Genomic DNA, 1,153,433 nt, shown 5'->3' on the forward strand with positions numbered 1-1,153,433 from the left:
ATGAGCTGTAAAATTTTAAAACACAATTAAAGACCTAATTCTTCCGTCAGGCCTACCCAGTCAATTTTAATCTCTGCATTTTAAAGTTATGTTTTATTGGTGTTTTAAAAAATATTTTTAATCTATGTATTTTTATAGTCCCTTGTTTTACTCATGTTTTCCTTCTGCAACATAGATGCATGCTAAGGCTCCTTCTACACTGTCATATAATCCAGATTATCAAAGCAGATAATCCACATTATTTGCCTTGAACTGGATTATGTGAGTCCACACTACCATATAATCCAGTTCAACGCAGATAATCTGGATTTTATAGGGCAGTGTAGAAGGGGTCTTAGATTGCAGTTCTAATAAAACCCGCTGACTAAACAATCATAGGATTGCCCTATTATTCTTATGTAAGAACAAAACAGAAAAAAAACGTGTGTGTGGCGCTGAGGAGCAAGAATATTGTTTGAGAGAGCATTCCGTATATTGCATACCACCACTTAAAAGGAAACCATATGACAATTATGTGACAATCCCCTACCCTAGCCAGTCATATTATGTGTGGCATTGTGACTACGCATAGATGCCTCAGAAGGTTTTAGGCAACGGGAATGAATATACTGCTGCTAAATTGCCTAAATTCTGCTGAAGAGGAAGTGTTAATGAGATCGCAAACAAACTTAGAGATGTGTTCATGTGCACGTGAAGAAATTGTTCACTGCATATTTTAAATAAAGGTTTTAAAAGAAAGAAAAATTAGCATTTCAACATGCATTTAGAAATCATCAGTGCTTGTTAACTCTTTATACTTTATGATGTAACGATGGGATCAAAATATTTTAATGAAGAAATAATAATAATGACTAAGAAAAACTCCAACAACTGTTCATGCCACGGTTTCTCCTGAAAGGAGAAAGAATAGGAATAAGCAAGTGGTGACCTCTTAATCCTGGAACTGAAGCAACATTATGGGAGTTATCTGTACCTTGATCTTTACTGGCATGTTGAAAAAAAAATGAAAGCCAAACTAAAATAAAAGAAAACCAGGAAATGCAGGTTTAAATCAATGGGAATAATGATAAGACCTAAGATTATGAATGTCAAATGCAAAGCCTGTGGGCCAAATCGGGCCCGCCACTTCATTGAATGTGGCCCACGAGGCTTTCAGTGCCAGGGCAACATAGTTACATTTATATAGTCTTACAATTATAATGGATCTTTAAAGGCTGATCTGGCCCTGGGTGAAAATCAGTTTGATATCCCGGCTTAAACTGGATCTACAGTGCCCTATATCCCAGGATTTGATCCCAGATTATCTGCTTTGAACCGGATTATACAAGTCTACACTGCCAAATAATCTGGGATAAACAGATAATCTGGAATTAGATCCTGGGATATAAGGCACTGTAGATCCAGCCCTAGACATCCTCCCATTGCTCCTTTTTGCCAGCATTACAGTGCTTCTGGTCATGCCTTTGAGGGATGATGGGAGTTCTAGTCTCCCTCCCGCCAACAAAAACCCATCTTAACTCTGGTTTGCTGTGAGTTTTTTTGGGTTGTACGACCATATTCCAGGAGCCCCCAGTGGCACAGCAGGTTAAATCACCAAGCTGCTGAACTTGCTGACAAAAAGGTCAGCAGTTCGAATCTGGGGAGGTGGGTGAGCTCCTGTTGTTAGCCCCAGCTTTTGCCAACCAAGAGTTGCAAATGGGAGTTGATCAATAAGTACTGCTTCAACAGGAAGGTAACTGCACTCCATGAAGTCATACCAGCCACATGACCTTGGAAGCGTCTATGGACAATGCTAGCTCTTCAGCTTAGAAATGGAGATGAGAACCACCCCCCATTTATGGCCATATTCCAGAAGCATTCTCTCCTGACATTTTGCCTGCATCTGTGGATGGCATCTTCAGAGTTTCTGATAATGCCAGCCATAGATGCAGGCAAAATGTCAGGAGAGAATGCTTCTGGAACAGGTCATACAACTTGAAAAACTCGCAGCAACCCATTGATTCTGGCCATGAAAGCCTTCGGGATCTTAACTCCGCTTCCATGGATCTTCCACAAAAACTATCCTGCCATTACTGTTTGTGCTAAGATTGATGTTATCCGAAAGCAAGGCCTCTTAGTGTACATGAACATGTAAAATCAATGCAGTTTGATACCACTTTAGTTTTACAAGGTCTTGACCTTTCTCTCTCAAAGACTGCTGGTGCCTCACCAAACTACAAATCCCATGATCTCATAGCATTGAGCCATGATAGTTCATGTGCTGTAAAACGGCATTTATTGGGATCCAGCCTAAGACCCATTCCTCAGAAATTTCCAGACAGGCCAAACAAAAAAGGGAGTGTCTTTAAAATATTTCTTGTTTTCCCCTTCCCTATGTCCTCCAGGACCATGGAGGACATATTTTCCTACGTGTGTTTTTATGATGTTTGTTTAATTTATCTCAAAGTGAGGATTTACTGCCATTGTTCAATTTTAAACTGTGGTTTTACAATCTAACTAGTTTCCATCAAGACTGGAAAATGATGAGACATGCATTGAAAGACTAAGCAAGTATCTGTAGGAAGAAATAAAACTAGATCCCAGTTTACTTTGGGGAAAAGGGTAAACCTGTGATTAGATTGAACTTTCAGCCTCTGTCTTGCGAAATCTCTGATAGGGCAAGTAGTCACTTGTGTAAATTCATACACATATATACTATAGTGACCTGTAACAGAAATGTGTTTATATTTCACAACCTACAACTTCTATAGTTCTATACAGCCGGTGATATATCACAGGACAATTTTCCATTGCCACTTTCACCCTTTCAAAAAGGCAGTTCTTTCAAGAAAAACTGTGGAAAATGACAAAATATATTGTTTTGCAATGGAAAAAAGCCATCAGAGTATACGGAGACTTGGGGAGTTCATTGGGTGTGATCTTTGGTATCAGAGCGGGATCAGTTTGCATTGCGATTTCACTTTGGGCGTTTCAGATTTTGAATATACATCTCACCAAATGACCTATACTTAATTCTTTTCCTCTGTATTTCAAGATCAACAAGGGAATCCTAAAGAAGACAGAACCGAAGGGCAGATACTTTATTGTTTGAGATTTTCTATCTCTAACAAAAGTAAAAAAAAAATGTTTGGGCTACAATTTGAGGCTACATTTTGGCATGTATCACCGAAATGTTTTTCCAAATGTAACAGTGCAGTGAATCCTTGAAAAGTTCTATATTATCTGCTTAAGAAAGCAGCAGTTAGATTCACACAGGGCAAGGATGTTTGGGTCTCGAGAGAAGTTACTTTTCTGTTGCTAATGGAATTGAAACTTTACTATGTGGATTTATTTCTCTTTGCCCCTAGTTCTCAGAAAACCAATAAGGTGAGTGGTCTCCACCTGCATCGAAATTCCTCAATACTAACAACATCCCAGAGAGAATGTAGGTCTGTGAGATTCATCTTCATCTTTCTCCAGTATGATTTTAAACATTTGTGCCTGATGAATAAGCAGTCACTGATGTTTTCAAAGCTTGTATACTGTATTTTAAACTTTGGCCCAATAAGGCAGGAGTTCCCAAACTGGGTTCTGCAAAAACGTCATATGGGTTCCATGAATTCTAGAGGGTTTTTTTCCCTTATGTGGGCAGTGAAGACAATATATATATTGCCAGGTTTTCAGTGGGTTTAATATGCCTGTTAATTGTGCTGTCTTTTGTTTGTTTCTATCGTCTCATTTTTCTTTCTTGTATTTTGTGTTATTGTTATAAACCACCTCGAGGGCACTTATGGAGGAGGTACTCCAAGGCAGTATGTCAATGTCTTTATAAATAAATACTTAAATTTTTTAAAAAGGTTTCCATGAAAAATCTTTAAAATAAAATTTAAAAATGGGTTGTAAAACAAAACTGCACTGTTATTGCTACCAGGTATACATTTTGTTACTGGCTACACATTTCCACATTTTATTTGCCATCTGAACAAGAGTGATTCATATGTAGTTGTTTTTTCATGTTGATTCCACAGTTCTTTTTGCATTTTTCTTTCTTGTATTTTTTGCGTTAAAGGTCATTTGGGATGTTATTCACAAAATATCAGAGTAAAACTTACTCAAAACTAGACATTACATATGAAATATGGAGATGTACTTGAATTAGTGTAAAATGTCCCAGAATACCTTTTGAGTAAACAATACAGTTAGAGTTACATGAAAAATAAATGTCTTCTGGTGGGTTCCATGACCAAAAGGTTTGGGAACTGATGCAATTTGAAGTAACCCTTGACCCTTTTCATGTTCCGGCTTTCAGTGGGGGCCCTGATCTTTTTTTCTTTTTTGGGGGGAGTCTCCTGAAATTGGGATGGCAGATATCTGTTTTCGCTCTAGGGTGCCAAATTATCTGTTTTCTGTTACTCCATTATTGGGAGGGGGGGAGGCTCCCCACCCAGGATCCCCTTCCCAGTGCATGCTTTAAGGAGGCTTCTTGTTATCTGCTGTTTCTACTCTAGAAGAGGTGCTCAGCTGCAGGCACTGAAAGGCATGTACTTTCTGTGCCTGCACGCCACACACACACACTTTCTTTGCATGGCAAGAAGGCATATTCTGTTTCTTACTCTAGAATAAGAGGCACACAGCTGCAGGCACTGGTAAGCGTGCACACTTTCTGGAGCTGCATGCCACACATGTACTCTCTTTCCAAGGCAAGGAGGCAAGTTCTGTTTCTTACTCTAGAGTAAGAGGCACTCAGCTGCAAGCTCAGCTGCACCGGAGTCCCCAGTGGTGCAGTGGGTTAAACCCCTGGGCCGGCAGGACTGAAGACCGACAGGTCGCAGGTTCGAATCCGGGGAGAGGCAGATGAGCTCCCTCTATCAGCTCCAGCTCCTCATGCGGAGACATAAGAGAAGCCTCCCACAAGGATGATAAAAACATCAAAATCATCCGGGCATCTCCTGGGCAACGTCCTTGCAGATGGCCAATTCTCTCACACCAGAAGTGACTTGCAGTTTCTCAAGTCGCTCCTGACACGACAAAAATAAAAAAAAAGCTGCAAGCACTAGCCCTGAACCCCACACATGCACTCTCTTTCCAAGACAAGGAGGCAAGTTCTGGGAGGCACTCAGCTAGAAGTGCAAGTGCTTTCCCTCCAGCCAGCCACACACTCTCCAAGACATTTTAAAGACTTCTCACTTCCGGGTAAGGAAGAGCAATGACCTCCTGGAAGAGGAGAGTCATTTTCAGGGAATGGGGGTTTACTTTTGTTTGCTGGGGAACTAGTAAAAAAGATTAAACTGTGATGCTGGAAAGCAGGCCGGGAGCCAGGACCCGCTCCAGCTTGCTTTCAATGGGCCTTCCTGTTACATGCTCTCGAAGTACCAAGAGACACGAAAGAAATGAAGAAAATGGGAGAAATGAATTCCGTGCACAACTCTACTGTGCAATGTTTCAATGTTTTTAAAATAATTTTGACCTATTTGTTTTAATGTGATTTTCACTGACTTGTTTTTATTATTGTGTGTTTATTTATGTTTTTAGATTTATATTTTGTAGATTTTAAACGGCATTTTTTAAAGGTGCTTTGGCTCTTGAATTAGATTGGAAAGTGGGGTGCAAATGAATGGAAGAAGAATAAAAAAAAGGCAGGATATTACTGTAAGAAACAAATAAACAAATAAGCAGCAAGAAGAATGTTCCTGGTTGATTGGGAAATAGCTGTCTTCAGTGCATACACATACCAGAGCATTTTAAGCGAGTGGGTGCTTGTTTATTCGTTGTTGTTGTTTTTTTACCATTCTGTCATGTCCTGGAATCAGTTTTGTGTCAGCATGCACACTTCTCCACAGTTTCTTTCCAACCATTAAGAACCAAACACTACTGGACTCTTGACAAGCCTCGGTGGAATTGCACGCCTTATCTTCCCCAACCCGGAGAGCAATCCATTAACAGTAACTCCTTGAGTGCTCCTTTTCAGCCATTTGTACACCTAATCTATTCCAGCACCTTTTAACCTGCATTTCTCCAGGAGACGTATGGGAATGTCATGTTCCGGGGTATTGCTGTCAAAAGCCCGAATGCTCACTTGTTTTGCATTTCTATCAACCTGTGGGCCCTATAAATAGCATTATCTTGACCTGCCCTGAGCAGAACAAGGAGAGTTAGTCAGTGAAAATGTGAGAGTTAGGCCAAGGAAACAGGACAGTTGACAAATGCTCAGAAACCCATGGAAGATAACTAGTGGCAAGGTGTAGGAGAATATATAGCAAATATCCCCACAGGGATAACACTTTCCTCCCCATCTCTTCCACACTTCCAATGTTTTTGCTTATCATCAGTTAAGGTTCTTGGTGTAAGGATACTTAATATCAGATTAATATGGATTTGTGTTATGAGTTTGTGGCTGTTCAAAAAAGGTGCTCTGAAGGATCACAATAAAGCAAGACTTTTACGACAGTTCTCACCATAGGTTATTGGGCACTATTTTGAGCTTAAAGCATTGTTTTATATGCTATTGGTTTTATGTTTTATTGTATTATGGGTTTATTTCATGTGCTGTTTTAGGCGCATTGTGCTGTATGTAAGTCGCCCCGAGTCCCTTCGGGGAGATGGAGATAGGATACAAAAATAAAGTTGTTGTTGTAGTTGTTGTTATCGTTGTTATTTCAGGAAATCCTCAGATATAGAGCAGGAAAAAGACCCCTGGATTTGACCAAACAATTTACCCTGAAGAAGGAAACTCAAAGAACAAATTAAAGATCCATCTACCCCAGTGGTGCAGTGGCTTAAAGTGCTGAGCTGCTGAACTTTCTGACTGAAAGCTTGCAGGTTCGAATCCAGGAACCAGCATGAGCTTCCACTATTAGCCCCAGCTTCTGCCAACCTAGCAGTTAGAATACATGCAAATGTGAGTAGATCAATAGGTACCATTCTGGCAGGAAGGTAACGATACTCAGTCATGCCAGCCACATGACCTTGGAGATGTCTATGGACAAGGCTGGTTCTTTGGCTTAAAAATGAAGATGAGCACCAATCCCCAGAGTTGGACACGACCGGACTTAATGTCAGGAGAAAACCTTTACCTTTACCTTATCTTCATTTGGGATAGTTAGCGCCCACTATGACCCCAACCTGACTACCAAACTGCCCCCAAGGAGTGTAAGAGAGGAGAAGAAGCACCTCAAGCCAGAGAGAGAGGCAGATAATATCACAGGCAGACAAGTTGTTGTTGTTGTTGTTGTGATGATGATGATGATGATGATGAAGAAGAAGAAGAAGAAGAAGAAGAAGAAGAATAGCAAAGCAGCCAGAGGTAATTTTTTTCAGGATACATCTTAAACACACATATAGGTTTTGTCATCTTAGTAGCATCTGAATATGTGACTTTTTTCCATGGCATTTGCAAACAATGTTTGTTTGGGGGTGTTGTATGGTTTCTGGGCTGCATGGTTGTATACTAGCAGCATATTCTTCTCATGCTACACCTGCATTTGCGGCTGACATCATCAGAGGATCTTCTGAAGATGCCAGCCACAGATGCAGGCAAAACATCAGGAGAAAATGCTGCTGGAACACAGCCATACAACTCGGAAAATACACAACACCCCACTGATTCTGGCTGTGAAAGCCATTGACAATGTTTGTTTTATCTGAATCATTTAAGTTCTGTTATTTCTTCCATGTTCTACGGATTGGTCTCCCCATTTGACAAGGTGCTAGGGTTTTCTTTAAATAGTGTGAGTCCTTATTGCATTATGATTTGGCTTTCAATGCTACCGGAGCATCCTGTGAAATTCTAGTTTTCTCCAGATCCTCTTCCTAAACTGCAAAAAGGTCAGTGTTACAATTGTGTGGAGTGGAAGGGCCATCCACTCCAGCCCCCCCCCCCCCCCCCCCCGGCCATGCAGGAAAAAGCACAAAGCACCCCTGGCAGATGGCCATCCAGCCTCTGTTCAAAAGCTTCCAAGGTAAGAGCTTCTACCAGCCTCTGAGGCAGAGAGTTCCACTGATGGACAGCTCTTATGGTCAGGAAGTTCTCCCTAATGTTCAGTTAGAATCCATGGCTTCATTGAGTCCTAGAAAACAAGCCTGCTCCCTCTTCCTTATGACATCTTTTCAGATATTGAAACATAGCTCTTATGTTTCCTCTCAACCTTTTCTTCTGCCAGCTAAACATACCCAGCTCCCACCACCGTGTCTTTTTTCTCTTTCTCTTTGGTGGTTATTATATGCTTCCAAGACATTTCTGACTGATGGTGAATCTATCACAGGCTTTTCTGAGGCTGAGAATGTGTGACTTCCCCACTGGGTTTCCATGGCTGAGTCAGGGGCTCAACCTTGGACTTCAGAGTTGTAATCAAATGCTCCAACTAATAAATATGACTGAGTGAACATGAAAGGCACTGCAGACAAATTCAGCCAGAGAAGTCAGCCATAGCAGAGCACCTGATGAACCAACCTGGACACAGCATATTATTTGAGAACACAGAAATGCTGGACCACTCTAACCACTATCATGTCAGACTACACAGAGAAGCTATTGAAATCCATAAGCATGTGGACAATTTCAACAGAAAGGAAGAAACCATGAAAAGGAACACAATCTGGCTACCAGTATTAGGTAGATAGGTTTCTCCTGACATTAAATCCAGTAGTGTCCAACTATGGGGGTTGGTGCTCATCTCCATTTCTGAGGCAAAGAGCTGTAGACACCTCCAGGGTCATGTGGTTGGCATGACTACACGGAGTGGTGTTACCTTCCTGCCGGAGCAGTACCTATTGATCTACTCACAGTTGCATGTTTTCGAACTGCTAGGTTGGCAAAAGCTGAAGCTAACAGCAGGAGCTCACCCCACTCCCCGGATTCGAACCTGCAACCTTTCCATCAGCAAATTTAGCAGCTCAGTGATTTAACCCACTATGCCACCAGAGGCTCCAGTATTAAAAAAAACTTCTTTAAAAACAGTATTTAAAAACTCTAAAATCATGACAGTAAATAAACGATCACAAAACTGGGGGATTCCAGATATTAAACAATCAGGGCCAGCTAACACCTCCCAACAAAGGATTCCCTCAGGCAGGAAGCAGCCAGGCTTTAAAGCTGAAAGGTCATTTAATGCTAATCAAGCTGGCCAATTGCAACATTCACACCTGCCTCAAGAAGACAAGAGTTTTCTCTTACCCTGGACGTTTCACAGATTTATAAGCCTCACTTGCCTGGCTTCCAACAGAACTCATAACCTCTGAGGATGCCTGCCATAGATGTTCCAGAGAATGCTTCTGGAACGTGGTCATAAAGTAGGCATGGGAAAACTTGGGCCCTCCAGCTGTTAGGAATTGTGGGAGTTGAAGTCCAAACCACCCGGAGGGCACAAGATTGCCCATGACTGATATACAGCCTGGAAAACTCGCCTTACCATCCTTGGCCACAAGAATGCAACTGCAGGGCTTTTCTTTGATTGCGATGAAGGCACTCTGCACATGCTCAGAGGCAGCAGTGATGGGGATGAGAAGGAAATCACTCCAAAAGAGTGGGAAGTGAGAGAGAGGAAAAGGAAAGCTGTGTGGAGGAGGTGGAGATGGGACTGAAGGGGGGCAGAAAGTGGGAGAAATAAGGATGGGCAAGGTGAGATGTGCCTTTAAGTGGCACCCTCACCTTGCCATCCTTTGCCACAAGAATGCAACTGTGGGGCTTTTCTTTGATTGTGACAGAGGCACTCTGCACATGCCCAGAGGAGCAGCGATGGGGATGAGGAGGAATACACCCCGAAAGAGTGGGGAGTGACAGAGAGGAAAACTTGGGAAAGATGAGTGGAGGAGGTGGAGATGGGATTCAAGGGGGCAGAAAGGGGGAGAAATAAAGATGGGCAAGGTGAGAGGTGCCTTCAGGTGGCACTCAGAGGCCTGCCTAACAGAGAGGCTAATGAAGGGAAGGCCAAAGAAGGGAGGGGAATGGATGGGCGTCTCTTTCCCTCCCATCTAAGGTGACACCAGGGGAAAAACCATCAAATATACAACTTTCATTTGATTGCGACGAAGGCACTCTGCACATGCTCAGAGGCAGCAGCGATGGGGATGAGAAGGAAATCGCTCCAAAAGAGTGGGAAGTGAGAGAGAGGAAAGGGAAAGCTGCGTGGAGGAGGTGGAGATGGGATTGAAGGGGGGCAGAAAGGGGGAGAAATAAGGATAGTGAAGGTGAGAGGTGCCTTCAGGTGGCATCCTCAGCCTGCCATTCTTTGCCACAAGAATGCAACTGCGGGGCTTTTCTTTGATTGCTACAGAGGCACTCTGCACATGCTCAGAGGCAGCAGCGATGGGGATGAGAAGGAAATCTCTCCAAAAGAGTGGGAAGTGAGAGAGAGGAAAGGGAAAGCTGCGTGGAGGAGGTGGAGATGGGATTGGAAGGAGGCAGAAAGGGGGAGAAATGATGGGCAAGGTGAGAGGTGCCTTCAGGTGGCGCCCTCAGCTTGCCATCCTTTGCCAGAAGGCTTTTCTTTTGCTTGCGAGGGAAGAACTCTGCACATGCCCAAAGGAGCAGCGATGGGGATGAGTGGTAAGTGAGGGAGAGGAAAGGGAAAGCTGCGTGGAGAAGGTGGAGATGGGATTCAAGGGGAGCAGAAAGGAAGAGAAATAAGGATGGGCAAGGTGAGAGGTGCCTTCAGGTGGCACCCTCACCTTGCCATCCTCTGCCACAAGAGTGCAACTGCGCGGCTGTTCTTTGCTTGCGAGGGAGGCACTCTGCACATGCCCAGAGGAGCAGGGATGGGGATGAGAAGGAACACACCCCCAGAGAGTGGGGCTGGGAGCCCCGCTCCGAGGCTGGTGGTGCTGAGGCACCCCAGGCAGAGGCTCCTTCTCCGGGCGCCTGCTCCCTCCGGCTGCCCGCAGCCTCATTAACCATTCTGCACAGCAGCAGGCAGCGCGTCCGCGGCTTCCCCGCCCTCGGTGTTTGACGGACGTGGGCTTGGCCTTATCCGGGAGCCGCTTCCACCGCGAAGCCCCGCCTCTCTCCTCCGCGGCCAATCCCGGTCCACGAAGGGGGCGAGGTTTCGATTGTCTCCCGCCCTCCCTTTGGGCTTGTTGAGAGTTTATATCAAGAAATCCAGTTCAGAGAGAAAGCGAGAGCGGGAGAGCGGCAGGAGGAGGAGGAGGAAGAAGAAGAAAAGGAAGAAGAAGGCGCGGAGAAGGACGCGGAGGAAGAAGGGAAAGGCTCACTCCGGATCGGGAAAGGAGAGAGAGAGAGAAAGAGAGAGCTCCCTCCGTCCCAACTCTGCGCGGCGTGGGAGAGCGGGGATTATGGATGCGCGGAGCGTGCCTTGCCCCGCTGCGGGCCGGGATGGCAGCTCGCCTTGAGTTGGCTCCGCACCTCAGTGCCAGGAGGAGCGGGGAGCGGGATCCGAGCCTGATCCGGAGCAGGAGTGGAAAGGATGGCCAGCCCGGGTTTCTCGGGAGTCGCTCCTTCGCCGGCGCCGCTGCTTGTCTTGCTCTTGCTGAGCCGCCGGGAGGAAGACGCGTCCGCCTGATCCCCTCCGCCGCCGCCTCCTCCTCTTCGCCTCGCTTCTCTCTCTCGACGACGCTTTCGGCCCCAAACGAGCGGCGTCTTGTGGGATGCCGGCGCCTCCTTCCCCGTCTCTTTCCTTTCCCGGCGGATGCGGCAGTCCTTCTTCCCGAGGCGGCGAGGTAAGTGCAAAGTTGCGAGGGGAGACAGGTCGGGGAGGAAGGGGAGAAGCTTTCCCCGAGAGAGGAGGGCAAGGCGTGGAGGCGCGGGGATGCCTTTCGCCTTCAAGGTTGTGCTCGGCGGCGTGGCAAGGAGCACGGACCGCGCCGCTTCCAATGCGGATGGGGAGGGAGGGAAGGAGGGAGGGAGGGAGAGGGGGGGGGGGAAGCAAAAACCCTCTCTGATCCAGCCCGGCGCGCTTGGCTCCCAGGGCCCTTCCACGCAGCCCTCTAGCCCACAGTATCAAGGCAGGAAATCCCTCAAGATCTGCTTTGAACTGGGATATATGGAAGTGGGGACTCTGGACCCTTCCACACAACCCTATATCCTATAATATCAAGGCAGGAAATTCCCCAAATCTGCTTTAAACTGGGATATATGGAAGTGTGGACTCGGGCTCCTTCCACACAGCCCTATATCCCATAATATCAAGGCAGGGAATTCCCCAAATCTGCTTTCAACTGGGATATATGGAAGTGTGGACTCCGGCTCCTTCCACACAGCCCTGTATCCCACAATATCAAGGCAGGAAATCCCACAAGATCTGCTTTCAACTGGGATATATGAAGTGTGGACTCTGGCCCCATCCACACAGCCCCATATCCAGAATATCAAGACAGGAAATCCCTCAAGATGTGCTTTGAACTGGGATATATGGAAGTGTGGACTCTGGCCCCATCTGCACAGCCCTATATCCCACAATATCAAGGCAGGAAATCCCACAAGATCCCACAATGGATGGGTGCCAGGGACAGAGAACCAAACCATCTTCCTGAACCAGACAACCATCATCATCACCATCATCATTATCAATAACAGAAAGGCATCCCTGTGCCTTCTCTTGGTAAACATCTGGCTTTGGAGTTGGTGCCAAACAGCACTGCATCCTCCCCAAATCTCTCTCTCTCTTCCTCCCTCCCTCTCAATTGATTTGGAAGTTGAGCCTCATCCAGCCCAGAAGCCCAGCTTTCTTGTTGACACCCGGCAACATCTGGAGGAGGTGGCATTTGGGCTTCTGCCCTTAGCCTTGTGTTTATGCCTGGCTTTGGAAGCTCTCTCCGGAGACCTCTGGCTCTGAGGAGAGAAAAACGGCACACCATCTAGCGATAGTCACGGAGGGGAAAGTAGGACACACTATTATTTCCTCGCTCATCCGCTGTTGTCTTTTTACACCCAATGTGCATGGGGTGGAAGGAGAAAGCCTTGCTGTGCATGGTGTGCTGGACCAGTTTGGTCAACAGTATGTGTCTCTTTTCCTCCCATCACTCTCTCTCTCTCTCTCCCTCTCTTGTTCCCTTCAATCTTGCAACTAGTTTATGTTGTTCACTCTGGTGTGCAAAGGCTAGTGGCAGTCGGCTGGAGAGAAATGGCTTGCGCACATCCAGGGAGGGTGAAAGAAGGGGGAAAGGAGAAGGGAGAAGGGGAGGAAGGGAAGGGGAGGAAGCAGGTGGTGGGGGCTTCTCTCATGTATGAGCTGCTGCCGCGTGTGTGTGCCTGTCGTAGTCTCAGGAATGTGGCACAGGACTTGGCAGTTGCATCTGACGTCAGTTAAAATGAGACAATAACACTTGTTTTGTGTTTGCTGTGGTGATTGTGTTGACAGGGGCTGTCGGGACGCAGGAGCTGCGTTGTGATGCCTCCAGCAGTCCTCTGCTTGCCAGCCTTGTGGGAACCGTTCCGTCCTGAGAAGGAGCTATAATAAACCCATGATCATGGACCTGAGGGATTTTTACCTGTTGGCTGCCCTGATTGCCTGCTTGCGGCTGGATTCGGCCGTGGCCCAAGAGCTCATCTACACCATCCGCGAGGAGCTGCCTGAAAATGTCCCCATTGGGAACATACCAAAGGATCTGAACATTTCTCACATCAATGCTGCCACCGGCACCAGCGCCAGTTTGGTCTACAGATTGGTCTCCAAAGCAGGGGATGCCCCTTTGGTGAAGGTCTCCAGCACCACCGGGGAGATCTTCACCACTTCCAACCGGATTGACCGGGAAAGACTCTGTGCGGGAGCCGCCTATGCGGAAGAAAATGAGTGCTTCTTTGAGCTGGAGGTGGTGATTCTTCCCAATGACTTTTTCCAGCTGATCAAGATCAAAATCATTGTGAAAGATACCAATGATAATGCCCCAATGTTTCCATCTCCGGTCATCAACATCTCCATCCCGGAAAACACCCTCATCAACAGCCGCTTCCCCATCCCGTCGGCCACGGATCCAGACACCGGTTTCAATGGAGTGCAGCACTATGAACTCCTGAATGGGCAGAGTGTCTTTGGATTGGATATTGTGGAAACGCCAGAAGGCGAGAAGTGGCCTCAGCTGATTGTGCAGCAGAACTTAGACCGGGAGCAGAAAGATACCTATGTGATGAAAATCAAAGTGGAAGATGGAGGCACACCCCAGAAATCCAGCACCGCCATTCTCCAGGTCACAGTAAGTGATGTCAATGACAACCGGCCAGTTTTTAAAGAGAGTCAAGTAGAGGTTCACATCCCAGAGAATGCTCCTGTAGGAACCTCGGTCATTCAGCTTCATGCCACAGATGCAGATATAGGAAACAATGCCGATGTTAGATATATTTTTGGTGCCCAAGTTGCTCCTGCAACAAAAAGACTCTTTGCTTTAAATAACACAACTGGGCTGATAACAGTTCAAAGGGCCTTAGACCGAGAAGAGACTTCGATCCACAAGGTGACGGTGCTAGCCAGCGATGGCAGTTCAACACCTGCCCGGGCAACAGTCACTATCAATGTGACCGATGTGAATGATAACCCTCCCAACATAGATCTCAGGTACATCATAAGTCCCATCAATGGCACCGTGTACCTGTCTGAGAAGGACCCTATCAATACCAAGATTGCTCTCATCACAGTCTCTGATAAGGACACTGATATAAATGGCAAAGTGATCTGTTTCATTGAGAGAGAGGTGCCATTTCACTTGAAGGCAGTGTATGACAACCAGTACTTGTTAGAGACCTCTTCCTTGCTGGACTATGAGGGCACCAAAGAATTCACCTTTAAAATAGTGGCCTCTGATTCTGGCAAGCCCAGTTTGAACCAGACCGCTCTAGTAAGAGTTAAGCTGGAGGATGAGAATGACAACCCTCCCATTTTCAGCCAGCCTGTAATTGAGCTGTCGGTTTCAGAAAACAACCGGCGTGGTCTGTACTTAACCACTATTAGTGCCACTGATGAGGACAGTGGGAAAAATGCAGACATTGTTTATCAGCTTGGCCCCAATGCCTCCTTTTTTGATCTGGATCGAAAGACTGGGGTTTTGACAGCTTCCCGGGTCTTTGACCGTGAGGAACAGGAGCGGTTTATTTTCACTGTTACAGCCCGAGACAACGGCACCCCTCCCCTGCAGAGTCAAGCTGCTGTGATAGTTACGGTGTTGGATGAAAATGATAACAGCCCCAAATTTACTCATAACCACTTTCAGTTCTTTGTGTCAGAGAACCTACCAAAGTATAGCACTGTAGGTGTGATCACGGTGACGGATGCTGATGCAGGAGAGAATAAAGCTGTGACTCTTTCCATCCTGAATGACAATGACAACTTTGTTCTTGACCCTTACTCTGGAGTTATAAAGTCCAATGTTTCTTTTGACCGTGAGCAGCAGAGTTCCTACACCTTTGATGTCAAGGCTGTTGATGGAGGACAACCATCTCGTTCATCTACTGCAAAAGTCACCATAAATGTCATGGATGTTAATGACAATAGCCCCGTAGTCATCTACCCACCATCTAACACTTCTTTCAAGTTGGTTCCTCTCTCTGCTATCCCTGGCTCTGTAGTGGCTGAAGTATTTGCTGTTGACATTGACACGGGGATGAATGCTGAGCTTAAATATACAATTGTAAGTGGAAACAACAAAGGATTGTTCCGTATTGATCCAGTGACAGGTAACATTACCCTGGAAGAGAAACCTTCTCCTACTGATGTGGGGCTGCATCGATTAGTTGTCAATATTAGTGACCTAGGTTATCCTAAATCCCTGCACACTCTTGTCCTTGTCTTCTTGTATGTCAACGACACAGCCGGGAATGCCTCTTACATTTATGACTTGATCCGCAGGACTATGGAAACACCCTTGGACAGGAACATTGGGGACAGCAGCCAGCCCTATCAAAATGAGGACTACCTTACCATCATGATTGCTATTGTGGCAGGTGCCATGGTGGTCATTGTGGTCATCTTTGTCACTGTCCTGGTCCGCTGCCGCCATGCTTCCAGGTTCAAAGCAGCTCAGAGGAGCAAACAAGGGGCTGAATGGATGTCTCCCAATCAGGAGAACAAACAGAACAAGAAGAAGAAGCGGAAGAAAAGGAAGTCTCCCAAGAGTTCCCTGTTGAATTTTGTTACCATTGAGGAATCCAAACCCGAGGATGCAGTTCACGAACCTATCAACGGGACCATTAGCCTTCCAGCTGAGCTGGAGGAGCAAAGTATAGGAAGATTTGACTGGGGCCCTGCACCGCCCACCACCTTTAAGCCTAACAGCCCTGATCTTGCTAAGCATTATAAATCTGCCTCTCCACAGTCTGCTTTCCATCTTAAGCCTGACACTCCGGTCTCGGTGAAAAAGCATCATGTTATTCAGGAACTCCCCTTGGACAACACCTTTGTTGGGGGTTGTGATACCCTTTCCAAACGCTCTTCCACTAGTTCAGACCACTTCAGTGCCTCAGAGTGCAGTTCCCAAGGAGGCTTCAAGACAAAGGGCCCCTTGCACACCAGACAGGTAAACGAGCACTTTTACTGGTCTATAAGTACTGCATACAAGTGCCCACTCAACCAGTATTAAAGTGCCAGGATGTCTTTTCTTTCACTGTAATTTTAGCTTAGTTATACTACGCATAGGGAAAGGTGGGATGCTGTGAAAGGGTGGGCACCTGTCCCTTTACTGTCTCTGGGGCAAGACTATGCATTTGTAGAATGAAGGTGATGGTGGTCCAAAGTGGCAAGAAAAGAAAGAGCTACATGCACACACTCATGCACAGGTACATTTACTCTCTCACGCACATACTTGCACACATACACCTACATGTATGTGTGTGAAATCTGCCAGAACACACCAGCTTAGAGGTTTGACTGGAGAAGAAGTGGAAAAATCCATCTGCCAAATTCATGTCAAAGGGGAAAGAAACTGACTGTTTTCAGGATTAAATGTGTTAACTTAAGAAGAGTGGAAGTTTCACATGAGGCTGGCTTAAGCATGCTTTGTTTTTCCTCCCCATTTTTGGTTCAAACTGATCTGGAACATTTTTTTAAAGTTACTGTTGTTCGGAGGGTTTTTTCCCTCTTTTTGGTCCTCACCGAGGGTCCAAGATTGTGTTTCACCGTGTTTGTTGGGCAGGATATAACTAAGCTATCAGGAAGTCTTCCTCTGTTTTGACTTACAATGATTTGTTGTAAAGTTGTGTGTCCATTAGAGAAAAAGGTTGTGTTCTTTCCCCCTGCTTTGCGTGCGTGCGTTTCTTACAAAAATGGCCAAAGTACACTTTGAAACGGAATGCATTTCTCTTGAATAATAAACAAATTATGCAGAAAACAAATGCCACCATCCTGTAAATATGTTCTCACATTTCGTAAGTGTATAAGTGATCTGTCATAACTCATTTTAAAGCTGTGAAATATGCCATACAAAGAAGGGGCAGGAGGTTGAGAAATCTCATATTTCACCCCAATAATGGCACTAGGGGTTTTGGGGCTTATTGGGGTTCTTTTTTTTTCTTTTTAGGTCAAATAATTCCTTGCTAATAAAGATTTAAATGTGGTGCTGTCTAATTCATTTCACTGGTGCTTGTCTTTTGCCACTAAATTAGAATGTCAGATTGAGCCTGTAGATGGCACTAAGGTACTACGTGGCTTCGGCTGGCTGGCTGCCAATCCTGCAGTAGATAAGAAATGGGGGGAGGGACAGTTCAAACCGGTACTAAAGCCAAAGAAACCTTTTATTTAATGACAGTCGCACTGAAGCGACCAGTGGTTAAGCCAGCGTGTTTTGCTGTAGCTCTATAGCACTTAATTTCCATTGCACCAGTTGCCTAAGGCGCGAGCTACCAAGCACATACATTGTTGTTGACATTATATTCTCCAGAGTTATGGTGTATGGTTTGGGTTGATCACAAGGTCCAACAGTCAGGGAAGAGGGCAAAAAACCCCGTAGGTTTGTGCCAGTAGAAATGGATAGTGTCCATTCTCCAACATGAGTCCTTTCCCAAGCTTTATGTTATGTTTTTCAAAATGGCATCTTGACTTTTTTGACATATCTCTGTTAACAAGGCATTGCATTTAAAGCCCACCTTTGGAATAAATTTGTTAAAAAAACATTTTTTTAAAAAATTCCTCATACACAGGGCTATCTCTCAAATATATGTTGAAGTTATGGTGCACTCCAAGTAATGTCTGTAGTCATTTGTCTATTTCTGTTCAGACACCTTTAAAAACACTTCCAGTCACTAAGCCTCTGTGTAACCAACAGAACCTGAAATTTGAGGATGTTCACTTTCATCTTACCCATTCTATATTTGTTACAGAGATATGCAGTGTTGTTTTGATATTAAATGAATTTGTTCCACTTTAGTTCTCATTTCCTGGGCTCCGTTACAAGAATGGGTCTTAACTTCTTTGAGGAGTCAAATGGGGATTAAAATCACAAATACAAAACAGTTTACCTGGCAGAGCATGTAAGCACCACTCAAGAGGCTTGACAGTTCAGGGTGGGGAAACATAAAAAAGAGAGGCAACATTAGTCTTTTGTATCATCTTCATTACTGCCTTTTCTTTAAAGTTTTAAGAACTTTGCACATTGGGTTTTTATGCAAACGTCTTTTGATTGAATTGGAATTTACGAATGAATAAAATCCAAAATAATTCAGATGGGGTTGTTAATAGTATAAACATTATCTCATAAACATGGTCCAAATCTGAAGCAGGGACTATGTGGCCCTCCAAATGTTGTTGAGGTGTGACTCACATTAGCCCTAGCCCCATAGCAAGTTGTGGTTGCATCCTGGTAAGATTTAGAGGATCACATTTACTTAGGTGATCCCTCATTGTCAGAGTATGATGGCCTTTCAAGGGTAGTGTCTTGGAGGTGGATATATAGGTGATTGTAGAGCCCTATTCTTGACCTGCATGTTTTTCCACAGTGAGGGCCTCAGTTTCCAGGTGGAAGGCGGTTCCGGTCAGGGTTGGCTTGATGCACCTTCCTCTTGGCACATTTCTCCCTGTCCTCCATTCATGCCTCTTCAGATTCCACAACACTGCTGGTCACAGCTGACCTCCAGTTAGAGCACTCAATGGCCACACATTCCCCATCCAAAAAAATTTCAAACAGCCATCCATATCTTGCATGTTTTCTTGGGTTGCAACAAGATAGCAGCTTTTTAAAAAGCGTGAGAAGAATTTGGATCAAGCCTGCTTTTGAATGCTTACTGAGACATCTATATTCAGTTTCTCACTATCTAGCTACCAACGATTAATTAAATGGCTTTGGGTTGACATGACAAGGCTTGATTTAAAAACAGATGTCTAGGTTCTCTGTTTTGTGAAGATTATGTCACTGGCTGACACCACATTATAGCCATTGGTGGCAGGATGTGTGGAGAAACTGGTACATTGTCATTATGATTTTCATTTACTGTTAAAGCACGACAGTTTAACACATGACACTTTGAAATATAATTCCCTGTATCACAGTGGAATTCACTTGCATAGAAATGTGCTTAGTCTAAGAAGAGAGTGAAGTAGTTCTGTGATTTTTTAAAAAGCAGTTTTGGTTAGAACTTCTCTGTGTGGTTGCTACTATTGAGTCATAAAACACTGAAGAAGAGCACATTTTATTGAACATTTTCTTGAAAACAGAGAAATAAAACTTTTGCAGCAGAATTTCCAGTGAATTGTACCTTTGTAAAAAAAATAAGATGGCTTGGGGAGTGATATCATCTTTTTATTTATTCACAGATCAGTGTTCTTCAATCTTGTGCCAGCCAGATGTGTTGTAATGCAATTCCTATCATCACCATTGAATACCTGTGTTAGCTGGGGATGATATGATTTACATATCAAGAGGGTGCCAAGCTGGGGGAGGCTGACCTAGATAGCTTGTGATTTGGACATTGTCTAGTCACATATGGGGCATAATCCTTGGAAAAGTTCCTTTGAGCAAATCTGGTTACAGCATACAGAAGATGAGCAAGAAAACTACTGTGCTATGTGACTTGAATTTATTTTACTCAACTTGCACCGGAAAATGTTGCCACTAAATATGACTATGACTTTGTCTCCTTACATGTTATCACAAAACAATAATAGCCCAGTTATAAATCAGCTGAATTACTTTGTTATTTTTGGGTGGAATGGGGAATGGTGTCTGAGGGAAGTGTGAGGACCAACAAACTCTTCACTAGAATATCATAGATGTGGGTAAGATATCTAGCCTGAGCATAGGTCAGAATCAGGAGACAATGTAATTTGGATGCTTGAAATGCCTTAACATTTTGGATTCCTTTGTGCTGCTAAGACTTAAGATTTTATTGTTCTTCAATACATTGAGTTTTACATTTTACATCCAACATTCCTTTCAACCAGTCTTGCATCGTCTCATGTTCAGCTAGTTTGGGGTTTCACCTACCTTTCTTGATCCATTGTACTCTTGTCATCAAAAAGCAGCAAACTTATTTATCAGCTCTTATTGAGAATTCTAGGTAACATGGATTTATCATTGGATATTAATACTTGCTATGGCAGAAAACAAATGCTTACAATTAAAAATATTGACCAGTACATTTTTCTAGCACATCTGCTATAGATGTCAGGATAATATTACAGTAAGAGTTGTTCAATGTCATTGTTTGGACAACTCTTACTGGAATATTGTCCTGACATCTATAGTTAAACATGCTAACAAAATGTATTTCAGCTTTTTATAGCTATATGCAACTACAGATTGAACATTCCTTATCCAAAATCCAGAATTTTGCAAAACTGTCTAGGTGGGTGGCAGAGATAGGATGGATGATCTTTACTTTCTGGTGACTCAGGGTACACAAGATTTGTTTCATGCACAAAATTTTAAAAAATATAGGGCATAAATTACCTTCAGCCTATATGTTTAAGTTATATATGAAACATAAATTATTGTTGTGTTTAGACTTTGGATCCGTTTCCAATATATCTCATTATGTACATGTTCCAAAATATAAACAAAATCCCAAATTCAAAAAGCTTCTGGTTCCAAGCATTTCTGATAAGGGATACTTAGCCTACATCTATGGTTAGAAGGACAGTGGGTTGGGATCTTGATGTCTAAGATGCATGATAGTTTAATTACCAGTAATGAAAATACTTACATTGCAAGAGCAAAAGCAGTGTAGCACTCCATCAAACAGACTTGCATGGAAATTGCAAATAGTTATGTTGTCAGGAATAAGAAGTTACATGCAGAGCAGGTGTTGAGCATAGATGTGATTGCCTAAGGTGTAGCTTCACTGAAGACAGTGGAGAGTTACTATCAAAGATCCATTGCCCAAAAGTTCAGAAGATGATACTTAAGGTCTTCTAGATTTTAATGTATTTTTCCACATTATTAAGTATTGTGGCCAGAAATCAGTGCAACACTTAACAGATGCGTAACTTGTTGCATTTGGGATATGGGTGAATGATTTTCTACTGCCTTCTGGCAACAAGTGAGGCTGTGACAGTCAGAAACAGGACTCTTGTTTCACTTCTATGAGACTTACTTTCTCACTGGCGGAAGGAGTGTAAATGGCCTCCTTTTGGGCAGTTGGTAAGAAGGGGAGCACACCAGGAGATGTTACTTATAGGACTTCATCCCATGGGTTTATGGCTCTGTTTCCATATACTTCAGAAATGGAGGCCTACGGGAGTCCTACAGAGCCCAAAACATAATATAAGGGCACTTCCAGTGGTACTCCATGGGACTCTGCTTCTGTTGCACATGGAAACAGAGCCCTAAATCTGTCATTGGGAGTTGGGTATTACCTGAATCCAGATGGAAAAAAGTGGGAGAAAGCAGGGGAAAGATGGATATTGTCAGGGTCAAGACACGGGATGGCTGTCCACCTCAGAAGATGGAGAAAAATGGGAACAGGGTAAGATAGCTCTCACTACTTTCCAGTGCTTTCCCCCACTTGTTAGATGAAGTCCCAAACCATGTGCCGATCCCCTCTCTACCCTAAAATGTGGCAAGGAAGAATTTTAAATAATGTTCTACATAATTGTACAATGGCCACAGATAATTAAAATGAATAAACAAGTTCTAAAGAATTAACAGATATGTGTTGTAGGATATGTTTCAAAGGAAGCAAGTAACAAAACAACTCTGAGTGTTCCTTGCCTAAGGAAAACATATGAAATTTATGGGGTCACCATAAGCCAACAGGCGACTTGAAGGTACATTCACACACAAATAATTAACTAAAACAAAGAGTTCATCTGGCTGCATTCCTACAGTTAACTAAAACAGCATAATCTTATCCCAGATGGCTTGTTGTATAGTAGTTTGCTCCTTTATATGTATTATAAGAGCTGATGAAAGCACCACCAAAGCCTCTACTAAATATCCTCATAAAAGTAGATTTGTAGGCACAAACAACACTTGTGGGAGATATCTATATTCTACCCACTGAAATGCATTGGTTGCATTGGGACTTTCCCTATCCGTGAAAATCAGTACGCAGAAAAGACTGGCTTAGGAAAGGACTTATACAATGTATCTCACTTTATTTATTTGTGCATGCAGACTCACACAGAGTAAGAACTTTAAGACTGAAACATGCAGTGCATTCTCCCATTATTACATAACCTTTTCTTAAAGAGTTAGCAGATTTGTTCAACTGTCTCAAGAAATTCATGTTTCAGCTGAGACGAAGCGTGGAAAACTTCAGCTGAAAAGAAGATTTTTGTGTGTGGAGGGAGGTAGTGAAAAGCATGTGAAAACAGGAGGTTGTAATGGAAATTGGAATATAACCTTAAGCCATAATACTGTCTTCAATAGTGGTGGTGGAAATGCTAAGCTAGAATGAGGCTTTTTTTAAAAAAGCGAGAGTGAGAGAAGCTTCTCACTTCCCTTTTCTTTAATTTAGTGGGTTTGGTGTGTGTGTGTGTTTTTTCCTTTCTTTTCCGATACATGTGGTGTTTTTATGTGTGCTTGAATTATTTGGGTTTGTTTTCGCATTGATGTGCAGTGTATAACTTTCTTAAATCTTATCACTCATGGAGGAGGAAAAAAAAGATCTTAAAGAGTTCAGTGCTGTGAGAATTTTGTGTGATATAGTTCCTTTGTGTATAGGGACAAGGAAGGATCTTCTCGTTACCATTTCAGATTTTCATTTTCAAAGGATGTATTTTTCTGGCACAGCAAAACCATATCAGCTGCACTTTATTGACAGCAGTTTTATTGTAGCTAGCGGCTTTACAGTAAGCTGTTTATTGCTGTTTCCTAACTCAGTTGACAGCAATTGGGGAATTAATTTCCTTGCCCCCAGTGTGCTTTCTTGGGTATAAACAACAGATGTTTAAGATATGAAAACAGTGACCCATTTACATTTGACAACTTTTAAAGTACACAGTTCTACTTTGCCTAAAATTGAGTAAAAATGTGGTTTAGGGCAGTAAGCTAACTGACACATTCAACATTTCATGGGGTGGGATGTCTTGTCAGAAGGAAAACAGAAAAAGAAAGATTAGGAATGGTATGTTTTAATATTTTGGAGTTCTATGTATGTTTGGCAATGCACATTTTTGGGGAAAAACAGCTACTTTTTATTCTTGCTCCATTTTATTTCTATGCTGTCAGTTTCAAATTGTAGTGTCTTAGAATCAAGTACACGATGGGCTTGCCACCCCCGTTTTGACTTTTGAAACTCTAAAGCATCACTTAAACAGTGCTGTATAATCCATAATATATAGGCAGAGATACACCTCAGTGTACCATATGGGAGTAAGTAACAATAGGACCTTCAATAATCCATGGATTTGGTGGTTGCATCTTATTCTTTCTGTACACTTTCCATGCAGTCTGTATAACAGTGGTTCTTAACCTGTGAGCCATGGACCGCCAGTGGGCTTCAAGGATGAAAATCTGGTCTACAAACCTCCTTCCTCTTTATTTTATTTCCACTCCTATGGTGCCACCTGCCACTCCTTCCCTGTCACTGACAAAATGGCATATGTTCTGTATTAGAAACTAGAGCTCATATCTATCCAATGCAATTTTCTGAATCAGCACCCCAAACTGAATCTAAAGTGACCAAAAACGGAGTCATATCCCTTTTGGTACTAATGTTGGAGAGTGGTCCCTGGTCAAGTGGACCCTGGTCAAAAAAAGGTTGCGAACTACTGCTGTATAAGCTGCAAATTCTAAAAAAATATGAAGAAATGTCAGAAAGACACCATCAAGCACAGAGATCTTTATATGCTGTAAAATCTTATATCCAATACACCTTCCTATACCAGTCAGAAGTGTCCTTATCCTTCAGACAAGCAACAACCCCTCTGCTCTTTTCTCCAGCACAGTGATAAAATCAGTTGAGCCTCGGCAGGAAAGGGTGACATAGAGGACCACTTAACTTGCTAATATTTACTTGCTATTACTGGTTATAAGATTATTCTTCATGAATGAAAACACATTATTTTTCTAACATGGAAAATGGGGCACAGATTTTGTTTTGCTTCGTTTTCCCTGCTGCATGCAATTGGATCAAATAAGCACAATTGTCCAATTCATACTCTTACAATGGAACGTTTTTCACAATGGTACTTGCACTGCGTTGAATGTGTTATGATGCTTTCTATATTACAATGCTTGGCACTAAACCAACTAAAGTTATTATTGATAAGCAACACAATCCTTTCCATGTCTGTTCAGAAGTACATCCCATTGTTTGGCTTGTGACATTACTAAACTTCCCAATAAAGAATGATTAGTACTGTAACCATAGGCTCTTGTTCAGTGGTGGGGATTATGTTGCCTATGGAAGGTCCAGTGTGTACACTGGCACAGCCATTGATCAATCCAGCCCACTAACCCTCCAGTTTTCAGCTGAAAAAAAAAGTACCAACAGCTACCTGAATATTTAAAATGTTGCAAGTTAATATTAGCAAGGATTAGGATACATATCCACATCTTCACAAGAACAGCAAAACCTCCATAAACAACTTAACATGGCCATCAAGAGGAATGATATAATATTGGTTTGGGCTACCCCAAATGATGGTTTTCTGGGATTCAAACTGTGTCCATGCCATTATATTGCTATTTTCCCTAGTGAGTAAAGTAGTGGAATTTCCAAGTATGCATCTGTAAGGCTGATAGCATGAAAACTAATGTGAAATGTTAGTTCCAACAAGCTGAAATATCATTGGTTCCTACAGTTCTTAGTCATAACCAGATTATTGGACAGGAGTCTTCATATGTTCTACTCGGATATTATCTTCAGGCTAATCAGGTTTGCTCAGAATATGACTCACCAAGCATTTTGGCTTGCCTTACATTTCAGATTCAGAATCCCTGGATGGTTAGTGTATGGTTTGCACAAAATAAATGTGGATATGTGCTTTGGTTACACTATGGTGCATGTTAATAGATGAGGAAGTTGACGTTGACATTGTCAGAAGTGGTTTGTGGTTCTCACTTCAGTGGAATGCCAAATCTTCTTCAGACTGAACTTTAAAAAGACCTAGCTGGATAATTCCTTCAAAAATCAGGCAAAAACTTCTCTTCTTGGCCTTTTGGCTAAGAACAAGTGTAAAAACTAGACAAAATCCTGTGGTCAATCCATCCGCCCTTTTGACATGGGAATTACCAGCTGCCTCACTAGAGCAAACATTTCAATTGGTTGGCAGTATGGTTTGCAATGCATGTCTCCATTCATGCATTGTGTGCATGTTTTGGCACATTATGGTATATAGATTCAGAGGTCTAAGAAAGAAGGGGGGATGGATTGTTGTTGCCCTTTTACTACTATTATTTGTAATACATACAATATCATTTCATGAAATGCAACCATTGTGGTACAGTCAGCATGTCATTGTCCTACATCATTCTCTGAATGTTCACAAGATCTTCAGATTGCATTGTCCTCCCCCTGTAATAACCCATCCCCATTTCCCTACAGTGTCTTCTTTTTTTCTTTTTATGTAGAAAATCTGTTAAAGAGAAAAAGATAGAAGAGCTACATTGTGCCTTCTGATTGTTAACATGAAGAGACCTTTGTCTGGAAATGCTCTGATGCTTATTTTAGTTACTTTGGTGTCCAAAGATGGCAATGGACTCTCACTCTGTCCCCCCCCCCCTCTTTCTGGGCACACTCACTCCGTTAAAATTGGTTTGAAAAGCAATGTACGTCCATCTGACATATGGATGGATGTACTTGACACCCTTGAGCTGAAAGTGTCGGCCAGTTTCTGTGCAAATACATTGTCAAAACAGGATTTGTTAATATTTAAGGAGTTGCAAGAAAAAATAAATAAAGAAGAAACAATCTATAGAATATTATTTTCATGACATGAGTTGTAGTTATTGTGGTTTCCTTTTCTTCACTTCTGCAAAAAGAGAAGCAAAAAAGCATAGTCTTAGGGAATCAGATCTACTGATGCGGCTTGATAGTTTATCACACATTTATGGTTTTGTTTGTAGTACCATTGTATCATGACCCTAGATTCCAAAGTAGTGCTGATTTGGATTATTGTTTCTTTTGGAATGTGCCTGCAGTATTTGCTGGACAACTGAATAAATCTTTGTTAGTCTGATATGCAGATAACAGAAATGGAGCTTTTGGGGTCAGGACCTCAGTTAAGTAAAGAGCTGACCAGCTCAAGTTACTACTCTGTCCTACATTCTCTCTTCTCCCTATAGTCCAACAATGCATTGTTAAGATGGACTGTTCAGATTTTCTTCATGATCATCAAGGAAGGAAATTTAAACAATCCATATAAATTGAAGCACTTGTAAGTCTCAGTAGGTAAGTTACGTGAATCTTTCCTTAACTGAAAGCAGTAATATTTATAGTACGGCCCTACACATATTTACTTAGAACTAAGTCCCATGGAGTTCTGTCGGTGTTTCCTCCTAGATAAATGATATAGGACTTGATCTCTTTTCCTGTTTTGCTGCCTCCACACAAAGCATTCTTTGATTGCCTTTTCCACCTACCTTTCAGAATTAAATTCTTTTTCTCATCAAATTATTTCATGTAGCTATCCCTCCCCAAATTGACTCCTTTCCCAATTCCCTCCAATTAATTGTAGGACTTTTTGCCTCCACCCCCTTCTTTTGGAAGATCATCATTTTTGTCCCTTGCTCAAAATTGCTATATCTTGACACTTAGGTTAATACATTTCCAGCTACACAATGTCACATGAAACACAGCATCCATCCATCCATCTTGTGGTTTGTTTCTAGACACAGAGGTGACTTTGTGGGAGACTGTGTTATTTGTGAGAAGGAGTGTGTTGTTCACTAATTGAGGTCCAGTTCATACTTGTATTTCTATACCACAGTTATTTCTCATCAGTTTGACTTTATCAATCTGACACTTGATGTCCTTCATTTTGACAGCATTTGCATATTTGAACAGCAGATGTTTCCAATGTTTCAAACATAATGGTCAAAGTCAAACTGCACTTCCCATTGCAAAGTGACAAACATTTGATGCTGTATACTATGAACAATAAAACATTACCCATACTATTAAAACACATTGGATGGCTTTGGCTAAAAGGTATAAATCAGTCAATCAGGTATCAAAGATGTACAGCTAAGCAATTAAAATCTGTATAAAGTATACAAGTATAAAAATATAGCTCTTCAATAAGTTACATAATCATTGTCAACTACATCCACCAGGATGAAAATCTATGATAATATTTTTCTTCCTCTCCATATACTAGTGAACCGAAAAAGGTTTAGAAAACTTTGAGGGGGCTGTTCTAATTTCCTTTGGGACTGGGAGGGAGTTCCATAGGGAAAGGGTGATCCAAGAGGAGGGTCCCCTCCGATGATTGTAGCGTCTGACTAAGTTTGTAGACGGGGATGCAGGTTGTCAAATAGTCTGGGTCTGAACCATGATAGATGGAAGTTTGTCACACACTCTCCAGCAGAACTGGTATGTTTAGTTTAGGTCAATATTAAATGTGATGTTTCTAAGGTTTTTGAAATCAAGGACTCGTGTACACTGCCAAACATCTGTTTGGAAAGCTGGTGTCACGCAAAGTGTTCACTGGAGATGGAGAAGCTAAAGTAATAATTTGACTTCTCAGAAAAATGACACCACTTTGATGGAGAGAGAAGAGGTGATCCAAAACCTCTTATTCTTTTGTTCATTTTGTGGCAGTTTGTTCAAATGTGGAAGACATCTCACTTGATATTGCAAGTTGAACCATATAAACTGTTGGATTGGCCCTTGGTTATGATAAGAAGAGTGGACCCTTTCCATATGTTGTTTCCCTTTCCAAGGCTATTGCTGGCAAAAGTTGAACCGAGAACGCATCACAATATGGACTTTCTGGCAACAGACTTTGAAAATTCTTTTGGGTTTTGACAATTGCAGCCCACAATTGTGCTTTGTATTCAAGCCTTCCTAATTAATATTCAGAACATCAGGAAGCAGCATAGACATTAACTGAATACAATAAAATAAAACAGTAGTAGCTGTTTGGATTTTAGTTTCGAAAACCAAGTCTCAAGGAAATAAATAAATAAACTCAATCTGCATCTGTGTATGGATAGTAAACCTGGCCTGTTGGAATGTAATCTCTCATGTACTGTAGAGATAGGTTTTTTTTTTCTATTTGCGATTTCATCAGGTTTCATTTCAAAAAGCTGTTAAGTCTGTCAAACATTTCAGTTTGAAAAGAACATTCCTTTACCCCCTTCCCCCCTTCACCATTTGTATGCCTCAAACCTGTGGGCTGTCAGTCAGCAAGAATGAAAAATGAGGAAAACATTATACGGCACATTTTTGTTTTATTTTAGCACCCTCCCTTCTCTTCAGATAACAGAGATTAGTTTAAAGACAGGCAAATGACAGTGCTGTAGCTCCTTTTAACTGCTTCTCTGAATATGTGAAGTGGTTGTGCATACCTAAGCTCCATATATACTCAGTAATGATTATATCCATAATTTATATTATCAATTGCTAATTAGTTACAATCCAGTAATAATGAAATATCAGGTATTAACAGCTCCACTGGCTGCCGTTTATTTTCCGAGCCCAATTTAAGGTGCAGGTGCTGACCTACAAAGCCCTAAACGGTTTGGGACCATCCTACCTGCGTGACCGCATCTCCGTGTATGAACCCATGTGCTCACTTCGTTCATCTGGAGAGGCCCTGCTCGCGATTCCGCCTGCGTTGCAGGCGTGGCTGGTGGGGACGCGAGACAGGGCCTTTTCCGTGGTGGCCCCCCGACTCTGGAACACCCTCCCCAAAGATCTTAGACAGGCCCCTACATTGGCAGTCTTTAGAAAGAACTTGAAGACTTGGCTGTTCCGATGTGCCTTTCCAGAGTAGGAACCCTCCAACAACAATTCCCAGAAGCACTTTATTAGAATTAAGATTGCTGCACACTGCACACTGCACTTGCCCCATAATCCTTACATACCACCTGTCACGTCAGCACTTTTAATCTGTACCCATTACTCTGGCCCGGCCCAGTTTTATTGTGTCTTGGTGTATTGTTTATTGCTTGTTTGTTTAATATTGCTTTAATTGTTTTTAATTTGCTTAGTTTGTGTATTGTTATGTTTTGAGGCCTTGGCCTTTGTAAGCCGCATCGAGTCCTTCGGGAGATGCTAGCGGGGTACAAATAAAGTTAATAATTAACAACAACAGAAAAAAGCTTCTTTGGGTAAAACTGTACATGGGACTTATCAGAACAATTGGGATCTTTGTTTTTTCAACAAAATATTTCTTCAGACAAATGTGTTCATAAAATGTCAAAAAGATTAAATGTGTTTTGCAACACAGAGAACAGAAGAACTGTAGGTCCCCCAAGGTCTTGCCCAATCAGGAACCATTACACCTGGAACTTCAAATTTTCCTGGACATTGCTTTTGTTCTACTATAGCCAAGATGTTCAAGTTCTGTTCTGCAGAACCTGTCACTGCGATTCCTTACGAGTTATGGGCATTTCTCTGTGAAGAAGACCCAATAATATGGGACCACTTTCTCCAAAATACAGTATCCTTGCCATTATTCAATGGTGCTCCTTCTTGACATAATGAACACAATAACACAATAGGTATGTCATCTCATGTTGGTCAGTAATGAAGCACAGATGGTATAGTCAGAGACCATGCACCTAAGAAAGAAGTCCAGAAGTTCCTGAAATATTAAAATATTGTATAGCTGAGAACTGGATGCAGATAGTATTTGCAGGGGAGTAAAACCATTATTCCATACCTTTGTGCGATAAAGCCTGTAGCCACCTTGAGTCCCTTTTGGGAGATGGCGGAGGAATATAAATAAAGTCATCATCACCATCATCATCACTCTCACTATCGTCATCTTAGTGCTATGCACTCAGAAATCGTTGATGTTTAATGAGGCAATGTGTTCCTTGCAGTTTTTCACAAATACACATAATGTGCATTTCTATTCCTACATGCCCTGATGTAATCTCCCCAAAAATCACCTTGCAAGCTGTGCAACATACATACACCATCTTGATGTTTGTCAGAGAGGGAACGAGCAGGGCTATGTCCAAGCATTTTCTTGTAGCTGAACATGCAGTGACAGGCATCTGGTAAGATCTCTGGGGGTCCTAATCAGCTCTCTGCAGATGACATCTTTGTGGCACATCCAGCTATAGGAAAATAGCTGTATGTGTCCCCAGTCATCTCCTTGTGTTCCAACCTCATGGAAATAGCCATATGGATTAGCAGGGTTGTATATGTGTGCAAATTCCAAACTACACATTGGCCACAAAAGTTATATTCTCAGAAACGCTGTGAACATATAAGGCCTGGACGGAGTGGCACTATTGCAGTTTCTCATTGGTGCTTAAATATACAGCCTAACACAATCGAACACATTAGTTATTGATGGTACAGAAGAAAAAGACAAGACATGCCTAATGCCGAAACCACAGTAAGCAACAAGAGACTAATGCATGCACCACATTAGATTCTGAGCAGGTACTGTCTCCCTGGACAATTCCTATTCTTAATCTTTAAGGCTTAAAAACATGCAATCATTCGTACGTGTTCCTGGTGTTGGTTCCCAGAAGGGAAAATGTATAGAATAGGAAGACTGCCGTAGGCATAGAAATGATGGCATTGAAACTAAATATAGCACAAGGCATCTGGAGAGGCTTGAGAAAAGTTGCATAAAGGCCTTCCATAATGACTTCCTTCACTGATTCCTTCTATGCTGACTGTTCCAGATGTTTCCAGTCACTGTGAGACTCAAACAGACTGACTACATGGGAATAGACTGGAGTGTGTGACTCCCCATAACAACTATGTGCAGCATTAGATTTCAGTGTTTCTGCAAAAGGTGTGAACATGAACACAGGAAGATAAAACTGCACTGTCTTGCTGGGGATGGTAACAATCCGTTTTTCATTGACTGGACTGCAGTGAAAGCAAAGCTGCTACAAATGCCACTGTTACCAAGCTTTGCTAATATCTAGGATTTGGCCTTCCTTGCTGCTTTAACAGTTGATTAAGACATACTTTAATCCCTTGCAGGGCACTGAGAAACTAATGGCTTGTAGAATATTTGGGTCTGTAAGCTTGTATTGTGAACGGTATGAAAATGATGTCATTTGGTTGATGTTTAAATACAGTTCTTTAAATAGAGATGGCTGCTTTCTCTCTCCCTCCCCCAACCCTTCTTTCTCTGGATAACCTCCCACTTCATTTCCCCGAGTGTATTTATTCTCAGTAAGAAGTCTGTGTGCTACGTATCGGAAATCTGGGATTTCATCCCTAGTAAATATTATCACAGAACAGACACAGACTGAAATGGCTTGTGTAGGATCTCATATAGCACAGCTGAGCAGTAAAGGAAAAAAAAAACGAGAGAGAAAAGAAGCAGAGTGCTGCAGCGAATCAGTATTAAAGCAAACCGAGTGGTTTCTCTATATTTCAGACAGTGGGGAGCAATTGGAGAAAATGTTTCTATAGAAATTGTTGAGAGAAAAGGGTTTTCAAAGGTATGTGCCACCAGCTAGCTCCACTTATCATTTTAGCAGTGTCATAAATCTGATTGAATTAGGGATGCTAACAAAGGAATGAGACAAAAAAAGAAACACAAGGATGTGTAGTGTCGGCACAGAAAAAACACACTGAAACAAAAGGGGTTTTAGGAGGAGACCAATGTGGAATAAGGGCCAATAGATAGCATTTCTCTGTCACCATGATGAAAAACTGGAAGTGAAGGAGCATGTTTTTGCAAATGCACCTGGGGAATGGGGTTCCTTTTCCAGCCCACAACCTCCCAATCCTTATCAAATTGTGTTTGCAACATCAATGAGACATAGGCATCAATGAGATAGTTTGCCCTCCAGGCATGAATGATTATTCAAGAGGCTTATTGGTAAGCAAGACTCACCTTTGGGGAGGGAAATGGCTCTAATATATCTCACTCTCCTCTGCAGTAAAGACTGGAGATAGAAAAGCACCAGCCTTTACCAAGCCTAATTGTAGTGTTGGGGAGGGAGTTAACCTTCTCCTGCCTGTATGCTGTGAGCTGCCTCAGGCACTCACCATGGCAATTATGATTGGAAAATGCTTCTCATTGACACTGCAGGAAGGGTTTTTGAAGTGTAATTGCAGCATGGCTGTGGAGAGAATGAGAGACACTGTGTGAATTGGTGTTATGTGTGTGTCTGTTGTGCATGACCAAAAGTAGATGGGTTATGTATTGCTTATTTATTTATTCAGTCTTTGCATCTTGCTTCTTATACCCCCAGCCTCCTAAGGGGTGCACATTAAAAACTTGCATAAAACAACAACTTGCAAACAAAACCCCAAACAAAACAAAATAAATATTTTAAACCAGATTAGAACTGTTCTTTATTTAAAAAAAACAGTTTTGAAATATGCTTATGCAAGTGCATGAAGTTGTGTTCCTTATCAGCATGGAAAGAATAGGAATAGGCTACTGGAGGAGGCAGTCTTTCAGGTATAACTGTGTATTTGTAAATGAATGTGTGCGTATATGTGCATAAAAGGAACTATAGGAAGGCCCTATCTACTTTACCTTTGGTTCCAGAAAGGTCCTTGACAGACAATGAATCCCATGGGCTGAGAAGGGTTGTTACTCCACCACACTCTGCCCTGGAGTGTGATGGAGGCTCCTTCTTTGGAGGCTTTTAAACAGAGGCTGGATGGCCATCTGACGGGGGTGCTTTGAATGTGATTTTACTGCTTCTTGGCAGGGGGTTGGACTGGATGGCCCATGAGGTCTCCTCCAACTCTATGATTCTAAGATATATGGCAACACTTCTAGCCTACACCTGATAAAACCTGCATGACAACTAAACTAAGGGCAGTTCCAGACAGCAGTTTAACCCAGGAACAATCACATTTTAAAAACGTGAATGTTCCTGAGTTCCAGTCAACACATGCCCCAGAAAGCACATGGGTGTCCAGATGCCCTCCTGGAAACTTTCGGAACAACAGGGGGACAGCCCCCTCCACCTCCCAAAACCCCTTGAAAATGGGGGGAGGGGAAAATAAAAATAACGTACAGGCTGTCATTAGGCCTTGCAGCATACTTCCTGGAATGTATCAATCATGCCAAGGAAGAGAAGGAGAGGGGGAAAAATTCTCCTGCCTCCCCCTCACTTTCTCATGCATAATGATACCTTCCCAGGACTGTGCAGTGAGGCCTAATGGAGTCTGGGTAAATTCTCAAACGTTTGCAGGGCTTTTGAATGGGGGGGGGGGGGGGTTGGGGGTGTTGGGAAGCGTGTGGGGGCAATCTTGCTGCAGGAGCCCGGAAGGTGCAGAATGGGTGTCCCCGGGAAGTCCCAGGACTCCCTGTGGGCCTATCCACGCAGGGTCCATTAGACTTGGGACTTTCACAAAGGCACGTGTCTAATGGGCTATCTAATTAATTTGTGACAAAAGCAGTTACAGTTACCTGAGGTGTCATCTGGACACCCCAGGGACAACCCTGGACACTCCTGGGAAGGTGCATGTTTTGTGCTGTTTCGATAGACTCTAAGACCATCACTGTGGTCTATCCATGTACTATAGAAAGAGCAGGGAAGATGAGGACTGAAGCAAGTTGTCGTATGAGTAGACTACCTTGCTTTTATAGCTGTCCCTCCAGAGAAGCATCAGCCAAAATGTGGTGAAAGGATGGCTTGATAGATGAAGTTGCCTATTTCAAGTGGCTCCAAAAAGGAGGGTATTTCTGACAAGATGGTGCAATAAGACACCCTCTGTCCCAAAATAGCAGATAATGCATCCTTTGAATTCTGTCTTGGTTCGTAAAATGCTTTGGGCCAGGAATGCCAGTCTTTATCAAAATGGGTTCCAGGATTGCCAGGTGTAAAACTAGAGGTAGTTTCTGTGTAGAAGAGGGAATTTCAGCAGGCTTTGCTTGTCACCCAACCAAATAACTACACAATATCCAAGAGTACTTGTAAGATATCAGCACAAACACAAAACAATCTATGCGTAATGTCAATGTGTATTATCAAAAAAACTGTTACGTTTGAGAGCGGTTGCTCCTTTTGATTTCTGTGTACCACTGAATTGAGCTATGTGGTGGGGATTTTTGGTAAATGGAATATTATATGCTTTTTTGATAATACACTTTGACATTACACATAGATTGTTTTGTGTTTGTGCTGACCCAACCAAATAAGCCATATTTGCTGAGATGTCTTCTCTATACAACTATTAAAGGTGTGAGAACCTTCTTAGGTTTTCCTTCTAGCAATATTAGGCCCCTTCCACACAGCTGAATAAAATCCCACATTATCAGCTTTGAACTGGGATATATGGCAGTGTGGACTCAGATAACCCAGTTCAAAGCCAATATTGTGGGTTATTCTGCCTATATATTCTGGATTATATGGCTGTGTGGAAGCGTCTCTAGTGTCTCCTGTAATGCTGTTGCCTTCCTGTTGTAGATCTGTGTGGTTCCAATTGATTTACAGTTTGTAAAATCGATCACTGCTTCCACATTGTCTTTTTGGTCTCCTTAGAGTAATGATGCTCAGAATACAAGGGGTCTACACAGGTGAGGAAAAAAAATACCTTGTTTCCAGTGCTGTGTGAACACATGGCATATGACTAGTTTCACATTTAATATGTTCATTTTAGCTAATAATGTCTTTTTAAAAATGAAACACACACACTATTTTACTCTGCCGTTTAAAGGGGAAAATGTTTTTTGCTACACACGTGTCAGGATTGCGGTAGAATTGGTGAAGGATGGGTGAATTGGGATCAATGGGTAGTTACCAGATCTGGCAAAGTTTGGGTGTATCACCATTTTTTTAATAAAAAAATTACATTCAGTACACGTCATTGAAGCAAGGCTTCTGAAATGGAGGCCTCTCTTTCAGAACTAACATATGCATATATGGGTGGAAAATGATCAAAGATCATGGTTTACCTTACTTCTTTTTTAATTCTGTGAATGTATCAGTGAGTGAGTGTATGGCTGAGGAAGTGAGTGTAAGCACCCAATTGAGTTTCTGAATGGCTGATGGCGAGAGAGTACACGCACCCTCCATTTCCTTCTCCTCATTCCATACCCCTCCAACTAGAAGGGCATGCCCATATGTTGGTTTAGTCATTCATTAATTGCTTGCTCTCTTCCTTTTATGGAGATGTGTATAAAGCTAAATAAATAAATAAAAGGACCATTCATGTTGTGAATTTTGCCCGCCTAAGCTTAAGGTCTGAGATCCTCTGCTTACAAGTGTGCGTGTTTACGTGTTATTAAATATTTTGTGCATGTGTGTTATCAGGAGACATTTAAAGTTCCCTCAGTCATGGTTACACACTGGGCCACAGAAAGGGAAGAGGATTGGCTGGGGAAGGTAATCCAATGAAAATGCAAGGTGGGTAGTGAGATTAACAAGGAAAAAAAGTTATTAGTTGAATGGTTAATGCATGCTGGGAAGAAAAAAGGGACACAACCCTTTTGTAAAAAAAATGGACTTGGGTGTAGGAAAAGTGTGGCTAGCAGTACAACTGGAGTACAGTTTATCTGGAGGAGGTGTAGCACTAATGGGTTAAATCTACTTTGAATTGCTACTGATTTATTTTGCTGGTGTAGACAACCCCTGCGAGGGCCTCTTGTACTTTTAATAAGTATTTTGTTTGCATATGTGGTTTTGTTGTACTAGATATGGGCTTCCTCATAATACAGAAAAGATTGCAGAAGTCCCTCTTACCCATTTCATCTTCTCATGATTCAGAATGTTTATAAGCATTTTTGAAAGCATCGCATGAGGTGAGCTAATAAGTGCCAGAAAATTCACCACTACAAGGAAAACTTTCTTGATGCATTACAACATAGGGAAGGTAATTATATACAAGGGGATTTGACACTAGATTAGACCAATGTCACTCCAGATTTAAGCTAAACCCCCTGATTCCTCACCTCTGCCCCTAAACATAATTGGTTCTCTTAAGGTGAGCCAGTTTCTCTTTTTCTGAATTCACCATGTGTACAATGATGTTGGCCAACTTCATGGGCTTGATGGGAACATTGTTCATATAATGCATGTTTTGAGTTTAGGAGTACTATTTGAGTATTTAGCTATAGTGCAATATATGTACTTCAAATAATTCCCACTTGATCTAAATGAACATGCTAATTTACAGACTGAGAACTTCATTGATAGCTTGTAGGCTTTTTGGTGGCACTTGGCAGGATGTTGGGTTAGATGAATTCTTGGTCTTAATCCAGGATGGCTTTTCTTACATTTTTGCTAAAGTCTAGCCAATTCATCATGTTCATGAAAAACCCACAAGTATATCATCTTCAGAAACCACTTCCCATGTCAGGTTAGCAAAGGGCATAATCTACTCATGGGAAATTCATAACACGTTTCATATCTTGCTGAGATTGATGGCTGGGGATTGATTGTCAGGAAGCCTACAGAGAAATTCTGAGGTAATATCAGGGCAGGACTTCCGAAACCACAGATCATTATGCTTTATTGGCATTTTATAAAACAGATTAGGATGAATATTTGAACAGATTTATTACTCGGTGAAGAACAACAATAGCAACAAGTTTTGGTTTAATATGTTATGCTAAATCCCCCGAAATGTCAGATTGCTGCAGTTGTTAAGCGCCACAGCCTTGACAGGTATGTTATTTGGACATGGTGCAGCAATTTACATTGTTGTTTGTCCCAGCTTCACTACTAGATTGGAACAAGATTGCTGTCAGTAGCTGAGTGGTGGATCTTACTGTCAGAATCGATTCCCATGTGGAACAGACACATGGGAATCTATGGAATTGAAGCTGAAGCTAACATTTCATGTTATAATTGTACTTGTAGATTATAGCTGGGTCTCCTCACCAGCTCCAACAAAAGCCTATTCCAACAGTTTGCAAGCCCTCCTTCCTAAGGAGTTGCAAGTTGCAATACAAAATATTCTTTATCTGAGTGTGAAAAGGTGAGATGCCAGGATAGTTCAAATGGTATGAATGTGAACTGCAACAGAAAAATTGATTTTTCTGAAGAACCATAGTAGTGCTTACGGAGATATGCAGAGTGATTTTTTTTAATCCCATATTTTGTTGCTGCTCTTTCAGATTTTGTATTGGATTAAAATAAGTCAATCTGGAGAGCTGGTAGAAAACATCACAGATTCTTTGGGGAGTTGCCAGAAAATATATTGGGATAAACAAAATGAATGTGAATCTCCAAAATACAATTAGAAAGAACAGGATCCAGTGTTGGTACTTTCTGGTCTTTTCAATTATTCTGAATATTTTAATAAAGCTAGGTTGAAAATATTTGGGAGGAATACGAAACATGTAAACAATAAGTATGGCAATAATGACTTACAGAATGTGTACTTTTAAGGTATCATTACTGTTGCATCTCCTGTTTTCTCCTACAAGTTTTCATGATTTCCTTCTGTTCTCCCCACATTTTTAGTATAAACCAGGACCTCTCAAAGTGGTTCCCAGGAAATCAGTGCTGGTCCATGACAAAGAAATATGATAATATTATGACACAAATATAGTACCAGTTGATTGCACTTTGGGAAAAATACATGAGTTAGTCTCAGAAGCACAACTGTAAAGAGAACTACCTCCAACTCTACTTAGTTTATTATTTCTCATGTATGCTCCTGTGCATTACCCTCCCAGATGGATGCTTCCATGTAAAATTCACTACATTGGCAAGGGAGAATTGTATTGAATATATTAGATAAGAGACCAGTTGTGCTTCCATTGAATAACATGATTGTTTAAATAAAACAGCAACAACAACCAGCTTATGCTACTAGAATGACACAACATAGATTATGCATTACCTTTGACTGGACTTGAACATCGACATAATTTACAGATGCAGAATAGACTATAATATCAGATAGCAAAGCTTATTCTAGCAAAGTTTAACAGGGCAACTTGAGAATACCAGTCCAAATGAAAATTCCTAAATGTCTATAGTTCATTCTGGATCAAAATTGACACCTGCAGCTCTGCCCTTCTTATATTACACAAGTTTGAGAACAACCTGTGGATCATTTTCAGAATATAAATTGTCAAATCTTACACTTACTTCGTAATCTGTGTCAGATCACTGACATTTGGTGTAAAAGATAAAAGATCTTGCTGCTAGTTACATTGTTAAAGTAATATGTCATCCAACCCTAAAAGTTGGGTAACATTTTTTGTATAGTTGATTCAGTATGATGAGTTAATCTCAGGCCAAAGTGGATCTCAAAGCTTCAGGGTCTGGTAAGAACTACAAATCATAGTGTTCAAGCTAGATCTAGTGAAGGGGTGTGCTGTTGTAGATCTAAGACTGTTGGACTGCAGTTCTCATAATTCCTTAATTTTAAAAAGCTAGCTTGTTTTGGTGGAAGCTTTAGGGAGAACAAAAACATTGGAGAGACCACAATTGTCCATCCTTGGTCTAGAGCCTGAAATAGGTTCTGCTTGTTTAACCAGGCACTAGCCAAACACCTGGATACTAATGATACCAAATCTTAAAACATGTGTGAGAACAACAGAACACAGCAGATTTCTTCCCCAAACTCAATTTATTTTTGTTTTTTCAAAAGAAATATTAAACGACAGGGAAAATACAACATGCCCCTAGTTTCCAGGCCATATATTTTAAGGAGAAGCAACAGTGATGATTGAATATCTGTGACCTAATTAATTTGCTAGGCTCTGATTAATGACCTTATCACATTGGCCATCAGAATCACCATGGATTGTGGCAAATCCAGCAGTGCCCGGTTTGGGGAACCTGTTGCCCCACATCCCGCATAGTCCAACTTACACTTAACCCCATCCCATGGGGGGGGGGGAAGCATCCGCTAAAACAACATGGGAAGCCTTCCTTGTTGCCACCATGTTGGCATATGCTGGTTCCACTTTAGTTTATCTATGATGCCCCACTGGAAGTAGCTGTACGTCATGGGATGGGAACTGGCTGACTCTGTGGCTAAACTGGAGAGTAACCAGCACATGCTACCAAATTCAGCCCTGTCTGATGATGTCGTAGATTTCTAACTAATAATCAGTTTGATACACAAGTTCTTTTGCTTTGCAGAACTATAAAGTTGGAAAGGAACACAACAATCATCTACTCCAATCTCTGTCATTACAGGGAAATTTGTGTCCCCAGACTTACTGAACATCTATGAGTTAAAAAAGCTTTTCCAGTTGATCTACAGAAGATAATTTCTGATATTTAATTTCTAGTTCCTAAAACTTCAGCTCTCTTTTATAGAAGGCAACAAGGCTATGGCTGGAAGTAACAAATTTATAAAATACAAATAAACACACACACACACACACACACACTATTGGCAAGCAAAACAAACTACATATCCATGAATTTGTGTGGTGGCCCTCCTGGGACTAGACCATTCCAAATGTGTGTGGGTGTATTTGGTTAGTCCACTGTGTAAAAACTATTTTGACATTCAAAATCTGTACAGCTGAGGAAAAGGCAGTTATTTCCCCTGACTAACTCTCTGACATGCTTGTATACTTCCGAGCTGTGTTGTGGATCATTCAATTCTCTCTGGCATCCTGAAAAGCAAGATGTTTATAGTCTTACCTTATATATGTTTTTAGGAGCAAAGGTCTGCTGTCAGGTATACTTGCTGATATGCTTAACATTTCAGGTAGCAGCTTACTCACAGAGCTTTTAAATTTCTGATTTAAAAACTTTCTATTCACTAGGGGTCACCTACTGCTACTGGACATGTTTTGGAAGGAGGAATGTTATTGACAGATAATGTAGAAGTTGATGATTATTATCCTATTGTGCTCATGCTATGATTATCTTATATTCAAAATACCAGTAAGTTCGCTGTCATTTGCTAGATTTCTTTCTAGGCCAAGATTATTACCATAGTTCTTTATACTATGCCCGGGAGTGTTTAGAGTGCTTCATATACATTATCTTGGTAATCCTTACAACAGTTTGGTAAGGTAGGTCACAGTTCAGTCCCTTAGCTCCTTCCTTAGCTCTTGGTTAGCCTTTAAACTGTCTGCACTCAGGTTGTTTTGAGAGGAATAAACAAAGGCAGCATAATTCTGCCCTAGATTTTAAACCCCTGGGGCATGTTTTGTATTTTCTGCTCCCTCCCCTCAAATCCATTGGACAAATACCTACACACTGCTTTATATCTTAGCCATCATATTTGGAACTATTTATCACTACGTTTATTTCCCGAAAGTATTTTGTTTAAAGTGTGACTTGTTACCTTGTTTACTTGATGTTCAAGAGCCAAAGCAAAACAAGGTTTTCAAAATGTATTCATACCCATGCTCAAAATATCTTTACATTGTATTACTTTTGCATTTTCTTCATTGTCAGGTAGCTCTTCTTGTAATGGAAACAAACAAACCCCAAACATACACTTACAAAATCCCGACTAATAATATGTTGTTTTTTAAAGAACTGGGTTACTTCCAGACAACAATAGTATTCTACCATTCTGATGTTTTCTCATTATCTCTTCCATCCTATTTTCCTCTTCTTTGGGGGTGAAGGAAGAGAGAAATCAGTGAAACATGGATGACTACAGAAATGTGTTGTGTTGTCGTTTGGTAGATTTAAGAAGTGCAGGCCCAGAAACACACTTTGTCTACCTTTCTACAAGTATTATACAACTATTATCATACTTGCGGGATCCTTTATTGGTCATACGCCTAGAGTTGCAGGCTCCCATAACTGTGATTCTATGCACACTTTCTGTCTTACTTTGGCCATATCGGCACCGGTATTGGTGTTTATAACACATTTGAATAACATGTTTTTGGTTCTACAGTGCCAGGATTGTTTTTGTTCTTTTTACACTGACAGATTAAACCAGATAACAATGGAAATCTTTGCATTTGTTTTAACCCAGTTGAGAAATTTTATAGATGTCCCCACCAATAAAATCTTGAAAGGAATCAATATTAACCCAGTGTTGAGAAAGAAAGTCTAAAATGACTCTGTGCCAGAATTGTGGGGATATATGTTATTCCCATGATGCATCTGTTCTCTCTCTCAATGTCTTATTCTATGAGCTCCACCTCAGAGTAAGGCATTATGAGCATGCACTACTGTTACACAACTAGTCTGCCTCTTTTCTATTCAATCTTGATTTTAGGAAGGATTCCTTCTCAGTGGGCTCTCTGGAGAGAAACACAGGATGTTTTCTTGCTTTGACATTTGCCTTTACCAAGGCAGGAAAGTGATCAGTGCAGTTCTTTCTGCTCTCCTAACTCCTTAGAGCAAAACAATAGCTAATATGGCTGTGGGTAGCTGGCACCAAGTAAGGGAATGGGCAGTTCAGACCAGGTCTGAATCTGCCACTTGATGCAAAGGGTTCACCCTTCTGCATTAAAAAAAAAAATCAGCCATGGGTTTTAGGTTAGTCGCACCAATAAATTCTTATTCCTCATGCTGTCTGGCATTGCTCGGCTACAGTTGTGTCTCAGCTGAAGCTAAAATAACACTGTTGTCCCTTAGACACTGAACTAAGCCACATAAAGAGATGGCTTTTGGAATTAATGTTTTCAGTTCCAGTCTCAGAATCCAAAAGACTCTTTGGCTTCACACTGAGAACAAATAATAAGGCTATTTCCACAGTTACATGGTGAGAAAAGCAAGCAGGTTAAACACATTACTTGTTTTTCTATCATGCGAAAGAGGCTTTCTTTTATCTCCCATTTCATCTCTTTGATAATTTCATTTATAATACTTTTTTGCTTCACTTTTGATGTCTGTCACAGCCATTTTAAACATGGTTCTCCTTTTCCAAACTAATTTGTTTGCCTCTTTATCTGCCATGGATGCTCCATCCAGTTGAGGATCCTCTCTTCTATAACATCTTTTTTATTTAAAACAAACAAACAAAATAAAAACAGAACTACCTACATGACAACAAATCTGATTTGCAGTCAGTACTTACACAGCAGGAGCCATTTAGCCCTCATATTTGATACTGTTGGCTGTTGCTTCCAATTATGCCTCGTATTCAAAGTATAGCTATTGAAAGAATAAAGTTCAGTGATGAAGCAGACAGGCTCAGATACTCAGAGTCTACCTTAGCAATGGCTTATGCCTGACTAGAATGCTTAAATATAAATTCCTGTGCATTTAATGTACATATAATACCATTGGATCCACTCAACCGTCTGAAATTGTCTTTGAGTGTGCATTGGAGACCTCTAGAACTACTGTATGATTCCCCACTAGTGTATAATGTATGCATATGTGTGTAAAGTCTCTCTCTTTTTCATCAGGGTATTGATGGTACATACTGGGATGTAGCAACAGGAAAGGCCTTCCTGGAATTCGGTGGTATAGGTTGCTTCTCCTGGAAATCTGTTTCCTTGGTGTCTGCCTCATGCTATCTAATGTTAAGGATGACCTAGGCCACATCTCACTGATGGAACACATGCTTTGTATAGAAATGCCATAGTAGCCCAATTATTTTGGGATTTGTTGTGAACGGCACTGAAAGGCATAGATAGGTTAACCAATGGTACAAATTCTTAGGTTTTGTATTATCAAAGTGGGAACTAAAGGCAAAGTATAAAGAATCATGCCTTGTTGGGCCCCTTCTACAATGCCATATAATTCAGATTATCAAAGCAGATAATCTACATGATCTGCTTTGAACTGTATTATATGAGTCTACATTGCCATAAAATCCAGTTTAAAACATAATCTGGAATTTATATGGCAGTATAGAAGGGGGTGTAGTGAGCTTCGCAGAGCTTCACAGAGGTTTCTGATTACCAAGTGTGAGAAAGAGAACTGGATAAACCTTTGTCCAGTGTGGTGAGGTACAGTTTATAATTCAGTTCTGACCACTTCGGGACATGAGAGAAGTCCCCACAGGATGGTAACACATCCAGGCATCCCCTGGGCAATGTCTCTGCAAATGTCCAATTCTCTCATACCAGAAGCAACTTGCAGTTTCTCAAGTCACTTCTGACACTTCAGCCTTAGTAGAGATGGTGGTGCTAGGATTAACTATCACAGTAGCCTTAGCTATCTTGTAATACCGAATGTTAAAATAATTTAGCAAGATATCTTTTCTTTTTCCCCCAAAAAAGCTCAAACTATTTCCCTCTTCTTTGTGGTTTATGATAAAAAGTCTGAAAAATCGATATACTTTAGATGAAGATAGAATGGCATCATTCTTCCCGAGGTAAAACATCCCCTAGTTTGATAGGGATCTGTCAAAAAAGAACAATAGTCATAGTTGATAATCTGAGAATTTTATGGACAGACCATTTTTGAGTCTGACTCTCATCCTGTAAAGAACAACTAGCTACTTCAGCTGGAAGGTGAAATGTAAGCTGAACTGGGAAAGGAAATATAGCTTTCTCCTTACCCTTTGTCTTTCCCTTGAATCAAACAATATTATTTAGAGCTTAAACTGTAAAACATTGCCTGCAACACTGCCTAATACGCACTAGATACATGTGTGAAAAAGGGTGTACAGAGACATAGCAATACCCGAGGCTTTCTGTGCACAGATTCTCAACATTTCAACCACATGTACCCAATCCTTGCCTGGGGCAAGGCTGCGGGCAACCTAATGCTGTGAGAAGCTGGTAGCAGAAGCTGGTGATGAGCCTGTTGCCTTGAGACCTCAGCATTGCTCCCACACCCTCCAGAACAAAATACAACAAAATACAAAATCCACAATGGAGTGCTCTTTCTTGGCCAAGCAAAATACACAAAATACTGAATATAAATGCAAGCTTTCAGATTTTCACTGGCTTCTTTATCAAAGATGTTAAAAATCATATAGGAGAGGAAAAGCAATGGTGTTAGAGCGAGAGGTCTACATTTTGCTGAAGACATTACTTCTGTTGTTAGTAAAGATGGTCTGGAGGGATATCATTGAAGGAAACTCTACTTCTTGGCCAGGACTAGGGACAGTGGACAACAGACTGTATTAAAAACAGATTTTTTTTCTGTAGGATTCACTGTCCCTGTCCTATCCAACCAATTTTGGATATGCTTGAAAAGTGAATATATGATGCTGCCATATGAGGTGTGACTATCTAAATAAATGAGGAGGGAAAGCTCTCTAGCCCTGTTCCTTTTTTCTTGAATTCTTATAATTCTCATGTGGATATTGTTATCACATTCCAAATATTCATCTTTTTTTATATTTTTGGTCAGAAGAGAATGTCTGTATGAAGAGAAGTTTGTCTTCTTTAGAACAATGACCTGTACCTGAGGGTAAAGACTGAAACCATGATAAGAGTGTGAGACTACCTTACGGGTCTCATTCAGATTTGTTCTGTAATGCCTGTGAATCTGAAAAAAAGAAGCCCTCTTTTCTCCTTCCACTACAGGAGACATTTTAGAGAAGAGTCTCTAAGAATGTTCTCAGAGCTAAGGCAGATTCATTAGGGAATATCCCCCGTTTCCGCATGTTGGTTTAGAGTACAACCCCATTAAGAGTCAAATTGTCTCTTGGGCCTAAATCTAACACACAATTAGTAATGCTAAACTAGATAAGCTCATTGATTTTAATGTGCTTAAAATGGATAACACCGTGTTGGATTTAGGCCTTGCCACGTACAACCAGTGAATTGATCAGAAATCTAGGTGTTCTTGTCTATTAATACCTGCTGCTTGAAATGTGTGTGTTTGTGTGATGTCACTCTTGAGCTCAGGACAATTTTAATGTCTAAAGTAGTGAAGATTCCCCCATACCTGGCTATCTTCAAGTCTGTACCAACAAACACAGATGTGCCCACCAGCAAAACTTGCCTTTTCTATCCAATCAGGTTTTTTCTCCAGCTGCTTCTTTACCTATTTCACCTATCCTGTAACCCTTCTCGATGCATGCAAATACACGTTTCATTTAAGATAGTTTGTTCTAAGCATAACACAGATAGACAGGACTGAGACAGGAGTTTAGAAATTCAAATGAAGCTGCCATTCCTGACATTTTACTGGCTTCAGTGTGAGAAAATCTTGACGTGGTATTAACTATGTAGCTTCATAACTTTGTCATAGCTGGAAAAGTGTCTAGGAAGTGTTTAGGAAGGCAGTGCTTGCTTACTGCCCCCCCCCCCCCAATCCTTTCACAAACCAAGGGATACCTGCTCTCTACCACTTGCAAACTGTAACCTCCTGGCAATGGATACTAGAGGGATGAGTCACGGCATTACATTTGCATCCAATAAGCCCAAACTAGTATAGTATAATAGTGCAAGTGTTGAACTAGGACTGCGGGAGACCAGTTTCCAAACCCTCACTTGGTCATGGATTACTTCGATCAAGTCACATTCCTTGAGTCTCGAAGGCAAAGGCAAAGTCTCCTGAACATGTTTTGCCAAGAAAATCCTATGCTGGCCTTAGGGTCACCATAAGTAAAAAATCATTTGAAGGCACACAAGAGCAACAAAACTTGAGATACTCATATGGGTTGGGAAAACATGGTCAATTACAATGAGAAATGCAAATAAGCATCATAGACAAAAGCCCAATAATAATATAAATAATAAATATTTCTGCCTATCATTTGGATACCGATGTTACAAATTTTCTCCTTAAAAAACACTTTTCAAAAGTAGTTTGATCTACTTTCCTATGTTATAGAAGTGCTTTGACCTGACGGGATCCTACCACAAATACTTTTTTTAAAAAAATTCAAGATACATGCATTCCATGTCACTCCTGAATTGTATCTTTTTTCTGATTACAAAAAATAGATGGAAGAAGTAGTGCAAAAAAACCTCAGGAAGGTTCCAAATAGAAATGTCTGAACCTGTAGTAAAGATCCAGGAAAGAGGCAGAGTGATGGCACTATTCCCGCATTGCCGGGAAACACCTGCAGTAAATCACCTTTATCCTAAACTGGCTTCAGCTGTAGAGGCACAGCAGAAATTGCAATTGCACTGGGAGGAAAATAGTGGTTGAAATTGCTGAAGATAAAACATTCAGGCGATATCAGATTCCTGGTAATTACAGCATATTATTTATATGGTAATTTATTTGGAAATCTGTGCACTTTTAGTAGGTGTTTTATTCCTTTCCATCACTTGAAAGAAGTGATCGTGCTGCAATCCTACATGTCTACTCAGATGTCCAATGGACTTCAATGGCACTCCCTGGTAACAGTGTGCAAGACGGAACTTAGAAAATTGATTTCTAAAATAATTTGTCCTGTTGTTTGTTACAGTATTTGAACAGCAGCCCCTTGACTTTGCTTGATACAGTGGTGAAAACATGCTGTGCTGTTCATTGCTTTTATATGCCTTTCTTTTTTGGAGGGAAAAAAGAGAAGCCTTTAGAAATGATAAGAGAATATCATTAAAAATTCTGTCAAATGTATATAAAGCTCTTTATGTGAAACTTTTGAAAGTCTGACCTGAGACTTATTTGTTACACTAATGAGCTTTTGCTTTTACTCATTATATTTTTGAAGTATGGTTTTGTTGCACCACTGTTACTCTGCAAAATACTTTATTCTTTAATTAGGTGTTGCCAAGTTAATTTGGAACAGCAAAAACAATAGTGAAAGGTTGTTGTTGTTGTTGTTGTTGTGTCTTGGTTGGGTTTTGTCAACCACAAAACCTATGCCATAATATAAATGCTTTAGGAGTTTATATCAAACAAAGTTGATAAATCACTATTACCGAAGGATAATCACATGTTTGGCTTGTGCTTATCATCAGGCAAAGTTGTGTCTTTCCTGTTGCTGATTTGCATTTCATTCATTCCTGACACATCTCTTTTGTCTCTGGGAGTTTTGATTAGATCTGGCATGTCATGATGAAGATTAGGTAGGCTCATGATAAATGCACACTGATGTTACCTTCACCCCAGATACAACCAGTGTGATTTACCTTCTAAGTACATATGCTAGGAATTGGGATTTACTTTTAAGGAAACATACACAGAATCAGACTGTTCTGATTCTCTTTCATTCTGGGTAAGCAGCAGCAACACCATTCATTTAGTGTTGATTATCACTCATTTGTGATATTTGAATGGAGTTGGAAATGTTAGTTTTTTCCATAATCATGTAGTCTCACTGGTCAGCAAAAAAAAAATAAAATAAAAAAATCAACCTGTATAGAGAATTTCTGTTGACAGCTTGCTTGCCACTTGGCATGACCTGCAATCACGTGGAGGCCATTTACAGCTTTGTATGCAGGAGTGAGGTCTGCCAAGCAACCTCTCTTGTTGCTTTTGTGTTGCTGGCTCTCACATTTTTAATTTGGAAAGGGTTTCAAGGTCTGAGTGGTATGGTGCATTAAACCTACTAGGATTTTCTTTTGGTATGTTTGTTGCATTTATTCTAGTTAACTATTCATGTAGGTTTTTTTTAATGACATGATTGCTGCTTAAAATTTTGTAAGCTGTCTCGAAAATTTTCCAAATGATGGGTTTTAAAACTAACACAACATTAACAGGTATGCTGGTCCTCAGTCTTGCCCAAATGTTACACCAGCAATTAAACCCATCATCTTCATTGTGTGTTTTCTACATATTTCTGTTATACTATAGGGTTACTAGGGTCTTCCCTCTCTCCCACTCAGCCACACAATTGTGTCTATCTATCCAAATGCTGGATGGTTACTGGGTTTGGCAGTCTCTGCGGTACAAATAGTATAGATAGGTTCTGTAGATTTGTTCTTCAGCTGAATTTGTTTGTAAGTCCGACAGGTACATTTTTAAAGTGTAACTCTAGCCCCACATACACGTACACACACATGCATGATTTGGATAGCATAGGGAAGCCCTGTGGGATTTATTTTGCTGTTTGTGCCCCTGTGCAGAAGACTTCACTTCACTTTCTGTCCCTGTGATAATTGGATTTTGAAAAAAAATGGCTTGTTGTGGGAACAAGGATTTGTGATAAAGCTTCAATTGAAACACCTTTCCCCCATGATAACTCTTTCAGGAGTGAATTGCCCTTCCTGGGGCTAGATTTCATTCACTTCCTGTTATCTTACCCCCGTTCTTAACTACGAGTCACTTGTAAGTCTGATGTTTGCAACTCAGGGACTGCCTGCAATAGAACTGTGTGCATTCTGGTTTTGACTTCTAATGCCATTTGAAAGGACAGACAGAATCATAGAGCTGGAAGAGACCACAAGGGCCATCCTGTCCAATTGTCTGCCATGCAGGAAAAACACAATCAAAGCATCCTCGACATATGGCCATCCAGTCTCTGTTTAAAAGCTTCCAAAGGTATGGACGGAATAAGTTCATAACTAATTCCTAATAATTGCATGATATGTTTTCTCTGATATGAAGGCTTAGACTGTAATCCATGTGAATATATTGTTTTGGGTGGTGAGCGAGAACTATTCAATAGGCCATGTGCACCATTCAAAATGTCACTTGAAGCATCTATCAAAACTCCATGGAGCACTGCTATTACCATTTAGCAATGGGAGGGAGAGGAACAGAGGGGAAATGTCCAAGCATCTGGTAGAGCAGCCTTGTTCTTTTACTTCCAGCTGGAAAGCTGGCAGATGAACCACAGTCCTTACTACATTGTAGCCACCTCCTTCCCCTTGCCATGTAATGGCCAGCACAGTTCCCTACAGGGCTTGAAAGCTGTGGCGGGGAACTGTGTACAGAGTGTTATGCTCCAGTCATCTGCTGCAGGATCTCGGCTTCTACATTTGTGGTCCTGCCAATTGTCTGAATAGATGCCTCCAGCTATTTGGTAGTGTTTTACGTAATTATCATTGAGTACACACTATGACTCAGACCATCATGAAAAAAAAGAGAAAGCAAAATCTATTCAGTCTGCAAACAAATAAGCAACACAAAGCCTAATCGTGCTCCATAGTTAATGCACATTGATTGCAAACCACATTTCAGTAATCTGATACATGCTTTAGATTTTATTCTGGTTGGATAATAAATTACTGCTAGTTGCATGAGCACAAAATGCTTGGAAGCAGATTCAGGAGAGCTGGGAAAAACAGGCAGAAAACCAATATGCAGACCTAATCCATGAGTAACATTTTTTTTAAAAAAAATGCAATAGCTAATGTCTGTGAGCACTTGGCTGAGATCGCACACCAGAATTTCTCTGTTTATGGTTCTATGAATCATCAAAAGAAGCAAATTGAATGAATAAGAGATGGAAACCAATCCAATTTGTCGTTTCATTCTTCAGTAGAATTATAGGCAGAGTCCAGAAAGCCTCTGAAAGTTTTCCTCACAAATCTTTAAGCCACAGATTCAGCTTCATATCAGAGAGCATGACAAAGACATTATGCCACTTATTATCAATGGTCTATGACTCTAATCTTATTCTAGGAACACACTCTTCTTGCTTTGCACTTGAAACCAAGTGTACCCCCACTGAGTTAGCAGCAGGGAAAAAGGGTATCAGTTTTGACTAGGCTGAGAAAAGGAAACAGAGGCCCCCACAATGAGACGTTGGCAACTTCGGTGGGTCCAAAACCTGTACTGTCCTTTCTATCACCACAAGTAACCCTCCAAGCATGTTGCACTACTAATACCATTTGGGAAGTAGTGAAACTGAGGCCCTTTTCATACAGCTGAATAAAATCCCACATTATCTGCTTTGAACTGGAATATATGGCAATGTGGACTCAGATAACCCAATTCAAAGTAGGTATTGTGGGATCTTCTGCCGTGATATTCTGGGTTATATGTGGCTGTGTAGAAGGGCCCTCAGTATCAGTGCCTTAATAGAGAAAACAGAGCCCCTGGTGGCACAGTGGGTTAAACTCTTGTCCCGGCAGGACTGGAGACTGACAGGTCGCAGGTTCGAATCGGGGAGCTGACAGAGGGAGTGGGGATGAGCTCCCTCTGTCAGCTCCAGCTTCCCATGTGGGGACATGAGAGAAGCCTCCCACAAGGATGGTAAAAACCTCAAAACATCCGGGCATCCCCTTTGCAATGTCCTTGCAGATGGCCAATTCTCTCACACCAGAAGTGACTTGCAGTTTCTCAAGTCACTCCTGATACAAAAATAAAAATAAAAATAGAGAAAACTCTGAAATTGAAGAGTAAATCAAGAGGGCTGTTTAAAGTGACATATTGGAATTCTGCACCAAAGGTTGGCTAGGTTTTTCCCTCCTAAACTACACCTTTGGAAGGATTTTTTTTTACATTTATAACATTATAGTTCATGAGTGAACCAGGTCCCCCACCCCATTCAAATGGATAACTTTTCTCCAATTATGTGGATAAATCTTAAGTACTGTAATGATAAACAAAAATCAAGTTCATCAACATTTGAAGTTTTCACTTTGTGGATTTGATTGTTTATTAATTTGATTAAACATGTTCCCCAAAGGAATCTCTAAGTCCTCCAGTGTCACTCAATGTTAGAAGACCTAGAAAAGTCTAGAGAGAACACCTCTCTAGGAATGTGATTCTGTGTCCAGTTTTCAGCAGCACTTGACCATAACGTTGTTTTGGAAGACCTTGAAATTCCTGCAGAAGAGTTTTCTCTGGTAACATTCTCCCCAGTTTTCACTTTTACAAGATGCCTGTGCCCCCAACCCAGTGAATTTGGGGAGGGGGGGGGGCTGACTGCGCTGTTTAGGCATGGCTACCCTACACCCTTTTCTGTCCTTGTCACAAATGTTTCTTCAAATGTTAGGATCATTATGGGCCTGAGTTCATTTTGCTATCTAATACTCCCATTGCTTTCTCTGACAAGATGGTGAAACCTATGGAAAACATTTACAGACTTTCTACTACAATTGCTTATCATCCAGATGTGAAAGGCAGTGAGAACAGTGATGGGAGAAACAGAAGAGGCACATTAATCTCTGCTTCCTGTGCTTTACATGTAGACACTAGCCATTTATAGAACACCTGTATGGGACTTCAGTTAAACCGAAATGAAAGATGTGTTTTTATTACATCCCAGTTCTTATGAATTTCTTAAATAATCCCTGGCATAGCCCAACGGCATCATATCTTCCATCTGTTTTGAATCCGTAAAGATAGTCATGGTTTCAGAGCATAGCCATTTCCCCTCTTTCCACTAGCTCTGTTACTTAAAACTTGAACATAGGAGCAGACTTTTTTGAAGAAAAAAAAAGATTTCAATATTGTTATGTATTTCTGATATTCTTTATTTATTTACAGTATTTGTATACCGCTTTTCTCACCCCGAGGGGGACTCAAAGTGGTTTGCATATAAGTAATGGCAAAATTCAATGCCAGTACAAACAATTACAATTATGCACTACAATTAGACATAAATCAAGTTAAAAACAGTACATCCACAAGCAATAAAACAGTCTCGTCTGTTGAATCGCCGTTCCAGTCATTGTCTTTCTGAAATGCTGCATAAATTTACTTCTACTTCCTGAAGGCCTGGTCCCAAAGACATGATTTAATTTTTTTTCTAAAAGCCAGGAGGGAGGGAGTGGATCTTACCTCATTTGGGAGAGTGTCCCATAGGCGGGGGGCCACAATCGAGAAGGCCCTGTCTCTCGTCCCCGACAGACACTTTACCTTGTGATGTCCTGAATAGTAATTGTTGATTGGTGGAAATTACAGTAATGAATCTAAGCAATGTATTCTTTTCATTGCAAAGGCTAATTCATACCCACACATGTCTCTATATCCTTATTCATAAGTATAAATCAATATTATTTTTACTATCTAATTCTCTTTGGCAACAAAATGAGGTTAGATGGTGATAGTTAGATCATTCTACCACACTTTTCCTTAATTTACTGCTAAATTACATTAGGCAAAACCAAGCATTAAAAGGGCTCTTATCCATTCCACTGATTTTTTTTTGGGGGGGGGGGGTCTTTGTTGAAAGATATTATTATGTGAATGTGAGAGCCTTTCCCCCCGCCCATGTCAGAAGCGACTTGAGAAACTGCAAGTCGCTTCTGGTGCAAAAGAACTGGCCGTCTGCAAGGACATTGCCCAAGGGACGCTCAGATGTTTTACTATCCTGTGGGAGGCTTATCTTATGTCTTTGCATCAGAAGCTGGAGCTGACAGACAGGAGCTCACCCCACTCCCCAGATTCGAACTGCTGACCTTTTGGTCAACAGTCCTGTGACAGCACAAGGGTTTACACTATTGTACCACCAGAAGCTCCTTGTGAGAGAGTAAAATAATTGAAGTAGGCATATTGTAGGAAGGACAGGATAGAAAGAGTGAAGTATGTGTATGAAGAGAGATGATTGTTGACTCAGGCTATAAAGAAACCTTTGCTAGACCTGTTTAGAGGCAATCTGGCCCTGAATTCTTGAGACGGGCGCAGTCTTTACTGTTTTTAGAGGGTGCATAGGCTACACACATTGGATTCTGTTATATTGCTTAGCAGTTATTTTGGTTTAAAATATTTTTGTCATAGGGTGAATTTAAACTGATGAATCATTGAAACAACAAAATGTAGTGGGTACAACAGAACTGTATCATCCATAGACACAATTTTGCAGTACAGATATGCATTATGTGCATCTGAGACTTCTAAATAGCTTGGCTCACCGCTTGGATGATCAAAAGCCATCTGCTTGTGTGCAGCGCTTTTGCCTTTCCCCTCAGTTTCTATGTGAGGCACATAGGAGTCAGGAATAGGTTGCCCCCACCGTTGTCCAACAAGTTGTGCCACTGTTCCCTGCTATGCCTATCCATCCGGGGGACTGATCCCATTTTCATTTGTGAAATGTCAATGAGTATGTTAAAAAGTTGAAGTCTAATTGTTTACAATTACAATCAAGCTCAAAACATCCACTGGAAATAAAATTGCTTAACGTCATCTGGATCATGAGCATTAGTGTTGTGGTTAACCTTTAGCAGGGAACTCTTGTTTTGAAGAAGTGGATGGAACACATAGGCTCCAATGCATTTGGATTGTTTTGTTCATGTGCCCATGCGCATCAATGCCATTCAACATTTACGAAGTACATTTAAAAAAGAAAGCGGCTATCTTCAACTACAAGAAAGGAGATTCCATCTGAACATTAGGAAGAACTTCCTGACTGTGAGAGCTGTTCAGCAGTGGAACTCTCTGCCCTGGAGTGTGGTAGAGGCTCCTTCTTTGGAAGCTTTTGAACAGAGGCTGGATGGCCATCTGTTGGGGGTGCTTTAAATGCAATTTTCCTGCTTCTTGGCAGGGATTTGGACTGGATGGCCCATGAGGTCTCTTCCAACTCCATGATTCTGTGATTCTATGTTACTTCATGTTATCGACAGTCTATAGCCAATGGATGCATCGTGTGGCCCTTTGATCATATTAATTCCACTTGCTCCTTCCTTTATTGCCCCTTGCATTTGCAAGCCTCCTCATAGAGCAGACCATTTCCAAAGCCATGATCAAAACATAGCTTTTTATTAAAATATATGCCAAATTTGAGTATGCCATACAGTGTAGAATACTTAACTGAGAAATAAAATTGCTGAGGGACGAATTTAGCAAAGTACATTAGTATCAGTAATTGAATCAGTCGTATTTTCGTGGCATTGTTGGGGACAGCATTTGCAGAGAAATCAAAGCTGTTTGATTAATGAAATCAATTCTTTATTCTAACGCTGCAAAGATGTTATGTCTGCTGGCAATTGGATTTGAAATCAAATGTCTATGGATTAATAAAGGGTTACCTTCAAGGCTGTTTTCACAAATACAGTATTTTTGGAGGTGTGTATGCACATACAGTATTGGAAATGTAGATAACTAGATAGCAGGGTTAAAGCATCAGGGGGTGAGGATACCATCCTCCAAAGGATAATTGTCTTTTGGTTAAAATAATGATCAATTACCCAATTCTTCTAGCTCCCCTCCCCCACACTTCTTTTTTTTGTCTCTAGCCACACAATGAGAATTGACTCTCTATACTTCTGCTAGATACCTGTATTTATTTATTCATTTAAGGTATTTATACCCACACCCTTCAGCCACAAAGGCTCTCTCTCAGAGCTGCTTACAAATTGCTAATTTGACAGTTCTCTGCCTACAGGCTTACAATTGAATTAAGACATGACACAGGAGGAAAAGGCAATAGCATTGGAGGAAAGGATTAAGTCAAACAGAAGCTACCTCTTCTTCTCTTCATTCAAGGTCAGATTAGTGGCAGTTGGGATAGAGGGAGGAATGTTCAGCTGCTTCTGGTCCTAGATATGATGGAAACTTGCTTTTCTTCCCTTTCTCTAATTCTAGAACAGTGCTAGTTGATGGAACTGTATCTAAAAGGTAAAGGTTTCCCCTTGAAATTAAGTCTAGTTGTGTCTAACATTGGGGTGGTGGTGGTGGTGCTCATCTCCATTTCTAAGCCGAACAGCTGGCTTTGCTTGTAGACACCTCCATGTTCATGTGGCCGGCATGACTGCATGGAGGGCTGTTATCTTCCTGTGGGAGCGGTACCTATTGATGTACTCACTCTTGCATGTTTTTGAACTGCTACGTTGGCAGTAGCTGGGGTTAACAGCGGGAGGTCACCCCACTTCCCAGATTCGAACTGCCAATCTTTTGGTCAGCAAGTTCAGCAGCTCAGTGCTTTAACCCACTGTGCCACTAGGGGCTCCAGAACTGTATCTAGTGACTTTAAAAAGCAACAAAGAAAAGTGTTTTTTATGTGACCACACTATTGTAGTTCTGCATAGACTTTTGGGCCAAATGCAGTGCCAGATTGTGATCTGCTGCTTGTATTTGCTGGAGGACCATGCTGAACTCCCGCTATATATCATGGCATTTCCAATCACCCTTTTAGGGCAAAGTAGGATTTTTCAGGGAGAAGTGACTACAAAGGTTCTCCAGTTGAACCCCTTGCCATACTAATGTTTACATAGAATATATTTTCCTGCAGTTTTAATCCATTGCTCCATGTCCTAATCTCTAGAGAGCAGAAAACAAACTTGCTCCCTTCTCAGCATGCCTCCTCTAAAATTATTTAAACATGGTGATTAGGGTGGGCGTGCCTTGTTTGGCTACTGGAAACTTTTCTTGTCTATGTCATGCTGTATTTAATTTGCAGATATTCTTCTATGGACTGTAGTTTATCTGGCAGCAGGGGCGGCTCAACCCATTACTCAAAGTAAGCATTTGCAGTATAGTTGATTTTGCCCAGGGGCGCTCTTGAGGCGCTCTTGTGGGAAAATAGACCTTGACATATGCAAGTAGTAGTTACTGGGATGTATAGTTCACCTACAATCAAAAAGCATTCTGAACACTAATGATGGAATTGAACCAAATATGGCACACAGAACTCCCACGATGAACAGAAAATATATATCAGTGATTGGTTGGGGGGGGGCAAAATACTGTTTGCTTACCGTTGAAAATTACCTAGGGCCGCCTCTGTCTGGCAGATTGTCTGTAATTTATATTTGCTTGTTTATCGCAACTGGGAAATTCTGGACATTCAGTTTCCATATGTTTTCCTTGGAGGCTTCCAGTGATACCCGTTTCTCTATCATTGTTGAGGGGGAGACGCGTTCCCCTGCTCCAAGAATGATATATCACTGGGGGGAGTTTTGTCATTCTCTGATTCTTTGGATGGGATAACCCATAATGTCAGTTAGTTAGGGACTCAGTCTAATGGGCCTCCCACAAGCAATTTGTGAACACACATTCCACCAGCAACTTCATTGGAGGTCTCTGTATTAAATAAATTAATTCACCAGGTCTTGTGTTTGGCATTACCACTTATGTGGGAAGGCAATGATATTTCAAATATTTAAAGCACACATTTCTGAATTATAATCTTGAATATTAACAGATGGGAAATTTGAAGGCCACAAAGTAAAACAAACCAAAGTGTACAAAAAAACAAAAACAAAATTATGCAATAATGCTGATGGATTATACCTTATCGAATCTCAGGTGTGTAGGAAGGTTATGTTTCAGTATGCCTCATTTTTTTTGAAAGGGTGTAAAATTTCAAATGATGGAGAAACGTGTAGGCCAAATCTTTTATTTGACCTACCCATTTTTGGATGCAGAAAATTGTCATGTTTGTGTATTCTGATGGAACCTGAATTCTATGATGTCTCTGGTGGAGGAGCTTGGCTCTGACTCAGGATAATCCATAATTGTTATTCTGGAGTTACTGCACTTAGTTGTAGTATAATGAAAAAGAAGATCAAACTTTATATTTTACATTTTTCTGAGGTTAAGTGCTGTGATACCTTTTAATGTGCCAAACCATTTGCTCGTTGAAGAATGAATCTCATAAACTACTCTAGCATAAAATAAAGCTCATCTCCTATTAAGGGAAGCTTCCTGGAATTAATTCAGGTACCATTTTGCATTCCCTTTGGTCCCTTTTCTTTCTTGAGAAGTATGTTTGCTCTGGTTCAAAACTAAATTGGTGGTATATAAATGCCCCCTTTTGAGTTGAACAGTTAATTTTGAAGATTAGAAAAGGAAAAGAAAAAAGAAATCCTTGTTCTGATGTTTCATCTCATTCCCCATGGTGCTATAGACAAATAAGAAGCATATAGCTCTTACTGAGTCAAAATTATAGTACAACTTCTCAGGAGAAAATTGGCTGGCTTTCACTCACTACATAAAAAAATGGCCAATTAAACATGGAAGCAGCAAGAAGCCAAAGTCCTCCTGTTGTGAGATGTGAAAATTAAATTGCTCTCTGCATTGGCCTGCCCCTTTCTCTGTCTAAGTTTAGCTCAATGTTATTTCCCAATGTTCATCTTAATGTGTTTAAGGCTGAACAATGCTAAAACCTGATTTCTCAGGCCGCCTTCATGCTGAAAAATGCCCGTTCAAGATCTAGATTTCATCAAGGTGGGATCTTCTAAACTTAGGGACACATTTTTTCTCAACCATAGCATTTTGGATGATAAAAAGAGGTCTGAACTAGTGTTGAGCACAAGTTGTCATATTCACTAATTAGTTGGATTGGGGAGGGGGTGTCCAGACATTTTTGGTTGAATGGTCATTCTTTACATTGGTGGCTGACTACCATTCTTTCCATGTGCCTATGCCTTGGATGTAGCATCTTTCCAAGTATTGGGATACTTGTGCAGATGCAACTTGTATCCCAATAAAATGATGGTGTTTTCCTTTATTCAGAATGCAATGAAGTAATGCTTTATGAGAGAGGAATGGCATTGGTACCCAAGAGATGTTTATGGAACTGTTTCTCCCTTCCCCAAAAGAACATCAACAATCAATTTTAAGTTGATGTTGCATGGTTATGTGAAGACTGCTTTTCTCTCTGGCAAAGGGAGCTCCGCCAACTCATTTAGAGGATGTCTGTCCTATGAAAACTCTAACAAATTTTGAAGAACATTCATACATGACACCATTTGATATAGTCACTCATATACAGAAAATGAACCTAGCAATATGAAAAGAGTCAGCCCAGACCTTTTACTGACAAACTGTGTTTCTGTTTGAAGGCAGTGAATATTTTAAAATTTACAGCTTCCCACCAACAAAATACAGGTAGTATTTGGGTTACAAACGAGATAGTTTCTGTAGGTTTTTTTCTGAAGTTGAATTTGTATGTACATTGGAACAGGGACATTTTTAAGCACCTGTAAAATTCCAGCCATTTTTCCTTTTATGTTTTGGTAGTGGGAAAAAAAAACTCATGAAAGAACAATACAATATTTAAAATGAAGAACAATTTTAACTAACATAAACTTATTTGTTAAAGTGGGAAGTGTGAGCTTGCTTTTGGCTGATGGAATAGTCAAGTTAATTAGGAATGTTGTTGTTCTCATTTCAGATTTAGGGTGACCATCAGTCTAAAGTTTAGGGTGAGGGCTGGGAAACGACTTTGGAAGACCGCATCCACCTCATGGGCTTTAGTTTTTGGACCCCTGCCTTAGAGGGGTGAATACTCTTAAGTGATTCCCAGAACGTAGCTACTAAAATTCTTCCTGCCTAGGAACCAATTGGGGAACTCTTGAGAGAAAAGACTGCATGTGTCTGTTGTAAAATGGTATCTATAAACAGACTTTTTGTCAAATCTCAAGTTATTTCAAGATTGGTATGGGACTGGCAAAATCACCTAAGATGTTTTATATCAGCAGCCCTTTCCACATGCCCTGCTTTTCATCAGTTGCAAAACTACCTTAACATTAAAATTGTAGTAATTTGGAATGCTTAGTGGAAAGAGAAGGGTAGTATTAAAAGAGGAAATGGGGAAGCAATCTGTTTCTTTTCTGCTGCAGTCCAAATTCTGGGCAGTGTATGGCATGCACAGGGAAGAAATGTGTGGAAAGAAGCCAGCTGATTTGACCTCTTTCTCCTCCTGCCATGGCAAATCTCTCCAAATCTTCCCTCCAAGCCTTTTTATCTTGGAAGCTATGCCTGTGTTTATCTGGAAGCCCATTTTGTCAGGATGTTATTTACACTAATTGCAAAACAGAATTTCTCTAAGGTAATGAGTGTTCTGCCATGTTTGTAAATTTTACAAACTGGCGGAACCGTTGTGTTGCAGACCGTTGCCAGTGATACTGCAGGGTCTAGGTTTTGGGAGATTTTTTTTCCTGCGGTTGAAAATATTCTCTTCTTGTTCTTTTCAGATTTGGTGATACACTACACTGTTGAAGGTGAGGGGATGTAATCTTCTACAGCAAGGCTATTTGTGGCATGTGGGGCTCATGCATAGTAGTTTTTTTAGGAGGGGGATGATGTGGCTCTTGGTGCCCCTTTATCGTTTTGACTGTATTTCAACTAAAATGCTTTTTGCAGAAAAGGCTTAAAATCTCTATGCATGACTGGTGAATCCTCTTTCAGAAGACTCGCCATCTCCCCAAAAACATTCTTTAATTAGCATGAAATGCTATGTACTCTTCTAGTCAGCCAAAGTTATAGCTGTGATGGCACATTGTGGCACTCCATAGGAGCTGAAAACAGTGTGGTTTGTAAAGTGTGCCCATTCCTGTGTTACATAGAAGTAAAACATTGAACAATTGCACAGGAATTTTACCAGTATCTCATAGTGCTGTTGTTAGCAAGAATTTGGAGGTATTTGTACCATCAGGAAGTGTGTTGCAACCATTGGTTAGAGTGGGATGGATTTCTGGGCAACATTTCTCTGGGGCCAATTCACTCAGTCATGATGTCAGTTGGTGAGATTCTGCTTCTTCCTCATTTCCCTCAATTTAATGCTTTCACCAGGAAGTAATCCATGAATTACTGACTACATCATGTCAAAGACATTATGTACCAAGTCACATTCACATTTAGACTTGTAGCAACAACATGTAAGCCCTTAAAATGGATTTTGGAATGTCCAGTGTGGCATCACTTCTGCGCATCACAAAACATAGTTGAATGTTATTCTTTCAGGCAGTGGGATCCCATGAATGGTTCCAAGTGTGTCTGTTCTAAAAACCGAAACATAGGGCACAGGCACCATCATTTCATCTTTCATGTGATGGTTTTTTTAAAGCATCATGGCTTGCACTGGAAGAAAAAACTCATTCAAATCACAGAAAATATGAAGAAAGATTGTCTCCTTCTCCCTCTATGTGTTATACTTGATGGATCCACCTCAACCCCCCTTTTAATTAACCCTTCTACACAACACCTATATACATGCAATTCAGAAGTATTTGTACATAGTATATTTGTGTATAAGATCCAGCGGACATATTGGGAGGCAAAGTTCTGGTAAACATTCTGGGAAATACAGCTTAAAGTCAATGAGCACGATGCCTATGCCCAAATGGTATGCCAAATGAATGCGGCTGAAGTATGGCTTTGGGTCCATTTTCCAAGTAAGGAGTTTAACTGTTATGGGTTTCACACAAAAAAAAAAATCCTGAGAGTAGCTGCTAAGTACTGAAGATGTTGAAAATTCTCTTTTAGTGATCCCATATTCTCAGCATGTGTCTTCAATTCCCAGAGTTCCCTGGGGAGGAAAGGGCATGGCTCTTGAACCAGTAGAAGCTTGTGATCTTGGCATCCTCTGAGACAGAGATACAACTATTGGAAAGCGAGAGAGAAATTCATTCCATTAGTTTTAGGTTCTTCTTCTTCTTCTTTTTGGCACGCTGGTACATTTCCCCCCTTACATTCTTCATTTATTTTGTTTGCTTCTTCGGCTATGTGTGTGTGTGTGCATGTTGGGGAGGGGGGATCTTTTGTCAAAAAATAATAATGCCTAATTGAAGAGCAGTGTTGAGCATGTCACCGACAGTAGACCTTAGTGTAGTTAATTAGCAAACAAGTGTTTTATTTTTAAAGAGTTCACCAGATGATCAATCATAGATTTTAGAGAGTTGGCTGAGATGTGAATTCATCATGCCACTGGAATAAAATGAGGTTTACAGGCTTAAAGTGCTCAGATTTCCTCTCTGCACTCACTTGAGGATGGGGACTAGAGGTGACAGATGGGCTGTGTTTGCAGTTATTCAGTTGCATATTATTCATATTAGGGATGGGAAGGGGAATTCCTCATGGCAGGTAGCTCATCTATCCAGTGCAGATTTTTCTCCTTTTGTGATGTGTGTGGGCTTGCTGTATTAAATCTATTCCTTTCCTTGCACTTTGATGTTCTTGATCTTTGGTTGCAAGACTAAGTTCTCCTTTATGGGATAATCGGTTAAAATGTTTAGATGTGAACTGTTGTGACCCACGTTTCCCTGCATCTTTTCATACACTTACGGCAGTTACAAGTAGTTCAAATGGCTTATAGTAATGTAGTGTTTGTATTCATAGGGATGTCATGGGGAGCAATGCCTCCCACCATGTTTTCCAATGAGCAGCAAGAAAGCATCTATTTCTGATTATTATGAGATACAAGACTACAACAGTAACAAGTGCTCTTAAAATAAAGCACCATTTCAATCAAATGTTATTTTTATATTTTTTTTAAAAAAGTCTCTGTGACTTACTGTGAATCATGCCCCTGTCTTCAAAATATCCATACTCATACATACACAGACATTTCCCTCGCCAACCTGCAATGGCACCCTGGTACGCCCTGATACTCAGTGCTGCACTTGAAGCACTTTGTAAGCATTTACCATCACTCCAGCCTGTTGAAAGTAATTTGCTTTGAGGTAAAGTACTCTCTGTGTAGTGGGAACTCTTAGTAGCACTTGAAATGAACACTACTGGAGAGCCAGATATCCCAACATTGTCAGGGATGTGTGGGAGCTTTTGCTCTGTGCATTGGAAGGCAACTCTGCTCCATCAGTCTAACTCCCTGAGGCTAGCTGCCGTTGCTTGGCATTGACAGAAAACAGTGTGCACATACTTAGTCACACATTTAAGCAGTAACACAGTTTGTGTCGCAGCCATCAAACCCAGAACATTTGTCTGTATGTGAACCTGATACTGACTTGTGTGCACTTTGACCAAAAACAGAAGTTACGTTTGTGCCTCAGTGTGAACATTCCCATACACTCAAGCTCTTTTAAATTGCTAGAAAGGGATACAGCTTGAAAGGTTTTTTTTTTAAAAAAATGTAGCGGTAACATACTTCTCAGATCTTAACGCTTAATATTTAATTGCAACAGCATAGAAGCAAAGATTTACTGGTTTTATTTGTCAAGTAGCTTAAGAAGGGGGGGGGGGGGAAATCCCCCAATCTTAGTTATTCTCACTTTAGCCTGGCTGAGCTGCTAAACTTGTTAACTGAAAGGTTGCAGGTTCGAATCCAGGGAGAGGCATGAGCTCCCGCTGTTAGCCCCCAGCTTCTGCCAACCTAGAGTTTGAAAACATGCAAATGTGAGTAGATCAATAGGTACTGCTATGGCAGGAAGGTAACTGCACTCCATGCAGTCATAACCTTGGAGGTGTCTATGGACAACACCGGCTCTTTGGCTTAGAAATTGAGATGAGCACCAACCCCCAGAGTCGGACATGACTGGACTTAATGTCAGGGGGAAACCTTTACCTTAAGTGGAAGAGAAACAACACTCAGACTTCTGGGTATATTTCAGAGAGAAACAGAGAGAAGAAAGAAAGAAAGAAAGAAAGAAAGAAAGAAAGAAAGAAAGAAAAGAGAATGAAGCACCTACTCCTCAAATCCAAGCTTAGTAGTTCAGATGGATTTAAAAACACTGGCTGTGCCAGGTAGAAAAGCATTCAATTTTCTGATTTGTCCCCAAAAGGAGCAATGCCAGTAACATCTCTTAAACTGATACAGGCAGGTGAATGCCAGCAAGTTTAGTTACAGAATACATTGCTATCATGCGATAGAGGTGCCCAGTGAGAATTGAAACCTATATAATCGAATGAAGGCAGGCTTGAGGATTTGTTGATTTAGTATCCAAACATTGCTGTAAAAAACAGTTAGATTTCTGCTGGCATCTGGGGACTGAATCAAGAAGGCTGTGGGAGGCACCAAATTAATTTTGCATCGGCATTCTGGATGCTGGCAATAATTTGTTCTGACACTGCGGCTATGGGTTATGACTGCAACAAGCGGGAGTGATCCGAGTGGACATTGTTTGAGCCAAATTTAATAGACTTACTATTGTAATTTTCTGCCTGGAGGACAGCGAAGACTTTCAAATGTTCCTGCAGCACAACAATTGGGGATTACGACGTAACAAGTCTGCAGGATTGGGGGAGGATTGAGAGGATTAATGGAGTATGACAAAATTGCACCTAAGGGGGAATCGTCTGTAGCAGTAGCTCTATGGTAATGTGGTAGACCAGGCAAATTGGCAATTGCCGCTGATCTTTACACATGCATGTCTTCGAATAAAGTGTGTCAAAGTCAAGTGGGATGCAACTGCGGAGCGAAGACTGTCACAGCTGCTTATGTCATCAACCTCACAAATCACTTAATGCTATCGTTTTAAGTATTTTAACAATCAAGTATGTTAAGCATCACTAGACAGTAGGCATGGCATTAAATAATCTTACGTTTGCCCTGACCTCTTATAGCCAACTAAATGAGATCTTAAGAAATAAGACTTTAAAATGCAATAGGGCTATTCTGAGTCTCCTTGAGGATAATCTATTTCTCTGTAAAAACCAGTTCTGAACATTCTGTCACACTCCTCTGTGACCTAAAACTGAACTCTGGGCAGGACCAAGGAATAAGGGCCTTTTAAAAAGGGAGTCTGATTTTCTGGGACAAAGAAAACTGAAAATATAGAGTGGGCCCTTGATATCCACAGTACTTAGATTACAGGCTCCCCTGCGGATACCGAAATTCATAAATGTTCAAGCACTATATATACAATGGCATAGTAAAATAATGTTTCTTATACTAAATGACAAAATCATAGTTTGCCTGAATTTTTATTTTTTAAATATTTTAATGCTGTGGATGATGGAATCTGTGGATGCAGAATCTGTGGATATGGAGGGCTAAGTGCAAGTGACACAGGATAAAATCTGTCCTTCCTTCATGCACTGTAACCAGAAATTCTTCTAATATGCCCCTATGATTTATTTTGTGTCAAGGTATCAGCACACTCACATCAAATGTTAATCTTGTGAACAATATTGTAATGAGGGCATAATCTGTCCACTGCACTACTGCGTTTATGGGCTACTACACTGTTATCCTTGCCATATGGTGTCCAGTGCAGGTGAAGGTGTCAAGTTAAATACATAGGACTAGCCTCAGTGTTTCCCATTCAATTATGTGGCACAAATTGTATTCAACTGTATGCTGATTTGATTGAATGAAACTGAACAACTCCAGTTTGGCAATAGCTAACAGCTCACCTATTGTTTACATTGTTTTGCAGAGCTATGCCATTTGTACTATGCTAGAAATGGTGCAACCACAATATTAACTGCCCAGGGCCAACAACGAGATATTATGACTGCATATAGTTCCAGACCCTGAGGATATATCCTTGTAGACATCAACAGTCTGCCTACTTTCTGTGCTACTCACACAGACTTTAGACAGGAATTACATCAGATTGCATTAGATATTGATCATGCACAATTTGTCTTTTTCTTTGGAGTTATGTAGTCCTATATCGTGACTAGTGCTGTGAGTAAGTCAAGAACTAAAAGCATTATTGAATCATGGTGAATCCTTTGGCCAAACTTATTGATTTTTGTCTGCCATTGTGCTCAGTTTCAGGGTTCACCCTCACTTGTTTCCCATCTGGGAAGATACTGTGAGGTTGATATTTAAATTCTACCTTTCACTGTAACCAGTAAAACTGCTGTAGATCCTCCAAGTATAAACTGAAGTCTGCAAGAATAAGGAACAAATTCAGTTACCATTACCATTTGTTTTCCTGAGGACTCCCTTGTGTAAATGAATGACCACATTTTTTTAAACTCGAAAAAATGGCAGAATCAGTTGTCAAAACTTTTCACCTATTCTTGAACCCAAGTAAATCATGTCTCATCAACAGAGACTCCAGTAGAAGGGCATAGTAACCCAATTATAAAGCTCACATAGAGATGAGAGAGAAGGTATGGATCGTTTAAATAGTGTTGTTGTTGCCTCCCCGTGAAAGTCTGCATATAATAGGGGGTGGAATGCCTACAGTGGGGAGCTTATTTGGCTTACGTAGGTAAAGGTAAAGGTTTGCCCTTGATATCATATAGTCAAGTCTGACTCTGGGGGGGAGGGGGTGGTGCTCATCTCCATTTCTAAGTCGAAGAACCGGTGGTGTCTGCAGATGCCTCCTAGGTCATGTGGCTGGCATGACTGCATGGAGCAACATTGCCTTCCAGTCTAAGCGATGCCTATTGATCTAATAACAGTTGCATGTTTTAGAACTGTTAGGTTGGCAGAAGCTGGGGCTAGCAATGGGAGCTCACCGCATCCCGTGATTACAAAGTGCCGACCTTCTGGTCAGCAAGTTCTGCAACTTATCAGTTTAACCTGCTGCAACACTGTGGCCCCTGGCTTATCAGATCTCTAGGAAATTAAAGAACCTAGCTGAGTATGGAAACATTCCCATTTCAGAAGTTACTTAGTCAAGATTTGCAGCTATGATCTGATAGAGGATGTGTATGTGAGAGAAGGACTTGTACCTATAGAACTCAATGTCCAAAAGTATAATGTGATCCCTATGACTTTTTATAGAACCTTCATGCACATACACAACTCACAATAGATCTTTCTTGCTTTAAAGACCTTATGACTGTCTGTGTAACTTTATATACAGATGTGTGGTACTTTGGTTCTTGAACACGTTAACTATATGGGTTGTCTCTGTTTACTTGACTGGTCGATCAAATCAAAGATTTCTTCCAGCTGCTCAGTCAACAATGAGGCTCATTGGCACATGCACAGACACACACATATACTAATCTTACAATTTTATCCCCTCAATCTCTATATTAAATATTACAGCTTGGGGACTGTGAAAGATATTTTCCTTTTATCCACAGACCAGGCTCTGTTGTATCTTGAGATCAGTGTATACCTAGCATGTTAACAAACATTTGTTTTCAAAAAGAGAAGAAAATGGAACACTTTACTCACAGACAGTACTGCAGTCAGGCAGCAGGTCAAGAAGAAAACATTTGATTTTGAGAATGAGCATGTTTGAGAGTTGGGAACGCTGTAAGCCAACAATTAAGGTCTGTTGTGGCAATTTAGGATATGCTTATGTAGTTAAATCAAGTCATTTGAAGTGTGTTGCTGCGGAAGAGTTCCAACAGACTGCTAAAAAGAGAACCAGTGGACCCTAGAGCAAATCAAGTCTGAACTTTTCCTAGAAACTAAGATGACTAAACTCGGGCTGTTGGAATTTCATATCATGAGAAGGCATGACTCACTAGAAGAGACAATAATGCTTGGTAAGATAGAAGGCAATAAGAAACGAAGAAATCCATATTCCAGATGAGAGAGAAGGTATGGATCGGGTTGTTGTAGGTTTTTCCGGGCTATGTGGCCATGTTCTGGAGGCAATTTTTCTCCTGACGTTTCGCCTGCATCTATGGCAAGCATCCTCAGAGGTAATGAGGTCTGTTGGAACTAGGAAAAATGGGTTTATATATCTGTGGAATGACCAGGGTGAGACAAAGGACCTTTGTTTGCTGTGGCTAGCTGTGAATGTTTTAGCTGATCACCTTGATTTGCATTCAATGGCTTGGAAGCGCCTGGGGGGAATCTTTTGTTGAGAGTGATTTCATGTGCCTGTTTGCTTCCCCTCTGTTGTTTTGCTGCTGTAATTTTTGAGTTTTTTAATACTGGTAGCCAGATTTTGTTCATTTTCATGGTCTCTTCCTTTCTGTTGAAATTGCCCACATGCTTGTGGATTTCAATGGCTTCTCTGTGTAGTCTGACATGGTGGTTGTGAGAGTGGTCCAGCACTTCTGTGTTCTCAAATAATATGCTGTGTCCAAGTCTCACAACCTCTGAGGATGCCCACCATAGATGCAGGTGAAACATCAGGAGAGAATGCTTCTAGAACATGGACATATAGTCCAAAAGCCTGTAACAAGCCAGTGATTCCGGCCATGAAAGCGTTCGACAATACATTAATCTGAATTCTTCTTACCGTTTTTTGTGGGGCAAACATATTATCTTTCCATCAATTTCTTCTTACTTCAATAGACATTGAAGAGCATAAGGCTCAACTCTTGAACTATGACTGAGGCCCCATTTCAGTTTATTGGTATAAACTGTTGAGATTATAATGCAAAAAGATGTGGAAATACCTTTTGTTATGATTGTGTTCTAACATTGTCATACATTGATTATTGGGAAAAGGAACAAATCACAAATAACTAGCTCTTTGCAATTAGTTACTTCTGTGCTTTCCAGTGAAAGCATAATACAAAGATGTTGCTACATTTTAAGGTAGATACTGAAATATTTGTTTGATGGATCAGCATCAGCTAAAACATAATGTGTGCATTTTTCTTCTTCACTGAATTGTATTTCCAAGCAAAACCTCAACAAAAAAACAGGGGAAAAGCCAAAAATAACAATTACAAGCACATTCATCACCCTGTCTATAGACATGTTGTTGTTGCTTTTTAGTGCTGTGTTGACTGAAGGTCATGTTGTTTATGCTTTTCTGTTTGTGGGCCAGCAAGCAGTTTATTAATCCCATTAGCCATCCTCTCTGTTGACTGCAAAATACTGATGCAATTATCAATAATTTCTAACATATACTTAAGCTGTCACAGCTACTCTTACCTTCTAAGTAAATCAGAAGGCCAATTGCGCCTTCAGCTGCATCCTATTTTAAAGGGGGAACTCTGGCTAGGAGAAATTGCTTAGGATAATTTCAACTCAATTGCTCGGTGAAATTAGTTTTAAAAAATTAAATGTGTGTTTGCAATGCCTAATTAATATGCTTAAAGTAATTATTTCCCCAACTCATAATTAATTAAAAATGCATGGTAGAGCCTATAGGCTTCGAAACAAAGCCAGGTCTCTAGACCTCAATTATAAAGAGTATGCTGTAACAGAAGACCTCACTATGAACTGATGGTAGATCCCATCAATATACAGAGAAAGTATGAAGTGTTTGGGAAGTTAAGTTTTAAGAGGAATAAAAATAAGATATACGAAAATCATCCATAATTGAGTAGAAGTGTAATGTTGATCTGGAACGCTGGGAGTACTATCAACTTTCAGAAGTGTTCATATATGGTTTTCCTCAACACGATTGAGAAAGGCAAGTATATATGCATGGACTCATTCCAGTCATGAGAGAGCACACACGTTTTCTGGGGATGAACAGGTGCCACAAGATGAGATTCCAGGGTGTGAACCTCTGACAAAAGGACACACTATCCCATCAGGGATGCATGTCCCTCCAGATATTGTTGCAGCTCTAGCCAATGGTGATGAATTGAAGGAAGCTGCAGTCTGGTAAAATCAAAGGACCATACAGTCTACATCGATGTTTGAACCCATGTTGGTTTGGGAGGTGAGGTGAAGACATCCCTGGCACCTTTATTAATTGCCCAGTCTAGTGCTTTTTACTTCTCAAAATTACACTTACCATAATGCTGGATGCCTGAACATGTCTAAAACCATCAGGTCCTAAGGTAAGGTCCAACCTAAAAAGTGAGAATACGTCTTTTTCTTAATTCATAGTGTCATTGTGGGATGACAAAGATGCAATAGTAAAGCCCTGATTCCATGCTTCAGAGTTTGTTGAACTCACGGTATATCTGTGAAATTATTCACAAGCCTTTTCTTTGATCCATTCCAATTTCCAGAATACTACTATGGGCAAGAAACCAGCACTATAATATTTGGCTGTCCATGGTTGTGTGCTCAACATGAATTAACCCAGCATTGGTTAGATGGTGTCTTCACTGGGTCACTCAACTCTTACATCACTCACTTGAGGAATGTACCCAGAGAGTATACAATAAACCTAGCATATGAGGGGGTAGTCATCCATTTTGGCTAGGCAATGTGTGAAGTCTCTCATTGACATATGTGGAACATTTCCACACCTTCATGTAAACATGCTCCATCTCCTGCTGAAAGGCATCTTTCAAGCACAATGTAGGAGGATGCTAAAAAAGAGAGCCTTAATTTAAACACAGTTTCCACGCATGACTCCTGGAGTCACAATACTGCATCTCTCACATACAACAGATAGGACTGACCAAAGACATTTGTTTCCTGCAACAAACTAGCAAATTCTTCATACCATTTCTTGTTTGATGTCATCATTTCTTAGTCTAAGCTACCTCATAGGATTGTTTCTCTAGCAATATACAATAGTCACTTGTGTTTTGTGTAATCACTATGCAGTATTGCCTTACTGTGTGTACATTCAATGTGGTATGTGTAATATGGGCAAAATTCAGCTAGTCTACTACTTGGAAATTAATCTTATAAAGTATCTCTAGAAGGAGACAAATCCTTATGAATGATACCCTTGTAAGTAAATGTTTAAAAGGGCACCCTCTAGCTACTCATTTATGCTACTCGTATGGCTCTAACTTTTGAATGATCATCAGTTTAAATAAATGTTATTATCAGTATAGCACTCTTCATGATCAATTGGAAGGAAGTACAGTTGGCCCTTAACATTTGTGGGTATGACTTTTGCAGATTTGATTATTCATGAATTTCATTAAAATGTTCTCTTTCAGAATCTCTAGGTCTTTCACTGTGATTGTCAACTTCTACTAAAAGATATCATCCTGGAGGAACTAGTGAGAACAGCTTCTCTAGGAATCTCTAGGCCCCCATGTATGACCCAAGGGAACCTAACCTTTGAGTCATACTGGAGATCTAGATATTCCTAGAGAGATGTTCTTTTAGGGTTTTTTTTTTTTGCAATTTTTCACTTTTACGGGTGTCCTGTGTCCTTAAACTCACCAGGTATGGAGGGCCTATTGTGTTGGTCAAGTACTGTAGCCTTACAGGGCCATCCCATGCATGTCTGTTTCAAAATAAAATGTTCAGTGGGAGATGTTAGTTTATGGGTCAGTTGGTTTTTATCTGATTCTAAAGGGGATATCCATGTTTGGGGGATAAGATTCAGCACTTTTTGTAGTTCCTTGATGCTTAGACTAAAATCTGGAGTAGATTTCCTCTGTCATTAATGTGGAAGCTATTATTCACAACTGAAAGAGTCTTAGATTGCATCTTGGAGGCTACACTATTTGCTCTCAAGCTGGCTAAAAGGGTACATGGCAACTGCACAGCACAGCCCCTAGCATCCCAGTGGGTATATGGTGCGCACATGGCCAAAGGGCACCAGAACCAGTTTGGTGCTACTCAACCATAACCAATCATAATAACAATAATAACAACAACAACTTTATTTTGTACCCCTCCTCCATCTCCCCGAAGGGACTCGGGACAATTTACATGGGGCCAAGCTTTATCAACACAATTAAAAACATAACACAGTAAAATACAATATGAAATATAACAACAACATTATAACAATATATAAAAGCAGGCATCAAAAACTAACAACCACTAATGGAGTTCATTTCACCCAATGGGTGGGTGGACTGGTGTAACAACAATTTAGAAAATAGGGCTGGTAAATAAAGTTCATTGGTCCTATGGCAGTAAATAAGGACAGGGCAATGTAAAATGAGTCATTATAGCTTTGTGTACAGAACAATCGTAACGTGTAAGGGGAGATTTTAGATCTTTGCTGGGGCCATCTCTCTAGGGAATTGTCTAGTCAAAGGCACAGTGGAACATCCATTTCTTTAAATCTTTGCTGAAAGTATACAAGGGAGGGTGCTAACCTAATCTCCCTGAGGAGGAAATTCCAGACCCGGGGAGTGAAAACCGAGAAGGCCCTTTCCCTCATCCCCACCAACCACATCTGAGACGGAGGTGGAAGCGAGAAGAAGAGCCTTCCCCGATGATCTTAAAGATCATGATGGTTCGTAAGGGAAAATGTAGTCATGAAGATAATATCTTGCCCCCATCGATCTGCATTTTGTGAATGGAATGATGCTATCCATAGTGATGAGGCAATGTGATTTGGGCGGCGGGGGAGGGGGGGGTGTCAGCTTATTCCTCTGAAAATTGTGACTCCAGGCACCGAACAGTGTCTAACCTCATTTTGTACCTAATTGCAGATCAGAGGGGCACAACAGATCCAACCCCCTTACCTGGGCTGCCTGAGCACTGGGAAAGTGGGATGGCAGTGCCATCAGGCTTTGCTGTTTCTTGAATAGGAAGTTGCTCAGCTGATTATGCATGGCTAAAGTTGTAGTGTTTCCTCTGGAGTTTAGGGTGAAGTGCCATAGTATCTCATGACTGTGAACACTGTTCAAGATCACATCCATGGACTGTGTACCCACTATAGTGTGAATTCATCTCCCATTTCACGGTACACAAGCCTGTTAAGACTCACCTTTAGTTTAATCACTGACTTTCTGAGATAAGTGTGGGTAGAGTTGTAGATAAATTCTTTTGTTCATCTTTGTAGCATTGTATGAACTATTCATGATTACATCTATGCACCACTACCCATTTTTTAAAAAGCACTCACAAACAGAAGAGTGTATAGCAATATTATAGCATAGGAACATCACACATTCTTCTCCCTTGTCTAGTCATTTAGATGTAAAATGGTGTGCTTTACAAGCCTGACATGATCCCCAGGCCCTTATCCCACTTCAGTATACATAGAGTATAGGTATAATAGTGGATTTCCTTAGAGATCATTACAAATGATTAAAAGGTCAGTACAAAGAATAATAGGCATGGCTTCAAATAAAACTTGTGATCTACAAAGACCATAAACTTGCTGTCGCTGCTACTTATCCTTTAGAGGTAGATTTGCTATGCTAAAATGCTGGATTTCCCAAGTGTTTTCTCAGAATCCTGTCTTAACATCTACATAGGGATGTCATTATTCACTAAGTTTCTTCTTGAAGACAGCAATGAGTAATTTCAAAAGTCTTCAAAAACCATTCAGCTTGATGTGTATTCTGTGCAAAAATTGCATGTTGTAGTTTTGTGCAGAAAGCAGCATTTTCTGTGCATTTTGTAAAAACAATTGTATAGCAAATGCTGTTTACTTTATTAAAATACTGTTTTTCTATGCTAAATCAACCATGTGTGAATTTTATGCACAAGAAATCCTTAACTATAGCATTTTCTGGGTAAGACATTTCTGAATTATTCTCTACATGCAAACCCCCCTATTTTTTAATGCAGAAACCACTGTGCTAAACAACCTAATGTGAATTTTGTGCAGAATAATTCCTAAATGGCAGTGATTCCTGTCAGTCTGAGATTCTTTTTACAAGAGTTTCTAAACACTTGAAGAACATCGTTTTTGACCCCCGCAAAGATTCTAATGTTTATTCACTGGTTAATAAAGAAATGGTTAGATGAGACATCTCTAAAATTGCAGTCCTGTAGGTGCCATTTAAAGGTTTAGGACTGCATTTTAAGAGATGCCTCATTATGTATGTATATGTATATATTATATATACCCCACCTTTCCACCAAAAGGGCATTTCAATAGTTAACAGTAATAGACATATCTTAAAAACAAAGCAAAAAAATAGTGAGTTCAAATTTTTAAAAACATAGCAATAAAAATATAGCCAGCAGACAGCCGTTTTGACCCCTTTTTTCTCTCAATTCAGTTTAGTTTGCTTGAAAAATACCTGTTGGCGGAATAAGGAAGGAGATAGCTATGTTTCTGTGGTTTTCTGGGTATCATTCTTTACTACGATGGATGATGGACATGGTTCCCTTAAATTAGCTTCCAAAATGTTTTTAGAGAAATAGGGGCATGATTTACCAGGTTAATGAAAGACAGCTTGGGATTCCCTATCCCATTCACACATTTGGTGAGTCACATCAATATCAGATAAAGCTGATGACATTTATTTGACAAAAAAATGTTCACTGTAGTTTCCTCTTCATCATGTAGTCTTTAGAAGCTGAGGTATTTTTCTAAACTCCCCGCCTTATGGATCTGTCGACAGTTTGTGGATTCTTGGAGGTAGAGCTAGGTCATACATACACACAAGTACACGTTACAAAAAAGCTTCCTGCCCTTAAACCCATCAGATACCTATGGCTCTTTTCTCCTGGCAGGTCGTCCTTTGTTTCAGAACCAAAAATGTTCAGGTTCTCACAGTAGCTATATTTGAAGAGCAGTTTCCAGCAGTCTTCCACAGTTGGAGATGATCTCCTTCATCATTCTGGTAATCCAACTTTTGCTAGCAGTTGACAGATCCAATGGTCAGATTCAGTATCTGGTGGAGCAAGTGAAGGGAATATGTTGTAACCCAGCCAGGGCTAGCGTGGCTTAATATAGACTCCCTGGCACCTCTTGTGTGCATCAACCAGAATCCAAGCTGTGTGGGTTTTGGTGGACCTGCAGAGAACAGAGCCTGATGTGGACATGAACCTTCTAGAAAGACATTTCCTATTTTGTGGTGGTTCTAAACAAAAAACTCCAAATACCTTGATTGATGCTGCTCAATACAAGTCTAGTTGTAAAGAGCAATGACTGAGAATGCCTTCAGTTATTTACTTCAGTGTCTGTCAAAAAAATAATGTTATTTGACACCTACTACAGACATTCCTTCACTGGAAATTAGATTAATGAGCTACAAAATTATGCTCTCTCCTTCCCCAGCCTAGCTGTTTCCTATTATGTAGCACTGGTTCGCAGGTTGGAATTGTATTATACACAAAACTGACACTAACCACTCTCCAAACTTCCTTAGTGTTTCTAAACCTTTAAGAACATCTTGGACAAAAATCTCTTCACTTCAGTGGTGATTCAGTACTTCTGGAGCAGGTTCAGATTGGGATTCATGATTCATCTAAAATGGGTACATGCCACTTTGAAACAAATAGCCCCATGTTTCCATAGATAACAAAATAACTTTCAGCTGCCTGGGAAAAAGTGGTGTTATCTCCCGACTCAGGTTATGGCCATCACTGAATGATTAAACAATGTGAGCCCAGGGTAAAAACTGATCCACATGTCCAACAATATCATGCAGTACACATGCAAACATTATTATTTCAAAGTACATGTTCAAAAATCATTTTTGTATTACCTTGCCTAGATAAATGACTTGCCTGTGGAAATCTATCACATCAAGGCAAAGGCAAGGCTGGATCTTCTATTAATTAAGGTCCTAAATAGCTTAAGGAATTGCATTATTTTTTAAATTAAATAGGTTTTGTTTGGAATATACAATTTTCTCATCATGGAATTTAGTCATGGAACTCATGGAAGTCCAAGATACCTTCCTTTAGGGCTTTTACAAGTGACCCTCAGAATGTATTTTAGTCTGGAGTGTATCTTAATTTTGTCAGTACGACAGAAAAAGAAATCATAGACAAATAATTGCCTAAGTGAATGTACAGCTACTCTGCCTGTATCTCTGATTTAATACAGAGATACAGGAGAGTCAAACACAAATTTTACAGTCATGTTGTCAACTCAAATTTTGCCCTTTTATTAGTTTAGCAGCAAGCATTACAGTGGATGGAGGGGCCATATAATGGGGGAGCTCTGGAAATCAATATGTCATAATAGGAATCAGAGTGTCATAAAGCACATAGAAATGTGCTTTAAAGTCCAAGAAATAGTACAGAAAGGGGAATGAAGACCCTCCTAAACCCAAAGGTTGCAGTGCAGGTCTGATTAATAGTATCTGCATCTATGTTGGCTATGCACTTCCAAGTATTTTCCTGACTAAAGCTCTTTATTCCAGGATTGGGACAAATGATGTGTGGTGATGGTATAAGCCACATAATACTTGCTTAATTATTAAAAATTAGTAGGCGCAGTACAGTTCAAATCTTGACAACTTCCCATTCCTTGCATTTTAAATATCATGGCGTTATTTGATGCATTTTTTAATTTTTAAAAAGTTTACCATGTTGGCCATTGGATTTAAACGTTTCCAATACAAATACTACTCAACAGCTATTATTCCTCAGTAGTTAGCAGGTATAGTAGTATGATACTGTTAGTCAATGATGTGGACATTATGGGTTCATAACAATATGGCTTGAATTTGATGCATAAATGGTTGGGGAGAATATACTCCTCCCATGTATCCGCATGACTCAACTGTGCTATTTTGCTAAAACTGTGTTCATAGGCACAGTTATGACAAATAATACATTTTCTAAAATACTCTTACACCATGCAGAAGCTGCAAGGTTCGGTTATGTATTCCTTCAGCTCCATTGCTGTGTATTTACCATGTATGCTGTTTAGATTTTTTAACAAACTGATTCTATGCATTTATCTTAGATATTTTGTCTATGCTATACTGACTATTCTGTTCACTGGAAATTCACTGAGCATCTGTGTAGCGAAGTAATGTGTAGCAAAGTAATGCAGCACTGGATTATGAAAGGCAAGCTTGCAAATACCTTGTTGCCTTTTGTGAGTAAGAATTGCTTCCAGGTGGCAGTACAGGGAAGCTTTATGAGAACTGAATTTCTAATTTCCCTTTTATACCACAAATGAATGTGCGCAGATAGGTAGATTAGTACAAATACAAACCTGTATGTGGACTTGTAACTTTTCTGAGCGTATTTGCAAGGCTGATGAAAGTTCATAGCTGACCTTTATAAAATAGATATTTGTACACTATTGTTCAAGTACTGACTACAAAAGATTTTAAAATGGCTGTATTGAAAACCTGTACCATATTCCATTTTGTGCTTAATTTGTTGAACAGTTTAAATGTAAAACAGTATGCTTTTCATGCCTGTCAAATCAAAAATCCAACTATTTATTTACAATATATAGGTATATAGATAAATATTTATATAAAAACTAATGTAACTGCAAATTTACTGCATTCTTATAACTGTATATATTTATATTCTGTGACTACAAAAGTCTGTATTGAAACTTAACGTTGCTTAACTGACTACTGTTTGGACTTCTTTCAACGTTATTTTTAATTGATGGTTTTAAGGCTATGATCATTTAATAATTGTACTTTGGAAAAAAAATTCACAATAAAGTTTCAGAAGTTGTTTTGTACAATGTTGAGGCTTTGTCTTGAATTTTCTTGCAAAATCTGAATTTGTACTCTGGGGAGATCTAACAGCACTTTCCCTGACCTGCATGCATAAGTAACTTTGGTGTCAAAAGGATAGCAATATGGTATGCCATATAATGTGGGAATGACTACACTCAGTCACATGTTGTCTTAGTTTAAATAAGGAAACCTACCAGGCTGAAGCTGACAATTCAGACTCCAGTATCACCTTTTCAATGAAGCCAAAAGGTCAGAGATTGAGACACATAGAATCCTTGGTGTGAGTACACATTGTCTCAAATCCAAATGTTTCAGTCGTCAGTGATCCCATGGCACCCTTATAATAACATCATGTTGAATTTCTGGAGCAGGTCACAATGGGCATGATCCAGGGAAATACACATCTAAAAATACAAGTTGAAATAAATTTAGGTGAAGCTTTTGATTGCTTAACATTTTGAGGCTTTGAGGTGGATTTGAAAAAAACCTCCACGTAGTATGGCCGGACTATACAGCCATGTGGGGAAAAAAGTAACATATGAGGTTAGCTCACCCACATTAACAACCTAACAATTCTCTTGGATTTTGGGTGGACAGATTGACTTGTGTGGTGCAGATTGCTGAGACACAGTTCCTTACTGACACATTTGTAGTGGCTTTTATATTACTATTTTACACAAGAGTTGGGGTGACTTACGAGTATAGTAGTTGATCACATTGCAAACACAAGAAAATCAGTATCTGTCACAAGTAGGAGAAAGAGAGCCAAGGGGGAAAGGAACCACAAGATATATTAATACAATGAATGGCCCATAAAGATTCACAGGTGAATCATAAAGTTGTAGAATCAAGGAATCACAAGGGACTTTTAGGCAAACCCATATGGCTGGAGTCCACAACTAAAACATCCCTGAAAAAGTATTCATTCGACATCTTTGATAAAAAGTTCCAAAGAAGGAGAGTCTATCACTGCCTGAGGAATCAAAATTGCTGAACAGCTCACACTATCATAAAGGTCTTCATAATTTTGAGTCGGTCTCTTTCCAGGCAATTTGAACCCAGTGGTTTGGGTCCTATTTAGTGGAGGAGTGAAAAATAAGCCCACATGGCAGTGCTCCAGCTATTTAAAAATGCCTATTGCATGGCATGCCAGTCTTCTGTTTTTCCAAGGTAAACATTCTCAAACTCTTCCTCATAGGATTTGGTTTGCATATTTTTACCATCTTGATCATTCTTTCTGGACACTTCCCAGTTTCTCAATATCATTCTTTAATTGTAGTGTCCACAGAAAATTTTCAGCAATTGCAAATATAACCAAGAAAGGTTATTTGTACATTCTCATCTTTATAAATGTATTAGATGCATTGACAGAGACTCATCTTCTGAATCCTCTAAACGCACGAAACCATTGGGTTATTCTCACACTACCAAACATTGGTCTCCCTTTTTCATCTAGTTCCCATGGAGAGCTATTACAGTGGGCCCTTGGTATCTCCTGGGGTTTTGTTCCAGGACTTTCCATGTATACCAAAATCTGTAATTGTCTATGTCCCATTTTATAAAATGACATAGTAAAATGATGTCTGTCATAAAAATAACAAAATCAAGATTTGTATCTTATTAAAACAATCTTGATGGAATATGTTCAAGCTGTGGATGGTTTGACTCAATTAATACCAAGTCTGTGGATACAGAGGGCTGACTGTCTGTTTTTGGCATGTTACTTGATGTCAGAGAAATATAAATCTAGAAGTGCCTTGCCAAACTGTTACTATATGTCGAATGTTTAGCTTGAGCAAATATATTGTGTATATTTATGTACAAATACCTCTCACATATATAATTGATCTGTTTCAAGAAATGTGTGTATGGGCTGTTTAAGCAATATTTATTTGTATATATAAAGACAAAGACATATGTCTAACCTTTCTGGATCACACAACACATTTCCTTTCACACTGTCACTAAACAAATAAACACATCAAAGGTTCTTAGTCACATTCCACCAAGTGTATTAATAGCATCCAGGGAAATCCAGCACATTGCAATCAGTGTAAAATATATCTATTTGGATTACATTTAATATATGCATTATTCCTATGCATATAATGTAGACAGAGCATCTCTACATCATCTTTTCTTTTTTGTTTGCTGGTCTTGTTCTCCAAATTACCAGTAATGTAATTAAAATAAGGAGCGGATGCAAGTGAGAGATTATTGATGCTTTATTGTTTTTTGAAGCTGTTCTAATCCTGGATGCTGGCTCAAAGAATGGTTGATGTCATCACATTAGAGTAACTTATATTGCTAGTTGGCAATATACATTAGGAACTATTAGCTATTTGGCCTTCTTATGGGTGAACAGAACTTGATCATTCTCTTCCATTGGGCCCATCAAGCCAAATATAGTCCACAAGACATGTATTATGACTTCGTTTGATTCATTAACAGCTCACTAGCCAGCTTTTGCAGTCCTGGACAGGTAGGAGAACCAGATTGGCTGCAATACAAGGTGGTGACACATTGTGTTTTTCAGGGTAAATAACAAGATGTGAAGGCATACGTTGTCTCAAGCAACAGAGAAATTGTGTAATTCTGTCACATTAGCGACCATTTTACATGTGGGAACTTTACTTAACATAGTGGATATGTAACCACAGGGAGAACATTGACTCCTGCCTGTACCATCTTACTAAATGGCAATGAGCATGATATTTCACATTTCTTCACATTTCTAACTGGTGACAGAAGTGTGATAAAATTCATCTTACTGATTTGTAGAACATTACAGAAAATTGGCTTACCTGATATTTAGATGAATTATGGATACTACATTAAAGCAGTAACTAAATTATAGTGTCAACATTCCTCCCAAACTGATGCATAAAATGAGTTGAAGGGTATGGATGAGGATGTTGGGTGGGGGAGAACCAGATAATATGTTTCCACATATTCAATGTAAGGAGAAAAGCATAGTAGGATGATGGTGGAGAGGAGCTAAACTTTGCATAGTGTCACTTCTGGCTTACAATGTAGGGTAAGAACCTTGCCACTACTCTGCAATGACAGTACCTAGTTGGAGACGATAATAAAAAACCACTGTAATGCAAACAATATATCCAATTTGTTACTTCAGTTGTTTGCTCTTTTTCTAGAGTTAGTTCTGCCTGCTGGCCTGTGTCGACATTGAACACCCCCTCCTCCCACTGCTTGCCTGCTAATATAGTGCTTGACTTTAGATCATGATTTCCAGTCCTTAGCTGTTGTACATATCACTGCACCTATATTGAAACACTGGACCATGGAATTGTTTTGGTGGACTCCCGTATAGTTCTTCCAGTAATAGCAATAGTATCTAGTTTTTCTCTGTATTTTAGTTTCAGGTACCATCTACGCTGCCATTAAAAAGAAGATTGAACAGTGTAGACACATATAATCGAGTTCAATGCAGTTAAATCTGCATTATATAGTGTATACTACCATATGATGCAGTTCAAACTGCATTACATGGCAGTATAGATAGGGTCTCATGCTCCTTCCACGCAGTTGAATAAAATTCCACATTATCTACTTTGAATGGGAATCTATGGTAGTGTGGACTCATAAATCCCAGTTCAAAGCAGATATTGTGTGATTTTCTGCCTTGATATTCTGGGTTATATGACTATGTATAACATATTTTAGAAAAAAGAGTTCAGAACTTTGGAGAGCTCCTTTACTTACTCTTCCTTTTATGTGTGGATTTGTGTTCGTTCTCTCTGTGTTTTAGTTACACACATACAAAAATATTAGTTAACAAATAGCACGCATACAGCTCAGACACTATAATGCATAACGTGATGTGAACCAACAGAACGGAATACTTAACTTTTATATTTAAACTCGTATTTCAGTTCTTTAAGAGATTCTTTAAATGTTTCCTGTTTGCAATTTGTGAGGGATTTAATTGTTTAGATTGACTACCACATTCCCATTTTTTAATTTTTTTGTTTAGCTTTGAAGGGGGACATTTACATCTCTTTGGTTTTCCAAATGGGACATGGCAGGAGAATCACAGGTGCTTTGCCATACAAGTGTGTATGCATTTAACTGTTTGGAATTTCAAGTGGGGAAATACCAGGTCTAAATCAAATAGGGTCCAATCAGAATCACAAAATCATGTTGGATTGCAAGACCTTGTATCAATCTTATGTTGAACATGATCTGAATACTAAGCATATTTCTAAGGAATGAATGAGAACTTGCCATGGCTCATATTGTGATACTTTATCCCTATTGCTATTATATTTTGTATCTATGGTCTATTGAGAACTAATTAGAAAAAGCATATCATTTTACATTTTATGATGTCAGTTATTGGAAGCAGTTTTAAATTTGCAAAGGTTAAAAGGTCTTAACACTCAAATAGACCACTTGGACTAGGACCAGTCTCATGCATTAAACAAACCGCATAGTACTTATTTATTTATTCATTTATTTTATTCACACTCTGCTATTCCTCAGGGTAGCCCAATGTTTTAGTGATACTTCTGGTACAGATGACAGTGTGGAAGAGGAGCCAGGAACAAGGTTCCCTAAATAGTCCATAAGTTAGAAGTTGCTTGTCAATTAGTTCAGAACTAGGCTTCTGTTTGTTACTCCATATATTGAAACTGACTTTCACTGGTGTGACACAAATTCCATTGAAATCAAATTTTGCATTTTACAATTTATACAGTCTAAATAAATGGCTATGCTGATTGGTTGCTGGTAAAGTTCATAAGTAGGGGTTTGTCGCTGATTTTTTCCCCCTTTAAAAATCTATCAAAGAGTATACTAAATCATACACTTCACTTTCCTTTGTACAGGGTTAGTCAAAATGAATAGGCCAATAAGAATACAATTAATTTTCTTATTGGCCTATTCATTTTGACTAACCCTGTACTTCATGATTTTCTACTTAGAGGCAAGAGTGGATAGGATGACCACTGGACTGTTAGGAAACCATGTTGTGCAAATACTCCAAGAAGAGGAGTTGCATTGTTACCACTTCAGATTTTCTATCCCAATTCGATAGGCTCTCCAAACAGAGAGGACACTTTTGTTCATGAAATTGCAGTTTGCACACTTATGACATTGACAGGAACTTGAAAGCAGTTACGGGGGAACTGTATATTTCTTTGAGCAGAATGGCAAACTGTGTTGTTTGCTGACATTCAGACATAATTTTCAACAATGATAATGTGAACTATTGCTGTAAAATGTGTTCCCAATTTGAAAATTGGAATATTTTCCATTTTTTTCTCCTTCATTAGAACAAGCTTGGGAAAATTAGTGTTATACTACAATTCCCATTATTCCCCAAGGCAGTATGATTAGATCTAGTTTTGTTTCCTGTTTGGGTTTTACAGCTTATTTGTTTAGTTTTAAATGAATGTGGGCTGGGTCCATGATCTGTCTTCTGTTGACAGAATGGAAATTCCCACAGAACGGGAGCTAGGGATAGGTAATCTTTCCTTCCCTCCATACCACAGGTCATGCCAATAAACAGAATTGTCTACTATAATACTGATACTATAGCATGGTTGGAAGGATTGCCATTACAATGTGATGGAGGGCAATTAGCTTCCCTCAGTCCACTTACCAATACACCCAATGCAGAATCCAACTCTGTAAGTTGATTTCTTTTTGGATCTTGTCCTGCTTGAATATGTTAAACCCAGGTTTCATCTGAATTAATTTATTAAAAGAGATGTAAGGTAATTGGGATTCTAAAGAAAGCAGATTTGCAAAACTCAGCTCTTCCTTTTTATTATACATTTCAAATTAAATTAAAACTTTTGGTTGAATCTTGACAATCATGCTTACAGAAGACTAATTAAAGGCAGTGGTACTGATAGCTCAAGTTCTATTGATTTTACTGGGTCTGCTCTGTGCAAAGTTGTGTTCAGATAATAGTTCTTATTTTGAATTCATTTAATGTGATTTATTTTATTTTTGACCAATTTGTCTCGAATCACTATAATTGATGTCCACAATAAGCACATGCTATCAATAAACATATTCTGAATGTGACATTGTCAGTACTGAATGTGACACATTCATTCTGGCATGGAAGCTGATGACCATTCCATTTTTCTATATATTCATGGTTACTTCATTAGATTTATGTGTGAAGAATTTTGCAAAGTACATGGAGAATAAAGTTCAAGGTGCCACTTTTATTTAGTACAGGGAAAGTCTGTGAAAGCAGGAAAATGATATGATATATTAGCACTTCATCTTGCCAGAGTCCCTAACCATCTACTTTCAGATTTTATTAGAAGAAGCTACTTGGCTCTCCTCACATGAAAAATCATAATGCAAACAAAAATTAGAGATTTTGCATACCTGTTCAAGCACCGCAAAGGATGCTCTTGATGGCCACCATGGTCACAGACAAGGAGGCTTTTGGGATGGCTCAAGGTGCTAGAAGTTGTTACGTGATGGAGGCAAAGTCATAGGCTATTTAAGGCTTGATTCCTTTTGTATGCCTTTTTTTTTCATCACAAGGATTGAAGCCCACTTTCTGCCCTTAGTTAGTTAGTTTTCTGGTCACTTCAGGAAATTTTTTCTCCTTTAGTTTTTTTTTTTGTGAGGGGTGGGGTGGGTCAACCCTATATTGTATCTGCAGGATTTTAATATCTGTAACTAGTCTATCATTTGGCAGGTAACGGGAAGAAAGTTCTGGGACCTGGGAAGAAGGAAGGAGAGTAATTGGATTGCACTCAGGATTATTTTACCAAAGGGAAAGCTGAAATGGTAGCCTAGGGTAGACCTGACTTCAGCTAGTCTCATTTCAGGTAGCTCCTCCATCTTGCTCCTTTCAGGTCTAATTCAGTTAAATAGGATATAGGTCAAATAAATAGTGCCATATTTAACCCAACTTTCTGAGTTTGACCTGAGGATTTTGTTCTTATTTATAGGATTCTGGAAATTGTATGGGCATACAAATCCAGTAAGTGGCTAGCCAGAGAGTAAGTGGATTGCCCTCAGGATTATTTTGCCAAAGGGGAAGCTGAGATGGTAGTCTAGGATAGACCTGGCATCAGCTAGACTCTTTTCAGGTAGCTCATCCATCTTGTTCTTTTCAGGTCTAATTCGGTTAAATAGGATATAGGATATAGTTCAATAAATAGTGCCATATTTAACCCAGCTGTCTGTTCATTTAGACAGTGGGAGGCAGGGATGACCCTAAAGAACCCTCTCAACATGTGGAAGAGGTGACGGAATTTATTTTAATTTACAATAGCACCATTACAGACTACCAGTGTTTGGATATTGTCATCCATCTATTAAATTATATATCAGCAAACTCCTAACTAGTTAGTTATACCTATATTCACTATACACTGTTTTCAACTAGAGGAAAAAATCCCTTGAGGATACAAAGCAGTGTGAGATAATAACAAACTCGAATGTACTCACCAGTGGTTGTTTTTTCTGACATTATGTGTTTCATAATAGTGGGTGTTTTCATCAAAAGTTTTCATCTTTGAAAACAGCTTCCTCTAGAATTGGATGTGTGGAAAGAATTTACAGCACAAACATGATCCTTTCCATTCTTGCTTGTACACTTTGCATTTCATAGGGGAATATACAGAAACACACTCGCAGGCAACATGAAGCAGACTTTTGTCACAGCATGGCAGTATGGAGGGGAAAACAAAATGTGCCTTGGCAGTCTCTGAAAATATACATACATTAGAACTTGTAAATATAATTTCAGTGGGAAACTGTATGTCATGCCACATTATAGAGTTCCAAAGCTATTGTTCTAATTGTCCCAGACTCCCAGGAAATGTGTTAGATGCTCTTGTTTTCCCTCATGTGCATATATATATATATATATATATATATATATATATATATATATAATGTTATGATTTCACAGTACAGGACTATGTCTTAGCAGGTGGAGAATGAAGTATTACAAAATGAAGAAAGCCTTTATCAGAATGAGTAGTTCATTTAAATAACATGGGTGAGGTATGCACATTTGTACTACTGCTTGTGACTTGTGAAAGACACTAGGTGACTTCTTTTTCAGACATTATCAGTTAGATACCTGTAATTTAATGGAGACCTCTACTTTGATATTGGATGTGCCAAGCAAACTTTCCTGCATTTGATGCCACCAACCACAATCCCATTAGTTTTTAATTTAATTATTTTAAAACAATACATTTTAAAACTTTTATGTTTGTAAGGAAAAGAAGCAATGTGTTAGCCTGTCATCCTCCCTCTCTTAGTGTGTGTGTAAGTAGATAGATTTTTTGCTAGCTAGATGATAGTTAGTAGACATGCTCATGAAATTTGTTCCTACCATTTCTACCATTTGTTTCATGTCTTCCATTTCTTTGGAAGCATGAAATAGCAAGCCCCCTCCCCACACGAAAATCTTCTCGACATGAAAGCTTGCTTTCATGTGCATCAAAACTTGCCTTGGAAAGAAAGTGCATGTGTGGTGGGGTGTAAAAGCAGGCAGGCCTGGAGCCTGCCTGCACACCCTGCAACAAACTCACTCTCAGAGTGGGTTGTGTGTGACTGGGTGTACAGGCAGGCCTGGAGCATGCCTGCAGCTGACCACATCTTACACTGCTTGGCTGCAGACACTGGCAGGTGTCTGCGCTTTCTGGGCCTGCCTGCATGCCCTGCCATTTGGCGTTGCAAGCAGGCAGGCTCAGAAAGTGTGTGCGCCTGCTAGTGACTACAGCTGAGCACCTCTTACTCTAGAGTAGAAACAGCAAGTGTTAGGTAAGAGGAACACATGGCGGGAAGGGGAGCCAATGGGTGGGAAGCCCCCCCCCCCCATTATAATGGTCCAATTTTTGGGCCCCAAAATGAAAGAATCAAAAACAACCCTCCCAATTTTGGAGACTTACAAAAATGGATCGGGGGCCCCAATGAAAGCCGGGACACAAAACGGGACAAGGTTTGCCCTGAATACATGTGTCCAATAGATAACATTAATTGTTATGTCCTATATGCAAAGATGTTTTCAGTCCTCTATATTTATGGACTATGGATCAAAGATTCAACCACCCACAATTTGAATATTCTAAAGAGGAGAAATATCAGAATAAAATATTGATTTTTGTCACTTTATATTTGATATTGCTCTTAATGGAACTTGAACATCCCTAGACTTTGGGGTCCATGGGGGATCCTGATTCTAAACCTCAGCAGATACTAGAGGTTCACTGGATAGATCTATATAGGTACGTAGATATACTGTATATGAATGAGCTATCTTTTGAACAACTTGGCAGAAATCCTGTGCCTCTTCAATCTGTTTCTTAAGTGGGTTTTCTTTCTGGAAACATATCATTCTCTACACTTACCTTTTCTCAGGCTAATCAACATCTGAGAGGTGTTCCCAGACTACAGTACAATGATTGCTAAGTAGTGCCATCTTGATCAGAGCCCCATTTGGTGTAGGAATTATTACACTGAAACTGTGCCTGCATTTGCTAGATTAATTTGAGCTAAAGTGCTCTTGAGCTGCTTTGATCAAATATTTCTGGTCACATGGTTGGACACCCTGTGTGACATCACCAGTAATGCAGTGTCACCAGCAAACTTGCTGGCAGTGACAGTGCAGTGAGTCTGTTGGAGATGTGGACAATGGATTGGACAGTCTAATCTAGCTGTTCATGCCTCTGAAGTTCTGGACTAAATCTTGTGTTCCTTTGACTTGCATTAATGGCTGGATGCAGTGATTCTTCTGCAAATCCAGTCATGTGTTGTGTAGACTCCCCATATCCCCTGAGTGATGGGTCCACTTTACTTTGACCATGTAGACTTGGATTTAGATAGATGTGCATAAGAATAGCACAATAGGCAATAAAATAATTGTTGGCCATCTCTCTAAAACATGATGGTGATGGCACTATCAATTATATATAAGTAATTTCAGCATAACATGCATGGAAGTACTAAAAGATAAGCTGTTATTTGTGATCATATTAAAAGTGAATATTTACTAGCAATTTCCACAGCAGTAGCTTATTGCAGAAGCAAACATGAACCACCAGCCAAGTTCTTCCCAAATAATGACTTGAAATGCTGGCCATGGTTGCCACCTCTTTCCCCCTGTAGCTATAATCTGTGCACATACAAACAGTTCCAATTTATGTAACAATGGTCTCAAATTACAAATGTGAAAGTTGTTTAGCTGTTAATTAATGATAATGCAAACTAATTTTATTTGTTCCAGTATGTCAATGACATTCTGGAACAGTTTGAAAACAGCAATCCATGACTGTAAGAAGTGGTAATTTGATATGATATAGGTTTCCTTTCCTTTTCCTCCCCTCCTCCTTCCTTCAATGCAAAACTTTGTCTTGCATGGGAAAAGAGATAAAATATTTATGTTAATGAGCCACTGAAATTGCTTAACCACTGTTTAATAATATTTTCAATGTCACAATATAATAATAAAAAACACAATTCCATTGTACTTTTTCCTACCAGATCCCTCCCCGTGACCCTCTTTTTAAGGTCATTGTTCAGTGTCTTATCATAAAGAGTGGATAGATTAAGATTCAGTTGCATAAAAAATGCGAAATGGAAACTTTTTTGGTGCCGCTTTGACTGTGGCTAGAAATGTGGTAATTAAAAATTGAAAAGAACATAATCCTTTTTTTCTGAATCCAAATGGCTCTGGCAGCTTGTAGAGTAAGGAAGTATGGGTCGATTTTATCCAGTGACAAAAATGTTTAGATGGATCAGGGAATATGCTGGAGAAAGATTATGACAAATGCAAGATTCTATTTCAGACATGCCATATCATCTCTTCTTTGTAAAGTCAGACCATTATTTTAATGATGCATTTCAGTTCATGTTGAAATAAAATCCTTCATCCTGCTGAATATGTTAATTATACATCAGTGTGAGAAACCCTGCAATCTGCCTCAGCAAAATATCCTACTAGTGGAATAACTATTTTATAAATAACATTGGGATAGTTATTTTTGAATGTTGAAACATCTCACATACATTATCATGATAACAGCCCTCCCCCCATCATATACAGTGGGAGTTGATGTGCCTGTAATTATAACTAATTGCTTAGGGCTGCTTAGGGATTTCATTGATGAAGGTGAGATATTTGAATGTGTTTTGCTTATTTCTAAACTTTATGGGAGGATAGTTTCTGTGTCTGTGCATTTTAGGAGTTACAGTATACAAGTAGCATGGCAATATGAACTTACCACCACTAACAACAACATTTTTGTCCAAGGAATGGACACAAAACAATTCCCATTTCAAGAAACCCCTTTTAAACAAACTGGATAGTATTTTGGATTTCTGTAGGTTTTTCAGGCTGTATGGCCATGTTCTAGAAGCATTATCTCCTGACGTTTTGTCTGCATTTATGACAGGCATCCTCAGAGGTTGTAAGTATGCCTGCTATAGATGCAGGCAAAATGTCAGGAGAGAATGCTTCTAGAAATTGGCCATACGGCCCAAAAAAAAACTACAACAACCCAGTGATTCCAGCCATGAAAGCCTTCAAGAATACATTGGATAGTATTTTCTCCAGCCCATATAGCTATGGTTGGAGGCAAACTAGATTTTTGGCAGTCACATCGGCTAGGAGAGGAGGTTGACTCTGGAAACCTATATACAAAGGATAGCTGCCTGCTTTTTTTTTTTTTTTTTTTTGTTAATCGTATCAGGATCCTATCCTTTTCAAAGTACTGTCCTGGTTGGCAAACTCCGATACTACATATTTCACTGCAAACCATAAAAGCCAGTGTGCTTGTACTTTTTCATTTCCTTGTGGATTCTCATTTGCGAGTAAATAGCAAAAGATTGCTTGGTTTTTAAAAAAATGCTGAACAGTTAAAAAGGTCAACACTTTTAAAAATGTTGTGCATGCAAAGAAGTCAGAATCAGGAGATAATGGTGAAACCAGAAGTACTCAGATAAGACATTCCATATTAATCATACCTTCCTTACCACCCATATAAATATATACACGCACATGCACAACAATGCTGTCTCCTATATTAGGGAAAGAGTTATCATGCCTTATGATGAATTGAGAGTGGATTGCTGTGTTAATACTGCTTGTTTCTTTGCAGATGTAATGTTTTATTCATAATATTGTTTTGCCTTTTGTCTGCTGCTTCCTCTTTTGCTGATCTGTAACTTGTTGCCGATGTAGGTTTTTCAGAATTGCCAAGTGATAGGTCATTTCATATTTTCTGTAATTAACATTCTTATATGACCTCTCTAGACCTACACTCCCTTCTTTCCATAATAGCACAGCTGCCATCTCATCAGAAGAAGGTGGAGTATGGGATTGTGACATCATTTGAAAAAGTGCTGCTAAGGATAAAATGTTTTCAGAATGTCTGTGGTTATATTCTAGAAGGCTATCTTAATCAAAGTGTTACAAATGGTAATGTGCTAGGCTGTTTAAGTGAGGTTTTTTTTTTAGTGGAATAGCAAAATATTGTGTGACCTACAGATATTGGCAAACGGCAACTTCCAGCATACTTCATCATTGGTGTTGCTGGTTTAGGACTACTAGAATTTTCAGTACAACAAAATCTGTTGAGTCATATGATTCCTACCTGTAAGATACAATGAAAACTCTAATTGGTTATATGCGTGGAACAACTTCCAGTATTAATCCAACCTGTTTTTGAAAATGTTAATTCAAGAAACACATGTAGACAAGTGACCAGAAAGTGTATGAAGGTATACTTTTAATACCTGAACATTTAGTTGCAAATTCTTATGGAAGGTGAGGGAGTTTTACAAGACATAGGACTCTTTCACACTGACCACTTAGGTCGTTTCAGAACTGGGTTGTCAGAAATTGGAATTGCTCTGTGAATGATTTGATTACCATTTCTGGAACAAATTCAAGGCCAGGATGGAGCTTATATTATCCATGGAAGGTAGTCATGAAATGATTCCAGAATCAGAGAATGTAGGGTTTCTCACCCCCCCCCCCCCAAAAAAAAAAAATTCTGGGTGAGATGCATAGAAACACTCTGGAAGCATGAGGTGAAAAAAAGGAAGGTAACACTAATGGAGGTAAAATTATCTTACCCGGAGGATCAATTGGCTACATGCTGCCTGGGCAAGCCCTTGCACCATTTTTTGGCAACCCCCCATGTTCTCAATTCTTTCAGGCACATCAGTGCACTGGGTGTCTACAATGTGTTTTACATTCTGTGTGATGTGGTTTATATTGTGTCTGTTCTGCAGCACATTGAGGGGCTTAATTTGGACTTCCCCAAACATTGCTTGATGCACTTTAATCTCCTTAACACATGCTCTGGTGCTCTTTGACAGTGTCACTTTTCTGGCCACTGCACTTTGAAGCTAGCTTCAAATGACATTAAATGACATTGTTCAAATGGTCATTGCTGATGAGCCCATAGACAGAGTTCTCTTTTTGTTTACATGCTTCTCACTATAATAACAACTATTAATTTTCTATTTATTTTATTGGGTTTTTAAAATGTTGATGTTCTGTATGTTGTTGAAGGCCTTCATGGCCAGAATCACTGGGTTGCTGTAAGGTTTTCAGGCTGTATGGCCATGGTTCCAAGTCACAATCTTGTGAGGTGTTGTGAGGTCACAATATCTGAGTATGCCTGCCATAGATACAGGCAAAACGTCAGGAGAGAATGCTTCTAGAACATGTCCATACAGCCCAAAAAACTCACAGCAACCCACTGTTGGTGTTCTGTTTGCTCTACTGCAAGGAAGATGAAGATCTTTGAAGCAGAAGGGATAATATTCTAAAACAAAAGTAAAATGAGACAAGGATTTAAAGTGCAGCCCCATTATGGAATTGTCTTTGGCCATGACACATTTTTTTTTAAAAAAAATTCCACAACATGGAGGTTTGCAGGGGCAAATGCTCTGTCCTTGTGCAAATGATGGTTGTACCACAACCATAATGATGAGGAGGCGTAGAAGCCTTAAAGTGGTAGGTACATTTGTTTCAGAAGAAGATTCTACCATTGGAATTGCCTTCAGGCAAAATACTTGCAAAAGAGACAATGGAAGTCAGAGGAAGCAAATGAGAGCTGCATGTCTCAATTTTTATTTTGAATCTACACTTCCGTTGCTGTATGAAATGAGCTCCCTTCTCTTTTCAGCATTTTTTAAAAGTATCTCTGCATTTCTCCAACTGTAGAGGTGAAGGGGAATGAATTGAAAAGGAAGAGGAGTAAAAAAGAAAGAAAAACACCCAAATCTAAATTCACTCCTAGGAACCTATCGATAGGTTAAAAAAAAACGTTGTTTCCACTGATAGCATATACTATATGATCTCTTGATACCCTAGCAGTGTTTTAGAAAGATGTACAAAAATCACATTCCCAGGAAAGCCCTAGAGTTGTTTCTCCTAGGTGAGTGGGCAGCTGTACCATGAGGACTGTATTCTGAATTATAGCTTTGCTGGTATAATAAAGTCCGGAAGAAGAGAAATATATAAAACTACTTCCATTTCCATAGAATAGTAAAAGGTCATTTCCATGGAAACAAGAATAAGTCTCAAACTATAATTTTGAAAAGAGCCTGCCTGTGAAAAAGCCTGCTCTTAAACAATGAAATTTGTTCCAATGTTCCAAATCAAATAGGGGTCTTTAAAGTAAAAGGCACATGAAATTTGTTATTTTTAAATGACAGCAGTTCTTACTAGAGGTGATATATGTATGTAATAATGAAGATGATATTTTGTAAAGTTTGCTGGAGTTGGAGCTGGCTAGATGCTTTTCTTGTGCATTCAGCTATCTTCCAGAATATTCTGTCTCAAGAGTAAAATCCTAATCCATTATGACCAGTAACTGTTTCCAACTATCTTCTCTAATAAAAAGGAAAGCTGCAGGTTTACACCTGAGATTTCATTATTTTTAATGTCACTTACTGCTTGAACATTTAACGACAAAAGCGGTGCTTGCATTTTTTATGTGGCAGAATTCAATTTCCAAAGAAACTTTTAGTATAGGACAAACAAGTTTAAATATCTCTCACTTGTAAGGTAAAGATTGCAGCTGCACTTCAGTATAAAAAGCTGAAGTGTCCAAATAAGGAATCCACTGGAGCTTTGAGTTCTCAATATTTGGAGTTTATCTGAAATAGCCCATTCCATGTAAGTCCTTAAAAAGCTCATTGGCTTCTTGTTTTCTGTTCTCCTTGGACCTCAACTTATTGCAAATTTCCTAACACTGTGATCCAAATGCTACATAGGTTAAAACAAAATATCAAGTTTAAATGAACTTGATTCACCTCATCGGAGCTGGGGGTAGGCTTGTCAGGCTTGACCTGAAAAGAGGTTGGGTCAAATTTGATTAGCTGTGAAACCTGTAAATATTGGCAGTAAATTCAAAATAACATTGATACTTCACAAATTTCCTGATGGTTTCAACCAGAAAGTACCCAGAGTTACAAATTGTTTTTGTTTTGATTATATCGCACGTTGAGAGATTTGAATCTAGTCCCCTTGAAATATGTTCAGTTTCCTCTCACCTGTCTTGTATTCTTCGTCTTTCCTTGGATTCTTTGTTACATCAAGTGTCACACAACATTTTTACTGAGTGATTGTTCTTACTACTACTACTACTCCTCCTCTTCAGGAGTTATAGCCAAAGTTCTAAGCAATATTATGTTTGTAAAACATCTGATTGAGTACCAACGTTCCCTATTTCGTTGACTAATGATTCCTGTTGAATCCGTGGCCAGGAAACAATAGCAGTCTTTACTTGGCAATCATCCTTACTGGGTTCAATAAATTAGAAACACCCTGGGAAAGCAGTTGTTCATTTCAGTTTGGAAAGTATTGGTTTAAATAAAACTGATCTGAAACATAGGATTAAAAAGTTATCAGGACTAAGAGGAGAAAAGATGAAGAAAATATCATATGGACATCTAAGAAGTAGTTAATACGATAGTAAAACCTAGCATTTTAGGGATTTCTTCATAACTGGAGATGGCCTATGGAATATATTTCCACAATGCTGGAGCCATGATCCATGTAAAAAGAATGTTGCTTGAATTATATGATGACCAGGTTACCATATACACTCACGTATAAAGACAACCTCATGTATAATATGCCCTGTGGATAAATCTCTGGCCATTCTATGGAGACGGGATTGTAAAGACCTATCCCCCTGGTCACTGATAGTATTTCCCTGTCAAGGCATTTTAAAAGGCCAGAAACAGCACTACAGTGGAAAGGGTAGAGAGATTTGGTTCTTTCTTTAGGTACTCTTGGGACAAACTAAGGTCTTGTTTTTTACCATTATACTCAAAGAAGTGATAGTTCCTCTTTTTTTTTGGGGGGGGGGGGAGGGGAGAGCTACTCACATTGACCTGTTCACACATCAACCAAATTTTTTGAGGATATTTATTTATCGTGTCATCAGCAACCATTGTATTACAATTCCAACAGAGCAAAACAAACACAGAGATTAAAAAGAAAAAGAAAGAAAAAAGAAAGAAAAAAAACCACACAGATTTTGTAAGTTTGGTATTTGGTTAAATGTCCTTTGACCAGTATCTGGCCACTTGGAGTGCCTCTGGGGTTGCCGCAAGAAGGTCCTCCATCGTGCATGTGGCAGGGCTCAGGGTGCATTGCAGCAGGTGGTCAGTGGTTTGTTCTTCTCCGCACTCGCATGCCGAGGATTCCACCCTGTAGCCCCATTTCTTGAGATTGGCTCTGCATCTCGTGGTGCCAGAGCGCAATCTGTTCAGCGCCTTCCAAGTCGCCCAGTCTTCTGAGTGCCCAGGGGGGAGTCTCTCATCTGGTATCACCCATGAATTGAGGTGCTGGGTTTGGGCCTGCCACTTTTGGACTCTCGCTTGCTGGGGTGTTCCAGCGAGTGTCTCTGTAGTTCTAAGAAAACTATGTCTTGATTTAAGTCGTTGACGTGCTGGCTGATACCCAAACAGGGGATGAGCTGGAGATGTCTCTGCCTTGGTCCTTTCACTATTGGCTGCTACTTCCCAGCGGATGTCAGGTGGTGCAATACCGGCTAAGCAGTGTAATTTCTCCAGTGGTGTGGGTCGCAGACACCCCGTGATAATGCGGCATGTCTCATTAAGAGCCACATCCACTGTTTTAGTGTGATGAGATGTGTTCCACACTGGGCATGCATACTCAGCAGCAGAGTAGCATAGCGCAAGGGCAGATGTCTTCACTGTGTCTGGTTGTGATCCCCAGGTTGTGCCAGTCAGCTTTCGTATGATGTTGTTTCTAGCGCCCACTTTTTGTTTGATGTTCAGGCAGTGCTTCTTGTAGGTCAGAGCACGGTCCAAAGTGACTCCCAGGTATTTGGGTGCGCTGCAATGCTCCAGTGGGATTCCTTCCCAGGTAATCCTCAGAGCTCGGGATGCTTGTCTGTTCTTAAGGTGAAAGGCGCATGTCTGTGTTTTAGATGGATTAGGGATCAGATGGTTTTCCCTGTAATAGGCAGTAAGAGCACTTAGAGCTTCGGAGAGCTTCTGTTCTACCATCTCAAAGCTCCCTGCTTGAGCAGTAATGGCGCGATCGTCAGCATAGATGAAACTCTCTGTCCCTTCTGGCAGTGGCTGGTCATTTGTGTAGATGTTGAACATGGATGGAGCAAGCACGCTCCCCTGAGGCAGGCCGTTCTTCTGTTTCCGCCATCTGCTTCTCTGGCCCTGGAACTCAACAAAAAAGCTCCTGTTTTGTAGCAGGTTTCCTATGAGGCGGGTGAGGTGGTAGTCCTTTGTGATATTATACATTTTTCTCAGGAGGAGGCGGTGGTTCACAGTATCATAGGCTGCAGACAAGTCTATGAAGACAGCTCCTGTGATCTGCTGCCTTTCAAAGCCATCTTCTATGTGCTGGGTCAGGTTCAGCACTTGCGATGTGCAGCTTTTGCCTTTTCTGAAGCCAGCTTGCTGTGGGATCAGACAGGGGTCTATATTTTCCATAATTCTATGCAAAATAAGTCTCTCCAGAACTTTGTAGAGGTGGCACAACAGGGAGATTGGTCTGTAGCTTTTTGGGTCATTACGGTCTTTGCCTGGCTTCAAGATGGCGATGACTCTTGCTTTCCTCCAGATTTTGGGGATCTGACAGGATGCAGTGCAGTTGTTCATCAGCTCCAGCAGCCAGCGCCTTGCTTTTGGACCAAAGTTCTTGATTTGTTCCATCCGTAGATCATCCAAGCCAGCTGCTTTGCCATTCTTACATTTGTTGAGAGCCATGTCCAATTCAGTAGATGTAAAGGGTTCATGGAGGTTGTTGTTCTCAATCTCCGGCTGTCTGGCTATTGGTTTCTTTCCTACTTTGGTGGCAAGGTTGGGTTTCCCATTCTTCAAGAGTTGGTGTGCTATCTGATCTGCCTTTATGTTGGCATGGGTATTAGTTTGTGAGGGATCGTTGCTCAGCCGTCTCAGCAGCCTCCACGCCTTCTGGCTGCTCCTGCCCATGTCGACCTCTGTGATCAACTTGATCCACTGTTCTTTCTTGGCTTCAGAGATGGAGGACACAATGCTCTGCGCTGCCTGAAGAGTCTGCTCACTGAATGGGTCTTCGTTGTGGAGCCTGTAATAGTTTTCCAACAAGGCAGCTGTTTCAGAAGTAATGCCCTGGAGGTAGTGGGTTCTGCAGCCTCTCGGTATAGAGGCCCGTGAGCAGGTTTTCACTATTTCAATAAAATGTTCGTATTCCTCAGGGACTGGCGCGACCGATGTGATCATGTCGTCTAACATGTCTGAGAATTTAGTCCAATCTGCCTTTCTGAAGTTGTATCTTCGTTTAAATCGAACTTCCTGAGGCCTTATTGTTGGGAACAGTTGGCATATTATTGGTCGGTGCTGTGTGTTTGGGATTGGTGGTCCCACTGATTTGGTGCATTGCTGTACGATGCTGTCGCTCACAAATAAGAGGTCTGGGTTATAACCTCGGTGCCATCTCCCGCTGTTGTAGGATGGTGGGAGCTTGCTATCATGGATGAGTGATAGTTTGTGCAGTTCAGACCAGGACAGGACAGCCTCTCCATTTCTGTCCTCTTGGGCATAGCCCCATACATGGCTATGGCTGTTGAAGTCACCAATTACTACCGCCCTTTGGTGCCTGTCAAAGTTCTCGGGGGAGGAGAAGCAGAAATCTTCATTTGGGGGCTTGTACACAGAGGTGATGGTGATGTTATTAAGCTCTACTGTTATAACCTCGATATTGTTTTCTTCAGTGTTGTGGGCACTGCTGACTTGGAGGCCTGGTTTGACAAAGACAGCACTTCCATACTGCGCATGTGGTCTTTCCGCTACTAGGATCATTCCTGGAACTTTGGGTCGTTTCTGTCGTTCATCCCTGTGTGTTTCTTGGACACACAGCACGTCACATTTCTTATCTCGGCACAGTTCATAGAGCAGTTGTTCTTTGGCAGCTGACATTCCTTCGATGTTGATTGCGATTATTGTCATGGTTGGTCCTGAAAAGGACCGTTGGTTGTTTTGCTTCCTTGTTTGCATGCTTCAAGTCGTCTCCGGTTGCTTCTGGGTTGAGAGAATCGGCCGTCTATGAAGACGTTGCCCAGGGGACGCCCGGATGTCTTGCAATTCTGCGAGGAGGCTTCTCTCATGTCCCCCTTTTTGAGGATGAGTTTTGACAAGGTATCTTGTTTTAAGATTTTCTTGACTTCCCTTTGGAATAATAATCCTATATTCTGAGAAACTGCTGTGGTAAGATGGAACCTAGGCAAGAAAATGGCCTGACAAACAGGCTTTATGCGAATTATGTTTTCCTCTTTCTGACGTCACCTTCATGCCTCTCTTACATCCTTGTACCTTTCATTTCCACTTCATTATTTCAAAGCTTTGAGTCAGAGCTGTTCTTTTTCCTCACACAAAAAAGAACAAAGCCTGGTTTCTATTCACAATCCTTCTACCATGTTCTTTTATAAACAAGATATGTTGTTGCTGAGCAACAGGAACATCTAGAACTGTCCTCGTAGATATATATTCAGGTCACCAAAATTGCACTGGTATACTTTATTATTTCTTTTTCTCTGTGAGTAGTGCTTGTTTTGAAAAATGAGTTGATGAGAATTTGTGGAAGCAGTTTGAGTAAAACTCCCAAGTACTTTTTGACCTTACTGTTCCCACTTTTGACATACTGAGGTTGGTATTTTAGGAGTTAGTTCTGTTATCCTGTGCCTTTTCTGACTCTCCTTTCCACTTAGTGTTCCCAAACTGATGGAAAAGCACAACAAGATGAAATAAATCAATTAATAACTAGAAAAAAACTCCACTAAAGTCAAATAAGAAATTTAAGAGTGGAGGGAAAACACATATCCTGAACCATTGTGCTAGAAAAGACTGCCGAAATGCATTGTAATGAAGGTTCAATTATGGAATGAAACGAATTCTATAACCTATATAGATCTAGACATTTTTAATTCCACCAAGTGTTTTTGAACCCTCAGTCAGATAGAATAGCAAGAAAATGAAATAATTTCACCTCTCTTTACACATGGTCTATGGATACCTTCATTTTGTATGCATTTGCATATCCAAATAGGTCCCAATGTGTCCCAAATATGTCACTCTTGAGATAGCTTGGTATCATCTATTTGTATTATGAACATTAAGTTCAGTTTCAAATTCTATTGTTCAAACCATACCCTTTTTTGAAGCCCCATGCAATCTGGGTTACTATTACAAGGGTGGGGATTCTTCAACCATCCATTCAGTTCAGAGTGAGTGTTATCATCACTGTCATCTTCTTCTTCCTTTTCAAGCTCTGGACATTACCAGAGTGATAACGATATGTTGAGAGTGGGGAGATATGGTGATCAAAACAAGTTTCTGACTGCTGTGGCTGTAATTTAAAAGACTGGAGAGTGTGAGGGAGAATGACTTCAAATGAGAGTAAGAAATGCTAAATCCTTCCAGATTTCAGTTTGGGGTCTTTTTTTTGGTATTGTTGTTTTTCAGGCAGCAAAAACAACAATAATAAGATTATTAAGAATAGCTCTGGCCATAACTTCATAACCACAGATGTATTAAGGATATTCTACTTTCTAAAGCATAATTAGACCCTAAGCTCTTACACAGAGCAGTACAAAATAAAACATTCTACTAATACAATACAGATATGCCTACTTTGTGCTTCTGATAAGCTTCAAACTTGAAAAAGAAAAAAATGCTTTCAGTCTCCATCCTGTTTGAATGGCTGTCCCAATTCACCACTTGCAGATTGGGATAATTATTTTGATTCCATCATGTTCTTTAATTGTGTGGTAAGGACTGACTGGCTTTCTTTGCTTCTGCTTCTGCTCCTCTTCTCCCCTCTTCTTTTCTTCTTCCACCACTTCTTCATCTTCCTCCTCCTCTTCATCATAATCATCCATTCATTTCTTGGTATACAGCCATTTTAACTTTCAGTGATGCTCTAAGAAAAAAATATGGAAAAATGCCAATGGTGATAAATTCATGAGCACTATAAATAATATATATATATAAAGGATTAATGAATTAATTCTAATTAATCCATATTTTTCTCAAGTTGATAATCACAGAAATAAGATATCATGAGGTGGATTTTCTATTTCTGGTGTTTTTAAATAGAAGAAACCGAATAAAAAACAAAACTCCCCCCCCCCCTCTATACACACACACACACACACACACACACACACATACACATGCGCGCGTGCGTGCGTGTGAACCTTGCACTCAGCAATGTATTCCAATTGCTTTCAATATTGTGTGTATTTATCCACACAGAGTTATAGAATCATAGAGCTGAAAGAGACATCAAGAGTCATCCAGTCCAACCCCCTAATGTGATGCAGGAAAAGCACATTGACTATTCACCCTCTCTTTAAAAGCCTCCAAAGAAGGAGCCCCCACTACACTCCAAGGCAGAGAGTTCCTTCAGACCAGCTCTTACAGTCAGAAAGTTCTTCATCATGTTCAGTTGGAAAGTCCTTTCCTGTACTTTGAACCCATTCTCTGAGTTCTAGTCTCCAGGGCAGCAGAAAACAAAGTTGTTCCCTCTTCCATATGACATCCTTTAACATATTTATACATGGCTATCATGTCTCCTTTCAACCTTCTCTTATGCAGGCTAAACAGCCAGCTCTTTAAGATGCCCCTCATAGGGCATGGTCTCCAGACATTTCATCATTTTAGTCACCCTCCTTTGGACATGTTTCAGCTTGTCAATATATCTTTTGAACTGCGGTGCCCAGTATTGGACACAGTATTCCAGGTGAGATCTGACCAAAGCAGAATAGAGGAGTACCATGACTTCCCTCTATCTAGATGCTATACTCCTTCTGATGCAGCCCAAAATATCATTGGCTTTTTTAGCTACAGCATGACTTCATTTGTTCATGCTTCGCTTGTTGTCCATGAATACTCCAAGATCTTTTTCACATGTGCAGTTGTCAAGTCAGGCTCACCATTCAATATCAAAAGTCTGGACTTTTTGATTGGCTGGGTCCCCTTTGGCTAGAATAATGCTGACTGCTCAATGTTCAGCCCCATCACCCTCACCACAGAGAAATAGGTTCTTGTGGGTTTTTTCGGGCTATAGAGCCATGTTCTAGAGGCATTTCTCCTGACGTTTCGCCTGCATCTATGGCAAGCATCCTCAGAGGTAGAGGTTGACCTCTACCTCTGAGGATGCTTGCCATAGATGCAGGCGAAACGTCAGGAGAAATGCCTCTAGAACATGGCTCTATAGCCCGAAAAAACCCACAAGAACCTAGTGATTCCAGCCATGAAAGCCTTCGACAATACACAGAGAAATAGTTTGTGCTTGCTCAAAAGCAAATGGACATAATACAAACAATACTTATTTTTCCAGAATTTCAGAGGTGCCTGTTTCGTTCCTTTTGGATTTGGGGGTCCCCTCATATTTGGATTCGTAAGTTGAGTCATAAATACAAATTTTGGGCAATGATCACTTCATTAGCTCTCACATAACTTGCACCCTATCTGAAATTTTGCACAGCTCTATTGACTAGTTTGTTTGCAAGAAAGTCATGAGAGAACCTGCCAAAGGCCTTACTGAAATCAAGATATGCTATATCCACAACATTCCCTGCACCTACTAAGTTTGTAACTCTATAAATAAATAAAATTAGTCTGGTATGACTTGTTTTTGAGAAATCCATGTTGACTTTAAATAATCAAAACATTAGGTTCTTGTGGGTTTTTTCGGGCTATAGGGCCATGTTCTAGAGGCATTTCTCCTGACGTTTCGCCTGCATCTATGGCAAGCATCCTCAGAGGTTGTGAGGTCTGTTGGAAGTAGGAAAAATGGGTTTATATATCTGTGGAATGGCTGGGGTGGGGCAAGGAGCTCTTCCCTGCTGCAGTTAGGTGTGAGTGTTTAGCTGATCACCTTCATTAGCATTTGAAGGCCTGCCTGAGCCTGGGAAAATCTGTTGCTGGGAGGTGTTAATCTGTGCCTGGTTTTTTCCTCTCTGTTGTTTAGCTGTTATAATTTTAGAGTTTTTTTTAATACTGGTAGCCAGATTTTGTTCATTTTCATGGTCTCTTCCTTTCTGTTGAAATTGTCCACATGCTTGTGGATTTCAATGGCTTCTCTGTGTAGTCTGACATGGTGGTTGTTGGTGTGGTCCAGCATTTCTGTGTTCTCAAATAATATGCTGTGTCCAGGCTGGTTCATCAGGTTCTCTGCTATGGCTGACTTCTCTGGTTGAAGTAGTCTGCAGTGCCTTTCATGTTCCTTGATGCGTGTCTGGGCGCTGCATTTGGTGGTCCCTATGTAGACTTGTCCACAGCTGCATGGTATACGGTAGACTCCTGCAGAGGTGAGAGGATCCCTCTTGTCCTTTGCTGAACGTAGCATTTGTTGGATTTTCTTGGTGGGTTTGTAGATTGTTTGTATGTTGTGTTTCCTCATCAGCTTCCCTATGCGATCAGTGGTTCACTTGATGTATGGCAGGAACACTTTTCCTCTGGAAAACATTCTTTTCTAAGTGATTGCAGACTATCTCCTTAATGATCTGCTCCAGAATCTTTCCTGGTACTGATGTCAGGCTGACTGGACTAGGTTTTTAATGTTGGTTAGGCTCAGATCCAGAATAGCAGATCCCCTTTTTACCTCTTTTACCTTCTGGACAATAAAATTGTCTGCAAAGCAAGTGAGGAATTTGTTGGAATTTGTATTCTTGGCAAAGTTTTCTTTGCCAACAAATATCAGAGTAGTTGAAATCCCCCATTACTACTGTATCTCTTCTTTCTGCATGTTTGGTCATCTGGTCAAGGAAGGCTTCTTTCAATCTGGCTTGGAGGTCTGTAGTAGACCTCTCCCACCCCCTACTACATCTTACTCAGTCCTCATTCCCTTAATTTTTATCCAGATGCTTTCAACCAGCATCTTCTGGTGCTAAGGGCTGAGTAATAAAGTGAAACACCTTGAGAGTGGCATCAGTCATAACTTTATCAGGAAATATAAATAATATGTTATAGCATTGTCTTAATAATTTCTAGCACAATTCTTGTTGTTACAGGTGGAGTAAATGTGAAAAAGGGGGCATCTAATGGGATTTGAATGCATCTCTGTAAACATACACAGCATCATACAAAGGGGACAACAAATATTACACTGCAGTGTTGTTTCTTCATTCTTCCCCATACAAGTGAATGGCATCCATTCTGCATTCTTGCTTACTTACTTACTTAGGCGATCCCTTGTAGTCCGAGGATGATGGTCCTCCAAGTTCGGTGTCCTGGGGGTGGATTTCATTTTTTCTTTTTTGGCTGCAGGGTGGTGACCCCACTGGACGCGGCAGTCCTGTCAGGAATAAGAGAGGCAGAATATGTTTAGGGCACCTCTTCTAGCCCCCTCCCCATGTGGGGTGAGTGGATCCTCAAAAGGGTTGCTCAGTCGTGGATACAACTGCCGAACTTCTCAACTGCCTCGGACCTTGAAGTAGAACGACTTGAGTCCGTACCCATCGCCCATGTGCCAGTCTGTGACTAGGGGCTTCCAGATTTCACAGTCCTGCCCCTGTCGCAACTCGCTGATCACCATGGGACTTTTGTTGGTTTGTTTTTATTTTCTTTGGAAGACACCTGTGCGTGAGTTTTTTTAATGTGTGGAGGTCAGGGCACACTGATCAACACACAGTCTTCACAGAGTGAGGTTCCACTGGTGGTGTAGTTTAACACAATGACCGTGGCTTCTCGGTCTGTTGCAGCCTTCTTCTGCCTTCACAGCCATTGTAACATGTACCATGTTATCCTCTGCCTGCTCCGCCGTTGAGGTCTTTGGGTCTTCGGACTGTGCTTGGTCTGGAACTTCCCCCACGGCCACTCCTGGGAGTGCACGACTCCAGTTGTTGTGCCCACAGGTTCATCGGAACACGCAAGCCCCCTCACCATGACAAGGTGACAGTCCATCGAGGGGGACTGTCACCTTCTGCATTCTGCATTCAATCTTGACTTCATTAATCTTGAATGCAAAAATTGGGGGTGGGGAGCATTTTCAAGTGTTTCACGTCACATTCACTATGTAGTTGTAGCCCTTATAACAAGAAATCCATGCATCTGCACACATATTTGCAAGTGTTTACATGAAAAAGTTTAATAAAAAAGCCTTTCATGTATTTATTTATTTGTTTGTGTGTTAGCATATTTCTGATGTTAGGATCATAGTTAAGTCAAGGACAGAATTTGCCACTGAAATGATTCTTCTCCCTTCAACATTAAAAAAAAATCTTGATGAAATATCTGTAAAGGGTGTATATGGTCATTCAGCAAATCCTTTACTTCAGTAAGATTTATGATCTATTGACATAGTGGATATAAGAGCTGGGCAGAGCAATACTAAATCAAGGATATGCACTGCCCATTATAACTATTGTATTTGTTAATGCTTTACATTTTTAAAAGTGATGTGCTAGCTATAGTAAACTAGAACTGAACACATGGCTCTTCTAGCAGAACTCTCTTCTATCATTTGGTCTCAAAGCTATGCTGCAAAAGGACCCTGCCAGCAGAGTTCTGCCAGCAGACCCAAAGCAGGGCGAAAGCCGAGGAGAGAAGGGATGTGGTGCAAATTTATGCCAATGTGCAGGTAGGCCTAAATAATTTCCAACATCCCTACTACTTGGATTCAGCACAGTCTCAGCTGGCCTAGTTTCAGCTCAGTTGGCCCTTGGCCATCTTTGTCAATTAGAATAACACTCTCCCACTGCAGTAGTCATTTGAAATAATATTCCTTTAGCTATTTTAGTTTTTTTACCTCTAGACTGAGGATATAATCCTGTACATACCAACATTGAACTAACTCCCAAATGAGTACAGATTATGGGTAGGGGAACACGTTGGAGCAAAGATGCTTTATAATCAAGTATCTGTTTTACATTTTTCAAAACATGTTCTTAGACAAAGCACCTCAGGAATTCTCAGCTTTGCATGGCATATTAAAATGGCTGAAATGCGTACCATTAAACAATATACACAATAATGCCTTAGTTCATGGGGACTGTGCTTATTAAATGTATACCTTAAGAAAAAATATACAAAAATGTGAATATTGTGAAAAATGTATAAGAAAAATTAAGTGGAGTTCAAAGGGGAATAGTTCTTGTGTCTTTACTACAGATGAGTAGACTCCAAATCCTTGCACAGTAAATATCCTATTTTCATTATTACACAAGAGTAGACTCCAACATTCAACCAGTTTCGTCTTCATCAGGTAGTTGGGTCTATAAACAATACATGTTATTAATACACACATATATTTTGTTAGCTGGAAACATCAAGCATACACACACTACTTACTCATTTCTCAAAAAAAACTCAATATTTGAGGCAAGTGGTCTACTGACAGTGCTCCTGAAAAGTGGATCCTGAAGGGATCTGTAAGTTTCCTTGTAGAGTCAAAGACTTGAGTCTAGAACATACCCTCCAATAAATCTGGTGAGGGCAATAAGCAAAGACAGAATTGAAAACATTGGACTTAAACAGCAATGGAGATCCTGCAATGTAAGTTTCAGCCCAAAGAGTCATTGTTGTTTTGCAGACACATACACTCTCTCTCCTGCCCTACACTATTTGGGATCTGTGGCATATATCCTAGCAGTGCAGAAATGTGAAATGTGTGGCCATTCAGATGTTGTTGGAATGTATATCCCATCATCCCTGCGTATTGACCAGACTAGCTGGGGTCACTAGTGATTTTAGTGTCCATAACAATTAGAATGCCACAGATAACCCAGCCTTAAAGCAAATATCTTGACGAAGCAATTTTGACTGGCTGAACCTGAGATAGAATGTACTAACCAGTTTACCAGTTGCAGATGAAAAATTTGGCCCAAGACCATTCTGCACACTGCCTGAATTCTTGAGTTCTTTTAGCCAAAGTCAGAACAAACACTGTAGAGCAAAGAATTACACTGCTATCTTGCATGAATATACAACTTCTTTGTGCCTTGGTCTGTAAAAACGTTAGTTGCAATAATAACATATACAGATTAAGTAAGCAATAATTCATTAATGATAGTCATTTTCCTGGAACTATCAAATAAATCCATTCTATTGTCCATGCCATGTTACTTTAATATGTTCTAATTAAACAAACAGAACAGAATAATTCCAGTTGTCCTAAATGTCCAAATCACCCAAATTACCTCCAAAAAAGCAAATGAATAAATATTGGTACTGAATCCATTAATGCGTCTGGGGTTTAACAATTACAACATTATTGTTTAGAGTTGTTGTTTGGTCCCAGAAAATTAGGGATAATGGATTATTTTTCTAATTGTTTCCAAGTTTTGGTGGTGTGATCTATGCTTCTGATGTCCTCACTTTACTGCCCCAAAATCTGCTTTATCTTCCAAGTTCCCTCTATATTGGAGGATCTAGAAATGTAGTTGCCTATTTGCTTAGGATGGCCACATCAATTTCATAGGACTTTTCTTAGGCAAGGTATACTTAGAGGTAGTTTTGGCTATTCCTTCAACAGAAATATAGCCAACAGTACCTGTATTCATTGGTGATCTCTCATCTAAACACTAACCGGGACTGATTTGACTTAGTTTCCAAGACAGACAGAATCTGGTGCCTTTAGGGCACTTAGGCCCTTATTCACCACTGGAAGAGAATGTACAAAAATCTATGAATTACAGCACATCCATCTATGCATGTATGGAAGACCAAGAGTATTTTTTTCTGCATTTCTTTAGGTGAATGGGAATGAATCCCTTTGCAAGAATTCAAAAATAATATGTGCCTTTAAGCTATCTATATGGGGACATTATAATCTTACTGCATTGCAAAGCGACAGTCAGTATATTATAGATATTTTTGTGAAGCACGCGTTTGCCTCTCCCCCCTCCCCTGTCTGCCTGTCTCTGTCAGCCTTTCCTCTTCCCTGAATCATTAGATTTATTTTTATCAGTATATGCTGGCTTCATTATTCATGAGTAGCAGAGTGAAATGAAACTACTATAGGAATGGAAAAAGCATTAGCCCCTAACCAGTATTTCAAAGAAGAGTATTTTGCTGCATGTCACAACTGACTAAATGCTTTGTTGTCTTGGTAAGTAAGAAGCTTTCAGTATAATTTTTGTTTCAAGAACTAGCAACAGACATTTATGAACATCACCCTAAAATCACTTGTACAATGTTTTAATTTATTTCTTTCCCCTGCTTGTGGAAACATTTCAGAAGATAATTTTATTCATTCCTATTTCAAACACCTGAGGGTGATGTATATAAAGTTGTCCCATTTTGTCATCAAAACAAGTCTGCCAGATTGTGTGAATATAGAAATAACAAACCCAAGGTCACTCTAAGAACTTACTGTCTCAAGAACATCTGGAACCTAAGGCCAAGACCTAATGGTAGTTCCAAGAAGATTGAACCTATTGAATTAGTGAAATGCACATACCATATATACTCACATATAATTAGACCTGATGTATAAATCAAGGGCAGGTTGTGTGGTCTAGATACGTTGAAGGTAAAAGTTTGGGACTCTGAATAGGGCTTCTTGGATTGGTGGGGAGAGCAGAAAGGATGGGTGCTTATTTTAAAGGGAGCTATCCTTCAATGGATTCTTCCCCACCAACCTGTCCTCAGTTGTCCACAATTTGTCTTCTTGTCTCCACTTCCTTCTTCAGCACTTCTTTGCCTGTTGTTGATCAGAGAAATTTGGCAGAAGTTGCCTTGGTTGTCCATTGCTGGCTTGCATGGTTCAGTTAAGATGGTGAAGGATGAGGGCAAGAAATGCCCCAGTTCTGCCTTGTCATGATCACTGTTTCTTCAACTATGCCTTTCACCAAATTCTGGAAGGAAGCAACAGCTTCCCTCTGATATCTCTGAGGAAGAGAGAGTAATGTGTGTGAGAGAGTGCTTTTCCTTCTATTGGGCTTCAGCCTGCTGCTGCCTCTGTTATTTTTCTATGCACCCATCAAGCTCATTCCCAGAGTGCATTGATCTGCATAGTTTCCCCTCCTGCACAGGGGGAACTATATGACACAGTTTGAAAGCTTCCATCCAAATAAGAATGATATGATTGAACACTCATGAGTTGAGGGGAATCTATAATAGCCCAGTGTGCTCCAGGTCTGTTCGGTGAATGAGCCTGTTTGACACATTGAAGAATGGAAACTGCAGCACCAGGGAAAACACTAAGCCATTCCCCTTGGAGACCATCCCAAAGTGCTCCAATTCCACTCCAGGAATACATGCACTAAACACTGAGCATGTGCAGGAATGAGACCATACACTCCCTTGGGTGATTTGTCCATTTTTCCCTGGATACATTAATTCCAATGATGTCACTTCTGCTTCAATTGTGGAACGTGGACATGCAACCCACAATTCTCGAGTCCAGTTTGGGATCATGTTGCTAGGCATGTGGAGGAACAGGAGCATGGCAGCAAGCCAATCATCAATGGAAACTAACCCAAAGCATAGCACACTACATAGTTTCCTTCTCTTTGCTCTACCAGGCAAAGCAGATGTGACATAGTTTAAATTCATCCATCTGGATAAGAATTCCTTGACCAATTGCTCTCCAAGGGGAGCAGTCTGGTGTTTTCTCTGCCACCACTGTTTCCTTTACTACATGCGCCCAGCAGGCTCATACCCAGAATGGACCCAGCATGTGTTGAACTGCATAATTTCCTTTTCTCTCAGTGTGGGATTAATCATTCCATTTAGATGAAAATGGCAGCAGATAATACTAGACTATTCTTTTGGAATTCAAACTTTGTTTCTTCTGCTTTACTTTCTGGGTTGAGGAGAATCTATGCAGTCCAGCATCCTCCAGGAGTGAGCCCTTGGTGTGTGTATGGAGGAACAGTGATGGTGGCGGAAGGTGAACACCCAATGGAAGGAGAACCCACTCCTTTCCCTGACTTTCTCTGTCATGGCCAGGAAGCTGCTACAAAGAAAGAAAAGGAAGCCATTGTTTTCTCCAGAACCTCACAGCCCAGACTTAACTCTTCCAGTCTCAGAGCTTAGTATGTGCTGAGAAAGTATGAAAGAAGTGCCCAGAAACTACAACAGAGCTGCTAATGCCACCATTTTTAAACAGATATTTTAAAGTGCCGGAAGTGGAGCTACCACAGTGAGCCATGAATAAGTCAACCCAAGTTTTAGGAGACAATTTTTGACACAAAGTTTTTCATTGCTTTTTTCATTGGCTAAAGCAGGGGTCATCAAACTTTTAAAACAGAGGGCCAGGTCACAGTCCCTCAAACTGTTGGAGGGCCAGATTATAATTTGGGGAAAAATGAGTGAATTCCTATGCACACTGCACATATCTTATTTGTAGTGCAAATATACCCACTTAAAAACAATACAATAATTAAAATGAAGAACAGTTTTAACAAATATAAACTTATTAATATTTCAGTTAGAAGTGTGGGCCTGCTTTTGGCTGGTGAGATGGGATTGTTGTTGTTTTTGTGTGCTTTCAAGTCATTTCATACTTAGGTTGACCTTGAGTGAGGGCCAGGTAAATGACCTTGGAGGGCTGTATCCAGCCTTTGGGCCTTAGTTTGACGACTCCTGGGCTTAAGGTTTCCTTTTCTTCATTGCACATCTAAATTTCTCTCTCCCCTCCCCCCTCCAAATTCTGGGATATTTAGCCAATCATATCACATTGTCAACTTGTTGTTTGCTCAATAGGAACACATGAATTTCTTTTTGGAAGAAGATTTAATGGGAGGGAGCTTCTTGAAGTCTTAATTGTAAAAACATTGTAATTGTGATTGATTTCAAGGCTATGGAAGCAATTTGTGCTGCAGAACTTCACATGTAGATACCAAGATGTTAGTGAGAATCCTGAATAGGAAGCAGGGGGAGGGAGAAACACATTGAAATTTCTTTGGATACATTTACTCCTTGGAGTTTACTGCCAGATACTCATGGGAGATCTGCACCATCTGTCTCCAGTGTCTTGCCTGATATGAAATCATGAAAAGGATGTAGTTAATATATTGAAAATGCTCAGCAATCAATGGCCCTTTGAAATAAATCATCTGGCAAAATGAAACAAATAAAACATCTCTCATTTTTCCAGGTGAAATACTTGCTAGGCATCACCTGGCTCCGGCAGAGCTTACATAACACCTGGCAGTATGTAAACCAAATCTGTCCAATGACATTTTGTGTATGTGTATATATCTGTTGAATTCCACACTCTGTTGTTGCCTGTCTCCCTGAGGGTTTACTGAGAGACATAGGGAAAGCCGTTTGTTATTGGCTTCCTTCACTGAAGAGAACAGCTTTTGTATTTAGTGGGAGGTTCACGGAGGCACGGTGAAACTCACACAGGTCCCCAAGCTCCCATGTTTTAAATCTCTCCAGCTTGTTTGTTCTTTTGTTTGCCTGTCATTGTGCAGTGAACAGCATGGCCAGTGTCTGCCTTCAGCATTAGACAGAGATGCCAACTGGGGATAGGTGAAAACCAAAGGCCCAGGGTGGCCGTTGGGAGGAAACGTGTTTACAGTGATCAGTTGCGCTACCGAATTCTAGGTGGAAAAGACTGCGGCACTGCTGGAAGGGAGAGCATTTCCATGTGGGTTGTTATGTCACCTAACAACATCTTTTGAAATCTCTTGGCGATTTCCCTTGTTTTATGGGATATCTCAACTGAAGCTTACAGAATTCCCTTTTGGCTCATACCAAGTAGATCAAGTCCCCCACCTCAAAAGATGTTGAGGAGGTGTAAAAACAAATCAGGTTTAGTGTTGAGTGAAAAAAGTGCTCTCTCCTCTTCCCTCTCCCTCTCCCTCTCCCCCACCCTCTCTCTGGTTTCTTCTATACTGCCCTTATATCCAAGGATCTGATCCCACGTTATCTGCTTTGAACTGGATTATATGCGTTTCCACTACACTGGGATCAGATTATGGGATATAGAGCAGTACAGAAGCCCTCCCCACACACACACACCCCACTGGAGAGAAGTGACTAATGGAAATCCACAGGTCCAGGGATGTTTAACATCTGTAAATAATGTAGCAGAGGGCATACTTATCAAATTTGCCAGATTTTAGGGTGTAATACTCCAAAGGACAAGGATTAGAACTCAAATGGGCTAAAACGAACCAGAATGAGAATTTTCATTTCCAACAGGGATGAATGTAAAATCCTATTTCTAGGCATGATAAATGAAATTGATCAATATGGCATGGATGACTCCTGGCTTGAAAGTGATACATATTTTTTTCTTACCCACATGTGATGGACTTGTATCACTTGTATGAAAGCAAAAATCTATATACGAAAGAGTGTGTGTCTGTGTGTCTCTCTCTCTCTCTCTCTGTGGTATTACTGATAGCAAACTAAATAATAGACATGGGCTACTTCTTCAATGCATGACGACAACAACAACAAAAACAATATAATTTGCTGACATCTGGAAATTAAATAAAGTGAAGATGATTGAAGAATGGATTGAAAATTTGCTGAGTTAGGCCAAATTACCAAGCTAATGTGGGTTTCAAATGAAAAACTAACTGGATATTTTTGGAAAGATTGGAAACTGTTTATGGACTTTTTGAGCAAGAAGAATAGTACCAATGAAATAATTAACAATCCTACTAGGAATATTTAGTTAGATCTGTAATGGTAGAATTATATTTGTTCTTTTTTGTAGTATTTTTTTTAATCTCTCTTAATAATTCATTACAGTTTAGATTGGGGGTATCGGAGCCACATGGTTAGTTAGTATTTCATATTTAGACAAGTTTAATATTTTAGTATAGTGCCCAAATAGAGGGAAATAGTAGTGTGACTCTATTCTGCTTTCATCAGACTTCATCTGGAATACTATGTCCAGTTCTGAACACTACAGTTCAAGAAGGAAATTGACAAACTAGAACATGTCTTAAGCAGGGGAAGAAAGATAATTAAAGAAACTGAAATAAAGACTTATGAGGAATTACCGAGAGAACTGTGTATGTTTAGCTTGGGGTTCGTTTACACTACATATTTAGTGCAGTTTGACATCCCCTTAATTTCCAAGACATAATGCTATGGAATCATGGGACTTGTAGTTGTACAAAGTCTTTACCCTAAGAGAGCTGATGCCTGACTAAATCCCAGGTTCCCATAGCATTGAGCCATGACATTTAAAGTGGTGTCAAACTGCATTAATTCTACAATGTAAATGCAACCTCGTAGAAAAGAATACTGAGAGATGATATAATGGTTGTCTTTAAATATCTGAAGTAGGTCATTTATATGGACAGAGACTTTGGATTACAGTCCTGGCTATCCCAATGGCTAGTATTAAACAAACACAAATAATCTGACTATACTGAATTTCCTGGCAAAAAAAAAAAGATTGGCATTTTGGCTTTATTTTCAATTAAAGAATCTCCTTTAGTCTGTTTGTCTAACTTTCAGGAGGAGATCCTTAGCTCCCCACTATGTCCCTTGGGTCATTTATTTTTGCAGAACCAGTCCTAAAAGTGTGTTTGAAAATAAGTTGATATGAATAATGGCTATAAAGTTTGCCATATACCATCTGCTTGTAAAATTAGAATCCAGAGTTCCTTCTAGGAGTGAATAACAAATAAATGGGAGAAGAAGAAAAAATATAGAACTGATTTCAAGATGCCTTCTTGCAGATGCCTCCAAGTAATGACATGTTGAGCATAAGCCACATTTTGGAAACCTAAAATAAAAACACAGCAGAAGATTAAAGGGCTGTGTAAATGAACTGATGCATTTTCGTGGAGCTGAGCCAAACTATAACCATTAATGACAGAAGAGGACAAGCAGGAGAAACAACACTGTGCTCAAGGCTAAATGCTATATTTTGAGCTTCTATTCAAGGAACAGAAATGCATTTATCCAAGGACAAATTTCTTCTCTGTGATTGATCCAGATGAATTTTTGGAATTATTTTACATTTATTAAGTCCAATTCAGAAATCCACTCACTCAAATATTTAGAATTCTGTGGTATGAAGGGTGAAACAGTAATTTTGGATCCCTCCATTTTAGCATTCCCAGGTTGTGCCAGTCAAGTTCCAAAGCTTGGAGCCTCTTCTAGTTACTGGGCCAAAATCTGGAACAGGGATGTGCCAAGAATCTATTCTGTGGGGTTCTACAGGATGGCGCCATTGTTGCTTGAAATTTCCCTAATTCATAGAGCCCATAACAAATGTATTTTTCATTTCCAAATCTGCACATTACATGACTTGTGAAACAAGAAGAGCATGTTTAACTAAGTGTATACATTTGAAAGACGTGCACTAAGCGTTATCTTACATAGGCCCTAAAGCCTGTGTAAGATGCCTCAGGTTAACCTAGATTAATACGGATAAAACTGGGATTTTCCAGTTTACTCCACATTAATTTGAAGCCTGCAAAAGGAAGGTAAGCTAGGGATCTTTGCCTTTGAGGGCCTTTATGAGGATTGAATTTCAGGACTGCTTCTGTAATCCTGAGGGTCAATCCCCACACCCACCCCAGTTCTTTGGGTGAGATGGGTCCTTAAGAATGTTCTGAGCTTTCTTAAGGCTGTGGGAATAAAAATTTTCTTCCAAAGACGGGAGCAGGTAACCAATGATTCTCTGGGCAGTACTGATGACCCTTTGGAGTGCCTTCCTATCTGCCACTGTGCAGTTACCAAGCCATGTGAAAATGCAATACATTAGGACACTCTCCATAACAAAGCGATAGAAAGTCACCCTTGGTTTTTCATTCAGTTGTTGGTTTCTTAGAAGTCTCAGATAATACAAGCTCTACTGAGCTCTCTTAACCAACACTACAGTATGAGTGTTAAGGAGGTCAGATCCTCCTTAACAGTGACACCCAGGTACTTGAAACTGCCTACCTGCTTGACTTGGTCTCCATTTATGACCAAGGGCTGAATTTCTGATTTATTTTCTTCTGTAGTCCACTATGCACTCCTTGGTCTTATTTATGTTAAGAACCAAGATATTGTCCCTGTACTAGACCCATCCCCTTCACTTCAGGGGAGATTGAGAGACTAAAAGGTTTAAATCAAGGTTCAGTCTCTATTATATCAGACTAAAGGTCTGATGGTATAGTTGCTCCCCATATAAGCACAACAGTGCTTCTGTCTATGAGTAGGCAGTGACCATTCTACATATTGTGCCATGTGTGTAATGATGACATTCTATAATACTAAGCCAAATGTGGCAGATTTTGGCCAATAAAACATAGGAGCTCACTAACAGCAAAAAATACCCATTTTCCTCCTTCACCGTTAATTTTCTTTCTTCTTCTGGCACTGACTTCATATTCTCTTCTTTTCTCAAATATTTTGAGGGGGAAAATCCCACATGTGTGCTTATAATAATTCTTATGGGGCAAAGAGATGAATGGGTGAAGGAAAAGTTACGTTTGAGGGCCTATTCTAATCCGGGCACTAGCCTTTCCTTCAAGTTAATGAAGAAATTATTCCTCAGCTGCTCATGGGACTCAACAATTTATTGTGTTTGTTTTTCCATCTTATGAGTGGCAAAAAAGTTGTGGGATGGTTTATCTCAAAGAAACTGTTCAGACAGATTTTTTTTCTAAGAGAGACAAAATCATCCAGAGCAGTGAGGTATCCTCTAAACCCACAATGAGCTGCAGCGACTCCTCTCTGAGATAATAGAAGCTTAGAATAGTTATATTGGTAGAGGTGGCTTCAGTGGAGCAGCATTCCTGAAGAGATAAAAGGCAGCCCTTGAAATGATAGGTCATTAGCCCTGTTCAAAGGGAACAATATGTGATACTCTCTGAACGAATGGCAGTTGAAGAAGCATGAGTTCCTCAAGGAATTCCATGGATCAGAAGAAAATTGTTTTGCCCTTTTGCTTACAGAACTGTTTAAACATTTCGGTACCCGCCTTTCTGAATCAATAGGTGAATTGTGAAGAGAAGTGTCAAAGGCCTAGGTGAATAACAGGGGTGGCCAAATTGGATGCTTTCATGCTCAAGATATTATTAATTCAAATTCTGTAAGAAGTTAACAAAACTCAAAGGAGTTAGCAGTTTTGTGCCTGCCATTTTTTAGATATTCTCCTTTATTTATTTTCTAGGGTGACTTTCTGTGTGCATAGTTTTGATGCAGGTTGAAATAATTATCATTATTTTTCTGATTCCTTTGTAGATGTGATGCTTGTGAAGACTGACATGGGAGTTAAATCCTAGGCCTGAGTGATCTGTCCTTCAAAGAATTGTTGCTCTTGGGTGCCTTTTTAGAGACTTTCTTGACAAGGTTGTTCAGCCTTCTGCTGAGTTGGAGAGAGTGTGATTTGAGACCAAGGTCCCTCAGTGGGTTTCCATGACTGAGCAGGGAATCAAATCCTTATATCCAGAGTTGTACTCCAACACACATGGTCACGTGGGCTTCTTTCATTTTTTTCATGCTTTGATTTGTGTGTATGTATGTATGTATGTGTGTGTGTGTGTTTGTGTGTGTGTGTATATATATATATATACACACACACACATATACACATACACACAGAGTATCAAATATACTTCAGCTAAACTTAATCAGGAGGTTATTTGTGAAATAGGGAACAAATTGTACTCTTAAAAAACACTGCTTTCAATCAAGCAGAATATAAATACATTTGATGCAATGGGCCTTGAAACAGGACTGCCTCTGTTGCAGAGGACTTATTTCAAAGAAAGGCTCTTCTCTCTGACTCCCTTTTTAGGAAGCAGAGAAATAGATAAAATGTAACTGTAACAGAGCTTTGGCTTTCTAGGGAAACTCAGCTTCCCCAAAGAGTGCAGGGACCCTGAAGCCATGAAACTGAATCACAAAGAACAAGGCCAGGAGAAGAACCTTTGTACCAGTGCAGTAATTCTGGAGGGCCTCATTTAGGTGTACACTGGGGTTGATGCTCAGCACGACTTACCCTCTTGATTTGACAGACAGTAGGCTACAGGTGTGATATGGATGCCTTTATCAAAGGATCAAATGAAATGTGGAAAATGAGAAGAAATGGCAACATTTTTATAGGGTTCAAGTAAGGGGTAAAGCCAGATCCCTGCAGTAATAAAATGATGATCAGAGAAGCTGACAACCATTATTTTACAAGTAAGTGCTAAGATCTCTTAGGTAGAATAAGACCAAAGTACAGGCAGTCCCCAAGTTACAAACAAGATAGCTTTTGTAGGTTTGTTCTTCAGCTGAATTTGTATGCAAGTTGGAAGGCTTGGTGACAAAGCTTCAGTTGAGGCCCCTTCTACACTACCATATAAAGCTCAGATTATCTGCTTTGAACTGGATTATATGGCAGTGGAAACTCATACAATTCAGTTCAAAGCAGATTTTATTTATTTATTGTATCAGGAGCGAACCAACAGTTGTAATGTAAAAGCAAACAACAACAACAACATAACATTTGAAAACTTGGCATTATACTAAATGTCCTTTGACCAGTAACTGGCCACTTGCAGTGCCTCTGGTGTTGCTATAAGTAGGTCCTCCATTGTGCAAGTGACAGGGCTCAGTCTACATTGTAATAGGTGGTCTGTGGTTTGCTCTTCTCCACACTTGTGTGTTGTGGACTCCACTTCGTGGCCCCATTTCTTAAGGTTGGCTCTGCATCTCATGGTGCCAGAGTGCAGTCTATTCAGCACCTTCCAACTTGCCCAGTCTTCTGTGTGCCCAGGAGGGAGTCTCATTTGGTATTAGCTATGGATTGAGGTTCCAGGTTTTAGCCTGCCACTTTGGTACTCTTGCTTGCTTACTGTTCCTGCAAGTGTCTCTGTAGATCTTAGAAAACTATTTCTTGATGTAAGGCTTTGGTGTGCTGGCTGATATCCGAACAGAGTATGGGCCGGAGATGTCACTGCCTTGGTCCTTTCACTATTGGCTGCTACTTCCCACCGGATGTCGGGTGGTGCAGTACCAGCTAAGCAGTGTAATTTCTTCAGTGGTGTAGGGTGCAAACACCCTGTGATAATACAGCATATCTTGTTGAGAGCCACATCCACTGTTTTAGCATGGTGAGATGTGTTCCACACTGGGCATGCATACTTAGTAGCAGAGTAGCATAGTGCAAGGGTAGATGTCTTCACTGTATCTGGTTGTTATCCCCAGGTTGTGCCAGTCAGCTTTTGTATGATATTGTTTCTAGCACCCAGTTTTTGCTTGTAGGTCAGAGTACGGTCCAGGGTAACTCCCAGGTATTTGGGTGTGCTGCAATGCTCCAGTGGGATTTGTTTCCAGGTAATCCCCAGAGCTCAAGATGCGTGTCTGTTCTTAAGATGAAAAGCACATGTTTGTGTTTTAGATGGATTAGGAATCAGCTGTAATAAGCAGTAAGAGCACTTAGAGCTCTGGAGAGCTTCTGTTCAGCCATCTCAAAACTCCCTGCTTGAGCAGTGATGGCACAATCATCAGCATAGATGAAACTCTCTGTTCCTTCTGGCAGTGGCTGGTCATTTATGTAATTTTTGAAGTTTTATGGAACAAGCACCCTCCCCTGAGGCAGGCTGTTCTTCTGTTTTCACCATCTGCTTCTCTCACCCTGGAACTCAACAAAAAAAAACTCCTGTTTTGTAGCAGATTTCCAATGAAGCAGGTGAGGTGGTAGTCCTCAGTGCAAAGCAGATAGTGTGGGTAATCTGCTTTGATAATCTGGATTATCTGGCAGTGTAGAAGGGGCCTGAGATACCATATTGCCAAGATACTTTTTTCAGGGGTGAATTTCCCTTCTGGGGGTACATTTATCTCATTTCCTGTTGTCCCACCCCTGTTCCTAACTATGAGTCCTTTGTAAGTCAGATGTTTGTAACTCAGGAAATGCTGTATAGGAGACAACCAATTATTCTTCTTCTTACCCATTATCAAATTATTAAATGTCTGGTTGGTAACTTTTTATTTTAAGACCATATCGACAACCCCCAAAATGGCTGCTTCCACATTCTGTTGCTGCTAATGCTGCAACCTACACCACTTGGTATATGGAGCAGAGCGGGGTATAACAGGCATAGCAAATTTCCTCAGATCAGAATGGTAAGTAGGACACAGATGCTGCAATTATTGAACTTAAATGTGTGTCATGTGATCATGTTCTCATGTAAGGTGGTCCTTATGGTCCTTACTTTGTGGTCCTTATAAGATACAAGCAGAATATCAATTAATTAATACATTTTTTTAAAAAAAGTTATATTGAGGTAATTAAATCAATTAGCCGCAAATTAGTTCTGTTGAGATATTTATCTGAAGGAATTAGAACTAATAATGCAGAGAGAGAGAGAGAGTGGTGGGGGAAGAGAATGACTTTTTGCCATACATCCTTAGGCCACCTATAATTTTGGATATGAGAAAATTTCATATTTTCGTATTCTGTATAAAGGAGCAGACACGTTAATGTGTTTGTTTTGTTTTTTGTTAGAACAAACAAAACAAAATATTTATATTCAGTTGTTTTCCTAAATTAGTGTATTACTTGTAACATAATTACTTACCTTCAAGCTCTGCTACCTGCTGAACTGGATTCCTAATGTCAGCCCAGAATGGAGCTTTTTCTACTTTAGCATCTATTCATAGGTGATCAGTCTCTCATTTAAAGAATTGTGGTGTGACCTCTCTGTTGGGACAGATGTATTTTGTTTCACTCCAGAGAGCTGCTTTCAGTTGCTTAGATCTGGGTTAGAAAAGTATACAGCTGAAATGGGATGTCTCAAGTTACCTAATCCTTCGCCATTTTACAAGGACATTGTACACCCCACAAAACATATTAGTGACTGTGTTATTGCTTCCTTCTTAAGATTTCCAAAGGGTCTTGCTAGAGGTTGGAACACGTGAAATAATTGGCTGAATTATGCCTATGAAAGAGCCAACATTCAACACTGTGACATTCATTGATGTTCTTCAGGGTGGCCACTTGGGAGAACACCTGCACTAGCTCCTTAATGGAACATAAGCTATGCCATTAATCTGAATTTTTTCACACCACTCTGTAATGGTATTGTACAATTACATTTTGGAATAACATGGACCTTTAATTATTTCTTTACATCTGCGCTTAAATTGGGCAATACCTCTCCAGTCCATCAAATCATTTTTGTATTGATGTTATGAATTACTGATGAAATCCAGGGGGACCCTCTCTTTGTTTGTTTTTATTTTAATCAGAGATTTGATTTAATGGGCTTTAACTGCTTAACTTTCTTACAGCTGCTTTTGTGTATATACCATTGTTGTTGTTTTTTAAAAGAGGTTTATTGTTGTGTAGGGAGTTCATGTCACTTTTAATTACATCCACAATATGTGTATAATGCTTTTATGTTAGTATGAAAGTTGGGACATACATTTCTTTAAATAACATTCATTGTGTATCTTATGCTTTTTTGCTTTGCTGTGTGGTTACTTTGTCATTTCATTTGAATTGTTTAAGCACATTGGCTGTCAATTATGGCTACAGGGTGGAATTCAAGAGTGTATGCCTTTAATAAGTAGCTGTGATGCTCCCTTCACCTTGAAAGCCTAACACATCTTCAAGAGGACTTCTCGCCCTCCTTCTTCACCTAGTTATCTGCCTTAGCCAAAAATCTGGCAAAGAGTTTACCAGCAATGTATAGCAGGTTTTGGTTGGAGGACTGGGGATGGACAGCTCTGTTGCAGGAACTGCTTCCATCAATAGGAATATATTTCAGCTTCCACCCCATAGTTTGAGACTCACATGGGTGAGAATAGCAGTGGTTAGAATGGCTTTGTTGAGATGTACCTTTATGTCAATCCTGACCTATGGTGACCCTATCATAGGGTTGCCTTCCTCAAGACTGAAAAAGGGGGACTGGCTCAAAGTCATTCAGTGGGTTTCCATTGTCAATAGTACAACATTTCTCAAAGTCCTGATCCAACAATCCAAAGCAATATGCCATGCTGACTTGGTAGAATAACAACATTTTTAAACAAGATAGAGATGCATCTATTTTATATGCTATCACATGTTTCTTTTTAAGCATATGGAGATAATTGCTTTCAGCTTTATTGAAAATGTTTTTGTTGGGAATTCAATATTGACAATTTGAGATGGGAGTAAATATATAAAATGTATTGCATTCTTTCCCTCTATTTTGGTGGTGAGGTCTTCGATATAAATTTAAAAGGTTGTTAAGCTAGAGTAATTGCAACTAATTTCATAAATCTGTGCGGTTATTTTCCTCTTACTGTTTAATATTTTGTTCCATTTAATAGCATAATCCTTTATTGAGCAAATTAAATGTAATATGTCTTCTTTATTCATTTTGCTTTGCAAAATTGGAGTGGGTATTTAATGCTTAGATATTAAAAGTCTGCCTTTGAATTCTTGTGTCTTCAATCATGTAGTGCTAAATTAGGGTTGCCACCTCATTCATTGATAGGCTCCACAGCTTTAATAAGTATGGTCATCTATAGATACATTTCATAAGAATTAATGGTACAATCTATCATTTAGTTAGCTTTGCAAAATGCACAAATGGTATGGAAAGAACTTGAGTTTGTATTTAGTTTATATAAATCCCAACAACAAAGGTATTTCATGGACAACAGAAGTAGTCCCTTGGTTTTTTTTTTTAATGAATGAATGAATGAAGAGAGGAAAATCTAGGGAAAGTTCAAGCAAAATCGAAGCCAAGAGAGCTTTTTGCAAAAAAACAAACAAACAAACAAACAAAAAGCATCCTGTCACTTTCCCAAAATCTAATGGGGAGTCTGTAGTGGCTTCCATGTCAGTGGAGTAGTATGTTCACTTTAGATATTTATTTGAACTATAAGATTATTTGAAGTGTGTGTGTGTGTGTGTGTGTGTGTGTATATATATATATATCCAGAAAGTAAGGTTACAATATTTTTTTAAAATACAAAGAACGAATGTATTTTAATGAAACTTACATGGATTATAGCATAGGTATTACATTGTTTTCCCACATAATCACCATTCAGTTCAATACATTTTGTCATCTGTGTGATGAGTTTTTGATGCCTGTGTCATAGAAGTCTCCCGTCACCTTTTCCAGCCATGTCGTCACTTCAATTTTCACCTCATCTTCGGAAAAGTTTCACCTAGGTGTTCTTTAAATTTAGTGAACAGATTATAGTTACTGGGTGTGAGATGGGTGGCTTAAGACATCACAACCAAATGAAGTCAACAACTCTTGTGACTTCAAACACGGATGCCACGATTTTTCTCACAATGAATCGCAGCGGCATTCATGCCCTTATCATTTAGGTAGTGTATTACAGCGCTTACTTCACACTTGGTGGGAAACAGAATGAGAACACTCATCTCTAACCTTCACCACAATGCCAGTGGATGAACTACTGACCACTGGCACTGCTTTTTCCCTTCCGCTGGCTTCCCATTACATGGCAGTGATGACAACTTCCCTCATGAACATTCCATGTGAGAGCTACATACCTTGTAACCTTACTTTCTGAATAACCCTCATACTATCTAAAACAAGTGTAGAATGTTGGACAGCTCATTTAAGAGAAGGAGGTGGAAGGCTAAATTTGAGCTCCAGAATGTATATTTTGGGATCTTCTTCTCCCTGGGCATTTGTTATAAGCAGTGGAAGTTTTTATGGTAAGTTGTTGCTTGTGGGACTTAAACTGTGCTTCCACCTATCCTCAGCCTGCACATTTGTAATTAATTCAAGAAATAACAGAATGTATTTGATGACCAGCTATGGGATAACAACACCAAACACGGAAAGTTGGGTTAAATAAGGGCCACTTTCTATTACTTATATCCCATGTAAATAAAAAACAAAACTCAAACACAGGAAAACTCCAGCAAAAAACAATCAGGAACACCTGGTCACCTCTTAACAAAGGATTTTCCCAGGCAGTAACAAGCCACACCTAAAAACTGTCAGGCCATCAAATGCTAATCAAGGTGGCCAATTGAAACATTAATACCTAGCTCCAACAGACAAGAGTTCTTTCACCCTGGACCTTCCACAGATATATAAACCCAATTTTCCAGTTTCCAACAAACCTCACAACCTCTGAGGATGCTTGCCACAGATGCAGGCTAAACATCAGGAGAGAATGCTTCTAGAATATGGCCATACAACTCGAAAAACCTACACCAACCCAATAGCCAGTTTCTTTGAGATACTGCAGAAAGTGGAGTGATCTAAAGCAAGTGAAAGGATTGCAGAATTGTGCATGCATCTTGCCTACCACATCCAGAAACTACTATTAGTTAATAACTATATAGATTATATTGAACAGACAGTTTATTAAAAAGGCTGCTCAAGGTCACCTTCTTACTTAGGACAGGCCTAGCCTGAGGGCAGCGAAAAGATTATTGTAAAGCATTTCCTTGAGCATTTTGTCCACGCACAAGGCAATGTTTAATAGGGGAGTTTTCCCGCTCCACTTGTCCCTGCATTAAGGAAAGAAAATAACTTCAAAGTTGGGATGCAGAAAATATAGCTCCCTATGTTGTTGTTTTTTTCCTTGGGCCCTGACATTTCTAAACTACTGAACCAAACGTAGTCATTCATCCCAGCCCTGTTGTTCAGCTTTGCATTAGCTTCTTAGTCACTTGAGCAATGTCCTCTGCACAATCTTGCTCCACAAGTCAGTCCTGCTGCTTTGAAAGAATTTATTGAAGGGAAAAAGAATGTGAGTAAGGAATAACAAGTTGGCTGATAACATTAGTTAAGGAAAGCTTTTGTCTCTGAGGTTGCAGATGTATCTGAACATTTAATTGTAGACAATGGTATGTCTGAGACCCAATTGGCACCTCTACTATAATTTCTTATGGAGTTAAGTGAAGTACAATATCTTGCCCTAAACATGAAAAGCAGCAAGTCATGAAGAACAATAGATACATTTGGATTTTTTTTAATAAAGCAAACATTTAAATAAATAACACCAGAATCCATTTTAGCCTGCCAGGTCAGTAGATCAAAAGAAGTCACACCACAAGAAGGCACCGAAGAGCACAGAAAAACTCTGTAGTTTTTCCACCGTGTACCTTGGACAAAATGACATGCCTCAGTGTTTGACTACTAGTAATACATTATGTTAACCAAATATAAATCCCATTGCCCTATAACATAACACATTTTGCTCCCTGTACTTTGGCTTCTCTCATTTCTTCCAGAACAGAGAGAACCCTTGGTGTCGAACAGTCCCTGCATGGGTGATCTGTGACTCCATTGTGGCATTAACATTGTCCATTCCAATACTGTGGTAGTAAGCCCTTGGATAAGCTGTTGTTTGACTCACTATATAGCATTTTTATCCACAGAAGCCTCCTTGTCATAACCATAATAAAAATTTAACCTTTTGGAAGCTGTGAAAACAAGGATTAACTTCCCAGCAACAATCCCACCAGAACAGAAGTTGTTTCCTTTTCAAATGAAAATGAAGCACATGCAGGAGCTACTTTAGATTGAAGAGTCACAGAAAGGAGACAATTAGCTTGTTTATTATGCTTAATTGATCTCTGCTTCTAAAACAGAAGGATCAACTAAGAGGCTCTTCGAAAGACCAAAGAAGGAGAAAGAATTGAGTAGAAAGAATCTGGATTGTGTTAAAGGGTACGGGGGATTTTAAAAAGCTTACTGATGGTTTTGTTCTTTTACAGGCCGTCTTTGATACTGATTTTTGAACTCTGTCTTTGCATTTATTTTTAAAGTCTCCACACAGAATATATTTAAAAACACCCTCTAACTTAGCTCTTGTTCTTTTTGTCACCATTCATTGATATTGCTGATAAAGACTAAAATGCAGAGATGGCCCTTCTTAAATAAGCAAAAGCATATCAGGCAAGTTCTGTAGGGTTTTTTTTTTAATGTCATGAGTGACTTGAGAAACTGCAAGTAATTTCTGGTGTGAGAGAATTGGCCATCTGCAAGGACATTGCCCAGGGGACTCCCAGATGTTTTAATGTTTTACCATCCTTGTGGGAGGCTTCTCTCATGTCCTCGCATGGGGAATTGGAGCTGATAGAGGGAGCTTATCCGTGCTCTCCCTGGATTTGAGCCTCTGACCTGTTAGTCTTCAGTCCCGCTGGCAAAAGGGTTTAACCTATTGCACCACCGAGGGCTCCAGTTTTATAGTTGGTTAGCAGGTATTTTTTTCTCTAAAAGTTGTATCTGGAAAATATATTTGAATGAAGACAAATGTAATATTTTTTTTTATTACATCTGCCTATTTCTGAATTGAAAAAGGCCTCACTAATATAAACATGCCCCTTCCTGTCTCGCATTAGGCCGTATGTGGGGTAAAAACAAATTATATGTACAGCACCATAATTTTAGTGACCCTAAAATGATGAAAGACCTTATGTGTCATAGTATGTCATTTTCCAGTCTCCTGGAAGCAGAACACTATGAAATCTTCTGTCTGTATGGCTCACAATATCTGGTATTGATAGGTGTACTGTATCTTCTAGACATGGCTGTTCCATTTAGGATCCATGTAGTTTACAACCATATGAAGAATGTGTTGTATTTGCACTTGTATCTCCAGTGGACTTTTGTCTGTTTATCTTGTGACTTTTTTGTCTGCTCTGTGTTTCCTCTCTCCATATTGCTGCGATCAAGGCAGTATCAACCATCTGAATCTCTTTTGTTGTGCTTGAGCCATGCCAGATACTGCTATCATTCAGGAGCTTAGCAAAGAGATTATGTATTGAAATGATTCCTACGATATCTTAAAATAGAAGGAATCTCTAAGAATGAAGGATTTGCCCTGACTTCTCAGAGATGGATTACTACATACTATACTACAGGGTGATAAAGCAATATCTGGCAAGGGTAATCCTCCACATTGGCTTATCTGTTTTTGTACTGTTAGTGTACAGTGCTGTTTTTCATACAATTATTCATTATCTATTACTGTACTTCTTAGCATACTGATTAATGTTGGAAGCAAAAATCTGGAATGACAGACACAGTCTTAAACCAGGGTTTCACCCCCCCCCCCCCCCCCCCCAGATATTCTTATAAGAAAATCTTAATTCCCTTACAAGCTTTGGGCTGATTCTCTTCCAGACTGAATTTGATGCTGCTTGTAATTTTATACATAAATGTTTAGATCAATTTGTTGCTTGTTCTAATTGAGAATCTTACACTTGGGAAGAGTTGTAGTAATTTAACGGCAGAGCATATGCTCTCAATGCATACAGTATTTCCAGTGCACATTCCAAACTGTTTCCATTGTACTTTCTCAGGTAAGAGATCTGGGAAATACCTCATCTTGGATATCTGCCAATCAGGATACACACTTGAGTGGGTGGTAGTTGGACAGTCTGTACTTGAGCAGATGGTAGTTGAATCAATACAAGGCAGCTTTGCATGTTCATAATGAACCCCTTGCTTTCTTTCTGGTGTTAGTGCTGAGCTCGTTTGATTACAGAAGATGACCTGTTATCTTCCACAGCTCATCATAATGCCTTTGAGTAGGAAATCAGTCTCATAGTAGTTGCAGTTTGACATGGAGGAGAAAATGCTTGGCAGTGTAGAACCATACTTCCTAAGAAACTTAATCTTGCCAAAATCCTTTTACTTTATTTCAAGGTTTCTACAGATCTCTTGCCTGAACAGGACTTGGCAAAATTGCCTTAGGTATTGCTTTAGGTGAAACACAGTGATAACTGTATCAGGTTTTAACAAACAAATTGTACATGTCAGTTAGCCTTTGGAAACAACCAGATGGTACTGGTTAGTTCAAAATGACAAAGGAGGTCTTGTGCTAAACATCTTGTTGTTTTAAAGTAATGCCGGGCACCATAAGAAACAACAGCACCATACTGCTTACATTGGTGATGAAAGCCTTCCTGAAGACATGTTAACAGCTATTATCAAAAATATCAAAACGAAGTGTCAAAACACACTACATGTGACCTAGCAAGCACACGGAGTAGAGAGAGAAGAATGAGCTGTGGGGCAAAAGGACAAACAGCAAAATTGATTGCTGACTTAGGCTTTCATTGTACTCAAGACTACTATATATCCACACACAGGGCCTAAAACACGCAAGCTCACACACTTTTACTGGAGGTGTTTGAATGATGCCTCCAGTAAAATCAAATTAATTCAAGACAAAGCAAGAAAGCCCTGCTATGTGCCAAATTAATTTGATACCTGGTAAGACCCAGATCTTTGATAAGATATGGGACTTTCCAGGTATGAGCTCAGTTTGGATTGGGCCTGGGGACCCAAACCACACAGCCCTCTGGGACTTTTTGGGTTCAATGAGCCAGAACCCAAAAAGGGGCACCAACCCCCTTCCCCAAACCCCCAAAAGAAGCCTGTAAAATCAAAAGAACTTTCCCGGCTGCCATCCTCCAAAGCATGTAGAAATGAAGTGGCAGGAGACTGGGGGGAGGGTAAGAGAAAAATCACCCCCCCCCCCCGTCTCCTGGCACATTATTTCTATATGCTAGGAGGACTCCAGAAGTACTTTAACGATAGCCGGGTAAGTTCTTTTGATTTTTACAGACTTCTTTTGGGGGTTTGGGGAAGGGAGTTGGTGCCCTCTAGATTTTCTGGCACATTGAACCCGAAAAGCCCCAGAGGGCTGTGTGGGTTGGGTCCCCAGCCCCAGAGGGCTGTGGGGGGGGGGGAGCAGAGTGCAAAACTACATTTATGGTAATTTTCCCCTTGCCAACCCTGTCCAAGGACCTCTTCATATGGGCTTGATTTCAGCGGTGGCTAGAAGTTTTTTTTATTTCAGCCACCGAGCCCTGTGGAAAAGTACTTCCAGGGCAGCTTCGTGGCTGAACTGGAAAAAAAAAAAGCCTTCCACTGATGAAGAATTTCTGACGGCAGACAACGGGAGGCTCCCCATCTAAAACAGGCTTAAACAGGCTTTCCCCCATGTGATGTTGTAGAGGGGAAGCCAGGACGGTGTGGGGTGTGGGCACCTGGGCAGGTGCCACCAGAGTGTGACACTACTGGCTGATTCCGGCAGCATGTGTGACAAGACCCTAAGACAATTGTAGAGCTTTTCTGGCTGGTAGGAGGAAAACTCAAATTGCAGAGTTGCTGAAATGTAACCACTTTTGAGTCCAAACTGATCTGAAATCATGGTCTTTTTGTTACTGTCAGTTATGTTTTCTGTCACTGGGGTAGGGGATGTTTCTTTCAAACCTGTTGCTCTTACAGGCTGCCAATAACCCTATTAAGTACTTTTGGAGGACATGCTACTAATTTTATGTTTTTTTAGGAGAACAGAAATTTTGGGGTACTTGGGGAACTGTGGGGCTTGTATGTAACCAGCAAGTCACCTGTTCCCTACACGGGCTTTAAAAAAGCATTGAAAGATAAAACTCACAGGACAGTATCCTGCACTACTCAATATAGATATTTTCCTAGTTTTATGATGAACATATGAAACCTGTTGGTTTCTAGCACCCAAAACATTTTGATGGTTATGTTTATCTAATGCAAATGAGGGTAGGAGAGAGATTGTCACTTCAAGTGATAACTGTCCATCTAAAAGCGTACTTGATCTCCATGTTATGCCACAGTTCATATTTGTGTACCAGGGATGTTAAGTGTAATGCAAATGCCTACTACATATTCATGCATTTGTTCTTAGGCAAAAGTGCTCAGCTTGTAAAGCTTTCTAAGCTTAGAGATATGTGAGCCTCCAAAAAAGCAATTACTTCACTCCATCAGTTTGGACTAAAAAAAAGGAATACCATTACATTCCTTAGTTTAAATTTATTGTTCAAACAGGGAGTAAGAAGAACATTCTGTTGGGACACAAGTACAACTATCCAAATTAGGAAGCTTTTATTCAATTATAATATGACAATGCCAAGCAGCTTTGTTTGTACAATCTGTAATTTGCTAAATTTATGCACCTATCACAAGCAGTGTGCACAGCTTTCTGCATTGATAATTTATAGCCGGGGAGAAAGGGGAGAGGAAGCCAAATCTAACACAGGGAAGATTTCTTTTCCATTTATCAGTCTTATGAAAGCTACCAGACTTCATCCAGAGATACATGTTCATTATATGATGCCCTTCATATCAAGTGCCATGTGTGAATGTAGAAGCCATCATAGATCAACATAGACACACATTTCACATCACCTAATTTCCATATCAAATCCAATATTTTTTTTCAGTGAAGTCATTTCATTTGGCACTTGGTCACAGTGAGTTGGGGAAACAGAATATCAATTGACAGGTGTATTGGGAAACCTCCATTCACACTTGAATTCTCTAAAAGATTTCAGTATGGCTTTAAAGTGGTATTAGCAAAAGAAAAGCGAAGTTGTCCTGAATACAGTCAACCACAACTGCAGTGACTGGTAGTCACTACGGCAATGGGATGCTGAATTTACTCTGTGTTTTATTCTGATCTTTAAAGAAGCTATTCAGTGTCCTACACTTTATCGAATGAATAAGTTCTGCATCTTTGATAGCTAATTGACATTTATGTTAAAACTTGGAATACATTAACCAATACCAGATATTGGAGCCAAGGAACTGTGTTTATTTTGAGTCTCCAGTTTGCACATAGCAGAATGCTATGCATGGTGTGTATACACATGTTTGTTGTAATTGTTGTGCTTTATATTTTATAAATGAGGAGCATCTGAACTGCATGCCTAAAACTGTCATAAGCTATGTAGCTCCAAGATAACTGCTGACAAATTTAAATTACAAAGTCTATTTATTATTATATAGTATACTTTTTTGTTTTGGTATTGTTTAGTATTTATCAAGAAGCATAGGACTCCTGCAGGTAGTCTGGCTACCACAGTAAGCGAAAAGCATAGGTCAGTGCAATGATGCACGGTCATGAAGTACCCAGCAAATTTAAAACTGCCCCATCCTATCATCAGCTTCTTTCTCTTTTATGTTGATCTACCATTTTACTGATTTTGGCTGCTCATTTATAGATGAGGTAGACATTTTGAATCTTGTTCACTTGATTGTCAATATTAGGAAAAGATGGAAAGTAAAGTGTGTGTGTGTTTCACCTACTATACAGTGTTTCCCATGAGACACCAGAATGATATTGCTATTTAAATACATTATTTTAAAGTAGTATTGCAGAAAAGGATAAGTGTGGTAGTATAGTGGCATCTTTTAAGTGAAGTGGTGGTTTTCCGATTGGATGGAGTTCAGTTGCTGGGAAAGGACCATGCGTCCTTTTAAAGCTTTGGGTTTACACACAGAGGGTCTCCTAGGTTGTAAGATTGCCTTCTGATAGGTTGTGATGTAACAGAATAGTAGTGAAGCTAAGATAGTTTACACCAACAGTGGGGTGGGGGGTGTTTCAGAGGGCCAGAATGGATTAATAGCATTTCAATGCGTTTCAATGGGGAAATTCACTTTGAGATAAGAACAATTTGAGTTAAGAGCTCAGTCACAGAATAAATTAAACTCTTAACTCAATTTGTTATTGTGGTTGATTAATTGTTGACAAGTTTGTACCTTGGAATAAAAAATAGTATTTGAAAATGTTTTGAAAAAAATGGTTCAAAAACTAGGGCTGGGCAATCACGGAAAAAATTGTTTCTAAACTCGATTCGTTTTTTGGGTTTTTTTGCATTTCGATATTTAAAAGAATTCCGAAATTTTTCTTTAAAAAAGTTCGATATTTACGAAATTTCGTAAAATTACGAAACAATATGAAACGAATACGAAACGAATACGAAACGATTCGTTAATGGCGGACACGACCGCACAATACGCTAAAAAACCTCCATATGGGACAGGGGGAAGTTTTGAAGCTTCCCTCTCCCTCTGTTGTTGACTGTTGGTGTGATATTTATAATTTTTTTTCACTGATTAAACAAACAACAGCTATAAAACTTGCCCCAGACATGTGGAAATAATAACAAAACGATTTCGAAACGATTTCGAAACAAACACGAAACGAATACGAAGCAATTACGAAACGAATTGAAAAATTCGTTTCGTTTTTAAGATGCTCCTGAATGGTTCAATATCGCTTCGTTATAAAAAAAAAATGAATTTTTAACGAATTACGAAATTACGAAACGAAACCGCCCAGCCCTATCAAAAACATGTTCTTGAATGCCACAGAATTTTAACAAGAAGGAATCTTCTTAGTTCAAAACATATTTTGTGCAAATTCGCATGTATTGTGCAGAAAATAGTGGCATAAATCCTATTGGTATTCATGACTGCAACAATTCTGTTAAATCAGTGGAATACATCTATATGTTGGCTCACCTTTCAGCAACTGATTGAATGGGACACTCTTGAGTGAATAACAGAATGCCAGCGAGCATTTTCTGTACATAGAAAATAATAGGTATAATAATAGGTGACTTCTTATGTGCAAAATTCACATGTGAACACTATGCACAGAAAATAGCATTTTCTGCACACTTTTGTTGCCTAGAAAGGACTTCAAATAATATTCAAAAACTTTCTTTTATTTTTTTTAAAAAAGACTTTCATGAAGAGGGAAGAAAATTGCTAAAATTGCTAGTCACTTCCTTTGAGAAGACAATTTATATCCCTATTACTATCCCATGAGACTTGTCTTGCCGCTTCTTCCTAAGTGGATTCACAAATGGATGCTTTCCTCCTGAAAGACTGTGTTGAGAACTTCATACCTAGCTGGCTGTTGTTCTAGACTTGCCATTTGGATGCTCTGTGTTGAAGTCAGTTATGTCTTCTGAATAGTCAGGGCTGGCCATGCCATGAATCTCGTGTTTGGCCATGCCATGTATGACATAAGGAGGGTAAGTGCAAACAACTTTCTTTGTCATTTCCTATGAATTGCTACACGATGCTTTTTACCACTCTCAGGCACCTGTTGGTAGGAAAATAAATTATCCAGTTGTTAAACATGCTCTTTTGGCAGAATTGCATGTTTGCTTTATTGGAAGTTGTTAATGAAAACTTATCTAGAAGTTGAATTAATACAGAAAAGGTTGATAGAATGATGCATATGTTGCAAGTGTTGGATGATCAGAGATAATAATTTTTAATAGGCTTGAATTATAACCTGTGAATGTGCAAGCAGATGGTTTATCACTGTAATGGAGCAATGTGGGCTATGTGGTCCCCTCCTCCCATATTGTGTTGCAGGCAAAATTGTAAATACATTTTGATGATTCATTTTCCTATGTAATCTGAGTTTAATAGACTAGAATCGAGTTGTGGTGTCTATATGTTTCAAGTTACTAGATCTGGTCCAGGCATGAACTCTAACTTGCATTTCAGAATAAAAATAAGTGTTGTTGTTGTTGTTGTTGTTCACTAACTTTATTACTCTCAGTGACCATTTCATGCTTTCTATGCAGAAACAAATAATTTAAAACATTGTCTACCCAAATCCTTAATACATTTTCGTAAAAAAATGTTATGCACATTGAGATTTTTAGAGGAAAAATAATTTGTGAAACACCTCCCACTAAAATATCCTTAGCCTTTGATCATAAAACAACTTTTTTTGTGCTGAAACAAAATGGGTTTTTTTAGGAATAGGAAAGTTATATTGTAGAAGGAATAATGGTTGTTAGCATGGAGGATGAGGTAAATAAAATTTCAGTATTTATATTACTACTGGATTTGTGTTCCCACAACCACCTACCAATGCAATAGTTCAGATCTATGTCCCCCATCTGTCACTTTCCACATGAGACTTTCCACAAAATGTGAAGCCATGAAAAGGGTGCATGTTGATTTGTTGAGAGCTTTAATGCATTGCAGATGGTTTCCTTTTCTGACTGCTGTTTTCCATGATTTGATGGAAGAGGTAGGGTTGATGTACTCCCTCTGTTTGTGTGTTTCTATTGCCCTCATTCTGAATGCCTGAGTAGAACTTTAAGGTTCTTGTCTTCTTACCTATTGCTTAACTAACCTGAAGCAGACCTAAAACATTCAGACTCCTTCTGCTTGCCTCCTCTAGCCTGAAATTCCTGCAGTGTAGTGCTGGGATCACCATACTGAACTCAAATTTGCTTCCTGGATTATGTAGGAAACAGGGTTACATCTGTTTTATGGTAACTTGATTTAGATATATAGCTAAATTGTAAATCAATTTAGTAGGAAGAACAGAAAGGGAAGAAGAATGTGATCCTTACCACTTACGGTACTTTAAAACTACTACTATAAAGGGAGATCACTTAGATTTTCAAAAGGGGAAAGGGTCTAAAACAAATGAGGTGGCTCTAAGTTTCCAAAGGTGAGACATCTTTTTTGCCATTTTAAAAAATGTTGGTTGATATTATATGGGAAATAAACTTTTCTGGCTCTATACACAATCACAATCTGAAAAATGACAAGTGGCATTCTAAACTTGAATTGAGTTGTGATGTATAGGTTTCAAGTTATTAGATCTGATGCAGACATGAGCTCTATTTTGTAATTCAGAATAGAGTTAAAATAAACAGATGTGTATATGTTTGAAGTAATTAGATCTGTATTCTGAGAGCTATACTTCATAGTTTCTAGGCTGAATGTGACAACTGCTGGACCATATTTGATACTGGCCTGCCTTCTCAGTAGTATTTACTCTCCCACCAGTGAAATCACAAGACAACACCACATTGTGAGTTAACTATGGGCAACTTTTATTATATGTTGCCAATCAATCTCTGTGTGATCTGCCAACCAAATTTAAGGATTTAAACATGAAGTTGACCTTGTACATCAACTTGGACTTGAATTTGAACTTACATTTAAATTTGATAGGTCATAAGGTGAGGCCGTGGCATTCAGCGACCACGCCATCCTCCAACAAGGGCAAGACACCATAGTCTCCAGATGCAATCTACATGTTGCTCCCATGGGGACCCCCCAGGTAAATGGGTGGAAAATTTAACCATACTCCCCCTCCTCCTGTGGTGCATACCAATATGTGCCTGTGCCTTTTATGCATTGGAAGCCTATTTAGGATCCCCTCAGCCAATTTGCCATGGATTGAACAGTTTAGGGTAGGTCAAAAAGTGAGATGAGCGGAGCACACGCTCAGGTTAATCCTGCCCAAAAAAGTCCCAGCCAGAACTGTTTGCCTCTCCCTTCACTTGAAGGGAGCAACGCGCTTCCCTGCCCCCGTGCTGGGGGCAGGAAAGGAATTAGACCAATGTAAGTTAGCCTATAAAGTGAAGCTCTTGATAACCCAAAACCTGCATAGCTCGGAGGACATATTAAGACAGACATAAAGTATTTAGACCCACACACCCTATTTGTGTTTCTGTTGGTAAGGGAAATAAAACAGCTGAGGAATTCACCAATGACTTTCCAGTGGCGTCTGTGTGACTTTTTGATTCATGACTCCTCATGATTCATTATTTCCCCTTACTTTTGTTATGTCACCACTGATATTTAGATTTTATTAATCATTTCTAAATTGTTATGCTGCTAGAGGACTGCTCTTTTTCAGAAAGCTAGTGTCACATCCCCTATTATGTGTGTCAGGGAAATAAGCTACCAAGAAAATATTGTATACAAGTAGTTATGCATAGATTTTCTTCAAATTTTGCAATTAAAATCTAATGGTGCATTTAACGAAGGTTTTCTTTCTCACTGATCATGAGTTGTATTGCTATTTTCTTTGCCAACAGAAGCAGTTTACTTAACACAAAAGTACTTTTTCTTCTGTCAATGGTATGCTACTACTACTACTACAAAAAAAAAAAAAAAAAAAAAAACCACACTGATGCAAAGAACTGGGAGGGAAAATTATTCCAGCCCATCCTAGAAATAGAAAAAATATATATCAAAGTCGCCTTGCTCTTCATAATTTTAAGATTTTTTTTTGGTCAAGTGTTGTGTAGTAATGCCAGATTTTATGTTTTGCTGCTGACTCCTGTGGACTAGAATCTAGGTCAGAACCTTCTGGCTTTTCTTTTTTTTTGTGTTCCGTAACAATGGTGACTGATAGGTGCCAGTGACTAGTGGGGATCTAGCAACAAAAAGTTACAAGAAGCTAAAGATATTTGGTATTTGTACAATATTGCAATCATTACTGTCCAAAAATTGAAACTTTTAAAATTTGCATTAATCAGGTATTGCAGGACATGTATGCGGAATCTACTAAGGATCTCATCACATTTGCTGCTGGAATAATCACGGATTGTGGCAAATCCAGCAGTGGCCACTGGGGGGCATGCTTAATTAATTGCCCCATGCCCCCCATCACCCGGCATTCCCCTTACCTCATAACACGAGGGGAATGCTTGCCGCCTGGCTTCCCCCTATTGATTTCTCTGCAACACGGGAAACCCCCCATGCTGCAGTAGTGATGGAATATGCTGATTTCACTTCAGTTTTGAACAGAGCCCTACTGGAAGTAGATGTATGTCATGGCATGGGAGCCAGTGGGCATTGTGGCAAAACTGAAGAGGAACTGGTGTACACAGCCAAATGTTAGCCTATCTGATGAGGTTATAAGTTTTGATCAGTTCATGAAGTTTTAGGATTTTCTTTACAAAAGAACTTTAACTTAAGTCTAGTCTATATATATTTTTCAAAAAATCAGCAAACACAACAGGCAGTAGCCAGGTACTAGTAGTGAGTTCCACCATGACCAACAAGGCAGGGCTTCAAAAACTTTTTCCACTCATGACCCCTTTCTGTCTGAGAAATTTTTCATACGTGACCCCAGGTATATAGATATATAAAATTGCTTTAAAAAACAAATATCTGCTGATAATAACTCAGATTAAAGGGGTGATCTTTCAATCACAATTCTCTATTGCTCCACCTTTTCAGCTCAATTTACTATATCCTAGTTTTCTCACTCTTCCCACTTTCCCTCTTTGTCCTCCATCAGTGTAGAGTTCAAACTGCAAAAGTAATTTGTACTCAACTCAGCATTGGAGAAAGGAAAGAAAGGAGTGCAATCCTAACTTTTCCCAGTAGACTCAGGCAAATACAAACTGATGCAGCCTCTTCTAGCTTGTGTTCATCTGCATTAATAACTTCTTGCCATCTTAGAATCATAGATTAATAGAGTTGGAAAGAGACCAACTCTAAGTAAAAGATAAACATATGATACTCCTACTCAACTCCTGGGATCTCATAGTTGGTCAGCCTCAAGGGTAGACTTCCCCACCTTGCTAGATCCTAGGACCTGAAGAGACTGTTCCATAACCATTTGCTCTACCCTAAACTCAGCATCAACATACGTTGACACTATGAATGAGAGACCTCCCTGTAACCCTGTTATAGTCCTGCACAGGTCTTGTAGACTTGAAGCTATAGTTATCTTGATTGAATCTACTCATCTTAAATGTGCTCTACATATTTTCCTACTGCTGTCTATTTTACTAAGCATTATTGTCTTTTCTAGTGAATCTTTTCATGGTATGGGAAAAAATGACAACCTCTGTTTGGGCATATTGGCTTCTAGGAAGAGATTATGTGATCCTTTTTTTGGTGTGTTTTTAGCCATCCATGGTATCCACAGATCTCCCCTCCAGTATTACATCTCATGTGACCTGTTTTTCTTTTTGTCAGGTTTTTTCAAGTTTCTATATTTCACATAGAGATAGAAAATATGATGGCATGGGTCATCCTGTTAGTATTCAGTTATGTATTTTTACACTTCAGAATCTTGTCTAATGTCTTCATAGCTGCAGTCTCATTTCCACTTAATGACTGAACCAATTTGTGGAAAATTTTGAAGTATGTCAATGTCTTCATTGTCAATGTTATGTAAATAGTCTGTGATCATATGCTGTATCCTTAGTGTTCAATTACAAATCTGCCTTTTCACTTTCCCTCCTTGGATTTTTTTCAGTAATTGTTCCAAGGTTTTGCTATTTTTGCTAGTAGCTTAGTGTCCTCTTCATATCTTAGGGCACATCTACATGGGCCACTTAATGTTGGGCTAGTCCACATTGGCAGTATTCTGAACTAGCCTTGGAGGGCAGGTACACTTCCCACTTCTAGACCACCCAGTCAGGCAATTGGACAGCCACCCTTATTGCTGTTTCCACCCTCCCACTGTCATAGCAATGGCCACAAAGCTGCAAATGTTTTCCTGACTGTTGCTAGGTACCTTTCTTGATGTCATCAAAGATGTCCATGTGACTTGGAGGAAGGAGGGCAAAAGAAGGAGGACAACCCCCATCCCCTTTCCAAATCAATTGAGAACTCTTGATGACATTGGCAAAGGTACTAAGTGATGGCCAGGAATTCTGCAGTTTAAAAAGTAACACAGATAAATGTCACCCTATTTACCTTGTGCCACAGAGCATGGGGAAAACAGGATGCCAGCACTGGCTCCTGTGAACAGCCGATTCCAAAATGTTCACACCACCTCAAATGCAGGGCTGTTCCTGGGCTTCAAGAAAGTTTTGAAGCATCCCCCAACTTCTCCTAATATGGAGCAAATATGTATTAAGTGTCTATGTCCCATGCTGGGGGTGAGATAGCCCTGTGCATCATGTAAATGTCATGGAGCAAATTCTTACCTATTTCATGGTATATGCCCCATGTAGATGAGCCTTAAGATTGTTGATGTTCCTTCCTCCAATTTTCACTCACGTTTCCACAAATCTAACTCTTCTTTATGTATGTTTCCTGGCAGACAAGTTAAGGAGATACGGTAATAAAATGCAGCTTTGCCTGACCCCCTTGCCATTTGGCAACAATTCCATAATGTTCTGTAACTGTTCTTTTTATTGTACCCCAAACACCTAAATTCTCTTCCCATTACCTGCTGAATGAGGATCTTTTTACAGAACCAATCATTAAAGTCCTTGAGATAAAGTATAGGATAGGAAGAGGGAAAGGAGAGAAAATTCCTATCAAATCCCTAAATGACCATAAAATCCATACTGCACTGAGGATGAGAGGGTCTTGTTGCTACCCTCTAAAGAGGCATATGAAGGGGCAGTCAGATCTTACATAGGCTCTGACTCTGCCCCTGTCACCTGCCACATTCCCACCTGCAGCACCCTTCACTCTGCATGCCCAGAAACATATCTGTCAGGGTCCATAGTGCTTTTAATGACTCCTTTTTATTTTATCTCAAATCTGTTTTTTTCTGCACACATTAAACTGATGTCTGTCTGTCTATCTATCTCTATCTATCTATCTATCTATCTATCTATTTATTTTACACCATATATTTCTCAGCTCTGAGGAACTGAGCCTATATGGGAGATTACTTAATTCCAGTGGTGTTTGATTTCAGTATCTGCAACTCCATAAATGGAAAGAGGATTTATTAACCTATATTTATAATTTATATCCTGACTAATCTTCTAGGATATTTCATCTGTTACTCCATAACATCTGTTTACATGGTGAAAGGATGCAGATTGTTTCATCAGTATCATTCTTGAACAGCACATAGCATCCTGAAGTTGAAGAGCTCTTCCATCTTGAAAGCTGTTTTGCTATTTCAAAGAAAGAGCCCTTACAATTGACTCCTCCCCCCTGGACTTTTGTTCCTTATATTCAGGTTCTCATGGTTGATGAGAAATTGCATATTTTGTTTCAAATATTAATTGGCATAGGCTAGGGAACTGGGAGAGTTACAACTATGATCTATGGAGCAACAAAAGCTTGAAAACTCAAGACACGGAGAAGCAATGTGTCATTTTGTTGTCTTCTGTCGGTGCTGTTCAGAGAAGGTTCTGGATGTTACTCCTGCTGTGAGAACAGCTTTCTCATTTGGAAGAAACCACTTATAAATCAGTTGCCAGAATTACTCTGTTTATACTGCCACAGTAGCCAATACAAATAAAGCTACACCTCTTAACTGGCTGAAAACCTAATGCATTTCGGACAGCCTGTATTGCATTCACTCCCTTGATAATGTAATACATTACTTCTCCTCAATATAAATGATCAACCGGATTGAGAATTAAAACTGGTCTTTGTAAAAGCAGGAAGACTTGCATGAGCTAGATGTTATGGGTGAACAATTTCTTTCTCTGTGTCTGCACCAGGAAAAATATCAACACTAGTAGCTATGGTGGCATAGAATATCAGCAGTCATAGGAAAGTTTGGCAGACTATTATTTTTTGGCCAGATGTGTGTTTCAGAGGTAAGAAGGTCTAGTAGATAGAGGATTGTGAGATATACAGTTGTGTCAAATGTTCTCTAAGTTCTAGGTTCACTGTATTATCCTTTAAATATCAAGAGGACCATGGAAATACTGTTTCTGGAATACTAGTACCTTGCTATAGTCTCCTGATCAGTTGTGTCCCTTCCTACAGAAGGCAAATCTGTGGTTCTCGCCTGAATAAATTTCTGAATATACTATTGCAAAGCAATATGCTTCATGTAGGATTGCCATTGACAAATGTTTGGAAGCTACAGCTAGTCCGAAATGTAGTGGCCAGGCTCTAATCACATATCACTAACAATCTGCTTCTGATACCAGTTCCAAAGTTATAGCTTTGACTTACCAGACCCTAAACAAATTAGTGATAGAATATCTTAAATAATTGTCCTCTTTGGAGAAATCTTAGATACTCAGCTGAAACCTTGCTGCATGTACCACAGCCCTAAGAGATTAAGCTTTTGTGTACAGAAATCAGAATTTTATCTGTAGCAACTCATCAACTATCCCTCTTGAACTTCCAGGAGGCAGCCAAGATCAGGGTTGCCAGGTGTTGAAGGTGAAGATAAGAGACGCAATACAATAAAATGCAAAATACAGCATGCATAATATGTAAAATTAGACAGATGGATTTGAGGGTCTAGAATTTGACAAGGTGAAGTTCAGGTCTGTTGATTAGTTCTGACCTTTAATTCCTTTTGTGGCCTGTGAAAGTCTGAAGCAGCTCTGAAGGCCATGTAAGGAGTCAGGCTCTTCCCAATGGTAAGGGCATCCACCTTCTCCTCTCCCCCTCAGCTCCTCTCTTGCCCCCCACAGAGAAGAAGGTGGTGCTGGGGACCTCCAACCCCTCCAAGAGAGTGCCCTCCCCCCACCTCCCACCCCCACTGCCCAGGAGAAATAAGGGAATGTTGACATCCCGGTCTGCGACACAAGGCATTCTATGTAAGTAAGGGACCCAACTTGATGATTTAAGAAACAAAGGGAAATACTTTGATCTTACATGTTTTCTGTTTAATTATGTAAATTTAAGTATTTCCCTGTGTTTTTTTAAATCATCAAGTTGTACAACCTTCATCTTCTAATAAGATGTGGCATTATTGTGTGAATTATCAGATGCCATCTCTTGATAGGAGAGACTGATATTTTTATTCTTCTTCCTAGCAGTAAGTCAAGCTAGATATTCATCCATTCCAATTTTAATGCTAGTTTATACAATGATTCTTTACAGTGAAATGTCAGTAAAAGGAAGTGCATATTTACATAATTCTTCATCTTTTTTGCATACTAGCTTCTGTGTTGAAAACAAATTACACCATTCAGTTGCCGATTTTCATAAAATGCTGTCATCTTGGGATAAAGTATTTGAAAGAATTACTAACTTACTTAAAAATAGTGTAATGCTACCTTATTTGTGGAGCTGTGTCCATGGAAAAGACAAAGTCACTATATTATGCTATGACATGCTATGTTTCCTATGACATTCTGTTTTGTCTATGGAGAATGACCTTCTATAAGATTTTTTTTTTTTTTACTGTTGGCTAAACCTCATATTTTCAAATTTCCTTTCTTGAGGGCAAAGTGACATTGCTGTATGGTTATATGTTCGTATAATGTTGGGTATTAGATCTAATTTTGTATGCACATCATTAGGTGTAAAGCACATATAGAAAAAAGTAATAAACGCTATCACACATTCACTGGGGAGAGATATCTCCTTTTTTTTCATTTGGAGGTGCTAGGGCAAACTTTGTAAAACAATCTGAAACAGCACAGAGCCCCAGAGCTTTTTCCTGCTATATGCTGTCTAGACAATGAATGAGAACTGACATGAAGGGAAGATGGGGCACATAGTGCAATCCTGTGTGGATTTTATATTATTTCTTTTCTACATGGAGAGGATAGCCAGAACAGCCAAGTTAAACAATTTGAAAGTTATTTAGGCACAGCACAAGAAGATTCATCTGCTAGAAACTTTTGGTACCAGTTTCAGCTGAGTTGAAAGCCAGCTAGATAAGACAAAATGGAGGTGAGGCATACCTTCCAAATAAGATGACAGAGACAGTCTTGATTAATCCCTCTGTTATTCAAGAGAATCAATTCCCACAGGGCCCACACCTTAAGGTCCGGATCTTTGCAAATGTCAAATGAATGTGGAGTAAACTGGGAAAACCTAGTTTGCATTAATTCTCTTTTACCTAAGACATTATTGGAGTGTCTCAGGTGAAAAAAAGACAGGAAGGACCTTGGATGTTTCTCAACTGCTGAAGGAAGCTTCCACAGTTTGGATAACTTAAGTGTTTATTTTGCTTCTGGATAGAGCTACATATCTTAACCTGTTCAATTAGTATATTAAAGAAAGCTTTATCATTCCAGCTGATGCTTCACTTTTTGAAGAGTGAAAGATTTTGGTTTTGAAAGTATAAATAATTTCCTCATTATTTATGCATCCCCTCAAAAGTACAGCTTTAACATGTTGCTGAAGAAGTATTTGTGCATTTAATAAATTAATTGGTGATAAGAAAGAATCTCAAGCAATTAAAATATTTATTAGGTAAATAATACTTCTTTTAGAAGAGGTACAAAAGTCATTCTTCAATGCTTTTGTTTTAAAGAGAGTCAGAACTTTGAAGCTCTAGGGGGACTTTAAATGTGATGCTGAATCCCAAAGTGGTACATTTGTCACTAAAGGTCAACAGATGAAGCCAAAGATGCATGACAAATTAATTTTTTTCTTGTGACTTGGCAATTTGTCACGTTCAAACGGTATCCATTTTATGCAGCTATTTATTGTGTACAGAGATGGTAGACAGCTTAGCTGCAGTATGTGGTTTTTTGTTCTTGAAAACAATCTTTTCAGTGGATGTTAATTGGACTTTTAGATGCAGAGCAATTCTTAGGAAACCCACCTTTCCCAGGTGATGGGGAACTATCATTCTCATTAGCTCTAATTGAGATTGATTCCAATTAACAGAGTGACTAATGTAATACCAATGGGATTTTAAACCTAACTGGACTTCTTTTTTGCTGATGGTGCATTGGTTACTCCTCACATGGATGCATGCTCAATACACAACACACCATTTTACAGATACAAAGTGGAACAAATGTGGTTAACCAGCATTAGAGTGTGATCAAAAAGGTGAGCAATAAGAGGGCAAATATTATTAATAATGAAGAGCAAAGTAACTTGAAATTATGCACTCAATGTACTGGGGTTCAAGTAGCCTGTAAAAAGGTAAATAAAATATTTTCTTTGTGTTTACATCTGTACACCTCATAATTAACAATACATATAATATTATTTTAATACATTCTTGTAAAATTAAAATGCCTTTATTAGAACTGCTCAGATTTCTCACAAATCCATAGTAAGTGCATCAGTTCTTTTTCCACATACACACATATCAATACTTCTCCATAATATGGCACTCATGTGGTCTCCTTGAGTCAGTCATAACTTATTAGCCTAACTTATTCCATAGGGTTGTTCTTGGGATGAAAATGAGAGAGGATGAATAAGTTATGTATAAAATAAAACAATACTTTCAGCTCCATCACATAAAGAAAATAAAATTAGTTAAGAAACTATATGGAAGTGGGTATGTGATTACCATAAACACACACATGTATTCCAATGGCCTTTTAGAATATCTCAGGCCACAGTCCTATACAGATTAATCCTACTGGGGCCGAGCTTCGCGGATCAGGCTAAACTGCTGTGCTGCAGAAAAATCCTGTTGATTGGCAGTTCGAGCCCGTGTTGGGGTGAGCACCTGCTGTTTGCCCCAGCTCACCTGCCCACCTAGCAGGTTAAAAGTGGAAATGCAAGTAGATAAAATAGGTATCGCTTTTAGTGGGGAGGTATTAAAGATGTCCTTAAGGACATTGATCAGTGGAAAGTTATTAAAGATGCCCTTAAGGACATTGGTATTAAAGATGCCCTTAAGGACATTGATCAGTGGAAAGCTCCTCGGCATGGAAGATGGGGCATCAGCACCCCCTGTCCCCATGGCTGGAGTCAAGCACAGCCTCCAAGATGACAGAAATAGGATGAGAAAAACTGCATTTACCTCTGTTTGTGTTGCCTGTCCTCCTTAATTGTATAATCAGCAATGAATGTTTGCCATATGTGTGTTCTGTAAGCCACTTTGCGTCCCCTTTGGGGTGTGACGGGCGGGATAAATACTCTAAATAAAATGAAATAATAAAATACTGAATTCAATGAGGCTTACTTCTGTGTAGATATGTGCTTTGTTAGTGTACATGGAATATGTGAGGAAAATCCTCAAAAATATATAGTGACATCTCTTGCAGTTCAGTGTTGGATCAAAAATTAGTTTCATTCCTATGGCACTATTGAGCCCTGTGTCTCTACGTGTGCACATATACACACAATTAGAAAGTCAAAGGGAAGGGGATAGAGAGAAGACAATGGGTAAAATTCAATCTGAAAAAAAATAATGTAGGGAAATCTCAAAAACAAAAATCAGAACTACATAAAAGGAAGACAAAAAAATTGTTGAATAAGGAATGTTTCTCTTTAATACTGACCCTGTTTTAGGGTAATTAGAGACGGAGGGATCTGTTGCAGTCAGTTGAGGCACTAACACTATTTGGCAGAGAGGGCCAAACTACAATTCCCATGTAAAACTACAATTCCCATGATTTCATAGCATTGGGTCATGACAGTTAAAGTGATGTCAAACTACATTAATTTTACAGTGTAGACACAGTGATCTGTCATGTTGCTTCCACTGTTTCAAACCAGTATTAAAGAAGTCCTCCCTCCTGTCTTTAGTATGGTGAAGGAAAATGGGTGACCTTTTCGACATTGTTGGACAACAACACCCATGATATCCCCTCACTAGCAATTCTGGTTAGGGTAATCATAGTGGAGAATGGACTTGCAGTAACCTAAGGCAGCATTTCATCCACAAAATACAGTTATCTATCCCTAATGTTCCTCTTTATGTTCATTTGATATTAGTAGTAAAATGGGCACTCTGCCACGATTCCTTTCTTCACTTTCCAGTGGAAGTTGTAACAATGTCAGTAAAACCCTTTTCTCATTATTCTCTTAGCTTCAGTCTAATGTTGCTTTCTGCCCTTGAAACAAACAAAAAGGTGAATGCGTTTAAAGACGATTAATGCATGTATTACTTAAAGAAGAGCATTTTCCCCCACCTCTCCCGTACTCTCCCCCTCTTCTTTGTTGGGTTAAAGCTACCAGCAAATGGCTTGCTTGTTCATTGCTTCCTCATCTCTCCATCCAGCAGGGACCATCAATCATTTTGAAGCTGGTGATATTTTTTCTGCGAGATGCTCAGGTCTTTTCATATTGAAGGAACCTTGATTTAATCAGAGATTTGAAAAACACCTTTAGCAGAACACAAAGACCCTTTTCTCTCCCCCCCCCCCTCACCCTTTTGACGGATATCACATTGCCACTGTAAAATTAAAGCAGAAATATTGCAGATGTATGTTAGCAAAAGAGACACTCAGCTGATTGCTATGTTTTATTGATAGGAGCAAATCTGAATTCTTGCAAGGAGCTAGGGAATTTTTTTGCTGACTCGATGGCACAGGCTGACTTTGGATCTTGGCAGTTTTTTTCTGTGAGCAATGGATTACTAATTTTATAAATTTAAAGAGAATCAGATCAGACATGGAGCTCCGGAAGACATTAATTCATTAGTTCCCTGCTTGGCAGAGAACTGTTTCCCATCATGGGCAAGACAGGCTGGCTTCCTGTGCAGGTGGAAGATGTCATTGCTGGGCTGTTTCTTGCATATTCTTTAGAGATCATAAGCATTTAAGTTAATTAAATATGTTGCGTCTTGGTGTGCAATTTCATAAGATGTCTGTTCTTAAATTTTGTCCACTACTAACATTTATTTTTAGTAATATCCCAGGGTTTTTTTTTTAATAATTAGAACAACTATAAAGTATTGATGAATATTGTTACCTCTGAAGCAAAGAGTAACAAAACATTTGATTTCCCTCCCTCCCTCCCTTCCCTCCTTCCTTCCCTCCTTCCTTCCCTCCCTCCCTTCCCTCCTTTCTTCAACTATCCAATGAATCTACTATCTTAATATTGTTTATATTGTATCACAATACTCATGATAAATATTTCCCACAGTTGTGAATGGAGGAAGTCATACCCTAAACAAAGGAATAATTCCCCTCTAGAGACATAGAATCATGGAGTTGGAAGAGACCTTGTGGGCCATCTAGTCCAATCCCCTGCCAAGAAGCAGAAAAATCACACTCTAGTGCAGGGAAATACAGGTAGTCCCCATGTTACAAACAAGATAGGTTCTGCAGGTTTGTTCTTAAGGTTTTTTTTTTCTTCGTGTCAGGAGCGACTTGAGAAACTGCAAGTCACTTTTAGTGTGAGAGAATTGGTCATCTGCAAGGACATTGCCCAGGGGACACCAGGATGTTTTGATGTTTTACCGCTCTGCATGGGGAGCTGGGGCTGACAGAGGGAGCTCATCCGCGCTCTCCCCGGATTCGAACCTGTGACCTGTCGGTCTTCAGTCCTACCGGCACAGGGGTTTAACCCACTACGCCATCGGGGGCTCCGTTCTTAAGTGGAATTTGTGTGTTAGTCGGAACAAGTACATTTTTTAAATGCAACTCCATCCATATAAGCTTCGGGTAGCAAAGAGAAGGGTTAACACGCCTGTGGTGTTTGTTTTGCTGTCTGTGCCAATATTCAGAAGATTTCAGCTCACTTTCTGTCCTTATGATAATCAGATTTTGAAAAAAAAATGGCTTATTGTGGAAAAAAAGGATTGGCGATAAAGCTTCAGTGGAGACACCTTTTCCCCTTGATAACTGTTTCAAGAGTGAATTTCCCTTCCGAGGGGTAGATTTCTCTCACTTCCTGTTGTCTCACTCCTGTTCTTAACCATGAGTCATTTGTAAATCAGATGTTTGTAGCTCAGGGACTGCCTATATATATGAGTTTCATCTAGCTGATAATTTTAATTACTAACCAAACTTCAGATTTGAACATTCCACAAAATGGAACCATGATAGTAAAAGTGAGGATTCTAAATGACAAAAAAAGGTTTCCAGTCTCAGGGTAAGAGGAGGAAATATCTTGGCAAACAAGTTGTCTACAACTGAATGTGCAACACAATACAGGAAATAATGAGGTTAATACAGTAATGTAAGATTCCTGCTTTGTGACTTTCTTCTTGTTAACTTCTAAAATCTGTTCCCAGCTCCACCATCCAACCATAAATGGCTGAAGTCAGAGTACTTCTTTAATTTTTTGTTTTGAAGTATTTGGGAGTTTTACAATTGTCAACAGAAAGCCTTGTATACATATTTTCAGTCCTACTTTGGCAGCTAATTCATTTCTTTTTTTAATTCTTGAGTTCTCTTCGCTGTTTTTTCTCTTTTCTTTTTTACGGTCTTCCTCCACCTGTCACAATTCCTCCTCTTGCTATCCACTTCATCCTTCTTTTTTTTTTTTTCATGACTCCTACATTTACTTGCCTAGATTTTTCTTTGTTATTTCCTATTTCTCCTATGTCAGCTCTTAGCTCAATGTCTCTTCTTTCCATATCCCCTTTTCTCTTTACCATCTACTCATCTACAGACCTGACTTCTTCCTTCTCCCCCTCCCTTTCTCCTTCCTTCCTTCCTTCTTTCCTTTCTTTCTTTCTTTCTCATTCCACATCTCCTATTTGCATTCATTTCTTTTCCACTTTCCGTTCATATCTCTTGTTTTCTTCCCATTCCCAATTTTCACCACAAATTTCCCTTTCTTTTCTCCCTCACTCCTTTGTTCTCCATTCTTATCTCCCTGTTTTTCTTCTACCTCAATGGTTCCCAACCTATGGGTCCCCAGGTGTTTTGGCTTACAACTCCCAGTTTAGAAGCGGTTAGGATTTCTGGGAGTTGAAGGCCAAAACATCTAGTGAAGGTTGAGAACCACTGTTCTACCTTCACTTCCCTTTCATACATTTGTCATCCATTTCTCTCCTCACCCTTTCAACCTTATCCCTCTTGTGGAAAAAAAACCTGAACAATGACTGACATGTGTTACATTCTCATTACATTCAAATGGCACAGTTAAAATGGCATCTAAATAGGCAAAATTATATAGAATTGCCTTATTGGGTTGTTGTTATCTTAAGAAGGTAAAAGAAGAAGAAAACATTTTTTAGTGAGGAACTTGTCTCAGGAAGCATACTATAAGAAAGGAAGTTAAATAAGACAAAACTAGCCTAGGTGTACACTAGCTTCTAAAGCTGGCTTCCAGTTAAGGAGGAGATGGACAGCTATCACTTGGGCTACGACATCACACTGGCTGTTTTATCAGACAAAAATAATCTAAAAATCTTCTGGAAGAAAAGAGGGGTTCCCCAAAGGAAGAGAGGAAGAAAGTAACCATATGCACATAGATATCAGGCAAAGTAAAAGGATAAAGCACTAGGAGCTATCTGTCCATGGCCCTCTCAGTGGGCACCTGATACATGTGTTTATATCTTTTACTTCTAAAGACAGGAAAAAGATGGAAACAGGGCAAAAAGACTGAAAAGCTACCCCAGGTTGACATGAAATATTAATTAAACTACTTGTTCCTTTTTCAGTATGTCCATACACACACCAAAGAAACTCTTTTATTTCTCCGGGGAGAAGCTATAAAAGAAGACAAGACCCTTGCCTTTCCAGTCCTACAAAGATTCCTTGTACTGAGGTAGAATGGACACAAACACCTTTGATTGCTGTGAATCTCAGCTACATCCACAGCAGGGGATTGTTATCTTGGAGAGGTATGAAAGTACCTCAGCTGTAAAAATTCAAAGGTGGCAAGAACTTTCTCTAATTAGCCTTTTAACTGTCTGGTGAAAGCAAATCTATCACATAAGGGAAATGTCTCTCTAGCACCATGTACCACTGCCCTTCTTTTTCTTGTACCTGCCTCAGGTAAAAGCCTTTTCCATTATGCTTTTGGGGAAATATTGAGTGGAAAGCCTTTTGAATGTAAATATTGTATTTGGATGGTGTGTTTTAGCTGTCAGGATTCATTTTCTTTTCCTGGATTTTGTAGTGATGAGGGGGCAGGGACTGCATGTGACTCTGGTATACCTACGTACCTGGGCAAACAGAAGTTGGTGGGAAATTGTCTGCATTCACCCAAGAGTCCTTGAAGTGCTGCATTCTGCTTTTTTTTAACCACATCCAAATATCTTGGTCTCAGATGCCAAATATCTTTGGGGTGGGTAGTATTAGGACATTTTTGTCCCTTTTGGGGCTCCATTGGGCAATTTTGATCTGAGGAGTCACCATTTTCAAACATTTCCTATTTGGAAAAGGGCCTCTCCTAGTCCTAAAAGGCCATTATTTACCAAGTAGTTTTGAGTGGTAATTAGACAACTTTGTGGACAACTGATCTGTCAACAAATATATTATAGATACATTTTGCCAAGTCAGGGACATTGTGCCATGGTAGGTGAGGTATTGTGTCCTATTTTTGAATTTTCCAAAACAGGTGGTTGGTTTTTTGTTTTTTTTAGTGTCAGGAGTGACAACAAACTGCAAGCCACTTCTGGTGTGAGAGAGTTGGCTGTCTGCAAGGACATTGCCAAGGGGATGCCCAGATGTTTTTGATGTTTTATTATTCTTGTGGGAGGCTTCTCTCATGTCCCTGCATGGAGAGCTGGAGCTGACAGAGGGAGCTCATCCATACTCTCCCTGGATTCAAAAATCTGACCTGTCGGTCTTCAGTCCTGCCAGCACAAGGGATCAACTCGTTGCACCATTGAGGGCTCCTAATTATGGTTGATAAGTGTGTGAAATGGGATGCTGAGAAATGTGACAAAATTTTCATTCCACACTGTTTATATAGTATATAAGATATAGGAAACCTCCTCATTATTAATCATTAAAATCTGTTTAGTTGATAACATTTTTTAAAAAAATAATAAAAAATGAATGTGTCATCAGAGTTTTCACTTTCAAAACATGCATAAATGAATAACATTTAATAGAATCTCACCATCCCCTTGAGCTGTAGGCTTACTGGTAGACATAGGTGCTGATCTCAACTTCTTGCAAGAAACCGTTTAAAAGCCTTTCAGTAGAAAATGCTAGGATCAGCAAAACCACAAAGTCATTTAGCTTTAAGCTGTGTTTGGAAAAGGTGTTTGTTTAAGTTTTGTGTGCGTTTAGCTCTGCTCTGAAGGAAGAACCACATGGGGTCAGCTTTCTTCATGATGGGGAAAGTGACAAAATCAGACACTCGGGTTAGATTTTGTTTTTGCTTCCGTTTAAGGTAATTAAAATCCACGACAATAAAAACTTGGTTTTTCCAACCATAAGACAAGATCCTGATTGTGAAAATTACATGATCATGCTTTTTCATTTATTCTACTTATCCATGTATGTCTACTGGCCTCAGGAGTAGGGTCAATCAAGTAGGTGGTCAGGAAGGGAGTTGTGTTCTTTTTCTCCTGCCATATCCACAAGGGGATCAAGGAGTTTGGATATTAAACTGGCTAAGTGACAAATTGTCATGTCCACACAACCATCATGTAACTGGCATGTAACATGCATGTAACTGGCATTTATTAGTAAGACTGCAAATATTAGAGACGGGGAATATTTTGATCAGGACCTATGGCAAATCTAGGCTATCACAAAAGACAATGGATTCCCAAAATCACAAGAAACACAAATCCACTACAAGTCATTGTACATAAATCACAAAGGTAAATGTTTTTTTCAGCTTATATAATACAATATTAAACGTATAACCAACTTATATGATGCAGCATTGAGCAATATACAATGAACAAAAAACTGTTGTTTATACAGTGATTTTACATCAGTAACAAGAGTAGAGTCTTTCTTGCTGTAAAGCAGACTTCTCTTAAGGGCATAAGATCCCTTACTTTCTCTAAAGATACTCTTGAGTGGAGTTTCCAGTCCCTTGTAAGAGGATATCCATGTAGAGGATTTCCAGACCAGTTTTGACTAATATCTTCCCCAGGTGGAGAAATGTGAAGAGTACAATGAAGTGGACATCACGTTCTCCAAAATAATAATTCTTCTTCAGGTGGATAAGAATACAATGAAACAGTGGATCTAAAAGGAAATATACACAGGTGGCTAGAACATATGCCAAAAGGGATAAATATTTCCATATTTTGCTAACATGTAAGGCGTACAAAACAAAAGAGGCATAGGTACTTACATCAGTTTCTCCTAAACTGTGCTCTGCAATGGTTTGATTCTGTAGCAAGCACATGGCCAACAGGTAGAAACTAGTATATAAAGTGAAGCAATTAAAGGGGCCCAAACCAGGTAGAACAGGTAATGAAAGTGTTAAAGAGCGATACACTATAGTTTACAGGAAACACTGGTATGAAATGGTGTCATTTAGACCATTGGGATGTACAGTTTTAAGGGTAAAAATCCAAAAGGATTCACACTTAGATTTGGGTACTAAGTAAGGGATCTTATGCCCTTAAGAGAAGTCTGCTCTTACTGTTACTGAAGTAAAATCACTGTATAAACAACTGTTTTTTGTTCATTGTATATTGCTCAATGCTGCATCATATAAGTTGGTTATACATTTAATATTGTATTATATAAGCTGGAAAAAACCCTTTGTGATTTATGTACTACGACTTGTAGGGGATTTTTGTTTTTTTGAAATCTAGGCTATTGCCATCTTTTGATCTGTACAAGTGAAGATATTCACTTGTACATATTCTCAGACATAGAATGGCTTTAATGCCAACTTCTTTGTCATGCCAGAAGCATCAATAAATTGACTTAATTGATCCAGATCTGTTTAAACCAAGTTTGGAATGAACAGACATTCATCTTATTAGTAGCTCTGCATTTCTATTTGAGTGTATAAAAGAATGTGCAAGAACAATGAAAAAACACTTGAGACTCCTCCAAAATCACCTTCTCTTTTTGAAATGGTAGAGTGCATTATCTTCACTGTAATTATGTTCTCTCTCTCTCTCTGCCCTGAAATCACTGTCACATCTAGCACACACAAATGAAATACAAAACCATTTATTTATAACTTGGCCTCACAGCAGATCACTACTATGTTAGCAAACACCCATTTAAGTAGTCTGATAGGTGATAATTTTGCTCTCTTTCTTTTTGGACTCTGTGACTTTCACCTACAGTGTTTTATTTCCTCCTCCTTCAGTTTCCCCCCTTCTCTTGGATGTTTAAAAAACTCTCGTAGTCACCATCTTCTTAATTGTAGTGAACGGCTGAAATAGATGCTCATATAGGACATAAGCAAAAATGACTAGCTAGACTGTCTAGTTTTCTCCTGGAATATTTATTGTTTTCTCTTCGTATTCTTTTGGAATTTAAAAAAGTCAATGTATCTATATCTGTATAAATATTGCTAGCACATGTGAAAAACCTGGGGAAATTATACTTTAGAAGTACAGGTTGAGTATGCCCTATCTGAAATACTTGGGAATAAACATAGTTTTGATTTTGAATTTTTCAAAAATTTGGAATACCTGCGTTCACATATATGTGTATAATGAGATATCTTAGAGATGAAACCAAAATCTCAATGTGAATTTCATTTATGTTTCAGCTTTTATAAAGAGACAGAAGATAATACAATATTTTAGTGACTTTATGCATGAAAGAAAGTTTTCTGAACAGTGAATATCAGGTACAAAGGTGTCATTTTCCAACCCACCTGTGTGAAAGATTTTGAAATATTTCAGATTTGGGAATTTCAAAAAAGGGATGGTCAACCTGTATATTGAGTCTTTATGTATCGTATATTAGATGGGCATTACTTTACAGAAAAGAAAAAAAAATGGCAGGAGTTATTTAATGTTATGTTAGTTGTTAGACATATACCAACTCTTTCCAAATAAAACCACTATATAAGCAGAAGAAATTAAAGTTTCAGTAAGTTATGTTTTGAATACAAAAAACCCACATATGATATGATTGTTAATAAATGTGATATGGCAATTTTCACAAACTTTGGTCCTCCAACATTTGGTGGGTGCTCCAATAAGAAGACTACACTGGCGAGGAATTCAGACATAAAGGAGGGTTTATGTTTAATGCTTCTCTGTCAGAAATGACCATTGATGTGTTTATGCATAAACTCTGTCTTCTGTGGAAATAAATAACATTGAACACAATAGGGTACATAAGATTAGAATATGCTTAAGGAACATAAAACGTAATTCTCTTTATCCACAGCTTTGTGTTTCATTATATTTTGGCTCTTCCTCTCTGTACCATCTTGAAGACATGCTCTGTTCTTGCCTGCTCCACATCAACATTTCTCTCAGGCTGGATCTACACTGCCATATAATCTAGTTTCAGAATGCAGATTAACTGCATTGAATTGGATTTGATAAGTATATGATGCCATATAATCCAGTTCAGTGCAGTTAATCTGCATTCTGAAACTGAATTATCCTGCAATGTAGATCCAGTTTCAGATGTTTAACTTTGGATTCAAAAGGTTTCCTCAAAGATGCTGAAATTACTCTCTTTCATTCATTTCAGTTGCAGAACTAAAAAGATGGTACTGCCTCCATGGCACAAAGTTTTCATAAGTGATTAAAATTACTAGTTGAAATAATGTGCCATGGTTGAGGCCTGGCCTACTGTTAACTACGAGTGAGAACACTACATGAATTTATTAGAAACCATATAAACATCTCATGGAGCTTTCCTGTGGGTACCTTTTGGCACTGGACTTGGCGCATCTCATATCAATTATTGTTGGGACACAGTGCCAAGAAATGGCATACATCAATGTGGTTGTTCCAACCAATATTGTTTTCTAGACCCCGATGTGCATTCTCAAAGATGAACCACTCTGTGTTTTGTGGAGTATCTGAACTGGGTTATATATCTTTTCAATTCTGGTAGATTTAGTTTCTATTATATTTATTGACAAGTTGTGTCTGAAGTGATTAATCTGAAAGAGATTGCTCAGTCAACATATCTTTTAAAATTTTGAGTTGGGGACATTTTCTTTTTTAGGATCCAAGATCAAGGATCTTTTTTTAGAATCCTTTTTTTGGATTTTCGTTTTTTGGAATTCAGTCAAAGGTTCCAAATTATTCTGATACTTGTGTTGACCTGCACTATACCTTCTCTACAGCTATGGATAGGGTATTTTCATCCCATTTTGCCTTCATTTGTACTGCTTGTCCAAAGTTGAAAGAGAAGAGGTTGAGGGCAGGAATGGAAAAAAGAATCAGTGTTTGCTCTATCCATGGTTTTGAAATGCTGAAAGGTGTACTGTCTTGTGGGGATGTATTACAATACCAAATAATGCATTTTCAGAATACAGTTTAACTTTGTTGAACTGGATGATATGAGTCTACACTTCCATATAATGCAATTCAATGCATTATATGGCAGTGTAGACGAGGCCTGGGAAAGGTCCATAGGGTCACTGTAGAATAGTCCAAGTAAATTTGGCAGTAAGAGGTTTGAATTCTCAGAACGCTGTGAAATGAGGGCCACTACAGCTGTGATAAAACTGATGTAATGTTGTGGCATTGTGCCATCTATTGTATTAGAGCTTCATGGTCAACACACACTGGATTTATGTCTCTATGGCATGCAGGAGGAATTTTATTTAGGTTGTTAGAGAAGTCCATCAGGTCCACGTCAATGTCATTTGGAAGGTTGTTGGTGAGACACCAGCTTCCTTACGTCTGTGCCTCATTTGCATTAGAAGGTACGGGAGTCTGTTCTTATTAAAGCTGACAGTTCATTGCTAGCTGTTAAGGTACTTTAAGTATTTTGTCTTAATTAAACTTCTTCAGCTTTTATCACTTTAATTGATGAGTACTAAAATCCTTTATCATACCTATCATGCTACTGAACCCATAAAAGAACTAACCACACTCCATCATTTTTCTCTTCTCTTAAAAAAATCATTTAAAAAAAGGAAGCAAGATAACAGTTAGATACACTGTGTTTATAACCTTCATGAGAATCACAATACCAGCTAGCTTCTGCCCATAATTTTTCATACAAGTCCCTGTCAGCACAATGAAGAAAAAGGACATTTTGTAGGATTTATTTACGAATAGTAATTGATACTTATGAGAGCAAAGTGGCATGAATAATTCACTGAGTGACATGGCCCAAAGAAAATGAAGCACTTTTAAGTAATAGAGGTTAGTAGGTGGTTACCTCCTAGCCCCTCAAATAAGAGATCCTTGAAGTGAATACTTGAGAATCAGGAAGCGGCACACAATAGCATTTGACCATCACAGCAATATGGTAGGCTACTGACCTCCATGGCTGATAGTTTACCTTATTCAGGACCTAGTTCTCTATTAGAGTTCCTTTTCTATAGGGTGCTCATTATACATGATAAAATGCAAGTTCAACCCCAAAAAAGGAGAGAGACAGTAGTCCCATCATGGAAGAACCAACAGAACAGACAACTAGATTTAAAATACTAGGTGAAAAGATTTCTGACCCAGCTCTGGCCACGAAAGAAGGCAAATTCAGTGTCTTCAAAGAGGAGTCTGTGTTCTCCAGAAACATAATTTTTATTCCATACTCCGTGTTCATGTGCATACTACATTACACACTGTATCAGTATATTCAACATTGACTTTGCTTCTGTTTAGCAAAACACATGCCATGTTTGTAAATGCAACTCAATGGAAGTTAACATGCTGCACTAAAGCTGTATTACCTCAGTAACTCAAGTTTCACGGGCTTTGTTCTCTAAGAAGTAGAGAATCAGAAAGCTTTTGTCCATCAGCCTTATTGAATTACTTTAGAAAACAAAATCTATTGTATATTCCATTTATAGCAACAATTACTAATTAATGTTCTGAAGGAGTATTGGGGAATGGATTTTTTTCCGTAGAGCTTTGGAGAAATTAGTACGCTATAAGACTATTCTTCAATAATGCTGCTTTGCTTTCTTCTTTCATGATATATATTAGCTTCATTCTAGTTGGTTCTTAAGTAGGTTGTATGGGATTTGGGGTTCCCTGGAAATTATAATCTGGGCATTGAATTTTAACGAAACAACAGATGACTTACCAATTAGTGAATACATTTATTTATTAGCTGCCTTCCAGTATTTAAATAAAATATATAATATTCATATCAGAGCTGAATTCCCACTAAATAATAGTATGATGTATTGTTGAAGGCTTTCATGGCCGGAATCACTGGGTTGTTGTAGGTTTTTCCGGGCTATATGGCCATGTTCTGGAGGCAATTTTTCTCCTGACATTTCGCCTGGCAAGCATCCTCAGAGGTAGTGAGGTCTGTTGGGATCCTCTCACCTCTGCAGGAGTCTACCGTGTATCATGCAGCTGTGGACAAGTCTACATAGGGACCACCAAACGCAGCGCCCAGACACGCATCAAGGAACATGAAAGGCACTACAAACTACTCCAACCAGAGAAATCAGCCATAGCAGAGCACCTGATGAACCAACCTGGACACAGTATATTATTTGAGAACACAGAAGTGCTGGACCACTCTCACAACCACCATGTCAGACTACACAGAGAAGCCATTGAAATCCAGAAGCATGTGGACAATTTCAACAGAAAGGAAGAAACCATGAAAATGAACAAAATCTGGTTACCAGTATTAAAGGACTCAAAAATCACAACAGCAAAACAACAGAGGGAAAACAAACAGGCACATAAAATCACTCTCAACAAGAGATTCCCCCTGGGCACTTCCAAGCCATTGAATGCTAATCAAGGTGATCAGCTGAAACATTCACATCTAGCCCCAGCAGACAAAAGTCCTTTGTCTCACCCTGGTCATTCCACAGATATATAAACCCATTTTCCTACTTTCAACAGACCTCACTACCACTGAGGATGCTTGCCACAGATGCAGACAAAACGCCAGGAGAAAAATTGCCTCCAGAACATGGCCATATAGCCCGGAAAAACCTACAACAACCCAATATTATGATGGTCTTAATGGGACTTTTAAAAAATGAAACAGAATATTTTTAAATTCAGTGATTTTGTATAGCTGTATTTGATTGTAACATGTGTCCACATGCAATGTGAAGCATCTTAGCATCCAAAGGCCTCATCCAATGTAGCACTCATGCAATATATTGAACTGAATATATGTGGCCTAGTAACAGTGCCTCTTTTTGCTACTGATATCTTTGGCCATAGAATTTTTTCGATTCTCATTTCTCTAAAATAATGAATATGTAAGGTTCACACTTTACTGAGACACTTGTAAATAATGACACACATTAGTGATTTTGTTCATCGTCATCTTTAAATGCTAATGCCAATTCAGAGTAACAATGTGAAGAGAGCCAGTTACTAGTTCTATGATGTTTGTCAATCCAGTTTCTCAAAATATTTTTATTTATGTAGACTTAGGGGACATGTTGCAATTAATGTAATGTCAGAAGGATCATATAGCCATAATTTAGAAATCTTCTCAAGAATGAATGTTTGAAGGGACTTAAAGAAAAGACATATAGTTTATTCTGTTTTATTTCATCTGACACCATTTAATCATGAAAGGGTGAAACATATTCCAGTATCATCTGATCTGTCGCCTGCTAATGCTTTATAGTCTATATCTGAAAATATGAAATCTTTCATACTCTTTCTGATGTACTGCAAATGGGACAGACTTTTAATTGAAATATTTAAGTGGCTCTGGTGGCGACTATAGTAAGATTACTGGGCTCTGAGTCTTGTGCAACTTTTTGGATCATTTCTTGGTGAGAGATGAGGAAGGAAACACACTAATTTGGGTAGATTCAACTCCAGATAGCAGGAAAGGGCTCGATACATATATCCAGTTCAGCTAGTTAGAACACCAGCTTGCTGCAAGTTATAAAGCTTATTTCCCAAACTTGCAGATACCCTTGATCCCATGCACTTGGCAAGCTTCATCCATTTCCTGTACCTGTGCAACCTTGGCTCTCATTCCACTCTTCTAGCCCACTGCAGTGTGACTAGAAGCAAATGGACTAGATTATTTTTTTTTTCTTATTCTGGCCCACTTGGTAAATGAGAAGGAATCATTCTCCCATTTCATATTGATTTTGAAAAAAACCCCTATAGCTATGATTTCTGTTTAATTTGCAAGCAGGAAAATTGGTTTTGTGTGTTTGAATAACACAGTCTGAGAAATTGTGGTTGGTACTTAATGCGAAGCACTTAGGAGGTTATAACACGAGGCTGTAAGCCATGTTGGAAGCTCCCTAGAAATAAATAAAATACTTACTACTTCACTACATTGTCCTAAACCAAGCCCAACTCAATCTTCAAGGTGTATTCAAAGCCATAGTTAATATGGATGTGCAATTTTTTCATTAGACATCATAAGTCATATCAAATTAGTTAAATTCATACTTATTAAGCAATATTCGATGCACGGGCATGGCCCATACCAAAAACTTAAGATTGGAAATTTACCCAATGCTTATTCATTAGCATTTTAAAAATATCATTAAGTACCAACCACAACAGTCTCACAAAATAATGGATCGGTTGTTCAAAAATAAGGAATTTTATAATACCCTTGCTATTGAGAACACTGTAAAAAAATAGAATTGGTACATTTCATCCATATAGTATTAAATTTAGGGCATACAAAGAAAGTAGGGTGAAGTGTTTCAACTGGTTTGTCCTTTTCGGCTGCAAATCAAAAAGTTCATCCTTTCTCCCTGTTCATCCTGATTGTTTCCTTTTTAAACATAATAATAATAATAATAATAATAATAATAATAATAATAATAATAATAATATAAAATAATAAAAAAGAAAAAAAGTTTGGATTATTGATGTCGCCATACCAGGTGACAGTTTCGTTGAGGAAAAACAACAAGAAAAACTCAGCCATTATCAGGACCTCAAAATCAAACTGCAAAGGCTCTGGCATAAACCATACAGGTGGTCCCAGTGGTAATTGGGAGCCATGCCAAAAGATCTCAGCCGGCATTTGGAAACATTAAACATTGACAAAATCACGATCTGTCAACTGCAAAAGGCCACCTTACTTGGATCTGCGCGCATCATTCAAAAATACATCACACAGTCCTAGATGCTTGGGAAGTGTTCGATTTGTAATTTTGTGATACAAAATCAAGCATATAGATCTTGTTTGCTGTGACATACTGTGTTTTTGTGTCAGTATAATAATAATGATTATGGTGATGAATATGATGGTGATGATGGAACTATGAAGGTCCAGGGCTAACCCAAATCTCTGATATGAATTTCCCCATTCATTTAACATTTCTTTTTCTTGCAGGGTGATAACATTTTGCAGAACTTCCCAGTCATGCATGCTTTCTGCCTCATTACAAAAGCTATAAAGTTCAAACCCCACCTCTCATTTGCTGAATAAACATACAGCAATAGGAAAAGTATTCAAATTGAAAAGTACTCATTTTTTAAAATATTTAAAATATGCATATGAATGGAGTTTCCATACTGTGAAAATCTGTATGTATGAAGACAGGGATGACATGGAGTTATGTACCTAAAACTGTAATGAGGTCGACTCTGTTGTTTTTAAAACTTTTAAAACTTTTTGTTTTAGGTCATACATCCCATCAATTAACAAACTTGACTCTTTTTGAACTTTTTCAAAGGGCATTTAAAAATGCTTTCTGTGGTAAGAAGAGAGGCGAGGCAGGTATGTTCCTATTTCAGGCAAGACAGGTTTACCATGGCAGATCCTGTGTTGAGAAAAGCCTCAAGGACATTTCTATGGCCCAGGATTGGCTCAGAAAATTCAAAATCAAGTTTGTCACCAATGTATTTGGAGGGATAATTTAAAGTGAAAACTGTGGCTTCTGAAGCCCCACAAGATGCTATATTTAGATCTATTGTTGCCTGCTTGCATTTTGGCTTTTGTTGTTCTCATTGTCACTTTTACCAGGCCAGAAAGTTTTGTTATAGATACAGGTACTTCACAATGGTAGCCCTTGCCTTGTGAAATTTCTTCCTAAGATACAGGTACTTCACAATGGTAGCCCTTGCCTTGTGAAATTTCTTCCTAAGAACTATTTTGTTGGCATAATAAGTGACTCTTTTTATGATGCTATTGCTGATTTTAAATTTATGTATTTCCCATATCTCTGTAGGGTTGTTGTTGTTATTTGAAACACAACAAGATTAGTACACAGCAAACAAAATCACTGTGCTGACTTTTGTCGGACACTTCCCAAGTGTCTAGAACCGTGTGATGTATTGGTGAATAATGCGTGCAGATCCAAGCAGAGTGGCCTTTTTGCAGCTGACAGATGGTAATTTTGTCAGCATCAATTGTTTTTAAGTGCAGGCCAAGATCTTTAGGTACTGCACCCAATCTGTCAATCACCACTGGGACCACTATACTGGCATGTGCCAGAGCCCTTCAGTTTAATCTTTAAATCCTTGTATCAAGTAAGCTTTTCCAGTTGCTTCTCGTCCATTCTTCTGTCATCTGGGATTGGAACATTGATGATCCATACTTTTTTTTTCTCCCCATGATCGTGAGGTCAGGAGTATTGTGCTCCACAACTCTATCAGTCTGAATTCAGAAGTCCCTGAGTAGTTTGATGTGTTCATTTTCTATAGTAATAATCACCACCACCACCATGATCTCATCATCATCATCATCATCATCATCTGTTCGTTCCTATTTGTTGTTGGCGGTCATGCTGAAGTTATGTTTTGATATGATTTTATCAACATGTTTATAGTATCATTGGTTCCCAACAGAGCTTCAGGAAGTTACTGTTTTAGACAACAGCTTCCAAAATCCCCCAGCCAACATGGTCAGAGGGCAATGCAGTGGGATTATGACAGCTCTGCATCTGCTCTGGCTCTGCAGTGTTTTAGATAGATAGTTTTAATTTTCCCTGCAAATGGGAACATCCTACCACTTGCCTTTGTACAGGCTTTTATTTAAATTCCCTATTCTTGGGAGGTTTTCTTATCTGGCAGCACTGTATTGAAGTGATGTGAGATCGATAGCTATGCAGATTGGACTATCCATCAATAGAGTATTTATCAATTGATTCAGTCTATCAAAGCAGTTTCTGTGAAAGTTGCTATTATCCATGAGAGTTTTAGTTCTGAAAATAAAATAGTGCCCCACGATTAGCATACCAGGCATAGCATTCCTGCTGGATGGCTTCAAATCTATTAGTATCCATCTGGGGAAAGGTCCCATTGGGTGCAATGGATCTTACTTCTGAGTAAACAGGCTGTATTTTTTTCTACTAATTTGGAAAGCGGCCAAATATGAACAAGAGCGGTAAAGCATAAACAAGAGGTAACTTTTCTTGTCAGTCGGTTGACAATACAGAATTTGCTGGCAGCATGAGGATGATCTTTTTTTCTGAAAGCCTGTTCACTGGCAGTCCAATGAGAATATCCTGTTATTAACATTTTTACATGAATTATTTCTTCCTGAAAGTATTCTTCAATCAATGGCTTATCAGACAAATAAAAAAGAGTACTGATGTATTTCTGAGCTACTGTAGTCTTTGGGGGGCAGTTATTAAGGCTTTAATTGAATACAATTTAATTAAGATGCAAGGCTATGCATCTGAAGTATCTCGAAGGCTTCTGAGCAGAGAAATAATCAATAATTGGAGGAAACAATAAAAGAAACCTTGATGTCTTTCTTTATCTGTATCTTTTTCATTTTCATAATGCATATGGAAATCATACTGTCAAATATATTCTTTATCACTTGTCTTTGAAAGAATTTCAGTCACCTACCATTAGTAACTCCAATTAGTCAGTAAAATGAAACACAAATGTAAGTAAGATAGGTTACACAAAAGTGATTATAAAAATCAAAACCAGTGGAATGTTTACTTTTTGCTCCTAATATAGTAATGGCCAGTCCCCAAGTTAATGACTTCTGTGGCCCTTAAAGATGTCCTTTGAGGAAAATTTTGGCATCTCTGGTAAGATTTTCATAGCTTCTGCAATGTGAAGGTCATTCAAGACAGGCAGCTTGCCCACTGCTGAAGGCTGCTAAACATGATTTAGAATTATGGCACCACTAGCAGTGGAATTTTGTGCTCTCACAAAAATTAATGCAGCATCCCCATCTATCTGGAGTGGGGAGAGGACGTCAGAGGTGGACAATTTTAATGCAATTTATTTTATCCAAAAATGGTTTTAAGTGAACAGTTGCACTGCCTGGCTTAATCAAAGTGATGCCCCTTTATACTTGAAGAAAGAAAGCAGAACACATTTGTTCTATATGCAAAATCCCTCCATCTTCCATACTGTTACTGAAGTCTATTCTATAAGACACTTTGGTCTATGATGTGATCTGTCTTGGGTCCCATGCCGGGAGAAAAGTGGGATATAAATGAAATGGCTACATATACTCATGTATAAGTTGTCCTCATGTATATGCTGAGGGCAGGTGTGTAGATCAAAATTGAGGATTTTGACATGATCCATGGATATTTCAGAGGGCTATGTAGCTTCCCCTCCAGCAAAGGATCACCGCCTTGTCGGGGCGCTTGCCAAGAAAACTAAATGGACCAGTACAACCAGAGATATGTCGGTATGCCATTGGAAGATGGGACTCCCAGGTCGGAAGATGGCCAAAATGCTACTGGGGAGGAGCAGAGGATAAGTTCAACTAGCCCCAGATGTGATGACGCAGCTAGCTCAAAGCCGAAAGGAAGGCTAGCGGCCGACGGTACTGGAGGTGAACGACGAATCCGATGCTCTAAAGATCAACACACCATAGGAACCTGGAATGTAAGATCTATGAGCCAGGGCAAACTGGATGTTGTTATTGGTGAGATGTCAAGACTAAAGATAGACATTCTGGGGGTCAGCGAACTGAAATGGACTGGAATGGGCCACTTCACATCAGATGACCACAAGATCTACTACTGTGGACAAGAGGAACATCGAAGAAATGGAGTAGCCTTCATAATTAATAAGAAATTCGCTAAAGCGGTGCTTGGATACAACCCAAAAAATGACAGAATGATCTCAATTCGAGTGCAAGGAAAGCCTTTCAACATCACAGTGATCCAAATATATGCCCCAACCACAGCTGCTGAAGAAGCAGAAGTAGATCAGTTCTATGAGGATCTGCAGGACCTACTGGATAATACACCAAAAAGAGACATTATTTTCATTACAGGAGACTGGAATGCCAAGGTGGGAAGTCAAATGACAACTGGGATCACAGGCAAGCATGGTCTGGGAGAACAAAATGAAGCGGGACGCAGGCTGATAGAATTCTGCCAGGAAAACTCGCTGTGTATAACGAATACTCTCTTCCAACAACCTAAAAGACGGCTTTATACATGGACCTCACCAGATGGTCAACACCGAAATCAGATTGACTACATCCTTTGCAGCCAAAGGTGGCAGACATCCATCCAGTCGGTGAAAACAAGACCTGGGGCTGACTGTAGCTCAGATCACGAACTTCTTATTGCCCAATTTAGAATAAAACTAAAGAGATCAGGGAAAATACACAGACCAGTTAGATATGATCTCACTAACATTCCTAGCGAATGTACAGTGGAAGTGAAGAACAGATTTGAAGGACTAGATTTAGTAAACAGAGTCCCAGAAGAACTATGGACAGAAGTCCGCGACATTGTTCAGGAGGCGGCAACAAAGTACGTCCCAAAGAAAAAGAAAACCAAGAAGGCAAAATGGTTGTCTGCTGAGACACTGGAAGTAGCCCAAGAAAGGAGGAAAGCAAAAGGAAACAGTGAAAAGGGGAGATATGCCCAGTTAAATGCGCAATTCCAGAGGTTAGCCAGAAGAGATAAGGAACTATTTTTAAATAAGCAATGCATGGAAGTGGAAGAAGACAACAGAATAGGAAGGACAAGAGACCTCTTCCAGAAAATTAGAAACATTGGAGGTAAATTTCAGGCAAAAATTGGTATGATAAGAAACAAAGATGGCAGGGACCTAACAGAAGCTGAAGAGATCAAGAGAAGGTGGCGAGACTATACAGAAGATCTGTATAGGAAGGATAACAATATCGAGGATAGCTTTGACGGTGTGGTGAATGAATTAGAACCAGACATCCTGAGGAGTGAGGTTGAATGGGCCTTAAGAAGCATTGCTAACAACAAGGCAGCAGGAGATGATGGGATTCCAGCTGAACTGTTTAAAATCTTAAAAGATGATGCTGTCAAGGTGATGCATGCCATTTGCCAGCAAATATGGAAAACACAAGAATGGCCATCAGACTGGAAAAAATCAACTTATATCCCCATACCAAAAAAGGGAAATGCGAAAGACTGCTCAAACTTCCGTACAGTGGCCCTTATTTCTCATGCCAGTAAGGTAATGCTCAAGATCCTGCAAGGAAGACTCCAGCAATACATGGAGCGAGAGTTACCAGATGTTCAAGCTGGGTTTAGAAAAGGCAGAGGAACGAGAGACCAGATTGCCAATATCCGCTGGATAATGGAGAAAGGCAGGGAGTTTCAGAAAAACATCTACTTCTGCTTCATTGACTATTCTAAAGCCTTTGACTGTGTGGATCATAATAAATTGTGGCAAGTTCTTGGTGGGATGGGCATACCAAGCCACCTTGTCTCCCTCCTGAGGAATCTGTACAAGGACCAAGTAGCAACAGTCAGAACTGACCACGGAACAACAGACTGGTTCAAGATTGGGAAAGGCATACGGCAAGGCTGCATACTCTCACCCAACCTTTTTAACTTGTATGCAGAACACATCATGCGATGTGCGGGGCTTGATGAATGCAAAGCTGGGGTGAAAATTGCTGGAAGAAACATTAACAACCTCAGATATGCAGATGACACCACTCTGATGGCCGAAAGCGAGGAGGAGCTGAGGAGCCTTCTAATCAAGGTGAAAGAAGAAAGCGCAAAAGCCGGGTTGCAGCTAAACGTCAAAAAAACCAAGATTATGGCAACAAGAATGATTGACAACTGGAAAATAGAGGGAGAAACCGTGGAGGCCGTGACAGACTTTGTATTTCTAGGTGCAAAGATTACTGCAGATGCAGACTGTAGCCAGGAAATCAGAAAACGCTTACTTCTTGGGAGGAGAGCAATGTCCAGTCTCGATAAAATAGTGAAGAGTAGAGACATCAGACTGGCAACAAAGATCCGCCTAGTCAAAGCCATGGTATTCCCTGTAGTCACCTACGGATGTGAGAGCTGGACCTTAGGGAAGGCTGAGCGAAGGAAGATCAATGCTTTTGAGCTGTGGTGCTGGAGGAAAGTTCTGAGAGTGCCTTGGACTGCGAGAAGATCCAACCAGTCCATCCTCCAGGAAATAAAGCCCGACTGCTCACTGGAGGGAAAGATACTAGAGACAAAGTTGAAGTACTTTGGCCACATCATGAGGAGACAGGAAAGCCTAGAGAAGACAATTATGCTGGGGAAAGTGGAAGGCAAAAGGAAGAGGGGCCGACCAAGGGCAAGATGGATGGATGGCATCCTTGAAGTGACTGGACTGACCTTGAGGGAGCTGGGGGTGGTAACGGCTGACAGGGAGCTCTGGCGTAGGCTGGTCCATGAGGTCACGAAGAGTCGGAGACGACTGAACGAATGAACAACAACATGTAGCTTCCCCTAGACATTGCAACCATTTTCATACCCAGGCATTAGAAAAGGCCAGAGGTGGCACCAGAGTCGAGAGAGTAGAGGAGGTCAGTGCTTTTTTAACAGTCAATAGACTATTGTCTTCCGAAGTTTAATTATAGATGAGAATCTCTCATTATGCAATGTTTAAAATGGAGAAAAGAGAGCTGTTGTGGTGATAATGCTACTATTGTGACTTTTCAAAGCCACAGGGCCTCCAGGCATGTCCGTATAGAAGTTCACACCTGTTGGCATTGTTGTCCTGAAGCAAGCAGACACTTTCAGGACTCTGTGGTTCCCGTAGATCTCCACATACAATTGCTTCAGAAGAGTTCAAAACTCACCGTCACAACTCATTTGCAGTCTTTCCGCTGCCCAGTTACTGTGTTATAATTTCTCTGCCTGTATTGATTGATGCATTGTTCTATTCTTTTTCACATGTGAAAAGTAAAAACTACCAATCTTGCTTTTTCATACCCAGCCACAGGGGAATTTTTATTTATTTGTTTTGTAGCTATGCATGCCACCCTTCAGCCAAATGGCTCCCCTGATAGCTCATAATAAAATACAAGCAGTAATAAAATTCAAGTAGAATATAGGAGGGCAAATCAATCATAACAAAACCTGGTACAAGTCAACCATTAAAAAATGGCAAAGTCACATAATATCAAATCTTGTGGGAGCAAAAGGGAAGTTATCTGATGTCTCAAAGCTATAAGAATATAGGCCAAGTGAGTTTCTCTTGGGAGGGAGTCCATGACTTGTGAATGGGCAGTCTCTCAGGTGGGGAGGCAGCCATTAGACTCGGGTTAGCTGACTGAGCAGTACAATAAGCTCTACATCTATGATGCTGAAGTGGCATTGGACCTAAGCTGACACATTTCAACACAAGAAAAATACTCTTTGAAGGCAGAATGTTTAAGGATTGGCTGGTAACGGTAAAAAAGCATGTCATGGCTGCAGCTCTAGTTCACATGCTGTGTGTTGTTTTATTCATTTGAAAGTTGTAACAGGGCAAATGTAGTCAGGACGCAGTCACCCACACAGCTCTGTGCCCTTCAGAGGCCAACTGTTTCTTCCATGTATTGACAGGAAAAATAAGCCTTGCTTGAGGTTCTCTTTCTTTTCTTTTTAACTGAGATCGTGGGTAATGATGATTGCCAACCCAGGTAGCTAATTTTCTAAATTGTATACATTTATTTCTGTCTCACAGAGGCCTTTCAGCAAAATTATTCTTTAAATAACTAAATAAATAAATTAAAACACCCTGAGCAATAATAGTTGGGTTCCCCCCCCCCCCCCCCCGCGTCTACAATCCAAGTGTTCTGATTACGTGAACATTTTGCCTAGTTGTTATGCTGGCTTGTTGCTTTGATGTTTTTTTTCCACTTTGGAATAGGTTTTCAACAGTTTGAGGTGTGTGGTGGTGGTGGTGGTGATGATGATGATGATGATACTTATTTCATATTGCATGTTTGTGACCTTGCTAATCTAAGACTCTTTCACACATTATATTAATGATGTCCTAATGAACATAACTTGCTGAGATTTCTGGATTTTAATCTCACCCCAATACAAGAGCCTGTTGGATTGCAATTTCTTTTCTTACATATTGTGTACATTTTCTAAAGTTATGAGCTCATGTGTGATGTATTTGCCATACATTGTTCAACTGCAGATATGTGACAGTTTTTGGTTGCACACTTCTCATGTGTTTGAGAATTGATAAAGTCCCCTTTGAAAAAAGAGCCAAAACTAAGGATTCTTGAAAACTCTGGCTTCAGTATCTTGCTAGGGGGTTTTATGCATTTTGAGAGGAACACTGTGTTCCTTACCAATAGATTGACAACTGTATTTTGCATTTCCCACCAATTTCCAAAGGAAGGATTTGCATCCTATTCCTTCATTAGATCATAAACATCTACTCAAATAGTAAGTTAACTTGGTATTATTGATACTCCAGATCAGATATTGTTCATTTTCTCTTAATGACAGGTTTTTATTATGGTTTCACATTATTATTTTTTACAATTTCCTTAAACAGAGATGAAAAAGATATTCAAAAATATTATTTAAAATCAAACAAAACAGCTGTCTCAAATCACAAGAAGAATCTAGGACCAATGAGAATACTCTCACATTCAAAACTCACCTTTGCACAAAAATGGGATGTGTTTTCCCCCCTGCAGGAAACTGTAATTCCTGTTCAGAAAATATTATCAGAAATGCTGGTTTATGTGCTTAAAATTCTCAGTATAGATTATTTCAACACAAAATTAGTTCTATACTGTGCAAAGTCTTTGAGAACTGTTCAATTTTTGAAAACTTTTTCAAATCAGGAAGAAAATCGCCTCCCAATTTAGGTGCTTCCCTGGAAATTGGGAAGCAAAGATAGTTTTGGTCAAGATTGGTATTTAGCCTAAATTGTCAAAATACTTCTTCTGGATTACATTGTTCACTGTTTAATTGTGTATTTCTATAAATTTCATGTAACCTCATAAGTTTACCTTTGTCTTCATCTTCCTCTCTTTAATCTGTTCCCTGTTGGAACAATAGATTGGAAGTTCTCTCTCTCTCTTTTTTTTTTTTTTGGACAGTAGCCTGTATTTTTGTTATTGTTTCACAAAGTTTCAGCATCAGGTTTTCAAGCAAATAGACATAAAGGCATAGTTGCTGCCTCCTGCAAACTGTGCTATATCAAGAGTTCGCTAAAGTGCCACTGTCCTTCTCTTTAGTGCCTAGTAGCACTCTAGTAGTCTCTCCTTATAGTATTTCAGTATCTCTAAAATGCTATGAACACTGATGATTGGGTGCAGATAATTCATTGCATTCAAACATTTTTTCCTTTATTTTTTTTTTTGCTGGTATCATGATCCCTGAGATACCTGCTTTTCAGTTTTGCCTGCCTTTCTGCAAATAACTATACTTTTCTTTGAAACACTTTGCTGTTTTATTTACTCCTGAATGCTGAAGTGCTGCTTCAATGAATTGACAACAATACAGTTCTGTCCTTGTTTTCTGAGTTCTTACAGTTAATGTGAGACCCATGATTGTGTATGAGTGTTTCAAATTGTTTGCTCCAGCGTGCAATTATGATGTGCTTTTCCACATTAAATTCTGTCTGCAATTTTCTCCTCACTCACATAGCATTGTTTGTTGTTAGTTTACTAGTGTTTTTGGTTTGGCATTTGAATCTTCTGTGTTCTGTAAGGATTTGAATAGATATATAACATTTCTTCCTCTCCCCCCCCCCCCCCCCACTCCTCTGAGTTAGATTTTTTCTCTTCAGTAACACCATACTCTCTTCAGATTTATTTTGTTGCAGAGAAGTGTTGGGTGGAAAATGAAGTTAAGTGCATGTTACAGGAACACACTTTGTAGTAAAAAAAATGAAGTCAAATAGGTTGTTGTATGTAATACTTTTTTGTATATATTCCAAAATATGCTCCTCTCTGTCTTTGTGTAACTTTAGAAAACGACAGAGTTAAATATGGTCCAATAGCTTCCCATTAAGGAATGGTGAGAAGGGTGGGGTATAAGTGAATGAAATAAAATAAAATAAATAAAAATATACTGGTCATATGTAATTGCTGGCAGTCCAAAAACATTCATCTGCATGTTCCTATTATTAGTTATAATTTCCAACCAATGTTTCAAGAGTCTCATGTATCACAACTTTTTAAACAGATATATTCTGACCTGATGCATTTTTCAGTACAGGCTTTCCCTTTGATGAGCATCTTAGTCTTTCAGTTGTTGTTGCTGATATTAGTTTTGTATGACTACTCATCAACACATATTCCCTTTACAGCAAACATCACAAGAATTAAAAATGCAATATTAAAATGCAAGATAATATCAAAGAAAACTCAAAAGAGAACCCAAATAAATGTAGACTGTTTACTTATTTAAAAGCTCCATTCTAAATAAAATATAGAATATAAACTGAAAACTTGGTTTGTTTAAAATGTTAGTTGTTAATGAGGTCTGTTGAATAAATAAGTATTCCCTTGAGGCAACAGGAGACCATAATATAGAACCGGTTGGCATTCTGGGAATCCTGTTCTGAGACCTGGAGCAGACCATCTCTACATGGGCTACCTGTTGTTGTTGTTATTGTTGTTGTTGTTGTGTCCTTCAAGTCATTTCTGACTTATAGCAACCCAGAGGCAAGCCTATGATGGCCATAGGCCACTCCTCTTCAAGACCATATGGAGACTAGGGATAAAGGGCAGAGAAATGCAGACCATAACAAGTCAAATTGATTTGCAGCAGCAAAATAACTTCCACTGAGATGCAGGCAAACTGAGATGCAGGCAAACTTTCTTAGACAGAGAACACTGGATTTTTTAAGTAGCACTGTACTTTCCCATATCAACGGGAAAATATTGCTAGTCAACAATGATTTAATCTCCAAAAATATGCCAAAGGTATTATTATTTTATGGATTTGGGATTTTATTACATCCCTATTTCTGATATTTTTTTCTCAGAAACCTATGTAGGCTAAAAGAGTCTTAATCTGTTTGAAAATAACCAGTTCAAGATTTTTCATAGTCAAACAGTGATTTGAACTAAAATGTCGTGACCCAAACAGCTCCTCATTATATCAATTGCTGATATTTACTTGGGCTGGATCCAGACAGGCCTTTATCCCAGAAGCATGTGTTTTTTTTTTTTTTTAAAAAAACATACTGATGTTTATGGGAGCCTGTCTACACCTACCTCAGAAAGTGCATGATTTCTGGGGTGGGTATCCAGACATTCCCTCGGGACTAGCCTGAGAGAATGTCTAGAGGCCCTACCCCCTCCCTCCAAGTCCCCAGGCCCCTTAGAAAAGTAATAGAAACATTTGTGTCCTCCATTAGAAGCCTCCATTAGTGATTTTCGTCCCTTTGAAAAGTAATAGAAACTTATGTGTCCTCCATTTTAAGCCTCTGTTAGTGATTTTTGTCCCTCCCCCTCTCCTGGTGTGTCATTTCTACGCACTGGGAGAGCCAGCCGAGGCTTCTAATGGAGGACACATAAGTTTATATTACTTTTTAAAGAGGTCTGGGGGCTTGGGGAGGGGGATGGGTATTCCCACGGTTTACCAGGCTTATTTAGCCTGGTAAACTCTGGTAATACTGTCTCGACTGCAGTATTCTGCAGTCCAGACCCGGAAATAGTGGATTTATCCTGTGCCTTCCAAGAAGGCATGGAATAAATCCACTATCAAATTAATTTGCTACAAACCAGGGTTTTCCTGGTTTGTAGTGAATTAGTTCAGGATTGTCCAGAACATTGTCTGGACAGCCCCTCCTTTATTGCGGGAGTTCCCACAATAAAGGTCCTGTCTGGACAGGCCCTAAGTCCACTACATGTACCAACTCTGCAAAATAAAAAGTAAAAAGCTGCCACAATATTGGTGGCATAGATGGTAGTGACATTAAAAATGGTGATGTGCTATAGGGAGTCTTAGCCCATGGGCTTTCAAGTTGCCTTTCCTTCTTTTTGCAGCTGGAGTTGGTGTCTAGACAGAAGCCTTGCATGCGGAATCATTTCTTTTCAGCCTTTGAAAACTGATTATTGGTAAATCATCAGCCCAAGCACATTGTTTTGTTTTGTTTCTGAATTGTCGCCAAGGGACGAGTTGACAATGGACAATACAAAAATGAGAAGGATTTGCCAGTGGAAGGGAGAAAGGGGCTCACGGAGTAATGGGAATAGGGAAATTCAATCTTAAGGAGGTCTAAGAGGTGCCCAGCTGCAATAACTTTGATTAACCTTGCAGTGTTTCAGCACAAGGTCAGGCTACCCTGTTGACACCCTTCTTTTGAGATGTCAGTCACATTTCAATAACTTTTCAGCATGGGCTTGTAAGGCCTGTCTCTTCATTGACTTTGAATGAGGCAGGTTGCTTATGAATGCAGCTTGAACTGTCACTCAGATATTCCTGTATTGTCTTAGTCTTGACTGATACCTTTGGAGTGGTGGAAAAGTTTCTGGGTAACTCAACTGCCCCCTTTCTAATGATGCAGAATCTTCCATGATTACCATCTCTTATATTTTAAACTTTATTTCTTTTCACCCCCTATGAGGGGTATAAACCTCATAATACCAGTTAATTCCATTATATTAAAGAAGTGTCAGAAGAAGTTCTTTGTGCTGAGGAAAGTACTGGTTTTTCTATGGAACTGGATAGTTAAAAGACCTGCTTTGTTGCTGCTCTTGTCCTCTTCCTCTTCTTCTTCCTCTTCCTCCTCCTCCTCCTCCTCCTCCTCCTCCTCCTCCTCCTCCTCCTCCTCCTCTTCTTCTTCTTCTTCTTCTTCTTCTTCTTCTTCTTCTTCTTCTTCATATGTTTTGAGTCCCCTTTGGGGGACATAAAACAGGGTATAAATAAATATAATTAATAAATAAACATTGTAGTTGTTTTAGTAGCACCAGCAGTAGTAGTGTCATGTGGGAAATGCTTACTGCAACCCCATTAGTGTGATCAACTGTAACTTCTCTCTATTGCCAAGCTATTGCCAAACTAATTCTGATTTAATATACATACAATGGTTTGCCTTACAAGTATAAGATCAAGTATTCAAAACAACATTACTGTGCAAAACATGAAGCATGTGCATCTGATCATTTTGTAGTAGCTTTTTTGGGTGGATATGCGATTCACCTGCATAACTTGCTCAAACAACAACAACAATAAAACTTTATTTATATACCGCTCCATCTCCCCGAGGGGACTCAGAGCGGTTCCCAGATAACATCACAAACCATACAAAGTAAAAAACAACATAACCATAAGATTAACAAAACAAAATATAAGCATAAAAATTGTCACCATAACACACATATATTAAAAGAATCCTGCCTGTTCCAGGCAATTTAAACATTTAAAAAGGCCGGGCCAAGATTTGAAAATCTTTAGCTGCCCAAGTAATCAAAGCAGGTGAAAATAGAAAACAAACCATCTGGTTTTATAGTCATAGAGTTAGTGAGAAGGCTAACATTAGAAACAAAGAATTTCTCATTCTCTCAATCCATAGTTGCTTTTTTATTATTTCATGACATAGACAGAAAATATGATATTTCTAGAGAAAGGTTCTTTATGTAATGTATGTGATGCTCCACATAGCGATGACTTCAAGTCTGTTTTACACAGTAAGCTGATCTCTAATCCAAGTGTCCCATTTATTTTCAGCAAAGGGAGTACTGCCTCAGATAATTGAGGCTTATTGTTTCATTGTTCAGAAACGCCCCAGTTCTCACAGACAGATTTTCTGTATTATTAAATTTGGTGTCACAGAAACTGATGATTGCATAATTTTCAAATATGATAATGCATAGGCAGTCAAAAATGAAAATTGAAGAAGCATGTTATCTATAGAACTAAGACCAAAGTGTAGAGGTGAATCAATGGGGGGTATGGCCCTATTTGCCCATTCACACATTTAGCAGAAACATGGAAAAATTACTTTTTTTGAACTACGTACTCATCCAAGATTTCCAAGATAGCACTGTTAGAAAGAAGCATAGTACAAAAGATAACCTTTCCAAATTCTTCCATAACAAATGTCAACAGTCAGTGTTTTTACAAACTTTTTAGCACAAAAAAAAGGAAGCAAGTACAATCTTGTATGTGTCATTGGGTGCCGACGACTTCTATGCTAGTGAATACAATATTTGGCAACCTTCTCTACATTTTAGGTTATATTTTAAAGAATCTATCCAAAGAACAGAATTATACTTCCAAATAGTTTGGACTAAGTTTGGACTAAGATACCACCCAATGCCATAGAAATTCCCTGTGTTTTTAATGTTTGATTTTATATTGTTGTGTTGTATATTATTTTAATTTTGCATTTTATGTATTTTGTTCATTTTTATTGTGATTTGTGTTATATTGCTTGTATTGTTTCGATGGGCGTGGCCTCATGTAAGCCGCACCGAGTCCCCCTGGGGGAGATGGAGCGGGGTATAAAGTATTATTATTATTATTATTATTATTATTATTATTATTATAAGCTGATGCTACCACACTTCTGTGTTTTTAGATACATTGCCTCAGTAGAGTTATGGATTGGAAACACTATAAAAAGAAGTAAAAAGTAGGGAAAGTGAGGCTAGAAATATATTTGTAAATTGTATTTCAGTATGTTTTGGTATGGTTCAACAATAGCGCTATGAAAGTATGGATAGTAATGGACTGCAGGTACCATCTGTCAGCATAGGGAGTGGAGGATTTTTTTTCTTCTTTAAACTTCTTTTAAAAAAGTAATGATCATGGTTTCAAAGTATAAAAAGGCAATACCCTTCTTCTTACACCTGTGTGCAATTGGGCAGGACCCATCCTCCCAAACAATTCCATTTACTTAGAGCCTGTTGACAGCAACGCAATCAATCCAGATGAAGCACTGATGGAAAGGATGTAGTTTACGGTGGGATTGAAATTCTTCAGTATAAAGAAGGAAGCAACAATGACCAAAACTAAGAAGAGAGTATTGTTGTGGCCTTCACCCAAGAAAGAGTTTTTGTACTGAAGGTAAGACCAGATAGTTCCTCCTCATTTGAGAGGTCAAGCAAGTTGGAACATTTGATGTACCACATTCCATGAAGGATGCAACCTTCACAACACAGGCCTGAATGGTTCCTAGCTTCTATATAATGAGTGGGTGGCATGGCATTTGACTCAGCGGGCAACATGTTATGCTGGCTTGCTTCCATGGGGTAGGGAAACGTGGCACTCAAAATGTTAATGAACAAGTCTTTCCATCATTATTAGTGAGTGAGCACAGTCCTTAGAATTTGTTGGAACTGGAATCTCACAAGACCTGGAGGGCCACAGTTTCTCCAACCCTGGTATAGCCTCCTCTCAAGATAATCATTCTTCTCCTTTATTAGTACTTGGTTGAACATTTGAGCCTACTTTTCATATTTCAGTTCTTCACTTAACTACATTTCTGCAGCTTCCAAAGCCTATAGGCCATTTTCAAAATACATAGAGGTGCCAATAATCTCTATTTTCAAATATGCCAAAGTTCCCATGCGTATCAGCCACTGCACAATGATCTGATATAACACCATGTCACCACTTCCTGTCTTTTACTCATAGATGCCCACAGGGGAGTGCATATTTTCTTCTTATAGCTGTGCTATTTTTTAAAAGCTTGTGAAAGAAGAATGAGGTCAGTGTCACACTGGATCACACCACCTTTATCAAAACAAATCTCTCAGTGGTCTCCACTTTCCATTGCCTCAACAGAGGTGGCAACATTTTCTAAAAAATCACAAATATACTGTTTTATACCAATATACAGACAATGCAATTGTTACCATATATACAGTTTTACAAAATGCTTATTGCATAATCTAAATCTGTTGGCGGCATAAACTAGTACATGCATGGTCTACTGCTTTCAGCTTTGTTGCTTGTTTAGAAGGGTCATTTGGCCTGAAGGGTACTCAACAAATTTTATTTATTATTTGATTTATACTGCTTTCAGTGATGCAGTTCTGATTACACATAGATCCTGCTTATTAACTGGTGGTTGATATTGCATATAATTTGTGTTGTGGTGATTTTAATTTCTTGACATTTTTCTATTTATGTATCAATGTTTTCTGCATTTTAAAAGCTACAGTGAAAAAAATTTCTGCAAAGTTTTAATGGATAGTCAATAGTAGAAATAAGTGAATAGTACTAACAGGGATACACCGGATATCTTTGGATCTTGCAGTTCAAAGTCTATTATTGCTATTTTTTGTAGAAATATATTTTAAACAATATTGGAAATGAATTTTAAAAAGAAATATAGGGTTCAATATTCCACCATATTTAAATCCTCCATGCAATTTCTTTTTAAAAGGTGCAGTACTTTTCCTTTGGCTTTGTTCTGCTTCTAGAATAGATTACAGATATTGTTCCCATAAAAAGTACATCATACTTTTGATCCATAAAGATCAGCAGTCCAGACAATCTAATGAAAAGTTAATGCATACAATTCATATCAGAATAGTTAGGTGCCACTTTTGTATGCATTTTAGTTATGTGGGGTGCACATTTCAAATAGTTTGGATATATGGTGAAATGTGTGAGAAATGATTTTATAATCTTACGCCAAAATGTCATTAGCTTCAACACAAAAGAGTGTGCTTTTAAGAAGGGTGGAAATTGAATTAATCACATTTTCATTACTATGCTTTGTGTGTGGATTGCCATAGATTTAATTGTTTATACTAGTATAAAAGTAGGAATACAGTTCCTTGTTACTATAAAAGTAGTTGCATTCTATGGCCAGGTGGAACACTGTTCTGAATTAGTTAAGCATTTGCTTTATCTCTAAAGCCAACTGAAATAGCATGCTGTCTGTAAATAGGAGAACCCTGTGGCAAACTTTGGTATATTTTTCATAGATTTGACTTGGGCTGAAACACGGATAGAATTCCATATTCATGAAAAAGTGGGATTTATCTCCTGTGGTACGTAATCCCATTGTTATCGCAGGAAATCAGAACAAGAGGTATATAGAGAGGAGAGTGGCTGCTACACAGCTGTAGAAGTCTGTATTCATTAAACAACTAATGTGAACCAGAATTACCAGAATTACCAAAAACCTTCCTCTTTGGGCTTGGAGTCAAAGCCCAGGCTTAGGCAGGTGTTAAGTAAATTATAAATTAGCATATGATTTGATTTGTTTTTGTTTGCTTGCTTGTTTTGTTTCCACTCCAGGCCCTTGGTAATGGGGCAGGATAGAAAGTGAGAATAATAAACAAACAAACATGGGATTTTCCCAATGCCATCTTTTAATGAATTCAGACTTGAGAAGAATGAGGAAGGAATACAGAAAACCGCCGTTTTGCTTTGTGGAGTTTCAGGAATGCAGACGTGTGAAATGTAGAAAAAAGAATAGAATGCCACATAATAGTTTTAAAGATGACAAAACACTTTTCACATCACACCATCATGACTTGATTGTATTAAACAAGATATTTTTTTGTTTGTTTGTTTGCCTTATCACAGCCATAGTCAATGGCCTATGGAAATGCTCGCTTGTAGTAAAGCTTCCAAAGAAGGCTTCCTCTTTCTAGCCTAGTGCCTATGACAAATTTACAAGTGTAATTTGTTTTGGTGCACACATGCTTAAACAACATTCCACAGAGGTTTGCTTCCAACCCATTAAAATGATACTTTCATGTGCTGTGACTTTACTGAAGAAACTTTCAATGTGTGCTCATTGATGCTTATTAAATTCAAAAGTCATTGCCAAAGAAGAGGGGGAAAAAGAAGAAATCAGACATGAGATTTCCCCCCTCCCTCCACCTCACTTTCACTTGGGGATGCAGCTTGATTTCACAATTAAGTTGGCAGAGAACCTGGAGGCATAAAAGGGAAGCCTACAGCAAGGACAATGGGGGCTTTTCTTTGGCAGTGCGAAAAGATGCAAGGAAACAAAATTAAGCTCCTTCTTTCATCACTGAATGGCTTAATTCAACAAGGCTTGTTCACCGGTATTTCACTCCTGCGCCTGTGATTGGCATGGAAAGGAATATAGAAAAATGAGCTCTTCTTTGTAAAGACAACTCAGTTATCTATAACTTGTCAAATTTTCCACCAATTAGTGTCACTATAATCAGCCTTCCATGAATTTTGTCCAGTTACTTCACTCTTCTTTGGGGGAGATCTGTTATCAGAACACAGCATTTTCTAATTTGCCCTTGTGAGCACATAATGTAAAGGAAGCCTGATAATGTGAGGCTTGGGAGCAACTTTTTGGTCAATCAAGCTTGTGTTGAGCTAGAATTTTGCCGAGGGGCAACATTATTAATGGGTTGGCATAACACGTTTGCTAGAGTGGGCTTGATGCTCTGATTGCGTTTCCTTGGTGCATTTGTTGTTGCTTTGGGGGAAGTATGGAGATTGGGTTCAACAGACCATGGGATGTTGAATTAACCTCTTTTCCCCCATTATAAATATAGTTGGTTTTACCATTGACTGTCACTTCATTTTCTTCATAGACGGGGAAAGGAAAATAAAGATTAGAGCAACTCATTTTCAGGTATTCTCCAAGATTCTACATTTTGAAAAATCTAATTGGATACCTAAACTATATTTTAAATTTGTTTCATAAACCAGAGTGAGAACCCTTGCATTTCTTCCTCACTACCGGGAAAGAGGATGGAGTTTCCTTTCCTTTCCTGTTAACCATGATTTCACATTTCATACATGATGAAGTACAGGACTAGGACAATCAGTGCTTTAATGTTGTGGTTTCCATAGCTAGCTTCCAAGATAAGCAAGGCTGCAATTAGACTATGTGTCATGTTGTTTATGATTAACAATTGGATGGGGAGGAGCCTAGAAATAAGTCCGGAGTTATAAGAATGGAACATGCGACCGTGCAGTGCAATTTGAAATCCTATACATACTGTCCCTGAGTTACAAACATACGGCTTACATACTGGATTTTGCAGTATTTGAAAAATGTTTGAGCATTTATATGCACTGATCAAAATAAATAACATTTTAAGACAAACATCCCCAAGTGAAAGTTTTGGTTAGTATAGTGTGGGGTTAGAACAGGCATGTAGCCGGGGGGGAGGGAGGGGGCTTGAGGGGCTTCAGCCCCCCCCCAAAAAAAATTCTTGGTGGTTCGCGAAAAGGCCTTACTGGTGCATTATTTAAACTGTTATGTTTATTCATATCATGATCTGATCACCATACTCAATATATCCCATATGCATGGGGGTATTGGGATAATGATACAAAAGGTTTGCTAGGCTAGACCCTCTTTCACTCAGACTCACCCCCCCGAAACTCAGGCCCCCCAACCCCCCCCCCCCCCGAAATTTTTTACCCCCCCCTCGAAACGAAATCCTGGCTATGGGCCTGGGTTAGAAGCATCGTGAAATTTTTGACTGCTATCTGTATCCCCGAGACAACAGAAAGTGAGCAGACATCTACCCTTAGAAGAGAAATTTACTCCTTTAAAGGTTACCATGTGGGAAAAATGTGTCTCCACTAAAGGTTCATCATAAATCCTTGGCTGGAGCTAAACTGCTCTATATCCAAGGATCTGATACCAGATTATCTGCTTTGAATTATATGAGTCTACACTGCCAGACAATCTGTGATAAGCAAATAATTGGAGATCAGATACTGGGACATAGGACAGTGTAGATCCAGCCCTTGTTTCCACATCAACTCAACATTTTCAAAATCCAGTTCTCCCAGGGACTGCAAGTGAGGTGAAATTATCTAAACAGGGGCACAGACAGGCAAAACGAACTCCACAGGGATGTTAACCCTTCTCTATGCTATCCAATTTTTTTTTTAAAAAAAAATAAATGGCTGGGGATACACTGAAAAGGTACCTGTTCTGATGTACATAAAATTCAACTTAAGAACAAACTGACAGAACCTACCCTGTTTGTAACTAAGGAACTGCTTGTACTGTACTTTTGATGATGGATTTATTATTGTGAGGGTGGAACTAGACAGCCCCTTTAATGCGGAAACTTCTGCAATAAAAAGGGGGACTCTGAGTCCAGACAACATCCTGGACAAACCAGAATTAATTGGCAAATTAATTTGATACTGGACTTATTCTGTGCCTTCTTGGAAGGTGCGGGATAAGCCCACAACTTCCGGTGTCTGGATTAAAGGCACTGCAGTCCAGACAGTATTCCCACAGTTTTCTGGGCTAAATTATGCCAAAAACTGTGGGAATACCAACCCCCTCCCCAAAAGCCCCCTAAACAGATTTAAAAAAGGGAAAAAACTCACCCAGGCTTCATTGGCAAAGTGACAGATCAAACAATACAGCTATTCAATGACTTGGAGAGCAGCCATACTGTAACTTGGCACCTTTCAGATGTAAGAGAAGGAACATAACACAACCAGAATTTTGTGACCAAGAACATTGGCTCCCAGAATTCCCAGACAAGCCCCAACTTAAACAGACTTTAACAACCAGAAAGGATGAACTTCCATGGGTCTAAAAAGTATCTTCCTTTGTGAGGCTCATTTCTAAATCAATGAGTACAGGACTGAACCGATAGCCCAGATATCATAAACATGTGAAATTGAGAACATTAGCATCTGCAGCAGGCTGACATTATTACAAATTAAAGTCTTCAGTCAATATTATTAGTTATTTTCTTATTTATTTTCTTTATTTATATCACGCCTTTCTCCCAAATGGGACTCAGAGGAGCCCAGAACATGAATTTCAGCAAGGCCCATGAGATAAGAAATCAAGAGCCAGCATAGTAAATTTTGGACTATGAATCTAGGAGACCTGAGTTGGAATCCCTTCTAGTCTTGGAAATCAACTTGGCAACCATCAGCAAGTCACAATCCCTCAGTCTTGGCAACACCCCCCCCCCCCACCCCCTGTCTGATTAAATCGTACTAAGAAATTCCAACAACAAATTCATCTTAGGATCACTGTAAGTTAGAAATGAAGTGAAAGCATGTAATAACATGTGTTCAAAGGTATTAATAAATATTTTTTTTTGCAAAAAAACCCCTATTAAATAAACACATCAAAACAAATTAATTAAAATGTGACAACAGCAAATGTTAACATTAGACATGGAATGTTTGTTTAAATAAAAATGTAGATACCTGCTGGAAGAAAAAGAACAAGAAGGATGGCAACCTGGGAGTACGTACTAAAAGGACTCTCCCATATCTCACCAAACATTCCTCTTAAGATAGTGTGACCTAGAGAACATTCTCCCCTGAGGAACTTAAAGCTCAGTCAGGCTCATTCAGGAAATGCAAAACTCAGGAAGCATATATTCAGACAAGGGCAGATTGTCCAGCCTATTAACTACTGTGATGTTATTTCAAGAAAGTATGTCAAGATTTGCAATTACAGCTTACTATATATAAGTGAAATAGTAATTTATGGTTCTGTGTTTTGTCCCGCTTCAAGCTGTGCTTGCATTAGCACCTTCCTCTTTTATACTTTCCTTATAAGAAAGGAAAAAGCATGTCTAAAGGCACTGTATGGCTGAAGATATGCAGCTTTCCCTAGTCTTACGCTTGCAGCGTGAAAAACCTTTGTGAACAGACCTCCATGTATAAAGGCTTCCTCAAATCTTTGAAAGCTGTGCAAACAATGTTTTAGGGCCCAGGTAAGCCTCCATGTGTGTGAAGACATCTCCATTTTAAACATTCCCACAGACATGTGGGCCACAGCTTCAATGAAAGTCTGTGTTGTCAGGGAAAAGGCTACCTTTCTTCACTTTTTGTGCTGTCACAACAGGGACCATTTATACAAAGGAACCATTAGGAAAGATCAAGACAGAACATTTTTAGGTCCCCTCTCTCTGAACTCCAGGTTCCTGTTTACTTTAAGAAATCTGTAATAGCAGAATCATGCATGCATATCATCACTTGATATCTGAAACAATGTGTGATGAGTATACAAATGAGGAGTACCCTTTGATTCCATCATTGGGGGGAAATATGTTATGTAATTCAATTTTATAATATAGCTAATAAGTCAGTATTCTCACATCTATAAATATTCAATGGGTCAGTAATTCTGTCACACAATAGCCCAAGTGTAGAAGCAATGTGCGAACTGCTTTGTTAATATATTGATTTATTTCATGTTATTTTCTAGATTGCTAATCACAAAATGATGTCTCAGGGCCCATCCAGACAGCTCCATGTCTTGAGACCCATCTTGGTTTTTACCCAAGACATCTAAACAATGATTTCAGTAAAAACAAATTAATTTGGAACAAACCAAGGTTTGATACCCCATTAGATCAAGGTCTTCCTGAAAGGCCCGGGTCTAATGGGGTATTGGGCCTGTGGGGACTCACTTTTGGGTGGTCCTGGGACTATCAGAGGGTGAGTCCCCATTGCTATCTCATACCTTTTGGGCTCCTAGAATCCAAATATACAGAAGGGTGCCCACCCCCTCCCTCCTATTTTGCTTTAAAAGTTAAGTAAAATGTATTTGCCATAATTTTCCTCCTCGCCCCTTCTGTCTCCTCAGGCATTGTGGAAAGTTGTAATGGCCAGGTACGTTGTATTTAACTTTTAGGGAAAAATTAGGGGGCTTTGGGGTGGCTACATGCCATCCCAACTTTAATTGGGATGGCATGTAGCTCCCCCCTTCCCTAAGAAAGGAGAAAACATAATCTTTTCTTCCTCTGGTCATCCAATTTCTTAGTTGAAACAGAAAAATCAAACCCTTTCTCCTTCTGATCATTCAACCTTTGTCCTTCTTGGCTATAAAGGAAAACTGACTCCACCCCTTTAAAATCTCAATCACTTCCTTTAAATAAATAAATCTGATATTTTTTGCCTGCACCAAGTCATTTTCTATGTTAATTGAAAATTTATTTTTCTTGCATGGTAACAGCTTTTTGCAGAACTTCCCACTCGTACATACTTTTGCCTCAATACAGTCCAGGTTTTTATTCATATGTATCTATAACTACATCTCTCAATAGAAACAGAACATATATGAAGTTGGGGACAATACACATTGAGAAAAATAACATCTTTGCATTTCTGGTATGGTCAAAAAGCATTGAGCTTTCTCAAAGCATGTTAAAAAATATTTTATGTGGTAAGAAGAGGCATGGAATGCTTCCATCTCAGACAGGTTTGCTATGACAGAAGCAATTTTTGGAGATGTGTGTGATAACATCCGCAGAGAAGAAATGGCCTGTATTTGTTTATAGGCTGTCATATCTTTTATTTCCCCTTTGGCCGAATGGATTACTTATGGGATACAATCTGAAATTGGGATAGTAAATGCCTGTTGGATAGGACTTGTCAATTTAAATCATAATGATTTGGACATTAAGGGGAACATATTTTTTTTACCTGAAGATGATGTTCTTGGTCAGTTGGTGGCTGATTGAGGGAATGCATTTGTATTTATTTATTTATTTTAATAAAGGCACAAATCGGGGATGAGGACTTCAAATTATTTGGCTACATGTAAACAAATAGAAGGCACTGAGATTGTCACCACATGAAACAAAAAGTAATTATGGAGCCTGAGAAGCAAGACAAGGCAATTAGAATGCTTGCTGGACTAACTTTCTGTATCGTAAAATGCTATAGTTCAAGTTTCATGCTGACTGTTGTGGGAATATTGAGATCTGAAAGTTCTATTATTTTTAATTTATTGTGGTGACAAATGCAATGGAAAACTGTTCATAGACTTACTGCATACCCAATTGCTTCTTTTAACAGAATCATTTTTCAGGTATCTGACTAGAAGGAACGCAGCCTGGTGCTATAGTGATGTAAATCGCCTGCAAAACAGAATAAATTCATTTGCCAGCCTCACACATGCAGGAGGCCTGACTGTCACTATATTTCATGCATCCAGCATTAATTTGAAGGGCTTTGGCACATAGGAGAACCGGTTCAGGTGACAAATGTGTTTTGTTGTTATGCTGGAGCCATTTATAATGTTAAATGTAACAACGCAGTGACATGCAAGGAGTGCTGATGGAAAAGTTAGTCTTAGTTCTATGGGCCTTGCCCCATAGCTTGCATTGTGATGATTCTTACAGATCTTTCCCAGTGGCATGGTCAATCTTACAATGAATATATTTTCTCAACATGTTTTGGCAAATACTGTAGTTTAGTTTGGCTAGTAAGCTTGGATCATGATGGTCAGAAGAAGGAATGGCTCTGCTGTTAGTCAGAATGAGGCAACTGTTTCAGATTGCAGATTTTGGACATCATTTAAGACCAGCAAGTGATTATTTAATTTAGCAATATTGTATTTTTTTCCAATATTTTTATGTATTCAGAGATGGGGAAATGTGCTTGAGGTAATTTAACCTCCTGTGCCAAATAACATGGCTAGCCTTTAGTTCAGTTTATCTTCTTTTTGTGCAAGAGGGAGGCATCAGACAGCAAAAGGTCATTATCAGAAGAATAAGTGAGCCTTTGAAGTGGAAAAAGCTCTCAGAGTGTTTGTCCAGCTGGTTGAAAAAGAGGACCAAATGACCTAATTTCTTACGTTGCGATGAATACATGACAAAATTAATATTTTAGAAAAGCAGGTTCCTTTTTCTCCATGTAATACAAGATGACCTAGAGACCATCAATTCATTATTTCTTTATTTTTTTAACTGTTTATATCCATGTAATATACTAACATGGCACAATTGAGTAGCAGCAGCAGTAGTTGATCCCAGCCTTTGCCTTTGTCCCTGGGAGTCTTTCAAGAAATGGATGAAATGCTCTACTCACTGAAATAGAAGTTATTCTCCCTTATATGTTCTATTTCGGAATAGAATTATGTAACCCATGACATTTTTTTAATTGTTACTCCTACACTACTATTACTATAATATCCGCCAACATGTCACAAATGAAAACTGGGATTCATATGGGCAAGCAACATCAAAGGAAGGTCAACATGGCAAAAGTTCTTAATAAGGAGGTAAACATTGCACTCCATCTAAGGGAGCTGTAGCAATATTCTGTGCCTGCAAGATTCTCCTGTTCCTCTTCCCATTGCTGAGTTAATTGAGGGCAAACTACTTTTGCACTTTCAGCTCAGTTTAGAACAATTGAATGCAGAACAAATGGGGAAAGTGATAGGAGGAGAGACTGGGCATTGTTAAAACTTCTCAAAAAATGGAATGACACAGGATTAACTGGGATTGTCCCTGTCAACTTGGGGACAGTTGTAGTGTATGTAATACCATAGCAACTAAAGCAGAGTTTGCCATTGCTAAGGTAGAATATACTACATCATATAATTACTTATGACTCTTATTACCATAATCTACTGAGGATGAGCTCAGCACTATGAAGAAAAGGGGAATAAAGAAGCTAAGGGACAGAAAATAAGAAAAGAATGAAGGCAGAAGATAGAAGAGGGGGAGGAAGCCCAAGCAGGAAAAGATGGAACAAAAATACCAGCTTTGTACAAAAGATACTGAAAGGGTGGGAAGAAGTGATGAGGGTGGCAAAGGAACACAGATGAGAGACAGAGATACAGGGTTTGGGAAGCCGATTAATCCCAAAGGAGCAAAGAGAAGAAAAAAGTGTAGGTAGGAGGGGGAGACATAAGAGACAAGAAAGAAGAAGGCAAACGAGTGTAGAAACATTTCAAGTGAGTGAAAGAGGTTTGACGTGAATCTAAAAAGGGAAAGGGTGCCAGTGAGGAGAGAAGCTATCAAAGTACCACCTGTGACAAACCATGTGCATAACTGAATCTGGGAAAGGAGTTCAAACATAAAAGAAAGTCACAGTCCCCAGCCCAAAGAGGGCTGCCACAATACCTGTGTGGAATAAAAGGATAAGGATTTTTCTTCATTCCATGGGGTTCATCCAATGGGGTTAGGCGTGGTGTTTGCTACTATTAGAAATTTCATTCTGTGCCTTCCGTATTATTTTAGGAGAGTGAAGAAAAAATACCCTTCACTTCTACAGCTGCAATGAATATCCAAGTGATTGTTGAGCTCAAGCTATAATCAGAGATATTTAATACACTGTTAAATTAAGTTTACATTTAAAAGCTACAGATTTCAAAAGTGTCATTTTTCCCCGACATCTCAACAAAAGGGGGACATAACATAATTTGCAATACTCATCTGGATCATCTAAATGGAAATTCCATTGAGTTTTTTTTCCAGATTTCGGCCAGGATGTTATCACACGCATCTCATGAAATGGTTTTTGCTGTGCTACACCTGTCTTACTAGACATGCCTGCCTATCCCTCTTCTTACTGCACAGATATTTTGAACACATTTTGAGAAAGCCAAAAGCATGTTGACCTTACCACAAATGCATGGACATGACTTCTCCCAAGTCCTTCTATCCCCATTTTCATACAAGCCCCCTTATTTATTTATTTATTTATTTATTTATTTATTTATTTATTTATTACAGATGTATGTGATAATATTCCCAGTCTTCAGCCTATATAAAATCAGTCAGTCTATATCAAATGACATTGTGCTTATGGGCACCTACTTCTAGACGATATTGTGGGATATGGAACAGGAATTCTAGTGCAGTTTCCATTTGCAAAACTGGCAGAAGACTGCCAATCTTGTGCAATTAGTTGTTAAAGTGTTAAAATAGCTACAGCAACAACACAATAGTAGAACAAGTGTTTACAAGTTTATAAGTGCTTGTGGAATCCATGGAACAACCATCCTTCAAGAGTACAAGACGGAATATACTACTGTATGTAAAACTAGGGAAAAAACCAGGAAAACCCTAACAGAACCATTTTCCCCTACTAACCTCATACTGTATTTAAACTATTGTTTTTGTTAACCTCATATGACTAATTAACTACTATTTATTCCATTGAGATAATATCTTTACTTCATTGCAACATTTTTCAGGTTCATTTCAACACCACTTACATTGTTACACATATATTATATACTCAGAAGAAAGTTCAAGTGAAGGCCCTTCTAGACAAGGCTGAATCCCAGGAGGAACTGGGATATTCAGGCCTGACACCAGCCCCAAAGCCCACACTTTTGCTGGGGTGGTGGCCAGAGGTTGAGCTGGGAGAAAAGCCAAATAGCCCTCAGCCCCCATTCCCTCCCCCCATGCTCAGACCCTTTGATAAAAGCTTCTGATGTGTTAAAATGACATGGGGGCTTTCCCCTCTCCAAAGCTCCCTACATGTCATTTGGACACCTCAGGTAAACCTGTGACCCGGCGTGGGATTTGGACGTGTGGAAGGGCGGCCCTGAGTTAAAATCAGTGACTTACATCCACATAAATGTAATTAGTAATCTCTATTGTATTCTTAAGGTATGGGGGTGGGAAATGAATATCAGTGTACCTCTGAAACCTCTGTAGACTAATCATTCTTTAAGAAAAAAAAATAGCAAATTTTCAGGAATGATGATCCCATTATTTGTAATTGGATAGTAGAGATCTATGTGTGTTTACTCAGAAGAAAGTCTCTTTATATTTGATGGAGTTTATCCCAAGGTAAATGTCATGCAGTTTCAGTTATTGTGTAAAATAAAGAGGAAAAAAAGAACTGGCTTTCTACTCAGCAGTGCCTACAGAGCATGACATTCCTGCCAGCAATTTTGAGTAATTTCTTAATTCAATTCATTTAATTTTGGCATAATTCCCATGGAAAACACACAACACAACTGCTTGGTCAGGTGCTGTCAGAAGCCATCTTGCTGGAGGCAGCAGACTGAACCATGTGCTGTTGCCACCTCAGGCATCTAACAGTTGTTAGTCTCACATGGGTAAATTCCATATGCATCTGATACTAATTCATCACAGCCCTGCTTTTCACAAAGCAGTGACATGAATCTTTGAAAGATAATACCAAGCATAGTGGAGGAATGTTCACTGCTACTGTGGCTGTTTTTCAGATTTAATCAAGGCCTATTTGTTTATCAAATAAGTTCAAAATGTTGCTTTGAACATGATTTGGCAAATTGAAAGAGTAAATGAAGCAGTTAGGTACACAGAATACTGTTTTATACTTAATCACATCATTGGTCTCTTCAGCACATGTTGATATGTTCATTTCTAGCTGGCAGCAAAGTTTCTCTATGGCTTCAAAGAAGATACATATCTTACTTCACCCGGGGATCTAAGCATGGAACGATTGTCTGTGTTGCACTACAAGTTCTGGAAACCACCAGCTGCTATTTGGGAGTTAGAGGGAAGGGAAAACATGTTCCAGCTTCTAATTTTGTTCAAAATGGTAAAGATTGAATCTGGTACCATTGGTTTGGAAGTCAAGACTCCTACCTTTAAGCTTTGGTGCAAGCATCATAGAACCAGCTGTCTCCAGGTAATCATTCAGTTATGGTCCTGCTTAGACATCCAAGAAAACCAGACACACATGATTTCAAGGAAGAGCAAAACAAATAATGTAATGATAAGCCAAAAGTAAAATAATGTTTCTTCTTGATAATAATCTCTACAAAATAATTCAGAAAAGGGTCACAAAACCAATGCAACACTGTAAAACCAAATTTCAAATCATTTTAATTGCCCTTTGCCATCAAACAGCTTCAACTTTGTGAAGATACTATGAAACTCAGGGCAGTGCTGGGTATTTTGTGGGAATCTGTTGGGAATGGAAGGTAGCCTAACTAGCAGCAATGAAATGGTTTGATAGAGGCCAAATTAATGTATAGCAGGATCTAATAAAGTAGATTGGTACAACTGGAATCGTGGACTTAGCAAACATTGGGCACAAATACACTGGAAATAATAAAACTGACAGGGGTAGGGGGAACAAAGCTGCTTACTGCGTAACTAATCTCTTACCTGTTGGGCAAAGCTTTGTTTCACTTTCGACAGCTTAAATTACTACCTAATGGATCTCACAAAAACATCTAGCACTGCCTTCTTAGACCTAGTTTCATCCTCCCTTGTCACATCAGAGCTGCAATACCCAAGTTTAAAACAAGCAAAATAGTAAAACAGTATAACAGGTACACATCTAAATTATAACTCAAATTAAATAATCATAATCATAAACTATAGCAGTGTTGAAACTTGCTTCATAGAAACATTTCTTAAAAACTGAAAACAGTCGTCTGGCTGCACTTAATTGTGGAGCAGCCCCTCATGGCACAGTGGGTTAAGCCGCTGAGCTGATGAACTTGCTGATTGATTGAGAGAGGGCCTTCTCAGTGGTGGCCCCCCCATCTCTGGAATGCCCTTCCATGGGAAATAAGACAGGCCTCATCCCTCCCCTCCTTTCGTAAGAGCTTGAAGACCTGGTGGTTTCAACAAGCCTTTGAAAATGACCAGTTGTAACTCAGCCCCACACATTGTCTAATATGGTCTTGTTCTTCCTGCCAGTTACCCAGATTCTTTCCTCTAATCGGCCCTGGAATGAATACCTAATATTATTGTTGCCTGCCATAGCATTGCACTTAATTCTCGGGGCCCCTAGAATTTTTGGGCTTGCACACATCTTGTCCCGGCCTTTTAAATTTTTAATTGCCTTGAACAGGCAGGATTACTTTTTATATGTGTGTTATGGCGAAAATTTTTATGCTTGTATTTTGTTTGTTAAATTTATGGTTATGTTGCTTTTACTCTGTATGTTTTGTGATGTTACTTGGGAACCTCTCTGAGTCCCCTCGGGGAGTTGGAGCCAGGCCCGTAGCCAGGATTTCATTTCGGGGGGGGGGGGGGGCTGAATTTTTTTCAGGGGGGGATTTGGGGGGGCTGAGTTTCGGGGGGGGGCTGAGTTTCGGGGGGGGCTGAGTCTGAGTGAAAGAGGGTCTAGCCTAGCAAACCTTTTGTATCATTACCCCAATACCCCCATGCATATGGGATATATTGAGTATGGTAATCAGATCATGATATGAATAAACATAACAGTTTAAATAATGCACCAGTAAGGCCTTTTTGCGAGCCACCATGGGAATTTTTTTGGGGGGGGGCTGAAGCCCCCCGAGCCCCCCCCCCCCCCCCGGCTACATGCCTGGTTGGAGCGGTATATAAATAAAGTTTTATTATATTATTATAAAGGTCACAGGTTTGAATCGGGGGAGTTGAGTGAGCTCCCGCTGTTAGACCCAGCTTCTGCCAACCTAGCAGTTTCAAAACATGCAAATGTGAGTAGATCAATAGGTATCACTCTGGCAGGAAGGGAACGGCACTCCATGCAGTCATGCTGACCACATCACCTTGGAGGTATCTATGGACAAGGCCAGCTCTTCAGCTTAGAAATGGAGATGAGCACCAACCCCCAGAGTTGACCACAATTGGACTGAATGTCAGGGGAAAGCCTTCATCCTTTTACCAGTTCAATTAACACTGTCTTGGGAACAATCTCACCATGAAACACAGTTTGTTGAAATGCCCATTGTTGCACAAAAGTGCACGTTTCTTGACTGAAGGAAGGGTTGCCAATGGCATCATTTTAAAACACCTCTGCCCCCAGCTAGGCACTCAACACTGCAATGTCATTTAACACGGCCTCTCTTTCTGGGAGGCCACCTCTCCCCTACCATTATACACTGTCAGTGAAATTACAAACAAGTGAAACCTACTTGATGCATTTTATCAAAACACTTTGGACTTTGTTTGAAATTACTCTTTTGGCTTAGGTGAATGCGTTCTCAAATTTAAAATGTAAAACAATTAAGCTTCCCACCCTCTTTAATGATATTTTTGTTAGATAATTTCCAGTATAGTAAACTACAATTTTTTTTACAAATACTGTGCAAAAGTAGAGGAAAAAGTATTTGAGAGAGAGAGAGAACAGGAAAGAACAGGAAAAGAATTTATGTTTAACTTCTAACTTATCTAATGATGGTTATATATCTTATTGTATATAGTATCTTCAATGTAGATACAATTCATAAAATTCTTCAACTTAACCGAACCCATGAATTATAAAAATCTACGGTTAGCGTATTATTTTCTTTTTGCTACAAAAAGAAGCTTTCCATTCTAACAAAGGGAAAAAAGAGAATTATTGCAAATAAAATGTTCTTATTTTTTTATAATATGGCAATTTCACAATCCTTTCCCAACATACCACATTACAAACAACATTTTTTTTCTACATAGCGTTTCTTCAACTTAAATATACACCAAATGTGAAGCCTGTAATCTTCAAACACAGACACACACACACATGCATGCACATGTGGGTGTCTAGCTTATAGCTTATAGCATTTATCCAACCTTCTCTTAAAATGTAATGTAACTCATAAAACATATAAATGAAACTTCCCACATGAGAAAAGGAATGACATGCCTACTACTGTTAAAGGACTTCATCACACTTACCAATTTAAGCATCCTAAGACATTTGCCGGCTACCTGAGGGATGGATGAGCACCCAGCCCATCACACGATGCCCATCAACCTCCGGTGGAGGCCTTGCCTCAACTGGCATGGAAGGATCCTAGGACGCTTCCTCATCAACACAGGAAGGCTCCTATGTTGTGCTTGCTGCAATGGATCCATCACATTTATGCCCCATTTGATTGGGGGGGGGGGAAGCATCGCCACACTGGAGCTGCATGCTGGTCACCAGAGTCACCCCATGTGCCTGCCATTTCACCATGCTTGCTGGTGAACCAGCACTGGGGTACATGGAGTGTGTGTGTGTGATAAGGTCCTAAGGAAAATAAAACAAATTATTTTATCACTTAAAATATTTATACTTGATGTGCTGTTTGCTATCAAATCTCAACCATTATAAAAATTGGACATGACTCACCCAAATAAATTAATCTGTAATGACTCCTAGAGCTCATTTTCACTGACCATTTAAGTCAGATCTTGAAGAAAGTGATTTCACTGTGCAGAGGGTTACATAGGAAATCCCAGAACCTGTTTTGAGGCCTGGGTGGTGATTACACAACCACAAAGCACTGGTGTGCAGTAAGGACTTTCTTTTAAGTGCTTTTGTGGCTGTCCGTTATTTGGTCACCAGAAATTAAACTAACTTTGAACTGTATGCAATGATCAGTGTAGGTGAGGCCCAGACATAAAGTTCATCTTAATTTTAAACAATTTGCTTACTTCCTCGTCAGCTATCTTGGTAGCTCATCCCTTCCCTTTCATTTCTTCTTTCACACTTCTGTCCAGAAAAATGTAATTTTCTGTAAAATCTTCCAAAGTCACTGTGTGCTCTCTACTATAAAATCCCTTGATTGAAGTGGATTCCACCCAGCCAAGGAATTCTTCATTTCTTCTATCTGACAATACAGAGGGGGTCTCCATGTCTTTTTTTCCAGCTTGGACTTCTTCATTTCCTTCATTGAAGGGACAATCTTTGTCATCCCGATTAGGCTTTTCAGCCATGTACTTTTCAGGACTTCTTTTTACCTTGTAAATCTTCTCTCATCAATTTCACTTCATTAAATATTTCATCCCAAAATGCTTGATCATCCAGACATTTCCATCTTCATTACCTGGTGAATTCGTTTGCCTACTCCAAAAATAGAATCGCTTATATTTCTGCCAGTATGGTATCTCCAGCTAAGACAGATTGTCTTTGTTCTAGAGGTAAACAATCATGTTCTGACATTTCTTACAACTGGGTGTTTGTATAATTATTATCTTTTATAAAACATTTGCATTTTTTATTCTTCAGTACTGTTTGTAAAAAATACCACAATTCTTAACTCTTTGTTCTTTCTCAAAAGATATTTGAAAAAGTTCTACAGTCAATTTACTCAAGACTCTAGTTTAAATGCTGATGTAAATTGATGAGAAGTGTCAGAAAACTTCTCTTAAACACAGTCTATTATTTTAGATCTTGCTTCTTAAGAAAGTTTGTTCTTGCATCTCCTGTAGCATTTCTCAGACAGGCTTCTCCCATGGTTGGGATTGCACATAGCCTTAGGGTCCTTCTACACTGCCCAAAATCCTGGAAGGAACCAGGATTGCTCAGGTGATTGACTCCCAAAGAACTCGAATTGCTCAGGGGATTGACTCCCAGGACTCTGGAAACTATCCTGATTGTCAATCTCCACCTGCAAAAATCTATACCTTAGCTTAAAGTCTGGCTCTTGCAACTGCCAAATTAATGCAGAGAAAACGGGGATATCCCAGTTTTCTCCAGTTTACTTGAGGCATTGTTTGGACTCCTCAGGTAAAACCATTCCCTATCATGGGATTTAGGGCAGTGTAAAAGGGTCTTCCATCTCTGCTCCCTACCCACTATCACTGATCACATAAGTGACAATTTTATCATCAGGAGAGGAGTTGCAGATCCTAGCCTCCCTTAAATCCAAGGAGATCATTTTATCAATCCAAATACAACTTGGGTTGGTAATCACAGCAAATAATGATGTCTACATACTACCTCTGAGGATGCTTGCCATAGATGCAGTTGAAACGTCAGGAGAAATGCCTCTAGAACATAGCCCTATAGCCCAAAAAAACCCCACAAGAACCTAGTGATTCCAGCCATGAAAGCCTTCGACAATAATGATGTCACCTGCAGCATAAGGGAAACAACTAAAATGAATGAGTACAATATCCAAGCCAGGTGCCAACTTTTCTCCTTGTTAAAAACAGGTGAAATGAGATAGGAATGTAGATTAGATGTTGTATTAATTGTTATCGTTCATTTTAAAAACAAACCAAAAATGAGACACTATAACTAGAAAATTGTACACGTAGTACAATAATGTGAATATTTATAATGAATATGTCCCACTAAAGTTATATTTCATGATCTAGGGAGGAGGCAGAAAATTAGGTCCACCATTGCACTTCCATATTGGCTGTATACAAGAGACACCAGAAAACATATACCCAAAAAAACACAAACAAGAAATCGGTGTCTTGTGTTTGAATCATGTCCCTGAGGTTATTTGGCACCCTGATTCAGAAAATTGCATCAGCTCTAGTTTCTTCAATACAGTTATCAGACTGATATATAGCATATGTTCTGTAGCTGATAGGGGGAAACAGGTGCCATTTTTTAAAATTAAGAGGTCAGATATACCTCCAAAAATGTTCTAACATTTGAGGCACCAAAATGTGTGTTGGTAAGCATTATATTTCATTGCATTTTTTCTTTAGGAGGTATGGAATTATAGCCATTCATTTTGGATGATACCAGTACAATTAAACCTTGTGCCAATGCCTTTATCCTTCACCATTCAGTTCTGTAGGGAGATGGCCATTTATTATAATGGGAGCTGACCTTATAATGAATTTAATTAGTGCTATTATCTCATCTTGAGGGCACATTTGTGGATTTCCTGTAAATGGTGCAAATTTACAGGAAAGCAACGTGAGAGAAGTTTAAATTAGTGTAAGCAAAGTTGTGGAGCTATCAAAAAGGAAGGGAAAATAATGAAAAGGCAAAAAACATTTGTTTTCCATAAATATCCATTTCTCATTACATTTTGCCTGTTGTATAACCTGTGGTGTCATGTCACTTGTGGAAATGAGTGCAGTACTCAATCTGTTTTAAGAATCAAGTGCAGTAAAAATGCTCACAAACTTCTTGCACCTATAAGCTAATAATATGTTTGAAGGCCACACCTAAATATGAGGGGGTTTAAAGGGAATGGAAGGGGATATCCATTTTGCAAAAAAAAAAAATACATTTTACATTTGATCTCCATATTTATTCAGTACAGTTGTCTTTTCTTGTAGTGGGTCTGTATGCCATACAATAAATGCTGTGACTTCATTGTTGTTCAATGTATTGTCGAAGGCTTTCATGGCTGGAATCACTAGGTTCTTGTGGGTTTTTTCGGGCTATAGAGCCATGTTCTAGAGGCATTTCTCCTGACGTTTCGCCTGCATCTATGGCAAGCTTCCTCAGAGGTTGTGAGGTCTGTTGGAAGTAGGAAGAATGGGTTTATATATCTGTGGAATGGCTGGGGTGGGGCAAGGAGCTCTTCCCTGCTGCAGTTAGGTGTGAATGTTTGGCTGATCACCTTCATTAGCATTTGAAGGCCTTCATTGTTGTTGTTGTTCATTCATTCAGTCATTTCCAACTCTTCTTGACTTCATGGACCAGTCCACACCAGAGCTCCCTGTTGGTCGTCACGACCCCCAGCTCCTTCAAGATCAATCCAGTCACTTCAAGGATACCATCTATCCATCTTGCCCTTGGTCGGCCCCTCTTCCTTTTTCCTTCCATTTTCCCCAGCATCATTGTCTTCTCTAAGCTTTCCTTTCTTCTCATGATGTGGCCAAAGTACTTCATCTTGGCCTCTACTATTCTTCCCTCCAATGAGCAGTCAGACTTTATTTCTTGAAGTATGGACTGGTTGGATCATCTCTCGTGACTTCATATCACGAACCAATTTGAACATTGTAATTTTTGAGAGGGGAGCATTTTGCACTTAGAACTTCCATACCTCCATCTAGATTTTGCACTGATCGCCACCAGTATGACATTTTATGTACTTGTAGTTTGTCATGAAGTGAACAATGAATGGAGCAAATGGTATTTTCCTCTCCATCTCAGAAAAATTATTCTATTCCCAAGTAATCATATAAAATAGATGTCCTCTTTCAGGAAAGCTTTATACATGCTCAGAAAACATAAAAAAATCTATATAGCAATCACACTCGTATATGTAAAGTCCTACTGGATTTTAAGTAACTAGGGCCCCTTTTCCACAGACAAGAAATGTCAAATCCAGTGTCTGCATGGTGTCTGCTTTGTGAGTCCCTCAGGCTGGAGGGAATCTCTTCTTCCCAGCTGTACCAAACATGTTTTGGTGCCACTGGGCAGGAACACCACTGATTCCTCCTGGCCCTCCCTGCCATAACTGTCCTCAAGCTGATGTCAGCCAGAGTGCCACCATGCTCAGAGAGCTGGGAGTGGGGAGAGGAAAATGTTGCTCAAAGAACCTCACAACAAGGTAGTCAGGTGGTATGTTGTGTCTGGGGACAGCCATACACAGATGGAATGACCGGGGACTGCCATTCTGTCTCCTCAGACCTTGTGAACTTTGGGAACGCAGGACAGCAACAAAGACAATTTTATTTAGGAAAAACCACACTCTATCCCTATCTGTGTGTATCCATGTACAATTTGATACTTTATTGCAGTTTTCATCCATGAGGCCCTGAGAAATCAGGCTTGATTTGCTCTAAGACACATTCATTTGTCATTGTAGCAGTCCATTTTAGCAGTATCTGTAGAACTCTTTTCTAGCACCACATTTCTCTTGTTGTCAGCTATCTTTACTGTCTGGATTTTACAACCATAAATAGAAATCAGAAATACTATGGCCTGGAAGATTCTGATTTTGTTATGGATCATGGATGTATTTGCTGAACTTAGTGATTGTTTTGCAGAAGCAGATTACAGAAATAGGTCTATGTCACAGTCTAATGTGGATTGTTAAAGCATTCCATGAAATGGCATGAACATTTAAAGTCATTTCCAGAAAAAAAAACCCAACACATTTTTCTAAATGAGAGTATCTGCTTTAAAAATAAAATAGCACATCACTGTATGTGCCACCCAAAACGTAAGGCAACCTTTGACTGTTCTGCTTGTTAGTGTACCCAAACCTTTTTTTTCCCCTGGAAAAGTGCAGCTGTTGCCCAGCTAGACAGGTTTAAAGGGAATGGAAGGCTTAGAGCAATTTGTAGGCAACCAAGCAAAAAGAGAAATCCACAAAGAACCAGCTGATGTTAGCAACTCTTAAAAAGGACAGCAAAAGAAGAATAAGCAAGCAGGGAGACTGAGAGAGAGAACAAGAAATTGCAGAGAATGTTAATAACTGACTTTCCAAACCAAAAAGAAATTACTCATGCAATTTACATACCACGTACTTCATTTTGATTAGGTTACGTTCTAAGCTTATATATCACCTAAAGTCAGAGGGAATTTTTTTTAAAGCAACAACTAACAAATCATATTTTCTAGCACAAATATTTCCCACTGGGAGTGTTCCCAGTCAGATGCAAATTAGATGTAAAATGCCAACTTATCACCATACTGCATAATATTCTATTATTATTATTTGGGTACAGGAGTAAATAAGTGCAGATGACGGCTGTCAGGAGAGAACTAACAGCAGGAGACACAGGAAAAGGTGTCAGCTTCTGTTCTGATGGAACTGGGGATGTTTTCACTTTCTCTGGTTTCTAGAATTAATATTATAGAGATGTTTGGCAGTCTGATCTCGTAACTACTGATTTCCTAGGCTGAGAAAAGTTGGAAGAACTGGGAGGGAGGGGGCTGCTTGACGTGTTATAGATAACATAAGTTCAGTTAAGGATGGGCAAATATATTTCCAGTCTCTTATTTATTTCAAGAGTTGTCCAAAATTCCATTCATGTTTTTGTCCATTTGGGATGCATAAGAGGAGGAGGCAATCAAAGATTTCCCCTGGAAAAGGCATGTGAACAATTTCATTTAAAATGACATTTCTAAATGTATTTTCTCCCAACATGCACATTGCTTACCAAGTATGTATTATGTTTCTTTTTCATGTGTGAGAGCTAAGAACATCCAGGATGTGTTAATGTCATAAAATGTTGCAAGTTCCAAGGAGCACATTGGCCTAAGATGTACATATCCAATCAGTTAATGTTGTATCCACCATGGCGGATCTTCAGATGTTGCTATTTTTATTTTCAAATAGTCAATGCATTCCATGAACAATACCTTTGGTAAATACACTCTAAAGGGACCTGATTTTTGTCCATCTTTACCTAAAGATCAACAGTGCAATCAAATGTAAGGGGGAAAAAAACAAAAAACAAAAGAGTGCCTATATTTCAGCAGCCAAAATAATGGTTAAAAAGAAGATGAAAAGCCATGGTTTTGAAGGCAAAGAAACCATTGCACATGGCCCATAGGCTATATTACCCCTGTTGATACAAAATAAATCCCTGGGAGATTCTGGTCTGGTTGTTCATTTTTTTGTCATTGGTGAAATGAATGTTTGCATGTGTAAAAGGACCCTCGCTGCTCTCATCGTATGGAGTGATATTTAGCTGCCATGATCTCACTACGTATTCTATTCAATGAAGTCACTTTGCAGATTCAGTTTCAAAATAATCAAGCAGATTATAACTTCATGCAGAGAAATCAAGAAATGTGTTCCAACTTATGAACATAGTTCTTTTTTTCTTTTTTTTTTTTCTTTTGAAGCTTAAATCTTGTCATTTAAGGGCAATGTCTGGACCAGACACGTGCCCTTACAAAATTATTATTATTATTAGAATGTTTCCATTATCGTATTTTGGGTTTTTCTTTCAACATTTCTCTTTCTCCCCACCATCTTTCCATTAAACACTTATCGCCAAAATATGCATTTGTTGAGGTTAGAGGCAAAAAAAAACAAAAACCCTGCAAAAGTGAAAAATGGTAAATAGAAATGGTATTTTCTTAACCTGAGTGCACATCTTTCTAGGAAGATCTAGATTCACCAGCACAACTCTATGTCACCCCCCCCCCCCCTTGAAATTGTCTATAGAAAGATTTAGAGATCACTAGAAAGGAATCACTGGGTGTTATGGCATTATTCTATGATCACTTTCCAACTAAAGCTAACCAGAGAGTTGCACTGGAGGCCCATAGAGAATACAGAGAATATTTTAATCAAATCCATGCAAAAGTCAACTCCATGAATGTTGAAGGTTAACTGCAGTCCAAGCTGATGGTAGAAATATATATTTCAAACAATCACAATAATCTAAACAGTTCTCAAAGAAAGTTTGAAAACATATATCTTCACACTCACTGAAAAGCAATGAATGTGAGAAGTGGGGTTTTCCATTACCTGGGAGTAACCCCAAAAGAAAGCATTCATAGGCTCATCAGATAGGCTGTCAGGAGTATGTTTTTCACAGGAGAGCCTCTACTAAAGGACTTATCTGAGAATGATAGGAGATATAATCCTACACATTTGGAGGGCACTAGGTTAAGGGAAATTCCTGGAGACTAGTGTTCAATTTTTCACAAATGAGACATGCCTGTATAACCTCTGCCTTGTGAAATGAACCTGCTTGTAACCCCAACAATTACATTCTGAAGGTTGCCATGTCCACTCAGACAGAAGAAAATACTTCCCTTAAAATTTTCTCAGCATGCAACCAGCAAGCAAGCACCAAACTCATCAGGTCCTGTGCATGAAAGGAACCACTTAGACTGGGAGCCAGGGGAGTGGAGCAGACCGTTTTACTGTGTGTATGAAAAGTCACTAGTGTTGCATTATTTCCCCCGCTGAATGAATGAGGCTTCACAGATTTTACATGAAAATGCTTTTGCACTAAAAGAAATTTGCAGTAGCTGCTGAGCTTGGAGGAACTATTCTCTCTCTCTCTCTCTCTCTCTCTCCCCCCGCCCCCCACCAAGTACAAACACACAGCCTTTGGTAGTGATGGGCAGCTAACAGTACAGTGGAGGGAGTATTATGCTTCTACCTGAAACAAGAAAAAAATGTAAATATTCTAAATAGAAGCTATATTCATTTGTTTTTTAAAAATGAAATGTGTGGTCTCTTTTGTCTAGGGATGGCTATCCAGTCTCTGCTTAAAGCTTCCAAAGAAGGAGTTCCACCATATTCCAAAGCAGAGGATTCTACTGTTGAACAGTTCTTATAGTCGGAAGTCTTCCTAATGTTGAGGTGGAATCTCTTTTTCTGTAATTTGAACCCATTGCTCCATTGAGTTCTAGTCTCCAGGGCAGCCAAAAACAACCCTCTTCCTTAATAATAGATTTTATATGACCCATGGGTTACTCAATAAAAAGGAGAAAAGCACCAATGCCGCCTCTGTGTGTCATCCATTTGTCCAACCAGGTTTTCATAAAGGCCAGAAGTGGTACTGCAATAGAGAGAGCAAAGGCTCCTTTTGCCATTCTATTCAGAGAAGATGATTATTTCTTTTCTTTTTTTTTAAAAAAAAAGAGTTAAGGTTGATACGATGACCTAGGTTTTTTCGATCAATTTTGATTACATTTTCTATACATGCAAGAGTATATATATATAATAGTTGCTTTGGAGGCTATAATTAGCTTAGAATAATAGAATCATAGAATTGGAAGAGACCTCATGGGCCATCCAGTCCAACCCCCTGCCAAGAAGCAGGAATATTGCATTCAAACCACCCCTGACAGATGACCATCCAGCCTCTGCTTAAAAGCTTCCAAAGAAGGAGCCTCCACCACACTCCGGGGCAGAGAGTTCCACTGCTGAACAGCTCTCACAGTCAGGAAGTTCTTCCTGATGCTCAGATGGAATCTCCTTTGAAGCCACTGTTCTGTGTCCTAGTCTCCAGGGAAGCAGAAAACAAGCTTGCTCCCTCCTCCCTGTGACTTCCTCTCACATATTTATACATGGCTATCATATTTCCTCTCAGCCTCCTCTTCTTCAGGCTAAACATGCCCAGCTCTTTAAGCCGCTCTTCATAGGGCTTGTTCTCCAGACCCTTGATCATTTTAGTCAGCCTCCTCTGGACACATTCTAGCTTCTTAATATCTCTCTTCAATTGTGGTGCCCAGAATTGGACACAATATTCCAGGTGTGGTCTAACCAAGACAGAATAGAGGGGTAGCATTGCTTCCCTAGATCTAGACACTATGCTATTGATGCAGGCCAAAACCCCATTGGCTTTTTTTGCCACCACATGACATTGTTGGCTCATGTTTAACTTGCTGTCCATGAGGACTCCAAAATCTTTTTCACACGTACTGCTCTCGAGCCAGGCATCCCCAATTCTGTATCTTTGCATTTCATTTTTTCTGCCTAAGTGAAGTATCTTGCATTTGTCACTGTTGAACTTCATTTTGTTAGTTTTGGCCCATCTCTCTAATCTGTCAAGATCGTTTTGAACTCTGCTCCTGTCCTCTAGAGTATTGGCTATCCCTCCCAATTTGGTGTAATCTGCAAACTTGATGATCCTGCCTTCTAACCCTTCATCTAAGTCATTAATAAAGATGTTGAACAGGACCGGGCCCAGGACGGAACCCTGCGGCACTCCACTTGTCACTTCTTTCCAAGATGAAGAGGAAGCATTGGTGAGCACCCTCTGGGTTTGTCCATTTAACCAATTACAGATCCACCTAATCATAGTTTTGCCTAGCCCACATTGGACTAGTTTGTTTGCCAGAAGGTCATGGGGGACCTTTTCGAAGGCCTTACTGAAATCCAGGTACACTACATCCACGGCATTCCCTGCTAGGCCAAAAAGCTATGCAGAACCAATCCTGATTTTTATTCTATTTTATTGCAGTTAATGAACAATAATATTGGTTAGTATTAAATATTCATATTGCATCATTGGTGGAAAGAGGGTTTCTGAATACTTGAGATGTCTTGCTCAGAAAATAAAACCATTTGCCCAAAACAGTATGGGTTTTTTTCTAACATAAATCTTGATTTCCATGTTGGAAACTGCATTTTGCACAGGAAACAAAAGCAAGCATAAATTACCTGAAAAGAGTCCTGAAGTATGACTTGTGACTGAAAATTAGAAGAAACACTTGTATTCTTGTTTAAACAGGGAGCAAACTGTTGAAATGATTCATTCTTCCATGCAAGAATTAAATTAGCAAATATTAGCATTCTCAAGTTAGCAAGAGGCTATGTTTTTCAGAGGCAGGCATTTTTGTCTCATCCATTCTTGTCAATAATGTGTGGATGTTTGATAACGCTCTTGAGTGTTCAGGACACTTCATTTGCGTAGTGCCATTATTGTAAGATAGTTTGATATTGTTACACCTGTAGAGCACATATTGGAATGAAACTCAATACTACAGGGTGGGGTGAGTCTCTTTCGCTATTTTAATATTGTTGAATTATTGTTCTCATCCTCCACCATTATTGCCACAGCTGATGGGAATTGGAGTTCAACAACATCTAGGGAGGATTTGATTCTCTAGCCTCATTCATTTAGACAGATATTGGATTTCAACCCTTAGCTTTTTTAAAAGGTCCTTTCTGCCATCGTTTGCAACCACAGAATTCCCAAATTCATATTCTGACCTTGCAAAACACAAGGTAATAGGGTGAAAAGAAGAAGTAAAAAGCATTATAAGTGATGCTAGGAAACTCTAATACAAGTGAAAAGACAGCACAACAAAGCCAAATCCTGCACTCTTGACAATGGTCTTAAGGGATAATTTTCCCTTGGCAGTGCTTTCTGTGTAAGTTGTGTTTTAGAACACTTGCTAGAAATAGTGGAACAAAAATACATCCAAAGAAAGGTGTATGTGACATTTAGACTCATGGTAAACATAAACCACTCCTTATCTTTCCTCTCGGCTCCTCTCTCCTGCCCCTCTCTTCTGTCTCCATTTACAACTTCACTATCCTGGCTGTCTCTAGGGACTATAACCTTGGTGTAATCTCTGACTGCTCTCTGCTTCTGTCTGCATATCCAAGCTCCTGCTAAAACAAACTCTTTCTTTCTTTCTTTAAAAAGAAAGTCAAGAAGAATCCATGTTTTACTCAAGGTCTCTGCTACCAACAACCTTTGCTTCATATGCTGGTCATCTCTAGCTTATATTGTCGTAAATTCTTTTTTCTTTCTCCTTCATTTCTTCTTTTTCTCAGTCTGGCACCATACTCCTTTCCTCTTATAAATAATTGAGAAATATTTCTCTTCAAATAATCCCTGAAGTTGCTGCAAAAGGGATATAAATCATAATATTCCCCAACACCAACACCACTGGCAAACAGGAATGCTTTTCAGTGGAACCTGTGTCTAGGTTTGCAGAGGTCAAGCGTGATAAACTCATGTCCGAAATGGAATGTGCAGAGTCCACATTAAGAAATTGCAAACTAATCCTTCTACACATACACACACACTGCTGTTTTGTTTGGACATTCTTCTCATGAAGTCCATATTTCTGCCATGGCTATGAGTGCCTTTGCATGTTTAAAACTGGTGCATCAACTGTGCCTGTTCCTCAAGATGTCTGATCTGGTGTTACATGTCTTATTTACATACCATTTGGATTACTATAACTTACACTATATGAGGCTGCATATAACAGTTTTATACAGTTGAATACATTGTAATGATTTTATTGGTTTTCATTGTGTGTTTTTAATGTCTCTGCATTTCAATATTTTTAATGTTTATATACTTTAGGTTGTAATTGACACCTTGTTATAATTTTTAATATTGGCCTCTTTTAATCTCCTTAGAGAGAAAAAAACAGCATATAAGTACTACTAATACTACTACAACTACAATTACTACTACTACCAACAACAACAACAATTATTATTATTATTATTATTATTATTATTATTATTATTATTATTATTTTAGGGATGGAAAAAATGTTGCCACATACAAACCAAACATTTATTCAGTGATAACAATCAGCTTCAATAGGATTGTTTCAGTTGTCTGAGAGAGCTGAAAGACCCATGCCCACTTTATCACCAAGAGATCATCTGGATTTTTTTTTAAAGGGGGTAGTCACTAAGCTCCTGCAGCAGTGGAAAAATAATATGTCTCAGCCTCTGCTAGAAAGACAGTAATCTAGTGGATTTCTGAATGGAGAAATATAAAGGAACAAAGGTTTAGATTTTGCAATACATTCCTAGAATATCTCCTGGTTACGATAAAAGGGCTTCCATGTGGTCTGAACCACTTGTGCAAGATTAAAGAGTGTATCTTCTCATGGAAATATCACCTTCTTTTGGAGAACTTGATCCTTGTATATGAAGGAACCACACAATTCATTATGCCCATTGGGTTTCTCCATGTGGGCTGATTTACATGGAAAGCAGCTCCCACAGTGGTCTGATGAACCAACCATCAGACCTGGTGCAGATTTTATGTGCCATAAATGGAATGAACAAAAAGCCAAGCTATCAGAGGGGCATTTCTCTCCCAGCTGTCATTGTCTTGATTTCACAAAGAAATCTGTGAGGATACAAAGTTTGATTTCAGCAAGTCAGAATAATATTTTTTTTAGGCACAATAAAGCATTCAAGAAAGGAAAGCCTGAATCACATTGTCTGGCGAACATTTTCTTCTCTTTCTCTTTCTTTTGTCTAGAAACATCCGCAATAATATTTTTGTTCAGCTTGTAAGAGGCTGTTGTAGCATATAAAACGCCGAAGCTTATACAAAAGCAGCAGTGTATTATAAGCACACTTTCCATATAGTGCTCAAGGCTTGTCCCATTGTATTAAATGTCTGTTCCTTTAAGAAGATTAGAATGTTTAAACCATCAGCAGGTATTAATCTTCAGAAATTTCTCTGACGCACAGCATTGATACAATGGGTTCCAAACAGATTTATTTATATACCCTAGACATTACTCAGGTTTTAAAAATCATTTATCAGATAAACCTGCGGTAAAATCTGCAATACATGCCCTCAGCTATAGGTAAAAGCACAATAGAAACCTTGGGTGCATCTTTACAACTTTGTGGGATGATTCTCACCTAGGTGAGTAATATTTTGCAGTTCTGAACTCACTTACCGGAAGCTTTCTTAAATTCAGTTGGGCTTTACCTCAGAGTAGACTGAAGCAAAACAATACAGAGTGAAGATTATTTTCAGTATTGAAATATTCATAACATTTGCAAGATTATTTCAATTTATGTCATAAAATGAATTTTCTGTCGCCATGTAGATTAATATATGTAGGCACAAACAGCTGCGGAAGCTTTCCCCCTCTGATCAAGGAGTAAACTCATACTATTGTTTTGCAGCAGATTGAAGCAAGTTGGTTTTGTAGTCCAATTCTTCTTGATACTCCAACCTGAGGTCTCCTTAGGATTCAAGCCTCTCAGAAAAACTCCAACTTTCCAACACCTCTGTTAACTCAGCAGTTACTTGACATGGCTGTAATTACACAATGCTAGCCAGGTGGTTTGGCTTTAATGCTTGCTGCCCTGATCCTTAAACTACTTGTTACTTAAGAAATGATAAAAACTCTAACATTTTCCTGTTCATTTTATTATTTCCAGCAATATTTCTATGTTGTTTCTTGTTGCAGTGTTTAAAAAATTAGTGTTCACGGAGATTATTAAACAACATCTGCAACTTGTTGTGATTCTACCTGCAATATATGTTTCTTTGAAACAGGCTCACATATGTTTCTTAAACATACTTAAGAAAATGTAAAAAAAAAAAATAGACCAAATAGCAGAGATGAAACAATGTCAGCCCAGCTATACAGTGCCTTTATGAAGCTGTGGCAAAATGGGTTAAACCCTTGTACCGGCATGGCTGCTGGCCAAAAGGTCGGAGGTTCTAATCCATGCAGTGGGATGAGCTCCCATCTGTCAGCTCCAGCTTCTCATGCAAGGACATGAGAGAAGCCTCCCACAGGATGGTAAAACATCCAGGCGTCACCTGGGCAACATCCTTGCAGACTTCAATTCTCTCGCTCCAGAAGCAACTTGCAGTTTCCCAAGTCACTCCTGACATGAAAAAATAAAACTGTTACCATCTGTTTAAACAAAATAAATGAATCCCCTTCATTATGCAACTGTATAACTAACTAGCCACAAAAGAGGAAATAAGACAAGTTTAATAATATGTAAATTATGAATCTGAATACTTGTCATTTGAATAAAATGCAGACTATTGTTTCCAGTCCCTACTCACCTATTCATGACAGAAGGAAATCCTGAGGGGGGGGGGGGGGGGCAGTGCATTTTCTCAATCAATAATAAGGAAAACTTCATTATGAAAAAGACTGTGTTACAATGTGCACTCTTTGTTGTCTGCCTAAAAGAAATTAAATGCTGTGATTCTTATGGCGAGTCTAGCTAATTTATCAGAATGTGCATTTTGCCAAGACATTAGGGTTTATATGACATTACAGCTACTGTGACTTAAAGTATCTAATAATTCTGTTCTGGTCAGTGTAACTTTTGAGCTGATCTTTTCTGTTGGAGGGAATAGAAATCTTGAATCAGAAGGATAACTACAACGTGTAAAGATATCAAAGGTATGTTCTGGTGATTATCCTGTGAGAAATCTAGCATAATACTTGTTGTCTCCATGCTCATTTTAATAAGAGTATATATAATGGTACCATATGAATTAGGGATTAGACAAAGTCTGGTCCTTGTAAACTTAAAACCCACCTTAAGCTCTTCAAAGCCCACAGAGTCGCTCAATGTAATTTTTAGATTATATTTCACCACAAGTCCCAAACATCACATGATTGCAAATGTGTGAGTTTAATCCCTTACTTATCCGGCACACCACATACAAACTCTCCCAAACTTCAAATCAAAGCAAGATATGATGGTGATGAGGAGGAGGAGCAGAAGATATATTGCTGAGCATAGTATTGCTGTCCATGGCTCCATCTACATTGAGCATTTAATGCAGATTGAAACATTAGCTTCAAACTTTGGCAGCCAGACAACAGACAAGCTCTCGAGTTCATGTAATCACTATCTGGGCTTCAAATAGTTTCAGGATTTACTATGCAGTTATCTGCACTTTCTTCAATACTGGTTTGAAACTGCATTTAATGGTTAGTGTAGATGGGATCCATCAGGGGATAGAGAATGAAAAAAATCTATCCCTGTCCTCATTGCAGATGCTCATCCTGGCAGGTTTGTAGGTGCATATCTACCTCACCGCTGTGGGTGGGTGAAACTTGATTCAGTGGTGCTCAAATGATGTCAGGCCTCTCCAACCTCCCACATAGGAAAAAACCACTTAGCACAATTTTGCCCTGTGATAATGAAAGTCAGACAAAGCTCTAAAGCAGGCCTGCACAACTTCTAGTCCTCCAGGTGTTTAGGACTTCAGCTCCCAGAATTTTTAGCCACTGAACAAGATGGCTAGTATTTCTGGGAATTGGAGGTCCAAACACATGGAGAGTCACAGGTTGAAGAGGCCTGCGCTAGAGCCTTCCCACTCTTCAGAGTCATATAAACAGTTGGGCTGGTTCTGAAATGGAACTGGCCCCATTGTTTACATAGGCCTCCCATTTTCCCTGGCCTCTGGGCTGAGGGGAGATGGAGATGGCACCTTTCTTGGTGGTCATGTTGCTGTCTGTTATAATGGCCACAAATTGCAGTGACCTGCTGGCTATCCCTGGGACTGTTGCTGACATTTACAAGGGTACTCACATCACTTGGAACTCTGTATCTGTTGCAACAACAGTGTCAAGACCATTGAGGAAGGGGTAGCTGTCCAGCAGGATGGGATGGGATTCTGTCCCACTGGATGATAAGGACCCTCTTCCACCATGGAAATGGGGTTCAGGTAGGTAGTGAAGCTACCCCCAGGACTCATGCAGACTACAGCATACTGCACCAACTGCAGGGTTCCCTGTACATGTATATGTGTCTTAGTTTTGCCTGAATAGCATATTTAAATGTTTAACGCATCTGTATCTCACCATTAATATATTTATACTTCTCAAGAAAGATTGAAGAATGCTAAATTCTGAAAGCTTTGTTATGGTAACTTATGTCAGTGGTAATATTGGAGAAGCCAATATTTTCAAGCAAATAGGTAATCTGAAATAGCAAAATCTTTTGCCCATGGTCACAGATTTTCAGGCTGTTCGTATAGGGACAGTATTAGAAGCCATATAGTGCCACTGCTCCTCACTTCCATAAAGAACAATATTTCTCCTGTTTGGAACTGAGAGCAATTATGGAGTGTGACAAGACTGATGAGGAGTGTTTGATTAACAACTACCCACAATAGAAGAATAGGAGGTGGTTCAGTGCTGGCATGTTCACCAAGCAATTGGATTGCTTTTGAAAAGCACTGATAAGCCTGAAAAGGAAGTAGTCTGAATGTAACAAAAGAGAAATGTGGTCTCCTTTCAAGCTTCCACTCCCTAAATGGTGTTCTTTACTTTTATGTTTGTAGGCCAATAATCTAGGCATGATAGGAGATGCTGCTTCTTTTTTTCTTTTTCTACTTGAAGCTAAAAAAATGTACACCAAGATATGTATCAGTCACTTCGAGATTGGAGGCAAGTGTAATTTCACATTTCCTGTTCTACTAATGGTATCACAAAAGACTTCAATCTCTTTAAGCAGAGTTTGGATATGTGTTGATTAAAACAGAATCTTTCCAAGGCGGAAAAGAGAGATAGGCATGTAGAAAGTTGTGAACAGGTTTTTTTTCCTTATCTGCAGGCACCAGCTCTGGTTCTATTTCTTGGTCACAAAAGGAAGAACATCCCTAATGTAGACAGAATGAGACAAGCTACTGTAGGGAACAGATATTGGAGGCAGTGGGCCCTCTCTGTGTGACGGTGGTGTTGATGGTGGTGAAGGATACGTCTTCAAGATGGCTAGACTTCTATTGTGAATAACCAAACCAAAACAATTGGTGGCACTGAGGATTTTTTTCCGGGATTGTCTATTTCCGTTGTGATATTAAACCTTGTAGAGATTTTGTGCAAGAGGGGGTGAAACAATCTGCTGAATGATTTAGTTGCTTGAGAGCACTTCAATCAAAATGTAAGGGTTTTGATTTTTTGGGGGTTATACATTTTTAAAATTTGCCCTGTTCCACTTCTATTCCCATATAAATGACAATGACAAGAAGCTGGGGCTCTGCAATACCTGTCTAAGGATTTGGGACCCCATTAACCCTACCAAATAGCAGCACAATGTATTCACCATAGGTTAGGCACTGATGCTTCTGTAGAATTAAATGCAAATTTCCTGTTGTAAAATCCCTAGTTATGTATAACAACTTCAACCCCTGAGTACTTGCACTGTAATCTGTGAAGCACAGATAATCATGTGGGTTTTTTTCTTCCATAATAGCAAAGGGACTACCTTTTAAAATTCCTGTTCTAACTCACTGAATTTAGAATGGAAAAATGATTAAGAGTCTGTTCTCTTTTCTAAGTTTGGAGCTGTTTGCATTTGCAATCCTTCATTGTCTGGTTGTTCCTCAGAATAGTGAGAACATAGTATGTTTAAATGCTGTTTAACACATACATGCCACATAAGTTTCTATTAAAATATGTCTTGATATAAATATGTCTCAATAGGTTACCACTGCAGTCATGCCATCAGAATCTCTCCACTCTGTGAAAAAAAGAATAGTCTCATGGTTTAGGTTTGCTATATGTTATTTCCCTCTGCAGGGCCTTCCAGACAGGACCCAAAATGTGGGCCCTTTTGGGATTTTACCTGAGATGTCCTTGTAATGCCTCAGGTAAAAGCGAATTAATTTGGGACAAAGCAGGAAAACCCTGTTTTTTTCCTGAAATATTTAGATACCCCATTAAATCCAGACCTTCCTGAAAGGCCCAGGTCAAATGGGATATTGGGCCTATGGGGACTCATTCCTGCGTAGTCCTGGGACTACTGGGGGGGGGGGGATAGGTCCCTATTTGCCATCTCCCATCTTTTGGGCTCCTGGAGCCCAGAGGTGTGAGATGGCAGCCACCCCTCCCACCCAAGCCCTCAAAACTACCCTTTAAAAAAAACACAACCTTACCGGACCACCATTAAGGTGGTCTTTGAGTCCTCTTGGCACATAGAAATTATGTGCCAGGAGGTGGGGGGGGGGGGGTAGAGAAGTAAAATTGCTCCCCCCCCCACCCCAGCCCTCACCTCCTGGCATGTCATTTCTATGTGCCAGGAGGGCTGCCGGGGAAGAGGCATGGTGGCCCAATAAGTTTTATTTTATTTCAAGGCTTTTTTTTGGAGGGGGGTTGGGGGTGGCCCCATTCCAGCATGGTAGACAGTCCCCCAGGCATACCCAGGTCTTTGGGAAGGGTGTGAGGACTTAAACACATTTTGGAGTGGGTTTCTTTAACCCACTCCAAAGCAAGTTTAAGCCCTGTGTGGAAGTGCCTCCTGTTTGCCAAGTCATTGCAGTTAATGAACTATTATGTGAAAGTAACTACAGGCTACTGTTTTCTCATCATTCCGTTCAGAATAATGCAGTCTTAGCGTATCTTGAGTACCTTAAGAGCCATTGTGGTGCAGTGGATACATTCTTAAATGAGAAGGCCATAGGGTCTCAATCACAGACAATCTGGATTAAAATATCCACTAGAGCATTATAGAGTCCATTTAACATTTAGCCAGGTGTGATTTCTTTGACTCACTGTGAATGCAATACACCAGCCATGTTTTCTGGTGTGCCACATGCTTGAATAAAACTCAGTATTGGCCCTCTAAAGGGGTTTGTTGATTCCACTGCCCTGCCTTTATTAAATTTTAGATGAGTGCATACAAGCCTAGGATTTTGAAATGTGAATGGTATGTTTATGTGCACAGAAGTGTGTGCATGCACATGTATACATGAATGTTGCCACCACAGGACTTCTCCATTGAGAGGGAGTTTTGGTTCCCAAATCCTGAAACTGGTGAGTTGCTGATGCTCTGCACACACAAGACTCTCAGAGGTTCATGAGTATATGCCTGGATAAAGGCAACTCAAGTTTCAAAATCTGAAGAGGAGTCCCAATCCATAATGCCTTAAGGCATCAGGTAGGTTACATCTGCAAGAAAGAATTCTTTGGGAGTGGAAAGAGATCAGAATGTTAGCTACTGAGCTCTCGATGGGGTTTTCAGTAGCTTAGTGATATAATATTTACTACTAAGAAAGTAAAACTATTAAACACAATGTTAATTTTCTCTGCCTGCCCTTGTATCTTGAAACCTTGCTGCAACCGATCTAATGGTACCAGACTTTGGCATGTAATTGGCTTTGCCTTGTGGCCATCTCCCTTCTAGTTTGTTGTTTACCATTTGATGGATTCAACCTTGGGCACTTACTGGCTTTGGATCCTCCTCAATTGGCTTATGCTACTTCTTGGTTGGACTCTTGTTTTGACCATGGCAACACTTTTGAATCTTATGGATTAACTATTTCTAAGCAGGCCTTAGGGTCTTGCTTTTTCTTGTCCAGACCAAATGCATACAGAACCGTATGCTGTTATATAAGTGAGGGGTAAAAGCTGAGAGATCGTGCATATATAAAGGCGATCTGGTTCTATCTGGATTACAATAAATACTTTAAATTGCATGTCTTACTTTCCGAACTAAAAACATTTAATGTTTTCAGTTCAGTGTTTGATGGCACAATTCACTATGTTATAGGTTCTAGAGATATGCAAATAAATTTTTCACATTAGCTCCAGTTCCTATAATAGCTAAGGAGGGACATTATCATGTTGCTCCCAGTCTGCAAGCATTTCAGAAAGTGTGTGCATGTACCTTCAAGTCACCTGTTGACTTATGATGAATCACTAATTCCATAGGGCATGTAGTCAGTGCAAACAAAGAAGAATGTTTCACACAGCAGTGAATGAATGGGGTGATGTGTGGGACCGAGAAAAACATTCAGAGAGAGTAAAAATACAAGACAAGCCTTCAAGGAAAATCCCTCTCTTTTACATCCTAAGGCTAGGTAATCAACAGTGCCCCATCTTTCCAAACCCTCTCCCTCTCATTTTTTGTTAAATTTCTTTCCTTACACCTCCCAAGGCAGCAGACAATAAGCCTCTGTTTTCATGTGAGAAGAAAATGTTTCATGAAGGTGAGGAAGAGTTCAGCCTAGTCTTATTCTTAACAACTGTAATAACTCATCAGATGCAGGCGTTAATATGGTTTATGATAAGGAGCAGCCTAATTTAACCCTGGAAGTTAGATGACTGGAGAGATACATCTACTTTCTCAGCTTCCCAAAAGAGTCTTGCTGGATGCATCAGGCGAACTTTGTGGTTTGAGGTTGGGTGAGTAGGAATAAATGTATAACATGATAGTGTAGAAAGTGCTTTTCTGGTAGGGTTTTATTTTCCTCCTGCCATTGACCAGCTTTCTCTTTCAATCACATCTGTGGTCTTCTGGATTTTATGTCTCCTAGAAGGCATTGGGTATTTTTGGCAGAGTGAAGCCTCACCATTATATACTCTGGCCACACACTTGTTCTCTCTCAGTCTCCCTAGCAACTGCTGAATGGAATTTATCCAGTCTGCCTGACCATAAAATTAAAACTGCAGTGCAAAGTGAAGTGTCCTGGATGCTACTGCTGTGTGGCTTCGCTGTACAAATGTGTTGACTTTACTCCAAGGCATCCCTGCTTGAGTCTGGTAATCAAACCCGAGTCTGAAATGAAGAACTTTAATGAATCATTAAACAGAATGTAGTGTTTGGTTCATGTATTTCTGTATGGGAGTGGGGGTGGGCGAGATCTACCTATGGTACAAATTAAGAAAAGCAAAGCATCCCTACAATGATAGTCTCATCTGCCTCAATTGTCTTCCTGGGCTTTCTTTGGAATAAAAATTCTGATTATTTGCTTCTTTATCTCCTTTCCCCCAAACTTCTCCTTAATTACAAGAACAATTTTGCTGCAGTATGATTTGTAGATTTGCTGTATGGCACTCCAAAGACCTCTTTCTTGCAACAATGGTGAATGTGTCAATGGACACTTACAAAAAAAAAAAAAACCCACCAAAAAAAAAAAAGCAGAAAAAGAACAGGTGGTAAAAATCTGCCACTTCTAGGCTTTGTTTGTCTATTCATTTAACAAATTTTATTCCAATTATGGGAAATGAAGTTAATTGGTTATTTTAATAATAGAAAAGAACTCTCCAGGTGTGTATCTGCACTTACACAATTATACTAGATTCTACTTTAACAATCATAGCTCCATTCTACAGAACTCTAGGATTCATAATTGGTCGAGATATTTAGAATTCTTGGCTAGAGACCACTTAGGCCCCTTCTACACTGCCATATAATCCAAATTATCAAAGCAGATAATCCACTTTATCTGCTTTGATCTGGATTATATTAGTCTACACTGCCATATAATCTGGTTCAAAGCAGATAATCTGGTTTTTATATGGTAGTGTAGAAGGGGCCTTAGTCCACAACAAATTTTACTTACCACTATAACTATAAATTCTAAAGTTTCACAGAGTGGATCCATGCCAGTTAAAGTAGTAGGGTTTCACTATAACTACATACAACTAATACAAAACACTCTTGGTTTAGGTTGGGAGTCATAATAACAATCGTTTTAGAGCTCATCATAAATGGCAATGCTGACCTAGAATGGGACACTCTGGTTCAGCGCCACTATCATTTGAGTAACTGGGACCATGCTGCACATTGCACTTTAGAATCCATGTGTGTGTGTGTTCATATTCACACATGCACACACACACACACAGTACAATCCCTATATCCCTGTGGGGTGTATTCTTGAACTTCGCATGGATATTTGAAACCATGGATAATAACAAACTATATTATGTTTAATGAGATGAACAATGAAGGTACTGAGAAGAGAGTGTCATTTGTATCCTGGGTGAATATGTGAAACAGCATACATCAGTTCTGTCGATATGGGGAAAGAGATTGATGATGGTAGAGACTTATTAATCTGTAAGACAACCATCAGTTATTATGTGCACAAATACCTAGAGCAGGGGTAAGAATGATGCTGTCTGTTAGGTGTTGTCACCCTGCAAGTCACAGCAACCCTAGCAGTGGTGACGAATGCTGAAAATTGCAGTCTAAACGTGAACCAAATACCCTATTATCAGAGTATTTTAAAAGTATCACCACCTTTTTAAAGCTTTCCTTGTTTTCCCCTGAATCAAAGATACCTACACATTCCTTCATCTTAGATGGTTTTCCCACCTGCAGCCAGTAAGTTCTCCCCAGCATTTTGCTTTTAAACAAGGCTGCTTCTTTGTATCACATGCCAACTCTACTCCTTGGGATTGTAAACAGAAAGTACCCATGACAACTGAGTCATTCCCCCATAGAGACCACACACGGTACCTATAAAATGTCTTTGCTTTCAAAGAGCAAATTCTGCTTCCGAGTCAGGTTCACAGCACAGGGCTAGAACAGGTGCCAGGGGGATTCTCTTGGCCTGATCTGTGGAAAAAAAGTAATGTGTGTTGAAGACCCCACTTTCTCAGTCAATAATACATTGCCAGATTTTCTCTATTCAGTGCAGAAAGTAAGGACTGAATCTGTCAAGGCAGATTTTGCTCAGATTCCCATTTTCCACCTGTTTGATTAGTATTTCTCAATTTGAACTCCAATTTTTGGTGAACAAACATATGGGTATGTTTGGTGCATATACATTTAAAATGTAAGTGTACATGCCTTTCCTTTTTTCCCAATGAACATGTGTCTTGCAATCATTTCCCTACTGAATGAAATCTCCTTTTTTGCACTCATTTCTAAATATATAACCTTTTGATAAAAACAGAACTCCTTTTAGGTGCATGTTGCTGTTGTGTGCCTGTAAGTCATTTTTGACTTACAGCATTCCCAAGATAAACCATCACAGAGGTTTTGACCAATTTGCGTTCCTCTGAGACAGTGTTATTTCCCAAGGCCATCCATATCTGAGCAGCAATTCAAACTGTGATCCTAGTCCAGAACTCACACCATTATCTGCCTATTACTTCTTGACAATAGCAGTAAATTATGCTAAAGTTTACAGACGTCAGTTTTATTGGCACAGAAAATGTGTTCTTAATTAAGAAAACTTGTTCCCTTATGGACCTTTCTCACCATATAGGTAACTTTGTGGAAATGAAGGTGAACATTAAAATTACTATGTGAAAGAAAGAAAAAAAGGCTAAGTCCACAACAAAGTCAATGATAGATTTATGACCATATCAGAAGCAGCGAATGAGCATTTTCCCTTCTTTATTTATTTATTTATTTATTTGGTGCATTTGTTAACCGCCATTCTCAGCCCTTTAGGGCGACTCATGGCGGTGTACAACATACATAAAAAGGCAATTTACAAAAAGGCAATTACAGAACAACATATTAACAATACAACAATTATAAAGTTACACTAAATAATCCGCTTCGTCTCATAGTGGAATCGTAACCAATCTCATATTCCTTGTTCCATTCCTTGTTCCATTCCTTGTTCCATATTCCTTGTTCCATTCTTCTCTCCTATGTTGGCATGGAGTCCTCCAGAGTCCATCATATGATGCAGGGCTGCTCCTGGTGGGATTTCATGGGGCTCCGTGTTGGCAGCGTTGCAACAGCAGAACCCAGAAGAGTCAGGTGTACACCCAACTCCTCATACAACAAAGCCAGAAGAGGTGAAGAGGAAGCTAGGGCAGATCAGAAAACATAATGGGAAGGGAGACTATGAACCTTGAAGGGAGGTAACAGAGCATGACTGCTCACTCTGCTGACCCATGATTCCCCCTCCCCCCAATGTCCTCCACATTTCCCCTGTCCATGTGATCCTGTGAGCTCTCAATTCTGCTTCTCCTCCTCCATGAGTTTGGGAAGAATTATAGAAAGAATCTCCATGTTCCTGAAGCCTTCACATGAATTTCAGACCAACTCAAATCCCAGAGAGCCTGGACATCAAGCCAGAAGCTGAGGCTAGGTGTGATGGAGCTCCCTTCTACATAGCCCGATATCCCAGGATCCAACCCTAAATTATCATCTTATCCCAGATTATATGGGTGTGTAGACTCATATAATTCAGTTCAAAACAGATAATCTGGGATCATATCCTGGGATATAGGCCAGTGTAGAAGGGACCTTAAATACAACTGAACTATGAAGTTTAAGAAATTAATTTGATATTCACTGAAATGCAAACATACCATATTTCTACTTCCTGAACATGAAACTGAATATGTCATGGAGCAGGTAGAGGTCAACCTTTGCATTTTACAGGTGTTTGAAATGCAGTCTGCTGTGGAAAAGAAAGGATACAAAAATCTTTTGACACAGTGTATGTATGCAAAATTTCAGACAAAAATGTATACATTTGAAAATGCATTTTTACAGATTAATATTCTTTCCTGTTCAAAGCAGAATGAGAACAAATGTATGTGAAATAAGAATTTACATTGAATTAAGTGACAGATTCTTCCTTCTCTAAACCAAACCGAAGGCTGAAAAAAACACCTTTCAATGTACTAAAAATAGAATGCTCTATCTCACAGGCTGTGTGGGTGAAGAATTTAAGGAGCTTGGGACAGAGACCTTATTAAACTATTGTTATATGTCCCCCAACCCCTCTCCAAATCTATATGCTATGTACTTTAATCTGATTCTCTGTGTGTTTTGAGGTCCTTACAATCATAGTAATCTGATCACTCGTGTCTCTAAATTGATAGCAAGCTGCCTAAAAGATTGTCTAAAGCTGCTTTTCTTGAACATAGTTTACCGCAGATTTTTTTTTTCACCTGAGCAGGTGTCACCATATTTTTTCATTCCGTGTTAGCCAAAATGTGCTATCTAATCTCCTGGAGAACATTTACCAATTTTATTTTAATTTTATTGGAATTTCCTCAGAATTTATATGAGTTTTTATCTCCATTTCCCTCTAATCTAAAAATTTCTCTAAGAAAGTCCAAAGGCAATATTTCCTATAATTATTTCAGCTGTGGGCTTTCCTTCAATATTTTCTCTTCCTACTGTTCCACAAATATAGAAAGAATTGATGCAAAGATTGCCACCTCCTAGGAAAATAACCCCGATTCCAGTAGTATTAGGAATGTAATAGTGCATTGCTTGTGGGTGAAGAATCCCCATCAAATCCCAATTTTGCAATATGAAATAATTTCAGTCTTGTTCTTCATATCTGTCCTGAAAAATCATCAGTGTATGAGGTTAAACTTCTCCTGAGGCACCAAAAAGTTGTTATTAAGAAGAACAGAGAGAAGTTGAAGGAGAGAGTAAATTGATTCCAATAAGAAAGGGTTTCACTACTAAAGGCTAGAAGAAAATTAAATGTTGGCTCTTAAATCATACAGTGAAAACAGGGAATGTATGTGGGGAAAGTTGCTTATTCGTTTTCCCATTGGAATCTGGTGTTTTTAAAGTTGCTTTTTTTCAAATGCCAGAAAGGAAGCAAAATGAACCTACTGACAAAATGTACTTGTTAATTTTCTTCTTGTAAAATACATAAAAGTATTTGTTGGGTTACCAAATACGACATGTTGGTCACTCCTCTATTGCAAGACACATCTGAGATAGTTGTCTTCTGCAAACAAATGCTTTCAGGGATACTGTGAGGAGTATTGTTCTGAGAAGACTTGCCTTTTGCTCTCTCATATCCTGAGCATGTAGCTTGGATGTTTGATCAGTCTGAATGGAAAACAAGACTAGCTAGTGACTTTAGCCCAGGAAGATATTACAATTCTTGAGGAATGCCCTAGGAGCAAAAGGAACTTCTGGTCTTTAGCTTTTACCTTTTATCTGCACTACTTGTGCCACCACTAATGTGGAAACCATCTGGAAATTTGCAGTGTTACCATAGTTCAAAGCCCTGGAAACAACCTGAAGTTGATCCCCCCAAAGGATTTAGTTTCAAAACCTTTCAATGAGAAGGAAATCAGAATTTCATCTGGTTTCTGAGGCTTTACCAAAGGCTTATAGATTTCTGTTACATTCTGTCACTTTCACTATGCTGAACAGGACTGAATATCTTCCAAATGAAATATCATTTTTGGAAGGTACTATGTTGCTTTGGCAGTTTCCTGTTTATACCAATACCAGGATGGGCAAAGTGGGGCCTGAAGCTTTTTCTTTTTCTTTTTGCAACCCTGATCTTTAGCATCACTTTTTTCTGGTATTTTTTAAACAACCAAATATTAAATATGGCTGGTCTCTTATCTAACCTCTGTGAAATATTTTGAAAAACCAATGGTCACATGACCTTTTGGAAAACGTAAATCTCCAGAAACTTTTGGAGATGTTATGATCTTTGGAAATGCATGACCTTGTTAGAAGTCACAACCTTTTCAAAAATGATGCCACAACCTCTTGGTAAAAAGCATGACCTGATGGAGACATAATCTCTTTGGGAAAATGGCATTCATCAGCATTCATGCAAGACCACTAGGTTTCTCAGCTGTTAAACTGATGTACCTAGGTATGTCTTCAAACTGTTAGGACAAAGATATGCCAATGCACAAAAATAGACATTCTGCAGAGTTTCAGAAGTGTTCCTTTTGTTGCCCCAAACCATCTACTCTACCTTAAAATATATTGCCTTTAAACCATGCTCTCAAGAGACAAAAATAAGCAGATTTCTTTAAAAGTAACACACTTGGTTTACTCGCAAACTTCATGAATTTATCATATGGGTACTTTGTATGTCAATCCAGTTACTAGTAGATTTGAAGTAGTTTCTCTGTGTAGATAACACAAGACATTATTATTATAAACAATAGTCCATAGTCCAAAGCATCTCTCAGTTCTGAGAGTCTAATAGAGTCTCCCTAATCTCTGAGCATACTGTTCCTGCTGGTGTCTGAAAGCAAACTTCTCTACAGGTTTCTCAAAGCAAACTGTTTCTAAAATGGAGGCTGAATCTTGAACAAGTCCAGTTCTGACCACATGGTCTGCAGCCCCTCCTACAACAAAGATGTTAAAGAAAACTGCAAACCAATACACACACACACACACACACACACACACAATGCAGTAAGCAATTATATGCATAACAAATAACTAGCAAAGGTTTGAGAAGGTTGCTATTTTCAACAAAAGATACTCTATATATACACTCCTCACTGTAGCTCAGTTGGGATTTTATCCAATGTACTGCTACATAATTGGTTGACCTGAGCTCAAAACCATCAAGTGGGAAATCACAAAAGAAGTGGAAGAAGCTTAAGTCTTACTATTTTTGCATGGTTGAGTAAGGGAACAGTGACAGCAAAAAGATGAAAACAAGGTTCCAGAAAATGCCAAGGGCTCCCTGTTAGGGTTGTCAGAGTAAAAACTGAAGAGCGGTCCTCTAATGCTAATGGTTTTAAAAAGAGAATTTCAAGTATTGCTTGATATATGGTTAAGTGATGAGCAAAATCTGCTGAAAATACCTTTTCTCTGGTTATTAAGATAGAAGAGCCTGCTCCAGTTAACATTCTGGCAATCCTACTCCCTATCAATATAGGGATTTTCACAGTTGGTCAAATATGCTTACCTTGATGATAGAACAACTCCTTCCCCTTTCCCCACTTAGGACATTATCCCACAGGCTTGAGGGAAGCAAGGGGTAGTAGGGGAAAGCGTTTGGAAGAATAAGGACTTATCTTACCCAGGCAAGGTCTGCCTTCAGGGATGGCCAGCCATCCCATGTACTTTGTCTTCTTCCTGCTTCCCCAAAACTTTCTTCCTCTTTCTTCTTTCCATTTTCACATGCTGGCAAGACAGATTCCCATGGGTGGGACTCCATTTTGCTAGTGTGCAAAAATGGAGAGAAAATGAGGGGAAATGACCCTGCCCAGTTTACCTGTCTGAATGCATCTCCCCCTATGAACCACTGTGGAGATAAAGATCTTCCTGGAAGGCCCTGCTCTCGATCCCACCACCGTCACAGGCACAATTGGTGGGGATGAAAGAGTGATAGCCCCTCGGCTATTCAGCTTCCTCCCTCATGAGAGTAGATCAGTCTCCTACCTCCTGTCCTTCAGAAAGATGGTAAAAACTTGGCTGTGGGACCAAGCCTTTGGGACAGTGCAATAAGGCAACAATAGGAAACTTTACCCTGTTGACCGGATCCAGTATGGCTAATCTGAGATGGTTTTAAACAATTGATTTTAAAGTGGAGATAATTCATTCTAGTGTTTATGTATATTTATAGTTTATATTATATTCAGACATTGAATGTTTGCCGTATATATGTTGGGCTGTGCCCTGAGTCCTCTTCAGGGTGAGAAGGGCGGAATATAAATGTTTAAAATAAATAAATAAATAAACAATCAAACAAACACACATTAGATAAGGACATTCATTCCTGTTTATAACACTGACAATTATGCATGCTTAAATACACTTCACTTGTGTTCTTGTACCCTTCTTCCATAATTGCCCTCTTGTTTTCTCCTCCCCTTAGTCACAATATAGGCCATCATCACTTTGGAGTAGGAGGTTGTCTTTATCTATATACTGACAATGGTGGGTATATGAATAATCATGATGTACAATTGGAAGATACCAGTTCAGCACCAATTCCTATGTGAGCCTGGCACCCTATTTTTCTGAATTTGCTGTGCCCCATTTCAGTGAGGCAGATAAATTTGTAACTGCTAATGAGAAGTGTTACACAAGCTTCCCATGAAAGCTGGAATGATGACAACCCCTTTAGATAAATGCCTTCCAGGAAATATACCCATGTACAAATGTCCTGGAGAAGTGCCATGCTCTTTTTAATATCAATTCTTTACAGAGCTCCCTGTAAACAGAAAAAGGAGGGGTGATGTTCCAATTGCTATAGTTAACCTTCACCTGTTGCTAAGTGCCACTGTTCACACCACGCAACACGTCAATTTCAGCCAGAGACCTACTTCACTTCAGAGCGAATCATTCATGCTGGCCCCAAGTCCCTTTATTGTAATCAGCAGCTAACAGTTATGATTGGGATTAGGCTCTTGAAATTGTTAACCTTGCCGCAGTTAGATAGAAATAGACTTTTGGGGGGAGGAGGGAGTTGGGCTTTGTTCATTGAATAATAGATGAAAAGGAGCCCTTTCTGATGCTTTTGGTGCCTAGTGGGATCTTGCATTCAGAAATGTTTCAGCAATAAAAAGCTGACTTTGTTCTGCAACATCAACTACTTTGTTTTTAAAACATCCCTGCCCCTCTTCAGTATAGCAGGGGACGGTTCTTTGATACATGAAGAATTTCATTCGGGATTATGCTTGAATCTTTTCTCAGTCCAATGTCAGAAGAATAGTGGTTCTGGATGAAACCTATCTATTCCACACAGTGGTCATTACATGCTGCTAGGCAGCTCACAAGTAGGACATAAGTGCAATAGTATCAGTCTCATTGTATTCTCTAGAACAGAGAAGGAAACCCTTTTAGAGACTGAGTGCCAAAAGTGCAACCCAAAACCCACTTATTTATCACGAAGTGCCAACATGGCAATATAACCCGAACCCTGAAGTAGATTTCAAAAAATAACTCATGCTGATGCTACTGCTGCTACTGCTGCTGCTGTTCTTGTTAACTAGTTACTACAAAGGCTGGATGGCCCTCTGTTTGGGGTGCATTGATTGTGCTTTTCCTGCATGGTAAAGGAGGGTTGGACTGCATGACCTCTGTGGTTCCTGTTGATATTACTACTATTACTACTAATTTGTAAGGCTGGATGGGATGCTTTGATTGTGTTTTTCCTGTCTAGTGGGTTGGACTTCATGGCTACTTGGCTTGCTACTGCTGCTGCTAGATCCATTTCAATTGGGTTTCTGGCCTGGCCATCAAATAGAAACAAATTTGGTCACCTTGGTAGATGACCTCAGCAGAGAGTTAGACGGGGGGGGGGGAGGGGGCATCTCGCTGGGATAGGACTGGGAGGCACTGTCTTATAGTTTCCTTCCTGGAGGGCCATACCCAGAAGGTGGTGCTGGGGGACTCCTGTTCAAACCCCTAGCTGTTGACCTATGGAGTTCCTCAGGGTTCAATTTTGTCCCCCATGCTGTTTACCATATACATGAAACCACTGGGAGAAGTAATCCAAAGTTTTGGAGTACGGTGCCACCTGTATGCAGATGTCACCAAATTCTACTACTCTTTTCCACATAATGCCAAGGAAGCTATCCTGACCCTAAACCAGTGTCTGTCATGACTAGATGAGGGCAAACAAATTGAAACTTAATCCAGGCAAGGCAGAGGTACTCCTGATCAGTTAGGATGCAGACAAGGTAATGGGGGTCCAGCTTGTACTGAATGGGGTCACACTCCCTCTGAAGACACAGGTTCACACTTTTGGGGTCCTCCTGAACTCAGCACTAAACCTGAAGGCCCAGGTGTCTGTGGTGGCACGGAGGGCTTTTGCACAATTAAAACTTGTGCACCAACTGCATCTGTTCCTTAAGAAGTCAGATCTGACCATGGTGGTACATATTTAAGTTACATCTCATCTGGTTTACTGTAACATACTCTACGTGTGGCTGCCTATGAAGAATGCTTGAAAACTTCAGCTGGTCCAAAGAGCTGCAGCCCAGTTGCTAACTGGGGCTGGATACAGGGAGGAGACAACCCCCTGTTGCAGCAGCTCCACTGGCAGCCAGCCTGTTACCAGACACAATTCAAAATGCTGGTTATGATCTTTGAAGCCCTAAGCCAGTGGTTCTTAACCTGTGGGTCACCAGGTGTTTTGACCTACAACTCCCAGAAATCCCAGCCAGTTTACCAGCTGTTAAGATTTCTGGGAGTTGAAGGCAAAAACATCTGGGGGCCCAGAAATTGAGAACCACTGCCTTAGACAGTTCAGGTCCAGGCTATTCGGTTGACCACATCCCCTTGTACAAACCTGTAGGGCCCTGAGATCTTCAGGAGAGGCCCTTTTCTCGGTCCCACTCCATCTCAAGCTTGGTTGGTGGGAACAAGAGAGAGGCCTTTCTTGGTGGCTGCTCCACAACTCTGAAACTCCCTGCCCAGCAAAGCCAGAATGGCCCCCGCCCCCTCTGCTGTCCTTCAGGTGGCAGACTAAAACCTTTTTATTCAGACAGGCTTTAAAGATGAGGGTATGCAAGATCTAGTCAGGGGATGCTATGGTTTTTAACTGTTTTGATGGATTTTAATTGTGATTTTTAAATGCTGCTTGTGTTTATATCTATTTTAATGTTTGAATTTTTGTATATTTGAAATTATATAGTGATGCTTTTATGTCAAGCTGCTCTGAGACCCCTTTGGGGAGATAAAGTGGGGAATAATAATAATAATAATAATAACAACAACAACAACAACAGCCTTTCTCTGGTGCCTCCCCAAACTTCACCAGAGGTTGTCTCGGGGGGAGGGGGGCAGGGGGGGGGGTCCCTTCCTTCCATCCATCCTTCCTTCCTTCCTTCTCCCAGTTCCTGTTACCCGAAGAGACAGAGAGATTTTCTTTCCCCATCTTCTAGCAAGAGTTGAACAAGGCCTCAGAAGTATCAACAATTCCCTCAGAAGTGTCAACAATTCCCTCCTGCTTCTCCTTCCAAGGTAGACCCCCTTTGAGGGTAAGGTGTGTAGAGAAGAAAGCAGGGATGGAGGGAGGGAAGGCCAGGAAAGAAAGGAAGGAAAGAGAGCCCTGAAGTGAGGTGGCAATGCCTGTCTGCTGGGGTGATGGCAGCATGTTCCCCAGCATGTGTGTCGTAGGTTCGCCGCCACTGCTCTAGAAACTGTTATAAAGAGACACACTGTACCCTTCCTGAATGTTAGCTCTTTAAAACCTTATCCTCCATGAAATTATCCAATACCCTTTTAAAGCCATCCAAACTGTATGGTCATTATTGCACCTTGTGTCAGCAAACATCAGTTTAAATATGTGGTTTCTGAAAGAAGACATCTTTTCTTTTACGTATACTATATCTAAAACCACTCAGCTAGAGAAGATGATCCCAGATTCTTGTACTTTAAGAGAGTGAATCTTATCCAATTTCTCCATACTGTACAGTATTGTATACACTTATCTTGTGTCTCCTTTTCCTTGCCTAAACAAACAATAAATATTGCAATGTTCCTCACAAAGGAGTTGCTCCAGACCTAATTCTGGTTGTTCATTTCTGTATGAAAGCTCCCCACTCAAACTGATCCCAATAATCAGTTTGATCATTTACATTGAGTCTTGTTAATAAATCTGTTATGACCCAATTGTCTTTTTTCCATTCTGGCTCACTATTGACAGAGAGTGACTTAGAGCCCTGAACAGCTGGGCTTAACCATACACAGAAATGGTAAAATACTATTGTTTTACTTTTTTGTGCATTAAGATTATTAAGCCTCAAATTATTTTCATTATGAGTTTTGGAATAATGAACTGAAACCAGTTCTGCCACGCTTGCAGCAGCTGAATGAGCAGGTGCAACTTTCCCTTGACTGAGAATGTTGTACCTGCCTGCCATATTAGTATTAAGATGAACCGGGGTTGGTGAATGCTCTTACTTTCTGTTTATAGCATACAGTGGAACATCTACTTAAAGTGTCCCAATTAAGACAGTTTTGAGTTAAGAGGAGTCGCTTGGCCTAGTTTCACCTTGACATAAGAGCAGCATTTTGAGTTAAGAGCTAGCACCAGAGAGAATACTAGCGTGAGAATAAGTGCTGGTGTGAGAGTGCACGGCTTTAGGGCTTCAAGGGAGGAGCCTCTGTGGCTCATGCCTCTGTACCTCCATGCCTTGTGCTCTTGTCCATTTTGGGAGATTGCTGTCTGCTTTGCTCTTGTCTGCTTTGAGGAACTTTGGGTTACTTGATTTTTTGGTGGTTTTTATTCCTGGATTGTTTAGCTTCATAAAGAGAAAGAGCGAAAGAGAGCAAGAGATGGAGGGAGTCTGGAATGAGTACAATATGAAGAAAATTATGCTTCTGCCTCTTCACTTTGTGTTTCTTTGCCACAACTTTGTTCTTCTACTATTGTGCCAGAACTTTGTGCTTCTTCCATTTTAAAGTTGAACTTTCTTTTGTATTGTTCCATGTGAATGTACAGGTATTGCCTTGCTGCTTCACTGGCCAACATACATTTTGTTGCCTCAAATGTGCTTGCTTACCACAACTTTGTGCTTCTACCATTTTAAAGTCAGTCAGTCAGTCAGTAGCCTTTATTTTGGTCAACAAACCATCGGCTAAGCATTTTAAAGTTTTTTTAATTGTTCCACATGAATTGTGCATCAATATATTATTTGTTATTTATAAAGTCCATTTTCTTATTTTAAAACATAATAAAAATGGGGGGAATTAAATACAATTTCAATGCTAAATTCACTTTGAGATAAGAGTGGTTTGAGTTAAGAGCTTTGTCACGGAACAAATTAAACTTTTAAGTTAAGGTATCACTGTATTAGATTTCCCTGCTCCCCTCCCAAAAAACCAGTTTTTTTTCATTCTCAATAAGAAAATAATTAGTGGGTTTTGTTATGTTCTTAAGGGAAATAACCTGAAACAAAATCACACCCAACCCTTCTTAAATCCTATTTCTGATCCTTAAAGGTTACCCAACTCAGCAATAACCCTATATAGTGCTATAACTAGAACATGATAGCAGCTTTTGGACACAATACACCAATAGAGTCTTCTGCAGAAGCCCTTTCAAAAATTGGTTCCCTTTCATTTCAGCTTGGTTTCTTTTGGAGACATGCCTTGTGAGGTGTGTTTATTTCTTCAGGCTCTGCTTTTCATTTGAGGCTATTTCAGTCAGAGTGAACAGATTAGGCTATTAGATAGATCCTCAGAAGATCAAAAGAATTTGATCTTGATCTGACAGTGTCTGACCAGAAGCAGCTAACTAAATAGAAGCTCTTGCCATCTGGAGGAAGTAAGACACAGAAATCATATTTAAAGATGCAACCTTCTGTTTCTTCTGTCACCGATGCAGCATAATGGAATGAAAATTCACTATAATGGAATGAGGATTCACTGAGGATTAAACAAATGACCTGTGAAAGACAGTTTAGGATTGATGGTGGTAGTTGTATTGTTTCCAGAGAAGAGGATACAGGCTTGGTAAATTGATATCTTTTGTTAGTCTAACATCTGGCATAGCAGTACATAAAACAGGCTGCCCTATTTATATCTGGCCTGTTTCTCCAGACTCCAAAGACAACAAGTAAAAGAAATACCACTGTCTCTCCCCACATCCCTCTTCTTCCACCTCCCTATAAATATTTGTACCCTGCTTCAAAATGTGCAAAATGTATGTACAAAAGGGCTTGTATGGTATAATAGAGAAAACAATTTTTAATGGAGAGGTTGTATTGTGCTCAAAATGACATCCTGTGCCCTCTTTTCTCATGTGATGGTCTCACTGTCTGAGAAGTATCTAGCTAGGGGCCCTTCCAGACAGGCACAAAATGCAGGACTTGTCTTGCTTTTACTTGAGGCATCCAAACATCCAAGTGCTGAGCCTGTGGAGATTGATTCCCAGGACTACTTCCACAACCCCCCCCCCAACATACTAGACAGTACTCCTGATGTGTGAAAACAGTACACCAGGAGGTGTGGAGAGGGAGGGATTTCCCTCCCCCCCCCTGTTTCCTGACATCATTTTCATGTGTCAGTACTACTGTGTAGAAGGGGCCTGTGCTGCCAGCACGTCCCTCCAGTAAGGTTCTTTGGGGGAAAATGAGGGACCTTATGGAGGCTGGATGCCATCCCTTAAGAGAAAGCCCAGGGTTTGGGTTGGGGGTGGAGACAGAAACCTAGGAGGAAGTGCTAAGTGCCATTAACTGGACATATGATCATGAAAACATCCTCCAGAACCCTGGTTCCCAATGTGGAGCAAACACCCCACAGGGAAGCAATTTGATTTTAAGGGGGGCATTAACAGTGAAATGTTTTGCATTTCTTATGGTTCTAGGGACCCAATATACATGATATAAATATATGTTGTGACAGACATATTTTTAAAATTAAAATCAGAATTACATGATGGTCAGCTGGTGACAACGAAGTGGGGAAAGCCCAATAATATAGAAGAGTAGAAAGAGAAGTTAACTAGAGGGAACATGAGCACTAAGACATTTTAACAATTCCTTAATTATTTCTTCCTCAGTACTTCAGCTGTCTTTTCGTTCTTTTATTTTTCTCTTTCATTGATGCCATGTTCTTTGGGAGCTTGATTAGATCAAGATAATGGCCTTTTAGGCTTTCCCTACATGAATAGGAGTTTGCTTTTTTAATAATAAGAAGTATATGCCATGGGATGGGGGTGAGGAATCAGGATTTTAAAGATGCTTAGGTGGGGCATGGCCAAAAAAAAAAGGTTGAGAACCACTGCTCCAGAACCTACCAGAGGTGGATGTTGTTGTGCACCCAATTACTGGAATATAGTGGATACTTCCTAGCTGTGCATTGAGTTGGCTTGGCAGTGATTTCAGATTCATCGCAGATTCCTCCCATCAGAGACCATTAAAAGCCACACAAGTTACAAGATGTCAGTCACCAGCATCTATTTCTATTATATAGGTTTATTTAGGGGACATAGAATAGCTCCAGTACATGCCTTTCTCGATCCTTGGAAGTTCAAGCAAGACAAGATATATGAGAAAAGACAGTACTAGCCTAAAGCATATTACTGTTTCAACTAAGGGACAAAATTGAATATCCCCTGCCAGTCACATGCCAAATATTGCCCAGACTGGCCAGTATATCTTAATTCAACACGGGCTATTGATAAGCATCCTCAACTGCATCGGTGGGCAACAGGCTAGTGGATAAGGTACAGGATCAGGAGACCACAGAGCTTTGTGCTCCTTGCTTGCTCTCAGTGACTATAGTGTTGCTGCTGTCTAATGCTAATATGAAGCCTAAGAGAAAACAAATTTGAAGTGCTAATGCAAATAGCCATTTTGCCTTTGTTTTCAAGTCTGCACTAACAGTGATTTAACACTATTGGAACTGCATTTACAGATCTATAAACAACTGTTTGAACTATAATATGACAAGTAGCCACTTGGGTATATGCACTAAAATATTAACCTGGGTTGCACGTTGTTAATGCAAAAGACAGCTCAGCAGCTAGACTGCTGGGAGGAAAAGCTTATAGATACCACAGAACACCATTTCTGAAAGAGTTTGTTCAGCTACCAATAATATTCTGGTATGAATTCAAGGTGCTGGTACTAGATAGTCCTAAATGGTTTGAGATCTGGATATTTGAAGAAACACACAATTGCCTAAGAAATGACATCTGCAGAAAGGGCACTCCTCTCTGTCCAATCAGTTGAAGCATTACACAGCATGAGAACATAGGAGAGGACCTTCTCAGCTGTGAATCGGTATTTGTGGAATCCCCACCTAAGGAGGCCTAACTGATACCAAATTACATTTTAAACTTAAGAGAGAGAGAGAGAGAGAGAGATGATTTTATAATGTTTTAACTTCATTTTTTAAAAATATCCTATTGTTTAATATGTTTTCAGAATATTTGTATTATTTTGTATTGTTTTAAATTGTCTTATTATTCTATAGTTTAGATTCTTCTACTTATTATATTGCAAGTGGCCCAGAGGTCTTATGAAAATGTGTGAAATAGAAACAAATTGTCAATAAAATAACTAAATAAATAATCTTGAATATATGTAAAAGTCTGGAAGATGTAATGTGGGTCCATGCTAATGCCTTAGCTAAATATTAACACCTTCCCATAATCATAGAGATACACAATTTTGTATTCAGTTGCTAGGTGACTTGGGCAAATTACATTCTCTCAGCCTCAGAGAAAGGCAACTTCTCCTGAACAAATCTTGCCAAGAAAATCCTTTGATAGGGTTGCCTTAGTGTTGACTGAGACTGGAAATAACTTGAAGGCTCAGATCAACTTTGTTACATTTTTATTTTACCTTCATAATTCAAAGCTGAAAATGGAGCAGTGGAATGAACTTTCCGCTGTTATTCACCTGTTTTTTTTTTATAGATTCGCGATGGGATGTGGGTTTGACTTGCACCCATCATTTTCCATTGTTCACTTCTACACAACATAACCCCTGGGAATCAATTCTCAGTCTTGCTCAGAGGAAGGATACACTCCAGGGCCCCATATAGCCTGTCACAGGACACTAGATCCAATAGCTTCATTGGATTTAGTTCTACTATGGACAGTGTGGATAAGCTGAACTCAATCAATGAAAGAGTGGAGAAAGGTCTTTGCTTTATAATATCTGCTTCATCATTTCCCACCCATAAAACATGAAACAGAGTCTACGGATGTCTGTGTGATGTCATGGTCTTCTTAGGGAAAATGTTCTTTGATGCATTAGCTATTATGATAATAAGGTAAGGAGCTGGAGGGATGTGAGGATGAAATGTTGGAAGTGAGTAGTGAGCGGTGGAATGTATGAGAAGCAATAAATGACAGCTGGGATAGAGTGGTGGTGTAATAAAGTGAGTTAGTGGACGAGGATTAGGAATTAATGAGTGAGCTTTAGAAGGATGAGTTAGGAAATGAGTGTGAATAATTGGTTTTGTTATGATTAAAAAACAAAACCATGTTAGTCTGGATCAGTTTGGATCTTGTGGCCCCTTTGAGACACAGAGAAAGAAGTGTTGGCATCAATGCTTGTATAGAATAATTAGTATGAAGGAGCTCTAGAGAACATGTCTGCCCTTTAGTTTCACCTCTCTGTTTCTTTCTTTGATCGATGTGCTCAAGTGGTTTTTGCTTCCTTCCTGCCTGCAGAGGTCACTTCCACTACTTCCAAATTTTTGTTAGTCTTTTATGGCCCTTTGTGTAAAAAGGAAGGCTTCATGAAGCTTCTGCCTCAGGATGGGTCATAGCCACACATGATAGCCAGCTTTAGGGGCTCTTCTATTAAAATATACATCATCCTCTTTTTTGTATCTCCTTTTCTATACCAGATGAGTTTCTTGAAACAATAAATGCAAGTTTTACTTTTTTACCTTTCAAGAGCTTCCTGAATATTTCCCTCCAGTTTCCAGCCCATGCCCATATAGTACTGATTATGCTGTATTCTCCTTGATATAGATATCAAAAAAAAATTAGCATAGGTTTTAATATTCTTAAGTCTACTTCATCAGATGCATGGAGTGAAGTGCTTAAGAACAGACATATATAGCTCTGAATTAGTAGGCTGTATGTGTGAATAGCAATATGGATACAAAACCAGTAGGTATGGTGGTAAAGAGATACACTCAATTTTGATATGGTCATTGGAGGTCAAAGGCAGGATGAAAGACATTACCTAAAGCCAAGGAGACTAGATAACCATATGAATCGTGAAGGGAGTGATGGAAATATAGTGTGTTGCTGGCTGGGAACAAAAATGAAATTATAAACAGGCCAAGAGAGTCCTCATGAAGGTGGGGTGTTAATTGATGTTATAGTAAGTGTAGTGTGCTAGGAAATTATTAATTCTGTTTTCCCACACTCAGTGGACTGAAGTTTATGGGTATATTTCAGCCTTGCTATTTCACTTTCCAAACTTCCTTTGTAATATTTTTGTTCAAGGATTTCTTATCTGAAACTTGAGATGGAATGCCATATATTTTTGCTATGCTCAGTTCTATAAACTTTACTACTGTTGTTTGTTTGTTACCTGCTTTTAGCATCTTGGAACTCTATATGTATAAATACTGGATTCAGACATGAAGGTGGTGGCAGCAGAGAATAAAATGAGTTGGTGACCAATGAGGTTAGAAGTTAAATAATAGTACCCTATTTATTCAATTGTAAGACACCAGTAGTTGTAAGACACAACATAATTTCAGTACCACCCCACCAACAAAAATACATAAGGTGCACCTGTGATTCTAAGACACACACCATTTCTGGAGATTATTATATAGGAAAAAATATCTCTTAGAATTGAAGACTTACAGTCATGCATGGACCTGATTATATTTCCACAGATGGTGGCCAGGGTTATAAGGCAGGACAAGGTCCTTAAATTGGAGGCTGAGGTGGGAACCCATGTGGTGACTGTAATGCTATTTATGGAATTCCTCATATTTGGTGGCAGTGGACATCTAGGAAGAACATCACATCTGCTGGAAAATAATGAGATTCCACCCTGGAATTATAGCCAGCTTCATTTTGGATCAATATAAATGTAGGCATGTGACTCAGCTTCAAAATCTGTTCATGTCCATCTCTCTACTGCAGTGTTTCTCAACCTGAGGGTCGGGACCCCCGGAGGGGTTACAAGGGGGTGTCAGAGGGATCACCAAAGACCATCAGAAAAAAAAACCAGTATTTTTTGTTGGTCATGGGGTTTCTGTGTGGGAAGATTGGCCCAATTCTATCATTGGTAGGGTTCAGAATGCTCTTTGATTGTAGGTGAACTATAAATCCCAGCAACGTAACGCCCAAATGACAAAATCAACTCAACTCCACCAGTATTCAAATTTGTGTGTATTGGATATGTGTGCCAAATTTGGTCCAGTGAATACATCAGATCTTTTTCGGTTATGTCTTGGTTTTCTTTATTGTAATTTGTTGCTCTGAGTCCCTATCGGGGAGATGGTGGTGAGGTATAAATAAAGATTATTATTATTATTATTATTATTATTATTATTATTACAATTGATAACAGTAGCAAAATTACAGTTATGAAGTAGCAATGAAAATGATTTTATGTTTGGGGTCACCACAACATGAGGAACTGTATTAAGGGGTCATGGCATTAGGAAGGTTGAGAAACACTGCTCTACTGAAAGGAGAGGCATAGAAGCCGTTGTTCTTCCTGATTAGGAACAGAAGTTGTAATCCCTTTCTGATGTTTTCAACTTGTGTGAAAAAAAACCCTACACATTCATTGTTGTGGATAAGCCTCCCAATTAGGCAGCAGTTTTGAAAATGTTGTCATGAGGGGTGGGAATGGGAGGATGTCTGGATATGCAAGATGATACATAATAGAAACTATCTTTCATGTGATGTGCAACAGTGATTCAGATTGCTTTATATTATCCAGAGACGTGTCTGTGCATTTGAAATTGGGAACTTAATGCACAGTGGGACCTATTTCCAATAATAATATGTATGTGATGTACTGGATGTTGGATCTGCATTTTAGAAACCTCACATTCACTTTTTCAAGTAAGTGCTCTTGGTATGTGACATCAGTGCCTAGGAAAGTGGATTGGAAATTATATTGATTGGTATCTATATGTGTACATAAATACATATATATGCTACTTTTCAGAGAAAAGCATTTTTCATCTTTTTATAGAAACATTATATTATTGAGGGTTGTTAAAAAGAAATCAAAATAACTACAGAAAAGTTGTGAAAACAGGCCTTAAAATGGCAGATAAGGTCCACCATAGGCAGCTGTAAAATGATTCACAATAGATAAAAATTATCCTTACTTCGAATATGGAGATGGCATTATTGTTACCAACACCATTATTCCTGGAATGCTGTTCCACAATTGTAATATGTACAAAAAGGTATAAGTGCATTCATTGAGGTACTAAAGCAATTCTCAGAGAAAAACCTACTACATGTTGGGCCTTTTAATTTAGTCAAAAAGAGTCAATGCAAAGGACTATGATAGATCTCTCCAAAGTTATCAATGATGTACATATTGAGGATTATTTTCTCTTCTTCCCATGATGCTCACATGTGAGCTTTTTCATTGAAACTAAATGGTAGGCAGATTCAGGACAGATAAAAATATTGCACACAGTGTATTGTTAAACTGTTCAATGGAGTACCAGAAGATGTAGTGATTACCAGCTATAAGATTCTTATTGTCACTGTGTAATGCATCCAAAGAAGTGGGTTTATGTATAAGACAGCTCTTACAAAAATAGAAGCCAGCTAGTTGTAAAGGTACTGCCACATTCCTTCTCCCCCCCCCCTTTCCCCTTTCTATATCTCAAGAAACTAATATGGTTTCTTTTCTTTTTAAAAAAAAAACTACAAAAATAAGACTGCAAAGCTTCTTCTTCACCACTATTATTCTCTTTCACCAGGCTATTGATCATAATGGCCAATTGTTACATCCGAAACCAAGGGAAGTATGCTTCAATACACCAATTGCTGAGGGATGTGAGAGTGTTACTGAACATATTCCCAGCTTCCCATGGGTATTTGGTTGCACTATGGGAAAGGATACAAAGGCATATAGTAGTTTGATGCCACACTTCCCGGAGCAGTTATGTTCTAGAAAATCCTGGAATTTGTAGCCTGGAGAGAGTTGTCTGCTTAAAAATGCCCGTGATATACTTCAACAAAGTCTGAATAAGAGCTCTTGAGCAAAATGTATGAGAATCAACTCAAACAGCTCATCTTATGATTCAGTAGGAAGGAGTTATGACAGCTAATGGGGTATTCAATGTCTATAACTTCAATATTCTGGACTAGATAGGCCTTTTTTTTGTCCTTTCATTCTCATTTTTCTCCAGTATTTCTTACTCATAGATACTAGGAACCAGTCCTTAATCATTATAGCTATCCTTCTATTTTGCCACTTTTACATAAGATATTTTGCATATTTGTGTTTACAAGCAACTGTTCACTGAACTGGAATAGAATTCATTTAAAGGTGAAAGGAAGGAAAAAAACAAAGAGAGATACCCTTGTTGGGGGGGGGGGGGGGAATCAGTTTTTGTTGTCGTTTCATATTAATTTGTAAGTAACTAAGATATATATTTTAAAAAGAAAATATTGTCCAAAAATGATTAGCAGGACTTTGAAAATGCAATTCCGACAATCAGAATCAAATTAGCTACCAGCTAACGGGATTATATGCCTTCGAAAGTGAGTGTTATGTGTGAAAGGAAGAGCTTTATACTATGCACGATCATAAAAAAAGACAACATCAAAGGCACTCAGCTTGTAAGGGGCTAACAAAACATTGGGGAAATTAAGTGCAGATTGTTCCAGGAGGTGATCTGAATTTATATGGAAAACTGCTTTCAAGAGTTGTGTTTAAGGACAAAAGATATCACTTTACAAAGGCAAGACACAATTTCAGCCTAGTTAGTATCTGCCCCAGGAGCAATGTGAGCACTCACAGCTGTTTGGCACAAGGCTTGAGAAGCTGCCATTTTTAATTCTACACAATACCCCAAAGTGATGGACACGGTGTTATTCTGGGCAGTGTTGGATAATTAAAAAGATAACTTTCCAGGTGTCAACAACTCCTGCAAGACCTCCTAGCAGATAACAGCCTTTGGCAGTGTTTTCCCAGACCCTAGCCCCCCAGGTCTTTTGGACTACAGCTCCCAGAAGTGTCAGCTGACTTGGCCAATAATTGGGATTCTGAGAACCAGTCAAAAACACCCGAAAAAACAGAATTTGGGAAACAGTTTACTAGATAATGTTTTACCGTTACTAGAAGATATTCACCATTTTGCTACAGGCCCTTTCAGGCCCCTTCCACACAACTCTATAAAGTCCACATTGAACTGGATTATATGGCAGCGTGGACCCAGATAATCCAGTTCAAAGCAGATATTGTGGATTTTCTGCCTTCATCTATGGCTGTGTGGGTTATATGGCTATGTGAAATGGCCCTTAAGCCTGGCGTCCATCATGGCTGTCACTGACCAATAGACAGATTTAGGCCCATCTACATTGCTATATAATGCAGTTTCAGAATGCATATAATGAAGTACAATATAATCAATTGAACTATATTATATGGGAGTGTAAATGTGACCTTAGTACATGTGCATACCTTCTAATACACAAGCCATTATGCTTTATAGCACATAGAAAACAAGTAGAGTGGAGCAAATGCATGATTATTACTTTTTTCTTTGAAACTTTTCTACATGTGCAGATTGTACATAGGGTTCTCTTTGTTTTACAGCAGCCCTCACCCTGATGTGTAGCCCTCGGTGAAATAAAGGCGACACACCTGACTTAAGGAAAGAACTGCCACCACTGTCCCAAACTATATTTTAAATAACCTTATCCTCCATGAAGATCTTTGAAATATTCCCTCTCCCGATTTGCATAAATTGCAAATGGGAAAGTGAACAGAGCTATTTCAGCTAGTCTGAAAAAACGATGAGTTTAGGCATAACTAAAAGCAGCATATAGGTCATGTGGATGATCCTACTTGATCAGTGATCCAGCTGGCTAAAGCAGGGGGCTCAACCTTTCAGACCCCAACGACTGCTTTCTTTGTCTGCTGGGGGTTGCAGCTTGCATATGCATAAATGCAACACAAACACACATGTCAGTGGGAAGCTTTAAACTTGTCCCCATCCCAGTAATCTTGCTGAAGAGATTACAGTCAGGTCACTGAGAAAGAAAGCAGTTAAAGCCTCTTTTCCAACGGCCACAGTCAGGATCACTGCTTTGTTTCAATTGTTGGAAGTATTATAATCCTAGCTACTGTGCTGCTGCTGGGAAGCTTTAAATGCCTTCTGCCTCTATCACATCTATCAAAAATTGCTGCACCTGCAGTTATAGAGCCACAATCCCAGCTTTTTTCAGGATGCTGGAAAGATGGGAAAGTTTGAGTCCTTCCAGTCAGGACATTGTTGTGATACCATTGATTGCATCATTGATTGCACAGAAGCAACGATTCTGGCAGTTTGGGGAGTGAGAGGTGTACAAGCAAGCCATGCCTTAGATCCTGGCTGACACATGCCATCAATCTACCACCTATGCATCTGAAATAAATTAACACTTTTGGTGCATTATTACAAGTGAACCTGAAAAGTATCTGAAAGTCTCAATTTCTGAAGATTTTCTCAAACCAGGATCATTGCTTTTCATTTGAGCTCCAGTTCCCCTTGTGAAGCTTTCCCCTTGTCAGGAAACAGGCATGTGATCCTCTGCCATACATTTAAGGCAGGCCTATGAGCTCCTGATATTCCAAAGACTTTCCAATCTCCATTTTTTTTAAAGGATGGTTTTTACCCACAAATTACACAGACAGCTCCCCATACTGAAATAAATTATGTAAACATACCCATCCCAACCCCTATTAAGTACCACAGGCCCACATAAAACATGCACACACTTTCATTTTATTTTGTTTCATTTTATAATGGGATTTTTTAATTGTGTCAAAAATGACTTGAGAAACTGCTAGTTGCTTCTGGTATGAGAGAATTGCCTGTCTGCAGAGACATTGCCCAGGGGATGCCTGGATATGTTACAATTATGTGGGAGGCTTCTCTCATATCCCTGCATGAGAACCTGAAGCTGACAGACAGGAGTTCACCCCACTCCCCAGATTCAAACTGCCAATCTTTTGGTCAGCAGTTCAGCCGGCACAAGGGTTTCATAATAGTGACAGAGATTTATGTTATATCCATTCCTGCTACCATTTTGAGAAGAAATGCAATGGAAAATGTACATTTATGAGATTTTTGTGGAAGTATGACCCACGTAGAATCTGGGGGGAAATGGGTTGCAACCCTGACATAACTGTCAATCATACGTAACATTTAAGGCTGGACTCTTCATCGATAATCCTGTCCATCTGAATGCCTCATTTATTCAGTTGTTACACTTATCTTGAAAACTTAGGTGATTCCTTCCCATCTCAGCCCTTTCTTGAATGTAATAAGTGTCAAACATTTGTAGAGTTTAGATGAAACAAACTTACTCTTGATTGAGATCACAAGGCCCCAGAAAATTCCAGGTAAAATACATCTTTCACTATCATACTTGTGTTCTCTTTTGAAGAACCAATAACGTCTGTCTCTAAAGTGTTTGATTTTCTTGCGGCTGAAAAAAAATGTGTAGATTTGCATTTGCTGCAGTTACAACAAGAAAACTCATTAACATGTTTATTTGAATTCCAGGGTGCTGATGCTGTGGCATAAGCTCCCTTCTCCTTTCTGTGGAAGCAAATATTTACAACCGGCATTAACAATGAACTTTCATCTCTGTTTAACTTAAACATGCTACACATTCTAATGCCATTTTGCTTTCTTCTTTTGTGGGAGGAAAAAAAAGTTAGGCAGTGGGTGTTTAGCGTTCATAATGCATTTGTTCAAGCAGATGTGCTCATAAAATTACTGGGACATTCAAAGTTAGCATGGAACTTGCTTTATCCACAGAAAATGAAACAGATTGTGCCATCATTCTTATAAGAGGAAAACAGTTTCTGCAGGTTACCAATGCAAAAGGGAGATTCTGTTTGGTTCATTGATCATTTATGCCTTAATATTTAGTGTCGGCTTTTGCATTCATCTTCACAACTTGATTAATGCACCAGCAGGATGTGATTTGCACATGGATATGGACCCATTTGTGGTCTCATACTGCAGAGAAAACATTTGGGATTAGCCAAAGTCCCCAGTGTTTTAAAATTTTAATCTTTGAATTTGGCCCTGCCCACTGTGATCATTTTTTGTGTTTTAATGTTTTGATTTGTATATTGTTGTGTTGCCTATTTACATTGGTTTTGTATTTTATGTAATTTTATTTTCTGTTTTTCTGTTGTGTTTTTGCGTTATATTGTGTTTTCTGTATTGATGGGCTTGGCCTCATGTAAGCTGCCCTGAGTCGCCTTGGGTAGATGGTGGCGGGGTATAAATAAATAAATAAATAAATAAATAATAATAATAATTATTATTTCAGCACAGGCAGTCCCCAAGTTACAAACAAGATAGGTTCTGTAGGTTTGTTCTTAAGTTTAATTTGTTTGCAAGTCAAAACAGATACATTAAGTGTAACTCCAGCCAATATATGCTTCAAATAGCATAGGAAAGGGTTAACAGCCCAGCAGTGTTTGTTTTGCCTGTCTGTCCCCCTGTTCTGAAGATTTCATCTCACTTTCTGTCCCTGTGATGATTGGATTTTGAAAAAAATGTGACTTGTGATGGAAACAAGGATTGGTGAAAAACCTTCAGCTGAGGGCAGATCCATACAAGCCTTTAACCCAGGAGAACCTGTGTTTTAAAAACACAGATCTTCCTGGGGGCCTGTTCACACACACCCCAGAAAGCATGTGCTTTCTGGGGTGGGTGTCCAGATGCTCTCATGGGACAGGCCTGTGAGAATATCTGGAGGCCCTACCCCCCTCCCCTGAAATGCCCAGACCTCTTTGAAAAGTAAAGAAAACTTACTTAGCCTCCAGTACACTCTTGGAACAGCTATCCAGAGTATTTCTGGTTTGTAGTGAATTAATTTGGGACTGTCCAGCATGTTGTCTGGACAGCCCCTTCTTTATTGTGGGAGTTACCACAATAAATATACTATCTGGACAGGCCCTGAGACACCTTTACCCTATTATAACTTTATCCAGAATGAATTTTCCTTCCTAGGGGTAGATTTCTCACACTTCCTGTTGTCTCACCCCATTCTTAACTATGAGTGATTTGTAAGTCAGGTGTTTGTAACTCATGGACTGCCTATAATGACATAAAATACTGTCATTGACTATTCAAGCTCTGAAGAGTAGAGGTGTGGAAAACAGGTTTCAATTTCATTTCAAAATCTGGACCACTACCACCATCCCCCCCCCCCCCCCCCCCCAATTGTTTCAGAAAGATTTGAGAAGATTTGGAGGGAGGTGTTTTGATTTGTAATTTGAATCCTGGAGTTTCATTATCATTTCTCTAAGATTTGGTCTATTAGCAACAATAGGAAAATTGTGAGGCTTGTTTCTATGTCATTTTATGTCTATCAGGATGAAACCTGCCACACTTATAGGCCAGATTTATCACTGTTAGCCTGCCAAGTTTCAGAATATTTTGGTTCATTAATTTTTAGGGAATTTGTAAAAAAATTACACACACACACTCATACACACACATACACAAAAGAGGTATCCCCTTGAATTTCTTCATAATGGCAGAACATGGGTAGGGCATAATTCCTGCAAAGTTTCAGAAAGATCCACGAATTCACTGATTTTTAGGAATTTCTTTCCAATTCAAGCACCTCGTGCGAGTCACACTCTGTCAGCCTCAGAGGCTTGAAAAATTAAAATATATTTTGACTATCAGGATGAAACTTGGCATACTTGTAGGCAATATTTATGACTTCAAACCACCAAATTTCAGAATGTTTCAGTCACCTACTGATTTTTTATAAGTTTTAATTTTTTTACGTGTGTGTGTGTGTGAACTACTTATGAAAAACCACATGGAAAATGGAAAAAGAGGGGGGAAAGAGCAAGATACAGAGAAGAAACAAACATAAACTGTTTTTTTTGTTATTGTTTTATATTTTTGACGGAGGGGAGAATAGGCAGGCACACAACAACAACATACACTTAACTGATGACAGAAGGATCTGAGAAGAAGTATGTAGTTTTATTACTAATATCATTTTGTTATCTAATAATATTTTTATTAATTTGTATGTGTGCTTCTCTGCACTAGCTAGGCTACCTGTGTATGGTGCAGAAGTTTGCAAGGTACACACAAGCGAGGAAAAACAGTGAGGTAGGGAGGTAGGTAAGGGTTGGGCAGTCTGGGTAGCTATATCAGAGATGTTTCTGCCTGACCAGATGAACACTGGCAAAATCATCCTTTCCCTGTGCTGATCAGCACAGTGGAAGGTAATGACTTAGCTCCATGTAACCCACCACAGATCTTTATGCCAGCCCCTGCCCATTTAGTCTCATCTACTGATGTCAGCATAGGCTACCCACGCAGCCAGAAAGTTGGGGATTGATTAATCCTCTCCTTTTTGCTTGTCACATTTTCTTTGTGTAAATTTAATTATGTAAGCAAACTAACTTTTCTTCTTTCTTTCTTTTTTATATATGTTCTGCCATTCATTTCAGTTGTCCTTTAATCTATATGCAGCTCTAAATAGAAATAAAATAATAATTATGAGGCAGGGATACCATTGCTGGGAGGGCTGAAGTGGAGTTGCAGTAGAAATTCTAGTTCACTACAAATTAAATTCCTCAGTGACTTTGAAGTATCAAGGTGCAGCCACATGAATAAAGTTCACATAGAAGTCTGCTTCATCAGTTAATATTTGCAGTTGCAGCAGAATGTTTATGTCTTTGTGAGATGCATTTTGTGCGTGATGAGAGCAATTCTACATGAGATAGTGGAAAATATGTGATACCACCTGTTTGTAGCATAGGAGGGGAAAAACAGAGATATGTCAGTGAGGAAAAGATTCTCACCACTCCCTCTCTATGACTTTGATGCTGCAAAATGCAACTTTATCAAAGTTCACTCAGATTCCCAGAACCTCTCTGTCACACACACTCACATACATGAACACTATAGGTGCTTCACATCTGCAGGCATAATGGTATAACATTATTCTGCAGCAATGTAGTGTTTCAGCATATGATAAAAGCAACTATGGTACTTGAACACTGAAGAAAGAAGAGAGAAAGAGGGGCATTATTAGGACAATACCTTTGACAATACAATTCTACAAAAGCATTCAACAGTACAGTTCTTAGGAAGATGTGTACTGCTCACTGTACCTATGTACAATTGGGATACTCTCTTTAATAGTGCTTAAACTATGCATATGTCCTTTTAAAGAAACAATATTTTTCTTACCATAATGTGGAAAGGAAGGGAAGAGTTGACACTTTCAGGCCTGTAGCCAAGAACAATTTGGAGGATTAACCCTTCATCCAATTTGCCTTCAGTAATTCTTCAGAATGTGCATCTTATTATATATTGGTTGAAACTGTTGTATTACAAATGAGAGCAACATGATTGAGTAAGAACTACTTTCACATCTTGTCTTTACTTTTGTACACATGTAACAAATAATTAAAGGACTGACGGTGTCTCTTTTAGAAACTGCATACTTATGATTCCAAGGGGTAAAAGAATAAAAATTGGGTCTCTTGATTTTATAAAGTTGGGGGTTACAATATATTCATATTGCATTCAAGCACTTGGTGAAAATGGATTACAGAAATTCTACATATAATTAATCACTTTATTTATAGTATATACTATAATCACACTATGTACCATAGCACATATTTCCCTATACACATAAAAAATAATAGTTCGGCATCTTGTTTATCCAAAACCAACAATATGCACATATGAGATGATATAGCCAAATTATGCAAGCTTTTGAATACTACCTGACATCCAAAAATCTATATTTTTCTTCATACTCTTAATACTGATGTTGCTAAATGCTGATGTTCAGCTAGTCAGAGGATGAGTATAAAAATACCAGATTAGATGGCATAAATGAACTTTATATAAAAAAGAGCATTTCTGTCAAAGGCTTTGTAAAATACGTATGTTTGTATAACATTTTGTGAAAAAAATGACTGCTCAAGCTGTGTGTTTTTTAGCCCTTTCACACTACACAAATTATAGCACTGTGATTCCACTTCAACTGATGGTTTCATCTTAAGGAATCCTGGGATTTGAAGTGTAGGGATGAAAGAGCTCCTTTCATGCCTTATTGAACTTCCAGCTCTATAACTCCCTGGTGGCACAGTGGGTTAAACTGCTGAGCTGCTGCTGATTGAAAAGTTGGCGGTTGGAATCTGGGGAGTGGGGTGAACTCCCGCTGTTAGGTCCAGCTTCTGCTAACATAGCAGTAAAAAAAACCTGCAAATGTGAGTAGATCAATAGGTATCACTTCTGCGGGAAGGTAACGGCACTCCTAGAAGTAATGCTGGCCACATGACCTTGGAGGTGTCTATGGACACCACCTGCTCTTCAGGTTAGAAATGGAGATGAGCACCAAAACCCAGAGTTGGACATGACTAGACTTAATGTCAGGTGAAGCCTTTAACTTTATCTATGGAAATTAAAATACAATCATAATGCTAGAATTATGTAGTGTGGAAGAACAATGTGTTAAGGGTGGAAATAATATTCAAATACATTTTTAAAATGGTCAAATAAGTGTTAATAAGTGAGTGTTAATAAACCTTGATGCAACAAATCTTGGACTGGTGGGAATCTTTGCAGTTTGGGACTTAATTTATGCACAATTAATCTAGGGTTGTTTTGTGCAAAAAAACCCCAATTTTTTTCTGCACATGAAACATCATTTTCTGCATGGAAGATAATATTTCAATGCAGAAATATTAATTCTTCCCCAGGAAGAAAACTATAATTATAAATTTTATCCTGCCAATGGGCATTAAAATTATTTAGTCTAATACCTGACTTTCATAAAACTGCACTTTGAGGGCAAAACCATTGTGATCTCAGAAACTACGGCCACTGAAAGTCTGCCTCTGAACAGGTTTCTCTTTCATTCATTCCCAATCCCATGTTGTTTTCTACCTTTTGACGTGCTTGCAGTAAGGATTGATTGAATATGTGATTAACATTGTGTAAAACCTTCTCTCTTTTTTTTTTGCCCAATTTATTTCCTGTCGGGAGGACAAACCAGTCCAAATCCTCTGACTTTTATGTGCGAGGTAATCCCATGATCCAATGTCAGCATAATCCCCCCCAAGACAGCTTAAATATTTGTAGTTCTTTCTTAAATCAAGAAATCCCTTGAGGTTTATACCAATCTCAATTTAAAAAACGACTTGACCTGAAAATCCTCGGGGGGATTCATGAATAAGTTTGTCCTGCCTTCAGCTCCTTTGCCAAGTTTCTGTAGTAAGATATGATCAGATATACTAGGTCATAATTCATAACAGGGTATAGAAATTAAGCATTCAGTAAAAGTCTAAAGACAGAAAAAGTATAAGGGGGGGGGGGGTGGCAGAGCAAGCCTTTATCATTATTATTAGAAAAAGACCTCAGTGGGCTTAGATTATTGTACTTTAAGTGAAATTGATTTTGTACATGATTTGATTTTAATCTAGTATAGATTAATCAAATTCTACAGGGCCAGATATTTAATTTAGTACATTAGGATGAAAAGGACATCAGATGAGAAACAAGTTTTATATAGTTGATGTGATAAAAGCAGTATCAGACGATGAGGGTGGGGTTTTCCTGGAAACTCTGTCTTTTATTACTTCTTGGATAGTTTACTTTATTTGGCACATTGCTGTTATTGGTCATATGATGGTAAAAATGAAGGGGTTTTGCAATAGTAGTGAACTATGGCCCTTCTGACATTTTATTGTTCAGTGTTTTCCTTCACTATTGCTAAGCTAGGTAAGGATGGTAGCAATGGAAGTTCAACAAGAGCTGAAAGGCCACAGTGCTCAAATCCTGGACAGAGTGTTTGTGACTCTTTCAGACTTCTTCACTGAATCTGTAGACAAAGACACAAACATTCTCTCACTCCTTCCTTGGCATTTGCTCCCAGTTGAGGCTAGTCATAGCTGTCTTGTTACAGGCTACTTCTGTAAACAGGGAGTCTATGGAAAGCAATCTCCTGCAATTTTCCACTCTACTGTTTTCTAATCTAGAGGAGTTAAAGCACTTTGCAATTTTGAAGAAGTGACAGCTGAAAGGAGGCCTTGGCACATTTAACAGCTGGGATGAGATGGATCTGTTTTCTGAGGTTAACACTAGGCAGGGAGCACTAGGCATGCAGAGAAGAGAGACAAAGCAAAGTTGAGATGGCACATGCCACCGTCTCTTCTTCTTAAAGAGGAGAAATGTATTAAAGCCTTTTGCATCTCTCCCTCGCTCTGTCTGCCCCCCCTCCACAACTGTTACATCCGCCAACTAGAGGCCTCCTGTGGGCAACAGCAAATACTGTCAATTTGCTGACTTCCCTACAGCCTCCGATCCTTTCTAGTGCTATTCTCTGGGTTATTATGAATGAATCACAAGCTCCAGTTCCTTCTTTTGCCAAGGGATGTTTTCTTTTCTGATACTTAATGAACGGCCCCTTTCCTGTGAGCAACAGAACAGATTTGCCAGTCTGGGGAAAGATTTTATGTTACTATACAATATTACTGTGATCTGTAGGGTCAGAATGGTCTGCAGTGGAACATCATATGGGACATTAATCAATGTTAGTACACGTGTGTGTGTGCACAAACTCATGGGTGTACTAGACACTGGTTATTGAGTTCGTAAGAGTGCATTTTCTTCCATCCATCAAAGAATGTGTGACTTTATGTCACCCACATACATCCATGTTAACAACAAAATCAAATCACAAGCTTTTATTCATTTTGTGCTAAAAATAATATGGATGTAGAAAGAGAGTGCGGGAGTCTGAAATGTCAAGGAGCGCTAACAAAAACGGCTCCAAAGGTGAAACCAACACCTAAACTTCAACCCACAGACAACTGAAGCCTAAAATATCTGTTTTTTTCCAGCCACTTCTGTTGTTGCTGCACCTCTTACCTTTGGGTCCACTATTCCCCTTCCAGCACAGCTGTCAAAGTATGCCTTCACCTCTGTTTCCTACCCAAAGATGGATCTCCTCCAAAAAGTCTGAGCAAAACACATATGCTGTGCTGTTTAACAGCAATAAAAACACTAGGAACATGGGGCCATGGTTTTTTAGATGGGATGGTTTTCCATAAAGAAAACACTCTCCCCAACATTAGAGGAAGAGCATCTGAATACAGTGCCACAGACACCAGAAGCAGTTTTCAATGACAACCATGCCAGTGCTGCATGCAAAGTGGTTCCTGAATTACTCAACAGAGATTACCTCACTCCTTGCCTTTAATTATTTATTGCTTTTACATCTTGCTCTTCCTTCGGGAAACTCAGAAGGGCTTACACGGGGCCTGCTGGCACTTTCCCATCCTTGCACTAGCCAAGGTTCAGACTTGCTTAGGTTTAACAATGTATCAACATCCTGTGCTCTCAGACTTGGTCATAAATCACACTTGCTTTATTTATGGTCAAGTGGGATCTAGAGCTTTGCATAGTGTCTTAGTGAGAGAGGGAGCTGATTTTGAAAAGGCATGGTTTTGGCTCGGGCATTAATATTCTGTATGCTTCTCATCCTTTCTCCTCATATCCTTCTTTTTCTGTGAAGTTATTAGAATTCCCTTGTCAGTTTTCCCAGGGATATTCTTTGTGAAAAGCCCAGCTAAAGAGCATTTATCTGGAGCTTTTCTGAAAATGAAAAGGCAGCAGTTTGCATGCTCATTTGAGCTTTGTTGTCTATCCAAAGGCAAGTTTGAAAGTTGGCTTTGCGTTCAATCAGTTTCCTACAGAGGTCATATTAGTATTATCATTTGTATGTGCATGTGCTAGTTACTGAAAACTAGCAAGATGTCTATCACCATGAAAATATGAGTGTAAATTCACTATTGGGCAGCCTCTGGAGGAAATTGGGATGGGACAGAAAGACAAATTTTAGCTCCTGGCTATCTTCATGATGTACCTGTACATCTGGCAGGTGTTTCAGATTATCCTGGGTTCAATCTGACTTTGCAAAGTCAGATGATGCTCCAAAGTTGGCTTGAAACTCTGGAGTATCCCATAGCTTTGGGACAGTGTTGATAGCTTCCACCACCCTTTCCTCTGCACTCATCAGGCCAAGCATTCAGGCAGCTAGCTGAGCAACAACTGTAATGACTTGTGAGAACTGTCAGTTAAGAGACTTTGGACTGGAACTCTGGACTAAGATTTGGATTTGTGGACTCAGACTTGGTTGTGATAATATTTCAGGGCCAATATTTTTTATTGTATTTTATTGCTTTTTTATGTATTTTTATTGCTGTTGACCTGTTTATGTTAATTGTTGTGCTTTAACTGATTCTTTGTTGACATCTAATGACTGCCAATGGTAAGCCATCCTGAGTCCCACTTCGGGGGTTGAGAACGATGAGATACAAATGCTCTAAATAAATAAATAAATAAGAAAAAGGGAAGGCTCATTCTCACGTTACTTTTGTCATCACTCCCAGCTGGTTACAGAGCTCCTGACCTTGTGGGTGCCCTGTTTTGACATTGGTTTGAGTGGCTTGGAAGCAGACAATACTGGCCCTCTCCTTCTTTCTGGTCATATGAACTGATGTCAGAACGCAACACTCACAATGGCCAGAAACTTGCACAGAGCTCTGTGGCTGGCTGGGAGCAATGACAGAACACAGGAGGTGAGGTGAAGGGCCATGAGGGCTGATGTAATCTTGATCTGGTTGTACATATGGATACCAACCTAATGCGGCAGCAAGTTTAGCAGGGTGTGTATGGCAATCTCCTGGGCCAATTTGGGGTATTTGTGTTCTGGACTGATTGCAAATTTACTGGCCAATGAGAACTTGGCTTACAGCTTTTCCATGGCATTCAAGGGTAATGGCAATCACCATTGCTGTTGGAGTACAGCAATGGTAAGGCAGGTGCAACCTATGAAATGTGTATGCTACCCAGCCATTTTATGTAACATGGAAATTCTATCCAGCTCCACCTCACCCCAGACATATATGATTTATTGGGGTGAAGATGGCATTTTAAGCAAGAAGTGGCTATTCTCTGTTCTGTGCATTGGTGCATATCACCCTGAAGATTTTGTCTAATCTGGCTTCTCCATGCTGAACCTCCAAAAATGGTTTCTAAATTATATATCAAATGTAATTCTCTGTATTTCTATTATAAATTACCCTTAGTACTAAACTTTGTCTTTAATAGCCTCCTTTCCTCTGTCCATAGTCATGTTGATTCCCTTAATATAAGAAGATGTAGTTATTATTAAATATTTCTACCTTACCCTATATCAAAAAGATCTTGCATAATGCAACAAGATACAATTAGAATCACATAAGATATTAAAAAGTGTCTCTTTCCTTTCATCTTAAATGGAGAAGCCAAGAGTGCTCCCAAAGTTCCAAGAATAATATGTAGGTAGTGAAAAGGGAACAGACCCCACCGCCTTCAATGTTTGGTGAGGAAGATGTTTCCCAGTGACAGAAACCATTAACTGACAACCGGTCTATTATTTAAGTAGTATATTAATATCATTATTATTGCACCATGGGGGTCCCAGTAGAATAATTCCTTAGGCACACAAATGACTTGTTTATTTTTAAGATGCCATTAAATGAAAAAATTATAAGCCTCATTTCTGAATTAAGTGTTTTGAGTCATCACTGGCATTAAGATGAAGAAGTTCTTTCCTCAGAAACCAAGCAAAGCAGAGTGCAGGGTTTAAGATGGGCCTGCTTGATAAGCAGAAAATATTTCAATAACCATGGTAATCTTCCAGAAAATCTCAATTGATACATCTACTGTACTATGTTCACCCCAAAATGGGAAAACTGAGAGAAGAAACTGTACTGTGGTTGGGAAATATAAGTTGGCCATATGATATTTGGGACACCCTTTTATTCAGAAAACATCTTTTTAAAATTTATATAATGTCATCAATGTACATCTGAATCTGTATCAATTTCAGTTTAGCTCAGACCTTTAAGTCACAAGAGAAGAACAAAGTGCATCAGTTTATTGTACCCAAATGACCTTACTAATCAGGAATTGTGAAACTTTTCAAATTCAGATGGGTCTTCCACATTTAAACTGGATTATTGTTGAGGTGATATTTGATTGGGTCAATGGTATTTGTGTGTTGTTATAGGTGCTTTTTAAAAATGCGCTTTTTAAAATGATGTCTATGCTTTTATTGTTTTTATTTCCATTTTATTTTTACACTATTGGATACATGTACTGCTGTTTGCTCACAGAAAGGTGGGGCATGCATTTAATAAATACGTAAACCCCATTAGCAAACAAACATACACAAATAACATTGTATCCTTTACTTAACCTGCTCTGATTTTACAGTATGGAGTCACACCACATCAAATGTTGAAGGGTCTGGTTCCTTGGGCAGAATCAGCAAAGAAAGAGTTGGCATGGTTACTTCCAGATCTTGAGGATTAGGTAGCAAAGCAGATGGGCTGCTCGCTTTAGTGGGTCAGCTATTCCTTTATTAGGGGGATGAATAAGAATTTAGTCCCAGCCCTCCAGACCTGGTTAAGTTAACCTCCAAGAAAAATCAGCAGGAGCTCAAATAGAAAAAAAGAACTCTCTTGAAAAAAAAGCTTATTATACTCATCCTGGCAACTATTATATCTATATATTTTCAAGTGCTTTTAAAAATCTAACAGAAAAATGTAATAAAAATATCAAGTGTATAATAGGGTTTTTTTCCTAGATGCCCTATGACATTCTGTTTTAAGAAAATGAAGTATAGTGAGGTTTTCCAATGTGAAGAGGGTGGAGAACTTCACTTTCTTATGGAGAAATTGGCTGAGAAAACATGTGTGCACACTATGAAAACATAGCATTATAATTCCTCTTCATCTGCCATGGTACAGAACCACCACTCCTAACTCTATACCACAAATCTCTAGCACTTCACTAGATTAAAAATTCCAATGTCCTCCAAGATCTAGGTATGACACTTAAAGTGGAACCATAGCACTGCATTTCTGTAGTGTGAAAGGACCATTAGTGGTTCATTAGGAAGCCTCCAGACTTGACCTTACCAGTAACATCAACTTGTTCTGTAGTTCTCTCTTCATCCCCATAGACAACATGAAGATGAGGAGGATAGTCCATTATAGTTATTAAGGACCACTAAAGATGCAAAACAGACCTGAAATTAGAACAATGGGTTTCCTATTTCAGAACTCAAACTTGTAGTTTGGATTTTGCTGTTTTGCATGCAAAATCACTCTTGGAAAATCCCCTTTTAAGGAAAAAACAAATCCCACAATCTATTTGCCCATCTGATAATGGGATGCTCCTCATACATATTTTTAAGCTGCCCCAGGAATGTATTTCAGGGAGACATACACATTCAGTCCATGTTTTGATGGCTTCACATGGTATCACAATTAACCTTGAATGCCATGGAAGATCACACATCTATTTTCTGTTCTAATGAGAGCATGTGCAAGCTCTTTTCTTGTCCATGGCTTAGACATATTCCCCACATAGTTGTCATCTTTGCTCAGTAGGATAGGAAGTGTAAGTCACCTGCAATTCCTTTCCACTGTATTCAATAAATATGTGAAATCACTCTTACACCAGGGAAATTTTGATGAATGCCACTTGTCATGGAGCAACGTTATATAGCTAATATAATCACAGTAATTATTATATGCTAATATTATATTATAGTATAGTTTTGACTATTATATTTATAAGAGGTACTTTGTCCTTCACTAAGATTACTCTACTTATAGCATTCAGTCAGTCTTTGGATTTAGAAATAGATAAAACTAGGTAGACCGACAGACAGACTGATAGTAATTTTGTGACATCTATTTCAGTTGTAAGTATAGGGAATAATAGTTTTGTGACCTATAACTGCCTTTATTAATATTTTGCTTTGTTAAAACAACTGCAGTTTTATGATAGACAGGAATATAAGCAGCATTTATGCATATATGGGTTCTAATATAGTCACTGTTAATATTAGTCCCCAACTTTAAGCCCTCTGGATTTTCTAGATTTAACCATGTCAGTGAAAAATGGTTTCTTCTGGCATTAAAATGGAAACAGAAAATAAGATTGATTTCAACTCTGCAGTGGGTATTTGGATATTTGGCACTGTGATAAAAGGGTCATTGCAGGGAAATTGAAACTGTTTACTCATGTGCTTCAAACAACCTAGGCATTTGATTCAACGGTACAATCTCACTTGATTATTTCTCATGTGAAATATTGCCCAACTAGAGAAAGAAGCTAAAGCAGCCTTGTCAAAATAGATGCCTTCTAGACATGCTGGACTACCCTCAGACCCAGCTAATACAACCAACAGTGAAAGATTGTTGTGGCTGAAATCTGAAACAGCTTGAGGAAGACTGGACAAAAACATTGCCTTCTTCATAACATATTTTTATACCCAAGCATTGCATGTAAAGTAGGCTTGGGCCTGAATCAGTTTGATTGAAAGTAATTTGTAATATTTGGTAGTCCGTTTTGTGTAATCCCCGAAAAGGGAACCAAAAACCATGGCGAAACGGGTGAAGAGAACTGAATTTATTGGCTACTGGAGAGGATGGAGTTAAGTCTGCATTATACCTGAGTCAGGGGTCTCCTACAGGGCTCCCGGAGAAGATCCTGGAGCATCTTTTCTCCCTCCCCAGCAGCGGAAAATTTCCCTAGGTTCCTCCTCCAGAGAGGGCCTTGGTGGGAACTCACTTTACCAGCAGCACTTGCATGGGGAGGGCATTGAAAAGTCTCTGAGTTCCTCTGGGAGCATGACGGGAGTTAAGGTTTTTTTCTCTCGCTCTGTTTCTCAACAAATAAAAGTTCTGGTTGTGTCCATGTTCTGATTGGCTGAGAATGGACTTAACCAGCAATTACAATTCGCAGAACCCTCTCTTGTGGTTTGTCTTATTTTTTAAAAAAATGTTATGGTAAAAAATTAAAATGATTATAAAAAACCAGAGGATTGGTGAATTGTCCTGAAACTAGGCAGGCCTGCAGTTATAAATGGGGTCTAAAATTGAGATAGGTTTTATGCAGTTAGGCCTTAAAAATGACTGATGACTGAGCCTTTACAATTTCCCATTGTAGCCAATGAGCCAAATGAAAACAACACTCCTCCCAATTTGAGTAACTTTTCAGTTAACAGAATGAGGAGTTAGCGGAAAATGGCATGTCATTGACCAAATTGCACCCCTCTAATGTAAAGTACAGGAGTCTTGTCCTTTATATTTTAATCAGTGTTATCCTCAGCTATAGAATTATTTAACACAAAATGTGCTGGAGATTACTAGCTCACATCACTTGAAAGGAAGATTAAACAAATGTGATTAGTTTTTATGGAATGTGTGCTGTCTTTAGGATCAGAGACCACGTGTGTTAGGCCCCATCTACACTGCCATATAATGCAGTTTCATTATGGAGATGAATTTCTCTGAACTGAATTACATAACAGTGTAACTCATGCAATTCAGTCCGCATGGTATGAGTCTACACTGACTGTATATCATTATATGGCATTGTAGGTGGGGCCTTAGCCTACCAGTCCTCATGTCCCACTTGACCTATTGTCAACTGGTTCACCACCTTGAGAGGCAGAATGGTAAACTAGGTGGACCTTTGGCTTGAACCCACAAATTGCTACTTATATTTTAAAGAGTAATTTTAAAGAGACAAGGCTGCAGCTGAGTGCAGTTATCATTTCATCTTAATTAATTGCAAAGAAAGCTATGCTGTTATCCACCCCCTCTGAAGAGGAAAAACACTTCTCTGTTTAGGAAAGAGGCTTTTAATTCTGCTTAGCAGACCAGTAGTTGCAGACATAAGTTCCAATCAGTAGAGAAGTGCAGCACTGTATACATTTACTTAAGTAGTATCTTAATGCTACTACTAGTAGTACTAATGCTACTACTACTAGTACTACCACTACTACATCTGGCATTATGTATATTCCATCTCTAGTACAGCAAGAAACTACAAATCCCAGATATCGATAAGATGAAGCTATGACAGTTGGTGGTGAAAAACTGCTATAACTTTGCAGTGTGGATGTCCTTTATGTCACGATAGCTGCTTATACTATGCTTCTTCATCGGATTCAAAGTATTTTGTTGAGGGCAGAACTGCATTGCAATTTCTAAATACACATTGCACAAAGAACCATTAAAAAAGCTCCCCAAATATTCTTTTTATTTATACTTCTCAATGTCTACTTCTTCTTCCAATCTGGTATTACATTTCCCCCTTGACTTTTTCAGGTTCAGTGCTAAAAAACATGTTAGATAAAAATGGCACAGCATTTCTAATCATGAAATAAAAGATTGTTTGATGATCATGTGGCATATTCATAGCACCTGACTCATGTGAATGTCATGAGGCAATACCTAAAGGAGTGTGGTAGTGGCTGAGTCATAACCATGTGAGGGCTATTGCAAAGGGGTTTCATCAGCCAGTGTCCATTACTGATGACCTATCAGCAGGTAGCTGTATAAGGAGGGTGAAAGAATCCATCTTTCTCTCTCCTGTGTGATTCGGTGTATTTATCTATATTATGTATATGACTATCTGATGACTCCGATTATTTGTAAGTACAAGACAGAAAGTGAATCTGTGTAAATATTACAACATTGAGGATTAAAGCTTCCAGATACTTTGGATGAAAACCTGATTCCATGAGTTTACTATACAGTGTGTAGATAAGGTCAGATTCTTTCAGTTGAACATTGGTTATAGATGGGTTGAAACATGTTTTTGCTTTGAAAGGACACTGCTGTATATTTTTATTTGCTTCTGGGACACTCACTATCCAGCTTGCAGTGGTTTGGGGAGGTTGTGCTTTGGAAACTAGAAAACACTTCACAACTGGAATCCCATGGCAAAACAGACTGCTCAGACATCACAATTCAGAAAACAAATCAGATTGATTCTGAAAAAGATGAAATCCCTTGTATGTTTCTTTTTAATCACTTTCAGTCCATGGGTCTGAGCAGTTTGGATCAAGCCAGTATGGTTTAACTTCTGTACACATGTTAACCTGTATAGTCTTCGCATTTACCAACTCTTCTCTAGCAGCTGCTGAGGAAATAGTTAACTATCATTTCTATTAATATCAAATAACACTAGATTTTAGAGTTTCAATTCTATACACACTTTAAGAGTGTCTTATTAATCCAATTTATTGGGATTTACCTATGCATAGATTAGGCTTTACACCCAAGTAGACATATCTCAAACTCTGCTGCAAAATTATCTGGAAAAAAGTCACACTTGGAATAGAAGTTATGGTTTCCTTCGACATGTGAACTATGGTGATAAATGATATATTTTACAGAATATCTGCTCAATCCAGCAAATGCTGCCTTCATTTTCAAGTCAAGACTGAAACAGTTGTGGTTATTTGAATTCCTTATTTTTTCCTGGCTGCAGCATGCTAATAAACTGCTTCTGGTCCCCAAGTAAATTGCTTATCCAAATGCATTTTTTTCTTCCAATATATATTTATACAGTAGGTGTTCCATAATAAGCAGACCCAGAGCCACTGTGAAACTAAACATTTCCTTAAGCTTCTTTCTTATATCTTAAAGCAGAGGATATGTTTGGTGTGTGGAGTTATAGCTGATTCTAAGACACTATTTTGGGATCTCCTATAGAAAGGCTATTGTGCAGAAGATAATATAAAAAGTGAACCTGGTCCTGGTGGTGTTCAGACAGTACATTTTTCTTCTTTTGAAGGTAGTATTAAAACACATGTGAGTACCACCATTCCTTGCTGATGTTAGTTTTGAGGGAACCAAAACATGTAAGTCACACATGCCCACCTTTTCAAGACCAAAAGTGATTGATTGGATAGAGGCTATCCTTCCCCCTGTAAAATGTAACTGTAAAATGAATTGTAAAATGGGATGGATTTTTGTGGATCACAATTCTGTAGCATTCCCCTGTAGGCTAAGCTGGAAATTGTGGTGGTGGTTTGCATGTGCCTTGTGGCAGCACAATTCCCACACCTGTCATATAAATACCCCTTTCTCTTCTTTTTTTCCCTTTTGTTTTCTAGGCATGTGTGTCTATATACTCACACCTGTGTATGCAAATTTGAGAACTTCTGTCCCTTCCGAATTATTTTTATTATTTTCTCCTAGCAGACCGACAGCATTGCTGCCTTCTGTGTACAGGACCATTAGTTCTTTACAGTGATGCAGATATTTTTTCTTTGTTCTTCCATAAGAACTGGCAGATAACAGCTTCATGGAGATAGGATGAAACAGGCTTTCATGTAGAATTCTTGTTCAGAGCCAGAAAACTCTTTTCAGACAAGACTGTATACAAAATATTCTGTATTAGCCATGATATGCAGACTTGCCGAAAAGCATCTGTGGCATGACATGTCCATTAGCAACAGCTCAATGGGTTTTTTCACCTATTGTTTTTACCACATTGAAAGCTCGCAGTAAACATAGATACATAACTTGGAGGACAGGTTGAAGCATTCCTTTTGTGAATTCCCTAGAAAAATCAGCCAGCCAATGTTAAAGCTTGTCTACACATTTTTTTTCTAAAAAAATAAATCATCTCATGCTTATTGTGTAACTGCCTTGATCCTGACATGCAACATATAACCCTTTTACGAGGGGTTCTACAGTAATCCAAAACTTTAGAAGAAGTGGGTTAAAATAATCTGCTTCCTCTTGGGTTTCAGTCCCCACCCCCAACCCAAACCATGTGCTATCTTGTAAGGGTTGTCTCACCCATGTTCTTAACTAGGAGACATTTGTAAGTTTGGAAACACATTTCACAAAGTAGTTAGAAGATGGCAGAAAAGAGATTGGCTCCTTTTGCAAAACTGTTCACAAAATTTACTACCTGGTTTTGACTCAATACCTCTGTGTTTGCTTTTTCATTTCAGTTTTTTTTTATAGTGGTTTGGAACTAGCTGCCTTTACGATCCTTGTAGGGATCACCATCTGCATGCTTTGTATCTAGTACAACAGAATGATCCTTCTGCCTCGGCCTATCTCTGCACTAGCCAGTTATATAAGTTTCATATGACTTTCACTGTCCTAAGGAATCCTGGTTTTTGAATATTTAGAGAGCTTACTTGGAAGACTTTTGTGCACTCACTTGATCTATAGAGCTCTCTAGCAGAGAAGTAGCTCATCAAATTACATATTCAGAATGCTATGGGATGGATGAAGATTTACCTTAGCTCACTGGAGTCTCTTCAGATTTTGTGGTCATTTGAAAAAGAGACAAACTTCAGTAGGTTCAAAGATAAAGAGGCAAAAACAGAGAATTATTTCTCCTACAAATGTAAGATTAATACTAGATGTGAATGCAGTTCTAATTTGTTGAACTAATGAAGTATGTTCTGCTTGTCACAGTTCACAGAAATGTGCAGGTTTCACAATGTAAACATATTGTTACTCCTCATAAGAAGAGATTGCAGCAATTCAAGCTTAGGCAGCTGTATCAAGATTCCAAAGCAGGTATCCGTAGCTACTCATTAGAGATGTGCAAGCAATTTATTACCTGCCTCGTTCTAATTTGCCCATTTTTTCCTCTTGAATAAAACCTCCCCCAGTGGAGAATCAGTCATCTATCTCACGTAAATGCAACCCTGCAGCACCTTCATTTTACATTTGCAAACACAGTCTAGAGGGAAAAAAATGACTCTCCCTCTTTTTTCTGTCATCTCCACTGAGAAGTCAGTCTCTGTAGCCATGCCTGTGGCAAAGTGGTAAAAATTAGTCCTTAGCAATAAAATGCAATAAAAATGAAGGTGGTGTACATATGGAAAGAGGCAAAGAGAGAGTGGGGGGATACATAATTTAGAATGACAATATTGAGTTTACCTGTGTTCAAGCAACGAAAAACTGGTTCACATTTAACGTAAGCTCAGGCTGGGCACTTTAATGATGTGAAGAACTATATCTAGAGGAAGACATGGAAATAATGTAACTGGCAAGTTGTTTCCTATGAGATAGCAAATGATCTGCTTGTAAAACCCAGCATCCATGACAGACAGGAAAAAAGCACATTTCACAGAGGAGATCACGGGGATATGCAATAGTCTCTTTCTCCCCATTGTTTTTTCCTCTCTTCCTCCCTTTAAGGGGATCACAGGAATATTCAGTAGATTCTCTCTTTTTGCTGTCGCTCTCTCTTAATAATGCAGCAGTTCTCATGTTTTGGTCCTACAGATGATTTCCACTTGAAATTTCCACATGAAAAGAGGATCACTTATACAGTCAGCCCCTGAATCACAAACATCCAACTTACAAATGACTCATAGTTAAGAACAGGGATGAGACAACAGAAAATAAGAGAAATCTAACCCTAAGAAGGGAAGTTCATTCTTGGAAGTGTTATCATTGCTAAAAGGTGCCTCCACTGAAGCTTTTCAGTTGGAGATGAAATGATCCCTCCTCCAAGGACCTCCTTAGATGCAGTCTCATCTCCATTTCTCTGTGCTGTCAAAATCGAGTCCCATGGAGGCCATCCCATGACACAAGGCCACTTCCTATGTTTGTCAATGGGACTTTGTTGTGGCAGCACACAGAAACAGGGGAAAGACTTCACTGTCAGAAGTCAGGTGCTACCTGGCTCTTGATGAGAGAAGCCAGAAATAAACTGGATAGCAGTGGGGAAAGGATGTGTGATCGCTGCCATCCCTGAACACAGAAAGGCACAGGACATGACAGTAAAAGACAAAACAAAACAAAAATAATAGCAAAGTAAATAAGTAATGATTTAATGTTTTTTAATGATATTTCAAATAATCTATCTCATGACTTCAGACTTCAGCCACAGGAAGCACCAAGCATCATGGAGAATCCAGCTGTGCCTTGTGGGAAGTGGTGAGAATCCATTGCTCCATGCTCCACATCACCTAGCTCCCCCTACCTCATCCCATGGGGGGGAAGTCCGTCATGCAGCTTCCCTCATTGACTTCTATTGAACATGGGAAGCCTCCTGTGTTGCCGCCAGCAGTTCCTTGATAGTTTTACGATGAGCCCCACCAGAAGTAGTTTTATGCCATGGGATGGGAAGCAGTGGGCTCTTTCATAAATCTGCCAAGGAACCAGCACATATCACCAAAACGTAGTCCATGTGATGAGGTTGTCAGGCATTTTTAAAAATTCTTCCTAAAGGTAGAGTTATCCCTTGTGTCCCAAAAGTTTCCTTTCCCCCCACTTGAATACTTTATCCTCTCCAATTTATTGTGTTAGTTAAGATAAGGAATCACCACTTTCAGAAGAAATTTAACTTGCACTTTTATCAGGATGGGAGGTGAGGGGAAAATATTTGAGAAATAGAAGAAAAAATGGGAAGGCTAGCTAATACCCAGGATTCAAAATGACCTTAACGGATTAGAGAGATGGGGTGAAATTAACAAAATTAATTTCATTAATCACAAATATAAGTAATTACAACTTAGACATAAAAAAATGAAACATACAGATATAGGATGGGTGACACCTGGCCTGGCATTGGTAAATGTGAAAGTCTACATTGCTATATAATCCAGCTTAAAGCAAATGATTTGGATTTTATATGGCAGTGTAGAAGGGGCCTTAGTAGACCAAAAGCTAAAAATTAGTTAATGATGTGAGGTGGCATTTGTAAAAAAAAAAAAATGCTATTATTGGCTTCATGAATAAAAGTATAGTGTATAGTATTGTATTAATAGTATTGAGGGAAGACAGAGGCCCACTCTATTTTGCTTTGGTCAGACCTTACCTGGAATATTGTGCCTAGTTCAGGCAATCACAATTCAAGAAGGATATTGACAAGATGGTATGTGTCCAGAGGAGGGCAACCAAAATGATCAAATGTTTGGAAGCCATGTCTTATCAGGACTAAAGGAAAGGCTGAGGGAGGTGGGTATGTTTCACTTGGAGAAAGGAAGGCTGAGAGGGAACATGATAGCCATGGTTAAGTATTTGAAAACATATCATATTGAGAAGGGGCAAATTTGTTTTATGGAAACAAACTCATGGATCAAAGGGTTCAAATTGCAGGAAAGGGGATCTCACCTAAACATCAATAAGAACTTCCTAATGGTTAGAGTTATTCAACAGTGGAGAGTGATAGAGTTTCCTTCTCTGGGAGTTTTTAAGCAGAGGCTGGATAGCCATCTGTTGGTAGTGCTTTGATGGTATATCTCTGCATTTCTAGGGGCTGGGCTGGGTGGCTCTTGGAGGATCTTCCAACTCTATGTTTCTATGATTTCCATTAAAACCAATGTCTTTGTAGGAATATGAAAAAAAAAAGTTGTACCGTTCTTTGTACCATTCAATGAAGTCTGCCCTATTTGATAACTGTAGACATAATACTGCTTGTTTATATGAAAATATTCATGTACTTTTTTGTGAACAAAATATTCTTTCTTTGCCTCATTAAAACCAACAGCAAGTGGACGTTAATTTTTTTTTAAAAAAAAAAAACAGAATTGGTTCAGTCAGCAGTAAATCAACAGGATGAACCAATATTCATTATAAAATATTCAGTGAATAGTGTTACCTTGGCACATGGTCATATTTTTGTTTACCTGGAGAGTATGCAAACTGCAGACTGCAAGCCACACTTATGAAATTCCTTCTTTAATGAGGGGTAGAAAACAGATTATTACTTTATTCATGGAACTCAAAGTGCTTCTGCCTAATTTACAAATTAAGTAGTATCTTACTTAATACGTGAAATTGATGGCACCTTCCTAATTCATAGATTAAGCAAATGCTCTCACCTAATTATGAAATCAGCAATGCCTTTCCCTAAATTAAAGAATAAGCAAAGTGTTCTATTAGGCAGAAATATTTAATTACCATGATGATGTATTTATTACATTTATATCTCACCAGGGCATATCTCATTTCAGGAGCTCAAGGCCACAAACAGAGGTCTCCAACCTATTTATTCTGACAGTTATCCTATGATCTAGATCGGCTGAGAGATCTTGTCTTCTCCCAACTCTTGTTAACTATTTTTATAGCCTTCATTCCCCACAACTTCTGCTCAAAGTGAAATTCAGCAACATTTGGAGGGCCACATGTTCCCCTACCCTGCTCTGCTAACGTATAGTTAAATTACATGTGCAATGCAGAATGTTTTTCCCCCCTGAAATGAACCTAATTTTATGCTAAGATTGTGCATTGAGGAATAATATTGGCCCCATTGTCTGGCTTCTCCATCCTCCTGCCACCTGTCTTCTATGACAGCATGTTTTCTTAGTTTGGAATGCATATGCTCAGCAACTTTAAAGTCCCTTATCAGGCTAGTACTGGTTTAAATAATACTATCCAGGCATTCCTTTTTTATGTTGTCATTACTGCGTGCTCTGTAGATGTCACCTCATCATCACATTTTCAAAATATGCCATCAGATTTATTTCAATGCTGTGCCCAGGTCAAGAGCAAAATGAAAGAAAGATGGCTTTGTAAAGGCAAGGATGCTGCGCTCTGTCTTTGATCCCTCCAGCTGTTGCACATTCAATTCATGTTGCCCTGTGTGCAAGCACAAGGGAATCTTTCCATTACTTTCAGTTGAGATCGCCTGAGGGTGCATTAGAGGGATGCTGACAGGTGGATAGACATATTTTTCCAGCACATCTGAATAAATGAAGGACACCAGAGCCATTTGATAGGGGAATGGTTCGATGGTCTCTTTTCATCCCTGCTGGTTTTTCTCATTTCAGATTTATCTTATAGCCTCCCCCTTTTCTGTCAAATCGTCAATGACATTTAGCAGTGATTTCTCTTTACATATGCCATAGCTCTGATGTTTCTCTGTCTGTACAGAACTCCAGGTGCTCATGGGAAGTAATCTTAAGGGTATCCTTCAAAAGAAGCAAAAGGTAAAATGCAAGTGCAGTGACACCCAGATTGTGTACTGTATTTTCCAAAGAGGAAAGCAAGTATTTTTTTTCCTGTGCATACCGATTAAGATTTCCCACCAAGCTGGAGGGGGTGGGGCAGAAAAACGACAGGAAAGGATAGGGCTGGGCGGTTTCGTTTCGTTAATTCGTAATTCGTTAATAATTCGTTAATTTTTTTAATTACAAAACGATAACGAACCGTTCTGGAGCAATTTTTTTTAAAAACGAATTTTTAAATAGTTTTGTAAATGCTTCGTATTTCGTTATTGTATTCGTTTCGTTATTGTTTTGAGGTCGTTTCGTTATTATTTCCGCATGTCTGGGGCAAGTTTTATGGTTGTTTTTTGTTTAATTAGTGAAAAAATAATAATATCACACCAACAGTCAACAACAGAGGGAGAGGGAAGCTTCAGAAGTTTTTGGAGGTTTTTTAGCATATTTCTCGGTCGCGTCCGCCATTAACAAATCGATTCGTTATTGTTTCGGAAATCGATTCGTTAATGTTTTGTAATTTTTTTCACATTTACGAAATTTCGTAAATATCGAACTTTTTAAAAGGAAATTTTTGTAATTATTTTAAATAACGAAACGCAAAAAGCCCCAAAAAACGAATTTTCCATTGTTACCCAGGCCTTATATATATATATATATATATATATATATATATATATATTCCATTTCTAGAATGAGAATACAGATGCCAGACAACGGATGAAATCATCCTTAACATTCCATGGTAATATGAGTCCTTGTGTAGCACAACAATATATGCTAAAATGTACCTCCAGTAAAAGTGACATGGTTTTTTGAGGGGCAAGATTATTTTTTGGTTTTTCTATTGATTAGGATGGTGATTTCTGCCCTGATTGTGAGAGCTGATACACTACTTTTGAAGATCAGGAGCCTTGGAAGGGTGGTCTGTGACTTTAACTCTCCCATATATGTGTGTGCATGCACCCATATTTTCCATCCAAAAGAAAAATATGGCTGTTTTGTGCAGAGATGTTTGTGTGTGTGCAAAGAGTTGTGGGTTTTTTTAACTTTTCTTTTGCACAAATTGTGTATTAGTCCAATGTAAATCAGCCTTGTAGCATGCTCAATTCCACACTATTATCAGGACAGGCTGGGAATACATTGGTGCTATTGGATTTTCACCTTGAATCCTTTGTTACTGCTACCACTCGTAGGTGGCCATGGAGCACAGTCTGAGTGCCTGGCTGTCACCTACTGCATCTGTGGTGTCATAATGAGGCACATGCATGATCAGTACAAAGGAGGAGGTCAATCTCCACTTCTTGCTAGTTGAACAGCACCCCATTCAAACATCATACTCAGCCAGGCACTTGTGACTTCATCATCACACAGTAATCAGCATTTTTACACATTTAAGAAATAGCAATGCACAGTGCTGTTCACATGACACTGGCTTCAATTCTGTGGGTGAGGTATTTTGCCATTTCTAAAGTGTTGGTTTTTCCAACTATTCCTAAGCCAGTTAGCAATTGACTTATTTTAAAATTTCCTACATAGAGACAGATAAAATGACTAATTTCACCATGTGATGTTAATTTCTGTTGCCTGCTTTTGTTGCCTACTTGGAAAATAAAACGATGATACTGTGTGTGGGAGAATCCAAAATGCCCATTTCCCCAGATTGCCAATGCAGAGGCAATAGGAAAAGATCAGGGTTAATTAAAATCCAATTCCTACATTCTGGTGTTTTTTTAAAGATAAATAATCAAATTCCTGGAGGGACAATAGGAGAAAATCTCAATGCAATTAACCCCAGGGAAAGTGGCACCTTAAGAAAGGTGCTTCTGTTTCAGTGGAAGGGTCTTGAGTGCAAACAACCCCATGGAAAGTGCCACCTTAAGAAATATGCTTTAAATCTGCTTCAGTGGAAGGATTTTGAAAGTAGTACTGTCTTAAAGGATGCCTGTTTTTAAAAGTGTGCTGATATCCTTGAAATGGGAGTTATCACCTGCCCATGTGTTGAGAATTAAGCAGATGGTTGGGTTAGAAGCTGGATGAAGCGATCTTAATGTGATGGGAGTCAGTACATTCTTTGTCTTCTTTAAAGACAACCCCATGAAACTCTCCACCCTTTCCCTGGTTTTCCCTCATTTTCTCCAGCTCCTTGTGATGAAATCCATAGATGGAGCTGCATGGCCAGCAGGGAATTGTGGTGTTGAAAACATGTGGACAAGCTCTCTTGTTTCCCAGAGCTGAGCAACACAAAGAAAGGGTGGTGGTAGCAGTGTCCATTTGGACTGGGGATAAGGACGAATCAGACCCAGCCCAACTGTGCAGATTGCCGTGAAACTTCAAGATACTCCAGAGTTTCAAGCAAACTCTGGAGCAGACATGGGCAAACTTTGGCCCTCCTCTTGGCTGTTAGGAATTGTGGGTGTTGAAGTCCAAAACACCTGGAGGGCCAAAGTTTGCCCATGTCTGCTCTAGAGTGTCTCCCTACTTTGCCAACAATCCTGAAATACTCACCAGAAGCTACTGTTTATCAGGATGCCTTGGCCCGTTGTAAGCCACATCGAATCCCTTGGGAGATGCTAGCGGGGTACAAATAAAGTTATAATAATAATAATAATAATATTTGTCACTGAGGATAATATATGGGTGTGACTATTATTCCCAACTTACATACTCTTACCTTCTTTACCAGAGGTTAGGTAAAGAAAAAGAATGTAAGAATAATTTCAGATTACTTACCTAACTTCTGGAATCACATTAGTTGGTTTGCTGATATTGTTGAATTTTTAAACAAAAAGTCCTGCAAGCTTCTAGTCCACATAATTAGATAAAGATTCATTTTTTAACAGTGAGGTGTATTTTAGATAGGCAGGATAATTCATTGTCTGTTTGTGATGCTGACACTAAAACCCCATTAATTCCATTTTACAATGCAGTCCTTAAAAAAGTTACTATTGTGAATCTCACATGTTTATTCTGTTAATATTTTCTAAGAAACAAACCTAGTGAGTTCAGTAGGACATAGATGAATATATGTGTTAACTCAAATAGCACTGGAACACATTCTATGGATAAATCAGCATGTAGTTTATGGAAAACTTCATATTTTTACTCCAGATCATCTCCTAATGTTGTCAATATATTTTTCTTAACTCAATGAACTAGAGAGAAAACACTTGCATCTAAAGAAATAATGTTGTCAAATAATGTAGAAGTGTTTGCATAACATCAACAGTAAATGTTCTACATTTCCATGACATGCATATTAAGATCTGCTGCTCAACTTAGTTTTCCATTTTTAGGAAGATTTTCATGAGAAATATCCATACCCTCCCTTTCACACTTCTTTGTAGGAAATAATTTGCATCTCTGTTGACAGTGGTACTTGAAATTAATAATAATAGCAATAAACTTTCAACATTTCAAGTAGCATATTCATAAATTAGGTGTTTGTAAGATTTCAATGATATTTAGAGGTCTTTTGTTTTACATTCAGTGATAAAAACTCCTATTAGTTTTTGATAGAACTAATTATAAAGCAGCCCCATGATAAAGTAGATGGTGCCCCATATAGCAAAATAGAGTGGGGAAGGTGAATGCTGGGTCACAAAATAAGCAAAGAGCAATAGGAATTGGATGATAATTTGTCTAGAAGGCAATGACTTTAATTTACTGATCTGTAGGCATCATTTCTTAGAGAAGTAATGGCTCATGGAACAAATCCTACCTCATTCACTGGTAGGTCTTAAGTAATTTATTGTAAATTTCTACTCCAAAGAGGTTTTAGAAAATTTTATTACTGATACTATACTTTTTATTACTGATACTTTTTGATTTCCCATAAAGAGGTCTCCTCCATGTCCCACTACACTCACAGATATATCTCACAAGAAAATGGGATGACTTTATTAGTGTTTACTCCACTGCTCTATGATGCTTTGAGAGAAGAGGGCCTTTCAGGATGTGCTTTACAATTTATTTGTTGGTTTCTATTTAAATGATTTAATTCTACTGTTGGTTTTGTTTTGTTTTTAATTTTTGTGTGACATGAATTTTAAAACATTGCCTATTTTGCAACTTTTGTAAACTATCTTGAGTCTCATAGTTGGAACTGCCTGTCTTGGGGCCTCATCACATTGAGCTCCTTAAGCTGGGGGACAGCGGGGGAATCTGCTGGGCAGTGAGGCAAATCTGTTGGGCAGCGGGAAAAACATCCTTAAGCTCCTCACCTCGCCTGCCTTGCCCCCTTCCCCACCACACAGAGTCACTGCCCAGCTTCCCCTTGTGCTGTCCCCAGCCTAGCTGATGAGAACACGGGTAGCCTATGATGCTGGATATGCCCTCTATCACGTGATGGACTCTGTTGGACTCCATCCTGGAAGTGTCCTAGGGCAGAGCCCAAGCCCCATATGATAAGATCCTTAGTCCCATCCAGACACTGAAATCCACCCAAACCAAAATACAAACCAAAGAACCAAAACCAAACCAAACAAATATTCTCAAACTGAGAAAATATTACACTGCCATTTATCATGACCAAAAATGACATATTAGAGAAAAACTAGTAATTATTCAGCACAGAGGGAGATTATTGGTTTGTTTGCTAGAAGGACCAATTTCTGCTATTCCCACCATCTTCTGGCTTCCATTGGAGACTAATTTGAGCTGAACAAGATCAAATTACATTAAAACTTATTGGGGATTGGGGATTTCCCTTACCATGTAATTCACTCAATCTGTTTGTAAGCAAATTTCTGGGGAGAGTGTCCCTATGTACAGTCTTTACACTTTATCATAGTGGGAAGAAAATGGTTAAAATTACTTGTTACTTCCTTGGAGAATTAAACCAGAATGTAATCTCTATTGCATGCACTCTCTAAAGTCTCTCTCTCTCTCTGTTCCCTTTCAAATACATTTTTGATAATCACGTGTCCATTACCACATATCATGGTGGTGACTTCCATGAATCTGTGATGCATGTGGCAAAGTCATATTTCCTCTGCACAGTTCTGACCCTCCACCAATTGGTTTCACTGTGGTGACTGATGTAAAACCTGACATATAAGGAGAGCAAAGGAACGGAAGATGATTCAAGAGAGGGCTGTAACCCTCCCTGCATTTCTTGGAGAGATAGACGGAAGCTCGCGGCATTGGTCACTTTGAATGTAGTCTCATAGAAGATGTTATTTTGGTCATGCAGGATTTGTCACACCACATATCATGGACATGACATTGCAGCATACAGTTGCTCTCCACACAAAGAACTCATTTCACAATGAATGGTCATCACCATGTGACCCTGTTCTCATAAAAATCTGATCACACTCCATTTCTTCTCTCATGTTGACACTGCACATCTTATGCCATATTTGATTAATTCTCTTGCTATCTGGAGTATATTATGCACAATAGTACCAGGGGAAAAGGAGAAGGGAGAGAAAAAGAGGCAGAGCAACAGACTGAGAGTGAGAGAAAGGGGAAAAAACTTACTGTCTTTTATATGCCATATGTGTAAAGTAAAATGCTTATACTTGTGGAGAAAGTGAATTGATCTCAGGATTGGTTCACAAATGCATTTTCATCATCCTCTTTGATAACAGCATGAGGAGATAGTTTGCATATGTGAATGATTCATCACAGATTAAGCACCACAGAGAGAACCATGTGTCAACTTCTTCATGTCACAGACAACTGTAAATGCTGAATTGCCACTACTGTTCTTTCCTTTGGCTCCATATGTCTAGAATTCCTAGGTAGTGCCACCTCTTTTTTCCTCCGAATTCCCTCCATAAAACCTCCCTCTCTTTCCATTAATGTCTTTCTCATTGTTTGAGCATCAAATTACTGTAGTATTCTATATTCTCGTCACTTGCAAATGTATTCTAAGTACAACCTCACCATCTCCAGACTGCAGGATAACTCAGGATGGTGAGTGTTGTGCTCCAAAATATATTAAAAAGCACCAAGATGGAAGGAGTAATTTAAAGAGGGATGATGACATTTGGACACATTCCTTCACTGTTAACTTTGTTGTCATTGTTTCTAAACATGCATTTTCTCTTCATGAAGAGAGTGAAAGAGGGAGGGGGGTGCAAACAAATCTTGCTACTCCAGATGTTTGCTGAAGCTGATAACCTTCTCAAGAAATGATTGGAATTATTTGACAATTTTATTGGCATATCTCAATTCCAGTGGAAGTCAGAAATCCCAAAATCCTGGCTCCCATATTTTCTGATATTTCCACAAGTTATAATTTAAACAACCATCTGGATTACTGAACATAAACAATAGCCTGTATTCTTAGAAGTTAAGGTTTTGATTTTTAGATAGTGTGACCCCAATACTCTGTGCATCAAAACGTATCTTGTGCCTGACTCATTCACACCTCCAGCAGAGCAATTACTATCATGTTTGTTCCTCTGATTTTCTCTATGGAACTAAAAAAGAGGAAAATTCACTATATTGCAGTGAGGGCACTAAATGAAAATAACATTAAATAATGTACATCTCTCATTTCAGAAACAGACTAGAAACTGTAGACTTATGGCCCATATAATCTAAACAACAGTTAATCATCCTATTTTCTCTAGGTAGTATAAAAACAACTTGAAACATCAATGTAATTAAAATCATAGAGTGTTCAAATAAGTCGACAAAACAAATCCAAAAATAGACAAATTAATCCTATTTTATTTTGGAAACAGATATGCATGCATATTGATAGTACAACTTGAAGGAGGACATCTGAAGAAGAAGCAGCTGGTAGATTTGTTACTATAGGAGTGGCAAATCAGCTCCCAGTTCTGTGGAACTCCTCCTGCAGCTGCTGAGGTTTCTACAGGATCTGTCTCATTGTAGTACCCTATTTACAAGAGAGATTTAGTATTACATATCTCCCATATAATGTAGAGCAATTGCAGGAGGAGGCCATAAAACATGACAATAGATCACCTAGCTGTCCCTGTTGTGAAGATCACCTAGCTGTCCCTGTTGTGAAGTTGGATATAGAAGTATGTTCTTTTAGACTTAATCTGTGCTTTAAATATCCTGTTCCCAGTCCTTTTGGGGTTGTTCCTCCTCCTGCTCCTCATTACAATTATAATGCATGAAGTGTGGATGCAATCTTTGACAGATTTCCCCAGCTTTAATGTGTAGTTCAGGGCTGAGGGTGAAACTACATGATAAAATTAATGCAATTTGACTCCATTTTTAACTGTCATGGCACAATGCTGTAGAATCCTGAAATTTTCAGTTGGGCAAAGAACAAGCATTCTTTTGCCGAGAAGGCAAAATACCTTCTATTGCATTGAATAATTGCACTTAATTTTGTGTCAAACTGCTTTAGATCCACCCTAGTTATCTTCCTTTGAACTTCTCAAATTTCCCGATGCCATTTCAGTGTACCCAAGTGTGTTCGCAAAAGTATATTTTGGGAGCAAATATTTTAGAAATGTATATTCTTAACAGTATCCTTTAAGTACATGTTAAATTAATTTTGCTATAGAGCAATCAAACCAGAAGGAAACGGTTTCCTTCAGAAATGGCAGAACAAATTTGTGGATGAAAGTGACCCTGATGGGAAATAGATTAATTCATGCCTCATTAGTTACAAATAAATTAAATATTTTTTAAATGTTTCCTCTTGAGGAATAAAAGAGAGTAGAGACCAGGTTACAGAAACATAAAATTAGCCTACATTTGGTAGTGGGGAAAGTGATTTTGACCTTGTAGAAGAACTCTAATATTTGCTGGCTATAGTTCTGTCAATCCAGAAAATGAAATCTCTCCTCTACGAGTCAGAGTTTTCTTTTTTGGCTTTGCCCCTTAACATTCCCTCATAGGCATTATTCACATTTTGTCTGACCCTAGGAAGTGTAACACTGACACATGTTGAAATGGGAAATGCCCTACTGCACAAGTCTTTTTGAAATGCTTTTAGCCCTGTCTGGTTGTGTTAGAACAATTTGTCATACTGTTCAGCTAGCTCTTATGGAGTTTCACACAAGGTTTCTCATCAACTGGTGAGGCTTTCAGTGGATGTAAATGTCTTTCCACAAGTTCCAGCTTTTCCTTCCCCTTGAAGCATTAAGCAGGAGATTTGGGGTGGGAGTAAAAGACACAAGCAATGACAAAGTAATTGGATGTGGGGGGAAAGAGCCACTCTTATAGGTATGTGTAACCGCTGAATAATTTAACCTTTAGAAATTGTTTATTCTCGTATGATCAAGAGAAAAAAATGTCAAAGCCTTCGTTTGTATTGTTTACATGACACTCTTAAAAATGTGTACACTGCAAAATACCCCTGTATAAGCAGTTTCAGTCTCGGCAGCAGTAATGGGAAATTAAAGTGGAATTTTTAAAAAGCTCATGGAAAATGTCACATACGACAATTTAGCTTGTACCTCTCAATGTTTGTTAACCTTTTTGGCAAATCTATCTGTCCCCAGAGTCAGAAAACTGACCTCCAGAACCTCTGACATTGCCCACCTTTGCTGTAGAACTTCAACAGCAAGAAAAAGAATAGGTCTGAGGAGAGGGGAAATGGCTTTGCCCCTTGCCTTTTCTAGTAAATTGGAAAGAAAGCAAAGCAGCCTTTTCAGTAGACTTTCCAGACCTCTGGGGTTGGCTTCTTGTCTCTGGAGGAAATATCACAGTGAGAGTGTTGCCTTGAGAAGGTTTTTTTTCCCTCCCTTTAAACTGTGTGCTGCTCAACCCCATGGCATTATATTGCGATGGAGTTTGTGCAACTTCCTTTGGGGATCTGCTTGGGCAGTTCATCTCCTCTCTCTGTGTTTCACAAACTGCAGCTGGTGCTAGGGCTCAAAGGTCTGGAGTTGTCAGTGAGGAGAAATGCTCAGCTGCTTCAGTTTTTGGTGCCTGAGGTGTTGCTAAATATGGTATTACCAGATTGCTGCTTTTAAAAGAATAGCTTTCCTACTTAGGATGAGAAACATCTCAATATCTTCATCCTAAATATCTGATATAAGTAGTTAATTACACCATTGGAAAATCTCTAGGCCTGAATAGTACTATTTTTGGTACGAATCCTGGAATAAAAGGCTCTTTATGGAATATAGACATTATTCCTTTTTCTTTTAATTATTGAGTACAATTCTCTCTCTCTCTCTCTCTCTCTCTCATTTCTCATGCATTCTGTCTTCAAGTTCCCAATTCTTGGCTACTTCTGTCATCTTCTCTTGCCATGTCTACCTTCTTGTTAAATGTCTTCATTTCTTCCATCTTCTTTCTCCTTTTTATATTTTACATTTTGCTTCTTCTAGGTGCATTTCTCTCTTTCTCCATTCACAATCCCAATGCCTTTTCTCCTTTTCCCCTTCTGTTCTCTCTTGTTTTCCTAGCTACATTTATTTTCTTCCTTCCAAGCTCTTTATTTCTCACCAATCATTTCTGAATCTACAGTTCTCTTATATATCCTTCCCTCCTTCTCTGCATCCCCAAGTCTTTCTCCCTTGTTTCCCTACCACAAAAATGGAATTTAAATTCTCCATATCTTGTAGATCGGGGTCCTCAAACTACAGCCCGCAGGCCGGACCTGGCCCCCCGAGGGCATTTATTTGGCCCGTGGGGTGAGAGGTGGCGGGTGAAGCGGCTTCAGGGCTGCTTCACCCGCTGCCTCCCTGGGCCCAGCCTGCTCTTCTCCTGCCTTCGGGATGAGGCCTGGCCTCATCCTGAAGGCAGGAGAAGAGGGTGAGGCAGCGGATGAAGCACCTTTGGGGCCACTTCACCCGCCGCCTCCTTGGGCTCAGCCTGCTCTTCTCCTCCCTTTGGCCTCATCCGGAAGGGAGGAGAAGAGGGGGAGGCGGCGGGCGAAGCAGCTTTGGAGTCGCTTTGCCCTCCGCCTCCCCAAGTTTATATTTTAAATGTGGTTTCTTTTCTCTCTTTTTTTTTGCACTGCAAATAAGATATGTGCAGTGTTCATAAGAATTCATTCCTTTTTTCTTTTCTTTTTTGAAATTATAACCTGGCCCTCCAACAGTTTGAGGGACTGTGACTCGGCCCTCTGTTCAAAAGGTTTGAGGAACTCTGTTGTAGATGAATGTTCTCAATAGACACATATAGATAAAATCACCTTAATAGATGATGAAGATAATAAAAATGTCGACATTAAAATGGCAAAATATTGCAGTGTCACTGGTGATGGAGATGACATTTGTAGTGGTGTTTAATGGTATGAGGTAATTCTACCACCTGTTTTTAATGTGGCCAGTAAGGTGGTATTGTTTAATGGAAACAAACCACTAAAGCAGATATTGTAAAATTTTATTTATTTATTTATTTACTGCACTTGTAGACCGCCATTCTCAGCCCTAGGGCGACTCACGGCGGTGTACAACATATAAAAACAAATTACAATATAGGCAATATCATAAACAACAATAACAACATCACTATCAATAATACAATTACACTAAATTATTCGCGACGTCTCATCATAGAATCACAATCCAATCTCATTATCCATGTTCCGTTCCAATCGTCATTGCCAATTGTTGTAGCACTTAGTCAAATGCCTTCTCAAACAACCACGTCTTTAGTCTCTTGCGGAATGTCATAAGGGAGGGTGCCTGTCTGATGTCTACAGGGAGGGTGTTCCACAGCCGGGGGGCCACCACCGAGAAGGCCCTATCCCTTGTCCCCGCCAGGCGTGCCTATGAGGCAGGCGGGATCGAGAGAAGGGCCAGACGATCTCAAAGTCCTCGTGGGCTCATAGGCCGAGATGCGGTCAGACAGGTATTTTGGGCCGGAACCGTTTAGGGCTTTGTAGGCTTTGTAGGCCAACACCAGCACCTTGAATTGGGCCCGGTAGCAGATTGGCAGCCAGTGGAGCTGGAACAACAAGGGCGTTGTATGCTCCCTGCGTCCTGCTCCCGTTAGTAACATGGCTGCCGTGCGCTGGACTAGCTGGAGCTTCCGGGCCGTTTTCAAGGGCAGCCCCTTGTAGAGAGCGTTGCAGTAGTCAAGGCGGGATGTGACCAGAGCGTGTACTACCGCTTATGTTATGTTCGAAAATATTTCTTTTTGGACTACAGTCAGTGTGTATAAAAGTGTTAAAGTAGAACTGGGTAAAGTTTGTATTGGGTAATATTGGTTGGTTGAAGAAGAATTTCCAAGCAATCATAAATGCAGTTCTTAGAAATATATACATACAGAGTTGGAGGGAAACATGTCCCCCCCCCCCCCCTAAGTACAGAGGCTAGAAAGCCAGCATATTTTAATTAAACAAGTTAGCATGGATGGAACTCCAACAAGGGGAATGATTCCAAGGCCTCTTTCTGATGCCCCGTCCCCTCCCCGCACCCTGTATAAGCAGAATAGAGGGGGCTAAGAGGGGATTATGGAAAACGATAACCTCCACAATCCTCATATGGCTCACTTTATCCCCTCTCACCTGCCACCAAATGTTGCATGGGTGAAGGAGGGCAAGAGGGAATTGTAAAGGCTATAGTATCTCTAATCCAGATCTGATTCTCCCTAACTACCCAATGCTAGCAGTGTAGACTTTCTCATCCCTGTGAAGCATCCTGGTTCCCCTTTCAAACCTTGTACTACATAAGGAAAGTGGGTAAATGAATCAGGCTAAGGTAGGCATGGTCAAACTTTGGTCCTCCAGGTGTTTTGAACTTCCAACTCCCAGGAATCCCAGTCACCTTACCAACTGTTAGGAATTGTGGGAGTTGGTCCAAAACACCTGGAGGAACCAAGTTTGCCTATGCCTGGGCTAGGGTGTATCCTCACTCATGTTGTCCTGCCCTTCTGTTGTGCAGGGGCAGGCACTGGAGAGTGTATGCTATAATGCAATAAGACCATAGGACCAGACAAAGCATTCATTCTGCACATAATTTTAATTGCTAGTCAAGTATTGTAAACCATCTATCACTGCCTGCCATATCCCTTGTGTTCTAACAAATGTGTAGAGCATTTATGTATAGTCAAAACTCTTATCCTCAAATTGTGACCCTCCCTGCATACTTAACAGAGGAAGGAAACTGGTGATGTCTTGAGATTGACTATTTTATCTCTCTTCTTGCATGTTTCTTCCTTTCAGCTATGTTCATGCCTCAATAGGGTTTATATCAATCAAGATCCCATTGGAAACTGGCAATGACACTTATAATTTCATCACATGAAGCCTCTGTTTCATGACAGTCACACTATCATAGATAGCAGATACATATTGGGATTATTCTTTTTTATATAATATTTCTCTTTATTTGCACAATTGCAGCCCTTTGAGAATCCATGGTTCCATGATTGTACTTTTGCATACTCTCGTAACCCCATATTTCCACACTGCAATTCCACAGTTAAAGCAATGAAAGGGGCACCTATAACTATGAAATAACAACTAGAAAATAGACATTCCAAAAATAAAGATCCCTTGAAATTCTTCACTTGATTTTTTTTAAAAAAAGAGTTTGAAATTGCAGGTGGAGAAAGAGTAGCAGAACTGAGAGGGGAAAAAAGCGATGGAGCAGAGCCAAAGGTCTTGAGAGAGTTGTTCTTTAATATTTAAGGGCAGGTTCAAAAGTTATCACTCCTTCTCACATGTCTCTCCCTCTGAACAGTGTTGCAAGAAACTAGGCACAAGCCAATACAGAGATAGCATGGAAGATTCTTAACAGAAAGAACTCTATTCAGTGACATAAAGTAACACATGCTTTGTCAGTGATGATATGAAAGATGATACTCTGCAGCATATTCTTACCCTTTACTGATTTAAGAAAAATCCCTGGAGAGAGGCAGAATTTAATACTGAAGTCTAGGTTTGTTTGCCCAATAGGGGGAAAGCATTTTTGAGAGGTTGAAATGACTCAGTTGGCTTCCATTATTTCTGAGTAGAACCCAACGTTTTTGACCCTTTGTGACCTAAACATGATATAGCCCACACTTGCACATGCTTAACTCATTAAATGGGATTCTGCTCTTGGCATTCTAGTTTACTGAATGTCAGCTTGTTGGCTTTTGATTGCAAAAACAACATCAGCCTTTTCTTTCACTGTGATGTGATATTGCTGGCTATGCGATAATTCTCATCTAAAAACTTAATTGTTCTCAATGATCTGCATCTCTTTTCTTTCCACTGTTGCTCAATCATGTTGTACAAGCACCCTTCAAATATCATGGATTGTTATCTGCATTGGTAAAGATGAATAAGAAACCATGTGACTTACTGCAATTAGAAATCATCGATCCATTGCCATACTGAACTTCAGCAATAACTTGCTACAAAGATCAGATAATATTTTTTTAATATTTTGAATGCCTCTCTACATAAGCATTACCTGCAGTACTGAATAGCTGAGAGTTGGACTGTTCTATTCACTTACAATCAAGAGTCATGGAGTTCAAAGATCAATGCTAGAAAGCATGTGCCTTGTATTCAAGAGATAGGGATCAGTCCTTAGTATTTCCAGATTGTTATAGTTTGGGTGCTCTCCATCCATCTTCCTCTTCTTGGGACAATGGTTTGGAATGAAAAATGAAGATTTAAAAAAAATGTTATTAAATTTTTCAAAAGTGTAACATAAACTACTACAACAAATTAAATGAATAGAGAGAACAAAACAGAAGGAATAACAAGTGCTGTTAACTAGAAGTTTTACTTCTTAAATATCTATTTATAAAAAGTGAAATAATTTAGCCTATTGCCACTAAAACTTAACTAGCTATTTCCAAGCTTTTGTATCGAGTGTTGTTAGTGAACAAATTAATTTGTGCATAACTGGATAACAGATTTGTGTACCACTAGCTGGATAACCAAATTATTTCAAAATTCTGGGTACAGGACTTTTCTATCTAGTGTAGTAATGTTTTTTATCCTTCCTAAGTAACTGGGATCAAGAGACGGCAATACTATAAACAAATAAATATATTCACCTATGTTTACATTTAAAAAGTGTTCAAGTATGGCTTTGGAAAAATGGGAAAATGGTTAAAACATTGTTTTTGAACATTGAAAAGTCTTGAGGGAAGAATCCTGAACTGCCAAGAATCTTGCAGTTCAGGACTTATTTTGTATAAATTTTGCATATGGTTGATTTGCACAGCATTTTCTACAAAAGAATGAATAAAAATATGTTATATGCGGAAATTCTGTTTTCTGCACAAAACATACAAATTTTGCACAATGTTGTATGTTTTGTTGAAAGTTGAAAGTTGCTACTTTCAAAAATAAACTTAGTGGGGTATTAAATCCTCACTTTGAATCATGCTTAAAGTGGTCCTAAAGGTTGACAGGGATGAGATGTTTGAAACTTGTGACTAATGTATATGATTTTGGGGAGCCAGAAATAGAACGTGAGAGTACGTAATGCATACACATGCATTAGATCTGTGCATTGTACTTCTCATTTTTATCTTTACACATTAAAGAGTAGAGTGTCATTTTTGACAAGGTGGTTTAATAGCAGGCTGAGATTCTACCTCCATCTTCATTTGCATTTCAGCAGTGTTCTGCAGATAGCTTTTACATCTCTTAATTATGCCACAGATTTATCATTTCCCAGGCCCTAAGCAGCGCTCCGCTCTGCTTCAAATGCTCCATTGAAAATACTGGGCTCGGCTCACGAGGCAAGGCCTGTAGCATGCCTTCGGGCATGACACTCAGGGGCCTTAAGTGATAAATGAGTTACTGCTTAGCTGCCCATACCTACTGCAACAATTTTTTTTCATAAAAAAAGAAAAGGAAAGAAAGTAAATTCACACTTTAGACAATTACAAAATGGTCCATATGGAGCCAACCTGCTGTTTCTAAGTGAAGGCACCTGACTGTTGTGACACTGGAGGTAATTTATATACCTAGCAGTATCGTTAATACCACGATACCTAGGAAAAATTGTTATTTATTGAGAAAGCATTTTTTTCAGTTATGCATTGAAGGATGATTACAGTACAGTGTGTAGTTACATAAGGGTGAAGGCAAGTGTTTGCGTATGGTTTCAGTCTGAGGGTGCACTGTGAATCCCCTTCCAACCAAAGGTCCAGTGAGAGAGGTGTTGCTCCTCTGTCACTTGTCACTCAGTATTCCCATGGAAAGGGCTCCACAAGAGGTATAGGGTATTTCTAATGGCATTTCACCAGTGCTAGCACTAGAGATATATTCCTTCTCACATGAATCTGCCTCCCTAATTGAAATTTTCCTTGTGTGCCCAAATTGCTAGTGTTGCAGAGAGGAAGGCACTGAATACCATTAACTCTTATATTTGCTGAATTGATAACTTTCCTGGATCCCTTTTCTTTTGATGATTGAACTGGATTTCTAAATGCAAAACTTAATATTTAAGGCTCACACTGTCACACTGCCATATAATGCATTTTCAAGTTAGATTACATGACTCTACATTGACCATATAATGCAGTTTCAAAGTGCATCACATGGTAGTATAGTTGGGGACATTTAAGGAAATTGCAGTAATCTTTGATCCATACATCCAGCACAGGAAATAATAGTTTCGGGAAACTGATGGTGAGGGACAAGGAGATGTTGGAGATCAGTTCTGGTGAGGTGCTCTCCCTTGCATTTCTTATGCTGGTCTGTTGCCTGTAGTTGCAGTTGAGGACACTGTCTCTTTTCCACTGTTAAATTAAAATTATTTTATGGGGTGGAGTGCACACATTTTCTTCTTTTTCAATAATTTCCTGAGCATTTTATGCAAACATAACTTGTGCATGGTTAAGACAGTCTGAATCATTCAAAGATAGATAGATTTAACTGAAGCTTACTAACAAGTTTTTTTTAATCTGAGATTTTGTGTGTGTGTTTGGGGGGGGGGGTATTATATTGGAGCATCCTCTGAAGCAGACTGGGGGTAATGTAGGGCCAGTGCTTTCCAAGATGTAGTTTAGTATAAGTTAAGCTCATGTTTTTTTTTTTAATTTAAAGCCTTTAATATAGTTTCCTTGGCAGAGCGATTCATAAATCTCCATTTCATCCACACAAGAGCTGAATGATAATGGAGCTTTCACAGAAACTGCCACTATCTCCTCTAAGCTGGCCTCTCAGGACTTGTAGGGGATACTGTTATAGGCAGATCACTCGGTGCCAGTCCTCACAGATGTGGGAGCATTATTGAAAATATGCTGGTGTCTCACATTGATATGCAGGTCCATGGTCATTAAAATTTTATCATATAAACCCTGCCGTCTGCACCGATGAAGAATTGGGAGCTTTGGCAGGGAATGATCACATATTTTATCTGAATCTTTTGCGGGTGGGAGAGGGGGGAGAGACCTAGCAGGTTCAAAGCAGGGGAAGAAGTCAAAATTATGATCCTTTATAATTTAAACATAACATCCAAACCGCCCACCAGCGTGCAAACACACATGCACACACAAAACCAGGGCCTGACATTTATCTACTCTAGTTGATTTTAGCCTTTTCCCCTCAGGTAGTTCAGTGTCCTGTATTAGCGTGGCAGTTCAAGCTATTTACGCATGATATCATTTTCATATCCTTCTCCTGGAAGGCAGATATTAATCACAAGGTGCCACTAAGAGCTGAAGCAAAAAAGGCAGCAAGTTATTGATTATAAAGTTGACTTATCAGGGGTCAGGCTATCCGATTAGCAGGTTCAGAAGCTGCATGGCTTTAGCTGGCTGGAAAACAAATGGAAATTCATTTAGCTGCAGCTGACTATGACATTTTTACAATGTGCTAAAAGTAGAGTGGCTTATACTAGCAGTTCCCAAACTGTGTGGCAGGGCAAGGGAACTGCTTGTGTGAAACAAGTAAATTAATTACATCCTTTATGGCTCCTGTGTGTCCATGGCTGGCATACACAGAGAATGCTACCTGCTGTGACACTGAGTGATGCAGAGCCTAGATGCCAGGGTTTATTGTCAGCTAGCCTTTGCTTAATATTTGTTACTCAGCTGCATCTTTCTATTGGATGTAAGTCTGGATTTAGGGACAGGCCATTCATACAATCACCTGACATGTTCAGTATTTAGGGAAATCCTGAAATGACTCCGGTGTGACTCCATAATTTACATCCTCTGGTCATGCTGAAGTTTGTAGAGAGAACACCTCTCTAGGAAACTGTATGACCTCAAGTGTGTTATGTCAGCTTTCAAAGGTAATTGACCATTGGGTGATGCTAGAAGGCATAGAGATTCTTAGAGAAGTGTTCTTTGTGATAAAAATTGCATTTTCTTTATTTATGGGTTTTCATAGGTATCCTGTGTTCCAGCCTCAGCGAATGTGAATGACTGACTGTATTACCAACCTATATGGTATGGCATGGTAGTTCTCTTGTTTAAGAGAAGCTTGGGAAATCCAGTTTTAGCACCTTATATAGTCATGAATCTTACTGGTTGACCTTGGATTAAGTACTTTCAACCTAGCCTATCACAAGATTCTTTTTTAGGAAAAGGTGAAAAAAAAGAGCTACCTTGAGATTATTGTAGGGGAGATTGAATATGACTGTAATCCACAAACAAACACACACAATATAAGTAGTTCAGTTAAAACATTCAGAGCACTGATCCACATGGTCATGTACCAATGTTCCATTTGAATGTCATTTTGTGTGTTTTTAAAGAATGTCTATACTCTGTCATAGGTCCTGTTCACAAAGTTACTATTTCTACATACATGTAGTCTCAAAGTATGCATTATTGGTTTTGCTCTGAAGTGTGTCAAAAATTCTGAAAAGACTAAGATATGGTGTTAAAAATATTGCAAATCTGGTTGGTTCGATTGGGAACAAGCTCTTTCAACATCCCTACATTAGAATCATGAAGCAGGCTAACAGTGTTAATATACTTACATTGTCCTGAAGTGCAATAAATTGGGATGGGATACCAGAAACACCAAATATTTGAGTGCCCAATTTTGTTCACTCACTCAAACATTCCCATGAAATGCAGCAGGATTGCCTGCCCTTATAGCTCTGCTTGAGCCCTAACTTGCTTCCTTCCCCTTGTCCTCTTGGGAGAAAATGAGATGTAAAAAGGTAGAGTGTGGGCTCCTCTGAAGATTTTTACTTCAGTCCAGTCTCAACTTTAAAGTTCACAGGGTGGTCTTGAGTCAGTCACTATTTCTCTACCTAACCTACTCACGGGATTTTATGAAGCTGAAACAATACGCTCCATAGAGGAAGGATGTGCATATACAAATACTAAAATAAACAAATAAATTCTTAGAACAAAGTGATAGCACACCTGCATATCAGAATGTCAACAATTTTCCTGTTAAATTAATTTCTGGAGAGTATGAAATTAATGAAAGCACCAGTCAGGCTTATGCTGAACAGTTCCCTACCTGGGGTTTATCCTGATGCTGTCTTTCTCTATTCATCTTATGTGGGTTTGGCTATGACAGTAATTTCTTACTATATAGAATATATCGTTATAGAAACAGCTAGGTGTTTTTGGAGGAGCACAGGCACCTTATTAAACTAGGCACCTCCACAAACTAGGTACTAGGAGCTAGATACCTTTTCCATATTCAGAGAATGTAAGGTTTGAGAAAGGGAAGTTACTAGATCAAATCGCTGTTATATGAACTACTTAAGGAGCTTTACATGGGCTTCTATTCTTGCAGCCACTCTTGCACATCGGTAATGTGAGGATAAGAACCCTTACAGGAGTCTTGCACGGATTATTCGGGCTCGAATGAGCCATGTCTAATGAATGCAAAGTGTTATGATCTAATCAGTTGCATAGTTGGACTGAAATATGCCAGATGGGCTATATATTGAAAGTATATATTTTATATGAAATTGCCACTAAAAAAGAGAGCTCGGAAAGGTATCAGAAGGCTCCCTGAATCCTTTTGCACTTCTCACATTAATGTGTAGAAGTAAATGATGGGAAGAGATGATACTACTTAGGAATATATATATATATATATATATATATATATATATATATATATATAAATAATCTCCCTGTTCCTCATGTGCTACAGAAAAAAGCTATTTGTTATATGTATTTCAAAGCTTTAGGAAACTGAGTTGCAGGGAAAGACCAATGAGAAAAAACCGTCGCCTTCATTCTTCCTTAGGGACCTCAAGTAAAATTTTGTTGGAAACTGTAGGAAAGAAAAGTCTGCCCTGGATGGACAGTTCAGCATATATTTGCATTTTTCACTGAGACAAACATGGACAAGTTTATGGAAAAATGGAAGGGTTTGATATTAAAAAAATAGCTTCCAAATCCTTGCTCCCAAATATTATTGTGTAGCAACAGAAAAACAGTACAGAATATGCATTCTCTAGTAAATGTTTGTTATCTGTAGTATTCTGTTAGAACAAAAAATGTCCAAAATCACTACAGTACATTGAAGTACAATGATGCTAAAACTCCCATATATCACAGTATCAAAATGTTTGCTTCACCATGTTAACATTCACGTCTAAAATTAACAGCTTTGACCATCCCGTATGTTTTTTCTCTTTTGAACACTTCTGTTTTAGCGGCCTAATAGTTAATTCTGGTGGTTAGGTAGAAAATACTCAGCCGCATCCCAACACGTGTGTGCAGGTCTTTCTGTAAGCTTTACTCACTTAAACATTACAATCCCTTCTATTTGCTTGGGTTATCCCCCCTCCTCCCCTGCTTTTTGGATAGATGAAACCCTGCAGCCTATTGCCCTTTAAATAGTGTGTGTCAAGCCAGCTATGCCAATTCTAAATAGAATTACTTTTCTTCAGCAGTTTGTCCTCAGGTCTATAATAACTTAAGTAACCATTTTAATCACTCGAAGTGACTGACATCATACTGTTGGAACCCTGGGGAACTGTAGGCAAGCAAAATAAAGTTCAGTGCTCAGATATACTTCACAGAAGGTAAGGGTGGATCTGATATTGCAAAGAATTATGTTTGTCTTGGATGTTAATACCCATTGACAATGTGCAATGAAGCTATGGGGGTAGGCTGGAATGCTCTGATTTATATGCTAAATTGGAAGTGATACGATAATATTTTTCTTTTCTTTTTCCCTCTAATTCTTCTTCTCTTTTTTTCCTTTTCCTTTCTCTTTTGTACATGCAAGGTATAGGATGGGAGTTATGTCTATATAACTGTTATTAAACATGCACACCAATGGCCTTATCCCACCCTAATTTTCCCCTGTTTTCTTACCATCTTCATATGCTGGTAATACAGAGTCTCACAAAGGCTATCCCATGATGCACAGACACTGCATGGAAATCCGACTCACCAGCATGTGAAGATGGTCAAAAACTTCCTTTTTAGGAGTCAGGTGTTTCCCAAATCTGATTGAAGACTGTTGTGTGAAGTGAAGGAAAGCCAGAAGATGGTGGGGAATCATTGTATGATGGCTGGCCATCTTCAAAGATGGACCTTGCCAGGGTAGGTCATGCCCCACACTTAAAGATCCTTTCCCCTGCTTTCCTCCACTTACCCCCCTTCCCTCCAGCCCAGGGGATAAAAGTCCCAAGGCAAATCCAGTGGCATTACTATACATTAACAGCATCTATATTTTATACTCCTTCACAACTGAAGAGATAAAAGAAAGTTTGGATTATTATTATGAAAAAAATAAGTAATTAATTGAAATTTCTCAGCAATGTAGGACATCTATCCATTATATTATCAAGGAATGTGACTTCTAGCAGTGACACCCATTTTTAAAAATGCACTTTATCATGCAACAGAAAAGAAAACTATTTTCAGCATGTTGAAAAGGAGTCTCTTTCAGTGTACTTACTTTGGCAGGCGAAACAATTATTAACATCTACAAGAATGCCATCTGTGCATATGTTATGGTTCCCTGAAGTACCTTCAGGGGGAAAATGTTACAATCATTTTTGTTACCATCAAAACAATTGTGAGTACCAAAAGATGGATGTAGAATGGCCAGAGGCACAGGTCTCCATAGCTGTGTAGAAGAGGGAATTTTAACAGGTTTATTTATTTATTTATTTATTTATTTATTATTTGCATTTATTGACCGCCACTCTCAGCCCGGAGGCGACTTGTGGCGGTGTACAGAACATAGAACATAAAGACAACAGTTACAATAAATTCAGGTTTACTTCATTAAGAAAAGTGCACCTGCTCAAATTCCTTCTTCTGCCAAAATATTGCAGATGTAGTCACCCTGCCCTCTTTCGCATTGGATTTTCCCAGTTGAATCCAAACAAACAGTCACAATACACACAATTCCATGTTATGCACATTTCATAAATGAGTCCCTGTGATCAACTGAGATTTGTTGGTTTAGTAAAAAAAAAAAAAGGTTTTAAAAAAATAAACCTAATTTTCCTCTCGGAGGTTAAGGTATTGTACCAGACTCCTTTTCCCACTTCGTTCTCTTGATGATGTAGTTCTGGCTGTGAGAAAATGTTTGGACTAAAGATGCTCAGAAGGAATTTCATAAGTCCCATTCTAAAAGTAGACATGCCACAGTTACTTTGTGAAACCCGAGTTTTCTTTTACGCTTGCAAAGTTTCTCATCCTTATTATTAGCTAGCTACATCCTTATATTCAGTTTCTTCTCTGCCTATTTTCATCATCCCTACCAACTTTCAAAGTAGGTTAAAATGAGAAACTCATTCAACTCTCAATGCAATGCTTTATCATCCTGCCCATACTGTATACTGTAAAGACTATGCTATGTACATCTAATAGATATCCAAGGATTTGTTTAGATTGATTGTGAACACTGCCTGAGAAGTTCTAGGACAGTTTTCATGCTGACCTTTCCTATGTTCTGTTCCCATCATGTGATCTCTTTTTCTAGTGAATCAGTGAAGTCAGTGCCTTTCTTCCCAAAAGAATATGCTTTACATTATATGGGGAAAGTACACCTCAGCACTTCTGGTATCCCCCCTCAACCCCCCCCCCCTTTTTTTTGTTTCTTGCCAGACTCACTTCTCCTCCTCCTCCTCCTCTTCCTCCTCTCTCTCTCTTTAGCAGCAGTGTGTTACATGTGGGAAAGAATGAACCAGTATGATAAGATAAAATGGAACATACATTCCTAGAAAGAGAGAAAAGAGGAGAGACCTGCACTTAACAGTAGCCTCTTTGATAGCACAGCAGCTAAACAGCAATAATCACCATTAGGCCCGTCGCAAACTCTGTTCCTGCGGGAGAAAACCTTGCTAGCATGTCCCTGACGTCACGAGACTCCGCCTCTCGCCCCGCCCCTTTCTCCGCCCCTTTCTCTTTGCCAGCGTGGTTTTTCCTTTGCTAGGGCAGCATTGCCCGCATTTTCTCTCAGTTGGCAGAATTCAACTGAGAGAAAATGCGGGCAATGCTGCCCTAGCAAAGGAAAAACCACGCTGGCAAAGAGAAAGGGGCGGAGAAAGGGGCGGGGAGAGAGGCGCAGACTCATGACGTCAGGGACTTGCTAGCAAGGTTTTCTCCTGCAGGAACCTAGTTTGCGATGGCTCTTACTCTTGCATAAATGTCTTTGCTATCTCTTGGGAACAGTGTATATGGCACACCTTTTCCCATGCTGAACTGCTTAGTAGATAAAATGATGTACTTAATGGTACAAATACCAGCACATTCCTTCCTGAGCTCACTGATTCCTGAGCTGTGTGCCATATGCATTTGTCACTCTTTGGAAAATTAAGAGTATTAAATTTACAAAAAATCCATCAACTGAAGCTTCTATCAAGTGTTTAAAAATGGAATGATGCACTCTGTAGTGGCTTTTTGTCTTGTGGAAGAGGACGAAATGCAAGCAAATACAGTCAGCTGGCCAAGGTGATTTTATTCTCAAAGGTTGAATATGAGTAATTGAATGACCTCCCATCCTAGGGCTAACTTTTCAAAGCAATCCCGATGCACCATTCAGAAATCCTTTCCTACCTTCACATATTACCATATGTTGTTCTGATGAAAATGATATGCTTTACCTTGCTGCATGGTGGGACCATTCATCTGGCAAATTAAATGACAAAACTACAGTACTTCCTTTTATTTTTCTGGACTATTCCATTGCACAGGATGCTAAAGTTAGAAGAGACCACCTGAGCTGTCCACTCTTGTCCAACCTCCTACTTTGCAGGAACACACAATCAAAACACCCTGACAGATGACTGTCCAGTTTCTCCTTTAAAACCTGTAGAGAAGGCAATTTCACAACACTGTGTCTCAAAAATACATTCTACTATCAAACAGATTTTACCATTAGAAAGTTTCCCATATTATTTAGGTAAAATCTCCCCCCTCCCCCCCTGGAATTTGAATCCATTGCCCCATATCTTAGTCTCTAGATCAGCATAAAATAAGCTTATCCCTCCTCAATATGATATCCTTTTACAGCCTCAATATTGATATTTGCTATCAACCACCAACAGAGATGAAAATCAAATAGGATTAACATTTTTAAAAAAATCATGTTTTATGAGACTAACAAAATTTATCTGTGTATATATTGGCTTGTTTTAATCAGTAATGCATAGTGAGTATGAAATTCTTTTCTTTTCTTCTTTGAAATATATGCAAGTAAAGTAAAAAAAAAAAAAGGTAAAGATTTCCCTTTGACATTAAGTCTAGTTGTATCCGACTCTGGAGGGTGGTGCTCATCTCCATTTCTAAGCCTAAGAGCCAGTGTTGTCCATAGATGCCTCCAAGGTCATGTGGCTGGCATGACTGCATGGAGCGCCGTTACCTTCCCACTGAAGTGGTACTACCTATTGATCTACTCACATGTGCATGTTTCCAAACTGCTAGGTTTTGCAGAAGCTGGATCTAACAGCAGAAGCTCATCCCATTCCCGGGATTTGAATTACCAACCTTTAAGTCAGCAAGTTCAGCAGCTCAGTGTTTTAACCTGCTGTGCCACTGGGGGTTCCAAGTATACCCATCTAAAAATGTGTTTGAAAATTGACATTTTTTTTACTTTGTTGAGAAATGCATTTTAAAAAATCACCCATCGGTAAAATATGTGCATATTGAAATATGTTTACATTTCCATGCAGGTAAGAGAGGAACAAGAGATTTCAAACCCATTAGAGAGCTAGGATGCATGAGAAAACTGGGAGGAGTCTGGGGAATGCAGTAAAGCTAAAAACAACAGATTTTTACATTACACCTCACTCTCCTTTTTAAAAAAAGAAGATCCTTCATTACATTCTGCTGCTGCTGTTACTGCTGACAACATAAACTACCCTTTTGTTCTCAGTTGAATTAAAGCAAGAGACTGAAAGTCACCCCTCCAGGTCTCTTGCACACAACTCAAATGCATTGAAATGACTCAGCAGCTCATAAAGCTTTCTGGAGCTGGATTGTTTTGCTGGAATTGCTTAGTCACTAGAAAGCTGCAGCATTGGTGCGAAAAAGATCTCTTAACCATCTGAACGGATGTGCAGAGCTCTTTAACAATATGCTTGGGATATAATTGTCATTCAACTTGCTGGATGCTTCTGATTTCCTAAAAGCCAGTGCTGAAAAAAGTCCACATGAATCCATACAAACTTTAAGCCATCCTTATTCCCACCTTTCTCTTTTTTACCTTGTTTCCTTATGGACTGCTTGTCACAGTACCAAAGTAACCATAGCAACAAAGTCAGGTCCCAGCAAGCCTGGGATTCCCAGTATGAACATCCTCATATTTGATCTCTGACAAGGTGAGCTATTAATCCGCCACGTATCTCAGCTCAGCACTGTGGAACTCCTCAACTTTCTTTCATTTGGAGGGTTGCTAAGCTGCTACTTTTCTTGAAATGGTCGCTTCCCCCCCTCCCCAGTGTGCGTTTTTGTCAGACAGCCCAGAGTCTTTTCAGCTTTCCAATTCCCAATTTGGCTGTAGTTATTTTGGGAAGTACTTTGTTACAGTTCTACCGGCACCTTTTTAATGCATAAAGAAGGGTGGGGGGAGAATGAAGAAAGCAGATTTTGCAGGGCTGGCATTCAGCAATCCATTATTCGTTGAGCCTCAGCCATCTCTGTGCTGCATCTCCAATAACGAAACTGTGTGTCTGTGTCTGCCACAGGGCCAGGACACTGAAATCTCAGCACTTAAAAGTATACAGGGATATGAAGGGAGCTATGAGTGGTGCACGTCTCAGCTATTTTGATTTTTAAAGGGAAAAAAATAATTAAGATTAGTTTAAAATGATCTATAGCTGTAGTGCCATGGAAAACATCAGAATTTTTGAAAGTTACAAGCATAGAGGACGTTCAAGAGCTGGAATCTTTGATAGTTTGACTTTATAGATGAATTTGGGTTTTGGTGAGATGAAAACCTTTACCATTTTCATCAATATAGTGCATAGTCCAGTGACTCTCTATTCCAGAACTCTGTTGAAGCTTTTGTTTTCTTCTCTCCAAGCACTGCTCCAGGGCACATCCAGACAGTGCATTTTTAAATGTAGCATCCCAACGACACCTCAGGTAAAAATGAACTCCTTTGAGACAAAGCAGGATAACCCAGTCCCAAAGTAATTTGACAGCTAGAAAGTTCCGGGTCTTTCCAACTGTGGGTGCTATCTGGACTGCCCCTCACGTTTTCTAGGCTCCATGAGCCCAGAATATCCAAGAGGGCCCTAATGCCCTCCCCAAACCCCCCAGAAAAGCCATAAAAAGTAAAAGAACTTATCCAGCCACCTTTACCCTACTGCCTGTCCTCTCTTGACATGTAGAAATGGCGCACCAAAAAAATGCGAGGGGGGGGGTCGCTTCTGGCCTCCCAATCCCCTAGTGTATAATTTTGACACCCCAGGAGAGCTCTGACAGCACAGTAATGGTGGCTGGGTAAGTTATTTTCTTTTTAAGGATATTGTTTTGTGTCCGGGTACCCTTCATCTTTTGCCCTGCAAGTTTTCAGGGGCATGTGTGGACTGCAATTTCGGCCCAATTTTTAAACCCAATTGGACCCACATTAAAGTCCTGTCTGGAACTGGCCCCAGAGATACATAGCCTGTACATTCTGAATTCTGTAAAAAATGATTGTTATATTTTTGTTTTATCCCACTCCCACCCTCCCCTCCTTGTACATGCAATTTAAGAAATAAGAAATAAAGTGAAGTGAAGTGAATTTACACAGCAAATTACTGATGTTACATTTGAAATATCGATCTTAGTCTTTTCCTTTGCAGTATAATTCCTCTTAGGTACACTTCAATATGTGGAGAATATTGCAGCTAAATATACATTAAGTGATTTTAATGTTTATGTATACTTATGGTTTTATGTCCTAGCATTGAATTTTGCTGTATACATGTTGTGTTCTGCCCTGCATCCCCTGCATGGTGACAAGGGCGGAATAGAAATGTTTCAAATAAATAAATAACCCCCCCCCCCCACCTACTATTTTCATTTTTGTTCATATACACGGATAAAATCTTTCATGCTGGCAACACAATGTCTATATAAGGGTGGGTCTTATGCTGATTTTGTTGGACTGAAAGTCCCAGCAGTTCTTGTCAGCCATGCTAATAAAGATGTTATGCTGAGAGCTGAATCCTAACAACATCTGGAGGGCTGTTGAGTCCCATTCTTTATTTATATGCTGGTGAAGTGTTGCTTTTCTATCGAAGTACAAAGGAAAATAAAATAGATGGATTTAGCTAAATTGCCAATGAATTCCAGGTGCTATGTACCACTGGGATTTGATTCCAGGATCCCCTGTGGATACAAAAATCTGTGGATGCTCAAGTCCCATTGTGTACCATAGCAAAGTTAAATGGTCTCCATGTTTAAAATGGCAAAATCAACATTTACTGTCTGGAATTTTTTTGGGAGGCGAGATTGTAATATTTTCAAGGCATGGGTGATGTCATCTGTGAATACAGAATCTATGGATAAGAAGGGCTGATTGTATTTTGGAGGAAGGAAATAGCAAAACATCTTATGATTCTTTGTTTTAGAAAACTCTCTGAAATGCAAGGGGGTCACCATAAGTCAACAGGTGACTTGGGGGCACATATACATATTTCCATAGTTAATCTTGTCTATGTAGGTAAAAATACATGTCAGGAGATGCATAGTTCCATCCTTTACAAGTTTACAGAATTATAGTTCCCAGGGACAGAATAAATTGTTGTTGTTTTTTCAGTTGACCCTTACAACCTATGCAATTAGAACAGGATTGCAGAACCTTTTGCATTCCATTTTTTTTAAAAATTATGACATTCCAAATGTTTTAAAAGCCATGGGAGCTTCTTAGAATGAAACTCCAACATACCTTGAGGACCAAATGATTCTCACTCTTGCTCCAGAAGATTTCTAACAGAAATTAAGGATCCCCAAAATAGAATTCATCACCATCTGAGTCAAAATACCAATTCTAGGATAATTGGGTGGGTGAAAAACATAACATAAAATTAGTACATAAATCATATATTCTGACTCTAGTAATTCTCAACTTATGGTAACCTTGAAGTAAATCAATCATGGGGTTCACAAGCTTTGTTGAAAGGGTGATTGTCTTTATGTGACTGGGCCAAGGTTATCCAATAGTTTCTGTGGCTAAGTGTGGATTTCTGTGCCACATTCCAATGCCACTACATCACACTGACTTGCACATAAATGATAGTAGCAATATTTTCATTTTGAGTCACTGGCTGATGAATAGGCAAGCATAGAGACCATGTTATTGAAGCAGCAATATGCTTCAGGAAATGGCACATGTATGCATATGTTAGAGAGTATTTATTTCTTAAAGAGAAAGAAATTGCACATTATCATCTGTACTCATTAGCTATCCCTTTCTGAGAAGCTCCAATGACCAAGGGTGGTGGCAGGGGGGTGGGGAGCAACTATATCACAGTCTAATGCAGCCAAGTGTTGAAGAATAGTGATCTGGGAAATGAGAGCTGAATGAGGGAAAACTGCAGCACAATCATTGGTTTGATTTGGCAAATAAATTGCTATTTTCAGATTCAATTTATATCAATAGACAAAGCACTGTACACCTGTCACACTTGGTATCCATAATGTTGATGTAGCCAGTGTTAAATGATCTTCTATTGACAAATAATTGTGCCCCTAAAAGTCCTTAGCTGTTTTTGCTATCCTTGTAATATTGTTTTTCTTGAATATAATCAAGATACTGATGATCGTGGTGGTGTTGGAGTGAGGTTGGTCCCTACTAGTTTCCTGGATATCCTTTCATGTGCAAGTGTGAAAAACGTTCTCTGTGGGCTATGTTTGAAAGAGTTCAGAGCCTGCTGCTCACTCACCAAAAGAACTTAAGTTTTATTAAATATGACTGGAAGCTGGAAGCACAGGCTGCTCTTTTCCCAGTGCACTGAAAATTACACTTAGCTAATTCATAACATATGATGTAACAATACAGGCGGGAACATGTTGGATGTGTGATTATGTACAAACATAATCACACATCGAACATGTTCCCACCTGCATTGTTACATCATGTGCTCTGAATTAGCTAAATATAATTTGAGCTCAAGCTTATTTCAGTAATCTGTGCTAGTGGCCAGCATGAAACAGAGGCAAAACCTTCTAGATAACCTTCTATGCTCCCACTGCTTTTTTTCCTGCATATGCTGCAGGAATTATTTTGGAGTTATTTTTGCCAACTTCTCCCTCACTTGTAGACTAAAATAAACTCAGCATCTAGATACCGAGTTGGGGTTTCAAATGATTGTGGCTGCAGCAAGGGCAGGAGAAGTCACACTGGGTCTTCATGGAGAGCTTCTGAGGGTGCTTCCAGCGTCAAAATTTATATTTAATAAGTGGCTTTAAAAATTGGGGGACCTGACAGCAAGTCCAGACACAGACCTATCAGTCCCCGGAAATGGTCCCTTGGAGTCCTGACATTTTACTTTGTAGTGGATTTTATAAGTATTCATGATGGATGGGGGACATCTGGTGGAAGGTTATTGTTTTTTTAAATTCTCTGTGAGATGTGCTGGATTGTTTTTGCGCTCATGTGGGTATCTCAATGTACACACAAGCTGATTTCTTATCACTCTCCTCACCCAACTATAAAGTCAAACTTTATTTAATATCATAAAGATCAGAATAAAGGAATAGTTGCAGAGAGTTCTAATTGTAATTGCTTTCCAATTATGCTTCTGTTTAGCCACCTGTGTGTCTGTAGTTCCATTTTTGTCAACCCTGATCAGCTGATTCAGGCTTTTAATATGTTCACATACACTGGAGCAGTCTACACTAGGGTATAGGAAAGAAGTCACATGTTTTCCATGATTACAGGGATATACAGTCATGTGAATATGCACATTTTGGGGTGGAATCAGGTTTTAAGCACACCTTTTAAACACACTTTTCAACTGTTAAACTGATTTAGCCCACACTTTTGTAAAACTTCATTTAGCCACCACCACACCTTTTATTCCAGTTTCCTCCAGGTTTTAGGACATGTGTAGAAGGGCCTTGATCATCCCATCATGCTTCCACCTTTGGGGATGTTCAGATAATTTCTTTATTAAGCCTTGGAGCAAATCCATTTCATAGTCTTACTTTATACAGCCCATTCTGTTCTATCAAGCAGAAAAAAAGCATCTACTCTGTAGCCTAGTTTCGTGTTGATGAATTTGGAGAGCAATGCTCTAAATGTTTGGTGTTTATGAAGTAAGCCCAGGCCCACATGCTGGGGTCATTGCACAAGAGAAACAACAGAAGGTTACAATAGAGCAAGCTAGTAAATGGAAGAATAGTCTAGGGTTGGCAACTGAAGTAGTATAAATTTTATGTAACTGATCCAGTCAACAGAAAACTGTTTCAAACGTGCCACTTGCTTTTCCAACTCCCTTGTCACTGTTGCTTTCACTTGGGAAAAGCTAACAAAGTGCCCTGCAGCTGAGTATCTGAAACAGAAGTGCAACAAACTAGCAATGGATGGATCTGTCAACTGCTGTTTTTTATATTTTCCATTTATTCCCTGTCTGATCCGTTACTATATCTCTGTCTCTTCCCACATCTATCTGTATGTTCCTTTTGAAATCACAAGAAATTATGCATACACTTTCCTTAATATTTATATTAATGTATGCATTTAATGTTACTCAATATAGCATTTTTGCATGCACTCCTGCTTGATGTAATGCATTTCTCAGTATCACATTAGCTAATACAAATGTTGCTCTTTGCGTGAGAAGTTCTTTTTGACCTGTTTTATTGGAAATCTGTGTCCCAACATTTAGTTAAACAACAATGTGTTTTTTTTTTAAAAAAAATAATGACTGGCATCCTATTTAATATTTATGAGATTGTAAACTGGATTTACAACTTGTAATTTGGGGACTTGTGGCTGTTTTAAGGGGGGGGGGATGGAATTAGCAAAAGTAGTTATTGTGATTATTGAACTCCATCATTGTATTTTTGTCTGGACATGCAGGATTTGGGCCATTTTGTTGATGACTGAATAATTAATTTCACTTACTGGTTGAAAAAATGATACATAAATGATAACTAGATATGCATTAATATACAGAGTGAATGGGTTTATCTCCCATTCCTAGTGCAACCTCTTTCTAAATCCAGGTGCCTGACTATGGAGCCCTTTATTAACTTTTCCCAGCCAGTGACAAAGGCACTGGTTGAATGAGCAAGACTTCAATTCACATTTAATTCACTTCTCTCCTCCTTGCGAAAATACATTGGCAGAGTGCCTGGATAGCATGATTCTGTATAGGGACGCTTTGGCCCACTAGATGTTGATGAACTATACTAGGAAAAAGTTCAAGGTTCAGGGGTTTGTATGCACACTCACCAAGAACTCCCCAATGAAGTTTTTTTCCCCTTTAAAATACTGAAAATTACACTCCTCCTTCACACACTCTGTGGGGCATGGGGAAATGTTGTCAGGTCCCCCCTCCCCTTCTGAACTGCATTTGGTAAAGGAGCCAAATTTTGCAGAAGGAGCTCATTTGGATCTTTAAAAAACTTGGAATAAAATAAAAAATGCCCCATGACCTTACTGATTACAGAAGCATTTGTACTTAACATTTGAGGATCAAGGACCCCAAAAGCTAAGCACGCAGGGGCCCCTGAACTACTGCAATTTTGCCATTGGCTATAGCTGATGGGAATCGGAATTCAACAAAATCTTCAGGATCATTTTTACGGTTGCCTTCCTAGAGAGAGGTATGAGATGGCAGTGTTCTATTTTTTCTCTACTTATCATCACTGATACTACAAAAACACAACAAATCCTCCAAATAGTCCTCTTCTGAAAGAACTGGATGTTATAGCAGTTGCTCTAAAAGTCTTAGGACTAAGACAAGTGGGAAGCAACAATTTTGACTTCCGAAAGTACTATGTCTTGAAGACTTCTCTGCATGATTATCAGTGAACTGAACAAAAGATGGGAAGTAAATTACAAACGTGTCTCTACCTCATGGTATGCCAACACAAAAATCTTATCCATGGACATAGGGTTTGCATTCACTAGTTTGCATTCAGCCACCAAGGATATTCTGTGGACATGTGGACTAAATCTCCCAGATTCACTGGGTCATTATTTTTCTATTAAAAGAAGGAGTACATTTGTTCTCATGGATGGCTTTTTATTAGTTTACTAGGGTGTTCAGCACTGTAGCACTCATTATCTCACACACTGTTTTCTCTGTGTTTGTTTTCATTTGGAATGCATTTGGCAGACTATGTGATTCCCCAGAAGATCCCAAAAGCAAATTTGCAGAAGTTGCCCACCTCAATATGTTTTGTTAGCTGAATTGTGGATGATTCACATGTGGAATAAAGAACGTGTTGCTTGATTTTAATAAATATACAGGTGATAAAGATGCCTGATGACAAATATGCACAGATATACCCCTACCGAATTTCCAGATCAACCATTCAGTGGCAGCAGTAGGTTCGGTAAAACAGCTGTAATCTCTCTTGAGAAATAATGTTTTATCATGGAAAATAAAAGACACAAGACAGGAGTGAAACACTTTTGCTTTGCTGCTATGCCATATGATATAGCCAGCCTGTACAGCTGAACACACACTCTCCAGTTCCTTCCTCTTCACAAAGCATACTGGTTCAACAATTAGGGCCAAAAATAAAAGGCCAAAGATGGAACTCCCATTTCACATACTGACTGAACTGGCAGCTGAAACTTATTTCAGTACTGATGACAGTATAGCTGTGGGCAGCAGACTAGTTTAGGATGCGCAGGCGTACTAGACAGGTTGTATCAGGCACACAGCGCTGGCATTCAACATCTTTCCACTGAACTCTTTCCCAGGTCCTGAGACCAAACTGGTTGCTTAATGGAGTTGAACTGTGATATAAAGCAATAGAACAGTGATCTATTACTTGTAGCTACAAAGTCACATACAAAAAGGGAAAGTGAATCTCATAAACTCAAATTTGGGAATTATTGTGATAAAAATAGATTTTTACCCACTGGTGAAAGGAAATTATGGATTGTCTTTCAGTGTATTTCTATGGAGAAGGTAATCCATAAGATCGATACTTCTACATCATTTCATCTCAATAAGTGAAAGAATTTGGGGCACAATTAGGTTCCTGGGATGTATTTACTAGGCCTGTGCAATCAATGAAAAAAAGTTTCAATACTCATGATGAAATTAGGGAGTGGGTAGGAAATCTTTTTGAAAGTGTTTCTGAAATTGGATGGGATCCACATCGTAACTATAATGAGTTAATTACTTTTTTGTTACGTTTTGTTAAGAAATTGTACCAATGTGGAAAATTCAGGGGCTGCTTTCTCCCTCATTGTTGGAGCTATTGGCATAGAACATATTGACCACTGTTAGTCCATCAAGTTTTAGAATGTTGTTTTTGGGAAATTTTCAAAGTTTTTATAAACAACATTTTTTAAAAAAAACCCACAAGAGCTATCTCCTTGAATTTTCTATACAATGATACAAGACAACAGAGGATCATTCCCCCCAAGTTTCAGAAATATTCATACATCTACTGATTTTGGGATTTTTTTTTTGACAAAAACTTTTTTTAAAAAAAAATCCACAACAGCTATCTCATTGAGTGTCTTTAACCAATACAACTTCAGTTTAGGGATTTCTTCCCAGCCAGCACTGATTTACTTACTATAGGGCACTTTGCCTTAAAAAGAAGAATTAGGATATTTTAAGACAGTGTGGCTCTTGCTTTCACTCTTTTGCCTTCTTCATGGTGGAACATTGTTCTGAATATTTTTGGAAGAGCGTTTCTGATCCCTTAATTGTTTTATTAATAAAGGATCCCTTCTTCACTTCTCTTGATGGCCCTCTCCCCTGCTTTGTGAATAGCTTTGAAGAAACATTAGCTGCCTCTTATCTTCCTGAAGGGAGAAAGTGTCATAGCTGCTTTCAGCGAAGATCCTTTTTTTTTTAGAGATGTAATGAGTACAATGTGAGTGGAGGCTGGGTTGCCAACTTCTGAACAGACCTGTGTAGCTGTTCTATTAACCGCTGTATTGATCTCCTGCAATTAACAGATGATCATCTCTAGTTCATGGGTAAGCAGAAATGAACGAGCGGTGTTTTTCTTTTTAAGTAACGCTAATGCATTAGCCTTTAAAAATAACACTCCAAGCTCTTCTAACAGCACCTCTGCTATAAATATTATGAATGCAGAGCAGAAGCTTCTTTCAACTATCCTTTTAACTGGATATTAAAGCACCCATGCTGAAAGACCAGTTATAATAAAATAATTGACCAAAATAAGGAAATTAAAATTATGGGGAGATCAAGTCCATCTTCAATGGAAGACATGGCAGAATCACATACCAAATGTTCATGCATTGTCATGGTTCAATGTACAAGAACACTTTTCTTGTGAGAGAAGGCAAAATGAATACAATACTTTGATACACGGTGACTCCTTATTTTATTCAGTTGGAATACTGTGAGTACTTTAAAAAAAAATAACCATGAATCCATTTGCAGTTAACCAGTTTGTGGTACTGCATTAAGAACCCTCTCCTTTCTGGGAATAGTTGCAAACTATTCAATGTGCCCAGAGCAAATGGTTGAGAGTCTCATTCAGATAGGTTTTTTAAATCAGTCGTTTCCAAAATTCATGCATTTCTTCATAAATTTGGCAGAAAGAGCTTGAGGTGTTTTTTTTAATGATGCAGCATATTGATGTACCCTTAGTTATCTTTCTCTTGCTTAATGGGATTAAATGTCATGCTATAATCCATATAACATCTGCAGAAACTCAGGCCCCTTCCACACAGCGATATAACATCCACATTGAACTTGATTATATGGCAGTGTGGATTCAGATAATCCAGTTCAAGACCAATATTGTGGATTATCTGCCTTGATATTCTGGATTATACGGCTGTGTGGAAGGGCCCTCAGAGATTTGATATGTGCTTTTCTGCTGTGGGCCCTCTAGTGGCACAGCGGGTTAAATCACTGAGCTGCTGAACTTGCAAACCGAAAGATTGGTGCCGTTAGTCCCAGCTTCTGCCAACCTAGCACTTCGAAAACATGTAAATTTGAGTAGATCAATAGATACTGCTTCTGTGGGAAGGTAACAGCGCTCCATGCAGTCACCCTGGCCACATAAACTTGGAGGTGTTTATGGATAATGCTGGCTATTCAGCTTTGAAATGGAGATGAGCATCACTCCTCAAAGTTGGATATGATTAAATTAAGTATCAGGGGAAACCTTTACCTTTTTCTTTACCTTTCTTCTGTATCTGATCTGGTTCCTTGCATACTTGTATTATTGATGCCGAAACACAATACATTGTGAGTCCATGTTGTAGAAAGAAGAATGGGTTGACTTGGATCCTGGGTATTTTCTCTGTAGTCAGTATTCTCTCTGAGAGTCCATCCACACAGCATATAACCCAGGATATCAAGGCAGAAAAATACCACACTATCTGTTTTAAACTGGGTTATCTGACTCCGCACTGACATACGTATATTCCAGTTCAAAGCAGAAAATGTGGGAATTTTATTTGGTTGTGTGGAAGGGGCTGTAGTTATGCCTTTCAGAGGAAACAGAACTAGCAGGGGAGGAGGACAGCTGCTCCACCGGCATCATGTAGGAGGAAAACATGTGCATTGTATACTATGTCCAAAAGTCACTTTATGCAAAGGAGGGACAAATGTATTAAGCAAGCAATGTGAAAACCATTTTTTCAAGTGGGGAACAAATAATAAAGAAGTTCATCCAAAATTCTTGTTACTGAAATACAGGGAGAGTTGGTAAGGAGAATAAAAACAGTAAAATCCATTTTTATTAATTAGTGTACAGTAGATAATATTATAAAAAAGATGTGCAGTGTATGTAATGGGCAACCAGCTTGATTTAGATTTAGTCATGTTTACAGTATACACATCCATTTCAAGAAGACTTAATTAAAATGCCTCATTTTTCCCCATCTTTTTGATTTCCACAGAACTACTCTATGGATGACTAAGTTCTCTGACACAATATCTATAGACAACACTTGACATCAGAACAGGACCATTCTCTCTGTCATATCAAATAAGAATGCTATAAATATGTCAACATCTCAAGCCATTGTCAAAAGAGGAGAGTAACATATCATAATGGCTAAGGCTGCATTTGCCTGTTCACCCCCAAAATAAGGAGACTGACAACAATAACTTGGGTTCAAATTGGGCAATTTTTATTAAAATTACCTATTTAATGTTTGCTATTCTGACTAGGGTGTGTCTTGAACTTGGTGAGTGGGAAAGCCTAGGTAGCATCCATACCTGGACTACTCCTCGGTGACTTGGGTGAAACACCTAAGTCCCCTGTAAAGTTACAACCGGGCAACCTCTAAGGAAACCTGGAGAAGCCTCCCTCAAGGTTATTAAGGCCAGATTCCCACCAATTTAAGGCCATTTGATTTCACCTCACCCCGTCCAAGTGATCAGCAGGTGAGTGTTTTTAGCTACAGGTCTTCACTCCTGAAGGGGGTGCCTTAGTTGTGCGCTGAATATCCAATCTTCCTCTCTATTTACACTAACCTATTTAATTGCCACACCATCCCAGCTATCCCTTAAAAACAGTATAGGGTAGGTGAAAAACCTTCCTAGAACATAGGAGAGGTAAAAATTCCTCTCCAGTCCCAAAAGGCAACCACGGATATACTATCACATGGGTGGGCATGGTGGGTTGCTGAACAGGCTCAGAATGAGCCAAAGGGGCTGAACTAAGCCATAGTCCAGCTCTTCCCCCTTTCTGGATGGTTCTTTCAAACCAACCATTCTCCTTGGAGGGGGGGAGGCAAATTTCTCTCCCTCCCCACTGCGCGGGAATGGAAAGCTCCTTCTTTTCACACATACTTTACAGGAAATCTGGTTGATTTTACTTCCAAATAACATACCAGTTATGTACAAGAATGATTACTGAATCACACACACACACATCATACACCAGACATAAGCTCGGAGAAGTGGGAAAACACATGTGAAAATAGTTGCTGAGATTATGTTTGTGTCACACAACACAGAGTATCTGAAGTCTTATATATAAAATGTGTGTCATTAACTTATATGACCAGCCTCTTCTTGTAGTGATCAATCTACTACCTCACCAGACACAGCCCACACCCAATTCCTATCACTTTAAAAGCAGAGTCCCACAGAGACCATCAAACGACACAAGACTTATTCTGGTGCTTGCTCGTGGAATTTTATCCTTAAAGTATAGAAATGGGAGGATTGTGAGATCAAGGAGGAACTGACTCCTCTGTTCTCCCTGCACATAGAAATCACTAAAACTGAGTATATTAAGACGGAATAGGAACTGTTGTTTTGTTTTGTTTTGTTTTATGTCAGCAACTTGATAAACTGCAAATTGCATCTGGTGTGAGAAAATTGACCATCTGCAAGGACGTTGCCCAGGGGACACCTGGATGTTTTATGTTTTACCATCATTGTGGAAGGCTTCTCTTATGTCCATGCATGGGGAGCTGGAGCTGACAAAGGGGCTCAACCTGCTCTCCCCAGATTTGAACCCCTGAGCTGTCCTACTAGTACAAAGGTTTAACCCATTGTGCCAGCAGGGGCTCCGGAACTGTTTTTAATTATCAATTTCCTTTGTAAACAGAAGGCCACACCAAGAAGATGATTTCGTCCCCCTGCTCCCCATTTCCTTGGTGGAATGAAGTCCCCGGTCATTGTTTTTTTCCTCATAAATGTCAATCCACTTCTATGATAGAATTGGTGAGTTATGCTGAAAGCACATTGGAAGTAGTATTCTGTTTTTTGTTAACTATATTATTGTAGGGTCATCATAAGTTGAAGTCAACTTGAAGGTAGGTAGCATCACAAGAAATGTTGTAATTAGCTTTCCATGTGTGTGTGATTTTTAAAACTTCTAAAGACTAGCAAATGCAACAATATGCTGTGCATATCCAGCCTCCAAGAGCAGAAGCTGACTCATTTGCAGCACCTGCATTTGGTGAAAGGGGATTCTTAGCAGATATAGCATACTTGTATGCTTGCTCATTTTACACACATACATTGTGCACTGACAGTTGTCACAGATGCAAGCACTGCTTCTGGTGAAGTAGCAGGCTTCTCACCTTGGTTTCAGTAGTACGGCTCAGGTGCATACCAGCTGAGCTTCCATGTTTTGATTGTTTGCAAAGTACTTCATGTTTTTGTAGAGGCTCCATGAAACCAGCAAAAAGAAGTTTGCTTCATGCAACAATTTATGAATACACTGTGCTGTTTACTTCCAGGAAATAGAATTTTCTTCCTCCTGCAAACGTTTCATGCAGCGATTTTCAGTCTTCCTTGTCTCCACATGTGGAACAGCTTGTCACTTTTAGACTTCTAAGTCTTATTCCATCTGGTACAATCAATAGTAGCTGTTGATTAGAGTCAATGAGGTTTCAGGCTCCATTTGCAAGTGTTTAATCTTTGTATAAAGTGTCTGTAACAACAAAATCAAACTTCTACCCTCTGGGAAATGCAAACTTAGGACACAGTTTCAACTGTGTTCTCTTATCAGTGAAGGGACAGAGGAATTGGGGAGTATTGTTTCTTCTGGGAAGGAATACAATTGGGTCTCCATATCCATGGATTCTGCATTCACGAATTCAACCACTCACAATTTCAAAGTATTTCCTTTAAAAATGCTAAAAGAAAAGCCTTGATTTTACATAAGGGAAACCATTTTACTATGCTATTGTATGTCATGGAACTTGAGCACCCATGGATTTTGGTATCCACATGGTGACCTTGAACCAAACCCTAGCAAATGCCAAGGGACTACTGTACTCAATGACGTCTAAACAGGAAATTCTCCACATTTCCCATTTCTTGCACCTATACTCTATGAATCTCTCATAATTTCTTTACCCCATCTCTCATTTTCATTAGTTCCTTCCACTGAATTTATGGAAAAGTTTTTGAATGTTCTAATAAACACGAAAAACAAAGTGCAATTATCTCCCACCTCTATTGTTTCTAAGTTCTTCCTGCCACCCCCACAATGAAGAGGTCTCTTCACCTTGTCTAGACAGCTGCTCATGTGTTAAGAAGGAAACAATCTAAAGTGTTCTTGAAACTAAAACAGATTCTCCACAGCAGCTCATTTGTTACAATGAAACATTATCCTCAAAAAATGAAAGCATGCACTTTGGCTAAGATATGCAAGATAAAAGGATTCCAGAACACTCATCAGGTTTACTTGCATTGCAGTTAAAGTGTATTTTACTATAGATTGCAATGGAGAAAAACCTTAAAATAAAAGTTGAAAGCAACATGAAATGACAAAAAATGAGTTGAACAATAAACTTACACCAAAGGGGGAGGGGAGATCAATCATGGCAGGTGTTAGTTTGGTAGTCTGCTACGAACTTGCCAAATAGTAAGAGAAATCATGCTTCTTGGTGTAAATTGTGGTTAAACTATGTTTAGTGAAGATCCTAGTCATCTCTTCTTCAGATTTTTATTTTGATAGAGGAAATGCCCATGTACAACGATGCAAAGATGACAAATTGGCACTCTGGACAGAGTTATCATTGCAGTACTATGCTGTAAATATATCTTCAGAGTGACTATAGCCATCTAGGTAATGTTTCATGAAACATATTCTTTTCCTCTTCATTCACTTTGGTTACGCATGCTTCAGATTTCTGGTGGAGATGCATTTGAAACCTACGTAGTAGTGGTAAGGGTTGCCATTCAAACCTCACCTGAAGATAAATGTATGAAGCATTGACATGTTGAAGTGGAGGAAGAGAGAATTATATATATCCAAATCAAGCCTGTGAATAAATTCATGTATTTTTGTTTTTGTTTTTGTTTTGTTTTTTTAAAAAAAAAACAAAACAAAAACCTTCAAAACACTTCCAACATTAGAAAAAAAAATCCAGGGGGAGAAGCACAAACACATAGGTTGAAGTATGTGTGTTTGTGTGTCTGTGCTTACACATTTTACACACACATGCACACATAACACACACACATTTCTGATGGCCTGTCACCTCAAGGATTTGCCTTGTTTGAAAACCAATTGAGCAATACAAATAGCCAAATGTGCTTCAATGAAAATGTATATCTGACTGCAGAAGTCCTGCAAAGCCATATCAAGATACAGTATTTTCATAGAGAATTGCCACAATCAATACCATGTGGTAAGGGCATATGTGAAGGCTTCTTCAAGATGATACCAAGTATCTATTATACTCATTTTCTAAGGCCAAAACAATATATTTGTTCATATAAATGAACAGCATAATTGAGAACAGTATGACTGGAATATCCTCGGGTCACTGGCAAGGAATAGTATCTGCGATGTGCAAGATGATGAATAGCGAAACCAATTGTCAATAATGATGTGTAGCAATGATTCAGATCTGTGTTATACCACATAGAGAGACATGAATGAGTTTCAGTAGAGAAGATGATAAACACTACAACTATGAATGTCAATACATATGTGAGGCCTGCAGCAATTATTCAAATAGCATTTTTGAGTTAAAAACAAACAAACGTATTTTGCTAGTCAACATTGAAATAAAATGTCAGTTTTCACTACAACTGTAATTTTACATCATATTTAGAATCATAGACTCATAGAGTTGGAAGAGACCTTATGGGCCATCCAATCCAACCCTCTGCCAAGAAGCAAGAAAATCAGCATTCAGTCACATTTCTTCTGGAAGAAATCAAGTTTTTTCAGCATTTTTTCTCATTTGTGGAAAAAATCTTCCAAACCCAAGCAATTTTAAAAGCCTATTCACATTTTGAACTTGTTCTTAGCAAAATTCACATGTGATTGATTTGCGCAAAAGCAATAGTTTCTACTCATTAAAGAACATTTTCAGCACAAAAATAATATTTCTATGTAGATATATTATTTTTTCTGTATATTAAAAACCCACATTTCTTGCAAAGAAGATGTTGTATTCTTTCCAAATCAATCACATGGAAATTTTTGTACAAAATATCTATCCTGTTATTACATTTTCTGTTCAGGGAACAACATTTCTCTGTAGATATATTATTTTCTGAGCAGAAATAGCCATTTTATATGCAAAGACGGCAGGTGCAAATGTTGCAAAGTATATGTCCCAAACTGCACAGATTTTTGTTAGTCTACAATTCTTATTGTAAGGGTTTCTTAAAATTTCAACCAATTTTTTTCCAATATTCTTTTAATCCCTAGGTTTCACACATTCTTATATAAGATTCAGTTGAACTTCCTTGCTCCTGGTAAAGGATTAGGACACAAAGTGACTTTGCCATACTGTTCTTCAACATATTGAAAAATGTTGGTATACTTTTCTCTTGTAAAATGGGTTTTTTCCATGCAAACCATAAAAATTGACCAAGGATACTTTAGGAATATGTTTGTGTGAATGTGTACATCATTACAGGATGCTGTAGGCCCCATTATTCTGTATTAAATTGTACCACTTTGATCACTATGTCACCAGTAGAATGGAAAGAGAAACAAGGCAACTCCAACAATGATGTCTGATTAATTCAAGAAAAAAACCTCCTTCCTCTCCCCTCCTTTTCCCCCTTTTTGCTTAAATAAAATGAGTCAGAGATATAAAAGGGATCTTGCTGATCTTTCTTTCATATCAATTTCTGCTTGCTTTGCTTTTTCCCACTCCCACTGTAATCTAGAAATTATAGCCCCATTTCCGATTTTTAAAACTCTCACTCACTTTGGCTAGAAATAACAACAGTACTATTGAATACAGGTTTATTAAACCCCACTGTGTTCAATAAATGCACTCTCAGGTAAGTGGGAATAGGGGTGCAATCTAACTGCATGATATGAGCCCTTTGGCTTCATTAGATCACCTAAACAAAACCAATTTTGATGGTTTTGTCTTAAGAAGTAAGATTGGTGATTATTTAAGAGTTAAGAGAAGCAATGGACACCACACATTTGTAATCCCCTCCTAAAGATCATGCCAAGTGCGCTGTGCTCCACTACCTGATTTTTAGAAAACAGATGAAAACCATAAAGAACCCACTAAAACCAGGATTCTTAATGTGCTAATTGAACTTGGTTTTAGATGGTTTCCCTGACGACGATAGATGCTTGCATCAAACTTAGAATATGTTGCTTTATTCTATTATTTCAAAGAGAGTTGTTATCTGCCTCAGGTATACTGTGGAAAAGGGTGGCATATGCATCTCTTAAATATTCCAGAAACATTAGGAAACCTGTTGGGGAGGGCTTTTAATCTTGTTTGTCACACATTTCATATTAGCATGTTTAAAGTATTGCTGTTTTAACTTTAACTTTTCAATTATTCTTGGCATAATGTAGCAACGAACAAAAAAAATCTGTCTGCTATCTTGGAAATATTGCAACCTATCATAGACAGTTAGAACAGAAATTTAAAGAATTAGGTACTGTAATATATGACAAGTTTGCACAATTTGTGATTGACCAGTCTAGCTCTACCAACCAATCCTGTATTGTGCCCGGTGCTTCACATTTTCCTGATATACAGGTTGAGTATCTCTTATCCAAAATGGGTCCAGAGGTGTTTGGGGTATGGATTTTTAATAGTTTGGATACCACACTCCCACTCACACACAGTGAGATTACTTGAAAATGGCACCCAAATTGAAACCCAAAATCCATGTATGTTTCATATACATACATGTTATACATACTTTAACAAATGTGCATGGAACAAAGTTTGTGTACATTGAACTATCAGTAAACCAAGTAGTCACTATCTGAGCAATTTTGAAGTATTTTGGATTTGGAATTATGGATAAGGGATACTCAACCTGCAATTGTGTTGGGTGGGAATCAAAAGCAGGAGGTTTGTTGAGCCATATAGGGTTGTTGGACTTATTTTAACTTGGTAAGTTACAAGCTGTGCAGCTTGACATATTGTGTCTATATGTCTACAGTTACATAGCCAGGAAAAGGGCAATCTATATTTAGTTTGCAAATGTCCTTAAGTCCCCCAGGTCTGCTTATCTCTTTGGTCTCTCTCTCTCTTTCTCTCTCTTTCTCTTTTCTCTAAAGTGCTCCCCACCCTCTCCCTGAGAGAATCAATGCCTGCTTCAGCATCTCTGGCTACCTGGAGGCAACATCCAAAATGGCACAGCACTACTTTCTTTGAAGACCTTCTTCCTTCCTTCTCTGCTGAGAAGGGCACAAGCATCCAAGAAGATGTGTCTTGGGATGCAGAGCCAAAGACTATACACAGATCCTCTCCACTTTTCCTCTCTTTGAATTGGTCTTCTTTGTTGTGAAGAATTTGGACATATTGAAAGAGATGGGCCCATGTCTTAATAGCTAGGCTTTGCCCTTCCATTTTTAAAAGGGTAAAATAAGACTCAAAACAAGAGCTTTGGCTGTCAATTGAAGCAGATATAAAAACCACATTTCTAAGTCTGCCAATCCTGAGTTAATCCCCAGAAGAACCAAATGACAATATACTTCTTCCTTAACAAGTAAAAAATTATTGAGAATTCAACATCTCTATTCCACAATAATATGCATTCCCTTCAGATAGGAATTCCCAGTCCCCTAATATGTAAACGTTTGTGCTGACGGATGCACGCTTGCTGTCTTTAAATTATTGGAAAATGCATATATTTGTACTATACTATCAATCCTGCAAGTTTTATAATAGTCTTTCATGAGTGCTTCACAATGCAGATCACATCAAGATTATAGTTGGTAAAGATAATAAGGGCAAATATCTTTCCTGAACTAGATGGAAAAGATTGGCTATTACTTAATCAATATAAGTCACCTTGCTTTGTATTCACCTTTAGGAGAGACATAAAAATAAGAAAACCCAATCACCATCTATATAAAGTCTAAAAGGAATAGAATAATGTCAAAATAGACTTTCAGTGAGTGTGCTTAACACTGTGAAGACATCTTGAAACTCTAACCCACAGAGAAAACACTCCCAGTAGGTATTTGTGGGAGAGATCCCACTACTTGTAAACTTGGCCCTACAGAATGGGAGAGAGCAATAAAAAGATAGCCAAAGAGATTCTAATCCTTTATTATCATGTTGGAGCTGGTAAGAAGAGGGTGGAAAAGGCCCAATTTTAATTCCGGTCCAAGTTTGCTAAATTCATGGGACCCAATGTGGAATTTTGAAGGTCTTCCTGTAGTATATACCACCTCTGATGCCACAGCTTCCCTTGAATCACTCCCGCTTACCAAGAATGCACACTTGTTTATTGACACAATTACCCTGAGATGGCAAGGACATGGCATGAGTTTCCCACATGTTCAAGACCTAAGCACAGGATTGAACCAACGCCCTTGCCCCTGCACAATAGGTCAGGGCTTGATAATGCTCCAAGTCCGTAGCTAGCCAGCTATTTTATTCTATATGATACCAAACATTTCACAGCATGACTGAAATTGCTTGGCACAAGATAGATTTTCAAATATCTAGTTACAAAGTGACGGGGTAAAAAGGTTATCAACAGGCATTTGTCAAGTGAACAAATCCATCTCAAAATATTTCTATTTGATTTGTATTAACTCATCCAGCTGCACCTGGGAAAAAAAGAAATAATTCATTGTCAGCCAAAAGACAGCTTAATCTTGGAGCTACTTTTCACTTGGGAACCCACCCAAGAATCAGCAGTAGGACATTTCCCTGCAGTTGTTGCCAGCTTAGACTGAAAATTTGTGTATGCCTGTGGCTTGAATAGATCTTGTGAGGAGCATTTGCAATAAATGGCACACAGAATGAAAATATTTCATGTAGTGCACTGCTGTTTGGAGGGAGTGGGGAGGGCAGTCACAAAATATTTATCAGCATTTCTAGAAACCTGTCAAGCATTAACTAGCACTTGTAACCCACTTTTAAAAAATGTAAATCCACTGTGGTGTAATATATCAAAGAAATAAAAATTAGAATGGTGTCTCAGGCTTGTTCTCATTCATGGAATAAATCCACATTTCTATACCACAACCGTAAAAAAATGGATGCATTTTTCTGTTCTCCATTCTATAATGAGCTTTCATCAGAACTGATGTGGTCATGTCAAAGATTTATTGGTGCCTCACTGGCAGGTTTAAGTAGTTTGCCCTTGCATTTACAAATAGCATTTGCAAACATCTCTTTTATCTACCTTTCCAATAAATTAGCAACGAATGGGAACGTATGACTCAGATTATTGCATAGATGCCATTATTTCCAGGACATCCAATGTTTTGATAAGATAATGTATGTGGATTTCTTTAACATACACACACACAAACAGACACACACTCTTGCATGATCCTAGAAATAATTTTATTTCTAGGATAGTAATTGGCATAGTTCTCAGCTGTAGATAAAAAGAAATATTAGAACACAAGTTTGTTCATGTTATTGACTTACAGCTTATACAGGGTTTTTTTTTCTTCCTCATACATTTAATTTAGTATGAAAATTTCAGACAAGGTTTGTGGCTGTGGCTGCAAACGTAAATGGCCTTTCAAAGTTGTGATGGAATGCCACTGCAGAAGAGAACTGGGCTGGGCAGAATATATAACATCCACGCATCTGCCTTATTTCTGTTGGCATTCCTGGTGCTTTGTTGGCTCTTGTACCGTCTCCATCTCCATGGTCAAACATCTGATTTACCATTTATCTTGGGGGGAAAGGGATGTAGTAACAGCCAGCAGAAGATTCCAGCAAAGCTCCTAATAGGTAACCTTTCTGGCAGAAAATAACCCATCTGGCTGGCCTGTCTGAACAACAATAGCTCACCCTTCAACCCAACATGCAAAGTCACACCTGCTGTGGTTAATGACAGTTATGACTCTTCCTTAATTTTAAACTTTCATATTGCAAAATAGCACTTTTATTTCATATAGTTTAGAAGAAGATTTGTTTGGCAGTTAAAACACACACAACACAATTGTTTTCATTCAATTTGTTAGTCTTACATGGAACTATTCATTGTGCAGTCATGGTGTGAGTTCTGGAGAGAAATTAGCAGAATATGTTCTTCAAATGGTTTCTGTGAACCTATATATATATATATATATATATATATATATATATAGCCTTACATGCCTTGTCAGGAATCAAGTTTCAATGCTCCTAAGCAAACTGTATTCATGACGATGTTAGATGTATCGAGAGGTTTGGCATAGCCTATCAAAACTCATCTGATTTCTCTCCATTCGCAAATAAAGCTCCAGATGTTGGTTTGCTTGAAGTCAGTGCAAGTATAGAACATCTCAGGAAATCATTAGTCAATTGTCAAAACATTTGCTTTGTTGTGCAAATTTTTAGACTTTAATCTCAAGAGGAATGTATAGATTTACTTTGGATATTTGTTTGATCAATATTTCTGTGGCCAGTTTAATGAAAGCTGACACTCTCATTTGGACATAGAGAGACATTTTAGGTATCTATTACTTAGTTGAACAACAATAAAAACAACAACAAACCATATCTGGTTGAGGAATGAAGTCTTTTAGAAACAAAGTTTGCTAAGTGACTGGTCATGATCATCATCTAAACCCAAACAAGGCACAATTAATTATGCAATCATATGGCTGTAAAATAAAACCTTCTTTCTGAGTTTAGCACCATTTGATAATGGCTATAAATTGATCACAAAAGTTGTTCTGTAGTTTCTATGGGTGAAAATGTTTGCCAAATAGCTCCTAAGTTATATTCCAATTAAAATTGCTCATTGATTTAGCTATGATACCATATGGTTGTGAGAAGAAACAATTCACATTTTTGATCTTTGATATATTTTTGAGTGCCTGGAACCCTTCATGAGAATTGTATTTAGGTGCCACCTTCATAAGCCAACAACCTTAGGGCACTTCCTGTTCTCCTTATGGTCTGAAATGGATATATATCTCATGTGGCATTGCAGTGTATATTGTGAGGTAGTATATTAATTGTAAAGTTATAGAGAAACTAAAAAAAATGTTGTCTAACTGCTTGCATAGCTATTGCAATGAATGATGTTAGTAGGGTTAGTGTCACCCATTGCTGTAGTGGGAGGAAGCCCCTGGTAGCTGGGAGTTGGCATCAGAATCTGGAAAATGCTCCTCCCCACCATACACACACACACACACTTCCCCAGGAAGCTTAGCCAACAATCTGCTGTTTTTCCTCAAAGCAGATCCACCATGAGTTGACCAAATGCTACTGGCATTACATTAACAAGAGGAAAGGTGAGTCATTTTACTTATACTGAAGTCCCTTCCCAATGTAATTGTTCCAGTAGAAGCCCCTGCCCCTGCCCCTGCCCCCCCCCCCCCCCAAATGCACACGATCAGTGATTTTCATTAGAAAAATGTTGAGGATTGGGTTGATGCCTAATCGGCACCAGGAGCTGCAGAAAGAGAGGAGAGATACCCTGACAGGGGCTAGGACTGCCTGGTAGAAAGAAGGGAGGTGCGGATAATAGCTTGTTCTTGCCAACAACAGCAGGTAAATGTTTAAGGAGAATACTCCTATGGATGAGACAGTAGTTTTGCTCTCCCCTCTTTGGTAGCAGCAGTCAGTATGGCCTGCATACAGAGATACCTTCACTCTCCTAGTGACACCACTTATCATTCTGGATGGAATGGGGCAGGGCTTTGAAAAATGTCTCTTTTGGATTTCAGTTCCTAGAATCTCTTGGAAGCATTTTTTGAAAATGGTTTTCATTGGTTCTCTCATAGCAAGAAGGAAATTGCTAGAATTACTTACGGTCTTCTTTGAGAAGAAAATTAGTGAAGAACTGCATCCCTAACTGCCACTGCCACCACCTTTGCAGTAATGAGAACTGCTGATAATGAATGTCCTGAGCTTTCAGAATTCTACATGAAGATGAAGTATTTTTATTTGTTTATAAAGCTACATAGTTACTACTGACCATCCCATGCTCTTTCAGTCTGGCTACATCGTGGCTTCTCAACTCTTTTAGCTATTAACTTTGATGACCAATCAGTTGGTCTTATTTCAGAATTAGTTCTTTTAATATTTACATGTTTACCTACATTTTAAATGAAAACAATTCCTTCTCATTACATACATACTATCCTAAAATCAGTTTTGTGTGGAAGTTTGGGAACATTACTCACGGTATAGGGAGATAGCATATTACAATTTTTCATCTTCAGGTTAAAGGTTACTAGAAGACAGATACTGTACAACAAAGCAATCTTCAAATTTGATCACTTTTAGGAATATCTAAACAATATCTTAAAAATAAGAAGGGTACAGATTTTTTTGCCTTTTGTTTTGCTCTGGTTATGAGCACATAAAATGTTACCTCACTAAAGTGAAGTGGGTGGGGGTTAGTTGTGACCCGCACATTTAGGAGCATTAAACGTATGTCACTGTTAAACACATCAGTTGCAATTCAAACCAACTGTGTAAAAGTGGAATGCATTCATAATGTATAAAGTTTGATGAAGTGGCCCAAGGGACACATAGACTCTGTTTGTTAGTTGGTTAACCCCAATTCCAACATAATATTAGCATCAGAAAGCCGTGAAACAGTGAAAGTTTTTTGTTATTAAAAAGAAACATATCTCATAAGAAGTATGCCACAGCATTGGCTGTTACAGACCATTCAACCAGTTGTGCAGTTACACAACTAAAATTGCATTGCATAGTTCACAAATAGGTTTCTGTGAGTGCAACACCTTTTGTGCTACTAAAATGGTACCATTGAATGCCGGGTTTTATCTGTTTAAATATTCTAATCACATTTTGATGGCCTCCTGTTCGTAAAGGCTTTTTATCCCACCCCGCCCTAAAGTAATAAGGAAAGTAAGAAAATATGATTTGCAATTCAAGAAAATATTTTATGATTTGTGAGAAAACAGGTCTTCACCATATCCAACAAACCCCATCGTTATCCTGGCAGAGATTCTATATGGAGATTTTGAATTTTTCCAGAATTTCTCAGGTTCATTGAGAAGTCAGCAACTGCTAAATCCTGATATTGGCAACTGTTCTCTGGGGACAGCATGTAGAGGACTATCAGACACTTGATGAAAAGGCATAGGAAAGAGACAATGTTGTCTGTCTGACTCCAGCCTTAGAAAATGACAGCACAAGAGTGAAATATATTATTTATGCTGCTCATGAATTTTTAAGTGTACAAACACATACTGAAATATAGTAGCAGCAGGGTGATAAACCTACTAGCCCCTTTGCTGGCTTTCACAGTAGTAGCCACTTTTCATGCAACAGCACTCAAGCACAGCCTCTTGTGGCCACTGCAATTCTCAGTTTGGGAGTGTTCTGACCTTGTTTTGTTAGCCTCAGCATTTAAAAAGTGTTGGCTCACCCATAGCAGCTTAAGAATATATCACTGACTGTCCAATGCCACCTTGTGCCTTTTTGTATTTACTGGTGTCTTATGCTTCAAGGTTTCAGATACCCTTGAGAAGCCCCAGCCATTATTTATATGCAAGACAGTGCCAACTGTTTATGAAGCCAGTCTGAAGGGCTTATTTGTTGGGAAAGGGAGTGGGGGGAGGGTATAAAAAAGAATATGCCATTTAATTTATAACTGAACATTACATTATGGATGTAAATTCTTCTCCGAAATCTTCAGTGTGGCCTTTGAAAGATGGAGAACTGCAAACCTCCTGTCTTTGCTCTCAGATATACTGGAAGCAATGGTGAACCCTGTGGCAAGGTCTTTGGATATTTTATTTCTGTGTATAAACTCATCGGATGGTGTGATTTGCCTGTTGTACACTCTTTGCTCTCCCCTTTCATCACAGAGCCCATTGCACAACACACATTTACATCCAGCTGGGTCCATGGTGGAAGGACGGTGTACATTGCAGTGGCAGCAATGTGGGAGACTTCCTGTGTTGCCTTTGAAACAATAGGAGGAATCAGGATGGTGGATGCTTCCCCCTGTGGGATAAGGGAGGTGGTGAGTTGGGCGATGTAGGACATCAGTCGATGGGTTCTCCACACATACACACCCCACTAGGACTCCACGGATGTAAGCAATGGAACCCAATTCAAATATAACAAATTAGGACTTAAATTGTTCTATTGACTGTAGTGGATCTCCTCTAAACAAACTCAGTCTATATCCATCTCTGAATCTTATTGAACAGATCTACTAAATGTAAGATGTATTTCAATTTTGTTTCTATTCTTGGACTTGTACTGTATCTATGGAGGAAAAGGGAGCCAGTGGGAGCACTACAAATAACTGGTGAGCTTGGGATTTCATTATAAGAATTTTCTTATTTTTGTGTCATGTTTTATCACCTTTAAGTGTATTGGCTTCTGTAATACTTATAGTAAGATACAGCTATCAGAAATAAAATCCATACAATAAACCAGTAATTTAAATACATTGTAGCAAAGAAAATTAATAATCTTATTTCCAAAAAAATATATAACTCAAGTAAGTGAAAGCTCAGGAGTCAAAATTGTCTTTGCTTGATACTGAATAACATAAGCAGTGGTTGGATCTCCATTGCCATAAAATGCAGTTTCAGAATTCATGTTAATTGCCTTGAACTGGATTATATGAGTCTACATGCCATATAATGCAGTTCAAAGAAGTTAAACTGCATTCTGAAACTGCCTTATAGGGCAGTGTAGGTGGGGCCAGTGAAACCCGTTGTGTAGAAGTTCCATTGGTGAATCCTCACTGCCAAAAAGATTCACCAGCCTTTGAGATAAGCAAACAAAACCCAAATTAAAAACATTAAATACTCAAAATGTAACTATTTTGAGTATTTAATTAATGAATTAGTCAATTTCAGATTCTTCCATATTAAAATAACAGCAACTGTCCTCAACTTCTTTACTACCTAAATTTGAAGATGGAAATGTTGGTACCTACATTGCCAAGAATGAAATGAAATGAAATCCTTTCCCATTCCCCACTGAAAAGAACATTTGAATTTAGTCCCACACAGTACTTACTGTAGTAGAGTCGTATTTCCAGTCCCTGTCCACATAGTCAGAAACAGGAGTGGGGTGGAGGACTATCTGGATCTGCAATACATAAAACTGGGGTGACAAATTCATATAATTTGGTCTTTCTTCTTTCCCTACTGCATTATCATCAGCTATGGGATGATTGGCATGGAAAATATTTTGTGGATCTATGTCATGTGCCCCTATATGAGTCCAACTCATATTTGCATTCTTCAGATATCAAATCATAGAATCATAAGAGTTGAAAGTATCTACAAGGGCCATCCAATCCAATACCCTGTCATGCAGGAACGCATAATTGAAGCACCCTTGACAGATGACCATCCAGTCTCTGCTTAAAAAGTGGCATATTCCATGTCGAATAGCTCTTAACATCAGGAAGTTCTTAATGTTTAGGTGGAATCCTTTCTCCAGCAATTTGAATTAATTGCTTTGTGTCCTAAAATGTATTGGAATGCAAATCTAAATATATATTTTTATACATAGATACAATGTATTTTTGCACACTGATGAGGCAGCAGGGAGAGTAAAAGGCTATTGGCTGCCATTGAACAACTTCGTGCATATGGCTGCATTGTTTTGCTTGCCTCAAGATTCAACCCAAACCAGCATGCTATTGGAGATGGAGCAGCAGTAGCACCTACCACTGCCACCTTCATAATCCTGCCTGTTCAGAAAAAAGAAGAAAGTATCTTACTCATTTAAATGACTACACCTGGGTAGCATCATTTCTTGAAGAATTTATACAAGTTCACTTGTGTCGTCTTCCTTTTGAACTTAGCAAAAGAGGAGTCAAAACCATGCCTCTTTAAAAATGATGTTAACATGGTAGCACCAACACAATGTATATTTGAAGATAATGGAATACTTTACCTCGCCATCCTCCAGGAAAGCCCTGGAAATTTTCAGCTTGCCAAAAAAGTGGAATGAACATGTTAGAGGAGAAAAAGTAGATGGGCCCTTTTTGACAGGCCCTATATCCCAGGAGCTGATCCCAGGTTTTCTACTATAAACTGGATTATCTGGCACTGTGGACTTATATAATCCAGTTTAAAGCAGAAAACCTGGGATCAGATCTTGGGATATAGGTCCTGTCTGGAGGGGCCCTAAGGTTAACCACACTCTCTAAACAGTGGCAGCTGGTGGCTTTGAATTCCAATAGGGCAGTGAATGTGCTCCAGATTTTACTGTTAACCTGAATCCAGTGCTGAATGGTAAGTTCAACAATCTGGATAGTACATTTCAAGTTTTGACATTGGAAGCATTCAGTATTATTATGGATATATGCTCCACAACAATATGAGTATGCTGAGTGGTACCTCCAAAGGACATTTCCCAAAATTCTCACAATTCAATTCTCCTTATCCAACTGTTGTTTTTTTTTCTGGAATAATAAATCTGTACCCTGACTACATTACAAATTGAAGGAGGAAAGTTTTTGATTTGAATTGTCATGGACAATGTCCAGAGGCCTATGGATCACTTTTGACCTTTCACCACATCTTAGTGGGCTTCATCTCCCTGACCTCCTGAACTCTGGGGAGAAAAAAGAAGAAATGACAGATTATGCCCTCAAAAGCATTAGCTGGTGTTGATTTACCATTTATGATGACATTTAATATTTCTTTAATCTTAGTGGTCTGAAAAGAGTGGGGATAATTCTTTTCCTGCTATTTTGGTGCCTCTGGAGCCTGCTTTAAGTTGTAGAAAGCCTTGTGAAAACTTATCTAAGAACTGTCCAAAAGGTTTTTTTTTTTTTGTTGATCCAAGGTATAGTAATGATGTAACGAGATATGCAAAATATATTATAATGAGTGCATTCACATACATGTCAAACTTAATTCTTAAAATTTTAGGAAGAACTACTAGCCTATTATGCTATTTTTGTTTTATGTTGCTGTTTTCAGCTTATGGTGACCCTGAGACAAAGCTATGATGGGTTTCCTGGATAAGATTTGTTCAGAGAAAAATTGTGTTTGCCTTCCTCTGAAACAGAGCGTGCCTTTCTATGGCCAAGCAGAGATTGGAACCCTGGTCTCTAGAGTTATAGTCCAACACTCAAACTACTACACAATGGTAGTAGTCTACATTAGACTACTGTTACATTAAAAGTTGTTGTTTTTTAGTGTAATGTGATTTGTGGGTGTGACCAGTAGGCATATTCAGTTATTTTCTTATAATATTTCTAGGGCTGCTCTAGTTGAATTAATTTAAATCTGTAATCTAGAAATATGACAGGCATATCAAGTGGCATGTTAAATCATAATTATGTCACAGCTGTTGTCGCTTGAAGCAGCTACTGTTATGTTGCAAAATGAAATAAGAGGAACAATAAAGAAAAGTGATTGTGTTTTGATCTTTCTGCATGTGTTATCACAGTGCAGTTCTCCTTGTTAAGAAATCTGCAGTCCTGATAATTTGGATGAAAACTGTGTGCAATGCTTTTCCACAATTAGGAATGGTGAATATGAATGGTGAATGGATTGAATGTCAATTGTTTAGCAACAGAACCAACTCAGTCCCATGCAACCCAGTTGCCTTCTCTCTGTGTCTCTGTTTCTCTGTCTTCATTAAAAAGGCATTTCCAACCAAAATTCTCTGGTTGAGACACAATGGGGAGGGGAGGACAAAAAATGAAGCTCTGCCATTTTCTGTTGCTTTTCTCATCCCTCAAATGTTTTTATAGGAAATGGTTTTTGGGCTCCCTATGCAAGTAGATAATCCAGACTGTATTTTTTCCATGTGAAAAACTAGCATGTCAAGAAAAGAGTGTCTTGTGTTTGAAATAACTGATGGATAGTATCTTCATTGAGATTTTATCATAGAAGGAGAGCTTTCAAATGTGAATAACAGTTGCATTGCAGTTTTCTGAAGAATGAGACTGCAGCAAGTGCTTTGCTGCATGTTTTAACTGTCTCTTAGGTAATTTTCATATATTAGAGAAATGAGTAGTTAAATGCCTATAATTACCTGGCAACAAGCTGGGATATGGCTGGCATAGCTGGCTCAGTAGAAAGCAAATGGCAGGGAGGCAGGAAACAGATCTTGTGCAGTATGGTGACAGCCAGGGAAAAAGAATCAGAAGTTTCAAAATTTGCAAGTAAGTTCAAACTATAACCACAGCGCTCTTGACAGCATCAGTTGATACCCTCAACGGTACCATTTTCCAATCACATTTTACAGATAGGGAGGATCTGAACCTAAGAGAACTCATGTGGCATTGGATGGCCTTATATTTCATAGCACAGCTGAAGAGCAATGATTTCATTGCAGTAAGCTGCATATATATTCCTACAACAAATGTGGGACATAGTCATATTTCAGGACTACTTGTTCCTTGCGTATGCATGGGTCTTGTCAAGGATGTGTTAGGCCGTGGTTTCTTCTATGTAAAAAAGGTAGAAAAGAAAAGAAGAAACTACTGTTCAGTGTGATATATATTGGAGTGTGTGTAATCATAGAATTTTCTACCTTAGAACTTATTGAATATGATACTAAAAGGTAAAAGTTTCCCCTTGACATTAAGTTTAGTTGTGTCCAAGTCTTGGAGGTGGTGCTCATCTCCATTTCTAAGCCGAAGAGCCAGCATTGCTTGTAGTTGCCTCCAAGGTCATGTGGCCAGCATGACTGCATGGAGCGCTGTTACCTTTCCACCGGAGTGGTTCCTATTGATCCACTCACATTTGCATGTTTTCGAACTTCTAGGTTGACAGAAGCTGGGCCTAACAGCGGGAGCTCACCCCACTCCCCAGTTTCGAACAGCCGATCTTTCAGTCAGCAAGTTCAGCACCTGAGCAGTTTAATCCACTGCACCACCAGGGGCATGATACTACATGATCCCTATTTGTGGTTTCTCCCATTTTTCCCTGCCACCTAACGTTTCTATGTAGTTTAAGCTGCAGTTCTTTCTTGACATTACTTGAGGCAGATGTTGATTACCAGTTCATCTCCTTTCCCCCTTTATTTTCCTCTTCTGCCTTCTACCCAATTCTAGATAAATATATTCCCGTCTCTTCCATCATTCCCCATTTTACCCTCACCCATAACTCCTCGTAAAAATCTCTTTTACTTCTTTCTTTCAGAACATGATAGATTTTCAATGTTTTAAAGTAATCAGTCCCATTATATTCTGTAGGATTCACTTCTGAGTAAATATTTATAGTTAGGATGACCCTGTTGGTTTCTATTTTCCTGTTGATCTATATGCATAATCGATATCATGACCATACCCGATGTTATTCTTATCACCTCCTGTCCACCAAATTTTTAAGGAAATGCAATTTCCTGTACTATTTTCTGGGCAAAAATAACCACATGCATTTTTGCCCAGAATAAGTTTACAGTTCAAATGTAAAGATTCCCATCAGTCCAGTATCCATCTCATGAGGGCTTCTCAACTGATAATGTGTGTGTGTGTGTACACACACACACACATATATACACACACACACCTTTGTTGAACTTTCCAACTATTGTTTTCCATTCCTAATTGGGTTACTGGTAAATAGATGAGTGTGTGTTGCAAAGTGTATATAAGTACTGTACAAAGTTTGAAAAACATTCTTTTGAGTGTGGCTTATTGATGTATTTTCGCACAAGAACAGATACAGAAGGTGTTTGCGCAAAGCCAGAGAGACCAGGAAACAGTTGGGAATGAGTAGATATGGGTGCCTAGGATCTTAGCGAAAATAAAGTATATTCTTTTTTCCAGTGCTAGTTACCTTGAAAATTGCTTCAGTCCTGGGGGACTTGAAGAAGTGCAGCAATTCTCCAAGATGTTAGCTGGCACAATGAGACTGCAATTCCCAGTGGTACATTATGTCTGGATTGCACCCTGAGATTCAAAATAAAAGAGGTAGAGGAGATTTTCCCATTGTGTTAATACAATGAAACTGTACCAGTATCATGCAGAAATAGACCCTACGTGTAGTACATGCACAGTTTGTAGTAAAGCATCATAGCAAGCACCTATCTATGTCTGCTTACTAAAAGATAGTATGGTAGTTACAGAAGATTTCCAATAAGAGAGAGAGAGAGCCCACCATCACTACAATATTAAATTTCATCCCTGACATGAAGAAAATGACAACACTGAACCTATTAACCTTCTGCTCTTTAACAGTAAATATGAGCATTCAGCAACTATTCCTTCTGCCAGCAACTTAGACAACTTTATTAAAAGTTGGATCTCATGATGACAAGATGACATCAAGATAAATGGGACTGCATACAAATGTGCTTCGCTTCCTTTATTACTGGTATATATTGAGAAGGAACGCAGGTACACTAATTGAGGAAGACTTATCTGAGTGAGTCTAACCTTTGGAGTTTGTCTTCCTTTCTTCTACATGGTTGCTGCTGCTGCTTTTGCTGCGGTTGTTGTCATCATTGCCATCATCCTTATCTTTTAGACTGGTTTGCCATTTCCCAAGATAGGGCATTAAACCCATTTAAGATAAGAGTAGTTTATACAAGTTATAGGTGAAATAAGTTTTCTTTATAGGACAGAACAGTGATTGAAGAATAAAAATGGATTATAATAAGAAAATGAAAGCAGCAAAAACAAACAAATTCAGTATACAAAACTAAGTGAACATATAAACTAAATGATAAAATAGCAGCAGTATCAACTGGCCTTTTGCAAGCAGGTAAAGACCTTTTTCTGACAGGAGGCATTTGGAAAAGGATAAGGGGCACACTGCTAGGGAGATTGTGGGTGAGATTTGAGAGGGATTGTTTTTTAAAATTATTTTTTAACTGTATTTAGTATATTTTAATTGTATTTTAGCCTAAACAACGCAGTACTATTAAACTGGGTTTTTTTTGTTTTATTTTTGTATTTAATATGTTTTAAATAGAGACCAAGTGTGTGATTGTTAGCTGCCTTGAGTCCTCAAGGGGAGAAATGTGGGGTATAAATAAAGTAAATGGTGGTGGTGATGGTGGTGGTGGTGATGATGATGATGATGATGATAATGATGATGCAAAGGCACCAAAACAGGTCTTGAAACAGCAGAAAGAGAAAAAAATACCTTCACTTCATGCTGAACAAACTATACCATATGTGGTCAGGAAATCTTTTCCGAGGAAGGCATTCCACTGATGGCACACAATCATGCAAACGTCCTGTTCCTTCATGCCACTCACCTTGCATCATTGATCATTATTACCATTAGACTCAGCGCTCTGTGAATGGCCTTTGTTAGGTCGCAGAGTCCTGTCATATATTTGTGCAATCTACAATGATTTGCATTAGAAATCTAATACAAAAGCTAGAATGTGTCCAGAGAAGTGCGACTAAAATGAGCAAGGGTTTGGAGAACAAGCCCTATAAGAAGTGGCTTAAAGAACTGGGCATGTTTAGCCTTCAGGAGAGAAGGCTGAGAGGAGACATGATGGTCATGTATAAATATGGGAAAGGAAGTCATAGGGAGGAGGGAACAAGCTTGTTTTCTGCTGCCCTGGAGACTAGGACGCAGAACAATGGCTTCAAATTACAGGAAAGGAGATTCTACCTGAACACTAGGAAGAAGTTCCTAACTGTGAGAGCTGTTGAACAGTGAAACTCTCTGCTCCAAAATGCTGGTGGCTCCTTTTTTTGTAGGCTTTTAAACAGAGGCTGTGTGGCCATTTGTCAGAGGTGCTTTGAATTTGATTTTCCTGCTTTTGGCAGTGGGTTGGACTGGATGGATCATGAGTAGGGGCGGCTCAACCCATTACGCAAAGTAAGCATTTGCAGTATAGTTGATTTTGCCCAGGGGCACTCTTGGGGGAAAATAGACCTTGACATATGCGAGTTGTAGTTATTGGGATGTATAGTTCACCTACAATCAAAGAGCATTCTGAACTCCACCAATGATTGAATTGAACCAAATATGGCACACAGAACTCCCACGATAAACAGAAAATATATATCAGTGATTGATTGGGGAGGGGGGGGGGCACCAAAATACTGTTTGCTTACCATTGAAAATTACCTAGGGCCGCCTCTGATCACGAGGTCTCTTCCAAATTTATGTCTATGATTCTATGAATAAAACCTGCAATAATAGTAACAGCCTTGTTCATATATCAAAATGGGCCATCTTTGCAGGTGAGGAAGTAAAGCAAGCTGTCCTCATATTTATCACCAAGTATAGAAGGAAAGCTGTCTGCAAAAGCGAAGCCTCCTTTATTGTGGGAGGTTTGCTTTGTGATTTAGAAACAATTGGATTGTGTTGCATTGATTGCAATTTGCAGTGTTCTTTTCTGAAAGTATTTTTATGCTCTATCTGCTGGTCTGTTTGCATATTTAGTGGGGATTAATTAAGTTGAGCAAAAGAGAGAAACACTAAGATAACACTTCATTGGGCAATATTTGCTGGTAAAGCTATCATCTTCATCTGCAAACAGGACCATAGTTACTAGCATATTCTGCAGCTGACAGAATACTTTTATGCTACAATAGAACTTTCCCTTGTCCTTCAGAATAGGAAAAATGGGCCTTATTCTTTTGGCTCCATTAATAGTGTTTAGATACTAATGGATCCATCTAGCAATATTGAATTTACACCTGCTAATCGCTGCCAGCTCGGGCTTGATTCTGCATAGATCATTTAGGGGTCATGGACAGATTCCAGGCAATAGCTTTGGTGGGATGGGGGAATGAATAAGAAACTCTGATACAGTGCTGGTCTGTTTTTAATGAATTCATAGGTGAAAAAGCGATTCAGATTATTAATCTATATCTATGTATTAGCTGCAAATGGCTAAACCAGGGTTCCTCAAACTAAGGCCCGGGGGCCGGATACGGCCCTCCAAGGTCATTTACCTGACCCTCACTCGGGGTCAACCTAAGTCTGAAACAACTTGAAAGTACACAACAACAACAATCCTATCTCATCAGCTAAAAGCAGGCCCATACTTCCCATTGAAATAGTAATAAGTTTATATTTGTTAAAATTGTTCTTCATTTTAATTATTTTATTGTTTAAAAGTGTTTTTTTGCACTACAAATAAGATATGTGCAGTGTGCATAGGAATTCATTCATGTTTTTTTTGAAATTACAATCCGGCCCTCCAACAGTTTGAGGGACTGAGACCTGACCCTCTGTTTAAAAAGTTTGAGGACCCCTGGGCTAAACCATTGTGATGGAGTGAACACATACACATACAGAGTAAGTCACAATAATTCATATTTTTGGAAGAAAAGCATATAAAAAGAGATAAATGAGTAACGGTTTATATTGTTCATTTTCTGACCTAGTACTGGATGTCTGTCTGTCTTTTGTCTCACCCTTTCCTCATTCTTTTTTCCTTCTTTCCTTCCACTAGAGTGCAGGTAATGTATTATAAGGTGCAGCTTCATGAAATCACCTTAGGCAATTCCGTGTTCACTCAATAGAATTGTGCAGAAATAACCTTTAAAATATTCTCGCCCTTATCTATTCTTGCTTTGGGAAGAAGAACAACTCATGTGCATAACTTCCCCAATAGCCTCTGATGAATCTCTCTTAATGGGTAGGTAACTGGATTGGGTAAGAAAGCATGAGAGTTACTGGCACCTAAAAGGGAAGAAAAAAAATATAACTTCAAGGATAGAAGCCAAAGAATCTGTAGTCATCCGTTGCAATGTGTATGAATTGTTTGTTTCCTTGCCAAAAAAACCTCTTTGTCTACAGGAGAAAGAAGCAAGTGCAAACTGGTGGCCAACTATTTGTTAATTGTTGTTGAGGTCCTTGGGAGAAGGGGCCTTTTGTGTGTTACTTGTTACAGCTCAGTAAAGCACCACATATGCTGATGATACTATCTGTCTATCTATCCATCCATCCACACATACATACACCAGGAACAACAGCAGCGATTTATTAACGTTTGACATTGATTGTGACAATGCATAGAAATCAAATTTGTCCTCTACCCTTGGATGTTTACTACCTGAAATAATATAATGTGAAAGAAGATGGACATTTCTGCATAAATGGAACACAGGCAGAAAAGGTACCGAGGAATTCATTGCTTCTCACTTCAGCTTTACAGATAACAGAACTCACCTTGGTAGAATGCAAAACAGTGATTTTATGACACACTACACATATTTTAATACTAGTTATAGCACCCCAGGCACGTGAGGGTATCTTTTTGCCAGTTCATCATCATCACATCTTCTTTCTGGTTCCCAACCATCACACTACATTCCAACAACTCTTTCCATAATTCATATAGCTATTTACTAATTTTGCCTTTAGGAACATCTTCCTTCCTGTTTTTGTCCTCCCAATGATGATGATGATGATGATGATGATGATGATGATGATGATGATTTTTGGTCGTGTCAGAAGCGACCTGAGAAATTGCAAGTCGCTTCTGATGTGAGAGAATTGGCCGTCTGCAAGGACGTTGCCCAGGGGACGCCCGGATGATTTGATGTTTTATCATCCTTGTGGGAGGCTTCTCTCATGCCCCCGCATGAGGAGCTGGAGCTGATAGAGGGAGCTCATCCGCCTCTCCCCGGATTCGAACCTGCGACCTGTCAGTCTTCAGTCCTGCCGGCATAGGGTTTTAACCCACTGTGCCACTGGGGGCTCCGGTGATGATGATGATATTTATGATGGTTAATTTATATTACACCATCAAATATACACACCATTGATATGGAAGTTGTCACCTCATCACTATACCTCCAAATTTTGCATGTTTCTGGATATCCACACATCCAGTCCGGTTATACTGGTCTGACATTAGATAATTCACTCCCATGAATTGAAGGAAGTAGATCTAAGGTGCATCTACACTGTTGAATTAATGTGATTAAAGATCACTTTAAGTGCCATGGCTTAATGATATGGCATCACGGGACTTGTAGTTTTACAAGGTTTTTAGCCTTCTCTGGCAGAATGCTGGTACTCACAAAATGACTCCCAGGACTCCATGGCATTGATCCATGACAGTCTAAGTGATGTCAAACTGCATTAATTCTACACTGTCGATGCAGCTTTAGTCTACAAAAGCTTATGCTATCAACTTTGTTCTTTCAGTCTCTTTAGATCCCTTTATACCTGTGATAGCAACTGTAACTTGGACTGCAGTCTCTTGAGTCAAGCTATATAAATAAGAGGATGCATATACATAAGACATGCAAATGGGTTTTTTTTTTCATTCATAGGCAAAATGTGTTATTTATTCCTGCTAGGGAAAAACATTATTTCTTCAATTCAAAGGAGAATTCCTTTGTTTCAATCCATCTGATAGCTCAGGATATTAATGTATTGGGAATATATTGTTTGCTATTCTAGTCTCTTTTTCACCTATTTCACATAGTGCAAATTGTCTGAAAGGGGAAATAATAAACAGCCCCCAAAGTGACAATTAGCTATAACAGTAAGACCTGTGCAGAGAAGTACATTTGGATATTGAACCAACCAAACAAGGAAAACAAAAAAGGTGTTTGAAATGATGCTCCAGTATGACAGGCTTTTAGCTCATTATGGCTGAGGATTGTGGCTTTGAGTAGAAAAGGCAAAAGCTGAGAATAATGCATGAAGTGGCAGCATGAATGAAGCTTCTGAGATACACAAGGTTGTTTTCTATAGTGTTCTTTACTAGCTATCAAAAGGTTGCCTTCAAATCCTAGCTAAAATTAGCTTGAAGTGAGAGAGTGTGGAAACATCACATACAGTTCTCATTCATGCAAGATATAGCCCAGCCTCCGTCTGATCATTGGGAATACCTCAAGTGTGTGGGCAATCATAAGTATTAACTATTATCAAGCATATGCATAGCACTTTTAATTTCTACAAAGTGCTGGGCATAATAAGGCTTAGTAATTTACCAAAGATTAGGTTGACTCAGAGTTCTTGCTGGGGCCAGGCAAGAAACCGAATGATGATAACTAATGGCTGCATCTTATGTTACTGACTGGAGACATGGGAGGACTTGAAAGGAAGGCAGATGTCTTGTCAGAAAGGATAGTGTATATGTCTGGCTCCCAGACAGTCTGTTGAGCTTCCAAATTCCATTAAAATGTTTGGCAGTGCACAGGTCTGGCTCGGACCCAAGTATGTATTACCCATGCTGACGAGACCCTTGCAACCCTTTCAGAAGGCATGAAAAGTCATCCTCGGTCTTTCGGGTGAAATGCGAGAAGCATTCCTGAGAGTCCCTGATTACTGCAATTTTGCTATAGGGATATTTCATGTTTTCTTGATAAAACTGCATGATGCATTGTTACGTTTTACAGCATTGTTTGTGAAATATTACTTTCAACCCAAATGAAATTCTTCATAGGCGGTTTGGAAAATGCCTCAGGAAAAATGTTGACATGTTCATTGTGCAGTCATGAAAATCTAACAAGTTAACTGTATGCAATCATTACGGCAAAGTGAAGATTCTGGATGAAAGTTGATGGTGTCGTAATCTGTGCAGTACTCACAGCACATAGCCGCAAATGGCAACAGAGAGTTTCCCTGATTATGTGTGTCATTTTTTTTCCTCCAGAATATGAAAATGATGTAAATCACAAAAGCATGAGGAAGTTGTGAGAAGACAATTAGAGTGCCTTCTCCTGCAAGTTAAGATGATAGCAATGCATTGTTATGCATTGTCTGCCAGGTTCTATAAGCATTGACCTCTAGGGGTGAGGTAATAACCTAATTTTAAGCAGAGGGTCAATTCACGGTCCCTCAGACTGTTGGGGGGAGGGTATAGTTTGAAAAAATGCATGAACAAATTCCTATGCACATGGCACATACCTTATTAGTAATGCAAATAATAATAATAATAATAATAATAATACCTCACTACCTCTGAGGATGCTTGCCATAGATGCAGGCAAAACATCAGGAGAAAAATTGCCTCCAGAACATCGCCGTATAGCCCGGAAAAACCTACAACAACCTAATAATAATAATAATAATAATAATAATAATAATAATAATAAAATCCAGCATATATTTCTTGTTTGCTGTGACATCCAGTGTTTTTGTGTCAGTAAAATAATAATAATGAAAAAAACAATACAATATTTAAAATAAAGAACAATATTAACTAACACAAACTTACCAATATTTCAATAGGAAGTATGGGCCTGCTTTTGACTGATGATATAGTCAAGTTAGTTAGGATTGTTGTTGTTGTGTGCCTTCAAGTCGTTTCAGACTTAGGGCAACCCTAAGTCTAAAGTTTAGGGTGGTGGGGCAGGTGAATGACCTTGGAGGGATGCATCCAACCCACAGTTCTTAGTTTGGGGATTACTGGTCTAGATATTTATTTGCATTATTTCTACCCCACTCATATCAGCCCAAAGACGACTCAGAGCTATAGATACTCCTATAGTCAAGCAGTATAATAGACGACCCCTTGGAGAACAAGGCAGACCTCTTCCATTGCACTAGGGTTAATCTTAAGGCACGTTACTGTGCCCTCCTGGATGTTTTGGGGCCACACTATTGATTAGCCCAAGACAACTTAGCCACAGTGAGGATGGGTCTAAGGGAATTTCAGTCTCAAAATATTTGGAGATCTATGGCTGACTGCATCTGTATTAAATAATATCATATTTCACAGAATGTGCTGCAATCATAACAAGCTGAAAGTACAGATTGCAGTTTCTATTGTTGGCCAATTAAATGCTTCTTGGGAAATTCCTAGACACTTGTCACTTAAAGCAAGAGCAGGTTTTCATTTTTTTAAAAAAAAATATATCTGTGTAGCATACTTTGTACACACCTTGTAGCTTTCTCCCCCTCTTAGTAATCTTGAGAGTTTCAAGTATCATTAACAAGCCAAGCAGGCTTTTGTCCAGTAACAGAGCCATTACGTATAAGTGCCTTAACACTCTGTGCACGTTAATGCTACAGAACAAAGCTCAACACCAATTTGCAGGCACTAAAATCCTTTAGAATGTAGCTCCCCCACCATAGGGCAAATTGCTTGAAAACATGCTAATTGTCAGCCACCCTCTTCTGGAAAAGTGTGAGTCAATGCCAAGTGCTAATATGCTTTCTTAAAAAGAGAGTTTAAAATTAAGGATCCAACTAGCAGCCATCCTATATTCCAACCCCCCCCCCCCCACAAATAACAACAGACTTGGCTTTGAATAGGAAGAAAAATTGTAAATGTGTATTTGAAAATAGAGGAGAGTTTATGTTAGGAATTGTTATTATGACTGTAGTGCTATTATTCCTGAATGGACATGCCATAAAGCAATCTTGGATCTATAGGGGGAAATGAATTTCACGGTAAGAAAAACACTTTCTAAGAATACTGAGCATTCATATCTCACTTTCAGATGGTTGCATACTTTTTGTATACATTATCTGTTACTCGGTAGACTAACCCACACTAGATCTCACACTGGTGGTAGGACACACATTGCTACTTCTCCTGCTTTGCTTCCTGAGGGTGGAGAATTTAACCCTGTTTCATCAGAATCATGCCGGTTGTAAGCCGCCCTGAGTCCCCCCTTGGGGGTTGAGAAGGGCGGGGTAGAAGTGCCTGAAATAAATAAATAAATAAATAAATAAATAAATAAATAAATAAGAGGCCTGGCCTCTAGAATAGTAGCCATAACAGATGAAATCAGCCACAACTACCAGATAATGCAGTTTAACTGCATTGAACCACATTAGAGGAGTCTACATTGACCATATAATGCAATTTCAGATGGCATTATATGGCATTGTAGATGGGGCTATCATCAGTCCTTGGAGCAGCTTCAAGATCTTTGCTTGGATGGAAACAATCCCATACTGTTTTCAGACAATTTAGAAACTGTTGGGCTTCCCACTGTTCTAGAGCAGACTTTGGCTCCATCTACACTACAATTTCAAGCCGTTTGAAACTGCATTATATCGTCAATGTAGACTCATACATCAGTGGTAGCCTGACCAGGGTGTTAGCTTGCCCAATGACAAATAGGCCTCTGAAACAGTAGATGGCAAGTAATGTGTACAATATATGTACACTGTAATTACTAGAATATGCATTTATTTCACAGTAATGATCCAAGGTTTGGAGACCATGCCTTATGAGGAACATCTTAAAGAGCTAGGCCTGTTTAGCCTGCAGAAGATAAGTTTGAGAGGACACATGTTAGCCATTTATAAATATGTGAAAGGCTGCCATAAGGAAGAGGGAGCACACTTGTTTTCTGCTGCTCTGGAGACTAGGACTCAGATCAATGGGTTCAAATTACAGGAAATGAGATTCCAATTGAACATTAGAAATAATTTCCTGGATGTAAACACTGCTTAACAATGGAACTCACTGCCTCAAAGTCTGGTGGAAGCTCCTTGCTTGTTTTTAAACAAAGCTGAATGGCCATCTGTCTGAGGTACTTTGGTTGTACTTTTTCCTATATGGCAGCAGGTAGGACAGGATGGCCCGTGTGGTCTATTTAACTTTATGATTCTATGAAATGAATTTACCCTGTAATATATGGCAGTGTAGATGGGGTCTTCATCCTCAGCTGAGCTTTCTTTGCCCTCATTAATTTTCAATCATCCCAGTTAAAGCCACAAAGGGTATATCCATACTGAAACATTGTAGCAATTTGGCTCCAATTTAAGTGTTGTAGCTCCACCCCATGCAATCCTTAGATATGTAGCTTTGCAAGGTCGCTACCAAAGAGCGCAGGTGCTCTCATTAAACTACAAATCAGTGGATTCTATAGGACAGAGCCATGACTGGTGAGGTTTTGCCAAGATGCAAAATAAAATAAAATAAATTGCACTACTGCACTTTGAACAGCCCCAATTTGTTGTTGCTGCTCTTCTGAGCTAGAAACACATCTGGTGAGCAGTTATCCATATAGAAGTGTTTGTGTTTCTGTTGCGCCAAATGTGTAATGTGTACTGTGTACTTACTACCTGTGGGAAAGCTCCCATCTTGGAAAAATCAGACTACAGGTGAATTTAATTGCCTAAGGCAATGGGGATAGTGGTTATTGACCAGCAGAAGATTTATAGTAAGCTGGGCTGTTATTGCTCTTCTCTACAGTGGATTGTTTCTCACACATATCATAAATAATGTGTGGTTTTTCCCCAAAAACAGATGAGCATTAGGAGTTGTGGAAATATGTTACTGAACAAAACAAAACAAAAGCAATGCCACATCCCTTATCAATGCTGCATGTTCCCCAGACCTCAGAAAGAAGCAGACACGTTTCTTTAAAGATGACGTATGTCACAGGCCTGATGCTTGTTTTGTTTACAAACAATAGTTGACCTGGTGTTTTCTCATCCCCCCCCCCAACAACAAAAATATTGTTGGTGTTGTTACCACAACATCTAACCCAGGCATGGGCAAACTTTAGCCCTCCAGGTGTTTTGTTCTTCAATTACCAGAAATCCCAGACAGCGTATTGGCTGTTAGGAATTGTGATAGTTGAATTCCAAAACACCTGGAATGCTGAAGTTTGCCCATGTCTCAACCCATGAAGGTGCTAGTTGTTATCCACCTGATTCAAACTAATACGTATATGTCCCACCAAAATAAGAATGAGGGACTGTTTCAATACAAAATATATACAAGAAAAAAATATTGTAGTCAAGTACCACTGTTCATTTTTTTGACAGTCCATACCTGAAAAATTTGATCCCTCAAATTTACTGTACATTTATGCTGTTGTTTTGGGAGGCAAGATGTACATTGTATTTATTTATACTCTATTAGTGCTTTATTAGTGAAATGTTCTCAGTTGTACTTTCAATTTTGAATGTTTTGGATGGCGTTGTCTACCATTTGTCTTAACTGCTTGCATTTTTATGCAAGACATGTTTGGTGGTCTGTCTTACCTAGTACAGATTCCTCCATCCTGTTATAAATCTAGGAAGAAGAGGATCCTTCTTAAACTGAATATGTTTTAGATTGCATCCTTTGGCAGGGTCCATTGTTTTTGCTTGTTTTATTGTCAAGTATGATGCTATTTTCATGGCATTGTATAAATAAATGGTAGTAATAGTAATTCCATCTTTGAGCAAGGTGCAGGAATATGTTGTAATGTCAACTACAATGTTTTCTTGATAACGTAACTTATCTAGTCAGTCTTCTGGTATGCTTACGAGGTAGAAAATGCTTTGACTACCTTGTGTGACAATTTACACCAGGAACTAGACAATTCAAGTTGATCCCTTGGATCTGTGAGATTCCCCTAATATCTCTCTCTCTGGGCCCCTTCCAGATAACACATATATTGTGGGAACTCCCACAATAAAGGAGGGGCTGTTTAGACAATGTTCTGGACAGTCCCGAATTAATTCACTACAAAACAGGAAAACCATGGTTTGTAGCAAATTAATTCGATAGTGGATTTATTCTGTGTCTTCTTGGAAGGTGCGAGATAAATCCATTATTTTCTGTGCTTGAACTACAGTCCAGACACCATTCTCACAATTTATCAGGTTAAATAAGCCCTGTAAACTGTGCAAATACACACTCCTCTCCCCCCAAGCCCCCAGACCCTTTTGAAAAGTAAAAAGAAAGGTCTGTACCCTTTGATCAGCTCTCTTGGTGTGGGGGTGGGGTAGGAGGAAAAATGCTCCCCCCTCCCCTTTCCTGGCATGTAATTTGTATGTGCCAGGAGAGCTGCTTCAAGAGTATACTGCAGCCCTGGTAAGTTCTTTTTACTTTTCAAAACGGTTTGGGGGAAGGGAGGTAGAGCCTTTGGACATCCACCCCAGAAACCACATGCTTTCTGGGGTGGGTGTGGACAAGCCCCCAGAAAAATTATGTTTTTTTAATGCAGATGCTTCTGGGACATTGGCCTGTCTGGATCTGGCCTGCCCCCCCCCCTCCGCCCCTCGCTATCTCTGTGTATGTGTGTGTGTGATCCCGCAAACAAGTACAGTAAGGGAACAAAGCGGTATGCTGTCCCATGGTTCCCCCATGCTGTCTCCCAACTTCTCATCCACCATGTGATGAGGACCCTACATGATACTGTAGCCATTGATCTGTGGTGGCCCTCAGGCATTTAATATGTGCATGATACTGCTACGAGAGGTTGCCCAGAATTCTTAGAGTCAATGCTATTAATATGTCAAAACATCCAATATCTTTCTCTCATTTCCATCTGCATCAATTGTATGGTACTGGTAAGAGTGCCGGATGAGGGAGAACAAAGCTTAAACAAACATAATTTGTCTAAAGTGAAAAATCAGGGAACAGGAATCAAACTTTTGCTGGATATGGTTGCAATCCTCTTGAAGAGTGAAGTCACATCTAATCTGGTAACTTAATCTGGAGTTAGCCTAGACCATTTAGATGGGTCCCAAAGCAACAATGATAGCAGCTGATCCAATCAGGCTGAGACCACATTGGTCCTCTCACCTCTATGAGACCTGGTTATCACTGTAATGGCTGCTGAAGTCATAATCGAGTACACAAGTGTCCCTTTCTGGCACCAGCGGAGGTGACTGGCCACTATAGTTAGGTGCTCACAGGAAACTCTGCGGCTGTTGAAGAGTGACAGTAGTGACATGAGGATGACTCATTCCCTTCCTTTGAGTTGATCAATTCAGAGAAAAGCTGATGGCAACAGTATCCATCTGGATCAGGCCTAAACAGACACAATCAAATTTTCCAGACTGCTGTGAATCCCCAAGACACTCTGGAGTTTTCTGAAAATTCTGGGGTATCCCCTGGTTTTACCTAAAGTAAAGCAAAGTTAAGGGGAGAAAACTTGGGATACTTACTGGAAGTCACCAGTGTCTTGTTAAGATAACCAGTTCTGGATTCTGGGGGGATACATGCACCTTTCTCTCATTTTGCTAGTGGAAACTGAATGCCTATCTAAAACTATGCTACAGCTTGGGAGTTCAGAGATTATGTTTGAAGGAGACCTTCCGTTTAGTTTAAGTTCATGCTGGCACCTGTTTGGTGAGTTGTCAGTGGTGGCCTTTTTGGTTTCTCCAACTAGCATTCCATTTAGAGTAAATACTTCAAAAGACTACTTGCTGAGGAAATCAGAGATGAATCACCGCAGGATCTTGGCAAGCAGATGGCATCAAACGCATACTTTTTGCCACTCCTGAGTAATAATTCAGTGAAATCTTGAAGACTACATTATTGATGTAGACACACTGACTTCATGTTTTCAGAGAAAAAGACAGGTGCAGTCCAAAACAGCTCAGATTTGCATTGTATGCAAGCAGAGATCTGGGCACAGTTTTCTCACCCTGCTGGGTTGGCTTCTTCAGTTCATATGCTGCATGAAAACACATGGTGTATTACACAGAATGTGAATATGTGTGTTGTAAAGATGGTGAATATGCTGTCAGCCCCCTAAATGATGTTTTCCTTTTTAATTTTGGTAGTGAGAGAAGTACATTCGAAGACATTAATTCTGAACATCTGTGTTGTCCTAAGGAGGAGACATACATTATTACTGAAGTATTCCTCAGGGAAAGGTGTGAACATTTCAAATTGTTTTATAAAATGACTGATAAGAGGAAGAGGAATAAGCAGTATCAATTGGGATTAGAAACTGCTAAATCAGAGCTCATAGGCGTAGATGCAAGTTGTTGCCTGCAGATGGCCTGAATTAAACTTCTTGCTAATCTGTTTATGGCCATATTGGAACCCAAGGAATCAAATGCATTCCATCCATTTTAAGGACAATCTAGAACAGATCAAATCTGTAGACTGCAGCTTTCATCAGCCTTGCAATGAGCAATGATGAATAGGGGTACCAAGAACTACAGTGGAACAACATATGGAGGGCTACACACTTGAGATCTGATGACTAAGTACATTCTAAATTGGTTGCCTTGGTTCCCATCCAATTAGATGGGACACATTAGTATGAGTGAACTCCTATCCCAATGACTGCATTGAGAATTAACTGCAACTAACTTACTCTATTATTGTTCAAGGTGGAGGAGATACTATCTTTGTTAACTTTCAGAATATTGCCATTCAGCTTCATTTGGATCTGTTTTAATGCTTTACATTTTTCCATATATAATTTTGCATTCTTCCTCAAAGTATGCAACTCTTTTCAGAGGCCCTGGGAAATGGTAGTGATTGCTTCAGTGGGAACCACCCATTCTGTTAGCAGTATATAGGGAGCTAATTGTATACCATTCTCCTATATTTTTTGCTGGTTTCTTTTCCTCAGTTGCCCTTGCCCCTGAAAATAACTAAAACAAGTATTCCTGTCAAGGGGCCTCAGTTGAAGAGAAAATCTACTAGTCAGCTCATTTGATTTGGGATGAAATGCAAACCTATATAATAAATCTCCAGCTCAGACAATGAAGCTTTATGATCCAATACATTTTCAGGAATCTCTCGGGGTAATGCACATCAACATTCATGTGACATTTCCTCCTGTTTTCAGGATGATTCAGCTTTCATTCTCTTTCAGATGAAACTACTCCCACTTAGTGCTAACAAGAAAAAATAGAAACATATAGCATATGTCTTAAAGTGTGCAGAGGGACATGTCTGCAGGATAAATGGTTCCTTATACTAATAGCCATTACTCTGTATGTACCACTTACTCTTCCTATCCCCTCCACTCAATTATTGTACATGTCTAATGCCATTTTCAGGTAATTGATTATTAAAGTTGTTAAGTTATACAACTTAACACTGTAGCCCCCAGTGGTGCAGTGGGTTAAACTGCTGAGCTGCTGAACTCGCTGACCGAAAGGTTGCAGGTTCGAAGCCAGGGAGCGGTGTGAGCCCCTTGCTGTTAGGCCCAGCTTTTGCCAACCTCGCAGTTTGAAAATATGCAAATGTGAGTTGATCAATAAGTACCACTTTGGCATGAAGGTAACAGTGCTCCATGCAGTCATGCCAGCCACATAACCTAGGAGGCATCTATGGACAACGCTGGCTCTTCAGCTTAGAAATGGAGATGAGCATTAGCCCCCAGAGTCAGACATGACTGGGCTTAATATCAGGGGAAAACCATTACCTAACCTAAGTTAAACTATGCAGAAGTGTCTAACTGGGGCAACTTACAGGGAGCGGTCGACCCCCCTGTTTAAGGAGCTCCACTGGCTGCTGTTTATTTTCCGGTACCAATTCAAGATGCAGGTTATCACCTACAAAACCCTAAATGGTTTGGGGCCAGCCTACCTTCGAGATCGTATCTCCCTCCATGTACCATCTCGGGCCCTCCGTTTATCTGGGGAGGCCCTTCTTTCGCCCCTGCCAGCTTCACAAGCTCGCCTGGTAAGCACAAGGGAGAAAGCTTTCTCCTCTGTGGCTTCCCAACTTTGGAACTCACTACCTGGAGAAATTAGGAAAGCCCCTACCCTAGAAACCTTTAAAAAGGATCTTAAAACCTGGCTCTTCTGCTGCACCTTTGGAGAGTAGGTATACAATCCCACACTACTGCTTAGCCTCAACGTTCTGTCATTGGAGTATATGTTGTCCCCCCTTCTGTGGGAAAGTCTGATTCCACAACCCCTGCTATTAATGAGCTTTCCTCTGCAAATAATGTGTCTCTTTTATCTCGCCCAAGTTCTAAATTAGTTTTAATTAGTCTCTGTTTTAATCATTACATGCAGCCTGCCCATTGTCATTGTGATGGTGTCTATTGTAACTTTATATTGTTATGTATTTACATGTTTTTTTTTAATTATGATGTTTCTGTTTACTGTTTGTATTTTTGGTTGTGTTTTGGTTTTATTTTTATTGTAATTTGTTGTTCAGGCTTGGCCTCATGTAAGCCGCTTTGAGTCCCTACTGGGGAGATGGTGGTGGGGTATAAATAAAGATGATGACGACGACGACGATGATGATGATTATTATTATTATTATTACCAAGATAATAATTTGAGATGTCTTCCTTATCCCACAGAACTCGTAGCTATTATACTTCAGGAAAATGTCTGGAGTATACCCATTTGTTTGGGGTTAGTCGAACAAGATAAAATATGCTCTTCATATTTTGTCACCATGAAGTGGCTCCATGCAGTCAAAGGCTTGCAATCTGTGCCATAGTCTCCCAACTTTGTCCCCTCTTACATTCTCTGCCTACAGTTTTTTACAAGTTGAATGAAGATATGGAAGTTCTATTGTGTAGGATTTACCATGTGAACAAAAGTGCATGTCCAGACCTCTAGGCTATGTTTGCAGAGTACAAGTAGAGATAGGATTGCAAACAAGCAATCTAGGGCAGTGTTGGTGTTTAACTGTGCCATGACACTTTCCATGTAAAGGATGAGATAAAAGTGTTATTTTAATCTTTACTTTAGGCAGGGAAGTTTTTAATGTGTACATAACATTCTGTCCAGAGATGGTGGTTGTGAAAATGAAAATGTACAGAAAATACTGCTAAATGTTTGGAATTATTATTATTATTATTATTATTATTATTATTATTCTGACAATAAACACAATATAACACAGCAAACAAAATATATATGCTGGATTTTGTATCATAAAATAACAAGTCAAACACTTCCCAAGTGTTTACGACTGTGTGATGTATCTTTGAATTATGTACACAGATCCAAATAAGGTGGCCTTTTGCAGCTGACAGATCATGATTTTTGTCAATGTTTATTGTTTTCAAATGCTGGCTGAGGTCTTTTGGCATGGCACACAGAGTGCCGATTACCACTGGGACCACCTATACGGTTTATGTCAGAGCCTTTGCAGCTTGATTTTGAGGTCCTGATAAAGGCGGCATTTTTCCTATTGTTTTTCATCAATTTGACTGTCACTTGATATGGTGACATCAATAATCCAATAATCAATAATAATAATAATAATAATAATAATAATAATAATAAACAACCTGCCTCTCCTTTTACTTGAGACAGGGCACAGCAAATACATCTATGAAAGCACATAATAAAACATAGTTAGACGACAACCATAAGCACATATATTAAAACATACATGTATTAAAACACATGAAACAAAAGTTAAAAGACAATAAACACATGGTTTTAAAATTCATAGCTAAAACTGATCAATTGTAGCATGTTTAGTGAGCTATAGTCAACTTAAGCCAGTACATACAAGGTTAAATAGAATATATTTTGATCTGCCCCTGGAAAATTATTAAATGCTCTAAGAGATTAATTATATAACTCAATCATAACTTACTGTTGTACACTATTAAATCAAGACAGCAGCGTCAGTTTAGAGGTCAACAGTTCATGTCTGATAATAGCATACAGATGCATGTAATTAGATGCCCAAAAATAGAATTTCAAATTGTTAATTTTTTCAATTATTTATAAATAATGTAATTGAGAATATTTGTTTACTTTTTATACTTTTTGTCTCATTTCCAAAAATATTTCTTTTTTTTCCCAGTGTAAGCATACTGCTCTTCAAATAAACAGATAAACACAATGGAGTGCAAAATGTATACTGTGATGTCTTCTTTCATTAAAGAACAGACAAAGAATACAACTATGCATATGAAGTTTTATCATGCATTTTTGTTCAGTTTGGTATTGTGATATGGCCTATGGCCTAAGGGGTTAATCAATAAATTTACTACATACACATATTTACATGGACATTGTCCATTAATTGTGTCAATTACATACTTTCAAGGAGTGTGTAAAATAGATTTAGGGGGAGAGATAATTCAGGCTTAGAAAACAGACAGCAAATCTTTATTCCTGACCCTGCCTTCATGATTGCATTGATTCCTCAACACTGCACGTTGACCATGGAGACACCACAAGAGTTGAAATATTGTCATGTCAATGTCCCAGCTCTCATGTATTTAGAGTTCTGTGGGCATAAGGTTTTCCTTCCTAGATGTCCACACTCAGCATGTGGCTATCAAGTGCAGAGAAAAGGGGATTTCAAGACAGGGACAACAGTGCATCTTTCCTGCACCTTTAAAATGTCTGTCTGAAGAGAGCTAACCTGGATAGAAACCGTCTTAGGTCATAAAATCTGAGGTTCCCTTATTAAAGAGTGTTCTTGAAAGTAATTGGATTACCTGGCAAATGTGTAAGAAGCTCTGTTTGTTCCTGCAGTCCCCTAGAGTACTGTATCAACACATCACTGGGACATCACAGTGGAAGTCATGGCACTTCTGTTTTCCTTTTTTGGAACTTTTTTAGATTATTTGGGGGGCAAGGTAAGGTTGTGGAGAGTATCAAAGCTAATCCATCACAGTTTCAAACATCTTTTGGTCTGGGAGAAAAAAAACTGTGGAAAAACAACAACTGGTGGACAAGGGACATAGGGGATCTTCCTAGGATCTTCAGAGGCCACAAAAGAGAAAATGAATTCAAGGATTGCAATGGTACTATTTAATTGCTTTTTAACTTTTGTATTGCATCTTTTTAATTTGTCTAGTGTGGAGTGTTAGCCACCTAGAGTCCCCACGGGAAGAAAACCAGGGTATAAATAAAGACAACAATAGTAGTAATAACAATATTTCCATGGCCAACATCCCCCACCTTTTTTTGTCGTGTCAGGAGTATCAGGAATGACTTGAGACTTTTTGTCATGTCAGGAGTGACTTGAGAAACTGCAAGTTGCTTCTGGTGTGACGTTGCCCAGGGGATGCCTGGATGTTTTGATATTTGTGGGATGCTGCTTTCATGCCCTCGCATGAGGAGTTGGAGCTGACAGAGGGAGCTCGCCCGTGCTCTCCCTGGAATTGAACCTCTGACCTTCGGTCTTCAGTCCTGCTGGCACAAGCGTTTAATCCATTGAACTATTACTGATCGGTTGGTAACTATATCTGTGAACACTGTATTCAATCATGGAAGACAATGCTTAATCCATATATGAAAAAATTCACATCTCAGGCATAACCAATACATATGCAGTGATCAAATATATGTGTTTAATGCATTCTGCTGTACCATTGATTTCCCCCAAAGGTAAAATTTTGCAATGCAGATGCAACCAAGCTGTCATGAAAACTGTAGAGATAAGAGCAGAACTATCCCTGGAAGCTGTGATGTTCAAGCCCCTGACTTTGTTTTATAAATTCATTCAATGATGTATGCATTCATGAGAAGAAAGCAATTGTTCAAGGTCAGAACTAAAGAATGCTTGTGTGCATGCATGTACATATGTGTGGATTCATTTAGGTAATTAAATCCTTATCACATTATCCTAATATAACTGGAACACAATAATACCTGAATGGTGACATAGATATTTAGATGTCTGTTTCTGAAAGGCCATGATTTGAAAAGGAAATGAGAGATGTATTTGGTATGTGCAAGCATTCAAGTCACATTCTTCAACTTAATAGCTGTGCATGCAAGAACAGGGGCGGGGGTGAAGGAATGCTTTGCAAAGTGGTTATATAAAGCATTAGATCTTAGCTGCTAGAAGTAGCTGATATTATTCGGTTGTCTGTGTATTACTTTGCATAATGTAGATGTTAGCATAATAAGAATGCTGTTATTTTAAGTTTTTCCATGGATGGTTACACACATCACGCATCTACATCTTTTTTCCCCCCTGACTGTATTCTTCTAGTGTTTGCAAATTCTGTGGTGGCTACCCATTAAGGGTGCATGTCTGTATGTGTGGGTAATAGCAGAAAATATCTCATGCTGTAGAGAGAGGGGCAATGTTTAGAAACTAGGAAATGAGTAGCATATTTGTGTGGGAGCTGTACTTCGATTGATCCCACATGGGGGCACATCAATGATGTAGCCTTATGGGGAAAGTAGATATTGTAGACAGAGCCAAAAAGATGCTCAATTTGCCAGTCCCATTTCCGTGATGGTGATTTTTATTGTTTCTCTAGTGATTTTGATGAGTATATTTTTGTTGAAGTGGAGATTATGAGTAGTATTATGATTTTTTTAAAGATACCTGTCCTGCAACAGTAATAACTCCCCTAATTTTTAAAAGTTTAAAAGCTGTTGTACCTGTCACTAGCAGCCACCACATCAGGTCTCCAATGCAAATGTGTTTTCCTTGTAAAGAACCTATTGTATGTTGCTAGTGTATCTCCACATGTAAAGCTACTATGCTTGACATTAATAACCTTGTAAAGTCTCTGAGCATGTCAGTGAGTGAGGCTAAGGGTGTGAGGTAGAGGTTTACCAAGAAGTATGAACTGAGTTTATGGATCAGGTAAGATTCAAAATGTGGGGCAGGGGATCCTCATAGTTCAGACATTTTATTAAGGATGGAGTGGGATGAATCTGTTTGATTAGCTTTCCGTATTATCTACAGTTTTAAAGACCATGTTCTTGACACCAACTGCATCAAAATTTCAATTTCTAAGAAACGGCCTGAAAATCCATACACATTTTCAACCATTTTTGTTGTTTATTTGTTCAGTCACTTCCAACTTTTCATGACCTCATGGACCAGCCCATGCCAGAGCTCCCTTTTGGCTAACACCACTCTGAGCTCCATATGTTTCATTTAATATAGGCAAGTATTTTCCTCAATGCACACATTTTTTTTCCAATGCACCCAGTCTTCATATTTCCTTCTTTTTTTTACTAGTTTTCTAGTTACAGAAGTCTATTACAAAATTCAAGTTAGTGGGAATACTGAAAAACAATAGTGCTCTAGTTCTGGGAACACAAATTTGGTCAACTTTGCATTCAAATGAAAATGACAAAAATTCCTTCCCTTTAACTGGATGACTCAAGTCTTCATATCCGATTACAGATCTTAGACAGGCATTGCACATTCTCAATCTGACTGCGAGGCAGGAGGTAGATTATATGGAGATATCAGCAGTGGTTCATAGCAATTGGATTGCTGTCTTGTTACTTTACGACAAAATCTATACCAGACTGATTTCGCACAAAACAGTATTTCCCTTCTTATCATGCTGTCTTTTATCATGTCTATTTCTGATGGTTTTACAAGTGTTTTATTAAATCCTAAAAGATTTTAATTGTATCTACCTAAATCTAAGAGGCAATGAATACCCATAGGGACATTACTTAGCATATGAAGGAGTAAGGGAAGTAAGGCATGCCAAATGCTTTGTCTTGCCTTATAAAATGTAGATGTTGAGGGTAGTGCACTGAAATTTTATCTAGAGAAATTATGACTTATTATGAATGAGCCTATGGCTACAATTCATAGGTATTAAGGATTTTTTCTGGTTCCCATCATCAACACAGACTCATTTTGTGAGCCTCTCTCCTATGTCTTCACCTAACATGCTTGTGGTGGTGTCCTGGTATGATCTCAATAGATGTAACATTTCCAGCAAGCCTGGCACTGGGTTTGTTGGATGTGTGGATACTGGATTGGATAGGGTTCCTATCAATCCAGTTGTCCACATTTCCAAAACAATAGGAAACGTCATTTCCTCTTGTACTAGATTAACAGCTGGATGCAGCTGGATGTTGTTTGGACACCCTACAGCAGTTGAAAGATGAGTTCATTTTATTTGGTTTGTGTAGACATGGCATTGGACATGAAATGTGTATTCATCTCTATTTCTCCAACACAAGTGGCTGAATTGTCTGATTACCTTGATGGGGCATTGTACAAGAAGAATAAAACGACTCCTGAAGGATGTAAACTACAACATGAATAAAGATCTTCAGATTTATGCGAGCTTTTTAAACTGCAGGTAGTTGGTTGTTCCCCTGATTTAAAATGTCACTGCATTTTCAAAGTTTATATATACTTGCATGATCAGAAGGTCAGTCACACAAAACATTTCACCTTTCCTATTGTGTCTCTCTGAGCCAGCCATTTTTCCCTATCTATAAATCAAGAAGACAGACAAAGGGCTGGAAGGGAAAGGAAAGGCATGGCATGTGGCTTGACATTACTCTGGAAGGTCAAGGAAGAAGCTGCAGATAAAATCCCAGTCCCATTTAGTTTTATTTAGATGCATCTGGATTCACTGCAACTCCTCTATTAGACTCAGTAATAGCCTTGCTTTCTCAATATACTCTACCATTTTATGGAAAATAGCCTTTTGAGAAATACTCTGTGCTATCACTAATCGCTCTCTTAAATTAGTTTCCAGCAAGCTATGAGATATTTTAGCATTCGTTAGAGGCAAACTGTGTAGGATTCTTCAGCATTATGCTGAGCATTCCTCTGGGAATGCAAATTCCAAAGCAGGCAGGTGCATTTCAGCACAATAGTCAATATTTAGAGCAGATGCCTATTCTGTAACTGATGGTGTATGTTTTATTACAGCATGTAGAGCTGTGATCAGCAGGAAAGTAGAACCCTGATGGATACAGCTGATGAAAGCAGTGATATTTACATATGTGTTGCTCTGTAAGGCAGACGGTTCCCACAGTCCACTCATCTCTTCTGCTTCTTTTGCTAAGAGCTTTAGGGGGAAGGATTCAAAAAACCTGCATTGACAGCATTGTTGCATGCAATTAGTGCTATTCATCAAATCTCTCTGACACTTAAAGAAGATTAGGACACAGGCCTTTGAGATAAGTATATTTTTCCACCTGCTGAGAAATTGACACAGTTATGTAGGCTACATTACAGGGAAGAAGAACATTTTCTTTATAAAATACTGTGCAGATCTCTGTGTCCCTTGTGTTTATGGGGCTTATGCTAAAATAAAACATGTTTGATTGCTTCTTGGGTAATTAACACATTTATAAAAATCTTGATAGTGCTTTTTTCTCATTCGAATCTAAAAACAGTTGTTCCTTCAAAGGAGTTACTGTTTGCTGAGATTTCTGAAACTCGTGGCCCCACAAAATAACTTTTCCAGGTTACGTTTATCTGCCAAGAGCATTTATGTGCATCATATATATATATATATATATATATATATATATATATAATCATGCTGTTGAATTTTGCTGCTTAGCACTGTTTTTCTCATTAGCAAATGAAAAAGCTAGGAAATAGACATAAAAATACAGGAAGCCCTGGTGATCTGACAGGTTAGGGGAAAGGACTAATTGAAAGTGGAATTGGTTGAAAAATGAAAAATGTTATTTTGGATGGCAAAAGCATTTTGGCTTCTGAAAAACAGACATCAAATCTGAATGTGTCATAAAACTAAAAGAGCTTTTGTACATATTCAGAAGTGAGTCAAGGAGGAGTCTGTTCTTTCCATAGACAAGCATTAGGACTACACAGCTGTGCACAAGAAGTTCCAAGTGAGCCTTGTAGGCAAGAAGAACTGAAGAAAGAGTAGGCCCCTTTATCAAATTAACAGAAATTGCTCATAATTTGCAAGCATTGAGAGAGTAAGTTATCAGAAAGTGAGCTGCCAAAAGAGGAACTGTTGTACTCCAGGTCAGAAAAAATCCCTCTGACTTTAAAACACACCACACGATGAGTGAAGAAACAAATCCTCTTTTATTGAAGCTTAGTAAATAGCCAGTAAAAGAAATGCTTGTAAGAAAATAGGAAGGTTCCAAAAAGTAATAAGTCAGTAAAATGCAATAACAATGCAATGTCCACACAAGATATAAAAGTAGTTCCAATGCAGTTTTTATTCAGGCAGGAATCAACAGAAAGTAAAGACAATCCAAAAGGCTAAAATTCTCCACATGAACAAGACCCTATGAACAGGATTTCCATGGCACATGAACTTGATTTTCAAATGATGCCTGATCTAACAGGTTTTCCCTAGAAGCAAATCTTATATCCCGAACCCAGAAACTGGTTTTGCTTTCCCCCACTCTTGCCCCTTATCCGACGACAGAAAACACTGAGTTTGCTCTCGGTCCTGGATGATCCCCAGCCGCCTATCCTTCAACTTCCTATCTGGCAGCTCATTAAAATTTCCAGGTGTCAGATTGTTTTCCAAACCAAAACCTTGAGAGCTCACAGAAAGAGGGAGTAACCCAGCATCCCTAGTCTCAGCAGGAATATTCTCATGAGAAACTGCCCTTTGCACTGGGGCCTCTCTGTCATTATCTGTATGAAAATCATTGACCAGACCATCTCCGTCTTGTACCTCAGCCTCATCCTCGGCACCATCATTACTCTCATCATAAGCATCACGATCCTGGAACACAAACTCAGACTGATTCCCAACAGGAACTAGGGCTAATCCAATATAACACTGGTGTTAGTTTTGAAACCCTCCCACAACCCTTGTTCACTCTAGTTGTCTACAATGATGAAAATTTGTGCTTTCAATTTTTTATAAAGATTGTATATGTAGCATATTGTATATGTAGCATAGCATACTCATGCATGTATCCATAGGGAAGGGATTTTTTTGTCCCTGCAAGGAATGGTTCGACAGGTGCAGTGATTGCACGGGATACTTGCTAAAGGAATTACTGTTGAGATAGATGAAAAACTACATTTCATGAATATTTTGTTCCCTGTAAAATATCCCTCCATTTATGGACCTGTAAGAGAATTACACTTGGAAAGTTGTGCAATGTCTTCCCTCCTTTTCTTCCATTCCTTTAATGGAATTGTACAGACATCACTGCATTCCTTTTTAATGTTGCCATGTGACTAATTTTGTGAAGATCTGTGATGCCCTCATATTTATTCATGAACCTTGATTGACTAAAACTAAAAAGTTATTACAGTAGACAGGCCTGTAGCCAGGATTTTGATTTTGGAGTGTGAGTTTGATTTTGGGGGGGTGAGTGTGAGTGAAAGAAGGTCTACCCTAGCAAACCTTTTGTATCATTACCCCAATACCCCCATGCATATGGGATATATTGAGCATGGTGATCAGATCATGATACGAATAAACATAACAGTTTAAATAATGTACCAGTAAGGCCTTCTCGCGGACCACCATGAGAATTTGGGGGGGGGGGTCTGAAGCCCCTCAAGCCCCCCCCCGCTACATGCCTGACAGTAGAGTCTCACTTCATTCATCCAATGTTCTGCATTATCCAATGCCATCTGCATCAGCCCCGCCCAGATCCACAGCTGTTTCAATACATTGTGATGTTACTACATAACATTACCATGTATTGAACTGTTTTTTTCTGTGGATTTGTTGTAAAACATGATGTTTTGGTGCTTAATTTGTAAAATTGTAATGTAATTTGACGTTTAATAAGCTTTTCCTTAATCCCTTCTTATTATCCAACATTTTCACTTATCCAATGTTCTGCCGGCCTGCTTATGTTGGATAAGCGAGACTCTACTGTAAATGTAATTTCAATGAGAATAAAAACACAAAGAATTGGGAAATAGAGTCTATATCACCCCTTTACAGATGATAGCTGGTACGTGAATTGGGAGGCCACGGGTGTCTGTGTTACCCTGCCCCCAAATGTTTTTTTTTCTTTTGTTTCCATTGGTCTGTCAGATCTTAGATTGTCCTGTTGTGAAGGTTTAACAAAGGAGGGCAAATGCATGGGAAAATATATAAGGTGCTGTTTTTCAGTATGCTTAGAAACAGAAGCAGCATTTTTTCTATGGAAAAATGCTGGATATTAGGAACATTAAAGCAAGGATTCATACAGACTAGCATGCTAAAGGAAAGAAAGAAATAATAAAAGCTGTGGGTAATAATGTATGTTTGCATTCTAGTTCATAAGATCATTTATTGCACTTTCAAAGCAGTCCTTCCCATCCCTCCTTCAAAACTCAAATCCTCCAGCAGCGAGCCTCCAGCTGTTTGAGCCGCCAACTTCTAGAATACCCAACCATTCAATGGCTACGGCTGTGGGAGTTGAAGATTCAAATGGCTGGAGGGCTGCAGTTTGAGGATGCCTGCTGTAGAGTGTTGAACCCAAGATGTTCGGAAACTACCCCCCCCCCCCAAAAAAAAAATCACATTTGTAATATGCCAAAGAGGGGGGGAAAACTATCTCCCTATCCACATGGACCGTAGCATGAAAATAGATTTAGCTTACAATTGGAATCCAAGTGCTTCCAAGCTTATGATTCATTCTATGAAAGTGAATAATGGCTTCACTCACATAGACACATTCTAAAAGTGGCCAAAAATATAACAGTAAAATGTGTGTAAGAAATGAGTGCACATTTGCACATTTTTAGTTATATTTTTATGCACTTTTTAAATGTGAAGACTTATCTTAGTTTTGGAAATAGCACATTATCATACAAAATGGAGGTGGGTAATAGAAGAGAAATAAGTGTGACAGGTATGAACTTCTCAAATCCATACATCTGCTTTCTATAAGAAATTCAGGAGAGTTGGCAACATGAGGCAAAGCCATCCCTCTACTCCTTGTCCTTTGGATGTCATAGAGGTTTGTTCCCTTTCTATATATGATCCATTGAAGTGTCAGGGTTAAGGTTGATCTATCAATATTGATAGACTCTATGGCTGATTTTTTTCAACACAATGTAAAAAAAAGTGATTCAGAAATGGAAGAAATATAGTACAGTGTATCTAATGTCATGTATCTAGTGTGGAGATCTTTTTATATATGATCCATTGAAGTGTCAGGGTTAAAGTTGATCTATCAGTATTGATAGACTCTATGGCTGATTTTTTTCAATACAATGTAAAAGAGTAATTCAGAAATGGAAGTAATATAGTACACTGTATCTAATGTCATATATCTAGTGTGTTGTCACATCATCAGGACTCCTTACAAACTCTGAATGGCACTTTATTGTATGTTCCTTCAAATACTTATTTGGCCATGCCAGGAATGGCACTACAAAAAAAATAGGGATAATAATGAAACCATCGGGAGCTTTCCAAATTATTTTGCTGATTTCTGTGTTGGACAGTGGAGTGGATCCTTTTAGTTGTAACTCACAGGTTTTATTGTCTTTGGCTTTTGTCAATACATAAGTCTGGGATGGCACACTATGCATTGCTGTGCTGTGTTTCATTTGTCATTTTGAAGCAATCTCCAGACAGTGAGGTCAGACAAAGTGTGTGCATTGAATGGGTCAGACAAAAAGAAGTCCAATAAATTAGGGGAACGATAAATATTCAAAAACCAGAAAGACTGTGAGGTGAATATGCACGTTGTTTTTCACTCCTTTCTTGCATAGCTTTCCTGTCATAAATACATGACATTCTTCTCCAAAAAGCAGATAGACACAAGAGAGACTACTAAATCATTCTGTGCAAGATAATAAAAATTTAAAACTCTCGTCTTTCAACATTCTCTTGTATCCTGAGTCTATTACCATACACAATATATGGAGATGGTGAGGAGGCAAAAAGGACAAATCATTTCCCTGTTTTCTTTGGATGTTGGTTGATATTTGCTTTTATATTTTTGTTATAATTTTGTTATTTTATTCTGTTTTCTGTTGCCATTACATATTTTAATGTGATATATTTTAATTATGCTGTACGGGCTCGTCCCCATGTAAATCGCCCTGAGTCCCTTTGGGGAGGTGGAGGCATGGTACAAAAATAAAGTTATTATTATATTCTCTCTCTCTCTCTCTATCTATCTATCTATCTATCTATCTCTGTGTATATGTGCATGTATGCATGTATGTATGTAATTTTGCTCTTAACAAAAATAGCAAGTAATAGTAGCTGTTTTCTTCAGTCTGCAAGAAATTCTTTAAAAATGAGTTTTCTAATACTATCCTTAATTCAACATTTATTCTGAACAAAATTTGCATGCAATGATTTCTTTGCCTAAAATCTGTTCAGAAAACATTTTCTTCATTGAAAAAATAATGTTTCTGCTGTTTTTCTACTCATTTTTGTGTGCACACACAAGTACACACAAACATAGAAGAGTTGCATGACTTTTGCAGAGAATAACTTTGAATAATGAGCATCTGTTGAGGATTCCCCATTTTAGAGTTTCCTGATACTTGAGTAATGTTTTAAAAACTTTTTTGAAATATTGAATTTTCTTTCCACCCATGACTTGTGCATATTCAGTTTTGATCAAGAGCTATTCTTCTGTTTGCTTTTAATTGCAGTGTTAGTTGTCAATTGAGTCTTTATTGTATTTGTCAGAATATAGCAGTATTTTTGCCTAAGGGATACAAGACTTTCCCTCTTTCTCTTTTCCACATAAACATTTCTATGCATTTATGGTGTACAGTTATTCTCATCAAGTCAGTTTTTTGTGTATTTCCCCATTGAAAAAGTCATGTTTGCAGTCATTTTGTAACAGAGCCACATTTACTATTTTTTTCTAATTTAAGTCTAATTAAAATGGTTAATGAATAAGAAATGAAACTATCTCATGTTCAAGGTTCCCCTTGATGAGGAATGCTGGCTTTTGAAAGTGAACCTTTTAAATTCTTTCTGGCCAAATCTAAGCATTAATCTGAACATGATTTATTGTCAAGATCCGTACATATATGCAATTTGCAACACAGTTAAAAAAAGAGGAGTAAGTTCATAATTTACATATGCTTAAGCAAAATGCACATAAAATACTTTATTCAAGGACAGAGAGTTTTGTAAATCATTAGTGCTGGAGAATATGTTTACAAAAATGTAAAATTTGCAAGCTGGAATATTCAAGAAGCCACGATGCAAATGTAGTGATAAATAATAATGTTTCTAAATTGAGTAGCCTTGAGTGAGAAATCAATGTTGTTTTTTATAAGTAGAGTAGTAAAAATACTAATAGTAATACTACTAATAATAGATGGGATACAGCAAAGCTTCTTTACGGTTTTAAAAAGTAGTATTTAAGGATCACAAGACAGTGTTCCTGCAATTTTTCCAAATATTGAGAATTCTGAGTTGCGTTTCATTCAGATCATAAGCCAGAGTGTAAGAACTGCAATCCATATATATATATATATATATATATATATATATATATATACACATACACACACACACACACACACACATATATATATATATATATAAAATCTGGTGTCAATTAGCTCTGTCAACTATTGAATTATGTCAACCATCTGTGGTCCAGAACAGTGTCTTCCCACCCACAATTCCCCAATTTCCAAGACAGAAAGTCATACGTGGCTGAAACTTTTCCAAACTCAGTTCCAATTGCCATTCCACCACTGAAATAAGAGACCAGACAACAGTGTGGATTGAAATAATAGCAGCTTTTATTTAAACGTTACCTGAATTAACTGTGACTTACAACATATAACTAAAGGGGCATGAATCTGGTGTGGATTTAAACCAAGGTAGTGGCCCTCTGTTGGGGATTCCTCATAGTCGGAAGAGGAAGGGGAGCAGGGAGGTGTTCATGTCTTGGAGGGAGAGGAAGAAAAATCTGACAATGAGGCTTTACAGGTGCCTACTTTTGTAGAAAGACGGAGGGAGTCAGAGAACAGGTGGCGGTCAGCTCGATTAGCGGCTAAAAGATGGATGAGCGAATTGGGTGATGTCCTAAGCCCTACTGCATGGGGTATAAATCAGAAGCAGGAGAACTTAGCTTTTCGCTGCTAACAACAACTCTGTTACTGCCGGAACCTGCTTTGTGTTAAGGACTTCGTGATCTGTGCCTTATTGCCTGCTGATTTTGCTGGGACTTTTGCAAAAGACTTTCATTGGTGTCTGTAGTAAGACTTCCTTGTTTTCTTTTTCAATTGCATTTGCTTATTTTGTTTGCTGGAGTAAAGCATTTTTTCTTTTACTTTCAGTTTTGTGCTGAGGGTGTTTTTAAGAGCAAAACAGGACACCCTCCATGACCTACTCCTTGGCTAAGTTGGGAAAAAAAAACCTGGGTCCCTGGATATAGTAAACCTTTGTTGATGTCATTCACATGGTTTGTTGTGGCCGGAGAAAAAAATGGTGGTGGAGCTCAAGCCTTTATGGCTGTCCAAAAGAGCCTAAACACCTGAAGCCTGTTTGAAAAATGGATCTGTGCACAGCACTAGTGGAATCTTCTTCCTTGGATGCTATTAAACAAAGATTGGATGGCCTTGGGGGTGCTTTGATTGTGCTTTTCCTGCATGGCAAGGGATTCGACTATATGGCCCATGTGGTCTCTGAAATGGGGAATCCTCAACAGATGCTCATTATTCAAAGTTATTCTCTGCAAAATTCATGCAACTCTTCTATGCTTGTGTGTACTTGTGTGTGCACAGAAAAAAATGAGCAAGATTAATGCTGAAAATTTCCTCTTTCAGTTTCTTTTGGCTACACATGGAGTATGGGGAGGGAGGCAGGTGTGCACACATGGGTTTCCCTGTGAGGCTGTGAGCCCTGCCGCCTGCCTGAACCAATTAGAAGAAGAAACCCACTCACATGGTAGCTAGTTCCATGTTCTATCTCAGTGCCATCACTGTTCTTAGCATCTTGCTTTTGGGCTCAATTCCTTTGTCAATTTCATTTATAGGCTGTCAAAAGGTTGTTTGGGGTTAAGACACTTCTATAGGCTTCAATGAGAGCTGGGGCAGCATTAAGTTCCCCATTGCCGCCAATGAGATGGATATTCCCAGATCTTTTTATTACTGAGCCGAAAATGGTTTTTTCCATTAGCCAGTTTTGGGAGACTCCTGAAAATGGATCTGGATGCCCACCATAATTCAGATACTGAAAACAGATTGCAGTCCAGCCGAAATGCACATCCCTAGTTTCTACCACACTACAAGGGAGAGAGTTCTAGTGTTGAACAGCTCTCATGACCAGGAAGTTCTTCCTAATGTTGAGGTGGAATCTCCTTTTCTATTATTTGAACTAATTGCGCTGAGTCCTAATCTCCAGGACAGCAGAGATGCCTGCACTCTATATCTTGAAACAGAATATCTTTCTTCTCATGTAGTCTGTGATATAAATGAAATTTGTGGTGTCTATTTTTTTTTTCAAATGTATATCCAAATCTCATTTTCACATACAGCAATCCACATTTCAAATATCTTCCATTGTCTCAGGGCATATGGATGCATTCTTGTATTTTAGCCAAATCAAAACCATTGTAAATAATCCAAAGCCCTGAAATGAAAATAGAGAGGAGACAGCCTTTGTTTCATTTGGCAAGGATTCAAAAATACTGTGAACAGACACCAAGAAAGACTCTCTTACATACATAACAAAAATGCCCCATGTGTAGTCTATTTTATCATTCTCCTACAATTCTTAAAATAGTCTTCAGTAACTTCAGAATTTTGAGGACTATTTACAATTCAGGTCTTATTCTTCTCAAGAGTTAATTGTGGCGTTTTTTTTGTTCAAAAATGTTATTTTCTGAGGATAAATGTTCTTTTGTAGAAAATTGTGTTTTCTGTGCAGAAAATCTACATTCTGTGTAGGAAATGTTGTTTTCTTTTAAAAACAAAATAATTAAAAAAAACAAAAATCTACAGATGTTCTTCACAAGAAGAAGTTTAAATTATGTAGATTCTTATCCCTCCAGTATTTGCCTTCTTGGAATTTCCTGAAGGCATTTTTTCATCTATGGATAGTTTGAATAATATTTCCGTCTCTCTCTAAATGGCATTGAGTTTAAGAGGAAATCCATTCTGAAAATCTTAGTATGTATGGAGGCTGAAATGACAGAATAGTCCAAGCCTTTCAGATTGCTTATTTCCAAGATAATGTGATGGCCCATCAGTAACATCATTTTCCTGCATTTATGGGGATCTATAAACAGAAGAAGAACCACTGTCAAATATTTCAAAGTCTGTGGTACATTTGGCTTCATAGGACATAAATCTTGGAGGCCTGGTTTACACTGTGGACTGAATATAATCCTAGGTCTCAAAACCGTTCCCCTTCACTACCTCATTTGTCTCCTGACAATTATTTGCTCTACCCAAAGCTGTTCTTAGGTTCAAGAAAGTCACAATTCATCTGAACACTTAAAAACAAACTAGAAAACAAACCTTTACAGCTTCATATTTAGCTGAACATGAAAAAATACTGAATCAACCAATGCATGAAGTGTTAAGGCAATCTGTTCTTTCCTTCATACATGAGCAGAAGCCTTGGAGGGATATTGCTGTGAATGATAAGGTACAGCAACGGTGCAGAACGCTGGGGAAATGTCACTGTTCAGCTTTGATTACACACTGTAATCTATTTTTCAAGTTTTGGGACAATAAAACTCAAAGTTCTTCTATTTCATACTGTCATGAAGGCTGGTCAAGCTGAATCATCATTAGCAGGAGTTTCATGCTGTTAGATGATGAGTAAGCACACAGCAGTGTAGCAAAATATTCTGCTGCTGCATTTGGTTTAGTCAGGGAAAAATGCATTTACTGGTCCATCCTATGCACATTTGGACTGAAGCAAGCATTTCACTGGCACTTGCAGATAAATGACTGGACCGTACAGGAAGGAGACAGGTAGTGGTTATTAATGTCTTCCATATCAATAAGATGATGAATCCCCTCCCAGCTTTAATCTTGGGGGCTACCCAAGGTGCTGAAACTGTTTTATGTCAGGAAATTTGAATATTATTTTAGTCCTTTGATAAAAACAAGAAATGAGTTCACTGGCCCAGTGATATGGGATCTGCCAGCCATCAGTGGAAATTTGAGGTAGCCATGAATGAAATGTTCAGCATCATTCATTTTCAGTGTTACATCAGGGGAAGGTGTATCCAGTGTTGTATGATATGCATTCCTGAAAGCCTTACTTTTGCCATGCTTTTGTTTTGGGTTGAAAGACATGGTGCAAGTTTTTATATGTGTAAGCCTTTGAATCATTTATTGCTAAATAGTCCTTTACAGCAACCCTTCCAATCTGATGAATGCTACTTAACACTGCACTGTGCTCTGCTGCAAAATGAAGGCATTTGCCATCCCACCACTGTAATAAGAAATCAGACAACAATGTGGATTGAAATATGGGCAACGTTTATTTAAATCATTACCTGAATTAACATTTTTGTGATTTTAAACATATAACTAGGGGAGCATGTACCCAGTGTGTGTTTTAAGCCGAGGTAGTGGCCCTCACTGACCTAAGCTGGTCAATACACCTGTGTCCCTGGATGTAGTCAACTTTAATGTCTCCAGGGCAACCAACCAGGAAAACATATGAAGAATTCTGCCCTAAGTCCAAAGGATTTTACGGAGCTAGAATTCTCCCCATTTAGAGGCCATTTTAGTTCGCCCTCATCTGGTTACGTAAACACAGGTGAGGGTATCAATTCCTGGCCCACACCACAAGTTTCTCAAGTCACTCCTGACGCGACAAAAAAAACCCACAAAGGGATGCTTTAGATGTACAACAAATGTAAATCTATGGCTGTTTTCCATCATAGATTAAGGGCAAGTGCCTGCTTTGCCCCTATCACCCACCAGCCTCTCCAAAGCAGCCCTAATGTACATTGCAGAAGCATTCCAACCTTGAGATTACCAGTGTGTGCACTATTATCTGTAGGATCTCTGACTGTAGGGAGGGGTGCAGCTGGCATATCAGCCATAGCTGGTAGTAAGCAATGCTGACTGTTATACTTACCAGGGCTGATATTTGGAGAGACAGATCACTGTATTTGTGAAGCCAGTGTCCACAACTTCACCTATTTGCATCTGACAAAATAACAGCATATACTTTCTAGGAATTTTCTGAGTCCTCCACATGATTCTGTAGTATGCTTCAATGGGAAGTTACCATGCAGCTGCATTGGCAGATTTCTTGAGAGAATATCTTTCTATGATTTTCAATATCTTACAGTGTTACTGTATGTTTTTTTTTCTGATGGAAATCGTTAAATTAAAAAAATGGTGGTCGCTATTATCCGTGCATATGGACACCGTACTGTATTTTGTGCAATTTTTATTTGTGTCTCTAGATAAAAGCCTTCTCTAGAACCATTGCAAATCAAAATTTAGTCCTCTGTGGGCTTGAGAAGGCAGGGTGGGAACAGCCGTTTATGGCCCTTCATTGTCTGCAATAGGAACATTTAAATCTACACCATTTCTTTGCAGGCAAAACAGTCTGATACTACTTGCAAGGTTTGAACAATGCCTAAAGCAGCATAGGATTATGATTGCCTACAATGCATCCCAAAATTCTACTCAAATCTACCCAGGATACCTTCCTTCACTGGTAGAGTCCAACATAAGCATTTGGATTCTGGGCATTATAGAATAAGGCACAGCATTTCCAAGCACTGCTTTAAATGAATATGGTTTTTTTTTTTTCTATTCATATTGGCATGCAAACTTTGAAATGCTCTTGACACTTAAAAATAGTTGCAAGATGTACAAGAGAACTGGTGCTGTGAAGTAAACATATTTTGATCACAGATTTAGATTGCAATACCAAGCTTATCAAGGCAGACAGGTGGCAGGGAGACACGGCATACTAAAGGCACGATGCTGCTCAGAATAGCATGCTGATGTAGGACTCAGAGATAAAAAAAAAACTTAGTCTTCATTTTTATCCAGTCCATCCAAGGAGTTGTGGTCTACTAATATTAATATGCTTTGGTTTGTTGGAAACTCTGAAAAGGATCAGAATTAATAAATGTTTAGATATGTTCTGTCTAAAAATTGAAAAGCTTGCATAGCTGAAGCTGCTGTACCCATATGGCCAGAAGTCTGTGTTGCACTGTGCTACACAGTTTCTCACTGACTGATTCTTTTAACTCCTTACATTGCTGAAATTTTGTTTATTCTATTGTTATTGTGAAGATAACTGACATTAGAATATGTCCTTGTAACATGTATATTTTATATTATTCCTTTGAAACAAAATTGTTAATATCTCTAAAAACTGCACATGATCTGGAGTGTTTGCTAATTTTCTGGCAGTATTGTGTAAAAAGGATGCTAGAAGTATAACAACCATGATAAAAATAGAATTTCTATGGGATAATTTTCAAATATCAGTGTTGAAATTTTATGTTCACTACCATTGCCTCTGACATATAGTGTCCTACAAAGTTCTAGCCTGCTTCAATTGTTATTTACTTGAAACCACTGGGGGAAGGTGATTTGTAACAAGGGCTGAAGGGTTATCGATATGCAGATCTCAGTTCTATTTCTCTTTGTTGTTTAACACCAAAGAAGCTGGCAATGCCCCTGAACATTGCTTAGGTTTGAAATGGGTTGGATGAAGATAAACATAATATAATTAAATGCTGGTAAGATTAAAATTTTGTAGGGTAGTAAAAAGCTAGCACCAGAGACTGGAATTCAGTGATTCTGGATGAATTTTGGAATGAGCTGTATTCATCCTGAAATATCAGTTTCATGGTCTGGGAGTACTCAGTCCCAAACAGGCTTCTCAGATCACTGTGGGGATTAAAAAAAAAAAAAAACCATTTACCCAATTACATTTAGCTTGCCCATTATAAACATTCTACAGCTCACAGTTATGAATGAATATGGAGGCCATACATTAGTTTCAGTGTGTCTAGATTATCCGACATGCAATGTATGGGGTTACATCTCTAAAGTATCTTAAAGATTCAGATGGTGTAGTGCAGTGCTTCTCAACCTGGGGTTCCCAGATGTTTTTGGCCTTCAACTCCCAGAAATCCTAACAATTGGTAAACTGACTGGAATTTCTGGGAGTTGTGGGCCAAAAATATCTGGGGACCCACAGGTTGAGAACCACTGGTGTAGTAGGTGCATGGACTCAAGATCACATTACTTCAAGAATTAAAGACATGTACAGTAGAGTCTCGCTTATCCAGCCTTCACTCATCGAACTTTCTGTATTATCCAATGCAATCTGCCTCCTGCCCAGATCCATGATTGTTTCAATACATTGCGATGTTTTGGTTCTAAATTAATAAATACAGTAATTACTACATAATGTTACCATGCATTGCACTGCTTTTTTCTGTTGATTTATTGTAAAACATGGTGTTTTGGTGCTTAATTTGTAAAATCATAACACAATTTGATGTTTAATAGGCTTTTCCTTCATCCCTCCTTATTATCCAACATTTTGACTTATCCAATGTGCTGCCAGCCGGATAAGTGAGACTTTACTGTACTGATTGATACTTGTTTTCCAGATCCAGTTCAAAGTATTGTTTTTAACTTTTAGAAGTCTAAACCACTTGGGCTCTGGTCATCTAAAGCAGCTATCCCATTTAACCTGGCCAATTACTATGCTTTTCTGAAGGAGGCCCTTATGGATACCATTCACCCATTGGGGAATGAAGGATTGGGGAGGGGGTCTCCTATATAGGATGAGCATCCTTTATCCATAATTCCAAAATCAAAATACTCCAAAATTGTCCACATGAGTGGGCGAGATGATCACTACTTTGTTTTCTGATCTGCACACTAATTTTATATCATGCACAAAATTGCTTTTTAATATTGTATATAAAATTCCTGTCAGGTTGTATGTATAAGGTGTTTATGAAACATAAATAAATTCTGTATTTAAACTTTGGTTCCATCTCCAAGATAGATATTTTGAACATATAGTCCAATGCATCTACTCCAAAATTTAAAACATTTCTGGTACAAAGTTTTTCTGCTATGGGATACACAACCTTCACTGTGAGATAATTAACAAGCATCTATCAACAAGAAATGAAAAAAAAAAACACCTTCAGACTAAGGGACAATGAGGAAATGAGCAAGATGAAAGCATAAGATGCAAATTCAGCCTTTCAGCTATGTTCAGGCAGTAATGAGCCTAATTTTGCTGGATCAGACCAAAGGCTTGTTACTCACTTAGACCTGCATTCTGGCTACAACAGTGGGCCAACAGAAAACTTTGTTCCTGCTATTACCCCCTCCCCACCCACAGCTAACCGTTCAAGGAAGATGTATTGAACATATAACAAGGGCTTAGATCATGTTTAACTTTTTAAATCAACATTGTTACTTTCGGTTAGCAGATACTATACAGAGCTGTCAGTTGGTGCACTAAGACTGCTTCTCGTGTTTTTAGGCCAGATTCTGGCAGTTGCATTACAACTACCAGGTGGTCTGACAAAACTAAGCATTGCCAACTTCCAATTTTTTTGTGCCTTCAGGCTCTGCATTTTCAGGATTTTTCTGTGAATGTGGAGCATTAGAAATGAGAGAGAGAGAGAGAAAGAAAGAGAGAGAGATGAAATTGATGAGATTTCATCAAGAATCTCCAAGCTAAATAAATTGCTTAAGGGTGTGGATGAAGTCTAAACGCTGCTAGCTGCCCAATCTCGCCCTCGCTTATATATTTGGGGTCTGATTACCTGGCTGTCTTGCAAAAAGCCTTGATCCTTCTGGCAAAATTGCGAGTGATTTAATGGAAATCCAAATTGAATGTCCCTGTTAAATGAAAATTCCCATTGACTTTACTTTGATTCTTGAAGGCTTGTTGGAGCGGGAGTCAGGAGGAGTGGAAGTTTCATTAAAGTGCAGAGTAGAAGAACAAGGTCTGAAAGTTGTCTAAATAAGGAACCAAGAACAGACTTAGACCAGCAATTATATTCTCAAAGACTATAGTGGTGCCCTGGAAGATGTCACATTAGCATGATCAGTAAACAGAAGTGCTTGCTTCAAGTGGATATCAATCAGATTTACAAATGTTATTGACAGAATCCCGGGTGTCATTTGGAATAAGGCGGCTCTTATCACATTGTTCAGCTCTGAATTATTGTTGTAAAATACTTTACATATTTTACCTTAACACAAAAATCTAGTTGTTTGGACCAAGCACACTTTGCACACCTAACTTTTTACTATCCTGCCAATTTCCCTTATTTTTAGAGACTTCTTTCCATTATGGCTTGAGAGTCAGATCAAATCCTTATATTCCCATTGTCCTTGCTGAAATGAAAAAGTGGGCCCATGGAAATACAGAAGTGCAGGAGATTCAATGCAAAATGCAGGATTGATGATGAGTAGGAAAGCAAAGATGGCTAGACAGGGATAAAAGGCAGACAGTGGGGTGAGGAATTGGGAGATGAAACAACAACACTTGGAAAAGAGGGATACGTGACTCAAACAACAGCAACACACAACAAGAGCAGGGTTAACTGTTTCCTAAGCTAGTGACAATATCTGTTTTAGAGAGAATCATAGAATGTAATATGGAAGTAGTTGTTCTGCATTTTTTATGTTCAGACACATCCCACCATTTTGTGTTCAAGCCATGTAGATAAGTCTGTTCTTCACCGATACCTATTGTTTAAATTTTCCCTCCTTTCTCTTGTTTCCAGTATTTTTGTATATCCTTTTTTTTCTTCTTCTTTGCTTGCAGTTGAAGTTGTTCAAGGTGATTTCTTCCTTTAAAAAAAAGAAATCAATGCAAGCTCTGCATGCTACATTTTTCTGGAGAACTCAGCATCCACAACTAGGTCAATAGTTTCAAAAGAATTCTATTCTGACTTTCCCAGCATGCTGTGCTCTTGTGAAAACAAAGAAGTGTCTGTTAGAATCTCAGCACGTTTGATAATCTAACTTGTTTTCTGCCTGATGGGGCAATTGGTTAAACCGCAGGGCATAGTGTTAAGCTGGTTTGAGATGGCATGGGACAATGAGGGTGCATTCTATCTGAGTAGATATGTTACAGTGATCCACCAGGCTCAATTTGATTGTAATTTGTTGTTTCGAAATGACCACAAGCTTTTGGACACCAACATTTTGCTTTCTTTCACGGGGAAAGACAATGATGGATTTATACACAGTTTTGCCCAAGAACAGAGGAAAGGGGGGAAATGAATTAAAATGAGGGGGAATGCAGCTCATTAGACCACAACCTCTATCAACCCTATTTTTTTACTTGATTGGAGTTTTGGTCCAACAGTATATCTGTAAAGCAACATCTTCCTCATTCTCTGCAATGCTAAACTATACAGTGTGCAGCTGTTCAACCCTTTTATGCCTTTGTACCTTCCTTCCCTACCTCCTTTCTTCCGTTTAAAATCTTAGGTATACCACCTACCTTTAAAAAAATAAATAAAATGATACCAATTAATATAATGTGATTTCAATGTATCATGGACAATAATTGGGTCTAACAGATCCACATAGTTGCTAGTCTGTGGTGTAAAACAAAGTATGATGAGAAAGTATGTTTTCTGCTGTTAAAACTTTATGTACATGTACATGTAGGCTCAGAAAACATATAGAGTGTCATCTATTCACTTATTCATATCAAGATGAGTGCAATAAAACTGTACAGGCAAGTTTCTATACATATCCTCTCACCCAAAAAGGATCTTTCATGTCCTGGTTTGGGATGTAGATATAGATAAGTGGACTTCTGATTTATAGCTTAAAACTATATCAATGTAGTAAATGAAAACTTTAAAATCTTGGTGTGTGTTTTTTTTTCTTTTGCTTGTTTTCACTTTTTGATGAATTTAGCTGAACTCAAACTATTCTCAAACGAGAAGTGTGATTCTGGGAACAAACACAAATCTGTTTTCCATCAACACATTTGGAAGGGGTAATTTAAGTTGTCACAATATGAATGACTTGTCTGGGAATGTCATGTTTTCACGCTGTGTAGAGTTACTCATTTGAAGTGCACATGGTTGTGGGCGGAAATATTTGGTTAAAAATCTATTGCCTTGCTCGCTGACATTCAATTATATTTCAATCAATAATACAACTGGCCCATTGTGACCATACAGTTTGAATCGGGGGAGTGAAAATTTCTTTTCCTCTTAGAATGTGGTTATAATTCATTATTCTTATCTCTCTGCTATGGTTTTCAGAAAGTTAACAGTGCCGCTTTAGCATTTTATGTATCAAAAACTATTGAAAGTCGCAACTTTTAACAGAAGAGACTATCTGGGAAAACTCCATAAAATTTTATATTGCATATTTTTGATTTGATCCAAAACTTTATTTAGTTGTTTATTTATTTCAAGAATTTTGCTGTCTCACTTGTCTCATACACTTCTCACATCTTCAATTAAAAATATCTTCCATATGGAAGCCAATTAAAGTTACCTTTACATACTGGTTGCTCAATGCAGTGGGTTGTCCATGTTCAAAGGGTTGCCATACATATTTGTTGATATCACATATTCTGCCTAAATGCTTCTTAAATCATTGAACCGAAAGGGTAATCATTCATCCATTTGGTGAATGTAGAATAGTTTCTCGATTATAGATAGCAATGATGTTCTTGGACTGCAAGTCCCTGAAACCCAACATTATTGTTCATAATTCCTTCTCCTCTTTTAGTGGTGTCATAATTTACAGCAGGCATGGACAAACTGGCTCTCCAGGTGTTTGGACTTAAACTCCCACAATTCCTAACAGCTAGTAAGCTGGCTGGGATTTCTAGGATGTGAAGTCCAAAACACTGGGAGGGCTGAAGTTTGTCCATGCCTGTTTTACAGTAATTCTTGTAATGAATGTAAGAAATAAAAGAAGCCAGGAAGAAGGGAATAAAAGACGGAGCTGAGACTCGAAATTAATACATCTGAATAGGGGATTTTTTTTTTAAAAAAAACTTTTTGTGTACAGGAGGCATGTCTGATATTTTTGCTTTAGTCATTTTTGGTAAATATTTATCAAAATATTTGAGTGTCTTTATATTTAGCTATAGCACAGCTGGTAAATCACCAGCAGCAGCAATAAGACCGACCAACCAAAAGTTTGCCAGTTCAAAGCCTGGGTTGGGGAGAGCACCCAACTGTAAACCCAGCTCACTATTTACCTAAGCAGTTTGAAAACAACTTAGAGTTGTAAGTAGAGAAATTTGGTACTGCTAAAAAGTGGGGGAGATATTTTATGACACCATAAAAGAAAAAGACCAGAGAATGCTGGAGATCAAAAGGAAGGAGGAAGTCCTGATGGCTCGAGAATGGAGGAACAGCACCCCCCTGTGGCTGGATTTGAGCACCATCTCCAAAGGCATTGAAAGCTGGATGTTAACACAACATACCTGCTTTCTGTGTGTTCTGTCCTGTCTGTCCAAAAAAAAAAGAAGCATCAAATGTTTGCCAAGTATGTGTACTGTGATCCACCCTGAGTCACCTTGGGGATATAGGGTGAAATATAAATAAAGTGTTATTATCATTATTATCATTATTATTATTAAATGGAAAATGAAGTGCAACTCTGAAAAAGCCAAGATTTGAATTCCCAATGTGTTTGTGGTATGGATGTAGCACTTACATAGTAGAAAGTTACTCTACACACTTGAAAAAGCTATAACTATTTGAATTTTACCTGTGTAAATAAATTGGATTTTCATTTTGGTTTATAGGGAGTGTAGGGAAATCACCAAAATTAAAAAGTGTGTTTGTACTGACAATGGTGCTCCATGCAGTCATGCTGACCACATAAACTTGGAGGTGTCTATGGACAACACCAGCTCTACAGCTTAGAAATGGAGATAAGCACCACCCCCTAGAAGTCGGACATGACTATACTTAACGTCAGGGGAAACCTTTATCTTTACCTTACTGAAAATGGAGGGGAAACCCTCTAATCATAAATAAGAGTTGCAACAGTGAGAAAATGAATGTAGATGAATCAATTTTTAGGTGGAATAATGTCTGTCTGACATCAATTTTATGTGATATACAATGTTGTTCCTAGAGTAATTCTTCACTAAGTTTCTTAGTGAAGGTAATAATCAGTAATAGTAGAAAGAAACTTCCCACGGCGAGAAAGCCTTTGCAAACTACATCTTTTTGAAGGTGATTCACAATTTGGGACTTATTTTTGTGCAAAATTCGCATGTGGTTGGTTTGTGTGGCAAACCCCATTGTAGGTGTTAAAGATAATATTTGAAAATTGAAGTGTTAATTTCTGTATAGAAATAACTATTTTCTATGCAGAAAATGATGTTTTCTATGGCAATCAACCATGTGTGAATGTTACACAGAATAAGTCCCCACAACAGCATTTTTTTTTACATAGGAAAAATATTTTCTGTACACAAATTAATATTTCTGCCATGAAATTGTTTTTCCTCCATGCTCTTTCCTGCACAGGAATTTAGAACAACGCATTATTTTTTAAAACAGTTTAAGACTGTGTTAACTCAAATCCACTCCATATAGCCACCATGAAGCTGATTCAGACAACTCCTCTTTAAGATAAAGAGTCCATGTGCCCCCAAACGTTTGGAGCAAGGCACCACAAAATAAATCAATAGTTTAAAAAATCAGCATGGGTAAATTTAATTGGAAAAGATTGCATGGGGGGGGGGGGGTAATTTGAAAACAGCAAGTCTTGCCCTGTTCTATTTATTTCTCCATTTTATCCTCTATGCTGTTGAACTTCATCATAGCACTACTTGGAGTGTATGCAAGGATGTGGCCTAGCTGGGTGTCACCAACAACAATTGCATCCAGCTCTGCCTACATTAATGTGAGCACCTTGGGATCAGTTTTTCTTTCCAAATGAGTGTCTCTTCCCATATTTGTCTGCTTTTACCATAGAGTCTTCCTTTGAATCCCTTTTCCAATGTTCTCAACAAATGAAATATTCTGTGATTCAAAGGTATGAGTCATGAAAGGATAAGGCATCTTTGGAAAGCTATCCACATAATGGTATATCTGACACATTATGATATGTTGGTGCCATGTTTATTCTTCCAGACATTTAAATAACTACTTTATCTCTTGGATCATAGCTTTCTTTGCTTTGCTGTTGGTTATACTTTGGTTTTGCATGCTGCAGAATTATAGCTTTTACATCTTGTTGATACCATGTTGATTGTAGTATATCCTGTCTTTATTTCTTACTTGCTGTTTCTGGTGTAGATTTTGCTAATCTGTATGCTTTCCAAATAAGTTTTGTTAATAATTAATTTAGAAACATAACAATACAAACTTGCATTGGATCTCAATGTCTTTGTGATGCTTAAACCCTACTTATTGTAGCACACAATCTTCAAAAATGTTAAAACTTACACATTTTGTATAAACATTTTAGGATTATAGCCCCCTTTATCAGATACTATATTGTGGGTAATGTCTATGGATTCAAACAAGGGAAAAGAGTGAAATATGTCATGATGGAAGTGCGAGGGCCCTCATAGCGCTGCTATTAAAGCTCTCACTTTAGTTTGGTTTGACAGTGAACAATGAATGCTAATTGAAAGGTAATGAAGCCTAAGCAGAGGTGTTGTGCCCACCTGCTGATGAAACAGTTTTCTATTTTTGGACAAAATAAGTGCAATTTTGAATATAGCAGGGGGGAGGGGAGTAATTTTGAAGGGGAAAGAAGTAGACTTAGGGAATAAGCTTGGAAGGGGTTACAATGGTGGGTTGTAGTTTTAAGATAGAGGTGGGCCTCATGTGGTCTCTCAGATGTTATTGGATTGCATTTTCCAGCATTCCACACCATTAATTTCACTAGCTATGGCTCACAGAGGGTGCAATCCAATTACATTTGGTTCCCACCCCTTTTTTTCAAGAATCAAGCAGGATCATACAAAAGCAATGTTTCTGACAGATAATTTTGTCAGAAACATTGCTTTTGTATGATCCTGCTTGATTCTTTCTATGAGCTATAGATCTGTAGCATTTGCACTTCATTGGAAGAAAAATGTCTTCTTTGGAAATATTTTGAATACTTATGATAGAAACATTTGAGTTGTCAGTTTAATGGTGCATTCAGTGTCACTGAAGTCATTGGAAGTGGAGTACATGCTTTATATGAAGAAAGAGACAGACTCGGTCTCTATCATTTGAGACCTTGAAGAGCCTCTGCTGGGTATTATGAATGGTTGCTGGGTTAGATGGAAGCATGATATTATTTAATATAAGACAGCCGTATGAGGTAGTCTAAAGATAGGTTAAAGTTTTTTTAAAAAAAAAATGCAAGCAATCAAGTGGGCTTTATCAAAAGTTATTTGATTTCTGAATTGTTTTACATTAACATGTTATTTATAGACATGTTTTTAAATCTATCATTGTAAGTATCCATGGTCTCAAACCGAGAAAAAGCTACCACATTTATATCAGTGCAGGACAATGCAGGGCTTTGGGCCACAAGATCAGCCACATGCATGGATAATCATTGTTTATTGTTCACCAGGCACAACATATAATGCAGATATGGCCAACTAGAAAACAAAACAAAAACAGAAGATCATGACTATAATTGAGAATGGAAGAAAGTATAAAAATTCTATCCCGTTCTCCTAGCATTTGTCAATATATCCATTGAAGCCTAAAATCCCTGCTTCCCCTCTTTGTCAGTCATCTAGGGATACTCATAAAATCCTCCTCTACTGAATTCCTCTCTGGATTTGCAACTTCTCTGTTACCAGACATGTTTATCTGAACAGAATGTGTACCATATGAATTTGAAGCTTGTCTTAAATTATGTTTCCAGAGTGCACATGCTAAATATATATACTGTATATAAGCAGATCAATTTCTTTTTTCCAGCCCAAAGTAGGTTTTTTAAACAATTTCTCAGTGTTGATCGTGTTTGCCACTATTTCTTTACAATCTTAAAATAGCATCATCACAAAAAATAGTAACGTTGAGTTTTAGAGTATTGGATTGGGAGATCAGGAATCAGTTTTCATGCTAATGCGTGGAATTCATTGGGTGACTTTATTTCAGTCACATACAGCCACCCTGCTTTATCTCAAAAATCATGTTTGTGTATGTGGGAGTTATCCATGCTGCCTTGAACATTTCAGAGTAAGGCTGGGATGTAACTGTGATTCATACATAAGAAAAAAGAATATATTGAAAAATAACTATTTAGAAAAACATTGCAAAATAGCCCACCCCCAGTTCGCATTAAAGCAATAATGGAAATATGATAAATTGTTCAGACTGACATATCACATCCTCACAAGAGAACTTCTCTTACTCAGACCAAAAATAACCAAGTTGTCAGCAAATTTCCTGCAGAATTATTCAGGAATGGATTTATATCCAAATCACCCAAATTCCAAAGGCAGGTGGTTGGCCTGATCGACACCTGAGCCAATACCACTGCACCCTGCCTTCTGTGCACCATGGAGCAACTTCTTGCTCATCTAAGAGTATGTGGCTCATTAGATGAGCCCTAAGATACATCCATACTTTTCACAAACTAACATCAGCAGAAAACACAATAGTTCTGGTGGTGGTGAGTAGAGAAACTCTGGAAGGAATGCTATTGGGCAGCATTTCTAGTAGAAATCCATATTCATACCAGAAGTCTCAGAGACAATGCTGTTTTTTAAATTTTATTTTATTTTTATCGTGTCAGGAGCGACTTGAGAAACTGGTGTGAGAGAATTGGCTGTCTGCAAGGATATTGCCCAGGGGACACCCAGACTTTTTGTTGTTTACCATCCTTGTGGGAGGCTTCTCTCATGTCCCTGCATAAGAAACTGGAGCTGATAGAGGGAGCTCATCCGCGCTTTCCCTGGATTTGAACCTGCAACCGGTCGGTCTTCAGTCCTGCTGCCACAGGGGTTAAACCCACTGTGCCACCAGGAGCTGGTGACACTTTAGTTACCTCCTTTTAGTACTATATAGAAAATTGATAAACCAGTTCTGAGTGCCCTCTCATTGAAAACCATATGGTGGGACTAGATCCTCCACAACTTCACACTTAAACAATTATAATAGCTGTCTTTTGACTCAAGGCCAGTACTGTAATGCTGCAAGTGGTGGACATTCTTCCAATTATGTCTCTGGGACAATTCTTCTTGTAAATGGCATATCACACATGTTTGCTATTCTAAGTGGAAATCTATGTAAAACATAATTCTGAACGGGGAGAATTTGTTAACAGGATGTATCATGCTAATTAATCTTGAAGAAATATGCAACTAGATTTTTTCCACCCGTATCCATACCACAACTTTTATTTTCCTCTATTGAGATTTTACATTTGTATCACTTTTGCTTTCCCCCTCTCCCTCTGAAATATAAAATGCAATTGCTTGGGGGCAAGAACCTTTCTTTTTATATTCATCATAAAAGTGTACATACACTTATGGTGCTGCATAAATATTGATTTGGTTTGATTTGATTTCTATTCTTCTCTGTTTTTGTGTGGACAGGTTATAATAGATGCAATGTTGTACAAAACAATTACAAGAAACAACACAAAACAAAAATAATACAGCAAATGAAAGAAACATGATGAAGGGGACAATAGGGGAAATTGGTTTTGAATCCTTCCAAGGTTGTTTTTTTATTGTTGCCTGAAGATAGTTGTAAGATCAGACTAATAGTAAGGACAGTAATGTAATAATGATGATAATGATAATGGTGATGACAACAACAGAGTATGACTTGCCTGTCACTAAAAAATAAACATAATTGTTAGATTAGGTATAACTTGATTTTCTAAATATCTATTTATTTCTATATATCCACCTATGAAGATGTTGTTTTTGACCTAACATACTAATTTCCCCCTTTATATATTCTGAACAGTTCAGTGCCTTCCCCACTCCAGCGGTTGTATACTCTATGATACTGGCACCCTATTTGTGTTGTTTCAATGATACAGTTTGGTGTCATGTGTCATGGAAGGTTTTCTTCTCTACTGGGATTTCTCTACACTTCAAACACAGATGAGCTTGTCAGATCCTTAGAGGAACATATAGACTTCCTGTTGTGGTAAAATATTGCTGATCTTTGTTGCGGATAAATATTAAATGTACTGATGTACTAGTACCAATGTCTCTTTCCTGAAAATTGGAAAGTCTGTTTATAAAAAAAATAATAACATTTTTTTTAAAAAATAGCTTTGATTGATTGAAGATCCAGCATCCAACATTAGTTGTCTTTGTCATCCATTCCCAATACCTATTTGCTCTTCCCTCCAAACACTGATGAGGATTGCGTAGAGGGGATGGTCACTATTTTGGCATACTCCCCTCATTTTAGTTGACTCAATTTATAAGTAGAGTAACTGATGCAACATGACTCTGACACCAGAACCCCTCTGATTTAGAAGCTAAGTGATGTGGAGCCTTGTTAGTTCTTGGATGAGATGCTCTGAAAGAGTACTGGGTGATGTACCTGTTAGGCCTGTGCAATCAATGAAAAAAAATGTTTCAATACTCATACAAAATTAGAGGGCACTGGTGATTAGTTTCTAAAATGTTTCTTAAATATCGTAAGTGTCCATTTTGTTACTATAATGATGTAAACTAATTTTTCATTATTATTTTGTTAAATAAGTGCACATGTGGGAGGCTTCCAAGGTTCCTTTCTGACTCAGTTTTATAGCTATTGTGATGAAACTTTCTAAAATGATAGGACACATTTACCACTGTTACTCTCCCAAGTTTCAGGGCATTTCACTTATCCATTACTTTTTGGGGAATGTATTAGGTTTTTACAAAAACCTTTAAAAAAAACTTCAAGAGCTATGCACTTGGATTTCTCTACAATTACACAACATAACCAGAGCATCATTTTCCTCAAGTTTCATAATGTTTGGGTCATCCACTGATTTTAGAAAATTTTGTAAATAGGGCAGAAGTAGCACTAGAAGATTTTCTAAAGGGCAAACAAGGTTGACTGAAATGACTGGTTGTGAATGGTTGTTGGCTCCCAACACACACAAATAGGTCAGCACTCAGCAGCCCATAGCCCTCAAAGATTGTCTAAAATGTAGCAAAAACATAAAACAGAATTAAGGCAAAAGGTGCCCATTCCCGCCCCCCCCCCCCAGACAAAAAGCAAACAGTAAGCAACCCCCTGCCAGTGCATGCCTAGCCTACAGCACACAAAGCTTCTCTCCTTTTCTTTTTCAGACACAGATTCAAGCCAGCCTCAGCTAAAGCTAAACTAATCAAGTCTCCTTCTCTCTCACTCACTTTTGCACAGACTCAGCAAACCTGTACCCTATGCCTGCTTGCCTAATATAGTGTCTGCCTGCAAGGCTAAATGGAATCTGGCACTGAACTTCTTTCTCTTTCCCTGTCCGATCGCAAATGGAGGCTGCTGTGTGGTTTTGTGGAATTTAAAGAGTAATGGCAGTGTCTACACCACAGCCTTCTTTCCCTCCCGCCTTCAGCCTGATTGGCTGAGAGGCATGACAATATCTTTGGCTTCACCTCCCGGTTGTGCTTGGTTGTTCTGTGAATTAAAACTGTGTCACAGAGAGTTATGACATTTACAAAATTTACACAAAAATACCAGGTGAAAGGTTTTGCTCTTAATTTTTGGCATGGGCAATTCTTGTGTGTTAGAATATTGCATCATATGAATCTAACGAATGAGATCCAACTTATGACAGACAATCAAATTTTTTGCACAGCCCTAGTAACTATATTTCAGGGAACATCAATGGCAAGACACTGTATGTTTCTTGCTTTAAAAACTCCTATGAAATTTATGGGGTCTCCATAAGATGACAAGAGAATAGAAAGCACATATACATACTCATAGCTGATGCACTGCCCATATGTCTACCCTTTCAAAAACAGTCTACTGTTTCATTTCCAACATCTGGAAAATAATGGAGGAAAGTAATAGAGGGCATGGACACACACACACACACACACACACACTTGTTGAAGACACACACTTCTGAACAGGAGAATGACTTCACAATGTTTTTTTTTTCTCAGCAAAGATTCGTGGCAAAGTTCTGTTTACAATCCCTTGCTTCTTAGTGGTTCTACTTAGTTGAAAGAAATGGGATAACAGATCATTTTTTTCTGTCTCTGTCAGGATTGAAATTTTGAGAAAATGACTGCAAATCTCTCTTCTTTTTCCCATCTGTCAAAACCGGACAGACGGTTAGCAGTTATTCTGTGTTCCAATTCCCTCCACATCTCATTAGCATTTCATTGCCTTTACTTAATAATTCTTTGGTCTTCTTTAGGGTAGGAGGCATTGTTGAAGGTCTTGCTAGTCCTATTTTCTCCTATATCCTAGATTTCCATGCCTTTCTCATTGAAAGATAAATCCATCCCACCTTTTATGTCTTGAATATTCTATGCACTATCCTTTCAAAGCAGAGAGACATTGCAGTGTGCTTTCAAAGCCGACTGACTTCCTCCTGACTTCTGGTTCGACAGCTCCATTCATTATCTCTGGAACACTATCTGTGTGGAAGCGGACAGGTTGGGCTACATGCAAGCATGCTGATGACTAAGTAGGAGACAAAGTAGGTTAGTAGACCAGCCTCTACTGATGAGAATGTGCTCACAGGCTTTTATAGCTCCTGGAGCAATAATGAAAAGGTTGGAACTGAACTTCTGCAGAAGATGTTTGATGATGATAGAATGTAGTTGAGGTTAATGGTAACAAGCTATTAGCACATCAAACACTTGGATACCAGGTGGGGATGTTATATAGACAATTTTAATGGCTCGTGAAGCAGGGACCTGTTGTAGAGTTCAGCATACTTCTGATTTTCATTTTTCTTGATCTTCATTTTTCAAATACAATCCATCTGTCTGTCTTTCTGGCTTTCTTTCTTTTTAGAAAGAGCCTACAGACCTAACATATAGGAAACATGCAGAGAGAAACACAGGCTTCCGTAATTATCTGAAATGTTATACAATCTTCAATTCTGTTTGGTTTAACAGATTTGCCACATAATAGCCTATTTCTATGATTTACCATTCATTTTTAAAACATCTACAATTATCACTGTATGACTATAAGTTTCTTTAGCAGTTTAGTCAACTAAATGTATTTTTTTATTAATCAATAGGGGGCAATTTTAGTTGTGTTAAGGTGTGAATTGAAAGGCTTCCCTGCCTTCTTTAGGATATTTTGCTTTGATGTGTTGCTATAAAGACTGAAAGAGGAATAAAAATGTGAAGAATAGTTGTTTAGCCTCCCAATATTTTTAATGAACACCTTGGGGCCTGGCTATGCAATAGCAGACTATTCGTTTTGAACCTAGATGGATGTTAAAATATTTAGGGGAAGTTCACTTGAGAAGTAAATGTCTGTGGGTACCCAGCAACTTCACGGGCAAGTAGAAAAATATATTATCCTATAATTTGTGGAATGAAATCTCTCCCCCACCAAGAGACATGACAAGAGTCCTTTGTCCCACCCTGGTCATTCCACAGATATAGAAACCCTTTTTCCTAGTTCCAACAGACCTCAATACCTCTGAGGATGCTGGTCATAGATGCAGGTGAAACGTCAGGAGAGAATGCCACTAGAACATGGCCATATAGCCCGAAAAAACCTACAACAACCCAGAGACATGAATAGTTTCCACCCTTATTGGTTTAGGAAGGATGTGATACCAAACTAGCCTTCTGAATGCTTTTGTTCACGATGGTTGTTGTTATGCTGTCAATGATAAATAATAAACATTTCATGTAATATGGCTAAAATGTAAAAAAAAAAAAAATCACTGAATATTTCATTGAAAGGGCACACAGTTTTCCTGTCTTGCAATCCTGCTAGCATTCAAATTTTTTTCATGGTCTAAAGCAGATTCTGTAACAAAGAAGATTCGGAATCTGTATACATGTTAGCTGTTTGCTATCACTAAGTGAGGAATGAGTCATGTTGACTTCCCCATATTAACCATCAGCATGGTCTCAAAACTAGTAGATATATGATGCCTTGTGTTACTACATACCTTGGTTGCTGCAGAAGGAGTGTTAACTGTCCACATATCTGATTTGACTTTTGGAAAGCTTGAAGAGAGAGAAAAATAATAACTGAGTTCTTTTCCTACAGTAACAGTAGACAAAGTGCCTTTCTCTACCAGGGCACTTCCATTAACCCTCTCCATCTGTGTGCCTCCAAATTGTATGAGACCTTAAAATTTTATTGAACAAAATGCTAATAGTACCGCCAAACTTTCACTATTTTCATATTTCAAGATGCCTAGAGCGCCCTCATTTTTTTTTATATTTCAGGCTTCCTTTGGCCTTTCTTTAAAACAAGAAGGGATCAGATTACTGTTTTCACCATGCATTGTGATGGAGCCCCCGGTGGTGCAATGGGTTAAATCATTGTGCCGGTAGGACTGCTGACCAACAGTGGTTCAAATCCAACAGTGGTTCAAATCCAGGGAGAGCAGGTCCAGTTTCCTCTGTCTGCTCCAGCTCCCTATGCGGGGACATGAGAGAAGCCTCCCACAAGGATGGTAAAACATCAAAACATCCTAGGCAATGTCTTTGCAGACAGCCAATTCTATCACTCCAGAAGTGACATTTAGTTTCTCAAGTAACTCCTGACACAAAAGAAAGCCATTTATTTATTTATTTTTGAAGAAAGGCTTGTGTACATCAAAGGAGAACTTAGAGTACTAAAAAGCACTGAAATGAGACTAAATGCTCAATGGTTCCTCAGAAGTTTGAATTTTATTTGAGGTTTTTGTGTTGTTTTGTTTTTTGTCGTGTCAGGAGCGCCTTGAGAAACTGCAGGTCGCTCTGGTGTGAGTTAAAAACAAGGAAACACACTTTGGGACAGTGGAGGTTCTTTCAATGCTATTGCTAGGCTCTTTCAATGGGGTGATACACTCCCAGCTCCTCAGAGTTGTCCACTCATGAGCTACTGCTTCTAAATATCTTTAAATATCTTTAAAATTATTGTAAAGACCAGTGTTCACCAGGTTTCTTGAGTACCATTCATGTTCTTCTTCCAAATAGGAAGAACAACCAGCACATAGCTATACACCTTGCAAAATGTGTTCAGAAATGATCAAAGTAAAATTATCCTCAGGAATATCCTTGTAACAGACTTAAATTCCATCCTGGTGTATGATTTTAGACCATAATATAGCTGGATCAGTTCTTCTTTTCCCTCTCTGCCTCCTTTCCCACCCCACCCCGTTCTCTTTAGTTAATCCCTGTGTTATTTTTCAATTCATCGGGTCCCAACTTCTCCAGCAAACTGGATCAATTTGAAGCTACTCATTCAAAAGCCTTCTTAACAGCCAGTTCTTGAATTTGGCGTGACAGATGAGACAGGGAGTCAGCTTCATTCCAAGTCACAGTCAGCTGCAGGCAAAACTCCTCTCTCTCTCTCTCTCTCTCTCTCTCTCTCTCTCTCTCATAATATTGGGAAACTATTGCTCTCATTTGAAGGAAACATTCAATGGAAACAAATAAAAAGGGGGTCTGATATTTTAATACATGGAAGGGAGCTGAGAGACAAGAATGCCTCCAGCAAAACAGCTAATTAGAGCATCCCTCAGTTAATGCAGTCACACTTCCACCGGAGGGCAGATTCCAAGGATTGTACCTTTAGTCCACATCTCCGCATAGCAAGATTCCTAACTCGGCATGCAGCTCTGTTCCCTCCATCGCAGCTCTTCTTTAACAAGCTGATGTCACAGTTCAGTGGGTGGTATGCGTTTGTTTGCATGGATGAGTCTATCACTCCCAATAACAGCAAAGAAGTCTATCTGCACACAAACAACTTCTTTCAGATAACTTTGAGGAGAGGAGAAAATAACATTTTCTAAGGTTAGGTTTTTCTGAGGCATACAGTACATGCAATAGGTAATTATTAGGTATAGAGAGCTCACCTCTGGATTTGGAGGAGTGGAAATAACCTTGTAGAACCTCAAACACTGCTTTGTGGTGCTATGTGTGGTTGAAAGATTTCCTCATCATGCAATGAAAGAAGCATATTTAGAAGCAAATCTCAAGTCTAGATCTAATTGATATCCAGGCTAGAGGTTGACTGGATACTTCAATTTCCATTACCTAAAGGAAATTGTTAGAGCTATGTTGTTTTGTGTGTGCATATGTATAGCTCCTTCTATACCACCATATAATGCTGTTCAATGTAACTAAACTGCATTATATACCATGTAGATGGGATCCAGTGTGTGTGTGTTTATGCACATGCATATATATATATATATATATATATATATATATGTGTGTGTGTGTGTGTGTGTGTGTGTGTGTGTGTGTGTATATATATATATATATATATATATATATATATATATATATATACAGAGAGAGAGAGAGAGAGAGAATATCTTTAATACATGCATACACATCTTTCTCTAGTAATTTTCATAGTTTTGAGGTTCATCAGGGTGTGGTGGTAGATGAAGTTCAGTGTCTGGAGGAATACATGATTTCTCCCTGATTTAGGCCAACACATTTAACTACTACTTTACTAGTTACGTTTCAGGAAGATAGTAAATTGCAGGGTAGTGATAGTAGGAGAACCTCATTTCATGTGGTTGTTGACAGCTAGATAGTTGTCTGAAAGAACTATCAAAATTCATTTTAAATTCTGACACATAAAAATGATTTGCTTCTCTCTATCTTCTGATTTGAGTTGAGTTCAAATGGAGCATAATGTGAATAGAAGACCCTTCCAATTGCATTAGGTGGCACCATGTTCCCTTTCTCCAAATTTACTGCTATTTCTGGTATCATATCTCAGTTTGTACCGTTTTCCTTAGAAAAGTGAAAATAATGAATGCTGCTGTTAGCAGACATCTACCTGGAAAGCACGCCATACAGTCTTTTAATTATTTTTGTGTCCTCCCCAAACCACAACTGTCTGCCTTTGAATTCAGCTCAACAGCTGAGTTTTCCCCCCAATGTCACATTTTCTTTCATTTTCTTTTACATTTCCAGAACCTATTTCAAGTAGAAAATTCCTCCTCAAAGAACACAGACCTGCTGGAAAAAAGTCATGTATCTTCTTTGCTCCTAGAATAACTTGTAGGGGTCAAAATAGTTTAGCATCTGTAAGAAGAAAATAATGCCTTGGTAGACTTCTATGTTTCTCAAAATTTTTCACAAAATAGCAGCTAGAGGCAAATGACTAAAGGTATAATGCACTTGGTTTTTAAAGGAAAGCTTTGAATAAAGGGTCCCAGAAAAGGGGGGGGGGGGACAAATCTGAAGAATGTAGAAAAATAAATAAGAAATGAAATTTTAAAAATATTTGGGGGTTTTTTTTCTTTTAAAAAATTACCTATTTTTTAGGCAAAAAGAAATCTGTGTGGTAACATAAACCATCCTCTTTACAATTTGAATTGAGACTATAAATTTATCATACGACATTACCCATTTGGTGTATTTCTCACATGCATACAAGCTTACACTATTTACAAGTGAGCAGCCATACTTCTCCCCTCCCCATGAGTATGCATGCTTTCCTTCAAGCTGATATTATTAAGAGTTTGCAGTTGAAGACCCTTATAGTAGTAATAAATCTCCATAACTGCAGTCCTACAAAATCAATGTGAATTCAGTCAAGGTAAATCCACACTGAACAAATATTGCAATTTGATGACATATTAACTGACATGGCCCATTGCCTTGGAATCGTGGAAGTTGTAGTGTTTCAAGGTGTTAACCTTCTATACCAAAGAGGGCACTACTTGTGCTGTATAAAACTACAACTCCCATGATTCCATAGCATTGAGCCATGACAGTTAAAATTGTGTTAAATTGCAGTGCAGGTGCACTCCTGGGGCCCTTCCACACAGCCATATAATACAGAATACGAAGGCAGAAGATTCCACAATAACTGCTTTGAACTGGGTTATCTGAGTCCACACTGCCGTATATTCCAGTTCAAAGCAGATAATGTGGGATTTTATTCAGCTGCATGGAAGGGCCCCCAGTCATGCTTTAACAATTCACCTGCCAGTAATGAAATGGATTCATGGGTTTCACAGGGTAAGGATAAATGCTTGTATGCTTCTTTTTTTCTTTAAAAAATAACAAATATTACAAAATTATTCCTATCGGGGTAAAGGTTTTTATAATAGAACCCCATATCTGACAAAAATCCCAAAGGGGCAGGTCCATCCAGGCCGGGGGTGTCAAACTCATTTTCATTGAGGGCCATATCAGACTTAGTGTTGCCTTCAAAAAGCCATTGCATCCAAGGATATCTAATCTGTGGATTCAGAGAACCAGCTACCTATTATTTTACATAGTAGTTGGTCCTCTTTAGTTTTTTGTGCATTTTGGGTCCCCAGATATTATTGAATGGCAACTCCCATCATTTTTTATGACCCACCATGCAGACTGGGGATAATGGGGATTGCAACCAACATCTCTGAGGTTGTGGGAAGGTTAAAATATTTTTATCACTATCATATCCACAAACCTTGTATCTACATTCAAACCTCACTATCCTGACTAAACAGAACAAATGGCAGACTTTTCAAATTGAAGGGATTTACCATGTTTTCTGACCAAGCGGTAAAAATGCAAAGGGGCAATGGGATGAAAGGGAAAAGCAACTCATGGATGAACAGGAACAACAGCAAACATTGTGTGACGACATGCAAATGTGTATTCTCACTTTCCTTTGTTTTTCATCATCTAGTCAAGATATATTCTCCTAAAATAGGCAAACATTATAAATAGTTCCCTTTCAGTGTTGAGTTTGAAGATTTGAGCTTTAAACCTAAGCATGAAAAAAAAACACATTTGTTTTAAAAAGTCATTTTATTCCTAGTAAATAATATTGCCAAAGACTATGTTTTGAGATCGTGTTTAAATTAGGATATTTCAAGGACTTTTTTAACCTATCTGCTTCCTTCCTTATTCATATACAAATTTATGTTGGCTGATGTTCAAATAGCTTCTCATTTAGCCTGGAGTAAGATAATGGCACCGAACAACCTTGTGTAAAGAGGGCAAATTTACTCCAAAAATAATATATAAAAAAGACAGGGGGAAAAAATCTGCTTCCAGCGTTATTGCAATAAAACTGTTCAGTGCCATATCTTCATCCTCCCTCAACAAAGTTTGCATCCAGCTGAACTTTCCTATTTGCGAGTTCTCATGCCTTGTTGTATAATAACTGTCTTCTTTATAGAAGCCTGCAAATACCAGGCTGCCAATCACTTGTCCATCACACTAACAGGTGCACTGCCATTGTCATTGTCAAGTTGAATGCTGAGGATCAGTGAGACAGGTGGAGTAATTTGCTCATCTCTTGGTGGCAGGAGGGGACAGCTTATCAAAAGAGAAATTGTGGCTTCACCTGGCACGTTTGGCGCCTGAATGTACAACCTGGAGTTTGAAGTAGTCTTGCAAAAAAGGCAAACAAGAGCAGATATTCTTGTCTGGATCCAAATGCAGTACTTGTTTTATCCATCTTCAGTATCAGTATCTCCTTCTCTTTATCAAAACTTCCAGTCTTGCAGTCTTTTTTCACTGCCAGCCTTGTAGAGTTTTCACTATGCTTTCTCAATCTTTTAAGCTGTGGGGCAATATATTATAGTGATTGAAACTGTTGCAAAGGAAGTCGCTTACACAAAATTCCTTTTCTCTATTGAAAAACTCAATGTCTAATACTCTCAGTCTCATTTATCTCAAATTAAAAACTATTAAAAGAAGATGTGCTTCTCAATCTCCCCCCTCAGTCTCCCCCCTCTAGCTCTCTGCTCACTTTATCATTGCAGTCAACAGATTGAGAAATTTAGAGAACATGGTTTCAAAATAGTGTCATTTCCTCATCTAACAAAATTAGGCAAAATAGTTGGGTGGCTAGAATTTATTTTGATGTTAGTTATCTATGGCCTGCTCTCATTCTGTACTCATTCAGTGCTGATACATTTTTCTTTTTCATTTTTCTTTTCCCCCCCCCTTGTTTTCTTTTCTTTTTTAACTTCTCTTTTTCTTTTCTTTTTAGTACTTTTGATTTTACATAGTATGTATTTTAATGAAAACTCTTAATAAATATTATTTTAAAAAGAGTGGCAATGCAAAACCAAGCATCTACTAAACATCCCACAATTGCCATAGAAAATGACTAGGAAATGAACACATTGGACTCATTCATCTTCCGGTTCTTCTCTCAGGGTCTGATTGTGAGTGTCACAGAAACTATAAACATCCTCACTGCCATGACAACAGGTTTTCTTTAGATCTGTGATAGCCATTTTGTCTTGTCAAAATTCCCTGATCTTCTTTCAGCAGGTCCTATGTGTGTTACATTAGCTAGTATAGCCTCATTCACTTTCAGTTTCTCTTCCAGTGATACTTGATACTTGATCTTGGGAGCATGTGAAACTTCTCTTAGAAATGTTTCAGGTGTTATTAGCTTCATTGTTCAGCTGGTCTCAGATGCTGTATCTCAGCAACTATCCCCAACTTGCTGCAAAGTTAACTCCATATGACATTTTGGTGTCAGTCACAGCTTTGACAGTTTCATTTAATGCTGTATTGTGAGGATCTGAGGGCAAACTGCTTATGGAATAGACTGTTGATAGGCATTTTGGAAATCTCCCCGCTTGCAGAGAATATCATCAGCAGTGGAAAGTGGTTGCAATGGGGACAAAAAGTGCCAGTTCTGAACTACAGATACCATGGACATCATACACTATGGAAAAGTTGGATCGGAAAATAATTTATCTTCTTCATTGTTAACATTTCTACCCCACCCCCTCCTCGTGCATCATATCTGCTGTCTCAGCTGCCGCCATAGTAGCAGGAAAAAAAGGACCTCATCCTAAGTTTAAAGTCTGCTCCAAATGCAACATTGGAAGTTGCCTTCTCCACATTCTGTTTTAACAAGAACTCATTATTAATTGGTTTTGCATGAGACATAGGATTTCACAAGCACTGCTGGAATGATTATTTATTTATTTATTTCGCGCATTTCTACCGCGCCCTGAGTCCCCCCTCGGGGGTTGAGAAGGGTGGGGTAGAAATGCACGAAATAAATAAATAAATAAATAAATAAATTGTGCATCGCCATGGATTGTGGCGGTCTTGGTGGCACCCACGCAGGGCTGTCACCCCATGCTTCACACCGTCGTGGCTCTTTTTCTGCCTCATCACACCAGGGGAAGCCTTCTTGAGCCGGTTTGACCTATCTTTCTTAATGGAAAGATGGGAAGCCACCCATCAACTGTTGCCAGCAATTTTGCGGTGGCAGAAGAAAGTTCAGCCACAGAGCCACCCCTGAAGTACTTTTCTGGGGTGTGATGGGAGCCGCCAGGCTCAGTGGCTGCAGACAAAAACCCTGTTGCAGCCACCAACTTTTGGACCATGTGAAGAGGTACATAATTAACATTTGTGTTGATTTATGTTTAGATATTCGGAAAATCTGGAGATGATAATAGATATGCCTAATCAATGCAGTAGGAGCAAAATTCTGATGATCAATGTAATTTGGCGACTTTCCTGATGGTCTTGTATAAGACTGCTCTTGCATATTTAACTGTTGATGGACTTTACTTTCAAAGGGACATGTATGAAATTCTAGATGTCTGATGTGATCTCTGAGATTAGTAGACAGTCAAGTTGCTTATTCACATACCAGTACTATAGTAGATGACCTATAGTAGATGAGAGTTAACCTGATTTTTTTGGGGAGGGGAAAGGAAAATGGGTTTTGGGAGGTTTTGGTGTTCCTTTTTCAGAAGAAATATATGAAAAATTGATTACAATGTGTGTGTTTTTAAATGAATATATATTTAAAATTAAGTGTTCATAAATGTACAGCCCCATAACAAATGCTCAAAATTATGTAAGGGGGATAATTTTATCCCAGACTATATATAATATCATGCCATTATAATTATTGGTATTGGTTTCCTTTTTTTCCCTTTTTTTTAAATGGAATTGAGCAGGCTAAGGCTTCTTGACACTATTTCTTATAGAAAAGGAGGGAAGTTCTTACCAACATAGTGCACACCTACCCATCTTGTTTTGTCTGGCTTACAAAATCTTACCTAGGAGATCAAAAGTAGTACAGGGAAAAACTACATTGTTAAACCTATCTATATAATCCTCCAGGACTTTAAGACTATTTCATTTTCTAATGGGTGAAGAACACTATGCGGAGTAGGCCTGAGTCAGGAGTGCAGGTAGCATAAAGAGGAAACTGTGGTAAAAACAGGGAATAATTTTCCATTCAGGGACTTTTCAGGTTCCAAATGAATGCCTAGAATATGCCATTAAAAAAAAAAACCCTAAAATCCCAGGAAAGGCCAGAAGTCCACTTCTAGTTTTTATAATTTCTTCTTAATGTAAAATAGCAAAGAGAGGATCCTGAAACTTGCAACATTTAGTGAATGGGATCCTGACTAGGAGAAATTTGTTACTGAAGACATTCAGGAGAGTAAATTCTATCTTTTAACTAGTTCTTGAGATACAGAACATCTGCAACATACCAGTCTTCATCGGCTTGCCATAGAAAATCATGATACACATATTTAAGAAACTTGAACTGATGTCATCTATCCAATGTGATTTTCTGAATCAGTGCCACAAGTAACCCCAGTACAGGACTAAAAACCAAAACACCAATAATTTTATAAAATTGCTGTGGTTTGGAACTTTGGCCCCCAGACTACAATATATCAAGGCAGGCTCCTATATATATATATATATATATATATATATATCCACACACACACACACACAGAGAGAGAGAGAGAGAGAGAGAGAGAGAGAGAAGTATGCAAATGCTAATAGTGTATTCATTACAGAAATGCAATATTTTAAAATCAACTTACATAATCAACACGGCAGACATAGCATATAGATTTGTTTGCATAGGCACTCTCTGATTCTAATATAATCTGCTGAATATTGGTTATTTAGCTCTGGTAGTTACCTCGGTCTCTGAAGCATGCAAAAGAATTAAGGAGGGGAGAAAACTAATTCAAGATTCAAAACCATTTCCGCTTTAACATAAATGCAGTGCATCTAAGGAACAGCTTCATGGCAGGTTTAATGGTTGCCTTTCACATCAGCACAAAGTTCTTTGGTGTGTGAAAGTGTTTTTTTCCCTTCCATTTTGTATGCTTCTTGCATTCCTTTGCAGTTTGCTTGCATCTCATATGCACATGGTTCTAATAGAATCAATATCTCTGAGAAAAGCCAAGTATCAAGGTATCTCTAATCAATCTATAGAAAACTAGAGAAAATCAATACCCACTTTGCATTTGCTTTGAACGCTTTTTACAAATGGGAATTTCTGGAGGTCCTGAGTGCTTTCATGTCAATGGAAATGTTGCATGGAGCATTTTCTCTTTAAAAGTCAACATCTAAGATAGTCTAATAGATTTCTATACAAGACACACTTTCTTGAGAAAAGCTCTCTTCAACACCAGGCTTTTCTTATAAGTAAAGGTGCATAATATTATCAAAGAGAATTTGAAAATGAATCATGGAATTAGGCAGCATGGTCATATATATATATATATATATATATATATATATATAGGTAGCCAGATGCCTTCCTTATTCTAGGCATATCCTCTTTTTCATAGCTAAAATTTCTTTTTGGGGTCCATTTTTAAATGTCTGAGATTTTTTTAAACAAGGTACTTTCACTATCTCTGAAACTCAAAAGTTAGCTGCCTTTGTAAGTCTATTTAGTGTGGATCTCCGGGACAAAATGAAGCACCGTTTAGAAGGCATCCTGTCAGTAGGATAACCAAGATTAGTTTATGAATTTAACATCATGCTCTTCACTAATGGGACATATGGAGAAAGGGAAGAGGAAGAAGAAGAAGGAGACAGAGGCTCTGGTGAGGAAGAAGCTACCACATAATATGGAGTGGTTGTGAGCTTCTTCCATCACCTTTGGATTGTTGCAGTGGTTATGAGGGATGGATTTAGGAATATTTCCAGTAGTAGTTCCCAAAGTAGGGATATTTAAAGTGAAAGTAATCATAGTGATTGGTGGTTCGTAATAGGCAGTCAGTAAACGTGTATTTCCTTTAAATTACCAAAATATGGTAATCCTTATATATACCTGGGCCTGTGTGTGGTAACAGCAATACATTTTTGTGCAGAAAATGTATTATTAACACAAATGACATAATTAAGATAAGAATCAAATGGAGCTTCCAATCGGTGCCTATGGACATATTGAAGAACTGCACTGCCACTTGGACAATTTGGGGGGGGGGGGGGGGTCACACTCCACTAATGCCCTGGTTTTCTCTACTAAAGATTTAAGGCAACTACTCTAAAATGAAAACTGAATATGAAGTGGTTTGATTATATAATTGGGAAGCCCCATAAGCAATTTACTGGAATATGTCCTAATATTCATTGAATAAGAACATCATTTGTTACATGGAGGCTATTTTGAACTTGAGCCACCTTGAATCCCTATAGAGAGAAAGGTGGGCTAAAATAAATAATACATATATAATAATGTCCAAAATTGTCCATTCAAAACTATTGAAGCTAGCATGCTATTCTTTTCTGTGTGCAGGCAATTTAAAAATATTGTAAGAAGTATCATGCATGTAGTATTTCGGAGTATCAACTGGCAGTTTAAAAGAGTGCAGTCCAGCAAAAACTATATTACATGATTGTGCTGATCACATAACTTGGTTTTATCCGTTTTCATTTTTAAACATATGATTTAGGTTTTAATGTTTCAAATTGCTTTCACATCCACTTTGAATCCCCTTAAGGCTGTGATAGGCAGCGTGGGCATTTAATTCATGACTAAGGCATTAATTTTCTGTGCTAACCACTGGGGAAGAAACAGAAACAAAGCAGGGCTTGCATTTATGAAGTTTGTCGCTGATCTGTCCTAGAAGAGTTCAGGGGCCAGCTTTCTTGTATCTAAGGATTTACAAGGGTCACAAAGCAAATTAGAGCAGCAGAAAACTAGTCAAGCACATGCTGGTTTAAATATATGTGGGCTACTGCTGATGTCTCAGTTTATATCCGCCATCACCGTCAGTGCCTACTGTTTTGTTTATGAGCAAAGCTGCATTTTATAGCTTGACTAATCTTCTGAAACCTGTTTGAGGTAATCCTCAGTCTAAAACTGGTTCCCACTGAGAAAAGTAAGCTGGCAGTGATACTGGCATCCTATTCCTATTTTTTTTTTTAAAAAAAACATCAGCAGAGGTTACTCTTCTTCAGATACATTAGGAATGGAGAAAACGGAGAAATACAAAACTGTATTTTTCTCCATGCTGCTGCCAAGGTAATGCCTGAAGTTAACAACAAACACAGCTTAATCCTCCTATGCATTTAAGCGATAATACTGAAGTGGCAAGTTGTGAATTGTTAGAAAGTGAAGTGCCATGGACACTTAGTGAGACAACAATTCTAGAAGCACCCACTGAGACTGCAGTGTGGTTTTATTTGCTCTGCTTTAGGCCTCCATATTAAAACATGTGAGTTATTAGACACACGTGGAGCCTGTTATTCTTATTATTAAGTCCTACTTATCACTATTTTTGTACTTACAAACGTGGGAGAGATACTTGGCAATTCTTCCAAAAATGTTTATAGTCACTTTTACATGTTTTCACCCATAAGTCTACTACATAATATTTCTTTATTAATTTGAAGTTGGAATAGGCCAGAGGTTCTCAATCTGTGGGTCCCCAGATGTTTTGGCTTTCAACTCCCAGACATCCAAATGGCTAGTAAACTGGCTGGAATTTCTGGGAGTTGTAGGCCAAAACACCTGGGGACCGACAGGTTGAGAACCACTGGCAGGTTGAGAACCACTGGCATTTAAATATATGTTTAAAATATATCTATTGAAAGTTTGAAAATTACCAGTTACAGATAGCCACTTGCAATTAATATCATTTTACTAGAACTAAGGACTTGTCTACACTAGTCAAAAACCTAAAGTGGACCAGAAATGGCTCTTAGAAGTCCATCCACATGACATCCAAATACTTTAGGAGTAAATTAGAGTGTACTAGTTCAGTCGTATATTGTGGCATGCCATGGATTTGTCCAAACTCTGGGACAGCACAACATCTTGGGTAGAGTGCAGACAGCAGACTAACTGGCCTGCTGTCTACATGCTGTCACCACCATCCACTTTGTGCTCATCAGCATAGTAAAAAATGGATAAGAATACAGTCGTGCAACTCCCCGGGCTGTCTCAAAATTATTTATTTATTTATTTATTTATTTATTTATTTATTTATTTATTTACAACATTTATATGCCACCCTTTTCACCCTGAAGGGGACTCAGAGTGGCTTACAAGTAATATGTAAATACAATATATTATATTATTACCATAGCACAATATGGTTTTGGGTCCATGGCCTCTGAGGACAATCTTGAGCCAATTAGACTGGCTCAAGTATATTTGGCAAGTGCAGATGAGCTCCCACATGTAAAATAAGGCAACGTTTTGTGATGTAATTGCATCTGAATTTTAGTTCTTACCAATAATCCCAAGGTGTGCAGTCTAATGTTTCAGGTGTGCTTTTATAAGGCCTGGCAGGTTATAGCACTAAACGGCATTGATTGTTGGACAAGAAAAGCAAAGAGGATTTTTTAAAAAATGCAATTGCAAAAGTAAATTATCTGGGATCTTTTCACTCCCCCATGTCACTATAATTAGCTACTTAAAAATCATTCAAAGTTCTCATTTTCTCCCATAATACCCATTCTGATACAGAGTTAGTGGAGAATTGCTTTGAAATATTGGAGAAGTGTGAAAACTGCTGGGCAATGAAGTTTCACCCATTACCCAAGAAGGGACAGATTAGTCAGTTTGTATCAGAATTTAATTTTCTCTCTCACACACACATGCACACGCACAAGTCATCACACAATCCTGTATGAAGTTATTTTCCTCTCCATATTCTTATTAAACTGGTAAGGGATACACCAGAAAATGTCCTCTGTATCCTAAATTATCTATCTACCTGAGTCCACGTGTTTACATTGATTTTGTCTAAACACACCATTCAAACTCAAAAAGCCATCTGACAATGAAGAGTTGTCTATCAGTTCAAATGGGAATATAAATAATAATTTTCTCCATTAAAAATCGAGCTAGTTTGGGGACAGATTTCTTCATGTCTAAATTGCTCCCATTCATCATTCCATTTCCTTAAAACAAGCTGTTTACATGGTCTTACCTTGAAAACTCATATTTAGATACCTCTCTAAAATGTTGCATGCGCACACAAATATATAGTTACTCAGATCACATTGCTTATGCGTCTTTTGATTCTGCTACTGAAAGATGTTCAAAGGAAATTTAAATATGTTGCACATATATGATTTTGTTGCATTTGGCTTTTGGAAGCTGAGTTAGAGAATAATGGAAAATAGCTTTTATTTGTCCCATTAACCTGAATGAAAGCCCAACTGGAAAATTGAGAGTGATTGTCAAGTTCATAATATCTAATACAATAGAAGCAAATTAGAGTTATCTCCAGCAGCAGACGTAGCAGCAGATTGCTTTATAAATCATCATATCACTGACAGTCAATTACATTCAAAACTTTTCAAGCATGAGCATGCAGGGGTGTTTATCTCTGAACAAATTTGTCCATACCCAAAAATGCGGCAAGTTTTGGTGGCTCAGAAAATCAATCTCTGGATGCTATGGGGAATCTCTCCATATTTTCGATATGTTTTTGTGTGTGTGTGTTTGTGTGCTTTCTTCCATTTTCTTGTTTTCCTTCAGTTTTGGAGTCATAGTTTAACAGGAGTCATTTGTTGAATTGATCATTCAATCACATGAATGTGTAAAAGGATAACCATGATGATGAAGATGATAATGATTTCAGTCATTTTTTCACCTTTATTACACATACTTAAGGACACGTGTTATTTTCAATCCTGACATTTTATAGCACAACAATTCTGTGAGGTACATTTGGATGAGAAATAATGACTGGATATAGTAGAGGGGTTTTGGTTTTTTTTGGCAAGTTCTTCACGTCTTTCCTTAGTGGGAGAACATCGGTTCTAAAAAGCCTAAAATGATTCGTTTGAAGATGACACAACACAATAAAGCCATAAAAGAAGATACTAGTAATGGGAAATCAAATGTTTGTGTGTGCGCGTACGCAGTAAGAGAGAGAAAGAGGCAAGTGTGCATGAAACAACCAAAGGAGAGTTAGTTCTTATTAAAACCCTTTTCATTTCCGTAGGTTTCCCTATGTCATTTTCTCCTAGTGGCACTTTGTATTTGTCTTTCCCTTCACTTTAGGGGGAAATTGATGGTTGTCAAGAGATATACAGAACCTCAAAAAGTCACTATATTTTAGAAACTGCTTTAGTTTTTCAAAATCTTTCTCAAATTTTTCACACAGAATTCCTCAAAAATTACCACTGGGATTTTCAGATACATGATTTATTATTTTATTTCTCATATCAGGGCAGCCAGTCAATACATGATCCTCCTCCTCCTCCTCCTCCTCCTCCTCCTCCTCCTCATTATTATTATTATTATTATTATTATTATTATTATTATATACACAACAAGATTAGTACACAGCTGGCTTTTGTTTTTTGATCACATATCGGACACGTCCCATAGTTTCTAGGACTATGTGATGTATCCGCAAATAATATGTGCAGATCCGAGTAGGGTGACATTTGCAGCTGACAGATGGTAATTTTTCCAGTGCACATTGTTTTTAAGTGCAGGTGGGGGTCTTTAGGCTATTATTTATTATTATTATTATTATTATTATATCATCATCATTTTCCCCCACTCTTCTGGTCATAGGGAAGCCATGAATTCAAAGAACACCTATAATTGGTAATTCTCTCATTGGAAAACCATTCAGAGAGAATCCAGATCCCTCTTTGCTTCTCTTCATCCCTTAATCTGGAACAAGGATGAACCAGATATGTTGCTGCTTGATGCTGAATTTTCTATCTACAAGGGAGTCCTATTTAACAGGGCTCCAATTTGCATTGACTTCTGCTCTCACAGAAGTAAATACAAATTGAGCTCCCTTGTTGTCTTTCTATTGAACACAGGGAAGTTGGAAAATGTGGGTGGAAGAAGGAGCAGTGTGTGTATTTCCATCCAATTCCCAGTTTAAATACTAGTGTATTCTGTTACATAATTATGGATGAGCAGATTCTAGAAATTTCTAAGATCCTTAGACCAGTCATGGTACCCATTTTCTGTCCTGTACTTTTTTTTTAGATTTTTCATATGTATACCAGGCAATTTAGTTGGCCATATCCAGATGCACTTTCTATTCAGAATTGCAAGATATTGCTACATTTGTTACCGCTTGCCATTTCTCTTATTCTATGAAGAAACTTCATTGGTAACCTAAAGCCATTTCTTGAGAATTCCCTGTTATCAGCATTCATCTTGCTTCCTACAGTTTAGAGGCACAGGGTCATATTCTGACCAATTGCTAGCAAATGTTACAAAACCACAGTTCCCAAAGGACTTGAACTGAACTTGCAAGGCGAACATCTTCAAAATAGCAATCACAGCATGGAATGCAAACTATGGCTACTTATTAGATGCTTTGCCCTGTGGATAACATTTGTTTATGCTGGACATGTATTGTAATGGTCAGTTACCAATATGGTTTTTTTTTTAAAAGAAAGGAAATAAAAGAAGCTATTTACAGTGACACTTGAGCTGGAATTCCATCATCATCATCATCATCATCATCATCAGTCACACAATGAGTACTACAGTTTTAAATTCTGGCATAGCCTTTGTACCTGAAAAATAGCCAACAATGGAAATTCCTTGGTTTGACAGTTACAAATCAATGGCACATGGAAATAGAGCAATAGCTACAGAAGAAAAAAAGAAACCAATGACATCTGTGGCCTCTTGTGTTCTAATTATGCTGCTACAGGACGGCTCAGGAAAATGATTTTTGTAGCATTGCAAAGAGGAACAGGCAGTGTCGTTTCTTCATCTCTAGACTGTTTGGGAACATGACAGTTAATGTTTCTGGGAAGATTTGCATATTTCCAATCATCTGCCTCTGACATGCATAGGGAAAAGTTTTAAGCTGCCAGTTCTGACAGTCACAAAGTCTGGCAAGCTGCTAGTAATGGGAAAGCAAAGCAAAGGAAGGGAGCAAAGGGGAAGGAGGAGAAGGAAACCCCACAAATTGTACTATTGATATTTGGGTAGCAGCCAAATTACACCCGATCTCTCCACCACACATGAATCAATAATCAAAGTGATTACTACACATTTTGGTGGGCTCAAGTTATCAGTGATTTTGCCACAAAAAGTGACTTCTCCACACTTTGAACAAACTTGAAAATTGCATTTGGCCAATTGAAAATAGAAGTGAGAAATTACAAAGTTGAGTATCTGATAGAATGGAAGAAAGCATCTGCAGGTGTTGACAAAGCTGTAACCTGTTGGGAAATGGCATCTGTGCCAGATTGATATTTCTTTTCCCTTTTATGTTCACAGAAGGGCATCTATTGCTAAATGGTTTTACAGAATAAAGGTTGTTACGTGGAAATATAGGGGTTAGTATTAGGATTTTATTTCTTTAGTTGGCTGTCCTACATACATTTAGCTACCAGCACTTCTCAGTAAACTTGTGTAGACTTGTGGTGTTTTTCCCCCTTTTTATTAGTGTATTCAGGATTAACTTTTACAGGCTTTTGCTTTTTTAAAGGTAATGCTAAGATTATTCCAGTGTTGCAATTCCAAAATCTGTTTTATATTAAAAAATAATGATAGAAATGCTTCCAATTCATAAGATGCAGGTGTGTTCATAGTGTGCATAGTTAAAAACATAAATGCTATAATTACTACGATTCTCCAGTGGGAAGACTCAAAGGATAATTAATGACTGACCAAAAGCCATCTCTTGAGTTCATGACGAAGCTAAGACTTCTTGGCCCTTAGCTCAGTCCCTATGTGGATAGATTGATGATGCTGATATTCATTTCACATTCACTTGATTATTTTGAACATGTGCCAGGAATAGCCTGTATGCAGCAAATTCTTGTCATTTCAAAGAAGGATGATTAACAGGCAATTCTGGTTAGCCTTTACAACTCTGCTTTCACAGAACGTTAAAAGTAAAGGAAAAGAAGGGATTTTACTGTAACAAGGTGAATGTTTCATTGGTGCAAATGTTCTCACATGCCTAAGTATCACATTAGATCTGGCATTATAAAGAAACATTGAAAGTACCATATAAAATGACTGGGCATATAAGACAACCCCCAACTTTTCCAGTTACAATATAAAGTTTGGTATATGCTCGCAGTATAAGACTACCCCTTTTCCAACACACACGAAATAAAATTTTACTGTACCTCCTTCTCTGCTCTCAGATCTTGCACATGCACACCTGCAGCACTTCACTGCAGTCTTCAAGAGTGAGATCTGAGAGGCAGAGGAGAAGGTACGGTAATAGGATACAAGGGTGGGCCAGACAGGTAAAAGAGGTGTGTTTGTCTGGGCCCAGAGCGACTCTATCTCTTCTTTCCATACCCCTGGTGCCCTGGACGCCTGCAGCTTGCTCCGCCCTTCACTTACACCTTCCCGGTGAGGTGCCCCTTCACCTCACCATTGGGACTGCATTAAGTCGATGAATCCTGATGAATGGATTTTCTTCTACCGTACTTGTACAGCATCACCCTTAATGCAGCAACCACAGATTCTCCAATCCGATTGGAAGTTTCAGCACCCACTCTATAAGACAATTCCCAGCGTATAAGACTACTCCCGTGTATAAGATGACTCCCGCGTATAAGACTACTTCCATGCATAAGACTACTCCTGTGTATAAGACGACCCTGTGTATAAGACGACCCCTGACTTTTGAGAAGATTTTCTTGGATTAAAAAGTAGTCTTATACACCGGAATATATGGTATTTTTTCAAACAAGAATAAATGTTTAAAAACACATGAAAAGAAATAAATAATCGAAGACAATTTCTAAACAGCAGAAGCGGATTATATTTATTCTGGTTACTCTGATTGAAAAAAAAAATTCCCAGTGCCCATCTTAGCCTTTTTGAACTGTCAAGTGTAGTTTGATTGAAAGTACCATCATACTTCTATTCCAGTCTTCAAAATGTTCTGCTTTTGTTTAATCACGAGACATAGAACTTTCCATAATCCTGGAGCTGAACATACTATAAAAGTTTATATTCAGAAAAATATACAGCCCCTATCTTAGGCTCCCCACCTCTCTCTCTTTTTTTAAAATGAGGACATGGTCCCTACCAAGAGCTAGGGATAAGCAAATCCAGACCACTTTCATCCATATTTCAATATATTAAATTTATTTGGAAAAAAATTGGTAAGTTCTTATAAAATAACGGGAAGCTCTTGATTTCACCTTTGAACTAAGTTGACTCCAGCAAGTCTTTCTGCATCTAATTATTCTGTCCTTTTCATTTCTAGTACTAAATTGGCTTTTATCCTTATCAAAAGTCCAGTATATTGATTCAATGTAACATAGTTCTCAGGTAATTGTTGAACTTCTCCCCCGCCCTCCAAACTGGGACCAATGGGTTGAAAAACCTTGGTTAAAAATAGGACAGGAAAAAAAAAACAAAGGGAAAATATTATCTGTAGTCTGTTTTCTGTTCTCAGATTCCTTTGCTGCAGATTCACCCCCTCTCACCTCAATCAATTTGCTATGTAAAAATATTTACTTCAAAATATGCATCTCAAATATCATTAAAATGTAATTACAATGTTTGTTTAAAGTGAAGATTTGTCTCAGAGCATATGGGTGATGTCAAAAATGATAACTAACTAAATTGTGATCTACACACTAATTTAGGAGAAGTGAATCAGGAGGTCGCATAGAAATCTTTGAAACTTGATCTCAACCAGCATCTGTTGTGAACATTAAGGTTTGTCTAGATAGACACATTTTCAAAGATTATTTAGAACTTCTAAACCATTGGATTTAACTCACAACACTGAATTGTTTGCATTTTTCTCTTGATATTGCAGTCAGTTGTCTGTGTTGCACTGGCCAGAATTTATTCAAATTATCACTTTTCATGCACTCAGAGCAAAACATTCTTTCTCCCTTTGTCAATAATTTATAGTGAGGCCATCACTAGGATTAATATTTTGCATCTGGGGGAGTAAATTCTTTGAAGCTGGAAAGTTGTGTGTTATATTTGAAAATGTTTGTTGTTTTCTTCATTGAGAAGAAATTGATCTTTCAGAAGTATCACCATCACGTTAAATAGATGTTCAACACATCTATTGGGCTAGAGCTCTCTTGGGATAATCACTGTGTTTTCATCAAGAAGGCAGTGATTAGATTTTCTGATTATTATAATCACCTAACTAATTAAATATCATGTTTCAGAAAAGAATACAACATGACAGAGGCTTCCAGAATTGCTGTAGTCTATCTGAAATGACATATGCTTCTGAATATATAGGGTTTTTATGGACAGTTTTTGCATTTGCATCTAGATCTCCAGATAACTTCTGAATTTTGAGTTCCCTTTAAAGGAATGATGGCCAAAAGGATATACTGCACTAGTGCACCATTCCATTGATATATCCTTGTCTCTGTTTTATAGAAAAGAGAATTTCAACCTACTACTACAACCACAAGTCAGTCAGTTACTTTCAAAGTTTCCAAGGCTTTTTGCTTAAGGAACTCACATTTTCATTAAACTGTTTTATGTGAAATCTAGCAAGAGTATAAGAATATTAAAAACATTAGAGACATCCCTCCATATTTGTGGTTTTGACTTTTGAAGATTTGATTTTTCATGGATTTGATTAAAATGTCTCTAGGAATCTCTAGGTCCCACAGTCTGATTCTGCTGATTCTGTGGTCAACTTTCTCCAGTCATGCTAGAGAACCTAAAGATATCTAGAAAGAATAACTCTAGGGATATATCTACTAGGGTTGTTCACAGATTCAATTTAAAAAACAAAACAAAAACAAAACCCGGCCACAATAGAACAGCAGCTGCTGAAAAAATGATGCTTTCTGTTGCTTTCTACTACACATGGAGTGTGGGGAGGGAGACAGCCACTAGAAGAGAAAGGATCTGAGGAATTAGATCCAACTTATGACAGAGAATAGAAATTTTACACAGCCCTATTGCTTTTTGATGGTTCAATGCATACACAGTTTATTTCATGCACACAGTTTTTTAACAAATTGTGTATAAAATTATATTTGGGCTGTATGTATAAGGTGTATAGTAAAGGTAAAGGTTTTCCCCTGCCCTTAAGTCCAGTCGTGTCTGACTCTGGGGATTGATGCTCAAAAAGCCAGCATTGTCCATAGACACCTCCAAGGTCATGTGGCCAGCATGACTGAATGGAGCGCTGTTACCTTCCGGTACCTATTGATCTACTCACATTTGCATATTTTTGAACTGCTAGGTTGGCAGAAGCTGGGACTAATAGCAGGAGCTCACACCACTTCCCATTTTCGAACCTGCAGCCTTTCAGTCAGCAAGTTCATCAGCTCAGCACTTTAACCTACTGTGCCATCGAGAACTCCATAAGGTGTATATGGAACATTAAATTAATTTTGTGTTTAGGCTTGTTTCCTAATTCCAAAATATCTCATTACATATATGCAGCTATTCCAAAATGAAATTAAATAAAATTCAAAACATGGAACATTCCAAAACATTACAGATAAAGGATATTCAACCACTATTTCATTTAGTATTTCTCTTTTTTTATGCGGAATCACTAATACATTTTCAGCTGCTTCTGACATTAAAAAATACTATGTTGTGGGAAAGAACAGAAAGCAATTTCATTCCTTTTGAAAATGAACTAAGTAGTAGGCCTGCGTAACCTGGGATTTCAAGGATAAACTGAACAGTAGATGTACAGAGGTTTATATTCTGCCAACAAAGAAGTAAGTTTGAAATATTGTACTTAGTTACAATCAAATCCATAGGTGCCTTTTTCAAACACTCTGACTTTCAAAAAATTTCCCCAGCTATCTTTATAAGAACTTCAGGTTATTTTAGTGGTTTTAGAAAGGCAAGTGCCCTCACGTGTTTGAGATCTGCTGTATCTCGAGAGATGCAGAGCTTTTAAAAGAGTATTATATTCAAAGACCTTCTAAGCATCATAGTTTAATACGGGTTTACTTGCAGCCGAAGGTAGTATCTGACTGACACTAGATAAGGATATTGCCGCAAAGATCATGCTGGTTTGTTCTCCTAGCAGTCTGAGCATAAGAATTATTGAACTTCTGTCTACAAAAGGATTCAAGAAGGCCTAAGCTCTCCTTACTTGTGTATTGCTATAATAGGCACACAACTGGCAAGAATGTCAAAAGCCCAGTTGAACCCATTAGTGGCCCTTTGAAAGAGATCTGGTTGTATGGGAGGAGCCTGGCTTTGTTCAGGGAAACTTTCAATATTCTTTTTTATGTACAGAACATAAAACATTTACGCTTAATGGGCATGTTGGAAAGCTGAAAAAAGTAACTTTAAGAAAAGTCTTTGTTCAGAACCATATTTTCTTCTAGATATATTTCTTGCAGTTACAGCTAAGCTATTTAGTGAAATAATAAGCATTCCTGTGAAATGGTTCACAGCACTATGGGGTGTGTGTGTGTGTGTGTGTGCGCGTGTGCGTTGGTTGTTGCCCTCCTTCTTCACCTTGATAAATTTGCAAGACTATTTCTCTCTACTGCCAGAAACAAACAAGACACTGTGTGAGGTGTCATATTGTTCAGTTCAATAAGTTTTGAATCTAAAAATATTTCTGCCCTCCACTCCAGTTCACCAATTCAGAGTGGAGAAATGTTTAAGAATTTTCTATTCCATCATTCTGTGCATGCACCATATCAACATAAACATGAAGTTATGAGCTTCCAAATGGTTATATTTTTCAGAAAATAACTTACATGATGTTAGCTTTCTGTATGTTGGAGAATATTTGATCAATTAATTTAATCATGAATCAGAGAATGAATTAGTCACAAACTTGTTATATAGCCATGTACTATGATTATTTCATTACATGGTAGGGTTAGACTGTGCGCACCCACAGAAGTACTGTAGTGCCTACTTTTTTTCTCTTTAAAAATATAACTTGAACAAGGCCCTTAATTTTTCCTGTATATTGTTTTTGCTAGATCTTTAGCCCAGTTCCCAAATGGTTCAACTGATGCACTCTGTGCAAAACCACATAAATGTTTTAAAATGTGTGGTTTCGATCCAGGAAAAAAAAAGTAAGATATCTCCTTCCTAGTCCTTCCTCCTTTCCACTGAAAATCTTTGTGTTCCCCAGAGTCAATGGGCTGGCTAATTATTCCTATAGACTGCCACAAGATGGTTGCATCTTGACAGGGAAACTGAAGGACTTTGGTAGTGCTGCCTTGCAGAAGCAGAACTCTTCTTCTACTTGTTCAAGGCACCTATGGATCCAGTAGAATGTTTCAAAGTCTTATAGAAAAATGACACATGCATCCTTCCTACTTACAGCTTTTTAGGCATCCCTATCTTCAAGAAGGAAAAAAGGGTGACCCAAACAATTACCGTCCAGTCAGCCTCACGTCGATACCAGGCAAGATTCTGGAAAAAAATGTTAAGGAAGTGGTCTGCAAACACTTAAAAACAAATGCTAATAGTCAACATGGATTTATATATAAAAAAAGTCATGCCACACTAATCTGATCTCTTTTTTTCGATAGAGTTACAAATTGGGTAGATGCAGGGAATGCTGTGGATGTAGCATATCTGGAATTCAGTAAGGCCTTCAACAAGGTCCCCCATGACCTTCTGGCAAGGAAACTAGTCCAATGTGGGCTAGGCAAAACTATGGTTAGGTGGATCTGTAATTGGTTAAATGAACAAACCCAGAGGATGTTCACCAATGCTTCCTCTTCATCCTGGAAAGAAGTGACGAGCGGAGTGCCGCAGGGTTCCGTCCTGGTCCTGTTCAACATCTTTATTAATGACTCAGGTGAACAGTTAGAAGGCATGATCATCAAATTTGTTGACAACACCAAATTGGGAGGGATAGCCAATACCCTAGAAGACAGGAGCAGAATTCAAAATTATCTTAACAAATTAGAGAGATGGGCCAAAACTAACTAAATGAAGTTCAACAATGACAAATGCAAGATACTCCACCTAGGCAGAAAAAAAAAAAGAAATGCAAATGCAAAGAATGAGGGATGTATGGCTTGAGAGCAGTATGTGTGAAAAAGATCTTGGAGTCCTCGTTGACAAGTTAAACATGAGCCAACAATGTCATGTGGTGGCAAAAAAGAAAAAGCCAGTGGGATTTTGGCCTGCATAAATAGGAGTATAGTGTCTAGATCCAGGGAAGTCATGCTACCCCTCTATTCTGCCTTGGTCAGACCACATCTGGAATACTGTGTCCAATTCTGGGCACCACAATTGAAGGGAGATGTTGACAAGCTGGAATGTGTCCAGAGGAGGGTGACTAAAATGGTCAAGGGTCTGGAGAACAAGCCCTATGAGGAGTGGCTTAAAGAGCTGGGTATGTTTAGCCTTCAAAGAGAAGGCTGAGAGGAGACATGATGTTGATGTATAAATATGTGATGGGAAGTCATAGGGAGAAGGGAGCAAGCTTGTGTTCTGCTGCCCTGGAGACTAGGATGTGGAACAATGGCTTCAAACTACAGGAAAGGAGATTCCACCTGAACATTAGGAAGAACTTCCTCACTGTGAGAGCTGTTTAGCAGTGGAACTCTTTGCCCCGGAGTGTGGTGGAGGCTCCTTCTTTGGCAGGTTTTAAGCAGAGGCTGGATGGCCATCTATTAGGGGTGTTGTGAATGCAATTTTCCTGCTTCTTGGTAGGGGGTTGGACTGGATGGCCCACAAGGTCTCTTCCAACTTTATGATTCTATGATTCAAATGGCTTAAAGGACCACAGAAATTAAGTTCATTTTTTGATAGTAGGTAGAGAGAAAACAAACAAGATGACAAAAAATCTGTCTACAGACTGATTAACCAGACACAGATATCAGACAAAAAATAACAGGAAAACAGACTTAAGACTTAATCAATAAAGCTTTAACAGACAGGAGTGTAATTAATGCCACTCTCAGCAGGATATTATGGAAAAATGTCATGCCGAATCTGATCTCATTTCTGTAATGAGTTAAATTGAAAAATGTAAATGTGATGGTCTTGCTTTCTCTTGGGAGATTATGGACTGCTCTACACAGTAGCTCAATAATGCTGTACTTCTTCATGATTTTCTCGTTGCTGCACTCTGTTGTTCACCAATCCTCATATAAGATGATTTTCCCTAGTCTTGTTTACTATAGTGGCACAAGGAAAATCTACAATGTGATAATGCAATATCATATGATCCGGAAGATTTTCACCATGGGGAGTAGCAGGAGACAAGGGGATCTAGCATTTGGCTTAGCAGCATCCAATGTTTTGGTATTTCTGGTGCTATAAGATATAGACATGCTCAGACTTTGAACAGAAAACCAATAGGAACAACATTTTCAGATGCAACTTGCTATGAAAAGGCAGGAGCTGACATAGTGGTTTGAATCCAGATTAAACCATGTCCCATTGCTTTCAATATATTAGCTTTAAGTGTGATTACATGCCAACTCTATGATTCTGTTGTTATGTCTGTGCCTAACCCAATATAAATAAAACACTTTAAGATTGCTTAAATTATGTAGATACACCTCAGTAAGTATTCATAATGAGAACTTTTTTTTTATTGAGGATAGGATATCTGCAGGCACTAAATACAGTATAGGGAAAATCATTGACATTCTCACAGAAATTTAAAAAATGCACAATTAATGCTGATGAATTAGAATGGATGTGAAAAGAAGAGAAAACAGTAGTCTCATCCCATGACAATCAATAGATATATTGATTGTGTTATATTGGGTTATGCTTTTGTGTAATATTGTGTTATTGTATTGATGGGTGTGGCCTCATATAAGCCGCCCCGAGCCCCCGTGGTGGAGATGGAGCAGGGTATAAATAAAGTTTTGTTATTATATTATTAAAGTTTAGCACAAGAGTGAATCAGTTCAAGGAGTGCTACTTTCTGACTGTAGCAAGATACTCCATTTTGATCCCTACTTCTATGAAAATCTGTGAGTTATAAAAATGCAAAATGCACAGTATAATTCATTAAAGACTGGGGACACATCCACACTATAGAATTAATGCAATTGGACAATACTTTAACTGTCATGCTTAAGACTGTGGGATCATGGGCATCGCAGTTTTACAAGATGTTAAGCCTTCTCTGCTAGAATGCTAGTGCTTCATCAAACTACAAATCCCAGGATTCCATAACATTGAGTGATGACAGTTAAATTGTTGTCAAACTGCATTCTACAGCGTATCTGCAACCTATCTGTGAGGCAATAATTAGAATCCTGTTAGTTTGTTCTAATCAAAATAGACCTGTTAAACTAATTATTAAATGATGAATCAACACATAAGTTCTACTCTAGCCAGGCTTATCTATTATTGCTGTTGGGCTACAACAATAATAAAAAAGTTTCACTACCATGTTGCTTGGATTGAGGTATCCACCAAGGGGCTTCATGAACTTTGGTTTTGGGAGACTGGTCCATACAAAATCTATTTTCCATTGGGCAATTTTAAAAAGAGAATAACATTATTTTTTCATTGACAGACATTGAACAAAACTGAATTGAAGTCCTCCAAAGAAAAATATGGAGGAAGAGGGTGGTAGGATCTGAAAATTATGAAAAAGGAAAATAGTTGAGGAATATAGGTCAATGAAGATATCTCAAGATGTTGCTGAATTTCAGGGTGATTCCACACCACTCAAATCAACATTAAAACACCAGTTTGTCATGGTGTGTATGGGCACAGCCTCCCTAACCTCCCTGCACCACCTTTCCCTCGCAAAATGACAGGAATAACACATTACCTTTGCAGCAGACTCTGTAGCTCCTAGCAGATCTATGAGATCTTCCCACTCCAAAGCTCCAATTGCATCTTGGTGATGCAGATCATCACCAAGATGGAAGCTTTGGAGCGGGAAGAGCCCTCCCCTACTTCAAAGCTCTGTTGCAAATTCAGGAGATACAGAACCTGTATTTTTCCTGGTGTTTTTCCAACCTAGGATAAACTTCTATTAAAAAGGTTAATCTCAGGTTAAAAGGCATTAGCCTGGGTGCACCATTAGGACACCCCAGTTTAATGTGTTTCCTACACTGCACTTTGTGGCACTGTAGATAAGGCTCCAGTTTCCACTATTACTGGCTTTGGCTAGGCTGCTTAGGGCTGTTAAAAATTGCAGGGCAGGGGAGTGTAGGGTGATTCCCACCCCTGGTTTGGCTCAATAGTGGATGTTTTGACTGTCAGAAACTTTCCATGACTTTCATCAGGTAAACAATGATCTTGATTGCTGAACAGCTAATAGCAACAATTCAGAAGTTTTGTAATTAATTTTGTTTTCTTCAAGTAGGATCATGCAATTCTGATTGATTATATGGCATTATCATTGCTTAGTATTGCAAATACATTCCTTACCCAATTTTGTCTCATTCTCCTGTGGAATCTGTTGACAATTGTAGCTTTAAAAACTCACATTGTAAAAAACCAATTCAGCTGAGCATGGGAGGGGGAGAACCCTCCAAATTGTAAAATAAAAGGGTAGTTATACATAAGAATTTATGGTACATGATTCCCCCTTCCCCAGGTAGCCTAGTTAACATGGAACAAATGCTTTTATCTGTTTTAAAAATGTGTAATGTATTCTTCTTTCTTGAGAAGTCTGTGGTCCAAAAAGACATTTGTATTCAGCTGGTCCTGGAGTTACAAATGCTTATATTTCCTGCATCAATTTATTTAAACATAATGTTAACGCGAAGGCTAGAAAATCACAGTGACCTGTGATGCAGATTCAGAAAGCCTATCCAGCGTCTTCTTTTTGTAATTTAAAACCATTCAGGGTTTTCATTCTTTTCTTTTTTTTCCCCTCCTGGTTCCATGAAATGGATTTTCAGCAAGGCAATAACAGCAGGGAGCCGGACAAAGGGACAAATGGAGAAATGGTGAGTTATTTCCCATTGTTAAAGGGAAAACTTTGATAGGAATTTTGTTTAAATGCAATTAGGTCAGCACAGGTGAATAAAATTCACATTTAACAACCAAGAACCATTTAAGCCCAGCAAGAGTAATGTGCCCCAAACTTCTAAAAATGTATGGTTCCCCCATCAAAAATTGGGTTTTAGTTTTCTTGCTGTGAGTAATGGCTTACAATTGCACCTGGCAGAAATATATTATGCTAGACAAGGAGCATGGAATTGAATAGGCATGGGCTGAGCTGCTGGACTTAAGGAACAAATAGTTGGTCCTTTAAAACTGGATGATGATGACAATGATGATTGTGATTGTTGTTGTTATTTGCCCAACTTCACTCACTCTTCACACTTCCTTGACTCCCTTCTAGCTTTGTTGCCAGGTAGCCAAGAAAAGCAACTTGAGTCTTACTGAACATTCAGAGGAAGCCCGCTGTGACAGTTTCACACAGGGGGTTTGTTGTTCAGTTCTTAATTAAATTATTGAGAATTCTCTTTTGCCGTCTCGTAGTAAAACTGTCCTAAATTACAGAAAGTTTAAAGGCTGTTTCAGCATTGGGATGTAAACACCTTTAAAAAATGTAAATGAATGATGTCCAACTGATAGCCTGTAGGTTGGAGCAGGTTTCCAAAGACGTTTTATCTTACCCTTGGTGACCTACCTAATTTTAAACAAGATGTTATTCAAAACAACAACAGTTTATAGTTAAACTTGTAAGGAAGCAAAGCAATGAGTTCATCTGCTTTAATATTAATATGAATTCTATAAGTCCTGTTTCCTATCCATTGTGAAAAAAGCAAAATTACCTTTTGGTGGATTTTCTTGCAAATCAACAACACAATGACCACCACCATCATCTGAATTATGTTCCAAAAAATTGCTTGTGCCATAAATGGGGTAAACTGATGGCTGCAGTCATTTACACAACTGTATCCAATTGAAATCATTATACTACAATTGCACAGAGATAGTTATCCCTATAGGCTTCTGTGGCCCCTTCTACACTTCCATATAATCCAGATTATCAAAGCAGATAATCCACATCATCTGCTTTGAACTGGATACGCTGTCATATAACCTAGTTGCAAGCAGATTGTCTGCATTTTATACAGATGTGTGGGAGGGGCCTGTGTAATCTCAGCCAGGTTTTGAATCTATGTAGTGGCATTACAGTTCAGAGTAATGTGGAACTGTGATTGTTGTGTGTATTGCTGAGGGCATTATTAGCTCTCCTGAAAAGAGAGAAAGATAAAGAATCAATATTTTGCATTGCTTTACAAAGTCAGAAATGGGAAGAAGCAGGTAATGTTATAAATCTTTGCTCTGTGCCACTTCCACTCTCTTAACCATCTAACCTAGAATTTAGTACAGACAGGCTTTACTTGCCCACCTTTTGGGGAGCAAGGTCAAAATTTTGCATATTTTTGGCCTTCATGGGTGATAAGGTGTTTTCTCTGCCTTGTGCTTATTCACTATGGAAAAATTGGTTTTAGATGCTGCTTTAAAATGAGATATTCATTTATTACAGTCTAGGTAAATTGCATTAATACCTATTTCCCTATTTAATTTAACTATTAATTACAAAGTGTATTATTTGGTCACTTTTCACAGCTTAGTGTAGGAAAATGAAATCATTTCTAATAAACAGTGAATGTCCATGGGAACCTTTTTGTGAAAGTTAGCTCCTTGGACTTCTCCATTCGGTCATGGAAGTCAGAGATAGGAAAGGGAGCAACTTTGGGACTGGACTCCTCTAAGGTTCAGGGCATGAGGTAAAGGCCAGTATATTCAACCTTCCTGAAAATAGACTGCCCAGGTACAAGCTAGACTGATTTGCTTGTCTCTAGAGTAAGGCCGGCTACTAACTATTGACATGCTGGAAAAAAATAAGATTATACCTGCTTCAGCATACATCATACTAAGCAGCCCTGCTACAGATCAAAATTAAATGGTTAGTAATGTTGCCATTTTAAAAACAATACATTTTGTGTGTCTGTATCTTTGTTCTGACTGATTGGGTAAATATTATTTTAACTGTTAACTATTCTAAGCAGGCATGTAGGCTTCAGCCCCCCCCCCCCCCCAAAAAAAAATTCTCATGGTGGTTCGCGAAAAGGCCTTACTGGTGCACTATTTAAACTGTTATGTTTATTCATATCATGATCTGATCACCATACTCAATATATCCCATATGCATGGGGATATTGGGGTAATGATACAAAAGGTTTGCTAGGGTAGACCCTCTTTCACTCAGACTCAGCCCCCCCCCCCCGAAACTCACCCCCCCCGGAACCCCCCGGAACCCCCCCCCCCCCCCCGAATCGAAATCCTGACTACGGGCCTTCTAAGTATTCTAAGTATATGGCAGAAGTTGAAAATGTGCAGCTTTTTAAATGTTGGATTTCAATCCTCAGGAACCTCAGCTGGCATAAGCTATAGTATAGAAAGTCTGGACTAGCAGTCCAGCAACGTCAGGAGAGTTGCATGATGCCCACTTTTTTCTTTAATACCAATCTTTTGAATGGTATTTGACCTCATTTAAAATTTCATTAACTTGACCAAACCCATCACCAAACTCAATAGGATGTTGCCAGTGTAAAGCTGGATTTGCTAGCAGAATTGAGGCATAATCTATAAAATTATTTGGCAGGAAGACATATTTTAATATCTTCTGCCAAGACACAACACTTGGAGGACCATCATCCTTGGGTTATGTGAAATCGTCTAAGTAAGTAAGTATACAGGTTGAGCATCCATTGTCTGGAATTCCAAATTCCAAAATAGTGATAATTCATAATTCTCCACATAGATTATTGAGACGGAGGCCTAATCTACATTGATCATTTAATGCAGTTCAAAGCTAGTGGTGGTCAGACAACAAACACCCACAAAAGTGCATGAAACAAAAATTATTTTTCATCAGTGCTTTATTGTTTATATAATCACCATTCAAACCTTCAACTGGTTCCACAATTTACTGTATAATCATCTGCAAGTGAAACCATTTTCTGCAATCCCTATTTGAAAGTGAATTAAATGGTCAATGTAGATGGAATGGTCAGAAAGCAAAGAGATTTTTGCTTGCTGATTGTTCATTATACACAAACTACATTTCATGCACAAGATTATTAAAAAGTAATCGGGTTATGTGTATAATATAAGCTGTATATGAAACACAAACATACATACAAATAAAGGTAAAATCTGAAATCCAAAATACTTCAGGTTCTGATAATTTCAGATAAGGGATACTCAATCTGTGCAATATTATTTAATATTTCATTTTACAATACATGTGCTATATCTTCTCTTTGCGTTGCATGGCCATTTCTTGGTCTGTGGTCCAGGGGATTACTTTTTTGACATTTTAGACATTTCTGAGACAAGATGCTAAAAGCATTCGGACAGTGACATTTTGTCCAATATGGTATTTTAGGGTTTTTTTTGGTTTAAGTTTCTATTTTCCAACTAAATCGACTATGATCCCTTGGCATTCTGCGTAGCTGATTTATATAGCTAGTGTTGCAGAATGATTCTTTGGGAAAAATATTCTTCAGTAATATTTTCATCTGACAACAGAACTGTTAAAACACAAGGGACTCAAACCAGGCTGCAAAGCAACCTTAAAAAGATTAGAGTTGGGAGGTCTACATGCAACACTGATAGATTCAATATTAATAAATGTAAAGTCCAGGAGTCAGAGGGAAAGGAAATAAAAACAGCACAGATACAATACTGAATGAAGTAACCAAGCAACCACACAGTCTGAGTGTATTTTTTTCTTCTTTTATTTAGTCCCAGTGTCCCTTTCAGAGATATTTGTAAATCCATCATTACACCACAAATACAGAACAGAGGTGGGATGCATTTCCAAGATAATTACATCCCCGAGAAATTATTCACAATCCTAAAAAGGAGTTTTCCTTTGTCCTGTTATCCATTGTGCTTTAATGACCATTACAAGTTGTATTTATTTACCACTGTCTATGTATGTAACCATTATTGTGGAACAGATGTAGCTTTGTGGTACAGCATCTGCATTTCACAAGTACAGCAGGGAAGTACTTCAATCTGAACTATAACAAATCTGCTGCTAATCAGTGGCCATTCGCTAACACATTACCCTCTAAAGGTGTATCCATACTGCAGAATTATAGCAGGTTGGCAGCACAGCATCTGCCATGACTCAATGCTATGGGATTTTGGGATTTGTGAGATATTTAAACTTTTCTGATGGAGAGCCCTAGTGCCACAACAGACAAATTCCAGAATTCCATAGTATGGGTCCATGACAGTTCAAGTGGTGTCAAACTACTATAATTCTGCAGTTTGTCTGGTCTCTGGGTGATTACCTTTAGGACCCTTTGGTATGGATCTTTTCCTCCTGGACTATCCTGCCAGCTTCCTATGGTCTGATAGGGAGGTGCTTCTTTACATTTCCATTACGAGTGAATCTACACTGTAGAATTAATGCAGTTAGACACTACCTTAACTGCCATGGCTCAATGCTATGGAATCATGGGTGTTGCAATTTTACATGTCTTTAGCCTTCTCTGCCAAACTCCAGGATTCCACAGGATGGAGCCATAGAAGTTAAAGTGGTGTCAAATTGCACTGATGATTCAGTGTAGATTCCTTCTACAATGTAGATAAAATACATGGGAAAGTCTTCTAATCAGAATCCTAATTTGTTGCTGCCTGTCTGCTTTCCATAATCTTGCCAGCTTCTTATTTAGGTATGTTTGGGAATGTGATCTTGTTGTTATAACAGTTTTAGTGGTTTCCGCCTGATACAACTGTTTTATTAATGATTGATTACAAACAGTGTTTAATTTAATAATAGCTGCTCTGACGGCTAATTGTCAACATAAAGCAAAACAAAACACAGATGGAGTGCTCCAGTGTATGTTCAACAATGCTGTACAATGCACAGGATTACTGCGAGATTTCCAAAGGCTTCTCAACAGTCATGTTAAAACACCTTCTTGACTGCCGAGGAGCATTTGGAGTCTGCCATTTCTAAATTTGAGGATAACAGAATCTAAAAACTGCTATTCTGTAATACTAGATTCTTTCCACCGTTCTTGAGCATACATTAAAACACATCATGCTATGCTTTCATACTAGATTTTGTTGAGGATAAGAGAGGGATGTGGGTTGGGAACTATTTGCTGAAAGTTTTTTTTTAAAATGCGTAGCTTCATTTGTGTTTCTAATTTCTGATGCAAATTTCAGCACAGCTATTGCAAAAATATTTGACATCTTTCCTCTTGCCCTTTCTATGTACTGTTCTGCTATATAATACCAGCATTATACATGAATCTAACATTTGTAAACCTTTCGCTTTGAAAACTGCAGTTAACCTAAAATATATTCAATGAGTTCAACAAATGTTTGAATTTTTCTCAGCTGTGGTGCTCACTCAGCCTGCCATGATATTTTTTGTAGTGTTTTCTCTCAATAATTGAATGCTTAGTTAAATTTGGCTTGGCTATGTTCCAAGTAAATTCAACATTCAGCCAAACCTGAGTGAGCATACATAAATCATAATTAATGTCCATCTCGCAAAGCAGTATTATCTGAACTATCTGGGAAACTTATTATTATTTAGCTTGGTATCGTTTGGGGCATTGAGATGCTAAATGGAAGCATAACCCTTAACTCTGCAACTTTGAATGCAAGCAGCACAATTCAAAACATAGTTTACACATGAGTAATTTTACTGACACATTAACTGAAGCTTGTAGGGGGGGGGGGCACTAAGATTTGGACCTACATTATCTTTATTTAGCTTGGCATGCATATTGTTTAGTTAATACAAAAAAACAGAGGAAGAAAGAAAGGGAGAGGGGCTCTTCATACACATATGCAAAAGTATGAAGATAATACCCATAGGTAGCCTCCATATATTCTGCTTATGGAACAGGATTTGTTAAAGCAGCATAGGGAGTAGTGATTCTTAGCTGGGTGGAGGAGCTTTAAACGTTGTTCAGGTTCAGCTCTCAGAAGACCCAGTTTGGCTAGTATTCAATGATTCTGGCAGTTGTTGTCCAACACTAATCTAGAGAATTCACTGGGGGCAGTTCTATGCCGGCACATAGCACAGCTTAGAACTGCCATGAAAAATGCCAGCTGCTTTGGTAGAAAGGGAATTGGTCCCCCAACAGTTTCAAAGCCAGTTTAGCATGTCTGAGCATGGGCTGGGTTCCCACCCTCCCTGTTTGCGTACTTCCCCCCAAAAAACTCCAAATAAAATAAAGAGGTAGCTGACTCCCTGCAGCCCTTCTTGGTCCCTCACCATATGACTGGCAAGGAAGCTTGGTAGGAACGACCCCTCTCCTGCTTTTCCCTAGCTCCCTTGCTAACCACATAATGATGAAACAAAAAATGTAAGAACAATGTTCTTTGTTTGGGGGCAAATACAAGGGTCATAGAGAGCATGAAGGTACAGCCACCATATGTCTCCAAGCTACCTGAACCTAGTGAGCCCAGGATAACTGTCAAGAAACCCATCCCTGAAACTGCATAGGATTGCAGGGTGGGTGTCATCACTGGCCAAACACAGGAGAAAGCTCAAACCTTGCTACAGGATTTTTGGACTTTCCCCTGTGCTTTGTTTTAACCCAGGGTACATCTACATTAAAGGGCATTCCTGGGTTAATTTGTATCAGTCTTCATGTATTGTGTGGACACCTGAAAACGATACCACTTCACAGTGACCTAAATGTGGAGTATCATTATTTTCTACTAGTTCTTATCATTTTCTAAGATCATCGAGAACTACCAGAATATTATTATTGTCAGACAGTGTCAAATATCTTTGACAAAGGGAAGTATTTTGCACCTTTGTTCTTATCCTTGCCCTTGTTTCATAGCAAATGTTTCATAGCAAAGGTATACTGGAATGTGTCAAAATAACAGGTTATGGACCAAATTGTTTCTGACATCTATCACCAAATTGAAAAGATTTTTAGGTTGCACAAAGGTCTACTTCCCCCCCCCCCCCCAATTTCCATCCTTTACCTGTAAATCTCTACACTTATCAAGCCAGGTTTGTCAGGGGGGGAAAGCACTGAGCTGCTATTTCCACTATTTTGTAGACAATGTGGAGTTTTATTTTCCCTTGGTTGAAGACAGAACTAGAGTAACAAATCCCTGCCCATTATGAATACTCAAGAAAAAAACTGTTGAGACGGGTAAAAGCAATAAAAAAGTTACCTTTCAGCATGTGTAAGGTGGTTTTAATTCACAGAGTCTTGTTTTATGGCACAAACATGTATTTCACACAAGAAACTAAATGTGAATGCATTTTGCACATAATACTGTAAGCACAGCAAAGGTTATAGGAGCACGACTCTTGAACATTTTTTTGGCTCTTGTTCATTCCCACAACTTTGTTCCTCCTTTGTAGTGATGTCTTTGATTTGGGAAAATCACCTTAAAGTTTTTTTTTTCATATTAATCAAATATATTTGGAGGTTTAGCATGGAATGCTGTGTATTCTTTATTTTTTAAATTTTAGTTGTTTTAATTTTTATGCAATACAAAGAGCCCTTCCACACAGCCCTAAATCCCAGAATATCTTGGGGGGGGGGGGAATTTTCCTCCTGCTCTCCCGGCGCATCATTACTGTGTGTCGGGAGAGCTGCTCCAAGACTGTAATGGAGGGCGGATAAGTTTATTTTACTTTTCAAAGGGATCTGGGAGCTGCAGGGGAGAGGGGTGGTATTCCGACAGTTTTCTGGAATAATTTAGTCCAGAAAACTCTGGGAATGGTGTCTGGACTGCAGTCCAGACACCGGAAGTACTGGATTTATCCCGTACCTTCCAATAAGGTGCAGAATAAATCCACTATCCAATTAATTCACCACAAACCAGGATTTTCCTGGTTTGTGGTGAATTATTTTGGAACTGTCCAGGACATTGTCTGCACAACCCCTTCTTTATTGTGGGAGTTACTGTAATAAACATACTCTCTGGATGGACCCTTAGTTCACACTCAGATAATGTGGGATTTTCTGCCTTGATATTCTGGGATATAGGGCTGCGTGGAAGGGCCCTCTGAATTATAGAGAGACATATACTTAGGAAAGAAGAAGCCAATAGAAATGGAAATAATAAGTGCAGAACAGCTTAGAACGAATGAAAGTACATGAACTTCAGCCCTCTATATTGGACATTTTAGAATACTAATTCATTGAGGTGCACTTTTGCATTTTATTGAGGTGCGCTTTTACATTTTAACTTCATCAGAGATGTAGAAATAACTCCTTAACTGTAATATACACATTTTATATTAATGGTTCTGATTCACTGAAGACACCATGAGTTTTGTTCAGAAAAGGAATGAAGTCAGTGGGGGGAAAACAGTCCAAGGTTCCTTTGCATTTCAGCCTTAGAAAACCATTTTCATCAAAAGAATTCACTCGTTATTTATTACCGGCTGATGTGGCATATAGACTCAATATTGGCTCCCTGGCTCAGATGTTTTATCAGCATCTATAATTCAGAGGAAATTTTGTCCATAAATAAATAAATAAATGGGAGAGGGGAAAAAACTCTCACAGATAGATAAGATAGCTGATTTTGGAAACTGTTGAGATGAGGTAATGCTGTGTATGCAGGACAGATTGTCCCTGGAATACTAATGAGAACATTTGGAGGAACTTCAGCCAAACATTAAAAATAGTGGCACCCTTTTACAAGGACAGAAAATTCTTGACGAACTGAATTAAAGCTTGATGAAAAGAAAAGGAAATCATAGCACTTATAACTGACTGGGAGCCAGACTAGACATTTTACAACAAACTTTCACATGAGAAGTTACATCTCTCTCTGTGGACAAGCTGAAAAATGACAGTGCTTTTCTCTGTAGTATCACAGACAAGCATTTGACACTCTTGTGATGGCAAGGACAAATCATTTAACAGGGTAATGCTTAAGCACCAATACCTTTTCATAGTTCTATGTCCCTTCCAAGAGCTAGAAAGATTTCCATTTTGCATATCCTATTTTCAGCTGAAAATAAAGTTAGCTGAGTATAACCATGGCATTGGGTGATTGGGGGGGGGGGGGGAGGGATTGTTCATATAAAAGAGTTTTTGCTTATAGAAGACTTTGCATAAATTGCACAATCATTTCTACAAAATACTATTATGTCTGTTGCCTTACTGCATGGATGATAGGGTTGCGCATTTGGGGTAAAACTTGACCTGTTTTGTGTCCTGGCTTTCAGTAGAGCCCCCAATCTCATTTTTGGGATGTCAGGTATCCGTTTTCACTCGTCAGTGCCAAAACACCTGTTTTCTATTTCCCTTATGGGAGGGGATTCCCACTCAGGCAGCCCTTCCTGGCATGCACTTTAAGGAGGTTTCTTTTTACCTGCTGGTTCTACTCTAATGGAGGTGCTTAGCTGCAGACACTGGCAGGTGCAGGTGCTTTTTGGGCCTGCATACCACACATGCACTCTCTTTCTAAGGAGAGTGTGTCTGTGGCATGCAGACCCAGAAAGCGCCCATGCCTGCAGTCAACTACCTCTTACTCTAGGGTAAGATGTGCTCAGTTGCAGGCACTGGCAGGCCTGGCCACTCCTGCATGCCACGCATGCACTCTCCTTGGAAAGAGAGTGAGTATGTGTGGCATGCAGGCCCAGAAAACACTTGTGCCTGCTAGTGCATGTGTAGTGAAATCTACCTTTAAGGCGAACAGGCCGAAGCCTGAAGGACAGTAGCTGTCATCTTGAAAGACAGGCAGAAGCAGGAGGAGGAGTCAAGCTGACTCCTGATTGGTCAGAGCAATTAGGGGAGGAGTCGGTTGAGAGAGGGAAAGAGGCTGTCAGCTTTTGACAGGGAGAGAAGTGTCTTGACATCAGACATAGCAGGAAGGGATTTTTAGGAGAGGAAGCTAGATAGAGTTCTGACAGGGAAAGAAAGCTTTAAAGTGAGCCTTAAGGATAGGGAATGAGTTACAGACAAGGACTAGGGTTACTGTATTGAGAGAATCAGTAACAGAGAGACTTGTCTTCTTATACTTAGGGAAAGTATAAGAGAGCTTTTTGCCCTGTGTGTGAGACAGATAGGGGTCTGTTCTCTAAGTGATACTGTTTCTAAGAATAGAGCAGTGTGTTTACGGAAACTCACAGTTTTAAAAGCTTTAATGTCAGTGGAACTACTTGTCTGAATAACTAAGTCTTATTAACTAAATTACGCTTCTGTACCGCTCATTCTATGAGTAGATATTTGTTTTAAAGTTCAATAAACCTTTTCTAGTTCACTTTTAACTATTGTCAGCCTCAGTCTGTCAAACACTTTTAGAGTCCAGTCATCCAGTAAAGCAGTTACAGAAGAACTAAGGGCAAACACACCTTACCTACAACACATTCACACCTTTGGTTCCTCAGACCAATAAAGCTGAGGTGGTGGCAGTCATACCTACCAATAACATCAGTCATTTATAATACTTTATCATCCCTTGCTTTGGTGGCAGAGGTGAGATTGTTTGACCACCCTGCCTAAGCTGTGGCGTTTAATTTTGTTATACTGGTGGCAGCGGTGGGATTGTTTGACCACCCTGCCCAAGCTGTGTGGCGGTCCTCTTATTTTACTACAGCATGCATTTGAGCAACTGGTATTTTGTGATGCCAGAAAGCAGTCCAGGAGCTGGGACCCACTTCTGCCTGTTTTTGTGTCAACAAAGAAACGAAAGACATGAAATAAACGAATTCTGTACAGTGGGTTAGCAAATGGTTAACACACTACTCTTGTGGGGCAAAATGATCTGTGACCCATACTTTCTGAAAACTTCATACCTAGTTTCAACATTATGGTTTGAAGGGCAAGATTCTTTTTCAAAGGGACAAAACCCTCCTCTTTACTCCCCAACAGAGAAAATGGCCCTTTTCCTTGCTCCATCCCTATCTCCTCTCAGGCAGGGGAGCAGGTGATGGCAAAACTTGGGTGCCTGGAGTCTGCTTCTGGAAGTTTTTATAGGTGGTTTTTCTCAGTAGACATATAGACAGGCAGCAGTACTTGTGGAGGAGAGGTCCTTGTGGTAGATGATAGAAACAGTTGCAGATTACTCTTATCTGGGCTGACACTTTCTCTTCCTGGTATACAGACTTCTGTGAGTTATTTTGTTCAAGGGGATCACTCAAGTTAACATAACCATGAATATAAATCTTTGTGAGAGTAAAATGAAAGGTGTTCATAGATAAGTCATATTCACATGCTCATTTGATTGCAGAAAGCTAAATGTCAGAATAAAGATAGGATTCCATGACAGTATAAAGAAGATATGGTGCAACATGTGATGCATCATATTCTCAAAAAGGGATGAAATCCATGGCTTCCTGTTCCATTCTCTCACATACAGAGAAGCATCATGCATCAGGTGTTCATCAAAATGTAGATGAACACCATTTACTAGCACATACCTACTTGACAAAAGAAAGTAAGGTCACACACGTGTTTCTGAATGCTTTTATTCTCAGCAGCAAATCTAATGATTTATATGAGGCCAGTCCCTTTATAGGAGAACAGATCCTTTGTGTAACGCAGCTAGATTTGACTGAGTTTAATATGTTATGAAGATTGACTTTTCTAGACTCCACAATTTTGCAGTGAAATATACTAGGTAATACCTATCATAAGGGAGCAAAACCATATAGAAACTGACAAATTAAAGGAAATTTGGCGTCTTTACTGCATATTTTATTGTGACTTTTAAGCTACACCATTTGTTAGCATTTAATAGTTCTTTCTGATAAAAAAGCAGATATATATTTTGAAAAAATAACTTGTTGGTTCCAAGCAGATATTCACATGTACAGCATGAAGGGCTAAGCTTTTTACGGTACTTTTTAAAAAAAAACAAAGTTGACCTTTAGCAGCGCAAGTCTGAATTTGAAGGCAGGAATGTTATCTAAGATTTTTTTGGTAGAAATATGTTTGTGGTGGAAACAATAGAAGGAAAATCTTCACTCAAGGGACTGTTTCATGCTACACAATCACAGTGCTTTATTCCTCCTTAACAATCGCAATCCTATTCTGTGGACTCCTGGGGTTTGTAGTTTAAGGAGGGGGATTTAAAATTCTTAGCCAGAGAGCTCTAGAACAGTGGTTCTCAACCTGTGGATCCCCAGGTATTTTGGTCTACAACTCTCAGAAATCCCAGATAGTTTACCAGCTGTTAGGATTTCTGGGATTTGAAGGCCAAAACATCTGGGGACCCACAGGTTGAGAACCACTGCTCTAAACATCACAATACAGTAAATGCCGACATTCAAGATCATGCAACAGTGACAATTAAAGTGGAATCATAGTGCGACAACTTTGTAACATGACATGACCCCAGACCTTCCATCACAATAGAACAGAGAACATTAGTGGATGTCTTCTATACAGTTGATGAAATCATAAAGTCATAGAGTTGGAAGAGACCAAAAGGTTCATCCAGTCCAATCATCAATTAATTTCTCAGGCAGTGATAATTTGTTGACCCTATGTCCACTTGGCATTATGCCTGTGTCTGTGTGCTTTCAAATTGCCTGATGATTTATGGTGATCCCATGAATTTCACATTTTGCTTAGGTAAGGGATATCCATAGGAGGTCTTGTCAGTGCCTTCTTCTGAAATCCAGCATCTAGGATTATTTGATGATCTCCCATCCAAGTACTAACTGGGATTTACCCTGCTTACCTTCCAAGATCAGACAGGATCTGGTGTCCTAATCTTGGAAGCTAAGTGGGTACACAGAGGCTACTGACTGTCTGGGCACACAGAAAAGTATTTTTGTAAAATGCATTCAGCTACATAGTTCCCCTTTGGCATTAAAGCAAAATGCAGTGTCAGCTGTCCTTCCATTCCAGAACTTTAAGAGTATGTCCACTGTATCAGTAATAGAAGGATCCATGTTATACTGTTATGTGAAAGTCTGATTATTATTTCTTCATCCACGCTTTATTCCTAATATTTTTATAACCTGGTTTGGAAGGTGTAATCCAAAAGATCATTCACACTTGGCTGTGAATTTGAATCCACAATTGTCATTCTAATGCCTCCTTTTTGATTTATCGGGACATGGGATAGCTGTTCTCATAAGTGATGACAGTTGTCATGGTACTGCTATTCTCTTGTTCTTCATTGTACTGTCACCCTCGTGTCTCTTGTTTGTCTTGGAGAACATAGAAATGCTTACAGAGCTGAGGAATAATGGAAATATTTGTGACTTAATAAACAAAGGCCATCTATTAAAGCATCAGAAATTATATGCAGTAAAAAGTCAACATGCAGACACAAACTAGATGCATATACAGAATCTTGTTGATGTTAAACATAAAGAGACAGACAAGCAGGTAGCTATTAACATGGAACATTAGCATAAAATGAGGTAGATAATTATTTGGTGTAATTATTCTGATTTCTTTTTTGTGCTTATTTTTTTTAGTTGCAGTGATGGTGACTGGTTCTTAGCAATTGTTTGATGTAATTTTCTTTTCAGGATGCCATACTGCAATAGGAATGAATGAGCAGTGGTAACTCTTTACTTACAGGATTTAAGGTTAAGTCGCAGGTCAACATGAGCAGGATGTGTTTTTGAACATGTAAGTGGTGTACTGATGTCAGATCCACCCCCAACAAACAAACAAACAAACAAACAAACAAACAAAAAACCCTGCTAAGTCTGTTGGGGAGCATAAGTGGTTGATGAGTAGACAATGAAAAAAGGATTATTGCATGTTATAATAGGATCACGATGTACTATATCAATATATCACCAAATATCCCACAGTTGAACACCACTGTAAAGGATTCCAAGTAATCTCACACCACTGGACAATAGTATGGTAGCGAGTTGATGTTAGATAGAATGTGCAATGGTAGGGTGAACACCATATAGCCCAAAAAACCCCACAACAACCCAATACAATAATTAAAATGAAGAACAATTTTAACAAATATAAACGTATTAGTATTTCAATGGGGAGTGTGGGCCTGCTTGTGCCTGATGAGATAGGATTGTTGTAATTGTTGTGTGCTTTCAAGTTGTTTCAGACTTAGGTTGACCCTGAGTGAGGGCCAGGTAAATGACCTTGGAGGGCCATATTTGGCCCCTGAGCCTTATTTTAAGGACCCTGCTCTAACCATTGTTTGCCCCTTTTTTAAACTCATCCATAGGAGAAAAGTGGGACAAAACTAAATAAATCATCATCATCATCATCATCATCATCATCTAGATGTGTGCTGGGGGGAGGTTCAGACACAGCCCACTGGTAAGAATATGCAGTTGCTATATTATTGCAGACATTTTCCTAGAACAGGACCTTCAAACTCCTCATTGCAATGCTGTTTTATGTAGTCCTGGCTGACATGTCAATACTGAGGTCATCTAGAGCATCTCAGTGGGCACAAATTATCTCTGTATACCTTGTTGCCTTGGATGCCTGAACTGAAATAGTTATTTACCGAATGTGTATGCCTTTGTGTGATAAGCTTACTTAATCCGAAAATCAACACCATGTAGAAATCTAAGTCCTTAAATTTTCTGGAATTGGTAAGCAGGTGTCAAAATGAGTGTGAATTTTAGACATTGCTTTTAGAACACTGGAAGATAGAAAATTTCATGGGCACAGGTGTCAGGTTAAGATATATCACAGTTATTGGACCAAAGAAAAAGGCCCCAGATCAAAACAAACTAACATTTTGAAAAGCCAGAAAATACTTTCGCTCCCTCCCAACATCTACCTCAACACTAGCCAGCCCTTCACCTGGATTTAAAGCAGACAAGTCACTGGCAAAGAAAAGTATAGGAAATTAAGTTCTTGCCTGCACCTTTGTGAAACTGGGTGATAACCACATTCCAATTACATCCCAGTAAAAAAAAAAAGCATCAAGCTTAATTACTTCTATTCAAGTGGCTATGTCTTTTTGCCTGAACTCTGCAAAAATGTGGATCCAGGGCTCCTGAATAGGCTTACGAAAAGCAGTGTTATATTACCATTGCATAAGACCTCTGAACATTTCTTGCAACAATGACCTACAATTACTGCCCTGGAATTCAGACAAGGCAAGAACACGGTTTTGTAGGTTTTTGTTGCAGAGAATGCCATTTTTGTCCTTGTCTGTTAGCAAATATGAACTCATGGGTGGAGATCAGTTCATTTAAAACTAATAACCATCCGCAAAGTAGGATTTTTATGTTCTTGCCTACTTGGCACAGAGTAACAGTTTTAAGTATAGAAATCATTCTAGAAGTGATTTGCCCACATGATTGGAGAAGTGCCCCAAATTGCCTGGGCAAGTCTAGCATTCTGATTACCAAATGGGATGTCATTTTGGAATATTGTTCTTGCCAGCAAATCTACCTACACTTCAAAATACTTTCCAGTTGAAAAGTTTTTCCTCTTTCTTGTTTTTGGTTGTGAGTCAAGGGAACATTCTTTATGCCATTGCAAGCATGTTAAGGCATGTTTTTGAAGGTTGCTGTGGATTTTTTCGCAGTTGAGCATCTGTTAGGGATAGGACCAAATTTAGCTTCAAGTTGCATTTTGGAATAGAGTAATAGCAGGTAGTGATTCAGTTGGAATGAACTCTCCATTAATTTCATCTTCTTTAGTTTTGATTATTAGCCAGTCTGTAGCTAATTTATTTTTAATGCTAGTGATGAGGAGATTTACTCCTATCTTCACTTTTTCCCCTTTTTCCCTATGCAGAAATAATTGCTACATTTCACAAACAGATGTAGGATTGGATGTAATTTCAGATTTCATCAATTTACAAGTAATTACTCTCAATCTTGTTTTACTATTGGTTTTGAAAACTTGTTCTATTTCCCTGATCTTTTTGCTACTTGCAAGTTTTTTCTCTTTCCAAAAATATGGAAATTATTTGTTTGGTTTGGGGAGCCAAAAGAGGCATTAGAGCTATTGATAAATCTGTCCTCATTAGTATGGATTGCACAGAGGTGTATTAACCTATACCCCCATTTGGTATGCTGTGTGCAGGCTTGGTGTATCAGTGAAAATAAGATTCCAGCAAGTGTCTTAATTTAATAAAGATTGCCAGAACCACAATTTGAACCCCCCCCCCCCCTCCACTCTCTATATATAGGAAGAATATTTGAAATTGAATTAATAAAAATGCATGTTCATGCATACATTTTGAAAATAATTGAAGGAAAAGGGCCATTTGGAACTGACATGATAATTTTGAAAAATACCACTATTAGTGTATTTGCAAAAAAAAAAAAAAACAAACAAACCCAAAAAACAAAAACAAAAAAACAACCTGTAATTGAGATAGCATAATATGCAATATGATTTTACTGATTTCCGTTTATTTACTTCGGTCATTTTGTTCAACGGGTAAAATGCAGTCAAAGTCAGGCAATTCGAAGAATAGCTGAATTTTGTGGGAGTGTTCCTTTGGTTTTCCTTTAAATTGCATGGTATCACATACTCCAACTTTAGATGTCACCATTTTTCTTCAAGAACATTTCACAAATGGCTAATAGATTTGAATCACTGAGATGAACAAAGATTCTAGGATAAATGTTCTTGCCAATGAGATAATGGTACATTAATGTAACACGTATTACATTTTTGCAAAAAATGCTCTTTGTAATTAGTTGCCTAGTTCTGCGTGTCTTTTTGCTAGAAGTAATGTGCATTAAAATATATCAAGACAGAGTATTTGGGGGATTTTCTCTGCACAGAGAAACTGATTCCCTGCAGGTCTAGACTTATTATTGAAGTGTGCAAAGCTCATACTTAAGGAAGTAGATTTAGAGGCGATAACTTTGTCTTGTCTCCAGTTGCTCTGAGTGTTGTTCTTTTTAAAGGCACAATCATCCAGAGTGCAGAAGCGGTGGGTTCATTTTTGAGCTCTTGCTTATGATATACAAAGCTTGTGTTGATGCACTTAAATACAGCTTATTAAGTGAAGCTTTTGGTTGAGTTGCACTCTTGGCAGAATGGTGCCAGGAGCTACAATTGGTCCCTTTTCATCAGAAGAGGTTTCTACGTTATTTTCTTAGTAAAATAAGGTGTGTCATTTTTCAGTATATCTGGATTTCATTACAATTCAAAGTGATTTTAGTATTACTACTTGTCAGTGTTTTGCAGTGGTATCCACCGATGTATGTTCCCAGTCTCCCCATGGATGTCAAAATATGTGGATCTTCAAGTTCCATTATATAAGCTCCCAGCCAGTTTTAATCACAAATTTTAAAGTTGTGTCTTATGTTTAATTTTTGTTCTGTGTATTTTAATATGAAATTTGTAGAAGCATGTTTTAATATGTGTGGTTTTTAGAATGTTTTAGATGATTATGTGTTGTAACCATCATCATCATCATCATCATCATCATCATCATCATCATCACCATCATACAGTGATATAGTAAAACAGTGTTCCTTATGTAAAATCAAGAATTATTTTTGAATATTTTAAAGCCACGGATGGAGGAATATGCGGATGCATAATCGGTAGATACAGATGACTAACTGTACTCTTTGCTTCATTGATTCATCTTTAGGGAATGAGAAGTATCTTAAGGGACAGTGAAGAAGAGATAGGTTTGCATGGTATAGACAGATAGGCATAATGTGTCCCTCATCTTTTATAACATGTATAGTACTATAATGTGTGACCTACTAGAGATAAGCAACCAAATTTTATTTGATCACTAATATTCTTCTCCCTGAATCTGCAAGACTTGAGCCAGGCTCTTGATGACAAGATACTTTGGAGTCTCTCATTCATAGGGTCACCATAAATCAAAGTTGATTTAACGGTCATTAACAACAATTTAACAGTAACCAGAAACTCATAATCTGAAATTACCTATTCTGCTCATAGAAGTGGATAGTTTGTTATGTTGTACTTCAGTTCTTCTGTAATTAGGGAAAAGGTGTATAAGGCTTCTTGGAATAGTTGGACACTTTCTGCTCTTGTCTTCTGTATTTTTTCTTCACTTGGCCCTCACCATCTTAACATAGGCTCCTTCAAACCTTACCTGTTTCCTTGAATGAGGAGCAAAATATGACAGTTCAGTTGATGGTGTCAGAGATGGCAGCCAACATGAAGGACAGCATTGAACCTTGTAGTGGCCTGCCTACTGCTAATTAGCTGTTTGGAAGAACTCTCTGTGCCACAGGCACAGTCTTATCAGTAAAGGACATCTTTGCCATTCACACTGACAGCTGAGATGCAAGTGTTCATGAAGAGAATGGCATATTGTGAAGGAGGATGGGAGAGGCGGAGGAGGATTTAGAGCAAGTGACAGTTCCAGTGTCTTGAATGGAAGCAGTCCTCTGCAATCATAAACAACCAGAGAGGAAGATAGGAAAAGTAGGAGTCAGAATTTATGGAATCAGAATGTAGACATAAAATGAGTGTGAAGGAGAGAGAGAACTGCAGAAACAGAAGCGAGTTTTGCCTTATAAGTATTTTGTACAAAAAAGCTAGGGCTATATTCTTTTGTGATTAATGCAGACACAGGGATTTCCTCATGGATGTCAATGCAGAAATAGTCATAATTTTCAGTATGAAAAAGGAACTGGATATACATTTGAAGAATATGTGATTCAGAGTGCACAAAATTCTATATGGTAGTTCTTTGAAAACATGATAAGGATTTTCCCTCCCCCTGTTATCTGGGGTAGGAGGGAGTACAATAAAAGTAACCACAGAAGGAATACGTACAGACTTAGGGGTGTTAACAGGAGAAACTTGAGTCTGGGAAAGTCAATACCCATATCCATTGAAAGGAGTCATCTCACATACCACATATCCACCAACTGTATTGTGTAACTGCTATTTGACTGTTTTCATTGTATTCCATCACCATTAAAGAACATTTATTTCTGATCAGAAAAAGCTATGAGTTGAAACAACGGAATTTAAGCTTAAGTCAGTTTAATTAGTAGATAAATTTCCTAAAAAGCAACTATTTTAATATAAGGACACTTTAAATGGAGCTGAGATTTTGAATCATGCTAATTTATTAGACAAAACTGTATTTTAGTTTTGATATGTAACACAAGGAAGGCCATTAGACTGGAAAAAATCAACTTATATCCCCATACCAAAAAAGGGAAATGCGGAAGACTGCTCAAACTTCCGTACAGTGGCCCTAATTTCTCATGCCAGTAAGGTAATGCTCAAGATCCTGCAAGGAAGACTCCAGCAATACATGGAGCGAGAGTTGCCAGACGTTCAAGCTGGGTTTAGAAAAGGCAGAGGAAAGAGAGACCAGATTGCCAATATCCGCTGGATAATGGAGAAAGGCAGGGAGTTTCAGAAAAACATCTACTTCTGCTTCATTGACTATTCTAAAGCCTTTGACTGTGTGGATCATAATAAATTGTGGCAAGTTCTTGGTGGGATGGACATACCAAGCCACCTTGTCTCTCTCCTGAGGAATCTGTACAAGGACCAAGTAGCAACAGTAAGAACTGACCACGGAACAACAGACTGGTTCAAGATTGGGAAAGGCGTACGACAAAGCTGCATACTCTCACCCAACCTCTTTAACTTGTATGCAGAACACATCATGCGATGTGCGGGGCTTGATGAATGCAAAGCTGGGGTGAAAATTGCTGGAAGGAACATTAACAACCTCAGATATGCAGATGACACCACTCTGATGGCCAAAAGCGAGGAGGAGCTGAGGAGCCTTCTAATCAAGGTGAAAGAAGAAAGTGCAAAAGCTGGGTTGCAGCTAAACATAAAAAAACCAAGATTATGGCAACAAGAATGATTGACAACTGGGAAATAGAGGGAGAAAATGTGGAGACCGTGACAGACTTTGTATTTCTAGGCGCAAAGATTACTGCAGATGCAGACTGTGGCTAGGAAATCAGAAGACGCTTACTTCTTGGGAGGAGAGCAATGTCCAATCTCGATAAAATAGTAAAGAGTAGAGACATCAGACTGGCAACAAAGATCCGCCTAGTCAAAGCCATGGTATTCCCTGTAGTAACCTACGGATGTGAGAGCTGGACCTTAGGGAAGGCTGAGCGAAGGAAGATTGATGCTTTTGAGCTGTGGTGTTGGAGGAAAGTTCTGAGAGTGCCTTGGACTGTGAGAAGAACCAGTCCATCCTCCAGGAAATAAAGCCCGGCTGCTCACTGGAGGGAAGGATACTAGAGACAAAGTTGAAGTACTTTGGCCACATCATGAGGAGACAGCAAAGCCTAGAGAAGACAATTATGCTGGGGAAAGTGGAAGGCAAAAAGAAGAGGGGCCGACCAAGGGCAAGATGGATGGATGGCATCCTTGAAGTGACTGGACTAACCTTGAAGGAGCTGGGGGTGGTAATGGCCGACAGGGAGCTCTGGCGTGGGCTGGTCCATGAGGTCACAAAGAGTCAGAGACGACTGAACAAATGAACAACAACATGTAACTGTGTGTAAGTATAATGAAAAATAATGGGGATAATAGTATGCAAACCACTTTTCCCCTAATAGTATGTGGGAAAAGCTTTCATTTCTTTATGCAACTAATAGGTTACTTTGTGTTTACCACAGTAGTTTCAGAAATTGTATATTTTGAATTCTATTATTGTTTACATTTATGTCCAGTCTTGTCTCCAAGAAGGGACACATGGGTTTAAATTATTTTATTCTAATAATGACTTTATTACATAATATAGATACAGTGAGTATCCTATATTTTGTGTATGACAACACAGACCAACACACATTTTGGTGCCTCAAGTGTTAGACCTGTTTCTAGCTATATTTGACTTGCTGATTCGAAAAAAATGGCACCAGTTTCCCCCTATCGGCTCTACTTTTTGAGATAGAATATATGCCATTTATTAATCACCATCTGCTCATCCATAAGAAATCATGAGTACCCTGTCTAAGAAATTAAGAGCTGATGCAGTCTATCTGATGCAATTTTTCTGAATCAGTGCCCCAAATAACCCCAGGAACAAGCCTAAAAACAAAGACACAAAGGGAAAAAAGTTTTTGTTGGGCTGTGTTATTTTGAATGTCATGTTCTGGTGATTTTATTCTAAAAGGATGCAAATGGGAAATTTCAGCAATTTTCTTCCCATTATAAGAAATTATTTCAAAATAGTACAAATTAGGACTTTATTTGCATTCTGTATGAAATGTACATGCACATTATATGTGTACATAAGAGCATGTCATACTCAATGAACATTTTATGTGCAAAACATTTTATGTGCAGAATCTTTTGGCAGAGCATATTCTGTTTTTAGAAGAAAAAATGCATTTGTTTCATGTAAAACGTCTCATTTTTGTGCAAAACAATTTTTAGGAAGGAAGCAGTATTTTCTGCACACAAAATATTTCTGAAAAAAGATTTTTTTTCCTGCAGAGGAAATGCTGTTTTCTATACAGATAAGAAACTGTATGCGAATGTTGCACAGAATAAGTCCCAAACTGCAAAGATTCTAATCAGTCATAATTTTCTCGCATTTGAGACCCACATTTCTCAACTACAGTCATTATAGCAATTTTTAAATACAGTTGGTTCCCCTAAACAAGACATCCACAGTAGAATTCCTGAGCTTAAGGAAAGGGGAACATGATGGGAACAGAATTCTCTCTGTACTGCTTACATTTTTGGATCTTTCCTATACAGTGAAAGTTGCAGTGTATCTGGAGCAGTTGGGATCCATTTTAGAGTCTTGTCAAGTATTCATGAAATTAGCTCAACATAAAAGTTTTTCACAAAGGTTTTCTCTTATTTCTCACAAACACATTTTGAATATGTAACCTCCTAAAAATCCTTAATATGTTTATTAGAATAACCAAATTTAATGTTGGAACAGAGCCCATGGGTCATAAACAACTCAAGCACTCCTGACAAAGGAATATCCAGACTCTGTTTAGAAACCTTCAGAGAAGGAGACTCCATCACACACTGAGCTCTTACCTAAACATCTTCCTGGAGTTAGAATTCATTTCTCCCTGTCAAAATGTATTTAGTAAGTTGAGCCCTTAGTCAATATGTTAAGGCAATTTAGAATTCTGATCCAGTCATCTGGGGTATTTAGTTAATTGGATTTAATCTGCAAATTTGACAACTATGCCCTCTAGCCCATCTTTGTGTCATTTATAAAAATGTTGAATGCCACTGAACCATTGGTGAGCACCCTTTGGGGGTCAAATGGTCAACCAATTACAAATTCACCTAATAGTACTATTGTCTGGCCCACATTTTACTTGCTTCTTTGCATGAATATAATTGGGCACTTGGTCACGAGCCTTACTGAAATCAAGGTATGCTACAACCACAGCATTCCTTTTATCTATCAAGCTTATAACTTTCACAAAAGTGAGAGAAATACAGAGAGAAAAAGAGAGAGGAGAACCTGGCATAACCTGTTTTTGAGAAACCTATGCTGACATTTAATGATCACCAGCATTCACTAAAAGTTTTCTTTCTATGCACCTTCAAGAGATTTGAACATGATAATTTGTCTATTGTTCTGACTGAGGGGCAGGGGCAGTTATTTATTCCAAAGTTGGGGTGGAGGCTGAGGCATATGCTGCATACTCATGAATGCCTCCCATGAGACATCAAAAATACACTATTTTGATACTGCTTTCTTTCTCCCCAGGCTTTGTTTTGTTTTAATCTATGATCTTTTATTGAAGATAATATGATAATCCACAGCTCGTTGATATTGGGTGCAGCCAGCAGCTATCAGAGTTATCCTTTCTGCAAAATTAAAAAACTGCCTCTGGATATAGGAGATGCAATCTGTTTGTTTGGCAAACCTGTCTGTCTATTGAGTCTGCTAACAAATGAATAAAAATTGCTTGGAACAGCAAACAACACACTCACACATAAAGATGGATCCTCCTTATCCACAGAGTCAGCATCCATAGATTTAACCATATATTGTTTATACACACACACACACACACACACACACACACACACAATAGAGTCTCGCTTATCCAACCTTCACTCATACAACATTCTGTATTATCCAACACAGTGTGCCCGGATCCACAGTTGTTTCAATACATTACAATGTTTTAGTGCTAAATTTGTATATACAGTAATTACTACATAATGTTACCGTGTATTGAACTGCTTTTTCTGTAGATTTGTTGTAAAACATGACATTTTGGGGCATAATTTGTAAAATCATAACGTAATTTGACATTTCATAGGCTTTTCCTTAATCCATCCTTATTATCCAACATTTTCAGTTATCCAATGTTCTGCCAGCCCATTTATGTTGTATAAGTGTGTGTGTGTGTGTATACCGCAAACTTTGATTTTGCCATTTTATATAAGGATTTCCATTTTACTATTCCATGCTATGGCTTTGGTATCCATGGCTAGGTGCAGTGAGATGATACTGTATTTGTGTTTGTGTGTAGTCATGTCTTCTAGTGAATATGATGGTTGCAATGAAATTAGTTGTGATACACCATATAAAAAGCAGACCATATGTCATAGACAGTCAGTATTCTCCCTATTTCTGCAGTTTCAATCCAGGAACAAAAAGAGATTTATCAGATCACTCCTAAGACATGACTGTATTTTAGCTATTACTCTATATTGTCCTAATCTCCTTGAACTGGTCTGTTGATGGTCTGTAAAATGAGAAAAGGAATTCTGTGGCATCATCACTGTGGCATGAGAATCAGAGTCTACTATGCTAAGCTTTCTTTGGCCTCCAGCACCAACTGATAATTCTGATAAGGAAGTAGAAGAGGGTAGTTTGCTGTTATCCTGGCCAGGCTTGAGGCTCTTGAGCACATCTATATTGCCTATAAGCTAATGGGATCTGAGGGTAAGGAGAATCTTACTAAACAGATTTTGGCTCATTTAGATGCTTTGGAAAAGTAGAGCCAAAATTATGTCAGAACATTGTCCGTGGAAGTGGCTGTATTGCTGGAGTAAGGGGTGGTGTCAGTGACTCTGGAAGGGGGAACCCTTTTCAGTTTAGCCTTGTGGCACTAACAACACTCATTCGGGTCACATGAACCAAATATTTCTCATTGTCTTTACCTCACTTTAATAATGAATTTAATAACTATTTATTTAACTGATTGGGGCTTTAAACTGCTCTAGATAGGGATGGAGCAGGATAAGCAGTGTGACTTTTTGTCAGAAAAAATAAAATAAAATGGCTCTTCTAGAAACTCGCCTCCTGCTTTTTTCCCCACTTCAACCCATAGAGCTTCCTGCCACTGCATTATAGAAAATAACCATGGGACTTTGATATCATATCTGGTTTGGTCTAGCGGTGCAGATATAGGGCAGGTTTACTGTAAATAATATAACTGGCAATGCAGATGAAACATTTTGTTAACTCCTGCTTATAAATACTAAATGTTATTTATCTTTAAGCAGAAAGAACCAGGGAATATTATAAACTGAATTATTAGGGGTGTTAAATATTGTGACTTTTATTAGTTGTGGTAACTGGAATCACAGAACTAGTTTCTGCTAAGCCTGCCTTCTACTATCATCACTTCATTGCATTAAAAATTGTGAGGCACATTTAACTGCCATAGCAGCCGACATAAGCATAGGAGGACCAATCACTCAATCCTAATATGTCCACACCGTGCCTCCCTTGTGACCTTGAAGAGCTTGAGAAACGACTTTGAAGATGAAAGCGACAGAAGTTTGGTGATAACCCTCCCACCCTCAAAAACTTTAGGGACTGCTCAGTGATGAAGAAAAATAAAAATGGTTGAGAAAGGAGAGATATATGTTTGGTTTAAAGAAGACTCAATAAATCCTGTAACTAACTTGTGCTGTGTTGGGGCAGGCTTGGAGTTGCTCGGCTTCATGGTAATCAAGACTTTCTCAATAAAACTCAGTACAGTATTTACTGTCCTCGCTTGCCCAACACGTCTGTGCTTTATGGCTATCAAGACTCGATTATGGCTGGAGGCTGTGGCGGTTATTGATAACCATTCCAGAGCTAGCTTAGCTCATCAAATGTGAGTGAAGAGAAGGCAATCAGCAGCATGAATCACTTAGCCTGGATTTCTTGACATAGTTAAGAATCCTTCTTCTGTTGCTAGTTTACTTTCAGGATGCTGCTTATAGGCCATCAAGCAAAAGAAGCAGGTTCTTGGAGGTACATGTCAGGAATAGAGAAAAAAAATCTACATTTTCTTTAAAAAGCACGTTCTTAAGAATGTGTTGAAACAGATTACAGTTGAATTTGTATGCTCACACCTGTCAGAGGCTGGTGTACCCTTGCCCTGCTATAGTGGGGAAATGACAAATTTGTCTATCCCTAGTTATTGAATGAGACTCAGGGCAGGGGATACAGGCAATTCTTGAGAGATGCTCAAAATTTACAAGTAATTAGTGAGATATGATAAGTAATCTCACTAGTTCTGAAATTAATTTAGGTATAACTACAAGTAAAATATAGTATAAAACAACAACATTCTTTTTGTGGTGTAGCTGTAAGAGTGTTATAGTTACTGTTAAATTATACCTATACTGATACTTTGTAAGCCTAATAATTGTTTGGGAACTGTTTGAAAGGGAACTATGTGGAATAGTAAGAAAGCAAGCTGTTGCTATAAACAAATGCTAAGAACACTATCGTAAACCCTCTGCTCTGTACACACATATGCGGGTTCGACATCCATGGTTTTGATTATTCATGGATTTACCATCACCCCTTCAAGCCTCTGTCCCCTCCTCCTAAAGCCCAACACAGGGAAGGACTCTTGAGAGGGGAGCTGAACCTTTTCACAACTTTTTACAACTCCACATTTGCAGAGTTCCCGCCTCTAACTCCTTGAATGTGGAGGGGTGACTGTATAATAATGTCTGCATTAAGATCTTGCTCCTGCAACAAATAATTTTAGTGGTACTTTTTATTGTGATGTGGCATTCAACTCTTAATAATGAATAATGAATATGCAAGCACTATTGAAAGTATCTTTGGAGAACATCTAGTCACAGATGGCTATATCATACTTGGTCTTATTACAATAATGAATATGTTTGTTTTCTGGGGTTGTCACAGCTTTGTTAATTAAAAAAAGGATCCTTCCTTCATGACTAACCAGTTGCAAATCTTTTTTTTTTTTTAACACCACTGTTTCTCTTCACTCATCTGGGTTTGTAGGTAAGATTGAGGGCTAGGCCTGAAATATATAACACAGCAAGTGATACAAATCCAGGGAGAGAACTACCTTGTGGATGGAGAGAAATTGAAGGCTGAAACCACATTTAATTGGACCCCACCTGTCAGACGAGAGTTTAACAGTATTGTGACCTGTGCATGCACCATACGTATGCTGGCAATATTTGGAAGAAGCTCAGAACAGGTTTCTGCTATATTCACCAGTAAGAGAAAAAAGGCAAATCCATATTCAGTGACAATGAAGATTCTTGCTTGCCTCTGGGTCTTTTAATGAGATCTCTAACCTTGTCCTATAAGACAATTCCACAGGTCTCCTTCCCCCTCCTTTTAAACTAAATTTTGGGGTGGGGGGGGGAGTGTTAAGTATTCTCGCTCTCTTCTTCCCAATTCTGCAACACGTTTAGCTGTACTTTGAATTTGTGCAAGGCCAGATTGGCTGGGTATAACATTTTGTCTCCTGCATGTAATGTAACGAGAACTCTCTAGAGTGGTTCTGGCTATGGAAATCGACAGACAGATGGAATTAGTAAGAGGGCGAGTTTAAAGGAATGTATTTATTAAACTTTTTAATCTACCCTTTCAGCAAACCCTTTGTTTCTATTTCATATTCATGACAGAATTACTCCACAACGACAATATTTTATTTATATAGCAAGTGCCACATATCCAAATCAAACTGCTTCACACATACATTAGCTCAGCAGTACTGACAAGAAACATTGTTATCCTCATAGTGCAGATGGGGAAGCAGAATGTATAGTGAAGGTGGCCTACAGTGGCCACCTGGTGGAAAAACTTTCCAGCTCTCTTAACTTAGCCATTATGCTAAAACAGCTCTCAATTATATCTTAATTCTGTTAGCATTAGATACAAATAAAACAGAGATTTAGTTATGTTCCATGTGGTGGAGAGATTTGTTTTTGATGGAGGTGGACTTTGTTTGTAAAGTATTGGCAAGTGAAGGGTAATACATTTTATAAAAGCTTGAGGTTTGTGCTATCTTACAAGCATAGCTTGACAAATCCCAATCCTAAATAAATTCTAAACATCTGACTTTTGACAGTGATAGAGACTGAAATACAGAAAGCGAATCATTTATCCTCCTGATCTCTCTTCCAGCTCTTGTAGTCCATGAAGCTTGGACATTAGTAAAAAGGAAAAATTTTGGGATTAAATTATGGAAGAGCTTTTGCTATCTTTTATCTTCAGGAGAGATGGTACCAAGAACACTCTTGACTACATCTTCTTTGTAGATCAGAGGTTCTCAACCTGTGGGTCCCCAGGTGTTTTGGCCTGCAACTCCCAGAAATCCCAGCCAGTTTTCCAACTATTAGGATTTCTGGGAGTTGAAGGCCAAAACATCTGGGGACCCACAGGTTGAGAACCACTGCTGTAGATACATCGTTTGATACACTATGGTTAAGATCCTTACATCGAGGAGATGTAGCATTAATTTACATATGCAGAACAGTCTTCATGGCAAGGTTGTACTCTTGGATATACAACCTGACTCACAACCAAATAAGCACTATCAACCATCTTAGCAGAAGCAAATGGATGCACATTGAATATATGGTCATGGTACCACATGTACATTTCTGCTTCTTATCTTGTATTATTTGAGTGTAATGGAATAATGGGTCCATGTGATAAAGTATTAAGTACCAAATCTAGACAAAGTGAAATTAAAACAATCTGCACACAATATTTCTGGAGGAAAGTAAAAAATGAAGTAACTGGCTGACATAAGAAAATAACCTTGAGACTGGGAGACTGGTTGTGTTTCCTGACTGATTCTTGCCCTTGTAAATTCTTCCTGTCAATGCTAGCTTATCCCTTTGTATGACACAGAAAAATTGGGACATTTTTATAAAAGTGATGAGTTTTACAAAGTCTGAACTTATGCCTCCAGGCCTTCTGTCTCAGAATAAAAAGAAAGCAATCTCTGAACAATAATGATATTGTTATCATTATATATATATATATATATTTCCAATTGTGGAGCGTGTGTTGTTTCATTTTATTGCCAGGTTGCACTGAGCAGGCTGGGATCAGCAAGCACACTGTGTAATGTAGGCAGAGAATGATAAGCATTTCATTACAGTTCTAAACATATTAAAAAAAAACTTTTGCTATAAAGTTTATCAATAGTATATCTATGGGTGTGTGTGTGTGTGCGCGCGCATGCACACACATACGCATAACCATGCCCATGAGCATGATAACATTATCCTTCTTCACTGCCAAGACCTTTTCCCCAACTCATCTGTTCAGCAAATGGGAAGAGAATACTTCAGCATGAATAATGGCAACAATAATAATGAGTAATGTATCCCTTTCACAACCTTTTTGTAGTTGTTCTTGTTCTCATCTTTTATTATTATTATTCCATGAGGATTTTTTTCTTTTAAAAAATCCTGAAACATTTTGAGTTAGAGTAAAATTTTATGCATACATTCAAATAAGCCTTAGTGAAATCAGATTATTTTTATTCTGAATGGTTTGCTGTCACCAAAAAGAGGATAAAAATGAGACATATGGTCAAAATGTGCATCATCTGATTTCTATGTACAGAAGTAAATGTAGGAATAATGTAAACAGAGATAAATACCCTGAAGGCACTAGGTTCCATTTCAGCTTGTAACATAAACAGATTCAGGCCTGGTTAATGGTTGGAAGACATAGTACTAGTGAACGTGAAGGCTTAGACCAGTATTGTTCAGGTTATCTGAGGAATGGACATTTAATCCCCCACCACGTGCCTACAACTGGCTTTATATTTGTTCCCAGTGGGTACAATTTTATCTTTCTTTCCTAGACTTTTGCCAGAATTAGCAGCCAATGGCTCAGGAGCTTGCACCGGTCCAGGGACCACAACTGAGGTATAGTGTTTTCCATCCAATGACAAAACTTCTTTGAATAAATCCTGCCAAAACACACTATGATAGTGTTGTCATAAATCAAGGTCAACTTCAAGGCATATCATGACTACACTAACAACAACAAAAAGATAATTACAATACCAACAAAAACAGATCATATGCCTGGCTGTCCTGTTCTTGACATGTTAACACTTGTGCAGGGACTGATCTTATAGATCCTTTACTTTAAACATAACTTGAATTAGGCATTAAAGACAGATGACCTCATCACATATGAAAAATAAGTGTCCTAGAACTTCTGCCTCAGTTCACTCATGGAGCCCCACACTGCCCATTAGATGATGTAGGCTGACTTTTGGAAGGGGTCCATGGATGAACTGGGTTGGCACCATGGTAGGACACTACAACCAACATGGTAGCCTTTCCATGTTCCATTAGGAACAACGGGGATACCAGAAGATTAAGCCATGTGGCAACGCTTTGCTACATGTGATGGGGAAGTATCAGATACCAGCTGGGATGCTGAGATTGCCCCACTGCCACCCTGATTCATCACTGAGGCTGACAGATCACAATGCTGGACCTCATCTCTGTGATTATGTCCTCAGTCATATTAGTCTAGAATATAAGTATACAAAGGGATCTTGTAGAATAACTAAATGAAGAAAACAAAATTGGTAGCATTATTATTATTATTATTATTATCATTATTATTATTATTTCTTGCCCACCTCTCCCCGTGGCTCAAGGCAGGCTACAACATAAGATTTGCTAGACAAAGTATACTTCCTCAGATGAATCTGATGACTCTTCTACATTGGCCAAAATGTGGTACATGTTGGCATTGAATTGCTGATTCATGTTGCATTTTGTAGTTACACATGGGGGGCATACACCCACCCAGGCTGATTCACTCTCAGCATAGGCAGGCATGACCAGTGTCTCCCTTCCCAAAGATCCATCACATCATTTCTGAGCACCTTAGAGCTAAGGGAAACCTCCAGGAATAGTAAGGGTTCTATTTCTGCTATTTTGTACATGAAACAGGTACAGGGATAGGAAACTGGCACTGCTATCTTGCTGCCTGACCTCAAGAAGCGTTGAATGGTTGTGAGGATACCTCCTGACATCATGAATGGTGATCTATGGAGGCAGTCCCCAAGCTCCATATATTCAAAGATCTGGATTTTCAAGCAAGATCCAGATTTTTGCAGGTATCTTTTTAACTAAGGTGTAAACTAGATTAAACAGTTTATCCCAAGTTATCCCGGATTAGCCTTTGTGTCACTTGCACATTCCAGGCTAATTTGACATGCATGCTTCATTATATGACAGTGTAATTGGGTCCTAAGGAAGTAGTCTTCATCCCACTTTAAATCCTGTGTCTGTCTCTTCTGAGTTTTGTAGTTTAGGGAGGGCTCTTCAAAATACCCAGCTAGAGATGTCCTGGGCCTCCTAAAATGACAAACTCCAGAATTCTACAGGAGTCAACCACAGGATTCCTACTCTTAAAAGTGTAGTGCGATCATCTCCAATGTCTGCTTTAGAAAATTGCACTATCAGCTTCAATATTTCATTGTTTCTAAGGTGCTACAAGATTCTTGAACTATAGAATCCTTCGGGAGACTTGCATATGGATGGATAACTATCACATAGGATTTATCTAGGATGAGATACCTTTTATCTTTAATATTAAAATTTCCATAGAAATACCACCACATGTCAACCTTCCTCCTTTGTGCAAAGACTGCTGTACAAAGGTTAGGGCTACGTATGCCAGGCACAGAATGGATTATAACACTAAAAAATCTGGAGATGAAGACACATTGGTGTTGAACAAGCCAGATATAAGAAGTAGAGTTAAACCAACTCATTCATTATATTATTAAATCACAATTGCTAGCATTGCAGCATGAAGTAATATATTGGGGGAGGGGGGGTTCCACTATATATAGAGGAAAAAAATCACAATAAATGAAATTTGTATTATTCTGGTGAAAGGATATCCTATCTGTCCAGCTGTCTGTCTGTCTGTCTCTCTCTCTTTATCTAATATCCGCCTGTATATGAACCCCTCTGGAAAATGCTATTATTTCTAAAATAACATTGTTTTGCCCATATGTTGTCGTTACTGTCATCTAATAAAACAATAAAGAAATCAATAAATAGGAACGTCTGTCTTTTTTTTCATCTTCCCATTTCAAATGCAGGGCCAGGGAATTCATTATAGTGTAGTTGTCTTTATGAGAGAAGATATCTTTTTGGGCAGATAGTGGAAATAAATGAAATCAGCATTCATGAGTTTGATGCAACTCTCCAAGGAATTGTGTGCATGTTTTTTTTTTTCCTCAGTGTGTGTGTTATGCTGTGTTCTAGAAAACCAAGTCAGAAACTAAATAGAATTTTAAATACACACACATGCATGCATGCATACATACATACACACTAAAATATGGCATAGAAAGTTGGTCCCTTTCAAAGGCACTTGTATTTTTAAGGTAACCCTATTTTAAATGAACATTATAGTGCAATGCTGAGGCATTACTCCTCTACCCTTTACTTAAAAGGAAAAATCAGCAAGCTTGTTTTCCTTCTATGATTATATGGTTTTGCTTTTGTTTTGCTAAGTGACTTCTTAACTGCAGGACTAACACTGTCAAGTTCAAGATATCTTTGTAATGCTTATACAGTATTATACTTACTTAGCAAAACAGTATTAATGATGGGAAAGACAATTATCACAGGAGAAATGAACATATTTTAACACACAATGTGTATGTGTGTGTGTTTATTTTTGCACAAGAAGAAGCCTAATGCTAACCTACATAATATATCTAATCTGAGAAATGTCATAGATTTGTTGAAATTCTGATGATTGCTCCCCCCCCCCCTCCAGATATTTTGACAGTAAAGAAAATGCAAATTGCAGTTTGAGTAAACTCTTGTGGTAAGGTAGGGATGTGATTGCTTTCTGGTATTTCAGTTTCCCCTTACTTGGCATAGTATGGTGGGGAGATCACTTTGCTGGCCTCCAAAGGCTAGAGGCCAGTGTGCTACCACTCCTGCCAACATGTACCAAGACTGTAGTGAAAAGGAGCAGAGTCTGAAACCCCCTTTAAAGTAGCTCAACTCCTTCCCCCACCTCCTTGGAATTTGTGGGCCCAGCCTACTGTACATTTAACTGATTGCTTAAGGACCAGGTAAGAATTTTTTCCCCCTGCATTAAGGGTTTTTTTTCACCTAGCCCACACTCTATTTTGGGAAACTGGAAAATGGCATAGAGTGGTGTCTTAAATAGGTTCTCCCAGCTGTTTCAGTTTTGGTGAAGGATGGAAATTGGAACTTCCCCAGAGTATAATGATCAAGGTTTGGAGAATATATTTTCTGTCCTTGGGGCTGGTCTCTAGGCCCCCTTCCACCCAGCTGAATAAAATCCCACATTTCCTGCTTTGAACTGGAATATATGGCAGTGGGGACAGATAATCCAGTTCAAAGCAGATATTGTGGGATTTTCTGCCTTGATACTCTGGGTTATCAGAATTGGGGGTCATATGGCTCAAGTTTATATACACTCTGGCCAGCAACTTTGAGTTGCAGAGATTACTCACAGGGGCTTTCAACTTGCGGAGGCTAGGTTCTGTGCTTTGAGTGAGACCCAACAACCTGAATGAGTTTTCCTTCTCCTTTTGGTTTTCATATCATCAGCAAATATTAAATAGGTAATAATAAATAAAGTTATGTAGGCCATGTATTTGTGTCTAGTCTCTTTATTCCTTTGGTTGGGCAACAATAGTGCATAGCTGAATATCTAAAGAATTCATGTTGTATCCAAACAGCTGCATTTGAATTTGTGGCATCTTCAAACATGGCATAACATAAATTCTCCATTAAGATTTTGGCCAAGCATCAAGTTGGGTTGAACCCACCAGGTTAGTAATAAAAAGGGCTAGATGCCTTGGACTTAATATAAAGTGAATTCAAATGTTCATTCTTTTTGAACTTTGATCTAGCCAAATTAAACACTTTGTAAGTCCATTAATTTCAGTAGAAAAGTGAAATTCTTTTCAGCAGCCATCTTCTGTGCCCTTATTTGAACTAAATTTTGTATTTATAAGTTTTCGTCCTATTCCAACCATGTATTACATCATGACACAAGCAATAGTTATTTTTTTCAAGCGATACAGGATAGAAGGAAATGTAAGTCTGTTTTGAAAAGGTTATTAGTCCCCCACTCCCACCCCTTCTCTGCATTGCACAGGGCTCTACCTCCACAATTGCTATTCAGCTGTTGTGGTTCAGTTTTACCCGTAACAAAACTGAAATGTCCAAGAATTTGCTATGTATGCATTACTGCAGCTTATCTCTCACACAGCAGTTTATCCTAAAAGTTCATTTTTCACATACACAGAGGAAAACCAATAAAACTAGACCTCTGTTAAGACACTTAAACAGCTTGGGGGATAAACTTTCAAGGGCTTTTTTCCTGAAAGTTAGGATTAGGGTTATGAATTCACCTGCTATTCTTGAGCCTTAAAGCTTTGCAGCAATCTTTCTAGAATTCTTGCTCTCTTGGCAAGTGGTAAGCTTGAAGCAATAATTTGTTAGCATTGTTTTTATACAATTGAGTATTTTATTTTTTAGCTCTTTTCAGATTGATCAAACATCAAGATAAGTTTGAAGCTATTTATTATGACAATATCAATTTGTACCATGACCTTCAGTCAGCTACAGACTATGCCATAATATTTTTTAGTCTTTAAAGTTGTTTTGTTAGCATTAATAGAGGCTTATCTTTTGAGAAAGAGTAACAGGAAAGCTAGATATGTCTAATTTTATAGTGTTGTCCTCATGGAGTCCCTAAAAGGTCTTAAAGGGATATACACAGGAACTCTTTAAATTCAAAAAGAATGAGAAATGTTGCTTCCCCCATATGAAAGTAAAATTCTGTAAATAAATGAAATAATAATATAGGTTTCCATGAAGGCTGTTAGAAAACACAAGACAGGATGTATCCTCTCTGAAAAAATACTGTTTATCTTCTCCAGCATGTTTACTTCTCCTCCAGTGTCTGGCTCACTTATATTGAAGAAGAATATTTAAATGAAGTTCTAAGCTTGCTTTCAGTGAGATAGGTGTCAGGCCTGAAGCATGTTGGCAGAATCTTCCCAAGAATAGCGTTGATTTGTATGGGGTTAAAAAATCTGATTGAAAATATTTAGCCTTCCATCTGATTGGCAAATCTAACTCTCCTGACCCTTAGATGATCTCGCATCTGCTCTACATTTTTTCAGGTTTTTTTTTTTTTTACCTACCATAGTAGTTTTGATAGGCCATTTCTGGTGAACCCTGGATCAGCAAACTAGCCACTAAACCACCTTAAAACTGCAATTTTCCACCCCTGCTATTTGGTAATAATATCAGATTCATTTTAACAGTGAAATGAAATAAAAGTTCAGAATTTTCTCCTTCTGAATTCTCATCAGCCAATAAAGTCACTATGATCCAAAGACTGTAGCTTTCAAAATGCATACTGGAAAAGAGTGGCCTTCTCTCTCTCTTGGTCAATGGTTCATTTATCAACAGATGGACAGTGAAGAGCTGCATCAACAATACTCCCAATCACTTCCAAATCCTTTTTTTCTGAAATTAAGGGTGGAGATGGCATTTTATTTTCTAAAAATACATTTAGGAAATGACTTGTTCTGACATGTGTTAATTTCTTTTAGAGAAATAATAACAATGTAGTTTATAGCTTAGGTGGACATTTGATTTCATACTCCTCTGAACAGCTCCATTGTTGGTTGTACTATTTAAATGCATCCAAATAGGTATACTAGTACATATTTTGAGACAAAAGGTATGTTTCATTGATTGTGAATCAAAACATGCCTGGCCAAGCGTAATATAAAAAATATTTCATGAATCCAGAAAGTTTAAAACATATTCATTTGTTCAAACCACTTTCTTGAGAGAGCAAAACCTATGCCTGAGATAATAAGTGAATTTAATTATATTGCATACTTAGAAATATTGAACCCTTTTGTGAAAAATTCAGAATTCCCTTAAGTTGTTCAGTAAGATATATGAAACATGAAAACATTATTACGAATCCATTTTTGTGCATTGGCCCTAAAAAGCTTTAATTGCAATAATATGGTTACTCCTAGATTCCAGGAACTGCCAAGAACTTTGCTGTGGCAGATTTAATGCATAGGCTTTATATAGCTAGAAGTACCCATATAAATAAAACATGTTGCCTGACTTACAAGTGGAAAAGAACCTTGCAACTAAAATACCAAGTCCTTTCTTATAAATAGTTTCTTCTGGGTAGATACGTCTCCTTTCGAGAATTGGGATCATATCATTCCAGGAAATCTTTGCATCATGATATTTTCCATCCATCCTTTGACTGCTTAAGTAAATCTTAACAGACGTAATAATTAGATTTTTTCAGACTCTTCTATTAATTTGAACCCACCACCTTTCATGTAAAGTAACCTGATTTGCTTTCACACACACTGGCAGGTTTCTATTTGAGTATCAGAAAGTGAAAATTGTTGCTAAGGTGATTAGAAAATATATATTGTATTTGATTTCTAAGTAATGTTACTTATTTGGGGAATATCCCTATTTTTCTTTGAAGTTCAGACTGTAGCCTATGATAGTCAATGTAAAAAGCCCCATGTAGAATCCTATGTTTGGCAACCAAGTTGAATGCAATTTAAAATGTAGCAGACAATACAGTTCTAAAGTTCTTGCCCCATTTATAGCAAAGAAAAACTCAAAGGTGATTTTTGAGGTCATTGCTTGAGGAAAATGTCTGGGAAAAAAATTAAGGAAAGTAGAAATTAGCTTCAAAATGTCTAGTAAAAGGAAAGAAAGGGTCACCCTCATCCCCATGTAATGAGCTTTTTCTTGTATTACTCTTACATGAAAAAGCACTCTCTTCACACTGCCCTCAAAAGCACTTTCAGACACTAGTTCCTGCATTCATTTAATCTCCTTCCCTTCTGGCACCGCCTGAAGCAATTTCTTCACTCTGCTGTGTGGCAGGGCTCGAGTGAAATAATTTGTTTTAAAGTAGATGAGGCCAAGCCATTACGTTCTGTTTGCATTGGTTAGTTTTTGCTTGTATCTGGACAGAAAAGTGGTCTTTGTGGTTGATACTTGCATGGCCCATGACAAACCCACAGAGAGGATGGCTAGTTTGGAGAACTTGTTAACTTGTAAATAAGAGTCACTATAAACCAAACCAGCAAATCCAAAGAAGAGTTGAAACATATTCATTTGATCAAACCATGTACAGTATGGATGTCTAAAACTCATTTCAGTAATTTTGATAGACTTACTGGAATGTCTCCAGTGTCTGTTTGGTTGATGCTTTGCTAAGGAGGAGACCCCAAATTTACTTTGTCTTTCACTTTCAAAGAAATCTGGTGACATCCTTAAGGATGCACAGAACGGTGTCGAAAACTTGTATTGCTCATACAGTAAGGTCCCATCTATTCTACACTGCCATATAATGCAGTTTGAAACTGTATTATAAGGTCAGTGTAAATTCATACAATGCAGTTTAACTGCATTGAGTTGCATTATATGAGTCTATAATGACCATATATTGAAGTTTCAAACTGCACTGTATGGCAGTGTAGGTGGGACCAATCTCTCTGGCTTCTTCCAAACTTCCATGCTTCCTCTAATGTTTTCCCTGAAATCTGGAATTCCCAAGTTCCATTCTAATTCATGTCACATCTAATTCAGAAACTGCATCCCAAACATCACCTCAACTATCTACATTACTGGAAACAGATAGCTAGTCTCTATCTTTCAGAGGTTACATTAATTATTAATTAGGATTGAGGCAATGGGGATCTGATAATTATAAAAAAAGAATGTAAAAATAGAAGTTTGCTGAAGACTTCTGAATTTTGTGCTCCCCTGCAAAGGCGTTCTCTTTTCATTTTGCACCAAAACTACATGTTTTTGAGCAGCACAGAAGGGAAAAAGCTGCCAATCCCACACAAATTACAAAGATACAAAGTCCTTTAAACATATGTATTATTAGCTGGAAGTCAGAACTGTCCCTATGATTGCGACCTTTGCAGTCCCCTGTGCTAATGGCAGACAGGCAGAACATTTTCTAAAGAATATATTTCATTTTGTCTTCTTGTGGAGAGATTGTCAAGACCGAAGAGTCTGCTATGGTGTTTGATGGCATTTTAACAATGTATACTATGCTAATTCAAAGGCATCAGAGCAAATGTTGATACCATTTTAAAAAAATGTCATTGCTAGTTGAATTAGATTCCTAAAGTAACAGATAGGCATCAAAAGCTGATAAACATACATATTAGTGTGTGATAACAAAGCCAGCTGGCTTTTATTTTAATTTTAATTTTTTGTACTTCATTTATCTCTTTTGTGACCAATTCAAAATTGAAAGGTGGCTTAACTATTTGAAATGGTGAAAAACAAATTATTCTTGCTTCACAGTGTCTTTCTTTCCCTTAGCATTAAGGGAATAATTGTCAAAACCAGAGAAGTGATTTGCAAACATTATGCAAACAACAAGTCTTCCAGCAATTAAAAATCTAACAGATTTATTCTGCCGTAAGCTTTTATGGACCAGATCACACTTTTGTCAGATCTGGACTCTGGCCCACCAAACCTAAGGAGGAAAAGCTGGGAAGCATCTCATGAAATGTTGAAGGGGGAGGAGGAGGGGGAGGAGGAGGGGGAGGGTAAAAACTGGGAAGCATTTCTTGAAATGGAGAGGGGGAGAGGAAGATGCTAAAAGAAATAGTATTTTATTTTCTAAAATCCTGACATGCTTTAGTCTGCAGATATTTTTCAGTCTTTCTTCAGTAGTCACTCCCCTCCCCCCCCCCTTTGGTATGAGCATAAACACAAGAGGACAAAATTCATGACACCTTATTACATGAGCACATTAATGTACATTACTTGCAGCTTGAAATATCCAGCAATTTGAAACAAAGAACTTTACTGCCCTGTTGATTGGTTCAGGTTGTGGCAGGCTAAGATCTGCAGGCTGATTGGCTAGGACACACTATCTGTCGTTATTGCCAATTGGCCTCCAGGTTTGGAGGGAAATTTAAATAATTGGCATTGTTCGGTTTGAAATTTTGTGGACATTTTGTGGTTCCGCCTCTCATGTGGTGTGCTAAGGAAAGAATGTGGGCAGGTTTGAGGAAATGGATGCCTGGGAAGGACACTGTTCTGTGCTGGTAAAACAATGGGTTGCAATGAGTGTTAGTCAGCCTGAATGAGCTCCTAGAAGGAGGAAATATGGTGTTGGGCAACTTCTGTGACCTATGGTTGGGTTCCATTTTTAGGTGTGTGGAGGTATTCTTAGAAGATTGCGGTAATTGCAGCATTATCTGCTGAAGTCCTAGGTGCAGTGGGGCAACCTCCCAAAGAAATTCATGAAAGTTACTAGCAGGGAAGAAAAAATTCAATGAGGACCTGTCCATACCCACCACAGAAAGTGTGTGCTTTCTGGGGTGGGTTGTCCCTCGTGGGACTAGCCTGAGAGAACATGTGGAGGCCCTATCCCCTTCCCCCCAAGCCCCCAGAATCCTTAGAAAACTAAGAAAAACTTACGTGCTCTCCATTAGAAGCCCTGGTAAGCTCTCTCTCAGGACATAGAAATGATTTCCCCGCCGCTCTCCCAGATCATCACTTCTACATGCCGGGAGAGCTCACTGGAGCTTCTAATGGAAAGCACATAAGTTTTTTCTTAGTTTTCTAAGGGATCTAGGGGCTTGAGGGGAGGGGGTGGGTATTCCCACAGTTTACCGGGAACCAGAAATAGTGTATTTATCCTGTGCCATCCAAGAAGGCATGGAATAAATGCACTATCAAATTAATTTGCTACAAACCAGGGTTTTCCTGGCTTGTAGAGAATTAATGTGGGACTGTCCAAAACATTGTCTGGACAGCCCTTCCTTTATTGTGGGGGGGGGGGGGTTCCCACAATAAAGGCCCTGTCTGAATGAGCCCTGAGAGTACATCGCACACCAAAAAAAAAATCTTGGTGTCTTAGTTTTTAGATCTGTTTCTGGGGTTATCTGGAGTACTGATTCTGAAAATTTAATTGGCTAGACTGCATCAGCTCCAGTTTCTATGGTTATAACTATTTTCTATGGGGGAGAAGATGGGGATTGATGTATGGCATATATTTTGCATTTCAAAAACTAGAGCTGATAGGGGGAAAATTGTGCCATTTTTGGAATCATCAGATCAAATAAACAAATCTAACATTTGAGGCACCAAAATGTGTGTTGGCCAGTCTTATTGGACTGTGGTCTATTTTCTTTTTTTTTTAAAAAAAAAAAATCATACTATGGGTGTGAGTATCAGTGTTTTATTATGAATGTGTAGGAGAGAGTGAGAAGAGAATGACATGAAGATTTGATAAAAGTGTATGTGTGTCCCCTTCATGCAATTCACAACATTTGATTGATGTTGACTCCTCCAGCTGAGGTATACAACAAAAGCTAATTTTTATTATTCATCTCTGCTGTGCCAACAACTGCTTCTTCTTAGAATGTAAACTGAGGCAGTCTTTGATAATGGACCTGCCTGTGAGGTGGTGATCCTTTTTTGCACTGAATGCAAACACGCAACTGTGTCAAGGTCTATGTATTCTACATGAATATTTCAGTTATAACTCATTTGAAAGTTGCATCTTGGGAGTCCCTTCAAGCAGAATACCCTACCCTTCAGTTTTGAGTACTGATTGTAAAAACCCATATCTGCTCTTAGTTTCCTTGGAATTTCTTATACCTTCTCTCACAGAAGCAATTATCTCTTAATAACTGTAATAAATAATCTTTTAGTAACCCCAAGGTGTATGTCAAAGTATGGTTATGCCATCTGCACTGTTGCTTTGCAGGATACTGCAGATGGGAAAGTGTATTGGCAGAGCAGAAAGAGAGAGTTCAGAAAATACAACGGGGCCTGTCTTTAATTTAGTCTTGCAAATAATACTCCTCTGTCAGTTGATATTTATGAGAAAGCAGAGTCTGGAGGGTGTTAACTGTCCTCTCCATCTGCTTCACAGGGTCAAAAATAATGGGTAAATCTAGTTTAATGGGGTCCACACAGCTGACCTGAGGCACTTTACTGTCCACTGTGGAGAAGCATTTGACTGATTAAGTGGGCCAGCTTTATTGACTGCGTTATTAAATATGAAGCCTATAAAACTGAAGTACAATCCTTTCCTTTGCCTTCTATTCAGGCATTACTCTCATTACAAGGGTTAGGGTGGAATGTCTGGCATTTAGAAAAGATCAGAGAAGAATCCAAGGAGATTTACCAGAAAGGGAAAGCATATGAATTATTGACTAGGACAGTCTGTAACCAATACAGCTCCTTTAAATGGAACTTCGTCGATGAGGGCTATCCTAATTTTATTAAGCAACATAATCAGGGAGAAGTTTCATGGTTCTTTCCCCCAACTTCTACAATTGCAAATGCTTTCCTTCCTCATTCTGCCATACCTTTTCCTCAAAACCCTTCTGTCCAGAGAATTCTGCTAGTCTTGTCTGCCTATGAAGTTTGAAATGTTTGTGTGTTGATAGAAGATAGTACATTGCACAGAGTCTAAAATTAGCATCTACACTGTAGAATATCAAGGATTTTAGCCTTCTCCACTAAAGAGTGCTGCTGCCTAACAAAACGACTACTCCCAGGATTCCATAGTATTTAGCCATAGCAGATAAACCACCTGATCAGGTGGCCTGCAGCTGAAGGATGTGGCAGTCCACTTCGCTGCGAGGCTTGGGGAATCCGGCACCCCACACCTGTCATTGCCCAGATCACCAGGATGGAAGCATAGAGTGCGTGTGGCTTCCCCCCATAGATTGGGCACCATGGGAAGCTTCCCATGTTGCTAGGATGGTGGTGACGGCATGCCGGTTCCACCCCTCTGCACCCATATCACTGTCATTACTTTTTTTTATGGGAGTCAGCCAGTTCAGTGCGTGATGACGGCTAGATCAGTGATGGCCCACCCATGGTCACTGTGATTGTAATTTTATATTGCTAATGTATTTATATGTTTTTTTTTCTTTTATTATTATGTAATTAAGATGCTGTTGTTTGTTGCTTGTGTTTTTGGTTTTACTCTGCTGTAATTTGTTATTTCAGCTTGGCCTCATGTAAGCCGCCTGAGTCCCCATGGGGGAGATGGTGGCGGGGTATAAATAAAGATAATGATGATTATTTATTTATTTATCATGTCAGGGGCAGACCAGACAGTTGCATTGAATTTTTTAACAAACAAACAAACAAACAAAACACAAAGTTTGTAAGCTTGGTAGTTGATTAAATGTCCTTTGACCAGTAGCTGGCCACTTGGAGTGCCTCTGGTGTTGCTGCAAGAAGGTCCTCCATTGTGCATGTGGCAGGGCTCAGGTTGCATTGCAGCAGGTGGTCTGCAGTTTGCTCTTCTCCACAGTCGCATGTCATGGATTCCACTTTGTAGCCCCATTTTTTAAGGTTGGCTCTGCATCTTGTGGTGCCAGAGCGCAGTCTGTTCAGCGCCTTCCAAGTTACCCAGTTTTCTGTGTGCCCAGCGGGAAGTCTCCCATTTGGTATCAGCCATTGATTGAGGTTCTGGGGTTGAGCCTGCCACTTTTGGACTCTCGCTTGCTGACGTGTTCCAGCAAGTGTCTCTGTAGATCAGTGGTTCTCAACCTAGTGTCCCCAGATGTTTTTGGCCTTCAACTCCCAGAAATTCTAACAGCTAGTAAACTGGCTGGGATTTCTGGGAGTTGTAGGCCAAAAACATCTGGGGACCCCAGGTTGAGAACCATTGCTGTAGATCTTAGAAATCTATTTCTTGATTTAAGTCGATGACATGCTGGCTGATATCCAAACAGGGGATGAGCTGGAGATGTCACTGCCTTGATTCTTTCACTATTGGTTGCTACTTCCCAGCAGATGTCAGGTGGTGCAATACTGGCTAAACAGTGTAATTTCTCCAGTGGTGTAGGGCTCAGACACCCCGTGATGATGCAGCATGTTTCATTAAGAGCCACATCTACTGTTTTAGTGTGGTGAGATGTGTTCCACACTGGCATCCATACTCAGCAGCAGAGTAGCATAGCGCAAGGGCAGATGTCTTCACTGTGTGTGGTTGTGATCCCCAGGTTGTGCCAGTCAGCTTTCGTATTATATTATTTCTAGCGCCCACTTTTTGCTTGATACTCAGGCAGTGCTTTTTGCAGGTCAGGGCACGGTCCAGAGTGACTCCCATATATTTGGGTGTGCTGCAATGCTCCAGTGGGATTTCTTCCCAGGTAATCCTCAGAGCTCGGGATGCTTGTCTGTTCTTGAGGTGAAAAGCACATGTCTGTGTTTTAGACGGATTAGGGATCAGCTGGTTTTCCCTGTAATAGGCAGTAAGAGCACTTAGAGCTTCGGAGAGCTTCTGTTCAACTATCTGCTTGAGGTGTAATGGCACAATCATCAGCATAGATGAAACTCTCTGTCCCTTCTGGCAGTGGCTGGTCATTTGTGTAAATGTTGAACATGGATGGAGCAACACGCTCCCCTGAGGCAGGCCGTTCTTCTGTTTCCGCCATCTCTGGCCCTGGAACTCAACAAAAAAGCTCCTGTTTTTGTAGCACCTATGAAGCGGGTGAGTTGGTAGTCCTTTGTGATATTATACATTTTTCTCAGCAGGAGGTGTTGGTCTACAGTACCATAAGCCGCTGACAGGTCTATGAAGACAGCTCCTGTGATCTGCTGCCTTTCAAAGCCATCTTCTATGTGCTGAGTCAGGTTCAGCACTTGCAATGTGCAGCTTTTGCCTTTCCTGAAGCCAGCTTGCTGTGGACTCAGACATGGGTCTATTTTTTCCATAATTCTATGCAAAATAAGTCTCTCCAGAACTTTGTAAAGGTGGCACAACAGCGAGATTGGTCTACAGCTTTTTGGATCATTACAGTCTTTGCCTGGTTTCAAGATGGCGATGACTCTTGCTTTCCTCCAGATTTTGGGGATCTGACAGGATACAGTGCAGTTGTTCATCAGCTTCAGCAGCCAGCACCTTGCTTTTAGATCAAAGTTCTTGATTTGTTCCATCTGTAGATCATCCAGGCCAGCTGTTTTGCCTTTTTACATTTATTGAGATCCATGTCCAATTCAGTAGATGTAAAAGGTTTATGAAGGTTGCTGTTCTCAATCTCTGGTTGTCTGGCTATTGGTTTCTTTCCTACTTTGGTGGCAAGATTGGGTTTCCCATTCTTCAAGAGTTGGTGTGCTATCTGATCTGCCTTTATGTTGGCATGGGTATTAGTTTGTGAGGGGTCATTGCTCAACCATCTTAGCAGCCTCCATGCCTTCTGGCCACTCCTGCCCATGTTGACTTCTGTTATCAGCTTTATCCACTGTTCTTTCTTGGCTTCAGAGATGGAGGACACAATGCTCTGTCCTGCCTGAAGGGTTTGCTCACTAAATGGATCTTCGTTGTGGAGCCTGTAATAGTTTTCCAACAAGGCAGCTGTTTCAGGAGAAATGCCCTGAAGGTAGTTGGTTCTGCAGCCTCTCGGTATAGAGGTCCGTGAGCAGGTTTTCACTATTTCGATGAATTATTGCTGCTGAATCTGGCCCCATATGCTTGAGGTAGTCTGTGGGGCAAAACCACATTCATTCTACAGTGTAGATGCCTAGGTGCTACCTAAGTAATCTCACCACTTTCTTAAGGCTGGCTTAGAGACATTTGCTCTCTCAACTTTACCTCTTGGGTTTTGATTTTATCCCAGTTAACTAGAACGCCCATGCTACTGTAGTGCAAAATAATTTCAGGATCATCCATTCAGCTAAGTTACTAAAATGTATTTTTCTCTCAGATATGTGACAAAATATCCTTTTCATGCCAAACATATTCTTTTATCACAACAGGCTATTGAGATGTATCCGTTCTTGGCATTGTGGCACACCTGTGAGCAAGTTCTATTCAAAAAGCATTCGATGAGCAAATTCCAGTTCTGTTTGTAGGTTTCAGGAATAAGCAGTGGAAGGTGAGACTGGGACTTCTAAGATCTATCTCCCTCTTAATTGGAACTGTCAAAATTTGGTTGGAAATGACACTGACTAGACTTTTATGTTGTTTATGTTGACAGAATACCAGTATTACTTAGGCCCTCTCAGTGTCTTCCATTTATTCCATTTTTAAAAGAATTTGAGAAGAGATTGTGTGCTAGCAAAAGGTGACAGATGGACATGCCTGATGGCTGAACTTTTCCAGCAGTAAAGTAAAGAAAAGCATTGACAGATTTTTTTATCTTAAAACCTAATTGGAAGCTAATCATTGGGGGCTGAAAAGAAGCACAGGTACTTGCGAGTGTTTGGCAGGAACTGTGCATCATCTTGCAACTTCTAGTTGCTAGGACATTAGGTACATCACTCTGGAATTCAGCTAAGCTGACAAATTTCTTATAGTGACTTGTATAGAATCCTGTTTTATCTTTGTATGTAGGGAAATTGGAGTATTTCTCTGTTGGTGAAAAAAAGTAACGGATACTATAAATAGCAAAATATTTTTTTGTTGATTATTAGGCTGCAATTAGAGGGAGTTGTGAGGTGCATGCTGTAAAGCAGCTATTAGGATCTATCTATCATCTATCTATCATCTATCTATCTATCTATCTATCAATAATCTATCTATCTATCTATATATATATACACACACATATACATATACATACACACACATACACAATTGGGCATATAACTATATATTTAATTACTGACTTCTTCCATTTTAGTGATTTTTGTAATATGTGTTAAAATATGTTTTATCTCGGTAGCATCCATTTTCACTTATCAGTTGCTTTCAAGTTCTTAACCATTGGAGAAACAAAGGCAAGGTGGTGGAAAGAGCATTAGGAAGGAAAAATAGGCAGTATTAGAGCAGAGGAAATGTGATAAACCTTAACAGTGTTGTTTCATTAATTAAGAGTTTTGTTAGTGTGTGTATCTACACATGTGATATATTGGGTGTCCATATATACAGACATACTGAATTGGAGATATATATATGGCTTTGGTGATTATTTGCTGACTAAATATATTTATATTGAAGAATAAATATTATAATGATGATTTAACCAGAGTTACACAATCCATCCTAAATTAGAATTTTATGGAAAGTGTTCTAACTATTGTCCCTTCACAGCAATGTGCATTTCGCTCTGATGAAACCCATACATCTACTAGAATTATAGGGAAGAAAGCCCACATGCCAAACATTTCTGGGTTACTGACTTTGTTCCATGTTTAATTCTATATTAATATTTATATGTTGTAGGTTTTAAATCGTATTTTTTAATGTTGTGAGATGCTTTGTGTCTCATTTAAGAGAGGAAAGCAACAAATAAATAAATAAATAATCCACTACAAGCCAAAATGACAAGGAAGTATGCATTAGTATGTTGCATTACTCAATAAGGCCGTGATTCCCTGATTTGTCATGATTCTCCCTGGTATTTCTAGAACTTGGACCCTTTCACACTCCACATTGTAACACTCTGCAGCCACTTCATCTACCATGATAGGAGCCCTTGGTGGCACAATGGGTTAAACCCTTGTGCTGGCAGGACGGCTGACTGCTGACAAAAAGGTTGGCGGTTCAAATCTGGGGGAGCAGGGTGAGCTCCTGTCTGTCAGCTCCAACTTCCCATGTGGGAACATGAGAGAAGCCTCCCACAGGATGGTAAAACATCCAGATGTCCACTGGGCAATGTCCTTGCAGACGACCAGTTATCTCACACCAGAAGCAACTTGCAGTTTCTCAAGTTGCTCCTCTCTCTCTCTCTCTCTCTCTCTCTCTCACACACACACACACACACACAAACACACACAAACCCTACCATGGTGATATTTTGCTCTGTTGGGGTATTTGTAGTCTGTTGAGTGATATGAAATCTTCTGGTACAGAATTCCTGACACTTTTAATTTTAACAAATAAGTCATAGGAAAAAAAGTTCAAAATTTCCGAGAGTGACAATTTTCTTCATAAGACAAATTCTTCTAGTATATCATGTGTTCAGATTGAGAAACATAAGGAGATCTTTTTTTCCAAACAAATGTGATGATGGGAAACCATGTTGCCTCCAACATGTCCGTGTTAATTGTCTTCATTAGCTGCTGTTAATTGATGAGTCACTTCCTCTAAAGCTACCATGGACTGCACCGTATATATTCAACTTCTTGGAGAAATGTTTTTCTTACTTTTTTTTCACTCCATATTCATACCATTACAAAAAGCAACAGAATTATATGAAAGAAAATTTTTATTTCTTCTATGCAAGAACAAAATCAGAAGGCCATAAGAAGAAATAAAAAAACAATTTTACTTGGACATTTTTGATGAGAAGTCTGACATCAAGCAAATGGTGTTTCAGATTGCTTGATGGAAAGAAGAAACATATGTATGCACTATTCCTTGCAACCTCTCCAACAAGCTGAGGATATTTTTTTTGTATTTATCACAAAGTTATCCAGTGTTAAATATCATCTATGTAGTCTGTATGCATGCATGTGCCTGTGAATTGTTCCAGTATTGGCTTATAGGAGGGCATGGATCATATTCCATTGTATGATTTTTGAATACATATTTTTCAAAACCAGGAGAAAACTTACAACTATTTCAGATTTTATTCATTCATGCATGATGTTTTCGCAGTCCAAATACTGGGCTTGTCTCAAGGCTAGAAAATTGGCTCCAACCCTGCTAAGGAATGAAAAAGGGGACTGTGTTTGCCAGACTTTGTTTCCATACTTTCATACTCTAGATTTGATGTCCCATTTTTGGAGCATGTGAAGAGGTATTTTTATTTGCAAATAATACCCAGCAGCTGAAAATCTTCACGACTGATACCTTTTGTTGCATACACACACAGTAGAGTCTCACATATCCAACCTTCACTCATCCAACGTTATGTATTATCCAACACAATCTGCCTCCCTCCCAGATCCACAGTTGTTTCAATACATTGTGATGTTTTGGTTTCATGCTGGATGCAGGGAATTCTTCAGGTGACTGGCTACTAAGGAGAAGGCTCGGCAGGGAGGCACCCAGGAGATGGACCAAGCGATGGACGAATGGAAGGCTTAGGAACTCAGAACTTTGGGCTCCTAATTCATTGGGGAAAACTTGCATGGAACTTGTGGTGGTGCTGGACTTCGGGAGCCTGAGGGCTTTAGGCACTGGTCAGGAGGTTTGTTGGTTGCAGGCAACCAGGTTTGGCAGCAAGGAGAATGGGGGCTCCCACCCCCCTTTTTGTGGCGTGTAGCATGGGCTGTGGATCTGGTCCCCCCGCCCCCAGTGGAAGGGGGAAAACATCCAATGGTCCCCAGGGGTGCTGAGTAACATTAGTCCAGTATTGTGCCGGTGGCTCCCTGATATGTAGGCTGACCAATCATGATCCAGAACCCATGCTTGGCAACCAACCCTTTGTTCCTGTAGTCAATAAACAAGTTGTGGCCATTTTTCTTCCCAGCATCAAGTCGTCTTTGGTTCTGTCGATGGGAGGGGTGTTGCTCATCCACACACAAAGCAATTACTATATAAGTTTATAACTTTACTTATATAACTATATAACTTTACTATATAACTTTGCCATGTATTGAACTGCTTTTTCTCTGGATTTGTTTTAAATCATGATGTCTTGGTGCTTCATTTGTAAAATCATGTAATTTGACATTTAATAGGCTTTTCCTTAATCTCTCCTTATTATCCAACATTTTTTCTTATCCAACATTCTGCCAGCCCATTTATGTTGGATAAGCGAGACTCTACTTTATGTCAAAAGCATGGATGCTGTACAGAAGCTGATCAATGTTATTTATTCCCTCTTCTGCAAGTACAAGTACTCTGCAAAGTAGGGATAGTATTGCATATGAGTGCACCTTGCAAATTTATTTATTTATTTATTTATTTGGGGTGCTTCTACCCCTCCCTTCTCAACCCCCTAGGGGGGACTCAGGGCGGCTTACAAAAGGCACAATTCGATGCCTAACAATTACAACATACAATGCAATATACAATACACAAATTTAACACATAATATCACAGTTATAACTGATTAAAACAATCAGACAATAAACTAGCAGCAATTAAAAATACATCTTGTGTTCAGTGTTCACCAAGTCCAAGTCCGTAAACCATTTATCATTGTCATTGTCCTTTCCTACTCTGGTCATTATTGGTTGTCTTTGATTCAAATCACATTGAATATGATACAGCCCACCAATGAAGCTCCAATTTATGTTATTCTACACTATAATAATAGGATCCAAGTATTTGAATTTTTATAATAATTAATTTTGGAATTGTTCTATAGGATTATGCCTTTATTAGGGCCTATCTGTGTAAATATGAATCAGTATGAGTATGGAGCATGGTGTGAGATAGTCTTGGGAGTAAAATCTTTCTTTCCAGGTGTCTATTGTATCTTATAGGGACTAAAGCAATGTAGAATGAACAGCAAGCCTTTATAAACTCTAACAAAAAGCAGTGCTGCTTTGTAGATATTTTTCCAGAAAATCTGTTGGATAGAGATTTTCAGTGTAAATAGCTGCTGAATATCTCCAGGTGACACAGTTGTATAAATTATATTGTTAGTCCCAAGTACAATAGTCTCAATTATTTGTACCAGTGGTATTTACACATATAGTCCTGCAGTGAAATCAATGAGTCTTCTCTAATTCAAAACAGCAGTTCTGGTTAGGGCAATCCTCTTTAAGTCATGGTCTGGTTTTCCATTTTTTTTAGTTTGCTGCAGAATTTGATTTCAGTGATAGGAGTCTGTTGGCAGCTGTGATCAAGAGAAACCAATGCAAGAGACATGCTGGATCTTTGTCCAAAAATCAAATGCAGACACTAGTGCAAAGTATTCTGATAAATGGTGATAGGATGCTTGAGGGAATTTCTCTTTGTACATCTTCCAGCCTAATGTGTGTATTGGAAACTAGCTGTTGACTGGATTTTGTGCTTCCTGGGCATCCCCAAAAACATTTTGATTGAAATCATTTTTAAAACAGCTTGGACAAAATTGCACTTGAATATCTTATTTGATGAAACAAACTATTATAAATGTGCAATGATTTAAAAAGTCAGATTCATGCAGAAATGTATGCAGCATTTATGGATGAATGCATGCAAAAGTAATATAGAGTAGCTATAGACTGATTTGGGGCCTTTCCAGATAGGCCCAAAATACAGTTCCCCGAGGCATCCAAATGATGCCTGAGGAAAAACCAAAATTATCCAGAGAAAACTGGGATTTCCTAGTTTTCTCCAGATTAATAAAACATCTGGAAAGATCCAGACCTTAAGCTTAGTTCCAGATATTTCCAGGTGAGAGCCCTGTTGAGATCTTTTTTCCATGTAAGGAGTAACTTGAGAAACTGCAAGTCATTTCTGGTATGAAAGAATTGGCAGTCTGCAAGGATGTTGCCCAGGGGACCCCTGGATGTTTTGATAATTTACCATCCTTGTGGGAGGCTTCTCTCATGTCCCCAGATGGGGAGTTGGAACTGACAGAGGGAGCTCATATACGTTCTCCCCGGATTCGAACCTCTGACCTGTCGGTCTTCAGTCCTGCTGGCACAAGTGTTTAACCCATTGCACCACTGGGGGCTCCTCCTGTGGGGATTAACTTCTGCGGTCCTGGGGGTCAGTCTCCACAACCATTCCAGTTCTTCAGACTCCCAGAAGATACAACCCGAAGGAGAGGGATGGTGCCTACCCACTACCCCACAGCCACCCATTTTCCCCTTAAAAAATTATAGAACAAATAGAACAGATATCACGATGCTACTTTTTACATGCAGGCTGGGCTACACATAATGACTAATTCAGTGTAGCAAACATAAAGATAAGATGCTTTTATTGCACCTGCAGTAAAACAGTTCTTCAAATGTTTGTGAGGCTCATAATATATTCAGTCAGCCAGTATGCAGTTGGAGTCCAATGGCATCATTTTAGATAATGAAAAATTGTTTAGATTTCTGGAAAATATCTAGGTTGTTCAAAATGTAATAATAATTCTTCTTTTTTTTTTTTTTTTTAAAAAAAAAAACCCTCTCTTTAATCAACAACAACTGAAACAAACACCCACCAGACCCTTGACTGAGAGTAAATGCCTAATTTATAATTTTTGCACAAAAGGGGATGCTTTTAGCACACCTACCAAAATAGGTGTATGCTAAATGTAGTTATCTTGTTCAAAACATGTAGGCTCAATATAACAAAACTGTATATTATATAGATATAGTAGTCAGCGAGACAAGACTGGGTAGTATACTCTGTAAAATTTCAATCTCATTGCAGGATACTTTCACCCTCAAAAGCAAATTACCCTCTGCACATATAATGTGCGAAATGGTTTTAATTTGACTCTTGGGACAATTCACTCCCCGACTCCTGATATGCACCCTGTATTTTTATAAGAATAGTATAGAAGACATAATCAAGGCATAGAGACTGGAAACAAAACCAGTAAATGCAAAAACAGGCTGGCCTTGATATAACACTTAAGAGGGAGCCAGTCTTAGATCACTTATGAATATACTTAAATTTAAGTGATTCAAGCATGGAGTTATTCCAATTTCATTTATTTATTTATTTATTTATTGTACACATATATGGCAAACATTCAATGCCAAAGACACACAACATATATAGACAGACAGTCAGAGGCTATTTAACTTTTTCTGGCCGCCAGGGGAGCTGTCGCTTTCATCGTCCATCTGCAACACTGATGAAGTACTTTTATGGCCTCGTAAATTAGTTAAATTAGCCTCCCCACACATAGGTGGTACCTAATTTTCCTACTTGACAGATGCAACTGTCTTTCGGGTTGCAGAGGTGGACAACAAGCTACACAATTGGTCAGAAGCTCACTTCGACTCGGGCTGGCTTCGAATTCATGACCTTTTGGTCAGAAGTGATCTTAATGTAGCTGACACTCAGCAAGCTGCACCACAACCTTAATGCAGCTGACACTCAGCCAGCTGCACCTAAGCCAGCTGCGCAACAATATGGTTTATACATTTTGAAAAGTAGACATCCTACTGAAAAAGGCAATGACTAAAATGCAGAGTGTACCACATTTCAAGAAGGGATGAATCTGCCTCCTGTCTTCTCCTTGCCTCCCCATCCCAACCCCAATCCCCTCTCCCTCCCTTCCCTGTAATCTTTAGGACTCATTATTTTACCAGTTTCAATACTTAAAGTGCAAGCTCTTTCATGTCTTTTAAAGGATATCGATTAATTAAATGCAGAGAAAATATTTCAAATATATTGCATTAGTCAGCTGAAAAACCATCAGCCAGCCTGGGAGCCGCTTGCTGACCCTCCTAGCAACCAGCAACACAGTAGACTGTTTCCATTACTGTGAGCAGGTCGGCAGTTCAAACTGCTTTTATTTTATTAGGAAAGAGAGCAATCGTCTCTGCTCCCTGCTCTTATCTCCCTTGCTGCTCGATTGCAATATATCTGTTGATTTTATGTTACCATCCCTGCTTCCTCCCCTAAATGTTATCCTGTGAGGAATTCTTACACAATCCCCTCTCAGGTGGAGAATGCTGGTTGAAATGAATTGCTCAGCTGTATTTGTCTTGAAACACTTTCTGGAGTCACTGCATGAGACATAAGCAAAGGTAGGGAAAGATTGGCAAACTAAACTGTAGTTTGCAGGCAACAGGCTTTACAATATTTGCAATTCCGTTGACTTTTAGATCCCTGATGAGAAAGGAATTTTAGATATTGAATTGTTTCTTCAGTCCCTCGTCCTTCAATTTATCTCCTGCCCCTTTCCCCCTTCCCTGTAGGAAGAGGGCCAGGAGTTGATTTTTGTCTTTTTTTCATAATTTCAAGAAAATGGCAAACCAGTATTTTCCATAGTATTCGAATTGAGTGTTAGCTAGGATTATTTTATTAGAATGGATATCCAAATGCTCAGCACGCAAATGAATTTTCACATGATCCAAACTGCTATAATATATATAATATATAATCTGTAGGGGCACCTATATATATGTGTGTGTGTGTGTGGTGTGTGTGTGTGTGTATAAATATATATAATTTAATAACAGTTAATTAAGTTATGGCATTCTGGAATAGTTATTATTAGTAGCAACTGGTTGCTTTGGGCAAAGTAGGGGCTTTTGCTTTCCATTTTGTTCTTCCAATGATGGGATCACCTACTGTATCTTGCAGAGAATGGTGGGATATTGATTAGATTGCTAAATAGATTGTTACAACTGAAAGATTTGGAGAGAGTGACATATTCTAGAGATTTCTCTTCAATCAAACTTTATTATGGTCCGAAGACCCAATTTGCTTAGTGGGAAAAGGTGCACAACTGCCAACAGATTTCATAAACTGATGAGGTTAATTTTGACTTCTAATGCGTCCTCTTACTTGTAATTTGGATTCTGGGGCCTAGTGATGGGGAAGCATTACCTTTGGGGCTTTTGTGATGCACATCACCATTCTTTTTGGTTCACAAAGATTGGTGAAAAAACATTGGACTTGTAACTGTGAAACGTTGGCCATTTGGATTTTTCACATGTACATATTTCAAACCCATCTGTTGTGCTAAACCTTTCTCAGACTTTGATAACCTGATATTTTCATTTAGAAAGATGATGAGTGTGCTCCAATATTCACCCAAGGAATGACAGGTCTAGACTTCATACATAGCGGGATGTGGAATAAAACTTCAAATTAATGGATTTTCTCTGATACAGCATAGATTCCAAGGTGCACTGAAAAATCTCTCCTTATTATGATGTCTGACTAGATAGCGGGGCAACTTTAAGAAAATAAATAATATCCAGTACAATTGTGTGATTTTAATGTTTATAATGATATGTTTTTAATTCCATGTTTTAATGTTAAATGATGTCGTGTTTTATGATTTAATTGACTGTTGTTATTATTGTTATGTTAGGTTTCTGTATATGAGGCATTAAATTTTGCCATAATTATTTTGGAAACCACTTTGAGTCCCCCGCTGGGGTGAGAAAAGTGGTAAACAAGTGAAGTAAATAAATAAATAAATAAATTCTCACTATTCTTAGAGGGCTATGAGCATTACTTAAGGAGAACCAGTTTATTATAAGTTACTTTGGCTCCTGCACTGGGGAAAAGGTGAAAGACAAGGAAGGAAGCAAACAAAACCCTCTAAGAACATTCTGTTTAATGTTCATTAGAATTAATACTGTACAACTAGAAATGTACAATACTAAGAGTATAAAATCTGATGTTCACTCCACATGCCATTACTTTTATAATATGCACTTCAGCTGTAAGTAGAAATGGTAATTGGTCACAGAATAAGCTTATTACTTAAAGCATAGGCACAAACACACATGCACGCCTATCTAATTTGCATAGAGAGATATGGTGAGTTTTGCAATCTGAATCTTTGCTTCATTATAGATGCATAACACTAACTGAGTTGGGGAGGGGAGAGCTCCTACCTCCATAGCTTGAATACCAAAGCTTTAAGATTTGTAAGGTACCTGTAAATATCTTCTTAAGAGTGCAGAATGTTCTTTACATGTTTGTGGGTCAACTTGTTATCTTTTTGTGGAATTGCATAAGCTAATACCCTTAGAGATTTGATTCAAAAGAACTGAAGAATCAAATATCAGGTTTCTGTTGTTTTGAGGTAAGCTTCTCTTTGAAATAAGATACCCATTGGCAAACAAAGTAATTCTTCCAAGGTACTGGAAAACATCAGACACAATATCAGAAGAGAATGTTTTCAATGAATATAAATAGTCAGAAGATTCTTTCAAGATGAGTTCTTAGGTAAAAGAATTGTGATGTACGTCTGCCAAGAATAAAGAATGCTATACATGTGCATAAGATACTGGAGGTATCTGATAGAAGAACTTCCAAATACACATTTTTTCCATGGGGGTTGGCAACATAGTTTGATGTAAAATTTGTGAGCTCTGAGCTGAATGCTAATTTGTTCAGAATGGGCAAAATCTACCCCATAAAAACCTGGCTTCCTTAGCAAGTTTTAAGGCATGATCTTATATATTTTCTTGTATATTGTCAGCTTGGGGGCCCTAAAGGACAGAAAGGTGATTAAAATATTGTTATGAAATGGAAGAATATTAACACATCAAATAAGAAATGCTGGCCCTGTTTAAACTTGACTAGGGACGTTTCTGGCAGATAATAGGATGAGTCAAGTCAGCTTTTTTTGAGGAGTGGAGTAAACTAACTATGGGCAGTTCTACTTTATCTCAGGGCCAATCCAGAGTGTTGGTTTGTATAGTCAGTCCCTAGGCTTCCGTGTAAGTGGGAGGGAGCCCTTACCTCTGACTCCAGGGCAGCTATGGGGGTGGGAAGGAGTCCTAACTATCCAGGGGAACTTATTCTGGTTCAGCACTGCCACTTATCCACTCTTACTATCCCGCTCTTGTTGTCATCATAGCAGTGGCCAGTGTCCATTGCTCGTTACCTGAAGTAACATCTATTGGGGTGCCAAAGCAATGTGAGTGAGGGGAGCAGGAGGAGGAATTTCCCCCTCTTTTTCCCATCCTCTCCTCTCATGAGTGATTACTCTTGCATCTAAGGGCCCCTTCCCAGAATCTCAAGGCAGAAAATCCCACATTATCTGAGTGTGGACTCAGATAACCCAGCTCAAAGCAAATATTGTGGGATTTTCTGCCTTGATATTCTGGGATATATGGCTATGTGGAAGGGCTCCTAGTTGACATCTCTCCAGGTAACAAGCAAAGCCATGTCACACCCACTGGCTGCTGCTACGAGAATGGGAGTGGGGTGGTGAGAGCTATCTTGTGTCTGTGGGCCACCTAGGCCAGGGAATATGGAGTGGCTGTGTAAATAATTGTGGCTGATTCTGTATCAGACCTGGCCCAACTGTTTGCATAGACCCAAATTCAGAGTAATCCACAACTTTCTAAAATGCAGTTCAAGGCTGCATTTATCCAAATCAAATCTATCTGTCATGCAGCCACCATGGAACTGATTGGTTTATCTTTCAGGATAAAGGGTCAGTGTAGATTTGCCCTATGTCAAATAAATGAGAGAGTGGTGTATTTATGTGCTATTTGTAAACCTCCTGGAGGTACTGTAAGGGAAACAATACTGAATTAAATTAAGTTTTCTCCAATCTGGCAGGGACTTTTGAAAGTTCTCTGAGATAAAAGTCATACTCTTATTACTACTATTAACATACATAAAGCGGAAAATGTAATTAGTAGTATGCAACATAGAATAAAGCTTGATCTGGACAATTAACCCATGCATACGACAAGAGTTGGAATGGAATACAAGACCATAGGCCATTAGCAAAGGGAATTTTGAATGTTGGTTATATTGTGCAAATTTGGGAATTACTATTCTGACATCCAGTCTAGAGAAAGTCACATGATACAAAGATGTGAGCTGCATGGGGATTTTCAAAGCTTGAGAGAGTTATCAGTAGGATGCAACCTTGGTACTGTCGGGGACAGGGGAAGGAATGGTAATAATATTCATGATATAGTAGAAATGGATGACAAGAGGTAGTTTCAAGACTTAAACACTGGCTCTGCCCACCCCAAACATGTCATTTTGAGTCAAGCGTTTAGATCATCATCATCAGCAGATTTCAACTGGGTGATATCTTTTACTTTTCCATCTCTTTCGTTTTTATTCTGATTTATAAGAGTTGAATGTTAGCTGGTAGTTCGTAGCTGAGACTGAAACGATATGACACTATTTCTCTTCAGCATTTAATGACAGATCATGGACTGCTATTAATACTTCCACATTAATCACAGCTTTAATAGATAAATAGAAAAATAAATAAATTTGTACATTTTTAAAAATAAATAAAATCATTGATTTTAAAAAATGATAGTCAAATTGAACAACATATCCTTTTTCTCTGATGTCTCTTTGCGCATTATTATAACATAGTCAAGAAATAAAAACACATTTTTTTTATTTTTACATATTTTTTTACAATTTTTCTTTTTCCTTTCTTTTTCTCTTCAATAAACTTTTTTCTCTCTTTTTCTTTTTTTCCTTTTTGCCCCATTTTTTTTTACCTTTCCTTCCCGCCGCAGCCCTTCCACTCCAATCTCCATTAATAGGGAAACCTCCATACCCCTTTAACCATAGTTAGCTTCTTCCTCTTTCCTACCCGTTAAACTTTCCTACTCCCTATTATTCCACCCCTTTCTCCCTCTTTTTCATTTTTCATTTTTCTTTTCTCTTTTCTTTTCCACTAAAAATTCAATAAAATTACTTGAAATAATAATAAAAAGAAATAAAAACACAGTGGGTTTTGAACCATCAATCCTGAGGTTCTTTAAATGGAAAAGGACCAGACCCATTATGTTCAAGTATTAGGTGAGTTTAGGTATTAGAGCTTCAAGAAGATACCTGTAGTACAGAAAATACATTTCCCTAGTTATAATTCTCTCACACTGCATACAGAAAATTGAATAATATTTGTGTATTTTATGTGCTGTTTGTTGTTGGCTATTTATGGTTATTTTACAAAAAAATAAATGAGTTCTTACAAGATTATGAATAAAGAGGTCATGTGCAAGGAATGAGCTATGCTGGATGTTCCCACCTCAATATACCCATGCCCTCCCCCCATTGAAAACTTTTATTTGCTTTCCTTACTTCATACATCACTAGAACAACACAAGTGTAGGATCCACAGTAATCAGGTCATGAATGAGTTGTGTTGTTTTTAAAATGTTAAAAACCCAAAAATGTCCAGCTTCTGTTCTTCACTGGATGGGCATTCAGGCATGAATAGAAACAGAATTAACATCCATTAAGCACTTCAACCTCATGTTTATTTGGATTCATCATTAGCATTATCCACCCACTACTGTGCGTTCTTCTTTTGACAGATGTAGGCGTATGTCTCTGCTCTCTACCATGGACTTTCCATACAATGGGGCAAAAGGACTTTGAGCATACGTTGTCTGCACATTCGCTTATTTTATATAATTTTCCCCACCTCCCACTTATGAGCAGTAAAATGGGTAAACATCTTCTAAAAGAGGCTAACATGTATGACAGGATGTTCATTCTGGCTGGGAGGGACATTTCATGTTCGCTTACAAACTACATAAATGAACTCAGCTCAGAAATTTCCATTGGCTTTTAATCTGGGCTTTTTCAGAAATTGTGGGGATTATCTAAAGCTGCAGTAAAAGTGACAAATCTTTTTATTCAAATATTACTTGCTTTTTAGGCACTGAATTTTGGAGATATGCCGAAGTACTTGTGGGAGATTTGGGTACCTGACAAACCATGGGTGGTAAGATATCAGAACTGTTTAAAAAGAAAAAAAAGAAAAAGTTTGTTTTTTCTTTGAATTAAAGCATTGTGGGTACAGTTTTTTTAATTGAAATTAATGCTCAAAGCTCCCTTTCCCATTCCCATTCATTACTGGTTTTCACCAAAACAGTTATTTCCATAACCTTTTATGATCTTGAAAAGATCAGCATAGTTTAACAGATATTGTCAATGACAAAATGTGTCATTGTCATAGTGAGCTATTTAAAAGGTTATTTGATTTCTAGAAAATGAGGTTCTGGTTTCTTTTATTATACTTTAATTTGTGCTAGTACAAAGTAAAATAATGTACAGACAAATGAAAAACACTCACAGTACAAAATCAAAATATTCTTAGAATGATTATGAGTACCTTCTTTCACAATTATTTAGATATATGAAATGTAGTTTTGCATGTATAATAATAATAATAATAATAATAATAATAATAATGATGACGACTTTATTTTGGTACCCCATCTCTATCTCCCTGAAGGTTTATATATAGCACAATGTGCCTAGAACAACACATAAAATGAACACACAATACAACAAAAGATAAAACTACTAGCATATAAAACACTGATTTTATATTATTTTGAATTAAATTTCTAATTAGTTGAAAAAAATGTATCTTGTGATTAACATGGCATGTCATTTGAGACCATTCTTCTATATTGCTGATTTCATTAGGACACTTTGTTTGGACCACTGTAGCTGTACCTACATGAAAACCTTCTAGGGTCACAGTTCCTGAGCTGAAGGATGTGATCTGGAAGCTGGAGAAGAATGTGAGAATTTAATTCAAACAGAGTATGATACCAGTTGAATAGACTTAGATGGAGGGGAGCTTGGTCATTCTACAGATGTCATAATATCCACCAATCACAGACATTAAATTTCCATAGCATTGTTCCCTTCAGTAACTGGAGCAGTTCTTAGGCTCCCTAGCTTGGGTCACAGCATCAACCCTGAATGTCCTGGTTGAAGTTTAGAAATCTCTAACATTGTTTTCAAAGAATTCTTGAAAAGGTGCAATGCATATGAAAATTGTATCAAAGGGTGATCACAATTTAGGAGACACTCCTTTTGACATCTAAAACTTTCTATTAGTCACATTTTGTCAGTCATCACTTGCTATAGACATACAAAGCATTTCTTTAAAGTTTCATGTTTAGGGAAAGAACAATAAATAATGTAGCAGAATCCAACAAAGAAAGTTTTAATTTTGCACAGATTTCTGTGAAAATGACTTAAGCATATGTTTAAGAGTGTTGTTAGAGTCAATGGCACTCCAAATTGCTCAACCTTGGCTAAAGGTCTTTCTCTACTTCCCATACTGCCATTTAATACGATAAACTCCATCCCCCTTCTCTCTCTCTCTCTCTCTCTTGTTACCAGGAAATGAAGCATGTGAAATCAGCTTCCAATTATACCTTTTACAGTCTTTCATGCACGATTTATTTTTAAAATGCTGTCTTTGTATCATATAATGTTTAATTTCAAAATGGTCTGTATATTTGTAGAGCTCTGTACATCACATTGTAAATATAAATTATAATTTCCTTAAGAAATTTGTTGCTGTGATGTGCCCTCAAGTTGTTTCTGACCTATGGAGACCTTAAAGCAAAACTGTCACAAGATATGTTCAGAGGTGGTTGGACTTTTCCTTCCTCTGAGAGTGTGATAATATGTCCTGTCCCAGCGAGTTTCCATGGGTGCCTTGGTTGTTCTTTTCCTGTATGTTAGGGGATTGGACTAGATGGCCCATGTAGTTTCTTCCAACTCTATTATTCTAATAGAATTTTCACTTTCATTGTAAGTGAAAATTCTAATTCTGGTGTACTAGAGTCATAATCCAATGTTCATGCTATAAAATCAATGATCTAATATCACTTTTAATTTAATTCTTTTTATTTAAAAACCATAAATGCTTATTAACCAATTAAATCAGTTAAAATAAGACCATTTGTAATCACTTAAACTGGCTTGAGACAAGTTAGAACAAAACAAGCCATGCACTGGATTAAACCAAAAAGATACCAAAGCATACGTAAAAAGGCTGTTTGATGTAATTCTTGAACATCACTAGTGTTGGTGCAAATTGGGCCTTTAAAAGTACATCAATTCATTAATGTCCCACCTTTCTCCCAACACGGGATCCAAGGTTGTGTGTAAAATTTTCCATATTCTATAAAAGGAATGACATGGCAGAGAAGACCCTTTCACATATTTTCCACTGTGTGCTATAGTCCTAGAAGGACCCTAATAATTTTGATGTGAATGTGTATTTGTGTGTACAGATGTGTTTATATATTGTGTTGTGTGTGCTGGAATATTGTGATGTCTGTGCTGTAACATCTTCCATGAATATATGAATATTGGTGAACTAAATTAGTCACAATACAACAAAATCTTAAATATACAACAGACCATATATTTATTGGGTCAATTCCAAAGCACAAAAACATTATACAAACTTTCAAAGTTCTGTTGATTTTTTCATCAGGCAAAGGTTTTTACAGAAGAAAAGGGTGATGTTCAAATCACAGGCTCAAATTCTGTCTCGGTTGTCATTAAGATGATACTGGGGGGTTTCAATGCAGGCAGAGACCACTCACCTTCCTGACCATGAGGGGGACCAGGGGCTAAGGACAAAAAAGTAATAAAATTTCACTTAAAGCTTATTGATTTTTTTGTAATGTACTAGTTGTGTGTGAAATCATGGTAGAATTCTATATTCTTAGATTCTTTTTTTTAAGTACTGTGAATAAAGCCATGTGAATGTTCTAAGGTTTTGTTTAATAACAGCATGTCAGCATGACATAATAACAACTATTAAGATATCTGAATATACTATGAATTAAAGCTAATTGCTAGTCCCAGCTAGAATCAAGTCTTTCAGTCTGTGGAATTAATACATGTGTTGATTTACCATTTACCGTTCAGCAGTAAGATTCATTTGATCTATATTGGTTGGGATGGACAATTGGATGAAAGTTCATGCATACTTTTTATAAGAAGGAGTGTTTTTATGTATTAAAAGTATGCATGAACTTGTTATTTGGCATGCCTCTTCCACATATGGTGTACGACACAATCCTTGTTTATTTATTTACGTACTTAAGTTATATCTTACCTTTCTCCTTGCACAGGACCCAAGGTATCTGTGGCGTTTAGTCCATTGAGTATTGATGTACAGGGCATCTGGATGAGCATCCATAGTTGCAACACAGCACTGAGTCAGGGTCCACTGAACAGGCTCAGTGTGTTTGTCTGTTTTCTTTTATGAGACTACTTGTTGAGTGGCACTAGCTCTGAGAACATAAAGCTGGATGGGGACTTTGCTGTTTCTGACGATAGTTTCCACTCTCTTTCCATCCATAGGAAATAAATATAGCTTTTAATTGCACAAAAACAAATAACTATTTCAAACAACTGCACAGAGCTAGTCTGGAAGTTTTTTTTCCCCTGCTATCAAAGTGACATCATTAACTATTAAAAGTAAATTTTCCCAACTTCTGTTTTACTTTGACTCGTGGCTTTCAGAATCTGTTTGCCCTGAAAACAGCTGTTCAAATTGAATGCAATTTAGGCAACTAGAAATGCACTAATTTGCTTTTTTGTTACTTTTTCAAACTTAGGCATGTTGTTTGAGCTACAATTGAGGTAGCAATTATATGGAAATTTGAGTAGATTCTGTCCAACGAGGTGCCATTCAGAAACTATCTTGCTGAAGGAAGCAGAGCAACAAGATGTGTTTTATATCTTGAGTTCATCTCTCCCTAATTAGTACTGTTTAATGAACCATGCACCCCATTGGTTTTCATAGTTCTCCTTGGGGATTTCCCAGCTGTTTTGCTCTCCTGTTGTAATTGAAATCAAACTTGTTCCAACCTGTAATTGATAGTGAATTCAACCATTTTATGTTTGCCATGAGACGGACGTATGGCACATGCATGCAAAGCAGCATATGGACAAAAGAATGTCCTACTACCATCAAAAGAAAACACATCTTGTTTCACCATTTGGTTGTGCTTTTCCTCCTCCATAACTAATCCGGAGATAAGGTGAACATATTTGTAGATTCCCATGCTTGGATTTTATTCAACAGAAGGTATAATGAAGGCAAGCATTTCTGTCTGAATCAACATGGAAGGAAGTTGGGAGAAAGTTGAAATGAGACAAGATTGGGTTAGTTAGATCCAAAAGGCTTTAGTAGCAGTTGAAGCAGTTGTGTCCTCAGAAAGCTGCTTTGTAAATCTGGTGCAACAAAATCCTAACCCTTTGGGAAGCCTGTCTAGAAGGACCTGGGTCAATGCTTGTCTTACCCCCAAGTTTCTTTTGCTTTGTGTTGGAATAACATATTCAGCTCTCTCTTCAAGTGGAATCATAGGTCACTATTTTAAGTTCTTCTCCCATTAGCTTCCTGTGATGCTTCCTCTTTGTCACAAATTGGCAATACCATCTGATGTTCTTAGATACCACACCAGGGTCTGTTGTTGCATATTAGTGGAAGGGAAGATGAACAATTGCAGCAACCCCTACTGAAGGAAAAAAAAATCTCTGCACATGGATTCCTCTCAAATCTTAGCCTAAATATTCAGCCTGTGTTGATCAGTGCTTTCTACACAACCCTTCTTCTCCTTTGTTTACACTTTTCACCCCTGAAGCCAGGTACCCATTTTCCCCTTAAGTCCCTTGTCAAGTGTTTGTCTTGCCTTGCCTATATTTTCATTTTTTTTAAAAAAAAATTCACACTATATCAATATAGCCTTTGGGTTTTCTCCCCATCTTCTACACCTCCTGACATTTCTTCCCACGTAGTGTCCCTTATCTTATCTCAGTCTTTATCTAACAGGGAACTCTGAAGTCTTTTGAAAAAATATTTTTTTTCATTTCTTCAATGCAAACATATTTTTTACACTTTGTCCTCCGATAAATTGGAATGCTGATTGTCTATCTAGTTAGAAGAAAAGAAACACACTCTCAAAAATATGCATGAATTGGTTTTCTGCATAGAAAACAGTGGTGACACTGGTGACGGAAAGAAGTGGTGTGTTTTGCTCCAACTAGTTTTTCCTCAGGACTTTGAAAGATTCAAATATGGGAAAACACAGTGAAGGGATACTAGTCTTTTTTTCCCCCTACAGTAGAAAGAGAACCACCATGTTTTGTTTTGTTTTGTTTTTTGTCCTGGTATGTGAGCATCACATAGTAAATCCTGGAATATTGCAGTTGAACAGAATGAACATTGCTAGAAAATACAGCCTTGTATGAAATGCAAATAAAATGAAATACACTGGAAGCAGATGACTGACCATCCTACACATCACTGCCCACAAATTTCAGACACAGCACTCCCACAAAGAGCCCCCCCGGTGCAAACATTGGTCTTTAATCTTCCAAGCATAACGTCCACTTGTATTTGCTTAAGACAATGGAGACAATTTACCATCCCTTGATATTTTATAAATTAGCACACATTTAGAAAGTCATTGGAGATTTTATCTTTCACCGGAGGTAGGCATAACTTTGCATTTAAGCACCCAGATATTGTATCACGATGGGATAGATGAAAAACAGCACAACTATTAAAATAAAGGACTCTTATGGGTGGTAAGACCTCTTTCCCCACACTAACTTTTCTAATAATTCTCTTTCTTAATATTCTGATTGGTATCAGTTTGATATCTGTCATCTCTGCTTTAGAGCTTTCACTTGTGGGGAAAGAGTCACAAGTTCTATAACTTTTTCTTGTCTTTGATTTCTGTGATCAGCAATAAAATATGTACATTTTTAATGCCTTCTTATGTTATATGTTTAAAGACCCAGATTATTTGTAGTCTTGATCTTTTAGATAAGAAAAGAGCAGAAGACTCAGATCAGAGATGTCAAAAAGAGACTGACAGTAATCATTGCAAAGGCTCTTGTACGCTCTTGAATTTGTGCTTTAAAAGGACTCAGTATATTGCTCCCTTCTGAGCCTACTTTGTCAGATACTGGCAACCACTCAGCAAAGCTTTTAAAAAGACTTTTTTTTTTGCTTCTCAGCCCCCCCGAGCATAATTCAGGACATTAGCTGCCATTTAAATATCTACTTGTTTTGCCTTTTCTCTCTGTCTCTGGAGGTAAACAGAGGACTGGGATATCATTTGAATAAAAATGCTCATATTAACCATGTCTGCTGGGTTGTTCCCACAGGCAACACAAAGCCCAGTTTCCAAATCCGTCTATGTATTTGTAATCTCAATTTATACTTCTCTCTATATATATATCTATCCAGCTATTTATCTCTCCACAAACCCTATTACATAATTTATACACTTTAAGCAATGGTAAAGAGGACAATGCTTGTCATTGCATCAAGTTGAACAAATAAGAACTAGTAAAAATTATCTGTTAATATCAGGGACAGCGCAATATAATTTGGTACCTGAAGTGGAAAAAGCCAATGGTTCCCTAGTTGTCTGATTAATAATAATAATAATAATAATAATAATAATAACTTTATTTCTACCCTACCACCATCTCCCCAATGGGGACTCGGAGCGGCTTACATGGGGCCAAGCCCGGACAACATAATACAGCAATAAAATCAAAACATATACAGCAAGCAACAACAACATTATCAAAATAACATTAAAAGAGATAAGAAAAAAATCATAAAATAAACATTCCAGTAAACACAATCACAATAAGGATGACAATGGGCAGGCCACATATTCAGGAAAAAAAACAGTTAACAAACTATGATGAGATAAAATAGGAGTAGGGCATTTATATGGAACTCATAGAACACACAGAGATGTGAGGCTAAACATCCTATTTGGAGAGCACGAACTGCATTAACAGAAAAAGTTGAGGAGTTCAAAATATCATGCTGTGCACCTACTCACCAAAGGCGCAGTGGAAAAGCCAGGTTTTGAGGTTCTTTTTAAACATTTCTAGTGAAGGGGCTTTCCTGATCTCCCCAGGTAAGGAATTCCAAAGTTGGGGGGCCACAGAAGAGAAAGCTCTCTCCCTTGTGCCGACAAGACGAGCTTGTGAGATTGGTAAAGGCGATATGGATAAGGAATAGATAGAAGTAGAATTTTCCTTGATGGCTGTGATCTCTTAAGTGATCTGGAAGAAGGAACATATGCCACTATTTAAATTGCAACCCTCCCATAATTCAAAAGTTGCATGGTGGGTAGCAGTGGTAGTTTATGGACCAAATGGTTGGAACAGCTAGGTTCTTTTTGTGTGTGCATTCCTACCCAGTTTAGTCACAAGCTACCCTGTGATGGATGGAGTACTGTTGGAATATTACGTTAGTCATGGTGGCACAAGTAGTTTGGGCATAAGGAGAAGCCATTTAGTCCAGTGATTTTATTTCATATAGTGGTCAGGCCATTCCTTCAAGGGATCCTCGACACTAAACAATTAGCATGATAATTCCACTTTCAGTGTCAAAGATTCATTCTATTGGAATCTGGTGATGCACTAGAGACTCTGTTTGAGAATGTTACATATTATTCATTAAATCACAAATTAAATCACAAATCCCAAGATTTGGAGTAATGCTATAATTGTGTAACTTACATGAGATTTCAGTGACAGTTTTGTACATGAGAAGTATGAGTTACAAAAAAAGTTGAGATGGAATGTATATCTGAAAAAATTGAAAAAAAAATGAAAAAAATATTTTTGAGTGTTGAGAACCCCTATTGACAAGAATCCTGGACTCAAGACTTTTCATAGTTTCAGACTTTTTTGTGCAAAATTTACACATGGTTGTTGTTTTTTTTCTAAACAAAAGCAACTTCTGCACATAAAACATTTTATACACTAGAATTAATATTTCTGAGTTCAAATATTATTTATCACACTGGAAATTTTCTTTCCTGTGCAGAAAACACAGTTTATGCACAAAAGATCTATGTGCAAATTTTGGGCAGAATAAGTCACGAATTCTGAATACTTTTTGAAAGCTGTGAAGTTTGAAGACTTTCCTCCTAGCAGGAAGGAAATTGCTGAAATTCCTCATTGCTACCTGCAGGATGAAATCAAATGACTAACTGTATGAAACAATGGCATTGTATGTTAGCAGTCAGACTGACATTATAAAGATAATTATACAAAATGAGGAGGAACAAACAGCTTTTTCCTCCCTTAATATTTGAAAGCCACATGGAACATTGGCCTTTATATCATGTAGATCAGGGGTCCACAAACTTTTTAAACAGAGGGCCAGGTCACAGTCCCTCAAACTGTTGGAGGGCCGGATTATAATTTGAAAAAAAACATGAATGAATTCCTATGCGCGATGAACATATCTTATTTGTAGTGTAAAAAAACATTTAAAAACAATACAATAATTAAAATGAGGAACAATGCTAACAAATATAAACTTATTAGTATTTCAATGGGAAATGTGGGTGTGCTTTTGGCTGATGAGATAGGATTGTTATTGTTGTTATGTGCTTTCAAGTCGTTTCAGACTTAGGTTGACCCTGAGCGAGGGCCGGGTAAATGACCTTGGAGGGCCGCATCCGGCCCCCAGGCCTTAGTTTGAGGACCCCTGATGTAGATAGTAATACCTGAGAATAGGTTTTAGAATCATAGAATAGATCAGGGGTCCTCAAACTAAGGCCTGGGGGCCGGATGCGGCCCTCCAAGGTCATTTACCTGGCCCTCGCTCTGGGTCAACCTAACTATGAAACTACTTGAAAGCACACAATAACAACAACAATCCTATCTCATCAGCCAAAAGCAGCCCCACACTTTCCATTGAAATACTAATAAATTTATATTTGTTAAAATTGTTCTTAATTTTAATTATTGTATTGTTTTTATTTATTTTTTTGCACCACAAATAAGGTATTTGCAGTGTGCATAGGAATTCATTCATGTTTTTTCGAATTATAATCTGGCCCACTAACAGTTTGAGGGACTGTGACCTGGCCCTCTGTTTAAAAAGTTTGTGGACCCCTGGAATAGATCATAGAGTTAGAAAACACCACATCAGCCATCTAGTCCAACTCCCTGCCATGCAGGGAAAGCACAAAGTACCCCTGAAAAATGGCCATCCAGCCTCCTAAACATTTCCAAGGAAGGAGCTTCCACCACACTCTGAGACAGAGCATTCCACTGTTGAACAGCTCATATTGTCAGGAAGTTCCTCTTTTTTATTTTTTAAAAATATTTTTTTAATTTATTTTATCATACTTCAATACATTTGTTATACGAGTACAACATTTCTTTTATAGCAGATACATAGTATTCAGTACAATCTACAATCCATTAACTTTTGGGCATCTACTGTATTTTCACACTTATACTGCACATATTTTCTATCCCTCACCACCGTGTTCTCCTCACCTCGAGCCACTCCTTTTATGCATCATCTGTCCAAAATTTCATTTCCTCTTGTGAAGGTAACTTTTTGTCTTTCTTTTTTCATCCTTTTTCAATATTTTTTTCACAGTTGAACCACTCATGTGGTCAATTCTTCCTAATGCTCAGGTGGAATCTCCTTTCCTGTAATTTGAACTTATTGCTCCGAGTACTAGTTTCCAGAGCAGCAGAAAACAAGCCTGCTCTCTCTTCTTTTACATATTTATACATGGCTATCATGTCTCCTCTCAACCTTCTCTTCTTTAGGCTAAACATACCCAGCTCTTTAAGATGCTCCTTACATGGCATGGTCTCCAGACCTTTGATCATTTTGATTGCCTTCCTCCGGATGCCTTCCAACTTGTCAATATATAACTTTCCTTAGACTGTTGTGCTCTGAATTGGACACAGTATTCAAGGTGAGGTCTAACTAAAGCAGAATAGAGAGGCTTCCCTTGATCTAGACACTATGCTCCTTTCAGTGTAGGCCAAAATTCAATTGCCTTTTTAAGCTGCTGCATCACACTGTTGGCTCATGTTCAACTTGTTGACCACAAAGACTCCAAGATCTTTTTCACAGGCACTGTTGTCAAGCCAGGTGTCACTCATTCTGTATCTTTGCATTTCATTTTTTTTCTGCTTAAGTATAGTATCTTACATTTGCCATTGTTGAAATTCATTTTTTTAAATTTTGGCTCAGCTCTCTAATCTGTTAAGGTCATTTTGAATTCTGATCATATCCTCTGGAGTATTATCTATTCCTCCAAATTTGATGTGATTTGCAAACTTGATAAGCACACCCTCTAAAACGCCATCCAAGTCATTAATAAAGCTGTTGAACAGTACTAGGCCCAGGACAAAACCCTCAATACTCTACTGGTTACTTCTTTCCAGCATGAAGTGGTACCACTGGTGAGTACCCTTTGGGTTGCATCGCTTTAGCAATTACAGATTGATTAATGTATTGCCTAGCCTACATTTGACTAGTTTGCTTGCAAGAATATTATGGGGACCTTGTCAAAGGCCTTGCTGAAATCAAGATATGCTACATCCACAACATTCTGGTTGTTTTACACTTCTATTTTTTCTCATTGCTAGCACTGTTTGCTAGCACTGTTTGCTAGCACTGTGCCTTCAGTAACTCACTTTTAAGAAACTCCCATCTATCACTAACACACTTTTCTTTTAGTATTCCTGTCCATGGAATCAAGCTCAGTATTGACTTAAATGTCCTGAAGTCAGCTCTCCTGAAGTCTAGAATGAATGTTTGACTTCTCTTAGTTTCACCCTTCATTTGCAACACAAACTCCAGGAGCACATGGTCACTCCCACCTCAGGATCCCACCACGTTCACTCCATTGACCAGATCATCACTGTTAGTTAGGATCAGATACAGAATAGCTGATCCCCTTGTTGCCTCTTCTACCTTCTGGATAACAAAATTGCCTGCAAGGCAATTGAGGAATTTGTTGGACTTTGTACTCCTGGCAAAGCTTGTTTTCCAACAAATATCAGAGTAGCTGAAATCCCCCATTACTACTATATCTTTACTTAATATATTTTAATCTTATTTTATAAAAGTTGCTATATATTGATTTAATTTATTTTTTGTGTATCTCATTGATATTTAAATTGTTTCCCAGACACATTTCTATTGTTTGTACTACTGGAAAATTATAGTTTGCATTATAATACACTATATTCAGGTTAAATGTGTTTCATTATATTTTAATGTATTTTAACCGTATTATACTATTATTCAAGATAATAAGGGCTTAATTTGTGATGTTTTGCTAACTTTAGTGGTAATACATTTTAGTATATATCTCTACTAGAATTACATTTTCTGTATTTATATATGATTTCTCTGTTTTGTAACACTGTATTTGTGTGCCAGTTCTTCAGGGCCAACCCTGCCATTAAGCCCAATGAGCATGTCACCTTAAACAATATTTTTTGGCATCATGAAAGGACAGCACACGATTAAAAATATTTTGGTATTGTTTTATCATTATTGTCACAGGTGGAGAGACAAACTTCTGATAATAAATGTTTTTAGTGCCAAAGCAGCTTGGATGGTTTTGTGAACCATGAATTTTGACAGTATTGACCTCCATAGGGTGATGCAATTTGTTGCTTATTCAGTAAAATGATTTAGGACAAGCCAGACACATATCATGAATTAAGGGACAAAACATACTGACAATTAAGTTTTCAGACAATCTTATTCTTAGAAAGTAGGCCTTTTTCTAATATGTAAACAAATCACTTTAGGGTTAGATTGTCATGGCCTATGGCTAGTCAGTAAATAATTTTAGGGTTAGAGATACCATGCAGCCTATATAATTGACACAGCTGTACATAAAGGGAGTACATTCACCCTTTTCTTCATGCATTCAGAAAAAAGTTTAAATTATGAAAAGGAGTGTGTTATCCTGTTTCTTTATCTTCATATGTTGATTTAATCTCTGTTTGACTTCCTGAAAATAATGTATGTGTCTTTTCCTGTTCATGCTTGAAATGCACATATGAAGGAATTCATAACATATGAAGCATTCCCTTGTGGAGGACAATTAATCTAGTTTTATAATCCCAATCCCATATCCCAGCATGTATAAAAATCAAATGTGTTTATTGATATAAACATCAGATTTCTCCAAACTTAATGATATTTTGATAACTCATAATAAATAAAATGTTACGAAGGAATCTTAATCTGATAAATTGTAGGTACTAGTCACTGCTCACAAAATTGCACTCTTGCTGTCTTATCCAGCATGGTGGTTTGGGCATAAGACTACAACTCCGGATATCAGGGTTCAAATTCCTGCTTGGCCATAAACCTTAGACTTTGACTAGCTACACCAGTGGTTCTCAACCTGGGGTCCCCAGATGTTTTTGGCCTAAAACTCCCAGAAATCCCAGCCAGTTTACCAGCTGTTAGGATTTCTGGGAGTTGAAGGCCAAAAACATCTGGGGACCCCAGGTTGAGAACCACTGAGCTACACTCTCTCAGCCTCAGGGAAAGGCAGTAGCAAACGTGTGATCAAATCTTTTCAAGAAAACCCAATAGATTTGCATTTGTCCCCATCAGTAGGAGGATGCGAAAATAGAAAGTGAATTCATTTTTAAAAAATGAGCTAAACTGATATATATTCCAATTCTGAAATTATTATTATTATTATTATTATTATTATTATTATTATTATTGCTATCTAAAAGAAATAACGATTCATTGGATCTTTGCTTGCATGCAATTATGAATTACTAATATTCATAACTGCATGCATGCAAAGGTCCAATGCATCATTATTCCTTTTAGATAGCAATAATAATAATAATAATAATAATAATAATAATAATAATAATAATCTTCTTCATTGGAACCTGTCCCTGCAACAAAGAACTGGTGGGATCACAAGCCAGAAAACGTTTACAGAGAATGAACACGCCAAACTCCTCTGGGACTTCCAAATTCAGACAGACAGAGTTCTGGAGCACAACACTCCTGACCTCGCAATCATGTTAAAAAACAATGTATTGATCATCGATGTTCCAATCCCAGGTGACAGCAGGGTTGCAGAGAAACAGCAGGAAAAGCTGACACAATATGAAGATTTAAAGATCGAACTGCAAAGACTCTGGCACAAGCCAGTCAAGGTGGTCCCAGTGGTGATCGGCACACTGGGTGCAGTGCCTAAAGACCTTGGCCTGCACTTAAACACAATCAGCACTGACCAAATTACCACTTGCCAGCTGCAGAAAGCCACCTTACTGGGATCTGCATGCGTTATTCACCAATACATCACACAGTCCTAGACACTTGGGAAGTGTCTGATGTGTGATCCAATTCAACAGCCAGCAGAGTATCTGCTGTGGACTCATCTTGTTGTTTCAAATAATAATAATAATAATAATAATAATAATAATAATAATAATAATAATAATAATCATCTGTGACTATCTAAGCTACCTAACTCAAATACATTCAATTCAGTTTACAATTTTCACTCTTACTGTTCTTGTGTGCCTTCAAGTTGTTTCCAACCAACTGCATGGACTGTTTCATTTTCCTGAACTTGAGCAATGTATACTTTCTGGAAGCCATTGGAATAATTTTAATATTGCTGTAATATGGTCACTTCTGGATTTATCAGTAACTAATATGTCTGACAAGTACACCACAATTGTAAACCTCCTTTCAAACAGATTAAATTAGTGCTCTTGTTTTTCTAATATATATATTTCTTTACATATTTTTCATTGTCCCCTACACTTTTTTTACTTTTGTGGCCTAACAAGTGTTGATCAATAATATTTATATTTCATTTTGCTTTATTCTTTAAATGAAATGGTCTTTTTCATTCAAAGCAGTTATGGGGTGTTTACCTTCAGGAGCCTGGAGCACAATCTCATAAGAAAAACTGAAGTGAACCGAAGAGAGGTGCTCCACATTCTGTATAAGGAAGCACAGAGACACACGAAGAGAGCAGAAATGGCCTGTGTTCCCTTTCCAATAGCAGATGCTGATGCCTCCAGTTCTTGCTGTTCCACGACAATTTATTTATGTGCTACAATCATTATAAAACAATCAGAAGCAAAACACACACAGATGCTCCATTTCTTCAAAGATTTGTCGTCCTCTATAAGCAGTCGGCTTTTGTCTTGCCAAAATTTTCCGTTCTGCATATATGAATCAGTGCCATCTTGCGCCACTCATTACTGAAACAAATAATCAACACTTTTGCCTATTATCTTTAACAAAGCATTAATGTCAAACGTCAATTGAATTCTTACCCTTCCCCCTATGCTATTAAAAACACAAACACACAAACTGCTTGAAACCATTAGTCTAAACAATCCATTACTCCTCCTCCCACTCCATTCTTACAATGACACCACATATTCTCAATAAAAAACATTACTGAGTTTGTAAATCTCTAATTAAAATAAATACAAGCCCAAAGCAATCACTGTCTATTTAAACTTGCCCTATGATGATAAGTGAGGCCTAAAGCAGTAACTCAAGGCAAACTAATGATTGTGTATTGCCACATGTCATTTGGAAATAGCATCACAATTTGCTAATATATAATGTCTGTATAATGTAGCAGGGCATACAGCTGCTGAAAGAGAGAGACTTAGCAGATACTCACTAATGGGAAGTTGTGCACGCCACACACTCGTTCCAAGGAAAAGAGGCAAATTTACTCTAGAGGAGGCACTTGGCTGCAGACAGGTGCACATGCTTTCTGGGCCTGCATGCCACACGCACTTTCCATTGGAAAGTGCATGTGGTGTGCAGACCCAGAAGGCCCACACACTTGCTTGCAGCTGAGCAAGGAGGCAAGTTTACTCCAGAGGAGGAGCTCAGCTGTAAGCAGGCATTCATGCTTTCTAGGCCTGCATGCCGCATACACTTTCCAAGGCAAGGAGGCAAGTTCTCTTCCTCCAGAGGAGGCACTTGGCTGCAGGCAGGCACATTCACTTTCTGTGCTTGCACACCATATGTACTTTCCAAGGCATGGAGACAAGTTTACTCCAGAGGAGATGCTCAGTTGCAGGAAAACGTGTGTGCTTTCTGGGCCTGCACACCACCCACACACTCTTTCCATGGAGCTGGGATCAGCTCCAGCTTGCTTCCATGTCAAGCTGATTTTTGTATTGGGAGGGGGCTTCCTGTTACATGTTCCCACAAATGCCTGAGGTGCTGCAGGTACTGAAGGAAATGGGATCCACACACAACCCTAGTTCACACTAAAATCTAGAGTGGATTGGCATTTCCGCCAATATCGAAGCCATCCGCTTTCACTGTGCTCAGACAAATGGAAAAGTTAAGTCTTCAGGTTGAAATGATTGGAAAGTTGGCGCCAACAGTAAATCCATAGGGAATTTTTTTTCAAATAGAGCACCACAACAGAGTAAGCTCTTTCACTTGTTAACATTTATTTATTTATTTATTTATTTATTTACCATATGTATACCCTACCATTCTCAACCCCAAAGAGGACTCAAGGTGGCTTTATACATGGGCAACTATTCGGTGCCTTGAAAACACACATTAAAATACACATTTAATTTAAGATTTAAATTAATACACATTAAAACAGTTAAAAACATTACAACCATGATTAAAACCATGCCATCCACAGTTGTAATCCAGGGCCTTTCCAATAGTCACTGCACATATTCCATATCCTTCTTTTGTACTTCTCTGAAGGCTTAATCCCAAAGCCACATTTTCACTCTCTTTCTGAAAGCCAGGAGGGAGAGGGCTCATCTAATATCACTGGGGAGGGAGTTCCACGCCCAAGGGGCCACCACCGAGAAGGCCCTTTTCTCGTTTTCACCAGTTGCATCTGCAAAGGAGATGAGACCAAGATCAGGGCCTCCCCTAATGATCTTAATCGCTGAGGTGGTTCATAGAGGGAGATGTGTTTGGACAGATAAGATGGGCCAGAACAGTTTAGGGCTTTATAGGCTAGAGCCAGCCCTATGAATTGTATTCCAGGATCAACGATCAGTCCAGGAGAACACCCAAGCTGCGAACCTTTGTCTTCAGGGGGAGTGTAACTCCATCCAACACAGGCTGTAACCCTAAACCCTGTTCGGCCTTGTGACTGACCAGAAGTACCTCTGTCTTGTTTGGATTCAATTTCAATTTGTTCACCCCCATCCAGACCATCACAGTTGCCAAGCACTGGCTTAGGACCTGAACAGCCTCCATAGCAGCAGGTGGAAAGGAGTAATAGAGTTGAACCTCATCTGTATGACATCGGACTCCAAAACATAGGTGTTACTCTTGTGATTTAGTTTTAAATAACACTGCAGAATGAAGGTTTTTAGACAGGCACCACACCACAAAACTCTTTCTTTATAACAGTTAAAAACAGTGTCCTCTCCTTAAAACACAACACTAGCTTCTTGGTGCTTTTTCTGCATTCAAAAGTGTTAAACAGAGTATCTGTTTTGTAAAAGTACATCTGTTTTCCCCAGCACTGCCTGCTTAGCCTGTTTTCTTCCTCCCTCTTCTAGACCTCTGGAAGCCATTTGGTGATTTATGGGTACAGGCAACAGTCACAGAAAGGACCAGCAGTCTGTGAACTTTAAAGGGAAGGGTAGAAGGGAGAAAGAGTTTTATGCCTTGAAATGTGTCATCAGTGCTCAATTAAAACAATCAATCATTTGTCAACCAGCTGCACTGACCACCCTGTTTGTGCCTAGCTGTAGCATTGCTTACAAAGAGTTGCCTTGTTCAGAATGGCAGTAGTTTGTTTCCTCTTTAACTCCTCAAGAACCCAGAGTCCAAGGCTGGGGCTGCTTGGAAATGAACTGCAGAAAGATTTGGTTCATTGCAGTGGCATGTTATGTAGAATAAGAGGGTTATTGAGAGTTCATAAGTCTATTCTGCTTCATGCTACTCAGGCAGAGTTTTAGAAAAACAACAAAATGTTAAAAAAGAAAAACAGCACCAAATACCAGGCCTCCCCTTCCAGGTCCTATAGAAACCAAAATCTGTAGAGGCTCGGAGGCCATTGCATACAATCTATATAAATAAAAATGTTAGTTTGTGGGATTAACATAGCTCAAAAACCACATGGACAAATTGACATGAAATTTGGACACTATACTCCTAACAGACCAATGAGTGACCATCACTCATAACTCACCCCCCACCCCACCCCAAAAAACAGCAGAAAGGACTTAAAAAACCAAAAAGGCTAAATAACAATACAGAAAAAAGGGAAGGAAGGGGAGAAAGAAAGAAGGATAGAAAGGGGGAGGGAAAGAAAGAAGGAAAGAGAAAAGGAAGGATGGAAGCAAAGAGTGAAGGAAGGAAGGAAAGAGGTAGAGAAGGAAGAACGGAGAGAAAGAAAGAAAGAAAGAAAGAAAGAGAAAGAGAGGGCAAGAAAGAAGGAAAGAAGGAAACATGGAAGCAAAGGAAAGAAGGAAAGAGGCAGAGAAGGAAGGAGAGAAAGGGAAAAAGGGGTAGGAAGCAGGGAAAGAAGGAGAGAAAGAGGGAGGGAAGGAAAGAAGGAAAGAGAGAAGGATGGATGTGGGCCTCTCCTGAAGTCTTGGAATTTTTGTCCCTTATTAAAACCTGTGATTAAATGCTGTCTGGAAGTGCCCTGGGACATTTTAAAAACATCTGAAAAAGTGGGATGTCTGAGGAGTACTCTCCTCCATATGTTGGGTGAAGTGTAATCCCTATTGTACTTTACCTACAGATCTATGTTGTATATGGCTGATGGTCATGGTACATAGGTTTCCTACACCTCTCTTAATCCTTGATATCCCAGGACTGTATATGTCAACCAATATAACCTATAGAAATTTAAAAAGTTGGATTTGGATGTTTATTTGTTTATGTGTTGTTGGGGGGGTGGGGTGGGGGGGAGAGAACCCTTATTACACAAAACAAACTCTTCTTCATTGAGATGACAAAAGAATCCACACAAAGGAAGTTGTCCTTCCTCCTCCCTCCCTCGCTCCCTCCTCCTTGCATGAGGGCTAACAATTAAGCACATTTAACTATGAATAACCCCTATCAAATCAGTGGGTTTCTCCTTCTGAATGAAAGTGCCTCTGTCTCCTGCACCCAAATTCCTGCCTAATACTAAGAATTCAGATCATATGCCTAAAACCATTGAAAGCTGCCAAGAACATTTGCCAGCAATTCATTTAAAAAACCTTTCAATTTATAGAACCAGCTTTCAGTCTTGTTTCATTTTTATCCTCCCTCCCACCTTAAAATTTAGTTCTTTAGATGAAATTCTGTTTGGGAAGATCAATGAGCAGTTGACCAAAGCCTAGACAGCTGCAATGGTTAAAAGTTGACACTTTGATTTGATGCCAAGTTGACATCCATTTTTTTTTCACTTTAGCTGTTGTTATTTTGTTTTCCCTGCTCTTGCTTCCTCTGCCTGTAGTCAGATCACATTGTGCCTTGCTATCCAATGTGAGCTAAAAATGTTATTAGTATACTTATCACATCATCACAAATTACCATACATTATCATTTCACAATCCCATAAATATCAGGCAAGGAGACAGAGAGAGCAAGACAGAGGGGGAGGGAGTATATGCGAGTATCTGAAAAGGATATTAAGAACAATCTAATTTTTGAAAATGCGCTGACTTTTTCAGTAAGGTGCCCATTGCTATGCTACCCTTTTGTGCCCCCAATTTAAACTGAATAAGTGATTAAATCCTGCCATTGTTGGCACATAAAAGGCTACAAATGTATTTATACAATACAAAATGATGCACACAAACAAAAATTAACCAGAACACTTGATGAATATGAAACCAATCCTAGCTGGATAAGGGTACCCCTCCCAACTATTTTGCATATCTAAAGTGCTATTGTTCAATATTATTGAATAATTAATAAACCCCTAAAACAAAAGATGGAAAAATGTTTGTAAAATACAATAGTGTAACATATTATCCTAATCACTCTTGTTTCCAAAATTGTTGTATGCCAGCCTGTTCAGCGTGTGTTTGTTTCTGATGATCATGTTGATTTTCATGATGGGAATGGGGATGATGTGCCTGAAGAGAATGGGAACTGTTGATTCAGTTTCTGGGCCAGGACCTGGGGATGAGAGGCCAGAGAGGCCTGAGTTGCTGCAAGAGGATTCTCAAGTTCTTGAGCTTGGGAAAGGTTTTAACCCACAGTTCTCTAGGAATGAGCTCCCAGGTGTAGAACTTAATGAAGGGAGTGAGGCCTTGAACAAGAAAAGATGTTTCAGTCAACAAAGACAATCAGTACAACAATTAAAGCACTCGGCTAGACTCTGGCAGAAGTTGGAAGTGAAACCAAAATTAAGAAAGAATCCTTTTCTAGCTGTTTGGGAATTATGTTGGTTTATATGTGACTAGTGAGAAATATTGCTTCAGTTGAAGCAATGTCGGTTTCATGTCATGTTCACAGTGTCAAGTTCTGCCTGCTTCTTGGTTATTCTATGGATTATGCCTTTGTTCTGTTCATGGATTCAAGTGCCTTTGCTTTTGCTTTGTTTATGAATCCAAGTGCCTAGTTTCATGGATGTTTCTGGACTGTTTATTCCTACTTCTTTTTATATCAATTGGATTACTTTTTCCTGTGGATTATTTTCTATTGCTTTGAGCTTTTTATATTCTTAATAAACTACTTGCTGATTTTATCCAGCTGGTGTGGTGTTTAAAGTCACAGGTAACTTTGCTCTGGAGAAATCTTTGACGGACAGTATGTCAAATTTGCTCTTAAACTTCACCTTTTTATGTACAAAAACAAAATGTTTAACCAGGAATTATTAATATGGATGAGTTCATTTTTTACCAGAATATATACAATGCACAACACTCAGGATGGAACTCGTGCCTCAGTCTAAAGATCATACATTGCAATTTTAAACAGCAACATTTGAAAAACATATACTGTACATTTGGAAACAAATGGGAATAATACATAGAATTGTTGGTGGTGATGATGATGATTTGTGCCTTCCAGTAATTTCTGTTTCATGGTGACCCTAAGTCTAATCTTGACAGAATTTGTTCAGTAGGAGATTTTTGCTAGCCTTCTGCTGAGGCTGAGGGACTGTGGCACACCCAATGCCAACCAGAGGGTGACCTAGCTAACAAATCAAACCACTACACCATGCTGGTTTGTAGTTTAACCAATAAAAATTAGGTTTCTGAAATGTTCAGATTTGTGCTCATTTCAAAAAGGTTTTACAGTAATATTTGTATGGATTATAATTTGATACCAACATGAAAAGGGACAGTCTTCAGTTTGGAAACTGGAAAAAAAACACCTTGCTCTTGTTACCTTTCAGATGTGCATATCCATATCTATAGGGTCCAGATTTTAGAGATACCTTTTTATTTTCATAAAATTATGATGATTCAATATGTAGATTTAATGAGAGAATTCTGAGTAGCTGCTTTTCTTCATCACTGTATTAAAACTTGGTCTTTGCTCTGTGTTGGCAGTGTACCAGTTTCTAACTTTTCTCTGTCCTGTTCCTTGGGGCTTCATCCCATAAGTGAGGGAAACATGGAGGAAAGCAGGGAAAAGTGGAAGCAAGCATCTTATTTTCATTCCCTACCGTGTTCTGGGATGGCCAACCATTCCACATTCTCTCCCAGCCACCCCATATCTTTTCTACTCAACTCCTGGAAATGTATTCTAGACTCTGTTTCCATGTATTGTGGAAGTGAAGTCCCACCGAAAGTGTGCTTACATCATGTGTTGTGCAAAGAAACAGAGCCCAGAATGTGTGGGTTGAGTCCTTAGACTGCATTGCAGTTATTAGTTGCTGCCAAGTTGACTTAGGCTTATGGTGACCCTACAAATGAGAGAGTTCCAAGTCAGGTTGTCATTGACAGCACTGCTCAGGCCTTGCAGATTCAGGGATAGGGATTTCTTGACTGGGTCCATCTATCTGTAATATGGTGTTATTGTTTTTATATTACCTTCAAATTTCCAAAGCATGATTGTCTTTTCTAGTGAGTCATGCCATCTCATGATATGTCCAAACTGTAAAGATCTGAGACTGTTGTATTTTGGACACATCAGGGGCTTCATATTTTCTTTAAACTGACACTGATTTCAAAATTCCAGTCATCTGTCCTAAATTTCCACCACATCTTCCACCACCCATTAAATGGTTACATGCTTCCATTTCTGATCCTGATGACCCTTAAGATACATATCTGAATCAATGATTTAGAGGAGGGCTTGAACATTATTAAAAAGTAAAACCTTGAAACTCTAGACATGAGCATAAAATGTGTGGAGATTGTAAAAGGATGTTTATGATGTGTCATTTTATGCCTGAAGAAAGATAGACAGCTGTAACTCATAAACACTATAGTAGGCAAACAGATGAATTACAAGGTCAAGTTTCAGTCTGGAAGACAGCAGCTGAATTTAAGATTGATTTTATTTTTAACTTCCCCTACAGATAGATTATATTAGTTCCAAATGTATGATGAAGTGTACTGAGCACATGGTTTCAAATAGGACAAAGGATTGAGAATCTTCCCCTCCCTTTTATTAATTTTTACATGACAGGAAAAGGCTAGGCAGTAAGCAACAGGAATATGAAATACAAAGTCACAAAGAAATGTTTAAAAGATAGAAATCCACAGATCCCTAACTTGATAATCACCTATTGACAGTCTTCCATAGGTTCAATGGGAGAACTGCAGTTATATATAGGCAGTCCCAATGGTTCTGCAGATTTCTTATTGAATTGAATTTGCAGAAAAAGTAATAATAATAATAATAATAATAATAATAATAATAATCTTTATTTATACCCCGCCACCATCTCCCCAATGGGGACTTGGGGTGGCTTACATGAGGCCAAGCCCAACAACACAATACAATAAATAAAATCAAAACACACACAATGACATGATAAATTACATGAAACATAAAAAATACAGCAAACAATATAAAATTAAAATCAATCATAACACAGTGAATGTGACAGTGACAGTGAGCAGGCCACATGCACAAGATAAAATACTAAAGCTAAAAACTAAAAACACAGGGTGAGATAGGGATGGAGCAGATTGTTTATGAAGGAGAAAGTCTTCAGAAGTGAGGTCAAAAAGGATCTTTGTACAGGAGAGGAGGAGGTATACTCTAAGGACAAACGTTGAGGGGTAGCAGCAATATCAGATTGTATGGTTAATCACCAAAAGCACAACAGAAGAGCCAGGTTTTGAGATTCTTCTTGAAACTTTCTAAAATGGGGACTTGCATAATCTCACCGGGCAGTGTATTCCAAAGTCAGGGGACCACTGAGGCGAAAGTTCTCTCCCTTGTTCCCACAAAGTGGGCCTGAGATAATGCCAGGATTGGAGGATCGGGCAGGTTCATGGAGGGAGATACGGTCACGAAGGTAGGTAGGTCCCAAACAGTTTAGGGTTTTATAGGTGATGATCTGTACCTTGAATTGGGACCAGAAAATGAACAGCAGCCAGTTGAGCTCCTTAAACAGGGGGGACGTCCGCTCCCTGTAATTTGCCCCCATTATTAATCTGGCTGCCAAGCGTTAGGCAAGTTGTAGTTTCCGGGCTGTCTTCAAGCGTAGCCCCACATAGAGTGCATTGCAGTAATCCAATCTAGAGGTAACTAAGGCATGGACCACCATGGTCAAGTCTGACTTTATGAGGTATGGTCGCAGTTGGCGCACAAGTTTTAACTGTGCGAAAGCCCTCCCGGCCACTGCGGGCAGGTGGCGCATCAAGCGTCAGCGCTGAATCCAGGAGGACCTCCAAACTGCGGACCTATGACTTCAGGGGGCGTGCAACCCCGTCCAGCACAGGTTGCCACCCAATACCCCGGTCAGGCTAGTGACTGACCTGGAGGATCTCTGTCTACATTTTAAGTGTAGCTCAAGCCACACACACACACACACACACACACACACACACACACACTTTGGACAACATAGGTAAGGGTTAACACCCCCATAGTGTTTGCTTTGCTGTCTGGGCCTCTCTTCGGAAGGTTTAATATCACTTTCTGTCCCTGTGATAACTGGATAATTTCCTGTTGTCTCACCCCTATTCTTAATTATGAGTTGTTTGTAAGTCAGATGTTTGTAATTTGGGAACTGCCTGTATATGATTTCCTCTTACTTAGGAATGATTGAAAAAGAGGCAAAGTTTTTAATTGTACATACACACATAACTCTTGCATACATGCATACATACTATATGTCCATATGCATTCAGTCCTCAAGTTACAAACAAGATAGACTCTATAAATTTGTTCTTAAGTTGAATTTGTTTCTAAGTCAGAACATGTGCATTTTCAAGTATAACTCCAGATGAATATGTGTGTGTGTGTGTGTGTGTGGCTTGTTGTGGAAACAAGGCTTAGTGATAAAGCTTCAGTGGAGACACTTTTTCCCCATAACTTTTCCAGGCATGAATTTCCCTTCCTAGGGAATGATTTCTCTCACTTCCTGTTGTCTCATCCTTGTTCTTAACTGTGAGTCATTTGTAAGTCAGATGTTTGTAATTCAGGGACTACCTGTACATATATTTATACACAGACTCCAAATGTATGGATGGGAATTACTTCCTTTTGGGCATAGTCCAGAACTAGATAACTGTAAGGACAATATAATCTGTACTAAGAAAATGACACTGTTGGAATGCATACATATCTCATCTGTGTTATATCAAATGTCTTTTTCCCTGCCTCCCCCTTCCCTGAAAAAAGTCAAGCAAAGCATTTAGAGGGATGGATATACCTATCAATATTTTCTCAGATTAGGAGAAGACCTTGATATAGAACAAACTGATAAATGTGGCCTCTAATTGTCCTTCTCTGAGGGCTCCTGGAGGGCCCTCATTAGTAAATGTTTTACTACAATCATTCCCAACCCTATGGCAGTCACTGCAGCCAACTCAGAAAAAGGTGCCCCTAGGAGCTGATCCGAAGCGTGCCTTTCTTAATTTCTTCCTCTTAAAAAAACGAGGCACAAGGGAACTAGTAGGGACTAATTGAAATCAGAATTATTGTTGCCATAAATTCAAGCTGTGTCCCTAGGCTGCTGTGTTAACACTGGATAAATATATGGGAAAAATTCCATTTATTTTTTTAAAATGTAATGTGATCATATTAATGTTTGGGGTGTGTAATGTTTTTTGTTTGTTGGATTCTTAGTTTATTGCACTTTTACTTCTAATTATTTTGAAAATATGAGAACCTATTTTGATAGCAGGACCTGCTTACTCTTCAGAATATAAAACAAGTAAGATGTATGTGAATATGAGAGCAACCAACCACTACTTGCATAAGATTGCCATTCTAACTTGTGTCATTTGATGCTTTGTTTGCAAATTCCTGGCCATTCTGCCACATTCTAGTGTGATAGAAATGGGGTGATAAAGGGTGCAATTATACAAAGCAAACCTGTTGCCCCTGTCTGGCATTGTCTACTTGCTTGGACTTCAGTTCTGATCTGTTTATGTCAGGATGGGCAGTTGGTAGAAACTATTGGAACTTTATTCTAAAAACATCTTAAGTTGTTCCATTTTGCCATGTTATGCTATAGGTTTTAGCACCTATGCTGAAATAACCGAGAGACATGATGTACAAGGATGTTTGATGTCAAAAACATTCTGGAGTGGAGACATACAGCTTAGTATCATTGTTGTAAATATGATACTGAAAACCACATGATCTGATAAGGTTAGCTAAGGATAGTGTATAAAGAGAAAACAACAAAGGGCACAGAACAGAGCCCTGTGGAACCCCAAACGAAAGGAGAAAGGAAGAATATATGTGACCTACAGCTCCCACATTGAATAACTGACCTGAGAGGTAAGATGTCAACCAGCTGAGACCTGAATCAGGAAACCCTAGGTCATGAAGCAAATCCAACAAAGGGAGCATGATCAACTGTGTCAAAGGCTGCAGAAAGAACAAGGAGAATAAGGACTGAATTTTGACTTGGCCTGAAGGAGATCATTGTTGATTTTTGTAAGAGTTGCCTCGGTAGAGAGCAAAGGGTGAAATCCAGATTGAAAAGGATCCATTACAGAAATGCAAGAAAGAAAGTTAGAACAACATACATAAATAGCATGTTCCCAAACTTTTGCAAGGAAAGGCTATCATGAAACAGGGCAATAAATAGACAGAAAAGATGAATCAAGTGAAGGCTTCTTCAGCATTGGAGAAATGGTTGCACGTTTAAACGCTGAGGGAAATGAACTAGTAGAAAAGGATTAATAATATAGAAAAGAGAAAGGAGAATGGCACGGACAAGAGTAATTAAAAAGTGAGAAGGAACAGGTTCCAGAGAGCAAGTAAAAGGATTCAAAGAATTCATCATTTTGGATAATTCATCTAATGAGACGAGGGAAATAGAAAATGTAGAAGAGGTTATGTTAGTAATGAGGAAGTTTCAGGAGCAGTAGGGTCAGAATGAACACTTTCAGTTTTAGTATTAAAGAAAGTTGTGCAATCATAAGAAGAGAATGAAGGAATGGGGAGTCGGAGAGGATGGCTTTAGAAAGGGAACTGAAGGCAGAAAAGAGATGGTGTGGCTACCAATTAATGTGGGTCATAATCCATGAAATATACTGCTTGGACAAAGAGATAGACAAAAGAAAGAAGAATAAATGTACAATGAATGTAGCTTGCCTACTGCCCAATTTCATATTAACCCACATTACCTTATTTCCATATTAATATGCAGTTTCTTTACTTTTAAGTGTATTTCACTTTTGTATTCCTACTTAAAACTGAGTGCCCCCCCCCAAAAAAAAAATATTACAATATGCATTCTAAATGCGTTTCTCCATTTGCACAAGAACTGTGATGCAGGATTTATAAGAAGTGTACCATCCAATGGATATCTGTGCTGAAATCGGTACATTACTCCTGGAAATATATATATCTTATCAGTTCATTTTGAAATTCTCCAGAACAGAAATCTTAAAACATCCTCGGTTGAACACTAGGGCCTTCTAAATTTAAAAATGAATGTATGAAATAGATGAGTAAAAAGAAGAAGAAATATTTGTGTTTTCTTTTGCTTGTATTCCTTTCAGAAAGTACAATGTGTGCAAAAGGTAAATTATTAAATCAGTGGCAATGTCTCAACAACTGGATTATCTTTAAACCTCAAAATAATGAGCAAAGTTTAAAAAGTTCTAAGTAGAACTGGTTAGTCTTGTCTACACGTCAAGGCTGACTATGAACTAATAGCCATTTCCAGATTTCTTGGGGAATTGGTAAGAAACTGTGCTGGCTTAAGAATAATTTTAGCAAAAATATTATAACCGTCCCTGGCATATTGGGAGGAAAATGCTGGTCCACCACACCAGATAGTACTGTATAATAAGATGTGGTGTATACCTGACCTTTCCTTACTTAATTCCTCTGTGTCTCACAGTTTGGCTGTGCGTGTGCGTGCGCGCGCACATGGCAACCTGTGCATGAGCACTTGTTTGGAATGGGTCAACTAATATTAGAGATCTTATATTTAGTGACATAAGTAGAATCTAAAGAATTTGTGATTCATAACTGAGCCACATTTCATAACTTTATGCATGCTGATTTTTTCCAGTTCCATCTGAAAACAGATGTGTCAACACACTGTGGAATCTCATTATTTACAGTTTGTACTTCCTTTTTGAACTAGGAATAAATTACAAAAATGAATTAAATATACTTTACTTTAGTAATAACCTGCCAGGCTGTAGCAGGATAGACTTGGCTTTTTAACTCTTCATTGCACTAGGTTATTTTTTTCTTTTTCTTTTTCTTTGTTCTACTTTCTGTTCCCCAGCATACCATGGTTCATACAGGAATAGCTGGACTGTGTCCCCCTCCTCCCATTGTTAGTGCCAGGGGAAAGCCATAAACCAGGTTTCCAAGTAACACAGCAACTCAGAGAAGCTCACTTGGCATTTCCCAAGTTTCTCTTCTCTGATGATAACTATTATGATGGCACTTCCTTTTGTATAGTTAGTTACTCTTCTCTTTGCAGCAGTAGCCTATTCTTTCTGTCATTGACATTTGGTGCTCTTCAAAGTCATGAGGTTTTTACGAAAACAGTTGCATGTCTTGGAGTGCATCTACATTATAGAATTAATGCAGTTTGATACTACTTTTAATTGCCAAGGGCCAATGCAATGGAATCTTGGGAGCTTTTATTTAATAAAGCACCAGCACTCTTTGTCAGAGAAGACTAAAGACCTTGTAAAAGTACAAATCTTATAATTCCCAGAGCATTGAGCACTGGCAGTTAAAGTGGGGTTAAAATGCATTAATTCCACAGTGTAGGTGCATCCTTAGTCAGGTCCATATATTCCAAAGATGTAATTGTGGGGCTCAAACTTCAGTTGTGCAACAACTATACTTGTGTGATACGCTTTAGTGCAGTGGTTTTAAACCTTCCTAATGCCGCAACCCCTTAATACAGTTCCTCATGTTGTGGTGTCCCCCAACCATAGCATTATTTTTGTTGCTACTTCATAACTCTAATTTTGTGACTGTTATGAATCGTAATGTAAATATTTGATATGCAGTATGTATTTTCATTCACTTGACCAAATTTGGCACAAATACCCAGTATGCCCAAATTTGAATACTGGTGGGGTTAGGGAGTATTGATTTTGTCATTTGGGAGTTGTAGTTGCTGGGATTTATAGTTGATCTACAATCAAAGAGTATTCTGAACTCAACCAATGATGGAATTGAAGCAACTGTGGCACACAGAACTCCCATGACAAAAAAAAAAATTACTGGAAGGGTTTGGTGGGCATTTACCTTGAGTTTTGCAGTTGTAGTTCACCTATGTCCAGAGAGCACTGTGGACGCATACAACTATGGGTCTGGATCAAACTTGGCATGAATACTCAATATGCCCAAATAGACATTTGGGAGTTGTAGTTGCTGGGATTTATAGTTAACCTCCAATCAGAAAGAACTCTGAACCCAGCCCTCAATGGATCTGCACCAAACCTGGCACACTACCTACATGACCAACATTGAATACTGCTGGGGTTGGGGTGGGGGAGAGCTGTTTTTGAAAATCTGGGAGCTGTAGTTCACAAACACCAAAAAAGGAGAAGGACAAGCCGAGAGATCTTCAGCCTTCTCTGCCAAAGGGGCACCTAAGACCATCAGAAATATGTGTTTTCTGATGGTCTTTGGCAACCCCTCTGAAACCTCCCTCATGACCCCCCCCCCTGGGGTCCTGACCCCTAGGTTGAGGACCACTGCCTTTGTGGCTTGATGACTTTTTCTGAGTTGTAGCTTGCTCTGAGCTCTTGTAACAAATATGGAGTGGAAGGATTGTAGGAAAGATACATCGTGTGGTTATCACTCAGGCTTATTTATATATAGATCAAATCCTGTCTTCTCACTATATTTAATTTCTGAGCCAATGCAGGTATGAGACCTTATCCTTTTACTGTACACACTGACTGACATACCAAGTACATTCTTGTACACATTTTCCACAGCTGTAGAGCTTTTTAGCAAATCTCTATCTAAAAAAGCTCCGTACAAATCATAAAAAGTATGCAGACTGACAGAATACCAGGATCAGCAAAACAGAGTATGTTCTATTGCCTTTATATTAATTTTGTTTCACAAAAGAATAAGCTGAATATGGTTATACTATACACAAATTAAGTAATTTACAAACCACACAGCATATTATAAATTGAGTTATAAATAGCAATGTTATTTGAAAGAGCAAGAACAGAAGAGCAACATGACATTATAATGTAAATAAGCATGAGAGTAAAATCTGCGAGAATGAAAATTGTGTTTCTGCTGGCTCGCTATGATCTTTGTGTTAATCATGACTTCTGTAGAGGGAAAACATAAGGAGTTATTGACCAAATGGGTCATTCTTGAGAGGGGTGAAATTAAGGTCAGTTTTCAGCTTTAAATGAGAAGTCATGTTTCTTTTCCCAAGCCTCAAACCCATAAGAGGTTGCATTCATTTAGTGTCATTAGGATGATGGTTATATGGACTTGTTTATTACATGGTTGTAACTTTCTTTCTTCATTGATACTGTGTTGTATAAACAGTGATCTTAATAACAAGTACTCATTTACACAGAAGCAAAAACATTTTGTATGCAACATGCAAAATGTGACTCTGGTGTTAGGAGAATCTTTTTCATACCCTCTGTTGTAAGAAACATGTGCAATACAGAACATATTTCATGGAAAGCAAAGGAAAAGTCAGATTGAACAGTGAACACACTCTGATATATGTCATGAACTGAGAACTGAGTATGAAAGCTAGTTGGTTTAAGAAGTTTATTTCAGCTCAATTGGCATCAGAATGTACAACTAATGAATTTGTTGGGTTCTGTAAGTTTTTCAGGCTTTATGGACATGTTCCAGAAGCATTCTCTCCTGATGTTTCACCCACATCTATGACAGACATCCTCAGAGGTTGTGAGGTTGCCTGCCATAGATGTGGGTGAAACATCAGGAGAGAATGCTTTGGGAACATGGCCATACAGCCTGAAAAAATTAGAGCAACCCAGTGATTCCGACTATGAAAGCCTTCGACAACACAAGGAATTCATTTCCTAACTAGAAATTCAAGCTAGATGGATGGATGGATGATAGTCTACAATAAGAGGGAAGCAAGGGGAATAGAAGCATCTTTCAGGCCTAAAAAACTGTCCAGTTCCTATCCAGCTTCTTTGTAAAAAGTGAAAATAAAGACTGGGTGCTTCTATTACTTTGAAGGCAGCATTGCCAACAGAAGATTAGTTTTTCCCCTCTTTATTTTTACATGTTTCATGTTCTGCTCAAGGAGCTCAAGGTTGCATTCCTTGTCATCCTTCTCAGTATGAAATAGTTTAACATCACATTTTTTTTAAAAAAAAAAAAATTGCTATACTGTGGGATTGTGACATAGCCAAGCTTCCATATACATTTGTGCATATTACACTGGGACAGTCTTTTATTTGACTAGGAATAATCTGGAACTGGAAAAAAAATCAAAGATATTCCCAAAAATGGTTGAAGAAGATGGCTTTTTTGTATGTTGAGAAATTTCAACAAAAAGAATGATATATTGACAAGAATCTTCACTATTTGGAAATAATAATAATAATAATAATAATAATAATACCCCACCACCATCTCCTCGAAGGTAATTGGGGCGGCTTACAAGCAGGACCAAACCCAGAACACACAACAAAATAAACTAACTAAAAACACAATTTAAAAACATAATAGCATAAACAATCCAATTAAAACAATTAAAAACACAGCAGGGTATAAAACATCCTTAAAAGTATATCAAACCAAACTTAGAAACCAGTAACCAGGAGAAGGGCATGATCAGACTAGAGAGGGCTGGGAATGGACTTGTGCAAAAAGCAGACTATAGAGCCAGGGCTATGGATAAAGTGCGGAGAACTTAAGTGCTAAGACCTTACTCTGCACAAAAGTATGACACCCCTATTAAAGCAGCTCCACTGGCTGTCAATAAGATTCTGGTCCCAATTCAAGATGCAGTTTACAACTTACAAAGCCCTAAACAGTTCATGGTTTTATATTCCCCTATGAACAGGTGCGGGCTCTCAGTTATGCCAGGGAGGCCCTCCTCTCACTTCCACCACCATCACAAGCATGGTTGGTGGGGACGAGGGAGAGGGCCTTCTTGGTGGTGGCCCCCGACTTTGAAACATCCTCCCCAGGGAGATTAGGCAAGCCCCCACACTGTCCTCCTCTTGCAGGGATCTAAAAACCTGGATGTTCTAGCAAGCATTCAAGAATGATTGGTCCCTAGCTGTATATGCCCAGTTCCCAGGTCACCAGATAGTACTCTGTTTTCCCATATGTAAGCCACCCTAAGTTCCTTTGGATAAATGGTGGTGGGATATAAGAATAAGTTATAAGTTATTATTATTATTATTATTATTATTATTATTATTATTATTAGCTGCTTTGTGGTTATAACTGCCTTTTCTGAGCAAAAATAAAATCTTTTCTGCACAAAAAAATATATTTTTACACACAAATCTCTCTGTCTCTCTATTCATTACACTGGTCAACACACATTTTGGTGCCTCAGATGTTAGATCAGTTTCTAGGTATATTTGGCCTGCTGATTGCAAAAATTGTACCCATTTCTCCCTATCAGCTCTAATTTTTGAGATACAGAACATATGTCATATACCATTCTTCATCAGCTTGCCCTTGATTAGAAACCATTTTATACACACTAAGTAATGTTTCTATGTAGAAATATTATTTTCAGTCCAGAAAGGACTATTTTGTGTTACTAAAAAAGCAAAACAACATTAATAATAACAACAAACATTAACCATGTGTGAATTTTGCACTGAATAAGTCATGAATTGAGAATAAGGACTGAAAACTGCATGTTTTCAATATGCTTTCTTGCAGTGGGGAACAAAAATGTGAAAATGGCTCACTGCTTCCTTTGAAAGACAAGGGAGTGAAGGCCTACATCTTTATACATATCTCTATCCAGAAATTGCTTTGCCTGTAAGGGAATGGTAGCAAATAGCTTTAGGCCTGGCTATGATCCTGCATTATGCAACATCCAATTCTGGCTCAGAGTTAGAAGGGATTAACACCATGAGATGAGTAGTCACTGTTCAGTAGGTCACTGAACAAAGCAGGATTAGGTAAAGAAAAGTACGAAGGGCTCATTAAATTAGCACTTGCTGATTTATCTTTATTGGTTCTTTGGCATCTGAGAAGGAAACACAAAGCAGCTTTGTCTCATGGGAGGCTGTGGCTGTAACTAAGAAGACTCATCATAAAACAAGGGTGCTGAATGAAAAGGAGTATCTCAATTATTTGCATAGGGGAGCAATATTAATTTTAAACATTTGCTAACATTTAAAAAAAACTACTGTCACGTGTTTTTTGTTTACTCAGAAATAGGTATCAAACTCAGGATGAACCAGTTTGTAATGGAAGGTAAAAGCCAGGCTTAACCCTTGTAATCATTGCCACAGTAATGGATTCAACATTGCTGGAAGAAAGGAAGTTTGCAATAAAACTTTTACTAGTACCCTCACTTTCACAGATATAATTTTGTATGGCATTTCATCCCCCCCCCCCCACCCACCCTTTGAAGCATGGGAATTCCAGACAAGACTCAATCAGGACCATCTAACACCTCCCAACAAAGGATTCCCCCAGGCAGCAAGCAGCCAGACTTTGAAGCTGCAAGGCCATTAAATGCTAATCCGGGTGGCCATTTGCAACAGTCACACTTGCTTCAAACATTCCACAGATATATAAACTTCACTTGTCTTGTTTCCTACAGACATCACAACTTCTGAGGGTGTCTGCCATAGATGTAAGCAAAACATCAAGAGAGAATGCTTCTGGAACATAGCTGTACAGCCCAGAAAACTCACAGCAACCCAGTGTTTCCGGCCATGAAAGCCTTCAGCGACACTTTGAATAATTCTTTCTAAATATTTTCTGATATATGGCAAGATAAAAATTTAAATAAACTAGATAGTAACACAATCCATTTACTTTTCAAGATTGTGTTAGTTTGAATCTATTTAATTTGTAGAATGAAACAGAAATAATATTTTAAATCACATCCCTTCAGTTTGTAATGGAAAGCGACCCATGTTGGTTACTAGTGGAGAGGAAAAGGGAAAGTGATTATACTATAGACTAGCAACTGGATTCAGATTGATGTATGTATTATGGGGGAGAAACCAAGACATACATATAGTCACCAATAGAGCACACTCTCCTTTTCCTTCTTCTGGAGCCTAGAGAAGACATGTCTGCATGGTCTGGGTTTTCTCCCCATTCCCTTTATTTTGCACCAGTACAAAGCATCATTAAGAGCCCTTCTGAAAAGGGTATTTGGGAATGGAGTTGGTCCACTGTACCCAATTTTTTAGAAAAGGTATTACACACTCAAATAAGCATTGACCATTGTTTCTAGTTTCCTTTCCTTTGCTTCAATTGCACATTTTCATTTTTCCAACCACACATTATCCAAGCTGCACATGTCATTTCCATCTGCACACTGTATCATCATCAATAGTAGAAAAATAGGGGCCTTTGTTGGTTTGCATTAGCAAATGGATATAGGATTTGATACTACAAAGAATGGAAATCAGTATTTTGATATAAAATAGTATAAATGTGCCTGTTTTGAAGGAGAATGCATTTCAAAATATGTATTTAAGTGCAAATACCTATTTTGAGCTATAAACACAGGATATCCTTAGCCACTTGTATGGATGCTGGAGTCATTGTTCTACTTGGGAGATTATGCTGGTAGGTAAGGAGGAAAAAGAAGCAGCTTAAATCCATCAAAATACACTGTCTCAGGTTTTTGAAGTTAAAAGCAAGAGTTTCTGTCATATTTATACTGCAAGAGTAGATATGTGGAGGAGTGATGCCTTGAGGACAAATAGTGTATTCTTGGCTATTTGTTGCCTGTACCATTTCCTCCTACTCAACTTGTATATTGGAAAATAAACAGAAGTCAAATTTTATACTAAGTTTTCTGTAGTTGTAGTTGGAAACTGATCCTTTAAAAGGCTGTTCAAAAATGCACAAAAGATTGGAGAAAGATGCTACTGGAAAGAATGCATTTCCTACTTTTTAAAATTTCTTTCTACAGATGCTTATGGAAGTGAAGACATAACAGGCTATCAAAAGACACAAGAGCAGACAGCAGCCATTTGTGCCAGGCTATCTGATCTGTCCTGGCACAGACCCTCCACATTTATCTCCATTTAGTGGGGATTGATTAAAGTTCTGACTTGCAGCCATTAGACATCAGGAAAAAGCCAGAGCCAAAGCTAGTAAGATCTGAATTTACTGTTCTTATTGCAATAGATAGGAAGTGAAATCCAATTGTAGTCCTTCCTACAGTAGACCCATTGAAATTAATGAGACTAGTTACTACACACTTATATAAATTCCATTGGTTTCATTGGGTCTGCAGAAATTGGGATGGAAATTAGATTTAGCCTTGAGTGAGTAAAACGTGTGTACCTTGAAAGATGGTACTTTGCTGTCAAGAAAGCCAAAAGTTAAATTTCATGGAAACTATAGAAATACACACTCGAACAACAAGCCATCAATACGTGGCTCTGGGTAAGTCATGCCCAGCCTACCTCACAGAGTAATCACGAGTATAACATAATTATGGGGGAATATGCCTTTACTTTGTGAAGGACCTCATGGAGGAAGAACAAGGTGCAGTTTACAAAGGAAAGATTTAACTGCTGCAAATGTTTTGTCGAACTGGTTATTCTGGTAACAGACTGGTACTTTTCAAATTATTTGCAACATAGACCAAACACTTTGTTGTGAATAAAAATAGAAAATAGAAAAACATCTGAACAAAGGAAGTGGAAAGAGAAAAACACAGCCCAAAGTGCATGTTTATGTGTGTTTGTGTGAGTATATGTCTGTCTGTCTATCTATCTATCTATCTAGAGAGAGAGGGAGAGAGAGAGGATTGCTGTGCGTTTTCTGGGCTGTATGGCCATGTTCCAGAAGCATTCTCTCCTGATGTTTCTCCCACATCTAATGTAGGTGAAATGTCAGGTGAGAATGTTTCTGGAACATGGCCATACAACCCGAAAAACTCACAGCAACTCAGTGATTCTGGCCATGAAAGCCTTTGACAACATATTATATATGTATTGTTTCAACACGTGGTTTTTCTCAAGTCCTCCTTAACATTACTTTTTTGTCCTGGAATCTTAGAATACATGAATATTTCATTATCTTACATTGTTGCATGTGAATTTTTCAATTCATATGCAATAATTTATAACTTCTTGCTCATGCAGGCTGGATCTATGCAATTTTGACTTTGGTGGAGAGGTGGCTGCCAAGGTAGCGGAAATGGTCAACATTTTCTAATGTTACACCATTAAGCTGTATCTCTGGCATTGGAAAGGGGTTGACTGATGACTGCTGGAACAGCACTTTGGTTTTCTCGATGTTCAATGATAGGCCGAGCTTCTCATATGCTTCTGCAAAGGTGTTTAGAGTGCTTTGTAGATCTTCTTCTGAATGTGCACAGATGATGTTGTCATCAGCATACTGGAGTTCTATAACAGATGTTGTTGTAACCTTGGTTTTGGCTTTCAGTCTGCTGAGGTTAAACAGCTTGCCATCTGTCTGATAGATCATTTCCTCTCCGGTGGGAAGCTTCCCATCAACAAGATGAAGTATCATAGCGATTTAGATGGAGAATAAAGTTGGGGCAATAACACATCCCTGTTTGACACCTGATTCCACCTTAAATGGGTCACTTTGGGAGCCATTGCTGTCCAAGACTGTTGCCATCATGTCATCATGGAGGAGCCACAGGATGTTCACAAATTTGTTAGGGCACCTGATTTTTTGGAGGATGGTCCAGAGAGCACTGCGATTCACTGTGTCAAATAACCAGGAATATGGTGGGCATGATCAGATTAGGGAAGGCTTTTGCAAAAAGTAAACTATAGGGTCAGGGCACGGGTGATGTGCTGAATATAGCCTTATAAGTAAATTAGAACTGGGCATTCATGAACAGGGACTTATCATCATTCGAATGCACACTGAAACATATAGGTTTCCAAATCCCTGCAGAAGGCAGATAGAGTGGGAGCAAGTCTAAACTTTCTGGGGAGGGTGTTCCAGAGCTGGGGAGCCACCACCGAGAAGGCCCTCTCTATCATCCCCACTAACCATGCTTTTGATGGTGGTGGGAGCAAGAGGAAGGCCTCTCTGGCAGATCTTATTCTTTGAGCATATAGGGACAAACCACCCTAGCATTTCTCAGCTGTTTAGCTTGAGAAAGAAATGAGCATTTCGCTTTACCTTCTTCAGAAAATAACCAGATGACTTGGCTTCAGTCTGAATAATTATATAGGAAATTACATCACCTAGTTTTTCAAACTGCTGTAGTTGTAAAAATCTTGCTAATTGAAATTAGATTTTCCCCCTTAAACTTTTAACCTGAGGAGAATTTTAAATACAACAACACTACTTCATAACAATAAGTACAGTGAGATCCCCCTTTCCTTCCCAAAATGGCATTTTCCTGAGGGACTATAGACATATTAATATGTCTGAGAAAGGTAAAGCTGATATGAATGAAACATATTTTCTTTGTTTGTAAACCGATAATAGTCAGATTTGAAGTTTTGCAAAAGGATAGTGGGAAATAAACAAATATGGCAATTAAATGTGACATGTATTCAATATTGTGCATAGTGCCCCCCCCCCCAAAAAAAAAAAAGAAAAAGAAAAGAAAAGAAAAGGATGGAATAAAGAAAAAATGCTTCCTGTAGCTGTTGATGTAAAGCGGTTGGGGCAGGGGGAGGAAGAGAAATTTCAATCACTTGAGCAGATAGGATTAGAATCAAGAATAATCTTGATAGATTGGTGAATTGCCTAGAAGCAATAAGATAAGATTTATTAAAGACAGATGTAAAGTGCTATATGGCTGAAATAAAGAAAAAATAGAAATGCAAAGATGCAGGAGTGGGGATAAAAGATTTGTTAAAAAAGATATTAAGCAGGACTGACATTGAATAACAATCGAAAGATAAGATGACGATGAAATGCAGTTTTTCAAAAGAGACAGGTTACCTCTGGAGGGAACACCTAAAACAAGTAGCTTAGACCTTGGGGGGCTGGATGATTAACCAAGCAAAAGACTTCCTTGAGGTAGCAGAGAGTTGACCATTCAGAGAGTGCAACGACTGCTTCCTTAATTTGATCTCTTAAGGAGGATGTGTCGACTGAACAGGACACAGGGGACACAGGCAAAAAGCTACCTTCTCCTACCTTATAATGACTTGCTAAGCATCTCCTCAGAGGAGTAGTAGTAGTAGTAATCATCATCATCATCATCTTTATTTATACCCCGCCACCATCTCCCCAAAGGGGACTCGGGGTGGCTTACATGAGGCCGAGCCCAGTACTGTAGTAATGTTATATTTACCTATAACTGAATTGGAGTCAGGTCAATGCACAAGAAGATTCTTATGGAAGAAGCAAGGAAAGTAGAACACAACCATATTCATTCTTATGACCATAACTATTGAGATAGTAGTGAGATTTCACCTTGTAGATCAACTTTCATCCAAGTAATTTCTCTCAAGGCTGTTGACTGCATTGCAGAATGTATTGGAGGAGGACGTTCATAATGCCTTTTCATGGTATGCATAATTGTGGAACCATTCACATTTGACTGTTTTTGCATATGAAATTTAAGATACAGTTAATTAATAGTTTCCAATTTGAACCCTTCTGGGGTTTTCTGGGAAGACTGTTGCAATGATCAACTAGTAAAAAGTCAACAATTGTCAAAGTCCTTTTATAAGCAACAATTATTCTTCTAACTGAGAATTACTATAGAAAAATGAATATACTGAACTCTGTTTCCAGGCAAGAGAAGAGAAATCAAGATGTGTGTGTCTGTACTTATATGTAATCAGAGCAATTTGTTTAGGTGATTTCTTATGAGGCTTCCTTTACCTGATATAGCTGCAGCCATAATTGCACATTCACAGATTGAAATGAACAGGGATGGTTACCTCCCAATCATGAAAATTACTGATATCCTCTTACTAAAGGCTTGGGTTCAAGCTATGGTTTAACAAATGAGAGTGGGAATACCAAGAATTACATTTCAGCAGAAGGAGAAAAATCAGGAGCTCAGAGTACAAAATGGCTACATATTTTGATATGTGTACACACACATACACATTTCACCAAAATACTGTGTGTATGTGTGTGTGTCAAAGTGAAAATTCAGGATAGTCAGCATAGCCTAATTAAGCTCTTCAAAATATGCTGGAGATGATAGCAGCTGAATGCTTTGGCCAAAAGATCCCACTGCATCAGAAGCCTGTTGATTTAAATTGGGCAAAAGCATGATTTTTGAGAGATGTGTTCATGGTTCCTCAGCTGACAGTGTTAGGCCAACAGGCATAGATGGGGAAAGAGGGAGAGATGTTCCTGGCACTCAGTGAGCTAGAGACAACTGGTTATTATAGCAGGTAAATTGCTCAAATCACCGAACAGCATGCCCACTCAGTCAGATGGAAAGGGAATTCACATTTGTATGGAATTATATTGCAAGCCGGCACAACACAAAGATTAAACACCACAATTTCCCAGGTAGTGTTTAAAAATCTCTCTCCGTCTCTCCTTACCCAGCTGGCATAAGGAAATACTCCCTGACTCAAATTAATCTCTAACATTATCTGCACTGAGCAGTCCCCACAGCCCTTTGTAATATGCACATGAAGAAACCATTGTGGTAATCAAATTTTAAATGCATGGGGAGGGGGTCACACGGCAAAAGAAGCTTAAAATAAAACCATCTCCTGCTGCTTGGTATCAAAAGATTGACAGTAAATGGGAAATATTGCATGAGTTCACTCTGGCAGATTCTTTATTTTTATTTCTGTTTTATTTATGGCTCTTAACTCCAGAGTTTATGGCTTAAGAGCAGAACAGAACACAAAAAAGAATGATTCTGAAGTCCAGTCCTTAGTATCTCAGTTAATCAGGTAGCCAAAGAAAGCTGAAGACTATCCTTCCCAACAGGCAAAATGAGGAGACTGTCTCAGATGGGTGATGTGAGGGAGACAGAGAATAATAGCCATTATAATAGACAGAGCTGTGTTTTCCAAGTGGCATAACTTTCTCCTGCTCCCCTCAGGTATGCTGGAGGACACTGTCCCACTTGTGGTGTTCAGATGAAGTTGGAAATCTATCAATATGGGTGCAGTAATGAGAAACGTATACCATTATATTCTTTGCAGCAGGCAACAATAATGTCTTGGGTCAGACCTTGACAAAAACCTTGGTGTCATGTTCCTGGCTGGAACAGATCATACATGTCTATAAATGTCTATTGTTAGCCACTTTGGATCTCTTTTTTGAAAGATCAAGCAAGGTAGAAATGATGATGATGGATTCAGTATATTATGACTTCCTTCTGCATTTGTGTATGCATAATCCCATCCATAAAAGTGAGCATTTATAAGGGCATTTTGTGGGCAGGGGCAAACCACAATCACTACCACCCCGCAACAGCTGGAATAAACAGTCTCACACATGCTGTTAGGATAATCAAATAACACAACTTGTTTATTATTTACAATGGAACAGGGTTGGCAGCCATGCTTAGGTCTTGGATCAGGAATCAAACAGCATGCCACCGACTGATGTCAGAATAAAATTATATGGGGTGCAATGCAGGACCCAGTCCATTTCCATCCTGAGACACCTGTACCGCCATACCCCCTAGAAGCCAGTTTGCTGCTCCACCCTCACTGGAAGGTGGAGCAGCAAACTGGATCCAGGGCCCATGCCACAAACTGGATCCAGGGCCCATGCCACATGCCAAAAAGGGGGGGGGCAGGAGAGGGGGGCACCTGCCACTAACCCTGAACAATTGCAACACCAATAAATCCCAACAACCTGAAATATACAGAAACTCCACTGCTCTGGAAAACTCCAATAACATTACTCTATTTTTAAAAGCTGAAGCAAAGAAGAGATGATGATGATGACGACAACAACAACAATGGGTTCAGTATACAATGACTTCAATCTGCATTTGTGTGTGTGTGTTCCTTTAAGTGCTTTTCTTAATCTGGTATTGATTGAATAGGTTCTTACTTTCTTCCATAAAAGTGGGTAATTTGTAAGGGAAAGACCTTCAGTTCTGGCTGAGAGAAACAACCCACTGTGCATCTGTACCTCTTTTGGCATTGTACTTTTCTCTGGAGACTTTGACACAATAATTAATTATACTCATTTGTTTAGGTGTAGTGAAATTCAGTCTTGGCCTTACTGTGTGCTTGGATTTCATCCCATTTGTAAAACTATATAACTCATCTTGATAACACCAAAACATCAGAAGCCTACCATGAGAGACTACAAACTGGTTCTTCACTTCATAACTGTCTTGAGGCATGAACTAATTCTTTGCCTCCCTAAACATTGAAGTGATTTGAAAAAGATGAATATTTCAGTTTCATATACTCTCTCATTCCCACAGTAAGGAAGCAGGAAAGTAAAATGATGTTACAGTCCAATCACATAACTGTTACCACTTTTAGTTTAATCTAAAAAGGGAGAAGTTTACTACTCCAGTCACTATGCTGGAATACTTGTGCACAATGTGTAATTGCATGCAAATTGTGTTATAACTATCTCATTAGTTGTATTTTATAGCTTTGTATTTTAAAGATAGATTCCTGATCTTAGTCATTTCATTTCATTCACTTTCCTTCTCTGTGCCATACTTATTGTTGCTAGGCCATGAACAAACATCTGAATACAGCCATCGTTGTGTATGCCCTGATCTGACCAATTTTCTGCAATATGTCTTCTGAAGCACTTTATCTATTGATTGATTGATTTCCCTACATTATCCTCTAAAACCCCTCTTTTTAGATACCCTACTTCTCTTCACGCCCAGTATTTTAAAAGTTTTAATCTACTGCATCTGGCCCTGACCACAGTGTTTTAAATCTCTCGTGTGTTACTGCTTATATGTTATTTATGATATTGTATTGTGCTTTATTTGCTTGCTTGCTTTGTTGTTTTTACTGATATATTTTTGTTGGGCTTGGTCTCATGTAAGCCGCCCCAAGTCCCCTTGGGGAGATGGTGGTGGGGTATAAATAAAGTATGATTATTCATCATCATCATCATCATCATCATCATCATCTTTGTCACTACATGCAAACTAGAGTTTTCATACTCTATGCCTTTTTTAAAAAACATTGAATGGTCACATCTCAAGAATGCTTTAGCTCTGAATTTATGCATTGACATGGGATTGGACTAGATGGCACTTGGAGTCCTTTCCATCCTATGGTTCTTTACATATCCCTAAATATTTCAGTACTTTCTATTTCTTAATAGAAGAAACTGTGAAAACCACCTCAAATATCATTTGCCTAAGAAAACATTATGAAATTATTGAGTAAAATTATCCAATATGTATGTGCGTGCACTTGTGTGTTGACTTTATGGTTTTCTTTGGAAAGGAATACTCAGAGATAGTTTTGCCAATCCCATCCTTTGAACATAGCCTATAGCACCCGATATTCGTTGGGCAGTCTCCCATCAAAGTACTCAACAGTGTTGATCATGCTTATATTCCAACATCACCTTTAGGGTCTTTAGGCAGCCGTATCTTATGCTGTATTATGATTGCCTTGAAAAATTGCCCTTCTGATGCAGAACACTATTGTATTTTATAAGTAGCAATTTAATAGAACATTTCATGTTTTAATAATAGGTTTTGCGTTGTTCTTTGACATCAGCACTGCAGAGTGGAATGGTGTTCAGAGTGTCATCTCTTATTAATGTGCTGTGATTCTTATATTAATCTTTTGGGTTTAATTTTTTTAACAAAAACTTATTAATTTATTTGTAGTGTTGCTTTAGGTGTGCTTTGTGTCAGAGAGTACTAACATTCAGTTGTTGGTGGTGCTCCTGCTGCTGCTGATGATGTTAAAGAATTTCAAGGAAATGTTTCTGGGATATACTGTAATGACAAATATCTATCTGTACAGCCATCCGGTTCATCCATCTATCCAAGTGTCTGTCTGTCTGTCTCTGCTATGTCCCCCCTTGTGGTTATGTAATCCAGACATGGAACACCTATAGCCCACCAAATTGAGTATAGGTCACCCTTTCTAGGCATTTGACTACCATTCCAATTTAGGCATCAGAGGTAAGGGACTTGTCAAGTCTTTGATGGGCTATGATATGTTGATGGCAAGCTATGTTTAGTTTCTTGTTCAGCTCTTATGTACAAGGCCATTATTTGAAATATGATGTATTTATTGACTAGGCGTCTTTGAAGTGGGTCAGAAAAATCATAGCCTTGATATTCCATCTGATGTCTTTATACACCTTTACTGTAAGTCATACCAGGCATATTTAAATAAACATATTGAAGCAGACAACTGAGTCTAACCAGGAGTCAAAGCACACTTTTTATTCCAGCAAGATTCATTAACCAGGAGTGGCACTTCACACATAACAACACTTCCACTTAGAAGAAGAGGATCAGAGGCACTATAAGAAAATGGAGCCATTTACTAACCTAATCAGACAGATCAAATCAGGCTATTTGCAATGGGAATCAAAGTTTTAAACTTAGGTATTTGGTTTCAAGACTTTCAGCTTCCCTTAGTAGGGCAAATTTCCCAAAATGGATCAAGGGATTATCTGGATCATGACTACCTTTACTAACACAGTCACATTCATATTACAGGTTCGAAAGGCAACATTTCCCACCATGACTTCTCTGTGTCATTTATGTGGAAATGTTTGATTCTGATAAAACGAGGCACTGAATTCCATTGATTAGTCAAGTGTAAGTAAGCCATTACATGAATTGTTGGATGGTTGATAATTGATTGCATATGTAAAATCTACTGATGCCATAGGCTTACTCTAGCTGGGACAGAATAGATTCTATCCCATTTCCACTCTCAAATGTTTCAGGCAATGCAACGAGTTGTGCATAGACAAAGACACACACACACACACAGAGATAGTGGAATTTTCCCTCAATCTTAGTAAAATGTAGTGATAACAAACCCACAAATTAGCAGTATGGTATTCTTTGGGGATAATTTAAATGTCCTGCCTAAGATGACATAGTTTGAATATTCCTAATCTGAAATTCTGGAAACTGAAATATACCAAAATCCAAAACTGTCCACATGGTAGTTGAGTTAGTGATACATTTGCTTTGTCATATTCAATGTACACAAACTTGCTTAATACATAAAATTATTTCAAAAATTGTGTGTGTGCTTGTGTGTGTGTGTGTAGAACATATACACTGTAGGAAATACAGTATAAATGAATTTTGTGTGTGGCTTTGGGTCTCATCTTTATATGAACAAATGCGCATATTTCAAAATCTGAGGAATTGTTAGATCACATTAGCCCATTCAATAACTTTTGACATACAATCAATGCACACATATGTGAACCTTTGTGTTGTTTTGATATATCAACTTGGGTGTTTTATGTTTAAGTTCTATGTTAGTTATAATATTCAATTGATTATGTTTTATTTAAATTATAGTTGTTATGCTTATGTTTCCCTTTATGTGGGATTATTTTGGGTTATTATATTAGTATTTACTGTTATTTAGGCATTGAATCTTTGCCTTTTTGTTTGTTGGAATCTGCCATAAGTCCCCCAGGGGAGATAGGGCAGAATATAAATATATATTTATTATTATGCATCAAAATCCAAAACAATTCTGCTCTCAAATATTTTGCATCAGACAGTGGTCCTCAAAGTGTGCTCCATGGGGCTCAGCGAAGCATATGGAGGGGCTCTCTGCTTCCCTCCTCCTCCTCCCCTCCAGGCTTTCCCTCCTTTCCTGCTCCTCCCCTGCCCCTTAAAAGCCTTTTTTCCTTGCATTCCTAACCCCAAAAAGCCTTTTCCCTCACCTTTTTTCCTCACCAGATCCTTTCTCTCTTGCCTTGCTTGCTTCCATTGTGGTTTTGATGATGATGATGATGATGATGATGATTATTATTATTATTATTTATAAAGGCTAGATGGCCATCTGTTGGTGTGTTTTGATTGTGCTTTTTTCTGTATGGCAGAAGGGGGTTGGACTGGATGGCCCCTAGGGTTGCTTCTATTATTATTAGGGATGTGCAATTCAGTTAAATCCCATTCTGTTTTCGGTATCCAGATATTGGTGGACCCCTCAGATCTGTTTTTCAGGAGTCTCCCAAATTTGGTTGGGAAAAAATACCTGTTTTTCAATCTAGCAACCTAAAGATCTGGGAAGATGCAGCACATTGATAGCAATGGGGAAATTACGAGGCTCCCCTTTCCATCCTTTTTAGGGCATCAGGCTTAAGAAACCAGACTTTCTGGGATCCTTTCTTCTTATATCCTTCAATAAGACTTGGATTGAAGGCATCAGATTTAAGAAGCCACCCTTTCTGAGATCATTTCTCCTTATAACTAAGCACAGAAGAGTTCCTGTAATGTTTGTTGATTAAAATACCACACAGCTTGAGACCAATCGCTGTTAAGAGCAGATCCAAGCATTAACTTCTTAAGTCATAGCTCCTTGCTTCTCACCATCACCTCCTGCCCACAGCCATCCAGCAAGCCATCTGTAGCTCTACAAGTGGGTATTGCTTCCCTTCCAATGACTTTACTAGCTCCCTTCATGCTCCAAGCAGCAAGAGGCTCCTCCTTTTACCTCAGAAAGAGCTGTTTACTCACAGCCACTTTGTGGTGGTGGCCCCTTTCTCCTTATATCCTTCAATATGAACTGGGTTAAAGGCATCAGGCTTAAGAAGCCACCCTTTCTGGGATTGTTTGACCTCAACACACTTTCAATGAAGCGGAGTTAAAGGGGGGGGGGGCACCCTTTTTAAACACGTATTTCAATGGGAGCCACACCACCTGAAGGAATATTAGCCATTCTTTGTAAAACATATAGCTAACCTCCATATGGTGACTTTAGAAATGGTAATTTTTGAGGATACTGAGACTGTATAAAGTACTGTGTGAACATAATACATTATTTTAAAAGGTTGTTGTTATTGTTTTGTTGTTGTTGTTATTGTTGTTGTTGTTATGTGTCTTGAATTCACTTCCAACCTATGGTGATACTATTAATATTACTATGAAGTGTTGGCATGGTGGTTATTATGCTAGTGAAGTTGTATAGCTTGAAAACTCAATGATATAGATATGCTATGTACCTATATGACACAGTAGTGAAAACATGATTTCTTTGAAATTTTACCTTTTGCCTTTTTATGCCCAGAAAAAAACAAAAAAACAAATCAGCCTTTGAATAACATGATAGAAAAACTATTATCAACATCAAGAGGGGCAGTAGATGCTCTATCTAGTTTCTGTCTGGTGGTTCAGAATGCCATGATGAGATCTCAGCCCCTTCCACACAGCTGTATAATATTCACATTGAACTGGATTATATGTCAGTGTGGACTCAAATAATCCAGTTCAAAGCAGATATTGTGGATTATTTGCCTTGGTATTCTGGGTTTTATGGTTATGTGTAAGGGCCTGCAGAACAGCTAAATGAGGCTGCTGTCCATACACTCTGTGACTAAAAAGCAAGTGCAAAATATCTTTTGTAAGACCCCATTAAACTCAAAAGGGGCACTTCCACCTGCTCATTTCAGCCACCAGTTATGAACCTATTTGGAGAAAGGGCATGGGAAGAGAGAGACAGTAAGGTGACCCACACTTAAAGTTCTTTTTTAGAGAAATTCTGTGAGTCTAAATTGAGTCAGAATTCTGTTTACAGATAATATTGTCTTTATTTTTAAATATTGAGTGGGAAAAGGTATAAAGTTGAAGAACATGTGCCAAATCTCATTTTACATTCTAAGTTGTAGAATAATTGCAGAGAAAAATAAATCACTTGGACCTAAATTCAACAGCTAGAGTACAATCATCAATAAATCGTTCAAAATTAAGTAATGTGTACTTACTCTTCCCATCAATTCAATTGTTTTTTTCTAGTTGGGATGAGAAATACAACCTTGATATCTGTTGCACGCATTCTTCTATTTTATGGGTAAAGGTAAAGGTTTCCCCTGACATTAAGTCTAGTGGTGTCCAACTCTGGGCGTTGGTGCTCATCTCCATTGCTAAGCCGGTGTTGGAGGTTATATGGGACCCCTTCGGGTCCTCCTATTCAGTGTGCTCTCTTTACATAGCATGTTTTGTAAGGGGGTGTCCCACCATTAGCCAAGAATGAGACAGCTGCTGAAGGCAATAGAAAGTGTTATGAAAATGGAGCAAATCAATAGTTATTTAATTTGCCATTATTGTCCCTTTACAATAATAAAGATACCCAACATTTTAGTGATTGGATTTTTTTTTTACCTATGGTGCCAAAAATAATGTGGCTGGCTTTCCATAGCATTTAAAATGCAATTTAACTCAGATGGCTGTGGGGGATGCCTATTTAGTTGTCGCTCCACTTGCAAGCAAAATGCCATGGTCCAGCCCTGCTGATGAGGTCCTTGTCAGGAAACAAATAAACAAATGATTTGACTCTTTTCATCCAGCTACGATACAGGAAAACGGATTTCTTTTAGCATTCTCATTCTTGTATGATGGAAAGAATCAAGATGTTAGGTGTTAATGAGAAGTAGTTTGCACTGATTAACACTTGCATGTGTGTAACATACAGAAAAAATGCATATCTTAAGTTTTAAATAGAAAAAAGCAGATGGAATTGCTAATGGTGAAAGTAACAAAACTCCAAGTATTTTTAAGATCTAGTATTTTCCCCCTTTTGTTTCATTATTAAGATCATAAATACTAGAGTCGCGCTGTGCAAAATCAGAATGGAAATCACTAATTTAATAATTGTAAGCTGTGCGCCGAACTCATTTGATTAATTTGCTCTGTTGTGAGAGCCTTATTTTGTTTTTAATTTTAAATGTTCATGTATTTTATCGTCGGCTAAATATTATTATAAATTCTGACACAAGAGCAATTTGCATAACAATTGGTCACAAGGAGTAACTCATTAATATGCAACAAAGTGCTAATCTGTGCAGAGCCTGCAGCTATTGTAAACTTCGTTTTGTTTTCAGATAGAAATTTGTTACAGTGCAAATATAACTATGTATAATTGTACTAATCAGTCCCAATGAGTATTCGAGCCAAGCATTTTGAAAATTCTCTTCTTTTTGCCCTGTAGCCTCACCTGAGTTGCCCAGTATCAAAAGATTTAGTGTTGTTTTAATCACACTCCTGAATTTCTTGTAATCACTTTTTTCTTTGCAGAGTTAGAAGAACCTGAACAGGCTATAATTCTAAACACGCTTGCCTGGGCTTTTCTCTGGAGTAAAATGGGATAAACTTCCCAATAAATCTGACTAGATTAAGAAATTATGCAAGTTTGTTTGACCTTGTTTGAACTGCTCTTACTTACTCTGTGTAATCTACTTAGAGGCATTTTTTTTCCTTTCTGTACTCCCTCTTTTTAAAAAGCAATACTGTTTTAATATTTTTAACATATAGCAAAATCCTGCAAAAGTGTGCGAACAAAAGTCCTTAAAGTGCATTAGTAGTTTGTGGTTTATGTAATTGCCATCCAGACCTCAAACCAGTTCCAGGATTTCCTATGTAATCATCCACACAGCAAAACCCCTTTTCTCAATACCAGTTTGAAACAGCATTAAATGGGCAGTGTAGATGAGTTGAGAACATGGTTTGGTTACATTTTGCCTTCAAGTGCCAAGGTCTACTGGTGTGCTTGAATTATAAAAGTATAATACACACATTTGCAAATTTTGTTGCTGTGATATTTTCCTTTTTTGGAGGGCAGGGAGAAGGCTAGGCAAATTAAAAATATTTGTCAAGAGGCAGAGAAGAATATAACTCCATTGCCTTTCGTACTGCTTGTCTTTTCCCCCAAATTCCCCTTTCATGAAAAACTGACCATACTAAAATTGCCCATTGTATAAACTATTATGATTCAGTTCAGACCATACTAAAATTGCCCATTGTATAAACTATTATGATTCAGTTCAGGGTCCCTGTCTTCCTTTGCCTCAAGGCACAGCGTTCTTTTTTTTTATAGAGACGTCAAAAGGCATACAGAGTGAGCATGGAACAAGATGGGTCCTGCATTGGTCAGTCGGGTTTCAGTGAGTCCTGGCTCAGAAAAAGCTTCAAAACTGTTGCCCTATTATGACTGGTCATGGTTCAGGAGCCGTGTGCTCTTTTTAAAAATAGTAATCTGGTCACTGTAGTCATTTGGCTAAGGTGTCACTCACAACCTCTGCTTCTTGACATCAGACCTTGCAGTCACACCTTATGCCTTGAACTGTGCGTGACGAAGAGATGTTACAGTAGCAAAGCCTGCCTGCTTGGTGGCAAGGCTGTCAGCGGATATGAATCAAAAAGCCAATGGCTGCAAATGTCAGGCTGTCAGGCTCCCTGCTACACCACCATGCTGGGCAATTGGAGTGCAGGAGAGCAAAGGCTTCAATTTATTTCAAGGAGGAGGTGTTTGGAATGGCAATGTTTTTCAAGAAAGGGCCAGCCTTCCTCTGCTTGATCATTTTCCTCCCACAGATGGGAGTCTCCTGTCATTGGGCTGACAGGAGACAAGCCGGGGGTGAGTGGGGGATTAAGCATCAGGAGAAGCACTACACGTGTGGCAATGTTGTCCATCTATACCAAGCAACGATTTGGGAAGTCAGCAAGCAGAGAGGCCTGCCATTCTCAGCAGGCTCTCCTAAAAGATTACTACCTGCTGAGGAAAGGAAATGCATGCTTCACCATAGGTGGACATAGTTGAAGTAGGTCAGATGCCCACAGGTGGCCTTGGAAACCGTGGAGTTTGTTAATACCTGCCCGCTACTAATGCATTGTTTTTCAAAGCATCTCCAGCCACGCACTTGCTATTGCTTGACAACCATCTGTCATTTAGTACAAATTTCATGCCCAAGGCATTCTGCTTACCATGTGCTGACCAGCCTTCATTAGCCATTCAGTTGTTACGCAATTACCTGTCTCTTTTACCCAGGAAAAGCATCTGCAAGTACTAGCCAGTAAAAACTCATTTTCTCTAAATCTTTGTAGGGTTGTATAGAGAGGGGGAATTTTGAAATGGGCAACCAAGTCTGTGCATGTCTTCTTGTCACTGTTCAAATAAAGAAAGGATTCAAAAGTGTAGTTTGACCAGGCCTAGACCTGCATTAGGCATCATTGGGACAGTCACATTTGGTGATTGGAGTTTATTGGTGCTAGCATGAAAAGGGCAGAAAATGTTTGCCCTTGTATTATTAATTGAAGTGATTTGTTTTAAAATTATAGACCTTTTGTTACTCACATAGAGAATAGGTGTCAAAGTAAAATGTCTGGTCGTGAAAAATATGCAATCTGGGAAATTGGGGAGAGAGCATTTTCTGTGCTCAGAAAGCAAAATATCTTGAATTTGCACCAAAACTGAGATTTTGCAAGCGACTGTTCCTCATAGAGGGACTGTAAAGGAAATCATAATAAGTATAAAGGCAGCCTTACTGGGGTATGATGCATACTCAGAAGGAAATGCTATATCTGTTCAAAATAAATACGCTTGTTTGCACTTGGATACTATCTGGATTGTGGCATGTAAGTGTGCGTAAATGTCAATTCATGGAATTTTTTAAAAAGTATTTGACAGTATGCCTTAAAATTCAAATCCTGATCTGAATCTAATTGCTGGCTCAATTAGCATAGGACAACCAAATTCATGGGATTTTAATAAGATCTTGACTTGATATTCACAAATTGATTCAGAGGCTCTGATCCAACAAATGGATTTAGGCTGAAGTGGGAACTGTTTAATCCTGCACTGTTGGAAATAGCAACCTTCTCAAGCCTCCACTAGTTATTTGTTATGTATATAATTGCTTACTGTATTGTATATGAGTGTATTGGTTTGCAATTTTACCTTGACTCTTTGTTGTGGGAGGGGCTGCAGACCATGTGATCAGGTCTGGATTTGTTTAGGGGTCTGACTCTATTTTAGAAAGGCAGAAGCCATTAGACTTTCAATGTAGAGACTTCAATAGGAACAATATACTATACAGAAGCTATTAGACTCCATTGGACTTTAAGACTAGTCAGAGACTCTATTAAACTCTCAGAACAGAGATGCGTTAGATCATGGAAATGATGCCCTGTGTTACCTACACAGAGAAACTACTTCAAATCTACTTGTAACTGGATTGATAAGCAAAGTACCTGTATGCTGAATATGTGAAGTTTGTGAGTAAACCAATTATGTTACTTTTAAATATGTCTACTTATTTTGTCTCTTGAGAGGATGATTTAAAGGCAAATACATTTTAAGGGAAAATATATGTTTTCAGGCAACTAAAAGCAACACTTCTGAAACTCTGCTTAATTATTTTTAAAAGGTTGTGACTTCTAATGAGGTTATACCTTTCCAAAGATCATAACATCTCCAAAAGGTTATGGAGATTCACATATTCCAAAATGCAGATCTGCCTGATCTGTGCCTCCTAGCATTCCTCACAATTGGGCTGTTGGGAATTGCAGTTCAACAACATGCAGAGGACCATATTATTTCCACCCCTGATTGAGGCCATCAAGTGCAATAAACCCAATTTTCCTTATGCATAATGCAGGTACAGTAGTCAAAGCTATGATTGGCTGCAGCTGCCTGATAAGTTTTACATTGTGTTAATTGGTTAATTTGGTACTTAGAGGCTTTGGGTAACAAATATTTTGTGACCATTTGTGCTAATATTTTTTCTACCTGTAATTTCTGCATTTAATTTCATTCGGCCCATTTAATATCCCGCTTCCAAACATCTGTATTATATATGATACTTTAAATTCTACATTTTACTTCATGCATACAGTGACATGGATTATTCTATTTAAAATGTATCTGAAATTTTAAAAGGGATTGCCAATTGATTTTATAGTCAGATAAAATCTGTAACTTGAAATGAACATGGTAGATATGTCTTGAACACTAGCTAGCCTTGCTACTAGTCCATAGGTTTATATCAAAAGTACATGATGAGCAGGTGCTAATTTTTTATTTCCAGCAATGAAACTTCACCTGCTCATATATGCAGATTTTTATGTAGGTAATACCACTGGAACAGGTCAAGCCATTGGCTTACCCGCTCCATCAGTCAGCAGTTGTGATCAGAGCATACTTGGTAGTAAAGCCATATGATCTCTGTGTGATGTGGACTCTTTCATAGAAGGGGTTTTGCCTGAAATTACAGACATAGCCAATTACCTTTAAACAAATGAAATGAGTTTGAAGTCTAGGCCAAAAGGGACCAAAATCAGGAAGTTAGAACACCATTCTTTCAAAGTAAGCGGACAGGCATGTTTTAGGGCGGAATGAAAAATTAAAGTTATGAAAATAATGATCAACATATTGAAAAATGAATTATCAATACAGTTTTTTATGATAGTGGGAGATTCTTGGATGGTGGTTGGTAGTTCCTTAGAACTTAAAAAAATGAATTATTATTTCATCATCATACACTATTTCAACAGCTACATGTTTTGTTAATGAGACCCCTATCAAAGGCCCGAATAGCTGCTTTTTGATAAGTACCTTCCATGAGTGATATGGAGTACAATCTATTGTTTGTTTGCATGGGAGTAAAACCCACACAGTTTCTTCTGTGAGACTCTCTCTCTCCTTCTAGTAAGTGGACTGAAAATTTCAACTTTTACCCCTTCCCAAATCATTTATGCATTGTACATTAGGGACTCAATTTATATGTCACAAAATCATTTTTTTTGTGCTAAATAAGGAGCACACCCAAATCAACTTGTTCCTTAAGTCCATATCAAGCAGATGGCAAAGTTTATCATTTCTTGATAAGAGACACTTAAATTGATTGCTGCATGATTGGTGTTATAATAAAATCAATCCCACAAAAGATTACGTTCATGGATACATATATGAAAAACATGTCCATTCGCTGCGGCTTTCTAGGTTACTCCTCCTTTGGGTTTGTCTGGACTGGAGGATCAAGTTGAAATTCAAAAACATATATTTATTGCTTCTTTAGGACATGGTTTGTACCATTCATGTAATGTGAAATTCCTCCAAGTGTTTGTCTATGTATGTACAGTTGTGTACAACAACATGTCAACAGCAAATGAGAACAGAGGTAAACATTCAGAGAACAGGGACCTGAATATTGTTGTTTTCTATTTCATCATTGTGGTTGCCTAGATAATCCTTGACATGACTGCTGATTTCCCATGAGTATAGATACGTTCCTAGTAGGTTTTTCTCCAGGTGGCTGTAAACCTGTCTACATAAATTGTGGGGAATTTGATAAGATGCACCAGACCTTAGTTAGCATTAAATCTGGGAATAGCATTGATTTCCTATGCCCCTTTGAAGGCACACGTTGCTCCATAAATTACATGTGATCTAGCACCAGTCCTCACCTGTGTTAAAATTAACTCCCTTGGTGTTTGCAAACTCTGGCTAATAAAGTTGAGAGCTATCTGGAGCATCCTGTTCTAACTCAGTTCCACTACTAAGAGAGAGTAAAGTGAAGTCTGCAAGCATTATTTCTGCAGAAATGGGAGCATTGCATTGATGTTACCTTTTTTGCTCTGTGACAGGCTGATATGTCTGATGGAAATGGTGCATTTTCACATTTCCCCACTCCAAAACAGCACAAATTCTTTAATGGTGTATACAAGCATTCTTGGCAGAGCTAGTGCAATATCCTTCCATGCCTATTCAAACTGGGAGTGAATTGGGCCAGGTGGGGAATTGTTGGCTAGCTGCAGCTGGGAGGATTGCTGAACCGTGGAGCCTTAACTAGCAAAATGCCCTCATATAGGTCCTAAGTGGCTTCACAATAACAGGGAAATGCTACATTAACTTGCCTATGCAAAAATATCTATGCATGCACTAGGGATTTTATGGCGGTGATTAAGCAAGTTACTGGACAGCCTGCCCTAATGTCATAAGGGAACGGGCAGGTCGACAGGCCTCTGGCTTCACTACTCTGATGCTGTCTCAGGTTATGGACATTGTCCGTTTCATCTTTTAAAACCCTGTGATCATTTCTATCCTGTTCTAATTTTTGTTTAGGGTTGCAAAACCTGTTTCATTCTCCATCACTTGCAGAAAGTTGTATATAATTTGATCCACACTTCTCCAAATATGCAATATTTTATGCAGTTTGTGTAATGCCCACAGTGGGCATTTTCAATTGTGAAAAACTGCACATTCATGCATTTTTACAGAAATAGATATTATATCCATAATTATTTAATTATAAATAATTAGCAAAGCAAAAGTTACAGACTATGATTTGTTTTAAAAAAAATCTTTCTCACCCCTTATCCTAGGCAGATAGGAGTTTAGGAAGTAAAACAAGACCCTATGGAAGGGAGCAACAGATATAGAACAGACTGGTAGGGAAAATGGGTGCAGGAAATAAATTGTTAGGCAGCATTCGTATTTTGATAAAGAATTGTTTTAGTTACATGATTCTTGTAATATTTGTTAAAGTATAAAGATAGTCACAACACTGGATTAAAAGTGAAGAATTAAATTTGAATCCATTCCAGCGGCTGATACAACAGAGGTTGAAATCACACAAACAAAAATACTGGATAGCAGCCACTGTCTCTTCTAGGAAAGCAAAGCTTTATGGAGCTTTGCTGTAAAACTGTATACACTAGAATATATATAGTGCAGCTTTACTATCCAATGGCTGCATGACACATTTCAGTCCAGTCCCTTGGGCAACATGTAGGTTGATTTTACGAATGTTTTCAAAATGTTCTTGCTAACTGACTTGGAAAGCTTTCATTTGAGAGTTGGAGGCAAGTGGTCTAGCAGCTGTGGATTTTCATCTAGTTTCTAAGGGACAGGCGGGACTGTAAAGCAGACACACACTGCAGCCGTAGGGCAATCTAACCCACTGCTCTCTAGGAGGTACAGATGCCTTGGCATATCTCCCCCTTTCCCCTCCCAACCTATTTTATGCTGACTTATTTTTTTTATTTGATCTCAGAAAAAGTAACAAACAGACAGAAAGCAAACAACACACATGCATGTATGCCCATAGGACTATTTGCAACCCAAAGTAATAGAAATTGTTATGTGCTATTCCTCTGATCCTCCATTATTGTAGTTTTTATTCACAAGCTAGGATTAGGTTGGATGATTGTTCTTCCACAACAGAGACTCTGGTTAACTTTGCAAATGTTTAAATGGACCTAATCCATCAGCTAGGAGGGAACAGATGGCGCTGGGCCTCCACAGCACTTTAGCCAGAGGCTTCCATGACCGTGGTTCAGTGAATCCATGTTTGTTTTTGCTCCAGGTTTAAAGAAACTGACCAAAGTGCTGAATCTATTTTAAGGCCAGTGTGTCTATCATGGAAACCACCACAATTCTGTCTTGGAAGCCAGAATCTATCTCTGTTTTATGAGTTAGATGAGGCATGCGGGTTGTGGGTTCATCTATCTCTTCCTATTTTAGATGCCCCAGTACTCAGTGCCAGGATAAATGGGCATGGAGGGCTGACTAATTGATGTCTCATTTACAAAAATTGCCTTGCAGTAAAATAAGGAAGATGTGACAGGTTCTTCCAATAATATTTCAAGTGGGTTGTTGTAGGTTTTTCGGGTTGCATGGCTATGTTGTAGAGCATGGCCATACAACCCGTAAAAACCTACAACAACCTAGTGATTCTGGCCACGAAAGCCTTTCACAATACAATATTTCAAGTTTTTTTTTTAGTATTAGAAAGTAAGGTGACAAGAAAAGAAATATACCCCACCACTATATGCCTTACTTGTAATTGACATTATTAACCCTCCTTTTCATACACACATTCACACATGTAATTTCATATCTATTCAGTCATACCCACACCCATACTTTCCCACTTATATAGACACATTCATACACTATAGAATCATTCTTACCATTTCCTAAGGTAGATGGGCAGACCTGTGATGCAAATGCAGTTGTACTCATTCAAATCTAGATTGGCCATGATGGATGTCCATAAAAGCCTCTTGATCACATATATACCATTTAGGCACAAAGGTATGATTATGAAAGTAGAGTAAATCCATTTCTAAGCCTATCAAATTAACAACTGAATTTTGGCAGTAAGTAATGCCTGGCTTTGCTCTTGTCTGCTGCCTTTATCTGCTAAAGGTATTGATCCCCACAGCTGGTGTTGTAAATGAAGTTGTAGACACCAAATGTGGAACACATGTTGATATGTAAAACAATACTGTATAAAATATTAGACAACTCGTTGACTGTTTTAATTGCATCACCTGCTTAATGACAGGGCATAACTGGTGAATTTAGATCAATTTGAGAGAAAAAAGGTCATGCAGTAACTGCCATGTTAAGGTCAGATTACCCTTGAATGAAGGAGTTCTATTAGCTTTTCTCTCCTCTCAGTCTATCCCATTTAGTAGCCTCTGGTGGACATTCAGTGATACAAAAGACACCTGTCTAATGGGACAGATGGCGAAGTGAGTGACACTTGTAAATGTGCAAAGAGTGTTGTGTTGATGGCATGCTGTTAAGCTGTCCTAGAGGACAGGTCTTCCTTATACATCTGTGCACTCAGAATCATGGTGGGGGGAGGAGAGATGTGGGTACTTGATAAATTGTGTTGTAGATAAAGGAAGGTGTTCATTCAAGGTTATCTCAAGTTGGTTAGCTTCTAATACTTATTCAGGCTCTTGACAGTGACCCTTTAAAGCTCTTTGCTGCATGGAAACTGCAGACCACCCAGAATGCACTTCCTCTCACAATGCATCTATCACACTAATTTAGACTAGCAGATAGAGCTCTTCTCAGAGCCCTCTCAGGTAGTGACAGTGAAATGGATCAGGACATGGGCAGTGATGAAGAAAGCTTTTTGCAGAATTGGATCCCAACCTCTATATAAACTGCAAGAATAGAGGAGGAAGCTTTGTCGATGTACCCCATTCTCCATGTTCAGAAAACACTTCAAGGCTATGCAATTGCTATTTAGATATGAGATTACATTGGGTTTTCAAAAGGTAGAGCTAATACGTTGTTACATTGGGGTTTTTCTTTTAAAAAGGATTTTCTTATATTATAATTTTTGTACTGTTTTTTTTTCAAGCTTTCCCAAATAGTTGAGACAGTGTCGGTATCTTCGGTGAAACTGGATGAATTCATACCTTTTCAGCAAACATCATAATGAAGTCTCATTTACAGGAGTTGAAAAGTGTGTGAAACAGAGATGTTTCACACACTTTTCATGTAGCTTGTGAATGCTCTCATTCCCACACTGAATGCTAATAATCTCTGATGAATTTTGTGTATCAACATCCATCATATTTTGGATAATCACTGGACCATATTTCTTGATTCTTTGATAGTATCACCTACATTTGATCACAGAGTTCTGCTGTCTTAGTGCGAAGTTAATCAGGTGATTGCTTAATAAATATTCCAATGCAATTAGTCAGATATAGATTCATGGAGTCCAAAAGAGAAACCACAGTGGCGTAAAAGTAAATGCTATGAATAGGTCTACCTTACAATTACCTTAAAATCCTACCTCTAAAAACTATTCACCTTGAAACAGCATTAGAGAAGATAGCATGCAATATACTTATGTTGACCATAGTAGAATTTTTCACAAGCAAGCAAAAATAGAGCTTCAATAATCAGACACCACCAGATGGTAAAACTTTGCTGTGCAATTCTTCCCAAAAGAAATTGAGTTCCTATCTTATTTTTCTTGCTTGCTTTCAAATTATGAAATACCTATTTATTTTTAGAATAGGTGGAAGTAAGTTATGAAGCCATAAAACTGCTTCATATGATCCACCAAAATAAAATCTGCTCACTCCCACCAAACAAGGAGAAGGGGTGAACCATGAAGAGAAGATAAAGCAATAAGTGGGCTATATATCTATTGCTCTGAAATGAGGCTGCAGCTCAGAACGGGTTAGTTTGGGTAAAGCAACAGCCTTGATATTTTGGTGGTTAGGATGCATAGTTAGCAAATCAGAAAAGAGGAAAGATGTCACGAAACTGAGTAACAAGAAGAATGATTAATTAACATTACTTAATTCAATGTATTTAATCACATAAAACACCTCTTAAATTTTACATATTTAAAATATAAGATAGCATCTTTTTTATGCTGGAAGCAAAACCAGACTGAGTGTGACTGATTATACACTTGGCAAACATTTTGAGTCCAAAGAAGTGATTCTCTTGTGACATAAAAATTTGTTTCCCAGTACTACCAAGAGGCATCTCCATGTATAGAGATGTATGAGTGTTTTGTTTCAATTTTAATTTTGGACAAGAAGTTACCAAAATGCAAAAAAAAAAAAAAAAAAAAAAAAAAACCATTTTTATATGCAAGAGAGTGTGATTTGAGATAAAAATAGTGGGAAGAAAGTAGAATAGACTCAGCGGAGAGAGTTTGAATGCTTCTTTCTTGGTTTGAATCTCCTTGGATTCCATCTGATTAAAGCCAACTTAGTGTCTCTTCCCACCCAGACATGAGCCTTCCCATCTTTAATACCTAGATAACATGTAGATATGAATGATTTTCTGCATGCAGAATGTTGGTCTCTGTGTTAACTTTGGCCACTCATGATTGTTGAACATTTCTTCTTGTTTGTGACAAGTTTGGTCACAAATATGATTACATGTACAAATTTCAGTATGTTTTCCAAAAAGCAAGTAATCAAAACCCTAAAGTGACACTCTCAACAATTCTGGAAACATGAATATAAGAGCAAGGGTTTAATGATTTCCGCAGGCCCACTAATGACATCTAGACCAGACCATTGACAAGAACAATACTAGACCAAAAATGTCTGAACTAATAATGATAAATAATAATAAATTTTATTTGTACCCCACCACTATCTCCACGAAGGAACTCGGGGTGGCTCACAAAGCACTCTGTAGTGACACACATCAAATACACAATACATGGACATAAAAGTGATAATAACATAAGATTACAAACACAAACACACCTAAAATATAACATAATGAAATATTAAAATTTGTAAAATGCAGTGAAGACTGTGGATAAAACTAGTTGTTCGCAATTTGTGAGCCAAGTGCCAAGATGAAACAAACACTAAGACCTCAGACTAATCCTTAAAGTCTACTCAAGATCAAAGGCTTGTTTAAAAAGCCATGTTTTTAGACTGAATCAGAAAACTTGGAGAGAGGGGGCTAACCTAATTTCTTAGGGAGGGCATTCCAGAGCAGGGAGAGGGCACCACTGAGAAGTCCCTCTCTCTTGTCCCCACCAACCATATTTGGTACAGTGGTGGGACTGAGAGAAGGGCCTCCCCGACAGATCTCAGGGCCTACGTTAACTCATAGAACTTGGTCTGATGGAGCTCCAATGCAATTTGTTTTATTCTATTATGTTTAATGTCTTTTATCTGAGTTGTTGTATTTGGTATTTTAATGTGTTTTGTTTTTGCTTTATGTTTTGTGGACATTGTTTTCCCTTATGTAAGCTGCCTTGCGTTTCTTCAGGGAGATGGTTGTGGGATATAAAAATACATTTATGGTTGTTATTGTTATTATTGTTATTATTATTATTATTATTATTATAGAAAGAGATGCGGTCTCAAATATAGGTTGGACCCAAAGTAGGAGATAACCTGCATTTTGAATTGGACCCAGAAACTTGTCGGAAGTCTTGGGGCTGCTTTAATAGGGATGTGGTATGCTCCTTATAGCTAGCCCCAGTTAATAATCTGGAGGCTGATTTCTGCACTAACTGCAGCTTCTGAGCCATCTTCAAAGGCAGCCCCATGTAGAGTGCATTGCAATAGTCTGTTCTGCATATATCTAAGGTGTGGACCACCATGGCCAAGTCAGGTTTTTCGAGGTACAGTCATAGCTGGCACACCCGTTTTAACTGTGTAAAGGCCCTCACAGCCACTGCCAACACCTGAGATTCAAGCATCAGCACTGAGTCCAGGAGGACCCCCAGACTGCGGACCTGTGTCCTCAGGGGGAGTGTAACTTCATTGAGCACAGGTTGCCACCCTATACCCCAATTGGCCTCACAACTAACTGGAGGATTTCTGTCTTGTCTGCATTAAGCCTCAGTTTGTTGGCCATCATCCAGTCTATCACAGGTGCCAGGCACCGTTACAGGATCCATGGAGTTTCAGCTGTTGTTTCTGTTGGTGGTTACCATCCAAACTGACCTTCTCTCACATTTCCTTGAAAGTAAGCAAAGAAATGAAACTCAACTGCATTCTACGGGCCTGAAATAACATGTAGTGGCAACTTTTAGCCAAATCAGGTTATATGTCTGAATTCCCTTGGAATGAAGTAGAAAAGAGTAGTAGAGTTGTGTCAGATGTGTAGAGATGGCACTCAACTTCAAAACTCTGGATGACATCGCCCAGCAGTTTCATGTAGATGTCGAAAAGCATGGGGGAAAGAATAAAACCTTGTCAGACCCCACAGGTCAATGACCTGAGGTCTGAGCAGGTATCCCCCAGATTCACCATATGGGTACAATCTTTCAGGAAGGAGTGGAGCCTCTGCAGAGCAGTGCCCCCAAGACCCATTCCAGAGAGTCGACAAAACTAGTGTTTTGACACGTTGGAGAAAGTGGAAAGATGTGTCATCATGACTTCAGTATATTTGTTTGCCCTTCCCGACTTGCCGTATTATAGCCTCAAAGTCATTAGTCAATGCATTTGGTCCTTGAAGTAATACTATTCAGAGGCCAAATTAAATGGTTTAGCCAGTAAAGCAATGCATCTTGAAATAGTCCAGTGTTGTAAGAGACAATCCCTTTTTGATCATGTTCAGATCTATTCATTTCCCAAACTTCACTGTACCCAATGAGACTTATACCCAATGAGACTTATTCTTACGGAAGTTTGTATAGCCTGATACCTAAAAATTATTTGGACTACAGTCCCCATTTCTCTTGGCCTCTTACAATACTGGAATCACTGCAGTTTGACTGCACCTTAATTGCTATGGCTCAATGCTATGGAAAAATGGGATTTGTAATTTGCTGTGGCATCCGCTTTCTTTGGAGATAAGGCTAAAGACCTATTAAGACTAAAACTTAGTATTAAGCCATGGCAGTTAAAATGGGTTCAAACTGCAGTTATTCTACAGTGTAGATGTTCCCAATCCTACCTGGAAAGGGTGGATGTAATGGTATGGTGAGCACTGCTTGGGAAAAGCTGATATTAAAAAAACTGAAGTCTAAATGGTATTTCTGCCCAAAGTAATACAATTGAAAATAGATGCAAGGCTAGTTAAATTTAGCTTTTTATAAACGGGTTTGTGTATGTGTGCTTCTCAAGAAGGTTGTCTAAACTGTTAGAACATTCTATTATTTAGGCACAAACATTTGGGAATTTCAGATGTAATTGCTAAAAACTCCTGTTTCAAGGATAGAAGACGGTTGGCTCTAAGTGGACTGTTTAAAATTGTTCTTCCTTCTTTTAATGAGTGCCTCCAGTATTTATACCTGTAAATTAACCTCTGCTAATTCTTGCTTTTCAAATCCCTCCAGAAAACCCTGCAATTTGTTCTGTGATTGGATGGCTGAGTACATTGTATCATGCTTTTGGCTGGTTTCAGGGGGAATTATATCAAGTATCATAATGAGTTAGATACTTGCAAGATTGCATATGCTCTTGTGGGATTCCCAACCAGTTTTCATACTTAATCTGATATATGTTTTCTCTCTCCTCCCTCCCTTTCCTTGCAAACTGTTTTGTGCACACCAAGGACAAAATTCAAGTTCTGAACTACTAAACCCTTAAGAGACAGAGTCCCTGCTAATTATAATTTTCCATGGCTTCCTTTTTGGTTCCTTTGTAATCTCAGTAACAGTTTTTACACCTTGTCATGCATTCAGGAACCTCCATCTGTGCAGCCTGGTGCATTTGTGAAATAAACCCATCTGTACAGCTGATTAAAAATTGGATGTAATCCATGTTTTGCCTGTGCCCTGAAAGAAATAGAAAAGCTGCTGCAGTTGTTCATATAAGGACTAGATGTGGAATGGAATGCACAAGCTAATGTTAGCAGTAGCCTCTTTTTAATGTATTCATTTGAATTTAATAATAGTCTGAAATGAAATCAGGGAAAAATTAAGTGTGACAAGCAGAAGCAATTAAAAAGGCTCTGTGTTTATGTTTATGGTTGTTTTTCCTGCTGGAGCTCTTGTGTTGATACAGTTTCAAATAGGAATGGAACAACTAAGGTGAATATATTGCAGCCAGCCTCTCAATGTTCTTTTTTTGTTTAACAGAATACAATCTCTTCTGCTTACTTCTTCACTGGTTCACCACATGTTTGATCATCATGTGTTGACACGAAAAATACCTTGCATGTTTGAGTTGTAAATTATAGATTAACCCTCATAGTCAGATATCTTATATACAAATAAGTTGTAATCTACTGATGGCAACCCAAACATACCTCCCAATAAATCTGTGCATTTATAGTGAGTCATCAGACATGCTGTATATCATAATCAATTGAGTAATAGGCTTATGTTTCAACAAACATGCTTTACAGATTCCACTACTTTCTCTGCTAAAAAGCTCATAGTGAATAAGAAGGATGATGTTTTCCCTGCTCTACATTTAAGCTGGTCCAAATGTTACATCTAATTTATAAATGCAAGGAAATGCCAAGTTCATTCAATTTGCAACTATGCAGAATGTAGCTTTAGCTGCAAATTCATTTAAGATATGGCCACATGGCGGCAAATTTATAAGATAAATAGTGTAAAATGGATTCAATTTCAAACTAAACTATTCTAATCCTGCCAACACACCCATGGTGCAACAGGAACATTTTCATTTTTAATACCTGTCTGCCAGTATTACTTAAATACATGTGGAAAATGATGGTGTTCACCAACATCAGCTTTTAAAGTAGATTAAACAAATTGATGGATGATAAGGTTGTCAATTAGTCACAATTGTTGGGGAACAATACTAGGAAACAGTTATGTTCTCATGTCCTATTTTGCCAGTGTGAAAACTGAGATGCTGGTCTTGATGAACAGTTGGTCTGTTGCAGAAAAGCTCTTCTTATGTTTCTCTAGGGTCTGTGCTTGGAAAAGTTTTGTTCAAGCTTAGTTTACGTAGATGTTATCATCCTGAGCACAGACATTTCCTGAAAGTTTTCTTATTCCTAACGTATTTGAAGACAGAAACAGTTTGGGAAAAAAATGTTTTTTTTTAAGGCAAACACATGCACTGGCTACAGGGAGCATACAACTTCCCAGTTGGCAACAGTTCCACTGGCTCCTAACCCATTTCTGGCCACAATTCAAAGTGCTGGTTTTGACCTTTAAAGCTCTATAAAGCTTGAGTCCAGGTCATTTGAAAGACCTTAAATCTCTTTATGGGCCTGTTAGAACACTAAGATCATTCTCTCTGTCCTACCACCCTCTCAATTGCATTTAGTGGGAACAAGAAAGAGGGCCTTTTCTGTGGTTGCCCCCAGCCTATGGACACCCTCCCTAGAGAGACCAGGATGATGCTGTCATTGAGGGCAGAGAATTGTCAGAATCTGCCATATTTGTAGGTATTATTGAAACACAAATGCTTCTTGTTTTTGAAGGGCTGCTGTTTGGTAGTAGGAATGGAACAGGACACTGTAAATTTAAGTAACCTCTGCACTTCGCTGCTTGAAATATAGGCTAGACTAATTAGGAAGTTTTATTCCAAATCCCCAAATGGTACAAAGAAACTCAGAAAAGCAGCACTTTTGATAATATATCTCAAAAAATGCATCTAAAATCAAAATCTGGACTATACTGACTGTTTATTCAAGTTTTATGCAGGTATTCATCCAAGTCATAGAACCATTATAGAGAAGGGGCAAGCTCTAGCAGTGTAACTAGATTTCAGGACTACAAATCCCCAAATCCATGAGCATTGTCCATGTTGATTGGAGTCTGTATGAGTTGAGACTCAAAGCATCACACTATATATTCAGAATTCAAACAAATGCATAATCTTTAGAATCCTGTAGTTTCATGCCTACAGAGTCTGTTTGCACCATTATGCGAAGATACTCATTGTTACTGGAGCCAATAGACACGCTACTAATCCCCTTCAACACAAAAATTATTGCCTTGTTGACCTATCTGCACAGCTTTAAACGAAACAGCTTTATAACTCTTTTTCTGCAATATTTTCCAGTACTTTAAAATTGCACTGATCTAGCAATTCCAGCTATGGTAGAAGAAATACTGATGCTCTTAGCAGAATCCTTGAAACGTTCCTTAAAAATTGCTTAAGTATTTTACTCAAGCAGGGCTCTCAAAATTAGCCTTAAATATTACTTCAGGGGGATTTAACTGGCATCAAGAACTCTTCGCCTATGCAGCAGAACAACATACAGAAAACCACTTGCTTATTTATATTGTGTTAATGTCAGGTCTAGCTGCAAATGTATCTTTGTGCTGTTAAACAAAGCAATCTAAATGAAGCTTTCTTCACTGCAGTATTAGGGATGGGGCAGGGGAATCTAGTAATTATACACAATAGAATTAGGACCCACTGAATACAGTTGAGCTGAATGCGGTTCATGTTTAAGTGGCAATGACAATAACAATAGTGCGTCACTTAGTGTATTGGTGTATCTCCTCCAGGGAGTTGTGCTATAACCCCAAGAGCTCAGCAATACCCTTGTGTTTGGTTTGTGTCTTCACATGATAAATACAGCTGTTTTCCTATATTAAGCACAAGATTCAGTCAACTATGTTACGTGACAAAAAAAGATGACTGTGCAGTTACTGTGATATATTTTATCCAGCTAAGAGTATTTCTTGGTACATTTTAGAACCTATTTCTACTCCTTTGCTGGAGGGCTTGAAAACTATTGCTGTACTGCTACACCCCTTTCCTTAAAATCATGTCACTAACTATCAGCTTAAAACTATGCTGTCTTTATCGTGTCACAATCACAGACAGTGCGTCATACAATAGCAGCCCAGGTGAGGGTTCAATGATTCATACTCTGGTTTCCGCAATCAACTATACAGATAGCTTTTGCTCCATGAGATGTGGATGACTCAAATGCTCCGGGGGAAGCAATAGAAATGATAGTAGAAAGGATTAATTTTGAGCAAGTTTGTACATAAATTCATATTGCCTTTTTTGTTCCCAAATTATCCTCCTTATTATTTTCATAGAATATGTCTTGTGTTTTTATTACTGAAGTCTGCTACAGTCTTAACAGAGGATGCAAAAAAAATGGTCTGTGTATGAAATAATAGTTGCTCATTTTTAACTGCATTGCCATAAAATGGTTGAAGCAAAAATTATTCATTATTTGCAGTACAATTCAATGACGTCAATAATACCGGCATCTCGTTTTTTCTCTACAACGCAAGTCAAGCAAGACAAGTTTATTACCTAATGTAGAAAAGGCAAACCAAATAATGTTTCCTACCACTGATAAATAAATCCAAGCAGATGATGACACTGTGGCCAAACTATACACTGTGTTAAATGAGGAGTAAGCTGCAATCCATCATCCCCGCCATCCCACAATTTCATTTCCAAGCAAGTGCATGGTTTGAGATTGTGACCATTATGTATGTATAAAAGAAAACTACAGCTTCTTTCCCCAGATTTCTTCCTCATCTTCCAGTTCCAGTTCCTCAACTGCCAATGGAGGCACCACACACGTATTTTAACTCCAAATGGGGCAGGAATCTTTTGATAAACAAAACAAAATAAATTTCTGCTTGTCAGACATTTGGAAATGCTGTTGTTTCTGTTGGTGGTTTCCACCCAAACTGATCTTCCCTCACATTTGCTTGAAAGTAAGCAAAGAAATGAAGCTAAACTGCATTCTACGGGCTTGAAATAACATGTAGTGGAAACTTCTAGCCAAATCAGGTTATATGTCTGAATCAGACTCATTAATGCAGTGGTATATTGGCAAATACTCTAGTGTTAGTTACGGATTCATTAGATCGTACCTTCAGAAGGCACCCACAATTGCTTATAAGCCTCTGAAATGCTGGGCACTGATAGAATCATAGAATCATAAAGTTGGAAGAGACCTCATGGGCCATCCAGTCCAACCCCCTACCAACTGATAAACTGATTCAGTATAGTGCTGTTGTTATTTGCCCACCTAGAAAATGAAAATAAAAAATGGCCTGCAATTTGAAGGTATAAAGGCATATATCTATGAATCTGATCTACTCCACAATCACCCATCCTTTTATTTTGATCAAGTAAGATGACTTGTCCATGGGTTTTATTTACTTATTTAATCCATTAATCTATACTCCTCTTTCTTCCATTGTGGGATTCGGAAAAGGCCATGTATGTTCATGAATCACATTGATTTGCTTACTGTTATCAAACAGATCAGAATGAGGGGGAGAATATGAAATGAGAAACAAGTCTGGAGAATTGGATTGTAGTCCTATGGCTGTGCATTAAAAATGAAGAAAAACAGATGTAGCCTAGATAAGGAGTTTTTTCAGTGCCTTGCAACTAATTTTGGATGATGTAGCATAGATCAAATAGAGGGACAAAGGGGCAATAATGCTAATGTGCAACCAAAAACACATATTCTGACACAAATTCTTTTGGACCTGAATCACAACATCTTCCACCCATCCCAATTTGGGAAATTAACAACAATAAACAATTTTTTCATCCCAGTTTTCAGCTGCTTTTCACCGGTCCCAGTTGGGTCAGGCAACATCAAACCTAGCTCTGTTCTTTATTTATACTTTTTCCATCTTCACACTGATGTTGCTTGTGAAATGTTAGAGCAGTGGTTCTCAACCTGTGGGTCCCCAGGGGTTTTGGCCTACAACTCCCAGAAATCCCAGCCAGTTTACCAGCTGTTAGGATTTCTGGGAATTGAAGGCCAAAAACATCTGGGGACCCCAGATTGAGAACCACTGTGTTAGAGAGTATTTATATCATGAAACATTATCCTTAGCTCACACAAAAAGAGAGAAGGGGTGGGGAGGAGAAAGAGAGAACATTGATTATTAGGAAGGGAAAAACCAAAACACTGAATAAGACAAGAAGTATACTGTAGACATGATGTCTATTTAGCCTTTATGATTGATCGCTCCCCATTCCCAAGTACGGAACTTGCCTGAACTACAGCTCTTAGTACAGTGTTTTAAGTATGTATCTTAGAAAGCTACAAATCCTAGATATGTAACGTGTTGACAGATTATGTTTGTTTTAAGTTGTGCTTTTCCTTCTACATGCTGAATCTAGTAACTGTTTAGGTGACACCTCTGAGGCAAGAAATAGAGAGTCAACTAAAATTGTGTTGATTATATTGATGGCATTTTCCAATTCCTGTTTGTTGAAATCAGCAGAATGCCCAGATAGCGTATCACAAATATCATTTGGATTATAATTAATTTCTTCTTACAATGAGTGAAGCATAATTTTGCTGAATTATGATTTATAATGTAATGGGCAAGTACTTTACTCTTTGCAGTACATTTATAATTATTTCAGTTAACTTTAAAGTTACAGGGGATGTGTTTTGTATGTGCTCAGCATCTTTAACATTTCTAATGTTTTCATGACTTTTGAACAACAAGAAATGGAAGGGTTTCTTTTTGAATTTGCAGCATTAATCACACCAAAAAGTTCAATTTAATGAGGGCACCAGAACCACCTTTGAAAGTTGATACTAAGGATGGTGTTTTGTATGGAGACGCGGGCCTTTACAAATGTGTGTGATGTGTGTGAGAGAGTATCCACCCTCTACCCACATATACAGACACACATCATCCCTTTTATATTACTAATAAATACTTTTGAGGAAAAAAGCTTAATTCCCAACCCATATATGGTAACTTCTGTAAAGAGCCCTCTGCATGTGCAAATGTACACACAAAGATTGGACCATATGCAAAGAGCATTCCACATATGTAGCCAGAGACAAAATACATAGCTGGAGACACTATCCATATGTTCTATTTTAAATAAATACTTGAAAATAATTACGGTAGATGAGCAAAGTAACATTTTTCAGATGTACTACATCATAATGTATCATGGTTTTCTTTTAACTCTTCCCACTGACTTTTTTTAATGCAGCAAGTTTACAGCTCTGAACTATCTCTAATATGTGTATGCAGTACAGGAGAATTTCAAGCTGTTTACCAAGCAATGATTATATGCAATGCTTTCAGTGCATTAGCATACTCAAAACAGACACTGTTGGTTTTTGCTATAATAAAATATAATATCGTGAGATACTTATGCAGCAAAGGACAAGAAGTCATCATTAAAATACCATTCCATTTAAGCTATAATTTGCTTCTGGATATGAACTCCTAATATGCAGAGTAACTTTACGGGGTATACAGGTCAAAATGTGTTCGTGTAAGGTTAGTCATATAATTTGCATTCAAACTATTATCATGAGTAGCTTTGAAAATAATATTTTGATGCTCAACCATGGAATAATGAAACCAGACACTGAAAGTTGCATAAAATAAGGGCCACTTTATTTGAATTATTTTCTATTCAAGATTAGTTAACCTCCAAACCAAACAACGCCTAGAATAAGAAAAAGATAGCATGTCAACATCAAAATACAGTTGAACACTTATATTGAATATATCTATTGAGTGCCAAAGATCTCCAACACCAAATTCAATGCCTGCAGACCCAAAGGCAGTGCAATCTTGGAAGTTATAGTCCAAAAATTGTACTTTGTAAGGAACAAAAAATCTGCCTGACAAATTAGAGGACCTGAATTTGGCCTAAGGCAGAGATGTCAAACTTGTGGCCCTCCTGAAGCCCTAGCCAGCTTGTCCAGTGCTAAGAAATTCAGGGAGCTGAAGTCCAAAATACCTGGAGAGATACATGGTTTACAACACTGCACTTTGGTAACTATGCAACACACAAACTGGGCATAAAGACTTATTGTAAAAAAAGTCTTGGTGCTACATTTGTCCTGAATCCTGTCCCCATTTGTCTTAGAGTTCTTCTACACTGCCCTAAAATCTGGGAGGAACTGGGTTATTTTAACTCAGTTCCTCCCAATGATCTCAGAATACACTTTAACTCTGACCTAAACACTCCTTTTCATTTACAAAACTTAAAGTAAATGTGTATTATTTTAAAAATATCAAATCCGAGGCCTTTTCAAAACAAGTAGGAATATTTTTGGTAAAACATTTTTGGCAGTTCAGCTTCAGACTCAAAGCGTTAAGCACACAGCCTGTACTTGAGAGTAAAAAGTGCTTTGTGTTGGGTGTAATCATACTCCCAAAGGTCTAATTTTCTCAGCTGGTTCCCAATTAATCTATAGTGTTGTTAGGTCCTGTTTTAATTAGACCTCTTCCTCTAAGAGAGGAGGCTTATTCTTCATATTTCACTTTATTATTTCTTTTACTGGAACCCTGCAGGTTGGGGAATGGTACTTTAGATGTGCTTGTTTGTTTGATTGCCAATTGATGCTTAAAGAAGATGATGCTCATTATCAAGCACAATGCAATAAAATGTCAGCTGTGGAGGGGGACTTCAAGTCATTTAAGTATGAAGATTAGATGTAAAAATTACTCTGGCTGTTGAATTTGGCTTATGGTGCAATCTTTGGGGATGGTCTAGATTGGAATGCAGAATGCTGCAACTCAAGATAACTATTACATCAGTTAGATGAGTAGAGCTTTGGTGGAAGGCAGACACATTTAACATATTTAATCATGTTTTGAATTCATTCTTAAAAACTATGAATTGTTAATTTTTAAAAACAGTTAATCTTAGTTTAAAAATATTAAATGATTAAATTTATATGCCACCTTTTCCTTAGAGTAGGATCCAAGGTGACTTCCAAAAACAGTTTGCCATTCAGTTGTTTGTTTGATTTTTTTAAAAAAACAACTAAAATCATATTATAAAACATTTTAAAAGCAACTAACATATATAGCTTTTGAACTATATGTAAACATGTCCAATAAAAGGTCACTCCATTAAAGGTTTGCTTAAATAAAAATGTCTTTGCCTGCTGGCAAAAAGAAAGCAGGGAGGGGAGCCAGCTTATCCTCCAATGGAAATTTCCAGAGGGTAGGAGCAGCCACTGAGAAGACTCTTTCTGTCTTTTGTGACTTCACCATACAAGCCTGTGGTGGTGGTGGGATGGAAAGCCTTCCCTTGTAGATCTCAAGGTTCTGGAAGACTGGTATAAGGAATATGGTTTTCAGATAGTCTGGACCTAAACCATATAGGACTTTATAGGCCATGCTGTTTTCACCTCATATTTCTTGTTGATAGTCTGAAATCCCTCCTATATGCACCTATCAGTGAAGGCCACCTAGGAGACATGTTTATTTGTTGTTCATTATCTGAAGGTCCACATTCTGCTTCCCCAAAGGGAAAGACCCTGGTTTGATTGTACAGGAGAATAGATTTCAATGGAACACTAGAAGCAAATTCAGTTCCAACTGCAGTAAGAGCAGTTCAGCAATGGAGCTAATTGCTAGAAAGGTGGTGGGCTCTGATTTAATTAGTATATTTAAAAAGAGGCTAGGAAGATACTTGCTTTAGGTGGAGATTCTGCTTTGAGGGGAGGAATGAACTATATTTATTTATTTTTTTAGTTCATACATTTCTACCCTGCCATCTCCCCACAAGAGGACTCAGGGCGGCTCACATAAGTATCAGATGATGCTAAGAAATATACACCACAAGAATTACTATTAAAACTGTAAAATCATTTTAAAAACATTATACAAAATCATTAATAAATTCATTTAACAATAGATTAACGTGCCAGTAAAACCAAAACCAAGCTGGGAGAATTCAATTTCACAAAATTTCCAACATTCCTTTTCCTATTGTCACTATCATCTAGTCAAATGCCTGGTCCCAGAGCCAGGTCTTCAGTAGTCTTCTGAAGGACAGGGGGGAGGTGGCCAACCTGATATCCTTAGGTAGAGAGTTCCACTGCCGAGAAGGCCCTGTCTCTTGTTCCCACCAACCTCGTTTACGAAAGTGGTGGGATCGAGAGCAGGGCCTCTCCTGATGATCTTAAGCTTTGTGATGGTTCATAGCAGGAGATACATTCGGACAAGTAATCTGGGAATATGGAAATATGTCATGCTCCAAAGGAGAGCCATGAGAGGTCATTAAGAATTGTGTATGCTGTGGCTATTACAAAGGGTGCCACCCATTTTACCCATTAAAGGCACTCTGAATAATTAAATCTTTTCCTCTTCCAGATAGCTGCAAGTAGAAAATGACATTTAAAAACAAGAATTTATAAATACATCAGTGGAATTTTATTACCATTACATTACATTAAGGTGTCACAGGTCAGAGAGAAAGGGAGCACCCTTCATGTCATTTCAAGCTAAAAAGTAACATTAAGATGTAATTTTGGAATAACTTCCTAAAAGGTCTGATTCGAAACTTCTTTAAGGCACTAGCAGGTCTTTTGAACATATTAGGGATGCAAAGAATATTCAGAACTATTTTAAAATTTCCCTTCTTTCCCACCACACTCCTCTTTTTCCCCATATCATATTTTTATTATTTATGTAAAAAAATCCTTAATAAAATATATATTTAAAAACAAAAAATGAAAACAGGTTTTTGAGTTTTCATAAACCTTGATGACACAAATCTCAGGCTAATAAGAATCTTCATACTTAAGGACAGTTCAGTATTTATGTAGGGAGCCATGGAGGCACAATGGGTTAAACTCTTGTGCCTATTGAACTGCTGACCTGAAGGTCAGTGGTTCGAATCCATGAGACAGGGTGAGCTCCAGTCTGTAAGCTCCAGCTTCCCATGCAGGGACATGAGAGAAGCCTCCCACAGGATGGTAAAACATCTGGGTATCCCCTGGGCAATGTCGTTGCAGATGGCCAATTCTCTCACAACAGAAGTGACTTGCAGTTTCTCAAGCCTATTCTGACATGAAAAAAAAATTGAGTATATGATTTGCACAGAAAAAAAATTATCTGAGTAGAAAACATGTTATATGCCAGACACACACAAAATTATCTTCTTTGTATAAAATGCTGTTTTCTGTACAAAACAACAGCATACATTTTTTTTTTTTGGCAGAATATGTTCTGAGTTTTGAATAGGATTCAAAATGGATTTAAGAAACTTTCTAAAAGTGAAAAATATGCTACATATACTCATCGCTTGAATGAAGAAGTAGGTCCTTTATGGTGGATCTACATTACTATATAATGCAGTTCCAAATTGTATTATATGGCAAGTGTGGATCCAGCTGTAAACATGCTATGATAGATCAGTCGTCTAAATTACTGCAAGATAATTGTAATGAATAATAGCATTATATGAAGGCTTCTTCCACAGAAGAAGAGGCAGATACAGCTCCATCATGTCTAGATCCAGAAGCAGATGAAAGATCCCATTGCTGTGGCCTTGGAGGGAGAGAAGAAGAGGCAGTATCTGCTGGCCTTCATTCCCTCCCGATTGTCATAGTCTTATTTAGATTTAGCCTGATTGAAAGGAACTGTTGACAATTTGTAATTTACTTTGTGCTGAAGAATGGGGTATAAACTCCATAAATACACATTTTAAGTCAATCTTATGTACAAACTGAGGGATGGTTTTGGGGACAACTTTATTGATTTTAATTTAACTCTTGAATGGGTTGAGAGCCATTCCATAGAGAGGGGAAACCACCAGTGCCATCTTGGGGTGGGGGTGGGGGATATCCCTAGCAGACGTTGCCATTCCCTGACCAAGCATTCAAAAAGGCAAGAAGTGGCACCACAGGGGAGATAATATAGGGGACCAGTGCTTTTTTTAGATATTCCTATAAAAGGCCTAGCTCTTGCCTTTCATCACTCAACTCAGTGAAGGGAATGGTTCCTTTTCTATAATAATGATTTTTGACTTTTTAAAAGATTTATACATGAGCATATAGAGTACTCCAATTCAGTACATAGAGGGATGCTAGACAGGAAGTAGATCAATTACTAGATTGATTCAACATGAGACAAATCTCCTTATTTACATTTACATCAGTTTTTTTCTTTCTTTCTGAAGATGTGATAATATAGCAAAGGAAATACATATATGGTGAAATATTTCCAGAGCTATTGGACAAGTTCTTAGTCATTTAGTCAACACAATGAAATAGACAAGTCTCGCACACTCAAAATAACAGTGTTGTGATCTATATGACTTGTCTCTGCACTATCAATGGCATCAGTGAATAGTACAAGAACAACAGAAACAATGACAAAAAAAAAGGCTTGGGTAGTCAATGTTCCCACTACCTGATTGTTTACCCGCTTATTCCTCTTACTCCTAGATGGGAGTTTGTGTCTATGCTTGCTGGTAAATTGTACAGCCATTACCTTTTTCATCCAGTAAATGAAGGTAGAAAATCAGTAGAATTCAGCCCCAGAGAGGTGATCCATGAAAGTTAAGTACACTTAAGGGAATGTGTGAGAGCTGAATTTGCAGGTGCTTGTGGTTAAATGGAGAAAAGGAGAGAACTAATCTTTTTTTAAAAAAAATCTAGTAAATATAAAGTTATATATTTTTATGTATAAAATTGTTTGGGATATAAATACTTTCAGTCTCACTCATTTTCCACAATTGTAGCAATTTTGTCAAATTAAATATAAAGAGAATTAGTAATGATAGAGCCTAGCCTCTGAAATTGCTCTGTCAGACCTTTGTACATTATGCAGTAATTAGAAAGGGACCATTAGCATGTATGCCATGAACTTTTCAGTGTAGTTCTGGACATAGGGTAGCACAACCAATTAAAACAAAGCCATTTAAGTGGGTAAGAGGACCATTAAAGCCAATTCATTAGACCTGCATCTTTTGGAGTTGTTGGCATAGGGCACAGACATCAAAGCAGAAAGAGTGAGCTGCTGATCTGTGCCCCCAAAGCTCTGAAGGGAGCTGTGAAATGTGGACTGTGAATTTCCAGTTGCAGGGCAGCCAGGGGGTACTGATTATACTGATGAAGATACAGTAATGACTTAAGCAGATGCCGAGCACCAAATTAACTAGGATATGAAAGGGAGAAACCTGATGCTTTAAGAAGTGTCACTTCTAGACAACTACCATAGACCACAGTGCTGATGAGATTACCCCCTCCAGTGCTGAACAGTAGGCTACTATTACCTTGCTCATTAAAACTCAGCATTGCTAGGGCATCAGAATCATGTGCACTTGCAGCAAAAATTAATACTTCACTAGTGTTTTAGAAGTAAAGTGTCCATGTCATATCCCCCACCCCCCACTGGGTAGACTTAAGTGGCTCCAACATCCAATTCATGCTGTGGCTTGAAATGAGCCATTACACATTCAGAAGACTCCAGCTTACAGTAATAAGACTTGTTAGAATTTACACCTTCCAACCCCTATGGAAAATTCTGCTCCAGCCTTCTTGGCAGGATCAACCACTTCCTACTACTGTTACCACTCATGCATTATCAATATGAAGACTTTGGTAACAGCACAAATATACAGTATAATCATGGTGATGTTGAATGCTACTAAAGCAGGAGCAAATACACTGCAGAGGATGGTGCAGAAAGAATGGAACATATATATGTTTGTGTTGTTATCTAACCTGAAGATGGGCTAAGGACACTTTCAAGCTGGTGCTAGTGTCATTGATGGCCTTCAATGAAGGGAGGCCATAGTTATATAGTTGGTAGGAGACAGAGGCAATATATGACTGTGCAGCCCTTCACAAGGCCTCATTGGTTTCTGGAGTTTTGACTCACCCTACCACCTCTTATATAGTGTAAGATTTCTGGTTGCTTTAGGACCAATGTCCTGGTCAATGCAGGCAGCAAGGATGAGTGGATAGAGCTGCAGACTAATGGCTTTCAGATGCCTGCAGAAAAAGGAAAACCCATAGCAATTGCCACCATGTTCCAGCAAGAGGAGTGTAATGAATCCCTTACCTTAGCTGGATGGCTGAAGCCTTAGGAAGTGGGCCTGGCGAAGCCATGGTGTCCATTTTAGAAAAGGAAGCCAGGTGGGAACCATTTTAGTTAGGTTTTCCTTGATGAGGCATGTTCAAGTCTTAGAGGGAAAATAAGGAGGCTAGGATTGGCTAGAAAGATGGGGACGGAGCCTAAGTGGTCTAGAGAGAAAAAGTGTCCTTTTAAAACAGAGGCTTGAAGTCCGAGTTAATAATGCATACTTAACATAAAGTTGTACAATACATATAGGTAACCCTTATTCTAACAGTACAATAGTAGTAGTATAGGTTCTGTAATACAACCAAAGTTCAAAAACAGTCTTATTGCCATCTTGGATATGTTCTTAAGTCTTCATGGAGTCAACAAACAAATTAATGCACATACAAATGTTCAAATTCTTCATGCAAGTGAAGTTGACGTGGATTTACTCTTGGGTAAGTCCTTTGCCACCAAATTATAGTTACAGTCCTATAATTTGGTGGCAAAGGACTTACCCAAGAGTAAATCCACGTCAACTTCACTTGTATGAAGAATTTGAACATTTATATGTGCATTAATTTGTTTGTTGACTCCATGAAGACTTAAGAACATATTTAAGACGGCAATAAGACTGTTTTTGAACTTTGGTTGTATTACAGAACCTATACTACTACTATTGTACTGTTAGAATAAGGGTTACCTATAAGTACAACTTTATGTTAAGTATGCATTATTAACCTAGTTGGAAGCCTTAGTTATACTTGAGAATCTTAGCAAGTTTGGAGTAAAATTATGTGAGTTATACCACTTAATATGTTATGAGTATACTTTGTGAAAAGTGGATAAATAGAATACCTATATGAGAAGTATTACACTACTCTATACCATACACCCTCTTTCCTGTCTACTGCATATTATAGACAGACATCTCTGTGTTTAGTTAGTTGAAGTCTGAGTTAGTCAGTGGGAGTTTAAGTTGGAATTGATAGAGAGCAGTTGAAGAGTTGGTGTTAGTTCAGAGCGAGTTTGGGTTTAGAGAAGAAGATTGGGTTAGTCTTTTGTGAGGTATTCAGAGTAGCTTTTAGTGGATAGCTAGAATACTGCTGGGGAGCAGGGCCCAGTTGGTAGAGTTCAATTTCTTTGGAAGTCTAGTTCAGGGTATTATTTTTTTTGCTAGATTCCTAAGGGGCAGTTTTGGGAGTTACTTACAGAGATTAATTTCCTGAAGTAATTTTCTGTGGTGGAACTTTGAAGACTTGTAACTCAGAAGAGTTTAAGATTTTACTCTAACACAACCACAAGATTCTCATGCCAGTATTTTCTGAAACCATTAAGCATTTCTACCTGAATTATTTCAAGCTTGTTCAATGAACATTCTTGTTCTTTTCTTAACTTATACCAGCCTCAGTGAGTGTACCCTTGTGGTCAAAGAATTTCTAAAGTCAGCTTCACAGCAGCCACTAAGAAACTATAGTGTCACAGTGTGTGTTACAGAACAAACTCACAATATTACCTCAGTCTGATTAATACTGGAATGGTGGCAGTGGAATTCATTTGAAGAGGCATTTTAAGTCTCTCAGTTCTAGTGTTTCCCAGTTCCTACCTTGTAAAGGCTAAGTGTCTCTCCCCTTCTCTGCTCTAATCTCCCCTGATATGGGTATAATCAGTGGGATATATTTCATAAATTAAAAGAAAGAGAATTTTAAATATACCGCTGTGTCAACAACCATACTCCCTCTTCCTTTTGACAGCTTTATATTTTTGGTGAACAACGTGTTCATATTTTAGGAGGTGCCTGTGCATTATAAGGAGCAAGCAGAAGCCAGCACTTCAGGGCAGTCTGCCGAACAGTTAACTTATCCTTCTCATGTGCAACTTTGCAAAGAGCAAACTCAATTATGTCAGTCTGCCGGGTTATCCACAACCAACACCTGTGGCCTTAGTATAAAAGAACCTTGACTTTGCAGTCTTGTTGCTGGTGGCAACGTCTTGCTGGATGATGTTATCATAAACTTGTTGCATGACTGGTTTCGTAAACCCTGGACTATAACTAGACTTAAGTACTTTGGATTCTGTCTTACTGTTATACAGTTACTTACTTACTTGCTTGTTTGACCTCAGACTGTGGACAATGACTTACTTGTACTGGGATTGTGGGTTTAGGTTTTAATTCAAGAACTCTCTGTGTATGACCTCTGGACTTGGATATTGACTATCTGTGTTTGAGTGTGGATGAAGCACACATGACAACCAATTGTTTTCCCCATTCTTCTGTTGATCACAGTATGAGATACTGTTGTTGTGTGTCACCATCCATCTGTATAAAAATATTGCATCTCTATCCTTTTTGTTGTCTTCCTGGATTTTTAAATATGGGTAAGTAACGTATTGGGACATAAGGTAGCAAAACTCGATATTAAATTAATTAAATGGGTATGTTTTAGGAAGTGGGTGGGTATTCTTACATGCAGCTTGTGAAATTAGGATTTTTGAGCACACTAATGCTTCAGTTAATCAGTTGTTTTATAAAAAAAGTCAGTAAGGCTTATGGATAGATAATGCACGGCACAGCATGCAAGAATTGTCATTTAGTTTCCATCAGCAGCTAGAAAGATTCTCGTAAAATTAATGACCTGGACACAAAGGTGACTTACCTTGTTTGTTTCCAGTATGCAGTGTTCAGAGGTATATGGCCTTTTTACAAGGGGACTCCAATTAGTAATCTGAGTTAATAGCAATTGATACAGCAACCCTCCATGAACCTGTTTTGCCTTCTTTTAAGCTCTTCTGAGCTAGAGCTTATCAGCATATATTGTGACAAAGACTTTGTAACTGGACTAACATATTCACATGAAGAAGCACTTCCTTTTGTCAATTCTTAAGTCTGCTGCCATGCTTTCTTCATTATTGCTTCTCTATACCTACATCAAAATAAGCATCAAAAATACATCTTCATTCAGTGGTGGGACAGGTTTGCACCGTGGTATTAATGCAGTTTGATACCACTTTGTAGTTTGGTGATATAGCTCTTTAGCAATAGAAGCTGAAGGCCTTGTCTCATGATTCTGTAACACTGAGGCATTACAATTATAAAGGTATCAAAGTGAATTCATTATATCATGTGTAGACATTATTCATAGTGTTAACTTCATTATGTCACCTCGCCCCTTAATAAGACCTAAATGTTTTGGTGTTTTCAAATAGGCAGAAAGTAAAATATTCCTTTCCAAAAGATTGCAATTCTGGCTGGGGAATTCTGGAAGCAGGTGTCCAGAAAAATAATCCATGCAAACTCTGCTCATAGGAAGTCTATGATGATTTCTCAACTATGTTCTCAACCCTTTCCTCTTCTGTTCTCAGACTCTCCATATTCCAAATGGAAATTCTGCCAAGATTGAGTATATTGCATTAAAGGATGGCAGGAAAGCTAGGGAAACAATCTATTGCGCTGAAGCAGACTGGAAAGTTGAAAGAGGCAAAGAAAATGAAGAGTGATGTTCTTTGCATTTTAAAAGGCAATTTAGCTTTTCCGTCTTCTTTGAGAAGGAAGAAAATAGAGCCAAGCCCTCTGGCTGGACTGTCCTTTTAACTCCTGGAGTGCCTTTAGCTGGAAAGTGTAGAGAGCGAGAGAAACGATGCTTCCAATAGTTTCAGCTGTTCTCCTGGAAATAAAATGTGGCATTCAGAGTACCCAGGAACATTTGTCCTCACTCCATTTATGCTTGTTGACCTAATTCAGTGCCGTTCCAATTTCCAGGGCCACAAAAACATGCTTAACTTGCAAAAAGAAAAGAAAACAAATCAAATATTCAGTTGTTCTTATTTTCTCGTTTTTCAGAAAACCAACAAAAGATATTGACATATACTTCAAGGTATTCTCACCATTAAGGGGTTTCATAGGAAGTATGTGTGGCATATTTCTTCTCAATGCCTTGAAGGCTTTCCCAGTTTCTATGTTGGCTTGATGGGACACAATTGCTTTGTTTCAAGGACACTAGAATTTGTCTTAAGTCTCACAGCTAAGATGCTATACAAAACATGTGAATTGGTGGGTTCTTTCTGATTATAGGCTCACCACGTAATTTAGTTCTTTCTCCATTGTTAACTTGGAGTAATTTTCTGAAAACATGAGCAAGTACCTTGAATATAAAATTCATGGTATGACAATGGGGTCATACTGAAAATTATGAATGCTGGAATTTAGGGCCATTAAACCTAGAGTGAGATAGCTACCGCAGGCAGTAGATTGTGGATGTCATGTAAAGGCAACAAATTGCTATTTAATTTATTGTTTTTTGTTTCTTTACTGCCAGGGAGGTAGAAGTGCTTTGGGGTTTTCTTTCTCCAGCCTTAAAATAACTTGGTTGTTTTTAGAAACTGTGCCCCTTGACTTAAGTGTGTGTGTACATTTCAGAAGGAGGGTGGAAGAGAGGCAATTTGCTGCTCTGCCTCAGGCAGCACCATGTCTTGGGCCAGCCCTATTGAAAATCACAGGGAAAGATAATCAGCTTGTTTTTCAAATTATGGCAGTATCTCTGAGACAGAATGAGGATTTTCATTTGGAGAAAAACTGAAAACTAAAACTCTGTACACAGTCATTATTTTCATCTCAAATGAAGTGGTGTAGTGTAGACTCATGACTTTCAGGGACTTGAGTTTTGGTGGCTAGGAAGAGGGTAGAGGAAAGGTAAAGGTGAAAAATGAAAGATTCTTTCTAGTACTGGAATACATTTTGTTGGCAATGGGTATTGCCAGATTGCAATTACTGTGAAATTAGAAGTAAATGTGGAGCTTCTGATTCACAATGATAATATAAATAGTGATCATTGGATTACTGAATTCAGGTGCAATCTCCTATCAATCTGAATATATATTTCCTATCTTGTCACACACACATATGGTGAATGTGGTTTTTTTAAAGTTCCCTTAGTGCAATTATAGTACCTCAGTGATTAAGGATAAAGTAATTATAACATTGGTGATGTAAATGATGCATTGATCCAATTAAAAAGGAAGGACTTGAATGAAAGGCTTTCTCTGTGAAGGAGGATACCATATACATCAGACTATATACATATCAGACCATGCCAGACTTATGGTTATTAACTCTTATGTAGAAAAATGGATGTTTGTGACTTAAAAATGGATAGTGAAAGAAGCAAAGGAGGCCTGGAGTAATTGTGATTATAGCTAGAGGTATGTTGTTACAACTGTCTATAAAAGTTTAGCTGTACAAATTAAGTGTCTCTTTTTTTTAAAAAAAAATGCAATTCCTAGTGAAAATGATTGCCTGTGGTTTTATCCTGTCACTCAGTTATATTATCATGCAGCCAAAACAGACAGGCTACATTAATTGTCAGTTATTTTCATTCATTTCTCGATACACTAACAGCCATTATGTAGTACCCATTATGTTCATTACATGACCTCTTATTTGGGTGAGGTTACCCATATGCAGGAGGAAAGTGGGGGAAAGAAAGAGATATCAGAAAGAAAGAACAGGACTACAAAAATATGCTTCTCCACAAAAAGCATGGGGTTGCATTTTGTTTTCTAATTTAGGGGGTTATTTCCACTCATGCTCGCTTTGGTTTATGGTAACCCTTTGAATAAAAGACTCTCAAGAGCTCCTGTTGTCAACAGCTCTTCTCAGGTCTTACAAACTCAGGGTAGCCCTTGTTTTCCAGACTGAATTTATCTTTCTATAATCAGATTTTTTACTATTCAATTCTCAACACTATATTTTCCCAGTGGGTCACATTGACTCTTGATGGGTCAATAATATGATAGCCTCAGTTTAGATATTTTACTTCCTAGTTAGCCTTCAAGCTTGATTTGCTCTTGGGTCCATTTATTAGCATTTATGTTATCCACATGGGCTGTGGTGGCACAGTGTGTTAAACCACTAAGCTGCAAAATTTGCTGACCAGAAGGTCAGCAGTTCAAATCTGCGGGATGGGGTGAACGCCTGCTGATAGCCCCAACTTTTGCCAACATAGCCGTTCGAAAACATGCAAATGTGAGTAGATCAATAGGTATTGCTTCGGTGGAAAGGTAATGGTGCTCCATGCAATCATGCCAGCCACATGGCCTAGGAGGTGTCTCCGGATAATGCTTGAACTTCGGCTTAGAAATGGAGGTGAGCACCACCTCCTAGAGTCAGACTCAACTAGACTTAATGTTGAGGGGAAACCTTTACCTCTACTATGATATCCACAGAACTCTCCTCAAGCACCACATTTGAAATGGATAGTTTTTGTTTTTTTGGGTTTTTTTTGCCAGGTCCCATTTATAGTGCCATTAAATGTAGTTCAATGCAATTAGACTACATTATGAAATTGCATTATATAGCAGTGCAGATTGGGCCCCTGCCTGCTTTTTTCACTGTTCAGCTTTCAAACCATCCATAGAAACTGAAAATAGTATAACATGAATGATATTGGCTTTGGAATTTAATTGTACAAATTTGTGTGCGGACTACGAGTTGAATCCCTGCTCATTCATAAAAAAAACCCTGGGTGACCTTGAGCAAGTGACACTATTTCAGTTTCAGAAGAAGGCACAGAGAAGCATCCTCTGAAATAAAGCTTATGTGGATTATAACATGTTTCCATGTGCTGGCCAACAAAGGCATTACTCTTTTGTGAGTTTTCAATTTTGTTGTATTTTTCTACTAAACATATCTTCCATGTCTGAAGAACCAGGAATTAATTTTGCATTCTAATGCCACATTTTTGCTATAATTTACTTAGGCTTATATGATGTGATGGAATGTGATCATGGCCAGAGAAGATTTATTTACTTATTTAGTTAATTACAGTGAAGAATGTTTTACAACCCCCTCCAATGTTAGAAATAATCAAAATAGAATAAATTAAAACCCAGCACCATGCAGACTTGTTATGGTACTTAGCAGCTTGGAATGTTTATGAGACTGGAAATAGATGATAAAATCAAATGTAGGTTAGATATATTGGAAATGAAATCTTATAGCTGCTACATTTCTGCCATCCTTTTGCAATAAACAAATCTCAGATGTCATGCTTATGTTTCTTCCCTCTCCGTCCCTGTGTGTGTGTGTTAGATGATCTCTATCCTTTGCTAAAAGCCCAATCACTATTTTGTGAATACTTTTTCACTACCTCTGAGGAATAACACTACAAATGATCTATGTGATATTAAGGCTAGAATAAAACCTGACCTTGTACAGAGTTTGTTCTATCCCATTACCAACTCTGAAAAAAAAACTGAAAAGGAACTAACATAATCTTCATCCATCTTTCCTCAACTATTCTTTCAAGCCCCTTCTACACTGTATATAAAATCCAGATTATCTGCTTTGAACTTAAATTATATGTCAGGGTAGACTCATATAATCCCATTCAAAGCAGATAATGAAGATTATCTGCCTTGATAATCTGGATTATATGGCAGTGTAGAAGGGGCCTCAATGTTCTCAGGCTGCACTAAGTAAATTTCATCCTGAAGATGTTTTGGCCTACAGATCCAAGACACATTTTCCTATGGCCATGTTGATGGGACATGCATTTTGAGTCATCAGCTGATTTTTCAATCCTGGCCTTAATTGCATTTGTTCTGATGGCTTGCTCCTAGACTGCAAGAATCAAGCCTTCTGTCTCCTTCTTCAGTATTCCATTTGTGAGCCATAACCAGATCTTCTCCTTATTATTATTATTATTATTATTATTATTAATATTAATTTTATTTCTTATCCACCCCTCCTTGTGGCTTGAGGCATGTTATAACATAGCTAAACACATAACCATTTTATAAAATACATATATTAAAATATATTTCAACAAAATAAATTTATTAAAATACACAGAACAATGATTAAAATATAATGGACACAAGATGTGAGTTTAAAATTCATTATTAAAACTGGATGAGTAGGCCTGTGAGAAGAGATAGGCTTTTGGATGTGTTTTAAATTCTGAGAGCTTATTTAGCTGTCAAATCTCTTCTGGCAGATCATTTCACAGTTTTGGGGCAGCTGATGAAAGGGTCCTCTGGGTGACAGTCATCAGTTGGGTTTTGGAGTAGTCTTCTCCCCCCCCCCCCCCAGAGGACCTAAGCTTTTGGGGAAGATTGTACAGGAGAAGGCAATCCTGTAGGTAACTTGGACCCAAATATTTAATATTAGTCAAGTTTTACAATCTTCCAGCATAGTTCTATTAGAGGTCTGTAGCTGCACAGTGATGCTGAGGTATAGCTCCTACTCACTCTGGATTCCATATAGAATGCCCTTCAGCACTGTCTAGAATAACACTCTTGAACAGTCATGGGGGAAGCATGGTGGTGTCCCAGATCCCTCCTTGTTTAATCCCTGGAATAATACTTATAGAACAATGCTATAAGTATCATGCCTTAAAAAAAAAAGCTCACAACAGTACTATAGCTTTTTCTACCCCAAAGTCACCCCTGTGTATTTACCAGTCTGAAGTTACCTGACAATGTTCATAACAAGGTCCTAAAGCAGTGGTTCTTAACTTGTGGGTCCCCAGATATTTTGGCCTTCAACTTGCAGAAATCCTAACAGCTGGCAAACTGGCTAGGATTTCTGGGAGTTGTAGGCCAAAACAGCAGGGGACTCACAGGTTGAGAACCACTGTTCTAAAGTATATTCATCATCATCATCATCATCATCATCATCATCATCATCATCTTAGGCTGAATTCATTTTTTGTTTGTTTGCTGCATTCTGTAGGTGAATACAGAAGTCAATAGACTTTGGAAAAAAGTCTAGTATGACTAATAACCAAATTGTCTTTACTTGTTCTTCAACATAACCCAGAAAGCTATTCAATCATCCTCAAAGGCAATTTGGTACCCCAGAATTGGCAAAAATATATCAAAGTGTATGTAATTACTGGAAGAAAAAGCAAAAAACATGAAAACAAAAAAAATGCACAGAATCGGTGTATATAAAAAGGCATACTTTGAGAATTATGTATTCAAATTTATAATTAAGTTTGAATATTCATGCATGTGTGCATACAAAATGAACATCCCTGTCCCTGAATTCTAAAATACACATATGTGGTTTTAAAAAACTTTCTTTTATATACAAAATTGTTGCAAATATTGTGTATAAAATTACCTCCAAGCTATATGTACAAGGTGTGTAGGAAACGTGCATGATTTTTGTTTTGTTTAGACATGGTTCTCATCTCCAAGACAGCTCATTGCATATATGCATATTTCCAACTCTGAAAAAAAAACACCAAAATTCAAACCAATTCTAGTCCCAAGCATTTTGGATAACCAATATTCAATCTGTATATGAATTCATTTCCTTGATAGCTACAAAAATGTAGCAGAATGGGTTTATAAAAGAACACATATCAAAAGGGTATATATTGGTTGGAAGAAAACTGTGTGACAGTATAGCACGGCTTATGTATTCTGTTTTAATGTAAATGTCAGTTGTCTAAGGTGGTGGGAACCGAGTCTGAAAATACTGATATCCCTGTTTTAGAATATGATAGTCACCCAATGAAAACAGTTTTCTGTGTCAAAAATTACAATACGTCTTAAACATTCAAGACAAGAAAATAAGAACACTTTATCACAGCCTTGTAGAACAGAAGGTAGTTAGGTGGTATAGCCATATCTATTACTGCTAATAGTTTATACTGAAGTAAAACTTTTATTTGAAAATGAAATCTTTAAAAAAAACAGAGCTGTTTTCTAATTAAAGTTTTGGCAGGTCATTATTTTCATACAGCTGCTTCTTTGGCAGAAGGTCACACTCTATGAAAATCTGTTGCTATAAATGGAAGGCACCACAAAAGCTCACCCCCTCCCTCTTTAAGTATGTTTCCCTCATTATATGAGACTTCAACATGTATTAATTAAGTGTACCCCCAGGGTGGCTGGAGACACAAGGTGAACATTTATGTGAATGTTGTTGTTTTTTTACACTGAAATCCCATATCCTGTTGTTGTATTGCTTCGTCATGAATCAAGCCAACTCAGTACTGTGGTTTATGCCTTGGACTAGGACTCCAGATGACCATATTATTTAGATAGAACTGCATTATATGGTCAGTGTACACTAATATAATCCAATTGAACTGCATTGAACTGGAATGTATGAGTCTACACTGACCATATATTGCAGTTCAAGCTGCATTATAGTGGGAATGTAAGTGGATTCCTGCTTAGCCATGGATGATCCTGGGCATTCTTTCAGGCAGGGTCTACACTGCCATATAATCCAGTTCAAAGTTGATAATCTGGGATCAGAAACTGCATTGTATGCCAGTGTAGAAGGGGCCTCATCCTTAGAGGAAGGTGGTGTCAAACCTCTTCTGTATAACTCTTGGCAAGAGACCTCTCTGCTATGAACACCGTAAGTGCAAATTATTGTGAAGGCAACAAAGGATGTTGAAAGAATTTACTCCTTTGAAAATAATAGGTTGGTATTTGAGTGGGAGCTTTGTAAATCTGATTTGTTTATTTATTTAAAAACATGACTTTCTCTACATATTTCATACAACATATCTGCTAATTATGAAAGAAACCATGGAGAAAGAACAAATCTGCAATATAAATTATGCAATGTAGCCAAAACAAACTGTAAACTAGTTTAAACAAACTATAAATTAAAGAATGCATATATGAATTGGAGGCTCATCTATCTTATTATTCATAAAAAATATTTAGTTACCATTTAGAAAAGGAGATGTGATCTCATTATAAGTTGGAAAAAGTAGGAGTCAGCATTGGGAGATTTCTTGAAAGCCTGTCTTACAATTTGTTTCAGAAATCAATAATAACACTGGATTTTTTCTAATATTCCTGGCACTAAATCTTCATTTAATTTTTATGGAACATCCCACAGAAAAAAACAGTTGTGATTCTTGGCTTTGTATTCCAAAGTTCTGGTTGCAGTGTCCATTTCTTAATGTGAAGTATGATCTTTAGAAGATATCAATTGATATCCTCAAGCTGTGTCACACTAGGTCTTCTATCATTCTCAGGTGGCATGGTCATAGGTTTTGTAGTCTAAAAGGACATCAGTTTGAAACTGGATAACAAACATGGTAAACCCTATTTGAATATTAAATGTCAGCTCAATGGCGTACATGTGGAGGCATATGTTTCAACTTTTAACTTAAATTTCTAAATAGGTCAAGACTTATGAATTAACCTATTATTAAAATAAAGGCCAAAGAATCGTGACCTTACCTCTTTCTCCCACATTTTAAAAATTCTAATATTTCCTCCATTGTATGCTTTATCAATTAGAAAGGGGTGCTAAATCCCATATTTCCAAAATAAAGCTGCCCTCAGTTAAGCTGATACAGAAAAAAAAAGAACTAGAGAAAATTAGTGTAGTCTTTATGCCGTGGCAAGCTTCCCATGAACATACAAGAAGCAAATAGACGCACAGGAAGAAAATCTTTAATATTTGTATCAGTTTGAATCTTCGGTTCCAGTTTTCAAAGAAAAGGATGACTATAAGTACAGTGGCCCATACTCTTGTTACATTATTAATAGATTACTGCAACACACTTTACGTGGGGTTGCCTTTGAAGACTGTTCGGAAGCTTCAAATAGTCCAACGGGCAGCAGCCAGATTTCTCACTGTGGGGTACAGGGAATATACAACTCTCCTGTTACGTCAGCTCCACTGGATGCCAGTCTACTACCAAACACAATTCAAAGTCCTGGCTTTAGCATATAAAGCCCTAAATGGTTCTGATCCAACTTACCTGTCCGAACGTATCTCTGTCTATAAGCCAGCTAGAAAGTTAAGATCTTCTTAGGGAGAGGGCTGCACTCGGTCCCACCTTCTTCACAGGTGCGGTTGCTGGGGACGAGAGACAGGGTTTCCTAGTGGTGGCCCCTTGGCTGTGGAACTCCCTCCCTAGTGAAATTAGATCAGCCCCCTCCTGCTGACCTTCAGGAAAAAGCTAAATATGTGGTTGTGTGATTTGCGAGTGCAATAAGTAAGCATGGAATAGTGCAATGACAATTGGAATGACCTTGGACTATGGTATTGGATTGTGTGATTTTAAATGAATAGTTTTTAATGTTTACTATGTTTTAGTGGTTGCTTTTAATGTAAATGTTTATTTTGTTGGATGCGTGTTTATGTAGCATTGAATTGTTGCAAATATATGTGAGTCGGTCTGAGTCCTCTACAGGAAGTGAAGGGCAGGGTATAAATATACAAATATAAGTAGATAGTTGGAAATGGTTGGAAACCTGTTCCATCTTCAAACACATAATTCAACATGCAGAGTCTTATATTTTGTGTGTGTGCAACATTTTTACAAACATAGTTCTATAAAAGATACATATTAAAATAGTGATCATTCCTTTTGTTAAGTTTACATAACTGAAGAAATATAAAATACACTGTGGGAAGGGCATCCTTTTGATGGTCAGAGATCAGGAGGCTTTGCATGTGGTACAGTACATGAAGTAGTGTAGTCGGGTATTTAAGGCTTAGCAGCCCCCACATATACTTTAGATCATAGCAGCATGGTATGCTGCACAACTTGGAGAAGAATGAAGTATAGTCCAGTAGTATTTGCTGTGTCTCCCCCCCCCCCCCTGCCCTTTTTATCCTAACCTTTTCTTCTCATTTACCACCCCTTTGCCTCACTTTATTTCCATCTGCTTGTGCAGTCATACACCAAGGCTCAGGGTGTATAGAGGGGTGGAAGGGTGGCTGTGTTCCTGAGCATCCTTTTGTGGTATATTTTTGCCACACATTGAGTGCCTAGGTTTCCATCATTCTTCTCTTTAAAGACATGTTAATATATATGTGTCAAGTGCAAGGCCTGTGGGCCATATCTGGCCCACCACATCATTTTATGTGGCCTATGAGGCTTTCGATGCCAGGGTAGCATAGTTATATTTATACAGTCTTACAATTACAAATGGCCCATTGAAGACAACCATAAGACTGAGATGGCCCTCAGTGAAAATGGGTTTGACACCACTGTGTTAGTAGTTCTAAACATATCTCAGAAGCTGCAGTTTCTGAAATGCTAGGTTATGCACTGAATGGTGCACAAAATATATTCATCCATCAACTCAGAACAGAAGTATATGTATGTATATTCAGAAGTAATTCCTCATTGTTATTAATGAGCTCTATTCTCTGGTATGTAGCCTTTTGACTTTCCTATGAAAGGAGCTAAACCTTCACAAATGTGAATGTCTACGCTAAGTCACTGTTAATAAGGCACCAGTAGACAAACAAATAAACAATCATAGGGATAAGAAGAGGTGGGGATATAACAAAGGAGGAAATTACAAAACTGTTCCTAGAGAGAGGAGAGAGAAAAGGAAATCTCTGTGATTCACTTAAGTGAATGGGGTTCAGAATGCTATGGTCCATTACTCTATCCATATTCCTTTTACAGGCAGTCCCACAGTTATGAACAAGATAGGTTCTGTGGGGTTGTTCTTAAGTTGAATTTGTATGTAAATTGGAACAGGTGCATTTTTAAGTGTAACTCCAGCCAAAAAAAAATATCTTTTTTTTGTGTTGTTTTGGAAAGTATGGGGAAGAGTTAACATACTTATGGTGTTTGTTTTGCTATCCATTCCCCTGTTTAGAAGATTTCACTTCATTTTCTGTCCCTATGAGAATTGGATTTTGAGAAATGTGGCTTTTTGTGGAAATAAGGATTAATGATACAGCTTCAGTGGAGATGGCTTTTCCCATAGTAACTCTTTCAGGAGTGAATTTTCCATCTTAGGAGTAGATTTTTCTCATTTTCTATTATGTCACCCCCGTTTGTAATTATGAGTCAATTGTAAATCAGATTTTTTAACTCAGGGACTGTCTATATATACTTCGACAAGGATCTGAATAAAACTATTCTCCCCCTCTCACTATTCTGCAACTCAGCAAATGCAGCAATAACAGGTGGCAAGAAGTAGAGGACAAAGCAGGTAGGATGTCTCCTCACATCTCTCTTTGAGTGACTGTTCGGAATAGACAGGTGAATCGGTAGAAACAGAAAGGAGGGGGACAGAGAGGTTTACAAGGTTTAGTTGGATTCTTGCTGAAGCTTGGGACTTCTTTTTAGTGTTCAGGTACCATCCCTAGGTAAATGTTGAAGGTTATTCAATGTGCAGTTTAATATGAGGCAATCTTTTTTTTTAATGCTAACATTAAAGGTTTGTTTCCTTTCAAACAGTGATATATTGCTCATTCATGGAAAAGGCAAGCCATTTTCTAATCTGATATTGCTTCTTGAAACAAAAGGACAGTGCTTTAAAAAAACATACCATTTTTTCTTTCTTTGCTTTCTCTCCCCCTCTTAATCCAAAAGCAAGGTTAAACTTCATATGAATTAATCTATGGCATAACATATCTCATTCACCCCACAAGCTGTTAACATTCATGGTGCAACGCCCAGAAGATACAAATCTCTTTTTCCCCTATCTGGCTTTTATCAAGATTCTAATACAAGTAATAAGATGATTAGGCCTGTTAATAATATCATTAGAGATAAAGTCTTAGAGAGGATTTAAGCTTTGATGGCATAAAAAAAAAACCCTTTACATCTTAAAACATCTCCCCATGTTTGCAAGGCCATGCAATTAAGGTTTGTGATTGTGCGATTCAACCCTAATCATTATAGACAGATAAATTGGATTTAAACAGTGATAAGTGGGGTGATTCCTGGCTATCCCCCATTGATGGCACAATCTGTAAAAACATTTTTTTCTCTCTCTCCATACCCTGATGGATTGAATAGAACTTGGGAGGAGACAAGGGCATTTATTTGTGCCTACCTCTTCTTTGCTTGTTTCTTGAGCTTAATCATTCAGAATAGATTAAAATATATTCTTTATCAATTGGATTATATATCAGATAAATCTTGAGCACTATTTTATTTTCATATCACAGCAACATTACCTGCTGATCACCTATATTTGGGGTTGCAATTAAGTATCACAGGTTTGAAGGTTTCTCCATCAGATTTTGGCTCTATCATAGAATCATAGAGTTGAAAGCGACCTCGTCGGCCATCCAGTCCAACCCCCTGCCAAGAAGCAGGAAAATTGCATTCAAAGCATCCCTGACAGATGGTCATCCAGGCTCTGTTTATAAGCCTCCAAAGAAGGAGCCTCCACTACACTCAAGGGCAGAGTGTTCCACTGCTAAACAACTCTCACAATCAGAAAGTTCTTCCTAATGTTCAGGTAGAATCCTCTTTGTAACTTTAAAATAATAACTATTTGCTGCTGTATATTTTTAAATGTCTGCAGGTAGAACAAGCATAACTGGGGGAAAGTTTCTCATGAACTGGTAAATTGCAAATATAATGAACATATCAGAAAAAAGTATTTAAAATATTTGCAGAAATTTTTGCAGACATTGAAAAATAATAAAAAGATACTTTGCCACTTAGTATGATCTAAGAATAGGGGAGAATTAATACTAAATTTAATCTTGCTTTCAGGTTGGGAGGGAGAGTTGAGAAAGTAAAGGATACTGAGATAGCAACATTTTCATTCCCCAAATTCTGAATGTTCATCAAAAAATATAAACGAAAGTTATCTTTGCTGCATAAAGGATAATCATAAAGGGGGGGGGGTAGGAAGAAGTGCCTTGGAAGCTGTAATTAAGTGCTGATTACACAGCAAACAGACCAATATTTTTAATATTTTATGTCTATAATAGTTTGTGCAATAACATCTTAATTTATGAGGAGGTGCTGTATCTTATGTTCAATAACCAAGAAGATAGCTGAAATGAGAATATACTATGGCTTGATGAGTTGGAAAGGAATCATGAAAAGTACAAAGCATGGAGTCAAAAGGAAAACATAAACTGAAAGAAAAAGATGCCTTTATTGGCTCAAGATTATATCTTGGCTGTCAGTTACTCACAAGCAAAGAGAAAAACCAACTGAAAGACTGCATTCATAGAAACTCCACTCAGCTCCACTCCACTGAACACTAGGACCTTGCAGATATAGTTCTATTAATTTGGATACATTAAAATACACATTATTTGGAAGTATTTTTCTCATTGTGTTAATTGATTGCATTTATATTTCCCACAAATTTTCACCTAACATCATTACCTTTAATAAAGGTTATGCATCAATATTTAAGGGCTACCAAACTCACAGAAATACCATTCAATTTTTTATTTCGATAATTGCTGCCTAACCTGAGAAACAATGACCAGACAACAGAGATGGGATGTACTAAGGACAACTTTATTAACCGGAACTTATTTATTTCTTGGTGATAAGTAAATCTAATAACAATTTGTTGTGGTAGCATCTGGACTGGCTGGTCACCCCAGACCAAAGTCCTTGGCCTCCACTGCGTGAACACCACAGCCCCCAAAAGGAATCCCCGAAAGCCAGGAATGCTTCCGGGTCCAGCTAATAAACTGCAATGCTTGTTAGAGAATGTAAGTCCCCAGGTTGCTTTGATCCCTGGTGAGGGCAAAAGACCCCAAGACCAGCCCCAAAGACAGGAGACTTTTCCTTCAAAGATCACATGATACAAATTCCTATCCTACACAAAATGTCCTTTGGCTCCACTTTACTCTTTCTAGAAGCTGTAGTGAAAACACCTGGTGACAACAGTCAACCTGGACAAAAATGCTCTACCTCTGCTAGGACAAGCAGCAAACTGCTGACTAGCAGGCTTATAGAGCCTCAAACCCAGGCTCGGGTGGGGACTAGATATCCAAGATGCATAATAATAATAATAATAATAATAATAATAATAATAATAATAACTTCTTTATGTTTGAAGGGACTCAAGGCAGCTTACATGGGGACAAGCCCAGTCAAACAGAGGTTAAAATATCACACAATATTTTTTTTTTACATATACAAACATCATAAACATAATTAAACAAAACTATCAAGAAACAACCAAAGGCCCTGCAAGGATTGGAAATTGAGTCCCAGTGATAGATTATAGAATGGGTCTTCCTCCCCAGAATGCCAGCAAAATGCTCTCCACACCACTTAATGAGGGAAATTGAATTATGCAAAGAAAGAAAGAAAATCAGTGTTATTTGCACTTCTTCATCTTTTTTCTCCTGCTGAAAAAGTGTTGCCTTTGTGACCAGGGGTGGAAGACAAGGTAATGAAGAGAGGGCATGGGGAGGAGAAAAAGACAGAATAGCCAAGTTCATTTTGTGCCCATAGTGAATGCAAGGCTATATGCTGGGAGCTGCTTTTGCTTAAGTAAAAATGCATGTTTTTGTTGAATATGGTAAAGGTAAAGGTTTTCTCCTGACATTAAGTCCAGTCATGTCCGACTGTGGGGTGTGGTGCTCATCTCCATTTATAAGCCAAAGAGCCGGTATTGTCCATAGACACCTCCAAGGTCATGTGGTCAGCATGATTGCATGGAGTACTGTTACCTTCCCGCCGGAACTCCCACAAAATAATGCAAAAGAAATCCCTCCATCCTCAGTTGTGGTGTAGTTTGTGCAATCATCATTCAGGTCCCAAACAAGTTTCAGAATTTCCTATATAATCATCTGCACAGCAAAAGCACTGGTTTGAAATTGCATTAAATGGTCAGTATAGATGGGGCATATGTTTAGCTGGTTTCTTTCAGTATAGGCAGAATTTTTTTCCCTTTTCCAGATTTTTGTTACATGTCCTACACTATTGATTGGAGACTTTGTGAACTGGCATGTGATGATGTCTTAAGTAACTGGTACTTGGCAGGTAGTAGAGGAAGTTAACACCTATGTGTCATATACACCTATGACAAAATTTTGGTAAAGGTAGGGCTATGGAACTGCCTCTTTAAGTCACTGTGATTCAGGTGGGAGGACAAAGGGGACTTCCCTTGGAGCTGGCATGAGGCAGTGTGCTTACTTTAAGTCCCATGACTTGGGGGACAGATTCTTGGGTTGTAAGGTAGACATCAAGCAATCTAGCTTTTGGAATGCTCAGATCTCTCTCCTGGAAATAGGGGATTGAGGTCTAGCAAGATCAGTAGGCTCTGATGCTCCCATGCTTTCTTTACATCTCTCAGGGATAAAATATTAAATTAGCTAAAAGTTAAAATAAACCATTTATGTTATGTGACCTTGTTATATCTATTGTTAAACACTTGCAATTAAGGCCCTATCAAAGAACCAATAATACATATCATTAAAGCTTGATCCGTATAACTAGAAGTTGGAATGATTAAAACAATGATCAGTGGTACAGTAGATAGTTAACTCAAACTAATCTCCTAGACAGAGGATGCTAGGATCTTTTATCATTTGCAAGCCTATATAGAAAGAGTGTAGGATTTGGAGAGATATGGATTTGTTCATTAGTCGCTGTTAAAAGGATAATCCACTCAAATTCTATGTTCTCCGAGCAGCACTTCAAAGCAAGACATAATTTTGTTTATGTTATTGTGTATTATTTTGACAAACAGTGATTGATCTCACTGTCTTGTCTTCTGGATTATTTTCCCAAAAGATGTAGCAAGGTACATTTTAAACAAAACAAACCCCCAAAATCTCATTATGTTGTCTTGTTCATATTTCTAGAGTGACTGCACCCCTTGCTGCTTTTTTATCACCATCTAATTTGAGTGTCATCTCTGAATTTCATTAACACAGCACAACGTTTCTGTGAGTAGGTGGCATTCACACCTGCTCCAAACAGAAAAACCTGCATGATACATTTAGTGTAGATTTACCTTTTTATGTGTATACTTTATGAATGTCAGTATTTCCAAAGCGGGGGGGGGGGGGGGGGGAGACATCTGTTTAGTTTTGATGCTTAAAAATCAACATATACTTTTAAATAGATCAACTTTAGTGGATTGAGCTTGCACAGATGTTGAACTGAAGCTGATACCTTCCTTCCTTGTTTGCTTCCCTGATGTGGTACCAATTTTCTCAAAGGACTGTCCAAATCTTAGAAATGGAAGGGTGGCTGCAAGACATTGTGGCAGTACTTCAAGGAGAAGGGAGACTGATCATGGAAAGATCCTGGAAAGGTCAAATATGTGAGCTCCTTCTTTGTGACTTCAGATTCCTGAGGTCATTAAGCCTCAATGACTTAGAACTGTTTTGAAACAGGGTGGAGATGATGTCCTAGGAAGAAAAAAAGGAAGGAAGGAAGACAAGATGGGAGAAGGGGAAGGAAGAAAAGAAGGAAAGGAGGGAGGGAAGAAGGTTCTTTTCTGAGAATCAGAAAGATTATGTTGTGTCCACTTCCTGAAAAAAAATGTTTCTATAAATTGCCTGTTTATCATCTTACTACAAATTGTATTGTTAGGAAAAATGGCAGTGAATGTTTATACAGTTTTTTGTGTGTGCTTAGCCTTACATTTTCTCCAGTTTGTATACATACTCTTGGAGAACTGTGGCTGTTTAACAATGAGAGAATCGAACCTAAATACCTGTATCAAATATAAAAGTAAAAATTGCAGCAAAGATGTGCATTTCCATTGTAATTTTGCCTCTTATACAGTGATCCACCCGGAATTGTGCTTAGAATAAAGCTTAATATGGACCTGAATGTCAATCATATTTTTTACGTGTTTGCTTTAACAGTGAGAAAAAACAGAATAATAAACCAGAGGACCCAGAAGGATGTGCTGGTGCAGTCTATTACCTCTTTACAGAATGAACAACAAGAGATAGACATTTATCTCTGCAGATGGATAACACTTATCTGTTTGTGCTGAGAGCATAACTTTGTACTTGACAACAGAGCATCCTTCTCATGTTGTCTTGTGGATTGTTACAAAAATGGGTACAAGGTCAAACATGATTTCTTTCTTCTTATCCTTCTTCAGAGACCAAGAATAATGACAAGTCTTCCCTTTTCCTTATGTAGTTGAAATTGAAATCAAAGAGGTAGTAATGCTGAGCAGGGACAATATTATAGAATTCAGCATATGTAATTTAAATAGTTGCCTTTCATCTAGAAATGGGAGCTAATTTTATTTTTGGAAATTGTAGGCCTCATTTACTGGAAAATGTCATAATTTTATGGCAGTTCTGTGGGTTTCCTTTTACATTCTTTGCCTGTTTTACCCAAGGAAGTTTCTATATATTTGCTTCAAATTTTTACCTTAGATAGAATCTGAAGTGAAAAAAAATCGCATATCTTTTCTCTCTCTCTCTAGAATTCTAGAGTTTTCATTTCAGAGTTCACTAGAAAGTTCATGTTAGCTATGTTATTAGAATGGTTTGTTTAAATAAAGGAACCAAAATCCTTCATCAGCTGCTCAGTTGCTTAACTAAGTAACATCTCCTGACCTAAACCCCAGTCTACCCTGCGAACACATCTGAAATGTCATTCCCCCCAGACTATCCTATTAATATTGACCAGTTAAGCTATACCACAGAAACACTGCTGCGAGAATGGATTTATTACTCCCATGTCCAATAAAAAGAAAAGCTTAGGAGTTAGGATCATAACAAACCATTGTCCTGATTGTAATTTCACCTTCGCATCCTACTTTACTCAGCATCAACTGCATGAGTAAAAAGGGATGTGCTCTGTATGTGATTGGAAAACAGATGAAAAATATTTCCATCAAGTTTTTTTTCCAGGAAAGTTGACATAGGTGAATATATTTAACAAAGGTCCCCATCTACACTGATGATTTAATGTAGTTTGGAGCTAGCTTCAAACGATGGGCAACAAACTTTCACAAAAGTGCACAAAGTCAGCCCTTAATGCACATCAATGCTTTGTGGTTTATGAATTCATCACCTGGGTCTCATACTGGTTCCAGGGTTTCCTATGTAATCATCTGCCCAGCAATACAATTTTCTTCATGATTAAAGCACTGATCAGTAGTACAGTAGATTGTTAACTCAAAAGTAATTTTGTAGTTTGTCCTGTAGCTTTGACCTGATAATTTTCTTCAATACCAGCTTGAAAATGCCTTGAATGATCAGTGTTGATGTACCCTACATGACCTTTAATGTAACTAAGAATTCTGGCCTGTATTTTTGTAAAAAAAAAAAAAGGTTCAATTTCTTGATATTTTTCATTTTTTAGATCAATATTATTTTTTGGGAGAGCATATGTGTATATACACACTTTCACTCTCTCTCATACACAAATAAGCACACATTTCAGATAAACCACTGTTAACTTCAGACATTCACAAATAAAATTTATAAAGCAAATGAGCTTGAAAAACCTCATAGACTCCTTAGAACTCAGAAATACATTTTTTTCAGTCACATTTTTTCAGGACTACTTTTTAGTAACCTTTAGCTTTCTCCTAAAATTAAACATACATAACAATAACATTGAGGACCCAAAACCAGATTGAGCAAAGTTGGTGACAATTATTACTAATACTGACTCATGACCTAGGTTTTACTTCCTATTTGTTTCTAATCTATCCATCCATCCATCCATCCATCCATCCATCCATCCATCCATCCATCTATCATCTATCTATCTATCTATCTATCTATCTATCTATCTATCTCTATCATGTGTGTGTATTAATATTATATCTATATCTATAAGGTTTAAAAGCTTTCATTATATCATAGTATCTTGAGTTATAGTATAGGGATTAATATATAAACATCAAGATGTATTTGTTTCTTTTTGGCATTTTGTGTCCTGAAAAAGTAATTCTGTAGTTTGTCCTGTAGCTTTGACCTGATAAGGATTGCGCAGTGCCTATGTATATATACAGTGCAGTATTTTGCTATTATTGGTTTAGCTGCCAGGCATATCTTTCCATGTGAAAGTGAAAGCCTATATTCATTCCACTTGATGGATATCATGCCTTAAGCTTCAATCTAATTTGATCTTGTCACCCTGAGAGCAGTGCCTGTGGGTATAACAGCACACACAGAGACACACACTCTTCAAACATATTTGTTTGTATTTTTTCCTTATCACCGATTGAATTTTGTGCCTAGCAGCTAGCATATAATAGGCACAATCTACCTGGAAGTCTTTCTGTTCATACAGTATTGAAATGAACACATTTTTCGCAAACACAGTTGTGTTCATAGATACATTACATATTTATATGTAGCATGAGATTATGTGAAGTACTTTCAATCATGCTTGTGGCTTTGTGGATGGAAGATCAATGAAACAGTGACAAGAGCTTATCTAGAGCAGTGGTTCTCCCTCTGTGGGTCCCCAGGTATTTTGGCCTACAACTCCCAGAAATTCTAGCCAGCTTACCAGCTGTTAGGATTTCTGGAAGTTAAAGGCCAAAACATCTGGGGACCCACAGGTTGAGAACCACTGATCTTGGACATGGGGTTCTTGAATAGGGTCTACATTTAGAAAAAGAGATAGAGGAGCTGGAAAAAGAATACACAATAAATAGAGATATACAAACCTATGTAAGGCTGAGAGCTAAAAAAAAAAAAAGAGGAATTGGATAAAATGGAAATAGATGAAGTACAAGAATATTTAATATACTAAAGGAAGGAATTTTGGAATTTAGTGATAGGAATTCAAAGATGTTAGCCAAACGACATTATAAACTAAAGTTTATAATGTTCACTTATGAATGTATACAACAAACAACAGTAGTAGTCATTTCAGATCACATTACAGATGTTGAAATTACAGTGGTTGATATACTTGATGCTAGATTATGCCTGATTGTAGTCCTGTCACATATACAAACTAAAAATTAATGTAGAGAAATGATAGTGTTAGATGTCATAAAAAATATCTGCTGCTACATTCTGAGAAGGACCCCTGGTGTTCTTCTGACTGGCAAAGGGGTCCATGGGACAAAAATTGTTAATAATCCTTGATCTAGAGGGATGTGAAGTTTGGATATAGCATATGTCCCCAAACTTTCGACTTTTAGTCAGGGAAAGAAAGTAAGAAAATGCTTCCCATTATTTCAGTTGTTTCCAGACTGGTTCCATAGCACATCCTTAGCTTCAAAATGGGAAACTGTTTAGAACCGCAAGGAAAGGACACACAGATTTTTTATTGGATGTCTTGACCGGTGCTCTCTCATTATGTTAACAATCTGCCAAAAGAGTGGTGTCAGATTGGAGAGCAGACCACACTGAATTTTTTTAAAGGTCCTTCTGCACAGCCTAATTATGGCATTGCAAATGGTGATTCTTTCACCCCTTTGAAAGAGTACTTTGATGAGCACCTGCAATGTAGGTGCCAGGCCCTGATATGGTAATGGGATTTCAAAGAACGTTCCTCATCACACAGTCAAGCTGTATCAAAGAGCTATTGCTCTGAAAGAAAGATGCAGTAGTATTATATAGCAATTATGAGTGCTTAGCATTGATCCTGGTAGAATAATTGTGGGCGTGGCCATTTCCCTCCCCCCCCCCCCCATACTTTTGTTACTTTCTGAGGCTGTAACTGTGAAACAGAAATTTTTATTTGTGATCATGGTAATATTATATACTCAGAGAATCAGCTCTTAACATTTGGAAAAAGACTGATAATCCAAAATACTGAAGAGAGGAACAACAAGCTAGCATTGTAAGTGAATATGTTCTTATTTATTAAATGCATGAAAGTAAAGTTTGGTATGTACACTTCCACGTTTAGATATTTTTTCTGTGATTGTCAGCATTCTCTATGAGTCATTCGCTCTTGTTTGGAAGCCAAGTTCTGTTCATTGCCAAATAGGTAACCAAAATATGTTTATTCCTACCTCTTTGATATTAATTTTATAATCTTCTCCACCTTGAAGATTACCTCTGAGACCAATTCCCTATGTCTGAACCCTGCAGAAAGCTACCATTCATGGTAGATTTTTTGTTGTTGATTTATTAGTTTTCAGAATGTTATCCTCATCATCAAGATAGTTGTTGAAATGAGAGAGAAGAGACTTGTTTCCTCACTCATTTGAACTATATGTGATGCTGATTGTCCCAGTGCTTCTAGCAATCCATAAGTACCTACCGTATATTCCGGCATATAAGACGACTGGGAGTATAAGACGACTCCAACTTTTCCAGTTAAAATATAGAGTTAAGACGACTCCCATGCATAAGACTACACCCGCATATAAGACGACCCCTGACTTTTGAGAAGATTTTCTTGGGTTAAAAAGTAGTCTTATAAGCCAGAATATACTGTAGTTCTGTCTTAACATTGGCATTGTTGAAAAAATAAATATTCAGTACAATGGATGGATTATATCAACAGTCTCCCCCAATAGTGTAGACCAAGAGTGTCCAAACTTTTAAAGCTAAGTGCCAGTTCACGGTCCCCCAACCTCTTGGGGGCCAGCTTATAGTTGGAAAAAAGCATAAACTGATTACTATGCACACAGCATATGTTTTATTTGTAGAGCAAAAAAATTATAAACAACATGAAAGAACAATACAATAGATAAAACAAAGAATAATCATTACCAGCATAAACATACTAGTCTTTCAATGGGAAGTGAGGGCCTGCTTATGGCTGATGAAATTGTCAAGTTTTTGGTGTTGTGTGTGCCTTCAAGTGTGGTAGATATTCCTGTGGAGGTTTTGCAGCAGAGGCAGCATGACCATCTTCGGGAGTGCTTTGATTGTGGTCAAGAAGGGAAGGAGGGAAGGAGGAAGCAAGCAAGGGTGTGAAGGAGAGAGGCCGAGAGAGAGAGGGCCAGTAGAAATTTGAACATGGGCACTATTGGCCTTCAGGCCAGATTTTAAACATGCCAACAGTCCAACAAGAGGAATAGGCATAGTTCAAGGTGAACTCTCTTGTCTGTATAAAAACAAGTGTTCTAATAGCAAGATTTAATAAAATGTGAACTAGTGTGCCAAGTGTAATAGTATAAATCCCAGAGCTTAACTCACTTAAAATAGACTAGAAAAAAACTATTGGCAAATAATTTTTGAATAAAAATTAAATATGTTAGAAAATGAAGCAGAAAAATCTATGTTTCTATTGCTGGCATTTCTATGAACAGGCAAAGTTCAGTGGATATTATCCACACCAATGTGTGGATATTATCTAATGCACCCAGCTGTTTTAGCTGCTTGAAAGATGTGCTTAAATTGCAATGAAGATTCTAAACCAATATCTAATCAACATTAATGAAGCTCTCCCTCACCTAGACATATCAGTATATTAAAAGAAAACTAAAGTTACTCAATTAAGGAGCCTTGCTATTCCAAAAAATCAGTACTAAAACTCATGTCTTGCATATCCAACCCTAGGTTTAATCCCAGGTACATCAAATTAAAATGATCTCAGATTGTATGAAAAATATTAGAATCATTCAAGATTATGTAAGACTAGAAAAATGCTGCTAGTCAAATTGATTAGAAAAACCTGTAGCATGTTATTATGTGTCTGTACTAAAAATAACATTTTTATTTATTTATTTATTTATTTATTTATTTCCTTTATTTGTATACCGCTGTTCTCAGCCTTTAGGCGACTCACAGCGGTTAATAACAAGAACAGCAAAAACAGTAAAAATTCAGTGCTACAATAACACGGTATAAAACAGTTAACCTCGTAACACATTATACAATAATATACAATTAACAACAATAGCCATTCACTAGCATCTCATCACTAAAAACATGATCCAGGTCTGTCATCCATTGTTCCATTCCTATGTTCATTACACTCATTGCACTGACTATTTGAACGCCTGCTCAAACAACCAGGTCTTCACTTTTTTGCGGAATACCATTAATTATGGAGCTAGTCTAATATCCGTGGGAAGGGCGTTCCACGGCCGAGGGGCCACCACCGAGAAGGCCCTATCTCTCGTCCCCGCTAGCCGTGCCTGTGAGGCAGGCGGGATCGAGAGCAGGGCCTCCCTGGAAGATCTCAAAGTCCTGGTGGGTTCATAGGCAGAGATGCGGTCGGATAGGTAGCTTGGGCCAGAACCGTTTAATGTTATACATATTATACATATACATAGAACTGCCTATGTATATAGGCAGTCCCTGGGCTACATACAAGAGAGGTTTTTTAGTTTTTTTTCTTAAGTTAAATTTGTATGTAAGTTGGAACAGTTTCATTATTTAAGTGTAAAATAATGTAAGCCATTATTTTTGGAAAGCACAGGGTAGGGTCAACATACCTTTAACATTTGTTCTTCTGTTATTGGTTCTGCAAAAACCCAAAATTTTCAAAATCCAATTATCAGAAGAACGGAAAGTGAGATCAAATCTTCTGAACAGGTGCACAGCTCTCATGCCTCCAACCATGACCTTCCAGGCAAAAGGGAGCTTGTTGGCTGCCTATAGGGGGTGGTGGTGCTTCCTTCACTTGTAGCTGCGAGTAGGGGGTGCAGGAGCATCATTACTTCCCAGGGGCTGCCAACAAACTCCTTCACCCTTATTCCCTAGCCAAGGCTCATGGTGAATAGTGAGGGAGGCTGGCAATAGGGTCCTGTACCCCTTGCTTCAGTCTTGGTTGTGGCAGAAGGGAGAGGGAGACTGGCCATAAGCTCCTTTGCCCTTCCTCCCCAGTCAAGGCTCCTGAGCCATGGCTTGAGGCAAGGGGTGATGGAGCCTATTGTTAGTTTCCCTCACCCTTTGCCAGGAGCCTTGGCTGGGGAGGAAGAGTAAGGGAGGTACACCCTGTTTGTCTATGCAAGTTGTTCATAAGTTAGATGTTTGTAACTCTGGGACATGAATTCATAAGTTAGGTCAACTGAATTCAGTATGGCTTATTACTAAGAAAGTGGATACGGAATTAGAATTTTAGTCCTGCAATCAATTGAATCAACTGAATAAATGGCAACTAGTTTAATTAACTCTGATTTTGTTGGTACCTGAGCAAGATGAGTGTAATCTATATCCAAACACAGGATTCACTGGAATTAGGTTACTGTTAGGTCTTGACATTTAAGATAAAACAGTTCCATCAGTTCTTGCAGTTTATATAAATGAAAAGGGAAAGATAATGAAATTCCTAAAACCTAAAGTCATCTATATTTATTTGTTACATAGAATGTTTTCTCTTGTAAATTGGAAGATTTTTTCTTAAAGTGTTTTGTAAGATAGGTTGTATATGTATATTTTTTTCTTTAAAAATGAGGCAGTGGTTTATTGTCAACTTCACATACCTTCCAGATGTATTCTGCTTATCTGGTTTTAAACAAAACACTTATAACTAGAAACCTTCAAGCAAGCAAACACAACAATGGGCCAGGAAATCTTTGATTACTTCATCTAGAGTACAATATTCTTATTCATTTTATGGTCCATGGTTTCTATCCACCACTAAACAATAAATATTGTATGTCTTATTGATATCATTCTGTGAACACAGTGAACAATTGTTGAAATAGATGTCTTTGTTCACAACAGAATAAACAACTATGTCACGCTCATGTAAGATGGTTTTAAGCCTCGCCCTCCTTCTAATTGATTTGACACTGTTTAGTTCACTTTAGTTATTCAGATATTATGTTAATCAGTTTATTGTTTCAACTGAGATAGTCTCATGTGTTTCCAAATTGTCCAGCCTACAATTGTTAGGAAATGACGATGAAGCCTTACAATCCATTCCTGTGCTATCCATATGATAAAGTTTCCATGTTTTGTAGAGGGTGCTGGATTGTGCGGCATTTGGTCACTTATATAGTAGGAAATTCTGGATGGAGAAGTCTGCACACACAGGTTTGCATGTGTTCTGGACCATCAACCTTATGATGGTTAAGTTGCCCTTTCTACATGTGAAGCATTTTTGTAGTGATTTGCTATAGCCATTCTCCGTATATCCACAAATCTGCATCTTCAGTGTTTTGTTCTTTTTTTAAAAAAATGAAGTTTCTGGCAGAAGTCCCATGGTGGCCATCTTGGGAACATAAATCTCGCAACAAAGGTTCAAGTTTGCACAATGGAGGCAGAAATCCCAGGACCAACATGTGGACCTCCTCTGAAGTCCTGAGTTTTTTTGCCCCTGTTTAAAACCCATGATTTAGTGCTGTCTGGAAGTGCCCTGAGTCTAGTGCACCATTGATTGCAACTTGCACCTCAGTTTTGATGTGTTCATTACAAAAACAAGGTTCACCAGCCTCAGCTTGGTGGGTGGTGCCCCTTCCCTTCCCCTCTTGGCAGAGAATGAAAGCCTGAATGAAGCCACAGTGGGTTTAGGTGCATGATTCTAATGCACCATTGACTGTAATGCACACCTCGCTTCTGGCTAAGGAATTCAGCCCAAAATGTTGTGCATTACATTGGAATAAATGTGGTATGTATCTCACAGACTCCGGTCTCTTAAAATATGCAATGCATGTTAAACCTACTATTTTTGTATGTGTGCCTACAAGTCTCTTGTTGACTTATGGCGATCCCATGAGTATCATAGGGTTTTCTTAAGCAACAAATACTTAGATATGGTTTTGCCAGTTTCTTCCTTTAAAATATAGTATACAGTTCATGGCATTTATTACTAGTACTAATTTAATGAGACACATTTTAAAGGGTCTTCCTCTTTCTAATTTGTAGAGCTGAAGAGTACATCATCATTTTAATCTTGATGTGTGAAATTTGCAGAGTCAGGAAAATTATGGATCAGTAGTAATTGTATACATAAATTTGGGGGTTTTAATCATTTAGGCCTATATAAAATGCAGTGCCTCATATACAAATCAAACCTTGCCTATGCAGCTTCACATCTACCAGATGACATATGTAAAGTGGCATACTTTTTCTGTGATTGCAAATATATCAGAGATGGCTGGGCTGAATAACGGGAACCATATGTATGGACTATCACTAGGCACACACAACCAATGGAACTCAATAGTCAGTACTTGAAGATATATTGCATTTGTCAAGTGATGGGACAAAATAACCTTCCTTAGCTACTGAATCATGTTTAAGGTTTTAATGTTATGAAATTAGCTTCTCTATTAGGTTCAGTAAAACTTCTCAAGAGTGGCAAACTATTAATTTCTCCAGCAATTATCACTAGTCTAGCTGGTATATGTGTTAGGTGATGAGGAAAAAAAAATCTAACCAGGTGAAATGGCTGCTGTATTGCAGGACTCTGACTCACAACATGGAAATGAGAGATATGAAGTGAAGAAAACAGGCATTAAATAGTTAATACATGCTTGATTTCCAAAACAAATAAACAAAAACGTGGTGGCTATACCCCAGAGATCTGCCTAGAGATGCCTTAATTTTCTACTGTATGCCATTATTAAGGATAGCAAAACACTGCCATGAAGTTTCATGATAGTTTCGGAATCCCACCCTTTTCTGTCTCAAAGGTAAATGTTGAATCCATGACTGCCTAGAAGTCTGATTTATGATGTACTAGCTCAGAAAAAAGACTCATTTTTTCCACTAGTCTCTAAAGCCCCATTTACACTGCCATATAATACAATTTGAACTGGATTATAAAGATGAGTGTAGACTCATATGCAGATTGAATTGCATTGAACTGGATAGTATGAGCCTACACTGCCATATAATCCAGTTCAATGCAGTTAATTTGCATTCTGAAACTGCATTATATGGCAGTGTAGATTGAGCTGAAGGCCGCTTCCACAGGCCTGAAACTTGAGGGACACTGGCATTTAAAATACTGGTTTCTCTCAGATTGGAGGATAAACAGTGTCTTCAAACCCAGCCATTTTGGTGGGGTGGTAGCTAGATACCCCCCTGGCTCAATCTGAGATCCTGGTGCCAAAATGATGACAGAAGCTTTGGAGAGAGAAATTTGAGGGGGAAATCACACCTGTTCTTTTCACAGCTCTTGTCACATCATTTTGATGTGACAGGAGCTTTCTAACAAAGGTCTGCCTCTTTTTTCAGGCCTATAAAGTAAGTTTTAGACAAAGACAATATGTACTCAAGGTAAGTTTTAGACAGAAATGATATGTGCTTCCATATTCCTCTCCCAGGCTACCAGAGCCTGAAGATGACAGATAGCTATCCCAAGAGCCAGTTCCCCACAAACCCCATATCTGGGAAGGTGCAGACCTTCCTGGAAGATCCATGTCTTCCTGGAAGATCCATGCCTTCAAAGGCATTTTTTTTAACCTGAAATAAACCTGTGGATTAGCCTAAGAGTCATTAGCAAAGCTCAGGTTAATCCGTTTTCTAGCACACTTCTTAGGTCTATGTAGATGGGGCCTAAAAGTGATCTATCTCCTCCCAAAAGAGCGACATAGATGTAGCTATTGTCTGACAAAACCTTTGGATTCTTGCCATTAATGCACAGAATATGAGAAATGCAGATTTTAAACCTCCTACTACTCTTCCAGAAATGTTATTCTGTTAATCACTCCCACATATTATGTCTTATCCTAAGAATTAGGAAAGAATCTCCCAGGGTCTGAGAAATTTTCTTTGGTGCTGTTTGCCAAGTGACTAGCATGCCCTTGAGTCCCATAAAGGAAATTAATAATATCCATAAACAGCTAGTGTTGTTCTGACTTATGCTTAACAGAGCACGTTTGGCTGGCAGTGTAAGATTTAGATAACCTTTTACAAAATCTAAGCCGTAAACTGAAATACTTAATGAGCCAATTTCAGTTTCCCTCCCTGCTTTGTCTGAAATTGGAGAATTCAAGTACCATTTTTATTCTAGAAACATTAATGGAAAACAAAAGGATTGAATGAAATGTTCATCAGTGAATTTGGGCCAAAAGAGTGGTCCAAGCCCTACGCAAAGTCCAAATAATTCATCAAAGTTGTCCTAGAGGTTTCCAATATGTGTGTGTGTGTGTCAAGATTGTACTGGATTTTGCCATGGCCAGGTGGAAAAGGAAGTGTTGGAAGAAGAAAACAAAGAGAAGCCTTTGTCTGACTGCTTCAACAGACAACTATGCCAAAATTTCCTGGTAGGGTATAGAGTGGACCCAGTACTTAGCTTTTTGTGTGTCAACATGCTTGATGTTGCCACCCTTGCCTAGTTGTGTGTGCATTAAAAAAAACCCTTAAAAGTATTAACAGAATTGGTCAGATAAAGCAAAATGCACCTCCTCACTAGTAAATATAACAGCTAGCCTACTCTTAGCTTCCTGTAGAGATCTCCAGGGAAGAGTTATCAGAAATTTCAAGTGCAAAATAAACTGTTGTGCTTCAGCAGACAAACTGCACAGCACTACGTCAACAACTGCACTAAGTGGTAATGTATACAAGTACACATATCGAGCCTTCAATTTTATTGTAATACTGCAAATCACAGCTCTGTGGCAGGCCAGAGATTCTGGAAAGGAACTGTCTACATTCATTCCAAGGTATTCTGTATCTTTTTGGAGCTAAATAGCAAACAACACATAACTCCATCAGCCTCTCATCACTTTGCCAACATGGACATATTGTGTGTAAGTCAAAAAATGTTCTTATGAATTAATATTTTAATTTTGATTTGATTTTTGATTTATTTCAAGACCTGGATCAGTTAATGATATGTCTAAGTTCAACCTTATCAGAAAGGCCAGGTGAACCGTCCTGCTTTACCTGGCTTCTGGTGAGGAAAAAGGGACCAGCAGAGTGAGTCTACCATCGCTTGCACAGCTCTATTTCACAACACTTTCCCCATCACATGGGGAAAGTGTCATCCCTACGTGGAGGACTCATCCTCACTCCAATGGAGTCAGCACAACAAGGAAGACTTTGGTGTTAGGGTGAAAGCATCTGGCAACACTTTCACCCCAGTTGGGGGCAGGGCCTCTGTTGGAGGTCACATGACATTGTGTGATGTCCGGCGTCAGCCTCCATCCCCCAGATGGGATGAAAGTGTCCTAAGATACTGATTTCACCTTGTCTGATGAGGTCATAAGTCATCATCAATCCTCTCAGGAGGAACAATATTTTTTAAAATGTCTGAGCAAATTAAGTTTGTAAAGAGAAGAGATTATATTTCTATCTTATCATTTAGCATTCTCCATATCTTTGTTGTTCTCTCAGTTTTCAACAACAATAGATATTATGTATATGCTTATTTTATTAAAACACACACACACATCTCTTCAACACAACATTGATAGGGCTGTTGACACTAACAATTATAAAAAAATTGGATATATGCATGTAATAAACAGTTTTGAAAGATTAGGTGCTAAATATGTTCCTAGATGTAGCATTTTTGACTGCAGATATGAGACTATGTGCCTTTTCGTAAAGTGTGTCCTGTAATATTCATGCATGTATCTGTAGAATCATTCCTGCCTAAATTTCTTCTCATTTCATATGTATTTTATGGAAAACATTCAAATATAAGATGTTTTTCATGCTATCCAAAATGTCCACGAACAATATTTTAAAGTAAACTAGGTATACATGTACACTGTAGAATTAACACAGTTTTAACACCACTTTGATTGCATCTCAGTGGAATCATTGGAGTTGTGGTTTTGTAAAGTCTCTAGTCTTCTATGCCAAAGAACATTGATGCCTCAAACCACAACTACCATGATTTTATAGTGTATAGGTGTGACAGTTATGGTAGTATCAAATTGTTTTGATTCTACAGTGTAGGTTACATGCTCCAAATGCAAGGTCCGTGGACGAGATTTGGCCCACGAGGCTTTCAATGCCAGGGCAACATATTTACATTTATACAGTCTTGCAATTACAACTGCCTATTTGAAGGCAACCATTTGAAGGAACTGTGGAGGTGCAATGGGTTAAGCTCTTGTGCTGCTGAGCTGCTGACTGGAAGGTGTGAAGTTCAAATTTGTGAGAATGGGTGAGCTCCTGCTGTTAGCCCTTGCTCCTGCCAACTTAACAATTTGAAAACATGCAAATGTCTGTAGATCAATAGGTACTTCTTCAGTGGGAAAAGGCAAAAAGACGCTCCAAGTAGTCATGCTGGCAACACAACCAGGAGGTGTCTACAGATGCAGGTTCCTCAGCTTGGAAATGGAAAAAGAGCACCTCCTCCAGAGCTGGAATTGAGCACTGCCTCCAGAGCTGCAAATGAAAAGGGAAGCCTTTGCCTTTGTGTGTTTGTGTCTTATTGTATGTCATTGTAATAAGGCATTGAATGTTTGCCTGTGTCTGCTTATATATACTGCAATCCACTCTAAGTTCTCTCAGAGAGAAGGGTGGAATATAAATGAAATGTTATTAAATTATATTATTATAAAGCTGATGCGGCCCTAAATGAAAATGTGTGACATTCCTGGGTAGATGTAGCCTAGTTCAACTTGTGTTCATGAGCATTTCTGCAAAGCTCTCTTGCAATGATGCAAATAATGAGGCCCATCCAGTCTAAAACCACATGAAGGTAAAGCTGTTTTCCCCCATCTGCTTTGCTTTTTTAGTGTTAGTAGACAACCTTTGATGAACTTATGACTTGTATATTGAAAATTAAATTGACAGTGTAACATTTAATAACATGCTATTTGGAAAATTTAATTTTGGTGGTGCCGTATTTTGCACAACTACTGAAAGTGTAGTTTAGCAAAAAAATATCTGGAAAGGAAAGAGGAAAATGGTAGGACCATAAGATAATTATAGTGCTTTGCTTTATTTTTAACATTGTGTATTTGGGCCATGTAAAATCTCTGGGGATTCTTCCAATGAAATGGAGAAGAAATTGTTTTCTGTGTTTAATTTTATTTTATGAGGAAAATAATGTCACTTAACTTTGCATTATTTATGTAACTCATTTCAAAGAAAGTTGTCAAACATCAAAGCTTAATATTTTTCTGATATTTCCTCAAATGATTCATACAGCCTATATATATATGTGTGTGTGTATATATATATATATGGATTGTCTATGGATGTAATGACAATTTTCCTTGAATTTTAGGAATGTGCTTGCATGTAGAACATTTAGTTTTACTTTTTACATGAAATTCCTTAAGGTATTTTCCAGTGGTACTTTTCCAGTGCAACTCAAAATCCCATATACAATAGTAGGAATGTGCAGAAGTTCTCTTAACTATTCCCGAGAAACAGGAATGGAAAACATTCACATTTTCTTAAAATAGTTCTTCATTCAAAATATGAGAGATGCTTAACCTATAATGTGATACTTCTTTTTTTTTTTTAAAAAAAGAAAAGTTTATTTCCCTTTTTAAAATGAGCCTTTCAAAAATATCTAATGCTTTTGCTAATGAAAATGTATAATTTCTTTTTTTTTAAATGACCCTCCTCTTAAGTTTTCATTTTAATAGTTCCCATTGTCAGAACTATTTGTTTCAGATTGGAACAAGAAAGCAACTGAAAACAGTGCAGTCCTTTCAGAATGTATTCAGTTGGGGTGTATGATTTTGGAACACTAGAGGGCTGTAGAAGTCTGTAATAGAGCAAGGGTTTATTTTCCTGGTTAAATTTTGTGCTGCAAACATAATCAATAAAGTTAGGTCTATAAACATTAATGTTATAGTATAGAACAGTTTTGTCATCTGTTTATGTCATATACGTCTGTGGCCTTCACTAACCCAATTTGTAGCTGTGATTGCAGGAATGTTTAGTAATCCCTCCTTCTTCAAGTATGATGTTTTCCATTTTGGTCCTTACAGTCCACCCCACTATTTTTTTTTTTCTGAAAGGGGCAGTGCCAAGGCAGGTTTTATGGACTGTGCTAATATATCCTCTTGACATTTTGCTTCATATTTTTGCTTCATCTTATGTAACTGAAAATAAGTTGTTTGGTGATCTTTCAGTTATTCTTTGTTGAACACAACAGGAACAATTCATATTCTTTTAAGAAGGGCTCACCCTATGTTAATTATTTGCTCATGGAAAGTAGCAGATCTTCTATGAAACATTACTGTATGTTGGCCAATTATTTGAAAAGTAATGATAAAAGGTGAACAACAAAATAATTAAACACCGAAATGGAACTAAACTTAGCAATCCTCTGTATGTGTATCAGGATGTAACTTCCATTGAGCCCAATGAGACACTGATCCTTTGGACACTTAATTCAGATTCAACTGGTAGTGTACCCAGGTTATGGTGGAAACAGCCTCATTTTTATTTGGTCTTGCTGGACAAAACGTTTTGGGTTGGATCTGGCTGCAATCATTTATGCCATAGTAAAGGTTCAGTCCTGTATTCCATACGTGCCATGCCTTTGAGCCATAACAATGTAAGATTCTGATGACTTCCATAGTTGTCTCTAAAGCTAATTCCCAAAGCTAACTGAAAACACTGGTACTAATGGAAATGTAAATTCCTCACTCTCGATATGGTCTGTTGTCCTCCAAAATGTTTGATCCCCCATTTAAAAAATATGGAAATGGCAGCATGAAATGATCTTCATGAGTGGATGGAGGGGGAGCCAAAGATGCAGAAAATGTATTTGTGTGTGTATGAATATGTGTATTATAAATACAAAATAAGGTATGTCTTATGGGTATGTATATGTGCACACATTCATGAGAGTCTATGGACCTATGCTTGTGTATGAATATATTATAGTGTAGCCAACATTTGCTTTGACCTCATCCACTTTTGATTGGTGGTTGCTCATCTTTCTTTGAAAGAGAATGCAGTCCTATTATAGAGAAAAAAACACACCCCTGTTCTGTTGTATAGATTTACCTTGAAGTTAGTCTCATAGTGTTGATATGAATTATTTGTGCCTTCACATGCATATGTTATTGTTCCCGTAGTTGCCCGCTCAACAATAAGCATTAAAGCAATTTCTGACTTATGACAATCTTAAGGTAAACGTATTATGTTTATTTTGTAAGATTTCTTCAGAGGGGATTTGCTACAATCTGTGTTATGGATAGCTCTGATAGTGAGGGTGAGGAGATGTTGTTTGAGGGCCAGCATTTGAGCTGAAGTCAAGCAGTGCTCAGCAGCTTCCTCAGCCAAGCTTGGAATAAAAGCCTATGGAGAGCAAGTTAAGCAAGCTCTACTGAGCAGGCAGAGGAAGGGTTAAGTGTTCCAGCTCTTTTGGGTCTGTGAAGGGAGAAGGTTCAACTGTGCAGGTTCTCCAGGTTAGCAGAGAAACAACACCTGAGAAGCTAGCATATGGGCCCTTCCACACAGCCCTTTATCCCAGAATATCAAGGCAGAAAATCCCACAATATCTGCTTTGAACTGGGTTATCTGACTCCACACTGAGATAATGTAAGATTTTCTGCTTTGATATCCTGGAATAAAGGGCTGTGTGGAAGGGCTCTAAAAGGTGCTCAAGTGTGGCACCTTGTTGCTGACAGCAGCTTCAGCATTTGGAGCTTTCACTTTATGGTGTTCCTGATCTCTGCACTGGAGACTATCTCTTTGGACTCTGGCATATGGATTTTTTGGATTCCCGCTTCACTTTGGACTCTGTTGGAGTCAACTTTGGAAATTGGAATGGACTATCAGCTTCCTTGGTGTTATTCTCTTCTGTTTTTGCTTCTTGGCTAGATTCTATGGCTTGGACTTAGACCGTTTGCAATCTCCCCCTTTTTATATGGAGTCTAGGTTTTTGACAGTCTTTCCTCTGTGGTTGAGAGAATATGACTTTCCCCAAGACTATTCAGTTAGTTTTCATGGTTGAGCAATAATTCAACTCATGATCTCTAAAATCGTAGCCTAGTATTCCAGCTACCATTCTACAACTAGCTAACTGTATGACTGTGCCTCAAATACTTAAAAAAGAAAGATGGACCATATGACTTCATCTTCAAAATAATTAGGATATGAACATGCAAGTGTATCAGGCAATCAAACAACCCCCAGTGTGTGCAATTCCTTCTTTTCTAGGTTGAGGAGATTGTGTTTTATTATCCAAGGGGCAGCACTAGTGCAACACTGAAAGAAAGCTGGTGAGGAAGATGGAGACAGGTGTATTGTATGTAATTGTAAATGTAGGACTACTCAAAAAAATTTAGTTACTGTCACAGTTTTAAAAAACAAACATTTACTCTTCATTTCTTGAAAGATACTGAAACAGTTAGTTTTAGTTACTTTATAAAATATGAATATACTATGGTACTGGCTTGTGCTACAAAATGCACTCATCTTCTGTTAGGGGTGCGCTGTGTTAAATTACTTGTACTCACTAGGGAAAATGAATAATTTAATCAATTTTCTCCCTGTGGCCAGATAACTTTCAAAACTATGTAGTTTTCTGATATCTCACAGGGGACAGAAAGTGCAGAAAGCAGGACAGGGAGGCACTCCCCCATGCCCACCTCCATATGAAATTGTGAGGATGGTAAGAGATGAACAAGCTTCTCCCTTACTATCCAGACAGCATGTGAGGACAGGGTGAAGGAGACAGCCTTGCTAAGCCAGGTAAGGTTCAGTCCCACCCCCCACCCCTCATACGACATCAGAAGTGTAATGAATAAGCTGGATAAGGATCAGAGAAGCTATATCTTCACCACCTGTGTTCTGATATCTAGTTAAGAATGAGGGCAGTCATTGGGGTCATTTATCAGCTATAAGGAAAGAAGCCTGGGCTGAATCCTTGTGGCCTTATCTTGGAGGAAACATAAGGTGTATGCTTGGGTCTAGTCTTCTGGTCTAATCAAGGACTGGAGAACATATGTAAAAAGAAGCTTTAGAAAGATTTTCCTAGCTGGAATTTTTAGACGTATGAGAAAGCACCTTGTCATTGTTTTCGCTTTTTGACTATTTTCTCCACCTCTATCTCCTGTATATTTATTTCATCATCTTAACACAACACACAAAACATGGAGAAGAGGCACAATGCTTGAATATCACTATTGTGCTGATTTGATGAGTCCATACAGTGTTATGATAAAAATAATTAAAAATGAGTAGTTGCACATCAGCGGGACTAAGGTTTTCTCTCTTGAAGTTGTAATTATAGTGTAATATTGATGCATCATAGTTAATAGGAAAATAGTGAGGAGAAATATTAACTAGTTTCTTCCTAATTCTAAGTGGGTGCCTAACCATGTATTGGCTAAAAACAGTGTGTTTCTGAGAATAAAAAATGCACAAAAGCTGTATCAATTATGAAGAGAACACAGCATATTTTGGAGTTTTAACATGTAGGTCAGTAGCATTGGCCAGTAGATTTGGCCAGCTAAATTGTCTTGGCTGACTATTGCAGTCTGTCTACCTAGATGTTTCATTATGCTCTGTTAATTACTCACATATTCTTTGGTCTGGTGAGATAGTATTATAAGCAGTGTTTCTTTGATGGAGTTTAACCTATTTGTGCCTATTACTTTGCTTTTTTCTTTATTATTATTTTTACATTTCTCTAGAACACTGAATGGTACCCAGTGTCCATCTGTAATAACTAATGACAAAGCATAGCTTAAAATTGCATTGACGTGTATTAAGCATGCAGCACAAAGTTGCACATACTTATTGAAGTCTTTGTTTGCTTGGAATCAGAGACCTCACATCATAGCATAACTATGAGTAGCCCTGACACTCTTTAGGTGGCATTGTTCCTGTAAATATCTTCTTCCCACACTTACAAGCCCCTTCACTCATGGCAATGGCCCTCAGGGCAGCCCACAGCAACCCAAATTAAGCCACACTATATTCTGGACTAGAAGCTGAAAGCAGTTCAAAGATGCAAGGCAGGAAATGCTTCAGAGACATAACACCTGCCTTTGATCTTCCTGGCCTTTGATAGAGATCCTGTGATTCTTACAAAATTTTGATGAAAGTATCAGTTCATTTATTTATGTGTTACTTTTGTGGTCAAAGGCATCCCTTCAATACATATGAACAAAACAGTGAGGCCCCAAAGAAAGAATCAGTAGAGCAGAACTGTGTAAGCCCTAGTACTTGGAAAAGGCAATTTTAATGTTGTCTTAAACACAATTGTTTTTTTTTTTCTTCATTGAGTAGATTATTGCTCAGGCTGGGTTTTGTTAGCAGTCCTGTTTAAATCTCTGTAGTTCTAAAAGTATGTTGTCGTGAACTGGCTAGTAAGGCAAAAATACACTTGCATATTGCTAGATGGTCAATGCATAGGTTTGGATGGTTTATTTCCTAAGCTTATAATGATCTCATCACATGCAGCATTTTGCTTGTTATTGGATACTATATTTCTATTTCAAAGACTATGAAGCATGGAGCCCATCACATGATGTTTGCCAACTTCCACTCTCCATCCGTTGCCCTTTGTCCTTGAAATGGAGCTGAAGCATACTGAAAGGAAGAGTTCAAAACATGGGCAAGTAATTGTGTTCTGAGCCTCTGGCATGCTCCAGAACTGTCGCTAATACCAAAAAACACATGTTTGTTTGTTTATTTATTTATTTGGGGTGCTTCTACCGGCCCTTCTCAACGCCCTAGGGGGGACTCAGGGTGGCTTACAAAAGGCACAATTCGATGCCTAACAATTACAAAATACAATACAATATACACTACACAAATTTATCATATAATATCACAGTTATAACTAATTAAAACAGTCAAACAGTATACTAGCAGCAATAAAAACATCTTGTGGTCAATGTTCACCAAGTCCGTAAACCATTTATCATCGTCATTGTCCTTTCCTACTCTGGTTATTATTGGTTGTCTTTGTCCATCTGCCAGCTTACCCGAAGGCCTGGTCCCACATCCAGGTCTTTAGCTTCCTTCTGAAGGAGAGGAGGGATGTTGATGTCCTAATTTCCCCGAGGAGCGCATTCCACAGGCGAGGAGCCACCACCGAGAAGGCCCTGTCCCTCATCCCCACCAGTCTCGCTTGTGATAAAGGTGGGGCCGAGAGTATTGCCCCCTCGGCAGATCTTAAACTCCAAGGTGGGACATAGAAGGAGATACGTTCGGACAGGTATGCTGGGCCGGAGCTGTAAAGGGTTTTGTAGGTCAAAACCAGCACTTTGAATTGTGCTCGGAACTGGATCGCCAGCCAGTGGAGCTGACATAGCAGGAGGGTGGTATGCTCCTTGTATGATGCTCCGGTGAGTAATCTAGTCGCCGCCCGTTGGACTAATTGAAGTTTCCGAACAGTCTTCAAAGGCAACCCCACATAGAGTGCGTTGCAGTAATCTATTCGGGATGTAACAAGAGCGTGGACCACCATGGCCAGATCCGACTTCCCAAGGTATGGGCGCAGCTGGTGCACAAGTTTTAATTGTGCAAAAGCTCTCCCAGCCACCGCTGAGACCTGTGGTTCCAGGCTCAGCGATGAGTCCAGGATCACTCCCAAGCTGCGAACCTGCGTCTTCAGGGGGAGTGTAACCCCGTCTAACACAGGCTGTAAGCCTATGCCCTGTTCGGCCTTACGGCTGACCAGTAGGACCTCTGTCTTGTCTGGATTCAATTTCAATTTGTTAGCTCTCATCCAGTCTGATACAGTGGCCAAACACCGGTTCAAGGTCTGGACAGCCTCCTTGGTGACAAGTGAGAAGGAGTGACAGATTTGGACATCATCTGCGTAGAGATAACACCTTAGTCCGAAACTCCGAATGATCTCTCCCAGTGGCTTCATGCAGATGTTAAACAACATTGGGGACAGAATTGATCCCTGTGGGACCCCACACGACAACGGTTGTGGGGCCGAACAGGTGTCACCCAGTAACACCTTCTGAGACCGTCCCTCGAGGAAGGACCAGAGCCACTGCAAAGCAGTACCCCCAAGTCCCATATCCTCGAGGTGTCCCAGAAGGATACCGTGGTCTGACAGATTCACCCGTGTTAAATTATTTCAGTGATGTTGAGGAATGGATGTTTTTTACCACTTTGCTGTCACTGCATTTTCCCCCTAATGGTAATCTAGCGACCCATCCAGAAAGCCCCTTTATTGCGGAAACTTCCACTAAAAAAGGGGGCTGTCCAGATGACATTCTGGCTAACCCACAATTAATTTGGCACAAACCAGGAAAACCATGGTTTGTGATGAATTAATTAGATAGTGAACTTATTCTGCACCTTCTTGGAAGGCGCGGGATAAATCCACTATTTCCGTTGTCTGGACTACAATCCAGACACCATTTCCACATTTCCACCCCACTCCCCAAAGCCCCCAAACCACTTTAAAAAGTGAAATAAACTGAAGCAGCCTTCATTAGAGTCTCGCTGGAACTCTCCTGGTGCATAAAAATGATGAGCCAGGAAAGCGTGGTGGGGTTTAATTGCTCCTCCCCCCCCCCCCACACTCTCTTGACGCATCATTTTTATGTGCCAGGAGAGCTCCAGAAAGACTCTAATGAAGGCCGTTTAAGTTTGTTTCACTTTTTAAAGCGGTTTGGGGGCTCTGGGGGAAGGGGGTAGGGTCCCTAGATGTTCTGCTGGGCCAGTTCTGGCAGAACATCTTGACACTCACCCCAGAAAGCATGATAGCATTCCCACTGAATTTAGAGAAATTCCCTGCAGTCATTAATATTCCAGTTGCCAGGGTTAAGCATTATTATGTTGGAAATGGGAGAGCTATCTTGGAAAAGACACCTCATTTGTCCATCAGGAAGGTGAGATTTCAGCTTTGAAGTTCCTACTGCACACATTACAGAGATCCAGCAAGCATCTAGAACAGTGGTTCTCAACCTGTGGGTCCCCAGATGTTTTGCCTTTCAACTCTAAGAAATCCTAACAGCTGGTAAACTGGCTGGGATTTCTGGGAGTTGTAGGCCAAAGCACCTGGTTGAGAACCACGGATCTAGAAGTATAAGCACTTCAGTGGTAGAAAGGGTGAAACCCTTATGCTGGCAGGACTGAAGACCGACAGGGCAGAGGTTCAAATTTGGGGAGAGCATGGATGACCTCCCTCTGTCAGCTCTACCTCCCCATGCAGGCACATGAGAGAAGCCTCCCACAAGGATGATAAAACATCAAACATCTAAACATCCCCTGGGCAATGTCCTTGCAGACAACCAATTATCTCACACCAGAAGTGACTTGCAGTTTCTTAAGTAGCTCCTGACATGAAAAAAGTGGTAGAAAAATAGGGAGAGGATGCTAATTTTTAAATCCCTGAAGAAATATTCCAATTTGGAATCACAACAATTTTTCAAGTCAACATATGGGAGACAATGTAGAAACCTACAACAGCAATGTGAGAAATGGCCCTAAAGCTGACAGGGATTTGCCACTTCCACAGCAACATAATCAATGGTCAGTCTCGCTCCCAATATGTGAGAAGCTCTGTGAAATTTCCAGCTTCCATGAGACTTCTAACCACTATTGTTAGAAATATGTGTATGTCTGTTTGTGCATGTTTTCCAATCAAGGCTTTTTCATTGTGTGTGAAAACGCCACTGCTGGACACTACTGTCCTTGACAATTGTGAAGCAAAGTACCATATGTGGCACTTTGTTGTGGGCAAGCACAGAGATGACAGATTGATGAAAAAGCTCAAGCAACCTATCTAAATTGTCCACAAGCATGTGGACAATTTCAACAGAAAGGAAGAGACCATGAAAATGAACAAAATCTGGCTACCAGTATTAAAAAACTCTAAAATTATAACAGCTAAACAACAGAGAGGAAAAAACCAGGCACAGGTTAACACCTCCCAGCAACAGATTTTCCCAGGCTCAGGCAGGCCTTCAAATGCTAATGAAGGTGATCAGCTAAACATTCACACCTAACTGCAGCAGTGAAGAGCTCCTTGCCCCACCCCAGCCATTCCACAGATATATAAACCCATTTTTCCTACTTCCAACAGACCTTCTCAACCTCTGAGGATGCTTGCCATAGATGCAGGCGAAACGTCAGGAGAAATGCCTCTAGAACATGGCTCTATAGCCCGAAAAAACCCACAAGAACCTAGTGATTCCAGCCATGAAAGCCTTTGACAATACAACCTATCTAATGTTTCTCATGTGTAAAAGTTCACAGAACAACACAGCAGCAACTATTGCATATGTATCAATTGTTCTCATGATTTTCACAAAAATAATTCCCACAAGTTTTAAACAGTCAAGTATCAACCACCATGAAATATCTTGTGATTTATTTAAAAGGAGATTATGCTTTCCCCAAAACAACAGCAACATTTCATTCTCATATGCAATTCTGTGATAGATGAATATGTACATTGGTAGCATGAAAGTATTCCGTGAGTGTCACATAAATTTATCTTCAGAGGTACCTCCATTCCTTATTTCAAAATCCTGAAATGGTGGTCATTCCATGAACAAAATGTCACTAGACACATTGTATACATGCTAAACAATTTTATGCAAAGAAATAACATAATCTACCTCCAAACCTGCTAATCTGTTTTTAAGCACCCTTGTGACATCCCAATGGAGACTGCAATGGAACACTTCTTCAAAAAGGTATATCACATAACTTTTCTTATTGTGTATTTTTATAAAGGAGATTTTTTTTGTCATGTCAGGAGTGACTTGAGAAACTGCAAGTCACTTCTGGTGTAAGAGAATTGGCCATCTGCAAGGACATTGCCCAGGGGATGCCCGGATGTTTTGATGTTTTACCATTCTTGTGGGAGGCTTCTCTCATTTCCCCGCAATGGGGAGCTGGAGCTGACAGAGGGAGTTCATCCACGTTCTCCCCGGATTCAAACCTGTGACCTGTCGGTCTTCAGTCCTGCCAGCACAGGTGTTTAACTCACTGCACCACTGAGATGAGAAAGGAAAAAATAGCACTGCAGTAAGACAACTTGATTCAGCAGCTTTCCAATATCTAGTTAGATTTCCACGTGTCAGCAATGAAAGCACAAAGTATAAAACAAGTACCTTAGAAGAGCTAAAAGAGAGAAAAAAATACCAAAAGGGGGTTGCCTTTCTAACTGCATTTTTTCAATGCTGAAAAAAGACAGGCACATAAGTGACAAACTTGTGTTACGATTAAAAAATAGAGTGAAACAAAGCAGTGTTACAAAGTAAGCTGGGGAAAACAAAGTAACTGTATTATCTTTGCAAAATGTAGGTCACATTTACAAATTTGGTTGTACTACAAGTCTTTAGTGTTTTAGAGTGTAGGATGTCACATCAATGCTGGTTCTGTAACGGAACAGGGAAGTGTTGGGCGGGGCTATCATTATTTGGATACATCTGAAAGGGAAAACTTCCATGTGAATGTCACGATTCAGCAGGATCAAAGGCATGAACTTATGAAAAGGATTTTAGACTAGAATAGAATGTGGTGTATTATGCTGAGTTAGGCATTACACTGGCCCATCTAATAAGGTTCTTTCTTCTGTAGGTAGTGGGGAATCAGGCCGTTTCCCCAATATTTGTGTGTGAAATCTTATGCATGACATGTTTGCTCCACTGAGTGGTCATGCCCTCTTTCTTAGAGAAAGTATCTGATTCCTTATCTATTTGCCATGGAGAAATCAGAGCAGCTATGGTACCACTTAAATATAATAGTGCATGAAAAAAGTTGCTATCGCTTCTTCTCAATTACATTTCCTTCTCGATTGGAAATCATGGTCATAATTCAAGCAACTCCTTTTGATATACTAAGGGTCTATTTTTAGGTTTTTATAAACTTTACTTCCATTATATCCAAAGATATTTTATTGCAGCTCTCCCTATTGTTAGTTGCAAATTTGGTGTGCTATGCTATGGGATGGATAATTGGAACACATGTTTACATATAATAATAACAATCATCATCATCATCATCATCATCATCATCATCATCATCATCATCATCATCTTTATTTATATCCTATCACCATCTCCCATGATACATGAGTATAAAACAATATCACATAACATTATAAAATCTTTTTAATTTTTCCAGAAGGTACACAAATGTTGGTGTGTGTGTGTTCTTGTGCTCTTCCAAATGTAAGCACGGAGAAGAAATAATAATAATAATAATAATAATAATAATAATAATAATTATTATTATTATTATTTCTACCCCACCACCATCTCCACAAAGGGACTTGGGGAGACTAACAAAGTACAGTGAAGTGCCTCATATAAACAATACAGAGTTCTAAAATTTAAGAAACCATGAAATAAGCCAGATACTTCCTCACTGAAGAAGCTTCTCAAAAACTAGTACAGAATCAAGCAGGTGTATAGGGGAACAGATGATTCTGGTGTTCTGATTCACCCTCATTTGGAATAACCTGCTGCCCTGGAGACTAGAAAGGCGCAGAACAATGTCTTCAAACTACAAGAAAGGAGATTCCATCTGAACATTAGGAAGAACTTCCTTACTATGAGAAATGTTCAGCAATGGAACTCTCTGCCGCAGAGTGTGGTGGAGGCTCATTCTTTGGAGGCTTTTAAACAGAGGCTAGATAGCTATCTGTTGAGGGTACTTTGAATGCAATGTTCCTGCTTCTTGGCAGGGGGTTGGACTGATCTCTTCCAATTCTATTATTCTAACCCTAGACCACATGTTTATTTTGGGAATGTGTCAACATTACACTGCTCCATGAATCTGACACCACTTTAATTATCATGATTGTGTCTGCTTGATGTAGGATTTATAGTATTACGAGTATTTATTTATTTATTTATTGTATTTGTATACCACCTTTCTCAGCCAATTGGCAACTCAAGGCGGTTTCCAACAAATCCATATACATAAAACATAATATAGATTAAAAAAAACATTAAACAGTATAAGACATCACAAAAGCAATAAAAACAACACCATCAGTGTCTCATTATTCTCAAGCATTGTCCAATTCCATTGTCAGGTCATTCGATTTCCTATATTAGCTACTCTGTATTTGTAAACGCTTGCTCGAATAGCCACGTTTTAACTTGCCTCTGAAACATCAAGAGGGAGGGAGCAGATCTGATCTCCCTAGGGAGGGTGTTCCATATCCGAGGGGCTACCACTGAGAAGGCCCTGTCTCCCGTCCCCACCAAACATGCTTGTGATGAAGGCGGGATCGAGAGCAGGGCCTCCCCAGATGATCTTAAAGTCCTCAGTGGTTCATAAGGGGAGATACGTTCAGACAGGTAAGTTGGGCCAGAACCGTTTAGGGCTTTATAGGCCAAAGCCAGCACTTTGAATTGGGCCCGGTAGCAAACTGGCAGCCAGTGGAGCTGGCACAACAAGGGGGTTGTATGCTCCCTGAGCGCCACTCCTGTTAACAACCTGGCTGTCGTTCGTTCGACTAGTTGAAGCTTCTGGACCATCTTCAAAGGCAACTCCACGTAGAGAGCATTGCAATAGTCTATACGGGATGTAACCAGAGCGTGAACTACCCTTCTGCCCATAACTGTATTGAGATGCTAAAGTACTTAGAAATCTCTCTGAAAAACATAGCATTCTATTCTTAGTGGCCTTCTAAGCATCTCACCAAACTACACACTCCAAAACCCCATAGGATGGAGCCGTGACAATTAAAGTGATGTTAAATTGTTGCAAGTGTGTAGTGTAGATCTGTTCTATCTATGAACCCCAAGAATAGCAAATTACAACCAAATACATATTCCAGTAGTTAAATTTTCTCTGTTGCAGTGAAATTAGCTTGTTTTCACTGGAGTTCTGGACTCTGTAATACAATGGAGTACAGAAATTGTTTCTTTAAAAAGTTCTGTTTAACAAGTAGATGTTAGCTTCCAAAATTTACTCTTTTTAGGGCTGTTGCTGTTGCTTGGTGGAAAATGAAAGCAGCCTTTCACAAACTGTTCAAATTCTCCACCAGCATGCACTTTGTGCAAGTGGATAAATGACCTCACCAAGTTGGAGGAAATCATTTAGCTGTCAGTCAGAAGGATAAGGTGCATCACTCGCTGTCCCTGCCAAAAGCAGCAGAGGACATAATATTCCCTGGCCTTTCTCATACTTTAACAGCAGACATTAAAGATGCTGAGGTTTCACTGCTGAAAATCATTATCATATATATTAAAAACTAATTTCTGTGCTAGTTGGCACCAGGCAGATTTGTCTATGAGACAAATTTGAGGAAAGGGAACATTCCTCGGCAGCTTGAACTCCAAGTTTGCAAATGCATGCTAAAGTCCCATTGATTTCATGGGGAGTGAATTAGCCACAAACTTGAAATCAATGGGGCTTAAAAAGTGCTTAGGTAATGGCTCAATGACTCATGACATTTGTTAACTGTAGGGGATCTAGTAGCCACTTTCCCAGTTAGGTCTCTGTTTGTGATAGTCCTTTATATTGAGTACATTGAAAAGATATATGGTTCAGTAGTCAATAGGCTGTCAGAAGAAGATTAAAATGTTATCCCTGAAGAAACTGGGAATATCAGGGCCTGGGGAAAGACTGAGAGGGCTTCCTGAAGTATACTTCTTTGTTTTTCCAGTGCCCAACCACTGTTTGTTTATTCCTTCTTTAGAAAAGTGTTGTGCTAGAGGATCCTTGTTGTGGGGAAACTGCTCTAGGTGCGGTGATTCTGTGGATGTCACCAATGCCTGTCCCATGTGTGTGTAAAAAAGAAAGAAATGTGCTTTGAATTATTCTGCTCAACACACTTTTCTTTTTTTGTTCCTCTGAAATGTGAATCTGTGGAACTGTTCCCCTTTCTTGCTTTATGCATCTGAGGGAATACAGAATTGTGTGGTGTCACTGAGAACAGGAGCTAATGACTGGTGACAAGCATGACTTGTCAGTTTAGCCATGTAAATTGACATTGTGTCTGGACTAAACTGGTTTCAGGCTGGTATACTGAGAGTGCCTGGTGGGCCAAAATTCCCCAACAAATTGGAAATGTCTTGTAGAGTCATCATCACAGCTGATGAGTTTTCTCTGGAAGCGTGTAGGTAGTAGAATAGGCATACCCTATGCAATAAATTACTGCATAGTGCAAAAGTTAAGCTAATTTTTTTCTAGCAAAAACTTTCTGCCAGCTGTTTGTTGTTTAACATTGAAATGTTCTTGCATAACACACATACACACACACACACTTGTGTGTGTGTGTGTGTGTGTGTGTGTATGTATGTGTATATATTAGGGCTAGGCAATTCGTTTCGTTAATTTGTTAAAATTTCGTTATTTTTTGAATTACGAAACGATTATAAAACTTTTTTTTTAACCTGGAAGTGTTTTTAAATATCGAAACGGCAGGCGCCAAAAATTTTTGTATTTCCGTCCATTTCGGAAATACGTAAGATGGCCACCTGCCGATGCTTGCTGAGAGGGCGAGCTTACTTTTCCTTGGAAGGGAGAGGGGCGAGCGAGCGGCTCGCGAGAGGGGGCAAGCTTCCCTTTCACTTTGGGAGGCAGAGAGAGATGAGGAAAGGAAGGAGAGAGGTTTCCCAACGCGACAAGGCAATTGAGTTCCTAATTAAATATAAAGAAGGGAAGGAGGGTGCTTGAGAGAGGGGCCTTAGTTTCCACCAGTCTGCATATTTTATTTGATTTGCAAGATAAAATACAGAGGGAAGTTTGAGGCCGGGATGCCGCCTGTCAAGCACTTTCTCTCCTTCAGGGTCCCTTTTGGATTGAAGCCTCCCCATGAGGAAGGCGTTGGGGAGTCTCAGCAGGGTCACCTCCCCCCCCCCACTCCTTCCTCCCTCTCCCCCCAGGAAAGTGCGGGATTGGTCTCTCCGCCTGCCGATGCTTGCTGAGAGGGCGAGCTTACTTTTCCTTGGAAGGGAGAGGGGCGAGCGAGCGGCTCGCGAGAGGGGCAAGCGAGCGGCTCGTGAGAGGGCCCGCCAGAGTGAGTGCCTGCCTTCCCTCCTTAATAATAATTTAATTCTACTAAATTAATAATTAAATTTTAAAAAATATTTAAAAAATATTGAAAAAAAAAAGGGCGCCATCTTTACAAAATGTTTTGTAAATATTTACGAAATTTCGTAAATACCGAACCTTTTTTTGGGAAAATTTTGTAATTATTTTAAATATCGAAACAAAAAAAAAACCCAATTACAAATCGATTTTAGAAACAAATTTTTGCGTTGTTACCCAGGCCTAGTATATATGTATATGTATATGTGTGTGTATGTATGTGTGTGTGTGTGTATATATATATATATATATATATATATATATATATATATATGCATGTGAATGTGCTCATAGGTCCCTTAACCAGCTAAATTGTCCTGGCACCTGACACACAAAATTATCAAGTACTTGTTTTCTTCCCTGGGAGCAAAAAATGCGTAGTAATAAAGTGAATAACTATGTTTTTGCTGTTTTGTCATAGTATCAAAAATCTGCTGCTGGAGGTGGCCACATCATTCTGCTCAGTGGCCTGGCTCCATTAGATTCGATTTCAGCCACTATAAACAATGGATTTATTATATTTGTTACTGCTGTGTTATCCCTTCTGCCCATAACTCTATTGAAATTCATGTTGCTTTGTCCTGTGAAGACTCAGGAAATGTTTGCTGTTACATATACAATCACTTCTCTGTCTCTGATACAACCATAATGGTTATGAGAACCTGATAAACCCATCTTAAAAGAGGGCCTAACCCTCTTTTAAGCTGCTGCTGGTGATTCACAACGTTGGCAAGGAATTCCACAGTTCAAATGCATACATTGTAAAGAAATACAACCTATAAGGTTTTCCGAAACACCATCTACACCACCACATAATCGAGTTTCTGAATCCAGGTTATCTACTTGATACTGGATTATATGGCAATGTAGATTCACACAATTCACTTCAAAGCAGATAATCTCAGTTCAGACACTGGTTTAAATGGCAGTGCAAATCCAGCCTGAGGCCACATCTACAATCGCATCTACACTGCCCTATATCCCAGGCTATGATCCCATATTGGGTGCTTTTAACTGGAGTATTTGAGTCTACATTGACAGATAATCTGGGATCAGACCCTAGGATTTAGGATAGTCTATAGCCCCCAGTGGTGCAGCGGGTTAAATTACTGGGCTGCTGAACTTGCTAACCAAAAGGTCAGTGGTTTGAATCTGGGGAGCAGGGTGAGCTCCTGCTGTTAGCCCCAGCTTCTGCCAACCTAGCAGTTCAAAAACATGCAAATGTGAGTAGATCAATAGGTATTACTGTGGTGGGAAGGAAACGGTGCTCCATGCAGTCATGCCATTCACATGACCCTGGAGGCATCTACGGACAATGCTGACTTGCCATCTTAGAAATAGAGATGAGCACCATCCCCTAGAGTCGGGCATGGATAGACTTAATGTCAAGGAAATGTCTTTACCTTTTTACAGCCTACACTGTCATATAATAGCCAGATTACCTGCTTTGAACTGGATTATATGGCAGTGTAGACTCAGGCTGGATGTACACTGCCATATAATCCAGATTATCATATCAGATAATGCAAATTATCTGACATATAGTCAGGGATAAGTAGATAATCTGGAATCAGATCCTGGTATATAGGGAAGTGTAAAAGGAACCATACATTGGCCTTAGGCTGGATCTACACTGCCCTATATCCCAGAATTTGATCCCAGATTATCTGCTTTGAACTGCATTTTATAAGTCTACACTGCCAGTTGATCTGGGATAAGCAGACAATCTGGGATATAGGGCAGTGTAGATCCAGTCTGATATACCTCTGCCATATTTGTTGCTCACCCTTCTCCTAATAAATAGGACCATTCCTTTGGTCATAATTTGTTACTCTCCATTTATATCATATTCTTTCTGGTTGAATAATACACAGCAATGCAGAAGTGGTCACACCTCTGGTTTGGATCCTCAAAGGCTACTTTCTTGTAGATGTTCACACTCTACAGATAAGGATGGGATTATTTGATGAATGAAATATTGAGTCATATCTATTCATCTGAGTCCTGCTTGCATGTTCATCGTACAAACAGTTAATAAAAGAACAGAGTTCTGGTTGTGTCTATAACTATAACAAGACTCATCCTATCTTTCATCTCCCATCTCCCATAGTTTTTTGAAGTGCTGGATTGCATAGAGTTTTCAAACTTTCAGCAAATCTTAGAATTTTCAAAATGTAAAAAAAGTACAGTGCACTGTCTCAAAGTGTTACTAAAAGGAGAAGAAAGCAGAACATGATTCCAAAGTGTTATTACACATAACTACAGTATATTGGTGTTCACAATTAAGAAGCAATAAGCTACTAAAAAGCTTTATGTAAACTGTTTCCCTTTTAGTACTTCAAGTACCCTATAGTTTGTCCATTATAAACCACATTAATTAAATTCCATATCTGCCTGTTTCATGTGGTGTCATTTTTGTTGCCAGAGCTCTGGAGAGATGTGTTGAATGTGTACTGCTGTTATGAATGCTGTCTCTGCTTCTGTTTGCTGCCTTTGTTGATTGACACTTCCCTGAAAGAGTCCTTAAGAAACAATGTAATTAGGGTATTTGCATTGCCTGGGATTAGTTGACCTTTGGTGTGCCAGTAATTAGAGTTTCCCTGCTGTACACTGTTAGTTGCTGCTAGGCACTAACCAGGCAGAGAAGGTGATGGAGTGAGTCATTTAGTAAGCTGCAAAAAGGTTTTCAATTGGTATTATAATTAACAGATGATTATTATTAACAATGTAGTATCATTTCATGGCAGTAGCCTACTGATACTTTAAAAAAAAAACGAAGGGATTCTTTAAAATCAGAAGTCTGGGTCTGTGCTTACTTGTGGGCCCTCACTTCTGTCATGAAGGGGCCAACATGAGATGATATTGGGCTGCCTCCAGGTATAGAAGTAACTGTTCCTGTTGTTTTTAAGTTGGAACTTCACTAGGCCAATCGGAGTTGGTGAGTCTTAAAGTTAGAGATCTGGAAGCACAAGTCTTCAATCTAATGCACTTTACTCATTAGCCCTATCCTCTGAATTCTTGTGCACCAGTCCGCCCACCCGTATCGAGACTTGTTTTTGATTTTGATGCTTTTTTTTATACTTTGTTATAATGTTGTTTTATGTTGTTTTAAATTGATGTTATCATTTCTAATGTGATACATTTTAACTCTGTTGATTGCGCTTGGCCCCATTCAAGCCACCCCGAGTCCCTTCAGAGAGATGGAAGGGGAGTATAAAAATAAAGTAGTTGTTGTTAATCTACCACTGTGCCCTAAATTCAGCCTATACTTAGACCAAACTTTACTGTTTTTGTCAACTTCCTAGTGCACCCTCACACTATGTACACTTGTGTCTGTTACTCAATATAGGGTTGGGGAGGAATCTAACTCAGCAGTCCCCCTCCTCTATTGTTATTGTTTTTGTTTGTTAATCCATGTTCTCCTTTCATTACAACATTATGGTGGAGGTGTTGAGGTGGATCCATTTTAGTGGGAGCGAGTAGGATTGTCCTCTCTCAACTTGGAAGAGGGTGGGGTGGAGGAATCTCATATCTACTTGAGGTGTAAACAAGGACTTCAGAGTTGTTTCAATAGTAGAAGTGTTCAATATTGTTGTTTTATTGCTTCAATATGTGTATAGATTTTTTCTAACATGTAGACGTGCTATTTTGTATTTATAAATGGGAATCTGTAACTAATTAGGGGTGTATCCATGCCATTTTTCAAAATGGGCTCCAGATGTTTCGGCATATTTGGGCACCAGATTGCTCACAGTGACATGGGTGGCACAGTTGTTTTTTTTCAGTTGCAACAAAACATGCACCAGCCAAAATTGGCTACTTTTGGTTTCTTTTGGCTACAAGTAGAGTGCAGTGAGAACCACATGTGCACATGGGGTTTCCCTGTGTGCCGATCAAAAGAAGAAAGCCACTCATATGTCTTTTAGCCAAGCTGGTCTATAAAACCAGAGCAAGTGCCTCCATTTTCCTGTGGCATTCTGGCTGTTCAGAGAAAATGTGTGCTAGGTAGCTCCATTTGTTGTATTTCTCAGTGCTTTTTCTTCTAAGGGACATGATGCTTGTGGCATCTTTCATTATGTTGACAATGACAACTGTGTAGAGATAGAAGAAATGCAAAAGCTTAGGAAGTCAGAACAGTAGGGTACTTGTTTTAATTAATAAAAAAGGTTTTAAAATTTCCTATAAATTGTGGAATGTGTTGATCTTTAGGATAGTTGGCAGGAACGGTGCCCTGCTGCTGCTCCTATTCTGTTGCTATGGAGAAACTACCAGAGATACCTTTTGTTTTGTTCTTTAAAGATTTTATTTCTAGAAATTTTAAGAATTTCCTAAAAATCAGTGGATGACCCAAGCGTTCTGAAACTTGGTGGGCTTGCAGTGTTAAATGTGTCCTCCAAGTCTTGTCATTTTCATCCCAATAGCCCTAAAATAATGGAAAGAGGAGTCTGAGAAGTTCCCCCATTGCTGCCAATGGGCTGGCTCTTACTGGGGCAAAAACAGAACTTGGAAAAATGTTATTTGACCATCCATTCATGCAGCTCCCAAAATAAAATTGGATGAGGCCAACAGAAAATCAAACAGGGTTTATCCAAAAAGCACATCTCATTAACTAACATAATTTCAACAGAAATAAAATATACCCAAAGATCCTTGGAGAGAATATTACCAGGTGTCCAATCTTGGTGTGGAATCCAAGTACTACACTGTGCCCCTGGACAAGTCCCTTCTCCATGGATACCAAAATCTATCCTCAGTTTGATAGAAATAAGAACTATTATGGAGATCTGCCACTTCATCTACATGCAGCACTTTGCATAGCATGTTAATGATTCCAAATGTCCTTATTCAGCAGTTTTATATAAATGTGAAAGAGTATAAGATGTAGAATAGAACTCAAGCATCATGGAGTCTAGATATAATCCTTCAGGAACAGTACTTGGAATCATCTATCCAAACAGGATCAACACCATCCCAAAGCAGTACCTCCAGTCTGCAATCTGAAGGATATCAATGCCTCTGAAAAAAATAATGTGACAGAATGCATTTATGAGTGAAATATGAAAATGGGCCAGAAATAGCTAGCTCTGCCCATCCATTTATTTAAAGCATTTATATTCTGCCCTTCTCACCCTGAAGAGAACCCGGGGGGGGGGGGGGAGCACTATAGATAGATAGATAGATAGATAGAGAGCAAACATTCAATGCCAAAACATAAAAAAACAATAAATATACACAAATATTAAAATCAGTTGTATCTACTTTAAAATAAAGTGTTAAAACAATCCTCTGAGTAGAAATTAAATACATTATCAAGGCAGAAAATCCACATTAACTGCTTTGAACTGGATTATATGACAGTGTAGAAGGGGCCTTAGTCTACAACAATAATCTGGATTATATGGCAGTGTAGAAGGATATAAACCAGAATGAATTGAGAGGAATAAGATAATAATATAAAAATTGGGACTTTTGAAATCAGCTAGGAAAGCAAAATGGCAGAAAAATATATATACTAGTCATCCAAATGTGCTGTTCAGTTGTTTTTGAAAAGGAATAGCACATATAAGAACAATAACATAAAATTTCTTTGATGCCAGGTATACGAGAATATGATTTGTGTGAATGTTCTTTTTTCAATAAGAAAAGCTGGTTTCAAGTGTTTTCTACTTTAGGAGCTAACAATAAAAATCTTTTTAAAAGGTAGATATTTACCCACTAAAGATGGTCTTGATGAAACTTGTGCTTGGGTAATTGAGTTGTGATTCTAGTTTGCCCAGGATTAGATTCTGAAATGAAACAACACAATTATTCGGAATAGCTGCAGTTCCATAGAATAGTATTATTTCTTATTTAATGAGAACATTAGTTTGGCTTTGATCTTTCAAGCATGCATTCAGTTTTGTATAACCAAATTTAAATCGACAAATCTTGTGATGGGTTTTCTGCTCCCTCATTCAGTTTATTGTAATCTGAATGCTAAAAGTATGTGAACCAAAAATATACCTCCACACAGTATCTACTGAACAATAGCAACAATTTCATTTCCTAATATACCCAATTTGTATTTAATATTGGGATTTTTATCTCTTCCAAACAATTGCACATGTAGAATATCAGTTTCTCTGCAAAATCAGTAAATCTAGCAACTCCCACAGTCGATATTGAATTTGGAACTCTCAAAGTTGTGGTAGAAAAAAAGAATGGCACACTTTTATGTTTGGGGAAAATGAGATTTTAAATTATAGAAATCTATCTATCTATATATTGTAAACAATGTGGATAAGATAGGATAGTTGTCATAGTGACTTCTTCTAAACCTGATGTCTTCACCTTCTAAACTTAGATGCCAGAGATAAACCCTTTTCTGTGGTCAGTCTTTGTAAAAAGTAAATGATGAGTCGGTTGAATCATATTCTTCCATTATAACTAAAAAAATTGGAGCATTCAGAAAATAAACAGATGGTTCTGAAATAGACAACACAGGATAGTCCTTGCCAGTTTCAAGGGGAAAAGGTATAAGTAATATTTTAAGTGGGGGAAAGAGATTGGGAACCTGGCAATACCTTATCTTTCTTAGAGTATAATAATAGTATCATCATTTTAATAGTATAACAGTACATATGTTTGCAGGTTTATTCATTGACATACAAGGTTTCATTTCACGGGTTTCACAGGTTTATCCTGTGATTTGTCTTTTTGGTAAGATAATAGAGTATGTTGCTACTTATGGTAAAGAGATGCTCATGCAAAGCAAGTACATGAGGGAGATGACAAAGTGGGAATATAGTTGGCTCATGAAAAGGTGGAGGAGAATGTAGGTAAGATATCATCTATCTATTCTTTAACTTTTCCAGGGTGTTCCATCCAAGTGTTTTAGGCAAGCTTCCATCAGCTGGAATATCCAGTCATCTGGAATGTTGTACTTTTAGATATCAAGGGGGCATGAAGTGGTGAAAGACAGAACCAGTCAAGGGAAATATTTGCCTATTATTTGGAAAACATTTAACTTTTCCTAGATGCAGACTAGTTTTTATTAAATTACACTGGTCCCATCATGCACTAGTGTTTTAGTCTTCTGACAGATATATATGTGTTTGAGTGTATAAGTGGAAAGAAAACTCCAAAAAGAAGTCTTCTTGCTAGCTCATTAAACCTAGGTGACAGTTCTGTCACATTCAGGTTCTGTCTACTCCTGAAAATATATTTTCATGATAGAAACAGTGAGTGAAAATAGAGGATCTCTTCAAAAAGATTGTGTTTAAATTGTTCATCTGAGGTATGCTGTTGTTATACTGTTTGCTTTCCGTATGTTGTATTGACCCAGCAATTGCCACTTTGTTTTGTTTTGATTGAACAAATATTACTAGAATGTGAACTAGCCATAGGAAATGTAGTCATGATACTTCCAAAGCTTGTGCTTGCATGTAACATGAGGAATACAGAAGTATGACACTCTAAGCAGAATGAAAATTATTGTGAGAAAAAAGTCTCCAAAGAGGAAATAGACATTAAGGCTGGAAGTATTTTTAATGACTTTCTTTTTTGTTGTACTTTTTAAAAAATTGCATAAGTAAATTGCATAAGTATCAAGGACACACAGGGTAATTTTGCAGAGGATAATTCTGACAATTCGTGGAACAAATGTGTGATTAATCAAGTTAATTATTGTAAAAGGTTAGTTAATTAGAGCATGTGCAGGTCACCCTCCCCTACTAATGAGATATACCAACCACAGTGAAACCACTGAAAAGTGAATACCATATTTTAAAAAGAGGGAAAGGTTCTCTACCAAAATGTGTGTTTGAGTTTAGTTTAGGTTTCTTTGTATTTCCCCTGTACTCCACTTTTGTTTAGTGCTGTGAATGGTGGGGAGCCTAACAAAAGTATTAATATGCAGAAAACCAATAGTGTTGATACAAAGATGCTTTTTTTTATATAAAGCTATTGTCCTTGCAAACCTGTCTGCCTGTGAAACATAGACCATCTACAAGTGTCACTCTCAACTTCTGGGAAGATTCCATTAGTGTTGCCTTTGAAAAAGCCTGCAAATCTCATGGGAAGGCAGGTGGACAAACATCAGGATTCTGGAAGAAGCAAAGACAACTAGCATTGAAGTAATGATTCTTTACCATCAGCTTCACTGGAGTGGCTGCAGTTTCTGAAGGTCCAACCTTGTCTCTCATAAAGCAGTTACTTAATTCTCAGATCAGGAAGACAAAAAAGAATATTGGTGGACAATAAAATAGATTTAAAGGCAGGCTTTAAAATATAGTATAGCACCAAGCACCTGGAAACCCTTGCACTTGAGTATTCTAACTGGAGGTCAACAGATACCAGTGGTATCATGGATTTTGAGGAGGCATGAATAGAGGGTGAAAGGAAGAAATGTGCCAAGAGGAAGGCTCATTAAGCAAACCCTTGTTGTGACTGCTTTCCATCTGGAAATTTATATCCTCAGTGTGAAAAACAATGTGGATCCAGAATAGATTTCCGGTCACTTACAGACCCATCACCAAGATTCTACTGTTGGAAATCATATTCAGTCATGAGTGATTATGTATAGCATAGTATAGTAGTGTTGATAGATTGAGCAATTTATATTTCCAGAAGAGGCATTTCGCTTCATCATAGAGTGTGGAAAGAAGCAGTGCTAAGACTTCCTTGCGTTACTTTCAGTGAATTCAAGATAAACTCCATTGGGTTTACACCCATCAAATGCCAATAAATAAGAACCTAAAGATTGTGGCCTTGAGTTGATACATCTGCAGTCCAGTATTTAATGACCATTCTTATGCATGAAGGCATGCCTTCTGATTTTATGAACTGGTTTACATTTTATTATACTAATAATTTCATGTGGCTTCATTAAGCCATCTGGAATATTAATTATGGCAGAAGGTCAGCATCCAATTTTGTAAACGAAAGAAGTTATGATATTCCTGGTAACTGCTCCCTCCAATTCTGCTTGACTAGAAGAAATCTGACAGTCTGACCCATTATATATGAGTTGGTGGGTCTGAAGCAGTGCATTGCTACCCTCAGTAATTATTTATTTATTTATTATTTATTTATTTCACAGTTTTGTATACCGAGCTTCTCAACCTCGTCGAGGGACTCAGCCCGGTTTACAGCCATAAAAACATATACATTCATTAAAATATCATATATCACAAATTACAAAACAACTTTAAAAACACTAAATATAAAACTACAGTGGTCAGTCGTCCTAATAAGATGGATCTATATCCACTTCCATCCAGAGTCCTATGGTGTTGTCTCATTCCTCGAAGGCCTGACTCCACAGCCACGTCTTCACCCATTTCCTAAATGTTAGGATGGATGGGGCGGTTCTTGCCTCCAGAGGGAGAGAGTTCCAGAGTCGTGGGGCCACCACCGAGAAGGCCCTGTCCCTCGTCCCCACCAGCCGCGCTTGCGAGGCTGGTGGGACCGAGAGCAGGGCCTCTCCAGATGATCTTAGTAATCTTGATGGTTCGTAGGGGAGAATACGTTCGGAGAGGTAAACAGGGCCGGAGTCATTTAGGGCTTTATAGGTCAACACCAGCACTTTGAATTGTGCTCGGAAGCTAATTGGCAGCCAGTGGAGCTGGCGTAACAGCGGAGTGGTGTGCTCCCTGTACCCAGCCCCCGTTAGTAATCTGGCTGCCGCGCGTTGGACTTGCTGCAGCTTCCGGGCAGTCTTCAAAGGCAACCCCACGTAGAGAGCGTTGCAATAATCTAAGCGGGATGTAACCAAAGCATGTACTACCGTGGCCAAGTCAGCCCTCCCAAGGTACGGACGCAGCTGGCACACAAGTTTTAATTGTGCGAAAGCTCCCCTGACCACCGCTGAGACCTGGGGTTCCAGGCTCAGCGATGAATCCAGGAGAACTCCCAGACTGCGTACCTGAGCTTTTAGGGGGAGTGTGACCCCGTCCAGCACAGGCTGTAACCCCGTACCCTGTTCGGTCTTACGACTGACCAGGAGTACCTCTGTCTTATCTGGATTTAGTTTCAATCTGTTGTCCCTCATCCAGTCCGAGACAGCGGCCAAGCACCGGTTCATGACCTGAACAGCCTCCTTAGTGGTAGGTGGAAAAGAGTGATAGAGTTGGACATCATCTGCGTACAGATGACATCGCACCGCAAAACTCCGCATGATCTCTCCCAGCGGCTTCATGTAAATGTTAAACAACATAGGGGACAGTATTGAGCCCTGCAGGACTCCACAGTGCAATGGCCGAGGAGTCGAGCAGGAGTCCCCTAATGACACCTTCTGGGAGCGACCCTCGAGAAAGGACCGGAGCCACTGCAAGGCAGTACCCTCGAGACCCATTTCCACAAGGCGTCCCAGAAGGATACTGTGGTCGACGGTATCGAAGGCCGAAGAGAGGTCTAGTAGAACCAACAGGGACATACTCCCTCTGTCCAGTTCCCGGCGCAGATCATCAACTAAGGCGACCAAGGCTATCTCAGTACCATGTCCCGGCCTAAAGCCCGACTGTGCCGGATCTAGATAGTCCGTGTTCACCAGGAATTCCCGGAGTTGCGAGGCCATCACTTTGCCCAAGACTTTGCCCAAGTAGGGGAGATTGGAAACTGGCCGAAAGTTGACGAATTGAGTGGGGTCTAGTGATGTTTTTTTCAACAGCGGTTTAATTACAGCTTGTTTTAGGCTGGCTGGAATCTTGCCTTCCCGAAGGGAGGCATTAACCACCACCTTTAGCCACTCTGCCAAACCCCCTCTGGCTTCTTTTACCAGCCAGGAAGGGCAGGGGTCTAGGATGCATGTGGTAGGTCTCGCCTCTCCCAGAACCCCGATGACCTCGTCGAGTTGAAACGAATCCAACAAAACTGGACAAGCAGATGCTTGAGTTACATCCTCAGAGACCGCAGTTAATGTGGTGTCAAAGCCCGCACGGATCAAAGCGACTTTGTCCGCAAATGGTGAGATATTTCTGTTGTACCTCTTGCCATTACCTGCCCCCCTGCCCATAAATGCCCTTCAACTGTCCTGATCCTCCAACTGTCCTGATTCAGCAGGAACAATTCTGATTAATTCTATTTTGCCTCCCCACTTTTTAGCTGTGCTTAACGTGTCCCCATTTCCTTTTCTCCTCCTGCCTTTCCCCATTGCCCAGACTTTATTTCAATTGCTAGAAATGGAGTTCAAAGTATCAAGTAATTTTGCTTAATTAACTCAGCAAAGAGGATAGAAGGGAAAGTGACAGAATCTCACCCTCCCAGTAAGCCTCAGCAAAGAAAACTGCTGATTCTTCTTCTAGCTCTTCTCCTTATTAATAATGTTAGTCATATTGATATCAATATGTTCATTAGTCATTGTGTGGTTTTGTAGGTTGGTAAACAAATCATTATTATATGTTATATTTATTTTTTCCAGAGTTATTAGTGATACTAGGAAGAAAAGCAGATTTATGTACCTTCACTTTCATGTTAATTGTCTGGAAGCTTTTTTAAAAGCCTATTCACACACAAAAAATGCAAATCAAATTCATTGGTGGGTAAGTATTGGGAACTAATTTTGCCAATCCAGTTCAACTCTTTTCACTAAAGCTGGCTGAAAGGAATTATGGTGCTATAGTTTGTTCATCCATAATTTCACACTTCTGCACCCTTGGAAACAGAAGGCAAAACTCAAGGGATTTCTCTTTGGTAAAACAGTTTTAATTAGTAAATAATCCTGGAGCTTCACATTCAGAGCAAATCCTACTTAAGCATGCCACAGTGGAACTTTCATTCATAGGGCTTTCTGATTTCTCAATGACTGGGTTAAGGATCTTTTCCTTCCCAGAAGGCTTTTTGCTTTTGTTCTTCTAAAGAAGTTAATTGAGTCAGAACAGGCCTCTATACCTTCTGATTCGCCAAATCATAAAGAGCAGTTGACTTTGTGGTTATGCCTTCTGACCTTTCAGCTTCCTTTCCCCAAAACAACACATACCATTCTTTCGCCCCATGGAAGCAGAAAATCTGTAGATTTATGGACAGTTGGATCCTATGGTAAATGAAAGGCAGTTGGCAGTCAGTTCTCAGCTTGGAGGGCTACAAATTGAACCAGTGTTAGAAATGCTTGAAGAGTTTGGTATTTATAATTTGTTTCAAAAAACTTCACTCTTTTTCCTTAATACATGTGAACTATCTATTCATTTGTTTACTGCCTGAAATGTCCAAATATTATGCTGAAGTTCATATTTAAACTACTATGAACTTCAGCATAATATCTCAAACAAAACACTTAAATATATATTTAGTGAAAATATATGTAAAATATTGTGTGACTTTAAAAATGTAGAGTAATATTGATTAAAGATTACATATAAAATTAGTGAAGGTACATGAGCATGGAAGAACAATTGTGATAATTTATGTCTAAATATCATCTTATAGTTGCTGAGGGAATGAGAAGGGGAAATACTGTGATCTTGATAAATCAGTTTTGTAGCATGGGTGGACTATGACAATCCCTAGAGTTAACTATGACAATCTCCAGTTGTTATAATATCAGCAAACAATTCCAAGAAATCAGTATATTCTTCAGTATTTATCAAAACATTATCAACAAGCAAACAAAAAAAATCTCTTAATTAACTTTGTCTTTCCGTAGGAGAAAGTGGGGGCAAATGTTTTAAAGAGCCTTTAGAATATGGAAAGTAAAACTACTTTCTTGCTTTTGCACTGGGGTATTCTAGCTGTCTTTTCAGTCAGTTCCACTGGAAACTTAAATGTAAAGAAGCACAGAGCTGCCTTCCCAGGCTTGGTAAAATTCTGTACAGCTCAGGGAATTGATTTTGGAGTCCTATTAAGTGTCTAAAGGAGCATGTCTGTTTAGCCTGGCAAAAGCCATCTCAGCAATATTACTTGGCTTCCAGGGGACAATCCTTAGCTAACAGCAAAGCCTTTCTGTTTCCTTTTAGGCACTATTTTTGTGTCTTGGGGCAATGAAAGTCCAGTATATACTTGTGTAGACACAGAGATGTGTGTTTGTGTGTGTGAGGGAGAGAGAGAGAGAGAATGTGTGAGAGGGAAAGATTGATTGAGAGAGAGAAAGCGTGCACATGTAGTGTGGATATGACAGGTGGTGGGAATGAATGATGGAGACTGATTGTTCAAGTTACAGAGGTAGCTGGGACACTGAGGACTTCATCACTTGGAGCCACTTTTCCATGGCAGCAATAACACATACATAACAGCATGAGCTGCCATTATTGCACCTCTCTTAATTTGTTTAGTGCTGCCAATTTATGAACGTTGGTCTTGTTGTCATATATATTTTCATAACCCCAACTTCCTATACTTCTGCTGCTGATGTTTAAGTTTTCTAAACAACAACAACAATAATAATTGCATAGTTTAAAAGCGGAGTGCAGAGAACTCAGAGAGTGAACAAGAGGGGACAGAACTAGGAGAGGAGGAGATTTTCATCCCCTAATAGAAACAGCTCCATTGCACCAAGTAGGTGACAGGAACTTTGCAGGATTGCCAGCAATCAAGGGGCTTTGCCATTCAATAAAGGGGAATGTGTTATTTGCAGGGAGGTGGCAAACTGGCAATGGGGAGTGCATAGCAGTGTATGGTAAGGACCCTCATGAAAGGTAGTCTTTCTTCAGTGCTGTTTTGCCTCCCTCGTGCAATGAAGTTCTGAGCTGTTGCTGAAGATTTAATGGTCCCTTGCACCAGATTCAGACTGTTGCTGTTCTCAGCCTGTCATCGCTTGCTGTCTCTAATATCCTCTTTTTAAGATAGTGTGAAAACCTCAGTTGGTCCAGACAGTTTGGTTTAATTAAAAAATTGCAGTCACAATAATTCTTTTAAAAATTCTTCTCATGATATAATTTACAAAACTACTGTGCTGTTGTTGTTAATTTGTTCCCTGAAGAACATTTCTTACATTGTATGAATTCTTTCCAGGCAAACAAACAAACAAAAGCAACAGTAAGCAATCTACTCTGATTTCAAAACAGGAGGAAAATCTAATTTTTAAACTAAAACATTCATACTTCAAATTAGGTCTCCCTAAGTCATAAAGCTGGCTCAGTTGTTCCTGGTGGAATGGCTACAGGAGAGGCACTGGTCTAATTTGAGCAAAAGTCCATCAAACTCTGCTGGTGTTATTTACTCCAACTGCTTATGGAAAGTTCACCTTTTCCTCTTTTAATTAACTTGATTCACTCATTTTTTTTGTGCTTCTCAAGGGAATACTGCTTGGCTTGACTATTATAGTTATATTTTCACATAATTTTGGCTGTGTGTGTGTGTGTTATAAAAAGAGCCTTGGATCCACTGAGTTGAAGAGAGATTAATTTCTATGCCAAGAAAATCTGGATTCTTTGAACTACATTCTACAAATTAGATATGTGTTTGATTTGATTTGCCTACCTGCTGGGAGGAGCAGAGGTGAGTTGGGTGTTTCAATCCTTTCACTTAAAAATTGCCATGTGTTGGGCCCTTGCCTTTTGTGTCCCTATAACTAATTAGTATGATTTCCACTAGGTCAAATTCATCTGTGTATTGCAACCTGTGAGGTGCTTTCAAGAAGATCTTTGCCTTTTCAGCCCCTGGCTGATGGAAATGGTAGGCACCTTTGTGAGTCCCAGCTTCCTCTGGGGACCAGAAGTTTATTTGTTTAAATATGAAATATTTGATTTCTTTGGGTGAGGATTTTTGTGTCGAGTACATCTTACCACATTTTGTGTGTTGTTTGGTACCATACAACAGCCCTGGCTACAAACTGGTTTTAATCAACAGCAGTCAGAGCTCAGGCAGAGCATTCCTGATGAGCGCGTTCTTTGGTTTCTGCCTCTTTTCTCCCTTCAGAGTCTTAATTTGTTTTGCCAACATGTCTGCTTTTCTGGCACACCTGCCTTCCTCCTGCAAGTGTGTTAGCTCTTCTCTGGGAATCAATCACGAGCAGCTTGCAACCAAATGCCTGATTACAAAGTTAGCAGAGCTTGAGTGCAATTACTTCAGCTCTATAGCCCTTGCACATTAAACCCAGTGTTAATTGTTTCCCATTTTTGCAACAATCCTTATAATAGGATAAAAACTGAAGTGATCATTCCTTGTAGTTAAAACAGCAGAAAATAAAGACATTTGCTCTGATTAATCACTGCAATATGAAATTAAAGGCAATCACAAGGAAACACACTCAGGATGTTTGCTGGTTGCCAGCAAAACTTGCCATTTCTACAGTGCTGAAGAATTTATAGCTGAGGAATGTCTCAGCACAAACATTTCTCACATCTGCTTTTATGACTGACAAGGATGCAGTGAGGCAGTTTTCTTGTTAGGGGGATAAGGAAGTTGACTTGTCTTTAGAATGGTGTGCTTTCTTATAGATGCTAATATGTGTTCCTGATTCTGCAGTCTCTGGATTTGAGACAAAAGCCCCAATAGTGTCCCTATTAAGATGTTCCAAGCACATTAACAGGAGCCCCCAGTGACGCAGTGGGTTAAACTCTTGTACTGTCAGGACTGAAGACTGACAGGTTGCAGGTTCAAATCTGAGAAGAGCACGGATGACCTCTCTCTGTCAGTTCCAGCTGCCCCTGCGTCCGCTGGGCAACATCCTTGCTGATGGCCAATTCTCCCACATCAGAAGCAACATGCAGTTTCTCAAGTCGCTCCTGACATGAAAAAAGTACATAAACAAAAAGATGTCTATGCATATATACTGGGGATGGTATGTGTACATGTAGACTGAACCATGCCCACTGTTCCATGCCCTGTAATAGAATTTCATAAAGAGAAATTTCAGTACATGAATGTTTTATAAGCAGTGGATACTCTGTGTGTCTAAAAAAGATGATGTGCATAGAGCCTTGTAGAGCATGTTGGGAATGTACCCATATAGGGCCCTGTATCTATTTGAGTGTGGGGAGGACAGGCGCCTAGTTCCACACATTTCTCTAAAAATGACCTTTGTCTCAGATCATGCTATAAATTCATTTTAAAAAATAAAATCTTGTGCCTCAATATATGTATAACCAAGGGAAAATGTGTTTAGAAGAGAAGCCTCCCCAAGTTATGAAAGATGACTGTTTTGCACATGATCTTGCATTATCAGGGAGGCTAAAAGCACAGGTCTGAGATCTTTGTTGTGGAATAAAAAAAATAGCTTATTACCAGAAATAGGTAGTCATGTATAAGTCTAGAGCAGTGGTTCTCAACCTGTGGATCCCCAGATGTTTTGGCCTTCAACTCTCAGAAATCCTAACAACTGGTAAACTGGCTGGGATTTCTGGGACTTGTAGGCCAAAACACCTGGGGACCTACAGGTTGAGAACCACTGTTCTAGAAAGTTTAGTAAATACAAAGATGCAAAAATTGTTGGGTGTTGACACTTATTCTCTGAGTGGCCAACGGCAAGAGTCTGTCCTGTCCTGGAAGAACCTAAAAAAAGCTCCAAGCCTCTGTACTCTCTTCGACCTTTTTGAATGTCTTGACAAGAAAATGGTGATGGCAGCTCATCCCCTAAGGCAGGTGTCAACTTGAAGCAGTACTTTTGCTTTCCCTTCCTATTAAATGACCCTCAAGTTATCCATGGACCATATAAAATCCACAATTTTCATCTCAAAAACTTGCCTTCAACTTATACATGAGGTCTACTTATATGTGAGTGTATACAGCACAGTACTTAACTTTAGTTCAACCCTGTATTAACACAAGAGTGTTCATTCTGTCCAACCAAGGTAAAGCAAAGTCGCCTTAGTAAGAAAAAGCTAACAAAGAAAGAATGCTTAACTTTCTTTTATTTCACAACTTAATTTCATGCTAGTTTCCAGTGGTATCTGTTTGAACAAAGACATACAGAATGGGATTGGGGATCAATTTTTATTGTTTGATTCATGTCAGCTGATATTTGCTTATAATGATTCAAGACATTTTTTCTTGATACAAGCAGAGCTGTGGCCTCAGGTTCTGAATTCCTTGCCTTGCACTTTAATCACACAGTCACCTTTACCTTTGCAGAGGAATGAATCCAGACAGACTTTCATACTTCCGCCTTTTCTTAACGCAACTGTCATTTTCAGTTTATCTTAGAAACTCAGCATCATAAATTTTTGAAAAGTGCTGCTTGTCTGACCTGGCCCTTGATTTCCATTGTTAAGATTCAGGCTAGCATTCCCATATGGCCCTGCTTAGTTCAAGAGATGTACACACTGGGCCTGGCTGATGTTCCACTATTCCTCAGCAGAATGCCAGCTGTTGGGCATTTGACTTGTTGCTGGGATCCATGCTGAACTGCACTAGTGTGTAAAATCCTGAGTGAGGGAATAAAAATCTGCATTAGTGCTCTTGTGTTTAAATTCAGACAGTGAGGCCAAGCAAGCAGGTTAATCTCTGCATGCTAGTCAGCGCTCAAAAATCAAGAAATTAGAGCACATCTGGCTTTCTGTTTCCTTCCATCTGTCAGTTCAGAGCACATACTTGACCATATCTTCTCCCTCAATAAGTAAATGAATGTAAAAATATGGAGAGAAATTGTGTGTGTATGTGTGTGTGTGTGTGTGTGCATGTACACACAGACCTTTTCTTTTAAACTCTGCACCATGTACTATTTTATTTATTTATTTATTTATTTATTTATAAATTTGTTTATAGCATTTGTAACATGATTGCCTTTAAATGTTTTTTTTTCTTTTTAATAATAGCTTTGGTACATAATATATTTTATGGTGGAGAACTTCAAGTCACTGATAACACCCCCTTGTCTTGACTCAGCTTGTTGGTTTCCTATCACATCCTTTCTATTCTGCTATAACTGACAGCAGGTTTTTAATGGTATCAGATAAGAGTCTTAGCCTGACCTGTAAATGTGGTGGGTTGAACATGGGACCTTACGTATATCCATAACTGCAGTGCAGGTCTTTTCTAGGGTCCCTTCCACACAGCTGTATAAAATCCACATAGAACTTGATTATATGGCAGTGTGGACTCAGATAATCCAGTTCAAAGCAAATATTGTGGCTTATCTGTCTTAATATTCTGGATTATATAGATGTGTGGAAAGGACCTAGGACATAAGTCTATAGCAAAGTGGAAGAGAGTCAGTGTAGCTGATAATGATCATTGACCACAACCTGAAGATCCATTGGCAAAGTGAATAATATTGCACAGAATGTGCAGCTAAATTCAAGATTTCAGATAAGATCAGAGAGTAAGTCGTATTTTTTGTATATGTAAGTTTGGATGATAAGGTATATAACACCGTTATGCTTATGGCAGTTGATAAAAAAACATTGTTATTGGATAATTAGGTCTCTTAGATTTTAAATTGGTCATCATTATTTGTCTGTCTTTCACATGGTTTTAATTTTCTGTGATTTTCATGCTGGTTATGGTGAATCAATTGTGTCTCCATCTGGAGCATAAAAATACGACATGACTGGACAATGTCAAGGGAAAACCTTTACCCTGACCTTTATATCTTCGTATGGTGAATGGCTTTCTACTCTAGAACCATTGGATCTCAAAGTGTGTCCTTAAAAGGGCAACCAATGGAAAGCTCTGTATTCCAAATGGACTATGCTCAGTAATGGGAAAAAAATGCTGCAGTCTTGTTCTAATGTCTTTCCCAGTGGTCATGACCTATATGATTGTAAATAGAACCCACATCAGAAAATTGCTACATAAAATAATTCTCAATGATATAATTATAATAAAAAATATTTTCTTATTATTAGATATCCACTTACATGTATTCTTAAAGTACAGTTACACAGAAAGACAGAGCAAGTACGGTAGGATCACATAGGATGTGGACATGGAATAAGCATATAAATTAGGATGTGTGTATTGACATATAAGCTGACCATTTCCTCCAAAACACATTTTTATATTTCTTGGTCTGGAACAGTTATAATTAAATTATATGCTTTATTGTTGGGGAAATAAATTTATTTTTATTACCTCAGTATTTATAATGGTGTATTTCAAACTCTTGTTGATTCTGTCGGTGTTGGAACTGCTGGCCTGCTCTTTGCCAGTAGATGCTGTTTCATGGTGTGTTAGACAGGATGAAATGTATGAGTGTGTATGTGTGTGAATATGAGACAGAATGGGTTTGTGTGTGTCTTTCTGGGAAAATGAGGAGGAGGTGAAAAGAGAAAGATATGGTGCCATCCAAGGAAATTACCTCCAATGAAGGTATGCACCACATTGTTCTAGGTATAATTAAACCTGCTCAGACCAAGGCTGGACCAACTTATTGCTTCATCTCTGCGAAGGGACCATAAGCCAGTAGTTATACAGAACATATAATACAATGGGGAGCTTTTGACACACATTACTGAATTGTCAAAGTAGTTAATTTGGATTGAATTAATTGTAACTGAACGTTTGGAGACACCAGAGGCTGTTTGAAAACAGAATTTATTGGGCTGGAGAACATGCCTGGATAGTTTCTGAAGACTTCTCTAATATTAATTTTGAAATGTTCCCTAGCTGACTACACATACACTCTTGTAAATGTATAGGCAAAAGTAAGTCCCATTGAATTAAGTGGGATTTATTCTCATGTTAATGTATATAGCAGTATAGATTCATTTCTAAGCTTTATATCTTTCTGAACTGAATTGGAATGTCAATTGTAGAGGCTCACTTTTTTGGTCTAAGTACATAATAGATGATATAAAATGCACTGAGTAGGCTCATGTTAAACTATGAAACTTATGGGATCATGGCTGATTGGCAACAAGAAGCAATGCTGCCCTGTCAATTCCCATTTACAACAGGAGTACTGAAAATGAAACAAAACACAGAGCTTTGCCATATTAAATGAATATTGTTGCCTTTTCTCTCTCCTTTGGTTTACGGAGACAAAACACCTGCATTTGGATAGCACACTAAAGTAAAACTGCATTTGTCTTCTCTGCTACTAATGGGAGTATAGTTGAGCATCCCTTACCCATAATGCTGAAATCCAAAATAGTCTAAAAGCCATATTTGTCCACATAGATGGCTAAGATGGTGACAGTATCGTGTATTATACAATATGTATAAACCTTGTTTCATGTACAAAATTATTAACATTCTATAAATGATTATATTATAAATATTCTACAAAATTACCTTCAGGCTATAAGTTATACTGTATAAGTGAACTTCATATTTGTACTTGGGTCCCATCTCCAAGATATTTCATCATGTTTGTTAATGCAAATATAGATATTCCAGGATTCAAAAACATCCAAAATGGAAAAATCTTTTGATCCCAAGCATTTCAAAAAAGGGATACTTAAACTGTGCTTGAGTAGTGGCTTTAGCACATTGCTTGTGACCAATACAAATTCCTGTCCCTTTGTTTATCGTGTTGCAAAACTATAGGCAACATCAGTAGGACATCAGTGGGGCTACAATGCAATTGTGGGCATTTATCTAGTTGTGCCATTTTAATTATTTCATCTCTTGAATATAAAGTTGGACAGCAAGACACTACTGTCTAGTTATCATTATATATAACCCGAGGGCAATCCTATCTGGTGACATTGAATTTAAGTAAGGCAAAGTCTGTGTTAATATCAATGGTATTTTATCAGCTGAACAATGTATTCAGTATATCAGGCTGCCTAATACTTGAAGACTTCAGTTATTTTGTTTCTTATGAGAAATATTCAGCTGAGGTTAATCCAATGCACTATTGTCATCCTGACACTTCACTCACAAAATGCTCTTCTTGTATCCAGCTAAAGCTATATCTCTCTGTACCATAGTGCTCTTCTTACTACAAGTAGTTTAAAGTCCTGAAATACTCCAACCGCATATTTCTATCTGCCTTGTGAGCTTCAAGTTTGTCCTTCTCGTGTACTGACGTCAAGAACAGTTGTTTAAATCTAGATTGTTTAGTTGCCGTTTGAGAGGTATGCACAACTTCTGCTTTTGCCTCCTATGTAGGAAAGAAACACTTGCATACGAGCTGCTTCTTCTAAAGCAGGTTATGGATACCTGCTCCTTTTCATCATCACTTATCATCCTGCCTACAGACCCTGTGGAAAATTGCTCCAATTTTCATATCTATGATCTATCAAAGTCAAAGATCAAACCAGAAGCCTTCTCTGTGTACTTTGTCAACCTGTGAAGTCTGAGATAAGATGACTTCCTCAAACATTAAGTCCTATGATATATTCCATAGAGAGATAACACCTTAAATCCCAAAGTACCATCATTTTTATTTTCTTCCTTCTGTCAGCCTAAGACATGTTGCAGATCAGAAATCTTTGTGATATGAGAAATATTTGATTTCATCACATTGAAGTTAAGTTGGTGCAATTTGCTTTAAAATATCTTTGCAACATCTCCACCTTCACCAGGGAGACTAAAGATAAACTTGAAAGGTGTTTAGGGGGGAGAGAGGCAGGGATGATTCTGAGGGGAAGGAGGGGAAAAGGGAATATTTGTGCAAGCCATCATAGAGATGGGAGATCAAATTGAACCATGCCACTATAAATACTGAAATTTATATTCATGCCTGACTCCAACCCTGCATCTGCAGTTATCTAAATTCTGTTTCTTCATCCTGGAACAGAATATTGGGACTTGGCTTGTATGTAGCCTCTTTTGAAAAATATGTTCATCCCCTCCCCTTGAGAGAGAGAGAGTTCTACAAGATGGGTACTAAAGCAGAAAATGTTCTTCTGCTCCTTATGACCAACAATGAAGCAGGAGCTCTCTACCTTGAATCAACTTTGGGATTGATGGTAATAACAAAGTTCTTGAGAATATCCCAGCACTCAGTTCAATGCGTTTTAATTGTACCTTTTAGAAGCAAGTAGGTTAAAACCTTTTGTATGTTTTGGTTCATAAGCCAACCTAGCCTGTTGCTGAAACAACTCTGAAGTATCTGGCTTCAGGTCTAGAGTTCATGGACAGAGGAAGTTTGGCATAATGGACTTAACATATTTAAATTAAGTATCGAGGAAGTCATGATGCACATGATGTACTAAGTTAGCTATATTATCTTTGACAATCCATGTCCACTTTCTGCTTTTCCACATTGCCTCCATTTATCTAAGCTGACAGCTGTGGTGTCTGTGGTATTAGTAGATGTATGGCTGCCTTCTAGAATCATAGCATGTTACAAAAGCTTATCCTCAAAGGGCAGTCCTGATGCTGCTGCTACTTTTTTGCACTCTCAGGAGAAGGCATGACTGATGACTCAGAATTAATTGTAACCCAGCGAGGTGTCAGTGACAGATATCCATTACACGCACTAGTACTTGTGTGCAGGAGGCAATTTTCTAATGTGCTATTCCCCCTCGAGCAGTCCTCAATTGAGACTTCCTTTAAAAAAAACCTTTTTGCAAAGGATTGTGCATGCATATAGATTTCTCTTATGTATTGTATTGGAATTTGTACAGTGCTGCATAGTTTTGTATTGATGTTTTTATGTTTGTTTATGTTCTTGCTGACCCAGAAACACAATCATCTGGTATATAAGTACTGCGAGGGAGATGCTTGGCTTGAGCGACAACGCCTTATGGTGTATTGAGAAGAATGAAGTTGCATTAAATAAGAAGTTACATTTTTAGCCAAAAGAATAGCAAAGAGTGAGGTCATTGCATGGAAAGATGGGCCAAATATCCATATCAGAATGATTGTTGCTAGTATTGTTTGTTATAACAAAAATAGCCAAATCACTGAAATATGCAGTTCATAATACACTTTTTACAATTCATTGGACAACTAGTCACATTGCAAATAAATTTCCAAAGTTTAAACATGCTTCCTCAAAACGTTGATCTATCTCAATTCTCAATAGTTCTCACTTTAACAACGAGTTAAAGTAATCTTGTTGTGGGATTCCTCAGAATTCATAAGTTAATGGTATGATTTCTTTGGCTATATCCCACTTTTGGCATTAAACAAGTTTGGATAAACAACAATCAGGGTTTTATTCCACAGAGTCTTCTTTCCATGGGATTTATACAAATTGACCCCAGGACCATACCAGGTTGATTGCACATCAGTGCTTCTGCACAGGCAGTGCTTAACCACTCAGTGAGAACTGTGGCTGGAATGTCTGTTCTGAAGGGAACTCTGCCCTTCTATATTTCTGTAGTTGAATTACTATTTTTTTCAAAGAAAGAACTCTATTGTTTCTATGAAGTTTAGTTAAAAGTATTTTTAATAAATTGGTTTTGCTGAGAAAGGGAGAGGAGGAGAAGGGAAGACCCAGACTATCCTTCCCTCTAATGTCATTTCTGTGCTGGCATGTCAGAACAGCAGTGCCTATTGCATAGGTAAGTTCCGGGACCATATTATGGTCAGGGGCTATTGATAGGTTACAGGGAACAATACAGGGAGTAGCTTTGTTGTGAAGAGGTGATGGGCCAATAACAAGTAGTGCATATGCAATAGGGACCTTTGGTTTGCCACCTCCATGTGATAAAGTCCTCTGTTAAAGACAAATGGTTAATAAAAGCAAAATCCCCTCTAAAGTAAAATCCTCACTAAGTAAATTTATTGCTTCTTTTGTTATACCTGAAGAAACAAGCTTTAACTACTTCTTTTTGCTGTGTATTTCAAGAGCAAAATGTTATAGCATTAGATCAGAAGAGTTCAGTTTCATGCTTTCCAAGAACATTTGCTGATTTATTTTCTACATGCTATTTATTTCCTAAATAGCATGTAACTTTACTAAGATATTTATGTCAACATGTCGTTTTAAGCTGCAAAGCAGCCTCAGCCAGCATGCAACCTAATGTTACTTTTATTTTTTTTCTCTTTTTAAAAAAGTAAAACAATTGTCAGGTAGGAGCCATTTGAAGGTTGCCATGATGTATGCATATTATATAAAAGGACTGAAGGAAAACATAAGCAGAAAATGTGGGACACTTCCTGATGAGCTGCAAAACAATTGGTACTAATCTCCTTTACAATGCCTTAAGTGTCTTGGATGAAGTGCACGTTGTGAATGTGGAAGATAATACTTAGCATGGATGCAATACTTTGTCCACACCAGTCTTCACATAGTTTATCTCTGGGTTCCTTAGAATAACCATGACAGGTCGACCCAAGAACAATGGATTGTTGAAAGATTCCTGGTAAGCCTATGACTAAAAGAAATTTTAAATCATCCCTTCTGGCTCACTGTTCAGTCTCTTTATCTACCTACTAGTTATCAGTACATTGCCAGGACTCTGGAATTAGCAAATGCTGCATAGTTTCTTGAGTCTTTCTTTATGAAGTCCTCCAATTAAACTGCTTGGCTCAGCTGATGAGCTTGTATTATGCTACTAGTGTCTCCTGCAGGCTAACTGTGATCTAGCTATGTCGAGTCTGCCTGCTTCAAAAGTTTCAAACACTTAGAAAAGCATACAACTCTCTTTAAGTGAACAATTTTGTAAGTCAAGTGTTTGAAACCTGAGGTTAATCATAATGTACAGGGAGGGCCATATCCCATTAGATAAAAACCTGCTACCTTTACACAAGAGCTGTGACCTCCTAGATTGCCAAGGTCACATGCTCTGTTATAGAAAGCTAACCAAACGGAATACTAAAGGGATTGTCACTGTCTCTTTTCTTTTCTCCCCTCTAACAGAAGTTTTCCTACCTTGTTATCCCTGTGTGAATCTTTATGTCAACTTCAGTGACTGACATGGAGAAAAGCACAGCCAGTTTTCAAAAGAATAATTATCAGAAGGGATGTTGCATCAACCACTGTTCCTGACATTTGGCCACAAAAAGCTCCACATATCTTGTACATATTAGAGTCAGTGCCTTACATTTTGCCACATTTTCAAGTGACTGGGAAACAGAACCCAGAATGAAGTTATGTAGACTGGAAGCACTCTTGATGCTTTTATGACCTAGGTTACACATTTAATCTGGACCCTGGAAATGCTCCCTTTCTTTCCTACACAAGTGAATGTAAAACACAGCCTTTAGAGAAAAGATATAGAAACTCAGAGAAAGGAATGGGGAAGAGGGTTGAAGTGGGTTGAAGAAGAAAACAAAAGTTCACAGAATGTGTCCTTTCATTGAGCAAAATGAGACAACTCCTTGGGGACCTGTTTTTGGGTATGATAGAAGTTTAAATTTTTGGACTCATGATTGAGATTCTCAAGGACAAATTAGCTAGTTCGGCTTTGAATTGAGTTCATTTGCTGGAATTTTCTCTAACTGAAGGCAGGTCCTAAAGGTTTTGGAATGCTAGAGAGAGAGTTCTAGGTTGTCAGATGTATATGTATGTGTGTGAGGGGAGGGCGAATTCATACAAGAGGATGAAACTGAGATAGGATAGAGAGCCATGGGAATATTTCCAATTTGGGAAGATAGAATAACTCATGTAAGAGAGATAATGGGTAGGAAACTGGAGCCCTTCATTCTTTTCCCTTCTGCTTATGAAATGTCCTTTTCAAGAATATGCAATATAATAAGTGAACTTCCATTGGTAGAATGTACAGTTTTGTTCTATGAGTAACTAAGTAGCTGAACTACAACTGGAATTGTTAAACAGAATGTCCTTTATCAGCAATGCTATCATCTATGTATGTAAATTTAAAAGGTACATAATAAGTAATGAAGAAACAAAGTCTAGTTTATGTATATCCTACAGACCTCAACAAGAAGTAGCTGATTTCCTTCTTTTTGATTCATAAATACTCACTAAGGAAGAAACAAAATGAACCCTTTCATTTAAGAGTGTAATAAACATTTTAATGATCAAGTTGGTCGACTTAAATTGTTTGCACAGATAAGATCATGAATCAAAATAGATGAATCATTGGTGTCGATCACTGGAGATTGAAGAATGTGAGGATTTAAATTTTGTTGGTGGAAAAAGGAATCAGGGAAGGCAGAAAGGCCTAGCCATACTGAGCTAGTGTCAGCAATGTGGAATACCCCCTCCCACAGAGGTGACTGATTTGTGGGGTTCGAGCTGCATTATGTGACTGTGTGGAAGCTCCCTCAGAGTCAACTTGAGACACATGACAGCAGCAAAAAATAATAAGCATATAATGCGAACCTTTTCTAGGGATATTTAGTGATACGTAATGGTATTTGCTGCACTATCTCAGTCTGTGACTGTTTGGGGTGAGCCCTTGTGTCAGCTAAGAGCAATTGTGTTAAAATATCTTGTATTGATTCCAGCGTTTGTCTATCCTCTCCTAACAGTGCCACCTAATGCAAATGACTTTATTTTTTATTAAAAGTATGGTTTATCTAAGTTTACGGTGAAACTGTTACAAAGACATTTGTGTTTGACTGGTACCCGAAAAAGCTATTTCACAAAAACAAATTATGTACCTAGAAGTTGGTTATGTGCAAGGGAAGAAGTCAATGATTTCCAGTCATCCACACAGTCATGCAACCATTTGCTTATGAGTTTCTGTTACAGATAAAGATGCTTTAGTATAAGTCATCAAGTCATTTGAACAGTTTGAAAGATGTAAACCTACTACCCCAAACTCTGAAATAAATGTCAACATCCAGGTGTTCTATTACATTCCAAGTTATCGTTGATGTTTTGCAGTTGGTTAGGATCTTTCACAATGCTACCCAATGCAAATTTAACCTAAGCATATGACTGAGATTGATTTCCTAAGCTTCAGACACATTTATTCTTGTTCTAAAATACTAAATGTGGAAATTATTAACATTAGTTGATTCCCACTTGAGTAAGATAAAGCAAGGAGTTAAATTAGATTAAATTGTACCAATTTATTTGCTTGTTAGGTGGAAAAAATATTTCACATTTCAATTAAAAGAAATACAAGCAGATAGTGCTATATTAAGAAAAAATGGCTCATGCTAATTAAATAGCTCAAGTAAAATATAAACTACTCCGCCTCATGTCTGTCATTAAAGTGTTACCTTTCCATTTTGAATTCTAAGCCTAGTCTAAGGTGCTAAAAAGTTGGCTGAACCAAACATAACTTTAGCAACAATAACATCAACAATAATATATACATTCTAAGAAGAAAATGATTTGTTGCTGTTTGATTGCTTAATGTTGCAGTTACACAGTAATTGCTAAAGATTCGAAGTTGCTAAATTGATATGGTTTGTGAAGAACATTATAGCAGTATTTTGGGTGTGTGTAATTGGCATTATTTTGTGGTTGGCATTGAAAGAGGAGAGGTTGAAACATCATGCCCCGCCTGTGTGCAAGCAGTCTAATGAATAGTATGTCAAATAGGAGCAGGGATATATATATATATATATATACACACACACACACACACACACACACACAGATACACACATACAGCTCCTTTCTCAAATATCACCTGTACTGCAGTCTCAAACTTACTCCACATTGAATATTAAAACTTTGTGAGGATTTTAATCAAATGCTCAAAATTGTTGACTTTTAAAATACATTTCCCCTAATATGCATTTGCAGAAATTACATCTTTGGTCAATGTGCTGGATCCATGCACAGACTAAACTGGGTTTCAATTAAATGCTGTGAATTATTACTCAGATCTACTTTATTACTCAGAAACATCTGCAACATTTTTAAATATCAGATTTATGAACTGATATACACATTTTCTCAGTTTCTAACTATCTCATCAGACAGGTCAATTTGCCCGTTGTATGCTGCTTCCTCTCCACTTTTAACATGGAACCCATTAGACAGGGACTTCCTGCCAGGCTCTATGCTGAAAGAAGAGATAAAGCAATGCACGGCAACACTGCTGCAACATAGCATGTTACCTTACCAGCAATTGGGGGGTGGGGGGAGGAAGAACAGGTGGTGATGTTTCTCCCCTTGGGGTGAGGGTAATGGTAAAGCAGAGTGATGTGGGGCATGGAACAATGGATTCTCCACATCCCCAGCCAGGAGTCTTTAGGTTCACCACAATGCGTGATTAATCTATGGGCCTTTGTGATTAGGTGCTAAGACAGTGGTTCTCAACCTGGGGTCCCCAGATGTTTTTGGCCTACAACTCCCAGAAATCCCTGCCAGTTTACCAGCTGTTAGGATTTCTGGGAGTTGTAGGCCAAAAACATCTGGGGACCCCAGGTTGAGAACCACTGTGCTAAGACATTCTAATGTCTTGGCAGATGCAGAAATGCTACTTTTGCTGAGACAAAGACATCCCAAGGATTTTTTTCCATCCCTGAATCAGACTATTGCAATATAGTTTTTCAGTATGTTTCAAACTATTTTTCAAAAGAAAAAGTTCTTGCTCAGCATATAACATATAACTCCACTGGCTGCCAATTAGCTTCCGAGCACAATTCAAAATGCTGGTTTTGACTTATAAAGCCCTAAACGACTCCGGCCCAGTTTACCTGTCTGAACGGATTCTCCCCTATGAACCATCAAGGTTATTAAGCCCTGCTCTCATTCCAACCACCTTCGCAATAGCGTTTGGTGGGGATGAGGGACAGGGTCTTCTCGGTGGTGGCTCCTCAGCTTTGGAACTCCCTCCCACTAGAGATTAGATCTGCTCCTTCCCTCCTGACCTTCAGGAAACTAATAAAGACCTGGCTTTGGAACGTGACATTTGAGGACTGAATCTATAACCTTTGTCCACATGGAAGGAGGATGATGAACTGTGACTGTGACTGTATTGACGATTTGACTTGGGTAATGTGATGATGATGTTTTTATTGTACTTTTTAATCTGTAATGATGATGCACTGTATTGTTCTTGTATATTATTGTATTTGAACACATGTTGTGAACCGGCCTGAGTCCCTCGTTCGAGGTGAGAAGAAATTTAACCTAAGATTTATATAAAACTTCTAAATAAATAAATAAATAATAACTGCTTCCTGTAGAATGAATGTTGTTTGACACCACTTTAACTACCATGGGTAAATGCTATGAAATTATGGGACCTGTAATTTTAAAATATCTTCAGCCTTCTCTGGCAAAGAGTGCTGGTGCCTCACTAATCTACAAGTCTCATGATTCCATAACATTGAGCCATGACAGTTAAATGAATGTCAAACTGCATTAATTCTACAGTGTAAATGCAGCCCTAGTGTTTCATCCCGTCCATAGAATGCCAACCTAGCTGGTCACTCAGTTTTTCAACTGAGCCAAACTTGCCATAGGATAACCTTTCTACTTCCTTTGAATAGGATTTTAGAGATACTCTTATTGTGCAAAAGATGAACTCAAGGTAGAATGCACTGGCAGAATGACAGCACAATGCTATGTGAGTCAAGCTGAATTGAATAGATTTTGTCTTGTAAGTTGATATTGCATTCTCAGTGGCAGTTATGATTTAGAAAATATGTAAATAATTTATGGGCAAAGCACTTTGGGGAGTTTGAGTGAAAAGTGTTGCTGAATGGATTAGCCTTCGAGTCCTGTTTGATTTAAGAGGATATAGAAATATAAACTGGATAGGTTGGATCTCTTATCTTTTCTAATGATTAGAGAAGGCAGGAGGGATTTGGGTGGGACTTTTGCATCACTGTTTTAATGTACTAATGGTCAAGAAATTGAAGGTGTATTACTAACGACTCTAAAGCTGAAATAGGTTCTCCCAACAATGAAGTGAGTCAAAAGGTGATGTATAATCACTACCCAATATTCTAGTGAACTGCGTGAAAGTATGAGATATAGTTTCCTGTCATGTTAGGCACTTCATTTTTTTTTACTAGAGATTCTGATCAAATAGGTTTTTGAGGGTATTATATGCAGTAACAAACCAATTTTCCATGGTTACTGAATGCACAACAGAAAACTACAGTTACATATCCAGATTGTGTACATCTCTGTCAACTGTATGGTATTTGCAAAGATATATGATTTTCTGTTATATTTTGTAGCAATAGACACATTTTTTTAAAAAAAAAGTTGTGTGCAGTGGCCTAGAGGTGATGGCATGTTAAAAAAAAAAAACAGATCTACCAGGCATATATTTTCAAACAAAGCAAATGCTGCCTTGAATTCTTTGGCACAAGAACAATATAGTGCTCAGCAGTCGGTCCTGCAAATCAGTTGTTAGCTCCTTTCTTGCAAAGGATCTCAATAGTGACTATATTCTCACATATGGTTTATAACTTTCTGTAAGTTTAGGTATAATGAGAATGATTGCATATTCAATGTGCAAAAAGATTTTTATGTTATTTTAATACTACATGGACATCCTATAAGAGTGACACAACCTTAAAAAAATAGCACATGCTGAAAAAGATATGTTCAGGAACTGTCTTTTAAATATTCATAATACCTAATAATAAAAACCAGGCTTTTCATGAAATCTAATATGCTGTGACAAGTAGGGCATAATGGTTTCCTATCTGAACAAGTTAAGAATGTTTTCCAAGAAAAGAACAGTTAAAAAGTAATTCTGAGAAAAGTGTCTTTTTTAGGATGAATAAGTCTGCGTTTATTGGGCTCAGATTATTTTCAACCCCATCTGCTAACCCCCAGTCCAGAGGCTGCACCAGCTGCCCATCTGTGTGGAAACAGAATATAGAATTAATGTCCAAAAACATCATTGTTGTAACTGATTCCATATTTTGCCAGTTGTTTTCAATTATTGTTAAACTACCAAATTATAGCCTACATGATCCACGTTGAGCAAAATTAGTTGATTTACTAAGCATACTAGGATGGATTTATAGAACATTTGGAGGCTCATGTGCCTAGAAGGGTGCCTATGAAGAAATAATTATAGAAAGTAATTAAAAATAAAGAAATACCGGTTTAAAAGAATTCAGGGATGTGTGTTTGTGTGTATGGGATAGTGGGGGAAAGCTGATGTTATGTTAAAGAGGTAATAAAAGGAATATGAGGAAGATTGACCTGTTTAATACAATGGGTGCCTGATACCTGACCTGAAATCTGAACACATCTGAAATGGGATCTAGTGGCAATATCACATTTGTGTTTTAAAGTGGATGCTCTCACTTTCCTATTGAGTGGCTGCCTCCTGGAGCGTTCGGAAAAATGTAGTTTCTCACAACGCCTTTGGAATTCTCAGTCATAGAGATCCTTGACTTCCCTAAACCACATTTCCCAGAATTCTGCCAAAGGCATCCACATGATAGGAAAGTGTGAGCCCATGCTTTAAAATACTAATATGATAAGGTCATAGGAGTCTTAGGACCTCATTACATGCAGACTTCCTCCTGTTTCCAGACACTTTTAAAATGGATCCCTATGGAGGCCATCAAATGATGCAAGACTACTTCTGGGGGTTGCCCATGGGAGTCCATTTTTAAAGTTTCTAAAATCTGGCATTTCTGGAGTTAGGTAGTTATCGACTCCCAACCTGTTTATTTACTTGGAAGAGAGGACAGGTGGGCACATGAAGGTGTGATGGCAACTGTTGTCAGATGTTTCTGTTGTATTTTATGAAACAAAAGGAATGGGTGATTGCTGTCAAAACAGTAGCAGTAACACCTTTAATGAGGGAGACTGCAATTATTTGGTTGTAAACAACATGGAAAGGCATGAAACACAGTGCTAAAGAAGATAGTCTTCTTTCCGCACTCATGGGATGAGGTCCTTAGTAAACCATAAATTGAACATCTCCACAATGTGATGCAACAGTTAAAATAAAGACAATGTGATCATAAGCTCCCTCCAAAACTTGCCAGAAAATCCTATTTAAGACACCATCTTAAGCCAATTGGTAAGTCATCCATGGCACTGTATGGCAATTCTTCCTCTCTAATTTTCTCAAGGGATTGGCAACTCTGTTTTTAAATAAGTGCTTCACTGGGAGCTGTGTTTCCCCTTCCTAGGGTGCTTGAATATCATTTTGTGCTGGTCAGTGATATAATCAAGTTTTATATTGTAACTCCAAATTCAGTCCCACTTGGGGAATTGACAAATTTTCACTCCATCCCTTCCTGGAAGTAAGGCCCCATCTACACTGTCATATAATCCAGTTTCTGAATCCAGATTGTCTGCTTTGAACTGAATTATATGGCAGTGTAGACTCAGATAATCTGAATTCAGAAACTGGGTTGTATGGCAGTGTAGAAGAGATGGGATTTGTAATGGCATTTGCTTCTAAGCAGAGAGGTATAGAATTATGCTTGTAACCTTTGGAATGTTAGGCGATTGGTTTCTGCTGCTCTATACTCCATGGTTTAAATATCTGTTTATTCATTTTTGTCTCTGTTTGATTAATGAGCTGTTTCATAGCATGGACTTGGATTGTGTAATTAAATCAAATAAAAAACCCAATTATAGTAAATGAAATTGTTGCCTTACCTAATCCTTCCTTACTTCTGTCCACTAAAGGTGATGTAAATAAGAGTACTTCAGATAATACATTCAGATTCCAAACAAAAGATATTGAAGGCTAGCAATAGATAAAAACACAGTCTGCATCCTTTCAATTTTATATTATCTCATCATTTATTTATCTACGTATGTATTTTTTTCAATGTATTCAAAGCATTTCAGATATATTGTCCCAATAAATCTTTACCATCAGTCCAGAAAGGTCAGTCATTGCTTTCCAGATATTGTAGATGTAAAGATATAACCCAGAATAGTAGCCTTGCTCTCTACTCTTAGTAAGTTCACACTCAAAGTTCTTCAAATTCTTATTAAGAACAAAGCTTACCTTCTAACTCATGGTGTTAGGGAACAACCACAAAGGTCACAAAAGCAGAAGTAAACAAATTCCAACTGTCTGGGAAACAGAAGTGGGGCAATTTTTAAAAACTTACTTTGAGCTCACAAATGCTGCAGTAGGTTGAGAAATGCAAAATAAATTAATGAAAGAAAACTGGAGGTTCCCAGTTTTTCACTTCATTTTTTGCCTTCACAGTTTTAACATCATCTACATCCAGTTCTATCAAATAACCACCATTTTCAAATTCTTTCAAAGACAAAAAGTGTGGATTAAGAGACTTTCAGGGAGGGTCCACAAGCTAATAAGCAGCCCTGAGGTTTGCATGCATCCCATGGGCTATACATAAAGGGCTAGAGCAGGGGTGCCAAATTCATTTTCATGGAGGGCCAGATTTGCCTTATGGCTCCCTTCAAAGCACCATTACGATTTACGATCTGAAGAGAAACCAAAGCACCATTGAATTCATGGACAGAGAAGCCATGGAGACCGAGGTCCAACTATATATATATAGAGAGAGAGAGAGAGAGAGAGAGAGAGAGAGCGCACATAGCAGTCAGTGCTCTTTAGTTTTTACCTAGTTTAGATCCCAAGATGTTATTGAGCAACAACTCTCATCACTTTTTTTTATTGAAGATCAGCTCTCATCACATATGAACTGGGAATAATGGGAACTTGTAGCTCTGAGGTTGGAGAATTGTTAAAATATATTTTCAAAGTTAGACATACTATCCACAAGCCTTGTCTGTAACTTCAAATCCCGCTATCATGACTAAAAAGAACAAAGTGCAGCCTTCCAGATATTACTGTATCCCGACTCCCTTTTGCTATAGTCATGATGTCTAAATTTAAGGAAGACAGGAGCTGGAGTCCAGCATCTGGAGGGCTACATAAAATGACATGGTGGGCCACATTCAGCTCATGGGCCTTGAATGTGGTGTGGAGAATAATTAGTTTTTATTAAGTGTACTCTGGATGATGTCTCCCAAAGATTCTTTTTGAAAGTATTAAGTGTGTGTGTGTGTGTATGGGGGGGGGGGGGGGGGTGTAATTATTTTTACCAGTACTGTCACAAAATAGGCTGTCTTGTACACTCTCTCATCCATGCTTGCTTAGATTTCTTCTGCATTCAGTTTTACACCATTGTCATTCCAGTTGTTATGTCATCCACTTAATCACTGACAACGTCTTGGAAATAAGTGACTAGTTTGGCTCCATTCCATGGAACAGGACTCAGAAAACTTGTCCACTGCCTTTTCCATATTCTAGAGGTCAACTAAAACTTCTAGAGAATCAGCAAAAAAGAAACTATATTTATTTATTGTGTCAGGAGCAACCAGACAGTTGTATTACATTTTTAACAAAACAAACAATCAAAAAGACAAAAAACAAAGTTTGCAAGCTTGGTAGTTGATTAAATGTCCTTTGACCAGTAGCTGGCCACTTGGAGTGCCTCTGGTGTTGCCGCAAGAAGGTCCTCCATTGTGCATGTAGCAGGGCTCAGGTTGCATTGCAGCAGGTGGTCAGTGGTTTTCTCTTCTCCACACTCACATGTTGTGGATTCCACTTTGTAGCCCCATTTCTTAAGATTGGCTCTGCATCTTGTGGTGCCAGAGCTCAGTCTGTTTAGCACCTTCCAATTTGCCCAGTTTTCTGTGTGCCCATGGGGGAGTCTCTCATTTGGTATCAGCCATTGTTTGAAGTTCTGGGTTTGAGCCTGCCACTTTTAGACTCTTGCTTGCTGGGGTGTTCCAGCGAGTATCTCTGTAGATCTTAGAAAACTATTTATTGATTTAAGTCGTTGACGTGCTGGCTGATACCCAAACAAGGGATGAGCTGGAGATGTCACTGCCTTGGTCTTTTCACTATTGGCTGCTACTTCCTGGCGGATGCCAGGTGGTGCAATACCGGCTAAACAGTGTAATTTCTCCTGTGGTGTAGGGCGTAGACACCCCGTGATAATGCGGCATGTCTCATTAAGAGCCACATCCACTGTTTTAGCGTGTTGAGATGTGTTCCACACTGGGCATGCATACTCAGCAGCAGAGTAGCATAGCACAAGGACAGATGTCTTCACTGTGTCTGGTTGTGACCCCCAGTTTGTGTCAGTCAGCTTTCGTATGATATTGTGATATGATATAGTTTCTAACAAGAAACTCTGTGAAAGTGGTAAAAATATCTGGATCCATCATCCTGTTAGATGGACCATTTAAAACATTCCCTGTCATAGTGCTTCCAAGTTATAGGGAATCCAGATTGCAAAATAATAACTTCCCAATATTTAAATGCACATATTTGGTGAATTACAGATATAAATTACAGGTTTAAATAGAGATATTAATGACCCAGACCTTTAGTTGGACACATGTTAAAAAAAACACAGAGTAATAGAAATAGGTTAAACTATCCATTAATACATTCCACAGATCAACTCACAATGCAATCTGAAATTTGCATGGAATGTGAACTCAAAATGGACTATATATTGATATGACTTGGAAAGTAAAAGGGATTACATAATTTGTTGTACTAACGTTGTATGCATTGGCATTATGTTCAAAAGATGCACAGTTAGTAAAAACCTGATCTGAACCTTATCATGCTGTTCCTTTGTCCCTTATGATAAGAGAATAACATTTGATGCCTTCATCATATGTGTGTGTGTCTGCATGTGGGCATGTATGTGTGTGGGTGTACATTGATATAGCTGTGTGTGTGTGTGCTGCATTTGTCTTTATATCAACCTGAAATCCTTGAACTTAGGCTTACTGGGAATTTCATTTTCCTTTCTAAAATATTTTTTTTAAAGGAAAGACAAGGATATATCCCAAACAGTGACACAATTTGCTCTGCATATCCTTTAATCCTAGCCATAGTACCTGGAAAGAAATGACAAGAAAGTCTTTCAATTCTCATTTATTCTTAAGATCTATGTAATACTGTGCTGCAGGAGAAGAAGGAATAAGAGAGGGACTTTTATGTAGCTATTCAGGTAATTTCATCCTTCTCAGATTACTTTTATGTAGAAGCATGTGGATACAATTGAAGACAAATTGTTGTAACATGAAATGGATTTGAGCCTGTGGTAGCATCTTCCACTCTAGTTGTATCTGCTAAAGAAGGTTTTGATGCACAACAATAAAAGCAACTTTATGAAAATAGTACTTTGCAGAAGTGCATTTTCACATATCCTGTATCTTTTGTCATGGAATGTTTCATACTTTCATCTATAATTACTGTGTTAAGGGTTTGTTTTTTCATTGATAATAATTAATTTGAAAAAACAATGACTGGTAGTGTGTAACTTCTCTAGTAACAGTGGACCCAGTTATAGTACTGTGGTTCCACTTTAACTGCCATGACACCATCCTATGGGATTCCGGGATTTGTAGTGCAGGGAGGAGAGTTCAAAAATATATTTCAGGGAATTTTAGTGTTTCATGTGTCATTGAAATGCATTCTCCAGGAGTATATAACATGTAGCCATGACAGTTAAGGTGTTATAATTGTTTAGTGTTGAAGAGCCCATTCTGCCAGAATAGCCTGTGTTAGATAGATGTTGCATCATTCTGACAAATTGCAGCATTTCTCACCCAGTATTATTGTTGATGTTGCAATGAATGTTAGAACATAACGTATCTCTCCCCCCTTATTATTATTATTATTATTATTATTATTATTATTATTATTTCCCACTTTTCAATTGCAACTCAAAGCAACTTACAATTTAATTTAATAATATATAAATTAAATATATAAAAAACTGAACATTAAAACTATTTGCAGTATTAAACAATTCATGCCTCAATTTAAAAACAAAATTCAATTAAAAAGTTCTTTAATTTCAATGAATTTTAATGAATTTTAAGAATTCATTAAAATACAGAAAATGATAGTCTTTTTTTTTAAAAAAAAAGAATGCCTTAAATACTCAGTTGACTACAAAAAAAATAGCTTATTGATTGAAGGACAAAAAGGAGAGGACAATTTAATTAATATGTTTCAAATATACCAGGTAGGTAAATAGATAGAATAAAGAAATCAACAACTCATGTGAGATATCTCCATCCTGTATGACAAGTCAACAACTTTATTTTTCATCCAACTGTTCACAGTTTGTGCAAAATCTGTTGGTATAAATCACAACCGTATCTGTGTGTGCAAGCACATACATTTTGGGGAAATACAGCCCACGTGCTTAGAAAATTGTAAAAGTTAGTTTTATTTAAAAAGACAGAAACAATCCATCCAATGCCTTTTCCCAGTCCATAGAGCAAGACAGCAGCAATAACCGTTGGCATATAAAACCATTTTTGCATTTTCGCAATTGACATACATTTTTAACCAGTTCAGATGCTTTTGCTTTGAGAGTACACACACCCACAAATCCTCTGAATGTTTCACTAGTGAGGAAAAGTATGAAATCAACAAGGATTTTAATCCCAGATGGCTAGAGAGACAGAAAGTAGAAGCAAGTATATTCACAGAATACACAAAGCTGACCCTGGTGATCCTGACTGCTTGTCTCCCACACTGGTTATGCAAAGAGATGTTGTGCTGGGTATGGGGAAAGCCTGAAAAGTAATGCAAGGAAAGAATCTCTCAAAGAGACTGCTCATAGACAAAAGAAGAGCACTAATCCAGGATGTCCTGTGCTCTTCTTTGTAGTCCCAGCGCCGTGTTACGTTTCACCTCCCCGATGGTTCCCAGGAAAGCTGCAGTGACAGTGGTCTAGGAGATCATGAGCCTGTGGGTAGTGGAACCCTGATCTCACACCCTCTCCCTCTGGTTCAGCCGCAGGACGAATTCTACGATCAGGCCTCACCAGACAAGAGGACCGAAGCTGATGGCAACTCCGATCCCAACTCTGGTGAGTTCCATTTCCAAGCATCCAACCACCCGTAACTGGCATAGGCTGTTATGTTTTAGTTCTCCTTTGTTTTTTCTATAGACATAGATCTAATTGCACACGTAAGAGGATTCTCCACATATCGACAGCATACAAAGTGGTACGGAATATCGAGGTAACAAGGATGGTTGGAATTTATTAGCAAAATATAGAGTGGGGGCAAAAGTAGGAGAGATACACGAAAGATTTATTCAGATGTAATACCTGTACTAATTATATTGTTCTATTCTATTATTTTAGAATAGAACAATATAATTATAGAATGCCCTGAGTCCCTGTTGGGGTGAGAAGGGCAGGATATAAATGTAGTAAATAAATAAATAAATATTTTATGTGATCTGTTTATTAAATGGACTTTCTCCTCTCTCTCAAGATTTTTCTTCAATGAATTGATACAATTCATATATAGAGGGATCTCATAACATCTTTGAGACAAACTAGGAAAAAGTTAATAAAATAAGCTTTCATATACTAAGTCTACCCATGACATATAACTTGTGTGGTACCTAGTAGGGAATTAAATACCACACAAGTTGTATCTCATGACACAACATTATATGCAAATAGCTGTTCTAGATAGAACTCAGACCTATAACTTCTGGTAAAGAGCATTTTCCGAGTGGTTCTTCTGCATTGGGAGTACATGAAAAACTTCATTAAAATGGCATTATGATAAACATCCTTTCAGGGTAATAGATCATACTGTGGGTAATGGAAAATGAAGAAACTTTGGTTCATATTGCATTACCTTATACAGTGGTTTTCAACTGAAGGTCTTTCAGATATTTTGGACTTCAGCTCCCAAAATCTATCATTGCTGGGTATATTGGTCGAGGGTTTTGTGAGCTGAAGTGACAAAACAAATGGAAGATCAAAGGCTGAGAATCTAGGACATATATCCACTGACCACTTAGGTAGATTTGGAACCAGTTTGGGAGAAACTAGTGTGTGGATGATTAGATTGACATGTCTAGAACAGGCTTAAGGCCAAGAAGATGATTACTTTAATCACAGAAGGTGACCTCAAACCAGTTTATGAAGCTTCTGTATCCCACCTCTCTCTATTTCTTGGTGAGACATGCACTGTAGGCTAAGAGACAGGAAAAAAGAGAGATGATAATTCGCAATGGGGGTCGTCAATTACCTGTCCCAGGGAGATAATGAGCCTCCTGCTGCCCAGTCATGCTCTCTGGGTGTTTTTCTGCAGCCCTCCACCATCCAAATTTTAAGATGTGTTCTAGTGTGGGCAGGTGTCTATAAAGCACTTTGCATTCTGCAGAGTTGATTTCACTGTGCAATGTGATTTAGATTTAGGAGATTTTGAGCTTGCTAAAGTGCATTAAGGGGAGTAACCCAGATTTTTCTGCAATTTGACTTGATGCACTTTAAACTTTCTGATTCACACTATAGTGAAGTTTAGCAGTGCGTGTTTTCTAGCTGCTGCAGTTTGAAATCCACTCAAAACTGTGTTAAATAGTGAATCTAGATGTACTCCTAAAGCATGCTTATAGATTAGATTAGCACATGAACCAAGAAATAGAAGAGGAAGCATGTGAGGAATGTATCATCTATAATATTTTTTTAAATCGTTTAGAAAATAAGTAAGTTTTGGAACAACAACAATATAGTCAAATGAAAACAATACTTGAAATAAAGACAATCTCAATTTAACAGATGCTCAATTGCTAAAATATCATTTGTAAATAAATATATTTGGATTACCCAATTACTTTCTGAAGCCACATCTGATAAATTAACTAGTACTTTTTTCATGTGTTGGACATGAAGAAGATGGAAGTGACAAGGAAACTTTGCAGTAGGGTATATGATGTACACTTTATTTGAATATTGCCTTGAAGTCTTTGCAAAGTCCAGAAATACAAATATCCTTTGTAGCCAGGAATACTTTCCATTTTGTGATGGTATTAAAGGTGAGTGTGTCTGCATTACAGAAAAGATACAAAATGTGTCATGCAAAATGAATTACCATATGTAATATTAATCACAAATAATGGATTCTTTGCTAATATAGACTCTATTAAAAGACTAACCTGAGTGGACAGATGCTTTTGAATTGCACAAGAATACATACAGCTTAGGGAATGAAAGTATCACCTGTTCTGGATGAGCTGTTTTATTACACATTCAGGAATGTTTGAGCTGCGGCCAGAGGAGGTAAAACTCACAAAACCTTATGAGTGAGCAATGAAAGTAGGACTGGGTTTGCCCGAGGGCCACATTTCTAAGCTACACTTTGGGAGGGAAGACATTTTTATTAGTTAAATATAGAAATAAATGATTACATGCATGCAAAGCTGATTAAACATTGGTTGAAGTAAGATTGATTAAATATGATTAACTTCAGATCCCCCACTAAAAGTCTTATGATATATTATTATTAACCTATTTTTAAAATAGTCAGTTTACTTTTAAGGAGATTTAAAGTCCTTGCACAGTAAAAGTTATCTCCATTTCAGGGAGAAAACTTTTACTTTGGCTGGACCTTAACTGGCATATAATGCGGTTCAATGCAGTTCAAACGGCATTATATGGCAGTGTATATCCAGCTGGAGTATCCTTACAATACTAAAATAGAAAATGTAGTGCTTTCAGTTTCCACCTAACAAGGCAATGCAAAGCTTCTACTGCTTTTGAAACTGCTGTTTTATTTCCCAGTACACCTTACTCTATAGCAGGCTTGTCCACCCTGTGGCCCATCGGCTGCAGGACAACAACACAAAACCATAACTTTACTTGAAACATAAAACATTTTTTGTAAATCAATTGTGTGTTTTTTGAGTATGAACATTGTAGAAAACAGTGGAGTTGAATGAAACCATTAGAGTATGTTACATCTACAAAGATCAAAGTATTATCTGGAATTCGCATTATAATTACAAACAGTTCAGCGGGAAGATCTGCTCAATGATTTTAAATGACCATCCTAATGGGGCAGTGCATAATTAGGATTATTATATGAGGACATTTTGTGCTTATATGTGGTGGTGGATATGTCAAAAATAATGCACAGATTTTTTTCTCATTTGTTTTTTGTTAGTGTTAGTGTATATTATGTGTGGCCCAAAACAATCTTTTTTCTTCCAATGTGACCCAGGGAAAACAAAAGGTTTTGTTTCTGATGTAATGGATTCTACCACACAATCATGTGTGGATTTTACTATTCCCTTATACTCTGTTATTTGTTTGTTTTTGCTCATTTTGATATAAAAAGGCAGTATTCATAGCCATCTGAATAGGATCTGTAGGGCAAAAACTACCCTATATTGCCCACCTCATCAAAATAAAATAGATACCACAAATATAATATTAAAAACAGTAACAACATTAATATTGGCTGGTTTGTTCTTCAAAACATGGCATAATATGTTCATATTTTTGACTGAAGTATGATATTCTCTAGCACAGTGCTTCTCAACCTGGGGTCCCCCGATGTTTTTGGCCTACAACTCCCAGAAATCCCAGCCAGTTTACCAGCTCTTAGGATTTCTGGGAGATAATAATAGTAATAATAGTAATAATAATAATAATAATAATAATAATTTATTTACTTATACCCCACTGCCATCTCCCCAAGGGACTCAGTGCGGCTTACATGAGGCCAAGCCCTAATACATCAATACAAGCAATAACAACAACAGTAAACCAATTAAATAAAACTCATAAACAAAAAAGCAATTTACAATGACATTAATGCAACACATAATTAAAATCTATGGCTGGGCCAAATGTAGGCCAAAAACAGCTGGGGACCCCAGATTGAGAAGCACTGCTCTGGCATGTTCATCTTTAATTTTATTTATTTTTGGGTTTATATATATATAAACCCAAAATATATACACATACATACACACACACACACACAGAAACATACAATCCTCAAAATTCAGCAGTCAAAATACTGCTGAATTTTCCCCCAAATCCCACCACCACCACATCCCCCTCCCCTCCCCCTGCTCAGGAACAGTTTACTACTTTTGTTATATTTATTACAATTGTTCAATCATGAGGATAGTCTTATTTTAATCTTTATATATATATATATTTCCCCTTTATTCTGGAATGGAGACCCTCCCATTTTGCCTTCCAGGTCCTTCTGTTTTGGCCCGTCCTATAATAACTTTTCCTTTCACTAATATAATCTTGCAGTCGGTAGTCAGCTAGATATTTATACCAAGTTTTTGTATCCCATTTTTGTGGTCCTTCCTTTTTTTGTTATACACAATTTCTGTTTACTTTTTCCATTTTACACCACACATTTTGTGTGAACATGCTTCAGGGTTTTGTTATGTACGTATCTTCATTTTATATTTATAAGACAACATGTTTTAATTTCAGAAGCAAGTAATAGTGGTGTGTGGATATATATCAATGAATTTGCTTTTCATACTGGAACTTTTCAAAGCATTCAGAACACTGCCTAAACTAGGCCTCTATCTGCCTTTTAATACCGGTTTTATGAAGCCACGATTTCATGTGTTGTATCAAGAAAGGTCTTTTTGATTTAAGTGTTTTCCCCCATGGTGAGATCAATTTGGACCATTCTTCCCAGGTTCACAAGAATGATTGACTCTTTGTTGTAGACCTTTTCAGTGCTGATATTTCCTAATATTGGTATTTTGCTGCTGAAATTACATTTAGTATTCAAGTTTCAAAAGCCTACTGTGTTCTAGAATGAGTTAAATGTTCTCCAAGCTTAATGAACCAGTGTGCCAGAGATGCATTGTTACATTTCCAAAGTGTTGGTGGCCTACAAAGGGATGAGAGAGTTATACAATTACCCTAGCCTAATGAAAAGGCATGCACAGTGAGAGAAAATTCATCCAGCTAATCTTAAAGCCTGCAATCATTCATGCTGAGAGAGAGACAGACACAGAGAGATTTTCAACATTGGTTTTATTATTCATACTCTGCAATCCTGTTTATTAAGATACAATTCATACTTCCTGGAGTGATTGCATATTATTCTACCTTTGTGAAAACACTTAAAGTAACATTTTGGTTCATTGTTTACAGTATCTCCCCTTCTCCCATGTTCCTGATGTGTAAGTAATCATGATGTATGTGTAATTTACATATATCATAGCATAAACTCCTCCCCTCCACCCATAATGACACATGTGAGATAGGCACTCTAGATATTTGCCTGTATTAATGATTATCTATTTGGTAAGATTGTATGTATATATGTCTTCTAGCCCCTTGTCAATGTATGGTGATCTCATGAATTTCATAGGTTTCCTTAGTTCCTTTTTTATTGAGGGACCAAAGGTCACACAAATTAGGCAATTATAGGTACAATCCCCTTCATAGCTTCTCTTCTGATGATCTGAGGTGGAAGGCAACTCAGCTATCATATAAATTTTAGTATTTATATGAACCAGGTAATATGGAGTCAGCGTGTCCTAGTGGTTGGACTACAGCATTAGAGACCATTCAGCCATGATAAATAAATAAATAAATAAATAAATAGCCATGAAATCTCAGTGGATGACATTGGGCAAGTCACAATCTTCTCACTTCGGAGTTAAGCAAGGACAAAACACATTTGAACAAATTAAGTTAGAAGAATCTGTGATAGGACCTCCTTAGGGTTAACATAAGTTGAAAATGACTCGAAGGAATACAACAGAAGCAAATAAACCTGAATGTAGTAAAGAACTGAATGTATGTTAACAGCTTCTCAGGAGGGTAGAATTCTGAAGGTTTCCTTTGTATAGCCATTGTGACTTGAAGGAAATTTCTTAGGGCCAATCTACACTGCCATATAATGCAGTTTCATAATACAATTTAAGTGCATTGAACTGCATTATATGAGTCTACATTGCCATTCAGTGCAGTTCAATGCTCTTAAACTGTATTATATCTCAGTGTAGATGATGCATTAGAGATTTTCCCTCACCCATTTCTGTGCTTCCAAGAAAAAGGTGCAATTTAGGTATATCTAAGCAAGGAAACATGTGAGAAAGAGTTAGACATTTCAACAATTACTAATTTGTGGAGGAAAGTGAAATGCTTCAACCTTGCCTCATCTATCATCAACCTTCCTATATAGACGTGGAGAGCCTTCATGGGAAATGTAAGAATACAATTGCAGAATTGTCTGTGTTTGGGACCCTTGATGTGGCAGGGCTCTTTCTCACATGGAGAGATGCACCCATGCCTAACCAAAAATATTTCTACTTTCCTTGTCAACTATATAAGGCTGTGGTTAAAGGGAGAGGACCAGAGTGTGTTTCCTCATTCCCCTTTGCAAGTAAAACCTCAATGTCTTGGTGATGTTATTGGTTTCCTAACTTCAAAACAATGGTCATGCTGGCTGGAGAATTTGAGGAGTTACAGTCCCCAAAAGAAACTGCGATGCTACCTTTACCAAGGGCTCTATTTAGCTTTGTAAGTACATGCATAAGCACAACATCTCTGAAACAATCTATGCTCAATGAAGTCAACTTTCTTCAGTTTAACTAAATTGCAGATCAGCCTGCAGAAATGTTATTTCTGATTGCATTTGCTGTTAAGATCTTAAAGAAGATGCTCACAGATGTTTGAAGAATGTCTTGCATTACCTTTCACTATCTCAAATTTGCATGTTCAAAATTGCATAAAATATTAACTGCTTTAGAAAATAGCATGACATTCCATGATTAATTGTGCACTGACAACATGACTTTATTGCATCTGTTCTACAATTTGTGTCTTCATATTGTGTTTATGATCTAATGTGCCGAAGACAGAATTATTCTGTTTTACTGCCAAGGCTGTTAGGAATAGATACAATTTATTTTATCAGGGACATTCCTTATATATTTGAATAATAATAATAAAAAATCTGCCAATGGAATGCTTTTTGGGTAGTGTTGTTCTCATAGTTACCCAAGTGTTCAGAAAAATATTATATATTTATTGAATACAAATATAGTCTTATTGCTGGGTAACCATAATAATAATAATAAAATATGATAAGACACATATACATGTCATCCTCTCACATTTCATTTAAAATTAAATCGCTGTGGTATAGGGTGAATACCAGCTTGAAAATACTGTAGTATGAGCAGTGACATTCCATTGCAGAACATCACAATATTCCTTTACCATTTAGTAGTATAAATAATAACATTTGCATGTCACTTCTAAATCATTGATGGAGAGGGGAGTCATTTCAAGAAAAAATGGCTATGTGGATACATTTAATTGTATGTGTTTTAAAACTGCATTTAAATGTTATTAAAAAATCTTAGTAATGAGTTATTAACACATATTAATAAACAGTTGTTTTAGAAGATATAGAGTAATCGTGCTTAAAATACCATTCTACCCTTATGAGACTAATGATAGTGGATTGGTTCAGAGACATATCTCCATATATGAAAGTTCTGCAAAATGTGCATAATGTCATTGCACATCTCTGTCTTACTCACTGGATGAATGGAATGAGGTTGTCACACTTCTGAGTCTGACATATTAATATTATTGTTCATAGAATACACACTGCCCCAATGGATATACACCCATTTTGTTAGCCTGGATTTAATGGTTGATTCCCATATTGCTATGGGGCTATATGCACTTCCAGCCTTGCATCTTATATGGATATCATTTCTTTTCAATAAAGTCCTTACTTGGTGTGCTTTCATACATTTTGAGCAGATTATATCCAAAACGGTAGTTTAATATTGTTGTTATTGTTGTTTTTCCTGCTGTAATGTACAGCTGCTGTTGGACAATGGTGCTAAGTTGTGGAACATCTTTTGGTTATACACAATAATTGAGTGAACAGTGTAGGAGACTAGTATGTGGGAATAACTTGCCTCCTAGTGTACAGCTAAGGAAATGTGAACATTCATGAGCCTGCTTGATGAAATTACATTTTGATAGCTGCAAGCGGCAGATGTGATTCATTCTTCTTCAAAGAGATAAAGAGGAATAGCATATATTTAAAAGAGTGTAGGAACTGCTTTAGGGAGAGAGACTCATATCCATGGCAGATGAGTATGTGTAATAATTCCACTGATGTTAGACCCAGGAAAAGGAGTGGAATTATATTTATGTCCATTGGTATGTGTGTATGAAACTACGGAAAGTGTTTATTTAATTTCCACTGAGGATTAAAAAGTTAATACTTACCTCTCAAATGTATGTCCGTGTGTGTGTGTGTATGTGCATGCATAGAGAATGTGTGTGTGTGTGTGTACATTCTATATCAGTGGTGAAAACCATAACATTACCTATAAGTCAAAATTGAAATATAGGCTTTTAGCCATTGCACTTTTAAGATCATTCCTGGACATTACTGTAAGAAAATAGGTTTGAGTCCTATTTTTAAAAAAATGTTATAAAATTCATATTCTTAGAACTATTTTTAATTTTCTCAGAAACAACCGTTTCCAGACTACACTTTTTCACTGCCTGGTGGTTACATTACAAATTATTTGGATAAATGCAAATGAAAAAAATATCCCACATTTTAATAAAAGATTGCTATAGTGGTTTAGCAAAATGATGTCAGGGGATTTAAATCATAATATAATTTTCAATAATAAGTTGGAATATCCCTATGGCAGTAGTTTAATTATGCTTAAAGTTCAATTATGTCTTGCTTTGCAGTTGACCATATGACACCACCCTGATGTGGGAAGAGAATCCTTCCCATCACAGAACTTTGGTTTAGATCATCATGCCACAAGGCTCTTTGGGCAATGGTGCTTAACTCTGTTTGCTATACCTATAATGCTTGATTTCATTAATTGTTCAGAAGACACTTGAAGGAAATGCTTCATATGTTGTAGAGATAAAAGGGGGAAGCAGATGCATAGGTGTTATATTTGTCAGATGGCATATATTACAATTGTGATAAAATATACATCCCAAGGGGATGATTTACAGTTCTGAAATTTTGCCATAGATGAAGTATGTAAGCATGTGTACTGCATGTTAAAATGTGAAAAAAATAGATCACAGATTTATTTTTCTTGAAATATAACATATAGCACAATTTTTCTTGATATCTTGGTGTTTAGTCCTGTTCTTGAGGTTATTTGGAGCGCTGATTCAGAGAATTGCATTGGATAGCCCACATCAGCTCTAGTTTCTTAGATATTGTTATCATTGTTTTCTATGAGTTATCAGATGAAGCTTATGGCATATGTTTTATATCTCAAGAACAAGAGCTGATAGGGGAAAACTGGTGCCATTGTTGGAATCAGCAGGGCAAATATATCCAGAAACAAGTCTAACATTTAAGGCATTGATATGTGTGTAATAATCAGGTCCATTCTGTACTGACAAGTTTTTCAGTTGAACTTTGACACTTCCAGGACTTCTTGCAACCAAATAAGTTATTCTGTGTTTTATGCCTGGTGCCCGTGGGCATGAATATACTATTGTACATAGAAAAGAAATAAAATTGTAATAAACATTTTAAGGTTAAAAAAAACCAAACTTTTGATTGGGATGTTGGGATGCATATTGGGATGCTAGTACTCACTTCAGTCCATTTTCATATTTAGCTCCTTGTAAATATATAGAATAGGGAAATGTGTTAAGTTAGTGGATAGAAATTTAATAGACAAGAAGCACTTTAAAACTTGCAAGCCAGTTCTGAGAATATTTACATCTCTATTTGCATCCTCAGTAGGATATATTTTCTCTAAGTATACTTTGGGTTGAAATTTGCATCAATTTTCCAATGATTTAGTTTGAACTCTGGTACAAGTCATAGATTCTTACATGCTCATCTTTTTATACCAACATAACTTTTGGTTGAACCTGAACATTTTAGCTTTGACAGAAATCCAATCTCAAAGACTTAAACCAAGAAAGAATGCACAACGTCAAATTTCTTTTCTCCTTTTATGACACAGACTGAATATGTCTAGTTGCAACTTCTAGATGTTGGTGTCTTCTAGGTTTCTTTCACATTTTTAGGCCATACAAGTTCTGAAAGGTATTCTTGTCTCACAAATATTGCCAGATAATCACCTGGACACTATGATGAATGTGTCAAAGTAAATAAAATAAAGAAAATATACCTTTTATTCTGAAACTTGTTTTCTAGCACATCATTTGTTCTCAGCTCCTTTTGATGATACTAATATTAGTCGTTCTCTGTGATATAAAATTGGCAGATTATAAGAATGCACAAGGAGCGATAGGATACGCACAATTCCAGTGTAGACCAAGAGGCTCTGTATTCTCTAGCAGAACATTGATAAATACCATATTTTCTGGCGTACTAGATGACTTTTTAAGCCTGGAAAATCTTATGAAAAGTTGGGGGTCGTCTAGTACGCCGGGTATAAATTAAAATAATAAGTTAAAGAAAAAAATCTGCAGCCCGAGGAGGGAGAGAGGAGGGAGGAGGAGGAGGTAGGAGGGACGGAGGGCATGGGGAGGAAAAGTGGCAGGCTGCATTGCCACAGAGACCAGCTGAGTGTGATGGCCCACTGGGCTTTCCCTGTAGCCCCCATCACTTTCTGTTCAAGGATTTCCTCTGCCCTTGCTGCTTACCTCCTCCGAAGGCCACTGGGCTTGCCTAGGAAGCGCCTCCAGATGCTGACTCCCAGGAGAGCTGGGCGGTGGCGTGCCTTGGATGTGCTCCCAGAGGCATTCTGGAACCCGTAGGAATCAGGGAAATACTGCTCCCAGAATGCCTCTGGGAGCACATCCCAGGCATGCCGCCACCCAGTGCCGCTTGGAGGTGTCTTCCGGAGGTTCTTCCTTGGGCCTAAAGTGAGCCCAATGGCCTTCGGCGGAGGGCCTTGAAAGTAGAGTGGGTAGAGCAGCGGGGGCCGCGGGGACATCCCAGCAGGCCATCACCCCCAACTGGTCTCCAAGGAATGTGGAGTCGTCTTAAACGGTTAGTATATCCCTAACTCTGTATTTTGTGTTGAAAAGTTAGGGCGGGTCGTCTTATACCCCCAGTCACCTTGTATGCCAGAAAATACAGTAGGTTAATTGCAGGTGTGTTAGAATTTTATTATTAGATCTGCAAACAACATCATGAAATAACAACGAGCAGTTGACCATTGGAATGCTTTGTAGCATCTTTTATTTGAAGAGCACACTGGGTATCTCATCATATTTTGGTTGTTCTTGGGCTCACCAAAGTTCAAGGGCTTCATGCTATAGGTTCTACTTGATTTTGAGTCATACAGAGACAATGCTAGGTGTAATCATGGAAAGGTCAGATATTTAGGCACACCAAATTGGCAGGGTTTTGATAGAGCCACAAATAAAGTTAACACAGAGGGCTAGGCCATTTCCTTGCACATCATAACATTCATTTTCATAGGCCAGAACATTACTTGTCTGGTGACATTTATTTGTCAATTTGATCTTCCTGGAAGATGCGCAGTATCTTTCCTAATAGCCAGTAAGCTGGCTATGATTTCTGGGAGCTGAAATCCAAAACACCACGGAGTTTGCCCATGCCTGTCCTAGGGAAGAAGTCTACCTTTGAGGCTGAGCTATGGATTTTTCTGGAACTTGAGTAGGGTTATAAATAAAGTTATCATCATCATCATCATCATCATCATCATCATCATCTTCATCATCATCATCATCACCACCACCACCATCATTTTGGATTTACTTTCCAGTTTGTGGCCAATCAGGGACCAACCCAAATAAAGTGATGAGAGATAGTCTAAGGGTAGACACCTGACTTCATCTGAAACTGCATCTGCTCGCTCTTGTTCCTTTCAGATAGATATAACTTAAATAAAGTGGCCATTATTCAACCCAATTTCCTTTGTCTGACGTTATCATCACATGGTTGGATATCAAATGCATGCTGTTCTCGAAATCAGTCAATTGTGCATATGATGCACAGTTATAATTTTGATTCTCACAAATGCTTAGAAGCAGAAGACTTTTGCCTGCCAGATATTTTTGGCCTATAATTCCTGTCAATCTTAGTCATTATAGGTAATGCTATATAAATAAAAAGGGGCAGAATACTAAAGAGATGAAAAGTCTCAGTTTCCCATATGAGCCTTACAGATTTTAATTCTTGCTTGTAAATTGGGAATATAATGCATGGTTAACAATATTCATCCATTTGTCCAACTTTACAATGTTTGGATTCTTATATATTTCATCAGACAGAAAAGTATCCCAAGCATGCAGAACAGCAGTGGGCAATAGCTCACAGATGGCAATTTTCCACACCACCCAACTCCACACCCTGTATGCATTCACATCCAAGTGCACTGTTTCTCCTTCAAAATCATGAATGGAAGTGACATCAACATGCATTATTTATAATTAACAGAGCAATTTAATTTAATACTTAACAAAACAGGGCAATTTGTAATAAAATATACTCTATTTGTTGCAAGTGTTTAGATGTAAAAAAAAACCCCAGCTGCAATAATGCCAAGTCTTCCTCACCATCACATAATTCTTATAAAAGTACAGTATGACCCCTGCATCCACATGGGATATGTTCCCAGGCTTTGCATTGATTTGCAAAAGGGTGGATAACTACTGAACTCTATTGAAATGAACGATTTCTAGCCCAAGAATACCATAGAGTCATTCTGGAGAAACTAAAAAATCTATAGAGAAAAGATCTATTTTGTAACACATGGATAAATGAAACTGAGGATACTGGTCTTACAGATCTGGAGGTTGTACTTTGGAGGGAACTGGAAACATCCAAAAAGAATCCTTGGGATTTTTTTAAAAAAAACCTTTATTCCACAGGTTAATCTGTATCATCTATTTTTTATGATGAAGCCATAAATGTTAAAGAAAAAATGTGGCAGAAATATCAATGAATCCAGATTATTTTTTTTTGGGTGGTAGAGACAGGGGAAGTGACCTCCAGAGACCTCCAGCTGTAAATGTCCTTATGCATCTTTCCAATAATTACCATAGTTTATTTTTAGTATACATTTTGAGGGGAATGCTGTGTGTATATTAAAAGAAAAAGTGGGAGAGACTGGTGCCGAGAGAGGAGAAGAGGAAAGCTTGTGAGCTGCACTGAGAGAGGAGGAAAGGAAGGTGCATGCTGAGTGAGAGAGGAGAGAAAGGAGAGCTGGGTTGTTATGTGGAGAGGTGAGGGTCCTGGCCGGAAGGCATGAGGCTGAAAGAAGCCCTTCTTTCAGCTCCACGTCTTCCCACCAAGACCTTCATCTAAGTATAAGCTGAGGAGAGCTTTTTAAGCCTTAAAAAAGGGCTGGAAAAACTAAGCTTCTACTCAAGTATACTACATATTAGGCTTGGTTGATCCAAAATAAAATGGTTCATAACTCATTTAGGATGTAGGGGGCATTGGTGGTTCAATTCGGAATTGAATTTCCATTTTTTCTTTAAAAAAAATTGGAACTTTACAAGATTTCTGGAAATTCCCAATCGATTAGTTAATGGTGGACACGATTGCATAACACGCAATAAACAAGACTTGAAAGTTTGGGATTAGTTACAAACAGCCCTATCCTTTTTGCCTTGGAAGTGCTTTCACAACTTTAGGAAGGAGATTTTGTGTTCAAAGAGTGGCTTGAATTGATGGGAGATCTGGTTCTTTTGAGGCAATGTGCAACACAAACTAAAAAACTCTGAGGCCAGATAGAGCTGCTATAACGTTGGCTTTTAAAAAAATTGGAGTGAGTGCTTTGGTTCCTCCGTGTTGCTCTTTCCGCCCATGCCACTCAACCACACACTACCCTCATGGTGCCCACCCATCCCAAACCCCACCAGCAGCAACAACACACAAGTGCCAAGGCAGCCAGACAGGCAAATGCCATTCTCCCAGCCCTTCTTCTCTGCTTGCTTGCTTGTCCACCGTGCTCTTCTTCCAACCTCTCTTCAACACAACCTCCCTTCTCTTTGTCTTTGTCTTTGTCTTTCCCTTCTCCCTTCCTGGCTCCGAATGAGCCTCTGAGCCATGTGCTCGCCCAAAACTTCTCCCCTTGGCTGGGAGGCAAGGATCCTCCCAACATGCAAGGTGCTTTCCTCCCTGCAGGCTAGTAAAGGGCTTAAAATACGTGGAATCATTTCCAACTCCCTGAGTCGTAACAAAAATGGTGGAAAAAGCTTCGAAAGGGCAAAGGGACTTCCAAAACTTTTTTAAAGCAGTTTTTAAAAATGCTTCAAAATTGCTTCGAAATGTAATTTTAACAAAATTATTACGAGCAACGAGTTATCCAACGTGGCTTTATCCATGCTCACTATATAGATATAGATATAAATATAGATAGAGCTGTCAAACCAAACTATATGCAACTTAGATTCTCTTGTAGATTTGTGAAACTTTGTATGTTGTGTTGTGGTTTTTAAAAATAAAAATTATATATATCTACACCACAAATAAAGGCATGATGTGATACTGAAAGAAAACCAGAGACTGAAACATAAAAAGAAGAAAGTCGGGAAATATGGGTAGTTGCTAAGTAAAATCATGGATCATATTGCAAGCACGAGAATCTGCCTGAGTCATCAAGCTGTGCTGCAGAAAGTTTATTTTACCCTAGTTCTAGGCAACCTGTCACTTCCATAGCAGCATCATAAGTGATTTGTCTGCTATTATAAAACAGTTCCTCCTGTAAACAGATATTTTTAATCATAAATTTTCAGCAATGCTGCAGTTTGCTTAAATAGTCTGACATATTTATTTATATTTATGGGTAGATATATATGTGATCTTCATAGAAAAGTTTATAGGAATAAAAAAATTAACCTCAAACTCTAATGGTGATTTCACTGCACACCTCCACATTTTTTCTTTAAAAAAATCTGACACCACATCCAACTGGTGTTAACTTTTCAGAGTTCTTCAGCCACAAAAAGAATTAAGCAGTCATTTCTCTGCCATATACCTTTTTAATTTAATCTGTGCTTTTGGATAAACATGGGTACTGCTGATTTCGGGCTCTTCCAGACATGACTTAAACCGATGCTGAAGCGGGTTTAAATAAACCTGCTTTGGCATGGGTTTAAGTCACCCAAAACCCAGGCTTTCCTGGGGAGGGTGGTTACATACCATCCTGATAACAATTGGGATTGTATTCAACCACCCCAAAGCCCACCCAAAAGAACCCACCCCCCATTTTTTTTTAAAAAAACTTACCCATCCACCATTATGGTCCTCCTCACACCCTACTGGCTCGAGAACATGATGCGCCAGGAGATGTGGGGGGGGGGGAGAGGAACTCCCCCTCAGGCTCCTCACATATTATGTCCTTGAGGCAGGAAGATGCGAGATGACTGTAATGGTGGCTGGGTACATAGTTTAAAATTTTTGCAGGTTCTTTTGGGGGAAGGGGGGAGGGGTGGGTGCCTCTCCAGTTTTTGGCTCCTGTAGCCTGAAAAACTGAGATGGCTTTGTGGATTGGCATTGGAAATAGAAACCTTCCAATCCTCCACTAACTGTTTGCAAAAGTGTATAATTGGTAACCTATATTGTTTGTACATTTTGGTTTGCCAATTTTACTATACCTCTTTGATGTGGGAGGGGCTTCCGACACAGGACTCCATTTTGTATTTAGTTTGCATCAGACCTCAGTGAAGGTGGATGCATGTTGCTGTTTGGATTTTAGTAAAGAAGTATGACTTTCAGACTTCACTGAGGGCAGTTTGGACTATATCTATATGCTTAAAGACATTGGGCTATGGACTAGTATGCTGAATATATACAGAAAGTTTGTTAGTAAACCTGATATGTTATTTTTCAAAGAAGACTTTATTTTTTAAATCTCTAAATGCATATTTTACACAATAGGTTCTTAACCAAATATATTTTGTAGTGGCATGACTTTATCCTTGATAGTTTAAAGACATGGTTCTTCAGTTTAACAGCTGAGTTATCTGTGTGCCATTACATGAATGCTTATGAATATCACTTGTTCAAAGAGTTGACTTCTAATGAGATCATGCTTTTCTTGACTAGTCTTTTTCAAAATGTGGTCTCCACATGTTCATGGAGATTCACATTTGCCAAACAGATGTGACATCATTTTTTTTTCCTTTTCAATAAGGCTATGGTGCACTTATTTCCAATAGGTTATGGAATTTCCAATGATTGGGTCCAGGGATCACATGATACAGTCCCCAGGCCCAATCCACACAGGGCCCACACCTTGTAAGACCCAAATCTTACCAAAGATCTGTACCTTATCAGGTGTTTAATTAATTTGGAACAAAGCAAGGAAAGCCTGCTTTGTTCTGAATTAATTCAGTTTTCCTGGAGGCATAGTTCAGATACCTCCAGTAAAACTGAAACAGATCTCACTTTTAAGGCCTGTCTGGATGGGCCTTTATACACTCTCCTACCATATTGCATTAAGAATAAATAGGTTCATGATGTTCCTAGATAGCTCCCAGGTCTATGAGAGTTTATTATACAGGGAAATTTTCTCATGAGTTGTGTCCTGTTACCTGATCCACATGCCTGACCAAAGAATAAATTAATGTACTTCAACAGACAAGCAGTTCAGCAGACAAAAGGGTGACAAAAGTTAGAATGACATAGCAAAGATCAATAGTATGGGTGGAGCTGAGTGGAAACTTTATTGCACATTGTTTGGATCTGGAAATTTTCTGTTACACATTTTCCGCACCAGGACTGATGAGAACCTTCAAATCACATAGGTAAGCTTCAGATCAGATACTCTTATGTGTTCGATCATCCTAGGCTGCAAATATCTCCACCTGTTTTACTTATATATTTATTTATTTACTATATTTCTACCCTGCTCTTCTCATCCCGAAGGGGACTCAGAGCGGCTTACAGTTTGGCCACTTCAGTGCCTCATTGCAAATACACAGTATAAAAACATCACATTAAGTAAGAAAGAGATAAACATATAAATACAATAAAACTGTTAAAACATAGCCCTGTGCTCCATGTTCAATATTTCCCCGGTTTCATCTTTCAATTCTGGTGGAGCTATGTGACAAATCCCATACTCCTCTATAGGAATCTGGTATCCAATTTGAACAATCAACCAGTAATAACACTGAGTTATTTTTCTTGCCTATTATACGTTATTTTCCTTTTCTTTCCCCTTCTCTTTATTTTCTTAACTTGAAAAAGCAACCAAATTTTAGTTCAACAGATATAAGCAAAGAGATAGTTTATGTATCTAGCTGAAGTTCCAAAAGAGGTCAAATTCTGAGGGCCTCATCACACTAGAGAATGGATCCACTTTAAATCTGGTTGCTGCCTCTTGCAGAATTCTGGAGTTTGTAGTTTAGGGAGGAGCCTTGAACAGCCTCACTAAACCACAAAACCCAGAATTCTGCAGAAGGCAGAAACCAGATTTAAAATGGATTCATTCTCCAGTGTGGTGAAGTGATAAAAACCCTGTAATAGAGATGAAGAGTTGAATTTCACAGGGTATATACCTGTGTTTGTATATACCACAAACATCCATAACTCAGTACCTTTGATATGTCTTAGACCAGAGGTTTCATAATGCCTGATCATTGGAAACAATGTGTGGGGTGAAACATTAGCATGATGCCTGTATTTTGTGTTATTGAAAGAACCGTTGAGAGCAGTAAGATTTATTAAATATTTTTCCTTGTGATCAAGAAATCTGCTGTAATTGATTTTTTAGTCTGACTCAAAGAAATCCCATGCTGCTCTTTCCTTGATGGTATGACCATGAAAATTAGCCCCTGTAGTTCACAATTTTTAACTACCACACCTCTGATTCAATTTAGTTTTTTTAAAAAAACAATAATAATATATTGCCATCAAAATTAGTGGAGCACTAATGTACAAAATGACAGGTCACTTCTCTGTGGAACTTAGAGTATAAAATTTAACAGAAGAGCCCTGTTCTTTTAAAATTTATGCATACTATACAGTAGATTGTGGGGGATTGTACTTTGTGAATTGAGAAACATTCCTTGTGTTTTCTGTTACTGTCTTGAGTTGATATAACTAATTAAAAGGATGGAAATGACCATAACTGATTAAAATGTATTTGTCTTTTTTTAATCACAAAAGCAAACAACACATTTGGCAGCAGGGTACAACTGGCATTCCAGTGACTTGGAATAATTGACTACATCTGACATTTAAGCTCTAAGTAATAGTTGTTTCTACCATGCAGGTGAGGTGATAAATCTACTCTTGTATGTTCTTAATTGATTTTTATCTCGAACAAATTTTTAAGTTAAGCAGTGCTACCGAAGTTAAAGCCATTTTTGGGGAAAGAGAATTGAACGTAATATGCACAATCCGCTTCAGTGAGTAAAAATAAATTTACTGTGACAAAGCAATGGCCTTAGAAGATAAGGCCTGCAGTTTCAATAGAGAAGCCAATAAAATTCAAGTGTTGTTTTTTAAGCATATTGGTTTTGCAAACATGGAACAAAAGGAGGCTGGCTTGATCGTTACTGACTGCAAAGCCCTTGAAACCCAGCCACTTTCCAGTCGTTGGGAGCGTGAATGTGATCTGGCAAGCCCAGCTTAGTCATTAACTAATGGATTGTAGCTGCAGTCTTTCAATAAAAATGTGTAGGTGGCTAGTAGGGTTTCAGTGTTACCAGCTATTTTAAAGTCATTTGAAGGTTAGTTTATGAAATTAGAAGTTTTGGGTTTGAAGTTTCTTCCATCTCCTTGCTGTGCTATTATATTATGGTTCAATCCAACATCCCTTTTAAAAGAAAGAGAAGCAGGAATGCAATTCAGGAGAAATGAAATGATTCTGCAGCAGTATTCGTGTTAGGATAAATTATCTTTTGGCTCTTTAGTTTTTGTTAATGGTTTATTTTTATTGTGATACTGAAAAGAAGCTTAGATAAAGAGGTGGGGTGAGCCTGCCAGAAGTGTTATGGTATATGGTGTTTGGATGTCTGTGTGTATTATTAGAATTAATTTATATGAATCAATTTTCTTTTGCCAGTCTTCATGTGGGGAATCTATGTGACCTGGCTTTGACTTCAAAGTATCATGCAATGCTTACTTAGAGAAGTAGCCTTTATTAATAGCATGCATCCTCAGGCACCACAGCTTTCTGGAACAGTCCTTCACTTTCTAAGAATTTCTTAAAGGCTGTAAGAAAAAAAATACAGAACTTTCCCTCAAAGTGGAAAGATCAGACCTACTGATTGTAGGAGATATTGATATATATCTATTGATCTATTGATCTATCAGCTAGGAATAAAATTATTAATATCTAGAAACAAATACTTTCTATATGTTTTAACACTGTAGGTTTCAAAGCTCCTAGTGGTAAAGAGCTAGTGTTCACAGAATATACACTATGAAACCATTGTATACTGGTTATGCTTCCATGCCCTCTGCAATCAAATATAGCATCACTGCAGGTCAACACAGATCAATTGAAAACAATACAGATCTCAACTATGCTGTAGATATAAAGCAAGTATTAAAACCACAGAGATACATTGAATGAGGCCAAATGAATGAGAGAACCAATCAACTAGCTATACCCTGTTTGTGTTGGCAATAAGGAGTGGATGGATGCCAGAAAGTAAATGGATGCCAGCAAGTAGAACTGAAGCTGCTAGGTATCAGAGCTAATCAATAGCTTCCCAACTGCATAAAGGCTGAATTGGTCTGTATTGTGTTCACTATCTTTTTTTTTCTATCTTCCATTACCCCCTCCCCCCCCCCCCCACACACACACCTTTTTGGCTGGCTATTTCCTCTGTCCCTATCTTATCCTAGTTATACAGATATTTTATAGCCATAGCTGAGAACATAGATGAGTGTATTTGGAGTTCCCATTTCTGCCGCCCTTCATTGGAGCTCAAAATATCTGAAAATTTGACAAAATCTGTTTGAACATATTTGTGTCTCCCTTAAAACCTACATTGTGACTTGGGATGCATAGCCTTCCAAATACTATAGGTCTAGAGTTCCTATTGATCCCAGTCATTAAAACAAGTGGTGAGGGATGATGCGAGTTGCACTTCAAAAATATCTGGAAGGCCACAAAGTTATCATCCCTAAATGGTGAATGGGAAAGGCATATTAATTTGTCATGTAACTGCTCATTTAAGTAGACTATTTAATACAGTTTCAAATCAGTATTAAAGAATGTGGCTTCCTTATGCAGATGATTACGTGGAAAATCCTGGAACCACTTCAGGGTTCAAATGGTGATTATTCAAATCACATTGGTGTACATTAAAAGCTTTTTTTGCATGCTTTTGTGGAAATTTGATATCTGGCTGCCACAGTTTGAAGCTAGCTTTGAACTGCATTAAATTGTCAGTGTAGATGGGGACTGAATCAGAAAAGATCGATGCCATGTTTCTACATTATTGTCTTTAGATACAGAAGTTTGATTGTGTAATTTAGTTTTGTGCTTTTATGCAGCCTTTTGATATTAGCACTTCTTTCAATGTGTGAGAGACATTTTCCTATATGGAAAACCAAGTTAGCTAAGTAATGAAAGTCTTCAATAAATAATAAGGGGTACTGTAACTGCCAAAGTACTTTACCGTTATTATGTTTTATTTACTCTTTGGCTGAAGGGCAAGCAGCTGGTCCCACAATAACTTACATAAATAAATTAAACCTGTTTATTAAGGCAAGATGTAACATAAACCTTACTAGGCCACAATCTTGGCTGATTTTTGGATGCACTCTGCTTTTTTATTGTTTTTTAACTATCAACATTTTAATATTTTCAAAGTCTCTCCTCCTGAAATCTAGTTAGAATAAGGATTCTCAATTGAATTTTGAAACTCTGAAAATTCATTCCAACCCTTATGAAAAGAGACCTCTGAATGATGTTTAGCACTCATTGCTTGATTCTAAAGTAGGAATGTGTGGAAGATATTTCCATTGTGTTTATGGTTATTGTTTTTATAAATATATTTGTTATAAAATCTTAAAATCCTTTGCACAAACAGTGCCAAAACTGTTTCATGTGTTAGCTGAAATTTCAGTAGTAGTTCTGACCCCAATCTACAGATCAATCTTGTTCTATTCCATTGGCAGCCTATGCTGTATTGTCTCCAGTCCAAATATAACTTCCATGCCTGTGTTTTGGAAAAAAATAAAATAAAGTAGCTTTTTGGCTGAGGGAGGTGAAACCTTTGGTTTAACTCACTGGCATTTCATTTGTAGACATTTTTTGCAGTAACAATAACCCATTTAAAGACTGGGTATTGAAATGACATTTGGCATACAGAAAGTCAGGATACAAATCTACATTTCAAGTTTGAAATATCAGCACAACCTCTGCAACCTTTTTGGAAATAAAATGCAGTGTAACATTTCCCTTGGACACTGACATATCAAGATAAAAGTTGATATATAGATTAAGTCTGCTGTTCCATGTTTGAGCACAAACTCTCACCTGAGCAAGAAGTGTTCAAACACAAATTCATTTTCAAGGAAGCATGGAAATATGTAAATCAAAATTCAGTCTCAAATAATGCATTGAAAAATGGCATATTCTGGGGTTAGGAAAATATATGTGGGTTCAGTGAACTATGAGAAATAAATTCAGAACCTAGAGCTAATAATAGGCAGAACTGGAGCCAATGGTGAATGGAATCAGTAGCAAAGAGTGCTGAAGCCATAGTTTTCAAAGCTTCCATTGCAGAAGTTATGCTTCCAAATAGTGGCCTATTTCACAGGATGCAGCACTGAAACCAAATGACAGAATGGGTTCATTTTTTTCTTTTTTGCATAAAAAGCACCCACACAAAACATTATCATTATTCCTTCATGTGGTTTCAAATGTAAAGTCAACAGCAAGCCTTTTCCACAATCTTCCAAATGTGATAACTTTCTGTTTGTGATTGATAATTGCAATGCCTTTACTATAGTTGAGTCATATATAAATATGCAAATTAGTTTATTTAATATACATATACTATATCAGTGGTTCTCAACCTGTGGGTCCCCAGATGTTTTGGCCTTCAACTCCCAGAAATCGTAACAGCTGATAACTGGCTGGGATTTCTGGGAGTTGTAGGCCAAAACACCTGGGGACCCACAGGTTGAGAACCACTGTCCTATATAAATTAATATGCAAGGATATCAGGCACATACAGTGAAGTCAAACGATTTCAGATTTAAAACTATGAATAAATGATATTAAAATAGTAATAACAATAACAACAATAATAAAGATTTTACTAATCTAAAAGAAGAACTTTATTTCTATCCGCTTAGAACTTACTTGTTTTCATATTTTACATTTATTCCCATGAACTCAAGATGACATGCATTTATTTTCACCAATCGTTCCTGACAACATCCTACTGACCAAGTCAAACTAAGATTTTGGACTGATCTAACATCACCCATTGAGCTTTTTTTTTCTCATGAGCCACAAATCCCCAAATCCTAGTTTTAAACTCTAGCCATTACACATGACAATCTTTCCATCTATCTTTGTTACAGATCTATTTGAAAACCACATTTCACTTCCATGTAACTCAAACAAACATGATTCATGTAAGATGCCCACATCACTGTTGGCGCAGCTCTCCACTAATCACTAATACAGTTTGGGGATTACATCAGTCTGCTTGTATCTACACAACACATACAGGCTGATGCGAGCTGCACTTGCTTAATGTATCTGCACCCGGGTTTTAAAAAATGGCGGAAAATTCAGATCCTGCTCCAGTATTGAGATTTTCTCCTTTGTTGGGGCAGTGAAGACTCTGATCTCAGTTCAATATGTGGGATTCAGGATTGTGTCCCCACAGCCATCATGCACTCCCTGGACTCAAGCTCCTGCCTCTAACACACCAAAGCCATCCCCCAAAAGACAGAAAATTGAAACATACTGTAGCTCAGGATTCCACCCAAGATGCTTTGCTCGGTCACATAGCATCAACCAAGAAATACGGAGTTCTGGGGGGGGGAGGGATTTGGGGTGCTGGAAGGTAAAAATTCTGCCCCATTCCCAGCTGTGCTGAACATGGAAGCAGTACGATCAAGGCTATAGTCTGGGTTAGGATTTCATAAAAAAGACTATGCAGTGTATCCCTCACCCTCTCCAGTATTTGGGCTCAGAAGGGTAGCTTGGCTGTCTTATTAGTTAAGGTGTAATTTGAATAAAAAAGTGATCTTCTTTTTGTCCATATGCTTAGTCACTAGAATATAATGTATGTGTGTGATTTAAATCCCAATGTTGGAACAACCTTATTTCACAATTATTTCTGATATTACCTGTATTTTCAGGTATTTTGCGATGAGTAGTTTAAAAAGCAAAATGTTTTTAGAAGTGTAAAATCTAAGGAAGGAAGGGGTTAACAGAAGAAAATGTATCTCTGAGGGACTTGGCAGCTGTCTGGGCAATTCTAGCTTCTCCAGTGAAAAATTGTAGTGCAGCTTGAAAGTCAGAAAGTTATTTTATTTATGGCTCAGCTATGTCCATGAATCTTTCTGCCAACTGTATGAGTATGAAGGGAACGGTTGTCCTTAGAAGGCTTCAAAATTTCCATGTTATATGCCAGAAAAGGCTGTAACACAACCTTGACTGGGAAAGAAGGTGTACTTAAAGCCAATCACCACATTGCTGATGGCAGCATCCTGCCATTATGATTTCATCACTCTTACCTATGAAAAGGTGTCTACATGTTTAAGGTACTTATCTGTGCTTTACATGAATTTTGGCTTTTTGGCTTGTCGGTTCATTTATCATTTTACTAATTCTGCCTTATGTCAGACCATTTGGGGAAAGTTCGGGACCTCAATGTTGCTCTGTCTATAAGGGTGGCAATGGCAATATCTTTCCATTGGTATTTTTCAAGACAGATGAGTGGTTTCAGGGGAGGAATGGAACAGGGCTCTCCAGATGTCAAAACAAAGACCTTCTTCACCTAGCCAGAGGTATTGTCACATGGTTCATAGGCTCTTGTGTGAAATTGCCTATAATAATTATGTTGACTGGATAAATTAGGAGAGATGTTAACCTTGGGATCAAGGGCTGCTGCTGGCTATGTCATCTGTTGCCTCTGTATATGTATAGATAATTGGTATGGTATCAAACACTATGCTAACAGAGCTATACAGTTTTGCAAATAAAACAAAGAATTTTAAGCATGACTTAAAATAAAACAACACCAACAATTGTATAAAAACCTGTCAATCAAGTTAGTACTGAAAGAGGAAAAAACACATTATAATGTTATGGTTTGAGGAGATATATGTAAATTAATAATTTATTTTTTTCTCATTATGTTCCATTCAAAACGCCATACGCAGATTACCTATTGAGTCTTTCTCCTTAGCCTGCAGAGTTGTTGCATCATTTTGCATCTGATCCTGTGAAATAAGATCCCTTTGCCACTTCTCATGACATTATTAAAGCATTCACCTTGGGCAGAGTTATTTTCTTTTGAACTCTAGCCCCTAAAGTGATTTGTCCTAACTCCTGCAAACCTACACCAAAATTTAATTGGCCAAAAGCTTGATCTTAGTTTTCCTGGTAATGTTAACTAAATGAGTGTCACAGATCTTATTGTCCGACACTGGAGTGTATACCTCTCAAAATTAACCTCCCAGTGGAAAAGGAGTGCTACAGAAATAAGAGAGGTTTTTTTTGTGTGTTTAATTTGAACTTTTATTTCAAGTGTAGGGTAAGTCCATCCTTTGAAAGGTGTTTATGTTCACTTTTCCCCAAAATTTGCCTGAGCTCAGCTCATTCATGATTGGTACCAATATGGGTATCAAGCACACAAAAATTGACTATCTCTATAATTAGGTAGCAAGGTCATTTGATGTGGTGGGAAATGCAAATAAAATTAAGGCTTTAAGTTTCTTAACAAACAAGTTCCATTTGATTGTTTCATAAAAGCCTATTTCAGGGCCTGTGCAGAACGGGAACACCCGCAATAAAAGAGAGGCTGTCTAGACAATGTTCTGGACAGTCCCACATTAATTTGCTACAAACCAAGAAAAACCTGGTTTGTAGCGAATCAATTTGATAGTGCATTTATTCCGCATCTTCTTGGAAGGAGTGGGATAAATGCACTATTTCCACATCTGGACTGCAGAATACTACAGTCCAGACAGTATTCCCACAGTTTACCAGGTTAAATAAGCCCGGTAAACTGAGAGAATACCTACCCCTCCCCCCAAGCCCTTAGATCCCTTAGAAGGGAGGAAAATCGCTCCCCCACCTCACCCTCCTGATGTGTCATTTCTACATGCCGGGAGAGCTCTCCAGGGTTTCTAAAGGAGGGCATGTAAGTTTTTCTTTGTTTTCTAAGGGGTCTGGGGACTTGGGGGGGGGGCAGGTGGTAAGTCCTCCACAAGTTCTCTCGGGCTAGTCCCAAGAGAACGTGTGGACAACCCATACCAGAAAGTGTGCACTTTCTGGGGTGGGTATGGACAGCCCCCCCCCCAGAAACATTGTGTTTTTTTCTACACGGGTGCTTCTGGGACAAGGGCCTATCTGGATTTGGCCTCAGCTAACGATTAGTATGCATGTCTTAAAATAAAACATAATATGTGGATCATACTGAAAAGGATCTTTATAAACAACAACAACAACAACAACAACAACAACATTATTTTAAAACAGAAAGATGTCCAAGCTGTATAAGACCCATGAGTCCAGATATGGGCAAACCCAGGTTCACAGGCTGTATGTGGTCCCTTGGGCTCCTTCCTCCAGCCCTCCCCTATCTCCCTGTCATCTCAGTATGATGTGGGGGCCCACCACATACCCATAGTGACGAGAGCTGAGTTAGAGACACACGGCTGACAAGAGCTCTCCGGATCCTCCTGTTGAGAGAAGAGCCCTACAGGCACATGTGGATATGCAGCGCTCTCCCAAGAGCCCCATGCAAGAAATCCTCCCTTCTCCCCCATGCCCCCCTGTGCCAACTGCCCTCAGCCTCCCCTGCTCCCTCCCTCATTCTTGGCCTGCAATGCAGCCCCCATGCTAAAAAGTTTCCCCATGCCTGAGTTAGACCCTTGGAATTTAAATCATGCAAAGCATTTTTTTTATTTTCAAAAGAGCTTGCGCAAATGGTATAATTATACAAAACACTAATTTTCTCTCCCCCCCCCCCCCCCCTCCATATTTTTCATGGCCATATATTTTTTTCACGTATTCAGAGAAATGCTAGTGGCTAGCTCAGCTTTAACTCTAAGAATGTGTGAATTTCCCTATCAGATTATCGAAGCTAATATGAGGTTGACATTTTAAACTACCAAACTGTTGCAGTCTTGTGACATCTTCATCCCTGTATGCTAGCGGAGCAATTCCTATATATGTTGTATACATTTTCCCAATTTTAAAATGCAAGACACAGAAGTGTAAATTCCTGTTTACCACACTATTTGGTTTTTGTTTTTACCATAAAACCTAATTTCAGAGAAAATGTGTGTGTGTGTGTGTGTGTATGGATAGTTGTTTACTCAAATTCTTATCAAACAACATGTTGTATTGGGGGGGGGGGCAGGGGAAGGCTGGTTTATGGTCATAAAATGACATGAAAATACTAGCATGCCAAAAGCAACATGAAGTGTGTGGCAGCGTGTAATTTCCTGGCTTGCTGGGATGGCACTTGACAGTGGCATTATTTTAAAGTGCATAACAGTAGGAAAAGAAGACTTACTATCTGCTTATTTCAGACAAGGAGTGGATGAGGGATTAAATTAAATATCCTCTCTTTGTTGATGGAAAGGCGGGGAAACTTGTAGATTTACCATGTACAAGTCTATAATAAATTACCATTCTAAGCAGTTTATCTGAATATATGTGTATATGCTCTCTCTCTCTATTACACACACACAGTGAGAGAGACACACACATTCTGAATATTAAGCAGTAGATTTCTAAACCTGTAAAGTGCATTTGAAGAAAATTCATTAAGTCACATTGGAGTGCACATTTTTAACAAAACAACTGCTTTACAATGAAACTGTAATATATTTTCCAACTGAGCCTAATATTTTCTTCTGAAATCCTGTATGGGAAACAGCTTCGGGAAAGAAATAAAGATGCATTACCACCCTGAAATGCAGCTGTGTGCATCTTCTGAGGAAAAGCTCTGAACAGCTGTTGCTGAATAGTTTAATGTTTCGCTAGTCTTTGCTTGCATGCAATCATTTTCCATAAGTACTATAGGAAACATTGCTTCAATTGCCTTTTATACAGAACCTCATTCTCTGCTAAATAGTGTGTGGATCTGTTGTCCCTGGAGTTTTATTATTTCATCCTCTGGATCTATTTTTTGCTTCACTGAATAGTCAACGATTTAACATGTTTTCTGATAACCTTTGAAAATGGTTCTTCCTCCTGCTTACTATGCAACATGTGTGTCCTTTGAGCAAACTCTGACTGTCTGGGGGATTTCTGTATTCACTCCTTTTGCTTTTGCCCCTCTGCCTTCTAACTTGCATGCTCATAAAAAGAATAAGGGGTCCAGATAATGGTGTGAGAGCATGTGAGGGTTTGGTGTTACAAAGCTGCGGTAATATTGGGGTGATTAAGCCTCCTAAATATATTGTTGTGAATAAGCCCAATTGATCTTAGGGGGATTCACTGGTGAACAGGTATGCTCAAAATAATGCATAAGGGTCAAACAATATTCTTCTCTATTCCCAAAAGATTCCCCCAGTTGGGGTTGGGGTTGTCAATTAGAGTTGTGCATAGAATTTGTTTCTACTGTTTCATCCATTTCTTTCTGTACTTTCATTGCTTTGGGAATTCATAACGATAAGGGCCCTCCCAGTACAAAAACCGCCCCAACACGAAACCCCCAGCAAACAAAAAGAAAACCTTCATTACCTGAAAACTGCTCTCCAGAAGTAGTTTTACCTGGAAGCGAGAAGCCTCCTTAAAATGACTTGGAAGGAGTGTGTGGCTGCTGGTGTGGTGCAGCCCGGGAGATAAATCATATACCTGTCTGCAGCTGAGCACCTCATCTAGAGTAAGAAAAAAAATTGCCTCCTTGCCTTGGAAAGTGCATGTGACATGTATGTAGATTGCAGTCAGACCCAGAAAGCATGTACACTTTCCTTCAGCCAAGCACCCCCTCTAGAGAAAGAGAGAGAGAACTTGTCTCCTTGCCTTGGAAAGTGCATGTGGCATGCAGGCCCAGAAAGTGCATGTGCCTGCCTGCAACCAAGTGCCTCTTGTAGAGGAAGAAACAGGTAAGAAGCCTCCTTAAATCTTATGTGCCTGCCTGCAGCTGAGTGCCTCTCCTCTATAGTAGAAACAGTAGGGAAAGGGGTCCTGGGAAGCCTCCCCACATAATCGGCCAATAGAAAACAATTTTTTCAGGAATCCAGAGCAAAAATCCAGGAGGCTCTCAAAAAGCAGTATCAGCACCCCCACCCAAAGCTGGGACACAAAACAGTCAACCTGTATCCCAAAAGCACAACCCTACTGTCAATGCTGATTTTGAGTGAAATAACAGCAATAACAGAGAAAGGGTTAAACAAAGCCTGATTGTGGCTCATATTTTCAATTTCTATCTGGTTTGGCAGTAGAACAGTGAATCATGTATAGAGGACAAACAGATTACTTTTAAAAATATTTTCAAATGATGGGGAAAGATGGTTCTTAAGCATTGAGGGGGTGATGAAAAAGATCCAGAACTGATACAAATTAGTTTTATTCAGTTATTCTAAGCAAAATTGACACATGGTATTTTTTTTGTATTAAACTATCTTTTTTGGCTCAAGAGTCTGTAGTATTGGATACTCATTGGCAGTTATCCTGAACTATAGGGAAAATATCAAGTAGATACCTTTGGAAGTCGCCCAAGAAAGAAGGAAATCAAAAGGAAGCAGTGATAGGGGGAGATATGCCCAACTAAAAGTACAATTCCAGAGGTTAGCCAGAAGAGATAAGATGGCAAGGACGTAACAGAAACTGAAGAGATCAAGAGAAGGTGGTGAGACTATACAGAAGACCTGTATAGGAAAGATAATAATATTGAGGATAGCTTTGATGGTGTGCTGAGTGAATTAGAACCAGACATCCCCAGAAGTGAGGTTGAATGGGCTGATAACAAGGCAGCAGCAGACAACGGGATCCCAGCGGAACTGTTCAAAATCTTGGAAGATGATGTCTCCGTAGTAACCCATGGATGTGAGAGATGGACCATAAAGAAGGCTGAGCAAAGGAAGATAGACACTTTGAACTGTGGTGTTGAAGGAAAATTCTGAGAATGCCTTGGACCTCAAGAAGGTCAAACCAGTCCATGCTCCAGGAAATAATGTCCTACTGCTCAGTGGAGGGAAGGATAATAGAGGCAAAGATGAAGTACTTTGGCCACATAATGAGAAGACAGGAAAGCTTGAATAAGATAATGATGCTGGGAAAATGGAAGGCAAAAGGCAGAGGAGATAACTAAGGTCAAGATGGATGGTATCCTTGAAGTGACTGGCATGATCTTGAAGGGGTGGTGATGGCCAACAGGGAGCTCTAGTGCAGGCTGGTCCATGTGGTCCCAAAGAGTTGCTAGTGACTAAACGAATAAACAGCAACTACCATTGGAATTGCTGTGATCAGAGCTCAAACATTTTGAGTGTAGCTGTCCATGCCTTAGTTGTCTCTTCGCAAAATGACCATGGATAGGACCTGGGCCCATTTTCATATGTGTAATGGTGTTGGGCCAGTAATATTGCCCTGGTCCATGAAAATGTTATGAAAACCTGTCATTTAATGACTGTGTCAAGTCAATTGCTATCATAACTTTGATAAATGATCTTGCAACCAGAAGTTTTAATTTGTATTAATAGGGGTGAAACCTATTTATATTAATAGGGGTGAGATTTGCTATGAATCACTTTTTAAACCAGGAGTGCATAAAGTAGGGATCCATAAATGTGTCACGCAAAACCCAACAGAATCTCAGGGCACTTCTATAAAGTCCAGATTATCTGCTTTGAGAATCTGGATTATATGGCAGTGTATAAGGAGCCTCAGAAAACTACACATTATTTTAGTATGTTATATGGATTACTCACCCTGGCTGCTGGCAGTAGTTGATTTTATAGTTAATTTTATAATTTATAATTTTAAATTGTAAACGTATTTTGCTGCTCTGACTCCTCCATTTTCTTGATGGAGTACTATGGCATTAAAAATGTCACATGTTATTATTTTTATAATGCATCTTATATTTGGTTTAAATATGGATCTGTGAGGGTTTTAGGGTGGTCATTTGTCTATGTGTTTTTCTTTTGTACATCACTGAATATTAGCTGACTTTGTTGTTCACCACCCTGAGTTTTATTTTTATATTTTTATTATATTTCCTTCTTTAGGGAATTTCTTTTGCCCAGGAACAACCCCATAACTATGCAAGCTGCCTGAAAATGTGGCTGTTTCTCCCTCAACCTCTCAGAGGGCCCTGATACTTCCTCCCTTTAAAATAATAATAATAATAATAATAATAATAATAATAATGACAGAAAATGTCATTGCATCACTTAGGTTGTATTATAAAGTACTGGTGTGGCCCATTGGGCAGGTGTGAGGGAATGCCCTCCCCCCACTCCATGAACTCTATATTAGGGCCCTGCCATATACACTGTCATATAATCCAGAATATCAATCCACATTATCTGCTTTGAACTGCATTATCTGAGTCTACACTGCCATACAATCCAGTTCAAAGTGAATAATCTGGAGTTTGTACAGCTATCTAGAAGGGGCCTTAGACAATAGGATTTCAAACTCAATTCTTAGTTTGAGAAATGAGCTTGCATTCACCATTCATGTAGTGTTCTGTGCCAACCTGGAACTCTTCTTATAAATTTTACAAGTTTAATTCATTTACTTGTGAAACTTTAGCTGAGTGATGGTCCAGCTCCTAGAACACGAAGATTTGGAGCTTCTTTAAGGAAATAAATGATTAGTTCTTTTATTCTTTGCAACTTTACTGCAAGATTTTGCCAGCTGCCCGACCATCTTCATTAACATTGAATCCTCCCTAAAGATAAATGGAGGTGTCAGCTAGATACTTAGGCTGGAATCACAGATAAGGAAATCACATATTTATTTATTTATTGGGGGAAAAACAGTTTACAATCATAATATGTAGATGGTGCATATCATTCCTTGCAAATAATGCAGTTTGTATTTATGGTAGCATGTTGTTGAAACAAAAAAGTGGGGAGGGAAACAATAGAGGAAGAGAGATTGTAAAGGAAAATGCATATTTGACAAACTGTCTGCATATAGGATATTGCGAAGAAAATATGTCCAGGTTTCTTTCAGTTCAGATTTCAAATGTGTCCTCTTGTGGGAGTTTTTTGGCATATATATTCTTGAGATTTGGCCCTTTGAGTGAAAAATAAAATAAAAAGTAATAACGCTGAAAAGCTGAGAGGCAAAAATTGATTCATAAATGAGAAGGTGGCATTCATCTCAACACTCTTATTGGAAACCTAAATCTCAGTAAATTTGTAGCCTAAGGATACAATGGGCTTAAAGGATTTCTGTCTCTGAAGAAAAATTAGAAAGCCTTTGAGGTACGGTAAATGGAAAAAGGTTGTTTGGGCAAACGTGGTGCTCCAGCACTCTTAAATGTTAAACACCATCAGGGGGTACCTCGGTCATTAAGGAGACTGGCATGTTAGAGATTGTTGCGAGCAGCAAAAGAGTTATGGATGTCTTTGTAGAGGTGGCACAATGCCACGGGGAAATCATGTCGAGCATGAAAACATTTCTGGCATTACGTATTTGTTATGGGGGTAAGGGTTTGTATGATTACTTGGGTGCAAGGGGGTGAGTAGGACATAGGATTCTCTTCTCTTCACATTATTTTTACTTTGCTATGACTCAGTCAGCTCCTTACGTGTGTGGCGTGATTGTTGGGTGCAAGTACTGTCATAGTGAGCATGTTTACTTCAAATCTACATCATTCCTATTTATGATTGTCTTGGCACTGGTTTACAGCACTTCTGTGCTCATTTTATTTATAATTAAAACAGATCTCTGGGGTTCTGTTAGCAGACTATGAGTTAAGCAACCCAGTGCCAATATAACGTGTTGAGGTCTATGGAGGGGAAAAGCTAGATACCAATTTGGGATTAGCATTTCCAGCCACTGGCATCTGATAACTGAGGGGAAGATGTGAAATATTTCTTTTCTATCCACTGCTTGCCACTCACTTATCACACCAACATATCTTTTTGGCTCTTGTTCCAAACAGCCGTGGAATGAAGAACTTCAAAAGCCATGTGTATGGTCACAGCTGGGAATACAGTTCTTTGCTGGCAGCAATCATATGCAGAAATAAGCATTAAAGAAATCTCTCTCAGTGGTACAGATATTAATCTTCTTTATATTTCCAAATTTCTATTTCTAAATGTGTGGGGGCTCTGATTGCTGCTAGGAATTGCTTCTTTTTTCCCATTGGAACAACCAGATGTTCTACCAATGCCACTGATATTTTGAACAGACATTCATTTTCAGTGAACAGCACTACCAAAGGCTCCACACACTGGATGCACTGTATTTTCACCAGAATATTGGGAATGAATAATCTGTGCAAGTCTCCAAAACATTCCCTGTAATTTTATTTTTAAATACACTCATAGAACAAATGAGCTATACAATATGTGTAAGGGGAAAGACCTCACTCCTATGTGAAAGGCAGGGAGGCACCCTGTTCAGATCATGTAAAAGTAAATGTAAAGGTTTCCCATGACATTAAGTCTAGTTGTGTCCTGTCTGGGGGGTAGTGCTGATCTCAATTTCTAAGCCGAAGAGCCGGTGTTGTCCGTAGACATCTCCAAGATCATGTGGCCAACATGACTGCATGGAAACCACATGCCCACCAGTAATGGTATTCACAAATTTCAGAAGAATAACTGTTGCTGCCTAAAATAGCTAATATTCCAATGCCACTAAACATTGGGAACAGGTGTTACCATAGTAAAGGATTCACAGCAGACGCAGGATTCCATTGTTTTTGTCAGAGAGATAGAAGGATACAGAAGGTAAGAGAAAAATATTTTATTCATTCAGAAATTTGACTCAAGAGCACAAATATAATGGATAACATCACCTATTTCACAAAAATCATTTAAAATATTGGGAGTCAATCCTGTTACAAATAAACATTTTTAAGTTCCTTCAAGTTCAGTAAATGTAGTCTGAATCTTCATTTACTGGGAAAATGGTGTAAATGGTTCGGAGCTCTTCTGATGCAGCTCTAAAAGTGGCCCCAGAGCCCTTTGGGTGTTCAGGCCGAAGGCACATCAGGGCTGTTTCCATCACTGCTTTGTCATCACCAGTAAGCAGCTCCCTCCCAAAGACTTCCAAGCAATGTCACGATTGTAGCCTCATGGCTTGTTGCCTGATATGACATCACCAGAATTGTGACATTGTCAGCAAGCCTCTGGGGGTGAGCCCCTTTCTGGCAGTGATATAGCAGTGGATACATTGGTGGTGTGGACAGCAGATCAGAACAAATCCAACGCAATTCAGCACTCCACACCTCAGAAACTGCAGGACCACAGTGACATCCAGGATGCTCCAGAGGAACTCCCTGTTTCTCTAACATTAATTAATGGCTATATGCAGCGGTTCCACTGTGAATCCACATGTGCATCATCTGGACTTCATGTTTCAGCTGAGCAATGAGTTGACATTATTTTGTCTGTGTAGGCACAGCCTTAAACATACTTCATTCTACTAACACAAACTGGCCTGCAATGTTATGACTTTATGAATGTGAGCTAAGTCTTATGTTATGATTGTGATGACAGATAGCCGGCTGGCAGGTTTCACTGCATTTTAGGAGTTTTATAATTTTCAATTTTTTATAATTTTATTAATGAGATTTTTATAAGCTGTTGATTATACGTTTGTCATTGTGTTTATACTTATTATTGTTGTTTGCATGTGGCACTTGGAGTGCTTCTGTGAGCCACCCCAAGTCCCTTTGGGGAGATGGTGGTGGGGTACAAATAATAATAATAATAATAATAATAATAATAATAATAATAATAATAATAGAACTGATTTACCAATCACAGGATCATGCTGCAGAATGCTTAACTTCTTAGATTATTGCAGTTATTATTAGCTTGTGGGGAAATAAATGGGAGTGAAACTGATGGACCTTTAAGTGCTGAAGAACTGTTTTGATTAGTAGTTCCTAGTACTCCTCCAAATGAGTAGGGACCGATTATGATACTCTTTCCTGAGTCTGTGTTGACAAGCCATGTGATCTGCATACAGCGAAATGACTGAGTCATTAAAAACTTTACACAATTTTTGTGTGTGAACTACTGTAAGATTTTTTTCTCTTCAGCCTTAGCACTAAATGCTGTCTCACCTTGCCTTGACACAAGATTTCTCAGAATCAGAATCTCTGCTAACTTCCTAATGTTATTTGATTTGATTCTGTTTCACAGATAGCTACTGTGGTTCTGTTAACATCAGCATGGTGTAGGGATGGGTTTTTTTGTACAAATTATCCCCCATTGTATTGTTTCTGTCCCTTTCTCATGTTCATACACAGATCTGAATGGCTGGTTTATGCTCCCTTGTTGTAGATAACAGGGTATAGGGGATGTTTTATTTGCTAAATTTGAGCTAGATAGCCAATTGTTTCACTCTAAGACTAACATAAACTATTTCCTCAAATCTTGAGACCATTGTGATAGTTTCTTAGGGATGCTTCCAACTCTGGCTACATTTTCTGATGATAATTAAAAGCAATTTAACATGGACTTGGAGGATACACATGGCCTAGATTTTTAGGAGAATTTCTTGTCATAGCCTATGTCAGCAATAATAAATAGAGGTGCAATGAATCAGAATGTACAGTGGTAGACACAGAAATCCTTGATTTTCATGATTTAGTAATCCCTTGAGAAACTGTTGCAACTTGGAAAATGCTCAGACACAATCCAGACAGCAATGAGATGAGGTGTTATTTCTACTTAACTCTGTTCAAGGGGGGGAAAGATAAAGGGATTGAAAATGCTCCATGCACAGACTTATACAGTTGAGATTCTAGATGCAATTTGTAGCTTTGGATAACGTTTAACATTCAACATATTACGACTACTTAATTCTGATTGAACACTGGGAGTTCTGGAGGCTTGCCATGAACAAAGTGAAGCTCAAGAGGTGACTATTCCATTATTATTAAGGGGAGCGATCGCTCAGAATGATGTCTACCTAACATGAAATCATCTCCTGAAGGCTAACATCCTGTACCAAGCTGGCACTGCTGTGCAACTTTACATTTAGTCCCATTAATCTGCATCGAAGCAAGCCAAATATCATCAAGAGCAATTCCTGTGGTGATGATGGGAAGAATGAAAGTGACATCAGTACCTTTAGCTGAAAAAATGCCACTAGGTTGTAATTATTGATAACAAATAACAATAAAAATGTTATACTAGTAATAACGGCACACTATCTGAATTTAATCTACATTTTCCCCCAAGCAAAGTGTCTCATATTGATTTAAAACTAATTGCTTTAGAGCGATCTTTCATTTACAGAATTTACAGCACATGCCATTATATAAATTATGATTAATTACTCTATGTCTGGCTAAAATCTTTCCATCCATTTTCCCCAACAATTGTTTTTAGGTCCTGTCACTTCTTTTAAAGTCATGGGAGAGAGGCTTGTTTTGTAACTATGACAAAAGTTAACCCATACATTATGAGAGAGGGCTAACGTGTCATAGTATCTTCAATGGTAGGTTCTGACTCCGGAGATCAGGGTTTGAAGACCTGCTGAGTTATAGAAACCCTTGAATGAGTCACACTTTGAATGAGTCACACTTTCTCAGCCTCAGAAAGCAAAAAAAAACCTCTCTACAAATCTTTCTAAGAAAATACCACAATAAGCTAAATTTAGGTTTACCATAAAAGTTGGCAACAACCTGTAGGCATGCATTAACAAATGAAACCCCAGTAGGTTTTGAGTAGAGACACTTTCTGGAATAGTTGTTAACCTCAGTAAATTCCAGCATTTAATAGCATATACTGCATTCTTCAATGAGGACTGACATGGAAGTAGTTGGCACTGAATATCAGGAGGGTGCCTTATTTTTGGAAATACAAAAAAATGTAAGAGTTGTAATCAGGATGAATTTATCAAAAACATTTATTACAGTAAACTCTCCATTATCCAGAAATCAAGCAATCAGAACTCTCAAGCAACTGGCAAACATTGAAAAAATACTTTAAATACAAATTTAAATAGAGTCATTGTAGCATAAATTTATGGTTAAGTTAAACTCATCTTCTTTTTTTGCTTTTTATTATTACATTTCAAATTAATATTAAGGACTTCATCACATTAAGACTGGGATTGGGCATGCATGTGGAGAATCTGGCGGGGACCCACATGGGGAATCCTTTGCCCTGCACCCTGCTTCGCCCAGCTTTCCCCTCACCCTATCTCACAGGGGGAAGTGTCCGCCACCCAGCCTCCCCCCCCCATTGTTGCCTATGTAACACGTGAAGCCTCCCGTGTTGGCAGGTGTTAGCTTAAGGCACTCTCTTTTAACTTGTGCCATGGAGCCCTACTGGAAGTAGGTCTAGGTTGTGGGATGGGAGCCGGTGAACTCCATGGTGCAAATGAAGAAGGAGCATTGTATAAAGGGCAATTTTGCCTGTCTGGTGAGGTAGTTAGTCAATACAGACCTTATGACACCTTATAGTATGAACTGTAATATTAGTTAGGCCTATTTTTAATAGTACCTCTCAGGCAAACAGAAATGATGTGTGTGTGTGTGTGTGTGTGTGTGTGTCGACCTCATATATAAGTTGAGGGAAGGTTTTGGGACCAAAATTACAGATTTTCACATGATATAGGTATTAATTGAGGAACACGAAGAGAGAAAAGTGTAAATGTCCCCACTTTTTTTCCCATCCAGGCATTTAAGTTAGTAGAAGAGAAGTAGATGTTTAAGAAATAAGATTTAAGGTGCACTACTCTCATTGACTCATAGAAACGTTGCCCCAGATTTTGAGGCTGAATTTTTTTTTACTAAAATGTCTACATTTATACGTAAGTGCATAGGGTATTTTTTTTTAAAAAAAAAAACCAATGCCTAATTCAGTTAGCAACAGAGCCAAGGAACATGAATTTCATTTACTTTTGTTTCTGGTATTTACCATCATGCCATGTTCTACTTGTGACAATCCTATGAATGAGAGGGCTTTGGTCAATAGCCTTTATCGAATCAACCCTTCATCTTCTATTATGGACTTCCCTTTTTCCAGTCATTATCATCATTTCTGGTGTGTTCATGCCAATTCTTTTGTTATACAAGTGATTTATAAATTATTCTTGAGCTATAAATAGGAATGTTAGGTTGGATCATTGCATTCCTTATAGATAGCTGACCTTACAGAAACTACAAGTGCTTTACAGCATCTTTGGAAAATGGATGGTTTGAAAGATATGGCATGATAAGTCCATGTTAAGAGAGCAAAGATGCTAAAATCTTTGGCAAACTATCTCTCCCCTCTGCATATAGCAATAACTCGGTGATGCTCAAGCTGAATAGTCATACGTAATAAAATAGAGAATAATTCTATTTCTCTCAACCTTCTTGCTTCTATTTCAGTTGCTATGGAGAAACCATAAGGAAATTGTAGATATTAACTATTACATACTGTGCTTCTGGCTTTCTATTGGTAGATACTTTGAACTTCAATGAAACACAGTGGAGCTTTTTTAAAAGAAACACACACACAGCTGTTCTTTCACCATAGAAATTCCAAATCTAAAATAAAAATAACCTCATGAAAATCTCAAACCTCAAGTCACCTTGAAATCACACACATAAGTAATGAATTGCAGGTATCAATACATGAAAGAGCATTTTATGCTTCTCAAGGAATTTTTTTTTTTGGGGGAGCACACTCTTGCTGCTAATTCATATGCAAAATGCCAAGGGTGCAGTTTTGCTCAGCTATTCACATGTAAGGAGCATTGAATTTAGTACATTTTTCACCCATGGAACTATCCTTAGTATTGCAACCAAAATAATACTCTGTGTATAATGTGTTTCTGGTCCTTCTGCTGCTGATTGCATTGTGGAAATAAAATTCAAATACATAGGCATTTTAGTGTGAAATATTATGTATCTGAGGGCCTTCCACACAGCCATCTAACCCAAAATATCAAGCCAGATAACTCACAATATAAGCTTTGAACTGAATTATCTGAGTCCCCATTGCTATATAATAACAGTTCAACGTGGATTTTATACAGCTGTGTGGAAGGAACCTGAGGGTGCATCTACACGGAAGAATTGCTACAGTTTGATATCACTTCAATTGTCATGGCTCAATGCTATGGAATTTGGGGATTTGTAGTTTGGTGAGTGCACTAGCACTCTTGGGCAGAGAAGGCTAACGAGAGGTGGAAAGAGTTGATGAATTGGTAACTAAAAGTTGTAGATGATCTTTTCTTCTTTGCATACCAAATAAGGCAAAGCTAAATCAATATATTGCCGAAGACTTTCATGGCCAGAATCACTAGGTTGTTGTAAGTTTTCAGACTGTATAGCCATGTTCCAGGAGCATTCTCTCCTGACATTTTGCCTGCATCTGGAACATGGCCATACAACATTATACTGACTACCTTTATATTCAATATTGTACATGATCACACACACATCCATACACTGTGTCTGCATGTACAGAATGAATATTTGAAGCAAGGAAGCCATTGTACATGTTCTTTCTATGTGTGGAGGCATCCATGCACTCTGTGAAACCGACACACAGTCAGTATAATGTTGCCCTCTGCCTATGCACTGCTTTCGTCTGTGAGATTTCTAAAAAGGGAGGAGTTATTTAAAATAATGTTTGAAAACTTGGCTCTTCCGATGTGCCTTTGGAGAGTGACCACTTACCCTATCTCTGTTTGTTCCATTCATAGTGTTGCCCCATAGTGATGCACTTTCCCCCTTCCTAAACTGAAAGACTAATGCCACTATTCATCCTTTTTGGGTTCCTCTCCATTATACCTTTTTTTTCTAATCCTACCTCATCCAGGGTTTTATCATTTTACCTTGCCCATTTGGCCTGCCCATTGTGTTCAATTTTATATGATATTTATTTGCTTAATTTATTTTATTGTTATTGTATGTATTTTATTCTGATATAATTTTGCTGTCTGAATTTTGTATTTTATTCACTTATATTGTATCTTTGGGCTTGGCCTCATGTTAACTGCCCCGAATCCCCTTCAGGGAGATGGTGGTGGGGTATAAATAAAGATTATTATTATTATTATTATTATTATTATTATTATGTTTATTATGTTTATTATGTTTATATTTGATATCATTCCTAACATTCATATTTTACCCACTCCCATGCTTCTGGATATTGTGGTCATATGAAGACTATCAGAAGATAGAAGGTGAAATATTAAATGTTGCTCTCATCATTGTAGGACCGAAGGATTACTTTCAGAATGGTTAAAAGGAAAGATCTGATCAGTTGGCAATTAAGCGTCATGTAGATTTCAAGGATATGCTTTCCAAAAGATATAGCTGTAATTTTGTATCCCACACATGGATCCTTTCTAGAAAAAAAATGATGTAGATTATTCACTTCAATGTACTATGTTCAGCAGCAGACAATGATTTCATCTGCCTTGGCCTGGAAGAAAATATTACATCAGCACTGATCCTCTGTGACAGCTGAGCCATGTTAAATTGATTCAGTAATAAAGATCCTATTGCACCATGTATGCCTGAGAATGTGGATATATGATGATCTATTATTTGCATGCAATTTCTCAAGTCAATCATTTTATGCTGTTTGCTCTTATCTTGGACGCTGTTCTAACCATTGTTGCATATGGTTAAGTCTCACTGATCTCAAAAGCTAACTTCTTATGAAGTACAAACCATAGATCTAAAATGCATACTGAAATTATTTTGATTTCCATGAGAAAATCGGGAGTTTTGTTTTTCATGGCTAAATAATTCATTTTGATCCATTTTTAGAGGCCAGTGACGCTCCTATGTGTGGTATGCACAAATTCACATGAATAGGGATAGGAATGGATATGAAGCAGCAGACTTTTGGGGGCGGAAGCAAAAGATGGAAGCACAGGTTCTGCAGTTTTTCATGTAGACTCAAACAACAATAGGGGAAAAACTGGAAAAACTTGATAAAGACCCAAAAAGGTTTTTCTGAAGTATCATAAAACACCGACAAGGAAAAACTTGAACTGATGAGATTCTTTACAGATTTCAGAACTTTGTGTGCAAGTCTTGCACAGAGTGATAATAAAATCCCAAAATTCACACTGGAAATCCCTCCCACAGGAGGTTCAATTGAGGTCGAATGTAGGCTAGAACCACGAGTAAAAATAGTCTTTCCTGGCAAGCATTATGCTAACAGCCCAAAGTTTCAGATTTGAGAATACACTCACCAGGATGAAGACAAGTAACAAACACTTTAATTACAATCTGGCCAGAAAAAATGCAAGCATATCTAGCACAAACCAAAAATACAAGCATAAACATATGGAGAAATATATGATACATTTCTGATAGCTCTTCAGACATCCCACCCCCTCCTCTGATTGGCCAGAAAAGAGACTGGCTGGGTTTCATACCATAATTGGCTGGCAGGAGAGAAGGGCAACCAGGGATTGGTCAGACTGAAGGACCAGTCAGCTGCAGAGCTACTCCCTGGGAGGAAGCACAAATATATGTTGATGGCTTTTGATGAACTCAAGTGTCCATCAAAAAAAATCCCTAAAAAAAAGGTAGGGCTTCAGAAAACAAAGGTGTAAGACAGAGATGTTGATCTTAGGTACTCAAAGGTTTGACTGTCAACAAAAGGGGTTTTAACACATGTAGACAGACAAACAGCTAGACAAATGGGCTTGTTTTGGGCAAGATATCACCTATCTCTGCATATATATGTGAACAATAGGTCTGGCTGATTGCTTTGGCTTGGAAAAAGACCCAGGGGGATTGCCTTCCTGAGCAGGAAATTTCTCTGTAGGGAGGTGAATGTCTCTGGGCCTATCTGGTTATATTTTAATAAAGATGCTTATACATTTTTGAATCTATGGAATAGATATAGTATACAGATAGATAAAAGTTACATAGAAAGTCATGAAGAATAGATACAAATATAATCGTTGTTGCTGGCTTAGTCTACATCTTATTTATTTATTTATTTATTTATTTATTTATTTATTATACTTGTATACCGCCCCTCTCAGCCCGGAGATGACTCGAGGTGGTTTCTGATGCTTTGAGCCCACAGAAGTTCGGAAAGGATCATTTTAAAAGGGGGAAGTATATATTTATTTCTGAGCCCTTGGTGAACTATTTTGGGTGGGACTATTGTGGACAATACTTTGTCTGCTCTTTTTCCACTGGCAGTTAATACACCCTCCTCCCCTTTTTTATAGCAGCCTTTGGCTCTTAACTCATGAAGCAGGGGTCTTTTAGTGGGATATGCTGTGTTCATGTTTATTTTTGCTATGGTTTAAATGTATTTTAAACTATAGCAAAACTATTGCTTATTTAAATGTTTCTTCTGTTGTGATTTAATAGGATCTTAACTGTACTTTTGTTGCAATTTGTCCCTTGCCAAGATAAAGGAGAGTTATCAGTCAAGTAGTTAAGGCTGAGACTACCAATATGTACCCTGAATTCTACATCTGGTGAGAGTTTTCAGGGCCTGAAACATAACATATCTGCTTTTCCTAGTGTGATCACAGTAACGCTTAAACATTTCAAGTTCTGCCACCAAATGCCACCCCCCCCCCCACACACACACACACACATACATACACAAAAGAGAGATAGAAAAAGAATTATGTGTGAGCAGTACTTGGGAGAGGATTACTCTCCGACAATACAAATGTGTTTCTTAGTTCCAAAGCGGCTCTTCTTGCACATAAGAAAGCGTGCTAAAAAGGCCCTCTGACAAAGTAATGGATGTCCTTTTTGTTTTCCTCCTGGGAATGCTCACATTATTGCCTAAATCTTCCTGATTTCAGTCTCACAGTTTAACTTGTCAATATGTAATTATGATTCCAAAACAGAACACATTACTTTGCAGCTTTGGTCTAGCTGTCTCCATGCAGACATGCATGATGGAAAGCAAAAGCCTATTCGTGTTTTAATGAGTCACAGATGCTCTGACTGTAACAGTGAGTTTCATTCTGAATTTAAACAAGATTTCTATGGTGTTGCTGTAAGTAGCATAGTCACTGCCCTGTATGTGCATGTATGAGCTCATATACATGTATGCGTATGTTGCACACAGTCTATAAATTGAAAATTGAGCTTATTGTCTTCTTTGTTTTTGTCAGTATGATGGTGATTCCCCAATAAAAATCCTGCCCCTTCTAATTGATATTTCCTCTGTTCAGTCCCCAAATGTCTAACCTGGCAGTCATTCAAATATTTAGCTTATCCTTTAAGAAACAAAATTTAGGCACCAAAATTGCAGATATAAGATGTGAATCATTTTCAGAATCTGACTTTTACACTTGGAAAAAAAGTAATAGGTGAACAGTTCTTATTTGGAGGTGTAATTCCCTCATTTTGTTACTTCTATGGATATATCCATGGCATTTAGCTATATACATCTGCCTTTTTTTGCCACTTCAATTGTATCATTGCTCCCACTTCTTCACCATTACTTGATATAAATGCCAACCATCATACCTATCTGCATACCCCGCTACATGCAGTTAATCCATGCAATATGTAGAAGTATATTAATGTTTACTTTTGCCATGCCTTTTTGTTGTCTACTCTATCATGCTAAAATATAGCTAATCTATTAAATAATCATACTGATTCTTCCCTACTCATGATATTGTCATCAGAAATGATTTCAAACTTACTACTTCAGAGAAACCTTCCATATCAGCATCCTAGCTGGAAAGAAAATTGAACATTCCCGAAAGTTTTAGAGCCTGTGTGGGCAAAATACAACGAATCTCAGCTACATGAGGCCCCCGAGAGTCAATTTTTACAAATCCCCCCAAATGTCTTCTATTGCCCTGTAGATGTGTTTTCTGAGATTTCATCAGGGTTTCATATGAATGGATGATATACCAAAAACACGCAGTGGGATCATTTGTAACTAAGTACTGAAATAGAACTGAGTTCTATCAGAAATAATATTTTTCTCTTCCCTATTCTATTGGATCTCCCCTCTATTTTTTCTTTGTTTTTCTTTTTTTATTATCTTAAGCCAACCCATCCTAAATTTTGAAACAGATCTACCAATGATGATCAGAAAAATAAATATAGGTGTTCTATTTTCATCCATACATCTATCTAGTATCCACAAGCATACTTCGGGTTATATTGAAAGATGAACTAGAAATGAAATCTGCCACTCTTTCATAAATAACTTTTACACTCATGTAATGTTGAAAAGCAAAACCTAGTCAAATAGTTTTTGAAACATAGCTTTTCAGATAATTAAGGATGCTATTTTTTACTCAGTCTTATATAAGCAAGATGTGTTTCCTTATGAATATTCTATAAGCAAGATATGGGTACTCATTGCTTTTTTTCCTAGGATATTTAAGAGGGTATTTCTTTTTTATCTTCCTGCAACAGAAAGAGATGCTAAATGTTAGGCTTAAGAGTGTGATGTGTTCTCTCCCTTTTTTGCCGCTTTTCTACACTGTAAAGCAGTGGAAGTGTGGGAAATTAATTGACTGGCATCTGAGGTTGGAGCCAGAATATATTTTTTCTGGTCAGACCATGGTATGATGAGGCATGGCTTAGTTTGCTTATATGAGGCAGTCACACACCACTATCTGCCTCAAAATAATTATGAATTGTGTTGTTCAGTAAAGATTTTGGTTTCATATTTTCCTATCCAAGTGGCGTATTTCTCTTTTCATGCAACCAGATTTCTCACCAGACATTATTTTGTTGAAGAGTCAGCAGCATCACATTCCCTGAGATTTCAGAACCAAAACATAAGGCCAGCATCATGTTATCATTTAAATGATGTAGGGTACACAAATGTTGGGAGTAGGCCAATATTGTTTCTGGTCATCTGATGCTGGAAATGGTCATAATGTCAGTTAAAATCAATGTTGCTGTTGTTGTTGTTCATTCATTCAGTTGTTTCTGATTCTTAGTGACTTCATGGACCAGTCCACGCCAGAACTCCTTGGGCTCATTCCAGCGTCTCAACAGACAACCATTTTGCCTTCTTGGTTTTCTTTTTCTTTGGGACGTCCTTTGTTGCTACCTCCTGAACAATGTTGCGGACTTCTGTCCATAGTTTCTCTGGGACTCTATTTACTAAATCTAGTGCTTTAAATCTGTTCTTCACTTCCACTACATATTCACTAGGAATGTTAGTGAGATCATATCTTACTGGTTTGTGTATTTTCCCTGATCTTTTTATTTTTATTCTAAATTGAGCAATAAGAAGTTCATGATCTGAACTACAGTCAGCCCCAGATCTTGTTTTCACCAACTGGATGGATGCCTAACACCTTTGACTGCAAAGGATGTAGTCAATCTGATTTTGGTGCTGACCATCTGGTGAAGTCCATGTATAAAGCCGTCTTTTAGGTTGTTGGAAGAGAGTGTTTGTTATACACAGCAGGTTTTCCTGGCAAAATTCTATCAGCCTGTGTCCCACTTCATTTTTTGTAACAGACCATGCTTGCCTGTGATCCCAGTTGTCATTTGACTTCCCACCTTGGCATTCCAGTCTCCTGTAATGAAAATAATGTCTCTTTTTGGTGTATTATCCAGTAGGTGCTGCAGATCCTCATAGAACTGATCTGCTTCTTCAGCAGCTGTGGCTGGGGCGTATATTTGGATCACTGTAATGTTGAAAGGCTTTCCTTGCACTCGAATTGAGGTCTTTCTGTCATTTTTGGGTTGTATCCAAGCACTGTTTTAGCAACTTTCTTATTAATGATGAAGGCTACGCCATTTCTTCGGTGTTCCTCTTGTCCACAGTAGTAGATCTGGTGGTCATCTGATGTGAAGTGGACCATTCCGGTCCATTTCAGTTCACTGACCCCCATAATGTCTATCTTTAGTCTTGACATCTCACCAATAACAACATCCAGTTTGCCCTGGCTCATAGATCTTACATTCCAGGTCCCTATGGTGTGTTGATCTTTAGAGGATTGGATTCATCATTCACCTCCAGCACCGTCAGCCGCTAGCCTTCCTTTCGGCTTTGAGCTAGCTGCGTAATCACATCTGGAGCTAGTTGAACTTATCCTCTGCTCCTCCCCAATAGCATTTTGGCCATCTTCCGACCTGGGAGTCCCATTTTCCAATGGCATACCGACATCTTGCAGGTTGTATTGGTCCATTTTGTTTTCTTGGCAAGAATACTGTAGTGGTTTGCCATTGCCTTCCCCAGGGATCACGCTTGGTCTGACCTCTCTGCCACGGCCATCCCGTCTCAGGTAGCCCTTCACGGTTTCGCTCATGACATCATTGAGGTGCTCAAGCTCCAGCACCACGACAAGGCGGTGATCCTTTGCCGGAGGTTAAAATCAATAGGCCCAGAAAATTGAAAGTCAAAGCCATGTGAAAAGAACTGCTCTCTTGCTCAATTCTCCCCCAAGATTCTTCTCATCAGGATGTTTCAATATTCAATATGTGTTTTTTGTCATTTTAAAACATATTTCAAATAGTCTTTCTATATCTACTTTGTGCATTTCATGGATTCCTTGACCTTCTCAGGACAACATCTCCCAAATGGTGCACACATGATATCTGAATTGGCTGCAGATATTTGTAGTAAACTGTACATACAATAGACTTATCACATATGAATATTTTAATCCCAATGGAGGTTCAGATTGTTATGGATGTCTTAGGCACTTGTTTATGTGTGAATGTTTAGTTTGCACAATATGCTTTATATGGCATTACAACACACACACACAATGTTCACTACATGTAAAGAATTGTTGAATATCTAGTAGAATCCACAGGGTGAATTGTTTGGTGTTTCTGCCAGCCAGAATTAGTATTGTGAACTATTTTAATTGAGGATTGCTGGATTTTCAATAAATATTGTATTTGTATTAAGCTTTGGGTGACAGAATTAAGACTGTGGTGGAGAAGAGCCTTAAAATGTTATTTGGACAATGGATCCAAATTTTAAACACATTGATAGGATGGTAATTGAACTGTCAGGAACTGCTACATTCATGTTATACTGGTATTTAATGAAATGAGGAGTTCTATCATTGCTAATTCTAAACTGAACTGACCTATTATGTGATTATGTGAGGTTCAGGTCAGACTGAGTTTCCCCCTGGTTATCATATTCCCAAATGCTGAAGCTAGAATGAAAGAAATCATGGATGATGCTTGGGGAAAATATTGGCAACCTATCAGGGAAGAAGCTGAAATCAAGATGAGGGAAGGTTGTTGAAAATTATAAGTATATACTGATAAAAATGAGCTGTTTGCCTCAATCCGTATTTTTTCAATGGTGAGGGAAGGGTGAAGCAAGTTAAGAGTTAGGTACAATTAGAAATTAAAAAGATTCTAATTTTTTTAATTCAATGGTTTTGAAATAGAATGGGTTTCCCCCCTCCTTATTTGAGTTCCAAACACTTTACTGTGAGTTCTAAAAAGATAATGTGTTTCTTGCTTTAACAGAGTATATGATGCTTTATGAAGAAGTCATATTATAGGGGAAAACCTGGTAATATGTAATGATGGTAATGGGTTTCAGCCTTAGAATAGTACCAGAGTCAGAATAATAGATAATGGATGTGTTCAATTGTTAATTATAAAGCTTAAATAGCAAATTTGAGGATTATATTAATTTTGAAGAATAGATTGTTTTTGTTCATATAGAAAGTAATTATTGTCAAATATTAATGGATAGATATTGGAAAGCTAACCTTTTATTAAATTTCAGTAGGTTAACAATTCAGTATTGTAAGATATTTTACATGCTCACTAACAAAATTGAAAGTTTATAAAATGAAATTTATTTTAGTTTATTTTTTAAAATGGAGGAGTCTTAATTAGGATGTGGCTAAAGCAGATTTATTTATTTATTCATTTTTGTCATCTTCCCTCTATTTTTTATTCCTTTTAGTTTTTCTTTTTTACATTAATGGGATAATCTGTCCTGCTGCGAAGGTAATTTTAAAATATAGATTTTTTTGTTTATTTTATTATATTATTATTCTGTATTTTTAATATTTTTAAATGTGTTTTATGCCTGTGGTTAAAAATGCTATTGTCCCTTCTTCTTGCATGATAGAAACAGACCCAATTTATCTTTCATCTGTTATACTATCCTTTTTTCAAGAAAATCTTTGAAAATATCAGTAGAACACATCGATTTGAAATCACACTTTTTGAAGAATAACACTTGGCTCTCTCCTAGGGTGTCTTGTGTGCTTTTGTTTTAGCTGAAAGTTTTATGCCTAATAACTAGTACAAAACTAGAGCATGAGCTACAAGAGTGCCAAGCATTTCGTAATTGATCTCAACTATAAATTAATATGGATATCCTTTAATTATTACAGAAAATTTCCACCATCTCCCAATAACAAACAACAATTTCTTGGCCATTGATCAGGTATATAAGAGAACCGTACAACAATTGCATTGTGTATTGACAAGACACGTGAGCATTTGTGAAACCTTCATGATTTCTTTGAAACTCTGCCATTGATTTCCATCACAAATACAGTAAATTGGGTGCACATTATGACCATTAAGCTCAAAGCTGAGAGCATAATGATCCAAGTATTGGTCAAGAGCCAAAGCAAACCAACACTATAGAGCTGATTTTCTCAAATATAAACTCTGCATGTTACAAGGATATCCACTTTTTAAAATTAAGGCATATTTCAAACCATTGGGGGTATTGTCATTATTGTGCCATGGGGGGCTCTCAGTAGGTATCTGTAAGCCTTTGGCTGTTCTTAGGGTAGATCTATTTTTTCAAGGATTCGCCTTAAATACCAATGTTGCTTCTAACAAGATCTTTGAAATACACCTTGTAATGAAAGCTCACAATTGGATTGGCATTTCAAGTAATTGTTAAATGATCAATTCCTGTTTCAATTCTGTACCATTCGTCCTGCGGTTTATATAAATGGAAATCAGCCACAAGTCTGTCTTTGTGAACACCCAATTTGCTTCTTCATATTCAGCCTTCTGCCATTTTGTTTCTTGCAAGGGAAACAGCATCCTTTTCTCTGCATAGCTGATTTAAAAGTATCCATAATAATATTGGAAAATGCTTCTTAAGTTGTTGTTTTCTGCATAAAATCAGGATGCTCGGTCAATATTAGTCCTCACACAATCTCATTAAATAATGATATTTTTTTTTGTGATAAACTCCTAAGACTCAAATTTATTTAGTAGTCTTCAAAAATTGGTTTGTCTTTTAAAGACTCATTTGCAATGGGAAAAAAAACTTTCAAATTATAATTTGTTTCTTCTTTGATGAAAACAATACAAACTATCTTATACAAAATACAAAAAGATTTAAAATGCACTAAAGCATCTTATAGATAAAATGATCAAATTTTAAACACCATTCCTTTGATTTTGAAGCTTTTGTATGTGATAAAATTGCCATTAATATTAAGAGCAGCAGTTTACCACGAACTGGGGATAGCTGCAGATTCTTTCAATTTTTATTTCCGGTTTTACTGCCCTGCAAATTTTCAGCAATAAGAATGAAGTTCTGGTTTTCATAGAGCAATCACTATTTTGTTAATTTCTGAATGTCTAAGATGCAACATCATGGGGAAAAATAATGCTTGGCAGTCACAAATATTTTGCTATTTCTTTAGTTCTGAAATGTAGGATTCTTGTCCTAAGGTGTATATGTGAATCTGTCTTTCATCCTGCAATCTATGCATAAACAAAGCTGTCAAGGTTAATTCTGCTACATTAACTTCATTTCATCCTTTTTGTGCATAACAACATTCTTTAAACATAAAAAGTGAATGTTTCCATATTCTTTTGTAAATATATTTTATGTACTTTTTGCATAGGAAAAATCAAGACTTGCTGCATGCCATAAGGGCTGTTCTTCTGTATCCATAAAACGAGTCTTTTAGAAATACAATGAAAACTTTTAATATTTTTGATGAAAAATTTGGAAACCAAAAAGTATACTTTAAATCATGAAGTATTAGAAGATACTCATATTCATTTTAAAACCTTCATGCTGAGGGTTGTTTGTTCCCATGAGTCTGATATAATATCATGAAGTGTGGGTTATAACTGGCAGCAATGTTGGGTCTGCTACTCATTTACTGGCACCATACGTTTTCAGATCATGCCATAAGGCTGCCTGTCTGCCATGATTTTCCTAGTGCTAGGCCTATTATGGAATTCTATAAGAACAACATTTTCTGTTCTACAGGCAGGTTTTTCCCCAAATACTATACCCTGAATATACAGTCCAGAACAGATGCTGCCTTTGGCAATACTAGAACATGCTCTAGCTTTATATCATTAAAATAAACCTGTAGGACAACTACCATTAAAAAGGAAGGTAGGAATGTTTTCATTCTTACTGTTAAAAAGTACAAATGATGTTGTAATTTAAGTCTGTCCTTATGTTGACAATGCATTCATTCATTTATTTTAAACACTTATTTTCTGCCCTTCTCATCCCAAAGGGGACTCAGGGTGGAACACAACATATAAGCGGCAAACATTCAATGCTGGGACATAACTATGCACATGCATAAACATTAAAATCAGTTATCTTGGTGTTAAAATCCACTGTTTAAAACCGGTTCAATCATCCTCATTGAACCATGGTAAGATTCCTATTGTTGCCTTATTGCACTGTCCCAAAGGCTTGGTCCCATAGCCACATTTTTACCATCTTTCCGAAGGACAGGAGGGAGAGGGGCTGCTCTAATCTCACCAGGAAGGGAGTTCCATTTATACACAGAGTCTCAACTTCACTCTGCAACATTCTTTTACAAAGCCATTTTGAATGTTCAAGATTATTTGCATGTTTTAACTCTATAATCTTTACAACAGAACTACAACTTTTCTTAGGATCTCATCAGATAGAGGTCCAGAAGCCGAGGGACAGTGGGGGAAACCATGGGGTAGTGTCCAGCTTTGTCACCTTGCCGTGGTTCATCATGGGCTGCCATTCCACAACATGTCCTAACTATCCCTGGTTTCCACACACACTATGCTTGGGCTTCTTCAATGAGAATACTGGTAGTCATATCCTCTTTTACCCCTGTTGGAGGCAGTCTAGCATCATATAATGGACTATGGCAGACTACATCCTGGCTCCATCTCAGCAGTGTGCTAAAAGAAATAAAATGTGTGTGCACATACATTCATAGTTTTGTTGTATAAAAGCTAAGTATACTATCAAATAGAATGAGGAGACTTGTTTTTAAGAAGCAGATTGTGGGTGCCATAATTCAGTACTAAATTAGTTAGCATTGTGTTATTTTTCAGCCAGAAACTAATAGAGGTGCTAACCCATATGTCAAAAGACTTATTGGTCTTTGGTGCTATGCATTGTGACTATGTTTAAGTCTGTGCTTATGCTTACAAGTTTCTTTTCAGATATTGGCAAATGGTACATAAATATGAGGAAGGCAACCAAGATATGTAACATGGGATGTAATGCCTGGGCTTTCCAGCTCTTGTGATTAAAATATTATTTCTCTGCATGCTGAATGGTTTGTTATCATTACAAAATTTCTGCCCTAATTTACTTCATAGAAAACATTAGAAAGTTCTATAATTTATTTGATCAACGATAGCTTTGTAAAATTCTATTCTAGCTTATGTTGTATAAATGTTCCTCTTCCATAACAATCATAATTGGCATCACTTTGAAATATTTTATTCAGAGTTCTTCTGTTCTAAACAGAGGCTCATTATATGTTATTTTTCTGTCAAATTAATAGATTTTGTTCTTTAATTTATTCCCATATGGTGACATATTGTGATAAATGGCAAATGAATCTCAAAAAGATCATTGCAATATTTTAATTACATTTAATTCTCAATGTGTTTGATAGTGCAAAATGAGACAAAGTTAAACAGCTTCCATTACTATTGATATTCTTGTCATGGATTAGCTCAGAAACCAATGTGTTACATGGAATAACCAACTTGGAATTTAGTATGGCTGTAAATATCCTAACATAATTCTGTTGTTGGTTGTTCAAGAATTTGATCTTTATACCCCAAATCCCAAATATTTCAGTTACAGTGTTAACATCAGTTCCATAGATTTTGACATTCAGATTTGGCTAACAATATCTTTTTTCTGATTTATTTGCGAGTATACACGCATTATTTATGGTGTAATTCATACACTATTTTCTAATGGGAAGAATATGGTGGAATCAGAAAGAAAGGGGGAGCCATCTCCCCTACACTCTTCCTGGTTACATAGGTGCCTCTGTTGTTGCCAGCATGGGGTACCCATGATAGCCAGGAATTTGCATGGAGGTCAGCAGTTGACTGAGTGTTGTGGCAGTGGTAACGCAAACATAATGTGCCCACTTTTCCCTGTGAGCACAGGGAGAATGGGATGTTGGCAGTACACCTCATAGATAGTGAGCCAGTCTGATCAAATTCTGCAATCCACACTGCCCCGAAGCCATGGAATACTCCAGAGTTTCAATCATAGGACTGAAATGGATTAAGATTGTTTAACCCAAAATGCATACCAGAAGTGAAGAAACTTCATGGAGATAGTTGGGAGCCAACTAAGGATAGGCTTGGGTTTTAATGCCCATATAAACAACCCCTGGAAGAAGAAAAAAAAATGACTCCAAAAATAGCTGTATTTTCACTGTCTCCATCTTTCTCTGAGCTTGGGGCCATATCAACCCTAGACAAAATCATTTTAAGGAAAAACAATTTTAAGAAGTGCAATATTTACATAAACTTGTTGCTTTAGAGGAAATGTACAACCCTTTGAGACTTCTAGGTTTTTATCTCCTAAAATAGAAACAGGAATGCTCTTGTCACAATTCTAGTCTTAGTGTTTCCCACATAGGAAAAATCTTTCTTATTGGAATCTTCATCAAGATTGTTTCTTTTTTCTCCGTCAGAAATGGTGTCAGTGCTGCTGATGTCAGGGGCAAACAGAGGACACACCACATATCTGGCCTTCCTTTCTTAAGAGACTTGATTTGAAGAGACGTCCTTGTATTATGGCTTCTGTCATGTTCCTGTGGAGGACTGAGTTTTCTTTTATGGCATGTGTTCAGTGTTCCAAATGGATAATACACTCAAGGGGTTAACTAAATCTTGTTTCTGTAGTGAAGAAAATAATTGCTATTGATTAGCAGTTAGTTCAACATCACTAGAAAGGTTATTAAGGGCCTAAAGTACAGTTCAATGTGAGAACAAACACATTGTGTACTTCCCCTCTGTCCTAGACTAACTCCTTAGAAATGTTCTTATAACTTCGTTTTCTACTCATCTCTGGAGCTTTGTTTTACTTAGTGGTTGAAAGCATTCAAATTGTTTACCTAGTTAAAATGCAGGGGGGGGGGGGGCATTGCCCAGAAGCAGTGTTCTCTTTATCTATAATTTAAGAGTACTTCAAGAAAAAGCATTTCATTTTCTTAAAAAATGTTCAAGAGCTGTATTTACATTGTAGATTGTTATAACATGCAGTAACTGAAAGATAATAACTCCACATGTTAGTTCTTTGTGTGGCTGTTGCTTTCCATTAGAACATGTTTCACTAAGGAGGAATTAGATTGGTTTGAAAATATGACCACTGAAAATGTTGACAGAAGCAGGTCCAGCCCTACCATTAAGTAAAGACAAATTGTTTTTCCAAGCAACTTACTTTGGGAATGATGAAAAGGAAGTTAATTGCTGGTTTTTAAGTTTTTGCCTATTTGTTGTTTACTAACAGTGAGTGAAAAAGGTGTTTCTGGGATATTATCCTCCAGCTATCAAAACCACGAGGCTAGTCTTGGGCATTGTGGCTTTTCTTCTTTTAGCCAAAAAAAATATGTCAAGGGCTGGACTTGACTTTTAGATGACATATTTAGGTGGTAAGTGAATATTTCAGGAAAATTCAAGGGAAAATAGGTGTTAATTGGAAATAGTTTATTGTACAGAAGCAACAGCAGAGTCATACCACTGGACCTAGCCTTAACGTAATGTTGTCAGATGGCTAAGAGTATAGTTCATCCAATGGAAGACCATGTCTTGAGATTACTATCTTAAGAGAAGATTCTCTTTGTGCTTCTCCTAGATATGTAGCTACTTATATACAGTATAAATGTTTTAATGTAGTTGGAACGCCTGGGAAATCAGAGTTTCATATAAGGTAGAACTCTTGTGAGAAGCACATCCTGCTCTGGTGTTCAAGATCATGTTTCTTCTGTGCCTAACACATGGACAACATCTGAATAAGTTTTACAGTTGTTGGATAGAATATATCATGACAGGCCTGGCCGGTTCTTTTGTCAGTCTTATCATAGCAGAAGGCATCAAGAATACCATCACCAATAGCAATTGTGAATATACAACAAAGGCAGTGCCATGCCTGCTATGAAACTTTGAAAAGGGATATATTGTGACTTCAGCTTGTGATGAATTTTAGCAGAAATATAGGTGACATTTTAAAAGATGAATTACCAAATTACAATTTAGCATTAAGTGGATATTTTCCTAGGTCAACCAAAGTGTACATGTTCTCATTTATGTGATTGAAATCTTTGTGTTATGAGTTTCTGGAGTTGTTTTTTCAAGAGATTATATGTGTATTTATGAGAACAGATGGAAATACAATAAGTTTTCAGAGTTCTCTTAACTTTTTCTTCCCTTTAAGCACCTGCTGAAAACAAAATCGATGAATAGGTTCTATAAATGTGTATGAGTAGTGGGAAAAAACAGTAGGGAGCTAAAAATTATGAAGAAGTGCACGATCACATTAGCTTAAAAATACTTCATGCAGGTAAGAGTTATAAGTAAAATGTGGGTTATTCTACCTCTGGACAAATTATGTAAAATTGATTTAAATGCTAACCTTGCAGTTATTATTTTGAAACAAATTTATATCAAAGAAATAGGGCATTGAAAAATTAAGCACGATTAGTATTTTCTCATTAAGTTCCTTTGGCCTATGCGTACTGTCTCCCCAAGCATTTTCATGGTCCTGTACAATTAAAAAAAATGTTATAAACATTAAGTGTGCACCTAAGTGTGCTTAGGTGTGCACTTTTGAATTGGGAATGGTATATAATTATGCCTGAATAGAATTACCTCAGAACCCTGTGCATTTCCATGAATAATAATCAGCAGTTAATCTAATAGTCTGTACTTATGGATAGGTAACAATAGATATTTAAACAGAATGATGAAATGGTGAATAATACATAGTTAAGCTGGTTCTTCATATGATGCACCGTAATGATTTGGCAACTCTAAGATCTATGTATATCCTTATATTTTTTTTAAAAAAAATACACCCAGTGTGCATTCTGGAAAGTAGAAATAGCTACTATAAGTTGACAGAAGTAACTTATTCCTTGTTGCTGAAGATAAATCTTTTAAAATGTTGAAATCAATAAATAAATGCATACTGTGATCATATATATGCTTCCCTCCCTCATGCCATGCAATCTGTGAAGGTAGGAAAAACCAATGCCTCAATGATAACAATTTATTAGGTATTATATTATTAACTTTATTTATACCCCGCCTTTTTACCTATGGGGACTGGCTAACAATCCCATACTTAGACAAGTTTGAAAAGCACAAAACAAAATTTAAGAAACAATTAAATAATAACAGTGTGGTAAAAAAATGAGATTAAAATACAATAAATAACCTTTAAATAACCTTTAAAATTCTCTCTCACACACCCAAATCCCACTCACATCTCCCCAAAGTTTGTTCTTTATCCTTCGCCAAATGCCTGCTGGCAGAGAAAAGGTCTTGATAGAGGGAGTGGCAGAGGTCTGTTCTATATTATTTTATGTAACTAACTAAAAGTGTCATTTAATGAAGGGTGAGGCTGCATTCAATGGCCTTGCTGGGTGTTATGGTGAAACGGACATGCCTCATGGGGATTCCATTCACCCTGGCCTATCTCATTTAGTCCATGTAGATAGACCCTCAATGTGGAGAATCTCAATCCCCTATCCTTTATTTTGATTGCAATTTGGTGAAATACACAATGGCACTTACAGTGCCTCAAAATACTGGTAAGGCCAATGGGGACACAGGGTGAAAAAGTGATTTCTTCCTCTGACCCTCTTTTAGAATGTTTTTGAAAAGTGTGGACTGCTATTGTCATTACTGTTGTTGTTTGTTGTGAAGATCTCCCCCCTATAAAATCTATTTACATCTGGCTAAGTTATAATATTACAATAAATAAATAAATAAATAAATAAATAAATAAATAAATAAATAAAGCAAGCAAGCAAGCAAGTAAAGGCCACCATGAAATACTTAAAATTTGGGGACCCAGTTTGTCTGCCTCATAATTTTCCGTGAATATTTAATTATATGAGTGAAAATATACAACAAAATATGTATCTTTCCCTTTTCACTTCAGTCTCCTTTCTCCACCCTTCAGTTACATATACATCTACACTGCTTATATTGTTGTTAAAAATACTTGTGGAAACACTTGTTTCTCATTTTTTTGTTGAAAACACTGATTTTTGAAAGGTCAATTTCTTTAGAATGAGAAAAAAGTACTTAAGAATATTATAATTTTCTAGATCCATTTCAATCTAGCTTCAGGCTGGGACATGGGATGGAAATGGCTTTGGTCACCTTGGGGGATGATCTACATGGAGAGCTGGACAGGGGGAATGTGACCCTGCTGGTACTATTGGATTCCTAAGTGGCCTTTAATACCATCAACCATGGTATCCTTCTGGAGCAACTGGCAGGGATGGAACTGGGAGGCACTGTGCTGCAGTGGTTCTGGTCTTTTCTTATGGGCTGCCTCCAGAAGGTGGTGTTGGGGAAGTCCAGCTCGGCCCATGGCCTGTGTGGTTCCACAGGGCTCATAATTCTCCCCAATGTTATTTAACATTATATGACATCACTGGGAGAGATCATCTGGAGCTTTAGAGTTAAGTATCATCTGTATGTGGATGATGCTCAACTCTACTACTCTTTTCCATCAGATGCCAAGGAAGACATTCCACACCTGAACCATTGCCTGAGGTCAGTAATAGACTGGATGAGGGTAAACAAATTGAAGCTCAATCCAGATAAAACAGAGGGTACTGCTGGTCTCACATAAGATCGATCTGAGAATAGGGTCACAAATTGAGTTGATGGGGGTTTTTTTTGTTGTGTCAGGAGCAACTTGAGAAACTACAAATCACTTCTGGTGTTAAACTTCCATTGGAATCTGCCTTAAATATGGAAGTCCAGGTGGTGATGGTGACTAGGACTGCCTTTGCACGATTAAAGCTTGTGCACCAACTGTGCCCATTCCTGGAGAAATCTGACTTGGCCACTATGGTACATGCACTGGTTACATCCCATTTGGAAGACTGTAATGCACTCTATGTGGGACTGCCCTTGAAAAGTGCCCAGAAACTCCAAAGAACAGCAGCCAGGTTACTTATCGGAGCTAATTCCAGGGAGCACACCACCCTCCTGCTGAAACAACTCCATTGGCTTCCAATTTGTTTCTGGGCCCAATTCAAAGTGCTGGTTTTAACCTATAAAGCCTTGCATGGCTTTGGTCCAGGTCACTTGAGACACTGTGTCCTTCGACATAGACCAGATAGACCTTTAAGGTCTAGTAAGGAGACTCTCATTTAAACACAGTCCAGGCCAACATGCATTTGAAAACCACTAGAGAAGGCATATTCTTGGGTGTGGCATCAAAGCTATGGAACTCATTGCTGGAAGAAATTAGATTGGCTCCCACTTAGGAAAGGTGTGAAGACTTTCCCTTTTGAAGCAGTTTTTAATTAAAGCCAGTCACTTTATGGTCATATGCCGAATTTTAGATTGATTTTAACTTTTATTCTTTATAATATGGAAGTTGCTAAGGACCATTCCTGGAACTTTTATTATCTGTTTTCGTTGATGTTTTATGTTTTCGTTTTATGTTTTATGTGTGTGTGTGTGTATATATACTAGCTGTCCCCTGCCATGCGTTTCTGTGGCCTAGTCTGTTGATAGGGAAAATAAAGTAATGAGAAAGTGTTGGTTTCAAATATATGTAATGTCTTGATGCTTGTGGGTAAACAGTACTTCTTGCTGTTTCTTTGTCAGTGTTGATGTGGAGTTTGTCTGGTTTGCCTACTCTGGAACATGCAACATATCATAGTCCTTCTTCAGGGGTCCCGTTCAAATCTATGATACTATATCTGTGTGTGTGGGAATCATATCTAATTATCTATCTATATCTATGGCTGGATGGCTCTTTGTTGGGAGGGCTTTGATTACGTTTTCTTGACCTGGTGAAGGGAATTGGACTGGATGGCCTTAAGTATTTTCTGTTGTTCATGGGGTTCTGCGTGGGAAGTTTGCCCCAATTCTGTGTTGTGGGGTTCAGAATGCTCTTTGATTGTAGGTGAAATATAAATTCCAGTAACTACAACTCCCAAATGTCAAGATCTATTTCCCCCAAACTCCATCTGTGTTCATATTTGGGCATATGGAAAGTTTGGTCCAGATCCATCATTGTTTGAGTCCACTGTGCTTTCTGGATGTAGGTGAACTACAACTCGCAATCTCAAGGTCAATGTCCACCAAACCCTTCCAGTATTTTCTGTTGGTCATGGGAGTTCTGTGTTCCAAGTTTGGTTCAATTCCATCATTGATGGAGTTCAGAATGCTCTTTGATTGTAGGTTAACTATAAATCCCAGCAACTACAACTCCCAAATGACAAAATCATAATTTTTTGAGTCATGGTCACTCCTTGTGTTGTGAGACTTTTGTTGCCAAATTTGGTGTGATTTTTTCGTTGGTTATTTTGTTTTTAAGGTACTCATTATGCACAGAGCATAGATAGATAGATAGAGATGATGTGAGCTGCCATTGGCCTGCTCTGGAGAAAGGTGGCGTAGAAATCTCTGAAATAAATATATAAATAAACAATAATTGTTCTAATTACACATAAACCAGCAGTCTTCTGTATGGAGAATGCCTTCAAAAGCAACTTCTCTGCCCCTATCCAAGCCTGGTTTAGGGGAGGGGGGTTATATCTGCAAAAAATCCTTTTCTATATATGTACAACATTTGTGTCTATTGAATGTATATTGGAGGGAATAGAATAATAGTAATTCTATTGAATGCATAGACACACAGAAATCAAAAACTTGTGATCATGCAATGGGAGATGAATGAAGCTATAGCAGTTTCAGTCACACTCTCCCTGCATGCGTTCAGGCAACACATATTTCAAATGTGCATAGATCGTATTGGAATCTGTCCTACTGCCCAAGTCCTGAAAGTTATCTTCCCCTCCCAAAAGAGACTTCCATTTTTCCATCTCATTCTCAGTGTGCCTTAAAGCCTCCTTGCACTATCCTTTGATGGCTTTTTCTGTATCTTCACTGCTTTGCAGCTCTCCCAGCAGCCTGTACTTCCTTGGTTTGAAAAAGGCCCATGGGAGGAGTTGGCTCAAGACATCTTCCCTGAGGCTTTAATTGAAGTGTAGGAAGTCAGGAAGGCTGGAAACTAACAGAGAAGTGATTGTACAGTGAAAGACGGAACAATAACATACATCTCCAGGCCATTTTGTAACAAAGTTAAGTGGAAAAGACACAAAAAGCCATTCCTATGAGATTTTCTACAAACCATGGTACTTCTTTGAATTCTCTTGAAAAATGATTTCCTCTCCAAATTGAATGAGAATAATTGAAACATTTCAAAAAAATAATTTTCTGATACTACTTTTTCTGTTCAAACTTCTTCAAATAGCTTGCCTTTGTCTTTCTGTCCTCTCTCTCTCAGGTAGACATACAAAATATGTCTCTCCTAACTAAGGGACTGTTTAGGATATCATTCTCTTTTATTATTGAACACATTTGGTCAAGGTTTCTATCAACATATGTTGTTTAAGGCCTATTTCATCAGTGCTGTCAACTTGGTAATAATGCTGTTAATGTTTACCATTCCTTTCCCCCCTTTTAGGGTGATAAACCGATTGCATTCAATACTAGAAATACAATGTTTCACATGTTTTGTTCTTGGAGGATGCAATGAGCATTTTTAGCTATTTTTAGCTTTTCAGTTGTCAAAAATTATTCAGTTTGGAACTAATTGTACACAGAACTGTTATGTCAACCTTTTAGCTCAAGAAACAGTATTTTCAGCAGAGAAAATAATCTGTGTACAAGAATATTACTTTTAGTGCTATAAATGCTATTTCCTGCAAATAAACACTGATTTTCTGCACCATAACACCCTTGTGCAAATTTTGCAGACAATAAATCGAGAATTGTGAAGATTTCTATCATTTCAGCTTTCTTCTCATTAAGAAGAAAGCTGAATTAAGAAAGCTTAATTGACAATTAAGAAACACATTTTTCTTGTATGTGTAATAGAAATAGAAGGACATGCATTAACCACTTGCATGAACCAGTCTCTTACACTAAATGAGCAGATTTTGTAAACTTTCATCAATAAATATAGGTGCCTTTATGTCACACTCGACTTCAATTCTAAGAGGACCTTAAAAATTGCCACATTCCAGCTTCATGGACTCTTCATTCATGTTTTTTTTTTCTATTTCTATTAAATATACAAGAGATATCTATAGGTATGATTCCTTTCTCTCCCTTTACCCTCAGTCATGAATGAGAAGAGAAATAATATACACAGAAAAATAAAATACCGACAATTTAGCTTAGTATTGAGAGGTTTTTTTATTAGGGGGGGTCATAAAGCTGAGTTTTTCATAAAATATTTAATGGCCCTGATTGTTTTTCCACAAGCCCAGATGTGGGAGCAGTTCACTAATACTATTTTTTTTAGAGTTCTTGTGTTCAACCTTTTTATTGGATGCTGGAAGCATCCATTGTTGTTATTTCCAAAGGACAAGGATGTTGAAGGAACTAGGTAAGCAATGTTGAAATAGTGAAATGTGAGAGTTCACCAAGTTCCACTTGCATGAACCAGTCTCTTCCACTAAATGAGCAGATGTTGTTAACTTTCATCAATAAATATAGGTGCCTTTTTGTCACACTTGACTTCAATTCTAAGAGGACCTTAAAAATGGCCACATTCCAGCTGCATGGACTCTTCATTCATATTTTAGTTTGCACATTCTGAAGTCTACAATAGATAGACAATTCGGTGATAAATGAACCTGTTACTCTCACATAACAGCAGAGTATATTTTGAGTTTCTTCTTATTCCAGCTATTCCTGGCACATATGCCCTTGTCCTTCACTTTCAGAAAGATGACAGATATGGTTATTTACTTGGTGATTATTGTCTTCCAGCTGTCTCCCCCCTTTTATTCCTCTGGCATATGGTACAGGGGCTATTTTCAATTGAAAATGATTACCATCCACCATACAAGATAATAAATAACTTCTCTATTACCATGGATTCATAAGGCTGGTTTGGATGTCATTTGAAAGAGTGAATATATATGCACAGCAGTGTTTAGAGTACAAATACAAACCCACAAAGTTTTCTGAATCTCTAAATTTATATTCAATTTTCCATACCCCAGAATAATGGAGGTGTGGGAGATGGTTTTCCTGGCCTCATGAGGATGAAGGCCAGTTGTAAATGTGTACTGGCATAATGTGCCAGGAGAATGGAAGAGGGCGCTCATAAACTTGCTCATAAAGTACAGTCCTGCCCTCCTTCCTCCCTCCCTCTTGTACTTCTTTTTAAAAAATATTTTAAATTGAAAACAATTTAATAATTACAGTAAAACTAAAGAAATAAACATAAATGGGAAAGTATAAAAAAAGAAGAAGGGGGAACAAAGGAAAAGGGGAGACAGAAGATAAAGTGGGGAAGGGAAGAAAAAAAGGGGGGATGACTACAGATTTCTTGACTTCCATTCTTCTTTCATTCCATTCTATTGATTTTCATTTCATACAAACACGTTCTTTCCCTTATTTCATTTAATCCACGATCTCCCTTTCTTTTTCTTAATTAGTATTTCATCTTATTATATTCTTCAAAGGTTGACCAGTCCATCATTTTTATGCCTCTGCTGGTATTCTTCTTTAGCAAAAATGTAAGTCTGTCTATATCCTTTATCTCCATTATCTTGTCCAACCAAAGTTATTTATCCGGTGTAGTTTCTAATTTCCAAACTTTTGCATAAACTATTTTACCGCAGTTATAAAGTAAATAAATAATTTCTCTTTTTTAGTGTCTGCAAATAGTTCTGTGTCAATATTCCCAATAAATAGTATTCAGGTTTCATTGTAAGATCTGTTTTACTTCTTCAAGGGAGAGTGAAGGGGGAAGAGCAACTGTTGCCTCATGTTTAATTATTGGAGAGGGATTCCTCTTGGGGACTTTCTTATTATGACTTCTAGAAAGGGTAAAGGGGATCCAAGAGCATTTTGTGGATGATGGGAATTTGGAAGTGTTTCTGTGTATCATGTGATCTTGTGGTTGGGGAAAAATCTCCTGTCCTTGGGGCTGGTCTCAGGATCTTTGACTACATCTGGGGCCAAATTGGCCTGGAAGCTTACATCCTCTGGCTAGCCTTCCAGAGGATGTAAGCAACCCTGATTTTTTGACATTCCTCTGAGGGCCTCTCGTGTTTTCACCCAGGGGAAGCTTGAAATCTGGTCTGGAGAGACCAACAGTTCCATTCACTCTCATACCAAATTGATTTGCTTATCACCAAAAAAAACCCCTCAAACAATTAAACAGTTAATAAAGTTGTCGTTATTTTATTCCATCTTTTGTGTCTGGACTGTGTATTTCTCAGGTTGGATAGTAAGTAGGCATTATCCATGGGCTACTTAGAACTATCTCTCCAAATCAATGGCTTCTTAACACTTCACTAAGAAAAAGATCTACGCCAGTGCAAAAGCTGAGGTCCAAAGAAGGACAAGAGAACTCAAGAACAACTGGTGGATAAAGAAGGCTGAGGAAATCCAACACCTGGCAGATACCCATGATGCTCAGGGATTTTTCAAAGCCACAAAGGTCATCTATGAACCAAGATATCATGGCATACAGCCTCTACACTCATCAGATGGAACCAAACTCCTGAAGGACCAAAAATCAATTGCACTATGTTGGAAAGAACACTACCAAAGCATCCTGAACTTGCAGCTCCAGTGTGGCCGAATGCTTCTGAGAATGCTTAATCTTGAAATTATATATAAAACTTGTGCCCCCATAAAATTTATTCTAAAATGCCTCAAACAGTAAGAAAATGTAGGGTTGGTGCTCAAAATCCCCTTTAAGCATTATATGTTAGGCTGTCATTCAAAAAAACTAGATTTCTTCTTCATGCCTGGCTGCCATTTTGCTTTTTTCAAATGATTAAGTTATAGTTCATGGGGGGGGGGGGGGGGGCAATGCTGCTAACGCAAACAGAAAGCAAACATGTTGCTTCTTAAAGTACAACCAGCAACCCCCCCCCCCAAAAAAAAATCCTTCCCATTAAGTTAGTTTATGTCATTTAGAAGAAATAGGGTTTCAAAAATGTTATCCGTATCTGAAAGTATTTTGTCCCCAAACACCATCAAGACATGTACTGGAGCCCCCGGTGGCGTAGTGGGTTAAACCCCTGTGCCGGCAGGACTGAAGACCGACAGGTTGCAGGTTCAAATCCAGGGAGAGGCAGATGAGCTCCCTCTATCAGCTCCAGCTCCTCATGTGGGGACATGAGAGAAGCCTCCCACAAGGATAATAAAAACATCAAATCATCCAGGCGTCCTTGCAGGCGGCCAATTCTCTCACACCAGGAGTCACTCCTGACACAACAAAAAAAAAAATCAAGACATGTCTCATGAGCCATCTTCTAGAACCCCTTTGGATTTCATCCACTTTGGGATTAGTGATCTGAAAATGAAGGATGAGGATCAATGCTATGATTTGAACAAATAATGATACCCACCATAGCACAGTAAGAAGTATCCTTTATCCAACCAAAATTGCTAATGTTAAGGATGCTTTACTTGGTCAGTCACTTTCAAGGCTAGTTCTGTGAACTACAAATTTTTCAACATATGAAAATTCAGTAGCTAATTCTATATTCGAGCAGTTTGTATTTATGTATTTCATTTTCATGATGAGTGGTAATTCTCAGCGTTTTCTGACCTCAAGAGGAAAATAAATATTGATGTACAGTCATCTCTTTGTATTCAGATATTTAGGTATTCAGACATTCCACAGTATTTTAAGAAACTCTTCTATGCAAGAATATATGGGAGGTTTTGCATGATTATTGTTAAATTCTCTCTAAGCCTCAAGCAATATTCCTAGATGGTCATATGTGTGTTTCATGCAACATTTCTGTTTCCCATGCAAAGCAACAAACCGGAACTAACAGCAGTTTTGCACAACATAAATCATCTGCATAAAACAGCAATGTTGCATGTGGATATTGGTTTTTATTTTATATTTTTATTATTTGTGTAAATGTGAGACTAATTGGTTTTGTGCAATATTTTTGTGTAAGATTTTTCCCATAGAAAACAGCAAATTTGCACAAGACATGCAAAAACCAGTGGGCTTTTGTGTGCAAGTTCAAAAACATACAAACCACACATAGACATATATTTATATGTCAAATATTCTACTCAAACTCTATATGATACACAAAACCCTTCTTTTCCCTCCAAAAAACTGCACAAAATTATTTATGCTATTCTTGCTGAGAGGGATTGTCAAAATGTAGAGATTTGTTGTTGTTTTAACCAAGAAACAAATATTGGCAAATATTATTTCCACCCCTACTAGATATTACTTCGACAAATAGGGTATATATTCAAAATGAGATAGTCTGAACATGAACTGGTTATTGTGTGTGTGAAAGTGTTCTTCTCTCAATATTATACTCTTATACATTTTAAAAGTGGGAAATCCCTGCAAAATGGAATGGTATGCATTGTAGTACCACCTAAGGTGTTCAGTAATTGCACCAAAACCATGCTGCCTGTTGTGCCTAATACATAATTAATGCACATATGGATTCTTTAAAGGCTTCTATTTTTTCCAGTGTTATTTTGATTCCTTTTCTCTTTCCTAGCTAAATGTTCTTGATGACATTGCTGCAAAAAGTACTTTCCAGCAAACCACAATTTTATTCTGGCAATTATGTCATGCCAACACTAGTTCACTTTTACATAGGTGTTTAGGCAGTGGTCACAAAACAGGAAAAACTTGGGGAAAACTTCAATATTTTGGGATCAACCATTACGTCTCAAATGGCTGAAGTTAATGATAAGTTAATCAAAAACATTTGCCCCCGATTGTCACTCAGATTGATTTAACAATGGAAGAGCTGTCAAACCAGTCAGTGTATTATTAGGAAAGACCTAAGAAAATAGCTCAGTACAATAAGTACAAATTATACTTGATAGCTTTGCCAACAGCTTATTTCCTGTAGCAAGGCAGGGGTCGATATATCTTGAATCAGATAGATGTCAATCTTGATCATTTTGAGAGGTTTTTTTTTTTTTTTTGACAAACATTCAGGAAGAAGATTATATACACTTATAAAGAATTTCAAGGTTTGGGTGAAAACATATAAAAGACAGGAAGAGTGCTATAGTAAGTGAAATAATGTATTTTACATGCAAGGCTGAGTTTATATACATCCACGAGGTCCACTGAGTGATCTTGGGCCAGACACTGTATCTTATACCCCGTCTACACCGACCATTTAACGCAGTTTCAAATTGATGACTGAAGAAAGTGGTCTTGCTGTGCAAATACATAGGAAATCCTGGAACGTATTTGAGGCCCAGGTGGTGATTATACAAATCACAAAGCACTGCACAATAAGGGCTTTCTTTTATGCACTTTTGTGGGAGTTTGTTGTCTAGCAGTTGCAGTCGGAAGCTACCTTAAAAACTAGCATTTAATGGTCCGTGTAGATGGTGCCTTAGCCTTGCTTCTGTAGGATTGCTGTGAGGATAAAATGAGGTGACCTTTACTTCTTTGAGCTCTTTCATGGCACAATAGGCTAGGTTTGTTTGTTTGTTTATTTTTTTGTTTTTGTCATGTCAGGAGCAACTTGAGAAACTGCAAGTCGCTTCTGGTCTGAGAGAATTGGCTGACTGCAAGGATGTTGCCCAGGGGATGCCCGAATGTTTTGATGTTTTATCATCCTTGTGGGAGGCTTCTCTCATGTCCCCACATGAGGAGCTGGAGCTCATAGAGGGAGCTCATCCGTGCTCTTCCCGGATGCAAACCTGTGACCTGTCGGTCTTCAGTCCTGCCAGCACAGGGGTTTTACCCACTGTGCCACCGGGGGCTCCATTAGGCTGTCATTGACATAAATTAACCCCTTTTTCCATCTTTTTAAAATAACCAATGCTAATTTTATTATTTATTAATACTGTTGTTGCATTCTTCTTCTTTTTTTGCAAAGTTTTATACAGCATTTTCCATGTTGATTTTTAATGTATTTTTTTCTACTTGGCTGAAAATGAGCAAGACATATCAGACATATGAGCAATAATCCTGAGTTAATGAATCAAGCCAGTTACCTTTCTCTCCATCTTTCTAGGATATTGTTGACTATCAGGAATGTCTGAAGTATTTCCTCAACAAGAAGGAAACATATGAGATAAATCTTATCATGACTGTTCAGTGATACTTGATGTGAACCATATTATCTTAGGAGAACCTGATTGTGATCTAGCAATAATAAGAAATAATGAGTTTAACATTTGGTAAATTTGAAATGAACCTTGGCATCAGGTGCTTTAAGATAACTTTAAAATAAACGGAATTCCTTTCTCCCTACATAGATTACAAGATCAAATGGATGAAGATAAGAGTTTTCATTTTCAGTGTTCTCAAGGGAATGTGCAAAGCTAATTGTGTGGGATTATTTGGAAGGTAATAATGGATAAGCCATTACAAAAATGCCACCCAGGATTCATGGGATCATAATACTGTTTTGCCTGAGCAGGCAAGGCCCCCCAAATGGGGAAAGACAAGGCAAAGCTGCATGACGAGGCCTTTATTCCTTTTTAGCAACGTGAGTAATACAAATAAACGACAGAGGTGGGAGGGCAGTCTTCTTTTTTTAAAAAAATGTGAGATTACTTTGATGTGAAATTTGTGGGATGAGGAAAGCTTTCACACAATAATTGAAAACCAAATCCCTTTCCAGTCTAACAGTTTTGTTCTAGACAAACATCAATGTCAGGTCAGTGTGCCTTCTATCAGTGTTCATGTAGAATACAAATTGATGTAAAGGTGATCTAATGGAAAGTGTTGGAACTGCACTCTTCCAATGAAATCTGATAAAGAACCAAGATGGATTCATGCTGCTTGTAGGACAGGGAGACAGATGGCTGTAAATGAAAGCAGAAATAGGTACTAAGCAGAAAGAGAGTTAAAATATGGGGCCACAGAATAACAGTAGGAAAACACACACGCACACACAACACAGTAAGCCAAAAAGGGAGAAAATGAGAGAGAGGTGAAGAAAGCAAAACAGTTCAAAATGAGAATTGTACAGAATTGTGCAGAAATAAGTTGAGGAACAGAAAGATGATTAAGGAAGAAAAGCTGGAGTTAAAAACTGGAGTATTTTGTATTGTTGAAGGCTTGAATGGCCAGAATCAATGGGTTGTTGTAGGTTTTTCACAACCTCCAAGGATGCTTGCCACAGATGCGGGTGAAACATCAGGAGATAAAGCTTCTAGGTCATGGCCATACAACCCGAAAACCTACAACAACCTGGAGGTATTTTGCACTTTTCTTAAGAATGTTATTACACAGAAAGGCAGTCCCTGTGTTACAAACATCTAACTTACAAATGACCCATAGTTAAGAACTGGGGTGAGACAACAGGAAGTGAGAGAAATCTACCCATCAGAAGGGAAATTCACTCCTTAAAGAGCTATTGTGGGGAAAATATTTGTCAACGGAAGCTTTATCACCAATCCTTGTTTCCACAACCAACCATTTTTTTCAAAATCCAATTAGCACAGGGACAGAAAATGAGGTGAAATATTCTGAATAGAGGCACAGACAGCAAAACAAACACCAAAGGGGTGTTAACCCTTCCCTATACTATTCAAAACTTATATACACTTAAAATGTACCTGTTCCGACTTACATAGAAATTCAGTTTAAGAGCAAACCTATAGAACCTATCTTGTGTGTATCTTGGGGACTACCGTAAAGGAAAGCAGTATGTCCTGTGCCTGATAGTCTCTGGATTCATAAAGCGAAGTATTAACATGGAAAGATTAGGGATCCTGCATAACTGAGCCAACCATTTTTGCAAGGATCCTGTTTGCGTGAATGTTCAAACTTCTTAATCTGCACTGACTCTACCAACTTTGAAGTCAATGTGTTTTCTAGGTAGGCTTGGAGACAGACTTTGTTTCATCTAAATTGGTATACAAACATCCCAATGTAAACAACCCAAACTTATATACTAGGATGGAGAAACTGTAACCTAAGAAAAAATTCTGACAGTCCTCTTCAATTCTCTTAAGTTTTTCTCCCAGTATTTATTTTTTCCCAGAATCTAAAAAGTATATATATGTCAGAACACTTTTTATTTCATTAGCCAAGTTTGGACTAACAATTCAAATGCCACTTTGAGAGAAATGCAGGATATAAATTCAATAAATAAACAAGTAAATAAATAGGTTCTTGTGGGTTTTTTCGGGCTATAGAGCCATGTTCTAGAGGCATTTCTCCTGACGTTTCGCCTGCATCTATGGCAAGCATCCTCAGAGGTTGTGGACAACCTCTGAGGATGCTTGCCATAGATGCAGGCGAAACGTCAGGAGAAATGCCTCTAGAACATGGCTCTATAGCCCGAAAAAACCCACAAGAACCTAGTGATTCCAGCCATGAAAGCCTTCGACAATACAAGTAAATAAATGTCACTTCCTGAGCATGAGTGCAGCTTGTGTGAAGCCCCCTAGGATAATAATGGTTCCTGTCACCCACATGCTGCACACAGAAAAGTATACTGGCAAAAAAGAGATATGAACACTATGGAGAGTGCATAGGAAAATATATATATTAGGAAAAAATGTGTGTGTGGTGTGTCTCTTTGTATGTATGTGTGTGTATGTATATATATTGTATAGGAATATGTATATATTTTTCTTAGATGCAGACTGATGTTTGCCCCCAATTTTCTAAACAGCTACAGAAGTGGGCCAAAGCAAACTAATGGTCAGGAAAAACAAAGAATGCAGAAATACATGGACAAATAAATGGAGGTTTACAAGCAATGCAACACAGAATGAGAAAGCATCACAGCATTGGTAGCAATCAGAGCAACATCTAATCAAGTCTTTTGGCCAGCATGTGGTTATCAATTAAAAAAGCATCAGAAGGAAATCAGGGTTGGTTCCAGTGCTGTGTTGGGGAATGAGCCATAGAATTCCCATTACTGGTAATAGGGGCTTCATCACTAATTCCCAGTGCTATAAACTTTTTGGATCTTTGTAGTGGGATTTGTTTGCCTGGATAGAGAAGGAAGTGTAAATGCAAGCATGATTGGCAGAATCATATGGTCTACTGTATCAACAAACAAGAGTAATGTCTGCTAATGCAATGTTTCCCTGTGTGCGCACACATGTGGGTGGGAAAGGAACATCCTTCATAACTTATCTTCTTATGCAAATATTTAGCCTTAACTAAAATGGCCAACTTTGATCACAATGGTGCAACCTGACTTGATTTAAGACGAGTGGTTCTCAGATCCCTTATTTTCAAAAGGCAATGCATACCATCACACTTGTACATATGCTTGCAAAGATCATAATGCCATGTTGACATGGTCATGCTCTATAATTCTGACACCTTAGACATTCAGTAATGAAAGAGGAACTCAGTTTGATTTTTTTTATTTGAAACATATCACTATGTCTTTAATAAGCTAGTTTTCAAAGTAGTGTTAAAGCACTGAGAAAAACTGACAAGCTATGGTATTGATATTTTGATTCCGAGATTTCAATATGAGATAAACCACTGTATAATGTATTACTTATATATTATACATCAAGTAGGATATATCTATATTTTAATAAAAGAAGCTACATTAGTTACTTGCTTGTCAAAAGCAAGAGAGGAGAATGTTTTCAGTAATGAAATATAAATTAGAATGAGGCTGCTGCAACACTCACAAATAGTCACTTAAGCCAAATCCAAAGATGCACTATATACTAAAGATCCAGGATCCACTCTAATTCTAATGTGGAAGTAAATGTGTATCTCCTGTCTTTTGATGCAGTATGCATTTCTCTATTGGTTTCACATGTGCACCTGTAATTTGAGGACTTTTTTGTGTAGTATATTTTGTTGCATCCAGCCCACACCTAGCTTGATTTTTCCTATTTGATGTTCATATGGGTTTTTTTCTGTTCTATCATATATATGAAGAGAAATCAGGTAGCACATTAAACAGATGCTCTCCATGAAAGTCTGATGGACATTTTGTAATTGAATTTATATAAAGACTTTGTTTAGTGCAGTTGTTGTGATTTTACCGAGTGTGACAGTGTTTACTGACCCACTTCAGAAATAAAGAGGCCAGACACAAGACTGTAGAATCAACATAACCACTTCATTTAACCTCTTTTAAATTTGTGACTTTAGTCATGAACTGCAAAGCAGAGAGCACCTAGTGTGCCATTTGCTGGAGTGGGAGGTCAGCATTTATCAGCTTTAGTATTAATGAATTAGTAGGAAATGGTTTTAAGTAGAAGTCTAATTGCCTTACTGTTTAAAAGAAGTAGACAAATAATGGATAGTCACTATCAAATATAAAGTAGAAAATTGTTGTAGTTTAGTTGTAGCTGTGTAGTCTTAGTAGTTTTATATCTCTAAAATAATTTAGAGAAAGACAGTGTATATTAATAAATTGCCTTTGTTTCCTCTGTCTTGGTCAAAACCTTTTTTTTCCTTTCATGTCAGGAGGACTTGAGAAACTGCAAGTTACTCCTGGTGTGAGAGAATTGGCCATCTGCAAGGACCTTGCTCAGGAGGCACCCGGATGTTTGATGTTTTCCCATCCTTGTGGGAGGCTTCTCTCATTTCCCCACATGGGGAGCTGGAGCTGACAGGGGGACCTCAACCCACTCTCCCCAGATTCGAACTGCTGACCTATCAGTCAGCAGTCCTGCCAGCATAAGGGTTTAACCTATTGTGCCATCAGAGGCTCCTTAGACTCTGGTAATACTGATGGGAGACATGTGGCAACTTTAATAGACATTCAGAATGGAACATTTCTAGATTATGCCTATGTAAAATAGGGGTAAGAATTGCATGGCATTCCAGGCTCCATTGGGCTGAAACCCCCAAGTGCCCTCAGTGGTAAAGAATGTGAAGAGTCAAGGTTTGAAACATTATGGGTCACACTATTCTCATCCTGATCAGAAAGTATCCTGCTATATTTTTGTGCAAATGTCTTCCCTCTTCACTTCTGTATTCTCTATATTGTTGGCAGAAGCAAAGTCAGACAACGAGCCTCTTGGCTAATATCCCAATGACCCAAACATCAATAACCAAAGACTCATTAAGCTAAGCTAATTAAATAAAAACAATAAGCCAAACGATTAAGGCTAAAGTCATGACCTTTAATGATCCCAAGGCCTATCTTTTGACAAAGAATTAATCTTTAATCACACCTAATGGCCTTTTGCATATTTAATGTGCACTGCAGTTATTTTACCCCCTCCTCCCCAAAGGGAGTCCTGTGTTCCTTTCTTCTCTTTTTAGTTGCTCCTCTGGGAATAGAGATTAATTGCTCATACCAAGGTGAAAAGTAGTTAAAGTTTTCCAACTCTCTTGTGGTCTCTTTTGACGCCTGCCCTTAACACAACCTGCACACATCTACTTTGAAGGCATGCCCTTCCTGGCTTTCCATATCAGATTAGCCTCAAGAGTTTTCTGAAAGTGCTTTAGTTACTGTGTAAGAAATGCCTAATAACTAATTTGCTGATTTTCATTGTTCAGGCAGCACAAGTTACATTTAATTTAGGTGAACAGAACTGACAGTTTGATATGTGGTTCAGGTCAAATTTAATTTCCAGCTGAAATTACCAACTTTGCAAACACAGACCTGCCAGGAATTTTATCTTAACCTGCCAGTGTTCTCAACAATAAGTGTTAAACCCGTTGGCTGCATTTGTTTAAATCTGTTGTGATGTTTGTTTCAAGTGTTTCCAGGAAAAGGGTCTTGAGCAGTATTGTCAAATCAGTTTTTCTCTTTATAAAATAATGTACAGATTTGCATCGGCAGTAGTTCAGACCAGATATCTCTTTAAACCATTAATACTTTCTTGGCACTCTTGCTACTGGCAAACATACCAAGAAGGTGATGATCTTCTTACATTGTTTATTCTCATCTGTGGCCTTCCATCTTTTTTCTATCTCCAAATCTATCACATACTAGTTCAGTGATTTTTTTTGAAGGAAAAAAATTTGTGTTTGTTTTAATGATTGATCTATATTTTATGCACATTTTGCTCTAATAGACACATTAACCAATATGTCTCTATATGTCCAATGTAGGACCTAGGGGTGGGGGGATTATTTGTACCATATTTGTGTCCATTGGCTACAACTATTTTTCCCCCTTGGAAATTATTTAGAGACTGTTTGGCAATGACCAGCACTGATGCCTGGAATTCTGAGCATCCTTGCAATAATGGATAATTTGTGCATGGGTCCTGTTGTGACATTTTTTTTGTGTGAAATATAACACAAACTGAAAATGGGAAGCTTTTTACCAAGAATTGCATGTTTTCTGTATTCAGAGCATAGAACACAGGGGACAGCATTTTTCGCTTCCTTGTAGTCCAAAATCTTTTCATCCAATTCTTCCTCTCTTGATATAGGGCAGGTCTATACTGATCCACTAAACTGGGGTCAACCCAGCATGTCATATGCCACATTCACCTTGATGTCATATGTCACATTCATCTGTCAGACAGGCACAGCCCTAGCCACTGCAGAGGTAGGAGGGAGTGCCAACTACCCAGGGGTGCCAAATACAGTTTAGTGCCACTGGATGTCTATCTTTACCATCCCACCCTTTTCTTCATGTTGCAGCAGTCACCAGCCATGACATGGGTCCCAGATCCTGGCCATTGTCTGCGGTGACAGAGGGAGGATATAGAGAGGAGTGAATATGGTTCTATATCAAAAATTATTTGCATATCTCTCTAGGTGTCCTAATTGCCCCAGTCCTAGACTTTGTTTGCATTTTAATTGGCTTCAGAAACAGATATGTGAAGATACCTGTTCATTGTATTGTCAAAGGCTTTCATGGCTGGAATCACTGGATTGTTGTAGGATTTTTTTTTTTGGCTGTTTGGCCATGTTCTAGAAGCATTCTCTTCAGATGTTTCACCTGCATCAATGGTAGGCATTCTCAGAGGTTGTGAGGTCAGACCTCACAATCTCTAAGGATGCCTGCCATAAATGCAGGTGAAACATCAAGAGAGAATGCTTCTAGAACATGGCCATACAGCCCAAAAAATCTACAACATACCTGTGCATTGTTTGGTAGATATCCTGGATATTCATGTGATTGATGCCCTAGAATTTGTCTCCCAGTTTTGCCCTGATGACACTACTGTTTTTCTTCAATGTGGCCCCATTGAGCTGAAAGCTTTCCTTTACCTGTGCTCCTAGATCTTCATCTAATGGAAAACAATACAGTTCACTGAACTCCACATAAGGAAGAATGTTGCAAAGAATGTGTTTTCTGATCTCAAGATGTTTGCTAAATAAATGTAAGCATTGTCAAGAACAGAGCAAAAAGTTACCTTGATGGGAAGGGGTGGGGGGGGGGACATCCTTGCAAAAGGATGCTTTTAGGAACAGATCCTTGTTTCTCTCTGTCTCTATCTGTCTTGCCTTTGCTTTTAAGAGGGAATAGCAAGCAAGCAACGGACCTGATAAAAGGCACATTTCTGTTGAATGCTCTTGTGTCATTAGGATAGAAAGCCTCCTGTTTGCACACCTTTGTCTCTCACTGAGACAAGCACAGCAAAACTAATGAGCAAGAGCAACCAACTCATTTTGTTGCACCTTTCCTCACACAATGCAGACCTGTCCCCTTTTGTCAGGCAGAGGGAAAAATAATGATAAAAGAGAAAGCAGATTAGCCTTTGACAGTAGCAATTCAGTACAAAGAACTTTAAAAGGTATTGATGGTGCTGGGTAACTTTTACGTTCAAGATAAAACTGCATTAAAAAAAAACACAACCAAAAATAAGCGTAGCTTTGGATTACTAATTCTTTAGCTCTAGTTTGGCCATTGCTAGCTGCACAAATCCCAATGGGTCTTGCATTTCAAAGGCTTCATTGTTATTCAGTTTGTTAACAAGGCAGTGATCAAAGAGATCCAGGCTAAAATGGTCATTTATTTTAATTAAAGTAACGACTCCAATCTCTTATAGGTTAAACTTTACTGTATGCATATCTAGCAACAGAATAATTGGTAACCTTAAAATCTAAGTGGAGTAGGCAGAGCAGAGTTTTAAGCATAGGGTCAAAAATATGCCAGATCTCATTTGTGATAAAGCTAGAGCTGCTGACTATTGAAAGAGGGGCTACAGGGATTTAGCCACTGAGACTGGCGTTATGTTTGGTGTTATGTTAATGGAACAGAAATCAGGTTAAAGAATGCAGCTTTTGTTGTACAGGGATCCGTATTCAATATCAGTTTGCCATAGTTCATTTGCAGCAGCATAAGCTGCCTCTCTTTTATTTTTCTTGTATAACGATTTCTGGCCAAGCCCTCCCATATCCAAGACACTTGGTTCCTTCTCTGTGCCTCAGATCTCCATGACCCAGCACCTCTCTGCAGCCAGACCTTTCATAAAAGGTCACCAACACAAAGGACAGATTATTACACAGCAAACAGGTTCTGAGAGAATGTGACAGAGAGGGTTGTATCCAGTTTTCTAATCATGTTATATCTTTCTTTCTATAAGCAGGGAAATCATAAAATTGTGAACTGGGAGGACTCCAAGGACTAGTCCATTGCTACTCATGACTGTATGACATGTAGCTGGCAAATCGGCATATAAGCAGGATGAAGTGTACAACCCATTGTTGGTCTACTGCCTTCTCATGACAAACCCATCCCCTACTATTGATGGGCTAATGCTAGTTTCGGGGGAGGGGAAATTCCTTTATTAAGAACTTTGATAACTATTCCAGAACTCAAATCGCGTCTCCTCCACTCCCCAACACTGATCTTAAATCAAACTTGTTGGTGTGATTTTAGGGTTACCATTCAGCAAAATGGGACACATTTATTGTAGCAAATAAAATATGAATATGTATCTTTTATGCTTTGAGTTTTATGAACAAGTAGATATAACACTTCTTTAGATTAATTCCAGAAGAACTGGCTTTATGCTTATGTAGCTTTTTTGGCAAGTTTTAGCTTTCAGAGTAGCCATACTGTTTTAAATTTGAATAATGTGATTCCCCTCAACTTTGGGGGACAATACAATTACATTCCTTACTAACAGTTCCCTTTCTTGCCTTCATATGATGCACATTTACTCAACAGAATGTCAGTCAAATATTCATATATATTTGTAGCAGCTCCCGCTGTTAGCCCCAGCTTCTGCCAACCTAGCAGTTTGAAAAACATGCAAATGTGAGTAGATTAATAGGTACTGCTCCATCAGGAAGGTAAAGGCACTCCATGAAGTCATGCTGGCCACATGACCTTGGACATTTCAACAGACAATGCCTGCTCTTTGGCTTAGAAATGGAGATGAGCACAAACCCCCAGAGTCGGACATGACTGGACTTAATGTCAGTGGAAACCTTTACCTACCTTTACCTTTTATCTATCAGTTAGAACAGGGGTCCACAAACATTTTAAGCAGAGGGCCAGATCACAGTCCCTCAAACTGTTGGAGGGCCGGATTATAATTTGAAAAATAAAACACGAATTCCTGTGCATGCTGCACATATCTTATTTGTAGTGTAAAAAACACTTAAAAACAATAAAATAATTAAAATGAGGAACAATGTTAACAAATATAAACTTATTAGTATTTCAGTGGGAAATGTGGGCCTGCTTTCATCTGATGAGATAGGATTGTTGTTGTTGTTATGTGCTTTCAAGTTGCTTCAGACTTAGGTTGACCCTGAGTGAGGGCTGGGTAAATGACCTTGGAGGGCCATATCCGGCCCCCGGGCCTTAGTTTGAGGACCCCTGAGTTAGAACATGTGCCCTCTATTCCTTCCTTTTTAAAATTAAAAATGGAACAAATGAACAAAAACAATATCGCAGTTTCCCCAAACTAAGAGCTATCCTGTTGAAATTAATCAAACTAAGAATCAGATGTAATATGGCATTATGCTTGTTCTGATCTCAAATATTACACATGTCAAAAGGAAAGCATTGAAATGAGTCTAAGGGAGGCAGTCCTTGAGTCTTATTACCAATATGATCATGATCGCATCTACCTTCCCTTGCTGTATTTGAGATATAACATTTGCATTAGGATACAAGATATGCAGCAAGAGGCTGCAGTGTCAGATAACACTCAGGAGAAAAGTCCTCCCCAAATTGACCACACTCATCTTTATTTTTCTACCCCATTTAACATCCATGTAGTAGATCTCTGGAAGGCAGCCAAGTACAGAGGATCATAGCAAGTTCTCATATATGATATCTTTCCTAAGAACTTTGGAGAACCATGGCTCGAATACACACACAAAACCAATTCCATTCTTTACCATTTTACATAAGGGACCAAATTTTACTATGCCATTGTGTATCCATTGATATTGGTATTCATGAAGTTCCTGGAAACAATGGAAAATTAAGATCCACTGTAATATTACTAGAAACAATGAGTTAACATTATTTACAGGGCATGATGTTACCATAACATTGCTGAATATGTATAACTGCTACTTGAAAGCAAACAATCACTTAAAAGTCAAATACTCTTCCTGTACCAGGCTTTCTAACCTCATTAGCCAAGGCCAGGTGATGTTAACAAGTGAAAAAAGAAAGGAAGAAAGAAAGGAACACCCAGCAAAACCCATTGCCCCAGAGAATGCTGATTAATTATTGAGCCAATGATTTTTTTTTCTTTTCAAAACCATCCAATAGCTTAAAGCCAGTATTTAGAATATCTGACAAACTCCTCCTTGAGGATTAACAAAATGAACTCTTCAGCTGTTCTCAGAAAGTATAATACTACTGCTAGGTTAAATAAAATAGACAATGTGTTCAGCACATTGGCTATTGTGAACAGAATAATAGCAGTAATAAATGGGTCAGTTTCAGAGTGTAGTGTCATCCTGATTATTTCCAGCTGCTTGTACAGTCTAACTTGCATTAACTCTACAAGATGTGAGGTGGGCATATTTTGTAGATGTCACACCACCCAGAAGTTTCTTTAATTGGAGCTGTCAAGAGTGTAGATTTGGAGCTTTCTATATGTACTCTTGTCACTGTCTGTAATTTTCTAACCATCATGTCACCATCCTGCAGAATCCTGGGATTTATCATTTAGTGAGATATTTAGAACTCCTGTCTAGAGAGATCTCATACAGGCAGGACTAGAGAACTTCAACAGAGAATTTTAAGTAACTTGCCAAACTCAACCAATCCCAGAATTCTGTAAGATGGAGCCATAACAGCTATTAATTGCACATTTGTACTATCTTTGCTGTTATGGCTGTGCTTGTGCTTCTTCAAATATTGTTCAGCCATGTAGCAAGATCTTCACTCTTTAATAGTAAGTCACTAATGTATTTCCAATATTTCTAGCCCGCCCTTCTCAACCCCCAAGGGGGGGACTCAGGGCGGCTCCAATAAGTCACTAAAATGCTTACAGCTTTCTATCAAAATCTTCAAGACCTAGAATGACAATCTGAAACCATTAACACTAATCCCCTTTGATTTCAGAGGGAGAAATCAAAGTATGTTCATCTACTACTGGGCTTAATAAAAGTATTACCACACTGCTTCTTTTGAGAAACATCTTTGTTAACTATGTTTAGATTTCACCCTTGCTTCTTTGTTTGTTTGTTTTTTAGAACTACAGCTTCAGTGAAGGTTAGAGATTGTGATAAGACTTTTTCTAAAGGTTACCTCTGAAATAATACCAAACTATTTGTCCAGTAAGCAATACAAAATATTTTCAAATTGGAATATGGAAGTAATTGATTGGAATAATAAGTTCCATATTATTTAACATTAAGGGAAAATGAAGACACTGCACTTGTGAAGCAGTTCTAGTTTTTTGTTATTTGTGTAGCTACATACAGTAGCTGTCAACTTACAAAATGGTACAGGAAAAATATCACATGGTTTCAGATGTTAGCTTGAGCTGCTGTGGCATACTCTGTTGTAAATATTGTTCTGATAAAAAGTGGACAGAAAGAAATTGTGTTTTGTGCTGCAGGTCAGCAACTTACAACATTCATTTTTTTTAAAAAAAAAGGTTTTAAAATAACCATATTTTATTTATGTTTGAAAAACATAAAAATAAGGTTTTTTTAAAAAAGATACCACAGTAATGACCTACTTTGTGTGTTTTATCTTTGTCTATTTTTTTTTAAAAAAATAATTGTCTATGTTCTGGCTGTAATGCATTCCTTTCTGTCATTTATATCCTAGATTAAAAACTGAGGTTTTTTCTATGAACTATTGCCTGCCACTTATTTAATAAATTTACTAAGAAGCTGATATCACAGAATTGTTGCAAATACTGGGTCCATTGAGGAATTAAAGTCTGTTCCCAAATACTGACAAACAGAACAGCTGCTGTGACAAAAAGTGAAGAAATATTTGCCTTCACAGGGGAAGAGACAAGTGTAGCGGAAGTCGAGAGAAAGGAGCTCTAGCTTATAAGCAGAAAGAGGGGGAGTGTAAGGATGTTGAATAGTCAAGGAAGGTGACTTCAAACATAGGCAATATGTTGAGGTATCTTGAGAAGAAGGAAAAAGGAAGGGCAAGTGGAGGAAAGAACTCAGGGGGAAAACTGTCAGAGAGTTACAAGTACAGACTACATTGCTAGGAAAAAATATACTTGGAATGCAAAGAGATAGTTGGCAAGTGAGTTAAAACAGTTTGTAGTTAAATATTAGGTTCCAGGTATGGGGCACACTGTGTCTGACTGTACGTAGATATGTCCTGACCTCTAGTTGAGTAGCATTTGATCATTTCAAAACTGATAGCCTTTCCCTCTCCTGTTGTTCTTTCCCATTTCCTTATGTTCTTGGTGCTGTTTCAGGCTTATTATGTATTTTGTTGATACCTGGTTGCAAACGACGATTGCTAATCGGCTTATGTCAGGTTTTCCATATATAACTTTTAAAGAGCTTAAAAAGGTAACCCATTGAGATTAACTCAGGGGATAAGGACTCTTGTTTTCAGATGTCAGACAGCGAGATGGTAATATGCCCTCTATCCCTCTCAAAGGATGTAAAATCGAGCAGCCTTATGTAAGAATTTTCAATTTATCCTTTGTGGGTCAAACTTAGTGCCTTATCATCTCTTGAACTCAATGTCTTATCACTACCTGAGCCTAAAACCAGCAATATGTTGGGAATTCTAGGCAAAGGAGGTCCAAAGCATACAGAGTGCAGCTTAAGACAAGTTTTGAGCTTTTCACTTCAAGCTTCTTTGGTGATTCAAGTATGTCCTTTATAAAGCAGTACAAGACACCACCAACATTTTAATAAGCAGAGACACAGCCAATAAAAAACAACAGTATTAGTGGGGCTGAAAGGCAAGGTATTGGAAAAAGGTGATCTTAAGTCTTTGTTTTCACACAAGTGTGTTAAAAAGGGAACTAGTTAGTGATGTCTTTTAGAGGCTGCACCATGCTTTCTCAGTGTGTAAACTCCTTGGGATTATATTACAATGTGACTAAATCAGTTGTGATATCCTACTTGGCATTCAAAACCTTTTTATTTATCCGCTGGTTATTATTAATATTATTATTATTATTCACTAATTATTTGCTATTATTATTATTATTATTATTATTATTATTATTATTATTATTAGATACGTAAGAAGATTAGCACACAGCAAACAAAATCACTTTGCTGGCTTTTGTATTTGATCACACGTCTGGCACTTCCCTAGTGTCTAGGACTGTGTGATGTGTCGGTGAATAATGCATGCAGATCCGAGTAGGATGGCCTTTTGCAGCTGACAGATGGTAATTTTATCAGTGCTGATTGTTTTTAAATGCAGACCTAGGCCATAGGCACTGCACCCAATGTGTCGATCACCACTGGGACCACCTTTACTGGCTTGTGCCAGAGTATTTGCAATTCTATCTTTAAATCCTCATATTATGTAAGCTCTTCCAGTTACTTCTTGTCAATTCCGCTGTCACCTGGGATTGCAACATTGAGGATCCACAATTTTTCCAATTGTGAGATCAGGAATATTGTGCTCCAAAGCTCTATCAGTCTGAATTCGGAAGTCCCAGAGTAGTTTGACATGTTCATTTTTTGGTAACATTTTCAGGCTTGTGATCCCACCAGTTCTTTGTCGCAGGCAGATGGCATTTGTGGCACAAGTTCCAATTGATCATCTGAGCAACTGTATTGTGCCTCTGCTTGTATTCTGTCTGTGAGATTATTATTATTATTATTATTATTATTATTATTATTATTATTATTTGTTAGTGGTAGAAAGAAGACCTTTGTAATAAGCAAGCAGGCAGGCAAGGGTTTATGCAGCCACATATATGCATAAAGATAATGTCACTTTTCAGATATACAATAGGGTGAAAGAGAAAAGTGAAACAGATTCATTTGTTTTTGTTTTTGCTTTTAGTTCTGTTTTCAATGGAATATACATGTGATTCACCTTTATTCCACCCAACACAACAATTTCCTCCTGTGAAAGAATGTACCACAGACACCTGTAAATATCTGTAGTAGTATTTGTTTTTAAATGTCTAAGGCACTTCAGGTCTCACAAGATCCTCCTTGGAGAATTCTAAAACTGCCCTAGAAAGCATTTAGAAGCTCAGGAAAAAGAATGGAAGGCAGTTGTCCTTGTAGCAGTTTTAGAATTCTCCAAGGAAGACGCTTTAGGAGCTCAGAATGTGTTGCGCGTTCAAAGACAACCTGTATTAAGGACACATCCAAGCACCTTTGGGACAGGCTTTTTCTTTTAATTGGCAAGGTTTAACCTGGCCCACAAACAAAAGTCGTCTCAATTAGTTTGTGTAAACACACACACACACAAAGTAGACACAAAACTTTTAGCCTATAAAAACAACTTTTCAGTTGAACCCATTAGCTTTAATGGGAGAGAGTGTGAAACTGCAGGGGCATTCACACAAGCTGGAGCCTGAATATAGTGTTTAACTAGTTGCTTTCACATACACTTTGCTTTTTTATGGGAAGGGTTTGATTCCCCCATCCTTTTATCTCCCTTTCTGATAAAGTTATTAGTCATAACAGTTTATGTTGCCTGAGTGGAAAAATGATAACCATTTCCATGGTAAAAAATGCCATTTTGGGGGACCATTGGGTTAAATGTGAAATCAAACTCAAAAAGGCACAACGCAGAATCACATTGTGTTCTCCTCAGTCCCTTGTGTGCAACTGCATACATCTTATATTTTCTTCTTCTTCTACTCCCTTTCCCTTCTTATAATGTATGTTAGAGATCTGTGGAATAAGCAAAAATGATATATAGATAAATAACGAGATAGGAAATAGCTAGATGATCACGAGATTGAGATAGATCTCAAACTTTAAATGAAAAAACTATCCAGAAGATGACATTGTGATTTAAATGTCAAACAGTTTTTTCCTGCTCCTCACAGTGACATATTTCCACTGTGTTTATAAAGTATATGGCATAGGTTTGGTGCAAAAAAGAGTCTGCTCTCTCAGAGCCTTTTCAAACTGTCACCATTTTCAAGTGTTATTAACTTCATTATTCCCTCTTCTGCTATTTTGAAACCTGACATGGATTTATCCCATATCTCCCAGAGGTTTTGGAGTGCAATTAGCCATTGGATTCACTGAGTAATTACTTCATTTTTCATGTAAAAAAACCCAAACACTTGATTTATTATATACTGGGGAAAGGACAGCCGCAGTAGGTCAACAGCAGTTAGAGGAGATTAGCCGGAGTGTTCCTCAGCACTTTGGTCCCGATCATTCCCCATAGGAACCTGATTTAGCTAGAAAAGGAATGATGTCACTCAAGGTTTGGCAGTTTCATGCCAGCTGACTTTGTCACCTCTCTGTGGAATTAATATGACTGACTGCAGGGTAGCTCTGAATTTCTGCTTTGCTGTGAGAGCCAGGAGATTGTGGAATTGATGGAGCTGCCAGAAGAAATTCTCTCAGAATAAAAAGCCCATTTCGCAATTCTCGAGAGGAGCTAAAAAACCTGGCACAGATAAATTAAAGTGTTATGGGGAGCAAGGGGAGCAGAGTCAGAAGGGAACAAGCTGTAATCGGTGTTAAGGGGACAGTCTGCATTTGCAAGTATTGTTCTCCGTTAATAGGTTTTGATGTGTTTCTCTTGAAGAGTTAAGATGCACTGGACAAATATGTATACATTAATCAGATACAGATGCATTTGAATTTGTGAGAACATACCCAAAGTTTTCAATAGAATTTGTACTATACATTCAAACTTGAAAATGCATGAGGGAAAAAGTCTGAATCTTTTCCTACATCCAATATATTATTTGAGATATTGATATTGATAGATAGTTATAGATACATAACTATATAGTTTAAAGTCCTGACAAACATTTGTTTGTGTTACCAGGATAGTTTTAAAAGACAATAATCAATAACACTATCAGAATGTAATATTATTTAATACATTATATTGTAAATGGTACTTGACTCTAGAAAACAGTGAATAATATTTGCCCTACTCCTGAACAATTGTAGATATAGATGATTATCGTGACTACAGTCTAGTTCCAGCCACCACTCTTTGTTGACTCCTGAATGCTTCCTGGTTCTTACAAATAGATTTTCCTTTTGTAGTACAATTTTTAAGGAAGCACCACACACAATGCACAGCTGAGACCATGTGGCAAATGACTCTGCAAGCGAGGGGTTGTTTTGATGGCCTCCATTAATAAAGGATGGGGCAAACTGAGTTTGGTCAAGTCAAAAAATATGTAGAGACTGACCTGTGAACTATTTATAGCCAATCTGTTCTCTCATAAGCCCATCTTGCAGTTTCTGCTTGAGACTTCCCCTCAGTGTAGTGTAAGCTTTGATGGTTGCTCCAGAGCCAGGTAGGGGGTTTCTCCCCTTTACTTTATTTATTTATTTTGCCTATCCCATACGGTATTTGTAGGGGGGAAAGGTTTTGCTTGCTTGCTTGCATGCTGGTTGCTTCTGTGGCGAGAGAATCTGCCGTCTACGAAGACATTGCCCAGGGGACGCCCGGATCTCTTGCAATCCTGCGAGGAGGCTTCTCTCATGTCCTCCCTCCCTCCTGGGCACACAGAAGACTGGGCGACTTGGAAGGCATTGAACAGACTGTGCTCTGGCACCACGAGATGCAGAGCCAACCTTCAGAAATGGGGCTACAAAGTAGAATCCTTGACATGCGAGTGTGGAGAAGAACAAACCACCGACCACCTGCTGCAATGCAACCTGAGCCCTGCCACATGCACAATGGACGACCTTCTTGCAGCAACACTGGAAGCACTCCAAGTGGCCAGATACTGGTCAAAGGACATTTAACCAGCTACCAAACTCACAAGTTGTGTATTTTTCTGTTTGTTTGCTTTGTTCTGATAGACTGGTTGTTCTGACATGACAAATAAATAAGGGGGAAAAGGTCAAATACAATGATCTTTGTTTAATTCAATTATCTGTGTCTCATTATTTCTTGGCTGGACCTCAGTGGTGATACTGGTGCTGCGAAAAGAGGTATATTGGACACTGAAATTTTAATATATGATAATAAAACTTTATTTATATCCCACCACAATCTTCACAAAAGGACTCGGGTCTGCTCACAAAAGCACTCCAAAGCGCAATACACATAAAATACCCAAATACATAAGCATATAAAACTCTGAATGGAACCCATAAAATACATGGCAGTTGAAAGTTGTCAATAGATTTCTTGAATTTAGCTTTTAAAAACTCAACCTTTTGGGCCAAGCATGCCTAAAATCTCAATGTTTAGTTTAACTGGGTAAAAACGGACTTGTCCTATCAGTTCTAATTTGTGTTATGCTGTTTTTGCAAAGACCTGTCATGTTTCACCTGTAAGTTTGGGTACAGATACAGGCACCTTTTATGTTCATTTTTAAATCACTACTTCATTCCATCCATTCTATTAATCTTGTATGGTTCCCCCAGTTTCTATGTTCTATCAAATGCTATTTCTGAGGCTTGAACCATAAACTTCATGATGGACCCCGCCCCCTCCAAAAAATAAGTGAAATTCATAAGAGATCTGATTCGAATAAATGAGTTTCAATGGATTTTTTTAAAACTCAATTAATTTAACCTGAGGGCTGATATTAATTGGACCATGAAGGCTTATATTATCACCTTTCTTGCCAATCATCCCTTTTCCTAACTTATCCTGGAGAATCCCAACAACCTTCCTCATGCCATGTAGCTAGGAAGGTGTTAGAATTAAGTTGTGGATGTTCCCTTTTCCACTGGGAAACATGGAGATATTTTCCTATTTCGTTGCTTTAATTTCAAATTTAGATTATTTTGATGTTTAATATTCTATTTCTACTTTTGCCAATTTCTCACAATATCCTCTAGCAAAATGGGTTGAGTAAAGAAAAGACTGAGTACTGATTTCCCCATGTTTCCTGGCAACAGCATACATAAATTAAGTTTGAGACTTCCTTTCTACAAAGCTACTCTAAGAGCATAAAAAAGCTCACCAAGAGCTTCTACTGGGGTGTTTCTTGCGATAGCAGAAGGACTGGATATTTCAAATAGAGACTGGAATTATATTTTCCTGTCAAGGGCTTGAATTGATAACAAAGGACCTGAAACAAAGGGAAATTAAGATTTAAACAAAGATATTTGTTTTTAGAGGAAGACATTCATTTCAGAGATCTGAAAGTGGTATGATGAAGGCATCATTGTTTGTGATGAGCATATTCAGCCTACTGTCATCTTATGACATTGATTTCTTCTAATATACTTAAAATGAACTTGGGAATTTCTCCTTGAAAGAAGCATCTAAGGGATTTCTATGGAAACCAAGATATGTTATTTAAATGCAACACTAGCAAAAATTTCTCAGAATATTTCTCAATTCTTGAAAGCTGCTGTATTTTACCAAACCTGAATGTCAAACAAATGTTTTGTGTAAGGTGGCAGAGACAATGTTCTCTTTGGAGACACTACCATGTATTCAAGGGAAGTTGAAAAAGACATGTTGTGACTCCTTTGAAAAAATTACAGGTATTTTTGTTTACTAGACATTTTTGTACAATTTTTAAAATCTGGATGTTTTGACACAACTAAATAAACATTTGTCACTCATGGGAAATCATAGCTGTAAAATGTGACCTTAAACTCTTTGGAACTCTGTTTTTCATTTTCTTTCTCTAAGAATTGAAGTATTGAGGTGTGTTATATATCTTGCATAATAGAGGAACATAGCTTCCAAACTAAGGCAGGGTTATAATGATTTTCAGAAGAGATAGAAATCATGCAGCCTACGTACCTACTGTATGGAGCTTCCCAAGATCATGTTGGTAGTTCCTAGAAATACTTTATACGGTCCAGAAAGAAAATACCAGATACAAATGAAAATTACCATTCTTAGGGCTCTTCCATACAGGCCTTAATCCTGGGATATTTTATCCCAGTTCCTCCTGGAATTGAGGCCCCACACCAACCACAAGCCATGGGCTTTTCCTGGGCATGGCTACATGCCCTCCTGCATCAACCAGAGTTTGAACTGGGAGGGCATGGAACACAGCTTCCATCCCTCCATTTACCCCAAAAACTTATTTGAGGAGCCTGAGCATACAGCCAGGCCCCTCACATAAGTTTTGGTGGTTAGTTGAGGGAGGGCTGGAAGGGGAGGGTGATGTCCACTCCTTCAGCCTTTTAAAGCCCCCCAAAAAACAGGATCACAATGGGGATTGACCACCAGGAACACAGAAGCAGAAATCAATCCCCACAGGGCCCATACCTGGAAAGATCCAGACTTTAAATTAAGCTCCAGATCTTTCCAGGTGTTTTATTAAATCCCAGTTTACTTTGATTTAATTTGGGTTTATCTGAGGGCCCTTTCACACTGGCCCTTTATCCCAGGATCTGATCCCAGATTATCTGTTTATCCCAAATTATGGCAGTCAGGTAGTCAGGACTCTTATATTCCAGTTTAAAGCAGGTAATCTGGGATCAGATTCTGGAATAAAGGGCAGTGTGTAAGGGCCCTGAGGTATCATTTGGACACCTCAGGTAACCCAATTTAGGCCTGTCTGGAAGGGCCCTTCAAAGTCTCTAAAAACAGATATATCTAGGCCGCCCTGAGCCTGAGTTCCCCCTAAGAGGTGAGAAGGGTGGGGTATAAATATAGGAGATAAAATAAATATAGTCCTGTTGACATTACATGTAAAATACAACAACATCCATATTCCATAATATAGTGATACTGTTGTTGGGCTGACCAAAACCACACAAAATACATCATGCACATTTTTGAAGCCCCACTAGCTTCTTCATCAAGTAAAAATACAGGAGAATGATAAAGAACGAGGATGTCAGAACCATAGGCCTATATTGTGTCAAGATGATGTTTTTGTTGTTTTCAGTGAAGGTGGTCTGGAGGAGAATAAGTGCAGGCAGAGGTCACTCTTCTCTTTTGCTATGTGGACACTGAGAGATAAAGAACCTTAAATGAAGGCAAATACATTTCAACTACATAAGCAACAGAAAAGGCATCTTCCTTTGAAATCTAGGCTAATTCAGTTCTGAATGAGAGTAGTATGTTTCTTCTCTGAAGTAAAGAACAGAGGCTGCTGAGGATGCTTTAGCTGAAGAGCCTGCATTGAGTAAGGGGTTAGACCTGAAAGCTCATGTGGATCTTTCAGACTCTTATTATTTTGTGCCACCAAATCTTTTCTACTGGTATCACTGTCTAAAATACAAAAGAAGGAGTGAACATTCTGATAATTCTACTTTTAAATAAAAATACAAGAACAAAGTACACCCCTAGAGCAGGTACAGCCTACTCTAGGTTGCTGAAGAGTACAGTTGGTCTTTGGATCTCCAAAGTTTGTCAGTCTCTGCCAGAGAGTTGTGACATACTTTCTCTCTCCCCCCACCCCAGAACATGCTGATATAAACAAAGATATTTGTTTTTCAGCATGAGTAAGAAGAAAAGAAGAGAAAATACATAGAAAATGCTTCTTTCTTTTCATCTTTCTTTCCCTGCTTAGATACACATGAAATAAACAGTGTAATGAAAATTATAAGATCCTCAGTCTGATGCATGCCATTAAATGGAGGTAACCACATCTTACCAAGGAAATTAATAAACAATGTGTAACTTCAATATTTATTAAACTCCTAAGAGGTGCCATGGGTGCTTTGCCTCCTTCCCGTTTCTCATTACTTTTCATTCATTTGAATTTAACAGACTAATCTTAGTAACAAGATGATGATAAAATAAGATGAGCATTCTTCCTGGCAAAGGCAGTGAGAACTCATTTATGATGTGTTCCTCATTTCCACTTCATTTTTCTTGTTTATATACCAAAGTGCTGAATTACAATGGAGTAAATGATTTGCAGTGTCAAATCACAAAAAGAATCCTGACTATAACAAAATGTGCCATTAGAACCATTATCATTTATTCTTTCATAAAGATTATTGAAATTTAATGTTATGCAAGTGCTGAGGAGTCCGAGGTACAAATCTAAATCTCACTGAGATTAAGGACTGTGCTGCTTTTAGGGGCAACCTAGGCATTTCTGTAGGTGGAGCTACACTGATCTGATCAATGGGATCAGTCTACTGTAGCATATGCCAGATTGGCTAGGATAGTTTATACAACTATGAGATTGGCTAGTATAGTTTATACAACCATTATGGAGGTGGGAGGGCACTAAACACAGTTCAGTGTTATCAGACAACCACACTTATTATTCCCTGATTTATCCTGGAAGGGAGAGAAAAGAGATGAGGAATCACCCCCTCCTCTTCCCCCTCCTTTCCTGATTGCTCTGGCTGACACCATCCCTATGGTGGCCAATGGATGGTACCCATGTTGTACTCAACACTGATGCTACAGACAATGGAAAGTGATGGTAAGTACCATTCTCTGACCACAAACAATCGAGCCCAGGAAATATGGGATGGCAGTTCAACTGTTCACATGGGTCCCAAGTCACAGGTTACTCTGAATTCTTGATCAAAATTCAAAGCATCCTGTGATTTTGGTTAATGTGAATCATAACTGTGTTCAGGTAACCTCGCCCTGTGTCACCCTGAATCCGTTGTGTTTGTAGTTTGCTGCCACAGAGTTGATTTGGATGCACTTCACAGTAAGTGGCCAGTGTATCCAATGACAAAATTCAAGAAATTTTCATTTTTATTATCTCTAGTATTTAAAGAATTACAGGGAAGTTAATGGGGGACTACAGGGTGTTTCAAAAAGGTGGGCCCTATTTGAAATCAGTACATTTCTGCAGCCATGAACCTCCCATGAATGAAACTCTTACCACTTTAAAAAGTGGGGCATAGAGTTGTAAATTATTACTGCTAGATGACCCTCTCTATGCACAAACAACCTCTAGTTTGAGTCATTCACGAAATGGCAATCCCCACAACATAAGTCCTAGTGAGATATTCTCCATTTGCATGATTATTTTTTAGATTTTTTTTGGTAAACCTTGATAACTCATTAAACCATTTGTAACTTTTTATGTAGTTGTAATATGTTATCGTGAAATATAATGCTTTGAAATTTTGTCTATCATTTTGAAATATTTATTTGTTTGTTTATAGTATTTATATTCCGCCCTTCTCACCCCGAAGGGCACACAGAACATATACAACAAACATTCAATGCCGTTTTAGACTGACCATACAGACAACTGTACATAGAGCTATATATAGGCTTTCCAATATTCAGCATCTTGGAGGCTTGGGCTTGGTTCTGGCCCAAAAAAGGGGGGGGGGTGCTGTTGCTCATGCTTCTCTGCCAAAGAACTTTATTCATAAACTTCCTCCTTGAAATTATGAACTAAGGCATTTCCTTATGGGTGCCTTAAATACCTCCTTGTTTTAAAGTGGTACCTATCCATCTACTCACATTTTGCTTTTGAACTGCTACATAGGCAGAAGCTGAGCTAAAGGCCAGGAGCTCACCATGACACGGGCATTGAACTGTCAACCTTTACTGCAGCTGGTGGTTAACCTGCTGTGCTAAAGCTTGGCCCTGCACAATCATAATATTAATGTCGCCATATTGTTTAGATACAGTGCAATGCATTTGCTATAAAATAGTTCCATTTAATTCACATGTATTGAATTCTTTTACAACAGACAATACTTGCTTCATCCTTAAAAAAAACCAAAAAAAAAAAAACCCTTATTTTCAAAAGATGCTTCTGCATTGCTTCATCCTCCCAGCCCGATTCCATTTTAAGGCTCTGATCTCTCAATTTATTGACACAAACTAGCTTGTATTGTGCCAATATAATACTGGATATTTCAAGAGTCCTTACTGGACAAAAAAAGAGACATATCTAAGGGATAGATTGATCTATAAAGCAATATCAGATCAAAGGTTGAATGTGGTAACATAGACCATTGATTGTGTACATTTTAAAGAGAACTTAAAACCATGTTTAGATGGTATTTTTACATTTTGAAGAGGAAGTGACTGCTTTTCATCTATTAGTTAAAGAGAAGTATGGTTCCTTTCCATTTATTGTTTGTAGCTTAAATTCCCTAAATTCACAGGATCCTATCTGTTTTAGAATCCAAGCAAAGTTAATCCTGGTTAGTTTTTGGATGAACAACCATGAGATACTATAGGAATCTAAGACAAGCACTGACTCCTTCTAAACTCTCAGCACTCTTTTGAGAGGAAGCACAAAAGAGTCACTGTCACTGGCATTTTCTCACCCAGGCCTTCAAAAAGGCTAAAGTGGAGAGAAAGCAAAGGATAAGTGCTTCTCCTAGTTTTACTTGGAACACAATAAGGTCTCAGCTTTTGCCACTGTCCTCAGTTGTTTTTGATAAGTGTTGATATACAGTACAGGCAGTCCCCAAGTTACAAACAAGATAGGTTCTATGTGTTGGTTCTGAAGTTGAATTTGTATGTAAGTTGGAACAGGTACATTTTTTCAGTTCAACTCCAGATAGATGGATAGATAGATAGATAGACAGATAGATAGATAGATATAGATAGATAGACATGCACACTTTGGATAGCATAGGGAAGGGAGAAACCCCCTGTGTTGTTTGTTTTGCTGTATGTGTCCCTGTTTAGAAAATTCCACAGCACTTTCTTTCTCTGAGATAACTGGATTTTGATTGGTGAGAAAGCTTCAGTGGAGACACCTTTTCCCCATGATAACTCTTTCAGAAATGATTTTCTCTTCTTAGGAGAAGGTTTATCTCTCTTCCTGCTGTGTCACCCCTGTTCTTAACTATGAATAATTTCTTAGTCGGATGTTGGTAACTCAGGAAAACCTGTACATATATTGACCTATGGTTTAGTTGTTCCAGGTTTTTGGATTGGTTTTTGACAAATACATGATTGTATGCAATATGTCTTCCCATATATAAAAACAAAGCAAAACATACATAGATATATTGATTTATCACAATTACATGTGTGTACGATCATAAAGCTACATGATTCAAATAAAATGAAAGTCAAATGACAAACAAGCATTCATTGCATTGAGCAGAGCATCATGTTTCACCCATGCTGTTCCGACATGACTACTGCTGTCTGATCACATAAGCCTGTTTGAATAGCCACATATGTAATCTCTGAGCCAGGGGAGAGTGGAGTGGTGATTTAGGGGATGAAGAAGGTCATGTGTTTATCCTCAGGCGACACTTTTGCAGACAGGCACAAACAGTGGAGCTGTCCCATTAAATTTCTAGTGCAGAGTACACTGGTGATCCAGACAGAAGGTCCTTTTGTTCTAGTTGCAGCTAAATGCTGCAACTTGCATATTCCCCAACTACTAAATAGCTGCTTCCACCCACTCCAATAGTGTATCTTGTTGCATTTATTTTAATAGTGTTTTATCTCTTTGTCGTAATGATGTACCCTGCCTTGAGCTGCAATGAGAGGCAGGTAATACAATTATTATTATTATTATTATTATTATTATTATTATTATTACTATTAATAGGTAATAGACAGTCACTTACCCCTATGTAGTAGACCTGTAGGATAAGGGAAGCAGTTGAAAGGCTCTATTGAATAGCTCTTCATAGAATAGATGCATAACCTGATAACACATGGATACTTGTCACCAACAGGATTCCAGCCATGACTCAAGACTGTTGTTTCATTGTGACAAATCATAACATTTCGGAAATGAAAATCTTCTGTTCTGACTTCAGAAGAACAGTGCAGTGTCTGTATCATGAATATTTTTACCAAGAGATATATTCAGCAGCCTGTCTCAGAAACGGCAAAGCTCATCATGGCCCATTTCCTTTCAAATTGCTCAAGAAAACAAATGACAGAAAAAATGTGAAGGAAATGTTTCAGAAGCAATTTTTCTTATGACTAATATCATTCCTTGGCACGTGATAAAGTCTACTACCATGCTTCATCTTTGCTTAGTGTAACTCATATCAAGTCTATCAAAGTCCCTTTTGAAAGTAAAGAGAATTTCAATGCAAGTTCTTCATTTAATTTAGAAGTGATTGCTCATTATTCTCTGGAATAATTCCTGAAGCTGCCTTCCAAAAGCAGTGGAAGTAACTGCAGACTTCAGACCCTGCTGTGCTTCTCTAAATTCTTTTTGTACAATATTTATCTTTTGCATTTATTCTTTCCAGAAAAAGTATTATTGGAAACAATAATTTCATAGAGAGTTTATTATGTCTAGTAGGTAGCATTTGGTTGCAAATGCTGATTATAATTTGGTCACTGGATCTAGGTTTGTTGGAGATATAAAACAATTATTTGACATGAAAGGTTGATGATCAGGGAATTGGCTTTTACTGATTTTTTAATCCTTAGTATGTACACTCAAAAACTAGTTGAGATGGACTGTTTTGCATTGCTATCTGTGTTGTAAAAGGAGAAGGTAGAACAGTTTTCAGTTGACATTGTCTGGCCTCCATTAGCTGAACACATGTTAAAAGTGCAAAAGTTCCTTATTCCAGTATGTGGCCTCATTAAACAAACTTGAAGAGAGATTTTTTTTTTTTTGCATTTCTCTTAATATGTTTCATCCAATATTTTGTGACATTTCCTGTTGGGTGCTCTATATCAATAGAGGGTAAAGACACACATTGATAAGGACCTCTCTCCCTGCCACTCCTTCCCACTTTTTTGTGTCCCTGTCTTCTATTACACACTTTTTCTCTCTCTGTTCCTTCCTCCGCTGTTTCATATAATTTGTTATTGCTGGAACACCATTACTTGCAGAGAGGGGATTTCCATGGAAAATGTTTTTGTAATCACCTTCTGACTCTTGTTTTACAAATCTAATCAAAGGTGTTGGGTTCTTAGCCATATAGCAATAATTAAAGTGTTTGTTAGTGCAGGAATGAATCATTTGTTCAAACTTGAGAGCCTGCCATAGAAGATTTCATAGTCTCTTTTGTAAGGCACCCAGGATGAAGATGAAGTGAAGATAGATTCTTTGACAGTGTTTGGCTTACCTGTAACAGAAAAAAAATGGAAGAGTTCCAAGCAGACAGAGGCTGTCTGGCAGTCATTAGCTCAACTACTCAGATACTGTAGAATGCCAAGGTATGCTGATCATAGGGTTGCAATATCACTGGAGAAGTTAAATTTCACCTGGTTTGTAGTCATGCTAATTGGTGCTAATTAACAACATACGCTGGTCTGGTTCCCAAGATTTCATTTTTTAAATCTCCAAAGAGTTATAAGGTAAAATGTCACAATTCTGTCTGGTTGTTTTGTAAGAAACTGATCACCTCCCTTGCCTTTTAATGTATTTAACTGATTAGTGAAGTCTCATGCTTATGACCTTATCACATTGACTTCTTGCTCCATTCTAGGATGCTTCAAAGATGGAGTCAGGACAGATACCTCTGGAGCCTTTTACACAATGCAAATCTACTTTCTGCACGGCTCTTTTCTGGAAGCATCCGAGGACAGAGTCCAGAGGACACAGAAGGCTTCCTATGTTTTCATTACTTAGAATGGCGCCATCACTGGGAGAAGCCTGGTGATTACACTTTCTCCCCCATGATGGGGAAAGTGGTGATGCAAGCAATGGGGTGATGGTTTTCCTCAATGCCCCACAAAATCACTATGCTGCCTGGTGATTCCCTCCACTGTTGCCCTCATTTCAAAACTCAATGTGATAAGGTCCTTAGAATGACTATAGAATTACTATAATCATACATCCTATATTTTGAAATCTCCAATTAAGTCCCAGGATATTTTTCTTGGTTTCTTATTTACTTTCTAACTTATTCTTTTTTTAGCCAGGGAAGATGACATACCCATGACTGGGGTTGCTGTTGTTATAGAGTTTATTATGTGTAAGGTGGATGGCTTGAGAGGATATTAGCTGGGTTTTGTATGCAGATAGAAGAAGGGAGGGAAATGAGGGAAAGGGATGCCTGGAGAGAAAGATGTTTCTTCAACTGGAGGGTGCAAGGTAAAACATGGTCCTGCTGCTATGTGGTTTTATTTTATTTTGCTGTGGCTACTGCTTCCAAGGTGTGAAGTGAGAGTGTCTTGATTAGATTAAGTATTAAGAGGAGGAAGAAAGGGAGAAGGAATGTAAAATGCAAAAACAGACTTAGAGGAAAAGGAAGGGGGGCACATAAAGGATGAAGCAGAAAGAAGTCACTTCCTGAGGGAGCAACCATTGGAAGGCAGTTTGACAGTGTAGTTGTTTCATCTCCCAGCAACAGGGCCCATTTTCCTACTGAATTTGTATGAAACATAGAAGAAGGATACCTAGGTTTTCATTCACTGGTAAAAAATTTTTTTGCAGGGGGAGGTGTCCCAGATAATGGAGAAGAAGAGAAGACCACTTCCACTTGCATGGTCTTGCTCTACATGGGTTTCACTCCTGCTTGGTTATAGAAACCCTTGGCCAAGCCACACTCTCTGAGTGCAAACCCCACCAAATATATCTCACCAAGAAGTCCATGTGAGAGGTTCATCATGATTTGAAGCAATGACTTGAAGCATACAGCAGCAGCAACTGCAATAGGTGCAACTATAGGGCATTTCAGCCAGCAGTTACATCTCTGTCATCTGCCTAACATTTATCCAAGATTGGGACATGGGTTTTTTATAACCCCTTTTTAAAAAATTCTGGCTCATTTGTCCTATGCTAAACTTTTTCACACCAGTCCTGTAACTATAGTTCCTAAACCCCTTTCTGTTCTGTGTTTTTCGAAATCCTTCAGCTAAGATTGCCATATTCTAGACTCATAGAATCATAGAATCAAAGAGTTGGAAGAGACCTCATGGGCCATCCAGTCCAACCCCCTGCCAAGAAGCAGGAATATTGCATTCAAATTACCCCTGACAAATGGCCATCCAGCCTCTGCTTAAAAGCTTCCAAAGAAGGAGCCTCCACCACACTCCGGGGCAGAGAGTTCCACTGCTGAACGGCTCTCACAGTCAGGAAGTTCTTCCTAATGTTCAGATGGAATCTCCTCTCTTGTAGTCTCCAAGGAAGCAGAAAACAAGCTTGCTCCCTCCTCCCTGTGGCTTCTTCTCACATATTTATACATGGCTATCATATCTCCTCTCAGCCTTCTCTTCTTCAGGCTAAACATGCCCAGTTCCCTAAGCCGCTCCTCATAGGGCTTGTTCTCCAGACCCTTGATCATTTTAGTCGCCCTCCTCTGGACACATTCCAGCTTGTCAATATCTCTCTTGAATTGTGGTGCCCAGAATTGGACACAGTATTCCAGATGTGGTCTAACCAAAGCAGAATAGAGGGGTAGCATTACTTCCTTAGATCTAGACACTATGCTCCTATTGATGCAGGCCAAAATCCCATTGGCTTTTTTTGCTGCCACATCACATTGTTGGCTCATGTTTAACTTGTTGTCCACGAGGACTCCAAGATCTTTTTCACACGTACTGCTCTCGAGCCAGGCGTCCCCCATTCTGTATCTTTGCATTTCATTTTTTCTGCCAAAGTGGAGTATCTTGCATTTGTCACTGTTGAACTTCATTTTGTTAGTTTTGGCCCATCTCTCTAATCTGTCAAGATCGTTTTGAATTCTGCTCCTGTCCTCTGGACTATTGGCTATCCCTCCCCATTTGGTGTCATCTGCAAACTTGATGATCATGCCTTCTAGCCCTTCATCTAAGTCATTAATAAAGATGTTGAACAGGACCGGGCCCAGGACGGAACCCTGCGGCACTCCGCTCGTCACTTCTTTCCAAGATGAAGAGGAAGGATTAGTGAGCACTCTCTGTGTTCGTCCACTTAACCAATTACAGATCCACCTCACCATAGTTTTGCCTAGCCCACATTGGACTAGTTTCCTTGCCAGAAGGTCATGGGGGACCTTGTCGAAGGCCTTACTGAAATCCAGGTACGCTACATCCACGGCATTCCCCGCATCTACCCAGCTTGTAGCTCTATCGAAGAAAGAGATCAGATTAGTCTGGCATGACTTGTTTTTGATAAATCCATGTTGACTATTAGCGATGACTGCATTTGTTTCTAAGTGTTTGCAGACCGCTTCCTTAACAATCTTTTCCAGAATCTTGCCCGGTATCGACGTGAGGCTGACCGGACGGTAGTTGTTTGGGTCATCCTTTTTTCCCTTCTTGAAGATTGGGATCACATTGGCCCTCCTCCAATCTGCTGGAACTTCTCCCGTTCTCCAAGAACTCTCAAAGATGGTTGCCAATGGTTCCGAAATGACTTCCGCTAGTTCCTTCAGTACTCTTGGGTGTAGTTGATCTGGCCCTGGGGACTTGAACTCATTAAGAGCGGCCAGGTATTCCTGGACGACTTCTTTCCCAATTTGGGGTTGGATGTCCTCCAATCCCTCATCCACTCCATCTTGCTGAGGTTGAAGACTCTCTTTTTGTGAGAAGACCGAGGCAAAGAAGGCATTAAGTAGTTCTGCCTTTTCCCTGTCCCCTGTCAGCATTGCCCCATCTTCTCCTCGAAGAGGTCCTATCGCCTCCTTGTTTTTCCTTTTTCTACTGACATAAGAATAGAAGCCCTTTTTATTGTTTTTAATGTCCCTGGCAAGTCTGAGCTCGTTTTTTGCTTTAGCTTTGCGGACCTTTTCCCTACAGGTGTTGGCTATTTGTTTGAATTCTTCTTTGGTGATTTCTCCCTTTTTCCACTTCTTGTGCATGTCTCTTTTGTGTCTTAGCACAGTTAGAAGTTCTTTGGACATCCATTCTGGCTTCTTTGCACTTGTCCTATTTTTTCTCTTTGTTGGCACGGTTTGCAATTGCGCCTTGAGTATTTCACTCTTGAGAAATTCCCATCCATCCGTAGCTCCCTTGTCTTTTAGTATCTGTGTCCACGGAATGCTGCTCAGCGTTTCCTTCATTTTTTGGAAATCAGCTCTCCTAAATATAGCTATCTATTTTGCATTTTATGTAAGTTACAATTATGCATATTGATAATTACCTTTCTAATTATGCAAATTCAACACATTATTTGTAGCATTTTCTGCTTTTATGTTTTGACCTTGGTGCCATTTTTAAAAATAATAACTACTCTTATGAGAGAAGTAGTGTAGAGTAAGGTTTAAAGTGCTGGATTCAGGAGATAGACACACAAGTTCAAATCCCTTTTTGGTCATGGAATTTACAAGGTTACCTTGGACATCATTACTTCTTTTTAGAAAAAGAATTTAACTTATAGATGTCTTGAAGGAACTAATATCAGAATGTGAACTGTGCACATTTTGGGGTTGTTAAGGAATACATCATAAGAGACAGATGGCTTGTGGATATGATGTCTGGCTTTAAAAGTGTTCTTTAACCTTTCCCCAACTTCAGAGCCGCAAGTGTTGTTGGCCTGCAATTCCTATTATGCCCAGTCCGCACAGCAGATAATCAAATATGATGCGAGATGTTGTTCAATAGCATCTGGGGACCCAAAGTGGTTAAAAATTAAAGAGCACTGAATACTATGTAGAAAAAGTATAGTTAAGTGTCCATATACATGGATTTGCTGTTCATGGATTCCACGGCCCTTTGAAGTAAACATAAGACTGAGATGGCCATTGATGAAAATGAGTTCGACATTCTTGTTTTTGATTATATGTAGCTGACTGCACACAATTCAGATACTAATTTTCAAGGAAGGAAATTTACCCTTTTTGGCAAACAAACAGAACAGAAAGAGGGATATTCTTGAGAGTCTGGGGAAATCAAGTACCGCAAAAACAGCTTTACACACAAGGAACCCCGGAGCAATATTTTCCTGATCACAAATGCAGATTAAAACATGAGATGGATTTTTTTTAAATGTGTGTCAGGATACTATGAGAAGAGCATTTGACGTATATGATGTTCTTCACAGTTAGATACTTATGCTGTGTAAAGAAGAAAAAGAAAAAGAAAAATTGTATTCTCTGTTTCAAAAATGTGATTTCAGTCCAGAAAATAGTATTTTCCTACCCCCAATACATGATATCCATGTTTCTAGGATATATTGTGACACGAAAAAGAGTCTACCTCTTCATCACTTTTGGATGAATGGAGAAGCACACACTAAAACTTCGTATAGGCATAAGTTATGTGTCAAACTTGTCATGGTGGTAGAATTCCAAGACATATGGTATGTAAAATAAATTTTATTGCACATTTGAGATTGAAAGAAAGGTGGCTTAAGCTTTTGCAGACCTAAGTAGATTTTAATAGAATTAAGTCTACATCTGATTAAGTAGACTTAATTCTATGAAAGCTTATGCTATTGACTTCTTTCTCTCATTCTCAAAGAAACTACCAGAGGAATGTCTGTACTGCTGGATGAAACTGCAATACACAGGCAAAGGTTGCTAATCATTTTTTTTTAAAAAAATCTAATTTCTTTATAAAGAACATACTAACTAAACTAATCAGGGAGAGCTATTTCTGCAAATATCAGGTATAATTGATAGTTGTCTCTACATTCCCAGATCAAACTGTTAATCCACAATAACACTCAATTTAGTTACCCTTTCTTGAGAACTTTTATTGAAGATTATCAGAGAGTGCTGTGTTGGGAAATATAGTGTGAAGGGCTTTTTGCCATTTTGTGTCCTATGACTTTTTATAACACTTTCCCAAATATCTGACCCACATGTTCTTGAATTACAATGGGAGACACATTTTGCCCTTTAAACCAAAATGGATGACACTCCAAATATGCAAGACTTCCCCACCTTTAGAGAATACCACCCTTATGGTTCTTTATGAACCAGTGCTTTTGGTATTGTCCCTTGTATTGTATTATGTTGTTTTACATTTTCTTATTCATGTCCTACCTTCAGAGGCAGATCTGGGACTCAAGACAGCTTACAAAAGAAATAACACATCATAGTTGAAAACATTAAAGAAGTTTTTTTAAAAAACAGGTTTATGGGTTTTTTTAAAAAAAGTGAAACATTTCTATGACAACATTAAAAATAGCACAACACAGTAATAAAGTCCTTTCTTTATTAATCAAGTGATTTCCAAACCCTGTTAAAAAAGTGCTCATCTTCCCATGGGATTCCAGGTTGTGGGAAGAGCCACTGAAAAGGCCCTCTTGTGTGCTTCCATACTTGTGACCTGAAAAATTTCAGATATTTATATGACAAGATGTAGTTCTACAAAGCTGTACAGTGCTTTGTAGGTCATCACCAACACTGGAATTTTTGGTACAAGAGAGTGTAGCATTGAGATCATTATTCCACCATCAACTAACCAGGTAACAACCTAACTATGATGAAAGCATTAGCAAAATAATAATGGAAATATTACAAAACAAATACATATATATTCGTCCATACATACACAGAACTGGCATATCTAGCAAAACTGGCATATCTGACAATAGGACTGTATTCAATGAATGCAAAAGCTGCCTGACTCATGCATTCCTCTGGCATACTACTTTCAGTGCAAAAGATGTTGTGATGCATTAGAAAAATAACAGGACTACAAACAAATACATTATCTGGTCAGTGTAGACTCCTATAATGCAGTTCAATGCAGTTAAACTGACCATATAATGCCATTAGAAATTGCAATATATGCCAGTGTAGATGGGAGCTGTGATGGGACCCGGCATTCACACTGAGTTCTGTGGCCAGTGGGGAATGGTGGTGGTGACACAGAGGATTAGATGATAGTCCAGAGGCATATTGGATCCAGGATAATCCAGGATGATGACACCAGGATGATCAGCACAGGGAAAGAATGATGATGGCAAATGAATTGTCTAGACTGACACAAAGCCCTAGAATGTTCTAGAGTTTTCCCTGACTTAGACCACATCTGCACTGTTGATATAATGTAGTTTCAAGCTGCATTATATGGCAGTGTAGCTGGGATCTTTGCCCAGAGTAGGACAAAGTTAGATTTTAAAAAAAACTTAGGATAATCACCAGATACTGCTGTGATGGATTGGCAGTGAGTATGCTTTTCTGGATGGTGTAGACAAGCCCTTAGAGAGAGAAAATAGAAGTTAAACAAAGTCTTTTTAAAATCCATGGTGCAATCATAACTGGAATATTGTGTACAGTTATGATCACTTGACCGAGAAGGCTATTTCAGAGAAAGGTTTCACAAAAGGCAACCAAAATGATAAAGAGACAACTGACTGTGATGAGAGTTTGTACAGTTTGTGACAGTTTGGATAAGGAAGCAAGTAAGTAAGAGGGTAGTTTATAGAGATGGATATAGTTAATAATCTCTCAGCATATCCAGAGTCACCACTGATACTGAATGATAAGAGAGATTTAGGACTAACAAAAATGGATGCAATTTTACATGCACCACATAATTAAACTGGAAGTTGCTGCCACAAAATGTGGGGATGACTGCCAATTCAGGGCCAATAAAAGGGCATTAGATATATTCCTACGTGCTGAGATCATGTCCATAAATTATGGCCAAAAACTGAGCAGGAGAACCCCAGTGTTTGTGGCATCTGCCCCTTAACAGTTACAATGAGTGATCTGCTGACTATAAAGGAGGCCAGGAAGGACAACCTAAATCATGAATGTCCCAAAGTCTCAAGAACAGCTGAGCAATGCAATTGCCTACACATCCTGAAGGAGTCTGGGGACACAGAGCTTCCTTTGAAACGTGCTCAATTTGTATTACTGTTTTGGCAGCAAAGGACAAACTGAGTAATAGGAAACTCATGTCAGTCAAAAGCATTTTGTTTAATGTAATCCCTTGTCAGGATAATGTGGGAGCATATCTCTTGTTTTAATGGGGCTGCCACCGATCAGTCACATTACTAAAAGTTATTTCTGTCTTCGAGAAGGCACCTTAATATGTTCAATTGAGGCTCCTTGAAGCCACATCAGCAAAGTGTCCAGAGGAGTTTACATAAATCGGAATAGGTGATGTATCAAGCAGTCAGCCTATTTTAGATAAATCTTTGCTGATTAAGATCTTGTTCTTTGGCAAAAGAGGGAAGAACGAAGGGACCAGAGCAGGAGTGTCGGCATGAATTCCCTACATTGCTACTTCGTTTGGGAAAAGAGATATTTCATGGAAGACTGAAGATTCTCATTGAGGACAAATATCTGAGGGAATTCAAAGAAACTTAAAAGGATTTCATGAAACTAGGAAAAAAGAACTATCTGTGTGTGCAGAGTGAGAGAGGAGGAAGATTGTCTAGCATACTATATTACTGAAGAATTTGCAAATTTCTATATGAAAGGTACATATCTGCAGCTGTCGTAGTTTAAGACACAATGAAGATCTATCTCTTCTGGCAGGCCTACCCAAAAAGTTTCAATGATGAATTTTAAATTTGCATCCCATGTTTAATCTTTGTTTTCTGTATTTCAATATGTATTTTGTGGAAATATGTTTTAATCATATTTAAAAGAATGTGTGCTTTAGCAATGCTGTAACCCACCACGAGGGGAGGCAGGCAAGAAAGAAGATGAAGACGAAGATGATGAAGATGACAAAGAGGAAGAAGATTTTCTTGAAATATGTTACTGTCAAAGACATGTTACACTGAGAGAAAGGTGAAATCCATTGAAAAGCTGATTCCCAATCCAGGGATAATTCTGAGAGGATAATAATAATAATAATAATAATAATAATAATAATAATAATAATAATAATAATAATAAATAGCAAAGACTCTGGCACAAGCCAATAAACGTGGTCCCAGTGGTGATCGGCACACTGGTTGCAGTGCCTAAAGACCTTGGCCTGCACTTAAACATAATCACTAATGACAAAATTACCATCTGCCAGCTGCAGAAGGCCACCTTACTGGGATCTGCATGCATTATTCGCTGATACATCACACAGTCCTAGACACTTGGGAAGTGTCCAATGTGTGATCCCATACAACAGCCAGCAGAGTGTCTGTTGTGGACTCATCTTGTTGTTTCAAATAATAATAATAATAATAATAATAATAATAATAATAATAAGTATCATTTCTAGGAATAATTAAGGGATAGTAACAATAATAATAATAATAATAATAATAATAATAATAATAATAATATTTCAGAATTATCCCTGGATTGGAAATTGGCTTTTCAATAGATTTCACCTTTCTATCACTGTTGTAACATGTCTTTGATAGTAAGGGTAAAGGTTTTCCCCTGACATGAAGTCCAGTCATGTCCGACTCTGGGGTGTGGTGCTCATCTCCATTTCAAAGCTGAAGAGCTGGCTTTGTCCGTAGACACCTCTAAGGTCATGTGGCCGGCATGACTGCATGGAGCGCCGTTACCTTCCTGCTGGAGCGGTACCTATTGATCTACTCACATTTGCATGTTTTCGAACTGCTCGGTTGGCAGAAGAGTCTTTGATAGTAACATGTCAAAATATGACTTTACATGTATTTCAAGAAAATGTACACATTATATAATATTTTAGTAGAAAATGGAGCAATATATTAAAATATGTGAGAGGGTTTTTTTAAAAAAATAAATAAAACAAATGCAAAAGACAAAATAAAACAAGAACCAAATGTTATCAAGAGAAAGGACATGGGATGTTTTGTTATCACTTTCAAATAACCATGAAAAATAATAGACAAGTCTTTTATGTTTAATTGCAAATTTTGAATGCCAAAACTAGGGATGGAAAAAAGCAGAAGAAGAATGAGGAGGAGAAGGAGGAGGAGGAGGAGGAGGAAGAGAAAGGGAGGAGGAAGAAGAAGAAGGGGAGGCGGAGGAGGACGAAGAAGAAAACATTTTGTGTAATTTTAATTGTATTGCTTTTAAAATTTTAGCTCCTTTGGGTCTTATTCTAGGTTCCCTAAAGAAAATTTCAACCTTCCAAAAGTTCCTTGCTTGTGCTTCCCCACTAACATACTTTTGGACACGCATTAGCCAACTGGTTCGTTATAAAAAGTCTGTCAGCTGGGTGAGCATCAGTCTAACTACATGCTGTGTTCCCTTCATTTTGTGCTTTCCAAAATATTGTCTCTGATGCTGGAGGTATTGTGAAGCCATGCTGATAGCTGGAAATGCATAAAAGCATAGAAGGCCCATTCTATTTGAATTTATCCAATTCACTCTTAAAATCAAATTCAGGTGACTTGTAGGATTAAGATGTCCTTCTGGTTATAATGCATTTGTCTTATTTTCCTCATTGAATATATTGTGCATTTAGCAAATTGTGATATCATGCAAAACAGTATCTATGTGACATAGAAGTTTGTGAATCACACATGAACTGCAATCTGTAGTTTAGTCATCTTTCCCTCACCCCCAATGAAGACATGGAAAGGCAGAAGCTGGGTGATATTTTCATGGAAAAATCTATTGAGTCTGTAAAGACCGTGCCAAAAGTGGAAACATGACTTTAAGATTATTATTACTATAGAAATAGCTGTTTCCACAGTGAGCATCGTCACTGATTTTAGCATTGTGTCCAAGACCATGATGAATTTGTATGCCAGACTCTTCTAAGATGGCACATGGCTGAGCCTAATCATTGGTTTGGGAAACAAAATGAGAGGCAGGAAGGACAAGGCAGAACAGCTAAAGTATTGCCTATTATACAGTGAGTCATGCTGAACTTTTTCCTTCCTTAGCATGGTCCTTCAATGCCTTTATTTAACAAAACATACAAACAATATAAAAAAACCAGGGATTAGATCAAAATGTCTCCCCCTCGTCGCCCATGACTAGCAAGAGCAAAGAACCAGAATTAAATAATGACCTTTAAAAAAACAATATGCTGAGTTTTTTTATTACCATACTTGCTTACAATTATAATTGGTCTAGTTTTATTAATGGAAAGTTGTTGAGTTGTCTAAGGAAATGCGGTAATGAACTATAGTTTGTCAATTACTGATTATTGTTTCAATGGGGAATATTGCAAATGTGAAAAACAAGAGCCTTTTCATGTAATTTTATTGGAATCTTGTGTATCGCAGCTGAATATCAATAGAATTGACTCCCCTTGAACCATTGTCTGATCCAACTGGCTACCTCTTTATGTTTTTACTACATTTTGTCAAGTAGGGAATAAAATCATCTCATTTCAAGGGCAAAGTGAGGAACAATTCCCCGTTTTGTAGAATATTTTTTAAGACAAAGAGGTTGTCATCATTTATATGTTGCCACTTTTTCCATTGTTTTAATTAAAGAAGGAAAAATGAATGAGCAAGGAATGTTCAGTTTTTTTGTGATAAGGATTTTTTAAATGAGTACGCTCCTCTTCCCACCTGTAGAAAATGATTTATGAAATCCCGAGTTTCATTATTAAACCGAGTGCTGACTGCAGTGTTTTTGATTGATATGCTTTCTAGAGGTTTCCCCCCTTTCTTTTGTCTAAACCAAAGAGCAAGGGCATCAGAATACTTATTGCCGAACCAATTTATGTAAAAGATGGGGAGATTTAAGTCAAGAGGCAGAATAGGACAAAGAAGAGCAATGCAGTAGAAATATTTAATCTTTGCCATTTAAGGTATGTATTTGGATTCAAGCAGAAACTTTATCTAAAGCTTTGTAATATGTTTCTAGCAAGAAGAAACACTTGCTTATTTATAGAGACTCAATTAACATGGAGTACTTCAGTTGGTTGATCCCCATCTGTACACCAGTTATTGCAAAGCTTTAAAAATATACTAATGAATGTGTTTTGTCATATGAACATATGCATTTGCCTTAATTGTCAATGTTGTATACATATCTCTGTTGCCAGGCTACAAAACATGGGGGTTGTTTTATGTTTCAAATACAGACTACTTCTAGATACACTTGATGACAATTGAAATGTATAAATGCAGAATCTGTCATTATTAATATTCAAAGGAATTGCAAATGCACTCAAGGAGCCACGACGCTGTGGCTTAGATGGCTTAGATGGTTAAAAAGTCCAAAGTACATTCAAACTGAGTTGTTGAAAGTGCTCACTGAAATCACTGGGTCTTAAGTCATGGCTAATTAGATTGATGAGACCCAAGTTCAGCTAATTTAGAGCACAGAATTGTGCACGTCTACTAAGAAGCCTCATTGAGATCAGTTAGACCTATATCCAGAAAGGCATGCAACTTTGATCTTAATCCAAACCCATATAGATCCAGTGTGATGTAGTGGTATAAGCACTGGGGGTTTGTCCTTCCACATTAGGTAAACATGATTTGATTTAGCCAGGTTTTTAACATATAAGCAGGGAAGCTTTTAGAGCTATTTCATTTCTTTTTTTGAAATTAGTGCTTGTTTTTATACTGTATACATATTTTTAATTGTTTTATACTTTTTGATGGGCTCTTAATTGTTTTAAAACTTTACTATAAACATTTTTAAGGAGAAGTTGCCTCAAATGTCACTCTGGGAGAAAGGTGGCATACAATGCAGCAAACAAACAAACAAGCAGCTATTGCTGAGAAACATTAGAGACACTTTTGGACTGCTGTTCTTACAAATATCAGAAATCTTTCCTCGAATCTTCATTTACAACTAATCTAACAATGAGAAATCAAAGATTCTTGTAGATGCTTTATGTATGTTTTACACTCAGCCATTCTTGTGCATTTGTATAGAATCACTATCCATTTCTGTTTGTTTCATTCGTAAGACCCTGTTTTTATTTTTTCAGACCTGGGATGAAAAAGCTCATTCAGAAAGATGAGCCTCACCCAAAAATGAGTGCCTTTCCAAATGAACATTTTCATTCCAGCTCCGAAAAAATGAATATTTTCATCCCATTGGTTGCAATGGGTGGGCTTCCCACACTCACCTTCCCCTCAGTTTTAGGCACTGGTGCTCGGCTGCAGGCCTGCGCTCAGCTGCTGGCCCTGGCAAACACAGACACTTTGTGTCTACAAGCCACACATGCACTCTCCTTGGAAAGAGAGAGTTGTGTGGTTTGCAGGCCCAAAGCACCCGTGCCTGCCAGGGCCTGCAGTCAATTACTAAAAATCCCACTTTCCTTTCATTTCACTGATAATTCTGTGCCACAGGGGGTGTACCATTTCGTGCTATCTGAATGAAACAAATGGTACAAAAACACAAATTAAGCAGCTGAAATTGTTACCAGACCCATGACTAATAACTACCCCAGCTTTCCTAAGTAGGAGAACAAACACTGCATAACTATATGTACACAGGTTTATGACTGGGCCCTGTTATCCTGCATACCAAGTGTTGCCCATGTCCTCAACATATCAATGGAGTCATGGAAATTAATTTTAAGGAGCCAGAAGCTAGAGGAGTGGTTTGTACCTCCAGAAAAATGAACAGAGGGAAATACACACAGAGCTGCATTCTTCCTCCTAAGTCATAGGATAAACATATCAGAGCAAACCTGGAAAAGAAGATCTACCTGGGACTTGTGGCATGCTTTAAGAAATAATAACAGGTAGGCCTTGGAGAACTATATGAAAAATAAAGATGGTACCCAGACTCATCAGTCAGTGTAAGGAAAGCAGACAGAATCACCAGCAATTTACTAATGGAGGAAGGGGAAAAATTTGTCACTGCTTGGCAGGGAAGGTAATGAAAGAACTTATCTCTACCTCTGCCCTCAACTGCATGATTTCCAGAGAGATGCCATCCCATCTCACATTTTGAAAACCTTGGTCTAAGAGGCATTGCGAGCCTTAACAAAGTGCCATGGTCTAATGTTGCCTGCCCTGCTTATTTGTGATGGTTTGTTCTGCTTATTTGTCCATTTATAAAGGAGGAAAAGTATTGCATGAGGCAGAGGCTTTTTATTTGTACAAACCAAAGAATATTGTATCCATAAAACTTTCTAAAATTTCTCTGTCTAGCAGTTTATAGCCAAATTATTTTTCAAGCTGGACCATAAATCTTCATAAATGCCGAAGAAGGTATTGGAAGAAGAAGAAAAAACCTCAAGGCATCTCTGGTCTGTAGAAATGTGACTATGCTACAGGGATTCTCATGTAAGATCTTTAGAGACCTTATGATTAGATGGAACAAAATATTGAGAATTCGCACATTGTACAAAAATGAAATTTGCAAAAAGGGTGCAGCTCTCAAAATACAGTCTTGCTTCAAAATTTGTAGTCATGAAACTAAGACTCACAGAATCTCTGGTACGTTGCCTGTTTCCATGCATCCATAGCACACTTTTTTGTAGTCATTCTATCCAAAAATAATAAATATAGTATACCTGCAGCTGTCCCGGCACATCTGTGATAGCATGCAGGAAATTACCCAACCTATATGTCACATTGATATACATGCATAGCTCCCATATGATGGCAATGTGATTTATAGTGATGTCCACTTGCAGCTGTTATAACTTGTAATATGCATATAAAGTTGTGGCCATCCCTGAAAGCTGCATTTAGATTTCCCTAGCCTTCTCCAGACTACAATTCACTGTGAGCTTGAAGCAAGATGGCAGAAATCAATCTCAGCTTCTATTCAGTCAATAGAACTTTCTGCCTTAATTGACTTGCATAACTTTTTAGAGCCATCAATAAACACCCCAGTCGCTTGCAGAAATTGCTCAGTTAGCAATTATCACCTGTCAGTTTTTCGTTTCTGTTCAATCACCAGGAATAAGTGAAAAGAGGGAGATTCTATTTGTAGCATGAAATCTGTGTGAATAAAAATGGAGTCATACAACACAAATGTTGCAGTGTGGAGCACTTCCATCCAAAGTTTCTGTTATTCCATTTGATCTCCACTGCTTCTATCCCCCCCCCCCCTTTACCAACAGTTGTGCCCACCGAACATGTTCAGACTTGAGATGGCTCTACAATGAAAAATTGATGCAGTTTGCTACCACTTTAACTGTCATGCTGTGGAATCCTGGGATGTGTAGTTTGGAGGGGCACCAACACAATTTGGCATATAAACTTAAACATCTTGGAAAATTAGGCTTTTCAAGATTCCATAGCAATGAGCCATAGCAGTGAAAAAGTTTGCTTGCTATATCCAAGTCTTATCTAAAGTGCAGTCTTAGATTTCTCCAATGAATGGGCAAATCCTTAGCTATATTTCTTGTGAGATTTAAAAATAACTTTCCAGCATGAATAAGGAAGTGATTTATCTACGCAATATGATTGTTCTTTCTGCTGGGCAGATATCTTTCCTCAAAGACCATCAGATATCCCTGTCTTTGAGAACTTGATCGGCTGCTTTAGGGTTGTCTCCATTAAAGACAAACAAATATGTGGGTATTGCTTTCTTCCACACCCACATCTTATACATTAGGTAGATTATGCTAAACACTGAACAGGAATAAATTGTTATCAGGCCTTCTGCTCCATACAGTATCTCCCCCTAATGATACTGAGCAGCTGCAAAACAGAGGTTACCCAATGCTTCCAGATACTTCCCACTTCTTTGTGTTGGTGGTGGGGTTTTAAACAGAAACACCAAAGATTCTAATTAGTATCAGTGTTACGATATGTTGAATATAATGTAGGGCAGTTCCACAAGCACATTTACTCTCTTTAATCAGGATTTCATGCCTTTTGTATCAGTGTCAATGTTTACATTGGAGCTCTTTGAGTTGAATGTTAAGGTTGCTAAGGAAACTCCAAGCTTTTCCTCTGCCAGATTTTGAGTGAACAGGTTGTTCTAATTTCTCAAATAGATTAGAATGCTCCTGTTTCCATTGCATGCACAGCTGGAAAGTATCCCTACAAGAGTGAGAAAAGCAGGAAAAATATAGAACCTACAGATTTCCCATGGGGGAAAGACTAAACTCTACATCAGTTGGCTTTTGGGGGTGTTTCAGTGCTCTTTTGCTATATTATAGTTCTCAGGAGTTCATTCATCTTGCTAGTTACTATTTTATTTTCCACAAGCAAAGGGGGTTGAAATGACAAATGGCAACACTGGACTTTATATTGTTACATAACTTCAGTGATAGACTTTCTTCTCAAGGATGTGAGTTGAAACTGGACTTATATTTGCTCAGTTTCCAGTGGGCAGTAATATTATATCCCTTCCAACACAAGGTTGATTTCACTCACCCTAAATTAAATTAAAACTCCATTGTTACCTGGTCTAAGGGCTTTAAGTCTATTTTAACACTAATTTTCCTTGTTTGTACACTTTCTTTCTTACATGCCCAATTTTGAATAAACATTGTGTTATGGCAATGAATGAATTAATGAATGAATGAACGAATGAAAAGATATAAGAAAAAGTCCTATAGTAGCTGCAGACTTTCTGTGGTTCGGCAGGAATTGAAACTATAAGTGGCATCATTAACTTCCTGATTCATTTTTTTTTCTGATTTTGACAGATGACACAGTTGATTTTGACATATTTCTGAAGTCTAGGGTGCATTGGGGAAGCACCCCTGCAAATCTGCCAATTTTAGAGGATCTGGGAGTTTGGGTTTTCTCGTGTATCCTGCCTGGAGATGTGGGCCAAAAATTGAACCTCACTCCCTTCACAGTTGCCCAGCCACTCACCCCTAATCCTTATTGACATTGAGACCACAGTGTGTTGAAGACAGTAGCATTTTGCCACATTAGATGCAGAGAGTATGCAAAGTAATTCTATAATGCAAGCTGGAGATGCTCCTCAGTCATGTTATGAAGCTATCTCACACATATTATGCTTTATTCAATCTACTGCAAAATTTAAGCAGAGCAGAATGGAACCTCTTATGAGTTGTGTTGTAAATTAACCTCTACATTGAGGCACATTTATCTGACTACAATGAGCTCCTTAATAAAAGAGAATTGCAAAGTAAATTGAAATTGTATTAATTATCCTTTCTGAATGGCTTTCCAAAGAGAAAAGCAATTTAGAAGTCTACAAGGATAACTGAGCTCCTGTCCTTGTATTTTTCCTTTTGAGGTAAAGATACCCTTACAAACCAGTGTGGCGTTATGGTTTTAGTGGTGGCCAAACTTTCTTAAGAGATCAGAGTTTGAATCCTCACTCGGCCATGTAAACCCACTGAGTGATATTGTGGAAGTTACAGTTTCTCATCCTAAAAAGAAGATAATGGTAAATCTACTTCAAATAAATTTTGTAAAGAAAGTGCTACAATTGAGTTTCTTTAAGTTGGCATTGACTTAAAGGAACATGACAACAAAAACCCTACAGACTTCAGTTGAGTTGATTGATCAGCAGTTGAGCTGGCTCAAAGCAATTTTTTTTATAGAAGACCATGATTATGTTCTATGTTCTGCCTGCCTGTAACTGAATCTTACTGCAAAAATGACAAGGGGCAGACTTTGCTAACACACCCTACGTCACCCTAAAAAGTTCATAGCTCTGACTGTCTAACCTAATGCCTTCCTAGCCTTTTCCACAGGGTCTGTCTTTTAAAACCTTTGTCTTAGAATGTAAACACTGTAGAATGAATGTTATTTGATACCACTTGAACTAGCATGGTTCAATGCTATGAAATAATGGGAATGGGTAGTTTTTCAGGAACTTCAGTTTTCTTTGCCAAAAGGGTTCTGTTGCCTAACCAAACTCCAAATCCTAAGATCCCATAGCATTGAGCCTTGGGAGTTAAAGTGGTGTCGAACTGCATTAATTCTACAGTGTTGATGCACTTTCATTTTCACCTGCTTTTTCAGTAGCTCCATTATGATGTTCATAGGATAAAATCATGTTGTTCCAGATAACAGAATAATGGACCGATTTCATGGATAACTAAGTATAGTTTTAAGAGAATATATGTTGGAATGTAATCAGTGTAATTATATCCAAATCCCTTGTAAGTTATACTGCACTATACATACGGGAATAAGTAACAAGGCTTTGTTCTTAGCAGTAGTCCTCATGCTTATAACATCTCTGGCCCCTTCTACACTGTCCTTTTTATCCTAGAATCTGATCCCAGGTTATCAGCTTTGAAATGGATTATATGAGTCTTCATTGCCATATAATCTGGGATAAGAGGATGATTTGGGATCAGATCATGGGATATAGGACAGTGTAGAAGGGATCTTTGTCTCAACAGTCTGATGTTTTGTTTTCAAATGCCAGGGTTTATTTTTAACCTTCAAGAACCAGTCTTCCATTTGTTTATATACTCAGAGAACTTTGCAAGCTTGCTGGGAAGTCCTTGTGTACTATAGAAAACCTTGAGTCAAGTCCTAGGGTATAAAGTCAGTTCAAATGATGTTAGGTTTATTGATCAATCATTGCCTTTGAGGCCTCTTCTACATAGGTCTTGAAATCTGGAAGAAACTGGGATAAAAGGTGGGGGGGATGACATGTGCTAAATTGCAAGATTGGCTGAAAACATTTTAAATGGGTGTTAAAAGGGTTCAAAAGGCTGAAAAATGTATTGCTACAGAGGACTGTATATCCCTGCAGTCTGATGTAAAAAAATATGTAACAAAAACAAACAAAAAACCCACAAGACTTGACTGTGACAGGCTGGTGTGGACTGTTCTAATCCTCATTTTATAAACCCTTAACAACTGATGAAAGAGAAAAACAAATGGAGCCATGGGCATACAGTGGCAAAATGGAACCACGTGAGGACAGCAATTCTTGTGAGAACTCTCTCCACCCATTCCTTTGTTCTCATCTTTATGAAATTCAACAGAGCTTTAAATTACACAGTGGGCACCAGCATGGCATTCAAGTAACCCCAAAGGAAAATGGGTTTCAAGGGGAGAAAAGTAAAGGTAGCAAGAGGATGAGGAGAGGTAATGACAAAAAATCAGCTTGTGTGCACATTCTTATATATCTGCATCAGCTCTTATGAGGTCCTGCACATCTCAGAGCATCAATTTTTAAAAAAAGAAAAAAAAGAAAAGAAAACTTGGGGTGGATGTGTTGCATCCATTTTGCAAAATCTGCTATATCCAAGCCTTTCAGGATGTTTGAGGACATTTACTGGGACTGAGAGCTCCATGTCTGGACTTCCCTTAAGCTCCCAAGATTTTTAGCCCCACTTCTTTGTCCTGGATTAAGAGGCTGTCTGGAAGGGGCCTTAATGACTTATGAGTGCGTGTTCAAGCAGTACATTTCTGGGCCTTAATATTATCAAAGGAAAAATGTAGTAACAGACAAACTGTCCTTAAAGGAATCTCCTCTTCTTTTTTCTATTTTTATTGTAGAATTTTTAATTAAGCTCCAGAGAACTCTAGGGTTTCCTACAACATAACTTGAAAATTGCTATTTAAATGGATATGAATTCATTTGCTGCCTCAGCTGCTATAGAATAGACTCACTGATGTGCCAAATCCTTTGATAAGTAGTACAGCAAATACCAATATATTATATAAGTAATTTAAATATCATTGGGATATTGGAAAATTAATTTGACAATAAAACACTAGTCTTTAAGAGTTAAACAAATATATGGCAGTTGAGTTGTCTAGACTGTGTCTTATTCTCGTACTGTGTGAAGTAAATGATCTTTCTGCATTGCACAATTCACCTGAATGTAATTTAAGAAAGATTTAATGATCTGGATAGATATACAGGTCTGTGCTGAGTCACCCTGAAGTTAGGTTTATAATGGCTTCAAAGTAATTATTTATTTATTGACAGTGTCCAGTCTTCTAAAATAATGATTGAGATCAATTTTGTCAAATAAATAATTTAGAAACAACTACACAGTTTCAGCCATCAATTGTCAATAACAATTTTACACGGACAGTCTTATATACAGATATTTTGTTTTATGTATGTTCTTATGTAGTGATTGTTTGTATTTGCTGTCACCACCAGCTTTCCCCTATTGCCTCGTGTAAAGTAAATATTGATTGTCCCATTCAGACAAAATGCCATCTGGGATTTCACAAAAAAAATGAAAGATTGACAAGAGGCTATGAATGAAATGTCTCAGAGAAGTTCCAAATTTCTTTAGTTAGAACGTTTTGCAAGCTGGACCAAAGTCAATCTGGTGGTGCATAACTGTTTATATAGTTGCATCTGTAAGTATGCAGTGATAGCCTAATCTCAATACGCAAATCAATGTATATGGTTTGCTGTGAAATCACAATGTAAAGTAGTCATGTGCCAAAAGGGGCAAAAGGGCATACCATTTTTGGGTGCGTTTCTTTCTGATCCCTCATTTCATTTACCAGAAAGTTACTCAAAAGGGGAGGGATGTTTTCCATTTTATTCAGCAGAGATTCAGCCCATTGGCTACAATGGAAAACTTTAAAGGCTCAGTTATCAGCCATTTTAAGGCATATCTGCATGAAATCTACCTCAGTTGTAGACCCCATTGACAACTTCAGGCCTGCCCAGTTTCAAAACAATTCACCAATCTACTATTTTTTAAGAATTATTTTAAGTTTTAAACATAACTTTTAAAAATAAGGCAAACTTTAATAGAGGGTTCTGGGAATTTTAGTCATCGGTTGTGTCCATTCTCAGCCAATCAGAGCATGGACATCACCAGGCTTTATATGGGCTAGGAGACACACAGAAAGAGAAACTTCAACTTCCATCATGCTCCAAGAGGAACTTTCAATGGCCACCTTATGCTAGTTCTAAGGGCCCCCTCTGAAGGAGGAGATAACTTTCCAAGAAAAAAAATGGAGGACGGTTCTTCTGCTAGGGAGAGAAAAAGACCCCCCCCCCCGATCCCCCTGCCTCAGCTATTTTGTGGACTTAACACTCTTTTCCCCCGAAAAGAAGAGCTCCCTAGCATCATTTTTTCAGGATTTTTGAGGTTGTTCAAAAGATAAGTCCTTCATCAAAAATAAGATCTAGTTACAGTTCACTATGTAAAAAGTCAATTTAAATAGTGTGCAGACAGCTATACATAAGCCCCAACACATATTTTGGAGCAAAAAGGAATATAAGACCTTGTTTTGCTTTTGAGGAAACAGGGTATTAGGAGAAGTTGGGGAATGTGCCAGAATTTCAGCAAAACTCCAAAGCAACCCCACACTTCAGGGTTAATGTGGACAGCTGGACTGGCTCTAATCTAAACTGGTTCACTGTTTCCAGGATTAATGTCACCATTTGTTTTTCCTTGTGCTCCACTGCAATCCATCCTCTTTCTCCTTGGTCATGTGATACTTTTGCTGATGTCAAAGAGCCCAGCTCTGTTTGCACCTATAGCAGTGACAGAGATGACAGGGCAAGTAAAGATGCTCATCCGAAATGCTTCAGACCAGCCCCATGGAGCTCTATACAATCATTGAAGCAAGTAGGTCACACAGTATGTCACACAATGAAACATTTTCTTTTCTGTTGCAATTAACACAGAGATGTTTAGTCCCAACAGCAAGCAGTGGTGGCTGGTGGATGCTATGCCACTGTGCTACTTGAATCCATTCCATTTGATTAGCTTTTAAAGGTGCTAAAACTGGTTAGGAATAAGCTTCAGCACCTTGGAAAGTGCCACCAATCACCATTAACATAAAAGAGATATCAGATTGTCTACCCAAATTCTTCCTTCTGATAAACAGTGACCATTCCTTTAGCCTGTAGAAAGGAAATGTTATTTTTGGGGACACTATTAGGGTGATTTTGAAAAAGTTCTGCCAAACATGCCTAAGAATGAATTATAATGGTATACAGATACACACTGCACATAGAAATGCAAAGTGAGCTGTCCTTTTAATATATGGCCCCTTCTTTCCCATCTTCCCAATGGTGGCAGTTTGAAAGTTAAAATAAATTAATGTTCTGAATTTTCATAGCCACCACTTTTCATAATGTTTGGATATCAAGGGAGAAAAGAATGGCATGGTCTGTTATGTGAATATCGCTTTTTCGTGTCTGACATACAAAATGAGAAGCATATTCAATGGGAAACACTTATTGATTACAGTTGTAATTAATAGCAACAGATTAAAAGCAGGTGTGAGGGTTTTCAAAGACAGCCTAACACTGTATTTTGTCTTTGAATTCTCTTAATCTATTAATACCAGGAAGTATCCTTGGTAGATTATAATTTTGTCTGTATTTTAGTAAACATAATTAAACAATAATTATGTCTTGCTGGGTTTATCATCTGAAGTAAATTGAGATGAAAGAACGTGTGTTTTGTAATTAGTTTCCAAAGTCCTGGTTTTCATGGTTCAGGTATGACACTTATTTAGTCAGAAGCCAAGTTTAATCAGCAAGTAATTTTACAACACAGTCACGTTAATGGTGAAGAAAGATACTAGCCTGAGACATAAGCTTTCACTGAAAAAGGAAGGTTAGAAAGAAGCCTCCCCCCCCCCCCCCATGAAATACACACAAGGAATCATATATCTGCCATTTCAAAGGTCTAGGAAAAATGCACTTCGAATAGAAAATGTGAAAAGCAGGTGAGAAGGTTTATAGATGCCAAAGTTGTAATGAAATGTGTTTGCATGTGAACTGAAAAGAAATGTGATAGTTTGGTATTATTATATTATTTATGGTGTCTGGCAGTGATTTCTATTTCCCAATACTTTTATAGCTGTATTATAAAGGTAAAGGTTTCCCTTTGACATTAAGTCTAGTCGAGTCTGACTCTGGGGGGTGGCACTCATCTTCATTTTCATGCTGTAGAGCTGGTGTTGTCCATAGACACATCCTAGGTCATGTGGTTGGCATGGAGCACTGTTACCTTCCCACCTGAGTGGTGCCTATTGATTTATTCACATTTGCATGGTTTTGAACTGCTAGGTTGGCAGAAACTGGGGATAACAATGGGAGCTCACCCTGTCCATGAATTCAAACCGCTAACCTTCCGATCAGCAAGTTCTGCAGCTTAATGGTTTTAACCCGCTGTGCCACCACTGCTCCTAGCTATATTATACCAATTTGCAGGATTCTTTTTGTTTTGTTTTGGAGAGGGTACTAGGGCACTAACAAATTAACAATAGACAATCTCCATATTATTGATTTGTCTTGAATTGGTGCACTTGCTAGGGGCTCAGTGGGAGTAAAGCATATTCCAGGTTTCTTCATCCTTTATGCATTCTAAGACTGAGCCCTAGTGGTAACTTTGGTCACAAACTTTATCCAGTGCCTTGCTGTTCATAGCTGCACACTGTGATTGATCGAACTTGATTTCAGAAGTGCTGTTGCTTTAAAATATACCTGTTAGATGTGAAGCAGTGAGGTCAAACATATCAAGAAACATCTTACTGAAAAGCCAAGAGGAAACATTTTAATCTGATGCTCAAAATACACACATCTTGCCACTAGTTGCCCAATCTAATAAATAGACATGGTGAATTTTTAAAAATACTTTTCCTTTTAAAAAAGATTCTATGCAACTCAAGTACATTTTTTGCCTTAAGGAGCGTCAGTCAGTTCAAACTTGAAATGCAGTCCTTGAATGAATATTTAATTTTGCTTTTTTTTGTAAGTGTAGCTGAATCACTTTGGCAAGGGATGACAGTTTTAAATTTCAGCTCAGGCAAGTGATCAACAGAGAAGAATATTATGGCAAGGCAAAAAGTTGGGACTCAGTAAATGACATTTTAATATTACACAGCAGCGGCAAGGAGACCTGTGGGCCTGCATGATAACTGTTGACTTAATAATCAACATGATCACAACAGACACCAGTTGGAAAATGACTGGGGAAATACCACCTGTCAATGAGTCTTCCCCCTTTCTACTCATTCAATGCACTGTCACTTTACTGGATATCAGGTAGAGTACCAGAAAGAAGGTAGGTTCTATATTGCAACTGTGGACCACCACAACATAAGGGGGACACACGGGGCACTGCTATCTTGTTCCCTGGGACATATGAGCCCAGGGAATGCAGGATAACAGTTAGCACAGCAGCAGCCAGTTCTGGTTGGGTCTTGGGCCAACTGTTGCGACATTCCCTAAGTAGAGAGAAGGCCAGAATACTGGGTAGCTTTTCCACAGGTTAACTCGTTTCAGCCCGATGTGGCATTTAGCCACTGCAGACCTTATCTATTCCCTTACCCACCTAAGTGTTGTGGCAATGGATTAGTGGTCAGTATAGAATGAGTATAGATTTGATTTTATATTTAATGTTGTTATTGTTATTGCAGTATCATGTGTGTCCCCTTCTTGTCTCAGTTTTTAAGGCCCTTTGTACACTGCCATATAAAATTTAGATTATCTGCTTCGAACTGGATTATAGGTACAGTGTAGATGCATAGAATCTAGTTCAAAGCAGATAATATGGATTATCTGAGTTGATAATCTGTATTATATGGCAGAAGAGGCCACAGTCTATCGAGTATTATGGGCTACAGTTTTAGATGACCAATAACTGAAATGCTATCAAATAATCTAGAAATCTGGGGGGGTCTCATTGGACAATGTGGCACATTCCTTTTTATAGTTGTGATGCTCCAATCCTATATATGTTGATTTCAGTCAGATGTTTTGTAAGTCCAACTGGAATTGTTTCTAAAGTGCTTTCATTCCGGAAGCCATAGTGGTTGTTTTTCCCCCGGAGGCAATTAGTCTCAGTTTGTAGGTCTTAATATTTCATAATCTTTTCCATCTCCTTGCCTTTGATTCTGTTGTCCCCTGGGATTGCAACTTCTGTAATCCAAGATTTCTTTTTCTCAGACATAGTTGCTTGGCATATTATGCTCTAATTGCTTGTCAGTTTGAATGTTAAGGTCCCATAGGACTTTTGTATCACAACTTTTCTTGGCAAATATTTCCACCCTTTTTTGCAGATGTTTTTACTTTAATTTTTTTACATAGATTTCAATGTATTATTACAATCACTTCATACCATTTTCCATCTCATATGCACTCCGTGTTATCTTGCTATACAAACTTAGCAAGTCACCATGTGCATGTTTTTTACTATTCATCATTTTCAGTATTTCTTATGCTCTTTGTCTGATGCACCTGGTCTTTGAGCATAAATATGTCCTTCTGTGTCTTTTTATCCGTTTTAGCTATGTACCAGCTTGTTTTGTCAGTCCTCAAAGCAATTCTATAGATGCATTGTGTGCTTTAGTATCCAACATAGTATGTCTATATACATCTATAAACATGCTAGTTTACTTTTTATTCTTCTTTTCCCTGAGTAACGAGAATTTTGGATTGGATGAGAGTGGATTTTGTTTGCTATTGTTCCTGTCAATAGTTTGAACATTCTTAATAGACAGGCAGTAATTTTCAGGGGTATCTCTTTGTTTCCCATTTTTCATAATTGAGACTGTTCTTCTTGTTGCCATATTAAGAGTTGTTTTCACTGTGGTGTTAAACTACAGTGAGTGAAAAATCTTCTGCAGGCTGCTCAATTTTTTGTTTATTTTGTGTATATTTTTTTTAAAAAAATCTAATCACAAGGACTTCTGTCTCTCTTGATATTAATTATGCTTCCACATTTTGTTGTTGTTTTTTGTTGTTTCCACAGTCCCCTCCAAACATAACTGCTGTCTTTATCAGACAGAGGAATGCTATCAGAACTTTCTTCTGAAAGTGTGTTATAAAATGTTTGTAGATTGTATTGAATGAGATATTCCATTCAAACTGAGTTATATGGGCATTGTATTATGTTTTGCTATTTAGTGCCCATCTATATGAGCCATAAATGTCATTGTTGAACCTGAGTGAAATTCTCTGAATCAGTTCTGCACAGCTAGCTACTCAGTCAGCTTGAAGTTGCTAGGTGTTCACACTACACCCTCCCAACTAACCTGGAGACCAGAAAGCAGCCACACTGCCCTGTTTCCAACTGGTTTGGTTCTGTTGGACAGCTACCAATACCTTGCTCCATCACTCTTTATTTAATGGTGCCTAATTTGCATGAAAATGCTATTGTATAGGCACTAACCAGAGCAACCCAGACCCTTCAACACAACTGTATAAAATCCACATTGAACTGGATGATATGGCACTATGGACTCAGATAATCTAGTTCAAAGCAGATATTGTGGGTTATCTGCCTTGATATTCTGAGTTGTATAGCTGTGTGGAAGGGCACTAAAAGACACAGAAGGTAGGAAGGGGGAAAGGAGAAATCCCTCCTTTCCTCCTCCTTTCTCTGATCACCACATTGCTCCAGCTGGCATCACTCCAGGCTCTGAGTGGCAAACACCACAGTTTTGTGCCTTTTTTGTCCATTATAAAACCTACAATCCGCTAATGTTTTTCAAGTACTAGCATCTTTTTGAATTTTACCAAGAGTTTTACATTTTGGTTTCCCATCTATTGTTTCCTTTAGTTTTCAATCACTTATGGTGTATATCTCTGCAAACTACTATTGCTATGCTATATAGTAATTAGTTGTATCAAAAAATATAACTTTCAGAAGTGCTAGAACTGCCAAGTTGATATAGATGTTTTAGTTCTTTCTTTGACAAAAGTTTTAACTTTAGTAGCATTTTCCAATTCTCTTTTCCTCCAGTTTTTTCCCCCTATATAGTTCACTTTGTGGGTTAGTAAGAATCCATGCTTGTTTTCTTTCTAAATTTTCTTTCAATATCTCTTTCACTTTCTACATTTCGAGCACTACCTTCATTTTCAGTTAGTGGCCCAGATGCTTTCTTTTCTAAGTTAACAGTTACCATTTGAGTCTTCTTCATCCTTACTTTGTTCTACTTCCTTATTGACCTTTCTTTGCAATTCTTCAAGTTTATCATTGAGAATATTTTATTTTGGGTAATATATCATATTTGGTTGTGTAATCACTGTTCTGTTACAGTAGAGTGTGGGAAAACATTTTCCAGATGGTATACATTGTCTTTTGGAAACCTTGGGCTCTATAATAGCATTCTACTATCAATCTGTTTTCTTCTGCTGTCAATTTCTTTCTCCATGGTTGGCCTTCCAGTAGCGTTACAGAATATTTTCCTGAATGCCAAGAAAAAGATAATTCAGTCATTTATTATCCAATAATTCTTGCACCTGATGTTATCCTTGTTGATCTGGATGACAACTAATCTGATATTGGATTTATTTCTGGTTTTTGCACCACATTTCATGGGATTTTGGAACATTTAATCATGCTTCTTAGAAAAAACCCTAACCATCTGATTTCAATAGATTCTACCAATAGAAATGCTACCATCAACATAGATCCTTGGAAAAGAATGTAATATAACCACCATGAAATGGTAGTGTTGATGGGCAGGGTGTATCTTTGTTGCCATTGTTGCTTAGTATTTATCTTACTCCATGGTTGTTGTATTTTTAAAATGAAATTTAAACACAATTGACTTGCAAGTGGCAAATTCTGAGAAGTTATATGAAAAAGACCTGTTTGGAGCTGAAATGGGTTTCCACATGACTGGGAATGGGGCAGGATTCTAACCCTCAGCACCCCAAACTCCCCACCCACCCCCCCCAGACAGAAAATAAGCATGTAACTTGTAACCTCATTACTATGCAGGGCTACTTCTGGTCGGGCTCCGTCCTGGCTCCGTCCTGCCAGTGTCCGAGGATGGAGCTCTGAGAATATGGGCGGCTACAACAGGGTCAGCATAAGGGGAAGCCAGGTGGTGACACTTTCCCCCATATGATGGGAAAGGTAAGAAGGCAGGGTGTGGGACAATGGTGTCCCCTGCTGCCCCACAGATTTGACACACTGCCTGACAAATGTTCGGAACCTCAATGTGATGATGCCCTTGACCTGCAAGCTCTTTATTTCCTGCTTTATCTCATATGGCTTACGCCAGGTTAACTGTGTGCATTGTGTGAACACATGAAAGCTAATGTGACTCTGCACTGCATTTTCTGGCAGTATAGAACCACCTTCTGTGCCCTCAGTTTTCTCTTCAGTCACAGAAAAACTCTTCTTCTAGCCAAATGAAGGAGCTTTGGTCTAATATCAGGAGAAATTGTCTTGTTGGCAGGCAATGGCAGAATGTGAGGCTTCAAGTATTTATATGAACTCTGTCCAGTCTAGAATTATTTTATTGGCTGTCTAGTGTAAGTTATGATGCTGGACCACCAAGATGCCCAAAGTTGATTTTAGTATATGAAGATCCAGATGCCTCTCCAAACTAAATTTCACCTTCAAGCCATTATTAGTTGCCTGGCTCTTCTACAGTAAATCAAAGCTTAAATCGGAGAATTTCCTGATTATAGACTGAAGAGGTTTGATAAGGGAAGGATTTGTGTCAATGTTGTCAAGAGTGTTAAGGGATCTCTGACTTTGCATCTGGTAATATTTCTGATTAGGATAGTTGCGCACATGACAGTTCTAGCAAAATTATTCTGCCACATTTTACAAGGCAGGTAAAGACAGCTAATCCAAAAGGAAAACAGAGAGTAGAGCTGGTGAATAATGCAAGAATTAGTGTTGATACATTTTAATAACCTTTGAGGAAAGTAATCTCTAACATGTAGGAAGGATGAGATTTTCCCCTTCTGTTTAAGAAAGAAAGGGTTTCACTTAGATTTGGAACTAATCATATATATAAGGTCTCTCAAAATATACATTCCCTTTGACAGCTAATTGGAGCTATAGTGACTATTTGAAAGCTGAATAAATATAGAATAAGAATACATGTTATAATAATGGTTTCATCAGAGTTACAAATTATATTTTAAATGTTATGTAAAGTGTTCATTGTCATCCCTATGCAGCAATGCACTGCTTGTACTGTCAAAGCACAGAACTCCATCTTCTGCAACATAACCCTAAGAATAGAGATATCTGTTAGAAACTATAGGGTTTAGGAATAAGGTCTCTGGCCTCATTCCTCTAAGTCTGCTTTTTTATGACAGTTGGGAGACAAACTTCCATTTGGAATACCTTACCGTTTAGCTGCAATATCATGCTTACATGAAATACTATCCTGTGCACATTTAGTTGGCATCTCACCGTGGACCTTGTACACAATCCCTTACATTATAAGCAACCCGGTGGTATGGAGCCACCAGGTGTGCCTTGAGGGACAAAATACAGGTGCTATGATCCCACTTGCTGCCGTCACACAAAGGAGGTAGTCTGAAGGTAGAATAATCAAATAGGGTTATGGGTTGTGAATATTTCCTTGCTTACCTCTTGCCACTATTTAACTGTCTTATATGGGAAAATAGTTTGGTTGTGTTTTTTTGCACTGGGTGTGATGAACTCTGTCAATCATGATACAGAGATGCATAAAATCGGAGTTATGTGTGTTCAACAGGGTTGTGAGTCACTGCTTCAGGTAATAACTGATACAGACTAAGAGAGGTTTGGCACTTTTTAGAATGATGCATTCTAGATGTAGACTCTTCAGTGTCTAAAGGTGAATTTTAAAGCTCATATTGAAGAGAACACAACTCCTGTTCGACTGTACATCACTTTCTCTTGATCTGAATTTGTGGTTATGATAAACTACTCTAAAATGTTGTCATGTCAATCTTCTTTTTTCCAAACTCAACATTATAACATAACTAGAGCAAGTCTGTCTCTTCTTACCATCATGGGCTGGAGTGTAGCTTGAGCTTATATCTAAGATAAACTCCCTGGGCTGAAGAATTTCTCCACACCCCACCCCTTTACTTCTGGAAGTCTTTCTCATCTCCTTTTCAGACATCCATTCTCCTCCATTTAACTCTGCAATCTTGAACTTTTAGAGCATCTGTCCAGGAGCAGCAGAAGCTCACCGTTGATTTTTATCCTCCAGTGACATTACTGGAGGATAAAAATCAAAGTTCAGACCTATACACACTTTTAATGGTTTTAGTTATGAGTAAGGCTAATATTCCTTCTTTTCAGTCATAGTAATCTACCTTTCTTTATATGCAATATCCCTCTGGCTGCTCTTCTTTTTGTGGTCTTCTTGTAGTCTCTAGCTGTCCTATTCACACTCATCATCTCTCATTCTGCCTCCTTTCCTGCCTTTCTGTTAGGCTTACCCTAAATACCTTCATTCAGTTGACCACAGTCAATTCCTGGACCCATTCTTCTTATCATTCACCTGACTGAGTGTCAACTTTCTCCTTTTCTCATTGTCCAAGGAAGGCTTCCTTGATATAAAAGAAGATACCTCAACAGATCTAGTGTTACACTATTCTCAAAAAATCTGCTTTACAGTTTTGATCTGAATGATAAATTGGAATGCTGGGACACCAATCACACAATCTTTGAAAGGAGAGCAGAACCCATTTTCTAATTCATATTATAAATGGAATGTGTTGGTGTTACTGTATCACTGCATACAATTCCCACATGAGTCTTGAAGAAAGAACTAATGTATTTGCTCTCACTGTATCGTAAAATATAATGTTATAATCTTCCGTGTTATAAAATGTCCATGAGAATTAGGAATATTCCTGCTCCCCTCTTTCCTCATACCTTTCTCATGCCTAAAGATGTATTTAATGTATAATTGTCACCCAGTTAGGTTAGAGTATATGCCTTTCAAGGCTGTAAATGAATGAAATGTGATGGTGATATTTTATCCAAGTAATAGCTTTTCAATGCATTTCAATGAGAAAATTTACTTTGAGATAAGAGCAAATTGAGTTAAGAGCTAAGTCACAGAACAAATTAAACTTTTAAGATATCCTCTGTTTAAGCAAAAACTGTGCTGGACTACAACAGTTCCACAAAGTCTAGAACTACATTTCTACTTCTGTTATAATACTTGTGTTCTTGAAAGCATTCAATTAGATGTCAGCTCTAATTCTTTGACCTATATATTTAGACTTATATTTCCATAGATATTTAAAGCCTTTCGGGGAGTAAGGATCTATCGGTTTTGGGTTTTTTTTATCTCTGACATTTTTTGGTTAATTTTATGTGTATTTTTATTAAGTTTATGTGTATAATTTTGGAATTTAGCAAGTTTTCCCTAAAAGAGGAGCCAAATAGCATTCTCATCTAGCCAGTTAATCTATTAAAAGGGTTTCATATTATTTGGTGAAAAAAATACAGGCTACACCTGCACACTTAGATCAGTGATATGCTCATTCACATGTCTGAATCATTACAATTTAAAACAATAGGATTGACAGCTAGAATAATCTTGCCTGTTGTATACCGTCAATAATTTATGTAAAGGACAAGAACACAAATCCCTTGGAAGCCCAAACTTGACATGTTTTTTAGTGAAGTATGCCCCTGCCCCATTTAAGGGTTGCAAAGAAAACCCCAAAGCATTCTGCTAGCAAATTGAGTCAATTTACTTTTTTAAAAAATACTTCTGTTTCTTTATCAGCTTGTGCCCTGGAGGTGTAGCTAGCAATTTCTACGCATTCAGACTAACACTGTGCATCCCTACATGCAGTACCCAAATTCCCAATAGTAGATGTGCCATTCCACTGAATATGATCACTAACCCAGCATGTCTAGATATAGCTAACAAGCGATGCATTAATAAAAAGCTTTAATGAAATCAAATGATCCCCCCAGGATATGCAAAAATCTATTTCCTAGCATACGGTTTCCCATATCAAAATGGTACATTTCAAGGCCTGCCAGATATATGTTCCATATAAGAATAAAACTACATTTCCATTACTCTGAAGTTAAAAATTGAAAATAAAGCATGTGTTCTATACAACCTCAATATTTACTCCTTGGTGGATAGGATAAGCCTACATGACTTCCTCAAGATTAAGAACCTCATCACATGGAGGCAGAGAAGCTGGGGGACAGTGGGGTAAACTTTGGGGCATCATATGGCTTTGTGTCCTTGTCATTGTTGGTCATGTGATCACTTCCCATGACATTTCCCCACTGTCCTTGGTTTCCTCCTGCATCCTCCCTGGCTGTACATCCAACTCCTTAGGGCTCTGTGTTTCAGTGCTGCAGCACGGAGCCCAGCTGGAAGTAGCCCTGCATCATCTGATGGGCTCCAGTGGACTCTGTGCTGGAAGTGTGCCAGCAGGACCAAAAAAACAGAGAGAAGACACTTCACAGTCTGCATATGATTAGGTCTTTGGTCTCCTTTAACCCAGGGTGCATCTGCACTGTAAAATTAATGCAGTTGTACACTATTTTAACTCCAATGGTTTGATGCTATGGAGCCTTGGGATTTGTAGTATGATTTTATATTTTTTTAAAAAAAATTGTGTAGGTAAAGAAATGTGACAACTTTTCTTCAATTTCTTCAATTTCATATCCCCATTTGTCTCTTGCCTCATCTAACACCAAGTTGGAAGATATTTCCTGAAAAGAACTGTAACATGTATTTTTTATATATGTTCATCTTTCTATACACGTTTTTATACATTTTCCCCAGTCACCAAAAAGTGTTCATATCTGTTTTCTAAATATATTCCCTTTTAGTAGTGCATATTCATTAGTAATTTGATGCTTGCAGTTTCCTCTCAGTGATGGGAAACAAAAATGATGTATTCATGGTTTTGTTAATGGTCCTATGATCATGGATTGGTTGAAACAAGCAGTTCATACTCAAGAACAGTGATTGGAACAGATCTAAAATACTGTAGTCAACTCTTATTGGTTCTTTGATCTTGAGAAAAATTAAGAGTTATACTTTCAACATTGGTCAGTGTGTATTATGTCATAATAACACTATTGACAACAAATAAATAGTAAAAATAAATAGCCATTCTGTACTAGTAGGCCTACTGTCTAGCTCTCAGAATAGATTCCCTACAAGGAAGATGAAAGCAGTTTCAGTCCTAAACTCAGATCTGTCAAATGACTTTGTGTAGATTCAGTGCTGACAGGAGAAGCAACATTGCGGAGACCGCATAAAAGATAGTCCATACTAGTGTGGATACACTGTATGTTGTATCCACATTAGTCCACAATGGTATGTTGCAATCTCTATGCCAAGCCATTCTGAATCTATCTAACTATCCATCCCATCCACAAAGATATGGTGCGAACATAAACCTGTAGAAGTTGTCAAAAATGGTGATACAAAAATAAGATAAGAACTGCCAAAAAGTAGAACATAACATACCAGATATCACTGGGTGTGAACAATAATCAAACTTGGATTGTTCATGGTAATACGGCAAAATCAGCCAAAGAAAAGTTGCAAAATATTGAAACCTGGAACTTGTGATTTGATGCATGTGAGATAAGAAAATCATTAGATTGGTCCCAGTAGAGATGAATGGTCTTGGACTAACTTCAGATGGACTTGCAAAATGACAAAAAGAAATGGCCATAGAAAGAAATCTTTTTGTGGTGTTCTCAATGGCATCAGTGTTATAAAAGTCAATACTTCCTGAACAACTCTGATGCATTCTTTGGCAACACAGTTCCAAGTTTTATTCTTGATATTAGTATTTTTTTTAAAAAAATTCTATTTATTTTCTGTTATGTCCTTTCATTATACATGTCTGTGCTGTGATCTTGTTAGTGCATGGCAATCAAGAGTGTTGTTGAATAATATTGACTTCAATTTTGTTGATCAGTCATAAACCAAGTAGACCTACTGAATCAATTGTTCAGCAGGAAGACAGCACATAGATGAATTCTGTTTATTTAATGGCTCTAGGTTAGGTGGGATTAATAGAAGTTTTGGCTGCTGAAGCTGATATCAGTGTGGTACAGTAGTCTGCATGTTAGAGTTGGACTCCAAGAGAGCAGGATTCAAAGGGAAGTTGTCTTTAAATAGCTTTCTTTGTCCAGAAATAGCTGTTGGTTTGCTTCCTTACTGAATCTTTCTGACTGCTCTGTGGGCTTGCTGTTCTCTGGCTTGCACAAGCAAAGTGGCTGGGGAAGATACTGATGCCATCTACTTCTAAGCCAGCTAGCCACCATGACATTTGTAATCAGCAGAGATGATCTTGTTTGCTATACTTGTAAGAGCTTCACACATAGGAGAACTTACAATGTTGCTTTCTTATTCTTCTAAAGTCATGGCCATGAAATAGATCTCCTAAGTGTTCCCAGCTCTCATAGTCAACTCTCACAAATTTGAAGTAACTTCACTGATGAGGAGAGATGTAACCCAAGAACAGGCATGATCTTCTGCTCAACAGGAGGGGGACAGCTCATTTCCATAATCTTTCCATTTCCAAACAAGTCCTACATGTTTGGGCCCCATCACTGCTATTTAAGAAAAAATAAGCTTGCATAATTGGTCTCCTGTGGTGACAGAATCTACATATATGGCTAATTTCAGCAGGATTGAGTCCTAATTCTGACAAGTGACATTATGATGGGGAGGGGGGAATTTACATAGTTAAAGCTATTAAGTGCTATTGGCATATATATTCTGTAGTTCATTTAGTGTCTGACAGTGCTGCAATCGCAAAATGAAGAGTTAACTTGGATTGAGGTCACCCTAGGCTGTAGTGGCTGTGTGTATGGGAAGACAGATTCATTTGCTGGCCCATCTTCTGCTAAATGTTGAAATGAGTATAAAGATTGTGATGCTGACAGCTTCCCAGTGGCACTTCTCTCTAATTGCTGCTAAAGACCCAGCCTGAGGATTTAATATTTGTTGCTAAAGAGGAACTTGTCTGATTTCTTGGGGGAGAAAAATCATCCTGGGAGCTCACACTTTATTCTTCTGCTAAAGGACATGGGTACAAACTGAATGGATCAATAGTTCTTTGTTTGTTTTTGTAAATTGCAATGTTTGTTCCTCCTAAGCAATATACTGTTTGCAAAGAGTAAAGGGTTTTGCTACTAGAGCTCAAGAATTTTTCAAATTTAGCCTCTAACAATTCTTAAAGGCTGAAAAGGAGAGTATTGCCCCAAATATTTAGAATGTGGCCCCTATAAATTTGTTATTACTTGGCAAAGATGAGATATATACCCTGCCCAACTTACTGGACAGGAACTAGGGTTGGATAGGTTAATTTTGAAAAGCCTGAAAGTCATAAAAAACTTCCAAATTTTGAAGCAGTTTTGAACCATGCAGGAAAGATGTGTGTGTGTATGTGTGTGTGTGTGGGGGGGGGGGGGGGAAACGAATTTGAACCACTTACCTTTCTTTCCCAGAAAAATTCCATAATGTTCAGATGTCTCCCAAGGTTATTTTAATTTTAACAATGGTTTAGCAACTTTGGTAAAGCCTAAAAAGTTTTACAATCTCATGCTTTCCCTCCCCCAGCGATACAAGAGGGGGGGGGGGGAATGAGGTGGGCATGGCTAAGCACAGCCATTGTTGTAGTTTGTGAAGGCCAGGCCCCCAGTGGTAGACACTGAAAAAGGCCCTGCTGTTAAACTACATTCCCCACACTGCCCGGCTGCTCATTAGCCAAAATGGCTGAAGGACCCCTATAGCTGTCTGTAGCAGTCTTTGTCTAAATATAATGTAAACCGATTGAATCTACAAAGGTGTCTAAAGAAGGCAGCAAAACAATAAACAACTTTTGCAAACTGCTTAAAAACCAGTCATTTCACTTTGGCCTAATTGCCATGAACAAGGCACTGGGGTAGCCAGCTTCAGCCAGCCAGCCCTTTACATTGGTAAGTAATGATAAAATAAAATTATTGGTTGCATCTGCAAATAGGAATAAATGGATGTATGTGTCTTGAGGGTCCTCTCCAACTTAGCAGAGGAAGCAAATGGATGTCAGGAGAGTCTGAATGGTGCCTTTCTGCCCAGAAGAAGGGGGTCAGTCTAGATGTCTCTTGATGGGGTCCGTACTATGATTTCCGTTCTCCACCAATTTAACACAATTTGTGCCACACAAAGTTTCTGGAGTAGAACAGATACTTTCAAATAAAGACCATCCAATGAAACAGGAAATAATACTTTCAAACCAGGAACAGATTTTCTTTATTATTAAAAATGTTTTTTTATAAAAACTTTGAAAATTCACCAAAAATTCATGGATAAGTCAAAGGTTATGGAATTGGGTGAGCTAACAGTGGTCCATGTATTCTATTACTGCTGCAAGTTTCATCATGATTGGTCTAAAATGAGGGAGGGAAATCCCCTGAAGTTTCCCCAGTGCCAGTGATGTTTTTTTTTCCTACTGCACATGCATGTCTACTGTTAAGGAAGCAATTCGTAAGTTTCAGAAAGTGTTGAATTTTTAAAAAGGAATTTGGAAGTGACTTTAGAATCAAACCACCAGTGTCCCCTACATCCAAAACAAGTTTTGAACCATTTTTTTTAAAATCAAGCAAGCCTAGCAGAAACATTGTGGAAGTGGGTGTTCTGCTATTCTTCTGGGGGCTCCTTCTTCCCTGGAGCTCCCTGTACGAAGCACATTTCCCGTGCCTTGGCTGGCTGGTCTATGATTGGCCAGTCTGGGTGCCTGTTTCTAACCGTTGGCAGCCTATATAAGGCTGGACTGGGCCCCATTCAGTGGGGTGAGGGAGGAAGGTAGGCCTGGCCGCCAGAATCTAGCCAGGGCGGAGAAAGGGACAGCAGAGTTTTGGACTGTATGGGTGCCCCACCCTGTGCAATTCAGTAACTACAGACTGTCGGGGGGATGTTAGTTGTAGTGGATTAGAGTTGGTGGTGGATGGGGTGGGGACTCCCCCCCCCCTCTTTTTGTGTCATTTGGCCCTGGATCTGGGGTGAAATGTCTGGTGGTTTTGCAGGGATCTGGCAGTATCAGTGTCCTGATAAGAAACCAGTTGGTAAATAGCCGCATCACTTGGTGTGGTTAAGTAACATCAGTCAGCAGAAGGCTGTCCAATTCCTGCTTTAGGACCCATGTGTGGTGGTCCACTATGTTTTTCATTTCTAACACATAAACAAGTTGTGGTCCTTTGTTATCCCAACATCATGTGTTTATCTTCCTTCTGGTTCTGTGGTGGGAGGTGGGTAGTCACTCCTGACCACAAAATCATGTTTGACCACAGTTTTAATACTCCTAGTCTAGTGCTATAGCAGACACAAAATCACCTCAGAGGATAACTAACCATTCATTTATCATTTTCAGGAACTATTGCATTTAGTAGAACTGAAAATAAATTGGAGGGTGTGTGTGCCCCCTTCTATCAAATTGAAAGACTTTAAGATTAAGTAAGCAAACTGATATTGATTACTGGCTAGGAGGTAAAATTCATTAAGTAGTCATCGATACTAGGGCTGGGCGGTTTCATTTCGTTAATTCGTAATTCGTTAAAAATTTGTTATTTTTTTTATAACGAAGCGATAACGAACTATTCTGGAGCAACTTAAAAACGAAACGAATTTTTCAATTCGTTTCGTAAATGCTTCGGATTCGTTATGTATTCGTTTCGTTATCGGTTTGAGTTCGTTTCGTTATTATTTCCGCATGTCTGGGGCAAGTTTTATAGTTGTTTTTTGTTTAATTAGTGAAAAAAAATATAATATCACACCAACAGTCAACAACAGAGGGAGAGGGAAGCTTCAGAAGTTCCCCCCGTTCCATTTGGAGGTTTTTTAGCGTATTGCGCGGTCGCGTCCGCCATTAATGAATCGATTCATTATTGTTTCGCATTTGTTTCGTTAATGTTTCGTAATTTTTTAAACATTTACGAAATTTCGTAAATATCAAACTTTTTAAAAGAAAAATTTCGGAATTCTTTTAAATATCGAAACGCAAAAAACCCCAAAAAACGAATTGATTTTAGAAACAAATTTTTCCGTTGTTACCCAGGCCTAATCGATACCCGTCCCTCCCCTGGTAGTGGCTCTATGGAATTCAGTCTATTGGGAGACATAATTAGTAGGGCTGGGCGGTTTCGTTTCGTTAATTCGTAATTCGTTAATAATTCGTTAATTTTTTCAATTACAAAACAATAACTAACCATTCTGGAGCAATTATTAAAAAAAACGAATTTTCAAAAACGTTTTGTAAATGCTTCGTATTTCGATATTGTATTCATTTCGTTATTGTTTTGAGGTCGTTTCGTTATTATTTCCGCATGTCTGGGCCAGTTTTATGGTTTAATTAGTGAAAAAAAATTATAATATCACACCAACAGTCAACAACAGAGGGAGAGGGAAGCTTCAGAAGGTTTTGGAGGTTTTTTAGCGTATTTCGCAGTCGCGTCCGCCATTAACGAATCGATTCGTTATTGTTTCGGAAATCGATTCGTTATTTTTTTACCATTTATGAAATTTCGTAAATATCGAACTTTTTAAAAGGAAAATTTTGTAATTATTTTAAATATCGAAACAAAAAAAAACCCCAAATACAAATCGATTTTAGAAACAAATTTTTCCGTTGTTACCCAGGCCTAATAATTAGCTAATTCCCTGTTGGTTTGAGAAAGCAATTTCCCCTAAATTCTGCTTCTAGATGGACTCTGATTAGTGGTCCAGTTCTTCACATACACACTGAAGTGTGGAGCAGCTCTGGAAATTCAGCAAAGCTCCAGAGCATTCCCTAACTTTATCTGAAGTGAGGAGAATCAAAATACCTGGTTTTAACCCACATTTGAAAACTGAAGTCCTTAGATATTGACTGGATGTTCCAGAGTGACCTTTTTTTTGGTTGCTCTCAAGGTATGTGGCCCATGTAGACAGGCCCTAGGAGATGTATGGAGTTATAGGGCTAAAGATTTTTTCAAGATTCTGAATTAGCTTTATGATACTGAACTCAGCATATAAACTTCCACATCTGATTGAAATCCTAGTGCTTACTGGCAAGTTCTTCAGACATTAAACCAGATTTTTAAAAAGTTGATACTAAGAAACTTCTTTAATTTGCAATATGCCCTTGCCATTTTAGCTCAAGGTGTAAAGCACAACCTTTTATCCTTAAGGCATATCTTGAAAGGCTGACTCATTTTGATCAATGACTATCGTCTAGAATTAGGCTTCTCTTCTTTGTGAAAGGCACCTGATGGTACTTTATAGCACCACTATGCTAATCCATCTGTCTTGACAACTAGATCATGCCCAATCTACCACCATAGAGCTGCTTCTTTTCAGTCACCACACTAATGTGACAAGTCACATATTTATGAAACCAAAGACAGAGACTGCATATGTATACCTATGTATTCCTGTAGAGAGTGATTTTGGATTGTGTGCAAGTCTTACAATTTTTGTTGTGGTTGTACCCTAAGGGAGACTTTTCTAACTTTTGTATAAGTGAGCAGTTTTGCTTCATACATTCAGGACAATAAAGCAAAACTGAATGGTTCTGTTGCAGATGAACTGGAAAGGAAGCAACCTTTTATATAAATAGCAATCCTGTGGTCAGCATAATAATTCTCTGGAAGCATCACCAGAAAATGCCATAGAAAACATTATCTTGCAACGCTTCATGGTTGATAACAATGCACACATTTTAAAGTTCAATATATTCTTCCCTCTCTGAGTGGTTCTTAAATGTAGATATAGCTAGACAGATATTAATGTTAAAACAAATGGAAATTTCATTTCAAAGTCTTTGTAATATCTGCGCAATCCAGCGCATATGTCATTACCATCATTTCACAGTAAGAAACAATGCTTTCACCTTATCTTCATCCAATTTGTATTGCCTCTTCCATATCAATCTGGAATTATGTTGAATAAGTTCAATTTAATGCCTGAAATCACTTAGAAGCCCCCTGTGTGGCAAACAATGAATAACATCGCAAACGAAACATGTTGGTCTCATGAACCAAAATCTCTCAAGTTGGGCTGAAAAGAGTGAATGCATGTTTGGATTGTCTTCTGTGTTACGTTTGCTACAATTTATCACTTGTCAGAATAAGGTGTGAAGAATCTGTCATTTTGTTTTCTATTTCTTTTGATTTGTCCCTTCTGCATCAGTATGCAAATTTGTTGATGCTTCTCATATATTGTTGTAGACACATGCTTGCAGCCCCTTTCCTTAATACATATTTTGCTAGCACTTTTCCATTGTGTATGTCTTTTGGTATTCGATTTCCCGTAATTTTTCTGGCCATTCCTGACAGTGAGGATGAGGGGTTGTTGAAAAGGCCAGTGTTGGAGTTGGAGACCAGCAGCTTCTAGCAGCCCTTCCAGACTATGTTAATTCTTTCAGCAGTAGCTACCACTTCCCAGCAGGTGGAGCAAGGAGAAGGCAGTTCATCAAGGCAGGCTGATGAAAGGTTAAGTTCTCTGTTCCTTTTAGAATATAAACAGTGTGCTGCAACCTGGAGGTCTGCCTGATTAGCAGAGAAACAGGCTCTGCACAGGTAACATTTGAGAACATAAAATAAAGGGTTCTCAAGATTTCAGTATTGTTGCAGGTAGCAACATCTTTGCTTTGGGGTGTAACTCAGGACTCTTTATTGACCTTGTTGATTTTGGACTGCTCTGGTTGGATTCTGACTTCAAGCTCCAACTCAGCTGTTTTGAGACTGCTGCCTTTGTTGGCCTTGGACTGAAATTCTGGTTGGTGTTTGCTGCTGAATGAACTCTGGAGCCCTTCATGGAACCTTGTGACAACTTGGATTCTAAACTTGAGCTTTGTCTTGCTCCCAGTGGCTGGTGTGTGCATGTATCCTAAAACTATAAGCACAACTTGTAGTCCTCCAGTTGTTTTGGACTTTAGCTTCTGACCATTTAACAAACTGGCTAGGGCTTCTGGGAGTTGGAGGCCTAAATACCTGGATGGCTGTAGGTGTGCAGGCCTGCTATAAGCCTATACTAGCCTTTGGCCTGTCTCTGTTAAAATATCCAGTCTTTCTTTGAAATGTCCATTGCTTGTTTAAATGAGACTTGGCAAAACTCTACAATAATGCACACATTTCAGTCGTGATTTTCCCTAATCTAAGCACATTTCATATACTTTTCCTGAGAGGAGCACTACATCAGCAGATTGTAGAATTCAGTGGAGCATTGTTCCTTTGCCCACATATTTGCTTGAGAGACATGATTTGGGCTAATGAATTTTTCTGCCATCTCTAGCTATGGTGCCACAACAGTGCAGATTTCCCTGACCAATAAAAACAGGAAAAGAGTGTTCAGGGAATCCAAACAAACCTGCAAATTTCAGTATGAGGAAATTTGTCTTATGGAATCATTTGTACTAAGCAAAAAAGAGAGAGGAAAACACCATATGTTGCTTCTGCTTTTTATTGGAGTTGTATTTAATACACACACACACCCCATTTCAGTTCTGTTTAGGCACAGAAATATCAGCGATAACTTCAGGTTGTGCCCAACTACATTGGTTCCTCTCCTTTATTGGGAATCTTTACTATGGTTTCTTGGCATCTTATGTTATTCACAGCATCAAAAAGCTAGGAGAGGTATTGGCCCAATATTTTCATGCAGGTACAGCAGTGCAGAATGGAATTGCAGTGAAAACACAATTGATAGCTTATTTTAAGTAGGTTGTTCATTTATGCCATTTTCTTTACAGTTTCAATCTACTTGAAATTTTCACCCATTTATTCTAGTTCTTCTACCTGAAGAACAAGGCTATTCCATCTTTTCCATCTTCCATATTATAGTCTTGAAGGTCAGTGCCACTTGAAGGTCAGTGCCAACTTTAACCTGGGATTATATATATATATATATATATATATATATATATAATCCCAGGTTAAATATATTCAGTTCACTCAACCATTCCTTCTGGAGTTTGCTTCTAGATCACACACTTTTCTGGTCACAACATTATGTAACTGTCCTTTATTTTGTTAAGTTCTCCTTCCATACAACATGAGCATATCACCTGGAAATGGTGGGAAAGATACTGCAGCTTGTAGAACAGGTTTGAATCCTACTACCATGGTTAATGTAATTGCAACCCTGTAAGTCATTTCAGAAATAACAATCTAATCACCTAAACTGCAGAATTAAACATGAATTTAAAAACACGATTTGTTTGCCTTAGAGAACACCTCTTTAGAAATTTCTCGGGCCCCTAGCACAATCTTATAGTCTATTTCCTTCAGCTGCTGTCCACAGAGTAGCACCCAAAAACTCAGAGATTCCTAGAGAGACTGCATTAGTCAGTGGTTCTCAACATGCGCTCCATGGAGTCCCTTGCGGAAGAGATTTGCGCTTCCCACCTCCTCCTCCCCATCCCCCTCCAAGCTTTGCCTCTTCTTTCCTCCTTTCTCCTGCCTCCCTACCAAAAGCCTCCCCCCACCTCCCTTACCATTCAGATCCTTTTTCCTTCATCTTCTTTGCTTCCAAAACCCCATTTCCCTTCCACCTTTCAAGGGGTGCTTTGATTTTGCTTTTCTTGCATGGCAGAAGGGGGTTGGACTGAATGTCCCCTGGGCCTACCACTGAAATACTGTTGGTAAAAATGTTCTTAATTTTTTAATATTATATTGTTCTTTCCTTTCCTTTTTTGTACTACAAATAATATAGGTACAGTGTGTAGGAATTTGTTCATTTTCCCCCCAATTAATTGACATAAACACTCTCCATCCATCTGTCACTGCCCCTGCCTGATACACACACACACATGAACACACACACACACCCATTATATATAATATAATATAATATGTAAACAAACATTCATTGGGGTTCCCAAGAAACTTTTGCTTCAAAAAGGGCTCCACTGCAGAAAAAGTTTGAGAACCCCTGCATTAGTCAAATCCATCAAAGTGAAATCCACAAATACGAAGGGCTGACTGTATATCTCTTATTTAAATGAAGAGATTCAATGACAACTTGTAAACAGACAGATAATTAATTGGTTATAGCACGTTAGTTTATTGATGGAATTCAATTATTTATTTAATTAAAGCATATTAGCTCTACTTTTCCAGGCCATAAGAAAATCCTTCAAGGTTTTCTTCTAAATTAAAACTTCAATATAATATTTTATTCTCAAGCTATTATAATTAAATCATGGACTCCAATTTAAAAACTGACCCACTAACCTTGCTAAGAAACAACAGCAGCAGTCTTAGTTTTTTTTTTGGTTGAGATATGAGTAGCAGCAGTTCATGCATTCAGAGACTGTGGCAGTACTTAATCATAGAATCATAGAATCAAAGAGTTGGAAGAGACCTCATGGGCCATCCAGTCCAACCCCCTGCCAAGAAGCAGGAATATTGCATTCAAATCACCCCTGACAGATGGCCATCCAGCCTCTGTTTAAAAGCTTCCAAAGAAGGAGCCTCCACCACACTCCGGGGCAGAGAGTTCCACTGCTGAACGGCTCTCACAGTCAGGAAGTTCTTCCTCATGTTCAGATGGAATCTCCTTTCTTGTAGTTTGGTTCCTTGCGTGATGAACTACGGCTATCTCAAGACTACTTCTTGTGAAGCCATTATCACAGATCTTGTTATCATGGATATTTCATTATTATTATGTCACAGCCTGCACACTCTTCTTAGCTGATGCGATAAGAATGATCAATGAGAATAGGTCCCTGAAAATACCTTACCAAAAGCAAGTAATCCATGTCATAGTGCAGTTTTATCATGCAGAAAGCCATAAGTTCTATGGTGATGGTGTGCATGAAAAGTACTGTGAGATCATACTGCATCTGGATCTATTCTGTATTTAATTTCTACAGTTTAAGCACATTATTATTGAAATTAAAGATTGATTTTGAACATTTATTTGCATGATAAATTTGGTACCTTCAGTATTTGCAGATCTACGTATTATTCAAAACAGGACTTAATTCCACCAAGAAGAGTGGAATTTGTATTCTATCACTATGCCATGTCCATTCTTGTTGTATTCTGATTATTTACTCTCCTCTTTCTCTTCCCCAAAACACGAACTTACAGAAAGTTATATATAAAGAATCAGAAGTGAAAACACACATAGTTGAATGTATACAAAACATGATGATTAAAATAGCATAGAATAAAAAAACTGCTTTAATCATTGATATAAGTAAAAATAATAGTCATACAGCTTGCTAAAAAGTGCTTTTCTTGTTAAAGAATATATATAAGAGCTCCCAGTGGCACAGTGGGTTAAACTGCTGAGCTGCTGAACTTGCTGACCAAAAGGTCAGCAGTTCGAATCCAGGGAGAGGAGTGAGCAGCCACTGTTAGTCCCAGCTTCTGCCAAACTAGCAGTTTAAAAACATGCAAATATGAGTAGATCAATAGGTACCACTCTAGCGGGAAGGTAACAGCATTTCATGCAGTCATGCTGGCCACATCACCTTGGAGGTGTCTATGGACAACGCTGGCTCTGCAGCTAGGAAAGAGTTAAACACCAACCCCCAGAGTTGTACACAACTAGACTTAAAGTCAAGTCTCCTTAGGAAAGCAATTTCAGAGCCTGGGAGCACACTGGAAATGAATTCACCTGGCTATCATAAGAGGAAAGAGGAAAGAACACATCAGAGCATGTCAAAGGCCATTTAGAATCAAAAACAAACACTTCAGACTGAAACTGGATTTACACTGAGATATAATACAGCTTCAGAATGTGGATTAACTGCATTGAACTGGATGGTGAGAGTCTTCACTGCCATATAATCCACATTCTGAAACTACATTATATGATCATGTAGATCCAGTCTGAAGCCCCTGAAAATTTGGTGGTTTGCATTTTTAGACTTTTGGACACAAAGCTTATTTATGCTTTTTTGAACAGCAAACAATGTGTTGTACAAAATACACATGTTTATGCCACAAAATGTAAAATTTTGCATGATTAAGTAAATACATGTACCAAAAAAACCCCTAGAAACAAATTCCAAATTGAGAAGAATAACTAAAAATGTACAAAACAAACAAAAACATCACCCTCTCATAATTTCATCCATCATGTTTGCATGTTTATTCATATTTGCATGAAAACCTGAACTGAAATTAATGTTCCTAATCATGGATCACCATTGAAATATTGAAGTGACACATGGATTTCACATTTGCATATCAATATAAATGATAAGAGAAGATAACTGTGTTCACTATATTGTGATATGTATACAATGAACATCTTGAGTAAAAGTCTCAGTGTTATAGAAGTTCATCTTTTGAAAGTTGTCAATGTCTAGGAAAAAAAGGAAATGAACATAGATTGAAATGCATACTATATTTATAGTTTTGACCTTTTTTCCTTCAAATGATTCTTACTTGAGGGAAAATATGCTAGATATCAGAAACTAGAGCTGCTCAATTTGCCATGTGTTTGCTCTTTCACTAGTGCTAGTAACCATCAAATATGTGTAAAAATGCTGTCTATGACAAGAAATAACTATTTCAACAAGTGTTTTGGCAAATAGTGCTTGATATACTACTTCATGATATACTACTTATCTGGTGTCTGAGGAAACTAACTGCTGATCAGGAATGTACAGAATCTGCTATAGTAGTGAGTTCAAGGCTATCTTGATTATACCAAGATTGGATCTTTCAGACTTCAAAGTTATATCAGTACGATTTCACTTTAAATGTCCTGGCACCATCCTATGAGATCCTGGAGTTTGAAAGTTGGTGAAGCACTACAACTTTCGGGCTGAGAATTTTAAATCCTCCCCAAACTGTAAATGGGCCACCTGTTGGTGCAGCGGTTTAAACTGCTGAGCTGCTGAACTTGCTAATTAAAGGTTTGTGGCTCGAATCCGGGGAGCCAGGTGAGTTCCTGCTGTTAGGCCCAGCTTCTGCCAATCTAACAGTTCAAAAACAGGCAAGTGTAATTAGATCATTAGGTACCGCTTATGCGGGAAGGTAATGGCTCTTTATGCAATCATGCTGGCCACATGACCTTGATGATGTCTGCAGACAACTCTGGCTCTTTGGCTTAAAAATCGAAAGAAGTACCACCCCTCAGTGTCGAACACAACTAGACTTAATGTCAGGGGAAACTTTTACCTTCACTTTTAAAGTATCCCCCAGTGGCACAATGGGTTAAACTCTTGTGCCGGCAGGACTGAAGACTGACAGGTCTCAGGTTTGAATGCGGGGAGAGCATGGATGAGCTCCCTCTGTCAGTTCCGGCTCCCATGCGGGGACATGAGAGAAGCCTCTCACAAGGATGGAAAAAATTAAAACATCCAGGCATTCCCTGGGCAACTTTCTTGCAGACAGGCAATTCTCTCACACAAGAAGTGACTTGCAGTTTCTCAAGTTGCTCCTGACAAAGAAAAAAAACCCCTTTAAGCAGTTAACCTTAGAAATCCATATCAGTTAAATGAAAATACAGTGCTGTGGATGTGATGTGAAAGGGATGCACACCTCTAAGCATATCCATTTTCTGTCTTTATCTTAATATAGGCATTGCTAGTCAAGATGTTTTGTTGCACTATGAATCTTTCTGCATTAACATAATTGGGATGTGTTCGTTTGCAGTGTGCACATTTTCTCCTTTTTGTTGTGACCTGCCCTGATACCATCTTGTAACATTAAAGGGAATCTTGTACAAATGTAATTCTTCTTCACTTAAGGAAAGAAAGAACGCCAAAGTTCTGTCTCTGTGGATAATATATGGATCAAAGTTTACTTTTGTTTTGGCAGCTCTGTGCAAAAGAACATTTGTATTACCACTCTCCTGGGAAAATTTAAAATCGGCATTGTAGTGTAGCTTTCTTTTTTAAAGTTGGCATTATGTGTACTTTTCATAAAGACATTACACATTCTACATTATTTTAGGTAAGAGTGTATGTGCAGTGAATATCCAATTATTTTCAAGGAGCATCTGTAGGACTCATCCTTTGTTGTTTAGCACATCTTAAGCAGTAAATTGCAAGTTGGATTTTTTTTCCAAAGGGAGCAATTAGTTAAATGCTAATAGAGCAATTCCCAGTTTTAGCACCAAAGTAGATTTGCTAGGCTTTTTCAGTGAAATGAAATATAACATGTGTTCCTTCTATAGTTGTCACCAAAATGTGTTGTTAACAAATAAAAAATAAAAAGTGTTAACATGCTTAATAAGAACTGTGATGTTCATGGAACTATATCAAAGATTTCTGAAAGAAAATATTGGAAATTACTGTAGAAGATGAACCACTCTTTTTTGTTCCTACATTGTGAGCTCAAATTTAGAAACTCACATATTCTGTCTGGACTCTTTCAGAAACAGTCTTTTGATATTTGAACATGCATACATGTTTTGTTTGATACATTAGTTAAGTCCCTGTATTGTTCAGATGGAGAATAAAACTCCACTGACATAGTTCCTGATCTTTTCTGCTCCTCTGCAAGACTCATGTAGTGGGCTATTCTGTGATAACTATTTACTGTTTGGAGGAAGAGACAGCAGGATACACCAAATACATTTTTGTTATTGTTTGTCTTGGAAGCTGGCCCTTTGTGCTATGTAAATGCATATTGGATCCCTCCTTACAGAAATTTGTTAAAGCCAATTTTGATAAAATGTTCCATTTTCCACATAAAATGTTCCATTGTTCCACATAAAATGTTCCATTGTCCACATTGGACAATGTCCACATTGCCCAATGTGTTTTAGCATGTCTAATTCTGGTTGGTTGTGTCTGTGAGGTTTTATGTATACCGTGTTTCTTTGATTGTAAGATGCCAGTCAATAACTCCTCAAGATGAGAGACCTTCACATGTTCCAACACTTTGCTCAAATGTTGGTCAGTAATGATTCATTATAGATGGACTCAGCACAACAAAATCCATCTGCCTCCTTTAGGCAACTGTGAGCTTTGCCTTGTTGTAAGAAGGCATTGACTACCCTCTTCATTCACTCAACTAGTCTCCCTTTGGACTGTTTAATGAGTCAAAAAGGGCAAGAGTCTTTGACACAGGTAATAATTTTCATTGCTCCAAAGATCCTGTCCATATCCTCAGGCTGCACAAATTTTAAAAACCCAATAATACTGAACAAACAGGTGCCAAAGTTGCATGCACTTGAACTGTATCAACTATAATATTCAAGCCACAATAGATCTGAACAAAAGTGCAAACTGCTATGCCGATTCTTCCCATTCATCAGGTCTCTAACTTTGGAGATAGATAATTGTACCACTTGAGGACAAAAGTAGAGCCAAAGTGCAGGTCCATTGATTCACTGATAGAAATAATGCCTACCAGTTAGTAGATAGTTCACACGTGGTCAGAGAAAGAGTATCACAGTTAAAGGATGTTGCAGTTTTAGCTGCTTATTAAATATAAGTCCTTGAATAATAACTATTTCCCCCTATACACCACCCAATAGCATTTTCCAAAATACAATTTTTCGTTTTTGATGTGGGGGCAATGACTTGGTTGAGAATATATGTTAAGGTGTTCTCTCTGAATAAAAAAAAATGAACATATTCTTCAGCATTGATAGGGTCTGCTGCTCAAACTGAAGCAGAATGATCTAGGGAGGTTAGAAGCTACAGTGTAGCAGACAGAAGGCCCTGCTGTGTTTTCCAAAAGCTTCATATTAACAGTCAATCCCAGGAGACGTTATGGTCCACCTCTATTAGCTTCTGTTCCGGAAGCAACTTTCTTTGCCTGATTGTTCATGGGAGCCCTCCTGAGAAGTTCCCTGCCTGGGGCTATGCATTTTCAAGTTTAAACTCCAGTGTTCCCAACACTCCTACAAAATACACAGTCAAGCTCCTAGATAATGCAGTACATTGTTCCACTGTACTTTTAACTGTCTCTACTGATACGTTTTCTGCAGGCTGAGTAGCAGAAATATTGAAAGCAATTTTTACTCTTAAGCTGCTATTTCTATCATTCAATGGAGTCAGGGAAAAAGGAAGAGACTGCCACAATACTGTGATGGGAACACTGAGAATCAGGATTTGGAAGGCCATAGCAGATGGGGTTTTTTTCCCTCCAGGTGAGTTCTTCCAAGAGATCCCTCACCTTCCACTAGCCACTAACATACAGTGGTCCTGTGGCCAGCACTGCCTGGATGTGGTTGTACATGGGGGAGAGATTTGATATGACTTTATGGTTATATAATTTTGTAATGTCTGAGAAAGACCATATGCAGGCATAGGTTGCACTAGTTTATTTCATCTGCATAATTCTCTCATTCTTAACATACATATCCAGGGATTTTTTTTCCTTTTTATAAATGTGTCCTACTGTGGTATTTAATTCAGCTATTGTAGGGACTCAATTCCTAAAAGTTAAATCATTTTTTCACACATTTAGAAAGCATGAAGTTTTTCTAGTAGTTATATACAGGGTGGATATAGTTCAAAACCTCTATCAAGAAAAAGGAGTCCAAAACCTCTACCAAAAAGAAAGATGAAGAGATTAGATATGACAGCATTGGTAACTCCTTTGAGCTCTAACAATACTGTCAATAGTAGCTAGAACAGTGGTTTTCAACTTGTGGGTCCCCCGGTGTTTTGGCCTACAACTCCCAGAAATCCCAGCCAGTCTACCAGCTGTTAGGATTTCTGGGAGTTGAAGGCCAAAACATCTGGGGACTCAAAGGTTGAGAACCACTGAGCTAGAACATATTCAGATGGCTAACCATTACTTTGGACTCATCACCTTCTAGAACCAACCGAGTCGCCTTCAGGCTGAGCGGGGTGGTATATAAATATAGTAAATAATAGTAAATAATTTAGGACCTTCAGGAATGCCCTGCATTTGCAATATCACCTCTGTATATGGAGCTGTCCCAGTGTATGATATTTATATAGACACGATAATAATCCCTGCAAATAAAATAGTAAGAATATATTAATGCATTAAATTAATGCTCCTGACATTACTACATGTGATATAGCTTTTGGATTTATCCTGTCATATTCCTATGAAAAAGGAGTGAAGAAGAAGTGGTGAAAAATTTCTAAATGGGCTTAAAGAGATTGGGAGAAAAATAATTAATTTGAGCCTGGTTATAATTGAGTGGTGATTTTGGATTCCTTGGCATATATTACTGTTACGTAGGCATAGTTGTATATTTAGACAAGGTTTTTAAAAAATGGCAACTGTGTCTAAATTTTAAGAGGACTCCTTTCAGTGCTCCTAAGGTATTCACTAGGGCTGTGCAATCAGTGGGAAAAAAAGTCTCAAAACTCATTATAAAATTAGGAGCCACCAGTATTTTATTTTAAAGTGTTTCTAAAGTATAGTTAGTGCAAATTTCATTACTATAACGAGAGTAACAAAATTCCGTTACTTTTTCATTATAGTAATTGTGCAAATCGGGAAACTTCAGGGGCTCCTTTCTCCTTCAGTTTTATAGCTATTAGAATGAAACTTGCTACAATTGTAGAACACATTTACCATTGTTCGCCCATCAAGTTTCAGAACATTTCACTTATCGAAAGATTTTTGGGGAATTTTCAAAATCTTTATAAAAACATTTTAAAAAGAAAACTACAAGAGCTAGCTCCTTGAATTTTCTATGCAATGTCACAAGATAACAGGGGATCACCCCCCTCCCAACTTTCAGAAATATTCATACATCTATTGATTTTAGGTATTTTAAAAAAGGTTTTACAAAAACTTTAATTGAAGCCACAACAATTATCTCACTGAATGTCTCTCATTGTATCCAATAGAACTTCCATTTGAGGATTTCTTCCCAGCCCACCACAGAGATTTACTTACTAGAAGTATCAGATAGGCCTCCTCTTTGTAGATTCAACAATTTATTGGAACTCTGTCTGACTGCTGCCACGGAGGGAGAAAACTCTCCTCTATCCTGATTGGGGTTTTCTGATGCTGAGCAGAATTCTGGGAAATGTAGTTTAGGGCAGAACCTTTTGAATTCTCTGGCATAGGGCTCCACATCTTCTCAAATTACATTTCCCAAAATCCTGGTCTTTCTCAATCTTTTTCCAAGGACTGTTTCCTCCCTGCTGCTTCCTTCTCCTAATGGTGAGAGGCCATTACTTTAAAGAGGAAAGGCAGCCTTTTTGGCTTTGCTTTGTTTGCATGAGCTGAACATGAAACTGACTTTGGAAGGCTTCTGAGGTTTACAAAATTCAAACAAAAAAAGTATTGGGTAGCTATTGTTTCTTAAGGTTTTTGTGTGGGAAATGTCTACATGTCAGATATTGCATCGTGAGTACAAATTTAAGTAATTTTATCTGACATATGACGACTAACAAAAAATGTGCACTGCCCTAATACTTACTATCTGTGGATTTTGAGTTAATATACTCATAGATTGAATACAATAATTCTAAATATTAGTTATATGTTATCTACAAGTCATTGTTTAAAAATCAATGTATGGTATTCTATCCACATAACCAGACAAGCTGTGGCCTTGGGAGGGTTAAAACTGTAGTTAGACCAGGAGTATCCATAGATGGACACATTCTCATGAACGAGGTTAACTTCTGAAATACATGCCCTGGAGTTTCCTCAGATTTGAGATGTTCAGACATTGCAACCCACCCTCTTACCATCCTGTCTCCTTGTCCATGTGTCACTGCCATTGCTCTTCAACAGCCACTATGTTCTCTGTGAGTAACTGGCTATTACTTCTCATGTCTACTGAGGCCATAATACATTGTCCACGCAAAGAGTAAGAGAGGGTAGAGTGATATCTTATTTCTGGATGATTGCCCAGGGTATCCTATTTCAAACTCAGCAGATGCACTTACAAGGAGCACCATGGCTGGTGAGGAAGGACAGTGGCAACAAAAAATGAAACTTTTCCTTCCTTCAGCTGATCCTGCAAACTCTGGAATATCACTCAATTTTAGTGTAAAAACTACAGATTGTTCTCAAAGGATGTTTTCTTTAAACAAACGAGAGTTGCTTAAAGTTACTCATCATATTGAATAATGATTAGTTCAAAAACTCAAGTAGCTTTGCCTTTCAGGTGAGGAAGCAAAGGCCAAAAAAAAAGGAGAAAAGAAAGAAAGAAAGAAAGAAAGAAAGAAAGAAAGATAGATAGATAGAAAGAAAAGTAGGAGTATGTAATCTCCAGGTTCGCTAAAGGTTAAGGTAAAGGTAAAGGTTTTCCCCTGACATTGTCCAGTCATATCCAACTCTGGGAGTTGGTGCTCATCTCCATTTCTAAGCCGAAAAGCCAGCATCATCAGTAGATGCTAGCGTTGTCTGTAGACACCTCCAAGGTCATGTGGCTGGCATGACTGCATGGAGCACCGTTACCTTCCCTCTGGAGTGGTACCTATTGATCTACTCACATTTGCATGTTTTCGAACTGCCAACCTAGCAGTTCAAAAACATGCAAATGTGAGTAGATCAATAGGTACCTCTCTGGTGGGAAGGTACCAGCGCTCCATTAAGTCATCCTGGCCACATGACCTTGGAGGTGTCTACAAACAACGCTGGCTCTTCAGCTTAGAAATGGAGATGAGCACCACACCCTAGAGTCGGACATGGCTGGACTTAATGTCAGAGGGAAACCTTTACCTTTACCTTTACCTTTCAATTGGCAGATGTTGGGGCTAACAGTGGGAGCTCATGCCACTCCCCATATTCGAACCTGCAACCTTAGCAAGTTCAGCAGCCCAGTGCTTTAACCCATATAGAAAAAAAGAGAGATTGTGGTTCTTATTATATCTAAACTCATTGATATTGAATCCCCACATCCTCTTCTTTCAGCTCCATGACTTCTGACTATTTTTTTGTTCTTGAAAAGAAAAATGGGTTCCCCTAAAACTGTGGAGACCAAAATCCACTGATTGTGGTAATGTGAAAGTATCTAAATTAACTCAATGTACGCATTACAAATACACATATCAACAAAACACAGAGCTGCCACATTCATATTAAGCAGAAACAATTAAGCAGATGGTTGAGCAATGACCCCTCACAAACGAATACCCATGCCAACATAAAGGCACACCAACTCTTGAAGAATGGGAAACCCAACCTTGTCGCCAAAGTAGGAAAGAAACCAATAGCCAGACAACCAGATATTAAGAACAACAACCTTCATGAACCTTTTACATTTACTGAATTGGAAATGGCTCTCAATAAATGTAAAAATGGCAAAGCAGCTGGCTTGGATGATCTACGGATGGAACAAATCAAGAACTTTGATGCAAAAGCAAGGTGCTGGCTGCTGGAGCTGATGAACAACTGCACTGCATCCTGTCAGATCCCCAAAATCTGGAGGAAAGCAAGAGTCATAGCTATCTGGAAACCAGGCAAAGACCGTAATGATTAAAAAAACTATAGACCAATCTCCCTGTTGTGCCACCTTTACAAAGTTCTGGAGAGACTTATTTTGCATAGAATTATGGAAAAAATAGACCCATGTCTGATTCCACAGTAAGCTGGCTTCAAGAAAGGCAAAAGCTGCACATCGCAAGTGCTGAACCTGACTCAGCACATAGAAGACGGCTTTGAAAGGCAGCAGATCACAGGAGCTGTCTTCATAGACCTGACAGCAGCTTATGATACTGTAAACCACTGCCTCATCTTGACAAAAATGTATAATATCACAAAGGACTACCACCTCACCCGCCTCATAGGAAACCTGCTACAAAACAGAAGCCTTTTTGTTGAGTTCCAGGGCCAGAGAAGCAGATGGCGGAAACAGAAGAACGGCCTGCTCCAAGAGTGCGTGCTTGCTCCATCCATGTTGAACATTTACACAAATGACCAGCCATTGCCAGAAGGGACAGAGGGTTTCATCTATGCAGATGATCGTGCCATTACCGCTCAAGCAGGGAGCTTTGAGATGGATGAACAAAAGCTCTCCGAAGCTCTAGGTGCTCTTACTGCCTATTACAGGGAAAGCCAGCTGATCCCTAATCCATCTAAAACACAGATATGTGCTTTTCACCTCAAGAACAGACAAGCATCCCGAGCTCTGAGGAGTACCTGGGAAGGAATCCCACTGGAACATTGCAGCACACCTGCAATATCTGGGAGTCACTCTGGACCGTGCCCTGACCTACAAGAAGCACTGCCTGAATATCAAGCAAAAAGTGGGTGCTAGAAACAATATCATACAAAAGCTGACTGGCACAACCTAGGGATCACAACCAGACACAGTGAAGACATCTGCCCTTGCACTTTGCTACTTTGCTGCTGAGTATGTATGCCCAGTGTGGAACACATCTCACCACACTAAAACAGTGGATGTGGCTCTTAATGAAACATGCCACATTACCACTGGAGAAATTACACCGTTTAGCCGGTATTGCACCACCTGACATCTGCCGGGAAGTAGCAGCCAACAGTGAAAGGACCAAGGCAGTGACATCTCCAGCTCATCCCCTGTTTGGATATCAGCCAGCACGTCAACGACTTAAATCAAGAAACAGTTTTCTAAGATCTACAGAGACACTCGCTGGAACATCTCAGCAAGTGAGAGTCCAAAAGTGTCAGGCTCAAACCCAGAACCTCAATCAATGGCTGATACCAAATGAGAGACTCCCCCCTGGGCACACAGAAAACCGGGCGACTTCGAAGGAGCTGAACAGACTGCGCTCTGGTACAATGAGATGCAGAGCCAACCTTAAGAAATGGGGCTACAAAGTGGAATCCTCGACATGCAACTGTGGAGAAGAGCAAACTACAGACCACCTGCTGCAATGCAACCTGAGCCCTACCACATGCACAATGGAGAACCTTCTTGCAGCAACACCAGAGGCACTCCAAGTGGCCAGCTACTGGTCAAAGGACATTTAATCAACTACCAAGCTTGCAAACTTTGTGTTTTGTTTGTTTGTTTGTTAAAAATGCAATGCAACAGTCAACTGTTTGGTCCTTGACACGATAGATACATTGTGGCGGGATTGTGGGATTGTGGCACAGCAGGCTGAGTGTCAGCTGCATTAACATCACTCTGACCAAAAGGTCATGAGTTCGAAGCCAGCCCGGGTTGGAGTGGGTTTCAACCAAATGTGTAGCCTGTTGTCGAACTTTGCAACCCGAAAGACAGTTGCATCTGTCAAGTAGGAAAATTAGGTACCACCTTAAAGTTTGGGGAGGCTAAATTAACTAATTTATGAGGCCATAAAAAAGACTCCAGCAAAGCACTCCAGCAAAAAAGCATGCGGGGAATGCAGAAGTACTTCATCAGTGTCGCAGATGGACGATGAAAAGCGACAGCTCCCCTGGCTGCCAGAAAAAGTTAAATAGCCTTTGTATATGTCTGTATATGTTGTATGTCAAAAATTGGCATTGAATGTTTGTCATATATGTGTTCACTGTAATCCACCCTGAGTCCCCTGCGGGGTGAGAAGGGTGGAATATAAATGCTGCAAATAAATAAATAAATAAATAAATAAAAACAATTGGTTCTTCTCTTGAAGTATGAAACAAAACCTTCATGTGGGTAAGAATAGTCCTTGAATGACCATAAATGTCTTATTCTTTATTCCAAATGAGTAGACTCCAGTAGTCACAATAGGTATCCTATTCCTAGGGCTAGGCGGTTTCGTTCGTTAATTTCGTAATTCGTTAATAATTCGTATTTAAAGTGGCTTATGATCCGATATTGAACCATTCAGGAGCAACTAAAAATCGAAACGAATTTTTAAAATTTATTTCGTAATTGTTTCGTAATTGTTTCGAAATTGTTTCGTTATTATTTCATTATTATTTCCGTATGTCTGGTGCAAGTTTTATAGTTGTTGTTTGTTTTATCCATGATAAAAAAATAAATTATCACACCAACAGTCAACAACAGAGGGAGAGGGAAGCTTCAGAAGTTCCCCCTGTCCCATTTGGAGGGTTTTTTAGCGTATTGCGCAATTGCGTCCGCCATTAACGAATTGATTCGTTATTGTTTCGAAATTGTTTCGTAATTTCCGAAATTTTGTAAATATCGAACTTTTTTAAAGAAAAATTTCGGAATTCTTTTAAAAAACAAAACGCAAAAACCCCCTAAAAACGAATCGAGTTTAGAAACAAATTTTTCCGTGGTTGCCCAGCCCTACCTATTCCCTTTGTTACACACGAGTCGACTCCAACCTGCAACCGGTTTCAACTATGAGAGACCCCCCCCCCCCATTGCTCAAAGGAGAACATAAAATATCAGGGATATTTTGATTCACTCAGATATAGACCCTAAGCCAGTGATCACTGAACCTATTCTGATAGTCAACTATGCTTGTCATCATTGTTCCATATGCTCACAGTTCGTACTAACCACGTTGTTTCAGAACCAGCACACTAAAACTCAATACAGGATCAATCACTTTGCTACCTGCTCCACTGAAGGTGCAGTATGTGCCATCACATGTCCCTACTCACTTATTTACATTGGTCAAACAAGCACAGAAGTCAGGCTCAGAATCATTGAGCACAAAAGTAAAATCAGGAAACATTCCATGGATTCTATTCTGTATAAGCATTTTGTGGACCTGAACCACAGCCCTGAATCATTTCAAGTACAGATTTTAGAGGTGGTTACTCCACCCAGAGACACTGATTTCCAAACTAAACTTCTACAACGGGAATCTTTTTGGATCTTTACCCTGCAAACAGAACATCCAAAAGGGTTAAAGAACACCAATTCATATGACTGGTTTTTTATAACAGAGGAGATTTTCCCCCAATGTATTCTGAACTGATAATGATATCACCATCACCTGACCAATGGACTTGCTATATTATTAATGGGTTGAGTTATTTCAATCCTATACTCGCTACAGAATAAAACGCTTTGCAGAGTATACAAACCAACAAAGACTAACTGTATTATATTATTTTCATTTCATAAGTATTATATTTCTTTATGTATGGCATATAATTCATGTCACAATGCAATACTACCTTTAGCCACTATGTATGTCCCCTTAGGATCCACCTCTCAAGAACATTGTTGGTGAATTACTTACCTCAAAAGTTGAGCCTCTTTTTTTTTTGATAGATGAGCCTTTTTCGATAAATGAGTAAGTAGAGTGCCTGTATTTATATTTACAAACTTGATGTAACAAATTGTTCAACTGTATGTGTGTATTCATGATATGTGTTGTTTGTAGACCCAACCACCTGACGAAGGCTTTTGTGAGTCGAAACCGGTTGCAGGTTGGAGTCGACTCGTGTGTAATGAAGGGAATAGGATACCTATTGTGACTACTGGACTATTGTGCAATAAAGAATAGGGCTTTTTTTTGTTCTTGCCATTTTTTGGACTTTTTTGCCATCATTTCAGCAGTCTATGTATTGAGCCTTGCCTATGTCCCATCCATAAGATGGCTGAGCTCTGCCTTTCATCAGACATGTGTATTTGCCAGAAAACAATTTTCATTTGTAGAAATAATGTATGCCATGCAGTTAACACTTTGTTCAGTTTTAGTATGGCTCTCTTCTTGTCAGTAAGCATAGAACAGAGCATGTGGATAGGTAGAAAGGGCAATTATGTTTACTGCTGATGATCTGTTTCCAGTTTGTGTATTTGAGGTCTGTCTTGAATATAGAGGAACAATTTATGTCGGATTTGGACCTTCTGTTATTCTGCAGAGAGGCCTCCTGTGGTGGATTAGTGGATTAGGCAGAACATCATGCACATCATCATAGATTGACATTCAGCAGCTCACTAGTCACTTGTGGCATACATGAACTACTTTATAAATACACATTTTCATTTCTTCATAGCCGAATGTTGTAGGGGTTGCACAAAATCAATATTCTTTGTTGGGAGAAAAAAACCTGAAATGACGAGTTTCTTTTGCTTAGACGGGAGCAATCATACTCCTTATTTCTGTTCTTCAAGGTCCTGCCTCAGTATCCTTTCTTGGACCCCATGGATTTTATCTTTAGGATCACAAGGTGTCCTGGCTGATATTCTATTCACTAACTCTGAAGATTACAAACTCTGCCCAATTTGGTCCTGTGTTGGTTGCTTAGGCAACCATCACAGATGATGTAGACTCAAACCGTGTATGGCAATTTACACCCTTGCAACTTGCAAATAGTAAAACTGTGCTAAAATATTGTGTTTTTCAAAAAGTGCTGGTGTTTAAGCAGCCAGAGTAATAGCTGAAAAAGAAATTGGTCTTCATTCTTCAAATGTAAGGAGAAGGAACTGTGCAACAGTTAAGGGGTTTTCTCTCTTTTTCTCTCTCTTTCCCCCATTGTCCCTTTCTCATTATGATAATTTCTTTCTTTAGTGAACTGGTAACAATAAATGTGTTGTGCCCCCAGCAGCCTCTTCTGCATAATGACATAAATATAATGGCACTTGAAAATGATCTTTGCCATGTTTTCACTGTATATTGTTAGTCTTTCAATGTGTGTCCTTCCTCTTCTTTCTTTGTGAGACAACATTATGTGAGTTTTGTCAAAGCACAATAGTCCTTTGTGCTGAAAACAGGTATATTATAGTCCACATTAAAACAAATTAAACTGTCAGACACATGCATATATCTAATTATTTAATTTGCCAGTATTTTCAAAAGTGTGCTAGTGCATAGGAAATCCTTTTTTAGTAGGTGCATATCATGCAGAGGAAAGGAGGATTCAGGAAGAAAGACAGAAATTAATAATGTTGTTCTAATTCTTTTAATACTTGACGCAATGAATGTTTCTTTACATAAATGTTAGTTTATGTTAGAGTGGTTTTCATACTAGTGGACAGTATTTCACTACACTTTGAACATGTTTGTTAGAATTTCCATTTGAACAGGGTCCTAAATGTGGAGGATTCTCCAAACTATGGAAGTTACGAGAGCCAGTGGACTTCAGGATATCATGCTGATGAAGCAGGAGATCATGTGCCATTAGTAATGGACAATACACCTGTTTTTTTTCTAGTCATATGCATAGAGTTAGGTACATACTCTCATGGTCTAAGTAGTTTGAAAAGGATGTTTTTAAACCCTTAGAGGTTCATGAATTGAATCTAATAGATAATAGATTGAACTTAGCATCTATATCATGTTGTATGGATTTTTGGTAGCCCAGGGTTCCATCCCTAACAAATAATCAAGCCACCATTATATGTAATTATTACACAAATATACCATGACAGCAATTGAGTAACAAAAGGCCACATCCCATGTGCAAATTAATATATAAGGAGCAAGTACTATTTCCAAATAATGTCCATCCTAAATTTCCTTTGTCTCTTATTTCACCGTTCTCATTCTCATAGAATCAGAATCATAGAGTCATAGAGCTGAAGAGACCTCCTTGACCATCCAGTCCAACCCCCTGCCAAGAAGCAGGAAAATCACATTTAAATAGAACATGTTAAGATGGCTTAGAACATGACTTTGAATGTTTTGTGCATGTTTAACTTACTTGAAATCAGTAGGAACTCATAACATTTTGAAAATATACTCTTTTTATTATCATGGCTCTACCTCATTTGTGTTGTATGGTTACTCTCTGACATTCTCCATTCATGCTATAGGGTTGCTAGCTTAGCAGTATTGCACAGGCTGCAGTAGTGCCATTTATGAACTGATATGAAAAAGGTCAGGTTACAAATATGTTCTTCCAATATTTGCCAGATTATTATTGTTGTTGTTTTTGTTGTCATTGGTGTATATACTCTTTACTCATTGTTGTAGTTTTAACATGGTGGTAAAACATGATTTTGTTGTGGTTTGAACATGGTGCTAAAACATGCATTCTAGTTTTAACTACAAAGTTGACATTTCAAATATGACTATAATGAGTGAGTCTAAGGGTTTTTGAGCTTTACTTCCTACTTGTCTAGAGCAGTCAGGAAAATGAGTGAGAAACATCTACTTTCTGGTTTAATCTAACCAGAATATTTTGGCCCATTGAAGCTGTCTATAGTAGTTCAGCAGTCTGTAGTCTGAACTACTTTTTTCTGAAGAGCCAATATGGAATAGTGGTTTGAAGATCTCTGGGCTCAAATTTCCTTGAGAAAGGCAAATATGTTTAGAGGGAAGGCAAAGACAAATCTCATGTGAACAAAACTTGCCCAGAAAACATGGTGGCAGGTTCACCTTGCTACTTCATCACACTAGAGAATGAATCTACTTTAAACTGGTTTCTGCTTCCTACAGAATTATGGTGTTTGTAGTTTAGTGAGGCAGTTAAAGGCTCCTCCTTAAACTACAAACCCAGAATTCTGCAGATGGCAACAACCAGATTTAACATGGATTCATTTTCTAGTGTGATGAGGTCCCTAATGTCGCTATAAGTCAGAAAGGACTTGAAGACACACAAGAAAAACAACAGAAAGAATTGATTGAAACAAGATTGTATCAAACCACTAATTTTTCTAGTCCCCACCTTGTGGCAATACTGGATAAGTGAAGAATGTTCATACTTTGTGTTCATGGTTTAATTTTGCATCCAAACTATAAATCAGTGTTTGTCTTGGGAATATGAATAGAGTTGTGAATACATCACATACAAGGGAATAAGTAAGGAAATACATGGACATGCAAATTCCTGCTTTTCCACATACTGTATCATAACTCTATAGATTTCAAGTTGGATCATCTACAGAGAAAAGGATAAAAGGGATAAAATAAAATTAAACAAAACAGCTAAATTTCCCATCTTAAATTTTAAAACGTTTTTCCTTATAAAAGTCTGAAGTATCTGCATTGTTATATGTACAGCCTGGATGGTTTAAAAGAAGAAGAAATTTGGTGTCAAAAGATCTACTGCAATTTTGGAGCATCAGCAGCTTGTCTTTAATATAATTGCATGCAAAGAGCTATGGTATGGTTTGATCCCATGATATTTTGAGTCTCTGAGTGCACTCTGAAAAACTACCCAGCTAGTTCTCGGCTGCAATTACACAACATTTTCTTTTAAATGTAAATTGCTTCTCATTACATTATTTCTCTAGCTTGCTTTCTTCTGATGCTCCACATGTTTATTTATAAACAGATTACTACATATGTTAACAATTACAATGACACTATGAATAATAAATGGAAAAAATGAAATCTCTAGACACTTCTAAATTAGTATCACAAGTACACAGCTAGTCTAAAGGTGAATAAACATCCTAATAATTTGGAATACTGTGTTGATTAACAATCTTTTGGTCTCTTGAAGTGTCAGGAACTGTGTTCAAATGAGCACAAACAACTAGTTGGGCATATGGAAATTCATGAGGAATAAGCAGACACTGGAAAAATGTACCTTCCCCATAATATATTAGTGACCACAGTGAAGTGTGTGCAATAGAAAAATAATAAGGAATGAACAATTTCTCAGTCCCAAGGCAAGCGTGTGACATTTAGACAGATGAACAATCCATTTTCCATCTGCCAGTTTTCTGACCACTTATACTTTTGCCGTGGTTGAGGAGCATAGGTCATTTTTGAAAAATTGGAAATTGGTGTAGAGAGAGGACACAGTACACTAGTAGAGATCAGAATCACAACCCCATTCACCCTGCCTCTGTTGATCCAATAGTGTTTCAGTAGTATGGATACAAATCTTTGCTTATTTCAATTTCATGTGGCAGATCAATAACAATAACAACTTTTTTTCTCTCTTTGATAGATAAAATTACAAAAGTTTTCTGTTTTTCTAAGCATATTTCACATTTTAGTACTGTCCTTGTGAACACTTCTGAATTTTACCTTTTTTTTTCTCTGCAGAATATGTTTTAGTCGACACCCAAAATATTCACAAAAACAGATTTTTTGTGCAAAAAGGGATTTTGCTATTACAGATGATGATGGGTAGACCAGAGCTGTGAAGAATATTCCTTTAGAGATTAAAAAAAAATCTCACAGCAGTAATTTAATTCAACTTTTTGTTTTGACAGAGCTTCTACATTTATGTCTGCATGGACTAAAAATGAAAAAAAAATCTTTGTAAGTGCAAGAATCTTGAGACATGATGTTTTAAATGGTTCAAAAATTCTTTCCCTGCAGTTTTACAGAAAATACAGGGAGGTGTTTTTTTTTTTTTTTTTTTTTTTTTTTTTGCATGCAGCTGGCTCACCAGGTCTCTAGTTGGCAAGGGCTGACAATTCCCACCTAGAAATGTCCATGATTTTTTTTTGAAGAAGGTGCATCTATCAGTATATCAGTATTAGTATACTCTGGCTTAGCATTATATATATATATATATATATATATATATATATATTAGGCTTGGGCGGTTTTGTTCGTTAATTTTGTAATTCGTTATTAATTTGTATTTAAATTAGCTTACGATCCAATATTAAGCCATGCAGGAATAGTGTGAGGAGTAAATTAGATTCGAAACAATTTTTTCAATTTATTTCGTAATTATTTCGTAACTATTCGAAATTATTTCGTAACTATTTCGTAATTATTTTCGCATGTCTGGTGCAAGTTTTATAGTTGTTGTTTGTTTTATCACACCAACAGTCAACAACAGAGGGAGAGGGAAGCTTCAGAAGTTCCCCCTGTCCCATTTGGAGGTTTTTTTAGGATATTGCGCAATCGCGTCCGCCATTAACGAATCGATTCATAATTATACGAAATTTCGTAAATTTCGAAATTTTTAAAAGGAAAATTTCAGAATTCTTTAAAAAAACGAAACGCGATGGACCCCTAAAAACGAAATGAGTTTAGAAACAATTTTTTCCGTTGTTACCCAAGCCTAATATATAAATATGCATGCATGCATGATGCACTGGGGGGGGGGGGGGGAATTGGCATAATGCCAAAAATAATGTGAAATATATGAGTAAATATGACAATCTCACCAAAATATATATGATGTATATAGCATATTGTAGAGTCATTGTTGACCAGGAAAAATATGATGCCAGACACATTTTTTCATTGGTATAGGTAAGCACTAGGTGTACCAAGACAGCTTTTATTGTTAAGGATTATATTTTTGTCCTTGATGAGAGGCATGTTTTCTCTATTGCAACAGAAAGCAGCAAGGAGGTGGTGGATCTTTGTGAAAAAAAATGAAAGAAGGGTTTAATACTCTACTGATCCTGTGCCATTCTTCATAAGATCCAAACCACTTTGCTTTGGCATCAATCCAGATTTCCAGGTTTGTGTCTACCATTCAGAATCTAGTGCCATTCTATCTCTGGCTTTTGCTTGGTTCTTATCTTTAGTATGTTTTAGGAAATAAGAAGAGTTTGTCCAGAGTTTTTACAATATAATTGGGGGGTGGGGGGAGAGGAATCTTTTAAAACTGCAAAATGTGAGTTCTCTTCAAATACTGCTAAATATCATTCAGAATTTTAATCCTCATCATCCCCAGGTCAGAAAAAGGCACATTTTTCTTCATTATTGCATTAAAATGTATGTTGTTGAAGCATTTTTTTAAAAAAATAAAGAGCAAGAGAAGGGTTACTTTTTGTAGAACTAAGAGCACCAATGGCAAGTGAAAGACAAATAATTCTATCAGGCTGAATGAGATTATAGTCTTCACAGATTGTTAAAATATCTTCATTACTGTCTCTTCTGTGTATTACAACATAATGCAGAGATGAACCACATTTCACCCCCCCCTTTTTTTTCTCTTTTTTTTCTTCTTATTTTTATTATAGTTTTAATAATTTTTCTCTCTTTTTTCCGTACTGTTCTATCTTCTTCTTAATGTTCTCCCTCTTTCGTTGTATTTAGTAGATAATTCAATAAAAACTTATTTAAAAAAAAAAAGAGATACAAATGTCTTTATCCGTTTATCATTTGCATGGGACAAATATATGGAATTTTTAATTAACTGTTATCAAGTCAACTTTGACTTATGGAGACCCCACGAATGAGATAAATTTAAGTCCCCCTATCTTCAACAACCTGCCTGAAAATTTGGTAGCATGTATAAATATCATATAGTGGATACTTCTGAGTACATATGCCTTACGGTTATTCCACTCCCCCCTCCCCCCCAATTCACAAGTTTTTGGGAAATGTATTTCAATCTAGTTCTGAAATAAATAAGATGCTAGAATTTCTGTTTTTATGAGCAGACAAGAGTCTTAGAGTTCTGTATGATGTATTTCAGTGGAGAAGAATATATGTGTTCTTTCTAAAATATGTCCATGGCTAGAGTATAAGAAGACACCATAATCAAAATTGTGCATTTCAGTGAGTTGATGGGCATTTCTTTGTGATGATTAGCACTTGCAAATTGGTGCTTGTAACAACTTTAGCTCTCTTCTGCCGCCTTAAAAATTCTCACATTGACTTTAAATACTTAAAAAGCATTCCCCACATAGTCTGTAGCAGAGTTTCATTACACCGAGAGAGAGAGAGAGAGAGAGAGAGAGAGAGAGAGAGAGAGAGAGAGAGAAGGTGTAGATTTTAGAAAGTGTTGTATCGTTTGTAGGCTACAAACAAGGCTAGAAAGGAGTGTGATGTTCAGGACTATGGACAGCTCAGTGGGAGCAACCCACATTCCCAGGGACTATAGATGTTCTGATGTTGTTCCTTCTAGCCAGTTGTCCCGAGCAGCATGCAAAGTTAGAGGCACAGAACCTCAACCATTACAGTATGCTGCAGCTTCTCTGAAGTTGTAAATTCAACCAGTCCTGTCTGTACAGAGTCTGTAACAGGATGTGATCCCTGCACTGGAAATTTAGAGTCTATGTTAAATAGACAACACAAAAGTATTAAGAATTACACTGACAAGGTGAGTATGAAAAGTAGTAGAATTTCACAATTAGATCTCAGGAGAGTTTTGATATGAAAGTATCCTTAAATTTATTCTGAAACGGGTAAAAAAAACATTACAGGCCACAATGTCTATAATGATCTCAAGATCATTGTAGACATTGCAGTTACACTTCTCCACCCCCACATTTGAAGTTTTAACATTTGCAGATTTGAATATTCACAGTTTTAATTTAAAATGTTCTCGGTCAGGATGTCTAGGTCCTCCAGTGCAACTTCATGGTCACCTTCCTCCAGTCACGCTAAAAGGCAGAGATTTCTAGAGAGAACTCCTCTATAATCTCTAGGTTTTCCAATTAAATTCTGTGTTCAACTTCTTGTGGGAGTTAAACATAGAATCATGCTGGAAGACATAGAACTTCATAGAGCAGTGGTTCTCAACTTGGGGTCCCCAGATGTTATTGGCCTACACCTCCCAGAAATCAATGCCAGTTTGCCAGCTGTTAGGATTTCTGGGAGTTGAAGGCCAAAAACATCTGGGGACCCAGGGTTGAGAACCACTGTCATAGAGAGTGCCCTCACAGGTTAAAAAATACATTTTTGATGGTAGTTCTTAATCCCTAACCCCAGTGAATGTGAAGGACTGGTTGCATTCAAGAAGGATTTATAGTGCAGAACATTGCATGAACTGGAGAAGAAAGTATGTGGAGCTCTGCACAGACTACAGTGTTTAATGAAACTCTTAAAAATCACAGTATAGTTAGTTTTAAATTCTGTGAGAAAAATGTTAGTTATATTTCAGCTGAACTTCCAACATTGTACTAACAACTTTTGCCATTGCAATGTTTTCCTCACTGTAGCTTCTTTTCTAAGAAAAATATGTCACTTTCACTTTGATTTAGTCAAGAAAGAAATGGCTATTTGCAGTTCTGAATCAACACACTTTCTAAACAATCTTATTTTGTTGGTTTCAAAATTGTGTCACTGGACATTTTCAATCACCATGAATCAATTTCAGTGGAGGAAGGAGTGAGGCAGAGGTTGGAGGCTACGGTATTTTATCTAGGTAATATTATTCAGACTTATACACCTAGCGGCATCTTATTTCTTTTAATGGGAACTTTGGTGCTTAAGAGAGTAATGATAAATGTGTAGCTGCTGAGAATGAAGGTCTCTGTCTGTTAACAAAGGCAGCAGGATCACAATTTTCTCCACAGCATTCAACTAGTATGCAATAATATTGTCACTGTTTTTAATAACTTGCCAGAGAACTTTGGCTCAACTTCTCTGTATGATGTTACATTATCTGGAATTTCGCAGGCGGGTTTGTAACCGTTTTTTTTTTTAAAAAATCAGTATATTAAGGACAGGTGTTAACTATTATGAAATTTGTGTTCATTGTGAGAATGGTATCTGCTTACTTCTTCCCATCATCTACAATAATACAGTACTGTGTGGGTTGATTCCAGGACCCTTTATGTATTCTTCTTTATTATTATTATTATTATTATTATTATTATTATTATTAGCAAAATCTGGAATCTTTGGCAGGCCTGCTGCTAAAAGCTGAAAATATATCTTCCCTGGGATATGCATTACACAGCAGTGTGCATCAGCAATTTCCCCTGAAATTTCTTGGTGTTTTTGTAATTAATTGATAAGGTTTCTTAACATATTTAGTACTTATTTAAGGATATCTAAATTTAAATTAGGTCAGGGGTCCTCTGTCTTTTTAAGCAATGGGCCATTTCACTGTCCCTTAGACAATGTGTGTGTGTGTGGGTGGCCTATTGTTTGAAAAAAAAAGGATTCCCTTGTACACTGCAGATATCATGTTTGTTATGCAAAAACATATGAAAGAACAATGCAATATTTTAAATTAAGAAAAACATTACTAACATAAACTTATCAATATTTCAATGGGAACTGTGGGCCTGCTTTTGAGTGATGAGATAGTCAAGTTAATTATGATTGTTGTTGTTCTGTGTCTTCAAGTCGTTTTACACTTACTGGAACTGCAAGTCAAAAATTTAGGGTGAGGGCCAGGTAACTGATCTTGCAGTGGTGCATCTGGCCTTAATCCCCTTATTTTGGGGACCCCTGCATTATGTGATACAAGATTCCAGTAGGTGACACATAGCTTGGGGTGGTGGTGGTTAGCAAAATCCCAGTTTATAAGCAAACACTGCACAGATAAAAGTATATATTCCCGTGACATTTCAGTCTGAGAAATGCTGTTCCCTACAGTTTGATTTTTGTTGTCATCCCATTTTGTCGTTAATGTTACAGTTTTGTTTGCCATATCAACATTTTACTGTACATTTCCTCTTTTCTGCTCAGCATTCTATTGGATGAATGCTCTGTATGAATGTCCTTAAATAAAATAAAAAGCCACAACCACATTATATACTCAGCAATATTTATTGAATATTATTTAACACAAAAATTAAAAGAGAATTAGAAGCCCTGAAAGGCAAGAGACTTGTTATTTAACTTTTGTTGTTCCTCAACCCTGCTGAGGCAAAATGTAAATTACCTGTGTTCGGAAGAGTGTGTATGTCTAAAACACACACATGCTTCATAACACTTTTGAAACTTTCTATTTTCTGGGTTTGATAGGCATTCTAGTTAAGCAGAAACAGGAAGGTGAATACCATTGATCACACTATGAGACTACAGCAGGTGCCCTTTTTCTTTCTTTCCTTGCTTCATAACTCTGTGACTGCCTCTATCTTAATGGGCTGATTTGCATTGTAAAGCAAAGGACTCCCTGACTTCAACTTTTTGAATTTGCTTACTGGTCTGTGCAAACACGTTCCACTAACTAGACTCTCAATTCATATTTACAGCAGAAAAAATATTGAAGCATAAAGTGGGTAGTTGATCTTTTCCTTTTAAACAGGTCACTATCTACTTAAATTCTAGAAGTGCACTCTGCATTTCTAAAACAGGGGGTCTGATGAGGATTTACACATGCAAAGACTTTAAATGCTTGCCATCTCAAGTACAGCAACTGGGCACTTTATTCACATCACATTATTATTTTTTATAGGACTGTTATTTTTGTAATGCAAAATCTGTCCCATTCTTTTCACTTTCTAAACCATTAGAACACATTGAACCAAAATATTTAAAAACCTGTTATTTCTACAAGTTTTTAACCTCTAGTTTCCAGGCTTAATCTTGATTTTTTTTTTAGTTACAGGAAGCATATTTTAAAAATCAGCCAAACAAGCACTTAAAAATGTGCTATTCTTAATATCTGCATTGTGTGAGTACTAGACACACTATCCAACATTTGTATGTATGTATTGTTAATATGCATGAGTTCATACATGCAAATAGTACACCTGCAGTATTCAGTATTTAGATTTCTCACCTGAACCAATAACAAAGAACAGTGGAAGTGTTTCTATTCACTTATCCATTCCAAATGACAATTGAAGCACAAAATTTCCTCTGTGTATTTACTTTTGAGAAAAAAAGTATAATGGATTATTTCAAGATGCAATAAATTCGCCAAGTCATTTAGTAAATTCTGTGGTAAAACAAGTGTTTAAACTTATTTTCCAAACAAAGCTAAGAATACTGCCCATTGTACTCGTTCAGACACAGGAAGTTGGATGTCCTCTTGCATTCTCATATACCACACAAATAAACAAGCACACAAATTTGGCTTAGCTGTTAACCTGGAATGTAAAGAATATTCACATTTTTAAGTTGGCCATCAAATAAATAATAATAAAATGAACACCCCCTGCCCCTCTCCAAGTACAATGGTTGGTGTCCTTTCCATAAAACCTCAAATGACAATTTCACAAGGATACAAAACATTGATTTTTTAAAAGAAAAATCACTTTAAAGGAAGTTCTAAGAGGTTAAAACAAAGAGGTAAAAGTATATAGAAACTATGATCTTTCCCAATGAGGAGAACAAAAATATTGTGTGCAGTAATGAAATAAATTCAAATTTGTACTCCTACTATATTGAGTTGTATACATTTCAATGTAGTAAAGAGGAACATAACAGAAGAGTTTGTTCAGACACAAGTGACAAAATTAGGAAATTAAGGCAGGTGAAGACATTCTTTAAAGGGACCAATGTACAGAATAAGAATCAAGTCGTAGAGAAATGATAGGATTTTAATCTACCAATTGTGTTTTTTAATCTCCTTTCAATCACTGTTGTAATGTGTGCTTTTTTATTTGTTTTCATGTTTAGTTAAGTCAAATTTTCATTTTAATTATTTATTATGTATTTGTATTTTTTCTATGTACTGTATGGCATTGAATGGGTGCTATTTATGTTGTAAGCCACCCTGAGTCCCCAAAGGAAGATGAAATTGGTTATAAATAAAGTTGATTTGACTTGGCTGAAGGGATTTGTATCCACCCACCCCAACCTATTGGAAAAGTATGAATACTTCATAAAGGGCTCCAATGAAGTATGGCCAATTAAATTCAAGAGTGCAAAAGTCTAGTGTTGTAATCTACTAGATACTTAGCAATTTCACTAATGTAGAGATTTTCTTGTGGTCATTATAAAGATCAAATGGGATGACTTCATTGAGATCAATCTTCCTGATACCAGCGAATGCTGAAATAATAAACAGTCACCTAAATCTTTAATTCTTACAAAAGTCCTTTTCAAATCCTAAAATACAAATATTGGTGCTGAAAGCGAATTCAAAATTAAAGTAATGTAGGGTGTGTTCATCACATGCAATGCAAGACAGAATAGGTGATAAATGTCAACTCAACACCTCCTCATGGAAGCAACAGAGGCAGTGGTACAAGAAAATTAAATTACAATTCCAAGACAGCTGCACAGGAGTTGCATTATACTGTTTTTATGTTCCTTTTTAGGAAGTTATAAATACAAGATACTGAGAATCAGAGGAATCCTACAGTGCTTCCTTAACAATAATAGCACAAAGGGAGAAAAGGGTTCAGCTATATTGCAAACCTGAAAAAGCTCCACTGCTTTTTGAATATGCATGAATAATAAAAGTTCACAGTAATATAGTTCAGTGCCATTCAACTCTAGCTCTTGGATTCATGAACTTTTTCTTGTCATTCAAATTGGATAATAGTCTTGGTGTAAATTAGGAGGACATGAAAAAGTCAACCCACCTTAACCATATTAATTTTTTTTTTTAAAAAAAATGACTTTCAATTTTGGATGGATCCTATCCCAGTTTCTCATTTTCAGTTTGCAAGATTTTCACCTTAGATGTGAATGTTCAGATGGGAGTATGACTATACTATATTTATTTATTTATTTAAAACATTTAAATATACTAAATATACTATATTGAATTTAGCAGTAAAAATCATTTTAAATATGCATACAAAGGTGTGTAGAGTCCATATGAACACACACACACACATATAAGGGGTGGGGAAGAAACACACATCTCACAGTAGTGAAAATAAGTGTCACAAATAACTGTAAGATTATTCCAAAATACAAACATTGTTAAAATTAAAATAGCTCTTTATCATTTATAATCATTTTATTAGGCTGAAGGGAAAAAAATCACAAGCAAGCAAAAGTCCAATCACTAAAAAATGTTGTATCAAATGTGACAACTTTTGGCTGGGTTTTAGAAGTATCTAGCATAAATCTGTCAAAACACACTGTTCATGGACATTCCTTCTAATCTGTCACTCAGAATGATTAATCTTGAGTCAGCTCAGTTTTCTTCTTATAGAGAAATTGACCATGGAGTTGGGAAGGTGTCCCTTTAAATGACCAACTGAGTTGGCAATTGCTCCCTTGTGCCTGACTGTTGCAGCACCACAATCTGATATCCTGACTGTGAACTCTGACTCACCTCCTGCCATCGCAATTACCTTTCCTAATAGCCAGACTTGTTGTGGAGGCCCTGTGAACCATCAGGCTTGACACCATTGTGTCACCGCTCTTAAAGAGGCACCCTAACCTAGCATTTCTTGCTGGAAAGAACCATAGATTACACTTCTTCGCTGTGACTTGCTGCTGCTGGAATTGCTGCTGGCTGACAAAACCTGTCAGCTGTTCCCAGAAATTAGAAAATGCAGCATCTCTGCAATAGGCTCCTGCCATTAATTTTTATAAGTTATATGACAGTTCACCTCTCTCCGTCTCTCTCCATCTTCCTCTCACCTCTCATATTTAGGTTTATAGTTGAATCCAGTTTTATTAGGCTCAGATATTGATTTTTTTAAAGGGAGATATGTGACTCTTGCTTTAAAATGCGGCTCAAAAATATATGCAATGTTTATAATTTTAGATCACTAGATGCAATGAATACTTCACTAAATCTCAGCAAATCTCAGAAAAATATTTAGTTCAAACTGTAAAAAGATAGAAGTGCAGTGGGTTAGATTTAAGAGTCCTCAAAACATGTAATTTAAGACCTTAGGGCTTCAGTTACTCATTTGAGAGATATACTGGCTTAAAAGCATGGGCAGTTAGTACTTGTAAGTCATTTGAGGTTAAATTCTGATAAAACTGACACTTTGTTAAGGAGGTTTACTTTGAATAGGTACTTACTTACTTACTTACTTAGATGATCCCTTGTGACCTGAGGATAATGGTTCTCCAAGTGCAGTGCCTTGGCGGTGGGTCATAGGTAGCTGTGGAGCCCCGTTCTTGATCTGCATGTTCTCCCGCAGTGAGGACATCGGTTTCCAGGTGGAAGGTGGTCCCAGTCAGGGCTGGCTTGATGTGCCTTCCTCTATGCACATTTCTCCCTTTCGCCCTTCACTCGTGCATCTTCAAATTCTGCAGCACTGCTGTTCACAGCTGATCTCCAGTTAGAGCACTCAAGGGCCAGGACTTCCCAGTTTTCGGTGTCTATGCCACAGTTTTTAAGGTTGGCTTTAAGCCCATCTTTAAATCTTTTTTCCTGTCCACCAACATTACGTTTCCTGTTCTTGAGTTGGAAGTCTAGCAATTGCTTTGGGAGGTGGTAATTGGCCATTTGGACAATATGGCCAGTCCAGAGGAGTTGATGGTATAGGAGCATTGCTTCAATGCTAGTGGTCTTTGCTTCTTCCAGCATGCCAACATTTGTCTGCCTGTCTTCCCAAGAGATTTGTAGGATTTCTTCTGAAGCAGCGCTGATGGAATTGTTCCAGGAGTTGGGTGTGACGTCTGTAGACAGTAAGTGTTTTGCAGGCATATATCAGGTTTGGGAGGACAATAGCTTTGTAAACAAGCACCTTGGTATCCCTACAGATGTCCCAGTCCTCAAATACTCTCTGCTACATTTGGAAAAATGCTGCACTCACAGAGCTTAGGTGGTGTTGTATTTCAATGTTGACTTTTGTGGAGAGGTGGCTGCCAAGGTAGTGGAAATGGGTAGACAGCTATTGATATGTTCTTGCATTTTGTATGGGATACACTGGTTAAACAATTATGGGTGTTTTCTAAGTAAACTTCCCCATTCTAAACCTATGTTGTTTATTGCATCTATTACTAGAAAGCTTTAGGATCATTGCATAGTAGTTTAGAAACAGATATGGACCCATATATATAATAGCAGATGGGCTGAACTGCAGTGAGCTTTTGTTTGTTTGTTTTAAACAGAGATGTTAACCAAAGAAAAAGAGAACAACACTGTCAGGTGGGTCCTTATTTATCTACACTGGCAGCTTAATCTGACCACATGCTCTGTCTCCAATCCCTGGTGATGGCAAAGTGGAGACCACACAGTTCTGCCAGGCTGAAACCATTTTGGCCCCATAGGGACATCACCATCAACACTGGCCATTGCAGGCTCCCCATTCGGACATGTCCGAATGTCTACATGTCCAAGAAAAAGGTGAGGGTGATCCCCTGCGTTCTCATTATTGCATAGTTACCTCTGAAATCAAGGAACTCTCATTGAACTCTCTAGCCATCTGCAGCAATAATGATAATGGCACAAGTTCAATCCAATTCTTTTTCACTCTGCTAATGAGCAGAAGGAAAGTGGGATAGTGACAGCAACCCATATGGACTATGGATCAGTCAGCTTCTGATCCACTCATGCTGTCCAGACTATGCCCAAATTGTGGGACTTCTCTGGATTTTCAGACAAACATCACAGTCTTTGCTGATTTTCCTTAGTGCAGGGCTAAACCAGTTTACCCTGTGACATTCCAGTTTTCCCAGAACATCATGAAGACAGTGAGAATTGACTTCATGGTCAATGTGAGCTATTTAGCACTTATAGATGAGCTCTTACTCTGTAGCATTTTGTGTCCTTCGGCACGATATGGTTCATCTTCATTTTCTGCTGTCCTGGAGACTTGGAGACAATGGAGCACTGGGTTCAAATAACAGGAAAGGATATTCAACCTGAACATTAGAAACCTTCTGACTGTAAGAGCAGTTCAACAATGGAACTTTATTGCCTCAGAGTGTGGTAGAAGCTCCTCTTTTGGAGGCTTTTAAATAGAAACTGGATGATCATCTGTTGGGGATGCTGTGATTATGCTTTTCCTGTATGTCGGGGGTGGGGGGTTGAACTGGATGGCCCACATGGTCTTTTCCAAATCTATTATTCTATGCATGATTTGTGTGTGTGTGTGTGTGTGTCAGGAGCGACTTGAGAAACTGTAAGTTGTTTCTGGTGTCAGAGAATTGGCTGTCTGCATGGACATTGCCCAGAAGAAGCCTGGATGTTTGATGTTTTACTATACCTGTGGGAGGCTTCATCAATGACCCTGCATGGGGAGCTGGAGCTGACCGAGGGAGCTCAACCCGCTCTCCACAGATTTGAACCGCTGACCTATCAGTCAGCAGTCTTGCCAGCACAAGAGTTCAACTAATTGCACCATAGGCTGCTCCAATGCATAAGAGAGCAGCCAGATATGCCAAACTGCGTTGTCTTAAAGAATTATTGATATTCTGGGTCAATTAGCATTTTTTTTCCAAAACCATGTCACAAAATTTTCTTACCTATGGTTTGGTATTGGCTGGTATATTGGAAATGTAAATTCATGTAACAGTTTGCATTTTGGAGGAAAGAACACTGATTTGGAGAGAGTCAGAATCCATTCTTGATGACATTGTCAACATATGAAATTAATTAAGCTAGATGAGGCTATTGGTCTTTATAGTTCAGTACTGTGTTTGCCATCAGACCACAACATTTCAACATGTTGGCCACAAGGTTTTATAACACATGTGGTGCCATTTTAACTGGGAATGGTCTTCATGCAAAAATCATAGTTTGATACTAAATTGGAATGAAATCAAGTGATATTTAAGGTGCCTATAGAATACTCTTTATAAAGGTATGTGTATGCAATATAAATATCCAAGCAACATATTTCTCTTGGATAGTTCAATCCACCCTCTTCCTCTTTCGAAAACAGGCATTTTGTTTTTCAAATCCTAAAATGGAAGGGGATGAAAAACTAAACAAGAAACAGTTACAAAACTGAACATAAAATAATATAAAAGGTACACAGTAACAGCAACAAGAACCAACCTTGTACAATCATTCACAGTTTATGTGGACCCAACATTTGCATTAGTCACTCTACAAGTTTCGTGCATTCAGTAGCTTGCCTTATTAAACATTAAGAGCCCACAAATTACAACTGCAAATGTGTGCAACCATGGAAACATGTCTTTGGGTCATGCCGCATGTCATTAATGATTTTCTTCACCTCTTTACCCTTCCTTCCTTGCTGTTATATATTTGCTGACAGCTGTGGTTAGTGGCATGACGCAGAACCATCCCTAGAGTTGAGCCCTGAGAGCGTTTGCATTATTGTGGTACTCAGCTGGATGGAATACATTGCTCTGGGTCAGTCCTTCTGTAAAGGCAACCACTTAGAAGAGACTAACTCATTTCTGTCTGATACATGAGAGGTCTGCATTTTTTATCTTTGCATTTTTAGATTCTGAAAGATTTGGGATTTCCTTCTTTTTGTCTTCAAACAAGACAGAAGCATACGGACTCCACCATTTGGACTGAAATGCTTTTTAGCTATATATTATCTATGTTTGTAATAACAGTGACTTGTTTTGAATTGGGAAAACTGAGTTTGCTGTAATATCAGTCTATGGGTTGCTCTGGTCAGGTATAGTGTCATGAATTCCTAAATTATCCCAATGAATGTCTCTTTAAAGTGGAATTGATGTGAACTAGTAAAGTGCCTTTCATTAAAAGGGGCAGGGAATGTCACATTGTTTTCCTTGGTGATCTCCCAAATACTAACCAAAGCAGGCTCTCTTTCACTTCCAAGATGAGGAAGTACTTCCTTAGCCTGGTTCTCTCATGGCACAATAGAACAAGAACAGAGAAATGCATGTGTTGTAGCAATTTGCTCATGCACTGAATCCAGAGGAAAACAATGGCAAGCAATCTCTGAGCCACAGTCTCAAAGGCTCTTTCTACACTGACCTATATCCCAGATTCTCTACTCTTAATTGGATTATATAAATCTACATTGCCAGATAATCTGGGATAATAAAATAACCTGGGATCAGATCCTGGGATATAGGGGCAGTGTGGAAGGGGCATAGTTATTCTCAAAAGAGAGTACAGGCAAGCTATATTTGTCCTTGATTCTGTAGGCAGTAAGAAGGATCTGGAGTCATCTTTAATCAAAACTAACAACTATAGACAATTTCCTGCTATCCTTTGAGCTTCATCTTTCTCTTGATTCCAGTTACTCTATATTCTCCATTTCAAAATGTGGAGATGACTGACCATAGTCCCAGCCTTGTCTTGAGTGGAGATGGTCAGGTCTAAGCAAATCATTTTCTTCAGGATTCCTCATTTTCCTCTCTCTGAGTTCATTCTCTGCTGATTATATTTATTTTTCATAGACCAATTTCATACATTGTTCATTTTTACACTCCCCCCCCCCCAAAGATGTATTTTAAGAACACATTTTCTTCTTTTCACAGAACCATTTCATGAAAAATGTATGGATTTCCTTTTCATGGAAAATGTACGGTTTCCTCTTCAATAGGAAATGTGTGGATTCTGGATGCAGTATATTCCCATGTTTGTGCTTAGTCCAGAAGATGTAGAAATTATGTAAATCTATCTACACAACAATAAAATAGTAAATTTCTTACACATCTTTAATGATGGGTGTCATTTCTATTTCAAACAACTGAGTGAACAATAGGGTTATAAGCTATATCCAAAATATATGGGGGTTTTTTTAAAGGAGGAAAATATGGTTTTCCCCCTGATGACAAGAATAATGAGTTGATAAAGATCTTCACAGTCTGGAATATTTCTTGTAAAATTTTATCCACAATATATTTTTGACCAAAATTCATACTTTAGTCAGGCAGAAAGTACCATTTTTTGAAAAGGAAACTGCATTTCCACATAGAAATATTATTGCATGCATAAAGAATTATCTTTGCTTTTAAGAAAATGTAGTGTGTGTGTGTGCATGTGAAAAATGTAATTTTTATGTGAAAAATAAATTGTCAATGATTATAACCTTGGAAAAGCGCACGGTTATAAAAGCTTTTTTCCCACACAAAAATACTAAAATTACTTATCATTTTCTTTTTTAAAATGTAGTAAAGAACCACATCCAAAATTAACTGTGTAACTGACATGAGAAAAAAAAATGAGGAGATGAACTTGTGGATAAAATGGAGAAAGAAGAGAGGTTAACTGTGTTCATGAATGATATCCTCATTTGAATATGATGTAAATCATTTCTTATGTCATTCCTACTTATAAAGAGGATTTCTTTTTTAAAAAGTCTCCCCCACCCCCGATTGTGAAATATTTGTTGTTTTTTTCAAAAATTATTATTTTTTTATTTTTGCATTTTGGGAGATTTTTTTTGAAAATGTCATTTAAAAAATGCTTTAGCAAAGAATTCAAAATATAGGTACAAAATTAAGTGGTTTTTAAAAATAAGGCCATTTGGGGGGTGGGGGGGGGGGATACTATAATTTTTCTCCCTGTGGATCCAAAAAAAAAAAAAGATTGAGGGAAAAGAATGTGTACAGTAAGAATGCCTTTCTTCTTGTGCTGTCAAGACAAAGAAAAAAGTCATTTTGAGACTGGAGTCGTAATGCTCCTGCCCAGAATTATGGCTTTTGGCTATGCTAAAGAACAAGCAATTATTAGTGAATGCTTGCACACTTGTATGCTTTATGTTATTCAAATGACACATTTTTCAAACACACATGAATGTAATAGCAGCGTCTCACCATTCATTTTCATACTATCTCTGATACTGGCAACATGTTTAGCCATGTAGCAACTTATCCGTATTCATCTTTATCTTCTATGTCACAGCTTTATTGGGTGATCCTAAGTTCTTCTGTAATGACATTGGTTGTTACCATTAGAAAGGCACATTCATGATTCTAGAAGGCAAAGGAGGGAATTGAATATGAGTCAGGAGGAAAATGAACTGGAATACCAATCTAGTACTTCATTTTGGACTCCTCCTTTTCTGTCAAGGAATGCAAGCACTTGCCTGTTTGACAGCCCGTATGGTATAGCAGCTAAAATGTTAGAGATAGAAATGATATCAGAATGTATTATTTGTTGTCAATAAAAGTAGAATCTTGTCAAAGGGACTGGAATACATGTATGTCTGAGGAGAAGGATATTATCTTCTCAAAGGCCCCAGCAGCTTTGAAATGAATGACAGAAAAGATGTGCCTACTCTGTCATCTCACTGGAAAAATCAGAAAACAGTTGAGACAAATGGTCAGAACGGGGTTTTTTTTCAAGATATATGGAAGTCAAATCACTTGTTGTTTGTGCTCAATGAAATTACCATGTTTATTACGTTTCGGTGTTCCACCAGTTTGTATATTGATTATTTCCTCTAAAAACAAATTAATAGCAAACAGCTTTTATTCAGAAGGCGGAAAGCAAGATATTATGAAATAGATCAGATCCATCGTATAAATGCATGTGTGTACACATGTTTGCTTTGGATTTGTTTATTACATATTTGAAGAGAGACAGTTGCATGTGAGAATTTAATCACAAAAGATTGTGCAATGTAAAACTGAAATTCTTATCTGTGGCATATCAATCGACATCTCACACATGAAACTCCTTTTCATATTATGCAAAAAAACATTAATTTCATGTATTGAAAAGGCCTAGAAAATCAAAAGGAACAATGCAGCTTCAACCCCATCATTGACAATTCAGGGAGACACCTGAATCTGAGATCTGAAGAATACTCTTCATACCCAGCTACAGCCATTAAAAGGGATGGCATTAGTTTCATGTTTTAAATTGTTAGAATGCTCCCTACGTACCACTTTTGGCAGTTACCATATATTTTAGATGACAGCAAACATAAGTAGCATTAATGTAACATTAGATCATCCATGGCTTCTTCACTATTAATTTGTTGCATTTGATGCTGTTTAAATCACTGGTTGGCTAATTGATCAGTCATTTTCATTATTGTGATCTAAGAGATACTGTCAGTCTGGTAAATGTGGGCTGCCGAGTAATGCAGAAAAAGGTTGTATCAGTAATGTTCACCTAAGCTGGGTGCCTGTAATGTACTCCTTGAATGTCATAGCTCATTTTCTGTACAGTAGTACAGACTCTACAGAATAACAATTTAGATAGGATCAAAGCCATGTCCCATCCTTCTGCTGATGTGGCAATATGGTGATGTACTGAATTTTCAATTAATTTTTTAAGAAGCATAGAACACTTACTAGAAAGAAAAGAGGAAGCAGAGGCACTAGGCCTCTCAGCAAACAGTAAATAGTAAAAGACTGAACTAGCTTTTGTCAGCTAACAGGTAAAGAAATTTGGTTTTGCTTCTGAAGCCCGCAAGCAACCATCTATTTCCCTTGTGAGCATTTTGTAAGACATGGTTTTATGAGTAGATTGTTGCTTTAGTCTTGTGTTTACTCTCTCCCACTCAGTATATACCTCACAGTATAGTTCTCTTACCATAACAAACATGTGGTAGAGTGTCGCAACATATTCATAATAAAGAGGCATTCATGACATTTCATAAGATGTATTCCCTGGTAGATTTCTCATGCTAGTAGCATCAACATTGTACAGTCTCCATCATCTACTAATTCAGTGGTTCTCAATCTTTAGTCCTCCAGGCATTTGGGGCTTTAGTTTCCGAAGCCCCAACCAACCTGGCCAACTGTCAAAAACTCTGGGAACTGACATCAAAATTATCTGGAAGATCGAATGATGGGAATCACTGATCTCATTTATTGGTAAAAGATTATACAGCTAGGAGACAAAATTAGAAACATGATTCAGGAAATGGCTTTAAATGGGGCCATATGTTATCAATGAATAGTAACCAGAATTTTCAAGCGAAGGGGTAAGATGTCTGTATGGGAATTCTCTTCTAAATAGACCAAAAAAATTTCCAATAAAAGGATGCTGGAATACACCCATGTCTCAGGATGCTTCTATGTCGAAGGTGGGTTGTGGGTGGGATGTCGACAAAGTGCACACTCCAATGTGCACTTTAGCACAGATCAAGCCAGAAACGGCGTTAAAAAGGTCAGCAGAAAATCTGGAATAAGCCAGGTAATGCTCTCCAGCCAATTAGGGTTCAAATTCGAAACTGAAAAATGCAGAGTACTTGTCAGGATACCCTAACAAGCACTAAAACACTTTAGAAACACATTGAAAACACTGAAATTCAGGTGGATAGAAGTTAAACACTTACTCCCTCGGGAGAAGAAATCACAGCATTCACATGGGAACTTTTGTTTTCCACTCCTTTGTTCTCATTTTCTCTGCCCTGCCATGGTCTACTGGTCTAGCAAATATATGTAGACACGAGCATCAGCACATCAGAGTGGATTGGGTAAAAAAATTCCTGTGGTTTTTAGGTTCAGTTCCAATCCACATTCAGTGGATATTGTGGCCACCATTCCAGCTTCAAATCTGGGGTGTACATACTGAACAGTGAAGCTAGTTCATTTTAATCCACTTCCAAATTGCATTATAGTGTCTATGTAGAAGCATCAGTAGAGAGGGGGATCCAAAATGATAAAGTGAAGGTGGGAGGCCCAAACTTCATATCATCCACATTAAGTATTATATTTAGTCTACTGTTTGAGATAGACTGATACTGTCATGAACTGAAGTATTTAAGTATGTGCACCTCAAACAAATAAAACAGAATCCCATGCATCACAATGATTTATTTGTATAGCAAGGAACAACCATTTTCTTTAGATATTTCCATTTTTTAAAAAGGAAATTGTAAGCTTGTTTCTAGCTTTATGGATCTTTAGAAGATTAAGAGAAGTTGCATTTTAAATCCTTAATTTCTCAGCCAGTCATAACTATGAAAAAACATTGCCTCTTTTTCTATTAATGGCAATATATAATAAAAGGTTTTCCCCACTAATCAATACTTAACCCACAAGAAAATAAATAAAATGTTCTCACGTTCTCATCTCATACAATCCATATTTCCAGCAGGGATGTCAAATGAATTGACAGGGTTACTTTTCGTTCTCCTTCCATCCTGCCTTACCCCCTCCCTTTTAAAAAAAATTCATTGCTTGCTCTTCTAAATGTATTCTGTTAGAGGAAACTGGCTATCTTGACTTTCTGCACCTGCCAATTTACATTGGACTTAAATCTCCTTGAAGTACAGGAAAACAGTTTTTTTCTGGCATAGTAGTTTAGCTTGCATGTTTTTTTTCTTGAAAATTGTTGTGTCTTGCTTCTTACACATGCAGAACTTGCTGAAGAAGTATACTACTTTAAATGAGACCTGTTGGATTGAACTCTTCCCTGTATCATTGTCATTTAATGCAAACAGTCAAAACAATTATAGATTCATAGGGTTGGAATACATCACATGGGCCATCCAGTCCACCTCCCCTCCCATGTAGGAGCACAGAATCAAAGCGCCCCTGGCAGATGGCCACCCACCCTCTTCTTTGAAACCTTCAGAGAAAGAGATTCCACAAGGCTCTGAGGCAACACATTTCACAACCAAACAGCCCTTACCCCCAAAAAGTTTTTCCTAATGTTTAGGTGGGATTCCCCCCCCCCCCTGCAATTTGAATTTATTGCTCCATATCAAGTAACTTACCAAATTAGAGCTTAAATAGTAGGTAAAAAGTGTGCATCCCACTTGAAATCCTGTGACTGCCTCCTGCAGAATTCTGGGGCTTGTAGTTTTGTAAGAACCAGAACCTCTCTGACTGAGCATTTTAAAGGCCTCCATAAACTACAAGCCCCAGAATTCTGCAGGAGGTAGCAACCAGATTTCAGATAGGATGCTTATTCTTTTCCTCCTCTTTCAACTTTAATATTTATTTTTATTTATCATATCAGGAGCGAACTAAACAGTTGTATTGTATTTTTTTAAAAAAACCCCACAAAGTTTGAAAGCTTGACATTCTATTAAATGTCCTTTGATCAGTAGCTGGCCACTTGGACTGCCTCTGGTGTTGATATAAGAAGGTCCTCCATTGTGCATGTGGTGGGACTCAGACTGCATTGTAATAGGTGGTCTGCGGTTTGCTCTTCTCCAAACTCGCATGTCATGGATTCCACTTTGTAGCCCCATTTCTTAAGGTTGGCTCTGCATCTCCTGATACCAGAGTGCAGTCTGTTCAGCACCTTCCAAGTCACACAGTCTTCTGTGTGCCCAGGAGGGAGTCTCTCATTTGGTATCAGCCATGGATTGAGTTTTCGGGTTTTTGCTTGCCACTTTTGGTCTCTCGCTTGCTGAGGTGTTCCTGCGAGTATTTCTGTAGATCTTATAAATCTATTTATTGACTTAATGCATGGGCATGCTGGATGACATTCAAACAAGGGATGTCATTGCCTTGGTCCTTTCATTATTGGATGCTACTTCCCGGTGGATGTCAGGTGGTACAATACCGGCTAAACAGTGTAATTTCTCCAGTGGTGTAGGGTGGAGACACACTGTGATAACGTGGTGTGCTGGCAGGCAGAGATATGAATTTCATTTTCTTGCACTGCTAGTTTGTATGAATTTATTTAGCCACGCATTTTGCAATCAGGTAGCGTCCCCAGGTTGCAATCATAGGGCCAGAAACCTGGCTATCATAGGTAGAGTCTTTAGACCTGCCCCTTTCCCCAGGGTTTTGGAGGCAAATGAGGACTTTTGTTCAGTCTCACTGTTTGAAGCCTAACAGCAGCACGTGTGGGTTTCTCTATCCCACCTGCACAAAGGCTTCACTACTCACAGCTCTGCTGGGGGAGTAAAGGGATAGTCCCACAGCTTTTGCTGGGGGAATACAGCCAGCCTTTGCTGAGGCAACAGGGCAGTTCCTACAGTCTTCGTGGAGTAAAACTAAAGGACATTTTTCGGCTTGGCAGATCTACAGCAACCTTGTCTGGTAAGGGACCACTCGGGCTATCCATAAAGCAGCTTGGAGCCGGGAGTAGGGGCCTCACGCCAGCAAGGTAAAAGAAAGATTGCCCAGGGAGGGGTCAGAAGATTTCCCTAAGGAAGAAAGGAACAGTTTACCACCAGTTGCCTACCCTTGATAGCAGATTGAAGAAGCTACCAGTTTTCCAAGGTTATAAAGCATTTAATTCATTTGTTTGAAGATTTAAGCCCAAATAAAGAACTTTGTTGAACTTATTTTGAGCCTCAATAGAACTTTGTGTTGGAAAATCTCAGGGGCCCTTCAGCTGAGGCACCCCAGTGTCCCGTTGGGCATACAGAAGGCACGACATTATTTCAGGCCCAGCGTGCGACAACACACGCGGCATGTCTCATTAAGAGCGATATCCACTGTTTTAACGTGGTTTCAGCTTTAGTGATAACTAGTCTCTAGAGCACCAGAAAATAAGACTGCCACTTCCTGATTGTGACATCCTTTCAAATATTTAAATATGATTATCATGTCCCCTCTCAGCCTTCTTTTCTCCAATGTAAATGTACCCAGCTCCCTAAGACACTCCTCATAGGGCTAGTTTCCCAAACCTTTGATCATTTTGGTTGCCCTTCTCTGCACACATTCAGTAGACAAGGAATTGTTGTTTGTTTTGTAGTCTGTCATTGACAAGTTGGCATTTTTAGACTGCAGAAGTATTTTTTTGTTGAAAAAGAATGCCTCCCTTAGATGAGCAGCCATATGACTATCGTGGTCTCAGGTACACTCTGACAGGGACTTCAGCTAACCTACTTATTTCATAGGTGAGTACTGTCATTAGGCAAAATGAAAAAGAAAAATGAAAAAGATAGCAGTATAGATAGCAAATGTATAGATAGCAAATGAACAGAATTAATATCTCTTCAGCAGTTGTTGAAGGAGAGAGATCGCTGTCTTCAGGTGTTGTGGGGGGAAATGTCCCATCACTATTGTTGATGTAAGATTGAACCACTAGTACCTTCTGCACATGAAATCAGAGTAGACACCAAACAACCTCGATTGCCCTAAAAGACAGCTTGTGCTGCAAACTAGAGAGGAATACATTTCTTTTGGTTTTTTATGCTCTTGGTAGCTTTCAATTGCTCTTGCTTGGTAGCTTTCTATATGCTCTATCTAAAACTCATACATTCCTCTTAGATCTCCATTTTGAATTGGTCTAGTCAATGTATATCATAGAGTAGATAGTGTTACAATGATCCATAGTCATTGTGATCTATGAAGCATGTAGGTTTTTCTTTGCTGGTAATAAGATGGTGTTATTCTAACATATACTTTGCATTTTATTTATTTTTCTGTTATAGGGTATTTTTATTTCAAAACTGCAGAGAGCAAATTCAAGAGTGGGAATTTTCAGCCATAGAGAAATTCAATACTAACAAAAACTTGATCCACATCCTTTTTTTGTTATTAAGGAAAGGCGAAACCCTAGGCACAACATTTATAAATAGGAAGCTAATTTCATCTCTCAGTAACCATAAATATTTTGAGAATAGCAAAACACTCCCTTGCTATACCCACAAAGAGTGAAAAGAGGGAAATTGTATATTTTTCTCATTAATTTATAGTACTTAAATATTCTATCAAGGGATGATATGATGCTAACCAATGTTGTTAACCAAAATACTTCAAGAAATAAATATGTAATAACTTTTGCATGAATATAGTTGTACAAGGGTTGAATTAGTCTATTTTTTATCTTTCATACCAGCACTAGGGACTTCATCAACTGGACCTTGAGAAGCCTTGAGGACCGTCTGTCTAGCAAAGGGAATCATACCATTAAATCCTGAATTGTCCCATTTGAAGTTCTGTGTTCCCATCACACAAGTTTCTCCAGGTTTTTACCTATTATTAGCTGCATTTGGAACCTTCACAGGGAATCCCTTTCTCCACCTCTCCATATTACTTTTATTTTAATCAGGAATAACTTCAGTATCCAAAAGTCAAGATTAATTGGACCTCAATGCATTTGGGGGGGGGGGAGCAGAGGGAGCAGAGGAATTTTAAACAACTTCACCTTGATAAGTCTTTCCCATGCCTTCCTTCCCTACATTATGCCAGTGTAATTTTAAACCCCTTTGCCACAATCCCCTGTTACAAAGCATTGCTTCATTATACCTTCATTATACCAGTGTGATTTTAAACCGCTTTGCAATGATCCTGTCATACAAAACTTTGTTTTCCTTCATTAAACCAATGTAACTACAAACCACTTTGCCATGTATTGTCGAAGACCATGGTTCCTCTTCTAGGCTTTCCTTCCCTCTGTTAGACTAGTATTATGTTAAAAAGCTAAGAAGAGCACAATTTGGGGCCTAGATTATGATCAAGGAGAAAATGCAGTGAAAGCAAAGTGGTGAGGAACACCCATTCCTTCAAGTCAATGAAATTATTTAATCTGGACAAATCTATCACATGTGTTTTTCAGCATTAGCAGTGCTGGCATGCAACAGGAGCTCGGAACATGTGCTGGCATGCACCAGGAGCTCGGAACATGTTTTCTCACCCATGTTCCAAATTCCCTCCTTTCGGCACACTTCAGCACCATTTCAAGGATGAAAAACAATGTCATCTGATGGGCTCCATGCCACTTCGTCCTTGAAATGAACCTAAAGTGTCCTCCATATGATGAGGTCCTATATGACTTTGGAGGGGATTCAGAAATTGCTTCTGCAGTTTAGATAATTCGTTTTACAAATTGAACAGCTTGTGGTATTTTAATTGTGTGTGTGTGTTGTTTTTTTATGCACTCTCATGATGGTCTGATAGAGAAGAACATGGCATTATATGGAGGAGAAAGCTGCATTATAGTCTTGCTTTCTCTATATAGCTAAAAATGTTGCACAGAGGAACTTTGATTCATATGAGTATCACCTGCTATCTAGTACTGGCCAAACAGGTTTTCTATCTTACCTGCTGCTTATGGGAACCCGACCATAATGCAACCAAGAAAAGGCGAAAACAAAAGCATTATTCTGTATTTTATTATGACTGCAATTATCTATCTTATTGTCTTACCACTTTCCATGCTGGTGTTTAATGAAAATTTTCTTCATGTGCCTACAATGGCTTTCAAGTAGGTTTTTAATCTGGTTTCTGTGTTTTGCTGTTATGCTATTATGTATCATCAGCTTACTATCTTATGCAAGTATATGTTATAGAAATTAATACTGCAGTGATATCCGGTGACACTAATTAGCTTACATAATTCCCAGTGATAAACTGTAGAGTTCAAAATCTGTTTTAGAGCTCTCTTGGGAGATGTTGCTGTGGTGTGCTCAGCCATTGTTGCTGTTACTTTTTGTGGCTATGTCAAATAATTCTGTGGCTACTTGGGAATTTGAGACAAGTGGATAGCTGCTGGCACACTGTGTGGTCAGGCCTCAGAGTCAAAATCATCTTCAGTCGCAGTTGGAAACAGTGTGCACAACGCATACTCAGGCAATTGGCAGGCAGGAAGAAGCAGCTAGAGAGGCCAGGCTTTTTTTATACCTTCCAGAGCATGGGAAATTCACTGTCTGGGTGATGACAGGTCATACTAACTGCAGCTTTCTGGGAACTGTAGGATTTGTTTTTTGTTTTTTTGTTTTATAAAAAAATCCAGGCTCTGATAGGTACTAGTCAACTGCTCTTCTGCTCTTTTTTTGGTAAATTTCATGACATTAAATTGTCTAAGGAGGAGCTCTGGAATTATGTAGTCTGTCACAACACCACTAGAATCAAGGTGTGTCTTTTTTAAAACTGGAAGAAAATAGGGAATTATGTAATGCAGGGATTTCTATATGCATCATACTGCAAGAACAAAATGGAATCCACCTAATGTAAATGCCAATTGCTAACATTGAAGAATATTGAGGGGAAAATAAGGATCAAGTGCTCGTTTGACAAGAAGAGGAATCTCTCAGAGGAAGGAAAACCTGTTTCCAACCTTAGGACCTCATCCCATGATAGGGAGAAAGTGGGGAATATTGTGGAGGGGGGATCTTCTATCATTGTTTTTCATTCCTTTCTATTTCTAGACACTTTAAAATCAGATACGTTTAACTTGATAGTGTTTTCCCATATGGCAGAGGCATTTGATTGAGGTTCAACGTCCCTTGTGATCTCTTCCAACTCTATGGTTCCATGAATTGCAACTCAGAAGACAGTGGGGAGGTTACATGCCCTCCAACTCCTCATTCAGCTTGTAAACTTACCTGCAACTCAGGTCCCTCTGTCCAGAGCTCCTGTCGCATCAAAATGATGCACTGGGACATTGGGAAAGGGGAGGAGGGATTTATCTACTCCCCATCTTCCAACCTGCTGACGTGTAATTTGGATGCATAGGAGCTCTGGATGGAGGGGCCTGAGCATGCTGCCAGGCCCCTCATGTAAGTTTAGGGTGAAATTGGGCTGGGGGGGGGGGTGCCATCCTGCTCCTTCAGGCTCAAGAACCCGAAGGACTAGAATCGCTATGGAGATTGATTTCGTAATCCTTGGAATCTATCCACACAGGCCCAGTACCTCAACAGATCTGGACCTTTCAGTAAGGTCCGGATCTGTTGAGGTGTCAAATTAATCCAGAGTAAACTGGGGAATTCCTATTTACTCCAGAACAATCTGAGTTTACCTGAGGCTTCATTTAGATTTAAAATTCACCAAGTATCTATTTTAATTCTCAAAGCAAACAAGGAGTAGTTTTTGCGATAGTCTTCACAGTATGAGAGTCCTTGAAAACCACTTGATTTTGAAGTTTTTTCACAACTTGCAGCATATTATGTTTTAAATGCATGTGGTGTCTTTATGTAAATGGGTTTTTTTTCTATGCAAAACAACCACATGCGATTTTTATGCAGAATAAGTCTCAAACTGCAAATATTCTTATCTGTCCAGGATTCTTTTTAATGAAGTTTCTCTACATTTGAAAACATATTTTAATCTTCTTTTAAAATATCAAATATATATCCCATCCCTCAAATTCATTGCAGAAGTGATGAAAAAAATGAGGGATGTAACAATAATGGTGATTTCTTTTTGTTGTTGTTTTTAGACAACTGTTTTTTTTCTTGCTTTCTTGCTTTCTCTGACTTATTTGCTGAGGACCCCAGCTACCACTATGTGCATCACAAAGCTGTGTGCCTTATAAATTATACAAGAATCCAAGTCAATGGCTGTTTATGTGTAGCCATTCCAAAGGAGAACAAATTGCTTAAAAAAGAGAACAAAAATGAAATGTGACTTATATTTTAAAGGATACATTGGTAGATGTATTTTTAAATCCCTTTCTGTCTGGGGGGCCTTTTCCAGGACACTGCCTTTGCTTTCTTCTCTACTGAAGCTTCAATAATGTTGAAAGCAAAAGATGGATGGAAACAAAACAGAAAGAAACCTTCAAAAGAAAGGGAGGAGGGAGCCACACTCTCCAACACCTTGATTCTTTCAGGTAGCAAATATTCCGAGTCTGCTCTCTTGTCCTTCTCTGCTCCAATTACTTGGCAATAGTAAATATTTGCTACAAAATGATTCAATTTCATGTTTAAGTCTTTATGACCCAATCACATTCTTTTATTATCAGCCGTAGCAACCGAAGCAATGGCCAAAATTCATTCTGCTTCAGGTTTACGCCTGAGACGTGGAGAGACGATTGCCGTGTCCACTCCAGTGCACAGCCCTTAGGAAACCCACAAGAGAATAAAGATAGAGGGACTTTGGAATAAACCAGAAATCGCAAAACCAGATTAACCTCCTGTGACTCCTGAGCCGCGGGGGACAGGGTCACAAAAGAAACAAACCTTTTAGAATCCAAGGAAATTGCATAGCATTTATGGCAGAGTTTTATATAGACAAACGAATGGGCCCTGGTGGGGAAATACACTTTGTAGGAGACCTTTGTAGAAGCTGAAGGGTAACATTCCCTTTAAATTTACATTTCCCTTTCTATACACAAGTGAAGCAATTAAAAGCACCTGGGATATTGTGTGGGTTTCCCCCCTTGTTCTTCATACTTTATGGAACTGCTGAACCTGCATTTGGCTCAACATTTCGATTCTTTATGTGTGAAATAGGATGCAGGTTTCAGCTGTTTCTAAATGTCACTACTCAGCTAGGAAATACCAATGCAGTATGTATATTTGAATCAGTGGCCTTAAAACTATCTTCTCTGTACAGTGCACCAAATTGAATGAAACAGCTTATGAACGCATTACATTGTTAGTGCAGGGATCCTGTTGTCGTATATTGCTCCTACTTCGACTCCTCTTCACTATTTTTGTTCTTCTCCTCCTCCTCCTCTGTTTCCTGCTAAATGTCGTCCTCCTCCTTCTCATTTTCCTCCTCCTTCTCATTTTCCTCCTCCTCCTCCTCCTCCTCCTCCTCCTCCTTTTCCTCTTCCTCCTCCATTACTTGTACAATAGAATTACAACATACAATAGTGTTTTTGTCCATAAACAGACACCCTATGGAGTTAGTGAGGCTGATGAATAAGGTTGTTATCAGACCTAAGCGCAGGTGATAATGTTATTTTGTACTCTAAATATGCTCGTCTTTTATATTAAGGCACTCATGCTGAGAATGTGAACTTTAATGCCACCACCACAATTACTGTATTTACAGTGTAAGCATCTCACATAAGACTAGTTAGGGCACTTAATCCCGTTCATGAAATGCATGGTTGAATTTGACTGGGATCTTTTTGACGGTGTTCCAGATAACAGTGTCCTGCCTTTAAAACAGTGTCTGCTTGTCACATTCACCTTTCACTAAAGATTGATGGAATACTCTTCAAAGTGAATGTAACTGTGGACTGCTGCTCAGGTAGATTGCTTACCCATTACAATAATAAATTGTACAAACATCAAAAAGCCAAGCTAGGCCAGTTCAAAGGTCCTTCTCATCCAGCAACCCCCTTTTCAGCATGGTTAACAAGATGCCTCAGCATCTCGATAAGCAAGACGCAATTTTACCATGCTTGTCAGCAACTAGGATTGAGTGTAGGGTTCTTCTCTTTTTCAAAGGAAGATATAACATTGCATGGAAATATGTGGTTATAATTTGCATGCTTAATGTGCACAACTACACAACATCCGTATATTTTCTTCCTGTGTGTATAGATGCTTTGTTGATGAGATTATATTCCATGACATTACCTACATCAAATGGGAGATGATTGGGAAATTTACAATACTTAAACAAATATTGTTAATTTCCCAATCATCTCCCATTTGATGTAGGTAATGTCATGGGTAGGTTTCCCTTAAGTCTTCTTTTGGATAGGATGTTGCATATTTTGTGACTTCAAATTTAGGCCCATATTGAGGTTATAGGGGAAGCCAAGTTCTGTATCTCTTGCTATACTGATAGCATGCCCCAGACCCATTCAGAACAAACCTCACCTCAAGATTTTGGTACATGTAGTGCACTAACCTGTTACACACCAAATATTAGATGTATAACAACTATGATTATGGCTGAGGTAGTGCAGACACCCAGTCTTCTTCCCAGTAACACATTTATGGAGTACATGTCCTTGTGATGACTCTCCTGCCATCACAAAGTCTGCATGGATTTGAAGATTCCTGTGAGATCTGAAATCTCATTGAAGATCCCATAAGAGGTTGTTCTCGTAGAGCAGCATTTCTCAACCTTAGCTAATAAGTGAACTAGGAATCTATGGATTAGCTTTTGGATACCAAGCGTATTTACAATTTTGAAATAATATAATTCAGCTTTGTTTCTGTGTGGAAAAGAGATGTATCCCTTCCCTTTATTAAAAGATAGAAATAAAATACAGATTTTTTTAAAAAAATACATAAAAGACAAAAAGATGTTTCCATTTAGTTATCTAGACAAATCTATGAAATACATTAAGCTTTACACATTAAGCCTTTCATCTTGTCATTCTAGTATTCTACAAAGTTAATCATGCTCTAAAAAGAAATAGTTACTCAGGAATTCTCTGAGCAGTTGTAGTGACACTTTCTTGGTCATTTAGGACTGCCAAACTGCATATGAATATGTATTATTGTGATCATCTTTTTTCAGAAGGTGCTGGTCCTAATAACCTCAAATAAAACATTGGTTTAGGTTGATGAAAAAACTTTGTGTGGACAAAGTACTGTGGTTCAACTTGTGCTTTGCTGAAGGAATGGCTAATTGCCCTAAGTTTAAATTGTAATGTCAGGATTATGTTATTGATTTGCCCTCAACTGTATCAAGAAAACTGATTTGGTTCCTATGGCCCTGTTCGGGATAAGTATGATGAGGGCAAATATGCTGCAAGTGTATGTTGTGTAGCAGCATGTTAAGTTCAAGAGAGAATAAGAGGAAGTCTCCCTCTTTCCATTCTTAGTGCCACCACCAAGAGGCAATGAGAGGCATAAGGGAAGAAAGATAACGCATGAGACAACCTAAGGTGCATCTGCAATGTAGAATAAATGCATCTTAAAACCAGTTTAACTGCCGTGGCGGATCAATGTTTTGGAATCCTGAGAGATGTAGTTTGGTGAAGCAATAATTCTGTAAAAGGAAAGAGTAATTTTTATGTACCTCCTTTTGGCTTTTGTTGTGTTATCCTATGGAAAATTAGGGGAAACATTTTTTCATTCATAAATGGGGAGGGACACTTTTTCCAAATAATAATTAATGTGCAACAATTCACATCAGACTGATGTTTACATTAAATCAGCTTTTAAAAGAAACAAAACATGAGCTAGCTAAATTTGTCTGAACCCTAGGAACAGCTCATTGAAATGACATTCAAGTTATGGGGCAAAGAGAGGATGAACTTATTTGACTTAACTGTAGCACCGTCTTTTCTCTTTGCTATCCATCTGAAGATAAAGAAAATTTCATTTGCAACCAAAGATATTTATCTGGGGTGATTGTGCAAATCCTAGAGAAAAAATTCAAACCAACCAATCAATAACCTTGGAGGACTTCAGTCTCTATGCTTCGGGCTGCATCAGCCAGGCATATGGAGAGGTGTGCAGCCAGTAGTCTAATATGCTGGAGCAGGAGTCCTCAAACTAAGGCCCGGGGGCCGGATGCAGCCCTCCAAGGTCATTTACCCGGCCCTCGCTCTGGGTCAACCTAAGTGAAACGACTTGAAAGCACACAACAATAACAACAATCCTATCTCATCAGCCAAAAGTAGGCCCACACTTCCCCATTGAAATACTAATAATTTTATATTTGTTGAAATTGTTCTTCCTTTCAATTATTGTATTGTTTTTAAGTTTTTTTGCACTCCAAATAAGATATGTGCAGTGTGCATAGGAATTCTTTCATTTTTTTTCAAATTATAATCCGACCCTCCAACAGTTTGAGGGACCGTTACCTGGCCCTCCGTTTTAAAAGTTTGTGGACCCCTGTGCTGGACAATAAGTCTGATAAAGGTGTGAAAGGTTGTAGAGGAGTTAATTTATTGTATGGTTTTGGACTATTCTTAAAGAGGTAGAATGAAGTTTGAACAGACAGGACAGGAATTTGACAACATCATTTTGAAAATGTGCAAAATTGGGGTGCTATTTGATTCAGATTGATTTAAATTGAGACCAACTACAGGGGGTTCCCAAGTTATGAGCATATGACTTACAAACAACTTATATTTAAAAAGGGAGGTGAAACAAAGGAAATGAGCCATTCCTGAAAGAGTTATTGTGAGGAAAAGGTGCTACAACTGAAGCTTTATCACCAATCCTTGTTTCCACAACAAGCCTATTTTTTCAAAATCAAATTATCACAGGCACAGAAGTAAGGTGAACTCTTCTGAACAGGGGCACAAACAGCAAAACTGTTGGATAATTTTCTAGTCTTTAAACACTTTATTGAACTTCAGACTTTACAGTGAAAGTGAGTACTGATATTCTTAGTAACTCCAGAGTAGATTCAACATACAGAAGAGATTGTCTTCATTTCAACCAAGAAGGGTTGATATCTTTACAGTTCCATAAACTAAAATATACAGTTTGGACACTATATACACAATCTCTCCTCCTTCTACTATTTACCATATAATCTTTACTGTGTCTTCAGTCTTGAAATCAACATTTATCCACTAGTACATAGAATCAAGTCAAACACACCAAATTCTCTTCTATAGTCTTGGTCTCCTTAGTGGATGATCTCTGCAGAGAGCTCAACAGAGGGAGTTTGTTCCTGTTGGTTCTCCTGGACCTTTCAGTGGCCTTCATTACCATAGACCATGGAATCCTTCTGGGATGCCTCATGGGAATGGGCCTTGGGGGTACTGTGCTGCAGTGGTTCCAGTCCTTCCTTGAGGATCATACTCAGAAGGTGTTGGGGGACAGCTGCTCGGCTCCACAACCATTGTCATGTGGAGTCCCCCAGGGTTCAGTACAGTCCCCTGTATTGTTTCACATCCACATGAAGCCATTGTTTGAGATCATCTGGAGTTTTGGAGTTCGGTGTCATTTGTACACAGATGATGTCCAACTCTACTACTCCTTTTCACCAGCTACAAAGGATGCTGTTCAGGTCCTGACCACTGTGTCGACCAGGATGAGGGCAAACAAATTGAAATTGAATCTAGACAAGATACAGTTTCTCCTGGTCAGTTGCAAGGTCAAACAGGATACAGGGTTACAGCCTGTGCTGGATGGGGTTACATCCCCCCCCCCCCCGGAAGGTGCAGGTTCACAATTTGGGAGTGATCCTGGACACATTGCTGAGCCCAGGTGTCCGCGGTGACCAGAGGTGTTCACACAACTAAGACTTGTGTGCCAACTGCGCCTGTACCTTGGGAAGTCTGACTTGGCCAAAGTAGTCCATGCTCTTGTTACATCCTGTTTAGACTACTGCAACAGACTCTACATGGGGTTGCCTTCAAAGACTGTTTGGAAGCTGCAAATAGTCAAACACACTGCTGCCATGTTGTTAACTGGGACATTGCACAGGGAGCATACAACCCCCCTGTTGCAGCAACTCCTTTGGCTACCTGTTAGCTATCGAGCACAATTCAAAGTGCTGGCTTTAGCCCAACTTACCTGTGTGGACATATCTCCCTCTATGAACTAATTCATAGATTAAGACCTTCTGTGGAGATCCTGCTCTCGACCCCACCAGCCTCACAGGTGCAGCTGATGGGGATGAGGGACAGGACCTTCTTTCTGGTGGTCTCATGGCTGTGGAACTCCCTTCCCAATGAGATCAGGTCTGACTTCTCCCTTCTAACCTTTAGGAGACAGATAAAGACCTGGATGTGGAACCAAGCATTTGGCCCATCATAGGAATATTTAAAGTTAATGTGAGAGTTGAAAGTGCAATGACCCAGAATTGTTTATGAACAACAGCTATGTCTTTGTGTGATATGTGATTGTATGTGCTGTGTTTAATAATGTTCAGGGGGGGGGGTGTCAATATTTATGTTTTATACTGTTTTATTGATGGCATTGAATTATTGCCAACACTAAACCATCCCGAGTCCCCTTTGGGGTTGAGAAGGGTGGTATACAAATACCACAAACAAATAATAAATAAATATAGAAGCCCAAAACACTGCTACAGTGAAGTCCACAATCTCTATCATTGGACAGCCCTAAACACTCCACAATTCTTAGGAAGCCCACATGTTGTGGGTGTTTGCTTAATTTATATTCTCCTTAACCAATCACCTGCTGCATTACATTATCCTCACTGTCGCCTATTCTTGATTGCTTTCACGTCCCAGTCATTACTAAGTGATTTACTCGGAACTTATCTACTGCTTAGTCACTCCTGACTTTACAATTAACCATGAATCTGCCAGGTAGTTTACCAAACTCTAATACAAACAAACACCACAGGGCTGTTAACACTTCCCTGCGCAATCCAAAGCTACAAAATATATAATTTTGGCTGGAGTTACACTGAAAAAATGTACCTGTTTTGACTTGCATACAAATGCAACTAAAGAACACACACGCATAACCCAACCAAAAAAAAACAAAAAACAAAAACACAACTGGTTCAATGTGAGCCATGTACCTTAATTTTTATATAAAAAAGGAACCATCCCTTTCTCTCAGTAGAATCATGAAAGGACAGATCTTAATCTGTCCCAAGAGGGCCTAAAAGAAGCACCAAACCCATCTACTTGATCTGCTGCAACATCACTTCTGGCTTCTTCTTTTTTTAGTGTCTGAGTCAAGAAATAATGGCAGTGGCCTTTATGTCTGCATTGGTGCTTTCTCCTATCCTTGGAATAATCCTTAAATGATCCATGGTTCATATAAAATTTGTAATTTTGCTATCAAAACCTGATGTTGACAGTGTATATACAGCACATTCAGTTCAAATAGATACATTGTTTAATATACTTTAAAAAATAGACAGCACACCAACAGTGTGCCTTGACTTCTCCCACATTAAATCTGCTTAGATTGGCAGCCAAGATATTTGCAATGGATGACTACTCTGAAACAAAGTCATAATGGAACTCATACTTTGTAATATCTTTTCTGTTTGCTGTACCTATTTCTTTCTTAAATAACTTCAAATCTTTCAAAACAATGCTATTGCCAAACATTTATTTCCCCTTTGGCTAAAATACTAGATATGTGCCTCTACATTTAGTCCAATTCACAATTCCTCTGCAGTGGCTTTATCTGTACTATATATAAACTTGTACACATAAATGAGCCCTAGTCATAGATGGAATTTTAAAGCTTACTTCCCTTTTCTTTTTCACCTTAGGGGGTTTTAACCTGTCATCCTAACCAATTCTCCTTAATCTCTGGACAAATGCAGGCGAAGCTCAATATTATAGCATCTGTTCCTGCTGGGTTATGAAAACTTTGAGTTAACATTTTATATTTCCAGAAATTCATAAGAAATTGTGTACTTCCCTCCACCCCCTTTAAAATACCCTGTTTTTCACCCAAGAGAATCTGTGTTTCTGGCCATTCTTTCTGGTATTGCTAACACAACTGGATTGAAACTTGCAGATTACCATAGTTGAAGCAGCTCTTCATGAATACTCAGAAATTTTTGGGCTCAGAAGAAATATAAATGAACAATTTAGTAGGCATTTTCCAGTGAAACCTGGAGATATAAGGCCATCCCATTGGAAGGTTTGATGACACTTTGCTTACTTAAATACAGCAGAATTCAGGAAGAGTTCTGCTGGCATAAATCAAAGACCCCTTTGCAGTTACATGCTGTAATAGCCAATCCATATACACCTACATTTCAAATTTCTTTAAACTGTGACACTGCAAAATTCAAGAGGCAAATCTCATGCTTAAGTTTTTGCTCTCTTAAAGGAAAACTCCCCTTTTATAGGAAAATAATATAACTGAAAAATCATATTATTGGAAAGTCCATAATCTATTGGAAATTCCAGTGCACCATAACCTTATTGCAAAGGTAAAAAATGATGTCACCTCTGTTTGGCAAATGTGAATCTCTATGAACATAGAGACCACTTGAAAACCAATAGTCAAAAGAATAGTATGACCTTGGTAGAAGTCAAACCTTTAGACAAATGATATGCAGAAAACATTAATGTAATAGCTCACAAATAGCTCAGCTGTTGAACTGAGGAACCATGTCTTTAAATGGCCAAAGATAAAGACAAAATATATATCTTGTTAGCAGAGGATGGTTGTTTGAAGTAGAATTTGCAGTTGTAATTTGCTTTTGCCCAAAAAATATATACTCCCTAGAAACATGCACTCAAGAGACAAAACAAAGTAGTCTTCTTTGAGAAATAACATATCTTGTTTACTAAAAAAAATGTAGATATCCAGTATACAACCACATAGTCTTTTTAGTGTCTTTAAGCATATCTGTCTATGAGCACACCTCCACCTCCAATGTAGTGGTAAGCAGACTTATCACATTGAAGTCCATGAACACACATCTACCTCATTGAAGCCCAAAAGCAAACTGAACACAGAATGGAGTCCTGAGTTTGCACATGTTCAGTATAACCACATGTATAACTCCTCCCACACCAAAGAGGTAAGTCAAACTGGGAAATCAATATACACATAGAATGCAGGCTAACAATCGTATATACATTAACAGTTAGTGGAGGCTTGTAAGGTTGCTATTTCCAACACATATTAATAGAAAGCTAAGCTAAGCAAGTCATTCCGCTTACTGGAATCTTTGAACATGAACTAATAGCATCAATTGTTTATTTCAGGAAAAAAAAACCTTCCTCCTTCTGTAATATTGGGAGACATGTTCACATTGCACAATTATAGTACTACAATTCCCCTTTCATTGTAATGACAAAATGCTATGGAAGACCTCGGGGGAACATTTATAATTTTCGACCATCAAACCCTTATACAACAAACAAACTATAAGTCCACAGGATTCTATTGTCTATTGTGGTCATGATAATTGAAATAGAATTACAGTGCTATAATTCTGTACTGTGAAAAGCCTTGAGTCTCATATGAAATGTTATGAGTGGGAGACAAGTTCATCTATATTCCAGTTTCTGGAATATAAAGGATATAAAGTAACTTCAGACACAGAGATCAAACAGAATTAGGTCCTGTCTACCTGAATAAAAACTATTTTATTCACTTTGTAGCTGCCCTGGGGTATCTCACAATAAATTCATGATGCATCCCTGCACAATACCATCTTGAATATGTAAAGATTTTAGTTACTTCCCAGAAGAACTCTCTCAAGACACTTGCCCCACTTCCACAAACTTTGGCTGCATAACATGTGAATTGTAGTCCAACTCACCTGGAGAGAACTGCTTTGATGAAGCTAGTCTAAAGAGTAACTTGAATGAGTATTCAGCCCATCCCTTTTTTCTGATACTGTCCTCATGTTTATTGTTGTAAAATAATTATATTTTGTAAAATAGAAACAAATATTTTAGAATTTTTCAATAGACAGGAAACTTCAGGAGGAACAATAACAAAGCAAGAATTTTGCATAATTTTATATCCAAGTATACCGTGTTCTGGAGTGTTGGACAGAACATATTCTGGACAGGAAAGAAATTTTCTCCAGAAAAAAAGGTACATTTTCATTCAAGTTCCTTTAAAGAACAATTCCTGTGCAACACTTGAAACAATTTGATAGTTTGGAGAATACAGTGGAGAGGAATATACTATTGTACCCACTTTATTTATTCCTGCATTTGAGGATTAAAAAGTGAAGGATTTATGTCCATAATCAAAGGTATATGTTTTATATAATTTCCAATTTTCCAAAGTCTCCCTTGGATTCATAATGATGAAGAGGTTTTTTTTTTCTAACATTCCTAATGTCACTCCATTTTTTTTAATTTTATCCTTGTTCAACAGTAACTTCTGAAACCCCATCCATTGTTTTAAACAAGCCTATTGTCTGAACAGTTGCTTAAACAAATGTTGCATATGCAAACACTGAAAAGAAAAAAAAATCCCTTTCACAAATATGTTGTCCAGCCTGAGCATATATACTCACCAATCCTCTTACTGCACATATGGTATTATATTGTTAATTCTGCTTTTTCCCCAAGTCACAACATTGCCTAGTTATCCCAGATGGACTTCTTCATGATAGTCATTTGCTAATTCTGAGACAAAAATTGACTAAATTCACTTTTACATTTTTGTGCATTTGAATTGTACCTTTCCTAGATTCTGAAATTTGGCTCTGATTCCTTGGGATACTGACATGTCCTGTCATACAAGGACCTTCTAGAAGAGCAACCTGAATACTCCATATCTAAGATGACTCCTTGCACCAATACATTTGGATGGAATACTGATTCCCTATGAATTCTCCCTCATTCAGTCAATCCTCTAACACTGGGATTGTTCATATTCTAGGAGCAATTTAAGAAATAACTATGAAAATTTAATCTCTTAAGTGGGTTTTTTAAATTAAAATTTACTTTTTCTTTGGCACAGGAACTAAAGGCTTTGATTTCATTCAGATTTTCCTCAATCTGTAGATAGTTTTGGACTCGGGTCAATTCTCTTATATGGTCTTATCATGAACCAGTTCAAATTAATGACAATTTTCCCAATGATACAATAAGTTCAAAAAGTTGGATCTTTATTTTTAGTTCTCTAATGGAATTGTACTTATGATGCTTTTATTCTTCCTTGCTTTCTTTTGCAGCATTAAATACAATTTGTCAGTTATGAAGCTTTTAAAGAAACCATGAGGCAAGTCAGGACACTTTCACGTGACACTTGCTGTCTGCCCTTTCTGTTGGACAAATAACACAATGAGCTCCCTTTTATATAGCTTCTTCCTGCATTTTCAGCTTGTATGGGGAATGAAAACAATCAGAGGTCAATAGCCTTTTAAATATAAAGGCAGCGAGGCAAAAAGTATACTATGCAATTTGCTCATTAAGGAAAGACAACCGCTCCAGACTTCCAGCATTCTGGCCAACAAGTGCAGAAGCACAGGGACGAATCACAACAGAATTGACCTTAGTGCCCATTTAACATCCTTTTAAAAATAAAAATGTAAAGAATAAATTATCACTGCTTAGGTTTCATGTTCTTTGCTGTTTCCACCATGTCAATCATACTAACAATTCTACTCTCCTTGTAGTTTTTGTGTGTCTACATGTCCTTTTGGATTTGTGACAACTTTAATCAGAGCCTAATTGAATTCATTTTCTTGACAATATTTACTCAGAGGTGGTTTGCCACTGTTGTCCTAGACTTGTCCTATGTTACATAGGGTTTAGTGACTGAAGAAGTCTTCTACAATCCTAGTCCAACATTCAAACCAATGCACCATAACGACAACATATTCTGCTAAAACAGCTTCATTTTTAACTACCAGCTTGTGTTTTCCATGTGTCCAAACTTGCTCTAGAATTATTTTCATAGATATGAACTAAAAGAGGTAGTGACATGTTTTAGTAATTCATTTTCCAGCACCCAGATGTGAATTCACATACATTCACAGTTCATTCATCATGTTTTTGGTCAACATGCCTGTGATGTGTAGCCTCACATGCCAGTCATTAAAGCTGTGCTCCATTGTGATCCTGACTTGATGTTCTGGCACTCTCTATATAGCCATTTCTTCTAATAACGTGGTTTTGTCACACAGCCAGTCAAGTTTGGCTTCTTGACAACTTTACTGAAGGCCAAAGAATCCAGTGCAGAATGAAAGCAATGCCAATGCAAGCAACACTGCCCTAACTATTAATTATCTCTTGTTCTTCTTCAGTAACACTGTCACATAGCCAAAGTGGTTTGGGTGATTTTGTCACTATTAGTAAGAAGAGGATTTTTTAAAAAAACAAACAAACAAAATAGAAATGATGATCAATGAAAAGTGGGGGAAGTGAAATTGGGAAGAGAATAATGTGAACCCACTGAAAATGTCTTGTTTTTACAGATATTTTAACTAGATAACTGTTTTGTGTAATTCCTAAATTTTCATTCCTTGAGTTTAATTGATATCAGGGTTTAAAATGTTCTGATCCCCGAGACAAAACAGCAAATATCTGTTGTCCAGTACTCAAGAAAAAAAATGTAATTCCTTACTCTGGGTGTATTATTTTGATACATGAAGGAAAATATCCCATGAATGATTTTCCCATTCCTGGCAGTAGCAAGAAATAATAATAGGGAAAATAATTATGAGTTTGCTTCTTTTCCATGAATTTCAGAATCTCAACTTGGGGAGATTGCCTCACTCTATGTAATGGAACATCATCCTTAAATACTGCAATTAAAAGTATTTAAAATAACTTTATTTAAAACAACATTATTTAAATTAAATGAATATTTTGATCTCTTGCTTACACATTGATTTAAAATCCACTCTTCTCTAATTTCCTTGGCCCTTGCCATAAGCATATACCCCAAATTTAGCATTTCACATCAGAAATGGAAACACATTTTAAATACTTTTTTTAACAGTGCCAGGATCTGTAGTAGAATGTTTATTGGAATTGTCAGAAATGTCTCAGCTGGAGATATATTATGATGCATTGGTGGCTAGTGTTAGAAAGAAGGGGGGGGGGGGAACCTTGTTCCTCTGGGAGAGCTTAGCAAACACATTTTGCTTTTAGAACTACTTATTTAGAAACACAATTTTGTTTTCCTTTCCTGCAAACCTGTATTGTATTGCAATATGTCACTGTGGTTATTTCCATATACGCTGTCAGAATATTAATATATGCAATCTAACAATGAAATTATGGTTCCAGTAAGAACTAATATTTATTTTTGAGGAACTGGGCAGAAACCACAAAATCAATTTATATAACATTCTGAATAGTCTTGGACTTTCCACTGGTAATGAACTGAGCTTCAAAAAAGTAAGGGTGCATTATAGACAAAAAAAAGTTAACATTTGCAGATTTTCTGCCCCCTTTCAGAATACAGATTTTGTTGATCACTTGCTAATCCCAAAGAGGAAACCTTATTCTTGTGTGTGTGTTTATTTTCACCTATAAAACATTTTTCAATCTTAGATGACTAATCAAGTAACATCATGGTCATTACATGCTAAGCACATGAATCTCAGTCTTCATTAGATTTAACATTATAAGGTAAAAAATGCAAATTATTCACTAATTTCTATCTGAAATGAAGCATTTACTTATTATTTGCACTTTTCTTCCCACTGTGAGAAGCCAAACAATTTTCAATCCCTATTCACAGTTCAGGGCTTGTTCTGCACACAATTCAATTTTCTGTGATAAAATATTATTTTTTGCACAAATAATATCCACATAATACATTCTGAACAGTGAATAGTCTTTGAAGGAGGTTGTGTTATCAAAGACTTTCTCACTATGGAAGGAAAATTGCTAAAATTACTTTTTTCTTCTTTTAAAAACAAAATTAGCAAAGATATATATACACAAGGAACGATTCTCTCAATATGCACTAGAAAGCATCTTGGTTATTTCAGGGTGAGGTCCTCATCTTTACATTTTAGAGGCAATGTCGTGTAGTAGTTTGGCCATTGAACTATGACTTTGGATATCAGGGTTTGAAGCCCTACTCATAGGGACTCTGGGCAAATCAAAACCTTCCTTCTCCAGAGGAAGGCAAATGCTAACCACTGTTGAACCAAAATTGCCCCAAAATAATCCCATGATAGGTTTGCTTTAGGGTCACCAAAAGTCAGAAATGACTGGAAGATACACAAGAAAAACAACAACAACAAAACCCTTTAGTTTTACCCTAAAATACACAACAACAACAACACCCTTTAGGTGTTACTATAATTTTTATTTATCTTCACAAACAAAGGTTCTCAGCCATGAAATTCTCCAAAGGGGACAACATGAAGCCTTTCAAATACACCTCCATCTTAATAGTTGCATGATATCAGTAAAGATTAAAACCACATGTTTTTATAAATACTTCAACTGTATTCATCAGCTAATTTGAGTCTCATTCATGAAATAAAGATAGAATATAAATTAAATGAATAGGTGAGTGATTGTAACGTTTAAAAGTTTCTTTTTGTCAGGAAATGGCAGGCACACTTGTGGGATTTTCTGTCACAGGCCAAAATAATACCCCTTTTGGGTATCTATATGCAACCTTGTACCTGGGTGCCTGTTTCGTTTGCCTGTAGCAAAGAAAATGTCCAGTCACATCCATGAGCTCCCCATTCAAGCATACAGAATGTGAGGCAAAGAAAATTGAATACTTGGACCTGGCATTGACCCTTCATGTTTTCGCAGTGCCATCCTGCAAAGCTTTATTGGTCTTTTTTGCCAGCAGAAAACTTAGAAAAGTAGCCATTATTATCTCTTGAAATATACCTGGGGAAATATGGCTAACAATAAATAGAAGCAAATGTACAACATTCCTAGAAAATGGAATTAAATTTAGCCAACTGTTTGGCTTCAGTTTTGGATTGCTACCCAAATCTCTATTCACTCTTTTATATGTTTGTTTTCCAACTTTTTTTAAAAAAAAAAAACTCTAAATGTCTTGGCTATAACTACTACCATCTTTTTGGTGTGTTTTTCCCCTTCTTCTCTAGGGAGAGAAAAGAAGAGGAATAGTTTAGATTACTTCTTGCTAATACATCACTGTATTTGAAATACAGCATATATCTGTAAAATGTCTTTTATATAATTATTTCCAGCTGCTTTTTTTCCTTGCTAATTTGTATTCTAAACAGGCAGCAAGCAGCACTTGAATTTCCTATTAAAATAAGGATTAAGTGCTGATTTGGCATGCTCATCATATGTTGGCCACTGCTATGCTACAGAACCAGCTGGGCACTGTGATGAAGCTCTCTTAATGGATGTTCCTGATATATATATATATATATATATATATATATATATATATGAAAAGTTTAAAAAGTACTTGAGATATTTACAGCACCAATTTGCAAAATGGTTGCTGGCTGCTGCTGTTGAATCACCAGTTTGCTCTTTTGAATGAAGAGAAAGTTGTTATGTTACCTCTTAAACAAACGAAAACAAGCTTGGAAATGAATGTACATCCTCTATATGAATTATGAGGAAAAAAATGCGGTCTAGTATAGGGGTGGGTGAACTGCATGTTTGCCCATGGATGTGAACCAAAAAAAAAGGTGGTTGGGGAGGTTGTTAATTGATTGTATTAAGCATATTGTCATGTTTGTCAGGCACTATCATATGTATGGATATAGTAAGTGTGATGCTGGTGGTGGGTGCTGAATTGTGCAGCTGAATTGAAAGCTGGTCCTACCAGATATCCAAATATTTTTAAGGTTTACAAATTGTTGTCCATCAGACTACAATTGGTAATATATGGGAATATATAACGACATCAGACACTCAATACCTGGAATGATAATATCCAGTGAACTGGGGAGATAAGAGTAGGGAATTTCTCTTCCCCCTCCCTTCCCCTCATCTATCTCTCCAGCTCAAATATAATCATTCCATGTGCCTAAAAGGGAAGCCATTCTGAAACCCATTAAGCACCATTAAGGTAAATTAGTGTGGGGGACAAGATTCAGGTGGCAGCCAAGCAGTGGCAGAATCATTTTTCCACTTCTCATGTATGCATCCACCATGCAGCTATTAGGGTAAATTGGGGGCTGCTGCTATAGCTGTCATTCAGCTCCCAAACCAGTTCAGGGGGCTAACATTGTAGTTCCCACAATTGCCAATCTAGAATAGTCCACTCAGACTCAGGATTGGAATAACTGCCCTGTCAAGTTGCACCCTAAATTAGTGCTAATTGCATGTGGGGCTTGTCATAGATATTATGGACAGAGAAATTTCAAATTATATCTTTAACAATGTGTTCTTTGTTTTCAGAATACCAAGTTTAAGAACAAAATGCAAACATGTGGCTTGATCAGAAGAAGGGAATCCTGATTTCCTTTTTCTTGGAAGATTTTTTTAGCTTGGAGCTACTCCTTTGTGTGCCTCTTTGCTTTAATATGTAAAATGCCAGCCCTACAAGTCACAATTAGAAGTACAGGACAATCCTAATGATGTTTTACAACGGATGATTCTTGCTTTTCCACCTGATTACCATGGAAACCACAGTTAGCCTACTAAATTTATTCTGATCAAAATGAATTATTATTAATACTTCTAGCCAAGGGTGTTTGGGGATTTGGACTGCTTCTGCTAAACTTTTTCCTAAGCAATGTAAAGGTACAGAGAGGGTAAATATTAATTCTTAATGTGCTGATGGTTCAATTGTTTAATCTCCATGGGGCACAAAGAGTTGTCATAAAATCAGATACTACCAATTTACAAGAAAACAATAGCAACACATACACACCGAAAATGATTCCTTTGGGGGAGTTGGATATAAAGTTTGGGCTTCAAGGAACATAAATAAATATTAATGCCTAGATCAAAGTCCTTTGGGTATCATTAGATGTGCTCAATGCATAATACTGTAGTCGATCTTTAAATATGCTTTTCAAAGAGGTCAGTGGTGAGGCTAGATATCTAGAATCGAATAAAGGGACAGGCTATAATATTGTTACAATTAAACTTGAGGCTTCGTGTCTGAAATAATGCTTGGAGAAAATTTGTCAGATTAGCAAATGTATGTTATTCAGTGCATTGTTGGTTATCTAGCTTATGTCTCTGGTATCTTGGCCAAAAAGGAGCAGTAGCATTAGGGACAAACCTCTTATGAACATCCTGGGGAAATGCCTCCAATACAAGCAAACAAAACTGAGTGAGAGGGAGGGCAGGAGGGGAAAAAGCAAATAATGTGGGGGTTTTTCTTAGTTATCTCACTACTTGAGTCAGGACCATCACATAGCAATCTTTCTAGTCCATATCAATTGTACTTCCACTTGCTATTTGAGCTTAATAGCCTTACTACATGATAGAGCTGATATATGTAGTGTCTCCTAACAGAGAGTAGGTCATCAGAAATTAACCCAATGGTTTCTAATGGAATGTCAATATATATAGTACAGATAAAATCATTGCAGATTTGGGTGTATGCAGCAAGAAAAAGGTTCTGCTTATGCCATTTGATCTGTGATAGCTCAGTTGTGCTTGTAGTCATTAGGTTTCCAAAACGTACAAATGAATTGACTTATGATTTGAAAGTCAAATGCAATGTAGCTCAAGTTGATAAATTCAATCCTGATACTTCTAAGGATTGAGAGTTTTCCACCGTAAGTCCTAATATCTCTCAGCAAACAATGCCACTGACCATGCTATCTCAGGAATTCTGAGAGTCATGATAAATAAAAAGGGGAATGTTCCCAACATCTCCTTAGGGTAGAATGTGTTGCTGGCATACATCCATTTGGGAAAAAATTGAGAAAATAAAACAATGCTTGAGTCTGAAGATGGAACGAGTCTGAAGATATTGATTTTGTTCATTCAGTTTACCAGCATTTATATTTTTGAACATAATACCTAATTGCAGATTATTCAGGACTGTAAATGTTAGACTGGTGTAAACATTTGGATTAGACTGGAACTCATATCTGGTTCATTAAATTTTGACATACAAAGCGACTAATTAAGAAATAAAGTGAAGTGAAGTGAAGTGAAGTGAAGAAAAATCAAGGACCTAGCTCTTATGGTTTTTGCTTTAAAAAATGTTGTTTTTTAAAACTTAAAAATTTGCCAAAATGTTGTTAAGCAAACATCATGAAATTTGGTGGGCTAACAGTGGTAACTTTGTTTGACCACTGTAGCAAGTTTCACCATAATAGCTTTAAAAATTGGGGAGATAGAACCCCTGAAGTTTCCCCACTACCAGTAATGTTTTCCTTAATGTGCATGTGTGACCGCCATTAACAAAGTACTTATGAAAAGATTCAGAAGTTTCTTAAAGTTTTGAATTTTTTACTCTCAAAATTCGAAAAGCAGTTTAGAGACGAAGCACCAGCACCCCCTACTTTTGAACACAAGTTTGTTTTTGGGGTTTTTTTGGGGGGGGGGTGTTGGTTTTTGGATTGCACATGCATAATAAATGTAGCTATGAGGTTAAGGTTAATTCAACCATGTCCTCTCTTTCATACAAGAGAATTGGGAATAAATCCACTCTTTCTTGTGGTAGAGTTTGTGATTGTATAACATTGTTTACAAGGTGAGATGATCTAACTATTATTGAACTTGCCTTTTGACAAAATTAATTTTCTTCCAGCTAACAAGAAAGAACTACATAAAATCTGAGAGAATTAATATCCTTCTCAAAATAGAAGAGGGGGCTTCACTGACCTCTCCATGGATACAAATAAGTATTTAATTTTTAACATATTGTTGGCTTTTACATGGTATTCAGATGAAAGGGGTTAGTTTATATGATAAAAAGGCAATTAATATAATTCAAAAGCATGTAACATGATAAGACCTTTGTACTCTGTTGCCAGCTTTGATAAAAGCCAGTGGCGCAGTTCTGACTCTCTGAACATTGCAGTATATGGAATGGGGAGCACAAAAATGTTTCACATTACATTTAACTTTTCTATTATAGCTCATATCCCTGAAGCCTCAACAGAGATAGATAGATGTATTTATTATGCTCCATTGGGAATATTAGTCTCCCATCTTTCCATGAAATGTAGATTAGATTGGGACACAGGGATGTGCTTTTGCATGCAACATTGCCAACTAGTGTATTGCTGGGATGATTTATATTTGGGGAAAAGAAATGTATTCCAAAGGGTTCCATCAGAACCTTTCTTGGGGCCAAACAAGACATTTTAATTTGATCTATATACACTGTAAAATTGGAAGTAAAATATATTAAATTTGTCATCTGGGCAATTTCCACCAATGAAAATTTAGGATCTGGGCCAGAGTTCTGCTTAGTACTGAATCTCAGCAGACATCTTCCAGAACCCAAGTAGTCCTTTTTTCTCTTTGATCTCATGGTTAGTGCTTTTCTTTGATCTCTTCCTCCTTGTTGTGATTTGATACAGTCATTTCCAATCTTTCTATATCATTTCTTATCCTGTTACCTGACTTTATGCAACAATTCTCTTGCCAGCTGTAATTCACAAACTCTGTTTCTTGATTCAGCTATACCAGTTTGTGCACTATTTCCCCAGCCTGCAAGCCTTTAATTTTTCATGTTTATGTGGCTCTGATGGGTGGCACTGGTTTCCATAACAGTAGGAGTGTGAATCTGCTTTGGGTTTTAATAAAGCTATACAAGATGCCATAACCTATCATCAATATATGACTAGCACATTGGATAGCTCAGTAAAGCTCAATCTTTAGGTGGATTGACTGTGTTTATGTCGGTTACTTCCTTCTTTTCATTTTGCTCTTCTGGTGGTTTCTCTTTGTTCCTTTTCTTTAAATAACCTCAAAGGGGAGAGGAAACCCCAATGTTCATGTTAATACTGCTGAAAAAATCAACTTAAATCACCGTATTTGCCCCTTGTGGGTACACATGAACACTATGGTTGTATCTCTCCATTTCAGTTCTTCAAACAGCAACTCTGAGGTATAAAGAGTATACCATGGCATGATTATTTTATGGAAGTTTGTTCATGCTGATGAAATAGTTTTACACCCACATTGGGGAAGCAATGGTCACCTCATTTAGTAAAGGTTCAGGAAAGAATTATGAATGAGTGAACTTTAAAAAAACAATTTTAGAGTTTTTTCTGAACAATTAGCTCCAAAGTAATGCAAATGAAATAGAAAATAGTTGATGTAGTTGGAGGATAAATTTATTTCTTTATTCTTTTATTTTATTTATTTGGGAAATTTCTAAACCACCTTTTTTTCCAAAAACTCAAGGCAGTTTACAACAGCAGTTAAACATAAATATAAGCTATGAAAAAAGATAGAAAACCCCCTTCAGTCCTGGTTGGATGTAAAATGATCATTAAATAAATAAAACCATTTAAAATTCCCAAGAAGATAAAATATGATTAAAATGCAACTCTTAGGCTTCTGTCAACCCTAATTAAAAACTATTCAACACAGGAAAGTTTTCAGGTTTTTCCTAAAGGACATGAGGGTGGGGGTTGCTCTGATCATTTCTGCCAGAGCATTCCTGAGTTTAGGTGCCGCACCCAAGAAGGTGCCATTTCTAGATAATTTTAAATGAGTATTCCCCCTGAGCTGAGTGGAGAGGAGAATTTCACTACTGGATCTTAGGAATCTAGCCAGATTATATGGTAGGACACACTACCATGTCTCTCAAGTGTCCTGGACTGAAACTGTGTGAGGCTTTATAAGTTAAAACCAGCACCTTAAATTGGGCCCAGAACCTAATAGGGAACCAGTGAAGCTGCCTCAGCAGGGGGGTAGTGTGCTCCCTGGAGTCAGCTTTGATGAGCAGCCTGACTGCTGTACACTGGACCAATTGCAATTTCTGGACACCTTTTAAGGGCAGTCCCATGTAAAGCATGTTGCAGTAGTCCAAACTGGATGTAAACAGAACATGTACTGTACCACCATGACCAAGCCAGATTTCTCCTGAAATGGGTGCAACTCGCACACAAGTTCTAGTTGTTCAAAGGCAGCCCTGGTCATTGCTGCCACCTGCACTTCCAGATTTAAGATGGAGCCGAGGACCCCCCTCCCCAAACTGCAAACCTGAGATTTCACAGGGAGTGTAACCCTATACAGATCAAGTTGTAACCCTATTTCTGGCTCAATCTTGTGTGAGACATGCAATACTGGATTGAGCTTCAATTTGTCTGCCAGTTCATTACTGTCCTCAGGCAATGCTTTAGGTGCAGAACTGCTTCCTTGGTTTCAAGTGGAAAGGAGTAGTAGAGTTCAGCATTATCTGCATGCAAATGGTACTGAACTCCAACATTATGGATGATGTCTCCCAGAGGTTTCATGTAGATGTTAAACAACACTGGGGATAATGATGAGTCCTGTGTTTCCCCACAGCCCACAGCCTATGGGGTCGAGCAGGACTTCCCCAACACCACCTTCTTGAGACAACCAAAGAGGAAGGACCGGAATCACTGCAATGCAGTGCCTCCAAGTCCTATACCTGCCAGGAGCTCCAGAAGGATACCATGGTCGATGGTATCAAACACCACTGAGAGGTCATGCTTTTTAACATCTACATGAAACCGCTGGAAGAGGTCATCCGGAGTTTTGGAGTACGGTGCCATCTCTATGCAGATGACACCCAACTCCACTACTCATTTCCATCAGACTCCAAGGAAGCCCGGAGGAATACTGGACCAGTGCCTGGCTGCTGTGATGAGCTCGATGAGGATGAACAAGCTGAGGATCAATCCTGACAAGACAGAGGTCCTCTAAGTCAGTAACCTGTCTGATCAGGGTATTGGGTGGCAACCTGTGCTGGATGGGATTGCCCTCCTTTCACCCTTGCCAGTTTCTCAGACTTGCCTTGTGGGTACAAGGGAAAGAGCTTTCTCCTCTGTGGGTCCCCGACTCTGGAACTCATTGCCCCGAGAGATTAGGAAAGCCCCTACCTTAGAATCCTTTAAAAAGAATCTCAAGACCTGGCTCTGTCATTGCGCTTTTGGAGAGGAGTCACATAATCTTAAGCTATTGCTCCCCTCAACATTCTTTTACTAGGATTACACACACACCCCTTGTACAAAGGTCTGTCTATCACTCTGTCTCTCTATGAGTTCTCCCTTACAAATAATTTGGCACCTTTATCTCACCCTGAGTTTTTAAATCATTTTATATACATGCAGCCCGCTCACTGTTATTATGTTTGGTTTACAGCTCTTTTTTGTATTTTGTTTATTGTATTCATATGTTTTGTACTTTACTTCAATGTTGTTTATTTTATTGTAACTTGTATCTTATTTTATTGTATTTTGTTGTTGGGCTTGTCCTCATGTAAGCCGCCCCAAGTCCCTGTTGGGGGAGATGGTGGCGGGGTATAAATAAAGATTATTATTATTATTATTATTATTATTATTATTATTATTATTATTATTACCCTGTCCTTCCTTGCAATCCAACAGCACTATGTCTCTGTTCCTTTGAATCCAAATTACTAGTGATTCATCAATAATGTTGCAATTCACATTCACATTCAGTTCACTTTGATCTGAATATTTTCAAAATCTGTCTGAATCATCTTGATTCATTTGGAATGTGTATGAATACAAGACATATTTTAATGTAAAGGTTAATAGACAATTATTATGTGCCCTGTTTATTAATTCTGGGTTAGGACATCTTATTCTACATTATTCTTCTCTTGTTAATTGTTCTTGGCAGAAAACTCTAAAGTAAAGAATAGGTCAGAAAATGAACTGCTACCCATCCATAAGGCACTCAATAACATTTTTACTACTTAAAATATGATATTGAGTGTTCTATTGCAGATAAAATCTCTGATAATTAGAATGTCAATGATACCATCATAGTGAACATAAGGAACATGGGGAGAAGTTAATTTGAGAGGAATCTTTTTGTCTTGCTCTCTCAGCGGCTCTCAGTCCGTAAATCTGTTGATGCCTGGTTATTCTGCAGTTCCTGGAAGACAGATAAATCATATCTATCTGCTAATTTCATAAGAATGTACTGTGCAAGTGCTCTTACAAATGTCAAAAAATAAAAGAGAAAGGGATTCATAGCATTCTCCCAACACATTTTTCATTGTCCCTTTCTAAATTAGCATTATATATTCAGTATATTATTATTAGCATAGGTAATCGCATATTTAAATGACTACCAGACTATTTGTCCTTACTTTTCATCATTTTAAACAAAAATGTAACACTGATTTTGGGTGTGTGTTTCCATTTGGGTTTTGACTAAAACATATCCATAATTATAGCTGGTACATATTGTCATTGTTTGAGCAGAAGTATCATACATCTGTTCAATGCAATGATGTCTACTGAGGTCCATTCAGACCTGAATCAGACCAAACATGGTCCAGCTACATTAGTCAACCTATTAATCACAGCATCCACAAAATGTCTCTAGAAAGCCTTTAAACAGTACATGAAGGAAATAAGCCCTCCAGTGGAGTTTTCCCACATCAGGTTTCCAGAAGCATGCTTCTTCTAAAAGTGGAGACTCCGTTTGGTCCAAAGCTTGGAAAAAACAACTATTGTTCAGTTTTCCAAGCTGAAAATACATAATTTAGAGTGAAACAGAAGAACAAAAATTATGATAATGCTATGTGCTGTGTATCCTGCAACATTCTCTATCCAACACTGATATTCTTGAGAGAAGATATAAGCAATAGAAAAAGTAATTATCAGGGCATGCCACAAAAAAATATTTTCTCCAACACCATTTTCTGTGTTCCAAATTCAATTATTCATTTCCAATTTGCATTAAATAAATTAAAAATGAATTAATCCTGATTTACTTCAGTGAAAGCAAGATCAAAATGGGATCTTGTTTGGTCTGTATCAGACACAACAGAAGAATGACCTTTAATGCTGAACAATGAAAATTAATTATTTAAACAAAGCATTCAGTGTTGTTGTTTCCTAATGAAATCACAAAGAAAAAAGTGATTATGGTTTTTTATTTAAATTCTAATATGTTAACTATGAGATATGTGGCTCAACTACACACACACACACACACACACACACACACACACACACATATATATCTCAGGGCTGAACCAGTTCATGAAACCTAAGCAAACTCTTTTCTTCATGAAAAGCAAAAAAGTTATTTTTCACAATGTACCAAAATTCCATGTTCCCTATATTATATTGCACCATCTCTAATGCGCTCTATGTAATTCCATTCCAGAAAGTCGACCTGAACGTACAAAGTTAATGCTATCATAGAGATGGGTTGCCACCAAAGTGTCAGCACAAATGAAATCCAAACTCATTACTTAGGTATCAAAAGGCATTTAGATATCTTAAAGTCCATCTACATGGCCAAACGAGGCAGGGTGGGGGAGAATGGACTTCATGGCATCCACGTGATGCACAAAGCTCATTTGCACTAAATGACCAGCAAGGCCACTTAACGTGGATTTGTCCCACATTACCCACAGTTCTGATTCAGAACTCGCTACTGATGTTTATACAGCGATTCTACTTTCCACAGACCAGGGCAGCTACTGGGAAGGAGATGGCACTTATAATTACTATCTTGTCCCTGGTGTGAAATTCCTGGTGCTTGTCACTTCTTGGAAGTGCCAATGCTGGCTGGAACACCAGAGCAATTGGGGAGAGAGAAGGGTCCTTTTAACAGTTATTTTTAGGTTTCCAAGTTTTGACCAAACAAATCATGTTGCTTTTTTCTGTGTATTAGTCACAATTTCCTTGCATTCAACCATTTATTTCAAGTCTCTTGATAAAATTTTACTTCTTTGGCATGTGTTATCCCCTCATACATTGTAAGCTTCTTTCATCAATGTTACATTGTGGATGCCTGTAGGCACTTATTACAAACTTTACATTTTTATTTTTCTACAATAATTTTCATATGACTTACATCTTAGCCCCGTAGGTAATCCTACCTATGGATTTATATGACCCTTTATTCTTATAGGTCAGGATAGTGCGTGCTGTGACAAATATGGAAAGTAGTTTTGCCCACTTTGTTAGTGAAGTTCACTTATTCCCATCAAGACAGCAAAAAAGGAATAAAAATGGACTCAGTTCCAGCCTACAAAGCTAGAGAAAGACAATTATTTTGTGGATTAAATACATCCCTCAATAAGAGAAGGAATATTTTATTTAAATCTAAAAGACAAAATGGTATATATAGTGGTGTATCCGTTGGCACAGCTTATCTACATTGAATGGCCCAGGGATCAAGACTGGGAACTTACTAGAGGTATGGAAAACTATTCTCCATGCATCCCTATGACATCAGGAACTTGTTTAAGACTAGACAGAAAGAAAGTGTATGACCTTTGCAAATGCCCTCTTTCCTCACTATTATTTATTTATTTATTTATTTGGGGTTCTTCTACCCCGCCCTTCTCACCCTGAAGGGGACTCAGGGCAGCTTACAAAGGCAAAGGCACAATTTGATGCCTGCATCATAAAACAATAATACACAAAATTACATCAATTCACAGTTAACAACAATTCATGCATTATAACCATAAAATCAATAAAACCAATACAAACCCAATTTCTCCTCTTACATGGTCAGCGTTCGCTAACTCATAGATCTAGTTTTACGTTCCACTACTGCTTTAAACACAGTTTCTGAGTTAGAAGAGAAGAAATAAAAGCATATGAGTAGGTATGTGTAAGATTGGGAAACCACATTTCTTGTTCTGTTTGAAGAAGTTAATTCTTTTTTGTGGTAAAGTATGAAAAGTGTGAGAGGGGAAGAAAGTGACTGGGATTAAACAAATCAATTTTATTCTCCCTTGTTCAATTGATAAATCTTAATGTTTGGTCTGCAGCAGAATGGGGTGATAGGACTTTATGTTTGTTGTGTGGATTTACACTACAGGTAATCATTTATATAGCTGTTCTTTTAATGATTTGACATCTTGATCAAATTCCTTTCAGCAAGGACAGGAAGTCACAAAGGAGAAGGGTTCTAGCCTCTAGTTCTTGTTATGCTTCTATGTTGACAAGGTAGTTTAGGAAAGTATGCAAAACTATGATTCTCTACCTATATTTGAAATTATTAGAACCTTATTGGCATTTACAATCTTATTGACATTTAATATTGGTATAATACTGGACTGAAAAATTGTACTGCTCCATAATTAATATGTAGATGTAGTCTGCAAAAGAGTACTCATGATATTGGCCCTCCATTCCATTCCTTATTCTAAATGAGATGATGGGATCAAGTCATCATTCTCTTCAGTCCCCTTCCTCATTTTTGGGTTTTTGGTTCAGCACTATTATAAATGAAATACATGTGCATGTTGAGCTGGTGAGCACTGGAAATGGGTGGAATTGGCACCAAAACTTTAAGGTGATTCAATATACAAACAAAATGAAAGCTAGCTTCCTTCATTACAGATGACCCTAAGATATGTATCCTCGCATAGAGACCTAGGTAAACAGCACTAACAACCTGAAACCTGATAACTTTATCATTACTGCCAGGCCAACTTTTGTGCAACATCACTAGATTGCACAATAAGCTACTTAACATCATAGTACTTTGTAATAAATTTAGTGAAGGCTCATACAATTTTGCTCAGCATTGTGAAACTAAACATGGCAATTATGATTTAGATGACCAAATGAGTAGTAACTGGTGAGAAAACTCCTTGGCCCAATTCTTTTTGCAACTTTCAGGGTTTTCATATAGTCAAGCAAGAATCACATGTGGAAAAATAATGCTCTGACTTTGTGTGAGCATTATTTGTGTGCCCATGTCTCTCTGTACAGACACACACACACACACACACACACACACACACACACTGTATTTCATCTCATAACAGTTGTTATGCCCGCATGCCTGTCCCTTGGAGTTAAAGGGGGCATCCCAGCTAAGGGAAGCCCCCACAACTCCAAGGGGCAGATGCATAGGCGAGTAAAGATGTGAGAGTTATAGGGCTTCCCTTGGCTGCTGCCAGCATAACAGCCATTAGTATATGTACAATAGTATGTGTGAAATATACCATTTAAAAGGATTTTGGAATCTTGTGAATGTAGGCCAGCTTCATTATTTACAGTGAACACATGATTCTTTCCCAAGCTATGCTAAGTTATACCAATTAGGCTTGGGTACAGAACATTAACGTTTGAGTACAGATCATTAACTGTGGGTACTGAAGATTAACTACTTATGTCAAGATCACTGAGGTTTTCTTTCGGAAAGCCAGGTCTTACTGTTCACTATATTGTTTCCTATAGGCTTCCAGTGCTAGATTTCTTTCTTTCAGATTATTATAATTGCCGTCATCACAATCAATTTGGTAATTCTTGCCCTATTTTCTGGCTGATGTTAGACATACATTGATTCTACTTTGTATGCATTGGCTCAACTTCTATGAAATATTCAGTCTTCCGGCAGTCATTAGTCACTGTTCTCCATTTTCTAGATATACAACAGATATACAAAATAAATAGATATACAAAATGGTCTGTTGTAAAGTAATTTCAAATACCAACAAAACAGAAACCCACAGGCAGAAAAATGCTTCATTTATCCACCGACAATCTCTGCCTCTCCCTCAACCATGAAATATTTTCATATTGATCTCAGGGTTTATCTTCTTATGTTTTTTTTGTTTTGCTCTACCTTTTAACCGAAACCTCTCTATCTTTCTTGCTCACATGTGCACGCACACAAACACACACACACATACAGAAAGATACACACAAAGAAAATAAAAGATAAGAATTAAACAGGCAAGGGCTTTCGACCATTTTATATCTCCCTGCTAGGAGAAGATTCCCCTGCTAAATCCCTTATTTTTATTATCATACCAGGCCTAAAGACACTGCTTGAAAGTATGGGCCATTGCTTTAGCAAGATTTGTTTCCCTGTAACATGCTTAAGATCACCGTTCCACAATGCCAGATGCCACCACCAATGTATCACTAAGCTAACTTTGTTTCCTCCAATTTCTTCCCACAAATCCATTTTGCAAACAAGCTAACAGCTTGAATCTATGCCTTGCTGTGCCAGCAAATAAGTGCTTGGGATGAGGAAAAGCACAAAGTGGGGCATTACGTTGTCATTCCAGTGATGTCATGTTGGCACTGCTGGCAAAGCAATCAATCCAGTGTTTGGGATCAGGCAGCAATACAGCTGTTACAGTCATTTTTTTTGTGGCAAATATTTGCCAGGGAGAATAGACTTTACTAAAAGAGCATTATATACAATGAACATACAGGGAACACTGCCCAATTGTTACACAATACTTTCATAGTAAAATAAAAGCAAGATAGGCTTGAACATGACTGCAGTCAATTAGATAACTGGGGAATAATCAAAACTGTCCCTGTCAAATTGTGAGTTTCAAGGTATGGGAACATGGTTTATAAATATGCAATATAAGCATACGTTATATGGTTTGCAGTCTATTGTGACATTATTTATGTACAACAAATAAACAAACTCTCTCCCCCACACAAACATTTATGACCTCATCGGACAGAGTGAATTTAGAATCCTAGGAGGTTTTCACCCTGCCTAATGGATGGAGCCCCACTCTGGACATCACACATTGTGTGACTTCCAACAGACGCCCCAGACCCAACCATGGTAAAAGCATTGCTGGATGCTTTCCCCTAACATGGGAGACTTCCAGTGTTGTGCTGACTTTAATGGGGCCAGCATGGGGCTTCATTGGGAGGGTGACACTTTCCCCATGTGATGAAAACTGTCACTAAGAGGGAGCTGGGCTGAGGGTGACAGATTCACCCGCTGCCTCTCTCTTTTTTTTCTGATGCAAGGTGAAGTGGGATACTTTGCCTGGCCTTTATGATGAGGCCCTTAGTCTGTGAAGGCCTTTCAGCCCAATTCATTTAGTAGCTCTATATTTTGCCGGCAATGAATCAATAAGTTAAAATATTATGAATCAAATTATGTTCTGTCCATAATGTTATCAGTTAGTGAGGTAGAACACTGATAAGCTTTTTTGGCCTTCTATTAAGGTCATGAAAAATGGATTTCAAAGCTTGAGCATCTTTTATTTATTTATTTATTTTAATAGTTATATTTCACCCTTAAGATGGAGGCCTCTCATGTCTCCAGCAGTGAGTGGAAATAGAAGACATACAGCATTTTAGTGGTATCTCAAAACAATATTGGTTGAGAACCATTCCTCTCAAATAGGCCTTCCACTATGCATGCCAGAAATTGGAAGAGTTTCAGCAAGTGTAGCAATGTGAAAAATGCTTATGAATGCATTCTTGACAAAATAAGAATGTCATAACTGTCAAGACATCCACAGAGGAAAAAGAGAACAATTGTAATAAATCTTTTTTCCCTGCAAGAGTTGGTTTGGGAAAGTGTATTTGTAGATAAATAATTCTGGGTTTTTTTTTCAACACAGAAACTGCAGTTGGAGGGGGCAAAATATTCCTTCTATTCAAAAATGTTTTAAACCGGAGACAATATATTTCACACAAAATGCTTTTGGGTCAAAACCATATTTTCCTTCACTCCCATACTTTCTGTGCAGAAACCAGCATATTTGTGTTACTGCATAAATCCATATGCATTGTTCAAATGCACAATGTAAATGAAATACTACTACTACAATTAATTATTATTATTATTACTTACTTACTTACTTACTTACTTACCTGCCTCATCTCATGGTTCGAAGATGGTTAAAACATGTTAAAACATGCAAACATTGCAAAAATTCTATAAACAAACATATTAAAATGTAGATCTATAAAAGATACATATTAAAACTTATTTCTAGAGATGATGATGTTGTCATAGCCCCTAACTGGGGAATAGGTTTTTGTATAATAGGCAACTGAATAGTTCTCTATGTTGGAACAATCCTTACGACCTCATCACATTTGGAAAATTCCCTGATGTAGAACACTGATGACACAGCCTGCACAGAGCCTCCTGGATCTCATCATATGATGCACAGCTACTTCTGGCAGGACTCTGTGATGGCTGCGTCGGCAAAGTGTTCTATGACAGAGATATCTGAATATGAGAAACTATCCATGTTCATATTAAAAATCATGGTGACAGCATGGGTATGCTATCTGGCAAGTAATGGGCAAGTAGGTGATGCAGATGATGTGGGGCACTGGGTTATGGATTTGCCCCACTGCCCCACAACTTGTCCCGCTGCCCTCCAGGTCCCTCAGATCAAGGACCTCCATGTCATAAAGTCCTTAGACTCATTACAATCAATGGCACTTCTGTGTTAGACATTTTTGAATTGAAATAATTATATAGGTAGAGAAATATATTATTTACCTTCTTAAATTACACTGTTATAAGTGAGTCTGGTCTGGATGTAATTAATACTTTATCTAATCCTGTATGTTTGATATCCATGTATATCTCAGTTTAGTCCAGGTGTATTATCACTAATATCATCATATTGTAATGGGAAAATTAACCTTAATAGTATGCTAAGTGAGGTTGCTTACTGGCAAAATAATAATCAGTGCCTCAAGATTTGCTTTCAGATTGTCAGGTTTGTACTTAAGGAGATAATTGCAAAAATGATAGGTTGCATGCCCTCATTAATAAAGCAATATTTTTCAGATCAAGCTTGGTCTAAATACATTTTAAATAAAGTACTGTGGAGCAATGGGGAGGGGATATCAATTTGAAAAGTTGATATGACAGAGAAAGCATAGGAATTTGCCATGAAAATTATATTATTTGATGCATTGGAACCAAGAGCAAAAATTAGCAGTAACTTAAGAAAAGATGGAGCCCCCGGTGGCACAGTGGGTAAAAGCACTGAGCTGCTGAGCTTGTTGATCGAAAGGTCGCAGGTTCGATTCCGGGGAGCGGCGTGAGCTTCCGCTGTCAGCCCTAGCTTCTGCCAACCTAGCAGTTCGAAAACATGCAAATGTGAGTAGATCAATAGGTACCGCACCGGCGGGAAGGTAACGGCGCTCCATGCAGTCATGCCGGCCACATGACCTTGGAGGTGTCTGTGGACAACGCTGGCTCTTCGGCTTAGAAATGGAGATGAGCACCACACCCCAGGGTCAGAAATGACTGGACTTAATGTCAGGGGACTACCTTTACCTACCTTTAAGAAAAGATAGGGATCACCCAGGGGAACTAAAATGGTCAAGGGGCAGCAGTAAATGTCTGGTGCTCATTATTCCTTTGACAGGTGGGGAGTAAGAGGTGGTAGAGGTATATGAAATTATTCTTGTTGTGAAAGTAGTAGATAAGGAGTGGTTTCTGACTTTTCTATAAAATGTGAATTCAGGGACATCCAACTAAACTAAATGATAATTTAGGAAAGAAAATAAGAGATCAGGGTCATTCATGGCTATTAGTTAAGATCATTATTTACTACATTGTGTATCAGAGGTCAAAATTTGTTACATCATTTGCTGCTGAATACATATGGGTTACTTATGGCAAATTGAATTAATGGTGTGCAACTCCATTCTGTTTTCATTTCAAATTTTGGGTGCCCCCCATTATGTTTTTGGGAAGATTCTGGGTGATGTGGGGGGGATTCAGATTCATAATTTGGAATGAACTTGGAGAGGGGAATTCTGCATTGTTTTGCACATCCCTACAAAATATAAGAACAAAATATACAACTAAAGTAGGCATGTTTGATCCAAAAAAAAAAATTGTTCAAATCTCATGGTGGTTCGATTCTAAAGTCATTTCCTTAACAAACAAAAAATTCAAAACTTTCCGAAACTTCCGAAACAGCTTTGTTAATGGCAGATACGCATGTGCAGTAGGAAAAAACAGCACTGGCATTGGGGAAACTTCAGGGGCTCTTCCATTTCAGGCCTGCCTCGACTGTCAATGCTGAGGAGGAGGAAGAGGAGGAGGAGGAAGAGGCAGCCGGGGGGGGGGGGGCTTTTTGATTGCAGGTGAACTATCCCAGCAACTACAACTCCCAAATGTCAAGGTCTATTTCCCCCAAAGTCTGCCAGTGTTCACATTGAGTATTCATGCCAAGTTTGGTCCAGAGGCATCATTGTTTGAGTTAACAGTGCTCTCTGGATGTGGGTGAACAACAATTCCAAAACTCAAGCTCAATACCCACCAAACCCTTCCAGTATTTTCTGTTGGCCATGGGAGTTCTGTGTGGCAAGTTTGGTTCAGTTCCATCACTGGTGGAGTTCAGAATGCTCTTTGATTGTAGTTGAACTATAAATCTCAGCAACTGCAACTCCCAAATGACAAAATCAATCCCTTCCAACCCCACCAGTATTCAGATTTGGGCATATCAAGTATTTGTGCCAAATTTGTTCCAGTGAATGAAAATACATCATGCATATTACAATTCATAACACTAGCAAAATTAGGAAGTAGCAACAAAAATAATTTTATGGTTGGGGGTCACCACAACATGAGGAACTGTATTAAGTGGTCACAGCATTAGGAAGGTTGAGGAACACTGTCTTAAAGGATAGGGTTTATCATATTAGACAACCCTTTTGGAAACTGAGAACAGGTTTACTGACATTGAAGTCACCAACTGACACTGAATGTATAACCCTGGAAACTATTGATAAGGGATTATGCTTCATGTCTCTTAAAATAATCACACAGTAACTTATTTGCACAGTGATAGCACTTTGTGGTTTTAGTAGCAATAAGCAGCATTCATTTTTCATGCTGATAACAGACTTCTCCTAAAATTATGTCCTCATAGTACATGATTTTAGAAGGACAGTGTCTCTTCAGTTTTAGTTGTCATGCTCCTAAACATGGTATGTGCACACATTTACTTTATCAGTCCCTTTTTTCTGTCACCTTCCAGTTGGGAAGATACAACTAGAAGTGTTTACTTTCCATTTCTTTCATTTTTAATGAGAGATAGGGCATATAAGCAATAAATAATTATTTGTTATGAACACTGTTTCTTTTTGTGTTTATTTTATATGCCTGTAAATACCTATTAACATGTACAGTCTTACAGATGTGTTTTAATTAGAGCCGTGTATTATGCCTGTTCCGTGTTACTAAAGGAAGAGCTTGCTTCAGTATATGCAGGATCTGAATGTTACTTTTAGAAAGCAAAAATGTCAAATGGAACAAAGATACTTATTGAAAAACGTCAAAATTCATCAGGTTGCTGAGCTGTGATCCTAACAACATATATGTAGTGAGAACGGCCTAAATGCCCCAAAACACCAGATCTAGTCTGATCTTTGAAACCTAAGTAGGGTCATTATTTGGATATTTTGAATACATGGTGCTCTGGGCTGTATTTCAGAAGAAGAAATCTGACAAACCTACCACTGAGTCTTTTTTGTTTACAGAACAATGAAATTCATGGCATCCCCGTAAGTTGATAAATGACTTCAAGGAACATATATGTGCACATGCACACAGAGGCTAAATGCAGTTTAAAAACCAATTGAATCAAAGAAATTTATCATTCTTATTGATAGCCCATTCAGCAAGCAATTTAATAGGATAATAGCATTTAATTCAGCACCATAAAAGTGAAAGAAACAGCTATAAACATAGTTATAGTTATGCTGCAAAGGGATTAGTGTTACCTTAGGCTATGTTATAGCTATAATGTGACTTGTTATTTATTTATTATTAAAAAGGAATTGTTCATATAACTTCATTATTTGTCACAATGTTCTTCTAAGAAACTTATGGGGCAGATTGGTCCAGGTTGTCCTACTTCTGAAGCTGCTGGTAAGCAGATGGTTGAGTAGGCAGTTCTGCATGTGTTTTGAAAAAAGGAGACATGTATCCAATATTAGCAATTTATAAGACCAGAACAGAACACATGGGACTTTGATGCCTGCTGAGCTGAAAGTTATTGGACCGCCATTGATCCACATGAACTGGTGATGGTGTGACTGCAACAGAGCAAAAATCAGGCCAGGAATATCTCATTTTTCTTGCAAATTTTCAGCATTGCAAACAGAGTTCAGATACCAGATCCTGTCAGATCTTGGAAATGAAATAGGCTCAGCCCTAGTTAGTTCTTGGATAGGAAAGCACTAACAAATACTAGGTGCTGTAGGCTATAATTCAGAGGAAGGGACTGCAGAATGATAGCTGATCATCCCTTGCCTAAACCTGTTGATTTATGACAACCCCATACATCATCAGGCTACTTGAAGGAACATGTACACACATAATGGAAATAATGTGTTTGACACCTGATTCCTGAAAAAAGGGGAAAGAGAAAGAAACATGGTGCAAAAAGCGATGTTGAATGTGGATCTGAAGGACCCAAAGCCTTCTTAGCCTTCAGCAATAACCTCACTCAGGTTGAAAATATAAACTATTTCTGAGGTTCTAAATCCAGATGGAAAGCAATTGTTCTTTTTTTAAAAAAAAATCTAGAGGAACAGCAACAATAGTTGATGCTTGGTGAAGCTTTGATGCCACAGCTCTCAATTATAACAAAATGATTGCTGTGATAATTTTATGCCGAATCTATATCTTTAGGTCCACTAATAAGGGTGACATCTGGTGTTATTAAAGCCAAGTGGACAGATACCTGGCTGAAATATTAATGTATATTTAGTAGGGCTGTTACAAAAATTTTTGTAACTTCTTGTAAGTCAGATCAAATTAGTTAGATTTGTACTTACAACGCGATATCCGACGTGTGGGCATTATTCACACCTAACAATTACGAATAGAAACTTTAGGGGTTTTTTTTTTTGTAACTTGCACAAATGTCATAACCCTCTATGATGCAGTTTTAATTCACAGAGCACTACCTAGCATTACCGGGAGGCAAAGCCAAATCTGTTGCCATGCTTCTCAGCCAATCAGGACGAGCCCATTGCTCTTTCAATTCCCCAGTGCCCCACTGCACCTTCCACACATGCTTGGGAAGGGAAAGAGAGAGGAGCTCTGTGCCAGGTTAGTTTTCCAGGCAGGTTGGCTGTCTTTGTTTGTTGTGGCACCAAACACTATGTTGAATTGGTTGAGCTCTATGAGATATTCATTGAAAAACTATAACAAAATGTGCTGTAGGATGTACTGCAAAAACAAAAACAAAGTTTTTGCAGTTTAATAAACTTTTTCCATGTTTTCATGATAGAACCAATTAGGAAATGGCATTTATAACCCAGGAACAAAAATTGTGTTACATAGTGTTATCAAAGTATCATGTAGAATTTATTTTTCCTTTCCCTATTAAGCCACAGGGGGGATTTTAATGAAGCCCATTTCTCTTGTTGTTTCTATTCAAGCCATGAGTTTGCTCTGTTTTGGGATAACTATTTCTTCATCAGCAGTTGCAGCCATGACATTGGTCTCTCTAGAGTGCCACCTTGACTTTCCATTCTTCAAATTTTTATAATCTTGGTTTTATATCCTTGTCACCTTTTTCACCAATCTTCTTCTATTACAAGCCCCTTCTGTTTGATAAGTTATGGAGTTATTGATTTACCAGTGATGTGAAAGTTTTCTAAACTCTACATTTAATGGATTGATCTGATTTATTAGTTCATGTTAATAGGGAACTTTTAAAAAAACGGACCTCCTTCCAAAAATGTCCATAATTATATTAATAATATTTTGGAACAAAGTACTGGAAGCATACATGTCTAAAAGATTTGATATGAACCCTGATAATCTTGCTTTTGGAGAGACTAATATGCAATGCCTGATGAGTTTCTTGTTTATTTTGGAAAAAAGCTATAGTATGTCACTATGTCATAGCAATAAGTAACTGAATAAACTTAAGATTACAAATTATTTTATTGAGGAAAACATAGGTTTAAACCAGAAAACCAATCAAATCTCTACTAAAGACAATGAATTACTGAAGTGGCTGGCCTATACAAGGGAACACACACTTTCTCTTCTCCTTTCTGATCCCTTTCTCCTCTCCAACCCATGGAGTTGGGAAGTATGCATGTGGCTGGGCACCCCTAAATATCAGCAAATATGGAGCTATCAGTATTTAATACAATGAAATTCACAACTCCCAATCAACACAGAATCTCAAATATTCAGAAATGGGAGGTTAGTAAAGCTAATGGTGGTAAAGATTCCAAAGGAATTTACCTTTAAAAAAACTTCAGTGTACATATGTGCAATAGCACCGTGAAAAACTTTGTTTGTGCCTCATTTGTCATGTTGATTTCGTAAGATTCATGCATACAAAGCAATATTAAGAAATGTGAGGGGTACCCATGCAAAAAGAAAAAGAAACCTTAAGATTCAGAACATTGACCTACGACTTTTGGAAGAGTTATGTAAGTTCATAAATGACTCCAGGTCTCTGTAGTGGATGCTGCTTCTCCCCCAAAAATGCTGGGTTTGGTTCCCCCAAAAGGCTCTGAGGAGGATGATGAGGCCCAGAAACAAGGGAGAAGCTCTGCTCTTTCCCCAAAGGAGACAGAGAAGGAGCCCCAGTGTGGGCAGGCAGAAGGGAAGGATAACTGGCTGGATGGATGGGCAAGGAAGAAGCCCATTTGGCACATGGCTGGCCCAGAAAGAGCCAGGCAGAAATCATCAAATTGAGGCTTTAACAAGGGCAGGACCAGTATTCTGAAGCAAGCAGAATTCTGTGAAATGTAGTTTAGGGTGGGGCCTTTTGAATTGTCAGCCACAGGGATTCTCACTTTCCCAAGCTACATTTCCTGGAATTCTGTTTACCATACTTTGCCTCCTCCATGAATGTTTGGGTGGGGAAAACCCAGTGTTCATTCTACAAAGGAATTTTGAAATAAAATGGGATTATTGGGAGTTCAATAAATCCTGTGAGGTAGGCGAAGCTGAGAGGCAATAAGCATGTATTTACCCTTCCCAGGGCACTTGTGCTCTGCTTTGTGCTGGTCACTGATCTTAATAAAGTTTTTTGTATTTGTATTTCAGAGGCAGTAATTCAAAAGTTTAACTAGGTTTCCTATTATTATTATTATTATTAGTAGTAGTAGTATTTCAAAGGCTGGGTGGGTATCTGTTGGGTGTGGTTTGACTGTGCTTTTCCTGATTGGTAGAAGGGGGTTGGACTGGATGGCCCCTGGAGTTGTCCAGTGAAATAGTATTGTTAAGTTTATGTTGGTTAAAAACTTATAAAGTTCAAAGGATGTACAAACCTTTATGAAACTGGGGGGTGGGGGTTGATGCCCTGATTATGCTGCATAATTGAAAAATAGAAATTCAAGAAAATAGCTTTTGTAGTTTTTTTAAAAAAAAATGTTGTTCATAATTTCTTTTAAAAATCCAAAAACAAGTGGATGTGTGAAATTTTCTGAAACTTGGGGAGGGGGGAGTAACAGTGGTAAATGTGTTTTACCATTGTAGCAAGTTTCATTCCAATAGCTCTAAAAATGAGGGAGAAAGGAGCCCCGGAACCTCCCTGTGGACAATTACTTTAAAAAAATAGTAACACAACTTCATTACTATCACTATAGTAACAAAATGTTTACTAATGATACATTAAAATACTTTAGATATGAAATGCCTGCTTCCCCACTTATGCAATTATTTAACAAAAAAGTAATAATTTTTATATCATTATAATTACGATATGGAGCTCTGATAATACTTTAGAAACACTTTAGAAATGATTCACCATTCCACCCCCTAATTTAGGAATGAGTAGTGAAACTTTTTTCATTGATCACACAGGTCTAATGTGTATATATAAGCACATGATCCAGTGATTGAAGGTTTACAGAGCTTCTAAAATAGCAGCAACCCTTCAGATAGTATAAACAACCAAATGGCAAGATCACACATGCTGGACCTAGGTAAACCCAACAATGTGTGCTGTGCTCCCACCACCCCACCTCCAATCCAACCTCATCCCAAATTTGGAATCTATAATAGCAATTTTTTTTTAAGTACGTGCAGAGTAAAAGTGGTTTTATTTTATTTATTTATTTATTTATTTTAAAAAGCCAAAGTAAAACCTAAAAGCACCACCAGAATCAAGTTAAAGATTAATTATTTTGTAGGTCTAGATACAACATTATTCACAATGTAGTTTGGATATGGTTTGAGAAACTTATTCTTTGTGGTGGTGGGATGGGACTGACAGAAGGAAGAAGCCAGGCAGATCACATGAGGAGTCAGCAGCAACACTGTCAAAACAACCTGCAGCAATAAGTCGGCTGCATATAGTTCAACAGAGCTATTTTCAGCATTTTGTACCAGGATTTCCTGCTGCAAGGAAAAGTGCATTGAGGTCTAAGACTCCAAATTTGTGAGTCCCATCCACCAAATTACTGTTAAACAGTTCCACACTATATCATTGTCCAAAGCAGTCTGAGGCCATCCACAGAAGTCGGCCAAAATAAGGATGAGAAAAAAGTACTCCAAAGTCCATTGCAAAATGTGTTCAGCCAAGTAATCTCACCACACCGGAGCTGCAAGCCAAAACATATTCCGCACACCAAAATCTATAAATCTATAGATACAGCAAATTTCAGCTGTAACAATTTCACCACCATTGCTTCCAGCACCTAATTGATCCCGCCTCCAGCTACTTCTGCTACTTTCCCAAGTGATCCCATCTGCTGGCCCTCCTCTCAGCCAACTTGACTGGATTTCCTCAGTTGAATGGCATCAGTTCTGAATTGCAGCCTGCCTGGGATACTGAGTTCCTGATTTGCTTCCTAAAGCCCCTGATCCAGCCCTTTCTCTGTACCCCTGTCATCTTGGGGCTGCTGCTCCTTCTCTGCAGACATGGGTTCTTCAGATCAGACTGCTCATGCTGCTGATATGTTTGTCCCTGACTCAGATGCTAGGCAAGGAATTCCTTCACCCTCACCTTAGTCCTCAACACAAGCCAATACATAATTAAAAAAACAAAAACAAAACAAAAACAAAACCTTGTTTGCAATGTCTTCTTTTTTTGGGGGGGGGGGGCACTAACTTACTAAAGATGTTCTGAATAATGCAAAGATTCACATATAAACTATAGATACTTGTTAAAACTATCAACATGGCAAGTATGGCTGCTAGTGGAAAGCCAAAAAGAACTCCATATAAAAATACACAGAAATTATCATTCCGTTGATACATGGTATGTGGATTGAAAATGACATAAGTATTTAGTAAACCTTACCAAAAGGGGGTGGGGTTGGAAAAGCTAAGCCTTGTTTAATGTATAAGTCATGTTCTTGCCACATTGAAATCACACTGGGCCTTCAGTTTGAGCTATTAGGGGAGATGCAGCTCTTCTCCTTCCCAGGTTTCATGTCTACGTCAGGATGCAACACAGGTGAATGCAAGCCATCTAACAGACCAAACTGTAGGATGCCTGTTCTTCAGAATTTTGATTTTATTGAAATACGAGTGATCTGAGATTTGTTTTAAGGTGTCTGGTTAAAATATGTTTAGTAATTTAGGGAAACATAGTTGCGTGTTTAAGGAGAATGTTGTTTTTGACAATGCCAAAAAATAGAGCTCACCCTGATCGCACTACCCAAACATAATTCTGTAGCACTTTAAAGTACATACATTGAGTATTCCATAGAGATCATGAGAATGTGGCAATTAATATCATGAAACATCCAATGAAATCAATGTATTTAGTTAGAAAGAACAAAGGGACACTTATCAACAGAAATCTGCACATTGTTCCTTTGTCCTTTCCATACACTTGTAGTTTCTGGAGTTGCTTTGCCAAATTATATTGCAAAGGTACCACTGGAGACAAATAAAAGAGACTTTTATTCCCTTTCTCCTCTTTTTATGTTAAATTCTAATTTAGTTTTAACAGGAAGTTTAATGTGCAAAGAATGTAGGATTCTGCCTCCTTTCTTTTATGAAACTGCTGTTTGGCCTTCCTTGCTCAGCAAGATGAACAGTGAACTGCAGTTTTATGTATTTCCTTAGGCTGTCCATTTACATTAGGGTCCTTTTTTCCTTTAAAAAGAAGTGGAAACATAATCCTTTCAAAAATGTTCTGCTGTAGAACACTGTTATCTCTGTTTCTATGGAAGCAAGCCAAACTGTGTAGCATAATGATGTATCTAAGGATTCACTGTGCTTATATCCTGGAAAACACATCCCAATCAATATGAAATAAGAGATGAAGCAGATCAAGAATATACAAGGATATAAGTTTAATAGTGAATGGATGAAAGAGTTATGCTTAGTGATATGTGAACTGTACAAGTCTAAGGGCCTTTCCAGACAGGCCCAAAACATGGTACCGGTCAAGCTTTTACCTGAGGGGTCTAAACGATGCCTTAGCTAAAAGCGAATTGATGCAGAGAAAACTGGGTTTTTCCAGTTTAGTCCACATTAATTAAACATCTAGAAAGATGCAGACATTCAGCTAAGGTCTGGATCTGACCAGGTGTAGGCCCTGTGGGAATTATGTGATCCTGGGGGTCAACCCCACAGCCATCCCAGTTTTTTGGGCTTCTGCAGCCCCAAGGATTGGGCGGGCCCCCTCCCCCCAGTCCCCATTCCCCCCAAAAATCTTACCCAAGGGGACTGTGGGCAACATAGGCCCCTCTGCACAGCCCTCCTGGTGCTTGAAAATGAGTGTCAGGAGCTGGGGAAAAAGGTTTTTCCTCCCCCTCCCATCTTCTTACACATCATTTCCCATAGGATGACCCTACAGTGGGGATGGTGCTGCTGGCAGGTTCCCTCGGGTAAGTAATTTTGAGGTGCTGGGGGGTTACTGGATGCCATCCTGGGGCAATCATTGGTAGATCAAGAATGGCATCTAGCCATCCTCTGAGGGAAAGTCCAGGTTTCTGGGTGGGGGTGGAGACTAAAACCCAGGAGGAAGTGGGTTATTTGAATCTGCTTCCTCCGGGGTTTTATGTAAGTGTAAAAGGGCATTTAGGCTGTCTGTAAACAAGTATCTAAGAATAGGCCTCAGACTATTGAATTGAGATTCATTTCAAAATACACCTGCATAAGGAAATAGTGTTTATTCAAGATATTTATACATAAACACAAACTGTTCTGATAAGCATTTCGTCTTCCCGGGGTTCAAAGAAGTGCATTGGGTTGCTGCTGTTGTGTGCCTTCAAGTCCTTTCCTGCAGTGAAACTATCTCAGGGGTTTCTTGTCAACACTTGTTCAGAATCAGAACCTTTGCCTCCCCCTGTGTCTGAATCTGACACAGGTAACCCAGTGTGTTTCCATGGATAAATATGGATTAGAACTCAGGTCTCCAGAGTCATAGTCCAATGTTCAAATCATAATACTATGCAGGCACCACACTTCTGGAATGCGTAGAGATTTCTAAAACAGAATTTTAGAGATTCCTGAAGGCTACAGTTTCTGGAATGTTTTAGGTGATGGAATCACAGTTTTAAAAATACACAAGAAATATAAATTTCATTTCAGTTAGAGAATGCTACCCCCCCCCCCCTCCTCCCAGTTCATGGCTAGTTTTGATATTGACCTCTTTTTGTCACATATATTTTTTTACCTTATTGACTCTGGTTCAATACAGCTTTACTGTTAATGATTTTACATTGGACTTTTTATTATTGTTTTGTGTTTTTATATTGAATTGTTTTTATTCATAATATCCCACCTTGAGAACAATTATATACAGTGGTTAGAAATATTTTAATACAGAAATATGCATACATTTTCAACATATCTGGACAGAATGGCATACAGACAGAATCTTTCTGCTGTTGTTTTAGAATTTTCACTCTGCCATACTTAATGGGAGAAAATATAACCATTCATCATAAAATCATCACCACCAATATATTTATTTGTATGCTAACTTTTCCCACAGCCTGTTAAAACTGATGCAGTTTCAAAATTCATATTACACAAAAAGTGTATTAGCACCAGAATTAAAAGGAGTAAAAGGAAAACAATTAAAAGGAACAATATGCAATCAGTACATGCCTCTCCCCCACCCTCACCCCAAGTAATATTTTATCAAAGGTATCCTGAAATGAAAAAGTCTTAGTACCTCATCACACTTACCATTTTGAGTGTCCTAGGATGCTTCTTTGTCAACATGGGAAGGCTCTGGTTGGGTAATGCTCCCCATGTGTGATGGGGGAAGCATTGCCATGCTGGAGTGGCACACACAGTGCCAAAATTGACCTGCATGCTGGCAAAATTGCACCGGGGAAGGTGGGGGTGATAAGGTCAAATCTGTCCATGAAAGGACAGCCTGATTCTGGTCTGGCCTATCTGTGGAGGGAGTTTTAGAGCTTGGTGGAAGTCACAGACAAGGACTTCTCCATTTTCTGATAAGCTGCACCCATGGAAGCAGGGTCACAGAAAGAAGGGTCTCCTCAGAAAATGAGAGGATGAAGCCCTTTGGACTATGTAGGATTCAGACATGTAGGGCTTCATAGATCATAACCATCACTTTGAAATGAGTCCAAAATCATACTGGTAGACAGTTGAGCTGCTTTAACAAAGATATTGTAAGTTTTTGTAGTCAGTCCTGATTAATAACCTGGCCAAATCTCTTTGGATCAGATGGAATCTCTGAACATTCCTCAAAAATATTCCAATGTAAAACATGTCATGGTAATCCAAACAGGGATGTAAGTAACGCATGTGGAAATGCATCTTGGCCATGACTGAAACTCTAAGGTGGTTTTCTTGCCTGAGATATAACTTGCATTTTGTGTACTTTTCCTCACTATATAGTGAAAAAAATGCAAGTGGGTAAGGATACTCAGAAAGCTGTACAACATACCATAAAATATGTGTAGTTTGTTTTACTACAAAGCTGCAGTTTCTCAAACTCTTTCAGAGTTTCCAAAAATACCTAGTTCATGTTTTTTTTTCCTGAAAAAAAAAACAAGAACAAAATTCTGTGATCTGCAGGAGCTTCCAGTGTGCTTTCCCCCCATTCTAGCTTGGATTTGTCAAGAGAATAAGAACGCCACAATGAATCCCACTTGTGAAGTAGATATCAGATTGGATGAAATCAGATTGAAATGGAATTAGCAGGAAAAAAGTCAGTGTAAGATGATGGGGCCCAAAAATCTTTGGAATGGGTGTGGGTGGGGGACTAAGATTTTTGGACCAGTGTTTTTGTTTCTTGGGGGGGGGGTGGTTGAGGGGGAGGGAGGGTAGATTATTATCTAGCAGTCATTATTCCCACCCATAAATGACTAGAAGAAGTGAACTCAAGTGATCTATACTAGAAATCCAGTTTAGCAAAAGAAAAGGGAAGCTCTTCTTTGGAATGTTATTGTATTGAGTAATTGTAATATATTTGAAATATGTTACAGTAGTTTGTATCATAAACCTTTAGCCCTATTTTTTTCATCCATTACATTACTAGAATCACAAGCATCACAAGACTTTTTTCTTAATTGCTTTAGCAGGTTTTAGATTGCAGTAATTTATAGTTTTTTTCAACATCTGTCTCCATCTCCAGCAATAATGCATCCTCAAGGATCTGCCCCACTCATCAAGCAGAGGAGATAAAATTGAACACCTGCTGTTTGTGAACTGCCTATGTAGTTTTATTATTCAGAAACATGACTGTCCATTGTGAATTAAGAATTCCAGCTTTGAACATAACACTAATCATTAAACCAAAAGACTGGGGGGGGGGGGTAGTTTATGATGCATATGTGTGTGAGAGAAGATTTAGATTTAGGGCATTTAGATTTAGGGCTCATCTACACAATGATATGGAACATTGCTGCTTCAGCTTGGCCCTTAATTCTGCAGAGACATTTATACACTTTGTCCTCAAACTGTAACAATAGTGGGAGCAAAATCTCAACTGTCTGCTCGTGATGAATGCAATAGCATCCATGGACCTATGGAAGGAAGGGGCAAAAGGAGGGAAGTGATCCCCTTGCTTTTCCAGAGGTCTATGATCAATGCCATGGCAACAGATGACAATGCAGGTATGTATCATTCTCTTTTTCCTGTACTGCAGAGAGCAAGAGGAATGGGATGGCAGCACTGACCCATAGAGACAGCTGGACCAGTCCAAAAAAGAACTGCCCTAGAACATTTCCTGACTTCTGCTAACTCAGGTAAAATCAGATTAACTGGTTTTACCCTGTGTTACAGATCAGAAGTCTCTGAACATTGCTTGGATATGCAAGAGTGACTTCTGGCCTAATATAGGGTTTATGACCCTTAGTTTTCTTTCAAAAAGAAAGTTCAGGAGACCAATGAAGACTTTTAATATTTGCTGTAAACACTTGAAAAAATTCTTAAATGTTATACAATCAATATCCTCCAAATGATTGGGTATATACTCAGTTCTTGTGGGTTTTTTCGGGCTATATGGCCATGTTCTAGAGGCATTTCTCCTGACGTTTCGCCTGCATCTATGGCAAGCATCCTCAGAGGATTGGGTATATATGTTAAAAAACTGGCTAACTATTCTGAGAAAATGGGCTACTGCATCGTCCATTTAACAGAACAAGGGTTAACTGTCAGCTCACGATGGCTAGGCTCAATGAAGACAGGAGACTTGCATCATGTCAATCAAAGAACTTTACTGTCAGATACTGTAACATAGAAAAGCCGGAATTGCTAGATGGCTGCAGGCCACCTCTTATATACCCTCCTACACATTTGAAACATACATTCCCGCCAACCACCAAACTCCCGCCAAAGCTTCCCGCCACCAAGTGAACTGCTGTATTCCAAGGCCACCACCTGCAGGGTCGTTATCAGTTAGGAGTGTCAGGAGTCTAGTTTTCGGCGCCGAAATCAGGGCTACGGAAACTGGATCCTGACATGACGTCCTCCTCCTCTTCTTCCTCCTGAAAGGGAAACGGAACATATATCTAATCGTTTTCCGGGTCGAGGGGCCCCAAGTATTTTTTTAACAGTCCGCAGTGGAATACCGGGTGTATTTTTCCCAAATCCTTTGGTAGCTTCAGTCTATATGTGACTTCGTTTATTTGATTAATGATTCTGAATGGGCCTATATATCGTGGCGTGAGCTTCTTCGATGGTGTGTTAAGTTCGATGTTTTTTGTGGACAGCCATACCAATCCTCCTTCTTCTAGTTTGTCTCCCTCCCTCCTTTTGCGATCTGCGAACAGCTTATGTTGTTTTTGTGCTTCTCGCAATGCTTTTACCACCTTTACCCAGTTATCTCTCATTTGCTGGGCCCAACCCTCCCCTCTTTCTTGTTCTCCCTCCGGCCATTCTGGGAGTCTAGGAAGGGGGGCTACTTCTTGGCCATAAATTATTTTGAAAGGCGACTCCCGGGTTGTGGAATGTGGGGCTGAATTGTATGCTAGCTCTGCGAAGGGGAGGATATCTACCCAGTTGGTTTGCTGTTGGTTTACGTATGTTCTGAGGAATGTCCCGAGAGTTTGTTGAGTTCGTTCCACCCCCCCGTTCGTCATGGGATGGAAAGCCGAGCTCAATGTCCTCTCAGCTCCTAGTAACCTCATGAACTCTTTCCAAAACCTCGCAGTAAATTGGACTCCCCTGTCACTAATGACTTGGTCCGGACACCCATGTAATTTGTAAATGTGTTTAACGAACAATTCTGCTAGTTTTTCCGCGGACGGAAGTTTTGGGAGTGCAATAAAATGTACATTTTTTGAGAATAGATCTAGGACGGTCCAAACGTAACGTTGCCCCTTACTTGGTGGAAGTTCCCCAACAAAATCAAACGCAATCGAACTCCACGGTCTCGTAGGCTCGGTTACTTTTTGCAAAAATCCTACGGGTTTCTGTGTGGAGGCTTTGCTCTTAGCGCACATTTCGCAGTGTGAGATATATGATTTAGTGTTACTCCTCATTCCTGGCCACCAACATTGCCTTGCCAGCAATTTTGTTGTTTTGGTGACCCCAAAATGTCCTGCACTTTTATTATCATGACATCTCTTCAACATTTTCCCCCTCAATGATTCCGGAATGTACAGTTTCCTATTCACAAACACCAGTCCACCCTTCCATTCCACTTTTTCCTCATTATCTTTTAACCATTCGTCTTTTTTATATGCCTGTTTCAACTCTTCTTCCCAACTCTCTCCCCCTCCACCTTCTACTCCCACTATCTCTCGATTGCGCTCAGCTTGGGCTCTAGTTACTACGGCCATGTTTCCCCTTTGGACCGATATGAGGCTCTCAGCGGCTCGTTCTCTTCCTCCCTCTTGTCGGGGCATACGTGACAGCGTGTCTGCGAGGACGTTTCTTTTTCCTTGATGAAACTTTAATTCAAATTGGAAACGTGAGAAGTATTGAGCCCATCTGATTTGTTTGGCCGACAATTTACGGGGGGATGTGAGATATTGGAGGTTTCTGTGATCAGTCCAAACTTCAAATGGGGTGCCGCTCCCTTCTAGCAAGTGTCTCCAACACTCTAATGCTTTCATAATAGCGAGAGCTTCCTTCTCCCAGATAGGCCAATTTCGTTCTGTTTCGGTAAACTTTTTGGATAGGAACCCACAAGGTCTCAAGGCTCCTTCAGAGTCTCTTTGCATGAGCGCTGCCCCATATGCCCAATCTGAGGCGTCGCAATGGAGTACGAACTGTTTGGCCATATCTGGGTGGGTTAGAAGTGGTTCCTCAGTGAATCTCTGCTTAAGTTGGTCGAATGCTTTCTGACATTCGTCTGACCACACTAACTTTGCCCCCGGGGATCGTGTCTTAGCTGTTTCTCCCTTCCCTTTTGTTTTGAGTAGTTCCGTAAGGGGTAATGTCAGCTGGGCAAAATCTTTTATGAAGGACCTATAGAAATTTGCAAATCCCAGGAATGACTGCAATTGTTTTCGTGTGGTAGGTGGCTCCCAGACCCTCACATCCTCTACTTTTGTAGGGTCCATCGCAATCCCTTTGTGGGATATTCTGTATCCCAAGAAATCAATCTGCCTCTTATTAAATTCGCATTTGGCTAGTTTGGCGAACAATTTTGCCTCCCTTAGCCTTTGTAACACATCTCTCACCAGCTGGCAATGCTCCAATTCATTCTTACTAAAAATTATTACGTCATCTATAAAACAAAACACACCCCGGTACAACAAGGGGTGTAGCACTTCATTTATCATTTGCATGAATGCCCCTCCCCCGCCTTTTAGCCCGTAGGGACACACGGAAAATTGGAATAATCCCATTGCGGTGGAAAAAGCCGTTTTCCATTTGTCCTCTGGCTTGATTCTGATTTTGTGGTAAGCCTCCACCAAGTCCAGTTTTGTAAATATCCTCCCTTCCGACAGTCTAGATAGTAGGTCTTTGGTTAATGGTAAAGGGTAACAAGTTGTAGTGCTCACCGCATTTAACCCCCTATAGTCTACACACAAGCGCAATGACCCATCCTTCTTCCGTCTAAACAGTACGGGGGCCCCGAGGGGGGAGTCCGAAGGTTCAATGAATCCTCGCGCTAGGTTCTTGTCTATGTATTGTTTCAGTTCCTCCATTTCCCTAGCCGACATTGGGTATATTTTTGCTTTTGGAAGCGTTGCCCCTTTATTAATTTCAATTTTAACCTCAACCCTTCTTTTTGGGGGTAGTTTGTCGGCCTCCTTTTCATCAAAGACATCGGCAAAGTCTCTATATTGTGGTGGAATGTTCTGTACCCACTCTTCTGATTCGTTTTCCTCACATCTGCCACCCATCTTTGGTTGTGAGAAGCTCAGGCTCCTCTCCTCCCAGTTTACTTGGGGGTTTGCTCCTTGTAACCATGGCATCCCCAAGATTACATGGTAGTTCGCTAATGGGGCCACCACAAATGCTACTTCGCCTTCCCAGTCGCCTACTTTGCATTTCACTCCTCCGACCCCATATTTAGCTGGGGCTCCAGAAGCTACTGACCCATCTAGTTGGGTAAACGCTATGGGGGTTTGCAAAGCTATAGTCTTACATTTTAGCTCTTCAGCTAGTTCAGGGGTCATGATATTTCTAGAACATCCGCAGTCTATGAAAGCTTTGCAACTGGCCCATTTATCTAATCCCTCTAGTCTTATGGGGAAGATGAGCATCCCATTGCTTTGACTCACCAAAGATCCCTTAATGTTCTCAGGCAGGGAGCATTCTTCTGCTTTCCTCCCGGCCATCGGTTTTGGTATTGGCCGTGATAGATCCCCTCCCTTCCGCTGCCAGCATGCAGCTGCTCGGTGGCCGACACGGCCGCAGACATAACATCCGGTTTGTCGGCTTTTCTCTCTGCTCGCTGGCTCCTTCTTTGGCGGCTCTCCAGATGGCTTCTTGTCCTCTCTCCTCTGCGGTCTGGATGTTATGGTAGCTCCTCGGTGTCGCTCGATTTGGCTCAATGTTGTCTCCACTCGTCCGGCTAGTTGGATCCAGCCCTGGACCGTCCCTGGATCGTCGCGATGTAGAGCCCATGTCAGCAGCTCCTTCCTCAGACCTTCCTTGAAGATTTCCACTTTAGTCTGGGCAGACCAATCTGGGACCCGTTCAGCCAGCACCTGGAATTCCTCAGCGAATTCCGATACGCTCCTCTGCCCTTGTGTAATCGTTCTTAGCTTGTCTCTTGCTTTGATGCGTTCAAGGGGGTCTCGGAAGCGTGCTTCTAGTGCAGCCAGGAATGCTCTCACCGACCCTAAGCATGGGTCGTGTCGAGCGTGCAGTTGCACGTACCAGCTTGCTGCGCCTCCCCTTAACGCTGCTCCCACCATTCTCACTCGGCTGGCTTCCGACCTGAAGGTATGTGCATTATCTTCCAGATATCCTCTTACCAGTGTCAGGAAGAAGTCAAGGTCTTCAGGCCTCCCTCCAAATTCGGCACGTAGATCCTCCCTCCTCTGTTGTAAAGGCTGGAATTGCATTCCTTGTGTGCCTGCTTGCATCATTCCTACTGGGGGTGCGGCCTGCCCGAATGGTGCCTCTAATTGCCCTGCTCCGCGTCCTGCTCCGGTTCTCATGGGAAGGGGTTGCGGGGTTATTGTCACTCCTCGGGCCGGACCGTCTCCCCCTTCGTTTGATGCCGCTTGGGTCTTGCGTCTCGCTCCCAGGATCTGGTTGCTCCCTGTACTGGTATCCCACGGGGATTCCGTGCGGGGTGGTTGTTCCTCCAGCAGAGGGGCCAGGCGCTCCATTAGTCGGGACATCACGGATAGCGTGGTTTCCATGGCAGCCACTCTCTCTTCTAGGTATCCCTGCCTCTGGGGAGAGTTAAAGTCCATGTCGCTGCTGCCTCCCCCTGCGATCTCCCTCGCTCGCCTTTGGGTGACTCCGTTAGGGTTAGCGAACGCTGTTGATGAAGCGAGTGCAGTCACTCTTTCGAGTTCTGCTTCAGCCTCACCCAGAAGCGATGTTGGTTTTCCTCCCATCGCCCCGAGGACGGTGTCTTCTTCCTCCTCTGCAGGGGATTCGTTCCCTTCGTCCATCATACCACCTCACTGCGGTTGCAGGACGGTGCTAGGAATTCCGGCTTAATGTCAGCTCACGATGGCTAGGCTCAATGAAGACAGGAGACTTGCATCATGTCAATCAAAGAACTTTACTGTCAGATACTGTAACATAGAAAAGCCGGAATTGCTAGATGGCTGCAGGCCACCTCTTATATACCCTCCTACACATTTGAAACATACATTCCCGCCAACCACCAAACTCCCGCCAAAGCTTCCCGCCACCAAGTGAACTGCTGTATTCCAAGGCCACCACCTGCAGGGTCGTTATCAGTTAGGAGTGTCAGGAGTCTAGTTTTCGGCGCCGAAATCAGGGCTACGGAAACTGGATCCTGACAGTTAACAGTTTCCCATTTTTTCAAATTTGTAACCCCAATTAGCAACACTTTAACCAAAACCACAGTGAAGGATTTAGTCACAAAAAGTTGCTTACTTTAAAATACCAACTTTGACTAATGCAGGATATTCATTAGCATTTTGGGGGCAGCATCTCATTACCCAATATTAGTTTAAAATGATTTTACAATCTAATTCATTTAGGTTATATAGCTTTAATCATTGTTACTGAGAGAATTTTAGTGAATTTTTACCATGTTTAAATGTGTTTTATTTAAATATTAGTACTGTACATTTTTTACACTGTTCCAAGTAGCCTTGCAATTTTAATTAAATTAAAAAGTGAGGCACCACCCATTCATTAATAGGACCTTCATATTTTATTCTTCTTAGCACTTTAATAAACACTGTTGCATATAATATATGTCACAATGCTGAAAAAATACGTACATAAACTGTGGTAATGTGTGTATCATTTGAATTCATGGAAATCCAGATAACTGCGTAACATGAGTAAATGCAATTTCTCTCAAGATTGTATAAATCCATTGGCTTTAACAAAAGGAAGACTAGAATGTGGAGCAATGGCTTCAAACGACAGAAAAAGAGATTCCACCTGAACATATGGAAGAACTTTCTAACTGTGAGCACTGTTCAGCAGTGGAACTCTCTGCCCCAGAGTGTGGTGGAGGCTCCTTCTTTGGAGGCTTTTAAACACAGGCTGAATGGCCATCTATTGGGGGTGCTTTGAATGCAATTTTCCTGCTTCTTGGCAGGAGGTTGGACTGGATTGAGGTCCAAAGAAGGACAAAAGAACTCAAGAACACCTGGTGGACAAAGAAGGCTGAAGAAATCCAACACCTGGCAGATACCCATGATGCTCAGGGATTTTTCAAAGCCACAAAGGTAATATATGGACCAAGAAACCATGGCATACACCCTCTACACTCATCAGATGGAATCAAACTTCTGAAGGACAAAAAATCAATTGCAACATGTTGGAAAGAACACTACCAAAGCCTCCTGAATCACAGCTCCAATGTGACTGAAGAGGTTTTCTCACAAATCCTGCAACAACAAACCAGGGATGAGCTTGCAGCACCGCCTAGTTTGGAAGAAGTCAGCAATGCCATCAGCCAACAAAAAATAACAAAGCCAGTGGACCTGGTGGGATCCCTGCTGAAATCTTTAAAGAGGGAGGATCTGAGCTTCACCAGCTCACAGAAAAAGTGTGGGTGATCGAGAAAATCCCTGCAGATTTCAAGGATGCCACCATCATCACCCTCTTCAAAAAGGGGGAAAGAACAGAGTGTGGAAACTATTGAGGTATCTACCTTCTAACCTCTGCTGGGAAAATCCTCGCAAGAATCCTTGCAAACCACCGTCTATCCCTCTCAGAAGACACCCTCCCGGAATCCCAGAATGGCTTCCGCCCCTCCAGAGGAACAGTGGACATGATCTTCACTGCATGACAGCTCCAAGAAAAATGCAGGGAATAAAATCAACTTCTGTACATGGCATTCATTGACCATACAAAGGCATTAGACAGAGTGAATTGCACTGCTCTCTGGACCATCCTCCAAAAAATTGGGTGCCATAACAAATTTGTGAACATCCTGTGGCTCCTCCATTATGACATGATGGCAACAATCTTGGACAGCAAAAGCTCCCAGAGTGACCCATTTAAGGTGGAATCAAGTGCCAAACAGGGATGTGTTATTCCCCCAATCTTATTTTCCATCTTCATTGCTATGATAATTCATCTTGTTGATGGGAAGCTTCCCACCAGAGTGGAAATCATCTATCGGACAGATGGCAAGCTATCTCAGCAGACTGAAAGCCAAAATCAAGGTTACAACAACATCTGTTATAGAACTCCAATATGCTGATGACAACATCGTCTTTGTGCATTCAGAAGAAGACCTACAAGCCACTCTAAACGTATCCACAGAAGCATACGAGATGCTCGTCCTGTCATTGAACATCGAGAAAACCAAAGTGCTCTTCCAGCAGTCAGCAGTCAATCCTTCTCCAATGCCAGAAATACAGCTTAATGATGTAACATTAGAAAATTTTGACCATTTCCGCTACCTTGGCAGCCACCTCTCCACAAAAGTCAACATTGACACTGAAATACAACACAGCCTGAGCTCTGCAAGTGCAGTATTTTTCCGAATAAAGCACAGAGTGTTTGAGGACCGGGACATCTGTAGGGATACCAAGGTGCTTGATTATAAAGCTATTGTTCTCCCAACCCTGCTCTATGCCTGTGAGATGTGGACTATCTACAGATATCACATGCAACTCCTAGAATGATTCCATCCGCATTGCCTCCAAAAAATCCTGCAAATCCCTTGGGAAGACAGCTGGACAAATGTCAGTGTGCCTGAAGAAGCAAAGACCACCAGCATTGAAGTGACGGTCCTCCACCATCAACTCCACTGGACTGACCACATTGTGCAAATACCCAACCACTGTCTCCCAAAACAGTTGCTTTACGCTAAACTCAAGAACAGAAAATGGAATATTGGTGGGCAGAAAAAGAGATTTAAAGATGGGCTCAAAGCCAACCTTAAAAACTCTGGCATAGACACTGAGGACTGAGAAGCCCTGGCCCTTCCGCTCTCCAGCTGGAGGCCAGCTGTGACCAGCACTGCTGTAGAATTTGAAGAGGCACGAATGGAGGGCAAAAGAGAGAAACGTGCCAAGAGGAAGGTGCATCAAGCCAACCCTGACCGGGACCACCTTCCACCTGGAAACCAATGCCCTCACTGTGGGAGAAGATGCAGATCAAGTATAGGGCTCCACAGTCACCTACGGACCCACCATCAGTACACCGATCATGGAAGACAATCCTACTCTAACAACGAGGGATTGCCTAAGTAAGTAAGGACTGGAAGGCCCACGAGGTCTCTTCCAACTCAATTATTCAAGGATTCTTGTTGCACAGAAAACAATGTCTCCAACTTTAAACAACAATATGCAATTATCACTTCAACTCACTGGGAAAGAAAGGGATGTTGTTGTGTTTTAAGGAGAAAGTATTATCTAGGGTGATGACGGCTTAGTGAAACTAGTGTTTTTGGAATTTGTCTCTGAATATATGTACCAGAATGTAACTGCTGATTTCCAGTGGTCTTGAAAGGACAATGCTATAAGATTTTGGATTGCTTTTTGTCCCTCCCCATGAGTAGTAAAGAAAAGATAATAAAAGGTTAGGTTGTGTGAAATGCATGTAGACACCTATAATTAATTCACATAATTTAGACAGCTTTCCGATTAAAGATTATGCTGCTCAATTTGACTTCCCTCAGTGAAGAGTTGCAACTCTTAATTTTAAGAAAATCTATATGAAGCTCAAGCAAGCATCAGTCCAAAGGAAGTTCCCCTTTAAATATTTCCTTCACAGATATTATAACAGAGCATGTTTTTTGGATGTGATTCTTAATATCTTGGATAGTTAGAGAGAAAATGGCTTGGAACAGTTAGGAATTGTGTGTGTGTGCAAGTGATAGAGAGACAGAGAGGGAACAAGACTTCAGAGGGTTGGAGAGGGAAAGAGAGCTTTGTTTATCAGTGCTGTTGGGCAAGGGAGTGGAGAAGGTAAGGGGGGAAATTACATTTTTCCTGAGGCTTTACTGTTGCAGTTTATTTTCTGAGGCCTGAGTAGAAATCTAAAACTGATTTCCCATGTGTGCAGAGTTTAACCAGCCATCTGTTGAGAGAAGAGAATGTAGCACACAGAATCTATTCTTTACTGCTTCTGCATTATGCTGCTGAAATCCCAAATAGCACCAGTCCATTGCCCTGCAGGGGATCACTAGTTCCACTGACAATAATGTATGTGGATTCTTTCCTTTCAAAAAAATACACACCTTCTTCATTTAAGCTCACTGAGAAAAGTCTGCATAAAATACGGATCTTTCCTGGCTTTTGAAAATTGTTACCCAGTGAGCAGCTATGCTATGATGCTACTGTTTAGGAAAAATGTGGGGAAAGTGCCATAGGAACCTCTATTATTTCATCAAATCATCATTAAGCCTTTTTTTGTCATTGTTTGGTAAATGTGACTCTCACTGCCTGACCATGAACTCAGATTTGTGAGGTATTCATTATCTATTTATGTATGATCTGATGAAAACAGAATTTCTGCTAGTTTATGAATTATGTATGACTTTTTGTTAACAGCAGAACACATAAGGCATCTTACACCATAACCCAAATTAATATACAAACCAAAAAGACTGAACATGATACTCAACTCATTTGAATCTTCAAAGCAATGAATTATTATTATTATTATTATTATTAGTAGTAGTAGTAGTAGTAGTAGTAGTAGTATCTCTATCCTGCCTTTTTTCAATCTGGCATTCAAAGCAGCTTAGAATTAAAATTTACAGCTTAACATAGAAAAGGTGACTAGAAATTCACATGCATTATAGAAGTGAGTCCAACATGTCATTGCATTTCTGTGGTTGTGTGATTGCATGTCCTTGAGAGACAGTAGCAGACTGTGGTACAGACTATGAACTAATAATAACAAAAAATAAAGTTAATCAATCACTGAGTCAGATATTGACCTGTAAACTGTCTCTTTATAGCTTAAAATTAATGTTTTAAACCCCCAGACATGCACTGTTAAGCCTAATTGGTCAGGAGCCAGAATTCTGGACTGAAGACAGCATCATTGTGAAGTAAGAATGAAATAATACAATATTGCTAGCCATAAAGAAAGCAGAGCCCTGCTATATAGCAGATGACATTTTTGAAGCAGTTAAGCCCAAGCAAGAAGCAAAGGGTACAGAACTGAAGTCGGCTGTTTCCATTGTATTTCTGCCTGGTGTGCATGGACAAAAAGAATGATTATAACAATGCAAAAAAAAAATTAAGACAATAAGAAAAAAGATAAAACAAAATACCTCATCTACAAGATCCAAGAATTTAAGGGAAAATTCAAATCAAGAGTGGGGGATGCTGTATCCCCAGCAGGGGAATACATGGCATGATCAAAAAGATTTTTTAAAAAATCATTAACTATGAATCTTAAACACACATCCTTCGTTTGATGTCTGTTTTGTGTATTTTAATATGTATTTTATAGAGATTCAGTTTTTATGTGAATCTTCTATAGAAATATGTATATATTTGTTGAATTTTTGCAATGTTTATGTTTTTGTGCGGTAACTCGCCTCAAACCAAAAGGAGAGGAGGGTAAGAAATAATAATAATAATAATAATAATAATAATAATAATAATCAAAACACTGCATTGAAAATTCTGTCATTTCTGTCTCTGTTGCTTGTTTGTTACTGATGACTCCAATTCTAACTAATGTTTATCAACAGATATGAAAACAAAACAATGGCTTTCAGATTAGAAATTTTCCATGAACATTCCATTCGCTGAGAAAGGAGACACCAGGAATTTCAGTAATATCTGGAGAATTTCATTAATCTCCCAAACAAGAAAAGTAATGCTTAAATTTTTTCAACAAATAATTTTATTATAAATGGAGTAAGAAATGGCAGATATTCAAGCTGGGTTCAAGAAAAGAAGAGAAAATATAATGGATTATATTTCAAATATAAATTGCATAATGGGGAGCACCAAAAACAATTCAGAAAAAAATCAGCCTGTGTTTTATATACTGCGTATTATATTGTATAGAGCATTAAAACTATGGGTCACTCCTAACTAAATGCATGTTAACTGCAATGTTTAATTATCCTAGTGTGTAACCTGTACTCAATAGAAAAATCAACTGTTAGAACAGAATAGGCGAAAACAGTGGTTTCTAGTTGACAAGAGGGTTAGCAATCCCCATTTTATAACCCTATCTGTTTAAATTGTGTACTAAACATATTTTACGCAAAGCTAGATTGGACTCTGAGAAAGGAGGTGTAAAAACTAGAAGAAGGAGTAACAATTTAATGTCAAACTCTTGTGAAACAAGAGGCTCCAATAATTTTAGCATAGCCAAGGACTTTGATTTCAAGTGGCCTCAGTATGAAGAGGACTGGTGAGCACAGCTAAATGAAAATGCATTTATTTAATAGTTTCCACATCCTATAACATGAAATAAATGTGTATGCAGGAAAAGCAAGCCCAACCAGGAGAGAGAAATAATCTTTTCCTACTCTCAAAGAGCAGGGGCCATCCACTCATCCTACCCCACAAGTGGTTAAGGATCTGCTGTGAAATGATCTGGAAGTGTATTAGTATTAATGACAAAGACTGGCTCAAGTCATGAGGATAAGGGATGGAGCGCGCGCGCGCGCGCGTGTGTGTGTGTGTGTGTGTGTGTGTGTGTTTGTACAGTCACTAACAATTCTGATTAGGGACCAAAGACACCAACGGATAAGGAAATAACCAAAGGCTTTATTGTTGGAACTCCTTTAAAGAGAGGAAAGCTCTCTGAGGAGGCTAAGCTAACAGAGAACTAAGCTAGTTTCATTTTCAGTAGAACTGAGAGAATAAAGAGACAGGAAGAAAAGAGGTGGAAAGATCCCTAAGAGTATCACTTTACATCTGAGATTGGTAAGGATAGAGAGATAAGAGACGAGGAGACTTTGGGTCACTGAAAAAGAACTTAACCCTATGACTGCTGCTCTCTCTCTAAGACAACTTCAATACGTTAAGTGCTGAGTGTCATTGCATTTTGAACAATAAGTACAAATATCAATGAAATAGTCAGCTGCAATAAGAATAGTGGGAAACTGAATCTCTGAGCCTTCAAAGTAATTTTAAGTATGACAAGGAAAATGGGGGTACCACAGTTTGAGTATGCACTTGAGTTGACTGAACAAAACGGTGGCTAGCTTTTCAACAGAGACAAGCAATGGGCTCTAAAGTACACAGTTTGAACTCAAATTCAATCAAGACACCTCACTTCCCATAGTTAGGGAACGAGTGACAGATATTCCAGTTGCAGAACACCTTGCAGTAATAGGGATCTTAACTATTTCAGAACTGATGGTTCCCAGCTCTTTCTCACTTTATGATGAAATCTTCTTTCTGGCTAATTAGAACTATATTGACTGTTACCTCTATCTGTGTATGTTACCTAATGCTCCGTATGCCTATGGACCAGTCACTGTCTCCCAAAGCAGTTATTTTACTCTCAGCTCAAGAATAGAAATGGAATATTAGTGGACAGCAAACAATATTTAAATGTAGGCTTAAAGCATTTTTTTAAAAAATGTGAGAAAATACTGAGAAATGGGAAGCCCTGGCACTTGAGCATTTTAACTGGAGGTCAGCTATCACCAACAGTGCTGTGGATTTTGAAGAGGCATGGGCAGATGGCAAACAGAAGAAACATGCCAAGAGCAAGGCTCATCAAGCAAACCCTTTCCATGACCATCTGGAAATGTATGTCATCACTCTGTAAGACCATGGGGATCCAGAATAGGTCTCTGCAATCACTTGAGGACCCATTGGCAAGACTCTGCTTCTGGAAGACAATCATATTCAGCCATGCAGGATCACCTATTCTTATTATTATACCTATGAAATGGATGCATTTAGTTTTCCTGATCTTTTCCACATAAGCTGGCCACCAGGTTAAATCCCATGTAACAATTCATATTCCTTTTAAGGCATTACACACAAATATGCAACCAAGTATCAAATTTGGTGACTTAAGTAGCCTGAATGAAGTCATTTAAAGATAAGGCTGCTCAGGGCTGTCATAGTAAGAACTGATACCTAGATTTAGGGTCCATCAACACAGGCACATGTTTGCACAGAACTGCTAACTTCTGTAATGTCCTTCTGGTTTATCTGAAAGTATTTATACTCCTTTTTTATAACCACAAGATTCTCTCTCTCTCTCTCTCTCTCTCTCTCTATATATATATATATATATATATTCTGCTTGTGTCTTCTAAATCCTACCCATCAAATTACAGACATTATGTATGCCATGTGTGATTTGTTTGTGTATTCATTCATGGCAGGAGAGTGGACTGCATACGCCTTGTGGTCCCTTCCAACTCTATCAGGATATAATTCTACAATCAATCAAGATATAGAGACTGTTGGCCCATTCTTCATAGACAGGACTACTTATTATGTGGAAAAGTGGACATTTAACTATACCACCGATCTTATAAATATATATAAATAGCTGCACACAATGTGTGCTGTCATAGAGTACATTTTTTAATATGTCATACTTTTTTGTGTGTCAGGAGTGACTTGAGAAACTGTAAGTCACTACTAGTGTGAGAGAATTGTCCATCTGCAAGGACATTGCCCAGGAGATGGCAGGATGTTTTGATGTTTTATCATCCTTGTGGGAGGTTTCTCTAATTTCCCTGCATGGGGAGCTGGAGCTCATGCGAGCTCTCCCTGGATTCGAACCTGTGATCTGTCGGTCTTCAGTCCTGCTGTGACAAGGTTTTAACCTACTGCGTTACCAGGGGCTCCATACATATGTCATACTGAACTGATGGGAATCAAGGAGTCCAGTATGGCATGCACCATGGAGATGGGTTCAGCAATCTAGCTCCATTCCCCCTCAGTGCAATTGACCTATACTTCCAATGGATAATGCATACATAGAGCTTAGGAAAAGTCTCAGATGGAACATGAAGTTCATCTTGGCATACTGATATAGAGAAGAAACTTCATCAATGGTGATTCAGTCACTTTCAGATGAAAAAAAAAACTATAAATGAAAGCAGAAAATTGTATCTTTAACATTTCAAAAGTAGTGTTGATCTTAGTGGCCGAGACACAGATGATAGTAGCTCAATAAAATTAGTCAAGACAGTCTTGTGATGATGGTTTGGAGAAAGAAATGTTGATTTGGGTTGTCTTATTGCAGTCATTCTGTCATTAAAATGAATCAAGATAGATGTCCTGTTTTCTTCTTTGTCAGACTTAGGAAAATGAGGATGGGGGCGCAGCAGCAGTCAAGGTTATTCATCTGTTGATTCTTCAACAGGGTTATTTCCTTTATGGAAGTTTATTCAGACAAACTAGATTACATCTGGAATGGATTGCTAGGCTGGCGAAGTTCAAATACACCCTCCTTACATGTATTTTGCCTAAAAGGCTGCCTTCTTTTTCTTCCTTTTGTGTTTTTAATTTGAGATAAGTAGTAAAATATGATATGGCAACTGCCGGAAAGAGTTACTCTGCTTGCTTTGTTTGAGCACAGATGGCGCATGAAGATATATCTTTTCTGCAGCTTAATAAAAAGACAAACTTAACTTTATGGCAATCTCTTTTCTCCTTTAAAGATGGCATTGTAAGCAATAGCCGTGCTGTGGGAAAATGCTGCAGACTGTATTATCATTCTTCTGTTTTATACCTACACTTGCATTTAAGTCTTCCAGTCAGGTGAGAGAGGCTACTTTTTATGAATAGTTTGTGGTTTTCATGACATGGTTGGGCAACTGTGTACAACACAAGATTTGGTTTTAAAATTTAACCTACTAAATCAGCCAATTAATCTAACCATAGTTTCAAGAAGTGACAAAACATGGTACCATTTGAAAACATCAATCTTGAGCTTTCAAGCAAAGTTTCAAACAAAACTGATTGCTGGAAAAGACTGCAGATATTTTGTATTGGAAATCAGTTATAACTGTAGGGAGCTGGATTTATTATTTTTAAACTCTTAAAAGGTATCAAAATTAGCATTGCTCTCTCTTCTTTTTGTGAAATCTATATGTCATAAACTAATAGATTAGGCTGTGATGTGTGGCAAAGCATTGCATTGTATTTCCTCAAGATTGGAATCACATGAAAAACTTTAAGGTTTCTCTAAGGCTATTTGTATTAGATGAATGTAACTCAAGGGCATGGTACCAGGACTGTTTTTGATTTCTTATAGAGTTATATAAAGAGTCCAAAAGGAAGCAGGATTGTTTGGCATCACTGAATACAAAGACAGTGTCCCCTGTTGAACCCACAGCTTAATATGCAAGTGAGAATGTTGAAGAGACTGGTAGAGAATTAAAAAAAATCATTCCTACTAATTTTCTATTTTCAGTTGAAAACTTGTACAGAGGAAAACTGAAGAGAGAGAAAGGATGACATGTACTTTCAACCTTTTGCTCTTTTCCCATGCTTGTTCACAGCCATAAGGTTTCCCAACTTGTGCCTTCTATACACACATACAAAAACACAATTCCAGTGCAGGGAAAATCAGGTATCACCCTATGACTTTGTTTGTGTATTCTCATAAAGCAATGACATTAATATTTTAAATGGTTGTAAAACACATATTTATGTATTGAGAAATGTTATCACAAAGACTCCTGGACTGCTAATAATCTTTTCAGTATTTGCATCCAGACCATGTTGAAGACTCCTTGAGTAGAGTTCAGAATGCGTAAAATGTGTCAAGAATAGTTGCCAGAACACAGAGCAAGTTAGGGTCAGAGCTTGGAGGTTGCCCCTCCCCCTGCCCCCAGCAACATGCTTTATTGCAGCTGAAGATTTGGCTCACCCACCCTTTGGACAATATGGTTTTAAATTGTCACTTTGAAGGACCAGGCAAAATTTTCCTCCATGTTTCCTTAAGATTTCTTCCCATCTATCTCATATTTTATCTCATGGACAAGATAATTGGCTTAGGTGGGTTCACAAATAGGTTATATCTGTGCAGGCGTGGACAGGGATGAGAATGTAAGAATTTGGTTTTCACCTTAGCACCCATTTGATGAAGGGTGGCCCCATGGAACCGACTCTTTGGGTTCTGGTGGCTTAGAGGGTTATGAAAGATCCTGCCCTGGGAATAGCCTGGACATTTTCTTCTCTTATAAAGCCCAGCATCTTGGGAAGGAGAAAAATAGGTTCACCATCCAGAAAAAAGGTGAGTTGGAGAGGGCGTCCCATTGTACTGGGTTTCATCTCAGGGCTGGATATTTTGTTCAAGGGAGGCTAAACAGGCAGACACAGATAGACATCTAACCTCAGCCAGACACAATTTATCTTGCTCTCCCATCTCCCCTGATTCCTTCAGGCATAACTTACATTAAATATCTTAGGCCAGATAAATGGCCTTGTTTAACACAAACCCTTTGTGACTCATAAAGTCATCATTGGTAATCAAAATAATGTATTTTGTGTCAATTATATATATGGTTGTTTTGTGTGCAGGAAACAGTACTTCAGAAAACAATGTTTCCCATTTCTATATTATTTCCTGTGCAGAAAATGCTGTTTTCTGTGCAAAACAACCGCATACAATTTTTGCACAAAATAAGTTCCCAATTTTAAACAGATTGTGAAATCTGTGATTTTTGAAAAATTTCTCTGAGCAATGAATTGTTGCTTCCTTTGGGAAGACTATCACTGAAGAATTGCAGCCTGTGTGTGTACATGAATAAATATCTATTAGGGGTATAAATAATGGTAAATTCTGTTTTGCAAGAACAAATAGGAAAGCATCATGTTTAAATTATGTCATATTTTTAGGTAGCCTTCCTGAGTTCCCATATTGTAAGAAAAGTGAGATATCAAATCTATATAAATACAAATGTAACGTTCGTTTGTGGGGTAAACATAACTCAAAAACCACCGAACAAATGGACACCAAATTTGGACACAATACAACTATCAGGCCAACAAGCGACCATCACTCATAAAACACTGAAAAGCACAGTGGAAGAGACTTTAAAAGCCAAATATATATATAAAATACATTATGAACCACGCACAAACCACATATATACACATATACACAAATATATACACACACTAAACACATATACATGAACTGGGCCACAGCAACGCATGGCAGGGGACAGCTAGTATAAAATAAAAATGCACATTTCCCTCTTATATCCTCAATCTGGATGATAACAGAGGAAAGATTGGTACTGCTAATGGTCAAATTCCTAAATGTTCATGGAAATGTGGAAACATTATCAATCCAGTTCAAGAATCCAGTCTAAGAAGTGTCAGAGCTGACATGTTTACACACAAGCAGAACTTGCCCCTTAACCCCTGAAATAACGAGACAGACAACAAAGGTATGGATTCAAATTGGGCAACTTTTATTGAATGTTACCTATTTAACTTTACCTGAACTAAACTAAGTGTCAAGGAACTTGGTGGCAAGCTGAGGCAGCGTCCCCAGCTACTTAATGTGTGATGTCTGTGTGCCCTGGATCCCCAACCGGGCAACCTGAAGGTAAAAGTCTGTAGAAGCCTGTGTCCGATTATTGATATCAGCTTCTCTCTTTACTGGGCCAATTGATGTCCCCTTACCCATTTGTTGACTTCTAGGTGAGTGTTTGTTGTACAGTGCCCCCCACCCTTAATGGGTGCCATGTGTATACCTCCATGTCAGTGTTTTCCTGAACTATTTATGCTGACCTAGTTAAACCAAACCACTCCATCTAGCCCCTAATAACAGTATAGGGTAGGCGAAAAAAACCCCCAGAACATGAGAGGCAAAAAAATTCCTACCCGGCTCCAACGGGCAACCAATTACATGTCAATGGGCGGGAGTGGCGGGCGGAAAGTCGGACAAGACTGAAGGTAAGAGGCTGGCTCACGTGGTGAGCCAGCCCCCGCCCCTCTTCCAGGAGGTTCTAAATGGAACCTCCCATTCTCTCCCTTCAGGGGGTGGGGCAAATCGCTCTCCCCACCAACTGCGTTGGTGTGGAGAGTCCCTTCTATAAGAACTGATATCCAAAGAAGGTGTTTGATGGGGAAGAGGGGCAGGGAGATGTCCCTGATCTTCAGACAAAAATGTTTCTAAACAGAAGGGCTGCAAGTGGGTGTCACCAACTACTGACAATATCTGGGAAGTGATGTGTATAATAATGCTCTGCTGGACAGTTTGTTACTCTGTAGATGTTAGTTTATTGACCACATCACTATTAGCTGTGTTGATTAGGTTTCATGAGAATTACTCTAGCAACATCTGAAAGAACCCACATTCCTTCATCCAACCAGAAATGCTGTATCAGAGCTGTATCATGTTGATTTTTGAGTGTAAGACGGAAAGCATTGTGGCAGGTATATTTAATTTGTTTTGTGTCACCCAGTGTGTCAGTATTAGTAAGGACTCTAGTTTATAATAGTATTAATAGTGACATGTGTGTGGTATCTATTGGCAAGATCTAATAAATCAAACATTCAGGTCAATCAACAGCAATTTTGATAATGATTGTTACTCTCAAATGTCCAAATTGCCAGGATGAATATTAATCTTAATTTAAATTTATGTTGACATGTTGGGAGCGTAAGCTCTTTCAGCACTCAGTTACCAAAGTTTGAAGATGAGACAAATTTGTAATTATATCTTATGGTAGATATCAAAGATTACTAAAATCATTGAGGATCTGTCATATCCCTGAAATTTAGCATTGGAGAGGGAAACATGTTTGGTAGATTTCTCCAGTTGCTGTTATTTTGATATAGAGGGAAAGGTTGGTTGTGTTTAGATGTAGGGTGAATCCATCAAACTTTACCTCTCATGTTTCTCTGATATGATTTGCGAATAAGGCATACTTTACTATCCAGGTATTTTACTTCTCCACAAGTACCTTTAAAGGTACTCTTTTACTTGAAAAGAAAATGTGGCTCAGTAAATCTAGGTTAGATGATATATGACAATGAATATTCTGGGGGTATATTCACACTGTAGGCATAATGCAGTTTGACACCACTTTAATTGTTAATGCTTTGAGATACTAGGAATTGTAGCTGACAAGATATTTAGCCTTCCTTGCTAAGGTGTTGGTGCCTCACCGAACTACAACTCCCAGGATAGCATCCCAGGATACCATAGCATATGTGTGCCCTAAGAATGAGCCTATCCTACCTTGCTGATTTATTAAATCATGTTCGAGCATACTCCACTCTAAAAAAATCAGTGTAAATCCAACATTATTAGCTTTTCAGAGGTTTTTTTCTTCCACTAGCGATAACTGGAGAGACATTAAGTGTAGGGAGGTTGTTAATATTCATTTCACACATTCACATATAAATGACTATTTTGACCTTGTTAATACATTCTAATTGTGAATTTTCTTGTTGCTATAAGTGTTTCCATTATACCACTAAACTGAATGAGCTTTGTCTAGCGTCTGATTTTAATGCTGCAATTGCCCATCAGTTGTGCTGGTATCGGTTTCATTAAAATGACAATTAACTTTTTTCATCAGTTCAATTATGAATTAATTAATTCCCAACCACTTTCACTAAAACAACATAAAACAGAGATGGGAACTCCATTTGCATGCAAATATGGAGAGAGAAAAGCTTCCTGGTTGTGTATCTTCTGCCAGTTCCAATAAAACATATGTATTTATGAAAGAAGTAGTTATTTAAAATAAATAAATGTCATCAATTCATAATTCTATATGTCCTTCTAACTATTTTAATCTTATTATTATTTGACTATAAGTAGTGAAAAACAGATCATTTTAATATGCAAATTTCCAGACACTGTCACTACAGAAGCGTGTGTGTATCTGTGTGTGTCTATCTGTCTGTCTATCTATCTATCTATCTATCTATCTGACTATACATTGTAGAATTCAATCTGGCACTGCCCTCTGCCCACCATTTAAACCCACTGAGCATAGCATATGCTGTTGAGCAAATTTTGTAATGAAAGGTTGCCATCACTAACATACCATTCTAAGTACAATTAATTGGAAAGAATTCCTGCATTAGTTGTTTATCTTTATTCACTCTTTCCTGTCACCAACACAACTCTTGGACAAGTTACAGTAATATTTGAAAAGTATAAAAGCAAGCCTAATTAACACTTCTTTCAGAACCAAAAATCAAATATTACTGAAAGGTGAAAAAGAAGAGACCTCAATCTCCAAAAGCTTGATGGAGGAGAAGTAGCTTACAGCTGGTTTTTATGTTCAGCAAGATCAAGAAATAAACAAGATGGGAAGACCTGGATCCTGCTGATTTTTGCTTTTGAGGGAAGTGTTAATTAGGCCCAGGCAACAGAGGAGTGTGAATGGTTAGCTTGTAAAAGTCTGGTTGCGATGCTGAACTCTTGTTTTTTGGGGTTTTTTTCCTTGATGAACTTCTCATATTTAACAGGTATATGAAAGACACAATTCTCTCCATATTTGAAACAGCTACAACTATTGGCTTTTGTATCTTCAGTTGGGTGAGAATTTTGCTTGGTACGTTTTTGCTAACAACCTTCAAAGATCCACACTAAAAAATGTATGAAAATCTAAGAAACAAAATGAAGAAAGATTACTTTCCATCTCAAGATGACACATTATTTTCTACATGCAGGGAAGGTTTTGTAAAGAGCACTGTAACTGGCAGCTTTATTTTTTTTTCTTTGCTGAGAGAAAGGTGTTGAAGATGATTTTTTGAAGAATATTCACAGTTTTGGAACTTGTTATTTGCTAATATTGAAATAAATAAATGCAAGTGTGGGAGGTTTTTGTGCAAAAATGAGATGGCTTCCTGTACAAACAGCAGGATTAAAATCAAGCTTTTGTGTAGAAAATTATGTTTCTGTGTAGAAAACGATGGAAGAAATTCTGTTTTCTCCACAAACGTGCCAATGGGAGGCAGACTAAGGGCTATTCAACATATAGCTTGAAACTAGCAATACTGTGAACCGACCCTAGGGGGAGTTACACTGCCCATATTTATTTCCCAATGATAATAGGATGGAGTCCATGCTTTCAGCTGGGCTCCATCCTTGGATGCTCCCAGATGCCACTCTTGGACCATCAGAGAGCTCCACAGAGCTCCTTGCTAGGACTCAGTACCTTGGCTAATGTCAACAAAAGTGCTTGGCAAGAGTCAACAGCTCGCTGGAGCAACATTTATTTATTTACTTCATTTATACCCCACCTTCTCACCTCACAGAGGACTCAAAGTGGCTTACAGACACTGGCGAAATTCAATGACGCAGATGGAATCAACAATAAAAACATACCCCATCCAGCTATAAAACAGTTAAAATACATGAGCAAATAAAACACATAGAACACATAGAACAGGAGGGAAACGCAGGCCCAAATTGTCCCCTTTTCCCTGCATGGCAGAGAATAGGGAAAGGGGGTGGCAGTGCCAGCTCATGTGGACAATAAATTAGTTTGGATTAGAGGCAGTCCAGCTGTTCATAGCAACCCCAGAGTGTGGAGCTGCTACGGATTTTTGCTTAAACTCTATTCCTCAAATTCTCCTAATGCAGTTTAAAACTATGTTAATCAGTTGCATCCCACAACTAGAGACTCCTGGATGTCATATGGACTATAGAATGCTGGTTATTAGGCCTGGGTAACAACGCAAAAATTTGTTTCTAAAATCGATTTGTATTTGGGGGGTTTTTTTGTTTCAATATTTAAAATAATTACAAAATTTTCCTTTTAAAAAGTTCGATATTTACGAAATTTCGTAAATGTGAAAAAAATTACAAAACATTAACGAATTGATTTCCGAAACAATAACGAATCGATTCGTTAATGGCGGACGCGACCGCGAAATACGCTAAAAAACCTCCAAAAACTTCTGAAGCTTCCCTCTCCCTCTGTTGTTGACTGTTGGTGTGATATTATATTTTTTTTCACTAATTAAACAAAAAACTTGCCCCAGACATGCGGAAATAATAATAAAACGACCTCAGAACAATAACGAAACGAATACAATAACGAAATACGAAGCATTTACAAAACGTGTTTAAAAATTCATTTTTTAAAAAAATTGCTCCAGAATGGTTCGTTATCGTTTTGTAATTGAAAAAATTAATGAATTATTAACGAATTACGAATTAACGAAATGAAACCACCCAGCCCTACTGGTTATAGAATCAGTGTAGATAAGCCCGTAGTCATAAAATGCAAAGATTGTAAACTCTTTAGGATGGCCCTCATACAGTTCTCCTATGCTTGAGAAATCTTTTCCCCATTTTCCAAATATGTTTTAATACAATGCTATTCTCATGGTGGTTCGCGAAAAGGCCTTACTGGTGCATTACTTAAACTGTTATGTTTATTCATATCATGATCTGATCACCATACTCAATATATCCCATATGCATGGGGGTATTGGGGTAATGATACAAAAGGTTTGCTAGGGTAGACCCTCTTTCACTCAGACTCAGCCCCCCCTGAAACTCAGCCCCCCCCCAAACCCCCCCCCTGAAAAAAATTCAGCCCCCCCCCCCGAAACGAAATCCTGGCTACGGGCCTGACACTGCTTGTCTTCTACAGCCATAATGATTGTTGTTGCTGATGTTTTATCTCTTACTTGCCCCTCCTTGTGCATAAATCATGTTTGTCACAACTTATAGTCATTTTCCTTGATTGTAAGATAGTGTGGAGGCCTATTTTAAGTAGAAAAGTGGGATAATTTATTTTTCATTAATTAATAATATTTCCATTTCTTTTGCTAACAGTTCCTTTATTTCTGAACACAATCTTGTAATACCACAACAGGCTTGACTGAAAAATGTCATTGATTACATGACACCTTTGACAATGGACAATGTAAGCCCAGCCAGTTGGTCAAAAGCACCACAGTATCTGAGATGTCCAATGGACATTATTCCATTAGACAGTAACCACATGGCTCTAACTGCAGTTTGTTTCCAATTAATTAATTAACTGCATGTTCAAATGCCTGTAGTTGAAGACTCTTGCTTCATATGATTACCCTGTAGAAACCTGACATCTTATTCCCGTATGTATGAAAATCTGATGTTGATTTCTATTAAATCCTGCTAGATGGACAGAATAATATTAGAAATGAGGCTGTTTGAACTGAAATGTAATTGGACTCATTTATAGGCTTATTACAATGAAATCTGACTTCCTTCTTGTAAATTCAGTCACAGACTCCTCTTGGAAACTATTACCTTTTGCCACTGGCTGCAAATTTAAATTCTCCTTTAGGTAAGCATAATGAGAGGAGAAGGTTCTGATGTGTCCAGAGATCATATCAGATGGAGCCAGATTAATTATTTCCACAAGATCAATCAACACCTTATTTAGATAACCAGAGGCATTCACTAGTTAATTTGTTAGAAAAGAACCTATGAGGGCAAGCATTTATCTGGCCAGTCAATAGACAGATTAGTACTAAAAAGTCAAATGCTGGGTGTGAAAAGTGCTGGTGAAGGGGAAAACAGCATTCTGAAAGACATGTTCTGAAGAGAGAAAAATAAAGTGTCAACCAGGCAGTTCCTGATTTAGGCTGTTGTCAGAAAAGACAATTTCTCCTATCATGCTTCAATTGTAGCATTTCCTTTTGGCATGTAATGGACAGAGAAGCAGTAGCAAATGTAGAAAACCAAGGGAAAGGTTGGGGGAGATATGAAACCAATGATTTTATAGGTCACAAGGCATCTTGTGCACAGGATGTCAGTGTGGATCTTTCCTTTGAATGCATAGAATCATAGAATAGGCTGGGGGGAAAGCCATTGTAGGGAAATAGAGGTCTGTTTGAGTCCCACTGAGCTCTATTGTTTTCTCCCCAAGCACTGAAATAACAAGACTGCACAACAATATGGCACAATTATGGGCAACTTTTATTGATCTTACCTTTAACTTTCTTGTGACCTGCAAACCAATTCTTAAAGGACATGAACTTGGTGTGGAATAAGCTGAGGCAGTGGCCATCCAAGACCTTCTCCTCAGCTGGATGACCTCTTAGGGAAGCAGCACTGAGAATTCTGTCCCAAGCCTGAGGGTTTATTGAGGCCAGAATTCCCTCTGCTCAAAGACCATGTCTGTTCAACATCACCTTGGTTATCCAGTACACAACAAATGAGGGTTCTCGTTCCTGGCCTTCATCAAACTGGGTACCTTAGGTGCACACCAAGATGTGTGCACCTAAGGTGTAGTCTATTTAAGACTCACAAACACCAATTAGCCCATAAAGAAACAATATTGGATAGGTGGCACCCAGCTCTTGGGGGGAGGGATTTCTACCCTCCTCTGAAGTGAGCACGAAGTATACATTTAGAAGGTGGGAGAGTGGATCAGTGCTGGAACAGGAGTGAGTTCTGGGTTGGTCCCGCCCTCAAAAATAGTCCTGGCAGGGAGTTTATGCCAAGGGACCTCCATCATTGGAGGTGATTGAATCGCCCTTATCCCATAAAATGGGGGGGGGGGGGGGGGGAAGGCTGATAGTCATGGTGGCTAAAAGTTATTATTTGGAAGGAAGAGTACCAACACATTTCATGTGTTATTGGCTATATTTCTGAGGAAGGAACTGGCACAACCATCTCTGAGTTTTCATTGCTTAAGAAGGCCCTATGAAATTCATGGTGCAGAGTAACTGAACAGGTGATTTGAAGGTATATTCACACAAATACATGTATAGATAATATAAGGCGGCCCCCAAGTTATGAATAAGATGTGAAACCATCTCTGTTTTCCACATTATAGTCTATTTCAGACCCTCAAATACTAATTAGCCTATAAAGAAATGGTGTTGGGTAGGCGCCCCCCCCCCCAGCCCAGCTCTTGGAGGGGGGGGATTTCTACCCTTCTCCAAAGTGAGCATTAAGTATACTTTTAGCAGGTGGGAGAGTGGGTCAGCACTGGAACAGGAGTGAGCTCTGGTTCGGGACTGCCTGGCTAAGCTAATCCTGCCCCAAAAAATAGGCCTGGCAGGGAATATTTGCCCAGGGATCTCCATCCTTGGAGGTGAACAAATTGTCCACTCCACAGCAAAGGGGGGGGGGGGGGGTAAATGTTATTACTTGGAAGGAAGAGTACCAACAAATGCCATGTGTTCTTGGCTTTATTTCTGAGAAATAAACTGACAGAACCATCTCTGAGTATTCATTGCCGAAGAAGACCCTATGAAATTGATTGTCCAGTGTAACTGAACAGGTGATTTGAATACATATATAGATAATATACAGGTGGTTCCGAAGTTCCAAATAAGATAGGTTCTATAGGTTTGTTGTAGAGCAGGTACATTTTTAAAGTGTAACTCCAACTATATATTTGAACATCATAGGAAAAGGTTAACATGCCTGTGGAGTTTGTTTTGTTGTCTATGTCACTGTTCAAAAGATTTCAACTCACTTTCTGTCTCTGTGATAAGGATTTTCAAAATTTTGGCTTGTTGTGGAAACAAGGATTGGTGATAAATTGTCAAATGAAACAACTCTCCCCCATAACTCTTTCAGAAGTGTATTTCCCTTCCTGTAGTCTGTTTTTAACCATGAGTCAGATGTTTGTAACTTGGAGACTGTATGTATATATATATATATATATATGGAGCCCCCGGTGGTGCAGTGGGTTAAAGCACTGAGCTGCTGAGCTTGTTGATCGAAAGGTCGCAGGTTCGATTCCGGGGAGCGGCGTGAGCTTCCGCTGACAGCCCTAGCTTCTGCCAACCTAGCAGTTCGAAAACATGCAAACGTGAGTAGATCAATAGGTACCGCTCCGGCGGGAAGGTAACGGCGCTCCATGCAGTCATGCCGGCCACATGACCTTGGAGGTGTCTATGGACAACGCTGGCTCTCCGGCTTAGAAATGGAGATGAGCACCACACCCCAGAGTCAGACATGACTGGACTTAATGTCAGGGGACTACCTTTACCTATATATATATATATATATATATATATATATATATATATATACACACACACACACACACACACACACACACACACATCAGAGAAACACACACACACACACACATATATATACACACACACATATACATATACATGTGTGTGTGTGTGTGTTATGTGTGTATATATATCAGAGGAAAAAAGCCTTAAAAACTCTTTTGTAACAGTATCGGTAAGAAGGAAACAAATTGATGGGAAATGATCCTCCAACCAAACAAATCTCCAGTTCACTTTGAAATTTGCTTGAGGTGAAATTTGGTGACAATGTTTATGTAAAATAAGAATTGAAGATTCAAGTATATACTGGTCTGTTTTAGTTACTCTGATCAACTCAGTATTGACAAGAGTTAAAATTATTTTGTGGCCTATAGTGTTTCTTGCACTCCGTTATTTGTGTTATGCTAGAAATGCTGTAATTGTAGCATGATGTGCCCAGGGCCAATAACCAGATGTTATGTGTCCATGCAGTGCTAGACCCTGAGAAACATTCTCATCAACAAGCTCTGGTTACATTCTGAACGGGTCGCCTAGACCTCAGATAAGGATTATCACACCTGCATTAGATATTGCTCATGCACATGTTATCATTTTCTGTGTAACTCTGAATTTCTGTAAAATATTGATGCTTGAAATAAAGTTTATCTATTTTGATCAGTGCTGAGGGTAGTACGGGCAAAAAGCAGTGCTGGGATTAGGTAGATCCTCTGGTCAAAGTTATTGTTTGTCGTCTGTTTGACTCCCTACTCAGTTCCAGGGATTGTTCCAGCTCTCTCTTTTACTATAGGGATGATATTGCAGTCCTACCCAGCAACAATATTGCAGATGTGGAATCGTCTTTAGTAGGGAACTGAAAGTTCTGTCTGTCTATTTTAAGGCCAGTGCCCAAAAGACTAAAGGGTTTATTGTCCAAACATCAAGATGAAGGAGTGTCTTGAGTTTACCTTCTTGCAATAGGACTATGTTGCCTTGCCTTAACATTCTTAAGCTGAGTTAACTGAGGAGAACCTTCCCATGTTATTCTATATGTCATTTTAATGACCAATTTAAAATGGGAAATTGTTGTTTGTTTTGGCAGTGTATGCAGATCTAAGCCTATTTACACAAGAGTCAGTTCCATTCAGTCAGCTGGGCTTATTTCCAAATGTTATGAGTGCAAGAGAGGTAAAAGCTTGGCTGTGTCAGGCATGGTCTTTCTGTCTTCCAAAATGTAATAGGCAAACTGGCATTATGAATCACTACCCAGGAAATATTTAAAATGTCCAAAAATGAGGTTAGGTTGCTACAGCAGAGATGTAGAGCTGCAAGCCAATATTTCTGTACCACCATTTTCTGAAATCTATCTGTCCGTCTGTTTGTCTATCATCATCTACTCATCTCGTATCTATGGAACAGAAAGGGAGGGAGACTGAGGGCTCTTTGACACTGTGAATGGCAATCCCAGGGGAGAGTTTCCATCTTCCAGTAAGATTTGGACCTTTGCAAGTATTTTATAAACTTGGAATAAACCTGGATAATCAAGCTTATTCCAATTGAAACGGATTATCCTGAAATGTCATTTGGATGACTCAGCCTAATCTGTTTCCTACACTACATTAAATGGTAGTGTGGAAGGGGTCTGAGAGAGACCACTTTATGTTCTCCAGACAATTGCTGCTTTAAAAACTGAATAATAATAATAATAATAATAATAATAATAATAATAATTTGAAACACAACAAGATGAATCCACAGCAAACAAGATCACTCTGCTGTCTGTTGTATTGGATCACATGTCGAACACTTCCCAATATCTATTATTATTATTATTATTATTATTAGCATTATATTTCGCCCTTCTCACCCCGGAGGGGACTCAGAGCGGAGCACAACATACAAAAGGAAAACATTCAATGCTGGGGCATGAATACATTATATGCATACATAAACATTAAAATTAGTTGTCTCAACATTAAAATCCACTGCTAAAACCATTGATGTTTATTAATGTCCTGTGTCAGAGCTGTGGAAACATCAGACACAACATTTCTACTTAATTTATTATTGAAGTTAGAAACACAGGAATTGAAGTATTGATTACAAGTCACAGACTGTGTCCATACTGCAGAAGTATAGTAGTTAGACTCCAGAGATTAACTGCAATGACTTAATACTATGCAATTCTGGAGTCTGTACTTTTGTCAGATATTTACCATTCTCTGTCAGAGAGTCATGGTGTCATATCAAACTCCATATGAGAATTCAATCAAATAGAGCCCCAAACCCTTAGACCAACCCTCCCTGGTCTCTGACTTGGCATTGGAGTCCCAGCAGCTAATCATGCTGGGGGACTTCAATGTCCATGCAGAGTCCACCCTGTCTGGTGTGGCTCAGGACTTCATGGTTGCCATGACAGCCATGGGGCTGTCCCAAGTGGTATCAGGTCCCACTCATGTAGGTGGTCACACTCTGGATCTGGTTTTTATTGCGGACGGGGGTAATGTCGGTGTGGAAGAGCTAAAAATTCTTCCATTGTTATGGACCGACCATTACCTGATCAGCCTTAGGCTTACCGCAATCTTGAACCTCTGCAGGGGTGGTGGACCCATTAAGATGGTCTGCCCCAGGAGGCTTATGGATCGAGAAGGATTCCTGATGTATCTTGGGGATTTTCCTGCCATGGTGGCTGATGGTTCTGTCAAAGCCCTGGTTGACCTCTATAACCAAGAGGTAGCCAGAGTGGTGGACACGATCGCCCCCGAACGTCCCCTCTCGCTACACAGAGTCAATCCAGCCCCCTGGTTTACTGGGGAGCTGGCAGCGATGAAGCAGGCGAGATGGAGGCTAGAGCACCACTGGCGGAAAACTCAAAAGGCAGCTGACCGAACATGGGCTAGAGCCTCTCTTAAGGTCTACTCTGCAGCAATAAAGGCAGCCAGAAAGACTTTCTCAACTGCCCGCATTGCGTCTGTATATAATACACCTGCGGAGTTGTTTCAGGTGGTTAGGGAGCTCCTTCACCCCCACCAGAGTGGGGAGAACCTTGGCCACCTGGCAACTCAATGTGGTGAGTTCACACATCATTATGCAGATAAAGTCGCTCAACTGCGTTCTGAATTAGATGCCGGTTTTGATGTCATGTCCATGGATGTTACCGAGGTACCTGTTTGTCCAGTTTTGATGGATTTGTTTCAACTTGTTCAGCCTGATGATGTGGACGGGATTCTTGGCGCGGTGAGGGCAACCACCTGTGCCCTGGACCCTTTCCTTTCCTGGCTAATCAAGCGTGCCAGTGGGGGGTTGGTCGAGTTGATCTCAAAGATTATAAATGCCTCATTGGAACAGGGGCATATTCCATCTAGCCTGAAAAGGGCAATTGTGAGACCGTTACTCAAAAACGCGTCCCTAGAATCCTCGGTCCTAAATGACTACCGGCCAATTTCTAACCTCCCTTTCTTGAGCAAGGTTCTACAGCAGGTGGTTGCCTCCCAACTCCAGGGATTCCTGGATGACACCAACTATCTAGATCCATCACAGTCTGGTTTTAGACCTGGCCATGGTACTGAGATGGCTTTGGTCGCCTTGGTGGATGACCTCTGAAGAGAGCTTGACAGGGGGAGTGTGTCCCTGTTGGTTCTCCTGGATATCTCAGCAGCTTTTGATACCATCAACCATGGTATCTTTCTGGGGCAGCTCTCTGGAATGGGTCTTGGTGGCATTGCACTGCAGTGCCTCCGCTCCTTCCTGGAGGATCACTCCCAGTTGGTGAAGCTGGGGGATACCTGCTTGGACCTGTGGTGTCCTGCAAGGTTCCATTCTATCCCCCATGCTTTTTAATATCTACATAAAACTGCTGGGTGAGGTTATCTGGAGTTTTGGAGTTGGGTGCCATCTGTACGCAGATGACACCCAACTTTACTACTCATTTCCACTGAATTCCAAGAAAGCCTCTCAGACCCTGAACCAGTGTCTGATGGCTGTGATGGACTGGATGAGGGCTAACAGGTTGAAGCTTAATCCAGACAAGACAGAGGTCCTCCTGGTCAGTTTTGGGGATATTTGGTGGCAACTTGTGCTTGACAGGGTTACACTCCCACTGAAGGCGCAGGTCCATAGCTTGGGGGTCCTCCTGGACTCAACGCTGTCACTTGATGCTCAGGTGTCAGCGGTGGCCAGGAGGGCCTTTGCACAACTCAAACTTGTGCGCCAGCTGCGACCATACCTCGTGAAGTCTGACTTGGCCAGGGTGGTTCATGCCTTGGTTACATCTAAACTGGACTATTGCAATATGTGGGACTGCCCTTGAAGACGGCCCGGAAGTTTGAACTGGTACAGCAGGCAGCAGCTAGGCTCCTTACTGGAGCAAACTATAGGGATCATACAACACCCCTATTAAAACAGCTTCATTGGCTGCAAATAAGTTGCTGAGCCAAATTCAAGGTGCAGGTCATGACCTATAATGCCCTAAATGATTCGGGTCCCACCTATCTCTGTGATTGCATCTCCTTCTATGAACCGGCACGAGCTCTAAGATCTTCTGGGGAGGCCCTCCTCTCGGTCCCACTTCTATCTCAAGCGCGGTTGGTGGGGACGAGAGAGAGGGCCTTCTCAGTGGTAGCCCCCCATTTCTGGAATGCCCTTCCAAGGGAAATATGACAGGCCCCATCCCTCCCCTCATTTCGTGAGAGCTTGAAGACCTGGTGGTTTCAACAAGCCTTTGAAAATGACCAGTTCTAACTCAGCCCCACACATTGTCTAATACGGCCTTATTCTTTCTACCAGTTACCCAGATTCTTTCCTCTAATCAGCCCCGGAATGGACAGCCACAGTGCCCCCTCGGGGAGATGAAGAGGTATATAAATAAAGTATTATTATTATTATTATTATTATTATTATTATTACAATTCCCAGGACTTATAACAGTTAAAGTGGTGTCACACTGCTGTACTTCTGCAATATGGTTGGGAGGACAATACATCAATTTATATTTTGTTTTTGTTTGCTTTTTAAATTCTACCAATTGTAAAGCACAAAAATCCAAACTTTATCAGTATTAGATGACATAATTTAAAAAGAACAGAATGTTTTAAAATAACTGTTCTATCTTCCACTGCTAACCAGAATGTCTTTGATGAACAATGATGTGCTAATGTAACTCTTTGCAATGGAAGCCAGCCAAGTGTCAAGGTTTTGATATAATATTCCCTTTCTATACCCCTTACTTATTTTGTAGAGTTTGTTCTTGGAATGGACTCCATCTTTCTAAACGAGGATTCAATTATAGCCATTTAGTGACAATTTAAGAACCCTTGTTTAATTTACTGCACTTTTAAAGTGGAATCTCTAGAAGCTTCTAAAGTTTGAAAATACTGATGGAGAGACACTTATACTGAGACTTATATAATATAAATTTATTCTCAAGGAGAAATGAAAGGAATAAGAGCTCTCAGCCTAATTAAAATCAAATGAACAGATCCACACCAGAATCTTTAAAAAATCGTATGTATCTGGCTGCTAGGTCTTGGTATGACTATCAAGTGTTTTCCACATGATTATATTAACAATGATTGAAAAAAGATGACAATTCAGTAAAGGTTATCTTAGCGTGTACATGTAACTGTATATTAAGTTAGCTATAGTACCAGAACAGATAATCAGACACTCATTTTGCTATATATCTTCAACATCTGGAAAGTGAAATTCTCTTTAGCACTTAGCAATCCATGTAAGATGCTTAAGTATCTTACACTGAACAATCTCTCTCCAAGCTGCTTTGGAAAACTGTGACTATCAAGTGGATGTTCTTCTTCAAGATCTCTTATAAATGAAGTTTCCCTATTGCATTGGATGCTATAAGTTATGAGCGAAGCATTGACTAATACCAGCTTCACACATATGAAAACGTATCTGGTTTTTCAACAGGACCGTTGTGGGTTCAAACTTAGTGGCTTCCTGTGGTTTGTCAGGTTTTGTTAGATCAGTAAAAATGGACATGAAAACTTACCCACTCTCTCAATATTCAGGAGTATGTTGGGAATGATACATGTCATGCAGAAAACAATGAGGGATAGTGAGTGTCTCATTTTTAATCAATAACATCCTAGAACAACAACAACAACAACAACAACACTTTATTTATATACCACTTTATCCCCCCGAGAGGACTCAGAGCAATTTCCAAGTAACATCATCAACACATATAGAGTAAACAACATAACCGTAAAATTAACAAAACAATATAAGCATAAAAATTGTCACAATAACACAAGTATATTAAAAGTAATTCTACCTGTTCAAGGCAATTTAAAAGGCTGGGCTGAAATTTGTTGAAGTTCAACTGTTTCTAGAGGGCCTGGGAATTAAGGGCAGTGCTATAACAGGCAACAACAAGAGTAGGTACTGGTCTATGGCTGATCATTTCCAGAGCCTATTAGAGGAAATGGCCTGTGTAATTGGTAGGAAGAATAAGGCCATATTCAACAATGTCTAGGGCTGAGCTAGGACTAGACATTCTCAAAGGTTTGTTGAAACCACCAGGTCTTCAAGCTCTCACGAAAGGAGGGAAGGAAAAGTAAGAAATTGGAAAACAGCTGGTCTGTACTAAGGGGACCATATCGCTTTACCAACAAAAATGAGGCTGTTGCAGTCAAGTTATTTCTTTGCTGCCCAACCTGAGGAATAACAAGCTCAGATACACAAAAAAATGGGATAAGATAGCAGCAACTTGATTAACTGTTACTTATTTATTTGTTGTTGTTTTTAGGGAATATGCAAATCTAAGTGGGGACAGCAATTTAGTGTGTGTCCTGATGGAGCAATCAGTCTCCCCAGACCATACCACCAGCCTCCCCTGGGTGAAAATGCCATGGCTCCTGAGAGGAATCTATGAAAGACAGGGTTGTTCTCAGGTCCAGCTAATAAACTGGAAACTAGCAAGAGCCCCAGGCCACTTTGGCCCCTGGTAAGGCCAAAAGAACCAGGGACCGGCCCCAAGGAGAGAAATTTTTTCCCCAACACCAAAATCGCATGATACACAGGGGTAGTTCTAAATTTTTGTCATGCACAAATATGTCAGGAATAGTTACACCAGATTGTTTTTCTCCCAATACTTGTCATGGAGACCTATTTGAGAGACTAACCTTAGCCAATTGTCCAATTCTCCATAACAGTGTAAATAAAAAAAAACCCCATAAAGTTGGGGAAATTGCTAGCTTACCTCAAAGTGACCAAAACTATTACATTGTGTAAGGGGGTGGGAGGTAGGGTTGAAGAAATCCAAGAGGGAATAAGAAGAGCGAGGCTGCCTTTGAAAGCAGGTTAGGTCCTGTCCTTTCTTTCCATCATCCTGATACATGACATCAGAAGCTTTTTACAGTTGGACTCTATCACCACAAGGCCAGCAAAATGATCTCTCACACTTCTGCCTATAAAGTCAATGAAGTAGATGCAGTATGTAGTAGACAATGTGCAATACTTGTACATTTGCTTGATAAAAGTTGCTGACAGCATAAACTATTTCTTCACAAGGAGACTTTATTGTGGGTGCTCTCTGAATATTAGTACTACTATAAATGTGAATGATAGTTTCAAGGAATCATATATTTGAATGAATGTCATTTAAATACACAGTTTTCTATTCAACTTTACAAGTTACCTTCATAATCAATCCTAGAAAAGGAGCTTTAAATAAATTCATTATACAAACTCACATTTTTTTCTTTTGATAATTTACCCTTATTAAGAAATATATTTTAATATTTGATGTCTATATCTTTAAATATCTATATTAGTAAGAAATAAAACACATGTGCTCATAATTATTGTATTTACTTGAATCTAATGCTCACCCTTTTTGGCTCAATTACCTCCCCAAAATTAGGGTATGCATTAGGTTCCTGTAATATGATAATTTTAGTGCTGAGCCAAAGCAAAAGGGGAAACTACTTCAGGAACACCTGGAGCTCCTATTTGCGAGACATCATCTCTAATTCAATGCTATGCAGGGCTGGGATTTGTAGTTTGGTGAGACACCAACATTCTTTGGTAGTCCCCATGATCCCACACTACACCCCTTACAACCCTAGAGCATTGAGCCTGGACTGTCTGAGTGGATTGATTCTACAGCATAGATGGACTCCAAGATTTTCTTTTCTATTGCTTTGGTGTTCTAACACTTTCATTTTTAAAGAAGGAATTCTAAGCATGCAGCCAATGTAATGCACACTTTTTTGGCCAAATGACAAAGAATGCACTTTTTGCAGCTGCACAATACACTTGCCAGCAAATACTTTTTTTATTGTTTTAGAATTTTGGACTCGAGCAAATAGTTCTTTTAATTGCGTAGATGTACCCTGATACTGGTATACCTTGTCCACCTCAAATAGGGACATGTGTCTAAAAGAGCTGTCTTCTTTGTTCTGATATCTTTGGAAAAGAGAGATGGAGTGAGAAAAAGGTTTCTTTCAGTATTTATATCTATGCTTTACAAAACAAAATTCCAGTCATTGACATCAGTAATATATCAGTTCTGTTACAAGCAGACCAAAAGCACAATTGTGACATGACAGAGTGTTCGTTGAACTAATGCCAGTGAAGTAAGAAAATCTGTGTCTAGAAGCCAATGTCAGGGTCAGCATACAAAAAAACTCACCTGGCAAATGCTGTAAGAAAATGATATGAGAAATGTTGTAAGGAATCACTGAGGATCAGAAACCAAAGAATAAAAACTGCATATGGGAAAAGTGGAGTTTTCATTCATAAAGACTGCAGTTTGTGTATCAACCTTATCACATTGATGTTGGGATTCACCATGCATCATGGCAAATCTGTGGGGTCCTGGCAGGAGGATGGAGAACCCATGCCCTGCATCATCTAACATATCTGCCCCTATTCCATGGGGGAAAGCGTCATCACCCGGCTTCCCCTCGATTCTTCCAACGGCAACACAGAAAGCCTCTCATGGTGGATGTCGCTCGCTCTCCCCTTTCGCCACTGGGCCTGGCCAGAAGTAGGTTTGTGGCAGGTAATGATCTCAATGGTGAAAGGGTAAAGCAAGCAGTGCACAATGAGCAAATTGCCCCATCTGATGAGGTCATATGTCACCGAAGAACAGAAAAGCAAACATTATTTAAAATGAAATTGTTTTAACTCTCTTTGTTATGTCTACTGCATGTGTGTATATATATAAGCAGAAATATGTTTAGAGAAAAATCAGGTCTACTTGAATCAACTAAAATTTCATCATAAACTTAACTGTAAATTGGTTCTACAGTGCATGTTCATACAATACATTATTTTGCTCCAAGGTCCTTCAGGGTGCTTGGCAGCCACTCAATGCTTTTTCAGAAAGAAAAACAAATATGTAGACATGTAGACAACTTGCAAAGTATGGACACATGTTTATTCACAATATTTCACCTTGGAGATTTATAAAGAGACAAATATGCTTTTTTCTTGCAGATTGTATGCTCAATAGTCAGCATTCAAAGAACTCAGTAGTCAGTATCTCAGTAGTCAGCATTCAAAGAACTGTATTTATTCAAGTTTCACAGGAATCAAACAATCAAATCACAGTGTAATGGTTAGCAAATAACAAAGACTGTCAAGTATTAGCTATTGAGATGTCTCTTTATCTTTTGCTGTGCATTTTTATTATATGTCCTGCCTGACATACTGGGCAGGGAGATTGTGGCAGTTGGCACACCTCACTCACCATCTTCTCTTTAGGGTTCTCCTTCCCAGAAGCCCCTGCACCCTTTGCTTTTTGGTGCACTAGGCTGGACAGCTAGTCAGGGGTTTGCTCCAGTGTGTGCCTGGATCCACTGCATGTGGGCCTTGCTTTGTTCTGCCAGGGCAAAGTGAGGGCAGACCAGTGCTGGGGGCCAGTCACCTCTCAGCTGTTCCACACAAAAGGTCCGGGTGAAAGCGAGAAGTACCATGTGGAGAATCTGGGCAGGGGAAGCGGCAGCGAGAAGAAGTGGAGGATGGGATGGCTCCTCAACCCAGCAGAGGCTTGCAGTGCCATTGGAGGCCCTGAGGTGTGGCCACCTGTTTGTGGTGGCACTTATTTTGTTTTGCATTACTTCCTAATAATGTAGCTGGTTTCAACCAAGAGTTCTTCTAGTTTCTGCTCACTTATTTGTAATTAGGTTTGAAATTTTTACTTAATAGTGCAAATTATAATGTGTCATTCAGCTGTTGTCCATTAGACAATGTGACTTCTGCTTGTGTAATAAATTCTGGGTGCCTTCATGTGTGATTGGCAAAAGTGTTAGATCATTTGCACCACAGTCCATTGTTTTAATTCTCTGACAAAATAGAATGCCGGATGCTTTTTTTCAACAAATATATATTTGATAAGTACATAACACAAATTATATATGTTGATTTTTTTTTCACAATAGCTTCAGAATACATACTGGAATAATTCAGCAACAAGTAGCTCTGACATAAATAAATTTTGATTGTGGAGACTATAGATATTTTGTGTTTGACAGGAATTTTAAATTCAACTTTCTATGAGGATGTTTTTGATAGGATTGTTTTGGCCTTTGCGTTAGAAGTCAGAAGAGCAAAGTTAGGAAGTTATATAGGCCTATAGTATCAGACTTAATAGGAATATATTGCAAAAGAATGTTTCTTGCACTTATTAATGTAAGCTACCTCCTATCACTATAAATTTCTTAATTATTTAGCTATACCACATAGCTGGAAGATGAATCATTACTTTCAGAGAACATACACTGTAACCAGAAGATTATAATAGTGTGTGTGTTTGTAAAAAGATAATAAGCACTGCAGCTTCTGTGTGAGCTGATGTGAAAGTAATATAACACAAAACTGTTATCTTGAAAGAGCTTTGGTGAGTCTGGGCTCATGTTTTCCCCCTACCCCAACACATATATACTTTTGCCCAACACAACTGCGGGAAGAGCTTTGGAAGTATAGAGAATCTAGGAATGAAGAGGAAAAGAAATAGTGGATTGAATGGAGAAATGAAATAGAGAATAGAATGTGGGAAAGTGATTTGTAGGGATATACATGTTCTATATCTTATTTTTGAAGGTCCTATTTCCTGATTGTGAATGGGGTGGCAGAGTATGCAGTGATGCAGTTGTGCAGAAAATAAGTCCTGCGTATACTCTAAGTACTCAACATATTTCTCATTAAGTATTTTTGAGTCACTTTCACTAACTGATCTTTGCAAGCACTTGCATTGGGTCATGTTCTCTAAGTAAACACATAATTCCATACCAAACTTTTAACATCACTCCTTATTATTGAGGAGTGGGGGGGGGGGGGGGAGTGTAAACTCAACAGATTGTAAGATGAGATCTCACAACATGACAATTTCCAAAGGTTTTGGGCTCTAACATCTTCAGGCAATAATTGTATTGTGAACTTTGTACTCCGTGTAGGGAAAATTAGAACAAAAAGTCCCAATGGCATTTTAATTGAAACCATAAGACAATGAAGTAGTGACAATATGTTTTAGTTCTAGTTTTAGTTGGCCATATTATTCCTGGGAGAGAACATTGGAGTTCTCAATTAGGTTGGGAAACCTCACAATTGACCAAAACTTTTACACTGACATTCTTGCTGGGGTTTGAAAATATGCCACAACACACACAATATTTGTTCTTAAATATTAATTCTTCAAAGTTCTAAATATTTTTTTTTTCAGAAAACCCATACAAAGCAGCAGAATAAGGCTTCATAACAGACCTTTCAATCATGTTTATTGCCTCCAGCTTATATGCAAGCCTCATAGGGTTGCAATTAAAATATGTTGAGAGGAAAGGAAAATGACAGAGACTGTTCATTTTTGTGAATTGGGTGATGTGTCCTCTTTAGGGGTTTGTTTGAATTTTTCATCATTTAAGTTCTACTGGGGTTGGAAGCCACAAAATTTCACAGCTAGTAAAACTCACTGGTAGAGATATATTGGTTGACAGGGTGCCAGTTAAAACATCTTTCCAGAACTGTTGACAAGTATCTGAAGGGAGAGCACCAACTGTTTCATATAAACGAAGATGACTGAGATTTTTTTTTCCTCCAGAGGTGGCATATCAATCAACCAGAGTATGTGTGGCATTAAGTGGGATATTGCTGTGGGGGGACCTGCAGTGTTTCAGACTTTGGCAAGAAGAACTGCCACTCACTCTGCCATTGATGAGTCAGAAATGTACTTGCGGCCAATGTACTTGTTAGAGAAAACAGGAGGCTTAAGCAACCTTATTTTGTACTGCAAGACAAAGAAATTTGAGCAAGTAGCATGCCTGAATGAAGGAATTATAAAGAGAGCAGATGAAACAAAAGTGTATAATGATTTAATTAGAAATCTTCATGCATTTTACCTCTATTGCATTTGAAACACATGGCCATAAAGTCTATATAGGGTGTAACTATTGTATCTCTTAAATGCCACTCATAATAATAATAATAATAATAATAATAATAATAATAATAATAATGCAAAATCCAGCATATAGATCTTGTTTGCTGTGACATACTGTGTTTTGTGATAGTAATAATAATGCAGTATTGTAGCAATTCCCTCATTGCTTCCTTCCTTTTTCAGAAGGTGTATAATCATGTATTGAAGTTGCCCTTTCTGGCCTTAGTGATCCTATCATGCAGTTTGTAATGTGCAATGTTTTGGAATCCTTGGGTGGATGGGAGGTCAATGATCTGGAGCTTGGCAAAAAAAGAAAGTCAATGAGGGTGTTTTGGGTCAGTGTGGTGAAAGAGACAGCATAAGGTGACCTTGGGTCTGTCGGGTGAAATGATATTTGAGTTGTCCTCCAAATGGAACTGGACACACCTGTCTTGACAGCCATTTCATATACCCTGGACTCAGACAGCCTGAGGATGGCTGTCCCCTCCGTTCCATCTCCCCATGTTGTGACTGTCCTGGGGTGGCCTTTCAAGCCTCTGAAACAGTCCAGGTAAGGTTAACCAATGGTAAAAGTTTTGAAAACCATGCTACATGGGAGCTGGGTATGTCTAACCTGGAAAAGATAAGGTTAAACGGTGACAAAATAACTATAATTCAATAATTTAAAGAGTATCATATTGGAGATGGATCAAACTTATTTTCTGCTGCTCCAGAAATTAGGGGCACATCTACACTGACCATTGAAGCAAGCCCAACCTTGACATCCTGGATGCTGGATTGGGTCCACTTGGAGGCCCACTTGGGACTCTCTGACCTACCACGAGGTTCAGTGCCACTGGGCAGTCACCCTCCCCCCATGGTTTCATGGCTGTGGTCAGAGTATATAACCACAGAAAAATGGATTCATACTACTGGATAAGATTCCACATAAACATGAGGAAGAACTTCCTGACAGTAAGAACTGCTTGACAATGGAATATACTGTCTTGGAGTGTGGTGGATTCTGCTTTAGAGATTTCCAAACAGAGTCTAGATGGCCATTTTTCAGGAATGCTTTGATTGTGTATTCCTGCACTGCAGGTGTTTGAGTTGGATGCTCTTTGTAGTCTCTGCCAACTCTCTGATCCTGTGTTTGATGGGGGAGTTCAGAGCCAAATTTGTTGCAACTAAAACATCCTTTTGTAAATGGTTGTGTAAAAGTGATGTCATCAAAAGCCCTACCTCCTTTTACCATGTCATAATTTTCATTCATAGCCATTCATATTGGATTTTCCTTTTACTGGATCTAATTTCTGGAGATCAAATTCATTTATCAAAGCAAGTTTTATAGGCAAGCCTTATAGAACATATGGAACATTTAACTGCTCTGAATATTTCCCCAGAACAGGTGCTGTGTATATGAAAATCAGAAGAAAATCACTAGTTTTTCTTACTGAGAAGTCATATTATTCAACCTTATCCACCTATTAAAAGCAAGTAATTACATCCTGATGTAGTGTGTATCATTTTAATATAGAAGAAAAAAGGTGCTTAGCACTGGGCATATTTGACTGCTAACAGGCAAAATTTGGAATGAATGGAGAAGTCTAGTGGTATAATTATGAGATTACTGCTTAAGCTTTTGTGCAAAACTTGAAAAACATTGCGAGCTTTGAATAGTTTCTGTCGCCCTGAATACTATCTCTAGACTGACTTCCTATTGAACCAGTACTCCACAGTCTTAAGAGAAATGCACAATAGAGGCTTGTTATTATGTAGATCATCTCATGGCTAAGATAGGAGATATGTTAATGACAAATGGAATGCATCTTTTGAAGGAAATATTCACCAGCCCTTGATCTAAAGAATGTGTTGCTATCAGTAACATTACATTACATGTTTAGTTTGGTCAGTAGAGAGAAAGGTTTGCTTGATACTGGAGATTTAAAATCATATGAACTGTGGGATAATTAATTGAAAATCGTTTTAGCTGGCTGTGTGATACTAAGGGATTTTATGATAACGAGCCAGGATTTATTTATTTATTTATTTCTTCCTTTCTTCCTTGATTTCTTTCTTTCTTAACTAGGGCTGGATAAACTGTGGGACTAAGAGTGTGCTTCTCCATTGCTTTGCATTACTGATGTGATAATTGAAGGTTATCACTTGACATCTGCCATAGTCAGTTGCATGCATCATTGCTTCTGATTATGCAGGAAAATTATCCAACAGCAGGAGTCAAGCTGGGAAGCCATAAGCCTATTGTGTGGTGCCTATAGGCAATAATTTCTATGATCCTTTAGTGCAAGGAAGGCCTTTGTTGAATCATCCTTAGAAAGTTTATTGAAAATATACAAATGGGCTAATAAGTAATCAAATCATAGCTTATTTAATGAAGTTCTTTTAATAAAGCATAAGTCAAATCTTTGTTTTCTATGTTTCTGTAAGAAGATGAAAATATGTACTGGGAACACTACTGAGGAAAAAGTGATTATACTCTTATATATGCTCTGTTCACGGATTACCATGTTTGAATGAATATATCAATGGTGTGATTGCCTATACCGATTTTTCAGGATCATATCCTTGGCTTCAGTGTAGAGTTGTTGATCTTGCCTTTACTCCTCCTCCTGTTAGGCTTAATAGTGTAAGGACCAGAGATAGTTGCATGAAGTGCTGCACATGATAGAAATGGAGCCAGAGGCTTTTAAAGGCCTGATTGTCCCTTTGAACCTTCTCTTTGTTGATGTATGCTCCCACCTCCAAAGTTGTGTGAGTTTTGGCTAATTGCTTCAGGGCAGGGTAGGAATTTTCAGTCTTTTATTGTTATTTTTTTCCTACCCCCATACTGTATCTTGGCACTTTAGTGACCGTCTAGGGGTGGTTACGGTTAATAGTTAGGTAGCAGCAGGGAGGAAGATATTTATTTAGTGGACATCTTGGCACTCTTTTGGTGAGGGGTAGGCTCTGGAATGGCTTGTTTAGATTTTGGGACCTGGGGAGGTGCAACGGAGTGAGATAGTTGACTAATCGGGAGTTTGCTCCCATTTTTAATGTCCTGGGATTTAGTTGGGAGTGTCCTGGATTCACTTGTCAATAAATGGTCAGTTCAAGAACAACTCAATTGTTGGATTGCCCTCAGGGCCTAGGTGTTTCACCAAGGGAAAGGATGAATAGATTGTCAAGACTTAACAGCTAGGCTCAGATGGACTGGAATTAATTTACCCCACCCCACTCCACTTGTTGTTGTTTTCTGGGGTTCAACACAAATTAAATTGGCTATAATTCAAATAAGATGGCCCATACTTAACCCATCTTATTGTGTCTGGCCTCAATATTCACAGCCGATTATCAATGCGTGTTGTGCAGCTACAGATTTTGAGCACATCATCAGCAGAACGTTATTTCAACTCACATTCAGTTGCATCATTAGTCACAGTAGTACTCATAGGTGTGGTTTGTTAAACTGTCTCATTATAGAGTCCTCAAGAATGCTTTAGAATAGTTTACCATTACAGTACTAACCAAGGTAGTCAGTAAGATGCCATTGCTATTGTCCCTAAGAAATCCTCTGTCAGTGTCACACTCCACTACTGCTGCTTCCCAGAAATACATACATAGGTCACCAAATATTAATATTAATAAAATAAGACTGCTATGACAATGATAACATTTAAAATTAGATTTCTATGAATTTATTTTGAAATTTACGTTAAATGCAATGTTAATCTGATGAAATATTATGAGAGACAGCATTAAGGCAATAACTCTCTGGAGGATCTTTATTTCTGGCTTAATAAACACTCTCCTGGATCCAACATCTGGAATGAGAGATCCGTTTTGCATATGACCTTGGTACAGACAGCACATGTGAAGTATAGTTTTGAATTAACAACTTGCTATTAAAATCATCTTTTGACAAAGTATCCCCCTCCAGCACTTCAGTTCCTTTGTTTCTGTATCAATATTACTTTCCTGCTTTTGCACCTGAAGCAAGGACATATGTAAAACAGTCTTGTCTGACTTCTGATGTCAGTTTTGCTTTGTGTACTCACAGAAGGCAGATGATGACACATGGAGATACTTCCAGATAATTCAGGTTTTTCTTTTCAAAACTCCGCTATACTTCACTAAATGGAAAGCCTCTTTTTGATGATGCTTCACCAACAATTGACTTGGAATGAAACCATCCTTTAAAAAAAAAAACCAAACAAACCTTAAGAACTTAAATAGCTAGAAAGGTTTTATTTGTCTTTTGGCAGTGGTCAGAATTTGTTTTTCTCAGATGTTGAAGTACATTACATGCTAAATACGGTGCATACAATTTAGAATGTTTCTTCTTTTATTCATAAGAGAAACATTTGCTCTGTTATTATTATGGAAGCTTCAATAGGAAATAATTCAAAATATGGCTGTTCCCTGTAAGGTGTCCATGGAACCTGTTAGACTAATATTACACATGAACATAAGCAGTGTTAGATAGTAAAATTCTTTCTTGCAAAACACAGATGAGTTTTCGCAAAGTAAAAATGTATTATTTGTATAAGTGTAATCTCCAAATGGAATTACTGAATAAATGATGTTGGGGACACACTTTTTAGACATGCATCATTTCACAACACAGTAATTTGGTTTCACTAGTAAAGTGGAAGTTAAACCTTCCCTTATAAAAGATACAGACAAATACATAAATTCTAATAACAAAATGTATGGGGATGCAACAGATTTCATGAAAATCTTTGATATACATTTTAAAAATATATGATTTAATGTTTATTTCACATAGTGGATTCTCATTGCATTTGTGTGCACACTGCAGCTGACACACTAACAGGTTGCAACACACAATTTGGAAAGCTTCAATGCAGTGCAATATATGCTGATATACTCCAAAGTGCAGAATAAAAAGCTAGTATCAAAGAACATATTCAAAATGCAGAAAGCCACTCACTATTTTTTTAGAATTATGAAAATACTGTAATGGGAAATGGATGCAATGTGTTCCTGTACTGTATTAAGCAACCACGCTGCAAGCATCAATAAGTGATACAACTTTACTAATACTCTGTATTATCAATGGCATGCAGTGTGCTTATGTATGTATGTGTGAATGAAAGTGTGTTGTTTGGTGTGTGCATCTATGCATCTGACAAAATCAAGTCATTTCTCAAAATATAACACTGTGGATTAACTAGTTGTGTTAATTTATGCAAATGTGGTCTATCCCATAAATTTGTCATAATACAAAATTATGTTAATGAGTTCCCAGGCAAGTATGGACACCACTTTCCATGCACATTAAAAGATCAAGACACTCCTGACTATTATAAGGCCACAACTGTATTGGTTACAGCTTAATTGGTTACAACATTTCATGGGACGAGGATCCTATAAATCGTGTGGTTGGCTTACCATCTTGTACCTGAACTTGAACTTAAATTTGACCCTGGGACAACTGCTGAACCCATTTTAATTGTCATGGCTCAATGCTATGGGATCCTGGGAGTTGAGTTTGGCGAGGCATCAGCACTTTTTGGCAGAAAAGGTTAAAGGTCTTGTAAAACTTCAACTCCCATGTCAAATTACATTGATTCTATAGTGTAGATGTACTCTGAGTTGTTGTGAGCTCAACATTTGGCATTGTATCCCAAATAGTAACATTTTCAAACTCTGCACTCCCACACGTTACAGAGATCACATACTTTCTTATAGTTAGGAACTAACAGGAGGCATTACAAATGAGAAACCACAGCTAATTTTTCATATTCCTGAGGCTTCATAAGTTTAGTTGGTTGAAGAAAAATCCCTGTTTCTTGGGAGCTTCACCAATGTGCCACTGCTATAGGTCTTCTGGATGTATCTCTCGGAATGTAATTCATCTTCATTCCTTCTGAGCTGACAAGATAGAACCTTCTTACAAATTTTATAGCAAGCAATATTTTTATTGTTGTTCAGGAAAGACACCTAAGGGGGTTTCTATTTTATTTTTAGGGACATTTCTGGATGTTTTCACTATTATGAATGATGACCTCTCCATCCTAAGAAAAAAAATTGTAACTGTCATGTGTTTTTATAGATTGCTCAGATAGTTTGATTTATTATAGCACCATCCAACCATACAGTGCTAAAACTGTTCCTCATAAAGGACTGAATATTGGCCCACTCCCGATGTGGAGCAAATTTTATTTCAAATCTGTAGCATCCCCAAGAGAAGGATGCAGAGATATAGCCAACTTCTTTTTCAAAAAAAGTAACTTGTATTAAATACTTAGTTAAATATAGAAAAAATGTATTCGCCACCCATCATATGTATCCTTATGATGTGCACAGGTAACAGGGGATGATTCAGGCATGAGATTGTAGAGTGTGCTATGTCACATCATGCTGCAGGTGAAGGAATACAACCAAAAAAAAAAAAAACATTCTGCACAAAGCAACCCAGCACATAGGGGAAAAAACTCACAGAGTTCTCTCTCTGCTGAGCAAATGTTCATTTCCCAGTACTTAATATAAGGGCAGGGAATCTGTGGTCTGTAGAGTTATCTCAAATGGCAGCCTAAAAGTTTCATGTGACATCAAGACATGCAGTGATATTAACACTAATTAATATGTCTGTCTCTAAACTACAATGATATTCCTCATTGAACAACAAGAGTAGATCCTGCCTGATTTTATATACACACACACACACACACACACACACACACACACTAGCTGTCCCCTGCCACGCATTGCTGTGGCTCATTCTGTTGATATAAAAAATAAGGAATGAGAAAGTGTTGGTTTCTAATATATGTAATGCCGTGATGCTTGTGGGTTAACAGTATTTCTTGCTGTTTCTTTGTCAGTGTTGATGTGGAGAGTGTCTGGTTTGCCAACCCTGGAACATGCAAGATATCATTGTCCTTCTTTAAGGGTCCCTTTCAAATCTATGATACTATATCTCTCTGTGTGTGTGAATCATATCTATATCTATATCTATGGCTGGATGGCTCTTTGTCAGGAGGACTTTGATTACGTTTTCTTGCCCTGATGAAGGGAGTTGGATTGGATGGCCTTAAGTATTTTCTGTTGGTCGTGGGTGTTCTGTGTGGGAAGTTTTCCCCGATTCTTTTGCTCGTGGGGTTCAGAATACTCTTTGATTGTAGGTGAACTGTGAATCCCAGTGACTACAACTCCTAAATGTCAAGGTCTATTTTCCCCAAACTCCATCTGTGTTCATATTTGGGCGCATTGAGTGCTTGTGCCAAGTTTGGTCCAGATCCATCATTGTTTGAGTCCACAGTTCTCTCTGGATGTAGGTGAACTACAACTCTCAAACTCAAGGTCAATGCCCACCAGACCCTTCCAATATTTTCTATTGGTCATGGGAGTTCTGTGTGCCAATAATGGTTCAATTCCATCTTTGGTGGAGTTCAGAATGCTCTTTGATTGTAGGTGAACTATAAATCCCAGCAACTACAACTCCCAAATGACAAAATCATAATTTTTTGAGTGATGGTCACTCCTTGTGTTGTGAGACGTTTTGTTGCCAAATTTGGTGTGATTTCGTTCATTGGTTCTTTTGGTTTTAAGGTACATATTATGCACAGAGCATATATATATATGTGTGTGTGTGTGTGTGTGTGTATGTATATGTATATGTAGAAGTATAAAAAAGATGTGGTGATTCTGTCATGAAATAGGGAATTCCCATATGGTGGCATTGCAGCTTTCAGCTTCTCTGCTTAGACAATGGCTGTAATGTTTTTAAAAAGCAAATAGATATATCAAACAAGGTTTATAAAATTGAGGTGATTCTTTTATAAGTCATTTTGGGGTTGATGGAGACTCATTTAAGTGTAAAAGTGCATTGATGATACTTAATGATATCTTAAAACAATAGATATAACAGCAGGCACTTTCTCTGTGTTAATTGAAACATCCTGTAGTTGAAAAACAGCTGCTCTAGCCTGTGGGGTCCTAAGAACAATTTGATCTACATAGGGACCACCAAACATGAATCCAGGAACATGAAAGGCACTGCAGACTATTTCAACAGAGAAGTCAGCCATAGCAGAGCACCTGATCAACCAATGTGGACACAGTATATTATTTGACAACACAGAAATGCTAGACCACTCTAACAACTACCATGTCAGGCTACACAGAGAAACCATTGAAATCCTCAAGTATGTCAATGTTGTCAACAGAAAGGAGGAAACCATGAAAATGAACAAAATCTGGCTACCAGTATTTAAAAAACTCTAAAATAATAACAGTAAAAAAGAGAACAACACTAAAAAAGGGGGAATTCCAGACAAGAAACAATCAGGGCCAGCTAATTACCTCTCAACAAAGGATTCCCCTAGGGAGTAAGAAGCCACACCTCAAAACTGCTAGGCCATTAAATGCTAATCAAGGTGGCCAATTGAAACATTTACACCTCCAACAGACAAGAGTTCTTTCTCCCACCATGGACATTCTAAAGATATATAAACCCCATTTTCCTAGTTTCCAACAGATCTTATAACCTCTGAGGATGTCTGCCATAGATGAAGGTGAAACATCAGGCGAGAATGCTTCTGAAACATGGCCATACAGTCTGAAAAACTTATAACAACCCAATTTGATCTATTGTTTCTGATCAGTCATTGGAGACTCAACTCTTTCCTGAATTGAAAAGTTGGGCTTGGGAAATTAAGGAGGAATCCCCAGAAGACGAAATCTTCATGTTTATCATTTGGCCTGTGGCAGAGTTGTGTTGTGAATGAGAAGGGCAGAAGATCAGCTTGGAAGCAGGTTACAAGTGTATGCTGCTTAATGTGTTTTCCCTGCTTTTAAGCTTTTCTTCCCTTTTCTGGCATCTGGGGTGAGAAAAGAGGAGAGCAAGGAGCACCATATTAGTGCCTTACTTTTAGCACCTGAGGTGAATTACCCCCCTCTCCCCGGTGACTTCCACAAACCTGATCCTGTGATAAATTTGAATGATATGTTGAAATTACTTTGTTAAATGGTAGGATTAACTTCAGTTATCAGTAAAATCATGGAGTTCAAACATATTCTGGGTGATCTGGGGAATTGCTCATTTAATGAATTGATTAACACTTTTTCAATCTCTGCTTTTCTTATTATGAGCAAAAAATATGATGAATTCATCAAATTAATATTTTGAAAATACATTATCCAACAAATGTGAATTTTTCTAATATTTGGATGATGATTCAGTTTCTTTCAATTTGCATAATTTAAACAGACTTTCAAAAAGTTCAAAACATTCTCATACAGAATTTGAATAGTCTCAGTCAACTTTTTTTATTCATCCCATTCATAGAAGTAGCTTATTTAAAGAAGTGGGCTTACTAAATAGCTATTTTTTAAACCCTGTAACATTTATTATCTAGATGAACTTAACTATTCTGGCCATGTAACTCTATTTTTTACTCTATTCATTTTATTTTGTTTTATTTTATTTTACCCTTTTTGTTTTAAAAGTGGACCATTTTTCCATTCTGACTTTAATGAAAAATATATCAGGAAATATCACAGAGAATCATGATCAATGGTAGCTTTCAATTTTTATGAAAAGTTCACAGCGTTTGTGTCATTCTAGTCTTCCCTCTCTCATTCTCTCTGGTTAAAACTGCTCTCTGAAACAGATTCAACTCCATCTCCATTCACTATTGTAAAAGGGTAGCTGATAATTACACCAAGCATATTTCTGTGCTTGAATAAGCATAAGGGTAGTTGTGTAGGCTGTAATTCCAGCCTCCTTTGCATCAGTGAAGTAAGAAATAACTGTTGGGCTCAATTAAACGTGAACAAATTTGATTCTGAGTTGGCATTCACTTAAATATAATGTTCTGGCTTCAGGTGCTTGTGGGATTTGTTGTAAAAGATGCATAGTTGTGCATTACACGCAATACAGCATGCACTTAAACATTTTTTTAAGTATGAACAAAATCAATGACATTTTAACACACTTTATTCTGTGTTGGCTTGCAATTCTACTAGAATGTAGACAAGACATGGTTGTCATGCCGCATATTGTGATTTAAAACATGGGCAGCAATTATAACTTTTCCAATTAATTTAAACAGTAGTTTTCTTTAATCAGCAGTTTGCCCACATGAATGTTCTTAACATTACCCTCACACCAAATACGGTCATGCTGAAAATTAACATGCTCTGTTGTCGCTCTTTAATGTTAAAATTAAACTTTTAATTTTTGTGAGCAATTTAATTATGTTGCCTGTATTAGGTTGCATTTTAATTTTAATTAGAATTACAATTAATTATGTCCTATTCTCAGTGCACTGCTGATTAATGTGAGGGGTGGATAGTACGTTTTTTTTTTTTTTTTGTTTTGCATAAGTTTCATCACCAATAGCATTTCCCCATCTCCAAAGACAGCATAATTACAGACCTCTTGAACTTTTCCATTCAAGAATTACAATAAGGTATATCTTCTGAAAAGAGATGCTTCGTGTATTCTATTTATTTATCGTATCAGAAGCAAACCACGGGTACAGTTATAATATATTTAAAAAACACAAAGTTTAAAAATTTGGAATTCTGTTAAATGTCCTTTGACCAGTAGCTGGCCACTTAGAGTAATAGGTGGTCTGTGGTTTGCTCTTCTCCATACTCACATGTTGTGGGATTCACTTTGTAGCCCCATTTCTTAAGGTTTATTTATTTATTTATTATTTGGACTTATATGCCGCCACTCCCCTGGGGCTCAAAGCAGCTTACAAGAATAGCTAAAATCTAACAAAATTTAAAAGCAATTTAAAACAATTTAAAAACAGCCGTATCAAACATTAAAAGCCTGTCGAAACAGGTATGTCTTACATGCCCTGCGGAAAGCTGGTAAGTCCCGCAAGGCACGGACTTCAGGTGGCAGAGTATTCCAGAGTGATGATGCCACTGCTGTGAAGGCTCTGTGTCTGGTTGCTGTTAGGCGCAAGGTCACTGGGGACTTCCAATAGATCTTGGTCCTCAGAACGGAGGGATCTCTGGGGTTGGTAGGGGGTGAGGTGGTCCCTCAGATACATTGGCCCCAGACCATGCAAGGCCTTAAAGGTGAGTACCATCACTTTGAAAATGATCCAGTGCTCAATTGGTAACCAATGCAGCTGTAGTAAGATTAGTGTTATGTGGCATCTCATCGGAATTCCCGCAAGAAGCCGAGCAGCTGCATTTTGTACCAACTTGAGCTTCCGGATCACGACAGAAGAAGGTTGGTTCTGCTTCTCAGTGCTTTCCAAGTCGCCCAGTCTTCTATGTGCCCAGGGGGGAGTCTCTCGTTCGGTATCAGCCATGGATTGAGTTTCCGGGTTTTAGCCTGCCACTTTTGGACTCTCGCTTGGTGAGGTGTTCCTACGAGTATGATCTGCAGATCTTAGAAAACTATTTCTTGATTTCAGGCATTGGCATGCTGGCTGATATCTGAACAGAGGATGGGCCAGAGATGTCACTGCCTTAGTCCTTTCATTATTGGATGCTACTTCCTGGTGGATGTCAGGTGGTACAATACTGGCTAAATAGTATAATTTCTCCAGTGGGGTAGGGCGTAGACATCCTGTAATAACGTGACATGTCTCATTAAGTGCCACATCCACTGTTTTAGTGTGGTGAGATGTGTTCCACACTGGGCATGCATACTCAGCAGCAGAGTAGAAAAGCGCAAGGACAGATATCTTCACTGTGTCTGGTTGTGATCCCCGAGTTGTGCCAGAAGTACTTAATGTATTATAAAATGAGAGATGAACTATTACTTGTTTACAAAGTAGATTATCTGGGCTTTGCCAGTGTTACTGCACTGTATAAGGCAAAAGTAGTAAAACAAGAAAAGAAAATGAATGCTAAGGGATGTTAAGTGGAAATATATCCACTGTCATGTTTAGATTATGTCAGGGAGATAAACAAAAGCCTTTAAAAAACAAAGTACAGGAGATTACTCACGCAGCAGGAGATGTCCGTGTTTGCAGAAGAAGTATTGAGCTTAAGCAACAGAGCAGCAGAGTAACCTCAAAAATTCAAAAAGGTTGGGTTGTTGTAGGTTTTTCAGGCTGTATGGACATGTTCTAGAAGCATTCTCTCCTGATGTTTTGCCTGCATCTATGGCAGGCATCCTCAGAGGTTGTAAGGTCTGTTGAAAAATAGGAAAATTGGTTTTCTATATCTGTGGAAAGTCCAGGCTAGGAGAAAGAACTATTGTCTGTTGGAGGTAGGTGTGAATGTTTCTATTGGCCACCTTGATTAGCATTTGATGGCCTGACAGTTTTTAGGTGTGGCTTGTTTAAAAAGGTTTATTAAAAACAACTATATTTCTAGATCTGAAAATTAGGTTCTGATCTCTGGGTGGAGAATCGCCATGATCTCCATCTTCTCTAAGAGAACAAAGTAAAGATTAGAAGTATAGCATAATGCACACAGCTCACACACATTAGGTGGGGAAAAATAAACTAATAGGTGAAATGTGAAAGTATCTCTTTACACAATAATGAGATAGAAGAAGAGAATAGAGAGACTGGCAACAGGCAAACACAGAAGGTAATGGGGAAAGTCTTCCCTACAACTAGCCTCAATCCTATCTATTAGGGCTGGGTAACCATGGAAAAAAATGTTTCTAAACTCAATTCGTTTCCAGGGGACGCTAGCGTTTCCAAATTTTAAATACTTCCGAAATTTTGAGATTTCAAAATTTCGTTATTTACGAAATTTCGTTAATTTCAAATCAATTTGTTAATGGCGGGCGCGATTGCGCAATATGCTAAAAAAAACCTCCAAATGGGACAGAGGGAACTTCTGAAGCTTCCCACTCCCTCTGTTGTTGACTGCTGGTGTGATAAAACAAACAACAACTATAAAACTTGCACCAGACATGCGAAAATAATTACGAAATAATTACGAAAAAATTACGAAATAATTTCGAAATAATAACGAAACAATAACGGAATAAATTGAAAAAAAATTGTTTCGAATCTAATTTACTCCTCACACTATTCCTGCATGGCTCAATATCGGATCGTAAGCTAATTTAAATACGAATTAATAACGAATTACGAAATTAACGAACGAAACCGCCCAGCCTTACTATCTATCTATTGTCTTGATGAAGAGCTGTGCCAGATGTGGTCTTCATCAAGGAAACAGATAGGTAGGTTTGAAGCTGGTAAACTTGTTCAAAATGTGGTTTCACCTCTAACTCTCAGAAAAGTGCAGGACCTATTGTCCACCCAAATAGGAACAGACAACTTTCACTTTCTGCTACATTTGATGTTTGCAGGTTTTAGTAAAATGTGATAAAAAAAAAGATCTGAAACAAAATCCCCATTCATCTCTACTTCAAAATGCAACCCAAGCGAAATCCTTATTAACCACTTCTGCATCCACAGATAATTCTAGCATATGTTGGTACAAGTGGTTATGAGTTGCCTGTTGCCATTAATTGTAATATGCTTAAGCATTTTGTACATATTACTGTGGAGCCCGAGACATCAACCACAGTAGCAATTCTGCTCTGGAGGAGAACAAAGCGAATATATCACAGTTGCAAGAGCTCTATCACTTATCAAGCCATGGTGATTTGGACTGGATCATTTGTAAATGCCTGAGGAAAGGTTGAAATGAATAGACTCCCTGCCTGTGAAGCTGGCATTGGCACAAAGACACAGGCAGACTTGGTTAAGAATTTATTGCCATTTAACAATGTTTCTAACTGCTATAATTGTATACCATGAATGATATTCTTGCTGAATCTCCATTGAAAAAATAATTCTTCACAGTAGTTGTTCCAAAGATGATACTAATGATAATGTCAAAATTGAAGGGATGGCTTTGTAGCTGCAGAATGTGGTGTCTTTCTATACATGTGATTATAGTGATAGCCCAGAGTGTATAATTGAATGGAACAGAATTCCTTTCATTACACAACTTCTCTCCAATTACTGCAATTCTTTTCACTGATAACTGGCACTATCATGTCTCTCTTTCTTGAAGTATTTCATCATAGTGTTATGGATCCATCTTATGCTGGGTGCAAAATGCACGAAGTGAATCTAGAAATGCCATGCACTGTCACTGAGAGTGGATTTAGATTAGGGTTATAAATATTTGGTTATCTCAATCTTGGTTCTGAGAATGACAAAAGCAGTCCAAAGTTTTCTCCTCATTGAGCAAGATTACAACTATTTGTAGCCATTTTCTACTGGTTTATTTTTTCACATTTGGGAGCTACTTTTGAAAGCTTTCATTCGTTCAAAAATGGTGGGGGATTGAAAAGAAAGTTGTTGTGCTTTAAATAATGAATTTTTGCATACATGTTTTCCATAGAAACCACAGTGCCATTTTTCTCTTCTAGTAGTAGTAACATTTTCTCTCTCTGTGAACTAAAAAAAAGTAATGCAGCAGTTGACATTGTTTACATGTTTTGTACTCTCACTGAGGACAACAAAGTCATAATAATTTTTCTATTCTTCTATTCTCAACTTAGAAAACCAATTGGGGTATTAACAGAAAATATGGATTAGGGGTGTACATAACCTGTCCTTTCCATTCATTTCTATGACTGCCTTTCCAATTGCTGGCCCTGGCCATTCACAAATAGCCCTGTGATGCTGTTCATTCTGGAGAAGAAGAAAAAATATATGTTCTGAACATATATGCAAACATATGTTTCATAGCTCTTCATTTGAATGCCCATTTCAATTTCAATATTACATGTGGGTTTGTTGGTCATTTGCAATATCATTTAGTGCCAAATTGAAACATTTGCTATATGGAAAAACAGCTAGCTCAAACAACGGTGCCAGCTGCAGACCACACAACACATATGTATAATACCTGTCTAAGCAAAACACTATTAATGAATTTCTTATTTAGAAGACATTCTAGAAAACATTTCCATTTTAAAGATGAGAAACAATGAGCCAAGTCCCAGTGTTCAAAGAAATAACTCCTCCAAAACAAAACATTGGGTCAAGTACACATGCAGGAGACACAATGCTTTTACTAAATAGCCTTCATGTGCAATTTAATTTGAGGCTGGCTCAGAGTAGCAATATTCTAGATTGGCCCCAGGAATGGCTATACTACCCATTTCTGCCCTGCAACAGTGTTAGAATGGTGTCTAGACTGTCTTGCAGGGTGGAAACCAGTTTTCTGTTTCCCTGAAGGGACTGCCATGGAGCTCCAGTGACCTCCTTCAGAAAATATCAGAAATGGCATCCAGAAGTTCTCTGGAGCTCCGTGGCCATTTTCCATAGCAATAGGAGAGCTATACAAACCCAATCTGTCCCTTTTCTCTGAGCTGCAAGTGTAAGAGAAAGTGAATGACAAGGCTAGACCAGGTGGACAATGAACTAGTTCCGATTAGAACCCGTCCAGCTGTGGATAAACTCAAATCTGCTCCAAAATTTCACCAAAACTCTGGAGCATTCCTCAATTTCTCATATTTCAAGGTTTAACAATTTTACTCTGTATTGTGGACTTGACATCCTTGGATATTGGGCACATCTACACTATATAGTTAATGCAATTTGATGCCAGATTTCAATTCTATGCAAATCATGTAGTTCTACCAGATTTTTAGTTTTGTTTGTAAAATAATGCTGGTGGTTTTCCAAACCATAACTCCTAGGATTCCATAGTATTGAGCTATGACAGTTGAAGTGGTGTCAAATTGCATTCATTTTATAGTGTAGAAGATGCCCCCATTTTCTGGACACCCAGGAGCAACTTCTGGTTAAACTCAGGCTTTTGGGTCAGTGCAGACAGGCCCGTAGAACCACATCAGGTACATAGGCCAAGGTCAAACTTAAGTTCCAGACCAACATGACAAATATATTTGGTTGCTGCCTGTTCTTTGCATTTGCTGCACTAAATTATTTTCCTTTCTGCTCATTTTCATAACTTCAAACTATGTGCACTAGAGAAATGAGCAAAGTTCTTCAGTGAGCTAACATTACTAAGCAGTGTTGGGCTGGTGTTGATGGTACCAGCAATTCATATGATTCTAATTGTTGTAACAAAAGATATATGTAAGTGTGTGATATGTACTGTGCTCATTATAGCAATGAATAAGTATATACAATATGTTCATTTTATGTACAGGGTTTTTGAAAAATTGGTTTCTGAAAGCCAAATGCACACATGCAAATGCACAAACACACATGATTTTATGTAGCACTTTTTTTCTTTAATAGATTATGGTCACTGTGCTTGAGATACAATCTACAATCAATTAATAGCTTAAAAGCAGCCTTAGGTGGGCAGAAGTACTTAACACAAATTTCAAATGCACATGCTAATCTGTGAGTTGGGATAAAAGAGAAAATGGCAAGCCACCTTGGAGCTATTAACTAAGATAAATATTTTGTTTCAGTCTTTAGCGTGATAGTTGGATGTGCCACTGGATTTCAATAAGCAGATTTTCTCTTTTGCCACATCCCCCCCCCCCCCATCTTCACAACACTGAGCCACCGAGTTTATTAAATTTGAGCCAGATGGCATTGTTCCAAAAGCTTGGTATTTCCATTTGTATGCTTACTTGCTTTCTGGAGACAGACAGATAAAAAATTGACAGCAAATCATCTACCTGCAGCTAGAGGAACAGGCATATGAGTCTGAGACTAATTCTGTTAGCACTCAGAAATGTGATATAAAGTAATGGTTTACCGGTGATCTTGAGGGAAAGCAAACATGCCTTGAGGGTTGCGGGACAAAACAATAACAAGATGCATAACCTGACTGAGAGGCATGCCTTTAGAAAAGTCATCCTGCTTGCCTGCAATTAATGTGACATAGGCTGAAGATAATATGGGAAACGAAGGATGTAAATTCCCAGTGGGTTTCCTGTTATTTTAAGGCTGATTTCATAAAAGCTGTCTATGTAGGTGTGTTTTGTGTGCTGTACACTCAGTGAAGGGAAGCCCTGTGGCAGATAGTCCCATCAGTGCTGAAGGAGAAGACATCCTTTCCTTCTTCTTTCCCTTTAGCAGCTGCCAGGTGGAATTGGCTGTTTGGGAAGTTGAAATAACTATGCAGGTCGGCTCACCAACATGACAGAAATATATATGCCTCAAAAGTGTATGGTCCCAGGAGTAAACCACAATGATTCAGTTGTCTAGAATAAACCACACTGGAAATAGGTGAGAATAGACCTATAAACATATGTGAATATTACTTATTTGTACTATTTACTTGATTTGTAAGAAATAATAAGCACCCAAAGGAGTACACAAGACACAATGTGCCAGCAGCTACCTTATAAGTTGGGCTGGAAAAACCTGTCGGTTTTATTTTCTTCCATGATCAGATTTTTGTCAGTTCTCCAAAATGTATTAAAGCAATGATTTCACCCATTTCAACTGGCCAAGTACAATAGGTGAAACTATGGACCATGGAGAGAGCCACGTTGTGTCCATTCACAACAGATGAGTTAAAAAAAGAAGTATTTCAGATAAAGCTCTACCAGGCCATAGAGAAAGAAATCTGGCTTTGAATCTTGAATTTATTCAACCATGGTGGAAAACGCACATAACAGGATTTTTAAGTCAACAACTGAAAGCCCTGGACTGGGATGGATAAACCTTTCAATTTCTGTTTCACCCACATTTTTAAAATATCAAATGTTTCAATTTCAGCTATGGAGAAATGTGTGGATTCTAGCAAATTGTGTGTTTGTGTGTGTGTGTGTGTGTGTGTGTGTGTGTGTATATATATATATATATATATATATATATATTAGGGCTGGACAACCATGGAAAAATTTGTTTCTAAACTCGATTCGTTTTTAGGGGAGTTTTGCGTTTCGTTTTTTAAAAGAATTCTGAAATTTTTCTTTAAAAAAGTTCAATATTTACGAAATTTCAGAAATTACGAAACAATTTCGAAACAATAACGAATCGATTCATTAATGGCGGACGCGATTGCGCAATACGCTAAAAAAAACCTCCAAATGGGACAGGGGGAACTTCTGAAGCTTCCCTCTCCCTCTGTTGTTGACTGTTGGTGTGATAATTTATTTTTTATCACTGTTAAAACAAACAACAACCATAAAACTTGCACCAGACATACGGAAATAATAACAAAATAATAATGAAACAATTTCGAAACAATTTCGAAACAATTTCGAAACAATTACGAAATAAATTTTAAAAATTCGTTTCGATTTTTAGTTGCTCCTGAATGGTTCAATATTGCTTCGTTATAAAAAAAATAATGAATTAATAACGAATTACGAAATTAACGAACAAAACCGCCCAGCGTTAAAAAAACATTGAAAACTCACCAAAGATCCATGGATAATTTGCAAGTCACATAATATCTTGTGGAGGGGAAAACAGAAGAACAGAAAGAAAAGTGTGAAAAGTAAGAACTTTGCCATCCCACCACCGAAATAAGAGACCAGACAACAGTGTGGATTTAACTGTGGGCAGCTTTAATTTAAAGGTTACCTGAATTAACTTTATGTGACTTGCAACATTTAACTAAAGGGCCATGAACCTGGTGTGAATTTAAGCCAAGGTAGTGGCCTTCCATGATCTACCCCTCGGCTAAGTTGTGCAAAACACCTAGGTAAACTTAGTAAATTTTAATGTCTCCAGGGCGACCCCTCAGGAAAACATATTACGAATTCTGCCCCAAGTCCAAAGGATTTTATGGAGCCAGAACTCTCCCCATTCCAAGGCCATTTCCATTCGCCCTCAGCCCGGTTACATAAACACAGGTGAGGCTTTCCATTCCTGGACCATCCCCAGTACACAACCAATCTTTTATACTGTTAATGGGAGAGAGGGTGTGTCAATGAAAAACCATAAGTGAGTTGAGAGGGGTGAGCAGCTCACTAGAGCAGCCACATCTCTGAAAATAGTTCTAGCATTATTATTTTCAAACATGACTGGCCTCCTTTCAGTGAGGGTGTCAAAAGGTTTCCCTGCACCAGCTGTGCCGGATTGGGAATTTTAAAAAATCACAATATTAATTATAATAAAAACAATAATTTAACTAAATGACAAAAGGGTATAAGTACACCAGACTTCTTTCTATGCCCCAGTATCCTACTTCCTAAATAGAGATAGTATGCAACAGAGTGCTTATGCCCTTAAGTAGATGAGTATATTTATCCAGAAGGGAAGGTCATACATTTTTTAAGATTGAGTAATTATTTGTTTAATACAGACAATGCAATTCACAATCAAAGTAATAGACATTCAAAAAATAAAACAAAAGGTGAATAGAAAAAAGCATAATAAAAACAAAACACAGACAATAACCAACCACTAAACAGTAACTGAGGTTCCATCTACACTACCGCTATAATGCAGTTTGAACTGGATTATATGGTCATATAATCCATTTAAATTCAGTTAAAACTGCATTATTTGTGTCTACATTAAAATGGCAGTGTAGATTGGACCTGAGACATAATAGGGCTTGACCAATCCTTATAGTAATGGGGAAATATTAGTCTATCATTGCAGATCCAGCCAAATAATCCTGCTAATTACTAATTATCACAACTACAGATTATTGTATTGTTAGATTTCTTATTGCACAAGAAGTCAATAAACAGTTTCCAATGTAGCAGAATACCTTCATTGTCTTATCTTTTAGAATCGGCATATAAATAATATCATATAAATATTGCCAGCTGTATGGATTGATTCTATTGAAATTGTTTTATTAGACAGCCATAGTAATTGGCTTTGATGTTGGTATGCCTTAACGTTTGGGCAGAACTTTAAAGAAATTATCCAAAATGCTGAATCCAATTCTCAAAGGATAGGTCCTTTAAAAATAGGACTACATTCTAAATGAGATTAATTGCCCCAGTTCCAGCCAACTAATATTAGGAATTGATATCAACTGACAAAACATGTACATGTGTCAGTAAATTTCTGTTTTCAGTTTTCATGAATAAAACTTTCCTGTTTTTCTTTCCCTCTCACACATACATATACATACTTCAACTGAGAGTTGCAAATTCTTTCTAAAACACTATAGTATTTATTTAGTCATAAATGGTTTACCCCCTACCCCACCCCACCCCTGCTTTATTCTCTGGCTCCAAGGTTTTATAGTATTATTGATCTTTGTGTCAATGAATCATTATGTTGTTCCAAATCCACTCATACTCTATTGCTGTAGCAATACAGCCTCTGGAAATAATAAAAGAGTTTTAAGGAAATCATGCTACAATTAAAGGGGGGAGGGCACACACAAGAGATTTCACAGAATCTACAATCCATAATATTTGACCTTACCCCACTGTTTAATTGGTTAGTTTTTTCAGACTATAAAATGGGAGGCAATCCTCCCTGGTTAGAATGGCTATTCTATAGCATCTATGTACATTTGTATTGATTTGACTTGGACACTAGGTCATAATTACTACTTAAGGGATAGTCAGTCATTTAAGAGCTGCAGGTTATTTTGACCTAACAATAAATTAACAAATGTTCATGAGGAATTGTCAACATCAATTTCATTTAGGAGTTACACAGTTTACTAGAGGTGAAATGAGTTTGACAATAGGTTTTTTTTTAGAACAAGACACTGTTATGAAACAAAATACCACTAAACATTTTGTTTGCATATAGATAAGAATGGGCTTTTTGATATCCACCGTTGAAAACTACTCCAAGAACTGATCTGGTTTCATATCTACTTCTTCTATCCACAGTACCTGAAATTCTTCCTGGCAGCTTACTTAGGGATTATTACTTTCATTTTTTATAGTTTCCAGATTTCTTCAAGAAATTCCTTAGGACCCCTCCACACTGTGCATTTAGCAGCCCCACGGGGACCTAAAACTTCACCTTTCTGGAATCGGGGTGGCCAGATACCCACCCATTTCAACACTGGGGAGGGGGTATAGCCATTTGCCACCTCCCCTCCCTGACCTCCCCTTTACCCCCAAAATGTATCTTAAAAGTCTCGGTTCTAAGACATGAGGCTTCTACAGATCTCCTGGTGCATCAAAATTATGCCAGGAACTTTGGAGGGAGAAATTATTTTTGACATACCAGGAGCTCCGTAGAAGCCTTGTGCCTCAGTACGGATACTTTTACGGTACATTATAGGGGTAAAAAAGAGGGCAGGGAGGGGAGGGTGGCACTGTCACTTCCCTGGAATTGGCAATCTCAAAAGACAGCCCCAACAGGGCTCATACTTTGAAAAACATGGACTTTCCTGAATGGTCTGTATCTTTCCAGGTATTATTTTAACCTGGCATAAACCATGCCAGGTTAAACAGCATTAGCTTGAGGTGTCATTTGGATGCTCCAGGCTAATGTGCCCACTACCCCACATTAAATGACAGTGTATATGGGAACCTAGTCAGTGAAGCGGGCTACTATATACCTATTTGCCACCCCAACCCTGCAATAAAAAGACCACACTCAATAAATATGGGTTAAACTATGGGTAACTCTTATTAATGTTGCCTAATTAAACTTTGTAACTTGCAGATAATTCTAACGGGTGGCATAAAATTGGTGGATCAAGTTGTGGTAGAGGTTTGCCCAGCCTACCCCTTGGCTAATTTGGGCAAAACACCTGGGTCCCTGGCTGAAATAACCCTGGGTGACCGTTAAGGGAAACGTGAAAGAGAATTCTGCCCCAAGGATTTATTGAGGCCAGATGCTCCCTATTCCTAGGCCATTTAGTTCACCCTCACCTCAGTCATTTGAACCACAAGTGAGGGTTTCCATTCCTGGCCTACACACAAAGATGGTGCTTTAGGTGTACACCAAAATGTAAATCACTTGCTGTTTTCTGATAAGGCCTATTTTAAACTGCATCTTTCCAATTTGACCTCACAAACAGTATAGGGTAGGTGGAAAAAAAACCCTAGAACACAGGGAGGAATTTCCTACCCTCTTCCCTAAGGTGACTTTTTTTTCATGTCAAGAGCGACTTGAGAAACTGCATGTTGCTTCTGGTGTGAGAGAATTATCTATCTGCATGGATGTTGCCCAGGGTACGTCCGGATGTTTTTGATGTTTTACCATAACTTTGGGAGGCTTCCCTCATGTCCCCACATGGGGAGCTGGAGCTGACAGAGGAAGCTCATCCATACATTTGTTCCATACATTGTTTCCCTTACCATTTTCTTAAAAAAAAAAACAGGAAACACTGAAAACAAATCTTGGATGCAACAAGACACACTTCTTGGAAGAAGCCTTTAATTTATCTCTCCTTCAAACCAGCAGGGAAAATGTTCCAATAGTAACTTGCTAGTTATGGCTGATATTTCTTCTTTCCTCTTTTTAATCCTTGCATTTTCATTATCATTACATTTTCGGATGTATTTGACCTTTGGACAACACTGGCAAAGAAAATGGTGATTTGAGCATCTTTTTAATTCATCTCCATGCACAGTTTGTTCAGATGTCTTCTCTGGGATAATGTATTAATCCCTCGGCAAAATCCTCTGAGTAATTCTCTTCCATTAAATTCAGTACACATTACCACTACCCTGCCGTTGTGGCAAATAGAAACCTTACGCTTTTCAAGAAAGGCCCAGAAGTAACAGGAAGCCTTCCTATGGAATTATCTTTAACAGCTCATGATCTGTAGAAGCCTGATGAGACACGGGGGAAGTCGTGAAAGAGGTATTTGGAGAGGATATCAAAAAGGGGTGGGAAAGAGACAAGGCAAGATGTACTTTCAAAGCACAGCCTATTCCACCAGGGTATATTTTTTGCAAGTAATAAATTAGCATGTTATACTTCCCTGTTGTCAAAAGGCTGTCCTTTTTGCAAGCCACTCTTTGAACAGACCTGCACTATAAGAGACCAAAAGATGACAGCTGAGTAAGATTTAGTTAGAAACAGCTTGTGTGTGTGTGTGTACAGCTCAAGGTAGAGTGACTAGATGTTGAATGCTCAAATATGTCTTTAAGAGTGGTGGAAACTTGCTGAGAGAAAAAAATCTTTCCTTTCTTTTCTTTTTTAAAACCTCCATTTAAGTAACAGATTGTAAGTAGCAGGTGACCAATAACCAACCCTCAGGATACTACTTTCAGGATCATAGCTGTAGAGTGATTTCCCACCCAGTTTCAGAAATATGGGTTAGATACAATCAGTTCCTTTGCTATTACATTGCAGAGTGTCTGCTGAAGGAAGGCAGTCTCCTTTTTTTGGAAGTTGTGCAATAATAGGTTCCCTGGGGTACTGGTGCCATTGTCAATCAATCTGATATCTCATAGTAAAAACACCCAGACAGAACAAATGACTGCAGGTTGCGCTAAGAGCACAGTTGTTCTTGTGTGCAACTCTCATTTATTTTGACAACAGGACTTACTCAGAAGACAAGTTTCACAAGGACATATGAAATTGCCTTGCTGGGTCAGAATGAGACTCCATCTAGTCCACTATTCTGTCTCAAATTGTGACTAACCAGATGCCCCCGGCCAGGCCATAAGCTTGGTGTGATGATACCGACAATGATGATCTATGCCAGGGGTGGGAATTACATAGGACTGAAACTGTCCAGCAACCCTGGCCAGCCTAGACCAGTGAGGAATGCTAGCAAGGCTAGTTCAGCAGCATCAAAAGGGGGCACCACATGACTTCTACCTTCTTCTAGGCTTCCTAAAATTTTGTAAAAGAATTACATATATACATTCTCATTTTTTTCCAATTTATACTTGTAAGTACTCCAACCATCTCACAAAATAGAATTTAGAGGGAAACATCATTGGTAAATATAATATCAAATTTATATAAGAACAAAATCATATTATGGCATTAATCTAGATCAGGAATATTCAGATTTAGTTTTTTATGGAGATGTACCTCTATTGTCCTATATTACTTGCTTTATGAAGATGTAAAAATTCAAGGAACATTGTCTTTTCCTCCAGTTGTCTTTTAGTTATATATTTATATTATTTATGTATTTACTGTATTTCTACCCCACTCTATCTCACCCCAGAGGGAACGCAGAGTGGCTTCCGGTTTTGGCAGTTATTAAATGCCACATAAAAGCAAACAAATCTATCTTCATGAATACATCTAGATAATCCACATTTAGTTTTTGGTTTTAAGATACATTGGTCAATGTGAGTACTGTACCTTAATTCTTCTCAAGAAGGGAGCATCCCCATCTCTGAGTAGAGTGGCATAAAACAAGGACTTAAGATCTTTCATCATCCTGGGAGAAACTGAAAAAAGCACTGGCACGCTTTACTCTTTTTGCCTTGGCATAATTTCTGGCCTTTTGAATACCTGGGTGGGGAAATTGTAGTGGTGGTTTGGGTAGCTATGTGAAAATAACTAAATTAATTCAATGTATATATTACAAATACACATATATATAAAAAAAAGGATTGCCACATTCACATTGAGAAACAACTAGTTCTTTTCTTGAAGTATAAAGCAAAGTCTTTGTGTGAGTAAATGTCCTGTTCTTTATTACATATGAGTAGACTCCAGTAGTATGAGTTGACTCCAACCTGCAACTGGTTTCGACTCACAAGAGCCTCCGTCAGGCAATTGGGTTCATATTATAGAAAAAGGCTCAAAAAAAGCTCAACTTTTGAGGTGAGAAATTCACCAACAGTCTCCTGGAGGGGTGGATCAGCTAGTCTTTGTTAATCAATATACACTGCAAGGCATTTTATTCTGTGGTTGCAGGTTGGAGTCAACTCATACTACTGGAGTCTACTCATATGTAATAAAGAACAGGACATTTACTCACATGAAGACTTTGCTTTATACTTCAAGAAAAGAACTAATTGTTTCTACTCAATGTGAATGTGGCAATCCTGTTTTTTTTTTATATGTGTATTTGTAATATATACATTGAATTAATTTAGTTATTTTCACATTACCACAATCAGTGGATTTTGGTCTCCACTGTTTTAGGGGAACCCATTTTTCTTTTTAGGTTTGGGTAGCTAGCCATCTGAGAAGGCACTGGCACTTTTTCCTCCTCATGGAATGTCCCTCAACTTATTCAAGGGGCATATTCATTCATAACTCTCGCCCCCAAACTTTCCTTCTACTTATACATGAAGTCAACTTATATATGAGGAGTATATATGATATATACATGTGCTACATTGTGGGGTATATATATATATATATATATATATATATATATATACACACACACACACACACACATTGTGGGGTATATATATATATATATATATATATATATATATATATATATAAAAGTGAGCCTTCACTCTGGGCTTCTTGTGAGGAAAAGTGGGATATAAGTGAAATGAAATGAATAATGTACTGGAGGAAAGGGCTGTCGAAAGTCTAATAACTATACTGATTTATCGTCCCTTCTATAGGATCAGACGTAAGACGTATCATGCCTATCAGTACCAATTGCTGTGGAGGACTGGATTGGGAAAGGGTTGTTATGTCTATCTATAGGTTTCCAGTGGGCATCTAATTGGCTATGATGAGAAACAGACTGGTAGGTTAGATCAGCCTTTGGTCTGATACAATGTAATTATTCTTGTGGAAGAAAAGAAGACAAAGCTGTAGTTAATATAAGTTTTACAAATCTGACCCTCATAACATACTGTAGTCCAGGCTATGTCATATAGATGCACGACAAGCATGCGCACACATATATTTAATAGTATAATAGATGAATTTATATAATAGTGTCAAAACCTCAATTGATCCATGAAGGTTATATTTATTTCAAGTCAAACAACTTTCATTTTACTTTCAAAGAGAGAGAGAGTGATTGGGGGTAGGTATTTGGAGAATGAATGAATATTTCCAAAAACATATTCTCTGGTGCTTTTCATAGCAACATAATATGACTATGGGCTGTTTGCATGATTTACAACTGGGAGGATTTAACTTGCTTGCAAAGCTGTTGTCTGGAATAAAAATTACAATGGCTGTATCCACTGCATAGAAGATAACCCAAGGTGAATAATGACCAGTAAGATTCAATGCAAGTTAAGTGGTATAGCCTTTGTTTCTTTCTCATTTCTTTCTTTCTTTTTCATGACTATCCTACTATTCAGTAGCAAGAAATCTTTTCAGTGAAGTTTCTATGGTTGTATTTTGTTTTTTCCTTCAGAAGAAACAAAGACATTTGTTATTTCCCAATATTAATTAAATATCATTGGCTACAACCATCTAAGGCCCCTTCAACACTGCCATATAATCCAGATTATCAAAGCAGATAATCCACATTATCTGCTTTGAACTGGATTATATGAATCTACACTACCATATAATCCAGTTCAAAGCAGATAATCTGGATATTACATAGTAGTGTAGAAGGGGCCTGAGTGTGACAAACGGAGTTATACCTAAGCTGCCAGAAAGTAATTCAGGTTGTCATTGAAACAGGGGGGCTTGCCAGCTTCTTGTCCTTTTTGCTTTCTCATGTCTCTCTTATGCTTACTGTTCACCATTCGAATGGAATACTCCATAAGTTAAATACATTTTTAAATACAAAGATTTATCTTAGGAGAAATTGTATTTTACTATGATAACTGCTTTACACCAACTTAAGCCTTCCATAATGAAATAGATTGCAGACAAAGTCTGTTTGAGAATATAATCAAATAAACAGTCTGCTTTCTAGCATCCTTTTCTTCATAACTTAAAGTACTTTTTTTTCCTATCGCTTGCTCCCCTCAGGTGCCTGGAACGTGTATTTATGACCACAGTCACCATAGATTCTCATTTAATGCAGTTGCAGAAGGCCACATGAATTTGAGCTAAAGCAGCCTCTCACCCCATAGCTGACAGAAAATCCTTTTATTTGGCAACTCTTGGAGAATATTTTTAGGATCTTCTAAAAGAGAAATCCAGCTTTCATCTCAAAGGCCCTTAACTGCCTCTTCTCATTCTTTGAACGATTGGCTTTCTGCATACTCAGTGTCATGTGTCACATCACTGTCCCAATGAAGAAATGTCTCTGCATCAAACTCCCTCAATCAGTGTGGAATTTGCTCACTATCAAGAATGAGTTATTTATACAACATGATTATTTGCATCTTCTTACCTTTCTTTTGCACTCTAAATGATGAATTCTTTGTAAAGTTACTTGGAAAATGATAACACCCAGAAGTTCCCAGTCAGCATGGCTGCTTAATGAGAGATTTTGGAATTTATAATACTAAAAAGTTACTTTCCTAAAAAGTGCTCATGATGCCTTTCAACTGTAAAACTGGTCTACTAAGAAGTTTTTAACAACTCCTTGTTTTACCTATAACTTGCATATTCCGATCCCTTTGTGTAACTTGTAGCACATTTAGTTGCTTTGTAGGCCCCTTTGATGGTGCCATATAAAGTCCAGATTGTTTGCTTTGAACTGGGTTATATGACAGTGTAGACTCACATAATCCAGTTTAAAGCAGATAATTTGTGATTAGATCCAGGGATATAGGCCAGTGTAGATCCATCCTAAGACTTAAGTATTATGAGGAAATGTGGAACATGCCTAATTTGTAAAAGTAGTTTATCACACCCATCTTACAACAAGGGTGACTTTCCCAGTTGATAATCTATAACTTTTTTTTGCTACCCTACCAAAATACTTAGTTCTTCTTTCTGCTATGATCTTAGAAAGAAGACAAAGGACATAAAGTGTCTCTTATTTAAACCAGATTTCTGTATCTGGTCTCGGTATTTCCATGATTGGTCACAGAAAACAAGAAGATAGATGTCAAATATATAGTGGGATGATGTAAATTGTGTTTTAAAATACTATTGTTTGTAATTGATTCTTTTTGTGAGCCTTCTCAGAACCTACTATGCAAAAAAAAGTTATGTCAAAGTGAAATCAAATGAAACAAATGTGCTTATTGTATGAATTAGTGCTGTGTAAATTGCAATAGAGACAAGTTTCGCACTGGTTTTATATCCTTCTTGCTTTGAAAGAAACAAAGATGTGGGGATGGAAAGAGAGAGAGGGGGGATTATTATTTGTTTTTGTTCCCTTTTGGATGAAAGTCTTCTTTGTCTTTAGATACATAGTTTCAAAAAAATCACTGCTTATCATTGTCTGCAGAAGTATGAGTGAAGGCACTTGTACTTGGTTAAAAGAGGCATAATTTTCATGTGTTTGCATTCACTTTCTGAGAAATTCCATCACTTAATCAATTGTCAGATTGAAAGCAGTTGGGGAGGAAGGGAAACATTTCCCTAAAGAGAGTTAGGAAATCCTGGCATCTGCTAAGGAAACACAAATTGGGAAGCATGCCCTCATAGTTGAACAACCCCTAAATTATGCAGCTGTTTGTTACCCGAATTATATATCTCATGCTGCCCTTTTGCAAGAGAAGGAGCAGTGCATGGAGTGAACAATCAATGAATTATAGTACAATAAGACAGACCTCCTAAAGTGTCACATGCATGCAGAGGAAGATAAGAAAGGGCAGCTTAAGTTCTTGGCATTTTAAAGAAGGCAATCAAGAGCCCCTTTGAATTCTCTTCTTCACTTCTTTGCACTTCATCTACATTTTCTGCCAGACTGACAAAGCATCCCATTCATGTGTCAGCAATCTCCTTTGTAGATGCAGGGGTGTTAATAGCTAGCTGACTCTGCAGATGCTACCATTTGAAAACACCAGTGCCATGAATCGCACAACCTTCGTATTTATATAATAAAAGTGTGATGCTCCTTTTAGGATAATGAGACCCTGAGAATTTCTATTGGTGACAGAGAGGGTCAAACAGTGGTTGCTGCACATTTGAGAGGCTGGATGCTTCATTTGAAATCAGTTTCAGTCTTAGGAAGAGTGTTTAACAGATTAACTTTCCTAGTGGCTTCTTCTCAAAATTTCAGTACAAAACAAGTATAAAATATTACAGTAATGGGTTCCTTTCTGTAAGATGAATTGATTCTGTTGCTGGGGGGGGGGGGGGGCAGGGGGGGAGAGAAATACAGTACCCATCTGTTTCAGAACCAGATCTGGGACTATGCTTTTTGACTTTAAAATTGTCCAAAATAGAGTGTCATTACCCATCCTCTCATACAATATACAGAAAAACAATATAGAAGGGAACCAATAAAGAGTTTGTTCAATGCTAATTTAGAAAACCAGGCCCTTTGTATGGCATTATCCATTGATTTATAATATTAGAGGAGTAATATTATGTATTTTAGAGAACCATTGTACCTAGCCAAACCAAATTTAGTAGTTTTCAGCTCTACTATGGGCATTTATAGCTTGTAGCCCATTGTTGTTCTCCATTATAACAGATCAATTAAATCAGTTGTGTATGCAATTTCATTGGTTCAATGTATTTGTTCTAGTTGGTACTAACAATTGGATTTAGACTTGTAACTCTTGACTCCCCATTAAAACAACTATACTTTGCATTACAGTGTGGATTAACTACAGTAAAATATTGTATTGACTGTTTTTGTACAGGTTTTTTTCTTTTTCATTTTTTTTTACTTGAAAATACTCTTTTCTGCACAAGAATGCAAATTTTGTGCAGAATAGGTCCTAAACTTATGCTATGTCGATGTATAATTGGCCAGGATTCTTATTAACATTTGGAAACATGTTTTTTCCCGATATTTTCAAACATTTTTTCCATCTCTAGTTTATTATCATCATCACTTTCTGACAAATGCTGTAATTGCATTGATGTCCCGATTGTAGACACTCCATCATGGCATCTCTTTGGTCTTTGTTTGCATAGAGTGCTGGACTTTATAGGCCTTGGGTCTCTACCAGCAAGACTTACCTTATGCCCTTATAGTTTGCTTCTCCTCTGACAGCTGTATTGTCTGCATCTCCATAGCAGGCATTCATTTATTCCTCAGCTTAAGAGCAGCCAACATCCAAGGACGTCTTCACAAGACTGGCTACCTGTAGTCAATACTTGGTTTTCAAATCCTAAGCATACAGTATTTGTAAGGTCACTGTTTCATATCTCATGTATTTGAAAATATGTGTGAGAGAGTAGGAGAGATTAGTAAGTGAAACATTTAGCAAACTCTAAACTTCCAATCCTGGACAAATTAAATATTTGATTTTTTAATTTTTTAAAAAACCCACTTTATTTGTGGGACATTTCATTAAAAATAGTTCACAATAACAACAGTAATGTCATCCAATCAACTCTTAAGATTGTTTTTAAGCATCATATGTCCCTGAAGGGTTTACAGAAATAATGGCCCAATTCAATAAACAATGGGGTACCCAGAGATCACAAAATATAGTCTGGTATATAGCCTGCCCCATTCCCTGAATCAGGTATGGATAAGGTGAGGTCCTATGGCAGTGGTTCTTAACCTGTGGGTCCCCAGATGTTTTGGCCTTCAACTTCCAGAAATCCTAACAGCTGGTAAACTCCCTGGGATTTCTAGGAGTTGTAGGTCAAAACACCTAAGGGAACTACAGGTTGAGAACCACTGTCCTACAGTTACACATGGCTCTTCAAGTGGCTCTTTACACTTTCTCAATCTTCAGTCGGATCTCTGCTCCTGCAAAAGCAGCTGAATTGTTGCTCCTGAATGCCTTCAAGTACAACAATGTACAATTTTAAGTTGGTTGAAAGGCTTCCCTGTACTATTTAAGGTGTTTTTGGTTTTTGTTTATTTGTAGTCTGTGTGACTGGGAAGTCTCCAAGTATAAAAAGTGTCCATGTAGCCAATTCTTTCCTAAATGGTCACACCGATCTTTGATGTGGGATGATGTGCAAGAAAGAAGAAAGCCAATAGGGGAACAATATCTATTGTATATTCACGTACAATGTTTCAGCATTACCATACTAACCTGCTGAATTTCCTATTGTGTATATTGTGACAAAGAAACATCAAACAGTTTGACTAAATCCATGCATCAATTCATCTTGCCCTGAAAATAACATAAGCATGGGTTTTTTTTAATTTGGATTTTGTGTCTTGGTACAAAGACTGGACTGAGAAGCAAACAAGACTTCTAGTCAACAGTTATCAAAGAAAATCACCCACCACTGTCTCAAGAAGAACTGCTGTTGAATGTATTTCTCTTTAAAGAAGACCCCTATGATATAGCACAATTTAGAACACTTAAAAAAAAGGCTTGAAAAGATCCATACGTACTGTTGTCAGAATAAGCATGTGGCCGATGAACGTGAATGGGCACACAGTATGAATTACTTAAATGCTGTTTTAACACATTTGCTATTTCTAAAGGAAAACAGTAGGCGCAAAGGCCATACTGTGTTTTCCAACAAGCCTTGGTTTTCAAGATATATTTCCACAAAAGTGTAAAAGAGCATCCAGTATTCCTTTTTTAAACAGGCAATGACTTGAATCGGACTTGATATATTGTATGGGTATGAATGCCCTGCCTCCACCATGCCCATTTGGTGGAATGGCTCCTTGTGTTTCATCTATCAACACAAGGAGCTTCCACATCCAAATAAAATGACAATTACTTTCTCCAAAGTACGCAATGCTCACAATTTGATAATACTTTAACTGTCATGACTCCACCCACAAGAATCCTATAGATTTGATTATATCCTTAGAATTTTATACTGCATTCTCCAAAACAACAGCATGAGAACTCTCTCACAGACTATTCTAAGGATCTCCTCAAATGACAACTCCTAAATAGAGCCATGATGGATAATGTTGTACTAAAGCAGTGTTTCTCAACCTTCCGAATGCTGCAACCCCTTAATACAATTCCTCATGTTGTGGTGACCCCCAACCATAACATTATTTTCATTGCTACTTCACAACTATAATTTTGCTACTGTTATGAATTGTAATGTAAATATCTGATACGCAGGATGTATTTTCATTCATTGGACCAAATTGGCACAAATACTCAATACGCCCAAATTTGGTGGGGTTGGGGGAGATTGATTTTGTCATTTGGGAGTTGTAATTTCTCAGATTTATAGCTAACCTTTAATCAAAAGAGCACTCTGAACTCTACCAACAATGGAATTGAACCAAACTTGGCACACAGAACTACCATGACCAACAGAAAATACTGGAAGGGTTTGGTGGGCATTGACCTTGAGTTTTGGAGTTGTAGTTCATCTACATCCAGAAAGCTCTGTGGACTCAAGCAATGATGGATCTGGACCAAACATGGTATTAATACTCTATTGAGTATTCCCAAATGTGAACACTGGTGGAGTTTGGGAGTTGTAGTTGCTGGGATTTATAGTCCACCAACAATCAAAGAACATTCTGAACCCCAACAATAGAATTGGGCCAAACATTCCACACAGAAGTCCAACATCCAACAGAAAATGCTGTGTTTTGTGATGATCTTTGGTGACCCCCTCTGACACCCCCAGGAGTCCCAACCCCCAGGCTGAGAAATGCTGTACTAAAGTCTTATTTGTGAGTAATGTGAATACACTCATGCCAATGACAAAGATAGTGTAACAGTGATAATGTACAATGCAGTGGTATATTATCGAACTGCTCACATTTTAATTAATAGTTAATCATTGGGATGAAGTCATATTATTATTATTATTATTATTATTATTATTATTATTATTATCTGCATTTCTATACCGCTTTGCATTTTTAGGTTATTTCAGGATGGACTAAGCTCTCTTCTTTCGCTACACTACTTAGAAAAGGGGATGGTTCCTTTTTGATAAGAGTACAGTTCTTAGATAGACCTGAGGATAAGTTGACCCAGGTTTTTGGGCTGCGTAATTCATTGATAAAATAAAGAGAGGTAGAAATTAAGGGTAAATAACAATTGCAGAAAAGATCACTGGGAGTCATCTTTTCTTTTAACTTTTTATTGTGCAGTTGGTAATGTGTAGTTTAGTTTGTGTTTGTTATGTGTTATTAAATTTGTTTTTTTATGCAATTCTGACGCAATAATAAAAATAGGCAGAAATTCTACTGGTTGAAGAAAAATGCCCAAATTAAAATCTTATTTAGGTAGCAACTGTGCACTACCTGCAAACTTCTTCACAGCAATCATATGAAGGTGTAAAATTTGACACATGAAATACTCAGATGTGGCAGCTTGAGGAAAAGAATGGTGTCATGCTTCTGTGTTTTTAAAGGAACATCTGTCTAATTTTAGATCTGTGTATATTTCACAGATGAAAACTCAGAGATATAACTTGCATTCATATAGCCTTAGCTAAAAAGGATAGATACAGGCAGAATTGAGTCCTTGGCACTTTTAAAAGGAATAGGTAGATTATTTTTTAAAAAACCAACTGTTTTTGAAAAGTTTTCTGCTGCTTCCCTCCCTCAAAAATTGAATGGCCTGCTGGGGTCTTAGGCAACAAATACAAAATGGAATATCTATGAAAATGACTGCATAGTCTCTCTCCAGTCCAGGAAGATTGAAGGCTTCCAGCACAAAATACCTCTTAGGTTGCATTCACACTACCATATAATCCAGATGTGTGTGTGTGTGTGTAGTGACTTGAGAAACTGCAAGTCACTACTTTTGTGAGAGAATTAGCTGTCTGCAAGGATATTGCCTAGGGGATACCCAAATGTTTTACCATCCTATGGGAGGTTTCTGTCATGTCCCTGCATGAGAAACTGGAGCTAACAAATGGGAGCTTACCCCAAACTGCTGTCCTTTCCATCAGCAGTCCTGCTGACACAAGGGTTTAACCCACTGCGCCTCTGGGGGGCTCCATAATCCAGATTATCAAAGCAGATAATATGGATTTTACCTGGCAGTGTAGATGGGTCTTTACAGTCATTATTGTGGCTGGATCTACACTGCTTTATAATACAGATTATCAGAGAAGATAATCCAGATTATCTGTTTTGAACTTTATATGAGTCTACACTGCCATATAATCCAATTCAATTTTCAAATGATACATGGCATGGATGTACACAGGAATGCATTTTAGGTCCCACCTATACACCCCAAAAGTGCAGGCTGGGAAATGGTTTAGCCTGAGGCATCCAGATGACATTTCAGGCTAATCCATTGGAGTAAACCGGAATTTCTAAATTAAATCCAGGTTTTAAAAATTCCTGAAAAGATCCGGACATTCCCTGAAGTTCTGGATCTTTGGAAGTATGGGAACTGTGGAAACAAACACCTGGAGTCACCTTCCAGAATGCCAGTGTATGTTTCCACAGCTTTCCCTCCACCCAGGCTCCAATAGTCTAAAGAATGATGACACTGACAGCCTCCCCCCGCTCCTCGCCCTCCATTTTGCCCTCCACTTAGAAGACGTTTTGGATGTCTTCAAGCCTTCCTTTCTTCCTCTTCCTTCAAACAGCTAAGGGAGGGACCTGGAGGAGGAATCCCCCTCCACTACCCAAAGCCCTCTGTTGACTCTTCCAAGGGATGAAGGAAAGGAAAAAAAGTCTTGAGGCCTCCGCTGGACTCTTCTTCTGGTAAGTGGAAGGCAAAATGGCCCCACTATGTGGCTTTAATCCTGAGAGGAACTGGAATTTTAAATGCTGGTTCTTCTCAGGATTTTGGCCTGTCTGGAAGAACTCTTAGACACCTTAAATCAGGATAACAAAATTGCCAGATACTCTGAAATAAATGTTTAGTGCACATCAGTGCATAGCTTTAAATCACATTGCATGGCAAAGCTAATTAAGAGTCCACACATGCACATTAGGGCAGTGGGCACTTAACAAAACAAAAACAAACCCTCAGTCTTCCATGGACACGAAATATCAGTACGATATGGAAAGGACTGGGGGTGTCAGTTAGGCTTGAAGCATAATAAAGACATATCTGCGCTTTCCGTTTACAGATCTACACTGACCCAAAACCTGGAGCCAATCCAGCTGCCTATTTGACTCCTCTATTTTTCAGTATATTAGTATTGCTATGGAGTGAATTTTGGGTTACCTTTTCAATTAGAAAACCTGACAACCAAAAAAATCTCACTCAAGCTATTATCTCTATTACATTTGACATACTTGTCTACCTATTTCTGAACTGACATTATTTATTTTATTTATTTATTATTTAAACTTATATGCCGCCACTCCCCTGGGGCTCGGAGCGGCTTACAAGAATAGCTAAAATCTAACAAAGTTTAAAAGCAATTTAAAACAATTTAAAAACAACAGTATCAAACATTAAAAGCCTGTCAGAACAGGTATGTCTTACATGCCCTGCGGAAAGCTGGTAAGTCCCGCAGGGCATGAACCTCAGGTGGCAGAGCATTCCAGACTGATGGCGCCACTGCTGTGAAGGCTCTGCATCTGGTTGCCGCTAGATGCAAGGTCTTGACACTGGGGACCTCCAATAGATCTTGGTCCTCAGAACGGAGGGATCTCTGGGGTTCGTAGGGGGTGAGACGATCCCTCAGATACATTGGCCCCAGACCATGCAAGGCCTTAAAGGTGAGTACCATCACTTTGAAAGTGATCCAGTGCTGAATTGGTAACCAGTGCAGCTGTAGTAAGATTGGTGTTATGTGGCATCTCATCGGAATTCCCGCAAGAAGCCGAGCAGCTGCGTTTTGTACCAACTTGAGCTTCCGAATCACCGACAGAGGGAGGCCAATGTAGAGGGCGTTACAGTAGTCCAGTCTTGAGATGACCGTGGCCTGGATCACCATAGCTAGGTTGTCCCTGGACAGGTAGGGGGCCAGCCATCTAGCCTGGGCCTCCATTGTCAGCAGAGGGTCCAAAAGGACTCCCAGACTCTTTACCAATGACTCTCGTCATTCAGGGTGGGCAGATGGATGTCCCCACTGCCCGATCCACCCAGCCATAGGATCTCCGTCTTTGCTGGATTCACCCTCAACCTACTGGCACGCAGCCATCCAGTAATGGCCTCGAGGCACTGATGGAAACAATTGGGTACAGAGTCCGGTCAGCCTTCCATCTTCAGCACCAGCTGAGTGTCATCGGCATACTGATAACACTCAAGCCCAAAACCTCGAACCAGCTGAGCAAGTGGTCGCATATAGATGTTAAACAACAGAGGGGAGAGAATGGCCCCCTGAGGAACCCCACAAGATAAGAGGGGACCTCTCAGAGACCAGGCCTCCCCTCTCCACTCACTGTCCACGGTTGTGAAGGAAGGAGGACAGCCAGTTTAAAGCTGTCCCCCTGATTCCAACAACAGCAAGGCGGTGGGTCAAGAGATTGTGGTCGACTGTGTCAAATGCTGCTATGAGATCCAATAGCACAAGCAGCGCTGACCCGCCCTGGTCAAGCTGGCATCAAAGGTGATCCGTGAGGGAGACCAGCACAGTCTCTGTCCCGTGCCCCGCACGGAAGCCGGATTGGAAGGGATCTAGTCCGGCTGTGTCGTCTAGGAATTGCTGCAACTGCTCCGCTGCTGCCCTCTCAATCACTGTGCCCAGGAATGAGAGATTTGAAACTGGGCGGTAACTGGAGGGAACCGAGGGATCTAAATCTGGTTTCTTCAGCAAAGGAGAGACCACTGCCTCTTTTAAACCCTCTGGAAAGACTCCTTGCTCAAGGGAGCTGTTTATGATCTTCAACAGAGGGTCACGTAATCCCTCCAAGCAGGATTTCACCAACCAAGAGGGATACGGATCGAGGGAGCAAGTGGTCGGTCTAGCTGCAGCTATGAGCCTATTGACAGCCCCTGCATCCAGCGGGATGAACCGGTCGAGGATGGGCCCAGCAAATGGCCACGGGGTCTCAAGTTCTCTCACTGTATCAATTGTGGCGGGGAGGTCCTGGCGAAGTAGCAAGATCTTGTTTGCAAAATAGCTCTGAAAAACCTCGGCTGGAGGGGCCTGATCACCACTTTTTGGGATGGTAGGAACCGTCTTTAGAGATCGAATTATTTTGAACAATTTTGCCGGGCGTGAGCTAGCAGACGCTATCAAAGAAGCATAATATACTCGCTTTGCCTCAGTGATAGCATGCTCATAGGATTCCCTGAATGCCTCATAAGCTGATCTCGATGCTCCGTCACGGAGTTCTTGCCACACGTCCTCCAGCTGTCTCTTTTCCCGCTTCATCAGTCGAAGTTCCTCGGTGAACCAAGGAGACCGATTTTGGCGGGGTCTGAGAGGGCGTCTAGGAGCGATCTCGTCGAGTGCATTGGATAGCCTGATGTTCCATGTGTCCACCTGCACATCGATCGATTCGCTGGCAGGCTCCAGTTCCCTCAGAGCATTCCAGAACCTACTGGGTTCCATAAGTCTCCTTGGGTGAGCCCAAATTGGCTCGGCACCCTTGCAGCATGGGTAGGCATGCTCCAACCGGACTCTCAGGGCACAGTGATCCGACCATGGAACCTCTATTGTGGAGGCTTGGGTCACTTGAATTCCTGCGTTGAAAATCAAATCTAACGTGTGCCCCGCCCGATGTGTGGGCCCAGTAGTACAGAGGGAGAGTCCTAGTGTCTCCATGGTAGACACTAGGTCCATAGCTGCTGATGAACAAGAGTCTGCATCAGCGTGGACGTTGAAATTCCCCAAGACGATAAGTCTGGGGAACCTCAGGGACCACTCCGACACAGTCTCAAGCAGCTGGGATAGGCTGTCCGCTGGTGCGCTGGGAATACTGCAGAATAGAAGGCTCCACCTAAAGTGAAATAGCAAAAAATTCTGAAAACCAACAAACAAATAAAAATACTTTAACACCCCAATCTTATGTATGTTTACTCAAGGGTAAGTAGTACCCCTTATCAGAGGAAAGGCTTATAATGTACATAAGATACAACCTACATCTGCAATCTTATGTACACTTTGTACCAGGAGAACACCCAGAATTTTTCTTCTGAGGAAACATGTAGAGGACTTGAGGTGCATCTACACCATATATTTAATTCAGATTGACACCACTTTAACTGGCATAGCTCATGCTATGGACTTCTAGGAATTGTAGTTTTACAAAGTCTTTCCCTTTCTATGCCAAAAACTGCTGATGCCTCACCAAAATACAGCTTCCAGGATTCCATAACATTGAGCCATGGCAGTTAAAATGATGTCAAACTGAATCCATTCTCAAGTGTAGATGCACCCTACATTAAAAAAAACCCAAAGAGCAATGAAACTGTGCACATACTTATTCATGTGATGTGTCGCATGAATAGGCATGGGAACATGCCTATTTACAGTCTTTTAGTTGGTATTTGTCTGTTCTTAAGGTGAAAGGCGCATGTCAGACAAGCATCCCGAGGTCTGAGGATTACCTGGGAAGGAATCCCACTGGAGCATTGCAGCGCACCCAAATACCTGGGAGTCACTTTGGACTGTGCTCTGACCTACAAGAAGCACTGCCTGAACATCAAACAAAAAGTGGGCGCTAGAAACAACGTCATACGAAAGCTGACTGGCACAACCTGGGGATCACAACCAGACACAGTGAAGACATCTGCCCTTGCGCTATGCTACTCTGCTGCTGAGTATGCATGCCCAGTGTGGAACACATCTCATCACACTAAAACAGTGGATGTGGCTCTTAATGAGACATGCCGCATTATCACGGGGTGTCTGCGCCCCACACCACTGGAGAAATTACACTGCTTAGCCGGTATTGCACCACCTGACATCCGCCGGGAAGTAGCAGCCAATAGTGAAAGGACCAAGGCAGAGACATCTCCAGCTCATCCCCTGTTTGGGTATCAGCCAGCACGTCAACGACTTAAATCAAGACATAGTTTTCTTAGATCTACAGAGACACTCGCTGGAACACCCCAGCAAGCGAGAGTCCAAAAGTGGCAGGCCCAAACCCAGCACCTCAATTCATGGGTGATACCAGATGAGAGACTCCCCCCTGGGCACTCAGAAGACTGGGCGACTTGGAAGGCGCTGAACAGATTGCGCTCTGGCACCACGAGATGCAGAGCCAATCTTAAGAAATGGGGCTACAGGGTGGAATCCTCGGCATGCGAGTGCGGAGAAGAACAAACCACTGACCACCTGCTGCAATGCACCCTGAGCCCTGCCACATGCATGATGGAGGACCTTCTTGCGGCAACCCCAGAGGCACTCCAAGTGGCCAGATACTGGTCAAAGGACATTTAACCAAATACCAAATTTACAAAATCTGTGTGGTTTTTTTTCTCTTTTTTTTCTTTTTCTTTTTAATCTCTGTGTTTGTTTTGCTCTGTTAGAATTGTAATACAATGGTTGCTGATGACACGATAAAAAAAAAAGTTGGTATTTCACTAGCCATCTATAAAACCAAAGTACTAATAAAATAAGTGACTGCAAATAAAGATTGAAAATTAAGAGCTCCCATAGACAACCCCCTTATAAATCTAGCATCCTTGGAATTTATTTTCTGCATTGCCTCATTTCCCTCCCTTCCACCATCCCCACAGCTAACAATAAATGTCAGATAGCAAAAGTGATAATGTTTGAAAAAGCATTGGCTTTTTCCACTTTGTGTTATTGATGTCTGCATAAACTAGTCTCTTGTAGCAGTAGATTTTTGTTGTTCTTGTTGTTGCTGCTGTTTGGGGTGTTTGCGTGCATGTCTGTGTGTGTGTTTCAGCTGCTTTCTTGTCCATTTGCCTTGTTTGTAAATATCCAATATGTTTGAGTATCTCTGGTGGGCACTGCCCTTTGCTGCAGGGCATAGTGAACACATACTTGTGACGGCAGAGGCCGCTGGCTTACTTAATCAGTTATGGCATTTGATCAGCATGAAGCCATGAAGTCTTTTGCTACAGCCTTCCTTCCTCCTGATGCTTAATCTCCAGTTCCACAAATGGATACAGTTATTTCCAAAGTCACAGCAGTTCCTTTGACGTTAGCTATACTCCCACCGCGTTGTGTTTTCTTGTTAATTTTGCTGTTGGTTGCGAGATGTAGGAATGATCTTAGGAACACCAAATTGCCCATTAAGGAGGGATATGTTTTAAGATGTCTTTTAGTGGACTTTCAAAGTATTTGTTGCCAGAACTTATTATATTTTGTATATACATCCTGATTTTAGACAAGTGAGGAAATAGAGGAGGAAGGAAGAAACACATTCAAACAACACTTTCTAAATTTCTCAAGTACATTTCTCAAATCATATGATAAAAAATAGTTATGAAAATTAAGCGCGTTTCTTTTTTTCTTTTTTTTTCTTTTTTTGGTTTTTGTCTATCAATGTGTTAGACTCAGAACCATCTGTGTAGTACACACTGATCTATGATATTTTGTATAGTGTGGGAGTTAGAATTCTGGACTTCCAGCAGGCAGACTCAAGTTTAAATCTGTGTTCCCTCTTGGCACTTGCCACTTTGGATCCTGCTCAAGGAGAAGGGCCATAAATTAAAACGAATGAATGATTAAAACTATCAGATTACCTTGGACCATTTGGAAATTAACAGTTCTTTCAGGATTTTGAGGAGGGCTAATAAGAGTAGGTGAAGTGATTATACACACTATTGTATGTACAGACAACAGTAACATTTGTGTCAAACACAACACTTTTAGTGGTATTCTCAATGGTGTATTATGAGAATAAGTTTTGTTTTTGTTGTCAAAACAAACAAACAAAAATCCCATGACAATATTGCAGGTTGTCCCATGAGAGAATTTGTCATTTTTCCATATTAAAATGTAGTAGCAAGGTAAAACAACAGGAAAAATAGTTTAGCTTAACTATCTTTGTCCTGTCCATTTTTTATTACAACATATGCGGGGACACAGTGTGTGCAACTGCTGAGCTGCGGAGCTTGCTGACCGAAAGGTCGGTGCTTCATATCTGCTGAGTGGGGTCTGCGCCCATTGTTAGCCTCAGCTTCTGTCAACCTAACAGTTCTAAAACATGCAAATATAAGTAGACCAATAGGTACCATTCCAGTGTGAAGGTAATGGTGCTTCATGCAGTCATGCTGGCCACATGGCCTAGGGGATGTCTATGAACAACGTCATCTCTTCTGCTTAGAAATGGTGTGCTGGTACTGCTGTACCAGGAGCTCCTACTTCATTTTCTTTCTATTGAGTGTTTGCATGTATTCCAAGGTTCCATGCATTTTGCAATAAAGTGGTTTCTCTTGCTCTGCAATTATAGGGCCAACGACCCATCAATCATCATTATGTTCTTTAGTTCTGCCCCTTTCCCCAGGGCTCTGGGAGGGAAAAGAAAGACTTCAGGCAGTCTTTCAGTTTTGGAAGCCCAGTTATAGGATGTGAGCTTTCCCCACCTGTAGAGAAGCTTCGTTTTTCACAACATCCAGGGGAAACAGCCCTAAAACTTCTAAGGAAAACAGTTTTACAGCACAACCCTTGTTGGGGTTAAATATACAGATCCACATCATTCGTGGAGAAAATCCAAAAAGACTCCAGCTGGAAAATCTACAAGGTCTTGGCTGGTAGGTCTATTCGGGTAACCAGAAGCAATTGGAGCCGGGAGTAGGGCCCACTCCAGCAGAGCCTAGAAAACAGATTGCCCAGGAGGGGTCAAAAAGGGTTTTCCTTGTTAAAGAAAGAAATAGTTCTCCAAGCAAGGTGCCCACCAGTTGATTCAAAGCCTTGAAGCATTTGTTTAATTTGTTGAAAATCTAAGAAGTATTTGATTGTTTGTTGAAGACTTAAGCAATAATAACCTTTCAAGCTTCTAAAGACTCTGTATAGGAAAATCCTTAGGGCCTCTCACTCGAGGCACCCTGATTTCCCGCTGGGCACAAAGAGCACGTCCTGTTCAAAAGCCAACTGCTATAGGCCCAGCGTGTGACAGCACAAATGGAGAGGAGCACCACCCCCAGAGTCAGACTCAACTAGACTTAATGACAAGGGGAAACCCTTACCTTTATGCTAGGATGTGTATGTCACTGCTTCTTAAACAGTGGGTCCTCCTAACCCCAAATGAAATCTCAATGTTAGTGTTCCAAAATGACACCTGAATGTCACCTAGTTGCTCATTAGATGTTCCATGAATCTGTTGTGCAGGGTTTATAGTGGGCTTGGCAGAAGAAGCTTCAGTGGTAAAAGGGAAATCAGCCTGTTTAACAAACTGCTAACAAATATTGATTTGTTAGCAGTAAATGTTTGATTTTATACCTATTTTATACACCTATATACTTATATTCCGGGCCAAAAGTGGTGCTAGGTGGAAAAGTTTAAGAACCCCTGGTCTATGCAACCAGCAAACAAGTTTTGTTAGAGACTACAGTTAAGATAATGACCAATATCTATTGAGAGTTGCAAATGCTTACTTAAGGATCTAGATAAGACTTCTTGCCCTAAGCAGGTAAAAGCATGCATTCCTTTGTGGCCCCATCACTATCTGTCAGGGGTGCTTTAATTGTGCTTTTCCTGCATGGCAGGGGGTTGGACTAAATGGCCTATGTGGTCTCATCCAATTCTATGATTCTGTGAAAGCAGAGCTAAGAATGGATCTACATAGCCATACATTGCAGTTTCAGCATGCAACTTAATTGCATTGAACTGGATTATATGGCAGTGTAGACACCTATAATACAGTGCAATGCAATATTACTACATTATGAAACTACATTATTTGGCAGTGTAGATCCAGCCTGACATGCCATACTCAGGAAAAGACCCAAATGTTGTCTTTACAGGAAAAAAACATTGCATGGATTGCCTCCATATGTAGCTCTTTGAATAATATGTGAACTGACAGAATGCAGGCTTTATTTGGTATGCTGTTTGCCGAGTACCTACCAAGTGTTTTTCTGCTAATTGTTTTAGATTTGGTTAATTAACACTGGAAAGAAATTATGCTGAATGTGTGGAAGGCGAAGTTGTCTTTGTTGTGTGTGTGTGTGTGTGTGTTTTGAAAAAGAATACCATTCATAATTCAAACTATAAGTAAATTAAACAAAGCCTTTCTTCTGACCAATAATCTCTTCCCATTTTCCTTCCCCTACATACAATTGAATAGAGGGCAATTATTGGTAATTCTATGCAGTGTATATATCATTGAATTTGACGAGATCTGGACATATTTTGGATATGTATGATCAAAATAAAGTAAATCTTTTCAGTCGGTCTCTTAGGGGTAAAATTGTTGGCATAAATCAAAAGTTATTGAAGGGAATTAGAGTCAGGGTTCAAATAAACCATTTGAAAAATAGAACTGAATAATGAGCATGTTAAGAAAATGGAGAGTAGAAAACATCAGTAACATATAATTAATATCTCCGTTGTTTTTCATAGCATAAAAGTTAAACACTGCGTAAATTAGAATGAGTAATCCACACAAGTTCTTACTTGTAGACTCAGACACTGGAATGTAAGTACGTAGTATGAAAGGTAATAGTTTTGGTCTTAGTGGGATATTAAATCCATCCTGGGTTTCAGTCTGAATTTTAAAGAAACTGTTTAACATGTTGAATATAGCAGCAGGGAGAATACAGCTCCACATAGAATCATAGAATCATAGAATCAAAGAGTTGGAAGAGACCTCATGGGCCATCCAGTCCAACCCCCTGCCAAGAAGCAGGAATATTGCATTCAAATCACCCCTGACAAATGGCCATCCAGCCTCTGCTTAAAAGCTTCCAAAGAAGGAGCCTCCACCACACTCCGGGGCAGAGAGTTCCACTGCTGAACGGCTCTCACAGTCAGGAAGTTCTTCCTAATGTTCAGATGGAATCTCCTCTCTTGTAGTTTGAAGCCATTGTTCCACGTCCTAGTCTCCAAGGAAGCAGAAAACAAGCTTGCTCCCTCCTCCCTGTGGCTTCCTCTCACATCTTGGATAGATCCATTAAAGTTTGCACTAAAATACAAAGCACATACTTTGCCCCATTAACATGGAACCCACCTGCCTACACATCAAAGAAGACACTGAAGACTTCAATGAAATTTGGGGTGCATCTACACTGTTGAGTTAATGCAGTTTGGCACCACTTTAACTGCCATGGATCAATGCAATGGAATCTTGAGATTTGTAATTTTATGAGGAAATGGCAGGGTTTTTTGTTTTTGTTTTGTTTTTGTTTTTTTTGCTAAAGACCTTGTGAAACTACAGCTACCATCATTCCATAACATTGAGCCATGGCAGTTGAAGTGGTGCAGTGTAGAGGCAGCTTCAGACACTGAGCAACATATGTTTGCTTATTTATTGACTTTAAGGTTGAAATTCCACATTCATTGACATCTCTATGCCATCCACTGGTGTAACAAAATTACAAAATTAAATTAAATGTGGATTTTTAACTGAAATGAAAGAACATAAAATTCTTCAATTGTTTCTACTGAAATTGTATACAAAAGTTGTCCCAAATCTGATTCATTCTGATTCGGTGTTCAGAATTTAAATTGTGATTTTATTTATCCATTTAATAATTTTCTCATATAAGTAAAATAAGGATTTGTGTTAAATGAATGTGGAGAAATATACATTTTATAGGGACTCTTTTTTTTTTGGTTACAGTTAGACATGTGCAATCATGGAAGGTCAAAGAACATGCTGCTTTTGTGCTAGAAAAGAACATTGACCACTGAACCAAAAATACATGAAATAAAAGCACAAGTGTATAGAGATTAGTACCAGCTAATAATGACAAGAATTTCTGAAGTTAACTCTATAGCGACCCCTTTTCTATAATATGTGACAGATTATTTTATTACGTCCATCACTGATTACCTTTGATTGCTTCTAAATCTCTTTGAGGCTGTATAAATTGATGCTTAATCCATTAATCCACCTAGTGAATGGATAATCATCAGCTTAAATATGGCAGTTACTCATAACTGCAGTTTGATGGTCAGTCTTTTGAGGTGAAGTGAGTGGCATAACATTCAGGTTTATCAAAGGGCACTGGAGTTTGGGGTTCAAAACTATTTGCCCCCCAAAGTAGTCCTGTGGAATCAAAACTTTCTGAGCAGTAGTATATAATTAATATGTATATCATCTCCCATAATATGGAAGCTAAACGGAACATATATTAGCCCTACAATCCATGCATCTCATTACATAGGCCCAAGTATTTATAATGATACTCTTGATTTACAAGATCATGTTACCTGAAACACCAACTTATTCCATATAGACTGGTTTTGTCACTTAAAAGTAGCAGAGGTGAGGAGGCTGCATATTGGAGTTTGTTTTGTTGGGCTTTTTCTCCAATAGTATTTTCTAGCTTTCACTTCCATGAAGTACCAAGTTATCCATTTTAAGGATAAGGTTCAGTACTTTGAATAGGCCCTTTGTATAGGTTGGTTTGGAACCAGCTTGGAAGCAACCCGTTTCTCTCTGTGCCTGAATAGATTGAAAAGTCTGGAACTGGTAGAGACCAAGAATGTGATTACATTAATCACAGAAGCTGGTTTCAAACCACTCTGCATTGTTTCTGTCAATTTCCAGGAGAGATGTGTTCTGGAGTCATCAGGGTGAAAAGAAAAAGGGAAAGTGACAGTTAAGAGTATTACCACTCCAAATAGGGGTCAAATAGCCATCTGTTGCCCAGCTATGCTCTCAAGATCATTTCTGACAGCTCCCCAACTCCATCTTCTAAATTCAACAAAGTGCTTTTGTCTTACCACGTGCTTCTCATTTTGTGGGGTCAATTTCACAATGGGATCTGGGATATATTGGGACCTGCTGTAGTACATTGGAGAACTTTTCTCATACTTTCTTGCTACTTCTTTTTAATGCCTTGTAACTCCTTTAGTCCACACTACATCATTCATTGGTAGTGTGCATTTTGTAGCCGCCACAGTTTTGAGTCATCTTAAAACTGCATGAAATAGTTGGTGTAAATAGGGCCTAAATGATCTTCCCATTGAGGTCACATTGATTCCCAACATCTAGTGTGTTAATATTAGCAGATAAAGTTGATGGAAATGTTTGTGCAGGTATTACTGGCTGATCATGATTGTCCTTTACCCCTAGTGATTTTAGTTATTGTCACCTTTTCTCTATTTAATTTCTTGAAATAAACAGCATATGTAACAGAACCCATACTCATTTGAACAGAATCATAGAATCTTCAAACTGTCAAATTGGAAAGGGTAGGAGCTCCCTCGGAAAAAAAAATGAAACAAGAAATGAATAAATTATCAGATCAGCATGAGTAGTAAAAGCTTCTCTCTGCATGAAAATTTTAAAAGAACTTTGAGTACTGTCCCTTTTTGTTGGGCTGAAGTTTGCCACAATGCACCCAGTGTCAAATACTTTTAAGTCCCACAAATAGTTGGGGATATCTTCAAAGTCAAGCAGTGTCCTTAAAGTCAGAGCTGTCATATTAGATAGCCTTCTTTGCTAATTGTGGAACCAGGAGAGGATGTTTTTGTGTGAATACTGTGATTTTGGTATGGAAAAAAAACCTAAGGTGTGTGCGCACTCAAAAGACACCACTGTTCCATTGATCTAGGAATATCTGTCATTATCATCACCCACCCCCCAGCATCACTCTTGAGGTATTATTTTTATTTGCCTTTGGTTGAAAGACCTAGGAGTTCTAATAAAACAAACCTATGTCCTTCTTTTGGCCCCATAGCCATGTTCCTGCTGATACTCCCTGAGTTCTCACCATGGATTGGTACATTTGTTTGCCCTGACAGGAGGATGGACAAGGCTATGCCTCAGGTTACCTACTAGTGTGTAATATAGATTGCTGCTGGCTAGTAGCTCTAAAGTTTCAGAGAATCTACTGTGTGCTGTTGGCACTGAGCACCCTGACCTAATCAAAATATGAGCAGGGTGAGAAGTGCAGATAGACTGAGAACTTCAAAGGAATTCTTAAGTTAGAACATTTCATGGTTGGGGGAAAGGGAAAGTTCAACCAGAAGATCCATGCTTCTTTGCACATTAGGACTGGGGAGAAAAAGAAGATAAGAGAGTGCTATCTGAGTAGCCATTTCATTTTTAAGGGAGAAAATGTTTGTCCAATTACATAGAGAGTATTTACACGCGCACGCACGCACGCACGCACACACACACAGAGCCAGATAACTTTATAAAGTTAAGAGAAGGCCTGTTTTACTGAGTGAAACTATTTACGCCATAAAGCCACTCATGTGCACATATGTTTTGGAGAACTAGAGTTGCTGGTAAACTCAATGAAGGTAGTGCTTCTCGACATTGATGAAATGTCATCCATTCAGCAAGACTGGATCTTTGCTCCTTGGAAGCACTGTGAAATAAAAAACAGCTGAGGTATGTCCAATGTCTCAATAAAATACTTGAAATGCAATTCTGACTGGAGAGAGATGATAGTTCTTTTTGAAACAATTGAAAGAAGTGCAACAGAGTTGTCATTGCCTTTGGTGTATGCACATATTTATTTTGTTTCATTGTTCTATTTGATAGGGGGGGAAGGCTTTATGGGTTTCTGAAACATTTCTCCTTGTTGAGGGTGGGACATTGCTTGTGGAGCTCATGTGGATAATTCATTTCAAAAGGCATTTTATATAGTTTGGTACAAAAACAAATATCTAGCCTATTTCTTTCTTTTCCATAAATGTTCAAGACATGTGCAGTCTCCAATTTTATAATCATATGAGAACTATACAAGTCTGATTAGTCTGACGTAACATGAGTGGCAGTGAGATTCATTTACATGTACAAAAATTAGAAAATCATAAATAGAAATATAGCAAGCCAAGATTGTGTATAGTATTAAGTACAGTAGAGTCTTGCTTATCTGACCTTCTGTATTATCCAACACTCTTATCCAATGCCCCCCACCCATTTTTCCTCCCGAATTTTCCCTTTAGAGGTCATGTTTTTAGTTTCTTTCTTTCTTCCCCATTTTGGCCAGTACCTCTGTGCGGACTTCGAAGGAGGAGCCAGATCATAATGGCTCTGCCTCTCCTCCCCTCCCCTCCACTTGCAGCAATGTTTCAGTCCAGCAATGTTTCAGGTACATGGGAGTTTGTAGGAAACATGGGAAGAGAAAAGAATGAAGGTGGGCAGTTGTCCTGAGGATTTGTGTAAGTGTACTATCCACCTTTTCATTACAATTTTTGTTTGTTGCTTTTTTTTCCATCAGTGGTGACTGAGTTCTCTCCTTGTGTCTGGAAAACCAAACAGAAGGAGAACACACTCACCACTGATCTCTGCCAGGATAGGGATATGGACTTCAACTGCCAGAAGCCTCTGTATTATCTGACATTTTCATGTATCTGATGTTCTGCCAGCCTGTTTATGTCAGATAAACAAGACTCTACTGTAGTCCAGTTGTTCAACATGGTAGACACCATTCACATGATCCACAGCTGAATGGAAACGTAGCTAGGGGTAGTCATAGAATGTGCAGCAATTGTACAATGGTAGCTTGTAGAGACACTAAAACTTCCATGCAAATCTGCATTTTCATGAATCTTCAGGTATTTCAGTCAGGGAAGAAAATTTCTTTCCGCAGAATAGGCCCTGATGTAGTAATTCAGAGAAGGCCAACACACTTATCAGTTGCCTAAGTAATCCTCAGCATTGTTTAGTTTATTTTGCATTTACTTAGGGAAAAGTATCAGCAAAGTCAATAAATTTCCATTCTTTTTATCTCCTAGCAGCAGGCTAAAACATCTCAACGAAATAAAAGGAAATATGGGTTAATAAAGTGAATATTAATCCAACACTGTGGGTGCTCTGCTTTTATTAGCAAATATGTCAAATGTAGAAGGTTCGTTTCAATCCCCTGCATAATTTTTTAAAAATTATTTGGAAAAGATGGGGTATGCAGCAAAAATGCTAATTTGAAAAAAGCAGAATTAGTTGTGGTAATGTTCTCCTCAGCAGTAGCTTAGCAGTTAAAAAGACAGATGAAGTCCCTGCTACAAAATAGAAAGTACGGATTTATAAAGATGTTCTGGTATCTGTTCTTTCTGAGCTATAAAGTCTGTCTAAATAACCATATTCTCCCAGGGAGAGAATCTGCTGCCTTGGCTGCCCATGTGTTGTTGTGTTTGGACCATCTCCATCTCCAAATGTTGACTTTTCATCTGTGACCAAAGAATAAAATCTGCGGTAGAGACATGTGAAAATGTAATCCCCCATTTATTTGCTAACAAAAGCAAATGTGGAATCCTGCTTGGTTTCTCCTCTGTCACTTTTCAAGGTCACTTTTCAATATCACAAGACAGAGATATTCAACCTGCAAACTAAACTTCTTTTTATCCATATAGTTTATTAGGAAACTATCAAAAGTGTACAGCTGTGCATGGATTAGAACACGTTTTGTAGTGTTATATAAAGAAGAGGCTTCAAATGATGTCATGGAGCTGTCAAAGTTGGAAACATTGTTTCCATAGTTGTGTGTGAGCCATGAACTATGAGATGTACAACTCCTTCCTTCTCTTAAAGAAATACGGTTGTTTATTTGGGGCAGTTGGACCTTGCCACAATTGCAGCACATCTCCCGAAGTTTTATTCCCTCTGCTATCAAATTGCACAATACTGAGTGCAATAAGATGAAATTTAGCCAATTTAATTATGGATTAGAACAAGCATAAGTTCAGTCCTCTTTTGGGAACTGAATAGCATTGGTTACACAGATGGGTGTCCTTATTTGGTAGAGACATGGCAGAATTTGAATTTGTTGCTTTTTTTTTTTGGTCTCTTACTTACTTATGATTCCATTGACTACAATACCATTGAGTATTGTATTATAGAGATTCTGAGTCTACCTGTGAGTCAGTTTCATAAAGTGACACTTGAGGATTGTGTCTCTGCAACTTTGTAATGGAATTCCACAGGCCACAATATTGACCCCAATACACAAAGTCATGGTGTCCATCATCAGGAAATATCTCATGAAACTATAAAGTGCAAGCTGCCCTGAGATGAAGCCTGGACAGTGAAGATGGTGGCAAATTCCTATACATATTCTTCAGACTGTGCATCTTCACTGTTTGACACTACCGTAACTGCAGTGACTCAATGCTATGTAATTCTGGTATTTGTAGCATTCTTTGGTAGTTACGCTAAAAGCACTGTTAAACTAAAACTCGCATGATTCCATGGCACTGACATTGGGCAGTTAAGGTGGTGCCATGTAATATTAATCCTGGAGTGCAGATACACCTTATGGGGACCTTCTGGATTAGATTCAGCTATCCTGGAAGGCAGAGGATGATGGTAGAGGATGAAAGGGGAAATGTCTATTGAATTTAGCTGATATTTTAGCATAATGGTTTAATAGAATGTATTGTGAGCAATATGGATAGCACATCACACTCTGATCCTGAAGTGTGTGGAAAGAGCAAACAGAAGTATTAAAAAGAGTTCATTGAAAAAGTTGATCTTGTGTGACTAAACCATATTAACTACATAGGTAGTTGTTTACTGAGCTGCATATTCTCTTAGTCAGTATGTGATCACTGAGAGAGTCAATTTAAAATGTCCTTCAAAATGACAAAATTACTCTGGGCAATCTTGTTTTAGCTTTAGGCAACTTGATAGCTTAAGGCAACTTTTGCCAAGTGATAAGAAGGATTATAGCATTCATCTACACCAGAAACGGCAGAGTTTGGAATCTGAATTCATCAAACTGCCATGAAGATCTTCACACAACTGATGGCTATCTCTACAATCTGCATTCCTTATGTGTGTATGTGCTTTCAAGTCACCTTTTGATATATAGCAAGCCCATGATTTTCACAAGATTTCCTAGGCAGAGAGTATTCAGAATTGGTGTTGCCATTTTCTTTCTCTGAAATATAGCCTACTTGGTATTCATTGGCAGTCTCCCATCTTAGTACTAACCAAAGCTGATCCATCTTAGCTTCCAAGATCATATGGGATCTGGTGGCTTTAAAGGATTTATGCTGATAGCTAGCAACAGAAACAGCAAATCACATTTCAGTCACTGTTATTGTTGTTTAGTTAATGCTGAGAGCCTGACTCTTCCCAAGTCATAATGCTCCACTTTTCGACTAAGAGGTCTTTGAAGTAGCAGGCTGGAAAGGTTTAGTCTAATTGTGGTAGTGAGTTAATCAGTGGAATAAGAGTTTTGCTTCAGAATATAATAAAGTCAGATATAAGAACACTTAGACTTTCTGTGAGATGGCCAGCACTTGACTGGCATTAGTTATTCTATTTTCCACCTTCATGCTTCTGAGCCAACATCATTGAACAGCTCCCTGACAGCTATTAAAAGGATAAAAGCACAACAACAGCCATTATTTTTAGCACAATCAGATATAAATATTTACAAAGGCTGCTTAAGGTCTTCTTGCTTATGTACTACAGTGTTTGCCTTCAAGATATTTAAATGTGGAGGTGGATGGCTTGTACAACTTTATTAGCACTTATGTCGCTCCATATTCAAGAAGTCAAGGCTGATCACTAGATCTATTCTGGATTATTCAAAGAACAAATACTTCAGGCCTGGGTGGTGGAAAGGCATCAGAAAATCAATGAAATACTTCACTTTAGAGGAAGGAAATGTGATATGGAGGTCCCAATGACATTTTTATGGATGAAAGGGGAAACAAATTCATGTAATTATGAAATTAAAGTGGCAGCAGCAGCTTTTAAACTGGTGCTGTTGTATGCGGTGATGAAATAACTTCAGAAAATTGGAGAAAATAATTGTATTGTGTGGATAGAAGCAAGAAATAATTGCGATTACGTCAACATTATGCTTTACTTTTCTGTGCAATGCAAATGAAAACAAAAAAACAGAGCATAGAAAATACTCAGGCCTCATGCATTCTATGAAGTATTACAACTCATCTAATTCCATCTCATCTAGTCAATTCATTGCTGAAACTTCTCACTTACTCATGCATACTGGTCATAAAGTAGAAATTAGCTGTAAAAATTGGCATATATTTGAATTGGAAATGTGGAAGATAAAACAGTGGGCAGTTTTGTCATAGCCACATTTGGGAGCAACCATAACTCAGTTGTGGAGCATATTTTGCATCCACAATTGAAAAAGGTGGCCTATGGAAAGGGCATTTGCTAAAACACTGGAGAACAGCCATCATCTGAAGCAAACTATACTGGACTTGGTGGTCCAATACCCTGAGTTATTCCAGGACACAATTGTTTGTATTTAGAAATTCTCCTATGTCCAATGAATATCATATTTGATCAATAAGCTTGCCTATGGCACAGAATTACTTCATCATTACAAAGCAACTGGGTACATATTCAGGCCTTGTATAAAAATGTATGATATTTTTATATTTAGCACACAGTTGGACCACATTTCCATTCTCCCCCCCCCCTCCCCAAGAAGATACAGGACCCCCCTTAGCTCCCTTTCCCTGTTTGTTTGCTCATTCAGCACCACGTCAATTGATGGCAACCGAGTCCCCCCTTTTTAGCTCTCATGGCTTGAAAAATATCAAGAAAAGGGCTGTGAACAGTAGTATTAAGATTCTCTACCTATACATGGCGGTCCCAATCTGAATTAGGCAAAAACAAAATCAGTTCATAGGAATGCAAATCTTAATTAGTTGCATCCTGGTTCATTATGGTGGGAAAGGAATATGTTTTCCTGCAACATGAGAGAAAGAGAGATATCTAACTTTGTTTCCTTTGGAAAAATATGAGTATTTTGTGGGATGTTTTGTGTACATTTATTGAAATGAGCAGTACTGAAAAATGCATTAATATTTGTCTCATTGGCTATGTGAACTAGATGGGATTAGATATATTTTGCAGATGCCAAATCCTAGGGCTGCCTTATATTAAATGCTAAAAGTCACTTCTACAAAAGTAGCCTTAATTTCAGCAAGCATAGTTTGTTTTGGGAGGGTGGATGTTTGAACAAATTATATATATAAATTCTGTAAATTACAGAGAAACAGAACAAAAACAAAAATTGGCACCTTACTGTTCTACTGGAGCAGGAATCTCCTGAGGATTGTAATGAACTTTTATAGTGTAGTCTAATCATGCCAAGATGATCAGATCTTGAGGGGGGGGGGGGGACCCTTAAAAGCAGTGGGATTCTTTCATACCTCTCAGTAATTGTTCTCCAAAATCTCAAAATACAGCCAGTAATGTCAACATACTTTGTATCCTCTAGCTCTGGGTTGCCCTTTAGGATGATGGGTGGGTATCAACAATGGTCTGGAAACCACGGGGGAGCTTAATGGCTCACAATTCAATTTATGAATTATTCAGTTTAAAAGATTACAATAAGGGGATCCTTTTGGGAGCATTTTCACACATATATTAACTGTTTGTGTGTTTATGTTTATTTTCCATCACCATGGAGGTTGGCATTCACTTCACCAATCCATAATTACCAAAGTCTCTCTACACTTTACTATAGCTCTGTTGAAGCCTTTCCTACTGGGAACATAGTATGTGATAGTGTTTGGCTAAGTCAACATAGTCAGATGTCAGCTTTTGGTGCAACTTTTGGAGAACCCCAGCTAAATTCAGTGGCAATTTCTCTGTGTTTAGCTATTGGGACAGAATCAGATGCTGCTGTACCCCCACTCCCATTTTCCACCAGACATGGTGGAGGCTTCAACAAAAAAATGTGTGTGGGGGAGATAATAAATGGTTTAATCTAGTAGTAACTCTGCATGTAGAACTGGCCAGGTTGAGTAGGTGCCTAGGTGAAACTTTTGCTCCATATATAAAAGACTGCTGTGGCTGGATCTACACTGCCATATAATCCATCTTCTGAATCCAGATTATCTGCTTTGAACTGGATTATATGAGTCTATCCTGCCAAATAATCCAGTTCAAAGCAGATTATCTATATTTTATATAGCAGTGCAGATGGGGCCTGAGAGGAAGGAAAGGGATCCTGAATCCCCACCTGCAAGTACATCCCCATTTCATTTACATTTTCTGCACAAAAATGTCATGTGCGAATTTGGTGTAAATTCTGAACTGCCCAGATTGTTCTTATCAGGGATTTTTAAACCCTGAGATACATGTCTGTCAATTACTTTTCATTAGTTTTGAAATATTCTTTGTCCACTTAGTGTGAGGATGGAAGAAGAAACATTCCAAATTTCCAAACATTAGAGCTAGGCATACATATCTTTGCATTATGAGCTCCCTTTTCTTTTCTTTTCTTTTCTTTTCTTTTCTTTTCTTTTCTTTTCTCTTTCTTTCTTTCTTTCTTTCCTTGATTGACAGCCTTCGAATTCTTCCTGGAAGTGAACTAGTAGCCAGTAAAGCTGTTTCAACAGTGGGGCTATATCATGCCTGTGACCAGCCCAGTTAGCAGCCTGTCCACAGCATTTTGGACCTGAAGAAGTTTCCAAACAATTTTCAAAGAATGTCCCACGCATAGCACGCTACAGAAATCTAGCTGGGATATAATCAAGACATGCATTACCTTGGTCAGATGAAACACCTGGTGCACAGGTTTTAAGATGAGCATGAAGAATTGTATCCACTAAGCTTGGTTGATCCAAAAAAAAAGAAGAAGTGGTTCAAAACTCATTTTGGATGTAGGAGGTGCTGGTGGTTCAATTCTAAAGTCACTTCCAAAATTTTCCAAAAAAGTAGGAACTTTCTGAAACTTCCAAAACTTCTGAACTGCTTCATTAATGGCGGATACAATTGCGCAATACACGGAAAACAGCACTGGCACTAGGGAAACTCCAGGGCTTTCTCCCTCCCTTCTTTTTTACGCCAATTTTGATAAAACTTGATATATCGTTGTTATTCTCATCCATTTTTTCAATAACTGCATATAGAAACACTTTTGAAATGACATGCCAGCACCCCACAGTTTTGTAATGACCTTTAAACCATTTTATGGGTCACACATCCCTACTAAGTACCGTTAGCAATATATTCTAGAGAGAGAGGTGTCCAATGCTATAGTTGTGAGGAGAGTGTACATTTATGGAGGGGAGTTAAAGATAAATATACTTCTATTCAAATTAAGAAGCCTTAGGCCTATCTTTGAGAATATGTGGTGAAAATGCATTTCATTGCTAAGAATAAGTCTTTAAATCAGACTTCTGACAAACAGATCCAAAGCCCCATATAAACTTTACCAACTTATCAGGAAGGAAAGCTTGCATAAAGCCTATACTAAAATTAAGTGTCTTAGATCTCAGTAGCCGTTACTGAGGGAAGCAAATGAAATAAGAAATAAATCTCTTCAAGACTAATTTGACATGGCTTAAAGGGCCACAAGCATATTTTCATTCCAACCAAAAACAGCTTATTTTTCATTTAAAGCCGAAACTAAAATAGATGTCAGCTGTATTTGAACTTGGGCTTAGTTTATTTAGTTTCTGAATGAGGACATGAAACATAAAACATTGAGTAGTGTTGAGATTCGCCATTTATTTCATTGAAAATTGGAAGCACAGGAAAATGTTTTACTTGTATATATGTGTTTTCATTTTCCCCCTTTCTTCTTAAATGTGCATTGCATGATTTAATCCCTGCCAAACTATTTCCTTTTTTGGGTCAGAATCAGCAAGATACAGGATTGTATTATTTGGTAGAAGGAATGAGAAGACCTAATTAAAAGTAAATTGCAGTTGTCAGCAGAAAAGAAAATAATCAGCGTTTAACCTATAGATTAACCTTTGGAAATGTTAACAATATGCTGAAACTACTCCTTTTTCCTAGCTGTTTTCTCTCCTCTTTTCATGGAATACCTGCATCACTTTGATTATAGCAGTTAAAGAAAAATCCCAAAGACATCTAAAGACATGTGGGAGAGGCAGAAGAGGTCTGACTTACAAAATGAAAGAGATTTCTCTTTCACAAAATGTGAGGCTCAAGTATACATCTTAGTATTTGAAACTCTCCTTTGCCTGAAAAGAATAAGAAACTTTTTATTATCTGTTTATATAATCCGGTCCCTTCAATGAAGGTCCCATCTTGAATTATTCCTGAGTATTTGCCACCACCAGTCTCAATACTTTCTGGGAACCCCAAATTGATGACAGGGCTAGAAATAACCAATCTCACAAACACATCTAGTGGGCAGAATGCAAAGGGAGATAGAGAGGAGAGATGTATGAGGGAGACGTCTTCTAATAAGAAGGGCTCCATCACTCCAGTAAGGCATTATAACATTTGAAACAGCTCTACAGATAAGTTGATGTAAAAAAGGTGCCTCCAAAGTCATTTGAATCAGATAACCAGCTATAGAATACAATAAATCCCCACTGCTCTTACCTAAATAGTCTTTTATCACTTAAACTTATCACTTACATGCTCTGTTTTCAGGTCTCCTATGGGAAGCAACAATGCACTGCTTTCATTGTCAAAGCCGAGAACTGCAAGATTCATTTTAGGTTTTTTTCTTGTAATTTTGTGACGTTTCTCTACTGCTGAATGTATGTGTATGTATGTGTGTGTGTGTGTGTGTGTATGTTTATATATATATATATATATATATATATATATATATATATATATATTTGTGTGGTAAAAAAACCCACCTAAAAACAAACAAACCAGAATTATAAGCTGTTAAGGTGTATACACTTTTGAGAAATACCCTGTATTATATCAACAACAGGAATTCATCCTGCATCCTCTTCCAACAAATTTCTCTCTTTACCCTCTGTCCATTTTGTCTGTCATCAAGACATTTTATTTATATTTATATTTACACCTGTCAATGTAGTAAACACTGATTGCAATTCCAATACAAGATTCACTACACAAGCAAAACAGATCCTTTTGACCAAAGAAAATCCATAAAATGAAGGGTAGTACATTCACATATTAGAAAAAATATGTTAGATCTTTAACTTAACCTAACACAGTTAGCAAATGGAGAACTTGGCTTATAAAGTGAAACTCCTGAAAAGCAAAGGAGAGAAAACTGTCCGGCTACTGGAGGTCACTGATCAAATATTGAATTCCTATTGCTATGCTATACCTTCTCTTTCTATTTTAGACTTGGTGTGCACTATCCTCAAGCCTGCATCTCAATACAGTATGAACTTTCAGATCAACTTTCTGAGTATTTGGGGGGGGGGAGGACACCAGACCAGAGGTCAATCCTGGACATCCAAACAACATCAGGGGACTTCCTACCCCTCATGCATTGTAAAACCAGTTAGCCTGTTTGGGGGATGATCTATAGATTCCCTGAAACTCCAGAGCAGACCCACAGCTTGAGATTGCTATAAAGGGTTGGGCTGATAATTTGGACTGTCCCCACTGTTCACATGGGCCAGAGTCACCATCCTGTTTGGGAGAAACAGGATGGCATATATTTTGTTTAGGGTTTTTTTTGTCTCTAAAGTGGTGACCACAGAATTCCAGAAAGCTCCGGGCTATTGCTGTGTGTCTTTGTATATGCCAGTGTAACTTGGAGAGATGATACTCCTTTTCTTCTCTCTCTACATCCCCAGCAAAGGCCTGGAGAGCTATGTGATTGCTACTGTGATGACCAATGATGCAAAATAAAAGTTTGACCACTGCACAGAGCTGAATTCAGTTTGGCCTCCTTGGACAAACAGGACTCCACTTTCAGCACTGTCTACATGGGCCCTTAGCCATACAACCTCTTTTGTGTAGCTCATCATTGTTCCTTATATTTTCTTGTATGCCTTTTGAATGAATCATCATTAACATTAGGTCACAGGCAGACACATAAATTAAATTGCTATACTGAATGAAAACTGGAACATGATGGCCCTATGATTTTTCACATGTGAACTATTGAAACCTCTGGAACTGTACATATGGCAGTCTACAAAGAATCAGGACAGAATTGTCAGTAATGCCAGTGATTTTCATCTTTTTGGGAACCATGGTGGCTGAAGCCAACACCTCTCTTCCACAAATTACAATGGTGGAGAAAATGTAATTTTCAAGCTGTTCACGAACTACTGTTCCTGTCATTCCTGACCACTGGCAATACTTGATAGAAGCTGGAAGCCAACAACATTGAATTGTTCAATTATTCCCTACTTCCAAAAAGCTGTTGGTTCTGCCAAAGGTCCCTATGCTGAAGTTCCATTGAATTTTCTCACAGAATAATGTACAAATCAGAAAAACTCTGTATACAGCTATTTATTTATTTTATTTATTTGATGCATTTATTAATCGCCATTCTCAGCCCTTTAGGGCGACTCATGGCGGTGTACACACATATAAAAGACAATTTACAAAGAGGCAATTACAACAACATATAAACTACATAACAATTACAAAACTACACTAAAAATCCGCTTCGTCTCATAGTGGAATCATAACCAATCTCATATTCCTTGTTCCATTCCAGTCATCTTTACCACATTGTTATAGCACTTAATTAAATGCCTTCTCGAACAGCCATGTCTTGAGGCTTTTTCGGAAGGACATGAGGGAGGGCGCCTGTCTGATGTCTGCAGGGAGAGTGTTCCACAGCCGGGGGGCCACCACCGAGAAGGCCCTCTCCCTCATCCCCGCCAGACGTGCCTGTGAGGCAGGCGGGATCGAGAGAAGGGCCTCCCCAGACGATCTCAAGGTCCTCGTGGGCTCGTAGGCCAAGATGCGGTCCGAAAGGTATTTTGGGCTGGAACCGTTTAGGGCTTTGTAGGCCAAAACCAGCACCTTAAATTGGGTCCGGTAGCAAATCGGCAGCCAATGGAGCTGGGACAACAAGGGCGTTGTATGCTCCCTGCTACCCGCTCCAGTTAGTAACATGGCTGCCACGCGCTGAACCAGCTGAAGCTTCCGGGCCGTCTTCAAGGGCAGCCCCACGTAGAGAGCGTTGCAGTAGTCAAGGCGGGATGTGACCAGAGCGTGTACCACCGTGGCCAAGTCAGACTTCCCGAGATACGGGCGCAGCTGGCGCACGAGCCTGAGCTGTGCAAATGCTCCCCTGGTCACCGCTGACACCTGGGGATCCAGGCTCAACGATGAGTCCAGGGTCACACCCAAGCTGCGAACCTGCGCCTTCAAGGGGAGTGCGACCCCTTGTGCTATGCACAATATCATTTAGAACCTTTATTAGTTTTAATGAAAGTTTGTTGGCTTCCCATTATATTCTCCACATGTTTCACCTAACATTTACTTGAGTACAAATCTAGCAACAAATAATTGAAGGCAGATATCATACATAGATCCCCCTAAATGTCTCTTACTCCTCTTCTTCATCAATACTTTCAATCAGAAGTACAAAATCTGTTTCTAATTTCTCTTCACACAATTATTATGTGGTAGAATTGTATATTGCATATCTCTATTTGTTAACATTTTTGAACCACTTTGTTGGGGTCTTGAAAATAGGTCAATTCTTCTCCTCTTCTTTGTTCCTATTCGTAATAAACTCTATTTTTGCTGATACAGCAGTGATCACATCTTCTTTCTGTGTTCTTTTCTTTCCTCCCTTTGATTTGAGTTGCCCTTTAAAGCTCTTTTGACTGCAGTCTTCTTGGCTATCGGTTAACTGGGTGCTCCAAATAAATCAGTAATTTCCTTCCTATCACCTTCCTGTCACTTGATTTTCATCAAGAATAAATTGACTGCCTGCAGACAGGCTAAAGAAAGCAACTTTGTTTCTTCAGAGAACACAAAGCGATTTGGTTATTTGCAGTTGAAATAGTAATATATTTAGATTCAAAACCAGCATATGAATTTATTGATAGGAGTGGGGGTGGAGTTAAGCTAAGCCACTTGTGAGGACATTTTCGTTTACTTGTTTTCTCAACACAAGGTCAAATCAATAACTCATATGTAGTTTTGCTCCTTTGACAAAAATGCAAAGAAAATACATCAGGCTTGATAATATAGGTTAGCACTCATCATAAGAATGTAGTTGTTGAATTTGTAAATGATTTTACACTCTCTTCTTACCTGACAAGTTGTGGGTTTGAAATTTTGAACTGCAAGAAAGAAATCTCTCAATCCTTACACCTTGAGATAGTAAAAAGGGCAATGCCTTGATTAACTGTTTGCACTTACATCTGTGTTTTAGTTATTCCTGTAGTCACAGACAACAGGGCACTGTATGTGTATGTGAACGCAGAGATTTTGTCTGCAGGGGTCACTCTTAACTTCTATGTGTTCTCCATAAATCCAGTGGTTTTCAGTCCCAGAGGGACCAAGGTGGATATGGGCAAATATGAGAAACTATTAGTTGCTTGATCTATTCTCGGAGACCCTAACCCTCACACAAATGAAAAATTCAGCTCAAAGATGTCTGGTGACTTAACATCAGGCTTGTATTTTCTCCTTATGAGATTAATTCATTGTAAGTGATACTTGAAATATTTGTTGAAGGTTAGTTTGGAAATCAATCAAGCAATCAATAAAGCAAATAGTTTATTTCCTCCAAGGAACTCCTTGAAATTGGAAGTGGTAATTATACAATCCAAAATACTTCCACACAGAGCCTGGCTATTTTATAATCCAGTTTTAAGTATCTCTTTGTCTGTTATGGTCTATAAATTTACAGAGTGAGACACCTTATGTTATCTAATGAAGCTTTCCTCAATCTATCATGGAAGAATGCTTGAAATCATCTCCAGGTCTCATGAAACTCCTGTATAAAAATTATTCTATCTTCCAATCACAATCTCTCGCTGAACCGCTAGTTAACTTTTTTAGAATGCTAAGGTTCCAAGGATCTTTGGTTGAGAAATCCTGCTCTAATGGGAATTAAAAGCAAGTCTGGAACCAATTCATCAACAATTCAAGTTATAAACACATTAGTGTTCTGTTCTAAAATGTACATTTATGAACTGTTTTGAGTTGACATATAAACTCATGCTGAGATTCTAAACATTATTTTTCAAGTCCAGAAAAAATCAACAAGATTGGGGACTTTTTTCTTTTTAAAATATTTTTGTTAGTTCATTTCGGTGTGAAATAAATTGTAGGTGCAGCCAGTCAAACTTCTGGTTGATTCATAACCAGAGTTATCAGCATGAAGCTGGCTGCTTTTACTGGGCCCATCCAGACAGGCCCAAAACCTGGAACCTGTCTCAGTTTTTACCAGAGGCATCCAAAAATGGCCAAGGACACTTTGAGTATGTTTTAGGGGGTAGATGGGGGGATTCAGGATGGCATGTAGCCAACCTGCCCCCCAGGAAAGCTCAGGTTTGGGTTGCGAAATGGGGATGGAGAGTGGAACCCACAACTAAGTGGGTTATTTTAAGTTGGTTCAGAGACAATTTTAGTTCTGTGTGGAAGGACCCATAGTGGATGTCCTTGAATCTCTTGTTTTAGATATGATTAGCTATTTCCGTAACACTATGGCATCTGATTTATTTTGATGAGTGCATCAAAATTTAGTTGCAATGAAGAGTGATAAGCAGTATCTCTTTTGAAAGTTAACATATTTTTCTCTCTCTTTCTCTCTGCTCCATTCTACCCCTGCTGTTCTCCTACTCTGCAGATGGACCTCTTGGGCCTCGAGGATTAGCAGAAGCGACAGAGATGTGTACTCAAGAATGCCTTGTCCTGGGTCACTCAGACAACTGTTGGATGCCTCCCACTTTAGGTTCATACCAGCAGCCAAAGTCTCCCCTCTCCACCTTTGCACCTCAGAAGGAATGGGTTAAGAAAGACAAACTGGTGAATGGACACACATTGACAAGAACCTGGAAAGAAGATAGCAACAGAAACCAGTTTAATGACCGAAAGCAGTTTGGCTCAGGCGAAGGCCATTTCAACCCTGGCAATCACATGACTGACATTCCTTTGGCCAACTTGAAGTCCTATAAACAGGCCTCGGGAGCAGTGGAGAGTCCAAAGGAGAACCAGCTATAAGGAATGGCTTCTTTGGAACAGTGACTTTAGCCTAATTAGATTTGCTAATACTGTGTGTGTGTGTCAGAGCTTTATGTACTGAGTAGACCTCTAGAACTATGCTTCACATAGCTGAGATATGCATATCTTTGTGGTAGCTCCATGGAACTACAATACAAAAGAGCATTTCTACTAGTTGTGTGGTTTTGTTAAATAGACATAATCAAACTCTTACAGAGAATCTCCCCTGTTTGCAAATATCTTACATTTTCAATTTATTTAGGGGAAGGGGTGGGAGGTTTGTTTGCTTTCTTTTTATTTTATTTTTTGACCCTGGACTGCTGCTGTGAACAGTAGAAGATACATTTGGAGATGGAAAGAAAGAGAATGAGTGAATGAGTGAGAGTGTCTGTGCGAGAAAGAGAAATGAGAAGGTGAATTGCAACTCTTAGAAAGCATATCCGATTAGAAAATTGTGTTATTGTTGCCATTGATCTTGTGCTGGGACTGCTATACTTGACATGTTTATTGAAACAAAACAACTAAAATTACAAACATTAAACCTACTGTGCTATTAACAATGTTAGTGGACACTTGTTAAGTCGATCAGTGTTCAAGTACTTGTAAATAGGATCTATTATTATTATTAATAACTTTTGTGTACTTATAACGTTCACCTAAAAATACTGTAGCATAATTCTGTGTTTCACAGTTGCTTTTTCTACTTTATTTCATTTGCTTCCTCTTGTTCTTTTCTTTTCTTAAAAAAATGTTTCTTTTGGTGATGGTGTTTCTGTGTTAGTAGTCTGTCTGACACACAATGTTCCAAGGAACTCAAAACACTTGTGTTAAAAACTGAATAAAAGGGAGGGTGGGGCAATCTCTTATTTTGCTTTTATTCTGATGAGCTAACACTATTTACCAATTCAAAAATATAAATGCACATGATGCAAGGGCTTTTAAAAATATGATGTTGCTGTTGATTCTGATTTGCAAAGCAAAGGGGCAAAAGAGGACATCAACTGTGGCAGCAGCTGAATGAGTGGCTTTAATTTTTAAGAAGTCTCTAATGTTAGTTGCAATCACACTTGAGAATAATATTAATCAAAATTATGTGGAGGATATTTTGCCAAGGGCACAATCCTCTATGAAATTTTGCTAGCCGGGCCCCATTGCAGTGAAGGAGTAATGCCCAAGGGCGCCTTCATTTCAGTGGCGCTTGTGCAAGAAAGTATTTTGGTGCATTGTACCCAGTACCAGTATTGAATGATTGCTTTCTTTATAATTGGGCCAGGTGTGTGTCTATACCTAAGACAGTTTGTATTGCTCAAATGGCAGCGGTTGTGTTGATCTCCATCTGCATTGATGTTGTAGTAACACAAGTGTTTTTAGATCATAGCCACAAAATATTTAATGTGTTGTGCCTTCATGATGTAACCAAGCATTCTCCTGGTAGGCTAGTTGGGGGAAATGAAAGGGTTCAAGCTCTAATTCTTGCTGTTTAACTGTTTGTTATCATGGATGGTCAATACCTGGCAGGTACCAGTGTTGTGTCACTTGAGTCAATCCAGGAAAGTGACACTTAATGTTAATAAGATCTCAGTTGCACGTCTAACAAATCCTAATCCAAACGTTTTTAGGCATTTTTTTCTTTTCTTAAGGCATGACGGACGATTTAAACAAATAGCATGCAACATAGGGGAAAAAACAGTCCTTAAAGGGAAATACAAAGCAAAAATTATCTTATGCCACAGTTAAACATCAGTCTTACATACAACAACAAAAGGTAGTTAATATCAATTGTTAATTTGTTCTTACCAAAAAATAAATGCAAATAATACTAAGTGAAGTTATTTTGTATATAGCATTTCACATTTTATTTCCTCCACAGTATACAAGCATCAAATGGGCTAGGGGTGCATTGCTTCCTGCGGTACTTATGTCAGTTTGTGAGGGGTGTTTGATGACTTTGACCGAATAAATATCTGAACAGTTATCCTTGTTACTGCTTTGCCAGTTCAACGTTATTTACAGTTATTCAGCTCTTGCAATAAATGTTCTGAATTCCTGATTGTCTTGTGGTTGTTCTTGGCCTCATGCCTGTTTAGGTCTACTCTTACTAAACACTCACTCTTGATAAACCTCTGCCAACATACTCCCTCTCACAGTTCTGGTATGGTTTGAAGAATCTTGCTGCAACTAAAATGGAGGAGAAATTCTTATCTCTTGGAGAAGAGGACATTTGCCATAATGGGTATAACAGCAACATTTCAAGGCATGGCACAGATGAGGCAGCAAGCAATGCAAGACCTGAACCTCCCCTCTGACTTTTCCTCGGCAGGAAACTGTGGATATCAAAGATGCAGAAAGCAATGCCCACTCACTAAGACCACCATTAATCTCTGACTGATATTTCTCCCTGTCACCTTCTTCTGCTGATGGGGATGTTATTGCAGGAAAAGAGGTTTGTTGCAGGATAGTTTATCACATTCAAATTTTTCATCCCAAAGCACCCTTACTCATTTTCTTCATAACCTTATTTCAGAGCTGGGAAAAATACTCTTTTTTTCTAGTAGAAGCAAACATACCACTTTCCTGGGTTCTGCTCTACATGCAAAGGAAAAATGTATAAAGCACTGTAACTTCCAGTGTTTGGAATTCAGTTAGGGATGTATACATCCATAAGTAAAGGTAAAGATTTCCCTTTGACATTAAGTCTAGTAGTTTCTGACTCTGGGGGGTGATGCTCATCTCCATTTCTAAGCTGAAGAGCTAGCATTGTCCATAGATGCCTCCTAGATCATGTGGCCAGCATGACTGCATGGGGCACCGTTACCTTCCTGCAGAAGTGGTACCTATTGATCTACTGACATTTGCATGTTTTCAAACTTCTAGGTGGGCAGAAGCTGGGCTAACAGCAGGAGCTCATGCCACTCCTTGGATTTAAATCACCAACCTTTTGGTCAGCAAGTTCTGCAGCTCAGTGGTTTAACCTGCTGTGCCACCAGAGGGTCCTCATACATACATATCCTATATACATGCCCTTTTAGCATACTATGGAGATTGGTATTCACTTCCTCCCTCTTCAGCAACCACTTACCCACCCCTCTTTACTAAAAAGGCTAAAAAGTTGCTTTGAACATCTGATTCATGTTTCATGTCAAGCAGGCAGGATTGGAGTTGTCCCATACCCAGACAAAATTGGTGACATTGGTGCCAAGATCCACTGACATGCTCTAGGATCTCAGCACTACTATAGTCATTATACATCTAGCAATGGGGATGTAGAATCTGCTATTCTGTTCTTCCCTGCTTTCCTTCAAGAAGTTGAGAAGTCCTTGAAAATGTTTCAATAGACAGAACTCTCTAAATGAATTTGAAAAATCATGTTAATTGAGTTGTAATTGATTAGTTTTCGGTGTAAACTGGTATTAAATGCCATGGTAGTGCTTAATAGTTACCTCTGTTGTATAATATATAAACTGTGTAAGACTTCTTGGGATTTTAACGTTTTCATCCCTTTAAAAAATTGGTTGATAGAAACTAGTGAAATTTTCAACAGAAATCTTTTTCAAATACGCTTTGGTCATATGATTATCTACGTGATATTGTTGATTCAACTATGCCTTTTGAAGAAAGTTATTTGACCTAAACTGACAGCATAGCAAAATAAGGCATCAACAGGCACCACAGGGGAAATGTTTAAAACTGACCATCGTTTACCTTTCAATCTTATATAAGCATAGAGAATAATTCTAATCCAAATACACTATGACTAGCAATCTTGGCAAAACAAAGCAAATGACTCTGTCTTCATGGCAGTGTGTCCTTACATTTTCTTTCCCTCTGTAATCTTAAACCTTGAACGTCTTAAACCAGCTTATGGAGGAATTGTGTTCATTAAGGAAAAAAAAGCATTTGTGGAAGTGCTTTAATATGAAAATGTGCCAAGGACCTGATCTAAATCCAATTAAAGGAAGTGGGAGCTGTGCCATGGACTTCAATAGGATCTGCACTTGGCCCTACATACATACTTTGTGAATCTGCCTTCATTTCCAACCAACCAGCTGGCACAGTCCCACTAACACTCTGACACTGCTCGGTAAATCCCATATATCTCTAAATAAGCCCTTAGTTTACATCCTGACAGGAATTCAACAATGTGGCAGAGAAAGGGCACTTTTCCTCCTGTGGCAAAGGATGAACATGCAGTTCAGCCCAAGGGACCATTCAAATGCTTGTTAGGATCACATGAACCAGAGCCAGGCATTAAGGGGTGATTAACAGTGAGCTTGCTTGGCTGTATCTGGAGGCTTTGCTCCTGTCACTTCAAGAAGCCTTCTCTCAGCAGGAAAACATGAAGACTTTCCCCCGCTCCCTCCTTTTAGTATCAAGCAGGATTTTGAAAGCCTGCAGGAAAATGTATAAACTGTGTAAGACTTCTTGGGATTTTGTCGGTTTTTTCCCTTTAAAAAATTGGTTGATAGAAACTTGTGAAATAATGAAAATTGGAACACTGAGTATATCTTATTGTGTTCCAGATTTAAACATGCAAAGTGATGGGTAATTCATCAGCTTTAATATATATAAATAGTATAATTTAAGAGTATATTAAGCCAGATAGGTACACAATAGTATATTTTAGGCATTTGCAATCAATAAAAATGGTTCTAAAGTACTTACAAAACTAGGAGGTGTTGGTGCTTTATTTCTAAAGTCTTCCTGCATTTTTGGTAATGAAAATTTCAGAACTTTAACAAAACATACAAATCTTCATAATTGCTTCATTAATGGTGGTTGCAATTGCACAATAGGGAAAACATAACTGTCAATGGGGAAACTTCAAGGGCTTCTCTCTCCCTCATTTTGAGCTATCATTATGAAACTTGCTAGAGTGGTACAACACATTCCTCACTCTTCACCCACCAAATTTCTGAATGTTTTGGTAATCCACTGATTTTTAGGAAATTTTTAAAAAGTTTATGAAATACATTTATTAAAAAAATACAAGAACTCCCTCCTTGAATTTTCTAGAGAATGACACAAGTTAATGGGGGATCATTGCCCCCAACTTTCAGAAATATTCATACATCTACCAATTTATAGTAATTGTTAGAAGTTTTCACAAAAACGTTTTTAAAGCTCAACATTGAATGTCTCTCATATTAACCTATAGAATAAACCAATATCAACCAATTCCTTATTCTTATAGAATCCTACAGTTGGAGGGGACCCCTGGGACTAACCAGTCCAACTCCCTTCTTCCAGGCAAAAGGGCACCATCAAAACTGTACTAACAGATGGCCATGGCATGCAGTCTCTAAATTAAGAAATAAATTATTAACATGCCTCTAAATTTATTAATTGGATCAAGCCAACAGATTCATTCCAGAGACATGATGGCACTACTCACACAGGTCACACAGATGTAGTACTGATAGAACATATATCAAACTGAACATCAGAAAGCTTTTGCAAAGGGCCTTGTATTGGTTGAGACAGTGTTACTTACACAACAGACAGAGGTCACACAGATGTAATATTGATAGAAAAGTATATCAAACCTTTTGAAAAACAAAAAGCTTTTGAAAAATGGGTGTTGTAGTGGTTGATTTGTTAGGTTGGGTTAAGAGAGTGTTACTTTAAAGACTTTTAAATTATGGCTTCTTGGTTTTTCAGTGCTAGCCCCTGGTGGCACAATGGGTTAAACCCTTGTGCCACCAGGACTGCTGATCAACAGGTTGGCCGTTCAAATCAGGGAAGTGGGGTGAGCTCTTGTTTCAGCTCTAGCTTCTCATTCAGGAACATGAGAGAAACCTCATACAAGAATGGTAAAACATCAAACATCCGGGCATCCCCTGGGCAATGTCAGCTATTTCCTCACACCAGAAGCAAGTTGCTTTTGACATGAAAAAAAGTGCTAGCATGCATGCACACATACATACAGGTCACTCTTTTGTATTTTAAATGATAATGACTGAAATAATAGACTGACCCCTTCCAAATGTTTTTAACTACAAATAAAAATAACAAAAAATTAAAACTAGACAAAAATGAATTATAGTTCAATTTAAAATGTTAAAGAAGCTTTTCTCTAGCAGCAGCCAACAGTACTTTTAAAAAAAAGACTTTGAGACAGCACTGCCAACTAAAGGCAGCTTGCTATTCTGAAAAATTAAACTATTAAACTTTAAACTAAATTGTAATTCTAATAAAAAACAGTTTCCAAGCCTTTTCATCCAAGCCTGCAAACCCAGGCGCGCTACCGATCCCAGAGGAGGAGAATTTTCGCTCTCCTTTCCAGCTTTGCTTTGCTTTGCTTTTCTGACTACGTTCTCTCTGTCTATCTATTTATCTTCTCTTCCTTCTCCCTTCTCCTTCTCCCTTGATGTTCTCCTACCTCCCTGCCTTGCCAGCCAACTACACAATTTTGGTCCCTTTCCCAGCAAGAATGAGGCTTGCTACGGTGCACTCTGCTGCTCCACAAAAGCCTCCCCCTCCCTCCTACGCAATCCCTGATTGGCTGGGAGGCAAGCCCACAAGTTAGACTTCACCTCCCAGCAGGTGCTTGGTTGCCCTTTGAATGTTTGCTGTGTCACAGCTACTTCCAAAGGAATCTGAGCCATTAGAATCAATGGCTTCCTATGGTTCAAATTCTTAATGTTGGGAAGGAGCATGTTGGAACCCACTTCGGAAGTGCTGTACTTCCAGATAACTTACGAGTCTTAAAGGGATCTGCACCATATGCACTACCCTAGCATATATCATCATTTGTTTATGAATATGTATACACATGCAGGCTCAAGAATACACAGAAAAAGAGAAAAACCGAGAGAGCTGAATTCTCATAGGGCAATTCTGTAAAGTAATTGATCTAAACAGTACAACAGCCTAAATACCATGAAGGTACCAGAACCCATGTAAGCTAAACTGGGTCAGCCCTGAAAGGTACTTGGATTGGAAGATGCCAACAAATATCAGGTGCTATAGACTATACTTCAAAGAAAGGAACTCACAAAAAACTCTTTCCATATTCTTTGTCTAAGAAGCCCTTATGAAATTGATGAGGTTACCAGTTGACAGGTGTCTTGAAAGTATACACACAGAGACAGCATAAAGTCTGGTTACTAAGGATATCTTTTAAAACAAAAATGTTTATACTTTATGAGTTACAGCTCACTTCATCAATTGCATACCTTCAGTTCTCCAAATTTTATGACTTATATGATTTTTATGTGCAGCAAACTGATTTGTATAGCCTTCTTTGAACAGTTTCAGTAGAAAGAAACAGCTGAAACCTGGGTGATAGGAGTTAGCTAGTTTAGCTAGTTTAGCTTGTATTGTCTTAGAATTCAAGGATCACAGCATTAATGAAATAAAGACAGTGGTTTATTTGACAATATGTTGGTCCAGATGTCAGTATTGAAGATAAACAGTTTGACATTGAAGCAAGTGTGCATCTTACCATTTATATTCATTCTGGAAAATCAAACCACCAACAACATAAAACTACATAGTAAAGGTAAAGGTTTTCCCCTCACATTAAGTCCAGTTGTGACCAACTCTGGGGGTTGGTGCTCATCTCCATTTCTAAGCCAAAGAGCTGTCGTTGTCCATAAACACCTCCAAGGTCATGTGGCCAGCATGACTTCATGGAGTGCTGTTACTTTCCCACTCGAGTGGTACCTATTGATCTTCTCACATTTACATGCTTTCAAACTGCTAGATTGGCAGAAGCTGGGGATAACAGTGGGAGCTCATGGCACTCCCTGGATTCAAACCTGCGACCTTTCTACATACAAGAAATCATACAATTATACTAGATATATATTAGTCAACAATAAACAGTAATGATTACATCATAATTGTATGATATGATGAACAAACATAAAATAAATATACTCCTATTGAATCCTTCACTTTACATTTTTGTTGCTATTAGTTGGAAGCACCAATAAGTTGAATATAGATCAGAATGGAATGGAAAGAATACTGGAATCCCGAGTCAAAGAACAAAAAGGGTGAGTACTTGAAAACAAAAGTACTGTAAATGAAATTTAAGAAGCTTGAACCTGTTTCATATCTAAAAACACAGCAAAAGATCTTAAATATTTATTTTAAACAAGGAGCCCTCCTTAATCACATTTCTCTTTTTTTTCCCCTTCAGTCCTTGTAGACCTGAGGACTACTCTCACCTTGTCCAGACACATTTATTCCCTGTTGCCTTAACCTGGGAGGGTTGGGATGTCCAGCAATAAGCATGTTCTAACATATGATGGTGACATCTACATCACTGTGAACTAGGTAACAGAATACAGCTGCTAATGCTGTGAGATCCCAGTCCTCACTTGGCTTCCTTCGTTTTGGTGTTGAATGAAAAAAGGGGAAGTCAACACAAAGTTCCTGGAAGCTATAGCCTCTTGTTCCTTGGCTCACTCTGCTTCTGACACATAGTTGTGATCCTTGAAAAACACAGTCTCTTGGAAAGATATTGCCACCTGGTTTCCCTTCCACTCCAACTAATTTTGATAACTAATTATTGATAGTTAATGCTATAATTGTGTTCCCTACAATTAGTGTTTTTGTAGCACTTTAAGACAGTCTCCCAGTCTTATGAATTGACTCCACTAGAAATTAATGAGACAATATAAAGTTGTGTAAATATTCATCCTTGAAGATGTTATCTGAAAAAGCAACTGCAAGTTTTAGCTGGATCGTAGAACAATTAATATGTTTGTGTGAAACAGCTCTTCATTCTACTTTGTAAGTCTTGTAATGTGGTTTGTTTCTTTGGCCACCTGCTTAAATAATAGGTGAGGAAGGAAACATTAGGTCCAACATGCACTGGGCTGTAGGTGAATGGGTCGTACTCTGAACCATTCTTTTGTACAGACTGACCCTAGCAATCTTTGTTTTAGTTGACATATTAAATGTCAGCTAGTCTGTAACACATAGAAATATGCTAATACATATGCATACTCCAACACCAGCATTCTTCTCTCCTGCCAAAAGAAAGCAAGCCCCACTCCCTGTGCTGAGCACATCAAGTGGACCAGTGGATGAGCAGTACAAATCTTTATCATGTTTACAAGTCCATTTGGGCAAAGTGTTTTGAAAAAAAAATATTCTCCTAAAAATCTAGTAGCCTCTTAGAAGATTAATAATGTAATTATTAGCCCAGCAAGTTTTATACCCTTATTTAAAAATTGATACATGCCATTTTTCCCCCAGAAGAAAGGATAGAGATAGATAAACATGATACATAATATGATTTTTGAACTTGGATCAAAACATATACCATGAAATTCTGTATAGCAAACTTTCTGCTTGCTAAGCTTTTTACATTTTAAATGTTTGCCATAGAAAATTCTTCCTAAAGGAAATTGTCTAAGCTTGAGATTTCAAATTCTTAATCTTGTGATCCTAGGACACTTTGACTATCCTCTGTTTGAGGTTATAACTACATTATTGAAAAGGATCATGCATAATTACTGACCGCCATGTGGTGTCCCAGCCCCAAGAGCCAAATGAAAATGGACAGGAGACAACAGCAGAAAGACAATTGTTTTACTCACATGCTGAAACCTGCTAAGTAAAAGGCACCACTGTCCATTCTGTCACCCTCAGACTCACTCACGATGTTGACTGCAGTTCAGCAACACTTTGTTCTAGGACACATAGATGAAATCATTAACTGTAGCTTATACAAGTTTGATTTGTAAGGTTTTTGACAAACACTCCCCACCAACACACATACACAATAACTTCATAACTGTTGGACTGGCAGGCCTTTCATTGTGTTTCTCTCTTCAGTTTCTTCCTTATTCATTTAAATGATGTCTTAACTGAATTATTTTAATAATTCTAACATCTCATTCAAGTTTAATGTGGGGCTTTTTGGTAGGTTTTTCTAGTAGGTTTTGCAATTATATAGTTTTTGAGGTTGTGAGCCTCTTTGGGTCTTGATCCTTGAGAAAAGAGTGGAATAACAACAACAACAACAATATCAATATAAGCAATATTAGTGTAGCTGGAGGTTGTTAGTATCATATGCACAGATAAGTTCTTTTAGGGAAAAGCTTGTACCTTTTAGTATGTAGCCTATCTTCCATATTCAGTTAACCATTCCATAATCAAATGTACCAATTGAAGCTAGGCATTATTGGATAGTGTATTATTTACCTGTGTTTTCAAGGTACTACTTGCTTCATAGGGAATGCAGAAAAAGACATTATGTGCCCTCCATTCTACAATAAGTTGGTATTAGGTAACATCATTTGCACAATGCTGGCATCTGGGAGAAGGGTGGTATAGTGCAGTAACCATTTAGCCGTGTGAGTATAGATTTACATTAAAACAAGCACAATATCATATCTTGTTTTCTATATTCTATTCAAATGGACAAACATTCAGTTCCTGTACAGAACCCTGGAGCATACACTGAGCATGCACTGAGAATTAAAGAAGACACAAATGAATGTCTTTAACTATATGCTCAGTGGATCAAAACTAATTTCACCTCCTCAATCCATTCCTAATTCTTTTTCTTCACATGCTTTTTCTACAGCAACTAGATTTAGGGGATCTAGAAGAGAAAGCTGTTTGATTTGTTGCTATTAAGAGACAATTGGTCCTTGATGATCTATTGTAAAACATTTAACAGTAGTTCTGATTGTAAGTTAACTAGAGCCAGCCCTCCAGATTCAATGGAGTAAGGGTGCAGAAACCAAGAATGTAGATAAACTGAATAAACATTTATAAAAACAAGAGAGAAATTCTCTCTAAGTAGGTCCTTCAGTGTGAAGCTATAGTCAGCTTCTTCTGGAAATTTTCAATTGAGTTATCCTGAAGGCTAACTCAATTCAATGGCTATTCCAGAAGTTAGAATAAATAAATAAATAGGTCATATAAATTGCCCTTTAGCTCCATGTTTTGTGTCTGATGTCTTCATTTTGGGGTGAGAATTCATATATATAACATGATTGGAATTTACTGTGGACCATTGTAAATTAACAGTAGTCTGTTGTAGAGCACACCAAATGTTTCATATAATTTTCTACTGCAGAGGAAGCTCACTAGAAATGGGCACTTGTCCTTTACCCAATAATATTAAGTCTATTGTGGAAAACAGTTCTTTATCTGTGTTTAGAACTTTATCACACAAAGATGGCAAACCAGCATTGAAGCACGACTGTCACTGTTATTTATGGTTCTTATCACATGATAATGTGCACACTCCATTGCCGGAAGGCCATCTCCTCACGATAAATCTGTCTCCTGTTATTAATGGGGGAAAAACATCAATACCCACAGCTCATGCCATGTTTCTGTCACTTACTAAGTGATAGAAACATGCTTCCGTGCTAGTGAGAAAGTACTGAACTGATGTCAAGGAGTGGGGTTTTCCTTTTTTACCCAGTCTTCCACATTTCTCCTCACTCTTTTCAAAGTAGTAATTTCCCTGAAGGATCTCAAGATATCTAGAGAGAGACTTATTAACCAAATATGACCTCTATCACTCTAGGAATCTCTAAGTCCTTCAGAAATAGACCAATAGGAAAAGGGGTGGGATAGCATTATATATTAAGGATGTTTACACCTGTGAAAAGATGCAGGACTTAAATCCTGACAATCAGGTTGAGAGTATCTGGATAAGAATTAGAGAACAAGAACTGAAAAAAAAGGATGTAATTGTGGGGATCTATTACAGACCTCCAAGCCAAACCAATGACCTAGAAGAAGCCTTCATTGAACAGATTACCAAACATACAGAAAGAAGAGATATTGTAGTAATGGGAGATTTCAACTATTCTGTTGTTGGAAAATAAACTCTGCCAAGAGTATAAAGTCCAACAAATTCATAACTTGCCTTGCAAACAATTTTATTGTTCAGATGGTTTAAAAGGCAATGAGACCAACTATTAACCTGTCAAGAAAAAGATCATGCCAACTATAAACACTTTGTTACTAGCCTTCTGGTGAGCAAGGTCCTTCGACCTGGTGTCACTTCCGTTGACCAGCCATGAGGACCATCCTTGTACTAGCACCAAGAACCTGAGGGCTACCCAACTTCTTGGCTGTACCCTTGTCCAATCTAAAAATGGAAAACCATCTTGAAGGCACCCTCTCTTTTATAAGAGTTGGACACTCTCATTCTAGCCAAGGGGAATAATTTACAGTTCCGTGAGTCACAGAACTTAGAAAGATGGCTATGGAATTATTCTTCACCCACACAGGTGGTGCCATGGCGCCTACCAGGATATCATAATCAATTTATATGCCAGAATCACCTATATAATGGCCCACCCTAAGTCAGTTACCACACCCTTCTGAAACTGTGTGGGGTAGATGAACTCCCTCACCCCCAGGATACCATGAGAGGGGAAAAATTCCTTCCAGTCCCTAATGTTTATACTCACACTGTACATAGGGTGGAAGGTTGGGTAACATGCTGAAAATCAGGAGGAAGAAGGGGAAGCAGATCTGCTTTAAATAGACTTGATCTAGCCCCTCCCACACGACTGGGGCTGCTAAAGCTTCATGAGCTTGCCTTTTTCGACTGTAGGCAGGGTTTGAACTCCCATTCTGAAATAAAGAGACCAGATGCAAAACATGAAGCTAAATGGCCAGACAACCAGAACAGGGTCATTTTACATTTCAGTAGGGAAAAAATACCACTGAATTCCTGAGATCCATTCCAACACTTTGGTCATTACAACACACTGTCAGTTCAAGCACACATGTTTCTTGGGCAGAAAAAAGTATATCTTGAAAGTGCAAAATGTGAAAGCCATTATGAAATATCTTCATTACAAATCAGTATTATAAGTGGGGTTTTTTCTTTTAGCTTTGTGACCTAAATACCAACTGTGAAACACCAAATATTGTCATGTGACAACTACAAAGTTTAAATACTGATAGAAACAAAGAATATATTTGAGCACTGTGTGAATAAAGAGAAAATATTTGACAAGCAAACCCCTCAAAGCACATTTCTGGGCAGAAATGCTGGATCCTCTCAAGAGATCAACAATTAAGAATTCACTGGTTATGTGACAAAGTGTCCAAGCTCCTTTTCCAAGTAAAAAAAAAGAGGACCATTCCATTCCCTTGAATAAGGATGGATATGTTGGACAAGCATCTGTGTTCTGATATTCCCACTTTATTCCTCTCTGAATGTGTTAAATGTTTCTCCTCCACAGGAATTCATATTTATTTGTGCTTCTCATCACATGTACCAGAAGTTCTACTCTGCAGATTGCCCTTCTTCAAATGAGAGTGATAACAGGGGTTATGGGAATAATGCAGTTTATGTTAATCTAGTTGTGTGTGTCTGCATTGGGTTAAAATGTTAACATGACCCATTCCTTGCCCTTTCCCTGTAAGTATTCACTCTAGCCTGTGACAAAGCTGCAAGAATAAGAGAATGTGGAAACAACAAAACAGTTCCTAAGGCCATAACCAGGGTAAGAGATAATGAGCAGAGAAACATTGAAAACAGGGAATGAATAAACAAAGTAATTTGTCTTAACTTTGGTGTGATTATAATCATATAGAATACTTGCAACATAGCCCTTGGGAACATCGGGGCACTGGAGTGTACTTTCTGAATTTTTTAGGAGAATTTTTTGAATCAATTTGGAAGCCCAATAAACAGCATGCAATTAAACATAGTGTTTCCCATTAACTTATATGTGCAAAGGGATACCTCTATACTTTATAGCATAATCAGAAAAGGTCAGAAAACTTATCTGAGAGGATGGATGCATCCAGATATTTTCTTGTAGCTGGACACACTACAAAGATATCCCGAGGTCCCCAGGAATTCTCTGGAGCTACCTGTTCCCTTCCATCTCTGACATTACAGAAATAGCTGTGTAGGAGAGGCATTGTGCTGCATTCATGGGGAGGTTTTTAGGGTAGCATTGGAACACATAACAATGGAGATGTAGCTACTAGTTACTTGACATGTGAACGTAGGTGTTAGTCTTTAAGGTGTCAAAGAAGTCTTGTAAGAAATCTCTACTGCTTTTTCCTTCCTACAAAATAGCAGTTTCAACATAGATGTCATAGTTTTCACCATGATAAAGGTTTTTGGAGGAAACATTGTGGATCAGACTTTTTCATCATTGAGTCATGGCAGTCTGGTAGAGTAATGAAAGATTTTGGGTTCATCTCTTTCTAACCAATCTGAGGTTTAATGTAAGAAGTCAGCTGAACATGCTTAGAAGCTGGGCAGAGAAATATAAAAATGACAATAACATTAAAAAGATGTTACAAATAGTTTTGTAATAAAGCTGAGGTCATGAAAAATTATTCTACAAACATTTCAAAGAAGCTACGAGACCGCTACAGTTAACCTCAAGGCAAATGTATCCCCAGGAAACTGGATAAAGGTTTCTAGATATAGTTTAACCAAGATAAAAATAATTGCAGTTGGTTTAAATATAAAAGCATCAGGAAAATTGTAGTACAAGGTTAAAAAAACACACCATGAAGAAATGATGAAGTTAGAGTGTAAATGTTTGTTTATTTGGTCCCCAAAATCAGAATCATAGAGCTGGAAGAAACCTCATGGGCTCTCCAGTCCAACCCCCTGCCAAGAAACAGGAAAATCAAATTTAAAGCAGCCCTGACAGATGGCCGTCCAGCCTTTGTTTAAAAGCCTCCAAGCAAGGAGTCTCCACCATAACAAATAAAAATAAAGAATTTCTAAATATTCCTCTCCATGAGAGAAAAATCAACATTTCTGAGCAGTTCTTGTCCAAAGTGTTTCAAGAAATTATTCTGTACAGAAATACCATTTTTTTGTTTGTATATCTGCAAACAACAGCAATTTTACACACACACACACACACAAATGTAGCAGAGACAAAACTTTATGGTTGTTGTGGGTATGCAGGGCAGGGTTACATAAAATTTTCATGCAAACAAACATTCTATATAAATTGGCAATTAATTTCCAGATTTATACACACACACACACACCTCAAAAATGTTCACTACAGTGCTATTTCTCAAAACCCTCTTTTTGAGTCAGGAAAAGGAACACAGAAACATAATTTCATTACTAGGACACACTAAACCTTTAGGGACAAGAAATAAAATAAAAATCTCATGAATCTTCCCACTGGTGAGTCATGGTGCAACAAGAAAATGCAACATCATCCAACATGGGTTCTGCTTCTGCTTGAAGAGGGTTAGGTGCTTCATCAGTGCCACAGGAGTTCAGCCTGACTGTTTGGCTTTTCAGGTGCTGGACTGGAAAGTATAGCTATGAAATTATAGTGACACATCCCATGTCAGATCTCATTACGTATTTGTTTTGCTTATTCTTCATGTGCTGTTATTGAAATTCTGCTCTCTAAACTTTATATGAATTTTGATTTGCATTTTAAGATGTATTATAGTCAAACTGTATAATTATATGTGGCTTCATAAAAGATCACAACTTCTAAATTATTTTTGTGAATTAAAACCTGCCATTAGTCCAAACCACTGTAGAGCTATTATATCAATTTGATGTTTCTGTTCTTGACTCATGATTCAACAGTTGATTCAACCAATCCATTCCAGTCAGACTAACCAACAAGATTCCAGTATAAATATCTATACCCTGGTAGGTCATAGCATCTTTCCAGAAGTGATATTTGATTACGAGAGCATCCATTATACTAAGTTAACTGCAGGATTAGATAGGATTAGTAAACAATATAAGGTATGCTTTTAGAAAAACATGCACTGAGACAAAATTTGTCACAGCAACATTTCCTTCTCTCCAGAATAATCAAAATAAATAATTTCTGTACCCTGTGTAAATGGAGGACCACACATTGATAGGGACTGCATAAAACTGGTAAGAGCTATATGCAGTCCATGTGTTATCCAGCCTAGTTCTGTTTGGACTTCAATTCTATTTTATTCTTATTTATATCACATCTTTCTCCCAGCATAGAATTCAAGACAGCTATTTCCCTTTGCCCCTATACCCCCCCCTCAAAAAAAGCCTAAAATTCCACAGGTACCCCAGCAGGCAATGGGATTTTTGTATCCCATTGGGAGTTAAAGCTACACCAATGATCCTATAGGATACATGCAACTCAAATGCCACTCCCCCCCCCCCCCAATGTTCAAGATGTCTAAAGATCTACATATTATCAAAAAATCAAATCCCAAATTATGAATAATGAGGCATGACTCCATGGGGACATACAGCACAACCATTTGGCTTTTTCCCATTTGCCCTGTGATAACCCCATATCAATGTATTTGGAAAGTTGCTTCACCACACCTTGGATTCCAGAAAATGATTCCCCAAATTACCATAATCCTTTGACAATGAACTGGAGGACTTGGTGGGAATGCACAATGGGTTTGCTTCAGGCTCTCTGGCTCCTTTTCCTAGTTCATCTGATACAATCTGGGTTATCAGTGGGAATAATTCCTTCCTGTCTTCAGCCAGAGCCATCCAAAGCATCCATTGAGATGTCCATCGCTCTGAAGCACCCATTGTTTATCTGACTAAACCCAACCAATCAGCTTGATAGATCATTGACTATTGTTTAAGTGCTGCTGTATTAATATCTTATAATTTTTCTCTCCCCCCCCCCCCCATTTTGCTTTCGGTTATTTGTTCCTATATCATTGGTTTTTAATTCAATGTATATGGGAACTGGGGCAGCAATAAAAGTTGAAAAACTTCTAGTTCCTCTGGTGTTCATCCATTACTTGACTTTCTTCTTAGGGTACCTTCAGTCCGGCTAACTCTTTGGTTAGATTTCCCTGCAATTGTTCTAGTTATGTTCCAATTGTTGTCTAATGAAATTCTCAGTGGAATAAAAAGAAAAGTCAGTCAAAACCATTGTAATTGCCAAAGGCTGTTGGACTCCATCTGATGATACTACCATGTATCTTACTTCAATATATGATTACAACTTCATGGCATAAGGTGCATAGCTACTGGGAATTGTGGTCTAAAACATCTGGTGCTGGAAGCTATTGTGAACGGTCTCAGTAGAAACATGAATAATCATAAGTAATATCACATCCAAGGTATGCTAGGGATTTTCTGGAGATTAGATGCTTATGAATAGAGTATAATTATATACAAGAAAGAGACAACTTAATAGTCTGATTTTAAGAAGCAGTTTCTAATAGAGTAAGAATCAAGCTTTTAAAAACAAAACAAAAAAGCAGCAGCAACTTGTGCTGTATTTATTAATGGACTGTTTTAGTTTCAAGGCATTAACAGTGACTCTCCAAATGAGTGATTCGAAATACAACAGAGAAGAGACAGTAGGCAATGCCCGGTCTACATCTTTGGTGGCCTCATGAATCCTGGAGCACCAAGATAATATGTGCTACTCAAATTTATAGCACTCCACCAGGGAAGCATCATTTTTAGTGTTTGTCTCCCCTCCATGGGGGGCTGCAAAAAGACCTGGCAGGTTACCAGAACACACTGCTAGTAAAGTGTGGACCTGATGAAGTAATATTTTTTGTGGTCATTGCCAAATGAAAAAGCACCCTAACAACATTTCATTTTCAATTATTCAAAAGAGGCAACTATTTGATAAGCATGTAATAAATAAAGTTTGAAAAAATATGGTGTACGTAATCCATAACCATAACTTTCACATATCAACATATTTCTTTTAAATTATTATTTTTTGCATAGTAAACATTGTTTTAATTAATTGGATCCTATTGTGCTACATTATTTTCTTTCTTTCTCTTCCACTTGCAGCACAATAATCCATTGTTCTAGCAAATACATTAGAAGCAAGATTGGAAGAAAAAGGCCTCTTAACCATCACTTCTGAATTTTACAGCCGAATTGCACTTTTGGGTATTGGACAAGAAAAATTCTGTAAAGATTAATATTGCCTTTAAGATGCCAGCAAAATAAGTATTATCGTCCCTACTTTATTATAGACAGAATAACTTGTGTAAAGGGAAGACTTGACTTCATCTGAGAGAGATAAACCAAAGCGACAAAGTTTTGGAGTATCAAAGATCAAAAGCAAAAAAGGCCAACCTGAAGCACATGAGAATACCTTTGATTTTGATAGGAGAGATATAAGCACAGGCTTAACTCTTCTTTTGGAATCAATACTACTTAAAAGCACTTCAGTTTGGCCAGATCTTGTTTGACATTTTAAAATAATGTTTGAGTTTTAAAAAAACCCGCACATTTCCTAGCCAAACTTTATGAATTCTTTCAGCAGATCTAGGGCTCAATCAAGTCATTGTTAGTCTTATATCCAGGTTCTTTTAAAATCTGTTGGACTTCCATTAGGTTCAACTTACTTTTATCATTAGTTTCAATGGAACGGATATGAAACGAAGTTCCTGTGGATGTAGTTTTGAATTACCTTATGTGCAGTCCAGGAAAATCAAATAAAATAACAAATATATGTATATGTGGACAAATGTTTTGAAGCTCTTTATTCCCCCTTCTTTGTAATGTTTAATCGTAACAGAGACTCCTTGTTTTCATTTCTTTCTCTTTTTTAAATAGCACATATATCTCATGATGCAATCGCTGAGAAAGTTTTTTTGCAGCCTGTGTGTATATATGCACCAGAAGCATACTTGTAATGATTTCATTTTCCTTCATCTGGCTTCTAATGAATATGATTTTGCATTTCAAGGCTATTTTTATAATTGTTTTGATTTACAATTCTATTTCAAGGAGGTTATTTGTGTTGTTTGCCTGAGGTTGCTTTGATACAGCTCTTCTCACTCATCCACTCCACACCCCCCAATGGATTGTTTGATTTCTTTCATGGTGGGCTTTATTCCCTTTGTAACATTTTGACATTGAGCCATATTAAAAGGAAGATTGACATTGGATACATTTAAAAATCTTTTGAAGTTTAGACAATTCAAAGCAGCAAGATTCTAGATGTTCTGTTGAATCAGTTCTCAAATATTTTTATAGTGCCTGAAGGGGCTTTTTAAAAAACCACAACAGATCCGAATTTCATTTTTCACAAGTATTTTATTAACGTCTTCTGTGTCCATGAATTTTGAGAGATTCAGAATTCGAACCATATTGTGTGTGTGTGTGCGTGCTTACGCGCGCGTGCGCGCACACACACACACACACACGACAGGATCTCATTTTCAAAAAGAAGCATGTCTTGTGGCATTTTACTGCTGAAGTACAAGATTACCCCATTCTACTTACCAACAGAATGGCAGTTGACTGGGATCACATAGCTCTGTATAGCAGCAGAGGAGAATGTTGTCCTTTTCTGCCTAATTGAGGGCTGGGCAGGATTTACTTTTGAGAGAAAACAACAGTTTAGGCTTGCTCACAAATTTAAATCATTATTTTCCACTAGTGCAAATGGTGTTGTTCAATATCCAAAGTCTCTGATACATTTGGTAATATATAAATAATCCAGCCTATATAGTTTTATTTATTGTATCAGAAGCAAACTGAGGTACAGTTATACAGGGTGAGGCAGCATAACTTCCTTTTTTCAAAACTTAATAAAACTCATTGTATGAATCAGAATTTTTTCTTATAATGTAGGCGCATACCTAAAGTTTTGTTTTACGTAGTTTTGAAGATCAAATTAGGTAGGTGACATCCCCCATTCTCCATTCTCCATACACTGAGTAAACCGATTTCTGGTGTTTGTCATGACTCTTGCCAGCATAGCAGGCATTATGTTGGCAATTTCTTCCTGGATGTTGGTCTTTGAATCTTGTAGGGTCCTTGGACAGTTCACATAAACACAGGATTTCAAAAAACCCCATAGGAAAAAAAATCACAAGGGGCCAAATCTGGAGAGCGGGCCAGCCACTCCGAATCCGCTCAAAAAGTAGGCCTCAACAGCAAAAGCACGCTTCTCACTGTTCCAAAGTATGATGGTGACTGAACGGTGTCAGGGCAAAACTTTATACTCCCACCTCTCGAACGAGACCACTAGCGCTCCACTACGTCTTCAACCGACTGAATGGTGCGCATTTTTAAAAAGGAAGTTATGCTGCCTCACCCTGTATTTTAAAAAACACAAAGTTTAAAAAACTTGGCATTTTACTAAATGTCCTTTGACCAGTAGCTGGCCACTTGAAATGCCTCTGGTGCTACTATAAGAAGGTTCTCCATTGTGCATATGTCAGGGCCCAACCTGCATTGTAATAGGTGGTCTGTGGTTTGCTGTTCTACACACTTGCATGCTGTGGACTCCACTTTGTGGCCTCATTTCTTAAGGTTGGCTCTACATCTCGTAGTGCCAGAGCGCAGCCTGTTCAGTGCCTTCCAAGTCACCCACTCTTCTGTGTGCCCAGGGAGGAGTCTCTCATTTGATATCAGCCATGGCTTGAGGTTCTGGTTTTTGGCTTGCATTTTTGGACTCTAACTTGCTGAGATGTTCCTGTGAGTATCTCAGTAGATCTAAGAAAACTATTTCTTGATTTAAGGCATTGGCATGCTGGCTGATATCCAAACAGGGGATGGGCCAGAGATGTCACTGCTTGGTCCTTTCACTATTGGCTGCTACTTCATGGTGGATGTCAGCTTGTGCAATACCGGCTAAACCAGGGGTCCTCAAAAACAGGGCCACACTTCCCACTGAAATACTAATAAGTTTATATTTGTTAAAATTATTCTTCATTTTAATTATCGTATTGTTTTTAAGTGTTTTTTGCACTACAAATAATATGTGCAGTGTGCATAGGAATTCATTTGTGATTTTTTCAAATTATAATCCAGCCCTCCAAGAGTTTGAGGGACTGTGACCTGGCCCTCTGTTTAAAAGTTTTAGGACCCCTGAGCTAAACAGTATAATTTCTCCAGTGGTGTAGGGCATAGACATTCTGTGATAATGTGTAATGTCTCAGTTCTTGTGGGTTTTTTCGGGCTATATGGCCATGTTCTAGAGGCATTTCTCCTGACGTTTCGCCTGCATCTATGGCAGACTTCCTCAGAGGTCTCTGAGGAAGCCTGCCATAGATGCAGGCGAAACGTCAGGAGAAATGCCTCTAGAACATGGCCATATAGCCCGAAAAAACCCACAAGAATTGAGTGATTCCGGCCATGAAAGCCTTCGACAATACAATGTGTAATGTCTCATTAAGAGCCACATCCACTGTTTTAGCATAGTGAGATGTATTCCACATTGGGCATGTGTACTCAGCAACAGAGTAGCAAAGCTCAATGGCAGATGTCTTCATTGTATCTGGTTGTGATCCCCAGGTTGTGCATATATAGTTTAGGTCTAAGCTATCTGACAGACCATGGCTGACATCCTGTTAGTGACATACCTATAGAAGAATGAAAACAGCAACAATTATCAACTACCTCCAACAAGAAACAACAGGTATTTGAAGTTCAATGTTTTATCTGAACAAAATTCTCTTCGCCTTATGCATCTTAACACGAGCCAAACTGAATTATGATCACCAAGAAATGGGCTGTTGTGTCTTATTTGCTTCAGTGATATAAAAATTCTTTGATAATTGGAGAGAAAATAGTCAAACTTATTCAAATTTGGGGCTTGCATTTAAAAAAAGCCAATCATGTGCCCTGAAACTAGAATCTGAATGTTTTAGCTCTATCTATCCACCAGAGGACTAAAGACCGCTCTCTGCCTTGCAAGAGGAAAATCAATCTAACCTCATTCATCAGACAGAAGAGTAGAAGTTTCAGGAAGCGTTTTTCACTCTCTCCCTGCCAGACAGAATGCTCCACTGCTATTGATAGTGGCCTTGGGACTAGAGAGCTAAAGGAAGTCTCCTCCTGGTTTCATTCATCAGCCAGGGAACCGAGGGAAGTTGTGCTTCCTACTTCAAGACAGAACATAATAACAAAGAGGAGACAAGTCTCGACATACCATATATTGGCTAAAGAAGTTTCAAGGAGCTTACTTTCTTCAACTTCGGTACCTTCCTGATACAGCTCTAGGTAAAAGCTGTATGTACCCTTTTCCTATCTGTTCTCAGCTGGTTCCAGGGCAGAAGTGGGGGAAATGTTGCTGTACTGCAGATTCCGCAGTCCTTTCCCACTGGCTATTATTTTTATCATGTCAGAAGCAACTTGAGAAACTGCAAGTTGCTTTTGGTGTGAGAGAATTGGTGATCTGCAGGGACATTGCCCAAGAGATGCCCAGATTCCATTCTGTGGGAGGTTTCTCTCATGTCCACACATGGGAAGCTGGAACTGACAGATGGGAGCTCACCCCATCTCACAGATGCAAACCACCAACCTTCAGGTCAGCAGTTCAGCTGGCACAAGGGTTTCACCCATTGCACCACCAACGCTCTCACTATGCTGAGTAGGGATGATGTGAATGTTTGCTCCATTTCACTGAACAAGAGATTTTTGGTTTCAGATGGAAATGGGTAGAGACAAGTGACCTCATTAAAGTTTCCTCTCACATAAAATTAAATCCTTTTCCTCTTGCAACATCATTCACCTTATGATTTTATTCCCTGCTTGGAGATTTAATAAAACATGGCTATTCCCAGACTCTTTACCCAGTACCCTGAGATCTGGGAATACTGTGCTTGATATTTTATTTATTTATTTATTTGAAGCATTTATATTCCACCTTTCTCACCCCGAAGGAGACTCGGGGCAGAGCACAACATATATACGGCAAGCATTTCATGACGGGACATAAAATAACTATAAATATACACAAACACCACAATCAGTTATATCTACTTTAAAATCTTTTGTTTAAAACCATATCAAAACACCATGCTGGCTCTGGCCAGTGGAGTGGGTTTCCTATTATTGCCTTATTGCACTGTCCCAAAGGCTTGATCCCACAGCCAGGTTTTTACCATCTTTCTGATGGACAGGAGGAAGGGAGGTGATTTAATTTCACCAGGAAGGGAGTTCCATAGCCGGGAGGCAATCATTGAGAAAGCCCCCTCTCTCTTCCCTTCCATACACATCTGTGATGATGGTGGGACCAAGAGTAGGACGCCACCAGAAGATCTTAGTCTTTGTGGTGGTTCATAAAGGGAGATGCGTTTGGACAGGTAAACTAGGCTAGGACCGTTTAGGGCTTTATAGGGCAAAGCAAGCACTTTGAATTGTGCCCGGTAGCAAACAGACAGCCATGGGAGTTGTGGTGTGCTCCCTGTATGCTGCCCCAGTTATTAACCTGGTTGCCTCTCATTGGACTATTTGATGCTTCCAAACAGTCTTCAAAGGCATCCCCATATAGAGTGTGATGCAGTAATCTATCCTGGATGTATGAGAGCATAGACCACTATGGCCAAGTGTGACTTCCCAAGGTAGGGACACAAGTGATATACAAGTTTTAATTGTGCAAAGCCCCCCCCCCCCCCCACACACACACACACCCCGCTAGCCAACACTGCAACCTGAGGTTCCAGGCTCAGCAATTAGTCCAGTAGTACTCCCAAGCTGCGAACCTGTGCCTTCAAGGGGAGTGTAATCCCATCCAGCACAGGCTATTATCCTATTCCCTGTTCAGCCTTGCAACTGACCAGGAGGACCTCTGTCTTATCTGGATTCACAGCAGCCAGGCCCTCGTTCATGACCTGATATCCTACATTGCCCACCCTAGCATGAGAATTCCTCCTGCAGAACAATGCTACAGCTTATAGGATCCATGGTTTTATTGTGATAATCCCCACAACCAACTAATGGCATTTCCAACAAGATCTTCTGGGTCTCAGTAGATGTTGAACATATCCATTAATTACCACAAGTTACAACACATTTAAGTACGTACAAAGTTATACACTTGAGAATTTGTTCTCATCAGGAGATACAGATATTTGGCTCAGTGGTATCTACATCAAACTAACGAAATGTGGCACTAGTCTGGAGTAGCAGTACTCTACATTGACTGCAGAGGTGGCTAGTGGCTACAGTGCAGGCTGATAGAGGTCAGACCATTCAACAGGGCTAATGTCAGTTCAATCCATTTCCTTTTCTGTCTGTGTTGGTTCCAGGAAAGCAAAGGTGCCTGCATGACCAGGGAGAAAAAAAGAGGGCAGTCTCTGGAGCTCCATGGTCATCTGCTCTGGTGACAGGGAGGAGGGAGTACTTGTAGAAAGTGCATTAAATAGAAGCAGTGTTGTTGTCATCACCTTTTATTGGTGTGTTTTCAGGGCATTTCATTCGTTTAATAATTCTGTTTTAATCATATTTTAAAACATTTTACATTATTCTTCACTGTATTCAGAACCATTTATGATTTCAGGAGCAAAAATGGTAGGTTCAAATTCAAATTAATATGCACATAGAAATATAAAATGCTCAAAGAAAAAATATGTGGTCCACCTTGCTTCCTATTCCACTTTCATTTTATTCTGCTATTTTCAATACATAGTGTTAACACATTTTCTTGTGCACATGTCAACTTTATTACACCAAGACTATGATATCCATTTTGCTTGAGTCTCTATCAAATGAGACTTTGTATTGGAGTCATTAGCTAATATTGTTAATAACTCAAACTGAAGTCCTTAGATTTGACACATTGTGATTTTCATGTTATCTATAAGATTCTTGCAGGGGGTGGGAAGGGAGACAATGATGATGTTGATACAGAAATTTCTTCACAGTCTTCCCAAAGGGTTCTTGGTGACAGGAAGAACAATTGCAGATATGGAGAGAGGAGTACTGATTTCTTGAGGATAAGTCTTATTATTGTTATTGAAATGGCAGCGGGGATTGGCATTAGTCTCTTTGTCAGGTCAAGAGCTTTATGAACATTCCAGCATCTCAGCCATTCTGACTTCATGGCTTAGCAGTGGAACGAAACAGAAAGGCCCCCTCATCTGGCAGTCATGCAGGGAGACTCTGCAGGCAAACTTCTGGAGTTGCTCCAGTCATTACACACTTGGAAAGGGTTTTCCATAAAGGTTTTTTGTGCATGAATAGTCTGGAGGAATAGGTTTCAGGACCAACTGGTGTGTAGCTAATTTTAAAAAGTCAGTTTACCATAACAATTATTTTATGGGCTGAGGAGCAGATCTCATTAAAGTGGGAAGGGAATCATAAATTAGAAGAGGCAAACACATTAATATGTTGAATGCAACCTCCTCCTAACAGGAATGTTACAAATGGCAACAAGCAAACACATTCATCTTACTTTTCTAGGCACCCCTCCCCCATTATTAAAATTAATGATTAATGCATATTTGAGTATGGCTTTCAGTGTGTATGTTGCTCTTTTTTAAGAGGTCATGTACCAATTACTAAAGAACTGTACTACATTTACTGATTTTCTTAAGATCCTAGAAAAGCATTAGTATTAATATGTCTGTGTTTTGTTGTGCAACTGCTGGACAAAACTTGTTAATCCTGAATAGACTAGACTCATCGATCCAATTGGATGTATATCTGTATTAATGTACAATATAACAATTGCACAAATGGGTCCAGTCTAACTGATGTTGACCAATAGGATGCCAATCATTTTTTTTAAATTCTATTAGTTTTCCAAAATAGAACAGACTGAACTAGTAAACAAACAAAAACACTGTTTGGCTTAACAAGTTATCTTACTGGCTTTTCAGTATTACAGATCCCAAAGGAGAGGCTCCTAACAGACACACCATTGAGGAAACATATATATCATAGAGTATCCTAGGTTTCTTCTACACCACCATTTAATAAAAGTCATAATGTAGATTTAAGAGATCTGGTTCACTGTGGAGTGCCTACACAGACACCTCATGAACCCATTCCAAGCTGGGGCAGAAGCAACAAATATCCCCTGATTGTGGATCAAGCCAACCTAAGGATTGTTTTTTTTCCCCCTACCTCCTTCAGTGAGATATGCTAGTAAGAACCAGCTTGTCCAATCAGAATCAGCACTTAATAGAAGCAAAGCAAAGCAACACAGTGAAAGTGTATCCGGCACATAACCAATTATGTGCCGGATACATAATCAGTTATGGATTTATTCAACAGACATTGTGACGATGGCTTAGGTAGCTTATATAGGGAAAGATAAAGATAACAAGAAATTAGAAATTCAAAGAGGGTAGATCTATCAATAAGTATTTTCCATGATGGCTAGATGTAGTATACCAGTGACTTCACTGTGAACAAGCATGAAAGGCTGTTGTTTGGGTTCATGTAGTGTTGTTGTGTGGGAACAAAAGGGTGGACTTGGTGAACTTTGGCCTGCTCATGTGGCGTTCAACCCCCTACCCTTTCCTCAAGTATAAGAACAACAGAGGAGCTTTTCAAAGTATCACTGTGTATAGTTTGGTGTTTTATCCTTATTTCCTGTTGGAAATTATGGTGGATGACCTCATTTGTGTCAAAATATCTGAATATAGCAGCACATTTCTTTCATGGGAGGAGGGAGGATAAGAAAAAAACAACATATATAATCCAAACTGCAAGGATGAATGCTTTGTAATTTCCCCCCTCTCCATGTAACATATTACAGCTAGCTCCTTGCTTGTGCTGGAAGTGTATTTTCTTTTCTTAATTGTAAGGAGCAAATGAAGCTTGACTTCCATTTCGCTTTCTTTCTCAATAGTAATCATGCTTGCTGACCTCCGTTTCCAGCAGAAGCACTGCTGAGCTGTGCTGTCACCGCTTTCAGGAAGGCGTGTTGGCACAGGAGCAGTTGTCCTAGCAGCAGGAGGGCTTCCCTGACTTGGGAAAAGATCACAAGCCAACCTCTTCATTTGGCAGATTTGGAGGAAGCAACTCAAACCTACTGCTGTGATAGTGTATCTCAGCTGATTCAGGCAGCAGATGCGAATATGCAGGGCCTCAACATTGACTTTTACAGTCCTATGTATTTGCTTGCAAGTCGAAACATTTGTTTTGAGATATTTTTGCTGTTCTATTACTTTTTGATTGCTCTTCTCCTTTGTACAGAAATAGGTTGACTCACTACATTTATAATACCTTATATAAATGTATTACAATATTAATTTGAAGAAGTAGGTTTGGTTGTTTTAATTAATATTTGGGCATCATGAACACACATAAATGTATTTCTTGAACATCTACCATCTACAACATGATAACCCCCTGGAAATCAATCACAGTCCAGTCCTATGGAGAGATCAATGTTCCTCAACATGGGATTTTAGTATCTTAGATTATTTGCGTGGTCTGATTCATAATTAACAAATAGCTTCTCTGCCTTTCTTAAACATGATAGTACTGCTCAGTAATGCTTCTGCTGGAAATAAAGGTGAGTAAGTATGACAACTGTTGTCACAGTAAGGGAGTATATATGGCATGAAGCTACTATCCTCCATGTGGTTGTAAAAATCTAGCACAACATAGTTCTGCTCGGAGAACACTGCCTTGAGACAATATCTTGCATCTTCTTAAGATGGATCTGCACTTCCATGTAATCCAGTTTCAGAATTCATAATAACTGCTTTGAATTGGATTATATGAGTCTACACTGCCATATAATCCAGTTAAATGGATTATATGGCACATATTAGGACATACAGATGCCTAATTTTTTTCTAATGCATATGGGATACTTCATTTGGACACTTCAGAGATTGGTATCTCCTCCCTCCCTTCATAGCATCTGCAACTCACCTGCCTTGCATGACTTACTGGAGAGCTTCTGAGGGTCTTCAGTCTGTGGCCCTGCCCACTCCTCGTGAGTCTGGCTATGTGATGATCTTCAGTAGCTGTTTCCTAAGTAGAAGCTTGTAGTAAATTAGGTTGTAAATTGGATTATTGTGCAAGTCCACCTAATAATTTAGTATACTACTCTAAACCATGCAACTGTGCAAAAAGTAATTTGTGCCCCCGTATGTTGGATCTATTTAGTAAGATTCGTACATACATCACAATATTAAGAATCATGAGGGGCATCCACACAAAAAACTTAAGAATTGATATACTCATTTATGACTTTTTGCTAAAGTTCAGTAAGCCTCATAAAGTCTCAGAACATCAGTTTCATTTTCAGCACAAGCAAAATGTACTAGTGGTGCGAAGCCAAAGAGGCCATTCCTCTTTAAATTAAGAAGAGGACCTTCCCACAGTGACACCAGAGACTCTCCAAGTGGCCAGCTTCTGGTCAAAGGGCATTTAATATAACATCAAGTTTTTAATCTCTTTGTTTTTTTAAATATATTACAATTGGACCCATAGTTTGCTTCTGATATGATAAATAAATAAATAAATAAATAAATCTTGAAATGCTTTCTTTTCGGTCAACCAATGGATAAGGGGAAGGTTAACTCAACTCTTAATTCTTTTTCCATTTCACATTTCAAGGTCCCCTGCATTTCTTTCATTTACCTCTGAGCAACTTTTTGATGAGATAATTTTTGCAGTACTGAACTATAACCGAAGATTCCAATGTCTCTCCATTTGTCGACACAATGTGCACATGTGTCTGTTAAGGTTGGATGGGACTGTATGGTCTAAAAGCTCCATTCCCACTGCTGCAAACCATAATTTTGCCAGAGTTACTTTCACCTTCAGTGAAAACAGAAAATAAATTTGAGAAAAAAGCTAGCAAAAATGTGGAAGCACTACTATATCTCTGTACTTACCCTGCACAGTGCTCTCCCCTGAAACCATATTGTAAAGGAGATATATGGTTTCAAGACACAAGACTGAGGTGGAATATATACCCTGCTCTTTGGTACAAGCCATGTCCCCAATAAAAACAAGTTTGCCAGAGTTCTGTTAGTTTACCTTTAAATCTATAAAAATCACACAGGAGTTTCACCATACCCGGGAGCACCCCCACCCAAACTACCCCACATTTTTCAGTAGGCTCAATTCCACAGAAATTTTGCAACTTTCAGAAAAAGATCATGGCTATCTAGTTTTTTCACAAAGGCAAACTTCATAATGGGGCAGAAAATGAAAGGTCACTGTGAAGGACACAGCTAATGTGCAGGGAGACGTTTATTACTGAACATTGTAGAATGATTTATAGTTTGTGTGGTACCCAGCCTTGAGCCTACTTTCATTATTTATGCTGCTGGGATAACTCTGCAACAGTAGAGCTATGCTGCATTTCTTATGGGATGTATGCCTTCAGCACCATACCCTTGCTTTTATTTGCATTTAGCAACTGTAACGTGTCTGTGAAGAACCCATCTGCTCTTGGCTGAAGTATAAAATACAAGGAAGTCACAAATATCTCTAATTTTCCAATATCTTCTCATATGTATAAATACGATGAATGATACCTAGGGTTGGAAAAGCAATAGTAACAAAAAAAATCTAAATGGTACAAAATACGAGTGGGTATTTTTCTTAAATTATATTTTCCCATTCTTTGGATAACAATTTACTAAAATATACAAATGTATTTTTAACCATGTCAGAAATGATGATTTTTTAAATAAAAGAAAATATATGTGGGGCAAAGGCAAAATTGAAAGATTAATCTAGACTGAGAACATGAGTGCCTGATTCTTGAAAGACAGGATTTAATGCACTGTGCATTCAACACCTGGATCCAGGCCAGTAGCCAGGATTTTGATTCGGGGGGTACTGAGTTTGATTCAGGGGTGGGGGGGGGGGGGGTGAGTTTCATTCAAAGGGGGGGGGGCTGAGGATCTACCCAAGCAAACCTTTTGTATCATTATCTCAATAGCCCCATGCATATGGGATATATTGAGTATGGTGATCAGATCATTATATGAATAAACATAACAGTTTAAATAATGTACCAGTAAGGCCTTCTCGCAGACCACCCTGAGAATTTGGGGGGGGGGGGCTGAAGCCCCTCAAGCCTGCCTGGTTCAAATGTCTCTTCTTTCCTTCTTTTCTTTTCTTTTTTGGTCTGAGGGCATATCTCAACCACCCCTTTATTGTGGGAGTTACCGGTGGCGCAGTGGGTTAAAGCACTGAGCTGCTGAGCTTGTTGATCGAAAGGTCGCAGGTTCGATTCCGGGGAGCGGCGTGAGCTTCCGCTGTCAGCCCTAGCTTCTGCCAACCTAGCAGTTCGAAAACATGCAAATGTGAGTAGATCAATAGGTACCGCTCCGGCGGGAAGGTAACGGCGCTCCATGCAGTCATGCCGGCCAACATGACCTTGGAGGTGTCTACGGACAACGCTGGCTCTTCGGCTTAGAAATGGAGATGAGCACCACACCCCAGAGTCAGACATGACTGGACTTAATGTCAGGGGACTACCTTTACCTTTACCACAATAAAAAGGGGACTGTCCAGATGACAGTACATTTCAGTATTGCAGTTTTTACTATCATGGTATAACATTAAAGAAACTGTTTTATATAGACTTTCTTAAAGAAACAATTAATTGAAAGTCAAGGTAAATGTTAATTGTGCCCTATATGAAATCAGCTTTTCAAAAGGAAGTAATTCAAAATATTTTCTTCATTTGTGTCAGAAAGGAAAACTGTCATCTTACATGCTCTTCTTATTTTGTCATCTTTCCCCTACTTATGCCGATAGTACCATGGCAGATAACATATTAATTTGCTGTTGTCTGATTAATAATTCATTTCATTGTGAGTTAATAATGAGTTCAGAAGAACATGGTCAATAAATAATAGATGGCATTCTTTCACTCCCTCCTGCCTTCTAACTTGGCTTTAATTAAATTACATTCATTATAACAATACAATAACAAGAGTGAGAGAAAGAAAGAGAGAAAGAACATTTGATACCAGATCTTTAGCATTTCCCCATATAAACAGAGGTTTGCTAAATCTATAGTTTAAACAGGTGACTTAATAACAAGGTGTTTTAAAAAAGGAGAAATCAAAGCTGCTGATCTTCTGTCATAATAAGAGGCAGCAGGTGTTCCCTGTAACATTATTGTGTTGCTGGAGGATAGCATTTGTTCACCCAAGTTCTCCAGAGAGCCGCATTGTTTCTTGATCTATTGTATGCATATATGACAGCCTTTCACCAAGGAGTTTAGAATAATGCCATTTTTGTTCCAAACAACATTGGGAGTTAGGAGAAATGATGGCATCAAATCAGGTTAGTGCCAGCCCAGTATTTTATTCATCCTGCTTCTAGTGACCTTCAGAAGAAAACAAATGTTTTCAAGACTACATGTATAATAGGGCACATCTATGTGCCCTTCCACACAGCCCTATATCTCGGAATATCAAGGCAGAAAATCCCACAATATGTGCTTTGAACTGGGTTATCTGAGTCCACACTCAGATAATGTGGGATTTTCTGCCTTGATATTCTGGGATATAGAACTTTGTGGAAGGGCCTTACATTGACCATTAAATGAGAAGTGCACCTGAATCAGATCTCTAGAGGCCAAACTACACATGGAACCAATCTGGTCTCATCTGGGGAAAAATTTCTTAATGTAGCCCTGACCCATGTTAACTGTTCTGTCGCAAAATTCAGAGTAACCTGCAACTTTGAGCAGATGTAAATATTTGGGCAAGATGGATGGATGGTATCCTTGAAGTGACTGGCTTGACTCTGAAGGAGCTGGGGGGGGGGGGTGGGACGGCCGACAGGGCGCTCTGGCGTGAGCTGGTCCATGAGGTCATGAAGAGTCAGAAGTGACTGAACGAATGAACAACAAAAATATTTGGGATGGTTCCAAGATGGAAGTGGCCACAACTGTTAATGCAGCACTCCCATATTCACTGGGCTTAGGCAGCCTGGGAACAAGGGGTGGCACTTACCATCCCCTCTTGTTCTCCTTGGTGCAATGGTATCAGAGTGTGATATGGGTTCTGTCAGGCAGTTGTTACTTGGAGTGATGTTGGCCAGAGCAAGAAAGCAGTCAGAGAAGGGTGAGAGGAGGAGATAATTCCCACTCAAATTCCTCCCTCCTTGCTTTGGCACCCTGGCTGACATCATTCCATGCAACAATTAAGCAGTAGGACTCATGTCACACCTGGAGACCACAATGAAAAGGAGAAAGGGAGGAAACAATAAGGGTCGCTGTCCAACAGTATCAAAACAGGTTTGGTGCCACTGAGCATTCAGGGCTCCATCCCACCTCCACAAAAGCGGGGGGGGGGGGGGGGGATGCCAGATTGTCTACAAGATAGTTAGTCACATGACAATCATGACAAAGATGGAGTCTGCCATGCACCATCACACAAGGCATGGCAGGCCCCACCCACATTCCTCTTAAAGTTAAGGAGAAGCATCAAAAAGCACTTTCTTTTCCACTATAGGGAGTAAAGTGTCATTTTGGTTGCTCCAATGAGGCTACCCAAACTATCCCTTCCATTTCCCCATGTGATGGCAGAAAGGGCAGTGAGGCAACATGTGTTGCCACCCTTTCTGCCATCTCATGATGGGAAGGAAAGGGGGCCAAAGCACACTTTCCCATCCTCCATGTGATGAGGGGAGGAGGAAGAGTGTGTGGGGTGCTACAAGCTGCCCCACTCGTTTTATCTTTTGCCGGCGATTGCCTTTGCAATGGCACAGCACAAAAGGGCCATATGAAAAAGTCATGGCTCTACCTACAGACACTGCACCTACCTTTGCAATCTATGGCATGATCATGTTTGTGGGGTTGAAATATGCTATACTTAACCAATCCCAGTATTTTTCACAGCTTTTTAAAGTTAAGCTTTGCCCAGAATTATAATTAAATTTGAAAAAAGTATGGATGTTCATCCGTCTCCCCTCCCCTTCCTCCTCCTACTCCTTTGTCTCCTAGTAATGATTTCTAAATGCCATTTTAGTATATCTACTGTGTTTTAATTTTGTTTTTACCACACTGCTACTATTTAATTGCTTTTAATTGCTTTTTAACTTTTGTACTGTACATTTTAAACTTGCCTAGGGTGGAGTGTTAGCCACCTTGAGATACCACAGGGAGAAAGGTGGGTTATAAATAAAGATAATAATACTAATAATGATGATGATGAAAATGATGTATTATTTATAGAATGGTGTCAAGCTTACCAAGGCATGTGCTTTAATGGGAGCCTGGATGGGAAGCTCCCCCGCCCCCAATAATGGGCTGAAAGAAAACTGATCTTTTGGACCCCACCCTCCCAATTTCAGGAGGTTCCATAAAAATGGATCAGGATCACCACCAAAAGCCAGGACATCAAACAGATTAGAGTTTACCCCAAATCTACAACCCTAATATATAGGCACATATTGTGCTATACATATGGACTGATTTTTTATTATTATTTAATAAATTAAAACATTTATATTCCACCCTTCTCACCCCAAAGGGGACTCAGGGCGGAGCACAGCATATATACGGCAACATTCAATGCCAGGACACAAATTCATATATGCATACACAAACATTAAAAACATTTATCTTAATATTAAAATACACCATTTAAAATTGTCCTAGTCATCTGCATCAAATCTAATTGACCTGGTAATCTTTCCTATTGCTGCTTTATTACCCTGTCCTGAAAGCAGACAAGTCTTTATCTTCCTTCTAAAGGACAGGAGGGAGGGGGCCAACCTGATCTCACCAGGAAGGGAGTTCCATAGCCAGGGAGCAATCACCGAGAAGGCCCTGTCTCTTGTCCCCACCAATTGTGCCTGTGGCAATGGTGGAACGGAAAGCAGGGCCTCTTCAGAGGATCTTAATCTCCCCGATGGTTCATAGGGAGAGATGCGTTCGGACAGGTAAATTTTACAACTAGGTGTGGTTGTAATCAGCTGATGAGACCATAAGTAGAGACATACATGTGGACAGTAACCAGGGCAGCATGTGAGTAGATATTGTCTTTTTGTATTACCTTTGCATACAGTGGTTTTCAGTACTGGGTAGTTGCCTAACATAATTTTGCTGGCAAATATTAATGCTACACTGAAGTGATGCAGCCAATTTTTTTCCTTTGCTATGACTGGCATCTTATTCATAAATTGGTGTACAGTCAGTGCTCTCTCACATTGGGCTCAACCTTATAACCCTGCATGTTGGCTCAGACAGTCCTGGCTTATTCTCCAGTTTTTCTTGCCAGCATGTTATGGATTGAGTATTCCTTATTCAAAATGCTTGGAACTAAAAGTGTTCTGGATTTCAGCCCCCCCCCCCCCCCCAAGAATTTGGAATATTTGTATTTGCATATATGTACATAATGAAGTATCTTGGAGGTGAAACTCAAGTTTCGCATTAAAACATCAGAATACAAAGCTATCTCAGCCACTTATGTGGACAATTTTGGCTTTCAGAATTTCAGATGAGAAATATTCAACATGTACAACAAAATCAAGAAAGTGCTGAGATGTTTTGTGATCACATTTGGAGTTGAAACAAGCACAAAGACATCTATCTGCTTCAGGTCCCTTCCAGATAGCTGAATAAAATCCCACATTAACTACTTTGAACTGGAATCTATGGGAGTGTGGACTCAGATAACCCAGTTCAAAGCAGATATTATGGGATTTTCTGCCTTGATATTCTGGGTTATATGATTATGTGGAAGGGCCTTTGGATGGACACGACTGGTAGCTGAAACTTCAGTATGTAATGAACAATATCACAGATACTAGGGTAGCTTGTGGAGGACTCCAGGGCCATCCACAAGGAACAAACAGACCTGCCCTCTAACAGAAGGGAGTGGCTTTTCCAATTTTCCCTTCTGCATCAATAACAATAAGTTGTTTATGACAACTTCAGCTTCCCCCTGTCTCATATGTCTAGCTCAAAGCATAATAATTTTACCAAGCTGCTCTGTTGCAACCCAGTGAATGCACATTTGTGGGGGGTGATCTAATATTCATCCAAATCCTAAACTGATTCTGTGCTCCATGGGTGTCAGAACATTCTGTTGTCAACACTAGTTTATAGGTATTTCTGGAATCTAACAGCACAGAACAGGAAAATAAATCTAGGTGGCACAGAGTTATTTCCCCCTATCATGGTCTTTGATAAACTGATGCTTCTAATTCCAAATCCCGCAGAGTTGCACGGCATCTTTTGCAATACAGTAGGCAAATGGGGGGAAAACACATTGCTGTTGAGATCAGTGTGTTTCCACATAATAAAACACATGCTGCAATGTGATCCCCTTTAGGCAAACAGCACAGGAAAGCAAAGGCAAGCTTTTTCTTGCCTCACTGCTATACTTTATTGCTGTGGTAAAATACCTCAGGGAGGTATTAAATGTTGATGTCATTCTCTTTCTAATTTCAGTGTGAGAAATACCCTCAGAAGAACTGTGTTTATACAGGGTGCAGAATGTAGACAAGAGTTTATTTTAAAAAGCCCACAAGGAGATATGAGAGTATGCATCTATTTCTGCCTATCCATTGAATTCTTCCCTTCAGCTTATACACACTGACAGAAAATGAGTTGTGAAATGCAAGGTGTTTTAGTTTGAGATGCCATTATCCCCTGCCCTCTGGGGGTAGGAAATGCCATCTTAACCTCCACATATCAACATGCTCCACCATTGTCTGCTTTAAGAACTTTATGCCTTTTGCTTATTCTTATAGAATACTTCAGCTGGAAGAATTGAAAATGCCTGTGCAGGCAGAATTGGTAAAGCTTTTCATAACCTTGCTTTTTTAGGGACATAAAATGAATTGGCTAGCCTTTTCAGAATTGATGGTGTGTTTTGACATTTGACTTTAGAGGCATTGTATTTTTTTAGCCTTAAATCAGTTGAATTTCCTATTTTTTTTTAAAAAAAATTGATTCACATCCATACAATCTATGTTTTAATAAGATTAGATAAACAGAACTTCTAGACCAGCATTTTTCAACCTGGGAGTTGGAACAACTGGGAGAGGGTCATGAGGGCGTTTCAGAGGGGTCCCCAAAGACCATCAGAAAACACAGTATTTTCTATTGGTCATGGGGGTTTTGTGTGGGAAGTTTGGCCCAGTTCTATCATTGGTGGTGTTCATAATGCTATTTGATTGTAGGCTAACTATAAATCCCTGCAACTACAACTCCCAAATGTCAAGGTCTATTTTCCCCAAACTCCACCAGTGTTCACATTTGGGCATACTGAGTATTCGTGCCAAGTTTGATCCAGATTTATCCTTCTTTGAGTCCACAGTGCTCTCTGGATATAGGTGAACTACAACTTCAAAACTCAAGGTCAATGCCCCCCCAAACCCTTCCAATATTTTCTCTTGGTCATGGGAGTTCTGTGTGCCAAGTTAGGTTCGATTCCATCATTGGTGGAGTGCAAAAGGCTTGTTGATTGTAGGTGAACTATAAATCCCAGCAACTACAACACCCAAATGACAAAATCAATCCCCTCCAACTCCATCAGTATGCACATTTGGGCATATTGGGTATTTATGCCAAATTTCATCCAGTGAATGAAAATACATCCGGCATATGGTATATTTACTAGGGCTGGGCGGTTTCGTTTCGTTAATTCATAATTCGTTAAAAATTCGTTATTTTTTTGATAACGAACCATTCTGGAGCAACTTAAAAACGAAACGAATTTTTAAATTCGTTTCGTAAATGCTTCGGATTTGTTATGTATTCGTTTCGTTATTGGTTTGAGGTCGTTTCGTTATTATTTCCGCATGTCTGGGGCAAGTTTTATAGTTTTTTTTGTTTAATTAGTGAAAAAAATTATAATATCACACCAACAGTCAACAACAGAGGGAGAGGGAAGCTTCAGAAGTTCCCCCTGTCCCATTTGGAGGTTTTTTAGTGTATTGCGTGGTCGCGTCCGCCATTAACGAATCGATTCGTTATTGTTTCGTATTTGTTTCGTTAATGTTTTGTAATTTTTTTAACATTTACGAAATTTCGTAAATATCGAACTTTTTAAAAGAAAAATTTCGGAATTCTTTTAAATATCGAAACGCAAAACCCCCCAAAAAACGAATCGATTTTAGAAACAAATTTTTCCGTTGTTACCCAGGCCTAATATTTACGTTATGATTCATAACAGTAGCAAAATTACAGTAATAAAGTAACAAGCAAAATAAAATTTATGGAGGTTGCCACAACAAGAGGAACTGTATTAAAGAGTTACGGTATTAGGAAGGTTGAGAACCACTGTTCTAGACTCTCTTGAAATTGAATATTAAAAGCCCTTCCACACCTCACAATGAGTCCACATCAAATTCCTATAGTTGTAGCCTCTTTTATCCTATAATTGTAGCCTCTTTAGATTTTTTTTTTCCTGTGGCACATCCTACTGGATGTGCCACTGGAACTTCCTAACAAAAGCATCAGCCTGCTCTGATTTGCTATTAAAAGCTGTCACCTTTATAATAGAAACTGGTGTGAAGCAAAGTATACTCCTAGCCCATGTCCTCTCCCAGGAGAATAGACCCTGAAGGTGGCCATCCTGCTCTGTAGTTGCCTCTCAACAAGCTGCAAATTTCACCCTCATTGGTATTTCTAACCTAATGACTCCTACACTGTTTCTTTGAACCTGATATCCGACAAGTCTTCAAAACTTAGTACAAAAACATTGTCAAACCTGACAGCCAAACAGATTAGTTCAGGCTAAAATAATCTTGCTTCCAAGTTTGGCAAGAAAAGCTCGCACTATTTATTATTCTGTGAATACTTGTCATTCCCACCCCCAGTCCTCACAACAATTTGTCATTCCGGCACTTTTTTCTATATACTAAATACCATTCTGTACTTGGGTAAAGCCCCCATTTTGACAAGGTGTCTATTTCCTTCCACTGAGGAGGAAAATAGGTAGGGTGTTCAGCAAAAATGATTTGCAAACATATTTTTAAATTACTTGCTTGAAATCATGCCCATTTGCAGAAGAGTATTTTCCAGCTCATGCGCAGGAAAGAGAATTCTGACACAACAGAAAGTTAAAATCTGAAAGAGTGTTGTTTTAGAATACAATTATCTGGCTGTCAAAAGCTTCTATGTTGTTTTTAGCCTCCATTCTACCACTGGCTGTTGCAGAAAGAAAGAGAAAGAGCCCCTTGTAGACTAACCAATGGCACCTCTTAAGAGCTCCTTGGTGGCATTGAATCTTACCATAGTCCCGTTTCTGTTTCATTTTTTCCTATTAATTTTCCTTTTGCTTTGTTCTGTCCTGTTTTACCTTGCTTTGGCTAACACTAAATTTATGGTTCAGTTCTCAATGAGTATGGACAAATGTCTGCATAACTTAAAACCTGACTATATTCATGAGGCATATTTATAGTAGTTTGATACTGTTTAAAACTTTAAATCAGGGGTCCCAAACTTTTTAAGCTAAGGGCCAGTTCATGGTCCCCCAGACTACTGTTTGAAAAAAAAAACATGAAAGAATCCCTATGCACACTGCATATATCTTATTTGTAGTGCAAAAAAAAAAAACCCTTGAAAGAACAATACAATATTTAAAATGAAGAAGATTTTTGACCAACATAAACTTACTAGTATTTAAGTGGGAAGTGTGGTCTGCTTTTGGGAGGTGAGATAGTTAAGTTAATAAGGATTTTTGTTGTGTGCCTTCAAGTCGTTTCAGATTTAGGGTCTAAAGTTTAGGGTAAATGGATAAATAATAGGGCTGGGCGGTTTCGTTTCGTTAATTCGTAATTCGTTAATAATTCGTTAATTTTTTAATTACAAAACGATAACGAACCATTCTGGAGCAATTATTAAAAAAAACGAATTTTCAAAAACGTTTTGTAAATGCTTCGTATTTCGATATTGTATTCGTTTCGTTATTGTTTTGAGGTCGTTTCGTTATTATTTCCGCATGTCTGGGCCAGTTTTATGGTTTAATTAGTGAAAAAAAATTATAATATCACACCAACAGTCAACAACAGAGGGAGAGGGAAGCTTCAGAAGGTTTTGGAGGTTTTTTAGCGTATTTCGCGGTCGAGTCCGCCATTAACGAATCGATTCGTTATTGTTTCGGAAATCGATTCGTTAATTTTTTACCATTTACGAAATTTCATAAATATCGAACTTTTTAAAAGGAAAATTTTGTAATTATTTTAAATATCAAAACAAAAAAACCCCCCAAATACAAATCGATTTTAGAAACAAATTTTTCCGTTGTTACCCAGGCCTAATAAATAACCTTGGGGGGCTGCATTTGGACAGCAGGCCTTGGTTTTGGTTCCCTTTGATTTAAACAGTCATCAATCCTACCTAACAATTTCTGGATCAACAGTTTGCTGAAGATCCGGATCCACTCCCCTGAACCATAGCATTAGAGTTCCTGTCAGAGAGTTTCAGTTCATGTGGCAACCTTTAACAGGGAGTGGAGGGAGAATAAAGAAAGCTGGGAAGGCAATCTGTTTTATACACATTCAGATGTCATAATCCTATAGACCAGTGGTTCTCAACCTGTGGGTCCCCAGGTCTTTTGGGGACATCTGGGTACCCACAGGTTGAGAACCACTGCTATAGAAAATACCCTTTTATTTGTCTTTACTCATTATTGGCTTTGGAAAAGTCTTCTTTTTTAATGGTAGTTTTCTAACCTAAATGCCACGTGTTCCTCCAAAGTGTAAACAGATTCAAAATTAGATACCCAGACTTCTTGAAAAATACAGCTTTTTGCTGTAATCTGCCCTGAGAAGAATGAATCCATGGTTTTTTTTTTTTTGTTTTTTTTTATTTTTTTGGGGGGGGGGGAGTCTACCTTGGAATTGCTCTAGATATTCCATGAAAATAAATATATATTTTCTTTGTGTCTGTTTGTTTGTTTGTATTTTGCTTGTATTTTTTTTTAAAAAAAAATGAGAATTGGAGCAGCAATTAGAGTAACAAATTGGAACTTTCTATCTTTCATATCATCTTTCAGCAATGATTTGCCCAAATTGATCAAATATGCAGTATCTGTGTGCTAATGTCACAATCAAGACATTAATTCTGATTAATTTGATGCCCTGAACATTTATTTCAGCAGAGCAAGACAATCTGCAGATATATTGTTGTGTACTAGGTTGATGTTTATTTTATTTATTTATTTACATCACTTATATCCCGCCCATATCAGCCCGCAGGCGACTCAGGGCGGTCTGTTTCTCATGGCTAAAAAGCCCTAAATCTACACAAAACCATTCAGAACTTTGCTGATTTTTTTAAAATAAAAAAACCAAACAATTTAAAGGAAGTTAACTTCTGCTTAAAAGTTGAACTTTCCTAGATAGAGTGCAGCTTTTGGTTCCATCACAACATTTACTGAAAGTAAGCTGTCCCCGGCCACACTTTGCTGTGGCCTCAGTCTGGTTCTTTCCTTCTCTACCTCATCCCCCTTTTTTCTGTCCCTTTTTCTTTCTCTTCTTCTTTCCTTCTTTACCTCTTTCTTTCCTTCCTTTCTTTTCTCCTTCCTTCCCTCTTCCCTCTTCCCTCCCTCCTTCTCTGCATCTTTTCCTATGTCTCTTTCCTTCATTCATTCTTCATTCTTTTTCCTTTCTTCCTTCCTTCCTTCCTTCCTTCCTTCCTTCCTTCCTTCCTTCCTTCCTTCCTTTTCTCCTTCCTTCCCTCCCATTCTCATTCCTTCCCACTTTTTTCTTTCTTTTTCTCCTTTCTTCTTTCCTCTCCAACTCTTTCTTTCCCTTCAGCTTTCTCTCATTTCTTACTTTTTTACCTCTTTCTTTCCTTCATTGTCTATCTCTGCTGCCTTTAAAGCTTGCTGAAAGGAGGAAGCCTTGGAAGCACCTGACTTGACAAAGAAAATGGGAGGGGCCGAGAGACGGGGCTTCTCTCTCTCTCTCTCTCTCTCTCTCTCTCTCCTTCCGTCTTTTTCTCCTTGTGTGTCTGGCTCCAGGGTCCTTCCCTCCATGCCTGGTTTCCTCTCTTTCTCTCTGGCCAAGGGGAAGGTGAGGTAGAGGTCATTTGCTTGAGAGAAGATGGTCTTCTTGAAACTCTTTCTCTCTCTTGCCTCCTCTCTGGATCCTGTGGTGAGGGAGGATGGTCGGTGGTGCCTTGCTGTGTCAGTTGTGTGTGTGTGCATGTGCATGTGTGGCCATGCACACAGGCTTGGTCCTCTTGAAGTGAGGGAGGAAGCTTGGTGGTGCCTCTCATGCTGGCTGTGACAGTTATGGGCGGGGGGCATGCACACAGGCTTGACTTCTGAGGATCTTGAGGGGAGGAAGGAAGTTCAGTGGTGCCTCTCATGCTGGCCATGATAGTTGTGTGTGTGTGTGGCCGTGCATGCATGCTTGATTCTCAGTATGGCCAGCTCTTTCCCTCACACAGTAGGGGGCGGGGCCAGGGGAGTTATTTCTGCACATTCACTGTATCATCATTTAGGTTTTTGGGTTTTTAAGTCCCTTCCACTGTGTTTTTCAGTGTTTTTATGACTGATGGTCACTCGTTGGTCCGTTAGGTGTCTTCTGGGCAAATTTCGTGTCATTTAGTCCAGTGGTTTTCGAGTTATGTTAATCCCACAAACAAACATTGCATTTTTTTATTTATATAGATTATACTATATGGACAGAATGGGAATTCTTGCACCTCAACATGGAAATATTGACAGGGGTTCTATGCAGTCATTAAACTCCTGTTCTTGCAGCAGTTAAGGAATGAGGTATCCAAAAACACAGTTAAAGTTGTCTTCTACTCAAACAACAAAATATACAGACTTAGAATTAGGAAGACTTTTCTTTGTTCCAGCAGTATCCAAAATGTACAAACCTTACCGCTTCTTCTTCCTCACTACTCACAGCAGTAATTCTCCAAACCATCATCCATCCCTCAATAATTCTCATCAACCCTAATCAAACTTACTCAGTATTACTACAACCCATATATGTACTACTCCCATTAGTCACCACATCCTAATTGCTGATATTTATTTCTTTCATGTGAGAAGCATTGTATAATTAAAACAAGTATATAACTGATAAAATAGAGGGAACACAAGCGGTTAAATAATTTTAGATCAAAAATGGGTAACAGTGACCACATTGTATTGTTGAAGGCTTTCATGGCTGGAATCACTCAGTTCTTGTGGGTTTTTTCGGGCTATATGGCCATGTTCTAGAGGCATTTCTCCTGACGCTTCGCCCACATCCACGGCAAGCACCCTCAGAGGCAAAGTCTGCCGGAAACGGGAAAAAAGGGGGTCTATACATCTGTGGAATGGCCAGGATGAGACAAAGGGGCCCCTGTCCACATTGTCTGTAGCTTTAAACAATTCTTCCTCTGTGCACGAGGCAGGGCATTGTGGGCAAGCATACAGATGCAGAGTTGCCTGTTCTGCTCCACAGTTGCACAAATTGGAGGATTCTTCTAGGAAGTGCCACTTTGTCATTTGATCTGCCCATTCCACTTCTGAGTCTGGACTTCCAAGTTGCCCATTCTTGGTTTGCCCCCGTAAAATAGTTAAGTCACTAATTAGTTAGGCCAGAGATATGACTCTCACATCACTTAGAAAATGCCAGGTAATTTCCAAATCCTGACAGACATCACACAGTGATTATGAAAAATAAAACAATTGTGCAGAGTATTTTAAAACAAGAGACAAGTTGAAAATTCTCTTCACATGACATGAAATCCAGTCTCTTCCCTTAAAGAAGAAAAAGACTATTGATATAGATATGAACACTAACTACTGGATATGTCTTCTCACCAGCCATATACACATCCCCTCTTCCCCCCTCCCTCCAAAAAAATAATGCAGTTTATTTCTAGCCCCAACACCACTTTTAGTTTTATAGTCATTTTTATAACCTCTGTTGTTCTTCATGGTTTACAACATGGCAGCCAATGTTGTATAATGTTTGTTATTTCTGGATGAGCACACATAATTGTCTTCAAATAAACCCATTTATCCAGCAGATGTCTCCTCCTCTCTTGTAGCAATCATTTTCTGCAGATGTAGATTTTTTTTTCCCTTTTCATTCCCATTTTAGCTATCTCTAGAGAATTTCTTTAGGGTAACCTTTTGCTCCCACTCTCAAAATGTTTAATAAAGTACAGTTCATAGCTGGTTTGCAGTCAATGAACTCTTAAAAATGCTCCAGGGTCCTTTCAAATAGGCCCAAAATGCGAGACCTGTCTTGGCTTTACCTGAGTCATCCAAATGATACCTCAACTAAATTGGAATGAATCCAGAAAAAACTGGGATTGCCAGTTTACTTTGGATTAATAAAACACCTGGAAATATCCAGATCTTAAACTAAGGTTCAGACCATTCCAGGTGAGACTCCTGTGGGGATTGACTCCTGGGACCATTTCTGCTGTCCTGGGGGTCAAGCACTACACCAAATCAGGTTGTTTGGGTTCTAAGAGCCTGAAGGAGCAGGAGGATGACCCCGTCCTCCCCCCCCCCCCATTTTTCACAAATCTTACCCGAGGGATTCCCACCTCCTGATGCATAATTTTGGAGTGCTAGGAGAGCTCTCTGGAGGGACCTGTGCTGCCGGCAAGCCCCTTGGCTTATTGCTATTCTGCCACTTATGCAGAGACTCAGGCTGAATCTTCACTGCCATATAATTCAGATTATCAAAACAGATAATCCACATTATCTGTTTTGAATTGGCTTATATGAATTTACACTTCCATATAATCCAGTTCAAAACAGATAATCTGGATTTTATAGGGTAATGTAGATGGGGCCTCAGTGTGCTGTTACCTTCCTTTCTGGCATTTCATTTGGAGGTAGAAAGATGTTGGAGGAACTGCAAAGATGCAGGTTTAAGGGGAACAATTACAGGGAAAAAACAAGCACTTTATTGCAATAAGGCAAGCACAATGACATTCCAGCCATGAGTTTCTCGATACCTGACTACCTTCCTCACCATGATTCTCCCATTCGTTACCATTGATGGGTGAAACCCTTTAATACCCCCCAATCCTGCAATTTTCCCAACATCATCCTTGCTGCAATGTGTCTCGCAAGCAGGCTGGCAGTAAACTGACATCAGAGAGTGGGATTCCCCCCTCCTCCCCTCACTATTCTCTAACAGTTCCACCACCTCCACCTAAATACTCAGAAGTGATCATGTAGCCACCTATGGTTACTAGGGCTGTGCAAAATAGTTGTTTCGTAGGTTGTATAATTTTGTAAGATTTGCACATTTAAGGCAATATTAAGAAACACAAGTAGTGGCCATGCAAAAAAAAACCTTACTAATCAAAACCTCAGTTATGTCTTTTTGTTACAGTTCAAGAAACCTAGTAAGTTTCCTAAAGTCAGTGGGTGCAAAGCCAAAGAGTCCATGCCTCTTTAAGTTAAGGATAGCCAGGTTGCCTGTCACTATTCAGAGGGCAAGCTAGCTAGGAGAGAGACTGACAATTCTGGAAAATATAGTTTAGAAAGGCAGAGAATTTGAAAAGCCCTGCCCTAAACTACATTTCCCAGAATTCTGCTTGGATCTCCAATGTATGTCTGTAGCAGCATTAAAGTTCCAATAAATTATTGAATCTGCAAAGAGGACTGAGTAAGTAAATCTGTGCTGGACTGAGAGGAAAATCCCTATGTTGAAATCCTATGGTATGTGTGTGTGTCACAGAGAGAAAGAGAGAGAGATTCAAGGGAATAATTGTTGTGGCTTTTTAAATAAAAGTTTTTGTCAAAACTTTAAAAAATCCCCCCAAAATGAATAGATGTGTTAATCTTTTTGAAACTTGGGGAGAATGATGCCCTGGTTATCTCGTGACATTGCATACAATATCAAGCAGTTACCTTTTGTAGTTTTTTAAAATGTTGTTTGTAACACTTTTAAACATCTCCAAAAAATGGTGGATGGATGAAACATTCTGCAACTTGTGTAGAGGTGGAGGGGATAACAGTGGTAAATGTGTTTAAGCAAGTTTTATGCTGATAGCTGTAGCAGTAAGGGAGAAAGGAGTCCCTAAAGTTTCCCCATTGACACAATTAGTTTAGAAAAAGTAATGAAAAAAATGCATTATATCATTAAGTTACAGTTATAGTACTTTTAGGAAATTTTGGTCATCCCCTTAATTTAGTAATGAATATTGAAACATTTTTTCATTGATCATACAGGCCTAATGGTTGCAGAAAAATGACGCATAGATGGTGGCAAATGATTAGTGCTTTAATGGGGATGGGATAAAATGGCTGCCAATCCCTGATATGTCTGATACAATAGCTAATGTACTATTACCTGGTGTAATTATGTTAGTGTAGGAAGGACTGGCATTACAATAAGTGATGTGGCAGCAGAAAACATTGATAGTGTGTGTTGTAAGAATTAAAGATGGAAGGAATATTCAAAGTTGAAAATGTTGGAAAATGGTTGGAAAATGAAAAGAAATCAAAGCCAAGCTCCTGCAAGTTACATATTACAATATTTCTGCCTTGTCCCATCTCAAGGACATCCTCTATCTTGAATGGCAAATTGTACTAAAATCATACTAAGCCTATGCATGAATATATGTCCTCAGTGCTGTATATCCCTTAGTAAATTAAACAGGACTCTGTTTTGCTAAGTATTAGAACCTATAAAAACACAGAGAAGGACATGCATCTTCTTCCCCTCAGTTTTGTTTTTCCTCCATAGCAGAAAGAAGTTGAGTTTTGGGTCAAAAATAAAATATCCTCCACACTCTCTAGTAACCATTGTGAAGGCCCAGGCTACATAACCTCCAACTGTACAGGTAAGTAAAAAAGGCCAGCCTTCACTGTCTCCTCTCCCAGGAAAATGCCAAACCAGATGTTTTTCTTAACCTTCCCAACTCTTACCTTACCATGCAATTCAGGCTTCTCGTGAGTTTTTGTCCCTTGAAATGTTATGATAGCTATGATTATTGGAAATTGAAAAAAGTTTGCTTAATACCAGTCCAAAGCTCTAACCAGCCAAATGCAAATAAGTTATTGCCACATCTCTTTTTGAATGGAAAGCATGCTTTAAACATCTACATTGCTGGTAAAGAGCAAATGAAGGAAATGGTTGATACAGCTTTACTGGTAAGTATGTTCATACTTTGTTCTTTATTATGGAAATTGAAGGCTAAAATAATACTTAATGATGGTAGTAATGAGATCGCATAACTTGAGGGTATGTTAATCTGTAGAAGATTAAGAATGTTAAATAACAAGAAAATTGTATTGTGCCTACATTTACATCTCAGATTTTCCAAGCCTAGGAAGATGGGAAACAATGTGTTCTTCACAGTTTCAGCTCAGAAATGTAGTCTGCCCCAAACATGTCTTTTCATCTAATGGCCATATGTTTGGCCATGCTGGGAATTTGACAATTGCCATGTTTATGCAATTTCGGGATGGCACCAATATTGGGAGGAGTACTGAGATGAAGTTCATCCTGGTGGGTCACAAGTTCTGCAGAAAGAACATTCTAATTCATAAGAATGTTTTAGCCTTTCAAGAGTGTTACTATTATTTGGGGGATATAAACCTCTAAGAGCCTAAAATAATTGTGTGCACACAACATGCTTTTGTTTGCTTTAGTCAATTCTTGAATGCAAATTTAGTTTCTCCAATATGTACTCAGAAGGCTCACAGTGAAAATAACTAGTTCTTGAACATGAGACTGAAATGTAGTACATTAACATATATGCATCTATGGAGCACTGATTACTGTCTCCCAAAGCAATTACTATACTCCCAACTCAAGAATGGAAAACATAATGTTGGTGGACAGGAAAGGAGATTTAAAGATGGGCTTGAAGCTAACCTTAAAAACTGTGGCATAGACACTGAGAACTGGGAAGCCCTGGCCCTTGAGTGCTTTAGCTGGAGGTCAGCTGTGACTAGCAGTACTGTGGAATTTGAAGAGGCATGAATGGAGGGCAAAAGGGAGAAATGTGCCAAGAGGAAGACATATCTAGCCAACCCTGACCAGAACTTCCATATGGAAGCTGATATTCTCACTGTGGAAGAACATGTGGGTCAAAAATAGGGTTCTACAGACACCTACATATCCACTGCCAAGACCCTGCACTTGGAAGGTCATCATATTTGGACCACGAGGAATTGCCTAAGTAAGTTCCTATGGAGCCTGCAACTTTTCACCTGTCATTTTTCATCCAGCACTAATTAATTCTGTGCATTAATTTTGATTCTGGTATATTAAGTTCCTCAATCTTGATAAGTAATGTGATTTCCTTAATAGTCTAGAGATAACCTCAAATGACTTTCCAATGTTAATGACCATTCTATTCCAAAAAGGTGTTGAAGCATTTGGGTAAAGGAAACAACATAGTAATTAATTTTGGGAGCTTTCCCCCCTGCTATTTTGGAAAACCATCTGAAGTATAAACATCAAGAACATCATTGTTCTGGTATCTTAAAGATAGGCTTTAATTTGCCTGTTAAAAAGATTATACAATAAGCAAGAAATGGATCCTTCCTGCAAAAAATGGCCTCAGGATGGAAAATTCCTATTCATATAACAGAAGCTGAAGGGCTGAGGACTTAAAGATATATTTGCTCTTAGATTAATGAAATGCCCATGGAACCTGAGCAGGCTTTCTACGACAGACAACAACTCAAAAGAAAACTTCTTCTGTACATCTGGACTAAATTGTATGATGTAGCCTGCACCAGATGGTCACTCTTCAGCATGCCAGCATCCGTTCAAAGCTAGTTGTCTGATAATTTGGCAAAACAACATAAAATTAGTCATGGCAGGTGAAAGATCAGTTCGCTATGTTAATACTTGCTTAAGAAGACAGCAAATAGCAATAAAGCAAAGTGCAAAAGTGGATTTTAAAGGACATTTAACAGAATCATAGAAATTTCACTAATTAAGAAAATTTATGCATTAATTATAATTTCTGATATTGCAACTTTCAGCCAACAACAGATTTGTTTATACCGAATCCTGTTTCTTCCCACATAAGAGATATCTTTGTTTTGAATCCACTGTGTACACAACAGAGTATTTGTGCTGCACATCAAATAGAGACCCTGGAAGCAATTCCAATGATTCAATTTCTTTTTTTAATTGCTTGGTTTCATGTGTGGAAAAATCATAAGAGGAAAACATGTCCAGCTGAAAGAACATCTATTTTTAGAAGGTTTTAATACTGCTTTCTGACCAACTGTTTGTTAGGCAGATTGGTAGTAAATAATATAATGTTATTAACCAGCAATGGGAGCAAAGAAGTGGAGAGTTATTTCTTCCAGAGAAATAGATGCCAAAATAGGGTGCCACAAAATGTGGGTGTGAATATTCACATTTGCTCTGACATATAACTGGTAGACACATACTCACACAGAAAGGGGGGGGGGGGGGGAGGGAGAGAGAGAGCACCAAAATATTCACTTGCTCATTCACATGAACAAAGAATATCAAAGTACTTTATCTGCACTGCAACAGCTTGTGGATGTTTTTGCACTTTTTTTGTAAAAGGCATTTGCACCAATTCTACTTTCTCCTCAATAATTTTTTAAACATAAAGTATTTTTGTTAAAAAATCAAACAATGTTTTGGATCAAAATTTTTTGGAGTTTTGTGTAAAATTCTTTTTGTGATTTTTTTTTTTTTTTGCAAAAAGTCTGAACATGGGAGGAAAAATTATTTTTCAATGGGCTATCTCACTATGTAAAGTCACACTTCCTGAAACTTAGACTTCCAACCTTATGTCAAGGGACCTGGGAAAGAAGAAGCCTTGGGTAGGCCTTCCAGATGCGGGGTGCAACACCCTTTGGAGGATTCACTCTAAGATTCAGGTGTTTTTATCCAAGGAAAGCTGTTAAGGGGGTTTAGTAGGAGACTATCATTTCTCAAACCAGGACACTCGCCCTTTTTATAGCATCCTTTTAGAAGAAAACAATCTATACATATAATAAAAGTCAAAGTTTGTATGCGGCGGACGTGTGGCGGTGCGAGCGGAGGAGTATGTGCCAGCTTTCTGATTGGCTGCCGCTGTGGTGCTATTTGCATATGGTCTCTGATTGGCAAGCTTCAAGAGGAGCCCCTGGTGGAAAAAAGGGTTCATGACAGAAATGGAGACATGAGAGAAGAAATGAGAGAAGCATATGGTCTCTGATTGGCCAGCCACAATTCCAAGATTCCGAGATGACAAAGAGAGGAAAGGAAAAGGCCAGGGGCTGGGTCAGAAAATAACCAATACAGACCACACTTGGCACACAGAGCCCCCATGACCCACTCTACATCCTACTGCAGTTTGGAGGAGGATGAACCATGGATTATGGGACTTGAAGTACCATCACTTGCATTCTGAGACCGCTGTTAACCTCATCCAATGACTGATCAGTTCCAAACGTGGCACATAGACCTCTCATGACCCACTTAACGTCCTGGTGTGGTTTGGCCAGGGATGGACCATGGATTATGGGAATTGCAGTACCTTTGCTCAATTCTTCCGACCACTGCAACCCTCATCCAATTACCAATAAAGACCAAATGTGGCACACTGAGTCTCCGTGATGCACTCTACATCCTGGTGCAGTTTGGAGGAGGATGTACCATGGACGATGGGATTTGCAATACCTGCAGTTCCTTCCTGAGACCATTACAAATGCCAACAATGATGGATCAGGACCACAATTCACACAGAGAACCCGCATGACCTACTCTACATCCTGGTGCAGTTTGGAAGAAATTGGCAATGGATGATGGGACTTGCAGTCACTTCACTCACTTCCTGAGACCACTGAGACCCTCGCCAGTGACTGATCAAGACCAAACTTGGCACACAGAGTCCCCATGACCCACTCTACATCCTGGTGCACTTTCGAGGAGGACAGACCATGGATGATGGGACTTCAAGTACCTCCACTCCCTTCCCAAGACGGCTGCAACCCTCATTTAATGTCCGATCAATACCAAACATGGCACACAGAGCCCCCATGACCCACTCTACATCCCGATGCTGTTTGGAGGAGGACGGATGATGGATGATGGGACTTCCAGTACCTTCACTCACTTCCTGAAACCACAGCGACCAAATACCAAGAAAGATCAAACTTGGCATAGAGAGCCCCCTTGGCCAACTCAACATTCTGGTGAGGTTTGGGGGAAAACAGACTATAGAGGATGGGACTTGCAGTTCCTAAACTCACTTTCTGAGACCACTGTTACCCTCATCTAATGATTGATCAAGAACAAAACTTGGTGCACAGAGCCCCCATGACCCACTCTCCATTCTGGTGCTATTTGGCGGAAGATGGACCACAGATGATGGGACTCGCAGTACCTTCACTAACTTCCTGAGACCACTGTGAGTCATATAAATAACTGATAAAGACCAACTTTGATACCCAATTCCTTTCTCAAATAACCTGGGCAGCGCCAGGTCCCCAAGCTAGTAATTAGTAAAATAGCCCTATTTCTGTGCCTGATACCAGATCCTATATAATCTTGGAAGCTAAGCAGGGTCAGTCCTGGTTACTACTTGAAATAGATGCTTGCCATTGAATACCAGGTGCTGCAGTTACTTTCAGATGAGGGAGCTGGAAAAGTCATCTGTATATCCCTTGCTTAATTCATGGGGTTACCATAAGTTAGCAGGAAACATGCTACTTCATCATACTAGAGAATGAATCCACTTTAAATCCAGTTTCTGGCTCCTGCAGAATTCTGGGGCTTGTAGTTTAGTGAATCTGTTAAAGGCTCCTCCCTAAACTACAAACCTCAGAATTCTGCAGGAGGCAGCAATAGGTTTTAAAGTGGATTCATTTTCTAGCGTGATGAGGTCCTTAATTGATGCATTGGAGAGTAATTGTTCATTTCTGAGTGGAGTGGGTGCAATTTGCTAGCGAGAAGACTTATTTATATCTTGCATGTTTCCCCACTGACAAATATTCACTCTTGTTGCAATTAAGTTTGGAGAAAGATTTTATTAAGTGGTATGGCCTGGGAATAGGGAATAGAATATGAGACCATGGCTTTCTAGCTCACTTTTTTGCAGTTAAGGAAGCCAGATTTGCATAGTATTCCTTTTGGAATGTCTCAGCACCAAAGAAAATAACAACTACACATAATGTTTAATCAGCATTGATGTGTTATGTACATTTCAGTATTCCACAAAATCAGCAAGGCATCGAAATGAAAAGATGTTGCTCATACATTTCTCTGGGTTTAGTATACCCAATTTATCAACCAAGGGCCGGGCTTTAGCATGGCTAGTTAATCACAAGCAGAAATACATCTTACCAATCAAAAGGTTGGCAGTTCAAAGCCTGGGTCGGGGTGAGGCCCCAACCTTCAGCCCAACTTACTGTCCACCTAAGCAGTTCAAAAAGAAACTGTGAGCTGTGAGCTGAGAAATTAGGCACCGCTTAAGCGAGGAGGTATTTTATGGCACCATAAAAGAAATACCAGAAAATGCCGGTGATCAAAGGAAGGAGTAAGTCTGTGATCAAGGCTCTTCATCATAGAGAATGGACCCGCAGCACTCCTTGTGGCTGGATTCAAGCACAACCTCCAGGACACTGAAGTTGGGATAAATGCTGACATAATACCTGCATTTGTTGTCTGTCCTGTCTGTTTAACAGCATTGAATATTTGCCATGTAGGTGTTCTGTGATCTGCCCTGAGTCACCTTTGGGGTAAAAAGGGCAGGATATAATGCTGTAAATAAATAATAGTTTTACGAGGTCTTTATCCTTTTCTATCAAATAGTGCTAGTCCCCTCACCAAACTACAACTTCCTGGGTACCTTGCACTTAGCCATGGCAGTTAAAGTGCTATCAAACAGCATTAATTCTACAGTGTAGATGTACTCTTAGTGAAGAAATACATTCTTCTGACTCAGAAGAAATACATTCTGACTCAGTCTGTGCTCAGGTTTGAAGTGTCAGGCTAAAATTAGCAGATCATACAGTATATACAATAATCATTTTTATTTCTAGATAAATATTAACATTTAGCTATGATACTAACAAGGACTCTAGAAACTATTTATCTCATGGCAGGTACATACCCAACTATACACACCTAAGTTTATAAGGATACAAATCCCAACAAACAAAGTTCATAGTGTGAGATAATGAGAAATGAAGTCTAACACTTTTGTCATCCTTGCCCAATTAAATTCCCTCTTTCAAGATCAGACAATGAGGGACATGATTATTCATGACAATATTAACAATACAAGGCAAAATAAAGTTACCTCTGAACCCTATTGAAATATCAATGAAATAAATGCACATTTTTATGTCTTCTACTAAAACTAAATGGCTTAAAGGAGCAGCAGCCTGCTAAATATTATACTTGTATGTATTAACAGAAGATTTAACAGAGGAGCAATATCATAGATGACTACATGTGCAATCAAGAAACATGAAGGCATAGTAAATGAATGGAGCATGGTCACAAAAGGGTTTCTGCTGGTTGTTTTATCTAATAAAGACACCAGCAGTCCTATGAAGAATTAAGTAGGGTGTTCACATGGAGCATGATAGATTTGTGCATCTGTCACTGTTCTGGATGCCATACTGCTACACTTGTGACTGATAGTTCCATGTCTCTAGGGAGCCATTTAGACTTGCAAGCAGAAGCAAAACAAAGCAGAGTTTAGAAAGGAAGGGACTATTTATAGGCTCACTAAAAACACTTCATTTATTATTTCTTAAAAAATACCATTGTGAGTTTTCTCAGCAGCATCCACTTAAAACATTAGGAAAGGAAAATAGTTTTCATTCTTTTGTGGTTTCTATCTAATGTTGACCTCCTTGTCATAGTTAGCAATGAATATCAGTTGAGCCACATGTTTGTTTATGTATGGCCATTATTTTTTGCATATTCAAACACTCTGGTATTTCAGGAACTCTTTTCTTATTTATTTTATTGCCTAGTTGTTTGCAAGCTGTTCTGTTCCCCTGTAGCATTCTCAACTGCATATATTACAATTGTTAAAAAAGAAATGCAAACAGAACGCTGCCACTTCCCACATTTTATCAAGTTTCAGCTTTTATTGCCTATATTTTAGGAAGAACCTCCCTGGAGTATCTTAGGCCCCTTCTACACTGCCATAAAATCCAGTAGATAATCCACATTATCCGATTTTAACTGGACTATATGAGGCCCCATCTACACTGCCATATAAAATACATATTATCTATTTTGAACTGGATTATATGACAGCGTAGATTTATATAATCCAGTTCAAAGCAAATAAAGTCCCTAACTGGCAGTCTTCAGGAAGAGTTTGAAGACCTGGCTGTTCTGGTGTGCCTTTCCAGAATAGGAAACTCCAGCAATATGTCCCAGAAGCACTTTATCAGAGATTTAAGACTGTCTGCACATTGCACTTACCCTAAAATCCTATATTCCACCTGTCATACTCAGCACTTTTTAATCTGTACCCATTACATTCGGCCCGGCCCTAGTTTTATTGTGTCATGGTGTATTGTTTCTATTGTTTACTGTTATTGCTTAATGTTTTGATTTGCTTTATAATGCTATGTGTATTGTTATGTTGTTGTTTTATTAAGGCCTTCGCCTTTGTAAGCCGCATCGAGTCCTTCGGGAGATGCTAGCGGGGTACAAATAAAGTTAATAATAATAATACTAATAATAATAATAATAAGGAGCCCCCGGTGGCGCAGTGGGTTAAAGCACTGAGCTGCTGAGCTTGTTGATCGAAAGGTCGCAGGTTCGATTCCGGGGGGCGGCATGAGCTTCTGCTGTCAGCCCTAGCTTCTGCCAACCTAGCAGTTCGAAAACATGCAAATGTGAGTAGATCAATAGGTACCGCTCCGGCGGGAAGGTAACAGTGCTCCATGCAGTCATACCGGCCACATGACCTTGGAGGTGTCTACGGACAACGCTGGCTCTTCGGCTTAGAAATGGAGATGAGCACCACACCCCAGAATATGAATGTCTGTACTGTCACACACTTACATGAATATGCCTTCACAGTTGACATATGACATCATCACACGTACCTAAATCAGCATCCTAGGATACTTCCACCTTGTCTTTGGGATGGAGCCCCACGCCAGCCAACACGCAATGTTGGACACTTCCCCCATAACATGGTAGGTTTCCTGTGTTGTGTTGGCTCCAATGGAGCCATCACAGATCTTCTGCAGAAGGGCAACACTCCCCACATGTGATGGTGGAAGTGTCACAGAGAGGAAGCTTTGCATGGGGCGGTGGATTTGAACTGCTACTCCTATTTTTTTTCTTTTTGTGATGAGGCCCTTACAGGCAGAAAACCAAAGATTAACAATGTCTTCCCAGAATAGTGTTCCATGTCTTAATTTTGCAAGTTCATGCTAAAGTATTTATTTTTCCTTCATTATAGGGTATATTGGGATCTTTTATTTCCAATAGTAGAATGTATGTGTGTGTGTTGTATTTCAGCAACTATATCTCACCTGCAATCTGAAGTGATATATTTCAAGAACTTTGCTATGCAAGCTCTTTGTGTAGCCATGTTCCATAAGGGAACAGTTATGACTTTCTGTCAGAGGCAGAAAAATCAATCATAGATGTTCTAATCAAGGTAACTCCCTGACATACTATTTTTCTATGTGAACAAACCCCTGCAAACTCTTGAATGGTTGCACTTTGCTGTGATTTCAGTTCTTTGATACACTAGAGAGCCATGTTTCTGCAATACACTTTCAGCGAAGGACAAATCTTTGGCTAATTGAAGGCTATTGTTAGAAATATCCATACTTTCCCTAGGCAGTCATTATACAGAAGATTGCATTTATTGGACCAAGACCAAAACGGAAACCAAAGATGTGAAATTCCTATTCTATCTTTGAAGTTGCACAATGATTTCAGTATTGTTCCTAGGGTGGGTAATTAGTTTTTCTCTCCAAACCTCTCCAATTAATTGCCTATTTCTGTGGAGGAGTTTGAAAAAGCTATTGTTCTTTCTGAAGTTCAAGCCCTGCTTGTTATATTAAAGGCCTTGTAGCAAAGAAGCTGATATTCTTGATGACTTCTCACAGGAAATAGAACTGTCTATTGATCTTGACCGCAGAGTGGGTGGTTAATTTGGCTAACAATGTATTTACACTGTTAACAAATACCTGCAGGATCATGTCCTTGAGTTCTGAGTTGGAATATTATAAATGATTTTAGGAGTGCCAACAATAAGTGATTTAGCAGACTAGAGACTTGACCTGGTTTAAACATCTCTTCTTGACACTCAAAATATTATATAAGGAATATTAAAAGTTATAAATAGAGACATAGAGAGAGAGAATCCATAGTCAGCAGAAACATGAACACCTGCATGAAAAAGAAAAACCCTTGTTATACTCAATGAAAAATCCACCCAGTCCAGAGCTTACAAAAGTTAGCATTTTGGATGACAACCATCAGAATCCCACAGCCAGCATGACCAATGGCCATGCTGCCTGTAGAAGACTGAGAAATGTGGTCAAAAATGATATTTTAAACTCTAATCTAATCTAGCATTCTGGCTCAAACAGCAGCCAGCTAGCCAGCCAGTTCATGTGTTGCCTTTGGAGCTTACAAGCCGGTCATGAACATGGTGTTCTCTTTCCCATTCTCTCTCTCCCTCTATCTTTAAAAAAGCTCAGGGGCTTCTTCATCAGCAAAGATGGCTTAATAATGCAGGGGAAGAAAAGTGACAGTGTTAACTGCTCTGCATGTGTTCATTTAAATATTACAGAGACAGGGCCTATGAAAATGGAAAATCCAGAAATACTTTTGCGGAGAATAAGAACAACATAAGTAAAAGAGGCTATAAATTTCCTATGTCCATTTGCGACCCACAGTTTGTTCTTGTTTGTTTCATTTTTTTTGTTTTACCATCACTGCCTGATGTAGAATCCAGTGAAAGCTAATACAACATATCCACCTGATATGTCATATCAACTTGAATTAATAAAGATATCATTGCAATGTGTTCTGTCCATGTGTTTTTCCCCAATATATTTTTGTCATCATCTCCCCCCACCCCAAAAATGATACTTCAAATAACTTTTTAAAAAATTATTTTAACCATCTTGGAGATCTACCATCCACAGATTTATCTAAACCTTTATAAGAATTCAGTGATGTTACTGGCCAATGTTGTATCTTTTAATGAGTTCAGAAGTCTTTTTTTTTTTAGGTTTTGAAGAAAACATGAATATAGTTTAAAGTTAAAGCCAATGATAATATGGTTGAAACAATCAAATGTTCAAGAAGGGTGCCAGAAAAGAAGGACAGACTTTCTCCTTGGCAAGACAGTGAAACATAACAGTATTTTGACAGGTCCTGAATGATTACTTACTCAGACCAGTTTTTATCACTTACGCATGGGTGAGGATAACACCTGTTTTAAACCTAATATCCCATTTGTTTTTGTTATTTTTTCTTAGTGTTAGAGTCATGGAAAAATGCCTATTTTAAAAGCCGACATAGGCATTAAAATGACTAGCAACACTTATAGGACACTATAAATGACAAGAAAAAGAGGTGGCTATATTTGACTTAAGTATTAAGATCAGTATTTTACTTCTTAAGTCTAATAAATATTATTAATATATTTGGTTGGCTTTTTCTTGCTGAGAGGAGAGCCACACCTTGATCATGTCTGAATTACAGTAGTGTGCATTTTAAATCCCAGCGGCTGCTAGCAGAAGACAGTCTTTCCCATTACTTTAATTAATCTCTGCTCATTATCATCTTTGACTATTCCTGTGAACGGGGAAGTCAAAGGAGAAGAGTAATAATTAGCCAAGGGTGTTTTTTTTTCCCTGGATTAATTTGCGGGAAAGTGAGACATTAAATATTTTTTTCTCCCTGGCAAAGTCTTTTGATCTGTAACAATGCTGATGACATCCATGAATCAGCACCTGGAACAAACTCTTATGGGGCATGCAAATGTGGAGTGGAATATCAGCATTGTGTTAGCCAGCTGCTCATTTATTTCTCAAAGGATAAAACAGTATTACCTAGCACATATTGCTGCCTTGTCCTACAGATATTCTTCAAAGGGAATACAAATATTCAATCTGGGAATTTGTGCTGTGTGGATTTGGAATGAAGGACCAGGGCATAGCTCAATGATACAGCTCATGTTCTCCATGTAGAAAATCCTAGCTTCTGTCCTTGAAATTTCTAATTCAAAAGACGAAGGAATAGGAGATGTGAAATGCACTTCTCTGACTCAGGAAGGCCACTACCACCCAAAGTAGACCTTAGTTGTGTAGATTCTCCAGACCAACTACAGATTGACCAAGACGGCAGCAAACACACCATGCTGAATCCTGTGTGACATCACATATATACAAACCAGCCAGCTCTGGCAGCACATTTTTGTGCCACTGCTACTACCTTCCCACCAGTCTAGGAGCTGTTTTGTCATCACTTCTGCTGATATAAGGAACATGCATCCAAACATGTGATCAACAAGAAGGGGTTGCTTTCCCCCTTTGTCTTGATCAAATGGGGGAAAGGGATGTTATAGCTTCTAATATGTGGGTGACTGATTAGGTTGAATGGGACTCAATTCAGAAACCCATACAACAAAAGAACATGAAAGAAAGCTCCAGATTTTACCAAGACTTTGTTTAGCTTGGATCAGTTGGGTTTATGCCCCACCCCCAACAAAGGATCCTCCCCAGACATCGCTAAATGCCATCTGGATTGCCAGCACCGGTTTTGGGTGAGTCTGCCTTTTTTTGCAGGTGTACATGTGATTCCTTCCCATAGGAAATGTTCAGTGATAAAGCTTACCCTTTTCCTTGTTCTATTTTGTTTACAGAAATATAACATACAGAACTTGCATTCATTGGCCACCCTCTGACCAAGTACTAACCAGCCCTTGCTTAGATGTAATACATGCAATATAATTGTCATATAATGTTCTCATGCTTCCCAAGGATAGCCTATCCAAAAAGATATGATAGTATGGACAGCATGCACAGCCTAACAAGAGAAAGGGGCTACTGGATCTCACTATTTGCTCAATGTCTCTACTCCAAATAGTTAAAATCTCCTTCAGTTAAGACACTTCAGATTTGAGATTTGGAAATGCATTCATTGCAAACTTGTCTTCTGCTACTGAGCTACAGGGCCCTCTGTTTAGTGATACTATCTATACCCCAAAGATTCCTATTCCAAACACAACTCCTAAGCCAAATTTTCTGTTTTATTTTATTTTGTGTTGCTTTAGAGGTACAGCTCTTAGTCCTCTCTCTGCATGACCGAATGTGAGATTTGAATTTGTAGCCTAAGGATCATATATCAAGTCCAAGAACAAATGGCAAGCTCCTGATACTTGGCCTTTCAACAAATGAAGCCTGTTAGAAGGTTAGTAAAATCCAAACTGATAGCATTGTGTTATCCAGATGTTCGGTTTAGGTCCAAATAGAAAGAATAGCAGAGCAAGCTGACAAAGTTAAGTGATTTAAGTAGCAAAGCTTTTGCCTAGACATGTCTCATTTCAAGCTGTTGGTAGAGTGGTGTCTTTGAATACCCCTGATGCAAGAAAACCTTCCTACCTGTATGGAGCTAACACTGGAAAACTACTTAAGAGAAATGTTCAATCTCATAGTTTCATTGTATCCCTGATATTCTACTTTTCTATTAGAAAAGCCTTTCCTGTAAGTTATACAAATAGTGTAATTATTGCCTTAAAGGTGCAGCAAATCATCATTACAGAACAAGGGTTAAATAAGTCTAAAATTTGGTTTTGATTATTTGGAGGCTCATAAGGCCCTGTAAAGATCAGATGAACTTCCAGTTTTAAATGGCTAAGTGAAGGTTAGTAGAAGTGAAGATTCCTTAACATTAATTAACTAACATATTAATGTCCTCCTCTCTATCTGGAAGTCTCAAGTTGCCTTACAGCAAAACTAGTTTACCACTGTATAATAAATAATAACAACAGTTTAAACAATATTAAAAATAGATATTCAATCATGAATCAGTTAAAACTAGACTATTTAAAACCAAACTGTTTTAAATAAAATGCCAAATACAAACTGTTTTTAATAAAATGTCATGTGCAAATTAGTTCAAATCAATTAGGCTCTAAAGGCTTTTAGTATTTCAGATTTTGAAAAAAAAATGCTCTTTTTTTGCTGGCCGTATGTGCAGAGTTTTATCTAGGCCAGAAAGCATTTATTTAATCAATGTAACTATTCAAATATATTTTTAATATGGTCATAATCTGGTGATTTGGGGCCAAGGCCATTCCCAGAATTTAGAAGTAACAATTAAAAACATGTATGGGTGTTAATATCACCAGCGATAAGAGCTATCGATGATATAATAAAGGTTTAATAAAATGTGTGTATAAAAGGAGATGACACTGGACAATTATTATAATGTTCTGCAGATGTCACATCACAGGTGTTTTTTTGGATATGCATTTACTATACCAGACTTCAGTTAACATTGATTGTAGGCAGACTTTATATTTTCATGCCACTTGGAAGTGTTTCATTTTGGTCACACACTGTATCATACAGGGAGCCAATGTGATATAGTGGGTTGAGTGATGGACAACATCCCTTTTGATTTCCAGGAGCTAAAAAAGGTTGTGTAATAGTTTCAGTATTGGAGTATAATTATGGAGACCAGGGACTGAATCCCTTTTTGTCATGGAAACTCACTGGGTGGCCTTGGGCAATTCACACACTCTCATCATAAGAGAAAGGCAATGACAAACCCCCTTCAAACAAATCTTGTCAAGCATGAACTATGATAAGTCCATGTTAGGATCACAATAGGTCAGTAACAACTTCAAGGTACACAGAAACAATTGCATCATGCCACGGAAAAGATGACAAAATGTTTTATTCCATGAGGTAAAACATCTATTCATTGCAGAATAGAATAGATATAAAATAGAATACATTTTGTCAATTTATTACTTGACATCAAGTCAGCAGGTCATGAGACACTTCCAAGATTTTGTGTAATCAACCTCCTGCTCAGGTCTTGCAAACTCAGACTTCAGGATTTTTTTATTGAATCTGTCCATCTTTAATGCAGGCTTCCTCTTGCCTTTCACTTCACCAAACAGTGTTATCTTTTCTAATTAATCATGTCATTTCCAGTACAATAGCTCCTGTTTGGCCTTTGTGGCTTCTAAGGAAAGTTCAGGTTTGGTTTGCTCTCATTTCTTAGTCATTTTGGCAGTCCATGGTATCAGGAGAAGTTTCCTCCAACACAACATATCAGATTTTGTCAGCTGTCTCATCTTCACAGCCACACATAGAAACCAATAAAACAATTGCATAGATTATCCTGATTTTGATATTCAGTAGACTACAATAAAGTAGACATCAAGATTTTTTAAATTGGTTTTTAGTGTCATTTCCCCTTTATTTACAATTTTATTGAAAATGTATTATGTAGCTGTTTTCTGTACAATTTTTAAAATGGTACTACCTGTTAACCCCTTTGTTTTGAAGAGTATCATATACATTCATAAATGTGAATAAGGGAGGTGAAGAAACAGGAGATTGTTGCTGTGACATTAATGTGTTTGTAGAATATCTATTTCTAATAAGACTGCAGGTAAAGTTCTACAATCGGGAAATAAAAGTTAACAGACAATGTGTTTCATGATTCAGTCCTCTTTACAAGAAAGCATAGATCCCAGAGCTGGTCCCAATATTTCTCCAAGCAAAATACAGTTGACCTTCTATGTCCATGGATTCTGAATACACAAAACCATCAATAGCTAGAAAACATGTCAGTAAATAAATAAATAAATAAAATGTTGATCTTTCCATTTTATATAAGGGGCACCATTTTACTATTCCATTATATGTAACTGAACTTCGGTCTCTATGGATTTTGGCATCCTCAAGGGGTCCTGGAACTAAATCTCAGTGGCTACCAAGGGGTCACTGTACCTTGTCCCTGCCTACCAAGTAAAGTAATCAGCATAAAGGAAAATTATTTTATTTCAAAGGTTGATCTGACAAAGCTAAAGTTGTTAATTAGACTTTTTGTTGTTCTTAGTGATGAGCATCACAAAAAGATGCCAACCCTCAAGCAGTTTGTATGCTTCCTCCTTCAGTAGGAAGACTACTGTCATCTGAAATTTCATTTCATTTGTTTAAGACATGACAAAGGGCTACTGGCCCTCAAGCAGTTAACCAAAATTGAGTTAGACGCATTAGACTACAAAGCACTGTGTGAATTATTAACAAAGCCAACTGTAGCATCTGGATAGCAGCTGATGCTGATACCCTTTATATACTCAAGGAGATAGTTATAAATCACTAAATAAGATTAAGGGTCTTTAAAAAGGACAAGTTCTCAAAACAATGTGTGAGATTATTCAAATGAGAAAAGAATACAAAATTGTTAGAAAAGCTCCTTACCTTTGTAATAGGGCTGTGCAAAAAGTTGTTTGTGCATCGTATATCATATCTATTTCACAAGATTTGTACATATGAAGAAATATTAAGAAATGCTGATGGAGCTCACGAAAAATATTAAGAGCCAAAACACCGATCTATGACTTTTCGGCGGAGTTATGTAAGTCTCGTAAGTGGCTCCAGATCTTGGTTGCAGGCACCACTTCTCCCACAAAAGGGCTGAGTTTGGTTCTTGCAGACGGCCCCGTGGAGGATGGTGAAAGTTTTGATGTTCATTTTCTAAAGAGATTTTGAGATAAAGGGGGATTGTTGGGAATTGAATTAACCCTGTGTGGTAGGCAAAATTGAGAGGCAGTAACTCCAAAGTTTACCAAGTAGATTTCCTATTATTATTGTTGTTATTATTATTATTATTATTATTATTATTATTATTATTATTATTTCAAAGGCTGGATGGGCCTCTGTTGGGGATGCTTTGACTGTGCTTTTCCTGCCTGGCAGAAGGTTGTTGGACTGGATGGTCCCTGGAGTTTCCAGTGAAATAGTACTGTTAATTTTATGTTGGTTAAAATTCCCTAAAATCAGTGAATGTGCAACTTTTTCTGAAACTTGGAGTGGGGGGAATGATGCCTTGGTTATGTTGTATAATTGAAAACAGAAATTCAATGAGATAGCTCTCATAGTTTTTTTAAAAAAAGTGTTATTTATAAAAAAAAAATTAAAAATCTCAAAAATCAGTGAATGTATGAAATGTTCTGAACCTTGGGGGTGGGGGATAACAGTTGTAAGTGTGTTCTACCATTCTAGCAAGGTTCATCCCAATAGCTTTAAAACTGAGAGAGAAGGGAGCCCCAGAAGCTTCACCACTTGCACAATTACATAACGAAAAAGTAATGAAAATTTTGTTATATCATTATAGTTACAATACCAACCCCTTATTATATTTTTGAAACACTTTAGGAATGATTTGCTTCACCACTCCAAATTTAGTAATGAGTATTGAAACTTTTTTTCATTGAACTCACAGGCCTACTTTGTTACATTAGCTGTACAAACTTGTGCTGCTTCCATAGAGCCTAAACCTATGATCAGGTGATGTAGCAAAATGTTATTTAGGCTCAGGTTGGGGGTTTCATTGTCCCTTTAAGGCATTTCTAACTTATGTTGACATGAGGTAAACTTACAATGGTCCTCCAAAGTCCCAGTCCAACATTCAAACTGCCACACCACACTGATTCTTATTGAGGCAATGACTGGTGAAAAATTCATGACTCATATCAAAACTGGAACAAAGAGTCCTGAGAGTTGATAGACCCATTGTACAGAATCCAAAACATTTCTTTAGAGCAGACAACTTTCAATGGATATCTGAAACTCATGCTTTTTGTTCTTGATGTGCATATTGAATGTGGACAAAATGATGTTTTTTGACTTACAAATGGGAAAAGTGCCTTGTTTACTAGTGTTTTGTGGCACGTACATAGTACAGTATTTCTGAAATGTGAATTAGGTAATCTTTTGTTTTAAACTAGATTTGTGATGTGCAATTAAAATTGCTCTGCTTCCAAGGAATTGCAAGGTAGACACTGCAGCACTAATTAAAAATAAGCCAGAAGCATCAATGGGAGATCCATGACATTGCAGGCCTGTCAATGTAGGTGTTGATTAAGATAAATTGATATGAAGTATTATAAATAATAATATGGTTAAATATTTTGACAGTTTTTTTTCCTAAAGTATGTTTTGAGGTTATTGCTCAGTAAAACACCTGAAATTTTGAAAAACTTGAAAACCTAGGTTTTAATTCAATTGCTAGTCCCAACTAGGGTGGAGCCATGGAATCATTTACATAAGTCTTGACCTGCTAGTGAGAAATTAATTCAATGTGTCTTCTCTAATTGGAGTTAGCAATTGGATTTAAGCCACATAGATTTTCAGTTTGAGCAACAAAATTGCACAGGGGAATATCATACAGATGTGCATTTAAAAATGAACAGTATATTTCATTAAACTGCAAATTCGTCTCATATGTTCTTCAGTATATTAAGAAGACATCCAAAAATGCATATTAATTAGCTTCTCCTCCACATAGATTCAGTAAGCATTGTTTTGTTTGCACATCTTGAGACTAAACAGTGTTGTATCAGTAGCTGGATCTCCCTCCCAACAATTTGCTTTTTTGGGATACAGGCTGATCTTATGGTTCTTAGATTCAATCAAATATACAATCAGCACAGGGAAAATCAATCCATAAGGGACACACTACAAACAACCTTTACTGCATTTGTCTCCCTAGTTTCTTCAATAGATTTATTTAGTAGAGGTGTGCAAAAAATCATTACTCTTTGGAAGTCATATCAAATTCATTAAATTGGGGCATACAAAGTGATTTCTGAGACTTGCAGGAAAGGTGTGTGTGTGTGTTGGAGGGAGGGTGTTTTAGAAATTCAAACACTTACCCATTTTTCATAACTGTTCTGCAACCTTTGGATGTCTCCCAAGAACAGTTTAATTTTCACTATAACCATTAAGCAACTTTATTAAAGCCAAGAGAACATAAAGTGCTTTAAAAGACATTCCTTTGCCGGTGCCACCATAAAGAAGGCACTATGGGTGGGACTAAGAACCCAGTCATTTTAGTTGTAGTTTGGCAAGGTGAGGCCTCCAATGCTAGAGATTGCAAAAGGCCCTGACATAAACTACATTTCCAAGAATGCAATGCTGCTCAGGACCCAAATGAGGCTGAAGGACCCAAATGAGGGTTGGCTGTAGCAGTCACTGTTTAGAGTTAGTCTAATAATAATAAATTTATAGAATATGCAAAAAAAAAAGGACTAAAGTGAGTAAGCATTAAGCAAGTTTGGCAAAGCCAAGAGAACATAAAATGTTCTTAAAAGCCAATCCTTTTACTTTGCACCCATTGCCATAAGGAAGGCACGGTTGGGGGCAGCCAGCCAGCCAGCCAGCCAGCCAGCCGTTTAGAGTCAGTAATGATAATAAATGAAATGACTGAATCTGCAAAAATTGCTAATGTAAGTAATAGTATAATTCTGTGCTAAGTTGAAGTTACGTATTGTGTGTCATAAAGACAGAAAGACATTCAATGGGATTGCTGTTGTTGCTTTTTGTTGATTTGCACTAAGCCAATCTCTATGCTGGGCTGGAAAAAAGTAATGACTATATGGATGTGTCTTGAGGGTCCCCTCCAACTCAATAGGGGAAGCATATGAATGTCAGGAGAGTTTGGATATTGCCTTTCTGCCCAGAAGATGGGAGTCAATCTAGATGTCCCTTGATGGGGTCTGTACTATGATGTCTGGTCCAGGGTTATAAATGGCAGTTGGTTCTGTCATAAAAACATGGCAAAAGTTTATTACACTGCAAAAACTTTATCTTTGTGCAAGGGACATTGTCCTATATCACAGTTTGCTTTGTTGAGTCTCCACCAATTTAACACAGTTTTGGCCACAAAAGCAAATTTTCTGGAGTAGAACAATGGCTTTTAAAGTAAGTACCTCACAATGAAACAGGAAATGATTCTTTCAAAACAGGAATAGAATTTCTTTATTATTAAACATGTTTAAAAAAAAAAAAACCTTGAAAACTCACCAAAGATCCGTGGATAATTTGCAAGTCACATAATATCTTGTGGAGGGGAAAACAGAAGAACAGAAAGAAAAGTGTGAAAAGTAAGAACTTTGCCATCCCACCACCGAAATAAGAGACCAGACAACAGTGTGGATTTAACTGTGGGCAACTTTAATTTAAAGGTTACCTGAATTAACTTTATGTGAAATTTGGTGAGCTAACAGTGGTAATTGTGTTCTACCACTGTAGCAAATTTCATCAGGATAACAAAAAAAAAAAAAACACAAGAGAGATCTCCCCATTGAAGATCTCCCCATTGAAGTCTCCCCATTGACAGTGACAGTGATATTTTCCTTAATGCACACATGCAATTGCCATTAATGAAATAGTAATGAAATTTCATAAATTTTTTAAGGGATCTGAAATTTTCACCACCAAAACTTTAGAAACACTTTAGTAACACAGCATCAGGGCCCCCAAGTTTTGTATGTACTTTTGAACCATTTTTTTTTATAGCACTTGCCTAGTATTTAGATTTTTATTACAATTCTTTATTGAAATTGTGACACGGAGATCACCTTCTCCCTCCTTTATGATCATCTTCCATTTGCGGAAAGTAGCATGATTGAAGAGAAGTGCTATCTTTTATATTTAAATAAAACAAAAACATTTCATGTTATGAAAGGGATAATAGAAGGGAGCAACATAAGGAGTTCGATTCTTCCTGTATTAGAGTGTGCTGAATAACACTTCAGGCTGCAATCACATACCCTATGATAATACTTTGATTCCACTATGGTGGCTGCATCAAATAGAATCCTGTGATTTGAAAACAAGAAAATACTAGTGCCCCAAAATGCACGTATACTCAATGTAGTTGAAACAGAATGGATGATGATGATGATGATCACCTTCAAATGTACAAATGTTTTACATAATAAAACAGTCAAACTGTGTTACATTATGTTAATTTTGTCTTTATTTGCTTGAAATTATTGCAATTCTATATTAATATCAAATTAATGCAGGGTGTATGGTATGATAGGGAGCCCCCGGTGGCGCAGTGTGTTAAAGTGCTGAGCTGCTGAGCTTGTTGACCAAAAGGTCGCAGATTCGATTCTGGGAAGCGGCGTAAGCTTCCTCTGTTAGCCCTAGCTTCTGCCAACCTAGCAGTTCGAAAACATGCAAATGTGAGTAGATCAATAGGTACTGCAAAAACGGCGGGAAGGTAACGGTGCTCCATGCAGTCATGCCGGCCACATGACCTTGGAGGTGTCTACAGACAATGCCGGCTCTTCGGCTTAGAAATGGAGATGAGCACCACACCCCAGAGTCAGACATGACTGGACTTAATGTGAGGGGACAACCTTTACCTTTATCTATGGTATGATAAGGAACAGAATCAGACCACTTTACACATGTTTAGCTAGCTGCCTCAATACTCTACAATCCTGCTTCCCTTTCTCTCACATCTACCCAGTTATGTTTTCTGAGCAGCATTAGACAACTACAATATCATAATTTAATGAGGTATTTGTTATTGAGATGGTAGGTAATTCAGATTCATTACTTCCATTGCAAGAAAAGAACAGTGTGTGCAACTGATAATCACATTCACCTAAGTGTTTGAATCTATTTTTAATGCTTACATGACAACAGCATCTGAATGCAGGAATTACATTTATAACTTACAATAGGAATCAAAAGAAGTTTTCTTAACCAAGATTTTTTAAAAACATTTATCCAATTTGATGTCGCTCCGTGAAAGCATGTGCATATCTCTTGGTTTTGTTTCATCAGATGTTATTATAAGAGATGCAACAAAAATAAAACTCATGTATTTTCACATTTCTAGTTTACAGTAAGCAGAGTCTTATGCAGTTCCTCTGAACTGCTATGTAAAAAACCTCCAATTCTCATTGTCTTTCTAGCTAAACTTTATGTCTGTGGATATGGGCATACAGACCAACACTCTCTAGGTCAGTGGTTCTCAACCTTGGGTTCCCAGATGTTTTTGGCCTACAACTCCCAGAAATCCCAGCCAGTTTACCAGCTGTTAGGATTTCTGGGAGATGTAGGCCAAAAACATTTGGGGACCCCAGGTTGAGAACCACTGCTCTAGGTGCATTCTACTGGTTTAACTTTGGCAGGAAAATAAGGCTGGAAGTACAACAGCCAAGTAGGACATTAGAGAAACAGGATGCTCAGAACTATGATATTTTTATGATCAACCATGGAATAATGAGGCTAAGCAAGAAAGTTTAATCATATAAATGTTTATTTGACTGCTATATTAAAATCTATCCAAACTAAAAGGAGTGTGATGTGGGTTCAGCTGAGATAGATGTCTACCCTGAACTACATCCTCAGCCTTCCATTGAGCAAAAACATCAGAATATTGAGGGCAATCCAATAGTTGAATTTCTCGCTAGACAGCCATGTACTGGCAGGTAATCCCAGGATATTCCCACCCAAGTCTCAGAACATTGTAAGTGAAAGCAAATTCCCGTAAGCATCAAATGTAGATTGCTTTCCTGCCTTTAGGGTCTGAAGAGACCAATTCAGAGCCTTGCCTTTCATCAAAAAGCGTGGCAAGGTGTACCACCTGCCAAATGTCAGCCTATTTCCAGATGCCATCCTGAGCCAATAATAAAAGTCCCTCGGATATAGGATTGGGAATGCAAAAAAAGCCCAGGTATAAAGGAAGACAACACCTATCTGACTCTGAATTGACCAGTAAAACACTGCACTGAGAACCATTCATGCTGTGGTTATCCAAAGACACATGAGATGGGGCAGCCATGCTTTATGTCACCTCTGGCTTTGCCTTTTATAACATGCTATTTCCTGGCACTCTGCCCCACATTCAACAATCCTTGGCCTCTGATTATGGAGGGCATAAAAAGGTGCTCTTTGCTATAATGTTGTTCATCATGCAAGTTGAAATATAAATCACACAGTTATAAAAAAAAATTATGTATTTCTTAGTGTCTTGGTTTTTAGACCTGTCCCTGGGATTATTTGTGCCACTGATACAGAAATTACATCAGACAGACCTCACTAGTTCTAGTTTCTTAGATATGTGGGTGAGCAGATGTTCTTTATCCCAATAAAGAACCTCTAGCAGTTCTTTATCCCAATAACTGATAGGGGGAAACCGGTGACATTTTTGGAATAAGCAAGTCAAATATATCCAGAAACATGCCTAACATTTGAGGTACCAAATATGTGTTGGCTAGTGTTATCTCTCTTCAGTCACTATTGCTGTGTGACCATGGAGAGAATTCAACTGCCAGATTAAGGTATCAGTGCCAACCATAGCTAACTCATTAAAAAGAAGCTATGTGGTACATTTTTATTTTGCTAGTAAAATTTCCTGTCACTGGCCACAAAATGGCTATATGTACAGCAAAAACGATTTTGTAGCTTATCATTAACACCTTGAACATGGCAAAGGAAGTACTTTCATGCAGTCTCAGTAGCACAGTATAAGGTAAACAGTAAACACTGTACAAAATTGCATATCAAGATTGCCCTACTACTCGTATATATAGTGAAACTTTATCAAGAGACTGTTGCATGTCTTGTAGTCCGAGTAAATGATAAAGGACTTAAGATAGCTCAAAACATCCTTCTAGATAATGTGATATTCATCAAGTTGATACCTCACCATCTGTACAAAATGTATCACGAATCTCCACACAGCAGAGTTTTCTCAAAGGCAGAAAGTACATTAAATTAGATTGAAACCTGCTCAGATTTAATCCTGCAGGATTAGGTTAGGTAGATAATTTTGTATCACTGTCTTTTTTGATCGGAATATATTATGAAGAAGTAAAACTGATTAATATAAAAGGAAGAACAACTGGCAATTTGCCTGTCTCTTCGAAATAAGTCAGGATTTAATTTCAGTTGTTTTAAACAGAATTTATCAGAAATGTACAATATTTGAATGGGGCACAAAGGAAAATCCTTTCAAATTTCATCCAAAATTTACACAGAAATACAAAGTTGAGAACTGTTGTACATCCACAGAACAAAAAAACACTATGCCTAAATAAAAAAAAATGTGATTTCCTGTAAATGTTGATGGACCATTGGCTTTCATCAACCCCATGCAACTACTATAGGACATAATAGAATAAATACATTGCAGCTTCTGAGAAGAATATTCAATCATAAATGTTTGCTCTTGCAGTCTTAGAGCCTCATCACATTTAAAGTTTAAAATACTAAATCGGTATGCATCCTGCATTTTATTACAACAGGGTGCATACAAAATTCTGACAGGATACATACTCCTCCCCATCACATGATTTATTTATTTTTTACGTTTTAAAGTAATCCAGTTTGACTCTTTGCACCACAGAAGCTTTGCTCCTCCCAATTCATCATGACACTGCTTGGGAGAAGACTCATATTGCAAGGTTTGCAATTCTCACCCATGCACAGTAGAGAGCAGTAGAGAGCTCCTACAGCTGTCATTTTGCATGAACCAACAAATAATGATTACTATTGTGCTGTACAAAGGTATTCTGAGATATTTTCCTGCCAAATTATTTTGGAATTTTTTAAAAAAATGACTAAAGGCTTCAAAGTAGCAGGTCTTCTCTCTTCATGTAGTTAGAGACAATTTGTGATGGCTCCCTTCCTGACAAATCTTGGGGTTAACAGGGACCTCCCACAGACATTGCCACAAAGGAGACAGCACATCACAGTGGACAGGATGCTTACTGTTTCATTGATCACATATGAAAGGAGTGAATTTACTATGATGGTTATTTAAAAACACAATATGTCCAAATACTCTGTTCCTGCCACCTTTTGCACACTGTTTTCAATGGCATGACAACAGGGGACAAATGTTATTTGATAGGGCCCATCAAGATTCATATGTAAATGAGATCAGAAATGGGGTATTCTTTAATATGATCAGGTCCTTAAATGGGGTAGTCTCAGGACCCATACAGACAGGGCACAAAACGCGTGCCCTCCAGAATGTTTGTGCCCTCCGTGCCCTCCAAATGACGCCCCACGCAAAAATGAATTCCTTTGGGACAACGCAGAAAACAAATGCTTTGTCTCAAAATAATTTAGATATCCCATTAGATCCAGGCCTTCCTGAAAGGCCTGTGTCTAATAGGTATGTGCTTTGTCTGGACTGCCCCCTCAGAAGTTCTTGCACTTCTGAGGGGGCCGTCCACAAAGCCCTCTCATGTTTTCCAGGCTGATTCATCCCAGAAAACTGAGAGAGCTCTAACTCCCTCCCCAACCCCCCCCCCCCCCCCAATGGCTTAAAAATAAAAGTACTTACCTAACCACCATTCTCACTTCTCTGGAACTCTCCTGGTGCATAGGAATGACATGGCAGGAGAAAGGGGAGAGGAGGAAAATTTTTCCTGCCCCCTTCTCCTGGCATGTCATTCCTATGTACCAGGGGAGCTTTGGAGAAAACGAAATGGCAGCCAGGTTTCTTTGAAATATATTAGCAAGAGAGAGCTTTAAGGCTTTTTTTTGGGGGGGGGAGGGTGTTTTGTATCAGGGTACCCTGCCAGAAGGTCTTGTAGGACATCTGGACACCCCCCCCCCTCAAGAAAGTTTGGGTGTTGTGGGGAGGCATGTTGATTTAAACCCATGACCAATCGGTTTTAAGAAACTTGATTGGGCACAGGATAAAGTCATGTGTGGAAGTGCCCCTGGAACACCTCCATGACTTCCATCTTCAGTTTATATGAATTAGATTTTAGGGATGAGGAGACATTTAAAAATTATCTCTGGCCCCTTCCTCACAGCTGTATAAAATCCACATGGGTTATATGGAAGTGGACTCAGATAATCCAGTTCAAAGCAGGTGTAATGGATTATCTGTCTTGATATTCTGGGTTATATAGCTGTGTGGAAGGGTCCTATCTTTCTTCCCTTCCTCCTTCTTCCATCTTTGTAATCTATTGTCTCTGTGGACATTTGTATCTGTTTCTTTGAAATATATTAGCAAGAGAGAATTTAGGAATTCCATACACTATAGACATAAGAAACCAATGGTGAGTTAGTTCAAGATAACAGACCGCTATGACTGACAAGGTGTAAAAAAAGCAAGATGTAATAATGTACAAAGCTGTTCATAAAAAGCTGTTGTGCTTTTTCAACACATTATTAGTGACATAGATTTGCCAAAGCGGAAGGAGTCAGGAGCATCAGTATAGTGTCCCTGCTTCCTTCAACATTCTGTTTTGTCTTTCATTCCTGTAGACTTTTGAAGATTTATAAAAGGTATGTGGATGTATAAATCAGGCTTACACTATGAAACATGGAAGCTTGGTGAATAAGCATTATATTGCATTCTGTAAAGGAAATGTCCCTGGACTTTTTACCAGAAGGAAATTTAAAAATTGTAATGCAAAATGTGGCATAATGACACTGGAATTTGTGATATATATGAGGTTTATCCAGAAAGTAAGGTTACAAGGCACATAGGGAATTTTAACGGGGGAGGTTGGTATCACTGCCATGTAGCGGGAAGCCAGCAGAAGAAAAGGAGCAGCGCTGGTTGTCAGTAGCTCACTGACTGGTGTTGTAGTGAAGGTTAGAGATGAGTGTCCTCATTTCATTTCCCTCCAAGTGTGAAGTTCATGCTGTAATGCACTACCTAAATGTTAAGGGCATGAATGCTGCTGCGATTCATCACAAAATCATTTCAGTTTATACAGAGGATATAATATCAAGAGAGCATGTGACGAAATGGGTACAGAATATATTGTAAGACCAGGAAGAAATGTTGCAGAGCCATCCAAAGCAAACGTGGGATGCTGACGGCGGGAGTCTGTCTCCTTCATGACAATCACATCCACACACCGTTCATGCAACACAAGAGTTGTTGACTTCATTTGGTAGGGATGTTTTAAGCCACCCCTCTCACAGCCCTGATCTCACACCCAGTGACTATCATCTGTTTACTAAATTGAAGGAACACCTTGGTGGAAAACACTTTTCCAACATTAAAGAGGTAAAAATTGAAGTGACAAACTGGCTGAAAAAGCAGAGGGAAACTTCTATGACACAGACAACAAAAAACTCCCACAGATCACAAAATGGATTGAACTGAATAGTGGTTGTGTGGAAAAATAATGTAATATCTATGCTACAATCCATGTAAAATTTATTAAGATATATTCATTCTTTGTATTTTTAAAAAATCTTGTAACCTTACTTTCCAGATAACCCTTGTAAATCATATGTTAATTATGTAGCTGAGATTTCATATTTCTAAAACATACGCATACAAACCAACTCTTAATATTTTTTTTCAGTAATTTAAAGGCACACTGTTTGACTAATTTCATTCAGACATATTGTGAAATGTCTTATGAGTACTCTCATTTCCACTTTGTATTTTCTGAAAAATGTTAACAATCTCCCAAGGAGCACATAAACCACAGAATTGAATTCTAATGTCCCCAAGCCTTGCTCCCTGCCGCCCCAAGACAAGGCAAAACTCTCTTTTAGGTCTAGAGGCATATCTGCCACCATCATTATTCCTAATTATTCTTGACATTTTGTCCATTATACCGTCAAGTTCCTCGGAGGATAGAAATAATCATCCAAAAGTGGAGCCTTGCTAATTATCTACATTGTCTGTGAAAGCCGGTGGTGTAATGGCTGAAACATCAATTATAGCAATTGGTGGTGTGTACTGACAGAAGAAATACATCTTTGAAATCGCCCCTGCCATGGCATCATGGGCATTTCCATCTCCGCTCCTTCCTTGCCATCTTTGTTCCATTGAACTTCATTTGTAGCAGGTGGAAAGGGAGTTAAGCAAAATGATTTCTTTCCTACATGGTGAGTTTGTTCATTCACTAAAAATATCAGAGGGACTCTGCTACTGCTATGTTTCTTAAAAAAAAAACTGATGACATTCTGTCAAGGTATACCCTTCACTTCTGTTTCTACCTATAATCAAGGATGTATACAAATATAGCATTGCAAGTATTTAAATTATATGATTGAGGCTGCTGGGAGGCCTTTATGTAAAATGTTGAAAGATAATATAACTGCCCAAAGCAGTATGAATTTTGATGAAGATAATTCCCTGGTCAGTGCAAAAGGAAAGGGTGACTCCTCCTTCTATTGCCACTACCTCTCTCCACTGGCCAGGAAGCTTCCTGGAAGTACCTGGTCATTGCAGTTTTCTGTGACCAGCAAGAAGGAGGGAGTTGCTTTAACACTTCCCACTGATCATGTGGATGTGAATCACAATGTCAGATGTGAATGTGACAGCTAGATGTGTTCAGGGAACTCTATAGGCAGTTGTAAATAGTGGAAATGACATGAAGGACAAGGTGATGGCCCAGTAATGCCAGTGCCACCTTGTTCTATGTGGATTGACTGAACACCAGTTCAGTGAGTCTGTCCATCATTACAGCTGTTCATTGCATCTCAGAACACAATGTTGTTGTATGGGCCAGTGTAGACATTACTTGATGCCAATAACAAAAGGAAGTTCTATATGTACTGCAAAAAGACTCCAGATTCAGCTGCATGGAGGTCAAAGAGTTGATTCAGAGTAACACAGGACAAGGTCACTTTAACGTTCTGAGGGAACAGGCTGCAACTGTTTATTATTTCATTCCTTGTTTCCTGGGCCTGGTCAGTTGGGGATATGGAATGACATTCACCGTCCCCTTCTGTTCTGCGGCATAGCAGTCTCCAGGCACAACACAGGTCCTTCAAATTGGTGCAGTCATGTTGGCCAGGATGACAGAGCAGATAAAAAGAATGCAATTGTTCTGTAAAGGTTATGTTTTTGTACATATTACTCAAGCAGCTATTAGATTAATTTTAAAAGGTGCTCTATACTGAGAAAGTAATAGAAAGACCTTGTGTAGAAACCAGTTGGAAACAAATGGATATGTCAGTCTTTCTTCATACTATTTTGCGCTAAATAGCTATCATTTGTTTCTCTCTTTTTAAGAACATTAAACATTTTAATTTGGTACACACACTGAAAATATATCCCCTTCACAGACTTACTAATTTAAAAGATCTTCTGTAGAGTGCATTGCATTGAGTGAATTATTAATTTGATATGATGCCACTTTCTCTTGGTTGTTTCATATTAATACCATCACTTTTGATGGTGAAGATGACATGAGGGTGTGATGCCATCTTGCAGACGTTGCTACTGACAGGTAAGTCTTCTGCAGTGCCATGAGAAATATTTATCCTTTGTAGTCTGAGCTCATTGTTTGTATATGTCAGGTAAATCCACTGCTTGTTTGCTATAAATCATTTCAAAGATTCCACATCTGCAGAAATGAGGAAAACAACATACAACTGGAAAAAAAACAGACTCTTGTTTGCTGCTTCTGTTTGAAATTAATTAGTCTGTACCATAGTTTGTGAAGTATCATGTAATGCCACAAAACAAAGACAAATGAAAAGAAAGTTGCCTGGGATGCATCCAATTTGTCTGGCAAAAATAGCAAATATATAAATTGTGTACAATTATCGTAGGAATAGCTTTTCAATGGGGGATGAATAATATCTAAAGTTGAGTTAAAACTGTACAGATTTTTCCCCTTGAAAACATTGTCAACATTTTGCAACAGAGTTACCAAATACTTCCTTTCTTCCATAACTGCACAGTAATCTTTGTGAGATTGAATATGTTTGTTTATTTCTTTACCATATTGATAAATCAGATCTTCCACACAATTAACTTTTTCTTTCAATCTTAGTTGACTGGTCTTGCTAGCACATGGCATTGCATAGCCAAAAACTATTAGCTATGAATGATTACATAGTCCCTAATTGGCTGAAATTACTTACTTGCTTTTTATTTAAACATATGTTTGTTCCATGTCAGCTTGTGAAGACCCAAAAGGCAATGCACAACAGAAGCAGAACAGAGAAAAATGATATTTTAGAAACAAATCAAAGCAATGGATGACATACTGTTTGTCAGCTACGGTGACTATAATCTGACTCATGCCATCAAAAGTTGCCTTTACAGTCATTTTGTAGTTTGGAAGCTTTTTCCGACCATGGAACAATTAAAAAGGTCCCCAAATTATGCTTTTTTAAACAGCAAAATTTGGTTTCTAGATAAAAATGTTAATTTCTATTGAGAAAATGTTGCACAGAGAATTATTCCTTTCCTGTGAAGATGGTCACCCATCTAGCACTTTCTTCATCAGGTAGGATACCCTGACATATGAGATACTCGTTTTGATCATTCTTTTGAAAAAAGAAATCACCTCAATATTTAATTCTTCAGTCAAAATAGATATGGAAATGCTTATAATTTTGAAAATAATATAAAGTTGTACACATTCTGTTAGGTGAAACATTGTGCAAACATGAATATATATTTGGTAAATTTGCATACAAAATGTGTATACTATGAGAAATATACACATCTAGGATAGGGAAACAAACTTGGATGGACAAAACAAACTGCTGAGGAAATAATTTTAAAAAATCTATATCACATTGGGAAAAATGAGAAATTCAGCAAACCTAAAACTGATAAATGAAACTGTCCTTACTAAGGACATATTCATTAAGAAGCCATCAGCCACCAAGCATCTTTGATTATTGGTAGATGATGGCTAACAGATTTTGTCCATGAAGGGTCTAACAAACATTTATGTGTATGTGCAATTTAGAAAGCAGCCTGCGAATTTCCCTTTAACAGGTCAGATTTTGAGGCATACTGGTCAGTCTTTATTAAATATGTCTTAGAGAGTGAAAATGGAAAACAACAGAATTTGGTTGGTCAGGAATTTTGGAGATGACATTTGATTAAGGGTTGCTTTATGAATACATGGTGAAGGAAATTATACATGTTCAGGCCTTGGTGGTGGGGTTATGTGTTTGTAAAATGTTCACTGTTTTGTGTTTTGTCTATTCTGTAAGTTGTTATTGTATGTAAATAAAAAAAATTAAAAAGAAGAAAAAAAAGAAAGCAGCCTGCGAAGGAGCCAGAAGCCTGTACTACATAGAATAATGGCGTAAATAGGAATATACAATTTGTCTTTTGTTGTTGTTGCTGTTTAGCTTCTGAGGGTATGCTGGTCATGCTTTTCAAATGACCACAGTGGTTTACTTCCATGTGGTGTGTTAGTTTATATATTTAAAAATCAGAAAATATAACCCATTATAAGTCTCTTTTATGTTAACAGAGCAATGACCTTTTAAAAACCACAACTTGAAATACTTGTTCAAGTGAGGAAAGCAGAATAATTTTCATTAAAATACGTTGATTTGTTTTAATGCAGAGAGAGATCAGTATTACTTTTGGCACTGAAATATCATATCTGCTTCACATATGTTCTATAAAGTACTTCTTGAAATAAAATGTCCTCTGGCAGAATGATGTTCTGCAGAAAGGAATTAAAACTGTATTTGTCATCAGATATGTGTAAAGGCCAACCTGATATCTCCAACAATCTTCTAAACCTTGGACACAACTGGATCAATCTTGTCTAAAGTGCTCCATCTGGGCCAATTAGGACCAAATAAGGTGCTGGCTTGCTCTTCTTTAACAATGACTTTACACAATAAATGTCTCTGATCTTTTTTTCTATCCCAATATTTTGGAAACTCTAAGTATCCCACAAGATAAATTAGGGAGTAAGCAGTCCAAACCCTCAAGTGCTCCTTATCTGGTTTCTGATTTGACAGGTGGATAAATTATTTCAATATTACATATTTTACCACAGGGGTGGAGAGTGCAGTCTAAGAGCTACATATAAATGCTGGACCTCACTTTTGTACTCCTCAGAGCCTCACACATTTCTCAGCACAGGCACTGTGATAGAACATGGAACAAGTGAGCAGCTTTCTTCTTCTGATTGACTTAGGCAGGCAGCAGGGTTCAGAGTCTCACAGGGAAACCCATGCAAGAGCCACTGGCCCTGTCCCACCCCATTGCACTCTCTCAGCCCTTCTCCTTCCTTTTCTGTCTCCTTTGCTGGGCTATGGGTGAAGTCTAGCTGAAGTCTAGTTCATGTGCTTGTGGATTTCATTGGCTTCTCTGTGTAGTCTGACATGATGGTTGTCAGAGTGGCCTAAAATTTCTGTATTCTCAAGTGCTCTGCTATTGCTGACTTCTCTGATTGAATTACTCTGCAGTGCCTTTCATGTTATTTGATTCATATCTGGGCACTGCATGTAAACTTGTCCACAGCTGCACAATTTCAACAGGAAGGAGTAAAATAAGAAAATACCTTTCCGAACGTATTCTCCCCTACGAACCATCAAGACCACTAAGATTGTCTGGAGGGGCCCTGCTCTCGGTCCCACCACCTGCACAAGCATGGCTGGTGGGGACGAGGGACAGGACCTTCTCGATGGTGGCCCCTCAACTTTGGAACTCCCTGCCACTAGAGATCAGAACTGCCCCCTCCCTCATGACGTTCAGGAAACTAACAAAGACCTGGTTGTGGAACACGGCATTTGACAACTGATTTAATTCTTTGCCCACATGAAAGGAGGATGATGAATGGGATTGTGATGGTGTTGGACGATTTGGCTCTTTTAACTGTGATGATAATGTTTTAATGTGTATGGTGCTGATATTTTAATCGTGTAATGAAGTGGCATTGTGTTGTTATTGTATATTCTTTGTATGTTAACACATGTTGTGAACCGGTCCGAATCCCTCTTTGAAGGTAAGGGTCGGTATATAAAACCTCGAAATAAATAAATAAATAAATAATGAACAAAATCTGGTTACCAGTATTAAAAAACAGCGGAATCAAGACAGTAAATAAGGAACATCACTCAAAAATAGGGGAACTCCAGCCAGCAAACAACTGAGTGCTAATCAACACCTCCCAAACAGAGGATGCCTTCAGGCAACACCGAAAATGCTATCTCTATGCAGATACCCTCACTGATTGACTTTGAACCTTCATGGCTACTCAATACTATTCAAGCTTGCTAATTGCAACATACACACTTGCTTCTATCCTGGACACATTTCACACACACACACACATATATAATTTATGAGGCCATAAAAATCTCAAGCAAGTATTCGGGGAATGAGGAAGTACTTCATCGGTGTTACAGATGGACGGTGAAGCGACAGCTCCCCTAGTGGAATATTAAAGTTGGAATGTTAAATAGCCTCTGACTATCTGTCAATATATGTTGTGTGTCTATGGCATTGAATATTTGCCATGTATATGTACATTGTAATCCACCCTGAGTCCCCTGCGGGGTGAGAATGGAGGAATATAAATACTGTAAATAAAATAAATAAATAAATATACACTCCATTTGCTTCACTGCCAACAGAATATCTGAAGATGACAGCCCGAAATTCAGGTGAAACATCAGGAGAAAATGCTACTGGAACATGGCCATACAGTCCAAAAATCTCACAGCTACCCAAAAAGCAAATTTACATAATAATGAGATGAACGTGTGTGTTTATTTTTATATTAATAATTAAATCTTAGTGGAATATTTGATACTGCAGGATTCAGAGCAATGTTAATGCTTTTCAGAGAGATCCCTATTTCGATTTTATAACAGTCAATGCTCAGAGTGCTGCTTCACATAAATATGTAATACAAAATGTCTCAAGTGTGTTTAGGGCCATTAGAGAAAGGTTTAGAATATATTATACCCAAGCCAAAATTTATTTAACTATTTTTTAAAAGGAAACTCAAGTTTTAAACCTGTTTCACTTGATAAATCAGCAAATTCTTCTTGAACTTTTAATGGCAGGTGGCTAACATTCTTGATTTCAATTGAGTACAGTTTATGAATCCAACTTAGTTTTGTAAAATCAAAATTTGAAGGGAAATATTTCTGAAATTGAAAAAATAGCCATCAAGCAAAATCAGCATTTGTGAGGCTTGCTAAACAAGGCAGGCAGATTTTCCCTTTTTTTTAAAGGGCAGATGAAGCATTTACTGCAGAGTCCAATGTTACACACTGCATGTTGTTTGTTGTTGTTGTTCATTCGTTCAGTCGTCTCCGACTCTTCGTGACCTCATGGACCAGCCTACGCCAGAGCTCCCTGTCGGCCGTTACCACCCCCAGCTCCCTCAAGGTCAGTCCAGTCACTTCAAGGATGCCATCCATCCATCTTGCCCTTGGTCGGCCCCTCTTCCTTTTGCCTTCCACTTTCCCCAGCATTATTGTCTTCTCTAGGCTTTCCTGTCTCCTCATGATGTGGCCAAAGTACTTCAATTTTGTCTCTAGTATCTTTCCCTCCAGTGAGCAGTCGGGCTTTATTTCCTGGAGGATGGACTGGTTGGATCTTCTCGCAGTCCAAGGCACTCTCAGCACTTTCCTCCAACACCACAGCTCAAAAGCATCGATCTTCCTTCGCTCAGCCTTCCCTAAGGTCCAGCTCTCACATCCGTAGGTGACTACAGGGAATACCATGGCTTTGACTAGGCGGATCTTTGTTGCCAGTCTGATGTCTCTACTCTTCACTATTTTATCGAGACTGGACATTGCTCTCCTCCCAAGAAGTAAGCGTCTTCTGATTTCCTGGCCACAGTCTGCATCTGCAGTAATCTTTGCACCTAGAAATACAAAGTCTGTCACGGCCTCCACGGTTTCTCCCTCTATTTTCCAGTTGTCAATCATTCTTGTTGCCATAATCTTGGTTTTTTTGACGTTTAGCTGCAACCCGGCTTTTGCGCTTTCTTCTTTCACCTTGATTAGAAGGCTCCTCAGCTCCTCCTCGCTTTCGGCCATCAGAGTGGTGTCATCTGCATATCTGAGGTTGTTAATGTTTCTTCCAGCAATTTTCACCCCAGCTTTGCATTCATCCAGCCCCGCACATCGCATGATGTGTTCTGCATACAAGTTAAAAAGGTTGGGTGAGAGGATGCAGCCTTGCCGTACGCCTTTCCCAATCTTGAACCAGTCTGTTGTTCCGTGGTCAGTTCTGACTGTTGCTACTTGGTCCTTGTACAGATTCCTCAGGAGAGAGACAAGGTGGCTTGGTATGCCCATCCCACCAAGAACTTGCCACAATTTATTATGATCCACACAGTCAAAGGCTTTAGAGTAGTCAATGAAGCAGAAGTAGATGTTTTTCTGAAACTCCCTGCCTTTCTCCATTATCCAGCGGATATTGGCAATCTGGTCTCTCGTTCCTCTGCCTTTTCTAAACCCAGCTTGAACATCTGGCAACTCTCTCTCCATGTATTGCTGGAGTCTTCCTTGCAGGATCTTGAGCATTACCTTACTGGCATGAGAAATAAGGGCCACTGTACGGAAGTTTGAGCAGTCTTTCGCATTTCCCTTTTTTGGTATGGGGATATAAGTTGATTTTTTCCAATCTGATGGCCATTCTTGTGTTTTCCATATTTGCTGGCAAATGGCATGCATCACCTTGACATCGTGGCATTCCAGTCACCTTCCCACCTTGGCATTCCAGTCTCCTGTAATGAAAATAATGTCTCTTTTTGGTGTATTATCCAGTAGGTCCTGCAGATCCTCATAGAACTGATCTACTTCTGCTTCTTCAGCAGCTGTGGTTGGGGCGTATATTTGGATCACTGTGATGTTGAAAGGCTTTCCTTGCACTCGAATTGAGATCATTCTGTCATTTTTTGGGTTGTATCCAAGCACCGCTTTAGCGAATTTCTTATTAATTATGAAGGCTACTCCATTTCTTCGATGTTCCTCTTGTCCGCAGTAGTAGATCTGGTGGTCATCTGATGTGAAGTGGCCCATTCCAGTCCATTTCAGTTCGCTGACCCCCAGAATGTCTATCTTTAGTCTTGACATCTCACCAATAACAACATCCAATTTGCCCTGGCTCATAGATCTTACATTCCAGGTTCCTATGGTGTGTTGATCTTTAGAGCATCGGATTCGTCGTTCGCCTCCAGTACCGTCGGCCGCTAGCCTTCCTTTCGGCTTTGAGCTAGCTGCGTCATCACATCTGGGGCTAGTTGAACTTATCCTCTGCTCCTCCCCAGTAGCATTTTGGCCATCTTCCGACCTGGGAGTCCCATCTTCCAATGGCATACCGACATATCTCTGGTTGTACTGGTCCATTTAGTTTTCTTGGCAAGGATACTGGAGTGGTTTGCCATTGCCTTCCCCAGGGATCACGCTTGGTCTGACCTCTCTGCCACAACCGTCCCGTCTTGGGTGGCCCTTCACGGTTTCGCTCATGACATCATTGAGGTGCTCAAGCTCCAGCGCCCCGACAAGGCGGTGATCCTTTGCTGGAGTGTTGTTTATAAGCAGTTAATGTAAATGTCTAAAACAGCAGCTAGATGGCAGGATACACAAATTGGTCATTGCTCATTTGGAAACCTTTTACTATTGTCAAAATTTTCCACAAACCTCACATTCAGTTTGTGACCCCATACAGGATTTTGACTCACAATTTACGATGCTTTTTTTTCTTTACAAAGTGCAATGCTCCTTTAAACCATGGCTCGTTTTCTCTTCTCTGAAGAAATACCAGGTTTACCCAGAGCTGAATAATTGTTTCTGCAGCTGGTGCTGGATGTGCTATACTGTTTCAATTTGGCAGATATTTTTAGAGGTGGGGGGGACCACCAAATTATTATCCCATGGAATCTGGAGCAGATAGAATTGTTCAATTGAATTGATTTAAAGTATGTTGGAAAAAAAGTCCAAAAGAAAAAAAAGAAATTATCTCAACTAATTGGGAAATATAGCTAATACCCCTGAGAACAGGCCCAGAATTTAAAAAGACCTTAAAAGTGTTATCATACTGGTTGAGATTTTACTTCCTTCATACTGCAGAACCCACAGGAACAGGCAGTGCTAAATTAAAGATATTGTTATAACTGAAGTCATTCACAGAGAGAAATAAGACTGGGAACATCTGTCAATGTGAATTTCCCTGGAATTCATTTTTCCCCTAAACCTCAAACTATTTTGTTTTCAAACCTGAAAGGTTTTTTTTACTTTAGTTAAATAATTCTTTTAGAGCTAAAATGAGGTTATGAACCACTTATAGTAGCCATTTTTTAAATAAAAAAAACTCTCTGCCAAAAATGAAGACCTTTGAAAAAATAAGTGGCAATGCTACTTCAGCACCAATAAAGTTAAAATGAAGACAAATTAAATTTCAATGAGTTTATCATGGATGAAGAATGCTTCTAGAAATATTAGGATGTATTTCATTGTGTTGAGGTTTCAGCTAGTACCACGGATAAGGAGGTCTATACCCGGGGAGCGTCCACTAAACCAGGTCAGCCCAGATTGAGAACAAGCACTCTGGGTTGAAGGCAAAACTACAGAGGTTTACTACGGTTTGGCCAAATAGGATGCAAGTACAAGCAATACCCTTCAAAAGATACAAGCACAATTTCATAGAAAAATACATGACAATTTAGACAGTTCTGATAGCTATTCAGACTTCCCACTCCTTCCCCTGATTAGCTAAGAAAAGAGGCAGGCTAGGATCTGTGCAGGATTGCCCTGGGTTTCCCCTGATGTCACATTCTACAGGAGGAGATTCCTGTGGTGGGAGGCAGCTAGTAGTTGTTCAGCTTGAAATACCAATCTATTGTGATGGCACAACCATGGAGGAAGTAGTGATGTGGATATGCCAATGACTTTTTGCTGATGACGCAAGTGTCCAGTTCTCTGTGGGGCAAAGGGTGCAAAACCCAAAAGAAAAAGGTGGTAATTTCAGAAAAACAGGGTCTTTACTGCCCATGCAGGAAGTTAATGAATTCTTTTCTGAGGAACCTCCTCTTCCACAGGACTGGCATACTCTTAGCTTCAAGTTGAATGAACAAATATCCTGAGTTCATCCTGGTGACAAAAAGGATAATCTGTCTGCTTATATGCACAAAGGTTCTGATATCTACCTTGGGAAATGGCTGTTGGGACCCTGGCCATGATCTCCTTTCCAAAGAGATTATGCAAACTGAGTGCACAGACGGGTAGCTGCCTTCAAAATGCATTTTGATACATATATTTGATACAGTTAATACATTTAAGAATTGACACATTACATGAATGATACAAATTACAAATAAAATCTCAATTTGAGGCATTTATTGAAAGATTAAGATTTGATAAAGTTTTTAGGGTACAGCTGCTGCTTGACCCATCCCAGAGCCTGTAGCAGCTTTGACATTTTGCAACTTTGGAGACATAAAAAAGGTTTTAAAAATAAAGGAAAATAATATATCTTGCTTGGAGTCTATTTATGGTTTATAAATCATTGAGTGGGGGCGAGGGGTGCTGTGGCTCAACAGCAATAGGTGATCAGCAATGTTATACATATCGTGGTCCTATTTACCATTAAAAATCATCTGTAAAGTCTGCTTTCAAATGCATTTCATTTATTTGATATGCTGTTCTTTTTAGCAATTACCTTCACTGTTATCAGTCTGAAAACAATTGCATTTTGTAGTTACACTGGAAAGCAATTGCTGTAAAAATTGTTAGGAATTGACACAAGTTATTTAGTTAAGTATTAATATCTTGTTGTTAGTGCTTCTCATCATTAGACATATTGTTGGAGTGGGAACAATACTATAAAGCCAATAATTAAGAATACTAAGGAAAGTGTTTGAGAATTAAATTTGAATAGTCATTATCTGCAGTGGATTATACATCGTACCAGCATTCAGTATGCTCAAATATTCCATTGCATAGAAATATTATTCTGTGGTAGTGTTAATACTCTATCAAACTTCCCGTGCAAGACTAATAGTATATAATGAGATTTGGTGCATTAGCAGATGTTATGTCTTTACAATTTGCTAACACAGTAAACATGATTATAGTGATATAGGTTTCAGAGATTAAGAGAGAAATATACAGTATTAACAAAGGAAGCAATAGATAATCGAGAATGGCCCTTTCTCTTTCCTGGAATAAATCATTTTAATTCACAAGGGTCCAATTCATAATTTTAAGGGAAAAGACACCTTATAAAGTTTATTGAATGCATACAGAAACACAAATATGGTCACCTTATTTGGCACCTCATACAAATTTGTATATTTGCATATCAACTTTTTGTAACTTTATTGTAATTAATTGATTACAAAATATATAGGTGATTATTTTTCGCTGCTGAGATTCAATGCATAGCAAACATATTGGGTATTCAGCTGTTTCTTGTTGGAACCTGTCTTTAAAGTTATTTTCTTCAAAGAGGACCATTTGCCATCCCTCTGCCTTAATAAGAGACCAGACAACAATGTGGAATGAAATATGGGCAACTTTTATTTAAAACATTACCTGAATTAACTTTTGTGAATTTGAAAATATAGTATATAACACCTGGTTCTTCAGATATGGTAAACTTTAACATCTCCAGAAAACCACTCAGTTATGACATAGCACCAAACTTTTCCCAGTTACTAGCTGTGATATCAACTAGAGTGACAGAGCTCTGAAGGGGGGGGGGGGGTCCACCTCCTCTCCCCTTCCCTTTCTAGCATTCCCTGTCACTCCAACTGATATGGGGACAAGCAATGTGAGAAAGGTGGGTGTTGTGTGGTGAATGCTGTGACATAGGGAATGGAGGGGGAGGGGGACTGCTATCCCATGTCACTTGGAGAATATGAGGTGGCAATTGAGACACCTGTATCTAGTTCCAGTTGGGGACAGGCCTAACTGTCTTCAGAGCTCCAAGTCAGAGAAAAGCCTGAATTATGGGGCAGAATTTGTGCTTTTCTCTTTTTGGGACCAGGCTTATGGAATCGATATGTTACTGGTTTAAGTGGAAACAACATCAGCAGTCTATATGTGCACACATACTTAACAATGTGAATATCAAAGTAATATCAAGAGATCCCCTTTTATAGTAGAATTTCATAGTATTTTGATGAAAAATGCAATGAAATGTATTTTCTAGAACTGAAAAAAAGAATTTCTCGGAGGAAAACCTGAAACTTTATATGAATAAAAAGACTTTCATAAAAATTGCTTTTTTTGATGGATTTCACCTAATTCTAAGGCCACAAAAGAAATAAAATTGAAATATTACATTTTCCTTTCCCCACATAAAGTTGGATTAAGATTATTCTATTATTGACATCACCATTCTATTATAGCTTGGGATGTTTTGAATATTGAGCAATATCACACCACTTTGAAAAGTCAATGTCTAAGGATACAAATTACAATATAGTTTTCCCTGTGCAAGAAAAAAAGAGGTTATGACACACACCATCTTTGACAAGGCAGAATGCTTATTTCTTGTTGATTATCAGACTAGATCACCTGGGTTCCAATTCAAAAAGAATATTTAATTTCAGCAGAACATTTCTGAATTTGACAGCTTAGCGTTGGAAATCTACTGATAGAAAGATAGAGAAGATATGCTTAGAATAGCAACAATTGTTTTAATATCTGAAACCCCCCCCCCAATTATTTTAAAATTCATCAACACTTTATTTAGTGGCAAAAACATGTTCACGTGATAAAATCTTCATAGGACATATTTTCACAAATGAGCTTTTCTAATGGGAAAACCTTATTTTAGGATACTCTTATACATAAGATTGTGCCTATTTATAGCTTTTATCTTCACAGTTGTTTACTACCACAGTAAATGATATCAATTGTGGTACTTTTTATTAAATTCTAAGAAACCTCCTTCTCAAAATCAGTATGGTGTCATACAACATGACACTGTTCTATTTTTAGGTGAATGTAACATGTTCCATGTTAACATAACACATATATGATATTTAATGTACATTTTGATGTTCAGGCCCTTATCATGATAATTCCTATAGTGATGACCTCAACAAGAGTCCAACAGTTGGCATGTCGATCTGTCATCTGTCTATGTTGGGTTTCATCCCTGACTGCACAAGTCTCCAGCTCTCAATGAGTAGATAGCCTAGACTTAGGTATTCCTCCCCAATTTCCTGTAGTTAAGTTGGTTAAGAAGGGGTTAAAAGGGGGAATTGTCTTACTTATCTTTGCATGGTACTATCTCCTCCCCATCTGAATACCTAGGAATGTAATCCTATAGGGAAAACGTAACTTCCTCTTTTAAAGGTATTTTTATTGCCTTGGGCTGGGCCATGTGGCCTGTCTCCATTTTTCAGGACTCTTCCTTTTGTCTTCTATAGAGTGAGGAAGCATCTTGCCATTGTCCAGGCAAAGATGTAGTAGATATAGTTACTTTTATTATTTTTCCTTTTTCTTTTACCTTAAATGATAGCTCAGTGAAGCTAGTTAGCTCCAAGAACCTTTCCTTTTCCAGAATTGATTTCTTTTATCTTTAATAAACATATTATTTTGATCCTATGAGTTGTGGATCTGCAATCCTGTTCCATCCTGCTGAATGGAAGTCAATCCTTGCTCACTACATGTAAGTTTCTGCTGCTTACTTACTGTGCACCCTGCACTCTGCTATATTTTGGTGGAATCACCCCCAAAGAGGGTTATTTTTGAGCCTAACAGCTCTTGATTCCCAACAGTCTATCATCTATCTATCTATTAGGGTTGAATAGGTTTGTTCTGAAGAGGGTTTGTTCGGAAGAGGCCTGAAGGTCGGAAAAACTTCTGAATTTTGACTTTTGAAGCAATTTTGAACCATGCAGGATAGTTGAATAACTTTGGTAAAGCCTAAAAGTTTTAAAATCTTTTGCTTCCCCTCCCCAGGTGATGCAAGGGAGGGATGAGGTGGGTGTGGCTAAGCACAGACATTGTTGTAGTTTGTAAAGGCCAGGCTCCCAATGGTAGAGATTGCAAAAAGGCCCTTCTGTTAAACTACATTTCCCACACTGCCTGGCTGCTCATTAGCCAAAATGACTGAAGGATCCAAAAATACTATAGCTCTTTGTAGGAGTCTTAGTCTAAATATAAATAAACTCATTGAATTTACAAAGGTGTCTAAAGAAGGCAGCAAAGCAATAAACAACTTTTGCAAAGCCAAGAGAACATAAACTGCTTAAAAAACAATCATTTCACTTTGACCTGATTGTCATGAACAAGGCACTAGGGTAGCCAGCCACAGCCAGCCAGCCCTTTACATGAGTAAGCAATGATAAAATGAAAGCATCGTTTGCATCTGATGTCACAAGCCCTAGTAAACACAAAGTCCAAGGACTTTGACTTGGAGTCATGACTCCACAGTTTCATCTATCCATCTGTCTGTCTACCTGCCTTTCTCTATATCCAAATGTGCTGAAATGTGCTCACCAACACAATATCTCCCAGCAACACCTGCTATGAGGACCTATTTAAGACACCAGCCTAAGACACAACATATGACTATATAGGGAAGGTGAAAAATCCCCTTAACGCGTGGGATAATTCCTTCTCAGCCCTGTAGCAATGAGAAAAATTACACTTTGAAAGGAGATAGGAGAATGGGACAGAGATTCCAAAGAGGAAGAGCCGAGAGTGGAGCCACATTAAATAGGTCACCCAACCCCTGCCCTCTATTCCTCCTGCTATGTTGCCAGGACACAATTAAAGCTGGCTTTGCTCCTTAGGAGGCCAGTAAAAAAGAATCTCTCAAACCCCCTGTCTACTAAGGTGGGGAAAATTGAAATCTGTATATATATTAGTTTACTTTATGAATATGGGTGTCCTTTACCCAGTGCTACAGAGGTTGGTATTCTTTTCTTCAATTTACAAAATAATGTCATCAGCACTAGGATCTATCAGAGGCTCAAAACTGCTATAATCCTTTTATGACTGGTAATGGGGACCGCTTGCTTTTCTGATTATGTCTATTGCTGTAAAACCTGGGATGACTGTGTATGGTGAATTTAGAAGAATTTTGATAAGCCAGTCCCAGTGTTGCAAAGCTCCACATATTTATACTATGCTGAGATTATGTAGGGCTGAGTCCACTGTGTGTGTGTGTGTGTATGGTTTTCTGTTGTCCTATCATCTCTCCATCAGTCCTATTTTAATAATATGCCTCTCTCCCATAGCTTGGGTGTTTCAATAACAAAATTGCACAATGAGCCACATATACACAACTTCTATGCTCCAAGCCAAACAAGCTATACCTTCCCTTCAAAGTCCTCAGTCCTTTGAAGGCTTTCTAGAAAGTTTCATTACTGTCAAATGCAGCCAGGGTTCTGAGATCAGATAAAGGAAACAGTTGTCAATATAGCAGAAATGGCTGTTGTGGTTGCATGTTTATTTCATGACTTGATGACTTAGTACCTTCTCTTTCCACATGAGGTTACTCAAAATTTTCATTCAAAATCAGAGGCCCACTGTCTGAGTTGACATAAACACTCACAAGAGGCAGGAGAGTTTCAGTATTGATGTCAAATATTTAGAATGATCTCCTCACACTTTTGACAAACTCCATTTCGTATATATTTTTGCATTAGACACAGCTATTACAATTTGCTAGGTTAATGCAGCCTTTGCTATAAGTGGTATTTCACAATTTTGCTGGATTTTATTAATTTTATGTCACCTATAAACTCTATTTTTGATATTTTCTTTGGAGCTTTGAAAGCATTTGTTATTATTTTAAATAACATGCTGCCATGGCAGACTTGAATTGAAGGTTGGCCTATATATAGACTGCTTAAAATAAGCATGTAAGGAAGAGAAAGAAAGATAGAAAGTTCAAAAAGGATTAACCTTCACCTAAATTACCCAATGTCACATCGTTTCCTTTAAATTCTTCATCAGAAGGAATGGGCAGAAACATCTATGGCAGTTCCAAATGCACAACCAACCACCTCTTTACATGACCCTTTTGGGCCATGCTGCTCTGCTGCTAAAGGAATGTGGGGAAGCTTATGGCACTTGCGTGCTCTCGCTCTTCCCCTCATGACATGGAGGGGAAAGGACAGGGTGCATTGGCACCCTTCTCCTTCCCCCATGAGATGGCAGAAACTGCGGCAAAATGCAGCAACACACATTACCCTGTCACCCTTTCTGCCATCACATGACAAAAAGGGGAGGAAAGTGTGGGTAGCTCCATTAGAGCTACCCAAACAACACTTTCCATCCCACTTTGGAGTAATATTGGTATGGCCTGCCGTGCATCATGTGATGGAGCATGGCAGGCCCCACATCCAAGCCATGCATAAAAGTAGCAAAATGGGGCAAAAAAGTCCTGTATGAAAAGGTCCCTAGAGTTACACACATATGGTCATTATGGATTCATGATCTCCATGTAGCTTCTAGCTTAGTGGCTATATAGATATTGCAAAAGTACCCCAGTTCCCACTTACTGGGTAATAGCTGCTGTTATCAACAGGGATATCTTTACAATCAATCAGGAAGCAACTGAATGTTTTCCCACAATGAGAATGATCTCTGGTGCAAGGATTAATTTCAGTAGGGATCCTGATTCCTCCTGTCACATTGGAAATTATTCATGGAAGGAGGAAATGGCATCAGAGGCTTCCTAAGTCATAGAGAAACAGATTCCCATCGATCACAATGACTTCTTCTTGATATGTGTTAACTGTCTGGTTCAGGTTAAGATTCACCACATAATATCATAACCATCCCATATGGGATTTCAGACGATGTCTTGCATTTTCATTCGGGCAAGTTACCATTAGATGTGGTAACTCTGGCTAGTATGAATTGCCTCTGTGCTCTGTTTAGAACTGCGCATCTTCTTACCTTCTCCTTGATTCTTAGATTGCAGAAGGATTTTTTTCCATAAGAGTGTGTGTGTGTGTGTACACACACACACACACACACACGGTGATCAATGAGTGGCAACGGGGGCAGGACTGTGAAATCTGGAAGCCCCTAGTCACAGACTGGCACATTGGTGGTGGATACGGACTCAGTCATTCTACCTCAAGGTCCGAGGCAGCTGAGTAGTTCGGCAGCTGTATCCATGACTGAGCAGCCCTTTTGAGGATCCACTCAGCACACCCCACATGGGGAGAGGGCTAGAAAAGGTGCCCTAAACATAGTCTGCCTCTCTTCTCCCTGATTGGATTGCCGCATCCAGTGAGGTCACCACCCTGTGGCATGTATGGACACTGATGGACAACACTGGCAGTGAATGCCCCGAACGCAGAACTGCTATCATTGTAAGGGAGCTGAGACGCTTTAACATCGACATAGCAGCCCTTCAGGAGACCCGGAGAGCAGGAGAGGGACAGCTGAAAGAAGAAAAAGGAGGCTACACCTTCTTCTGCAAGGGACTGCCTGAAGAAGACCAAAGAATGCACAGAGTTGGCTTTGCTATCAGAAACAATCTGGTGAAACATCTGACCGAAGCACCCACTGGCATCAATGAATGACTCTCAACCTTCCAAATTGATCTTGCCAAAAACCAACAGGCAACCATCATAAGTGCCTATGCACCAACACTAGATGCTGATGAAGACATCAAGCAAATTACATTCTTAAAGCTATTTTTGGATTCATTGCTCACACTTGAGGCTCAGGTGTTGGCGGTGTCCGGGAGGGCCTTTGCACAATTGAGACTTGTGCGCCAGCTGCGACCGTACCTCATGAAGGCTGATCTGGCCGGGGTGGTCCATGCCTTGGTCACCTCTAGAATGGATTACTGCAATGCGCTCTACGTAGGGCTGCCCTTGAAAATGGCTCGGAAACTCCCATTGGTCCAGCGGGCAGCAGCCAGGATGCTAACCGGGGCTCATTATAGAGAGAGATCTACCCCTCTGTTTAAGGAGCTCCACTGGCTGCCATTTATTTTCTGAGCCCAATTTAAGGTGCAGGTGCTCACCTACAAAGCCCTGAACGGTTTTGGACCACCCTACCTGCATGACCGCATCTCCGTCTACGAACCCACACGCTCACTTCGGTCATCTGGAGAGGCCCTGCTCGTGATCCCACCTGCGTCGCAAGCGCGCTTGGTGGGGACTCGAGACAGGGCCTTTTCTGTGGCGGCCCCCCGACTTTGGAATGCCCTCCCAAAAGATCTTAGACAGGCCCCTACTTTGGCAGTTTTCAGAAAGAATTTAAAAACTTGGCTGTTCCGATGTGCCTTCTCAGATTAGGAATCCCCATCACCAAGTCCTAAAAGCACTTTAGTAGAATTAAGATCGCTGCACACCGCACTTATTTTATAATCCTACATTCCTCCTGCCACTTCAGCTCTTTTAATCCTGTACCCACTGCTCTGGCCGGCCCAGTTTTTAAAGTGTCCTGATGTATTGTTACTGTTGTTGTTTATTTTGCTTAACTGTTTTGATTTGCTTCTGGTATTGCTGTTGCATTATGTTCTGTTGTACTGTGTTTTTGAGGCTTCGGCCTGTGTGAGCCGCATCGAGTCCTTCGGGAGATGCTAGCAGGGTACAAATAAAGTTAATAATAATAAGTTAATAATAATTTTTGTGTTATTTTTCTTAATCTTATTAATAGCCAAGAAATATACTTTAATGTTCAGGAAATACGAAATCCAATGTATCACTGAATTTTCATGTATTGTTTTCTTTGAAAAGTATAAGGCTAATCCCAGATACTTATTCTTCTGAGTAAAGCACAAGATGGCTCTCTTCCTTCCACACATAGCCAACTGGATGGTCAACATCCTTAACTATATCTAGGGGACCTAGGTTTGCTTAGAGGAAAGACAATGTGGAAGACATAGCCCTACCTTTTTGCACTTCCTCTAGCATCTAGACCTTGCTCCTTCATGTAAGAATCAGCTTAACTTTATCCAATAATAAGGTATGACCTAAGAGGTGCAGAACAGGCTGATTTGTATTATAATTCAACAGTAAGAAGTTCTTTAATATCCTTCATTTGTTTTTCCTGACTTTATGAGGCTACAAAAGCTGGAAAATTTTCCCATCAGACTACCAGTACACAGAGTAGACTGAACTTGGAGCATAAGCTATGGAGACTGTTTTAAACCAAAATCCTGTCTCCCAAATTGGTTTGTGTGATGTCATACACATGTGTGATTGTGTTAAGACAAACCTCAGTAGACAGCTGCAACAGGCGCTGCTTTAAAAATATGGAATAAATATAGTGTAATATTATCTCTGCTGGATAATATTAAAACCCATCAGGTAGCATCCACGTCTATTGTCATGCATTACATGGAAATTTCTCTTGTTTTGCTGTACAATCCATCAAATATTTCTGTGAAATGAGGCATGAGTTCCAAAAATGACTTTAGACATTTTACAGCTTTGTCACATTTTAATTTGGGTTGATTATAGCTGTGCATGTGCACATAAAGAAGTAATATGATGGCTTGAACACAATTTCATATGACAGGTTGAATCATTGTAATTTACAGAGCCATGCAACAGTGGTCCAATACATGGTACTTAATACATAGAGAGGGAATGAGCCATTCGAAGTTAAGCACATTAAAAACACACTTATTTTAGTAGGAGAAGCAACTTTATCTTGATGGAATCAATTGAAAAAGAAGCCTCTGTACTTTGGCCAGATCTACAGCCTTATCACACAAAAAAAATCGTAAGATGCTTCTGCTCCAGCTCACCCATAGAGCCCCATGCCACTCATCAGATGACATAGGATGACTTCTGGTGGGGCTCTGTGGGTGAATTGTAGTGGCAGCATGGAAGGATGCTGTTGCCATCAATATGGAAATCTCCCTGTGTTTCATAAAGAACAATGAGGCTTCCATGGGCATTAGCTGCAGAGTGACACTTCCCTACGTGCAATGGGAAGGAATCAGCTGCCAGCTGGGGCACTGGGGTTGCCCCGCTGCTACACCACTGATGTCCAGATTCACCACAGAGGCTGGTGAATCACTATACTGGAATGCATTCATGTGATAAGGTCCTTAAAAGAGCTGACATTTCTCCTTATATATCACTAAGCTTCTAAATATTAGTTCTAGTATTTTTAGGAAATGCAGTCATGTACTCTGGAAAACAGAAAACATGAAATGCATAAATCATAGTTTCAATCTAGATATTTTTACATCTTAGCATGCAAAACCAGGACTGAATGTGTGCACAGGACTTTCAGGGAGAATTTATTTAAAATGTACTGAATATTATCTATTTATAATTTTATTATGGTTGGCAGCTGATGTAGAAGTAAGATAATTCTTTAAACATGAGGACTCAAAAATGCAAGCACCTGTTTGATCCTCTCCCCTTTACAACACATTATGAGTGCATCAAGACCCATTTCTGGCTTCACTTTTGATTGCAATTGCATCCTAAAGCAAAGTGCCAATTCCTCTGTTATTTTTTCCTGTCACTTCTTACACATAGAAAGGAATAATTTTAAAAGAGCTGACTTTTGCAGTGGGGGGAGAGGGATATGAAAATAATTGCCATGTTACAATATTCCTTTCCCCTGAATGTCTAGAAACTTCATTTCTGGCAGAAAAAAAGGTGAGATGTCTTACTTTTATTTGAAAGCATAGGTAATTGGCATTGGATGTAGACCCTCCCACTAGCCGACCAGTCTTCCATCCCACTTGTTTTGCAGCTGAAATGAAAGTATCCATTCCTGCATCATAATCCTGACAGGAAATGACATTTCTGATCATATGCAGAAACACTCCATTTCAACAGTCAACTGCACATTATAGATGGCTGTCCTACAAGAGAAATGGGCTGTCTCACTCTGTCAGTTAGCTGACCTCTCCTTATGTGAGTTTGCTAAGTGAGCAGAACAATCAAGTTTCCCAACATTGTTTTAAATATTCACCAAACTCTTTGAGGGTGAATATTAAAGAGGGTACATGTATACATTTGAATATTTTGTGGTGAAGATATGCCTTCACACATTGCTAGTGGAATATGTGTGTGTTTCTGTATATGAAACACATATACACATGTATAATGTATATATTTATGCATGTGTGTGTGTGTGTGCATATATATGAAAAAACACACATATATGAGGGCTGTATGATCGATGAAAAAAATGTTTCAAAACTTATTACAAAATTAGGGAGTGTTGGAGTTTTGTTTCTAAAGTATTTTGGAAGCATTGTTAGTAAAACGTTTGCTACTCTAAAGAGAGCAAAACACTTTGTTACTTTTTTGATATAGTAATTGTGCAAGTGGGGAAACTTCGGAGGTTCCTTTTCAGTAACACACTCTGTGTTACTCTAGTTTTCTTAGAGGCTGGTAAAAAGCTGACTTGAATAACACTTTTACACAAAGGTATTCATACTGAGGCTGGTATAAATTGGTAAAAATAACAAGAACTTTTATTGAACAGAGTTAGATATTTCAGGTACAAATGCTTGTAGGTTTCACTAAAAAAACTGGCATACAAAGCTTGTGGTTACCTTTGAGAAGAGATCTTAAAACTTCTGGGTTACAAGTCTTAAAGTTTTCATACAGAAAATTACTTCAGGAAATGAATCACTGAAAATAACTCCCACAAAAATCCCCCTTAGGAATCTAGCCAAAACCAGAACTAGCCTTCCGTAAGGAAAAGAACAGACCACTGATGGAGTGCTGCTCCCCACAGTGTTCTGGCTATATTTCTCTATAGCTACCCTGAATACTAAACAAAAGACTGACCCAAAGTTCTTCTCCAAAACCCCAAATTGCTCTAACTAACACCTTTTCCAAGCTCCAACTCTCAGCTGGCAAACTGGCAATCTCAAGCCTCAGTTTAAAAGTCCATTTTTCCTTCAGATTACTTAGGCTCCACCCCCATTGTTCTAACCAATCCTAGTGGTCTAACTTTCCCTCCAAGACTAGAACACGTCCCCTTAAGGCAAACCTAACCTAAGATGGCATCTCCCTGTCTCCCTTCTCTAAAATGAATGCCATGGCTTTGCCAGGTCCACTCTCCTAGGCCTAAGCTAGCTTGCCAAGGTAAGGGATTCATTTCACCATCACATGATGCAGGGCTACTTCCAGCAGGGCTCTATCCTAGATTCATCCTGGAAGTATCCTAGGGCAGAGACCTGAAAATATGGGAGGTTTCCTGTGTTCTCATGAGGTAAGCCAGGGACAGCAATGGTTTCTACTGTGGACTGGGAAAGGGGGTGATGCAGGTGATGCAAGATCCAGGGTGATGTTTTCCCCACTGCCCCACAGATGCACCTATTTCTTCCCAGCAATATGATGAGGTACTATGTACCAGAGTGGACACTGTATTCCAGTTGTGAACAGGCCCAAGCACAATAGAGTGATACAACAATTTCCACAATAAAAACACTAAGCTTCTGTTGAAGCAGCTTAGAATCACATTGCATTTTTAAGTTGCTGCATCACACTGTTATTTTAAAATCCTATAAAAGTTAAGCTATACTTGGTGGAGGAGGAGGGTTCTGCCACCTGGCTTTATGTGAGCAGGCCCTGCCTTGCACTGAGTCCGGGAGGGGTCACATGCCCAACAGGGGAGGAGGTCTCACAAAAGTCCTCTGGAACAAGAGTTCTGGCCTTACCCAAGCAGACCCTGTCCTGCACCTGGCAGAAGAGGAGCCACCCCTCTCTCCCACTCTCCATTGACCTCCCCCTTGCAGTGAGGCATGGACCTGGTGGAAGAGGAGGTCCAGCAGAATGCTGAGGCCCTTTTCCATCAAGCACAAGGCTAGTTCCAGGCCAGAACAGAGGGAGGAGAGGGTGGGAGAGAGAGCAGCCAAGGCAGGGCCTGCTTGCAGCCCTCACAGGGTCTCCACCAGGCAAGTGACTCACCTCGAGGGGAACATCGATGAAAAGTGGAGTGGGAAGAGAGCATCCCTGCCACAAAGGCATAAGGAGTGAAAGAGAGGTAGACAGAGAGAAAGAGAGGACATACGAAGCAAATGAACTTTATAAAAACTCAGAGGTGGGTGTTTTGGTTAGTTTGTTTATAATGGGGGCTGTAAATCGGGTCGTATGCACAGATTTAATGAAATACTTATGATTAATGACCCTCTTACAATTTTTTACATAGCTTTTTTAACCATTGTTGCTATTTTTCTCATCTGCAAATTTGTTAATCATAACTAACTTCTTGTCCATCACCAAAGTTATTGATAAAGATGTTGAATAACACAGGATGCAAGACCAAACTGTGTAGCAGCCCACTAGTTACTTCTCTCCAGGATGAGTCACCTTTGTCTTTTGGTCAGTCAACTAAGTATGAATGCTGCAAGTTTTTAGGAGAACACTGTTTCTCACCTAGCCAACAACTGAAGGACAAGGAGTTAGGTAAATAAGAAATAAGCACACAAGTTTCTTTTTTTTCTCCCTCTGAAAATATCATTCTCTTGTTTTACACATCCCCCCCCCCCCCTATCCAATGACTCTGCTTTGTCTTGTCCTCCTTCTGTGCACTTCCCTCCTCAGTGTCTCTCTTGGTTAACATGAATGTCTAAGTATGTCATTCTTCTTCCACTCACTTCCACTTTCCTTCTCCATTGTAGTAATGGATTCCTTCATAACCCACTTTCTCATTTTCTTCACAAGTTGACCTTCCTTTCTTGTTTATGTTTTTGTACTAAAGTGTGGGCTTTCACTTCATGCTCCTCTGTACCTTATTCTCTGTTACCTATCATATCTGACACTTCCTACTTCTTGGTGGAAACTGCATAATGGATTTCCAATGAGGGAGAAGTTGTGAGATAGAATGGCATAGCAAAAAATTCCCACTCATTATCCATCCTACATATATATGTTTCCCCCTTGAAAGAAAAACTAAAGTATGTTTTTCACTTAATCCTACTCCATTATGCAATGCATATAATTCATTGTATCAGAGAGAGGAAAGAAGGGCAATTCCTTTTCTTTGCCCTCTTCCACCTCTGAGGTGTGCACAACCTTGGCTAAGATTGGCAAAGATGACAAGCAACAACTAGGAGCTCTCTGAATCTCTGTGGCTGCTACTATAGCAAGAAATAGTGACAAAAGTAAAGGGGACTGTCCAGTGTGAAATCTGCTCTTGCTGCTGACATCATGGTAGAATCCAGGACTGGTCTGAAGCTGAATGCTTTGGATCAGCCCCAGGGTTTCTGCCAGTGTAGATGGCTCTTAAATTTCAATTTATTTGTCCTTATTTCCTAGGTGTAATATCTCACATATGCAACTGCACTTCCTATTGTTGCTTCAAAAATAAACTTTCACAATGTCTGAGACCTTTCACCTTTGCAGTTTTGATTTTTGTGCATTTGATTCTTTACAGATTTTATTAAAATCTCTCTCTAGGAATCTCTAAATCCTCTAGTGCTAGTTTATGTTGAACTTCCAGGGGATCTTAACCATACAATTTTGCTGGAAGACCAAGAGATTTCTGGAGATGTGCTCTTTTAAGTGAAAGCACACCATGTTTTTAAAGGGGTTTTAAAAGATTTATATAAAACCAGTAGAAAAAAAACAATTAAAATTCCATGGTTTTTCACTTTCATGGGAGTCTTGTGCCCCCTAACCCCAGCAAATGTGGTGGGCTGATTATACTAGTCCAGCTTTTATAGCAGACACTGGTTTAGATTCCTAGAAGTTAGATCAGTGGTTCTCAACCTGTAGGTCCCCAGATGTTTTGTCCTTCAACTCCCAGAAATCCTAACAGCTGGTAAACTAGCTGGGATTTCTGGGAGCTGTAGGCCAAAACACCTGGGGACCCACATGTTGAGAACCACTGAGTTTAATGGAAAAGAGATAGGGTTTAGTGTTATTGGTATACTGGTGACACTGAACCTCAAACCTCTGCATAATCTCTCTTAGCAGTAATATGTAGATGCTGAATAATATGGGGAATAGAATTGAACCCTGACAGATCCTGCAGACAAAGAAGTTGAATTAAATATTTAAGAAATTAGGAAAATCTTAATGGTGAAATTACATCTCTCTGGGGATATAAAGAGCCCCTCTCATTCAAATGTCAAATAAGGTCACTTACCCTTTTGCAATGTGCTTAAATGAGAGTTCACTTTTGGCATATATGAGATGTCCTGACACGGAGCACTAGCTTGTCACAAAGTCATTTCTGCTTATTGAAAGTATTTAATGGCATTTCACTTATGCTGGAGGGAGAAATCTTTTCCATCTCACAACTATAATTTGGAAACCTTGTCCTTTCTTAATCATTGCTCTCCAGTCAGCACCTGTTAGGCATCTTTTCTTCATTATCTCACCTGTGACCTTCAAATGTCCTGGAAATTGAGAGGGAACAGGGGAGAGAAACTATTTCTGCCTCTACAATGACTGTTTGTATATCCCAGGCTCCTGCTTTCAACTGTAGGTTAGAAGAGCAGGAAAGAAATCGTGTTGGCAGAGTGTTTGTAACTCTTATCAGATGATTTACTCCCATCGTCATGCAATAATACTGTTTTAAAAATAAACTGCCTCTGGTTCCTATCTCAGCCTCTCATGCTCTGCAGGCAGGTTTAGATTCCTGAAGATGCCAGTCGGGGAAGGCGATTAGAAAAGAAGTTCCTTGCAAAATGGACAAACTGCAGGGAAGGGTTTCTATGACCTTTCGGCAATGATTGCCATACACAGCTGGATTGATAGCGGACATTGATGAGATTAGACGGCAGGAGCTTTTTCTAGGGGGCTTGCAAGCCCATCATCACCAATGGCTATTGCATTAACTGTGAACACTAATTAGGTTAAGCCAATACAAAGAAGTGGCATGAAGAGGGAACGTGATTCGCATGCAAGAAGGTGACTTTCCATGAAAAAGTCAAATGAAAAACTTTCAAAGTAAACAAACATTACGCCTCTGCTCAGGTGGAGATGTGCAAAACCTATCCCTTTGTTTAAAGAGATCCTCACTCACCCAATCTGCTATCTATCTTGATAGCTCACATTCAGGACATTCATCTATGGAAGTATAAATACATTTTATGCAAATGAATCAGAAGCGCTTTTGTACATATATGAAAATTAGTATTATCCACAGTAGATTTATTTATGTTTGTATTATGTTAGTTTTTGGGGGGGGGTTTACTATGATATTTCAGGCTGGATCTACACTGTCATATAATGCTGTTTGAACTGCATTATATGGTCAACGTAGACACATGTAATGCTGTGTTCAATGCAGTTCAAATAACATAATATGGGTCTACACATTAATTTTTCAACTACATGGATACCCAATCCCCCCCCCCCAGCAATGCACTTGTTAACTGTTAATACTATAATGGGTTGCACTTTTTATTTAGTTTTAAATGTGTTGCTTTGAGACTTCTTTAAATCAATTTTTTATTATGTATAACACTTTGTGAACCCAGCTTGCAAGACAGCTGATAAATATAGTGAAGATGTAAACTGTGTTGGTTGTCCCATTTTCAAAAGCATGAAATGTGTATTAATTAGGGTAAACAAAACACTAAAATGACATGATTAATGAGAAATAACACATTTTAAATAATTAATGCATATTAAAATAGTTTTAAAACCCAGAATAATTGATGAGAAGTTTTGTTTTGTTTTGGGGTTTGTTTTGTTTGCTCACCACCAAAAACAGATTGGGAAAGTACACCCCCTACTTGCAATACCTTAATTTTAAAAATGACCAACATGCTTCCCTAAGACTAATTTTTGTGTTGTTGTTGTTGTTGTTGTTGTTGTTGTTGTTGTTGTTATGCTCCATCCCAAGCAGACCTTTATTTTTTCCCAAGATAAGTGAAAAACTATTTGATTGTTTGGTGAGGAACAGTTGACAGTACATACAAAAAGTCCCCAAACTACAGAAAAATGGCAAACTTTTATCCCACATACGGGAGAAGGAAGAGGAGAAATATGGAAGCATTAGACCTCCAAGGTCTCACAACATCTTCCAATATAGCCATTCTTGTTCGGAGAAGAAATTCTACAACTGGAACACCACTACTGAAAAAGTTGCTTCCCTGGCTAATGCTCAACCTAAAATAGGGACCCATAAAACAATCTCATATAATATTTTAACTTCTATGGCAGCTGATGTGGGATTAAGCAGTCCTTAATATTATTGCACAAAGTGGGACATTTTTGTGTCTAAAATAACATTTATATCATAAAGTAACAACAACCCTAGACCTTCAATGTTTAAGCATTGTCACCACCATAGATAGGAACACCAGTCATGATCCTACAACATGTGGACAGAATATAATACCTTACTGGTGCAATTCTGTGTCCCACCCTTGGAAGGCATTTGAAGTATCAAAAATGCTACCATAGCTATTTACTGACAGGGAAGAGGGGAAGGTTTAGATCAATAGTTCCCACTTTGGTGTGATTTACAATCAGGTCAAACAGCTGAGTTAACCCTCCCAGAACTTCAACAGTTTGTTGGAGATCTGAGATGGCAAGGTCATTTTTCTTTTACCAAACAATAGAACTACAGCTAGGGGTGAATGCTGCCTAGGCAATCATAAGTCTGGACTTGCATTTAGTGATCTTTTGGTGGCTCCACCTTTTTTAAGACTACAAATTCCAGTTAGGAAAGTGGGTGCTTCTTTTTCATCAAATTCCATAATTCCTCATCATAGAACAAGGTGTCAACCTGAGCAACTTTCTCTCAAATAAATGTTTTTGAAGCACCTATTCCTTTCTCCAAATTGCAACTCCCCTTTCCTTTTCAGAAATGCTTCTTAGCAAACGGGAATTATCCCAGCTTAATGTTAAATAGCTACCAGAGAAAGCCCTTGATGATTCATCAATAGGTATTCTAAGAACATTGATTGAATATTACTTTTCTTTCTCTCAGAGATGATCAGCCTCACAGAAGAATAATTCATTTGCTTTTTTTCAGAGATAGAAAAGTGGTAAGAGTATGATATAACTATGTCAGAGAGGAACTTTACCTGAAAGTGGATTTAATTTAATGTTCCTAGATGCAATGGCTGTATTATGATTGAAATTACCAATTGGATTTGGTGGAGGCACTTACAAATTGGCATTGCTATCCAGAAGATGTTCTAGGAAGGCTACACTTCTCCCTAAAACCACTGGACGTGAACAAGGTAATGCATGCACTGGTAACCTCAAGGCTGGACTTCTGCAACATGTTTTACATTGAGCTACCTCTCTATCATGTTCAGTAATGCCAGTTAGTTCAAAACACAGCAGCCAGACTAGTTACTGGAATATTCAGAAATGAGCACGTTACACTGGTTGCCAATTAGTTTCTGGACAAAGTACAAAGTGTTGGCTTTGACCTTTAAAGTCCTACATGGCTTGGGTCCAGGTTACCTACAGGATTGCTTTCTTCCATACAAGATGCCTCGGACACTGAAGTTTGGTGGTGGAGGTGGGGGGAATATGCCAAGCAGCCAGAACCGGACTGGCAACTGGCTTCCAGAAGACCTTTTCATCAGTGACTTCAAGACCATGGAATGACCTGCTGAAACAGATCCAACAGCTGAAGCAGCTATCAGAATTTAAGATCCAACTTAAGACATATCTCTTCCAGCAGGCCCACTCAGTCAATTTTAACTTGTGAATTTTAACTTGTATTTTAATTTGTAAGTTTTAAGCTGTTTGCATTTTACCTGTGTATATTTGTTATATGAATTTCAATAGTTCTTTGCTTTATCTCACTGTTTTAAATATGTTGTTGAAATGAATTTCACAATGTTAAAATGGGTGAAAAAAAGGAAAGAGAGAAGGGAGGAGGGAGTGAACAGCAGCAAGGGAAAGAGAAAGAAATGTGGATAAGATGTAACTAAAACATCACTAAGGCCGAAGAGACAGAAGAATGAAGAAGGTCAGGAAATGGGCCAGATTGACCTCAACAGATGGGGGGGGGGCAATGAACAAGGAATTGTTTTGGGGAACAAAAGCTGAAACAAAAGGATGTTTATTAACAAAAAAGAATAGAGGTGGAGGAGCAGAGGTTAGACGCTCTGAGAAGAAAAATTAGAGAAAAACCTTTTTATTCATATGTGTACATATGTTTGTTTGTGTCAGTTGAGACTATAAATCCTATGATTCAGAGATAGTCAAAAGTGACATTTTTCTTGATGCTATTTTTGGCTTGTCTTGATTAGGAGACCACCCCTTGCTCTACAAAACTAAATTATTGAATTTTTAATCTCATCGATTCCTAGTTTTCAATTGGTAAGTGAACTAGAAATAAGGAGGCATTATGCATCAACGGTACCCTCTCTCGAGCCATAAGGAGAGGTGGGTAATACATTAACAACAACAACAACAACAACAACAACAACAGTGAGTTGAACCAGGGCACTGGTAGTGCAAGATGCTAAGTATTTAAATCAGCAATAGAAAGATTAATTCAAGCTCTTACAACCAGATATAATATCTTGGAAAATACGTCTTTTGGGATGCAGAACCTCATAACTAGACACAATCAGACTAAACATGTTCCATTTAACATGCACATAAACAGGACTTGGAACTAACTGTGCTTGTTTGAGAAAGTCAGTTTATATATGGCCTTAATCATACCAGGTTTTTAATCCTGTTATTATTTCATAATACCAGTAGGCTCCAAATAAAGAAAAGAAGGTCCTAATGCAGTACTGTTGTCTTTAAAGATGTTGCTTGAGTTGTTTAGCCAAAAGATAATTCTAAAAATAAACCCTTAATTTCTCATGCTTGTTGAAAAATGGAAAGCACAGACATATAACTATTACTACTAATAATGAAATCACCTTAATTGTACAGATGATGGATCCCTTTTGCCCTTCCTACACCAGTATGCTTTCCTTTCTCTTCTTTTTCTCTCAGAAAAAAATTATGCAGTAAAATCCAGTTGAGTACAAGCTCCAATTGATATCTATCTCAATTGATTAACTGTCTGACATATTTGAACTTCAGAACAAGGACCCAGGAGACCTCCATTTCATTAGTGGTGGCCCACATACATTTGCAAACGGTGGGTGGTGTAACCTTCTCTTTCAATTGATCCAGTTGTATATTCTTTTTGTGGCCATTAAGCATGTGGATAGCAATGGAGAGCCTGTGTAAAGACATAAGTTTAACAACACTATATAAATGATCTCCCATCAGCGGAAGCCAAATTTCTGTGGGGAGGGGAAATTGACTTGATTGCTGCTGTGCTATTTCTGTAAAAGGGAAGTGGAGAGAAGTATTAAATTGTTGCAATTGTTTAATCTATCACAATCAAGGAGTCATCATCTCATGATAACATGATTGTTATCTTATTACTGCACTTTGTTACTGATTGCCCTTCTCATCTCAAGAGCTTCATTCCCATTTTATGTTAATAATGACACTATTCTCAATCATATTATTGGGAAAAGAAATGAAATCTAACAGAAACATTCTCTCTCTCTTTCTCTCAGTTGTTCTAAAGAACTGACATACTCAAGTGACAAGTTAGTATGTATTGATGGAAAAAAGATTGAGCAGAAATGAAGAAGTATTCTTCATGCTACCCAGATGTCATGAAATCTATTTTAGTTTTAGATAACAGGTCTGCATTAGTTTTAGTTTGTCCCTAACACTTTAAGTTCATCCTGGAGTAGGGGGATGAGCAGCATCTACATATTTTATTTGCTTGTGGAAAGTACTTGGTTCTAATATTTGCATATGCTATTTGTTCATCAGAACTAGGCATTAGATGTCCTTTTCTTAATTTGATCTATTATGTATCTCTTGTACACTAAACCTACTTTTCCCCCTCTTGGGACCAAATGCAGAACTAAGCACTGCTTGCATTCCTTACTCTACACTCTGCAGAAGAAAGGGAACATGTTTGAAAACATGTTTACATTTGAAAATGTATAAAGAAAAGTATATACAGTGGAACCTCCACTTAAGAGCATCCCAAATTAAGAGCATTTTGAGTTAAGAGCAGTTGTCCAGCCTGGGTTTCACTTTATATAAAAGCAGCATTTTGAGTTAAAAGCTAGTGCAAGAGGAAGTGCTAGCATGAGAGTTACAGGGCTTTAGGACTTCAAGGGAGCAGCCTGCGTGCCTCATGCCTCTGTGACTTCTGCTCTTTTCCACATTTTTTGAGATTGCTCACCTCTTTGCTCTTACCCACTTTGAGGAACTTTGGGTAAGCTGATTTTGTGTGGTTTTTATTCCTGGTTTGTTTAGCATCATGATAAGAGAGAGAGGGAGAGAGAGCAAGAGAGGGAAGGAGGCTGAAATGAATACAGTATGAAGAAAATGATGTTTCTGCCTCTTCACTTTGTGCTTTGTGCTGCCTTACCCCAACTTTGTGCTCCTACCATTTTAAAGTAGATCTGTCTTTTTTAATTATTCCGTGTGAATGTGCATTTATACATTATTTGTTTTAAACAAAATACATTTTCGTATTTAAAAACATATAACAAAAATGTGTGTGGGGAGGGGGGGTAGTTGGGAAGCCAGAATGGATCAATAGCATTTCAATGCATTTCAATGGGAAAATATTTGTGTTGAGATAAAAGAGTTTTGCGTTAAGAGTCATGGAACAAATTAAACTCTTAACTCAAGGTATCACTGTACAGTATAATTCCAAAATAATGACAAGCGGATTTCACTCTGTATGAGTATGCACCTAGAAATGCATATATTTGAAAAATGTATCCAGAAATACATAAAGATTTCTCTGTGGAATCAAGATGAAATAAGAACAGTCATAGAAAAATGAAAACCTCAATGAGACTGACAGATTCACCTTTCACTAGAGAGCATATAGTACTATTTTAATCAAATGGAACAAAATAATGGGAAAAAAATTCTTTCATTTTCTTACCATTCGGCATCCATGATCCAGATGTTTGCCTGTGCCAGATTGCTAAACTTTACAAAAGTTGTATTGCTGATCTAGTTAATGTGATTCTCCTCTTGCTTTGGGGTATATTGTGAAACAAGTATGACTTTTGTTTTATTTTGTAAAAAAATGCATTGAGAGAAGCATTCTGAAGACATCATTGACAAAGGTGATTTATATTTTACCTAACTTGTTATTCCAACCTTTATGAATGCTAATACCAACCTCACTTTTTCCATACCATTTCCTGCACATTTTCTTTACTGGTTAAATTTCTGTAGCTGCAAAAATCATCATTAACTAGCTAATAAGACTACTTCCATCATACATATACAATATGGGTTTTCATAGATAACTATTAGCTGAGAGTGGTTCATTTAATTCTCCATTAACTCCTTAGAGTGAATATTACGTTATTGCAACAAATGTGTTTTATTAGTAAATCTGGCTTAATGCTTTTATTGCAAATGGAATATCAAAAAGCTAAAAATCCTGCAATCTATTATGAACAGATTTTAGTATAATTTGACATAGCTACTTAGTGTGAATAATTTCTGAGGATGGGTACCGATGGTATATTAGCTAAGGAAATAGTTCTTGATAGTATTTTTAAAAGAGGTGTTCATAAAGCAATGGTAAGTATATATAGCCATTATTCCATTTTCAACAAGAGCTCCCTAAGTAGATTTGCTAATTTTATTGAAAACCTTTCAGTTTCTCTTGATACTATTCAGCTATCAAAATCTAGGGAATATGTGGAGGCTCTTGAAAATGTAGCAAGTTATATAGAAACTACTTTAGCTTTCCTTACATTTTTCTCAAATGTTTTGCTTTAATTCAACATCCCGTATTTCTTCAAATTTCTCTTTGGCTCATTTTTTAATGACACAATGGAAATAAATAGCACTTATCTTCTTCATTGTTCTTCAGATGAGAAACAACTTGGTGAAAAGTTTTGCACATTGGATGATAGCTCTGAAAAAGAGGGTTTGAATTTCCATTTGGGCATTGGAAACCCATTGGGTGACTTTGGGCAAGGCATACTATCTCAGCCTTGAAGAAGTAAAAAACACCACATGGTTTTTAAAGAGTATTCACAATTTGATCCTCATTTGGAGCAGAATTCACATGTTGTTTTTCACAAAATATGGAACTTTCTATGCAGGAAGCAACATTTCTTGCATCAAAAGGTAATATCAAAAAAGTAAGGGGAATTGAATGAAAGGAACAGACTGGAGCCAAGTTACTGAATAGTTAAAGCAAGACAACAGAAAGATATTGATATGAAGAAGACTAGAAGACACACTCCAATAGGTCTGGGAAAGTCGGAGAGAATTAAATAAGAAGAAGATATAAAGAAGGAAAAGGCAAAAACCTCAAGGAAGATGTCAAATCTAGACAAAACTTTTTTCTCTCTTTTCCTCCCTTTTCCTCCCCCCTTCTTTTCTTCTTCTTCTTTTCTTTTCTTTTCTTTTTTTTTTTTTTTTGGTCTTTTCTGGTTTTATTCTATATGAAAAATATACAATATATTTTTTTAAAAAAGGTAATATTTCAAGAAAGAAATTTTATTTCATTAGCAGAAAAGGCTGCTTCCTATGCAAAAAATTCATTTTTCTATGTAAATCATCTGCACACATCTTTTGTGCAGAAAAAATCTTGAAGTTCAATAGTTTTCATGCAGGAAATGGAGGAAAATACTATTTTTAGCATTACATGTGAATATTCTACAGAATAAATCTCAAAATACAAGAATATTGTCCATCCATGATTCTTCTTTGCAGGGTTTCCTACACATTTTTGCATATTTGAAAATGATATTTCCATTCCAAGTGAGAATGATAAAAAAAACACTAGCGCTAGAGAATTCAAAAGGCCCTGCCCTAAAGTACATTTCCCAGATTTCTGCTTGATTCCCACATTAAAGCCTCAATATGAGTGTGGTCTCTGCCTCTGTCTCTGGGTCAGTCATGTACTGAAGGGCTTTTTCCTTCCCCAGCCATCTATCCAGGCATTCCTCCCTGGCCCTCCTTGCTGCCCCCTTTGGGGGAAAAGCAGCTTCATCTCCTGCTCCAGCCTCCTCCTCCTCCTCCTCCTCAGGGCTCTTTGGGGGAACCAAACCCAATACTTTTTTTTTTGGGGGGGGAGCAATGACCATGATGGGACCTGGAACCATTTATGAGACTTACATAATTAATCCAAACGCCATAGATCAGTGTTTTGAACTTTTTGCATGGATGCCCCTTGTGTTTCTAAATATTGCTTCATATGTACAATCTAACAAATTCGATCAGGAAAAAAACCAATTAAAAATGAAGATTTGCACACCCCTAGTATATATCCCATATAGCTTTTGTAACAGAAATGGGTGTTGCTGCCTACTGCAACAATGTGTAAAACTTCGGAGCTCAGTTTTGTAATTCAAAGATTTGGATGACTAGTAAATACAAATTTCTGAATTACTAATAAGAAAAGACCCCTTTGAAGCATTTGTAAATGAAAAAAAATAAGCCTCAAAATTTTCAAATAGATTCAGAAAAGCTTTTTTGTAGATTTTTCCAATTAACATACTCTGTCACCCCATTGTCCATAATGGTCTGGGGTTGGAGGGAGTGGGGTGATGTGATTGACAGTTGCACTAGAGCCCTGAAACATTTTTTCACCACAAACATACTCTGTCGAATTGATATCACTTTCTCCAGTCTTGTGGAAACTGCCAGGAGATTCCAAAACAACTCTCTCTAGGCCATGTCTATCCTTTTCTGGGCCCTCTGAATCTATCCCAGCATTCTCTTCCTCCTCTTCTGAGCACTCAGAATCTAACCAGGTAGCAATATTTTGTTGCGTTTAGCATATTTTTCTATTTTCTATCTGCCGATTTCTATTATAATATGAATGATTTCTCATATATTCATTTATAAATCATCATCATCACCATCATCATCACTTTATTTCTTAATTAGTCGCTCTCCACCAAGGTGCTCCGAGTGACTTACAGTTTAAAACAGTTTATACACAATATTAAAACATTCAATATAAAAACATTCAACATAAAGACATTCAGCAGTGACTATGGCAAAATTTGATCTGGTTACTTAAATGCACAGCCAAACAGCCAAGTCTTGAGCGCCTTTGCAAAAGATCGCAACTCCGACATTGCTCTAATATATGGAGGCAATGAGTTCCACAGAATTGGAGCATTGATCGAAAAAGCTCTACGCCTTGTAGCTTCCAAATGTGCCTCCCTAGGACCCGGTATGTAGAGGAGATTTTCCTGGGTGGATCGAGGTGACCACTGATGGGGAAAAGGAATGAGGTGGTCCCTAAGATATAAAGGTCCTTGGCCATTTTGAGCTCTAAATGTCAGGATCAGTATCTTGTAAGAGTTCCGATGTTCTATTGGTAGTCAACGCAGTTGTTGCAGAATCGGTGTAATATGGGATCTTATAGATGATCCCGCTAGCAGCCTGGCTGCTGCATTTTGGACCATCCGAATCTTCTGGGTCATTGACTTCGGAAGGCCAGCATATAAGGCATTGTAATAGTCCAACCTAGTGGTGACTGTTGCGTGGATTACTGTTGCCAATGCTTCTACCGAAAGGTAGGATGCCAATTTCCTTGCCTGGCGAAGATGAAAAAAGGCCTGCTTACTTATGGCAGTGATCTGGGCCTCCATCGTCAGCGATGAGTTCAACACAACCCCAAGGCTTTTAACAGTTTTTGACTAACAAAAATGTTAGTCAAAAACCCAATCCAAAAATGTGGGTCAACGTATTAATATATCAACGTGGGTACTGTACTTAACGTTATAAAATCAAATTATTCCCTTCTCTAAATAGAGTGGTGAAAAGCAAGATGTTAGTCCACCCAGAAGAGCCCAAAAGAAACAGTAACCCCCTCTACTACACCTGCTGTGAGCAGAGAAATGGCAGTGGTAGCCAAGCGTGTTTGGCTCCCTGAGGAGCACTGGTGCTTTCCCTTCTCCACAGTCATATAAAGATCCATAATATTGGCCCCCAAACTTGGCTTTGACTTAGACATGAAGTCAATTTATTCATAAGTAGGTATGGTACTTATTTGTTCTACAAAAAATAATATTCAGCAAAATCATGATGCACTCATGTGGAAGGTTTTTTTTTTCCTTGTCATTAATACTGTGGGAGAAGTTTACTGGTAAATTTACACATTTACACCTGAAATTTATGACCTTGACATTTCTTAAGTTGGATGATTCCATCAAAATATATGTCTAAATTGATAATAGTATTGATATCGGCAGGTAAAAAGATGTGCATTCATACACCTTAATTACTAAGAAAAATTAGGGCTTTAAAGAAAGACTAACATTTCACTTTAACATCCTCAATAATCTGTTATAAAGCCAGCTAAGCTAGTCCCCAAATACAGAAGAATGTTATTACATGCTCAGCTAGCTGTCAGGGGGCTATGAGTCAGTGGCTTACAGTTATCAAAAGTAACAAGGTTGTTCAGACTTTTCTCCAACAAAGACAAACAGCTTATGGGGGGATTAAGCTCCCTTTGATTAGAACAACTGGAACACATCCTGCCCTTTTAATTAGCATTCTCTTTTGGCTTGGATGAGGCAGCTGATTTGACACTCAAAGTAGCCAGGACAGTGAGTAGAAAAAAAAACAGAACAAAGAAAAGACTCTGTTGTTATTCCGGCTTGGGACTCTAAGAGCAGCACCATCTGCACTAACTGATAGGTGGTTAATGGTTCAGGTTCAAATGCCGGTAGTCCCAGAGAGCCCTTGTCAACAGGTACAGTATAATAATAATGATATCCTGGAATCATAATGAATGTTGATTGAATCTTTGAGCCTTTAGGCAGTAACAATTGCCCCAAAGGCATGATTTTTTTTTTTGAAAAAGCATATATCCAGGGGAAAATATACACTTTTGACAGCTTTATTGATATTTTGTGGGCTTACATTTTAATATGTACCCTCAGGCGGGTTGTCTGTAGAAGACTTCTATCTGTACTGGTGAAAATGTGAGTGGAAAGTCTCTGAGAAAAAATAATCTGCTATCTGTCAAAGTAGATTGGCAATACCATTCTTGACGTATGGAAATAAAGATAAAGATATTTTCGTTTGAGTGAACGGATGGACACCTCATATATGATTTGAATCTGCCAATCCTCTTTTGTACAAATCATGACTAGGGATATGCAGTCATATTCTCCTCCCCTGCTTGACAGACATTTCTATCCTCAAATACTTTGGTATTTGATTCCCAGAATAAGTGATCTTCAAATGAAATATGCAATTTATGCAACACAGTGCTAATCTCAATTATCACTATTTAATTAGCTCAAAGCTGTGCAGGTAGTACACACTTTTTTGGTACATCCAGCAATTAAATTAAAATATTTGTTGGATGTTCAGGATACTTACCCAGTATTATAAATATTCTATTTTCTCACTGAGATGCGAACAGGAAAATCAAATCTATTTGTAATATAGTTAGATGTATATCCTTCCCTCTGACTCTAGGAGAAAATATTTTATCACCAAAGAGGAAATAATGAGACCAGACACAAAAGAGAGGTTAAATAAGGGATATTTATTTGACTTGCAACTAATTTAATTTGTGTTGAACTTGGAGGGCAATTGAACAACCGGATTGCTCCTTGGTTGGGCATTGGTGTCTCAGGACTCCAAAAGTTAGAAGAAACTTCAGGTCAAATTAAAGGGTAGACACCTTTATCACCTTCTAGATCTCAGGTCTTAGGTAGAGAGGTAAATTCAAAGCTATATATATCACTGAAAGAGTGACAAGGTGTACACCAAAGTCACATACAGCTTCTCCTGCTATCTGCAGTGGATAAGAGACAAGTGTCTGCTTAATTCCTTTCCTGCAGCAGGTCAGTCACTCCCTATTGCAAGTCACCAAGGAGCAATATGATAGTCTCTTCCAGCAGATGAACACTATCAACTCTGTCTTGCTCAGGTTGTCAGAAGACTTGGGGAAAGCAGAAGAAAGTGGATCAGTCCTTTATTATGAGCATCCCTATTTTCTACAGGCAAGGTCAAGGCATCAGGGATACCCCTTGCCCTGTGAACTTGGCATGCTAAAATAGCCAACCATATCAAGATTATACTTAGCCATCTATTTTGCATTACCCCAACATCATGCAGAATCTCATCTGAGAGCCATTCCCTTCACCAAAGTGAATGACCAAAAAGAAGAAGAAGAAGAAGAAGAAGAAGAAGAAGAAGAAGAAGAAGAGGCTAGTGTACTCCTCAAACAAAAAATCCTTCCAATGAAGGCCCTTTCCCCAAGTCACTCCATGGCATAATTGTAAACAGTAGTTGAGCTCAGAATGGCATTTTTTTGCCCTGGTATGCCACCCAATATATCGTGCTATGACCCCAGAACAGGACCAATCATCTTTCCAAACATGAGCTAAAAACTAACAGAATCCCCCCCCCCCCCCAAAAAAAACATACCTCTTGAAAGCTGAAGATCTCAAAGGCTCAATATGAGGATACAGTCCCTTGGCATAACCTACAGAGGCAACCCCAATTCTAAATAAATGGGTACTAAACTTAACTCCTTGCAGATTCAAGCTCTGAAAATCTTTATTTATGACCAGCACAAAGTGGTGAGGACCTTTTCACTCCCTAAACAACAGAGAAAACAAATAACTCCTATAACGGCCTGATTTTCTTGGTGCCAGTCTTGGTGAGATTGGCACATTTTCTTTGTGTCCATCTCATTTTTTTTACCCCAACACAGAAGAATTATTGGGAATATAAGAGTTTTTTTCCTATAGTATTTCACACTCCAAATATTCTTTGTAAAAGAAAAAAAATGTGCAAATATCTTAATTTTGTGCCAGACCTTTCCGCACAAAACATTTTGCACATAATATATTACTTTTTGCAAAAAAAAAAAAGAAAGAAAGAAAGAAAGAAAGGAACGGAAAGGAACGGAAAGGAACGGAAAGGAAAGGAAAGGAAAAGGAAAAGACATACAGACGGAAAACAGTAAAAAGTGGTTCTCGTTCATGCAACCTATCTCCTTTTTTATTAAAAAAATTAAAGTATTCTTTAAATATTCCTTCAAGTGGTGTTCCACTTTACTGTATTAGATAGCCATTCATGTTGAAAATGATAAAATCTGTAAGCATTTTTTTTACATTTGTACATTCTGTTCACTTTCTCCATCCATGTAGAATTTATGCTTTTTGTGTGTTTACTTGTATTTTAAAAAACTAATTAGCTAGCAATGTTGCAGTTTTTTATTTCTTTCTCTTAGACCTCTGATAATTTTGCTTATCACTTTCTTCACCTTTGTTTCTTCTACAATATTATTTCTCTAGAAATGTACACAAGATTCAAAGAGTTATTGTACTTTTTTTCTAAACATTACTTGCATTCTTCTTACATCTTTTTTCTTCTCAGTTTGATTTTTTTGTATGTATGTATATATATTGATGTCAAATATAAATGTTTTGGATTCCTGTGGCAATTGTCAATTTACAAATAGTTGATTTTGTAGAACTTACATCCCCCACCAAATCCTAAGAGCATTTAGAATTAAGTCTAGGTTCATCTCCCATTTCCTTAGTGTCTGCACCTATTATTGGTTTAAGATCCTTGTGAAACTAAATGCCTACCAGTTAGAAACACATTAGAACAATCAATGCAACTTCTACAACACAATATTTTACCACATTAAAACATTAAGTGAAGTAAAATAGAAGCTCAACCAAGAATATTAACCAAAATGTAGCTCATTCCATAATCAACACTTTAATGTTCCTTATTGCAAATTCTAATAGAAAACAAGGGCTGTAGTATCCGTTTTTATGTTGTTGTTGATTGTTGTTTTTATTGTGTGTGTTTCTGACTTATGGTGACCTTAAGGTGAACCTGTTATGGGGTTTTCTTTGCAAGATTTGTTCATAGAAAGTTTGTCTTTGTCTTCTTCTGAGGTTTAGCAAGTATGATTTGCCCAAGGTCATTCAGTGGGTTTCCATGAACCAAATGGGGATTTCGTTCCTGGTCCCCAGAGATGGACTACAAACATATCCCACTAAATACTGAAATCACTATACCAGCTTTTATAGAGCTTGAAAATCTTTTGGGAGAATAGTATAAGCTTTTCGAGCAATCATTGAGCTTGTGACTGAATTGCAAATCTCTAAGGCCTTAACTGAACTCTGTTCTCTGTTGAAGAATTCAATATGTGAGTTTTAGCTAGTCACTTTTTCTCTACCTTGCTCTTTCCATCTGCATTATTTGGCATGGTGACAAATAGTGACTGAACTAAAAGCGGGGGTGGGAACTATGCATACTGTAAACTATATGCAGCCCCCCAAAATCCCACAAAAACAATATTTTCAACCAAAATATTTAGTGGAATATGGTTTTGTCCTTAAATTGTATTTTTGAGGAATCCTAAAAATCCACTTAAATCATGACTAGATCACAATTCCAGTTCTCAATAGCAGCAGACATGAACCCTTCTGTGAGAAAGGACCTGCTAGATGCTCACGCCTACTCTTGATTTATAGGATGATAAGGGCTACAGTTAAATAGTGCATGTGAAATAGAGACTAAGCAGTATAATCATATGGAAACACAGGGAAAAATTTTAAAACACAAAATGTATTTTATTTCAACTAGGTCAATGATAGCCAGTCCACCCCTCCATATAATTACATGCAGTACCACTCTCCTGGTATGTTATATAATGTAAATCATTGGTGTTCGTGTAAATTCTAAAGTAAATTATTAGAAAGCCAAGGCTGACAAAGAAAAAGGAGTGGGGCCAGAATATTTAGTTGAGTCCTAAGATTTGGAGACTTTTGTTAAAAAAATCAAACTTGTTGTGATATTTATTATGTGTTTTATATTATGTTTGGCAGTGAATTGTTGCCTGTTTGGAAGACATTCTGAGTCCCTCCTTGGAGCTTGAGAAGGGTGGGGCATAAATGTTTAAAATAAATAAATAAAATAATGATGTGCAAAAGATCCAAAAGACAGCTTTGTAGCTATTTAACATTAATTGAAATGTAGAGAACAGATCACCCTGAAATGAGAAACAGGATCTTTTCACACAGGCTGAAATTTGGTGGTGGTGATTTTTTTCCATTTTCACCATGGAGCCCACTGGCTCCCCATCACACACTGAAAAAGTACTTTCAGGATGGCTCCATGGTGATAATGGAAAAAAAAACCCATAAGAAAAAATGGGTTTAGCCAGCTTAAGTGTGATGAGGTAGGGGGAAGCCAGTAAGATGTGTGGTGCATGGGGAGACGTCCCCATGCCCCCTGAGTGGGTATCAGCAGGATCACCACAATCCACGGTGATACTTGGTGATTTCGGTGGTGCATGTGAAAAAGTCAATGGATAGCTGAGAGGAATGTGTGAGAGTTGTGTGCTTATGGGGAACTCCCTAGGCTCTCCTACCCATCATATTTAAGGATATTAGGATAAAAATGACTACACTTAGAGGACACATCAACTACTCTTAGAGCACCCTGGATTTTAAAGATTTTTTTTTTGTTTTTAGAAATAAAACACTTTTAAAAAAATTCCCCAAAAAGGTATCCCCCTGGTCACCCCACCCTCCAACTTCTCCAGGAGCAGCAGTAGGGCACAATTTCTTCCTGACAAATGTCTAGATGCACTTTGACATCACACCGCCCACTGCCCCACTATTACAATTTCTTCTTTACTCATGAAAACAAAAACAGCAAGCAACTTCTTCCAAAACTTTTGCATTTCTTATTCTCACAAAACATACTGGAAGAGGCCAGCAGCAGCAAGAAAGCACTGTCCCCTTATTAGAAAACCACTCCTGTATGATCCATGGGGGAAAAAATACATTTTCAAAATGTATTGTAGGAAATCTAACCATGTTTGGGGAAAAACATGTTTTTGGCTCATATTATTTAAGTCTTAAATGGTTCAGAGTAGGTCATCATCTTCATTGATTCAGAAAGGTGAGGTGGCGGAGTGGAGACACAGGTGATAGGTTCTGTTGGTTTCTCCACAGTTTGAAGCCCAAAACTAAGTTTTGTAGTTCTTCTTACTACTGGTAACAGCCAAAGAATCATTACTAATATGTATTAATATTATTATTTGAAATTCAGAAGGCAGAGATCACAGAGAGAAATATAAACAGAAAGACCTTGTTTGCAAAGGAATGAAATTATAGGTACGTAGGTAATTAGGTAGTAATTTTCGGAGAATAAGGCTTTTCTGTTTGTTTGCTGGGATATTCTTATTCTTATTATTCTTATTCTTATTATTCTTATCTTTTTAAAGTATTTTGGCAAGGAGAGGAGGAAAGAGAAAAAGAAGCTAAAAGGTGACTCAAGGCTCTCAGAGCCACTCAAATATTTTTAAAGAAAAGCACATCAAGAGCAAAGAGATGCTCTTACTTTTTCCTAAGTCCCCAAAAACAAGTACACACTCTGTCCACCCATCCTACACTTTGCCAACTCCCAATTCCACTAAAAAAAATAGTAATAATAAAGGAAAATCAAAAAGATTCAATGTTAAAGCTGGGAGTGAGTGGCAAGGCAATTGGACTAAAACACCTCTCCAGAGCCAGGATGCAACTGAGAGCAATGGAGGCACTCACCCCATTAAATAGACAAAGCTTGCATAAGACACATCACAGAATTCTTCTATTCTGATTGGCCCAACAGGCAGGGCTCACAGGGAAAACCCATGCAAGCAGCACACGGCAGCCTCTCCGTGCGCCGAGTGGTACCAAATAGTGGAGGAGGAGCTGTGACTGGCTGCCACGGGCTGTTCTGGGTGGAACAAAACATGGTGGCTGAGTGCTCGCCATTACAGTCAACAAACAAGCCAAACAAGCCAAATTGGAGAAGGGAACCGACCAAAGTGAATCCATGCACATTCCTACCAACCACATCAGCTTATCCTGCAGTCCACAAGCCAGCAGACCATACTTAACTATCTTAGTGAATAAATAACAGATCTGTTAACAATAAATGTTTGAGCCAGGAGTTTCACAATTTTTTGTGTGTTTTGTATGAATGTGACAAATCAAAACTTTAAAACAGTTTTAAGATTGTAGATTGAAATGAAAAAACTTAATACACTGCATGAAGAAAAAGCAAAATTAAACTTCTTAAGTGGATAAAAGACATGGTAATGTGCAGTTATTATTATGTTTGTGTACCACTTTGTGTGTATAAAGACTTTAAAGAAAGAGAGTAGCTTGTTTTGGGAAAGTGGATTTGTTTTGGCAGGCAGCAATGGCTCACTGAAACCAACTGGAATAAGAACAGAGACTAAGTGCTGTGGTGTGTCATCTCTACAATTGTTCTGGAGGAGAAAGTAAAGAAAGAAATGTGTTAATTCTTTGTTTGCCAAGATCTTGATGACTAGAAGCATGTTAAAGATGCAACCTCTGCAAGATCAAATTGTGGCAATAGATCTTGGAGGAAAACAAATGGATGAAGAATGATTTCAACAACTTTACAGTGAATTTTAGATTAAAATGTTGGACTAGCCAAAGATGGAGGTAAAGTGAGAGAACTGGAGGATGCTACAGGACTTGATATGGAAGAGCAAAACCAAGGAGTCAATTTAAAGTTGGAAAGGTGTGAAGATACTGACAGTTTTGTGCCGGGACTGGGAAAACTGTGGAATACTGAAGGTGATACTAGAAGAATTAGTCAAAGAAAATGGGGGCATTGAGGAGTGACACTGAATGAGAAGGGGTGCTTAAGTGGATGAAGGTTTGGAAGGAAAAACATGAAAACCTTTTTATGGAAGATTGTTCCCTCTTTCCAGGTTTTATGTAATTTGAAGACTGATGCTCAATTTGGGCATTTCCAAAGATTTGGCAAGAAACTCATATTCAAATTTAAATATGAAGAGTAAAGAAATACAGTGCAGGTTTTCTGGATTTGAGATACTAATATCGGGGCTTACAGACTGACTTTGGTTTATGGTAAAGATCTAACATTTAAGGGAAATCTCCACACTGGTGAGATAAGCAAGCCAGGAAAGGAGGCTTTAAAACCTCTGCCTCCCAGCTGCACCTTACTATCATTCGGCCTGCAAGAACAGGAGAGGATCGGCGTCCTGGCTGCCTCGCCTCCACACTGGTGAGATAAGCAAGCCAGGAAAGGAGGCTTTAAAACCTCTGCCTCCCAGCTGCACCTTACTATCATCCTGCCTGCTTCTTGAGAACTTGTGAACTCAGTGCTTGGAGCTACTCAGGTAGAACGCCGAGGCCTTTTCCAGCTAGGGCCTAATAAGGCCTTCTCCATCTAGGGCCTAATAAGAGCGTTCCCTCCCAGTTGGGACTGCGGCCGCTAGACCACCCAACCCCTCGACCGAGCCACGACCCGGGAGGTGTGTTGGCCCTCTGACTGCCCCCCTCACCATCGGGAGAAACAGAACCTTGCAGTTGCCGCGGACGCCATTACCACAGGAGGGCCTGCAGGAAGGCCTATCGGGACGCTGCCCTGGCTATGTCGCTCGGTGTTCGGCCCGGTGCTAATACGCTCGTCACTCGGTTCGGCTTGGCGCTCTGCTTCGCTGCCGGCGCGCCGTTCCTCCGCTACTCCAGGCGCCTGCCACCTTGGCGGTCCGGCTGCCCAGCGGTTTTACGGCCGCGGGGGCCGGCTCTCGCCCCCTTGTCGCTTCGCTGCGCATTGGATCTTCAGAGGAAGCGGACAGCGCCTGGTGTCGTCGCGACCACTGTTGTTGCTGGGGGACTGGGCTCACTGGTTGCTCTCGGCCTGGTTTCCGGTTGGCACCTCGTTGCTCTCGTCTCGGCGTTCCGGCATCCCTTGTGGCCTATCGGTCCATCAGCACCCCCTGGCCCAAGGAAGGCTGGCTTTTCTTCGTGCCAGCCTCTCGTCAGTTGGCTGGCCCTTCACCTGACCATCTCGGCCTTGGCTCCGGGCATTCGGCGGAGCTGGCGCTTCTCGCCGCCTCCAGACCTCTGGACGTCTCAAGCTCAGGGAGGCCTGGCTTCTCACTGCGGCCATCTTCTAAGGCAGAGACTTGGTCGCGGCCTTGGGAACTGGCGACTCGCCTGCACTCCCATCTGTGGCCGCCTGTGTTGACTGATTATACGCCCTGATGCCTGTGTTGCTTGTCAACTGACTGTGCTGCTCAATCCGTTGTGCGGACTGATTGTGTTGACTGATTGTGTGTTGTACGTTGTACGGACTAACTGTGTTGACCGACCATTCCTCTGCCTTTGGGGCGTTATCATTCTGTGTGGAACGTGTGTCGAATCTCTGCCATCCATGTGACACCTACCATCGCGTCCACTGTTCCATCTCCGGAAGGACTAGTTTTAATCTGTGGTCATTGTATTATAATTATATGCTATAACTAATTTTTATCAACGATTTGAACGGTGCTGTTATTCCTCGTTCGGCACTTTAATTTACCAATCACTTATAATTATATGTTACAATAATTCTTATCAACATTGAACGGTGCTGCTAAATTTCAATCCTAGCACTTTAGTTGTCAGCACTTTAGTTCATTTGCACTGAAGTGGTCCTTTTAACCTGCCTTACCTCAGCACTTTATCTCCCTCCATGACGCACTTTATGTAGACACGTCAGAATCAAGTGTTATGCCTATTGCACTTTAACAACTTTTATTATTGTATAGTTGATATAACTATGTATATAACTATATAACTTTAAGAACGAGGGATAAGCGGATTGACAGTATTTTATTGAGAATTTTCTACATCCCCACCCATGCTGCTACCCATTCCCTGGTATTGGTATCTGTTAACCTTTCTGGTAACCAGTGGTAGTATAGGTAAGGAATGGAGTGGACTGAGGAGTCCCGGAAGTAATATAGCATGGTTTGAAGCTATGAATGTAGACTGCGTCATGGAGGAGGGAGGGTGTTCCATTGGCCGGGGAGCCCCCATAGAAGTTGTGGTGGGGAGGGAGAGATACGGGAAAGGGAGACCTTTAATTCGGCCTAGGGAACGTGGATCAACATTAGTAATTCCAAAGCGGTCTCCTGATGTGGGAAGTTGGTGTAACCAGGAAGGCGGTCCCTCCGGGTTGAAGGTGGTGCTGTTGAACGCCAGATCTGTCCATGGTAAAACAGCTTTCATCCAGGATTTGATCCTGGATGAACGGGCAGATCTGGCATGCATCACGGAGACCTGGCTGGATGAAGCTGGAGGAGTGAACTTGACCCAGCTTTGTCCACCAGGTTTCTCTGTGCAGCACCAACCGAGATCCGGAGGGCGGGGAGGCGGGGTTGCAGTGGTCTATAGAGATTCCATTCGTCTGACCAGGGGCCCCATCCCGCAGTCAACAAAATTTGAATGCGTCCACCTGAGGGTGGGTGACCGGGACAGTTTAGGGATTCTGTTAGTGTACCGTCCACCTCGCTGCACTACAGACTCCCTGACTGAGCTAGCGGGGGTGGTCTCGGACCTGGCATTGGAGTCCCAACGGCTACTTGTGCTGGGGGACTTCAATGTCCACGCCGAGGCCATCTTATCGGGAGCGGCTCAGGACTTCATGTCTGCCATGGCAACCATGGGGCTGTCCCAACAGGTATCTGGCCCCACCCACAGTGCTGGACACACATTGGACTTGGTTTTCTGTCAGGGATGGGAGGAAGGTGGCGGTGTTGAGGAGTTATCCATCTCTCCGTTGCCATGGACCGACCACCACCTGGTCAGCTTTAGACTCACTGCACCCCCTAACCTCCGCAGAGGTGGAGGACCCATTAAGTTGGTCCGCCCCAGGAGGCTTATGGATCCGGATGGATTCCTGACGGCTCTTGGGGAATTTCCCGCCTCCTCGGTTGGTGATCCTGTCGATGCCCTGGTCGCTCTCTGGAATGGGGAGATGGCTAGGGCAATAGACACAATCGCCCCAGAACGTCCCCTCTCGAGTAGCCGAGCTAAACCAGCTCCTTGGTTTACTGAGGAGCTGGCAGCGTTGAAGCGAAAGAAGAGGGTACTAGAGAGCGTGTGGCGTTCGGATCCGAGCGAGCCAAATCGAACACGGTTTGTGTCCTTTTTAAGGGCATACGCCGCGGCAATAAAAGCCGCAAAGAAGACCTTCTTTGCGGCCACTATTGCGTCTGCAAAGAACCGTCCGGGTGAACTGTTCCGAGTTGTCAGAGGCCTGTTAAAACCCACCATGCAGGATGGGTGCCCTGATGACTCGGCAGCTCGCTGTGAAGCCTTTGCTCAGTTCTTTGCAGACAAAGTCGCTTTGATCCGCTCTGGTCTGGATACCATATTAACAGCAGTCTCTGAGGATGTAACACGAGCATCTGCTTGTCCGGTTTTGATGGATTGATTTCAATTGGTTCAATCCGAGGATGTGGACAAGGTGCTTGGAGGAATGAGAGCTACCACATGCATCCTAGACCCCTGCCCATCCTGGCTTCTGAAGGAGGCCAGAGGGGGATTGGCCGAGTGGGTGAAGGTGGTGGTTAATGCCTCCCTTCGGGAAGGCACATTTCCAGCCAGCTTAAAGCAAGCTGTGATAAAACCGCTGTTGAAAAAACCATCACTGGACCCCACTCAATTCGTCAACTATCGGCCTGTTTCCAATCTCCCCTTCTTGGGCAAAGTCCTGGAACATGTGGTGGCCTCACAACTCCAGGCATTCTTGGTAGACACGGATTATCTGGACCCGGCACAGTCTGGCTTTAGGCCGGGGCATGGTACCGAGACAGCCTTGGTCACCTTAGTCGATGATCTGCGCCAGGAGCTCGACAGGGGGAGTGTGTCCCTGTTGGTGCTGCTGGACCTCTCAGCGGCCTTCGATACCGTCGACCACGGTATCCTTCTGGGACGCCTCGCGGGAATGGGTCTTGGAGGAACTGTTCTACAGTGGCTCCGCTCATTCCTCGAGGGTCGGTCTCAGAAGGTGTTACTGGGAGACTCCTGCTCAACCCCACAACCTCTGTCTTGTGGGGTTCCTCAGGGTTCAATATTGTCTCCCATGTTGTTCAACATCTACATGAAGCCGCTGGGTGAGATCATCCGGAGTTTCGGGGTGCAATGTCATTTGTACGCAGATGATGTCCAACTCTGTCACTCCTTTCCACCTGTCACTAAGGAGGCTGTCGAGGTCCTGAACCGGTGCTTGGCCGCTGTGACGGTCTGGATGGGGGCGAACAAATTGAAATTGAATCCAGACAAGACAGAGGTACTCCTGGTCAGTCGCAAGGCCGAACAGGGTATAGGGTTACAGCTTATGTTGGATGGGGTCGCACTCCCCCTGAAGACGCAGGTTCGCAGTTTGGGTGTGATCCTGGACTCATCGCTGAGCCTGGAACCCCAGGTTTCGGCGGTGACCAGGGGAGCATTCGCACAGTTAAAACTCGTGCGCCAACTGCGCCCGTACCTTGGGAAGTCTGACTTGGCCACGGTAGTCCACGCTCTGGTTACATCCCGTTTAGACTACTGCAACGCTCTCTACGTGGGGTTGCCTTTGAAGATGGCTCAGAAGCTCCAATTAGTCCAACGGTCGGCAGCCATGATACTAACTGGAGCGGAGCGCAGGGAGCACACAACTCCCCTGCTGCACCAGCTCCACTGGCTGCCGATTTGCTACCGGGCTCAATTCAAAGTGCTGGCGTTGGCCTTTAAAGCCCTAAACGGTTCTGGCCCAACCTACCTATCCGAAAGTATCTCGGCCTATCAGCCCACCAGGACCCTAAGATCTTCTGGGGAGGCCTTTCTCTCTATCCCGCCTGCTTCACAGGTGCAGCTGGTGGGGACGAGAGACAGGGCCTTTTCTATGGTGGCCCCTCGGCTCTGGAACGCCCTTCCCATGGAGGTAAGATCAGCCTCCTCGCTGATGGTATTCTGAAGAAGACTAAAAACTTGGATGCTCAAGCAGGCATTTGGTTAATTCGGTGCAATGAATGTGTTGATTACGGATTGGTAATATGGATGATGAAATTGGACCAGGATTTTAATTAGGAGATGTATTGGATTGTGATTTACGTGTAATATTGTGTATTATGTTTTTATGGTTTTAATTGTATACTGTGCACTGTATATTTTGTTGTAAACCGCGTTGAGTCGCCAGTTAGGCTGAGAAACGGCGGTATACAAGGACAGTAAATAAATAAATAAATAAATAAATAAATTATTTTATTGGAAGTAGTTATGCATATAGATATGTTTAAATCCAAGTTAGGTGAGGGGAAACAGAATTAGAAATATGTCATTATTATTATTATTATTATTATTATTATTATTATTAATGTTTATTTTTGTATATGTAGATCAATAAACTTTATTTAGAGAATGTACTTCTAAGGGTATAAAATTTAATTTGGATTGCCAAAAATTGCATTTTGAAGAAAAGAAGTGAGAAATCATAATGGGAGAGTTGGATCGATAGGTCTAATAGTTAAGTTTTGGTTTAACAATCACTACAGAGAGAATTGGAAGTCACCTTAATTTTCTTTTTCCATTTTTATCTCTCTCTTATATTCTTTCATTTATTTCTCCTTTTTATTTTTATTCTATGCATTACTGTTTTACATATTTTGATATTTGAAATCTTAAATAAAATTAGGAAAGGAGAAAAGAAAACTCACATTCATTGAGAGATAACCCAGTAACACTGGTGTAGCAATGTTGTGTGATGATTTAGCATCTGAACAGTGCTTGGAACCAACTACATAATGATGTCATATTGCAAATCAATGTGTGGATAAAGGATATTTTTAAAAGCCAAAAGAGTTTAAGGGTTAAGGGCATTCCACAATCTGACACTACCGCCAAGGGGGTCCTCTCCCATGCCCTGCCTCCATTACATTTCTTCTACTTGCAAAACACAGGAAAGCAGATAGCAATCCTTCAAAGGCATATATAGGGAGAAGTGAATTGCCAAAGTCCCAAGTCTTTAGAGCTTTGAATTTTATTTCTAGGATCTTGAATTCAGTCCCAAAATTAATGGAGTCACTGCAGTTTCTTTAAGATGCATATTATATTTCATTTGTGTAGTTCTATGGTTCATGTTTACTTTCTGTTGCATTTTACACTACATGTAGCTTCCAGATTGTTTTCAAGGAAAGATCACATAAAGAACATTACAAGAATCAAACCAGGAAGCAACAAATGCAGAAACCACTATAGCTAAGTTATCCTCAGGTGATGAAGCCTGAGCAGTAAGACACAAAAACCACTTTATGAGAGATCTGGAAATCACAAGTTCACCCACCCCAATCTTTCACTGGATTAAATCATCAGTCAAAGAAAATGCCATTTCATTGCTATGCCTTGGCTTGAAAGTGATGTTGATCCAAACAATGTGTTTCCTCCAAAACATCTAACATTGTTCAGCCATCATGTGCTCAAGCACTTTGTCCAAAGGGGAGATATTAGCAAGGGGGAGTACTAGAAATTACCACATACCTTTTGACCATGGAAGTACTTTCCAAGAGATAGTTCATCACAGTTTTCTTCAAGGTGGTAAGTTTCTCCTTTGCTATAGCAACCCACATGATCAATCCATATCTGCTTAGCCAATATATTTTTTTTCATGTCAGGAGCGATTTGAGAAAATTCAAGCCAAGACAGAAAATGGTGAAGTTCACGTGATAAACCAAACTAATTTGTATACATTAATTTAAAATTAACACAGAAGTAAGGTATGAAGTCGTTTTGTTAATGCTAGTTTTTCTTTCCTCTATTGAAAAGAAAGATAATTATTATTTTTCCTAATACCACTTATAATGAAGACTCCAAGACAAATGGGAAAAATCTAATGGTTTTTGCACTCCAGGAAAAGGTACATGATAATGTGATTTTTTTTTTTAAAAAAATCCATATTTAAATGGCTATATGAAAAAGTACACAACATATGAATCCAAACAGATAACTGGATAGCAGATGGGTGGACAGACTGGATTATACAAAACAGGGGCAAAATCAGAACAAACTCACTTATTCTGGAAGCTAGAAACAGCTACATGGCCAAGCCCACAGGGGTTCAGAAATGAGTAGTCAGGCCGAATATAAATTTTGGCAACTGTAAAGTTGGTTTGATCATTTTGCTTATAATAGGCAGTCTGTGTTTTCACTGGGATACATTTGCATAGCAAGAAGCAATGCTGAAAGCCAACTGGAGTTAGGATGAATGTTTCTATCCTCTCTATATTGAATAGACAGTTCCAAAGATTTCCTCATACTGTTATGTGACCAATAAGCAAAATGTAGGTTATGATGGTGTTTGGAGAAGTTTTAAACTACATGGGCTTTTTATCAGATCTAGGAAAGAAATTCTTATGCACTTAACAAAATGGAATATCAAGGCAGTGAATAGAGAAGTTCACTCTGAGTTGTAGTCATGTGTATCATTGTGCAAATTGGCCTGTAATGTTATGCCTTTTTTCTTTAGCTGTAGGCTTGACATATCTTTTCTTCAAATAATACATTAAAGATATAAAATTCCAATCCATTTCTGACAGTCTGTGCCTGAAGTTGACAGGTGAGATGGAGCAGAGGATGTTATGTTGTGTCTGATCCTTGGGATTATGGTTATCTGGAGCCTAATTTAGACTGGAGCATCTCTATCTCCTTCATATGCCTGCCAGAACATTTTTTTCTCTGGTGACAGCTGCTTATTTGTAGAAGTAGCAGGAATCCTCCATTCATTACAAACGTTTATTTGCAACTTGCAATTGTATATCTAATGCTGCATTTTTTGTAAATGTCACCCACTTCCATCTCTTTAACTATTTCTTGATTTGAACTACTCATCATTGCCTCCCCTCTGTGATTTCCTTCTGAAAAAGGCAATATGCAGACACATGTACTCAGAGAAACAAACTGACCTGAGGAGTAATATATTTTTCAGTGAAAATGGCGATCACACCTAATCAATGCAATGCAAGGTTACCCTGCTTGTTTGTTTGGTTTATTCAATAAGGACAATATTTTTCCCTTTCTAGATACAACATGACATATACATTCATGTTGCTCAAAAATAGCAAAGAAGCAAAGGGAAGGGGCTTCTAGAAAGAGAAAGAAATTGCAGCCAAGAACTGTCCAGTGCTGAACAATAACACCTTAAAATGAATTAGGGCAGCAGCGGAAAGGACAACTGTTAGACTGGGAACCAGCTCTCTGGAGTGACTGTGTAAAAGGTAGAGAAGTGGAGAGCATTTGCAACATTCCTTTTTGATGACTGATGCTGTCCCAACATGTCGAGACATCTTGCAAAGAAATTGCCAATCTCAGTGAGAGTTCTCACCTCCACTGTGAAAAGGAGACAAGGAGCACTGTGCATTTCATCGAGGTTTCTGTAATTTCAGCAAAGATGTCTTTGTGCAAAGTAACTGTCTTTTCCATTTGTGAAGCAATTCAGAGGCACATAGCAAGCACTGAAGGATTGGCTGATACACACACACACACACACACACACACACACACAGTGTTTCTAATTTTTTAGAGACCATGCAAGGCTGCCTTCCATTCTCATTGCATCAGTCAGTAACCCTATACTGACTGATGCAGTAGATACTGGTTATCTACTGGTGTTTGGTTCAGCGTTGCCTCTGAAAAATCCTTCAAATCTCTTGGGAAGACAGGTGGGCAAATGTCAGTGTGCTGGAAGAAGCAAAGACCACCAGCACAGAAGTGATGCTCCTACACCATCAACTCTGCTGGACTGCCCACGGTGTCCAAATGCCTGATCACCGTCCCCCAAAGCAGTTACTATACTCCCAACTCAGGAATGGGAAATGTTGGTGGACAGGAAAAGAGATTTAAAGATGGACTTAAAGTCAAATTCAAAAACTGTGGCATAAACACCGAGAACTGGGAACCCCTGGCCCTTGAGTACTCTAACTGGAGGTCAGCTGTGACCAGCAGTGCTGAAGAATTCAAAGAGGCACAAATGTAAAGCAAAAGGGAGAAATGTGCCAAGAGGAAGGTGCATCAAGCCAACGCTGACAGGGACCGCCTTCCACCTGGAAACTGATGTCCTTACTGCAGGAGAATGTGCAGATCAAGAATAGGGCTCCACGGCCATCTATGGACCCACCACCAAAACACTACCCTTGGAGGACCATCATCCTTGGACTATGAGAGATTGCCTAAGTAAACCATGGGTACCAAAATCTGTGGATGCTCAAGTCTTAATATATGCAATGTAGTAATATTAAATGACAAAATCAAGGTTTGCTTTCGGTATTTTAAATTGTTTTTTATCAAGCCATTGGTGACTGAGCCATGAATACAGAACCCATGTGTATGGAAAGGTGACTATATAGTAAAGTTTATCAGACTGTCGTTTATTTTCATTCTTTTTCAGTGTTTCAAACTTATTTCTATTTAAAAGTATGTTATATGCAAGACTCAAATTAGAATACAACTATTTTTTATGTTCTAGCGCTATCTAATACACAAGTGTTTCAGTGTTCAGAATGCAGGTGAAAATAACACCAAAAAATTAGCACAGCCTGTAAGAATATATTTTGAAACTGAAATACAATTATACTAACTTTTTTCTAAGTATTTTTTCAAGTAAATAATGGAGCCCCCAGTGGTTCAGCGGGTTAAACTGCTGAACTTGCTGACCAAAAGGTTGGCAGTTCAAATTCTAGGAGCAAGGTGAGCTCCTGCTCTTGGCCCCAGTTTCTGCCAACCTAGCAGTTTGAAAACATGCTAATGTGAGTAGATCCAATAGGTACTGCCCTGGCGGGAAGGTAACAGAACTCCATGCAGTCATGCTGACCACATGACCTTGGAGGTGTCTATGGACAACGCTGGCTCTTTGACTTAGAAATGGAGATGAGCACCACCTCCCAGAGTTGGACATGACTAGACTTAATGTCAAGCAGAAACCTTTACCTTTAATGTGTGACAAGCTGTTCTTAAGGTTACCAAAACATTTTATAGTCCCTTAAAATGTGTGGTTTTAATTTTGGAAGGAAAACATTTCTATGATTTATGTTCACATTTTGTAGGGTACAAAATCCCCTCTGAAATTTGAATAAAGAAAGTATAGTAATCTTTCTTTCATAGACATTTATTTATTTATCATGTCAGGAGCAGACCAAACAGTTGTGTTGCATTTTTTAACAAAAAACAAACAAACAGACAAAATACAAAGTTTTCAAGCTTGGTAGTTGATTAAATGTCCTTTGACCAGTAGCTGGCCACTTGAAGTGCCTCTGGTGTTGCTGCAAGAAGGTCCTCCATTGTGCATGTGGCAGGGCTCAGGTTGCATTGCAGTCTGTGGTTTGCTCTTCTCAACACTCGCATGTCGTGGATTCCACTTTGTAGCCCCATTTCTGAAGGTTGGCTCTGCATCTCGTGGTGCCAGACCGTAGTCTGTTCAGCCCCTTCCAAGTCACCCAGTTTCCTGTGTGCCCAGGGGGGAGTCTCTCATTTGGTATCAGCCATTGATTGAGGTTCTGGGTTTGAGCCTGCCACTTTTGGACTCTCGCTTGCTGAGGTGTTCCAGCGAGTGTCTCTGTAGATCTTAGAAAACTATTTCTTGATTTAAATCATTGGCGTGCTGGCTGATATCCAAACAGGGGATGAGCTGGAGATGTCACTGCCTTGGTCCTTTCACTATTGGCTGCAACTTCCCGACGGATGTCAGGTGGTGCAATACCGGTGAAACAGTGTAATTTATCCAGTGGTGTAGGGCGCAGACACCCTGTGATGATGTGGCATGTCTCATTAAGAGCCACATCCACTGTTTTAGTGTGGTGAGATGTGTTCCACACTGGGCATGCATACTCCGCAGCAGAGTAGCATAGTGTAAGGGCAGATGTCTTCACTGTATCTGGTTGTGATCCCCAGTCAGCTTTCATATGATATTGTTTCTAGCGCCCACTTTTTGCTTGATATTCAGGCAGTGCTTCTTGTAGGTCAGAGCACGGTCCAGAGTGACTCCCAGGTATTTGTGTGTGCTGCAATGCTCCAGTGGGTTTCCTTCCCAGATGATCCTCAGAGCTCGGGATGCTTGTCTGTTCTTAAGGTGAAAAGCACATGTCTGTGTTTTAGATGGATTAGGGATCAGCTGGTTTTCCCTGTAATAGGCAGTAAGAGCACCTAGAGCTTTGGAGAGCTTCTGTTCAACCATCTCAAAGCTCCCTGTTTGGGTGGTAATGGCACGATCATCTGTCCCTTCCGGCAGTGGCTGGTCATTTGTGTATATATTGAACATTGATGGAGCAAGCAAGCTCCCATGAGGCAGGCCGTTCTTCTGTTTCCACCATCTGCTTCTCTGGCCCTGGAAAAAAGCTCCTGTTTTGTAGCAGGTTTCCTATGAGGCAGGTGAGGTGGTAATCCTTTGTGATATTATACATTTTTCTCAGGAGGAGGCAGTGGTTTACGGTATCATAAGCCACTGACAGGTCTATGAAGATCGCTCCTGTGATCTGCTGCCTTTCAAAGCCATCTTCTATGTGCTGAGTCAGGTTCAGCACTTGCGATGTGCAGCTTTTGCCCTTCCTGAAGCCAGGTTGCTGTGGAATCAGACAGGGGTCTATTTTTTCGATAATTCTATGCAAAATAAGTCTCTCCAGAACTTTGTAAAGAACAGGGAGATTGATCTATAGCTTTTTGGATCATTACAGTCTTTGCCTGGTTTCAAGATGGCTATGACTCTTGCTTTCCTCCAGATTTTGGGGATCTGACAGGATGCAGTGCCGTTGTTCATCAGTTCAAGCAGCCAGCACCTTGCTTTTGGACCAAAGTTCTTGATTTGTTCCATCTGTAGATCATCCAGGCCAGCTGTTTTGCCATTCTCACATTTATTGAGAGCCATGTCCAATTCAGTAGATGTAAAAGGTTCATGAAGGTTGTTGTTCTCAATATCTGGTTGTCTGGCTATTGGTTTCTTTCCTACTTTGGTGGCAAGGTTGGGTTTCCCATTCTTCAAGAGTTGGTGTGCTATCTGATCTGCCTTTATGTTGGCATGGGTGTTAGTTTGTGAAGAGTCATTGTTCAACCATCTTAGCAGCCTCCACGCCTTCTGGCTGCTCCTGCTCATGTCAACTTCTGTTATCAGCTTTATCCACTGTTCTTTCTTGGCTTCAGAGGTGGAGGACACAATGCTCTGCACTGCCTGAAGGATTTGCTCACTAAATGGGTCTTCACTGTGGAGCCTGTAATAGTTTTCCAACAAGGCAGCTGTTTCAGGAGAAATGCCCTGAAGGTAGTTGGTTCTGCAGCCTCTCGGTATAGAGGCCCGTGAGTAGGTTTTCACTATTTCAATGAAGTGCTCGTATTCCTCAGGGATTGGCATGACCGATATGATCATGTCATCTAACATATCTGAGAATTTAATCCAATCTGCCTTTCTGAAGTTGAATCTTTGCTTAACTCGAACTTCCTGGGGCCTTATAGTTGGAAACAGTTGCCATACTATTGGTCGGTGCTGTGTGTTTGGAATTGGTGGTCCCACTGATTTAGTGCATTGCTGTACAATGCTGTCACTCACAAATAAGAGGTCTGGGTTATATCCTCAGTGCGATCTCCTGCTGTTGTAGGATGGTGGGAGCTTACTATAATGAATGAGTGATAGTTTGTGCAGTTTAGACCAGGAGAGGAGAGCCTCTCCATTTTTATCCTCTTGAGCATATCCCCATACATGACTATGACTGTTAAAGTCAACAATTACTACTGCCCTTTGGTGCCTATCAAAGTTCTCAGGGGAGGAGAAGCTGAAATCTTCATTTGGGGGCTTGTACACAGAGGTGATTGTGATGTTATTAAGCTCGACTGTTATAACCTCTATATTGTTTTCTTCAGTGTTGTGGGCTCTGCTGACTTGGAGGCCTGGTTTTACAAAGACAGCTCTTCCATACTGTGCATGTGGTCTTTCTGCTACTAAGACCATTCCAGGAACTTTTGGTCATTTCTGTTGTTCATCCCTGTGTGTTTCTAGAACACATAGCATATCACATTTCTTATCTTGGCATAGTTCATAGAGCAGTTGTTTTATGGTAGTTGACATGCCTTCAATGTTGATAGAGATTATTGTAATGGTTGGTCCTGAAAAGGTCCGTTGGTTGTTTTGCTTGCTTGTTTGCATGCTACAAGTCACTTCTGGAGTGAGAGAATCAGCCATCTACGAAGACGTTGCCCAGGGGACGCCTGGATGTCTTGCAATCCTGCGAGGAGGCTTCTCTAATGTCCCCCTTTCATAGACATAAAACAAGATATAAGAAGCACTACAACCCCCCCCCCCCCCAATCTCTCAAATGTACTTGTGGTTTATGTTTTCAAGTCATCTTTCAAAGTTCTTAAATTATATTAATCTTACCCAGGCATATATCTCAGGTTTGCTCCCAAGATTAAAACAACCATCTAACCAACAAAACAAGTAAAAACTTCCAGTGTGGCTGAAAGAGGTTTTATATTATTATTCCAAAGGTGGTCTTAAATATAAAATTCAACAGACTCCATTGTCACATCATTCTTTTATAAGTGTGTTTTTGATCAAGCACACATACACACACACACAACACCTCTTCTTAAAAATAGAATTGTTTAATGGCAGTAGTGCATGCATTTTTTATCGGCTGTTCTTTGTTCTTCAAAAGAAATGGCATAAATTTGAAATGTGTTGGGACTGTAGAGCATGCTATTCCAAAGCACTTCTTCACTTCACAAGCAACTTGATGTTCTAATCCATCATTAAACGTTGCTGTATGCTATAGGGAGACTAATGCTCATTTACAGGCAATAATGTTTTGTTGTCTCTTTTTAGACACAATGGCTTTCAAGACTTCCTTGGAAGCAATTGTTAAAAGTTATGCTAATACAGGAATTTGCCATTTTCTTCACAATAATCTATCAATACTCTCACATTGACTAAAAAGCCACACAATTAACTTGGTTATATTAGTGCAGGGAAATCTTATTTATATTCTGTTAGGAGGACCTGACTGCCAAAGCAATGCTGTCAGACCCATGACAACCCTACCAAAAGGGTTAAACTTGTCTTTAAATGCATGCATTACTCAGCCCTGATAATATTTATTTTCAGCTTCCAACAGTGAAATGATATAAGTCCCTGCTTCATTGTCTCCCTTCCCTGTTCATGAGAAAACTGCCCATGAGGAGGGATGGGACAGCTATCTGATGACAAATGGCAAAACTGACCCACTCTATTTGAAATAACACACACACTGGGAAACAGTTTGGTTGTGGTCTTTCAAAATGTGATGTATTATCAAAAATGCATGCACAAATGTTTAAAGTAGGGGGGATGAAATGCAAAAAGAGAATGCATTGTGATAATTTGCTTGCAAAAATGCCTAGGTATGTATATTAGTCAGAGATGCATACAAAATTCATTTTAAAATGCCTATGAATTTTTGAGACAAAGAAAAAGATTGGCCAACTTATTGGAAATCAAGAGAAGATGAACTTCTGTTTGAAAGGTGAAACAGATTCATTTCATCTTATGGAAGATGAATGATTTTTATTGTTATGGTCACAGACCAAGAGTCCTTATGGAAACTGATTTCGACAAAAGAAAAATGGCTGGCAGGAGTTTTCCTCCTCTGACATTCAAATGAGGGAAGATGTTGGTCAGACTTTTTAATGCCAGGAAGAAGTTTCATGAGATTTTGAAGCCACGTGCTGCTCTTTGGTCATGTGAGAGCAGGCATCCATGGGTCAATATAGCCATTTTTCCTTCAGCCTGGTAAAGCCTGCCCATCCACTGTACACAGAAGCACTGGGTTTTTCTGGAATTACCTGCAAAAGGTGGAATGTCAACAACAACAAATCATTGTCTGTTGTCCAATTTGAGAACACAGAAATGCTGGACCACTCTCACAACCACCATGTCAGACTATACAGAGAAACCATTGAAATCCACAAGCATGTGGACAATTTCAACAGAAAGGAGGAAACCGTGAAAATGAACAAAATCTGGCTACCAATATTTTAAAACTCTAAAATTATAACAGCAAAACAACAGAGCGTAAACAATCAGGCACATCTAATCACCTCTCAACAAAAGATTCCCCCAGGCACTGCCAAGCCATCAAATGCTAATTAAGGTGGTCAGTTGAAACATTCACACCTAGCTCCAGCAGACAAGAGTCCTTTGTCTCACCCTGGTCATTCCACAGATATATAAATCCATTTTCCTACTTCCAACAGACCTCACTACCTCTGAGGATGCTTGCCATAGATGCAGGTGAAACGTCAGGAGAAAATGCCTCTAGAACATGGCCATATAACCAGGAAAAATCTACAACAACCCAGTGATTCTGGCCATGAAAGCCTTCGACAATACATTGAAAAATCCTATTTTCTTCCCTCTGTTAGGTTAATTTCCAAAAAGGAAAACACATTCAAAAATGGAAAATGGGAAAGCAATAACAACAACAACACTAGTTGCAGTTTAGTGATTCAGAAGCTTCTAGTGCAAGCAGTAGAGCAATTAAGCTTAAGAAACTCAGGAGCAGTCCCGAAGTCAGTCCCCACAGGGCCCTCACGTCTAAAGACCTGAACCTTAGCTTAAGGTCTGGGTCTTCAGGGGTGTTTAATTAATGCAGAGTAAACTGGGAAAACCTGCTGTACTCTGCATTAACTTGCTTTTACCTGGCAGGGGAGACACCACGATCACAAAGGGTGTTTTCCCAGCTTGAGGCTCATCCATTGCAATTCGCTTTTACCTGAAGCATCATTAGGATGTCTCCGGTAAAAAGTGATACAGGTTCTGCATTTTGGATCTGTCTGGATGGGCCTTGACCTGGGAATTTTGCTTTCACCTATAGGGTCTGGGGTCTTGGCTGGGAATACTCTAAGTTTACCTTTCAGGAAATGGCCAGCTGAAAAGGAACACAAGCTTTCAATTTTTTGTTGGGCTCCAGTGTGTCATCCATGGGAAGGCTGTAGTGATAGTCACACACCTGTCTTCAGATAGACTTGCATTAAATTGCTCCCCACTCCTGCTCATTTCAAATTGCATTAATAGGATATAGGTCAAATAAAGTAGCCATTTTACCTTCTTCTATGCTTGTTAATTCTTGTCAATTCATGCTTGGTCTTTGAAAAATATTAAAGTTCTCTCAAAGCCTTTTCTTGCTCATAATATTTCTATTCATGCAACATAACAAACACAGTTTGAGGGAAGACATGTGTTTGTTGTTGTTTATATGTGCCTTCCAGTCCTTTTTAACTAGAGTGTTAAAGAGATCCTTTGTATAGCAGCAGCAGGAATTGATACCTCCCTGAGCTTCAAGAGTTAGTGCCATTATCGTAATAAGCAAAAATGACGTACTTTTAAATATTTTTTAAAAATTTCTTACAAAAAGGAAATAAAGAAGGGAAGAAGGAAAATGTTTCCATGACCATGCAGGAGTTAGAACCCTAGTTTTCACAGTCATGGGTTAATGCTTAATGCTCATAAGACACATTTTTATTTTTTCCCCTGTTTATTTTTGTTCCACTTAAAAAAAAAAGAATATGGATAAAAAGCAAACAATGGAAAATCTCAAAGTGCTTTTCCCACAGCTATGTTTTTCAGGGATCATTTCTTTCACATCACCTATGTATGGTTTAGGAGTGGGGATTAATGAAAAACATGAGTGTGTTCACTGAAAGTATGCCTCCCAACCCTCACATATAGTGCTGGGAGCTGAAAAACCTTTCTCTTCCTGGTATATATTATAGCAGTTCTATGCAACTATTGAGGCTTTACATATAGACTTTGAACATCTATAGCACTTTTTACATGCAGACTTCAAATCTATGACATATTATATATGAAAAAAATATTGTAGAGTATTTAAAATAGTCCGCTATGATGATCAAAATCCTTTGACAGCCTTACTCTTGCCAATTTATCAGCTGCTGGCCAGTGTTCCAGTGATTTCCAGAAATTCTCAGAGTTTATCCAATCTAGTCCCAAGATAGCAGACATTCTGTCTGAAGCTGGGATTATACTTGAGACTATATCAAATTGGAGGAAATGGTCAGATTTGCATTTCATTGGGTTTTTTTTTCTCATGTCAGGAGTGACTTAAGAAACTGCAAGTCGCTTTTGATGGGAGAAAATTGGCCATCTGCAAGGACGTTGCCCAGGGGATGCCAGGATGTTTTGATGTTTTACCATCCTTGTGGGAGGCTTCTCTCATGTCCCCGCATGGGGAGCCGGAGCTGACAGAGGGAGCTCATCCGTGCTCTCCCTGGATTCAAACATGCAACCTATTGGTCTTCAGTAATGCCGGCACAAGGGTTTAACCCATTGTGCCATTGGGGGCTCCTATTTCATATATTGTCGAAGGCTTTCATGGACAGAATCACTGGGGGGGGGCTCCTATTTCATATATTGTCGAAGGCTTTTCATGGCCAGGATCACTGGGTTGTTGTAGGTTTTTTGGGGGCTATATGGCCATGTTCTAGAGGCATTCTCTCCTGATGTTTCTCCTGCATCTATGGCAAGCAGATATATATATCCACAGATATATAAACCCATTTTTCCTAGTTCCAACAGACCTCACAACCTCTGAGGATGCTTGCAATAGATGCAGGCAAAACATCAGGAGATAATGCCTCTAGAACATGGCCATATAGTCCAAAAAAACCTACAACATCCCACTGATAAAATAGTTTATCTTAAACTGATAAAATAAATGGATCACAAGGTGCTGGCTGTTGAGGCTGATGAAGAACTGCAGTGCATCCTTCCAGATCCCCAAAATCTGGAGGAAAGAAAGATTTATATCCATCTTAATAGCCATCTTAAAACCAGGCAAAGATTGTAATGATCCAAAAAGCTATAGAACAATCTCCTTGCTGTGTCATCTTCACAAAGTTCTAGAGAGACTTATTCAGCATAGAATTATAGAAAAAATAGACCCATGTGTAATTCCACAGCAAACTGCTTTCAGGAAAGGCAAAAGCTACACATCACAAGTGTTGAATCTAACTCAACACATAGAAGATGGTTTTGAAAGACAGCAGATTACAGGAACTGTCTTAATAGACCTGTCAGCAGCTTATGACACTGTAAACCATTGTCTTCTCTTGATAAAAATTTATAATATGATAAAGGACTACCACCTCACCTGCTTCATAGTAAATCTGCTACAAAACAGGAGCTTTTGTTGAATTCCAGGGCTAGAGAAGCAGATGGTGAAAACAGAAGACCTGCCTCAGGGGAGTGTGCTTGCTCCATTAATGTTCACAAATGACCAGCCACTGCCAGAAGGGACAGAGAGTTTAATCTATGCTGACGATTGTGCCATCACTGCCCAAGCAGGAAGCTTTGAAATGGTTGAACAGGAGCTCTCTGAAGCTTTAGGGGCTCTTATTGCCTATTACAGAGAAGACCAGCTGATTCCTAATCCATTTAAAACACAGACATGTGCTTTTCATCTTAAGAGCAGACAAGTGACTTACAAAATCAGTGCTTGACTATCAAGCAAAAAGTGGGTGCTAGAAACAATATCATACAAAAGCTGACTGGCACAACCTGGGGATCACAACCAGATACAGTGAAGACATCTGCCCTTGTCTTTTGCTACTCTGCTGCTGAATTCGCATGCCCAGTGTAGAACACATCTGACCATACTAAAAGAGTGGATGTGGCTCTCAATGAGACATGCCACATTATCACAGGATGCCTAAGCCCTACACCAGAGGAGAAATTATACTGGTTAGCTGGTATTGTACCACCTGACATCTGCCAGGAAATAGAAGCAAATAATGAAAGGATCAAGGCAGTGACATCTCTGGCCCATCCCCTGTTTGGATATCAGCCAGCACACCAATGTCTTAAATCAAGAAATAGTTTTCTAAGATATACAGAGATACCTGGGGATCACAACCAAATACAGTGAAGACATCTACCCTTGCATTTTGCTACTCTGCTATTGAATACGCATGCCCAGTGTAGAACACATCTCACCATGCTAAAACAGTGGATGTGGCTCTCAATGAGACATGCCGCATTATCACATGATGCCTAGTTTTCTAAGATCTACAGAGATACTCACAGGAACACCTCAGCAAGTGAGAGTCCAGAAATGGCAGGCTAAAACCTGGAACCTAAAGCCATGGCTGATACCAAATGAGAGACTTCCCCTGGGCACACAGAAGACTGTGCAACTTGGAAGGCACTGAATAGATTGTGCTCTGGCACCATGAGAAGCAGATCCAACCTTAAGAAATGGGGCTATGGTGGAGTCCACAACATGCAAGTGTGGGGAAGAGCAAACCACAGACCACCTATTACAATGCAGTCTGACCTCTGCCACATGCACAATGGAGAACCTTTTTTATAGCAACACCAGATGCACTCTAAGTGGCCAGTTACTGGTCCATCATTAGGTCATCTAGACCAGGTGCTTTTCCAGTTTTGCATCACTTAATAGCTTCTCTGAGTTCTTTCTGGTTTAGGGGAGACAACAACTTGTGGTTTTCAAGTTCTGGTGCCCTATTGAGTTTTACTCTGCTGGTTTTCCCATTCTGAATTAGCTGTATGCTATCTGGTCAGGTGTTACATTTGTATGTCCACAGTTGATCAGAGGATCATTCTCCAGGTGTCTCAACAAGTTCTAGGCTCTATGACTACTCTTGGACATATGAAGCTTCTCAAGCAGCTCTATGCAGCTTAGCATTAGCTGTGGCTGTAGAAAATGTGTGGCCTGCTGCTATAGTTTCATCACTGTATGGATTCTCTTGAAATAATCTGAGGTATTCCTGTATCTGAATTAGCAATTCATCATTTAGGTCTGGTAGGTAGATTGTACAATAGCCTCTAGGCATTGAGAGCCTCAAGGATCTTTTCACAGCTTCTACAAACAAGTCATAGCCTTCTAAGTACAATAATTAACGTGAATTGCATGGGAAGAACTGAGAGCCAAGGTAAAGGACAACAGAAAATACAAGGAATTGAACCAGACTATTCTTATGATCAAACACATAGAATGAATGGTAAAGAAAATGTATGGCTGTTCCTGGTGGGAGAAGGGTGAAAGGGAGGAAGGGAACAATGGAAAATGGATGGATATAAATAAGAGACAAGTATCGAATTAATAAGGTGTAGACAATAGGTGACACCGGAAGGAGGCAAATATATATGGAATAATATTAATATTAGTATTAATTAGGGCTGGTCAATTCGTTTCGTTAATTCGTAATTCGTTAAAAAATTCGTTAATTTTTGAATTACGAAACGATTACAAAACTTTTTTTTAACCTGGAAGTGTTTTTAAATATCGAAACGGCAGGCGCCAAAAATTTTTGTTTTTCCGTCCATTTCGGAAATACGTAAGATGGCCGCCTGCCGATGCTTGCTGGGAACTCTCCTCTCTCGGCGCCGGCTGAGCAAGCGAGCGAGAAGGCGAGCGAGAGGGGCGAGCGAGCGGCGAGCGAGCGGCGAGCGAGAGGGCCCGCCAGAGTGAGTGCCTGCCTTCCCTCCTTAATAATAATTTTAATTTCTCCTCCCTATTCTACTAAATTAATAATTAAATTTAAAAAATATTGAAAAATATTGAAAAAAAAAGGGCGCCATCTTTACAAAATGTTTTGTAAATATTTATGAAATTTCGTAAATACCGAACTTTTTTTTTTGGAAAATTTTGTAATTATTTTAAATATCGTAACAAAAAAAAAACCCCAATTACAAATCGATTTTAGAAACAAATTTTTGCATTGTTACCCAGGCCTAGTATTAATATACATTATTGAGTATATATGTCACCTTAATTGTTTTCTAAACACCTTCATGAGGAAATGTGGATATGTTATACTCTATGGTTACAATCCTCTATATATATTGCTTATTAAGCATTGAGGTTATCTCACTCTTTCTCTTTCTCGCTCTCGTCTCCAGTTTTTTTTGGGGGGGGGGGGGAGGGGACGGGACTGAGAGACCAGTTGTTTATCAGACCTACAAGGATAGGTTTAAGCAATGAATATGACACCTTAAAAAAGTCAGACCCACCCTCAACCTGTTAAGTAAAAGTGTGGAACTGATTCCATTAAAGGAGCATATGGCATTATAGTTACTAGATCCCTTTAGTTGACCTGGGCAGTACATATATTCACTGCCCTATCTAGTATCCATAGCAACCAGAATGTATAAGGTCCTGCCTTTCAGTTCTAAACAACAGGGTGCTACTCATATTCCACAGGTTACAATAATAATAATAATAATAATAATAATAATAATAATAATAATAAATAATAATAATAATAATAATAGACCCTTACTGATTACTTCCTTTCTTTTATTGTTCTTATTTGCTCTGTTGGAGACTTGGCTTTGGCATTAAAAGACTCTGAAGTCTACATGCCTTCAGCATGTTTAGATGAAAAAATAGGGTCAATAATAGATCAGTGTATTTGGGAGGCTGCCATATTCTGCGGCCATTCAGTTTCTTCCACTATCAGGTAGGGAGTATTGCTTGCATGTAACATCAACAAAGGTCCTTGGTAGGAGAGCTGCACAGCATGCAGTCTGGTTAAGTAGGCAGCTGCCAGACATTCCACCCACTCCATGGGAAGAAGCGCACCAAACAGTATGGACTTCCACATCAAAAGAATGTGTTGATTCTTTTAATATTTCCTGCAAATGCAAGCCTTACCAGAATTAGGTTTCAAGGTAAGTTCACTGTGGATCAGTCCAGCAAGTGAAGGCAAGATCTGAACATTGGTTCTGTAAACTAAAGCTAGATAGAGAAGGCCTGCAGAACCTGTAGCTCTCCAACTGCTTAGGATTTTTTGGTGGTTTCACTTAAATATGTTGTTCTGGCATGTTAATATTCCGACATGTTGAAAGTTATGCTGGATTCAGTAAACATCCCCTTTGTGGGTAAAGGGTGTTCTCCTGAAACTGCCTCTCTAGGTCTATGGCTTTGGGGGATAGAAAGAAGGTTCTATCTTTTATTTTTGTAAAAACCCTGTGGTTTGGGAGAGAGCACCCCCAGGACGGCCTTCCAATTATGACTGGTTGGGGCACACCACCAATAGAGTTTGGATTGCCCTTGGGGTTGAGGTGCCTGTCCAGGGTGGTCTGTGGAGGTCGTCAGAGGATTGACATCTGGCCCCCAACAATACCCATTAGGTGGATTTAATCCCACTCCCTCTCCCCCCCCCCCCCCAAAGATCGCAGACAGCAAATATTAAATAAATAAATAAATAAATAAATAAATAAATAGAATAATTTCCCCTTTACACCATACATATGTTATCTGGACTCTTTATTTCATGGTGCAACAGGGGCCATATTTGACTATAAAAGTTGTGCTTTTCACACCTCCATACATGACAGGGAAGAATGAAACACACTTTGATAGAGGTATGGAAAGACAAATTAAATTGCAAGGAGAATGAGACTGAGAATTGAATAAGATCAATTAAGGAAATTACACACTTATGGATTAAGGATACACTACATAAAATATTGACAAAATGGTATCAAACCCCACACCAACTGGTCCAGATTACAAAAAAATCTCATCAAAACTTTTTTGGCATAAATTTGGGGGAATAGAAGGGTTTATTCATATGTGATGGGGTTATGAAAAGCTACGAAATTTCTACAAAAAGATTAAGAATGACATGGAAGAATTATTAAGGAGAAAAACTGAATTAAACAAAAAAAAAAAACCTTCAACAAATTGAAGGTAATGGGAGGAATAAAGACTGGACTGAAAATGCAAAATATGTGATAGCAGCTATCCAAGAAACAGTTGCCTTAGGATGGAAAAATGAAGGGAAAAGGGAATTTAAAAAATGGCAGAGAGTTCCACTGCCGAACAGCTCTCACAGTCAGGAAGTTCTTCCTAATGTTTAGGTGGAAAAGAGATTCCACCTGAACATTAAGAAGAACTTCCTGACTCTGAGAGCTGTTCAGCAGTGGAATTCTTTGCCCCAGACTGTGGTGGAGGCTCCTTCTTTGGAGGCTTTTAAACAAAGTCTGGATGGCCATCTGTCGGGTGTGCTTTGAATGCAGTTTTCCTGCTTCTTGACTGGGGGTTGGACTAGATGGCCCATGAGGTTTCTTCCAACTCAATGATTCTATGGTCTGAATATTTATCAGAGTATGTGCTTCAAGACTACATAACTGAAAGGAGAACAAAACATATTAATAGTCATCCAAAGGAGAACTGGGAGTTGAAGTGGAAAGAGCTTATAGCCATAGTGAAAGGGAAGGGGGGGGGGGGATATAAGGAACTGAACCAAAAAAAAATCTTCATGATTGAACAAATAATAAAAATCAATGAGTAGAGTCACATTTGTTCCTGGAGTGAAAGGAGTGGGAGGAAGAGGGTGATGGAAAAGGGATAGGTATAAATAATAGATGTATAGAACTGTAAAACATAAAGTGTAATCAACAAAATGTGTTATAGGAGATAATAATAATAATAATAATAATAATAATAATAATATATTTTTATGTATATGCAATTGTGCCAATGTTTCAAATTACTTACATTTAACAATAAACAAACAAAAAACCCATAAATGACAGGGACATTCAAATATGGGGAGAACAAATTCATTATTTTCATACTGTACCTCAGGAACTTTGACAATTTATTAAGAATTTGCCCGTCAATGTATACCTTGACATTCTTTTGGGGTAAGATAGGATTTTGGAATATCCTCTTTATCTCCTGGGGCCTGACATGGGAAATGGGTCTACCCTTGAGGCTAACATGGAGGTTTGCTTTCACATATAGAATCTTGGGATTTGGATGGGCATGTCCCATGTTTACCTTCCAGTAAATGATTGGTAGGGAGTACCCCAATGATTGAAATAACTCCAGAGCTCAGATGTTTTGTCCAAGGGAACATGGCAGATGTTGTCAAGACACATGACCTCAGTTGAACCAGCATCAAGTCACCCACCAGTTGCTCCTTTCTTTTCCAGGTTCAGTGTAAGTTAAATAGGATATAGGTTAAATAAATTGACCCTTATTTAAAACATCTTTCTAAGTCCGGTCTAATTTTTCTGTAGTTGGTCATCATATAGTATTCTTGCAGTGAATCAATGTTTTTATAAAGGAGATGAAGTGGAAGGAATGTTTAGTAGCACTAGCCAGCTAATGGTTGCACTTAGTGATTCACTGAGCCACATCACCACCTGTGGAGAATGAAGAAAGGAAGTTGAAAAATGTCATAGAAACTGAAATAGTAGTCTCCAGAAAATAATTAAATGTATTCCTTCTTTTAGGCTGGAAGAAATCTTATAGATCCATCAAGGACCATTAAAGTGGGACACACATTTCAGATACCCCAAATGAAAATAAGTTAATATATGGAGAGAGAGAGCTTACAAATGAAGGAAACAAACACATAAATTGGTGCATCAAAGATCGGTGAGAAAAAGAACATGATACAGATATTCAAGCAAAAGGTGAGGTAAGCATACCAAGATGATTTATTGATGTAGGTCTGAAGATTGGTTTGAACACTGAGGAACCCAACAAGGAGAAAATTCAAGGGAATGAAAATCTTGTGGTATTACTGATGTTAAAGCCAATAGACGAGTCCAGACCAAGAGAAATAGAACCACAATTTACATGTAAGAAGTCTCTCTCATAATAAACTTACAAAGCAATATCTGATCTCATCATGCATTTATTCTACTACATTTATCATTTTTTGAATTCTTACTCATTCCAAAAGTGATTTTTTAAAAAATAATCCAGAATTAGATTATATAAAGGACCTCATTACACAATGGAAATTCAGCATCCTAGGACACTTCTGCCCCCAGTTGACCCATGTAGCCTCACACTGCCCATCACACAATGTAATCTCATTTTCAGTGGAGCTCCGTGGGTCAACTGGGGCAGCAACATCTTAGAATGCTGTTCCATCAACACAGGAGCCTCCCTGTGTTCCATTTGGAACAATAAGGCTAGCATGGAGGAGGTCACACAGTGCTGGGAATGGGGATGCATAATATGGCAGAGGTGTGGGGCACCAGGATTGCCCCGCCACCCCTGATTCATCATTGAGCCTGGTGAATTGGAATGCTGGACCTCATATATATAAAGAGGTCCTTTTAAACCTGTTACATGCAGGCAATTGTATTGTCAGGACTGATGTATTAGCCTGGGACTGGCTGCTTCGGTTTTCTGCCATAAAGAAAGGATGTTGAGGGGGGGGGGGGGGGGGGGTTGGGATCAGTTTGGGAAGGTAGTGAAAATAAGACCATCTGTTTTGTTGGGGAAATTTGAAACTGCAGTCAACATACTGCCAGCACAGTTTTTGGCCAGTATGGGGAGGATGGGAGTTGGGGCTGATATATACAGGAGGTATATTATTATTATTATTATTATTATTATTATTATTATTATTATTAACTTTATTTGTACCCCGCTAGCATCTCCCGAAGGACTCGATGCGGCTTACACAGGCCGAAGCCTCAGAACACAATACAATAGAAACATAACACAACAATAAACAAAGCAAATCAAATAATTAAGCAAATAACAGCAACAGTGACAATGCATCAAGACACTTTAAAACTGGGCCGGCCGGCGCAATGGGGTACAGAGTTAAAAGTGCTGAAATGGTATGAGCGCGAAAACGTTAGAACTGTCTTTTTAGGATTGTGGAAGGAAGGAATAAACTACTTGTCTTCAGTGTTTTATTGTTGTGAGCTTGATTTTAACTCCAAGATCTTCCAGAGTCTGACATTGTATGGTATTAGCCTATCAATGACTGTGTACAATCTCATGATCTACATTTCTGACATACAGGTCATTGTTTTTTTGTATAAAGTGTGAAATGATTTGTATAGGGACACAGTGGGCAAATCCATAATGTTTTCATAACCCTAGGAGCTTATAGGACAGAACCATATCATTTAAAGTGGAGTCATTGTGTTATAATTGTATTGTGTGAAATGGGCCAAACAACACTTGACATTCCATTTTGCTCTTGATTACTGAGCATACGTGATCCTCAGTGGGTTCATCATTGTTCAATGTGTTTGTCTTTCTATTTCCATGTTGTTTAAAATTTCTTTTAAATACTTTTGTAAAACACGTGGTTCTACTAAATATGATATTACTTCCTGTCTATTTCACAGCACCAGGATCAGTTTCACTTCTGTCAGCATGGAGATGTTGGGTTTGGTATTAAACGGATTGATTTGGACTGCTGTCAGCTGCACATAAAATGTTCCATTAAGTAACAGTTTGATAGGCAATATGTGCAGAAGAAAGAATCTTTCCTTGTGAATAATCATTTGTTTCTCGTGTTGCACTTAAAGATGTAGACTTCCCATAAAACTGCTGTTTTGTTACGAAGATATAACATTTTGCAAATTTCCAAGAATACTGTTGTCCATATGTTAGAGCAACCAACATCATGACATGGAAATGAAGGCTCTTCCATCTGCTGTCAATGCCTACAGCCAGTTCAGCAGGTTGTACCAGAGGGACCTGAGTGGCTGTGCCTTGTTGAAAGATTAATTTTTTCCAGCTTCTTCCCACATCCTTTTTTCCTTTTCCTTTTTGTCTGTTTAACATAGGAATTTTGTAATAATGAAACATATTTCAATAACCTTTTAGTTGGAGGCTGGAAGGGGTGCATTACCTCTGAGTATTCCATACCTAAGAAAACTCGATGAAATTCATGGGGTCATCGTAAGTCAGCAGGTCACTTGAAAGAAGATGGAGTGTGGACTCAGATATCCAGTTCAAAGCAGATATTGTGGGATTTTCTGCCTTGATATTCTGGGTTATATGGCTGTGTGGAAGGGTCCTGGATTACCTGGTGTTGTAATCTGGATTATATGGCAGTGTAGAAGGGGCCTAAATTGCCAAGGTGCCCTTGAAGGAGGGAATTAATACTTAACAAAATTTTAAGTCTGATATGTAGATGTGAAGTGACTTTCACTTCTTTATAATGATTAAATCACAATAGAAAATTAAATCACAGTAATGATATCATCGCCTTTGTTCCATTCATGCAGCCAGGCTACATACTGAATTGCTAGGTATCTATGTTTGGTCTGGTTTGTCTGGGACTCCAGTAGTATCCCCTACGTCAGTCTTCATGTTTTTCTTACTTCTACAAAAAATCCAAAAGTGTAGGCCTCCTTCCTTCATCTTACTTCTCTTTTCTCACAGTTAGCATCTCTGAATTGAGTGTCCATGAATAAAGAGATTGCAAAATCATTTTTTTGGCACTGATTTAATATATAAGTATGTATGTGACTCCACATCTTTACTCTCTGTGTTAATAAATGTATGCAGATTGAATGCAAGTTAACTCCAAAACTGACTTTAGAAATGTACCACGTTTGAAGTGGAATACAAGGAGGAATAGAGGGCCAAGTGGGGCAGGGTGAATCCACAGAATAATAATGGCAGGAACTGCAAAAATGCATGCATTCCTAATAATGTTGTCTGTTTCACCAGGAATGGGCAGTATTAGCAATATAGTTTTTTACTTGGTTCCCATTTTCCAACTATCACATTATTAGTTCAGTATTTGAGAAGTCTATTTCTTCTATGTTTTTATGCTGTTTTTAAATGTATGCATTTTTCCATTTTGCCTGAAGTATGTGGTTTTGTACAAGATAGCATTTTGAAATATTGAGAAATATGAAAACTGCAGAGTAATTATATTTTAATCAAATTATTTTTAGTGAAATGGCACATTAAGAAAGCGTGTATTAAAATGAAAATTGATTAAACTTTGTCCCCAAACCAAGCATATTATGGAGTTTATATTGAGGTAGAGGTCTCAAGGTACTCAAAGGAATTCAGAAAAGGAGAGGAATGGGATGTGTATCTGTAAGTCCTACAAGGAATTTTACTATATGTCAGGAGTCAGTCTTGGTGTGTGTGATACAAGTATATGGGGTTAGTAGGCAGTGGCAGATTGCTTCTTCTGTGTTACTGGAGTAGTGAATCTACAGGGAATTGGAGGTCTACAGGAGCTGCCCAATGTGCTGATTCCTTTTTGAGGATAGGATAAAGAACCTTAGGTAGTTCAGACTAAAATCCTGCTTCACCATTATGAGAGCTAACAGCCTTCAGAAACAATGGACTGCATTTATTTGGTATTCACAGGTTCTGTAGGCATCCACAGACAATTCTCATTCTGGGGAGAAAATCCCAGAATCTGTTAATTTCATTTTGCATAGTGCTAATAAGTGAACACCAAATGCATACACAATAATTTGCAAACTAAACACTCCAGGAGTAAGGTGAGGAATAAAAGAAAAAAGGGTGGTATTTTTCAAATATGAAATGTAGTTTCTAGCTGCCTAGAAAACACTAGGAGTCTTTATTTATTTATTTATTTATTTATTTATTTATTTATGATTTGGAACTCAGGGAGAAATAAGTTAGTCACTGGATGTTCTTGTGTACACATCAAAACTAATTGGCTATATTTTTTTATTTAGTGATAGTGTTCGACTATTTTGACTTTGGAGGCTTAATCATTTTTTAATCCTGATACAAAGAAATTTCCATCCAGGTACAAAGAAATTATTCTGTGTATAACAGCATATGAGAATTGTTGTACAAAAAACCCCCCTATTTTCTGTGCAGAAATTTTTTTTGCAGAGGAAATTTGTTTTCTTCACAATAAATGCATGACAATTGGATAGCTGACACTGTCCTTAAGATGGTACTTAACATGGATTGGGAACTTTTTTGGTATGCTCTCTCTATTCCTATGAGTTTATCCAACAGAGCATTTCACTGAGTGGCAATATTTATTTATTTATTTTGTTCTCACCCCTAGGGGGATTCAAAGCAATTTCCAATATGTTCAGAGCAAAATTCAATGCCTTACAAAACATGAAAACCTAACATAAAAAAATAAAAATAAAACTATCAATTAAATCATAAAATGTAACTACATTAAAACATTAAAACAAGGGATTAAAAACATATTATTTATATAAACATTAAAATCACATGATCTGAAAACATGGTCCAGGCCATTGGGAAGGGTGTTCTATAGATGAGGGGACACCACTGAGAAGGCCCTGTCTCTCATCCTCACCAGTTGCACCTGCAAAGGAGGCGGGACCGAGACCAGAGCCTCCCTGGACAATCTTGGACTCCGAGATGGTTCATAGAGGGAGATATGTTCGGACAGGTAAGCTGGGCAGGAACCATTTAGGGCTTTATAGGCCAAAGCCAGCACTTTGAATTGTGTTCGGTAGCAGACTGGCATCCAATGGAGCTGGTGTAACATGGGAGTTGTGTGCTCCTGGTTGAGAACAAGAAGAAACAGTTGGTAGCAACCAGCAAAGAAACAGGAAGAATGTCATCTCTCCTTCACATACTAAGAAGACAGAATTCCCCAGAATTCACCCAGAGTCCAATTTTCTGTAGCTGAGATGTAGCAGTTCCAAAAGCATTACTTTCAGTGTTTGTTCCATTCTGTTTTCCAGAGTGATAGGAATATCTGGCATCACATTTACACTGATTATAAGAGACACAGTAGATCCTATGGCAGGCCTTGGCGTGGAGGGGGGGAGGGGGGAAGTGTTAAGGGTTCAAACCCTCCTTGAAAAATTTCATATTAAAACTGTGCAGCTAATTATTGTTTCCCATAAAATACAAGAATTTATTGGAATGGTAGATAGAACCAGAACTTGTTCAGAATTATTTGTAAAGCTTCCAGCTGTGGCTGTCACAGAGGGTTCCTTCTCTATTCCTATGGTGAGGGAATAAGGGAAACACTGTGATTCCTGGAGAAACACCATTGGGGGTTTATTTGCAGAAAGCTGCAAAATTACTCCCAAGCCTATTTGTAGCTTCTGCATGCTGGGGATTGCTGTAACCTCACAGCTTGTGTGTCTGGATAGTTAGTCTCAAGAGCATACACTCAACTTTCATTTCCCATAGATATGAAAAAACAAAATGTGAAATATTTGCTCATATTACATTACTTAGATGGTTCTTCTTCATCATATCCTCATATTCTAATTCTATCTGTCAGAGTACCTGACTATCCCTTTCCTCTTCTTGTTCTACTGACCAAAAATACCTAGATTTCCAACATGCCTGCTGTTCACACTGGAGGGTTGATAGTTCAATAGTAGAGCACAGTGAATTCACAGAAGTAATTGAGTTTAATGCTGCCCTCTTGTATTAAGAAGACATGTCAGGTAGCTATGCTGGGAATGCCCTTTGTTTGAGATCTAGTGCCAAGTATAGTGCAGACTTTACTGAACTCAACCAAACAATTACCTGATTCATTTCTCCAGATAGGACAGGAGTTGGTAAGTGTGATCCTCCAGACATTTTAAGACTACCATTCTCACCAGTTCTGACCAACTTAGCCAATGGGATAAGGAACTGTGGAAGCTGCATTGCAACACATCACAACTCATTACACAATTCCCCTCATTTTATTGTTATACAAATTCTGAATCAAATGAAGTTTTTTAAAAGCTTCTGAAAGAATAGAAATCAATTTATTACTTTAGTGAAATGAGTGGTAGAACTTTTTCCAAAATGCATCATTGTCATTGGAGAGTGCACTTGAATGTTATCGACACAGAATATTCCTCTTCCTCAAAGAACTCTTAACAACAACAAAAATAGTAAGGAGACAAACAAATCTTCTATATAGAGAGGGATAACTTCCTGAAAGAGTAAGGGCCCTGCCTTTAAGGATGTCTTGTTAAAGTACAATTCTCCTTGCCACTTGACAGGTATATTGAACCAATTGGGAGTGTTCCTCATTACTGGTTCATTTTAAAAGGAATAACCTGATCATATGAACAGAATCATCAAAAAGGTAACACCTACAATGTATGTGCTTGATCTTTGCCTTGTCTGACAAAAAAAAAACTACCAGGAAAAGTAATTGCTCAGGTGGGGGGAAATAGTGATGGTATGGTTTCATCTTATCTAAGAAAGGAAGTGGTGTTTCTTCTATTGTACTTTTTTTTAAAAAAAATCTGTTTCTAAGCCTTATTATGTGGAATGCCTTGATCATCTTGTGGTCAGTCTGTTGCACTGAACACAAGATATGCATGTCCCTGTTAGCTTTTGGGACTCTTTCAGTTACTATAAAAACTCTTATAATATACTTATGAGTTGCCTGATTGGGATGAAACATGGCAGACCATTTCTTTGTGGCTCCAGTTCTTCCTGGAATGGTGATTTCAGAAGGTAGTGGTGGGGGACTTGGGTTTTGTGGTTTGGTCAATTGGATTGACTGTGGAGTCCCTCGGGGTGCCAGCTTATTCCTTATGCTATTGAATACATACATGAAATCACTGGAATAGATTGTCCACAGCTTTAGGATTCCGTGCCAACAGTAGGTCAGGCCCTCAATTCCAAATATGTTTAATGGTAAAGAATGAGCATGTTTTTCTTAGTAACCATTTTTAGGCTGTGGAACTCCCTGCCAAAAACAGACAGAACTGCTCTCTAGTCTTATTCTTCTTATAGCATGCAAGAGCTTTTTTATCAGAAACATTTGAGTTAGATAAAGATGTTTTAATTAGTTCAGTTCTGTTATTTATTTATTTTACTTATTTATTCAATTTTTATTTTTAATCTGTTGGTGCATTTTAAACTCATTTGCTTTTTTTTGTTTCATTTTGTCTCCCTGTGAATGACCATTTTCACAATAAGAAGGAATACAAATTAAACAGATAAATGTCCAATAAGTCTGGTGGTCAACCCTTCCTATACTCCATAAAAGCCCATTCCCCAATGCACTTCACCCTTCTTCCTTAGCCTATCTTATGGTAATAGGAAGGAGTAAAGTGTCCATGAGGGTTGCATATTTTTGGATTTAGGAAATTATTCACTGGAATTATAGATGTCTTCAATCCTGCAATGCATATTTAGGGGTGCATGAGAGTATCTACCTGAGGCTCCACTGTTTTATGCATTTAATTACATTTTCTTCCCACATTCCCACTAAAGCAGAGCACTCAAGTAGCTGACAACATTACAAGAACAGATTGTGCAATAAAACTAACAACTACGCTTTGAGAAAGTAAGAAGCAGCTGTGTGTGAACGGAATGAATGTATATATCAAGTATCCATTATACTTTGTATTATATTATTCTAAGGAACTCAGGACAGTTTACATGATTTCCTCACATTTCTATAATAAATCCCATGTCTTCTAATTTGCTATGTGTCTAAAGAATGTCAATTGCTAATCCCAGAACCACAATTCACAAGGTTTCTGAGGAGGGGAAAAGACTGTAACTGCTAAACCAGTTTCAAACTGTCATGGAAATAGACCATAAAATGCGTAATGTTTTCTGAACTAAAAATGCCCTCTTCCAAAATGGTTCCCATCTCATTTATTTCCGCTTGAAGCCAAATTTCTCACTTTGTGTGCATGTATCTCCTTTCTTTTATTGCACTCCTCTTACGGGATTCTCTACACAGTCTCCAACTTTCCACTTCCCTTCACTCATAAATCCATATGATCACAGAGATCATCTGGGTGCATCAGGAAGTCTGATAGCGCATAAATTGGTTTAGTCTGTTTTACCTTGGGTGTTTTAAAATTGATGTGAAGCCTGCTGAAGTCTATCATGAGATAATTCTTGGCATTTTCAATATTCTGAGCTTGCAATCAGTTAGCCAGTTTAAAATACTGCTGTTAAAAAAAGTTGTAGGTTTCATGGAAGGAAAGGAAAGGAAAGAAAGGAAGAAAATAACCCTGATGGCTTCATTCATATGTGTGCGCATTTCAGGCTTGTCAGTAGCTTCTAGTGAAATATGGTGGTTTGAAATGGCTAGCCTGCGGCCAGCTATCAAATTATTGCTCTCGAATAGAAAGCACAAGATGGCCTTTTCATAGATAAGGGAGGCTAGGCCAATATCCAGGCTTCCGTTTGGCACCATAGAATGATTAAAATATCTGCTAAGAGGAACAGAATGCTTCCAGCTCCAGAGTTCATGCTGTCACTTTAGGACAGAGATTCCCAAATCCCTGTGCTATGCTAAACTCTGCCAGTCATCAAATTTTGCCTAGACAACCACCTGTTCCATGTCACCAACTCTTAAAAGTCTCCGTTGGAAAGGACTATAAAAAGGCGTTTTGTCCTTCTATTTGCTATCCTATAAGCACTTGAGACTGCAAGAATGCATTCCCTCATGACAATTTGTTGACAGTGGACTTAGGTTGGCAAGGGTTACCTTAAATTCATTCCTTCTTGAGGCATGGACCAGGTTTTCAGGACTGTAGAATGAAATGTGGGTCCAGTGGAAAAATTTCTGTGTACACAGTTATATCAATATTTGAGGAATAACTATGAATTACCTCTCTCTCTCTCTCTCTCTCTCTCTTTCATACACACATGCATGCATTCCTTCTCACTCTATCTAATTTTGCAGCTGCTGCTCAGCTCCAAGATCCATTGAAGAAGAAAAAAATCACGTATGCACATCGACATGCCGACAAATTTCCTGCTATCATCTACCTTTTATTTTAAATTCTAACTCCTTAAGAGGACTTCTTCCCACTGATTGCATAAAAGTATGATCAAAAGCTATCTAAATCTTGAAATGGATCACTGTTCATTAGGCATTTGTAACAGTATGGAGCCAGTTTCTTGGGTAGTCCTTTGCTTGACAGTTTAATAAATCTGCAAGAATGTTCAGGAATTATTGCTGCACTGAACATTTCTGAGAGTGTTCTCTTCAAGCTGCTATAAAATTCACCTCTCCATCCTTGGGAAAAAAATGGCAAGAGTTGTCATTTTTCACTTGGAACTAGCTGGGAATATTCTTTCTGAGAAAGCAGGAAATCATGCATCTTATTTCCAAATGCCAGGATAAAGTTATGACCTTTTTATCAAAACTAACAGCATCTCTGCACAAGATGGATGTGATTTCATAAACTAGTTTTGTCAACTGGGCATTTGACAAATCCTAGTTGACACAAATAGTTACTTTCAATTAACTACTTGTTATGTTTACTGTAAATAACTATTTTAATATGTATTGCGTTTTCATTTTTGGAATCCACCATGGCTCCCATTCTGGAAAAAAGGTTGCATATAAATAAAATAAAAAAAACAAATAATTTATTTGAAATTTTCTGAGTGGTTTGTAATCTTTTATGTCCAAACATAGAAAAAAATGATTCTGTATCCCTTCAAGTGAAATGTGAATCCATCATATCTCAAGCTGATATTTTAGGTCAGCACGGATTTCAGTTTAATGGCATTTAATAACTGGCCATGATGAATTTTGGATTTTTCTGTTCCTCAGCCCATTCCATGATATGAACCAGTCTGATGAACAGCTCCTAAGGACTCAAAATGTTGCCCATTTAAATATATGTCATTAGTCCCTAAAAGTAATTACTTAACCCTATATCATCATCATCATCATCATCATTATTAAAAATCTTCATAGCTTAGCAGAATATTTTTTTCTTTGCATTTTAGTTGTAATTTAAAAGGAGATAACCTCATTCATTTTTACTGTATAACAAGATTTGCCGTTACTCCTGTAGTTATGAGGTGTGGCCTTAATAAAATGGTGGAGGAAGGATGTTGCATAATTTAAGGGCAGGATTATGATATATCATGTATTATTATTACACATTATAGAAAAATTTGATTTATTGTGATGTTTTCGTAAGGCTTTCTTAGCAGAAATTATTCAGAAATTGTTTGCCATTGGTATCCTCTTTGGTTGAAAGAGTGAGACTTACTCAGGGTTAGTAAGGCCCCTTCTACACTGCCATATAATTCAGATTATCAAAGAAGATAATCCACATTATCTGCTTTGAACTATATTATATGAGTCTACACTACCATATAATACACTCCAAAGCAGATCACCTGGATTCTACATGGCAGTGGAGAAGGGACCCTAGTGGGTTTTCATGTTAGAGCGGAGATTTGAATCTTGCTCTTCCAAAGTCCTGGCTCAAAACCCATATGTTATGGTGGTTGTCTTGCATTGTTGCAAATAACCATGAATGTGAAATACTGTAATACAAATTCTTTCCAGTCTTCAGACAGCAAAGTAAATGTAAAGTGGGGCTGGATCTACATTGCCCTATATCACAGGATCTGATCCCATATGATCTGCTTTGAGCTGGATTATATGTGTCTACACTGCCAGATAATCCAGGATATGCAGATAAACTGGGATCAGCTCCTGGGATATAGCCAAGAAATTGTAGAACTACAAATCCTGGGATTCTATAGCATTAAGACATTGCAGTTTAAATGGTGTCAAACTGCATTAATTCTATAGTGTGATGCATACTAAGAAGAATATGAAGTTATATTGACTTGTTTTCTGACTTCTGCACTGGAATGTGACAAGCTCTTCTGTTAATCTTTTCATAGGCTTTGTCTATTTTGTTTTAACTCAACAATGCTGTCTAATGAATTTTTTTGACATCATGACATTTTTAGTGCCTAATACCATTAATAGATTATTTAAATATTTTTTTCAATATTTCTATCATGAATGAATTACTGAATAGCTTTTTGTTTTTGTGTTTCGCTTTACAAAGGGAGACAAAGATAGTTCCCTCTCTAAACAAATCTTGTCAAGAAGGCCTCATAACAGATTCACCTTAGGGTTGGTTGGACATGACTTGAAGGTATGCAACTATGCAACTCTTCTCATACTTTGAGATATTTCCTGACTTTAGTGAATATTGCTCTAAACAGATAGGAAGAATTTTCTGATGTCCTTTCTGATCTACTGAAACTTAGAGGACAGATTTCTTCTTCTTCACTGCAGTGTGGATTACAGAAATTAGAGGAGAGGGAAGAGAAAAGAATGGTAAGAAAACACTTTAAGGACTACTAGCCAATAGACTGCTTGAGAGATTTTATTTATTCAAAACATTTTTGTTTTGTTTTGTTTATATGGAGTTTTTGGTAAAATAAAAGAATAGTCTACTTGTAGGTTTAGTTGTGTTTATATTGTGCACAACTGGAATTTCCCATTGTGGTGTATACAAGCTATATTATTACAAAGTAACCAATTGGTGTGCTGTTCCAGCTTTCAAGTTTTCATAATTTATGATGTTCTTCATCCTCCCATACTTTCTGCAATTACCTCTGAGATGATGTTATAAGGTTCCTCCATGGGCATAGCCAACAAGGAGACACAGGACAGGAAACACAGACAGCCAGGAAAGAAAGTACTTCATAAAACAAAGTGAACGGGCATAACATTACCACAGTCATTCCCTTCATGGTGCATACAGAACTAAAATAGAAGTAGGAAGATGAGAAAGCATTTAGTGCTATTGAAAACAAAAACAAAAAAATCTCATTTAGACCCCATAGAAATCAGTATGAAAATACTTAGATTCCTACCACACATCTAATTAATTCCAATGAATTTTTAATGTATACATGCAGTACACAGCTCCAGTTCTATCTTCTTGATAAATCTTGACACCCAAGAAACCCCTATTCTATTCAGTTCTGTATGCTTTACTTTACTTCATGTTGCTATTTTTCCCCAAATCTGGGAATCTGAACAGCCTATCATAATTTGATAAATTAATTAGGATTGGTCTTTAAAATACGATGTTATGCAAATGCTAAATTCAAGTCCTTTGTACCCTGAGTGACCTTACTCCATTTATAAACCACAATGTGTTCATTGGAAAAAGGAGGTGAAATTATCATGAATAAGTAGGACAACTAAGGCATGGGTGAGAAGGAGAAAAGGAATTCCTAGAAGTGGGGTCTACAGCCAACTGATTTCTCATAAGGAGGGAAATGCTTGAAAAATAGCTAAAATAATAGTCTGCAATCTGCAGACTGGAAGATGAAGTGACATCTGTCTGTTTTAAGCCCTAGACCAACAGAGATTTACTTAAGTGTGTGTTGCATTTAGAAATCTTTCATTATGCATCTTCTAAAATTAGGTTCCCGCATCATCTTCACTGTGTTTATTTTGAGCCAGAAAAAAAGAATGACTCCTCTACTGGTCCATAAATGATAGTTACCGAGGCCTCCCAAACCTAATTCACAACTTCTGCATATCATCTGTTATCAAGCTGTGCTGTGACCTTAAAACTTTCCCTATGGGATGTGTCAGCATTTGCCACTTCGGCTTGTGCTGCTGTAGACTTAATATATGTCTCTTCTTCTGCAAGTGACAGATATTGGAGTTGTAAATCCCAGTGCTCGTTATGGCCATTTTTAATCATCTGTTTTCTTTGGGAGAGGGAAAATATAAAACCCATGTGGATGATAAATATAATTTAACCATGCGTGTCACTAGGAAATCTCTGTGATCATCATCAGCATTGTGGAGGATTAAAGGAAAGGGATTCAGTCTTCCTGAAGTCATGTGGCATCAGATAGTCAGTGTGCTGAATACAAGACCTCAATTGCTGTGAGCATTAAGCAAACATCCTCTGTGCCGGTGTGGAAATGAATTGCTTCAGTAGATTCCTCTCCCTTTAATGCTCCTCAGATGGCGCAATGTGACATTGGCAGCACACAAAGGGTGCCTTCTGCCTGTTATCTCTGATTTATAACAGCTCCAACTGGCACCCTTTCAGCTGCCACTTAGCACAAAGCCACGCTTGCGTGACATTTAAAGGGCCTGCATTAATACAGCCAGCCAATCAATGGCAGCTGCCCCTTTCACAAGGACACTGGTTTGTTACCATTACCTGATCCTGTCAACAGAAAATGATACAGGAATCACAGAAGCTAAAATGATGTCAATTTAATCAGAGAGGAGACCAAGAGAAAAAAAGGAAAAGAAACAATGCTGATATAGTTAGAAAAGTAACAAGGAGATGATACTTGGCAGGTCAGTGATACTTTGTCCCAGTGAAACCAGAGTTGAAAATCAGTGATCTGAAATCCTTCAATCTGATACATAGAATGAGAACCCTTCTTTCCTTTCAATTAAAATCTGAGAGTGTTTTTGGCATATAGAAAGTCTGAGATAGATAAGAAATAATGCTGGAAAACATTTTTTGTCCCCAAAGAGGTCAGACTTATTCTTTGTGAAAGGAGGAGGAAGGAGCAGCAGCACCAGCTGCAAAGAGATAACTTCCAAAAAACTGCCATGTTAATATATGAAAGGTGAGGATAAGCTAAACATTCTGTGCTTGAGAAAATTCTGCATGGAAAACGGAAACATGAAATTTATATTCCAGAGGCCTGAATTATGTGTTAGGGGAGGGGAGCCAACACAATTCTTTGATGGGATTCTAGGCTTATTATTGACAGTAAGACAGTTTAAAGGAAATCTCTAGCTCTGTTGCCTACCTCTGTGACATTGAAAGTAAAATAAAAGTAGTCACCAAAATTGTGACAACACGTGGTAGAAATCATTCCCTGACCTAGAACTCTGCTGTCTGTCTGTATCTAGATCTGTAACTATATCTAGAGCAAATTAATAAATTTTGATGCCAGCTTTAAGAGTGGATAGATCCTAGTATTTGTGGAACAAAATGGCAGTCACTGAAGCACTGATTTTTTTTAAAAAAATACAGTAGATTTGTGCTATCAAAAGGGGACCCCATATACATGTTCAAGAATTCTTCCTGTCAATATGTCAACATTACGATAGATTTGGGAAGATGAGATGCATTTGCACTCATCTCTAGATAAAACTAGCATTTGCTTCGATCCTATGAGATGTTTTGCTGCATTGCTGATATTATGATTTTTGATACATTTCTCAGAGTCCTATGGTACCTTAAGTGCTAGGAAATGTTATAAGATCCCACATAATGTGATTGTGCTGATTTATTCATGCATTGCTACATTTTCAAAAACCATAGCTGCTTACAATGTGTATTCATTGAACACCAGTCAACATATGATTCTTTGAATCTTGTTGGGCAATCTCAACAAGACTACACCCATTAAAACAATAGAACTTACTTATAACGTCATAATTGGTTTTATAGTGCATGTGCTTGCATCACTTGAAGAGCCTGTTCCAGTTCACCCTGTTGACTGAGGTTCAGTTGGCAAGAACAAAGACAGAGTCACAGTATTTGTGAAGATGTTGAAGGCCTTTTCTAGAAAGGTCCATGTGATATCATCATTATTTCCCTTTCAGTGCTTAATGAAGACCTGCCTTCATTTACATATTTCTGCTTCCTCTTTTCATTATTATAGCATTTTATAATATTTCATGACATTAACTTGTTCATATTGCATGATATAATAAGCTAAGTGCACTTAGAAAAAAGGCTGAGGATGTGAACACTGTTTCCATCCTAAATATCTTGGTGTCACCTTAGATCGAACATTAGCATATAGGAAACACTGCTTGAACACCAAGCACAAAGTAGCTGCACGCAATAACATCCTGTGAAAACTTATTGGCAGCACATGGGGTGCAGACCAAAAATGAATAAGAACATCAGCCCTAGCTTTGTCTTACTCAACTGCTGAGTATGCCTGCCCTGTTTGGCATAGGTCTGCCCATGCAAAGCAGGTGAACATAGCATTAAATGAAACATGCAGAATAATCACAGGGTGTCTTAAACCTACACCTATTGATAAACTCTACAAGCTAGCTGGCATTGCCTCCCCCCCCCCCCATGTGCGACGGGAAGTTGCTGCTAAATGTGAGAGAAATAAGGTTGAACACTGTGAAAGCCACCCACTACATGGCTACCAGCCTCCTCTCAATAGACTCAAATCAAGGAAAAGCTTTATGAGAACTACCACTCCTCTTGGCATCCCTCCAGCAACAACAAGGGTATCCCTGTGGTCAGCTAAACCAAGAAACCCCAATTGGATGACCCCCCATGAGGGTCTTCCTCCAGGGGCAAACCAAGAATGGGCAACCTTGAAGTCCCTGAATAGATTCAGAAGCAGAGTGGGCAGATCAAAAGACAACCTGGGAAAAATGGCACTACCTAAAAGAATCCCACACCTTGTGTGACTGTGGAGCAGAACAGACAACTCTGCATCTGTATTCTTGTCCATTGTGCCCTTCCTCATGTACAGAGGAGGAATTGTTGGAGGCTACAGACAATGCTGTTGCTGCCCATTTTTGATCGAAAGATATTTAGCCACCTGCACACTTTCTATTTTTGTCAGTTTTATGCTAATTTATGCAATGCTTTTGATACGAAAGAAATAAAGTGCACATAGAAAAAAATTAGAAAAAATGACTTCTGGAAGGATAGAGCAATCCATTCCAATGACAATGTAATATGATGAACCAACATATAACTATTACCATTATTTCAACTTATCACGGAAAAAATATCTCCAGTCTCTATTGCTTTTGTCTTGTATTGTGTGATAACGTTTTGCATTCTTACTATTTTTCTGTAAAGCTCTTTTAACCTGTTTTTTAAAAAAGAAAAAGAACAACAGAATAATAAATATCTAGGTACCTTGGACATGAGGTTAAAAACCCTACAGAGTGACAGCATTCTGCAAGGGCAGATGGTGCTTAAAATAGGATGCCATCAAGGTGAGAAATGACAGTCGGACCTTAATTTAAAAGTGAGAATTGGAAGGTCTCTTAGAGACAAGGTAGATCTCCTGAATACATAGTAGATGACATGTTGTGCCATCTGAAGTAGATAGACTTAATTTCTCTTTCTATAGGTCAAAAATGCTTCTGGTCATGAAATTATTGCAGGGTTTAAGTTATGGACAAAATGGTTTGGCATTTACTGTAGGTAACATTATATCATCTGCCAAGTAGGTTTGACATTTGGGATATTGTTAATCATTAACTTTGATCATTGTTCTTATTTCACTTCTGGCAAGATATCTAGGATGTCAAACACTATTAAACATGTACCACAAAGTTAATAATTGGCAACATAAATCATTTGAAAAAGAAAGTCCCCTGATACTAACCTTATTTGGTATAGTGAAAAGCATATACTCCAACTATATATCTGGCCCCACATATTTTTGAGATACAAGATAATGTCATGGATGCTACTCCTATGTCAGTAATGCCTAATATACTCAGTAATAGGTATGGAACTTGAAACAACAGATGCAATTTAATTTTCTTCTCAAAGATAGAAAAATAGTTTTAGCTTTTTTCTTCTCTGAAAAAAAGCTTTGGAAACATATACAATTTTAAAAATTATTCCCAATGTATTGCTTATTCATTGCAAAATTTTGTGAACAGAAAACATAAAAATACTTCTGTGCAGAAATATTTTGTTCACAAAAATTGTTTCTTGTGAAGAAAATACCAATGTTTACATGCCACACAAAACAATCATGTGGGAATTTGGGATTAAAAATCTCCTCAACTGTGAAGATACTCAACAGTCTAGCATTCTTTTCATCGGGGTTTCGTGACACCTAGGAAATATATTTTTAACTATTTCCCTGTCTTTAATGTTCTTTATATCCCTAAACATGATTTATGCAACATGATGAATGGAGACAGAAAATAAGAGGAAGAAAATGAATGAGCGAGAATAAGAAGTAACTATAAAATGTGACAGAATCACATATCAACTCAAATCCTTTTTTCAGATTTTATTCTACTGGGTATGTTATCGCCATTTTAAGGATATTCATTTTACTAAAATGTGAGTAAAAATAGTGTAGTGAGTAAACCCTAAATTAAGTATTTTGCCACTCCAAATTTCAGTGGAAAGGTTTTTATGAGAGAATACACTGTAGAACACGACCTCCATATCAACAATATGTATTTAACAGCCAAACAAATGAAAGCAGAATTTGTGATCTGGACCTCAAAATACAATGCCATCCACTTGAAGCCAGATCTTCTTTTCTGCTAAATATTTGTACCAAGTCTTTTATGAGTTGCAATACCACCCTAAAGATCATGGTTCCTCATTTGAATATTGGATACTATCAGCCACATTGTGCCATTCCAACAAAGGGTAGCATTTATTTATACTGATGCGAGAATAAGAAACCAAGGTTGTGCACACAAAATTTATTATTGTTATTTATTATTAGTATCACTTTTGTATGTTGCCTTTCTCCTGTAGCAGGACACAAGGCAACATTCAAAACAATTAAAATATTGAAAATTCAAATAAAAACACAATTAGAAGCAGTTATAACAGTAAAAAATTAAAACCATCCACAAGTTTAGAATGAAATAAAATAAACTCACAAAAAACTCTTGCTTACATGTTAAAAGCCTACTTTTATAATAATGTCTTTCCTGCTGTCAAAAGGAAGCTGTGAAATACAGTTTAAGAGGGTGGGAGACATCAGCGAGAAGCTCTTTGTTGTGTCCTCACCAACCAAGCCGGTCATCAAGAGAAAGCGCTCCATGTAGACTTTACAGCTCTGGCTGGTTCATATAGGGAGATATGGTTTTCAGACAATCTGGATGTAACAATATATGATTTTAATAATAATAATAATAATAATAATACTTTATTTATATACCGCTCCACCTCCCCGAGGGGACTCAGAGCAATTCCCAAGTATTATCACAAAACATACAAAGTAAAAACAACATAACCATAAGATTAACAAACAAAATATAATCATAAAAATTGTCCCCATAACACACATATATTAAAAGTAATCCTGCCTGTTCAAGGCAATTAAAATTTAAAAGGCCGGGCCAAGATTTGTGCAAGACCAAAAATTCTAGGGGGCCCAGGAATTAAGTGCAATGCTATGGCAGGCAACAATAATATTAGGTACGGGTCTGTGGCTGTTCATTCCGGGCCTGATTAGAGGAAAGAATCTGTGTAACTGGTAGGAAGAATAAGGCCATATTAGACAATGTGTAGGGCTGAGTTAGAACTGGTCATTTTCAAAGGCTTGTTGAAACCACCAGGCCTTCAAGCTCTTACGAAAGGAGGGGAAGGATGGGCCCTGTCTTATTTCCTTTGGAAGGGCGTTCCAGAGATGGGGGGCCACCACTGAGAAGGCCCTCTATCTCGTCCCCACCAACCGCGCTTGAGACGGTAGTGGGACCGAGAGGAGGGCCTCCCTAGAAGATCTTAGAGCTGTGTAAATGAACATTGGGCCGCAGCTAAAACATGGACATCCAGGTTCAGAGATAAATCTAGGAGGACAACTGAACTATGGGACTGAGATTTCAGGAAGAGTGTAAGCACATAATCACCCACTGAGTTCACCTGTCCAAAAAAAGCAAGAACCATTGCAAAAACAGTGTCCCCAGTTGCATTCCAAAAAGTGGCCCAAAAGGATACTATAATTAATGGTATTAAATGTCACTGAGAGATTCAGCAGAACAATGCTCCCATTGTCTAGTTCCTTGTGTAGTCCGTCCTCTGAAGTAACCACAGCTGTCTCATTCCCATAACTAGGTTTAAACCCAGATTCAATTTGATCTAGAAATTCTTAGAACTGGGAAGCCAATATATGCCCCAGGACCTGCCAAAGAAAAGTGGAGGGGGGGGGGGGTGTTACAGACTGGCCAATAATTGCTCAGAATTGTGCTATCTGGGGAGGCTTTTTTAAAATAACGGTCTCACTATAGCCTATTTTAACTAGGATGGACACTTTGCTTGCTGCAGTGAAGCTTTCCCCATTCCTCTTACTCATTCAGTCAGCCACTCTAGCTGCTTTCAGAATATCATCTCTCCATGGATCCTGTCACATCCTCAAGCTGCTCCAATTGAAGTATTCAATATTACAGAGCAAGGAAGCACCAAGATTACACCCACTGAACCTGTCTCAACTACAGCAGCCAAGTGGGAGCAAATCTGAGAAATTTTGTTTGAAAAATGTCTTGCAAATTTATCACACTGGGCTGTTGAGTGGGCACTTTCTTGTTCCCTTGAGGACCATAGCCAGTTCCACTTGCTGTTACTGTGCAGACACAATGATGGGAAAATTACTTTGAGACACTTAGAATCTATTTTCAGGGGTCATCACTACATTTATTGGAACTGACATAAGCCACAGTATATATTCATAATACCATATTTATTTAATTTTGAGATGCCATTGATTGTAAGATACACCCTAGTTTCCATAATGCACAATTTTAAAAATGTTTATATGGGACCGGGGGTGGGGGTGTCTTACAATTGAAGAAATACAGTACTGCCATGGTGCTGTTTTAAAAGGTGCAGTTCTTCTGTGATGACAGAACCAGTGGATTGTACAAAGTAAAGAAGACAAAGCAATAACCATTTTCAAGAAGGTTACAATCCCTGGAGAGTACTCACCAGCACAGATGGCTCTCAGACAACACACAATGTGTGCAATCTGTCAGGAAGGATATACATATCTGGAAAGTTATATCAAAGAGATCCAAAGTTACAGAATCCTGTGAATGGATTGAGAGATGAAATACAGCTTTCAACAGCAACCAAAGGGCATAACACTTAACCAAAATCAGGACTATATTTTAATAGATAAATGCAACTGTAAAAACACAGGCATGCAAAGTCCTGTGCAGATATTTTAATTACACTTGGCCATTGCAAAGGAAACTATTGTCAGGAATAATTCAACATTGCACAAGAAACGTGACATCACATACTTCCCAGGGTTGACTTCTGTCATAAACACATCAAATATGTAGTTTGCCAGTCCACATTTAACCACAAAATAAGAAAATGATAGTGACAGTCATCATATTTATGTCTCAAAAACCAATTAGTGTCCCACACAGTAGTATTTTTTTTAACTTCTAACTAAGACATTTGCAGGCTTGTTTTGAACTGAATCATATCTGGTGTAAATTAGGTCAGTGATAGTGAAACAAAGATCCTTCCTCCTTGAAGCAACATTGTTTAATTTTGCTTTCTGGTGAATTGTTTACTTGATTTTAAATTGCATTGTGAATGTCTTGTTTTTATATTTCTCAACATTCAACTGCAACTTGTTGTCTAATTCTATTGGGAATTACAGTAACTAGTGGGAAACAACAATTTGATGTGATGAATGTTTATAAACAACAATGTAAAAATTAAAGTTAATTTATTTGAAAACAGGAGAAGCTGTGAGCAGAGAATTCATAGTAAGAAACAATGAGACATTATTACAGTCCTTTCATAGCAAGCTAGGGAAATTTGGTTTGTTAAGACCAAGAAATTGTCTGGGTCTATTCCCATTGATACTATTGTTCAAATAATAAAGACATCCCCCAAAAATATGCGCATACAATCATGAACACACATCAAACTACACTTTTAACTTCTTTATCATTTATCATCATATGTTACCATTTATCATCATCTGTGCTCATCAGAAACATGTTTTAATACTCAAAAATATTACATAAATTACAATAAGTTCCCTTTTACACAGGCCCAAAACCTGCATCCCATCATGGGTTAACCCAAAGCATCCAAATGATTCCTCAGGTTAACCCAGATTAATCCAAAGTAAACTGGGATTTCCCATCTTACTTTAGATTAATAAAACACCTCAACCGATCTAGACATTACTGAAAGGTCTTGATCTGTTGAAGGGCTGGGTCTGTGAGAATTGACTCCTGGTTCCTCATTCGACGATCCTGGGGGTTAATCACCATTGCCACCCTAGTTCTTCAGGCTCTAAGAGCGTGAAGAAGTGAAATGGCACCTCCACCTTCTCCTCTCAGTCCCCCGTTTGCCCTCTAATCCTACCGGAGGGGCCTGGCTGCATACTCAGACCCCTCAAAGAAAGCTTTCACACATCAAGATGACATGTCAGAAACTTTGGAGAGGGGAGGGAGGATTTTCCCCTACCTTCTCCAAAGCTCCCAATGCATTATTTTTACACTTCAGAAGCTTTCTTCAAGAGGACTGAGCATGCAGCCAGGCCCCTCCTTTAAAAGATGGTTGACCTGTATCTACCTCCTTCCTTCAAAAGCATTGTGTTTTGGCCAGATATGTGACCACAATCCTGAAAGGCACTGGGACATAAAATCCCAGTTCCTCTCAGGATTTGGGCCTGCGTAAAAAGTCAACATCTGATTAGTAATTTTAATACCTAACTTGTGTAACTAAGGAATAACAATAATTTTAATCCACATTAAAACCTTTCATTTTCTTGTGTTAAATGTAACAGGTACAGATGTTATCAAATTAACCATATAGAAAAAATTCTAAATGATTTAGGGCCCATCTACATGGGTCACATACGTTGGTGCTGATCCAGAGTGGGATAACTCAGATCATTGCCATGGCAAGCCACCAAGCCAACAGCTACAGTGCCAAACCCATTTCAGTGCCACTGGAAGGCCATCCTTACAATCCCTCTCTCATCCTCAGCTTAACAATGACTACTGAGCATTAAACTACTGGTGGTCATCACTCATAGCATCGATTGATACTGGGTGGAGCAACAGAGTGACATGAGAAAGGGGAAGTGGGGGAGAAGGATTCACTAATTGCTCTGTCACTTCAGTAAGTGTCAGTGGATGTAATAAGAGATAACCACTAGCAGTTTTGCATCTTGTGGTTTCTGCTAAGCTGAGGATGAGAGGAGGACAGAAGGTGCCATGAAAGGATGGTTTAACCCAGGTACCCCCCCCCCAACCCATTGCTAGTGCCATCAATAACTCATCATGATGTCTTTAAAAACCATTTCACAGATAATGCATAGGAGCTAACTTAGATTGAGTCCTTACAGCAGAAGTCAATAATGAGGTGTCCAGTAATATTGTGAGTGGAATTACACTAGATCAGTTTCAATTGGTGAACACTGGTGATGTGGACAAACTGCTGGATCAAGTACTTTCTTGATCACTGCCCCTCTTGGCTGGTCAATCAGGGAGGAGATGCAATTAGATTTCAAATACAACAAATTATCAATGCATCTCTCAGTGAAAGGAATTTTCCATCCCGTTTACAAGAAGTTAGACCACTGCTGAAAAAGCCCTCTCTGGATTCCCTGGACCTTACTAACTTAGAACAACCTCTAGTCTTCCTTTTTTTTTGGGGGGGGGGGGGGAGCAAGGTGATTTAGAAGGCATTTGCTCTCTAAATCCAGGCAGTTTTGGATGACACACCCTTTCTTGACTCATTTCAAACTGGCTTCAGAGCAGAAAATGGAATTGAGACTGCTATGGTCATCTTAGTGGATGATCTCCATTTTAACAATGACAAAGGGGTGAGGTGGGGTGTCCCTGTTGGTGCCTTTGGTGACTTTCAATACCATTAACCATGGTATCCTTCTGGGCCATCTGAGAGTTGGGAATTGGAGACATTGTGTTGCAGTGGTTCTGGTTCTCTCAGGCAAGTTCCTGATGGTGGTGCTTTGGGATAGCTGCTCTTCAAAAAAGGAGTTGTTATGTGGCATTTCATAATGAGCTATTAAATTCCCCCTGCCTTCCCCAAAAGTCTGTGTTCTCAGCTTGGGAGTGATCTCAGATCCTTCTCTCCAAATGTCAGCCCAGGTAGATGTGACAGTCAGGACTGCTAACTACCAGCTTGGGGTGATACCTTAGCTATGCCCCTTCCTAGAACTGGAGGACCTCAAAATGTTAGTGCACATGCTGGTAACATCCAGGTTGGCCGACTTCGGGCTTCTTTTGTACCAAGTTTGGAAACTCCAATTAGTTCAAAATTCGGCAGCCAGACTAGTTACAGAACATTGAGGAGTAAGCATATCATTCCCATTTTAAACACACTCCATTGTTTGCCAGTTAGTTTCCAGGCAAAGTACAAAGTGTTGGTTTTTACCTTTACAGCCCTAAATAGTTTATGTCCAGGTTACTTACAGGAACACCTTCTCCAGTACAATTCACCCTGAACACTTAGGTCCTCTGGCAGATGCTTATTCCAACCAAACAGAACCCAAATTGCATCATCCAGAGGACTTTTTCATCGGCTGCCCAAGACTGTGGAATGACCTGCCAGAAAAACTCTGAAAGTTAAATGAACTGTTAAAATTTAAGACACAAATTTAAATTGTGAATTTTATTGGAAAATATCCAGCTTCATTTTTCCTATGTGTATTTATTATATGTATTTTAATAGTGCTTTGTTTTGCCCTACTGTTTTAACTATGTTATACTCAGCCTTGAGCTGCAAGGAGAGGCACGAAATAAATACATTATTATTATTATTATTATTATTATTATTATTATTATTATTAGTAGTAGTAGTAGTAGTAGTACTACTACTACTATCCTGAGATCCTTAGTGTGAGGATGTGTACTTTGCAAACATATATGTAAGTCTCCAAAATAAAATAAAAATCTGAGTAGAATATTATATGATTTTAAATGTTAGCCACGTTGAGAGAAGGAGCATGTAACAACAACAACAACAATAGTAAAAGTAATATTTGGCTCTGCATCAACTTTTCTTTCGGGGGGGGGGGGGGGGTGGAATTCTGATAGAATGAGAACATTTTTTGCCTGGATGTCAAAGCTACACTTGAAATCAATTCCCTGCAATAAGTTATGGAAGAACTGATATTAACATATTTTGTCACTAATTTCCTAAGCCATATTCACCAGATTTCCTCATGCTTTTATGCTTACCACTTATTTTCAATTTGGTAGTTTACACTTGATTTTAAACATCACAACAGCTTTCTGAAATTAATATGGATGTACCACTGAAGAAGTGACTGTTGGATTAAAGAAAATACTAACCTCTGGAGTACTTAGCAGCCATGCAGACCACATTATGAATACACTTGCATGAGAATTTGTAAAAAAAAACAAACAAAAGAAAAACCAAAAACAATTCTGTTTCTGCTTTGTTCATAGTTTTTTTTTAATAGCTTACATCTGAAGGACAGCATTACTCAGGTGTATTTTTCAGGTAGGTTTTTTTAAAAGTCATACAATGTAGCCATCTACAAAATTTGCACGTTTTTTGATGGTTGGGAAAATAAAAAGCAATTAGATCCTCATGATAAAAGCAGAGTATTTGTGTTATAGCAATACAAGGAGAAATGTCTGCAATTGCAAGGACATTACAGCAAACATGAATTGAAAGGAGGAGGAGGAGGCAGCCCCTGTGGGTTTGTGAGTTCAGAAGACTGGAAAATGTAAAAGAATGAGCTCTTACCATGTTAAACTTAGCCACTGGTATTGATATGAGGAACCTGCTAAGAATGGCCTTTTTGAATGTATATACAATTGAATTTATGCAGTTTAACACTACTTTAACTGCCATGCCTCAACAATATGGAATCATGGAAGTTCCAGTTCTTCGGTGGACAAAACCAAATGCCTTGCAAAACTACAACTTCCATGATTCAATGTCATTGAATTATGACAGTTAAAGTGGTGTCAAATTGTCTGCCAATCTATGAATCTATATCTGTTCTTATTTATCAGAATGATATTACAATATTGTGAATACTTACTCTGAGAAGCTACTAAGTATGTAGTATAAGCATATATAAATGTTATATCTGATGTCCTCATACCACCATACTGGGTCTACCTACAAATCTAGGATTGCTTTTGGGATACCATGTTTTTATAATGGCTTCATCACACTAGAGCAGTTGTTCTCAACCTGTGGGACTCCAGGTGTTTCGGCCTACAACTTCCAGAAATCGCAGCCAGTTAGGATTTCTGGGAGTTGAAGGCCAAAACATCTGAGGACCCACAGGTTGAGAACCACTGCACTTGAGCATGGATCCACTTTATATCCAGCTTCTGCCTCCACTGAATTCTGGGGTTTGTAGCTTAGGGAGGCTCAGGACCTCTCTGGCTGAGCAGTTTAAAGGCCCCTCCTAAACTAAAAGTCCCAGCATTCTGCAGGAGGCAGAAACTGGATTTAAAGTGGATCCCTGCTCTAGTGTGATGAGGTCCTTAGCTTAAAATGGTAGCTGAATTCTATCTTGATTTAAGTATGTAAATGAAAACAAAAAAATGCAAACCAATTCTATATATATATATATATATATAGAGAGAGAGAGAGAGAGAGAGAGAGAGAGAGAGAGAGAGATGAGTGTTAGCATAGCTAGGTGTTGGTGATTCTTTACAATTTTATTTTTACAGTTTATTACATTTCCAATTCAACTTTGGTTATTCTGAATTATTAAATGCCCCATTAGAGCCAGGCCTTCCTGAAAGGGCCAGGTCTAATGGGGTATTGGGCCCGTGGGGACTCACTTCTAGGTAGTCCCAGTATTTGCTAGGGGCAAGTTCCCATGTGCCATCCTGAACCTTTTGGGCTCCTGGAGCCCAAAGGACCAGTATGGCACCCAACCCCTCCTCACAGCTCCCAAAAGAACCCTTAAAAGTAAAAAAAAAAGCCTTACCTAGTTGTGATTAAAGTCCTTGCCCCCCTCACATGCATAGACCTGGGGAGAGGGGATATGCCTCCTTGTTCCTACCCCCCAGTCTCCTGGCATATAATTTTCTCATGCCAGGAAGATGCAAGGCCAGGTAAGTTTTTTTTTTTTTTTTACTTTTAGGGATTGATTTGGGGGGCTTCAGGGTTGCTGCATTCCATCCTGATTGTTATTGGTTTGGCATGTAGCCACCTTCCCTAGGAAAGTCTGAGTTTTGGGTGGCTTGTGGGGATTAAAACCCATGCCAAAGTGGGTTCTTAAACCCACTTCTGTCCAGATTTGACCCCTGTGTGGAAGCACTCTTTGATAGAGCCATATAGATCTACAGCACCTAACCATGGCAGTTAAATTGGTGTCAAACTTTATTAATTCCACAGTGTAGATGCAGTTTATGCTACTACATAGGAACAACAGATAGTGGTCTTTGAAATGAAAGCCCTGTGGGCTTGGTGTCCAGGGAGATTTGAATCTAGCCACTTCAGTAGTGTGCACCACTGGCCACTTTGTATGTGTAGCTCCCCCAAGCCCTTCTATTTGTAACGGTCAGTGGGTCATGTTTGTGGTGGTGGTTCTCCTCCTTCTCCTTCTTCACTCTTAGAAAGCAAGAGAACTCCAGCTTTCACTCTTCTCCACTCCATAGTGATAAGTCCCTCTTACTAGATAACTGTAGCAACAGCAAGATCACCAACATGAAGAAAATTGTTGGTAAATGAGAGATGGTGGAGCCTTCTCTACCAAAGAGTACTGCAACATTGCCATCCCTCAGAAATCTCATCTCTGTGTGGAAGTTATGGTTCTGAGACGTGTTGTTATAGGGAAGAATTTGTGTGTATTTATATATAGCCCACCTCATACCATCACATATTGTCCTTGGGAATTCCTGTAGAGAACTTCCTCTGAGGTCATTTAAAAACATTATTACTTGACTTGCTAAACATTATGATCTCCAGCCAATTTTTCACATAGACTGGTTAAAAAACTCCAGACTGTTCTGTCCTTCTAATACATATTCATAGTGGGAATTCTGAATAAATTGCCAAGATAATAATTACACCTTAACCCTATCTAGGAATGCATCTACATGGTAGAATTGATAGAGTGTGTCACCAATTTGACTGTCATGGATCAATGCTACAGAAATCCAGGGGGTTGTAGCTGTGTGAAGAACCAGCATTGTTTTGGAGACAAGCCTACAGACTTTGTAAAACTCCAAGTCCCACAATTCTTTAGCTTTGAACTACAGCAGTTAAAGTGGTGTCAAACTGCATTATTTCTACAGTGCACATTCATGCTAGATCTTCTGAACATGATCCATGTTCTAAAGTGAATAATGATTATATCACAGACTCATTATTTTTCCCAAAGGAATGTGAGTGTTTGTTCATTTAACTTGTGGGTGGTAATTCATGTAAATTTAGGTGATATTAAAATTAGCCATGGCCTCAAACAAAGGCTGAGGTGGGAGGGGTGGGTTGCAAGTTGCTATTCAGATGGCATCATCATGGTGGTTGGATTGGCATAGTCTGTGACCACTTCTCACAATTTCTGTTACCAATTCCAGACTCTGAAGGTACAATGCTTATTTTCATATGCCTGTTCGCTATTTAGAGAAATTACTATTTCTTGTTGTCTAGTTCTCATTTTTAAAAAAATAATAGCTAGAGATGTGAGAAAAGTTTGGTTAGCTTTGTTAGGAGATATCTAACTAAATCAATAACTCAAGAGATTTGAACTAATTAGTTGTTGTCTGAAAAGAGTCTACAAGAAGACCTGAGTAACCTGTGACCTTCCATATGAATGCAGCCTTTTAGGTCAGTAAGTTGATTTAAGATGAGGTCTGTGTAAGCATGCCTGATTTAAGGAAAATAAGATGGCAATTGCAATACCAAGGTGGGACTGGGCTTTCAAAATCTTCAGACAAACATCAGAAACAGGCCTCGTCTTTTAAAAAAGTGTGAAAGAGAAAGTAATAACCTGACAGCATCTCTGAAATGCACTGGATTTCATCGCAGTGAGCAAATCTCAAAGGTTTTAAAACATATTGTCTACACCAGAGAGCTGAAAGCATCTTTGAAAATCTGATGGGAGTCTATTTCAAGAAAACATCCATTACTGTTGCACAGAGGGGCTTTTGTCCTGTTCCGGCACCTGTTTGAGGGGTTCTTTTTCTCCAAGCTATTTTCAGCAAAGGTAATTTTCCAAAGACATATAAAGAGTATGGAATTCTTTGAGAAATACTTTTTGCTGCTCTGAGGCTGATTTTTTTTACCTGACCATCGCATCCCCAGCAGGTGTTAAGCTGTTTTCCAGCACTAATTTAGTTTGACTGATTGCCATCAGCCATCATCTGCAAGTAATCAATTTGTCTGTGTAGATAAGGCCAACCATGGCCTTGTGTAGATTAAGCTGGGTGTGTTAATGACCTGTCATGCACTGGGACTTGTCCAGGAGCAAGAGGGGTACTGTGCCGACGAAAATGAGATGGAGAGAAGACAATTTGCTCTGGGAGAATGAGCACCAAAAACAGACAATGAAATATATCTTTCTTCTTCTTGAGGTGAGAATGGATGTTAAGAATAATTGCAGGCAAAGGGAAATCAATAACACTCTATTGATGTTGTTCATGTATTGGACCCTTTATATACTCTAGTAAGGAACCTGGTGCTTTAAAATTTTCATTGTACAAAGAAAAAAATTCTAGTCTTTGTTGATACAACTGAATAATTTAGAAAAAATGCAAAGGTATAATCTAGTAATGAATTATATTTTTTATTCTGATATGGATGGATGAAAAGTAGAAATACATGGAACAGGTCCCCACCAACTCATTTTACTGTCAAAATGTTAAATATAGAATAACTTCCTGGTAGTTATCTTCTCAATAAAATGTTTTTAGTATTGAAAACTAATTTGTGGTTTACCAATTGCCTGGCTGCAACATTGAAAAGAAGTTGATTTGGCAGGACTAGCCCAAAACATTTTGCTGCCTGAGGTTGAAAGCATGTAGTTTTTATACCACCACGAGTAGTAGAAAAAATTAAATGTTGACAATCATATCCAAACCCTTGGGGACAACCAAGGTTGCCTGATACAAGCTACTGTCTTATAAGTTTCTCACTGCTCTGCAATACAGTTCAATTACCCCACAAAGGTGTTTCTGTAAATCATAGTGAGAATTATTTGGCCCTCCAAATGTGACTTAATTGTAGTACATTGAATTTGTCACCATTGAATCAATTACTATTGATTCACTAAAATTCCTACTAATGCAGTAGGTGGTACAGTGGTTTGAATACAGTACTAGGCATGCATCTACACTGTATCAATAATGCATTTTGACACCACTTTAACTGCCATAGCTCAGTGCTATGGAATCCTGGGGGTTGGTGGGGCACCAGCACTCTTTGACAAAGAAGGCTAAAGACCTTGTAAAACTACAACTCCTAGGATTCCATTATACTGAGACATGGCAGTTAAATGCATTTATTCTACAACAGAGTTTCTCAAACTCGGCTCCTCCTGATGTTTTGTAGCTCCCAGAAATCCCAACCATCTTACCAGTTGTTAGGAATTGTGGGAGTTGAAGTAAAAACATCTGGAGGAGCACAGTTTGAGAAACTCTGGGTACTTACAGACAGCACCAAATTGCAGGTTTTAATCAAGAGCAAAAAAATCTTGAGACTTCAGAAGAGGTCCACATATAGACCTGATGGTCCCATGATTTCTGCCTCTGTCATCCACCCTTGCTGCTCTCTTGTGGGAGTTAGAGGCTCCCAAGAGGGCCACCGTGGAACTTCCACCAGAAAATTTGGTGGGTTTTTTAAAAAAGAAAAAAAAAACTTAAGATGTGAACAGGCAGAGATGTGAATTTGTTCCTGGGTTTTATCAACTACAGGGCCGTCTGTGCAGACAGGGTGTTGTTCCTGGATTATACACGTCTATACATGTCTATTCCTGATTGCTCTTATTGTGAAAAGATGTACCACATTGACTAGGGGGGTCACAACTTTGTCTTGGCAAGAGAAACTGTGCGTTTCTGAGAAACATGACGTTCCTGACACACAAACAAAGTTTTTGCGTTCCAGACAACTGGCACCTTATTTTTAGGAACTGATCAATCAGGAACAAACATCTAAAACCAGAGAACAAACCTAGATAAACATACAGACATTCGAAGATGCAGTTTTTTGGCTCAGAACCAGGATATTCCCGCACCTGAAAATCTCACGTTTTTTGTCATTTGTAGTGCATCCTCCTGCGTTTTGAGGGAATGGCATCTGGCCACCCTCCAGTTTCCTGTGGAAGCTCCTGGAATAAAGGTACTGTCGGGACGGACTCTCTGTTCTACAATGTAGATGCACCCAATGCAATGTAGAATTTCTACTCAGATGTGGAAGCCTGTTAGGTGAACTTGAGCAATGTGAACTTTGTCATTTTGAAGATAATAGCAAACATCCTCTTGCCAACAAAATGTTAAGTTGACAAAGGGTTCGTATTAAACTCATCATGAAAGTGGATAAAAACAACAATGACAACAGTGCCTCTAATAAGAATGAACAATTAGATTTTACTCGAGTAGAAATTAGACAGTCCTCCAAATGTAATTAATTATTTCCCATTCCTGCTCTAAATGTATTAAACTATCATATACCTGCCCCATTTAGTATCTTTTCTGGCTATGGTTATTCAAGTTTTCAAAAGATGTCTTCCCTAGTCTTGCTGCCAGAGGACAGGAAATGCTAGGGATTCTACAGATGGGGCACATATATTAATATTTGTTTTTGTTCATGCTGTTTTCAAGCTTCCTGTTGAGACCAAGTTGTTTTCCACTGCTGCTGTGTACAGATTATTTTCCCCAAGTAAACACATTTTATTAGTGTAGACAAGAATGGAAAAAACATATGGCTGACATTTTTTGCAAGCTATTTAGTGGTTCCTTTTGTAAAAAAAAATACAAGAGATAAACTGACCTTTTTAGATAATGGCTTATAAATAAAACTCTCCATTTTTTCTGGAGATACACACACACACACTTTGCTGATTATTATTATTTTTAAAAAAATCCTTGTTTACTATATTAACAGTCTATATTGTCTGGTCCAGATGGAATCTTCATATATGAAATAATTATCTCTGTAGGGAATCTTAAGGAATATTTAAAATATATGTCAGTTAATTGTTGTATACTTTGGATTACATGCTCACTGTCTTCTCCTATACATGTATCTGACACATATTACAACAGCATTTGAAATGTATGAGTATTTCCCCCATATTCTTTTTTTCTTGATTAGAAGCAGGGGAGCCTTTCAACTACCTGAAGCTTCATCAAAGGTAAACTGGATGCTTGCTGATTTCCATTATGTATTTAAATCAATAAAATGGCACCATAAGGATATTTTCCTCCTCCTTCACTCTGGACACGTGCATTTCCATGTACACTGCAAAGGGAAATTATCATATCTGGGGCACTGCTTTATGATTCATTGACAATATTCTGTTCAAATAGAAAGAAGAAATGCTTGCATTCTAATATTCTGTTACCCATTTGTTCTTGATTAAGCATTTCATTCCATATAGCAATTTCGAATCTTCTCTGAAAGTAAGACATTTGCTCTTGTGACACCCTGTTTGTTTTAATCAAAGTGGTGATTTTGCCTCTGCTTCCAAATTTTCAGCACAAAATTATAGCCTTTTTCATGTAAATAAGGCATATGGCGTACAACCTGTTTTAAAGCTAAACCATGCTTGCTGAAAGGTTTTACTATTTTGATAAATGTTTTAAAGAGTTCACTGTCCTCACATCAATTGTTTACAAGGAGAATGGCAAATTTTGTTGTTGCAAGGCAGCAAAGATTTGAAGGGGCAATAAGGTGGCTGAACCCACCAAACAGTAAGTGGTTCAAAATCCTGTTAACTGCATGCTGCCTTTTAGCTAATTAATTAATAGCTTAAATAAATAAGAGTTAAGAGTTTAATTCATAGCATGTTAATTCTCTGGGTTGGATTTAAGATAATGTAGTCCTCAGTATTTACAGTTTTAACTTTTGTAAATTTGATTATTTGTGGATTTAAATAATTGTACTTCTGGACATCAAAACCTTTCCTCCTCCTTCTTTTGAGGCTTCAAAGAATATATCTACAGTAATTATTTGTACATGTATGGGGCATAAGATGTGATCCAAATTAGTAGTTTTCAAACAAAGGAGAGAATATTACGTTTTATTAGAAAGAAATTGATAAATTAATGTTTCCGTATCCCATAAGGATACCACTAATAAGAGCAACTGGCAAAACATTTTTAAAAAGCTGAAAAAAACTTTAGTTTCCTTCACAGAGGACATCAGCAACACAATTATTCAGCCCAAGGCATAGAGATAGAAATATTGTCAAGAACAGTGCTATTTTTGTCATTGTGATCCCCTGACTGTCCTCAAGGACTGTCATGTTTTTAATTCGAATTTCTTCATATGTCGTTTTTTGTAACAAGTTCATATGTCCTTGTGTACACTTGTGTCATGCACAACTCTAGACTTGCAATGTTTGAAGGGCAGCCAAAAATGACTTTTTTATTTTAGATGTTTGAAGCACTTCTGCCCTGATAAAAACCAGAACCAAAATAGTGTATGCATGAAAAAATCAAGTGAAATCAAGTTCACTGGCTTGTCTGAGTATAAAGAAAAAGAAACATAATTTTTGTCATGTGGCCAAGTCTTTATTTCTACAAACGAAAGCCTATGGGCTGTTTGGAAATCATATCTTCTCTGTTGCTGTCGTTCACTCTGAGATCTGGGATATATTGGGATCTGCTGCAGCACATTGAAGGGCTTCCTTGTGACTATCTTGAATGTGCCACAGTTTCCAGTCATCTTGGACCCATTTTAAAAAGCCATGTAGATGAGCCTTATGACACCTGAAATAATTTAAAAACCAAAATAATGTAAATAGGCAGTGCAACCAAACTACAGGTGCAGCCCACATTCTCTGTATTTTTACACGGAATAGATGCTTCCATGCTTTATCACATTCTCCCACTCAATAATATTCCCTAGTGAGTATCTACACAATTCCTCTCTTAATACCCAGGGAGTAGAAATTTGTTATGGAAACAGCAGTTTCAGGAGCATTGTCAAACCAGCACACATTACATGCCTCTCCCTTCCCAAATATTTTATCTTGGTATTTAATTTTTAGTCCCACTCTTCTGGTTATTTGGGATGCAAATTCTTAAAATCACATTAGATAAAATGCAACAGCTCTAGTTTCATGATTTTCGATGGGCAAAACAGATGAAGAGTGGGTTGTAGACCCTTGTAGTCAATGTGTAATTACCATGGCCAATTTTTGTTGATAGAAGTTTCTTGAGCGAAATGCCTGATTTATGAGGGAAAATCTTACACCTATTTCGATGAATGTTGCATATATGAGAAAAATGTGGTTTACACACACACACACACACACACACACAAACACACACTTCAATGGACAGTAATAAAGGAAACAATGTGGGGAGAAGTAAAATACAATGAGAGGTGCTGAATTAGTGTTAAAAGGTGTTACCATTTTATGCATGTTGTTTCCCCCATTGCTGGTCACTGACTGAAGTAAATAAATGTGTGTGTGTGTGTGTGTGGCTTGTGCACAGATCCATTTTCCAAAAAAGCCTTTGGTTGGTTCAGACGCCTGTAACGCCATGAGCACCTCTGCCATTTTTTTTCTGCCACAACAGAACAGTGACTGTTGAAACCGCAGCTGCTTTCAATTTGTTGTTGTTGTTTTTATGGGGAGGGAGGCAGCCGCTAGAAGAGAGCCCAGAAAGGGTGGTTTCTTAAGCCCTTACCTTAAACTTGGGTCTTCTCCAAAGAGATAAGGGAAAGGATCACAGGAAATTGAGTTTCTTAAGCCCTTGCCTCAAATCTGGGAAGGTCCTGCCCCCCCCCCCCCCCCAGTTGCTGCCAACAGAGCAGATTGAAAATGAATCCCTGTAGTTGGGATTTTTCTTTCCCCACACTCCCCAAATAGATCACTAAGAGTGAAAATATCTACAATTCTGTTTACATTGACATACCTTTCCATCCTTGTTAGAGGCATGACAGAAAACTGTTCCCACATATTAATGCATATGTTGACCTCATGTAGAATACAAAGGCTGGTTGGGGGGCAAAATTGTGCATTTGATATGACTCATGGATAAATCAAGGGTTATTCCACCCTGGCTGCCACCATCAAAAAGGTCAGAAGTGGCACTGTGGAGAAAGTAGAAGGATTGATGCTTCTTTTATGTCCTGACCCCTGTCCCCAACATACATCTGAAGATCAAGTCCTGGTAAAATGTATATGAGGCCATTTTCCACATTGACATAGCAATATGTATTACATATTTTCAGCTCCATCAAGTATTTTGTCAAATGAAAAACTATTGAATTTCCCCTGAACTTTGCTTAGCTAACATGCTTGGATAACTGTAAGGATATGAAGATTTATCTGAAAAATCTGCTTTCATAAAAAGCCCTTTTCATTTCTTTGATATTTTTCATCTATTTTGCGTAAGGGGAAAAAGAACCAGTCAATTCAATAAATTTCTTTTTTGTGAGATCTACCCCTCTTCTGGAAAGATGGAATGCAACAAAGATAGGGGTGTTTTAGAGAGAACTGGAAAATACAATTGAAATGTTTTAGTTTATTGAAAGATTTCTACAGATGTTCATGTGTATCCATTATCCCACGGAATTGCGTTAAAAAAGTCATTTGGTATGAGCACTGCTAATGCAGTGAAAAATAATATCTTCCTGAGTGTTTTCCTCCTAGTTATTGGATTTTTTTTACCACCATGGAAATGAACCTTTCTGAAATTCAAGTCTAATTAAAAAATTTAAGGATGTGGAACAAAACCTCTGCAGATACCAGGGCTACATTCGCATATCCATCGACTTGGGAGTAAGTTCCATTTAACTTTGTGAGTCTTTTTGTGAAGAATTATCATAACTGTATACTGCAAACTGATTTTTTAAAAAGAAAGATGCAATTTATGGTTATGGTAAGGAAACATAAGCCTATATTTTAAGTCACAGAACTATATTTGGGGTTTGAGTACATAGAGTTCTTAAATTAGCAAACCACATTCATTTTGGCAAGATGGTTTTAAACAGTGAGTCATTCATCCATAGCAAACAAATCCGCAAACAAATAGACATAGATATGACTATTCTTACTAGTCAAAAACTTCACTTTAGACAATGTGACCAATCTTCTGCTATTTATCTGCATTTGTTCGATAACTCTGCCGGTTGGGATTTAAATAAAAGGAGAGTGGCAATTATTTACACTTCCCTTTGAATTATTTTTACCTGGATAACACAAAGAAGATTAAGCATAATCAGTTCCAGCTGGGAACTCTTCTACAGAGCATCAAGGACAATGGGTTCACAAATTGACTTTACCTGCTATTCATGTGTTATATAAAAAGCATCCTGAGAAAGTGAATTTAATTAGCAGCTTTTGCTATATGGATAAACAGGAAGCAAAATATAATGAAGGATATAAGGGAAACTGTTTGCGCATCAGAGGTTTGGACGGGATTGACCTATTCAGAATGTGTACATTTACTTTGGATTATGTATCTTTATCTATCTACTGTAGCTATCTATCTACACACACACACATATGTACATACATACATACACACTGACATGCACACACCGAAAGAAATATTACATTAGTTTTATTGCTAAATCAGGGGCTGGAAATTTTGTAGACATCCTTATGTTGTTGAGCTACAAGTCTCATTAGCCTAAACAAAATGGATAAAGCAGAACAAGGCTGGGGTATAGTTTTACATCAGGAGCATTCTTAATCTTAGGCTAAATCCCACTGCTAATCTCAACATTATTTTCATTACAGGAGACTGGAATGCCAAGGTGGGGAGTCAAATGACAACTGGGATCACAGGCAAGCATGGTCTGGGACAACAAAATGAAATAGGACGCAGGCTAATCGAATTTTTCCAGTCTCACTGGGTATATACACAACTCACTGTGTATAATGAACACTCTCTTCAAACAATTTAAAAGATGACTTTATACATGGACTTCAGGAGATGGTCAACACCGAAATCAGATTGACTGCATCATTTGCAGTCAAAGGTGGTGGACATCCATCCAGTCGGTGAAAACAAGACCTGGGGCTGACTGTAGTTCAGATCACAAACTTCTTATTGCTCAAATTTGAATAAAACTAAAGAGATCAGGGAAAACACACAAACTAGATAGATATGATCTCAATAACATTCCTAGAAAATATGCAGTGGAAGTGAAGAACAGATTTAAAGGACTAGATTTAGTAAATAGAGTCCCAGAAGAACTATGGACAGAAGTCCACAACATTCTTCAGGAGGTGGCAACAAAGTACGTTCCAAAGAAAAGAAAACGAAGAAGGCAAAATGGTTGTCTGCTGAGACACTGGAAGTAGCCCAAAAAAGGAGGAAAGCAAAAGTAAACAGTGATAGGAAGAGATATGCCCAGTTAAATGCTTAATTCCAAAGGTTAACCAAAAGAGATAAGGAACTATTTTTAAACAAGCAATGCATGCAAGTGGAAGAAGACAATAGAATAGGAAGGACAAGAGACCTCTTCCAGAAAATTAGAAACATGGGAGGTAAATTTTAGGCAAAAATTGGCATGATAAGAAACAAAGATGGCAGGGACCTAACAGAAGCTGAAGAGATCAAGAGAAGGTGGCAAGACTATACAGAAGATCTTTATAGGAAGGATAATAATATTGAGGATAGTTTTGATGGTGTGGTGAGTGAATTAGAACCAGACATCCTGAGGAGTGAGGTTGAATGGGCCTTAAGAAGCATTGCTAACAACAAGGCAACAGGAGACGACGGGATCCCAGCTGAACTGTTCAAAATCTGGAAAGATGATGCTGTCAAGGTGATGCATGCCATATGCCAGCAAATATGGAAAACACAAGAATGACCATCAGATTTGAAAAAATCAACTTATATCCCCATACCAAAAAAAGGGAAATGCTAAAGACTGCTCAAGCTTTCATACAGTGACCCTTATTTCTCATGCCAGCAAGGTAATGCTCAAGATCCTGCAAAGTAGACTCCAGCAATACATGGAGTGAGTTGCCAGATGTAAAAGCTGGGTTTAGAAAAGGCAGAGGAATGAGAGACTAAATTGCCAATATCCGCTGGATAATGGAGAAAGGCAGGGAGTTTCAGAAAAAACATCTATTTCTGTTTTATTGACTATTCTAAAGCCTTTGACTGTGTGGATCATAACAGATTGTGGCAAGTTCTTGGTGGTATGGGCATACCAAATCGCCTTGTCTCTCTCCTGAGGAATCTGTATAAGGACCAAGTAGCAACAATAAGAACTAACCATGGAACAACAGACTGGTTCAAGATTGGGAAATGCGTATGGCAGAGTTGTATCCTCTCATCCAACCTATTCAACTTGTATGCAGAACACAACGTGTGATGTGCGGGGCTTGACAAATGCAAGGCTGGGGTAAAAATTGCTGGAAGAAACATTAACAACCTTAGATATGCAGATGACACCACTTTGATGGCTGAAAGTGAGGAGGAGCCGAGGAGCCTCCTAATCAAAGTGAAAGAAGAAAGCGCAAAAGCTGGGTTGCAGCTAAACTTTAAAAAAACCAAGATTATGGCACCAACAATGATCGACAACTGGGAAATACAGGAGAAAACAGTTGCACTCCAGAGCAGGGAACAGGGCCCTTTTGCCATTAATACACCACACCTTGGTTTAGGAAAAGTACAATCCTTTTTATTGAATGATGAGTATAAAATAGATTGAAGTCCAAAGGTAAAAAAGTCTAAATGAAACAGCAAACACCAATGTCCAGAAAGCTTGCAGAAAATCCAAAGCAGTAATATCCAGTAAACTCTCAATAGAAATCAATGAACAGATTAGCCCTGCTAATTTCACTTGAATCCAGAAATTCCCTTAGAGACCAGACCACTGGAAACTGGAAAACCCAGGAGGTTTGTACTTGGTACTAAACGATGCTTGGTCTGAGGAAATCCCCCTCACCGGCACTCTTAAATCCCAAAAAACAGATTCTGGCTAACTCTAATCTTTGGTTTCAGTTGTCGGATTCTCTCGGACCTACGTAAACATTGAGCCTCCCTGGCTTATCTCCAAGCTGCGGCTGTTATCATTGACCCAACCAGGTGTCAAGTTATCTTGCAAGCTAGGGCCAGGAGGAAAAATTTTCTTCTCTCGGTCTGACAGAAACTTTCTCATAGAATCATAGAATCAAAGAGTTGGAAGAGACCTCATGGGCCATCCAGTCCAACCCCCTGCCAAGAAGCAGGAATATTGCATTCAAATCACCCCTGACAAATGGCCATCCAGTCTCTGTTTAAAAGCTTCCAAAGAAGGAGCCTCCACCACACTCCGGGGCAGAGAGTTCCACTGCTGAACGGCTCTCACAGTCAGGAAGTTCTTCCTCATGTTCAGATGGAATCTCCTCTCTTGTAGTTTGAAGCCATTGTTCCGCGTCCTAGTCTCCAAGGAAGCAGAAAATAAGCTTGCTCCCTCCTCCCTGTGGCTTCCTCTCACATATTTATACATGGCTATCATATCTCCTCTCAGCCTTCTCTTCTTCAGGCTAAACATGCCCAGTTCCCTAAGCCGCTCCTCATAGGGCTTGTTCTCCAGACCCTTGATCATTTTAGTCGCCCTCCTCTGGACACATTCCAGCTTGTCAATATCTCTCTTGAATTGTGGCGCCCAGAATTGGACACAATATTCCAGGTGTGGTCTAACCAAAGCAGAATAGAGGGGTAGCATTACTTCCTTAGATCTAGACACTATGCTCCTCTTGATGCAGGCCAAAATCCCATTGGCTTTTTTTGCCGCCACGTCACATTGTTGGCTCATGTTTAACTTGTTGTCCACGAGGACTCCAAGATCTTTTTCACACGTACTGCTCTCGAGCCAGGCGTCACCCATTCTGTATCTTTGCATTTCGTTTTTTCTGCCAAAGTGGAGTATCTTGCATTTGTCACTGTTGAACTTCATTTTGTTAGTTTTGGCCCATCTCTCTAATCTGTCAAGATCGTTTTGAATTCTGCTCCTGTCCTCTGGACTATTGGCTATCCCTCCCAATTTGGTGTCGTCTGCAAACTTGATGATCATGCCTTCTAGCCCTTCATCTAAGTCGTTAATAAAGATGTTGAACAGGACCGGGCCCAGGACGGAACCCTGCGGCACTCCACTTGTCACTTCTTTCCAAGATGAAGAGGAAGCATTAGTGAGCACTCTCTGTGTTCGTCCACTTAACCAATTCCAGATCCACCTCACTGTAGTTTTGCCTAGCCCACATTGGACTAGTTTCCTTGCCAGAAGGTCATGGGGGACCTTGTCGAAGGCCTTACTGAAATCCAGGTACGCTACATCCACGGCATTCCCCGCATCTACCCAGCTTGTAGCTCTATCGAAGAAAGAGATCAGATTAGTCTGGCATGACTTGTTTTTGATAAATCCATGTTGACTATTAGCGATGACTGCATTTGTTTCTAAGTGTTTGCAGACCGCTTCCTTAACAATCTTTTCCAGAATCTTGCCCGGTATCGACGTGAGGCTGACCGGACGGTAGTTGTTTGGGTCGTCCTTTTTTCCCTTCTTGAAGATTGGGACCACATTGGCCCTCCTCCAATCTGCTGGAACTTCTCCCGTTCTCCAAGAACTCTCAAAGATGGTTGCCAATGGTTCCGAAATGACTTCCGCTAGTTCCTTCAATACTCTGGGGTGTAGTTGATCTGGCCCTGGGGACTTGAACTCATTAAGAGCGGCCAGGTATTCCTGAACGACTTCTTTCCCAATTTGGGGTTGGATGTCCTCCAAACCCTCATCCACTCCATCTTGCTGAGGTTGAAGACTCTCTTTTTGTGAGAAGACCGAGGCAAAGAAGGCATTAAGTAGTTCTGCCTTTTCCCTATCCCCTGTCAGCATTGCCCCATCTTCTCCTCGAAGAGGTCCTATCGCCTCCTTGTTTTTCCTTTTTCTACTGACATAAGAATAGAAGCCCTTTTTATTGTTTTTAATGTCCCTGGCAAGTCTGAGCTCGTTTTTTGCTTTAGCCTTGCGGACCTTTTCCCTACAGGTGTTGGCTATTTGTTTGAATTCTTCTTTGGTAATTTCTCCCTTTTTCCACTTCTTGTGCATGTCTCTTTTGTGTCTTAGCACAGTTAGAAGTTCTTTGGACATCCATTCTGGCTTCTTTGCACTTGTCCTATTTTTTTCTATTTTTTTTTCTCATGAGAACTTGGCTTTTCCTTTGAAGCCTCTAAATCAAAGCCTGTAGGATTTTTACTGACCAAAGTGTCTCCATCTTGAGCCTCATCCTCATTGATCACTTCAGCCTCACTATCCAAGCTAGGCCCGACAACATTAGCATCAACATCAGCATCAGCATTAGCATCAGCATTAGTATCAGCATTAGGCAATACAATCAGAGATTCAGGCTCAGGTTCACACACAGGCTGAGTCCCAACAAAAACGTGACAGCAGTGACAGACTTTGTATTTCTAGGTGCAAAGATTACTGCAGACACAGACTGCAGCCAGGAAATCAAAAGACGCTTGCTTCTTGGGAGGAGAGCAATGTCCAATCTCGATAAAATACTGAAGAGTAGAGACATTACACTGGCAACAAAGATCTGCATAGTTAAAGCAATGGTATTCCCCATAGTCACCTACGGATGTGAGAGCTGGACCATAGGGAAGGCTGAGACAAGGAAGAAAGATGCTTCTGAACTGTGGTGTTGGAAGAAAGTGCTAAGAGTGCCTTGGACCGCCAGAAGATCCAACCAGTCCATACTTCAGGAAATAAAGCCCGACTGCTCATTGGAGGGAAGGATATTAAAGGCAAAGATGAAGTACTTTGGCCACATAATGAGAGGAAATGAAAGCTTAGAGAAGAAAATTATGCTGGGGAAAATGGAAGGAAAAAGGAAGAGGGGCTGACCAAGGGCAAAATGGAAGGGTGGCATCCTTAAAGTGACTGGATTGACCTTGAAGTAGTTGGGGGTGGTGACGGCCAACAGGGAGCTCTGGCATGGGCTGGTCCATGAGGTCACGAAAAGTCGGAAACGACTCAATGAATGAACAACAACAATCTCAGCTAAATACAGCCAGCCCTCAACATTTGTGGGTTTGACCTTTGCAGATTTCATTATTTGTGGATTTTATTAAAAAATTTCCCCTAAGAATATCTAGATTATCCAGTTCAACTCTATAACCACTTTCCACTGAAAATTGAGCATAGTCACACAGAAGGACTTAGAGTTTCCTACAGAATGTAAACTTGACAAATGAATAATTTCTGGTGATTCAGTGGGGCTAATTTGAGCTAGCACTAACCATTAGAAGTAAGCCAATACATTTTGTTTCTAATTAGACAACTGTATTCCGCTATTGTTTACCAAATTAAATGCTCTGAGGAAGGCCAGCTAACTTCTAGAATTAGTGCTACATGTGGAGTCAAGCAAGCCTTACTGGCTCCAACTTTATTCAACATATTCCTGTATGATTTACCACAGGCTTTAGTGTTTGTGAATGGCCAAAGTCCCAAGCTCCATTCTACAAATGTTCCCTTATTCTTATATGCAGGTGATTCTGTGTTATTGTCCTTAAATGCTTAATTCATTGCTTTGTCAATTATTTCAAAATAACTAGACAGGATATTAGCTATTTTAAATACAAAATTCTATTTTGCCAAAAAATGGAAGCCCATGTCTTGGCAGATTAGGGACCACAAAATTGAACAGGTCAAATACTTTCAATACCTTGGTAATTGTTATAGATATAACCTGTTGTGGCTCTCAGAGAAACAAGCAGTAATGGCTTCTGCACATACCAGCATTGCAGCAATATATCATTTCTTCTACAGTAAGAGTAATCATATCAATATATCCTTGCTGCCCCCAAGGTTTTTGAGGCTAGGATGGGTTCTCTGATACTGTATGGCTCCCCTATTTGGATTTCAGCAATCAATAAATAACTTTATAATGTATTTTAAGCTATCTATCTAATAAATTATTTAATACAACACATTCCAAGTTTCTACGGAAACTAATAGGGCTCCCTGGATGTGTGTCTTATGCCATTTTATGCATTGAGACAGGTCAAACCACTCTTGAAACCTTGACATGGATGAGAGCTATAAAATTCTGGCTGCAAATATATTTTCAAGCAGACCCTGATAGCTATATTCCTTCTCTGTTATCAGATCATTTTATTTCAGAATTGTATTCTTTTATTCTCAGAAAGATCAAAGCCATTGGCCTGTCATTGGAAGCACTCTTAATGCTCACAAATGTGGAAGCCTGCAAGTCAGTCAAGAGCAGACTTTTGGATCTTGACTTTCATAATCTGATTCTTGACAACGTGTTCCTCTACCACATCATTAATTCCATGTGAGAGTGGAGTCAGGCAGCATATCTTAGCATTTTGATTAATCCCACCCAGAGGAGAACTTTGGTAACTGCAAGTTGTGATGAATTACTGTCAGCTCTTTTGGATGGGAGATATCAAAAAGTGAAATGTTCCAAAAGGGTTGCTCTCATGACTTGGTCGTCATCAAAACACTTCATCATTCTTTGTTTGTTTGCCCCAAATATAGGGATGAAATAAAGAAATTCATTTTTTTTCACAGTGTTCTTAATGGCAAGGGTGTTATAAAATTCTTTATCTTCTGAACAACTCTGATGCATTCTTTGTGAGACTGTTGCAAATTTTATCCTGGGGATTAATAACTTTTAAGTATGTTTTTATCTGTGACTTCCTCTTGTTGTATATACTAGTGTTGTATGCCAATTTTGTTGTTGTATGCCAATAAAGGATGTGTGAGTTTAGACGTAGATAATAAAAAGTAGTCCAATATGGAATCTACTTGAGGAGATATTGAAAAGAAGTAATTATATCAAAAGGATCCAAGCTTCTTCTGAAGAGAACCAATCATTGGTTGTTGCCAGCCAACCCCCAAAATAAGAGACACAGACAACGATATGGAGTAAACTAGGGCAACTTTATTGAATGTTACTTAATTAAACCTGGAAACTTGTATTTTCACTAAACTTGAATTGACCTAAGAATCAGGTGAGGAATAAAGCCAAGGTAGTGTTCCTTCCCATCCTACTCCTCAGCTGGAATTGGGCAAAACACCAGGTCCCCAGATGAAGTAATCCTGGATTACCTTGTATAGCAACGTAACAAACATTCTGCCCCAAGGAATTGAGGTCAAAATCTCCCAATCCTAGGTCATTTGCGTCTTCCCCCCTTGGTTGTAAGAACCACACGTGAGGGTTTTCGTTTATGACCCAAACAAAGGTTGCTTTGGTGCACACCAAAATGTATTTACTTATCTAATTCCACCATTGCCTATTTAAAAATCTTCGCTCCCAATTTGCCTTTTAACAGTATAGGGTAGGCAAAAAAAAAAAACACCCTAGAACATAGAGGGTAAAAAATTCCTACCCGGCTCCTATTGGCGACCTAAATTATACTGTTAGCAGCGGGAGGGTGGGTCGAAGTCTTTAGCAAGAATGAAGCAGAGGGGGCGGAAGCAGTTTGAGTAGCTCCATTCCCTCTGGAAAGTAGATCCGGCCGGATCTACTTTCCAACCTCTTCCTCGGGGGAGGAGGCAAATTTCCTTCCCCACCCCAGCTACGCTGGCTTGGGGAAGTCCTGTTGTGCTGAAATAATTTAAGCATTTATGTGGCCATATGAATGGCTACAAACCTTTGTCACTTATTGTTCTGGCATGTGGTTACAGGATGTGAAACATCCAAATATTGCTCTATAAATTTTCTTTAGACTACTAACCAAAGAGTTACTAGTGAACCACTTTTTGACAAGAATTTGCATTTTATTAAATTTCTCTGGGCTATCTCTTTTTGCATTCAGAGCACCTGTACCAATCATTTCCTCTGCTAAGTTGTGAAACACAGGAATGGCAGGCAGTTAAAAAAGAGATTTTAATTGCTGTCTTTAGTAAATTTTCTTCATGTGTCAACACCTCACATGACACATCTTAATCAAACTTGATTTTTCTTGTTTTCACTTGAGACAAATTTGGAGCTCTTGGAGAAATCTACATGCAATTTCAAGGAGAAGGAAGGGGATGTTTTCATGAACACATGCAGCTAAGTGAGAAAACATCCTGATCAGATTTGCACTCAAAAGGCATTTATGATGTAATATATAATGTTGCACTAGTTTTTCAAGGATTCATTATATTCATTAATTGCAGAAAATCTTGAGTATCCTGGGGCTTCAGGGACATCTTGATAGCTGTATTGGGTCCATTTCAGCCCAGCCACAGAGCTCCCTGTGAGCACCTGGTTGACATTGTCATATCTGTTGATGTCAGAATGGGGAATTCGTTTGACTAGCAAGAAAGAGAGCATTGCTCTACCGACTCCTTGCTAGTTGTACAGGAGCCCCATTCTGGCATCACCAGACATAACAAGTGATGTCCAGGAGGTTACACAATCCTTAATAGAAATATATTTATTATCAACCATAAAATAATAAGCCAGATTCAAATATTTTGGGTTAAACATCAGCCACTTTATTTGACCCATAATTCTATTTATGTTATGCCTAAATGGGGAAAAAAGGGACTGAAAACCGGTGCCTATGTATGACCACCTCCTCAGCCTCCATTGGGCAAAACATCTGACTCTGAGGGATTTTAACATATAAATGTTTAATAACATTTTAACGATCATATCCATTATCCAAAACTGGGTTTTAACTTTGCTTTTGACATTGTTTCTTAATACCTAAATGTATATGTTCCTATTCTGACGTTTGTACATTTTTTGCTGCTGGTCATTGACAGTTTTATATATGTATGTGTGTATATATACACCCATACACACATTCACATGCACACAACCACAAGACTCTGAGATAGAATCCAATTCTATGGGTAGCCCACTGCTGCTGACATTTATCTGGAAGTATAACTGCTCCCAGGGTGTCAGACCTTAGAAGAGAGAGAACTCACAAGAGTATCCACAAAGATGGGTTCTTTTGCAACCTTCCAAGTTGCTTTACCTACCACCTTGTCACATGTGCCACTGAAATCAGCCAACTTGCCGCATTATGGAGGCACCCCTGCAGAGGCCAAGGGGACCTGTTACTTTGTGCCCTGCACTGTAGTGGTTTCCCCTCTGTCTCAAATCTGGCCCACCCATTTCTCTTAATCAAACACCAGAGAGCCTCCTGATATCTGCTGTCAGCTTATTTTGGGGTGTGATGGGATCCATCAGACTTGGTGGCCAAACATATCGCTGCCACTGCCGAAAAGAAGCCCATTTGAAGACATCCCTAAAGGCCATTCTAGAACTCTAACCTTCACCAAAATAGTGTCATACACTGAGTCTGATATTCTTCCCCAAAACCTGTTCTGGATGCCCTATTTATGGACACCGCCAGGAGCCAATAACCTACTCAATCAAATAGAGTATTGGATAGGCAAAACCCCTAGAAAAGCAGAGTAGAACTTCCTCTCCTGCCACTAGGCAATATATCAATTGTCCATGTCAAGGTAAAAATAGCTATTTCTCCTGATTTCTGGGAGCAACTGAAGTTAGCCTGAGGAAGAGCCCTAAAAATGAGTGCTTAATAGCTCATCTCTTTGCAGTAGACTCCTTTGCTTTTAGTTGTCCTCTCCTTCTAAACCCAATTCACAATACTGCTCTTGTATAAGAAGAGCGAGAAAACCAAGTGTAGGCTTCTCCATGTTCTGGTCTCTGTTGGCATTCCTGGAGGGAATAGATGCACAGACAAAAGTAAGAAGTATGAAAGGCAAAAACAAAAATGGCGAGGAGAGATGTTGAATTTTGAAGATACATAATGATGCTGTTTCCTGACACAGTCCCTAGAGAGGGATAAACCTATAATTCACTGTCTGGCCAATCCCTTAACTGAATATAAATAAATCTTTTTTTCTCTATCTTTTATGCAATACTGATATATGTTCCTCTACCAGACCTTTGCAAGTTTCAATTATTCAAATGGAAACACTGAACAGCTGAATATCTGCTATTTGCTTTTCTGGTACAAGAAAAAGCATTTGTAGATCAGGTTAGCAGCAGATGGAGAACAATTGGAGTATATAATTATTCAGCCTGGGCTCTTCTAAATTGAGAGGCTGGACTCTTATTCTTTGGCTAAAAAGACAAAAGAACTGAGTAGCACATGCTGAATAAATCTTTTCAGGGTTTTTTTTAAAACAAAATAGGTATCCAAGAAAATAATCAGTGTATTAATGCCATTAATTAGCACACTTCCTCAGTAAAAATAAAAACCAGTTGAGCTGCCAGAGTGCTGATGTTGACGGTATAACATTCATCAATAGCATAGCTGAACACTTGTGTATTAATCAGCCACATTGATTTCAGTATGTTACCTGAGGTGTCCATCTGTTGACTCCTCTTCATTTTGCCAAGCTCATGAGAGTGCTGGCCCTCCATGTTTCATGGTGCCAAAATCTAAAATCCACCATACGGAAGTCATAACACACTCTGAATTCCCGAAGGGTGAGGAAGTAAATTAAAAGTGAGCCTTATTTGAACTGCCCTTACAGGAAAGATGTTAGCATTCTGTGATACTGCAGCATCCAGCAGCACAAGAAGTTAAAATGTTGTGGATATATATATATATATATATATATAGCATTAATATTACATTTGTGAGAAATAATTACCAAATATCCTGAAAGTAGAGGATGGAGTTAGGCAATGGTGACTCATTCAAGATGCCCCCCCCCCCCCAAAAAAAAAGACTGTGAAATTCATCTGATTGCACATATTAGAGACGTTTACCTTAGACATTTATTTCTACAAAATTTAGTTTCTCTCCTTTTGCATTTTTAAGATGACCAAAAATATTTTATGATATACCTGACCAGCAGAGCATAAAGATGCTGCCAGAAAGGTAATATTTCCTCCGCTTGCTTTTCCCCTGCTTCTTGTCCCTGGCCCAGCTCAAGCCAAGGCAGAGGGACAAGAAGTGGGGAAAAGCAAGTAGAGGAAATCCCTTCCTCCTCTGTTTTTCCCTCCACTTGGGCTTGAGCTAGGCCAGGGACAAGAAGCAGGGGAAAATCAAGCAGAAGAAATCCCTTCCTCCTCTGTTTTTCCCTCCACTTGGGCTTGAGCTGGGCCAGGGACAAGAAGAAGGGGAAAATCAAGCAGAGGAAATCCCTTCCTTCTTTGCTTTTCTCTCCTCTTCTTGTGGCTGGCAGCCTGAAGCACAGCAGGGAAGGCCTTCCTGCTGCTGCCTGCATGGCTCTGGAGGCAGGCAGCCACCCTCGGGATGGGTCAGGAGGAGCAGCTGCACAAGTGCTCCAAGTCGCGGGAGGGCAAGAGGAGCTGGTGGCATTTATTGCTGAATGGAACACCCCTATAAGTGAGGGAATACTGTACTATGATTTCTGTTCTCCACCAATTTCACACAGTTTGCGCCACATAAACAAAATTTCTGGAGTAGAACAACTACTTTCAAAATAAAGATCACCCAATGAAACAGGAAAATAAAAAAACTTTCAAACCATTAACGAAAGGATTTGGAAGCCTCAGAAGTTTTGAAAAGTTTTGAAATTTTTTCTGTGAAAATTGGAATTGACTTCAGAATCGAACTACCAGCGCCCCTACATCCAAAACTAGATTTGAATCTTTTTTTAAATCAACCACGCCTAGTAGAATGGTTGATAAGAACAGAATGTGAGATTTTTGTGTACATCTTGGTACTGTTTTGGTTAAAGGTACACCTCTCATATGGTTTTCACAGGTCCTGCAACTTAGGAAATGAGGAAGGAGTCATCCCTTGTGGCTGACCTGAGTGTTTTGCTCTCATCTATAAGATTCTGGGTTTGTTTGTTTTTTCCTGGTTTTACCTTTCAGTAAGTAGCTGGCCAATAAGTAACTCAACTATTGGACTTTACTTGGAGCATAAATGTTTTGCCAAAGGGAAGGCTAAAATAGACACTTGGAGCCAACTGAATTCTCAGCACTTGCTCTTTTCAGCACCACTAACTTATATAAAATATGTTAAGTGAAATGTCCTTTATTTAACCCAGTTCTCATTGTTTGATCCATAGCTGGTCTTCAATAAGTTAAAATTATCAGAATAAGTAACAAAATGAGTAGCAATAGAGCTCCTTCAGATAAGACAAATCTATATTTTAAAACCTATCTGTAAAAGTCCATAATAAACTAAAATAATAGTAAAAAACCAGAATTGTCCTAACAACAGAGAAGAGATAGTCTGAACAATTTCCAAAATGGCACTGTTTGTATATTTCATGTAATCTGAAACGTGTTAGCCTTCACCTATTGTCCTAAGTCAAATAATAAAAGTCAAACATCACTAGATAGAACTTCCAATTGTTTGGTGGCACTTCAGATGAAGCCTTCACTGTCATGGTCCTCCAAATGGCACCACAAATTGGAGTAAGAGGAAGACTTCAGATGATTGGGTGGTAAAGTCATATAGGAAAAAAATCACTAAGCACCGCTAAAGGAGATGCATATTGTACAAATGAATACAAAGGACATAATAATAAGATTTGCAAATGCTAGGGAAATTTGGAAGTCAGTTATTTATTTGAATGAAGATTCTATTGAGCAGAAGAAGCCTTGAATTCTGGGAAATAAGATCACGAGCTCTGTAAATAAGACCCGATCCTCAGTTACTATGTGAGGATGAAGATATTCATAGTCTTCATCTATAGCTAGGGACTTCCTAACATGTACAAGGACACTTTGTTCAATGAAGTACACAATGGGAAAAGTAAAAATATTCAAAAATGGGTAAAAAAAATCAAAAGTTTAGAAAAGTTGACAAGTAAATAAACCCTTCAGTTTGGATTTCTTTTTAGATAACTGAGAAGTCTTTTTTCAAGACATTTTATGCACAATATTTGGTGACTAAAGCATCATTTCTCTCTGATGAAAATTATAATTCTGTGGACAAATATCTGGAGAAAGTACTGTTTTGATTGCAAACAACTATATAACATGTGGAACAAACCATGTGTTAAAGTGCAAATAATTTTCAGAATCTGTGCTGTTTTAGACTATTTTCTCACAGTGAGAAGTAAAATTGCTTTTTAAAGTGTGTGTGTGTGTGTGTGTGTGTGTGTGTGTGTGTGTGTGTGTATAGATATATATATATATATCTCACCTAAAAGGTTTTTGGTTAAAGTGTCCCATATACATGATATCATTTTTTGGCGAACTTCTTGGGTTTGAGGAGAACAGTTTTCACCATATATGTGGTTATGCAAACTAATTAGTCAGATTTTAAAAGGCCATCTGAAGAAATACACATTGGAAAGCAGGATTTGTGTGTATATGAAGGTGTTTATGTACAGCAAATATATTAACACACTCCTAAAAACTGTCAAGATAAATGTCGAAACAAAAATAAACAGAAAAACGATTCCACCCACACATGTTTAATGGCAACCTTGTATTTCTCTTTTATTATGTACACACTGTAGTCTGAATCCATATGCTCAATCCATAGAATAATCAGATCTCTTGTCTACAGAAGACTGGATTAAGTTAAGCCTGGAAGCACTAAAAGAAACACAGAAATATTGGAATGTGTTCCAGAAAATGAAGGATTTTCCTCTATGGACTCCAGTAATGACTGTACGGCTCTGGAAAGGAGAATATAAGTTCTTCTATTTGGAAAATGGATAAGCTTCTGTTTCATGCTGAAAAATAAGCATAATTTAAAGGCAGATGAGAGTTTCGGTGTTTATTGTGGTATTTATATGTCCTCACCAAAGCCTCTAAAAGACAAATGGCAACATTGTAAATAGACAGAAAACAGGAATGAGAAGATTTTCTGGTGCTACTTTGCATGTATGTGATTGTGAATGTATACGAGAACAAGAGAACTCATATATGCACAAATGACACATGGGTTGTTACTGTGGTAACATAATGCATGGGAGTCAGATAACAGGAGTGAGATGCCATGCTTTATCTCATAGCTAAAACTAGAGATATGATTGTGCATGCAAGTACCAATCACAATGTCCCCATGCATCTACAGTGGACATAAGTTAGATCTTCACTTATTAAGCACAAGGATTGAAGACGGTTTCAGATAAATAGAGCCCCCATGACTGAGAACCTTTTTTTTTCAGAAGTCCTGATCATGGAAACTATTATCAGCCACACAGTTGTAGGGCTGTCAACAGATGCCTAAGGTCAAATAATATTCCAGATGCTCTAAGATATTGTGGCAGGACTTATAAGCCGCCTATGTCCTTATCCTGAGTTTTAGTTCTATGTGGACTCAAATGCCTGAAAAGTATTTAACTGGCACTAGAAAGTTAATCAAAGTAAATCTATTAGATAAAAATCAAGCTTTGGCTTTCATTCACTTTTATGTCAAACTGGTGCATTCCGGAACAATCTGGATGGGAGTTACTTAAAAGGGAGATACTGAAGCCCCAACTGTAAGCAGTTGCCCTGGAAACTAGGACTCCGAGCAATGGGTTCTAATTACAAGAAAGGAGATTTCATCTAAACATTAGGAAGAACCTCCTGACCATGAGAGCTGTTCAATAATGGAACTCTCAACCAGAGTGTGGTGGAAGATTCTTCTTTGGAGGCTTTTGAACAGAGGCTGTATGGCTATCTGTCAGGGGTGTTTTGATTGTGCTTTTCCTGCATGGCAGAGAGTTGGACTAGATGGCTCATGTAGTCTCTTTCAACTGTTTTATTCTATGATTCAATGATTCAATTAATTAAGTCACAAACTGCATATCTAAAATGGGAGGTTTAAATCTTCAAGCATTAATATAAGTGAACAATTACTGTAGTTTTCTCCCAGCTGTGGGAAAAAATGAATATTTTGCACATATTTAAATATCATGATGCTCTGCAGAGAAAAAGCACCCACCTAGTTTTGCTTTCAGGAAAATCAAGATCCTGCATCTTAGTTATGAAGCATACATTTATGATGATAGAACTGTGCTGTAATCTGTTGGCCTCATAAGAAAGCAAAAGCAAACCCACTCTGAACAAACATTTCCAAGAAAACTCCAATAATATGGTCACCTTAGAGTCACAATTGGCTGGAAATGACTTGAATATTGTAATAGAAAACCATTCCAGAAAATGCTGACAATGAGCAACAGGGCACAATACAAGATGTGCCATTGTTCAACGGGGGCTCCTGCTTTAGATTAAGGGAAATTATTTTTCTGGGCAGACACAGGGCACCCATGGCTTTCACTTGTATTTCTTCTGGATTACAAGTTCCATTTAGTCATCATGAATGTCATCACACACCCTATCTTTCTGTGCTGTCATTTCGCAATAGCAACCTATTTTACAAAGTATAGCACTATCATGTATTACAGCCATTGTTAAAGGGCCACACTGCTCACTCTATTTGTGAAATAGTCCCAAAGCAACAATTAAGATAACTCCCACTCCTGTTCTGCAATGTCTCAAGTCTAAGTTCCACAATCAAGTTTACACTGCCATTCTCAACACGACTTCAGGTAGACTATTTTCTGTTAAAATATGGATAGAAAACAGTGTTTTTGCACCCTCGTGCATTTTTCTGCAGAATAATTCCTTTGAAAGACTTTGGAATATTTAATACTGGGACAAAACTGTGTAAAATTTATGTTGATTTTTTCAGAGTTTTCTCAATGACTCAAAATACATTTTTAAAAGAAAATCTAGAAAAAAATATCCCTAGTTTAAGGTAAATATTTAAGAATTCAAGGTTTCGTTTTGTTTTTTAAAGGAATCATGCATGGAATTTTATTCCTTAGTACTGAGCATAAGGCATTTCAGTCCCTCTACGGAAGTTAGAGAAGAACAGTATATAAAAGTTTTAAATAAATATTTAATAAAGACTTGGGACTTTTTAGGATTTATTTAGGATTATTAATTGTACCGGAGTTGTAAGCCACCTTGAGTCCCTTGAGGGGGAGAAAGGCGGGGTAAAAATTATGTAAATAAATAAACAAATGTATGCCCTCTTGGGTCCTGTGAAAGAAGAAAGAAGGGATAATAAAATGATTAAAGTCAATTAATTTGTATTTTTAACTTTTTAAAAAATAACAAAACAGTGGAGCTTCAAGCATTTGGCTAACATGCCAAGTGGTCCCCAGACACAGTTATACACCTTGATGTAGAAAACTGAAGTTATAGTGTGGAATGAAAGATAATTTTCAAACTGGGCATTTAATAACAGGGATATTTTTCCCAACAATATTAAAAATCTAGTTTTAACTATTGGGCAATTCTGCATTTTTTAAAAAGATTTTCATCGTCTTATCATTTATTTCCTAAATAAGTATCTACATTCTGAATTAGTTTGTCCCTGTAAATATGAACGTCTGCCTGGAAAGTGCAAGAATTTGGTAAAATCAGTTATAAAGGTCTTCTGCTCCGACTTTCTCTTATTTGTTGCTATAGTTACCGTTTGGGCCTGTTAGCAGCAGTTACAATGTAAACAGCCTTGATGTACCACTCTTCTCAATGAGAGTTGCAATATGGGCCTCATGTTCAGAATACATGGCATGCTTTGAAGTCTATATCTGGAATGTATTAGCCAATGCTCCTAGGCAAAGGCACCTACCCAAAGTGAGAAGCAAAGTCTTGATCATAATAGTATATATATTGCTGACTTATTGACAAATGACCATTTACATGTGAAAAATGCTTGAGTGAAACATATAAGGTAAAATAGCATACACCATTTCGCCACAGTACATATAATGTAACTGGTTGAAATGAAACTGATTGAAATCATTTTCTTCACTTCAATGAATGCTGCACATGCACATTTATTTATTACTAGCTGTACCCGCCATGCATTGCTGTGGCCAACCTTCCCTCCCTCTTTCTCTCCTTCCTTCCTTCCCTTTTTTCTTTCCTTCTCTCCTTCCTTTCTTCCTTCTCTTCCCTTCTTTCCCCCCTTTTCTTTTCCTTCCTCTTTCTACCTTGTGGTCATCTGTGAAATTGCACATATGGTAGTGATTCTCGTGCATACGCAGCAGCTCGGACCCTATAACAAGCTCTCTATACCTTTAAGGCTATGGTCCCACCCGTCCTCCCCATAGTACATATGGGACACAGGTGGGGCTATAGCACCAGTTCCTTTTTTCCACCTGTGCAAGCAGCAATGTTAGGAACCCTCTCCCTCTATTCCATTCATTTATTCTGGTTTTTGACTCTGGATTTACCTCTACTTGGATTTTTGGACTTTGACTTTGGACTGATTGACCACCCTTGTTTACTGCCTGCCTCAACCTACGACTGTATTTGACCATTCTCAGGCCAGTATGTCTGTAGCACTTACTAAAAAGTGCACTGCTTGTGGGGGGGGGGGCAGTTTCCTGCTACTGACAAGCATACTCTGTGCCTTTTGTGTTTGGGGGAGGCTCATAATGCTCAAACTTGTGTTGTTTGTCAAACCCTTACCCCCCCCCCCCAACTAGAAGAAGCCAGCAGGCCAGCATGCCTGCCACCTCCCCATGCCGAGCAGCTTCAGAATCACCGCTGCCAGCTGGGCCTTACTCCTCTACATGTCTAGCACTCTCTGTTTCCCTGGCAATGCCAAAATGGCACTGCTCTAAATCCCCACGGGAGCCTCATTGGGGAAGACTTCCAAGGGGAAGCAGAAGAGGGTGAAGGCTTCCGAAGCTGCTGCTGGCATGCTTGTTCTGCATCCGGAAGGATAAGGGTGGAGCCAAGAGCCTTCACTGGAAGTGTGGCCTTCCACTTCCACCGAATCAGTGTGTGTGCTCTGGAGAGCCGCGCAGAACAAGTTGGACATCCTCTCCAAGCAGCACTCCTACTTTGGAAGAGCTGTCCTGTTCTCAGCGGTGGCATGATGGCCGCCATCCAGGGTATGTAGCTTGTCAGTCTACCATATGTGCGATTTCACAGAAACCACGAGATAGAAAGATAGGTTGCTTACCTGTAACCATGTTTCTTCAAGTGGTCATCTGTGAAATCTGCACATCCCCACCCTGCCTCCCCACTGAGTGTCATGCTCCAGTGAATCTGCCGCTGCATGATGGAGGAACCGGTGCTATAGCCCCACCTATGTCCTTTATGTACTATGGGGAGGACGGGTGGGGCCATAGCCTTAAAGGTATAGAGAGCTTGTTATAGGGTCCAAGCTGCTGCGCATGCATGAGAATCACTACCATATGTATGAATTTCACAGATGACCACTTGAAGGAACATGGTTACAGGTAAGCAACCTATCTTTCTCCCCTTTCTTCCTTCTCTACCTATTATTGGACTACAACTCCCAGCAGTCCTCCTGATCGATTTATCTATCTACCTATCTGTCTATCTAATCTATCTTATCTATCTGGAGGATTTCTGGGAGTTGCAGTCCAGGAATAGGAAACTGGAAATATGCAGGGATTGGGGTGGTCTCAAAGAAATCTAAGAAGAAGAAAGCTTGCAGCTTGGAAGCAGTGCATTTGGATCATCCTCCTCTCCTGAAGAGGATGCTCGGAGCTGTAGTCTGGAAGAGAGATATGCAATTGTGTGTTTTGCTTGCCAGAGGGAGTCATTTTTGCACATGCACTGTAGCATCTTTAGCTTTTTTGGCTTTTTAAGCCATTTCCACAGTGTTTTTCAGTGTTTGTATGAGTGATGGTCACTTGTTGGCCTGATAGGTGCATTGTCTCCAAATTTGGTGTCAATTTGTCCAGGGGTTTTTGATTTATGTTAATCCCACAAATGAACATTACATTTTTATTTATATAAATTTATTTATTAGGAGCATTTCTTCTCACCTCCAAAGAGGGACAGGACGACTACCAACAGGCACTATTTGGTACCAAACAATAAAACAAGCATAATATACAATTAACCTACATTAAAAACAATTCTAGATACATTAAAACATATTCACTTAATCAAATGTTCTTTCTTTCTTTCAAAATTGCTTTGATTGCCCACCTGTACTTCTACAAAGCAAAGCTGGTAGAGCAGAGAAAATGAAATATTGATTATGAATGTGTGCAACAATGTTATATGAGAAGTTTCACATGCAAACATCATTACAAAAAGGGATTTTTATTTATGCTAATGCAAGCAAGGGAACTACCCTTCCATGATAGGAATGATCAGGTGATCTAGCTTACTGCCTGACTTATGTGATCATAAATCTACCTGGCCTTACAGTTATGGATTCCCAAGCCGGATTCCAGGATTATCTTTTTTTGGGGGGTGGGTGGGTGGGTGGTAGAATCAAATTATAAATTAAAACAAACAAATAATTTTTCCAAAATAGCTGAGAAAACAACAGGTTTTCAAAAGTGCCTCATAAAACATATACATTAAAAAGAATTTTTACATCAGTGCAAGCGTAATAACAAGACTGGGATAGAGGTAGAATCTAGCTTATTATGCATTGGAGAAAACTGCTTACCACAATACAAGATTCTTCATTTTTAGGCACATGTGAAACTCTGAAACTCATTCAGTTTTGCTTGCATTTCCTAGAAAGTTTAACCTGAGAGGAGTCCCAGATTTTGCTTTGAATTTTGCTTTAGGCAACATTTAGATGCAAGTTCTATTTCTCCATTATAGCTGTAATCAGATACTTGCTATTATAACTAGGCAAGGGTTTTTAATGAATCAGACAGATTTTCTCCTTTTAAAAATCTGGCGTAGTCAATCAACTTGTAATAAAGAAGCAGTCTAAAAATAATTGATGCTGTGTTCTCTCTCCACTAAAGTCAATTGAAGATTTAAGCTAAGTAGAAAATCTGGAGCCTTCAATAAGGCCATATGCCAGCATTTTGGCCTTTTCTTTTCAATGTTCTCTGGGTGTTATTTTTACACATATTCTTTATTAAAATATATTTGTGAAGCAAAATTAGGAAATAAAAACCTGGGTTTATAAAGTTAGGATAATGGATTTAATACAGGATGCTAAAATTGCCCAATGACCCCCTCCCAAGGCCCCATAACTCCAGAGAAAAATTAAATCTAATTGAGAAGTACATCTCAAAAATTCCTTAGTGCTGCAGAACTACATGCAAGCTGTAATTAAGTTTGCCAGTCAAATCTCAGGCATTAGTCAATTAGTGTCAATGCTGTGTTCAGCGGAAAAAAGTAGTTTTAAAGTTCAGCAATGAAACAACATTACATTGCTTTTTAGAAACTCCAGCTGCTTGTTATCCATTATAAGACACAATATAAGAGAATGGCCATTGAAAGCAAAATTTCCAGTTGTATTTGGACATTACTCATAAATTGGGTTGTAAGTGAATTTGGGGTGAAAAATATATTGATGAAAGTAGTGAAAAGAATTTACACATTTGAAGCCTTTTATTCTAAATATGGAAAAAGGCTTGAGAAATATATTAGAATAAATGCCCCAAATAAATTTGGTAACATTTATTTATTTATTTATTTATTTCAAACACGTTTACCCCGCCCTTCTCAACCTTTTGGGGGGGGGTTCAGGGGGGCTTCCAATTGGCAACAATTCAATGCTGCATAATAAAATAGAAAACACTAATAATTATAATAGTTAAAAGCATAAAAACATTAAAACATAAAACATTGAAGCAATATACTTACAGTTCACTGAGCTATTACCAGTCTGGTGGCCATTTATCTAGCCATATATTATGATTGAGTACTCTGTTTAACTTATCCATAATCCATTTCCAAGCCATTGTCAACATTGTCAATTGTCATGTCTGTCTAATTACCTGAAGGCCTGGTCTCACATCCATGTTTTTACCTTCTTTCTAAAGGTGAGGAGGGATGACAATGACCTAATTTCCCTGGGGAGTGAATTCAACAGGTGGGGGGCCACCACCGAGAAGGCCCTGTCCCTTGTTACCACCAAATGTTTTTGAGAGAGAGGCAGGCCAAGAGCAGGGCCTCCCCAGAAGATCTGAAACTCCAAGGTGGGACGTAGAAGGAGATGCTTATGGATCGGAGCCATATAGGGTTTTATAGGTCAAAACAGCACTTGGAATTGTACTTGGAATTGAATCAGCAGCCAGTGGACCTGACATAACAGGGGGGTAACATGCTCCCTGAATGATGCTCCGGTGAGTAATCTAGCTACCACCCATTGGACTAATTGTAGTTTCTGAACAGTCTTCAAAGGCAAACCCACGTAAAGCACATTGCAGTAATCTATTTGGGATGTGACAAGAGCGTGGACCACTGTGACCAGATCAGACTTCCCAAGGTACAGACGCAGGTAGCGCTCAAGTCTTAATTGTGCAAAAGCTTTCCCAGCCACCGTGGAGACCTGGGGTTCCAGGCTCAGTGATGAGTCCAGGATCACTCCCAAGCTGTGAACCTGCGTCTTCAGGGGGAATGTAACCCCATCTAATGCAGGCTGTAACCCTATGCCTGTTCGGCCTTACGACTGACCAGTAGGACCTGTGTCTTGTCTGGATTCAATTTCAATTTGTTAGCTCTCATCCAGTCTGACACAGCAGCCAAGCACCGGTTCAAAGTTCGGACAGCCTCCTTGGTAACAGGTGGGAAGGAGTGACAGATTTGGACGTCATCTGCATAGAGATAACACCTCATTCCGAAACTCCAGATGATCTCTCCCAGAGGCTTCATGTAGATATTAAACAACATAGGGGACAGTACTGAACCCTGTGGGACTCCATAAAACAATGGTTGTGGGGTTGAACAGGTGTCACCCAGCAACACCTTCTGGGACCATCCCTCAAGAAAAGACCGGAGCCACTGCAGAACAGAACCCCCAATTCCCATATCTGAGAGACGTCCCAGAAGGATACCGTGGTCAACGGCATCAAAGACAGCTGAGAGATCCAGCAGAACTAACAGGGACACACTCTGCCCTGTCAAGTTCCCGGCAAAGATAATCTACCAAGGTGACCAAAACTGTCTCCCATGTCCCGGCCTAAAGCCAGACTGTGACGGATCTAGATAATCAGTGTCTACCAGGAACCCCTGGAGTTGTGAAGCCACCACACATTCCATGACTTTGCCCAAATAGGGAAGATTGGAAACTGGTCGATAGTTGACTAATTGAGTGGGGTCCAGTGATGGGTTTTTCAACAGCGATTTTATAACAGCTTGTTTTAAGCTGGCTGGAAATATGCCCTCCTGTGAGGAGGCATTAACCACCACCTTAACCCACTCTGCCAAACCCCTTCTGCCTTCTTTTATCAGCCAGGATGGGCAAGGGTCTAGGATCCATGTAGTAGGTCTCATCTCTCCAAGGATTCTGTCCACATCTTCAAGCTGAACCAACTGAAATGAATCCAATAAAACCGGACAAGCAGATACTCATGTCACATCCTCAGAGACTGCTGTTAACATGGTATCAAACTCGGAATGAATCAGTGCAACTTTATCCACAAGGAACCGAGCAAATCTTTCACAGCAAGATCATCATACCATGAATTTTGGGGTACTTTCAGACAGTTTACTACCACAACCCAGATATCACAGCCGGACCCACTTGTGAAGGTTACAGAACTTGAGTGCATCCCAAATGTTATGGATTGCTTCCTCAGTGATCCAGAGAAAGGGAAGTTTGACTAACCATGAATATTCCATCTTGGATGATTAAAGGAACAATCCACCCACATCCTGTGAGTGCAAAGCCAACAAACAACCGTTTTCTGTCAAAATTACGTGGGGTTGCCTTTGAAGACTGTTTCGAAGCTTCAAGTAGTCCAATGGGTGGCAGCCAGATTGCTCACTGGAGCAGCATACAAGGAGCATGCCACCCACCTGCTGCATCAGCTCCACTGACTGCCAGTCTGCTAATGAGCAAAATTCAAAGTGTTGACTTTGGCCTATAAATCTCTAAATGGTTGCAGTCCAACTTACCTGTCTGAATCCATCTCTCCTTATGAACCAGCTAGAACACTAAGATCTGCTGAGAAGGTCCTATTCTCAGTCCCACAACCTTTGCAGGCACAATTGGTGGGGAGAGACAGGGCCTTCTCGGTGGTGGCCTCTCAGCTGTGGAAATTCCTCCCCGGTGAGATTAGATTGCTCCCCTCCCTCCTGGCATTCAGGAAACAACTTAAGACTTGGTTATTTAAACATGAAATATGGAAGTAGTTAAAGACACCCGGGATTGGTGCAATGTCCAAAAGTTCTATGTTATGTCTGTGATTGTTGACATATTTTTTATAGTTTTAATGGTTTTTATCTATTGTCAGGTTGTTGATTTGATATGTGATGTTTTATACATGTGAGGCATTGAATTTTGCCATTGATTATGATACTTGGGAGGATATTATGTTTACACCCCCCCCCCCATATCAAAAAGGGGTATATAAATGCAATAAATAAATAAATAAATAAATAAATAGTACATTTCTCAATAAATGATTTCATAATGAATGGCTTATAACTGTTTATTCTTGTAAAGTTATAACCTGATCTACAACAATAACTGAACTTGGTAGGTCTCAAATGGTTCCTCTTAATCTCTCTTTCCTCCTGTGAACCCCATACTATGTGTTTGGGAATCATGTCATCTGGATTAGTCCACACTCAAAAATAGTTTATACCAGATATGATATGATAGAAATTAACACACTATCCAAAAGTTGGCCACATGTTTTCTACAACTGTGTGAAACTTAACTTTTTTTCCACTGCTCAAACATCTCTTATTTTGAGTCGGGTGAAGAGGGAGGAGAACATGGCTCAAGAAGCAACTGTACGCTCTTCCAGTATGTGGCTAGTAACCTGCTCTTTCTAGTCGCAACTAGCATCTTTATCTTCTTCATTTTCACAGAGACTCCATTGTAAAAACATTGCAAAGTGTAGATGTAAGCTAAGGGTGTGAAACAGTGACTTATCCAAGGGTGCATCTACAAAATAGATGCACCCTTGAACTGCTATGACTCAGTGCTATGGAATCATGGGTGTTATTGTTTTAGAAAGTCTTTAGCTTTCTTTGCACATGAGTTCTGGTGCCTCACCAGGATTACATAGTATAGAGCCATGGCCATTAAAGTGGTGTCGAATTCCATTAATTATACACTGTAGAATAAATCCACCCCAAGAATTCCCAGAGTCAAAGTTTCAATTGTAACTTTTTGGGGTCACCTGCCTTTTCTGCTTATGCATAAACCACCTTGAAATTGCTTGTACGGTATAAATATTAAATTAGAATACTTTCTAAAAAAATACTAATGTGTTTCAAAGAAAATGTAGAGGTCACCATGTCTTTGAGCATGGAAAACTATTTCTGACATCAGCCACAGCTGAGCAGCCTCTGTTATCCACAGATGATCCTCTTTTGTTCCCCAAGCTAATTACAAGTCTAACATTGAGAGAAAGCTCTAGTTCAACATTTATATCTGTGATGTGTTTGAATCTCTCCATGTTTTAACAGCTGCAATGGGATTCAGCCAGCCCCCTGTGTCCATAGACAATTTTCCAGAGGTCTGATGAGGTGTCAGTCTTCGTCAACCCTGGAGTGAGATGGTTCTTGACACTGGAGCTTTCTCATTGATTAAATTGTCATAGTGTATTTGTAGCCTAAGTGCTGCCTTTTGGTCACTGTCCTTTCCTTCTGTGGAAAGTGACCTTTGTGAATAATTGCATGCCCCAGATGTGTCAAAATGAGGAGAAAGCAGCAGTTCTAAGTAATAACACTTTAGGAACTATTTGTCTCTTGTGCCTAATGTAGACTTTATGGAAGATAAAAATATCTTCAATAATTTTGGTAGCCAATTTATCTCTAAAAATGAATTTAAGTGCACTTATACAATTCTACTGATATTGGCTTACCTTCTAAAGGTTTTTATTTTGGGGGCAGAGTGGCCTTTTCAAGTCTTCCTTGCTATTTCAGTTGGCAATGCAAAGGAGCCTCACGTTTGCAAGTGATTAAGAACAGCATTTAATAAAATCATTGGATTTGATAGAGAAAATAATACGTTTCTCTGAGGGACTGTGAGAGCTGCAATGAATCTCAAATGATGATGGCTGTTTTCTTTTATTATTTGCACTTTTTTCATTCTAAACAAGCCTTATCTTTTGTGTTCACAACTATATCTTCCTGGAATGTTAACACACAATGAGTCACTTGCAAAAGACATCAAATTCCAAGAATGCTTATAATGGAGGAAGTGGTCTTTTTATATTCAGGATCTAATTTGTTCAGAATTTTAGAGGACAAAGCCAAAACCTTAAACTTAGTTCAGAAACAAACTGGAATACTATACAGTTAATTGAAGACTGGAGATATATGGTCTCTAAAGAGCATACCAGAACACAATCTGCATTTTGCAGAACTGGGACTTTAGGACTTTTTAAGTAGACAGCCCATTTAAAGCACATTACAGTAGTCTAACTGAGGCTCCATTTATTTATTTATTTATTCCCCATACTTGTACCCTGTCCTTTTCATACCTAAGAGGATTCAGGATGGTTTCACAACTGGCAACAATTTGATTGTGCCAAGAAACAAACAGCTCTAAAAATAACAATTACAATTAAACCAGCCATAAAACATGTGTTGTTAAAGCAGCAATTAAAATCATTCAAGTTCAATATCAGTCCATTAGTCCACCATGTTAAGAGATCTCAAGTATTGCATTGCTATGGTTACTGCTCGAATGCTTGGTCCAATAACCATGTCTTAAGTTTTTTTCCTGAAAGTCAGGATGGAGGGGGCTGTTTTGATTTCATGGGGGGAGGGTTCTGCAGACATGGGGCCACCACTGAGAAGACACTGTCATTTGACCCCACCAGTCCTGCTTACGAGGGTGGTGAGACCAAGAGCAGGGCCTCCTCAGACGATCTTATACTCCACAATGGTTCATAGAAGAAGATAAATTTAGACAGGTAAGCTTTACACCTCCAGCAAAGGATCACCACCTTGTCGGGGCGCTGGAGCTTGAGCACCTCAATGATGTCATGAGCGAAACCGTGAAGGGACACCCAAGACGGGACGGTTGTGGCAGAGAGGTCAGACCAAGCGTGATCCCTGGGGAAGGCAATGGCAAACCACTCCAGTATCCTTGCCAAGAAAACTAAATGGACCAGTACAACCAGAGATATGTCGGTATGCCATTGGAAGATGGGACTCCCAGGTCGGAAGATGGCCAAAATGCTACTGGGGAGGAGCAGAGGATAAGTTCAACTAGCCCCAGATGTGATGACGCAGCTAGCTCAAAGCCGAAAGGAAGGCTAGCGGCCGACGGTACTGGAGGTGAACGACGAATCCGATGCTCTAAAGATCAACACACCATAGGAACCTGGAATGTAAGATCTATGAGCCAGGGCAAATTGGATGTTGTTATTGGTGAGATGTCAAGACTAAAGATAGACATTCTGGGGGTCAGCGAACTGAAATGGACTGGAATGGGCCACTTCACATCAGATGACCACCAGATCTACTACTGCGGACAAGAGGAACATCGAAGAAATGGAGTAGCCTTCATAATTAATAAGAAATTCGCTAAAGCGGTGCTTGGATACAACCCAAAAAATGACAGAATGATCTCAATTCGAGTGCAAGGAAAGCCTTTCAACATTACAGTGATCCAAATATACGCCCCAACCACAGCTGCTGAAGAAGCAGAAGTAGATCAGTTCTATGAGGATCTGCAGGACCTACTGGATAATACACCAAAAAGAGACATTATTTTCATTACAGGAGACTGGAATGCCAAGGTGGGAAGTCAAATGACAACAGGGATCACAGGCAAGCATGGTCTGGGAGAACAAAATGAAGCGGGACGCAGGCTGATAGAATTTTGCCAGGAAAACTCGCTGTGTATAACGAATACTCTCTTCCAACAACCTAAAAGATGGCTTTACACATGGACCTCACCAGACGGTCAACATCGAAACCAGATTGACTACATCCTTTGCAGCCGAAGGTGGCGGACATCCATCCATTCGGTGAAAACAAGACCCGGGGCTGACTGTAGCTCAGATCACGAACTTCTTATTGCCCAATTTAGAATAAAACTAAAGAGATCAGGGAAAATACACAGACCAGTTAGATATGATCTCACTAACATTCCTAGCGAATATACAGTGGAAGTGAAGAACAGATTTGAAGGACTAGATTTAGTAAACAGAGTCCCAGAAGAACTATGGACAGAAGTCCGAGACATTGTTCAGGAGGCGGCAACAAAGTACGTCCCAAAGAAAAAGAAAACGAAGAAGGCAAAATGGTTGTCTGCTGAGACACTGGAAGTAGCCCAAGAAAGGAGGAAAGCAAAAGGAAACAGGGATAAGGGGAGATATGCCCAGTTAAATGCGCAATTCCAGAGGTTAGCCAGAAGAGATAAGGAACTATTTTTAAATAAGCAATGCATGGAAGTGGAAGAAGACAACAGAATAGGAAGGACAAGAGACCTCTTCCAGAAAATTAGAAACATTGGAGGTAAATTTCAGGCAAAAATTGGTATGATAAGAAACAAAGATGGCAGGGACCTAACAGAAGCTGAAGAGATCAAGAGAAGGTGGCGAGACTATACAGAAGATCTGTATAGGAAGGATAATAATATCGAGGATAGTTTTGACGGTGTGGTGAATGAATTAGAACCAGACATCCTCAGGAGTGAGGTTGAGTGGGCCTTAAGAAGCATTGCTAACAACAAGGCAGCAGGAGACGACGGGATCCCAGCTGAACTGTTTAAAATCTTAAAAGATGATGCTGTCAAGGTGATGCATGCCATTTGCCAGCAAATATGGAAAACACAAGAATGGCCATCAGACTGGAAAAAATCAACTTATATCCCCATACCAAAAAAGGGAAATGCGAAAGACTGCTCCAACTTCCGTACAGTGGCCCTTATTTCTCATGTCAGTAAGGTAATGCTCAAGATTCTGCAAGGAAGACTCCAGCAATACATGGAGCGAGAGTTGCCAGATGTTCAAGCTGGGTTTAGAAAAGGCAGAGGAACGAGAGACCAGATTGCCAATATCCGCTGGATAATGGAGAAAGGCAGGGAGTTTCAGAAAAACATCTACTTTTGCTTCATTGACTATTCTAAAGCCTTTGACTGTGTGGATCATAATAAACTGTGGCAAGTTCTCAGTGGGATGGGCATCCCAAGCCACCTTGTCTCTCTCCTGAGGAATCTGTACAAGGACCAAGTAGCAACAGTAAGAACTGACCACGGAACAACAGACTGGTTCAAGATTGGGAAAGGCGTACGGCAAGGCTGCATCCTCTCACCCAACCTCTTTAACTTGTATGCAGAACACATCATGCGATGTGCGGGGCTGGATGAATGCAAAGCTGGGGTGAAAATTGCTGGAAGAAACATTAACAACCTCAGATATGCAGATGACACCACTCTGATGGCCGAAAGCGAGGAGGAGCTGAGGAGCCTTCTAATCAAGGTGAAAGAAGCCGGGTTGCAGCTAAACGTCAAAAAAACCAAGATTATGGCAACAAGAATGATTGACAACTGGAAAATAGAGGGAGAAACCGTGGAGGCCATGACAGACTTTGTATTTCTAGGTGCAAAGATTACTGCAGATGCAGACTGTGGCCAGGAAATCAGAAGACGCTTACTTCTTGGGAGGAGAGCAATGTCCAATCTCGATAAAATAGTAAAGAGTAGAGACATCAGACTGGCAACAAAGATCCGCCTAGTCAAAGCCATGGTATTCCCTGTAGTAACCTACGGATGTGAGAGCTGGACCTTAGGGAAGGCTGAGCGAAGGAAGATCGATGCTTTTGAGCTGTGGTGCTGGAGGAAAGTTCTGAGAGTGCCTTGGACTGCGAGAAGATCCAACCAGTCCGTCCTCCAGGAAATAAAGCCCGACTGCTCACTGGAGGGAAAGATACTAGAGACAAAGTTGAAGTACTTTGGCCACATCATGAGGAGACAGGAAAGCCTAGAGAAGACAATTATGCTGGGGAAAGTGGAAGGCAAAAGGAAGAGGGGCCGACCAAGGGCAAGATGGATGGATGGCATCCTTGAAGTGACCGGACTGACCTTGAGGGAGCTGGGGGTGGTAACGGCCGACAGGGAGCTCTGGCGTGGGCTGGTCCATGAGGTCACAAAGAGTCGGAGACGACTGAACGAATGAACAACAACAACAAGCTTTACACAGGCAGTGAAATCTGTCTTGAAGTTGGCTTGAGGTGGAGTGTCCATAAAATGTCTTCCCCGATGTAAACTCCAAAGAGGATCCAGCCAGAAATAGCATGACAAAAATCTCACCAAGAATCCTGATTCTGGCCATACAATCTGCTGCATCCGTCCTGCGTATAAACATAGAAAGAATGGAATGCCAAATACAGACCACAGATGTAAATGGGACGAAAGCTGAAACAGTCAGAATAATAATGCAGCTGCATAGTCCAAATGGAATGTAAAAAAAAAAATGCTTCCCCCGGCCAGCAATTAAAGGACACCTTTCCCATGAGAATACTAGATTTTACAGCCTTGCCTTGCTACTTCAGTTGCCCAATGAATCTACTTTGAGTTTTCATCCAATCTTTTGGGGAGCTAATCAAGATCCTAATTATCAGAAGATAATTTCTCAAGAGTTCTCTCTCAAATCTAAAAATGTATTTGCAATCCCACTGAGGTAAAAGTGATGCGCTAATACTGCTAAATGATATAAGATATCTCACACGTTGAAAATCAACACCCAACAGAGGATTTCCCTTCTCTTACACTATTTAGAAAGGTATTAGTGTGAGATCACTAAATAAAAATGGCCTTTTGGTTGGCTTGTGTATTCTGATTGAGCCCTACTAGATATTGTTTCAAACTAAGGGACCTATGAGTCTTACTCTGACTATATTTAAACTAACTCTGTACAATGCTAAGGAACCCAAATTCTACAGAAGTGAAAAATAATGTCAGTGGTTTTAGTGGTTTCTAGATTATGGCTGAATTTATTCTTCTTGTATATTGTGAGACTTATTATAAAAGGGAGTTTACCATCCTTAGGAACTCAAAGTGCCTACATTTAAAAAATGGCTATTAACAGTTGAAAGATACACGAATCAGCTCAAGACATATATAAAAAGGACACAGGAGGAAGATTAGCATTTTTTTAATAAAAAGATGGAAAATGGTTATGGAAACTGCATACTAATTTTCCAAGTGCTAATCTTGTATCTTCATGTGTAAAAAGAATAAGAAAGTGATACTAATGAGATTTAAATATAAACAAGCAAATCGACACTGTAAGTTTTCTACAGCCCTAGATTCTAGTTAAGAAGATGTATGGTGTGCAGTGGTGATCATCTAATGAAAATATTTGCACTTAATTGAGCCAAACTAAATAAAAAAAAGAATTAAATGTGTCCACTTCTTGTTTCCATAAAGATATGGGAAAATAAAAGCAGAAGTTCAGGGTAAACTAGATATAATATCATGCACTGTAAAGATGTAATTTATTTGAATCTATCTAATAATCTTTTAGTTTAGATATCAGGAATGACGATTAACATGCAACCTCATTTGACTGAATAATGAGAGAATTTCTGGAAAGGTCAGGCCTCTACATCTAATTCTGTGATGATCTCTTTAATCTAATTACATCAATCTCAGCAACAAATGGACCAATATTTGCTCAGCATTTGGATGCAGGTTGCACATTGTCATTAAAGCATCATTGGACAAAATGATAGTTTGCCTATTGCTAGGGAAAACAGACATTTTGTATTCATTTTCAGCTACTAGCAGTTAGTGTATGCTATATATTTGTCAATTACTCGTTAGCATCTGAAATGCTAAAGTCACTTGTTTATTAAGTGATGCTGCATGACTGGAAGTTTCTCTGTTATTGCTTCACTCATACATACACAAAAAAGGAATAGAAATTAAATATCTAGTTCTAGTCATCTGAACATTAAACGGAGCTTCTTGATCAGCCTGCAGAGGGCAGCTGATAGAATGCAAAGAAATCCAATGAAGGAGAAAGTGTTTTTTTTTTCATTTAGAAATGAAAACACAAATCTTAAATGAAAGTGATGTTTCTAAGTCCACCTGAAGGGAGAGAAACATTCCCTTTGAACAGGTATGGAATATTTAATATAGATTTCTTGCTCCTGGGGAGAATCCTGTAGTAAAGAGTTGGTAGAAAATTGGAAGACAAGAGTGAAGGAGAACACCCAATAATGAGTCATTGATGCTCCTGAACAGTGTTACTTTAAATTTCATGGCCAGTTTTCCTTTCTAGTCCAGCTTCTTGTTTGACTTTCCTGCCCACCTTCATTCCATTTTCAAACTCCCTCTGTTCCTTGGTCTCTTATGCTGGTTTCACTAGAAGCAAAGAGCAGCAAAAGCAAATGGCTTGTAAGGATGGAATTATCCGCTAATTGTCTTTCCAAAGGAAGTAATAAGTAATTTATTTATTTTTTTCTCTTTGAGAATTTTAAGTTTTCAAAAATATTCACAGCTCAAGACTTATGCTGCATAAAATATTCATGTAGTGATGTTATGGAGAAAGCAGGATTCCCTAGATAGAAAGTGACATTTCTTTCTGCAGATAATTCTTTTATGTGCAGAAAAGGCTGTTTTCTGTACCAAAAGAGTGATGTGAAAAATTTCTTAGAATGCGTCTTGTGCTCTGAAGATTCATTTCAATCCAATACTCTTCTTATAAGGGTTTTTTGATAATTGAGGAACACATTTTGACGTTGTTTTTACTTTTTTCTAAAAAATATTGGTTGCATGGCCCACAGTTTTCTCATGAGTTGGGCAGTATTTCTTTCACACACACCCCCCGTTGCCATTATTTCTGTTATTAGGTACACTGTGTAGCCTAAGGTAACTCTAGCACCTCCTGAATGAAAGAGAACAGTTCATACTGTCCATGAAAAATACAAAGCAAACATAATGTGTTATGCCAAATTGTTCTTTAATTTCCTTTCCCTGTCTGGTAAGCCTGGGAGGGGAGAGCTATTTGCCTTGACAATTAATTGAGGCAAACAACATAAAAGAAGTTGGGAGCAGATCCTGTTCAGACAAATTGGTGCCCCCCCCCCCCTATTTTACCTCTTCATTCCAGCTTGGATGTTGCTCCACCCATCCCACTCTAACAGTGTACCATGATAGTAGGGAGTCACTTTGGGCCTGGGTAAGAATCCCCCTCCCTTAAATTGTTATTTTTTAGCTACCCTACACTGATGATATTTTTGGGAAATTGGCATTAGGTGTTTCCTTAAATAGGTTTTCATGTGGGAAACAGGGATGTAATTTAACATCAGGGTGTGCACCTATGGCACCCATTTAGGTGAAGGCCAGGAACGGGAATCCCCATCTGTAAGTTTGCTCAACTGAAGTGGGGCAAACAGAAATGGTCTTGGAATGAGTTATGTGAGGGACTCGGGTGTCTCACCCAAGTCGGCTGAGGAGTGGCTCTGAGATATCCACTACCTCACCTTATACAACATCAGGTCCAAACCCACATTTTTAGCTGGTTCCAGTTCATAAAGAAAGTTTAAATAGGTAACAATTCAATAAACATTGCCCATAGTTATTTGAACTCAGTTGTCTTGTCTCATTATTTCGTTGTGGGTGAGCAATTATATATAATAATATGTAGTTTGTGACTTGGATTCCTGGTGTTTTAGACCTTCATCTAGATTATCACAAAATAGATAAATATAATTCTGAATATTCATTTGAAATTTTTATTTCCCCTTTTGAGAACATTACATGGAAGTATTTTAACTAACTCATTACATAGTGAGAAAAGGGTATAGAAAGATGGTTCCATCTGCTCAGAATACTGTACAAATTAGAATTATTCTTTTTTTTTCCGCTAAAGAGAGGGGATTAGTACTAGTTGAGATGCCAAATGTCAATGCCATTCTTTATTAATAGCTTCAAAGATGGGGTGGAAATGCATACTGGAGACACAGTAACCTCTCTGGCTTCTAACCATGACTAATTCAGTCAAAGGAATGCTTCTCATGGTATGACTGGAAGATGCTTGGCAAACAAATAAGTGGAATGCTCAGCAGGATCTGACAATCCACATCACCTGCTGTAATAAAATATGTCATGCCCTAGAGGCAAAATATTAGGAAAATGTTGCAAAAATGTCATGAAACACTGATGGAAAGCATAATTAATAAACTGAATTCAACATGTGTCTTTAAAATGTTTCCATGTTTTAGCCTAACATAATAAAGTTATAGAACAGCATCCACCACATGTAGTGAAAGAAAAGAAAAAAAATGGATTGCAAGAAGAAATGTAGTTTTGAGGCCTTAAACCAACTTCCCCCCACCCCGGCGTGTCAAAGAAAAATCCTTCTCTTTCTCTATATTATGTCCTGACAGTAGTCTTTTGTCCAGACTAAAGGGTATTAGCTGACTTGTAACTTATTAATTTATTTTAGTGTCTCATAGTATCTCATGATCCACACAATGAAAGACTTTGTTGTATACTATAAAGCACAGGCTGATCACACACGCCGCCCCCCTACCCCCAAGTCTTTGGCGTTTCCTATTCTCTAATGCTTGTGATATAATCCTTCAATCCTCTACCTGTTATGTACCCAAATTGGACATCTGAGATTTCTTGCTCCACATATAATAAAACTCTTAAACAAGGGTAACATCACTTCATCTGCATGGGACTTCAGTGCAATAGTTTGATGATTACTTCAATTTCTTTCTTGGGAACTGGAACTAGAAGATATATTTATCTAACATATGTGAAGGAAAATAACATGTAATAACATGATATGCATAATTAACTAAAAAGACCATAAATATGTATATGTATATAAACAATTTGAGGGAACTCCCCACTAAATGTGGAACTGAAATGATAATAGTAAGATCATGGGATTTGGGGGAAATGCAGTGAAACTGAGACAACAATTTTCATTTTTTAATGTCATCTTTCAGTTTATACTTAAGATCAATGCACACTGCAGGACACTTTTTTTTTTGTTTGTACACTATGGACTAGAGTATGCAGAATTTACCACCAGTTAAGCAAATGACCAGAACAGAGTTTTGAACTAGATGAAAATTGTACTCTTGTAGCTTGAACCTCCCCTGAACATGTGGTTTCAGAAAGGAGACAATATCTCTTGCAAGACAAATTTTAGTGTGAATTCTTGAATATATTTGAGCTTTGTTGGGGGAGATTGGGATCTGTTTAACCAATGGATGTAAAATCCACTTTGGGCTTCATGATTTTTTACATGAATAGTTCAGAAAGTTGACACATATCCACCACTCAACTGGCATTAAAACTGAATAATATTTATATGACAATTACCATAAAAAGAAACAAAAGCAAAACATTTTAGCATCCATTACACCGTTTAGTACGCTGATGAGTGTTAAAGAAAATAAAATTAATAATCATAACTTTTAAAGAAGCTATATATATATATATATATATATATATATATATCTTCATTTCTATTTTTATAGTAAACTAAGTATGGCATCATTACATTGCACTCATGATAGATGAAACATTTATAAAATAAAATTAGTCAATAGGGCTGATCTTTACTGCATCAGCGTAAAATATTCCTAACCAGTACATAATCCTCTTTCAGCATAATGTGCACTGAGACTGGGTAATTAACAATGTTATACAATATTTAATAGAAGCATTATGTTTAAAAAGATTTTTCATGGGAACAGAAGAGCCATTAATCTTTTATTCTGACTCATTGAGGATGAAAGCTAATGTGTATTTTTATAGTGCATGATTAAAAAAAGCAATTAGGAATAAAGCAGAGATCTTTTTAGAAAGTTTTGATAATCTTATGCATTGGATTGCATAATTAAAAGAATAACATGCAACCATAAAGTTGAAAAATGATCAATAAAACATGAATAGTTTCTTCCCCCAATAGTACATTTACCCTTAATTTTAAATTCAGCATTGTCCTTTTAATTTAGGACACAACCAATTCAATTTATACCTGCATGTTTTTCTTTTAATATGAAACTATAATGGAAACAAAAAAAATGATCCCTTTATTTCCCTTCCAACTTCAGGAATGAAATTCACAGCCTCTGAGGATGTCTGCCATAGATGTGGGTGAGATGTCAGGAGAGAATACTTCTGGAAAATGGCCATACAGCCCAGAAAACTCACAGCAACCCAGTGATTCCAGTCATGAAAACCTTCAACAGCGAAACTCAGAATATTCAGAAAGATGTGAGAATAAGTAGTTATGATTTCAATTACCCAGTTATTTATTGGGGTACCAGCTTTACTAGGAAAAGGCTCTCCAACACATTCCTGATGTGCCTTGCAGAGAATTTTCTATTTTAAAAGATAGTGGAAGGTAGCAATCTTGGACTTAGTCCTAACCAAAGTGAGCACTTTGTTACTGAAATGAAAGCATTTGGTACTTTACAGTGAAATGCAAGACTTTGTGTTGTTGATGGCTTTCATGGTAATAAAACTTACATGGATTATAAGATAGGTATTACCTTATTTTTCCACATAATCACCATTCAGTTCAGTACATTTTGTCATCCATGGGATGAGTTTTTGATGCCTGTGTCATAGAAGTTTCCCTCTGGCTTTTTCAGTCAATTCCTCACTTTGATTTTCAACTTGTTGTCACCAAAAAAGTGTTTTCCACAAAGGTGTTCTTTCAATTTAGTCTTCACTGGGTGCAAGATTGGGACTATGAGCGGGGTGGTTTAAAAGATCCCAACCAAATGAAATCAACAACTCTTTTGTTGCATGAGTGGTATGCAGACATGCATTATCATGAAGGAGACGGACTCCTGCCATCAGCATCCCACGACATTGATTTTGGGTGGCTCTGTGAAGTTTCTTCATGGTCTTACAATATATTCCATACCCATTTTTTCACATGCTGTATTCACATTACATCCTCTCCATAAACTGAAAAAATTTCTTGATGAATCGCAGCAGCATCCATGCCCTTAGCATTTAGGTACCATATTACAGTGCAAACTTTGCATTTCGAGGAAAACAGAATGAGGATGTTCATCTCTAACCTTCACCACAACATCAGTCAATGAGCTACTGACAACTGGAACTGCTCATTTGCTTCCCCTGGCTTCCTGCTGCATAGCAGTGATGCCAACTTTTCCCAAGAAAATTCCCCATGAGAGCTACATGCCTTGTAACCTTACTTTCCAGATAACCCTCATACTAGTCACAGTTTGTGTGGTTTTCTGATTGTACAATCTACACAAAATTATTCTTTCAAATTGAAAAAAATGCCACCAAACTCTTTAGATGAATCCCTAGCATTTGTGTGTAAGCACACTTTTAAGCTTCTACCCCTGTGCTATATGCAGAGGAGGAACAAGAGGGAGATAGAAATAGTGTGCATGTGTGTGTGTTAGTCAAAGATATATGGTTTATGTTTATCAGACAGAATCAGAGCAGTCTTTGCCATCTTTCCCCCCAGTTAATTTAGATCAGATAAGTAGGGTACGTCTTTCTTGCTTTTGTCAAACTGTGCAAATATTAGAAACACTGTGTGGCACTTGGCAGGCTGGTGAGTATCAAAAATTAAACTGTAACCTGTAAATAACTGATAAAACATCAAAACACTCAAAAATGCTGTGCTCTAGCTTAATAGCAAAGATTTGGCTGGTAAGGTCACAAAAAAGATAAGACATAATGAGACAAGTATAGATTAATATTCCTAGGCTGAAAAAGCAGCTTGATTACAAGTTGTTAGAGGCATTTTTGTCCAGAAGCTATGCACTAAAGATTAATAGAATTGGCAGCCTTGATGCTGACGTTTTAAAGTTTAAAATTCCAGCCACACTTTGAAAACGGAAATGTGTTTGTATTTCTCTCTATTTGATAGGAATGACATGGAGAAGAAACACAGTTTTAAAAATACAGACCAGTAATTCTTCTAGTCAGATATGAGATGGGAGACAATTTGCCACTACCATAGTTCCTCACTGTGGATTGTGTTGGATCTGATTCATAGAAGTGTTATTAGAGGGCCCTCAGAGGGACTGGGTTTTTTCCCTCATGTCTTCTGCTCTTGGTTGCCCTGATTGACATTTTTCTTTTTATAAGAAAGCTTCTGAACCCATACATTTGCATGTAATACAGTGATAACCACACAATGTTTCAGGAGACCAATTTAAGTAAGCACACTTGACACAATAAAGTCCATGAACTCCTTAGAACAGCGTGTAATCCATTATTTGCACGTGTGGGAGAGGGTAATGCAGGGGAACAATGTGGTACTTCTGCATTTGGCATTAAAAAACCTATTGTAGATGTTCATACACTGTCTGTAAATATTTTTTCATGCTCTGTCAATGAATATCACTCAAAGAGATGTGTTTTATTTATATTGCTTTCTGTGTTTAATAAGAAACCATAATAATCATAGCCAGAAACAACATATGTATGTACATTCGCAAAATAGAAACTACTTTGCTTTGAAATGATGCTGTGGGATATACAGTACTGGGGTAAAGCCTCATGTTTTTATTTGGCAATGCTCAGTATGGATAGCGAACAAACAAACAAACAAAAAAATAAATAAAATAACAAATCAGAATCCAAGAATTGGGCTACTTGACATAGAACTTGTTTAATTATGTCTAGGGATGCACAAAAGAAGGGAGAACAACCTGATGCAGATCTGGTTGAGACCAGATGTCAGCCCATAACCACCACCTCAGCCTCCCTTGCATGAAATACCTGATTCTGAGGACAATTCAATATTATGGGTTATTCTTCCTGTGTGGTTGTTTACTGGAAGTCATACTCTGGGCATGTTCCTTCAATTTCAAGGACTTTATGAGAGAAAGCAAGTTCCTCAGGTTAGCCCCAAAGGAAGATTCTTTAATTCACACACACTGGTCTTAGGATCTAAAGAAGGTATTCCAGAGCTCCTGTTGCAGCCCAGCCAACTATGTAACATATTTTCACCTAAATATAGTTCATCCCACAGGAATCAATCAACTGATTTAAAGTTTATTAAAAAAAAGGAGTGTTCTACAGAAAAGGCTAGGTTAAAAATACATTCCAGGGTACAGAATAGAAAAGTATTTCCAAGCTATGCATAAAAAGCAAAAGCAGAAGTACATCCCAAATACTGGCTTCAAAAATAATTCCAAAATATAGGTTACAGTCATAACATCTTGATGTAGCAAACAACAAAGACAGATACTAAAAGAAAAACCAAAATTCCACCCAACTTAGATGAAAACTGTATTCAAAATGTGATTTCCAAATTCCAAAACAAGATAACATGACATGAAAACAAGGCCAGAATCTCCTATCCTGGAGCACATGAAAAGGTGACTTTCTCTTGAAAATTCAAAGTTGCTCTCATGCAGAACAACTCAAGGGGCTAACTTAAGAAACCAAATTTGTTCCAAGGGCAACACTATCAGTTTAACACCTACCATCGCTTTGGTTATCTTTCAAATGCTGGAAAAACCTTAATTGCCTTTCCTTGGCACTATCTCTCCATAACATGAGGTACAGAGCTATAAGCAACAATCCAACTTCCACCTCTTTTGCCTCCTTCTCAGGTTCAGAAAGAGCCTCTGGCAGTGTTTCCTAGGAAACATTTTCACTAAAAGCAGATCTGTCTGGAAGTAAGTTCCCATTATCCAGAGGAGGGCTACTTTCTCCTTGAGACACTGGAGTAGGGGCTTCAATTCAGACTCCAATTCAAGAGCACAATGCCCCACCACCAAAGGGTCCCCCTCCTCCTGAGACCAGGCCTCAGCAGCTCCACCCTTCACCAAAAAGGTACCAAGATATACACCAAACTCTGATATCCTGCTCCATATCTGCCAGTGAAAACCTATTCATTGATACCACACTTAGCCAATGCTCAAAGCCTCACAGACACAGTATGGGTTAGTCAAAAAAATCCCCGGTAAAAGGTACATTCCTATCCAGCCCCCAAATTAACAACAGAGTGCCCACTACGCTAAAGACATTGGGAAGAGTCCCAAATTAAACTGAAGATGGGAGAGTGAGGTGGTAGACTGGCCCTAAAGAGCTCACAGCTCTGACCCTTCATAAGTTACACTTGGTGTGCAGCACCAAATGTCTTCTACCCTGCCCCCTATTCAAGAAGTTCATCAAAGTGCTTCTTTAACTGCAATATCATTTGCTGAATAGTTTCAGGGTAATTCTGCTCACCATGTTTCTTTGCTGCCAGATGAAAAGCTATTGCTGTCTCTTAAAGTAAATCTGTAGTGTTTATAAGAACAATTCATTTTGTATGGTCCCTTCTAAATTAGCTATTGGTTTGTTCAGTGGCATGGACACACTGTAATATTCAACTTGCTTTTTATGACTCACAACATACTTTTCAAAAGTCTATCAGTTTGTGGGAAAAGGTTAATTTTTCATCTTAAGTGGTTTTAGCTTCTAGACTCTGAAACATCATTTGCACCATAGCACAAAGAGGAACAATATCTGGAGCAATGCCAAAGGAAGATATTTAGTAAAGGGAGGAGAATATTATATCTTACTGTAAGCAGAAATTGCTATTGCTCTCTAAGATACTTCAAAATTCCTGTAAAATCAAGTCAAGGGTGGGGAGTGGGTGGGGGAGAGACATATACTCCTAAGAATTAAAGAGCACCTTGGCCACATGACAAAGATCTCTCAAAAGGCTGAACAATATTATCGGAAAGTATACAAGTGTATTCTTCAAACTTTGAATGCTGGGGCTCTGATAAAAGAATAAGTGAGAAATTAAAATAAACCGAAGACTCTTGAAAAACACAGACACAGAACCTTTCCCCTTCAAAAGTGTCCTGGTCTTTTCATTCCCTAGAATCCCTTAGATGAACTTCCATATTGACTTTGATGATTCCTTTAGGCAACATCCAGAGAAAACTAATGAATGTGTGAAATTCTCCACAGAGGTATCTTGCTAGGTATCATAGCTATTTTGAGTTCCTTGGATAATGTACAAGAATCCCCAATGTCACCTTTAATTTAATTCACATGAAATTGCAGCAAGTAGTCTATGAATTGCAACCAGGACTTGACTAAACTCTCCTCTCTGACATGATAGAGCATATTTGTCTTTTATGATGAAAAAATCTATTTCCAAAAAGTGTCCTCTGTCACCTCCATTTTGCAATCTAAATTATTATAGCTCAGAAGAAAGATATGCCACTTGATTGTTTGTTTTTTTAAAAAAACAAAACAAAACAAATGCACAAAATGGCCTTCAATGGCCCTTGGACTCTCAGGCTAGATCTCATGTGGTAAGTCAATTGCAACTGAAGAAGGATGCACAAACTACTGATATCAAAGGCTGTCCTGTTTATTGATTTTTAGACTGGAGAGGAGAGGCCGCAGTTCACTCAGGTTAATAGAACATTTCATTTCTCTTCACATAAACCTTAATGTTTGTACTCTTTGGGCTGTGGGAAGATCTTCTTGATCTCCCAGTCAACACCATGTTTATCTGCTCTTTATTTGCTTTGCTTGCTTGTCTTCTGGGAGTAGGATGTGTACAAAAGCCCAAGAAACTTCTGAACATGGATGTCAGCTATCAGCACAGCATTACTTCAGTAGAATTTATGTTGATATCTGAACGTGCAACAACTATATCGTTATACTCCAATAGTCATTTGTGAATAAATGAAAGTAAGCTATATCAACGAGGATGATTATTGTGTAGTGCTCTAAATAATAATGTCATCCGTGTAACTGTACAAAAGAGATCTAATTCACTCACTGAGATAGAAGGCAATAGAAGGGTTTTATTTGTTGTGGCATCCTATGGTCAAATTCATTTGGATACATGATGTTCATTTGTATACAGATTTCCATGCAATGAAATTGTTACTTTTAATGGTCTCTGTAGAATGAGAGATGGGAAAGAATGACTGTAAAAACAAACATTTAGAACATAACTAAGGGAATAATACAAGATTTTCATATAAATCTTTACCCTCTAGAGAAAACACACAATATTTATTTATTTGCTGTTTTTTCTCTTTCATCTTTCTTACCATGCACCCAGGCTCACTTCTTCATCATTTGTCTTCCCATGGCTTGTGAAACAGTTCATTCTAAGAGAAATTGTGATCACGTGACTTTCATGGCTTAGTGAGGCCTTCATCCTCGAGCTTCCAAGACCTAGCCAACAAATGCTCTAATCACTATACTACTATGACTCCCTGCAGTGCATGTTTTAATTGCAAGTTTTGTTCTGATGAGAGATTCACTAATTTTATTCTGAGGAAGAAATGAGTAATGTTAACACTTTTCTTCCAACTGCAAAGAAAATTTTAGAAACCACAGTTTTCACACTATTAGCACTTAATGGAAAAAAACAACAACGAGGGTGGTTGTGTTGCATTGAAAGCAATATTTTCTGCTAAAGAAAAACAATCTTGGGCCAAGATTCTCATTAGTCTAGGATTCTTCCAATCAGAGTTTCTCAATAAGCAAAAACCCTGTGTTTTTATCATATTTTGAATATTTTCACATTTTCTTTCCATCTTTAATTGTGATATGTATATATGAGTGTGTACTACATCGTAAAGACAGGTTAAATACGTGGGGGGAAAGTGTCTGGCAGGACGGGGAATTTCTTCCTTTAATATTTTATTTTCTTTCTAATTTGCAACCTTCTGTCAACTTATGTGTACATGTATACTTAGGCACCAACCAAGGCAATGATGAGAAAGAGGAGGCAAAGAGGAGAAAGAAGAATAAACCTCAGCAACTTGGAGGTCAATTTTAGAAATGTCTGTATGTGTCTCTTTGATGTATAACTCAATGCTGTAATTAGTAGGAGCTGAAGGAGCCTCCACCACACTCTGGGGCAGAGAGTTCCACTGCTGAACAGCTCTCACAGTCAGGAAGTTCTTCCTAATGTTCAGGTGGAATATCGTTTCCTGTAGTTTGAAGTTATTGTTCCATGTCCTAATTTCCTGGGCAGCAGAAAACAAGCTTGCTCTCTCCTCCCTATGACTTCCCCTCTCATATTTATACATGGCCATCATGTCTCATCTCAGTCTTCTCTTCTGAAGGCTAAACATGCACAGCTCTTTAAGCCACTCCTCATAGGGCTTGTTCTTCAGACCCTTGTTAATTTTGGTCACCCTCCTCTGGACATCTTCCAGCTTGTCAACATCTCCCTTCAACTGTGATTCCCAAAATTGGACAGTATTCCAGAGGTGGTCTGACCAAGACAGAATGGAAGGGTAGCATGACTTCCCTGAATCTAGGCACTATACAGTATTCCCTCACTTATTGCAGGGGCTACATTCCAGGACCACCCATAATAAGTGTAAAACTGCTAAGTAGGGACATCCCCTCCCCTTCCCTCCTCACCCTCTTTACCTTCCTCTTCCTCGTCGCCGCTGGGGTCTCTTGCTGCAGAGGCAGCGCAGGGCCCAAGCAGTAGCATGAGGCTCAGGCAGCGAAAAGGAGGAGGAGGCAAGTAAAGAGGGCACCAGGGAGGCTCTTCTTCCCTCCTTGCTACAGTGTTCCCTCGCTACATAAAATGTGTGTGTGTGTGTGTGTGTGTGTGTAACACAAAAAGTGAGTCCGTGATAAGTGAACCACAAAGTAGTAAAGGAACACTGTACTCCTATTTATCAGGCCTGGGTAACAACGGAAAAAATTGTTTCTAAAATCGATTTGTATTTGGGGTTTTTTTTTGTTTCGATATTTAAAATAATTACAAAATTTTCCTTTTAAAAAGTTCGATATTTACGAAATTTCGTAAATGTGAAAAAAATTACAAAACATTAACGAATCGATTTCCGAAACAATAACGAATCGATTCGTTAATGGCGGACGCAACCGCGAAATACGCTAAAAAACCTCCAAAAACTTCTGAAGCTTCCCTCTCCCTCTGTTGTTGACTGTTGGTGTGATATTATAATTTTTTTTCACTAATTAAACAAAAAACTTGCCCCAGACATGCGGAAATAATAACGAAACGACCTCAGAACAATAACGAAACGAATACAATAACGAAATACGAAGCATTTACAAAACGTGTTTAAAAATTCGTTTTTTAAAAAAATTGCTCCAGAATGGTTCGTTATCGTTTTGTAATTGAAAAAATTAACGAATTATTAACGAATTATGAATTAACGAAACGAAACCGCCCAGCCCTACTATTTATGCAAGCCAAAATCCCACTGGCCTTTTTTTTACCACTGCATGACATTGTTGACTCATGTTTAACTTGTTGTCCATGAGGACTCCAGTATATTTTTCACATATACTGCTCTTAAGCCAGGCGTCCCCCATTCTGTATCTGTGAATTTCATTTTTTCTGCCTAGGTGGCATATCATGTTGAATTTCATTTTGTTGAATTTCATTTTGTTAGTTTTGGCCCTTCTCTCTAATCTGTCAAGATTGTTTTGAATTCTGCTCTTGTCCTCTGGAGTATTGGCTATCCCTCCCAATTTGGTGCTGTCTACAAACTTGATGATCATGCCTTCTAACCCTTCATCTAAGTCATTAATAAAGATGTTGAAGAGAACTGGGCCCAGGACGGAACCCTGCAGCACTCCACTCATCATTTCTTTCCAGGATGAAGAGGAAGAATTGGTGTGCACCCTCTGGGTTCATTCGCTTAACCAATTACAGATTCATGTAATCGTAGTTTTGCTTAGCCCATATTTGACTAATTTGTTTGCCAGAAGGTCATGGGGATCTTGTCAAAGGCCTTAATGAAATCCAGATATGGTATATCCACAGCATTTCCGCATCTACCCAGCTTGTAACTCTATCGAAAAAAGAGATCAGATTAGTCTGGCATGACTTGTTTTTGATAAGTCTGTGTTGAGTATTAGCAATGACCTCTTTTGTTTCTAAATGTTTGCAGACTATTTCCTTAACCATCTTTTCCAGAATCTTGCCTGGCATCGATGTGAGGCTGACTGGACAGTAATTGTTTGGGTCATCCTTTTTTCCCTTCTTAAAAATTGGGACCACATTTGCCCTCCTCCAGTCTGCTGGGACTTCACCCATTCTCCAAGAACTCTCAAAGATTATTGCCAGTGGTTCCAAGATGACTTCTGCTAGTTCCTTCTTGGGTGTGGTTAATCTGGCCCTACGGACTTGGATTCGTTTAGAGCAGCCAGATATTCCTGGATGACTTGTTTCCCAATTTGGGGTTGGATTTCCCCTAATCCTTCATCCACTCCATCTTGCTGAGGTTGAATATGGCTTTCTTTTTGTGAGAAGACCGAGGTAAAGAAGGCATTAAGTAGTTCCCTATCCTTTTCCCAACCCCCATCAGCATTACCCCATCTTCTCCTTGCAGAGGCCCTATCGCCTTCTTGATCTTCCTCTTTCTACTGATGTAAGCAAATAATCCCTTCTTATTGTTTTAATGTCCCTGGCAAGTCTGGGTTCATTTTGCACTTTAGCCCTGTGAACCTTTTCCCTACAGGAATTGGTTATTTGTTTGAATTGTTCTTTGGTGATTTTTCCCCTTTTCCACTTCTTGTGCATGTCTCTTTTGAGTCTAGACATCCTGAATGATTATAATTTATAGATTTAATATAGAATTAATGCAATTTGACATGACTTAAATTGTCATCGCACAAGGCTATGGAATCATGGGAGTTTTAGTTTTACAATATCTTTAACTTTCTCTGGCCAAGGGTGCTGGTGCTTCACTAAACTACAACTCTCAGGATAGCATAGCATTGAGTAATGGTATTTACATTGGTGTCAAACTTCATTAATTCTATTGCGAATATGTACATCATGGTTCATTTAGAATTCAGAGAACATTGTTTCCTTTCCTGAGTGGAAGATACTAAATGTGGGATCTTCTGCAGACAATTCACATACTGTCATTCCATGTGCATTACTGGTTGAGTTATGGTCCCTCCCCAAAATTGCCAAACTCATTGTTTTGACAGCTAGATTACTCCTAGGTTAAAGGAGTTTGTTTTGATTATAGTATAATGTTTATTTACAGATCTGTTGTCTGCTGTCACCATCAGGTGTGTGTATGTGTGTGTGTGTGTGGGGGGGGGGTAATCTTTCTCTCTCTTCTGTCTTCTATGAATAGCTTTAGAATGTAAAATTTTTATTTGCAATGTCTGTGAATTCAGTCTGAGTTTAGGTTGTATGTTAATTTCTCCAACTAGTCACACTTCAGCTAGATAGCTGTTTATTTATTTATTGCTCTCCCATTTGCTACACATTTTCTGTTGTTTTTGCATTTGATTTTAAACTGCTGTCTAACTAAAAGAACCAATCATGCAAATGAAAAATTAGATCTTTCAACACTTCAGAAAACTGCCACACATATAATTGCTTAAAGTAAGCACAAAGAATTAGTTAATTCCAGAATAGTTTGGCATCTGCTAACAGATGAAAAGAAATAGGCTGTATTTATTATAGATCTGCAAATACCCTGTAACTTGGCAGGTGGTATTTTTATGGAGCAAAGACTGAGAGTAAGAGATGGCAGGGAGATTAACTCATTTACACAAGCAGTGACATTGTTTTGCAATAGTGGAGATGCTATAACCTTTAATGGTTTCACCTCTTTAATTAATTCATTTATTGCTCCAATGCATACAACTTTCATTCAGACAGTGCAACACAAGCAAATACCTGTTCTACATTTTATATCTTGATGCTTCAGATATTATGATTTTGTCATACTGAAGCAAAACCATACAACACAACCAAGCAAATCATCAGAATTTTTATGTCAAGGGAGATACTGTTGGAGCTCTAGAAGAAACTGAGCAAAGGGGCAGGCAATCTTGTTCAGAAGATTGGATTCCAAGGAGGTCAACTGAGGTGCATCTACAATGTAGAATTAATGCAATAAGACACCACTTTAACTGCCATGGCTCAATGCTATGGAATCCTAGGAGTTTTTATTTTACAAGCCTTTAACCTTTTTAGCCAAAGAACTCTATCTGATATCCCTGCATTGAAATATCACTGGTGGTAGAGATATTTTTATTGCAATGCCATCTTACATTGGAATGTGTGCAAATACATTACAAAGAGATACCAGAGTAAGCAATCATCTTTTGCAATTAGTAAACAGGTAAAGCACCATTTATGAATGATGAGTTTGTTTTAAAAGGCATTCTTACATGTGAGAATAATTTCAAAAGTTTTATTCTGTCTGAGGGTAGGTCAACACTGGTCTGGATATCCATGGCCAGTTTGAAGCACAAATGTTCTGGATTGGCCCTGGAAGCAATCACATGCCAAATCTGCTACAGTGCCATGTTGCCATCCATTCAGTCAGATTGAAACTGCAGTGACCCAACTGGATTATCACCTCACCATTCATGTCACCATTACTACTCCCAGATGGCTACAGAGCTCTGACCACAGTGGCAGCATCTACATGACCAGGAAGAAGGATCGGGGCATCTCCCTACGTTCTTTCTGGTGATAGAGACAACTCTATTGATGTCAAAACAGCACACAGGTGAATCTACAAAATTGCAAAGATCTCAGTGGCAGACTGGGGAAGAAATGGCAGAAATGCAGCCTTGATCCACCCCTTTTTCCTGGTTTAATGAGTGTAGTTGATAATGGCTGTGTCTTGCCTATACAACAGACCAAATTGGATCCAATCCAGCTGCCTCGAAGGCCCCAAAGCTATGGATACTCCAGAGTTTCAAGCAAACTCTGGAACATTCCCAATTTTGCCTGAAGCAGAGCAAAGCAGTTTAATCTAGGATATCCCACAATACTCACCAGAAGTACAGAAAAATTGTGAGGACAGCCACAAATCTATGTGAGCCTTCATGCCCATGTAGGATCACTCTGAATAAGATTATGAGAGGTTATTTTTTTCTCAATCAGGGAAAGGCAAAATATAGCTTTTCAAGGAATGCCAGCTGACATCTTATTGTTGTATAGGTACAATAAAGTTACTTTAGGAGTTGATCTGTCTGTTGACGTCTAACTTCCTTCCCTCTCCCTCTCCCTCTCCCTCTCCCTCTCCCTCTCCCTCTCCCTCTCCCTCTCCCTCTCCCTCTCCCTCTCCCTCTCCCTCTCCCTCTCCCTCTCCCTCTCCCTCTCCCTCTCCCTCTCCCTCTCCCTCTCCCTCTCCCTCTCCCTCTCCCTCTCCCTCTCCCTCTCCCTCTCCCTCTCCCTCTCCCTTTCCCACAAAACAACAAACATTCAGGAAGGTAGTTGTTTTGTTTTATTGTACCAACTATACTTTCTCCTGCTCCCAAAATAACTCTTTCTTCAGTTTTTGTTAAACTTCGTAGCACCTGATTGCATTGGATAATGTTTTAATTTTTGTTGATGCTTCAGACGGAAAGCTTTCTGCTTCTGGAGTCAAACACTTTCATACCTTTTGATTTTAACTAAACCTTCCATTTCTAAACTAGCGATCTAAAACTAAAACTAGCTTTAAAAAGTATTTCCCATCTTTATTTTGAAACACATTTTAGCCAAAGTAAAATTTCATTGTGGTGAACAATTTCCTTCTTTCCAAACATATCATGTAAGATCTACTCCTTTTTCAAAAAAGGATTTTGAAATTGAAAATTATCTGAAAGTTTACAGTGATTTTCCTTTTAAAGAGTACGAATACATATGTTCAAAACATAAAAAACACTATTAGAGATTTTCAGGAATACCTGAATAAATAGAATAAATGCAGAAAAAGTGAGCAGAAATAAATTCCTAAAGTTAAACCATTCATTATTGAGTAATAACATTTAACTGGTTTCTCATTTTATCTTTTTTTTAATACATGGCAAATTCACCCATGTAGATGTTACTGTTAGAAATGGCAAATCTCTGACTTAGTTCTTTTAAATTAATTTCCTGCATATTTGTGAATTGTTAGATCTTTGCAAGCTTATACAATGGTACAAGTAAATTGCCCTTAAAAGGTTAAAAAAGTTCTCAGAACAATTACTTCTTCCTCTTCTTCCCCTTCTTCTTCTCTTCCTTTAGATAACCTTCTGTTCTTAGTTGAAATTGAGATTTGCTGTTTTGTTGAAGAAATGAGCAACTCCATAAGAAGAGTCATATTCATGTATCTAGTCTACTTGGATGGCCACTCAGTTGTCTATGTAGCCCGCTACAGGACTAGGGTACCGTTGCACTTGCCATCTTATTCTTCCCATCATCTTATACCGAGAAGCATGCTGTCTCTGATACAAAATATGATATGTATTAATTCTATCTAGAAGCTGTTGATAGTCTGACTATCCCAGAATTGATTTAATCTTGTTTCAAAGCCATCTGCACTGGCTCTTATGTATTAGGGTGTCTGCTTCCTTCTTTATTATTAATTTATTTTTGTTCTCAATACATCTCACCCCCATCTTCCAAAAAAATCTGTGTTACCATCACATTTCACAAGACTATAATTTTAACTCAATTTCACTTAAAAAGAAATTTGAATGCTCTGATCCAAATATAGATGAGCAAAGGGAATACTTTTTATATATCTCCATTGTGAGAATGAACCTTTTGTGTCTACTGGTTTGATATTGGGGTTAGATCAATTTTCAGTCCCTAAGATGACTTCTCTTAAACTATGTCTGCCAAGTTTGCATAAGGGACTTTGGTGTGGGCCTTTTCTATTGATCATCCCTGCATGTGTGTGTACTGGCATAGTTAATAATTATAAAATGTCAGTGACACATAACTTACTTTTGCAGAATTCATGTTTGTTCTTATAGTGCCAGCCCAGATGACTTCTATATGTAGGATGTGTGAGGCTGAGGATGAGAAGACCTAGACCACAGATAGGAAGCAATATTAGACTTGGCTTTACATAATCTAGTAATATAGATTTGAATGCAACACAAACATAGTAATATTATAATCAACCATGTTCTTTTTTAACAAACTTTGGGGCATTAGGCTTAGAAATTAATTTGATAATTTCAAATACTAGAAAATGGAAACTTAATTCACTATCCTAAAAACTAGTAATCAAACTAATTTCTCTACAAGTTTGGAATATAATTGACTTGCTGTTTAAGATGCTGTGCCAGATCATTGGTTTCCAGATAGAGGCATGAAGGTTTTCAGTGTTGATTTGATGGGAACATATTTTGTTATGATCTTTTTCGAAAGGACTCTCTTTTTGTGCATTTGAAGTTGCATTGAGGGTCAATAATACATAAATGTTTCAGTTTTGAACTGCGGCTCTTTCAGACCAGAGAATAAACTCTTGTTCAGCTATGGAAACCCACTGAATGATCTTGAAAAAGCCACATTCTGTAAGCCATAGAAAAAGGTAAGAACAAACCCTTTCTAAACAAATGTGGTAATGAACGCATTTTAGTAGTGTTACCATTAGTCAGGGTTGACTTAAAGATGCCAAACAACAACAGCAATGCTGTTTTAGGCAAACATAGATCACACACACACACACACACACACACGAAGATGGACTATTCTTTTCCAGGTGAGAGCCTTACATGTCTGATAAACGTTGGGTTGGAAAAAGGTGTACACCAACCTGGAATTTCATTTTATAATCTCTTCAACTCAGTTTAACACTCATATTTCTCTCTTTTCTGCTTCCAAAACATATGTTTAATGTTTCATTTAATGTTGCATCTGTTTATTTCATTTTCTGTTATTATATGTATTTTATTTTGATGTTATTATTTGCTGTTTGTATTTTATTTTATTTGTTGTACTGTAATTCTGGGCTTGGCCTCATGTTAGCCATCCCGAGTCCCCTTTAGGGAGATGGTGGTGGGATATAAATAAAGATGATGATGATGACGATGACGATGATGATGATGATGATGATGATAATGATTATTATTATTATTGGGCACTTATTCGCTGCAAATACAGTTATAAGTGAACAGCTGCAAAGATTGGTCAGTGGATCAAGGTTAGTGGATTGATCAGTAGATCAAGTGAATCAATTAGTCAACTCATAATCAGAAATATTTTGAGGATCTCTGAGCATATCCTGAATTTTTCTGCACAACTGAATCATTGCATCTTTTATATGTCTCTACTACCCAAAATCAGTGGTGGACATATTTTATGTGCATGAGCCAGAGATCCCAAGATCAATGTGTTATCATTGGAAAGGCCCGCTTTCTCTATACTCATCTTCAAAATATAATTAAAAAGTTATAATGATACAGTAAGTGAGGAAAAAGAAAAGGAAGTAGTGAGGTGACAAAGAAAAAGCTGTGAGGATTTAGTTAAACCTTTTACTTAACTATCCACATCCCCAGCACTATGCAAACAAAATTGCAAAGGTATTTATAATTTTACAAGATTATAAGATTATATACTAAAGTCTTGTGTAGAGTAAAACCCAATTTGCAATAAGTATAATAATGACAGGAACAGATGTTACTGAAGAGAGCCATAATGCATTCCCATTTTCCAGAAATACTCTACACTCTATACAGCCCCATATCTGATATTCTAAAAGGTCTCTGGCTGCTGGAGAGTCTTTATCTCTTTTTAAGCAAACATATCAATGTCTTTTTATTATTATTATTATTATTCCTGTTCCAAGTTCTCCCATATGATATTCCCAGCAAAAAAAAAATAATCAAGAAATGGGACCAATCAATAAAAACTTGGATAGCCAGAACAAATAAAAATAGAATTGCCAATTCAATATTTTACTCTCCAGAAGGAAATGGAGGATGGGGGGCACCCAATTTACAAAATTATTTTGAGGCCTGTCAGTTAACAAGATTGATAGAATTGGATTTTGAGGAATCAGGAAGATGGGCCCGAATTGAAAAAGCAATTAACGGATGGGATCACTGTTTGTGCTTAAAAGGATGGACGAACAATAAAATTCTAAAAGAAATTAAAGGGAGCCAATGATCTCATCTCTAGAGTGTGGGGGAAAAATTTCAAGGTAAATTTTCAATAAATAAAGTAGATATAGTAGGGTTTCTAGACAATAAAACAGAACAGATATTTGGCAGAGATAAAAAATTTGAAACAAAATGGAATGAAATTGTGATTTCCTAAACCCAGATGGGACAATAAAGCATTGGGAGATAATAAAGGACAAATGTGGTCAGTGCAACTGGCTTCTTTGAAATGGGTTGAAACAAAAGATCATGAATTGGAGGAAAAAGGAAGGCCCAGAAACAGATTTTGATCAAATTTTAACGTGGTAATTAGAAAAGGAGAAAGGCCTGAAGGTGTTCATATACAATAAATTAACTGGAAATCAATATAATTTGAAACAAACATTGGTAGAGATTTGGAAATAAGACCTAAATAACAAGGATTCAGACACTGAACACTGGATCGATTCAATAAAAAATATCAAGTACTTAAGAATTAGGGAAACACAAAGGAAAATACTGACTAAATGGTACAGAACCCCAATTAAACTAGTGCACATAACTAAATCAACCACAAAATTGTGTTGGCACAGATGTGGAAAAATTGGTTCCTATATACATACAGTATGTAGAGCTAATGCGACAGAGTACAAACATTTTATAATAAGGTAAAGAAGGAAATGGAAGAATTAATAGGATATAAATTGGTTTTGAATAAAAGAGTATTTTTCACCCAGAGATTATACAAGAATGAAAACATCAAAGATTGGGGGAAAATTATAAAATACATGATAGTTGCTGCCCAAGCAACTGTGGCCTTGGGGTGGAAAGACCATAAAAAGTGCAAGGTTAAAAAATAGTTCTGTTACCTAGAAAACTTTATGCTCCAGGACTACATCTTTGAAAGAAGAGCCAAATATACATCATGCTGAATTAAGAAGAATTGGGTTCAGAAATGGATAAGATTGATAGATAAAGTTGAAGGAAAGGAAAGATATAAAGTTTTGAACCATTCTCTTTCTATGATTTTTCAATTAAAATAATATTTGAATGAAGGCTGGTACTGTTCCCAGAGGATGGGAGGTAAATCGATAGAAACAAGTGGGAGATAAAGGTGGAATAGGCAAGGATAAGAACACCAAGAAAATAATATTAGATATGTATTCTGACATGGTGATGGATTGTGAAATTATTCTACCTGTGTCGGCAATTTAAAAATATATTTAAAAAGCAAACATATCAATATCTTTACCTCATTCTCATTTTATTCCAAGTCTCAACTTTTCCTCCCTTTCCCATTCATCTTGCCCCCCCCCCCTTTTTTTGTAAACTCAACTTGTCTTTTGCCCCTCAAACCTTTATCTTCTACTCTGATCTGGACTCCGGGACTCTTTCTCCCCCCCCCCCCAAAAAAAACACCCCTCATACAGATAAATTTGCCTAATGGGAAAGTCATGTGATGCATTTACTCCAAAACTAGTTTTTCTTCTCCTGAGGAAGATGTTTATGTTTTACTTAAAGTAAAAGTAGGAGTGGCACCCACTTCAATTAATGATAACACATTTTAATAATTAAAGCCACTCTCTGCATCAACTGGAATCTAATGAGTTAAAAGAAATAATTAGAAGAGGCTATAGAGTTGACAGTTTAACAAGTTACTTAGCAAGTTGATTCCAGACTTTTATTTGTGTGCAAAACAGTTATTTTGCTCACAGGAAAATATTCGAGCCTTTTTGATGTTTATAATTTTCTGGTTTTAATATATATTACATGCTATTTTACTTATGTGCTTATTTTATACTTTGTGAGGCACTGAATTTTGCCATTTACTTTATTGTGAACCACTTTGTGTCCCTCCATGGGTTGAAAAAAGTGATATATAAATGAAATGAAATTAAATGAATGACTAAATAAATGAATAAATTTTCATTATTTACTTGTATATCATGAGAGATCTTTGGTTCAGTAAGGTGTATCACATTGATTATTCATCATTTGCCCCCATTTTAAGAGGACAGGATGCTATGAGGCTGTACCATCTCCATTACTTCTCGAAGTAAAATTTCAGTGAGAGATTATGCAAGGGAATCGGGCAATGCATGCAAAGAAATTTCATTCCCAGAGCTTGGACATTTGCTTAATCCCCCCCCCCCCACCCAGATTTTATAGATAGGTAATGATAAGAAGTCTGTGTGACTTTTCATGAGTAGGGATGACAACAAAATCTATGACAGAATCAATTGTATTAGATTTTTTTTGGAGACATGCATACTTTCATGGCAGACAGCTTTTTTAAAACAAAATCTGTGACTGGGCAGGAATGATCATTAAAAGTTTTTCTACATTCCAACAGAAAATGTTTCATACTGGTGAAAAAGATGAAATCAAAAGAGAAGGTAGAAACAAGACTATTTTATATACAAATGTGGCTAAGTATTGCAATGCCTTATAGAAAAATGTACACGATTTTCTTCTATTATTGATCACAAATTCACTAATGTAAAAAAAAAAATGAGATAGCATCTTCTGTATACTTTGGACAATTGAATAAACAAGAGCATTGGACCTGCTGGGCAGATGATATTTGAGTCACACATCACTACTCATGACACCTCTTGACAGAATAACAGAAGCTGCTCTGATTTAATTATTCTTAAATCCTACTGTTTTGGTTTGGGCAGCTGGTCACACAACACTGGCAGCAATGTTATGCAGAAGGTAATGTTTTCCCAAAGGACTTTTCAGTAGCCATTTAAGTCTTTCAGATGGATTGCTCATAATACAGCTACTGGTTATTGTCTGCAGTATGGTTCTTCTGCAAGGTCAACTCTTCAAAGCAACAGAAACCCTACTGAAATTAAAGGGTGTTTTCTTTCATTCATTCATATTCACCCCAGAAAACACTGTGTCCTTATATTTCATATTTATGTTGCATTCTCTTCTTTCTCCCAGCCCTCAGGAGTCTTGCATTCTTTGTTTCATTTCTGTTTGAAGTTGGCAGGGCTTCTACCAGTACAAATGTTTTGAGGGTTACCATACTCCTGAGTTCAGAATTATAGCAGTACTGTTTTGTTCACTCAGTTTCTCTAGTACTGATATAGTTCTCGTCAAATTTAATATGGAATGAACAACATTTGTTTTTAAACAAAAGATGGGTAAAAGAAATGAAGAGGAAGGTTGCCTTTGAAAAGAGCTGTGTCCTTTCTCAGCAGTCACTTGTTTCAGGGTATTCTTATAGCCTGTGAAACAATATTCTAAGGATTTATCTAAATATAAACATGTTTGTTTGTATTAGTCAAGCTCTAATACCTTTACCAGAGAATTTTGGAAGTGCTGGCTTTTTGGCAAGAATGGAAAATCTTTCTTATACAAAATCTCTTCTCCATCTAATGTGTACTTGGAGAAAGACAGCAGAAGTCACAATAGGATTGGGTACTCTTTTGATGGCCTCCATGGTCAGAAACCATGAGAATTTATGTATGACACCAAATGCTAGAGCAGAGCATGTGATGAGGGTGAGATCATGTTATTTATTTATTATCTTTATTTGTACGCTGCCTTTCTCCCCGTGGGGACTAGAGGCAGTTAACACTCCACAATAGACAAGTTAAAAATGGTCAATACAAAAGTAA

At 38.6% G+C, this 1,153,433-nt stretch overlaps 1 protein-coding gene across 11 annotated transcripts; it reads left to right on the forward strand.

Annotated features, from left to right (window-relative positions):
* The first annotated feature begins 11,062 nt into the window (after positions 1-11,062).
* Positions 11,063-925,052, forward strand: PCDH9 (protocadherin 9). Of its 11 annotated transcripts, none has more exons than XM_060769388.2 (6): positions 11,063-11,649; positions 13,290-16,434; positions 384,733-384,780; positions 442,101-442,166; positions 601,128-601,329; positions 922,627-925,052. In XM_060769388.2, exons 2-6 carry the CDS (start codon positions 13,393-13,395, stop codon positions 922,998-923,000), a joined length of 3,732 nt encoding a protein of 1,243 aa, XP_060625371.2. In that variant the 5' UTR covers positions 11,063-11,649; positions 13,290-13,392; the 3' UTR covers positions 923,001-925,052. The 11 variants fall into 11 exon arrangements, with proteins under 11 accessions (XP_060625371.2, XP_060625375.2, XP_060625373.2 ...); XM_060769392.2 differs by having other exon boundaries at positions 11,064-11,649; positions 601,254-601,329; XM_060769390.2 differs by lacking the exon at positions 442,101-442,166 and having other exon boundaries at positions 11,064-11,649.
* Positions 925,053-1,153,433: the final 228,381 nt, after the last annotated feature.

Source organism: Anolis sagrei, chromosome 3 (genome assembly GCF_037176765.1).
Source record: "Anolis sagrei isolate rAnoSag1 chromosome 3, rAnoSag1.mat, whole genome shotgun sequence".
NCBI classification, from domain to species: Eukaryota; Metazoa; Chordata; class Lepidosauria; order Squamata; family Dactyloidae; genus Anolis; species Anolis sagrei.

Bases quoted from the DNA above. Each gene is read 5' to 3' on its own strand.
- PCDH9 (XM_060769388.2), top strand. From the start codon at position 13,393: ATGATCATGGACCTGAGGGATTTTTACCTGTTGGCTGCCCTGATTGCC. The intron at 442,167-601,127 runs GTAAGATATCAG...TCTTCTTTGTAG, and splicing joins TACCTGACAAACCATGGGTG to TCCCAGCGCCGTGTTACGTT. The intron at 601,330-922,626 runs GTGAGTTCCATT...CCTACTCTGCAG, and splicing joins CAACTCCGATCCCAACTCTG to ATGGACCTCTTGGGCCTCGA.